We start from the raw sequence: 1,153,433 nt of genomic DNA, 5'->3' as shown, positions 1-1,153,433 counted from the left end.
GGACAGCTCCGTGGCGGCGTAGCCTCCTCCTTACCATGGCGGGTTTCACGCGATGGCGGGGAAACATTAGAGCGCGGCTGCAGACACTCTGTGCCTGACTCAAGCGCTTATATACTTGTTAATAGGTACACGGGAGTCTTATGTAGTTCCTGGGTAGCGTCACTCGCATTTACTGGCCAGGCGGATGCAAGCTTACTTCTCCAGGCGCCCTGGCAACCATGTTTGTGACAGAGGGGTCATTTTCTCACATCTCCCCCCGCAAAAAATCTTTGGTTTTCCACTAGCTGATCAGGTCCTGCTCTGGTTGCTTTCAGTAGCATATCAGGCCTCAAGAAGGAAAGAAGGAAAGCAAACATTAGGAAGAAATATCAATTGGATATAAAACAATAGCCCAATCTGCAGAAGAAATCAAACAACAGATTGTAGCAATATCTGAGGTGATCAAGAGGTACAACTGTAGAATTCAGCAATACAGACAAAACTTCTGATTCCAGACTAACCAATGACAGTTCTACAAACCACTATTGGGAGCTGAAAAAGTAGAAACAAAACCAGACAATGAAAAGACAACAGCCTTCTGGAAAGAACTCTGGGGATATTAAAGGAATACAATTTTTAAAAAACCCACAGGAGTAGATGGATCACAAATGTAGGGAAAAAACCTAAAAGGAAAGCCAATGGAGGATCTTACAATAACTCTGGAAGGCCGGTAAAAGCAGTTGAAAAAGTGAGAACTGGATAGTGCCTGTAAGAGATGAAGTCCACAGCTACTGGCTTAAAAAAATGACAAGTCTTCATCCATGATTCGTGTAACAGCCAAAGCAATAGGAGACTGGATAGCAACTGGCAAGATGTTCTACCAAATTGATCAGATTATAATATATGGTTGTTTACATAAATGTGTTGATTCTATTCCTTATCAGTATTACATAAATGTGTTTATTTTATCCCTTATCAGTATTTTAAACACTGATATTAGACTAAGGATCATTAGCTTTTCATTAATTATTCAGGAAACCTAAAATGTAAATTTGATAAAGATGGAAGAATCTTAAGCAGAGTTACATCCTTCTAAATCCATTGAAGTAAATGGATTTAGAAAGATCCTTAGGATTGCACTGGTAGTCACCAGAACAGGATTGCACTGGTAGTCACCATAACAATCCTTGTGTCTGTCCATGAAGAACAAGCATGGCAAAAGGGAAATGACTGGCAGAAAATGCTATGAGCCTATCATAGATGAACAGAACACCTGGAGTTTAGGAAATGGTGACCTATGATGGTGTAAGACAAATACAGAGCAAGCTATTATTGCTGCATTCTCAAATAAAACACTAGGTTTGGTAGGTTCTTCCTTTTGTCCTTTTCTGCCTCTGGTTAATGCATGATATAATGGCATGATACCAAGTTTCCTCACCTCCATTCTGCTTCATTGGCCACTGCTTATGGGGTCAGGAAAAGCATAATGACCCCAGATTGCAAATGTTTGATTAGTAGATGTGTCCTTCCAGTAGAGAAAAAAGGACAAATATGGCAGTTGTTTCTAGCAACCTCATTGTTATGCATTGCATTTCACTGGGTTCTTGTTGCCTGAGGTTGAGGCAGGCACTCAGTGCAAACTAGGATCCTTAAACCAGGAAGAACTGGCCAATCAGGATGCTAGGCATGAAACAACTTGTAACAAAGAGATGCAAATGAAGTATTCTGGAGTGAGCCAATAGGAATAACTGTTGCCTGCTAGTGGGTGTGGTTAACCATGGTCAGATTGTATATAGCTGCAGTTTTGCCTGTGTTCCTCTGTGACTGTTTCTTCTTGCAATAAAGTGTTCTTGGTTGATACAGAGCTGACTGAACTCTCTTTGCCCCCCAAGTCAGAATAAAGAGACGGACACAAATAAATTGGTAAAAACTATAGGCCACTTGATTAAATAACACAGCAACAGCAAGAGCAACCAAACTGCAGCCAAGTCAGGGCCAGGGGTCTCCTCAGACCGCTCCCCTGACTCTTTCAGCGAGCGAGAGACCCGGCCCCCAGCTGGAGCTGTGTGTCACAGCTCCCATCAGGCAGGCCCAGCAGGGAGGCTTGCACCGGAGGGCCCAGACACCAGATGCACGTCTCAGCGAAAGGCACCCATCCAATCGAGTCTCCAGACAGTCTGCATTCACACACCTCGGGTCACCAATACCCAAAGCCGGCCTGCACTCATGAATCAGGCCACATCTCCATGCACCAGTGTCCATGGAAGTAGACCCCAAAACCTAAAGACCCAGCAGCATCGGACATGATCTGAAGCTCCGCCTCAAGCCTCATGTTCTCTCTCCAAAAAGAAATCCCATTAAAAGATTCCAAAAACTCCTGCCACACCCGCAGGTCCTCCCTCATGCTGCTAGTAACCCTGGTTCTGTGCTGGGGCAAGTGAAGGCCCACCATATTATCACAGAACCTATGAAGAAAAGCCCTACCCAGGGGAACCACTTTGCAAGCAAAGTTAAGATGCCCAACTAACTGCTGAAGCTCAAGAAGTGTAACCTTCTTTTTGAGGAGGAAGATACTAATCCTAACTCTCCAGCTTCTGGCAAGGAATCCTGGACAATTGCGCTGAAGTATACAGCTCAATCCCCAAAAACACAAGGCAATGGGCCGGGCCCTCAGTTTTCCCTCAGCCAATGGCACACCCAACTCAGCGGCCAGCTCAATAAAGCCAGACAACAACTGAGCACAGGGTCCAGAACCCGCAGGGTCCACAAACAGGTAGTCATCCAAATAATGAAGAACATCCTGTAAACCCACTTTCTCATGCACAGCCTATTCGAGAAATTCAAAAGCAGCACATGATACAGAGCAGCCCATAGGCAACGCCCTGTCCATGTAAAATTGCCCTGCAAAAGAGAAACCTAAAAGCTCAAAATCATCCGGATGGACAGGGAGAAGGCGAAATGCAGATTTGATATCGCATTTAGCCAACTCAGCCCCCTGACCACAGTGTCAAACGACACCCACCGCTTGATTGAAGGTAGTATACCTAACTGAGCATAGCTCCTCAGGTATCCCATCATTAATGGAAGAACCCTTGGGGTGGTGAATCAAACAGAATTCACCAGGCGCCTTCTTTGGTACCACCCCTAAAGAAGAAATCCTAAGGTTAACCACTGGAGGACTAGAAAATGGGCCTAAAATCCTGCCCTCTACCAGCTCCTTGGCAATCTTAGCCTCCACTACGTGCTCTAAACCCTTAACTGAACTGAGGTTCCGAGACCAAGTTGGTACCCAAGAACCCTGAAAAGGAATTCTAAAACCTAACTTAAAACCATTCAACAAATATAAACTGTCAGCCCTACGTGGGTACCTACAAAGCCATTGCTCAAGAGAACCCAGCTTTATCGGGCTGGGGCCCTTTTCCAGTTTGGGAAGGACCCCCACCCTGTCTTTTCTGACCCTTACGTGGCCAAACTCTTGGACAGTTGTTAATTGAGTGTGGGCCAGCACACAGGGAGCATTCGTGCTTGAATTGGCAAGCTTTCTGACTGCACGCCCCCTGAGACCCGAACTCCCAGCAAAGCAGGCAGGGTTGAACCGCCTGCCCCGCAGAGCTGCGGGAAGATGATGATGAAATGGAAGGAAAAGAGGAACCCTTAGCAACTAAGTGACCACTGTTAGAGTGGTCCCACAGATTGGGCCATGCAGGTGACATCACTTGCAGCCACAACTGTTGGTGAATCTGATCCCAAGGGAGGGAAGGGTATAAAGCGGCCCTCAGCCTGAATTCCTGGTCATATTGAATCCAGGCCGGGCCGCTGAACATTGTATACCCTTTGTTTATGATGTCCATGTATTGGATCAGTGCTGCCGCCCACCAGGGCTGAGCACGCGCTATCACTCCCACATATATAAAAAACCTTGGAAGCCAATTGGCCCAGGTCCGATCAACCTTCCTCTTTTTAAGCTTCTCCTTCTCTTTATCATCAAGTTCCTCTTTGTCCTTCCTTTCTAATTCTCTAAATAAAAGGGAGAATATGTCAACATATTCCCCCTTAAGGATCTTGTCTCTCGTGGCAGGCAGCAGGTGATCGCCCAAAGGTAAGGCAACCTTGCCAAAAGGTATAGCGCCAAAAGGGACTGCCCCGTAAGAAGATGGGAAACCCCATCCGCCAGTCAAAGCCACAACTGCCCCCTGCTGCCCCACCCCAGGCCAATTACCGAATGGGCCAAACTGACCCTATGGCCACATCCAATTATTCTGCTGTCCTACGCCCAAAGTTGAAGGAGTCCCAGAACTACCTGAAGCAGCACCAGCCCCATTAGGTGCGGCAGATCCCCAAGACCCCCAGGGCCACACAGGCCCAGTATAGGGCAAAGAACGATCCCCCAACTTACCAGGAGGTACAGCAGGCACCAATGCTGTTCCCGCACCAACCACACTGGACGATGGGCCTGATCCAGCATCTGAGCCGACCAGCCCAACAGCTCCTCCATTAGCAGTTCGCAGCAGACCCACCCTCCAAAATAGACAAACGGGTCAGTATATCTGCCTGCAAAGCCAGTTTAGGAACCCGCCCTTTCCTTGGCATCTGAGAAGGTGGAAACCCAGATGTCCATTCCAGGGCCTACAGCCTCTGAAAAATGACTGCATTCACATCATCCTCTCTCTCCTCATCAGAAGACGAGGGGGGCGGAGGACGCTTCTGGTGCGGCTTAGGAGCCTTAAGTGCAGGCTGTTTACCCTTTGATTTTCTACCACCTTTACGCCCCAACATGCTCGCCACTCTAAGGGATCATGGCACGAGACAAAATTAAAGAGAGTATGAACTGCCATAAAGCAGCTTACCACTCTGTGCCAGGGGCTGAGTCTCAACCCCCCCCCAAAAAAAACCCACTCAAATTTCTTACCAGAAAAAAGGCCAAAGCCCACAGCTAAAATGGCCACCGCCTCACTAACTCTTAAAATGGCCGCCAAGGACAAGGGGTGAGGAAGAAGAACCAAGCATAAAATGGTCGCCACGCACCAGAGGCAAGGAGGAAGAACAAACCACCCCAGTGCCCCACAAAATGGCTGAACCTCACCACCCCCTGACTGCCACCTCAGCCCCACTTAAAATGGCCACCAAGGCCACAAGGCCATTAGAGAGAGACTCAATAAGTCAAAAAGGAGGCGTTGGGAAAATTATGCCTTTAAAATGAGGCAGCCTTCCACCACCCCTATAAAGCGCCCCTACAATGCCCCCCTGAAGTACCAACAATGAGGAGAAGATCACAGGCAACACCAACCCTTATGTAAAAAAGGGGCCGCAGGAAGGAAGGAGAATCTAGCCAGAAACCAGTCCCACAACCCGTTCTGAAATCCCCAACGCTGCGATCCGCTCTGCGCGAAATGGCCTCTACAGGCCTAATCCCGCCCCCCCCCCCCCCGGTGCCAGCCAAGAGTGTGAAAGCAAGCTCCTTCTAACCCGAGCACCCCAGGAAGACTGCCGAGAGGGAAGCAGAGGCTTCAGAAGGAACGCTGAAGCCCCACCCCCTAAAGACGTGCCTAAAGTGCGCTAGATCGCCCGCTCTTTCCTCCGGGGTGGGGGGGCGCAAAATCTCCCTGGCAGCCACGCAGCAATGCAGCGGGCTGCCGGGGGTTCCATAATATCACTCACATTTGCTACATGTCTAAAATATATCTGGTTGACTGAAACTGTGTTTAAATACAGTTCTCAGAAAAGCTTCCAACACAAGAAATCTCGAGGGGTTGTGTTGTATGAGAGGCTTCTGTTGAATTACATGTCTCATTGAGGGCTATTTAGATACTATTTTACTAGCAAGCATAACAGGTATGAGAATGATCTCACCAAGACAATCCACGGCTTGTACATTCTTATAGTAAGCCTCTTCTTGAATAAAGCCTAAGATTCAGATTACTTGCCCCTCATTTGGAGCATTCAGCATGTATGGCCATTGAGACAGATGTTAAAGCTGATTTTCTGCCAATTTTGCGGCTTTGGAAAGTTGACTCTCCCATCCTTTTATGTATTGGGGGATTAACTGGTTGCCATGAAGGAGCTGAGCAGGAAGTCCTGAGCTACTTCTGACTCACCCTCAGGAGAACACACTTAAAATTAGCAGATTGTTGGAGAAGGCACCTCATAAATGACTAACATCAGAAAAAAAGTTATGATACAACATTCTGAAAAAAAAATAAGAGGATTCTGTTCACATAAAAATGCAAAAGGAAAGAGAGGTCTTGTTTGGTTATTAGAAATTAGAAATTATTAGAAATTATGAGTAAAGAAATCCAAGTCTTGGTTTAAGCCAGGACAACAAGAGGTAGTTTCTTCATGAGTTCTAAATTGAGAATTTTTGTGTTCTTTCATTTTCCCATGCTTTTATCCCAAATAGATGAAAATGTCATCAGGAAATTAAAGTACAGGACAGGTCTGAAGCTGTAACTGTTGTCAAATGCAAAGTGCTTATGGGTGAGGACATAGAGTGTGCATAAAGATATACAACATGCTTATAATATCATCAGCTACAAAGAAAGACATTTTTAACAGCATATATAATACAAAAATATAAAACCTCATGTATTCCAAGTACATTAGTTTTCATCACTGACAAAGGGCTAGGGTTGCCAATCCCCAGGTGGGGTCAGGGGATCCCCCGGTTTGGAGGCCCTCCCCCTGCTTCAGGGTCGTCAGAAAGTGGGGAGAGGGGAGGGAAATGTCTGCTGGGAACTCTGTTGTTCCCTATGGAGATTTATTCCCATAGAAAATAATGAAGAATTGATCGGCGGGTATCCGGGGCTCGGGGTGGGGGCTGTTTTTTGAGGTAGAGGCACCAAATTTTCAGTACAGCATCTAGTGCCTCTCCCCAAAATATACTGCAAGTTTCAAAACGATTGGACCAGGGAGTCCAATTCTATGAGCCCCAAAAGAAGGTGCCCCTATCCTTCATTATTTCCTATGGAAGGAAGGCATTGAAAAGGTGTGCCGTCCCTTTAAATGTGATAGACAGAACTCCCTTTGGAGTTGAATTATGCTTGTCACAGCCTTGATCTTGACTCCACACCTAATGTCTCCTGGCTCCACCCCCAAAGTCTCCTGGCTCCATCCCCAAAGTCCCCAGATATTTCTTAAATTGGATTTGGCAACCCTACAAAGGGCCCAATGGTGAAACTCGTCAAATTATCTGTGGAACCAGCCACATTATCTCTCATTCTGGAAGTGGCTGGAGGCACCAGCCCTTCCACCCATTTTAGGCCTAAAAAATGGAAGGGAGGACAGTTTAAGTCATCAGGTCTTCTACCTTTTGGTGGGGCACTCTGTACTGTTTCATTTATCTCTGGAGCTTCCCAGCAGGAAAAGGAACCGCCTAAACCTATTTTCCTTGGCCTGGCATTGCACGGCTTTAAGTAATTCAGTCTTTCTGTGTTTGACCCCCTTTGTTCCCCTCTGACAAGGCCTCCTGGCCTCATGAACCTTCTCTCTTCACATTGGGCTTTGGCAGGCCCAGTGCATGGAGTTCTGGCACTCCAGGCAGCACCCTGCACTGCACCTCCCTCCCCCCACTCTTGTCAGTTTCATGTGCATGCGCAACACTTTGTGGCATCATCATTCCGGGCTGCCTGGCTCGGAGGTTTAGTGGCACCTGGCCACTTTGGGATTGAAAGCAGCCAAGCAGTGCCTTCATGCAAAAGCACCGGGAGGCTGCTTTCAACCCGAAAGCACAACAAAAAATGCAAGCTAGTGACCAATTTACTAAGAAGTATATAGAAATCAGTCCAAATGTCCAAAACATGTATATTCAAGTTCCAAAGTAGTGTAGTGACAAGCCAATCGATTAAGTACTTGTTTTTTTCCAGTCTTCATCAGACCTGGGAACACTAACAAAAGAAAATATTATACAAAAATATCAGAAGGACATTCAGACACCACCAACCCTCTTCCAGTGAAAAAAATATATCATACTTACATATTGCTTCAGTTATATAGATTCTTTACACAATTTTCGAAAAAGAGGGACGCAGAGCGTCTCCAGCAGCAATTTCACATCGGCTACAGCCCAGTATGTGGCTTCTTGTGCACCCTAATGGTGCAATTAACATGTTAAAAGAAGGAGGACGGCTGAGGGAAAACAGCCGGGAAGACAAGGCAGGGAAAGCAAAGGTGCCACAGGGCTGCTTTCAACCTGTGCAAGGGGACGCCTCATGGTGCCCCAAGGCACGGTGGCGCCCTAGGCAGCTGCCTACCCCACCTACTCCCATGCACTGGCCCTGGGCTTTGGGAATAGTCTAGGTTGCCTGGTCCCTCCAACCGGCTGATTGGCACTGCCAATTTCACCAGCTCAGGCCTTGCCCTGATATAATGGCAGGCATCACCAGCATGGATGAGTGCTGGGCTGGGTGGTTAGCTTCTCATTGAGGCTGTCAGCCCACCAAGAAGGTGAATATCAGCAGCGCGGGAGCTTGGAGTCAGGGGGAAAGCTAGGTGATCCTGGTCAAAATAGCATAACATTTCAAATTCCAGCGACCATAATATAAAAACAACAACAACAAACACCCTATCCTGATAGTTTTGAGGGCAATTATAAAACGCAGGCACAAAATGACACAATGCCATTGTGCATTGAGCATTACGAAATTTTGGTTTAACAAGCTGGGTTGTTTTTTTTTTGTAAACTCTGAAACTAATAAGGGATGGTACACATTTGGAGATTGTTTATAAGAAAAATGACAGTTCTCTCAGGCTCTCCTAAATTGTACTGCAAAAGGGGGTGGGGGGTACCCAAATGATTAACAGTAGTAGTGTGCATTTCATTTCCAAAGAGAGAGAAAATATGCTAATGAGAAAATCATCTAAGATAAATACAACATAGAAAACGAAGGGTTTCTACAAGGTGAAATGCATTATAGTTTTAACAACTGTGTTCCCATATGTTGAGCTATAACATCATATAGCATGATGTTCAATGGTTAAATCCTGTGGGCTGGGTTTTTGTATTTCCCCCCCAACACACAAACAGCATACACACTACTAATATAAGTCTTGCAAATACATCAAGCTAAAAATGATATTTAAAATTGTTTTTTGCATGCCACATGAGAAACAAAAGTCAGTTGCTTTAATAGCAAAATCATGGAAAGCCTTCAAAGCAATATAGAACCTATATATCTAAGACTGTCCAGAAGTTTTTGTCTAATTTGCTAGCACCATCAAAAACTTATGTTGTATAATGTTTCAATTATGAAGCTCTCTCTAATGATGTTCCTGTAATTAAAGGAATTAACATGATTTTATTATCTGGCATCTCCGATAAAATGTTGTTTTTATTGATGGTTTATGATTGTTGCATTTTAATATTCTGTATATGTGTTAGACCCATGCCAGTTGCAGCCTATTGATGGGAACCCCTTTCAGAAAACCATTCCATAATTACATGATGGGTTACTTGGTGTCCTAGGTATGATTAGAAATTTGACATAAATACAGTTTACAAATGAATTTAACTAGACTTAACTTCCTTGTATACCTATGAAGCATGCTTTTGATTGGATTACCTGGATTAAAAACAAACAAACAAAATTCATCTTGAGCACCATGGCAAATAGTTTGCCACCTGCGCTGCAGTCATTTGTCCTACTGGACCAAGTTCTGCCTTGGTAATGGGTAACAAATAAGTTGTCCCTTGGGGCAACTTTTATGCTAGCGTAGTCCATTGTCTACTGGTCTGTCTGAGTACTGGAGAAGATGCATGTGCCTCCCATGGTTGTGATAGGGTAATTAAATTGACCTACTTGACAAGCACAGAATTACTTGCACTTTGGGGGAACTCATAAGCAGATCTACTCACAAGTATCTCCCATTTTATTTATATGAAGAAGATGATATTAGATTTATATCCCACCTCCCACCCTGAATCTCAGAGTCTCAGAGAGGCTCACAATCTCCTTTATCTTCCTCCCCCACAACAGACACCCTGTGAGGTGGGTGGGGCTGAGAGGACTCTCACAGCAGCTGCCCTTTCAAGGACAACCTCTGCCAGAGCTATGGCTGACCCAAGACCATGCCAGCAGGTTCAAGTGGAGGAGTGTGAAATAAAATTCAATTCTTCCAGATAAGAGTCCGCACACTTAACCACTACACCAAACTGGCTCTCCTTTGCAGCCTTTAAATGATTGGCATTAGATACATACCCTGCTTTTTGCACCTGCACAACCTTTAGCATCTATTCATGAAGAGGTGTCAAGAACCGTATAATTAGCAATTAGACTGAGCATACCCACTGAAGGTACATGCAGCCATCTACATAGCAAATCTCATAACAAAAAAATTCAAATGAGCTTTTTCTTTTAGCAATGTGCTTGTTAATAATTTAAACTTCAAATAACAAAGACATTTTCAAACATTTTCTAACTTTATGTGAGCTTGAAACAAGAAGTCCTATGACTTCATTCCAGTAGATATTCCATCCACTAAGAAAGAGCAAATATTCTATCAACAACGATACTTCTCTCCCTCAGATAAGGACAAAAAGAATCATAGGCTCTAACATAGTAGTCATGGAATCCAATTATTTAGTTTTTTAAAAAAAATTGACAGTGAAAGAACATGTTCAAGATTCTGATTAAAGTCCATGAGGTACAACTAGTTGCTTTGTAGATATGTATCTATCTAGGTGTGTGTTGTCACCTTACCCTTTAATATCATGACAGATTTTCCATTTATTCCTGTCACTATTATTCATAATGATGCACTTAATAAGAAGAAATTCTGAGAAAAGATTGCCAATTAAATGGTCTATCAGAGAGTGCTGCGATAGCTTCATTTGAAAGATTTCATTGAAATCTGCCTCCGTTCCTGAGGACTGGAAGGTAGCGAATGTCACCCCCATCTTTAAAAAAGGTTCCAGAGGAGACCCGGGAAATTACAGGCCAGTCAGTCTGACTTCAATACTGGGAAAGTTGGTAGAAACCATTATCAAGGACAGAATGAGTAGGCACATTGATGAACACGGGTTATTGAGGAAGACTCAGCATGGGTTCTGCAAGGGAAGATCTTGCCTCACTAACCTGTTACATTTCTTTGAGGGGGTGAACAAACATGTGGACAAAGGAGACCCAATAGATGTTGTTTACCTCGACTTCCAGAAAGCTTTTGATAAAGTTCCTCATCAAAGGCTCCTTAGAAAGCTTGAGAGTCATGGAGTAAAAGGACAGGTCCTCTTGTGGATCAAAAACTGGCTGAGTAATAGGAAGCAGAGAGTGAGTATAAATGGGCAGTCTTCGCAGTGGAGGACAGTAAGCAGTGGGGTGCCGCAGGGCTCGGTACTGGGTCCCATGCTCTTTAACTTGTTCATAAATGATTTAGAGTTGGGAGTGAGCAGTGAAGTGGCCAAGTTTGCGGATGACACTAAATTGTTCAGGGTGGTGAGAACCAGAGAGGATTGTGAGGAACTCCAAAGGGATCTGTTGAGGCTGGGTGAGTGGGCATCAACGTGGCAGATGCGGTTCAATGTGGCCAAGTGCAAAGTAATGCACATTGGGGCCAAGAATCCCAGCTACAAATACAAGTTGATGGGGTGTGAACGGGCAGAGACTGACCAAGAGAGAGATCTTGGGGTCGTGGTAGATAACTCACTGAAAATGTCAAGACAGTGTGCATTTGCAATAAAAAAGGCCAACGCCATGCTGGGAATTATTAGGAAGGGAATTGAAAACAAATCAGCCAGTATCATAATGCCCCTGTATAAATCGATGGTGCGGTCTCATTTGGAGTACTGTGTGCAGTTCTGGTCGCCGCACCTCAAAAAGGATATTATAGCATTGGAGAAAGTCCAGAGAAGGGCAACTAGAATGATTAAAGGGCTGGAGCACTTTCCCTATGAAGAAAGGTTGAAACGCTTGGGACTCTTTAGCTTGGAGAAACGTCGACTGCGGGGTGACATGATAGAGGTTTACAAGATAATGCATGGGATGGAGAAAGTAGAGAAAGAAGTACTTTTCTCCCTTTCTCACAATACAAGAACTCATGGGCATTCGATGAAATTGCTGAGCAGACAGGTTAAAACGGATAAAAGGAAGTACTTCTTCACCCAAAGAGTGATTAACATGTGGAATTCACTGCCACAGGAGGTGGTGGCGGCCACAAGTATAGCCACCTTCATGAAGGGTTTAGATAAAAATATGGAGCACAGGTCCATCAGTGGCTATTAGCCACAGTGTATGTGTGTATATAAAAATTTTTGCCACTGTGTGACACAGAGTGTTGGACTTGATGGGCCGTTGGCCTGATCCAACATGGCTTCTCTTATGTTCTTAAACATTTAATGATTTTTTTATATTGCAATTTAGTCTTCTTTTAAGAAACATTTGACGGAAAAGTTGCATGTAGATCTGTTTATAACATTCCTAGTCTGAATGTTTCAGTGATGATTTCTACTGCATGGACATGATGGATTCTGACATCCACTTTCTGTTTGCAGTTTTCTTGGCATTTTTCTCCTTTCTCCATCCAATCAGTTTAATAATTTCCCTGTTAAGTAGGCATAGATCTCAGTATATTCACCATGATATAATGGAAGTCACATACCTCTTCAAACATCATAGTATGCTACAAAAGTGCATTTGATAAGGGATCAGGAAGGAAGAAGAAAACTGTCAATCTTTTATTGCCTATCAGAATTAGTTGTGATCATTTTAAGTCTTAGGTCAGAATGGAACTCAATTGTGAGAGCTGCCATGTTTTGGAACATGCTGTGGATTTTGTTCTAGCAGTTTTTCATTACATTTAAGGCAGAGGGGACTCCATATGACTGTCAAAAAAGAAGCAACTGTGGTCTTCCCGAGTAATGGAATAAACAATTGGGGAAATATTTTTTTTCATTGGCTAAAGAGAAAAAAAAAGGGGAGTGATTTTTTTATATTAAACAAGAATTGGATCCAAAATTGATTTTTAAGGATGATGATGGAAGATATTTAGCTGTGGAAGTGATGTTGAATGACCAAAAGACATTGTTATTGGGACTGCATGCCCCAAATGGGGCAAAAGACTCTTTCTTTAAAGGTATTGGGCAACAATTAGACCAAGTGACTTATGAACAAATAATGGTACTGGGAGACTTCAATGGAACAATTTTAAATACTTTGGACAGATCAGGAAAAAAAAAATGAGGGGAAATTACCAAAGTCATTTTTTGATTTAGTGAAACAAGAAAATTTGGAAGCTATATGGAGGAAATTTAATCCTAAAGTGCATGACTATACTTTTTTTTTCAGCTAGGCATAACTCTTTTTCAAGAATCGATATGTTATGGACTACAAAAGATCTTGGACTTATGACAAAAAAAAGAGAGATTCTTCCTAAGGTTGGGGCTGACCACAATCCATTGATGTGGTTGGCCAAAAGTGTGAAAAAGACTAGGAGATGGAGAATAAATGAAGATTTGCTACAGAAAACAGAGATAGTGGTGTCTCTAGAAAAAGAAACTAAAGCTTTCTTTCAGATAAATGAAAAGGAGGACATTCAATTTCAAACTGTGTGGGATGCTATAAAGCAGTAACGAGAGGTATTTTAATTACAATGAACAATAACAATAAGAGAGCCAAAGAGAAACAAATGCTGGATATTCAAAAAGAGATTGGAAAAAAAGAAAAGAAAAGGAACTAAAAAAAAGACCAGGAAAGAAGAAGATAACAAGGGAGATTACAATATTGCAGAATCAACTGAGACATTTGTTAAATAAAGAGGTAAAGTGGAATTCGAAGAGATTGCAACAGAAATCCTTTGAAGGAGCAAATAAGCCTGGAAGGTACTTGGCTCGGCAAATGAGAAAAAAAAAGGGAAAATAAATTTATTAATAAAATTGTATCAGGAGGCAAAGAAATTGTTGACCAAGAGGGAATTAAAAGGGAATTTTACAAATACTATGCTAAGTTATTTCAAGGTCAAAAGGTGGAGAAAAGGAAAATAGATGCATATTTACAGAAAATCCAAGTAAAACCCTTAACAGAAAATATGGAAAAGGTCTTAAATGAACCAATTGAAAAAACTGAAGTTGAAGCTGCAATAAATTCAATGAAAATGGGAAAGGCACCGGATCCAGATGGTTTTACAGCAAAATTTTTTAAAGTCCTTGTGGAGACGTTAACATCAAAACTTCAGAAGTTGATGAATATTATAAAGATTTGTGGGAAAATACCAAATACATGAAAGGAAGCAGTAATTTCATTGATACTGAAAGAAGATAGACACTACAAATATTAAAAAATATAGACCCATCTCGCTACTTAACAATGACTATAAAATTTATGCTAGGATACTAGCAGAACAACTCAAAGAGCATTTGAATAATTTTATTAAGGAGGAGCAAGCAGGATTTCTTCCCAGGAGACAAATCAGAGATAATATTAGAACCTTTATAGACATTGTTGAATATTATGAGAAACACGCTGAAAAAGAAGTGGCATTATTTTTTGCAGATGCAGAGAAGGCTTTTGATAATGTGAATTGGGTCTTTGTTTGCAGTGATGGAGAAATTGGGATTAGGAGAAGATTTTATAAGAATGGTTAAAGCAATATATATACTGAACAACAAGCAAAACTCTGTATAAATGCAGATCTGACAGAAAAAATGGTAGTTAGTAAAGGAACGAGACAAGGTTGCCCTCTATCTTCATTGATATTTATAAAGACTTTAGAGATTTTGCTTATGCAAATACAAGAAGATAAGAAAATAGAGGGACTGAAATTAAAAGGTTTTTCTTATAAGTACAGAGCATTTGTGGATGATGTAATGTTCATCAATGAAAATCCCATATATGTAACACCATTGCTGCTTCGTAAGATACAAGAATATGGAGAACTGGCTGGCTTCTATATAAATAAAGAAAAATAAAAAAATTGTGTAAAAATATGACAAAGAGCCAACAGGAAGAACAACAAAAGGTAACAGAATGTGAAGTAGCGACTAAAGTAAAGTATCTAGGCGTGGAAATTACTATGAAAAATATAGACTTGTATAAAAATAATTATGAGAAGCTTTGGCGTAAAATTGATGAAGATTTTATTAAATGGAACAAATTGAACTTGTCTATGCTGGGCAGAATTGCTGCAATTAAGATGAATGATCTACCAAGAATGATGTTTTTATTTCAAACAATTCCAGTTGTGAAGGACAATAAACAATTTAGTAAATGGCAAAGAAAGATCTCAAAATTTGTATGGGCCGGGAAAAAAACAAGAATTAAAATGAAAATTTTAATTGATGCTAAAGAAAGATGAAGTTTTCAATTGCCAAATTTAAAATTGTACTATGATGCGGTATGTTTGGTGTGGATTAAAGAATGGATAATGTTATTAAACAAGAAATTACTGGCTCTAGAAGGTCATGGAAATGTTTTTGGTTGGCATGCATATATGTATTATGGGAAAAATAAGATGGATGGGTTTTTTTCACATCACTATATAAGAAGAAACTTGTAAAATACTTGGTCAAAACAAAAAAAATATGGAGATGAAAGAAAGACATTATGGATTGTGCCAACAGAAGTAATAAAGTAATCATTAGATATTGAAGATGAGATGCGGTTAACATTTAAACAACTACTAAAAATAAATGGAGGAAAAATGGAATTAAAATCGGCTGAAGAATTACAGTATAAATACAATTGGTTTCAATTGCAACAAATTAAAAGCTTGGTAGAACAGGATATCAAAAATGAAGGTATAAGATTGGAACAAACAGAATTGGAGAGAATGCTGTTGGGGGATAATGAAAAGTTGATTTCAAGAACATATAAATTATTATTGAAATGGTCTACAGAAGATGAAGTAGTGAAATCTCAAATGATAAAATGGGCAATTAATTTTAACAAAGAAATAAAGATGGAATCATGGGAGTATTTATGGAAGAACTCTATGAAAATATCAACGTTACAATAGTAAATAAAACTGTTTTAAAATGCTATATAGGTGGTATATGACACCTAAGAAACTGGCAAAAATGAATAATCAGGTGTCAGATAGATGTTGGAAATGTAAAAAACATGTACGTTCTTTCTACCATATGTGGTGGACTTGTGAAAAGGCGAGACAATTTTAGCAAATGATTTAGAAAGAAATGTCAATAATTTTAGGTTATGACGTTCAGAGGTCTCCGGATATTTTTTTGTTGGGATTACAAATGGAAAATTTTCTGAAACATGACAGAACGATCATGTGGTACCTGCTTTCAGCTGCAAGGACATTATATGTGCAGTTATGGAAGCAAAATAAAATACCAGAAAAATGGGATTGGATATTGAAAGTTTTGTCTTGGAGTGAAATGTACAAGAATCTTAAAAGACTATGATTTGGAAAAATTTAAAAGCGAATGGAAGAAATTTCAAAAATATGCAGAAAAATATTGGAAGGTAAAGGGACATTTAGCGATTTTTGACAGCGGTTGAAATCTTGTGGACTAATGGACTAAAAATACAAAGGAATAATTGTATTTGGGTTTTTTCTTTTGCCCCCCAAGGTCGGAATGAAGAGTCAGACACAATGCATTGGAATAAATTTGGGCCACTTTATTAATTAACAGCATAAACAGCAAGGGGACCCCACAGGGGCCTGGCCAGGGCTAGGGGTCACCATGACCACTCCCCTGCCATTAACAGGCGAGAGACCCAGACCCCCAGCAACTCAGCTCCCTCCAGGCAGGCCCAGCAGGGAGGCCCACACCAGAGGGCCCAAACCCAGACGCACGTCTCGACGGAAAGACACCCTCTAGCCAAGCCTCCTGGACAGTCTGCAATCTCCAAACCCGGGTCTCCAAACCCCAAGGTTGATCATGCCAGACCCCAAATTCCCCAAAAGGGGGATGCTTCGCAGTCCTTCCCTAGCTGCATAGTGTCCTAAACCCCAAAAACCTGCCAACTAAAGTGACCACCTATTTAAAGTCACCTTCCCTAAGCCAATTCCACAACCCACTGCACTGCTATGCAGGATAGGCAAAAAACACACCCCAGCAACAGCCAATCAGCCGAGGCGTAAAAAATTCCTACCCGGCTCCTCCAATGAGGAAACCAACGAAGCCTACATAACAGACAGGGCGGGCGGGAGGGCCGATCGTCGAAGGACTGCTGGGGGAAAGCTGGAGCTAGCCGTTAAAGTGGCTAGCCCCATCCCCCACATTGCACGCCCAAACGGGCGAGCTCTGACTCCTCCCTCCCAGGGAGGCAAACAGAGCCGATGCAGCCTAGCAGCTATGCTGCAGGCTGCAGGCTCACAATTTCTTGGGCATTTTTCTTTTATCTTCTTTGATAAGGGTTAAAAGTTAAGAATACGGATGGACTATATGAATCTATAGGGTTTGGTTTTTTCTTTATTTTTTCTTTTTTTATGTTGACTATAAGGTTTTCAATATGAAGATTCTAGGACTAGAATTACCTTGGGTTTTTTAGAAAATTTAGTAAACACCGGGGGAGGTCTTGAAAAGATGGAAGGAAAGGAGGGAAGGGGAAAAAATGTAATGCATTGGTGTTAATCTTATATTAATTTTAAGAGCATTTTAACAATATATTGCAAAATAAAAATTGTTTTACATAAAGTTCATCTTTTCTCATTTTCATGAAAATTTGTTGCCAAATTGCATTTTTTCCTTCTTTTTCTAAGACAATAGAAAGGAAACTTACAAAATCCGTAAATTCCGTAATATTGCATTATCATTTTCTATATGCTTTAACAACATTTTTTTTTTTTCAGATTCTATTACAACAATCATTTCATTCAAATAATACAGCTTTCTACAGATACTGGTTGTATCAGTTTAATAGCATAGTTCTTGGAGGCCATAGGCTAGATTGTCTGGCTAGTGACAATTGACAGTTCCATATATCCAAGAATAGTTTTTGGATAGGCAGCAGCCTAACCTCTTAATGGAATTATGCTGTCATTGGACAGCAAAGGCCCTACAGAAATGTGACTTGCTCCCAGGGCCCTGACCTGGATAGCTCAGGGAAGCTCAATCTTGTCAGATCTCAGAAGCTTATCAGGCCCAACCCTGGCAAGTACTTGGACAGGAGACCTCCAACAAATACAGGGCTGGGATACAGAGGCAGGCAAGCAAGCTACCTCTCTGAAATGTCCAAACCCCAGTAAGGGTCACCAGAAGATATACACACACACACGTGTGCGCGCGCGCACACACAGAAATACTGATCAAGAAATGTGGCTTGCTTCCCAGCCATATAGGAATTGAGGACAGATATATGCTCTTCCATATTTAAGAACAGTAAGAATTCTGCTCTCTGTTCTATTTATTACTACATTTTTAAAAACACATAATGGGTTGTATCCACCCAGTTTTTCTAGTGCTAAAGAAGATAGCACAGGGTCCTTGTTAGGTAAAATGTGAAGGAGGGGGGGAGAGGGTGGAACTAGGAGAATTCAACCCTTTGTTTTCTATGTTGTATGCCAGTTTGATTTATTTTATTTAGATTTCATTATTTTATACTGGCATGTGTTTGTAATCAGAATAAATGTATGGCTTTGTTTCAGGTGGATTGACTTACATCATTTATTGAGTTTGTGTGTTGATCAAGCATTTCTTGACTGATCAAATGTTTCCTCCTTATTCTAGTGAAATCTGTACTCAACATTTCATGTTGCATCATTGTGGTAGGACCAGCTTTGATTTTCATGTTGAATGAGAACTTTCTGGTGGACTAAATTTAAACAGAAAATACATTCAACACTAGCCTGGCTGTTACCTAGGATATGATTAGGCATCATCCCTGCTGGAGGAAACATTTAGAACCTGAAGAATAGTGATTGAGGTGAAGGTATGGTCCAGTAGGCTTTACTGTACAGCCATCAATCCTCAGTAGAATGAAGAGATGCAACTAACCATAACAGAAATACAAGTGAAGTTTCTGGTAGGCTGAGCTGAAATTTCATGAACTTTGTGAAACAGTGTGCATGTTCAAAGACAGAGACTCTTTTGACATACAGCTAAGCAAACTGCAATGAAATTGCATTACCTTGCAGGGGGGTTGTGGTTTTGTTTTTCAGTTTTTTGGTTCAAAGCTTGGATACTAATTACAGATCTGATGGAGTTGTGCAAAAGTCTACAAAGACTGACATGTAAAGCTTTCACGGAGCTCTGCCCTGAGCTAGCCCACAGGACTAGGGTGGCCAGACCGTCCCGGGCACCCGGGAATGTCCCGGTTCTGGCCCCCTATTCCCGCCTCCTGGGCTGGCTATACCGGGACCATTAGAGGTCCCGGTTTAGCCAGCCCCGGAGGCGGTGGGCCGCGGGCGCCGGTGGGGAAGGCGGCGAGTGAGGGAGGGAGCGTCCCTGCGCGTGCGCAGGGCCCCTGCGCACGTGCAGGGATGCTCCCTCCCTCACTCGCTGCCTTTCCCGCCCGCGCGCGGGGCCCGGAGGCAGTGGCGGAGGCCTCTCCGCAGCCTCCGCTGGTCGCTGGAGGCCCTCCAGAGACTCTGGAGGGCCTCCAGCGACCAGCGCCGACCAGCGGAGGCCTCTCCGCGGCCTCCGCTGGTCGCTGGAGGCCCTCCAGAGACTCTGGAGAGCCTCCAGCAACCAGCGCAGGCCGCGGAGAGGCCGCGGAGAGGCTGGCGCTGGTCCCTGGAGGCCCTCCAGAGACTCTGGAGGGCCTCCAGTGACCAGCACCGACCAGCGGAGGCCTCTCCGTGGCCTCCGCTGGTCGCTGGAGGCCCTCCAGAGACTCTGGAGGGCCTCTAGCGACCAGCGCCGACCAGCGGAGGCCGCGGAGAGGCCGGCGCTGGTCCCTGGAGGCCCTCCAGAGACCAGCGGAGGCCCTCCCTGGCCTCCGCAGCCGCCGCCAGCCCCGCCAGCAGCACCAGCCGCCCGGAGGAGAGGCCGCCACCCGCCCTGGATGAAGGTAAGCAGGGAGGGAGGGAGCCAAAAGCGGGGGGGCGGCTGGCGGGAGGGGGTGGCCTTCCTTCCTTCCTTCCTTCCTTCCTTCCTTCCTTCCTTCCTTCCTTCCTTCCTTCCTTCCTTCCCTCCCTCCCTCCCTCCCTCCCTCCTCCCTTCCTTCCTTCCTTCCCTCCCTCCCTCCCTCCTTCCTCCCTCCCTCCCTCCTTCCTTCCCTTCCTTCCCTCCCTCCCTCCTCCCTCCCTTCCTTCCCTCCCTCCCTCCTTCCTTCCTCCCTCCTAGCGAGCTAGACTGCTGTTCTTTTGAGGGGTTATAGAGTGTTTCGAGCCCGTCCCTGTGGCATCGGTCCCATCGTTGTGGGGCCCAGGGGGCCGGCGCAGCGGCACGCTGAAGCAGCCTGTCAGTCACTTCCGGGTTCCTGTCCTGCATCTCGACCTGTGTTATTAGTGACAGGCTGCTTCGGCGTGCCGCTGCGCCAGCCCCCTGGGTCCCACAACGATGGGACCGATGCCACAGGGATGGGCTCGAAACACTCTATAACCCCTCAAAAGAACAGCAGTCTAGCTCGCTTCCCCCGAGCCCTGCCGCCATAAGCCTCAAGGGGGCTCATTTTGCGGCATCTCCCGGCGGGAGGGTGGCACCCGCACGGGACACATATCAAATGAAAGAGGGGGTGCAGGACTATAAGAAACAGCCGGCAGAGGGAGTCAGGAGACCACCCCACTGGGGGATCCACACCCCGAAAGTGATGAAGGTGGCGCAGATAGAGCCAACAGAGCCAACAGGACAAAATAAATAGGCTGCATTATGCAGCACAGTCTCACTGGAATCTCACTGGAATCTGACTGGCTTCTCAGCATGGAACCCGTTCTCTCTAGTCTTCTCACTTTGAAAAAAGTAAAAAAAGAGTTTCATTTAACTTTACTTCCCCCTTTCCCTCTCTATAAATAATCTTGGTGTTTCCGGCGGTGATATTTGGGGGATTTTTGGGGACGTCACAGGAAGTGCTGTGAAGTCACTTCCTGTTTCTGGCAGTGACATTTGGGGGAAATGATGTCATTTGGGGGAAATGATGTCATTTGGGGGAAATGATGTCACAGGAAATGATGTCACTTCCTGCTTCTGGCAGGTGGCGCGGGGAAATGATGTCACAGGAAGTGATGTCACTTCCTGTTTCCGGCGGCGGCACGACGTCACCGGAAGTGACATCACTTCCTGTTTCCAGTGGCGCGCACGCTTTGCGCACGCGCACCCCTACCTTCCCCCCCCAAAGGTGTCCCTGGCTGACCTTCAGACATTATGGCCACCCTACACAGGACACAACTGAAAAAAACAAACTCCCAACCCTTGAGAGTTAAGGACTTGTGCTTCAAACTCAGCCTTGGAGGATTTTTCTTTGCTTGGTGCAACCTATAATGAGGATTCAGGACTTAGTTAAATGAATGGAATTTTGATGTGCTTGTATTGCCAATAGTGAAAATGAAACTACAAAGTCTCATTAGATAGTCTTTCTTGTGGAGCAGCCTAACTATTTCTACTTTTGGTAGCAACAGAATGCTCTGAAGATATATGATACTATTGTGGCATTAAAAAAACACATAAGTTTGTTTTAGTCTCCATCAATAAAACTGTCAGCTGCAAGAATAATCATGCATATTTCAGTCATGTAAAAGGAAGTACATAATCACAGAGAGGGCACACACTCTGGAGAGATCAAAATGAACAAATTATAATGGAATTACAGCCCAGAGAGCCTGCTTTAAATGTGAGGAAATGACTGCTTAATTCATTTGCCATTTGAGTGACAGACGCCAGTGTGGTAGCATCCTATGAATCTTCATAAATTCAGAGTATTATATGTGTTCCACCAAAGGTTACAACTGAATAATTGATGTGCTTAATGATACTGGGGAGCTATTAAGAGTTGCTCCTTTGGAATCCTTTGAATGGGGATGATTAAATGCCACCTATCGCTTGGCATTTGCAGGCATTCATAACGATTTAAAAGAGCAAAGCAGCTTGGCAAAGACTTTGCTTCTGCTTGATAAGCACATATGAAATTACAAACGGTTGTTGTCATCACTGTTCATGAAGCATCTTGTATTAGCTTAATACATTCCTACTACCAATTTGTACCATATGGCAGTATTTCAGGCATCTTTTAATTATGTCACTCACCCAACAATAACATCCAAATGAGAACTAGATACATTTTTGGTCAATTGTAATGCTTGTGTTTGAGCCTTTCAGCAAAATTGGATGTTTCTAAGCATGTACTTGCTTGAGGGAATGTTTCCTTCCTTTTGACTGCCAGAGAGCAAAAAGTGAAGAGAGCACCAAATGTTTGAATGATGCGATGATATGCATTTCAGCACTGATGCTTTTAAAGGGACCCAAGTCTTTTCCTATTTGAAGTGCAATACCAAGTAAAGTTGCAAGTTTCTAAGCCCACTTTCAATTGACTTAGAGAAGTTTAACTCTGTTTATTATGATTTCCTGTATTTCTCCAAAGAACATAAGAGAAGACCGATGGTCCATCCAGTCCAACACTCTGTGTCACACAGTGGCAAAAAAAAAAAGTACCATCAAGAGGTCCACCAGTGGGGTTAGAAGCCCTTCCACTGTGCCCCCCCGCAAGCACAAGAATACAGAGCATCACTACCCCAGACAGAGAGTTCCAACAATACGCTGTGGCTAATAGCCGCTGATGGACCTCTGCTCCATATGCTTATCTATTCCCCTCTTGAAGCTGTCTATGCTTGTAGCCGCTGCCACCTCCTGTGGCAGTGAATTCCACATGTTAATTACCCTTTGGGTGAAGATGTACTTCCTTTTATCAGTTCTAACCTGACTGCTCAGCAATTTCATTGAATGGCCACAAATTCTTGTATTGTGAGAAAGGAAGAAAAGTACTTCTTTCTCTACCTTCTCTATCTCATGCATAATCGTGCTCTATCATGCCACCCCGCAGTCGACGTTTCTCCAAGCTAAAGAGCCTTAAGCATTTTAACCTTTCTTCATAGGGAAAGTATTCCAACCCTTTAATCATTCCAGTTGCCCTTTTTTGCACTTTTTCCAATGCTATAATATCTTTTTTTAGATGCGGTGACCAGAATTGTACACAGTACTCCAAGGTAGGGCATTGCCTTTGTGTGTTATGGGCAACATAGAGAGGAAAAGTATAACTACATTTGGAGAATGCCTCTTCAGTGTTTAGCATACCCTACCCAGATTTCAACATACAATTTTACTACTAAAATATCTCTATCGCCGGATAGTAAATTCTATACCAGCATAAATAAGTAAATCATTGTGTTGCTTTGTTAGCTCATTTATCGGCAACAGAAATACATGTCCTCCAAGCTGTTCAAAGATTTCTCTAAACAGCAGCTATTTCATTACCACCATATGTAGCTCTGTGAGCCCAGTTTGCTCTGCTTTGCTACTTCCTAAAAGCAGCTTTCTTGTTGCATAGCAGATGGTCCATAAAGCACACACACACAATATGTTTACATTTAGTTTTCATGACTATATCCTGTGTTACAGAGTACACCAGCTACTCACAAAAAGAAAAGAAAATAATAGGACAGATCTAGCCACATTGAAATGAAAGCCAATAAATTGGTGACAGCTACTGTAAGCAAAACATTTAATTTTGACAACTGATTGGTTTCCAAAGCACTTTATTTGAATAAAGAGCAAGAGAATTACATGCAGTGATGTCAACTAAACACAGAATGCTATGCTTCATTTGATGCTCTCTACCTGTTGCAAGAAATTAGTGCTGCGATCACACACACTAAAAAATGCATTTTCAATCCACTTTCAGTGTACTTCTCAACTGGATTTTAACTGCATGAACTGGCAAAATCCAGTTGGAAAGTGCATTATTGATAGCATAGTAGGAATGGGAATGGATCAGAGCACAGCATGGTGAACCCAAGGCCCATTCTTGATCCTTTGTCCATGGAATCCACAGCCTCCTAGATCATCCTTGGGAAATCCAGCCAGTATGAAAACTATGTTCCAGCAATTGTGTTGCATTTAAAACTGGCACCATATAGTTATTGGAAAGAAGATGAAATCTCATGTTCTTGCTTTTCCTATATAATCTGTTGTATTTTACCTATATGAAACAAAATTGGCTATTCTTGCAACACAGGGAATACCTTAACATTCAAGGCAAAACAATACGTTACAAAGTACTGAAAATAGTAACCTCATATCAAATTCTTCCCTTTTCTGTATCATCTAATTTAATGTACCATATCATATCATGGGTACATGTGTTAATTTGTCTCCACTCCACAACATTGGTTGCTTATATAGAAGGATACTCATGTCATAGTGAGGTCAGGACATGGGGTAGTTTGTGTACGATATTGTGGGAAAAGAGGAGCTGCCTTTTGGGAAGCAGCCTTGCATTTGTGCAATTCATAGCCCTGCCTACAGTTTATCTAGCCAAATGCCATATGCTCATCAATTTGTTCTTAAATATTCAATAAGACATCTCAAGAGGAGGAGTCCATGAGGTGAGCTCTGGGGATATTACATGAATGTTTTACAAAGCTTCAAAAGGCTTCTCTATGAAGCAAATCAAAAGTGGAACAAGTAGTGATTTCTTGTCATACATTCTTAAGGTCCCATTCACATTTTGTCTCCTAAACTTCTGCGATAACAATGGACCAGTGCACTGTAAAAAACAACATTTAGTTGTGTGAACCTTCTTCATTGTTGATGCCAGTGATATATAGGATCATTTGTTTTCATTGGCTCAAAAACTAATTTGCTGGCCTTATATATATTATTGTCATTTCAATCTCTATTGCTGATCAGTTACACCAAGCATAATGATAGTCCAGTGTGAGATAGATCTCAGTGACTGAAATCTCATCCTTTCCTTTCTCTGTGTTACCCTTTGTATATAATCATCTAAAACGGAATCTTAATTATGGTATTATCAGAGTTCAAATATGCTAGTGTTATTGTTATCCAAAATAATGGATAGTTTAATTGTAATGAATATGAAAAAGATCATACATATTAATGAAACATTTAACACTGTTTTCACTCACAGTGGGGTTTCATTGACATGAGAATATTAAATTTGAAACAGTGTATTTGAAAATTGTTAAGGTTCCACCACAAAATACAAATAATTTGAAAGGAAGACACATTTGCAGTCATAAAGTTATGCTGTTGAACAGCATGAAGCATTGATTTGAGTGTGGAATGACTCATATTTCTTTGAATATCATAGACTTTTCCACATTTTCATAACACATCATAATATTTGTGGAAGATGCAAAAGAAAGCAAAAAGTGCATCCATTTCTACTATAGTTTCAAATGAATTGCTGGTTACAATTCATTTTTAAGGAAGAACTTAGATTTGGAGAGTTAACATTCAGCACTCTATGGATGAAAGAGCAGACTCAAATTATTTAATTAGATGGCAAGGCAATCGCTGAATAAAAGCAAACAGAAATAATAGATATCAGTCCAATTGACCTCTGCTTCCTCTGTATTATGCACTGATTCAATGATGTAAGTACTTCCCTGTCTATTAAAGTCATGAATGTTAATGCAATGACATCACAGTGAATCTCCCAATAGTAATTAAGTACAGAGGAAGGATGTATACAGGGAATAGGCAGCTAGGTTGTAGCCATGCGCAGATGAATAAAATTATGGAAGGATGGCAGGGCCGTTCTTTTTCCTGAAGGCTTTCTTTTATTATGTAAAGTAGCAGTGGATGACTTCAAATCAGACAATATAAGTGAATGATTTTTTTTTCCTTCTTAGTCATTTCTCAGCTGAGAATTGACCCGCCCCACAGATGCTTTTCTTCATAAAGGGTGAATATGCACGTATTTTTGTCAGTCGCACAGTTGAGTCTGACTATTTGTGACCCCATGGACAAAGTCACGCCAGGTCCTCCTGTCTTCCACCATCCTCTGAAGCCTGCTCAAATTCGTGTTTGTTACATCAGTAACACTGTCCAGCCATCTCATCTTTTTCCATCCCCTTCTTCTTTTGCCTTCTGTCTTTCCTAGCATCAGGATCTTCTCCAGGGAGTGCTCATTTGGTAGCCAAAGTATTTGAGTTTCAGCTTCAGCATCTGACCTTCCAGTGAACAGTCTGGATTGATTTCCCTTAGGACTGACTGATTTGATCTTCTTGCAGTCCAAGGGACTCTCTCAAGATTCTTCTCCAGCACCACATCTCGAAAGCATCTATTCTTCTGCGCTCGGCCTTCCTTATGGTCCAGCTCTCACAGCTATACATTACTACTAGGAATACCATCGCTTTGACTATACGGACTTTTGTTGGCAGAGTGATGTCTCTACTTTTTATTATACTGCCCTGGTTCACCATAGCTGACCTTCTAAGGAACAAACATCTTTTAATTTCATGGCTACAGTCACCATCTGCAGTGATCTTGGATCCCAGAAATGTGAAGTCTGTCACTACTTCCATGTCTTCCCCTTCTATTTGCCAAGGTGTGATGGAGCCAGATGCCATGATCTTAGTTTTTTTGATGTTGAGTTTCAAGCCTACTTTTATGCTCTCCTCTTTCACCCTCAACAAGAGGTTCTTTAGATTCTCCTCACTTTCTGCTATTAGAGTAGTGTCATCTGCATATCTGAGGTTGTTGATGTTTTTCCCGGCAATCTTAATTCCTGCTTCTGCTTCATCCAGGCCAGCATTTTGCATGATGTACTATGCATATAAATTAAATAAGCAGGGTGACAATATACATCCTTGTCAAACTCCTTTTCCTATTCTAAACCAATCAGTTGTTCCATATCCTGTTCTGACAGTTGCTTCTTGACCCTTATACAGGTTTCTCAGGAGACATGTGAGGTGGGCTGGTACTCCCGTCTCTTTAAGGACATGCCACAGTTTGTTGTGATCCACACAATCAAAGGCTTTAGCATAGTCAATGAAGTAGAAATAGACATTTTTCTGATACTCCCGTGCTTTCTCCATAATCCATCGAATGTCGGCAATTTGATCTCTAGTTTCTCTACATATCCGAAACCCAGCTTGAACTTCTGGTAGTTCCCAATCTACGTTCTGCTGAAGCCTAGCTTGTAGGGTCTTTAACATGTCCTTGCTGACATGTGAAATGAGTGCAATGATGCGATAGTTTGAACATTCTTTGCCTTTGCCCTATTTTGGGATTGGAATATAAACTGATCTTTTCCAATCCTGTGGCCACTGTTGTGTTTTCCAAATTTGTTGACATAATGTGTGCATCACTTTAGCAGCAGCATCTTTTAGGACTTTGAATAGCTCAACTGGGATACCATCATCTCCGCTCGCTTTGTTGTTTCTAAAGCCCATTTGACTTCACACTGTCTGGCTCAGGGTAATTGATTTCACTGTCATGGTTGTCCGGGACATTGAGCTTCTTCTTGTATAATTCTTCTGTTTATTCTTGCCACCTCTTCCTGATCTCTTCTGTTTCTGTTAGGTCCCTACCATTTTTGTCCTTTATCATGGCCATCTTTGCACAAAATGTTCCCTTGATTTCTTCAATTTTCTTGTAGAGATCTCTTGTCCTTCCCATTCTATTTATTTTCCTCTATTGCTTTGCATTGTTCCTTCAGGAAGGCCTCCTTATCTCTCCTTGCTGTTCTCTGGAAATCTGCATTCAGTTGGGTGAATCTTTCCTTTTCACCTTTGCTTTTTGCTTTCCTTCTTTCCTCAGCTATTTGTAACGCCTCATCAGACAGCCACTTTGCTTTCTTGCATTTCTTTTTCTTTGGGATGGTGATGATTGCTGCCTTCTGTGCAATGTCAAGAACCTCCGTCCATAGTTCTTCAGGCACTCTGTCTACCAACTCTAGTTCCTTAAACCTATTCTTCACCTTTACTGTATATTCATAAGGGATGTGATCAAGGTCAAACCTGAATCGCCTAATGGCTTCCCCAGTTTTCTTAAGCCTGAATTTTGCGATAAGTAGCTCATGATCTGAGCCGCAGTCAGCTTCAGGTCTTGTTTTTCCTGACTGTAAGGAGCTTCTCCATCTTTGACTGCAGAGTATATAATCAATCTGATTTCTGTGTTGCCCATCAGGTGATGTCCACATGTAGAGTCACCTTTTAAGTTGTTGGAAGAGGGTGTTCGCTATGACCAGCTTGTTCTCTTGACAAAACTCTATTAGCCTTTGCCCAACTTCATTTTGTTCTCCAAGGGCAAACTGTTCCGGTTGTTCCGGTCACCTTTTGACTTCCTACTTTGGCATTCCAGTCCCCTAAGATGAGGAGGACATATTTTTTTGTGTTAATTCTAGAAGGTGTTGTAGATCTTCACAAAACTGGTCCACTTCAGCCTCTTCTGCATTAGTGGTTGGGGCATAGACTTGTTGTCTATTGGGGTTTTTTTCCCCCAAAGCTCTAACAAGACATTAGAATTAATAGGAAAACAGGATTCTCCAGCATTTGGTTGTTGCCATTAATGAACACTAATTCCAAGATACTGAAACACTGGAATGTAAAATAACAATTTGGCAATCCATAAAGGTATTCCTTTTAATTTCTGACCTGGGACCATGGGATCTTGAGCATGTATGAACCCTGTTTCCAAACATGCCCAAGTTAGAAGTGCTAGTTTTTGTTTTACCAGTGCTTCTAATAGTAGCTGGCACAATTTAGCAAGATGATGCTTTATTTCTAGACATGTTGAGAAGTCAAGGTAGAAGTTCCACTTATCTACTTAAAATGTGTTGTTGAAAACAGAGGATTAAGGCCAGTAGACACAAAGAGGATTCTATTCCAATTAGTGGCTTTCCCCTTTAACTGGTTTCTTTTAATGTGAAATGTAGGGAGTACTAAGAAATTGACTTCAAACTACCCTTCTTTTAAATGTGTTTGATACTTCAAATTGAGCTGTGTGATGTCAAGCTAGCTGGCTATAAAGGATCCTGAAGAAACAGATTAATCAAGAGGATTGTTTTGAAATTGGCAATCCATTACCCTGAACTCCTTATTTTAAAGAAGGCTGTTGATTTATCTTACAGAAGCTAAATTTGAAGCTTAAGAGGATTGTTAAAGAGAGATTTTCAGTACTGGCTTTAAACATTTTCACAACTGAAGTGGCAGAAACTGTAAAATCTTTTTCTTTCACTTGCATTTTTAATGTCACAAATACAGTTTTAAAAAAAGAAAAATGGTATTGCCACTGGCATTCCCCATCCCAGTTACAACTGCACTTCAAAAATGTTAACATTGATTTCATTTGGGGAGTTGTGGGAGGGCTAGCTTTTCATTATCCCAAATTTCTGAGAGTGTTGTTATTGGTTCAGGATTATGTTTGGGGTCCATTTTTGTCAGATTCTGGAATTTTGGGAACATTATTTTTGCTGTCCTCCCACTGCCTCCTCCCCCCCAGCCCCCCAGACTTCAGGAGCAGGGAGAGACAGGAAGTCTGCCTAAGGAATGTACATGTGTCCTTTAAATTTAAAAGGGACATCATTTTGTATGGGAAGACTTGGACTCCAAACTCTGGAGGAGAGCTCAAACCACACAGAAAATAATGGTCCTTTAAATTTTAAAAAGCACATGTACTATTCAATAACTTTGGAAGTGCTGTAAGTAATGGTAGATATACCTGCTCTCCAATGTCCAAAAGACAAGTCTACTAATTGTTTTCAATGAGTGGTAGACCAGGTTCCTAAAGTGTGTCTCCCATTGAAAATAACACCCCTTTAAAGTTTAAATGTCTATTTTTTGCAATAGGTAGTAGACATGGCCTCTGGCCTTTGGAGACCAGGTTTACTGCCAATTGAAAACACTGGCTATTTAAAATTTAATTAGATATTATTTTGAATTCCTGTATTTATTCAAAATAAAAGTGGACAAAATATTTTTCTATGTATGTGCGTGTGTTTGAAGCCACTTCTAATACTGTAATAGTATTTTCTTCATTTTCTCAGAATGAAAAATACAGTACACCATTGTTTGTCTACCATATAAGACTGAATGTGGGATAATACAGCAGCTATTCCTGCACAGGACTTTTACTGATGCTATCTATGGAAGTATCATAGTAATGCAGATTGAAAGCATCACCATCACGTGACAACATTTTGACTATTTCTCATAAACCAGAACTAAAAATTTAAATCAGAAAAATATAACTTGTCTGTCACCTTCCACTCATGCAGAATTTTTCAAGTTTCCTGTCATTGTGTTAAGGAACCACCATGGAAAAAATACGTTCTTATTAGCCTGTTCCCCCACCCCAAAGTTCTCAACTTTGTTCTTAAAATTGATTGGGGGGGAGGGAGTCTGACTCTTCAATTTTAATGGATTTTAAGGATGTCTGTCTTGGAGGAGAGAAGAAACAGAAGTCTACTTCCCACTTAAATCTGTTGATTTATTTAAATGTGTTGAAATGTAAAATTGCTCATTAGTAAGCACTGAATTTGGAAACCAGGAGGAAAAAGCAGGCACGTGACAGGGGGCAGTGGAAGAAATAAAATAGTTAGACCAGCTAGACGAGTTCCAATTATGAATGTATTTAAAATTTATTGAAAACAATTGAGTTCCACAAATAATTCTATATATTGTCATAACAAATAAGAAAAGTTACACACTTTTTAAAACTGAGAAGCGCTAAACAACCAACTGGGTTTTGCAGAGGCCTCATTGAAATGGGGGAAGCTGCCCATTATACATTTCCCATTTCACTTTGCTGTCGATTCATATTAAACTGATACATGCTTTTTTTTGCATATGTTTATTCATGAATATCAGTTCTGAATATGTCAAATATGAAAGTGTCATATTCCAGTGGCAATTCATAAATATCTCACAGTGAAGGCAGAAACAAATTAAGATTTACCAAAAGAAAAACTGGAATATAACATATTAATGATTGAAACGGAAGAGTTATTTCCTAGAGATAAAAAGGTAAAGGTAGTCCCCCATGCAAGCACCAGTCATTTTCAACTCTAGGGTGAGGTTGCTTTCACAACATTTTCACAGCAGACTTTTTATGGGGTGGTTTGTCATTGCCTTCCCCAGTCATCTACACTTTCCCCCCAGCAAGCTGGGTACTCATTTTACTGACCTTGGAAGGATGGAAGGCTGAGTCAACCTGGAGCTGGCTACCTGACCAGCTTCCGCTGGGATCAAACTCAGGTCATGAGCAGAGGGCTCCGACTGCAGTACTGCAGCATTACCCCTCTGCACCACGGGGCTCATTTCCTAGGGATACCAACTCTTTTTCTGCTAATATTGTAATATCACAAAAAGAACTATGGGATGAGAAGAAACCCACCTCCAACTGAACCTTCATATGTCAGTTAAGTAACCTACCTTGGATATTAAAACATTAATGTCTACAAAAGCATTGGATATTACAACAAACAAACAGAATGGACAAGTCCTAAGCAAGTCTAGACAAGTCTACAGAAACTCCTGCAAGGTCACACACACGAACTACCAGTGCAATCCTAAATAGAGTTCCAGCCTTCTAAGGCCTCTGAAATTAATGGACTTAGAAAGATGTAACTCTACTTAAGAACACGGTTAGTAATGTAGCTAAACAAGATGCTTGAAATCTTCATTTGTCTCTCAAATAATTGAGGGATTTTCGAATTAACTGTTAAGCATAGACTATTTGTGGCATTAATGAATAATCCATATGATAAGTCATACCAGCATCAATAATAACTACAGTTCAAAAATAATTCATGTTAGGCTTTTTATGGAGTCTGAAAACACAGGCCAGTCAGGAAAACAGCCAGCTGACAGTTTGCTAGATCAACAACTATAAAATGAACTTGGCTACTTGCCAAGACTGCCAGTCTACTGGGACACCACCATGTGCATCATCATTAGGAATATGCACTTCTCTGAAATATTTCCCCTGGAAAAATGTACAATCTCCCCTTCCACAGTTCCCAGTACAAGAAATGCAGACTGTAAGCATGGTTACCTGAAATACTTTGTTAGGTAGTACAAGCACTAGAATCAACAGCATTTCCTAAGAAAATTTCTTCAGCACTAAGCTACTGGGCATAAAAGGAAATTTGACCTCCATGACCAACATTACGTATCTGAATAAAAAATGATTCTATTGAGATTTCCTGCAACATCTAATAGACAGAAAATCCAATATTCTGTATGACAGGAATGATAATGCTTGTACTTTCCTACTGGGAGTCAATGGAAATTTGAAAATTGGCATAATATTCATATACAGTACTTTTGACATTGAGAGAGAAGAGGAGCGGCTATATTTTCGACCATCTGGGAATAAAGCAGTGAAGTGCAGGAGGTCACCTTGAATTAAAACTGATATATTAGACTTTGAGTTCTTGTGCCTGGATAGAATGACATATAAGCTGTACTTTTGCAGGCAGTCCCAGGGTTATCTTAATGAATGTCATACTTTGTCTAAAAGTGCTTTTATTTTCACTGTTATCAAATATTCAGTAGGATGATAGTCTGCCCAGTAATAGAACTAAAAGCTATTCACAATTTTTCACAAATATTATTAGCTATGCCTAAAATGCTTCTCATTTTCCATGATATTTTATTTTATTTATTTTGATTTATTTGTTTGATTTCTATCTCACCCTCCCCCACAAGTGGAATCAGGGTGGGTCACAACAGTTATATATAATACATAAAATAATTAAAACATTAAGACAATAAAATTCTAATAAAACCTAAAGATGGCACCATAATTCTGGGAGTTCTAGTGCCTCTAGAAGGAAGCTAAGTAAGGTAGTCATACATAGCAACCTGGTGATGATTGTTGGTCTCTTAGCTGAGGAAAACAGAATGGACACTATAGCACTGCAACGATATGATCTAAGTGGGCAGTGAGAGCAGGGGAGACATCCCCCACCTCAGCCAAAGGTCTAGCAGAACAGCTCCATTTTACAGACTTGCAGAACTGGAAGAAGAAGATTTATTTTGGGGGGAGGGGGGGATTAGCAGAGGCAGACCTAGGTGGAGCTATTTAGGAGCGAGATCATACAAAGTGTATGCCAGTACTAATTCAGAGATATATATTTTGAAATGACCAAGTCCATTTATAAATAAAAAAGGAATTTTATTAAAATTGAAAATAGGATAAAAATGCATACACACTGAATTAAATTAACACATACACACAAGAACACCTATTTGGGGGGTGGAAGATTCATAGATATCTGTCTGAAGAGTAGAAGTCCATAGAAGAGAAGGGACAAGATGGGTGCATGGTTGGATCCAGAAACACACAACACTGAGCATGTCCAGAATGCCTCCTTAAGTAGATAAAAATATATCCTGAGGCATAGGTGGTCAGGATGTTCCTTAGAACAATGCAAGATGGGATTATAAAGCAGTGCAACAATGCGTGCAGGAGCAAGTTGATAGGATTTGCCGAGACAGACAAAGGGTATCAGGAAGCTGGGTGATGGGTTTGGGGTGTGCCTAATAGGTGTTGATAGCCCATTGCTGAAAAATGAGACTGGGCAAGGTGATTATATTATTTGAATAGGAACAGGAAAGCAATTAATTTCTGAGATGGAGTAAGAAGTCAAGAGTTGAAGACAGGGCATGTTATTGACAGAAGACAAAGCTTGGAGGGCAGGAAAAGAATTCATAAGAAAAGGAATTTCCCCCTCAAGTTGGTGCATTTCATAGAAGTTGAAGGAATGATGGGCTTAGCCAGGTTCACTTTAGCCAGAGACAAAGAGAGCTATACATATTTATCTTCACTTGCTAATTGCTTGTAAGCCTAGGGGGTCACAGCATGTCTGAGAGCTGGCTCAGCTTGAATAAAGTGCTGCCAGACTCCATTTGGTATGCCAAGCCTGGTTTAGAATGTACAGAGTGTCACAAGTGCTAAGTGTCTTGAGGGTTGCCCATAGGGTTGCCAAGTCCAATTCAAGAAATATCTGGGGACTTTGGGGGTGGGGCCAGGAGACGTTGGGGGTGGAGCCAGGAGACATTAGAGGCGGAGCCAGGAGCACAGGTGTGACAAGCAGAATTGAACTCCAAGGGAGTTCTGGCCATCACATTTAAAGGGGCAGCACACCTTTTAAAATGCCTTCCTTCCATAGAAAATAATGAAGAATAGGGGCACCTTCTTTTGGGGCTCGTAGAATTGGACCCCCTGGTCCAATACTTTTGAAACTTGGGGGGAATTTTGGAAAGAGGCACTGGATGCTATACTGAAAATTTGGCACCTCTTCCTCAAAAAACAGCCCCCCCAGAGTCCCCAATACCCGCGGATCAATTCCCCATCATTCCTTATGGGAATTGTTCATGGAGGTGCATAATTGCTGTGGGGGTGGGGCTTCCCCCGCCAGCCAGCTGGCTGGGGGAGGGGGGGGAGCCTGTAAAACCGGGGGATCCCCCGCTGGGACCTGGGGATTGGGAAGCCTAGTTGCCCATGCTGTGGTGCAGCCCGACTATGCCCTCCACAAAGCACTTGGATGACCAGGGCCTATAAGTGTGGTGAGGAGGAGAAGGAGGAGATTGGATTTATACCTTGCCCTTCACTTAGAGTCTCAAAGCAGCTTACAATCTCCTCCCCTTTCTCCTCCCACAACAGATATTCTGTGAGGTAGGTGGAGCTGAGAGAGAACAGCTCTGAGACAACTGTGGCGTGCCCAAGTTCACCCAGCAGGTGCATGTGAAGGAGTGGGGAATCAAACCTCACTCTTAACCAGGGCACCAAACTAGCTCTGATCTCCAGTAGAAGCATGTTCCACTGGGTTGGGGCAAGGACAGAAAAGGCTCTAGCTAAATGGACATCTTTTGTGCTGGAAATTACCAACAAATGTTGGTCAGCTGAGCACAGAGCTCTTTGGGGCACATATGGAGAGACTCCACATAGTACTATTTCTAAAATAGTTTTTTTGGCTACATTCTCAGTTACCTTCACTTTCTCTTAATAACACCATCACATAGAACTTTATCATTGGCCATATAATATTGGTCTCACCCCTGAAAATATTCATAGCTTGATTGGATGAGATCAGCATTTGATGACCATAAGAAAAAGGATGAAACTATGGTAGCAAAAAGGAAACAGCTAATGGAAATGATGATGCCAGTTGGGATTTTTGAAAAGGTAAATGTTGACACAAACCTAAGTAGCTTTGATATTTTTATCCCATTGCTAGTTTCTATCCCACCCAAATACCAAAGCAGGAGAAATTTAAAGCTCTGGATGTTAAAGACTTCTTTATCAGATAAACTGATGGGAGTTAGGGAGGCAACATCTGTACAGGTAGATGATGCATTTTTTTTGGTCTTGGGTTTTAAAAAAGTTGTCTACCCCAACAGATGACAAGGAAAGGAATAAATAATGTAGTATTTTCTTTGAATGGGCTCAGATCAGGACTAAACTGTCAGAAATATCCAGAAGCTCAGCTGCACTGAGTATGTTTGTCTTCAGAATGCAAACAGAATGCATAATTGCATCAAAAATCCAGGTAAGTATGCTACTTTTTCCATTGGCAGCTAGCATGTTGGTATCAGGCAGCATTCAGTCATGCAGATTAAACTTGATCTTCTGGAATTTCAAATCTGCACCATTCTAAAACCTCAAAAAATCTTTGTCAGAACTGTGAGCAATAATAAGTGATTTGACTTCAGTATGGCAACTTTTTATTCTTGAAGATTTTGTCAGAATTATTGTCTAGCTTTAGATATTTATTCACTTATTCATTTATTTACATTCATTATAGTCAACCTTTCTCACTTGTACGCATGGCGGATTACACAGAGTGAGTCGATACAATCGACAAATAGGACATTCAATAAACAACCAGAAGTCTAAAAGCAGAAGCAAAGCATAAGTATTAACATGGCACATTAAATAATGCAGCATTTCATAGCAGGTTCCTTGTTATAGACCACAATAATTTCACCAAGTAACTTTGTGAATCATTACTACAGTGCAACACTATCCCCTGTAGAAAAGCCCACTTGAATAATTTAGTTCTGCATAGTTTGCAGAAAGCCAGGAGAGTGGGAGCTTTCCTGGACTTCTCAGGGCTGTTCCACAAGGTGGGGATCACAATGGTGAAGGCACATTGTTGATTTTGCTGATTTGCAAGTTTGGTACCTACAGAATTCCTTGTTCTGATGAGTGAAGCTGTTATAACATAGCATAGATATGTCTTATTGACCAGCAGCACACTTTCAAAGCATTATTTGCTTTCATTTCTTAAAAAAAGCAGTTGCCTCTGATCTCACTGTTGAAAACAGAATTGATTGCCTCACTGACAAATTAATGATGTGTTCCAACTTTTCTTTCATTGAACTTTGATAGTGTTAGATAAGAAACAACTTCATGGATACCCAAGGCTTTGGCATGATTTTATACTTCTTTTTCTTGAGATGTTATATCTCTTGTGTCATATTACAAACTGATTTTGAAACTCCTTTTATTTTTAAAAGAGATCCCAAAGTAGATAACTACATTTTCATTCTTTATGTTGGAAGAAGGGAACTTGGGTTGCCAGTCCCCAGGTGAGGGCAGAGGATCCCCTGGTTTGGAGGTCCTCCTCCCACTTCAGGGTAATCAGAAAGTGGGGGAGGGGAGAAGGAAATCGCTGCTGGGCACTCCATTATTCCCTATGGAGACTGATTCCCATAGAGTATAATGGAGAATTGATCCATGGGTATCTGGGGCTCTGGGGGGGAGGCTGTCTTTTGAGCTAGAGACACCAAATTTTCAGCATAATATCCAATGCCTCTCCCCAAACTATCCTCCAAGATGCTAAAGGATTGGACCAGAGGGTCTAATTCTATGAGCCCCCAAAGAAGGTGCCCCTATCCTTCATTATTTCCAGTGGAGGTGTGCAGTCCCTTTAAAAGATGTGCAGTCCCTTTAAATGTGATGGCCAGAACTCCCTTTATAGTTCAATTATGCTTGTCACAACCTTGATCCTGGCATCCCTAATGTCTCCTGGCTCCACCCCCAAAGTCCCCACTCCCCAGATATTTCTTGAAATGGACTTGGCAACCCTAAAGGGAAATCTAGTCTGCCAGGGGGAGGGGATATTCTTTAAGGTGCCCAAGACTCCTGCTGATTTAATTGTGAGCATGGAGTGCAGATCTGTATGTCAACATTATGAGGCTAGGTACAGGCAGATATTTCTTCAACCCAGGGGAATTCCCAGATTTACAGAAAATACTAAACTTTTGTTTAATAATATACTTAAAATAGAGAAAATTGGAAGGGTAAGTATCCTGAAAAATGGCAAACTTAAATAAAAATGTTGGACAAGTTCTCACTTCAAAAACTGCTGACTGAGAACTCATAAGGCCAGCTGAGCTCAATACACATGGATATACAATGAGCTGATGCAGTTTTGCATCCTTACTAGGCAGCTGCTGCTAGTGCTTTTGTTAGAGACAATTTGGCTGCCTCCCCTGGCCCCTCCAGGAGATGCAAAGAAAAAGAGCTGTCAGTCAGGAGTCTCCTTTGAAGTATACAACTTTATTGATATCAAGAAAGAGGGGAGTCGCTTTTCAACGAGCTCCCTGATTAATTCCATACATGCCATTTTATCCTTTACTCCCGGCCGATGAGTCCCTCCTCCTTTCCCCATAGGCTGAGGTACTTAGAGGGTACAGACTACCCGGCACGCCTACTTCACCCCCTCTTTGATATGTACCCCTCCCGTTACATACATTGCATGTGCATTTAAATTTACTTTTCCCCGAGGTGGGGTGTGTCAGTTAATATTCATTACTTGATTACGCCTGCGTACTTGCTGCTGATTAATGTCTATTGCTATTAATCTTACTGTTGCCATGGCTTGTTCAGCCGTGTTATTTCTTTTCAGTTTCTGCGTTTTAACAATGGCTACTACCCCTGTGCTATGGTTACTAAATGTTTGTACCCGGTTCTGCTCCTTGCACCTTAACAATCACTAAGACATTACATTTGGTTCCTCCTGTTTCAGCTCATTTCATTATTTCACTCCTCTCAATCCCTACTCTTTTTATTTTTACCTGAGCTGAAACATTCTCAAACTTTGCAACCATCAGCTGAGCTTGCCCTTTCTTGGTATGCTTCTTTATTGCTGACTGGCAAGCACTGCTACACACCGGTAAGCAGTGGAGACAACAACAACAGATGATGCTGATTACTATTATGATCATACCGATCTGCAATATGCTCTTGAGCCACCCCCAGCCTGGTAACCAGGAGGTAAGCCAGTTCCAGGGACTTTGTATTCCTTCATAGTTTTCCTTTGAAGTAGTTTGCATTTCTTGTAGGTGCATTTCTATGCTTTTGTTTAAATCATGAAACTGCACATGACATTGTGTTCCTATCACCTTACAGAATCCTCCTTGCTGTGCTAACAAATAGTCTAGGGCCATCCGATGTTGTAGCTGGATTTGACTTAATTCTTCTATCTCAGTTTGCAATTCTCTGATGACCTTCCCTGTTGCATTCACCGTTTTCTCTAGTCTACAGGTCAGACCTATTATGCTTTTACGATTTTCTTGTGCCACTATTCCTGGATAGGCTCCTAATGTTAAAAGACCTGTTATTAATCCTCCCCCTATGCGGCTGCCTGCATCATCTGAGAGCTGATGGCCCACAATTACTTCATCTTTGCAATTTGTTCCTAACTGTCCGTCTCTGGGACCGAGGTGATCTTCCCTTTTTACCCGGGAATGCTTGGGCAACACCTGCACTGGGAATGTTAAGAATCCTATCCCAACACATGCCCCTCTCCTGTACCCAGGATGATAATTAGTGGCCCACTTATCAAAGAAAAACCACAGGTTGGGATCTTTTATTTTCATCCCTGAACATATACTACCTTTACCTGAATAATCAGCCTGGAACATTGGTATGTCAGGAAAAATATCTCCCAGAGTTGTCTTGCCCCACAGGAGAGTTTTGTTCCCCCATGTATGATTTCCTGGTTTTGACAACCAGAAGTAGTCTGTGCAAGCGCTGTAGTTACTCAGCTTGCTCATTCTTTCTCATGCCTGGTTGAAGCCTGGCACTATAGAGTTCCATACCCCACTATGAATTCAACAGAAACATAAGCCTGGGGTCAACTTGCTGTATCTAAACCACCTTAATCCGGTTTTTCCTATATTTGAGGGGGAGACAAACAATATTTCGCTTTCTGATCGTTGAGATAATGCTTGTAAGGACCCTACTACTAATGGGGGCTCACTTATTAGTCCAAGTAGCAGACTCAGCGTTGCTACTGATGTGGGACGCTCATAAATTAATCTAGAGCTTTTTCCATGTTGCTGAAACATATAATGAGCGTGGCGGATCCAGGTGTTTCCTCCAGTTCTAGGACATTGGACCTTAGAGATCAGTATTATTAACAGAAGTTTTTGTAAAATCAGATACAATCTTCGACATGATAGGGTCCAGCCACCTGTCATTCTGGTAAACCTTAACCTTATATGTGTTACACAATCTCCCTTTTGCAACCTACTCCTACTCCAAAGTTATAATGTATCAAACGATATGAATTATATAAAACAATCTTTTTAGAGTCCATTTAACACTTAGAAAACTTAAATTAAAAGTTATTTGTTTGTGATTTTATGCTACTGTTCAACAATTTTATTTATCAGCCATGTAATTCACTGCTGCTGGAGCCTCTTTCACCACGTGTAATACATCCAGCCACTCTCTGCTGTGCCAACTGCTGTTTACGTTGTTAGTGTCACCTGGCAAGGTTCTAACCACTGCTGAGACAACGGCCTTTCCTTTCCAGTCTTGACTAAAACCCAGTCACCCAGTCCATGTTGGTGTAGGGACAGCGTTCGCATCAGCAAGGCTTTTCTGTTGAAGAAAGAAAACAGCACGGACAGTAGCTGATCCAAACACATAATAACTCAGCCAGTTATTCCTGACTGAGGCAAACTTTTTAGCAGCATTTTGATAGATAGAAGTAGGTATATCAAGGTAGAGTAACTGATAGCCTTCCTCTTCAAGGCAGTACAATCCAATTTTATACACCACACACACAATATAGGTTTTATTTAAAAATTTCCTAAACACACAAATTTCCTATATCCATCTTGGCTTGAACTCCCTGATACTTCCCTTCATACAACCACTTTAACACTTATTTAATTAATGGCTTGGAGAGCCACTGTTTTTCCTTTTACAGTCTCCTACACAAATTATACCTTAAATTCAACTAAACTTTATAATGCCACTTTTCCCAAAACCCTGTTATTGTTTCTTCTTTAGCTTTTTTTTTTAACTGCCACATTAGATAGCTTATTCTCTATAACCTTATCCAAAAATTATATCTGATACCTGCACACACATAATAACTAACTGTACTGTTCCCTTTGCTTCACCAATCCTTAATTCTTCTGATATTAATTTTATCAGGGGTATTGTACAAAAAAATAGTTGGTGGATTTCATCCAGGAATTGTTATGCAGTTGCACCTATTTTTCAATAGTCAAGGTAGCTAGATGGGGAGAAAGAGATGGTGCCATCAGAAAAGTTCAGGAGCTGCTCTCCTGTGAGCTCCTGCTAAATTCAGGATCTGAATTCCCCACCTTTACTGGTTAGCATTTTCATTTTCTTTTTCCCTTCAAAATGTTTAAGAGTTTTATTAACCTAAATAAACTACCCTTTCTCTTTAATAGAGTTTACATTTGAAAACATGAAGTACAGGTTTGGCCAGACCATCCCAAATTAATTATTCCTGCCTTTTGTTCCCCCTTGTTCCCTTTATATCGTTGCACCTTTTCTCCTCTACTGCTTGGAAAGAACCAGCACTTCCCTGGAGTAGAGGAACATCTTTTAGATTTGGTTAGCTTTTTGATCTGGAGGTTTTGTAAATTTTACATTATCATGTTTCTCCATTCCTTGTTCTTTAAAAGTCTCCAGATTCCAAATATAAAGTTAGTTTTACATTTTAGAAATCTGGAATTTGTCATAACTAGCATTATTCTGTTTTATTGCTTATAAACTACTATTAAAAATATTTCTCAACAAAAGTTATTTCTCTAGGCAGCACACAAGGTTGCCATTCTCACCCCACTGCATCTAGAAGACTGGAGAGATCTGTCCTGCCTACCTTTGGATTAGAAATCTCTAAATTCACATCATTAAAACTTTGAGTGTGCTTAAGAGAATGTTATTTCCTCTGGGGGTCCAATTCAGATATCTCACTTTTTATTCCACAACTTCTGATATAATAGTGCATTTTTTTTTAATAGTGCATGATTTTAACCCTACCAATGTTCCTTTTAAGCTGCCGAGTACTGGCAGTTGTGCTCTGGGACTACTTTTACAAAAAGTGTGAGCTGAAGGCTAGAAGTCCATGAGCCTGCCCATGCCAACTCATCTTAAAGGGAACATTGGCCCTCACCCTTTTAGGGTTAAAGCATCATGTTCTTTATAACCAATGACATAAACATTGCACTTTCTTCTCCCACTAATTGTGCTTCAACAACTTCCTTGTTTATTTACAGAACATTGATAAAAACCAGGTTTAAAAGCCGTAAATGCGTAAAATTAATTTATCTACAACTGTCCTTTTAATTTATAAAAACTTTTAAAAAAACCCTCTCATCTTACATTCATTCTGAATACTTAACTCTGCTTTGTTTTAAGGCAAACCTCTGTTCAGCAAGAAAAAAAAATCCTTGGAGAAAGAACCTGCCTTCTCCATCTTAGCTACATATTGTATTGTTTCCTAACATTCCAAAAGGAGGGGCTAGGACTTGGAGGATGCCAGTCTCCTGGCAGGAGAAAGGCTCAAAGTTTGGTCTATAAAAGGTTTTGCCAAACAATTTACAAGGAAAGCAACTGAATCTGTTTTAGCTACTCAAAATATGTACACCAAAGTAAACTCTTAACTTTTATCACCACTTTAAAAGAAGGAAATCCTTCCTAACACTTTCAGCTATTTTAACCTTCTGTGCCACAGTTATCCTGCTAAACTCCAACCATGAAAGCAAACTTTATTTTAACACTTTACTACTTTCCAAACACTTTTAATCTCTGACTATACAGACAACACTCTCTTTATAATGTATTTCTTTATAATGTTCCAACAACATTTCCAAATTAGTTTACTTATGCAAGACAGAACTTACACTTTTTACTAAGTGTAAAGATATGTCACTTCTTTACAAATACCAAATACTAACAAGAACAAAAGAAGGGAAAAGAAAGGAAAAGGAAAAAATATTCCAACAGAGTGTGTGTGTGTGGGGGGGGGGGGGGTTGACCAGTTCTCTCCCCTCTCTGTTTCCCAACACTCATTTCTTTACTACAAGAGGATTATCTGACAAAGATCACCCAATAACCATGTCCAGGTTGAAGTTCCTGGAATACTTTAAGAATGCAGCTGCAATCTAGAGAAATTGCAGGATGTCTCCTGGCTACACCTGGAGACTGGTATCCAGACTTGAACATGAACATATGAAGCTGCCTTATACTGAATCAGACCCTTGGTCCATCAAAGTCAGTATTGTCTACTCAGACTGGCAGCGGCTCTCCAGGGTCTCAAGCTGAGGCTTTTCACACCTATTTGCCTGGACCCTTTTTGGAGATGCCAGGGATTGAACCTGGGACCTTCTGCTTCCAAGCAGATGCTCTACCACTGAGCCACCGTCCCTCCCCAAGAGACTTTAGCCAAGAGAGTTCCCCTTTAGTGTGGCCACACTAAAAGCAACCATTTCTTTTTGTTTTTCCCTTTTAAATTTCATCATGCAGACCAGTGATCCTGGTTGAGGCATCCATGCCCCCACATAACCGGATTCCTCATTTCAAGGCCTCCTTTCATTAATATAAATGTTTAATAGCTGTCTCACTGTTTCATCAAAGCTACCAAAGGGAGGCCAAATAAATTCCAGCAACCTATACTTTGGCCACACAAAAACAGAGAAGTTCACCATCTTCTCCTTATTCAAACAGTCAAAGACTATCCTTCTAGCTTCTTTAGCATCAGTGCTAAATGACTGTCTGCCTGTATCTGGGGGATTCCCTAAGCCTCCCCAGATCCGTTACCCTCTTTAAACTGAGAACTTCTATTTCCCATTTGCCGCGGTCTTACCTTAACTAGACGGGACGTCCCGATTTCCAAGTTTGTGCGAGCTCGTCTTTCTGGCAGGCCCCTCCTGCCTGGCAGGCCCCTCCTGCCTGGAGCGTCACCGACTGACTGCGATCTACAGTGTCACGGGTCTTGAGCTGTCTCCAATCCCAGCCAACGGAGATCCAATGGGTCGTGAAATACTCACGAGGTGCACCTTCCCAATTGGAGTTCGCTGAGTGGGCTGGCGACAGGTCACGTGATCCCGGACGAGCCCCCAATTGTTAGAGACAATTTGGCTGCCTCCCCTGGCCCCTCCAGGAGATGCAAAGAAAAAGAGCTGTCAGTCGGGAGTCTCCTTTGAAGTATACAACTTTATTGATATCAAGAAAGAGGGGAGTCGCTTTTCAACGAGCTCCCTGATTAATTCCATACATGCCATTTTATCCTTTACTCCCGGCCGATGAGTCCCTCCTCCTTTCCCCATAGGCTGAGGTACTTAGAGGGTACAGACTACCCGGCACGCCTACTTCACCCCCTCCTTGATATGTACCCCTCCCGTTACATACATTGCATGTGCATTTAAATTTACTTTTCCCCGAGGTGGGGTGTGTCAGTTAATATTCATTACTTGATTACGCCTGCGTACTTGCTGCTGATTAATGTCTATTGCTATTAATCTTACTGTTGCCATGGCTTGTTCAGCTGTGTTATTTCTTTTCGGTTTCTGCGTTTTAACAATGGCTACTACCCCTGTGCTATGGTTACTAAATGTTTGTACCCGGTTCTGCTCCTTGCACCTTAACAATCACTAAGACATTACATTTGGTTCCTCCTGTTTCAGCTCATTTCATTATTTCACTCCTCTCACTTTTTAACATTTTGTCTCAAAATTAATTTGTTACCTGTGATCTTATAATTATTATTGTTTCTTCAGAGTGAGCACATTTAATTTGTGTTTTCCTTGTATACCTGATGCAACTTCAGTTCCAAAATTCCCATTGTTATTTTGACTTGTATTGATAGATGAGCAAACAGCATTTCATCTGGGCCTTTAATGTTTAGTCAATAATCCCCCATCAGTTGCTCTTTTATCTTGTTTATTAATCTCTTCCTTCTCTTGCCTTATGCAAAGTGTTCCATATTTACTTCTAAGGGTATATTATCGGCCATGAGGTCAAAAGTGAGATAAACAAGCACTCCTAAGCGGTTTTCCACATGAATGATTTTGCCTGTATTTCCTTCACATTTTAATAAGCTATGAACTCCCAAAACAGATTTTAAAATTAGAGCATTTAAAGCAGTTCTGAAACCACAAATGTTAATGTAAAATGTTAGTTGTTAGTCTTTAGGAACAATTAATGAAAAATAAAGTTAAAACTATTACTGTCTGATGCATTTTTCATCATCATCACTTATTTGCTTTTATTACAAAGTACTTTTGCAATTTAAAGGAAATAAATATTTCCTGCTTTTTCTCAAGAGAGATCCGAGTGAACTGTCTGGGGAAAACTCCTGAAACACCAGAGAATTCTGGCCTTCAGATCTAACTAGGTGGGAAATAAGTGGATAATTTCTACACTATGAACCACTTATTTCAGAAGGCTTATGTCCAAGCATGTAGGATTGCAGCACAGAAGCTCTCACTTGCTAGGCAAAAATGGATCCCCAAAGGAAATAGAAGAAGCTTCTTGTGGTGCAGGTAGCAGAAGTATCCTGATGATAAGTGTCAAACTAGATGTGGCAGGAGGACCATGTCTACAATGGTTGTAAAGAGTTCAGAGGGGAAAAATAGTTATGTATAGTTAAAATCTTGGCCTTTCTGTCCAAATAGGGTCCACAAGATGACAAATATCAGCAAACATTCAATAGCACTGGGGCACTACAAGAAGCTGGTTGGTTCCCTGTGCACTTTTACTCCCCCCCCCATCAAGATTGTAGTATTAATGTCAAAATTCAAAGGTGTATGATATTTTCTGCCTCAAAAACATCCTGTTCTTAAGGAGTGGCTGTGGCTCAGTGGAAATGTCTCTGTTTTGGATGCATAAAAATCCAGGTTTAATTCCCAGCATCTCCAGGTAAAAGGAGAAGGCAGTAGATGATATGAAAGACATCGGTCTGCCAGTCTGAGGAGCTGCCAGTCTGAGTAGACAGTGCTGGTCTTGACAGACCAATAGTCTGACGCATTATAAGACAGCTTCATGTTTGTTCATGTGTGTTAGACTGTGTCACGGCTGGGGCCGGGTCAGGCAAAGTCCAGAGGCAGTCCGAGGTCTGTAGCCAGTAAGCAGGAGGGTCTGAGGCGCCAAATCCAAAGCAGTGTACAAGTACCGCAGGTCCGAGGTCCAGAAGCCAAGGTCAGGGAGTCCAGAAGTCAAAAGCCAAAGTCAGGGAGTCAGGAACCAAAGTCAAGCCGGAGTGGATGCTAGGATGTCAGGGAGATGACTAGTTGCTTCCACAAAGCCTCCTCCCAAAGCCCACAGCTATATAGCCCTCTGCTGGCTGTTGCCCGTTTGGGCTAATTGCTGGCTCAGGGAGGCAGCCAGGATCCTGTCATAACTCAAGCATCCTTGCTCTTAGGAGGGCCAGAATCCTCTCAGAACTCAGGGCTCAGGGAGCGTCTTGCTTGTGAGCGTGCCGCCCTCCTCCGATCCCTGAGGTCCTGCCGGAGGCGGTCACGCACACGAGCCACCCGAGAGGGCGAGGCAGGGGGGCTGGGATCTTCTCCAGCAGGAGGCAGGGGCACTGGTGCAGGTGGCAGGGGCACAGTTTCCTCGTCAGACTCAACTTCCTCTGCAGGGTCCCCAGCACCCATGACAGACTGCTGGTTACTTCTGCTTTTCCAAACAGGCAGATGAGGTAAAACAAATACACCACATTGATTTATTATTTATCCGATTCCCCTACACTGAGGTTAAGAACATTAGTTAATATGTGTTGTAATAAATATAAACAATTTGAATCTGATCTTGTAAATATGCAATCAATAAGCACTTTCCTCATAAGTCTAAGAATTGTTTTTGCCAGTTTTCTATATTATTTTCAAAGCGAATTAGATATGTTAATAGATATTGACAGAGGTCATTTTGTAGGGGAAAAGGTGTAGGAGCTCAGTAGCAAATCTCATTTGCATATGCCCCAGGTTCTGTGTGCAGCAGGGAGAGAACTCCCCGCTGCACGCAGACCCTGGCTGGAGGTTCAGGAGCTGCATTCCTGTGAGCTCCTGCTGAATTCAAGCTCTGGATATTGGTAAAAAGAAAATAGTTAAGGAACTTTTAAGCTGAGAGGTTATACAACCTTTGGGGACTGCAAAAATCAGGGTTTTTTCCATTGTCAATTGAAATAAATACAAAAAATGAGTGAAATAAATACAAAAAATGAGTGTTTCTGTAATTATTGCTATTAATATTAAAACAAATGCATATAAACAGCCTATAAGAATTATTTTTGTTCAGTTATTGCAGTCTCTCTCCACCCCACCCTACTCTTTTTACAAGCAGCATTTCCCTAATAAAGACATAGAAAGTTGTATTCCTTAGGAGGAGGGGGAGAGCTTTCTGGATCGACTGCAAGCTGTAGCCACTAGACACTAGGTGTGAGGTGTTCCAATACTGAAGGATACGACATAAGATGACATCACATACTGAAGTGTGATTAGTTTTCCTCCTGAAAGTAGTCTTGTATTAGTGTTTCAGTGTATGACTTGCTATGATTATTTGTCTTTGGCCTCCACTTATACAAACCTGTTTAGATTTTTAAATCTGTCCATATAATTTTTGTGGTTGTTTGGGAATTGCAATTAATTTGTGGTTTATTTAAATTGTATTCCTTGCTAAAATTTTATTGTTGTCTGCCTTGTGTGGTTCAGCCTGTTTTGTATAAATATTATTTGTGTAACCCAACTACAGCACTTAAAATCAATAATTTAAAAAGATCACATGCCATCATGTAAAAAAATATATGCCTATTGCTCCTGCTGCCACCCGCTTGACCAGATGCTTTGCCCTTGCTGTGCCTGCAAATTCTCTTGCCTTGCAAGTTTTCTGCTTCCTCGTGTGATTGTTCTTTTAGCTCAGTGGCTATAACACTGTCTATGTTATAGTTTGGAATCTTCACCATTGATTCTCCCAGAGACTTCAAAAAAAGGAATCTTTTTATTTCTAGTTATTTAAAATTTGGCAGTCTGGATGTTCTACAGAAGTACTGCAATGTCCCTAAGTGTTGTCCAATGACAGACCCGGGGTGTGGGTGTCTTCCATTTAAAACAATAGGAAATAGTAATTAAACAGAATTATGAAAATGAAACAATAATGAAGGAAAGAATAACAAAACCATACAAAACAACCCAATAACAAAACAGTCCCTTTGGGAATTAATAATGAAAATCAAAGAAACAAAACAAACAACACCCTTCTCCAAACATGCACAAATATAACTTCCATACTGTGATGCCCTCATACATTACTTGAAAACGAGCTCCACTGATATCAGCTTTTTCTGTTATACTTTTAAAATGGAAATGTTCATATTGCTTTAGTTTTCTGTGAATTTTGTCTTTGTTTTTGTATTTGTCATGGAACTATAACTTGAACAACTACTCTCTCTGAATATTGTACTTGAGTTTCAAATTTAAAATAAAGCTTGACAAAAGAAATATTTCTTTTTCTACAGTGATGGATTGGATCCAAGGATTTCCTCTGTTAAATAAGGATGCTTCCTTTGGGAAGGACTCCTATTTCTGTTGGTGGAAAACTTATCATTTATCAGATCCTTTTTGGATCCAAATCAATGTAAACAAGGAATGGGCATGAACTGCGAAAACGGTGCTTAGTGTTGGTTCATGGTTCATTTGTTTTCCTGAACTGATTTGTGGTTTGTTTGGAAAAAATGTGGTTCATATTTTTTTTTGGTTCAGGAATGACACAACCAAACAAACTGGTTCAAACCAAAGCACAAACCAGCCCAGTTGTGCTTGAACTGCAGTTCGTTTCTCAGTTCATGTCCATCTTTAGTGTAAACCCAATATACACCCAATGTATAGTTGTGTGCAGCAGTAAGCCTTCCCCAAAACACTGTTTCTTTTCATTTTGAACAGAATACAACATTTGTGACAACTGTATTCATTGATCCAGATCAGTAAATCACACTGCCCTGAGGTAACCATATGTCAATCCATTCCTAGGTTTATAGTGGGCTAGAAAGAAAATTCTAGAAGGAATTCTGCTCAGTTGCTGTCATTTGATGCAGAGAAGGAACTTCACAAACTCTTCACATTTTGTTTAAATCTGTACTGCCTCTTGGTTCACATGCTTAGGAGCCTCTGGTCTTCTGAATATAACACTAAATAAAGGCACATGTACATGCTCAAATACATATGGCCATGTACAGATTTAATAGATCCATTGTGATGCTGTAGTGTGATTGTTTCATGGCTGAAAAAAACTGATCCATATTTATTACATAATTGCCGATGTTGTTGCTATGTCTCTGAAGGAAATTGGTCATTTACATTCTCCCCAGGGAGGCATATTATCTGCTCAAATTTCCTGGTGTGTTTTTTTCATCTAGAATAGCAAAATCAAAGAAGTTCCCATTAGCTCAGACCAACAGTTTCCTTTCAGACATCTCCACACTAAACATTCCGTTTTGTTCAAAAAATTCCACCCAGAGCTTGAAAGCCTAAATATGACAGGTGAGAGGTCACCATTTTGCTTGCTCTGTTTCTTATATTGTGAAATCACTGTAGCTACTACAGTGCACTCATTCTGTGGATTCTATGGAATCATTGGGGTTGATCTACTGTTGAAGCAAGGAAATGTATAAATCATTTCCATATGTTACCATTTCCATGTGTTAATATGATTTTTATTTATATATAAGTCTTGCTTCAAAAAACTTCCACTGCATAATTTATTTTCCCTTCTATTTTAATAACCTGAATTCCAACGAATATGTAAAAGCTAAAGACTCAATACTTGACAGGCTTGTTAACAAACTGTGCTTATTTCCCAAAACTGAGTATTGTTCCCTTAATAGTGGGCATTGTACCGCAAAACACAGAGAAGAATTTTCTAATTATTTACCTGCCTATTATGGGACAGAACAAACAACGCTCCACTGGGCATGTCAACTTCCCATGGATTTCAAGTGATTTAAAATCCTCTCTTATGTAAATTGGAACATACTGTACTATAATTCAAATGTGCCTCTTCAGTAAGATTACCCCAAAAGCTGTTAATAAAAAAAAGTAATTTCACTACCACCTGGGGGTAAATCCAGAATAGTGGCCATTCATGTTAAATTTATATCAACTTTATGAGATTTTTGTCATCATGACACATTTATGGAGCAGTTAAATTTTAGCTGCCTGGGGGATATAATGTACTTGATGTGACCCCAACAAACTAAGTCAAGACCAAATGAATTATACCTATGAATGACATTCTGAATAAAGCAAGACATTGTTAGCTTTGAAGAATTTACATGGACACAGGACAGAAGGACAATGTTCTCTCTTCTAACAGTGGGCTATCTTTTTAAAAAATTGAATTAGATATCTTCCTACTCTTTTCCTCTGTGTGCCCATAACCATAAGAAAAAGCCAGATAAGATCAATTACAGAATCCTTCAGTAGTTCTCAAACGGAAGGTATCAGTTAACTCACAAATGATACTCTATTTTTTACTGTGATGAGTTACAGAATAGCCTCATGGCATTTGTCTCCTGATTTTCATACCTTGTAGTAGTGAAAGCAACAATTCCAGAAGAGTGACATCTGTAGAAAAGACAATATTTCAAATCCTTAATATCTCTTCTATATTCATTGTCAGGTCATTCAAAATTGAGCAAGGTAAAAACATTCTTAGGACATTATGGGTTGTGGCATTATAAAATGGTGCCAATAGATATTACACAATAGCTTTCATAGTCTCCAAAAGCACCCACAAACCCAACCAATCTTTGTTCACCCTGTAATTTGTATTTTAAAGAAACTTAACAGCCCCCTGGCAACACAGAGCCTGTTCGCTAGCTAGGTTCAATGTGCTACCATCTGCGATACTTCTTGGAAGATTCCATAAAACTCCCTATGTCAACAGATTGTGCTCTTGTGCATGTTCAAAGATAGAAACTTTAGAACATGTGTTCCTAAACTGTACTTTTTACTCTGGTCTGAGCTCCATAATCATTGACCCCTGTCTGAATGAGCCAACAGTGAAGCCTGACAAATATAAAATTGTCTTCCTTTTGTCAACTTGGAACCAATTGGTAATTGAAACTGTTGCAAAATCTTTAATATTTAGCATCTAGAAGGCGCTTAATGTATTTGCAAATTGCCATTTGATGGATGGATTGGTTCCTTGTCATGTTCGATATCATGCCAATAAAGGTTATTGTATTGTATTGTACAAAAGTTATCAAGAGTTTCAACTGGTAATGGAAGAAAAATTCCCTGAAAAAACAACAACAGCTCAGCTACATCAGATGATCTTAGTCTGCAATGCACAGCTATAAGGAGATATTGGGGTTGCTATTAGAATAAATATGCTTTTGAAATGATTTCCAGCTGATTTTTCCCAGTGTTTTAGAGTAAGGAATTATATAGGAGGGGAGGGGCTCAGAGGAAGAGCATCCGTTTGGCATGCAGAAGGTTCCAGGTTCAATCCCAGCATCTTCTGGTAAAAACATCAGGTGGTGGGCGATGTGTAAGACTTCACCCTGGTGAGCTGCTGCCTTTCTGAGTAGGTAGTACTGATCTTGATGGCCTAATGGTTTGATTCAGTATAAGGCAGCTTCATGTGTGTAGTCTTCTTTGCAAAGAGGAAGCAGTACAGAAGTGACTCCTTAACACTGCAGATTCTGGTCAAGAAGTTTGCATGAAATTTGTGATACCTTTCTGTTCTCCCATTCAGTGATGTAATCTATTTCTTTATTAAAGATTGTCCCATCTTCTCCATTTCCATATTCATAAATATATATTTTGTATCTACATTACCAATTCACATGTGTGCACTGATGAAACACTGCAAAATATCTGTGATGAAATCCTGATGTGATCATGTTTATGATCGTACCAGGCTATTTTTTGGCACTCCAGTTGTATTCATTGGCTATTCCCCCACCCCCAAAACTCAGTCTTTTATACATCATCTAATTAAAGCTTCTTTTTGTCTGGTGTTTGACAATTTTGACTGCATGTGCACATTGGCAAAGTATTACATACCTTTTGCTGCCATCATACAGTCACATTAATTGAAAGACTTAAAAGCTGTGTGCTGTAATTCTAGACTTAATTTTGGAGATTCTTATAGTTAATCAAAACTCTGAGGGAATAGGATGCAGGGAGAACAAACCCACAGACCAAGGAAGGAATGGAAAAGGGATCATCTGATCACCCCTGTCTAGAATGCACTGTCAGTTCATCCATAGAGGCTGTGAGAAACATAGCCCTTGCATGTACTTTGCATATAGTGTGTGTATTCTAGAACTCAGTTTAGTTTACAACTGTTCAAGGGTTCTTTACAAGACAAATTGACATGGACAGTGTTACCTGCAGCTAGGAAGTTTGAAATTCTCTAATTAAGACAGCAAACATCTTCTTGTAAAAGTACTCTTTGTTCCCTTTGGCTACAAGTGGTGGTGGTTGTTGTTGGACTTTGTTTTGTTTTTTTTTCATGCTCATATGCATATCTGAAACTCCAGTCCCTGCATGTGCTCAGTGAACCCAGTATATGTCTGATGTCAGTATTTTTAAAACCTATGAGTAGTTGTTCAAGTTAAGCTTTTTAATAAATCATGATAAACAATATCAAAATTTCCTTTTTTTACATAGATTAATTTTTAAAATGAAGAAATCTGGCTTTATTTGAATATTAGTTATATGGAAAACATAACTTCAGCTGAGTCAATGATTAACTTGAATCCCATTTCTCTTTCAGATAACAAAAGGTTATTTTGTTCTCTTACAGAGCTTAAATATGAAGCTATTTTTGTTTGGTTTGGTGCTCCCACACTGATTTTCACTGACCCTTCTGTTCTTATGTTTATTTGTGTATTCTGTTTAAATTGTTTTCATATATTCCTGTGTGTTTCTAATCTGGTTTTAATAGTTTCCTGCCTTGGGGACCCTACATTGGATGGGAAGGAGACTTTTAAATAATTTTAAATAAATAAATCTGAGAACGGTAAGCACAGGAAGCAAAAGATGGATTCTAATTGATGCATTAATTATAGTTAGATGCCTTTTCTTTGCAGCATGCACAGTCATTACTACTTAGCAACCAATTAGACAATAACATGGAAGTTTGGATAAAAACTTTTAATCACAAATACTACTAAAGAAAGGGGGGACTTATTCCAAAATTAACAGTTTGTCAAAATGTTTACAACATAAAAATAAATGAGGTCCTTTCCATGTAGGCGATTTTCCCCAGGCTAGCTGCTGTTAAGAAGTTAGTGGTTTTTTCCTGCTTCCGCACAGCATAGTGGTGCATTTTTTGCACTTCCTGGGGTTCCACTGCCCATCTTCCTCAAATCTGCTTTGCTCTGAGGTTTTGGGAAAGATATTAGCAACAAAGCCTGGATGGTTGCTGGATGGGTGGTGGGTTCAGATTTTCCCATTTGTGCCCATATGGCAGCCAAGTTCCTGGTCGCCACTGATAGCCATTTCCTTTATCAGTGTTTTTTTTAAAATGGAAATTAAATATTGCTATATATTGCATGATCATAGCAATATAACAAACTGTGCAGCAGTTTCTGCAGATAGAAAGGAAATTGCGTATTTCCACAACAAAGGGCTAAAGATTTTTAAAAAGGAAAGCTGGCATTACAGTTACATTGCTACTACAATGCAATGATATTCAGGGCTTTTTTTTTTTTTTTTAGCAGCAAGAATCCTTTGCATATTAGGCAACACAGCCCTGATGTAGCTAATCCTCCCAAAATTTACAGGGCGCTTAGTACAGGGCCTACTGTAAGCTTCAGGAAGATTGGCTACATCAGGTGTATGTGGCCTAATATGCAAAGGAGTTCCTGCTACAAAAAAGCCTTGATGACATTCAAATGCAATTTAAAAAAAAAAAAAAAAAAAACCTACCTGAAAAGGTCCTGGGGCAGGGGAGGTTGGTGCCGGGTTACTGAGTCATAGAAAAGATACAGAAACGTGCCAGTGGAAACCCCATCCATACTGTACTGTATTGGAAGCCTCAGCAGCAAAGGGGAAACTACTCAACCTACCCTTGTGACATACTTGACTGTGACATACTTGACTGTGACAGGTTACTGTGAAAATTACATCAACTCTAGTAGTCATTTTGTTCATTCAGTTGGCACAAGCAAAAAAAATTGGATTTGGCCTTTGGACTCTATTTATTTACTTAGGATAATTGTATGCCACCTCTGTAGAGACATGGTCAAAGGGCCTTTCTTCTTTAAAAAGGTGCATGCTTGAGGTGGCTCACAAAGTAAAACTAATACAGTAAAGTCATAAATCATCCACTTAAGAATTATCAACCATAAAAAAACAAGTCATAAAAACAAGCTACAGGCACCCAAAAAGATGGTAACATATGTGCCAGGAACAACTTAAAGGAGAAAGCTATTCCAAAGGCAAGGTGCCACTTCTAAAAAGACCCATCCCACTTCTCCCTACCTTCAGGAAGATGCAGAAGGCTTGGGAAGAACTTTACTGGTGGTCTGGACAGTATGAGAGGAGGTGGTTCTTCAAGTGTCTCCACTCCAAGCCTTTTAGGGAAACCATTGTTCTTATCTAACAATTGTCTATGTGTTCAAATTTAGATATCTGGGAAATGATCAAAATGCTGCAGAATTATTTGCAGAAGTGGAGACATCTTTAAGCTTGCACCCTCCCTCCCTCTCTCCCTCCCTTCCTTCCTTGTATGTGAAAGAATTTGTTGTTTCACATAAATCTGAAGCTTTGCTTGCTTCTCTGCAATTCAAGATTCCCCATTCTGGTTTAGTCTTGATTTAAAATTCTAGTTTGTATTGGAGCAAGAAGCATTTTTAAAATTTATTTACACACACACACTTTTTTCCCCAGTGGGGACACAAAGCAGCTCTCTCCTCCATTTCATCATCACAACAACCTGAGAGGTTGCCCAGCAAGCTTCTACAGAAGAGTTGGGATTCAAACCTGGATCTCCCAGATGTAGAGTTGCATGAGGCTGGCAACTGGTGAGACACAATCACATCTCTTCCAGTGTGACCAGAGGTGAGGTCATCTTGCTAGGATGCTGCCAATCTCACCTACATCCCCTTGTTTTTCTCCCACAACCCAGCTGATTAGCAACATAAAGGGTTGGTGGGTGGAGGTGGGTGGTGTCTTGCCATAGACAGGTCTATCATGATGCACTGGTGAATGTTAGAAAGGTGCTTATTTGTCTTGGTTCTCTAAATTGCCCTTCAGCTCAATACAGCAGCCAGCCAGAAAATATTGGGGGGGGGGGGGGGTTGGTAATGAAATATAATGAAATGTGTCCAGTTAGCACTGCTCTTTTTCTTGTAACTGCTGTAAAAGGTTTGATATCTAGGAGGAGGAAACTTGGAAAAATGGCTACCTCATCAGCTCAAGAAGTCTTCATCTATATCAACAGGCCAAACAAGCCAAGAAGTTAGGAATATTGGTATAGCGGTGAAAACAATTTTTAAAAAGGCAAAAGTGACCAGATATTGCATCTACATTTCTTTACAGTCCCTTGCAGCCCCTCAAAGAAAACAGTACAATATAAGGCTAAACAATTTATACAGTAGACATTGGTTTTAAGTTACTTTATTAATCACTGCCATCTGTGAAAAATAGAGTGCAGTTTCGGTCTGATAGCTGCTGCTGTTTGAAATATGCATGCTTTATACCAATAAAGGTCTGAACTGAACTGAACTGAAATATGCATGCATGTTCACTGTGGACTATATTTTAGTGTGTGTAATGGATAAAGTGATTTGAGTACTAAACTTTTCATAGAATGATAGAGTTGGAAGGAACCTCCGGGGTCATCTAGTCCAACTCCCTGCACAATGAAGGAAACTCACAAATACCTCTCCCTAAATTCATAGGATCTGCATTGCTGTTAGATGGCTATCTAGCCCCTGTTTAAAAACTTCCAAGGAAGGAGAGCCCACCACCTCCTGAGGAAGCCTGTTCCACCAAGGAACCGCTCTAACAGTCAGGAAGTTCTTCCTAATGTTGAGCCTGAAACTCTTCTGATTTAATTTAAACCCATTTGTTCTGGTCCTACCTTCTGAGGCCACAGAAAACAATTCAACACGATCCTCTATATGACAGCCCTTCAAGTACTTGAAGATGGTGATCATATCCCCTCTCAGCCACCTCCTCTCCGGTCTAAACATGCCCAACTCCAACCTTTCTTCATAGGACTTGCTCTCCAGACCCCTCACCATATTTGTCACCCTCCTATGGACCTGTTCCAGCTTGTCTATATTCTTCTTAAAATGTGGTGCCCAAAACTGAACACAATACTCTAGGTGAGGTCTTACCAGAGCAGAGTAAAGCAATTTTGCAGATAATATTGAGAAATAGCACATATACATAGGTATTACAGGAAATGTCATGCTTTGGTAGTTCACGGGTCATCTCTGCAAGATCAGATGTTCTAGGCAGAAGAAGCTTACAAAGCTGATGCTAATGTAGGGTTGCCATATCCTTCTTAGCCACAGATGGGGTTGGAGTAGGCTTCCCAACCCTCCCACCCTGGCGGGGGACCCCAGGTTTTCCAGCCTCTTCCCCCGCTCCCCCCCAAAAAGGAAGCAGGGGAGGGGGGAAACAGCGCCAAGGAGCATGGCCGCCTTGTCTCGCCGCTTTCGGGATCTGTTTCTCAGGCTGCTTTGGGGGACTCTGCGGGGAAAGGTGCGCTTTGGAGAGCTGGCGGGACACGCAAGGATTGGAGCGCTCATCTGGAGCCGCATCTGGAAGCCTTCCTCGGCTCGTCGTCTCCAGCCAGATCCTTTCGGTCTCCTTCGCCTGGGACTTTAAACTATTCAAATCTGGTTTGCCATTTTCGGCCACTTCTCTAACTTGCGGGCGGAAGGGGGTGCGCCACGATATGTGACAGGACGGATCCAAACCGTCGAAGGGGACGGCAAGATGTTGCCCAGGCAGCTTTGCGGGGCCAGCCCTGTTTAGACTCCCCCCCTTCCCGACCCAGATCAGCCCCGCTGGACTGCTTGTTCTCCCCGTCGAACTATGATAGAGATGAAGGCCAAAGGGGACCCCAGGGCTCACGCCTCCTCCTTCTTCGATCCCCAAGATGGCTCGCTCCTTTTGCACACACCCCACCCCTTGGAGCTCGGCTCCTGCCGAAAGGGGACCGTCGAAGCGCTCGATCTCTCCCTGGACGGGCTGCTGTATCCCAAAAGCAGCGACGATGAGGACGAAGAGGAGGAGGAGGAGGAAGAAGACGAGCCCAAGGCGTACCTCCCTGAGGAGGAGGAGAGTGCGAAGGGTAACTCTTCCTCGATCCGGGCCAGCTGTGGCTCCCTGGCGGACAAGGATGCCTTGGACCGGGTCCTAGACACCTTCCTGGCCCCCTCACCCTCCCCGCCCGCCTGGCCTTTCTTCGGCTCAGAGCTCACCGAGTTCCCCGGCGCACTGATGAACCGCCTCGGCCCCGACGGCAAAGCGGGAGGTGCCTCCGGCCACGTGACTCCCCTGCTGCTGCTGCTGCCACTGCCTTCCCCGACAGCCGCCCCTTCACCCTGGAAGGCAGCGAGGGATGCCGACGGAGCCGTCTTCAGGAGCCCCCGAGGGAAGGAAGCGGCGCCCGCTGGCGCAGCCAAGAGCGAGCCTGCCTTTGCGTCGCGGGAGCCTGACTTGGAGGCGGCTGCCTCCGGCAGCAGCAACAGCCTGGGCGGCGCCTATTTCGGCGGGAAAAGCTCGCCGCTGGCCCTCGCTGTTCCCTGCGCAGACTACGCGCCCCTGCCGTCCAACAGCGTGGGAAGTGGCGGGGGGCACCACGAGGCCTCCTCCTCTTCACTGGAGTCCATCCTCTACAAAGCGAAGGTCGTGGCAGCTGCAGTGGCCGCCGGTGCTGCGGCTGCCTCTTATGGCCCAGTGCCTTGCAAAGCCTCCGCCAGCTGCATCATGGCCAGGGACAGCCTCAGCCTGCCCTCAACCTCCAGCACGGCGCCTCCAGCCTTGTACCAGCCCCTGGCCTTCCACGGGCCGCCGCAGCTGGCCTTGCTGCCCACCGGCCTCAAAGACAGCTTCCCCCAACTCTACCCGCCTTATCTGAGCTATATAAGGTAGGAGGGGTGATCTCCCCCGAAAAGGTTTGCATTCTCCCCCCACCCCCGCAAATGCCACACCACTTTTAAGCACCACAGCGTATTGTTGGAACTCTCTCTCTGGGGCAGTGATGCTCTGTATTCTTGGTGCTTGGGGGGGGGGGCACAGTGGGAGGGCTTCTAGCTCCACTGGTGGACCTCCTGATGGCACTTAGGTTTTTTGGCCACTGTGTGACACAGAGTGTTGGACTGGATGGGCCATTGGCCTGATCCAACATGGCTTCTCTTATGTTCTTATGAGCCTCCCCATCTCGGAGCAGGCGACGCCGCTGTGCAGCTGCCGCCTCTTTTCCGCTTCACCGTGGCTGCTCCTCCGAGATGGGCTCAGGCTGGGCCCATCTTGGAGGAGCAGCTGGGATGGGGCGGGGAGGGGGCGGCAGCAGCGCGGCGGCATCACCCGCTCTGCCTCTGAGGTGGAGTCAGAGAGGGGGGTGGGGGCAGGCCAGGAGCATGGCGGGCCACGAGTCTAGGTCCTTCTAGGACCCAGACTTGCGGCTCGCCGCACTCCTGGCCTGCCTTCACCCTCCCATTCTCTGGTTTCGCCTCGGAGGCGGAGCAGGGCGGGCCACGCCGCTGCGCTGCCGTCTTTTCTCCGCTTCACCGTGGCTGCTCCTCCGAGATGGGCTCAGGCTGGGCCCATCTCGGAGGAGCAGCTGCGGTGGGGTGGGGAAGAGGCAGCAGCAGCGCGGTGGTGTCGCCTGCTCCGGGGGTAGAATCGGAGAAGGGGAGGGTGGAGGGAAGGAAGGCATTTTAAAAGTTGTGAGGTCCCTTTAATTTTGATGGACAGAACTCCCTTTGGAGTTCAATTGTGCTTGTCACACCCTTGCTCCTAGCTCCACCCCAGTGTCTCCTGGCTCCACCCCCAAAGTCTCCTGGCTCCACCCCAAAGTCCCCAGATATTTCTGGAATTGGACTTGGCAACCCTAGGTTGGAGTGATAGTATTGTCAGGTCCTGGTTGGGAAACCCCAGGAGATTTGGGTACAGAGCCTGGGGAGGAAAGGGACCAATCTAAGCAAGGCTGAGAACTGTGGAGTAAACAAAAAGTTTAGTAAAGTCAGGTAAGAAGACTGGAAGAAGCAAGATAGCAGGTGTGACCAGTCACATGGGAACGGGGAAGTCAGGAAGCAAGTGAAGTTGCTGGGCCCAGAAAGTACATGGTTTTTGAGGAATAAGAAATATCTCTGGGAGCAATGTGCTAGTCCAGTCTTCTGAAGGAACTTGGTTTGAGAAGCAGAGTTTTTCTCAGGAGGAAAAGGATGTTGATCCTGCGAAAAATAGGCATACTCTTCTCAGCAATAATGCATCATCTGTGTTAACATCTTGATGTAAAATCTGCTGTGAACAAGATAATAAATGAGCAATTGTAGTAGATTTTTCAGTTACTAAACAAAGGAATGTCTTAATCATTTTTATATGGAGCAATACCAGTTAGTACGGAGGAGGGGAAACTTTAATCACTTGAATATTACAGAATCAATAAAATAGACACTAAAGATTAATGGAAAAGAGAAAGACTATCCCATGATTTTACTGTATGAATGCCTCACCAAACATACAGGTCATGCATAAGAGAATTTTTAAAACTTCAGCTCCTGATTAAGTTGAGACATCATCAAATAAACATGTTGTGTAATTTGGGCCTCAAACCATGCATTGCAAACAACCCTATATTTGCTTGACTTGCAGTTCTACAGCACAATACAACAGGCTATTATCATAAACTTTATCTAGAATCCTTTCTTATGTTGGAAATGTGTTAGAGTTGTGCACAGAAATCTTACTCAGCCAATCTGTGTGATAAATTCATTTAGAGGGGGATAAATTGTGCCAAACCAACAATAAAGCAAGGTGTTGCCACAAAGAGATAAACCAGTTATCCAACATTCTTTTAAGCATTCAGCCAAAAATTATGCTTTTTTTATAAAAAAAAGTCCAACCAGAACTGGGATTTCCCCCCCAAAATTAAGAATAAAACAAACAAATAACATGTCTCCCTGTGAAGGGATTCTGTTGTTGATAAAGAACATAAATTTATAAGAATTTATTATTCTTTAATATATTCTATTTAAAGTGTTTTGAATTGCATATATTATATATTACTATATTGCTATACCTTTTAAGTTGTTTTAGAGGGCTTTTTATCATGGTTTAATATGACTAATATAATTACAATTTCTGTAACTGATAAACATAGACAAGAAAACTAACAGTACAGACCTTGAAGTGAAAACGAAAAATAATATTCCAAATTAGTCTTGGCAAAAAAGGTAGGAAAGTTTATTTTCTATGTGAAATGTAATACATAGGTTTAATAAGCATTTGATTTATATACAAAGTTATACAGGCTGACTTTGATATACAAGCAGGAATTGTATGACATGTTTTATTCGATTTTTACTCTGTAAGATTCATATAAGGCCACAGTGTCAGCTGCAGAACTTCTACAGATTGCTTTTCTGCCCTTCAAACATTAACCTTAAGGTTTTGCATGGCTTTCAGAATCTCCTTTGGAAAGCTATTTGTCATGTTTTAGTAAATGGTTAACCAACAGCAGATGCCATCCCTAACACCAAACAATAGATATTTCCTTCGCAGAAAATTGTGTCAATCTGTTGTTTTTATACTTTATGTGACAGGTTGCATTCGTGCAACTAGCTCAAGATAAATCGGAATGTTGGGACTGAGCCTATGGTCTTTATTGAAACAGTGGTTTGACTTTAATTAATATGACAAATATGCACTAGATATGGTTAAGAGCAGAGCATTATGAAAAGAGGCTTAAAGAATGATGCCAAACCAACTAATGTGCCACATGTGCTTGGTTGTGTCCAAGATTTCACTAGACCCAACACCTATCCCAGCATGAATACCTTTAATGAGAAGAGTGCTGAGTCTAAGGAGGTCTTGGATACTGTGGTACTCCGGTGATGACTCCAAGTCCAAACCATCCTGCTTTCACTATGCAAGCCCAGTATGACACAGATTAAGTAGTCTTCACTCTCTGTACAGTCAGTAAACAGCAAAGCAAAGTAGTAGAGTGGAAGGGCAGCAGGAAGAGCTAAAAGGAGCACTTGACTAAGGCAGACATTTCAGACCCATTTTGGAATCCTGAACTGAGGCTAATCACATGAGATCCCCACAGCCAGCAAAGTGTAAACAAAGTGTGGATAAATGTGACAAATTCAGTTCTGTGGATTCACAGAACATTTTCCTTGCAATTGATAGCAACGCCCTCAGGCGCCAAGGTTCTTTGACTTGTGTGGCTAGCCAATTACAGTCACACAGCGAGACAAAATCCAGACAGCAAAAAGAGGTAACAAAAGTTTTATTTGAATAACGAATAACGTACAAAGGTTCAGCTCAGTTGTTCACTGAGCTCCAGTTGTATTCAAACTTTTATACTTTTCATCATTCCTACCCTTTACATCATTAATCTTAAAACATTAGGCATGCACTCTTGGATTTTCTTTGTCTCTAACATTCATTAATCTTACATTTGACAAACAAGATGTTCCTGGCTTATTTTCAACTTTACTAACCTTCCCATCCACAGGTGTATTGTCAAGACTTCCTCATTAAAAATGAAATGTAACATCTTTCTAGACACTGATCTTCCTGCTAACTCCATTTGGCTACTTTCCTAGACATTCCATCTCTCATGAACTTATGATCTTAAACTCATATCACAAGTAAAACTTAACTTTATATTGTTATAATCTTGCTCCTACATTCATAAAGACATATAAAAACACTTGTTTATTAAGCATTCTTACAAAATATATGAAAAGAACTGATAATACCACATCAGCCATTTCTTAGAAAAATTTAACTTTTATATGGACTTCTCAACTTTTAAAATAACATAATCTGAAAGAATTTATTTTTCTTTCTTAAATACCTGTTCTTATTTATTCTCTAATTGATCAGGAAACGTTTATTTGATTTTTGAAATATTTAATTTTATATCTTTACAAAAACTGTGAATAAAACACTTTTCTTCTTAACCACATGAGGACCTTCTTTATATAGAAATCATTTTTACTTTTCTCCTTGTTATCCTAATTAATTGTCAGAGTTTGATAATTTACTTTCACCTAGGTCAAAGGTTTTAGACAGTAGTCATAAATATTCTGTTAAAAGTATCTTTCAGTTGGCAAAAATCCCAGTGTACTGACCTTGGCTCTTAATTGGCTGAAAATACTTTCCAATAACAAGGTTCAACTTTGCTTGTTAAAAATAATGCCGATTGCAGCAGGTTTTTTTAAATTCCAAGCTATGATCAAGCTGCTTGAACCATGCATTTCCTTAGCTTAGGAAAGCTATTCCACATTTGAGTGCTAATAAATCATATTAACTAGCAAAGCCTCTCCTGCTGTCTGTTTCATTCAGAGACTCTGTAATTGAATTTCAATTTCTTTTAATTCATGATGCTTAAAACTATTATTTTATAGACTTTCTTAGAATGTAAACTATATGCAAGAGACTTCTTAGCTAATATTCAGATATAATGAGCTAAAAACAACATTTTGGAGCTTTGAACTTCAGTTCACCTTTTGAAATGGTGCTAAACAAAGAAAGGGCATTTTGCCAAGTTGTTTTCTCTGTTCAGAAACTTAAACCATAATTTTCCAATTTTGACAGCTCGTTATTGCATTCCACTGTAGGTTTGTGGATATTGAGGACAGCTTAATTTAATTTGACAAAACACAGGTTGCTTCTATCTTCTACTGTTGTCAACTGCTTTCTGGAGGCCCAAAGCTGCACAAGGAGATTTCCCAAAGATCTATGAAATAACACTCATTTAGACCTTGGACTTACTCTACACAACCATTGACCATAAGGAAGCTAGGCATGTGCATCATGGCTTGATCAGAGAATATCAAGCATGGCTTAATCAGAACCATTAATATAATGTCAAACAAGTGTTTCCTTGAGTACAGTACAGAGTATTTAGTACATATTCACTTCTGCACACATTTTTTACTTTGCTGCTGCCAACATAATTTTCTAGTGTCATGGACAATTGATCCAGTGAGGTTCAAAACCAACCAGAAATCTGCAGATTTGCTTTCTTTAGTGTCCCTATTCCTGCTTATTATTTGGTTCTTATAGTAAATGAACAAAGAAAGCACTATTCATTTGTATAACATCAGGTCGTTTGCACAGTACAAGTGCAATTGCACTTTTGTCAGTTGTGGTGCACTGCCTACAAATCTCTCCACTTTTGATGTTGTGAGATCACATTTTTGCTGAACTCAAAATGCAATAGAGATGCTGAGAGTTTTGAATTGAAAATGATTAGCAAGCAGACTTATAAACTTACCTGATTACTTGCAAGGGGAGCTTCCGATAAGGTCATCTTGACCATTAAGGCTTTTTTTGAGCAGGAACACAGTTCCAGCTGGCTTGGTGTCAGAGGGTGTGGCCTAATATGCAAATGAATTCCTGCTGGGCTTTTTTACAGAAAAACTGTATGTGAAACTATGGTGTCATCAGGGGGTGTGGCCTAATATGCAAATGAGTTCCTGCTGGGCCTTTTCTACCAAAAAAGCCCTGTTGACCATTGTACTGTGTCAAACAGTTTTACCTTCACACAGTGCCTTATACTACTATAGGGCCAGATTGTTGCAGTTTGCAGCTGCTTGTGCTCATTCAGACAACTAAATCATACCATTGGCAGTGTATCCTGAAGTCTTGGGCATTAGGTTGAACAACTTGCATTGCACAGAATCACTTACAGGTTATCCTCTCTTTGAACCTGCATGGATGGTTAGATTACATTGCCTACTTTTTGTGTTTACACAATCAATGGCATTTGTTCAAGAAGTGACCACAAAAACTGATTGTGATATTATTTGGATTTCTGGGCAGACACAAAAGCACTCAGGGACATTTAAATAGAAAATCACAACTTAAAAAGTGCCCTGAAATATAGTTTTTGTAATAAGAACTGGAGTCAGCAGCAGCTGACAGATGGCTGATGGTGGGGGGTAGCTGCAAGAATGCAGTCTCATTGTATAAGAATGCAGCATAATTACACAAACTGGATCGTCTGAATTTGCTCAGATGCAACCAGCTTACCAAACAATCTGCACCCTAGTAGTCAGCTAAAAAATCAGCCTGAAACAAAGGGAAGGGTGACAGGCATATCTGTATAGTAACCATAGATGGGCCTATATGTCCTGGTCAATGTGCTTGGTTGTCTTATACTCTTTGCATTTTCATTTTATCAAAATCGTCTTAAAATGGATTGACCAAATACAACACTTGGTATGAGGCCACAGCATTAATCAGAAATAACAGTACAATTTTATAGTTATAGCATTTAAAGAAGTCATATTATATGATTCTAGGCTGATATTACTTCTGTGCTATTTCTTCTCCTGCATCTTCAATTTTTCTGAATATTCCAGTCAAGAAAGTTAAAAACAAAAAAAACCCAAACCCTAAGAGATGCTTGCTTTTCAGCTTCCCAAATCATGGAAGAAATTGGAGCATTTTGGCCAGCTTTTAATATTTCCTTTTCATTTCATAGATGATAGAAGATATGGTGTGAAAGAAGATATGACAATTTTGTCTGATTTTCAACACTTTCAGTCTTTCTTTATAGGTTATTTGAGAAATTGTGCTATTAGTGGTTATATAAAACACAGGAACAGGAAACTCTTATCATAACTAACTTAATAGTCTTTTCATATGGATTGCTGTAACTGAGTAAAAGGTTTAACAGCCCTATCTGGAGAGGGAGGAGATGCAAAAGTGCAAAGGGAGCCAACCAGCTGCTATTCCAGCATATCTCTGAGACATATCTGATGTGTCTCAGAAATATACTGATGTACTTCTTTGCTGCTGCTGTACTGTGACTAGGTGCCAGCACAACAACCTTGTGGACCCCTGCTGCTGTACCACCAGTACAACCGTCTTCACTGGGGAAAGAGGCAGACCCAGGGGTGTGGCAGGAATTAGCTCCCTAAATTGTGTCTGCCTGGGTACCCACCCAACCCAAACTGGCAAAAAGTTACTAATAAAAGACATTAGCATTTTGTAGCTTTAAAAACTGTAACTGTATTTACTTCCCATTGAAATTTTTGCTAGTTCTTAAAAATATTTATGAAACAATTAGGGACTTTTCTCTTCCCAAATTGGTGTTTTTGTGAGTGTCTGAGAATAAGGTGTTATCGCAGGATAGCCTACCTTTGCTCTGGTCCAATCTACTGTTTGGGAAGATGAGTTCTGACATGTTCATAAACTTAACTGACTTTCTCAGGCCTTCAGTCTCTCTTGTTCAGCAAGCACCACCAGAGTTTGAGGATAAGTGCCGTACTGACACACTAGGCCCATACTGGGCCAGTGCAGTGATATATTTATGATGGCCAGTTAATATATATGGATGTTCTCAAACAACAAAAAAACCAGAATGCCTTTTATCAAGTGAATGCTGCTTATCCGAAAATACTTTTCTATGCAAAATATCTGAGACATAATCCTGCTCTTGCCACTATTGACAATGTGATCTGGAGGCTCTCACTCTGCTGGGCAACACACAATGCTGCAGCACAACAACTGGAGGTCTTTTTACCTTCCATGGAGACAACAGCAGCCAGGCCCATGATACACAGACTACTCTTAACAGAAGGAGAAGTCAAACCTACATTTAGCCCTAAATGCTTGGTGGGAGGGGGAAAGCAAAGACTAATAAACAGAGAGAGGATGAAGAGGTAGTCTAGACCCACTGTCTCAATCGGCACTTGCCATTCATCAAATAGCACTCACATGCTAAATAATGCACTTTCAATCCACTTTCAATGCCCTTTAATGATTATTTGCAAGTGGAGTTTCCCATTTTACACAGCAAAATCCAGTTGCAAAGTGCATTGAAAGTAGACAAAAAATGCATTATTTGGTGTGTGTGAAAGCACCCCATGTATTATCATTCTCTATGTATTTAACTGATATGTACTTTTGTAAAAGTGGGACACACGAGCATTCCAGACGCTCCCCACCCATCCATGGCCCGCCCCTTTCCTCGAGCGCTGTCTGGAAGCTCCAGGGCACTGTTTCTGGCCGGCTGTGTTCGAGGCAGCTGCCAGCCGCCCCATACCGGCTGGCTGGTTTCAGCCATTGTGTCACTTAACAAAGCTATGCATGTTCATTCAGCAGCCAGTAAACTATCTGAAGAAATGATTTGTTGTTTGACAGCTAAAAGAAAAGAAAAAAACTGTCACTGGAAAATGCCCTGGTACTATCATATTATACTGTAGCTGCATAAAAAATATTCTTAGATGAATGAATTGAAAAGGCCATTACTGGAAGGGAAATTAAATAAGAACAAACCGGTTATTAATGAAATTGCAGGGGATGCCAGTCATTTTTTCCAATCCTATGGTGGCTCCAATTTCCATCTCCCATAGCCTCCCAATCCAATCTCTCCTCACCTTATACACAGGCCTTAACACCCTTTCCCTCCCACCAGCTAGTTTCCCATTTTTCTCCACTTCCCCTAACCACTGGCCGAACCCCAGCATCACTTGCCAATTCACTCAATTTTTTCTTTCCCATCCTCTCATGTAAGCCGAAATGCCCTCAAAACGAGGTTGGGGAATTAGTCAGGTGGGCACCTGGCTCACTAGGGATCGTTTTCCCAATGTATACAAGATTAACCAACCAGAGAGTATTGCTTAAATAATGGGGACTCTAATTAAGTAAAACCTAGGCCCTTGCCAGTCCGGCTTTCGCCCGGGCCATGGGACGGAGACAGTGCTGGTCGCTTTGGCGGATGACCTCCAACGGCAGCTGGATTGAGGCGGCGTGGCGGTGCTGATGCTGTTAGACCTGTCGGCTGCGTTTGACACGGTCGACCATCGGCTACTGACCCGCTGACTCGCCGACATAGGGGTTAGGGGGCTGGCCTTACAATGGCTTTCCTCCTTTCTCAAAGGACGGGGACAAAGGGTGGCAATCGGGGGTGAGCTCTCCCGGAGGCGCACACTAGATTGTGGGGTGCCTCAGGGAGCGGTTCTCTCTCCAATGTTATTTAATGTCTACATGCGCCCCCTTGCCCAGATTGCCCAGAGGTTTGGGCTGGGCTGTCATCAATATGCAGATGACACCCAGCTCTATCTGCTAATGGATGGCCGGCCTGACTGCGTCCCAGGGAATTTGGACCGGGCACTGCAGGCCGTGGCAACCTGGCTTAGGCTGAGTGGGCTGAAGCTGAACCCGACAAAGACAGAGGTCCTTTGCGTGGGCCGCGGTGCTCTGGGAGGGGAAATACCTCTCCCGGTTTTTGATGGTGCACCGCTGAAAGCGGCGCACCAGGTCAAGAGTTTGGGAGTTCTACTGGAGCCTTCACTATCGATGGAGGCCCAGGTAGCTGCCACTGCCAAGTCGGCATTTTTTCATCTGAAGCGGGCAAGGCAGTTGGCCCCTTTCTTGGAGTGCCAGGACCTAGCAACAGTGATCCATGTGACGGTCACCTCAAGATTGGACTACTGTAATGCTCTCTACATGGGGCTGCCTCTGTGTCGAACCCGGAAGCTGCAACTAGTGCAGAACGCAGCGGCCAGGCTGTTATTAGGACTCCCAAAATGGGAGCATATACAGCCAAGGCTGCGCGAACTGCACTGGCTGCCAGTTATATACCGGATTCGCTACAAAGTGCTGGTTATTACCTTTAAAGCCCTATATGGCTGAGGACCTGCCTACCTGAAGGACCGTCTCTCTCCATACGAGCCCCAAAGAGCACTGAGGTCAGCAGGGAAGAACAAGCTGACTGTTCCTGGGCCAAGGGAGGTGAAATTACAGAGCACTCGGGCATGGGCTTTCTCTGTGGCAGCCCCGTGCCTGTGGAATCAACTCCCGGAGGAGGTGCAGGCCCTGCAGAGCTTAGACCAATTCCGCAGGGCCTGCAAGACCATCCTCTTTAGGCAGGCCTTCCTAGACTGCTGACAGAGGATGGATGATCCAACAAAGTAACTCTTTAGTGATTCTTGCCATTATCTAAATATGTAAATGGATAAATAGCGCCCGGAACATCTCTGTTGCTGTTAAATTATAGATTATATATGCTGGATTAGTTTTAAGGTATGTATTAACTATGTATAATTTTAATGTTGTTCTTAACTATTGTATTTGTATAATGTTTTATTGAATGCTGTTAGCCACCCTGAGCCTGCCTAGGCGGGGAGGGCAGGATACAAATAAAATTTAATAATAATAATAATAATAATAATAATAATAATAATAATAATAATAATAATAATAATAATAATAATAATAATAATAATAATAATAATAATAATAATAATAATAATAATAATAATAAACAATTACAATTTATTCTAGAAAATATAGGCATACATACAAGATAGAATACTCATACAATCGTACATACAGTCCTAGGAAATATAGAGAGATATAGAGAACACATGGGTAGACAAACAGGGTGATATTTACCTATTGTAGTCTTCAAGAAGGCTCCAATGGTGACGTAAGAGGACAGGGGAAATGGACCCAAAACTGTGGCCAGAATTGGGGATGGATCTAGACAGCATAACTGGGGTACTGCTAGATGCACACATGAGTGGAGTTGGGTCAGAGGTTAAATAGACTACCTTAGACCCTCAGGGGCTGGGAGGTATAGGGGAGGAGAACGGGGAGGCTTTGCAGTGACCATAAGGCTGGACTTCTGCAGTAGCCAATAGAAAGTGCATTGGTGACACCCAATTGGGTGCTTGCTCTTGACCAATGGACTTGCCTGGATCCTGGATACCTGAGAGAACTTTCAGATTGAAACGGACCAGGGGGAGGCTCCAAAGTGACAGTTGGGAAGAAGAATAGAAGTGATTACTGGGTGGGGAACACTTAAGATTAAATGGACTTATCTAAAAATGTGACAATAGAGAATCAAATGTTGGCCTAGGTAACACCCAGTTTACAATGGAACTTGGCTTTTGGCTGAAGATGGTCTTCCTCTTCCTTAGTCTTCTTCCTGGCACCAGTCTTTGTCCTGGGTTTCATTAGGCAAAGGCTTGAGTGGTCTGGCAGGATCCATGCCTGGATAAGCTTGATTGCCTTATGCAGAAATTGAAGCAGCTGTTGAATATGGAATCAGGAAAACAAGATGGATTCTCGTGGTGTTAGCCTTTGGTTCATGGAAACAGGCTGGAAACATGGTGGCATGGCTTCTTCCACTGCAGCGGCCAAGACTGGGCACACAAGGAGCAGCTGGAAGCTCGTCTGTAGTTCTGGCTAACACCCATCCAGAAATGTAGAATGCTGCTGCAAAGCTGAGGCTTATAGTATCCACATAAACCTTAGAAACTGTGGGCAAAGTCCACTTCTTAGAGCAGATGTGTGCGAGTCAAAACTCCAGGCATCCTGGCAACCATACTGGTGATCACGATGTCCATGTGTATGAAAAGTAGGGGGCATTTTCTTACACTCAGTCGTCAGCCCAGTTTTCCTCCCCCCTCCTCACAGATACCTAATCACCTCCATACATAACCAGATATGCACTCAGTGTTTCCATACACTGGCCAATTTCTTCCTTCCATTGCCCTTTTAAACTTTTTGCACAGTCTCATAGGATAGGGTTGCCAGATCCCCCTTGCCACCAGCAGAGGATGGGGGAATAGGACTCCAGGTTAAAAAAATCTCATAGAGGTGGAGCCTGGGGAGGACGGGAAACTTACTAGGATGCAATGTCATAGAGTCGACCCTCCAAAGCATGCATTTTTTTTCCAGGGAAATTGATCTCTGCAGTCTGAAGATGAGCTGTAACTTCAGGGGATTCCCAGCTCCCACCTAGAGGTTGACATTCCTATCTCAAGATGATAAGTTATTAGGGCTAGACAATCTGAGATGTCACACAGTTTTTAATGACATTAACTGTTTCCTTTTGTGGTGGTGACTCACCCCCTTTTTTCTTTTGCTTTATCCTGAGAGTTGCAGTTGTGCTCCCCTATGTGGTTGATTTGATCTGCATGGTGGTTCTATCACTATTAGAAATTTAATACAAGATTAAACAAAAAAGGGGAAATCATGCACAATCACTAGTGCTTGCTTTTGACAGGAAACATGAGCCTTCAGGCTTACAGGATCGTAAAGGCAAGATGGAGCAGCTGCCTTGATTTGAACAGCCTGAGGAACGCAGGAGAGCAATCAAAACATACCCCAGCAAAAAGCAATCATTTCAGTTCTTTAGTTGGCTTTGGAGCCCATAACAAGTTACACCCTAGAGACCACTAGATAAGATTCTGCAGTATGGAATAGTTATCCACTTAAGAGAAGAGGCACTTAGAAAAGAAAATGCACATGAGGGAAGCAAATTGACACAAGGACAGGAGACACCTTTAGTCTCCCAAAGAACCACACAGGATTGCCAGTGTTGCTGCGTAGCAGTGTTGTAGAGTAGCCAATGACCTGGAGAAAAAACTGTCCTCCCACTTAAGTAGAAGCTCCACAAAATATTACATGCCAAATGATACTGTTTGCCTCCATGCCATGAGATGTTATAATGGCCTATTTTCACACATTAAGCTTGTATTAAAGTGACAGGACCTTTTTCCTCCAGGCTGTTGGCAACTATTGAGCCTTACCAACAGCGGATATGTAGTCATTTTTTTCTTCCATCTTAGTGGAGCACAGGTAGTTCAGAGGAATCCAAGAAGCAGAACCCATTAGAAACAGCTACTTCCAACACAGGGGAATGTTTGGCTTGGAACTATGCTCTCCATATTTGTGATTGGCCCCAGCACATAGAGTTGCTAAGAGCCTGAATAAAAGACTGAAGCTTTTCATGGCATAGAGGTAAATAACACCATCTAGTAAATAACATCCCATTAAGCCTCCATTCATGGAGCAGGGCATTTTTGGACCAAGATCTTAGCAACCATATCAGCATGCCGAGGCAGCCATTTTGTAGTAGTTCTCATTAACTACCTTCCAGATTCCAGAAGTGACCACAGGCTTGGGGACCCTTCATTACTGGCTGAGTAGCATTCAAGGGAAGAAAAGAACTGGTTTACTTAGAAACTTGTACTCATACATATAAAATATTTCCTTTCCAGTTTAACTACAATGGGGCAAGTCTCTCCTCTTCAAATCTTGTCACAAACTCACAAAGTGACCTTTACACAAGCAAGTTTCCAATCAGTTTCTCTTTTGTCACATTTAATAGAATCTAGAGTTGGAAGGGACCCCAGGGTAATCTAGTCCAACCCCCTACACAATGCAGAAAATTCAGAAATACCTCACAAATAAAATCACAGGATCATCATTGCTGTCAGATGGCCATCTAGCCTTTGTTTATAAACCTCCAAGGAAGGAGAGCCCACTATCTCCCAAGGAAGCCTGATCCACTGAGGAACAGCTCTAATTGTAAGGAAGTTCTTCCTAATGTTGAGCCTAATGTTACTTCCTTACTTCATCTATGCACCACCTTTCTCCCCAGTGGGGACCTAAAGCAGCTGACATTGTTATCCACTCTCCTGTTTTATCTTCACAACAGCCCTGTGAAGTAAGTTAGTGAGTGTCTGTGACTCTCCCAAGGTCACTCAGAAATATTCCATGACAGGGTGGGGATTCAAACCTGATTTTCCCAGATTCTAGTCTGACACGCTAACCACTATACCACAGTGGCTTACCAGACAGTTAAGAATTAAAACCTAATATGTGTAAAGCACTTTAAACAGTGAAGAGTGCTATAGAAACAGTCATCTTCAGCTAAGCTTACCAATTTTTAAGTTGGTTCCTCTAGCTCCTGTGATTTCACACTATTACAGTATGTGGGATTTAGGCAGATGCAACTACAATATCCTCTTCTCTCTAACTATTGAAATTACAATAAGCTAATGGTGTAAATCGATCCTAAACATCCATTGAAGTGAATGGGCTTGGGAAGATTTCATTCTGTTTAGGGTTGCACTGTAAGTCTCCGTTCATCTAGCAATATTGTAGAAATGAGTTCACAATTTAAGTGCTGTATTTAAGGTTTAAAATTTGCCCTGAGAAAAGTGTTCAGTCATTTTAGTAGACTTAATACACAGAAATGGGTAGTTGAAGCTTTTCATGACATGAAGGTTGTTAGGATCATCTGGTAGATTACAGCCCATGAAGACTCTGTTCTAGTGACAGGACATTCCACCTGCCCCAGGCCAGATGGCAAGCCTATTGCCAGTTTCCCCTCCTGCTAGCCACCCAGCCCATTTTCTCTTTCATTCCCCTCTCCCTGACAACCTGCTAGTGGCCCAGCTGGGCATTTGAAGCTTTTCATGGCATAAAGTTAAATAACATCACCTGACAATTGCTTACAGCTCAATCTGATGTTAAAGGGGCAGCCAGATAGACCAGTTTAAAAGGTGGCAACCCTAACTATACAGCTGCACAGATCAGCTCAGGCTGCATTCTAGAACTTTTATACTTCATTCATTTCAAGGCTGGGGACAGCTTTGTGCAAAGGAATGAACATTTGGTAGTACCCATTCCACCATTAAAATGGTGGGAGAGAGTGTTTGTGGGAGAATGTACTCAGTATTTCTAAATATTTTTGAATATTTTTACAATAAAAAAGAATGCAAAAGTATTTCTACATAGATGCAATTTTCATAGCAGCTTTGCAGTTTTCAACTTTGTGAATGGGCAGAGATGGACTGTTTTAAGTTTTAACGAGGTTGCTACAGGCATCTTAAGGGTCTCGGGAGTTCTAAGTGCTTTGTCCACAGCTAATAAATGCTTATTTCTTTTCCCACTTCAGGTTTTGCCCTGGATCTTGCAGGAAGCTACTTATGTAAATAAATGCTTTACAGATAAAAACACTATTGCAGTCACAACATAATATGGGAAACACTATGTCCAAAATGGCTTAAATCATGATATACATTCCAGTTCCAAATTGGCTGCATGATCATGGAAGTTTATAGCAGGTTTTAAACATTAATTTCACAGCTAAATTTTAAATCAGGAGTTTCTAAATTAGCAAAAGTGACACGCTGCAGACTTGATACTGAGCCAGTTTTCAGCTCATGCTGGTTCCTCAGCTTCCCACTGTCCTGCATCATTCAGGACTAAGCAGTTACTATTTAGTAATCTTTGGTAATTAACTGTTGCAGGAGAATCTCAAATATTTGCCTTCCTTTTCACTCCATCCAGTAGGTCAGTTCTGAAAGCCAGGCATCACTCTTTAATCAGCTTTGGAGCTATTGTTAGAAAGAGAGAGAAAGATAGGAAGCAAGTAAAGTGGGTGGGAGGATATTCTTGTTTTAAGTGGGTTGTGTTTGATGAGTTCCTGGAGGGTCTCTCAGCTGGAGGAGATCTGACTGAAGCAGCGGTTATCATTCTGCTCATGAAAGTTATACTGTTAAGAATGTGACCATATCCTCTCTTGTTTTCGAGAATGTATGTACGTTGAGTCCTTTGGCCAAAGCATCAAGGGGTGGGAGCTAATGGGGGGGAACAAAGTTGACCTAGAGTTGTGAAATATGTACATAAGTGCCATCAAGTCACAACTGATTTATGCTGACTCTAGCAAGAATTTTTCAAGGCCTGTGAAAGGCAAGAGGTGATTTGCCATTGAGTCTTTCTTGGTGGTCCAAGTACTGACACTGTTTAGCTTCTGAGGTCTGATGAGACTGGCCTATAACATGCTGCTTTTCTTCCAAGAAATATTAGGTAGTGAGAAGTTAAGTAGCATCATGCTGACACTTGCATAAGGCAGTATAGCGTCTTGCATAAGGCAACCATGTGGTACTCTAAACTGAGAAGTTGTTGAAATCCCTGGATGGAAAACTATTTGAGAACCCACTTCCCTTAATTCTCTAATGTAAGAAATATTTTTAAATAAAGGTAAAGATTTTCTATGATGATATCTTTTTCAAAGTGATTTCTTGGAAAAGTTGCTTCTCTTGTTTAAAATAAATTAACTTTTTTTTAATATAGTATGATGCTATGAAATAGCTTGGACTTGAAGGCCATGCTTCCTTCTCATTCACAGGAACATAACTATTTCTGTAAAGTGTTACATATAGCAAGGAGAAGGGACTGATTCTGAATAGTGGGTATAACTAGAAAAATGATGAGCTTTTCTTATTCCTCATTGTTATGGCTTTGCAGGAACTATTTCTCATTACTCCTGCTATGGAACAACAATAATAGCCTTCCTTTTAATTTTACAACATGCACCAGCAAAACAAACAAAAAAACCCAGACTATTTTTGGTTCATGAAAAACAAGCAAACCACCTCCAGCTCTTGCCAGAAACACAAGCTATTGCTTCATTAATTCCAACAAGGATATGCTATGCACACACACATCCAACATTGTATTGCCTACCAACAGCAAACAGTGCAAATCTACTGCTTATTATAAATCATTACCTTCTCATAAGACATGCTTCAAAACACCAGGGTAAGGTGTTTTTTACTCCACTCTGGTAACTCTTTTAATGCTGGGCATTTTTTTATGTTTATCAAACTATTTTTTTGTCTATTTTCTGACAGTGATTTTTCACTTTTCAATTAAATCGGTTAACAGTCCTACCTGAGGAAAAACTATTTTTTATTATGTTTGCCATAATAAGTGTCACAGTATTAAAGTCATGCATTTGTTTATTTAAAATATTTAGATCCCATTCTATATAGAATTTCCAACACAAATCACAAAGAACTGCAGCACACTTCAGACCTTCCTCCTGGCTGGGTATTAACAGCTGATCCAAATAAGCAGAAAAGCAAATTGTTCAACCTTCTGGCAAACCAGTGTTACTTCAAAAATAATATACCTATTTGTTTGTTTGTTAATATACTTCTGTTTTCCCCAACAGGGAGTCTAAGTTGCTTTATTATACCCTCCCACACACCTTATCCTCAGAACAACAAACCTATGAGGTCAGTTAGGCTGTGCAAATATGACAGGCCCACGGTCACCTGTCAAGGTTCCATGGAAGACCACCAGTGATTTCAGCTCAGTTGTCCTAAGGCCTAATCTGACCTTCTAACTGCTACACCATCCTGGCTTTCCTTTGGGACTGTTTCTTTGACACCAGTCCTGTGTCAAATTCACCCATGTGAATGCAGCTAATGAATGATGAGAAAGGTGTTCATATCCCATGCTCAAGGAAAGTTTACTATGGGAACCTTTCACACACAAAAAAAATCATGATTCCTGAAGTATTGCCCTCTAAGGGGGCTGTATACAAGGGAGTGACCATCAACAGTTGGGAGTGGATAGGATTCCCCCTCCCAAGTGGATCAGTGAGAGGGTGAGATTTGAGGAGAAGCATCAGCATGATACAATGCCACACAGTCCACCCTTCAAAGCAGCCAGAATTGTTTCTGAAAGATTTACATTAGCATACCACAACTGATGGAAGCAATAAGAATTTGTGACTAGACACTGTGTTAGATCCTTATCCATTTCTCTTTAGGAAGATACTGCCAGTTTTGTAAAAATTCATTCATTCACTGCCACTGTTTTCCTATCTAGTCTGCTTTGGTATTGATTTTTCCTACCTGGTATCTCTCTTTTCTTCTTAAATTTATTCCAACCAATAAGGGGGCATATAGTGAATGTGATGATATCACAACACTACATTGCTAATCATCAATGCTTCCATGACATAATCCTATTCAGAGTGAGAACGATGAAATTCATAGTCAGAATTTCATCCCCTTTTGAGACACTGCTGAAATAGGGAGGATTTTCACTGCTGTCAGAAATGTTAGTAAAAATTCCTCCTGTCAGGTCAGCCTTTTGTAGCATACATTATTGTATGATTTTCAGGGAATTAAAAAAAAAAATCAGTGTGGGAAGCAGGATAAAGTATTGGTAATGCTGGAAAATTCCAAATACTTAAACCACAGCTGTCAAACTGAAGCCATGCTGTGCCAAATGTTCAATATAAATCTAATGTAGCACTGCATAGAGAGAGCAAATTCTATGAGAAGATCAGTGATTAGAAGCAGCATCTCTCCCCCCTCCCCTCCCCCCAGTCCTATTTTACTACTGACAAGTATATTTAAAACCAGCTTAGCAGCAGTACAAGATCAAACCAGACTGAACAAAATGGAAACAGGACCTTTTCCAATAGGCAGCTCATGTACTTCTCTGAAATCAATATCAAATCCAATTTATTTAACTTATTTTCTTAGAAAATATGTAGTCTCTGAAAACTCTTATTGCCCAAAGTTTATTGGACAATGATTTATTGATCTTTAACAGGTTACTAAAAGCCCAACACTGGTAAAAACACAGCAGCAAGGTCAGTACTAGACAGTAAAGGCCAATAAATCTTGATATTCATTTATATAATCTCATACAGCACATGAACCAGGAACTATATATAATGTAACATGCTTTATTTTCCCCTGCCTTTTACCTCTCTTTTCCTAGTTCATCCTACTTATGCTTTGTTTAAATCTATAGTTCTGCCTTTCCTAAGGACACCGGGTGTGAAGGACACCGTCTCTCAGCTGTACATATGAAAAGAAACAGATTGGTAATCAATCTCCAGACTAATTGATGCTTGAAACTCTTCATAACATAAATTAGCATATACAACAAAAATAACTGAAACTAAGGAATCCAATACCAAGAAACTTCTGCTTACTTAAGATATATATCTCTAGCTGGATTTAACTGTCTTTGCATTGGATCCAACCTGTTTTTCACCACTGAAAAAGGGAGGAAATGGTCCTCTTCAGCCACCCAAAAAGGCTATTTTATTTATTTATTTATTTATTTATTTGGGATTTATATCCCGCCCTTCCCACAAGTGGCTATGCTATGGCTCATGGGACCTGCCTGGACAAAAGCCGTGTGGGACAGGAGTGGTAGCAAGGAGCAGAATTGGATGAGATTGAGCGCAAAAGATGGATCCAACCAAAATTTTCTCTTCAGGCATTTAATTTTAGGGATGTGATTAACAATGCAACCCTAAACAGAGTTACAACCTTCTAAATCTGTTGAATCTGACCTGCCGCCTCGCCGATGCTGGGATACAGGGGTTGGCCATACAATGGCTTTCCTCCTTCCTTCAGGGTCAGGAACAAAAGGTGGCAATAGGGGATGAACTGTCTCGTCAGCATCCACTTGTATGTGGTGTGCCACAAGGGGCAGTCCTCTTCTCAATGTTATTTAAGATCTACATGTGCCCCCTTGCCCAGATTGCCCAGAGGTTTGGACTGGGATGTCATCAGTATGCAGATGACACCCAGCTCTATCTGTTGATGGGTGGCCAATCCGACTCCTCCCCAGAAGACCTGACCATGGCACCTCAAGCTGTAGCAGGGTGGCTCAGACTGAGTTGGTTGAAACTGAATCCGACGAAGACAGAGGTCCTGTACCTAAGTTGTCGCGGTCTCGGGATGGAGGTTTCATTACTGACCTTTGACGGGGCACTACTTACACCAGCGCCCAAGGTTAAAAGTTTAGGGGTGCTCCTGGATCCCTCCTTAAATATGGAGACCCAGGTGGCAGCCACCACCAGATCAGCCTTCTATCATCTTCAGCTGATAAGACAGTTGGTCCCCTACCTCAAACGCGATGACTTGGCAACACTGATCCACGCTACAGTCACCTCAAGACTGGATTACTGCAATGCCCTCTACGTGGGGTTGCCCTTGTCTCAAACCTGGAAGCTTCAACTAGTGCAGAATGCGGCAGCCAGGTTGCTATTGGACCTTCCCTTAAGGGAGCACATTCAGCCTAGGTTGAAAGCACTGCACTGGTTGCCTATTGCATACCGGGTTCGTTTCAAGGTGCTGGTCTTACCTTTAAGGCCCTATATGGCCAGGGACCTGCATACCTTAGGGATTGCCTTTCCCCATATGTTCCCCAGAGAGCACTTTGGTCTGGATCACAAAATCTGCTTTCAATCCCTGGTCCTAAGGTGGCCAGGCTCATGACAACTAGAGCCAGGGCCTTCTCTGTAGTGGCTCCCTGGTGGTGGAACGAGTTGCCTGAAGAAGTTAGGGCCCTGCGAGAGCGCATACAGTTCCGCAGGGCCTGAAAGACAGCACTCTTCCACCAGGCATTTGCAAACTAGATTGTTGGCCATTACAGTCCTCAGGTAACGTCTGGACCACCTCTTGCAATTATGTTTTATACTCATGCATACGCATGAGCATGTAAGCTGCCCTGAGCCCACCTCAGCGGGGGTGGGGACAGGATATCAATGGAAATAAATAAATGGACTTAGAATAGTGTAACTCTGCTTAGGATTGTAGTGTCAGTTCCATCACTACCCTGGTTTGTCATAAAGCTCCAGATTTGTTTTGTGCTTTCTACCCACTCATGATGAAAATCTTAGAATAGAAATTATTTTCCTGGTTACGATGGTTATACTTTGATTATTTAAGCTTATAGCTTTCCAAGAGCACAGACTAGCTGATAGTAAATACATATTAAAGTACAACCTTGTGGTTCCTTCCCTTAGGATTGTCTGTATGGTGGCGGTTCAGTCAAGGGCTTTCTCTGTAGTGATCCAGTCTTCTGTAATGATCAACCAGAATGTGTGTAGAGGGTGTTTTTATTGTCTACATTAAGAAATGTGACATACAGTTTTTTCAGAGGACATTTAGGAGAGGGTGAATAGTTTCATCAGATGTGGTTGTATGTTTTTAATCTGTGCATTGTTCTTCTTTTGTTAATGGACTATTCTGTTTTGTGCCCTTGCAAATTGATATTGCAACTGCTAGGCACTTTGAGTAAAAGGAAATAATGTGGGAGATAAATATTTTAAATTAGGTAATCCAGTTACTGATATGTAGGGGAAGAGGGTTATTTGGGGGTTTACAGTATAGTGCACATTCAAGTTTGTAATACATACGTATTTGTCCATAAAGGTATTAATGTTGAAGCAGTTACTGAGCCACAGAGAAGACAGTATACAAATATCGCACAGCCTCAATCCAGTCATCTGTTTATGTTCTCAATCCCCTCCTTCATGTGCTGTTTTATGTGTGGGAATATCTCATCCCCAACTTTTTCTGCCTATTGGCAGTGGAGCCTTTCTACATGTGTAGAGTTAGCTCCCTACTACAGCTCTTCCCTTCTCTCTGAAAAATAAAAAAGTGACATTGTTGAAATATGGTTTTGAAGTAAATATACATTGCTGCTTCAAACCATATTTCAACAATGTCACTTAAAAAATCTTTTCAGAGAAAAGGGAAGAGCTGTAGTAGGGAGCTAACTCTACACATGTAGAAAGGCTCTAGTGCCAACAGGCAGAAAAAGTTGGGGACATGATGATGATGATGATGATGATGATGATGATGATGATGATGAAGAAAAAGAAAGAAAGAAAGAAAGAAAGAAAGAAAGAAAGAAAGAAAGAAAGAAAGAAAGAAAGAAAGAAAGAAAGAAAGAAGGCAGGCAGGCAGGCAGGCAGGCAGGCAGACAGACAGACAGACAGACAGACAGACAGACAGACAGACAGACAGACAGACAGACAGACAGACAGACAGACAGACAGACAGACAGATAGATAGATAGATAGATAGATAGATAGATAGATAGATAGATAGATAGATAGATAGATAGATAGATAGATAGGGCTTTTTGAGCAGGAACACACAGGAACACAGTTCTGGGTGATTTGGCATCAGGGGGTGTGGCCTAATATGCATTACAAAAAAGCCCTCTGTGTGTGTGTAAATATATACTTATATAATCATGTTTTTGTTCTCTCTCTCTCAGATTTATCATATTTTTATATAGCAAAGTTACACACAGGAAGTACACAATAATATAAAATATGTAGTCAAGCTGATAAAATAAGTATGCAGACTGACCGGGCATTCCCCCTAAATACTAATATCTAGATTTTCAATCCACTCAGTTGCAGCTGGAAAGAATTCAATGAGCTCTATCACATCTCCCTGGAAAGCATGGCACACACATTCCTGTGACAGATAGAAAATATTCTGGTGGGCTGCATTCAGGTCCTGGTGTTTTGTCCCATTTAAACAACAGGTCTGCACAACTGCCAAAGCTTGTTCATATTCTATTAGCTGTCTTCCATACTTTACATGTCAAGTCAAATCCTGAGGGCCTCTTGTTGATGTTTATCAGGTTATGCATATCAGATGGAACTGATTGCATCCATCTTCACAACCATTCATTCCCTAGACTGAAATTCTGTGATTGCAGGATTTGAGCAGATCTTTATTGCTGGGTTTCAGGATCTTAATCTGGATAGGCCTGTGTCACCCGTGTCTTTGTGGATGGGCAACTCTCTTTCAATTACCTTTCTATATTAATAAAGAAGAGCATCTTCTCTTTGTTATTGAGCTAGAAACAGGAGCATTCTGTTTTTCCTGAACTTCAGATAAGTTACCATTTACAGTAGTACTCAGCCAAAATTAGGGTTGCCAAGTCCAACCCCAGAAATATCTGGGGACTTTGGGGGTGGAGCCAGGAGACTTTGGGGGTGGAGCCAGGAGACACTGGGGTGGAGCTAGGGGGAGGGGGGAAACGGCGCCGGGGAGCGTGGCGAGCCGCCCCGCAGCTGCCACCTCTTCTCCACTCGCCGTGGCTGCTCCTCTGAGATGGGCTCAGCCTGAGCCCATCTCGGAGGAGCAGCCACGGCGAGCGGAGAAGAGGCAGCAGCGGCATGGCGGCCTCTTCTCCGCTCGTCGTGGCTGCTCCTCCGAGATGGGCTCAGGCTGAGCCCATCTTGGAGGAGCAGCCACGGCGAGCGGAGAAGAGGCAGCAGCAGCACAGCAGCCTCTTCTCCACTTGTCGTGGCTGCTCCTCCAAGATGGGCTCAGCCTGAGCCCATCTCGGAGGAGCAGCCACGGTGAGCGGAGAAGAGGCGGCAGCGGCGGCCTCGCCCGCTCCGCCTCTGGGGTGAAAGCGGAGGGGGGGTGGAGGCGGGCCGGGGGCGTGGCGAGCCGCAAGTCCGGGTCCTAGAAGGGCCCGGATTCATGGCTCGCCATGCTCCTGGCCTGCCTCGCCCTCCCCTTCTCTGGTTTTGCCTGCTCCTCCGAGATGGGCTCAGCCTGGGCCCATCTCAGAGGAGCAGCTGTGGTGGGCGGGGAGGGGGCGGCAGCGGTGCGGCGCCCAGGTTTGGGCGGCTCGCCATGCTCCCCGGTGCCGTTTCCCCCCCTCTCCCTGCTTCCGTTTTTTTGGGGAGCGGAGGAAGAGGGTGGAAACCCTGGGGTCCCCCGCCAGGGCAGGAGGGTTGGGAAGCCTAGCCAAAATATGGGTGCAATTCTAGATTGCCTCCACATAGTGCACCCTGGATAACTACAAAAAGTTAAAACTTCTGGCAGTCAGGCGATCATAGGATCCCCTATCTGCACTGCATAAGTGGAAACGATATAAAATAGCCCCATAAATACGCTGCTAATTTTTGATTTATAATCTAAACTTGTTTTGTTCTATTACTAATCCATTAAGAAATAAAGTTTTGCTATGTGTTCTTCTAAATGTTACTGTTTACATATATCTCCAGCCCGTCCATCCCCAAATGGATCCTAGAGGTCCCATCTACACTGTTTGGATGTAAAAAACGTATTGATATTCTGGAGGAAAAGGTTAACTGCATCTGGTACATTGAGTTTGGCTTTGCTTAGCATTAAATAAGTATATTATTATATTTAGGAAACTGAATACACTGATGCCAGGGTTAGACTATATCAGACACTCTATATTAGACTTTAACTGGTAGACTATGATTTTCATCACTCTGGATTTTAAATCTATTTTTATCATCCTGAAGATCTCATCTGTCAATATTTGATTAGAGGTTCTAGCTGCCTGGAACAGCTTTTCTCAGTTTGATAGATAATCTGAAACTCCAAGACGATCGATTGAAGCTTCATCCCAGAAAAAAAAGTTAGGAGATCATTTTTGATTATACTTCAACCTGTGGCTTCTCCTGCTTTGAGACTCAGTGGAAAGACTGTATCTCCCTGCCTTATCACTGCAAAGACAGACTATGCCTGTATTGATTTTAGAATGGTTCAAATGCATCCCACCTTGATTATTTTTTCATATCATCTCATCTAACGTTAGGGAAAGCTATACTGAGCAATTTTTTCTCTCCATTTTTATTTTTGATGCAATAGGAAAATAAATATACAAGAACCTGAAAGATCACTTGTAATTAAAATTCCTTTAAAAGAATATCGCAAACCAGTAATGTATTTAGAGCACTGGGAACTTCAAGGCATGACAGGCTTCCCCACAGGAACGTCCTGACTTATTTTAATGGAGCAGTGAGGCACGAGCTCATGCCTTGCAATTTCTCCATTTTCAGTTTGCCTGAAACAAATCACAATTGGAATTAGATTGGCAGATTCATTCTCTGTTGCCACTCCAGTGCTACCTCTAAAATTTATTCTGACCTTGACAGTCAATGCTGGTCTTCACTGTAGTTTTGGACTGTGATCCTGGCAGAGAAAATACTGGGAAGTTTCTGTGTTGATGGTCACACTAGGCTTTCTTTTTCTTTGTCTTTCAGTAATAACATGTAACACAGTGTTTTCCTAGCTGAGGAAACAACATTTAATTTAATTATAGGAGGCTTTCCAGTCTTGGTTTGAAGGATATCATTACATTGGATGAGGAAAAAAGATTCAGATGGCTTTTGTACAAGTCCAAGTTATTGGCACCTACATGGATTAAGAGAATGTAAGGATATAAGAGAAGCCATGTTGGGTCAGGCCAGTGGCCCATCCAGTCCAACACTCTGTGTCACACAGTGGCCAAAAAAAAAAAAAAAACCAGGTGCAATCAGTAGGTCCATCAGTGGGACCAGGACACTAGCCCTCCCACTGTTAATATACACTCTCCTGCTTGGTCATTATGGGGCAGCCTACACAGTGCATCCCAAATGATATATCTGGAACCATGTGATGTTTACAGAAAGAAAGCATGAGAATCTCTGATGGTTATGCATGTCTTTAAAACCATAACAAAATGAAATAAAAATAAATCATTAACTGCACAATCCGGGGGGGGGGGGGGCTGAAAGCTTTGCGGAAGCAGACTTACTGCTGCGCCAGCAGAAATGGGACATGCGCCATTCTCCAGCCATTGCAGCGTGCCGCTGCCATGGGCTAATGGTGGTGTGCCGATGCACTGCACTTGGGACGCAGCAGAGGTGCAGGGCAGCACTTTGGCGTAGGAAGGGGCCGACCCAGGGGCGTGGCCGCTGCTGGTCGGCTCCCAGAGAGTTTTCGGTGTGGGAACGCCCCCCTGCCAGGCGTAAACTTGTGCCACGCAAAATACTGGCGTACCTCATAGGCACTAGTGGAAGCAGAAAGCATACGCCAGCAGCGCACAAACCCAGTTGGGAGCCATGTTATCGCCCCACCAATCCCCTCCCGCTCTGGGTTGGGCACGGTCCCCCTCCTGCACCCAATCAGTGCCCCCCCCACAAATGTTTCGACTCCTGCCATGCACAACTCCCCATGGGGAGCAGGGAGCACGGCACTCTGCTCCATAGGGTCATGTCGTGCAGACTTAGCATGAGGAGGGGCGCACTTGGTGGAGGGAACAGCAAAGAGAAGGATGTTAGTTAAATTAGAGCAGCTGGACTTGGGGGGAAGTGAGCTAAGTTTAGACTGCCTGTCTAACCACTTTTGCTTCCCAGCCCTAACAGGTTTTGCTTCCAGAGCCCCCTGTATGGATGAGTAAGTCCAGCTAGGAGTCCCCATGGCCCCCAGCCCCCAAGACCATCCAGCATGGCAGTCCCTCACCCCATGTCTCAGTCACCCCGTGCTGGGGCAAAGGGGGTGCGAAATGTGTCCCAGCTTTCCACAGTCCAGCTAGCAACTAAACATCTAGGGCAGGTCCTGCCGCTCACGCCGGCCCCCAGTGTGGCTGCCCTGATTGCAGGCTCACATGCGAGTCAGCTGGACCGTTATGCAGGACAGCTGGAATTGTGTGGGTTGACTCCACTGGAGGCAGCTGGAACACCTGCCCTGCTCCCTGCAGGCTCGCCCAGGGGTAGAGTCCTATGCCTGCAGCTGGCAAGGCTCCCCCGTCTCTCTATCTTTCAGGTGTGTGCACTGCACTCCAGCCTCTGCGGTGGCCGGAGCACAGCCGGCCGGTCCCATAAGCCCCAAGCTGTTGGTGCGTCCTCCGGCAACGGCATCTTGGACTGCGGAACCCAGGAACCTCCACGCACAAGCTTGCTTTCCCTGCTTGCAGATCAATAAACTTAGCCCAGCATGCCCATCTCATCTTCTGTGTCTTTCACTTTTCCCACCTCGCCCCGGCCCTCTGTATCCCCCGCGCACTCTGCTCATGGCCTTCCCAAGAGCATGGTTCTGTGGCTGGGGGGACTCTCGGGGCACCCACTTAGTGCAATTGTGTGGGAGATGCAGTGGGAGATAGTGGGGAAGGGAGGGGGCTGATAGGTGGCAAGGCAGACACTTGTCTGGGGCTGCACCATATGTCCACGCCGCCTGGGTCTGTGATGTGCTGACAGGGGGGCTGAGATCAGGGTGGGTGCCCACAGGAAAGGGGGGGCGGCCCAGGGAGTTGACTTGGCTAACCAAAAATAATGGTGGCTGGATGGCAGGCTCAATAAAGAGGGAAGCTGGGCATGTGAGCAATCCTGCCGCAGAGTGGTCTCGAACTCACAGGCCTAGCATAATGAGGCGGAGGAGTAGCTTGCTAAGCCAAGCCGTCTCCACTGTGTTCTGAGGCAGCTTATAGTTGCTACATGCTGGGGGCAGGGTTGGTCCTGGCTGAGAGTGTCGGCATGATCGGCTCCTCCCGGCCCTCTTCGGAGTGAGCTTGGTGAGATCATGCAGGGGCTACAAGCAGGGGGTGGTGAGGGCCGCCGTGCGGACTCCTGGATATGCAAATGAGATAAACCTGTGAACTTGAAGGTGCGCCTGCTCAGCTCAAGGAGCACGTGGGGAGGTGTGAGTGTCGACTATCGTCCCCATTGGCCGCTGTTTGCCAAGGGATGGCTTTAGCTGGAAGTTGAGTCTGTGGCCACTTACACCTCACAGAATGCCTGTTGTGGTGCCCTGCCTGACAGTCCCATGGCCACGGCATGCAGGAACCCTGCCGAGGCATGCTCGGCATTGCACAGGGGTTCCTGGGTCCCCTTCCTATGTTTTTCTACCTTGTCTTTCTTTTTTGTGTCTCCCCCCAAGACTTCAGCTCTGCCTGCCATTTTGTTGTCTTCCCCATGCCTTTTCCAACAAGTGCATGAATTTTTGAAGGGATCTCAAGAGTGCCCAAGAGGCATCAGCATACATGGGAGCACGTGGTGTCCCCCCGATGAACCCAAGTGTGTGAGCGGCCACACTCACGGCATGCTCTCAGCCCGCGTGCCAATTGGCCCATATGTGAGCTCACACATGCTCCCGATGCAAGTGCCCCCCAAAGTCCTGCTGGGCGACAGCCCTTGCCCCCGTCTCCTCATCCTCTTCCATCGGTGACCCGGGGTCTGGGAGGGGAAGGTCCTGGGGGGCCGGCAGGCATTGACGGGTGGCGATGTGTAGCATGACGTGCACAGTGACCAGCTTAGCCAGAGGCAGGGGCTGCATGCTGCATCAGCCACCTGTGTGGTGCAGGCAGTGGAACCTCATCTTCAGCTGCCCGAAAGCACACTCGATGACCATGTGAGTGGCCCTGTGCACCTGGTTATATGTTGCCTGCTCCTCGGGCGCATCCTCCTGGTATGGCGTCAGCAGGCTGGGCAGCAACAGGTACCCTCAGTCACCTGTGGAGGACAGGAAGGTGAGGACAGGGGATGGAAGGGGTGCCCCACACTGCCACCTGGTGGCCTTACCTAGCAACCACCCCTGCCCATCCAGCCAGGCTGCCAGGAGGCAATTGAAGCCCGAGGACCTGAAGATCTGGGCATCGTGTACACTTCCTCAGAACTTCACCACCAGATCTGTGAAGAGTCCCTGGTGGTCGCAGGATGCCTGCACATCAAAGCTGTAGAAGTGGTGCCTGTTCTGGTACACCATGGGATCCTCCCACGGGGCTACCAGGGTGACATGTGTGCAGTCCACAGCCCCCATGACATTGGGGAACCCCGCGACCTCTGGGAAGCCAGCTCTGGCAGTCCGCAGCTCCTCCTCACCTGTTGGGAACTACACATGCTGCTGGAGGTGCTGAAGCATGGTGTCTAGGAAGGAGTGGAGGCAGCAGCTGGCCGATGACTGGGAGACCTCCAGGACCTCAGCCACCACACCCTGGAAGGAGCCGGTCACCAGAAAGTGCAGAGAGGTGAGGACCTGCTGCAGGATGGGGATGGGCCGGGGGCCGGTCTTGCCACCGTGGACTGCCAGATTCTGATGACAACACCCTTTCCCCCCCAGGTGACTCCCAAGAATCGTCGTGGGCTGCCACGAGCTCCACTGTGGACTCAAAGGCAGGAGGCCACTCTAGCGAGACAGCCAAGGACTGGAGCTCACCGCCCAGCACCTGCAGGACAGAAGGTCGGCAGGTCCAGCAACCCCGCCACCCTGGGACGTCCGAACAGCCGTCATAAGGCACCAAATCAGGGGGAGGACACATTGAGTGAGGAAGTCATGGATGCTGCAGTGGGTGACCTCCGCCTGTCCACAGATGATTAGCGGCCTGAGTCCGTCAAGGGGCGACTGAGTGCTGGGCGTGGGGCATCCTCAATTGGCCGCTCATGCCAGCATCTGACCCCCTGTCCCGTTCTGCAGGTAGCCACACTGTGACACTGGCGGTCGATGTGGTCGTCCCTAGCTGCCTCCTTCATGCTGTGGACCCTGGATCTGCCCACATCCCCTCCCCACCCCCCAGGGGCCGGAAATGCAGGGGGCAGGCATAGCAGACTTGTGTGCGGGGTGGCCCCCATTCTTCCCCCCCCCTGGACCTGGCCCCTAAACAGGGGGAGCCACTGGGGAATCCAGAAGGTGGCATCAATGCGGAAAGCTGTGCAGGTGGCTGGGAATCGGGACCCAGGGCTCAGGGACCACGGCCAACTCAAAGAATCCCCACCACCCTGTCCTCCATGTGGACAGCCATAGAGCAGGACCAGCAGGAGGGGCACCGGGAATGGCAGGAGGTCACGGCCGCAGGCCAACACTGGATGGCGGGGATGGAGGGGACCATGTCCATGGCCACTGGCCACCTGTCCAGTCTCCTGGCCATGGTGAGGCAGTTGCAGGAGTGGGGCGTGAGGGTGGAGCAGCTGCTCACCAATATTAACCAGTCCCTGGTGGCTGGCGGAGGGGCTGCTCCTGCCACTACTGAGGTGGGCCCCCTGGCGAGGTGGGCAGGGAGACACTGCATGCGGGTGCCATCAAAGACGATGTCTGGGATGCCACTACCGCCCCTGACAGGGGACTGGCCACCCCACGGCTCCACCCCTCGGGCAGCCACCTCTGCCCACCACAGCTTGAGGCGGCTTCCTGCGAGAGGGCCAGGTGGCAGCCCCTCTGCAGCCCAGCACTTTAATAAATCTTATCCCTGCCCATTGTGTTGAGTCCTTATTCAAGGAGGATCTGGAGGAGGGGGGGAGGTGAATCCTGCACACGGCCACTTCGAAGCTGCATCACGCCCTTCACGCCCCTCATGGGTGTCCGATTTTCAGTGGGCGGGCACGAGCGCGAGCCACCGTGGTGACCGTCGCCGGCACTTTTGGTGCATGGGTGCCTGCAGCGGGTGGCCTACTGTGTCCTGGCAGAGGGCCCCCACAGCATCGGGGACACCATCTGGCCTTGCAGCCCACAGGAGGGACACTGACAGGGGCTCGGCTTCGCCTCTTTGATGGGTAGCCTGCTCCATGGAGATAGCAGTAAGTGCTGACTGGATGCTTTCCCAAGGATTACACAGTCACACCATGTGGCTTGGTGTGTGCGCGAGGTGGGTGGGCCATGCGGGCAGCCTATCACCAGGGACCGCTCTCTCCACCGCCATATGTCATGTGGGTCGGCTCCCTGGCCGCTGCCAGTCAATTCCTGGTGTCCCTGTGGCAGCGGCCCCTCCTGTCCCTGCCCTCATGCCGCTCTGGGAACCCATGCTCTAGCATATTTTACACTGTATTCTGCAGGCAGCAGCAGGGGCTTGGCTGTGCTGCGCTCCGGCGTCCCAAAGCCCTTTGGAAGCCAACAAGCGGCACCGTAGATCTGCGCATGCCCAAGCCACATATGTCTAGATTGGGCTGCCCAACAATTAAAACCAAAACCCAGCATATGTTCATGGTTGTGAAAGGGGATTGAGTTTATTCTATTATCTAATAGAGTTGTTCTCTCTTTTCTCTTAGTTGATATTTAGACCTCATCACTGTATGCAAAGTCTGAAATCAGGGTAACCTAAGGATTCCAGCTATAAATGAAACAGGTATATGTGGTTTCCTAACTGTACATATTTACACTGAAATCTTATTACAAAGAGCTTCAAAGCCTAAAGCAATTTACAGGTTGAACAAAGCTTAATATTGGCAATTTTCACCATATGAACACACCTGGGGTTTTGGAATGAAAGTGTCTGAATTTATTGACAGAACAAAGTTTGTGTCCAGTGCACCTTTAAGACCAACAAAGTTTTATTCATGGTATAAACTTTTGTGTGCAAACACATTTTGTCAGATATTGATGCTATTTACTGCAGTTCTATCTCATCCTTCTTCCAATGAATTTAAAGCACCATTTTTGTTTTATCCTATGAAGGTGTTAATACCGGAAAATAAATACTTGCCAAAGCAACCCAGTTTGAATGATATATATTTTTAAAAAAACTCACGTGATCTTACCTGACAAGGTCAAAACTAAATAATCTTAAGAAAATCCTGAGAATCTTAACTACTAAATACTTTTCACAGCTTACTATTTTGTCAGTGTTCACAAGCACCTGTTCAAGTGGCTGTATTGACAGCAGCCCTTGAATGTGTTCAGTCCCTGTCTGCTTCACATCAGAATAGTAAGAAGATGTGGCACCAATCACATGAAGAAGTTGCAATGCTGAATAAATGTATGGTGCAACAGAAGACCTTAGAACTATAGCAGGCACCTTCCCTTTATGAGAAAACAGAGAAAAAAATTAAGCAGTCCATCAAACCTAAACTGTATGTGATTTTAGAAGTGTAAAAGCTGACATAATGCAAAAACTATCATTACAAAGAAAATATTTTGAAATACTTTAAAATACCAGTGACTATATTTAAACTGACTAGCCCATTACAAGCTTGTTCAGCTCCTCGGTTTTCCAAGGCTATGAAATGGCAGAGATAATGATGATTGATGACAAAGGAAGTTTGAAAGGGAACATGATCAAATCTGCTTCTTGGGCCAGTAATGAATTCTATAGATATTAATAAATTGAAGCTGAACCCACACAAAATAGAAGAACAGTTGAACCCTTAGGGTAGATTGTTGCCAGTTCTGGGTTGGTGTTCCCAATGAAAGAGCAGGTCTACAGCTAGATGCTACTACTAGAACCAGTTTTGTCCATCAATATTTAAAGTTACTTCTGAGGCACACAATTTTTCTTCAGCTTAAGTTAGTTGTGGCCTTCTGGCTAAATAATCTATGTCCCGGTCACATCAGGTTAGTTTGTTAGAACACAGTGTATGTGGGCTGCTCTTGAAGAGTTCTCAGAAACATCAGGGTCCAAAATGCTATGTGTGATGGACTGGAAAGCAGTCTGCATAAGTGACAGTTGAAACACTCACTGTGATTCACTAACTGCCTCCATGGTAACCAATGTAACAAGTTAAGAAGGCAGAGAGAGAAAAATCTTCTCCGTTCCAGTTTAGCTCCAGTGGAGAACAGACTGAGACGTCTGAATGATACTGCAGACTGGGCAGTCTGATCCACAGCTGATTGTTTGAATAGAGTTCTTGTCTGTGAGATTCTGTTTGTATGAGAAGGGGCTAACAGTGGCTTTTTCTGAAAAGACTCTCAGAGTTGTGGCACAGGCAGAATGAGGTTAAAGACTCTGCTTAGGAGTTCTGTCAGAATCAAAGGGCAGACTCCTGTTTACAAGAAAGATCATAGCACACACACACTGTGAGAGGGACAAAAGGTTCTTGTGTCTGTGTGAAATCCCAGAAGTCAGATACTAACAGTGGAAGGGGATTTGGCACAAGTGTATGAGGGATCAGTGTGAAGGGCCCTCAAGGGTGTCAGTCCAGGGTATAGCTCTTCATACAAGAGGATACATGTTTGCTAGCGTAATGAGTCTTACACAATTGTGGGAAGTTCTTACACAATTTCAGTCGATCTTATCTGAATGAGATAAGTGTGTGAAGATTTATTAAAAAGCCAACACCATCTGTATAAAAAATCTATATGTTCTGAGTGTTATCCAGTTGAGGGAAACACTGTTTGTTTTTATATAATAAAAACCTGAAAACATAAAGTGTTCTTGTGTACTATAAGTTTGATTTTTTGCCAGCCAACTGTTTTAATATTACAAACTTCCAATATTATTTCCTTCCTTCCCAGCCTATCTGTACATAATAAAACATATTCTTTTTATCTTAAAACTGCTACCTGTGCCATCATTTATTCCTGACAAGGTTAATTTTGGTTCTCCTGAGGTACTGAGTAAAGGTGTGATAGGAATTAAAGTGGTCCCCTTTGGCCACTGACCCTGGCTCTCTCACACTGTACCTATAGGATGTTGATTGGCACATCTTGCTCACATCACACTATGGTTGCCAGGCACAAGCAACTGGCAGGAGACTTGCCTACCTGGCTGGGGCCCTGGCCAGTGACACACTGAGATTGCTGGTGATGCAATAATGTCACTCCCTGTGTGCCCTGAAGTAATGTCAGTGCATCACTAGGAACACTCTGAGATTAGGGTATAACTTTAAGAGTAATGCCACAGTTATGGAATCGTCTTCTGCAGAAGATTTGCCTGGTGCAATCATTACTATCATTTTGGCATTAGATGAACATGTTCTTATTTCAATGGACTTAACTTTAGCGTTTTTCACTGGATGCTATGGGTTGCTGCTTATTGCTAATATGATAAAATGCTTCTAGAGAAGGTAGCAATGTGTTATATTTTACCAGTTGCAGTTTTATTGTATTTTATTGACAGTTTAAAGTATTTTACGGTTGTGGGTTTCTTTCCCTTTTTTTCACTTATTTTAGTATGGTTGTTTTAAAGAATTTTACATGTCTTATGAGACCATGTTGGTTTGCCAAATTTTAGAAATGTGTTCCTGCCTTTGTCCCACCACTATGGATCTCCTGTTCTTTTTACCTCTGTTCCCTTAGCAATATTATCTTAGTCAACTGTTAGCATCTCTGAGGAAAGAGTTTCATGGTTTGTTTTACTTTTTGGAACATACAATGTATGCTGAACAGAGAAGAGAGGGAGAGGATGATGTCTGGGAACTTATGAATGCTCTTCAAAGTTGTATATCATGACCTACTTTATCCTGTAAAGGACTCAGTTTCTTGTTCAGGGTGCTTGCATGATCTGCTCTTGCAGGCTTCAGTATGATCATCCTTAATGAAGACTGCATGCTCTGTTAGATAAAAGCCTAGAGTGAATTTATCTGTCATACTGATGTTCTCAAAAGGGAGGTACACTACCTATTCTAGGCTCTCCCATAATAGCTTGCTGTTTGCCATGCTTTTATGAAAATGGTATTTAGAAAGTGAATTTATCATATTTTTATTTATTGTTTTATGATTTTTAGCAAGCTCAGATATTCTAATATAAAGGTGTAATAGAAATCATTTACATATTTGTAATAAATAAATATCCATTATCAGTCTGGATGATTCTTTTGAGTTTAGATTAGTATTCCAGTATTGTTCATTTGTTTATTATAATGTTCATTTGTTCATTATACTTCTCCTTTATAGCATAAAAGCAATATTATTGACGTTAATTTAAGGGAGCATTTTGGTATTATATACAAGACAGACACTTTGCATTTTGATTTATGTAATACAGTACCACAGTGTACTAGTAATCCATCCTTAAATTCTTCCTTGAAACAGACTTCGAACTCAGCTGCTGAGTATTAATCTGAGCAGGGAAAAAAAATCTGGTTTTGTTAAGATGTTAAATTTGATTTTCTGTGTTTTTTCTTAATAAGTGCATAATATATTAATAACCTTCCCACAAAGTCCTGCAGTTCATCTACCCTTTAGAGCAAGAAAGCACATGGAAAAAAAAACTTGGAGAATAGTATTAAAAGAAAATAGATTATCAATAATAGTAATCTTTTGCTCTTTTAGTATTCATAGGTCTTCCAAAAATGTCTCTGTGTATTCTGCAATTTATTCTTCATTTCTCAGTGAATAAATATCACTTCACTATGAAAAAATGTTTGATAGCGTTATCTAACAAAATTAAACTATTGAAGATAATTAAACATGTTTTAACTCCAGTTGAACTTACTGGAGAACACACACAGTTTGAATAAATATTTTATTAGATTTTGTGGGGGTCGGCAGTTCTTTTTTTGTTCGCATTTATTTTTTGTTATGAAAATACCATTCAGTTTGTATTAACTTTTCACTTGTTTTTTTAAAATGCATTTTTTATTTCTTCCAACTAGAGTGAAATTCTCAAGGATTGTACACTAAAAAATCCAGCCCACCAAAATTCAAATAAAAAGGAGAAGAGAAATTGTGGATAAAGTCAAAGCATATTTTCACCCAAAAATTCATTTTCCAACCCAGGCTATCCAAATCTTGTCAAATCTCAGAAGCTAAGCAGGGTCAGCTGGAGTCAGCATTTGGTTCAGAGACCCACAAGGAATATCAGGGTTGTTAACAGAAGCTGGTAATTGCAAACTGCCTCTGAATGTCTCTTGCCTTGAAAATCTCTTGTTTCTTGTACGTTGGTTGTGACTTGATGACAAAAAAAGAATGAAATTCTCATTAAATGCATGCTTCACCAAGGTATCATTCCTACTGGGCAGAAAACAGCAAGAGTCCAGTAGCACTTTAAAGACTAACAAAATTTGTGGCAAGGTATGAGCATTCATGAGATGTATCTGAAGAAGTGAGCAGAGACTCATGAAAGCTCATACCCCAGCACAAGTTTTGTTAGTCTTTAAGGTGCTACTGAACTCTTGCTCTTTTCTGCTGCTACAGACAGACTAACACAGCTACCCATCTTGATCTATTCCTACTACAGACACTCAAGCTGACTATTAATGTATGTCTGTACTAAGTGTAAATAATACATAAGGATTTAATATATGTGAACACGGCAGTTCATTACAATAATGCTGCAAGAGTCTGTGGCAGTAGCACTCTTACATTGAGAATAAGGCCTACTATACACTTGTGTTTTCCCTTGATTTCACCATGCATGTCCATCAGGTTTTCTTTGTTGTTTTGCATTGATTTTCCTCCCTTCAGTGCTCAGTTCACTTTTTGGTTGCTGTTTTTTTGTGCCAATTCCCCCCTTGTTTTGCTTCCCAGCCAAAGGAATTCAAAAGCATATAGATTCCCTTGGATTTTCCCCACACCTTTTTGCCACCCACATCAAGGTCATTCCATCCACCCTGCACCTTCTGCCATCCTCCCCCAATCATTGGTGTACAAGCTCCATTTCCCCCTCGCTAATTTTTTTAAAAAAAAGTTTAATGGGACCAGTGCAACATTTAATTCCCTGTTGTTATTGAATTGAAAGGGGGACTAGAGAGAAGCAAACAACAGCCTCCCCAGTGCAAACCCCCCCCCCAAAAAAAATTCTTATATTAAAAAATCCCCAGATATGCCCCAAAGAACTTTACAGTCAGCAAATCGCTTCTAGCTGTCCCCAGCCTGAAATGCATCTGTTTAAGCCTCAGCTCAGCTTAGGGCTTTCTTTGCCCTGGCTCCAGCATGGTGAAACATGTTCTTGCTTGAGATCAGGGCTCTGTCAGACCTTTTACCATTTCACAGGCCCTGTGACACAGAGCTGTTCTGTCAGACCTTTGAATGAGGCAGCAGATGTCTAAATAAATTCCATGCAGAATTTCATCAATAGGTGGCCCAAACTTCAGACTGTAGTCTGCAATTGATGGCCCAGCAGCCCGAGCACTATAGCTTTGTGACACTGTAATATGATAGTGCCATCCGTAGTTCAAAATGTATATTATTTTAATTGTTTAATTAATATTATTTTAATTGTTAATTGTTGAATTGTTATTGTTTTTATCATGGTTGTGATCTGCTCTGAGTCCATCCACAGGAGGGAAGAATAGAAATCTACAAAAATAAAATAAATAAAATAAAACTTTGCACAGGTGCAAGCACACACGCACACAATTTTGCCAGTGATCATAGCTTGCAAAGCCTGTGTCAGTGGGTTCTTCCATACATTCTGTACATTCAACTTGTTCCCCATACTATGAGATCGTGTGACTCTCCCATTTTTCACAGTCGTTGATAATACAGTAGAGAATCCCCTACTGCTTGGCCATATTTAAAACAGAGCAACTGCTTGCCAGTTTCATGAAAAGTCTAGTCGGTTTCAATAGTGGATTCCACCCCCCCCCCCTTTGCCTGTGTTCCTTTCTGTTTCCTTTCATTCAATGAACTAATGCTAAAATGCTTGTGCAAAACTAAACCACAAAGGATTTAAATGGAAGGTGCTTGCTGGATGCTACTGCACAGCTGCAATAGGGCAATTGCATTTTTAAAAAAAAAACAACTTTGGACACCCGCACCCCTACATCACAAGTAACCTTCCACTCTAATTTAGAAAAGTGCATTTTCAAAATTGTAGCTGCAGAATAAATACACTGAAGGAAAAGGATTGCTGTGTAAGATGGGTACAGAGCCTGAAGTCAAGATTAAGGCTTACTGTTCTGAAAATCTGTAGTAAGATGTGTATGCATAATAGGCCTAAGAGAATAAACTAATACTGCCCCAAACTCTAGCAAATAGCAAATCAGTCACACTTTCTCATTCAAAGGTCAGTCATAGCATGGTTATGGAATTTGTAAAACAACAGAGTATAAATGCACACTCTTGATGAGGACAAAGTGGACAGAAGGTAACTTATGTAGAATCAAGAAAGCGTTTGCAAGCCAGCAGCAGTGAAAGCTCTGTGGAAAGATGTAGTAGGAAAAAACTCATATTTTGCAAGAGCTCTTTTTAAATTTCTGATTGGAAACAAATGATGTCATTTTCATTGTTTTTGAATCTCAATCCCTTTTTTTTTAGTTTGAACTCAGCTTAAACCATCTAAACCAAAAAACCAAGTACCAGAATTTCAGTGCCATAAGTTTTATTTATTTATTTATTTATTTATTTATTTATTTATTTATTTATTTATTTATATTAAGATTTATACCCCGCCCTTCTCACCTAAGTGTCTCAGGGCGGCTTACAACATAATCTTATTCTTATTTGTTTTCAAAATAGTATGACAATATTTTAATTTTTTTTTAATTTTTATCAGTTACTAAATTTATTGCCCTTCCATAAATTTTAAGCGGCTTCAAAAGGGCAGAATTGGAACAGCATCTTGTTTGCTTCGAGATCAGGAAGAGTGTCAGGTCTGTTTCACTTGGCGTCGATCAGCTTCTCAGTATTGCTGATACAGTTCCCTGATGAAGTGACCTTTTCCTCTTTGTTTGTTGTTGCTGCAGTCCACTGTGACCATCGATCAGTTCTTTAAATTAGTTCACATAAGATTGTTGGGGCAATTATTCCGGACAAAGACTCAATGACGGATCACCACCTGCACCTGGGCTCATGTGGATCCCATCTGGCAAATGACAAAGCCTTATTTTATTTATTTAGTAACTTAGATTAGGTCAGTCAAGGTCTCTCTCTATTGCTCTAAATCAGGATCTATGCCCCTCAAGCAAAGTGTGCCCTTTTTGACATTTTTTATTGCATGCAGTTCAAGACGACAACTGGCACCATTTAGCAGCTGGCTTACTGCCATCCATTCCTATAAGTCATGCACTCTCTGAACCTTCCTACTTCTGTACATCCTCACAAGCATAGGCTGATCAGAAGAGCTTTTCATGTTGCCCACTGATGTTCTTTTAACAATATTCATTGTCACCTATATATAAGCAGTTGTGTCCAAATGTATGTTCAGCTGGGCTATTGCATTACTAAAGCTTCTGCCCTGAAGGAATGACATTGGAGACAGTATCTTGATTGGAAGCTCTGTTTCTTGTACATCATGGTACAAGGCATTGGCTACAGAAGAAGATGATGTTGCCTTTGTACTGTTTACATTGGATGTCACTTTAGTACAAGTACTTGTATGTTCTGCAGCTACCACAGTGAGAATAGGATAAACAGAATAGTGTTCTGAGTTTGTGAGAGTAGCTGGGTGACTGTCTTATCATTCCTCAAAGCCAGCTAGCAAATTGATCAATTGCTGCTTAGATCATAAAACCAATAATAACCAGTGATTACTTTCTGAGTCTTTTTAATAGGGATGGATATGCCCACTTTTTTCTTTTTGTTTCCATACATGAAGAAGAAGAAGATAATTGTGAATAGTTTTAATTGCTAAAGTTATTGATGAGTCTTTTTTTCTTTTATGCATTTTAACCCTATTTTTGCTTTGATGACCTGTAAAATTTATACTGTTGTTCCTTAAGGCAATGGCAAACCACCCTGTAAAAAGTCTGCTGTGAAAACGTTGTGAAAGCAATGTCACCCCAGAGTCAGAAACAACGGGTGCTTGCACAGGGGACTTTCCCTTTTTTTCCCTTAAGGATGAACTTCATCCTTTTAATGTTGATTTTAGCTGGGAATGTTTTAATTATTATTATTGTAAGCCACCTTGAACAAAAAGAAAGGCAGGAAAGAAAGAAAGTCCTGCCAGCTTTCTGACAGATTCACTATTGCAAATCTTACGTCCTTTAGCAGCCTCATTAAGAACATAAGAGAAGCCATGTTGGATCAGGCCAATGGCCCATCCAGTCCAACACTGTGTGACACAGTGTCCAAAAACCAGGCGCCATCTGGAGGTCCACTAGTAGGGCCAGAACTCCAGTAGCTCTCACACTGTTGCCCCAAGTTCAAGCACCAAGAATACAGTGCATCACTGCCCCAGAAATAGTATTCCATCTATAGCTGCTGATGGACCTCTGCTCCATATGTTCATCTAATCCCCTCTTGAAGCTGTTTATGCTTGTAGCCACCACACTTCTTGTGTCAGTGAATCCCATGTTTTAATTACTGTTTGGGTGAATAAAATACTTCCTTTTATCTGTTCTAAACCTATTGCTCATTAATTTCATTGAGTGCCCATGAGTTTTTGTATTGTGAGAAAGGGAGAAAAATACTTCTTTCTGTACCTTTTCTATACCATACATAATTTTGTAAACCCCCTCAGTCATCATTTCTTCAAGCTAAAGCCTCCTAACCTCTTCCATCCTCTTAAAAATTGTAGTTGCCCTCTTCTGCACTTTTTTCAAAGCTATTTTCAATGCTAGGTCCCTTTTTTGTCATGGAAGGGTGATTTGGGGGTGGGATGTTGCATGTGACACCTCTGATGCAATGACATCACTCAGAAGTGACATCATCACATTGGCAACATTGGAGGTGATGTTCTGGGTTTTTTGGCAATGCTCTGGTTTTTGGCTTCAAAGCAATAGAGTTTGACCAAAAACTACAGCATCATCACACAGGATCCCAGAAGTGATGTCATCACATTGGGGGCATCTTGCAATAATATCACTATTTGGTGTGGGGTTTCCCCCCAATCCCTCAAAAGTGGGAGAAACCCTGCTGGGACCTGGGTAGGAGCAACCCTATGTACACAGTATTCCAAATGAATCTGCACCATCAAATTATACAGGGGCGTTATGATACTGGCTGATTGTTTTCAATAATCCCTATCATAGCATTGGCCTTTTTTATTGTTGTCCCACACTGTGTTGACTCCAAGATCTCTCCCCTGGTCAATTTCCAGCAGTTCAGATCCCATCAACATGTATTTATAGTTAGGATCTTTTGCTCCAAATGTGCATTACTTTGCATTTGCCCATGTTGAACCTCATCGGCCATGCTGATACCCACTTACCTAGCCTCGACAGATCCCTCTGGCTTCATAATCCTCACTGGTTCTTACTACCCTGAACAACTGTCATCCACAAACTTAGGTGCCTCACTGCTTACTTCCAACTCCAAATCATTAATGAACAAGTTAAAAAGCACAGGACCCAGTACTAATGTGGTACCTCATTGCTTATCACCTTCCATTGTGAAGACAGTCCATTTATTCTCACTCTGTTTCCTGATAATTAACCAGTTTTTAATCCACAAGAGGACTTATTTTCTTATCCCATGACTACTGAGTTTACTTATGAACCTTTGATGAGAAACTTTATCAAAAGCTTTCATTATCAAACTTTATCAAAAACAACATATATTGGATCACCCTTGTCCACATGTTTGTTCACCCCTTCAAAGAACTCTAACAGGTTAGTGAGATAGGGTCTTTACTTATAGAATGTATGCTGATTCTTCCACAATTGCTTTTTGTTCATCAATGTGCCAAACTCATTCTGTTTTTAATAACAGATTCCACCAACTCACCCGGTATCAACATTAGACTGACTGGCCTCTAATTTTCCAGATTTCTTCTGAAACCTTTTTTTAAAAATTGGGATTACATTAGCCAGGGCTTTTTTTGAGGAGGAATGCACAGAAATGCAGTTCCGGCTTGCTTGGCATCAGAGGTCATGGCTTAATGTGCAAATAAGTTCCTGCTGGACTTTTTCTACCAAAAAGCACTGTGTGAAAAAATGGTGATGTCAGGGAGTGTGGCCTAATATGCAAATAAGTTCCTGCTGGGCTTTTTTACAAAAAAAGCCCTGACATTAGCTACCTTTCAGTCCTCAGGAATAGAAGCAGATTTCCATGATAAATTACATATTTTTTTGTCAGGAGATCAACAAGTTCACATTTTAATCCTTTGAGAACTGAAAATGTCAAGACAGTGTGCGTTTGCAATAAAAAAGGCCAACGCCATGCTGGGAATTATTAGGAAGGGAATTGAAAACAAATCAGCCAGTATCATAATGCCCCTGTATAAATCGATGGTGCGGTCTCATTTGGAGTACTGTGTGCAGTTCTGGTCGCCACACCTCAAAAAGGATATTATAGCATTGGAGAAAGTCCAGAGAAGGGCAACTAGAATGATTAAAGGGCTGGAGCACTTTCCCTATGAAGAAAGGTTGAAACGCTTGGGACTCTTTAGCTTGGAGAAACGTCGACTGCGGGGTGACATGATAGAGGTTTACAAGATAATGCATGGGATGGAGAAAGTAGAGAAAGAAGTACTTTTCTCCCTTTCTCACAATACAAGAACTCGTGGGCATTCGATGAAATTGCTGAGCAGACAGGTTAAAACGGATAAAAGGAAGTACTTCTTCACCCAAAGGGTGATTAACATGTGGAATTCACTGCCACAGGAGGTGGTGGCGGCCACAAGTATAGCCACCTTCAAGAGGGGTTTAGATAAAAATATGGAGCAGAGGTCCATCAATGGCTATTAGCCACAGTGTATGTGTGTATATAAAATTTTTGGCCACTGTGTGACACAGAGTGTTGGACTGGATGGGCTGTTGGCCTGATCCAACATGGCTTCTCTTATGTTCTTATGAACTCTTGGATGTATGCCATCTGGGTCTGGTGATTTGTCAGTTTTTAACAGGTCCATCGGTCATAGGACTTGGACTTGGATCCCATTGCCCATGGATCCCATGCCCCATGCCATACCTGGCGCGGGATCATGGCTGACCACACAATCAAAACTGAGGCCAATGACTCCTAATGACTCGAAAGTCATCCTTGGCCTACAGCACAAGGGCTTTACCCTTGAGCAAGCCCAGGTCATTTCCTCCCAAATGTATCACCACAACATGCAGTGGCAAAACATGAACGTTTTCAAAAAAACAAGGGCAACAGGCCCAACCAATGGAGACACTGCTGTCCACACCACTCTATGGTAGCCCACTTGCTGAGCCCCAGCTGTGACCTGGCCAAAGTCCTCCTGGCCCTATGGGCAGCCCAGAATACGAAGCTGTGCCTGCATATGAGGACGCATGGACAACAGCACCTGAGAAAAGAAGAAAACAGTGAACAACCACACCCTCAATAACCTGATGCCAGTTACTGCAGTTCCAGAGGGCGGACATAGCCTTTATAGGCCGAGGAACGCCATCTACCAAGCTTCTGAATGGACGGTGGGGAGTACCCCAGAGCCGCCGCCATAGAAGCTGACCCTATGCAGAAAGAATGAGTGCCAAACTTAATCCCCGCCAGGCCAAGCCTGGCGAGAGCTTTGACAGTCAGAGACCAAAACTGATGCTTCGTCAGGGGACTACTGTCCCCATGCCAGAACAACAGACCAGCCCCAAAACTGCAGGAAGCTAGATAGCGCATTAAAGCCATTACAGGACACAGTTCCCCCTCGGAACAGGCACCCAAATTAATAGTATTCCCCTGCTGCAACTGGTCAGTCTTAGAATGACGCACTGTGATATATGCCGCTCCATCAGCAATGCGTGTCATGGGTGCTGGGGACCCTGCAGAAGAAGCTGAGCCTGCAGAAGAAACTGTGCCCCTGCCACCTGCACCAGTGCCCCTGCCTCCTGCTGGAGAAGATCCAAGCCCCCCTGCCTCGCCCTCTTGGGTGGCTCGTGTGCGTGACCGCCTTCGTCAGGACCTCAGGGATCGGAGGAAGGCAGCATGCTCACGAGCAACACGCTCCCTGAGCCCTGAGTTTTGAAAGGATTCTGGCCCTTCTAGGAGTGAGGATGCTTGAGTCTCAGCAGGATCCTGGCTGCCTCTCTGAGCCAGCAATTAGCCCAAATGGGCAACAGACAGCAGAGGGCTATATAGCTGTGGGCTTTGGGAGGAGGCTTTGTGGAAGCAACTAGTCACTTACCTGACGTTCTAGCATCCACTTCGGCTTTTGACTTTGGCTTCTGGACCCCCTGACTTTGGCTTTGACTTCTGGAACCCCTGACTTTGGCTTCTGAACCTCTGACCTGCGATACCTGGACTGTGATTTGGTTTTGGCGCCTTGGACCCTCTTTGCTCACCAGCTACAGACCTTGGACTGCCCCTGGACTTTGCCTGACCCGGCCCCAGCCCGTGACAATGCGAATGTCTTGGGCCAATAAGGCCCTTCCAGAAACATCCCCTCTGGACTGAGCTACCAACACACCTGGCCCCAGACTGACTGTAAACCCCTAAGAATTACAGATGAAATCGGCTGCCTTGCATCCAACCTCACCCTGGCCTCTTTGGCCCACACGTCGAGCATCTTCCGAATGCGTAAATCACTAGTTAGTTCCTGTAGCCCCATGGCTTTACTGGCAAAAGCCAAAGCAGACAACCGGCCCTGAATGGATTGAACTGCCAGGCCCCTGCGCTGCAATGATACGCAATTGTGGAGTAAATGCTCCACTGGAAGAGGCCATTCCATGCTGTAGCCTACGTTGCTCCTAAACCTCTCAAACTGACTCACTGCCCTTGTGTATGATTTTCTAGTGCTAGGATCAATAGCGATACTTATCGCTCTGCCGGCCTCAACCCGCCAATCGTCCAAATCTCCAGGGGCATCCTTGTAGGAAGATCTGCATCTGGGGCGAGCTGACAAAACCTCTGCATCTGTTTCCGAGAGAGAGCGTCAGCCACCCCATAATCCACTCCAGGCACATGCCTGGCAAAAAATAAAATATTCTGCCCCAGGCATTGCAGTGTGAAAGCCTGAACTAACCTCATAACCCTGGGTGATTTAGAAGTGAGGGAATTGATGACATGCACCACAGCTAAATTGTCACACCAAAAGTGGACTGTGTGGTCTGCCAACTCATTTCCCCACAACCAAATGGCCACCAAGATCGGGATGAACTCTAAGAAAGTCAAGTCCCTGGTCCACCCAGCATCTACCCATTCCATAGGCCAGTCCTCTGCGCACCAGTGTTCGCGAAAATAGACGCCAAATCCCAAGGACCCTGCAGCATTGGATGTAATTTGAAGCTTGGCTTCATCCCTCGATGCCTCCTCTGAAGATCAGCCAAGGGATCACCGCCGCGGTTCTCCACGGCACGAAAACCAACGCGCTGAAAGGCCCCGTGCTGGGCAGGACAGGAGGAGTTCGTCCAAGCTCTCCACTCCCCGAGCACAAAGCAAAGACAGGGAGGAAGAAGCGGAGACAGCCATTAAGGCGTGCATGCTCTGCCCTCACCTCCCATAATGCCCTGCCCGCACCTCCTCCTCACGAAGGGGCAAAAAGGCCCCCGGAGACAAGGCTGTGCAGCCTGCCTCCAGTTGGGAGCTGCATTCCTTTCAGTTTCCTCTTCACAAGCCCCCTCATTTGAAAGAAGCTACCCCTTTTAAAGTTAAAAGTGGTTGTGCTGTTTGAGTTTTTTTGCACCTCCCTATTTACATAAATGTTGAACTTAATAACATTATGGTCATTGTTCTCAACCACTGCTATCACATTTACATCTCTCACCTGGTCTTGAGCATTACTTAGAAACAAGTCCAGGATCACCTCTCCCCTGGTAAGTTCTGTGACCAACTGCTGCATGGCACAATCCTTGACAGTATCTAGAAATCCAGTCTCTTTCTCACAACTTAAACACATATTGGCCCACATATTGGTAGTTAAAATAACCTATTAAAAGGTAAAGGTAGTTCCCATGTGCAAACATCATTACTAACCTATTATGACAAAGTTATTTCATCTAGCTGTTTTCTTTAATTATTTTGCTATATTTACATCGTCCTCTAACCTTTGATCTGGTGGACAATAGCAAATTCCCAGAGTTAAGCTTCCTTTTGGGCATGCTATGTCCATCCATAGCATTTTTGTAAGTAAATCTATTTCTCTTACATTCTCAGTCTTACTGAACTGTATACCATCATTGACATACAGAGCCACTCCATTTTCAACCCTTCCCACCCTATCCTTTCAATATAATTTATATCCAGGAACTGATTTTCCTCATCCCACCAAGTTTCTGAAATGCCCACAATGTCTATGTTCTCCTCTGACACTAAACATTCCAGCTCCCTGGAACTGGTGGCTTCGTTCCACAGGTATGTTTCCATTGGTGGAAATATTTCCAACCGTGGCATGACTGCCTTGACTCTAATTTTCATTGCATTTCAAAATGCCCCCATGTTGCCTCAAGGATGGAAAGGGCAGCAGAAATTATATTGTGTCTGCACTGCAGTAAAAAGATGGAAGCAAGAATATCATGCTCTGCAGGCAGAAATCTACTGAAATTCTCCAGAGGATTCAAACTGAGAGAAAGAGACAGACAGGGGAGGGGGAAATGAACATTCACTTTCTTGTGTTCAGTTTTTCCCTTTGCAGCCTTGCTTTTGCAGACTGTTTACACCAAGGCCTGAGAAGAATTATGTGACAAGAAAAGGCAATATCTGTAAGATCTAGTACATATCATTCTGGTTTTTACCTTTATCACTTACCGCCTGCACTTTAGAAGATGAAGTAAAAGACAAGGCTCAAGACCTTACCATCTAAAGTTATGCCAGGCATAATGACAACAGGAGAAAGGAGAGGGAATGGAATGAAAATGATTACACATCAAACTGCAAGGTAATGCAACTGCAAGTATATTTTTCATAGCTATTAGGAAGTAAGTGAGGAATGGAAAAGATTTTTAAAAAGTCTTTGTGAAAGATGTCTTGAACAGAGGTCAGAATAATGAAAGATCTGTAAAACAGCATAGATGTTCCAGGAGGAATTCAAGACATAAGGGAAAGCAAGTTTTTAAAATGACAAAGTTTACTAAGGAAGCAAACCCCAGTGTCATCCAGAATACAGAAATACACACACACACACACATATTTAAGACATGGGCTCCTGCACCATCTCTGCCAGTTTCTTTTTCTTTCAGTTATGTGCACAAGGAAATATAGTAAGAATTCTGTGAAGGAGAAAGATGATAAAGATTGTAAATGTAGAAAATTACAATATAACAGGTTGGATCAGACAAGCTACAAACTCATGGCAGTCATGCCCATATGGTTTCCCATCTTCTTCTTTCTCACCAACTTCATATGACACACAGACACAAGATGGTACAAGGTAGGAAATCATAAATTTGGTGTGGCTTGGGATAAAGAGTACACTAAGGATGGGGAATCAGTCAAAAAAATCTCTCCTCTTCCTCTAGTAGAAAAGCCCTGTATTGGCAGAAGGGTTGAGTTCATAAGAACATAAGAAAAGCCATGTTGGATTAGACCAAGGAATCAACCAGTCCAGCACTGTGTCACACAGTGGCCAAAACCCAGTTGCCATCAGGAAGTCCACCAGTGGGGCCAGAATGTTAGACACTCTCTTACTGTTGCCCCCTAAGCACCAAGCATCAGTGCACCAGACATAGTATTCCATCTAATTGTCGCCGATGAACCTCTGCTTCATATGTTTATCCAATCCTCTCTTGAAGCAGTCTGTGCTTTTAGCTGTTAGCACTTCTTACAGCCGTGAATGCCATGTGTTAATTATTATTTGGGTGAAGAAATACTTCCTTTTATCTGCAAGCCTACTCAGTTTCTTGAATGGCCATGATAAAGGGAGAAAAGGGAGAAAGGGAAAAAAATAAACCTCTACCTTCAATTGTCATTTCTCCAGCTCAGAGTAGACAGAAGCTGACTAGTAGGGAAGTGAGGCACAGGCAGGCCCTGACTTGAAGCCAAGAGCTGGTTCAGAATCACCTATACCCTCCAGCTCTCTGGGATCACCTGCTCCCTTAGAATCCATAGAAGAAGGCTGAGAAGCTTTCAGGCTAGGTGATGCAGTGCATGCCTCATGGCTCGGTGCCAGCTGCCTGCTAATAGTGAAGATGAATCTTTGCAGGATTATTCCTGAGAAGCTGGCTGTACACATGGCACCTTGGTGTGTGGCTTATAAAGTCTCCCAAGAGACACTTTTAGGTGTGGATGCATCAGATGCTGAACTGCTGGCACTGCCTTGATTCCTGGAAACCTGACCTCTGACTGAATGACACTGGACTTCTGAAAACTCCTCTGGCCTTGTTATTTTAGGAAATTAGAAGGACACTATAATCTGACACCAGAAACTGGCAAACCATCCAGTACACCTCGTCAGTTATTGCCAGTTTGGACCCCATCAGCATTTATTTTGGTTCCAATGTGTATTTCTTTGTACTTACCCACATTGAGCCTCATTTACCACATTGTGGCCCACTTGTGCAGCCTGGACAAATCCCTCTGTAGCGCCTTAGAGTCCTCCCTGGTTCACACCATCCTGAACCCAAGCCACTTCACAGCTTACTCTGAACTGAACAAGATAAAAGCAGTGGACCTAGTATGGAGCCCTGCGGTACCCAACTGTTTACAACCTTCCACTTTGAAAACTGTTCAATTATACTCACTCCATTTCCTGTTAATTAACCAGTTTTTAATCCATAAAAGATCTTAGCATGTCTCTTACTACAGCCCCGTGTATGCCATAGAACAGGGGTGGCCAACGGTAGCTCTTCAGATTTCTTTGCCTACAACTCCCATCAGCCCCAGCCATTGGCCATGCTGGCTGGGGCTGATGGGAGTTGTAGGCAAAAAAAATCTGGAGAGCTACTGTTGGCCACCCCTGCCATAGAATTTTGTCTAAGGGGCTGTGCTAATCACAAGGTGTTTAGGGAGGAGGCAGGGGAAATCTGCCACTAAAAGCAGAGCTCTTGATTTGTAGTATCCAATGCTATATAAAGTTCACAGAGTAAGAGCTTTGGTGGTAAATAAAGGCAGTATATCTATAAGGACTTCAATCAGGAATGCAATTAGTCCTGAAGGAGAAATTTTCATTTTTCAGCTGTATGAAAAATTAAGAAGAATTAGCAATAGCATTTGAGGGACCGAGATAATCCATACAGAAATGGGAAGCAGAAATTTTTAAAATTGTGTTCATTATTAATGTTTCATTATTGAAACAAATATATTAAAAGGGCAACAGCAATGTCAGGGACAGTATCAGGGGTTATTGCCAGAGAAGACTGCACCAGTCCTATCTGGTATAAAGTTGAGAAGGAAAGGTCACCTCAATACGGTAAGAGACAACAAAGAGCAATAGTAGTGTGGGTTGCTGCCAAATATCTGCTTTAATCTTGTTTAGCAAGATTGAGGAGAAAAGAAAAATAAAATATGTAGTTGTTGTGAGTTACTGTTCACAGTTTTATTCAGAACACAGCCAGTTTGAAAAGTTTGAAAAGAGATACTACATACTACAGTGGGAAAGAAATAAAGAGGCAAATAGTGATTACTGGGATCAGCTAGGCCATAGCTTTATTAAAGAAATATGGCACAAAACATTGTTACCTATGTGGAAAGAGTGGCTGGTGATGCCCAATGTGATTGCCAAGAACAACCTGTCATGGTGTTCCTACAGCAACACTAAGCTCATCCTATTGTGCGAAGAGACAAGAGTGAGGTGGGTTTCCCATATGGTCATCTGTGTGATTGATGGTTGTATCAAAATTAAGTACTACACGTTAGGGGTGTGCATTCGATTCGGCCAAACTGAATCAAATGCCGAATCACCCCTGATTCAGCTGTATATGGAATCGCATACAGCTGAATCCAATTGGGGCCCATTATGCGGGAGCTGAGTATGGCTCCCCGTAAACTTCCGTATAGATATTTGGAAGTATACGGAAATCCATGGAAAAGGCGGGAAAGGAGCTTTTGCAGCCTCAGGGGAGCTGCTTGCCTACTTTCCCGCCTTTGGTAGCCTTTTCCCGCCTCTCCCATAGCCTCCCTCAGATCAGGGAGAGGGAAGAGGAGCCCCAGCAGCCAATCCAAAGCATGCATTTGCAAAATGCATGCTTTGCCGGGCTGTTGTGTAGCTGATCCCCCAGCCATCAGCAACATTGTTGTTCTTTTGATCTTTTGTTTACTTGGGTATCCAAGTAAGCACTGTTGTCTGGCCAATCACAGAGCAGTGCTATTTTTTGAAACTGCTCTCTGTAGGGCCAGAGAACCTTTTTAAGGAGTCTGCCTGGCTGGACTCCTCCATTGGTGCTGTGTTGGTGTGTGTTGGTGTGTGAGAGAGATTGTGCTGTGCTGGCCCTTGCTGCTGCTCTCTCCAGCCTTACCAGACTTGCCTGGAGTAGAGACGACACCTAAGGTAAGACAGTCTTGGGGTTCTTGTTTTTATTTTAGTTGGTAAAAGGACTTTTTAAGACTCAGAGTCCCTTTACTTATCCAGATTTGGGTGGTGGGTAGCTTATTTGGGGTTAGGTTTAGGGGGTTCTGCTGGGGGAGGGGGCCTGGAATGGGTTTTTTTTTTTTTTTTGCAAATTTGCCCATATCTTACTTTAGTGAGAGGACTTTTAAAAGTGCAGTGTCCTTTTACTTTTCCTGATTTTGGTGGCTTGGATTTCTTGGGGTTAGGGTGAAGGGGGTTTTTTTTTGGGGGGGAGGGGTTGGTAAAGTTCCTGTATTGTTAAAAGTTAAGGTTTTTTACTGTTTTAAAAGGATTCTGTGTTTGATTTGTTGCTGCTGTGTCGTGCTGCTGTTGTTCCTTTACTCTCCTGGTTTTGGTTCTTGGGGGGGGGGGGGGCGGCTGTTTGGCCTAATTTTCATTGTTTAAAAGGCCACTTTTTTAACAGTTGAGTTTCTTGGCCTTCTCCTGTTGTCCCTTTTCCTGGTTCTGGGTTTTTTTTTTTGGGGGGGGGGGGGGAAGCTGGCACCTGGGTGAGAGACTCAGAACCAGCAGGCTTGTTGTGCTTGGCCAGCTCTCTACATGTTGTTTGGGGCAGGGCTAGAGAGCTGGCATCTGTAGATTGTGTGTTCTGTGGCAGGGAAGCTGGCACCTGGGTGAGAGACCCAGAACCAGCAGGCTTGTTGTGCTTGGCCAGCTCTCCCCATGTTGTTTGGTGCAGGGCTGGAGAACTGGCATCTGTAGATTGTGTGTTCTGTGGAAGGGAAGCTGGCACCTGGGTGAGAGACCCAGAGCCAGCATGCTTGTTGTGCTTGGCCAGCTTTCCCCGCATTTTTGGGGGCAGGGCTGGAGAGCTGGCATCTGGGTTTTCTGCAGCCAGGTCTGCAGAGAAGACCTTGAGCAGATTGTGTTTTGTATGGCAGGGTTCATAGAGTAGATGGATGTATATAGTGCATTTGGGTCCTATAGAGATTCTCTGGTGTGAAGTTAGGTTTGGCTTTGGGTGCCATAGGAATTGGACCCCCTGACTCAATCTTTTTGGGACTTGGAGGGTTTGTAGGGGAGAGTCCCCTGCAGGTCCCCTGCAAATTTGAGAGCTCTCCCTCAGACCCACTCCCCTCCAGGCGGCTTCAAATATACCCTATTTGCCATTGATTTCAATGGCCCATAGGGTATAATGGGGCCTTATATTTGGAAATAGACGCGCATCTACCGTATATGCGGCTATTCCGACTACGGAATTCAAAAATATATGGGATTCCATATCCCCCCCCCCCCCGTATATTTCCGAATCCGTGTACTACCGATTTTTTTTTTTTTTTTGCACATCCCTGCTACACATGGCATTCATGGGCTGCTCAGCTTTTTGAAGTCCTGCCATGTCACATTTCAACTGAGATTGTCCCATATTCCTCCCACCTTCCGCAGTGGTCCCTCTGTAAACAATTCTGATGAGAGAACAAAACAAATATATAGACAAACAACTACAAACAATCTATTACATCACAATTAAAATCTGGGCGGGGGCACCTAGAGAGGCACAAACATGCCAGCTCATTGGCCAGCTACTCAATGAATTATTAAACTGTAGAATTCATTGCCAGAAGATATTGAGATGGCCACAAGCACAGACAGCTTTAAAAGGGTAATAGACTAAAAAATGATAGGTCTACTACTGGCTACCAGCCAAGGTGACTAAATGAAATCTCCAAGTTCAGAGCAGAAAAGCTCTGAATATCAGCAGATAGTCAATGGATTGGCAGTATGGCAAGACAAGGGCATTTTAAAGAGAAAGTTAAAGGAAAATACTAGACTATCATGTTTCAAAAGAAGCTAGAAATGAGATTGTTGTTTTTAAATACCACATTTTATTTCCTCTAAGCATTTCATAGTAGGTGCCTGTGATCACACACACTAAATAATGCACTTTCAATCCACTTCCAATGCACTTTTCAACTGGATTTTGCCAGTTCACACAGTAAAATCTAGCTTGAAAGTGTTTCAAAAGTGGATTGAAAGTGCATTATTTTGTATGTGTGATCTCAGCCTTAGAGAAGAACTCTTGCACTGGGATTTTCAATGGGAAACGTTTAGGATGTGGGTTATATATAAAAGCCTATTTAAATATGTCATAAAGGTTACATTAACAACATAAAATATATTTAGGAGGAATGGAAAAGGGTTGTTTCCACACTAGTGTTGAAATCAATTACACCCCTAAACCTTGGTCCCCAAATAACAGAGCACCCACACAAGCAGCATTCAATGTGGTATATTTACAGTAGGGGAGAGATCATTTTTAAAAATCACTGTTCTTTCCTTCAGTGGTATAAGTGCCCTTCCATCAGTAGAAAACAAGTTTTGGATCCAATTAATCAAATATAAGTTAAATATTCAGAGTGTCTACAGAAATCAGTTTCAAGGGGGGTAGTAGCAGTGTTGGTCTGCAGTAGAACAGCTAAACTGGAATCTGGTGGTGCCTCAGAGCCCAGCAAGATTTGGGAATATCAGCTTTCAAGAGTCACAGCTGATACATGATGAAGGGAGCTTTTGAGAGCTTTTACAACTCAAAGTTTTGTTTCTTAACTTTTACTTGAAATTGAATACTAGAACTTATATATCCCAGTAATTAATATGATCCTTAGTAATTATGCAAAATCACATAACAATTCTGCTTGGCAAATAATGTGAGCATATTTTCATCTATTTATAGGAATAACGTATATCTGCATTTCTTTAACTTGCTTCCTTCTGAATTGTTTAAAGTCCTTTATTTTCATGTAAGTCAGTTCAGTCAGTAAAGCAACTAAACAGTTTGGTGTTAAAATATGATGTACTAAATTCAAGACCATTTTAACTAATACACACACACACTTTACAATAACATAATATATGGCTTCTTTCAAAACTAGGTTTGGATTTGTGCTGGGCCTGAGCTCATACTATAATAAAATAGCCCATTTCCCTGTCTTCCTTTTCCCAGCACCCAGAAATGGCTCCCCTCCCCCTCTAAATTCTGGCGCTTGAAAGATGACTGTGCATTCTAATATAATCAATGACTTTCAGAAGATGATAGTAGGAGATCCACAGGACTCAGTAAGAATTATTTATGTGTAGTTCTAAAACATCTTGTTACACAAGTCCTACTTTGGGGAACACTGGTGCAGCATTATCCAGTAACATTTTTATGCCAGAGGAAGGAAAATCTTTTTTAAAAACTCTTGTGGCAAACATCAGTCCCCGGCTCTGCAATAAAAGGAATGTAGGTTGGTTGAGGGGGTTTTTCTATTTGTTTTGAAGATCTTTTTAGCAAATGAAAAATATTTAGAAAAAATGATATGACAATGCAAGCAAAAATTCAATACAAATCCCCAGAAGCTTTACATTTAATTAAAATGCAGGAGCATGTCTGTATCTCATAATCTACATGAGCTACAGCAATGTCATTCCATTTGATTAAATGGAATACTCCATATATACAGTCCTGACTTTAGTGAAACTTAGGATCATAGCCACGGAATCAGATAAAGTGGGAAGAAATGGAATGGATAGATGTGAGGAAAATTCAAAATAGTTTAGTTTGAAATGGTATTGCACACCTCTTGATGAAATGTGTGTGATTGCCCTGATACCTGCAGAAAAGACAGGTGGCTTAGGAAGAACAGAGGAGTGGCAGTCATAAGACCAGCTTTATTTTTTTTTTTTGGGGGGGGGGGGTTCAACATTTTATTATAACATCAATAACAACAAAAACAGCAACAATAGACAACCAAAAAGCAACAAATAAACAACAATTCAACAATCACAACAATAACAACAATAACAACAATAACCACAACAAAAAATATTGTTAATAATCCTATATACATTTTATCTTCTGGAGCGAAATTACTAGAAACTAGGTATTTGTAATATTATCGTATCCATTCAAATCCCAATTTTTTTGCCCATTCATACATTGGATACCAAGTTTTTTCACACTCTTCCATGTTCCCATCATTCAATCTACAAGTTAACATATCCATTTCTGCAGCCTAAGACCAGCTTTATGAATGACAAAATTCTGATAGGAAAAATGCACTACTTTATAAGAAAAAAATGCATAATTCCTATTAAATCGCAGCTTGTCGTAAGGCTATCATTGCCAGAAATTCATGCTATTTATTAATGGTTGTAACCAGGGAGACCTGAACTGCCCTGACACAGTGCTAGATATTTACTAGAATTGTACAGTTGAGATGCTGCTCAGGTGATGCATGAAAATCCAGTGCTGAATTATTGCTACAGTGCAATATTCCATTATGTGCTTTGGATAATGTGGCTGTTAGTAACAGTGCCACCACAAGCCATTACTCCCTTTTAAAACCTTTGAAGCTGATGAGTTTACAAGAGCGTAAGTCTGGTTAGTGTGGCAGTTAACAATTCCTGCTATCCAGTCACTTCAATTGACATCACAGTGCAAGGGTTATTGTATCCTAGAAGAAACTAATGCCAGCTTTATGGTTTATGCAGTGCTGTGAGTAACACTGGAAAACAGCTCATAGAGGAGCAGGGCTCCTGAGAAGAGTCCTATAGTGCCATGACAGGGGATTGAGGAGGATGTCCTTTACCCAGCAACAGGCCAAAATGTGTGTGTGTGTGGTGTGTGTGTGGGGGGTGGAACCTGTACATGCTATTCTTGATTATTTGTATGTAAGTTTTATTATTTCTTATACAGTGGAGGATTTTTTTAAGTATGGGAAACAGCTCTGTAATTCAGCAGAGGAAGTTACAGCAGCACTAGTAGTAAGAAAAAACAGCCAGTATAATATGGAGGAAAATTCCAGTCCTGCCTCCAGGCAGAGATCCATCAGTCAAAAGCATGTAAATAGGATAACATCAAATCTGGATCCACGCTTTCAATTTGATTAGAAACATGACGTCAATGCTGCACAGAATGCTTCTGAATGCTGCTGTGATTTTGCCTAAAATGTCACCTAAGGGAAGTAGAAACCCTTGACAAAGTAATCTTAACATTCTTTAAGGGCTGTAGAGGTCTCATCAGTTGGAACTAATGACTAGGACAGAGATGGCCAAACTGGCTTGGGAGTGACATGTGGCTCTTTTACACATATTGTGTGCCTCTCAAAGCCCCCACTGCTCCATCGGCCAGCTTGGAGAAAGCATTTTCTCTTTAAATCACTTCCCCAAGCCAACTGGTGGCTCAGAGAATGCATTTAAAGTTGCTTTCTTTCCCTTCCCCATCCCCCCATCTATTTGCCTGCCTTTCTGCCTTCCTTCCTTCCTCACAGCTTTCAAATATCTGATGCTCATGTCTTGCGGCTCTCAGACATCTTACGTTTATATTGTATGGCTCTTACATTAAGCAAGTTTGGCCACTCCTGGTCTAGGATATATTGTCTTCCTGTTCTTGAATTAGGGCTTGGAGAAGGTGCTACAGCAGCTGTGGGAAGGAGTAGGTATGTGGATGTGTAGAAAGTCAATTGTTTAGTAGAGACAGATGGGGGAATAGAAAGTGAAGCATTCTGTGGTGTAGGATCTTTCTATCAGAATCTGATGTGGGGCAACTGATGAGTTGCCTTGTAGAGACATATGTCTGCATGTTCTATCGCTGTATATATTTTGTTGTTCGTTTTGTGTTTTTTTAATGTCTCAATTATTTTTCACAAAAGATACTTGCTAAAATACAAATAGATTTTCTGTTACACTTGGAAATTCACCACAAATGGGACCCCCCCTTCTTTGTTTTATGTCTCTGTTTTCTCCCACTTAATTTCAACCCAGCAAGATAGGAGAAAATTCGATTATGGCAAGAAGCTTAAGATCTCTATGTAAATAGGCTACAGGGCCTTAAACTTTTGGCCTTGTCTTTGTTGTTTTCCTGTTGGAGTTTTGATGCTTTTATTTGTAACGACCTCCAACCCTTTGGCCTTTAGTTATCAGAAGAGGACAAAAATAATGACTAATACAACTATACATGCTCTTGTGTTCCTTCAAGCCCAAGTTATTCTACAGAAGGCCAACAAATACACAAGAGAATTTTACATTCTCATCAGTGGAGTAAAAGACTGCAAGAAGTCCTAATATGAAACAAAGTCAGAATGCTCCTGCTAGCTAAAATATATACAAAAGGAAACTTCAGTGATGAAATAAAACAGACCTTTACACTCCAACATGGCAATTTAATAAGCAACCTATGGTCTTACATGTCCCCCAGCTTAGAGGAAAATAAGAACACTCCTATGTATGTCTAAAACTAGAAGGAAAGTCTTGCAAGCTAGTGATATGGTCTAAGATTATGATTAGCCTAAGAGAATATAGACATAGATTCTCCATAAAATGGAAGTGGGGAGTAAAAGAGTATGCAAGTAGCTGGTTTCAGGGAACAGAGTCAATGAAACAAGACACAGAAATGAAGCAAGTACAATACACTACTACTCATATTCATGAAGTCCATTTTTCTGTTTGCACCATAGTGGCCTGAGGAACAATGAGACACAGAAATTAGTAACTCACTTAAAATCAGTCTGTGATAGATAACATTAAGGAAGAATATTAGTTAAGTGTACATTTAAACATACACAGAGGGCCTTTTATTTTCTGGATTACTGGCTGAGCCGCATGTTGCTTAGTCTCCAAGGAGACCAACCCCACCCTACAGCCCCGGAGAGACAAGGATTGAGACACTGGGGAAGATGCCTTCACATCCTATTGGCCCATCCTGTCGGGTCCTCCATCTTCCCTCAGTGGCTCTTGTTAGGCAACCATAGTATTCTATGCTTGGTTCTCTCAGTAAAAAAAAGGGGGGAAGACTCCCTCTCCAGACCCATTTTGGCCTTTGAGCGAGAACTCATTGGGTCCAGTTCTGACTATGGTTGCCAGCTCCAAGTTGGGAAATTCCTGGAGATTTTATGGTAGAGTCTAAGGAAGCCAGAGTTTGGGGAGAGGAGAGGCTTCAGCTGAATATAATGCCATAGAGTCCACCCTCAAAAGCAGTTATTTTCTGCAGGGGGAGAGAGATCTGTTTTATAGAGTTTAGTTGCGCTCTCAGGATCCACCTGGAGGTTAGCTACCCTGGGCCTGGCAGCACCCTCTGTGTGACTTGATGCCACCTGACTGGCATGACTTAACTAGGCCTGGCTGCTTGCTCCTGTTAAGCAGTCCCCCTATGACAGCCAGTGTGGCGTAACAGTTGGCGCTTCAGAGCAGGGTCTGCCAGACCCAAGTTCTTGCTGTGAGAGCTGTCTAGATGATTTTGAACCAGTCACAAACTTTCAACCTAACCTACCACACAAGGTTGTTATGCAGATCAAAAGGGGGAGAGGAGAATAATGTCAGTTGCTTTGGTCCACACTGCATAGAAGGACTGTACTTTTCCTAGGTAGAGGCTGCAGGGAGGGGAGAGGAGATGGAAAGCTGAAGTCAGAGAGGCAGATAAAGGTAGGTTGATGGTTGGCAGGAAAGGAAATAGGATTGTCAACTCTAGGTTGAGAAATTCCTGTAGATCTGGGGTTGAAGCCTGGAGAGTGTGGGGTTTGAGGAGGGGTGGGACTTCAGACAGGCACAATGTCAAAGGCTCCACTCTCCACACTAGTCATGTTCTCCTGGGGAACCATTGTTGCCAATATTCAGATGCGGGCTGGCGATCACTCAGAATTACAACTGCTCACTTTCCCTGGAGAAAATGGCTGCTTTGCAGGGTAGGCTTTGTATCATTATACCCTGCTGAGGTCACTTCCCTCCTGCTTTAGTCTACACTGTTGAGAAAGATGATCCTTTCCTAGGTAGAAACTGCAGGGAGGGGGAAGGAGATGGAAAGCTGAGGTTGTCACATTCTCAGAGGTCAGATCAATTCTCATACAGAAAACACCCGCCTTGAGGTGCATACTCTATGGCAAGGGTGGCCAAACTGCAACTCGGGAGTCACATGTGGCTCTTTCACACATGTTGTGTGGCTCTCAAAGCCCCCACTGCCCCATCGGCCAGTTTGGAAAAGGCATTTGTCTCTTTAAATCACTTCTCAAAGCCAAGCCAGCAGGCAGCTTGGAGAGTGCATTTAGAATTAAAGTTACTTTCTTTCCACCTATCCCTTCCTCTCCCCATCTATTTGTATTCCTTCCCTCCTGTCTTGCAGCACTCAGACATCTGATGTTCATGTCTTGTGGCTTTCAAACATCTCATGTTTATTCTATGTAGCTCTTATGCTCAACAAGTTTGGCCACCCCTGCTCTATGGTGTACCATAACTCAGGGGTGGCCAATGGTAGCTCTCCATATGTTTTTGCCTACAACTTCCATCAGCCCCAGCCATTGGCCATGCTGGCTGGGGCTGATGGGAGTTGTAGGCAAAAAACATCTGGAGAGCTACAGTTGGCCACCCCTGCCATAACACAACCATGCCAGGCCAAAAAAGACAGATCACACCACAAGCACATGCTGATGCTAAAAACTGCACTGCAGATGAAAGGAATGCTGAGCTTTAGCATCTGTGTGACACCACAGCAAATTGATCCTGTGTGCCCAAGGCCAGGGCACTCGCCCAGAGCCTCTTTCTAGAGCTTGTTGTATTTATTCCTACAACAGGCCTTATTCCTAGTTTAAAATATTTAAAACCATGCCATTAGTCAAAAGGTCCATGAGGTAGATTACCAAAATAAAACCATTTAAAATGCCAAACAAATACCTCAGAAAAACAATAAAAACAGATCAACTTAACAGCAACCAGCTAAAGGGGGGGGGGGGTGGCATTGTCAGTGCGGGTGTTTGCAGAGTGAGCGGTGTGATGTGTGCAACGGTGAGCCCCAGTACAGAAGTGAGCCAGACACCTGCAGCTAGTTCTAAAACAGTGTATTTACAATATATATATACAACGTGCTCACTAGTGCAGAAAGATACATCAAATACAGGACCAAAGTGCTCCGCCAGCATGTGTCTCCTCGAAGAGAGACCTGTGCATTGCTAGCACAGTCCATATATAGTTCCTTCAGCCAATCGTGGCAGTCCACAGTCATGCTGACTCAGCAGGTCCTTTCCACCTGTCCTCTGCCGGCTCAAACCGGCTTGTAGATAAGGTCACTGTGACCTAGCTTGCCAGCTAGATCATCTGCTGTCACAATAGAGCTGTCAGACTGTGTAAAGATAGATTCAATACTGACAGGCATGTGATTTCAGAGCAGCTACTGTTTAATAGTAAAGAACTTCTCCTCTGCTCAAACTCAGAAATGATGGCAAAAATGGTATCTTCAACAAAGAGCTAAGGGGAAATGTAACTCTGAGCCTGTGCAGTGTTCTGTCCTCTAAGTCACTATAGTCTCCTGGCTACCTACATATGGAAGCAGACTGCCTTGATTAGTCTGTGATTTTTAGTTCATGTATGGGATTTTTTTCTGTTGTAGATCTTTCCCTACTCACATACAAAATCGTCTAGCTCAATTTTCATTCATTAACCCAGTTCATACATTAAATATGTATTTTCTGACATAAACAAACTATGCTAACCAGGTCTGTGAAAGAAGACATTTTTCATTTTTTGAAAAAAAATTCATCTTGATCTTTATCCAGAAAGCATTACCTAAATGTTCACAGGAAAACATTTTGAAACCGCTGCCTCCATTGTGGAAGGATGTTGAGTTGGAACCTCTTAACGTTTTTGAGAATTCCCAAATGTTTTGTGCTTGGACCAGCCTACATGGCTGCTATTTTGTTGTGGAATCCACATCTTCTCTAAATTTCAAAAGGGCTAATATGGTATCCTACAGCTGATAGGCTGATAGGGTACCCCTGCAATAGAGGCTAAACATACATGATTAAACTAAGAGCTTTCAAATTACCTAATATTAAAAAGGAGTTGTGCCAGTGGAAGTTTACTCCATGAATTAAAGAACCCAGTTGGGTCAATGTCAAAAAATGGTCTTGGGCCACATGGATATGAAATCTTCCCTCCCTTTTCTCCTAATTCATATAAACTGATACGCTATTTTAGGATGTACATGCAGAATTCGGCCCCTTCCCAGCCGAGCAGTCCATAGACGGCTGAGGCTGGGGGCCGCCCATTGCCTCCCCGCGCGGATGAGAGGCAATGGGATCTTCCTGATGGGAGGGGGTGAGGAGCAGCCTTAAGAGGCTGCTCCCGCCCCCTCCAACGCAGCAGAAAAATCGCTCTCGGCCTGGGCAGACACTTACGTGCTGGGATCTTCTGCGGGCCGTTCGAGAGCGTTGCAGCGGGGCTGGCCTGGTGGGAGCGGAGGACGGAGCCGGTGCGGCTTGAGCGTCTGTTTGACGCGGCCGTCGATCGTCGCGGCGAAGAGGCCGGGTTCGGGCTGCCGGTCGGCGGCGTGTGGCTTTGAGGCGGCGTGTTCTTATCAGGCTTCACCCCCCCCTCCCTTCCCTCGCCATTGTTGGGCCTTGTGAGGCCGGGAGCCGCCCACCGGGCCGTTGGCTCTGGCGGCGGCTGGGTTGAGTTTCGTTTCCTCGGGCGGGGGCCCTGGCGAGCAGCGTGCCTTTTTAATTCACGGCCTGTTGGGGGTCTTGGAGCGCGCGGGTGGCCTTGTACATCCCCATCCACCCTGGTTTGGTTTGGGGCGTTTGCGACGCCCCCCTCCCCCCCCTCTCACTCTGTTAGCCCCAGCCTCTTGGCTTTGTAAGGTGCTTGTGGGTTAGCTGTCCTTTGTGGGTGGGTTTTTTACGGTGTCTTGGGCCTTCGCTGGTCTCTTGCTGGTAGCCCTTGCAGGGGTATTGGGCCAGGTCCCTTTCCCATTGAGCTTAGTTTCTTGGAGACTTGTGCTATTAGGCGGGAGGCTCGGCCAGGGGGCTTCAGTGTGAAATATATAAAACCCTACGCAATAAGAAATTAATAACTATGGCCCCCAGGAAGGGACAGGGCACTAAGAAGGGCAAACAGCCTGCCAAGCGACCGGCCAAGAGACCTGCCCCTGAGGCGCCCCCACTGGAGGAGGGTGAGGAGGCGCAAACAAGGCAGGCTATCATGTCTCAACTAGCAGCCTTGGAGGAAGCTAGGGGCGTGGCGGGCCCTTCTCGTAGGGCCTCAGGCTTGTTAGGATCCGGCAGAGCGGCCACCATCTCCTTTCAGAAGGAGGTGCTGGCTCGCCTTTCTTTGTTGCAGGAAGCCGAAGGAACCAGTGGTGTGTCCAAGGAGGGAGTCCTGCAGGAAGAGCAGCAGAGCGAGGAGCCTGATGCGGTGGTGGTGGTGCCTCCTGTTGGGGAAGGTAAGTTTCCCACGCCACAACAGGGAACGGCATGGCCGTGGGGCCCGTTGGGTCCCAATGTGGCTTCAGTCTCCAGGCCAATGGGAGGAGCCCAAGGTGTGACGGCTACTTATTGTGGGGCAGGGCCACCTGTCGGGGGTCCTTTGGGTCCCAGTTCACTGCCTCAAGTGAGTGCTGCGCCAGCAGTGCCCACGCTTGTTAGTGCAGGCCTTATGTGGGGGGCAGCGCCTGGAGGTGATAGTTTTGGTGGCAGTCTTGGGTTAGGCGGCCACGGGCCGGCAGTATGTGTGCCACCTTGGGGATGGCAACAAGCCCAGTCCACGGCTTTACCGTGGTCTGGGCAACAGGGTACACTTTGGGGGTTTCCTCCTCACCCACCTATCCCTTACGGTTCTTTAGATTTTCATGCTGTGCCATTTGGTGACCCGGCTATGCCTCTGGGTGACCACCTCACTGCTGCGACTAGGGAGAAAATCTTGAAAGGCGAATATGTAGACGTATTCAGCCTGTTATATAGAGAGCTTGAGAAAAAACCGAAGGATGAGCTGGATGAGAAGGATAAAGAGAAGCTCAAGCGTCGTAAAGTTGACAGAACGTGGGCGAATTGGTTGCCCGGTTTTCTTATTTATGCGGGCGTCATTGCTAGGGCCCAGCCGTGGAGAGCAGCCCCATTGTTTCAGTATTGCGATATTATATATCGTGCTTATAACGACTTTGCTGGCGGGGCGTGGCTCCAGTACGATGAGCAGTTCCGCATGCGTGCGGCTGTTAATCCTTTCCTTCAATGGAATCAAATTAATCAGCAGCTGTGGCTGCAACTCATGGCGCCGGCAAAACCAAATGTGGGGGAGCGATCCGACAGTGGTCATTTGGTGCAAAAGTCATCAGTAACATCCTTTTTTGGCGCCCGCGCAGCCGCGGGGCAGTCGGTTCAACCACGGCTGCTTTGCTGGGAGTTTACCTCCCAAGGTTCGTGCTCCAGGAAGGCCTGTAAATACAAACATGAGTGCCCGATTTGCGCGGGCCCTCACGCCTTCACGGCTTGCACCAGATCAAAGCAGCGCTGGCCCATCAAGCGGACAGGTGGCGGGGCCGGGCAACACCCTCCAAAAGGGCCCCAGCCCCATTCATCTGAGGGTTCTTAGGCAGTGGTTGGAACGTTACCCTCGGAGGGATGATGCGCGTTACCTTGCTGAGGGGTTCTCGGTGGGATTTAGAATGCCATACGAAGGCCCTCGTACTCCAGTTTTTTCCTCCAATTTGCGTTCAGTTAAGGGTTTGGAGAGCGTTGTACGGAAAAAGATTAGTAAGGAATGTGCTGAAGGTCGTGTGTTAGGCCCATTTAAGTCTCCTCCCCTGCCGAATTTGCGTGTGTCCCCCCTGGGAGTTGTACCTAAGAAAGTAGCAGGTGAATACCGGTTGATTCACCATCTTTCTTACCCCAGGGGGCGATCTGTGAATGACGCCATCCCATCGGAGTTGTGCTCGGTGAAATACACTTCATTTGACCGGGCGGTCCAGATAGTACGGCGGTGTGGGCCCGGTGCGGAGATGGCAAAGTGCGATATAAAATCAGCCTTTCGCCTCCTCCCAGTTCACCCTGGTGATTTCGATTTGCTAGGTTTTGCCTTTGAAGGAAGTTACTACGTGGATAGGGCCCTTCCCATGGGGTGTTCAGTTTCTTGTTCGGCGTTTGAGCGTTTTAGTTCCTTTTTGGAATGGGCCTTACAGTTTAGGACTGGAATCCGGGATACCGTTTATTATTTGGACGATTTTCTTTTTGTGGGCCCCGCGGGGGCGGGCCAGTGCTTGTTCCTGTTAGCGGCTTTTGAGGATTTAGCCGAGGAACTAGGGGTACCGTTGGCACCTGAGAAGACTGAGGGTCCGGCCACGGTTCTGACTTTTCTGGGCATCGAGCTCGACACGGTGCGCCAGTTCTCTAGGCTGCCCGAGGACAAGCGCCTTAGTCTTTTAGTCCGGATCCGAGCAGTTTTGGTCAAGCGCAAGGTCACCTTACTGGAGTTACAGCAGCTTGTTGGCCACTTGAATTTTGCCTGTAAAGTGGTGGCTCCAGGCAGGGCCTTTTTACGGCAATTTTGTGATGGTATGGTCAACCTGCGCTTGCCCCATCATTTTACCCGAGTCACCAGGGAGATGCGTGAGGACCTGGCAGTATGGGAAACATTTTTGCAGGATTTTAATGGCATTTCCTTTTGGCGCAGGGACATGCAGCTCGAAGCTGAGTTGCAGATAGTTTCTGACGCGGCCGGTTCCATTGGTTTTGGGGTTTATTTTAGGGGGCACTGGTGCGCCGAGCATTGGCCACAGGATTGGTTGGGCACCGAGTTGTGTCGGAACCTTACCTTCCTGGAGTTTTTTCCTATTGTCGTTGCCGTGTTTCTTTGGGGCGACGCCCTGGCCAATTGCACGGTTCACTTTTGGTGTGACAACATGGCCGTTGTCCATGTCGTCAACAGATTAACCTCTAAGTCTCCGGCAGTGATGCGCCTTGTTAGAGCATTTACCTTGCGTTGTCTGAAGTTAAATATATTGTTTTTGGCTAAGCACGTTCCTGGCATTTGTAACGGGGTGGCGGACGCTCTGTCTCGCCAACAGATGGACCGTTTCCGCCAATTAGCCCCGGAGGCCGACCTGTTGCCCGAGCGCATCCCGGCAGAGTTATGGCAGATTGGAGGGAAGAAGTGAGCCGGGCGATACAGCTGGCCATAGCGCCCAGCACTAAAAGGTCGTATGACCGGGCGGCTAGCCAGTTTTTGTCATTTAGAATGGGGGCAGGATTACAGGAAGTGTGGCCAATTCCGGTGGACCAGCTGTTGCAATTCTGTGTGCATCAGAAACAACGAGGTTTGTCAGTTAGGTCCATTCGAGGCCAGATGGCAGCCCTTGCTTTTATTAGTAAGGCCAGGGGGCACTGCGATGTCACTAAGGACTTTCGCATCCAGAAGATGTTTGAGGGTTGGTCCCGGGAAGCCGGTCCCAGGGCTGATGGGAGGCAGCCCATTTCGCCATCTATCCTGCGGGGGCTTTGTGCTTCCTGGGCTCAGGTTTGCGGGTCAGCTTACGAGGAGGCACTCTTTCATGGCGCCTCATTGACTGCCTTTTTTGGGGCATTTAGGGTTTCTGAGCTGGTCACGCTTTCACGTAACGATGGTTCCGCAAGGGCCCTGCAGTTTAAGGATGTTTCTTTATTCTGTGATCGGGTGGAGTTTAGAGTCCGCCGTTCTAAGACCGACCAGAAGCAGCATGGCTGCTCGGTTAGGATTGGAACTTGTTCGGAAGGGGAGTTATGCCCGGTCGCGGCAATGAAACATTATCTTGAGTTGCGCGGCACATCGGATGGCCCTCTTTTTCGCCATGCCGACGGGGCCCCCTTGACAAAGTACCAATTTTGGGCCATCACCAGCCGTGCATTGCAACGTCTGAGCCTGGGCGGCCAAAAATTTGGTACTCATTCTTTTAGAATCGGTGCGGCTTCTACAGCCGCAGCGCTTGGATACGGTGGGGACGATATTCGTCGAGTCGGGCGGTGGAGGTCAGGAGCCTATCGAACTTATGTTAGGCCTTTGAGGCCATAGGGCCGGTTCTTTTGTCTTCTCCCTTAATGTTGTGAAACTTTGCTGATGTTATGTGTTGTATGGTTTTCAGTTCTAATAGTTTTCTCTTCTAGGGGCTGTGGCTGGCGATGAGAGGAGGAGGATCCTTATATGTGGCCACAGCATTGTCTTCTGGGCGGCACATCAGGCCCGTCGGACGTCGACCGGCTCACAGCTGGGCCTTAGCGACAGAGCGGTAATCACCTGGCTAGGCCGCCGGGGAATGAGGTGGCCGGGGCTCCTGCCTCTGCTATTCAGGGAGCGGGTTGGCCCTCCTCCGCAGATTCTTGTTATTCATCTGGGCGAGAACGACTTGGGTCTGATTAAGGGCAAGGCCCTTTCCATTCAGGCTCAGGCGGATTTGGCTTTGATAAGGAGGCGGTGGCCGGGCGTCCTTCTCTTGTGGTCAGCCATGTTGCCGCGCCGCGTTTGGCGGACGGCTTGGGACCCTGAAGGTTTGGAGCGCGCTAGAATAAAAGCCAACCGGGCGGTGCGCAAGGCCCTGCTCGGAGGGCTTGGGGAGTATGTGCCCCATCCTTTGATTCTGTCTAGTTCGCCAGAACTCTACCGGAATGACGGGGTACACTTGTCGGAATAGGGCAATGAGCTGTTTTTAAATGACTTACGGCAAGGGCTGTTGAGGGTTCTATAGTTTGGGGTACAGCGGCCTAAGCAGAGGCTTGGCGCTGTCCTTGGCAGTTTGTGGTGGGCATTATGTTTTGGGGATTGGTGAGCTCCCGCAGCATCGCGCCATTTGGTGCATGACTGTCCTGGGGAACCGCAAGCTGTACGGCCCAAGGTTGGCTCCAGGGAGTCCGATGATCCCGGCACGTGTGAGCGTCCGCATCCCAGGCTGCTGTCTGTGGGGATGGCGGAGCTCAGGTGAGCGGTGATCAAGATGCCGGGCCGGCCGGGTCTGAGCCGTTGAGTTGGCTCACACCCGGGGCTTTGGGGGCTCGCCCAGTTTCAGGTCATGGAGGTGGTCCGGTTGACCCCTGGCTTGACCTGTCCCCATGTTTTTGCCCTTGCCGTTGAGTTAATAAAGTGGCCCTTTAACCCAACCTTGTGTCTGCCTCGTTATTCCGCCTGGGGTGGCAATATACCAATCACAGCTGAGACATAAGTATCCCAATACTACAATGGAAGCTGTAAATGGAAACACATGCATCAACTGTGCATACTTTTTCTGATAAAATATACAACAGCCTTCAGTGTCAATTCACTCGAGCTTTTGAGGACTTGACTTAACTTGAGTGGACTTAATATTTTTCAGCCTGGTCACAGCTATTGTGCAAATGACCATGATTTGCCAAATGACCAGAAGCCAGAGGAGATTGTGTGTAAACAAGTGCCATTCACTGGAATCCCAACTCAGAAAATATCTGGGGACTTTGGGGGTGGAACCAGGTGCAAGGTTGTTACAAGCACAATTGAACTCCAAAGGGAGTTCTGGCCATCACATTTAAAGGGACCACACACCTTTTAAATTCCTTTCCTTCACTGGAAATAATGGAGGATGCAGGCATTTTCTTTTGGTCTTGTAGAATTAGACCCTCTGGTCCAATCTTTTTGAAATTTGGGGCAGGGTTGAGGAGAGACACCAAATGCTATGCCGAAAATTTTATGCCTCTACCTAAAAAACAGCCTCCCAGTGCCCCAGATACCCAAGGATCAAGTATCCATTATACTCCATGGGGACCAGTCATAGGGAATAATGGAGCATTCAACACACATTCAACCTCCTCCTCACATACACTTTCTGATAACCCTGAAGCAGGGGAAGGGTCTCCAAACCAGAGGATTCCCAGCCTCAGCTGGGGACTGGCAATCCTAAATCCCAAGGGCCTCCCAATAAAGTAACTATGCATAAGAATGCACTGGTATCTCATTGCAATTGTTGCTAAATATGTATTTATTTACTTCATTTATCCCTCACCTTCTTCCCAGTGGGGACCCAAAACAGTTCACATTGTTTTCCTCTCCTTCCTTTTTTCCTAACAAAAGCCCTGTGAGGTCGAATAGGCTGAGTATGTGTGATGGGCCCAAGGACACCCATTTCTATAGCAGAGTGGGGATTCAAACCTGCATCTTCCAGATCTAGTCCAACACTCTAAACATTCAAGTAAGGCTAACCTGATTGAAATTCTAGACAAAGGTCCTTTTCATACATGCTTATTAAATATGTCTTGGCTTCTGAAAGCAAATGGATTTATTTTAAGGCTTCACTCACCTGAAGGATAAAATGTCACAGGGAAAAAAATCATCAGAACAAAACAGGCTTAGGAAAACCCAAGTAAGTCTTCATTAACTGAGGGAAGAACAGAATTTTATGCTTGACATGTGAAATCTTCAAATAAATCTGTTCCACTTCAGAAGCAAAAACAGGTTAAAAAGCCTCTATGAAAGAGACCAAAGACTTCCAACATAAAGAGAACCAGCCAGATATTTCCTTCTGTTCTCAGAATCCTTCCTCTAACCTGTTTCTCTCTGGTTCCCATTTCATGCAATATCATCAGTAAAAAGAAATAGGGGCTAGGGGTTGCCTGGAAGGTAAGAAACATGTCAGTTTCTTAGGTAACATAAATTACCCAAAAAGTTTTAATCATTAGATTGGCTTGCATTGTTATTCTGTATCCAGGCATGTGATTAGAACACTGAAAGTGCCCAGTTTATTAATAAAAAAAGAAAAAAGGTTCATCACAAATGTTACATTTTTAATATATCCAGCTTGATTTGAATATGAAAAAAACAAAGAGTTGTGTGACTCTTTAAAGACTGACACATTTATTGTGACACAAACTTTAATTAACTGGAACCCAGTTGATTAGATGCATAGAGTGTTATGTTCATTTGGCAGCATCATATACAAAGACACAAACAATGAATCTATTATTGTCTGAAGTACAGAAGACCTTTATTTATTTTCAGAGTGGCAGTCTTCTGTAGCTATTCCCTCTGGAAGTAAACATCTGAAATAGTTATTTTAAAATCAGTTTATCTTTTCATACTTCCAAAGTTATGTAGCAAGTTTTTGTCAGATTCTTCTGAACCCCAATGCCCTTTAACCAGGAAAAAAGGATGGAACAAACTCTTACTCTATGGAAAGAGTTAAAATGTACACCATCATACCAGTTCTATTTCAACTGTCACTAGCAGGCTGGGTGTCATTTTTAAAACTGCATGGAAGGCTATTTTGTCATTAGTTTCTGGCTTTATAAATGGCAGAGTGTCTTTTTGTATCTGGATGCTTGATTTAAGACCTATTAAATGTTAACTAGGGCACTGGAGCTTGTTCTTTTGTTATCCAGTCAATTTCAGGTACATATTTCAAAATATTCCCTGTTTTAATATTGTATATGTAGATAGACTTTAGGAGACTCCTAGTAAAAAGACTTTCCTTTCCTCCCTAAAACTGTCATTGAGCACCTTAATGATAAACAATGTGTATGCCTGTCCTTATTGGAGTATATCCAGCCCCCCAAAAAGTTAATGCACCATCAACTATCAGTAAAGCTATGATACTGGCACTCTGTATGCATTCATCTAATTTTCATTAAAACATTTCTTAGAGAAAATAATATGTTCATGATACTTAGACCATCCATGTAATAGTTCCCTCAAGGGAAGATATAAATGATCTAAAATTAACAACAAATAATATTTACTTCAGTGAGCACAAATAACCAAAGGAAGAGGTTAGAACTGGAATAGAACTCCAGGGAATGCTGTGTAAAATTAATGATCAGAAAGGGAAGCTGGCAAAGTATTAGAATCAGAATCTCCCCCTGGTAGAACCAGGGAAGAGATGCCACTCAGTCATGTGAACTGAGTGTCTCTGATAAAAATCTGTCCTTCAGAAACTACAAACCTAAGGGGATTTTGCAATGACTACTTTAGCTCATGATGGTGGTGGTGGTGGTGGGGGTCTATGCATAACTGCCTCATCAGAACGTGGCTAATGAACCAAAGTTAATCACAACGAATAGTATTCTCTTGCTACTTTGGTAAATTACCAAGGCTTTGCAGTTGAACAAGTAGATCTAATCTGGTACAAATTTTGATATTGCAAGGATTTTTTTCCTCTTAACCTTATGAGTATCTTAGTACCTATCGTTTTTGGGATGTCTCACTAAGGCACCATGAAAGTTGTGTCTTCCTCCTAGATGTTTGAAACCAAACACAGGAGTTCCTATTAGGGATGTGCAATGAAATTTTATCTGCATTTAGATTTGACTTATTTTGTTAATACGTTTGTTTGGATTTTTTTAATATTGTTATACTATGTGTTCTGAGGTCATTAAACAATTGGATAGTCATTTCCATTTGCTTCAGAAGGAAATACGTTCTGTACTGTTGTTCCCTCCATCTGCCTTAACTTGGTTTGCTTATAATATATTGTAATGCATTTCGAAGATGCGCTGAATACATTGATACAGTGAGGAAATCCTTAATCTGTATGTGTATCACTAGAATGATATGCTTGCCTAAGGCTCGTGTCTAATTTAAAGGCTCCCTACATGACCATTTCAATATTTCAGGGAAGACATGTAAATATGTTAGCTCTAAAGAATATTCCCATTAAGAGGTTTAATTTCCAATTGTACTTAAAGACCAAGCTAAAAACTCTTCAGAACCATTCAGTAGGAGGAAATTAGTGAATGTTTCTAACAGCTGGATTCTTTTTTTTAAAGGCTAGATGAAAACAATCAAGGAACACATTAAAAAGCCATACTTAGCACGACTAGTTAAAAGATGAGTTGTGGTAAAAATTGCAAAATCAGATTCCAGATGTAGTCTAACAAACTTCAGTAGTGCAGGTGACATATAATTCATTAATTTAAAATATATCTGACTTGCAATACCTAATTTTATTTGCTAGGTTTCCCTGTACCCTTTGCTAATTTAAATATGAACAATTTCTTCCCTCTCTAATTATCCTTCACACTCTAATTGTAGACAGAATATGTTGTGCATGTTTCTCTGACAAACAAGAAATGCCTCCAAGGAATGTGCCATAAGATGTCAATCAAGAAATGGAGCTCTGAGAAAAGTGTGCCAAGCTATGACAGACTGTTTCTGGAGAAGATGCCCCAGTTGATTTTGCACTGTGATTTCATGGCAGCTGTCGCTGAAACCTAGATAGGACAAATTGGGATTGATACAAAGCACTTTCTCCTGTTAGGAGTAGCAAAAATAATCCTTTCATGAGAATGTATATGTGCAATTTATGGCATCTGAATTATGGTATGGCTAAGTCATAGACAATGTCCCCAAGCTAATCTATGGCTCAGGGCCCAAGTAATTGTGACACATCTGCTTCAGTCACATAGAAATAGTGGATGTTCTATTGGTAAAAAGGGGTGTTTGGGTGAAGGCTTGCTTCAAATCCTTCCCATCCATGGTTTACCATTTGCTTTTCTCCTCACAAGAATTCCCAAAAAGCTAGGACATGGAGATTGTGTGTGAAAGGCAGGCAGGCAGAGAGCATGCTGAACTCCTCACTCATGGACACTTTTGATGTTAAAATGCAACATCTGTTTCTCAGTGACAAGATTGTTGACAGCCGTTATGGTCTCCAAGACAAAGATCCCTTCTGCCCTCACACATATTGCCCAGATCCAACTCAAATATTGTATGAAAGCAAAATCACTTGGATTGGCCAAAAGAGTATTTTCCAGTATGTGCATGATGCAGACTTGTTTGAGTGTGACTCTTTGTGACCCCATGGACCAAGTCATGCCAGGCCCTCCTGCCTTCCACCATCCTCCGAAGCATGAGCAGAGATTTTTCTTTCATGTAAATGGTGGGAACCACTTGGTGTGCATCACCTTATATTTATGAAACTTGCTCTATCTACTGAATTGAATAGAGAATAAATGAAGTAAATAAATAACAAAATTTAAGAGTAAGGTATACTTCATCCAGTCCATCTGTTTCAGCTTGCTAGCCATTAACACAGTGAAACATGACAGATCTCAAACTCCCACGAACTATCCATTGCATGTATACCTACTGCATGCAAACCCACACAGGAGACAATTTTCCATGCACAGTGCCCAGGAGTAACGTCCAAAACAGGAGGAAAAAGCAGAAGAAAAAAATGCACATAACAAGACAGGTTAAAAATGAGTTACAACAACCATTATAAAATGATATTCCATATGTAGTCTAGCAAACCTTGGCATTGGCAGTGCCATATAACTCATTAATTAAAAATATATTATACTGTCTAATTATTTGCTACAATTCATGACATCCCTTGCTAATTGCAATATGAACAATTTCTCTCCTCCGTAATTATCCTTTGCAGACTAACTGTAGATGGCACATGATGTGCACATTTCTTTCACTGCCAAGAAATGCCTCTAAGGAATGTATCATAAGATGTCAATCAAGAAATGGAACTCTGAGGAAAAAGAATACCCTCCTACTACAAACTGCTTCTGCAGAAGGTGGCCCAGTTTTGGTTGGTTTCTTTTTAGGGTTTTTGTTTGTTTGTTTGTTTTAGGATTCTTGGCAGCTATCCCTGAAACCAGCTATGATAAACAAAGATTAACCCAAATGCCACACACACCCCAATTAGGAATCACAAAAGTAGCACCCAAATTAGAGAAAGGGTAAGGTGAAGACAATGTCAGCAATGTAATCTTTGGCTCAGAGCCACATTACACATGAGGAATAGTTTGTTTATTTAAAGTATCAATACCAACCTCCCATTTGTCAATTAAATTAAATGAGAATCAACTTCTAACAGTAAAAGAGATGCATGCGGGGGGAATGTAGTGACATTGTGGTACCCGCAGTTTATCTTCCCAGACTTCTTTCCTCTGCTGTACCCCAGTACTTTCCTTAGCTGAAATAAAAACCATTTAGGAAGAGGGGCTATAGGAAATCTTGGAGTGGGGGATGAATCAGAATAGAGAACTGACTGACGCCAACTCTGGCATAATTTGGATTTATGCCAGTGTAAGGGCATTTACACTGCCATAGGGCATGAGTGGTGCCATGTGGCAAAGCAGCACCACAGATGCATGCCAGCAGAGTGATGGTGCAAAACACTGCGCCAGCAGAAATGTGGATGTGCCAGGGAGCTTGATGCAAGTCAGATGGCTCTCAAAGCATTTTTAGCATGGAATGCCCCCCCAGAAGAGGTGCAAAATTACAAAATCAAAAATGCCAGTGCCATCTGTTGATAGCCATGGTAACTCCCACACACAAGCAGGTAAGCAAGGAACCCTTTCCCCCAAACCTCATTCCCCTTCCCCCAGTGAACAGTAGTGGCATCAAGCCACACTGAACATGGCATCTTCTGCTCTTCAACTTGGCAGCTGTGGGGGGCAGGAGCTCTCCCCCAGAAGGACACTGGACACCACACACCAGGCAGCTCAGTCCATTGAGGGCTACCTCAGGTAGCTTCTGGGAGCATGTGGACACAATTAGCTCCTGTCCTTCCCTACCCATGGCCATTGGTTCCATGGGTAAAACGAAAGGACCAAGTGGGGGGTCTGCTCCTCAGTGGTTTAGTACCAGCCTTACCACTCTGTTGTCCCAGGTTCCCTCTAATAAAGCCCATCCACTGTGCCTATCCCAGGTGTTGGTGTTCTGGGAGGGGGAATGTATAGGGGGTATCACATAAGCCACATGGTTCCAGCTAACAAAACTGTGGTGGGGGCCAATTCTGACAATAATGGTGCCACAGCAGCAGACACAGATGCAACAGGCCACCACCCTCTGCAGCCAAAAGCACAGACTGAAGACCCAAAAGCTGCTGCGGGGGCATCCTGGGGGGAGATGTACTGCCATGGCAGTGAGCATAGATGCAAATGCCATGAGTGGTCCCTAATGGATCAGTCATGGCAATGGTTTTTGGGCCCAGGAATGGACTGATGAACCCTGCGATATCTCCTGTGCAAACCTTGTGGTTGTTTCTAGGGGCCACAGAAGCTTGGTGGGTAGCATTCCATGCCACAGGGTGAAGATCATCAATTTCAGAGGGCAGTCCCTGTGAGGAAAAACCCCCTTACAGAACATCGTAATCACCAACCTGGTTGCCAGAGCACCTGGAAAAGTGACTCGCACACGTCTGGCCAGAGAGTGTGAGCACACCTATCCAGTGGCAAAAGGGACTTATGCAGTACAAGCAGCCATAACACTACAAAGGCACTCAAGACCGGTACAAGAGTGCCCACCAGGAGAACGGAAGACTTCCCGTCATTCTGTATGACATCTATCCAAGCCATGGAACAGAGGAAACTGCGCCGCCAGGAGCTATCCAGGCGAACGGTTTTGAAGCGCTGACCATGGAATCCACCGTGGAGGGCTAACACCACACGCAGCCATCTTCCTACCAGGCTTGACTCCATTCCAGCAAAGCGGATGGCTCACATACACATCAGATGTCACCTATGCCTGCAAGCAACCTACCCACCCCAGGAATGGTTAATCGTCCAACCGCCACTTTTTTTGTTTGATGGAACTCAAGACAAAGACTAGTGCCAAGGAGAAGACAGAAGAAGAGGAAGATCATCTTCAGCCAGAGCCAAGTTCCTTTGTACAAACTGGGTGTTAAATAGGCCATGATTTGACTCTCTATTGTCATCCTTTTAGATAAGTCTAATAGTCCTAAGCATCTCCCACCCAAGTAATCTCTCTATTCTTTTCCCCAACTGTCATTTTGGAGCCTCCCCTTGGTCCATTTCAACCTGAAAGTTCACTCAGGTATCCAGGATCCAAGCAAGTCCATTGGTCAAGAGCAAGCACCCAATTAGGTGCTACCAATGAACTTTCTATTGGTTGTCGTGGTAGTCCAGCCCTTTTGGTCACTGCAAAACCTCCCCTTTTCGTGAGGTCACGCACCAGCTGACCACCTTCCTCCTCCCTCGTACCTCCCATCCCCTAAGGACTCAAGTAAGTCCTTATAATCTGTGAACTAGCTACCCACAGGTGTGCTTCTATCAGTATCCCAATTCTGCACATAGATCCATCCCTGATTCCTGATCAGTTTCGGGTCCCTTCTCCCACTTCCTTGCTCATCACCATTGGAGCCTTCCTTGAAGACTACGATCGGTAAATATCACCCTGTTCATCTATCCTTGTGTTCCCCTATCTCTCTATCTATTTTTCTTATGACTGTGTGTATGATTTTATGAGTATTTTATCTTGTATGGAAGATACAAGATGTCTATATTTTTCTATATATTGTCTATATTTTTCTTAATAAATTTTAATTGTTTTTACTTAATTAGAGTCCCTAATATTTTTAAGCATTACTTTCTGGACGTGGAATCCTGTATACACAGGTAAAAGATCCTGAGTGAGCCAGGTGTCCACCTGACAATTCCCCAACCACCTGACAATTCCCCCATTTTGAGGGTATTTTGGCTTACATCCCCTATGGAGGCCTGCTTGGCTCATCTGGATTTCAGGCACCCCACTGATGTATGCCTACAGAAATAAGGGGGTCAGCTCACAGCAGCCACTACTGGGCAATCTCAGCTGCTGACAGCAAAACCATAGGGCACCATATTCAATATGTGCATCCACCTACCTGATGGCTTCTCTGCCCAATGGCTCTCATGAGGGTAAATGCCATCACTACCTGTGTCGAGCCACATCCTAGCTACCTGAAGCCATCCCAGGGCCCAGCTATGGGCCTGCACCATAGAGGGATAGGTTATCTCCACAGATGTATGGTCCCTTCAATAAACCCCCTCCTTTCTTCATTTTGCCTGCAGAGACGGTACCCTGGCCTCCAGAATGGTCCTTTTATTTATCTGCTCCACCCTGCCATAAGTACTGCAAGTTTAATATTGCTCCCTGGCAGCTGTGAGAAAAGAATGTGTGGAGTAAAGGACTTGGCAAAAGAGCAGTGGCTTTCCAGCCTCCCATTTGTCAATTAAATGTCAAGTCAGATTCTCCAATGTGCAGCCCAATAACCCTGTATTTCAGATGATTTTGCAGTATGCGTGATAACTCTGAAAAGTAACTAAGTGAAAGTCAATGGGATTTGGTCTCCCATGATCAATATATGTTTCTTTTCACTCAAAATTAATTTGGCATTAATATTAGAGCATATGTTCTGAAAAGTGCTTTCTCCCTCCTCTTTCCCTATTGTGCATGAATTGCAACTATAGTGGAAATGAGTGTTTGCCACATTCTGTGATAAAACTTGAATCTCTCAAGCTCTCAGTATTCCCTGTCTCCCTGTAGCATACAAATTGTTTCTACATTTTTCTCCTCATTGAACTTAAGTGCATCTCATGGCTGTTAACAATCCATGGGACTTCAGTTTGTTTGCGGAATGAATTAGAAAACAAAACCTGTCTATTGTTTGGTTCCCTTCCAGTTGAGCATTCAGCCAGTGGAAGGTCCCATTAAGGAAACAGGAGGTTTCTGTGCATCTCCTGCATAACCATTCAGCTTCCTTGCTATCTTAATTCAAGTCAGTGCACCAAGGAGAAGAGAGGACAGCAGGATGGAAGCGCGGGTGTGTAGAGCCTTCCATTCCCTCTACTGACTATTTCTACTCATCATTCATGGTTCCTTCTGCACCAAACTTTTGCCCCACTTCCCTCTTCAACAGCTGTAATTTTTGGAGAGGGTATTTCCAAGCAATATTGTACTCACTTTGAGCATGACATATTGGACTACCAAGGCTTTCTGCTTTAAGCAGGAATAACGACAATAAAAACACCACACATGCATTCCTTTGTTCCAGTTCAAAGTAGCAACAGCAGGATGGCTATGGGCAAGCCTCTGTAGGGGAGCTTTGCCTACAGTCAGTTGGGGGAAGGGGGAATGAAGCATGCTTTTCTCTCTCCTTTTACCAGCTCTTCACCACACATCAGTGGCAGTGCTTCCCCTCAGATGCAAAAGGGAAAAGGATGGTCAGCCATTTACCTTTAAAGACTTTCCCCCCCAATGCTAAGCGCTGAGCAGTGAATCAAAGGAGGTTCCTGGGGGGAGGCATTCTGGTCACTTTGGCACTTGTATGGACATGCCAGAAAGCAAAGGGGATGGTCAGAGAGACCAGACAACCATAAGAACATAAGAGAAGCCATGTTGGATCAGGCCAATGGCCCATCCAGTCCAACACTCTGGGTCACACAGTGGCCAAAAAAAATATATACACATACATATACATATATATACACACTGTGGCTAATAGCCACTGATGGACCTCTGCTCCATATTTTTATCTAACCCCTTCTTGAAGCTGGCTATGCTTGTAGACGCCACCACTTCCTGTGGCAGTGAATTTCACATGTTAATCACCCTTTGGGTGAAGAAGTACTTTCTTTTATCCATTTTAACCTGACTGCTCAGCAACTTCATCGAATGCCCACAAGTTCTTGTATTGTGAGAAAGAGAGGGAAGTATTTCTTTCTCTACTTTCTCCATCCCATGCATAATCTTGTAAACCTCTATTATGTCACCCCGCAGTTGATGTTTCTCCAAGCTAAAGAGCCCCAAGCGTTTCAACCTTTCTTCATAGGGAAAGTGTTCCAACCCTTTAATCATTCTAGTTGCCCTTTTCTGGGGGTTAGGACCCTGCAAAGGCCTTTTCCACATGCCTCCATCCTGTCACTGTTGCTGCCATAGCTGGGTGGCTTTTTCTGTGCCTATGAGCCTATGGGAGCACTCTTCACAGGGACGTTTGCACCGGTGATGGAGTAGTCAATGCCCTTGGAATAAATATAACTTTTATAGTAGTCAAAACTTTTCACAAACAGTACAACAGTGTTTTGTTTTCTAAAATGGCAGACACTTATCACCATGCGAGCTGTCATTATAAGCAATGTTTATCTAAGCTAGGAATTTCAAAAACTGAATGCAATGAGGAAATCTTTTCTCTTTTTAGGTACTTATTTACAATCTATTTAGAAAACAAGAACATTTCAGTATGAATCATTCCTTAGTGGACACCAGGCAGCATTATCTATTAATGTCAGTCAAAATATTTTCACTCCTCCAAAATAACAGGCTTGCAGAGAATAAGATAGTGATTCATAGTTCAGAATTGTGATATAGCACAATCCCTAAGGCAGTGAAGGAGGAAAATACTTGGTAATAAGTAGCTATATGCCTATATATTTGTCATTTATACAGCCAAATTATCTTCTTTCAACATAGCAATAGAATTGTAAGATCATAAAATGGGCGGGGGGGGGGGAGATACTGCAACCCCACAGAATTTCTCACCAAGTATTCAGTAGTCATACAAGACAAAAAAGAACCTTTGGGGGTATGTTTAACATTTGCGTTCTCCAGCAAATCTTCTACTCATCTGCTGCTTCTATTTATTGAAAAGTAAATAGAAAAAAAGCTAAAGAAAGGAAACAGTGTAGGCAAACATTACAATTAGAATTAATTTACCTATAAAGTTTCCATTTTGTCTATCTTTTAAGAAAGCTCTTTCTAAACTGTCTATTGGGTGTTCTTTGGGTGTTTTTTTGTTCTGTCTTTTAAAGAAGAAGAAAAGACATTGGATTTATATCCTGCCCTTCATTTGGGATCTCAGGGCAGTTTATAATCCGTTTCTCCTTCCCTTCCACACAATGGACACCCTATGAGGTAGGTGGGGCTGAGAGAGCTCTGATAGAAACTGCTCTTGAGCAAACAGCTCTGACAGAGTTATGACTGACCCAAAGTCACTCCAGCAGTTGCATGTGGAGAAGTGGGAAATCAAACCTGGTTCTCTCAGAGATGAGTCCATGCACTTAACCACTACACCAAACTGGCTCTCCACTTCTGCTCCACTGAACAACAGAAGTGGTATCACAATTGGTCCATCAAGGGAACTAGGTAGCTTATTTACTGTAGCTCAGTTATGGAAAGTTCCATAGTACTTCCCTCCAGATTTTAAGCCCCACATCTGAGCATTTTAAGCCCTGTTTATTCTTGTTCCTCCAGTCCTTTCCCAGTTCAAAAACACCATACCCAAGCTATTTTATCACCCAGAGAGGAAATATATGTTTTGTATCTTTACTCAGAGGGAAAACATAGCTTGAAAAGGAAGGGAGATTCTGAGTTGAAAAAGACCTGTAAGAGGTGGTTTTGTACACCACAGTGAGAGTGGAATGAAAAGAGTACAACCTGTTGCTCCTAGGCATGTGGATTGGGATGTCAGGCAATGGACTTAGATCCAGAGAAGTTAGCCATGTTAGTCTGTTGCTGCAAAATCATAAAGATCATCGATATCATAAATCATCAATAGCACCTTTAAGATTAACAAATTGTATCGTAGCATAAGCTTTTGAGAAACACAGCTCTCTTCGTCAGATGCATGAAGGTTATGTAGAAACTGGCTAGAGATATATAGGTGGTAAGGAGAAGGGGGAGTGGGTGCAGGAAGTGAGTGCCAAGCAAAGCAGTTGAAAGTCATTAAAAAGGTAGATTGTGTAATCCAAGCTGAGTATGATCACTTCCTTCTTTTGATGAATCTGAGTGGAATACCTGAAAGGGAAAGGCAGTTACTTCTGGTGAGATAATCATCCAAAATTCCTATTCAATCCAAGACTGACTGAGTCAGATTTACAAATGAATTCCAAATCAGCAACTTCCCACTGGATTTTGTTTTTGAAATGTTTCTGTTTAACTATGATGACCGTAAAGTCCTTGATGAAATGTCCTGGTAGATTGAAGTGTTCTCCTGCTGGTTTCTGGATATTGTCATTTCTTTATGTCAGATTTTTTTATGTCAGATTTGTGTCCTTTATTCTTTTGCATAGAAGTTGGCATTGTTGGCACATGAGAGCATATATCACTTTGGAGGATGAGCAGCTGTAGGAGCCAGAGAGGGTATAGTTGATGCGTCCTGTAATCATATTTTCTGGGAAGCTATGTGGGCAGAGTTGGCATCTGGATCTGTTACAGGGTCTGGTTCCTGTGTTGGCGACTCTGTTAGATGGGCCATGGTTGTTAGTGAGAAGTGGTTTAAGGTTGGGGAGCTGTCTTTAGGCAAGGAGAGGTCTTCCAATGGGCTTGCATCCCTGGGAGTTTTGGCAGCAGGGCAAAAAGTGGGAATTATTTTGAGCTGTTGCTATGGACAACCCCACCCCCCACATAATGGCAGACATGTCAGTGGTCTAGAAACTCTATGGTAATACCAGTGTGGTTTGCCTGGACATGACATCAGCACATAGCCCAATGTCACTGAGAGGCAAGGGCATTTGGGAAGGCCCCTTCCTTGGTAGGTTGCCCTCCCAAAGTGGGCATTTGGCAAGCCTACATATGGAAGAATTTGTGTTTGATATGTGTGTGCTTTATAGCTGTTTACTGAAGTTCATAATTATCAAATACATATTACAAACTTTGGTGGTGCATAATCTTCAGTCCTAGGTCAACATGGTGTTCTTTTTCAGTTCAGACCAAGGGTGGTCTTAGACAATGGGCAAAAGGGGTACCTTCCCCTTGGTAGGGGTTCTCAACCACCCATTGGCCTGTCCTCCCAGCAGAGAAGGGGAAGAAGAAAAAGGGCAGGCTCCCCTTGCTACTACTTGTGCCCGCACTGTCCATGGCTTGGGGTGCCCACTTGCAGTGACAGGCACATGCCTGTTTTATCTGAGGCTTGGGCAGCCAGCTCCAAAGATAGCTCCTACCCTCTTCACATAGGTGAGGGCCTCCGTTTGTTGACTCTGGTAGTGGGCCAGTGGGAGGTCCTGGTAGCTGTGATTCTGGGGCCACATCTAGGACTTTTGGTCTAACAGTACCATTGGTACAGACTGTACTTCTCATTCCATGCCACTCCTTTGTATCCACCTTCTCAGTTACCTTTGGTGATTGACAGGGCTGGAGTAAGACATGCTGAGAGTGCCAAGTGTATGGTAGCAGTTATTGCACAGGGTATTTAAAGAACTACTTTCCTGGTTTATTTTACTTTACTGTGTGCTCCTGTTCATGACAGTGGTCCAAGGAACTGTAATCAGATTGGACTAGGCTAAGACATGCTGAGGCTCTGAGACCTGAAACTCTGCCTCGTTGATGAGGTCCAATGTCATTACCAGAAATAGAAATCTGGTGATTTTTAGTAACTGTTTTATTTTGAGGCCCTTTGTAATCAAAACTGTAGTTTACCCTGCTGTTGTGTAAATTCCACTCTGAAAACTGGTTGCTATGGTGGTATCCCACATATCTGAGAATTCCAAGGCTATAATCTCTTGAACTGTACCCTTAACTTCTGTTTGCAAGTGCCTGCTACCTCACAGTCATGCCTGCCAGATAACTCACTTACATAGGGGCTTAATATTTTCTTGAGCACTCCTTAGGACTAAAGACAAAACCTTCTCGGACAATGCTTAATGACTGTAAGCTATTGCTGCCCTTAAAGTTGTCAGCTGTGAATGTTTGCTAGAAATAATCAGGGCTGGTTTGAGATTTTAAGGAGCCCTGGAAAGAGAATGTCCAGCCCCTAACCCTACCACCAGGGCTCCCACTTGCACACACCCCTTTCTACCTTTTGCCTCACAAACTGCCAGTGCATCTTTCTCTGGCTCTTACCCTTGTCACCAAATGCACTCACAGCCTGTATGCCCTTTGCCTGATGGTGCTGGACAGCATACACAGCTGAGGGTGTGGCTGCCATGGCTACCAAGACCCCCACTGCTGTGCACCCCTGTATGGTCTTCCCTGGTGGTGCTGGATAGCACCTTTACCTGGAAGCTGTGGGTGGTAGAGGTACTCCCAGGTATACTGGGGTGGGCAGCAGGAGAGGTGTGTAGATGGGATTATGGCAATGGGCCCATCAGAAGTCCTGGGGCCCAGCGGTTGCCTCGCTTTAGGGTATCCTGATGCTGAACGTGGAAACAACTACCAATGTAATAACGAATTTCATTATACTATTGTTTTACTTTTCTCAGTTTTTAAATGGCATAGTCTAAATGCATAGAATTATTTAGATAAAATTCCCAAACTGCTATTTTCAGTATTCTCCTGATGAAAGATTGTTGCTAATACATCTGTATGACACATTGTAGATCATGCATTGTAATTTGCTCATATAAGCATATTTCTGTAGCCTGTTATTATTTTCAGTAACTCTGAATTATGTCTTTGGGTTTCCTCTGTTCCATTCACATTCTGGATTTTCTGTATCATTCAAGTTGCAATATCTTTTTTTCCCCCACTGAAGTAACTTTTGGCATGAGTAAAACCTTAAAAATGCATAAATCTCAGTAAATGAATTTCATATCCCAAATTAGATAAAACATAGAAAAATGTAATTATCTACATCGATTGTCCATTTTGCTTACATTATAAAATCCATTAAATAATTTATTACTATAGGAAGAAGCAGCCTGAGGCCTAAAAATCTTTATACATTTTATCTTTGAGTCAACAACCAACTGTTGGCTCAATTCAAACTCAAAATAACATAGTGATGTGGAAAAAGCAGACTGTCTGGGTCTCATTTTCTGTACAGAACCAATTGTAGCACCTGAACCACAAAAATGAGTACAAGGTTCTTCCTTATATACGCTTGTCAGAATTGTATTCCTTGGTTTCAGATTAAGAACTTTAGTGGCTTGCAGTATTTGCTTTCAATATGGAGACAAGCATTGAACTTCCTAGTTCTTCTCTGAAATATCTGAAAAACAGAACCCTCCTTCTCATCTGTTTGGAGCCCGGACTATTGTCCAGAAGCTCAAAAGGTTGCAGAAATCCCAATAAAACTAGATGCAAGGTCCAGATTTGCTTACCAGGAGATTTTAGTAAAGCATCAGATTTATAGAAATAGCAAGCTTCAATCCACTGGCCCTTGAACATACACAGTGAAGCCAGCCAGAACAAGATGAGATACATTGCTGAAGCTAAACATCTTATACCCTAATCGCTAGCTACTAGTCAAGAATATTGTCATCAAAACTACAGCCTAGACACTGAAAGATCTTGCATCTGGTACTCAGCAGTCAAGGAAAACAATTTTGCTTTCTAGATAAGAACTTGGGAGAGTGTGAATGAAAGCATTCTCTTGTGAGTAGCCTACCAGCCATCTTTCCAGACAAATAGTAAAGAACTCCATAGTAAATAGCAAAGCACTCCAAGATGGGATAACCAAAACTATACATTCTCATATCTTTACCTTACTGCATTACTGTGGTAGCCTTGCAACAACTGGCCATGCAGTCATCTAGTTTGTAGATGGCCAGGACAATTTCTCTCCCCACCTTTGCTCCCTCCAATACTTCAGATGCTTTACAGTAGTGTCTACGCAACAAGTAAACCTTAAAAACTGGAGCCCCCTCCCAGACACCCACCATTAATACATTTCAAGTGGACACCTGCAAGGACTTGTGGGAGCTATCTCATTTCCCTTTCCCCCAGACACTATTTTCTCTTTCCTGAAACTCCCATAGCCTCTCTCCTTTTCCTTCTCTAATTATGGAGTTGCCAGGTGGGACATATGCATGGGGTGCCCATGAGTACCTGGCCCCCTCCAAACAACCTGGCACCCACCCTAAAGAATCATACATCCCTCTCCCCCTCTCTGTGAAGTGCCTGCCTAGCTTGCCGGGAGAAGGCATCTCAGTCCATGCTTGGGTTGCTCCCAATGCAATTGTAATGCCTCTGGGCTTGGCCCTGCTTCTGGAAGCTGGAGAAGAGCCATCAAAGAAGGCAGGCTGGGGTTTGCTTTTAAATGTTGAACAGGAAGAAAGAGGTACCACAGCAGGAAGAGCTGAGCTGCTTTGGGAGGTGCAAGATGCAGTTCCTGTCTTTGCTCTCCTCTCGGATTGTCTGCAAAGGTGGAAGGGTTTAAGTAGGGGATGCAAAAAGAATTATCTACCAGGGACACCTAGATGTTTAATTGATACTTGTAACTCTGTTAAGTCAAATCTTGGAAGCTATTGGGAAGTGTAAAGAATTGGAAGTTTGAATCTGAAGAAACGCCATGTCTTGAATGTGAAGATATATGTGTTGGTGTTTTTCTAGGTACCAGTGAGGAATTACTAGATAGTTGTTTAAGAGTGTCATTATTCATCTTAGATGAAGCTTTCAGTGAAAATGGGGTCAATGTTCCGGAGGTGCTCGTTAAGTTGCATGTCTGAGAATTAATTAGTTGCACATTTGAGAATTGAATTTGGACTGGTGTCCTTCTGAGAAATTCTGAGAATTTGGTGTCCTTCTTTTGCTGCTAGAGCTGTGGAAGTCTGCCTGAGGAAAGAGAAAAGTGATTGGACTACTATTTTGAACCTTACCAGTTGGACTTTTGGGTGTGACAATCCTCTCCCTGCTGTGTATGTTCCATTTTGTAGTCATTAAGTATTTTCTATGATCCTTTAAATAACATGAATTTTCATGTTCTAAGTAATTGTAGTGATGTTTAATTACTGTAAAATAATTTTTGAGATATAATTGCATGGATGCAGTGCCTTTTTCCTCTTACCAATTCTTCTGTGATTTGTATTTTTGTTGCCACCTCACTCATTCCCCTTGGGGGAAATGACTGCTTTGGAGGGTGGAATCCTTGGCATTATATCCTTCTGAGGCCTCTCTCTTCTAGTTCAGACCCCACCATTCAAGGCTCAAAATTCCTAGGAATTTCCTAACATGGCGTTGGCTACTCTATCTCCTTCCTACTCAACAGCGACCCTAACTATCTGCCCATCTGTCCTAAGCTTCCCTCCTCCCCTCCCAGCAACCTCTGCCTAGAAAACTGTGGTCCAGTTGTATGCTCCTGGCTACTGGGCTAGGCCCACTAACATAGCGGGGAACTCTCAAAGACTCCAACTCCATAATGGAGTTGGGATTTAGTTACTGATGAGTATGATTATTTGTATGGGGGACTCAGGATCAAAATACAATCACAGAAGTGAAAGCCTCAGGGGGGTGTATTACAACAGTATAAAGAAATACAATGGGCTATGTTAATGCTAGAAAAAATGTTGAATTCAGGTGTTGCTAAGGAATATTTGATATATTTTGCACACCTTATAACATTATCGGAGCAGAGATGACAAATGCTCAACTTTGAGACATTTAAGAATATATTTCCACACACTGCCACTGAAATTCTAATTTTCTAACTGCTCTCTGCTGGAAATGCAGGATGCACAGGTGCTCTGCATATTTAAATAAAATAAGAGAAAAGAACAGACATGTTCCATTTAAATTCTAGACAGAGAATGACCTGCTTCATCAACTGAAGGATCCTTAATTGTTTTGGATTCCTTGGAAAGAGAGTTTTTCATGAAGGGCTGTCCTAGAATTCAGCTTTGATCAGTCACTCATGGGGTATATTTGTTGTGTAGTCTCTATAGAATGGTTTGAATAATGGCAGTCAATAAACTTTAACCTAGTATAATGGATGGGAAAATGAAGGTGCTTTTTGTCAGCCAAGATATCCACAAAGAAAAAGCGCTAGCAAGTAGTGAAAAGCTATTCATGGGACTCTCACCCATCTTTGCTCAACTGAAAGAACAGATGTCAGATGAAGAATTTCATACGACTTTGATTTTTCTTCCATTGATGAATAGTACAACTAGAATGGAGATAAAATTGTGCTATGGAGACATAGCATATTTACAGGAAATCAAATGTATTCTTAACCTGTCCACAGATGGTGCTAGCAAAAAATCATGTCTATAAGATTGCCTGGTTGACTTTTCTGGTCAGGGCTTGAATTTCAAAACCAAGAATTACTGCTTCTTCCTGGGGCCTCCTGTACTCAAGTGAATAGCCTATTACATCATCTAGGTGAAGTATTAAATCAGAAAGCAAACCTTTGGTTTTTATTTATTTGACTTGAACATCAGGGTATTTGTATATGTGGCATGTCAGCTTCCACATTTTTATATGGGGAGATTTTACTGGGTCTATCTCATTCTCATGCCATCTTAGTGCCTTACAATACAATACCATGCACTGAAATCAACAGATTGGCATAACAGTAATGTCTGCCTCAAAAAAAATGCAGAATAAAAATTCAAAATCTGCACTGCTTCAATTGAGCTCATTGGGGTTGACCCCACTAGTAAAATATGCTGCCTGGCCTCTGCCCACTCCTAATCATAATTTTGCATTTAATAAATGTAAATAAAATGAGCCTTTTATCATTCAAAGCAATCAGTGCACAAAACAGAACATTACTGTTAATGAGCACGCACACATAGGAATACTTAAGTTCAGAACCAATTTGACAAGCTTCCAAAGAAAAATTAGACTAAATTGGGGTCATATCTCTAAAGAAAGATGTAAACACTAAATAGCAGATAGTCTTGAAATCTGCTCAATCAAACAGGTAACTATGAAAGCTAATTGAGCTGAAGCTTTGGGGTACATGATGGTAAGGAGTGTTCAAGCTCATGGGAGAGTGCCTAGTCAGCCTTTTCCAGGTTTAGCACAAAGCCAGGAGCAATTGTGCTGGCTCATCTCCTCTAAAGAAAGGCAAAGGGGGAAATTATCTCAAAGGTGTTAAAAGAAAACAGTATTTTCGTAATAGAACTCCTAGTACAAACTTTGTTACCTGGTATTTTAATATCTGGAAAACTTCAATATATTTGAATAAATGGCAATTCTCATTCCTGATAAATATTGGATAACAATGCCTTTACTGTAATGAGGTTTTAAAAAAAAACTTTTTAACAAGGCAGTTCCAAAAGCTTCTAGTCATGAATTCATCTGTTAACACGGAGCATGCCCAGGTACAGAATATATGTTCAGATAGACTTACTGCACCATTTACAATGGTCAATATTTGCTCATTGTCCCTACATTACACCTTTCATAGTTTTACAATACTTCCTTTAATACTGAGGTTACATTTCTGAAAACGGTGCCACGTGAAACAGCGCTATAAGAAGTTTATTGAACACATTTGAGTGACATATGAGACAGCAACTGGAAGAGATGGTTGACCACTTCTGTTAAGCTGAAGGGCTAAAGCATCCTGAGAAGCCTCACCAGGTGTGCGGTCACACATACCATTAGTGGCGACACAGCTCCTTCTCACTGATGGATTAAATATGTTCGTCCACACATCCACATCTGGCAATTGAGCGTCATACAGGGTCATTCCGACTTGCTGCAGATCAGTGCCGCATTAATTTGACAGCACAGAAAGTATGGCTCTTTTTCAAAAAAGCAGCACAAGATCGGCTTTTTCCTGTTTGGACAGCTCACGTGCAATACTGCCCCTTGGAATGTTTACCGCCCCTCCCACCTTTAAAAAAAAAAAGCCTCAGCAGACATGTGCATTGCCAGATCAACTGGGAATCTGAGGTGACGCTTCTGCTTCTCCAATCAACACAGGATCGGAGGGGGGGGATGTTATCCCACTATTCAGAATAGGAAAAAAATCTTTTTTTTCAATGTGGAGGATTTCCAGATATTATTGTCACTGCCAATTTCTAGGAAAGTAATTCCTGGCAGTTCCTTGGTTTGAATTGGCAACCTTAATTCCGGAAACTTTTCCCTTTCCCCCCTGCCTCTAAAGCAACGTTTGATTTCCCAACTCCAAACAGTTGGGCGCATGTTCAATGGACCCCCCCCCTCCCAGAAATCACCATCTGATCACACATGCTCCAAGAGAAGAGCGTGATAGTATTGGATGTCTGAATGCTCAACAACAGAATGAGTAGCATTCTTGGATGCTCGTCCGAATGACCCTGCATCGAATCAATATTGAGCGGTTCAAATTTGAGCGCTACACACCCGCTTTTAATGTGACGTGTGACCACACCCCAGGTTACTGTCCATGTCAAGGTGTCTTCTCAGGAAGCAGCAGTTACCCCACAGCTCCTACTGAGCCTCTATTCCTTAGCTATGTAGATCTTTTTTTACACTTAAACTTTTTTTATTTTATATAGCAAACAACAAAAACAATACAATTTTACCATAACAACAGCCATACAAAGACATTTTTTCTGTGGCAATAACAAAGTCCAAATATTTCACCAGAAGTTTACATTTCATTGATTTTTTATTTACACCATCATTTAAAAAAATTCAACGACATTGTTCACTAGCATTTGTTTGTTTGTTTGTTTTGGCTTATATTCTGCCCTTTCTCATAAACAGGCTTAGGACAGATAACAACAGAGATTAAAACAATTAAAAACTTACAATTAAAACCATATGACAGTACAATAAAACCAAATAGTAATATACACCATAGGCGGCAGTTTCCATTGGGCACATTCTACAAATCGATACAGCTATAGGCCTAGGAATATAATAATAAGATGGTAATAATAAGATAGCATTACAGCATCACAGCAAGGGAGGCCAAACAGATGGTATAAGGATGACCACTGCCTCAACCGAAGGCCTGAGGGAATAGCTGTCTTGCAGGCCCCACAAAATGGTAATGTCAGATAGGGCCCGGATCTCCATGGAGAGCTGATTCCACCAGGCTAGCCTTCCCAATCCCCAGGTCCCAGCGGGGGATCCCCAGGTTTAACAGGCTTCCCCCCTCCCCCAGCCAGCTGGCCGGCGGGGGAAGCCCCACCCCCACAGCCATTATGCACCTCCATGAACAATTCCCATAAGGAATGATGGGGAATTGATCCGCGGGTATCGGGGGCTCTGGGGGGGCTGTTTTTTGAGGTAGAGGTGCCAAATTTTCAGTATAGCATCTAGTGACTCTTCCCAAAATGCCCCCCAAGTTTCAAAAGTATTGGACCAGGGGGTCCAATTCTACGAGCCCCAAAAGAAGGTGCCCCATCCTTCATTATTTTCTATGGAAGGAAGGCATTTTAAAAGGTGTGCTGTCCCTTTAAATGTGATGGCCAGAACTCCCTTGGAGTTCAATTCTGCTTATCACACCCGTGCTCCTGGCTCCGCCCCCAATGTCTCCTGGCTCCACCCCCAAAGTCTCCTGGCCCCACCCCCAAAGTCCCCAGATATTTCTTGAATTGGACTTGGCAACCCTACACCAGGCTGGGGCCAAGACCAAAAAGGCCCAGGCCCTGGTCGAGGCAAGTCGGATGCTGTTTGGGCCAGGGACAGTCAGAAGATGCTGCAGTGCTGCATCATTGAATAAAAGCTGTGTAGCTATTTTATCTTGAACTACAATATCCCATATTTTGTTAAACCTGCTTGTTAATGTTGTAGGTCTTTTATAAGTCTCAGAAGTGGTTAGGAGCTGCCATCGTCCTGTATATAATGGTATATTTTTGTGGCCTAGTTTTGGCTTAGGTGGAGACATGAGAATTTCTGTTCCTCTCAATATACTCTCTAAAGATGCTAAGGCCCATATTTAAGTAAGAATGGACTCTGGTTCTGACCCAAAAAGCATAGCAGTCCAGCTCTGCCTGTGTCTCATGAACACTCTGTAACTAGCCAAACTATTTATTTTTATTTTATTTATTTATATTAAGATTTATACCCCGCCCTTCTCACCTAAGTGTCTCAGGGCGGCTTACAACATAATAATTCAAACAACTTCAGTTTAAAACATTTAAAAATACAATTAAACCATAAATTAATAAAAACAAGATAGAATAAAACCGGCGGCCTATAGATACATTTTGTTCCATCCAAGATATTTTTCATTGTCAGTTAATGTCATAGGCCTGCCGGAAGAGGACTGTCTTACAGGCCCTGCGGAATTGCCCTAGATCCCGCAGGGCCCGCACCTCTTCCGGCAGCTGGTTCCACCAATAAGGTGCCGTTACTGAGAAGGCCCGATCCCTGGTGGATTTTAGACGGGCCTCCTTTGGCCCGGGGACTACCAACAGGTTTTGTGAACCTGAGTGTAGTACTCTCTGGGGAACGTGTGGGGAGAGACGGTCCCTAAGGTAGGCAGGTCCTAGGCCATATAGGGCTTTAAAGGTAATGACCAACACCTTGTACCGGACTCGGAATATTACTGGCAGCCAGTGCAGACCCTGGAGCCCCGGCCGAATGTGCTCCCGTCTTGGGAGCCCTAATAACAGCCGGGCAGCAGCGTTCTGCACTAACTGCAGTTTCCGGGTCCGGCACAAGGGTAGCCCCATGTAGAGGGCATTACAGTAGTCCAGCCTCGAGGTGACCGTAGCATGAATCACTGTTGCCAGGTCGTCACGTTCCAGGAAGGGGGCCAACTGCCTCGCCCGCCTAAGATGAAAAAAAGCGGACTTGGCAGTGGCTGCTATCTGAGCCTCCATCGTCAGTGAAGGCTCCAACAGCACCCCCAGGCTCTTAACCCTGCCCGACGCTGTTAACGGAGCGCCGTCAAAAACTGGCAGGGGGATTTCCCTTCCCGGGCTGCAGCGACCCAAGCAAAGGACCTCTGTCTTCGCCGGGTTCAGCTTCAGCCTGCTCAGCCTAAGCCACCTAGCCACTGCCTGTAACGCCCGGTCCAGATTTTCTGGGGCGCAGGCGGGCCGGCCGTCCATAAGCAGATAGAGCTGGGTGTCATCAGCATATTGATGGCAACCCAGCCCATACCCTCGGGCCATCTGGGCAAGGGGGCGCATATAGATGTTAAATAACATCGGGGAAAGCACCGCCCCTTGAGGCACCCCGCAATCAAGCGTGTGTCTCCGGGACAGTTCCTCCCCAATTGCCACCCTTTGTCCCCGACCGTCAAGGAAAGAGGAAAGCCATTGCAAGGCCAACCCCTGAATCCCTGCGTCGGCAAGGCGGCATGCCAGAAGCCGATGGTCGACCATATCGAACGCTGCCGATAGGTCCAACAACATCAGCACCGCCGAGCCGCCTTGATCCAGATGTCGCCGAAGGTCATCTACCAGGGCGACCAGCACCGCCTCCGTCCCGTGGCCCGGGCGGAAACCAGACTGGTAGGGGTCAAGGACAGAAGCATCCTCCAGGAAGCTCTGTAGCTGCAACGCCACTGCCCTCTCTATAAGTTTGCCCAAAAAGGGCAAATTCGATACCGGCCGATAGTGTGCCAATTCGGTCGGATCTAACGTTGTTTTCTTCAAGAGGGGGCGGACCACCGCCTCTTTGAGCGCTGATGGAAAATGTCCCTCCAGTAGGGATCTATTTATGATATCCCGTATAGGATATCTTAGCTCCCTCTGGCAGGTCTTAATAAGCCAGGAGGGGCATGGGTCCAATTTACAAGTTGTTGGGCGTGCAGATAGGAGGATCCTGTCAACTTCTTCCAGGCTGAGCACGCCGAAGCCATCCAGGACACAATCCGAAGACAGGCACGGAGCCTCAGGTTCACTAACTGTATCTAATGTGGCAGGGAAGTCGGAACGGAGCGATGCGATTTTATCCGCAAAAAAATCCGCAAAAGCCTCACAGCCAATTTCCAATTCATTAAAATTTGGTCTGCCCTGTGGCAGCGTTGTAAGGGTCTGAATTGTATTGAACAGTTGTGCCGGGCGCGAAATTGCGGACGCAATCTCTGCCGCAAAGTAAGTTTTCTTTGCGGCCTTGACTGCCATCTCATAGGACTTCATAACCTCTCTATAAGATGTTCGAGTCGCTTCGTCTCGGGTACGCCGCCATTGCCTCTCTAGTCGTCTGAGTCCTCGTTTCAACCGCCGCAACCCCTGGTTATACCAGGGTGTCAGCCTTGAACGAGGGCGCAGAGGACGCCTAGGCGCGATCTCATCGATGGCCCCGGTGAGCCTATTATTCCAAGACTCCACCAGGTCATCGAGGGAATCGCCAGGGGGCCAGGGATCCCGCAGAGCCGTCAGGAACCGTTTCGGGTCCATCAGGCTCCGCGGGCGAGCTAAAATAAGCTCGCCGCCCAAACGGGGTTGGGGTGGGACGTCCACACGAGCCTTGAGGGCATAGTGATCCGACCATAGCCTCCAGACTGTTTATATTCCTCAATAATAGAGTGTACCAGCTCCAAGTGTAAACTGTTATAGATTAAGGACAGGCCAACTGGTGCTATCCAGATGTTGCTTGATCATGGTTACCTATAGTCTATGATGCTGTTAGTAGGAAGGGTCTGCGTATAGTTTCTGGTATGACATTCTTCATGACACCCACCTTAGAAATGCTTAGCAATGAAAGGATATAAAAGGCATTAATTTTTGGTGCTGGGGATTGGCTTTTCTGATGGCCAGTTTGACCATCCATTTTGGCATCCAAATCTCTTCACTATTGATATCTATGTGTACACTGACATATGCTTTGAGCCATTGGCTATCTTTGTATTTAGCTGAATAAAGTAGAACGAAGTGCGAGCTTTTGTCCTTGTCTCTTGCCCACCAGATTGGCCTGCCAATCCACCTCTGTCCCGGAGACCCAGGATATATATATATATATATATTTTAAATGGGTATGGTATCCCTATTTGGATCTCAGCTTTTACCAGGAAAGTGGAGGGCATTCAAGCCTCATTCTTTAGACAAATTCTTGGTTTGCCAAAATGTGTGTCCTACTTTGCTCTCTGCTCTGAAGTGGGTCAGTCTTTGGTGGAGACAAAAGCCTGGATTGCAGTGTTTAAATTCTGGCTCAAAATTCATTTTAGAACAGATCCCAACAGCCTTCTTGATTGTATGAAAAGAGACCCATATGTTTCATCCTGGACAGCAGTGCTTCTGTCTAAACTCAATCAATTGGGGTTAGAGGTAGATGATTTTTCTACCGCTGATGAGTCATATATCTTCAGATGTATTAAACTGAGACTATGGGAATCGGAGGATACAAAATTACGGCCAACTGACCCTTATATTTGCTCTCCAGCTTCCTTAGGTCTTTATGCTTTTTGTGGCAAAATGCCCAATTATCTATCAGACCTAACCACTCCAAGTCATCGCAGGGCATTTATGTTGGCTAGACTAAACGCGTTTCCCTCCAAAGTTTTACAAGGGAGATATCAGCGAGTCCCTTTAGCCGACAGACTTTGCTCCTGTGGAGCAAATACCCCTGACTCAATCCAGCATATATTGCTTGATTGTTCTTTATACCATAACCTCCGTAAAGATTTATTTGGCAAGCTTTCTTTTTCTCCAGATTTGTCTATTCTGCCACCCTGTTATTATTTATTGAGTGATACTGAGGGGGTGGTTAGTGAGGCTGTGGCAAAATTACTGGCTGACATCCTTAAATTTAATTCTGACCATGTTTGAATGCATCTGTAAGCTCGGTTTTATCTTGATTTTATCTCCAATGTTTAAATTTTTATATTCTGTGTATTTTTTATCTGAATCTATTATGCCATTAAAGGTTTGGTATGGTATGGTATAAAAAATTTTTAAACAACAATTTTTGACCCAGTCTCTTGGAATTCCAGCAGGGCCAATCATGCTGTGGAGCCATCACCCAGCCCCTCTCTCACATTTGATTTTTTTTTAAAAAAAATCATCCAGGACAAAGAGTGCTAAATGAAACTACTTTACAGAAGGTATTACTGTACTGCAAAGTGACCAAATTGTCACAAATTCCCTGTATTGATTTATTGCTACAAAAACAATGAAGAGGTTTGTGGCACCTTAAAGATGATACAATTTATTTTGGCATAAGTCTATGTGAGCAGAACCCACTTTAGCAGAGGTATGAAAAGTTTAGCAGAGGTTTATGCCATTAGTACAGAGAGAAGAAATATATAGTAAAAAGTGAAGCTAAAAGGCCAGGTGACACAATAGACAGCAGTTGGAGTGGTGCATTACTATGCAGCGTGCAAATGAATACAAGATCTAATCAAATGAATACAAGATCCTGTCAGCATGGATGTGACCTATTCCTGACTAGTGCCACTGGTGATGAATAGGCACAGCAAGATGAATAGTGGGAACAAATACTTAAAGGACAATTAGTTCCTGTAAGGAGCTAGCCACTACCAGTGTTATTTGAGTCTGTGTCACATTTGCTAATGAAATTCAACTCAGCAGTATTATGCCGGAGTCTGCATTTGAGGGGGGGAAATTGCTGAAGATTTTAAGAACTACTCTGCTACAGGATGTCCTGTGAGACTGAAGTGCTCACCTTCTGGTTTCTAAGTGTTAAGATTGATAACATCTAATTTGTGTCCATGTACTGTCTCACCTAGAGAGTGACCTGTTCGGCCTATGTAAATGGCAAAAAGATATTGTTGGCATGTCAAGGCATATTTCACATTACACGATATAGTGAGTGAGCACTTGATGGTGTTTTACATTATTTGGTCCCATTATATTGATGTTGTTGGGTACCATGCTAATCGCAATGTAATAGATGCTGGGACAGAATTTGCACTGGAATTTTGTGCAGAACTTGTTCCTGGGTTCATATAATAGTTAGGTGATCCATTACTGGTAGAGGCTGGAGTACCAACTTCAGGTTGGATGGAGGATTATCTGTAAGTAGGATGAGGGCTTTCACTCAAGGTTATCACTTTCCAGGATAGTCTGGAGTTCCCTAATAACATAATGGAGAGATTTTAGTTGAGAACTGCCAGTGGTAGTTAGCGGAATCCTGTAATTGTCTCTGCTAGGTCTGCCTTCTAATTGGTGATTTCTGAGAACAAGTTGATTTATAATCTCAAGGAGAATATTATAATGTTAAGAATGCCTTATGAAAATTCCACCAGCTCCTGCCTCTTTTTGAAGGAAATAAGCAAATGCAGTTATATTGTAGGCTTGAATAGGTTGTGTAATTTGTTCCAGTTAGCAGCTGGAAGCTGGAAGATTTGCAAAGCTCTCAGTTGATTTCCTGTATGGTGTTTATTTGCTCTTTGCATAGTTGCCCCAAGACGTCTAGAAAGTGAATCTGCAGCACAGAGTGCTCAGGTTAAGGTTAATGATGGAGTAGAAATCATTGAATTCCTGGGGGAAGTTCCCCCAGGCCCTCTTTATCATGACCAGTTGATGAAGATGTCATACAGAACTATGTAATCCAGTGATTTCATTTGCTATACCAGGCAACAAAATAAAAGAATTATTCTCTTTGTGTAGTTCAGTTTCTACCACACTATAGTGTTCAACAGAATTTAATTTGTCCTGCTTGTAATGTAGGCTGACCACGTAACAAGAGGACTGAAAATTAATTTAGAGCACCTGTGGATGTGCTGACTTTTTCAAGGGGAAGGGGAAGGGTTTGAAAAAGTGTCATGAAATATTCTTGGTTATTTTTTCACAATTATTATGTGTTTCCAGATTCCTCCCCCCCTCCCCCCAATCTGCATCTCCTAAGCCGTTTTAAACATAGACCCACAAACAACAGCCTTAGCCTGAGGTACTACCAGCCAATCATGTTTTCTAGGTAAACATGTTGCCGACACAATGTCAAACAGATTTTATTTATTTAATATTCACACTTCTATTTTAAAATGAACATGCAAGGTGGCTTAAAGTCCCATCCAGATAATTTAAGAATAGGCAATAGTCATTAAAAACTTACAAGTATTGAAGACACAATTTAGCTTTAAAAAGGTTTTTAAGAGATAAAAATTAATAATTTATAGGTGGTGTTGGAAATTATCTGAAGAGCAAGCTGTCTACAGTATGATGAGGACTAAGTTCCAAAGAGCAGGAGCAATTGCCCAGAAAGTCCTCAGCTTGGTTCTCACTGATCAGATTTCTCTGACAAAATTCCCCATATAAGTCTTTCTTAGCTGGCCTCAGAGCACATGCTGGTATGTGGTTTAGCTAATGGTGACCTCTTGAAGCCAATAAGAATAAGTGCTATCACTCATACTGTGTGTTAACTAACATGATCTCCTAATTTCATATCCTTCCTCTCATTGCCAAAATGGAAGATGTCCTTTATTGTGGGGGGGCGGGGGAGTTATTAGATAAATTTAGTTTAGGCCTAAGACTCAGGAGTACTGAATTTTGCAGATACAACAAATCAGACTGTAAATGGTTATTTACAATGTATCCAAAATTGTCAAGTATGAACAGGACTTTTTCAAATTTCCTAGCGTAAACACTGTCCTTCAAAAGGAGAATCAACACTAGCCTTACTGAAATAAATGACAGAAGTTTTCTTTAGAATAGAAGCCCTATTATTTAATAAAAAGTATTGTGGCCTAGTCAATAAGATCTAAAGCAATAGTTTGACTTGGGGAATGAAGGATTACATTCAGCTGAATTAGCAAGAGGAGGCTGTGCAAAGCAGAGTTGATGTTGACAAGTGAACCATGGAGTCTGCATTTTATTGAGTTTTGTTCAGTTCAATAATGTATGAAAATGACAGCAGGAAATGTATTATGCTTATACATATGGATGGGATAGTCATGCATGAACATCCTGGACATGAAAAACTACTTAATCATCTAACTCAGACAATACTCTTTTGCATGGTTCTCAAAACAGCTTTAGCACCAGCAGTCAATGTGACCATCGCTCTGGGATCCAATTCTGTTGGTATCTTGAGAAACGTCATGAATATGCATTTAAGTACCTCCTGCCACTGGACTAATTATCAGTGATTGTCACAGCTTTTGTAGTGTGACCGTGGTGCTTGGTAATCAGTTCAGGAGCCGATTACCCATAACAGCATATTGTGGGGGGGGGGGGAGCTAAGAACGATATTGCAACATAGTTATGCTGCTACAAGGAAAATGTAATTTCATTCAGTCAGAATAAGTGTAATTGGATAGCAATTATATTTTTACAAAGGAAACACTTATCTTTTCTTTGTGTATGATTTTTAGTGGACATTTTTACATTTATACAGATTCCATTACATATAATTTTACAGAAAAAGCTTTCAAATTGAACAACCAGAAGCAGTTCTACAGGTGGTCACAACCCACGGCAGACCTAAACATGCTTACACCATCAGTTGAAAAGGAGCACCGCAGAGATGGCAAAAGTACAGAAGAGAGCAACCAACATGATTAGGAGACTGGAATACCATTCCTTAAAGAAACTGGAATTTTTTAGAGTAAAAGAACAAAGATGATAGGCATGATGGAGGTTGATAAAATCATCCATGGCACAGAGAGATTGCATAGAGAGAGCTGTTTTCACCCTCTCCCAAAATACTAGATCTTGAGGGCATTCAATGAGCTTCATAGGCGATACATTCAAGGTAGACAAGTATATGTTGCATGGTGTCCATAAGGTTTAGAAAGTTTTGAGGACATTTAAAATTATGTACTGTAAGACTTTTCTGCCCCATATGAATGAAATAAAATGTAAGATTTTGTCTGAAAGTGGTCTTCAGGCAGGGATTCTGCCTAATTCAACCCCACCACCAAGAGCTATCATGTTGGCTCCTGAGGCCAATTCTGCCCTTTGTTTGTGGATGTCCTCTGCATCTAAATAAGCTTTTATGGGAGGAGCACTGCTAATATTTCTGTAGCACATCTAGAGAAAACTTTTACAGTGCAATCTTAAGCAGGTCTCCTCAGAAGTAAATTCAGTTGATTTCAGTGGAACTTACTCCAGCATAAATGCATGCAGAATTGAAGCCAGAATACTGCTGAAATAAGTTTAGACTGGTAGATCTTCCTTAAATTATTACCTTCTGTTGTTGTAATTGTCATTACTTTGGTTATATTTGAATTTTAGACAGTACTTGTCCCTTGAAAACCTTTTACAAGATAGCCAGTTGTCTCATCACCCTCCCACTAGGTCACTCTAGTCAAACCATACTCTCTAAGTCCCCATTTAAATTTCTGACAGTGTTATATAGAGGTTCTGGACTGTGAGAGGTTCAAGAGCAAGTCCTTGAGCTACTAGCATCTCTCTCTCAGCCTAGCCACAGCATTGTTTTGAGGATAAACTGAGGAAGGTGTGAACCATGAATGCTGCCCTGAATTCTCTGGAGACAGGGTAAGGGGAAAAAGTTACCACTGATTCCACGCAGGAGGAGATACAACCTCTCCCTTGCAGTTCCTGCCACCATCAAACCCCTAGGCTTCTGTACCTCATGGTCTGGTAGGCTGTGTCCTTTGACCTGTGGCCTGTTAGGCTACACCTTTCAACCTGGGGCCACTGTGAAGGGATTTTTTAGCTTTCCAATTCACTGCTAGTTGCAGATTAATACCTAGCAACCTTCTGTTTCAGTGACTGATCAGACTGCTAATTTACATTCTGACATTTCCTTACGTGACACCTTTCCATAATCAGGTTCTGTGTTAGCATTCTCAGGTATTTTCTTATCATCTTTTGCAACTGAGATTTTAACATAGATATGGAAAATGGGTAAAGGAAATAGACATAAGGAAAATAGGATGTATTTTTAGTTGGTTGATTAAAACCCAGTGTCTTCTCTCTGAAACTTTGAAGAGTGCCCTGGGTATAGCTGTCATCTGTATGCCAAACTACAATGACATTCAGTGCTTTAGAGATTAGTTATTTTTAAATTTCCACAACAAATTAAACAACCATGTCGAATGAATTCCCTTGTCTCTTCTTCCTTGGATGGAAAATCATCCTTGTAGGTGACAACTTACCCAGCATCTTCCCAAACTTTCCTGTAAAGATCAAACATTTGGCTTTGGAAGAGCTAAACTGGACCCACAAAAAACGCTAGTGAGAGGCTTGTGCAGACATAGTAAAGTATGTTCTTTTTCACTCTATTACTCAGATTGATATGCTTTGCCTCATTTGCCTTGGGAGACACCAACAGCTGAGACTTAACATGCTATACCAGTAATCATATGTAAAGTAAAAAAATTAGGCTAATTCATGAAGAGTATTAGGTGATTCACACATTATTATGTTTCTACATGAAGCTGTATACAGTGGCATACCAAAGGTGGGGCAAGGGTGCAGTTCAGCCTGATTGCAGCTTGCAGAAGGCCCTCATGCTGAGTCCAGCCAAGTGTCTTTCCTTTTAGTTTTAAAATGTAGTTCTGGCTGCATCCACTAGGGGCACAGGGAAGTCTGAGCACAGAAAAAAGCACTCTAGATCAGCTAAACTTTCCTTGTTCCAAGACTGAAGCAAACTTGCAACCGAATCAAGATGTTGATAGTTGCCACAGTAATTGCCAGCCTGCAGGTCATTTTCTCCAATACTCTAGCCTTTCTCTCTTCCTTTCCCTGCACCCAACTCAGCCAGATCTTGCAAAACAGTTAGGATGTTACAGTAAGATAAAATAACCTTTGCCTCTCTTAATTTCTCTCCTTCTTTTCTACACATTTCTCATTCATTTCTGTCTCCCTTCACCTAATTTTTCAGTGCTCCTCCCTTTATTTTCACTTCTTGGTCTCAAGACCTTCTCATTTGTATGCTGCTTGGTGACAGAATGAATTTAAGAGTAGTATAGTAGCAAATTGCCATGATTATATATACAAAGTTAAACAAAAGAAAAATTTTACTGTCTGCATTTCTTTTCTGGCCATTATTACTTTTTGTTTTATTTTATTATTATTACTGAAAATAATTTTGTTATATTGAGGAGAGGCCCTGACCTGGATAGACCTAGACTGATCTCATCAGATCTCAGAAGCAAATCAGGGCTGACAAGGAGGCAGACAATGGCAAACCACTTCTGTACATTTCTTGTCTTAATTAAAAACCCTGGCGGCCACCATAAGTCAGCTGTGACTTGATGGTAAAGGAAAGAGGGTGTGTGTGTTAAAAATGATCTGCCCCAGGCACCAAATAGGCGAGGTTTGCCACTGGAGGTATAGAATGTGTGGAGTGCATTTTGCTCTAGAAGTATATGCCACTTTTCACTCTAGAAATAATTATGAAATTCTCCTTCCTGCTATGGTAAACTGAAAATTCTCATCTCTGTTTTGAGAGCCAGTTTGGTGTAGTGGTTAAGTGTGCAGACTCTTATCTGGGAGAACCGGGTTTGATTCCCCACTCCTCCACTTGCACCAGCTGGAATGGCCTTGGGTCAGTCATAGCTCTGGCAGAGGTTGTCCTTGAAAGGGCAGCTGCTGTGAGAGCCCTCTCCAGCCCCACCCACCTCACAGGGTGTCTGTTGTGGGGGAGGAAGGTAAAGGAGATTGTGAGCCGCTCTGAGACTCTTCGGAGTGGAGGGCGGGATATAAATCCAATATCTTCTTCTTCTTCATTTTGTGAATCAAATGTAATTCATTTTCATGCTATTTTCTGTTTCATGGTACCAAATTTTTCCATAAAACATATGAATTTTAAGACATTTTGTTCATCAATAAATCAGCATTATAAATCATACATACACTATATGCATATATTATATGTATAAATTTATTTAGTTTATCACCCAATGAGACTCAAGATGAATTATAAGGTGGAAAACAATGCCATCAAATAGCATGAGACATCAATGTGACAGGACTAAGATCAGGCATAATACGTCAAAATGCAGAAACTACGAACATCAAAAATAATGCAGTAAAAGCAGGATAATATAAACAGATAATACATACCATACACAGTGTTGTAGACTATAATTGTGTTCCCTTTATAAGAACACATTCCTGAACTGTTCCCTTGTACTATAATCCAATTACCTTTATAAAAATGCCTTCCTGAACAATATACAGTCTGCATAAAAAATGTATAACATGTGTATACAATAGCAATGAATCTACAAAAGCAACAGTGCAATGAAGGGAAGAAAACATGTTGTAAAAAGTATAAAAGAGTGTAACATGAAGCAAAAGAGGAAATATTCACTCATTCTTATTTGCACAGTAGGGTGAACTCTGTTTTTCTGCTATCTGTATAGAAAACAGTAATGTGTGAAGGAACTGTATACACCATCAAGAGGGTTTAGAAGTTTGAGTCCCCTTTGAATTTTGGTAAAATGTACACTGTAAAAATACAAAAGGACCCTTTAAGAGCAAGAGAAAGAGATGCAGTTCAGGCTGTTGGGGTTCTTTATGCAGGCTGGATAACTAAATAGCCTTTTCACTTTTAAATGAATGATAGGAAGAAGAAAAAGTAGTATGAATGTGCTCCAACAAAATATCCATTTTAGAAGTCACAAGGTGGGACAACAATCTTTGAATTCTGATTTGTTTAAAATCTTTTCCCATTTGTTTAGGCTTTTGAAATACATGTAATGTTTTAAAGTAAACCAGCTCTGTAGTCAGGATTTGAAGAATTGGGGGGCCCTGATTTTTTTCAGGGGGCACATAGTGGCCCCAGCCTCCATGGCCTTCTCTCCTACCACCGCTGAGAAGGAAAGCTGTCAGCTCACTGCCATACAGCCTCCCCCCTCCCCACAGTTGCCCCAAGGTGATCTCTTTCCACCCTTCTTCCAGCAGCTCTGGTGGGGAGCCACTCAGAGGTTTAGATATGTGCTGCATGGTCTCCTCCCCTTACCTGTAGCGTGATCCAGCTAGGCAACCCCAGTGGGACAAAGGGGGGGGGTAGTGGAAGGCGCCACCAAGTTGCAACTGACTTCTGGGGCTACAAGACCTCCAATTCAGATTCCTTCCTGTCGGAGGGCTAACCGAGGCTGCCCAAGCGCAGCTCCCACCCTCGCTCGGGTGGCCAGCGAGACCAGGCCAGAAAACCCCTGCAGGTGAACATCACCTCTCCACTGATCCCCAGCCCCAGACTGCAGCCGGGACCCCCATTTGTGTGCACCAGCCTACCCTACCCTGTCCTGTCTGGCAGAGAATGCCTGCAATGGAGCCATCCGCTCCCTACTCCCGCTGCTCCACTTGAGGGCCAGAATGGCCTCTTCTTGCAGGCACCCTCTAGCCCAATGTCAGCCCAAGGCAGAGCTTAACTTTCAGTCCTGGGCGCTGAAAGTGCCCCGTTGTTTCTGCTTGCTGAGAGGTCAGAGATTTCTTCCAGCCCCTAAGCAAGTAGAAGCAACACAGAGCTTAACTTTGAGTCCTGGGCACTGAAACTGCCCCATTGTTTCTGCTTGCTGAGGGGTCAGATATTTCTTCCAGCCCCTAAGCAAGCAGAAGCAACACTGAGCTTAACTTTCAGGCCTGGGCGCTGAAAGTGCCCCATTGTTTCTGCTTGCTGAGGGGTCAGAGATTTCTTCCAACCCCTAAGGAAGCAGAAGCAACAGAGAGCTTAACTTTCAGTCCTGGATGCTGAACGTGCCCTGTTGTTTTTGCTTGCTGAGGGGTCAGAGAATTCTTCCAGCTCCTAAGCAAGCAGAAGCAACTGTGTATGATCATGTCCCCTAAGAAAGCAGAAGCAATGGTGTATGATGACGGCAGAATGGAGAAGGATGCAGCAGAGGCACTGGAGGCTGGTTAGGGGCCCCAAGTCAGGGGGTCCTGCCTAGCAGTCAGGGGGCTGTGCCCCCACAGGCCCCCTCATAGCTATGGGCCTGAGGTAAACTACTGACATTTGAAAATGATCTTTGATGTTATACCCATACAAATATTATAACAGCCCCATGCTGTGATAGGTTCTTATGACCATCTGCTGAAGATCATTGTCAGCTATAAAATATTGCAATTTACATTTTCAAATGATTATATTAATCTTCATATGATAGATTGATCCAATGCCTTAACTCTTTTATCCTTCCATGATATATTTCTTTATCTAATGTCAGCTCTCTTTCAGATTAATATGACATTAACATTTAACATTTTTTTTAAAAGTCTTTGATAACTGGATCTTCAGGTCTCCTATAAAGTACATTCTCATAAACTATTCTTAATTAGAATTGGTATAAGCCATAGCGTCATAACTAGATCATCCTGCACTTCCTCAAAGGAGTTCAAGAGAGCATGCATGGGCTTCTCCCATTTTATTTAGTTACTTATTCATCCGTGTGCTACCTCTCCAGAACCTGCTTAAGGTTCTGGAGAGGTAGCAACCAAAACAATTTAATATCAGCAAGCCAATGAAACAATAAAAAGTCAAGTCAGTAAAATGTTAAAAGAAATAAATCCCATAAAAACAAGTCACTAAAAACCTGCTAGGTTTTTATTCTCTCAGTAAATCTACTGTTCTGTCTAGCTCATCTCACAAGGTTTTTTTGTTGATAAAATGAGAACATTCCATGCGCTGTATCCTGAGTTTTATATTTTCATTTATCACCTCCCTCTAAGAGGAAGGTAAACAGAAGTATAAAGTTACTCTGAATTGTGGGTGGGCCACTCCTCGCCACCTGCAGAAGACAAGGAGTAAAACCAGTTGGCTTAGAACAACTTTGTCTTTAGGGAGCTTTTGGAGGAGTGGCATTCTACCACCTCCCTCCCTACCATGTCTCTTAGCATATCTTTGCCAGGTGCTGATAAAACAAAGATACAGAAAACACATAGACATAGCTGCTGGGATATTCATGAAAATGTAGTTTTCATCTCAGTCTTAAGTTGTAAATATTTCATGCAGGGCCTATAAGTTAATAGACCTTCTCCACCTGTGTAACTCAGATCAGCATCTGGCCTATTACTCTTACAAACAGCAGGAGTTGTCAATGTGTGTCTAAGGGCAAATTCTGTGCCTTATTGGGAGCACATTGCTTCAAAATGTTGTAAGCCCAAGGCCTGAAATAAAGACAAAGTAAAACAACAGTGAAGGAATCCTTTGAGCCACATAAACTATCAAATTGGAGAGGAAAGAACAACAGATTCTTCTTTTCTTGACAGCACATGAATTATATCATACCATGGAGTCACACGTTTGGTGATGTGTTTCCCATAGACAGTTCTGAATAATGTCGCAGCTATGCTTCAGTTATGCTTACAGCTGGTATTTTTCTTGCTCTGCATTTCCAGCATTTTCGGCATCTTGTATATTTAAGCAAATACATTTAAGCTTATGAAATGTTTCTGAATCATTTGCAGTGAAGGCTTTTAAAAATATGTATTAACTTCTGTATACAAAGAATGTTTCCTCATCCAGCTTTTTGCAGTGAATTTGTAGGAAATCTAATTGATTCAGTAAAACGTTTATGTTAATTATTGCCTTTCATGTGCTATTTAACTACAGAGATCACTTAACCCACTGGGTCTGATATGACAGGATATTTCCCTCTTAGTTCAAAAGGTAGTGCTAGAAAGATCTTTGAGCGATCTGATGTGTGGATCAAAAACTGGCTAATTAATAGGAAGCAGAGAGTAAGTATAAATGGGCAGTCTTCGCAGTGGAGGACGGTAAGCAGTGGGGTGCCACAGGGCTCAGTACTGGGTCCCATGCTCTTTAACTTGTTCATAAATGATTTGGAGTTGGGAGTAAGCAGTGAAGTGGCTAAGTTTGCAGTTGACACTAAATTCAGGGTGGTGAGAACCAAAGAGGATTGTGAGGCACTCCAAAGGGATCTGTTGAGGCTGGGTGAGTGGGCATCAATGTGGCAGATGAGGTTCAATGTGGCCAAGAGCAAAGTAATGCACATTGGGGCCAAGAATCCCAGCTACAAATACAAGTTGATGGGGTGTGAACTGGCAGAGACTGACCAAGAGAGAGATCTTGGGGTCGTGGTAGATAACTCACTAAAAATGTCAAGACAGTGTGCAATTGCAATAATAAAGGCCAACGCCATGCTGGGATTTATTAGGAAGGGAATTGAAAACAAATCAGCCAGTATCATAATGCCCCTGTATAAATCGATGGTGCGGACTCATTTGGAATACTGTGTACAATTCTGGTCACCGCACCTCAAAAAGGATATTATAGCATTGGAAAAAGTCCAGAAAAGGGCAACTAGAATGATTAAAGGTTTGGAACACTTTCCTTATGAAGAAAGGTTAAAACGCTTGGGGCTCTTTAGCTTGGAGAAACGTTGACTAAGGGGTGACATGATAGAGGTTTACAAGATTATGCATGGGATGGAGAGGGTATTGGATAAAAATATGAAGCAGAGGTCCATACACTGTCCTACCATGGGTGAACCATGTTGGGTTCAATGGATTTGAAGTACCATCAGAAAAATTAAAGTGACAAAGCAGGACTTTATTCTCTCCTGTTGCAACTCACTGAGATAATTCAAATTCTGGTTCCAATGGTAAAAGGCAAAGTGGTGGTCTGGAGTGAGAGGAAACTAGTGAAAATTTCCCTTCCTTCGCCAATGTGTCCCATTATGCTGTTCTATGGCTTAGTGAGAGAGCCCCATTCCAGTATTGTGGGAAAGAAGGAATATAAATTCTTCCTGTTAAAGTGTTATCCCAGGAGATTCAGATTCAGGCTCAACTCATAATGGAGTTCATCTCACAATACTTCCACTGTTGCAAACCAACTTTTTATATTGGTCCTCAATATTTCCCATGCAAAAAGGCAGAAGAGAAAGGATGTCAGGAGCATGGTTTAGTCCCTTCCAATTAAGCACTAAATCCTCTTTGTGACCAGTTAACCTCCCCCCCGCCAACTATCAGTTTTTGCTTAGAAAAGGTAGTAGAATGCTTCCCCCCCCCCTTTTTGGAAGACGCTGATTTCCTGAGAATTCTCCAGAAAAGCTCAGAAATTTAGTGGATTTGATCTCATGAGCTTTCTGCTCTCAAAAACAGACCTTTCACTGTCATTCGCCTTTTGTATCAGTCCCCGAAAACACCTAAAAAGCTGGTGGATCAGAGGAGTTTTATGGACAATAAACCATGTGGCTTAGAAGGCTGATGCAAGGAGAGGGAATTAGTTCCTTATCTTGTGCAGCAGAAATTCAAAGCATTGATTAAATTAACCTGTTCTATCCCTACCATTAGGCCTATGATTTCAGAACTGCAACCAGTACTGCAGCTCTATCGCTTTGCTTTGAGTCTTGACTGAGACTCCATCCAGAGTGAGAACTCACAGACAGATATTTTATATCCCATTAACTTCAGTGGTGTTTAAGTAGTCTAACTATACACAGGAGTAGGGACTAAAATGATTTATTCTAGCAGTCTTATGGATTTTTATTTCACTCTTCCTCCCAAGAGCTCATGGTAGTTCACATGGTTTTCCATTCCCTATTTTATCTTCACAACAACCCTGTGTGATAGGTGACCTTTAGAGTGTGATTGGCCCAAAGTCACCTCATGGCAGTATGGGTTTAGTCATGCTCTTCACCTCAAGGGAATTTACTTAAGAGGTATGTATGTGATGTGTATAGATCGGGATCCCCAGCCTTTTTGAGCCTGTGGGCACTTTTGGAATTTTGTTTTATGAAATTCTGTGCTGCAAGTCCTACCTTGCAGGGCTGACCTTCTGACTTAGTTTCCCTGTAAGGCTTTGAGGTTGGCTCTTTCCTCTAAAGACCTTGGGAACAGTTAAAACAGCCTGGTGGTAGATTATCCTATTCAGCCTGAGAAGGAGCATAGACTATCTGCAGGATTTATTTAAAGTTTTGTCCCTGATTTTGTTAATAACTGGACCTACCTCTATTCCTGCTTTTTCTGGACTTGGGTCAAGGGGATAGAGGGGGAATCAACGATCAGTGAAGTGCAATAGGTTAGTTCCGCAAGATGATACGAAGTAAGATAGTATAACACCGCAATACAGTGGTGCAGCGGGCCATAACGGTGAAGGGGGTGGCCAACCAATCTAATAGATGGATAGATGCCCACTGTCTCATCCAAAGACCTGGCGGAACAGCTCCATTTTACAGCTCCGTTTTACAGCAAGCCAGGTAGGGCCCGGATCTCTATAGGGAGCTGATTCCACCAGGTCGGGACCAAGACCGAAAAAGTCCTGGCCCTGCCAGAGGCAAGACGGGCATCCCTTGGGCCGGGAACTATCAGAAGATCTTGGGAGGCTAAATGAAGTGACCTCCTGGGCGTATATGGAAGGAGACGTTCCCGTAAGTATGTTGGCCCCAGGCCGCATAAGACTTTAAAAGTCAAAACTAACACCTTGAAACAGATCCGGTACTCTATAGGCAGCCAGTTCAGGTCGTGAAGCACCAGCCATATGCTCACCCATATAGGTGATGCAGTCAGCAACCTTGGGGGAAAGAAATCAGGGTACTGTGCCTTACACTGTTATTGATGGTTGGCTTGGCTCTGTAGCACTTAGCCAAGAAACGTTATGTAAACTCTGAAACAATAAACAGCCTTTCCGTCACCACTAAGGGGTCAGTTCACATATTGATCACATGCATCCATGTAAAGGATGGGGTGCATGTAAAGGGTGGGGGCATCAATGTAGCTACTTGAGCTCGTGCATACTTCACCACAATTCTTCATACTGGTTGTTTGCATTTACTCATACATCCACATGAACATCTCTCCTTACTGAATGATCTCTTTGTTGATGAGTGTATGGCACAGTGAGCAAACAGAGTGGTGCATGTACTTTTGTGTTCAATCAAACAGCATGTGTAAACAGGAAAGACACAATCCCAAGACTTGTTTCCAGCCCATAGGGCTGGTATTAAACTGACTTCCAGCTACATCAACTGAACACTGTGCATCTTTCATTAAGATTTACAGTTTCAAGACAGACTTGTTCCCTAGCAGTCCTTAATTAAACACAAAGGAGCATTAAATATATCATGAGTTTGTCTCATAAATGAGTAATATGAATTATACAAAAAAAGTGTAATGATTTTTAAAAGTAGATTACAACATGAATTTTCTAGAGTGTTGTATTTTCTAGAATTTTCTAGAATTCTATTGTTTGGGCCGGGGGAGGTGGGGAGATTGAAATGATTTTTTTCCAATAAAACCTCCTACTAAATAGTTGTACAAATTAATATTTCAAGGGACATCACCTGTCTTCTAGTCTGGGGCATGAGTTGGCCCTATAAATATTTTTGAATTTTGTTTATATTCAAATGCAGGTGAAGGATTCCAGTGAATGCTGTTTCCATATGAGACTTAGGATACAAGGAAGTGTCACCTGGTGATCATTAGGGGGTGAACCTAAGCAGGTTTTCTTGGAATTACATCTCATTTTATTGTTATTGTCCTGGGGCTTATTCCCAGAAAAGGGTTCTTAGGATGGAAATCTGATACTCTCACTGTTGAACATAAGAGGGGAAAGGGTGTGTGACACAGTGGTACTGGGCACTAATTGTATTTCAGCAGCAATTAATGTCTTCACATCAAAGGAACAAAATAACTCCTTATTCTGGAGGAAAAATATATCAAGCACAGAATTTAATACATGGATCTTTCCAAACATACCCTTCCCTCCTTGTGCCATCCTTCATTCACATAATAGCAACTATAATAAAGAAAGAGAAGTATGTCTTTAAAGGCATGGGGGGTGGGGTCAGACTCTTTTTAATAGCAGAAACATTATTCAAATATCAGGCATACAATTTGCTGTGGAATAACAATTTTAACTATATTACATGTTTAACACCCTAGCTGAATATAATGTAACTTCTAATGTAACTTTAGTGTCACATTTCTCCTGAGGCATCAACACCATTTATCACTGCTATTGCTATGTGGTTTATCTGAAGTATTTTATGGGGAAATGGAAAGTATCAAACGTACCTCTTCACTTATACTATGAGGTCAGTCACAATGTTGTTTGCAGCAGAAAAGATGCATTTTAATACTTCTTTTTGCCATATTTTATAGTTTTCTAGGTTAAAATCTAACCAAGTGGTTCTGTATTTGTGCTGACCTGGCAAAGGGGTTATTTGTAGTAATAACTATGGCCGTTTTCCCACTCACGTTTTACTGGCGCCACGACCATCCTGACGCCGGCGAATCTGCCTGGATTTCGCAACAGAAGCGCCGGCGCTCCCAGAAGCGCCGTCGCTTTCCGTCGCTAAGCCAGCGCAAACGTTTTCCTGCATCTTTGCGATTTCCGTTTGCGCTGGCTTAGCGACGGAAGTAGCCGGCGCTTCTGGGAGCGCCGGAGCTTCTGATGCGAAATCCAGGCAGATTCGCCGGCGTCAGGATGGTCGTGGCGCCAGTAAAACGTGAGTGGGAAAACGGCCTATGACAACTTTTCCTTATGTTTAAGAGAGCATACAAGTCAAGTGCAAGATATGCTTGATCACCCACTGTTTTGACTTGTGTTCTTCTTAGTAGTAACAATAATCAGAGCTGAACATTGGACATACTGGCTGTGCCTAGACAGCTTGCAAACTGCAGCAATGCACTAGGATACATGGGCAAATTTGCTTTGATAAGTTGAACTGATCAATAACATAGTTCCCAATATTTGCCTCAGCAAATGCCTGGAGATTTGAGGAGGTACACAGTTTGGGGGAAATATGATACCACTCCTGGGTGATGCTCTATGCTGTCTCCTTTAGTTTCTATTATCTTTACCACAGAGACAAAGGGAAAGTCCTAGATCATCTCTATGTGGAGGCCATTTTTTCTCATTCTTCAGTTCCTTGGGGGCAGGGAATTGAGACTAGGGACTGGTACTTACCCATCCCAGGCAGGAAAATAGGAGGCCTACCAATTCCATGGAAGGGCTTGACTTGCTTGTAAATAAGTTTGATCATGGTAAGTTAGACAATTGTCATGTTTGTTTCAACATTATCAGTGCATAGTTCCATGGGGCTCATTCAGTGGCTATATTTACAAAGGTACATCTCAAGCAAAGCTGCTTCCAGAATTCTTATTTTTTTGTTCATATTTTCACTTGCTTTCAAACTGGAACTAATTTATTAGGAATTCTCCATAGTTGTTTTTTTTTTAATTTCTGAATTATTTACAGAGTAATGCACTGTAGAAGAAGAATTGCAGATTTATACCCTGCCCTTCTCTCTGAATCAGAGACAGAGCGGCTTACAATCTCCTATAACTTCTCCCCCCACAACAGACACCCTGTGAGGTGTGTGGGCTGAGAAGGCTCTCACAGCAGCTGCCCTTTCAAGGACAACCTCTGCCAGAGCTAATGGCTAACCCAAGGTCATTCCAGCAGGTCTAGGTGGAGGAGTGGGGAATCAAATCCGGTTCTCCCAGATAAAGTCCACGCAGTTAACCACTGCACCAAACTGACTCTCTAATTTGTCTTGTCTAATTCACTACAGTTTCAGATCCCTCTGTTATTTTGCACTTCTCATGGCTGCATCAGTTCAAATGGGAAGGTGCAAGTGGATGCTCATATAACTCTTTTGTTTAAAGAATTCCTCCATGAATGCCAAGGACAAATGTTCAAACTAACCTTATGCTTGATATGCTGGTTTTGTGTATACAAGGGATATTTTTGTATACAGAAGTTCTGTAATCCTCACTAAGCCCTTATATGAAGCTCCTTCACTAGTTCACCCTACAAATAGGTTGATACTTCTGGGAGATTATTCATATCAATAAAGAAAGCAGTTCAATATATTACAGGCAACAGTTATCAGCAGTAGGGATGGGCAGGAACCAGCAAAATGCAGATTGTTTCAGTTCGTGGCATGCCAGTTCATGAGTAACAAACCATCATGAACTTTTAAGATTTGTGGTTTGTGATGTGGTGTAATGCTGCCCTGGTGTTCTAGGGACACCAACCTCACAAAGAATCTTTGGCTGACTTTCCTCTACCTGCCTTCTGAGTTTGGTGAGGATTGGATTTACAGGGTTCGTTTTACAGCCCCCCAAAGAAGATGCCCCCATATAGAGTGGAAAAGCAGCAAAAAAAACCCCAAGAAGTTCAACAGGACAGAAGTTCAGCAGAACAGAATCAAAGTCCCTGAGAATTTTTGCAGTAGAAACTGACAGTGGGGGCATTTTTGCAAATGTAGTGCTATGTGCCCAGCAGAACCAGTGCCACTGTAGCAGTGCAAACACAACAAGACTAAGGTCATACCAGGGAATCTCTGGAATAGAAACTGAAGATTGGAGCATTTTTGCAAGCCCAGCGGAACCAGTGCAATGTACTGGTGCCCAAATGTGGCAATGCAAGCTTAAGAGGACTGATACCTAGCACAGAATCACAGTCCAAACAAGTGAGGGGATGAAAGCCCAGCAGAACCAGTGCAATATGCTACCACCCAGCAGAAATCAGTGCCAATGTGACAATGCCAGCTCAATCACAATCCAAGCAAGGGGGGCATTTTTGTAAGCTCAACAGAATCAGTACAATGTACAGAATGTTCAGCAGAACCCAGTGCCAATGGCATTGCAAGCTTACAAGCGGTGATCTCAAAGCACAGTGTCAGAAATCCAAGTGAGGAGTTGGGATTTTGCAAGGTCTGTGCAAAAAAAGTGGGAATGGAACACAAAAAATGCTGACAAAGGGGAGGAGGACTCTCTTGAAACTGACATGACTGACAACAATGTTTCCAAGGCTGGAGATTTCCACCACCATCACTCATTGCTTTGAAGTTTGGTAAACAGAGAGACAGTCTGTCTGAAAACTTATCCAGTTCATGAACTGACACAAACCTCCATGAACTCCTTGACAATTCATGGAAAGTTTGTGCCAGTTGACCCTGCACAAACTTCTATTCCCAAGCTACAAACCACCCAAAATTCATCACAAACATTAGTTTGCGAGTCAGATTTGCCCATCCCTAATCAGCAGCTTTTGTCTATACATTGTCAAATTACGCACAATAAAGCCACATGAATATGACAACACATTGACTTTTTCCTGACCTCATGTTATGACACAACTCATGATGTTTTGAGCAAAATCTGTGAAAAGACCCACAGATAGGCTTCCCAACCCTCCCGCCCTGGCGGGGGACCCCAGGATTTCCACCCTCTTCTCCCGCTCCCCCCAAAAAATGGAAGCGGGGGGAGAGGGGGAAAACGGCGCCGGGGAGCATGGCGAGCCGCCCGATCCTGGAGCGGGCAAGGCCGCTGCGCCGCACTGCTGCCGCCCCCTCCCCGCCCACCACAGTTTTTTTGTTATTTATACTTTATTAAGTTTTTCATAAAGCATATCACAGACATTCATTCCGTCGAACGAACAGAGGCACTCATCCTACACCTTGTGCACCGCCACCATATATTCTCCTAATCTGAACTGCCTGAACTTAATCGAGTTAATTAGATGCCGGCATGCCAATTCCCCAGCCCAAGCGCCCCCAGGCAAACAAATCCCAGACTTCAAGATGCGGAGCTTTAAGCGTTAGATGCTTCTAAAAAAGCCAACCAAATCTCTTCAAATTGTTGTTGTTGACATTGCCGGCGATATGCTATCCTTTCTTGCACAGCCAAAGCATACATTCCCTCGAGCCAAGTAGTAATCGTGCTGGTGAAGTCTACACGCCACTGCAGCAGGATAAGCCACTTCGCAATCATTATCGCACGTGCTGCCCATCTTTGCTGCCAATGAGTCAGTGACCAGGTCGTCGGGAAATAGTTCAGTAATATCTGCATGGCAGAAATAGACTGGTCAAAGTTAAGTACCTGTTGCATCCATCGAACAATCCCATCCCAGAAATTTTTTAACATCGAGCATTTCCACAGCATGTGAGCCAGACCCGCCTCTGAACATAGACACCGCCAACAAGCTGAGGATTCAGCCAAATTGTGCTTATAAAGGTGAAGAGGAGTCCAATAAATCCTGAACAAAAGCTTTTGTTGAATTAAAATCAAACGAAGATCTTTCGAACAATGGCGGAGACCACTACAGATAGCTGCCCATTGAAAAGGGTAAATAGGGCAGTTAATTTCCTCGCTCCATTGACATCGCAATGTCAATGTCAATGTCAATAGAGTATTGCGCGTCTTTTTTCAGACACAAATATAAAACACGGACTGGCTTACTTTGTTCAATTGCATGTTCTAGAGTCTGCAGGAGAGGCGGAGCATCCGGCACTGCCAAGGCATCTATGCCGAAAGAAGTAGACAATGAATGCTTCAGTTGCTGGAATTGCAGCCATTGGTTAGCTGGTAACCCAAAGACACTTTGTAGATCCTCAAAAGAGAGAAACTCGTCCTCATTGCTATCTTTAAGCTAATTGAGAGTTAAGAGACCCCTCTGTGCCCAAATCACCAGCTGTCCCCCTATCTTCACTTCAGGGTTGCCCCAAAGGGTCATCCGACTATGGATGTAGTTGTCAAATCCATAAATATCACCCAAGTATTGCCATGTTTGTCTTGTCGCCCGAATAGATGGAAGAACCGACTCTCCCTGATGGTATATCGACCCAAGCGCATTCCATGTCGACAAAGGAGTAAGAACAGCAGTTTTCAAGTTCATCCAGGGAGACTCAACAAGATGATTAAGTGGAGCCCACCGCTGAATACCAGCCAGCAAGTATGCCCGATGGTATAGGCATAAGTTTGGCAAGCCAAATCCACCTCGGTCAAATGGTAACTGTAAACGTGCCCACGACAACCGAGGGGGTTTCCCCTCCCACAGGAAATTCGCTAATATTGAGTTGATTTTTCGAAACCACTTCTGCAGTATGTATTGATGGATACCACGCAACACGTAAAAAAACAGGGGTAGATTATCATCTTCAGAGCATTTATTTTACCCCAAAGCGACAAGGGGATAGCAGACCATCACTCTAGCTCCGGCTGTATTTTCCCTATTACTTTATTTAAGTTTAACGATATTAGCATCTCAGGCTGTTTAGGAATGAGAATGCCCAAATACATAATAAATGCCTCCTGAACTGAGAACTGCCCAATGTCTCCCATCAGTGCCACTTCGCCCCCGATCTGTAAAATTTCTGACTTTTGCCAATTAATTTTATAACCGGACGACCTGCCGAAATAATTTGCCAGTTGAATAATCACCGGTATTGATATTTCCGGCTGCGTAATGGTGAGCATGGCGTCGTCGGCATATAACAAAATCTTAAATGTCTGTGATTGGTAACACATGCCATGGATATTATCATTCAATTGAACCGCCCTAGCAAATGGCTCCAAACAAAGATCAAAGAGAAGAGGGGATAGCGGGCACCCCTGTCTGGTGCCGCACCGCAGATTAATTGATTCCGAAAGATGACCATTCACCCGCACCCTTGACATAGCAGACTTGTAGATCAGGCACGTCCAATGAAGGAAGTCTTTTGGAAAACCCATATGTTTCAATACCATCTGCAAGAAAGATCTGTCAACCCGATCGAAGGCCTTCTCTGCGTCTAAGGAAATAAGGAGGGCGACATCATCTTTCTGAGCGTGGATCGCGGACAAATCCATGATGAGCCAAATATTATCCACACCAGAATGTCCTTGGATAAAACCGGTTTGGGAGGGGTCCACCACCGAGGCGATGACCCTTTGAAGTAGCTTAGCTAATATTGCCATCAAGATCTTGTTGTCAATATTTAAAAGTGATATAGGGCGGTAACTGGCACAGAGATGTGGATCTTTCCCAGGCTTAGGAATTAAAGTAATCCAGGCTTCATTAAAATAACGTGATGACATACCCTGATCAAAAATCGCTTGGTATGTAGCCAACAACTTCGGAGCAAGTTTATCTGCAAACTGGATATACCACATCGGCAAGAACCTGTCGGGGCCTGGCGAAGAAATAGTTTAAGTCCGTGAATCGCCTCTGAAGGACTTTGGAACTGTGCATCCCATAGGGCCCGGAGTCTGGACTCAAGATTTGCCTCAATGTGGCGTTTTTCCTTTTGTTTTACAGCAGAATAGGCGATAATTATTCCCCTTATCGTTGTTTTAAAAGCCTCCCATACAGTCAAATAATGTTAAACAGAACCCTCATTGGTGGTGAAAAAGTGTTGAATTTCTGTTTCCATTTGTATACAAAAAGCCTCGTCGTTTACTAAAGAGTTATTAAAATACCACGATGGGGACTTATCTATGTGTAGCAAGTTGTCCACTTCCATGAGCACCATGTGATGGTCAGAAAGAGTGGAGGGACAGATTGCCGATGAACGCACACATCGAAGTACGGATTTAGACACCAATAAGTAATCCAATCTTGCAAGTGTCTGGTGGATGTGAGAGCAGAAGGTGTAGGCTTTCAAGTCTTTGTGTTGCTCCCTCCATACATCCACAATCCCAAATTCCTTCATCAGGGCCAATACGGCCAACCGTGATCTCAAGGATCGTTCAGTCGCACCCATGCGATCCATCTTGCCATCCAGAGTAGTATTGAAATCACCCCCTAAAATAATATTGTCATAGTTCAGGTTCTCAAGTATAGCAGCCACTTTATTAAAAGTATGAGGATTGTCATTATTCGAGCCATATATATTAATCAGGGCCGTCCTCACCCCCTGGGCTTCCCCTAACAGCACAATGTAGTGACCTTGGGGGTCGGGGAACTCCGAGATCTTTGCCCACCTCAACTTGGCCCGGATAATTATGGCTACGCCACGAGCATTTCGTTCAAAGCCTGCCAAAAACACCTGGTCACCACGATACTTTGCCAACCAACCGGCTTCATCTTCGAGGATATGGGTCTCTTGCAGCATGACAATATCAGCAACTCGTATCTCGCATGCACCAAGGATCATGGCTCTTTTTTTGGAGTCACGGAGGCCACAGGCGTTGAATGTCAAAACCTTAAATGGCATCCTGCACCTTGGTCCGGGGGGACCCGGCCGGGGGTTGACAGCCAGGCATCAAATAGTAAATAAGAACAGACATGTTACACCCTACAGTGAGACCCACCACAAAATACGCTCCAAACCCCAAGGAGCATATAACCCCCACCCAAACTTCCTGGCTTCCAATTGGTCACAGAGTACTTAGCAGAGCCCGAGCAGCATAAGCCTGCACTTGCTACATTGGGTGCTAAATCCAAACACAGAGGAAAAAAAAAATTAAGGAAAACACACTGGAGTCTATATAGCTATACGCATAAATTATGGCCATGTCCAAAACCACTATGTCGCATATGTCACACCCTTGCATGCACATGCCTAATCAAACAATCAATCAATCGAGACCCTGTTCCCCAGCCCACCCAACAAAAGCACACACCCCACCCCTCCCAGCCTGCTTGTTAAAATAATGAAAATCAGACACCACACTAAATACAGCTCAGCCTCAGTATAACCAATATACAGTGCATTGGTGAGTGAGTGCTGTGTAGGTCAGTCCAAACAATAATACATGCACTAATAATAACTTCTCCAGAGTAACTGCAGTGATCCATTACGTGCCAGTTATCTTAATGCAGTCAAAGTTTATTGGGCAAGGGGGTATAAAAGAGGGACAAAAAGACTCTTTCCAAAGGGGGGGGGGAATCTGGGTATTGAGTCAAGGCGGCACGGGGGGGGGGGGTCTCCCAAAAAAGAAGGCATTTATCTATAAGTAATGAATTAGAGAGCAAACAAACCCAGCCTCATAGAAAAAGTAGATTGCATTGGGGTGAAACAGTCTAAGAGGAGAAAACCAGATCGTCAGAACCCCCCTTGCAACCAAAAAAGGGAGAGAAAAAAAAAAGGTCACGAGGGATGCTGTGAGTAGACGCGTGTAACTCGAGCTCCGAGCGACAGTTGCAACTTCTGGCTATATGAGCAGATAAGAGTGCTTTTTTATTTTATTTTATTTTTTTTTTTTTCATCAGTGAAACAGTGCAGCTGCCTTCGGGGAAGCCTGTGAGGTCCTGCTTTACCCTGCCTGACTTTGCCGCTCTCATGTAGAGTTAAAGAAGGTGGAAGGTTTCTATCTTGCTTCCCTCCCCCCCCCCCCTTAATTGCTTAGCTGAAGATTTATGTCTCCTAAACCTCAGCAGAAAGGAAAGAAAGATACGTGGGGGAGAAGGGGGGTGGAGGAGGAAGATTCCTTGAGTGGGGACAAGCCTTCGTCGGCAGAGGGGTTATCAGGAAGACCCCCCATGGAGAAACTAGAGGGAAAGATTGACGCCCTCGCGAGCAATTTGCATTAGCTGTCGGCCCGTATGGACAAGCTGCAAGTTTTAGAGAGTCTCCCTACTCAACTCACCCAACAGCTACAGCAACTGACTTTGCAATTAGAACAAATGCAAAAGGCCACAAATGAAGCTTTAAATAAAATTCAGCTTTGTGAAGGCAAAATTGTCTCAGTTGAACAATCAGTGGCCCAGCAAGATGCTGCTCTTAAAGAGACAGTGGGAGAGGTGCAGGCATTGCGAGAGAAATTAGACACCTTAGAGGCTGAAATGCGTCGTCGTAACTTACGGCTGGTGGCCTTGACAGACTTGCCGGCTCAGTCCCCCTCTGAGCTGATTTCCTTTGTGGCTGGCCTTTTTCGGCAGACACTTCAACTCCCTGAGGATTTTGCTCTAGACATTGCTGATGTTCTTCGCATGGCCAGACCAGGACAGCAGGGGTTAACAAGAATCACTCTCTTGATTTCCTTTGCCCGTGCTACTACTCGAGACTTTGTTTTGAAACTGTTTCGGGACACTTCAATGAGGAGCGGAATAACTTGGCAAGGGAGTACAGCGCATCTCGCCTTATATCCTGATCACCCTCTATCTTTAATTCAGAGGAGAAGGGCATATAAAACCGCAAAAGACCTAGCTAAGCAGCTGAATTTGGAAGCTTTTGTCTTGTTCCCTGCAACTTTGGTCATGATTCAGCAAGGGAAACGTAAAGCATTCTACTCCCCTCAGAGTGTGGAAAAATTCCTGAGAACTTTACATCTACCAACTGCTGTGAACTCATCAAGGCCACAGGGAGGGAATGCAAGGTCCATGGAGACTTAATCATGTTTGGCCCGTAGATGTTTGCTGCTGCAAAAGAAAAGAAAGGGAGGAAGAAAGAGAATACACTGGATGGTTGCTTTAATCTACTACTATTCGCCCCGCCCACCACAGTTGCTCCTCCGAGATGGGCCCAGGCTGAGCCCATCTCGGAGCAGCAGCCAAGAGGCTGCAGCAGCGCAGGGGAGGGCGAGGCAGGCCAGGAGCATGGCAAGCCACGAATCTGGGCCCTTCTAGGACCCGGACTTGCGGCTTGCCACACCCCCGGCCCGCCTCCACCCCCCCTCCGCTTCCACCCCAGAGGCGGAGCGGGCGAGGCTGCCGCGCCGCTGCCGCCTCTTCTCTGCTCGCCGTAGCTGCTCCTCCATGATGGGCTCAGGCTGAGCCCATCTCGGAGGAGCAGCCACGGCGAGCGGAGAAGAGGCGGCAGCTGCGGGGAGGCTCGCCACGCTCCCCGGCGCCGTTTTCCCCCCTCCCCCTAGCTCCACCCCAAAGTCTCCTGGCTCCACCCCCAAAGTCCCCAGATATTTCTGGGGTTGGACTTGGCAACCCTACGCACAGATAGTTTTTTGTATCAGCAAGTATATCTGTAAGATCAATTAAACAGATCTGAGTAGCAAGTGGCATATAGCATGAAATTTTTCTTCAAAAGAGATTACTGTAATTCTTGAACATGAGGGCACAAGGTAAATATAGTACTGAAACCAATGTAGGAATGCAGACATATTGACATATTGTATCACTTATGCATGGATATTTAAAATCTCCTGAGCCTAGTGAGGCCTACAGACTCCAGAGAAGCCTGCCTAGGAGTTACTGGGGAAAGTCTACATTTCCTAGGATCCCCTCTGTCCCTCTGATTGAGTGGCAACGTTTTGGAGGGAAACTAGCCCAGAAAGGGGTGGGACCTGGGAAGAGAGCATAAAAAGGGCCAAGCACAGGTAGGGTGTGTTCTTTCCTGAAGAGGCTGCAGGCAAATTAGTTCTCCGTCTGAGTGGTTGCAGACAGAGAAGGAGAGCAGGAACAGGCAGCAGGAAAAGATCCCTCACCCAAGGGAAGTGTGGTGAGTTTGGTATTAGAGTAGGGACTGTATAGCTAAGTGTGTCAGGGCTTTTGTTTATCTGTACCAACCTTTACTGTTTCATATTCACTTTAGCACTAAATCTTTTGTTTTAGAGCACTGTTTCAGAGCACTAATAATAAGCTTTAGAGCACTAATAATAAACTTCTTTTTGTTGTTCTACTGCCTGGGTTCTCACAGCTCCTTGGTCACAGTTAAGAGGTATTTATTAATAAGGAAAACAAGGGTGGTTGGGTGCTCTGGGCCCTCCATACAGACCCTTACCAGAGTGGTAGCAGCCAGTAGAAGGCCCTGCTAGGCCCCTGCTGTGTGTGACATCTTCCCTGAATATGTTTATGCCTTTTATCATGTACTTTGTCAGTACTATGCTCCTATTGGTGTATTCTAAAGAACAATGGTATTTTGAAAATGTATTCTCAAAATGACATTATCACACTGGCTCTCAGTATAATTGTTATGTATTGTAAATTGTATGGAATCATTCGTAGTACATTATATTCATTCATGTATTTGGATGGTTGATATCCAAAACTTTTAATTTTAACAGGGATAAATGTAAAGTTCTGCATTTAGGTAGGAAAAATCCAACGCATGGTTATAGAATGGGGGAGACTTGTCTTAGCAGTAGTATGTGCAAAAAGGATCTAGGGATCTTAGTGGATCATACGCTGAACATGAGTCAGCAGTGTGATGCAGTGGCTAAAAAGGCAAATGCAATTTTGGGCTGTATCAACAGAAGTATAGTGCCCAGATCACATGATGTGATGGTATCGCTTTACTCTGCTCTGGTAAGACCTCACCTGGAGTATTGTGTTCAGTTTTGGGCACATTTTAAGAAGGATATAGACAAGCTGGAACAGGTCCAGAGGAGGACGATGAAGATGGTGAGGGGTCTGGAGACCAAGTCCTATGAGGAAAGGTTGAAGGAGCTGGGGATGTTTAAATAATAAATAATAAATAAATAAATTTTATTTTTATATCCCGCCCTCCCCCACCAAAAGGCGGGCTCAGGGCGGCTCACAGACATGACTACGTCATGATTCAATTAAAAGCAGATAGACATTATGAATACAATACAATTACATATATAGATTAAAATACATAAAAATAGGTGCTATAATTTCTGGTGTCACAATTACATATTATCAGCTTCAGTTACAACATAAGATGGCTAGAGTTAGAATGATTTTATCAAGTTAGTCTGGTTCTAATTCAAATGCGAGTTGGAAAAGAGAGGTTTTGCAAGCCCTGCGGAACTGGTTCAGGTCCCGCAGGGCTCGCACCCCCTCTGGGAGTTGATTCCACCAGCGCGGGGCCACTAATGAGAAGGCTTGCTCCCGAGTTATCTTCATTCTAGCCTCTCTTGGCCCAGGGATTTGTAGGAGGTTTTGGGAGCTAGATCTTAACGCTCTCCTGGGGATATATGGGGAGAGGCGGTCCCTGAGGTAGGCAGGTCCTCGGCCATATAGGGCTTTAAAGGTAATAACCAGCACCTTATACCGAACGCGGTAGACGACCGGTAGCCAATGCAGATCCCGCAGCACCGGCCGCACATGTTCCCACCTAGGTAGTCCCATCAACAGCCTGGCCGCTGCGTTCTGCACTACCTGAAGTCTTCGCGTTCGGCACAAGGGCAGCCCCATGTAGAGGGCATTGCAGTAGTCTAGTCTTGAGGTGACCGTTGCGTGGATCACAGTTGCTAGGTCGTCGCGTTCCAGGAAGGGAGCCAACTGCCTCGCCCTCTTGAGATAGAAGAAGGCGGATCTTGCGGTGGTAGCTATCTGGGCCTCCATTGATAACGAGGATTCCAGTAGCACCCCCAGGCTCTTGACCCTGCGCACTGGTGTCAGTGGCGCACCGTCAAAAGCTGGCAGAGTAATCTCCCCCCCCGGTCCGTCCCGACCCACGCAAAGGACCTCAGTCTTCGTTGGATTCAACTTCAGCCCGCTCAGCCTGAGCCAGTCAGCCACGGCCTGTAACGCCCGGTCCAAATTTGTAGGGACATCACCAGTCCGGCCTTCCATCAATAGATAGAGCTGGGTATCATCAGCGTACTGATGACAACCAAGCCCATACCTCCGGGCAAGCTGGGCAAGGGGGCGCATAAAGATGTTAAACAATGTCGGGGAGAGAACTGCCCCCTGAGGCACCCCACAATGAAGCGGGTGTCTCTGAGACAGCTTCCCCCCAATTGCCACCCTTTGTCCCCGATTTTCAAGGAAGGAGGAGAGCCATTGTAAGGCTAGCCCCCGAATTCCTGCGTCGGCGAGGCGGCGGGTCAGCAGCCGGTGGTCGACCATGTCGAACGCCGCCGACAGGTCGAGCAGCAGCAATACCGCCGAGCCGCCCCGATCCAGTTGCCGCCGGAGGTCATCTATGAGGGCGACCAAGACTGTTTCCGTCCCATGGCCCGGGCGAAAGCCGGACTGGCATGGGTCCAAGGTGGAAGCGTCTTCCAGAAAATCCTGTAACTGCAACGCCACAGCCCTCTCTATAATTTTGCCCAAAAAGGGCAAATTTGAGACCGGCCGATAATGTGCCAATACGGCCGGGTCTGATGTAGCTTTTTTCAAGAGAGGGCGGACCACTGCCTCTTTCAGAGATGTTGGGAAAACACCCTCCGAAAGAGATCGATTTATAATGTCCCGTATAGGACATTTCAATTCCTCCTGGCAGGCCTTAATTAACCAGGAGGGACATGGGTCCAGATCACAAGTTGTGGATCGTGCAGTGCCAAGAATTCTGTCAACTTCCTCCAAGCTGAGCGGGTCGAAGCAGTCCAAGGTTACATCCGAAGACACGCATTGGGCCTCAAGTTCACTTACTGCGTCTAAATTGGCGGGGCAGTCGTGGCGGAGCGATTGGACCTTATCTGCAAAAAACTTCGCAAAAGCCTCGCAGCCTATCTCCAATTCCTTAGCTTTTGGGTTGCCCTGTGGCAGTGAAGTAAGGTTCCGAATTATTCTAAACAATTGAGCTGGGCGCGAATTTGCAGATGCAATCTTGGTCGCAAAGTATGTTTTCTTTGTGGCCTTGATTGCCATCTCATAGGTCTTCATAAACTTCCTATAAGATGTTCTAGTCGCTTCGTCGCGGGTACGCCGCCATTGCCTCTCTAGCCGTCTAAGGCCTTGCTTCAGCCGGCGCAGTTCCGGGGTATACCACGGAGCCGGCTTAGTCCGAGGCCGCAGAGGACGCCGAGGTGCAATCTCCTCGATGGCTCTGGAGAGCCGATTATTCCAGGACTCAACCAGGCCATCGAGAGAGGTGCCAGAGGGCCAGGGATCCCGCAGAGCCATTTGGAACCGTTCCGGGTCCATCTGGCTCCGCGGGCGAGCCATAATAGGCTCCTCGCCTAAACAGGTTTGGGGAGGCAAGTCTACACGGGCCTTGAGGGCAAAGTGATCCGACCATGGCACCGCCTTGGCGGTTATATCGCTCACAACAACCCCGGCCGCAAAGATCAGGTCTAACATGTGACCAGCCTGGTGAGTGGGGGTTACAACAAGTTGAGAGAGTCCCAGTGTCGCCATGGAAGACACTAGGTCCATCGCCTGACTGGAGGACGGGTCATCAGCATGGACGTTGAAGTCACCCAGGATTATCAGCCTTGGGTGCTCCAACGCCCAGCCCGTCGCCGCCTCCAGTAGGGATGGTAAGGCGCTGGCTGGTGCGTTAGGCGTACGGTACACCAGCCAGACCGCCAACCCCTCTCCAGCCTCCCACGCCAGGCCGGCACACTCAATACCTTCAATCTTTGGGGCCGGGAGTGCCCTGAAGGAGTAAGCCTCCCGTACAAACAATGCCACCCCTCCCCCCCGCCCACTAGTCCGTGATTGATGTAGGACTGAGTAACCTGGAGGAGTTGTTTGCGCGAGGGCCACTGTCTCACCCTCCCGGGTCCAGGTTTCAGTCACGCAAGCCAGGTCCATATTTTGTTCGAGAAGAAATTCTCGAAGAATTGAGGTCTTATTATTAATGGACCTGGCGTTGCACAACACCAATGACGGAGGTGGGTTATTCCGTCTGGCCCTGCTACCTGTCTCCCTTGGGATGGGACGCAGACTGGAAGAGGACCGAGCACTGTCTTGTCTCTGTCCTCTTCCCTTATAATATCTGCTCCCACCGCTGTATCTCCCCCTCCCCAGGAGCACTGGGATCCCTGAGCCTGCCATCTCTCGCTGGTGGCAACTGCTAAGTTCACCACTATCAGATTGGAATCAAGGATATTCCACTAGCTCGACCCACTAGGTCCTGATAATCTAATTGACCCACGAATTTGAGAATCTTCCCTCCCTCAGTTTCTTATATATATTTGGTAAATTGACTCCTGTAGCAAATTAATTTAATCCCTCCCACTATTTTAAATTAACCAGCTAAAAATTCATACAATTCAGTCCAGCTAAGAAATTCATACAATTCAATCCAAATATACAATAAATTACTCTAATGTGTCAATTAATAACAATCCAATTTATCAGTAGGTTACGAGGTGCAGTTGTAAAGTGCAGTGCAAAATCCTCTCATAAAGATAGTGAGGTAGCAACAGAGTACTGTGGGTATTGCTGCAAAGATGTTTAGCAGTCAATGTAGGTTAAAGTGCAATGGCAGGCCAATGTGGGTTAAAGTGCAATGCAACGCCAGAGTTCCAGTCTAAAACTTTAGCAGCAAAGTTGTTATATAGATGTTCTTTAGATGTTCTATAGATGTCCTGGGTGGTTTTGTTGGTCGTAGGCTCTGAATACCAGATCTTGTGGTAAGGGGACTACCCGATGTTTCCTGCATAGGCTGGTGGGTCTGCAGTGAGTAAAAACCCCCCACGTACTCCCCTCGCCACGCAATGGGGTCCCCTCCCGCTTTGTCTATAGGGGCGACCAGTTCGTAGTTGGCCCCATTCAGCCTATACATCCCGTCGCAGACCACCCAGTTCACCTGCATCAGTTGACCGCGTCGCTGATTCCACCCTCGGCTCCAGTCTCAGCCCTCTTCCAACGCAAACCAGCGGCTCCGGCCTCCGTCGACTGCCGGACCGCGGCGTCAATTCCACGCTCGGCCCGGGCGTTCGTATCGCTGTCCCGGTCGGTCGGTCGGGCCGTAGTCCACTCCGCCGCCGCCGCAACTTCCAGCTGGCAGGCACCGCCCCCCAGTCCAACTCAGTTGTTCGGCGTTCGATGTTGGGGCGTTCGGCGTTGGGGCGTTCGGCGTTGGGGCGTGCCTCGCGGCCGCCGGGCACAGCGTCAGCCTCGGCGTCAGTGCCAATTCCACCTCCAGTCCAACGCCCGGACCGCCGCCGCAGTTGGTCTATCAAACACCGCACGCTGCCTCGACTATGGTTACGGTCGGGCTGGAGCCGGAGCAGATCTCACCCCGGCTAGACTCGGCGTTTCAGCGTTTCAGACTCAGCGTTTCAAGCCGGCGTTAGAGGCGTTCCCTTGGCACCCCGACTCTCCCAGGTAGTCCGTTGACTCACCCCCTACCAGGGATTGATATCAGTCTGGAGAGGAGGCTGCTGAGAGGTGATATGATCACCATCTTCAAGTACATGAAGGACTGTCATATAGAGGTACATGAAGGACTGTCATATAGAGGATGGTGTGGAATTGTTTTCTGTGGCCCCAGAAGGTAGGACCAGCACCAATGGGTTGAAATTAAATCAGAAGAGTTTCCAGCTCAACATTAAGAAAAACTTCCTGACGGTTAGAGCGATTCCTCAGTGGAACAGGCTTTCTCAGGAGGTGGTGGGCTCTCCTTCCTTGGAGGTTTTTAAACATATGCTAGATGGCCATCTGACAGCAATGAAGATCCTGTGAATTTAGGGGGAGGTGTTTGTGAGTTTCCTGCATTGTGCAGGGGGTTAGACTAGATGATCCTAGAAGTCCCTTCCTACTCTATGATTCTAAAACAAAGACTGTTTACCCCTTCCCATTTCTTGTCCAGCTTGGTAAAATAAATGACTTTCTGCATGTTCAGTCTGTTGTCAGAAGACCAGGTGTTCAAAAACAGCTGCTTTGTAAATGCATGTGTGGGAGATGTTTAGTATGAACTAACACTCTTCATGAAGCTCTCACTGATTGCTGTGAAATTCATCTGAACTGTTTGAATTGAAGTATAATTTATGAAAGAATACCTTGTTGCCTGAACAAATAAACAGTATTTATATTCAACTCCCGTAACCTAGTAAGTTTTAAAAAACACCTGCCTACATTTGAGGCTGTTACACATTATATGTTTCCTCAACTGGGCTCAATCAGGATCAGCAATGATATCCATGTAGCCAAAAACCCATCACTGGACCTCCTTCAAGGGTCATTGTTTGGCAGTTGAGCATCTGATCCAGCAGCCATTTGGGGGTGAGAATTTTCTCTATTAGGTATTCATATGCCTTCTACAGCTCTGTAATGTGAGTGTACCGTGAGGAAAGATCCTTCGAAGAGTTCAAAGAATTGCCGGGGGGGGGGGATTTATCTGTGGATGGCAGCCCCGTGACGCAGAGTGGTAAAGCTGCAGTATTGCAATCCGAGCTCTCTGCTCATGACCTCAGTTCGATCCCAGTGGAAGCTGGGTTCAGGTAGCCAGCTCAAGGTTGACTCAGCCTTCCATCCTTCCAAGGTTGATAAAATGAGTACCCAGCTTACTGGGGGAAAGTGTAGATGACTGGGGAAGGCAATTGCAAACCACCCTGTAAAAAAGTCTGCCATGAAAACGTTGTGGTGCAATGTCACCCCAGAGTCGGAAACGACTGGTGCTTGCACAGGGGACTACCTTTTTGTTGTTGTTGTTCAGCTGCATAGTCGAGTCTGACTCTTTGCAACCGCATGGACAAATTCATGCCAGGCCCTCCTGTCTTCCACCATCCTCCGTAGTATGCTAAAATTTGTGTTAGTTACATCAGTAACGCTGTCCAGCCATCTCATCTTTTGCCATCACCTTCATCTTTTGCCTTCTGTCTTTCCCAGCATCAGGATCTTCTCCAGTGAGTGCTCCCTTCTCATTTGATGGCCAAAGTATTTGAGCTTCAGCTTCAGCATCTGACCTTCCAGGGAACAGTCTGGATTGATTTCCCTTAGGACTGACTGATTGGATCTTCTTGCAGTCCAAGGGACTCTCAAGATTCTTCTCCAGCACCACAGCTCATAAGCATCTATTTTTCTGTGCTCGGCTTTCTTTATGGTCCAACTCTCATAGCTGTACATTACTACTGGGAATACTATAGCTTTGACTATACAGACTTTTGTTGGCAGGGTGATATCTCTGCTTTTTCGGCCCCTTCCCAGCCGAGCGGTCCATTGACCGCTGAGGCTGGGGGCCGCCCATTGCCTCCCCGCGTGGATACGAGGCAGATGGTTTCTTCCCTAGGGAGAGGGGGCGTGGTGCTGCCTTAAGGGGCCGCTCCCGCCCCCTCCTACGCAGTCTGAAATTCGCTCTCGGCCGGATCAGTCACCTACAGGCTGACTGAGGGCCGTTTTGAGCGAACGCGGCGCGGCGTGCTTAGCACGCTTTGGAGCAGCGCTCGGAGAGCGTTTGGAGTTGGGCGACGGGAGCCTGCCCGAGCGTTTGGAGGCTGTTTGGGCGCCTGAGAGCGGCGCGGTTTGTGTTGCGGCCTCCGCGGGGCGGGGGGGAGTTCCCGGCGAGGCCTTTCTTTGGGCTCCGTCCTGTCTGCCCCCGTTTCCCTTCAATAGGCGCTCCGGCGGTCTTGGTCCTCGTGCGGCTTGGGCGAGGGTGTGGCGCTTGGCGCCTAAGCTTTCCTCCCTCCCCACTGTTTGTGGCTATCGTTGGGGTGGGCCTTTCAGCTTGTCTTTGGCCTCCAGTGTGAGCGGCTGGCGCGGTAGCGCTGGGTAGGCGGCGCGCCGCCTTAGGGGCCTGTAGTCGGCTGCCCTCCCCCCCCTCCCCCTGCCACTCTTATTCTTTAGGGCCTTCAGCAGGCCTGTTGAGGGGTGTAGCTGGCCTGGGAATAAAGGCCTCTATTGGAGCCTGGTGCAGCCCCCCCCCCACACACCTTTTGAAGTATAGCCGTTGGTGTGTTGTGGGGGCCGCCTCCCTCCCCCTCATACCCCCCCCTGTGCCTTTTAGCTAGGAAGGCTGCGCAGGGCAGTTTAAAAATAGTTGGCCATTGTGCCTTTGGCCTGTTTGTGCTTCCTCTGCAGGCCTCCCCTCCCCTCCCCTTTTCAATTTTGTGACACCCCCCCCCACCCTATTTCTGATTGCAGGCCTCTTTAGGCCAGATTGTTGAGTGGTAGGCCGGCTGGCCTTGGGTTGGTGGGTTGTGGGGTGGCTACTGGACCCCCCCCCATTGTATCAGCAGTAAGGGGGGGTGCCCTTGAATCAGGGACTCGTTACCCCCCCACACGCAGACCTGTTTTTTGCTGAGGGGTCTGTTGGGCTATAAAAAAAAAAAAGAAGAAGAAGAAGAAAGAAAGAAAGAAAGAAAGAAAGAAAGAAAGAAAGAAAGAAAGAAAGAAAGAAAGAAAGAAAGAAAGAAAGAAAGAAAGAAAGAAAGACAAATAACAGCCATGGGTCCTGTGAAGGGTCGGGGCAATAAAAAAGGCAAGCAGCCTGCAAAGCGCCCTGCCAATAGGCCACCCCCTGAGCCGCTCCCTGATGTAGACAATAACGAGGCTCAGACCAGGCAAGCCATTATTAACCAATTGGCTGCCTTGGAGGAGGCGAGAGGTTTGCCCGGCCCGTCCAGGAGGGCCACTGGCCTGTTAGGGTCTGGCAGGGACGCCACCATTTCCTTTCAAAAGGAGGTGCTGGCTCGCCTTTCTGTGTTGCAGGGAGCGGAAGGAACCAAGGGTGTGGAGAAGGAGGGAGTGTCGCAGGATACCGAACAGCAGAGGGAGCCCGACGTGGTTGTGCTGGCGCCGGCAGTAGGCGATGGTAAGTTACCCGCGCTACAGCAAGGGGCGGCATGGCCCTGGGGCCCTTGGGTGCCCAATGTGGTGTCGAGTCCCAGGCCTGGGACAGATGCTCCGGCCGCAGGGGCCAACTCTTCGGGGGCAGCTCCACTTATGGGGCGGCGGGCGGCCTTCGGTTCCCCACCTCAGTCAGGTCTTCCCTTTTCGTCCCCTTCACCAGAGAGTGTTTGGTCATCTTGGGGTTTAGCCCAGGGGAACAGCGGTTCCGACGGCTGCCCTGGTACCGGGGGTTCGGGCCCGGCTATGTTTGTGCCACCATGGGGGTGGCAGCAAGCCCCGTCCATGCCTCTACCGTGGGCCGGGCAGCAGGGGGGGTTCTGGGGCTTCCCATCGCACCCCCCCGTCCCTTACAGCTCGTTGGAATTTCACGCTTTGCCTTTCGGTGACCCGGCCATGCCTTTGGGTGACCATCTTACAGCCGCTACTCGGGAGAAAATCCTCAAAGGCGAATACGTTGACGTATTTAGCCTTCTCTATAGGGAATTGGAGAAAAAACCTAAGGATGAGCTGGATGAGAAAGATAAGGAGAAGCTCAGGCGGCGAAAAGTTGATAGGACATGGGCAAATTGGTTGCCTGGTTTCCTTATTTATGCTGGCGTTCTCGCCAGGGCCCAGCCATGGAGAGCAGCCCCGTTGTTCCAATACTGCGATATTATATATCGCGCATATAATGACTTTGCTGGCGGGGCTTGGCTCCAGTATGATGAACAGTTCCGCATGAGGGCGGCTGTTAATCCTTATATGCAGTGGAATCAGATAAACCAGCAGCTGTGGCTGCAGCTCATGGCGCCAGCAAAACCCAATGCGGGTGAGCGTTCGGATAGCGGCCACCTGGTACAAAAGACAGCGTCATCAACTCCTACGGGCACCCGTGCGGCTGCGGGGCAGTCGACTCAGCCGCGGCTCCTTTGCTGGGAGTTCACCTCCCAAGGCTCGTGTGCCAGGAAGGACTGTAAATATATCCACGAGTGCCCGATCTGTGCAGGTCCTCACGCCTTAACGGCCTGTACCAAGTCCAAACAGAGGTGGCCTAACAAGCGGACAGGTAGCGGGCCGGGGCAGCACCCTGGTAAAGAGTCCCAGCCCCATTCGGGTGATGGTTCTTAGACTGTTTTAAAGTTTACCCTCGTTCTGATGTAGTGTGGCTCCTGTTTTGTGCGTTCTTGTTTGGATTTAGAGTACTTTGCAAGGTCCCCTGACCCTGTTCTTTTCCGCTGGTTTTCACCGCTATCACTACGGGGGAGCTGTTTAAGGCGTTATGTTGTTCATTCTTGTCTGCAATTCTAATAGCTTTTTCTTCTAGGTGCTGTGGCTGGTGGCATGGGAAAGGGTCCTTAGGCGGCCGCAGCATTGTATTTTGGGCGGCATTTCGAGCCCGACGGACGCCGATCGCATCGCAGCTGGGCCGGAGTGATAGAGCTGTGATTTCATGGCTGGGCCGTTGCGGTATGCGGTGGCCTGGGCTCCTTCCCCTGTTGTTCAGGGATTTGGGAGTTCCTCCCCCTCAGGTTGTGGTATACATTCGGGTAGAATGTCTTGGTGCTGATGTAAGTGCAGCCCCTCCCCTCCTCCCCTGTTTTTCAATCCAGGCACAGTGGATTTCGCTTGGATCGGCGAAAGGTGGCCGGGGGTAATTTTCTTGTGGTCGACCTTGCTGCCGCGCCGGGTTTGGCGGGCAGCTCGGGACCCTGTGTGTTGTGCGCAACAGGATATGGCCAATTCGGCCTTGCGCAAAGCCCTCTTTGGGGGGTTCGTTACGTGCTTCTCTTTTCTGTCCAGCACGCCGGAACTGTACAGAGTGGGCTGTGACCATCTGTCCGAGCGGGGCAACAAGCTAATTTGGCTGACTTGCGGCAAGGGCTTCTTTGGGTTATAGTGTGGGGTACAGCGGCCAAAGCAGAGGCTTGGCGCTGTCTGTGGCAGTTTGTGCTTGGGATTATGTTTTGGGGATCGGTGAGCTCCCGTAGCATCGCGCCATTTGGCGCATGACTTCCCTGGGGGACCGTAAGCTGTACGGCCCAAGGTTGGCTCTAGGGAGTCTGTGGATCCCGGCACGCGGTGAGTGTCCGCATCCCAGGCTGCACGTCTGTGGGGATGGCGGAGCTCGGGTGAGCGGTGATCAGGATGCCGGGCCGGCCGGGTCTGAGCCGGTGGATTGGCTCATACCCGGGGCTTTGGGGGCTCGCCCAGTTCCAGGTCAAGGAGGTGGTCGGGTTGACCCCTGGCTTGACCTGTCCCCATGTTTTGCCCTTGCCGTTAAGTTAAATAAAGTGGCCCTTTAATCCAATCCGGTGTGTGTCTCGTTATTCCGCCTGGGGTGGCAATTCGGCCCCTTCCCAGCCGAGCGGTCCATCGACCGCTGAGGCTGGGGGCCGCCCATTGCCTCCCCGCGTGGATACGAGGCAGATGGTTTCTTCCCTAGGGAGAGGGGGCGTGGTGCTGCCTTAAGGGGCCGCTCCCGCCCCCTCCTACGCAGTCTGAAATTCGCTCTCAGCCCACCCGCCCGCCCGTCAAGCAGTTCAGGCAGAGGCTGGTCGCCTGTTTAGGGGGCCGGGTAGGAATTTTTCGCCCCAGAAGGATTGGCAAGTTCTGGGGTGTTTTTGCCTACCCTGTACTGCTGATGTTTGGTGCTGGCTATTGGAATGGTGGTGCTGTTATATAGGTTGGTCACTGGCAGTTTGTGCTTGGGATTATGTTTTGGGGATCGGTGAGCTCCTGTAGCATCGCGCCATTTGGCGCATGACTTCCCTGGGGGACCGTAAGCTGTACGGCCCAAGGTTGGCTCTAGGGAGTCTGTGGATCCCGGCACGCGGTGAGTGTCCGCATCCCAGGCTGCACGTCTGTGGGGATGGCGGAGCTCGGGTGAGCGGTGATCTGTGGGGATGGCGGAGCTGTGGGGATGGCGGAGCTCGGGTGAGCGGTGATCAGGATGCCGGACCGGCCGGGTCTGAGCCGGTGGATTGGCTCATACCCGGGGCTTTGGGGGCTCGCCCAGTTCCAGGTCAAGGAGGTGGTCGGGTTGACCCCTGGCTTGACCTGTCCCCATGTTTTGCCCTTGCCGTTAAGTTAAATAAAGTGGCCCTTTAATCCAATCCGGTGTGTGTCTCGTTATTCCGCCTGGGGTGGCAATTATTATACAGCCTAGGTTTGCCATAGCTGTCTTCCCAAGGAGCAAACATCTTTTAATTTCATGGCTACAGTCATCATCTACAGTGATCTTGGATCCCAGGAATGTGAGGTCTGTCACTACTGGTGACAGTCTGGTATAGTGGTTAAGTGAAGTGTGCAGACTCTTATCTGGGAGAACCAGGTTTGATTCCCCACTTTTCCGCTTGCACCTGCTAGCATGGCCTTGGGTCAGCCATAGCTCTAGCAGAGGTTGTCCTTGAAAGGGCAGCTGCTGTGAAAGCCTTCTCCAGCCCTACCCACCTCACAGGGTGTCTGTTGTGGGGGAGGAAGGTAAAGGAGATTGTGAGCCACTCTGAGACTCTTCAGAGAGGAGGACGGGATATAAATCCAATAGCTAATTCTTCTACTACTTCCATGTCTTCCCCTTCTATTTGCCAAGGAGTGATGGGGCCGGATGCCATGATCTTGGTTTTTTTGATGTTGAGTTTCAAGCCTACTTTTGCACTCTCCTCTTTCACCCTCAACAAAAGGTTCTTTAGGTCCTCTTCACTTTCTGCCATTAGAGTAGTATCATCTGCATATCTGAGGTTGTTGATGTTTTTCCCGGGAATCTTAATTCCGGTTTGTGCTTCATCCAGGCCGGCATTCCACATGATGTACTCTGCATATACAGTATGTCACAGAAGTGAGTACACCCCCTCACATTTTGTAAATATTTAAGTATATCTTTTCATGTGACAACACTGAAGAAATGACACTTGGCTACAGTGTAAAGTAGTGAGTAAAGTAAAGCTTGTATAACAGTGTAAATGTGCTGTCCCCTCAAAATTATGCAACACACAGCCATTAATGTCTAAACTGCTGGCAACAAAAGTGAGTACACCCCTAAGTGATAATGTCCAAATGGGGCCCAAGTAGCCATTTTCCCTTCCTGGTGTCATGTGACTCATTAGTGGTACAAGATAGCAGGTGTGAAGGGGGAGCAGGTTATCGCTCTCACTCCCTCATACTAGTCACTGGAAGTTCCACATGGCACCTCATGGCAATGAACTCTCTGAGGATCTGAAAAAACAAATTGTTGCTCTACATAAAGATGGCCTAGGCTATAAGAAGATTGCCAAGACCCTGAAACTGAGCTGCAGCACGGTGGCCAAGACCATACAGCAGTTTTACAGGACAGGTTCCACTCAGAACAGGCCTCACTATGGTCGACCAAAGAAATTGAGTGCCCGTGCTCAGCGTCATATCCAGAGGTTGGCTTTGGGAAATAGACGTATAAGTGCTGCCAGCATTGCTACAGAGGTTGAAGGGGTGGGGAATCAGCCTGTCAGTGCTCAGACCATACACCGCATGCTGCATCAAATTCGTCTGTAGGGCTATCGTCCCAGAAGGAAGCCTCTTCTAAAGATGATGCACAAGAAAGCCCGCAAACGGTTTGATGCAGACAAGCAGACTAAGGACATGGATTTCTGGAACCATGTGCTGTGGTCCGATGAGACCAAAATAAACTTATTTGGTTCAGATGGTGTCAAGCGTGTGTGGTGGCAACCAGGTGAGGAGTGCAAAGACAAGTGTGTCTTGCCTACAGTCAAGCATGGTGGTGGGAATGTCATGGTCTGGGGCTGCATTAGTGCTGCCGGCACTGGGCAGCTATAGTTCACTGAGAGAACTATGAATGCCAACATGTACTGTGACATACTGAAGCAGAGCATAATCCCCTCACTTCAGAGACTGGACCACAGGGCAATATTCCAACATGATAATGACCCCAAACACACCTTCAAAATGACCACTGCCTTGCTAAAGAAGCTGAGGGTAAAGATGATGGACTGGCCAAGTATGTCTCTAGACCTAAACCCTATTGAGCATCTGTGGGGCATCCTGAAATGGAAGGTGGAGGTGCGCAAGGTCTCTAACATCCACCAGCTACGTGACGTCGTCATGGAGGAGTGGAAGAGGACTCCAGTGGCAACCTGTGAAGCTCTGGTGAACTCTATGCCCAAGAGGGTTAAGGCAGTGCTGAAAAATAATGATGGCCACACAAAATATTGACACTTTGGGCCTCATTTGGACATTATCACTTAGGGGTGTACTCACTTTTGTTGCCAGCAGTTTAGACATTAATGGCTGTGTGTTTCATAATTCTGAGGGACAGCACATTTACACTGTTATACAAGCTGTAGACTCACTACTTAACAGTGTAGCCAAGTCTCATTTCTTCAGTGTTGTCACATGAAAATATATACTTAAATATTTACAAAATGTGAGGGGGTGTACTCACTTCTGTGACATACTGTAAATTAAATAAGCAGGGTGACAATATACATCTTCGTCGAACTCCTTTTCCTATTCTAAACCAATCAGTTGTTCCATATCCCATTCTGACAGTTGCTTCTTGACCCTTATAAAGGTTTCTCAGGAGACATGTGAGGTGGTCTGGTACTCCCATCTCTTTAAAGACTTTGATCCACACAATCAAAGGCTTTAGCATAGTCAATGAAGCAGAAATAGATGTTTTTCTGATACTCCTGTGCTTTCTCCATAATCCATTGAATGTTGGCAATTTGATCTCTAGTTCCTCTACCTCTCCGAAACCCAGCTTGAACTTCTGGTAGTACCCGATCTACATACTGCTGAAACCTAGCCTGTAGGATCTTTAACATGACCTTGCTGGCAAACCTTTACTTTTACTTTAATCTGTGGATGGGATGAGTGGGAGAATAAAAAAAAAAATGCACCAATCATGAGCGTTTGGTTTCCTGACTTTCTTAATTCCTTCACTTTGTTTCGTGATGAGATACTGCATGAATCTATAAAACAAAACATACTAGGAAATGAACTATACATCCCCAAGGACATTACAGTAAGATGCATTCACAAAGAGCCATTGATACACGTGCTGTTTTAACAAACCAGAGCACTGATTCTCAGAAATAAACAAACATTTATCTGGAAAAACTTATCTAGATTAGCAATGCCATTTTAAGTAGCTACACTCTCCTAAACTCACTGAAGTTAATGCACTTAAAAGACATAACTACTGAAGATAGCACTGCAAGTCATTTACAGATGGCAAGGGGAAATGTTTTCCTTTAGCCTGTTTTTTGAACTCTTCTTTCCCATACGAATTTCCTTTCTTTTCCTTGCTCTCTTATGTATGTGTATTTTCAAAGTTTAACTGGAAACAAATATTAAAGGACAGAGCAATCAAAAACACAAAAGTGAAAAATATATGGGATGCAAGTAATAAAGGTTCACACCAGTAGCGCATGCAAGATTAATCAGATAATTTTGAAGATAACAGGTTTTGCAGCTAAGGGAATTGCAGTTGGTCTAATGTGTTGGGATTTCAGCAAAGCAGCTGCATGGGGGTTTTTTGGGGGTTTTTAAGGTTGGCATTTTATAAAGGCAAAGAAAATGACATGGGATTATGTTGAAAGGCAAACCTCAAATTAAAGACAAGTAATGACTGTAGTTGCTCAAGGATATGTCATGAGGTCAGTGTTGTTTAATGTTGTGTTAGTGATCTCTGAGCAGGGGAGGATCTGCTATGAAACTTATGAAGCTTAAGCCAAGGTCCTAATCCTGGAAGGGCCCTGAAGCAACTTTTTTTTTAATGAGTGATTTTTTTCAACAAAATTGATGGAGTTTTTTAAAGTGTTTGTTATTAAAATAAATGTGATGGCCAGAACTCTCTTGGAGTTCAATTATGCTTGTCACACCCTTGTTCCTGGCTCCGCCCCCAGTGTCTCCTGGCTCCACCCCCAAAGTCTCCTGGCTTCACCCCCAAAGTCCCCAGATATTTCTTGAATTGGACTTGGCAACTCTACTCACAGTATGGCTCATTTTTAAGGGCTCCACTCCACCACCCCAGTCTCCACCACTTAAACCTTGAAGTCCTTGCAAGGGCAGCAAGGCCCTTTGGACCTTGTTGGATGTTGCCCTATTGTTGCTGGTTGAGAAGGGGCCCTCATAACAGTTCAAACTACAGGGCCCCAAAAACGTAGGTCTGCCACCCTCTCTGAGATGGAAGAGGGAGGTAAGGAAACATAGGAAGGAAGTCCTGCTAAATATCATGGCTAGAAGAATTCATTTTCAAACAAAATAGAAAGAGTCACACAATACCCAAAAGAATAATCTGACTTAATGCCACAGTTGGCACGTGGTGTGGATTCCACATGTCACCAATAAGTGGCCAAAAGACAGAATTATTGTATTAATAGCCAGATCGACGAGAAGTCTAATGAACATAAAGAAGCCAAGCCAGATCATGTGACAAGGCCTACATGATCAGAGGCCAATTGCCTTTGAAACATAGAAGTTTCATTTAGCTATAATGTCTAATGGCTGTTAATAGACCATAAATTTGTCTAATCCGTTTTTAAAGCTAGCTAAGTTAATAGCCATATCACAGTTTGTAACAATGACTTCCATAAGTTAATGTTGAGCTATATGAACAATTACTTAACACTGGTCTGTCCTGAATTTATTGCTAATCAATTTATTTGGGTAACAGGAGTACTATATGAGAGAATAAAAAAGCACTCTGTACAACTCTCTTAACACCATAATTATATCATGCCTTTTCCTTCATCCTTTTTCAAAACGAAATATGCCCAAATGCTTTAGTTTTTCTTCATAGAGACATCCTTATTTTACTTGCCCTTTTCTACACCGTTTACTGTGTTATGATTGCTTTTCTTCAGATTCAGAGATTTGTGCACAATATTTCTAATACAGCAACATCCCAGTTTTTTGTAATGGCATCATGTTGCCAGCAATTAAAAATTCAATTACTCTATGAGTCTTTAACATGGAATTTGCTTTTTTCCAAAGTCACTGCACATTGGTTTGACATTTACATAGAGCAATTTAGCATAAACCTAAGGACTGACTTGCCTCTACTCCTTTTCAACCAATTATTGCTCAGTTTAAGGACCCAATTCCATTAGTTTCTTACAGCTGTCTTCTTTTGGTGAGAGACTTTGTTGAAGAGGTTTTGGAAGTCCAGGTATGTATGTCATTTCCTCAGCAACGATTGGTCTTCCATATTCTTATTAATATTATAGAGAGAATATTCTATATTCTCTCTATAATAACATTTTCCATCTATTTACCAGAGACAGACATTAGGCCAACATGATGTAAAAGGATCCTTTTAAAGAATACACATTCAGTACATTACAGTTTTCCAGTAAGTAGCCCAATTTTAACAAGAAGTTGCATATTTTGGTTAGAAGATGAGTACCTTGCCATTATGAATTCTTATGGGGCTCAGAATAGACTTATGGGATACCTCCAAAACAAAGGCTGAGAAACACACAGTGGGGCCATGTGCAGATAAGGGAGTTTCTACAAATCTGGCAGCAGGTTTGCAGAATATTCTTAAATATTACAAAAATGATGGGAGGTGTTAAATCTGCTCCCATGGAGAATACCCACTGAGATTTCACAGGTGGCATTAAGAGGTGGCTTAGCATTTCCAGTATTAAAGCAAAGAGAGGGGCCCAGAGAAATGATGCAAACAGCAGTGGGAAAAGGAATAGAAAGCAGTGGGAGTGAATATAGCAGCAAAACCAGATGTAAGCCAAAAAAGGAGATAATTTGCGGGAGTAAAAATGGTACACTGAATCCCTCATTTCTAGCAAAATACATTGACCCTTTGGGCGCAAATAGTTTACAAACAAAACAGTAAACTGATCCTTTTGAACAACAGCCATTCTCTCTTGTAGTGTTCACCACTGGCTTTTATTCCAAAAAAATCTTTTTGGCTTCCCACTGATGAAATTGCAACACAATTTATCAAATGGCCCATTGTGGTGCTGACATTTACTGGGTCCACAAACAACCTAATAAGTCACATCATCACCATAAAATTCATCCCACAACCCTGGGTCCTTAGCTTTGTTAATTTCATTCTTGATCAATTCTCTAAACTCCTTGGACAGTTCAAAAGCATTTACACATCTTGTCATGGAAGTAGGTCCAGGTTGTGGCACTTCATCATATGCAACGTCATCATGAAAATCTGGCCTTGCACCAACACTGCCTGTTTATGATGAAGGAGATAGATTTTAATCACTTCCTGTCTCTGAAGACTGACACTATTTTTGATCTGGATCATCTTTCTCTGCAGTTCGTAAGAAGAAATCTGTCAGCTTTCCTGTCTTGGCTACAACAGACAGATTCTTTTGCTCATTCTCTTTTGCACGTTTTCTCTTTTGCGCACCACTCAACTCAATACACTTCATTTTTGATGTGTACATGGGGCTGAAATTAAAAAGGGGCAGAGAGGGTCATTGAAATGACTGTCATGACAACTGAATTTGGCTCCATCATTTTACTTTTAAACACATGCATTTTACTTTTAAACAGCCTATGCACCTCGCCAACAAAAAAATAGAAGATAACCCTAGGGTGCACTATGATCAATTTGCACTAGTTTTATCAAATTTTTTTTTTAACAAATCTTCATTTTTTTTCTTTTCACCCTTTTCCCAGCTTTGTGGTGCCCCCTTTGTGGTGCCCCCTTTGTGGTGCCCCCTTAAGCACGTGCTTCGTCTGCTTAATGGTTAATCCACCCCTCACTAGAAGGAAGTGAACGCAGTAGCAAGCTGTCCATATGCTAATTCTGTTTTAGAAATTCTTCAGGTTAAATCAGAAAGAAGGCAGAGTGAAACATGGGACAGATGAGACTGAACTAATGGAACAAAAAGGAAGAAAATCTGCTTCATCACTGAACAGCACACTGTTTAGTGACATGAAACTCACTGGGTAACTTCAAACCAGTCATTCACTGTCAACCTTAGTTACTTCATAGAGCTGTTGTGAAAATAAAATGGAAGTAAGATACATCTCAACCTGACCTCATCAGAGGAAGGACAGGATAAAAATGGGACAGATTATGTTACCAAAAACCAGAAGCTGGCACTCATAGGCATCCCCACAAATATGCACCCCAAAAGTCTAGGGACTGTGTATACACTGGCTTGCCCTGGCATATCCTTTCCCTAAAGGAGTTGCAAATTACAGGGGGAAGGGTTGCAAACACAGAATAAGACAGAAACAGGATACAGGATGACCTTGACAGGCTAGAAAACTGGGCTAAAACCAATAAAATGAATTTTAACAGGGATAAATGTAAAGTTCTGCATTTAGGTAGGAAAAATCCAACGCATGGTTATAGAATGGGGGAGACTTGTCTTAGCAGTAGTATGTGCGAAAAAGATCTAGGGTTCTCAGTGGATCATACGCTGAACATGAGTCAACAGTGTGATGCGGTGGCTAAAAAGGCAAATGCAATTTTGGGCTGTATCAGCAAAGTATAGTGTCCAGATCACGTGATGTGATGGTATCGCTTTACTCTGCTCTGGTAAGACCTCACCTGGAGTATTGTGTTCAGTTTTTGGGCACCACATTTTAAGAAAGATATAGACAAACTGAAACGGGTCCAGAGGACGACGATGAAGATGGTGAGGTGTCTGGAGACCAAGTCCTATGAGGAAAGGTTGAAGGAGCTGGGGATGTTTAGCCTTGAGAGGAGGCAACTGAGAGGTGATATGATCACCATCTTCAAGTACTTGAAGGGCTGTCATATAGGGATGGTGTGGAATTGTTTTCTGTGGCCCCGGAAGGTAGGACCAGAACCAATGGGTTGAAATTAAATCAGAAGAATTTTCGCCTCAACATTAGGAAGAACTTCCTAACCGTTAGAGCGATTTCTCAGTGGAACAGGCTTTCTCGGGAGGTGGTGGGCTCTCCTTCCTTGGAGGTTTTAAAACAGAGGATAGATGGCCATCTGATAGCAATGAAGATCCTGTGAATTTAGTGGGAGGTGTTTGTGAGTTTCCTGCATTGTGCAGGGGGTTGGACTAGAAGACTCGAGAGGTCCTTTCCAACTCTATGATTCTATGAAAGAAAGACATTGCTAATAAACAATAGTATCTTTTATCAAATAAAATGTGGATGTATCAAAGAGGAAAACTAATCAATGGCGGTTCATAAATGCAATAATGACAATCTCCAATGTAGTGTGATTATTGCCTTATTTTACAGTAATGTCCCACTTATTCTGGTTCCCCTTTTAGGGGAAGGAGCAACAAAGGGGGGAGGGGTTGTGTGTGTGTGTTGGGTCTTGGCAGAGAAAGGAGCTGCTGAGTGGAAAAGGAAAGCACAAAGGCAGGGATGGTATATCTGGGAGTGAAACCAAGGGAAAATGCTTGGGGCTGTTGCAGACAGTGGGGGTGAAAGAAGGTTGCAGGATAACAAGGGTGCCTGGAGAAGGGAAGACATGAGGCTGTGGGGAAGAGACAGAGGGAGAGAAAGAGAAAAGCTGGAGCAGGATGGTGCAGTGAAATGGTATTTGCAAAAGTGCAGGTAGAAATCCTCAGGACAAAATGCAGTGGTAGTGGAGAGAGAGGTATTAAATTGCACTTTGCCTGGTGCTAGAGTGGCAGTGGAGTTCTGTCTGGAGAACAGGATAAACCCATTTTGTGGATGAACTCCTAGTCCTCATATACCTGAAATTTCCTCTGTTACAGGACTCCTCTAAAACAAAGGAAATTTCAAACTAAATTTCAAATTAAATTTACCTGATTCACAGAAATTATTTCCTTACCTAATGTTTGTTTGTCTCTGACATGATCAATACCATGAATGAAAGTTGCTTACAGATGTGTTGGGGATCAGGAGATGCATTTTTGCCCTTGTGATTAACTTAGGAAAGAGGCTGAATGCTCTCTTGAATGTTTTAGACATTTGGCTTATGAAATTCCCTTTATGTCTCCTGAAACATTTCTCTTTTGATGTCACAAACACTGACCATTTCTTGTGGCTACTGGAATCTAGAATGATTGCAGCTAATCAGAGTGTTTGCTTTTAAGATTAACTTTCTTGTTAAAAAGTGCTTTGCTTTGTAAGGCTGGTTTTACACTGTGAAACTGACACGATTTTATCCTGTTGCAAAAAAATCCACTTCAGTTTGAACTGTTTCTTGGATATCAGACAGCTGCTGCCAAAGGGACAGGATCCTGGCAGTGGTCAGCGATTGCCCATTCACACTGCTAGCCCAGCTCAACCACGGACCCAATGCAGAAAGGGTCGTCTTTTTTAAAATGGTGTGTGTGCTCATTCAGAGAAGCACACAAGCGCTCTTTGGAGAGGGGTTAGGAGACCCCCTCCCCGACTGTGCTGAAAACGGCTTGGCGCGATTACATAGCTCTTCCATTTATGAGTTGCCCTGGGGCATTCAAACAGCAGCCGATTATGTGACCTACATCCGATTCAGGGGGATGCTACCGGGGAAATCTAGGTAGCTTTTTAATGCAGGCATCTGGAGATGGGGTGAGAATGGGTGCGGCTTGGAGGGCAGATGTGCTTGTGTGAGCATGTGCTTTTAATCCAAATGGGAGGTGGGGCTAGGTCGGGGCAAATCTCCTGTATGAAACCACCCTAAGACTCCAAGTCTGATCCATGGTGCTTCCTCCCCTGGCCTTTTGGCCTCTGCTTTCTGGGTCTACAAACAAAGTCTGGGGAAACTTTTAGGTGCCCCTTCTATTTTATGGGATAGCTTGAAGTCCTAGATGAATACTGGGGTGCTGGTACAACAATGCCTCCCTGTTTTGTAAAAAATGCAGCTGATATCAGCTTTGCAAACACCATCTATGAGCCAAGATGTATTTCATTACCCTGAAATGAAGACACCAGACAAAATGCATTGTGTTTATTTATGTGAACTGTTTGTGAAACACACACACACATTGTGTAGGCTCCCTAAATGCTGCCCCCTTGGGCTTACATGCATTTGGGCAACCAAGCCTGGCTCCTAGTTGAACATTGCCACGGGCCAGTATGCTTTTTCTCACCTGCACACAAATGTGTTTAGAGAGATGTTTTCCAACAACTCCGTTTTCACCCTGTGAAGTACAAGCATTCTATCCTGGATCAGCACAAAAAAGCTTGCCAAACCATTAACTGCTCTTTCACTGGCAGCACTGTCCAAGGCAACTCTTCCTCCCCCTCCCAATGCCCAATACCTTTGATTCTGAGGGGATGGGTGCAAAACCAGCCCTACCATCACTTGGGGAGAAATGTGTTGCAAAACAATAGCCCAAAATCTCATAATCTTTCTGTGAAATCTTTCATATCTGGGGAAAAGCAATTGAGGAGTAGGAAATTGTGAGATAAAAATGCCAATCAGGGAAGAGGTTATGCGCCCTCCAAACCTAGCCTTTTCCCCTTTCTGATTGCAGTCTCAAGCAGCTTCTTATAATTCCCTCTCTCCCCAAAAAACTCAGGGGAAAGTTATATTGAACATGTAAATTGTAGTTTGGTTCTAAGCTGCTTACTGAACACAATTAGAAATGGCTAACCAATTTGTTATGGCAAAGTGGTCTCTGACTCACAAAAGCTTATGCCATAATAAATGAGCTGGTTTTAAAGGTGCCACTAGCTGCAGTGGATTAATATGGTTGCTCCTCTGGAATTTGTTATTGATCAAAGAGGAACAAGGGACCTGAACAAAATGCGTAAGGGAAAACAACACCACAACAAGCTGAAGCCATATTAGTGTGAAGACAGAGCAACGGAATAGTACATGATATAGAAGATTCTAAGTTGCTGGTATAGTACAATTTATCCACTATGAGCCTCCCATTGATCTCCATTATGTATCCAAAGAAACCACTAGATCTTGTTAGCAGCAAATCTCACAAGAAAGAACTTTTTGAAAAATTAATAACCATTTGTCTAACTATACAGGGAAGGTATTTATCTCCAAGGCCTTTCAAAATAACCAATAAGAGACCATTGAATCAAGATTTTAGAGCATTCACCTGGGAATGCAACTTCAGCAAGCAACATGTTTGCCCCACTAAACAGAGTGATCAATAATTGCATCAGATTCAGAGAATGTCCTGCCATGCTGAGCCCACTCCCCTGTTCTGCTGCCTGCTCCCTTCGCTTGGTCTGCCCTCTGCCGTATTCCCAACCCTTGGAGGGGCATGGTGTGTGTGTGTGTGGCAGCTGCCCTGATACAGGGAGGTGGGTCAGAGACTGTCCCTTTAAGAGAGCACCTGGCTGAAATGCAGCCTGCTCTTCCAGCTGCCACCCCTGCAGGTGCTCTTGATGTCTCCATTTTGCAGGTGGGACTCCAACACAGAGGCTCCACCCCCCCCCCCCCACTCCTTTAGCTGCTTCTGCCTGCCGCTTGGAATGGAGCCCCACCCAGGGCGAGACTGCCCAGCGCGCTCCAGGAAGACTGTGGCACTCTGTTCCGGAAAAATAAAGTCTGAGCTATGCCCTCTGTTGTCTCTCCTACTTGGCATCTGCTGCACGTTCTCAGGGCAACCCCCCCCCATCAATGGCCTCTTCGAGTGAATGCCTGGGAGGGTGGGCAGACTTGGTTCTTGGGGGGGGGGATGAGCTCTGAGTTCTGTGGCCCCCAGGGGAGGTGTTTCTTGCACATAGCAGGGGATGACAGCAAGGCAACACCAGGGGGGGCACCAGGGGGTGTCTTTAGGACTTGGTCTGGTCGCTCCCAGACACACATTCCAGCCGCTGTCTAGGACAGCGAACTCCTGCACTTGGCACTTTCTGCTTGTCCATGCATGCCTCTGCCCGCCAGCTTGCCATTGGCAGAGTCTCTGACAGTGGGAGGGAGTGGGGCGATTAACGACCTCTTAGGCGCGGGCTTTCCACTCCCTTGCCCGGTCACATGCAACGGGCTGGCCAAACCCATGGTCCCGCGCGAGCCTGCGCCTCCCCCACCCCTGCCTTGGCAGCGGGCCAATGGCATGCACTTTGATGGAATCACCATGCTGATGGGTTCTCTCTCGCTCATCAGGCCACTTTTCCCCCTCCAAGCGTGGTGTAATGTCTTGCCTTTGGAAGCCAACGAGTGGCCCTATAGATCCGCCCATGCCTGAGCGGCCGGCTGCCACGTATGTCTGGATTGGGCTGTTAAATGCCTCCCAAATCTTGGTAAATTATCTGTTGATTTCCTATTGTTCCAAAGAAAACAGTAATTTAGGGGATTTTTTAACGGAGTACATTTTTTAAAGCTTTTCCTATGGCTTTCTTCTGACCTTGAGAATGTTTTATATCTGTTTTCGACTGAATGTTGTTTTATGCCTTGGATTATTATAGTAGTGTTTTTGTGATTTTACAGTATTTTTTTAAAACTGTAAGACAAGACACCTCAGAAAGGTTTTTGAGAGGTGGCATGTATATTTTTAAATAAATTAAATAATAATTCTTTATGATTCAGCCAATATAATGCTCACCATTGGTGCCTTACAGAATCCTTCTGACTGGCTATATTTTGAGGACTTCTGGGTGCAGTTTGAGACTATTTCTGACATGACTATCAAACACTGACATTTAAATTCCCATTAGTCTTATTCAGGGTTCATTTTGTAGAAAAAAAGATGGTGGAGCTCATCCAGGGATTGTTAAGCAGCTGCACCAACTACTTAATGGACAAGGTGGAAAGGAGGTGGTGGGACTGTCAGAAAAGTTCAGGAGCTATGCTCCTGTGAGCTCCCGCTGTATCTGAGGCCTGGTCTTATTAGGAAAATAGCAGTAGAGAAAGATTTCTCAGATTTTTAATATGCTCATTCTGTTGTGGTTGTACTATTGTTAGGAACAATGGAATCTGATTAAACTGTGTTTTAGGTCAGTCTTTTATTTCTGCAGTAATACCGGTGTATCTGTATGTAAACCTGAAGTAATACTCTTTGTTAAGGAGCAGGACTATGATGCTATATTTCTATTTCTATTGTATATATTTAAATTGTATATAGTGAAGTCACATTTTTAAAGCTATACCATGTGATTCAAATATTTCTGCACTGCCTAGAATGCTTTCAGGACATATAGTTTCAATACCATTTTATATTGATTACATTTTTATTCACTATTCTTCTACCATGGAAGCAGTTAATATAACTCTCTCCCATCCAAGCACTAACCAAACCTGTTTATTTGCAGTAAAGTTGCTGGATTACATGCCTTCCTACTCTGGGCCTTCACCTGCACCTTCAAAATTAATATATCCAGATATGAGCCCCCATCTGGACTCACCCCCACCCACACATGCACACTCTGAAGCCGGGAGCCAGGATACTTACCTGGTCTGTGGCTGTCAGAAGACAGGAGGGGGCACAGGGCAAAGGAGAGGTGGTTGTGAATCTATCACCAGTCTTGCTGAAGTAGGGGCCAGCTGCCCTGGACTAAGTGACAAAACTGCTTCTGGGAACCCAGGTGGTGATGCTGAGCCTGGCACCACAGTGGCCCAGTGAAAAAGACCAGAAGTCCATGAGCCCTGAGAATGGTCAGGCCAAGGTTGCAAAGAAAGAAGAGGTCCTCTTTGTCAAGAGTCATCTCCTCTGCATTCCTCTTGCCATGTTTTGTGCTATAACCAATTTGCCTGGGTGCATCTTTACTTTGCTCATCCTCTCTGTATGCTTATCTGGAAACTTACTAGTTAAGCTGTTTCCACCGACTTCAAGGTCAGATGCTGGGGAAATATAGATTAGACACCTGGACTGTGAAACTAGGGGTGGACTCCAAGGAGTGTGGGAGGGGGTCCCGCCAAAACCTGGTTCCCGCTTTTGTTTTACCATGCTTGCACTTGAAAATGTAACAGTTGGGGTGAGGGGTTAAAAGGAGAGCCCCTGGACTAAGACGTCAGTCTTAGCAAACATGGTGTACTGCCTTATGATGCTTATGGAATAAACTGCTGAATTATTGGACTGTGTTATTCCTTGACTTCAGCTCTTGACACTCTTGAGGCAGCAATTGAAAAGAGCTTTTTCCTGTCCACAGTTGATTATTTTATCAGGCAGCATCAGGAAACAGGCTGGTTGCTTAAGGCAGCCTAGCAAATCTTTGGGAGCTGGACAGCAGCTGATAAATGAAGGCCACGGGGCTCAAGGCGACAAGCATGGCCAGACTGGACCCAGGAGGAGAGGTAATCAAGTTAACAGGGAGGAGTAGCTGATTGGTTCCCCAGCAGTGGAAGAAGTGGAGAAAGCCTTGAAAGGAGAACAAAAGGATGACTCTGTGGGCAGCCTGGGAAGGAAGGAAGCAGCAGCACAATGTCAGGGAGTGCTACTTCAGCGGAGGGGACAAAGGACCTATGGTACTTGGGTGCATCCTATCAACCTCAAATTCTGCAGCCTGGTAGTAATCAGCACAAAGAATATGACAGCAGAGAGCCAAGAGGACAAGCACTCAAAAAGGGGTGTTCATACAGTACATATTTTGATATTAAAAAATAACAAACAATCACTACCCCAATCCAAAATGAAGGAAACGCACAGAGGCATACAACTGATGATTAGAAAACAGAATTCATTGGATTTTCTCCCTCAATGGCATGTAAATGACAAAAACAATGACAAGTTTAAAATACAAAGCAAGGAAGAAATTGTTTCATGTGCTACAAGAATCTCAAAGGATAAAAGTAATTTCAAATCAAGGCATAACTGAATCGCATAGTTGTACAAAGCCCATAAAGTTATTGTGATAGCCACCTTCATTTAATCTAAATTTAGCTCCTGAGAGAACTCCTGACTCTAATAGATCCTGAGCTGGGCACAAGAGCATAAAAATATTGTTTGAAATCATTCTTTTCCCATTATGTTGTTAAAATGTTTTCTTTCCTTCTCCCTGAGCCCAACCAATCGGATACTATAGAGAACACATTATAACAGCACAGTGCCATATAACTGGTTGCCAGCTCCAGGTTGGGAAACTCCTGGACATTGGGGGTGGAACTTGGTGACAACAGGGACCTTAGTGAGGTATAGTGCTATAGAGTCCAGCCTCCAAAGCCAGTTTGGTGTAGTGGTTAAAAGCAGTAGACTCTAATCTGGAGAACGGTTTGTTTCTCCACACCTCCATATGCAGCCAGCTGGATGACCTTGGGTCAGTCATTGCTCTCATAAGAGCTGTTCTTTCAAGAGCAATTCTTGAGAGAGCTATCTCAACCCCACCTACCTCACAGGGTGTTTATTGTGGGGAGAGGAAGAGGAGATTACTTGATCAAAGGAATGCTGTTGATGTTGTTTAACTGGATTTCAGTAAAGATTTTGACAGGGTTCTGCATAATGTTCTGATGGGTAAACTAGAGGACCGTGGAATGGACTTTGGGATAGGTCGGTGGATAGGGAACTGGATGGTGAACCACACTCAAAGAGTAGTTTTTGATGACATTTCATCTGACTGGAGAGAGGTGTCCAGTGGGGTGCCACAGGGCTTGGTTCTTTTCAATATTTTTATCAATTATCTGGATGAGGGTGTGGAGGGGCTACTCATTAAATTTGCAGATGACACCAAATTGGAAGGAGCAGCAAACACACCAGAAGATAGAGATATAATTTAATGAGATCTGAACTTGCTGAAAAGTGGCTGGAAGTGAACAAGATGCAATTTAACAAGGGTAAGTGCCGAGTTCTACATCTGGGTAACAAAAATGAGCAATGTGTATTCTGGCTGGGGGATACACTTCTGGGTAGCAGTGTATGTGAACAAGAACTTGGGATACAGGTGGGAAAAAGGAAAGGTCCCCTGTGCAAGCATTAGTCGTTTCCATCTCTGGGGTGATGTTGCTTTCACAACATTTTCATGGCAGACTTTTTATGGGGTGGTTTGCCATTGCCTTCCCCAGTCTTTTACACCCCCCCCCCAGTAATTTGGGTACTCATTTTACCTACCTCGGAAGGATGGAAGGCTGAGTCAACCTTGGGCTGGCTACCTGAATCCAGCTTCCGCCGGAATCGAACTCAAGTCGTGAGCAGAGAGTTCAGACCACAGTACTGCAATACTGCCGCTTTACCACTCTGCACCACGGGGCCATATGGACCATAAGTTAAATATAAGTAGCTAGTGTGATGCAGCAATAAAAAAAGCTAATGTGATCTTGGGGTGTATCAACAGAGGCATAAATCCAAGCTGCAAGATGTCTTGGTCCTGCTGTGCACTGCATTGGTCAGGTTGCATCGGAAGGATTGTGTGCAGTTCTGGAGGCCTCATTTCAAAAAGGATGTGGACAGAATAGAGCAGGTACAAAGGAGAGCAACGAGGATTATCAAGTGCCAGGAGACTAGGGGATGTTCAGTCTGGAGAAGAGGAGGGTGTGGGGAGACATGATTACTTTCTTTAAGTATTTGAAGGGCTGTCCCTTAAAAGAGGGCAGGGAGCTGTTCCTGTTGGCAACAGAGGAGAGAACTCACAATAATGGGTTAAAATTAAGGGTGGGAAGGTACCAGCTGTATATTAGGAAAAAACCTTTTTTACAGTAAGAGTTAGTGAAATCAGCTACCAAGGGAGGTGGTGAGCTCTCCCTCACTGGCAGTCTTTAAGTAGTGACTGGATGAACACCTGCCAGGGGTGCTCTAGGCTGATCCTGCATTGAACAGAGTGATGGACTAAACATCCTGTATCGCCCCTTCCAACTCTGTGATTCTGAGATTCTGTGAGATTGTTAACTGCTCTGAGTGAAGGGGTGGGGGGTATAAATCCAACTTTTTCTCTCCTCAAAGCATCCATTTTCTCCAGAGAAGCTGATCTATGGAGATGAACTGTAATTTCTGGGGATTCCCCAGTCCACCTAGAGGTGAGCATCTCTACATATAACTAATCAGATATGGTATTTGTATGCTGATATTCTAAGGGCAACTGAATCCCATTTAGACTGAGACCAGTGTTCCACATACTTGAACAAGCCAATCAGCGCGCCAATTACTGTCACTCTAAATCAGCTTTGTGAGTAAATACTTTTCATTTTATGAGGATCTAAAAAAATGTTCAAAGACCACTTGACACCAATAGAAAAGTTTATGGAAAGCATCCCTCCTATTGGTGTCAAGTGGTCTTTGAACATTTTTTTAGATCCTCGTAAAATGAAGAGAAATGTTTATCTGCAGTGTTTTGCCTTTCTGGATGGGATAGAAAGTCATCCTAATGGAACACTCACATTTTCCAGCTCTCGGTCCAAGGACAGTCTCCAGTCCAACTCATTTTGAAGAACCAAACTTATATAACTCTTGTGACCAATGGAAACTATTGCATCTCTATAGTTGTTTCCTATAATGTCCTTAGGAGAGTACTGGGCCATGGAAAACAGAAGGAATGTAAATATTCCTGGGACACTTGCACAAACTCCTAATTTGTGATTATGACTGAAGTAGATGCACCCTAGATAGGGATCATGGATGTCTATGATAACAAGTTGGCTCACCCACCTTCCCTCTAGAATAATGTCAGACTAACTGTTCACCTTTTTAGAGGCTGAGCAAGAATTCGGGAGTGGGGATTTCTTGAAATAGGCATGGAGGGGAGATCCTTTTTTTTTACTTGTTCTGTATTCTTCAAGGAGCTGGTGGTTTAATTATAATTAGACACAATGCTTGATTGGCTAAGATACAATTTGTATGGCAGGAATATTGCAGGTTGCTGATGCACAGGTAGAACTTTGAGGCATTTAAGGATGAAAGGCCATTACCAAACCAAGTCATTGTTAGCTTGGGTGGCTAAATGAGAAGATGAGGAATGGATGCCCTGGGTGCTGAGCAGCCTCAACCAAGTCTTTAGCTGCTTGAATGACATATAGGGAAAAGGAAACACCTCTCTGCTATCTTATATGCACACTAGGAAAAACAATGCAGTGGGAACATTGGACAAATTGTGGGTTTGTTCAAAAGCTGATATTTGTGGTATTGTGGTACTTGCTAGCAGCAACCCACATATTTGGAAATCGTGTCCATTTTGGAGGTGTTACAAAACGTTGTTGTTGTTTGGAGGTAGGAAGAATTCAGCATTCATTCCCTAATGCCACATTAAGAAAACAAAAACATGGATAAACTATTATAGGACATGTATAATTACATACATCAAGCAGCACAATTGAACAGGCAGCACCAACTAGAATTGTTCCTAAAAGAAAATAATTTTGATAGAAATACTTTTTTGATTTGGAGCTTGCAACCTACACTTTATTGTAGGTGTTGTAGGTTACTGAGGTAGGTATATTTTTGTGGCATTCTAGGAATTAAACAAGAGATTGTTTGGGAATGGGTGGCAATCGGTCAGCAGTTCCCACAGAAATAGAACTGTCCAAATTCCAGTTGTTAGTGCCGACTGTCTTTTATATATATGACTGCATGATGCCCCTCTTTATCCATAGAAGCCTGCTGCATCAAATGAAACAAGAGGAACCAGTTTATCATGGAATGTTGTGCCTTAGCAAAATAACAGTACCAGGCTAAGAAGAAATGCTCCTATCTATGTGGGCTTAGACAGGTGTAATGCTGCTTAGGATGGTATTGTTAATAGGAAGCTTTTAGCCTGCTTCCAAAATCGTGCAGTTAGTATAAATGCAGGCAGATACTGATCAAGTTATGTGCTTGTAGTCAGTAGTATGATAGTTGTCATGTCTATTTTGTCCATTCAGTGCCTGTACATTTGAAACGTAGGGAAACAGCACAGTAGAGCCTTTGTTACTGTTGGGTATACCTGGTCTACTTCGTGGTGCTATACACAAAATAGTGAGTTACCAATTTGAAATAATTAGGTACATAACCTTAGTCTAACTGCCTTGGTACTCCTCCCCCCATCTGTGGATTTTCATTTCTTTATTTCTCTTTTGTATAGGAGTTGAAATTGTTTTCTTTTGCACAAATTCACAAGCTGACCTTTCTCAAAAGTCATTCATTTAGAATAGGGTATGTATCTATGTCTTTTGTCATTTCATGCTATCAGACTGTGACAGAACAACAGTGATAGAAGATGAACATGAGCAATTCTGTATGTCTAAGCCAAGAACTCAGCCAATCAAAAGGGAAATGAACTACTTGCTGGACAGTAAGCATCAACCAATTAAAGCACTCCAGATAGCTCCTGACATTAGACTCTGGGATATTCTTCCTTCTTGCTAAACTGTGTAAAGACAGATTTACTAAATAAAATAAGCCAAAATCTGCCTATTTTTACTGAAATAAGAGGCGCATATTAGTCATGTTGTCTATGCCTAATGCATTAAAGGGTCCTGCACATTTCTAATATCCAAGTCATTCATTTCACCCAGGCTACAGACAGTTCCTTGCCGCTCCTGGCATTCATTGCTTGGGCAATTTATTCAAGCTTTCAATATATTCTGAAAATGTCGAAGTTAATGAAAATTCTTGAATAACTTCCAACAGCTAGCATATATAAACAGCACACTAGCAAAACAGCCCTGCATATATTTGCATGTTTAAGTCACAGTATTCATACATAAAAATAGACCAGCTTGAGAACAATGCCTATTCCAAATAATCTGAATAATAATATTTAGGGTTTTAACAGGTTGTCTTGGAATAACATACCATGCTTTCAAATTTGTACCGCCTGATGCAGCCAAAATTATATAATTATTTATTTGAGTAGCTGTTCCTTTTTTATTATTCTTTTATATATTCTGAATATTTCTTTATTCCATGATTGAGTCATAATGTTCAATCACAGCCATGGAAAATTTAATCTATAGAAGATGTGGCGGACAATACAAATTACTACAAGTCATGATGATGGTGTGAACAAAATTTCCCCTCAATCATATATTCAAAAAGAGAAAAGGAAAGCAAAGCAGCAAAGAGAAATACACTCTTCTTCTTTCTCTTGTACTTTCATGAATGCCCACAAAGCACTTGGTAATCATTTCTCCATTACTTATGCTGAAAATAATCAAGACTTTAAATCTTTTTTTAACAAGTATTATAAAATTGAAAATAGGGTGGGTTTTTATGGCATCTGGCTATGTAAATAACATGACATTGTTTTCCAGATTAAGGTTAGCAAAAAAGGTTAGCAAAATTTATACTCTTCACTAAACATCTGTGAGAGACTAGAAAATTCAGTCCTTGGTCATCACTTCGGAACAAGCAAAGGATGGAGATTAGGTGCTGTCAGTCTGTTGTTCAAGACACAGGAATGAATAGTTTGATTAAGTGAATTCTTAAATTGTGAATGAGCCAGATTTCTCCTAGAGGCTTGGAGTGGGTGGGTACACATTGATTTCCCTCTTTTCTTTTATCATCACAACAATTCTGCGAGAAAAGTTAGTCTGCAAGGAAGTGGCTAGACCAAGATCATTGAACTTTATGACGAGATTTGACCTCAACCTTAGATCTCAGCTGTGTGCTCATTCCACATGTTTCATTAGTAAGTAAAAGCTTTTGAACTTCAAAATAAACTTCTTATTTGGCTTATACATTTCTGATGCTAAGAGTTCACTGATGCTAAACCATACATGGGCCTTGTGGAATTTAGCATAAAGGTTATATAATGTTCTGCTGATTGTGAGCAAATTACATTTTTTTTGAAACCCATAGAATATGGCATCCCCCCAATCTAACAATGACTAGCTCTGAATCTGATTTCAGATTCTTGTAGTATAAACATGGTGTCTTTGGTCAGATCAATAGGTATATATTCATAGGAATGAAATGTTAAAGAGGAAAAATTGTATGTTATGTAGCCAGAGGTACTGCCTGATTCATATAGGCATTTCAATACACAATGGGGTCCCCATGTTTTGACCTGAACCAGAGATCCTGCAAAAACAGGCCAAATGAGAACACTCTCTGCTAGAGCCAAAAAGCCTAACAAGGCTTTCCCAAAGGGTTTCTGTCTAAGGTTGCAAAATAGGCACCCTCAAGGCTAGTTCCAATCTTCTTCCTCCCCACCCTGCAATGAAATGTCAAGAACAATGAATTCTACCAGGTACAGATACTGCATTTCTATAGCTGGCTAACAACATATGTCTAATCCCTTCATGTATTCAAAATCCCTACCCCCAAACGCCTTTTGTTACTCTCATGTTAATGTGCAAAACTCATCACACAAACCCCCTCTTCTTTTTGCCTCTTTCCACAGAGTACGAGATAAGATAAATTTCAAACATTATGGCCCTTCCTGAAGCCCATCACGAATCCATTCCTACCTGTTGTTTCAAACTGGGAATCCATTCAAAACACCCCAGAAAGTCTGTCAATGATAATTGTTTTCCAACCGGTAGCACCACCCCTCCAAACAGTATAAAACATGAGAGCAAACTTGACCCCATTGTGCAATCTATGGGTGCCAAGATAGGTTGTACTCCCTGTTACGCTATGTAATTAGGCCACACTAGTTGTGCATGTTCCCATCTCCATTTTTCGCTACACTGACATTTGCACATCTGGACAGGTAATATCACCTGTGTGACTATCTCTCAACATCTTTATTCCTCACCCCTAATTTTCCTAGTTCTCTTGATTTTGTGTATTTTAATTTGTTATGTGTTTGCATTGCTACACATATTTTCCAAGAAAACATTTTAAATTATTTTAAATCTGGAGTCTTTTTATCTGAAAACTGGACTTTGACATATACTTGGTTAGATACCACTCCGAATTAGCTCTACCTAAGTCTCTCTCTCTCTCTGCTAATTCCCTCCCATAAACAAAGGAGATGCCAGCATTTCTGGTAACAGGGATTGTGTAGTAGTTTGCAACTGTCTGCCTCAATTCTGTCAATAAAGAATCAGTGCAACAGCTTCAGGCTGGGCTGGTGAGAAGTTGTAGCTGGTAGCTTTTAAGGAGAATCAAAAGTTCTGATCAAGTTTCCATAACAATCTTTCCCATGTACACTGGGCACCCAGAGGTTATATGGGATCTTGGGGTTATTCACTTTGTTATGTCTCAAGATGAAGGGCAAGACAGTACAGCCAAAATAAATTTTATCTTTGGGGCTCAATTCCAGCCACACAAAAAAAAAGCAGAGACAATTTCATCCAGCACTAGACGTGACTGTCTTCATACTAAAAATAAATTTTCTTCATTTTCTCCTCCCTTCCAGAATACTTACTACTATACAACAATTTTTAATTTGAAAGTATAAAATAAATTCAAAACATTTCACAATGTTCTATTTAGAGTGTTCCCTCCTTTCTTGTGTTGTTATTAAAAAAAAATTTCGATACTTTTGTAGGAAAAAATTGTTTTTTAAAAAAGTTCAGTCCAGAAACCCACTTCCAGCAGCATGGAACCCAGGCTAAATAACCTGTGTAGAAATGGCTACATTTCTTAGTCAGCTGCTGCCTCACTTCCTCCCAAAATACCTGTGAGAAATGAGAAGAACAAACTCAGATCTTGCTGCTAGCCAACTAGCACTTGCTACCATTTAAATCTTTCCTAACTTCAGATGACCCCTGCAGAGTTTTTTCCTTTTTTTTGCCCCATTTGGGCAAATGCATTATTTGCATCATGATGTAAATAGCAGCATTTCATTTGGTTTGACCCTTATATCTTGCCAGAGGGAACTGCCCTACAGTTACCACCTCCTGTTATTCCATCTCTCTGTTTACAATTGTTTCTACTGGGACACAATGGAATTAGCTGAAAATAGTCTGAATATCATCATTTAGGGTTATGGATGTTATAGATTTTAAAGTTTGATATTATCATTTTTAGTGAATTATTGGTAGCTGCTGTTAAATTACCTGGTAACTGACTTTTAAGTTCTCCTTCCATGGGATGAGTGTAAGTAAGAAGTTTAAAAAGTTATTGTTTTAATAACCGGTGCTGTAACTCACCCTGAGCCCATTCATGGGAGGGGTGGGATAGAAGCTGTATTAAAAACAAACGAACAAATACAGGATCCAGAGAATGTTGATGCTCTTTTTTGGGTGGAAAAGTTTCTGCTGCCTTGAATGAATTAATTTGTAAAGTCTCTCCTTAACAACCCATCCCTGGACTCAAATTATATGAACAACTATAATCAGTTACAAATGTCCTCTTGTTGGTCAAGTTGCTTAAGTAGGCTTCCTTTGATGGCATCGACATATTTCAATACACTTTTATGACCTCGTTTCTGGAACTGAAACAGCCTTAACTTTCCTGAAGAATGATAGTCAATGGAAATGCAACCCTATTGATTGCCTCTGACCCTCAGGAAGCCTTCAAGATCAACCATGGTATCACGGTTCTGAACTGATTGGATAAAATGCTTACTGGGGTCCCATGCTCTGCTGATTCTGTTCCTCTCTGGCTATCTGATTCCAGAAGGTGGTGCTGGGCACTGATCTTGGACTCCTTGGCACTTGTGCAATGGCCTCCTATAGGGTTTCATTTTATCTCCTGTATGCCATAATCCAACATTACTGATTTCAGTATCCTACTGATTTCAGTGGTTCTTATTCCCAAATAAGAAGGCTCAGGATTGCAGTCTAAGATAATTCTTACATTGTGTGCAATTTGGATGGATTCCCCACTACCACCTTTATATTTGAAATGGTCTTTAAAAGGATAATACATTTCTTTTTATCCTTTCTTCCTAGTAAAGTTGACTCAGTTGACACATTCTCTGTTGCATATATTTCTGGCCACTCTCTTGTCTTCAAATTATGTTTCCATTGTAATCCTGTGTGGCAATCTTGCTATTATCATTCAGGTACAACACAGTGGAGTTCCATTTGGAATACACAGACTCTCATGTACTAAAGTTTAGCTCTCTCAGCTCTTTTTCAGAAATGTTACTGAGGTTTTTTTTTTAAACAAAATCAGTAAGTTATTTTTAGCACTCAGGTGGCTGGAGATCCTAAGGCACAGTGAGAGTACCTCTTTGAGAGAAAAATGTCAGATAATATTTTTTATATAAATATATTTCAAAGTGAAACCAAATGCTGCAGAGGAGTACAACATCTACACTTTTGACAATTTATTTGCAGTTTCTATCTTTCTACCTGTCCCATGATTTTTTTAAAAAAAATAATTGTATATTTCTGATTTTTCATCCTCAGATATATAATGTGATAAAGGATCTAGAGATAAAGAGTTGCTTTATCTCTTTTTAATCAAATGCTACAGAGGTAGCTATCAAGCTCATCATTACCAATTATTCATTGTACTCTTTCTTTTCCCCCTGTCAAACAAGTATTAAAAAAATATCCAGCCAATTCTTTTCATTAGATACACCAGTAAAGTTCTGCTGACAAGTGCATTTCAAAAGAACTGCTTTCATCATAATGAAAGCATAGCTTGTTGGAAGTTCAGTTAATTTCCTTTAACCATTAAAGAATTCTAGTGAAATCTAGTAAAGTAATAATGATGAGGATGAACTCTGAGCTCCAACAAATATCTGGTTCAGATCTCATGCCAGCCAATAGCATTAGGAAAGCTAACTTCTCTTAGTCACCAAGTCCCATTTATAATATGGAAATTAGTATACCTCCCTTATAGGAATCTTATAAAGAATGACATGTGATATGATACATATGAAGCACTTTGAGCAAGAGGAAAGTACAATATACAGATAATGATGATGATGATGATTACCAGAAGTTCTATCATATTTGATGATGAGGGAGAATAGGGATTGTGATTCACAGTTTTTTTTTTTCTAAACAGGGCTACATCCTTCTAAGTCTATACTTTGGCGTATTTAGAAGAGTGGAACTCTGCTTAGGATTGTGTCACCTGTCTAGAATTTCTTGAACATGTGCTTTTGGCCACTAGTAGCTTCTCACATCTTAGTCAAGTGGGGATTTCCAGGTTCAAGACTCTTCCCATGTGCAGTGGCACTTTTATACTATTATAAAGACTATTATAATCTGAGGAGTTAGTGGTGAACCACAGTTTTGTCATCTGTGACGAAGTTTGCCAACTATTGGGCCAAGGTTGGTCAGCAGACTTGCCAACTGATAGTACAAACAGGACCTAAAAGGTAGGCTGCCACCAGACTGGGTAAATTCCTTAGCACAGAGGCCCCAGTCAAGCCTCTGCCTAATAGGAACACTCTAGGAAAACCAAGGCACACCACAACAGCAAGGGGTTCCCCAAGTCAGTTTTTTTAAGGAATGGTAGTAGGCACTTCCAAAGGCTAGTAGGTAAGCTTTGGCAATATTTGTTGTGACCTTGAAAGAAAACAAAGAATAAACTTAAAGAAAGTTTATTTTACAAATTAGGAATTAAGAAAGCATTGGTTTAGTGAGCCACCAAAAACAAAAACATTGTGCAATATAGCTAGCAAACTTAAGACACTTTAGCTTGCTAGATATTACCATGCAGAGTTCAATGTCCAGATGGAATCCAAGGGTTTCACCAAATGGAATCACGTCAGGATGCTGTTCAGCATAATGCTCTCAGGAAAGAGTCCTCGCTCTGGAACATAGAACCCTGACCACACACAAAGGCTCTAGTCCGGAGTAGGTCGGCAAAGTGATGTGCCAATAGGGTTACTTTTATGCCCCCCAGACCCTCATGATGTAATCAGTTAAAGATGTTCTGCTCTCTCAGCAACAATTAAGTCCACCTGGGGGGTTGACTGAGCAGAAAACAATTAGCACACCAATTAACTGGTATGTCCTTGCAGGTGTTTCTTATCACTAACCATTACTACATTCCTTCGCTCTGAATAAACTCTGCAAAAACCCACAACTTAAAAATCCTTTTAAGGAAGCAGGCCAAATCTATACTTTTGTTCACATAAAAACTATTTGGTGCATGGCTATTGCATTACACCATTTGTACCCAAGATGTCCTGTGGGCCAGGCATTGGTAATGTTTTCTCTTTAAAACATATTTTTTTTTCTTTCTTAATATTAATTTATCTCTTGTTATTGCATTTTGGGAGTGGATTGTTTTCATGTTCAGTAGATGCACCTTCTAGTGGAATGTAGGGAGTGTCAGCACTGGATACTAGTAATGGGGACAAACTGGAAAAATGAGGTTTGTGTCAGTTCATAACCAAACCATGAACCGAACCATGAAACAAATCAAACTGGGAAGATGTTAATGAACCAACTGTGGCCCTGCAAACCCCACTGAAAGGAACCACATTCTTTTCAAAAAGGGTTTCAGAAAACCCCCCAAAAATCTCCCTGATGCTCATCTGTTTTTGGCTTTCTGGGACTGCACAAGAAAGCCTGAAACTGCTGAGCAGCAGGGAGTAAGCTGCTCCCCACCACTTAGTTGTTTTTGCAGCTTTCATGGGGACCCCTGCTTTCTGTTCTATCCACAAACTGCCATGAACTGCTTTAAAAGTTTGTGGAAGTTTGTGACTATAGGCTAAGGATGGGCATGAACCGGGGGAAATAGTGGTTTGTTTCATTTCATGATTGATTTCTGACCCAGTTCATGTTTCATTTGTTCATTTGGTTCAGGAGGTGTAAGACTCACTAGGAGTCTTCAGCAGGCTCTCTTCCACTCATCCTCCAAGTATGACAAGGATTGGATTTGGAATGACTGAGTTATAGCCCTCCAAAGCAGGTGCCCCCAGGAAAGTTCAGCTTCAGCTCTCACGATAACTCTTTGTGCTGCAGAATGGGAGCTCTTGTGATTAGCTCATGGAGTTGCCAATCAAGCTATGGACAACTACAATGGGTGTTTCTAGGAGTCCCAGAATTCCAACCCTATATTGGCTAGGAATTGACAGCATAGGAGCCAGGCTGTCTGGAAAACCAAACCAAACAAAGTACCAAGGTCCAGACCAGTTCAGAACAAATAACAAATCAGCCGGATCTGTGCATGAATTTTGATTCGTAGTTCAGTTCATGCCCATCCCTAGACCCATCAGGAACTTCAGTTCATGAACCACAAACAGTGTAAAATTTCTGATGAATTTTGCTTCATGGTTGGTTTCATGTCCGTCCCTTCTGGACACATCACATTGTCATGGAATGTATTTATGCCTTTCCAAGGCCAGTTATGGAAAAATATGCAAACATACATGCAGGTAAAAATCATGGCTTCCTAAACAGTATACAAGTCCATGGGAATCCCAACAGTGAACTTCAGCTCAGGCTGGACCACAGAGCAATACTGTGCACATCATCCAGTTGTAGGAGTCCACCTTCTCTCATTATTGCAATTCCTGACCAGCAGAAAGGGCCCATTTGTTTATGACATCGATTTCTATTCTGTGAATTGCCAGGAAGATGTCTATTTTCTTTCACTAGTTGTGAGCTTATTGCTTCCTTAGTGGAGAAAAAGCTCTTTTACCCCGTGGCTGCACACCATGTTATTAGTCAAACTTCAGGACAATCAGATCAATTTTGAATATCTTACTACAATTCCTATGCAACAACAATGAATGAAAGACAGAGGGTTGCATCCAGCTAGCTTTTTTACTCTTATTTATTTCCTTTTAAAAAAAACATACAGCCTCCATTCCAAAAGGTTTTTGTCCTTGCAGATCCTATAATACCCAGCATAGCCGTTTTTGGTGGTCAAAGAGGACTTCCCTTCCCATTTCATCCACAAAAAACAGGTTGGATCTAATCCAGAATATATAGGCATACTATTAAGGCGTACGATTAAGTCATATATAGGCATACTATTAAGAATATACAGCCATATTAGTTAAACCAAATGGCTTAACTATTTGTCTGTAATCTTCCCTGAGCGGCTGCTGGGGAGGGCAGAATATAAATGTGAAAAATAAATAAATTTACAAAACAAATAAATAATGCTTGAAAACTAGCAGAGTTTTTTGTTTGGTTCAGTATCCCCCCACAAAACTGTTCGTGGTCCTGTTCTGCATCACTCTGGTCAGGGCTAATTTAGGTATAGGTGTGCACTTGCCATGCTATGTGTTATGTTTTTTTTTCCTTGCTGCCTATGTTAAGTTTTGTTTCTTCACTACTGACCTATGAACCATGTATTGTAATGCCTAAGAGTACACAAGACGTGGGAGGTGATGGATGCTGGTTATTTTGTGCCTTTTGGTCTTTACTGTTATATTGCTTATCTTGCTACCATAGCAACGGGCACATAGTCACCTGGGAATGCAACTGCTGACCTCGGGGGTACAAGGCCCCTAGAACGTAGTGTCTGGTGCAGCTGGACACTAGACTCCATGGGAAAGAACTGGCTAGGGGGTGCAGACTTGAGTTTGCTCACGCTTTTTTTCCTATAACTGTAACTACTGATGCTAATTGCATCATTCCTGGCATTGTCTCTCTACAAGCAGAGTCACTACCTGCATCTAACATTTAATAAATTCTAACCATGTTTTCATAAGAACAAGGTTGTTGTGCTGATAACTGGCAGAATCTCACAGCTTACCTATACCAGATCATTTCAATCCTAGCCAGAGTTCAGCTCAGTAATACTCTAGGTTCATTCTGGGTACAATAAATACTGTTAAAGAATTCTCTTTCATTCTAAGCCTTTTATTAAAATGTAATTATTGCATTCTTAGCATAAACTAATCTACAAAACGTTATACCATCCATCTAGCTTTGTCATATAAATAACTGAAGAATTACATTGGTTCATAAAAATCTCTTACCATGAAAGTAAGCAGGTCACAGACAAGGAACCCATTCTGAGAAGCTTTCAATTAATATAATATTCCATATTTATAAGATTTGAAAATAATCACTTAACAATAGCTAACTATCCCACTTGCTAAGAATAACTTTTTAGATAACTCATTATATATATAATATCAATCACCATAAAAGGTTATCTTTACTTAAAATAACTTAGCTCATTCTCACTACTTTTAAATTTTAACAAAGCCTATTTAGAAACAATGATGATAAGTCTCTCATAGATGTGAATAGCTTTTGGCCCTCAACCATACTCCGATCCTTGAGTCATATCTTCATTTTGTGAAATTGGACATTCTTCTTAGTCTCTTCTGTACCTAGGCCTCAACAAATTGCATCTATTAATAACAGGTCAGACAGTTTCCTATCTATAAAGGTAAAGGCAGTCTCCTGTGCAAGCACCAGCCGTTTTCAACTCTGGGGTGAGGTTGCTTTCACGTTTTCACGGCAGACTTTTTATGGGGTGGTTTGCCATTGCCTTACCCTGTCATCTGCACTTCCCCCCCAGGAAGCTGGGTATTCATTTTACCAACCTCGGAAGGATGGAAGGCTGAGTCAACTTTGAGCCGGCTACCTGAACCAGCTTCTGCTGTGATCGAACTCAGGTCGTGAGCAGACAGCTCCGACTGCAGTACTGCAAGTTTACCACTCTGCGCCACAGGGCAGCTCCAATCTATACAAGGTCATATAATTGTTACACTCTGTCCTCTTCTTATTGCCCTTCAAGACTTTTCTATTCTGGGTCTCTAGACTCCTTTCTTGGCATGCTTCACCGAGAGACTGGTTTTGTTCTGACAATTTGTGCCACAACATCCTCTATGATCTTTTTGGTCACATCTGGGACAGCCCTCCTCCCTGGTTGTTTGTTATATGTGTTTAGGTTTATATGTTTTACTGAATTATTTAACTATTTTATATATACTTAAATGCTGTTTTTATGTTTGCTGCTTTGGGCACCCTATTAGGTTTAATTAATTAATTTGGAAGGATGGCTTAATCCAGATCAAACTGTATGGGCTGAACTGGAAGAAGTAAGGTTCTGTCTGATGGAAAAAGCTGAAGCAGTACTCATTAACTATTTGTGGTACTAATAAGTTATAACCTGGAAGAAAAGAACATTTTGTCTTCAGGACTTTCTCCCCTCGCTTCAGTGATTTATAGCCAAGAATTTTCTGTACCAGTAACATTTGGAATCCTAAATTGCTCGCTGAAATGTGAATTAATAAGGGTTGAAGACTGGCGAGTAGGAAATGATATTTCATCATGAGGAAACAGTAAATAAAATGGGTGGTTATCAACCATTGTTCTTCTAGTATTTTCAAATGAGAACTATATGTAATGAAATACAACATAAAAGATTATTGATTAGCGTTAAAGCAGAATTTGAATTATTAATAGAAAGTACAATATATAGAGAAAGAATGAGAAGGATCTGTGCTTTATTGAATGAACTTGAGAAGAAAGGCCAAGATTATAAAATTAAATGGGGAAATATATTGGTGGTCTTATTTTTCAATGAGAATGGTTTTTGAGAAAATGCGGATAAAAAGATGATTAAGGTATCTCTGAAGGTGTTCTGGCCTCGGGTTTCTGTCAGTTTCATCAAGGGCCAGAAATTATCCTGCAGATGGTCACTGAGCAGGATATAGCAGGCAAAGACTGTGACCTTGTAAGCTAGTACATCCAGCAAGGCTGTCTTCTCAGGCCCTGCTGAAGAAGGCTGGGAGGTAACTGCTGACAGGTGCTGGAGTTCCTGAAGTGGCTCTGTGCACTGACCATGATCCTGCAAGGAATCACTGTCAGTGCACTACTTTAGCTCTGCCATGGCATTCTGTACAGGTAGCCTGGCACCTAAAGTTGCCAACTCCTGGCTGGCAAATTCCTGAAGATTTGGAGACAGAGCCTGGGGAGGAACCTCAGCAGGGTATAATGTCCTAGAGTTCACTGTCCAAAGCAGTCATTTTCTCCAAGGGAGCTGATCTCCGCAATTTGCAATTCCAAGAGATCTCCAGTCCCCACCAGAAGCTTGGTCATCCCTACTACAAATATACCAAAAATATTGTGCAAATATTTGCACAATATTTTTGGTGTATTTGTATTTTGTGTATTGTGCTGCCATTGTATTTTTCATTTGGTAATCCCTACTGGCACTTCATCTCTTCATCTCAACCAATATTCCCAGCCTTGAGCCATATCTTCATTTCTGTGAAGTTGGATATTCTTGTGATACTCAGACTCTTCCATACCTAGGCCTCAACAAATTGTATCTATTGATAATGGGTTAGACAGCTTCTAATCCATACAAGGCCATATAATTGTTGCCATTCTGTCATCTTCTTATTGCCCTATTCTGTGCTACTACAATCCACACCTACTACTACTGCTACTAATGTCTCTGGTGACATACAAGTACTGGGGCCTTCCTTGTCCCTCTGGTCCTCCTCAATCATCCCCTAGGGATCTGAGCCAGAGTCACTAAGTGGATGCGGCAGAAACAAACTGTCTACCCAGAAACAAACTGTCTGGCAGAACAAGCCCTTGGGCCCAGCAGCAAGACTCACCTGGGTGGATCAGGGTGAGACCGAGGGCAAAAAAGGTCCTACAACTCCAGCAACAGGGCAGTGTTTGCAGTCTAACTAAGGGAAGCTCAAAAGGTGTGGAGCCAATGAGCAAGTCTGGGTAGAAGAACCATGGCTCTCTGGGCCTAGGTGTTTTGAGGGAAGACAGGGAATAGGGGAGAAGAGGATGGAGCACAACTGAAAAGAGAGGTGTGAAGCTTTGCCTATAAAAAGGGAGGAAGGGGAAATGGAAGGAGACTGGCAGGAGGAGGAGAAGGCAAAAGCAGAAGGCAGGCTGCGCTTCTCCTTTGTAACCTGAGGTGGGTGAAGTGAATCACACCTTCAGGGTTTGGATTGATAAAGGCACCAGTGACTTGGTTTGTGATTTCAAGACCCCACTCCAGGTTTGATATTCCCCTGCCCACAGAGGGTACTACAGTGGATCAAAGAGGGTTAACTTATAAGAGAACAAGAGTTTCTCCAAAGTACATTTAATATAGCATTTGACACACACACAATGACGACTGAAGCATATCTATGGATCAGAGATGGCAGAACATTGGTGCTGTCTTTCTGAAAACTTGAACATGACACATATTTTTGTAAAAACATAGTTATTGTATTTTTGGAGTCAAACATGGGTTCTGATTATGAATATCACAGGATATGAGATACCAAAGAACAGAAATATTTGTTAGGGTTTTGAAAGAGGCTTTAATTAGGGTTTATCATTTCATTGAAGATCCAATTTCCCTCCTTCTGTACTTGGCTCAGTTAGATTTTAGGGTGTGAGGGGGATGAATTACAAAATATTATAAAAGTTGCCTTCTCTGATGATGGAGATTCCTACATTGGACCAAAATTAGTAACATTCATATTAGCAAAAGGGTATGCATAGCAAACACATGGAAATCAAAGACTGCTCTGCTACATATGAAATGATAATATTTTTAAAAAACGAATAAACCTTTTTAAAATTTCAGTTTGTGGGACTACCTCACACTATATTAACTATTATATCTTGAACAGGAAAAAGCTTCTGGCATTATCTTAAGAGATGCCAAGTTTTCTTCCTTTTAAAAACATTTCCTAGTCTTGACTCATACCCAATCTGTTATGCAGGCATAAATGCAATATCACTTTCAACCACGATTGGTAAGAGCACTGATAGAGCAGGCATGATTTCCTTTTCTTTGTAAATGCTTCCCCTAATGATTACAGTAACTACAGTTAATTTCAAAGTATGGAACAACTTTTCTGTGCACTTCAGTTTATCATTTCATTGAAGACCCATTTTCCCTCCTCCTATACTGGGCTCATAGTTGGTTTTTTTTTGGGGGGGGGGGGATTTCAAAATACTATAAAAGTTGCCTTCTCTGATGATGGAGATCCCTACCAACTGAAGTTGGCCACCCTGCTTCATGGGCAGAAGGCAGGTCTGTGCAAAGACTTGTCAAGTTAAATATTTGATCATTTCACAGATTTAAGTTAAAATGTTCAATTACATATGATACAATGACACAACTACTACACATCTGGACTGCTCAAGTATTAATAACCATAGTCAGTATGTTCTGATGTCCTATAATTAGTTTAAATTGTTTATTTCATGGAATACTTCCTTATTCTAGTTAGAACACAGCTGATTATTGTTTCTAATAATTACAGTAGCAGCCTTATGTTGTTATCCTCCCCCCCCCCCTTTTTTTAAAACAAGCTACTATTCTTTTAGTTAATGTAAGTTTGTGTAATGTAATATAATAGCATCTTTTAGATGCTATGGAAAATTTATTCATGACAAAATTTAACATACATGACAAACTATTTTGACTGGTATTATTCCTACTGACTGCCCAAAACAGCCCAAGCTATGTAAATCATAGATGATCTGAAAGTTAAATACTTGCACCTCTAGGTATATGGGCATCTATATAGCATCATTAAATTTGTTCAACAATTAGTTCTATAATTGTTCAACAATTGGTTCTGTGCAAGTTAAAAACATAAAGAGGCAAAAATGAGATTGCATTGCCTTGGAATGTTATGTACTTACAAAATATGGATATCTGCTTACTATGTGACAGGCACTCACATATGTAGTGCAATTTATTCATTGGTGTAAATGCATTCATTGGTCTACTTCATACTTGTGCAGTAATAAATAAATTGTATTCCAATAGTGGAATATTCAGCAAGATGCTAAATTACAATGCAAAACAGTAGCAATTTAGGCACTTTTCTTTCTCATCTTCAAGTTAAATCAGTTTAATTCAACTAGTTTTAGGTACACCTATTTGGACCTACACACACAGGTTTTTAGATAATGCTTTTGAATTTTTTTACATACTCCTACACAAAATCTAGGTGTTTACTCATACCTCTATTTTACTAGTTATCCAAGAGAGAAAAATAGAGAGGTAGAGAAGTAGGAACGTGCAGCTTTTTAAAAGGTGGAGGTTTCAGCTTCAGGTATTAGGAAGCTGGGAAATATTGGTATTTGCAGTTTCCCATGGTATTTAAATCCTTTCTTCCATGGTATTTAGATCCTTTCTTTCCTCCCAAGATTCTAATATTTTTGCTCCATTTTTCCCTAAGGAGAATTGGGGAGGGAGGGGGGGTTGGCAGTGCTGTTTTAAGCTACTGGCACCAAAACTGTAAAGGTGACTGTCCTCGAAATAACCCTCAAATTTCAAGGACCAATAGGTTCCTGAATGAGGTGCTTCCAGCCATCATTCATTGATTCCTATAGGGAAAAAAATATTTTCAAAAAAGCAAAACCCAAGAATCTATGCCAATGTACGGCCTGAGAATATACAGAAATGTACATCATGTGAAGCTATACCAATGTACAACCCAAGAATTTATAGCGGTGTAAAATCCAATAATCACCACCAATGTTCAACCTGAGAATGTACAGCAATGTAAAACTTGAGAATCTACCACAGAAAAGCAACGTGAGCAAAGAACACAATTTTGCAAAGTCAACAAAAACAACTTAAAAGGGCATCATCTAACACAAATCAACCTGACAAATTGCGATACCATGGCCAGAAAGACACAGACACTCTTGAGGAGGGGCGGGGCAAGGAGCCTTGAAATGCTGGCTCCCAATACTCTTAGTTAATCCCAAATATTTCCAGGATTTTTGGGATCCATTTACGGTAACCCAGAAAATCTTGGATACCATTTGAAGACCTGTGAGAGGCTGCAGCTCAGTAGTAGAATATTTGCTTGGCATTCAGAAGATCTCAGATTCAATCCCCAGCATATCCAGTTAAAGGATCTGGCAGTAGATGATATGGAAGAGCTCTGCTTGAAACTCAGGAAACTCACTGACAGTCTGAGTAGACACTACTGACTTTGATGGACCAAGGGTCTGATCATGGCACCTGAGTATATCAGAAAAATAACTCTAACACATTTTTCAGATATATATTGTCTCTTATTCAAACACACATCCCTATTGAGAAGCACCACAGAGGTTTATCCATGTATGAACATAGAACTGAATGTGTGACTTCTATGAATATTTCTCAGGCAGGGCAATCTTGAGCTTAGAATGAAGTAACTGTAAGGCACTTTAGTATGCAAACATGATGCCACATGGAAATAATTATTGTGTCCAATGAAGTTCTTCTTATAAGCTTCCTATAATTTGTTTGACCTCTTGAAAAAAGTACATTCATGCATGTAGCGATGCTTCTGAAATGAGACCAGATTGGCTACACAGAACTAGAAAATATTAAGTTTGCCTCCTAAGAGGGCACTGTCAACAACCCTAAGAGGCTCTTCATTATCTTAGTGCACATGGATATTGCTGTTTCCATGACAATAATCTCAGTGACATAAAACCACAAAAACAGACAACAATAAATGCTAATTTATGAGGTCTGGAGAATCTCTTGGATATTAAAATTGCACAGGGTCACACCTTTCTTCTTTGTTAAGAACATACTGAAGCTGCCTTATACTGCCTTGGTCCATCAAAGTCAGTATTGTCTTCTCAGACTGGTAGCGGCTCTCCAGGGTCTCAAGCTGAGTTTTTTCACACCTATTTGCCTGGACCCTTTTTTTTGGAGATGCCAGGGATTGAACCTGGGACCTTCTGCTTCCCAAGCAGATGCTCTACCACTGAGCTGAGAAGCCATGTTGGATCAGGCTTATGGCCTATCCAGTCCAACACTGTGTCACATGGTGGGCAATATATATGTGTGTGTGTGTGTGTGTGTGTGTGTATACGGTATATATATATATATATACACACACACTGTGGCTAATAGCCACTGATGGACCTCTGCTCCATATTTTTATCCAATCCCCTCTTGAAGCTGGCTATGCTTGTAGCCGCCACCACCTCCTGTGGCAGTGAATTCCACATGTTAATCACCCTTTGAGTGAAGAAATACTTCCTTTTATCCATTTTAACCTGACTGCTCAGCAATTTAATTGAATGCCAACGAGTTTTTGTATTGTGAGAAAGGGAGAAAAGGACTTCTTTCTCTACTTTCTCCATCCCATGCATAATCTTGTAAACCTCTAATGTCACCCGCAGTCGACATTTCTCCGAACTAAAGAGTCCCAAGCGTTTTAACCTTTCTTCATAGGGAAAGTGTTCCGAACATTCTAGTTGCCCTTTTCTGGACTTTTTCCAATGCTATAAGTATTCCAAATGAGACCGCACCATCGATTTATACAGGGGCCTTATGATACTGGCTGATTTGTTTTCAATTCCCTTCCTAATAATTTCCAGCATGGCGTTGGCCTTTTTTCTTGCAATCGCACACTGTCTTGACATTTCTACCACGACCCCAAGATCTCTCTCTTGGTCAGTCTCTGCCAGTTCACAACCCATCAACTTGTATTTGTAGCTGGAATTCTTGGACCCAATGTGCATTACTTTGCACTTGGCCACATTGAACTTCATCTGCCACGTTGACTCCCACTCACGCAGCCTCAACAGATCCCTTTGGAGTGCCTCACAATCCTCTCTGATTCTTACAACCCTGAACAATTTAGTGTCATCTGCAAACTTGGCCACTTCAGTGCTTACTCCCAACTCCATATCATTAATGAACAAGTTAAAGAACATGGGACCCAATACTGAACCCTGTGGCACCCCACTGCTTACCGTCCTCCACTGCAAAGACTGCCCATTTATACTCACTCTCTGCTTCCTATTAATTAGCCAGTTTTTGATCCACAAGAGGACCTGTCCTTTCACTCCATGACTCTCGAACTTACTAAGGAGCCTTTTATGAGGAACTTTATCAAAAGCTTTCTGGAAGTCAAGGTAAACAACATCTATTGGGTTCCCTTTGTCCACATGTTTGTTCACCCCCTCAAAAAACTGTAACAGGTTTGTGAGGCAAGATCTTCCCATACAGAACCCATGCTGAGTCTTCCTCAATAACTTGTGTTCATCAATGTGCCTACTCATTCTGTCTTTGATAATGGTTTCTACCAACTTTCCTGGTATTGAAGTCAGACTGACTGGCCTGTAATTTCCTGGATCTTCTCTGGAACTCTTCAGATGGGGGTGACATTTGCTACCTTGCAGTCCTCAGGAACAGAGGCAGATTTCAATGAAAGATTACAGATTTTTGTCAGGAGATCCACAAATTCAACTTTGAGTTCTTTCAAAACTCTTGGATGTATGCCATCCGGTCCTGGTGACTTATTAGTTTTTAATTTGTCAATCAGTTGTAGGACCTCCTCTCTTGTCACCTCAATTTGACTCAGGTCTTTCAACACCCCTTCCAAAATTAGTGGTTCTGGAGCGGGCAAACACTTCTCATCTTCCACCGTGAAGACTGAGGCAAAAAATGCATTCAGCTTCTCAGCCATTTCCCTATCCTCCTTCAGTAATCCTTTTATCCCTTGGTCATTCATGGGCCCCACTGCCTCCCTGGCTGGTTTCCTGCTTCTAATATATTTGAAGAAATGTTTATTGTTGGTCTTTATGTTTTTTGCAATATAATCTTCATAGTTGCTTTTTGCCTGCCTGATCACAGTCTAGCATTTGATTTGCCACAGCCTGTGTTCCCTTTTATTAATCTTACTTGGACTAGCTTTCCACCGCTTAAAGGAGTCCTTCTTACCTTTTACAGCTTCCATTACTTTGTTTGTTAACTATGCAGGCCTTTTCTTATACCTGTTTGTGCCTTTCCTAACTTGTGGTATATATTTTATCTGAGCTTCTAGGATTGTAGTTTTAAATAGCCTCCAAACTTCCCCAAGGGTTTTGACCATATTTACCTTTCCTTTCAGTTTCCTCTTCACATGCCTCCTCATCTCAGAGCATTTACCCCTTTTAAAGTTAAACATGGTCGTGCTGATCTTTTGGGGCAACTCCCTATTTATACAAATGGTGAAATCAATAACGTTATACTCACTGCTCCGAAACGGTGCAATCACTTTTACATTTGTGAAATGTATCTCTTGATAGGCATATAATAACAGTCTAAGTGTTGGTTAAATCTCGTTACTTTTTGTTTATGTTGCAAGCCTTTTAAATCCAATTAAGGATTCTTCTGGGTCTCATTCTGCCTCCTTATCATGCACATTCATATGGCTATCATAAATAACCCAATTATCAGCATGTTTGCATTATTAACTATGGACTGTGTGCATTTAAGTGTGGAGAAAATGATTTGGGCTCTCAGGTATATTCAAGTTAACTATAATGATAGATTTTTCCAAAAATTGTTCTACTGTTTTATGAAGAAAACTAGCTGCTGTACGTCAGATAAATAACACCTGAAATGTTTATCAAACTACGTCTTTACCGTCATGGGATCTGAGAGCTGCAAGAATAATAAAAGCCAAAAGAAGAACATCTAATCCAACTGTTACTGGAAGAGAAAATAGGCCACCCAACAGCCCCGTGCCACAGGTTGAAACATGGAAGGGATTTTGAGATGCCACGTAAACTGTTGTAGCTACATGCTGCAGGGAGAGGCAAAAACAAATAATAACCTTACAGTGCATCTGTTTGCAAAATCTGGGGGAAACGACTATATGTACTCCCAGTATAGTCATAAGAACATAAGAAGAGCCCTGTTGGATCAGACCAGTAGTCCATCTAGTCCAGCATCCTATCTCACACAGTAGCCAACTATTTTTTCTGGAGGTCCAACAACACAACATAGAGATCAAGGTCTTCCCCTGATGTTGCCTCCTGGCACTGGTATTCAGAGATTTATTGTCTCTGAATGTGGAGATTCCCTTTAGTCACCATGGCTAACAGACACTGATAGGCCAATCCCCCATTAATCTCATTGTGCGAAATAGTGTTTATTTTTTCTCCATTCTAAATCTACTGCCCATCAGCATTGGATGCCCTTGAATTCTAGTATTTAGGAAAGGGGGGAAAGTTATCTTTGTCAACTCTATCCACCCTGTGCATTAGTTTATAAACTTCTATCATGTTCCTCCCTAGTCATCTCTTTTCTAAACGGAAAAGTCCCAGGCTCATCAGCCTTTTCTCATAGGGAAGGTGCTCTAATCCCCTAATCATCTTGGGTGCCTTTTTCCAGCTCTGTGATGTTCTTTTTGAGATACAGTGACCAGAAGAGCACACGATATTCCAAATGAGGAAGCACCATAGTTCTACACATGGACATTAGAATATTGGCCATTTTATTTTCAGACCCTTTCTTAACCATTTCCAGCAGAATTTACCTTTTTCATTGCTGTGGGACACTGGAATGACATTTTCATTGAACTATCAACTATGATAGTTAATAGTTTCTTTCCCTTTCAGTCTCACCAAGTTCAGATCCCACTAGCCTATATTTGAAGTTGGGATTTTCATTCTAGTTTGCATCACCTTATACTTACCAACATTGAATTTCATTTGCACGTCATAGCCCTTTCACCCAATTTGTGGAGATCCTCCTGGAGTTCTTCACATTCCTCCTTGCTTTTCATCATCCTGAATAATTTTGTGTTATCTGGAAACTTCTGCACCACACTGCTCACCCCTAGTTCCAGATCATTTCTGCCACCTAATCTTTTGTTACAAAGGCTGAATTTATTGATAAGTTACATATAAAAGTTAGTAGATCAACAGTCAAGAAGCCCATTCCACAAGGTTGGAGGTGCTATTGAAAAAATATACAGGGTCTGATAGCTTTCCACTGGTCAACCTTAATAAGAGATTCAACAAGAAAGTGACAGCAAGAGGACCATAATAGCTGCATATAAGGACAGAGATGGTCCTTCAGATATGCAGGTCCTAAGCCATGAAAGGTTTCTTGATGTCCTAGAAGAAATGAAAACTCTCTTCTCATCCCCCAATCATACACAGGAGTTACAAATTAATCCCAGTGGATCAGAAGGATGTATCCTGAGATACCATTTTGATGTTTATCTAAACCCTGTAGAAAGTAATATTTCTAGGATGAGTTAACATATGCAGAAGGAAGGATCTCTGAAACTGTAATGTATACATGGAGCTTATATACATACAATTACATGTTAATTAAGAACCCTGGAGAGGAAAGGTTTCTTAAAATTCATTTAAAATATGCATTAGCTGCCTTTCTACCTTACCAAATGCAAGACAGCATATAGTAGGGGAAAGAAGTTCCCATTTACTAGAATAGTGACCTACATGCACATAACTATGTTCACCAGTGCCATGCAGACTTTCAACTGAATATATGCGGGTCAGGAACAGGGCCTGTCACTGCAATACCACTCACTCCCATTTCTCATGCATATTCACTCACCCTTTATATGTTGTCTGAACAAGGCTCAACTCCATAATGAATTTGTAAGGGAAGCCTGAGTTTGTTCCAAGTATCAGTGTTTCCCTTTATGACTTTTTCTGATACTTGAATTAATGCACATTTGGGTGTTATTTCAGGCTATACATTTACATTTAGCTCATATAATTAGAGAACATTATGTCATTTACTTTGGTTATTATCATCAACTTATTAGTCATTCTTTACTGAATAGGAAAATATAATGTGAGAAAGACTGTATCATCATCATTTGTCTTTGTATCATCATCATTTGGAGAGTGGTAATATACTCGATCCAAGCTACACAGAATTCTTTAAACAAATGTGATTGCTTCTGGAGTACATCCCTAAGAAAAGAACAGTTAATTAAACTGAAACCATTGTCATACAGACTGAATTTTCACCTAGAAGGTGACATTTTCCAAAGACATAGTACGTTTATCAGTTCTAATCACAAGCCCTCTAAAATTACATTTGTTATGTTGCAATAAAGTTAGGTCCTAATGGATGAATTAAAAAAATGTACCAGAGGTTCATTCCAAAGATTTGCACATGTTCATAAGTAACAAAAAATTAAAAACATTAATTCTGATAATAATGTCAAAGAATTAGTAGGAAAAGCAGGGGACATGCAAGGACTTGGGGGACCTCATTTCCTCTTCTCCACTATTTCCTCTTTCAGGAAAGGGGAAAGCCCCCATAGTTTCTTCCCTGTTCCTGCCTTCTTCCCTCCTTCCCAGCCACCAGTCAATCAACTTTCATCCATCCCCTGTCTTCAGCTTTCTCTCCATCCCTCCGCAGGAAAACTTTGACCCAGCTGCATGGTGCCACCACTGGGCTGGGACCAGTTTTGCAGTAGGGAACCGTCAAACACTTGCAGGGGGCACCTTAGGTGCCTTAGCCAGGTTTATTCTTTGACTATCTGTGGTGATCCATGCTGCTGATCTGTTCTTTGAAACCAACCTGCAAATAAATACATCTTTGTTATTTATGTATTACTCCTGCCTCAGTTATCACTTTTTTCTACTTGCTCATCACAAAACTTACACAGCAGGGAATCCAAAGCCTTTATATGTGCTACCTTAAGAAAATCTGATAACCACTGGGAAGGTTTACAGTTTAAAACAAGCCTAGGCCCCCAAAATCATAAGAGGCTGTGTGGGTTCCCTCAGTTGGCAGAAAAGGCCTGTCACAATGTGTTTTAGATTTGTTTGTTTTTTCCCAATCAAGGGTTTTTGTAAATTTGTAGAATAATTTGTCATGCATGTCTCCAACTAAAAAGGGTCCAGGCGAATAGGTGTGAAAAACCTCAGCTTGAGACCCTGGAGAGCCGCTGCCAGTCTGAATAGACAATACTGACTGTGATGGACCGAGGGTCTGATTCAGTATAAGGCAGCTTCATATGTTCATATATGCTCATATGCATGTTCATAATTCCATTCTCTGGATTTAAGAGTCCACAGATTTGGCCATGTTGAGATTAGATATATTGATATATTAATTCTAGATGTTAAATAAGACCGAACAAGATATGAACATTCTCATGGTTTTAAAATGAAAGAACTTCAGAGACTGTGATTGGGAAAGGAAAAGTAGCAGGGGGGAAATTAGCTAACCCTTTCCCTTCCAGCCATTTAACTTCTAAAAATCACCCACCCAAGCTTGTTTCCTCCAACAAAGGAAAAGCTACATATACTCTTTTATATTCAGTGTCTGCTCCCTTTTGCTAATAGGCTATCAGTTCCATTCCATTCACAATTACAAGAGTAATATGTGAATCAGTTCTGTAGCTCTTACAGAAAAGTAAACAGACTCAGGGTGGAAATATACACAGGAGTGAGCCCATGTCTGCAAAACAGCCATTTTAAAAGAACTTACATCACTGGCAATTCCCACTGGTTGTTAAGCTGAATGCATCATATGATCACCTCCAGGGCTTTTTTTGTAGAAAAAGCCAGCATGAATTCATTTGCATATTATGCAACACCCCCTGATGTCACCATTGTTCCAGGAACTAATTTTTTCCAGCAGGAACTAATTTGCATATTAGGCCACAGCCCAATGCTAAGCCAGCCAGAACTGCATTCCTGTGTGTTCTGTTAAAACTAAAATAAATAAAAAAGCCCAGATCATCTCAACAGTTTGTTCACAATTCAAAAAGCAACATTTCCAGTAATTTTATTTATGATGTGGTGGCATTCTGCAGAATGAACAAGCAAATAACTGTTTAGATACATGGTCACTGTTTGTTTGGATTATATATTGCCTGTGAATCATCATGGGCAGGTTCTATATTATTTAAAACTGGCTATATTAACTTCACTATGTGGGCACCGCTCAGAACTTAAAGGTATTTCTCCAGTTCTCATTAGTACAATCCCAGGCTGTGGCTGGCATGCACCAAGATCTAATTTTGAAATGCTTTTCCTTGGCATCAGACACAGAGAGGTGGAGGTTGTTCTACCTCCTCTCATCTATCTCTATTCCCTTCTGTGCTGGGAACCAGAATGGGTCTGTCCTCACAGTATTCTTCTTCATGTCTTTTTTAGACCCTATCCAGGCTTGGAGCATGCAACTCTCTAGCTCTGTGAGGTCAAACCTGTGAGGGACCAAAAGTACCTTCTGAACAATTTCTGCTCAGTCACTTGCTTTCCCCACCCTGAGGGTGGAGTTTTCCAAAACTGATCGTCAGACAGCTGGCTGACAAAGGGCCAGTAGTCAGTGCCTGCATGACTCTCAGAGGGCCAGCTGTGATGGATAAGCTTGATGGTTTTAGAGGGTGTATCTGAGACCCCTCTGGACCTGATAAACACTACTGGCATCACTGGCAGGTGGGGCAGATGCTGAGGACCATCCCTGCTTTGACAAATGATGTTTTGATTTTCTCAGAATTTGCAAACTTCACACTATACCATTGTTGGGAAAATATGTTGTGCAGTAAAGTGATAACTCAACACACAATATGTAAATTAGCTCAAAAGAAAGGTTAGTAAAGAAAACTTAGGAATGGTTACATGAGAGGATTAAAAAAAAAAACAAGCAAAAATTGTCTCACTATCTAGCTACATTTTTAGGGTTCCTGCAAGCCTCAAGATGGATTCTAGCATTCTGATCTTAGAACAAAGGAAGTCAGAAAAAGCCCAAAAATGTGCACATACAAATTCACAGGTAACATCCAATACCAGACTAAAAGTAAGTTTATTATGCAAAGGACTTCTCCTTCTAGCATGGGAACTTCTAACTGATGCCTCATTGGTTCTAACTAACTGACTGTTTAGCAAATACAAACAGATTAACCCTTTTAATCTGGGAGAGAACTTGCAGATATTCCAATGACTGTCAACTGTATTACTTTATAATGGATTTTTTTAAAAAGCAAGCATCTGCTAAGCTCTCACCAAGGTACCAAGGGACAATTTGACTAGTCTAATCACACACTCCTCCTCTCTTTGTTAACTTCAAATCAGTGGACATCAAACGGAAATTTGGGGGAAATTGCTGCAAGTCACAAATAGAACATGTCACTGTGAACATTGGACTGGACAGGATAGCAGAAAAGTATGGATCGTTGGTGTCTAATATTGGTAGCCAGAACTATGATAATAGTGCCAAAGGAGTGCAAGGAATCATTCTAGAAAAATAACCTCAGGCATTCTTTGTATCTTGCTCTCCCCACAGCTGGAATCTTGTGTTGGTGCAGGCTGCAGGCAGTTATGACCAGGCAAAAACCAGATGCCTGTTGTATTGAAAAGTGCTTCAAATAAAATCATGGGATATCTAATTCTCTCTGGTTTTATATAGAATAATAAAAGGTAAGTAAAAAAGTATGATTTCCCTTTGTTAGAATAATCAAATTGAAATGGAAAAGGGAGTCATTAAAAAAGAAAGCTTATAGTCATAGGGGATGGGCTGAATGGAAGGTGTGTGATTAAAGGGAAAAGGGACAGTACCAAAAGGGAAGGATGCCTGCTTAAGTTCTGTCACTCAGGGTCCACAAAAACCTGGAACCAGCCTTCCCTGGTGAATGCTGGGCTTGACAATTCAGAGGCCTGAGAAGGGGCCTGGTGTTGCCTCCACCCTCACACCAAGTGGAAGTGAAAGCATGTGTATATGAGCAATTGATTGATTGATTGATTGATTTTATTGCAGTTGAACATGCTTGACATTTGTAGTTAGGCAGGTAAAATAAGCAAGTCAAGAATATTAGAAAAACCATGCAGCTTCCTTCCCACAAATTGCCCAGAAGCAATAAGACGACCGAGACCAATTGATTTTGCCATTCAGCTTTTTTTACTAGCTTCCAAAATAACTGGATATATACAGTTGGCTGACTTGATCTCTTTTTCCTGTTAACACTTGGATCCTGCTTTTTTCTTTTGTGTGTGTGTGTGTTTCAGACCCATACAATGACCTTCCTCTTAACAAGGACAAACTATTGGGTTAGTGAATATATCATATTTAATATCAATGATTTGTAACATATAAACATATAGTCATGTAGCTAGCAATAAAATATTCCATCCATCAATTGGAAGAGCCTTTCTGCAATCTAATCAGAACAGTTGTCTCTCTTGCTGATAGTCATCGAAGAAAAAAATTCAAATAAATAGCACCAGATGATCAAATGAAACAAAAAAAACCTTACTCGATATATTGCTGCTACATTGGGTTTATTATATTCGGAATTTATAATAAATATTTTGAAGGGCACAAATGGCAGTTTCATTGCTGTGTAGTGCAATTGTAAGCCCCATCACTCCTTGGCAAATAGAAGGGGAAGACATGGAAGTAGTGACAGACTTCACTTTTCTGGGATCCAAGATCACTGCAGATGGTGACTGCAACCATGAAATTAAAAGACGTTTGCTCCTTGAGAGGACAGCTATGGCGAACCTAGAAAGTATAATAAAAAGTAGAGACATCACCCTGCCAACAAAAGTCCGTATAGTCAAAGCAATGGTACTCCCCGTAATAATGTATTGCTGTGAGAGTTGGACCATCGGGAAGGCTGAGCACAGAAGAATAGATGATTTTGAGCTGTGGTGCTGGAGAAGAATCTTGAGAGTCCCTTGGAGTGCAAGAAGATCAAATCAGTCAGTCCTAACAGAAATCAACCCCAGTGGGGTACATGGAAGTAGTCAATCAGTGCGCACCAATGCTGACACATTTCCCTGCAATCACCATGTCCCCACCAACACAGAACTAAAAAAAGGATGAAACAAAGGAAATACAAAATACAAAACTACCAGCAAACCCTTGCATGCTCAGTGGGAGCCCTATAGCTACTATACTTCTTGGACCTCCACAGATGGAAGTTGCAAACACATTCCCTTTTGACAGACAGACACACTGGGAAGCACATCTACTGCCATCATATCATTGAGACATTTCATTGCATGCTCAGCAAAGGAAACTTCCATGGAAAACCTATTTTTTTCTCAAGCACAAATCCAGGCATGGTAGGATAATATCCTGAAGAACAGCTTTTTGGTGAGGTTGACACTACAGCAGCAGCAGCAGCAAGAACATTCACAGATGACATTTCTGTCATCTCTCTAATAGTTTACCAGAGAAAAGCATACATGTGGGATACCAAGGTAAGGGGTTCATATTCCAACAAGGCAGAAGACAGAAACAAAGGAAAGCTCTCTTTCAGGCCTGGAAGAAGCTAATTAGCAACAAAAAGAAGTGATAATCCACTAACCAAACACTTAACTAAGTATACTTAACTAACTATCTTGAGGTATTGACCCTGGTGTCAAAATCAGCTATGTATAACAGCACTCAGCAACTATGAGGTCCCAGGTTCAAGTCAGCATCACATTATCCTACTTACTAGAATTTCTCTAGTGGTGGAGCATGCTTCTACTTGTGATCTAGTTTGCAATGCAAGATTTTAAATCTCCCCCCCCCCATGAATCCCTACCCCGAGTGTCTTCATTTAAGCACTAAGGCCAGAGGCGTTGGCAACAGAGAATGAGCTAAGTGTCAGGAGGAGGATGGATTCATGACAAAGGGTACCCATCCCTGCAAATCTGCTATGAGGCACCTCTCTCGTGCAAAGTTGCTTGCAGAAGTTTTACTCATATGGTCCCATGGATGGGTCCTTCCAGCAGTGGCACCCAGACTATCACTGTCTCCAGGCATATTCATCAAGTTCCTATGCCATTGATTTTTAGGGATCATATATTCTAATAGTTGCATGTGGGCTCATCTGCAGATACTCAAATCCAAGCACACTGACTAAAAAGAGATTTCTTACAGGTTTTCAGAAAAATATGAAAACCTTTAAAATTACACTGGGGAGATTTAAATCCCCCCCCCCCCAAATAAAGAGCACTGTCTACATTTGTGCCTGCCATCTGTCCTGTGGTGGAGTCTGAGGAGCAATTTCTGGTTGGATTGGTAGCAGAGGCCATGAGCTATGCTGGGTTTGGGACCAGTTGCAGGCAGAGCCCGGAATTGTGCTGGTATTGGCCTCAATAGCAGTGGACCTTGGGAGCTGCACAAGCCCCAGCTGTACTGGCAGACTCAGGAAACTGCACAAGGCCTGGCCATACTGGCAAGGGACCCTAGGAGGTGTGCAGGGCATGGAGGCAGTTGCAGCAATTACTGGGAGCTGTGTGAGGAACTGGAACAGCTGTAGTGGACCCTGGTGGAACTGGAACAGCTGGAACCTGGTGGAACTGGAACAGCTGTAGTGGACTCAGGAAACTGCACAAGGCCTGGCCATACTGGCAAGGGACCCTAGGAGGTGTGTAGGGCATGGAGGCAGTTGCAGCAATTACTGGGAGCTGTGTGAGGAACTGGAACAGCTGTAGTGGACCCTGGTGGCCACATCAGCCTCAGCTATAGGAGCTGCAGACTCAGGGGAACAATAGGGCTTGGCTACATCAGCAGACTAAGGGAGCTGTGCAGAGCCCAGCCATGCCAGGAAGGAACTCTGTGAAGCATTACAGGGCCCAGAGGCAGTAATGGCAGTGGTGGAGAGCCACACAAGGTTCAGCAAGCAAGTGGTGGGGGGGGGAGAGGGTGAGATTCTCCCTGAAAATCTTGCAGGCCTGCAGTTTTATGTGGATACTTACATCTAAGGATGGACCCAACTTGGAAAATACAGTTGGGTTTGGGGCAGACCAACAAACTGAACTGCAGACTGTCCCAAACTTCATATGAACTGAACTGGTTCATGAAGTTCATGATGTAGTAGAACAGCCCCCCCAGTGTGCTAGAGACACCTAACTCACAGGTGATCTCCAACTGACTCTCTTCTCCCTGCCTCCAAGTTTCATGATGATTGAATTTATAGGATCCAAGTTATGGGCTCCCAAATAAGATGCCCCAGGAAAGTGCTTTCCAGGGAAACAACAGGTGCAGGTTCAGGAGGTTTAGGAGTGTATAGCCCTGTGCAAACTAGAGATATTGAATGCAAAGCAGACATCTGGCTGACTCTCCTCTACATGCTTTCTGTTATATTCAGTTTGGATTTACAAGGTCTGATTTACATCCCCTCAAAGAAGGTGTCCCCATCTTCCTTTGTTTTCAAGGGAGAAGAAAAAGCAAAAGGCACAAGGGCAAAAGAAGTCCAGAAGAATAGAAACAAGTTCCCAAGAATTTCTGCAATAGAAACTGAAGGTTTTTGTAAGCCCAGCAGAACCAGTGGCAGTGCAAAACCAATAGAACTAAGGTCAAACCAGAGTGTCCCTGCAGTATAAACAGAAGGGGAGATTTTTGCAAGCCCAGCAGAAACAGTGCAATGTACAGAATGCTGATCAAATACCAGTGCAATCAAAGAGGTGTAATACCAGCTCAACAAGACTGATGTCTACCGCAGAATCGCACTCCAAGCGGGGGAGGGTGGATTTTGCAAGCTCTGTGCAAAACATGGGAAGGGAATCCAAACTGGCAAAGGGGAAATAAACTCTTGAAACTGACAAGAGAATCCAGGAAGCTGATAGAAACGCACACATAGACAAAGAAAATAAAAGAAAAAGAAAACAGTCCAAGGCTGGAGTTTTCCACCCACCTTGTGACTTTGAAGTTCCTCCCCACTGTTTAATTGAACAGCAACAATCTGTCTGGAATTTTATCCATTAATGAACCACCACAAACCACTACAAACAGCACCAAAGTCTGTGGAATGTTCATATGGGGCGCCCATCCACAGACATCACTGCACAAAACACAAACTGGGCAAAAATTGTGACAATCTTTACTTCATGAACCAGTTCATGCTCCTCCCTCCACAGACTGGGTTCAGGTAGAGAAAAGGGATTTTTATTCCCCTTCACACTTGGTGGACACCCCAGGTTTGCAGAAAAATTTGTTTTTTTTAAAAAAAATGGGGTAGGGATTAAAAAAAGTATCATTAACTATTTTGTGAACTTATGTGCTATTCTTATCTTAATGAAGATGAGTCTGAAGAAAAACTGAAGAAAGGAGGAGGAAGAGGAGGAGGAGAGCTATAGATCTGAACATAGGAGAGATATGAGCTAACACTGTTCTATTTGCAGTATCTATGTGCTATTTTTAAAATAAACAAATAAATCATTTAAACCTGTCTATCTTGAACGTAAAGGTTTTCTGTTGAAACAAGCATTTTCCTTCTTACTGAGAGGTAAGTGGATTCAGCCAAAATAATTGGGTTTCTTTTGCAATAGCCCCTCATCTCATACAGTCTGTAACCCCCTGGGAAGGACAACATGCAACATTATTTTTGTTTGTTTGCTTGCTTGGTTGGTTGTTTACACCTGCAAGATGGAAACTTACTGTTCTTTTCTAATGGCTGATTGACTTTTCCTCTCTGAATGCTAATTGTTAAGAGATTACTCTGTTAAGAGCTTGGGAAAGAGATCCCTGACAGAAGGAGGCAAGTGTGTAAATAAACTGCAATTCTGAGACTAAAATAGATGAAATAAAAAATCAGAAACAGACTCTGTGAGTTCGCTTGGGGTCCAGGATTCTCCCTCTGTCTGTCTGCCTCTCTGATGTGGAGTAATAGTTCTACAGTTGAAGGAATGCCTCTTTGCCTCCCCCTGTGCTCTGTTTGTATATTTGTAAGTAACATATTAACCTGACCTGGATGATCCAGGATAGCCTGATCTCATTAGATCCTGGAAGCCAAGTGGTGTCAGCCCCAGTTAGTATTTGAATAGGAGACAACCAAGGAAGTCCAAGGTCACTATGGCAGGCAATACCAAACCATCTTTGTTCATCTCTTACACTGAAGAACCTATATAAGTTAGCTGTGACTTGATGGCACTTTCCACCACCAGATAATATATTACAAAAATGCTATACGCCTTCATAAGCTAGGATATGGTAGCACATTCATCCTCCAATGAAAACCATGCCCTTAGAGTCTCAAAGACAAGACAATAATTCCAGCATGGATTTGGGGTGTGTGTGGGGGAGGATGAGCTGGTCTTCTAGGAGCAAGGAACAGCGGAGATGACTCAGGTTTGAACAATAAGAGTAATTGGATAGGAATAGTCCTAGACAAAGGACCCAGTCATACATAAGTTGTCATTACAAAGAAGAGCAAATAAGCCTTTCTGCTGCTATTTTTACATGAAAACTGACACATGCCTGCTGTAAACAGAGACATAACAAACAGATGTTAAACATACATAAATAAATATAAAAGTAACAAGTGAAAACAGAAACTTTGGCAAAGAAATTAGATGGGAAGTAATATTAATTTCTCAGCCATGAAAAAAATACCACAAAACCAAAATGAACATCTGACTAACTGTGACTCCTCCATCTTATCTTCACAACAATTCTTGGGCTGGCAACAAATGACTGGCTCTAGATCACTCAGTGAATTTCATGGCAAGGAGGTTTCCCCAGGCCTAACCCAATCTTCTAACCACCACACCACATTGGTTCTCAAATTAGATAGATTTAAGAAACCCACATGCAGGATTGCAGCCAAAGAAATTTAGGCACAGAAGCTTGCAAACTCTCTCCCAGAAGTTAAAATAAATGTGCTAGAATGATCAATACCTCAAAGTAAGGCTTGGGGGAAAATAAGAATCATTGGGAAGACAGGAAGGAATAAATGACATTGAAAAATGATTCTGCAAAGGATGGTCTCATTGACTCTTTTAAAAAAATAAATAAATATGGGAGACCCAAAAGGCACCATGTGTCAGACGTTGGAGCTTCAAAGTAATCGAACCATCATTTGTTGCAAAAGTAGTAGCGTTTATTTGATATCTCAAAGTTCTGGACAGGCAGTCATTGGAACTGATAGCAAGCATTGAAACATACATGGGTTTTAAGGCCTTGCATCAAAGCATTCATAAAAAATCCTACATTCTCACACTCTACTGTCAGAAGTAACACTTTCCCTGCTCCTTATCGCTTGCGGCTCCCTTTCTCACGGAGGAGCCCTGTTGGCTCTCCTTGAGACTTGCTATCTTCAAAGGCCTATTGCTTTGTTAGTGTTATGCAGAGGAGTTCACAGCATGGATTAGTAACATTTCTAAGACCGTTTGATATGCAAGGTCTTCTGCTTCACAGTTAGTATTAGGAATTCAGAATGGAGTTAGTCATGTCAAGGAGCAGGTTACAGAATACATTTAGCATAAAAATGCAGTGATGCTCTCCATTGTCTGACACTATGGCACACAGAAGAATGCCTCCAGCACTGTGGGGAAAACACAGCTTCTTTAATGGTTGTGCATATTCTTTCATAGGAATAAGAAAAATTACAACCACTGGTGATAATCAGAATGATTGTAAACACAGACATCTACCGTTTTTGCACACAGCTTACCTCATAGTCACAATCCTGTTCCCTCCGCAGCGTTTGGTTGGATTTCCCATCATCTGCACCGGAGTTACAGGAAGTGCCGCGGCTTTTGCATAGCAAACGTAAACCGCTAAAACCCAGTTTACGTTTGTGACTGCGAGGTAAGCTGTGTGCGAAAACGGTCTAAGTTTTCCAAAGAAGTTCTATCACTTTACGTTTGCTACACAGAAGCTGCAGCACTTCCTGTAACTCCGGCGCAGATGGTGGGAAATCCAACCGGACGCTGCGGAGGGAACAGGATTGTGACTGCGAGGTAAACTGTGTGCGAAAATGGTAATCCTTGTTTTCCCCTTATAATATTATATACCAATGGCATTTAGTATCACACAGCAGTTCAACTGCAATAGGTTATATGTGGGGGTTTTCTGTTCCCTTCCTGCTGGTAGTGTAAGCTGCTCCCTTACCTCTAAGAAGTTATAACAACTGTAAATAATTCTTGCATAATCCCAAGTGAAGAAGTTGCAGGATGTAGATTGTACATCCTGCAGCAGCAATGGTAGCATGAGTCTTATTAGCGCATACTTTCCCCAAAGAAGTTAACAACTCCCATGGAGTCTCACCGGCCTCATATGATAGTAAAGAAAGTGTCCTGTATCTATGCTGCCTGTGTTTCTCTTCAGCTTTTATGCCACTAATAAACCTAAATCAGAAAAAAAAACTAGGCATCATAAAAAGCTGTAAAACATCTGGAAGGCTCCATGTATTCCACAACCAGAACAATGAATCCTAATATAAACAGGATTCAATTCTTGCATGTTCTCAACCATGATGAATTCGCTTTTCACAGAATTATTAAACTCACAAGGTATATGACCAGCACTGGAGTATATAATCCCATACAATCCAGGCCAGTGTTCACATCAATGCATATTATTGATCTAGTAGTGTCATTACACTCAGTAGTGTCATTATGCTGAGCGTTGTTAACATTCATTTTCATTGAACACTGCAGTGGTATCTGCAGAAGAGTACAGCATATCTCTTGTTAAACTGCACAGTGGATAAAGCATGAGGGAGGTAATAAATTCCATGGGCATGCATCTGCAATCCTAAATCTCACTAAACAGAGATTATTGGCTGGTACCACTAGGGATTCTGAAATATACAGTGTGATATGATCCAAATCATTTAACAACTTTAAGCCACAGATACAACTGCTCACTTAAGTTTTATTTTCGTTGATTTTGTGTATTTATGATGTGGATTCCCCCACCTCCATATCTGGGAACAAAAGATATAGGGTAAAAGGAAGTAATTATGATATCTGGGGGATTGAAGATGGTAGCAAAAAAGGGAGTCTAAAAGGAAATTGAAGCCTTAACAACTGATACTTAAAAAGTAATGAAGCTTGTAATGTCTCACATGACAATAAGCTTCAGTTAAATCATCAGATTTCAAAGAAATATGTAGCTGTTTCTGCACTGGAGATAGTGATAAATTATAATATTTTTATTGAAGACATATACAAAGATTCTGAGGAATCTTAATACATAGAGCACTTCAAAGCAAGTCAGGTTTAGAGAACAGCAAGGACAATGACTAGCTTCAGCCCAGCTCCAAAGATCATCAAGGTAGCTATTATACTGAAGCTCTAAGTTTGACAAAGAATTTAGGGTCAGTGACTTTGCTCCCACTTAGCAGCCAAAAAGTTGTAAGCAGACTGAAGGAATAACATATTCCCTATTTAAGTTATAACTGACACTCCAGTGCGAAAATTTGTGGAGGGATAACCTGCCTTAAAACTAGAAGCAATGTCATTATGTCAGGGCAGCACTTTAGGATTCACCCAGTCAGTGGTTAAACAACAAAGTTGTTCATGAATCCTAGAGTGTCACACCTAAACAATGTCACTTCCAATTTTGTATCAAAAATGATGTCACATATCAATGTGATGCCAAAGAGCTCCTCCCCGCTTTCCCCCACCAGCCTCTCAAGTGGAGGCAGGGCTTTCCTACCCTGGCCCTCCTACAAGTTCTGGGGCCCCAGTGAAGGTGCTTTATTTGTTATTTATTTAGAAAATATAAACAGTCTCTTCAGAGATCTGCTTGATGTGTCTGGAAACTAATAAAATACAGTCAATTAAAACACAGCATTAAAAAAACCCAAACCATGAAAATACAAGCATTTAAAAAGCCAAGAAAGATACTGTGGAGAAACGCCATTTTAGTCAGTGGTGGTGCTTCATTTGGCAGGGGTCAGTAAATCCCTCAGCAGGCTTTGTAGCCTTCCCCTCACTCCCCCCTCCCTTCCAGAGCCAAACCAACAACGCTAGGGGGAAAGTCTCCTAGAGAGACAGGAAGTTCTTTTGTTCTCTGCATGTGAGTTAGGAGGAAGAGTTCAGTTCTCAGCTGCAGCTCGAAGGAAGAGGTTGCCAGTGGGAGAGCTCCTGCCTGTGCATGCGGCCTATTCAAAAGAGAATGAGGCCTCCAGGCAGTAAGACAAAGTAAGTCATCCAAAAGGGCAGGGCATGTTTAGATCAGGGCCAGCAGGATGCGTTTATAATCAACTTTTCTTTGTTATGCTGTGTGCTGTGCGGGTGCTGTGCTAACTTTTTAAATGCAACTGTTTTTGTTTTGTTCTTCTTTTCTTTTTCTCTTTTAAATAAATATATTTTTACTGTTTGAATGCTGGCAGTCAATCTCGGTACCACATAGATCCCCAAACCGCTTTAGACCACGCTGTGTTGAGAAGGGGGCCCCGGGGAAGGCATGCAGTTGGATAAGGTGCCAATCCTCCAGGGGTGCCCCAAAGAAGTGCTGAGGTCTCTGTGAAACCCAAGTGCAGGGTGGCAGAGGACCTTGAGGCCTGGCCTCATAGCAACCAAGAGGGGGATTGGGAGTCCTGTTCCTCTCAATCGGAACCCCTAGACTGAGCAGGTGGTGGCAGCGAGCCCAAGGGGCAGGAGGAGAAATAGCTCCCTCCAGGAGTTGGCGACTCCATAGGGAGCAGACGGGACCGGGTCTGAAGGCAGAATCGGGCCGGTTCCGCCACAGATACTATAACATGATCATTACTGCCACCCAAGCACCAGAGAATCCTGAATCCAGCACAGATTGCAGGTCCCCTATGAAGTTGTAAAAAGGAAAGCATACATAAGAAGTACACTACAACTGCATAGTTTAATACAGGATGAGTTTGCAAGCACATTTGGAATTTTGACACAGGGTGGTGAGTGCCAATCCAAAATCAGCTTTTACAGGATACAGAACTACATCCAAAATGGTTGCTCAGGAGGTGGAGCAAAATGGAATACCTCCCTCTACACACCTCCTGCAGTAAAGAAAGCCTGATGACTATGGAAAATTCAGGTACTTATCAGTCCTCCTGGTTCATTTGAAGGAGGGCAACCCTGCCTTACTGAGTTTCTGAAATCTTGGTGGAATACTGGCAGGATTCATGATGCTTCTGTGATGGAATCAAAGGGTTAATGGAGAAGCTGAGGACTCAGAGAGCCCTGAGTCATGTGACCCGAATGTGGGGGCCAGGGGTGCTCAGAACTCTCAAGTCCTGAGTGACAGCTAACGGCTCAGAGGTTAACTGTCAGGAAGGAAAAAACGGTCAGAAATGGAGAGTTGGACTCAGAGAGTGTGAGAGAGGCTGGGTGTGAAGTGAAGCTCCATATACCCTCTGTGAAATCAGCCAGGTGGCTGAGCATGAGGCATATCTCTAGGTCACGAGTGCCCTCTAAGGAAGAGGAAGGTGACAGAGAGTGTCTAAGCGGAAGACCTTAGTGGTCACAGACATATGATACACTGCTCCTAGGAGTTTATAAGGTGGCTGAGGGAGCTGTGGGTCTGAGGGAGTCAGGAGAGCTGGGGCTTGTCAAACCAGATGACTCGAGAGACCAGGCACTCAAAGCCCAAGAGGCCAGCCTGATTAAAGTTTAGGAGAGTGGATTAATAGAAGAACTGTGTACCCTGAAATACCTCAGAGCATTGCTGGAGGGTCTAGCCGACATACTGTATAGGAAATGTTATTACTAGAAGATACAAACTAGCCTCTGTACATACATCCCATCCCCCAGTTAAAGCCTATTTTGGAAATAAAGTACTATAGTTTGCTGTTACATTCTCTGGTGCCTGTGTGATTGGGAAAGACTTCAATTCTGCCGTGGTCCCCTGCTCATCTACCATATCAGACCCCCGAAGAGACTAACATATATTTAGCTGCCCTCGCTGAGGCAGGAGGCGATAGGCTGGTGTCGCCATAGCAGAGGGTGTGATACTTCTAAGCACCAGGTTGGGGAATCCTGGTCTAATGCTACAGGAACTCCAGAGCAGCACTATGAAAGTAATGAGCCAACTACAGATTAAGGAGTTTCGACAACTACTTAATTTAGTTCCTTTAGCCAGAAGAATTCTGTGTAAGAGTTCAAATAAGACAGGTCAATTTGTTTAATGCCAAATTTGAGTGAAATTAATGAAAACATTGCAATGTTCAGGCTTTTTAAAGGAATATGTAATTTTTTAAAAAATATGTAAAATCACAGAACATAAGAGAAGCCATGCTGGATCAGGCCAATGGCCCATCCAGTCCAACACTCTGGTCATTTTCGCACTCACCTTAATCAGCAGTGACGACCCTCTTCACCGCTCAGGATCTGTGCGGATTTTGCACTAATTGCCGCGGAGCACCCAGAAGAGCCGGAAAGTCCTGGCGCTTTTGCGGCGCAAACGGAAACTGGTTTTTGGCGGTTTCCGTTTGCGCCGCAAAAGCGCCGGGACTTTCCGGCTCTTCTTGGTGCTCCGCGGCAATTAGTGCGAAATCCGCGCAGATCCTGCGCGGTGAAGAGGGTCGTCGCTGCTGATTAAGGTGAGTACGAAAACGACCTCTGTGTCACACAGTGGCAAAGTACTTCTTTCTCTACTTTCTCCATTCCATGCATAATCTTGTAAACCTCTATCATGTCACACCGCAGTCAACGTTTCTACAAGCTAAAGAGCCCCAAGTGTTTTAACCTTTCTTCATAGAGAAAGTGTTCCAAACCTTTACTCATTCTAGTTGCCCTTTTCTGGACTTTTTCCAATGCTATAATATCCTTTTTGAGGTGCGGTGACCAGAATTGTACACAGTATTCCAAATGAGACCGCACCATCGATTTATACAGGGGCATTATGATACTGGCTGATTTGTTTTCAATTCCCTTCCTAATAATTCCCAGCATGCCACTGGTCTTTTTTATTGCAATCGCATACTGTCCTGACATTTTCAGAGAGTTATCTACCACGACCCCAAGATCTCTCTCTTGGTCAGTCTCTGCCTGTTCACAACCCATCAACTTGTATTTGTAGCTGGGATTCTTGGCCCCAATGTGCATTACTTTGCACTTGGCCACATTGAACCTCATCTGCCACATTGACGCCCACTCACCCAGCTCCAACAGATCCCTTTGGAGTGCCTCACAATCCTCTCCGGTTCTCAACACCCTGAACAATTTAGTGTCATCTGCAAACTTGGCCACTTCACTTCTTACTCCCAACTCCAAATCATTAATGAACAAGTTCAAGAGCATGGGACCCAGTACTGAACCCTGTGGCATCCCACTGCTTACCGTCCTCCACTGCAAAGACTGCCCATTTATATTCACTCTCTGCTTCCTATTAATTAGACAGTTTTGATCCCCAAGAGGACCTGTCCTTTCACTCCATGACTCTCAAGCTTACTAAGGAGCCTTTGATGAGGAACTTTATCAAAAGCTTTCTGGAAGTCAAGGTAAACAACATCTATCGGGTCCCCTTTGTCCACATGTTTGTTCACCCTCTCAAAAAACTGTAACAGGTTAGTGAGGCAAGATCTTCCCTTACAGAACCCATGCTGAGTCTTCCTCAATAACTTGTGTTCATCAATGTGCCTACTCATTCTGTCCTTGATAATGGTTTCTACCAACTTTCCCGGTATTGAAGTCAGACTGGCTGGCCTGTAATTTCCAGGATCTCCTCTGGAACTCTTCAGATGGGGGTGACATTTGCTACCTTGCAGTCCTCGGGAATGGAGGCAGATTTCAATGAAAGATTACAGATTTTTGTCAGGAGATCCACAAGACACTTCGGTGCGAAGGGCGGGGTATAAATCCCAATATAAATAAATAAATAAATAAGTTCAACTTTGAGTTCTTTCAGAACTCTTGGATGTATGCCATCCGGACCTGGTGACTTATTAGTTTTTAATTTGTTAATCAGTTGTAGGACCTCCTCTCTTGTCACCTCAATTTGACTCAGGTCTTTCAACACCCCTTCCAAAATTAGTGGTTCTGGAGCGGGCAAACACTTTGTATCTTCCACAGTGAAGACGGAGGCAAAAAATGCATCCAGCTTTTCAGCTATTTCCCTAACCTCCTTCAGTAGGGACAATTTTTTTGTCCCTATCTGCATTCAGGAACAAAAAATCTGCTCTCCACCCCTGGACCAAAGGAGGCCAGGCTGCGTTTGACACAAGCCAGGGCCTTCTCGGTGGCAGCACCAGAGTTATGGAATGCTCTCCCAGAGGCCATAAGGGCCCTGAAGGACCTTACTACATTCCGCAGAGCCTGTAAGACCGAATTGTTTTGATAGGCCTTCGAAGTTTAAACTGAGAGAGAGCTGCCACCTGACATCAGCTAGAGTTCCCGGTGACCAACCGTCTGAAAAGCAGAACCGCCAACATAGTAATGGTACAGCACCGTGGAATAGTTTTTAAATTTTAATTGTATTAATGTTTTATAGATTTTTTAGAAGATTTTATAGAAGACATTGTTTTAATCGTGTAAATGACTGTTGTAAGCCGCCCTGAGTCCACTTGCGGAGAGGGCGGGATAAAAGTCTAATGTAAATAAAATAAATAAATAAATAAATAATCCTTTGACCCCTTCTTTACTGTTAATATATTCTTCACTGTTAACGATTAGCATAAATTGACAGCATCACTCAAGGCAGCAAGGGGATATATGAGTGAATTTTCTCAGCTTTCAGTAAAGCTTCCTCTATGCCCCAATAGTAGTCCATGTGTGGAGAAAACAGTTTTGTATCTTCAGTTTGTAGAAAGCCCTACTGAGTAACTGGAATGCTTTACTTGACTAATGAAACCAAATTATCTGCTAACCCTGAAAGATGAACAGTGCAATCTTTAGCAGTTATGCTCTTCTAAATACATTGATTCAGAGGACTTACTAGGGTGTAATTCTTTTTAGGATTACACTGCAAAAGACTCTGCTAAAATTCAGCAGTCTTTTTTTCAAAATAATACGTTTGTTATCACTTGATGAACACTGGGACAGATCATTTGAATTGTGGTATTCAATTTTCTATATGCCCTGCTATATTTACTCCTACTCTGCGTCAAAGTTGATTTACTTCAGAAAAAAGTTTGAATGTGACTTGCTAAAATCAACCTTTTTCTATGGAATGTGACATTTAGACATCAATATTATGATAAAACTGGCCATGGTTTCAAATCTATCCTGACCTTTGTAGGTACTAGACTATGGTCCTGAATTTAACTGAATAACATCGGGCTCTGTTGTGATTCTCATTCATTTAAGTGGACATGAACAAGAGAACTTCCTGGTGGGTTGGTCTGTTTATAAGGAACAGGAACCAGTTGTTCAAAATAATATTCACATTCCATTTAAAAATGTTTATTTTAAAAAAGCTCCTCACATTTTCTAAACTAATATTTGGAGGACACCAACAGCCAAAACCACCTGCCCTCAATTCTATTCAATTTTACCTTTGTAATTTTATATTATTCGCCTTGTGCAATTCTTGAGATTAACAAACCAATGTAGTTTGTAAATTTCAGACTCTGGGCTAGGGAAGAAGCTGTTGGTAAGCACAGTCCTGTAGGCAGAGTCTGCTGCTGCTTTGTACAATGAATTACTTGTACTTTTTATTCATTGTAATTCATTTGTATAAGTAATTCATTGTACAAATTAATAATCAAGCATTTAAATAATTAATCCCTTCATCAAAATGTCTCTTTGGTCTCTTTTCTGGAAGAAGCAAGGTTGGGTTTTCAAAAATCTAAATATCATTTTTTTGTGTTTTTTTCCCAAAACAAAAGGGACTAAGGTTGCCAATGCTTTGACCTGAATGGCTCATATTAGCTCCATCTTGTCAGATCTCGGAAACTAAGGAGAGTTGACCCTGGTTAGTATTTGAGAGGGGTCGTTTTGTAGAAAAAATAGGTGGTGGAGCTTTTGTAGAAAAATAGGTGAGATTGTTATGCAGGTGCAATACTATTCAATGGACAAGGAGATGGAACTCCTAGGGGAGGGACAGTGGCTAAGTGGTAGAGCTTATATACCTGAGTTTAGCGCGATAGCAGCACCGCTATGTGAGTGCACGAAGAAGAAGTGCCCTGATCCAGTAAACTGGAATGCAGAGTGTCAACAAGCTTATGAGCAACTGAAAGTTGTTCTGACCACTGAACCAGTGTTATGAACTCCAAAGTTTTCCAAGGAGTTTACCCTCTTTACTGATGCATCTAATGTTGGGATAGGTGCAACATTAAGTCAGCAAGGAGAGGAAGGACAATACCATCCCATTCTGTATTTGAGTGTAAAGTTGTTAGACCGAGAGCAGCACCTCTCAGTAATTGAAAAGGAATGTTTAGCAACTGTATGGGCAATAGGAAAGTTAAAACCATACCTATGGGGAAGGAAGTTTACACTATGTACAGATCATTCTCCTCTGAAATGGTTAAACCAGGTGAAGGATACAAACAGCAAACTGATAAGGTGGAGTTTACAGCTCCAGGATTACAACTTTGACATATAGCATATCCCTGGAAAGCAAAATGTAATTGCTGATGCACTGTCAAGACGAATGTAAATTTTGAAAAGTTTGTTTGTATGGTAATGTTATAAGGTATTAGTACGTATACATGATGAAGAATGTATATAGTTATGAACTGGATGTTATAACCTAAGGTGTGAAGTTTTAACAGGGTGTAACCCATGTAAGTGTGCCCATGTACCCATTGCTCAGCAAAAGGCTGAGACCTTTCGCCTTGCACAATGTTTCAGAAGGGAAGGGACATGTGACGGTAAGGTATGGGTTAAATAGAAAACTGAAGACGCACAGAGCCTGCGTCAGGTGACCTGAGGGTGGGGGCCAGAGTGCTCAGAACTCTCAGTGAGATTGTCAGCTAACGGCTGAGGAGAGTTAGTTAGGGTCTGACAGAGGCTGAAGAGAGTTGGTGCCTGTCAGAGTCTGAGAGAGAGTTGGTCTTTGAGGGAGCTGAGACAGTGGCTGAGGAGAGAAGCAAAGCTGACTGCTAGCTCTATAAAAACAGCAAGGGGCTGTGTGTGACTAAGAAGGAGAGTCACTGTGAAGACCTGAACGGTCACAGACACATAATTACATCTCTTAAGAACTAGAGAGGTGGTTGAGGGAATATATGTGGGTCTGGAAGTCTGAAGGGCTGGGAGTAGAGGCTCCAGTCGACTTGTGAGAGACTTGGCACATTATACCTAAGAGGCCAGCCTTTGCTAGTGTTGGAGAGTGTATTATATAGAGGAACTGTGAACCTGAGAGACCTAAGAAAAAGAAGAAAGATATATTAGAAAGCCTGAACCAACTGAGCAACTTGTTAACTGTGTGAGATACCTTATAGCCCGTGTATATATTGCCCATATCCCCAGTTTAAGTCTTTGTGTTATGATAAATATCTGTGGTTTACGTTAAAGTTCTCTGGTGCCTATAATTTGGGAAAACTATTCAAACTGCTGTGGTCCCCTACGAAGGGCATTATATATCCATCTGAAACCAAAACCCCCGAAGAGACTAGAAGAGAGAAATCCATATCATACCCACCCCTTTAGTGATATATTCCTGAGGTAAAAGTTTTAAAAGGAAGAACTGAGGAGAAACTGAGGGGCTGGGGTAGCCATAAACAGCACCTAGAAACGATCCAGTGGGACCGTGAGGCGGGTGATGTTATAGTCTGATTCAGTAGAAGGCAGCTTCGTATGTTCGTATGTATGAACTCTCAGAAGGAGGAGGTGGAACTCTCAGAAAGGTTCAGGAGCTGTGCTCCCGTGAGCTCCCACTGAATCTGAGGCCTGAATGGGAGACCATCAAGGAGCTTCAGGGTCACTATGCAGGCAATGCAAACCACTTCTGAATGTCTCTTGCCTTGAAAATGCCATAGGGTCACCATAAGTCAGCTGCAACCTGACAGCACTTTACAAACACACATTTTACAAACACATCCCAATATTTTTAAAAAAATTAAAAGCATTGCTTCTTCTTGCACAAGGATTTACAAAAGATAAAGGCTGAAATATTGCCCTTATTCTGTTGATTAATCTAATGAAACCAGTGGCAGAAATAATCCATGATTTAAAGTATCTGAAACAACTTGCTAAAGTAAATGTCAGTTGCTCATTTTGAATTGCTCCATATTTTAAATAAAAGTCTTCACATTAAAAAAAAAAACCACAGACACCCTAGAATATTAGAAATGTTCTAAGCTGAGGAAGACTGCTATGTATGAGTGCTGAAATGGAGAAAGCCAATTACTGTGTTGCATACTGAAGTATCTAGGATCAGTACCTAGGATCTCTAATTAAAGGATTTTTGCTTAGCACAGAACACAATTATCTGTCTAAGACCCTGGAGAACTGCTGCCAGACAGAGAAAAAAATACTGAACTGGTTGGACTGCTGAGTTGACTAAATATAAGGCATATGTTCATTGTATTTCTTGTCCATCTACCTGTCATTTTCTCCTACTTACTCTGGTGTAGTTCTGAAGTTAAACCACTGTAAATCAGAGTTAAGGCAGAAAGGCCAATAATATGGGGCTGCTGCCAAGATGGGCAGCCCTTAATATTATTGCCTTCCCTGGCATCTTTATAAGGACTACTTCCTCCACTCTATAGCACTCTATAGATTGCCACTAACTAGGGTGAAAAGAGGCTTTTTTTCTGTAAAAAGAGGTGCTGGAACTGTCAAGAAGAAATGAAGGTTCTGGAACTCCTTTCTGCCATGTTCTCCTAGGAAAAAACTTCTGCCAGTGATAGGTGAACACGGGATAAACTGGCACTAGACTTCTATTGTAGAGAAGGAAGAAAATTCAAGTGTGTCAGTAGGTTTGCCAGCTCCAGCTTGGGAAATACCTGGAAATTTGGAGACAATGCCTGGGTAGGGTGGAGTTTGGAGAAGGGAGGAACTCAGTGGGAATGTGATACCATGAATCTCTTTCTTTGAAGCTGCCATTTCTTCCAGACCATCCAATCTCTTGTTGTTTTAATCTAAACTACACTGCTGTTTTAGTTTATGCCTTTGAGTATTTGTCAGAGATCCTTGCTTTTAGGAATGAAAATATTTTAATTTTCAAGGAGAGCTCTTTACCATTTTTAAACAAATAAGTACACAAAGAAACATGTGCAGCTGTTACAGCGAGTCCCCTGTGATCACACCAGACCTGCACACTAGCCAATAAAAAAGTTTGCTAACCCAAATGAAAAGATAATCTGGAAATTACTACATGATTTACTGCTTATGGATGAGAGCAATAATGAACAGATTTATTGAGGATCATATTCAGGTCTAATCACTGGGAAATGTTCTTAGGATTGCACTGTCTGCCACTTTTCTTTTTTCTTCACACTAACTGAGAAGACACTTTAATTGCTCTATAAACTTAAAAGGAGATACAACAAAGAAAATCTGCAATAAAATTAAATGAGATTTGAAAAGAAGAATGCTGAACACTAGTGTCAGCTGATTACTCCATTTTTGTTTTTGTTGAAGTGGAAAATAAGGTCGGAATCATTACAACTGTGTTGGCCAAAATAAAGCAGAGACAGCATTTTCTTAAGTTTACAAACTATACAAATGCAGCAAAAAGTAAATAAGGAAACTAGAATTTTTAATGGTCTTCTAAATCTACATTCATCTATAAATATGAGCTAACTAAAACCACTGGAAATTGCAGCATGAATCTTTTATTTTGTTGGGAAAGTAGGGGATAAAAGTCAATAAAACACATTTTCTTAACTGTGTGAAGAAATTCTCTATTTTTTCACACTTCAAGTAAATTCTATGTAAAACTAGTAAAACCATTAGAATATTATTTTTTAAAAACATGACCTTGGGAGTTTTTTAAAAAAAAAATTATTAAAATTTTATTGAGAGAACTCCAACATATACAGAAAGAAGAGTAAAGCTAGTAAACGCTAAATAAATAGATATCCGAAATGTAAGTAACATAACAAACAGCACTGTGAGAGGAATTGAAAAGGATTATATATACCAAACTATTGAACTATACATACTTTAAATCTGTTAGGAAAACATACCATAACTTAAGAGGTTACTCTGAAGTAAGTAACATTAAAAGCAAATTTACCCAATTTAGAGATACATAAAGCGAAGGTTTTGAAGGAAAATAATTAAATATATAAATAACGAGTGGGAGACATGCAATATCAACAAACCAAAAAAACCAACCTCTAATAAATAGTGTCCACTCCTGTATCAAGACAGAAATGTGAGAGACAAAAGGAGGGCAAAGACAATTTAAAAATAGGGTATAGACATTTATGAAGAGGAGGAAGCCTTGGGTATTTTATAAGCAATAACAAAAACAAAAGACCCTTGCCAATTGAAAGAAAAAGAACTAAATTAGCCTAGATAAAAGGAATATGAAGGAAGACAATGATGACAGTTTTCAAATATTTAATTTACTTAGAGAAAAATGAAGAATAATTTGTCATTGTATTTGATAGGACAAGAAACAATAGGTTCCACTAGGGACAAGCATATTCAGGCTTCAGTGAGTGAAGTGGAAAAATGCACAATAAGAGTATTGAAAACACTATTCTTTCCATTTGTTACTGTCTGAAACACTGGTATGCAGCAGTGATAACCAGAGTTACTGTTTTTAACACAGTGGAAAATCTTGCTGACTGGTTTAACACTTCTGTGTTTTTCATTCTCAGTATCTCCAAGTTTCTATTCTGGGCACCTTCTTAGCCTGTGCTAATTGTAAATGGTGTTTCAGTAAAATGTCATCACTGAAGAGAGACCTTTAAAAGTTTCTACATTATACAATGTAAAGTAATTTAGAATCAGGTGTTATTTCAAAGTTCTTACATATGTAGCTTCATTAATTGTCAGTATTAAAGTTGTACTACTAATTTATTTTAGGTATCCTACCCATTTTCAGATTTTATTTCAGTTGTGGTATAAAATGTTGAGGTTCTCAACTATTTGGATATTGGCAACATCTACTAATTCATACTACATCTGTGTCACCAGCACCCATGGCATCTAGGGTGCTGGCTACTTACTATAAACAAACTTCTTCCTTGGCATTTGGACCTCCACCCCTTGTGTTCTCTTTACACCTCCATGCCTTTGTAGACTTGTTGCAGAGTGGCTGCAATGAATTTCTGGCCACTCCTGCTCTCCTTTTCCTTCTTCCATGCTCTGGTGCTAAGTAGAAGATCCTCAGCTGTCGGCTCCCTTTCCATAGCTGGCTCTTCCATGCTGGCTTATCTGCCAGCACCTGAGGCTGCCCTTCCTGTCATTCCATCTTTCACATTCTCTGGAGTCTTCCCTAACTCCTGCTATGGCTCTTGAGAAGGGCATAAACCTGCCACACACTCCCCAGCCACCATGCTGTTGCTGGGGTTGGCACCACTCTTCCCTAAGCTGGTCCCACACCCTAGCTGTCTCCAAGACTTTCTGCCTCCTTCCTTCTTGCCCACAGCCATCTTTTGATAGTACAGTGGCATCTTAGCATCCCCCCTGGCCTGACTGTATTTACTTCTGCTTAGGCCATCCAGCATGCCCCAACACCATTCAGGCCCTATGGGACTACCCAGGAAGTCACAATCTGGTTATTTGCTGCATAATAGAAGTTCAGTTTTTTTTTAATTAAAGTATACAAACACAATTAAGACAATCCAAAGTAGCCATTTTCTGTAATCCTGAAATAAATTGTAACTCTGGGAGATGTCCAGGCGTCACCTCAAGGTTGGCAATGTTAGAGGGAGGGATTGGGTTCAGTGGAATATTTCTGTGGGTTGAAGGATTTCTGTTGATGAAGTATGATTTTTGACCTCTTTTTCTCACTTCTTTCCCAAATGCCCCAACAAATACTTCCACTGAGGGACAGGGGACTGTGGCAGGAAGGGGGAGACAAGGAAGCATGTCCCTCTGGAGATGGATGTGCTCCACTGGATACAAGCATGGGTGTGGAATGAAGACAAAAGGAGACTGGAATATAGTAGAAAGATCAGAGACAGTGTGTTGAACAAGGCTTTCCATTGTAGCACGTGACATTTCTCTGGATTTGTGACCAGAGGTGGAATTCTAGCAGGAGCTCCTTTGCATTTTAGGCCACACACCCCTGATGTATACCAATCCTCCAAGAGCTTACAATGCTCTTTTTTGTAAGCACTTGGAGGATTGACTACATCAGCGGTGTGTGGCCTGATCTGCAAAGGCGCGCCTGCTAGAATTCTACCCCTTTTTTGTGACACATGAAGTCACCCAGTTTTGCATGTCTTAGCAGCAACAAGTTACCACACTCTCTTATTCTCAAAGTTCCTTAACTCACTTTCTTTCTGGTGTGAGGTGTAAATGAAGACAAATTAACTTGGGCATGATCAATTTACTATTATTTGGCTTTTAAAATAAAAACCCATACATTAAATGTGAGCTGTTTCAACAGCAAATAAAGTGAAAGTGGCATGACTTGATAAATACTATGGAGTTACTCTGAAACCTCATGTTATTGAGAGTGATTGATATCTTTGTCCACTGTATTGCAAGTATTCTTCAAATAAAGACATGTTTAGTTGGTTTACATTACACTGATCAATATTCAAGCCTCATTCTGCTAAAACAATTTAGAGATTCTGAAGTGCCACCTTCATCTTCTTTGTGCACAATAGATGCACATAATTTCTCCACAATATATCTATAATAATGCTAAAGGATTCGCCAGGGACTATAAGTGTCATGAACTAATCACAGTCCTGTACTATATGAAACTCCTGGCTGCTCTTCATGTTTTAGAACATTTCATAGGAACAATCACCACTTTCTAATGTCTTTTCTATCGTGCAGTAATGTCTTCTGACTGACAATACAGTCCAAATTAAAGTAGGTTTGACTCTTTGCCAACAGATTCCTGCTCACATCAATAGGGGAGTCCTGTATGTAACTGCCAGGTTCTGACTTATGATCTTGCTCCAACTTGATCCAGACCTAGGAATTATCTAGGTCAGGAAATGCAATATATTGGAGACACATTGTTTTCAGGAATATTTTAGCCCTCCATTCTCAGCATAGTCTATCAATACAATTACTGGCCATAGAGGGACTAAGGAATACAGGAACTATTTGCAGACATAGCAAAATGGGGCAAAGAACACATGTTCTGCAGACTCTACCCCCACTATGCACAGAAACATTCAGGACCCATATGGGAATTCAAGATCTATACATGCATACAAATTAATTCAGATACATTGAATGCAGAGCTGCAATTCCTCTCCCACCCCTAGTTTTTTTGTTGACCCCCTTAATATTTGAAAGGGCCAGGCATATCAAATGATGGGTGGTGGATGGAGTGAAGGTGGAAGATTTGAAATGCACTATATTTTTGGTTTTTTCCAAGCCCTCTTTCAAATTGTCTCAGTCCCAATTATTTTATAAACAATTAGCCCAGGCAACAAGAAAGATCAGTTCATTGAAGCAGGAGCAGGTAATACCAAGTCTGATATGAATTGTTCAGACAAGGTGGTTCACTGTGTGACTAGTTGTATATTATATGAATGTATGTGATGTGGCCCTATCTTCTATCTCTAGCACATAGTTAACAATAGGCAAAGATGGATCAAAGACTTTTACCTGTTCTTAGAATTTCACAACATAAGGGTTTTGATAATATTTTGTTTCATTTTTAAAAATATATAGCGTGTAATTGTGAGATTTATTTATATTGCTGTGGTGGCAGAAAAAAGTGGGCAAATGAAATAAAAGAACTCTAGCATGGAGGACTACTGATGGTCAAGTAAGGCCTGGAATCGTCAGAAGGTTTTTACACAGAGAGATCTGACTAGGAGGCGAACTACTGCCAGCTGCAACATCAAAGCTGTGCTTTTGCTTACTCTTCCTGTTTCCTGGCTGTAGATACAAAAAAGCAGGTAAGGCTGCATGTGTGAGCCCTTGGGTGCGAGTCTAAGAGAAAGAGGCAAAGATTGTTGGCCCTTGGCTTGTACTCTGTTTAGGATTGCCAGATCCAGCTAAAAAATATGTGGGGACTTTGGGTTGCAGCCAGGAGACTTTCCATTCCCTAAAATAAATAAATAAAAATACAGCACTACAGCTCCCCTGAATACATTTCCTCATCCCCCAGCAGCTGCAGTACCACTAAATACAACTGAACATGCACACACATGCACGCACAAAGCAGCCAAAATAAACATAATTATCATGCACACACTTTTGTGAACTTACTGGGGCAATTTACTCACAGAAGCTGCTGAATGTAGGAAGGAAAGGAAAGGTGCCATGTGCAAGCACCAGTCATTTCCGACTCCAGGGTGACATTGCTTTCACAACATTTTCATGGCAGACTTTTTACAGGGTAGTTTGCCATTGCCTTCCCCAGTCATCTACACTTCCCCTCCCCCCCCAGCAAGCTGGGTTCTCATTTTACCAACCTTGAAAGGATGGAAGACTGAGTCAACCTTGAGCCCGCTATCTGAAAACCCAGCTTCCACCGGGGATCGAACTCAGTCGTGAGCAGAGTTTAGGATTGCAGTACTGCAGCTTTAACACTCTGTGCCACTTTATCTTCTGTAACACTTTATATTCTGCTGAATGTAACCATCCGCTATATTTCAACCAATTTATTCAGACTAACAGGAAAATGAAAGCAGTACAGCCTAGGGGGTGAATTTTTTCTTCACATAAACAGAGGGGTTGTACTAGTTTTTCTTCCTTTCTCACATGGTTCGTACACTCACCATGTGGCTCTGCCTACTCCTTCCCACCCATTCAGGTTTCCCCTTGCTCAGATTTAAAAGCACCCACACAGTCTAAAACATAGGCAGTTGGCAGGCTTCTTTTAAGCCTGCACAGATTTAAAGGCATGTGGTGGCTGCTGAGATGGGGCTTCATCCTGCTGGCCAGTTGGCCAGCGGTGGGGAGGAGCCTGCAAAACTGGGAGAATCTCCCACTGGGACCTGTGGGCTGGCAAGCCTAACTCTGTTGTCTTGGTAAAGGTGTCCCAAAGCCCAATTGGTTATTCTCATTTATCCACATATTTAAACTATGTTTTCTTCTACTGTACTTAGCATTTTTATTGTTGTAAGCTGCTTTGGAGCCTTTAGTTGGTTGTGCTTCCTCAATGCACACTCTGGCCAAGGCCTCTTAGCCAAATACATACAAATATGGGAGGGGCCATGGCTCAGTGGTAGAGTATCTGTTTGGCATGCAGAAGGTCTCTGGTTCAGTCCCTGCATCTTCAGTTAAAAAGAAACAGGCAGTAGGTGAAGTGAAAGATCTCTGCTGGAGACCCTGGACTGTTTTTCCCAATCTGAGTAGACAATGCTGACTTTGATGGACCAAGAGTCTGATTCAGTATCAGGCAGCTTCATGTGTCTTTGTGTTCATATGTAGCAGCTCTAACTGCCCTTATTTACCAAGGACTGTCCTGATTTCTTGGCACTTGCCCCTAACAAAAACACTATTTTGGGCCTCTTTTGACTTTTGAGGAATATTTTCTTCAAATTTTCTTAGTGGGTGTTTCTAGAATTGTCTTTCCTTGGGAATCAGCACCTCTCCTGGCACAGGTACAAGAGACAAATGCATTCTGTATCTAGTATACATGCATATAAAGTGATGCATGGGAACTACAATAACCCATGCAGTGAACATACTGCTGTGTAGGTCTGTACTTTCAAAAGAGGAATGAGGTCTGAAGAAGCGTGCTTGCACACAAAAGCTTACATTCTGAATAAAACTCTGTTGGTCTTAAAGGTGCTACTGGACTCCTACTTTGTTCTATTGCTTCAGATCATCACGGCTGCCCACCTGGAGGGTATTGAGTAAGTGCAGTTCTAAACAGTCTCTCCTCTTTCAAGCCTATTGACTTCAATGGACTTAGAAGGGTGTAGCCTTTAATTTGAAAGTGGCTCGTCTCATTCTTTATGATTTAACAATTTGAATTAAAGCTACCTCTGATAACATTGACTAACTACCAGCCAAATTCTTAAGGAAAATATTGACTGTTTGTCCCAACCGCCTGCAGCCTCGCTGTAAGGACAGAGGGACACATTTGCCACCCTTGGGAAAAGAGAGGAAGATTTACAACCCAATGGGCTTATGCTTGGGGGGCGGGACTGGCTGCAGCAGCAGCGCACCTTCCCCGTTCGTGCCAATCTCTGTCTGGCGATCGTCTGCTGCTGTTACGTCTATGGTGAACACGAGGACGTGGATTGGATTGGTATATCTCCATTATACAGCCAGTTTAACCCTCCCTCCCCCTCTCCTCCCCCCTCTTTTTAAAAAGGTGTTTCTTGGGTTAGGCTTTTTGCTAGCGTGGAGTACAAACTCCTCGGAGGGTTGGGTGTGGGGCAGTATTGTGGAAGCCACTTTTTTCCTTGTTGGTATTGGATCAGGTAGTGGATGATGTGAAAGGCCTCTAACAAAAAAACTTTTTTAGGGGTGTAATTTAGCTATAGTGTTGCAGCAGCAATTTTTATGTCCCCTTTGTGGCTGTCTTTTTGAATCACAGGCAGCCATTTTGGGAGCTGTGGAGAAGGGGCCATTTTGACTGCAGCTTTGCTATTGTCCCTGGGGGCTTTCTTGCTGAAGAAGGCAGCAGCTATTTTAGGTGCTGTGCAGGAGTGGCCATTTTAGTGGAATTTTTGGCAGTTTTTTGCTCTTAGTAGTTTATTTATTTATTTATTCTATAACTTATATCCCGCCCTTCCCACAAAGTGGCTCAAGGCAGCTCACAACAAACAATAAAACAGAATTCAAAATTATTACATTTAAAAGTTAAAACATTTAAAAACCTAAAAACCTTAAAATTTTAACATTAAATCTATACCATATGAGTCACAGAAGTCTAATAAGCTACATTTATTTCCCAGTCAGGCGTAGGCTAACCGGAAGAGGGTTGTCTTACAGGCCCTGCGGAACTGAGCAAGGTCCCGCAGGGCCCTCACCTCTTCCGGCAGCTGGTTCCACCATGTAGGGGCCATTGTGGAAAAGGCCCTGTCTCTGGTTGTCTTGAAACGGACTTCCTTAGGCCCGGGGATGGTGAGAAGGTTTTGAGTCCCAGACCTCAGTACTCTCTGGGGAACGTGTGGGGAGAGACGGTCCTTCAGGTAGGCAGGTCCCAGGCCATATAGGGCTTTAAAGGTAATGACCAGCACCTTGTACTGGACTCGGTATGTTATTGGGAGCCAGTGCAGAGCCCGGAGACCCGGCCGAATGTGCCCCCACCTTGGGAGGCCCAATAACAGCCGGGCCGCGGCATTCTGCACCAGCTGCAATTTCCGGGTCCGGCACAGGGGCAGCCCCATGTAGAGGGCATTGCAGTAATCCAAACTCAAGGTGACCGTAGCGTGGATCACTGTTGCTAGGTTGTCGCGGTCCAGGAAGGGGGCCAACTGCCTTGCCCGTCTAAGATGAAAAAACACGGACTTGGCAGTGGTTGCTATCTGGGCCTCCATCTTTAGGGATGGCTCCAGTACCACCCCCAGGCTCTTGACCCTGTTCGCCGCCATCAGCGGCCCACCGTCAAAAGCTGGCAGAGGGATTTCCCCCCCCCCCTGGGCCTCGACGACCCAGACAAAGGACCTCTGTCTTCACAGGATTCAGTCTCAGTCTACTCAGTCTGAGCCACTCAGCCACGGCCTGTAGTGCCCGATCCAGATTTTCTGGGGCGCAGACCGGTCGGCCATCCATAAGTAGATAGAGCTGGGTGTCATCAGCATACTGGTGACACCCCAGCCCATACCCTCGGGCAATCTGGGCAAGAGGTTGCATATAGATGTTAACATCTGGGAGAGAACCACTCCCTGGGGCACTCCACAATTAATCAGGTAGTAGATGATGTGAAAGGCCTCTAGTTCAGGCCAGTATTGTTAAAATGCCTGGGGAAAAAGGGACGGGGAAGTCCAAGGGAAAACATCCCGCACCTAAAGCTTCTATGGCCCCACCTAAGAGGCCAGCTCCCCCTTCATCATCTTCGGATGAGGAGGGTGATGAGGTGGTAAATGCTGCTATTTTGCAAAGGCTTAGGGCTCTGGAGGAGGCTTCCGGAATTCCTCCCTCACAGGGTTTAGACTTAGGCTTGGGGAAAAATTCTAAGGCTGCATTTCAAGCAGGTATTTTAACCAGGTTGTCTATTCTCGAGGGCAGGTCTGCTGGAAATATTGCGGGAGAAGCCAGCAATTCTGGTGGCGCACAAGGGGGTTCAGCTCCATTTCCTATGGATTCTGGAGCAGGACCAGCGCTGGTACTGATTGGATCTGTGGGTAAGATCGGAGACACACCAGAGTCATACACTGGGCTGGCTTGGCCGTGGGGTCCATGGGGCCCTGCTGCTCCAGCTGCTCACGGTATTGCTACAGGGGCTCAAGGTATCTCCTCCTCCCCTGCCACAAGTGCACAGCAAGCTTGGGCTTGGCCATCTGGGCAGTTTGCCCCCCTATGGGCTGTGTCCAACATCTGGACAGCAAGGCATGTCAGGTCCCATGATGGGGGGGATGGGGCTTTTCTTCCCCTTTGAGTGCCTCTTATGGGGCTGCCCCTTTCACCGCCTTACCTTTTGGGGACTTAGCATTGCCTTTAGGGGACCATTTGCTGCCAGCAATGAAAGATAAGATTCTAAAAGGGGAATATGTGGATGTCTTCTCCCTCCTGTTCTGGAAGCTGGAGAAGAAAGACAAAGAGGATTTAGATGATAAGAAGAAAGAAAAATTGAAGAAATAAAAAGTTGACAGGACTTGGGCCAATTGGCTGCCTGGGTTTTCATATATGCTGGGGTGATAGCACGGGCTCAGCCTTGGAGGGGTGCTTCACTTATACAGTATATGGATATTATTTATAAGGGGTATACAATGTTTGATGTGCCCGCCTGGCTTTAATATGACCAGGAATTCAGGATGAGGGCTGCTCTATACCCTTCCCTTCAGTGGGATCGTATCCACCAGCAGCTTTGACTCCAAGTCATGTCCCCTGCTCGACCAAATTTATTTATTTATTTATTTATTCTATGACTTATATCCCGCCCTTCCCATAAAATGGCTCAGGGCGGCTGCTCTGATTGCAGTCATTTGGTGGCCAGGACATCTGTGACTTCTTCCTCTTCTTCCCACAGTTCTGTGGGGCAGGTGGTTCAACCTCGCTTGCTTTGCTGGGAGTTTGGCTCCCAAGGAGTGTGTAGCAGGAAGGCTTGCCAGTACAAGCATGAATGCCCCTTGTGTGGTGGCTCTCACTCCTTTAACAACTGCTCCAGAGCCCAGCCACGTAAGGGCCAAAAGAAGCAGGGTGGGGGTGGAGGCAATTACCAAGCTGGAAAAGGCAGCCAGTCCAATAAAGGTGGGACCTCTTGAGCGGAGACTTGCCCAGTATCCGCTTGCCCAGGGTTTATCTGTTTAAGGGTTTTATGTTTGGTTTTAGGATTCCTTTTCAGGGTCCCCGGGTTGCATTTCATTCGGGGAACCGTAGTTCTGCTAAGGGTATGGAACAAGTAATTAGGGGTAAGATTGCCAAGGAGTTGGTGGAGGGCAGGATTTTGGGCCCGTTTTCTACCCCTCCAGTGCCTAACCTTCGGGTTTCCTCCTTGGGAGTGGTGTCAAAGAAGGCGGCTGGTGATTTTCATTTGATTCACCATCTCTCCTATCCCAGGGGGGGCATCAGTAAATGATGGCATTCCTGAGCATTTATGCTCTGTTAGGTACACCAACTTTGATCAGGCCGTTAGCGTTGTGCGATGCTGCAGTAAGGGGGCGGAGATGACTAAATGCGATATTAAGTCTGCCTTTCGCCTTCTCCCTGTCCATCCAGCTGACTTTGAGCTCCTGGGTTTTTCCTTCAAGGGGCAATTCTACAGGGATAGAGCTCTGCCTATGGGTTGCTGTGTCTCATTTGCAGCTTTTGAGCACTTCAGCACATTCCTTGAATGGGCTGTTCGTGAGAAAGTGGGTTTACATGAAGTCGTTCATTTTTTGGACGAATACCTCTTTGTGGGTGCTGAAGGGACTGGGTGTTGTACAAAGTTAATGTCTGGCTTTCTTGAGCTGACGGTGGAGCTGGGTGTTCTACTGGCACAGGAAAAAACGGAGGGTCCAGCCACAAGACTTACTTTTTGGGGGATCGAGCTGGACACTCTGGCACAATTGTCCAGAATACCTGTTGAGAAGGTCTCAGATTTGAGGGAGAGGGTTGATTCTTTCCTTCTTAAGCGGAAGGTTACTTTAGTCAAGCTTCAACAGCTCATAGGACATCTCAAAAGTTGTGGCTCCTGGACATGCCTTCTTGCGCAGGCTTTGTGATGCAATGGCTGGTCTACGACTTCCATAGCATAGAACGCAGGTTACAAGCAGCATGAGGGCAGACCTATTGGTATTGCAGGAGTTTTTGGAGTCCTTCAATGGGATTTCATTTTGGAGGGAAGACAGCAGAGCTTCAGGTCATGTCTGCCGCTGCCGGTTCCTTAGGTTTTGGGGTCTATTTCTGCAGACATTGGTGCGCGGATGTGTGGCCAGATTCATGGAGCCAGGTGGGATTTAACAGAGATCTTACATTTCTTGAGTTCTTTCCCATCCTGGTAGCTGTTTGGCTGTGGGGGAATTATATGGCCAATCACACTATTCATTTTTGGTGTGATAACATGGATGTGGTACATATCATTAATTCCCTTATATCCAAATCGCAAAGGGTTATGAAATTAATGCGGGCCTTCACTCAGCGTTGCCTGCGGCTTAACATACTGTTTTTAGCCAAGCATGTTCCCAGGGTGAATAATGGGGTGGCTTATGCTCTCTCTCATAAACAGATGGAGAGATTTCATCAGCTGGCCCCAGAAGCCGATCGAGAGCTGGCGCAAATGCCCCAGGAGCTATGCGTGATTGGAGAGCCAAGGCCTGGAGAGCGATAGGACTAGCCATTGCGCCCAGCACCAGGAAGTCTTATGAACGTGCCATGTTGCTTTAAAAGGTAAGGGATTGGCCATGCGATCCATTAGGGGATGCCTGTCTGCTCTGGCTTTTGCTAGTAAGGCTTTGGGGTATAAGGAGGAAACCACAGACTTTCGTCTGCGAAAGATGCTGGAGGGCTGGGCTAGAAAGGCCGGGCCTAATCCTAACACTAGGAAGCCTATTTCCCCTTTGATTCTTAGGTGCTTGAGGGGGGTTTGGGGCACAGTGTGTGCATCCTATTTTGAGTCCACACTGTTTCATGCTGCTTCCTTGGTTGCCTTCTTTGGGGCTTTTTGAGTCAGTCAGCTTGTGGCATGCTCCAGAAATGATGTTTCTGGTAGTGCTTTGTTACTACAGGACCTGAGATTAGTTGAGAGTAAGGCGGTCATAACCGTTCGACGCTCCAAGACTGACCAGCGTCACAAGGGAACTGTTTTGGAGCTGGGCACATGTCCTGAGCTGGAGTTGTGTCCAGTTTCTGCTCTGGCTGCCTATTTGGCAGTACGCTATCCTAGGGAGGGATTTTTGTTTTGTCATGTCAATGGCAGTCTGATGACAAAACATCAATTTTGGACTGTGATTACTCAGGCTTTAGCTAAGCTCTGGTTATCTGGAGTGCAGTTTGGTACCCACTCCTTTAGAATTGGGGCAGCCTCTACAGCTGCCGCCCTGGGTTATCCTTCTTTGGCCATTCAGCATCTGGGCCATTGGCACTCAGCAGCTTATAAAGCCTATGTTCGCCTCCTGCTCAGTCCCTAACTTCATGGGGGGGGGGATTACCTTGGAGTTTGTGGTTCTTGTTGCTAGTTTAACTGTTTTTTTTTCCTTTTAGATGCTGTTGTTCCTGGCCAGAGGAGCCATGTTCTCATCTGTGGACACAGTTATGTGTTTTGGGCTGCTCATCAGGCTCGGAGAACTTCAGTCGGCTCTCAGCTGGGACTCAGCCAGTGAGTTACCATTGAATGGTGGGTGCAGGGGCCTTCATTGGCCTGGCCTGTTGCCGTTGTTATTTCAAGGGAGGGCTTGCTCTCCTCCCCAGGTCTTAGTTATACACCTTGGAGGTAACGATCTTGGGCTGATGAAGGGCACAGCTTTGGCCCTGCAGGCAGAGGAGGATTTTAGGGCTATCAAGGAGAAATGGCCTGGGACCATTATAATTTGGTCGACCATGTTCCCTCATCTTTTTTTGGCAGGGTGTTTGGGACCCTTTGGGCATTCATATTAGTTGTCCCCACCTCTATAGGGGTGATGGCATTCATCTTTAGGATGAGGGTAATGGTCTCTCCTTGCTCACCCGTTAAATGGCAGGGGAGGTGTCTTTTGAGACCCCTGGCCCTGACCAGGCCACAGATTCTGTTTAGCCCTTGCTGTTTATTAATAAATTAAATAAAATGGCCCTTAGTTTAATCCAATTATTGCGTCTGACTCTTTATTTCAACCTGGGGGGGGGCAATTTCCTGCTGTGTGTCAAATGTTGTATTGTGGACAGAATTCAGACAGATATTCTTGGAAGCAAGAACATGGCTATATACCGTCAGCTAAAATAGCTCTGTGCTGAAGATGGTTTGTTAGCTGTTTTAAATTGAGATATTCACAGATTGACTCGGATGATAGCCCTAGATGAGAAACTGATGATAGCTGGAATGTCAATTGATGGCATTTTTGAGATGGGCAAAACCAAATAATTTTCTCTGATCAAAAAGTGAGCCCTGGAAACTGGCCATGGTAGTTTGATTCTGAGAGCTCACAGTTTGCTCACCTCTATTTTTTGGTCTTTCTTACCTAAAATCTTTACCTCCCCCCCCCCCCATATGCATCCCATGTTATTCCAGAGCTTTTTTGTTTGAAAGACTGAACATTATACTTACAACAATTTTGTGGGAGATATTTTTAATAAACCCTACATTGACAGAATCTGCCCTTGTGGCCTTAATAAGATTGATACTTCCTCCCACGCCCTGCTGGAATGCAGACTTTTTGAGATTATGAGGGATTATTATATTAAGCCTTTAATCAATCAAGCGTCCCCCTACACTCTGGAAACCCTGCTTTTTTTTGTTTAGTGATAAGGATCCTAATATCACTCTAGCAACTGCAAAATTTGTCTCATTCCTTTTTAACCCTTTCATACAAAAAATAAGTATCTTTTGCTGTTCAAGATTTGTGACTCAATGAGCTTCTACGGATATAAAAAAGGAAAGGAAAGAAGGGTGTAACTCTGATTGGGATTGTACTGCTAGAGTGCAAAATTCCAAAGTCTGGAACTAGCATCATTATTATGGAAAGGTGAAGTTTTGTCCTCCATATTTGGCAAGTGAAGCATATCATAAAGTTATTTGTGCTGTCTTCCAGATGTCAGTAGTGACCTTCAACAAAATACTTAGGAAAATATGCAGAGACTGATATCCTGTAGACTGCATAATGGAATGAGGAGGAAAGATGCCGCTACAGGAGGTCATCAATATTCAACAAAGAAGATAAAGCAAGACCATGAGAAAAGCTTCAGCAGGACAGTGTTCAAAATTCTCCTGGAGGAAGATAAGGGAGCACAAAGGTACAATTATCTTTTCTTTTCCTTTCCTTCTTTTTTTTTGAAAGGCACTAGTTACTATGGCATATTCAGATTTGGATGCTACTGTATATTTTTTTTTAAGCGAGCATGGTTTAATTCAGACAGGAGAGTCTTGTCTGTGTGTTTTCTTCAGCTCATGTGCCATCAGAAATTACCCAAAGGTTATGTACCAGTAGGAAAGAGGCCAAGATAACAAACTGTGGACACCCCCTCCCCCATATTTCTGCTGAAGGTATTTTGCATAAATATTGAGGAATATAAAATTATGAGTGTAGGGTATAGACAGTTATAATGCCCCAAAATGGGTAGATTTGGAAATCTCTCTTTTGCGAGAAATGATGCATGCCACAGACATACAGCCTAAATGAAACTGGCCTCTGTTGGAAAGGGTGGAATGGATTATGACAGAAGTTACTGATCAGTTTGGTCAAATAGTAGGAGACTTACAGTGCAATCCTAAGGAGAGTTACTCCAGTCTAAACCTATTCATTTCAATGGACTTAGAACGGAGTAACTCTCCTTAGGATTGCACTGTTACAGTGCAAAGTTATGTCTTTTACCATTTCAGTCATTGGGTTTAGAAAAGTGTTGCTCTGCTTGGGATTACAACATCAGTCAAGTTTGGTAGTGTGGTATAGAGTGGTATAGTTATGTATGTGAATACATATGTAACCAAATGGTGTTCTGGCCTGGCTCATTGTAGCCTGAAGTCTGAGCTTGGGGACTTAGGAACAACAAGAGGATGCAAATCCTAACTGCCCTGCTCCAATCACAGGCCCCTGGCTGGTTTGAGTGGCCCTATCAAACACTAGTACGGGAACACAGTACTGTATATAGTTGGCCCTGTGGGGCCTGTTCTCCAGTCTTGTTAGTGCAGCCATCTACCATGCTGCCTCTAATAAAGAGCTGTTATCACCGTTGCAACATCTCCTCGATGCTTTGAACCCACTATATTATACAACACCAGTCAAGTTTAGTAGTGTGGTATAGAGTGGTATAGTATCAGGCTAGAACTGTGGACATCCAGTTAAAATTGCATAAAACTCATTGATGATCTTGACCTAGTGAGGCTAATGCATATGAATAGTATTGTTATGAAAACAAAATAAGAAAAAAGCTGAGTAGACCACACTGAATTCTGTAGAAGAAATTTATACGACTATGTTGAAATCAAAAATTTTAAAAATACCTTTACTGATAAACTCAAATATTTACCTAATTTTTATTTACCTGTTTAGCACTGCTGGATGTAAACCTTACAGTATACAATAGTAATAATAATCACTCAATTAATCACATTGCATAGCAGAACATCTCAGCAGGACACCATTCTGTATTACAAGTGTAGGATAAGATATCACATGGTAAAAAAAACCCAACATTGTTTTTTTCCAGCATCTTAACAGGGTATTGCTTTTATTGGCTGATATATTAGTATTTAATATCAATTTTATTCTAAAATATTGTTGTACTGCTGTTGTAAGCCACCCTGAGACCTACTCACAGGGAATGGGCAGCCTAATAAATTGAATGTATGTAAGTAAGTAAGTAAATAAATTGCAGTTTGTTGCTCAATAATTCATGGGTAATCATTAACATCAGAGCAGGTGAGTGGAACTATAACTGCCATTAGAATAAGTCCAGTTACCTTTAAAAAAACACTCCCATGAGATTTTTTTATACTTCTAATTGATTTGTTTAAACTATTTCTATGCCACCTCTTCAGAGTCCTGCTCAAGGAGGCTTACAAAAAAAACCCCATGTACCTCTGCTAAATGCTTTGCCTTCAGTCAGCTCAGCATTCTGTGGGATTGTATCACTCAAAGTGACGGAGAGGATCTACTAACTTCCTATTTAGTTTCAGCTTCTATATTCTAATATGTGTGTGTGTGGATAGAAAGAAAGAAAGAAAGAAAGAAAGAAAGAAAGAAAGAAAGAAAGAAAGAAAGAAAGAAAGAAAGAAAGAAAGAAAGAAAGAAAGAACCAACCAGGGGACCAACAAAAACTTGTGGCAGCATCTCATTTCCCTCTCTAACTCTTTTACCCACTATTTCACCTTTCCTTTCCCTGGCAGCCCTCCATAGCCTCTCTCCTTTTCCTCCTTCCTTTTCTTCTCATCCATTAGCCAATCTACCCATTGTTAGCCTTCTTTCCCCTAGTGACTTTTCCCCAATAAAAGGCAGGTCCAGATGTGTGGTGGCTGCAAAGCTGGGCTGCACCCAGTTACATGGTGGCTGCTCTGCCGGGCTGAAAACTGTGGGTATGAGTCTTCAATGGGCCTGGCCCTGGTAAGTCCTCCTCTATCAGGGGACTTGACAAGAGATGGGAATGGGTCCCCTGGGCCGTTTTATCCTCAAAATTCACCCCTGCATCCCCTTCCCATGCTTTTGATTTACAAAACCAAGGCTTGGAAGGCACAGCAATATTGATGTGGTTCCCTAGCAACCTCTGAACTAGTGATGAAAGCTCAGTGGACATTATTTCTTAAAATATATTATGAAATGGGTTAATACCACTTTGTTAAGATTTCAAATTTTCTGTAAGCCTGGGACTTTCCTAAGGTTTACAGAGAAATCCCCCCTGTGTATCCCTAGTTCCATTTTGTGGATCTATTAATCCATACTCTATGGCTCCATTTGGAATTAGATGCATGCTAATAAATCAACAATGGATCAAAATGTCTCTAAAATTATTGTTAAATTACAGTAAATTGCAGAGTTGTTATTCCTTACATGAGATACATGTGGACTTGCATTGTTTGTAAGTTTATTCCACAAGAATCTGGAAATATTACTCCTGAGTTGAGAAATTCTTCAGTTACATTTTGAAGACTGAATGTGAATATCACATCATTTCAAGGAAGGAAGACTGAGGAAGCTTCATTCAGATAAACATCCATGGTACCCTGTCATCTGAATATCTAAGGGTGAGCAAAATCCATGTGTTTTTTTTTAAAGAGCATGAATAGTGTTTCAGGAATAAGACTTTCCAAGATCAGTTCATATTTGTGCATGGATATCTGTGTAGCTAGGAGATTTCTCTTCTCCCGTTATTTTAATGCTCCTGCATAATGAGGCACAATCAAGAGCTTAAAACTACATGGCTGGGATCCAAATATACTCATAAAGTACAGGGTTTCGGAAGGCTTGATGAGCTTCATGGAATGTATAATTCTCATGTCTGTTGTGTTCACACCCTTAGGCACTCTCTTTTTCTAGCAATTGCATCTTGTTAGCAAAAAACTGACCCTTAGCACCAAGGAAGAGCTCAGGCACTGCTGCCTAACTGTCCATGAACTGCAGTTTCCTTAGAATTCTGCCTAACAAGATGCATGATTACTAATTTGATTTGTAGAAGAGTAAAACTCTAACAAATTAAAAGCAGCAAACACTCCCAGCTGATTTACAGCAAAGCAGAACAAATTAATTGTTTGTTTTAATGTGTGGTGCTCAGCTCATCTAACACAGAATGTTGCTAACAGCTTCTTTTTCATTAGTCTTTCAAAGCATGCCTGGTTATAAATGCTAGAGGCATAGTGGTGAGTGTGCATACATTTTATGACTCAAGACCACAGTTCAAATCATAACTGCAAAAGAACTTGCTGATGTTCTAAGGACATTATCCATCCATAGAATCCTGGTCAGAGTGCTTTTGATCGATTTTATCCATTGTGACTTCTCATGAAGACTTTCCTCTATTTAAATTGTGCATTTGGAATCTAAAATATTCCTAATTCTGAAGAATTTGTTTATCATATCACTTTAAATGTGCTCTGAGAATTCCAAATTATTACTGGAATTAACAGTATCCCCCCAAAAGATTTGAAGGTTGTTTTTTTTTTTATCAAGATGAAAAAATTAATTATGTGAGCCATCCATCTGGCTAGAAATTTATGACAACAGTGCATGCACTAAAAATAATTTGCATGGGGGTATAGGGTATGACTGTTTTGAAGACAGTGATATGTATACAGCCATGCAATCTCTTCCATTGAACAGTATTTTCAATTACAAAATCAAAAGCAGAAATTTCCATTGACTCTCCTCTTCTACTGAAGGCTCCCAGTTCCATAGAGTTTGCTGACCTTGTCAGGAACAAAATTTTGATGAGGGTCATGGGGAACTGCAGCAGGTAGGAGAAACAGAAAAGTCCCACTCTGCAAAGCTGGAAGATAACTGGATACACCAGCACTCTTAGAAAGATAAAGATAACGGAAGAAACCAGGAATTAAAAACATGACAACGATCAACTGGCTTGTGGTTTTTATTCCACAGAGACCTTGTGACAGAGGGAACATCCTGAGTCTTTAAACCACTGCTGCTATGTGATCCTTGAATCACCGCAAGACCCAGACAAGACCAGGCCATGTGGAAGTCCTTAAGATCATTCAACCCTTGCATGTTTATCCAAAATATTTCATTGTGGGAGAAGACAATGCCAATTTCAAACAAATGCAGCAAATCCATATGTCTTTATGTGGGAAGGGGAAGATTTCCCCCCCTGATAAATTTTTAGAGGCTCTTTACTGTAATATTTAATGTTGGCTTTCCAGCTGATAAACACTCCAGAGAACATTTCCCATAAACTAGAGAATTCAAGTCATTTGCCTGAATTATACTGTGCACATTTTAAAAGATGGGAGCAAGCTGCAAAATCATTGAACAGATTATGCACACTGAAGATACAGTAGGATGCATGATCACAGAGCATGCCACAAAACGGACAGAGAATGCTCCTTTATAGATGTTGAACTTGATCCAAGTATATGTCAAAATAAGTACTATTTGATGCGCAGCAAACATGATTTCCCATAAGCTTCACAATGGCTTGGGGCCAGAATGATTGACCTGTTGCATGTTCTGACTTTGCTAGCTTCTTTATCGCATAAGAATGCAAAGCTCATTTCTCAAAGCTTCTTTATACACTGGAAAACGACAGAAGTCTCACAAGAGAGAGTGAACCAGAGGCTTTGGCAGCATCCTTCTATGAAAATAGCTCACGGCAGAATAATGCAATACATATTAGTAAACTCAAGAGATAATATGAGTGTCAGGAGGCTTTATGCACAGACATGCAGAATATTTAAAAGACGAATGAAAAGACCTGACATTTATTTTATGAGCATTGTGGCTTTTTGTGCTCTTTTGCTTTAAAAAGGAAACCTTCATCTCTTTTTACAAGCCATGATATCTATAGAACTGGGACCCATAGAACTAAGATTCAAATCCCCACTCTGTCATGACAGTAACTGAGTTATCTTGTACCAGTTGTTCTGTTTCAGCCTAACTTACCTCACAGGGTGTCAGAGATCCAAGCCTGGGTCACCCCCTGGGTCACCATTCCTTGCTGCTTGAGCAGTACCCAGCCCTGTGGGTCCTTGAGGTTAAACCCACACAAATAAAGCAGACCTTTGTAGGAATATACAAAGTTTACTCAAAAGTTTAAAAAAGATATCACTATGCAGCACAGTCTCTATAGCTTAGCAAAAGAGAAATAAAAAAGCTAACTTTCTATCTAATACATCTAGTACTTGGTATTTCGGCCCCTTCCCGGCCGAGCAGTCCATTGACTGCTGAGGCTGGGGGCCGCCCATTGCTTCCCCGCGCGGTGGAGAGGCAATGAGATCTTCCTGAGGGAGGGGGCTGGGGGCAGCCTTAAAAGGCTGCCTCCGCCCCTTAGCACGCAGTAGAAATTCGCTTCCAGTCGGTTCAGTCACCTACCGGTTGACTGTAGGCCGTTGGGAGCGAGGCGTCCTCGGCGTGCTCCGCGCCTGGGAAGGGGTTTCTTTGAAGAAACAGCTGATCGGCGGTTTGACGCTGCAGCTCCCGGCGGTCGGTATCTCTTCTGGGCGATCGGAGGAGCGGACGTCGTCGCAGGAGCGGTTTGACTGTCCCCTTCCCTGGGTCAGGCCTTTTTTTCCTCTGCTTCCCGCGCCTGTTCAGGCGCGGTCGGACTGAGCGGCTGGTTGCGGTGGCGCGCGTTGCCTTAAACGGAGGGGGTAGCTCTTTTAGCTGACGGGTAGCTGAGGCCCTGGGCTATTTTTGGTGCGGCGCGGCAGGGTCTTGGGCGCCCACCCCCCCCTCTCTCTTTCTGGCCTGACTTCAGGCCTAGACAACGACGCAGCTGCGTTAGCGTCGGGTAGGTGGCGTTTGCCTAGGCTGCTGTTAATAACGCCCCTCCCATTTTCCTTGTTTGCAGGCCTGAGCAGGCCAGTTAGAGTGGGGTTAGGGTGTGCAGTGTGTGGCTTGTGTACGCGGGGCCTGTTTCACCCCCTCCCCTCTTTCTAGGGGGTAGTTGTGGTTTGCCCCTCCTCTTCTATATATTAAAAAAAAAAAAAGAGGGAAGAGAGAGGAAGAAAGGGAAAAATGGGTCCTAAGAAGGGGCAGGGCAACAAGAAAGGGAAGCAGCCTGCTAAAAAGCCTGCCAAGAGGCCGCTCCCAGAAGCGCCCCCGCAGGACGATGGGGACGAGGCCCAGACGAGGCAGGCCATTATGGCTCAACTTGAGGCATTGGAGGAGGCCCGGGGTCTGGCTGGCCCTTCCCGGAGGACCACCGGCTTGTTGGGATCCGGTAGAGCGGCCACCATTTCCTTCCAGAAAGAGGTGCTGGCTCGGCTTTCTGTGTTGCAGGAAGCTGGAGGAAGCAGTGGTGAGGCGAAGGATGGTGCGCCTCGGGAAGAGCAGCAGAGTGAGGAGCCCGATGCTGTGGTGGTTGTGCCTCCATTGAGTGAAGGTAAGTCACCCGTGTCTCAGCAGGGGATGACGTGGCCTTGGGGCCCATGGGGGCCCAATGTAGCTTCAACATCCAAGCCTGCGGGCGTACCCCAGGCTTCAGGTGCCAATTATGCGACAGCGCCACTTTTTGGGCAGCAGGGCGCCCCTACTCTTATGCCGCAGGCTGGTACTTCTTCTGCAGGGTCGGCCTCTCAGAGTCCTTGTTTCCCTTGGGGGTTAGCGCCTGGAAATGAAGGTTGTGGGGGCAGTTTTGGAACTGGTAGTCAGGGCCCGGCTTTGAGTGTGCTGCCATGGGGATGGCAGCAGATCCCGGCGGTGCCTTCACCGTGGTCCGGGCATCATGGTGCTATCTGGGGGTTCCCATCTCACCCGCCTGTTCCATACGGTTCCTTGGATTTTCATGCTTTGCCCTTTGGGGATCCAGCCATGCCTCTGGGCGACCATTTAACTGCGGCGACCAGGGAAAAAATCCTTAAAGGCGAATACGTGGATGTATTCAGCTTGTTGTATAGGGAATTGGAGAAGAAATCGAAAGATGAGCTTGACGAGAAAGATAAGGAGAAGCTCAAGCGTCGTAAGGTAGATAGAACGTGGGCAAATTGGCTGCCCGGGTTTCTCATTTATGCGGGCGTTATTGCCAGGGCCCAGCCGTGGAGAGCAGCTCCACTTTTTCAGTATTGTGATATAATATATCGGGCGTATAACGATTTTGCTGGCGGGGCTTGGCTTCAATATGATGAGCAGTTCCGCATGCGCGCGGCGGTTAACCCTTTCCTTCAGTGGAATCAAATTAACCAGCAGCTTTGGCTGCAGCTCATGGCACCCGCGAAACCGAATGTTGGGGAGCGATCCGACAGCGGTCATTTAGTGCAAAAGTCAGCAGTAACAACCTTTCCTGGGGCCCGCGCAGCCGCGGGGCAGTCGGTTCAGCCACGGCTGCTTTGCTGGGAGTTCACCTCCCAAGGTTCCTGCTCCAGGAAGGCCTGCAAATATAGGCATGAGTGCCCGATTTGCTCGGGCCCCCACGCCTTCACGGCATGCACCCGATCTAAACAGAGATGGCCCAATAAGCGGACCGGTGGTGGTACCGGGCAACACCCTCCAAAAGGGCCCCAGCCCCATTCGTCTGAGGGCCCTTAGGCGGTGGTTGCAATTTTATCCCCATAGGGATGATGCGCGTTACCTGGCGGAAGGGTTTTTAGTTGGCTTTCGAATTCCATACGATGGCCCTCGTATTTCATTTTTCTCTTCCAATTTGCGTTCAGTCAAGGGGTTGGAAAGTGTTGTTAGGAAAAAGATTAGTAAAGAGTGTGCTGAAGGCCGTGTTTTAGGTCCGTTTGAGTCTCCTCCCCTGCCGAACTTGCGGGTGTCCCCCTTGGGAGTGGTACCCAAGAAAGCAGCAGGTGAATACCGGTTGATTCACCATCTTTCTTACCCTAGGGGTCGATCTGTGAATGATTCTATCCCACCTGAGCTGTGTTCGGTAAAATATACTTCTTTTGACCGAGCGGTCCAGATAGTTCGGCGGTGCGGGCTGGGTGCTGAGTTGGCAAAGTGCGATATAAAATCAGCCTTTCGCCTCCTCCCAGTGCACCCGAGAGACTTTGAATTACTAGGTTTTGCGTTTGAGGGATGTTATTATGTAGACAGGGCTCTTCCTATGGGGTGCTCAATTTCTTGTTCTGCGTTCGAGCGTTTTAGTTCTTTTTTGGAGTGGGCCTTACGGTTTAAGACGGGAATTCGGGACACCGTTCATTATTTAGACGATTTTCTCTTTGTGGGCCCCGCGGACTCGGGGCAGTGCCTGTTTTTGTTAACGGCTTTCGAGGATTTGGCTACGGAATTGGGGGTTCCGTTGGCTCCTGAGAAAACCGAGGGTCCTACCACGGTGCTTACTTTTCTGGGCATTGAGCTTGATACGGTACGCCAGTTTTCTAGGCTACCTGAGGACAAGCGGGTGAGCCTTTTGACACGGATCCGAGCGGTTTTGGTTAAGCACAAGGTCACCCTGCTGGAGCTACAGCAGCTCGTAGGCCACTTGAATTTTGCCTGTAAAGTGGTGGCCCTGGGCAGGGCCTTTTTGCGGCAATTTTGTGAAGGCATGGTTAACCTTCGCTTACCGCATCATGTTACCCATGTCACTAGGAATATGCGGGAAGACCTTCAGGTTTGGGTAACATTTTTACAGGATTTCAACGGCATTTCCTTTTGGCGGAGGGATATGCAGCTGGAAGCCGAGCTGCAGATAGTTTCTGATGCTGCCGGTTCTATTGGTTTCGGGGTATATTTTAGGGGGCACTGGTGTGCCGAGCACTGGCCGCAGGAGTGGTTGGGTACGGAGTTGTGTCGGAACTTAACGTTCCTGGAGTTTTTTCCGATTGTCGTTGCCGTATTTCTTTGGGGCGAAGCTCTGGCCAATTGCTCGGTTCATTTCTGGTGTGACAACCTGGCTGTCGTCCATGTTGTCAATAGGTTGACCTCTAAGTCCCCGGCAGTTATGCGGCTAGTTAGGGTTTTTACCTTACGTTGTTTGAAATTAAATATTTTGTTTCTGGCTAAGCACGTTCCTGGCATTTGTAACGGGGTGGCGGACGCTCTGTCTCGCCAACAGATGGACCGTTTCCGTCAGTTAGCCCCGGAGGCCGACCTGTTGCCCCAGCGCATCCCGGTGGAGTTATGGCTGATTGGAGGAAAGAAGTGAGCCGGGCGATTCATATGGCCATAGCGCCCAGCACGAAGAGGTCATATGACCGGGCGGCCAGCCAGTTTGTGTCTTTCAGGAAAGGGGCAGGTTTACCGGATGCGTGGCCCGTTCCGGTCGAACAGTTGTTGCAATTCTGCGTGCACCAAAAACAGCGGGGTTTGTCGGTCAGGTCTATAAAAGGCCAGATGGCGGCCCTGGATTTCATGAGTAAGGCCGGTGGTTATTGCGATGCCACTAAGGATTTTCGCATCCAAAAAATGTTTGAGGGTTGGTCTCGGGAGGCGGGGCCTCGGGTCGACGGGAGGCAGCCTATTTCGCCTTTGATCTTGCGGGGGCTTCGTGCTTCTTGGGCCCGGGTTTGTGGGTCAGCGTATGAGGAGGCCCTTTTCCATGGTGCCTCATTGACGGCCTTTTTTGGAGCCTTTAGGGTATCCGAGCTGGTTACACTTTCCCGTAGTGACGTTTCCGCGAGGGCCCTGCAGTTTAGGGATGTCACCTTGTTCAGTGACCGGGTGGAGTTTAAGGTCCGCCATTCAAAGACGGATCAGAGACAGCAGGGCTGTACCGTTAGGATTGGAACCTGCGCTGAAAGTGAATTATGTCCAGTTACAGCGCTCAAACATTACATGGAATGGCGGGGCGGATCTGATGGGCCGCTTTTTCGCCATGCAGACGAGGCCCCCTTGACAAAGTACCAATTTTGGGCTGTCACCAGCCGTGCCTTGCAGTTGCTGGGCCTCGGTGATCAAAAATTCGGTACTCATTCCTTCAGGATCGGCGCTGCTTCTACAGCTGCGGCGCTCGGATACGGGGGTGAGGATATTCGCAGAGTCGGTCGGTGGAGGTCAGGGGCTTATCGTACTTATATAAGACCTCTCAGGTCATAAGGCCGGCGTGTGCTACTTCCTTAGTCTCAAGTAACTGTGATGTGTTAAGTGTTATTTCTCGTTTCAGTTCTAATAGTTTTTTCTTCTAGGGGCGGTGGCTGGCGATTCAAGGAGGAGGATTCTGATTTGTGGCCACAGCATTGTCTTTTGGGCGGCTCACCAGGCCCGTCGGACTCCGATTGGTTCACAACTGGGCCTGAGCGACAGAGCGGTGATCACCTGGCAAGGCCGCCGTGGAATGAGGTGGCCTGGGCTCCTGCCTCTGTTGTTCAGGGAGCTAGTCGGCCCTCCTCCGCAGATTCTTGTAATTCATCTGGGAGAGAACGACTTGGGTTTGGTCAAGGGCAAGGCCCTTTCGATTCAGGCCCAGTCGGACCTAGCTTTGATTAAAAAGCGTTGGCCTGGTGTCCTTATTCTGTGGTCGGCCATGTTGCCGCGCCGCGTTTGGCGGTCAGCATGGGACCCTGAAGGTTTGGAGCGGGCTAGAATAAAGGCCAACCGGGCCTTGCGTAAGGCCCTGGTTGGGGGGCTTGGAGATTATGTGCCCCATCCTTTGATTCTTTCGAGTTTGCCCGAATTGTACCGGGATGATGGGGTACACCTGTCGGAAAAGGGCAATCATTTGTTTTTGAATGACTTGCGGCAAGGGCTGGATCGAGTCTTGTAGTTGGGGTACAGTGGCCTAAGCTGAGGCTTGGCTCTGTCCTTGGCAGTTTGTGGTTGGCATTATGTTTTGGGGATTGGTGAGCTCCCGTAGCATCGCGCCATTTGGTGCATGACTCTCCTGGGGAACCGCAAGCTGTACGGCCCAAGGTTGGCTCCAGGGAGTCCGAGGATCCCGGCAAGTGCTGAGTGTCTGCATCCCAGGCTGCTGTCTGTGGGGATGGCGGAGCTCAGGTGAGCGGTGATCAAGTTGCCGGGCCGGCCGGGTCTGAGCCGTTTTGGTTGGCTCACACCCGGGGCTTAGGGGGCTCGCCCAGTTTCGGGTCAAGGAGGTGGTCGCGGTTGACCCCTGGCTTGACCTGTCCCCATGTTTGCCCTTGCCGTTAAGTTAATAAAGTGGCCCTTTAACCCAACTTTGTGTCTGCCTCGTTATTCCGCCTGGGGGGGCAATAGATGGTATATCTTCTTAGCATAAGAATCCAAGCTGTAGCCTTAAAGCATTCTTTACATTGCAGTCCATCATGATGTAGTATAACATATCAAAGTGTACTAGCATGGCATGAGCATAAAGTTAGCATGGCTTCCCTCTGGCCTATACCCTTATTATAGTCCTTTGCTCTCTAGCATAAGGTGACCTCTCGGATCCAATCAGGAATTCCACTAGATGGAACTTGAAGATGTTAATGTCCTCTCCTAATTCCCCCCATCCCATCTGGTTGCACGACTAAGCACAGGTTCTCACTATTAAAATACCACATTCCTGAATTCGACCTTGAAAGAGATAAGGGTGGTATCACCAGGAAGGCCCAAACCATGGGCACCTGTGAGCTGGAGCAGGTCTACTAATAATCAGTTTAACTCCTGAGGGAAATTAGAGTGCTTTACCTCATACATTGGTTTTTATCAGTTTGTTGTTTGGTTTGTGGTTCAGCCTTGAATCAAAACTGCAAAAATGCCCATCCCTAAAGAGCACAGTCTTTTCCTCACATCAGATAGTGAGGAAGCAAGGTTGACCTCCTTTGGAACAGAGTTCCAGGATCATGGTACCACTATGGAAAAAGCTGTCACATGACCAGCTACCTCAGTTCAGATGACAGGGTTAGGTAGTGACGATTACCTAAATGTGTCGATAAATTCATATGAGAGAAGATAGTCCTGAGGATCCTGCCCTCCTATCCTCCAAATTCCCACTTTAGGTAAATAAAGTGCATGGAAATTGACATCTGTGATGACTTTCTTCTTCTTCACAATGATGATCAGGAAATCCTCAAACCAAAGTTGGCAATACTGATGGAAAAGTACCCCTTAAGTCAACTGTCTGACTTACTGAAGGTTATATTTGTATATAAAATGATTAATTAGGTTGTTAATAGGAATGGGCATAAACACTGGATTATATTAGTCTTTTATGTGATTTTTTAACAAATATAAGTTTCCTCTTTTTTCTCATTTACATTGGTATTAATGAGAAACACATTTCCAGCTGTACCTTTCCCCTGCCCTCTACCCAATGTGGATAAGATTCTTGGGGACTGTGCCCCTCACCCAGTTTTCAGTCAAACAGGATGTGAATTGGTGGCAGCCTTCTCAGTGAGACAGCCATTTAATGGAATAGTATTCCAAACAGATGTTTTTAAAAACAACCCCCCCCAAAAAAATTGAAACCTTATTTATTTAAACTTTTATTGGCTGCCTTTCCACCCTGTGGAACTCAAGGTGGCTTTCAATGTTAATAAAACAATAATTATTTTAAAATACATGAAATGTAAATATATAAATGAAATTTAAAATTTAAATACATATATATCACTATTAGGACTGCCAATAAATACAAAACTAAAATAGGTTGAATGCATCTTCAGCTTTCTTGTAAGGATTGAAAGTGAGGGGGCCATGTGCACCATAATTGGGGGGCTGCCACTGGAAAGACCCTTTCTCATGTGCCCAGCAAATGAGCTTCTTTGATTGGTAGGACTGTCAGGAGGGCATTGTCCTGTGACTTTAATTCCTGCCCTAGAATGTATGGGAGAAGACAGTCCTTCAGATCCCCCAGTCCCAAGTGGATCAGTAGCCAGTATAATTGCTGTGGTATTGGGGTCATCTGCTCCCAGTAACTGACACGGACCAGCATGCTGCACTAGCAATAGTTTCCAAATGCTCTTCAAGTGTAGCCTCAAGTAATTTAATACAGCACTGGCATTATTTTCAGTTTGGTCCCATATTAAGACCTTCTGATTCTCAAAGGTTACCATGATAAACTACAGTTTCTCTTGTTTTACTGGCTTTCGTGTGATTTTTTGATGTTTTGCTGGATTTGTGGTTTGCTTTTATTTATTTTTATGTTGTTTTAACAATGATTCCACTGTGCACTGCATTCCTCACAGTACAGTCATTGTGTTCCTTGATACAGGTATATAAATACCACTGAGATTTAATTCTAAATTATCTGCATTTTCTTTTATTGTAAACCTATTTCTGAGTTACTGTGAATATTATACATTACAACTTTGGTAACACTGGTAACCAAACTAGTATCTGGTCCCACTACTAACCTTGACTAGCCTTTAAAATATGCAGGCATTTAAAGAAAGGCCACCCTGTTAACCAAACATTAAAGAAACATGTTGCTATCAATCCTAGTTGTGTTTAAGAAGAAATTGCTAAATAATTCATAATGTTATTGCAGTGGTTTTCCTGCTGACGCATTTTGGATGCATTTTAAATCCTTGCTATCAATAATATAAGCCACACTACATAAAGAAGGGGGAAAATGAAGTCTACTGAGTAGGCAAAAAGCACAGCCGAGAATAAAGATGAGGGAAATGGAGGGCTACGGAACAGAGTGCAAAAGTGGGATTTAGATGCTAAGGTTCACAAGCGCCCTGTTGGGAGGCCTCAGGCAAGTAACTCAGCAAGTAGAAAATTGGCCTGAAACATCATGATATGTAGTAAACACCAACCTAAAATGATTGCTCCAGTATTTCAGGGATCTAAGGATTTGCTTAAACTGTTTCCCCCCACAACAGAGGAGCTAATGGCTGCAGCCCTTTTAACTGATCAGTTGTTGGTTTATCTTTTGTGCTTCTAACCTCCCATTTTTATACACGAGGTCTGTAAGTCTTCCAAGTGCTTTCTTATTATCAGGCCAACAAAACTGCAGTAGGAAAACGTTTCCACTTTTCAAACTTTATGCTGGAATTTAGCTGTCGCAAACATTGCTTTGTAATGCCCAGTGTGGCTAATATTTTATACAAACCAGAAGGATTGCCCTGTGAAGGTGGCCAGGGTGCTGAGTGAATGTACCCTCCAGGAAGAGGGAGAAAGGAAAATGCCACCAGGAAAGAAGTACAGAAGAGTACAGTTCACTGTTGCTCAAGAATTTATTTTATTGGTTTATTTACTGCATTCATAGTCTGTCTTTCTCACTGAGGGATCTTAGCCTGAGCAACAAACCAATTATCATGATAAAATCTCTTATAAAGATAAATCAAATGAGTGGAAACTCTGTGTGTGTGTGTGTATGCATTACAAGTTTTACTGGATCCAGAGAAATTATGCTTGGACCCAAAACTGAAAGCAAGGAATTTGAGGGAAATAAAGGTCACTTTTTGGCTAGCATGGGGCCAGCTGTCTGAAGATATTCTTAGACAATCTACAGGCAAAGTATTTCTCTCTAAAAGACATTTTACCAGCTACCAGCAAGACACTTCAGTTGTGCTACTAATAGCATCACAATCAGTGTCTTGCAGCGCCATCCTAAAGAGAGTCACTCTCTTAGTAAATGGACTTAAAAGGAATATCTCTGCTTAGGATGGCACTGTAAGTGACCTATTGCTGTTGATATAGAGAGGGCCAACCCTGCCCCTAGAAAACCTAGGTGATTGCCTAGGGCATCAGCCTTCTGGAAGTTACAAATTGGGTGTTCCCCATGTGTCTCAGTGATGTTATCAGTGCAGTGGGGGGCAGAAGTTAGCCTTGCCTATGGTGCCAGACAGTCTAGGGCCAGCCCTGGGTATCAGGAGTCAGCATAGTGTAGTACTTAGAGTGTCTGACAGGGATCTGCGTGAGCCAGTTCAGATCCTCATTCTGCAATGGAAGTTTGCTGGGTGACATAGGGCCAATCACATAGTCTCTTCCTAACCTGTCTTTCAGGGTTATTATGAGGATAAAATGAATGAAAGAAAATTATGTAAGCCACTTTGGACCCCCACTGGGGAGAAGGGTAAGGTACAAACAAAAAGTAGTAAACATGACAATAAGCCATATTTGCTTGTAACTATAGAATATTAAATTGTATGAAAGTACACATCATACAGGCTGGGTCCAATAGCATTACATATATCCCCAAATGATCTAAGATTGGTTTAACCCTGGGAAAGATAATGTTTTATATGAGTAGTACTGGAAAGCTTGAGAGAGAAGGCTTTTGAAAGCTGAACAATTGCATTCATTTGCTTCTCGGACAGTATATTGGCAGCTCAAAGAAGCAATGCAGTTGTACCACAGGTTGAATGTTACAGTGGATGCACCTTTCCAGCAGCAGCATTGATCTCTGAGTAGGAAATTGTAGTATGTGAAGAAGCCATCAGTGGGTCACTCCAAAAATCATTCAAACCATGGGATTAAAACAATGAATATTTTCTTTGGGTTTTTTATTTAAAATATGCAATGTACAAAATGCTAATCAGGAAATCAAAAAGATACACTGCTTTCTGACAAGTGATTCAGTTCACTCATTTCTAATAGGATGAATAAAATTAGACTGTGTTTGCTTCTAATTCAGTTCATTTTAATTTTTTTCTAGATAATGTACCCAGCTCCTGGATATCTTAAGGTTTATTGTATTGAAGAAAGTGTCTGTGAGAGCCCCCAGAAGCCCTCAGACTATAGTTCCATCTGGATCTCCTCATATACCAGATTACATCTCAAGCCCTGTTACATGAAGAATCAACTTGATTTTCCTGTATGTACACATTGAATAACCCTCACATTACATTCATTGCATGTAATGATGAAGATATGATCTAAAGCCCACATCTGTTCAGGTATCGGTCTCCAGTTTTATTTGAAAACTGAATGTGCATTGGTTCTTTTATATAAACGGATATAAACATGTACATGCAGAATGTATATATACCAACTATAACGTATGAACAGGGCTCAGAAAAAGACAAATCACATCACTTGCTTGCCTTCATGGGTACCAGAGTGACTCATATCTCTGGAATTTTGTCCCCTCAGCAGCCATGACTGAAGACCACTATTTTGCTTTCTTTTTTCTTTATAGAACACATTTCCTTACATTATGGTAAGCCTAAACTTGATTTACTTGCCAATTAACATGAAGAATGAAGAAGTAATGTCAAGCAATAAATGGTTGCTGTTAAGAAGTAGTAAGTTCATTGATAGGTGTCTCTCAGTAATACACAATACACACAAAGTTACCAAAGGTTATCTGTCACCTAGTCATGTTCCCCCTTTATCTTCACATACTCACTATAACTGCACTGGAATATAGGACTGGAGTTATTATTCATTATTCATGTCTGCTTGCTTTGGAAAAGGCTTTAGTTTTCCTTTGTTATTTTGGTCCCGGGAAAATATTTGAAAGTACACCATGGACTGCTGGTCATGAATCACTGATCTACTCTACATTCTTTAAAAATCTCTAAAATTAGTGCAGTGGTTGAATGGTATTCCCATATCAATAGGGGACTTCAAAGCCCTGCAAAGTACCTTTCTTCTCCCAGTGGGTAGCAGAATTATGCCACATAAGTACCATTATGCAACTCACCTTAACTTTCTTAATCTATAGAGGTTAGATTTTTATCATTACAAGATGAAATTCTTTGGCGTATGGCTGACACACCGCCCTGATTATCCCTTATACCTCCATGAGTGTGAATGCAACAAAGAAAAGCATTTGTCATACGGTTAGGTGCTGAGCTGTGCAAGGCTAAATGGAATAGACAGTGGAGAAACTTCTCCCAGAGTATCAAGCACAGTAACGTAACTATTGATCTCAAGAGATTTTGTATTACTCTTTGATCACACAGCAAATATCATGGTAGTTCAGAATGACTCATTTTAAGAGACAGCATTGTGTTGGCTAGCATGTTGGACTTAAATATGGTGACTGGTGTCAAATCCCTACGCAACCATGAAATTTGAGAAAGTCACTATCTCAGTGTTACCTGTTCTCAGGAGACACTTCTGAGCCTAAAAATGAAATAATTGCCTGGATGTGGCCCAAACTCTTTGGAGGAAGCACTCGAAGAGCCTACCTTTGTTTTCAGCTAAAATTCCATTTAACTTTAAGAATGGGAGCCACGGCTGAATTACCACAGACAGTTTCCTTTGTTTTGTCCCCTCCCCCTCCTTTATTTTCACCCACAGTCTAAAATGAAGATAATGTGAAAGCTTTCATTTTCAAAAGCAACTGTATTTTTAAAATATGAGATCACTTTGTAAGGGAGTAAAGCCCACTCTACAGAAATTTACTTGGTGTTACACATCAGCAAACATTCTTAAATCCTAGAATTCGTGCAAAAAAAAAAAAAAAGCTAATGCAAATGGCTCACTGCCAAGAGTTCTTAAGGTACAATATTAATGGAAATGACATCTGTCAGTAAAAAGATTCTCTGAAGCCTAGCAAGCCTTTGCCAGCTTTATATAACAGACACTCCCCTGAGCACATTAGTCCAGTGGCAGAGTAGACTTTAGAATATCAGAATGCAGATTTAAAGCAGCAAATTGTGCCTGTAAATATAAAGTAGAATGGAACAAGTATAAACTTGAATGGAATACTGTCTCCATCAACTAACCTGTGTAAAATAGGAAGGTTCATTTCTTCACTTCAGTGTACTAGCTGGAATCACTGAGAATCTGTGGAACTTCATAACTTGGGGGAAGGGGAGAATAACCCTCTTCCTTTTATTATAAAATCTCACCCAGAATTATATACATACATATGTGCTGTCAAGTTGCAAATGACTGACGGCCACCTCAGCAATTTCCTTTTAAGGTAATTGAGAAGCAGAGGGGGTTTTGCCATTGTTTCCTCTGGAGAGTTTTCCTTGCGCTTCCTGACCCAACTTAGTTTCCAAAATCTGATGAGCTGTACCTTCCCTTCCCATTCAGAATTAGAGGGGTAAAGCGTAAGAGTGCTGACTGTATAAATCAGCTGTTTCCAAACTGGAGAAAGAAAAGGACAATGCTACTTTTCCATTTAGGTCAAGAATTCGGCCCCAATGGCCAAGCCGCGGCTATAGGCCGGGGGCCGTTCTTTGCCTGCCCGGCCAGATCAAGAAGCAGAGGCTCAAGCCCAAGCATCCTGGACCTGCTCAGGGGCAGAGTGTCAGGGCTATATTAGCCCCGACTCCACCCCCTCTGGCACAGTTTTCCCGGAGCTCTCAGCCCACCTGCCAGGCCTGCAGCAGTACAGGTTATACCAGTCGCCTTATTAGGGACCAGGTAGGAATTGTTTTCACTCCCACTGGATTGGCCTGAGTGGGTGTGTTTTTCGCCTACCTTGTACTTCTTGATAGTTAGATAGTGGTGGATTGAGTTGAGCAGTTACTGATTCGGTCACTTGGCAGGACGATGAATGGGCATGAATGCATTCATTCACCTAATGCATAATGAATGCATTAGGTGAGCACCCCAGGTGCTGCACCAGTTTGAGTGTGTGTGGTCTGCACAAGCAGCAGATGGGCTTCACGCCTCAATGCAGTGAAGGCAGACCACAATGGAGCCTACACGTGGGCAGATCTCTCTTGGCAGATTGATGACACCCAGTGGTAGGTGAGTTAGGCCTGCCCGGCCTGGCACCAGCCATAATGTATTGGCTTGTGCCGGGGGCAGGGTTGCTCGCCCTATACAGGACAAGGTGGGGTTGGGGAATTGACCCCAGGGCTTGTCCCATCCTGGTCTCAGCCCCTAGCCATCTTAGTTGGTCCAGTTATGTTTAATAAAGTGGCCCTGTTTTATTTCAACATGCTTGTCCATCTCTTTATTCCATCTGGATGGGCAAATATTTTTAAATATATAGGGCAGCATGCTTGCAATCAATGTTCCCTCTAAGCTGTGGAGTCTTGCGAGCAAAATTTCTACTTTGTGAACTACTGGCATTAAAGTTGTACCCAATTGGCATTAAAATTGTGTGCTACTGCATAAATTAGTTTGCTTTAGGGCCATTTTTTCCTGAGCTGAGACAAAAGCTGGAGGCTAAAAAGTTGTGAGCTAGCTCATACTAACTCAGCTTAGAGGGAACACTGCTTGCAATTGACAGCTGCTTCTGTAATCCATTGGTGTTTGGTGTTTTACTGAGGTTAAGATACAGAGGCAGAATAAAACAACTAGCTGACGGATCTGTGCAACAAAAGGCTAGGCAATCAGTCGTGGTGTTATGTCATTGGTAAAATGTTCCACAGACAATAATATCACAGACCTGTATACCAAATGTTTGTGCACAGAAAAACATGTCAAACTAACAATGTTGTTAGGCATGCATTAACTTATAACCTAAGGAGGTGTGTCAGTGACTGGATAGCTTACAAGTTAAGCATGGTAGATCATCTAATGTCAAAGTACTGAAGTCATGTGATAAGGATCACAAGGCAGGCTGATGCAATGCCTGGAAGTCACTGAAGTCACAATGAGTCAGCATATTCACCGATAGGTGGGCTGAACTATAAAAGGAGTTGAATGCCAGAGTCTTTTTCCTCTCTGTATTATTGGTAGTCTGGCGAAGCATTTTGAAGCTCTGAATTGTGAATATTGTATATATACTACACTTCTATGTGAATATCTGTAAATACACTAATAGTTATGGAAGAACTGGTGTGGAGTCTCTCCTTGTCAGCATGCCTATTCTTATCAGCCTATTCGAACAGCTCTCTGCTAGCACTCGCTATCCATCAAGGATTCGTCAAAATGGTGGAGCACATCATTGGAAACTAGGAGGTTCTTGACTGCCTGAAAAGTGGCGGCCTGCTTCTTTTCCTAGACCCACGGGGCGTTTTTATCGATGAGCCTATGAAGGGGTTCTGCGATGGCCGCTTTGTGGGGCAAAAATGAATGATAAAAATTTAATAATTCCAAGAAACTTTGTAACTCCATCTTGCACGGTGGGGCCTGGGCATGGACAATAACCCTGGTCTTGTCGGCCGTCGGGTGGATTCCCGCAGTGTCTACTGCAAACCCCAAGAACTCTACCCTTGACACTCGAGGGAACACTTCTCCCGCTTTACTTTAAGTCCCGCCGCCTGGAAACAGCGGAGCACCTCATGCAGAAGGCTGCTGAACTCCTCAGCATCCGGGGCGGCGATCAAAACGTCATCAAAAAACGGTTGCACTCTGGGGATCCCTTTGAGAAGAGCATCCATTATGCTCTGAAAAATCCCCGGAGCCACACTAACCCCAAATTGCAACCACTGCACCCGAAAAGCTCCCCTTGTGAGTCACAATGGTCTGGGCTTCTGCTGTCTTGGCATCCACCGGGAATTGCTGGTACGCCTGGGCCAAGTCCAGTTTCCCAAAAACCTTAGAGCCTGCTAGGGCTGCCAGTATGTGGCTGACCACCAGAACGGGCTATGGGTTGTCCTGAAGTGCCTTATTTATTGTGCACTTGTAATCAGCGCATATGCGTACATCTCCATTCGGCTTCACTGGAGTGACTATGGGTGTTTCCCATGCAGCATAGGATACCGGTTCTAGCACACCCTGGGCTGTGAGGCGGTCCAGCTCCGCTTCTATTTTTGGTTTAAGAGCGAATGGAACTTGCCTGGCCTTCAGCCTTATCGGTCTCACGTGGGGATCGAGGGGTAAGGTGATGGGAGGCCCCTTGTAGCACCCCAGGGACCCATCAAACACTTCCAGAAATTCCCGGCACATGTGCTCGAAATTTTGCATTCGCATCTGCTGCACCCTGGGTATTTGAATACCCAGCGGTCGAAACCAGGCCAGCCCCAGTAATATGGTGAGCTGGCGTTTGAGCACGAGAAGGTCCAGCTTGCCCTTCAAGTTCTTAAACTCTACCCTTACAGTGGCCCAACCCAAAATCTGTACAGGGTTTTTTTCGAAGTCCTGCAGTATGAAATCTGCTGGTCGCAGTCGGGGCTGGCTACGGGGACAAAGTTTTCTTAGAGACTCCTCCGAAATTATGGAGATGGAGGAGCTTGAGTCCAGCTCCATCAGGCATGGAGTGCCCTCGATTAGGACCGACACCCTGACCTTATCTGGGGTTGTGAGGGGCAAGTTCATTACCTGCAGGCTAGTCGATGCGGTCGAGTAGGCATCGGTCAAGTCATGGTTGGTGGACTGGCATCTGCGGGTGGCCTTGGCCCAGCAAGCCCATGCTATGTGGCCCACTCTTTCACAGCTCCTGCAGTCCACATTGTGGTAGGGGCAGTCCCAGTGCTCATGTGGATCCCCACAGCTGGCGCACTTGGTGTTGGCTGGTCTCTCTGTCGCTCGTGGCCACTTGGGCGCTCTCAGCCCCATTCCTGGTTGGCGACGTAGCTGGTTTGCCTCCTCCTCCTCTGGGTTGCCCGGTGCCATCTCCTCCTAGTGGACGGCTTCCGCTCACGGGTTGTTGTAAGCTTTGATTGCTCTCTCGAATGCAGTGGCTTTGTTGAAGGTGAGTTGGAGGGTGAGCTCTTCCTTTGTGAAGAGCTTTTGCTTCAGTCTTTCATCTCGGAGGCCCCAGACGAAACAATCCCTCAGGGCTTCCTCTAGCTTGTCGAAGCTGCAGTTCCCTGTGATTTGGCGGAGGGCAGCCAGGTAGATGGCGGCTGTCTCTCCCACCCCTTGATCCTTCTTGTGGAAGAGGAATCGGCGGGCGATGATGGAAGGCTGGGGCAAGAAGTGCCCGGTCAGGAGTCTGACTATCTCCTCGTACGTTTTCTCCATGATCTTTGCAGAGGCTGAGAGACCCTTTGTGATCTTGAATGTGGCCTCCCCGCAGACACTCAGGAGCACGTCTCTCTTATGGCTGTCATCTGTAGTCATGTTTGCTCGTAGGTAGCTGTCGACCCGCTCTGTGTAGGTCTCCCACCTATCGGGGTTGGCGGGGTTGAACTCTGCAAGGTGGCCCGTCGTCCCACTTGGGTTAGCCATGGTGGCGGGTGCTTCCGTCTCCCTCGAATGTGTGCCTTCCTCTTCTCCGGCCAGGTCAGTGAAGTCCCACTTTGGGAGTTACCTGGCTAGAATCTCATCCTCATCGCCACTGTAATGCACTGAGTGACGAGACATGTTGAAGGCAACATGCTTTATTAGCAAGTACATCACAAGCAAGGCAACGCGGGCCGATTCCCGATTATATATATACCCTGGAACAACCCTCAGTCTGGCCAGGTTCAATCCTGGCCAGTTAAACTTCCCGCCACAGATCTTGATTGGTGGAGCGTATTTGTGGAGCTACATTCGGGGACCAATGGACTTCCACTGGTCACCTTCGTAGAGTCCGCTGTGTTGTAATTTCAGGACTGAAATGCAAGACACAACAGTATGGGATCAGGGCAGGCGGCCAGTGTGTGCATTTGGACTTGCTTTCTTGATCAGTATCCAAGGCATCCCTGGGTCACATTTAACTGCGTGTCTGGAACCAGCCAGATTGTCTGTTGTGGGAAGGGGAAAGGAAAGGAGATTGCAAGCAGCTCTGGTAGTGAAGGGTGGGGTATAAATCCAATCTTCTCTCCTCCTCCTTCTCTTCTTCTATTAGAAACAGAAATCTATCACATGTTTGTTGGGGATGTAATTTATAATGTGCAGCTTTGATATGTATGTTTTGGGCATGTTTAAAAACATTTTATTTTGGTAAAATGTGATCCAGTTTATCAATAATATGTTATTCAGTAATACACCACTGGATCCTAATATAATTTTGTAGGATATTTAATAGAATGTGTAGCTTTTTCAGATATCAAGTTAGTTTCAACTTCACAACTACTACTATTCCTATAGCAGCATATTGGGAAAAATCATAATCCCCCTCCTCCCAAAATTGGTTTAAATGTCTTTTGGAATGTAGATTTATTAATTAAATTAACATAGTAACAAAGCTGAGTTTTTACAACATGATAAAACAGCACAGACAGATCTCCGCAAAACAATTAATTATCCAGCAAATGCACTTCGTAATAACTGCTCTTTTCCTCAGCTTCAAAAGCTCTTTGCTAAGAAGCATTGGTGGCAGTAATGGGGGGGGGGATCATAAAACTAACATGGACAAGTGACTTTGTGATTCTTTCTGTTGGAGCTAAGTTTTCAGATGTCCCAAGATATAAAAACAGACATAATGTCAAAGTGAGGTGAAAGTGGTTTGAACACATGTTCTGAAAATAAAAGCATACCAGTCAGCAAGTGTGTGGTCAACCCACTTCTATCATATTTTTGAATGAATGTATGTGTTCATTCCAAGTGAACATCCCACAATTCATTTTGCTTTTTGCAGTTTGTAAAAAAGTTTACACGATAATAAGTTTAAAAATAACCTTTAAAACATTAGGCATGTACTAAAGCTATACATCACGTTGGGCATTGCTCAGAAGCAAAGACAACCTTATTCAATTATTATATTCTATTAAAAAAGTCTAAAAATCTACAAGTTGCAGAAGTACCCAGATGCAATCAGTGCTAGATATTAAATAATCCATCCTAAATACCCCTAATAGAAAAGATGTTCAGCTGATTTCTTGTTAAATAATTTCTAATTCTAAAGCATTTCAGAAGAAAGTTTTCTAGGTACATAAAACACAGCTATAATCATAGGATGCATTTAATAATAATACCTTTTATTTATATCCCGCCCTCCCCGCCGAGGCAGGCTCAAGTTCTTTAAAAGAACTTGAATTAACTTAATTGGCTCAAAACATTATTGAATAATAAATATGGTATAATTACCCTACTTGCAGATTAATTATTTGGACAAACAATTTTCCTGGCTGGGGAAATAGTTGGTTAAGTGGACAAATTGTCTTTCAAAGAAAACAGTTTCTACCCTTATTTTATACAACATCTTAGGCAGGGGGAAGCATATTGTTCAGTTCCTCTAAAGAACAGTGGAACAAAATATTTCAGAAGAATAGTGTTGTAAAACCTTAGGGACTAGTGGCTCATGCTTTTGTAGACAGAAGCCTGCTTCATTAAATAAGTGAACTGGATTGCAAACGCAATAGGTTAATGTTATACATTTATACCCTAAATAGTTTCTGCTATGTTTAGGGTTTCAACTGATTCTAATCCACCCAAAAGGAAGTGTAAAGGAGGGAAACAGGATCATGTTAATCATTGTTGGGCCTGGGCACAATGTTGTTGTTTAATTAACTAATTTGTTTGTTTGTTTAAAGTATTTATTACCCAACTTTTTACCTTGGAGAACTCAAGATGGCTTACAATGTAAAAAAACAATTATCAAAAATATATTACAATTTTAAATCACAGAACTGCCAATATTTTTTAAAAGAAACTATAAATATATCAAATGCAGTCAAAAAGAAAACCCTCTAGTATGAGGTAGCGGTCCCCTTTCTTACCCTTTTAAATAAGAAGCAATGGGAAACATGGCCTGTTCTGGAGGAGGAAAAAGCTTGCTTGCCTTCAGGTATTGATTAGGGATGGACATGAACAATATTTTTGCAGATCAGTTTGTGGTTCATGGCTGAACCATGGACTGAACCAGGAACCTACATAAACTGATATGCCCGTTCATGAACTGAAATGGTTGGTATAGGTTTGCAATCTATTGACTTTAAGAGACTATGATTTGGATGTGTTTAAAAAGGAGTGGAAGAAATTTAGAGGATACATAAAGAGTGGAATGTAAAAAGACACTGGACAATTTTTTAATATGAATATGAGAAAAGAAAAATATTGAACTTTGATTGGTTAAGGGTACCTTTATAACTGAACTTAAGTATATAACCTCAGCGGGAGTCTAGTAACGGAGGGAGGGGGGATTGGAAAATATCATATGTGTTAGAGATAGTAATGATATAATTAGATATTGTTACCATATGTTATCAATAAAATTGTTTAAACAGGGTTTGCAATCCATTTAAAGTTTAAACCCTTGCTTTCTACTCCTCACAGAGGCTCCATTTAACCCTCTGGTTCTGTTCCCCATGAAAGCCATGTGGAGTTAAAAGCAGCTTTTTGTGAGGAGCAGAAAATATGGTTTAAATGGCTCCCAATGGAGAACAGAAGGCAGCAAGGAGTGGGAAACACTTGGGGTCATTTAAACCCTGCTTTCTGCTCCTTGCAATAAGCCACAGGGAGCTGAAAACAGGGTTTAAATTGCCTTGAGCCATTTAAACCAAACAGCTGAGTGACTGGAAGCTCCCAGCTACTCAGCTGTTTCTCATAAAGATCAGAAACAGGTTCTTCATGCACCAGCACTTCCAGAACTTCCATGAATTGCACTAAAATTCATGGAAGTTCATCACAGTTGTTCAATTTGCAGACTTCAGTTTACATTTATTACAGTGTTCAAACTAGAAGTGGGCATAAACCAGCTGATGAACCAGTTTATCATAAACTTTGGCCAGTTTGTGGTTCACAAACTTTCGTGAACCATGAACCAGCCAAAATTATTTACGAACATTAGTTCAGCAGCCGGTTTGTGCTCATTCCTAGTACTGATTCATTTAAACATTGTGGCAAATTTAACTTAATTTAATTTTTAATCTATACCCCCGTCCTATCCCGCAAGTGAGCTCAGGGCGGCCTACAACATTAAAAACAACATAAAAATGAATCACTATAAAACATCATAACACAGATATGTCAATCAGATTCAAGAGCAGTAATCAGTACAACAAACCACACAACATTGTGTAGGCTGGAAGCTACACAGTTTGAGCACCTTGATGTTAGGGTGCTGAGGGAGCAATGACTTCATAGGATGCCCACTGAATCCTGGTGGAAGAGCTCTATCTTATAGGCCCTGCAGAACTTGGATAGGTTGTGCAGGGCCCAGATCTCCAACAGGAGCTCATTCCACCAGGTAGGGACCCGAACTGAAAAGGCCCTGGCTCTCGTCAGGTCCAGAGATCACAAGGAGATGTTGTGTAGCTCACCACAGAGCCCAGGGGGGCTCATATGGCTCATATGGGGAGAGGTGGTCTCGAAGATATGCAGGCCCCAGGCCGTAAAGGACCAACACCTTGAAATGGATCTGGTACTCAATGGATAGCCAGTGCAGTTTTCGCAACACTGGATGCAACTGCGCCTGAACAGGCCTCAGTGCCAACAACCAGGCTGCTACATTCTGCACCCACTGGAGTATCCGGAGCAGGACCAAGGGTAGCCCCACATAGAGAGCGTTACAATAATCCAATCTGGAGGTGACTGCTACATGAATCACTGTGGCTAAATCATGGGAGGCAAGATAGGAGATCAACTGCCAGGCCCACCTCAGATGGAAAAAGGCGACCCTTGCAGTGGTGGCAACTTGGGTCTCCATAGATCAAGAGGCATCCAGGAATACCCCCAAACTCTTCACCTCTGTCAATGGGACTAATTGAGTTCCATTGGCAGGGCAGGAGCCTGATCTCATTTCCTGCCAACCCCCGACCCAGACACAAGATTTCCATCTTTGATGGATTTAACTTCAGTCGGCTCTGATGCAACCAACCACTTACAGCTTGTAATGCCTCTCCCAGTTCATCAGGGGCAGAATCCAGGCAGCCATCCATAAGCAGATAGAGCTGGGTATCATCAGCATATTGGTGACAACCCAGCCCATATCTCCAGACCATCTGGGTGAGGGGGTGTATATAGATATTAAATAACATTGGTGAAAGTATCACCCCCTGTGGCACTGAGGTCTTTGTATTCCTTCTTACAGAAAAGCAAAAGGATCAGTATGTTTTCCCTTTACACACAGTCCTGGGGAAGGAAGTCCCCTTTCTGGCAGTCCTCTTACTGGCAGTCTTGGGGAAGAAAGAGGGTAAGTCAGGGAGGTGTTTAGTAATGTGGCAATAGGTGTGTGTGTTTGTAGGAGGGAGCTAGAAATATTTGTAGGTGTGTATGTTTGTAGGAGGGAGCTAGAAATGTGGCAATAGGTGTGTGTGTTTGTAGGAGGGAGCTAGAAATATTTCTACCCTATATTTCTAGAGAGAGAGAATATGAATCTACCTTCATAATATTACCTCCATTCAACAGAAATTAAAGAAGAGGCCCCAGAAGAACTGCACAATCAGTAGGATAGATTAGGGAAGAGTCCATCCTTACAGGATCCCTCTTCACGTGGGCACATCCTTGTGTGTGAATAGTGGCTTTTTCCCCATCATTCAACTGCCCATGGGGGGGGGGGAGATAGAAGGAAGCCCCTGCTCCTTCCTCCAGCCTGCTGATGCTTACCCACTTTCTTTCTCTGATTTGAACTGGGGCAGTGGTGCTTCCTCCTCCCTGCCACCCCTACTTCTTATTGCCTGTGTTCTTTCTTGATTGGGGTGCGGGGAGCAGAAAGAAACAGAAGCAGCAACTGTAGCAGAGCCACCACTATGACTGCCTCCTGTTCCCTGCCACTTGTCTCTCTTTCCTCGGTGGAGGTGGGGAACAGCAGTACAGCTGTGATAGAGAGGAAAAAGTGGCACAGATCCTGGCTGTCCAGTTATATGCCTGACTTCTTATCAAGCTGGCGGTGGCTTCTGCTGCCTTCCACCTTCACCTTTTTCTGCAAGCCTAGGAGGTTCCCAATGTTTGTAGAAAAGTCCCCTTTGTGTTCTTGTGGTCCCAACCCATGGATTTAGATGTCTGCAGATGGGCACCACACTTCACTATTAGATAGATATCTATTCATATAAATTTGTATGTGTGCTGTGAGTGATAAGATTATGTGCATGAGTAACTGGGAGAATGATCAAGATCTATCAATTTTAAAGTTATGAGCATTCCATTTAATTGGTGGTATGGACTTTCCACAAAATCAGACCACTGGCTCATTCATTTCTCTGGTTTAAATTCAGTCTGAGAAAAAATATGTGGAAGTCAAACCTACCTTATTTTCTGAGCTTTAACTCAATGGAAGAGCAAAATTTGAGTCCAGTAGTTTCTTATAGAACAAGATTGAGTTCTGACAATGGTACCGGATGAAAGGAGCTTGCTGGTCCTTGCATCTTGCTATTCTACTGTAGACCAGTGTAGCAACCCACCTGAAACTTAAGCTCAGTAACACTCACCAATCTATATCTCATTTGGGAAGAAAATTGGGTTAAAAGTGTTTGAAAGAAAATATTCAAACCCCAATCAAATTTTAAATCAGTGCCACAAACAACCTTTTTATGTATCTCAAAAGAGACAAAAACTGTTAACTGTCACTGTTATGTGATTCTGGGATTCTGAAGGTGTTTCCTGCTAGCCATTTATAATCCTACACTAGATAATAGGATTTTAATGCTTGAGTGAACAGTTGCATGGACTACATCTTAAATGATAAAGGGAACTTTAATTAGGCTTCAGAGAAACTCAGATAATTGTACAGGAATAAAGGAAAAGGTTTAGTTTACTAGAACATGGCTCATTCCAGGCAGCAAGAGCTTTATTTTGGGATAACGAAAGTAACAGTGACAAAGAAATGTAAATGAGTGGAAAGCATTTATTATTTTTAGTTACAAACTTCCAAGTTTCAGCAGGGAGCTTTCAAAGCAAATCAATCAGGGCAGGTTTTTAATCTTCCCAAGCCCAGAAAAGGGGAGGCATAGATTCAGGGGAAAGTGTGACATAACCAGAGAGTTAGCTAATGGGAAGAAAACCAAAGTGACCACAGCTGATGAGCTACTATTTATAGACATCTATTTAACCAGAGAAATTTCAGGGGTTCTAGATTGTTGCATTTCTTCTGGGTTCTAATGCCATTCCCTCATCCTCTTTCTCTCACCACATTGGAAGGCAATGAGCTCTGACCTGTCTAGGTCATGCTGTTAGTCACCAGCTGGCCTGTTAGCTGCCTGGAGTGATGCTCTTGGGACCCCCACCCTCTAGTGCCCTGGGCAATAACCTACAGTTGCCTAGTGGATTAAAAGGCAAAAGTAAAGGTAATCCCTTGTATAAACACCAAGTCATTACTGACCCATGGGTTGATGTCACATTTTTTTGGCAGACTTTTTACATGATGGTTTGCCATTGTCTTCCCCAGTCATCTACACTTTTCTCCCAGCAAGTTGGGTACTCATTTTACTGACCTTGGAAGGATGGAAGGCTGAGTCAACCTTGAGCCAGGATTGAACTCAGGTCATGAGCAGAGATTGGACTGCAAAATTGCAGTTTACTACTCTGCACCATGGGGCCCTCAAATCAGCCACAGAATTATGCTTTATTAACTACAGCCACTGTTTGGGATGAATGGGACAGCCCTTCATTCTTTGATTGTTGACAGGAAACAAAACACTTCCATAGGAGATATAGTTTTGACTAGTTGGAACCTGATGTGCCACAACACTATCTTAAAAGCTGGGTTAAACAAAAAATGAACAGACTGAAGCTTAATCCAGACAAGATGGAGGTGATGCTGGTTTAGAGGCAGAATGTTTGGTTGGCGTTGAAGGCCAACTTTAGACGAGATTATGAGTTTCCCAAATAGGTTTGTTCATAATTAAAGATAAATGAGTTCAATGGGACTCACTTCCTAGTAAGTGTGTTTAGGATTGCAAAAGAATAATAATAATAATAATAATAAACTTTTATTTATATCCCGCCCTTCCTGCCGGAGCAGGCTCAGGGCGGCTAACATGACATGGTATACCATGATTTATAAAACAATTTTAAAATACAATTAATACATACAGTTAAAACAGTTACATTAAATTACAGCTAAAATTAAGTTAAGGTGCTATATTCAGTTGACGTTTAAAGCTTGTAGGTTTTCTTGGAGCTGGTCTTGATGATGGATAAACAATTTAGGACTATTGAGCAAGATCATAAGAGAAGTCCTTTTGGATCAGTGGGTCCATTTAATCCAGCATTTTGTGTCAAACAGTGGCTGATCAGGTACCCTGGAGTACCACTAAACTGGCCTTGGAGGCAAGACCTTCTCCTGACATGACCTCTTAGCACGGTCATTCGAAGATCTATCAGTTCTGGATGTTGAAGTTCTAGTTAGCCATCATGGCTAGTAACCCCTGATGGCACTATCCTACATGAGTCTGTCTAATCCCCTTTTAAAGCCATCTATGCTAGCATTCATCCCTATGTTCACAAGTAGTGAATTCTACTAATTGTTGTTAATAGATTGCTTTCTTTGCTCTATCTGCTGATGGATGGCCAGCCTGGCTTTGTCCCAGAAAATCTGGACCTGGCGTTGCAAGCCATGGCAGGATGGCTTAGGCTGAGTCACTTGAAGCTGAATTCAATGGAGACAGATGTCTTTTGCCTGAGTTGCGGTGGTCCGGGCAGGGAAATCCCCTTGCCAGCATTTGATGGTGCGCCACTGACAATGGCGCACAAGGTCAGAAGCTTGGGGGTACTGCTGGAGCCTGCCTTGACAATGGAGGCCCAGATAGCAGCCACTGCTAAATCTGTTTTTTTCCATCTTAGGTGGGTGAGACAGTTGATCCCCTTCCTTGAACACAGCAACCTGGCAACAGCGATCCATGTAACAATCACCTCAAGGCTGGACTACTGCAATGCCCTCTACTTGGGGCTGCCCCTGTCTCAAACCCGGAAACTACAGCTAGTGCAGAACACAGTGGCCAGGCTGCTATTGGGGCTTCCCAGGTGGGAGTACATACAGCTGGACTGAGGGAATTGCACTGGCTGCCAGATTCGCTACAAGGTGCTGGTTGTTACCTTTGAAGTCCTGTATGGCCTAGGACCTGCCTACCTTAGGGACCGTCTCTCTCCACACATTCCCCAGAGGGTACTTAGATCTGGATCTCAAAATCTACTAACAATCCCTGGGCCAAAGGAGGCCAAATTAAAGACCACTAGAGAGAGGGCCTTCTCGATTGCAGCCCCGCACTGATGAAATCAACTACCAGAGGACGTGAGGGCCTTGCAGGACCTTGTCCAATTCCGCAAGGCCTGTAAGATCGCTCTCTTCTGGCTGGCTTTTAACTGAAGCTGAGCCTGTATTGTAGGAAAACTAAAGAAATACTGAAACTGAAATTATATGACATCAAAGAGACTAGCACCAAATTATTTTGACTGTTTTAATTATTGAATGTATAATATGTATGGTTTTAGGGTTTGTAGAATCTTTCGGGATCAAGTGCCGTGTTCTACTGGAGAAAGTTTTCCTTCCAGACGTTTCGTTCTCAGCTGCGGAGAACAGTTGAGAACGAGGGACCCTAAATGTAGCAGCAGACTGGCTGAGCAGAAGAGACCTGGACCAAGCCGAATGGGAATTGAACCAACAAGTCTTCCAGGAGATCATGAGGCGGCTAGGAATCCCAATTCTGAATCTCTTTGCAATATCTCAGAACAGAAAGACACTCTGATTCTTCTCAAGGTTTGCAGATTCTCTAGCAGAAGGAGTGGATGCCCTTATCCAACAGTGGCCTCCCGATCAGCAGGACACTGAGCAGAGCATGCAGGGAACTGGCAGAGGTAATCTTAGTGGCACCAGACTGGCTCAGAACACCGTGGTATTCGGAACTGGTCCAGATGTCAACAAGTCAATCATGGAGGTTGCCAATCAGGAAAGACTTGTTGACCCAGGGTCCTATTCTACATCCGGACCTTCTGTGGCTCAAGTTGATGGCATGGAAGTTGAACGGTCGCACCTGATACACTCTGGCCTGTCTTCAGAGATAGTAGAAATGATTATACAGGCCAGGAGACCTGTCACTAGAAGGATTTATAATTATACCTGGACCACTTTCTGTAAGTGGGCCACTGATCATCAAGTGAATCCCTTAAACCCATCACACCGGGATATTTTGTCTTTTCTTCATTCTGGATGGAAGAAGGGTCTTAGACCAAATACTCTAAAATGTCAGGTAGCTGCCATAGCAGCAATTCTGGGAAGCAGAGGGAGGGCCAAGTCAGCATCCAATAAATACATTAAAAGGTACCTGAAGGGACTTTCAGTGTGTTAGCACCACCAGTTAAGCACAGGTTTCCTACCTGAAGTTTGTCCAAGGTCTTACAGGCCTTGACTAGGGCTCCTTTTGAACCTTTAAAATCAATAGAATTAAATTTCTTATCCTGGAAGGTTGGTTTTCTGGTGGCCATTACATCTGCTAGATGGGTTTCTGAACTAAGTGCCCTTTCTATGAGAAAGGAGCTGTGTATTTCCCATGAGGATTCAGTGGTTTTGCAGACTGATCCTTCATTTGTTCCAAAAGTCAATTCTGTGTATCATGTGAACCAATGTATAATTCTTCCATCTTTTTGTCCTAGGCCTTCCCATCCTAAGGAAAAGTTATGGCACAAGTTGGACGTACGGAGGGCATTCCATGTTTACATCGATAGAACGTCTAGTTTCAGACAGTGAGATGCCTTGTTTGTCTCTCATGGAACTTTGAACTTAGGCAAAAAGGTCACTAAATCGACCATTGCCTTATGGTTGAGACTATGCATATGAAAGGCTTATGAAGTACAGGGGCTGAGAACACCTTCAGGGATTACAGCCCATTCTACTAGAGCAGCTGCAACGTCAGCAGCCTTTGCTACCAGTGCTCCAGTGGAGGAAATATGTCGGGCAGCAACCTGGTCTTCCTTCTCCACATTTATCAGACATTACAGAAGAGATAAACAACAGTCCATGGATACTGCCTTTGGCAGAAGGGTTCTACAGCAGGTTCCAGAGTAAGATCCTGTGCATTGTACCCACCCTATGTTATCAGCTTTTGCATATAACCACTGTGGATGACCTCCCCCACCGAAGGAGAACGAAACATTGGCTTACCTGAAGGTTTCTTCTCTTCAGTGGGGAGAAGTCATCCAATTATTTTTCCCTTCCCAAGAGGTTGTTTTTATACCTTTTTGAAAGGTTGGCTATTTTTTTCTTCCATTTTTTTTTTGCATGGTTGGATTAATAAACTTGTTTTACTTGGTTAAGTTCCTTTTCTGTGTGGAGTTGTCAATAGTTGGGAGTTTGGCTATTCTATGCCTGGAAAGGACACTCCCCCTGTGTCCTGGAAGGCATCCGAAAAAATTTGCATAGCCCTGCCTGGAGCGAGTGGGGGCATGACCTAACCACTGTGGATGACTTTGCCCTACCGAAGAGAAGAAACCTTCAGGTAAGCCAGTGTTTCATTTCCAAAGATAGGTTTATGTTTGTTTGTTTGTTTGTTTATTTTATTTATTCGTGATTTATATCCCGCCCTTCCCACAAGTGGCTCAGGGCGATTAAGTGATTTGCTACACATCACACAAGGAGTCAAGGTTAGAGAAAGATATTGATTCTTCTCAGACCTTCACAAATAAGGCTTTTTGTCCTCTTAGGATTCTCCATTTACAAGAACATATGAATGAAAAGAGAGGGAAAGAAAGGGGGGGGCCTCAGGGAGTTAAAATATCCTTTGAGAAATGTTGCTAGTCTGATCAAAATTCTTTGTCTTTCCTTGAAATTCCTCAAATGGTTTGCTCGAGGAGGAATATCCAAATCCAGATTTTGATTTAGTTGCAATTGTAAGCATGTTGCCAATGAAATAAACCTTTTGTCTCTATAATTCTAATGTTTCACCCATTGAAATAAGTAAAATGTCACTCACCTGTAAACAACAGACATTAAGCACCTGCTGACCTTCTTGAACATCATAAAATGTAACAAGACAGCCATAGGAGGAAGTTACACCAAAGAAAGTAAACTTACACTAAAGTTTTCTATTCTAAAAAAAATTAAATCTTTATGTTGCCAATGTAGGTTAAGGCAGAAGAGGAATTGCAAGAATCCAAGAACTACTGCTTGAAGGACTTTCTGAAAAACCTCATGAGAAAACGTTAGCAAAGTCTTGCAAAGAAGAAAAGGATGAAACCCTCAACGTGTGTTCCCCAAGTACATGATATTTAAGGGGACAGCAAAGAGACCACAGACTTATAAAATATTAAAGAAAAGACTTCCTTTTGAGACAGAATTGAGATTCTGAGATGCATAGAAGGAATATGTGGAAAGCATAAAAGGAAACTGAAGTTCAGGGACTCTGAGAACATTCAATAAATAAAATCCTCTAAAGGAACTGGACCCAAAAATGCATACTGAAGCTGAACCACTGTGAATGCTCTAGAAAGCCACCTCCACAAGCAATTAAAATGAGAACAAATGATCACAATTCTACTGAAGGACTTTCAGGGACAAACAGGATCCTACAAGGGAAACATGGAGTTCCGGAAGCTTTTGCGGAGGGAAATTACCATGTGAAGAAAGGAGAAGCACTGTTCCCTCTCTGCAAATTCTCTGCTGAAAATGCAACTGAAGGTGGGCCTAGTGTAGATATGCTGAGGCTCCTGGGTGCATTGTCACACTAAAGAATTGTTTTAAAAAAAACCAATCAGACTTTTAAATTTGTGAAATCCTCTTTTAAATAATGAAAGCTTCTTTCTATAATAGAAAAATGAGTGATACTCCACTCTCTGGCTGCCCTTGTGGTTGTGCTTCTGTCACAAGTGAGCCACTGATCAAGTTCTGTTATTTTGTGAGCAATGATCTAATTATGGATTTCCTCTGCTTTGAACAAGTACCAACATGCCATGGAACCCAGGTCAATTCCTTTTTTATTAAACAATGTTAGTCCTGCAGTTATGGGATCAGCAGCCAAATTCTTGTCTGTTATATCTTTGAGACACTCTTCTGCTCCATATCAACATGACCACCTCTGATTTTACTAATGGCATAATTTTCCTTTATTAATAACTGATGTCAGTAACTGATATTGATATTTGAACTGTGATTTTATTGCATGATTCAAGATCTCCAGTCAAAAGAGCTTACAGTTAATAAAGGAAAGGAAAAGTAAGTGGCACAAAAATGGAAGTGTTCCAAACAATACCCTAGTGTTGCTCTCAAGAGCCAGTTTGATGTAGTGATTAAGAGTGGCAGACTCTAATCTGGAGAACTGGGTTTGATTCTCCACTCCTCCATATGCAGCTGCCAGGTGACCTTGCATCAGTCGCAATTCTCTCAGAGCTATTCTATCAAGAGCAGTTCTCAAAGAGCTTGCTCAGCCGCACCTACCTCACAGGGTGCCTGTTGTGAGGAGAGAAATTGTGGGGAGAGAAATTAAAGGAGATGGTTAGCCTCTCTGAGACTCTGGGTGAAAGGTAGGTATAAATCCAAAACTACCACCATTACCACAACCTCCCCCTCCTCCTTTTCTGTCTATCTTAAGATTTCTTCGGATTTATTAAGATAATTCTCACCATGTTCTGACACCACAATGACTCCATCTTATTCTGCTATAGCTGTAGGGTTGGTAGGGTGCTTAAATTGCCCGTTTTATGTGAGGACATTGTTGTTTTTTAAAGGAAAGCATTACTTGCACATAATATCATCTGAGTTTCAAAATATCTGTTCCTATTCAATTTATATATGTGTGATGGTAAACATTAATATGCAATATATTTGAAAACTCACAGACATTTGGACTTGACAAGGTTGTCAACCTTTCTGTTGGTTCTAAGGAGGCCCCTGATATTTCATTTATGCTTTTGAAGCAGCACCAGGAAATGTTGCAGCCTTTCCTAGTGACTGTAGGCTGGGTGTTAATGATCTTCCACTCAAACTAATTCCTCCCCTCAGCTAGCCTCTAAAATTTGATGTTAGCCAGGCTGGAGGAAATCTGGAGGAAATCTAGGAAAAGCTTTTACAGGGAAAAATCAACAGATACAGAAGGGTGAAATAGTTCTTCCAGACATCTTGCCCTGTATTGTTCCTCGTCCCTTCATTCCTGTTACATCAGAAAATACATATTTGTGATCATGCCTTTGCCAACATAGCAACTCACAAGGCTCATATCCCTTGCTGACGTCACAAGAGGCTCTGAGCACAACTATCAGTATGTTTTGTTATGCACCAAGTTCTGAGACAAGACTTTCTTGAAATGCTATGCTGTTGGGAAGGGGAGTGTCAATTCAGTGCTGCAGTCTTATTTTATGGAATGTTCATTCACTTTTGTTCTTTCTTATTTACAGGAAGAGAAATGCTTTGTAGACCAGTTGAAATTCTAAAAAACATTAATGATGTATTAGATTGAGGACTGAATCAAATGTTCTCCAGCAACGATTTTGAACAGAAAATAGGCTTTTAGGGTTTCTGAACTGATTCTTGAAAAACGCACAGAAAGCTTATCATTTCTGTACTTGTGCACTGGTCAGCTGCTACTTCAACCTTCTTCTTCTTGACAGTGACATTGACACATTACTAATCAATTAGGTCTGTGTGAATATTTTACAGAAGCCAAATGAAGTTAATTCAGAATGAAGATAATGCTTGTTCAGGAAACCTGAATGACTGCATAATGGTGCTATTGCTAGGAAGAGGTAACAGAAAAAGTGATGTCAAAGCTACAGTAATTCAGGACTATAGAGAAACTTACAGTGGAGAACTATTGCAGCCCTCTGAATGCCAAATACAGGGTATTGGCTGTCTACGTGCGTGTATGTACACGGGGATAAGTGTGTTCAGAGTGTCTGAATGTGCATTGAAAATGCCTTCTCTGAGCAGCTCCTCCTGTGCAAAAAAGGTTACTGGAAAATCCTTCTCTTAGATTTACTTGGATGATGCAGATTACCTAGGTGCATTTAAATTATTTTTCCAACATGTTTTGATCAAATGTTCAGTGGTCATTCCTTTTATTTATGGAGTTGTTTTGTTGCATTTTTTTGCTTTTGTATGGAAAAGAAGTGAAATCTCTGTATTATTATTTTTGTGTCACTATGTTTGTGTTACTATTTTGTCATGTTCTCAGGCTGATGTGAATTCTGGTGTGCCAGCAAATATTGAATTCTGCTGCGCCAGTTGCCAGTCACTAAGCTGGTTGTTACCCTTATATTTTTATTTATGGGATATTTTTAGCATTACTGCCATTATATCATTATATACAATTTCTACTAGTAGATGATATTCTCCTGTGTATCAGGGGTGGGGGTGGCACCAGGCAAGATGTATCCTGGTGACACACGGACACTCTGGATTTCTTTGACATTTGGGAAAGGAGAAAATTCATCTGCAAACCTATCAGTTGTTTGTTGAAATGAACAGCACTTTCACACATACCCTTTAATTCTTGTTCATTGTAGTGCCTCAAAATATTGCTGGCTAGCAATAACTACAAATATATACTCAAAAACTGGTTAAGCTTTATGTAAGCTACTTGGGATACGGCCTGCTGTGAATAAAAATACAACTGGCTCTAAAAAGAGGCTCTGGGTGAGTGCCCCTCCCACTTTTGCTATCTTCTCACCACCCAAGTGAAGGCATTCACTCCCCCACACACACACTTCAAGGGGAACTGATCTCTGCCATCTGGAAAGCAGTTGTAATTCTGAGTGATTTCCAGCCCTCACCTCCAGGAGGAAATGGCTGTTTTGGAGGGTGTCTTGTATGGCACTGTACCTGCCCTAGGTACCATCCCTTCTCAAACCCCAGCCTCTCCATGCTCCACCCCTTAAATCTCCAGGAATTTCCTAACCTGGAGTAGGCAACCCTATCTTCTTCCCTTTATCTGTTCCTCTGACTTCAGCTTTTTATTGCCTTCCCCCTCCCTGCAGCCTCTTCATAGGAAAAGGACAGTCTTTCTCCACAGTGGTGGGGGGACAAAGAAGCTTACATCAATTTCCTCTCCCCTCTTTGATCTGCACCACAACTCTATGAGGTAGGTGAGACTGGAAGTGTGTGACTGCTCTGAAATCACCCAGTCAGCTTCCACAACAAGAACCTGGGTCTGGCAGACCCTCCTCTGAAGCCCTAACTCCTACACCCTTCTCAAACTTCATCAAAGAATCTCCAAGAATTTCCCCACAAACCTGAAACTGGCCCCAATGAATTGTCCCTCACAGGCCTTTAGTGACACCTTTTAGAACAACAGTCTCTCTCACTGATAATGCTGACTTCAATCTCTCTCTGTCTCTTGCTTTTCCTCCCTATCTGTCTCTCTCTGTATCTGGCCAACTGTGTCATGACACTATTTCCCCCCAACACTGGGTGCTTCCTTTCCAGAGGAGGATAGGGAGGAGTCCTGAGCCAATCAAGATAAAGACTTCCTTCCTCCTCCCTTCTTCAGCCAATTGTGGGAAGGCTTTCTCTATGGCTCTTTCCTCCTTCTTCATCCCTCAGACAGTCAAGACAAGGCTTTCTTTCTCGCCTCTGCAAGGCAGAGCAATAGGCAGCTTAGCCAATGAAAGAGTAGGGAGAGGCAACAACTGCTAGAATCAAAGTTGGCTGCTTTTTCTGACAGAATCAGCTTGGCTGGCTAGCAACAGCTACTTGGGTGGGAGAGAGGAGTGGAGTCAACCAATTAGTTGTCTCTCAAAGGCCAAAATAGGACTTGAAAAGGCCTCCCCCTTCTATGAGAGAACCAAGCTTGGTTACTTTTTACCAAGAGAAGCAAGATTAGTTGCCTAGCAGCAGCCACTGCATGGCATTTTCTTCAGAAGGCAATTTTAGCTATTCTGTAATTAACTGCATCCCCAGATATTGTGACACTGAAATCACTTGCCTATTGTATTTTCACATCCACACAGAGCAGTGTTATGTGTGTGTGTTATGCTCATGGCTTCTTTACATCTGTCCTAGGGCCAGCAGTGGGTTGGGAATAGTAGAGTCAGTCAATGTGATGCAAGAGCAGTTGATCGATGGTTTGATAAGCCAAAGGTTGATGCACCACTGTCCCACCCAATCCCAACCAATAATGGAGCTTGGATTCACCAAGATGAAAGAGCAATCATATATAAAAGATGGCAACATGGGTCATTTTCTGAAAAGAAAAAGTGGGTAAGGACAGCTAAATAATGATGATGTTGTCATGATGTAATAGTGCTAATTGCCTCAAATAAACAAATACTGCTAAAAAAAACCTATCAGTATCAGTAAAGATGTAAAGAAGCCATGAGCATAACACACACACATAACACTGCTCTGTGTGGATGTGAAAATACAATAGGCAAGTGATTTCAGTGTCACAATATCTGGGGATGCAGTTAATTATAAAATAGCTAAAATTTGATTGAAAAAAAAATAGCACCAATGTGGAACCACTCCTAATTTCAAAGCTGTAATGGAAATGAAAATCTTATCCCAAGAGTCTGATTCTAAAGCTCAGTGCCCAGCTTGTTTTCTGTGATGTATACATGGAGTGAGAATACTAAACAATTCACTTCAATGGAAAAGTCCACTCCTTTTTTGGAACTAACTGGTCTCCTGAAGAAGGAACACCTACTTGTGTAGGTGCTATATTTTTACTTGAGAAGTATGGAGGCACTAGCTCAGGGGTCCTCAAACTACAGCCCGCGGGCCAGATGCGGCCCGCTGAGGATGTTTATGCGGCCTGCCGGGTTATGGCAAAATCAGACCGGAAGTGACGTTCGACCTAAACTCGCGTTAGCAACGCACACTTCCGGCACTGGGCTGAGGTGGCAGAGACAGAGTGTGAGGTGATACCGAGGTGAGGTGAGTTCCCTGGCCGGGGTGTGTGATGTGGAGAAGGGAGAGAGATGCAGAAGACGGAGAACTGATGGCCCGTGGCCTTGTACAGTAATGGCCGTCCGGCCCTCCACCAGTCTGAGGGACAGTGAACTGGCCCCCTATTTAAAAAGTTTGAGGACTCCTGCTCTAGCTTATAGAAATCTATTCTGAAAGACTTTCCTTTTTAAAAAAGTTAAATACACAGGTATCCATATAAATAAGTTTGGCCATACATACAACCTCTTCAGTTTTCACTGAGAAGCAGTCTGCTAACTTTGCAGCCATGAATAAATTTTAAGTACTTTATTTTCGAGAGCCTATTTCTAAAAATGTCTTGTTTATGGATATTTTCATTTACCTTTGACCACCTGACATTTAAAATAAAATGGTAAGGAATGCAAGGCACAATCAATATTGTATCAAAACTGTGTAGAAATTGTCTTACATGAACTTTATTGTATTCAGTCATTGTTTATATAGTTCTTTATACTATAGCACTGAAATTTCATTAAATGCAATTCAGTATTCTGGAAAAAAATCAATTTTAATTAATTGTTGCAGTATTATTTCAATGACAAAATGAATCCCACAGCAAATAGACTTCCAAACATTCTGCATAAAATAGCCAGATATTCCAACCCTGTTTCCTCTAACAGAGAGTAACTGTATTATCTAAATATTTCTGGTTCTGTGTTTGAAAAATAAATGTAAAGGCGATACCTTTGGCTCCACCATGGAGCTGGCTTGTGTAACTGCAGTTGAAATTTCTCATTGTATTTCCCATCTCATCATTTCATAATCTTGGTTTTAGTTTGTGTTTCAGTTTTAAAATCTAACCATATTACTTTTTCCTCGTAATAAATGCATTTGTAATATGAAGAACTGTGATAGGCATTAAATATTTTCTAAGCATTAATTTGCTACCATATCAAAACCATTAGAATGGAATTAATATATCTAAACCTATAAATGTATTTATTTTTATTAAAGCATTTCTGTGCCACCTTTCTACCCAAATTGGTTCCCCACTGTCACTGAGGGTCAATGTGCCTTTTGATGTCTTAATTTGAAAACTCAGATCATTTGAAGAATTAATAAATGTTCAGCTTTATATGAGTCATACATTTGTCATCTAGAAATAAATGTCTTAATCATGTTTGCCCAAAAACCATCTTTAATTTTTTATAAATTCTTTGTCATTTGTGCACATTCTAAGCCCTCCTTTTCAGAAAACATACAAATGCTTTTTACAGCTTTGTTTAGATATACTTTCAAAAATCTCACTTTCCTTCATGCAAATCACATTTACTAGCTAACAGTTGTTTGTTATGTACTCTTGTTTCCAGATTCTATAATTATTTGTCACAAAAATTTAGTCTCAGTGCATTTCACACTTGGCATCTCCTGTCATGTGTTTTCCAACAAGGCAGCTGCAGCTTCAGATGAGACATCTCTAACACAATCCCATAATACATTTCCAGCCCCATATGCCACCCCCACATGCCGTTATCTAGTAGCAAAATGCTCATTATTATGTATGTGTGGGAAGTAAAGGCTTGCCTAATATAAAGATTTCTGGTGCATTTAGTGGATTTTATTGTGTACATAGACATATTGTAGCCATCTGTGGGACCTGTGTTATAGAAGAGTCAGACCATATATACTTTGGTGATGGGGAGGACATTTTCCTTCCACTGCAAGTGCCCCCCCCCCCATTGTAGTACTTTTCCCTTGTAAGAATAAATGGCAACCGTTTGCTCTTCGAAGTCTCCCTCCTTTGGTTTGTTTATTTTTTTTTAAGGTTAAGTGGATGGCAGCACTAAACAGGCCCTTGTAAGTTGAGGCACTCTTTTGAAATGTCTTCCCCTTGCAGGCTTGTCTGGTGCCATAAATGATCTCTTTCCCATTATTATTCCTGGTTTTGAAGTGATTAATATTGTCCCCTACCATATAGTTTTCTGGATGATGCTTCTACCTTAGATCCATACCAGTCCGGGTTCCGCCCGGGCCATGGGATGGAGACAGTGCTTGTTGCCCTCATGGATGATCTCCAACGGCATCTGGATCGAGGTGGCTCGGCAGTACTGCTGTTGTTAGACCTATTGGCTGCGTTCGATGTGGTCGACCATCAGCTGTTGGCCCGCCGCCTTGCCAATGCAGGGATTCAGGGGTTAGCCTTGCAGTGGCTTTCCTCTTTCCTTGAGGGTCGGGGACAAAGGGTGGCGATTGGGGGAGAATTATCCCAGAGACACCCACTTAACTGTGGAGTGCCTCAGGGAGCAGTTCTCTCCCCAATGTTATTCAATATCTACATACGCCCCCTTGCCCAGATTGCCCAGAGGTATGGGCTGGGTTGTCACCAGTACGCTGATGACACCCAGCTCTATCTATTGATGGATGGCCGGCCTGACAATGTCCCTGTAAATTTGGACCAGGCATTGAAAGCCGTGGCGGGCTGGCTTAGGCTGAGTGGGCTAAAGTTAAATCCAGCAAAGACAGAGGTCCTGTGCTTGGGTCACAGCGGTCCGGGTGGGGAAATCCCCTTGCCGGTTTTTGATGGTGCGCCACTGGTACCGGTGCACAGGGTCAGGAGGCTGGAAGTGCTACTGGAGTCTTCCCTCACAATGGAGGCCCATATAGCAGCCACTGCTAAGTCCGCCTTCTTCCACCTTAGATGGGCAAGGCAGTTGTCTTCCTTCCTGGAGCGTGGTGACCTGGCAACAATGATCCATGAAATGCTCACCTCGAGACTAGACTACTGTAATGCCCTCTACATGGGGCTGCCCTTGTACTGAACTCGGAAACTCCAGCTAGTGCAGAATGCGGCAGCCAGGCTGCTAGTGGGTCTACCTAGGTGGGAACATGTGCGGCCTAGGCTGCGCAAGCTGCACTGGCTGCCAATTGTATACCGAGTCTGTTACAAGGTGCTGGTTATTACCTTTAAAGCCCTATATGGCTGAGGACCTGCCTACCTTAGGGACCGTCTCTCTCCATATGTTCCCCAGAGAGCATTGAGATCTAGTTCACAAAATCTACTGAAAATCCCCAGGCCAAAAGAGGCCAAATTGAAAGTAACAAGGGAGTGGGCCTTCTCGATAACAGCACCCCAGTGGTGGAACCAGCTGCCAGAGGAGGTGTGGGCCCTGCGGGACCTTAATCAGTTCCGTAGGGCTTGCAAAACCTTCCTTTTCCAGCTGGCATATTAAGATGGAACCTTTGCATCAATAAGCTATGTTTACATGTATATTAAGAATGTAGCACCATTAATTTATACTGTAATTTAAATTTTAAATTTTAATCTAATCGCTGGTTTAAGAAATGTATTTTAATGGTTATGTTGTATTTATTGTTACTTCATGGTGCCGCCCTGAGCCTGCTTCGGCGGGGAGGGCGGAGTATAAATAAATTTTATTATTATTATTATTATATTTGTTGATCCCGTCCTCTTTCTTGTGGTCTTTTGCTTAATTGCTGAGTTTCGTTTAAATATTTTAGGGCTATTTGCTTGTTTAATATATTTTCATTAATTATGCTTTTGATCTATGTGCTTATCTTTCTTCTGTCTAATACTTATTTATTCCCAAAGGGCAAATATACAGCTACAGCAGTAAGAGAAAAATACCCACTGTTTACACCAAAATTTGAAGAGACACCTGCATATGCAGCAGAAACAGGTGGATGCTCTGATCTTGGACTCTGGCTACTGTATGTCAGGTTATCTTACAGCCTTGAACTGAAGTGGGGTGCTTGGGTAAACCGGAATTCATGACAGAAGGAATGGTAGTTTCTGTTTCTCTTAACTGGCAAGAAATGGCTACTCCAAGCACACATCAGGGATTATGAGAGTTTACTTCCATCCTAGATGAGGGGAGGGGAAAGATGTATGTCTGAGTGTGAGGAAACAGTTTTAGATGCTTCTGAGGTGGTGGTGATAAACTGATGCTGCTGTGAGCTGGCTGAGGATTGCTTTAGCTCTGGGAATCTGATGAAGGGTACCTATAGGAGTGCCTCTTTGTCTCCACCTGTACTCTTCTTATATATTTGTAAAATAAAGAAAACCTTACAAAAATCTAAATGTCCAGTAGTTATTTTTCTAAGGTGAGCTAAACTATGTAACTGCTACCCCTGGAATATCTCACAGCTCAGGAAAGTGGTAGTCACTGTAACATGGGAGTGAGGTGGTAGAAGACAGTAAGCAGGACTGTACCCCTTTAAACTGCAGATGGACCCTGACATTTCTGAATGCTCTCTTATAAAAAAAAAAACTTATCTAAGAAGAAAGATAGTAAAGCAATATGTACACTAGCCTGGAACTTCTCTCTCTTTCCCAGGCTACTTTTTTTTTTTAACCTCAGAAAGTTTTTAAATAAAACCACATACACTAACTATATCCACAGGCTGGGGTGGTAGAGCCTATTGCATTACCTCAGAATTCTGACCTCCTAATAGGACTATTTGAGTATTCTTTATTCTGCCCTCCTTTTAATAAGATCATGCCTGCATGCTCACAAAACAGAGGGTGTGTGTTAAGTTTTCAAGCATGGGGCATGAATGAGAATTCAGCCAAAAAAGAGAAAAATAATAAAGAGAAGAGACAGAAGACAGGAAAGAACATTTCACATGAACAGGTAACTTGGCATTAGTCTGCCAGTTCATCCAATCATTAGTGTTTGTGAGACTTTTAGCAAGGTCAGACAGTTCAGTGGTTTTTTTAGATTTATCCTTTATTCTCAAGCTTCACAAGGGTAATGCTTCTGCATTTTAGCCAAAAGTTTTACAGGGCAGTTGTATTAACCCTTTTAAATCTGAAGTAACTGATTACAATATAATCAGCTATTGCTCTTCAGGTCATTTAAGTGGTTTTGTACAATGAAGAAGCCAAAAACACATGGGAACAAGACAATTCAAGAAGTGAAAACTGTGGAAGCTCTTATTGATGTTATCTTGAGACCAAAGGTATATTGGAACTTTAGAGTCTTCCTAGCAGGTTTGATCTCCCAGCAGGAGGACATCCTCCAGGCATATGCGAGCAATTCCATCATTGTGGGAAAAGTGCCAGAGCATGTGTTATTTCATATTTTTAGTTGTATGATATGGTAGAGGAATGTTTTTCATTCTTCCTATTGACTGAACCAGAAACATTTAGGATTGGAAACTGGTTCCTGTGTTTTGTCATTAGTTTGAAATCATGAAGCCAACAACTGAAAAGTTAGCTTGGAAGAGTTACCAGTTTGGAATTGTCCCTAATGGTGACAAATCTGAAAAAGTCTTTAGCATTGATTTCTTGCTTTACATAAACTGCTGGTATTAGGTGATCCAGTCAATTATAACTGAACTAAAATGGCCATAAAATTCAATTGGTTTTTAAATACTGAAAATGTTTAGGAAACCCTTTTAGATGCAGAATTGATTACTTCTCAGTTGGTGTTATGCCCTTTGATGTGAATCTCTCTCTCTCTCAACAGTTCTTTTATTGTCATGGTAGCTAGCTAGAAAGTCTTATTTAGAAAGTGTGAAATTAATGCTTAAAATCTATACTATGAAGAATTTTGCTGAAGAATGTTTTCTGATGGAGTTAGCAAGCTATAAGCAACTTGTATCTCTAAGTATGATTTATAAACCATTTTATTGTGTCACAGCAAGATGCCAGAAATTAAGAAAATATTCTAAGCTTGCCCAACAAATACAAGACTCTAAAGTCAATGCTATTCAGGATTGTATTGAAACTCTATGGTTTCTTAATGGCATTCAGAGTTGTAGGATAAAAAAAATTGACAATAAAAGTTACCTTACTGATTTAGGTCTGCCACAGATCACAGGGTATGCCAGTCTCCTCATCTGGAGAGCAGGACTGAAGAATGTGCCTTATCTCCTGACCTACCTGATGTATTTGCCCTGAGTCTGATGCCAGTGGTATACACACAAACTATTATACAGACCAATTTGGCATAGGTAAACTTCATATCAGTGGTTGAAATTCTACATGTAAGGAGCAATTCTAATCAGATTTACTCAGAAGTAAGTCCCATGTTCTTTAATGAGGTTTACCCCAGAAAGTGTAGTTAGAATTGCAGTCTTAAAGATTTATCTCATGTACAGGACTCACATACATTAAATATGTAGTGCATCAGAATCTACAGCATTGAAGTTGGGGCCAGTGTATTTTGCAGGTGGGGAGGCCAGACAGTATCCTCACAGGGGTGTGTGCTTGGGTGCTTCTATGATATATCTGTGATCTTGACTGATATTCAAGAACTTTGGCTATACTGGTGTTCCACATCCAAATATTCCTGGTAATATTCAAGAGTATCTGGAGTCAGAGTTTTAGAGCGCCATACTTGGAAGATGGGTGTTTTTTGCAGGTGTCCTGGGCAACAGAAGGTAGGGGAAGACGTGTTAGGGGGAGCTTGCCTGGTTGGTTGTTCTGGGATTATATGGTTTGACATTGGTTGTGTTAGGCTGGAAAATGTCCCTTCCCTTGCTTCAGAAGGCTTGGCTTTGATTCTCTGGTTTGACACTGGATATGTTAGGCTTGCCTCTTTGGCCTGTGGGTCTGTTGATATTCTCTGTTTTGAGGTTAGTTTTGCTGGGCTTGTAGGCTTTGTTTACGCTGAGAGATGTTTAGCTGGTGATTGCTTGCTGTTGGGTGTTTGGCTATTCTTTGTCCTGGAGAAGGCATAAGATTTTTTTCTAACAGGAAACAAAGGTGGGTGGTTGAGGGCACCTTCTTCAGGAGCCCACAGAACTGAACCCATTAGTCCACTTGAAACTTGGTGAACCTTTAGTGGTCCACTGTGTTGCAACTCTGGAATCATTTGCTTGAAGAAACTGCTGTGACGGACTTAGGCCCTTAGCTTGAGTAGCTGAGAAACAGGCTTGCAGCAATTGGCTGGAACATTGCCCAAGCAACGGAAAAGTATCCTTTGGAGGTTTGCTCAGCAGAAAATCATCTAAGGATTGTTAGTCTTAGCCAGGGGGTCTTCGAGAGAAGTCTTCAGAAGACCAGTCTGAAGTGAAGACAGTGGGCTTAGGCCGGACAGTTGTAAAACCAACTGGACGAGGGGCTGAGAGTGGTCAGAATGGCTGGGAGTTTTCAGACAGTTTGAAACTCTCTGAGGGAGATTTCGCCAGCGCATCAGGCAATCTCAATGTACAAACTAGATTTAAAAAATTACCCACTAACGAGAGAACTGGATTCTGGGGGTCAGCAGAGGTACCCAAGACTCAGACCAGAGGACTAGCTGTGGGGCTGAGACACATCGGTATTGAGGGATGCGAGTCCTGGAAGATAGCTAATGTGAAAGGGTCTGTGAGGGAGAATACTGACACCAGGCAGGCGTTCTCTATGTGTGTGTGTAAAAGTGATTGAAATTTGTTATTTATATGATTTGGCACTGCCTAAGTTAGGCAGCATTCTGAATGCCTAGAAGGCACAGACAGCCTGTGTGAAGTAGAGTCTAGTGGGACTCTGAAACCTGCCTGGTTTATTGTTTATTTTAAGGATCTTCTGCCAAAGTCTTGATATATTTTTACCTCAGCCTGAAAAAGTCTCTACTCTCTGTAATTATTTTATTCTGCCAACCAGCTGTCAACTGATTTGCCCTTTTAATATTGAACAGTTATAATCAATATTATTTCATCCCCCTCCTTGCCTTTTGTTACCTAGTGTATCTTACTATTGGGGACCCGAAACTGATCAGGTTTTGGGGGTGAATCTATACAGCAGGGTAAATATACTCTCTGATCTTTTAAGGACTTGCATGTGTCCTCAGGGGGTGAGGTCAGATGACCTATGACACAGGGGTCAGGTGGGCTATGATGCTGGGACATGTAGTATGTGATCTCAGAAAAGGGGAGGCTCCATGGTGACGTTTGGAAAGTAACAGGGATGATGGGCTTAACATAATCCAAACAACACTATCTGATGTGACGATATAGGGCCGAATTGTTATCTAAAGTGACACCCAACCAACACAATGGTGGTAATCTCTGGGTTGGTCTTGGTCTTTGTCTTTGACTCATCTTGGCTGGCACAGTCTTTTGTGTGATATTCAGCTTGGAATGGCTAGCAGGATGCACACAGAGGTAAGGTTGATTGCTTTATGGAAATGTCCAGGTTGCACATTGAGTACGTGGGTCTCCCGCTTCGCTCTCAAGGCGTCCTGAAGATGCATGAAAATGATTGCTGATGCTATTAGCCCTTATTATGGCTTCCATCAGGAGGGCTGAAAACCACATAGCTGGACAGCTCATAGCGACCGCATGATCTCTTGTTCCGCAGAGCCGGGGACTTGTGCATGATAACAGGCTGGGAGTCCTTCTTGCTGGGTTAGGGCCTGTCTGTAGGAGCACTGCCTTGAGGACTGAGGCCCAAACAACTCACATAGGCCTGGCAGGAAGTTGACTGCTTGGCCTATGCCCGAGTGTAGATGTGTGTGAGAACTAGAAGTCTAGGCATCTTGGCAGCTAAACCAGAAATCACAATGTCCGTATGGCATGGAGAATGGGTTTTGGCTCAGAGTACTAAGAGTCATGAAAGCTCTTGGAGGATTGACTACATCAGCGGTTTGTGGCCTAATATGCAAAGGAGTTCCTGCTACAAAAAAGCCTTGCATTTAGGATTGCACTGTGTTTCCTAGCAGACCTCTTTTAGCTGGTTCACACTTGGAAAGCCACAGACTTTTGTACAGATATGAACTTGATTGGCAACAATGTACACAAGAAAAGGGGGCACTTTTACATTCTCCTGGAGTGTTTAAAAGTGGAACTAAGCTTCTGTACTCAAAGCAGATTCAGGACTTTGGGATTTGGTTCATTGTTCTTTCGAAAGGTATCTGTGTGACTTACATGCAAGTTACTAAAAGATCAGTTGGTGTGCATCCAGTTTTATAATAAGGTATTAGCTTCATGTTCTATATTATGATTTGTATTATCCCAGGTTTTTTTTCACACCAGTCTTACTGATGTGTAATTGAATCAAGCTAGATGGATTTTCTTTAACGCAGGGAACATCCTTACAATGTTGAAACAGAGTAATGACTACTTTTATGTATTCAGCAAGAAGACTAATGACAGTTTTCTTAATGGAACAAATCACACAAGGAGACGTGAGATTAACAGAATATCTAGATTGTAGGTGTTGTAATATATACAAGCAGCCCCTAGCGCCAAGTTTCTCCTTTGCATGACTTTTAGTTTTGGCCCTCCAAGGCCCCCCATACGGCAGTGAGTGGCTAAGCAAGCTGATTGAGAGACCAACTAAAAGAAAGTCCAGCCAGAGAAACTAAATAAACTGGATCAGAAAACTAAATAAAAAGCCTTCTTAAACTGAAGCAAATTGAACATGTCCTGTTCATGATACTAAAGTGGGAAACTTGTTTTCTCATGCAAGGGCTCTGCTATAGCATAGAAAGTCTATTCAGAATCTATGGTCTAGCTAATTTGTTCTTAGATTTATCTTCTATGTCATCTCTGAAGACAGAGGCTCTGCATAGATGCAACCTAAGAATAAAACTTCATACCACGATCTATCAGGCAATGTACAGACAAATATTTGAGTTCAGTGGCACCTTTAATAACAACCAAAGTTTTACTCAAGGTATGAGATTTTGTGTGTACTTCTTCAGACTCAAAGAAACAGAAATTAACTGTCCATACATATAGGAAGAGCATGAGCAATAAATCATCATACAGCATTATTTATTATTTTATTTATTCATTATTTTCAATTTATAGCCCGCCCTTTCCCAGATGAGCTCTGAGCAGGTAATAACAGTCAATAATACAAGGTTAAAATCAGATATATATAATAAAACAATATACAATCTAAAAGCAATATAACAGTCTAAAAACAAATCCCAATTCTGCAGTTAGTGGTATCAGCTGCCTCTACTCCTTCCACACATCCCGCAGCTGGTATAAGATAAATGGGTTGACAGAGTTATTTCATCAGGGTCCCTGCAAGCAGGGAGGCCACAGAACAACAAAATGTCCACCACCTCAGTTGAATGCCTGGTGGAACAGCTCTGTTTTACAGGCCCTGCAGAACTACAACAGTCCCTGCAGGGTCCTAATCTCCAATGGGAGCTTGTTCCACCAGGTAGCGGCCAGGACAGAGAATGCCCTGGCCTGTGTTGAGGCTAAGTGGACTTCTTTTGGGCCAGGGATTACCAGCAGATGTTGATCCATGGAGCACAAGGCTCTCTGGGGGGGTATATAGGAAGAGGCGGTCTTTCAGATATGCTGGTTCCAGGCTGTTCAGGACTTTGAAGGTCAGAACCAAAACCTTTAACTGGATTCAGTACTCAATTGGTAACCAGTGCAGCTAGCAGAGCACTGGTTGCATGCACACCCATATCGGCACTGCAGCAAGCAGGCACACCGCAGCATTCTGCACCAGTTGGAGTTTCTGGATCATATTCAAGGGCAAGCCTGTGTAGACCAAATTGCAGTAATCTAGTCTGGAAGTGTCTGTTGCAGGGATCACTGTGGCCAGATCCTGGATGGATAGGTAGGGAGTCACTTGTTTTGCCTGCCATAGATAGTAAAAGGCAGACCTGGCTACTGTGGGACCTGGGCCTCCATGGACAATGAGGCATCCAGGATTACCCCAAGGCTCTGAACTCTTGGTGCCGCTGACAGAAGTGCCCTGCCAATGGTTGGAAGCCTTATTCCTGTACCCATTCCACCTGGGCCAGACCTCTGTCTTAGATGGATTTAGTTTCAGTCAGCCCTGTTGCAACCACCCCATCATGGCCTTGAGCTCATAGCCAAGATTTTCTGGGGTAGAGTCTAGGTGCCTGTCCATCAACAGATATAGCTGGGTGTCATCACCATATTGATGGCAACACAACCCATACCTCCATACTAACTGGGCAAGGGGGCACGTATAGATGTTAAACAATGTTGGCAATAGGATTGCTCCCTGTGGCACTCCACATTCTAATGGGTACCACTAGGAGACTGTGTCACCAATTGCCACCCTCTGTCCCTGACCACTGTAAGGCAGTCCCCTTCACTCCTACGTCGGCAAGGCGGTAGGTCAAAAGATCATAATTGATTGTATCGAATGCTGCTGTCAGATCTAACAATAACAGCAACACTGATCCGCCTCGATCCAGGTGTCTCTAGAGGTCATCTGTGAGAGCAACCAATGCCATCTCCACCCCGTGACCAAGGCAGAAACCAGACTGGAATGGTTCATCTAGGAAGGCCTGGAGTTATTTTATTTTATTGGATTTATATCCTGCTCTCCCCGCCGAAGCAGGCTCAGGGCGGCTGTTCTGCTGTTCTGCAACTGCTCTCTCAACTAACTTACTCAAGAATGGTAGGTTTGATACTGGGTTGTAGTTGGATAGAACCAATGGGTCCAATGATGGTTTCTTCAAGAGTGGCCATACCACTGCCTCTTTCGATCCCACTGGAAAAAACCCTGATAAAAGGGACAATGACCATCTCTTCCAGGAGGGACCCAGGCTCCATCTCCACAGCCCTTGACCAGCCAGGATGGGCATGGATCTAAGAGGCAAATGTTAGGTCTCACAGCTACCAGAACCTTGTCTACATCCTCCTTGGAGAGCTGGCTGAAATGGTCCAAACAAGACTAAAAGATGGACAAGGGGCTTCCAGTGCTCTCACTGCATCAAGGGTGGTCGGGAAATCCTGATGGAGTGACATGATTTTGTCTGCGAAATATCTCGCAAAAGCCTCACAGCCAATGTCCAATTCCTTACTGTTTTGCTTGCTCTGTGGCAAGATAATGATCGAATAGTCCTAAATAAATGGGTTGTGCGCAAGTTCACAAGATAGTTAATGATTGAATAGTCCTAAATAATTGGACTGGGCACAAGTTCATAGATGCAATGGAGGCTGCATAAAAATCCCTTTTTGCAGTCTTCACTGCCACCTTATAGGCTTTCATAAGCATCCTATAAGATGTTCTTGATGCTTCGTCACAGATATGCCACCACTTATAAAGATGTTTAACAGATTCAGGAATAACAAGTTTAGTTTATATGGTTACCATTTGTTTGGGTTCAATTCTGGGGGGAAACATTTATTTATTTAATGGGATTTCTATCCCACCCTCCCCTGCAAGTGGACTCAGGGCAGGTTAAAATAAATAGGTTAAAACAGATAAAACAGTTCCATATAATTCAGTATAACCTAAAAACCGAGCTAATTGCTACATAATTACAATCTACAGTACAACATCCTGAGTGTCACTGCCTATGACACAAATTTGTATAATGTGTAACAAGTTAGTACAGTACACTGCATAGGCAGGTTAGAGCAGGAGAGGCCAATAGAATGGAATACCTGCCACCTCAACCAAAGGCCAGGTGGAACAGCCCTGTTTTATAGGCCCTGAAGAACTGTAATAAATTCTGCAGGGCTTTGATCTCAATTGGCAGTATGTTCCACTGGGCCAGAACCAGTGAAGGAAATAAATAACATAATGAAATAAATAAATATGTCTTACTTGGAGACTGATGTATCGTTAATTGTAGAACGTTGACAGTAATTAATTGAGACCCTTACAGCAAATTCTTTGAAGTGGGGTGATTGGCTGTGTAGAGTTATCTTCCCTTTCACCAGACCAGACAAATACATTCCAATGTACCATTCCAAATTACATTACATTACAAATAAGTGCCACTAGACTCAAACTCTGTTCTGCTTCTTCAGGCCGACACTACTACCCTCCTGAATCTACATACAAATATTTTAGGTTTTGGTCTCTTCTAGTTTTAATTTGTAAAATTATCTTGTTCTATAGTACAGGTGTTTATTTTTCTTTGTTGCCAGCAGTTTCAATAGGATATTCATTTCTAGATCTAACTGCATCCTCCATCCATGCAATCGCAATGAAAATATCAGTGACTCTACCCTCCCCCTTCACAAAATGGATTTTACCCTCTGCCAATTTTTTCCGATAGGAGAAAATATCTGATTAAGTAATTCTTTCTTGCCAGGCAATAACAGCAAGACATGATAACACTGAGGGGTGAGTTTTAACTCCGGTCCCCATGATCCTCAAGGGAAGATATACTACCTCCCTCAGCTTCTGGGCTTCTTGTTTTCTTGAGCAAATGAAGGAAGACTGCAGTTTAGTGATAGAACACATTTTGCATGTATCTGTGGCTCAACTGCTGGCTTTCCAGCTGAAAGGATCTCAGAGAAAAAAAACCCTTGCCTGAAATCTGCTGCCAGTTGAAATGGAGATAACAAGACTAGTGGGAACCAGGGCTTTTTTTGAGCTGGAATGCACAGGAACGCAGTTCCAGCTGGCTAGGTGTCAGGGGGTGTGGCTTGATATCCAAATTATTTCCTGCTGGGCTTTTTCTACAAAAAAGCCCCTTGTGAAATTGTGCTGATGTCAGTAGGTGTGGTCTAATATGCAAATTAGTTCCTGCTGGCCCTTTTCTACAAAAAAAGCCCTGGTGGGAACCAATGGTCTGACTCAATATTCCTGTACTTCTGTAGAGAACAAATAAATCATAAGAAATATGAGCAAAAGATCCAATAGGATACTGTAACTAATTCAGGGTGTTCTTTGAAATCAATTACTAGAGAAAAAGAAAGTGGATGGCTCAGATATTACCATTAGACATGAAGGGAAAAGTATTTCTCAAGATCTAGTCTCTCAGGAAAAGCATTGCGGTAAAGTGAATTTGATAGAGATATCTGCTTGGCTGGTGTTGGAAACAAAGTGTGAGGGTCAATTGGCCCTTTATATATTATTAAATATAAAGGTACCAGAAATGAATGTCTTTTTTTTTTTTTTTACTTTAGTGCATTAGATTTCTGCTGCCAGCTAAGGGCTGGGTGCAGTTTAGAAGGTAGAATGCGGGGCGGGGGGGGGGGGGGATGAATTTATTTACATTTTTGAACCACTATTATCTTTCACTCCCATTTGTTAAAAAAATAAAGAAAGAAGAATCTTATACATTTCCCCTGGTTTGGAGGCCCACAACCCATAGGCACGGAGCAGGTTGCTAGGGAGATCCTTACCCCTAAAGAGCTCTGTCATCATGTGACATGCCCAGTGCAGTGACATCACCCAGAAGTGACATCATGCTGGACACATCATGTCAGAGATGCTCTAGCATTCGGTTAAAACTCTATGGTACCATAAAGTTTTTACCCTGAATACTAGACCGTCCCTGGTATGACATGCCCAGTTAGGCCCAGTGATTATGTCACTTCTGGGTGATGTCATCACGCTGTGTGCGAGATTCATCCCCCACCAGAGCCAAGGTAAGACTTGGCAACCCTATATAATATAACAAAAAGTCATTCTATAGAATTGTTTGCAACTTCCTGCAACAAACTGTTTTCCTTTTTAAAAAATCCCATTCACTTTCATGACCACTATTTTAAAATTCAATTGCAATTCTTTTTTGCCAGTTAAAGCAGTAATCCTGTGAATGTAATTGAAACTACACTCTATATCCTAGCTATGTAGCAGAATCAGAAATAAGGTAATATAATATTTTACTACATAAGTATAATGCTCTCAATAACTTGATACCGTATTTCCTTCTTTTTTAATGATATAACAAACAGACTAGGATTTGTGAAGAATGTTTCCCTTCACATGAAAGACTCCAGAGGGCAAGGTTGATCAAACTAACTCCTGCTGACTAAACCTGTATGCACCATACTGATTAACAGGATCAAAAGCTTCCTGCTATTGTCTCAGGACCTCAGCATATGTTTGCTTCTTTCTGCCCTCGTGGGAAGGCTGTCGACATCAGGCTTTTGCCATGCAGAAGAAAGAGGTTATAATGAGACGAAATCCATCCCAACTCAATTATATAGTGGAAAAGCTGGGTTTGTTGGATTAAACAAAGAACATTTAAATTATTCTGTCCGATCATCCAACATCTCTGTCAATCACTATTCAAAGGACTTCCTAGTTGTAGTCATTAAAGGAATACTAAAAGGACTTCCAGTAAAATAGGAGGCTCTGCAACTAGTGGACTTGCAGGCTTCAAGTATCAGGTGCCAGAAGTCAGACAAAGCAGTCATTCAGTCCAAGGTCAGGGTCTAGAAGTCAGGCAAAGCAGACTTGGTAGATTACCATAGCATCTCTCATATGCATTACATCCACACCTAACAGCCTCTCTTGGTTATAGCCCCATGCCTAAGGGTCATGCTTGCAAACAGTTGCTCAGAAGCAGTTCTGCAACTACTCATCTTTGTTATCAGCAAGCAGCTGGTATTGGGCCAGGAGGCATGCACTATGTCATCCTGTCTGTAGCTGTCATAAGTCAGTCTGTGCTCAGTGACAGCATGGATTCATCAGACGAAGATCTGCCTGCAGCAAGCTTTCAGCCATTAATTGAACATCCAGTATAATCAACAAAAAGGGATGACAGTTATAAGACAGGTAATACAAGAAACAGCTACTGTGATGTGCTGGCTAACAATATTTATTAAAATCATTTTAAAACCTTTGCAAATATCCTTTTGTACTTCATACTATGACAGATCCATTTTCACATTTCAATATGACAAGAAAAGTCCTATTAGCACCCAGATGTAAGCTCATTTTGTCAATGGACTTCCTCAGGAGTAATCTTTCATACAATTCTTCCAGGGATATCAGCCTTTTGTTACAACCCTTGTAGCTCTGAAGCAGTAAACAAATCTTCAGAAGCCACTCCCAGCCCACCTAGATCACCCCAACACCATTGCAGTGCCAATGCTGCCAATGAAGCTTAGAGTTGCAAGAGAGGAGGAGAAGTGCTAGACTCATGGCCTGTGGTCAGCTATCAGTTGAAAAGGTGAATAAGTAGTTTCAGGATGACTGCCAAAATTGGCTATAAATTCAGCCAGGAGAAGCAGTAGTTTGTGAATGCAACAAATACACTTTGCCATCATTTGTGCTGTTACTGGACCTTTGGATCTGACAACTGGCTTTTCTAGAACCCCTGACTCTGAACCAGGCTTGCTGCCTGGAACTCGGTGACCCTAGACTGGACTTTGGTAAGCCTGCTCTCTGCAATCCCTGACTTTTACAGTGGACTTTGGTTATTTGCTGCAATCTTACCTCTGACCTGCCTTGCTGAACCCCTGCCCTTACCTCCTGGGGAATCTGCACCAGTACAGTAGCTCTGTTCTCAAACTCCATCTGCTGTGCTTGAAGGGTATAGGTGATACTGGTCGGCTGGGAATGGGTCTGCACTAGTTGTTGTCTGCGAATCCTGACAAGCCAGAAGCTCATTTTCAGCTTCTGCAAGACTGGCTACATGGGGCTCCCTTTCTCCTGAGGAGTCCTTGCTATCACTGAGCCCTGGCTGACTTGCAAAAACTAGCATGCCGGGTTGAGTTTCTTCCATTAGATATATTTCAGATGTCCTTTAGTGAGAGATGTGTTAATTCACTCATCCAGTTTGGTGTAGTGGTTAAGTGTGTGGACACTTATCTGGGAGGACCGGGTTTGATTCCCCACTCCTCCACTTGCACCTGCTGGAATGGCCTTGGGTCAGCCATAGCTCTGGCAGAGGTTGTCCTTGAAAGGGCAGTTGCTGTGAGAGACCTCTCAGCCCCACCAACCTCACAGGGTGTCTGTTGTGGGGGAGAAAAATAAAGGGGATTGTGAGTCACTCTGAGATTTGGAGGGGAGCTGGTGGGGGTGATAGAGGAACATGGAAAGACTCTGAGGTCTCCAGCAGCCTATCAATGCACCCCTTGTGATGATGAGGCTACCAAACCCCTCCTTCCATTGTTGTCCCCTGACAAAGGCTTCCTGCCACTTATGACAGTTCTCCAGCTGCTCCTGCTTAATCACTGCCTCGCACTCACATGGAAAGCATGGGTGGGCTAGTCTGGGACAGATGTGGGACCCATGCCCTAGCAAGGGTCCACCATTCCCTCTTCCTCAGGCCACCAACAGCTGTGGCCCCAGGCACAGGGGGAACTGTCCCACCACTTTCCCCCTCCCCTCTGTCTGGCAGGGCTATGACCATCCAGAAGCTGAGTTCACTCTATGTGTCAGCTTCCCCTCAGCTGAGGGTTCCAGGGACCCCATGATGCCCAGCAACTGTAGGACCATGTAAGTTGCCACTGCTGTGAGCCTCCTCAGAGTCAAGGCATGTAGGTGATCAACAACAGCTCCAAGTATTAGGCATAAAGGAGAGACCTAGTAGACAGAGAACAGAAGGCCCAGGCAGCAGCCGATGCCGATACATCCTGGTCACCCCTGAGGGGGGGGGTCTCCTTATCCTCCTTGACTGCTGGCCCTGGGACCTGGCCACCACAGTCCCCCTCAGCATCACTCAGCTCTATCTTCTCCTGACTGCCAGTGAAGTGCTGGGGCTCTTGCCAAGATGTTCTGGGGATATCAGAGGAGATCTCAGCTATGGAAAAGGGGGCATGACAATGGCAGGGTCATCCTCTTCCATGGGTCCCTGGCTGCTGTGGCTGCTGCTGTATTCTTGGCCTTCCTTGCTGATCTTGGAGGATGGCCCTGTGACAGCATCCCCATCGTATGAATCTCCTGTGTGTAGGAAGGAAACCCATCAGAAGACTGCACTGACCTCAAATTGCAGTGGGTGAAATGTCTGCAACCTACAGCTATGGCCAGGTAGGAGCAGCACCCCACACACTCATCACACAGCAACTCAGCACGGCAGCCTCCCACCACCATGGGAGTATCACCACTCGTGTAACAGTATCCACTCCAGGCAGACCCTCCTGTACTGCCCACTTGCAAGGGACATATTTTGTCACAAGCATTCAGATGTGCTTTCTTTCGGGACCAAATTAATTGTTCCATTACTTCAGAGTGGACATGTCCATGGGCAGACACCTGCTCTGTGGCCATGAGCCAGAAGGCACAGTGCTGAAAGTTGGCAGAACTGTCCCTGGCAATAGTAATGGCAGAGGAGGCATCAGTGACAGCACAACTGACCAAGTGAACAAAATGCCTTCTATGTTCACTTGTGAGTTGCACTGCAGTAACACAACTTGAGAAAAACATTTAAAGGGATCTGAGGGGGTGGGGGGGGGAAGTGGCACAGTTTTGAGGAAAAAATGAAGGGATCCTGGTGACATGAATTGCAAGTGAACTCAGAAGGCTCTAAAGGCCTTCAAGTCCAACCCTGTGCTTTGGAGCATGACGCCCACTATTTAAAATTTCCTTGGAGAGGTGGTTTGACTAAAAACAAACAAAAAACTTTTGCCTAATCTCTGGTGCTTGTTGTGTGGGAAATCTCCCCCACCCCCCGGTGGTGAAATGAAGGCCCATTCCGAAGAGCACACCTGTGTTGCAGCCTGCCCAGGTGCAGGCTGGCTTCTTACTACCCTTAATTTTACTTTGTGTGTCAGGCCCAGGCCCTAGCCTGATTAGCATTTCAGCGGAAGAGGCGCACCTTTTCTTTGTCCCAGCGACTCTGCCAGGAGCCCTAACAAGTGCTTCCCTGCTCCCTTCTTGAAGCCTGACGACCGGCGTCTAGCGGGCTCAGGACTAATTGGCCTGGTAATGTGTCGTCCCCTCTCCGCTGCTCCAACTTGCAAACTAGCTCTAGCGAGCCCAGGAACATGACGCACCAGGCACCCTCCAGCGCCTGCCTTTAGCGCCTCGGTTTGCAACTCCCCGTTCACCTGCAGAGGCAGCGGCTCCGGGAAGCGCTGCTCAGGACTCAGGAGGCCCTCGGGCGTTGCTCCCGCCAGGAGATCCCGCGCTGGAGCTTGTGCCACTCGGCTCCGGGAAGCGGGAGTAGCCTCTTCCTTTGGCGACCCCTCCTTTCCCCACCCTCCCCTTTTTCTTGCCGAAGGAGCCGGTTCGCTGCCGCCGCCGCTGCCGCTTGGGCACAACTGATCATGAAGAAACAAGAGGAGCGTAGGAGGAAGAACCCGGGAGACAATCGGCGCCCCTTCCCATCACCTTCTCCGGGGTGCGGAGCTTTGGACTGGGGGATCAGGTGAGGGGGGCCCGGACTCGGCAGGGAAATCGCTGACGGCGAGGCCTCCCCCCCCCCCATGCCTGGATTTCTGTCGGGGTGTGTGGCTGGATGGACGGCAGTCTGGCGTAAGGCGGGCTCCCCTCCTTTCCACCCCGTCCCTCTCCCGAATTGTGTCTCCGGCACGTGTTCGTCAGTAGCTCTTGGCTAAAAGACGAGCCCAGCCGATCGCGGCCGGGGGAAGGGGCGGTTGTGGCCGAGCAGGGAGGAGGGGCTGGGGAGAGATGAGGGAGCGCCACACATGGGGAGCTTTCCAGGCTCACTTAGAGCTTTTCCCATCTCTGCTCCAGCTATGGGGCTGAGGGAGGCTAGGAGGGTGCTCTCCCTGGGCAACCGGGGGGTGTGTGTGCAAGAGTGTGAACTGGCGTGTCTCTCACCCTGGGACTCAGCGCGGAGACGGCGATAGCACTGTGGGCAGGCAGGGTAAGCCTCCCCGCCTCTCATCTATCTTCCGCCGTGTGCGTGCGTGTGAATTAGAAGTCATGTCAACTGTAGCCTGTCAGAGCGCTTCCCTTCTGCCAGGGAGGATGCTGAAGAGAGGGAGAGAAAGCGGGATGCTCTTTCAAGGCAGAAGATGCTGTTGTGTGCTTGCGGGAGAGGGTGTGTGAGCCTGGCTTTCAAGCTGGGGGCCTCTCTCGTGCCGGGGAAGGTCCCAGGTCAGCTCACCTGGCGATCTCTTTCCTCTCGGAAGAAGCTGGGCTGAGCCGGTGCCAACTGCCCGTTCCTGCTATTGGGAGGGAAGGAGCAGGAGGAATCTTTCCTCTGACAAACTGAGCCTCACTCAGCTTTCCCGCTGGCTCTTCTGCTGCTGTGGGTTGGGGAACTGCTTACCCCCCTTTAAATGACACCGGTCCCCCTTCTCTCCCCCCCAACCCCCGCCCATGGCTGCCTGTAACTTTTGATCATCAGTGGCGGCAGCTGGAGAGCCAATCATATTGACTCTGTTGGTTTGTGTGAATTGGGGTGGGGGGGGGAATCGATTCATAGGCTTTTAGGGGCTCCTGAAACGATGGGGCAGGGCTGTCGTTGACAGGCAGCACAGGTGATAAGCAGGTGGTAACTCCTGTCTTTGTTTTGGATCCATAGATTACAAACTCCCCCTGTGAAGGGGTGACCAAGCTGGCTACAAAGCTGAAGTTTCTGTTTGCTATTTGAGGGTGAATCAGTAAGGCAGAGGAGGAAAGAAGCCTGCCTCCCTCATCGCCAAGGAGGGAGAGGAGCGTACCCATCACCTTGGTCCTTCTCCATCCGCTTCCATTGACCATGAAGAGGAAACAGAAAAGATTTCTACAAATGACATTGTTGTTCGCTGTGACTCTGATTTTTCTGCCAAACATTGGGCTATGGTCTTTGTACAGGGAAAAACATCTGGTGAAATCTACAGAGCTGGGAGAACAGCAGGTAAGTGGAATAAGATCCCAAATTGCAGGGTGCAAATAAGTGACAAGACAAAATATCTGTGTAGCTGCTATAAAAGCTAGGTTACAAATGCTGAAATCCCTTTGTCTTTCTATGAAAAATCCTTGAATACATGCTAAAGATCATGCAAGGGACTGAAGGTTGATTCAGGTGATTTGGAAAGGGTGGGACTGTATCCTGTAAGAGAAAGTTGTAACATGCTAGTAGTACTGGACTTGGAGATCTTGGGAAACACTTGCCTAAACATTTAGTAAGTCTGGCTATAAGACTGAATGCAGTTCTCCACCTTCTCCTGTTGGCATTCTCTTTTGTCAGTAGTAGGGCTGAATTTGATGCCCAAAGTTTGGAAATGAGCAAGCTTCGGTATGTCTGGTAGTATTGGAAGTTTGCTTCTAATCAAAACTCTGCTGATGTGCTCTAAGTTCTAGGATGTCATTACGTGTAACAACATGGATGTGGTATAAATATAACTGGATTTGGTTATCAAATTAAGCACATTGATAAATATAGCTGTTACATTTTAATGCATTATTATCAGTAGTAATTTCTGTAGCATCTTATGGTTTTTATTTCTTCTGCCCTTTCACTACTGTTAGGTAAGGTTGGGTATGAGAGATGGCAGCTTGCAAAAGGCTACTGGATTAAGTGGGGATTCGAACCTGAGCATCTCACAGTTTAACCTGAGCGTTCATCTGTCCAGCACAGTGACTTGTGTTTTTCTCTTAGAATTGGCTTCACTTTTCTACTAACATATCTAAGTGACCCAGTTCTCTTTTCAGCTTAGTAGTGTTGATGTAGTCAGACTCTGTATGCAAAGGTGCACCTCCACTGACTTCTTAGACTATTCTATCTGCTCGTTGTCATAATGTGCTCTTAAGGATTTCTACTTTATGGTCATCTTCATCATCCACAATTAACAGCAGTTAACATAACCTATATTTTTGTCATAATTTTTGACTCATTAAGTTTATGTGTAGCTCATAAACCAAAATAAGACTTGCATTAAATTAAGTGCCTTTTAGAGAGTTGCTTTAATGCAAAACTTTAAATCACTGCTGCTAATAAATTAGGAAAGGCTATATTTCTTTAGCAAGCATTTTCATGATTTTAACTGTGTGATATTTCATATAGATTATAAATGCATCTGGTATATAAGGACAAGGGGTGCAAAAATACAGAAATATTTTATCTTGTAGACTCTTTATCCCTTATATTAGGATATACTGGACACCACAATATATCAACTGATATATTAATAACTTTAATGTCAAGGACTATCACTCAAGTGTATTTTATCCTTCCCATGTAGTGAATGTTTATGAAATACTTTGGTCACTAGCAGACACACCAATGCAGAAGAAATATTTGAAAACCAACTGTGAAGATTTGCTGTGAAGATTTGTTGTAGACATTTTCATGTGTATTAAGAGAAAGTTATGAAGTGTTCTCTGATTCATAATACAACACTGTTGTAGGAGTTTGCATTACCTAAAATCATTGTAGACTGTAGAGACCTTTGGAGCCTAGGTTATAGTATTTTTTTTAAATGTAAGAGTATCATGTTTGGCAATATTTGATTATGCATAAATTTTCAGTCTTTTTAGATGATTTAAGGAATGCTTCTGACACTACAATAATAAGTAGGGCTACATTTTTCTAAGAGCATGACTTCAGTGGACTTAGAAGTATGTTAACTCTGTGACTGCACAGTGAATGACTGATTAACAAATTCTTGTTTACCTTTGGTATTATCTTGAACAGAGAAAAAAGGGTAAGATGCAGAGCAACTTATGAGTGAAGAAACAAGGTGTCAGTTTAAAAATCAATGCACTGACAATGAAGGAATGAACTCTAAAGTTCTCAGTTGTGGCTTGGTGGAACATGGGGAGTGGGGGGGAAAGAGAGAGGATTCCTGGTTCCTGTTAGTAGATCTTCTGAATTCACATTGTGCAAATAAATTGTTCCTGGCTATACATGGGAGTCAATTGACTACCTCACTAAAAGCTAAATGAGATATGACTTAAATTCATGATCAGAATTTCTGGCAGGGGGTTATTAAACCTCTCCCCTCACAGAGTCGTGTTCCTGATCTCAATTACACCCTTAACCCTGTTGTACAGGTATGTGTATTTTTTTAATATGAAGTGAGCAGTGGCTTTGGGTTGCAGTTTAAGATAAATGAGAGTGGGGGAGAGAATTAACAACCACTTCCCCTAGAACTAATTCTCAGATGCAATCTTTCCCCTCTGTTTGTTCATTTGAACTTTAAAAATGAAACATGGAAGATCATTGTCACTGATCTACTATGTAACATCTAGCTAAGCTCTAATGAAACATTTTAAACTGGTCTCAACACCACTGAAAATATTATCTGTTCTGAGAATTGTAATTCAGTATGCTAATAAGTGTGAAGATGAATGTATTTATTGTATTAAATGGAAACTCTATGCCAAGTTGAGACTTAGCACTGCACATTAGGTAGATAAGATGCAAGACTTCCATTGTTAATGTTAGAGTTTTTGGGGTTTTTTGCTTTCTGCTTTATAGTTTAAGGTGCATACAGGAGCAAAGAGCAGAATGCAGTAAATCTGGATTCTTTGTTCCTATGTGTTTATATGGTATCATTTATTTGCATTTAAATCTAGCAAATATGGTAACTTTTCTTTATACCAAGAAAATTACTAGATTTAACTTTAGATCCTGTTTCAATAGAATTTAATCTGAACTGTATTGTGTCTGAGCTGTGCAAAAATGGATAATTCCATTTTATATGGATATATTGTAGAATATACAACTTGGAGATCACAGATGTAATTACAACATAAAAGTCTCAGAAAAAATGTATTTTGCCTGTTTGGGAGTGCTTATGATAGGTAGATAGACATGGTCCAAAGTCTTGTGTAACATACAAAACATATGCCAGTATATTGATACTGATATTGATATTTCTCTAACTCTAGATTTGATGTAAGAGCCCTGTGGCACAGAGTGGTAAAGCTGCAGTACTGCAGTCTGAACTCTCTGCTCACGACCTGAGTTTGATCCCAGTGGAAGCTGGTTTCAGGTAGCTGGCTCAGCTTGACTCAGCCTTCCATCCTTCTGAGGTTGGTAAAATGTGTACCCAGCTTGCTGGGGGGAAAGTGTAGATGACCGGGGAAAGCAATGGCAAACCACCCCGTAAAAAGTTTGCTGTGAAAACGTTGTGAAAGCAACGTCACCCCAGAGTCGAAAATGACTGGTGCTTGCACAGGGGACTACCTTTACCTTTAGAGTTGATGTATTACTTAATACTAATTAGATCAATGTGTAATTAAGTCTAAGGAACCTTAGCTGTTCTGCATTTTATTGTGGGTTTTGACATGATGACTAAAAAAATTCATGAACCATTCAACTGGAGCATGGGTTTTGGAATGGGGCTGGATTCAGCCTGCTTTCTTGCTTAGTCTTACCTAATTCTTTAACTTTTTACAGCTCCCAAGTTTTGTCCATTCTGGTCCCAGCTTAATGTTCTTGGTGGCCAAAGGAGAACCTGTTCTTCCCTTTTTTCTGGTGGAAAAGCTGGTTGGATTCAACCCATTGATTGATGTGTATAAACATTGTTGTAAGAGAAAAATGGTATAAACAAAACAGCTGCTGTTTTGTTTAAAAAAAATACATATGCTTGTAATAATGAGAAGCAATATGGGACAGAAACCTTGGAGGGTTAAAGGTCTGGCATGTTCACAATGAAGTCAACTAAACTACTTGCCATTCTCATCTAAATGGATCTGAATATATACACCATCAGTTCTTTTATTATTATTATTATTATTTAGGTCTGTTTGTGACTGGTTTGTATTTCTTGTGCTACATTAATTTAAAGTACACAGCAGTGCATTGATTGAGTCATTGAGGGGCAAAATGCTCTGCTGTTACTGAGAATTTAACTAGTCACAGAGACAGAAAACAAAAAAGTTAAATATATCTAAGTAGGAAACAGCCACGGAGGGGCTTATCTTGTTAACTGTTAAAAATACCGAAAGATTCACTAGGGAGTACAGGAAACTGCACAGAAAATTAACACTCTTTGTATTGGTCTTCACTATGAAGCTGGATAGGATTCAGTGGCTGAATCATTTTTGTAGTGATGAGGAAGAGTATCTGTAGAAATAAATCAAATTGGAAGTGATAATAAAGTCCTGTACATTAAAAATGACAAATCACTGGTTCCAGATTTCCTTAGGAACTCTTGAAGACATTAAATGTGAAAATATTGCATAGTCTTGGTAGATGATCAATTTGCAACCACAGTCATCTTTATTATAGAGCTGGAACACAGCCACAGAAGCTGATTTCTCTCTCTCTTCTCTCTCAAAAATGACAGGTTTCATTGTGTGTTTTTGGGAATTACAGGCTTGTTGTTCATATGTTTATTCCAGATAAATTGGTGGATAGTATGTTTAGCACTAGATTTATTAAACATATTGAAGAACAAGCCTAGCTGAGGAAGAATCAGCTTGGCTTATACAGGGGACGATGGTAGAAAAAGCCCAGCAGAAACTCATCTGTATGTTAGGCCACACCCCCAAACAAAGCCTGTCGGAACTGCATTCCTGCTCAAAAAAAGTCCTGGTCCTGTCAATGTTTTGGTGTTCTTTGAGTGTAAAAACTCAATTTTGAATAGCTAAAGAAGACATTTATATAATGTTTTCTGAGACATTTTTGACAAAAACACTCATCAAAGCTTAGAATTAGCAATCATGAGAAAGATATGGGTTCTCTTATGTACAGGTAACTGTCTAAAGAACAGAAATCAGAGGGTTGGAATATATAGGCAATTTTTGTGTTGTCAGTAGTCAAGTTCGTAGATGACACAAATTATTCAGAAGGTGAAAATCCAAGCAACCTCTAAAATATTTTCCCCAAGTGGAGTTACTTGGCAATAACATGACAAAATGACATTGAGTTAAAGTAAATGTTAAGCAAAGTTTCGCATATAAACTGAACTCTGAACAAAGCTGTGATTAACCAGGATTGTAGAGTCATGGTGGATATGATACATTGGAGCAGTCCATGGAAGCAATCAAACACACAACTTCTACGCTAGATGCTAGGAATAGAACTGGAAAAGAAAACACCTAGTGCCTTAGTGCGTTTATGGACATCTAAGGTGTGGCTGTATTAGAACTATGTCATACAGTTCTGTTTGCATCATTTTGGAGAAGATGTAGAACTGGAAAAGGGCAACCAAAATGAATAGGGGTTTGATCACCTTTCATATAGTAAAACTGAAGCCTATATATTTCAATTTGCTTTATTACGGTCCATGACCAAATACACAGCACAATGCAGGCCAACAACAACCACATAAACATTGTAAAAATCAAGATGGACCTAAATAGGTAAAACGTAAGATATTTTAAAAATGTGAAAATAAAATATAGGACATTAGTATGAATAATGAGATATGACAAATAATACAGTAGTGGTCAAACATCTAGCTTAAATATAGTACATATAATAAAAAAATTAAAAATTGTACAGCTCCAGAAAAAATATTAACTAGAATACACTGGTTAAAATTACAATCTGTTACCTCGACATTAACTTGTAAGAACCATAAAATGCAATTTGATTGCATGGGAACAAAATTTGGCAACTTTATGCATGGTCTCTGTATTTATATCAGTTTCAGTAGCATTTGTGATAGCATACAGAGTACTCAGGCATTTAAGAAAAGATAAAATACAAGCTTGGAAATATTAAAAAAACAGTCAGTTCAGGACCCCTTCTTTACATAATCCTCACAAATTCTCCTAGCTGCCGCCATAAATTTGGCACAATTAATTGTGAATTGGGGGTTAAAATCTGATAACAGCGTATTTCTGATTTTGAAATCAGAAAACCCGTGACATCCCTCCAACAAAGAATAAATGTACCTTGCTCATATGCCAGGGTATAGGCCACACCCAAACAAAACATGGTCAATCATTTCAACTTTATCTGCACCACAAAGACAAACCCGCTCAGCCATAGGCACCTTTCTAAAGCGGCCCTCAACGACTGCTGAAGGAAAGATATTACAACGGGCCATAGAAAAGGCCCTTCTGTGAGATGGTATTGTTAGAGTTGGAGATAGGGGGCTGGAGCTAACATATATCTCCTTTGAGGGGGAGCAAGATAATCCGGGACCTTGGCAATATTATTCTGTCTCTCAATGTCTTGTAGTCTCTGTTTGACTATGGCCCTGGTTTGATCCAGGGCCTAAAACTGAAGCATTTTTAGTTTAGAAAAAAAAGAAAGTGGGGTGGCCATGACGAGATGATGTATTTCAGGGCACAAGTGTATGAGGCTTTGGAGATTACTGTTGGATCTCAGATCTTTTATCTCTTTAAGAACTGGTCTCTTTGCCTTGACAAAATGTGGTGATTACCACTGGTTTAAATGGCTTTAAAAGGGGATTAAGCAAATTGTTGGCATTTAGGGTTGCCAGGTCCAGCTCAAGAAATATCTGAGGACTTTGGGGGTGGGCCCAGGAAACTTTGGGGGTGGAGCCAGGAGCAAGGGTGGGGCAAGCACAACTGAACTCAGAAGGTAGTTCTGGCAATCACATTTAAAGGGACCACATGGCTTTTAAATGCCTTCCCTCCATTGGAAATAACGAAGGATAGAAGCATGTTCTTTTGGTGCTCATAGAACTGGACCACCTGGTCCAATCTTTTTGGAACTTGGGAGTGTTTTGAGGAGAAGTGCTGAATGCTATGCTGAAAACTTGGTGCCTCTACCTCCCAAAACAGCTCCCCCAAATACCTATAGATCAATTCTCTGTTATACCCTATGGGAACTGATCTCCATAGAGTATAATGGAATGCTTTGCAGGCATTTCTCTCTGCCCCCCCTGCTTTCTGATGACCTTGAAGTGGGGGGGTGGGATGGCTTCCAAACTGAGGGGATCCCTTGCTCCCAAATGGGGATTATCAGACCTAGCACACGTGTCTATCAGTGGCTATGAGCCACAAATAAACCATCCCAGTTCAGAGACAGTATGCCTCTGCTGGGGGGGGGGGGCAGTGGAGAAACAGTATTGTCTTTCAGAACCTAATCTTGGATAGGCCTGTAGGCTGACCCAGCAGTGCTTTTCTTGAGTTGATTATGTAGATCATATGTTAAGGGAGATGTGACATACGAAGTAGCTGCAAGAAGTGACTTACCGAACTCTACAATATATGAAGAAAGCAATCCTGTATATAAAGAGAGCAATCCTAGACACATCTACTTGGGAAGAAGTCCCGTTTTATTCAGTTGGTTTTACTCCTAGGAAAGTGATCCTAGGATTTTAGCCTAAGAAACCATTCCTGCGATCTGCTGAGCATGTTGCTTAGGGTTTGGATATAACTAGTGCAAAAGAGTTTCTTTGGCTGCATCCATCTTCAGAGCTGCATAGCCCAGCAGCCCAGTCCAAGTTCTTGTACCTTGGAGAATTCTAGATGGGGCTTGTGGTTACCTGTTGTCATCTTTGTTTGGCAGCCTAAGTCACCAAAGTGACCTGCATGTCATGGTTTGTTTGTTGCTAGAACAAAGGTGGTTTTCTTTGTTTGTTGCTAGAACAAAGGCAGTCCGGGATCCTTATTTTTTAAAAAGAGATATAAAGTGGAGTCAGTTCCTTGACACAAACATTTCTTCAAAAGAAAGCTCATCTCAGAGGGTTGGATCCTGTCAGTTTTTCTACTTGCTTTTGCCAGATTCCCCTTATCACCATAACCTCCAACATATGCAGCTTGAGTCCATACAGTTCCCAAGATGAAAGGCATAGGTTTTGGATTGGGGGTGGTGGTGGGGAGATCAAAACTTGTCCCTGCTCCTTCTTTTACTGGTGCAAAATCTGGTGGAATTCAAGCCACTAAGCAGAAACCCAGTATTTTAAACAGACTTCTAGATAAGTGTTCTTTAAAATACGATAGTCACTCCCTTGATGAGTCATGTTGAAATACAATCTAGATTAATTTCAAAATGTCATAATTTTACATGGAGTAGGTAGGATTTATAGTTTACCACCATTCTGTTTTTTCTTCAGTATTTTTTCTTCTTTAATTCAGTTGTCTCCAACTTTTTGTATCGTGCTGGCAATACATTATGCATGATTTTACATTTGCATTATTGTTTAAGTATAATATTTAATAAGCAAAGTATTCCCAACTAAGGATTGTTACATGAGAAGATCATTTTTGTAAAAACATGTATACAGACTCATTAAAATGTTGTTTGTCAGGAAAGTGATAACCCAAACTATAGCAACTGAAGCTTCAGACTAAACATTAATGTGCTCGCTGTTCTTTATAAATCAGCCACTCTTGTAGCACCATGAAAACCAGAGAAATTTGAGAGTGGACTTTATTATGTTTTCTTTTACTACCCTGTAAAGTCGGATTGGCACTTTTGAGCACTATTTACATTTTTTACAGCTTATTTTACTTTATTCTGACTCTTTTTTCTTTGTAACTGGAACAATCATATAAAATAATTTTAAATGCCTTCAAAGATGTCTGTATGGTCCATTCCCAAGGCAGGGACTTAGGATGTTAAGTTATTTTCATAACATTCTGATTTTTCTCTTTTAGAATTTTTTGTGGCTAATCTAGCAGTCATTCATTAGTGGATAGGTAACCTTGACAAAATCCTTTCAGTGAATCTCTAATGCGTTTATACTGTATTTTATCTAACTCATAGCATACAAAATATATTCTTTGTGACATAATGGAATGTAACTTTACTATGCCTGCTAAGCATTGTGTGACTTTCAAGTGTTCTAATTCTTATGTCTATGGATCCAGCTGGTGGAGTACCAAGGGGGCAGGGGCAGTCTCCCCTGGGTGCAGTTTAAAGAAGGCTTTTGAAGGGTTCCTTGGAAGCCAGCAGTGTCCTGCTGCCTCCAGCCAAATGTCTTTCCTTTTATTTTTAAAATGCAGTTCTGGCTGGAGCCACTAGGGGTGCCAGCAAGTCTGGGTATAACAAAAAGCTCTAGGGTTGGCTAAGCTTTCATTTTCTCTAAGACTCAAGTGGACTTCCTTAGCAGATCATGCTGATAGCTGCCACAATAGTTAGCCTGCATGTCTCCTATAGTCTCGCCTTTCTCTGCTGTAGCCTTTGTTTTCCTGTAGTCTAGCCTTTCTCTATCCCTTTCTTTGTGCCCAGCTCATCCAGATCTTGCAGAACAGTAGAACAAAAGCTTATACCTTGAATAAAACTTTGTTGTTCTTAGAGGTACCACTGAAGTTAAACGTTGTTCTGCTGCTTCAGATGAAAATGGGTACCAACCAGAATCTATTTTCTGGCCATTATTATTATTCATTTTATTTCATGTTTATTAATGAAAATAATTTTGTCATATAAAGGAGGGACCCTGACCTGGATATCCCAGCCTAGCCTGATCTCGTCAGATCTCAGATGTTAAGCAGGGTCAGCATGGAGGCAGGCAATGGCAAACTACCTCTGAACGTCTTGCCTTGAAAATCTACAGGGTGACTTATGGGAGCCAGCTTGGTGAAGTGGTTAAGAGCAGTGGATTCTGATCTAGGGAATCAGGTTTGATTCCCCATTTCCCCACTTGAAGCCAGCTGAGTGACCTTGGGTTAGTCCCACAGCACTCTCAGCCTAAAAATAAGCATAGCTTGCCACCTAATGGTGCAAGAAAAAAGAGAGCTACAGCTTCAGGCAGCAAAAGAGTCCTTTGGGATCTCCTGTCTACTCTACACACCTCTATTCTACCTTCCTCTGGAATGGCCAACCAGAATGGGTGTGGAGAGCTCCTTCATTTGCTGTACTCAAGAGGGTGTGTAAGATGATTTTATTTCAGAGAGCATTTGGTGGAGGGTAAACTGTTTTGGCAGATTAGGCTTTGCTTTTAATGGTGCAGTGTTCTTGTTGCCCTGACCTGGGTGACTCAGGCTACTGCTGTCTCCTCAAATTTAGGAAGCTAAGCATGGTTGGCCTTGGTTGGTATTTGGATAGGAGACTACCAAGGAAGTCCAGGTCACTATGCAGAGAAAAGCAGTGGCAAACCACCTTTGAGCATCTCTTGCTTTGAAAGCCATATGAGAGTTGTCAAGGGTCAGCTGCAACTTAATGGCACTTTCCACCACCGCTGGTGTACTTGTTGACTGATGGCTGTGGTGTTTTTGTGTTTTTAAGCTTTTGTTGCTTTGTTTGAATCCAAGGAGATAAGGCAGGATATAAATATGTTCAGGGTTTCTTTTGAGCAGGAATGTGCAGGAACAAAGTTCCGGCTAGCTTGGTGTCAGGGGGTGTGGCCTAATATGCAAATGAGTTCCTGCTGGGCTTTTTCTACAACAACCCCCCCCCGAATATGTCAAATAAATAATCTATATAAGCAGACATCTATAACCATGCAAGGCTGCACTGAACTATTGCTTTAGTGCCTGTAAACTCAGAGTTGCTAAGGAAAGTTCACAATCCTCTGTCAGGAAATTAAAAAAAAAAATGAGGTTCCCGTTCACAGCCGGATTGGTGGACTAAGACACAAATTCAGTCCAGATATGTGAAGGATAAGACCCTTGGTTTTGAAAAGAAAATGAATGAATTACATCAGATATGGATTGGCATTGAAGATAAATTGATTACTAAAATATATAGCTTATTGTTGGGAAGAAGAATGCAAGAAGAAATTGTCAAAGAGAGTATGGTCAAATGGATGCAGAACATTGGTTATACGATTGGACTAGCAGATTGGGAGAAGTTATGGAAAATGAACATAAAAATGACCAGATCATCGATCTTTAAAGAAAAAATATATAAGACGATTTACAGATGGTATGTTACCCCTGAGAAGCTTTCAAAGATGTATCAGAATACCTCTAATAGATGCTGGAAATGCCACAAAGCAGTTGACTCGTTTTACCACATGTGGTGGCTATGCGAAAAAGCAAGAAACTACTGGATTTTAGTGCATACTTGGCTACAAAAGATACTCAAAATAAATATAAAACATCTACCTGAATGTTACCTTTTGAGTATATATCAATCCCACATTTCTAAAATGCAAACTAAATTCTTAGTCCATGCAACTACTGCTGCGAGGATTGTATATGCAAGGTATTGGAAGGTACCACAAACTCCCCCAAAAGAAGAATTTGTACAAAAATTGTTGGAAGTAGCTGAAATGGATTTTCTTCCAATAAAATTGTCTGAAGGCAATTTAAGCCAATGTAAAGAGGTATGACAACCTATGTATGATTCGTTGAATTTGTAGGATCTGTTGCAACACGAGAGAAGGGTGAGGAAAAAGGGAAATGATGATCTTGATGGATGAAATAAGTGTTGAAATAGACCAAGTTCTCATTCTCCAATTTTGTTTGTTATTTGTTAGTATATTGGTAGTTATTTGTTTGTTTAATTGTAGTTTTTTGTATTTTGTTTTGTAACTTTATGATAAAAATAAAAACATCATTCATGGCAAAACCCCACCCCCACCCCCCAAAAAAAACAAGGTTCCTCAAGGCATTTGAGTCCAATTATTCCTCTGACTAGGATTGAGAAATATGGATAGACATATACTAAAGGGTATTTTTAGCTTTCTTCCATGCAGCAGATCATTTTGAACTGTGCCATTTCCCAGTACAGGGAATGGGAACAAAAGTATTCTCTGCACCTAGAAAACTAGCATGTCAGTGAGAAGGGTTCTATCCTAACCCTTCCCCTACCATGGTAGTTTTATGTATGTAGGAATTTTTTTTTAATTGGGTCATCCCATCATGTCAGCCTATGCTTGCAGTTTAAACTGGTACAATCCAGGCAGAGATGTTCCACATATTGGAAGACCTCCCAGCCTTCTCTTTGTTGTCTGCCACCACTTGGATCAGTGGGGGGAAAATTTGGCAGTGACATGATGCCATTCCTGGAAGATACCCAGAAGTGACATCACATAGCCAGGAATGGATTAACAATTAGGTCAACTGGACACTGGCCTATGGGTCCCCATGCCTTCAGGGGCCCTGGGCTACTTCCCCCCCCTTTTCCCCAGCAACTGAGCTGCTCTTTGCCCGACTTACCTGGTATGGCCTCTGCTGGCATCATCACCAAGTTTGCCTCTCTCTGCCTCTCCCCCACAGCTTAGTAAAAGGGGCCTTTAAGGAGGTGCCTGCAGGCTGCAGCAGGGACCATGGGTGGTGGGGTGGGTGCTCTGACTCTGAGATAATATGTGAGGGGACCCTTTTCAACTGCCTAGGGGCCTCCATAGGGTTTAATCTGGCACTGCACATAGCTGACATGAAGCTCTGGGATTCAAACAAAACTCTGATAAGAGGTCATTCTTCTGCTCCCCACCCCTGCCCCCATCCAGGTAGTTGCCAACCATTGGCAATCCTCGCCTCATTCAATTTGCTGTTTATAAAGACCAGGCTCATCATGCATAACTGTAATGTTTAAAGGGTTCCATTTCCAAAAAGCAAAATGGATGCATTTGTGTGCATATACTGCAGGGTAGTTTGAGTAAGCAATTTTTAAAATGCTAGTGTTTTTATTATTCCTTAAGAGCACCAATTATTATTTTTATTCATTAACAATATGTTTCTGTGGTGTTCCATTTGCTAAAGGGAGCCCTCCTGTGGCTAATTTAATACTTACTAATTTGCAGGGATATTATCAAACAGAGAATATTTGGAGAGATAAAAATGTATCTTACATTTCAGTCCTGTTTGCATTTTGCTATAGCTACAGTGCCAGTTCTTCTATTCTTAAATTAGTTTTTATATTTCCTGTGTTTGCACAGGGGTTAATACTGACCCGTTTTAAACATGTTCAAGCATTAAAAAATTTTGTGCACTTATAAACTCGTGGCCTTTTTTCCTACATGGAGGAGGCCATATGGTTGCTATTCTCCGTTTGAGGCCTGGAGTTCTCCCAGAATTATGGCTGGTTTCTGTCATCCATGTGATGAAGATATAAGAAATTGTCATAATACTTGGCAGGGTAAATAAGTAATTTAAATAAAATGGAAATTGTTTAAGTGGCTGCTTTCCTTCAATCATGATCAAAGTGGCATGGGAAACAGATGTGCCACAGCAGTTGCCATGCTCATACATGAATTGCTCCTCTGTTAGAATTTACAGAAGTGGGCCTGACATAGCTGTGCCCTAGGTGGAGACTTAGAGCCAGTTTGGTGTAGTGGTTAAGTGTGCGGACTCTTATCTGGGAGAATTGGGTTTGATTTCTCACTCCTAGGGTTGCCAGTCCCCAGGTGGGGGCAAAGGATCCCCTGGTTTGGAGGCCCCATTTCAGGGTCATCAGAAAGCGGGATTGGGAGGGGAGGAAATGTCTGCTGGGCACTCTATTATTCCCTATGGAGACCGATTCAGCCCTCAAACTGTTCATTAGCAAAGTGATTTCACATATATGGTGCTGAACTTTGGGGGTGGAAAGATCAAATACTATCTAGTCTGCAGGCAATACAGAACTTTTTAAGGCATATTTTGGCACTTCCAAAAGGAGTACCATCTGCCCTATTAACTCTGGGCGGACCTCTGCCTTCCATCAATCAGGGCATGCGTACATTTAGCTGTGTTAAAATCTCAGAAGAAATATCAATTGGCACAAACTGAATTACTTGGCAAACTTAGTTACCTAGTATGGTAAGGATAAAATCTGCTCTGATTTCATTAACTACATTATTTCTTGCTATACAATTCCAGACGTTCTATTGCGAGCTTCAGGAAATAAGGATTTGCATCAATGGGTGTTTAATAGGGATGCCATAACAGATTATTCACTCAATGTTCAGACAAGATCTGCCCCATGGAATAAAAATATAAAGAAGGACCACCTAAGATCCACATATCAGACAAATATTACTGTGTATAAACTTAGAGCAGCATTTACAGCTCTGTGGTCTCAGACTATGCCAACAGAATACCTCCTGGGGCGATACTCTAAAACACCTCAGGAACAGCGTATTTGTATATGCAAAACTTCTATGGAAGACCTCTTCCATTATGTTATGGTTTGCCCATGGTACTCAGAACCTAGACACAAGTTTCTTTTCTTTCTATTTTTAAACTTTTATACACAAGTTTCTGACTGAAATAACAAATCAATTGTATTTGGCTCTGATATAGATAAGTTAATATTTCTATTATCAGATATTGACTCTACGGCTTCTTATAAGGTAGCACTTTTTGCTTCGGCTGCTAGTAAAATCAGGGCAAAGGCACTATCCAGTAAACAATAAAATGATACTGTTAACTGGACTATTAGAGTCTGGTTATGAAATCATGGGGTTGCTGTATATAACTAAGATTTTGAATAATCTAATTGGTTGATTTTTAGAGTCCTTGACTGCTTTTAACTTGTAAATTGCTGTAATTGCAATGGCCAATGGTTTTACGCAATAAATTTTTACTGTACTGTACAAAGGGTATAATGGAGAAAGTATGAGTAGCAAACAATGTGAGTCATATGATCTAGCCATCTTTTCCATGCTATTCATTAATTTCATGCTGGAGAAAGATTTGTGGGCGACACAAAATCCTGTTTTCTCCTTTCTCCTCCCTGCCACCTCTTTTAGCTCTGGCAGAGGTTGTCCTTGAAAGGGCAGCTGCTGTGAGAGCCCTCTCCAGCCCCACCCACCTCACAGGGTGTCTGTTGTGGGGGAGGAAGGTAAAGGAGATTGTGAGCCGCTCTGAGACTCTTTGAAGTGGAGGGCGGGATATAAATCCAATATCTTCTTCTTCTCTTGTACACCCTGCAGTTTACTCTTCCTTCTGTTTCCTGCTGGCCATCATCTCATCAGGTGCCCCACTCTGTCTAGTATTACATTACTACTGCCAGTTTTCTTGAATTACTTTGAGTTACTTCCAGCAGGAGCTCACAGGAGCACAGCTCCTGAACCTTTCTGAGAGTTCCACCTCCTCCTTCTCACCTTGTCCATTGAATAGTAGGTGGAGCTGCATAACAATCCCTAGATGAGCTCCGCCATCTGTTTTTGTACAAAACAACCTTTGGTTACTTTCCAAAATACTCCCTAAACTCCAGCAGTGTGCTTTTAGCAATGTATGCTCATTCACATACTGCTCGATTAAAGGAGAGGGGGGATTTGGGGGATTTGTATGGTTTTATCTCCAAATTAATATTTTTTTTAACCAAAATCAGATTTTTCTACAGCCTTGAATTTTTGGGGGGTCTATAATACCTTGCACCCCAGTCATGGCTACTTTAATCATGTGGACTTGCCTACCCTTTGCTGTTAGATACAGTGATATTTATATACCACTACATAACACAAGTTCTCAAGGAGACCTGTGGTCTGCTATAAAATGCGATCAAACATGTAAATGTAGTACTGTAATTAAAATGAAAATCAACAGTATTTAATTTCAGAAAGGAATATCAGCCAGGTAGCAGTAATAATAAAAGCAGCAGGAGCATCATAGTCAACAAAAATAATTATCTTTTAAATACAGACACCTTGGGTGGAAGATAATTTTTTCCGCCTGGTATCTTACATTCAAAAGACCACTTGATAGTTGAATGTACACATGGTGGCAGTCCCATAGGTGATATTCTATAGCAGAAAATCCCTGTCTCTTGTCCTATTGCTTCTCACTTTGGAAGATGGGAAAGGGCAAGTGGAGGAGGACTTCTAACAGTGAGCAGGTTCATATAGGTTGTCAGGATATCCTGTCTCAGGCCTCAGAATGGGCTGTCTAACAGCACCAATGTTAGGACTGCACAGTAACCACTATCATTTTTTTTTTGCCAATGTTCTCAAAACTTTTTTACTTCCTTTGAAATTTGTTAGATGTTCCACTAGAAGAAATTCCTAATTGTGTGACTTTTGCTAACTGCAGAACTGTAAACAAACACATTTATGATTGCCTAAGGGAAATGTTTTATGCTCACTGTCAAGTTCTCAGGTCAGACGTTAACTTTCTTAGGCTGAATTCAGATGGCCAATTTGGGCCGACACAGGAATTGGCTATGTCCAGATTTAAATGGCGTGTTCAAATGCATACATCTGGGTCCTGCCTTGCTCCCACCCTTACCTCGTCCTCTGCCATTTCAAAAAGCTACCAGGTAGTAACGGGTAGTAAATCACTGTTGCACTTCTGGGGCGTGTTTTCCTGCTGTCTGAACCGCTGGGGAGCTCCTGGGAAGTGTCATTCATGTGCTTGAGCGGTGTGACTGCTTCTCCAGGGCACGTGCAGCCCATCCCTGTTTTGGCAGTGGGCTGCACGCTGTCTGAATGCCCCTGGGGTGCTTTCCACTAAACTTGCTTTTTTCTGAGATGGGAGGCTGCCACCCCAAGCTGCCTGTTGGTGCCCAACCTTTATTTCTCTATTCTTGATTACTTCCACCCATATTTTCATCCTTTTTCTCTCTGCTCTTCAAAAGTTAATTTGCTTGCACCCTCTTGCCTTTTATTTTGGTTTTCCACTTGGCTTTCATGTTTGTACCATAATGCCTGCTTTCCTCCATGGCATCACATTTTCCTTGTGTCTCAGTTGCTTGATCAAATGAATGGATCACATTTTATCTCACCCTTTTCTCACAAATGTAGTGGGCTTCCAGGTGTCCATTTGCTTCTTGCCCAAAACAAATAGGTAGGCCTGACTTTCTTCCTGCTCATGGTTCTTCGGAAGAACCCAGAATGCATTTTTGTTAGCTTTTTATGTTGTAAGCCGCCCTGAGCCCACCTCGGTGGGGTAGGGCGGGATATAAATAAAATAAAATAAAAAATAAATAAAATTCTTTTTGTGTTGCAGGGAGTACCCATTTAGAACCTGCGCTGTAGGAGAGCACTTGATAATCAGCCTCCCAACATTTTGCAATTGGTTGCATTCCATGACAACCATCTTGTGAGAGCCCCTCCTCTTTGTGGCAGCCATTTTGCAGTGGTGCTTACTATTCTAAAAATTCCAGAAGCTCCTACACACCCAGCAAGTTTGGGACTACCTGTACTACAGGATGTCACCTTGTTATTAGAGTGTTACTAAAGAATCATGTTTGACTGAGGCAGACATTACAGCATCTGTAATGAGTTGAACAGGTTAATATGTTAAATTAGGACCCTGGAGACCTAGGCTCAAATCTCCACTCTTCCATGGATATCATTGGGTGTCCTTGCATCACTGATTCTCTCTCATCCTTTGGATTGTTGTGGAAACAAAACTGAGAACTTTACATGTTGTCCTGAGCTCCTTGGAGGAAAGGCAGGATAGATGGAATGTCCCATACTGCTAACACAACATCAGAAGGGACCTTGGATGCAAGTGCAATACATTTGCATGAAGTGATCATTAGTGTGTGCTCTGAGACTGTTCTTATCTTATTTTATAGATCTGTAAGTTAACCATGACACAAATTTGAAATTAAAATCCCTTATTTTTATAGGAATAGCTGCCTGGTGTTCTTTATGAGAGAGAATTTTAAAGAAAAAAATAGGAGATGGACAAATACTGCTACAAAGTTTGAAAAGAGGTGAAAGTGCAAAACAAAGGTTGATTGGCTTCACATAACACTGTTCTTTTCCATTTCATTTAATTCATATTATTCAGTACTTCCTAGCTTCCAATTTGCAATTATCTAATAAGCGTAGAATTGTCATTCCCACCATAATCGTACAGGAAGGGTATGGGAGGGGGGAATCATCCTTTTATCACACATGAACCACCTTGATTGTAAGTGCGACAGAGTTGTTAGAGAGCACTATGAGGTAATTATTCTGCTCTAAATGATCTTGCAAACATGCCTTGTCTATCTTTTATTTTATGCATTTAAGGGGAGTTTTATACATTTGCAGGTCTTATTCCATAAACATATTGATAAAATTCTATGACGTTTTGTTGGGATACTTCTCCCCATCTTTCTGTTTACATCAAACCACAGTTTTTTTCTTGAAAATGATTTATTTATTTCTATTTGTATCCTGCTTTCCCCGCGAACAGGCTCAGGATGGCTAACAGCATATTAACATAATAAATTACAATAATCTATTATAAAACAGTATTAGTATAAAACATTAAGCACGCTTTATTAATTTTTGCTTTATTGTTGACTGGATATTCATTTGATGATGGAAATTATTGTGATAGTGCAGATTTTCTTTTAAAAAATCTTGGAACTTTTTAGATTGGATTTACAAGGAGTGATGGTTATTCATTATTGTGGAGTGTGCATGAACAACGCCCATTAATTCCACAATGGAAAGAGCGTATTGCTATTTTCCAGTCTTTGATGAATGACTGCAATTTAAGTTGCCTTTGATATGTACACAAAATGAATGACAAGTTTGAATGGATGTTAGTTTTCAGAAAGCTTGCAAATACACAAAAGTGACAATCAAACTGCTCATAAAATTTTAATGCTTTAGAAAAATATAAGACAAGGACATGAAAAACATTAAATAAAGCACTTTAAAAATACTAAAATAATTGCAAAGGACATAGACTACTAAAATGACTTGAAAATTATCTGGTGTATCTAAAATCAACATAGAAATAGTAAGAATAGTGTATGATCAAACATTTACTTGTTCAGCATATAGAACAGGCATGTTGGTATTTTTTTAAAAAATGATTTCTCGATGAAATAGAGACAATCCAGAGTTATTTCTCAATATTTGGTGATAACACAGGAAGATTTTCACAGATCCTCTGAAGAAGATCTATCCTTCAGTGATCATGAAAACCTATTTCAACCAAATTGGAACAGATTTAAGTACAGTTTGGAGCTGGATCCAAAGAGCTGTTTAAGTTCAAAGACAGAGCCTCTCTGTAAATAGCATTTTAAAATTCCTGAACAACCCTCACCATGCCTTAGTGCAAGCTGCTGTTGAAACTGTCTTCAGTTTCAAATGTAATTTGCCACGAGCCTTGCTGGGCTGCTGTTCGAAAACAACACGTTTAATTTTTCCCTAAGGGTCAAGGAGCTACTTCAGCAGTTTTTTGGAACCTAGCCCTGCTTGGGGAAAACGGCACAGCCAGAAGTGTGGGAAGTGTTCTTAGGAAAGGCTGGTAACTTTTCGCACTAGACACCCCCACAGTTTCGAAAATTAGTGTCATGAGGACATGTTGGACTCTCATGTGCATTTTTACATGCCTTGAATACTGATTTTAGAATGTTCTAGCAAAACAGATTTATTAGCAATCACTCTTCTAACCTGCTCTTCTACTCTTTTTAGTCATGTGTTTGACCGAAAGTATTCCAAAGGGGAAGGGAAATACAGCATTTGAATTGAAGATCTTAGGAAGCAATATTAGGAGAAGCTGAAAGCAATTCCCAAAGGATCTTGGCAATTTACTTATAGTGTTCCTTGCATTTTTTATCCAACTATCTGGCCACAGTGTACCATTGTAAAGATACTCTTTTTCAGATTTCTAGTCATTCAACATGGTCCTTGTTTTCTTCTGGAGGTTGATCTGTGAGTGCATTCCTCAAGATTCCTCTATTTTTAGTTTTATTGTGTTGAACCAACCACAGAGTTAAGAAAATATAAGTGAACTTCAGTTTTATTAAGAGAGGGCAGTGATTCCTGTCAATCTCCCCCCTTCAGTTGCAGCCCTCTGAGGCTTCCCAAATTTTCTAAGAGGTTACAGGGCATAGTGTTCCCTGTAGGGTGGGTCAAGGGAGTAATAAATGGAAACTGCTGCATCTGCACCCTCTTAAGAGAACTTGTGCCCTTACGTTTTTGGAATGTGCTTGGATGCATATTCCCCATCTTATTATATATCATGTGCATTAATAGAATTACACACATTTTCCCCATCTTACTATTTATCATGTGCATTAATAGAATTACATGCAGTCCTGTGCCTGGTTACATACAAGCAAAATATAAATATGTGCATGTGACTAGGCATAAACTGCAGACAGTCAGGCCTCTTGATCTGGAAGGATATTCTTGTAAAGTTTAGAACAGAATCCTATATGTGCAATTGTCCGAATGTGTTGAAAATCACTCTTTTGAAATGGGCCTAAGTCTCACACGCTGATGAGATCAGTATGTTTGGGATGAATGTTTTGATTTAAGTCATGCAGAAGAGCCCTTGAAAGAGTTTGCCTGACAAGCAACTGCTCTTTGAAGCATAGGAGCAGTGACTCTTCCATTCTCATATGCTTGTTTGGGGAATTGTTCAGTGTATTTTTTCATGTTCCCATTTCAACTGCATTTATGGCTCCCCCCACCCTCCAACTTCTGGTGAAGATTTAATGGTGCTTTAAGTGAGAGACTTAATTCACTAGGGAAGAGGGACATAGTAGAGAAAGTGGTTGAACCAGTCCAGCTAGCTGGGACAGCAGGGGGTTGAGTATATCATACAGCAAGGAAAGAAGGACAGAACAACCAAGAATAGAAAGTACATAATAGGTATATGACTTGTTTTTGTTGTTTCAAAATTCTTGGATACGTAAGTACATATATTGTCATTCTAGGAGCATCCATGATTTCAGCTACCTTAATTTTCTGTTGAAAAAAATATTTAAAATAGTATGTTAGTAAAGCATTTCTGAAATGCCAAGTATTGTTTGTTTGCCATTCTGAGAAGACAATTCTGACTTCGATGGACTAAAGGTCTGATTCAGTATAAGGCAGCTTCATATGTTCATATGTTTGGAGAGCGTATGTGCCACTTTTCCAGAGATTTGTTTGAAGCAGCTCACAAGTAAAAGCAATATCGCACAATCATAAAAATAATAACATAGACTATCAATATTAAAAACAAGCCATTAAACAATCATCCCAGAGTCCTAGAACAGGATTAAACAACTGTTCAGCAATGTAGAAATATCCATAAAATAGGTCTTAGACTAGAAGCAGACCATGAAAGTTAAAAAAGAAAGCCTGGACAAAAAAAAATGTTTTGTCCTGGTGCCTGAAAGACAGGGAGGTAGGTGTCAGGCAAACCCTGGGCAGAAGGGCATTGCAGAGATGAGATGCTTCCACAATGGGCCTTATTCCTAGTTATTAAATATTTCTCTTCACTTGCTATATGAAGAAAAAGTGCTGACCATGTCTTTCTGATCTGCTACTTGTAATGCAGTGTAACCCAAATTCTTATTTCTGTCTTTGCCAGTTCTGTGAAGTATTTTCTCCAAAAACCAACTTTCCTGAAGGCTTTAGCAGGCCTATTATATTGCATCACTGTTTAACTTCCATTTTCTTTTCTGGCATCAGATGATACTTCTTGCAAATTTTGTAAAATAACACCTTGGGAGACTGAAGTGTAAAACAAGCTTTCCTTTAGCACTGCAGAACTCTTTACAGCAACTAAAACCAAGAAGGATGCTGCTGTCAGGTGGCTTGCTCCGCTAGTGATCTCTAGGACCACATCTATCCATGCCATCTCTCCCTGAACTACCGTCATTACAACTTGACAGGTTGTTCAATAGATCTTGGGGATTGTGCTGGTGGCCTTATGTAACTGGTGGCCTATGTAACATTAGAATTGTATGCAAAATTTAAACAGTAACATCCTTTATAGTATCAAATATTGAGAGCTCATAGACTTTGTCACACCAGAGATTCAGAGAACAAAAGAGATAAGAGATTCTCTTCTGGTTTTCACTGAAGCAGTTCAGTGCCTTCCTTTTGATTGAATGGTGTTATTCTGGTCACTTTGGTTAAACCATTGCCCCCACCCTCCAAAAAAAAAAATCTTTCTGCTTCTCTTGCTTTTAAGACAATGGCAGACTGGGAAGTTAAAATGTATCAGGAGAAATCAAAATGGCACATCTGTGGATGTCAGCTTACCTGTTGCTTCTTCCAGTGACACTTGCCAGCTGGCAACAGCAGAGAGGAGGTAATGGGGTGTCCCTTTTTCCTTGGCTGTAAACTCCTGAGAGTCTCTAACCACTGTATAACCAGATGTGTCATCACCCTGTTGGAGGGAACTTTAGCATTCATTTGAAATTCTATGTTAAATGCTGTTTTTGATGGATCCTAGATAGGGTTGCCAATCCCCAGGTGGGGACAGGGGATCCCCCGGTTTGGAGGCCCTCCCCCGCTTCAGGGTCGTCAGAAAGCCGGGGGGGGGGGGGAATGTTTGCTGGGAACTCTGTTATTCCCTATGGAGATTTATTCCCATAGAAAATCATGGAGAATTGATCCGCAAGTATCTGGGGCTCTAGGGGGGCTGTTTTTTGGGTTAGCGGCACCAAATTTTCAGTATAGCATCTAGTGCCTCTCCCCAAAATATCCTACAAGTTTCAAAAAGATTGGACCGGGGGTCCAATTCTATGAACCCCAAAAGAAGGTGCCCCTATCCTTCATTATTTCCTATGGAAGGAAGGAATTGAAAAGGTGTGCCGTCCCTTTAAATGTGAGGGCCAGAACTCCCTTTGGAGTTCAATTATGCTTGTCACAGCCTTGATCTTGGCTCCACCCCTAATGTCTCCTGGCTCCACCTCCAAAGTCTCCTGGCTCCACCCCCAAAGTCCCCAGATATTTCTTGAATTGGACTTGGCAACCCTAATCCTAGAACATCTCATGATATTGCTTCATCCACTGATGCCTTGTTTTGCTCCCATTTTCCCCCTGCCACCCCACTGAAGGAAGTGGCGTGATGTTTGCCCATCATTGATGTTGCTGACTAGATCCAACCCAAGTGCTGCTGAATGTGTTGCCAGTGTTGGAGCTTGACTCAGTATTTTCCTGACCCAGTAGCCCTTCACCAGAAATGTTCTCTGGTTGTTAAATAGCCAATCTGTACTTGATCAGAAGCTTTAACAGCATTCCACAGTACTAAAACTCCCCTTATATATTTCACTTTTTGTAGGATTTTTAGTGGTTCTGTTCTTTTAATACTTATATAGCCTGAGTGTTTTGTGACCAGCTTCTTTTTATATTTTTAATATGATGCTAGCTATACCACATGAGCTTCAGCTAACACCAGCCCCAAGGAAACACTTGTTTCATATTCTCACTCAGATCTTCAGAGTAGGGTTGCCAGGTCTGACTCAGGAAGTATCTGGGGACTTTGTGGGTGGAGCCAGGAGCAAGGTTGTGGCAAGCACAATTGAACTCCAAAGGGAGTTCTAGCCATCAGAGTTAAAGGGACAGTGCTCCTTTTAAATGCCTTCCTTTATTGGAAAAATTGGAGGATGGGGACACCTTATTTTAAGGCTCATAGAATTGGACCCCCTAATCTAATCTTTTTGAAACTTGTGAGGGGGGCGGGGTTGAGAAGAAGCACCAGATGCTTTGCTGAAAATGTGGTGCCTCTGCCTCAAAAAACATTTCCCCAGAGCCCCAGATACCCACAGATTGATTCTCCATTGTACCCTACAGGGAGTTATCTCTGTAGGGTATAATGGAGTGCCCAGTAGACATTCAATCCCCCCCCCCTTTTCTGACAACCCTGAAGCAGGGGGAGGACCTCCAAACCAGGGGACCCCCTGTGCTCAACTGGGGATTTATGAAACTAACACAAAACTTGGCAATGTGGTTGCTTAATGTGGTTGCTCAACTGAAGATTGGCAACCCCACCAGAGCTATTCAGTTGTGTTGGAAAAGCTATATGCAAGCTTGGACATGATATATACCTTGTGGAGATCCTCAAAGTAAATTAAAAAAAAAATAGAAGTACCATGAAAATCAAGAGCAGAGTTGTTCCACAAATACACAGCTTTTAGTATAGAAAAAATTGGAGTAATTGGAAGTTAACATTTTGAAGATATTGTAAAAGAATTTGAACAGGAAATTCAAGAACTGTATTATAAAGATACAAAGTCCAATCATTACACCATAAATGTAGTTATAGAATGAGGCTAACTTAGTAATGAGCATATGAGGTCTCTATGGGAATGTTGTATGTGTCTGACCTTTTGAAAACACTTGTCGAAGTGTCCAACAACTTTTTTGTGGGATCATTGCTGGTAATTATACTTGTGTGGATAAATATTTACTGAAGAAAGCTCATAGATCTCCTTTTAAAAATACAGATTGGTGCTTTAATGCGGTCTCCATAGGTCTACATCTTAATTTCATGATTTCTCCTGAGTTTGACTGCAGACACATTTAATTAAAGCTTAACTGGCCCTCATGGATGAAAGCAATCATGCTCTCATGTCAGCTGGTCCTGTTGGTGACAGTAGCATGGCAAACCCTGCAACACTAGAATATAGGAGAGGCGTGTAGATGGTTATTAATTTGTTTCTATTTTTCAGGAATGAAAGTAGAGAAGAAAACATGACCTTGACTGAGCAGGGGGAAGCTATGCAGCCATTAAAGTCAACTGGTTTGTTATGGACCTTTATGGGCTATTTGAGCATTAAGATCTGGTGCCTTCTGTGGCAATACTCCCTTCATGGACAGATAGTGTTCCAGATCTCTGAAGCAAACCCAAAGAGGTTTTGGACTTCAAATAACCAGTTTGATTTACTGGAAAATACATTTTATGCAAATTAATTTCATTAACAGACTTTAGACTGAAAACCTGATCGCTAGTGTGAGAGCGCCTTGCCTAATTTCTAAGGTGACATGTTCACAAAGGGTTTCTGCTTTGGGTACCTTCTGCCTTTACTGAGCTCTGGAAATGTGCAGCTAGGTTATATGTGAGACCATCAAGGTCAATATTGTCTGCTCTGATTGGTAGCTGCTCTCTAGGATTTCAAGCAGGAAAAGGTCTTTCCTTCTGTCCTGGAGCCTTTAGCTGGCATGACAAGGACCAAACTGCCAAGAGTGATGGCACTATATAAATAAAATAGCTGCTTCCTGTAAATCAGAAGAATGCGTTTCTGCATGTCTGGAAACTTGTAGAAGGACAAGGGGAAGGTCTCATGCGTAACCCTCTGCCCAGTATTGGGAAGGGTTTTAGCATCCCCCCCCCCCCCCCGCAGCTAATGTTACAGTAGAAACTGCCAGTGATAGGCAAGGAGGAGATAGCCATACAGGAATGTATGACTGCAGGGATGGACACCTGGATGGGGAGGGGAAAGGTATTTTTCAGATTCCATTTGGGTTCCCTGCTACCATTTCAGGATTCAGGCTTTCTAGGATTTCAGAATTATTTGGGCTCCATTATTCCCTACTGGGGGGACACGGCATGGGCAGACTGGAATAGTTATTTTTGAACCAAATGACATCAGAATTGCAGGGGAGCTAGATCTGCCTGTCCACTCAAGATCCTATATGTTTCAAGCAATTGAACCATGGGGTCCACTTCTATGAGCTCCTGAACAAGGTGCCCCTAGCCATCCTATTTTGTGGAGCTGTGAACTAGTAGTAAAATATGCCCCACCCACGCAAAGACGAAATGGAGGAGCCGGCTAGATTTGCAGCTCTTTCAAGCCCTCTGTCTGGCTTGTGCCAGCTGAGGGCTTCCGTTCCTGGGCCAAGGGAGGCTCATGCTGCTTGGGAGCTGCCTTCCCTGACTCGCAAGGGAGAAATGCCACTGCTTGGAGAATGTGAAGATTTACCTGAGGATGTTTTCCATAATGCCTAAGAATCCTGAACTCATATGACTGTTCAAAAAATCATTGTAATGATCCAAAACAGTTATTTTTGTGTGCATTTTTTGGCTGAGGACTTCCAGAATGCATCCCCCCTGATTTCAAGTCTAAAAGCAGAAGAGTTCACCATATGTGGAATATCTTGGAAGCCAGGAGAGAATTTTGAAATTATCCTGGGAGACTAGCCAGCTGGGTAAAGAGGAATAAAAACTGAAAAAGGGGGGAAAACTAAGCTTCAAGGACCATTAGAATTACTGATGTTTTTGACTGATGAACTCCAGTCCTACTCACTACTATCATATACTCAGTTTACATTAATATGTACACAGAAACACCTGGATAAACTTATCAATAGGAAGCTGAATATAAATAAAAGAGGAAAACAGGGACAATCAAGGCTAAGAAAGAAGATGACATTTTCATTGAGAAGCTTGCATGACTTGTGCAGGACTGGGTTTGAGTGTCAAACAAGTAAAAGCATCAGATTTTCTATATATCTGCTTAAGCGGAATTTAAATGATATGACTGGGGGGGGGGGACAACACCTGGACATGAATATGATGATCTATTGTTTTTGGGGTATATTTGTATACAGCATTTTGTCTTTGTTCCAAAAGGGTGGCATTCCGGATGCTTCTGTTGGCAAGATCTAATTTCAAAGCCCTATACAACATGCCTGGGAAAAGATCTCTCTTTTCCTAAGTATGAGTTACTTGCTGGAATATCTGCTCATTCTGTAGACATGTTAGTCAGAGATTTGCCAGGTGCTTACCAGAATACTGCTTAAGAGGATACTCTCAGTAACTGGTGGAGATTAAAAAGCTGGTATTTTGTCAAGGAGTGTGCACTTCCTGATGCAAAAATAATCCATGGAATTCTCAAGGTGAGGATTTTTTTTTCCTTTTGGAAACTGATCAAAATTAGGGTTGCCAGGTCTGACTCAAGAAATATCTGGTGACTTTGGGGGTGGAGCCAGGAGACTTTGGGGATAGAGCCATGAGCATGGTTGTGATTGTGACAAACACAACTGAACTCCAAGGGAGTTTTGGCAATCACATTTAAAGGGAGCACACACCTTTAAAATGTCTTCCCTCCATTTGAAAATAATGAAGGATAGGAGCACCTTCTTTTTGGGCTCATTGAACTGGATCCCTAGTCCAGTCTTTCTGAAACTTGGGGGGTGTTTAGAGGAGAGGCATTGGATGCTATGCTACAAATGAAGTGGGGGGAGGGCCTCCAAACTGGGGGATCCCAACGGGGGAGTCCTAATTAAAGTGGTAACACAGTATATAACAGCAGAAAAACAACACTGTGTACAAAACACTCAAAAATCAATAATATAACGTCTCTCTTTGTAATTTCAGTAAAGATAATACCAAATACACAGCATACAGAGAATCACATAGGAACAGGATCTACCAGGAACTGAAAATACAAAGTTGTCAGTACTTAGTCCTTCAATCCTTTTGTTCAATTCTCTGTGGTGTTCAATTTCCTTAAAAGTTTAGGCTCCAAGGGTGATTTTCCTTATGTGCCCGCTGACTTGGATCACGTTTTGCATGAAATGCTTTCTCATAGAGCCAATCTGCTATACATCCTTCTGATGTCAACTAAGACCACTTGACATTCTCATCCAAGGCTCAAGCTCAGTTGACTGGGGAGTGGCAACCCTAACAAAATGCTTATTCATTAAGGCTCTGGATTGGCATTAGGAGTACCTAAGCCGAAGGGACATAACGTGATTTAAACTCATGCTATGTAGTGACTGTTCACAAGTGCTGAAGGAAAGGGAGACATCTGCTGTCTTTTTCTGCTTCTCTAGAGAGCCATAAGGCTGGCAGCCCTCAACTGGCCTAAGACCCTTGTGTTCTAAAGCTTTCAATAAAAATTCTTGCACAGTCCCTCTCTGAAGACTTCATGAGTTAATACTTAGGGTCAAACTTGACATGATGGAGCCCCGAGTTCTGACTTTTGAAACTGCCTCCATTCTCAAGCCAAATGAAACACTTTAAAAATGTCATGGGGTCCAATTTTGATTGACCTGCAGCATAGCAATGGAAACCACCTACACCCCATGCCTTTTAAAGTGACAAAATGCCTGGTTTGGCATTTAAATGTCCCAGAGTGCTTAGTCTGACTTAGTTGTGCCATCCCCTTCCTCTTTCCAGACAAGTGTGAAGTTAGATTGTGCAAGTTAAGTGCAGACTGGAACATTACAACTGTCCTGGAGCAAGGTAAGACAGGTGGCCCCTACAGGAACTGCTCACCTTGGACTGCAACTATGACTATCATACAGCAATGAGCTGAGTGAACCCTGTGTTAGGACCAGCATTGCAAGAGTAGGTTTGGTGTAGTGGTTAAGTGCATGGGCTCTTATCTGAGAGAACTGGGTTTGATTCCCCACTCCTCCACCTGCAGCTGCTGGAATGACCTTGGCTCAACCATAGCTTTCACAGAGCTGTTCTTGAAAGAGCATCTTCTGTGAGTACTCCCTCATCCCCACCTACCTCACAGGGTGTCTGTTGTGGGGGAGGAAGGAAAAGGAGATTGCAAACCACTCTGAGATTCAGAATGAAGGGCGAGGTATAAATCCAATATAATCTTTTTCTATGTTGGGTGAGTTTACTCCTGGCCCACCATTTTGGGGTGGAACCTGAGAAGACCTGGGCATGAGGAGAGCAGTGACCCAGTGGGGTACAATGCTATTAAGTCCACCTTCCAAAGCAGCCATTTTCTCCAAGTGAACTGACTTATGCTGCCTGGAGATTTGTTGTAAACTCAGGAGACCTCTAGCCATCCATCACCTGATGATTGGCAATACTAGCTGTGGCCCACAAGGAAGTAGTAGAAAAAAAGTTGTTTTTATATCCCACACTTCACTGCCTGAAGGAGAATGGAAGCAGTTTGGGGTGGCTTACAATCACCCTCTCTTCCCATCCTCACAACTGGCACTGTGTGAGGGTAGGTGGAACTGAGAGAACTCTGAGAGAATTGTGACTGACCCAAGATCACCCAGCTGGCTTTATGTGGAGGAGTAGGGAAACAAACCTGGTTCTCCAGACTAGAGTCCACCACTCTTAACCACTAAACCAAACTGGCTCTCAGTAAGTTAAAGGGCTGGTTCACATCTAGCAGTGAAAGGTTTTAGGACAACTTTAAGGTATTGCCTGTGGCAGCCAGGAGAAAATGACACATTTTTCTGTTAAGAACATGGAAGGACTTATCACTTGATTCCTGCCTTTCCCAGAAATCATAAAAGTTTGTGGGTTTGATGCTGATTTAAAAATGGCAATCCATAGCGATTTCCATGTACCCATCTGCTCCAAGGTAATGGTTTTGAGAGAATTAGAGATGAAAGTTTCAAGACTAAGAAGATCTTAAGAGTGCAATCGTTAAATATTTCATGTGCACTAAATGCAGAGACCATATTTAATTTATCCAAAGATATTTCAAGTACAAATAAAACAAATTTGCTTTTTAGAGGCCTGAGGCAACACACTCACACAAAAATACATTCATGTTTAATCTGTGCTGTAGGAGAACATTTTTTTTCCTTTGGTTGTTTCGGTTATGTACCACTTCTGAAACAGAAAATGTAATTCAAGAGAAGGCAGACAATTTAAGTTTTGCAGCTCCTACGTGTAGTTCATTCTTCTTACATTAGACTTATTGAAGAAAATTACTTTGCCCATCATAGGATGTCACCAGTGACTTGACTTGTTCTGTCTCTGGCAAACTCTCTTTATTTATTGCCTTGCTGGCCTGTAAATGGTCATTCCTAGTCAGCCTGGAAGGCAGGAGGATATCATCCTTCTGACTTCATTACTGTTGGTCTGCAATGGAAAAGCATGATTTTATGTATGTATTTAATTCAAGTTCTATCCTGCCCTTCCCAGGAACAGGCTCAGGGCAGGTTACAATATTGATCTGTTGTTTAAATCCAATGTTGTAACCCACCCCTAGCCCATTCATGGGAATATATAAAATTTATAAAACTATAATCCCTAACAAGACGGTATCCCAACAATATTCATTTAAAAAGATGGTGTATGTCCTGGTCTGTGCCGGGCATTTAGTCCAATAGCACATAAAAGACGAACAAAATTTCCAAGGCATCATATCTGACGGAGGAGGCTTTGACTCTTGATAGTTTATACCCTGGAAATCTTTTTGGCCTTTAAGTTCCTTCTGGACTCAAATCTTGCTCTGTTATTGAGACGTTAACTTTGTACATGTTGCTCATTTTGATCTCCTTGTACCCTGTGAGAATAATGAAGGCTTTGCTACTTTTATAGGTCACAAAGCAGAGGCAATATATAAAAAGTTGATTGTTTGACCTGAGCGGGCTCCTTGTATGCTCTCACTGCTGCTGGAAACCTGCCCTTATTGCTGCTTTCTGATGGTGTTACTGCATATTCAAGGCACAGATTATTCACCACTGCCACTGCCTCCTTTTCCTTTTGAGCAGTGCCATCCATTTTCAGCACAACAGTCATTTGGATAAAAATACATGTGCATGTAAACAAGTAGAATTAAAGTCAAGCGATACCATGCTGGCTACTTCTGCCTTTATCTTATGGTCTGGAATCTTAATTTTTGTTTCCACCTAGGACTTCATTTTCAGGTTGTTTAAAGAACACCCCTGCACATTTATCAATGTGACTTTTCTAGGTTATTGTCTGTTATCTTCGTATAGTCTAAATGCCTCCTTTTCCTGTATATATTGATACAGTAGTTCTCTGTACTAATGCTGAAACTTCTTCCTCAAGAGAACACCTTGAAAGTAAAGCTGCAGTCAAATGGAGGGTGTTTTCACAGTGGGCGTACATTTCCCATATCTGAATTTTGAATGTAAAGCTGACTCACTGCAGTGTAAGTTCTGTGTTTCACTTTCTGTTTCTCAGTGACAATGTTCACAAATGATTTATTAATTTATTTTATGGACTGGAATCTTAATTTATGCTTCCATGTAAGATTTCACTTTCAGGTTGTTTAAAGAACAGCCCTGCTCATTTATCAATGTGATAAATCAATGAGAGCCAGTTTGGTGTAGCAGTTAAGTGTGCAAACTCTTACCTGGAAGAACTGGGTTTGATTCCCCACTCCTCTACATGTACCTCCTGATGTGACCTTGAGTTAGTCACAAGTTCTCACAGAGCTGTTCCTCTCAAGAGCAGTTCTGTCAGAGCTCTCTCAGCTCCACTTACCTCACAGGATGTCTGTTATGAGGAGGGGAAGGGAAGGAGATTGTAAGCTACTTTGAGACTCCTTCGGGTATAGGATTGCCAAATCCCCTGCGTCGTCTGGCGGGGGACTTTTGCATGTGTGATGTGGTGACATCACCTGCAAGTGATATCATCATGCCAGTGATGTCCTGTGTGGCCACTCTAGGCGTTTCCGGGAAAAAAAACTATGCTTTCCCCAGATGCTCTAGCAATTTGGGAGGGCAAAACTCTATGATACCTATGGGGAATCTCCAGGGCAGGAGAACTCCCACCCAGCCCGCGGGTTTGGCAGCACTATTTGGGTAGTGAAGGATGGGGTCCAAATTCAATCTCTTCTTCTAATTCAAGAATGTCATTTGTGAAAGCTCTTGAGATCTTAAATCAGTAAGAGCTAATTCAATGTCAATGGCTTGTATTAATCCCTGTTTCAAATGATGGCAGAAGACTTCTTAATTGTGGGAGGAGACCAATTCCTTCCAATTGCAGCCTCCTGTTGCAGATCCCCTCTTTGTCCTGATGCTCTTCAGGGATCTCTAACACCCAGGAACAATATTCTGGTGGGTATAGCTCAATGGTTTGGATGGGAAGGTGGGAAAGTCAGGCAATGTGAGCTCTGATTGCAGATCAAGGTTTAAGGGAATACAGACATGAGTATTATAGCATGACTGCCTTTGTGATGGTGAGTTGTCTTTAGGAAATTCTTGTATCTAGCTAACCTATTGATAGATTTTCCAGCAATGTTATTGGCAAAGCAAGAAATTTTTAATTTAATGCAATTTTCTCCCCATTGGTGTGTGCATGGAAAGGGAAGATATTGTTACTTCTGGGAATATTCTTAGACTATATTAGTACTTAGTGGATGTGATCCTAATATACCACAGTCAATGTGATTCCTCCTCTTCCATTTTCTTCTGAGTACACCACAGCTGATGTAAAGTGGCAGAATCTGCCCTATTACATCAGCTTTCAGCAGTTTCACAGTGGCTCAGAAGTTAATTGATCTTTTAAAAATGGAAACTTAACAGCTTGCTGCCTTACTCACATACTCCCTTGCTTTTTGACATATATATATATATATGAATCAGTGGGTTTTTTGGGGGGGAGGGGTTACTTTTATAAACTTCAGGTTAAAGTTAAATGGTTAAAATAATTTCCACCATCCCTTTAAAGAATGCACCGGGCTGCTGGGCATATGAAGTAATTCTTCATATGATTGGCAATTGGTCACCCATTTGGAATCTTCAAGACCTTTTCCTTCACAGGTTTTTCTCCTTAGATGTGAAATCTTCTAAAACAAAACATTAAAACTTATGCTGCTCTGTAGATAAAGTCAGTGTGTGGAGGGGGGGCAACATGATTCAGATTTAGCACCAGTTTCCATGACAATGTCAGTTGAGTGGAACTGGGTTGGTATGAGCATCAAAGTAACTCAACCATGCTTGCCCAGTGTGCAGCAAAGCATATATTTATCATGCCATTGCCACTTGCTTGCAATAGTCATTGGATCCTTTCCGGTTTAATCCACATGGACAAAAGGAAATACTTGTTTTACACAATGAGTGATTAAAATGTGGCATTCACTGTTAGAGAATGTAGTGATGGCCACAGGCATAGACAGCTTTAAAAGAGGATTAGACCTGTTCAGGGAGGACAGGTCTATCAAAAACTATTAGCTGTAATAATTAAATGGAACCTTGACATTGAAAGGTAATAAATCTCTGAATGTCAGAGCCAGGAGGTAACATCAAGGGGAAGGCCTTGGTCTTTATGCCCTGTTGTTGGCCCTCCAGAGGAATTGTTTGGCAACTGTATGAGACAGGATGCTGGACTAGATGGACCACTGATCTGATCCAGCAGGGCTCTTCTTATGTTTTTACAGTAATAATTATGGTGTTGTGTATAGAATAGCCATGAGATCCTAAGATTGTTTGGCAGCCAGAAGTTCTTGCTCTTTTAGCATTGTGCATCTCCAGGTGGTAAGCGAGACTTGTTTTTAAGGCAAGAGACATTTCAGAGATGGTTTGTAATTGCCTGCCTCTGTGTCATGACCCTGGTATTCCTTGGAGGTTGTTCTTCCAAAGACTAGTTACGGCTGACCCTGCTTAGCTTCTGAAATCTGACAAGATTGGGCTAGCCTGAGCTATGTTTACACATATGGCACTTCAGAAGGTAAGGACATCTGAAGCAGGGCCTCTGAAGATGACTGTAGTAGTTGGGCAGGTGTATAAGGGAGTAGGCAGTCCTTCAGGTATGTTAGTCCCAAACCATATAGGGCTTTGAATATCAAGCAATCAATATCAACCATGCATTGAGCCAGGAAACAAACTGGGAGCCAGTGTAGATGGGTCAAGACTGGAGTGATATGGTTCTTATGACCTACTGTAGTCAACATCCTGGCTGCAGCATTTTGTACCAACTGAAATTTCCAAACACTTCTCAAGGTTATCCCATGTAGAGCGCATTGCAGTAATCTAATCTAGATATAACCACAGCATGCACCACACTGGCCAGATCTTTCTTCCCAGGAAAGGCCACAACTGACAAACTAGTCAGCTCTGGTAAAAGAGCCACAGATGCTACTTGCTCATCCAACAGAAGGCCTGGTTCTAAGAGAATTCACAGACTATAGACCTGTTTTTCAAATCCTGGATCAGACCTCCTGCCCACCAAATAACACTCCTGTTGGGATTTAGCTTCAGTTTATTAGCCTGTGTTCACTCCAGAACTGCCTCCAAACACTGGTTTAGGGTTTCTACAGCCTCCCTGGGATTACTGGGAAACATGAGATACAGTTTATGTCATCCGCATAATGATGCGAGCCAATCCTAAATATCTCAATGACCAAACCCAGCAGTTTCCAGTAGATGGTAGGAAGAATAGAGCAGGGGTGTCAAACTCATTTGTTATGAGGGCCAGATCTGATATAAATGAGACCTTGTCAGGCTAGGTCGAGTCATGTGTCTACCTATTTAAGATAAGGTAGCAGAGATATAAACTTTTTAAAGGACACAGACAAACACTTCAAACAAAACCTTAAAATAAAACATGCTTAAAATATTAGCAGTTGTTGATCTTAAAGGTGCTTTCTTTGTGTTTCTTCCAGGGGATCCAGGGAACTGGGCAAAGGAAGTTCTGGCTCTTTCCCTCCCTCCTCTGGGGACCCGGAGGGGGAAGATCCTCAACCAATGGAGAAAACTGAGGTTTTGCTCTGTAGCTCCTGTGCGATTGAGCAAGCCTTGAAAAGCTAGTTGAGATGCAGAAGGAAGCAAGAGAGAGGGAGAAGGAAGCAGACAAGAGCCAGTTGCTCGGGGGCCTGAAAGGACCCTCCGAGGGCCTGATTCAGCCCCCGGGCTGCATGTTTGATACCCCTGGAATAGAGGACAAGATGGTGTCTTGTGGGACCCTCTGTCCTCACACCATTTTTTGAAACCTATGCTCCAGTTAGGACTGGAACCAATACAGAATGGTGCCTCCAAAACTCAGCCCAGATATTTATTTATTTAGTAGGCTTATATTGCACCTTTTCCCATAAACGGGCTCAGATAGGTAGTCCAGAAGGACATAATGATCAGTTGTTTCAAAAGCCACTGAAAGATCCAGGAGAATCAACAGAATTACACTCTCTCTGTCCATCTCCTGGCACAAGTCATTCATCAGGACAATCAGTACTGTTTCAGTCCTGTAACCAGACCTAAAGCCGTAATGGAAGGAATCTGAACAATTTGCCTCATTCAGGAAAGCCTGGAGTTGTCCAGCAGCCACCTGTTCAGTAGCATTTAAAGCTGGTCAATAATTCTTGAGATCTCCTAGGTCAAGAGTAGCCCTCTTTAGAAATGGATGCACCACTACCTGCTTAAAGACTGGGGTAACCATACTCTGTCTTAAGGAAAGCATTAGCTACCTCTTGAACCCATTCAACTACCCCTCCTCCCAGAAGATTTAAGTAACCAAAAAGGCAAGGTTTGTACAAACTGATAGTAGGTCTCAAACTTCCAATGATTGTGTCCACATTCTCTGACTGAATAAATTGAAACGTATGCTAAACAATTTGACAAGTTGACATCTTGGCACCATCTGACCCTGTCACTTGTCAAGCGAGCTTATTTCTGTAATGTTGTTTCTTAGACATAGAGCAGGTCACCAGCTGTCAACTGCACCCCCCTTATTTAGAACCATTGGGCAAGTAATAAATCCATCTGGCCCAAGGATGTTTGGCTGGTACCACTTCAAGTTGCCTCTCCCACAGGTTCACACAGACAACTTTTATCTTCCGCTATAGAAGTGTGAAAAAGGGAGATTTTTTTAATAGCCTAAATTCCTTAGTAATAAAAAAAAGTGTTTAGCAACCTTTGAACCCGTGACTCAAGTATGCATCTGTAATATAACCTTTGAAGATAGCCTATATAGCAACTGTGTAACCCTGTATACGTCATTACTCCCAAGGCTTGTGTCCTTGGTACAGCTTCTGAGTTTCTAACAATAAAACAGCTTTGATTAAAAACAAAAGACTGCTTATTGAGAAATATCGGCGCTGGACATCACTGCTAGCACGGAGTTAAAGTCAGAATGGTTGTGAGAGATTTTATCTGCAAATTGCTGTGCTAAACTTTCATTGTAGGCCTCTGAGCAGTCTACCACCTCCTGCAGTCCAGATACCAACAGGCCTCTGACTACCTGGAACAGCTCCACTGGCCTATATTGTACAGATGCAATGGTGGTGGAAGAGTGTTGTTTCTTTGTCACCATCATTACCACAGCATATGTTTTAAAAGGAGCTTTTGCCTATGTCTCACTGTATTCATCCCCAAGTTTTCCTCTGTTGTGTCTCTAGTCATCTTGCTTGTCTTTTCATTGCCTGCAGCACTTGGTAAACCAAGGGGCTACTTGGACTCTAACCATCTCAACCCTCAGATCATATTCCTCCTGCCTAGAACAGATCCTACACATTGTATTTTGAGACAGGCCATGAATGGCATGGAGTCCATGGAATCCTGAGCAGCTCCTTACAAGATAGCTGTGGCATGAATGTTAAAGTTCTCCAGAACATCCAGCCCTAGGGGTCTTTGACACCACTCCCAAGACCAGATAAGAAGATTATTAGGCAGCAGGGTGGATAGTAGACTAACAAAATCCCAGTCCTGCCTCTCAATTATGAGGTAACAGCCTAAAAATGAGTAGCATCATGGATGGGCACCATGCTCAGGGGATAGAATCCTTATAGACTACAGCAACACCACCTCCTCACCCACCAGAACTATACTGATGTATCACCAAGTACCCTGGAGGGCACAAGTGGGGGAGGTGAATCCCTCCCCACTCCCCTTCCCTAGTCTGTTTTATTGATGTTAAATTTTATACTGTTTTATTGATGTTAAATTGTTATTTATATTGATTTTACTTGTTTCTGTTTTTCTGTTGTGATCCCTGCAAGGGCTCAGGGCAGAATATAAATTTAAATAATAATAAATAAATAGTCTCAGTAGTACATACCAAGTTAGGCCTCTTACTCAAGATTAAACCCTTGATGGCTGCCATTTTTCCTGGGTTTTAGTAAACAGGACTTTATAGGCTGGGGGTTGATGATATGGTTACCAAAACACAGTGGCTGGAATAAGAGCCAGAAGGCAGAACAGCACACCGTCATCTGCTATCTCTTTCCCTTACCTGGCCTGCTCTTCTCCCACCACCATATCTTCTCCAACTGTATGGCACTGTCTCTCACCACATCCCATCCCCTAAGCCCATCTCTCCCACTAGCATGTAAAAGAACCAAAATAAAGACACACCAACACTTACAATTCACTATGCCAGATTGTATCCCTTACCTGGTTCTTGGGAAGAGAAAGATTTCTGGGAAATATATAGCTAATACAAAGCCAAACCTACTTGTCACCTGGATAAGAGTAACTTACATTCAGCTGAGCTACAAGCCAAGAACCTTTTGGCTCACACTCAAGGAACCAGCCCTGGTCTAAATAGAGTAACTGCGGGGAAAAGACCCAATGGCTCAGCAAAGACAGTTGCAGAGGAGCAGATGTTGTCACTCTGAGGAAAGGTCAGAGGCTGCTCCCAGCTTGTCTTTCTCCCTTATAGTCTATTTCCTATAGTTTCCATTAGTTACTATTATTAGAAGTGCTTGAAAGTCATGACTTCCTGAATGCCCTACTCTTATCTTCACATATAGGTGTGGTTGCTCAGAAAAAGTGTCTGGGAACCCCCACCCCCCACATCTGAGCCCATTTTTGTGAAGGGTGGGATAGAAATCTAAAATAATAAATAAATCTTGCACATGCTCAGCTTATTACAACTGCACAGTATTCAAAGAATCTATATGAGTCTATATGACTAAGCCCTGGGCACTCTTCCTGGTTCAAATTATCTGTGATGAGAAAAGGTGAAGTAGCTGTATATTGAATGCCAGACATCCATCAATGAGTACTTCTGGAGATCTGATCACAGGAATGTGACTAATTGCTGTCCTTTCAGGAACTAGTGCTCATTCAGAGCCTATTAAAAGCAGTGGGTTCAAAGCTTCCCATTGATAAGGCTCTGCGTTTTTAAAAGGTGACTTTTGAAAAACTGCTTGTCACTATGGAGTTCACAGAAAGTAAAAGATCCTCTCTGATGATATTTCAGTAATTGCTATAACCAACTACAAGAAAAAGATCAGTGTGTAACAATAAAGTAAGCCTCAGCTGCATGGATATAGCAGGGATTTGTGGACTGGGCAGTTTCTGATTTTTCTTTCTAGGGAAAAGGAGAATTGCATTAAATTGGCCTCGACAACTCCATTCCTTTATATGCATACACTTCCATTTAGAGTAACTTTGGATGTTTTAAAGAAGGGAGAGACTGGAAACAAATGAGGTCCCTTCATACTCATGTTTAGAACATCTTGAGCTAATCTCATTTATACATTCCAGTTTGTCCTGGCTCCTCTGTTCTGCATGTGCTCCTCTCAATTCAATACTTTGTGTAATAATTAAAAAATTATGCTTCCTGCAAAGTTGTATTTCCTGTTTTAGTAATTCTCTTAACACCCTGTGAATCAGCCCAGTATTTTAATCCCCCTATTGGAATGGGTTGAAGCTGAAAGACATGGCTCATATAAGGGCATCAAGTGAGACCCCGAATTTGCATTATCATAGGGAGATGCCACTGCCTTATACCTCCTCTCTGCTCCTGATACCCTTTGTAACATTTAGTTGAAAAGTACATGTGATAGAATGCTGTATTAGTTTTGCATCAGATCCTTTTACAGCCATGTTACTGGCAGATATGGAGAAGATGCAGGACAACAATGCTCCTGTATGCAGTTTCCTCAGATCTCAGCAGCATAGCAGGGTCTGCCCTGGTTAGAATTTTGGATGGAAGATCACCAAGGAAATCCAAGGTCACTGTGTAGAGATAGGCAATGGTACAACAGCTCTGAATGTTTCTTGGAAAACCTGCAGGGTTGCTGTTAGTCAACTATGATGATGATTGATGATGATGATAACATGTAGTTTGGGCTTCCGTTCATGGAAGGGGAAAGACTGGAACCTGGATCTCGTAATTCAACACTCATTATTTTTTTTTTTAATGGTGCGCTCTAGTTTAGATTGGGTAGCCTTTAGGATAAACAGCTAGGGTTGCCAGCTTCCAGGTAGTGACTGGAAATCTCCTGCTGTTATGATTGATCTCCGGGGGATAGATATCAATTCCCCTAGAGAAAATGGCCATTGTGGAGGTGGATTCTATTATACTATGGTCTGCTGAAGTCCCTGCCCACTCCAAATCTTCCCCAGGCCTCAACTTCAAAATCTCTAGGTATTTTCCAACCCACAGCCCTATAAAGAAGGCAGCAGCCCAGTTGTGTCAGTACAGATCTCCAGCACTGCAAAGGTGATGTGCTGTGAGCAGCTGTTTTCTATCCACTCATACAGATGTCTATTTCAATGACTATAACACTATTGAGGTACAGGGATGGAAATATTTGCCAATGTTTATTTGATCCCTGGTGCAAATACACTTCTTATTTCCAATGGTACATGAAATCAAACTGTTCATGCCTTGAAGGTCCTGTGTCACAATTTGTTTATCTTAACAAATCACTTGGTACCACTTCTCTCCGATGCTTCCTCACTGTTCTAAAGGATTTTATATCACTATGTTGGGTTGATATTATTCTGAACAATGCCTTTTTACAACCGCTGTTTGTTGAAATGAAACATCCAGTCCAGCGAAGGAATCGCTGATACAGATTTGGATTTTTTTTACCCTCTGTAGAAAATAGAAGAACTGACCGTGAAGCGCTTTTGGTCTTTAGTGTGAGAAGGTTTGAATAACACACAGACCCAGCTTGCTTTGGTATTTCTATATCCTGACTAATTCATTGGGAATTACTTGCAGGCAACCAAGCAGAGCTGTTGTGTTGGCATTCTGATGCATACCTGAAAGAATAATAAAAAAAACAGGTGAATTTTGAAATCTAAAATTAGTCTTTACAATTTCCTCTGATTGCAGATGACTTCCTAGGTTTTAAAAGGTTCTGTTTACTTGGTTGCTCCTAATGAATGTGCTAATTCAAAGAGGCCAGAGCTGACTTTTCTGCATAAGCAAATACCAAAAACATTTGAAAGGAAAACAGGGGCTAAAATGGAAATATGACATCTTTTAAAAAGTTGAAATAAAAATACTGGCTACAGTGCATAAGAGGGATAAACAGTGCATGTCTCTGAAACATTTATGCTCAGAGACTGCACCCCCATGACTACCATTTGGGCATACTGTGTACATATCCCGTAAAAGGTGCTTCAGGAATTACTGGAGAGATCCACATGACCAAATTAATTTGAACCAGTGTTGCAGTTGGATGAGTATATGTATTAAAAAGGTAACCATACGATTTGTTTGCAGAATTGGAGCTATGCATATTCCTTTTTCTAAGAAGTGACCATAATTTAACAGTCTGTATGGGCTGCTGCAGGAATAGAACGTGGCAATGGGACATGAGCTAGGCCGTAACTATCAGGATACTCCCAAGCAATATAAGAGGCCATGTGGAACCACCTCATTTCCCCAGGAACAAACTCATTCTTCAGAAGTGTTCATAGTGTATGGTGTTCTCCCCACTGCTGCCTTATCATCACAACCATCCTGTGAAATAATTAGGCTATGGGAGAGTGGAAGGCCTTACGTCAATCAGTGAGCTGTCATGACAGAGTGGGACTTGATATTCTAGTCTGATACCTTAATCATTGTACCATGCTGACTAGGGGTGTGCATTTGGCTAAACTGAATTTTTTTTAAAAAAAAAAAAGGGGGGGAAGGAAAATACTTTATTGGTTTTTTTCAGGTATTGATTCAGCTCAACAGATTTTGGATACTGGTTGTCTAACCAAAATGGCTAAACCCTGAAAATCCTGAAAATATTCACGATTTTCTGGACTGCCAGATAGATGAGCTTAAAAACCGTTTAAAGGGGTTGCGGTCCCTTTAAATGCTTTCTCCAAACCATGCAACTCTGTGGCACATGAACTACAAAGTGTTAAAAGGGACTGCTATCTCTTTAGATGTTTTCAGAGTTCTCCAAACTATAGTGTCACATGGCTTGGAGAAGGCAGTCCCTTTAAATGCCTTCCCCCCTCCATTGCAATCAATGGAGGATGGGGGTGCCTTCTTTGGGAGCTCATAGAATTGCACCACTGGTCCAGTCTTTTTAAACCTGGATGATTTTTCTGTGTAGAGGCAGCAGCAGCTATGCTACAAATTGAATCCTTCTAACTACAAAAACAGCTTGCCCCTGAGTTCCAGAAAGCAACCAATTCTCCATTATACCCTATGGGGACCTTTGACTATAATGTTCCCCATAAGATATAATGGAGCAAAAAAATCAAGTTTTTGCATATGTCCCTAATCCAAATACCATATCTGAATTGGGATTCAGTAATATAGGGAAATACTGATATTTTTTTTTTTTGGGGGGGGGGGGGGGTTCAGTACACCCAAACATGAAAAATACTGCATTTTTTTGCACACTCCTAATGCTGGGACTTAAGGAGCAGTACATATGTTCGCGTTTGTAGTTTCTGAGGGTAGCCATGTTGGTCTGCAGTAGAACAATTAGATGCATGTCCCAGTAGCACCTTAGAAACCAACAAGATTTTCAGGGCAAAAATGTTCGAGAGTCAAAGCTCTCTTTGTCAGACACAAGTAGGGATGGGATTCTTGTTATTTGTTCACCAAAATATTCATTTAAAACATTTTTAATGCTGCCTTTCCACCCAAATGGGGTCTCCAAGGTGGTAAACATGATAATATTTGAAACATCTAAACATTTAAATAGTATTTAAGGTATATAAAATAATTCAGTACAGACATGTAGAGACATAAATTTGTTGTTGTTTGCCACCAAGTCACAGCTGACGTATGGTGACCCTTAGGGTTTTCCAGGCAAGTGGCTTGGACTATTCATGTCAGGGCCACTGATGTAAATACTCAACCCTGAAACCAGGAAGAAAAGCCAGTGACAATTACTGGAAAAAAAGTCTTCACCTACTGGTGGAAAACAACATAAGAGGGAGAGATGAATCTCTGTGGAAGGGAGCTCCAAAGTTTTGGTGCCACCATCTAGTGTCAGATGGCAGGGGCACCCAAAACAATAATGACTGGATTTTACAGGTAGGTTCATATGAGAAAAGGTGCTGCATAAGGTATGTTGGCCTCAAACTGTATAGTACTTTAAAGAACAATATCAGCAGGGCTTTTTTTTTTTTAGAAGAAGCTCAGCAGGAACCATGTGCATACTAGGCCACATCCCCTGACACCAAGCCAGCTGCGTCCCTGTGTGTTCCTGTTCAATAAAAGCCCTAGATATCATCACCTTGAATTGATCAAATTGGAAGCCAGTGTTGATGGAACAAGATAGGAAAATTAACATTCTGGTCACAGTGTTTGCACATGTGAAAGAGACTGAACATATGATTTTCACATATGAAGGAGACACCACAGGTGAAACATAAAAGAGAACTTTCACATGAACCTATTCTGAAAAGTTTTCAGAATTCAAGCTGCAAATTATCAAGGGTTGAACCCCACAGATCTATTCTATTAATGGCGGTGCCTTCTTCCAGCCCAGGGCACCTTCTCCAGATGCAGGATGTCACCTTGTGCCAGAGGATTGTGCCATCATTGGAAAACAGGTCCATGGGAATCTAGCCTCATGCGCTGAAGCATCACAGATCAAATAATGTGACTCCATTTGTGAACTATCTATAATACGTTTACATGATAGTGAAAATCTAGCGAAATCATCTCCAAAATGTAAGATTAGTGTTTAACACCAGAGTACTGTTTCAGAATCTGCAGGTTACGTGTGATAAAATGTGCTGCCTTGGTATGCTGGTGGTTTAGACAAATGCACAAGAATCTTTGCAACTGTTCCCAAAAGGATAAACTTCTCTTCAAAAGTTTTTCTACTAGCAGGCCAGTGCTTGAAACATGAAAGTTTATCTTCCATATATAGATCAAACAAGTGCATACATTTTAGCTGACAACAAATTTTCTTATGGCTTCCAATTTGGGAATATTATTACTCTTTATTGTTCTACGCTTAGGCAGAATCAGTCAAGAGGGCATCATCGTAACAGAAAGCTATGACCGATTGCTTTAAAAATAAATGATACTTACATGGAATCAAGAGAGAAGAAGGTTCATTAAAACTCACACTGAAGAACTCTCATCACTCTTCTTCCATTGCATTTGACATTGCCTGAGAGACGGTTATATATTATGTTTATTTTTAGAGTCTATTGTTCCGTTTAAGTCTAGTCTGCAGTATGAGAAAGCAGTAACACTTGGAGATGGAACTTGATTTACTCCATACCATTCATTCTCTTTCTATATTTCGTTTTTTAAAAGGCAATTTCTTCTGAATTAGCATATTTAAAAATAAGAATTTCAGCTTTTGGATAGGGAGGGAAAGCAAAAATCTGTAGTTGCTTCAGGGGACCTAGATCGAAAAACCTCTGCAGCTTTTATTAAGTGTTCAATGACATTTATGAGCCAGAATTTAGAGTGTCACTTGCTCTGGTTTTTAATCACAAGCTTTGAAGTACTTAAAAAGGAAACCACTTTAATTTAATTTCAGGGAAAAAATGTTTAATCAGATTGACCTACTCTGCTGTTCTGCTTCATGCACAAAGTTCTGAGGACTCAGACTACTTCTGTTCAAATGTGGTTGAAAAGAATGACATGTATCTTTTAAAGAAAAATGCTTAAAGGACCAAGTTCATTAATTGGCATCTTTGAACCCTGTTAATACAAGCAGAAAAAATAATAGAAGCCTTTCTTTTCCCCTGTAGTAGGAGGCAATATATAAACGCTCATACTTAGAAGTGTGTTTCAAGATTCATGGATGAAGAAAATGTTTGTATTGCTTCCCCCACAAAATTAGAGGAAGAGAAATCCCTGCCAGCTGTTTTAAGGCATAGCTGTAGAGAAGTACCTTGGGAACATCTAAGCAGATGTTAGCTGGAGTATGAAATTGAAGAGGCGCTGCACTGAGATGCTCCAATTAGATCCAGAAAGTGACATATTCTATTTCTGTTTGGCTGAATTGTCATCTTCTATGTGGCAGCTTTCAAGTCTTTTTATTTTATTGCTGTGGTGCACTTCCTCACATATCCCTGTGTCCTATTGCATTATTTTACATTCTTTAAAAAAGAAACAACCCTTAAATGCATTCCAATTCCAGGGAGCACTCCAATTTTGAAAATTTCTATAAATAATTACAAAGATGACTCAAAACAATGTAGCAGAATGAGTTAGAAAACAATGTTATGTCAAATATAATTGACTGTGATGAGCGGAGGAGACATCATGCCAATTTCCGGACATCAAGACTGTTTCCATCATGGCTGTGCTTTCCAAAATGAAATGTTTGCCCTGGTCACTAAATCCTTTGGTAGCTTTCACCTCTGTCTGGTACTCCCAGAGCTGTGGCAGCTTCTGTAAGAACTGTGACTTTCTGAAACATAAGACCTACCTGACCATTATGACTCATTTATGGCTTTGTTTAGTAGCTGATTCTAGGAGGAGCATGATGCAAATCTTTTAACATGAAAATGCTGGATGCTATTACCAGGCGGCATTCTCAATGTATTTGATAATTCTGATGGGTATATGTATTGTTTATCTAATTCATTTATACCCCATCTTTCTTTCCAATGGGGATTTAAAGCAGCTTACATCATTCTCCTGTACTCCATTTTTATCCTTACAATAAGCCTGTGAGGTAGGTTGGTTGAGAGTGTGTTACTGGCCCAAGTGGAAGTAGTGAGCTTCTGTGGCATAAGTGGGAATTCGAACCCAAGTCTCCCAGATGCTAGTCCAACACTCTTACTCACTACACCACTCTGAGTCTCTAGTCTCCTGCTGCAGACTTATACAGGAATCCTGCGGCACTTTAAAGATTAACATTTATTCCTGCATAGCCTTCATAAGTCAAAGCTCACTTCATCAGATGCATAAAACGTACATCCATAAAACCAATGAAATTATCCTCCCCTTACTACCTGGTCTTTTTGTTTGTAGATTTTACTATAAGTTTATTGCATGTATACTCATGTAGATAAAATGTAACTTATCCAGTGGAACTTGGGTCACCATGACTGATGCACATATTTTGTTTGGGATGGGGACACATCAGTAGAAAGTGCTTAAGGTTAACTTCTTCTGCCTCATCCTACCCTGAGCAGTTGCCCGTGAGTCCTGGAATTGTGATGACCAGTGTTGAGGAACTGACATGGGTTAGAAGGCACTAGGGTTGTCAGCTCTATGTTGGAAAATACCTGGAGACTTTGGGGGTAGATTCAAGAGAGGGTGGGGTTTGGGGAGGGGAGGGACATCAACATGGTACAATGCCATAGAGTCTGCCCTTCCAAAGCAGCCATTTTCTTCAGGTGAACTCATCTCTGCCAGCTGGAGATCAGTTGTAAAAGTGAGAGATCTCCAGGCCCTATCTGGAGGCTGGCATCCCTAGAAGGCACAGTACATGGATAGCTGAAGTGGAGGGTGGGGTAGGAGTGGACAAAATATGCCTTCTCCCTCTCCGTTCTAAACCTAAAGTGGAAGAAGAACTTGGTCTCTAAGAATTTATATCTTCAGGCACAAGTTCATGGAATTACTCTATAAAAAGTCCTTCAAGGTGCGAGTGGAACTGCGTGACTGAACCTTAATACGTGTGTAGGGGTGGTAGGAATTTACATCCACGTATTCTCTGGCTGCCTGCTGTTAGGAATAAGGTGCTGGGTGAAATTCTGGCAATAATTTTATTCTACCATTTTAGGATGGAGAAGTAGGAGTTTAGCTCATTGCTTCTTTCTGGGAAGCAAAACCAAACCTTGGGAGAATGAAATGGAGGAAGAAGAAGAACCTTCTTCTGGCAATCTGAGTCATTATCTAGAAGTAGTAGAGTTCTGCAGTGTACAGGTGAAGGAGGCCTGGAACTTAAGAGTGGTCTAGAGGCACAGCAGAAAAGAGACATCAAGGATTGTCATTTTAAATGAAAGGAAGGAAAAATAAAGAGTGATTCCAGTTAGCATTGTAAGTGTCATCAGGGCTTTTTTTTTAGCAGGAACTCACAGGTGGCCTGGCAACAGGGGTTCTGGCCTAATATGCAAATGAGTTCCTGCTGGGCTTTTTCTACAAAAAAGCCCTGTGTTAAACAAGGATGATGTCAGTGGGTGTGGCCTAATATACAAATGAGTTCCTGCTGGGCTTTTGCTCCAAAAAAAGCCCTGAATGTCATCTAATGTAATGTTACATCTCATTTCAACCAGCAACATTTCTCTTTCTGTCCAGATTGTCACAATTTTAGTACAGTTCTCCTCCTGCCCTTGAATGTTGACTATTCGATGAAGGGTTCCATTGAAATTTAGGTCCCAAAGTAAAATTCTCCACATCATGGGAAATATTATGAAATCTGGGTTGAACAAGTCTGCATCAGGTCACAATCTCTGCCATGTGTCCATGAAATGTCAAGTCATTCATAGAACCAATCAGTTTGCAAAACAAAAAAAAAGTCAGTCATCTGGTGGCAATTTCCTCTTGTTAATTCAGGGGTGTCAAACATGTGGCCCAAGAGAGGGGTCCTATCAGGCTAGGGTTGCCAAGTCCAATTCAAGAAATATCTGGGGACTTTGGGGGTGGAGCCCGGAGACATCGGGGCAGAGCCAGGAACAAAGGGTGTGACAAGCATAATTGAACTCCAAGGGAGTTCTGGCCATCACATTTAAAGGAACCGCACACCTTTTTAAATGTCTTCCTTCCATAGGAAATAATGAAGGATAGGGGCACCTTCTTTTGGGGCTCATTGAATGGGACCCCCTGGTCCAATCATTTGGCTGGAAGACAGGCTGCAGCTCCCTAGCAAAGGGGGATTTTATTTTCACTGTTCAGGGTATTAAAGACCTCTCTGAGGGGGGGGGGGGTCTATGCCCATTAACCCTAGTCAAGGGTTAATCCAAGATGACATTTATTTCCTTTAGCTGTTGATTTCGATCTAGGGGGAGGCAGGGAGCTGCCTTCTTCAGATCTTGAGATCCAGCGTATAGAGGAACCGTCAGCCATTCTCTGCAGTGGAATTTAAAGTCATTAATTTGACTTAAGCCTGTCGGAATCCAAACACTTAAAGACGGACTGACTTTAATTGCAAGATAACAAAGCCGGAGTGTCAGAAGAAAGAACATCTGGAAGGTACTTTAATCTATTCTTATCTCCACTCCAAGAGACCTTGAATACTATTTAAATATTGTGTGGACTATAAACAGACAAAGTTAAAGCGTAACTGAATAAAGAAAATTACCTTGTCAAGTTTGAACTCTGAAACTTTGAGAGTAAAAGGCTATAGCAGAATCTGAAAACAAAAGAGGGAGTTGTTGTGACGGGCTGTGGTCTGCGGTTGGTGACGTGTAAAGAAGATCGCTGTGTGTGGTGTATTCACTCCTACAAACTCTTGGAATTCAAACAGACTGAACTGAATTAATAATAATAATAATAAATTTTATTTCTATCCCGCCCTCCCCACCTCGGCAGGCTCAGGGCGGTTAACAACATTTCATAAAAACATATAATGGTTAAAACTTTTACATTTAACAATATAAAACAGTAACATTAACTTAATAACATTAAAACAATCCAGTAAGTGCAGTTATTCAGCGGTGTGGTCTTAACCGCATTGGCGGGTGCTTAATTGCCGATCTTCTTAACAGTCCAGGTATGCAAGTTTAAAAAGGGCGGTCTTGCAGGCCCTGCGGAACTGGTCAAGGTTCCGCAGGGCCCGCACCTCCTCGGGGAGTCGGTTCCATAGGGTAGGGGCCGCGACTGAAAATGCCCGTACCCTAGTATTCTGATATTTAGTCTCCCTCGGCCCGGGGATGGTCATTAGATTTTTCCCAACTGATCTCAGTGCCCTCTGGGGTTCATACGGGGAGAGACGGTCCCTCAGGTAGGTAGGTCCTCGGCCATATAAGGCTTTAAAGGTAATGACCAACACTTTGTACTGGACCCGGTATATGATCGGCAGCCAGTGCAGTTCACGTAGCCTCGGCTGTATATGTTCCCGTTTTGGGAGTCCCAACAACAGCCTGGCCGCCGCGTTCTGCACTAACTGCAGTCTTCGAGTCCGGCACAAAGGTAGCCCCAAGTAGAGGGCATTACAGTAGTCCAATCTTGAGGTGACCGTTGCATGGATCACTGTTGCAAGGTCCCGGCGCTCAAGGAAAGGGGCCAACTGCCTTGCCCGCTTCAGATGGAAGAATGCTGACTTGGCAGTGGCTGCTATCTGGGCCTCCATCGATAGTGAAGGCTCCAGTAAAACACCCAGGCTCTTTACCTGGCGCGCTGCTTTCAATGGCGCGCCATCGAAGACCGGGAGAGCTATTTCCCTTCCCAGAGTGCCGCGACCCACGCAAAGGACCTCTGTCTTCGCTGGGTTCAGCTTCAGCCCACTCAGCCTGAGCCATGTCGCAACAGCCTGTAAGGCCCGGTCGAGATTCCCTGGTGCGGGGTCGGGCCAGCCGTCCATTAGTAGATAGAGCTGGGTGTCATCCGCATATTGATGGCAACCCAGCCCAAACCGCCGGGCAATCTGGGCGAGGGGGCGCATATAGATGTTGAACAACATCGGGGAGAGCACTGCTCCCTGGGGCACCCCACAGTCCAGTGTGCGCCTCCGGGACTGTTCACTCCCGATAGCCACCCTCTGTCCCCGACCTAGGAGAAAGGAGGAAAGCCATTGCAAGGCCGACCCCTCAACCCCAATGTCGGCGAGGCGGCGCGTCAGTAGCTGATGGTCGACTGTATCGAATTAAGACAGGACTGAAAGTAAATTCAGCCTGTGAAAATTGGATGTTGTTAAATTAATAGCTTCGAAAGACATTTGAGAAAAGGACAAATTGTTTTGAATACCTGTGGCTGTGGTTTCTTCATGAATTTCAAAGGCTGCGACACTAGACACGAGATCAGAGCATACGGTACCAAGAAGTAAAAGGGGCTGGCCAATAACACAGAGCCTGTAAGGATTACAGAAGCTGTGACATCTGACCTTTGAACCAGGAAGGAATTAAGACTAAGACCAAGAAAGACCTCTCTAGAACTGAACTTTACTATAGAGAAACAACGATTGCCATTTTAAAAGGGAGAAAAACTGTCAAATTTGTTTAAAATCAATATCTTGGCCTAGGAAGATAGGAGGAAAATGAAATTAGTCTCATTTGAAAAAAAAACATGTTCTAAGCTATTGGACTGGGTGTTGAATTTTAATTGGCGAATTTTTTAAGGTTTGGTGACTTTTTATATGTCAGAAGAGAGAATAACTCGTGCAAGAGCTCATTCATTTGACAAGATGCAATCCCAATTTGACTCTCTGGAATCGAAAATGTTAAAAGCTATGGACAAAATGCAATTGGCAATGAAAAAAGAATTCAAAAAAGAAGTTGGAGATCTTAGAAAAGATATAGAGGGCTTCAAGGATGAGATGAAAAACAGAGTTAAGGAGGTAGAGGAGAAGGTGGATACACATGCCTCTACCTTGTTAAAACTTCAACAGAAGGTCACAATACATGATTGCAAGTTGATGGAAACGCAAGTTCGTCTGAGAGGGGTACCTGAAAAGGAAGAGGCAGATTTAATGGGATATATGGCGAACATTATCACTGAATATTTAGAGGAAGATCCTGACAAATTTAGGAGTGTGCTGGATGGTGCCTATAGAGTCAACTCAGTATATGCGAAGGATAAAGACCTGCCAAGAGACATTGTTATAAGACTAAGATCAAAAGATTTGGCAGGAAAAATTTTGAGTAAAGGTTACCAAAAAGCATGGGCCATAGAAGGGAGCAAAATTAAAATAATGAAAGAGCTACCAAGGCAAGTGATCAGTGATAGGAAGAAATATAAGAAGTTAACTGACCAGCTGCGTGCAGAGGGCACAAGATATAGATGGATAATACCCCTGGTCCAATCGTTTTGAAACTTGGGAGATACTTTGGGGAGAGTCACTAGATACTATACTGAAAATTTGGTGCCTCTACCTCAAAAAACAGCTCCCCCAGAGCCCCCGAAACCTCCAGATCAATTCCCCATTATACCCTATGAGAATCAATCTCCACGTAGAGAATAATGCTCAGCAGACGTGAGAGGATGCAAGGACTACAAGTCCCAGCATACACCTCGCGAAGGAAGGCCAGACTGGAGCGAATAGCAGGCCGGTGGTGGGCGGGTCTTTGTGAGCCGGAGGAAGGGAGAAGTCTGAAGCCAAGCAGGGAAAGAGACATGACGCCGTTCCACCCCCCACCCCCGCTATCAGATTTTTAGGGAGCGGGAGATTAGGTTGCTAATCCAGGGGTCCCCCGGCAGGGCGGGGGGGGGGGGTTGGGAAGCCTATATCAGGCCTGCAAGCAAATAGCTGTTATCTGCTTTCTTCCCACTCTCTCTTGCTTCCTTCTGCAGCACAGCTTGCTTTGCCAGGTTTGCTCAATCACACAGGAGCTATAGAGCAAAGAACTCTCCTGGATGCAACTGGGTTTGCCTCCCCCGTTTCACTGTATTAATGTCTTCATGATCCAGTCTTTCTCGGTAGGAAAGCAATGTGAATTATTTAGATGAGGAATAACAAGTCAATGAGGTGGATGTGTCTGAGAGTTCACCAAGTTCACCCAACATATTTGCTTTGTAGACTGGGGATTTTTAACCTAGGCTTTCCAGATAAGTAGGCTGATCCTGACCACTATACATGGCTGTCTCTCTATTCTCTTGCACTGCCTCATAGGAGTTGCAGTTATTTTTTCTGGGAGGACTATGGTTTTATAGACACACATAGCCCACACTCTGTGTCATGAATCCTCTGCATGTTCTTGATCAGCACACAAAACAATTTATGTACTAAAGCTCACAATGACCAGCCATTTCTCCTGGGTCCTAGGCTCAAAGAATTGACCATGAGATTTTTGTAATGTCAAAAAATCAAAAATAGTTTTGCAGCTTAACAGATACACACCTGAACACCATCTGAACAGCATACTCAAGACTGCTACAGCACAGACAATTCAGATAATTCAGGAACTGTTAAATAAAACTATTGCAAGAGTGCTATCTTTTAAGCATGTTTTAAGTTTTTTTTAAAGAAATCTTTAATTGTGTTTGTCTGTTTCCTTTATGAAGATTTTATCTCTGCTAGCTGGCATTACATTTTATGACATATGGCCAGCCTAACAAGATCTCATTTATGTCAGATCCAGCCCTTATAACAAACGAGTATGACACCCCTATAATGGCTGTGTCAAACTAGCTGTCTGAATCACCCTTTCTGTTGATTTTTGGCAGAAAATGGAGTAGGTTTGTATTGAGTGAGCATTAAGTCCAGCCTCTGGACTCTAAGCAACCAAGTTTTGTCAGATTCTTCCATTAGTTTGGCAATACTCCAAACAGTTGTCAGATTGATTTTATGGAATGTCTGCTATGGAAACCTTAAGCAGTTGCCACTGCCTAAGCTTATTGTGTCAGCTCTCAGTTTTCTGTTGCTGAAATATGTTTTGTCACATTCCTGAGTCTAATCCATTAAGAAAATGTGCTTGTCAAAGCTTCTCATCATAGCTTGAGAAGACAGAGAGCTATAATAAAATGCAGTGATTATTAAGTTGGTGTATGGAGAGTAGATGTTCGCCAGAATCATCATCTGCATTCCGTCGGCTAAGAAGTGCATATCCATAGCAGGCCAAATTAGGCCTTCATGGAATCTGTAAGCCTACAAAAGTAAGATGGTTGTTGTTATGTTACTCTCTAGGGAAGGATATGATGTAGTATAAATAAAAGTGGCTTACTTTCAGGGAGCTTTTGGATGAATACCTTAGCAAAATCAACAATGAAATAAGAAATGCTGTTTCTTTAATGGATTATAATGTGGATGGTTAATTGAGATACTGTAGTTTTCAACATAGTGGCTGGGCTTCAAAAGCTTGCCAGTATTTATTTAGAATAATTCCATGCTGCCTCTTCAGAATATTTGTTGAAATGGCTTACAATTAAAAACTTCAGTAAAAACACAAGCCATTATAACACAATAAGCTATCAGATAGATATCAGACCTTTTTGGTGTCACCTAACTGTAGCAGGTAAATAACGAAGCCCCACACATTGCTTGGTTTGAAGCGAAGTATTTTACTTTGACATCAAAGTAGAACTTGTCAGCATAAGCTCAAAATGACTAAGTTAAAATCATCAGCCTTCTGACCATTTTTATTCATCCCCAAAACAAGCAGACAAGCCCCCTCTTATCTAATTCAAATGCTCCACCTCCTGCTTTCCTTCCAGTAATTTCTTGTAGTTTTCCCCTGCTCTGTCCCTCTGTGTTATCAGCAAGAAGCTCCTTCTCTGCGGGGCCCCTGTTATCTTGGATTCGCACCCTTAGCCTGTCTGGTTTTAACAGTTTAGCAGAAGCTCCTCTGAGTGGCCTCTTAACAGTCACTCTAAATGTTGCATCAGACATTCTCTTTTGAACGCACAACCATATTTTCCATTATTATTATTGTTGAGGTATTCATTAATTATTCAGGGGTCCCTCTTCATCATAATCTCATTATTGCCCCTGATGTTCTCTGGAAAAGACATACTTGAAGGTTAAGGACCCTCTGGGGCTTCATGCAATGTAGCGGGAAGGGAAAACAGCAGTCCTTTTGTGCTTACAGTATTCTTTGGCTCTGACCTCTATCTCTAGTGGTGACAATCCTTGATTTCTCAGAGGAGTTGAAAGTGGAGGAGGTTGGGGTTTTTTTTAAGTCATTTCTGTCCTTGACAAATATATTGAACTCTAGATACATCTCTATGTATTGAAGGCAAACAGATTCCAAAACCAGAGAGCATAACTGGTAATTCTCTATCAGATCCCCCCAAATTAACCTAATTTCAGCCAAGTGGTAAGATTCTACTACTTTTTCTCTGACTGCAATGTCATTAAGGAGCATTATTATCGAGTCTTCTGCCACTTCTTTTAGGCACTGTTTGCTTGCTGGATTGGCAGCCAAATATGTAACATTTTCATCATGTGATGATGAGTGTATTCTTGTAGCCACTATTAGAGACTGTAAGTTATCAGTATGCTTATTTGCTGGCAGACAATGGTCCTTGAAGAATTTGCTGAGGGTTTATAGAAATATTTCTAAATATCGGAAAGTATTAAAGGTATTTGACCGAATGGCAGTAATCTACTCTCTGCCAAGCCACAGTATTAATTGCATGCCATTTAATAGATGCCTTAAGGAACACTTTCTAAAAACACAAGAAAGTACCAAATCAAACCTGGCACAAATGCTCAAGGTGTAGAAGTCTTCAAAATAATGTGGTATGTAGAATCACAGAAGGGGGGGGGGGAATCTGATTATTATAGGGTGCTGTAGAGCTGCAGTGGTAAATCATTTATTGCAACTGTTTATAGTATAAACTTAAAACAGTATTTCTACTTGTGTGCAGACATTTCAGTGGTGTAAGGGGGAAACCTTCCCTTCCTAAAACTTCAGTTCTAATGTACACATATTGTGAAGAGAAATAATCTCCAGTTTCTATTGCTAGTGAAATTCTGACAATGAAAATTGATCATAATTTACTTAAGTACTGAAGCTTCCTGTATTATGCTACAATCATAGTAATGTGGATTTTCCTTTAGAAGAAAATGGGTCAATATGGAATTCTGTACATCTATTTAATTCTGGATATATGGACATTTGCTAACTTTTATTTGCTTAAGTTTGGTCTTTGGAACATCTCAGGAATAGCATTTCCCATATCTACTACAGCTCACACTCTTCTGTTCCAAATTTGCTAATCTGAAATAAACACTAATTTCTGGTTCTGCATACAAAACCACTAACGTGAATTTTCCCCTTAAACTGTTGTTTTACTGCTGCTTAGCTGTCCTTGGTGGATAACTTGTTTGGATAGTTTGGTGCATTATTTATACAATGATAGAACCACTGTATAGCTCCAATTTATGGGATTATTATGCCCCATTTTTAACAGAGAAAGAATCATATAAATCAAGACCATCTTGTGAAGGCATTAATATGTCATGCTTAATTCATACTATACAACCATCAGGAGAGATTCAGTTGAGAGGGATTTTCAGTCTCCCATACAAAAATGCCCCTGAGCCTCACACTGGTGAAAGTAAGTACCAGGACACAGGGGCTTTTGAAAGCTTGAATTGTTTTCTATTGTTTCTTCTCCTGCTATCTATTTAGTGATGGGAGTGTTTCTGGTACTTAAACAAAAGAGGTTGTTTCTCCTTGGCTTTGCAGTGCTGTTTACAACTGTGGAAAGCAAGCATCCTATATCTTAGCATTGTACATCAGAATTGCTGTCAACTTGTACAACATATGCAATAACAAAAAGATGCAGATCTACAGAAAAAAGAGTATGTGATATGAGGGAGTGTATGATTTGAGGTGGAAAACACTGAAGTACCTTAAGTACTACACAGAGATGAAAGTGTTGTTCTGCCTGCTTGGTATCCTCAAGGTAGCCTCAGATAAAGATGTGCATTGCGAATCTCACTTTTAGTTTTATGCACATCTCTAATGGCTTTATTAGTAAACTAAGGTCCCAAGGTTCTCTGACTGGGAAGCCTAGCCACAAGAGCGTTAGGAGAAAACAACCCTTCACAACTTAATGGAAGTAAAGGCTCAAGTCCCGACATTTCCTCTTTCCTGTGGCTTTTCCTTACCTCAGTGTTTTAATGTCAAACTTAATGAAGATCCCATGAAAGAAAAACCTTCTCTAGAGCACAGTTTGGAATGGAGAAATGGCAAGTCAGGAAAGGGTTCAGTAGTCTTCCTTCCTACTGCTCCTTCTGAGTTTCACTGCCCTGCCCTCAATTAGATTAGTTTTTTTAAAAAATCCTATAAGTTCATTGTAACTCATATTAGCATGTAAACAGTCATTTGGTCCTTGACCACCATGGTGATTTGCTTGAGGGGAAACTTGCTGGCTGGGCCTCTGCTGTGCTTTATTATCACCACTGCAGCTGATCAGATAATTGTATTGTCACTAGCTCAACAAGTGTCAGGTTACACAGGACTTCACTAGGATATCACATGGTTCTATAAAGATGTGAACTCTGAACTGACAATCCTGCAGCACTCCTTTCCATCTTTGTAAGTACATGGGATGCACCTGTGGAAGTCTACATAGGGTGCATCCAATTTTTGTAACCCTTTGACCTGTTTTTGAGGTCACCCCTGTGTATTATGAGCAGCATGCAGTAGCACACACAAGGGATTTCTGGACTGGGAAACTAGTGAACCATCCCTCAGCGATTCTGTAACAAATGTCCTTATGTCTAGTGAATCCTCCTGCATGAGACTGTTTACAGCATTTCTCATTTCCTCCCCAAGTCAGATTGAAGAGTCGGACACAAGGTATTGGTATAACTAAGGGCCACTTTATTAAGTATAATAATAAAACAGCAAGGGCAACCAGAACTGCGGCCTGGTCACAGCCAGGGGTCTCAACAGACTGCTCCCCTGCCATTAGTGGGCGAGAGACCCAGCCCCCAGCAGGAGCTGTGTGGCACAGCTTCCGCCAGGCCGGCCCAGCAAGGAGGCACACCCCAGAGGGCCCAACCACCAGACGCACATCTCAATGGAAGGCACCCTCTAGTCGAGCCTTAAGGATGGTCTGCATTCTCCCACCCCGGGTCATCAAACCCAAAGGTTGATCCTGCCAGACCCCTAACTTCCCAAAACAGGGATGCTTTCCGGTCCTCCCCTAGCCGCATAATACCATAAACCCAGTAAAAACCTGCCACTACTAAGGCCAAGTCTCTACTTAGGCCTTAGCACCCACCGGGAGGCCCAAGGCCACCCGCAGCCCTTGCCAGAGATCTCTCAAGAAAAACATGTTACCTTTTTCAGAGAGATGCACCCCATCCCCTCTGTAGAGGTCAAGAAATTTCATAGAAATATCCAGGTGGGGCAGATAGTGGCCCAACCCCCCTTCCAATGCCTTCCTAATTTCTTTGTTAGCTTTCTCTATACCTATACCCTCTCTATACCTATACCCAAGCACTATGCCAAACAAGGCAGGGAATCATGGCTGATCAAATTATAGTGGCCCTGGGCCATCTCTCCCTAATGTACCAAAAATCGTCTTGGGCCTGCAAGACTAAAGCCTTGCCTTTTACTAGCCCAAGGTCATTCCCTCCCAGATGAATGATTAAAACCTGATGAGGAGGGCCAGCATTCCCATGGAATAACAATGGCAGCAGGTCAGGCTAATGAAGACCTCGGCGTCCATGCCATTCGATAGTAACATATTGGCTGAGTCCCAGCTGAGAGCCGACCGAAGTTCTTCTAGCCTGATGTGTGGCCCAAAACACATAGCTGTGTCCACAGATGGGAACTTGGCTCCTCTGGCCAGGAACAACAGCATCTAAAAAGAAAAAACAGTCAAACTAGAAACAAGAACCATAACATTTCCACTACAACAAACGAAGCTAGGGACTGAGCAGAGGGCAAACATAAGATTTATAGGCTGATGAACGCCCAATTCTAGGGGCGCCCAAAGAGGGTGCCATCATCCCACATTGTTCCCTATTGGTCACTGAAGTCAATGACAAAACATAGGGTAATGTACGGGTGCTGAGGGGGGCAGGGGATTTGAGGGAGAGGCACCAAATTTGCAGTGTAGCTGCAGGAGCCACTTCCCCAAGGAGCCCCACGTTCCAAAAAAAATGGACTAGGGGATCCCATAGAATGGGATGCCAAAGTGGCTGCCCCCCTTCCCCATTGCCTCCTATGATAGGAAAAACTTGCAAACACAGGCAGCAGTCAGATGATTCTCCTAGAGAATCTCTGCAGTGGGACGTCAAGCATGGTGAGGATGCTTGTTTGCAAGAACCATGCGCTATGTGCCCAGCAGAACAAGTGCCACTGTGGCAGTGCCAGTGCCACAAACAGGGCATTAGTTCAAATCTGAGAATCGCTCTGAATTACAAACTGGGGGGGGGGGTGCTTTCTGCGAGGATCGCAGCACAGAAAAAGTGCATTGAATGCATTGCTGCTAAGCAGCAGAATATTCAATGCACCAGTTTTTCAACTGAGTTAGTGTCGCTAGATGACAATATCTCTGTTGGGCCCTGGGTGTTCCATTGCCCTGAGTTTTGTAATGAATGTGATTCATCAATCTCTTGTTCCAGTCTGTTTCTGAAATGATGCTGCAGTAAAACAGGTTGTTCAGCTTTGTGAATCTTGATTTCAGATTTGTTTTTATTCATCTTTCAGTATACCCAGGCCACTGTTCTCATCCAAACATTGCGGAGAGGCCACAGGGACATACAGGGGAGATGAGAAGGTAGAGAAATCTATGCCATGAACTCATTCTGTTCACAGTCCATTGGATCCAACTCATTATTTTAAAATTACCGTACTTGTAATGAATAACACTGAAGTATTTTCAAGACTGATTCACTGATTATTTACATAGTCCCATTTTTGTAAGAGCCTTTGAAAGACTACTAATAGTGAACTCAGACCTTGTGGGACCCAGGGGGCCGGCGCAGCGGCCCGCTGAAGCAGCCTGTCAGTCACTTCCGCATCTCGACCTGTGTTATTAGTGACAGGCTGCTTCGGCAGGCTGCTGCGCCGGCCCCCTGGGTCCCACGACGATGGGACCAATGCCACAGGGAGGGGCTCGAAACACTCTATAACCCCTCAAAAGAACAGCAGTCTAGCTTGCTTCCCCCGAGCCCTGCCGCCATAAGCCTCAAGGGGGCTCATTTTGCGGCATCTCCCGGCAGGAGGGTGGCACCCGCACGGGACACATATCAAATGAAAGAGGGGGCGCAGGGCTATCAGAAACAGCCGGCGGAGGGAGTCGGGAGCCCACCCCACTGGGGGATCCACACCCCGAAAGTGATGAAGGTGGCGCAGATAGAGCCAACAGAGCCAACAGGACAAAATAAATAGGCTGCATTATGCAGCACAGTTGAGAAAGTGCCTTATCCCATATACTGATGAAGTATATACAGGATTTGAGAACAAAATTGTTTCCGGCGGTGATATTTGGGGGATTTTTGGGGACGTCACAGGAAGTGCTGTGAAGTCACTTCCTGTTTCCGGCAGTGGCATTTGGGGGAAATGATGCCATTTGGGGGAAATGATGTCACAGGACGTGATGTCACTTCCTGCTTCCGGCAGGTGGCGCGGGGGAAATGATGTCACAGGAAGTGATGTCACTTCCCGTTTCCGGCAGGTGGCGCGGGGAAATGATGTCACAGGAAGTGATGTCACTTCCTGTTTCCGGCGGTGGTATGACGTCGCCGGAAGTGACGTCGCCGGAAGTGACGTCACTTCCTGTTTCCGGCGGCGCGCGCGCGAGGCGCGCGCGCACTCCTGCCTTCCCCCCCCCCAAGGTGTCCCTGGCTGGCCTTCAGACATTATGGCCACCCTATCTATGCAGCGGAAGGTGGGATAATGATAGAAGCACACCTGTGGGTAGCTAGTCCACAGGTTATAAGGACTCTCTTGAGCCCTCAGGGGATGGGAGGTACAAGGGAGGAGAAAGGGGAGGCTCTGCAGTGACCATAAGGGCTGGACTACTGCAGTAGCCAATAGAAAGTTCCTTGGTGGCACTTAATTGGGTGCCTGCTCTTGACCAATGAACTTGCCTGGATCCTGTGTACCTGAGAGAACTTTCAGGTTGAAACGGACCCTGGGGCGGCTCCAAAGTGACAGTTGGGAAGAAGAATAGAGGTGGTGGGGGACACTTAAGATTAGATGGGCTTATCTAAAAGGGTGACAATAGAGAATCAAATGTTGGCCAAGGTAACACCCAACTTAGACAAAGAACTTGGCTCTGGCTGTAGATGGTCTTCCTTCTTCTTCTGTCTTCTTCTGGGCACTGGTCTTTGTCCAGGGTTCCGTAAAAGAGAGTGTCTGTTGGATGATAGTTCATTCATTTGGGTAGATGGGTTGCTTGTAGGCCAAAGGTGACATCTGGTGTGTACGTGAGCCTTCTGTTATGATGAAATGGAGTCAAGTCTGGCAGGAAGATGGCTACATGTAGTGTTAGCCCTCCACGGTGGATTCCATGGTCTGAGCTTCATAACCGTTCACCTGGATAGCTCCTTGGCGGCACAGTCTCTTCCATTCCATGTCTGGCATAAAAAGACGACGGGAAGATGTCCGTTCTGCTAACAGGCACTTTGTACCGGTTTAGAGTGTCTATGTAACTTATGGCTGTTTGTACAACAAGAGTCCCTTGTATTCCAGGATAGGTTTGCCCTCACTCTCTGGCCAGACGTGTGTGAGTTACTTCTCCAGGTGGCTGGCAACAGGGCTGGTAACTACGATGTTCGGAAAAGGGGGCTTTTCCTCACACCGCATGCCCTACCAGTTGCCAGGAGAGACCTGGCAACCATACCCAATGATTACAGAAATATTTTATTCCACAAGAATGAAAGCACAGAATGTGGAAGCATTTACTGGGTGTTTACTGGTTGTGATGACCTATGTTCATCAATTGTAACACCAACAAGAATAATAGCTTGACCAGAATTAGGAATTTCTGTGCAGAAATGTTCAGGTTGCTCTTTTTATCCTTTCAATAGTCTTGCAAGGTATATTAGTCTGAAAGATAGTAACTTGCCAAGTTCGTATGTGGAATGATTTCTGGACAGACTTGAAGGAAACATCTTAATGAAATTTGCCTTTTTTGAATTGGTTTTCTTGCATCAGAACCATGGCACAGTAGGGTTGCCAAGTCCAATTTAAGAAATATCTGGGGACTTTGGGGGTGGAGCCAGGAGACTTTGGGGGTGGAGCCAGGAGCAAGGAAGTGACATCACTTCCAAGTCAAAGGTCAAGTGATGTCACTTCCTGAACTTCACTCCTCTATATCACTTCCAGCACACTGCATCAAACCCCACCTCTAAAACCCTTCATGGGGGTTTAGGAATCCTAATTTCTACATCACTTAAATTGAATGTGTCCATCTAAAAAATTCAAACCCATGGGCAATGGCTATCCTCCTACACTTCAAAATGGGGTCTCTTCTAATACTAAATGTATATATCCCTCCCCAGCAAAAAATGATCAGATATAGCAAGGTGCTGTAATTAATCTGAATTTTTTATTGAAGAACTTTTATTAGATACTCCAGCACACCTGATTCTAAAGGGGGGGGGAGAGACTTTAGTGCTAGACTCAATTCAAATGATAAGATTCTAATTGACAAATTTGGATGAAAGCTTGCTAAATAATGTCACTTAATTCAAAACAGATATGGGCTTCCCTCTTAAACAGTGGAGGCCATTCCCAACCTAGTAAGACTTAGTTACTGCTGTCTTCTCAGGTCAAACACAATTACAAGCCTAAGTAGCTCTATCATACCTCTGGTAATTCTGTGGTCAGGTATTTCTCAGTTGCATTCTCTTTGCCACAAAAAAGAATTTGTAGCTCTTTATGCTTGGCAATTTGGAAGCTTAAGATAATTCACACCAGAGAAAATTCTTATATGCACACTAGAGCATATTATGTCCTCCTCTATGTCTAGCAATTGGGAGTGGAGGTTTGCATATATCACCCCTACCAAAAATCCTAATAAGCAGCTCTGGTTACCATCATGTAATAGAATAGCTCTAGGGTTGCCAGGACCTGTCACTGACCAGAGGCAGGAGTAGGGTTGCCAGCTCCAGGTTGGGGTATTCCTGGAGACTTGGAGGTGGAGCCTGGGGAGGACACGGAACTCAGTGGATTACAATGCTCCCAAAGTCCACCCTCCAAAGCATCCATTTTCTCCAGCAGAAATTGACTTTGTAATCTGGAGATATGCCATAATTCCAGGAAATACTTTCAAGTATCAGTTATTCATCTTTTCATTTAGTGGGATTAGAAAAGAACACAATATCAAAACAATATCTGCAGTACTGCATTTAGAACACCTGAGACTCAGAAGCAATGTTCCCTCTAAACTGTGGGGTCATGTGAGCAAAAAATCTACTTTGTGAGCTATTGGCATTGAAGTCATGAGCTCCTGCATAAATTAGTTTCATGTGGGGCCATTTTTCCTGAGCTAAGACCAAAATGTGTGAGCTGGAGACTAAAAACTGAACTAGCTCACACTAACTCAGCTTAGAGGAAACATTGCTCAAAAATATGTTTAAAAGTCATCTAGAACCAACATATTCATAATGCAATAAACTATATTGCTTCCTTTTCACAAAAAATACAATTCCTGTCAAACTATCTGATCTTTACCTGGAAAATCCCTCCCCCCAGTCGTTATAGGATTGGTTTGTTTGGTGTGTTTGTTGTGATAAAAAACCTGCTATATCTTAAGGGGGGGGAAGGAGAGCAGGATAATTAACTCAGCAAAACAATGCTAGCAAATAAAAATAGGTTAGTTTTAACACCCATTTTCTCAAGTGAAAATGACTTCTGTAAACTGCAAATCAGTTGAATAAATATGCTTGCATATGAAAAAATATACCTTGAATTAAACTTTGTTGGTCTTAAAGGTGCCACTTGGTTCAAAGTTTTAGCAAGGTTTTAAAAATTAAGACAAATTTCTTCAGAATGTTCCAGACACCCGGGCCAGCATATACCAAAGTTAAGCTGAACATGGGGTAGCCAAAGGCAATAAAAGCAGAGGAGGCAATAAATCAGATAAGACAATGAAAAAATAAACAGTCTCCACAAGAACACAAGGCTGGGACTGCGCTTAGCCCAGCCCGGCTGAGAAGCACATAAAACGAAAACTTAAGCACTCTAAACGGATACCTTAAATCATTTAAAATCAAGCTTTAGAAAGCACCTTAGTCGCAGAGCAAAACAGCATCAGAAGACTACTCCTTGCCTGCACTTCCTGTTCTGGAAGAGAGGCTTTTCTTCTTAAAGGCAAAACAACCCCAAAAGTTCTCAATAAGTATTCTAATGCAAAGTTCTGCAGAAGTTGCTGCTGACAGGTTGAGGGCAAGGCAGTTTATCAGTTCATGCATCATTCAAAATCTCATCAAGAGCACCTCATGCCTTTCTGTTCTGCAGTGAAGGCACAGAGCAGGTTTGTATGACGAGAAAATGTTTGCTAGATCTCCCTCTCTCTGTGCCTGGAAGGAATGTTTATTTACACACCAACCACCTCTACAAATCTTCTTTACTAACAGGACAGGACACACACACACACACCCTCCCTTCCCTTCTTTTTCGGCTCTTGCTTAGCATGCCTGGGTGAGGACTGGACTCCAGTGCTGAGCCTTCGGTGGGTGCAGGGAATCAGGCAGGCTCTCTCCGGAGAGTGACATGAAGTTCCCCCCCTCCCCCCCCCTTCTGGACTTTTGGAGACCGGGGGAGGAGGCTATAAATTCTGGAGTCCCCCGCCAGGGCGGGGGGGTTGGCAAGCCTATGGCACAGCCTTTAAAAAATGCTATTGGAGTTACAGAACTTGTGAAGCATTTGTATACTGAATGGGCTTCATGTCATTTGTGCCAATGCATGTGTAACCAGAAGGTCATCTTGTTTTTGTGAGTCTATAAGCTTTTGCATGAAGCCTTATCCAGGTGGTAATGTGCTCTTAGCTTACACAATAGTGTATCATTGCAAATGGCTCTCTTGGAGTAGTGTGTCACACATGCAGATATAATTGATCCTCCTTTAGACACAAAGGTTTTTTGGGGGAAAATTCTTTCTTTCAGCAGCTTTTTCTACCAAAAATCCTCTGCTGTGCATGGTTGTTTGTAATGCAGACCCCCTGATAATGTAGACTTGGACCTCTTTCAAATATACCTGTTGCAACTGCTGGGAGAAAAACATAAAGAATAATATTATTATTTGACTCTTTCATCATAAGGAAAGATCTATTTGCCTCTCTCAAAGATTCATTTTTCACTAAAACCAAGATATTCTGTTGCCTTTATAGTCAATACTATAAATCATATCAGTGTCAAATGAGGTAAGATTACAACCTTTGCATAGAGATTTTGCTGAATTTGAACTATTCCTATTTTTTTGTACTGATTTGTGATAATAGGCTCCACAATACTTGTCAAAATGCCTTTGGGATTGGGGAGGAAAGGGGGGAGTCTACCAAAAACAAACATTTTGGAGTAGTCAGCAGAAGCACCAGAGTTTATGTGTGATCTGAAGTGGGTCTGGTTTGGTGCTAATGTTCAGAGTCGCTGAATGCTTAGTACTAGCAGAGGAACTCTGATCTCTATGGTTTTTATCAGTGTCTTGGAGTATTGTGCAACACAATGTTGTCTCTCTTGATTATGCAGTTGGAAGTGCCATTGCGGTGTTAAGTGGCACCATTCCCACCTGTCTGTGGCCCTCCCCAATCCTTCTTGCCAGTTGCCAGCCAAGAGGGCTGGGAATGTTACTAAGGAAGGTAGAGAAGTAGTACAAACTTGGCCCAAAAAAGCAGCCTCTGTGATGAGGTATGAGATTTATATATGAGTGAGGCTTGAACAGGAATACTGAACAACAGCAGTGTTTTATTTGTGGTATGAGATCAGTATCCCACATTGCAGTCTCATGTGAAAGTTGTAGAGTAGCCCTAATAGCCCAATCTAGCCTGATATTGTCAGAGCTAGGAAGCTAAGCGGGGTCACTACTTGGAGGGGAGATCATAAAGAAAGATTGGGGCTGCTATGCAGAGGAAGGTGATGACAAACCACCTCTGCTTATCTTCAACTGGATGGTACACTTTACCTTTAACTGTTTGCATTTAACAGAAAAGGTTAATGCCAGTAGGTGTAATTTGATTTTGACCTTTATGTCTTATTTAGATTAGTATGGAGGTATTAGAGGACAATCATTCTGGGCCAATCTAGACATGATAGGAAAAGCAGCATCTATTATTTGCATTATCTGCCCCATTCACACAGAAAGTGGGAGACCAGTTTAATTTTTTCATCAGAGGAAGCAGATGAGTGAGAGAGCCGGATTAAACCCTGTGGAGGCCCTTAGGTATTCAAAATCTTGCCCCCCCCTCACAAATTATCTCCAAAAATGTTTTTAATTTTACCAACAATTTTAATAAACCAACTTTATTACACAAAACAAACATTAACAATTATTAATGTTATTAAACAAATTAATATAACAATCATTACTAAATACGATTTTTAAAATTTAATTTAAATACTATTAAACTAAATTTAAATTTAAGTTTAAAATGAGATTATACAATAACAATTAAATAAAATATTATTAAACTAAACAAGAATGATTAAATATAATTTAATAATTATTTTGCCTTTTGTATTTTCCTGTCAAACAATGAGGAAAATCTTAGCCTTTTTCTGTGCCTACCTGCAGATCTAGGAACTAGGCTGTGACTTTTCATTTCATTATCTCCTCCCCCCATGGCTAAGTCTTTGGAGAATGTGACCATAATAGTCATAACAGTCTATCAGAATTACAAAACCAGGCCAATAGTGACGTGTCATATGATGTAGGTTAGCCACATGACACAGACCTGTCATTTTGATTTTCCAGACCACCTTGACCACAAACCTGCCTCATTTTGCATTTTAGCTGCAGAAATAACTACAAACAGCTTAGGGTCTCTACAAAAGGTTGGATCTTGTTGGAAAAGTTCCACTTGCGCTAGTGGTTTTGTGCAAGCAGAAACAAAAGAGGGGGGAAACTGCATTAGCCACTTGTGCTAAGACGGACCTATTGTATTACCATTTGCATTTCTGCTAGTCTTGGACACTGTAATATTTAGGGAGGAAAGTGCTAATTGTTGCACATGATCTTATGCAAGTGGAATTTCACTAAGTCTGTTTATGTTACTACTTGTTTATGGCTGGATCAAAGCTTTAGTCTTTAAAAAAGAAAGAAAGAAAATAAAAAAGACAGTGCTCCATATGGCTGATGAGAGTGTTTTACTATCTCTACATGGACTGGAGTCTTCAGTACTGAGTATAGTTTTATTATTGGATAATTTAGCTTTTTTAAATGTAGGTCACAGAGCTCAAGGATAAAACAGATAACATTTTAGTCTACAATATATCCTAAAAATACTTACGTTGAAATTATCTTGTGATGAAATCAGAGGAACTGATAGCAGATCGGGGAGACAGAGGCAGAAAATCTTATGACCTGCTTGATTGTTCCTTGATTGTTTTTATATGCTGAAATACCCCCAAAACAAAAGCAAAAAAAGATCATCATGCTAAAATGCTAGAAGTTGAAAGGTGCAGAATATTTAGTCAAAGGTCATGGAAATGTTAGCTTAGAGCGCTTCTAAGAAGAAATCATCATAGTAGGCAGACTGATATGTTACCATAAGGATATGACCTACCCAGACTCCTGTTTTAATAGGAGTTCTTTGAACAATTCAATTCACCTCTGTAATTTCCTTTGCCAGGCTTTATGTAGTAGTGATTTTTGAGCAAGATAGTTCCTCTAGACTTGATACTAAATAACTGCTGAAAAAAAGAAGAACCTTCAAGTTAAAGAATTGTTTTTCTTTTTTAAATCAAAGATTAATGCTGAGAATGTTTATGGGTTTGGTACTATCTTCCCTAAACAGAGTCTGATAAATGAAATAAAGTAGTAAGCCCCAGGGCTACTAGGGGAGAGGCTGTTGAGCCTGGCAAGGTAATGTGACTATCATGATCTATCAGAAACTGGAAATGTCATATAGCTACCTGAATGACTACCTGATTCTATCTTGAACAGAATTCCCATTCCATCAGGAGCAATGCAACATGGCCAAGGCTTTTATAATCTTTTAGGGGAGCTAGAATGGGCAAAGTTTGTCCTCTGCCACTATTTCATTGCCACTGCACCCACCTCCTCGTATATCTCTTAAAACTCCATTCCAAATTTGATGTCAACATTGTTCAGTATTATTTTGCCCAGGACAAAAATATTCTGATGTAGTATTAAGCCCGCCATGAGGGATTGTTAATGCATAATTTATCTTTGCAATTAAAAAGCATTTTTAACCAAGTGTCACAACACGATGACAAGTAAATTAGACTGTGATTTACAGTGCAGTGCATTGCAACTTGATTTAATGTCACTCTGGAGAAACTGACAAACAGCCTCAATGGAGCAAGACAGTAGCTTCAGTAAAGAATGAATTCACTTTCCAAGTGCTAGCAGACTTGGGAGATAGTTTGCATGTGCCACATGAGACATGATTAATAATTTGGTTTTATAGAATGCCGAGTGATAGAACAGTAGCATTACTTTTAGGAATATTCAAGTGAGACATAGAACTGATAAGTTTTACAGTTGTGAAAGAGAGGCTACTTTCAGTTTGCAAAATGTGGCTTTCAAAATAAGCATAGCTTAAGTAAAATTGCCTAATTGTGCTATAAAATAAAATATATGGTAATTTCACAGGCATGGTGCTAAGTACTTCTGTGTGGAAATGATTTGGAGAGGAACCTATGTGGTATTCCCATCATGTAAAGAAGTGACTCCTAACCTTTTTGGCACCACAGACTGGTTTTGTGGAACACAATTTTTCCACAGATGGGGGGTGCTGCCCCAAGCTGCTTTCCCCCCCTGCCCATGCCCTGTCCCTCTCCCCATGGGGGTCTTTAAATGAGGGGTAGGTAAAGGTTGCTCCTGCGCTGCCCCTTCTGCCTGCCTGGGTCCTGCCTGCACCGAAGGAGTGGTGGGGCTGCTCTGCCTTGCTCCAAGCCTGCCTCCCCTTGCAGGGTCCCGGACGGGTAACAGGGGTGACACAGCTTCTCTGCCTTGCTCTGTGGCCTAATTGCTAACAGGGAATGGACCAATACTGGTCCATGACCTGCAGGTTGGGGACCCCTGATGTAAAGTACAGAAAAGGAAATGGGTCCAGCAGAAAAATGCCATGATACCACTCTACATTTGAGTGCTTGGTTGAGTAATTTCCATGATGCATGTGTTTTAGAGGTACTGTGGAGCATGCACGTGCACACACACACACACACACACACAAAGTGGGTCCTAGACCAAATCAAGCCTAAACTCTCCCTAGAAGATAAAATGAGGCTATCATACTTTGGTGACATTATAAGAAGACAAGAGTCACTGGGAAAGACAGTAATGCTACAAAAAGTTGAAGGCAGCAGAAAAAGAGTAAGACTCAACATGAGATGGGATTGACTCGATGAAAGAACCCATGGTCCTCAGTTTGCAAGACTTGAGAATGGCTGCAAGTGATAGGATGTTTTGGAGAATGTTAATTCATAGGTCGGAAGCAACTTGGCAACGCTTACACATATGTGTGACCAAATGCACATTTCTGTATGGAGGGAGGTTACGCATACAGATTTTGAAAAATCTGGAGCCTGGTAGCCCTCAAATTGCCATGTGGGAAGATGTGCTAAAACAGATGTGCCATTTAAGTTCCTATCATGGCATTTCAAAGACATAAAATGAGTACTGGGACTTTTGAGCTTTCACTCAAGCAGAAATGCATGGAGGAAAAACCAACCATTGCCACTTGTACTAAGTTACAATCATAATCCCCTTTGGGTTTCTGTTTGTGCAAGATATTGTTCAACAGATTTCTGGGCACTATAATGTATAGGTAGGAAAGTTTTAAGTGTTCCACAAGATCTTGCACAAGAGGAAATGCCCTAAATTTGTTTGTTCCTATATGTGGGTCACTGGATTAAGACCAATTTATTGCCTTGTATGTCCCAAAGCTATCATTGTATTACCGAAAAGTTCAGACAACTGGGTATGTGGGCATTACTAGGTGAACAATACATAAATCAAATAGGTTACGTAATTGGATGTAAAAGAATGAGACACTCTTTTCTGTCTGCTATAAGACCAGAAACTGATTGTGCTACTGAGCGTGAATTATTACTATCAAACATTAGGCGTGGTGTGTGTGTGAGGTCTGAAGAAAAGCACCAAAACATTCATACTGCCAAAATACAATTTTAACAACATTCATGAAGACCATCTAGAACCAGATTTGTATTACTAAGTTCATGTGAATGTGAACTGGAAGAATTATATGTTGAAACCAGAGATATTACCAAGGAGAATCTGAAAAGACTCTTCCTGTACCCAAAAAGATATGAAAACCTTTGACGGATGACTGGTGAAACTTAAAGACACAGACAATAAGCAAAAGTAAAAGTTGACAGAAATAGAATCAGAAGTCTAAATGCAGTGTTTCAGCAACTTGAACATAGAGACAAAGAGAACTATTATAATAACCAGTGCAAAAAATAGAAAGGAAAGGAAAGGTCCCCTGTGCAAGCACCAGTCGTTTCCGATTCTGGGATGATGTTGCTTTCACAACGTTTTCTCGGCAGACTTTTTATGGGGTGGTTTGCCATTGCCTTCCCCAGTCATCTACACTTTCCCCCCAGCAAGCTGGGTACTCATTTTACCGACCTCAAAAGGACGGAAGGCTGAGTCAACCTCGAGCCAGCAACTTCCACTGGGGATCGAACTCAGGTCGTGAGCAGAGCTTAGGACTGCAGTACTGCAACTTTAACACTCTGCGCTACGTGGCTCTTAAAAAAAATAGAAGAGAACAACAAAAAAAAAATAGAAGAGAACAACAAAAAAGAAAGAACAAGAGATCTGTTCCATAAGAGCCAAGAAGTTAAAGGAAAATTTAGAGCACAGGCATGCTGAAAGATCAACAAATAAATATATTAACTGAACACAACAAAATAAAGAAAAGATGGGAAACATACACTGAAAAATTATACAGAAGAGATGACAGATTCCTTCAGAGAAGATTATTTTTACAATGTCAAAAAGTGAAGTGAAAGCTACACTGAAAGCAGTTGGGAGTAACAAATCACCAGGAGTAGATGGAATATCAATAAAGCTGTTTTGGTGATACAATGATATTTTGGTAATACAATGATAGCTTTGGGACACAAAGCAATAGTTAGCCTTGATCCAGTGACCCACATATAAGAACATTCATCAAAGTTTTAGGAAGAATATGCTAACAAATAAGGAAAATGAAACAATGCCCCTCAGATTGCTCAATCTATATTGCATTTTCAAAAGAGGGAGATGTCAAAGACTGCAGCAACTGTCAAACCATTGTGTTAAATTCTTATGCCCATTTTTTGGGAAGGGCGGGATATGAATCTAAAATAATAAATAAATATGTGCAGGTAAAGTGATTCTCAAAATATTACAACAAAGACTGTTACCATCTATGTAATGAGAAATGTTCAAGCTGGATTCAGAAAAGGAAGAGGCACTAGTGATTATATTGCAAATTTACATTTGTTACTAGAGAATACAAACTATCAGAAGAAAAACAGCCTGTGTTTCATAGATTACAGAGTTTTTGACTGTATGGATTATGAAAAGCTATATTTGTTTTTAAAAGAAATGGATGTGCCACAAAATCTGATTATTTTGATGCACAACCTATACTTTTAGAAAAAAGGCCACTGTCAGGATATGGCAGAACAGAATTGTTTCCAGTTGGCAAAGGTGTCAGACAAGGATGCATTTTATCTCTCTATCTGTTCAATCTATATGCAGAACATATAAGGAAATCTGGATTAGATTTAGATGAAGGTGAAATGAAAATTGGTGGAAGAACCATTAACAATTGAAGATATGTAGATAACACTATATTACTGGCAGGAAAAAAAAATAAAGACTTGAAACAACTGACAAAACTTGAATCAGAATGTGCCAAAGCAGGATTTCTTATTCCATGGTTCCGTGATCATCATTGAAAAGGGAGACTGCAACCAAGAAAAATTGGAAAGAGATCAAAACTGAGAAGGGACTAGAAAATATTTTAAGTGTTAAGTCTTGGTCTCTGGCAACCAAGATCAAGTTAATTCATTCCATGGTATTCTTCATTACTATGCATAGATGTGAAGTTGGACAAAGAGGAAAGCTGACAGGAAGAAAGTTGATTCATTTGAAATGTTGTTTTGGAGGAGGGTTTTATGGATACCACGGATTGCCCAAAGGACACATAGGTAGGTTCTAGATCAAATCAAGCCTGAACTCTCCCTAAAATGACCAAACTAAGGCTGCTATCAATAGTATATTTAGGAGGTTATTCATAGTGTTGCTGTAAATTGGAAGTAACTTGACAGTATTTAACACAAAAAACATTCATGTGTTCTCTGTTTTATCCCAGTAGCTAGCTGAATGCCATTTGACCTTAGTTTCTGGCTTCCAGCACTATACCTATATATGTTGTTTTATCATAGGGTTTTCAAGGTATGAGATGATCAGAAGCGGTTTACCATTGCTTTCTTCTGCACAGTACTAGCCAGGTTAGCTGTAGTGTCACTGCCATTGTCTATGATAGATCATCTGCCCATATCTTTCAAAGATTCCTTGGGTCCCACATCTCTTTGGGAATGTCCATTATCTTCTGCTGATGTGGCCACTGAGTAGATGTGTCTAGTGTCTCGGCTGTGAGCATTCCACCTTAAGTGATTCTTGATAAATCTAAACTACTTATGGCATTGCTGTCAGCAGGGCTTTTTTGTAGAAAAAGCCCAGCAGGGACTCATTTGCATATTAGGCCACACTCCTGATGCCAAGCCAGCCAGAACTGCGCACCGGTGCATTCTTGCTCAAAAAAAGCCCTGGCTGTCAGCATCTCTGACTCACTTAACCCTCTCTTAACCTTAACTTCATTAAGGTGTGCACATTGGACCCATTTCTTAATAGGCAATCCGTTATTTAATTCAATGAAACAATATGGTGACCTACAATTATTTGTCTGTTGTACCTTGAGCAATCAGAATGATAATCTCTTGTGAACTGGATGGTCAGTTTTTTAGCATCCAGCTTAAACATGGTAGACAGCAGTGTTCCAGAAGGAGAGGTAACTTTCTTTGCTATGGCCTAGCAGAGAGTGTTCCAGTTTATAGAAAAAGAACTTGCACATTCAGAAGAAAAGGAGGAGGAGGAGATTGGATTTTTATACCACCCTTCACTCAAGAGCCTCAAAGCAGTTTACAATCTTCTTACCCTTCCCCTCCCCACAGCAGACACCTTGTGAGGTAGGTGGGGCTGAGAGAGATGTTTTGAAAACTGCTCTGGAAGAACTTGTAACTGACCCAAGGTCACACCAGCAACTGCATGTGGAGGCATGGGTAATCAAACCTAGTTCTCCCAGATTAGAGTTAGCACTCTTAACCACTGCACCAAACTGGCTCTCAGGGCTTTTCTTAGGAAATTTTTGTAAATAGTTAATGCATGGATTGGGTGGGCAGGGAAGATGTGACTGTCTGATCACCAGTGGTATCATGGGCACTAAACAATAGGTGCTTATGACACTTTCTACATCCATATTCTGTGTGGCACAGTAGACAATCATGAAACTGTTCATAGAGGATGAACACATGGTGTAACTGCAAGGGAAATGCATTTTCAGTTGAACCTACATTCCAATTTGTGGGGAAATTTTTTTGGATCCATTTAACAGCTGAGTTAAAGATTGAACATTCCTTGTACAATAATAGAGTGGAAAGGCCTTGTAAGAGGTAAGTATGAAGGATATTATTCTTACTATTAACTGAAAAGATTGCCTAAATCAGAGTTTGAAATTCAGGCACTGAAGGTGCTATAAAGAAATTTCTTTCATTCCAGCAACTATTTACAGAAGAATATAGTTTTGCATGGCATATACGCCTTCATAAACAATCTTCAAACAATATATTTCCGTCATTTGCAGCAATGTCTCCTATTCTGAATCTTTCCAAAATATCTGGTCTCCCACAATGTGATTTCCGCAGTTCGACAACACTATGTATGGAAACGTAATTTTCCTTTGTTATCAGTTCTTAATTTCCCCTTTTTTCTTGTGTTATGAGAAGACTAAGCCCTCTGTCTTTTCAGCGCCACTCAGTATTTGATATAGTTTTGATCACATTCTCATCTCTTTTCTAAAATAAACAAGTTAATCTTTTCAATCTCTCTTTGGGTGCAAATCCGTACTGCTTTTTTGACTTGCAGAGTTTGCAATCTTAGGGAAATGAAAGAGGTTTTTAAGAGATAGTCCTGTCACATTTATAAAAAAGGACTTCAGGCTTTGATTGCTTTATAATTGCTTATTTACAGATTTTCTCACATCAAGGAAGTAGAGAATCAGCTCCCTGTCAAATTGTTTTTGGATAGCATGGGCACAAAATTAGAAAACTAATAAAAGAAGGGAAGGTGTCAGCAGTGGGATGGTATTTCCTTAGCAGTCAAGAAATCGTATATTGCACATATAGTAGGTATAGTGAACCCATGATAAATAAGATGGCCTTATTTCTATTTTATTACAAATTGTATTTTCAAGGCACTGATAAGTTAGCCATAAATATGAACTTAGCATCTTTTGATAGAACTAAGATAGTACCATTTGTATTAAAGGAAGAGCATCTGAGGATTACTTTAAAGGTAAAGGTAGTCCCCTGTACAAGCACCAGTCATTTCCGACTCTGGGGTGATGTTGCATCACAATGTTTTCACAGCAGACTTTTTATGGGGTGGTTTGCCATTGCCTTCCCCAGTCATCTACACTTTCCCCCCAGCAAGCTAACTAAATTCTTCTCAGTAGTGATTATGTTGAAGGAAAAGATGTACTTTAATAACAGCACTAAGAATAAAATTTAGGAACAGTAATTAAATGGGACTAATTTTAAATCTAGAAATAAAGTAGATGAAAATACATATATTTAAATATAAGAATAAGAATAATGAAAAAATACATATATTTAAATATAAGAATAAGAATAATGAAATAATATATTATGAAATAATATATCATTCATTTATTCACAGTATAAGCTTTTGAGGTGGGGGAAAGAGGCCCTTTTCAGCCCTATTTTGGCCTCTGAGGGAGCAGCAGCCCCTCATGTGACATAGGGGTTAGCCTTTCAGAGCAGGGTCTTCCAAACCCAGGTTCTTGCTGTGGAAGTTGACTGGGTGATTTCGGATCAGTCACACACAGACTTTCAGCTTAAGCTACCTGAAAGGGTAGACTCCCGTGAGACTCCCGTGTCTGTTAGCCGCCCTGAGCCCGCCTAGCGGGGAGGGCGGGATATAAAAATAAAATATTATTATTATTATTATTATTATTATTCTCTCCCCCTTTTGATCTGCACAACCACCCTTTCAGGTAGCTTAAGCTGAAAGTCTGTGTGTGACTGATCCGAAATCACCCAGTCAACTTCCACAGCAAGAACCTGGGTTTGGAAGACCCTGCTCTGAAAGGCTAACCCCTATGTCACATGAGGGGCTGCTGCTCCCTCAGAGGCCAAAATAGGGCTGAAAAGGGCCTCTTTCCCCCACCTCAAAAGCTTATACTGTGAATAAAACTTTGCTGGTCTTCAAGGTGCCACTGGACTCAAACTTTGTTCTTAGGGTTGCCAAGTCCAATTCAAGAAATATCTGGGGACTTTGGGGGTGGAGCCAGGAGACATTGGGGGCAGAGCCAAAAGCAAGGGTGTGACAAGCATAATTGAATGTCAAGGAAGTTCTGGCCATCACATTTAAAGGGACTGCACATCTTTTTAAATGCCTTCCTTCCACAGGAAATAATGAAGGATAGGGGCACCTTCTTTTGGGGCTCATAGAATTGGACCCCCTGGTCCAATCTTTTTGAAACTTGGGAGGTATTTTGGGGAGAGGCACTAGATGCTATACTGAAATTTTGGTGCCTCTATCTCAAAAAACAGCTCCCCCAGAGCCCCTAATACCCGCTGATCAATTCCCCATCATTCCCTACAGGAATCGTTCATGGAGGTGCATGATGGCTATGGGGGTGGGGCTTCCCCTGCTGGCCAGCTGACTGGGGGAGGGGGAAGCCTGTAAAACCGGGGGATCCCCCTCTGGGACCTGGGGATTGGGAAGCCTATTTGTTCTGCTGCTTGAGACCAACACAGCTACCCCACCTGGATCAAATATAGGTATAATTTAGTATGGCCTGGCTCCAGACCTTTGGTGAAATGAGTCTACCATTAAAGGAAGAAAGCAAACCATAAATATTTCTCCTTTGCTATAATTTGTTGCCTAAAGTTTTCCCACACAATTATTCCATAAGACTCATTAAAACAGCAGTAAATAAAATGCTAGTCAATAATAGTCCATAAAACATTGGATGCATGTGGCTTTTTGGTCCTGAAAGTTCTCCCTGCTGCAAATGAAGGTACTACAAATGAAGGCACTAAATGCTTTAGCACATGCTTGCTCTGGCTACTTCCCAGCAACAAACAGGGTACTGCATTCTATACCTGTTTAAAGCTCCCATTGTTTTTAATGCATTCCCATGCATTCCCATGAAAAGCACATTGCAGTAGCCCAGGTATAATGTACAAAAGCTTAGATCAGCATGGCTACATTGGACTTAGAAAACAGCCATTCCTCTACCATAAGGCAGTTATATAGTCAATTATATTCCTGGTGCCCAGTAGCTGCTGTGCATGGCTGCCTGGAGCTGTATAACATGCAATAGACTCCATTTTGAGATGGCTTGGGAACAAAGGTTATTTGGCATCATGTATACATTGGGACCTGTGCATTTTTCTTTTCCAGTTTTGCTAATTGGAGATATTTTCTTTCCTTTATCCATGTCACGTAGATTCATATTTCCTTTCATACAAACTAAAAATTTACTCTTTAAAGTTCATATTACCCTGCCATGAATCTGGCTCATGTATAGCAGGCTCAGCACCCAGATAATATTACATAAAATTCACTTATAGCGACTGGAACATCTGAAGAGTATTGGTGCGCTGGGTTTTTATAGTTTTTGGATTTCAAGAAGCAAATGGGTGGTATGGGAAGGAAGTTAGGAAAACATTCTGCAGACTTCCCTCTCAATACAGTAACACCACTCTTTTTAATAATGTGGAAGGTTTTGTATGAAGAAAGCTGAGAAAAGGAGTAGGAAGGTGACAGTAATAGGATGCAGTGTACATTTCATGATTATTAACAGTTGCTTGCATCCAGAGCAATGGGATTTTTTGGTGCAGTCATCTTTCACACAAAAAAAGCTGGAGTGGGAAGTCCACTTTTTAAAGATAGCAATGTTCAATATTTAATTAATACAAAACAGGCCTTATGTCTTCACATACATTTTAAAGCTCTGATCTTGCCTAAGTTGCAGTCGCATCGGAGATCTAGTTTCCTGTGGAGTGAAATAAAAACAATTCACAGAGAATTACTGGCATGGTTTGCAGGTAGGTTTGGCAGGGTTTGATTCCAGTGAAGAAAAGGTCAACTTTATCTTGCCCTGTAAACGATTTCAATTAGGAAAACCACAGACTTCTACAGCACTACTGATTTTATCATGAGACTCATGCTAGAAGTTTTATGAAGCAAATGGGACTTTATATATTTTTTTAAAAAAAAATTAAACTGCATTTTTTTTCTGGATCAGAAAAATAGATGCACAATACATAATCCTATCTATATATCTAAAAACCCAGGCATATTGGTGCTTTCTAATTCTCCCATTAGCCTGTGATGCTTACATCCTCATCCACTGGCCCGTCAACTGCCACTCAACTGTACCTTTGTCCCATTGCCTGCTCTACTGCTGGCCTGGCCATGTCTTCCCTGGCCAAAAAAAGCTTGTCTCTCCTCAGGTGGCAGCAAATCTGGAAGGCAACAGCTGCTGTTGCCACCTGGACAGCCAGTTTGGGAAAGCTGCCTTCACATCCTATTGCCTTTCCCTTTGGGTACTCCATTTTCCCTAAGTAGCTGTTGCTAGGCAACCATAGTATTCCAAGCTTGGTTCTATCAGTAAAAGGTGGGGGAAGGAGGCCCTTTTCAGCCCTATTTTGGCCTTTGAGGGAACAGCAGCCCTTTATGACACACACAGACTTTCAGCCTAACCTACCTAACAGGGTGGTTGTGCAGATCAAAAGGGGGTGAGAAGAATGATATAAGCTGCTTTGATCCTCACTGCAGAGAAAGACTGTCCTTTTCCTAGGTAGAAGCTGCAGGGGGAGGAGATGGAAAGCTGAAGTCAGAGGGGCAGATAAAGGTAGGTTGATGGTTAGCCAGGATGGAGAGAGGGTTGCCAACTCTAGGTTTAGATCAATAGAAAGGTAAAAATAGTCCCCTGTTCAAGTACCAGTTGTTTCCGACTCTTGGATGATGTCACATCACGTTTTCACAGCAGACTTTTTACGGGGTGGTTTGCCATTACCTTCCCCAGTCATCTACACTCCCCCCCCCCACAAGCTGGGCACTCATTTTACTGACCTTGGAAGGATGGAAGGCTGAGTCAACCTTGAGCCGGCTAACTGAACCCAGCTTCCATCGGGATTGAACTCAGGTCGTGAGCAGAGAGTTTGACTGCAGTACTGCAGCTTTACCACTCTGCCTTTATAAACCTTGGCAAATAACGTGGTCTTGCAGCTCCTCCTGACGATTCTAATGACAGCACTTCCGTCATCTCAGGGAGTTTATTCCCACAGAGTGTGAGTTACAATTGTATAGGAACAGGTCTGATGATGCCAAGCTTAAAGTGGGGAAACCGTCAGTAGGTGGCAGCCTGAAGATCCCTGGGGTTTAAGGGTGTACTCTTGCATAAAATACATAGTTCCATCTGCCAGTGAAGATACATTTATAAATACTGTGCACAAACAGTCCCTTCCAAATAGTATTTCTGACATATGCTCCTTGTTTACCCCTCCTCTGTGCCACATTCCACATTATGGATCCAGCCAACTTTCTCATTACCACAGCCCCCATTCCACATAGCTTTTGTCTGTGAAGGTCCAATGATCTTTTTTGTGGTCAAAAAAGATCCCCTCCTCCCTTTTTCCTCAATGAAAAAGCTGTTTTACTTCAGGACTATACATCCTCTGCATTTCTTTCTCCTCCCTTTTTGAATAATATAATGGAATTATGTTTGTAATGCAATTGCAGTATATAGGAATAGATTTTCTTCTGACATTAATACTTCTAGAACAATATATTGGTATAGTATTTAACACTACACATAGTGATTGTAATGTAATGCAACTTGAAATCTACTGCACCCTACCCCAACTAAAAGGGGGAAAATGCTGTTTTGTTATCTTTACGCTTGATGGGAGATGAATGGGGCTTTGTAAAGAAATCTCAGTTAACTTCCCAAAATTAGAAAATATTGTCTTACACACTTATCTCCTATTTTTACATACTTATTTCTTCAACATTGTTCTCCCTTATTAGGGTCCATACAGCTGTTGACTCTGTACACTGGGGTTGTTGTTCCTGTTTTGTCTCAAAATGTCTTCATCATGTTATATGCTAATTTGCTGTTCAGCCCTGTCTATAATTTTGAATGTTTTTTTCCCCATTTCATTTTTTTTCTGATGAAGTGTGCTTGCATACGAAAGCTCGTACCTTGGATAAAACAGGACTCTAACTTTATTCTGTTGCTTCAGATCAACACAGCTACCCACTTGGACCTTGACCAAGCCCTATAATCTAAATTATATGAATTGGTTAAATATTAATATTCTACCTTTCCTACTGAGAATGATTGGTGTGCTTAGTTAAGAGTAGTTGTGCTAGATCAGGCTAATCACATACTACCAACTAGATGCTCCTGAAAGGCCCTTCAGAAGGCCAAAGCCTTCACCTGTTTTTTCCATTTCCACCGTTAATTATACTGACTTAGGCAAACTTTCTTGGTTCAATATAAGCAATGTTACTTAATGTTCCCTTCTCTGGCTTAAGAACATAAGAGAAGCCATGTTGTATCAGACCAATGGCCCATCCAGTCTAACACTGTGTCACACAGTGGCCAAAAAACCCAAGTGCCATCAGGAGGTCCACCAGTGGGGCCAGGACACTAGAACCCCTCCCATTGTGCCTTCCCTTCCAAGCAGCAAGAATACAGAGCATCACTGCCCCAGACAGAAAGTTCCAATGATAAACTGTGGCTAATAGCCACTGATGGACCTCTGCCCCATCTGCTTATCCAATCCCCTCTTGAAGCTATGCTTGTAGCTGCCACCACCTCATGTGGCAGTGAATTTCATGTGTTAATCACCCTTTGAGTGAAGAAGTACTTTCTTTTATCTGTTCTAACCCGACTGCTCAGCAATTTCATTGAATGTCCATGAGTTCTTGTATTGTGAGAAAGGGAGAAAAGTTCTTCTTTCTCTACCTTCTCTGTCCCATGCATAATCTTGTAAACTTCTATCATGTCACCCCTCAGTTGACGGGCACATCTGTTAGGCAGGCACAGCAGCAAATGTTCTGCTTCAGCTTTCTGGTTTGTGAGCTGTAGTACACACTGGAAGGAGGACATGGTGGAGGCATGTAATGGGAAGCTTGTTGCAGGAGATGGAGGCACACGTTTTGCTTGTACTCTTTGGTAGTGAGGCAAGCAGTGCTGCTGCATATAGAAAAATAAGAAGAGACAGCTAGGGTTGCCAGCTCCAGGTTGGGAAATACCTGGAGATTTTGGGGATGCAGCCTGAAGAAGGTAGAGGTTGGGGAGGGGAGCGACTTCAGTGCCATAGATTCAACTCTCTGAAATGTCCATTTTTTCCAGGGGATCTGATCACTGTCACCTAAAGATCAGTTGTAGGTTTGGCAACCTTAGCTGACAACTGCTTCACTCTACCAGAATGAAAAGCACAACTAAGATACACACTCAGTGTCCGGTCAGACAAAATGTTAGGTCTAGACTGGAAGAAACATAAGAAGTCTCTCTATGTGAGAGATAAGTGATGAAGTCAGTAATTTGATCTCTTTATTTAAAAGTTACTAAGTTTGTCTCAAGTCCACTCAGTGTATTGAGGTGGTGGGGAAAAGGCGATCTGTTAGTTCAATGTCAGATGTGGCAATCCTCATCTGTTTAGTTTCGAGTCCATATGTTCATATGAAGAGAAAGCAGGGGGTAATGAGCAATTCTGGAAAGTATAATGAATTGTGGACAAAGTTTCCTATTCCTATTAGCCACAGTTTACCGTTGTTTAATTGATCTCAGCATATTCCTTCTGCCTAGGGTTGCCAAGTCCAATTCAAGAAATATCTGGGGACTTTGGGGGTGGAGCCAGGAGACTTTGGGGGTGGAGCCAGGAGACATTGGGGGCGGAGCCAGGAGCAAGGGTGTGACAAGCATAATTGAACTTCAAGGAAGTTCTGGCCATCACATTTAAAGGGACAACACACCTTTTTAAATGCCTTCCTTCCATAGGAAATAATGAAGGATAGGGGCACCTTCTTTTGGGGCTCATAGAATTGGACTCCCTGGTCCAATCTTTTTGAAACTTTGGAGGTATTTTGGGGAGAGGCACTAGATGCTATACTGAACATTTGGTGCCTCTACTTCAAAAAACAGCCCCCCTAGAGCCCCCGATACCCGTGGAACAATTCCCCATCATTCCCTATGGGTATTGTTCATGGAGGTGCATGGTGGCTCTGGGGGCAGGGCTTCCTCCGCCAGCTAGCTGGCTAGGGGAGGGGGGAAGCCTGTAAAACCAGGGGATCCCCCACTGGGACCCTGGGATTGGGAAGCCTACTTCTGCTTGCTGTGCAGAATACTATGGGATGGTAGGATGCAGGATTCCACATAGGTGGGAGCCACTGTGTTGTCTCCCCTGCCACTTGAGAGTGAAGATGCCTTGACAGCCCACAAGCTTGGCATGTCCTTGGTAAGCCATCATCCCAGGATCCCTTTAGGAGTCCCCCAAGATGGGGAAAATGCAGGCCACCTTTCCCCTCCACAGGAGATGAAGAAGAAGAAGAAGAAGATATTGGATTTATATCCCGCCCTCCACTCCAAAGAGTCTCAGAGCGGCTCACAATCTCCTTTACCTTCCTCCCCCACAACAGACACCCTGTGAGGTGGGTGGGGCTGGAGAGGGCTCTCACAGCAGCTGCCCTTTCAAGGACAACCTCTGCCAGAGCTATGGCTGACCCAAGGCCATGCTAGCAGGTGCAAGTGGAGGAGTGGGGAATCAAACCCGGTTCTTCCAGATAAGAGTCCGCACACTTAACCACTACACCAAACTGGGTATAGATACTGGACAATAGGAATTTAACATTCTCCTATTTGGTGTTCAATGGATTTCAGCATATTCCTCCTGATACTAGAAGTCAGTTGGACTGGGAAAAAATAGAGCAGTCAAGTGCAGCAAGGAAAATGGCCTGGCAGGGTGTAGGTTCTTGGGAAAGGTGAATTTTCCTTATTCCATTAGAACATAAGATAAACCATGTTGGATTAGGCCAATGGCCTATCCAGTCCAAAACTCTGTGTAATGCAGTGGCCAAAAAAAAATCAAGTGTTATTGCATTTTCTGGTACCTCTGTACAAGAAAGAATAATTGTTGTAATCTGTACAATGAGAGCTTTTGGAAGGGTATAATATGCACCCTGATAATTTAATTTTATTTGGGTGACCCGCCAAAAGCTGTACTGGAGCCTTCCTTTCTGTTTGTATTAATAATCGTTGTGATCCAGTAAAATCATGTTTTGCCTGTTGTGGACAAAGGCCAGTATGAAACCATAACAAATCCTTGTTATTTTCAGTAAGGACATTGTATGTTAAGATATTTAATAATCTAGCATTGTTTAATGTGAGCTGAATGTGAGCAAATGATTACAATAGTTTGTTTGTTTGTTTGGCTTATATCCCACCCTCCCCACCGAAGGAGGCTCAGGGTGGCTTACATTTCATAAAAGTCATATAAAAAACAGTATCGATCTAAACCTCAATCATAAAAATATAAAAATACACAATAAATAAAAACATAAACAGTAGTAGGTGCTATTTCGATTTAAGAAAAGAAAAGGTCCTCAAGTTGTGATTGTGCATTTGAAGTGGGCCTAGGGTTGCCAAGTCCAATTCAAGAAATATCTGGGGACTTTGGGGGTGGAGCCAGGAGACATTGGGGGCGGAGCCAGGAACAAGGGTATGACAAGCATGATTGAACTCCCAGATGGACAATTATGCCACTGATGGACCTCTGCTCCATATTTTTATCCAATCCCCTCTTAAAGCTGGTGATAAGTCCTCAAGTGACATGTGGATCCACCCCCCAATGCAAATCTGCACTCCACCATGGTCCTGCATCTGGGGAAGGTGGGGGTGGGGGGAACTGCTTCCCGCGCTGCCACCAAGTCAGCTGACCAGAGGGGGAAGCCCCGTCCCCAGAGGATCATGCTCTTCAACTCTGGTGTGTATGTGTTGCTGTGAAGGAAGGCACGATGGGCAGCTGGTCCCATGCTCTGTTGCGGCTGCCCTTCTGGCACTCGCTCACCCTTCCCAGCAGTCCTTGCCTTCCCCCACTTTGGCCAGGTGACTGTCTGTCCCCCCAGCTTCAAGCGCCCAAGGCAATCCTGGCACCTTCTTTTCCAACACTGCCGCTCCCGCCCGCCCATTGATTAAGGGCATTCCCCTCTCCAGCAACAGAAGCTGCCCACCGGGCTGCCTGCCTGCCTGCCCACCCACACCAGTTCGCCGCCGCGAGTTCACCTGCCCTCCCTCGAGTCAAAGCAGTCAGAAGAGCCCGGCACTCACGTGCAGTCCCGTCACCTGCTGGCTCCTGTAGAAAGCTCCCACTCCACCAGGGATTTTCCAAAGTGGCTCTGCTGCGGCCCCTGGGAGGAAGCGAGGGCACGGGGTGGTGGTGATGCGGCTGGAGCCGTCGTCGCCTGCAAAGTGGCTGCGGGCGCCAAGGCGGCGAGCGCGGCCAGCAGCAACGGAGCTCACCTTTCTTTCATTTGTTTGCCTGCCTTAGCTTTGATGTTTTTTCCCCATTTGCCACCGCAGAAGAGGCCCACAAGCGCGCTTTCTTCCCTCCTTCCGGGGACTGCCTGTGCTCCACCACCAGGGCGTGGAAGAGCCCCCAGCCAGCCGGGCTGAGGCAGAAAGGGAAGCTGCGCCACCAGAGAGAAAAGGGCTCCGAGAAGGAGGGCCCAGATCCAGCGGCGCGAGATCTCAGTGGGCAGCCAACCCAGCCAGAGGCCCGCTCGTGCTCCTCGTCTTGTCTTGGGCAGGTAGAAAGGGCCCTTTCCCCCCCGCTTTCCAGATTTTTGGCGAGCGGGGGGGAGGAGGCTCCAAATCGGGGGTCTCCCGCCCAGGCGGGGGATTTGGGACCCCTAAGTGGGCCAGATGATTCTGCTGTTATGGGCCAGATGCTTCAGTGTCTGTTGTCATTGATCTTAGGCAGCAAACTCTCTTGAAAATCCAGTCTTTGTAAGATTACCAGGTCTGGGTTGGAAAATACCTGGAGACTTTGGGGGTGGATCCAGGAGAGGACAGAGTTTGGGGAGGGGAGGGACCTCAGCACCCTTTAAAGCAGCCATTTTCTACAGGAAAGCTGATCTCTGTCAGATGGGGATCAGTTGTAAAAGCGGTAGATCTTCCCACTTGGAGGCTGGTAACCCTAGTACTTTGCCTCAAGACTCTTATTTTGGATTGGTTGGTAGACAAGCATAAAACAAGAAAAACTTCCTCAGTATTTTGCTTTTGGCTGTGTTTTAGATCAGAGAGTCAGTATGGAATTCAAGAAATGGGGAATGGGAAAAATTATTGGGAGCTGCAAGCCCATTATCATTATAAAGATACTGTGATGCTTCCCCAATCTCAAGAGGGGCTCCTGGTCTTTTGCCATCCTGCCACCAAACAGGGTGTCTTGTCCACCAAATTCAGAATTGGAAAAGAGAGGAGGATCTGGCATCCTGCTCCTCTTTTTCCCCCAGACTGCTTCTACTTACCCTGTCTCTCTTCCCTGCTCAACCTTTTTCTTCCTCCCTGACCAGGTGGGAAAGACTTTCATATAAGGGATTCTTTGGCCCCATCTCCACCTGGTCCAGCCCCAGTCTCAGCTTCCCATGTTTCTCCTTGGCAGCCATACAAGAATGATTGTTCCTGGCCTTTTTACCTTGCAGCCATTTCCCTCTGTCCTGAACCTGTCCTTGAAGCCCTATGGAGTAGTTTGCTCCTATCCACTCTGGCTCCCCCTGCCCCATCCTGGCTCGATTCCATTGTTGGTTCTTACCCCCTCCTGCTACTGCCAATCAGACTGGACTCCTCAGCTCCTGCTCTGCAGCTCCTACTCTGCAGTCCCCTGCCTCTGTGAATGCCACCTTCTTCCTGACCTGTCTGCCCTTGCAAGGCCTCCTCCCATCATCGGATGCCTAAAACATCCTGTCACTGGCCATTGACTTCATTGGGTGGCATCACTGGGGAGTTTAGGCCTGGGCAGCCCTGCCTGCCTTCTCTTCCTTCTATGGGGAAAAAGAAGGAGAAGGCTCCCATGAAGGGGTGAGTCAGGGTGGTGGGAGACTGTGGGTCTCCCAGTCCAGTCAGATTGAATTGGATATGGGCTGTCATCCCTGTCAGGTATATTTTCATGGTATAAAAAACAATATTTTGTTCATAGCTCATGAAATTATATGAACTAGATGGTCTTTGTACTGAATTGTACAAATACTTGTTCTGAATTGATCTGCAGTTACAGACCAATTGTACTGAATTGAATGCAGTTACGGATTTAGACTTGGATCCCTTGGAACCTTTCCACTCGTGGAATGATCTCAGCAGAGTGCAACTTCTTCACTTCATTCTTCTGTTGCAATCCAAAATGTGACCCAAATTCTGCTTCTGGCAGTCATGGGCCCCTCAAGAACTATATTTGGAGGCATTTGGGACCATAGAAGGAACCGGAGGAAAGGAAGTCATGCTCCACTGATGGACATTCTTTTCTCACTGGAAACACTCTGTGGAATCCAGTTCTCTTCATGAAGGAAGCATTCCTTTCCTATGAGGAATGAACACCATTTCCCCAATTTATAGTACATTCTGCCCAAATAAGAACTAAGTTACAAATCTGTGGCACTAGAAAATTCATATAGGTCTCCATTCTTTTTAAAAAATTACTTCTAGTAATTCCTGTTAGGGTTCCAATTTCCACCTCTCTTGTGGAACCAAGATCAGATCATCTAAATATGGGTAACTGAATATATGAGAAATGTGTGCATATCACATTTCAAATTGTGTATCTTGGTTAGAGGCAGTCAGCAGCATGAGTCCAACTGTGGGAGAGGATCAGACCAGAATTAATATCTTTATAAGATCACGCTTTTTAATGAAGGCCCAATAAATTATGATCCATGACACTTCTTCTGTCTGTTCATTGGAGCTTACTCCTTGGAAAGTGTTCTTTCCATTGCAGAATTATATCCTTTTAAGCCCACTAATATTAACAGATTTAGGAAGAGTATAACTCTGTTCATGATTGCAGCATTATCTATGCATTTTTTAATTATCATTTGCATCTGGCTAAATTAAAAACTAGAATATAGAGCATTTAATTGTTTTCCAGATCGTATATTGTATGTGTGCTACCAATAAAGGAGTTACATTAACACAATCTCAGCAGAGTCAGAGTGTCTTATTTGATTTTTAAGGAGAAGCTGGGCCAAGGCTGGATAGCTTGATATTGTTCAGCAGCAGCACACTCAGCCATAAACCAAGCCACATAAAGAGTAAGAAGAGCATTGTTCCAAAAGCAGAATTGCAAAGAGTTTTCAAGGTTTGGCAGGAGCATTATGAGCAATAGTACTTTATGAAAGAAAATGTTGCAAAGAAACATTTGAAAATTGAATTGAAGATGCTGGAAGGTGGGTTGATAAGGAGGGTCAGCCAGTATCATGATGCCCCTTTATAAATCGATGGTGCAGTCTCATTTGGAATACTGTGTGCAATTCTGGTCACCGCACCTCAAAAAGGATATTATAGCATTGGAAAAAGTCCAGAAAAGGGCAATTGGAATATTAAAGGGTTGGAACACTTTCCTTATGAAGAAAGGTTGAAATGCTTGGGGCTCTTTAGCTTGGAGAAACGTTGACTGCGGGGTGACATGATAGAGGTTTACAAGATAATGATAAGGTCCATCAGTGGCTATTAGCTACAGTGTGTGTGTGTTGTGTGTGTATATATATATATATACACATAGAAAAAAAAAATTTGGCTACTGTGTGACACAGTGTTGGACTGGATGAGCCATTGCCCTGATCCAACATGGCTTCTCTTATGTTCTTATTTAAACCAATGAGTAAATTTAAAAGGCCTTGTGAACAAAAAGTAAAGCAACCACAGGGAGAAAAAATTTAATAGATCTACAAGAAACTAATAAATTAATACATCCTGTAGAGACACCGATGTTTTGGGCAATGTGGTAGCAAACTTTTTTAAAAAAAAATCAGAATCCCTATGGAAGTAATAAGCAGTGAAGTCCAGCAGAAGGCCAGCAGGAAATCATTTGGCCTGGGAGCATGTAACTGCCACATGGTGGTCAAGTCAGCTGGAACTCTAGCCAGCCCTGGCAGAGCTCTGCTCCTTTGGGCTCCAGCAGAAAAAAAAAAGCCCTGGTAATAAGGGTATGTATTTGGAGCGCAACAGAGAAAATAAAATACCAAGAAAACAAATACATTCTAATTAATTTATTTGGGACAAACCATACCTTTTTGTGGGGGGAAGCTGCAGAAAACAAAGAGTTCAGCATGACTTTTTCATGAGTTTAATAACAGTTATAAAGCAACAGCAACACTAGAACATGGGATTTCCTTAGATAGGGGACATAGGCATGGATTTGAAGCTTCCAGTAAAATGGGGAAAGCGGTCTTAGAAGCAACTGAACAAGGAACTGACTATCCAGGATGCCACTCCCCCCCCCCAAAAAAAAAAAAAGCTTTTTGGAAAATAGCAGTTTGGAAGAGGCAAAAACTCAAAGTCAGATAGGTATGGATGCTGTAATAAAATGTGTGTGTTTATTTAATACATTCATATACTGCTAATTTCAAAACAATATGGGTTCAAAAGAAGACTAATTCAGCTACAGGCCTGGGTGTCTGGATAGCCCTTGCAGCAAACCTCAGGGAACCTCAGAACACACCAGCCATGAGAGTCTGAAGCCATCTGGTAGGGTGCTTGCTGGAGACCCAAGTAGATATCTTAAAAAGTTGTCTGTCCTGCACAGTTAGGCTAAGAAAGTCTAAGAAGACAAACTCAGGGTTCATGGCAGGCAGAACATCACCCATGACAGTTGGGGAATGATTGTGGCTTCAGTTATAGGATTTGGAACTGGAGATTACTTTGTTTCTCAGCTTAGGAAAAATGAGGAGATCCAGGGGAGCTCAGAGGGGAGTTTTTTCATTGGTGGAAGATAAGTCAGAAGGAGTTTTCAAGGTCTGGAAACTTTCCCAAATAAGCAAAGGAAGTGAAGAAACCTTGGGTGGAGGGAGGTGTATTAGAATTAGTCTTGGCTAAATCCTTTTGGTTGTGGAGTGGCTCTCAACTGTTCAGTCCTGAATCATGTAAGTGGAAAATCTTTAAACCAGAGTTCTTTGTTAAAAGAACTGTTAATAAAATAATAACTTTTGTATTACAAGGCTGTTTGATTTAGTGCTGAGGAACATTAATAATCTAGTCACCCAAGTACTACAGTGGATGTGAATGAATCTTTCTGATATTCCTAATTCTTCTACTGAGCAATGATGGAATCAAAGTGAGGATATTCTCTGCTGTCAACTTTTCTACCTTGAATGCCCCAAATTGTATTTTCTGTGTCCCCTGAGTGGTCATGGAGTTAAGGCGGAGGATAATCAGGGCTTTTTTTCTGCCAGAGCCCACAGGAGCAGAGCTCCACTTGGCTGGCCTGGCTGGCCCAGCCCGCCATGCGGCAGCAACGTGCTCCAAGGCCAGGCAGTGTGGCCTAATATGCAAATAAGCTTCTTCTGGGCTTTTTCTTAAAAAAAAAAAAAAGCACTGAGGACAATATGAAAAGCCAATCAATATGGATGCTTGACAGAAACAGTGAGTGATGATTGTATGCCCTGAATTCAGAACACACCAGCCATGTATGTTTTGGAACATGGTAAAGGTATATCAAATCATACTGTTTACACTATGTGAGAGGATGTTTCTGCCATTGTCTGAGATGCGATGGAGTGATATGCAGAAAATGATGCTATTTGATTATAGGTAGCCAAAGCATTTATCAAACTTAGGCACCATTCAGGCCTCTTTGAAGTAAAGAGTTTCTCCACTAATTGTAAAAGATAAATTCATAATTAGCATATTAAAATGAAAAAAAGAGAAATTACTGTAGAAATGGTGAGAAAATTGACTTGCATACTGGCATTCTGGTTTACTTGTTTTGGAAGGGTTCTCTCATTTGTCCACTTTTCAAATTTCAAGTAAGGCATGTGCATGTTGGAAAGCATTTTTATAGCAAATTTTGAATGAGAGAACATTATTAGGGTTTGTAGAATCTTTCGGGCTCAAGTGCCGTGTTCTACTGGAGAAAGTTTTTCTTCCAGACGTTTCGTTCTCAGCTGCGGAGAACATCCTCAGTGGCGTTGCAGCAGGAGCAGGCGCTCTGACCTTCTTGGCTGCTGTGCATTGAGTGGGCATTGAGTGGCCCACTGTGCATCGAGTGGCCCACTCAATGCACAGCAGCCAAGAAGGTCAGAGTGCCTGCTCCGGCTGCAACGCCACTGAGGATGTTCTCCGCAGCTGAGAACGAAACGTCTGGAAGAAAAACTTTCTCCAGTAGAACAAGGCACTTGAGCCCGAAAGATTCTACAAACCCTAATGATGTTACCAGCCGTGAAAACCTGAAATCTTTGAGAGAACATTACCGGTAGTTTACATAATTTGAAGTAAAGTCAGCCTAATGCTTTTGTTTGAATTACATGAAAAGCTGATTGCCTGTGTGACATCTAATGAAGGAAGGATCTTTGAAATTGTAAAACATAAATTGAATTTAGCATATTGCTCAAAATTGTCTGCAGACATTTAAAATATCACTATAAATGAGTTTAGACCATGAGTAATTTTTATAAAATTCTTATTTGCTAGTCTTATATAGCTATTCTAAGAATTTCAGTTAAAAGGTAATAGTGTGATTTTAATAATGTTAAAAATCTAACCTTCAGGTTTGGAGGAAGGGAGGGGAAACATTGAAGTGTTTAATCTCTAGACAGGTTCTGCACGGAACACCATATTAGCTTTGCATGCCAATAGACTATCAGTACAAAAATCTCCAACAGTAATGAAAATTTTGTTCACATTTTACCTTATCTAATTTTGTTAATTAAGTACCACATGTCATATTCAAAAAGGTATGCATTGCTTGCATTGAAAGGCTAATGATGCAACCCATATCTTTTAATCATCAGCAATTTTTCCTTGACCAAATTGTAATAGAGCCTTTGCCTCAGTTATGAATAAATTAAAGACAAGATGAAAAATAATGTCAGCTGTAACCTGCATGGCTTATGTGAAAATAAAGAGCCCTGCTTTGAATTCCCTTTACAAATTGACTAGATCTTTATGTGTCCCTTCTGCCACAAGAAACAGTTAGTTAAAACCAAACACGTACTATTATTTCACTGGGACCTTGTCAGAAAACCTGTGCTCAGTGAATAACATCCAAAGTGCCCATGAAAGTTCTTTGTGTGAAAGGTCCTACGTTTTGCCTATTTAGCAAAAATACTGTTAAGGTCAGCGGTCATGTTTCAATGGTAGAGCACCTGCTTTGCATGCAGAAGGTCCCAAGTTCTATCCTTAGCATCTCCAGTTAAAATAGGATCCATGTGAACAGGGCTTTTTTTGTAGCAGGAATTCCTTTGCATATTAGGACACACACCCCTGATCCTCCAAGAGCTTACAGGGCTCTTCTTAAGGGGCCTAATGTAAACTCCAAGAGGATTGGCTACATCAGGGGTGTGGGCCTAATATGCAAAGGAGTTCCTGTTATAAAAAAGTCCTGCACTTGAAAGACTTCTTGAGATCCTGGAGAGAGGCTGCCAGAGTAGAGAATGTTGGTAGACTGTCTAAGTATAAGGCAGCTTCATGTATTAATTGTGGGCTGCATGAAATAGAGGATTACTTCCAGATAAATTGCAGTCCTGTTACCATATCCCTATTTGGTAACATTTGAGGAGGAGTCTTGGCTAAGTGGGAGAGCATCTGTTTGGCATTTGAAAAGTTCCAGGTTAAATTGCTGGTAACTCCATTTAAAGGGTCTGGCAGTAGACTATGCAAAAGACTTTTGCTTAAGAACCTGGAGAGCCACTGCCAGTCTGAGTAGACACTAGGATCTGATTCAGTAGAAGGCAGCTTCTTGTGTTCATTTCCACCCTGAATTGGACACAAAAGGCTTATTCTTAGTTATTTCAACTTTTTTTCCCCCCTGGTTTAGGCTCACTTTTTTGTTCAGTTTGAACCTCTTCCAATTAGAAAAAAAGAGAAGAGTAAATTTACTGTCTTATAAATTGGTGTTGATGAGCCATAGCTCATTTTACCAGTACTTGGAAGAAATCTTTGATTGTACTTATGATGACATTGAATGATTTATTTGGGATGTACTTCATCAGTCAGAGTTATTAGTTATCATTTCCTTTTTATTGTGACTTAAAATTATTAATAAGACATACTTCACATCACAAAATATACAAGCAAGGTATGGGGATATATGAAAAATTATCCTATGGGCTAATGAAACACATTGAAAGATATCATCACTTTATAAATACTGGTCTGGTAGAAGTGCTATTAATTTGTAGCCTGAACATCCTGAAGTAGAATTTTAACAGCTGATTGCTAATTATTTCTTAAATGATTCTTTATTACCATTTATTCCCAATGTTTCTAATTTTTTCAGATTGATGTACTCTCACAGTAAATTTCATATGAATTTTAGGCTGATTCCACACTTAACTTGCTCCGGGGCAGGTTTCTGTTTCTGTGTGGAGCAAGTTGGCGATTTCACACCAGTTGCTCCGCACCGCCATTTTGCTCGGAGCAAATCCGCAATTTCTTTCTAGGATACCACCTCTATTGCTTCTTATATTACTACTTTATTTGTCTCAGATTTGCTTATGGCATAGTTTTTTATTGCTGGAAAAGAATTTGGTGATCTCAAGTCTATTTAGACCAGGAAATTTTTCCAGGCATTCATACTTGCTGAGGAACTGTTGATGAGACAAATCCTCATTGATTGCTTACTCAGCAATCTGCAGTTTTCCATTGTCAATGTCTGTTCTGCTTGAATTTCAACTAGATTTTATGTTTTGCTTTTGAATTATTTTTACCCTTCAGGAGACCCAAGATGGGATAGGCAGTGGTGGGATTCAAATAAATTAACAACAGGTTCTATGTCCTAATGACCATTTTAACTATACCAAAAGATATACCAAAAGGTAGTTTAATAATTCACGCATTAAATACTGCAATAAGAACAGTAAAAGAGGTAAAGACAACTAGATTATGTTTAAAGAAAGATTTATAATATTAAATACCTGACAGTTATTGAAGATATTTCCATATTGCTGTTTGATTGGCATCCTCACCTGCAATTTTCTTTGCTTTTATCCGAGCATCATCAGCTGTGTGATTTACCCTTAACCATCTTTGCACTGTAGGAGTAGGTTATCAGAGGGATTCCTCTTCTGAACACCAAGGTGCTATTATGGTTAATGGCCTTTGGAAAATGGTTGGCCCCATTTTCTGAAGTCCACCTAGATCTTCATTGCATCTAGCTTGTCTGTTTAGTGAACTTCTCACACTCATCCCCCAATACATAATTTACTGCTATGCCCTTCCTTATCCCTGTCTCTCAAAAGTCATTTGAATCCAGCAGCACCTTAGAAACCAACAAGATTTTTTAAGGTATAAGCTTTTAAGAATCCAAGCTCCCTTAATGTTGGGGAAAGCAGTAGCCCAGGGGAAGAGCAATTGCTAGTGAGGTATCAGTCATAAAGGGGTCACACAGAGAAGAGAAAAATGTTACAGTCCCCTTTTCCTGAACCTGCCAATTCTCTTTGTACCCTGTCAACTTGGATGGAAAGCCACTTGGAGGGAGGGGACTGAGCAGAAGGGAAAACAGCCAATTAGAGACAGTAAAGAGGGTCTTAAGCACAGCGGGGAACAGCCACTTCAGATGGAAGTGGGCTTAGTGTGGGGGCCTTATATGGTACACACTGGTTTATGGGTTCTCATTCATAGTCTTTCCAGGTAACTGGAAAGCTACCTGGCAAACTCTTCAATTTCCAAATTAAAAAATTATGCATGTGTGTATAGGTGTGTGTGTTAGAAGAAGAAGATGATGATATTGGATTTATATCCCGCCCTCCACTCCAAAGAGTCTCAGAGCGGCTCACAATCTCCTTTACCTTCCTCCCCCACAACAGTCACCCTGTGAGGTGGGTGGGGCTGGAGAGGGCTCTCACAGCAGCTGCCCTTTCAAGGACAACCTCTGCCAGAGCTATAGCTGACCCAAGGCCATGCTAGCAGGTGCAAGTGGAGGAGTGGGGAATCAAACCCGGTTCTCCCAGATCAGAATCCGCACACTTAACCACTACACCAAACTGGCTCTACACCACTCAGAGTCACAGAGTGGCTCACAATCTCCTTTACCCTCCTCCCCCACAACAGACACCCTGTGAGGTGGGTGGGGCTGGAGAGGGCTCTCACAGCAGCTGCCCTTTCAAGGACAACCTCTGCCAGAGCTATGGCTGACCCAAGGCCATTCCAGCAGGTGCAAGTGAAGGAGTGGGGAATCAAACCCGGTTCTCCCAGATAAGAGTCCGCACACTTAACCACTACACCAAACCAGCTCACTTAACCACTATACCAAACACACACACACATACTTCAGTGATAAGAAGCTGGTACTGAGTGTCCCCAGTTTATTTTCCCCTCCTTCATACCTAGGGTGCCAGACAGTCTGCTTCTTGGATTCTGATCTCTTCTGGGAGATTTGAAAGCAAATTACATTCTCATTTTGAGCCACAGAGGGCGGTCGTCGCCAAGTCCTTGCAAAGCTCGCTGTGCCTCCCCCGCGCTCTGCGGCCGATTCCTCCTGGGGGAGCGAGGGCGGGGCAGGACAGCGAGAGAGCCGCCAAGTCACACCCCCACCGCCGGGCAGGCGCGAAGAAAGGAGCGGGACTCGCCGGCATCGTCGCCTGCGCTGGAGCTCAGCAGGGGCCGTGGCTGCTGGAGAGGGAAGGCGAAACCGAGGAGGAGGAGAGGCCGCGTCTCCCGCTCTGGGCTTGGAAACTGACCCTTCGTGGGACGACTGACTGCAGCTGGAGCTGCGGGACCGGCTGGGCCAAGCGGCGCTTCTGCGCTTTCTGCTCCGCCCCCAAGCTTGCGCGCCCAAACCGGCAAACTCCGCCTCCTCCTCCCAGGGAGGCAAACGGAGCGAAAGCAGCCTAGCAGCTACCGCTGCAGGCTGCACGCTCTAGATAAAAATTAATAGCAGGCACCGGCCAACAAACGGTTCTGCCGAAACGATAAGACATTAGGTATCGGTTCGGCAGAACCGGTGCGAACCGGCTGAATCCCACCACTGGGATAGGCTATAATCAGTTTTCCAAATTTTGGGAAATGCTTTTCTGTTCTTGTCCACTTTTGATGGCACCAAGTATATGGTCATACTTTTCTTATTTTGCTGTTCTAACAACAGGTCTGCTGTGTCTGGATCTTCTTTGTTTTACTGTGTACTCTCCTGAGTATAGATCATTTTGTCATATGGGATACACCGTTTTTATACTTTAATATCAGTACCCTGCTATTCTCTTTCACCATGAACCATAAAGCATTAAAGAAGGGCCTTTTTTATGAAGCAGTGAAATGGGAGCAAGCTGTGCCCTTGGCAGTGTGAAGTTTGTTCCATAACACAGCATGCCTTGATAGCTAATTCTCTCAGGATTACTAGATTAGCAATGGTGGAGTTTGCAGTTTCCTTTTTGTACAGTTCTGGCACATTCCATACTAAAGCAATTCCACAAAATCCTGGTTTGGCTTGTAGAATCCAGAAGGGATTCTCTGATGAAGTCTGAGCATTTGAACTCCCTGGAACAACTTCCCAGGGTATATTGCACAGTAAGGCTTAACATGGCCAAAGCTTTGTTTGGAGCTGTCTCAGCACAGGAATTGACTAATGGTGTGTTGCTGTTTGAAGCAGAACATTAAAATATAGCACAGAATTCAGCCTAATGCCTTTGTAGATTTGGAATAGTTGCTGGCTAGGGATGGGCATGAACTACATTTTGGTGGTTCATTTTGGTTCATGGTTTGTTTTGGTTCATGACTCCTTCCTTCTGTTCCCCACCACTTTTCACAGGGAACAGAAAGAAGGGGTTTCACTGCAAATGGCTTGGAGCCATTTAAACTTGTGCTTTCAGTTCCCTGCTGCTTTTGGTGGGGAACAGAAAGCAGGAGTTTCCCCACAAAAAGTGGCAGGGTGCAGAAAACATGTGTTTAAATGGCCTACCTAGAGCCTTTCTGCTCCTTACCACTTTACTGTTTTTTTGTGAAGAGCAGAAAGCAGAGGTTAAATGGCTTGGAGCTATTAAACTCCTGTTTTCTGTTCTTCATGAACCTCTACAAACTGCCTTAAAATTAATGGAAGTACATTGTGGCTCTTCAGTTCACGAACTTTGGTTTGTGATCATGTATCGGCCAAAATTTGTCACAAACGTATATTCGTGAACCAGTTCATGCCCATCTCTATTGCTGGCTGGCCTTGCCATTTTGGTCTCTTCCAGTGTTAGAATTCTACAAAGAAATACATAATGATATACCATATTGATTGCCTCCATATCTTGAGTCGCTGAGATGACAGCCTGATAGACATGCATAAGCATGACATAGCGCAGATAAAGAAGAGATTTAAGGATGCCACTTTATGTATTTTGTCTATTTAATGAGAGGAATTTTTGTTTTTTTAAAAGCCTGATCTTACAGTTTTGCGTGGCCATGCATCTTGGCAGCAGTTCCAGAATGAGATGGTGAACTGTTCACTTGCATGACAATTAAGAATAATGCTATCAAGCTTGTGACCGAATGATAGTGTGTGTTCATTACTAGACATGGAGGGCATAACACCACTGCACAGTTCTCTGATTAGCTGACAGTCAATTGTATAGGTATTATAGTCAGAGTAAGAGTTTAGCAGTTGAAGAAACTACTTCGTCATATTCCCAGCTCAGCTCACTGATTCATGTGACTTCAGGCAAGTCTGTGTTCTTCAGTTTGTCCTTTTCTGTAATGAGCACTGTAAGACATTTGAAGACATTTGAATAATTATAAATTAAGTGCTTTGGGAATCTCAGATGAAAGGCACGTTAGAAAAGCATGATATTCTTACTTGTATTCACACTTCAGAAATGAAACAGAGCTCAGTAACTTTGGAGTGTCTGCTTTCTCATTAAATCATAGCTGAATATTGCTTTTGGGTTTCAGCAGTTACCTGGGGAGTTGATCTCGCTGACATACTGATGAGCCTATGCAGCCCATGATGAGCCAGGGTGCCTCTACCAGGCTATAGAGTGAATATTATCTCTCTGATTGGATGACAGATTTCTTCCATAAACCTTTTGGGTCAAAAGTAGGAAGTAATGGCCCAAAAAATATAATAATCTGCCAGCAGGTCTTCTGCATTCTTTAACTCCAATTGCAGCCATGAGATGGCATGATTCAGACTGAGGCCATGGTTCATTGACCCACTTGGAGGTATCTTCATCAGTTGTTGTCCCAGCCCTTTAAAAGAGAATGCAGCAATTAATGCATGCTCTCTCAGGTCTTCTGTACTCTAATGTGAACTCCCATCCATGAAACGGACTGGCTTTTCTTCCTGTGGTGTGGTCCTTCTTCCTTTTTTGGCCACTGCTGAGCAGTGACCTCTTCCCTCACCCAAAATAACCATTAGTCAGGGGCAGGGTTGAGTTGCTATATCCAGTCTAATGGCTGCTCATTCTTGCTCAATCATGGAAAGTGTTTCATGCACACATAGTTGTACAATAAATGGACAGAGAAGCCACTCTTTCCTTAAAAATGGCTTATTTTCTGCTAATTCTTATGAGTGCAGAGTCTGTTGCTCCTGTTTCTGAGATACTGTGTGTTTTGGCTTCTTGATGATATTAACTTTCCCTTGGGTTTCCAGTCATTTAACTACAGGTGCTTAACACTGAGCCATTTATCTGTTTCCCCCCATCCCCCACCCAAGCCTCATGGCTTGGATCCTATGCAGTATGAGTTGAACTGTGCTAAATAAATGGCAGCTTGCATACCTCCCATTTCTGCTGCAGGCTTCTATTACCCTTTGAAATTGTGGATTAGCAGCAACATTATGGTGGTCAACAGCAGCAGTAGTGAGAGATGAGAATGGGCACAAATCTCACTCATGTAAGAAGTGTTGGTGGTTCTGTGTGTCCATTTGTAACAAAGTGGAATATGTGTTCCAAGAAAAGAAGTGGGATGTGTGTTTACTCATGTGCTTCTTTGTTGTCTGTAAATAAGTTCTCTGGAATGGTCTTGCATTCCGCAGGATGCTCTGTGTGCTGGGGGCAGGGGGAGGGGCTGTGACTCAGTGGAACAGCCTCTGATTGGCATGCAGAAGGCCCCAGATTGAATCCCTGGCATCTCCAGTTGAAAGAACCAGGAGAACCTGGAGAGCTACTGCTAGTCAGAGTAGACAGTAAGGACCTTGATGAACCAAATGTCTGATTAAGTCTAAGGTGGCTTCATGTATGTGTTTTCTCTCTTCATGGAAGAAAGGCTGGGCAAGCCCAGGCACACACAACTATCACCCACTCACGTTATGTTGGATTTGCGTCTAAGTTTGGACTTGTTTTTTAGTTTAGCCTTTTCTATCTTTTATTCCAAGGGATATGAACCTGCCTCCAATAAAGTAACTTTTCTTTTTTCTATTATATTTGCCTTATGTTTGTTGTGTTCCCCACTCACACTTCACTGCTGCAAGATTCTGCCCCCCTCCCAAAAAAAAAGAAAAAAAGAAAATTCCCAAGAGGAAGAAATATCTTTCTCAAGTGAAAGGGAAAGTTAGGACAAGAGCCTTTCTTTCCAAGAAAGCTATGCCCGTTTATGGATAACCTTACCATAATGAAGCAGTAATCTGTGTGAGTATGTTTGGAAAACACAATACAGAATTAGCAGGTTCCTAAGGGGAGGGGAGCTAAACTTTTACGAGCAGGGAAAGTTCAGTTTTCTTCCAGTCTCATGTGACTCTTTTAGTAAAGTATCTTTCAAAATAGACTCCAGTGGGATGGTACAGAAATGATGCCGTAAGCGGATGAAGAGATTTAATAGGGAACTGATCTGCATATCAGTTCCATAAATTCTTTTATGCATTTTTGTGCATTCCAACTTGCCTGTAAGAGCCCATTCAGGAAATATATTCATTTTTGGGTTGCCATTGCAATGAATTCCCTTATGACTCTTCAGGTTTTTCCTCCCTATTTCTTGGAACCTTTTGAGAAGAGTAGACTTTTCTTTTCCTTTAATATACAATAAAAAAGATCTGTTAAAGAAATCTTCAAAAAAACAACACAACCCTACCATGCTGGAAAGAATAATAATACTTTACTTAGACCATTGCCTAAAAGGCTGTGCAACATTCATTGATGGCTCAAGTAATAGAAGTTGACATCGTATGATAATTGACACTGTATTATTTTGCTAAGTTCTATTATTTATTTAGTATTATTTTAATAAATGTTATTTTGTAGAAAAAGATAAATTAGAATCAACTAAATAGAGGGCTGAATTGAGGGAATACAAGTGTGTGTGTGTTTATACATACGTACATACACACATACAATTCCAAGGTTTAAATAATAAACACCATAATAATTTCTGCTAAATCTTATGAATCGTATACAAGCCCAACTACAACCACAATCAGCACATCAATGTGTCTTATTATTTCCTTTCTGTTATGATATTGTGCTTTTCTGTATCACAGAAACAAAGAATGATGATAATGGAAGTCTCTTCAGCTGTAGCTCTTTCAGTGCGGAAAAACATGTATTTGGCACACAAAAGGGCTAGTTTCAAAGGCAATTTTTACATGCTGCTTGTTTTTTTAATATAACTTCTTGTCATTACTGTTCTCAGGATCTAAAAAGTACATCTGTGGGACTTTTAAAACATTTTCAGAGATTCCAGGGGAATTTGGAGGAGTGTCTTTTTTTTCTTGAGTTCAGCTCCTTGCAGGTTCCTTATCAAGGAGTGAATCTCCAAGGATAAAGATAGAATTAATTCCAAATTAGCCAAGGTGTTCCATTCATCCCTACATTTCTGGGATAGACATTTAATTCTCTGTTAGGGAACTACTTGCTAATATTCTATGTGCATTCCTTACAAGTGCTGGAGCTTTGACTCCAAAAGAGCCATGGTTCATAACATATGTGCTCAAGTACGCACCATGTGCTCTTGAGTATGCTTTGTGGACACTGGTCTACAATCCATAGCCCTTCGTGGATAGGAGTTTCTTAGTCTGTTCTTTAAAATGGAATGCATTTCACTTTCATAAAGATTCATGTGTATATGAGTTTCCATGTCTTTAAGGCCACTGAATGGCAGTATTACTGATACTATATTTTTATCCTGATTTTTCTTGTTGTTACCTATCTGTTTGTTTCATTATATGCTTTAGTATGTTCTGTGCTAAAAATAATTGACCATTTTCCCTACTCAAGAATAGTTCATTTTGATGTCTCTGCTGGGCAGCCAGACATGTCCTATAATGAAAATAGGTGTATTATCCACCCCAATTACACTTTTTTTCCTGAAGTGAATATGACATTCTGCTTGCATTCGTCATTCCATGCACAGTAGAAAAATAATTGAGCTTAAAATATTTTTAGTCAGTGTAGCTGAAATATTTAGTGCAATAAGGTTTTTAAAAAATAATTCATATTGTATTATTTTACCATATGAACTGATTTCTAAATAACCCATTGTGGAACAAAATAATTTAGACTGTCAATGAATCAGCAACTAGTATCATTATTAAACAAAAATGGATAATTGAGCAGGAGAATGATTTTCCCTGAAGACTGAATAGAATTAGCATCAAATGTATTGTTAGTCATTGCAAAGTGTGTGTTTATATCCCCCCCCCTTCAAAGGTACTTTGCAACAAAGATTCTCTGTTGTTAACATCCTTCAAAGAAAATAGGCACAAATATGTGTTTGGTAGACTGCTTGTCGTTTCCAGCTATTGTGATGCCGTAAGCTATATGGGATACAGCCATGAAATTACACTAAAAGCAGGCAGGGTAACAACCAATGTAAAAGGAAAGAAAATTACAACCATAGTAATAGTCAAGATTATAATAAGCTAAATAAGTTAAATACTTTTAAGTCCTATTGAAGTGAATGGGTTTCCCAATGGTTCCAGAATTTGGATCTGCTTAATTTCTATAGAATCTCCTGTTTTGTATTTTATTTTTCATTGAAATAATAACCTTTGCCATAAATATTTTCAAAGCCTACCATTTATATCTTTGGAACAGTAGTCCACTTCCTTTCTTTAGAAGGCTAGAGAACTCTGTAAATGGTGATGACATATATCAGTTATTTCAATTCACATAAAACTGTTTATACAATGAGAAGAAATCTATCCACTAAAAGTTGCTGGTATAGTTTTTTTTATAGTTTATACAGCCATGGTCATTAGTAACTGTCCTTCAGATAGAAGAGACAATGTTAATAGTGATTCATTCTTAGAAAGTTGTGCTTTTATTTCAGATAATATACAGATTCCTTAGATGTTCACTTAGGCTATTCTCATGTTCTGACATATTTGGTGGTCAACAATGCAAGTAATAGAGTTGCTACCAGTTGGGGAAAGATTTGATCCAGGAACTGGGATATCTCCTTTTCTGGATAGGTTTGTACTACCCCTAGAGGAATAGGTTCATAGCTTGGGGCTCTTGTTAAATAAACAAGTGGCAGCAGTGGCCTTTTACCAGCTCCAGCTAGTAAGCCAGCTGTGATCTTTCTTGCCACTGTGTTGGATGCTCCAGTAACTTTATATTAGATTGCTGCAATATGCTGTATGGGGCGGCCTTTGAAGACTGTCCAGAAGCTGCTGTAGTAGGTTGTTCTAGGGTCCATATCAGTCCAGTCTTGTTCCATCCATACTGCCTCCCAATTTGCTTCTAGGCCCAATTCAACATGCTGGTATTGACCTTTAAAGCCCTACATCAGGGTGTAAAACGACCTTCCGGAGATGGTGCGAGCCCTGCGGGACTTGAACCAATTCCGCAGGGCTTGCAAAACATGTCTCTTTCAGCTGGCCTTTGAGATGGAACCCGACTAATTTGATGAATGGACAACTAGTCATCTTGTGGATATCACGACTACAGCATTTAGCACCTATTTTATTATATATTTAACTTTTAAATAATTTTTACTGTAACTGATATTTAAAATTGTTTATGTTGTTTTATGATTCATGGGATTCCCATGTCTGTCAGCCGCCCTGAGCCCGCCCCGGCGGGGAGGGCGGGATATAAAAATAAAATATTATTATTATTATTAAAACAAAAGGCTCATGGGTTAGAATCGGACTCTTCAGGGCTTCTAAACAGCCTGCGAGCAACTGGCTCTGCTCTGCTTCCTGCACTGCAGCTTGCTTTTTCTCAGCTCTGTCCTCTCCTGCTTCCTGCTTCAAAAAGGAAAGAAAGAAAGCCCAGCCTCCCTTCCCTCAGTTGGCTGAGTGCTCCCTCTACGCCTTTGGAAAGGAAGTGAGGGAGAAGGAACGAGAGAAAGAGGCAGAGTCCCATGGCAGCATTAAGACCAACAAAATTTTATTCCAGGCATAAGCTTTCATGTGTACACACACTTCTTTGGGGGGTGGGGGGAAGGGAAGGAGGGATATATATTTTCCAGTTCTGCCATATGGGGGGGGGGGGGGGGACCTAACAGCACAGCTTTCAATCTCGCGAAAGACTCAAGGGAGGGAGAGAGAGAGATCTCCCTTTTCAGTTGTAGCAGACTGGGGGGAAGAAATCTAACAGCACAGCTTGCAATTTCTATTAGTGGAATGGAGCAAGTAGCACCTTAGCAACTAACAAAATTTGTGGCGGGGCGTGAGCTTTCATGAGTCACTGCTCACTTCCTCAGATAGAGCTAGAATGTGAGTTCATCTGTCCTTAAATCTTGGAGAATGAAGTGATTTTAGATGCCAAATGACAATAGCAGGCATTGGTAACAAGAGAAGAAACCTAGGTGTCAGTTCAGTCCAGGAGGATACATTGTCTTGAGTTTCATTATCAGATGCAATTCAGCAGTCTTTCTAATCTCCCTTTGAAATTCCTTTGTAAAAGAACTGCTACTCCTTGGTCACCAACTGAATATTCTGGAATGTTCCCACACTGGTTTTTAAATGTTGTGGTTTCTAATAGCAGTAGAAAGAGTAGACTAACAAAATCTGTGATAGGGTATGAGCTTTTGTGAGTCGCTGCTTACTTATTTAGACATTTCCATTTATTTTTTGTGTCCTCTTGGACTGAATCCTCCTGGACCAAATTGAGACCTAGCTTTCCTGTCTCATTACCCATGCTAATAGCTCTACACTTACTACCCCTCCACATATCACACCTCATCATTTCCCCTCTTTCAGTCTTCTGAAAACTTATTTAGTCTGAAGGAGGCTGACCATCTTCAAACAAATTAATAAAGTACTGTTTCCTTTCCTCTGGAGACATATACATAATGTTAACATTTTTCCTTAAAGGAGTGAGTGCCTTCACGGCATTATTAACACTATACCTCATAATAGGAATTAAACATGGCAATAACATTAACCCTCCTAAAGAAATACCAATTAGAAATAAAATACATTTCCAATCACCCATTATTTGTCCAAACTATGATACATCCAAATTTTTCCATGTCTGCACTGGTACATAAGCAATTTTACGAATTTCAAATGCTATATTCTGTTCAGCTTCTCCACTATCATTAATATTTAAACAATTTGAAAGATTAAACTTTCCACAGTCTCCACCTTCCTCAATTTACAGATAATCCAATGCCAGGTGATTTTGATATATTGCAGCACGCATCTGGGTTTGCTGTCTAGCTAACAACTCTAATGCCATGGCTGTTTGATTCATTATAATCTCTACCACAGTTTACAATCTAATAATTCAATTAAGCATATACACAGGCATTCGGTAACCCCAGGACCCATCCTGCACCCACGTGGCTGGGCCATAATATTCAATGACCCATTGTGGGGGCCATTCATTTCCCCACTGTGTACCTCCAATGTCCAGAGAACGCTTTGATCTAACATAATCATCAAACACTGGGGTTCCTAGAGCTGAATCAACATTTGAAGGAAAAAGGAAAAAGCTGGGGCGTATTGTTCCAAAATGCAAGTCCCATGCCATCTCCTGGGCAGGAGAGTATAAGCCATTTTACCACAGATCCAATATAACCCTTCAGGAGCCATCCATTGATCAGAGGACTCTGAAGCAGCATTGGAATATTTATTTATGCTGCTAATATTTTCCAATGGCTGAAAATCTTTTATAACAGTGCCATCTGCTTCTACACATTTTGGTTTATCCATAGAGGAGCTAACTAGCAGGGTTCAGTGGCACAGAGAATGGCCAACATGCTTTCCATTCATCCACAACACAGCTCGAGAAATGCACAATTCTCCATTCGCAATTGCCTGCAATTCCTAATTTTTTCTCTCTTCTGGCCTTGGCTCTGATCTAGGTTTATTCCATTGGACCAAGTCTGAAGGCAGAACCTCCATACCAACCCAAGGCCATCTTTCACTCATCAGCGGACCTCCGCACACCCAACAGTTTGAAATATTTAGGGAAGCAGCTATCTGTTCAGCCAGGGCTATAAGAAGATTACTCCCAGGCTCTGGAATAACAAATTTCTAATCCTGAACATCATTAAACACAGTCCTATACAGAATTTTCTTAGTCTCTTGGACAGGTGCCTTAAGCGTTGGCTTTTTCATCTTGTGAGACTTTAATTTAACTGGCTAGCATACCCACTGTAAAGTCAGGCAGCGGTAACTCCCTCTATAAAGTATTCTCCCTCCCTAGGATATTCAATTTTTGCCTGATAATTTGACACTCCACGTTCTACACAAACTATTTTTGTATTTCATTCTATGCAAGCCCCATACACTTCCCTAGATTGAACACACAGCATGCGTTGTGAACTCTCTCTTTCCCAACATTTAGAACATCTTAACAATATGAGAACTACACATATAAGCAAAAGCACAGCAGAAGAACACAGCAATAAAAGCACTTGAAGCATGCATGATTCTTTGGTTACACACTCAACACAAGGAATAATGAGGGAGACTCAAGAGATTCAGAACAACTAATACAAGGAAGTATCGAACTCTTTGTTGCTCCTGATGACATCCTCAAAGCTTCAGCCATGCGTAGACCAACCAGCTTCCGGGGGTGGCTGGGGCAAGGCTTGCCGATGAAGCTCGGGGGCGCTGACCTACTTTCAAGCGAGTCCCACCAGCTTCAAGTTATTGACTTTTAACAGTCTTTACTAGATGGCTTAGGGCCGGATAGAGTCTTTAGTAAGTTTCAAAGTCAATGGCTTCCCAGGGACTAGCTGTGGTTTCCAGTGGTCTGCAGCTGGCTTTAAATGAGACCAGTGAATCAACGTTGCCACTCCTTGGACCTTGACAGCTATAGGGGAACTTAAAAGAACAGTAAACGGGTCCTTCCGTTTAGGCTGTAAAGTCTTAGCCCTCCAGCTTTTAATCCATACACTGTCTCTTGGCTGGTAAGCAAGTACAGGAGAATAAATTTGATATGGCAGAGTCTCAAACACATACCTATTCACATCTTTTACAGCTTTGTTCAAGGCTTGCAATTCCTCATAAGTTATAAGGGTTCCTAACTGAGAGAGGTCGCCCCAAACTCCCTGAACTATAGGAGGTGGTCTTCTATAAACAATCTCGAATGGCGACAGCTTAAGACGTTTGTGGAGCAGGCAGTGCAACCAGAATAATGCAGTTGGCAACATTGTAGTCCATGGCAAATGGGTTTCTTGACAGAGTTTAGACAGGGCGTTCTTCAAAGACCTATTAGCCCTCTCGACTTTTGCTGAACTCTGTGGACAGTAAGTGGCATGCAATTTCCAAGTAATGCCAAGCAACTTAGATACCCCTTGTGCAGTTTTCTCAATGAACGACATCCATTGTTGCTTTCAGTAGTTACAGGTAAACCAAACTTCAGTATGATGTCTTTTAATAGAGTTTTTATGACCTCATTGGCTTTCTCAGTGCGAGTTGGGTAAGCTTCAATCCACCCAGACATTGTGCAAACAAATACAAGCATGTAACGGTAGTGTCCAGCTTTGGGCATCTCAGTGAAATCTACAACTAGGGAGGAGAAAGGTGTTGCTCCCACTGGCTGATTTCCAGGAGGTTGCATGGGGCCTGACCTAGGATTGTTCTTTGCACATGTAACACACTGCGCAGAGGCTTGAGCTGTCAGTGAGCTCACACGGTTGATGTATGCCCATTGACTCACAGAGCATTCAAGAGCAGTCTTCCCATAATGTGTTCCCTCATGCAGATTCTGAATTAATGGCCATGCAGCAGCTTCTGGAATATAAATCCTGCTATTGGGAAGAACATACCTGCCATCTCTTCATTTGGTTACTGCCCCTTAAGTCTGAACCCACTGCTCGTCAGCTAGTGAATACCGAGGACTCCATTCGGTTAAGGAAACTTGAAAAACAGGCAGAATTTCTGTGTTTCCCTGATAAGGCTTTAGTGCTACTTCCTTAGCCGTTAAATCTGCCTTCTGATTTCCTCTTGCTACCGGACTTAGGGGCTTCTGATGGCCTTGGCAATGGATGACAGCTATGTGCTGGGGTGCCCAGACAGCTTCTAACAATTCCAAAATTTCTTTCCCATTTTTAATTCCTTTGCCACTCGCAGTAATTAAGCCTCTCTCTTTATACAAGGCTTCATGGGTGTGCAATGTCATGAACGCATATTTAGAGTCTGTGTAAATATTGGCTTTCAGTCCTTCTGCTAACCGGAGTGCTCTGATGAGGGCAATTAATTCTGCTTTCTGTGCTGAAGTTGATATCACTTCTGCCTCTATCACTGCTTCTAGAATAACGACCGCATATCCTGCTCTGTGCTTCCCATCTTGGACAAAGCTACTCCCATCAGTAAAATATTCAATATCTGGATCTGAAAATGGGGTATCTTTTAGATCAGACTGGCTAGAATAGACCTCTTCCATAACTTCCAGGCAGTCATGTTCTGATTCTTCCCCAGGAGTTGGCAACAGGGAAGCTGGGTTCAGAGTTGACACAGTCACTATTTTCACACGGGGATTTTCACACATATGAGCTTGGTATCTGACCATGCGGGCATTAGTGAACCAATAGTTCCCCTTGTGCTCAAGAAGCGTTTGCACATAATGAGTCACTCTCACTTCAAGCTGGCTGCTGAAGGTGAATTTGTCAGCTTCTTTCACAAGTTTTTCCATTGCAGATATGGCACGCATATACGGAAGTCAACCTTTAGCCGCATTGTCCAGTTGTTTAGACAGATATGCTATTGGCTGGGGCCAGGATCCCAGCAATTGAGTTAGAACGCCTGCAGCTATTCCTTCTCGCTTGTCAGTATCAGGTAGTCCCAGAGCTGGAGCCTGCATGAGCTGGCACTTTAAGGTTTCAAAGGCATTTTGACATTGCTCTGTACATTCAAAAGGTGCTTTTCTCCCCCCTTAGTGGCTTTGTATAAGGGCTTTGCTGTTATAGCAAAATTGGGGATCCAAATTCTGCAGAACCCTGCTGCTCCTAAGAATTATCTCAGCTGGTGTCTGGTAGGGGGCATAGGAATAGCACACACAGTCTCTTTTCACTCCCTGCCTAGCTGCCATCTACCCTGGGATATATGGAAGCCTAAACATTTCACTGTCTCTTGGCATAGCTGAGCTTTCTTCAAAGACACTTTATACCCAGCCTCAGTCAGAAGCGTTAGCAGGGCAGCAGTGGCATCTTGGCAAGTCTGTAAGTCTTTGGCCCCTATCAGCAGATCATCAACAGGCACCACAGACCGTGCAGCTCCAGTATCTATAAGAAATGGAATCCCCTGATCCCCAATATCAACTGTGACCATGGGCTCCGCAGGGCCAGGACGATCCGTGCCCGGTCTGTCCTAGTCATCGCATCCTTCCAGACCAGCCAGGCCGCACATAGGCTCTTCTTCATTCCTCCAATATCTGCTGCTCTGGACCTGGCCTCTTCTTCTGTCTCTGGTTCCTCTGCTCCCACAGCCTCTAAACTCCAGTCCTGTCATCTGTCTAGGGGCGCTTTGGATCTCTTGTGTGCGGAGGGGGCGTGGTTCATTAGGGCATGAGTTTCTCCAATGCCCAAATTATTTACAGTATACACTGGTTTGGGTCTAAATTAGTCATTGCAGGTCTTTGATTCCCACCATTCATTCCTTGCCTTCGTACAGCCCCTCTGCCTCTCACAGATGTCTGCCCAGCCAGTGCCGCTGCCAACATATCAGCCTTTTTTTTCATTTTTCTTTCTGCCTCCTGTTTCTGGTCTACATCCCAATTGGCATAAACTTTCTGGGCAATCTCTAGCAATTGGGATAAATTCATGCCTGCAAAGCCGTCTTGCTTCTTGAGCTTCTTGTGGATGTCAGCATAAGGTTGGGCAATGAAAGCTGTATTTACCATGCACAAGTTTTCTGCAGCCTCTGGATCAAATGGAGTATACATTCAAAATGCTTGCATCAAGCGCTCAGCAAAAGCTCCAGGACTCTCATCTGCTTTCTGGAGAACTTCACTGACTTTGGACATATTAATAGGCTTCTTGCCTGCCTCTTTCATTCCTTCTAAGATTGTCTGTCTGTATTCTGATAGACTTTCTTTGGACTCACGGTCATTGGGATCCCATTTTGGGTTTGTTGCAGGAAAACGGGCCTTTATCCACTCTCTATCTGCAGTTTCTGGGGGAACTTTTCCCTCTACATGTTTTTGAGCATGATGCAGAATGCAGCTTTTCTTCTCTGTTGTAAAGAGGGCCAGTAAAAGCAGTTGACAGTCTGCATAGGTGAGCTGATGTGTGGTCATAATACTGGTTAGCAGATTAGTCATTGGGGTAAGATTGTCAGAAAATGCTACAGTATGAGCCTTCCAATTTACTAGATCACTTGAAATGAAAGGCACGTACATGTATCGGGTTTCAATGCCAGGGCCGGGCTGTAGTGGGACATGGATTTCTTGGAGGGGAGCTAGCAAAGAGCCCTCTGTGCTAGATATAAAACCTAGAAAGTTGAGGGGGAGACCGTAGAGGGGCTAGAAGTTTGCTCAGTACTGAGAGAGAGTTCAGTGTTGGAGGATAATTCTAGGGGTGAACTAAGACCTGCTGCCAATCCTTGTTTGTTAGACACAGGCGTGGAATAAAGGGGAGCTGTTGCATGGAACGATTGTTCAGAAAACAGCTGCTGGATTGGATTTAAAGTTCACAGAGATCTTGCTTGCCCTTTCACAGCCCTGGCTTCCTCATTCGTCCCTACTTCCTGGTTCTACTCATTAAAGGTTTCTGGAGCACTTTTAACTAGCTGCGCTTGGCTCTCACCTTCAGCCTCGCCTTCTGCTGCCCCGGGACCTCTTTCAGCTGGCGGTATCGGGAGAGGTGGATATACTGGAACATATGGTGGGGGACTAGCCAAGGGGTCTTCTGGTGCAGCATCTAAAACTGGGGGCTTTTCCTTCTTTGGAGGGGTCGTTGTTTTTCTTAACACGTCCTGGCACAAAGCCAAAGCTTGACTTGCAGCTTTGCCAGCAGCCCTCTGAGCCCATTTTTCCTTCATACTCTGCAACTTTTCTGGCCACCAGTAAGACTTCTGCACCATTGCTGCCCAACTGTCGATGTAGGGGAACTGACTTGCGAGTCTTGGGGACTGTGCTACACTCTTGTAAACTTTGTGAACCAAGCTTTAGTCAAAGCTACCCTTGGGTGGCCATTCTACATGTAAGGCCACCCAGTCTTTCTGACATAATACTTTCAGAGTTCCGGGAGTCAATTTGACTCCATAATCATCACAGTAATGCTCCTTGAAGTTTTTACACATGTACTCTAGCAGGGTTTTTGACTGATTTCCACCCATGGCACCAGACATTTAGACAAGACACTTCTAGGGAAAATAGCAGCCGCCAGTAAGGGGTCTGGACAGCCAGGGAGCCCTGGGGGTTTTCACTTCCTCTCTCTCATGACCCAGTGAGGTCGCCCTACTGGGAAATGCACAAAAGAGAGTCTGCTCTTGCTTAGAGGCTAGGCCTCCTCTCATTCACACACGCGCACACACCATAGAAATCCTCCCAGAACCTAGCTTCTGTGCTTCAGCTCCAAAGCGGAGCCTAATAGACAGAGCTTAAGGGGTGATCAGACCCTTCGTCTTTCCTAAGGAGAGGTAATCAGAATTCCCAGACAGTTCATACTCACAATCCTGATGATCTTCTGATTCCCTGGATAAGTTAGTTCAACCAGGTACGGAATCTTGGTTGGCGAACTGGATACCTTTCCCCACCGGGGCAGAGAGAGTTGAACTTGATCAAAAATGTGACTGTGGCACCTAGTCCGGTCTTCCCGCCATGAGGGTGGAAGGCAGACGGTTATGCAGCCACCCCAAGGGGAAGGAAATGTCCTTACGTTGTTACTTCCCGGTGGCCAATGCACCAAAATGAAGCAGAGAAATAATGAGGTCCACACAGACTTACTGTTATGAAGTGAGGTTTACTTTTTAGTATCGAAAGGAGGACTCAGTCAGGCACGGGCCCCCAAAATGACTGAGATGCATTTCCCTGAGTGCATACAGTTTTTCTAGCAAGCAAGCAAGCGAGTAGGCTGGTGCAAGCTTATCTGATTTCAAAGATCCCACCTTCGTTCTATTTACAGTAAGGCGCCTGTAGTAGGCTGCTCCCTTATCTAATCTTCCAGCTGGAGCTCACAGCCGCTGGGTGGTGGTCAATTTCTAATGGCAGTATTGCAACAGACACCTTAGTTTGGGGGCAAAACATGCTCTTATTCAATATAGCAATTATTATCATTGGGGGTATTAATTAATATTCAGGGGCTCTCCTAGAAGTCCTTATGGATCCTCTGCTTGTAAGATATAATTCCCAACAAACATCAGTGCATCCTCATAATAATCTAAATAGAATTGAAAAAGTTCAAAATGCACAAACAATGATATAATAAAACAAAGCAAAAATACTTTACAATAATTTATAACCCAGTAGTCAAAATAACAGCTTCCATGTCACAGTTACAAGAACAGTATTTGTGTATTAGCATACCTCCATCCACTGCAATTCCCAAATGGGAAATTCCCTCTAGGGGCTACTTCCCCTAATATTGGGGCTATAGGAAGCTGAACTACGTACTGTGCTGTAGATTAACATGTCCTTTCAATTTTTGAAAAACTAAAAGTAAGCGAGACCATACTATTAGAATACTAACAAACTCAGAAATAGAACTGGTATGGCATGGTCCTTAAATTGCCATGTCATTTTTTATTGTTTCCTGATTGAAAATGGGATGTTTTAGAAGTTTTTAATATGATTATTGTTCCTGTAACCTGCCCTGAGCCCATTCATGGGGAGATTGGATAGAAACCTACACCAGTTAGAAGGGGCCAGTATTTTTCTATAATGCAACTCTGATGGATTGATAAACTCCTAATGCCTCTGTTTGTCTGTTCTTTAGATGTTAACAATGATGTTCTGCTTGTGTTCCTAGTCTTTAAAAAAGCTTGCTTAAGGATTCGGGAGGAATAACCTCGAACTTCAAATTGTTCTATTAAGATGCAGGCTTCTCTGTAAAAATCAGAGTCTTCACTACGGTTCCTTCTCAGTCTCAACCTTTGTGAGAATGGCAATTTTTCTTAAGTCAGTAATGAGCATCCATGGATTTCCTGTATTTACAGGTTGCCATCCCTGACTGATATAAGAGGCCCACGGCACAGAGTGGTAAGCTGCAGTACTGCAGTCCAAGCTCTGCTCATGACCTGAGTTCGATCCCGATGGAAGCTGGGTTCAGGTAGTTGGTTTATGGTTGACTCAGCCTTCCATCTTTCTGAGGTCGGTAAAATAAGTACCCAGCTTGCTGGGGGGAAAGTGTAAATGACTGGGGAAGGCAATGGCAAACCACCCCATAAAAAGTCTGTCATGAAAATGTTGGGAAAGCGACATCACCCCAGAGTCAGAAATGACTGGTGCTTGCACAGGGGACTACCTTTATCTTTATCCCTGACTCTTCTTCCAGCTAGGGTAATGCTGGTGACTATATCAACATCTTGCTGGACTATAATATCTTGCATTAAACTGCTAGGTCAGTCCTAGTCAAAAAAGTAATGGTCCAGGATTTGAATATAGATGAGAGGGCTGCCCTATAATTTATCATTGAGGCTTGGCTGGGGAGAAGTTAACCTGTCCCAGCTATGCTCCCTGGGGTATTCTGCTGGTTTTGAGATATGTATCAAGTGTTGGGGGTGTGGAACAGGACTGGGATTCTGTTGGTATACTGCCCAACCACCTTTTAATAGTGTTTTAATGCCATTTTACATGTTTAACACCATGACAAAACTGATTTTGAAAATTCAGGAATTTTAATGGCAAAAAAGTAGAAAAGTTAAAATTTGGAAAGCATTTTGGGTTCCTTTATTATATTGAAATGAATATTTGTGAGTAAAAGAAGTTTAGCATATATTGGTCTGTATTAACTTGCATTGATAATGTAAAATTTGTAAATAGTTCCTTATTTCTGCTTTTATAAATATTTTATGTATTTATTTTATTGGGTTGTTATGGCCTATGACTACAACAATAAAATACTTTGATCTTTGATCCAGTACTAAACTGGAAGCCAGTGCAGCTCACACAGCACAGGTTGAATATGTGCTGTTTGCAGAATTCCCATGAAGACCCACGCTGCTGAATTTCTGGGTGTTTCAATGTAGAATGAGTTACAGTAGTCTAATTTGGAGGTGGCCATTGCATGGATTATTGTGTCTAGATCAGGGCAAGACAGGTAGGGAGCCAGTTGCCTGACTTGGCATAGTTCCATTTGTAGTTGTGAATTATATATGACTGAAAATAATTAATGGCAAAATATTGATGCAAGAAAATGAAATAAAGATTTACAATTTGATTTGCACAAGGGAGAGAAGCAAGAATTCCCTGGTTAAAATGATATGGCATGGCTGCAAAATTGGCTAGCATCCCTAAAATAAATATTCAAACAATACAATGACAATGATCTTAACTAACAACAGTAGCAAATGAAGATACTATGAGTGAGTTTTCCATCCCTTTTGATCTTATTCAGTAAACAGCAATTATTAGTACTGCATATTTCAACATGTTCAAATAATGTGAGAGATTTTCAAGATGTTCCTATTCCGTAAGGGAAGCATAACTTTTGCATATTGTCAACAAAGCTACTGGCACTTTTCTGACAAAATAGCGTATATTGTATATTGAAAGGTAAACTTGGATGACTTTGATCCCACAGAACTTATCTATTGATGGGTATTTCCACCAGCAGAGCAGACCTTCCTTACTTTCCCTTTCTGCTGCAGCCCAAATGCTGATTCTGGGGGATGGGTGGGGGAGTTAGATGGCTACACTTGGAGGAGGGAATAGGTGAAAATTATTGCCTGATGTTCCCAGAAATCTCCCCTGGGATCCAACCCAACATGTTTAAGTAGGGTTTTATGAGAACATTACAGGAAAGGGAAGGGACAAGATCTTCGTGGTCTCTGTGCTTCACACTCATAGGATAGAGTGGCTGTGCCGATCCCCGAATCGGTACCTAAAAAGCCCGGGATATTTTCACGCTCGGCACCAACGGGCATGCACAGGCGCCCGTTGGTGCATGCTCACCGGCGCCAGAGCGAGGATCCCGCTAGTTCCTTTCTGACTGCTGCGCTGAGAGGATCTCCTTTCGTGTCCCCGGTCGGTAAAGTAATCTTAGATTGCTTTTTTCCTTTTGTATATAGCCCATTTGTTATTTTCTTAGTGTAGTTAGTTAGTTAGTTGTTAGATAGTTAGTGTTGTTTAAAAAAAAAAGTTTGTTGGACTTGCCCTTCGGGGCTCGGTTTTTCCCCCGTGTTTTCTGGATGGGGTTTTTTCCTGAGCGTCTATGGAAAGACGTTGTTTTTTTTAAAGAGGTGCCGTTCCTGTGGGAAGAAGATTGCCCCCCCCCCCCCGACAGCCATTCCCGCTGTCTCCTTTGTTTGGGCAAGGGACATCACGTTGATTCTTGAACACACTGTCTGAGTTTCTCCAAGCAAACTTGTAAGAATCGAGCGGCGAGGCTTTTGGCGGCTTTGGTCGAGTCGGCACTTTATCCTCAAAAGATGACATCAGGCCTGTCGGTACCAATGGGTGAGGCCGCGGCCCCGACGGTCACATCGGCTGAGGCTTTGCCAATCAGGACTGAGATGCCGGTCAAGTGCAGGCGTTCCTTCTGAAGGGTCAGTGGACACCCTGGCTAAGAAGCATCGGGATGACTCGGGGACCCGATCACCTGTGCTGAAGAAGGTGAAATTGAAGGAGAAGCGGAAGAAGAGACGATCCCACACCCCTTCACCTTTGCATGATGCTTTGACATCAACAGCTCTACCAAGGAAGATCTTGGCATCCCCGCGTTGTAGCCCTTCAGTGTTGAGAGGCAGTGCTTCGCAGCTGCACCTATCGGCATCAGAGCAAGATATCGACCTGACTCAGCGCTCTCACTCTTCAGGGTCCAGGCGTCGCAGTGAGAGCGACTCGGTCTCGGAGGTGGAGGTGTCGACGCCGATGGAGCCTTTGGCACCGATGGATCAGGCAAGAGGTCAGAGAGAGATGGAACCAACTACAGTAGCTTGTCGCTTCCCACCACTTCCACCATGGGAGCAGCGCCAGTGGCCTCCTTACACTTATCCCTACCCACCGTACCAATGGTACTTTCCTTGCAAGTTTGCAGACTGGGACCAACAGTCCGAGGCATCCCATATGTCCAGGCTGTCTCAACACTCTAGACAGCGTCCTTCGGCATCGATCTCTGTCATGCCTGACAGACGCAGCATGATGGTGAAGGAAGTCCAACCTCAGTCGTTGGTGTTGATCTGGTCGCCTGTCAGAGAGTCAACGTCGGTGCTCTCAGAACATTCTCTATGCAGAGAGTCTTCATTGTTGGACTCCAAGGTCGGTACCGACGATCCGGACCGGGCTTTGGAACCTTCACCAGTGTCTCATATGGCTGAGGATCTTCCCATCTCACCATAAGAGGATCTGAAGTCATACAGGGACCTGGTGAAGAGGATGGCACTCTCCCTCTCACTTCCAGCCGCAACCCGTTGTAGACGATACCGTGTTCAACATCATGCAGCGGGATACATCTACAGCGGTTGCCCTGCTGGTGATGAAGGTCATCCTGCAGATGGTGAAGGAGCCCTGGGAGAAGCCTGCTTCTACACCCGTGTCATCGAGAAGGTTGGACCATATGTACCGTGTCCAAGAGTCCGGGGCTGAGTTCCTCTTTACATGCCCAAAGCCCAATTCAGTGGTTGTTTCCTCCTCGTCGAAGGCCCGCAAGACGCACTCCTCTCCACCAGACAAGGAGGGAAAGAAGCTGGATAAAGTCGGGAGGAAGTTCTACTCTGCTGGGGCACTGGGAGTAAAGGTATCTAACTATGCCGCGTGCATGGCTAGATACCAATACTCAGTGTGGGAACAACTTACCCCCCTCCTGTCTTCCCTGAGTGAGGAGAAGAGGTCGGCTGCAAAGAAGTTGCAGAAGGAAGGCTTTGCTGTAGCCAAACAACAACTGGCTGCAGCAAAGCACATGGTCGACGTCTCAGCAAGGACCATCACAGAAACCATTATGCTTCAGCACAGACCACCGGCAAGTCCAAGGGCACTCGCCCTCAAAAGCAGGGCCTTTGACTTTTTGGCAGCACGCGTCACCGCCCTCTCTTCCTCTTCGTCTATCTGCCTCCGCCCATTCCTGTTGGCCTGGGAGTCCATCACTACGGATAGGTGGGTGCTTTCCATCGTAGCGGAAGGCTACAAAATAGATTTTGCTCAGATTCGGAACCAATCTGTGGTAATTACCACTCCCCCTTCCCCACCTCTGCTGGTGGAGGTGAGCAACCTCTTACAGAAAGAAGCCATAGAAAGGGTCCTGATGGAGGCCAGGATGGGAGGCTTCTACCCTTGTTACTTCCTGGTTCCTAAGTGGGACGGGGGTCTAAGACCAATCATGGATCTTCAGAATCTGAACAAATTTATTTTGTACCAAAAGTTCAGAATGTCCACTCTGCAAACAATTCTGCCCCTCATCAACCAAGGGGATTTGATGGCAACGCTGGACCTCAAGGATGTATACTTCCACATCAGCATCCATCCTGCATTCAGACGTTTCTTTTGGTTTGCAGTAGGTTCTCAGCATTTCCAGTTCAAGGCTCTTCCATTCAGTCTGTCCACTGCACCTCGGGTGTTCACGAAGATGATGAACGTTGTGGCTGCCCATCTCCGGCTTCAAGGGATAGTCGTCTTTCCATACATCAATGACTGGCTTCTTGTGGCGGAGTCGAAAGAGAGTTTATCATCCCACATTGCCATCACTCTTCGTCTTCTCGACACCTTGGGTCTGCAGGTCAATTTGGAGAAATCACGCCTTACTCCATCAAGGACAGTTCAGTTCATAGAGGCTTTGCTGGATACGAACCTTCATCGAACGTTTCTGCCTCAGCAGAAAGCGATGGACATTATCAACCTTGTCAAACTTCTGCAGAGTCGAAAGTGGGGCACGGCACAGCAGCTGCAGCAGATGCTGGGGCTGATGGTGGCGACTACAAGCTGCTGCTCTTTGTGAAGCTGAGGATGAGAGGCCTACAGCTTTGGTTTCTTCGTCAGTCTCACCCATTAATGGATTCACCTCAAAAGAGGTTTGTAATTCCACCTGTGACACTTCAAACACTGCAATGGTGGAAGTCAAAGGACAACATTTGTCAGGGAGCTGCCTTCCATCTAACTGCACCAACTGTGACTATCACAACAAATGCATCTTTATGGGGTTGGGGGGCCCACATGGACGATCTGTGTGTGGGGGGTCCTTGGCCTTTGAAATTGACTCACTGCCACATAAATTACTTGGAACTGCTGGCAGTTCACTTTGCTCTTTGGCCTTTCCACCCCATGGTGGCAGGGAAGATTGTTGCTCTGCTAACTGACAATACCACTGCCCTGTGTTACATCAACAGGCAGGGAGGGACAGTCTCTCGATGGCTTTGTGCTCTGGTGCTGGATCTGTGGGCAGAGTGCCTGGATCATGACATCTTTGTGAAGGCAGTGCATCTCCCAGGGGTCCTCAACTTGCAAGCAGACGCCCTCAGCAGGGGTGCGGCTTCCCTGCACGAGTGTGAGTTACAGTGGCGCTTCCTTCAACCCGTGTTTCAGCTCTGGGGGTATCCTCAGGTGGATGTCTTTGCCACAGCTGAAAACCGGAAGTGTCCTCTGTTTTGCTCCAGAGGGGGCTCAGATCCAGAGTCGTTGGGAGACAGTCTGCTGTTCCCGTGGGAAGGTCGGTTCCTTTATCTGTTTCCACCTCTGCCACTACTGACGAGGGTGGTCAACAAGATCGTAAGAGATAGACCATGCTGTATCCTGGTGACTCCCTGGTGGCCTCGCCAGAACTGGTTCCTGATCCTGCTCCAACTGCCGAGGGGGATCTTCTACCAGTTTCCGGCGGAACTAGACCTTCTGTCAGCTCAGGACGATCATGTACTCCATCACAACGTGCCCCACCTGAAGCTGATAGCGTGGTTCATCGACGCTGTGGGTTCTCTAGCAGAGTCCAACATGTTTTCTTGAACAGCAGGAAACTTTCCACCCTCGCTTCCTATGATAGGAAGTGGCGGAGGTTTCTACAGTTCTTAGTTGATCCCTCAGTTTCACCCCAAAGGGTGGGATTGTCGGTAATTTTTTAGTTTCTGTTATCTCTGGTGGATGCTGGCCTTGTTTTTTCTTCCATCAAGGTTTATTTGGCAGCAATTTCTGCATTCCATGAACCAGTTGAGGGGCACTCTGTTTTTGCACACCCTCATTCTAAGAGGTTTTTGAAAGGTTTGCTTAGGCTTCATCCTCCATCGAGATCACCCCCACAGTTGTGGGATTTGACTTTAGTGTTGGACAGGCTAACTCAACATCCTTTTGAGCCGATGGCCACATGTTCGTTACAGCTTCTATCTTGGAAGACTGCTTTTGTGGTAGCCATTACATCAGCACGCCGTGCAGGGGAGCTCATGGCTATGCGTTGTGACTACCCATATCTAGTTTTTCAGGAGGTTGGTGTGTCGTTAGCTCCTGATATTTCTTTTCTCCCCAAGGTGGTTTCTCAGTTCCACCTCAACTTAGTTTGGTTGCCCACTTTTCATCTTACACCTTCCTCGGATGAGGAACGTAGGTTGCATGCTCTAGATGTGAAGCGTGCTTTTTTGTTTTATTTAAGTCGCTCCAAGAGTTTTCGTAAGGACCAGCAGCTTTTTGTTTCTTATGCTGCTCCTAAGTTAGGTTCCAGGATCTCATCTCAATGGCTTTCGAAATGGCTCACTGAGACTATTAAACTGTGTTATTTGTTGGCAAAGAAGCCGTTACCTGGGCCTATTCGCGGACACTCTACAAGAGCGATAGTGATGTCAGTGGCATTCCTGAAAGGCGTTTCCCTGACGGATGTTTGCAAGGCTGCCACCTGGTCCTCTCCGCATGCCTTTATGAAGCACTACGTGCTGGACGTGCATGCTCAGCAGAGGACTCGTTTGGGAGCTGCCGTGCTGCAAGCTGTTTCTTTCGGTTGACTGTCTTCCCGCCACTAGGTATGTTGTGCTTGCTAATCTCCCATGAGTGTGAAGCACAGAGACCATGAAGAAGATAGACAGGTTGCTTACCTGTAACTGTAGATCTTTGAGTGGTCATCTGTGCATTCACACTACCCGCCCTCCTTCCCCACTGTTGATGGTCTCCCTCCAGTAGGGGCTTCCAGCAGTCAGGAAGGAACTGGCAGGATCCTTGCTCTGGTGCCGGCAAGCATGCGCTTTGGGATGCCTGCGCATGCCCGTTGGTGCCGAGCGCTAAAAAATCCTGGGCTTTTTAGGTACCGATTCAGGGATCGGCGCAGGCACACTATCCCATGAATGTGAATGCACAGATGACCACTCGAAGATACAGTTACAGGCAAGCAACCTGTCTATCTGCTTGTTCCCCATAAACAGGCTCCATGTTCAGCATAAGGAGAGGAATTTAAGTGGTTCTATGTGGGGACATAGAAGAGCATTGTAAGACAAAATTTAATCATCATATAAGTTTGCAGGGCTGCATGTGTGCTTTTTAAAGGTAAGGCAGCATGATGCATGCCCTCATTCAACCAAACCTTAATGTACTGCAGTGGAACTGAACAAAATTTAACATATAGTTTTGAATGGTCTAAATTCAGGCTGATGTGCAGGCCTCAGTTTGGGCAAGAGCTCACAGAAGTGGAGCTCCGGAACCTCTTTCTTTCTCACCCCCCCCCCCCTTAAATACTTGCTTCTGGGCTCCATTGTTCAAACCCCCTGTGAGAATTTTGCTGAAATCTAAGATTTGACAAACTTTTTAATATTTCTCCCACAAAAAAATGGGAAAATAACCAAAACATATAAAGCAGGCAGATGGAAATCCTCATCATGCCACTGTGGCAACATAGGAAAAAGTAATTTAAAAAGTATGATAGGAGTAAGGTTTTATTATAACAATTGTAATTCAAGATGCATTTTAAGGCAGATGCTGAGCTGATATAACTTAGTACACCTTCCGGTGATGTCAGGGGTGTGTGGCATATGCAAATGAATTATGCAAATGAGTTGTGCTAATGAGCTCCGGCACCTCTTTTTTCTACAAAATGACCCCTGCTGATGTGTATCCATTATAGTTGTAGTACAGGATGCGTGGGACACCTGTATGGCACCTTCCAACTTGGTTATGATCTTAAAGCACATATTGGGATTATGCAGATTTTGTTCAGGATTTAGCTGAAACAGCACATTAAAAGGGAACAGAAATTTAACTCTTTATGAAATACCACCACATTTGCATTGCAACACAGGTGCAAAGCTCTAATTCTTTATAAGCAAATTAGAGGTTATGGCAGAACTGTCCCTTTATGTATGTCTACTGATGCATGGCACTGAATGAAGAAACCATTATGAAGAAACCAACATTGAAAACAAATCAGCCAGTATCATAATGCCCCTGTATAAATCAATGGTGTGGCCTCATTTGGAGTACTGTGTACAATTCTGGTCACTGCACCTCAAAAAAGATATTAGAGCATTGGGAAAAGTCCAGAAATGGGCAACTAGAATTATTAAAGGGTTGGAACATTTTCCCTATGAAGAACAGTTAAAACGCTTGGGGCTCTTTAGCTTGGAGAAACGTCGACTGAGGGGTGACATGATAGAGGTTTACAAGATTATGCATGGGATAGAGAAGGTAAAGAAAGAAGTACTTTTCTCCCTTTCTCACAATGGACACTCAATGAAATTGCTGAGCAGTCAGTTTAGAACGGATAAAAGGAAGTACTTCTTCACCCAAAGGGTGATTAACATGTGGAATTCACTGCCACAGGAGGTGGTGGCAGCTACAAGCATAGCCAGCTTCAAGAGGGGATTGGATAAACATATGGAGCAGAGGTCCATCAGTGGCTATTAGCCACAGTGTATCATTGGAGCTCTCTGTCTAGGGCAGTGATGCTCTGTATTCTTGGTGCTTGGGGAGGGGCAACAGTGTGAGGACTTCTAGTGTCCTGGCCCCACTGGTGGACCTCCTGATGACACCTGTGTTTTTTGGCCACTGTGTGACAGAGTGTTGGACTGGATGGGCCATTGGCCTGATCCAACATGGCTTCTTTTATGTTCTTGTGTTCTTATCTGGGTTTGGCTCATAGTGCATAAAGCATGCTGGCAGAATTCATATTATTGGTCCCTTTTGCCATTGTTAAAAATATGGCCTGCACTAAAAATGAGTCCCCACTAGGGGGGTGAATGTTTGGATCAGAATGTTTAAGTTTGGCAGTTGGGTTTATTCAACTCTCCTTTGAATCGTTGTTATAGTTCTCATTTGTAGTAAGTCCAGTTAAGAGGCAATGACCGATTTCGCACTAGGGCTTGTTCCAGGTGGGGAGCCCTTTTGTTCCTGGTGCTTCTCTCAGTTTTTGCACAAGTTGCCCTGGAGCTGCAAATTGGCGTGCCATTCTCCCACAGCAAGCAGAAACCGCTTGGAAGAGGGTCTTGTTTGCTGCAGAGGAGTGCCGCACCAACTCATAGCTCTGGAGCAACTTGTGCGAAAATGGAGAGAAGCCCCATGAGCAAAAAGGCTCCCCACCTGGAACAAGCCTCGTGTAAAATCAGTCAATATATTTCATGGCGGAAACAGAGCTTTCAGGAAACTGATTTCAGAAAATGTTTTAATGATTTGTTACGGATTCAGCAATCAATATTCACCTATCTTCTCTGGTCACATGCAGTATTCATTGGGTTTTATGATTTCATTGACTTTCCTTACATACTGCTTTCCTAAGAGAGTAATTCATCTTCTCCATGTCCGTCTTGTTTAATGCTGCATATCTAGAATTCCAGACAAATACTTTGTAAAGCTCTGTCTTCTAAATATAGAATATTCTGACAAAACTAGAGCACAAACTGCTCAGAAGTCTTCTTTTACCTGTCTCCTGCTATGGGTCTGGCAGGAACAGAAGAGAGGAAAATCCATTTTGCTGAATCCATAATATTTTGTTCTTATGCACATTTCTCCCACTGGTTTAGAGATGTGAAGGCCTGGGGAGTAAAATACCAGAAAAATCTGTGGGAGGAAATTGTTATTTTCTGTCTGCCCCCTCCCACCCAAAGCCCATTTTTAGTTTTTCTGATGGAAAAAATGTTTGGAAGTACTGAAAAAAAAATCTATTTTTAGAATGAGTGAAATGCTTTGAAAGACAAAGTGGGAATGCTATAGACACGTACAGCTGTTAAATCCAAGATGTATTTTTGCACAGACAAGGATACAACCTAATCTTCATGAGAGGGACAGGCAGGGCTTTCCCTGCTTTTCAACAGTTGCACGCCTTCCCTTGTCCTTTTGACCTGATGTGGCTGACCTTTTCATTTCTCCCTCAAACCACTGTGACACATTTACCCCACAGACTGGGTAAAAAGTAGCCTATTGTACAACCCTGCAGGAGGGACAAAAAAGTTCAGAAGGAAGTGGGGCAGAAACTTCACCAAAGCCTCAGAGGAAAATAGAAAGTTTCATTGAGAACTTTAACCAAAGAGCTAAAATTAAGGTACATGTGCTAAGACATCAACTTTTCTCTCAAGTCTCTGTATATCTAATAGCGACATGTAGCCCCCCCATCTATGGATATCTAAATCTGAAACTAAGCAAATTTTCTTACAAACTTGGGGAACCTCCCAGGTTTTCAGAAAAATCTGAAATCTTTTTTTAAAAAATAAATAGGATGGTTTAACCTCCCCCCCCCCCCAAAAAAAAACTGCCTATGCATGTGCAGACAACATGCTTACCATGAGACTGTGGCAGCAGCCATTGGAAGCCACTGTGGGATGCTAGGAGCAGGCCCAGTGGTGGCAGCAGACTCTGGGAGCTGTCCCAGGATCAGAAGAGCTCCCAGATACCACCTCTGCTGTGGCTGGCCTCAGATGTAGGTGGTAGGGGCCTGGAGCCATCCTGAACTTGCAATGAGGGGGAGATAGAATTCCCCTCCCCCCACCATGAGTCTCATGGGCCCTGTACTTGGGTATACTTGCAATTTTGTTTGTACAAAATTGTTGCTGTTAAATTCCATAAATAGATCAAATGTTGCAATTTTATATGCTGAGTGAATTATAAATGGTTCATTTTATGTTGATAAAGCAGTAAGACTAGCTTAGATTTGCTAGAATAGTAAGAAATATTTTTTCAGGTTTTCCAAAATTTCTGGGGTTTTTTTCTGAAAAAAAATGGGGGAAATGAATTTTCTTCTATGGTTTCAAAATTTCTGGATATTTTATATCTGGTTTGGTTTATGCCAAACCATAAACTATATGTTTAATTTGTTTACTTCAAGTGAATTGTGGGCATTCAATGAAATTGCTGAGCAGTCGGGTTAGAATGGATAAAAGGAGGTACTTCTTCACCCAAAGGGTGATTAACGTGTGGAATTCACTGCCACAGGAGATGGTGGCGGCTACAAGCATAGCCAGCTTCAAGAGGGGGTTAGATAAAAATATGGAGCAGAGGTCCATCAGTGGCTATAAGTCCTCTCTCTCGGCTTGGCTTCGCGAATGAAGATTTAAGAAGGGTGCAATAGTCCACGTCTTCTGCAGGCTCGCTGGTGGCTGACAAGACCAATGCGGGACAGGCAGGTCCGGCCACAGTGGCTGCAGGGAAAAGTCTGATTTAGGGTTGGTGCTGTAGCAGTGCGATTCTTCCTCAATCTCCTTTTGTCCTCAAGACCAGCTATGCGTGCGTTCTCAAAGGAAGAGACAGCCTGGTGGATGGTGTGCCTCCATGCTTTGCGATCTGAGGCTAGGTCAGACCACTGGTGATGGTTGATGCGACAGGTGCCAAGGGATTTCTTCAAGGAGTCCTTGTACCTCTTCTTTGGTGCCCCTCTATTTCGATGGCCAGTGGAGAGTTCGCCATACAGGGCAATCTTGGGAAGGCGGTGGTTTTCCATCCTAGAAATATGCCCTGCCCAGCGCAGCTGCGTCTTCAGCAGCAGTGCCTCGATGCTGGTAACCTCCGCCCGCTTGAGGACTTCAGTGTTGGTCACAAAGTCACTCCAGTGGATGTTGAGGATGGTGCAAAGGCAGCGCTGATGAAAGCGCTCGAGGAGTCGCAGGTGATGACGGTATAAAACCCACGATTCGGAGCCGTAGATGAGGGTTGTCATCACAATCGCTTTGTAAACATTGATCTTTGTGCCTTTTTTCAGATGCTTGTTGCTCCACACTCTTTTGTGCAGTCGGCCAAATGCACGGTTTGCCTTTGCCAGCCTGTTGTCAATCTCCTTGTCGATCTTGGCATCTGAGGAAATGATGCACCCCAGGTAGCTGAACTGCTGGACTGTCTTCAGAACTGATTCACCCACAGTGATGCAGGGAGGGTGATAATCTTCCTGGGGTGCAGGCTGGTGGAGAACTTCTGTCTTCTTCAGACTAACTTCTAGGCCGAATAGCTTGGCAGCCTCTGCAAAGCAGGACGTCATATGCTGCAGAGCTGATACCGAGTGGGAGACGAATGCAGCATCATCAGCAAACAGTAGCTCTCGAATGAGTTTTTCCATTGTCTTGGAGTGGGCCTTTAGTCGCCTCAGGTTGAACAGGCTGCCATCGGTGCGATAGCAGATATAGACACCATCATCATCATCTAGATCTACTGCGGCTCTTTGAAGCATCATGCTAAAGAAGATCGTAAAGAGAGTTGGCGTGAGAACGCAGCCTTGCTTTACACCTGTGCCTATTGGGAAGGGCTCCGAGAGGTCGTTACAGTGTCTGACTTGGCCTCGCTGGTCTTCGTGTAGCTGGATGATCATGCTGAGGAACCTTGGGGGACATCCTAAACGTTCCAAGATTTGCCACAGGCCTTTCCTGCTAACGGTATCGAAAGCTTTGGTAAGGTCGACAAAAGTCACATACAGAGCCTTGTTCTGTTCCCTGCATTTCTCTTGGAGCTGCCTGAGAACAAATACCATGTCGGTAGTGCTCCTGTTAGCTCTGAAGCCGCACTGGCTCTCTGGGAGGAGTTCTTCTGCAATGGTGGGCACCAGTCTGTTCAGGAGTATTCTGGCAAGGATTTTGCCTGCGATGGAGAGCAGGGTTATCCCCCGGTAGTTGGAGCAGTCTGACTTTTCCCCTTTGTTCTTGTATAGGGTGATGATGATTGCATCGGGAAAGTCCTGTGGTAATTTGCCTTGTTCCCAGCAGGTGACAAGTACTTTGTGAAGTGAGCTATGTAGTACTGTGCCCCCATGCTTCCAGATCTCTGGTGGAATTCCATCAACTCCTGCTGCCTTGCCACTTTTCAGTTGCTTGATGGCTTTAACAGTCTCTTCTAGGGTGGGGATCTCATCCAACTCTGTTTTCACTGGTTGATGTGGGGTGAGGTGGATTGCTGAATCTTGAACTACGCGGTTGGCACTGAAGAGAACCTGAAAATACTCCGACCACCGGTTCAGTATGGATGCCTTGTCTGTGAGGAGCACTTGGCCATCTGCACTACGCAAGGGACTCTGAGCCTGATATGATGGACCATATACTGCCTTCAGGGCTTCGTAGAACCCTCTTAAATCACCAGTGTCTGCACACAGCTGGGTTCTCTCTGCAAGTTTGGTCCACCAATCGTTCTGAATGTCTCGAAGCTTGCGCTGGAGGTTGCTACATGCAGCGCGAAAGGTTGCTTTTTTCCCAGGACAGGAGGGCTGAGCAAGATGTGCTTGGTAGGCAGATCTCTTTTTTGCCAGTAAATCTTGGATCTCTTGATTGTTCTTATCAAACCAGTCCTTGTTCTTCCTTGTGGAGAACCCGAGGACTTCTTCAGAGATCTGCAGGACGGTAGTTTTTAGGTGTTCCCAGAGTGCTTCTGGAGAAGGGTCTGTGGGGCAACTGGGGTCCTCAATTCTTGACTGGAGTTTTGCCTGGAAGGCAGCTTTAACTTCGGCTGACTGGAGACTGCCAACCTGAAACTTCCTCCAAGGGATACCTCCTCTCCTGGATGTGGGTTTAAAGTGAAGACAGAGATTGCAGCGTACAAGACGATGATCCGTATGACATTCTGCACTGGGCATTACTCGGGTGTGTAAGACAACTCGAAGGTCTCTCTGGCGCACCAGAATGTAGTCGATAAGGTGCCAGTGCTTGGACCGTGGGTGCATCCAGGTTGTCTTCAGACTGTTCTTCTGCTGGAAGATAGTGTTGGTGATGGTGAGCTGGTGCTCCATGCAGAATTCTAGCAGGAGGCGCCCGTTGTCATTGCAGTTGCCAATGCCATGTTTGCCAAGTACTCCTTTCCAGGCTTCCGAGTCTTTACCTACTCTGGCATTGAAGTCGCCAAGGATGATCACCTTGTCCTCTGTAGGGGTCTTCCGTACGAGGTTGTGTAGATCAGCATAGAACTTGTTCTTTTCTGCAGGATCTGCTTGAAGGGTTGGGGCATACACACTGAAGAGTGTTGCATGCTGCTTGTTTTGAAGTGGGAGGCGCATGGACATGATGCGATCTGAGTGACCTGTTGGCAGGTTTTCGAGTTTGGAGGCAATGGAGTTCCTGACCATGAAGCCAACGCCAGAAAGGCGGCTCTCAGCCTTTGACTTACCTGACCAGTAGAGGGTATAGCCAGCACCGTGTTCTTGAAGACTACCTTCCTCAGGGAAACGGACCTCACTGAGCGCTGCTATGTCGATATTCAACCTGAGAAGTTTGTGGCCAACTAGAGCAGAGCGTCGTTCAGGGCGACCACTGTCTACTGTGTCAAGCATGGTTCTGATGTTCCAACACGCAAGCTTTAGTCTTTGCACACTTTGTGAGGCAGGTGCATGCCTTTTCTTTGTTGTTATTTTTTGACCGCAAGTAAGGATGCCCGTTGACCGCGGCTAGCCAACTGGGGTGGAGGAGACGAGCTTTGTTTAGGCCACCTTTTCTAGGCCCCTCTCCGTGTGGAGCCAGCAATGCTGTCCCTAGATAAGGCTGCTTGGTCGTTCAGGGTGCTGCCGAAAAATGCTTTCGTCTCCGGGTTAGCATCAGGCGACCAATACCCTGAACCGCCTACATGCAGGATCGGGACTGCGGCTTCCAGTGGCACCTTCCACCTGCCGTTTCGCCCCTTACCCATCATTGCAGGACTTGGGTTGTGGATGTGGATATGCCCTTCAGGCCTGCGCAGAGGAATTTTTTAGGTGAAGTGCAGTGTGCGCGGTACTGGCTCCACCCTTTCACCTGGGGGTCATCTGCCATGGCCCAGTAAGCCGGGACGCCGGCAGCGAGTCCTCCAGGTGGTAGGTGTTACATTAACGAGCTCTATCTGCCCGGGTTTGATGTTAGAGTTTTCCTTCTCTTAGGCTGGCGAGGTTGGTGGGCCCAGCCTGCCCATCCGGTTATACCACCGGACAATTCGGTCGCACCATGACGTAGCAAACTCTGTGAAAAACGGGGGGGACTAGCGAGAAGGTGTTGCTACGGATGCAATAATGCAGGAGAGGCCATTGCAGTGACCATCTGCCAGGCATAGCCAGACAGTGACCACGCGGCGTTCACTACACCGGGAGAGGAGAGGCTATGTATTACGCATACACTTTCCCTGGGGGGGTAGGATACCCAGAGGGAGCCCACCCACCCCGCCCACCCACAGCTATAAGCCACAGTGTGTATATATATATATATGTGTGTGTGTGTGTGTGTGTGTGTGTGTGTGTAGCAATTCATTAGTGCCTCAGTCTCCTACCTTTTTAGTAATTCTTCCAGAGTGGAGTTTGCACAGCCCCTCTTTTCTCTTGCTACAATGGAATAATATGTGTAGAAAACTTCTAGCTTTATTTGCATATAGACGTGTTTATACAATTTATGAGCTATTGCATTATGCATGTAATAGTCTGCTTTTGGAACAAATTAGGGAGAAAAAAACCTTTCAAACTTCTAAAAGAACAACTGCTGTAATTTTGATGTTCTTGTTGCCTATCTAAAGAATATGCAAGTCAAACCCTGAAACTGTGAGGAATTATGTGTATCTTTTGAAAAAAAAAATAGAACAATGTTGAGTCCAGTGGCACCTTTAAGACCAATGAGGTTTTAATCATGGTATAAGCTTTCCTGTGCAGGCACACTTTGTCAGATACATTGAAATAGTTTCCTGAAGCCTTATTTATAGTGGTGTGGGGGTTGCTGTCAGGAAGGGCCACTTAGAATCAAGAGACATAAGTGCTGGGTGATTATAGGTGAGATAGGATGTAAGAAAGAACTGTTTGCCCGGAGTTTTGGACTGGGTTGTCATCAATATGCGGATGACACCCAGCTCTATCTGCTAATGGATGGCCGGCCTGACTGCGTCCCAGTGAATTTAGACCGGGCACTGCAGGCCGTGGTAACCTGGCTTAGGCTGAGTGGGTTGAAGCTGAACCCGACGAAGACAGAGGTCCTTTGCGTGGGGCGCGGTGCTCTGGGAAGGGAAATACCTCTCCCGGTTTTTGACGGTGCGCCGCTGAAAGCGGCGGGCCGGGTCAAGAGCCTGGGAGTACTACTGGAGCCTTCACTATCAATGGAGGCCCAGGTAGCGGCCACTGCCAAGTCGGTATTTTTTCATCTGAAGCGGGCAAGGCAGTTGGCTCCCTTCCTGGAGCGCCGGGACCTCGCAACAGTGATCCATGCGACGGTCACCTCAAGATTAGATTACTGCAATGCACTCTACATGGGGCTGCCTTTGTGCCGAACCCAGAAGCTGCAGCTGGTGCAGAACGCAGCGGCCAGGCTGTTATTAGGACTCCCGAAATGGGAGCATATACAGCTGGGGCTGCGTGAACTGCACTGGCTGCCAGTTACATACCGGGTCCGATACAAAGTGCTGGTTATCACCTTTAAAGCCCTATATGGCCGAGGACCTGCCTACCTGAGGGACCGTCTCTCCCCATATGAGCCCCAAAGAGCACTGAGGTCAGCAGGGAAGAACATGCTGACTATCCCTGGGCCAAAGGAAGCAAAATTACAGAGTACCCGGGCACGGGCCTTCTCTGTTACAGCCCCGTGCCTTTGGAATCAACTCCCGGAGGAGGTACGGGCCCTGCGGAATTTGGATCAATTCCGCAGGGCCTGTAAGACCATTCTTTTTAAGCAGGCTTTTGTAGACCGTTGATAGGATGGCTGTTTAATCCATCAACGATTTATCCAGTGACCCCTGCCATAACATAAGTGAACAGAACAACATCAGGAAGATCACTGCCGTCCAAACCATGGAATGATCCAGGCAACTGGAACTGGTTTTAGATCGCTGTTTTAAATTATTGTATAATCTTATATTGTTTTAGATTGTATTTTATATTACTGTATAACCTAATTGTTTTAAACCCTATATTGTATAACTTATTGAAATGTTGTTAGCCGCCCTGAGCCTGCCTAGGCGGGGAGGGCGGGATATAAATAAAATTTATTATTATTATTATTATTATTATTATTATTATTATTATTATTATTATTATTATTATTATTATAATATAACTGTGAAAGGCAGTGAATTAGCATACAAATGCAAGAGTTAACAGATGTGGGGATGAGGCTTGAGTCCAGTGACCCCTACAAAAATAATGTTTAATTCTGGGTACAAGTATAAACTGAAGAGACTTAATATGTTTACTATCACAGTAGTTGTTTAACTTCTATTGCTTATCCCATTTACTGTAATTCCTTTTTCCTGTTACATAGGGTATAAGTGACAGCTGAGTGACTTAGCATGTATAGTCAGATAAGCTAATATCTCTGTTATGTCCTGGGGGTTCCATTGTTCTGGTTTTTGTAATAAATTGTAATTCACCTATTCCCATCTGTTTCTGAAACTCCTTTGCAATAAAGCAGCTACTTTTGAGTTTCTTGGAAGGTTGAAGTGTTCTCTTACGGGTTTCTTAATCACGATTTTTGATGTCAGATGTCAGCGTACTGTGGGGCCATGCATGTGCCCATGGCTGTTTCATTTATCTATAGGGGGGAAAGTTGTCACTAAATTTAAAATGGTTATGAGTGAGAACAAAATGGCACAGTTTGGTGGCAAAGTCTGCTTTAGTGTTGTCAGAAATCATATTCTTTATCGTTTGTAATCCATCTTGGTCTAAGATGGTGGTATACAGAGATTCCACATCCAGGATTGCTAAAATAGTATTCTCTAGAAGATTGCCCAAAGATTGTATTTTCCTCTGAAAGTCTGTGGTGTTCGCATAGCTAGAAGCTTTGATGGCATAGGGTCTTAGAACAGAGTCCATATATCCAGATACCCCATGATACTGCCTGTGTCTGAGACAACAGGACATCCTGGTTGATGGTTTTGTATTTTGAGTAGAAGATAAAACGTACCTGGTTAAGGTTCCTGTGGTGTGTCTGAAATGATTTGTTCCTGAATGTACAAGGTAATTCCTTTATAATCTTGTTTAGTTCTTTTTTGTATTCCTGTGTGGGATCTGAGTCCAGCTGTTTGTAAAAAGCAGTATTTGAGAATTGTCTTTGAGCCTCCTGGATGTTGTTGAATCTATTCATAATGACAAGAGTTCTGCTTTTGTCTTCCGCTATAATTATAGTATCTGGATTGTTTCTGAGACTGTCTATGGCCTTTCTTTAAGCATGGATGAGATTCTGCTGTGTTTGATGTTTGCTGATCACATCAGTTTGGATCCTATGGAGAAAGGATTCTGTGTATAGATCCAGTGTGACATCGCAGCCATCAGGAGGGGTCCATGTATAGTCTCTTTTTTTTGTTCTTTTGTTTTAATTTGGTGGTGTATCTTGTTGATTGGTATATAGGAGGTATGGCAGCTGTTCTCTAGTAGACTGTGATAGTATGTTGTGAAGATGCTGCTTGCATATGTTGCATATGCAACATCTTGCATATGTTGGAAGTTCTCCTTCAAGTGTAGACAGCAGGAAAAGTCTTCCAGGTCCCTGCAGAACTGAATCATTTGTGACAGGCCCGTAACTGCGAGGGGGCCTGTGGGGGCATAGCCCCCTGACTTCTGAGCGAGGCCCCCTGACTCGGGGCCCCCAACCAACCCCCCAGGCTTCTATCATGGTTCCTGGGTCTGCTGCGAGCCCCACAAGTGATTTGGGCGGTGGAAAGGTTGCTTGTAGGCTGGAAGCAGAAGCAGTCCGGGCCACTCGCCAGAGTTAAAGGACCTGCCAATCAGCTGTTTTGCGGACCCTTTAACTCCCAGGGGCTCTCAGTACATTACAGCCTAGTTATTTTGGTTCTCCCCCCCCTCTCCTCACCCACTTGCTCCCTGTTGCATCAGCTTCCTGTGCAAAGCTCCTCACTTTGGGATGGTGATATTTTTCTTTCTCACACCCTGTTGCGTATAAAAGAGCTTTGATCACTGCAATTCGCCTCTCCATGCATTGAACACACTATTTAACATGCACCTTTCCCTCCTCCACTATGTCAGCTTCCTGTGCAAAATCCCATATGTTAGACAAAGGATGATTGGGTGGCTGCTGCTTTGGTGTATTCAACTTCCTGTGCAAACCCTGTGCATTGGAATGATTATTCTTGCTTCTACTCCTGCCCTTGATGCATCAACTTCCTGTGCATCAACTTCTTTTGCAAGTGGGGGGGGGGGATGAGGAGGGGAAATGTTTATCTGACTATTGTGCGCTTCGGTAGAGGGGGGCAATTGCCCTGGTATGTTACCTTCCTGTGCACTGTGCAAAATTGTTAGTACTTGGGGCAGTGTGTGGTGTGTGTGTGTGGGGGGGGGGGGGGTTGTGAGCAACTGAGGATGCTTGGCCATGTTTCTGCTCATTCCTTAGTGTATCTGCTTCCTGCGCAGAGCCTCTCGTGCTGGGAAAGGGAAAAAGAAGTGCCAGTTTCTACTCCCCCCCCCCTCAAAAATATGTAGATCAGGCCCTGCTGCTTTTGCCCCCCCCCCGCCTTAAAGCAATTTGGTGTGGGGGAGGGCAGCAGCAGAGATGCAGGGAGGGAGGGCAGGGGGAGCAACTAGAGGAGAGCCCCCCCCCAAAAAAATGTAAATGCCCCCTGACATTCCAAATCCTGGCTACAGCCCTGATTTGTGCAGATTTGGTGGGACAGAATGAAAGTCCATGTGAAAGAACTGATTCCTCTGCTGTACGGAGTCTGTGTTGTGACAGGTTGACAACATTGTTGGAGGAGTTCTTGGTATTAAGATTAACAGCCTGTAGGTTAGAGATTGTTGTTGTTGTTGCTTCAGCAACTCCAAGTAGATGGCTTGTCTTTTCTTGTGAAAGTTTTGCCATGCAGGTTAATTCCTTGTAGAAATGTCCAGTTCAGAGAGTTTCTCCTTGATCAGCTTCTGTTTGTGGTACAGGACACTGATCAGATAATGGAATAGTTTCTTGAAGAATGTGAGACATAGTTTTTCTGCATAGTTAGTATGATAAGTGGATAGCAGAGGATTCTTAATTATCAAGTATAGTGTGCAGGTGTTTATTTTGTATGTTTAATATTTATTACATTATTAAAGAGTAAAATATATTCAATTTTATAAAGGTTAGTTTAATATCCATACATGGTTGCAGTAGTTCCTATTGAGAATCTATGAGACTGCCTCTGTCCAAATAGCACAGATCCTTTTGTTTATTAAAAAAAAGTTCTCTACTTCAACTTCTATTTTCTCCTACTCTCAGAGAACAAGAATTAAAGATACATGTGCAAAAAGTAGCAGAGGGGGCAGAAGTTTTCAGCTCTCGCTGAAGCATTAGGCTCACCTGAAACTGAAGACATTTATCTTGCTAAATTCTATAAATGTGCCAAAATAATACAATTTTATATGCTAACTCTTGGATTAGCTCTGCAAGTTACAGTGGTACAGTGAGAGCTACACTTTCTCTCACCTCAATCTTAGTATAAGGTTGGAAAGAGATCTTGTTGGGGTGAGTGGCATAACTGATGGATGCAAAAGCACCTACACATCTTGTTTGCGTTTTACATCATAAGTACAATGAGAAGAGGCACAATTCACTTCTTCCCCATTTCTTTGTTGAGTATGAAGGAACCTTTGCTCTGAATCATGATGCTGAAACTCCAGTTATTTTATATATGTACAATTGTGAGCGTAGGCCCTTTTCCTTTCCTCCCTAAGATACTCCTGAATTGTAGCTTAGCATGCATGTCAATTCTTCATTTATAATTCAGTTGGTTGTTCAGTGGATGCCATTTAAAACAATTGGACTGGGATATAAGGGCATTTCTATTTACTTTTAAGAATATTTTGATTTTGATGCTGTATACATGAAGCTGCCTCATACTGAGCCAGAGCATTGATGTGTCAGGGATATGTGGCTTCTTTGGTTGGTAGTGGTTCTCCAGCATCTCAGGTGGAGGTTTTTCACATCACCTATAAGATGGTGATTTTAACTGCAGATGCCAGGGATTGGGCCTAGGACCTTCTGCATGCAAAGCAAGTGCCATACTTCTAGGGTTGCCAGGTCCAACTCAGGAAATATCTGGGGACTTTGGGGGTGGAGCTGGGAGACTTACCCATTGCAAATAAAATAAATGAATAAAAATACAGCAGTGCAGTTCCCCTGAATACAGTCATTTTCTCCACCTCCCGTTTGCCTTTTTTGTTCCCCAGCAGCTGCCAAATGAAAGTGAACACATACACACACTAAATGAAAGTGAGCACACACACACTCACAAAGCAGTCAAAATAAACAGTTTATATGCCCACACTTTTGTGATATCCCTAGGACAATGGTATAGATAGCTTTTCTCACTGGAGTTGCTGAATGGAACAATATGCTGTATTTCAACCAACTTAAGGAGAGAGAGGTCTGGAGGGTGGAGTTTTCCTCTATCCAATACTCAGGTTCTAGTTAACTCTTTATTATCCTAAACAGCTTCTGAAAGGAATGCTAAAGGATCAGAGCTCTGCCTCCTTGCCCCGCCTCCCTGCACTTTCAGTCTTGCAGAGATTTAAAGGCACATACACACACCTTCAAAAACAAAAGCAATTTGCAAGTTTCTAACCCTGTCTGAGACCTAAAGACACATAATACCTGTTAGACCGGGGCTTCCCTCCACCGATCAACTGCCTGGGGGAGGGGGGGGAGAGCCTGTAAAACCAAAGGATTCCCCATCCGGACCTGGGGAATGGCACTTCTGAGCTGCTATACCTCATCTTCAAGCAGGGAAAATATTTTGTTCCTAAAAAACAAAAAAGGAAAAAAGAAATTTAAAAAACTATAAAGACCCTTCTTTCTAATACTATTGTACACTTTCTTCAGTATATAAAAAACAGCTCTGTATTGGTTATTAATAAGGCATGTTTTTTTTAATTTTAACACATTAATTAATCAGGTATGAAGACAGATGATTAATGAGCTAACCATTCATATAGGTGATGGCTCTACTTATTACTAAGTTATGTGGTACTTTCCTTGCACAAAGAACATTTTGTTGTAGTTTTAAAACGTAATTTGCATTAAGTCATTGGTCTGGAAGGTGAGGAGCATATAGGAGCTTCTGTGGGTAGGAGCCTTGAAGAGGACCTCAGTATTCTAAAATTCTGCTTCTTTAGGGGGTGGGACAGTGCTCTTTGGTCAGTGACCTTGGTCCACACCATCTAACCTGCCTCACGAGGTTGTTGTGATGAAAAATGGAGAAGGGAAGATTGCTGTATGCCATTTTGTGGGTTCCCATTGTAGAAAAAAGTGGGTATCAAGGAAGTAAATGCAATGTGGAGTTTTTTACTCTATGAATTGTTTTTGGTGTAGTGGTTAAGTGCATAGACTCTTATCTGGGAGAACTGGGTTTGATTCCCCACTCCTCCACTTGCACCTGCTGGAAAGGCCTTGGGTCAACCATAGCTTTCACAGGAGTTGTCCTTGAAAGGAGTTGTCCTTGAAAGTAAGCCCCACTGAATGTAATTGGACTTACTTTGGGGGAGGCTTGTTTAGACTTGTTCTCCCTAAGTTTGGTGTAGTTGTTCTTAGAAAGTGAATTTTAGGGTTGGTCCCTGCCTTCAAGGGGGAAAGAAGCTGTTACAACTGTGCAGGTCTAAAAATCTCCACTCCCCCCCAAAAGAGAACACAATCAAAATAATACCTTTTATTAGGTTTACACAAACAACTATGCAAGCTTTTAAAGAATTCACTAGAATTCTTTCTCTTGCACCATAAAAACAAAACTGAGAAGTCTAAAACAGTTTTGGGAAAGAAAAATTCTTCAGGCTGGTGTAGGAAAATTCCTCATGACAGTTCCTCAGTTTGGTGTAGTGATTAAGAGCAGTGAATTCTAATCTGGAGAACTGGGTTTGATTCTCCACTCTTTTACATGCAGCTGCTGGGTGACCTTGGATCAATCACAGTTATCTCAGAGCTGTTCTTGAAGAGCTCCCTCAGCCCCACCTACCTCACAGGTGTCTGCTGTTGAGAGAGGAAGGGAAGGAGACTGTAAGCTGGTCTGAGACGCCAAGTGAAGGGCAGGGTATAAATGCAATCTCATCTTCTATGAACATGCATCCTGGTCAAGCCTGCCTTGTGTGTTAGATGCTGAGCTGCTTTAAATCAGGGGTGCCAAACTCATTTGTTATGAGGACTGGATCTGATATAAATGGGACTTTATGGGGCCAGGCCATGCGTGTCATAAAATGTAATACCAGGTAGCAGAGATACAAACTTTATAAAGGATACCGACAAAAACACTTAAAGATATTATTTTTGTACCTAAAATACGTGCTTTAAATTCTTGCAATATTTTGTTTAAAATGGAAAGGTGGGGAAATAATGGATTTGGGAATGCAATTTGTAAAATAAAACATCAAGAAAAAGCACAAGGATCACAGCAGAAACTAAAAATGTAAACTAAAATATAAAATACTCTGAGCCTAGGAAAATATGAAATAGTTGGGCATTGCAAGCATTTTTTCCTGTCTCCCCGGGGTCTACTCAGGTTAGTATTGGCTCACCAGTGTAATATCCCCTTTTGGTTGTGGGTTCGCAGGTTAGAGTACTCACTAGGCACCAGTTCTCAGATCCATTCAGCAGATACAAGCTGGCTCAAAACATCAGCCCTTTATTTGCATGGACCACTCCAGCAAGCAACAGCTTCAACTGGCCTTAAAAATGCTGGAAAGTTAAACTACTTGAGCTCCACTCCATTGAAATACATTGCAGTACAGACAAAGTTGCAAGGAAAACATGGTAGTCTGTATGGGCACATAAACCTTAATGGAAAATCCGTTCCATGTTTTCTTTTCAATTTTGCAAGCCCAGAAGACCTTCCTGCTGAAGCAGGCAAAGACAAGGCAGAAGAAGCTGGGAATTTTGGCAACCTCATAGCTTCAAAGGGTGAAGAGAGGAAGGGATGGGGAAAGAGCCATGGACCTCATTAAATCTTGGGGAGGCAGGCGCTTGCATTCTGTGGGTCATAAGTTTGACATCCCTGCTTTAAATGATGCTAGTTTCAAGTTACATCCAGTTCTTTTGGGTAAGAGGTAATAAATCAATCACACCCAAACCTTTGAAATCAAGCATATGTCAAAACAGAACTCTCTGATGTAAGAAACAAACATGTGTGCTGTGACTGAACAGATATCTATCCTTACATTACCACATAACACTAGTAATGTACGCTGAATTCCTTCTACTCTAGCTATAAAAATCACTACAAAATGAAATATTCAAGTCTTTGTTTATTCTGAAGGGCACACAAGGCTATTCAGATTAAAAATAAGATTTAATTTCCTTTTGAAAGGATAGTGACTAGGATGGATATCCTGGTTTTCCTTTTGAACTAGCAAGAGTCACAAACAAAAAGAGCACAGCTCTGAATTAGCCTGTGGCACTTGTCGCAAGGAATAAAAAGGCTCTGGAAGAGGTTTGATCAGCTCTGACATTGTGGGAGCCTTCAATTTTAAGCTGTAATGAGGAGCATATATAGTAATTTGTTAGTGCCAGTGGCTTCACTGCTGAAAATAAAATTGTAATGCAAGTTCAGAAATGTTTTGTGGTGTCTTTAACAGTGGTTAAACTCTGAAATAAGCCTTATTATTCCACAGATGCAGTTAAGTACAGTTAAATCTGTTTATTGCTGGTGAATTTTGTAGCACCAGGGTTTGCACCCAATTTCAAGGAAAAATCACACCTCTCTTGCGGACATCTTGTGACAAGAAAAAGGTTTGTCTCCTATGAGCCATGTATGCACTGCTTTTGCAGAACAGATCTTTCCACCTTTGCCTGCAGCCTTCTCCTCCCCATATGAGCATCTTCTGGGGGAGCAGTGGAGGCTGTAGAGGGAAAAGAGAAGCCATGATCCATTCTGCTTAGGGGAAGGTGAGGCTGTGATTCATTCTGTTACATACCTCCAAGCACCGTTTATATGATCTTTTTATAGGATTTCATATACAGTCGTGCTCTTCCTATTGTCGGGAATGCCATTGCCTAGATGTTATGACCTGTCTCTCTTCAAATCCCCATATAGTTTTTTTTTAAGAGACTTTACCAAGATCTCAATAGTAATGCATAGTTTTCCTTGTGAAAATTGGATGTGATTACTGTTCCTCTTTACATTTGCTGAAAATGCTGATGAAAGGTACAGGGCTCTTGAAAGAGAAGAGAGAAAGTAACAGTTCTGAGGATCCCATCCAGAAGCCCCAGGCAAAGAACAGAGGAAAGAAAGGAACAGTAGAATTGATTCCATCAGTATGAAATCACAGGAATCTCTCTTGTCCTTTCTTTACTGGTTCCCCAGTTTGTTGTGGGGTACAGGTACCTGAGTTTTAACTGTGTAGACTTTTCAGAGACTTAAAACATCATATTTCATATTTCAATTACCTCCTGGATACCTACAATATCTTAAGATATTCTTTACCTGCATATTTCCAGGAAATCCTAGAAAATGGTTGTAATTTCTGAAACACTCAAAGTACTTTTGTGGGTAGAATACCCTAATAATTAGTTATGATCCAAATATAGCTTCAGATTATTGAACAATACTAAGTATGGTGTTCAACAAGTGTGGAAGTTTTGTGGCAAGTGAGTTGCAGGCTTTCTTTCTATACTTTCAGAGTCTTATTTGATATCTACCCTATGAGGATGTATGACTTCTCGGTTCTCATGAAGCACTGGAAGTAAAAAGACACTTAGCACACTTGTGTATCCTTTTGTTGCACTTTAATATTATAAACCAAAGCACAGGGACATGTCAGAAATGTCGAAGCTCTCTGGTTCATGAAATGACACAAAACAGCAGATCCTAATTGGGCTGCACACAAAAAAGATTAACCCAAAGGCTTTTTTTTTTCTTATTGATTTCCTCCCTGTTTTTATATCCTTGTTGAAACTGGAAATTGAAATATATTTCTTTACTGGGATATATTTAGTTAGAAGATGTGCACTCTTTGATCTGAGATTGCTGGGAGCACCACAAGTACCGGTCCATAACTATTGATTTTGTTTTCATATCCCTGAAAGCTTTCTGAAGTGAAAAAAGCCTCCCAAAATGAATCACATGCAGAGATTTTTCAAAGTTAATGAAAGCTTTCAAAAGTAAAGAAAGGAAATGAAGTAGGATGAACTGGAGTTAATTGAGGATGGGGATAGCATATTCATTACAATGTTTTACATTAGTGTAGCAGTTTTGTGGCAAGTGAGCAATGTATTCAGACTATATACACACTCATTTGCTCTCACACACAATGAAATAAAAAAAAATTAAATATAGAAGAAGAATACTCCGTCCCTTGGTGATACAAACAGGAATAAAAATTACAATGCTGAGCCTTGGGGTTCTTTTTTTTTTTAATTCAGGAAATGTTCCCTTTTTTTTTGTTCCCTGATATCCAAACTTAAGGAAACTCCTGTGTCTTTAATAAGTGCATATCATATGCTAAAAACCATATTTGTATTTCTTTCTTTTTTGTTTTGTACAACATAACAGACAGTTAGCAATACATGTTTCACAGCACACAAAATTTAGTTTTGAAGGGCATTAAAATATATTGGTTTTATGTTCAGCTGTTGCATTTCTTGGAGAGGCAGTGAAAATAAATAGAATACGTTTCCCTCACAAAAGTAATTTACAATTTTTGAATCAACTTATAAATTCCAGTAGGTTTTTTTCTGTACACGAAATACATTATCTACTTTACTCTTCTATGGATTATTCAGAAGGAATGGTCAGCTTTGGATGGGGTATGGAGGTAAAAGCTCTATTTAAAAACAACATTAGATGCAACTGAACGAATTATCCAGAAGAACTAAGCCATGAAGAGAATGAGGGAAAGAGGATTAGTGTGTGTTAGGGTTTGTTTGCATTTTCTGCCAGGAGAGCATGTTAAAAGTAAAACTGAATAAAAGACAGAGTTGAACTGCAGAGCTAAACCGCAATAGAAAAGGAACAAAAAGCTCTAAAGGGATAACTACCCCCTTTGCTAAAAATGAAGTTTTGTCAGTATATAACTGAGTCCTGAGAAGCAGGAATTCTCTCCCAAAACAATAATCTAAGTCACTTGAAATTTAAAGCACATTTACAATAATAACCAAGACAGAATAAAAGAAATGTGAGGAAACAATGCTACAACTGTAATCTGCTTTTGGAAAGACTAAAGGGCATCCTAGTATGAGTAGTAATCCATCAGTGGTTCAAAAAAATCTCTAAATATATTACAGTAGTCATAAGAACATAAGAGAAGCCATGTTGGATCAGGCCAATGGCCAATGCAGTCCAACACTCTGTGTCACACAGTGGCCAAAAAAACACAAGAGCCATCAGGAGGTCTACCAGTAGGGCCAGGACACTAGAAGTCCTCCCACTGTGCCCCCCAAGCACCCAGAATACAGAGCATCACTGTCCCTGACAGACAGTTCCAATGATAAACTGTGACTAATAGACACTGATGGACCTCTGCTCCATATGCTGATCCAATCCCCTCTTGAAGCTGTCTATGCTTGTAGCTGCCACCACCTCCTGTGGCAGTGAATTCCATGTGTTAATCACCCTTTGTGAATAACTGTTGTTACATTTCTTGCCATCAGTGGTTAAGAGCTGCGGACTGTAATCTGGAGAACCAGATTTTACTCCCCACTCCTCCATATGCAGCCAGCTGGGTGACCTTGGGTCAGTCACAGTTCTTTCAGACCTGCCTCATCCCCATCTATCTCACAAGGTACTATAACAGCACCATAAAATGTTTTAAAAATGTTTTAACTGCATTTACTGTTTGAAGCTTTGAAGTTTTGAATGGTTTAATTGTAACTATTGTTTGAAGTTTTAAACTGATAGTTAGTCATTCTGATTCCGCTTGCAGAGAGGGGGGATATAAATTAAAGGTAATAATAATAATAATAATAATAATAATAATAATAATAATAATAATAATAATAATAATAATAATAATAATAATAATAATAATAATAATGTGTCTTGTAAAGTACTGGGGTCGGTGCAGTAAGAGACCAGAGTCGGAGAGTGATTTCAGCAAGCTTTACTTCAGGAACACCAACACAGACTGAGCTCTATTCAAACCTCCCGCTCCTTTTATACAATTCTTGCCCCCTTCTGATTGGACCTTAACTATGTACATGGATTGGCTATTTACAGAGGCCTAAGGGCCTATCAGGGTACAGTATGAGCCTAGATGTTGATTGGCTACTTATGTTTCAATCCTTCCCCTGATTGGGCACGCTTAGGCCTTCTCTGGAACCCTGGTGTGGAGTACAAGCTTGGCTTGTTCAGCTTCCCTCCAAAAGTAACAGTTCTCCATTTGAACCTAGGACACAACACCCCTCCCCCCCATAGTTCCAGCTATCAGGTGACATAGTCCTGGAGATATGCCGGAGGGCGGCGGTCTCGTGTCGAGCGTCGGAGCTCCGAGGGGACTGGGCGTTCTGACTCGGTTGGTGGTTCCGCGGCTGCAGAGCTGGAGACATCTGGGACGGCGGCCCCGGAAGACCTGGGTTCAGCTGCGCGGTCGGGGGTCTCCTCCTGCTGGGCCGAAGCGGGCTCCACGGAACCCTGTTCTGTGTCAGGCTCACGGGGACTTACGTTGTCCGGATCTGGAGCCTCTGACCTTGGCTCCCCGGCAGGCAGGCGACCACGGAGTTGGTCGATGTGTCGCCTCAGGAGATGTCCACCTTCCAAGGTCACTGCATAGGAGACCGGTCCTGTGACGTGGTCCACCTTTCCAGGGAGCCAGGTGGGGCCAGTGGTGGCATAGTTCCGTGCCCACACTGTCTCACCTGGATAGAACCCTCTGGGGGCTTTAAGGTGTTCCGGCGCCGGTCGCCTGTCTGGGGCTCGGTCAGGGTGCAGCTTGTCCAGCAGGGTGGTGATGCGGCGGCCCATGAGGAGTTCGGCTGGACTGCGACCTGTGGAGGCAGTGGGTGTGGTCCGGTAGGCCATTAGGAAACACGCCAAGTCTTTTGGCCAGTCTGAGGGGCCCAGACGGTTCAAGGCCTCCTTTGCTGTGCGCACCATCCGCTCTGCCTGGCCGTTGGTGGCTGGATGAAACGGGGCAGAGCGAATGTGCCTGATGAGGTTCCTGGCTAAGAAGTCCTGGAACACTGCGGACGTGAATGCTGTGCCGTTGTCGGTGACGATGGTCTCCGGCAACCCGTGGGTTGCAAAGATGGCCCTCAGAGCCGTGATGGTTGCCTGCGGTGATGGAGAGGGCACCTGGACCACCTCCAACCACTTGGAGTATGAATCCACTAGTATGAGTAGAGTCCGCCCATGGAAGGGGCCAGCAAAGTCCATATGCAGTCTTGACCAGGGGGTTTTGGTGGATTCCCATGGTTGCACTGGGCCACGTGGGGGGTCAGGCCTTGACACCTGGCATGTCGGGCACCTTTTAACCCAAGCCTCAATTTCTGCATCGAGGCCGGGCCACCAGACATAGCTTCATGCGAGAGCCTTCATGCGGACTATGCCCGGGTGTGCCTCGTGCAGGGCTCTAAGCACTTGGTCTTGCAAGGGTTTGGGGATGACGACTCTGTTGCCGCATAGTAGGCAGCCTTTGTGGGTGGATAGTTCGTCTTTCCGGGCTGCAAACGGAGTAAATTCCGGCCCAGTCAAGCCCTTGGGCCACCCCCTCCCCACCCAGTCCAAGACACGGGAGAGGACTGGATCACGAGAAGAGCGGGCAGCAACGTCGCGGGCGAGCAATGGCCTGTCCGGAAGCATGTCCATCAGTAGGATCTGATGAGCCGGGGCTGGATCGGGATCCACGTCAGGCAAGGGCAAGTGGCTCAGGGCGTCAGCATGGCCCATTGCCTTGCCCGGGCGATGCACTAGGGTGTAAGTGTAGCCGGCTAGAAAAATGGACCAACGGAGGACCCGTGGGGACAACACCTGAGGGGTCTGCCGGTCTGATGCAAAGAGGCCCAAGAGGGGTTTGTGGTCCGTATAGAGGGTAAAGGGCCGGCCGTAGATGTAATCATGAAATTTTTTGACGCCGGCCACAACTGCCAACCCTTCTTTGTCGATTTGGGCGTAGTTCCGCTCCGCCGACGAGAGGGTCCGCGAGTAGTACGCGATAGGGACTTCGGTCCCATCAGGGAGTCGGTGGCCCAGAACTGCCCCCATGCCATAAGGGGATGCGTCGCATGCAAGGACCAAGGGCAGGGTCTCGTCGAAATGGGCAAGGACGGAGTTGGACATCAGGAGGCCCTTGATATCCTGGAAGGCTTTAGCGTGCTGGCGGCCCCACGCCCAGGGTCGGTTCTTGTCTAGAAGCTGGTGCAGGGGTTCGGCCACCGCTGCCTTGTGGGGGAGAAAAGCATGATAAAAGTTTAGGAGGCCGAGGAAGGCCTGGAGTTCTTGCTTGTTGGTGGGCGCTGGAGCATCTCTGATGGCACGCAGCTTGGCGTCGGAGGGGTGGACCCCCTGGGCATCGATGGAGAACCCCAGGAATTCCACCCGATCCACGCCCAGGAGGCACTTCTCCCGTTTGACCTTGAGGCCGGCTGTTTCAAAACGTTGTAGGACTCCTCTAAGGTGGGCGGCGAATTCTTCAGGCGAGGCTGCAGCGATCAGCACATCATCGAAGAATGGAGTGACTCCGGGAAGTCCTTTTAAAAGAGAGTCCATGAGTTCCTGGAACAACCCCGGAGCCACACTCACGCCAAATTGCAACCGCTTTACTCTAAAGGCCCCCCGGTGGGTCACAATTGTTTGGGCGTTGGCCGTGGCCTCATCCACCGGCAGCTGTTGGTAAGCTTGGGCCAAGTCCAACTTGCCAAAAAATTTTGCGCCGGCTAGGGTGGCTAAAACGTGGCTGACGATGGGCACAGGGTATGCGTGGGCCTGAAGAGCCTTGTTGAGGGTGCACTTATAGTCTGCACAAATCCGCACTTCCCCACTGGGCTTGACTGGAGTCACGATGGGCGTTTCCCAGGCTGCGTGGGTGACAGGCTCTAGTATTCCCTGTGCAATCAGTTTATCCAGTTCCTCCTCAATTTTAGGCTTGAGCGCGAATGGAACTCGCCGCGCTTTAAGCCTAATAGGCCGCACTGTGGGGTCGAGGTGTAGTGTAACCGGGGGACCCGTGTAGCAGCCCAAGGTGCCATCAAAAACGGCCGGGAACTCTTCGCAAACCTTGTTAAAGTCCACTCCGACAGTCTTATTGACCCCCCTGATCTCTATTCCCAGGGGCTTGAACCAGTCGAGACCCAAAAGGTTTGTAAGGTGGTTCTTCACCACTAGCACTTGTAGCTGGCCCTTGAACCCCTTGTATTCGACTGGGACCGGGCCCACTCCCAAGATAGGCACCTTATTCTTCTGGAAGTCCACTAAGGTAAACCCCGGGTCCCTGAGACGAGGCCTCAGCCTGATGGGGATTTTAAAAAATGTCTCTGCCGCTATAATAGATGATGCTGACCCAGAGTCCACCTCCATTTGGCAGGGCACCCCCCCGATCTCTACATTGACCCGGATTTTGGAGGGCCTGACTGGCGAGGGTAGGTACTGTACCGGGTATTGGTGGGCGTGGAGAGCGTCGGTCTCGAAGTCTGGCTGGCCTTCGGAGTGCGCAGATCTTTGCGGGACGCGTGCTCGGGATGTGGATCTGCAGGCGCGGGCGATGTGGCCTTCCTTGCTGCAGAGTCGACAGGTGGCATTCCGGAATCGGCAGGTCTTTCGCTCATGCTGGCCCCCGCAGCTTGCACATGCAGGTGGTGTCTTGTGTCTCATGCCCTGTGGGGTATGGGTGGTCTTCCTTCCTGCTGAACGATAGCCGGTTTGTAGAGCTTTGTCCTTGTCTGAGTCCTCTGTAGATGGTTCAGGGTTGATCTGGTGTGCCGCAGCCTGTCTTGTCAGCCGTGGCCCTGCTGATCTGCCCTTCTCCCAGCTGGTGGCCACATCAATTGCCTTTGTTAGGTCGCACTCGGAGAGGGACAGGAGTTTCTGTACTAGTTTTTCGTCCCTCAAGCCCCATACAAACTGGTCGAGAAGGGCTTCGTTGAGGTCTGCGAAACTGCATCGGCTTGCCACCCGGCGCAGGCTTGTCAAGAACGCCATCGTGGTTTTGCTTGCCTTCTGTGTCCTTTGTCGGAAGTCCCAGTGCCGGGTGAGCTTGGTTGGCTGGGGCTGGAAATACTTCTCCAGAGCGCTGATGATGTCGTCCACCGGCGTCTCTGAGAGCTTCCTGGGTTGGAGAAGAGCCCTGGCTAAGTCCACGGTCTCCGTGCCACACATACTGATAAGCAGAGCTCTCTGCATGGTAGCCTCTGTAATCTTCCGGAAGGTCAGGTATGACTGGAAGCCTTCGACCCATGAGTCCCACAGCTCGGGGCGATCGATGCTAAAGGGCTGCAGGAGGTTGGCTGGAGCCTCCATTCTTGGCAGCGTGTCTGGGCGGCTTGCGAGATGGGGTGTGCGCAGAGCGGAGGTGGGGACCCAGATGGCTTGGATTTAGCCACCTTTCCGTGTTCCTGGTTCTGTTGCTGGTTCTTACTGGCATCCCACCTTCGTCGCCAGTGTAAAGTACTGGGGTCGGCGCAGTAAGAGACCAGAGTCGGAGAGTGATTTCAGCAAGCTTTACTTCAGGAACACCAACACAGACTGAGCTCTATTCAAACCTCCCGCTCCTTTTATACAATTCTTGCCCCCTTCTGATTGGACCTTAACTATGTACATGGATTGGCTATTTACAGAGGCCTAAGGGCCTATCAGGGTACAGTATGAGCCTAGATGTTGATTGGCTACTTATGTTTCAATCCTTCCCCTGATTGGGCACGCTTAGGCCTTCTCTGGAACCCTGGTGTGGAGTACAAGCTTGGCTTGTTCAGCTTCCCTCCAAAAGTAACAGTTCTCCATTTGAACCTAGGACACAACATGTCTGTTGTGGGGAGAGGAAGAGAAGGAGATTGTAAGCCACTGTGAGACTCCGAGTGAAGGGTAGGGTATAAATCCAACTCTTCCTCTTCTTTTCTAGAATTTTCTTGGGTGATCTCAATTTGTGTATGTTGCATTTCAGTTTGATAAAATAGTGGCAAGCTTATCTGAAACTCTCTAGAATTCTGAGTTGAATGCCACCGGGTGCATTATTTTCCAGGTCTGATGCTATAATATGGGATATTTTGGATCACATCTTCAAAAGAGATTCCCCCCCCCCCACTGCCCTCACACACACTCATTCAAGAAGTCCTTTCAGTTTGTGATCCTTCTAGGATAAAATGAAGTATTGTTATGCAAGGCTGGATCGTGTTGAAAAGATTTGCACACACAAGGGTGATGGTAGTGATTTTTGCCAATTCTCCCATCTCATGGCAGCCTTTCAGTTTCTAATCCTGCACCTGGGGGTCCTTCATCTCTCAGGAGCAGCATTTTGGGTGCTGTTTGAGGCTGTGAAGTGGGATGGCAAACTTTAGATGCAATGTAACCAATGGAGTCTTAGCTGCTGTTCTATGCAAACACTTTCCATATCTTAAAGTCGGAAAAGGTGATATGTCAATATATAATGGACAGTTGATCATTCTACAATGGTACTTGGAAGCAAGTTCCAGTAATAGTTACTTTTCTTCTTAAGTATGAGTTTATTAATATGCTGATAAAATAGCTTCATTGGTATAATGTGCAAGAGCATTTAATGTAGTTTATACATTGATTCATAAGGGATATGAAGTGAAGTGTAGGCTGTATGGGAATGCTTCTGAAAATGGCCTGTTCCTGATGAATTATCTTCAGCCCAACTCTAATTTGTAGGAATACTGTCCACAGGAGTCAAACTCATCCAGTCACTAATCTTCACATACTGGGATTTCTGGGGGAGGAAAATGTCAAGCTGAGCTGCTTCTCATAACGGGAGCAGGCTGGAACTTCTGTTCGGGGTAGTGGAAGGCAATTTAATGCCTACTGCCTACTTTTCTCAGTCAGAGATTAGTCCAAGATATGCACAGGAAACTTTGAGGAGATTTACCTTGGCTAAAAGAGAGTCCCGGGGGGGGGGGGGGATCCTTTGAGGGGTCTCCGGGAAGAGTTGCATTTTCATCATCTGCAGAAGTTTTCAGAGTCATTTATTTGACATAAGCTTGACAGGAACCTAACCTTCTTGGACACTGCTAAACATCTAAAGCTTTGCAAGACGGGTGGGAACTTGGATAATTGGAAGAGAAGGTACAAATTACTATCTTTCATTCCGGAACTATTTACAGCTTAATGGAATAAATTTAAAAGGTGGGAAAGGAAAATCTAGAAAGTCTGGAAGAAGAGGGGAGGAAGAGGTGAAATTTGGACTTTATAAATATAAAAGACAGTGTTAAAAAGTGCTAAAAAGTGGAAAGGAATTTATTGTTTAGTCTACTTGCGGTTTTGAAAAAAGAGCACCACAGACCTCCAGCACATTCAAGCAAGACAGGAAGCACGTTAAGTAGCGTGAGATCTCCTTACCAGTGTGAGTGAGACTTCGTGGCAACAAAAGCAGGAAGTAGCGGAGGGAAAACCTATTCTAGGAATTTACTACCATTGAGAAACATCAACGGCCATAGCTGGGAGGTCAAAATAAAAACAATGTTTTTAAAGAATTTGGGACATTAAAAATTACTGGAGTTAACTGAGAAGAGGGTAAGAAGTTAAATACTATTGGTCATATTATTTATGTGGACCTTGGATGTTTTTAAAAGGGGAAAAAATTGTAAGGAGCAGTAAAAAGTTGTGACCGCCATTTTGGAAGTTTTAAAAACTTTAAAAATAAATATCTTGACTTTGTGAGCTCCGAGGATGGTGAAATTGGGCTTGTTATAAAGGGCAAGCCCTACTCTTTTGAATCTGATAGTCGAATTGGAAATTGGTGAGGTCCAAATTTTCGTTGTTTTTTAAATGTCTGAACACAAGCAGCCCCGTACAAGGGCTACTTCATTGGAAAAAATGCAGGACCAATTGGAGGCAATGGAGGACAGAATAATGAAAGAGGTGAGGCAGATGATAAATGAATTGGAAAAAAAAATTATTGCAGAGATTAAAAAAGATATGGAAGATCTCAGAAAGGAAACTGAGGAAACATCTAAGAAAGTGCAGGAGGTAGATGGCAGAATGAAAGTATATGATTCCACCTTGTTGAAAATGCAAGAAAAAGTGACAATCCATGACTGCAAATTGATGGAGACTCAGATACGTCTGAGAGGAGTACCTGAGAAGGAGGATGGTGATTTAAAAGAATATATAATAAAAATAATTGCAGAATTTTTAGAGGAAGACCCCGAAGAGTCTAAAAACATGTATGACTATATGTATAGAGTGAACTCACTTTATGCCAAGAAAAATAACTTACCAAGAGATGTTGTCGTAAGATATATGACAAAGGAAATGGTGGGAAGGATCATGAGTAAAAACTTTGAAAACTTTGATAGTGGGAGGCAGTAGAGTGAGAATCATGAAGGAGCTGCCAAGACAAGTGATAAATGATAGAAGAACATATTAAAAGTTGACAGAAAAATTGAGAGACAATGGAATGAGGTTCAGATGGATAATACCTGAAGGCTTGAGCTTTGAACTCCAGGGGAAAAGAATTACAATTACAAATGCACAGGATATGCATAGATTTTTTGAAGAAAAAAAAGAATTTGCACCATGATGGATTACAAATTATTGTCTTAGAATGTAAATGTACTAAATTAACCACAAAAAAGAAGGGCAACTTTTCATTGGATTAAAAAACAAAACTGTAATATAATTTGTTTGCAAGAAGTGCATATTAAACAAAAGGATTATAAATTTTTATGGAAAAAACAATTGGGAGTGGAATTTTTTTCATTGGCTGAACAGAAGAAAAGGGGAGTGGTTTTTTTATATTAAACAAGAATTGGAGTCAAAATTAGTATTTAAAGATAAAGATGGAAGATTTGTAGCAGTAGAGACAATATTAGATGGGAAAAAAAACATTGTTATTGGGACTCTATATGCCTAATGGTGCAAAGAATGTTTTTTTTAAAAGACATTATACAACAGTTTGATGAACTGACTTATGGCCAAGTTTTGATAATGGGAGATTTTAATGGAACAGTTAAGAACTCATTGGACAGGTCGGGAGGGGAAAAAAAACAATAGTAAAGAAGGAAAATTGCCAAAGTCTTTTTTTGAACTGGTTAAACAAGAAAATTTGGAAGATATATGGAGGAAATTTAACCCTGAAGTTCGGGACTATACTTTCTTTTCTGCAAGACACAAAACTTTTTCTAGAATTGACATGTTGTGGGGAACTAAAGAAAATAGAGATTTCACCTAAAATTGGTGCTGATCATAACCCAATAATGTGGATTACAAAATTGTCCAAGAAGGTGAGAAGATGGAGATTGAATGAAGATTTGCTACAGAATAAAGAAATAGTGACATACTTAGAAAATGAAACTAAAGGTTTTTTTCCAAGTGAATGACAAAGAGGATATTGACTTTCAGACAGTCTGGAATGCCTATAAAGCAATAATGAGAGGAATGTTGATTACTTTGAATAATAAAGATAAGAGAGTAAAAGAAAAACAGTTGTTGGACATTCAAAATGAAATAAAGAAAAAGGAAGGGGAGTTGAGAAAAAGGCCAGGGAAAAAGAAAATTTTAAGTAAAATTACAATATTACAAACTCAATTGAGACATTTGTTAAATAAAGAAGTGGAATGGAGTTTGAAAATACTTCAGTAGAAATCCTTTGAGGGAACAAATAGACCGGGAAAGTATTTGGCTTGGCAATTGAAGAAAAAGAGAGAAAATAGAATTATTAACAGAATTGTGGTAGATGGAAGAGAAGTGGTTACTCAAGAGGGAATAAAAAGAGAATTTTTTAAGTACTATGCCAAATTGTTTAAAGGTGTTAAAATAAAGAAAGAGAAGATGAATGAGTATTTACAAAAGATAAAAATAGAGCCCCTAACTGAAAATATGCGAAAAGTTTTATATGGTCCAATTGAAAAAATAGAAATTGAAGCAGCAATTAACGCAATGAAGAATGGAAAAGCACCTGGGCCTGATGGATATACAGCTAAATATTTTAAAACTTTTAAAGATGAGTTAATACCAAAATTGCAGAAGTTGATGAATACGATAAGAATAAAAGGGAAAGTACCAAACACATGGAAAGATAGAGATGTCACGAATGTAAAAAATTATAGATCAATTTTGCTATTAAATAATGACTATAAAATATTTACAAGAATCTTGGCAGAACAGCTTAAACAACATTTGATAAACTTAAGGAAGATCAAGCAGGGTTTCTTCCCAAAAGACAAATAAGAGACAATATTAGAACTGTTGTAAATATTGTAGAATATTATGAAAGACATCCAGAAAAAGAAGTAGCATTATTTTTTGCAGATGCAGAGAAAGCATTTGATAATTTAAATTGGGACTTTATGTTTGCATTAATGGAAAAAATGGAGCTGGGTGAAAACTTTATAAGAATGATAAAATCAATATATTCTGAACAAAGTGCAAGGTTGTGTATAAACACAGGTCTTACAGAAGATATGAAAATTAGCAAAGGTATGAGACAAGGCTGTCCACTTTCACCATTTTTGTTTATAATGAAATATTATTGATGCAAATCCAAGAAGAAAAAGAAATAGAAGGATTAAGAATAAAAGGATTTACTTACAAATATAGAGCTTTTGCTGATGATATAATGTTTATAAATGAAAACCCCCATACAAGTTACACCTTTGCTGCTAGCTAAAATAAAAGAGTATGGGGAATTGGTGGGACTTTGTATTAATAGAGAAAAATCAAAAATTCTGTGTAAAAATATGCGGATGAACAAGTAAGAAGAATTACAGAGAAGTCACCTCTAAGGTAAAATAACTAGGGGTGGAGATAACAATGAAGAATATTGATCTGTTTAAAAATAAATATGAGAAGTTATGGTGTAAAATGGATGAAGACATGTTAAAATGGAATAAGCTTAATTTGTCATTGTTGGGTAGAATAGCTGCAATCAAAATGAATATCTTACCAAGAATAATGTATTTGTTTCAAACTATTCCTATTGTGAAGGATGGCAAACAATTTGATAAATGGCGAAAGAAAATCTCAGAATTTGTGTGGGCTGGGAAGAAACCAAGGATTAAAATGAAAATTTTGACAGATGCAAAAGAAAGAGGTGGGTTTCAACTGCTGAATTTAAAATTATATCAGAAAGCAGTTTGTTTAGTGTGGATGAAAGAATGGATAACGTTGTTAAACAAAAAACTTTTAGTGTTGGAAGGTCATGGAAATAAATTTGGCTGACATGCGTATTTGTATGGAAAAAAGAAGATGGACGTTTTTTTCTCTCACCATTATATAAGAAATAATTTGCTAAATACATGGATTAAATACAAGAAATATGGAGATGAGAAAAGACCGTTATGGATAGTGCCAGCTGAAGTAATAAAAATAACGGCTGAGATAGGCGAAGAAAAGTGGTTGTCATATAATCAATTATTAAAAATACAGAGTGGCAAAATAGAACTGAAAACTGCTGAAGAGTTGAATTATAAATATGATTGGTTTCAAATGCAATAAATAAAGAGCTTGGTGGAGAATGATATTAAAACTGAAGGAATAAGGAAAGAGCAAACAGAATTGGAAAAAGTTCTGCTTGGAGACAATGATAAATTAATTTCAAATGTATATAAATTACTTCTACAATGGTCTACAGAAGATGAAGTAGTGAAATCGCAAATGATTAAATGGGTGGATTTGTGAAAGAGCTAAAATGTTTTGGCAGATGATTCAGCAAGAGATTTCTAAGATTTTGGGATATGAGTTTAACAAAGTTGCAGAGACTTTTCTGTTGGGACTACAAATGGAAAAATTTCCAAAAGAAGATAGAACTTTAATCTGGTACTTGCTCTCAGCCGCTAGGACATTGTATGTGCAGTTGTGGAAGCAAGAAAAAATACCAGAGACATGGGATTGGATTATAAAAGTTATGACATGGAGTGAAATTGACAAATTAACAAGAATATTAAGAGATTATGATTTAGAAGTTTTTAAGATGGAATGGAAAAAGTTTAGAAGATATGTAGAAAAAGAGTGGAAAATAAAAGGACATTGGACAATCTTTGATAATGATTAAGTTTTAAAAAGAAGAAGAATATAAATTTTTGTTTTAATAGTTAAGGGTACCTTTAAATATTTGCATTTTAAGTAAATAACACCGGCAGGGGTCAAGTAACGGGCGGAGGGGTGGATAGAAAGTAATATATGGGGTAGATAAAAGAAGCTTTTTTAAAAAAGATGTAAGATATAGATTTATTACCATGTTACCAATAAAATTGTTTTTAAAAAAACAAAACAAAAACTAATCTCCACATACTGGCTCCATATTCTCTGCAGGTGCTTGAGGGTGAAAACTTTCAGTGTGGTGATCCCAGTGCATGTGGAACATACATGGTTGAAAAGAAAACTTGATACAGCCCATAATGCATGCCCCACTATGTTTGCTCAAAGTAAATATTCCTCTTGTATTTTCTTATTAGATTTATTTTACTAAATAAAATCCCAGGGCTTCCCGATCTGCACTGGCTGCCAATAATATACCGAGTCTGGTACAAGGTGCTGGTTATCACCTTTAAAGCCCTATATGGCCTAGGACCTGCCTACCTTAGGGACCCTCTCTCCCCACATGTTCCCCAGAGAGTACTGAGATTGGGTTCTCAAAACCTGCTTGTAATCCCTGGGCCAAAGGAGGCCCGTCTGAAATCGACCAGGGACTGGGCCTTTTCGGTAACAGCGCCTTGCTGGTGGAACCAGCTGCCGGAAGAGATGAGGGCCCTGCGGGACCTTGGGCAGTTCCGCAGGGCCTGCAAGACAGTCCTCTTCCGGCTGACTTATAACTAACTGACACTGGAAACTTTGGAAGGCTGTAAAGTAACATTTCGACAGACTGCTGTTTTATATGTTTTATTATCTTACTGTTTTAAATTGTTGTAAATCGATGTTTTTTAAAGTTAAACCTATGTTAGATTTTATATGTTGTAAGCTGCCCTGAGCCACTTTGGTGGGAAGGGCGGGATATAAATCAAAATATAAATAAATAAATAAATAAATAAAATTTCTCTAGCCTCAGTTTACATTCTTCTGTTGACCCAGTTACAGATTACGTTGTTCTCACTAATGAGCTATTGCCTTGTTCCTCTACTCTGGCGCTATAAAGTGGCAGTCATTGATCTCTCCTATCAGAGCTCCAGGCAAATCCCTGGGCAGTGTTTCTGAGTCATGCAAAGTACTCATTTGGGTCAAGAAGGTGGTGTAGGGAAGGAGGTAGAGTTCCTCTAGTGGTTTGTTTCTGCAGTCTGTCTTAGTTGCCACTTTAGTTTTTGCAGAAGAGACTTCTATGGGTGCCCCAATTGTTCAACTTGTTAAAATAAAATACAACTAACAAGTATAAAAGCTAATATGAAATATCAGAACATAATAGGAGTCAATTGCACCTTTAAGATCAACTTAGTTTTATTCAGAACGTAAGCTTTTGTGTGCATGCACACTTCTTCAGATGAGGAATGAGGTACAGTAAGCAGAGACACATATAGCTGGTGGGGTTTGGGATGCCAAGTGGTACGAAGTTAAAAACCAATAGCAGAATAGTAAAATTAACAAATTCAGAAAACCTTTGATTTTGAATTAGTGTGGGAAACCATAAAACAGTAACATGTCAGAATGTGAGAATGCCTGTTAATTATTTTATTGCTAATAAACCTAGGTCCAAAAGAAAGCATTTTTTCCCCAGAAGTTTTTCCTGTCCAACTAATTTACCTTTTAACATGTAGCATAAATATATACATCATTCTAGTTTGCCATTAGGAAAAAATACATTAAAATATAGTAGAAGATGGGTTTAATATATGTAATGAGATAAACAGCCAATATTCCTAGTTTGAGTATGTCAATACAAAAGCATTATTCTGATACATTATCCTAAAAGAGAAATACATTGGAATACTGTGGATATATTGCCCTACTTGGTGAAAGTGGGTTTAGCATATGTAATGAGATAAAAAAAACAAAACAACGTATCTGTTCAGTCCTGGGGTGGTGTTTGTTCCAAGTTTCATAATAATTTGTAATTCGGCAATTTCTCTCTCCATTCTAGGGTTGCCAAGTCCAATTCAAGAAATATCTGGGGACTTTGGTGGCGGAGCCAGGAGACATTGGGGGTGGAGCCAGGAACAAGGGTGTGACAAGCCTAATTGAACTCCAAGGGAGTTCTGGCCATCACATTTAAAGGGGCAGCACATCTTTTCAAATGCCTTTCTTCCATAGGAAATAATGAAGGATAGGGTCACCATATTTTGGGACTCATAGAATTGGACCCCCTGGTCCAATCATTTTGAAACTTGGAGGCTATTTTGGGGAGAGGCCCTAGATGCTATACTAAAAATTTGGTGCCTCTACCTCAAAACATAGCCCCCCCAGAGCCCCCAATACCCGCGGATCAATTCCCCATTATTCCCTATGGGAATTGTTCTCCATAGGGAATAATAGAGTGCCCAGTAGACATTTTCCTCCTCCACACATTTTCTAAAGCAGGGGGAGGGCCTCCAAACCAGAGAATCCCCTGCCCCCTCCCTCTCTCACACACACAAATACTTACTTCCTGCAGAATATTCTTGCTTGCTCTGAAAACAAAACCAAAAGAAAGGGAGGGGCCGTTCTCAGAGGAAACTGTTACAGATCCTTTCCCATGAAGCCCTTCCTGTTTCCTGCTCAGCCTTAAAGGGACACATTTTAAAAACTTTGCAAGTTTCTAAACCTGCAGGAGCTCTAAAACGGCTGTGTGTGTGTGTGCGTGTTGCAGACAGAAGAGCGACAGCAGGGAGAGGTTTGAGACTTCCTAAAGCTACTTGGCTTAGCCTGCTGTGATCAGGGCTTTAAACCCAGATGCCGGTGAGCTGTAAATACGATGCTCTTTAATTTTGCAGTTGAGAGCCTGACCTCCTGGAAACCATACACAGCACATCATATACGGAGAGCCTGCATCCCCCCCCCCCGCTTCTGGATTTTTGGAGAGCGGGGGAGGAGACTGCTAATTCGCGGGTCCCCCGCCAGGGGGGGGGGGTTGGGAAACCTACTCCATTCTGTTCTTGAAGTTCCTTTGCAGTAAAACAGCTACTTTGAGGTCACCCATTGAATGCTTTGGAAGGTTAAAGTGTTTCCCCACAGGTTTCTCAGTTCTGTAATTCCGGATGTCAGATTTGTATCCATTGATCCTTTGGCAGAGGGTTTGTCCTGTTTGCCCTTTATAGAGAACTGAAGGGCATTGTTGGCATTAAATAGCATATATAATGTTGGAAGATGAGCAAGTGAATGAGCCAGAACATGTAAGTTATAATTATAATTGTTTCTTAAAAAGCAACCAAATTCTGTAAAAGAAAAAAAATCTGTGCAAGTAATCATTATACAAAAAAGAGCAGCTGTTCAGCAATAAAGGGATTGCTTATATTAATAACTTCATTGTGTATGCAAAACTGAAATGCAAAAGGTAAGGGACACCAACAGCAGGTTTGTTCATACAGGGAGATGGAGCAATGAGCCATGGGAGAGACAATTTAGCTGTATTCTGCTTTCCTTTGTTTCAAGAGTACAGTGCAGACTTTCTGTTGAAACACTTATTCTTTGTTAAAATTATTTGGCTATTGTCTTTCATTGGTGGTATTCCAAATGTTCATGATATTTGATTAGGGTTGCCAGGTTCAACTCAGGAAATACCTGGAGAGTTTGGGGGTGGAACCTGAAGACTTTCATTCCCTAAATAAATAAAAATACAGCAGAGCATTTCCCCTGAATACAATCTTCCTTTCCTCATCCTCTTTTTCACCTTCAAAGGGTTCTCACTGGGGCAATTTACTCATGGGAGTTGCTGAATGTAACAATATGCTGTATTTCAACCAACTTCTTCAGACTAACACAGGAAAACAAAAGTAAGGAACAAAACAGTCTATCCCATGATCAGGTTCTAGTTTACTCTTTACTATCCAATTTACTATGCAGGCCACTTTTGAAATGAATGCAATACGAACAGAAGGGTTGTGCTCTTTTCCTTTCTCACAGCTTTATGCACTCCCCGGGAAGAGCCACATGGCTCTGCCTATTTGTCCCTGTCTCCATGCAGCTTTCCTCCTACTGAGATTTAAAGGCACACACACATTCCAAAACACAATTTGCAAGCTTCTTCTAAATTGGCGGAGATTTAAAGGTACATCGTGGGCCAGGGCCTTCCCTGCCAGCCAGTTGGCTGGTGGCAGAGAGGAGCTTGCAAAACTGGGGGATCCCCCACCCAGACCTGTGGACCGCTAAGCCTATATCTGATTTTCACAACAAATATTTCTGTTTCCAGTTATTTATTGAAAAACTCTGTTTTGCAATACTTGTGCAATTATTGTATTTGTTTGCATCTGTTTTCAGTGGTAAAGGAAACACCCCTATTTTGGGCATCTGCGACAGTGTTCCTACCTTATGATGCATCGGAAGCTTCATTGACTATCACAATTTGCAGCAATTCTGTGGCTGTGACCTGGCTCTAGTTCATATGGGGCACACGGCTTTGGAACAGAATGTGAATGAGCATCTACATCTGAATACAATACCATATATCCACACTGTTAATTTCAAGTGGATATTCCTTTTTATGTAAATAGAAAAGTATATCTCCATCACATACAATTCCAAATGATCAGCTAAAGCTTGATTTGATTGAGGCAAGGGAATGCCAGCTATGTTTCTTAGACACTAGGGATATGTTCTTCCTTTCTATGTACCCTCTATTCTTTTGTAAAAATCACTGGAAAAAATTTTAAGGATGTTAAAAAATGGTATGAAAATGTGGTCTTGAAGATGTACCTCTCAAGTGTGTAGGTTTTTCTTTCACAGTAATTTCATAGAAGTTTTTTGGGGGGATGGGGGGTAGGGAGTGGGTATCTGGGGAACTTTCCGTTCTAAAATAGCTACCAGACTGATTTTCAGAAAGCCATTTCCTAATGTTCACTGCCAGAGGATGTAGTGAAGGATACAAGCTTAGACAGCTTTTAAAGATTAGACAAACTCATGGAGAACAGGTCTATCAGTGACTAGCCATGATAACTAAAGGGAATGTACACATTCAGAGGCAGTCTGCCTCTTAATCCCAGTTCCAGGAAACACCATCGGGGAAGGCTTCAGCCTCTGTTCCTTGTTGTTGAACTTCCAGACAACTGGCTGGGCACTGTGTGAGACAGGATGCTAGAATAGTTTCTGTATAACTGAACTGTAGTATTCTGTAGTATTGGACTATCAAATTTGTTTCCTTATGACCTGTTGGTCTGCGAGCATGAAAAACAGAATAAATGGATAATGAAAATGGATGCTAGACAAGGTAGACTACTGGTCTGATCCAGTAGGGCACTTCTTATGATCTTATTGTGCAGCTGTAACATTCTGGTAATGACTGAATGAGAATAAATATGAGTGAAGGAAGTGAGGGAGGAGGGAGAAGAGGGAACCAGCTCTTTTTTAAAAAAAATTAAGGCAACCTAAAGCACAGATACCAAACTAGACCCTTAAGCTAAATTGCTCAAAGCAGCATGTGAAGCAAAATCAAATATGTTTCTTAGTAATGCAATTAATTGCCAGCAGATGTCCTGTGTCATAAAGTTTGACAGCTTTCAAAAATTACTGGAAGTGTTGTGAGTCGTGACTTCTGGGTTTTTTGTTTATTTTTAGATGCATGAAACGTATATTATCTAATCAAGAGAGAGATCAGTTCGCTGTCAGCCATACATGTATTTTGTATGCAATTTAGCATTACTGTCTATAAGATGAAGATGAGAAAGTTTTCTGAAAAACCTAGCAGATTGACAGATACGTTATTTCACCTTTCGTAGGCAACTGTCAGGTTCTCTGATGCCACTATAAATCACTCAGCACCTAAGGAGTTGCAGCTTCCTCTTAGTTGGTTGCTTTAAATTAACATTCATTATTTCCGTGAAACTGATCTTTACAATCAGCATCATACAGAGGCTTATTGGACTATGTTAGGTCATTAAATTAAGTCAAACCATGGCTATTTGAGCAGAAAGTGGGGGGAAGACCCAGCTTCATGCATCTTCATCTCAAGGGGGAAAGGAAGGCTTATGGAAATATTTGTCCCTCTTGCCACAAATGGATGTATCCTGAAATGTCCTAGAGCAGAACAGCCAAATGTTAGTAAACTGTTGTTTCCTTTAACTTCTACTCATCTGCTCTATGAAACTGTGGGGAAGGAGTAGGTTGCCAAGTCCAACTCAGGAAATATCTGGGGACTTTGGGGGTGGAGCCAGGAGACTTTTGTGATGTCATTTCCTGTGATGTCATTTCAAGGTCAAAGGTCAAGTGATGTCACTTCCACCCATTCCAATGATGTCACTTCCAGCACCAAAACCCCGCCTCCTCATGTGATGTCACTTTCTGGGCACTCTTCCAAAGCTGCCTCTTCCTGTGAAGCAATGTCCATTTTTGCAAAATTCAAACACTGTTATATATCACTTCCAACCCCGACCTTTCCCCCATTTTACATTACTTTTAGGCATTTAGGCCTCCTTCCATTGCAAAAATAACCAAAAGCTTTAAGAAATATGAAGTGCTTTAATTTAAACATTTAACCATTACAAAAACACACACACACACACACCAAGCAACCAGCATATGTCAAACAAGTGAACAAAGCCAGAGAACTGTCATAATTTAAGAAACATAAAGTGCTTTAAACATTTAACAATTACAGCAACAAAAACCAATCAAACAGCACACATCAAACAAGAGAACCCATGATGTTTATGTTGCTTTCTGCTTTTGGGAAAGAAAGCGGTATTTATCTTTGCTTCTTGCTGCTTTCAACTACTCTGGATTTGACTTTATAAAGTTGCAGAATTCTTCACAGGACATTCTGAAATTTAGCTTCACCTGAAGTTCTGCTTTAACAAGGCTATCACTCAGTCGGTTTCTTTCCTTGCTCCAGAGCTGCGTCATTAAGCTGAAGACTCTCTCACAGTAGGCATTGGATACTGGGATGGACAGTGCAAAAGAGACCGGCTTCAACAGATGGCTGACACCACTGTCTGGAATGCACCTAAAGATCTGAACCCATCTCTGGTCTATCCTCTCTTCTTGTGAGGAAATCTCTTTTTGGCATTTTGCAACAATGTAGACATCATCAAAAAGCTCTTCTTCATAATTCTGTATATATATATATACACACACACACACATACACTGTGGCTAATAGCCACTGATGGACCTCTGCTCCATATTTTTATCCAATCCCCTCTTAAAGCTGGCTATGCTTGTAGCCACCACCACCTCCCGTGGCTGTGAATTCCACATGTTAATCACTCTTTGGGTGAAGAAGTACTTTCTTTTATCCGTTTTAACCTGACTGCTCAGCAATTTCATTGAATGCCCATGAGTTCCTTTATTGTGAGAAAGGGAGAAAAGTACTTCTTTCTCTACTTTCTCCATCCCATGCATAATCTTGTAAACCTCTATCGTCACCCCGCAGTCGATGTTCCTCCAAGCTAAAGAGCCCCAAGCGTTTTAACCTTTCTTCATAGGGAAAGTGTTCCAAACCTTTAATCATTCTAGTTGCCATTTTCTGCACTTTTTCCAATGCTATAATATCCTTTTTGAGGTGCAGTGACCAGAATTGTACACAGTATTCCAAATGAGACCGCACCATCGATTTATTCAGGGGCATTATGATACTGGCTGATTTGTTTTCAATTCCCTTCCTAATAATCCCCAGCATGGTGTTGGCCTTTTTTATTGCAATCGCACACTGTCTTGACATTTTCAGTGAGTTATCTACCACGACCCCAAGATCCCTCTCTTGATCAGTCTCTGCCAGTTCACAACCCATCAACTTGTATTTGTAGCTGGAATTCTTGGCCCCAATGTGCATTACTTTGCACTTGGCCACATTGAACCTCATCTGCCACGTTGACGCCCACTCACCCAGCCTCATCAGATCCCTTTGGAGTGCCTCACAATCCTCTCTGGTTCTCACCACCCTGAACAATTTAGTGTCATTTGCAAACTTGGCCACTTCACTGCTTACTCCCGATTCCAGATCATTAATGAACAAGCTAAAGAGCATGGGACCCAGTACTGAGCCCTGCAGCACCTCACTGCTTACCGTCCTCTACTACGAAGACTGCCCATTTATACTCACTCTCTGCTTCCTATTAATTAGCCAGTTTTTTGATCCTCAAGAGGACCTGTCCTTTTACTCCATAACCTTTTTCGCACACAGCTTACCTCGCAGTCACAATCCTGTTCCGTCCACAGTGTCTGTTGGATTTCCCACCATCTGCATCGGAGTTACAGGAAGTGCTGTGGCTTTTGTGTAGCAAACATGAACTGGGTTTTAGCGGTTTACGTTTGCTATGCAAAAGCTGCGGCACTTCCTGTAACTTCGGCGCAGATGGTGGAAAATCCGACTAGACGCTGCGGAGGGAGCAGGATTGTGACTGTGAGGTGAGCTGCATGCGAAAACAGTCAATGACTCTCACTAAGGAGCCTTTGATGAGGAACTTTATCAAAAGCTTTCTGGAACTTCTTCTGAGCAGGGCTATTTAAAATTGTCACATTCCTTCCAAGAACTCTTCATCTTCAGGCCCAAGAGTGTTTCTGGGAAGGACCCCAAAGCATGTCTGGGAGGGAACCTCCTCCTTTCTTCCTTTCTCTCTAGCAAATGAACTACAACACACCTACATATCTCTTGCTAATATACAGCCCATGGCCTGTCAACAGACAGAATATTAATACAATGGCAATTCAGTCTGCCTTGACCTTTGCCAGCTGATTAATACAATCACCATTAGTCAAGGCGCAACGGAATCTAATTTTATTAGAGATTTGAAAGTCTCATGTGATCTTTGTTTATTTATTGATTTTTGCTGCTGGAATGCCATGTAGCTGTGGTTCCACAATGGAAGCCATGGTTCATTAAGATGCATAGTTTATATTTTAGTTAAAGGAAAATGTCTGTTATTGTGAGTGGCTAAGGTTGTTTGCAGTATTTTGTGTGCTTCAGATTGATTTAATGTGTGTTTTCTATCACCGATTGGCAGCTATCATGCTTGTTTTTTTTATTTTAAAAGCTAGAGAGAAATGGTACAAGTTGTAAAATGACAGAGCATCTGACTTTTCCTTTCCTTCTAAAAGTGCAGAATTCCTCTTCTGAGTCTACTAGACAGGCACAAGATGTTTAGGACCATGCTATAGGGGTCCCAAATCCCCCGCCTGGGCGGGGGACCCCCGGTTTGGAGCCTCCTCCCCCTGCTCACCAAACATCTGGAAAGCGGGGGGGAATGGCGGCCCTTCCCACCAAGACGAGCCGAGCGCGAGCGGGCCTCTGGCTGGGTTGGCTGCCCACCGAGGTCTCGCGCCGCTGGAGCTGGGCGCTCCTTCTCGGAGCCCTTTTCTTTCTGGTGGTGCAGCTTCCCTTCCCGCCTCAGCCCAGCTGGCTGGGGGCTCTTCCGCGCCCTGGTGGTGGAGGGCCGGCTGTCCCCGGAAGGAAGGAGGGAAGCGCGCTTGTGGGCCTCTTCTGCGGCGGCAAAAACATCAAAGCTAAGGCAGGCAAACAAATGAAAGAAAAGTGAGCTCCGTTGCTGCTGGCCGCGCTCGCTGCCTTGGCGCCTGCAGCCACTCAGCAGGTGACGACGGCTCCAGCCGCATCACCACCCCCCCCAACGAGCCGGCGGGTGGGCAAAGGCCCAAGAAGAGAGTCGCTGCTGCCGGGGTCTTCCCGAGAGGAAGGGCAGATTTCCCAGCGGGGCGACTCGCCTCCAGCCCTCCCCGTCCAAGAGCAAAGGAGCGGCGGCTGCAAGCTGCGCGCTCGGCCAGCCGGGCTTGGGTTTCTCCGGGGCTTCTTGCTCCGAGTGGGCTTTCTTCTTTTGCTGCTTGGTCGCCGCTCGCCTGCCGGGTAAGAGACTTGCATGTGGCCAAGATCCCCGGAGAGGAGGCGGCTGAGAGGGGAGAGGATCGCCGTCTTCAAGTCTTTGAAGGGCTGTCCTAGAGACGATGGGGTGGGATTGTTTTCTGTGGCTTCGGAAGGCAGGACCAGAACCAGTGGGTTGAAATTAAATCAAAAGTTTCCAGCTCAACATTAGGAAGGATTTCCTGACAGTTAAGAGCGGTTCCTCAGTGGAACAGGCTTCCTCGGGAGGTGGTGGGCTCTCCTTCCCTGGAGGTTCTTCAACAGAGGCTAGATGGCCATCTGACAGCAGTGAAGATCCTGTGAATTTAGGGGGAAGGGTTTGTGAGTTTCCTGCATTGTGCAGGGGGCTGGACTAGATGACCGTAGACGTCCCTTCCAACTCTGATTCTGATTCCTCAGTGGAACAGGCTTCCTCCGGAGGTGGTGGGCTCTCCTTCCTTGGACGTTTTTAAACAGAGGCTAGATGGCCATCTGACAGCAATGAAGATCCTGTGAATTTAGGGGGGATTTGTGAGTTTCCTGCATTGTGCAGGGGGTTGGACTAGATGACCCTGGAGGTCCCTTCCAACTCTATGATTCTAAGATCCCTCCTTCCGCTGTCTCGTCCTCATCGGGTTGCCAGTCTCCAGGTGGGGACAGGGGATCCCCCGGTTTGGAGGCCCTCCTCCCGCCTCAGGGCCATCAGAAAGTGGGGAGGGGGGGAAATGGCCGCTGGGCACTTTATTCCCTATGGAGACCGATTCCCATAGGGTATAATGGAGAACTGATCTGCAGGCATCAGGGGCTCTGGGTGGGGTGGGGGCTGTTGTTTTAAGATGAGGCCCCAAATTTGCAGCATAGCATCCAATGCCGCTCCTCGAAAGACCCTCCAAGTTTCAAAAGGATTGGACCAGGGGGTCCAGTTCTATGAGCCCCCAAAGAAGGTGGCTCTGTCCTTCATTATTTCCAATGGAGGGATGGAGGGAAGGCATTGAAAAGGTGTGCGGTCCCTTTAAATGTGATGGCCAGAACTCTCTTTGGAGTTCAATGATGCTTGTTGCAACCTTGCTCCTGGCTCCGCCCCCAGAGTCTCCCGGCTCCACCCCCAAAGTCTCCTGGCTCCACCCCCAAAGCCCCCAGATATTTCTTGAATTGGACTTGGCAGCCCTACTACTATTCAATTGACAAGGTAGGTGGGGATGAAGAGGGAGAACCCTTGGAAAGGTTCAGGAGCTGCAATCCTGAGAGCTCCTGCTGAATCTGAGTCCTTCTTAATAGTAATTCATGTGTACTTGTTTTGTTTCCATACAGCACATGTGGGTAGAGTCGCCAACTCTAGGTTGGGAAATTTCTAGAGATGGGGGTGGGGGAACTCCTTTGCATATTAGGCCACAGCCCCCTGATATAGCCAATCCTCCAACAGCTTACAGTAGACCCTGTAATAAGAGCCCTGTAAGCTCTGGGATGCCATCCGGGGTGTGTGGCCTAATATGCAAAGGAGTTCCTGCTACAAATAAAGCCCTGTATAGCACCTTAGTGAGCAAGCAGATTTCCAGAGTATAAGCTTTTGAGAGTCAAACTCCCTTTGTCGGTTCCTTTCATCCAAGCTTTGACTCTTGAGAGCTGACTCCCTGAAATTCTTGCTGGTCTCTAAGGCGCTACTGTGGTCATATCTAGCTGTTCTTCTGCAGCCCAACACAGCCACCCTCTGAAACTGTGGATAAATTTGCTATGCAAGCATGTACTGCTGTGACATGTGAATTATCTCCAAGAGTTAGGGTTGCCAATCCCCAAGTGGGGGCAGGGGATCCCCTGGTTTGGAGACCCTCCTCCTGCTTCAGGGTCATCAGAAAGTGGGGAGAGGGGAGGGGAATGTCTGCTGGGAACTTTATTATTCCTTATGGAGATGTATTCCCATAGGAAATAATGGAGAATGGATCCGCGGGTATCTGGGGCTCTGGGGGGTGGGCTGTTTTTTTCAGATAGAGACCCCAAATTTGCAGCATAGCATCTGGTGCCTCTCCCCAAAATACCATCCAAGTTTCAAAAAGATTGGACAAGGGGGTCGAATTCTATGTGCCCCAAAAGAAGGTACCCCTATCCTTCATTATTTCCTATGGAAGGAAGGCATTTAAAAAGTGTTCAGTCCCTTGAAATGTGATGGCCAGAACTCCCTTTGGAGTTCAATTATGCTTGTCACACCCTTGTTCTTGGCTCCGCCCCAATGTCTCCTGGCTCCACCCCCAAAGTCTCCTGGCTCCATCCCCAAAGTCCCCAGATATTTCTTGAATTGGACTTGGCAACCCTACCATGCTAGAACATTTTAAAAATACATCAAGATGCAAACTAACCATTTAATAAAGCCCCTCACAAAGTCTCATATTCAGACACTAGAGGAATAAATGTTATATACATTATTATTACTTGCTCTGTCTTTTGTATAGCCATCTTAACTGAAATAAAGTTATGTCTGGAGGTGTGATGGGCAAGGGCAAATTAGCAACTAAACTAGTGAAAAGGACAGCAGTCGACCTCCACCATGATTTATGGGAAATTCTGAAACTACATGTTCAAAAGCTTGTTATAATTGTGAATGGGGAAGAAATTCTCCACTTAAGGTACTCTGGAAGGTGAGCATTTATGCAGGTACAAGGATTTCTGCTCCTGCTCAGAGTCTGGAAAGCATTTTGGCTGTTGTGGGAAGAGTGAGGCAAGGAAGTCATGCTTGATTTGAGGGTAGGTAAGCAAGAACAAGATAACAGAGAAATAAAATCAGGTAATGTCATTATGGCACTCTTTCGCAAGGTGAAGTGGTGAAATAAACATATTGTGTCCTTTGTTTTTAATGTTTGGCAGGAAGTCTGTAAAACTTATAATGATAGAACCATTTCACAGTGATATGTATTAATGATGAAGATTCTGCAGAATATTAGGAAGTATCTAAAGAGGGAAAGTCCTATAATTGCCTTATAATGTTATTCCTAAATTTTAAAGCATCAGTGCTTTTGTTTTTGTGTTCCACTGTTTCTGGAGTCAACGTGCCAAAACAAAAGTCCATTCTTCTGTTTATGTCTTTCCCCCCTCCCCTTACATTTATTTGCTTTATTTTCTATAGTTAGCTACTAGTATCTATAAACTTAATTCCAGGAAAGTGTGCCAAAAACTCAACCAAGGGGTTGTTGAATCTGTGCCATGCATGGCTATTAGTAATGACAAAGTCGCCAGCATAGTTAAAAACAGACCATTTATCTTCCTACACCTCATTTGTGTCTCTTATTAATGCTGACATCTGTTCAAATCTTAATTACCACATTACCAAAATGCGTCCCTTGTCAAATCTAACCACATCTAAGAGAGCTCAACAACTGAGATGCCACAAAGTTAATATAGTAATAGCTGATTAATAGAAAAAATAGATAGCATGAAGCCAATGTATAAAATACAACCATGAATAAAAACCAATGTTCCATATTGGGGACACTGTTTCTGTACAATAGATATGACTGTTAATCGGTAACTTTCTGAAATCATCTTATTCCACAGCTTTATAAGCAAGTAGTCCTTGGTTTCTCCAGTTTTGCGGCATGAGGAACTTTAACAATATCTGAAAACAATGCTGACTCTAAATATATATGGAATTATTATATGGAAGGATTTTTGTTGGTTGGTTATAGCTTCTTAATCATCTATGACTTGATAGGGGTTTTTTGCTATAGACTCATTTGAACAAGAGCAAAGCAAAGGGTCTTTTCCAAACAGTGCTTCTTTCAATAAGAGGAGAATAATCTGGATGTGCTGCATCAGAATCACTTGTGTGAACGCTTTCCTCATCCCCTAGGCAAAAAGAAAACTGGAAAATCCCTGAACCAGAAAAGATAGGATTAATTCAGGGAAAGAAAGAAAGAAAGAAAGAAAGAAAGAAAGAAAGAAAGAAAGAAAGAAAGAAAGAAAGAAAGAAAGAAAGAAAGAAAGAAAGAAAGAAAGAAAGTTCAGTCAGAGCAGCAAGAAAGAATATATATTTGTGATATCTATTCACTCTTTTTTGGGTTTTGCATTACAGTTGTTTAGATAACAATCGTGACTCTTCTCACTTTTACATGGTGCATGAATTCTAAAGAGTACTTCAGAATGGTATTTGTTATTGCAGATTACAAAGCTTCTTCATTTCAGAATGTGAAGCGAATGTTTAGAGGAGAATTGTTTTTCTGGAAAGACATAGTTTATCTGGTTAATTTATTTGTGAATCCATGATAGTCTTGAATTGATGAAGCACAGCTGAAGAAAGAACTTAGGAAGCAATTGCAGGCATGTCTATTCAGAAGAAAGGCCACTGCTAGTTAAAAGGACTTCATGTCAATGTCATTAGGACTGCAGTGTTAGTTATAAATTTTAAACTGCACATGTGGTTGAAATAGTTTTCACAAATCTGTTTTAAACAAACTATATGTGGTATAATTTACATTTACCCAATGTAAATACAACAGGTTTAAATGTTTAATGAGGTGAGATATCCAGAGATTAAGACTGTAATAACTAAAATTCCTTTAGCTTTTAGGGTTGCCAATCCCCAGGCGGGACTGGGGAACAGGCACAAAGCACCATGTGCAACAGACTCCTGAAGCAAAAATAACACTTAAAGATGTACAACTCAATAAAAATTCCAGTTGTGAAATGTCTCGAGTGTCTTAATTCTTTTAATAAATGTGACTTGCATCAACAAATAGGTGTGAAAATTCAGTCCATAATTTGCATCACAGATTCATTAGGGATGACTGTATGTGAAACCACTTCGAAACAAAACAGCCCCCACACAGAAGGAAAGCAACAGGCAAAACCGGTCTACTTCTGTTTCACTGTAAGCTTTGTCTAAGCCGTAGCTTGTTTCTATAACAAAGTACAAAATAGCTTTCTCATTATAAGATACGCCCAAGGATACAAAATTACATAAAACTCTTGGACAGTAAAAACATGCTTACATTCATTACAATTTCTTTCCACTCTCATACACTTCACTCTCACCCTTTCAAGACTCAATTTTCTGATACATTTTACATGAATGCTTACTAAATAGAAACTCACCTGGTGAAGTTTCAATGAAAGTTTCAGGTTTTCTCTGACACTTTGGTACAGTTTCTACTTCACATTCTTCTGATTTTTTTTTGTCCTTCCTGCAAGGTAGGGCACTAAGCTACTGTCATAAATGTGTCACAGTGGTTTGAGAGAGAAGTGAAAAGGTTAACCACATCAGGTCAGAAGGACAACAGAAGGCATGCAACTCTTGAGAAGCAGGAGAAGTCCTGCATGCACCCTCATGAAGATTAGGCATTATACTTTAAGGTTCAGAAATGCATCTTAGATTTAAGAGCTATATAGGCCTACAGAATAACCATCTTGTTTTTAAAATCATTTCACTCATCCTAAAAGACAAAACATTTCATTAGAGTTTTGAGTACTCCAAATTCCTATTTTTTTTCTCATTAGAAAAATAGGAGGGGGAAAGCCTCACTCAGAGGAAAAAAGAAAACACTGTTTTCTTCCAAATTTTTTCATTGGGGAGGGGGGGTGGGATTTACATCTCTAACTAGGGAAGATTCAGGTTGTTAACAGACATAAGGGGGGAAAAAAATCCTGACCCTTTAGTAGAGGCTTAATGGGATTTTTCGGGTTATTTACCTCTATACCATGAAAAGTTTCAGCTGCCCATTTCAACACATTAAGTCTATATTAAAGGGACAGAACACATTTTATCTCCAGGCTGTTGACAATCTAGGACAGACTGGAGCAGTGGGAGAATAAAGATAACACAGGCCAGAGAACACAGGTGTAAAGATTTAACTAGAGAATTGCAGCAAGGTCTACCATTCCATATTGTTTTAGGATATATAGCTGCTACAACTTTCATATCTGTTTTGTACATCTTTAGCTGCCATGAATTTCCCAAAAGAATATTGAAGTTGGGTGAGAAATAGTAAACCACCTGTAGCAGCAAAACAGAAAAAGTTTGCAGCAGGTTCCAAGAACTCTCTAAATGCAAAATGGGTTCGTTTTGTGTAATTCCCATGCATTTCAATAGATGTGGGCTCAGAGCTACAGCACTGGGTAAAACATCCTGTTTACCAGCCATTACACTAATGCCTGTCTAGGACAAGACTGTTTTCTAAGTAGGGTTGCCAAGTCCAATTTAAGAAATATCTGGGGACTTTGGGGGTGGAGCCAGGAGACTTTGGGGGGTGGAGCCAGGAGACATTAGGGGTGGAGCCAAGATCAAGGCTGTGACAAGCATAATTGAACTCCAAAGAGAGTTATGGTCATCACATTTAAAGGGACGGCACACAACCAATAACCAAGATGGCGGCAGTCAAGGAGCTTGGTGCTAATGCTCCTTGAATAACACCTTCTGCCGCCTTAGCTATGCACTAAAAACTTCCTGCTGCTGCCCACGTCTGTTGCTGCTGTTGGGGAAGGCGAATATTGACTGAGAGCTTTCTACCTCGCCTTTTCCTGAGAAAAAACAAGCGGTTACCTGCGGGGGCTGGTCGGAGTGGGGCGGCGCGGTCGGCTCGGGCGTGGCCTGCTGGGCGGCGCTGTGGGCCGACTTGTGTTGGGGATGCGGACCGGCTGCGGACTGACCGCGGGAGGCGTCGGGTGGTGTCGGGAGGCGTCGGGTGCTGGGGTGACTGTGGCCGCCGGCTGGGGTGCAGCGGAGCTGGGCCTGGCTGGCCGCGGGAGGCGTCGGGTGCTGGGGCGGCTGTGGGGGGAGGCAAGCACGGCCAGTACTGAAGTTCAGAGCAGGGTGCCCAGTCAACTCAGCAGGTAGTTTTTCGCCGCAGGTAGCCTGCAGTTGTGCTGGAGGCCACTTGAAACGGGGAGAGAGGGGTAGGGTCTTAAGAGACAGACTGGCCCCTCTTCCCCCATTTCAAGTGGCCTCCAGCACAACTGCAGGCTACCTGCGGCGAAAAAGTTTCAGGAAGGCAGCCGCGTTGCCTTCGCACGCTGCTTTCTCTTCCCCCCCCACTCCCCGCGAGGACTCGCACCGGCTCTGTGTTGGGGAGCGCCTGCTCCCGCTGGCTGCTGCTGCTGCACGAACAGCGGAGAGAAAGGAAGCGGATCAGCTCCACACCGGTCCCAAAGGCGAAAAGGAAACTGAGGAAGGCCGGAACCAGCAACAAGAAGGGCAGAAACGCCATGGTGTGGGGGGGGGGGAAGGCGCTTCTCCCACCGTCTAGAGGAACCGCCTAGTCGGGGGAGGGGCTTTCCTCTTCTCCGCTTCACCGTAGCTACAGTGAAGCAGAGAAAAGGCAGCAGAAGCGCAGCGGCATCACTCGCTCCACGAGTCTGGGTCCTCCAAGATGGGCGCCATTTCCCCCCTTCCCCCGCTTCCGTTTTTTGGGGGAGCGGGGGAAGAGGCTGGAAATCCTGGGGTCCCCCGCCAGGGCGGGAGGGTCGGGAAGCCTATTTCTAAGTGCGGAAGCTGCTCAACCTGATCTGGGATTGGTTAAACTCTTCTGGAAGGTATATTTAGTGCCTGAGAGTTTTGCAAATAGGTTGTCACCAAGGGGAATACCAAAGTGGGCTGGCCTGTTGTATTGTGCATGAAATAAATTCTGTAAATAGTGTTACCATACCTACAAACATATTTCCTATTTCTCAGCTTTGGCTTACAAGTTTCTTGGCTGTATTTAGTAGTGTGCTGTAGGCTAGGATATTGAGACTAGGAGTATGCAAAAAGAAAAAAAAATCAGAAAAATTCAGATTCAGGGGTATTCAGAGCTTAAAAGTTTGGAGGACCAAATATCTCCTAACAGCAAATTTGGTAGCCAAATCTAAATCATGAGATATTTGGCTTTTCTCGCATATATGGCCCCATTATACCCTATAGGCCATTGAAATCAATGGCAAAATAGGGTAAATGAATGGTTGAGAGGTTTGAGGTGGAGGCCCCAAATTTGTACAGCAGCTGCAGAAGCCACTGCCCCATGGAATCTTCAAGTTTCAAGAAGATTGGACCAGTGGTGCAGAAGCTGCTCATTCCAATGGTGGAATGGAGGCACCCTCTTTGGGTAACTCTAGGATTGGACTAGGATTGGACCAGAGGGTGCATCCATTCCACCATTGTTCCCTATGGGTCATTGAAGTCAATAGCAAAACATAGGGTAATGTATGGCCTCTGGGGAGGATGAGGTTTAAGGTAGAGGCCCCAAATTTGCAGGACAACTGTGGGTGCCTCTTCCCCACAGACTCCACAAGTTCCAAAAAGATTGGACCAGGGGATCTAATTCTAGAGTCACCCAAAGAGGCTGCCCCTATTCCACCCAAGGAGGGTGCTATAAGATAGCATGGGGAACTTGGAGGTTCTGTAGGGGAGAGCCTCATGCTGCGGCCTTGCAAATTTGAAGCTTCTACCACAACACCCCCCACTCCAGCCACCATTCAATTTACTCTATTTTGCCATTGACTTTAATGGCCCATAAGGTATAAGGGGCTGAATAGTCACTGAATTTCAGCAGCTATTCTAGACTGCTGTATTCGGCAGCTGAATCAGATCAGATACTGATTTGGGTATATATGGCCCAAATACAGCCAAATCAACTGTTTTCCAGGGTTGTATTTGGTTCAGCTGGACTGAATGCATACCCCTAGTTGAGAGTAATTGTTGTTCTCTAGTTCTTGTAACAGTCTTATTTTCCAATGAAGTTAGTTAAGATCTTTTATCATCTTCATATGAAGCCAATATTTGTTGCCATGTAGCACTGCTGCATGGGAATGAAACAGGGATTTTGCTTTTAAAAATTTGGGGGGGGGGGGTAATTCTGCAATGGACAGGAAAACTACCAAGGCTTTTAAGTGCTCTGTTTAGGGGTGTATACACACAAAAAAAACCTTGGTGCTTTTTGGTTTCTAGTATACTAAACCTGAAAAAATGATGATGATATTGGATTTATATCTTGCCCTCCACTCCGAATCTCAGAGCGGCTCACAAAATCTTCTTTATCTTCTTCCCCCACAACAGACACCCTGGGAGGTGGGTGGGGCTGAGAGGGCTCTCACAGCAGCTGCCCTTTCAAGGACAACCTCTGCCAGAGCTATGGCTGACCCAAGGCCATTCCAGCAGCTGCAAGTGGAGGAGTGGGGAATCAAACTTGGTTGTCCCAGATAAGAATCCGTGCACTTCACCACTACACCAAACTGGCTCTACAGTAGTTCCTGTTATTCCTAATATTTGTATGGTATTGGGATTTGGGAAATATTCAGGGTTGCTGAATCCCTCACCCCCCCCCCACACACACACACATACCCTATCATTGTAGTCAATGGTCCCCATAGACTATAATGGTCTATCAGTCTGGGGATACCTGGGGATCAGGGATGTGTGTTTTTTGGGGATAAAGGCACCAGATTTGCTGCATAGTATCCAGTGACTCTCCTCAAAAAACCCTTCAAATTTCAAAGATTGGACAAGCGTGTCCAGTTCTATGAGCCCCAGAAGAAAATGCCATCATCCTCCATTGTTTCCACTGGAAGGGGGATATATTTAAAGGGACTAAATCCCTTTAAATGCCTTTTGCAAGATATGATATTAATTACGGTAGGTATTTTTTTCAGCTCAGTTTATACTGAGCACATAAACCTAGTTCTGTCTTAAAAGCTCCTTTGAATAGGTAGACCAGTGTTTGAAGTTTCTTCCATTTTTTTCTTGATTTTGCTGAAAGCGAAAATATGACTGGTGGTACAGGCTTGCTGGAGAATGTGTTTTCTGTAATAGTTTCTTTATTTTTGTTTTTCTAAATGGTTGACTTTTTTCATTTTTAGTTGCTGCTTGAGCGTCTTGCCAAGGAGCTAATTGTATTGAGGAGATTTGTGGGTGCAGATCTGTCAGTATTAGGTCAAGTCTTATTTTGTCTGACAGCTGTATTGGAGAAGAGATGTGAAAAGATAAAACATCAATAGGTTTGACCTTCTTCCAGCTTTCTGTCCAACCCCTCATCCTTGGGTAATTTGGTTAGCAACCCATTGCCCTTTCAGCTGCTGCTGCTGCTTAATTCTAGACCGGGACAAAGCAAGCTTGAATGTTTCATGCTTTAGTAATGAAGAGAACAATGTATGCATTCCCAAGGCCTGGCTGTCCTACTGAGCTGATAATTTTTTTTTAACCTATCCAAAGAGATTCAGAATTGTGTTCGAAATGGTCTGAATAAAGGTAGATTCAGGTAATTTTTTTTTTCCTGACTGGCTTTAAAACTGGGCTCCTGGCAATGTGGAAAGCATGTATTTTACTGTTTTGAATTTCCATTGCCAATTTTAGAAGTTTTCTTTGTTTTACCTGTTATTTCAGGGTAAATTAATTTCTCTTTATAACAACTCATTTTTAAAGAAACTTTTGATTGTAATATTGTTGCTTCTTGAATCTTGGGCCATTTCCACATTGCACCTTTAATTTTGGTTCAGCCCTGTTCCCAACTGACATTTTACACTAGAATCATAGAAATCAACTCTATGAGTCTATGATTTTATGATTCTAGTGTAGCAAATCGGTTTGGGGACAGGGCTGGAGTCAGCTTACTTATGCTCCACTTGGGAAATGACTGGATTTTGTCTCCAGATAATAATATTGGGACACTTTGGCTCTGTTTTGGACCTAGTGGACAACTTGACAGATCTGTGTGGATTTGGGACTCCATACTAGATCAGTGAAGTAGGCAGGGGATGAACAGGAGTTAGGCCAGGAATAAACTTTGTTCATTCCCAAGCAGTTTTCTCAATACCCTCTCCTATTAGCTAGAGCTGAAGATGCTCTGTAGACCAGAGAATTGTGAGCCTAAGTACTGGAGGGAGACTCATACTGTGTCTGACCAAGAACAGATTAGAGAACACTTGAATGCCTATTTTTGCTGATAATGGCAGCAAAGATTCCTTTCTTCATCACTAATGTTATATACATGCAGTCTCATCTGCCAGATGGTGGGATGATTGTGTCACACATGTTATCAGAGTGCTTTGTGTTCACATCTTTTGCAATTTAGATGCCATTTTATAGACAGACTCTACAGCAGAGTTATCCCAAGGCTCTTCGTGTCCTGTTTTATTGGAGTTCAGCTATTGACACCAGTAAATGTAGTTGGAACTATTCAAAGTACTTGGAACTTTACAGTCTGCCCACTCTACACTGTTTATCTTTGATAATAAAAAGTTGCAGAGTGAGAAGTTGCTCCATTAGATTCAAAAGACAGTGTTGCTGTAGGGAGAAGCCATGTGGTCCTCAGAAGCTGTTGTAAAAATTGACTGAAACTGTCTTCCTTCCCTTGATTCCCTGTATGGAATAGGTTGCATCAATATCTTAACTCATTTCCAGCTTGACTATAGGGAGTGATCAGTGGGTGCAAAACATATTGTTTAGGACCATTTCCGTCTGAATTCTGCTGTGGATTTAGGCAGGAACAGCCTTTTGTGACCCAAAGGTATGATCATACAGAAGAGGGATAAAAAGAGTTTTTATAGTGCCTTTCAGTACTACCAGCTATGATATCTTTTGGTACTGCCTTCATGACTTGGGTGCAAGAGGCTTTTAATTGATTTAATTTCACTCCCAGCTGTTGCAAACTTCCAAAAAGTGTTGCTGGAAACTGCTTTTCTCCATAAGGTACTTGCTTTATAACATCTATATGAAATCTGTGTGGAATTAAGCAATCCAGATATATGGGGCAAGATGACAGCAGTATGCTGACATATCCTGACATATTTCTCTTTTCCTTTGGTATCAGATATAGGAGTTTGTTCATTCGCACAGCTGAGTCCCACTAATATCCATGAGAGTGAATAATTTAAAGATTAGTCCAGAAAAGGTATGTGTGTGTAAGTAAATGCTGTTGAGTTGGTTCTTAGGGGAAATATCTGCACTTGAAAGGGTCATACTTCCTCGTTCAGAGTAGGCTTGCAGTTCTAAACTTGATGCTGATTATAAATGCCCAAGGAGCAATAAAGCCAGGAGTCTCTTTTATCAGGTGTTGTTGATATGCCAGCAGGTTTTTCCCCCTAGATTGTAAAGATCCTACAGTCCCACAGTCTCAGCTACTGCTAAATCCTGTATGTAAGTTTTCCTTTTAAGATAGCCTAGGAACTTATCACGGTTCAGAATATGTAGAAGAAGAAGAAGATATTGGATTTATATCCCGCCCTCCACTCCGAAGAGTCTCAGAGCGGCTCACAATCTCCTTTACCTTCCTCCCCCACAACAGACACCCTGTGAGGTGGGTGGGGCTGGAGAGGGCTCTCCCAGCAGCTGCCCTTCCATGGACAACCTCTGCCAGAGCTATGGCTAACCCAAGGCCATTCCAGCAGGTGCAAGAGGAGGAGTGGGGAATCAAACCCGGTTCTCCCAGATAAGAGTCCGCACACTTAACCACTACACCAAACTGGTAGAATATACCTTCCTGCTAAGGGAACATATGATTGCAGTCATTTTTTTTGGGGGGGGGGGGTGAGTTCCTCTGCTTGTAAGTGAAATCTTTATGAAGGATGGGCTCAGAATGTCTTGAGGAGCATCCATGAATTGGAACCAGTGGAAGATAAGGGAGAGTCTTAGTGATTCTAGGGCCTTGCAAAAAAAGTCCAGAATAGGATTCCAGAATCATTGCTACCCCACCACTGCCACTTCTGCTGGGGCAAAGCAAAGGGTAAGCCTCACCCTAGGTGTAGTGGGTAGGAACCATCACTTCTGCCTGAAGTCAGCTGCTTAAGCTCCAGATAGGGCATTTACAAGTGGTACCAATAATCTGCTCTTCTCCTTCCCTTCTTTTGGTGAAGCAGGACCCTGGGCAGTTACGTATCTTTTAAGTGTGGGTCCTGGGGCAGCTGCCAAAACTGGACCCAAAGAAGGGAAAATTAGCTTTGAAAGGATTCCAGAAAGAAATAACACAAGATCCGCGTGTACCAAGGTGGTGGATCTCAGTAGAAGTATCGCACAATAAAATCATGAAGAAAAAGAATGAGAGAGTGATTGTAAGCACAAACAAATACATTTACTGTATATAAAGTAAAATAAAAGAAGTAAAAAATGTAAAGAACCTACACTAAGCACTTGAGAACTATTTCCCTCAGTAATCACACACCTACGCATGCACTGTCAGGAGGGTGCACTTGATAAAAAGGAAAAGGGAAGAAATCAGGGAGTTTTAGGGAAGGGTATAAAACCTGAAATCCTGGGGTGTTCAAGCAGTAATGAGAGAACCTGTCACACCTATCACCTGAAATGGTCTTTTTATGGGGAAGGGTCCCATAGCTAGACATGGGAACTCACTTTCCCAGGAACATGATTGGTCCAAGATAAAAAGTTTGAATCTCACCGCCTGGTTTAAAGTTAATCATGGTGGAAAAAATGTGAGAAAAAATATCTTAAGTTATTGTGAGGCAAATCTGCATGGGAAAAAAGAACCTGGGTGAGGCGAGATAGTTCCTAAAACAGGATGGATTGTAAATTAATGATGAATGCCTTTCTTGATTGAATAAAAACAAACAAAGGAAAAAGAGGAACGGTGTACTGGTTAACGTAATAGCAACTTCCTTGGGCTGAGCAGACACCTCTGGGGTATGCCAGGATATTCCAGTGTTGAAAAGTCTTTCATTATTGAGAATGAAGTCATATTATTATTGAAAACCCTGAGCTGGGGAAAACTGCACTTAATCAGTTTGTGATGCCAACACATCCTGCTTCTTTTCTGGGCTTTCATGGCTGTTCCCAGGTGCCTTTATGAGACTCTTCAGGTTTCACATTCCCTTTGCACTTAGGCTGTAAAAAGAGGGACCTATTAGAATAATAACCTCCAAAATAAGGTGAGGATTCCACTAACCAAGGGGGGCTTGGCTGGAGGAGGAAGTGAGGTCTTTACCTCTTGTTGCCAATTGGCTGACCACTCTTGGGAGAGCTGTCCGTAGCAAAGTTACCTGAGACCGAGAAATGGTTACATGTTAGAATCATGCATGAATATTTGTGAATCTCTAAGCATTATAAGCATGCATTATTCTCTCTGCAGTGTAACATTATAGCTCTGATTTTAGTGAAAATGGCATAGCATGTGATACCAAATTCTTTCTAGTTTAGCATCCTCTTTCTCATAAGTGATAAGTAGAGGTGTATTTTAAAAAAACCAGGAAAAACACCAAAACAGTGCTCCGTGCTGCATATTTATTTATTACCTTTATTTGTAGACTGCCTTTCTTACTGAGACTTGTGTATTGTCTCTGAACACAGGGTGTCTATTTAGTTGTCCTGGCGAGTATTCATTGATAAGCCTATCATCCTCCATGAGGTGGTGTGACCCTTTTTAAAAACCATCTAAAATAGAAGTCAACACAATGCATTTCTATATACATCTCTCTTTACCAACATTACCTATCAGGTACTGATGCCCTTGCCAAAAATGTAGTATTTCCACTTTAATCATGTCATTTGTACAAAAATATCAAGGGAAGTGTTTGCTGTCTAAATGGCCAGAAGACAATGTGTTGTTTCAGACAGCTGCACCCCATCAAGCTAGTTCTCTGCAAACAAGGAACTTTTCAACCACCATTAATTTCATTCATCCTATATATAGCTTCAAGCCCTGTGAGAATGTGATGAACAAAGAAGCTTTTTACTAGGGTCACACCATTATTTTCCAACAAATAGCTACTTTTTCACCTCCACAGGACATCTCAACAGGCCAGCTATTAAAACCATCCTGTGCCATCCACCTAGTTCCTTTATGAAATGGTAATATAAGTCTGCAGCTATACAGATAGCTGAAGGCGTGCACCCTTAATGCAGAAGCAATTTTAGGCCGTGATCTGTGATGAATTATTGCCAAGGTTTTTTGGACAATGGGTTACTTGTTGAATTTGCACCACTTCTACTTTTTTCTCATTTCAGCACTTTGTCAAAAGTTTGGAGGCACTCTCTTTTTTAGCACTACGTGGATGACATTCAGCAGTTTTAGAAGCTTTAAAAGAGATATGAGAAAATGGAGCTCTTCTTCGCCTTCCTCAGATGCTAGTGTCAGCATAATATTTTGGTGTTCGGCGCTTGGCTTTCTGCTTCTAGCATGCCAGCTGCACTGTAGCAATGTGCAAGAAACCTGCTATTAACTTTGCTGTCTTGTATAAAATTTCTTTTTAGCTTAGCTTAGTCCCTAATTGTGGCTAGTAATTAATGGAAAGTCAGTGCAGTAGATAACTTTGGCCTTGGATGAGAACCTCTCAGAGCCAACAGCAGAAAGAGATTGAAATTTGTTTGTCCAGGGTGAGGGAATTATATGGAAGGCACAGAAACATGTCAAGATGTTTGAAGCTGGCTGGAAGAATTGATTAAAGTTTTATGGAGAAGGGGAAAGGAAGCCTTCCAGTTGCTCTGAATCTGGAATGCACTGTATGGTGACTTTTGTGACTCTGTCTGTACTGTTGTTAATAAGCAAGTTATCGCAAAGGTATTTAGGAACTATAAAAATACTTCTTGGGGGTTCTAACTTTGGTACTGGCTGTTTGAATGACCACTGTAGCCAAGGGCACTTTTCACAAATTAAAACTAGTTCCTTGATGTGCTGTTTCCTAGAAGATAAGGTAACAACTAGCAGTAACAACTCATTGTCTACTGATACAGTGATTAGATGAGTGTAATAAGCTCTGTATAGGACTTCTTTTGAAAAGGTATTTGGAAACTGCCTCTGGTTCAGAGTGCTGCTGCCTGGTTATTCACTGGAACTTGCCGCATGGATCACTTCTTCCAATAATGCAATACTTCTATTATCTTGCAGCGGCTCTCCAGGCCTATTTCAGAATACTTGTTTCAACTTTTAGTCTGGTCAGGATCTCAGATATATCAAGGACAGCCTACTCTCATATGGACCTACCTAGATTTTTAAGATACTGTTCAGATGCTCTGTTTTCCCTTATCCAGTCATTTGAGTTATGTTTGGTGAGCATATGTGACAGGGAAGGGGGAATCAAAATTTGGAAGTTCCTCCCAAGAAAAAGCTCTTTCTGCAATGCCCATTACACATCATTTGCAGACAACTGAATAGATCCGGACAGTTTTTCAGTTAATCAGACCTAATCTTCCTCCTGCTACAACCTTCTTCCCACATAGCTTTTGTCCATGAAGGTCCCATGAGGGAACACTTCCCTCCCTTTTCAGCAACAAAAAAGCTAGTTTTATTTTTTTAAAAACATAATTTACAGTTTTTATTATAAAGAAAAACAAAAAAGACAACAAGACAACTCAATATAAAAACACAAAATAACAATAATAACAATAATGACACTAATAACAATCATACATTCATACAGCAGACTAACCTAAACCAAGTTAACATCACTCCAAGATCCCCAATCATACAAGGAGCATTTGGGGTCACCAGTTTACAAGCTCTATTGTTCCAAGTCTACACCTTTTCCTTTCACCCAAAGATAGACTGGATTCCAGGTCTCACTACATTTCTGCATATTACCCTCTCGTAATCTTGTAGTCAACATATCTATCTCTGCGGCTTCTAATAATTTTGCAATAAATTCCTCTTTGTTTGGAATTAAGGATGTCTTCCAGTATTTAGCATAGAGAATTCTGGCTATAGTAACAATATGTAATAATAATTTACTGGCAGATTTAGGGAGGTTATTTCTACAGATGCTTAAAAGGTACAATTCTGGCACGTGGGGTAAGTTAATTTTAAGAATTTTTTTGATACATGTACTAATTAAAGCCCAGTATTTTTTAGCGTAGTCGCATTGTCACCATATATGGTACATGGATCCTTTAGTTTTTTTACACTTCCAGCATTTGTTGGAGTAGTCAGGGTATATCTTTGCCAAACGTACTGGGGTAAGATACCAGCGATATGCCATTTTATACAAATTCTCTTTATAGACCGTAGATCTTGTCAGTTTAAGGTTTTGTTTCCATAATTTATCCCACTCATCTAATTCTATATTGTACCCAAAGTCTTTTAGCCAATTTATCCAAGCTTCTTTGACTACTTCACCCTGCATTTTGTCCTGAAGTAGCCATTTATACACATTAGAATAACTTTTGGTTTGATTTGCAATGATCGATCCAACTCATTTAATTTTGATTTTTTTCGGAAAACCTTTTTCTTTATCCAATTGGTATTTGGATTTATCTTGGCATTGCAACCACCAGTCTAAATTACCAATTTCCTCCAATTTCAAGTTATTTTGATTATCTAATAAGTCTCCATATGTATTAGAACTTTCCCAATTAAACAGATTCGGATGCGTGGAAGCCTCAATAGGCAACAACCATAAGGGAGTATATGCATACTTACTCTTAATCTCAATCTACACTCTAAATAAAGATTTTCATGTCTTAAAAAAGACTACCCTTGGATGGATTTTGGTACCAAAGGTATTTGTGCCAGCCTCTCTCTAATCCTGCTCCCTCACTGACCAGCAGTCTTTTATTCTCCAAAGTTAGCCAGTCTTTGAGCCATACAATACAGCATGCTTTGTAATATAATGTCCAGTCCGGAAGTGAGAAGCCTCCTCTAAATTTACAGTCTTGTAGCACTTTAAGCTTAATTCTGGGCTTCTTCCCCTGCCATATAAATTCCAAAATCATTTTGTTGAGCTGGTGGAAGAAAATCTTTGGCAAAATAATTGGGATCATCTGAAAAAGGAACAAAATTCTAGGCAATACGTTCATTTTAATTGTTGCAACTCTACCCAAGAGTGAAATTTGTAAACCTGTCCATCTGCTTAGATCAGATCGGATTTCTTTTAATATTTTTTCATAATTATCACAGTAGAGGTCTTTTAGATAATTTGTGAATTGGATTCCTAAATATCTTATTTTCTTTTCACATTTAAAGTCAGATTTATTCTCTAATTTTACAATTTGTTCTTTGCTTAAATTTTTTATCAGGAATTTCATTTTTTGCATATTAACTTTAAAGCCCGATACTTCACTATATTGCTGTAGCCTTTCCTTCAGGTAATCTATTGATGACAACGGTTCTTCCAGAATGCAAAGAAGGTCATCCGCAAAAGCTTGTATCTTGAATTCTTCGTTTTTGATTTTGGTGCTAGTTTTATAAAATGTAGTCTTATTCTACAAAATAATGATTTGTAGTTTTGAGATGGAATTTTAAAGTATGTTGAGTGGGCAGTGGTTTTTCCCATGCTTTGTTGACTTTTTAATTGCTCCTCTCTCTTGGTTGTATTTTGATCTACTGCTGTTGTGTTGCACTATAAAAATACATCAATAAAAAAGAGGATGTTAATAAGTGAATAATACAATAATACAATAATATCCTGTCCTAACATCCCACCTTTTGGGGAACGCAAAAAACAAAAGATGGAATATATGAGAACTTCAGGTTAAAGACCCAAACCGTGACTGGTGTTAAGGTCTATAGGAGTTCTATGTGCAACCTTTTAAAACTCAATCACATTAGTGTTTTCCCCCTGACAGAAAAGATACTTGAACAATCTGGGGGAAGAAAGTGTGACATAGCATTCACGTTGCTGGTAATCTGAGTTGTATATATTGTTAAAAAAATAAAGATAGGAAAAACCTTTCCTGTCTGTTAACAACTTCCTTATCATCCCCATGATGAAGCCATGCCTTTTCTCACTTTTAGCAGCAGACAGAATTAGTTTCAATCTCCAGCATTTGGATATGGTTGTGACCCCTCTGGAAGCTTGAAATAAATTGAACCTTTTTGCCCCATTAACCAGGCAGCTACTATTCCCCCATCAACTGCCAGGCTACACTAAAACCTAGATAGAGGAAATATCTTCATTTTGCATAAAGCTTTAAATGGCACACAAGACTGCATTAGGGAGCTACCTTTTGAGGTTCACTGCATATTGAAGTTTCGCTATTGCTCCCTGAAAGACCATCACCTGGCTACTTTCTTTCCAAAGAATTAAGACCCCAGTATTACATTGATCAGAAAAAAACAAAAAACAGCCAAACATTAATTCTGCAATATCTCCTAAAAAGAAAGACTGGGAGCAAACAGGTAGTTGCTGCCTGGAATATATATATATATATATATATATATATATATATATATATATATATATATATATAGAGAGAGAGAGAGAGAGAGAGAGAGAGAGAGAGAGAGAGAGAGAGAGCGCAAGGAAATAATATAATACTTAGCTTGGCCAGTACAGGAGTACTGAGGAATAGAATAGTTTTTAATTGTGCATGTATGTGCTGGAAAAGGATTTTGAGTGTGTAATGAGGTGAGATGGTAAGTGGACCAGTAGAGGTAATATAAAGTATGGCAGATGGAGCAATAGAGAGATGACATAGAAGAAATTAGCAAAAGAAAACATCAGCTTGGAAGGAGGATACTTCAGAATGGAAAGCAGTGATAGGACTAGAATGGAAAGCAGTGATAGGTGCTGATTGCTTACTTCAGAAAGAGGAAAGGTAAGAGTATCTAAGTCAGAAAAAATAAGATGGAGCAAGGAAATAATTGTGCTTTGGGACAGTAGCAATAGGGCAGAGTGAAACCTCCAATCTAATGTTTTATTATTGTCCATTATAGGGAAGAAAAGGAGGAAATAAGCATGGGGTTTTCTGTTTTAAATGGCAGCTACATGACTTTCTCAAAGCCTAGTCTGTCCCCAAACCAAGAATGTCTAATCTTAGTACAAATTGTTGCTTCATTATAAAATTAGCCATCAAAATACATAACTTTTTCTGTCCTTTCTATACCATCAAAACAATTGTATCAGAGGAGTCACTTCAGTTCTACTTACAGGAAAGTAGCTTAAACCATCTCACTGTTTGCCCATAACTACCAGTGGTCAAATAAACATTGGGAATTCACTAAAATTGATTATCAAGCTTCAGTTATAATTTTAGAAGAATGAAAATGCTCTGAGATGAACTGTGTTCTCACAAAGTATCTACCACTGCTGTTTTGATTAATGAAGACATTCGTAATTGCTGTGCAGGCCTCCATATCCATTTTGCATCATTCTTGAGGAGACTTCAGTGGTCCCAAAACTGTTGCAAGGTTGTGCAAAAATATCCCATGACAGTTTAGAAGACCTAAAGAGGCTTCCAGCAGTTTCTGAGACCTCATCAGTGGCTGTCACTTTCTCATACAATGGATGAAGACCTTGCATCATCAATATATGCCCAAGAGACACTACTTTGGGACCCTGAAAAACACATGTATTCCCTTTCAGCCATAAACCAGCTGCTGCAAAATGTCTTAGTGCCTCCTCCAAATTCCTTAGGTGATCTCTTTCAGTGAAAATTGTAACCAGGAAATCATCGAGGTATACTGCAGCATTGCTTAGCCCTACTAAAAGGCCCTCCATGACTCTTTGAAAGATGACACAGGCAGTTGAGATTCCAAAAGGCAGGTAATTGTACATATATAATGATTTATGGGTGTTGATTGTCATAATTTCTTGTGAGTGCTCTGCCAGACCTATGTGTTGCTAAGCATGGTACATGTCCAGTTTGTGAAGCTGACTCCTCCAGAGAGTTTTGAATAAAGACCCTTCAATCTAGAAGCTTGGTTGGCTGTTCACTTATAGCCTCCACGTATTTAGACTAACCCATCCTGCTTCAGAACTGGTGCAGATTGAGATGCCCATTTAGAATAGGTGATATACCTTACCAGTTGCTTCCATCCACTTTAGTTCAACCTCCATTTTGGCTTGCAAAGCAAGGAGAATAACTCTAATTTTTGAAAACATAGACCTTACTGCAGTATCAATCCCGCCTCCCCCACAGCAGCCTATAAGATTCCTCAAAGTCCTGTCCACAAGGAACAGGATTTCAGGGGACATTTCAGGCTGCCATGGAGAGGGATGGGAAAACAGTTCTCTACAAATGGAAGTACTCACACCAATAGAAATGCTAGTCGGGATCCAAGACAATTCTTCCTTTGCTGCGTCCAACAGCATCAGCATGAGAAGTAACCATCTCATAGATTTCTTCCATGATATGCTACCAAAGCAGTATGACAAGTAACCACACTGAAGCAGCAGACATGCCACTGAGGTAACAGAAGCAGCAGTGCTAATAGAAGTTTTTTACAGAGCTGACAGTTTCATTTTGTTGTGCTGTTTATCTGTTTCCAACAAAATAAGATGACATCAGAGAAGAAAACAAAATACCCTATATTTCCAAGCTCAGTACTCTCTGAGTAACCTTGGTTTGCCCCCCAAGTAAGAATGAAGAGTCAGACACAAATGCATTGGTATAAATAAAGGGCCACTTTATTAATTATCAAAATAAACGACAAGGGCATCCAAACTGCAGCCTGGTCAGGGCTAGGGGTCTCAACAGACCGCTCCCCTGCCATTCGCAGGCGAGAGACTCAGCCCCCAGCTGGAGCTGTGTGACACAGCTCCCGCCAGGCTGGTCCAGCAGGGAGACACGCCCCAGAGGGTCCAAACACCAGACGCACATTTCAATGGAAAGCACCCTGTAGTCGAGCCTCCAGGACAGTCTGCATTCTCCCCACCCCGGGTCATCAAACCCCAAGGTTGATCATGCCAGACCCCTAATTCCCCAAAAGGGGGATGCTAGCCACATAGTACCATAAACCCAGGAAAACCTGCCAACTAAAGTGACCATCTACTTAACAGCACCTCCCGATAGCTAAATCCACAATCCGCTGCTTAGCTATGTAGGGTAGGCAAAAAACACACCCCAGCACCTGCCAATCAGCTGGGGAGTAAAAAATTCCTACCTGGCCCCCCAAACATGGGACGACCAGCAATCGCTTACATAACCAACAGGGCGGGCGGGAGGGCCAATCTTCCTGAGGACTACAAAAGGGAGTGGAGGTCTGGCCATTACAACGGCCTGGCCCCGCCCCCTAACCTGCGCATCCAAACGGGCTTTATGTCCTCCCTTTCCTCACAGGGAGGCAAAGTCTGTTTTTGCAGCCTAGCATCTAAATCTCAATAAAGGATTTTTGAAAACAAGCAAGCATAAACAAACTTACCCTGTACAAGACTGTAAAACGAGGCTTCAACATGCTTGAATGTAAATATATTTTTGTACTCATAGTGACTCTGCCAGTTGGAGTTCCAAGTTGCAAGAAATTCCTTTGCTTTTCTGCACAATTGATTTCCTTAGAAGTTACTTGAAATCTGAATACCTAGATACTACCATAATATTGTCAGTTCTGAGCAAGAGAAAATGGCCAAAGCACGGCAATAACAGCTTTGCTTCCTTTTGAGAATGAAGACTGCAACGTTGTAGTTGGACTGAATTGTCAGTAGAACAGAGCCAAATCTGTTAGGGTACAAATGTATCTTCTACTGAGTTGTTGTGAAACTATGATGGATCAAGAATTATGAGAAAATATTTACCTACTTAAATACGATATTTTGTGTGCAACTTTAGCTTTGCAGGTTAGAGCCATTTAGATAAGATGCTGCTGGCTGTAAAAGCCATTCTCATTGCAATTCATAAAAGAGATGGCTGTCTAATAGAAAACTATGAAAGAACTCCAATTAAGATTCTACACTACAGCTTCCATTTTACATGCTGGATCTGGAAAAATCCCTATGTGCCAAATCCTGCTATGCTTTATTAAATGAATTGGCTTTCCAACAGTAGTTATTTTCATTTTATTTTCAGTCTGTAGCAGAGCACAGTTTTGGATTATTTCTGATTAAAAACTCCCTGATAGGAGGTGGCAAATTTAGACATGAAAGGACAAGAAAGCCCTTCACCTGGCCTAGACAAAGGTTCTGAGCTCTCACGGACTACAGTGAACAAGTGAAAAAAAAAAACTTCTCTTCTACTAATTGGTGTTGGTATAGAACAGAAGCTGGCAATACAGTTAATTTCAATTGGTATATATGATGGATACTGCCATTTCTAAATAAACACCTCAAATGAAGAGGCAATATTGTTCCAGGATCATACCACTTTAGATTACAGCAAGTGTACTTCTGTATTTTTCAGAATATACAGTGTGATTATATACATACTCATGTACAGTTTACAAAACATGTATTTAAACCAAACAAAATCCACAGACATTTGGCATGCTCGGATCTTAGTCTGAAAGCAAAACTTGAATTCACCTAACTTGGAACTTGCTTTAAAAGTTCCTGAAGCCACTAAGATAGGCACACTGCTAATATAAATGTATATTTTAAGCATATTGGCTCTGAGAACAGCTGTGGGTATTTTCAGGTGAATTAAAATAGTGGAACCCTGATGTGTTTTATACTTGCAATGGCTATGAACCAGATCTAAATTATTAGTTAGGGAATAACGAACTGTTTCAGCTTTTTTACAGATACTGACGAAGGAACGAAGGTATCATTGCAGTCTTGTAAAGTGAAATGGAAAATGTTCTTTTTTGGATTTAATGTCAGAACAATGGAATTGGTTAGGGTTGCAAGTCTTACCTTGGTTTCGGTGGGGGACTCCACCCGCACACACTTTGTGTGTATGGTGCAATGACATCACCCAGAAGTGACATCATCATGCTGGACACATTGTGGTGGGGACATTCTAGGATTTGGGTAAACCATAGAATTTTTTTTATGGATGGATGGATGAATGATGGAGCATCCCCAGTGTGATGTGCCTCGTGTGATGCTGTCACTTCCAGGTGACATCAGCATGTTGGGTACGTTGTGTGCTGATGGAGCTCTTTGGAATTGGGGATCCCCCCACTGGCCAGTTCCATATTGGCAGGTTGGGGCCTCCAAAACCAGGGGAACACTCTCCCCCAGTGGGAGCTTGGCAGCCCTACATTTGGTATTTGACTTTTTAAACGTTAGGTCTCTGTTCTATAACAGTATTAGTATGTGGGGATTAGGTCCTTGTAACTGAGACAGATTTGAGCTCAGAAATGAATGTTTCAAAAATTATAAGGAATCTCTCATTAGCTCACCCCTGTCCACCCATCCCATAAAAGGCAGATGGGTGCTTACCACTCATATGTTTGAGCACACTTTTAAAAAACCCTTTCATGTGCTGTTACTTTGATGCCGGTAGATAGAGAAGCTCTAAATACCATGACAATTATTGTCCTGCTTCACTTTTATGTTCCTGCTGAGTTATGAAGCATGATTAAATACAGGTTGTGGCACATTTTAGATTTGTTTACCAACAGCTGGCAGCAGCTTCCTTTAGTTCTGCTCCACTGACTTTTCCAGACATGAGAGTTTCATTTCTTTGCTGAAAATCCTTTGGGAATATTATGTTTAAAATGTCGCTTTGAAAAAAAAAAATACAAGTTCCTTTAACTTTGATGCCAAAATGATATATCACTTATCCATAATGTTGCATAAGGTGCATAAACCTTGGGATTAGTTTGCTTAAGTGCCATATGGCCAAATATTGCTCTTCTGCTTTTTAATTTCATTGGCTTGAAAGAAAAGAAATTAACTAACTTTTATGGGTTATGGATCAGGTGAATTAAGGAATGGGAAACGTGGAGGTATAAGAATTGATATCAGCACTCCAACCCCCTGCATAATAGGTAGTTACATCCTAAGGGATCAGCTGTGGCTCAGCAGGTGTCCAGTGTTAACTGAGAGGGTACAGCAATTTACTGTTCTGTTTGGAATGCAGGAGATGGGATGGTAAATACCCTGGTTACTAAAGGAAAGAAAATGCTCTGGAAATAAGAAGATAGACAAGCTTCCATGGTAGCCTTCCATGCTCTAGAAAATAGGCTTCACTCACTAGAGTGGCTTGCTGATTGAGGATTTATCACCTCGCTGGTAAGCAGAACAGCAGTGACATTGGCACATGAGAACATTGTCCCCCTCGGAAATGTGCCGTGTTCCCACCCTGAATGTCCTGCTTTCATTTTTAGAGGAAGTTTCTAGTCATCTTTGTTGTGATAATAAAAAGGAAAGTGTGCAAACAGTTTTTGCCTGGAGGGGAATTAGAGGTGGGGGTGAGCGGCTGCAAGTTAACCCCTTACTAGCTAAATTCATTCTCATCTGCTCTGGTCCATAACCTTCCTCCCTGGGACTTTGCTTCTTTCTTATTAGGTTATTTTCTCTTTAATTTATGCATTGACAAGTGAGAAGTGAGAATGCTAGGGGAAGATTGTAGTCAGATTAATACTATTTTGGAATTGCCTCATCTGACCAAAATGAGATATTATTAGTGCATGATCACCTAGGGACTTGCAGCAAGATGGCAGCTGCATGATCCCCATGGGAACTGAATTTTGAGGTACTGCAAAGGCCCAATGTTTATTGGGACTTAACCTCCCCTCCCCCCCAAAAAAAAAATCTCCTGGAATTTTCCAACCCAGAGTTGTAACTCTATCTGATTTTTTGGAATAAATGCTTTGAAGTTGGACTGTAACAGAAATATTCAGCCCTGTTTATTGATATGAAAATCTGTTTTCTGCTGAAAAGTTTTAAGTCTTGTAATATGTAAAGACATTTTTATACAATCATTGGGCCTTGAGGTAATTGTGGAAACGTGTTTTGAAAATGTGTGCTTGCCAGCTCCCATCTCATGATCAGCCCATTGCATGATGTGGCCTTGACTCAGGTAGCCCTTTCACCTTAGAAGATGGAAGGACACTGTGGCAGTCATCTCCTGAAACCCACTTCTCTTCAGGGTTCTGAACCAATCCTTGTGATTGTGGCTTCATGCAAATCCAAGTAATTGTCAGCTAATCAGAGCCTCTTCCAGATAAGAGGAGGTATGTTAGCCTCACCTTAAGAAGGGCAAAGAAAAACTCCTCCCCCCTCTCAGACAGGACGTTTGGTGGCTCTGGATAAGAGCATCAGCTTAGCCAGGTTTTTATTTGGCTAGGGATTGGGGTTGGTTTAATAATAATAATAATTTTATTTTTTGTATCCCGCCCTCCCCCGCCAAAGGCAGGCTCAGGGCGGCTAACACGACACGGTATATACCATGATAATAAATACAATATTACAACAAACAATTAAGCAATTAAAACAAGTAAAATTACATTCATAAGTTAAAATTAAATAAACAGTTAAATCATTGTAAATTATACATTTCAGTGCTACAGTTTAGGGAAGAAAGCTTGATTCAGTGAGACCAAGAAGCACCCTTCCCCACATTCCTAACTTACATGTACAGGTTCTGTGGACAGGTGCTCTGTGTGGTAAAAGAGCATCCTTGAACCTTCTGAGGTAACCTGTTAGGAAAAAGGGGAATCAAATCTCCCCAATTTGCTTTATTTAAGGCTCAGCTATAAATTAATTACTCTCAGTGGGGAAAGTTGTAACCCATGGAGGTGAAGTTGAGAAGTTCACTTTATATAATGAAATATTTCCACACAAATTTTCTACCCAAGTATATTTCCTTATCCTGTTAAATATGCTATTTTCTGGGGGTGGGGGTTGTTTGTTGTTGTTGTTTTTAGCAAGAACACACAGGAATGCAGTTCTGGCTGGTTTGGCATCAGGGGGTGTGAACTAATATGTGGATGAGTTCCTGCTGGGCTTTTTCTACAAAATAAAGCCCTGCTATATTCTGTTAAATAATGTCCATCTGTGTCTTGTCTGTCTAGTCAAATAATCTATGAAAAAGCAACTTCTGCTTACCTCATACATAATCACAGCTTTGGTCTAGAAGTTTCCCAAATAAGAAACCTTTAGGGGGCACATGGCAGTAAAAAAGTTGATTTATTTGAAATGTGGCATTAGACGAAAGTTTTGTGGAAACTGTGGACCACCCCAAAAGATAAATTAGTGGATTCTAGATCAAATCAAGCCTGAATTTTCCCTAGAAGCAAAAATGACTAAACTGAGGCCATTGTATTTTGGTCACATTATGAGAAGGCAAGAATCACTGGAAAAGACAATAATGCTTGGGAAAGTTGAAGCCAAGCAGGAAAAGAGGAACCAATATGAGATGGATTGACTCTATAAAGGAAGCCATGCCCCTCGGTTTGCAAGACCTGTACAAGGCTGTTAACAATATGTCATTTTGGAGGACATTCATTTATAGGGTTGCCATAAGTACAAAGAGACTTGATTGCACTTAACACACTCATGCAGAGAACTCCTAATTTATATGCTACTAATCCTTTAGTCAAAGCTTGATTCTCCCCTTTTATCGAATTGTGGTTGGTTGGGGTTTCCATAAGAGAGGCCAGAGCGAGAGATTGGAACTTCTTCAGTCTACCAGGCAGTTGTCTCAGTCTGCCTCCATGACCACCACAGACACACAACAAGAAATATGCGGAGGATCTTTGTAATCCTGTAGAGACCTCTTCATGTGACAATCCATGCATGGCTGTAGAAGGCAACCATGTAGAAACAGACCTGCTTTCCTATCCCCCCCCCCATCCCCCATGTGTTTATTCATTTCTACAGATAGGCATAATGAAATGAACCATATAAACCTGTTGTATCTGTGCGTGTGTTTAAGGAAAACGGAAAATGTTGGAATGCTGAATTTTGCAGTGTGATCATTGAACCACAGAGAACATTTATCTCAGTCATAGTTCTCTGCCCTCTGTTTTCTTAGAGACTTAGTGCAGGGGTTAAACTGGAAATACACTGAACTCCTTGGTTATCACAAAGACCAAAGAACCTGGGCCTATCCACAGTAATTGGTATCCAAGGGAAAAGAGAGATTGTTCAAATTGGCCTAGTCAACATGTGTATCACCAAAGAGCTCCCACAAAGGAATTTGTGTTGACTGATTTCTTTTTCTGGGTTTTAAATCTAACTGCCTTTCTGGTTCAAAGTTATTTATTGCTAAATGTCTGCTCATATATCTTGTCCCTGATTATAACTTGCTATTAAGATTAATGCTCTCCCTGAGCTAACACTGTTTGCCAAGTTTATTTTTTTTTCTTGCCTGATGGGTGTGTGGAAAGACGTGGTTTTCAGGATTTCCGCCCTTAGAAATGGGAGAGATTGATCGGCTGTAGGGATAAGAATACAGCTTCACTTTGGATTAACCCCAGGGTAGAAGCACATCAAATTGATACAGGCTCAGGAACCTGCGAATGTATTAGTCAATGACACTCTGTTTTCTGTAGGGATTTTGTTAACCTTTCAGCACCCTGATTTAAGACTTGTTTTGTATTTTCTGTCTTTGTTATCTGCCTCTTCTAACAAGGAAGCATGCCATTTTTGTTTACTACTCTGGCATCTTTGGTTTATAGAGACCTTTTAATTTATAAGAAGAAACAACTGTAGTTAATGTGGATATTTTCCATGTCACAAGGAGGCAAGTGAGTGACAAACTAAACCTGTAAGTCCTTGACAGCCTCAAGCATTGGTCTCAGCTTTGGCAGATGGGGTGGGGAAACTTTCCATCTAGAACCATAATTGGAGAAACTAATAAGTTTTGCAGTACTCAAATGCCATTTGTCTTGGGAGGCTATGTGCTAGGCTAGACCATAAGCTTGTAGAAAAGGAGGTCATAAGTCCAGTCCCTGGCATCTCCAGTTAAAAGGATTTAGAGTAGCAGGTACTGGAAAGAACTTTTCTCTGTCCAAGAACTTAGCAATTAAAGTACACAGCATTGGGTGAGATGGATCATTGGTCTGACTTGGTATAGTATGAATTCATAGATTGCACACTTGGTAGATCAATGGAGGAATATTTGCAGAGGTTGTCCTGATCCAGGTGGTATCATGTAATGGACTGCGCTTTTTAAAAGCTTTGAAGTGCTGTACAAACAGCTGAAGGACTGTGAAGGGTTAATTTTGCACAGAAACAGAGAACCTTGAGTGACAGGCTGCTCCAAGCAATCTGGTTGGTTAGCATCAGTTAAGCAGAGAAAGGCTTCTGAACTGGATGCTGAGGAGGATTCAGTCTGATTTCAGCCCTAGCTGAGAAGAATTAAATACTGACAGTTTTGGAATTCAGCCCTGATTGATAAAAGTTTATCCCAGTACTTGGTGGAATACTTATGATGCTAGCGCCGAGGGCGACAAACCTTGGGGTGATTCTGGATGCTTCTGTTACAGTGGAGGCCTAGGTTGCTGCTGTTGCCTTTTACCATCTGCGGCAAGTCAGGCAACCTGTTCCCTGTCTCTCCTCCTGAGACTTAGCTACAGTGATCCACACAACCATCACTTCCAGGTTGGATTACTGTAACTCGCTCTACACAGGGCTGCCCATGAACCTGACCCAGAAACTCCAGCTAGTGCAGAATGCAGCGGTATGCTTGCTGATGTCCTCATTGGTGTGGGCATGCCTTCAGCCTGTGCTATGCCAACTGCACTGGCTGCTAGTTGAGTACTGGATCTGCTTCAAGGTTATGGTGCTGACCTTTAAAGCCCTATGCAGCTTGGACCCAGCATACCTTTGGGACCATCTCTCCCCATATATGCCCTGGAGAGCCATGCACTCCACAGACCAACATCTACAGATAGTCCCCAATGGCTGGGGCTGATGGGAGTTGTAGGCAAAAAACATTTGGAGGGCTACCATTGGCCACCCCTGCAATATTATAATAGTCAATAAAGTTGGTGGCAAACAACCCAGAGACAGTAATGAACAGTAATATGTAGTGTGTGCTTGCAGGTACCAGGATTTCAACAAATTCAATTGCAGACAACTTCACATGAGTACTAGCAGAAATACACTGTAACCCTTAATAATTGCAATATCCTTTGTGCTGTGTATTTGGTCATGGACCATAATAAAGCAAACTGAAACTGAAACTAATTGCAACATTAAAAAGTCTGATGGTCTCCAAATATTAGGAAAGAGAATGCAGTAAAAAACTTTAACAATAGCAGCAATAGGCGAAACACCAATTCCAGATATTTAATCATTTCAAATTCTCTTCATCAGTTTCAGTTTAACCAGCTGCTTCATTGGGACCTGATATCAATATTTCTTAATTCCCAACTAGGGTTGCCAAGTACAGTTCAAGAAATATCTGGGATTTTGGGGGGTGGAGCCAGGAGACTTTGGGGCTGAGGCCAGGAGACTTTGGGGGCAGAGTCATGAGCAAGGTTGGAACAAGTACAATTAAACTCCAAAGGGAGTTCTGGCCATCACATTGAAAGGGACTGCACATCTTTTCAATGCCTTTCCTCCATTAGAAATAATGAAGGATAGGGGAACCTTCTTTGGGGGCTCACAGAATTGTCCCCCCTAGTCCAATCCTTTTGAAACTTGGAGGATGTTTTTAGGAAAGGCATCAGATGCTATCCTACAAATTTGGTGCCTCTACCTCAAAGAGCATCCCCCCCAGAGCCCCAGATACCCGTGGATCAATTCCCCATTGTTCCCTATGGGAATCGTTCTCCATAGGGAATAATAGAGTGCCCAGTAGACATCCCCCCATGTTTTCTAAAGCTTTCTAAAGTGGGGGGAGGGCCTCCAAACTGGGGAATCCCCAACCCCCTCCCTTCCTCTTTCACACACACACAGTTACTGTGTCTAGTTCCTCCGCAACTTTACTTGCTCTGAAAATGAAAACAAAACAAACAGAGAGTTTGTGCTCTGACGGAACTGCTGCTGACCCTTCTCCATGAAGCGCTTCCTGCTCAACTTTAAAGACACACATTTTAAAAATGGACCTATTTGCAGGTTTCTAAACCTGCAGGAGCTCTAGAGGTACATGGTGGCTGTGGGGGCGGGATTTCCTTCTGCTGGCCAGCTGGCTGGAGGCAGGGGGAAGCCTGTAAAACTGAGAGATCCCCTGCTGGGACCTGGGGATTGGGAAGCCTATTTCTGACACAGAGTTCACAGCTTAAATGTAGAATCCCCTGGTTCCCCTCTGTAGTGTAGAATCGCCTCTGAACTCTTCAGAGATCCCTGGTCTGGTGTGGTTAGAAACTGTCTTTAGAGACCTTAAAGTTAGTTTAAAACTCATGATAAATACTGATGTTTCAAGAGATGGGGTTTGGTTACTGGAAAGAGTGTACCAGCCTTTTAGAAATCAAAAGAGTCAGAGAATACTTTAAGAAAGTGTTTGGGGAAAACACTGGAATAAAAGTTTCTCAACATAAAGTTTTAAAACAAAGTTTGAGACCATTAGCACCTTTAAGAGCAATGAGCAATGGGCCGTTGGCCTGATCCAGCATGGCTTCTCTTATGTTCTTATGTTCTTATGAAGTTTTATTCAAAGTATAAGCTTTCATGCAAGCACCCTTCTTTGGATACAAACACTTCCTCCTGCAGGAAGGCCTCAGATTTGGAAAGGATAGGGTTTTAAGTTCATCCTCTTTCTCCTCCTCTTGCTAGCTGGCTCTCTTGTCTCCCTTCTGTGCTACTGGTGTGGGTCCATGCACCCAGCTCACCACATGGTAGGCTGGAGGCTTCCCTGCTGATTCTGTGGTGGCTTATGACCTCAGGCCCTCCTGGCTGCTTTTGCCCAACAGGAGTGAGGCCCTGCTACACACAAGGATGGCACTGGCCTGATAGGAACTTGAAGTGCTGGCCTGTCACAGCTCCAGACAGCATTTTCTAGCCTTTGAGGATTGTGAGTTCTTTTTGAAATGATTATCTTGGTTTATATCTAAGGGACAGATGCCTTTCAAATGCTTTAAACTTTAGAAGTCCCTGTGCATCTTGCAGAGATTTTTTTTAAAGCAGAGGGTCTGTCAGACAAGCTATATGGCCCCGCCTATAAAGTTGGTAATGCATTATTACTATTTAACGTGTCATGAAAGAAATAATGACCTTGAAATTCCCAGGGCCCATATGACTTTGATCCATAATAGGCCATTGTTCCTGTCATTAAGTTATAAAACTGTGCCTACAGCTACTGTTGGCTTTTCAAAGTGAATTATTAAAAGATTCAGATATATGAAAAATCTTTTGTGCCAATGATTTTATTTTATTAGAAGGGCAGGAATCACATCATACAGACTAAGGTGGTGGTTGTGTAGTTGCTTTTGGAAGAAATTCTTCCTGCTTGTGTTGCAAAATTATACTGTTGTTAAATATTCATTTTTTGTAACTTTTCAAAACTTTATTGATGATAATAAGCACATTTACATCATGCAAAAATATACAATTTTAAGAAGGTAAAACAACTGAAAAAGTTTATACACTTAAGGGCTCAAAGTCAAGTGGTATAATTAAACAAACAATGTGTAGAATATAGATGCATGCTGGCAAAAAAAATAATAAAATTAAGATTAAACATAAAAAATAAAAACAGACAAAAGAAACAAATGAAACAAACAATAACATAGGAAGACAAGAATAATAATAATAGGCTAACAAAATGTCCATAGAAGAGAAGAAAGTCAGAGAATCAGTGAAAGGATAGTAAAGAGAACATATTGGGATGGTCTGTCCTAATAGAAAAATGTGGAGAACCAAATTTCCATATTAGTAAGAGTAGCCATTTCTTACATAGAGATCATTGAGGAGTAGATTCAAGATTGCAAGGTGAAACATTCATATGTTAGCGCACAGAACCTGTAAGTCTGTCTTAGGGTTGCCAAGTCCAATTCAAGAAATATCTGGGGACTTTGGGGGCGGAGCCAGGAGACTTTGGGGGTGGAGCCAGGAACAAGAGTGTGACAAGCATAATTGAACTCCAAGGGAGTTCTGGCCATCACATTTAAAGGGGCAGCACACCTTTTCAAATGCCTTTCTTCCATAGGAAATAATGAAGGATAGGGGCACCTTCTTTTGGGGCTCATAGAATTGGACTCCCTGGTCCAATCGTTTTGAAACTTGGAGGGTATTTTGGGGAGAGGAACTAGATGCTATACAAAAAAATTGGTGCCTCTACCTCAAAAAATAGCCCCCCCCCAGAGCCCCCAATACCTGCATATCAATTCCCCATTATTTTCTATGGGAATCATTCTCCATAGGGAATAACAGAGTGCCCAGTAGACATTTCCCTCCCCCCTCACACTTTTTAAAGCAGGGGGGAGGGCCTCCAAACCAGGGAATCCCCTGCTCCCTTCCTCTCTCACACACTCAAATACTTACTGGGTCTTGTTCCTGCAGAATATTCCTGCTTGCTCTGAAAACGAAACCAAAAGAAAGGGAGGGGCTGTTCTCCGAAGCCCTTCCTGTTTTCTGCTTCCTGATCAGCCTTAAAGGGACACATTTTTAAAACTGTTTGCAGTTTTCTAAACCTGCAGGAGCTCTAAAACGGTGGAATGTGTGTGTGCATGCTGCAGACGGAAGAGCGACAGCAGGGAGAGGTTTGAGACTTCCCAAAGCTATTTGGCTTAGCCTGATGTGATCAGGACTTTAAACCCAGATGCCAGTGAGCTGTAAATGCAATGCTCTTTAATTTTGCAGTTGAGAGCCTGACCTCCTGGAAACCATACATTGCACGTCGTATATGGAGAGCCTGCATCCCCCCCCCCGCTTCTGGATTTTTGAGAGCGGGGGAGGAGGCTGCTAATACAGGGGTCCCCCGACAGGGCGGGAGGTTTGGGAAGCCTAGTCTGTCTGTAGCAGTAGAAAAGAGCAAAAGTTCACTAGTACCGTAAAGACTAACAGAATCTGTGGCAGGGTATGAACTTTTTGAATCCTGTGGCACTGAGTGGCAAGCTGCAGTACTGCAGTCCAAGCTCTGCTCAAAACCTGAGTTCGATCCTGGCAGAAGGTGGGTTCAGGTAGCTGGCTCGAGGTTGACTCAGCCTTCCATCTTTCCAAGGTCAGTAAAATGAATACCCAGCTTGCTGGGGGTAAAGTGTAGATGACTGGGGAAGGCAATGACAAACCACCCTGTAAAAAAGTCTGCCATGAAAACAATGTGATGAAATGTCACCCCAGTCGGAAATTACTGGTGCAGGCACAAGGGACTACCTTTACTTTTTTTATGAGCTTTCTAGCTGTATTCTGGCTGCATCTGAAGATGTGAGCAGTGCCACAAATTTTGTTAGTCATTAAAATGCCACTGGACTCTTTTTTTTTTTCTTTTAGCATACAGAGGCTTTCCCCCTGTCAATTAGACAAATGTAAGTAAGGTTATAAAAAGCTGTACACTTGAAGCCACTTCATGTAAAGACATTACATATTTTTAAAAAAGAATATTGACTAGATAAGGAAACAAATATTTGGTAGCTTGTTTATCTGTAGATCCTTACTATTTAATAAGCCTACTGATGTGTGCCTAGCACATATTCCAGTCCATAATGAAATTGCCAAGGATATTTGGTCTAAAATTGATTGGCTAAAGTCGTTTATTTGCATAATTACCCTTTCTCTCACAATTTGACTTTTTTTTGCTACTGGCATGCTATCCATCCAATGTTTAGTCTGAGACTTTTGAGCTGAGACATACAACTTAATATCTTGGTGTCTGCTCATTTTGCAGGCAGTTCTCTGATAGATGCCAATGATTGCCAAACCCACCACCCCCAGGCATTTATTTTACCTGATGTTTTTTGGTTCATTTAAAGGATGCATCAAGTTGTGCAGGGGCTAAGACAGGATGAATAGAAACTGATTTCATGTTTTATATGTCAATTTAGTGACCCCCCCTTCAGACTGGGGATTCTTCCTCAGTAAATTGACTAATTTAGTTTGGGAACTGGGCACAAGTAACTACAGCCAACAAATAGCAAGCAACTACTGCACTATGACAAAGCTGTTTGACACATTGTTATAACTGAGACAAATTTTGCTAGGGGATAGTGAGGCAATTTTATGAGGAGCTTGCCTTGCATGTAGCTGAGGGTGTTTGAAGTAGCACTGTTACACACAGTAGGGTTTTTGTTTAAATTAGATACTACAGGGTGTTCTAGCAGGTGTAAAGAAGAGTTGAGAAAATGTTGCCTGCATCCAGAGCTTTTTTTGTACCATGAACTCCTTTGCATATTAGCCTACACCCTTCTGATATAATCAATCCTCCAGGAGCTTACAGGGCTCTTCTTACCGGGCCTACTGTAAGCTCTTGGAGGACTGGCTACATCAGGAGGGTGTAGCCTAATATGCAAATGAGTTCCTACTACAGAAAAAACCCTGCCTGCATCTAAGCATCTGCCAAGTGAAATTCTGAAATTTTGCACAACCTGCCTTCCTGTCCCTCCTCTCTTTGAATTTCTGATGTGAAGGATCCCAAATCCCTAAAGAGAGGAAAAGAAATAGATTGCTAAATTTCAGGGAGAAATTGCACAAGGACAACTTAAAATAATTTCTCTTAACAACACCAGGTATATTTTCCTAGTGTTTGTCAGAATTCCCGCCCCCCAACCCAGTATGATTGCTAGGGTTGCCAGCAGTGTTCTTTTAAGGTGAGTTAGTGTGATCTAGCTCACAGTTTTTTCACCTCCAGCTCACACATTTTTGTCTTCACTCAGGAAGAATGACCCCAGAGCAAACTAATTTATGCAGTAGCCAACTCACTCGCTCATGATTTTAATGCCAGTAGCTCATGAAGTGGAATTTTTGCTCACAAGACTCCACAGCTTAGTGGAAGCATTGGTTGCCAGCTCTGGATTTGGAAATACCTGAAGATTGTAGGGGTGGAGTGTGGAGAGGGTGGGGTTTGGGGAGGGAAGGGACCTAAGCATGATACAATGCCATAGAGCAGGGGTGGCCAACGGTAGCTCTCCAGATGTTTTTTGCCTACAACTCCCATCAGTCCCAGCCATTGGCTATGCTGGCTGGGGCTGATGGAAGTTGTAGGCAAAAAACATCTGGAGAGCTACCGTTGGCCACCCCTGCCATAGAGTTCTCCCTCCAGAGCAACCATTTTCTCCATTGGGGCTAATATCTGTATTCTGGATATCAATGGTAATAGCCGAAAACCTTCAGGCCCCACCTGGAGCTTCTTAACTGTAGTGCTTACTCATGCCCACTTTATTAATACAGGCATAAATTGCCAGTGTATAAAACTCCACTCTAGCTACAAACTATGATAACCATTGCTGATAGTTCTAAAAAGTCAAATGGTAGTTGAACAATTAAAATAACCAGATGTCACTGACATACTGTTTAAATTGCATTTGGGGAAAACATCATTTTCTGACAATCAGCATCTACTTTCTCTTTTATTAAATGGATACAGATAGAATCTATTTCCTCTTTTATCACATCCTTGTTCACTTTGGCAACATGTAAGGCTGAATGCATTGCAAAGATCAACAAGCCCTGTAGCCAGGCTCTTGGGAAATAAAATCAATTATGCTCAAGCAGTGTCATTAAACATTCCATGAGAACAACTTCTGTGCACTGCCAGTTTCCAATAACCCGTGCTCTGTCCTTGTTCATCTTCAGTCTTTTCTAACCCTTGGTGCCAAGGAAAACTGTCACACAGGTATGGGAGAGTCATGCTACATCTGCTTTGGTGTATCTGCAGTCTAGCACTGTCACATTCCTGACCTTTGAGGGGAGTGCAGTGCCAAAGTCTAGACAATCTCATACTGAGAAAACAGCTTTATGATTCTCCTAACCAGACACCCAACATGATGGATTTCTCCCTGAAAATGTGAAGTGCCAGTTCAGTTAACAGATTCTTCTTTAACCAGACTTCAGCTTCAGACTTACTGAAAATGATCCCTGTTGAACTCAGTGTGAATTACTTCTGTGTGTATATGCTTTCAATAGCACTATTTATTACCTACTGTTTATTTTTTTTTTAAAGGCATCAGTCAACTAATTAAAAATAGGATTTTCACAGTTTATCAGAGTTTGAAGGGTGGCAACATCTTCTTTCAGACTTATAACAAATGTTATAAAATTTTACATAGAAGACCAAGGTCTGAATCCCCATTCTGTCAAGGAAGCTTGTTGGGTGACCCCAGTCCAGTCACAGATTGTTATGAGGATAAAAACAGAGGAGAAAAGAGCAATGTAAACAGCTTTGGGCCCCCACTGGGGAAAAAAGCAGGGTACAAATGGAATAAATCTGGGCAACATTCTGTAAATGTAGTGTCACTGAGTAAAAACACTTTTAGTATTATTAAGCATCCATTTTTTTCAGTATGTTTCAAAATAAGGGCCAAATTTTCAGCTTTATTAATGAGACATGCTGATAGTGTTGAGTCATGTTTTGTTTGCAGTACCATATATACCCCTGACTGTGTACGCACACACATTGAAGGGGGACCCCTGAATAATTAATGAATACCCCTATAATAATGAATGAAAGCATGCTTCTGCCTTCAAAAAGAGGGTGTCCAATGCAATGTTCGTTAGAAGCACAGACAGCCTTCAGTGGGTGTATGTTCACAGATGTGTATTAGGATAAGACAAAGGGACCTCATTGAAGAGCTTCTTGCTGGAGCTGATAAAGGAAGTAGACAGGAGGAATGGAAAAGTACTAGAAGAAGTCGCAAGAGGGTGGGGAATGTTGTGAGCCTGCCAGCTAAGCTTGCTTTGTGCTTAAAAAGACGGTCTGAGGATTGGGGGGAGGAGGTTCAGTATTTTGGAGCTCTGCTGCTCAACTGGGCCCTGTTTTTGGTACCAGACGTAAAAAACCTCGCTTCATACCAGTAATGTGTGCTGCTCCGTTATTTTCCTGCTACAGCATCATTTGCTCCAGTGGCCCCTATTTATCAGGAGGAGTCCTTATTTCAGAGAGGAAGGCACATTCCCAGCACAGGCTCAGTCCTCTCTGCTGCCTCCAGTCTCCAAAGGACTTGCCAAGAGAGCAAGAGACACGGAATCATCCATCAGCACCCCTTCCCAGAAAAAGCTGGGCCTGCCACTGCCTGCTCCATCATGTATGGCTCCCTCTCTCCAGCTGCGTTTTTTTGGGGGGAGGGGAACAAGGTCTCTTATTGGGCTGTGTGAGAACACACATCAATGAAATGCAGCTGATGGCACTGTACTGTTCTGTGTCAATATGCAAAAAGTAACCTACTGAACAAGTGACGTCACTTCCAGTGATGCCAGGGGTTTTTGTCTAATATGCAAATGAATTTCTGCTGGGCTTTTTCTACAAAAAAGCCCTGATTATCCCCATTTTCTCCAAAGCTTGCTCTTGAGGAATCTCATTAAGATTTCAGTTAAATTTGTGTTAGCATTAGTTTTCCACTCCTTCCTTACTCCTGGACAATAAAAGGTAAAACTATAGATTGAAAAGGGGGATTGACATTTTGTACCTCTAATATGCAAATATGTACATTCATCAATATTGATGTACAATCTGATGCACATCTGCTATATTAAAATACCGTTGAAGCTCATTTTGAACTGTCAATAACAGAATGGAAGGTAATTCTAGCATGTTTTGCTAATATGTCTTTCCCAGAAAAAGCACAGCCTCTTTTTTTTTGAGGGGGGGCGGGGTTAGAGACAGCACAGAACATTCTTTTCCAGAGTAGATGGATATAGCTTTCAATGGATGAAGCAGAACTTTCAACAATGTATAATGAAAGACTATTTTGGCAATGGTTTCTAAATATCATAAACTTTTAAGCTGAACTGTGATTCATAATAGCAGGCATTTCTAGGCTTTTCTGCATTCTCATTTTCCTTGCTTGTGTGTTCTTATTGCTTCAGGTCCTTTTCCCCCTGTTCCATGTGTGCTTTTCACCCTCCATTAGTCAGTTCATTTTATTACATTGCTTTATGTCTCAACATAAAAATCTGCAATTTAAATCTGCAGAGAGATATGCCAGACACAAATCAATGTAATATCAAATCAACCTCTAGTGGGAGCAAAACATGTGTGGAACGTGTTTTGTTGTTTTTTTTAAACACACACTAGATGACATAGGAACATACAAACAAGGAAAATGAAAATGCAGAAAAGCACTTGGGCGGGGGTACTCATAAATTAATCATCCTATATTACTCATTATTTTGCAGTAGTTTGAGGCCTCTTTCTTTTAACTTAGTCACTGAATAAGAACACTTGTAGGGTCATTGATTTTCAGAAAGCCACAATTAAGGAAATACCAAAGGTATTTCTGTAGCCCCATGATACTGCCCATAATAAGTCCATCGTAATCTGCAGAGCAAAGATAGAGTGTTGTAACATTTTAAAGATTGGCAAGTAAGCATTATAGTTCTATAATTTACCCAAGCCTTCAGTATTTTTGTTTCCATTTTTATATTTTGTACCTTAACTGTATCGGTTTGGTATTTCCAGAGCATAATCATGTACCTAAAGTGGTGAAAAGGTGAAAAAAATATTACAGATGGAGCTCAGTGGACTTTCCTTTTGCCAGACCTGACCTTTTGAGGTCTTCACACCCTGACTTAATCTTTACTGACTCCTTTAAGTAGCACTGTGTTGAAGAAGCATTTGTACAGAAGTTTCTAACTGCTTTGTGGTGGAAGAATAATTGCTGCTTCCGTGTATCTTCTGAAAGGCATCTAACCACATTATCTAATTTCCCATTCGACCTTTCACATTTTAAATACTTTAAGTCATGTAAAGCCATACAAATCTTATCTCCAAATGTTTGCAGTTTAATTCTTCACTAGTTAGAATGTATGCAAGCATTCTGTGAAATAACAGCAGTTCAACCAGTGGATGGAAGTAGGACCATTGATCCCTGACTTCCAAGCTTTTGTGACATCATAGCAGCTGAATTCAGGGCTCTTTTTCTAGCAGAAGCTCCTCTGCATATTAGGTCATGCCCCACCCCCCGATGTAGCCAGTCATCCTGGAGCTTACAGAAGGCCCTGTACTAAGAGCCCTCTAAGCTCTTGGAGGATTGGCTACATCAGGGGTGTGTGGCCTAATATGCAGAGGAGTTCCTGCTAGAAAAACAGCCCTGGTTGAATTCAGGATAGGGAGGACTGAAAGACTGTAGTTTATTAATACTTTAGATTTTATTACTTGTGAAGTGTCTGGGTTTTTTTGGGGGGGGGGAGGTGTAATTGGGCAAAACAACTTTTGAAAAAAATCAAATTGATATGCCCTGTATATTCCTGTTGCCTTTTCATTACATTCTCCACAGTCAAGGTAAGTGTTCAGGAGAATCTTTCATAATAATTCTGGATAAGTAGGAATCAAAGTAAAATAAATTATTGTCAGAAAATTTGGGCTGGGAGTATGAAATGAAGCAGTAGGACAACTCATAGAATTCTGTGAAAACAACAATTTGTTATTTGAGAACATGTTCCATATGTGAATATTACTGGATGGCCAATAAAGAAACCAAATAGATTACATAATTGGAAACAGAAGATGAAGAAGTTCTATTATCTCTGCTAAAATAAGACCAATAGTTGATTATGGCACAGAACATAACTTGTTATTATCAAAAATTAGAATGCATTTGGAGAAAAATGTCAAAACATTCATAATCCTTAAATTAATCTAAATAATATTATTGAAGAGATTGATTTGGGGACTATGAACAAATTATTGTCTTCAGAGAGTTCTATGAGTGTCCTGCTTAATTTCATACTCCTAGCCCAAATTTTCTGATAATAGTTTATTCTACTTTGTTTCCTACTTATCTGGAATTATCAAGTAAAGAACAGATTTACTTTCTTGGTGCAAGTGAACATAAACTGAGAGAACTATGGGTTTAAACCAGAGACATTTACAAGGAAAAATGCACAAAGACTATTGCTATAGCCAAAAGAAATGAAAATCCTTAATGGATGACTGATGAAACTCAAGGGCAGTTGAGAGAAAGTAGGCTTTTTGCCTGCAAGTTCTGCCTTTCCATACATTTTTGTTTTCTTTTTAAATTATCATCATCACCTTCTGATCTTTGGCTTGACTTCAAAGGATCTCATTCTGGCTTCATTTCAACAACACAGAAATCCAGTGGTACTATAATTTATTTTATTTATTTTATTTTATTTTATTTTATTTGGTTTATATCCCGTCCTCCCCGCCAAAGCTAATTGCAGCAGAGTTCAGAAGTCTGGAAGTTTGCGAATAACAACACATACCATCATACTGATTATTAATAAGATAAAAATTTCTGAAATCCATGGACTATAATTTTCAGATAGCAACTAAAATATTTTTGTGGACAATGAAAGGATTATTAATTTAATAGCATTTAATTGCTTCTTTCATGGTAGCTTCAATTTGAAAGTAGAATTTTTTAAAAAATATTTTAAAAATACATTGAAGTTTCTAATGCAGCAAGTAGAGGATATAAGAAACACAGAATGTACAGTTCAATCTATATGCAGAACAAACCTTAAGGAAAGTTGGATTAGATTTAGATGAAGGTAGAGTGAAAATCCAGCATCATCTGCGTTTTGAGATATGAAGATGATGCCACATTACTGGCATAAAATAGTGAAGATTTGAAATGATTACTGATGAAGGTTAAAACTGAAAGTGCCAAAGCTGACCATCACACAAATAAGTAATGAATTCTGAGGAATCATAGAGTTGGAAGGGACCTCTAGGTTCATATAGTCCAATCCCCTGCACAATGCAGGAAACTCACAAACACCTTCCCCCTAAATTTACAGGATCTTCATCATTGTCAAATGGCCATCTAGCCTCTGTTTAAAAACCTCCAAGGAAGGAAAGCCCACCACCTCCCGAGGAAGCCTGTTCCACTGAGGAATCGCTCTAATGGTCAGGAATTATACAACTTTAAGGCTGACATTGACGAAATTGTAATTGTTAAAAGATGTTCTATTCCTTGGCTCCATCGTCAACCAAAAGGAAGACTGATCCAGGTGGGCAGCCATGTTGGTCTGAAGCAGTAGAACAAAGCAGGAGTCAAGTATCACCTTTAAGACCAACAAACTTTTATTCAGAATGTAAGCTGTCATGTGCATGCACACTTCTTCAGACGAGGAATGAGGTATGGTAAGCAGAGCTACATATAGCTGGTGGGGTTTAGAATGCAGTGGTACAAAGTTAAAATCCAATAGCAGAATAGTAAAATTAACAAATTAAGAAAATCTTTGATCTGTATTGCATTAGTGTGGGAAAAGGGAGACTGTAACTAAGAAGGAGTGGGAATGGCAGCCATTAAGGAATTAGAAAATATTTTTAAGTATGAGGCTGTGTCACTGGTGACCAAGATCAAGATAATTCATATGACAGTATTCCCCATTACTATGAGTGGGTGTGCAAGCTGGACAGTAAAGAAAGCTGACAGAAAGAAAGTTTGAAATGTGATATGGAAGGAGTTTTACAGATCCTGTGGATCCCCAAAAAGGAGAACCAGTTTGGTGTAGTGGTTTAGTGCGTGGACTCTTATCTGGGAGAACCGGGTTTGATTCTCCACTCCTCCACTTGCACCTGCTAGCATGGCCTTGGGTCAACCATAGCTCTGGTAGAGGTTGTCCTTGAAAGGGCAGCTGCTGTGAGAGCCCTCTCCAGCCCCACTCACCTCACAGGGTGTCTGTTGTGGGGGAGGAAGGTAAAGGAGATTGTGAGCCGCTCTGAGACTCTTCGGAGTGGAGGGCGAGATATAAATCCAATATCTTCTTCAAAAAGCAAATAAATGGGTTCTAGATCAAATCAAACCTGAACTCTCCCTAGAAGCTAAAATGGTTGAACTGAAGCTATCATACTTTGGTCACATTACAAGAAGACAAGACTTACTGGAAAAGGCAATAGATGATAAGAAAATAAATGGAAGGCAGCAGGAAAACAGGAAGATCCAAAATGAGATTGATTCATTTAATGAAGGAATCCATGGCCTTAGTTTGCAAAATTTGTGCAAGGTTGTTAATGATAACACATTTTGGTGGTCACTAATTCATAGGGTTTGCAATTAGTTGGAAGTGACTTGATGGCACACAGATGTCTTAGCTTTCAGCAGTAGAATAACATAGGAATTCAGCGGCACCAAGCACAATATTTAATATGAAAAAGTGAGCTCTGATTTATAAAAAAAAATATTCTGGAATGGATTTTATAATGCCAATAAAGGTTATTGATTGAGTGAATGAATGAATGAATGAATTTTGTTAGTCCTTTTCCAAACATTATTTTTAATAGACTTTTAAGATATACAGGAATTGCAGTCAAATATTCACAAAATATGAATGTTTTAGTATTGTTAGTTCCCCAGGGGCTCCTATATTGGGGGGGGGGGTTGTTGTTGTTGTTTTTACTGAGGAGAAACAATACAAAAATAAATGTACAAAATCTAAACTGCCTCCAAAATTATATCCATATCTATAGTGCCTGAATAAAACTAAGCAAGAGCATCTAAAGTTATCAAGTGTCATACTGTTTCTTTATCTTCTCTTAATGCAGCAGGTGTGGCAAGCAATATCAACTGGAACTATGGTGATCAAGGATGGATAGAGTTGATTTTGATCTTGTGCATCCTGACAGTGTTTTTGTATATTTAGAATGATCAATCTGAAAAGCCAAATGGTGCTAGATATAACTGAGTGCCATCTCAATGGCTGCTGGCAATTGAGAGAGAACATCCTGGTTTTAGAAAGTTCCTTTTAGCAGAAAATTCCATTCTGTTATGAAAAAAGTGCACTTGTTTTGAGTCTCCAACCATCTATCAATATTAAGAGCCATTTAATACACTGGCAATAACGCAAGCCTCAGAGATCTTCCTAGCAGGAGAGTGAATGTAGACCAATGTTAATTCTTTCAAAGCAAAAGTAATATATCTGATTGAAAATACAGTAGAGCGCTCTCAGAAGATGAAGGTGTGAATTTGTTCATATATCATCTTAATGGAAACATTTGCTACAAAGCGACATGGAACAGTCTTTTCATATTTCATGAGTTCTATTTTCCCAGCTTCTAAATGCCAAATATGCCACTGAACAACGCTTGAATATTCATGGGTTCCCAAGATGTCTTTGACAGTTGTCAGCCAGAGAAATAGCTTCATCAGGGTGGAACCTGACCTACGATTTCTCTCTCAGTTATCCATATACAGCAGCATGATTCAACCCTGACAATCTCTTTCTTAACATACCTGGTCTCTCTCTCTCTCTACTGTAACTACAAACAGTGCTCACTGCAATACATTATTTTTATGTAGAAGTTACTTTTATAGCATTGTGTCTATAGGGGTGGTGGGGGGTGGGCTCCCTCTGGGAAACCTACCCCCCCCCAGGGAAAGTGCATGCGCAATACATAGCCTCTCCTCTCCCGGTGTAGTGAACGCCGCGTGGTCACTGTCTGGCTATGCCTGGCAGATGGTCACTGCAATGGCCTCTCCTGCATTACTGCATCCGTAGCAACACCTTCTCGCTGGTCCCCCCCGTTTTCACAGAGTTTGCTACGTCATGGTGCGACCGAAGTGTCCGGCGGTATAACCGGATGGGCAGGCTGGGCCCACCAACCTCGTCAGCCTAAGAGAAGGAAAACTCTAACATCAAACCCGGGCAGATAGAGCTCGTTAATGTAACACCTACCACCTGGAGGACTCACTGCCGGCGTCCCGGCTTACTGGGCCATGGCAGATGACCCCCAGGTGAAAGGGTGGAGCCAGTACCGCGCACACTGCGCTTCACCTAAAAAATTCCTCTGCGCAGGCCTGAAGGGCATATCCACACATAGGACATCAAATTAATCATATCCATTATCATTTTAAATAAGCATTGTTCATCTATGTCTGTATCTGCTTTTCTAAATAGTAAATCAATAGAGAGATCCAATGTAGACTTGTAGGCATTTGTTCAGGAGTTATCTTTATTCCTTAATATTGTCAAAAACTGTGGAGGCTGGTTATAAATTCTTATCAGTTTTTCATTGGAAATACTGTTTTCATAAAAGATACATAGAAATTATTTTCTGTGTACCGATATTGAACAGGAAGAGGAAGAAGAGGAAGAAGATATTGGCTTTATACCCCACTCTTCACTCTGAATCTCAGAGTCTCAGAGTGGCTTACAATCTCATTTCCCTTCCACCCCCACAACAGACATCCTGTGAGGTAATATAATAATAATACTTTTTATTGGTATCCTGCCCTCCCCGCAAGGGCAGGCTCAGGGCGGCTCACAGCATATGAATACAATACAATAAAATTATAAAATTATACATAGTACTTACACTTATTATAAAATCGACATAAATCCATTTACAAATTGTATTAAAATTAATTATGGTGCTATAACTTAGATCTTTGATACATTCTGTGGCTAAAAACATATCCAGCGACACTTTCTTAGCTTGGCATTAGGTGAAGGCTATTTTGAAGAGGTAGGTCTTACAGGACCTGCGGAATTGATCTAAGCATCGCAGGGCCCGCACCTCCTCTGGGAGTTGATTCCATAGCAGTGGAGCTGCAATTGAGAAGGCCCGATCCTGGGTGGTCTTCAATCTGGCCTCCCTTGGCCCAGGGATATTCAGCTGGTTCTTCCCTGCTGACCTCAGCGCTCTCTGGAGCTCATATGGGGAGAGACGATCCCTCAGGTAGGCAGGTCCTCGGCCATATAGGGCTTTAAAGGTGATAACCAGCACCTTGTAACGGACTCAGTACACTACTGGCAGCCAGTGCAGTCCGCGCAGCCCCGGCTGTATGTGCTCCCATCTTGGGAGTCCCAATAACAGCCTAGCCGCCATGTTCTGCACCAGCTGCAGCTGCCGAGTTCGGCACAAGGGCAGCCCCATGTAGAGGGCGTTGCAGTAATCCAATCTCGAGGTGACTGTAGCATGGATCACCATTGCTAGGTCCCGGGGCTCCAGGAAGGGGGACAGTTGCTTCACCCATCGAAGGTGAAAAAATGTGCACTTGGCAGTGGCCGCTATCTGTGCCTCCATTGATAATGAAGGCTCCAGAAGAACCCCCAAGCTCTTGACCCTATGGGCCGCTTTCAGCGGCACACCGTCAAGGACCGGCACGGGGATTTCCCCTCCCAGGGCACTGCGACCCAAGCAAAGGACCTCTGTCTTCATTGGGTTCAACTTCAGCCCACTCAGCCTGAGCCAACCTGCCACTGCCTGCAATGCTAAGTCCAGGTTTTCTGGGACGCAGTCAGGTCGGCCGTCCATTAGTAGATAGAGCTGGGTGTCATCTGCATATTGGTGACACCCAAGCCCAAACCTCCGAGCGATCTGGGCAAGGGGGCGCATGTAGATGTTAAACAACATCGGAGAGAGAACTGCCCCTCGTGGCACCCCGCATGCTAGTGGGTGCCTCCGGGACAGCTCTCCCCCAATTGCCACCCTTTGTCCCCATCCATCAAGAAGGAGGAGAGCCACTGTAAGGCCAACCCCCTAATCCCTGCGTCGGTGAGCCGGCGGGCCAGTAGCCGATGGTCGACCGTGTCGAATGCAGCCAACAGGTCTAACAGCATCAGCACCGCCACACCGCCTCGATCCAGATGCCGCTGGAGGTCATCCACTAAGGCGACCAGCACTGTCTCCGTCCCATGGCCCAAACGGAAGCTGGACTGGTGGGAGTCTAAGGTAGGTGGGCCTGAGAGAGCTCTCACAGAAGCTGCCTTTTCAAGGACAGCTCTGCAAGTGCTATGACTGACCCAAAGCCATTCCAGCAGCTGCAAGTGGAGGAGTAAGGAATCAAACCTGGTTCTCCCACATAAGAGTCCCACACTTAACCACTACACCTAGTGGACTTTCTATGTAGATGAACAGCATGGAACATGAAAGACTGCAGGAAAATATTGGAGCAGACAGGAAGAAAATAAATTTCTTAGATCCCTAAAATAAGAAGTTTCAGTAAACCGGTACAGCATACACTAGTTTACATCTTTTCCACCCCTATTTAGGTTCCTGATGATGGTCTGGATCAATATGACATCCTTACAACCAAGATTCCTATATGATGCCAAATGAGGAGCAGAGAAGTGTGGAGATAGGAGACAAGTATTCCATAGAACAATTGATGCTTCCCAGTGTTGCCAACCTCCAGGTGGGCCTGGAGATCTCTTAGAATCACAATTCATCAACACACAGCAGAGATCAGTTCTCCTGGAGAAAAATGGCAGCTTTGGAGGGTGGACTTTATGGCACTATATCCCACTGGGGTCGCTCCCCAAACCCCACTCTCCCCAAGCTTCACACCCAAATCTCAAGAATTTCCTGACCTGGATTTGGCAACACTAACTCTTCCACTTTAATTGCTTCTACCTGTGCAGGTCATATGCAGGCAAGATCACAGTCACTAGCTTCCCACCCCTTTGACTTGTAATCAGTCCTGTGCAGGGCTTTTTTTCTGGAAAAAGAGGTGCTGGAACTCTCAAGAGAGAAATGAAGGAGAAACACATAGGGTGCCTCTCATGAACTTCCAAACTTTTTTTTGATAATTTTGTTTCCACTAAGAGGTTCTGGAACTCTATTCTGCCATGTTCCCCCAGAAATAAAGCCCTGGTCCTGTGTCGGTATAGAGCCTATGGTTTCATAGATCTGTTCCATTGAGGATGGCTCCTTCCTATGATGGAAGAGGCTCTTCCAGCACAGGCATGAGCCAGTTTACTGGTGGCTTTTAAAGCAACTGAAGAAAGCATCAAAGGATCATTGTCAAGAAGGAAACTTGTGAATGGGTGTCAGTAGATGTAGTATCCATTCTGTTCTGGCACCAGGGCCCTTTTTATCTTCTGTTATACTTCTTGTGTGATGGTGGCGCATATTTTTTAAATACATGTCTGTGTTGAGCACTCCTCCAGTAATCAGTGTTGTGACAGTGCTGTTTTTAGGGGAGAATATAGCCTGGATTGGAGCTGATGCTTTAAAATATAAAAGATAGCAACCCTAGAGTGTGCAAGCATGGGAATTTAGGAAACTAATTTTGACTGATCTGCCCAGTCTTTGGCTCGAGGCTGAATAATAACTCTGAGCATACATTGGTAATGGTAGAAAAGAAGCACGTTTGATGCCTTAGAAAAACCTGAGCAGATATATCCTAATTTAACTCAGCACGTTATTAGAGGAATAGGGTGAGGAAGGACAAATAGAACAAAAAATAGATAAGGGAACATAAACTCATTGACGTGGCCCTAGATGTACAGTGCCGTATCAGTGCAAGCTGTGAGGCAGCACTGCTCCCCCCTTATCATTTGCCTGAGGCTCAAATCAGATTTCTTCTAACTGTGCACAGTTTATGAACATGCTGCTTGTTACAGCAGTGAAATTACTCTGCCTTCATAAGTCAGTCTTTACTGCATTATTTGTTGGAGCTTCTGATAAGTTCAGCTCTGCAGGTGAATTTCCAGGGACAGCAGGCAAGCTGTTAGGCCATGCCCAAGCAAAGAATTACCGTATCCCTGCATTCTCAGCTTCTTTTCTTGTTCCTGAACTTCATTCCTATTTCTTCATTCTTCATTTTTTGTTGTCAGGGCTTATCATCTTTGGGCAATTGCCAAAGACTTGGGAGAACTATTTCTACAATAGAAGCATCACAGACTGTCTTTCTCATGTGGTTGTGATGGTGCTGGGCCTCTTGTAAGGCCTGATCCAACTTCTCCTCCACCCTCCTTTGGCATGGATACTACTACCACAGGAGTAGACGGGGGGCATCCATCCCATCAGATAGTCAGAGGGCAGAACCTCTGCATCTTGCCAACCACTATTAACTCATCTACCTAAGCAAGCAGTAATGGTTTTCAGAACAGCACAGCCACCCAGAGAGCTGTTAGGGGCTAGAGCTGCTCATTTTCCAAGTAGGTGAGCATGATACAATGATGAGCCATTATGCTTGGGAATCCTCATAGTTTAGCTTGCTTTATGCCCACTGGTAACAATCAGAGAGCTGATCGTTTGACAAGCTCTTTGAATGTGTATGATTACACTGCTGTCTAAAATGATTATTGCTTTCTTGCCATTGTCATGCCCCTGCACCTACTGCCATGTCCCAATTCTTAGAAGGCCCATAGTAAAAAGAGAAAAAGTTAGGATTGCCAGGTATGACTCAGGAAATATCTGGGGACTTTGGGGGTGAAGCCAGGAGCAAGGTTGTGACAAGTGCAATTGAACCCTGAAGGAAGTTCTGGCCATTATATATAAAGGGACCATGCTCCTTTTAAGGGTCCAATTGTATGAGCCCCAAAAGAAGGTGCCTCTATCCTCCATTATTCCCTCTATTGGAAATAATGGAGGATGGGAGCACCTTCTTTTGGGGCTAAAACTAGTGAAGTTTTTGTTTGTTTTGTTTTTAGGAGAGGCATCAGATCCTATGCTGAAAACTTGGTGCCTCTTCCTCAAAACACCCCCCCACCCCGCTCCAGATACCCACAGTTAAATTCTCCATTATACTCCATAGAGTATAATTGAGTGCCCAGCGGACATTCAACCCCCCCCTCCTTTCTAATGACCTGAAGTGAGGGGAGGGTCTCCAAACTGAGGGATCCCTACCCTCAACTGGGAATTGGCAACCCTAGAAAAAGTTGAGATTTTTTGAGTTGAAACATGCTACTTAAGTGTCTCTGTATGCCTTCAGTGTCTTTTCAGTAACATAATTGATCTTGCAAACAGTTCTTAAAATCACTGTGCAGGTAAAAAAAGCAGACAATATAGCTTGTCTGATGCTGGTCATTTAGAGGATGCATGAGACTGTGCAAGCATAAGGAGAGGTCAAAGCGATTGTGCATGTTACAATACAAGTTGTATGGTTAATGACCCGTCCATAACCTCAAGCATATTGGCTATTTTCCAGTAAATGAGATATTTTAGTTCCTAATAGGAATTCTCCTTGTGTGCAATTGAATGATACCAAGCAAGATAAGATCACTTGATGACCATATTCATGTCAAACCTTTAAGCGTGATTATTAAATCTCCAGAATGGGATAAATATGCATACATTTTAGCTTGGCAACACTTCCCAGGCTCAGCCAGTTTGATGTAGTGGTTAAGTGTGCAGACTCTTATCTGGAAGAACCAGGTTTGATTCTCCATTCCTCCACTTGCAGCTGCTGAGATGGTCTTGGGTCAGTCATAGCTGTCAGAGAGGGCAACTTCTGGGAGGCTCTCTCAGTCCCACTCATAGACGTAAACTACACGGGGGCCCGAGCTGCCCCCTGGATTTTCCAGCGGGGACTGAGCCCCCTCCAGGCAACCAACACAGGACTTGGGGCTTCCAATTTAAATTTTCAAAGAGGAGAGATCATTATCTTCAAAGGTACGAATGGGGTGGTTGAGTCTATGTGTGATTTTCCCTCTGGGCTGCAAAGACGTTATTGGTGTATTGACTTTACAACCTCAGCTTCTTAGAAATGCTAATTGAGCTAAAACAGAATAAAACCTTGTTTGTCTTAAAGGTGTTATTGGACTCAAACTTTGTTCAACTAGTTAATGATTGGAGAAGAAATCGGAGGGAGGAATAACATTGTATTGCTATGTCGTATACATATTGCTATAGTATTTGGAGGTTCTTTTGGCAGATAGATGTTTTGTGTCTTCTTCAAGCCTGTGATTGTTTTCATTCATTTAAGTGGATGCTGAACCAGATCCTTTTGAAAATTAATGGCCCCAGCAAGCTTTTTTTTCTTCTTCTCAAAATGACTACACTCTTAAAGACTTGGTCAAGTAGGTGTGTATTAGGGATGGGCACAGACCAGAAAATGCTGGTTCGGTTAACAAACAGAACTGAACCAGTTTCCAGACCAGTTCACAAACTGAACCACAGCTTGGTTCGCAAACCAGTTAGCGAACTGGTCTAGTTTTTAAAAAACCCCACACAGGGGTTTGAGGTTCCAAAATGGCAGGTTGTCTCCAGATCACACTCTTCAATGTACTCGCCAAGTTTGGTCCACATTGGACTTTGTGGGGCTGAGTTACAGATCCTAAAAAAGGTTATTCCATGTAATGCTTTTCAAAGGGATGTCACCTCTGCTAGTTCAGGAGTGACAAAAACTGACCTGGGTGAGCTTCAACACACAATTCCTCCCTGGGGTGACCTTCCACATGGCCCACATGTTACATGCATGTCAGATTTGGGGGGATCCAAGTAGCAGAACACCAAGCAAGGTGTCTCCTGGAAACTGTTTTTGGAGGAGTTGTCCTGCACCATTTTGAGACACTACAGTGTGGATCTGGTTAAACTACAGGCATCAGACTCCCAGAGTATCTCCCAAGGGACCACACACATGGCTTCAGGTGGCTGTGTCTTCCTGTGACCAGCCACCCAACCCTGGTGACATGATGACTGATTGGGGCCAAGCCTTCCATCCTACCTGGGAAGGTGACAGGAACAACCAAACCTGGCAACCGGGACTCACTGCACCACTGTGGGAGGGGGCACTGGTGGACTAGCTAAAGGAATGTGTGGGAATATGTAGCAGAGGAGAAATGATGTTTTTGGAGAAGCAGAAAGGGTACCCCACAGCCGTGGAAGAGGGCAGTTGGCCAAGCCCTCCAGAAATCTGTAGATAGTTTGGGTGCCTGAGTGGGAGAGGAGAGAGGAAACCCCCCAGGCAGAGACTCAAGCAACGCAAGAAGAAACAAAGTGCTTTTTGGAGGAGCAGAAAGGGGATCCTACAGACAGGGAAAAGGCCAAGCCCCCCAGAAATCTGTAGGTAGTTTGGGTGCCTGAATGGGAGAGGAGAGAGGATACCCCCCAGACAGAGACTCAAGCAATACAGGAAGAAACGGGGTGCTTTTTGGAGGAGCAGAAAGGGGACCCTACAGCCAGCATGCAGAGAAAGGGCGGTTTTCAGAACCCACAAAAGTGAACAGTCCACCCCCAAATCAAATCAAAAACATGTTTAAAAAGAAAAAAAAATCTATTCATGTTTCCCACTCCTCACAGCAAAGAAAATGGTGGTGTGGGAGAAGAAATGTAGCTCTGAATGCAAGGAAAGGAGAAAAAAAAGAGAGGTGATGCTTTTACTCTGACAGTTTGTATAGAGGCCAGGAGATTCAACAGATTTCTCCATTTGCACCAGTAATTCCCCCCCTTCAGTCCACCAAAATATATTCTTTCACAGGCAAGGAGAACAAGACTTGCAAAAACCAGATGCAAACAGAGGAAAGGAATGCGCCTCCAGTGATTATATACATTTCCCTCCCCCCATCCTGAGGAAGTCAGATCGATGCCTGTGATTGGAAATCAGACTTGCCTTTCAGCTTCAGACTGTCACTATTGGTCCCTTGATGGCTGGAAATATCCCACCCATACCCACTTTTCAGCACGAAACTCCATGGGTGGAGTTTATTTGGCAAGAGTGCACAAGAGGTTCTGAACCAGGCAGAAAGTCCAGAGACTTCCTGGTCCAAACATGTGACTTTCAAACTGAACTGTCCAAACCTCAAACAAGGTAAAGTCTGGGCCAAATTTTGTTTGGTGTTAGGGTCTGTGCCCACCCCTAGTGTGTATTGACAATTTTTCACCACCTAGGCATAGGGTTCCCAATCCCAGTTGGGGGCAGAGGATCCCTCAGTTTGGAGGCCCTCCCCCTGATTCAGGGTCATCAGAAAACAGCAGGGTAAGGGAAATGTCTGCTGGACACTCCATTATTCCCTGTGGCGATCAATTCCCATAGAGTATAATGGTGAATTGATCTGTGGGTATCTGGAGCTCTGGAGGGGCTGGTTTTTGAGGTAGAGGCACCAAATTTTCAGCATAGCATCTGGTACCTCTTTTCAAAACACCATCCAATTTTCAAAAACATTGGACCAGGGGATCCAATTCTATGAGCACATGATATGTATATTTGCATATTTGCAGTGACTATTCTAAAAGTGAATTTCAAAAGCAGGCCACAGCAAGAGAGCTCTGAGATACCACTATAACCACTGGCCAACTCCCACCTTTTCCTGGGTTTGGCCCAGTACATGGGCATTGTTGGGGGGTGCTCCCTAAATTTAAGGGGAGGGAGCTTCTCCATAAAATTCATAGGTAATGTTAATGGAGGCCCCTCCCTGTGATGTCACTGGCTCCTCCCTATGATGTCACTGGATCAAATGCCTCTGACTGGGTCCCAGCCCTCCCCCCCAGGAAATTGAAAAGTCTGCACCCCTGGTCCCACTTACCTCACAGGGTGTCTGTTGTGGGAGGGGGAAGGGAAAGGAGATTTGTAAGCTGCTCTGAGACTCCTTTGGCTAGTGAAGGGTGAGGTATAAATCCAATTCCTCCTCCTCTAAACAGAGCGAGTTAGTGGTAATACCAAATGGCCTTTCCCTGTTTCTAACAACCTTCTCAATATTCTGTCACTTTCAGTCTTACTCATTTCAGTAGTAATGAATCAACGTGAGGTAGTGAGATAAGTAGAAAGAAGTAGACTGGGATCGTTTTGTAGGGGGAAAAAGGTGCAGGAGCTCAGTAGCACATCTCATTTGCGTATGCCCCAGGAAATGTGTGCATGCAGACCCTGGCTCCTCTGAGCTCCTGCTGAATTCAAGCCCTGGAAGTAGATAATACATACACACTTAATCCAGAGATCCCTTTTTTGAATAAATATGAAAAAGTACTCTAAGCAAGCGAATACTTAATACAAAATAATTAAGCATGATCATTCAGTGTTCTTATATTGGATTTTGCTTGAGATTTTCCATCCCTCCCTAATGGTTATGACTTACAAGAGCAGAATCCAATGAAGTGGAATTTCATAGATTTCAATTGGTGTAGATGCTAGGGAATTTATTTGCTTTTTCTGTGGGTGTGTAATGTCATAACCTCACAATCTCAGGATACTAGGGGAGAGCAGGATACAAATCAAATAAATATAAATAAATTATGGTGGAAAATGCTTCAGTGATTGTCCTAAAACTCCTGGTTGTTCCACAAGCATGGGGAAATATTTGGTTTAACACTTATGCAATGTTATTACCCTAGGATTGCTGGCAGGGCTTTTTCTATCACAAATATGCAAATGAGTTCCAAAAATCTCAGCATGAACTCATTTGCATAATAGGCCATACCCCCTGACATCACCGTTGTTTCACACAGGGTTTTATTTATAGAAAAAGCCCAGCAGGAACTCATTTGAATATTAGACTACACGCCCTGATGCCAAGCCAGATAGACCTGTGTGTTCTTGCTCAAAAAAAACCCCTGATTACTGGAAAAGTGAACCCATACACCCATTTTTTTCTTGGTTTTTGTGCTTGGCAAATACTGGGAAAACCAGGGCTTTTTCCCCAGAAAAAAAAGTGTTGGAACTTTCAAAAGGGAAATGAAGGAGAAATACATAGGTGCCCCTCATGAACTTTTAAACTTTTTGTGAGAATTTTGTTTCCACAAAGAGGTTCTGGAACTCTGTTCTGCTCCATCAGCCAGAGGGGGGGGGGGAAAGCCCTGGGGAAACCTTATTTAAGGTACTGGAATTGTTAGTTTTTCTATGCTTCTGGGGTTACAGGATTGTGCTCCCACCCACCTTAGATAAGTTGTTGGAGCACTTTTCTCAAAACTGCACAACTGTATATTCATGGGCTTTCAAAGAAATGAGGACAGTCTTGTAATCAGTAGTGCTGAGGACTGAATGAAGGAACACACGTTGATGATCAGAACCTGCCCCCCTCCCCTCAAAAAAGCACACCTTGACAGAACTGGGGGATCTGTTTATGTCATTGACTTCAGTGTAACTAATTTTCTAAGTCTTGTGGAGCTGAAGGTAGTTCTTTGCAATTTAATGCCTAAATTATTTAATGCCTAAATATGGATTATGATCTATGAGACCTTAATCTCAGGGAGACTCTTAACAAACTTCTGACTTCAGGGCTCATGTTCCATTTCAGTATATGAACATTTTAAAATGTTTTCATTCAAATAAATTAACTGACTCTTATGAGTGAGACTTAAAACGATTGAGAAAGGGAATAGTGTAGGAAGATAACTTAATCTAAATGACTTTTGTGTTTTATGAAAAATAAATGAAGGGTTTTTTTCCTCAAATGTAGTGAGCTTGCATATTGGTAATCAATAAGTCATTAATCATAGTAGCAGATATATGAGGTGCTTAGCATTGTATGTTATAAGTCATCAAGCTGAGCTCCTTCTTTGCCAATGGCAAATTTTGACCTTTTTTTATGAAGTCTTATTACTGCAGAGATTGGTAATGTCATATGGACTCAAGAATACAAATTGGGAGATGAGGCAATTTCATTGTGTTTTGTGGCTGTCTGTATAGTCTGTGGGGACAGCAGGAGGAAAATGCTAAAGAATATCTAAAAGGTTAAAGCCCCAAGGTTAATAGAAAACAAAGGGCAAAGTACACAAATTATTTGAGTATTAATCTAAAGCAATTACTTTTTGCTTAAACACAAGTTTTGTAAAAGCAGCATGGCATGCAATCAAGAGTGTGGTGGTTGTTGCTTTGACAATGTAATTTAAGAAGGAGACTTCTGAAAGCGTAGTATGCTAAAGCTGAAGTGGTAAATGTCTGCAAGAAGAGAAAAATTATGTTCACTAGTAAGTCATGACAAAGAATGAGCATACTCCATTATGTTTGATTCAGGTGAAAGAGAAGATATGCACCTAAAGTCTCATTGTGATTTTAAAATATTTCATTTTGAAAGGGGAGGACATTTCTAAAAGAGGCTTTGTGCCTGACCTATCAGAATTGCAGAAAAAAAATGCCAGGACAAGACCACTCTATAAGTTATGCCCACTCTATAAGTTATGTCCTTCCTAAGGTACATGGAGGTAGAGAAAAGGAGCAAAAGCCCTCCACCTTTCTTTCCGTTGGCAAAGTGGGATAGGATGGAAACGGGAAGCTCCATCTTCCACCTCACAGGGCCCCTTCACAGCTCTGAGCAAACAAACTCTTTTTAAGTGAGTCTCCCAATGTCTGCAAGTCTGGTCACAACCCATTATCCAGGATGGGTTGATCATATTGAGTAGCTGTGTCCTAAGGCAGATTCTGTAGCAGAATGAGGGACCCTGCCATTTAGTGAAGAAACTGAGTACGTTTTCTTCCTGCTCTGTTGCAGTCTACAGTTCCATTCTCCTGTGCCGTACTTTGTTGGGACTGTTCTACACAATAAGCTTCTTTCTATCCAATAAACTGATTTTTTGTTACACAATTATTGTTTCCTTTCCTTCCTTTTAATTTTATCAAACATTTCACCCAAAAGAAACCAATTTTGCTTCAGTTCACATGGAATTGTATGTGACATATAATATTACAGAGTGAATCCCCAGTGTTAAATTGATTACGAAAACTTCATTACTAAAATCAGTGAGTCCCCAAAATTGGTAGAAAGAACTTGGGATAAAGTACTAATTTTATCAAAGATCTTCCCCTAAAGCCTTGGTGGTTTAAAAAGTCTGTGTGGCTAAAAGTTGGAGACCATCTTTCCCAGGAGTCAAATCTTTTTCCTCTTCTATAGATAAGTCAGGAAATGTTAAAGTGGAATTATGGCTAAGCATTAAAGGTAAAGGAGCCCTGTGGTGCAGAGTGGTAAAGCTGCAGTTCTTCAGCCGGAGCCCTCTGCTAATGACCTGAATTCGATTCCAGCGAAAGCTGGTTCAGGTAGCCAGCTCAAGGTTGACTCAGCCTTCCATCCTTCCGAGGTCGGTAAAATGAGTACTCAGCTTGCTGGGAGGAAAATGTGGGGAAGGCAATGGCAAACCACCCTGTAAAAAGTCTGCTGTGAAAACGTGAAAGCAACGTCACCCCAGAGTCGAAAACAGCTGGTGCTTGCACAGGGGACTACCTTTACCTTTATTAAAGATAAAGCTAGTCTCCTCATTACAGGAGTACAATTAGGCAATGGAACTAAAGAATTTGTACAGTTTGCATATACTCAATCTATCTGTACTACCCATATCCCTTCCCTCAGACATGCTTTTTCTTTTATTTGCATTTTTTCATAAGCACTGATAGTTCTGACCTGGATGACCCAGGCTAGCCCAATGACATCGAATTATTAACAAAGGTTTGTTGCTATACTACTCTTAAGCACATTCTTTGCCAAGCAGAATAGGGATGAGGTCTTGAGACCAAGAAGTGAAAATAATAGGGTTGCTAGGTCTGTATTGGAAAATACCTGGAGAGTTTGGGGGTGGATCCTAGAAAGGGTGGGATTTAGAGAGGGGAGGGGCCTCAACATAGTACAATGCCATAGAGTCCAGTCCACCCCTCCCTTAAGCAGCCATTTTCTCCAGGGGAGCTGATCTCTACCACCTGGAGATCATTTGTAAAAGTGGGAGATCTCCAGGCCCCACCTGAGGCTGGCAACCCTAAAAATAAAGGGGGAGACAAGGGGAAAATAGGTAAAAGGAGACAGGAATGAATGAGAAACATGTGGAAAAGAGAGAGAGAAATTATAAGAAGGAAAGTTTTTTTAAAAAAATCTTAACTACTTTTTAAAGGTTTTTTTTAACCTAACTACTGCTTTGCAAGATCTGGGTGAGTTGACAAGGAAACGGAGAGAAGGCTAGATTACTGGACAAAATACCTATAGGCTGGCAATTACTGTAATAACTCTCAGCACCCTGGTTTAGTTGTTGGGCTTAGTAAGCATGGTTGCTTCAGTCTTGGAGGAAATGTAGCAGATCCTAACACAGGGGTGTCAAACATGCAGCCTGGAGGCCGAATCACGCCCCCGGAGAACTCCTATCAGGCCCCTGAGCAACTGGCTATATGCTTCCTTCTGCATCTCTCTTGCTCCCTTCTGCATCACAGCTTGCTTTGCCAAGCTTCTTCCATCACATAGGAGCTATAGAGCAAAGCCTGAGGCTGCTCCCTTGGGGAGGAAGGGGGGGCAAATCACTTGCTTTGCCAGATTCTCTCAATCACAAAGCCAAGCCTTTCTTCCATCTATGGGCTGAGGCTCCTCTCCATCCTGGTCCCCTGGGGAAGGAAGGAAAGAGTCAGAGCTTCCTTTGCCCATTTCCCTGGATCCCATGGGAGAGATACAAAAAAAGCATCTTTAACACCGACAAATGCTAATGTTTTAAACATGTTTTATTTTAAGGGTTTTTAAAAAAAAAAAAAACCCAAAACTTTTAATTGCCTTTGTTTGTGTCCTTATAAAGTTTATACCTCTGCTACCTAAACTTAAATAGGAACACACGTGGCCAGGCCTGACATGGCCCAGCCCGACAACATCTCATTTATGTCAGATCCAGCCCTTCTAACAAATGAGTTAGACACTCCCTGTCCTAACATGCTTTTTGCTGTCCTGAGACTTTCCTGCATCCCTAATGCTGCACCCAGAACTGCATTTTAAAAATAAAAAGACAATCCTTTAGAGGCAGCAAGGTACTGTTGGCTTTGAGGGCCCTGTTCAAAGGTCTTTCTCAAGCTGCTCCTGGGGCAGACCCCCCTCCTCCACTTTGTAAACAACTGTACGGTTATACCATAGAGCTTGACTCTCAGCAGTGTAGCCTGTGATGTATTCTGAATGATAGCTGGAAGTATAGTAGTGGATTGATTTCAGGTAGCTATCCCCCTCCCCTTTCCTTTATCTGTTGTGTGCAGACAGGATATTGTGCTACATCAGGATTAGTATACAATCATTTCCTCCTGTATACCCTTTCCCAAACTATTTTTGCTTTCTCTTTTCCTGGTAACTCCAACATCCTCTCCCCAATTCTTTGTTCTCTCTCTCTATGTCTCTCTCTCTCTCTGGGCGTTTTCGCACTGACCTTAATCGGCAGCGACGCCCCTCTTCACCGCGCAGGATCTGCGCGGATTTCGCACCAATTGCCGCGGAGCACCCGGAAGAGCCGCAAAGTCCCGCGGCTTCTGCGGCGCAAATGGAAACCACCAAAAACCAGTTTCCATTTGCGCCGCAAAAGCCGCGGGACTTTGCGGCTCTTCCGGATGCTCCGCGGCAATTGGTGCGAAATCCGCGCAGATCCTGCGCGGTGAAGAGGGGCGTCGCTGCCGATTAAGGTCAGTGCGAAAACGCCCTCTGTCTCTCTCCCCAGATTTTGTTTGGTTTTGTTTTGCTAACTTGAGGCATTTTCCAGGTTTATAGAATGATCTGTCTTGTTGCTCATGGCTCTGTCCAGTCTCCAATCTGTCATACTGAGAAATAGGTATATTAATGATTGTGCAAGAATAAAATGAAGGCGTGACATCCTTGAGGTCAAACTGAAAGTGTGTGTGGCCTTTATCAAATTTACCTCCCTGTTCTGTTATTAGCACTTCAACAGAACAAAAGGATACATTTTTAAAAGAACAGATTTCTTTTATTTTAAAGTGCCATAACAGCAGGCACTAGGGAGCAGTTTCAGTGAGTGAAATGTAATGAGGGCTGATTCTCCCCTTTCTGCTTATCTCTTATGCAAACTAGGGACATATAAGCTTGCAATTTAGCTTTTACAGATGAACAGCAATCCATCATCTTCATGGCAGCTGTTTTGACCCTTAGTCTGATTTATGGAAATACCCTCCACTTGATCATCTGCAGGCATCCTGCTTCCTATCCCCTACAAACAACAGCAATGCTACATCTCAGTGACTGGGATGAAGGGCTCTAAGAATATTCCACCCTCCCAAACCCACAGTCATGTTGCTGGTTTTTGCAGCACTAAATAGGAAGATAAACCTGTCACAAAACTGAGTCAGAAGGACCATGTGATAGCAGCAGCACAAATAAATGACTAAGGCTGGGTTCTTATAGAGAATTTGAGTCTGTGTACAGCTTTGCAATAGTGAGATCATTTCTGATAATTACTTGATATAGAATAGATCCTGCAGTCTGTTCTTGACTCCAAAGTGGTAGTGTTGGCTACCTTGACTTGGCCACTTTCAGAGCCTCTAGTTTTTACCCCTACCCCAGAAAGCTTCTGAGAAGCAGCAAGCCTTGCAGTGGGTGGCAAAGGGTGTCCCCAACTTTTTAAAAAGCCCCCCAACTTTTAAAATCTTAGCTATGGCCCTGGATCCAAAGGAGTTAGCCATGTTAGTCTGTTGCTGCAAAAGAGTAAAGAGTCCAGTAGCACCTTTAAGACTAACAAATTTTGTTGTAGGATAAGCTTTCAAGAAACACAGAACTCTTCATCAGATACATTGCTGACAATGAGAGCTGTGTTTCTCGAAAGCTTATGCTACAATAAAATTTGTTAGTCTTAAAGGTGCCACTGGACTCTTTACTATTTTGATATGGAATATGCATTTGGTTCCCTAATAATGTTAGCTATATTTTATACATATGACTTCTCTGGCTTAGTTTATAATCCAGTAATTTGCGGTTTTATAAGAACATAAGAGAAGCCATGTTGGATCAGGCCAATGGCCCATCTAGTCCAACACTCTGTGTCACACAGTGGCCAATATATATATATATATATATATATATATATATATATATATATATATATATATATATATATATATATATATATATATATTTATCTGAGATTTATATCCCGCCCTTCCCACTAGGTGGCTCAGGGCGGCTTACAACATGTAAAACTAACATAAAATATAAAATTAAGCATTAAAATTAACATTACATAATTTATAGTTAAAAATCTAAACATTTGTTATATACATTAAACATTAAAATCATTCAGCGGTCTTAAGTTACACTCAATTCAAATTCGATGTTCAATGTTCAGTACTCGGTGCCGGTCAGTTGTGGGCCAGCCAGAAGAGGGATGTCTTACAGGCCCTGTGGAATTGGGTAAGGTCCCGCAGGGCCCTTATCTCTTCCAGCAGCTGGTTCCACCAAGATGGAGCCATTATGGAGAAGGCCCTGTCCCTTGTAGCTTTCAAACGGGCTTCTTTTGGCCCGGGGACAACCAGGAGGTTTTGAGTTCCCGATCTCAGTGCTCGCTGGGGAACGTGTGGGAAGAGACGGTCCCTCAGGTAGGCAGGTCCTAGGCCATATAGGGCTTTAAAGGTAATAACCAGCACCTTGTACCGAACTCGGTAGGATATTGGCAGCCAGTGCAGAGCCCGAAGTCCCGGCTGAATGTGCTCCCACCTTGGGAGCCCCAATAACAACCGGGCGGCAGCGTTCTGCACCAGCTGCAATTTCCAGGTTCGGCACAGGGGCAGCCCCATGTAGAGGGCATTGCAGTAGTCCAACCTCGAGGTGACCGTAGCATGGATCACCGTTGCTAGATCGTCACGCTCCAGGAAGGGAGCCAGCTGCCTTGCCCGCCTAAGATGGAAGAATGCGGACTTGGCAGTGGCTGCTATCTGGGCCTCCATTGTTAAGGAAGGCTCCAGAAGTACCCCCAGGCTCCTGACTCTATGCGTCGCAATCAGCGGCACACCATCAAAAACCGGAAGGGGTATTTCCCTTCCTGGACCCCGACAGCCCAAGCAAAGGACCTCTGTCTTCGCCGGATTTAGCCTCAGCCCGCTCTGCTTGAGCCACCCAGCCACAGCCTGTAGTGCCCGGTCCAGATTTTGTGAGGCGCAGACCGGCTGGCCGTCCATAAGCAGATAAAGCTGGGTGTCATCAGCATACTGGTGACAACCCAGCCCGTACCTTCGGGCAATCTGGGCGAGGGGACGCATATAGATGTTAAATAACATCAGGGAAAGAACCGCACCCTGAGGCACCCCACAATCAAGCGTGTGCCTGCGGGACAGCTCATCCCCAATAGCGACCCTCTGTCCCCGACCTTCAAGGAAAGAGGAAAGCCATTGCAAGGCTAACCCCTGAATCCCCGCGTCGGCGAGACAGTGGGCCAGCAGCCGATGGTCGACCGTATCGAACGCCGCCGATATGGATATAAACATATACATACATACATACATACATACATACATACATATACATATATATATATATATATATATATATATATATATATATATATATATATATACACACACACACACACACACACACACACACACAGTGGCTAATAGCCACTGATGGACCTCTGCTCCATATTTTTATCCAATCCCCTCTTGAAGCTGGCTATCCTTGTAGCCACCACCACCTCCTGTGGCAGTGAATTCCACATGTTAATCACCCTTTGGCTGAAGAAATACTTCCTTTTATCCATTCTAACCTGACTGCTCAGCAATTTCATTGAATGCCCACGAGTTCTTGTATTGTGAGAAAGGGAGAAAAGGACTTCTTTCTCTGCTTTCTCTATCCCATGCATAATCTTGTAAACCCCTATCATGTCACCCCACAGTCGACGTTTCTCCAAGCTAAAGAGCCCCAAGCATTTTAACCTTTCTTCATAGGGAAAGTGTTCCAAACCTTTAATCATTCAAGTTGCCCTTTTCTGCACTTTTTCCAATGCTATAATATCCTTTTTGAGGTGCAGTGACCAGAATTGCACACAGTACTCCAAATGAGACCACACCCACTGTTTCCACAGTGAATAATTCCTGTACAAAGAATGTCAGTTGCCTTGGGACAGCTACTATTCCCAGGGACCTTTGTGCTTGAAATGCCACCATATTGGTGTTCTTTCAAAAGCTATTGTCTCTTCAAGACCATAGAAAAATTACTCAAGAGCAAGAATATGCTTGAGGTTTCTTGTTTAGAAAATGCTTACATATGAACTAAAAATAGGGCTGCCAAGTCTAACTCAGAAAATATCTGGGGACTTCGGGGTGGAGCCAGGAGACTGTCACATCCCCTAAAATAAATAAGTAAAAATACAGCAGTGCAGTTCCCCTGAATACAGTCTTCATTTCCTCATTCCCAACCAGCTAGGGCTGCCAAGCCCCCAGTCTGGGCAGGGGTTCCCCCACCCGGGAGGTTCCTAACCCGCCAGCCCATATTGGGCTGGTGGGGGGAATCTCCCCAGATGTCAGCATGATGATGTCACCCAGAGGTGACATCATTGCACTGGTGCCTGTGCATGGCAATCACTCCAGGCATTTCCGGGAAAACTCTATGGTTTTCCCAGATGCCCTAGTCATTTGGGAGGGAAAACTCATAAAGTTTTTCCTCCCAAATGGCTAGAACATCCGGGAAAACAATAGAGTTTCCCTGGAAATGTCTAGAGCAGCCGCGAGAGCCATTGTCATCACAATGATGTTACTTCATGTGTGAGCAAAAGTCCCCTGCCGCAGAGCAGAGGGGACTTGGCAACCCTACAACCAGCTGCATTTTCAGTGTACACTCTCTCTGGGGCAAATTACTGGTCACACTGGGGCAAATTGCTCATGATTTGCTGACGTTCCAAGTTCTTCAGACTAACACAGGGAATCCATAGTTTACCCTTAACTATGCAAACAACTTCTGAAAAGACTGTAAAACAAATGGAGGGTCTGTGCTCTTTTCTTTCCTTTCTTGCAGTTTCACAGGTCACTGAGAGCAGCCATGTTGTTCTGCCTGCTCACCCCACCCCAATTCAGCCTGGCTCTTAGATTTAAAGGCACAGACACGATGTCTAAAAGCAAACCTTTCCAAATGTCTTCTTAAGGCTTCCAAAGTGGAAAGGTACATGGTGGCTGTTGAGGCAGGGCTTCCCCCTGCTGGCCAGCTAACTGGGGGCAGGAAGGAGCCTGCAAAACTGGTGGAAACCCCCGCTGGGACCTGAGGATTGACAAGCCTAACTAAAAAGGGCCAGTACTTATTTGCCCTTTCCTTCTTGGGACCCACAGCAGCTGTTCCCATACCACACTACAATGGTAATACAAGAAACCTTGTGTTGGCTCCTCGCCACTGTCTGCATACTCTCATTTACTGGATAATTGACACTCGCATAGCATAGGGGCAACCACTGCATAGTCTCTTGCTTTTTGATTGGAGACATCTTATGCTTCCCTGGTGGCATGGAAAGCAGTGAAGGTTTGCTGATTCTTGCCTGGGGCATGTGTCTGTGTGAGGTGTGTGTCAGGCAAGTATTCATTCTAAATTTCTTTGGAATTTGAAACCTGTATGCCCCTTCATCTTGGATGTATCAGCACTCCAAATCAGAGGCTATAATACTGCTTTGAATAAGACCTTTAATCAAGGTTGCATTCCTGAATCTGCAGCTAGAGGCTTCTTAAGAAAGAATAAAGTGCTTCCCATACATCATTATGCTAAATTTGACATCTGAAAGAAGTTCCTATCAGTGCTGCCACGTTAATTGACTGACCCAGCAGTTGCCACTCTTCACTTGCCACATTCCCTGCAGCTTTCTATTGATGCTCTGCAAAAGCTTCATTGAGACAGCTGCACTTGCATTTAATTCCCTCCCCTTCCCCATTCAGATTTTACTTTCTGCTACGTCAAATAGACAACTTTAGTCTTGTCTGTGCCCAGCATATATTCTGCAGAAGTATATTAACAATTGCAGTAGCCTGGAGCACTCATTAAGCTCAAAATACAGTAACATTTATTATATCAGAAATCGCACAGTTTGCACCATTGGCTGAACAACAAATGTGTCAAAATGATGCATTAGTTGCATTTTGTTTAGGTGGTTTTGTTTGGCTGATATGGGCTGGGTTGTGCATCTTTTACCTGTGTCTAGAAAAAAAGATTACAGATGGAGACATAAATTCCACAGTAAGTCATTTTGGGAATAACCTATAGCTCTGATAAGAGTGGATGGCCCAAAAATTTCTCACGTATTGATTTTTAAGGGGAAAAACAATTGCATTATCAGCAGAAAGATTTGGTATAATGCTGACTCAGAGGAAAGCATGAAGTGCAGGAACCCATGAAAAGTGGGCATTTAAAAACCTTAGCTCTTTTGAATAGTACCATATATTCTTCCCTTTTCCTAGGCTTTATGGTATCTGTGATACTTTAAATCTTTATATATTTTAACTGTACAGGATTATGTATTTTAAGCCATTAACGTTTATCAAACATTGGAATTAGTGGGTTCAAGTCAAAAATCTTATTAATCTAACAAATAGTTAATGCATTTGCTAATGCCCAGCAGCAGTTACAGAGTGTGCCTGGAGCTTCAAACTCTAAGTAGCCTCCTCATGTAGTCAAAGAGCTGATCCACATACACACTTCTTTACATGTATAGCTCAGGAACTTGGCTTCTGTTTTGCACTCTATTGTGTGAGTAATGTTAGTGACTTCCTCTGATGATACTTCTAAATAAACACATAAACAAGAATTCATGCATCTGACAAAGTGAGTTTTGAGTAAAAAAAGTCTGTGCCACAAATTCATTAGTCTTTAAAACACTGTTATTTTGGCAACAGCAGAATAACACAGCTACCTCTCTGTAATGAATGGATATAGGCTGCAGTACTGTACAGCTTCAGGGATTTGTAAGGTGTGATCAAAGTGTCACTAGTATAATATTTTGGGCTTTTGTGGTAGAATAGTGAAGCAAGAAGCAGCTGTAACATGTCTGTATGATTTGAAAAAATAGTTTGGAGAATATAATACATAGGGATGGACACGAACTGGCTCACAAACTAAAGTTTGTTACAAATTTTGGCCAGTTTTGTGGCTTGCAAACTGAAATTCATGGCAGGTCAACTTTCAAGCAGTTTGTGAATGGATTATACTTCCAGACAGACTATCTCCATTAAAAGAAAATGTTTACCAGCCTTCAAATCAATGAGGGGAGGGGCAGAATTATCCAGCCTTGGAAACAATAGCGGCCCTCAAAAGCTAAATACACACTGCTAGCTGCTAGTAACAGAATTTCCATTCTGCTCTATGGAATCAGTATGTTATATACATCAAGTCATATCTGCTCCTTTGTTACCGGCAATGCTTTAAGTCTCTTATTTTTAATGGGGAAATTAGCTAAGAGACTTGGTAGAGCGAATTAGGAGTGAAGGATCTTTGCTTTCAATGATACGGAGTTTGGGTTTTCAGCCCAGAATAGTCCAAGTAGTGATATTTTATAATGTTTTACTCAAGTATGTAAAAAAAAAAAAAAGATTCACACACACAGGTATTCAACAAACATCCAAGAAACTAGGAAAAATAGAGGTTATCGATAGAGGAATTGTAGGGTCGTTGAAGCAGATAACATTCACCTGATCCAGAAGAGGAGACGACCATTCAGTGGAAAAGTATATAGAGAGGGACAAGCACGACCAGTGTGACATGCCCTATAGACCCAATTACAGGAGTAACGGGGGGTACAGACTGCAAATGGTGCCCTACAGAATGCACCCCGAAATGGGTTTTGACCCATATTATATAGAGATCTGAAGGATGGGGATCGTTCGGTGCTAAAGAGTCATTGATGGCCTGGTGATGGCTTTCTTGAATGGATACTTAATTAAAGCAATAGATCGGGAATTCCACACATTTACTAGAATGATGGGCTCAGATGTGATTGAATGATTTGTTACCAGTTTTGGCTGACACTCAGGAAGGGACCCTTTAGGAATGACAAAGATCTTGAGTGACAGGATGAGTCTTATCATGAATTTGAATATAAGTGGCAGAGCTGAGAGGATGGGTCGAAGGAAGAGGCCATCGACAGGTAGCAGAAGATCAGAGTGAGAATAACACTTACAAGCAGTTCCCATGTTGTTATGCATCCTGTCTAGGCGAAGGTGTTGTGTGTGGGGGGGGGGGAATAGGTGAGACTACACTGAGAGGCAGACTTCAGGTGCCAACCAGAACAAGCTCTTTACGGGGTCTGCTTTACCTTTAGATGGAGTGTTTTCTTAGCCTGTTTCTGGTTGGACTCCATTTTGATTCTGAGAATAGGAGACCCACTCTCTCCATACATGCACTGGGACACTCCATTTTATCAGGCAGCGCCTCTCAGTAACACCTTCTTTGTTGGGTGTTGGCAGTTAGATGGAGAGACAGGGAACATGTTAAAAGCAGAACACAGCCATGTATTCCTGATTGGCAACACCTTTCCCCTGGTGGGGTTTGGATGTCATGTGGATTCAGGGCTCTAAGCCACCCCATCTCCCTGCTTACACTGAACAGAATGGCTTAGCTATCCTGTGAGGACCCACCCCTCCTGACTGTGAACACCTCTGTGTGCCATGAGGATGAAAGTGGGTGCAGAGGGTGCTCATTGTGGGGGGAAGAAGTCCACCCCCTGTGTACCCTGTCCCTGGGCATCAAACCCATCCTGGCAACCAATTGGAGCCTGGCCCTTGCAGGGCATCACCATGGTTCTCAGAGCCTCCTTCCCCTGCTCTGAGACAGAAGAATTGTTAGCAATGCCCAGTGAAACCAGCAATTGCTAACACACTTTAAAAAGGACTCTGACAGAAATAATTCAGAGGGTGGGGGGATCATCTTCCTCTTCAACACCACAACTTCTTGTTGCTGCTTTTGCCTTGAGTACACCCCATTGTGACCCCTCCCAGCCCAGTAGCAGAAAGCATCTGTACCCACCACCTTCTTCAGTCCTGGGGGCATCTTTTTTGCAGGGCCATAACCTATGTCCAATCTGCACATAACTTGGAGGGCATGTCGAGGAGAATAAGGGGAAGGATTCCTGTGAGCTTGGTGGCTCTAGTTTGTACAGGACCTATTCTATACACTCCTGCACCTCCTGCAGATGTTCCTGTCATTTCCTCAGAAACCACTTTCCTGGGGGCTGTAGGGGGCTGTAACTTAGACCCCATATATCCAATCATCACCAAATGTGGCAAGCAGGTAGAGGAAAGTCAACTGGAAATCCCAAGCAAGTATGGTATCTCTAGCACACTGGGAGGCCATTCTACCACATTATGAACCTCACAAACTGAACTGGATCATTTGCACCTAAAAGTTTGTGATGGTTCGTAGTTCATGAACCATGAACTGAAATAAAGTGCATATCCCCAGTTCATGCCCATCATTAATAATTCATTGAATTGGATTCACCTTGGTGTGTGTGTGTGTGTGTGAGAGAGAGAGAGAGAGAGAGAGAGAGAGAGAGAGAAAGAATCTAGAAAATACTTACTAAAATAGGAATCACACACAAATTAGATTCTCTCTCCCTTTAGTATTGTATTTTTGAGTCCTTGGGAATTTCAGATAAACTTTATCTAGTATGGAATCTTACCTTTTTGAACCTGAAAGCATCTTTAATATTTTGAGAGAAAGGAGAAGGCACCACAACATACTGGCTTCCAATCCCAAGGTGGCTGTCATGGGTTCTGTGTCTGATCTCAAAATGTTGAGGGTTTCCATAAAATATTAGGTAGTTATACCTTAAGCACCTTTCTATAATGGTGACAGCTATTTCTGAAAGGGTGCTCTCTGCAGAAAGAAAAGATTCTCCTGGGTTAGAATCAAAGAATCATAGAGTTGGAAGGGGGCATACAGGCCGTCTAGTCTAACTCCCTGCTCAATACAGGATCAGCCTAGAACATCCCTGACAAATGTTCATCTTACTGCTGTTTAAAGACTGCCAGTGAGGAGAAGCTCACTACCTCCCTAGGGAGCTGATTCCAGTGTTGAATTACTCTTACTGTAAAAAAAGAAAAGAAATAAAAGTCCCCCCCCCAAATATCCAGCCACTACCTTCCTGCCCTTCATTTAAACCCATTATTGTGAGTGCTCCCTCTGCCGCCAACAAAAATAGCTTCCTGTCCTCCTCTAAGTGACAGATGCTCAAAAGAAAGCGATCATATCCCCCCTCAACCTCCTCTTCTTCAGACTGAACATACCCATGTCCCTCAATCTTTTCTCACAGGGCTTGGTCTCCAGGCTCCTGATCATCCTCATTCTCCTCTGTACCCGCTCCATTTTGTCCACATCCTTCTTGAAGTGAGGCCTCCAGAACTGCTCGTAATAGTCCAGGTGCAGCCTGACCAATGCAGTCTACAGCAGGACTATGAAATCTTGCAATTTGGATGTTATGCCTTTGTTGATACACCCCAAGATCACATTAGCCTTTTTTGTTGCTGCATCACCACTGGCTGCTTATATTTAACTTATTGTCCACCTGTACCCCAAGATCTTCTTCACATAGAGAACACACACATCCAGAAGTGTATCCCCCATTCAGTATGTGTGTTGCTCATTTTTGTTACCCAGATGTAGATCTCTTCACTTTCTCTTGTTAAATTGCATCTTGCTCACTTCTGCTCACTTTTTCAGTGTGTTCAGGTCTTGTTGAATTCTATCTCTATCTTCTGGTATGTTCACTGTTCCTTTCAGTTTGATGTCATCTGCAAATCTAATGAGTAGTCCTTCCACACCCAGATCATTGATAAAAATATTGAAAACTGGGCCTGGAACAAACCCTGGGCACCCCACTGAACACCTCCCTCCATTCAGATGAAATGCCATTGACAACTACTCTTTGAGTGTGGTTCTCCAACCAGTTCCCTATCCACGTAACTATCCTAGAGTCCAGTCCATAGACCTCTGGTTTACTTATCATAAGATCATGGGGAACCCTGTCAAAAGCTTTACTGAAATCCAGGTAAACAACATCAACAGCATTCCCTTGATTCAGTAAGCTCATCGCTTGATCAAAGAAGGAAATGAAGTTGATCTCACAGGATCTGTTGGGGACTAACCCATGCTGACTTCCCTAGATCACCAAGGTGTCCTTTAGGTGCTCACAGATTGATCCCTTTAAAATCCGCTCCAGTATCTTCCCTGGGACAGAAGTGAGACTGACTGGTCTGTAGTTTTTTTGAAGCACCTCCTATTCCAGTGAGGCAGAAGAAAAACAGGGTGGGATATTTGCTTTGATGAGAAAATCCTTTGGGGGAAAGAGTAAGTGGGTACCCAGTTTGGTGTAGTGGTTAACTGTGTGGATTCTTATCTGGGAGAACCGGGTTTGATTACCCACTCCTCCACTTGCAGCTGCTGGAAGGGCCTTGGATCAGCTCTCATAAGAGTTGTCCTTGAAAGGGCAGCTGCTATAAAAGCTCTCTCAGCCCCACCCTACTCACAGGTTGTCTGTTGTGGAGGAAGAAGATAAAGGAGATTGTGAGCCTCTCTGAGACTCTGATTCAGAGAGAAGGGCAGGGGTATAAATCTTCTGCCCAGGAACACATTGATGGGCACCAAGTCTTTAAGAGTGTAGTTGTTTTGAGAAGAAAAAAAAAGGCTTGCTGGTGCCACTGATTTTCAAAAGGATCTGGTTCAGCATCCACTTAAATGAATGTAAACAATCACAGGCTTGAAGAAGACAAAAATTTCTATCTGCCAAAAGAACCCTCAAATGCTATAGTAATATGTATGCAATATAGCAATACAGTGTTATTCCAACCCCCCCCCCCCCCAATTTCTTTTCCAATCATTAACTAGTTGAACAAAGTTCAACCACTTGTGGGAAGGGCGGGATATAAATTCTAAATAAATAAAAATAAATAAATAAATAAAGTTTGAGTCCATTAACACCTTTAAGACAAACAAAGTTTTATTCTGTTTTAGCTCAATTAGCATTCCTAAGAAGCTGATGTTGTAAAGTCATTAACACCACTAACTTCTTTGCAGCCCAGAGGGAAAATCACACATAGACTCTACCACCCCATTCATGCCTTTGAAGATAATGATCTCTCCTCCTTGAAAATTTAAATTGGAAGCCCCCAATTTGTTGGTAGCCTGGTGGGGGGCTCAAGTCCCTGAGCCCCTGCGTAGTTTACGCCTTTATCCCCTCCCCGCTCACACCATCCCTAGGCCTCTGCTGCTCTTTTGACTCTGAGGGATCCGAAAGAGCTGTGTTTTCCTCCCCTCACGTCCTCTGAGGGCACAGGGAAAGGGAAAGGCGGCATGTTCCTTTGGCTTTGAGGGATCAGAGGATTTCCCCCTGATACATCATAGCCGAAAGTGCTGCGTTTCCCTCCCCTTGCGTCCTCTGAGGGCGCAGGGGAAGGGAAAGGTGGTGTGTTCTTTCAGCTTTGAGGGATCAGAGGATTTCCTCCTGATCCCTCATAGCCAAAAGTGCTGTGTTTTCCTCCCATCACGTCCTCTGAGGGCGCAGGGGAAGGGAAAGGCGGCGTGTACCTTTGACTTTGAGGGATCAGAGAATTTTCCCCTGATCCCTCATAACTGAAAGTGCTGTATTTCCCTCCCCTCGCGTCCTCTGAGGGCGCAGGGGAAGGGAAAGGTGGCATGTTCCTTCGGCTTTAAGGGATCAGAGGATTTTCCCCTGATCCCTCAGAGCTGAAAGAGTGGCACTGAGTGCCCAGCATGATGACGTCACAGTGATGTCATCATGGCTCTCGTGCGTGCAAAGCACACACAAAAGTTTCAACTTGGGAGGCGCACGTTGGGATACTGCCTTGGGCAGCAGAACTCCATATGCCGGGCCTGGATGGATGGACGGACAGACAGACAGACAGACAGACAGACAGACAGACAGACAGACAGACAGACAGACAGACAGACAGACAGACAGACAGACAGACAGACAGACAGACAGATAGATAGATAGATAGATAGATAGATAGATAGATAGATAGATAGATAGATAGATAGATAGATAGATAGATAGATAGATAGATAGATAGATAGATAGATCTCTGTAAGGAAGGGAAATAGAATTTGTTTTTAAAATGATAGCTGGGCATTCAGAAAACCTGTTTAAATTATCATTGAAACACTACAACATTGCACTGCTATTTTTGGCTTTTTTAAAAAAAAATAACACAAATTATGGCAGCATCCTCCATTGAAAAATTCTCATTAGTTAATCAACATTTAGAATAAAATTTACAGACTCCATGATGCACAGGGAGTGCACACATGCAGAAGAACCCTGCTGGAGCCAATTCCATTGCTTGTGGATTGAAAATCAGGAGAAACTGGAGCATGCAAAAAGGTCTAAGTAAAAAGCAACTTACCACTAAGGTGGGGAAAGCAAAAAGCCATGATGAGTGTGGGTAAGGTAATGTCAGAAACAGCTATATAGGTCCAGCTAAAGTTCTGCCGCTAGTTACATGATCCAAAAATGGAAGAAATGGTGACACTTATGTGTCTATGATGGCTCTGCAGCTGTACAGCTTGGAGCCAGCTGAAAACTGGAGAATTATTCTGACTTGGTTACAGGGCAAGCAGAGAGGCCAAAACAAAGATTCTTACTCTTCCAAATTTCGGAATAGGGGAAATGGGTAGAGGTGGGAGTCTGGTATATATCCTGGCTGGCTTGTGGAGACATAGGGAGTTTTGTGTTCATGGGAATAATTCCAAATAAATTTTTAAAAGATGGTTTCAGATGGGTAGTCTGCCTTAGTTTGAGCTAGAAAGTGAAGTTTGGAAAACAATTTAAACTGCACAGATTAGAGTGTTGGGCAGTTACTCCTGCTTGGCATCTATGACGGCACAGTCCTTTTCAGTAATGGCCCCTCCCTTGTGGAATGGGGTCTCTGAGGAAATAAGGAGATTAGGGTTGCCAGTTCTGACTCAAAAAATATCTGGGGACTTTGGGGGTGATGCCAGGAGCAAGGGTGTGACAAGTATGATTGAACTCCAAAAGGAATTCTGGCCATCACCTTTAAATGGAGGAGAGGGGCACCTTCTTTTGAGGCTCAGAATTGGACCCCATGGTCCAATTATTTGAAAACTTGGGGGTGTTTTGGGGAGAGGCACTGGATACTATGCTGAAGATTTGGTGCCTCTACCTCAAAAAACAGCACCTCCCCCCAAGCCCCAGATACCCATAGATCAATTCTCCATTATACCCTATGGGAATCGGTCTCAATAGGGTAGAATGGATTGCCCAGCAGACATTTCCCCCCCCCCAACTTTCTGATAACCCTGAAGCAAGGGGAGGACCTCAAAGCCAGGGGATCCCTTTCCCCCAACTGGAGACTGGCAACCCTAGATGCCATCATTGCAAGTTTGTAGGAGGCACTTTAAGGCCATTTTATTTCCTATGCTTTCTAATGGGGTTTAAGTTTCAAGCATTTTCTTGGGGAATAGACCTAATGGGGTTTTACTGTATGGTATTTGGTTTCACATTAGAATAGTAAGTCACCCTGAGCCACATGGGTAAAGCATGGTATAAACATTTCAGTAAATCCATCCATCCAAAAAATGAAATGGAGCCTGATCCAAATATCCTCACTTTCAGTAATGGAAATAAAAATATGCTCATCTAGTTTGCTCAAGGCACTGCGTATATAGTGGAGTTCCTTGTTAGTGATATGAATGCCAGGCAATGGTTGTGGTAAGTTTTCTCCAGGTGATTCTCTGACATGCCTGCTTAGGTCTAGTTAGCTTGACTGAAGTGCCATCTTGCTTCCTCTGCTGGCTTTCTGCCTTGTGTTCTGAAATGGCCAGACCATGTTCACTTGGGCAGATAGGGGGAAAAAAGTTCCAAGACAGAGGGGATGTGAACAAAGTGGAGGTAGTGTGGCAACAACCCCAATGGGGACAACTGAGACCAATCTTGTTTCTTTTTTTCATTTTATGTGTTTAGGCCAAGCAACTGTAAATTTTGCTCTGTGTTTTCAGTTAAATTAGTTGTGTTTAAACCCTGCAGATGAGCTATGTTCAGATTCTGGAGGCTAATATTCTTGATTTACTTACTACATTACATGGTGTAAAACTTTAAGAACCTATAACCTGTCAGCAGTGTTGTAAATAACCCCCCTTTATGCCCTTGACAATTCCTTTTTTTATTTAAAATGAGAACAGAGAGTTTGATTTATGCCCTTATTACTTCTTGGACAGCTCCAGTTGTTGAGCTGTTTGCTTGACCAGAAGGTTTAAATGGGATGGCGGAGCATGTCTCCATTCTGAATTAAAGCTATTTAAAAATTTGATCTAGATTTTAAACTTTGTCTACATAAGGCGGCAATGGGGCAGTAGATGGATTAAAATATTCCTCATGACTGACAGTCTGTTTAATGCTGTTGAGGCTATCAAGATCTGAAGCCAATCTAGTTTTATAGTTCAGCTTTTCTGTGCACAGTTTCTCTGAGTGAGGGATGGATATTTAAATCTGCCTGTTCTTTTATGCAAGATTTAATAAATTAATAAGATTAGCTGAAACTTTACAGTTTGATAGCTTTTTAGTTTAAATTAAATAGAGTTAAATGGTTGTCCTGTGAACAATGCAAAAACCAAGGAAAATATTCAACTCCTATCAGCAGCAAAAAATAATTGCTGCACATATATGATTAATTGATTGATTGATATAAACCGCCCTCCCTTGGAGGGCTCAGGATGGTGTACAATAAATGCCAACATCAGTAAATAAACTGTTTAACTATCTCAATAAAAGCCATTAAAACAATACAGTGCAACAATATACTCATCTGGCAGTGTCTGATCAGAGTATATGATCTGATCTTCTGTTCTTCTCTGTGGAGTGGGGGAAGAGTGAAAGATGGAGGCCAGGTTTGATGGTAGACAGTTGCTGTCCTCAACCATAGATGTGGTGGAACATTGCTCTTACAGGCCTACAGAACTGAACCAGGTCCCACAGGTACAGATGTCACTAGGCAGAAAGTTCCATAATGCCGGATCAAGGACAGGCAGATATCTTATGGGCCAGGGATCAGATATAGATCAGATATCAGCTGGATATCTTTTGGGCCAGGGTTTGGACCAGAGAGCAGTTATGGAAGGTTATGAACACTCTACCCCTAACTTCTCCCCATCTGTATTAGTGAGAACAATATTATTGGTGATTCTTGGGCTAACTTCACATAATCAGACATGGGCATGGTAGCTGTGGCAACCTCTTTTTTGTGCAGCTGTTTTTGTTTGGCTTTTTTTACCATGCCACCAAAAATATTCTGCAAAAGAAAGCATAATTGAGACACTTTTGAGCATGGTGCCAGTGGTTTGCACATGCAAATACATCATTATTAATGATGATTGTTTACAACAGACTACTAAACAAGATCATTCAGAATTTAGCAATCTTAAATTTGCTGAAGAAGGCACTCAGGTCAACCTCAAGATGCTATTCTTTCTGTCCTAAATCAAGGCTTGAATGCGTTTATTTTTATTTAAAAAATTTATATTCCATCTTATCACTTTGAACTCAAGGGATTTGTCAAGTGGACAGAGAAGAACAACCTCTACAGCTTAATTCCAACAAGATAGATTATGGTGGTTTGTAGTGCTGATGTTCTAGAGTGACTTGACCTTTTTTACTTTATACAGCATCAAATTATCTTTGTCTGAAATGTACAGAGCCTTGAGATGCTTTTCAGTACTCATATGTCCTTTGGAAAACAACTATTGGCAAACCTTTTTCCTAACTGCATTCAGTCCAGAAATTGTCATCTTTTCTAGACTCAACTGATCTGGTCAAAATGAGCCATTGTATTTTAGCCTCATGGCTTTACTACTATAAAATACTCTTTTTTGGGGGGGGGGGTTGCTCTTGAAATTAATTCAGAAGCCTCAACTGGAGTGGATTGTTACCACCCATTTGTTTATTGGGATGGGAGGATCTGGATGTATAGTAGCACTTCTTAATTAATGTTTCCAGAAAGAAAGAACAAGTGGAGGAAAACTTTAAAGCAACTAAATAGAATTTAAATGAGGGTATATAAAAAAAGTAGAGATAATCACATATCCACATTTATGCAACACTAATCCCTGGCTTCCAGTTTGACTAAGGACTTAATTGAAATTGCTGGTTATTACCTAAAACTCTTCATGATCTGAGCCCATATATCTGAGGGATTGTCTCTTTTGATATAGAATAGCCAACAATCTCTTCAGGCCATACCATAATTATGGGTGCTACATCTGGCTTTGACAAAAAGGGGGGGGTTCTCTACGGCCACCCCCTATTTTGAAATAGCCTCCCAGTTAAAAGGATCAAAGAGAAGTTTACAAGAACATCTGCCTGACAACAAAGGGAGTACTGGAATGAAACATGATCTGTGTGGCAGGCAGAAGGTCCCAAGTTCAATTCCTGAATTTTCCAGTTAAAAAGATCAACTGATAGGTGATATGAAAGTACTCTGTCTTAGACACTGGAGAACCATTGCCTGTCTGTGTGGATAATACTGACTTTGCTGGACCAATGGTTCTGATTCAGTATAAGGCAGCTTCATGCATTCATGCATTTTTCCCCCAGTCACAATAGGCAATATTGGACTTAATGGTTAGTGGGAAAACTTAATATAAGGCAACTTCATGTGTACTTAAGTAAGCTCCATGTCACTCAGCCAGTGGTTAAGTGTGTGGACTCTTATCTGGGAGAACTGGTTTGATTCCCCACTCCTCCACTTGCAGTTGCTGGAATGGCCTTGGGTTAGCCATAGCTCTCACAGGAGTTGTCCTTGAAAGCGCAGCTTCTGGGAGAGTCCTCTCAGTCCCAACCACCTCACAAGGTGTCTGTTGTGGGGGGAAAAGATATAGGAGATTGTACGCCACTCTGAGTCTCTGATTCAGAGAAAAGGGCAGGTTATACATCTGCAATTCTTTTTCTTCTTCTTCTTGCATTAGTTCAATTTCAGGAGAACATAAGAGAAGACATGTTGGATCAAGCCAATGTATCTCTCTATAAAGCTTAGGAAATATTCTGGCTGGAGTGATATAGCAAATGTGAATATTGAAGATGATGCAAACATATGTTTCCATTTTAAATGTTCATTATGGTATGGGAAGCACAGTAATAATGTGACAATAAATAGGTCATATTCTTTAAATAACTTCAAATATATTTGGACAATCTGGTCCCCTATGATGTCAGTGGAGTATATTTCCCAAGAATCTTTCAACTAGCCTTGCAGACAACAGTCAAATTAATTGCAGTATTGGGACATCAAATGCATACTTAATATGAAATTCCAGAACAACGTAAGGGGTGTTATTATTAGGAAAATCAGCCTCTTAATTCCCCGCCCCCCTTTTAATTAACATTAGGTTTTACAGAAGAAAAATATGGGTGCAGCCTTGGGCTTAGTCACCCAAAGTATATTGTTAAGAAACACCATGTGGATAAAAATTCTACTTGGAATATTGAGTCTTGAAATTTAATACTAAGAGCAAACTAGTGGAACAGAACTACCATGAGGTTTAGCCCCATCTGGAAAACCTGTGAAATTTGTATAAGCGCACTTAAATATCTTAGAGATGAAGAAGCTTATGCTTATTTATTGAAGTAGAAACTGCCAAGAAATCTCTCTCCTCGGTGTTTAAAGATCTGTTTGAAAAACTAAAAAGCTATGTTTTTGTGACAAACTACCTTTTGTTTCTATTTATACAAAGTTACTTCAGGATCATTCCTGTTATCTGTTCACCTCATAAGTCCTAAACCTGATACCTACCTGACCCTCATAAGTACAATAAAACAGTTTGTTTTTAATAACCATCAGCCTCTTCTGTGCCATTTTCAAACTAGACAAAGCAAGGATTTTAGTCAGTCACTCAGGTTTCTAGACTGGGTCAGCATATGTCTACATACATTTAAACAACTAAGTGTGACAGACAGAAAAATGAAGAAAGAAAGGGACTGCCCAACCAAGAATAAGATTAAGGGAGCTTGGGTGAATCGTCGTATCATGTTAGTATAACATCAAGGTTAGTAATTCTGTTTCAGGTAAATAGAACTCAGTTACTTTAAAGATAGTACAATAATGATTTTTTTATTGTAGAAAATCTGAATGCTTAGGACCTTGGTGGTTGTAGGTACTCAATTAGTCCTTTCGAAAGGAGAAAGATAGAGAGCCTGAGGGCAGCTGAGGGTGACAACTGCTTCTGAGCAAAGAAGCAGATTGCAGTATTTGCTTTGTGAAGAAAGTTAAAGCCATTATATTCCTTTTCACTTACAAAAGTAAGCATAAATCTGGTTCACTGTCATCTCTGCTATGGATATTTTGAGAATGCTTGCAGAAGCCTCTAAGTATCTTTAAAACAAACTGCCAAGAAGAAACTGGGTCTGCTAGTATGCCTCTATCTTAACCTCCTTGTGATAGTTCTACACTAGAGCTGAATACTTGCTAAACACCTTAAAGAGATTAATGATGTATGTCATGACATACAAATCAGTGCAATATTTCTTAAGCACCATTAATTTACTGATGATACCAATCGAATGATCAGAAAGATGAAAGAATTTATCTGCTAGCTGATATTGTCAGAAGATACAAGTTTGTTCCAGGTACTTCATATTTTGAGGATTAGACCTAGTTAGGTGAATCACCTGTAACTGTGTCACAGAATTCACTTATTGCACACAATGGAATTATTATAGGCAGTATCAACAGGGCCGGCGCGTGGGAGTAGGCCAAGTAGATGGCTGCTTAGGGCGCCACCTGGCCTAGGGGCATCACAAGGCACCTCCTCTTCTCATGTGCCATGCTCACTGCCTTCCTGACCTTGCCGAGGCTTCCTGAGGCTCAGGAAGGCTCGGCAAAGTCAGTGGGGGGCATTGCAGCAAGTGCTCTCAGAGCCCAGCTCTGAGTACACCCACTGCCTTCCTGACCTCACCAAGGTTTCCCGAGGCTTGGGAAGCCTCAGTGAAGTCAGGGGGGCTGGTAGCAAGTTTGCTCAGAGCCCAGCTCTGAGTGCTCCCACTGCCTTCCCGACCTCATCAAGGCATCCCGAGGCTCAGAAAGCCTTGTTAAAGTTGGGGGAACATGGCAGCGAACACGCTTAGACCCTGGCACTGAGCATGCCCGCTGCCATCACAACCTTGCTCAGGCTGGGGGCGGGGAGTGGGGGTCTGCCTGGGGTGGCAGAACCTCCATTGCTGAGCCTGAGTATCAAGATTTGTTATTGGTAAGGTGTGAATCTACAGGATAGGTCAGCCAATATATAAATATTTGAAATCAGTCTTCAGTTCTGCTCTTGCCTATGCACTATAGCTTGAGCTCAGACCAGTGTGGTATAGTGGTTAGTGCTGAATTCCAATTCTGTCATGGAAGCTTGCTGGATGTTCTTGGAGGGAGTACATCGTATGCCGCCTTGAGCTGCTGAGGGAAAGGTAGGATAAATATATATTATCCTACCTATAGCCGCCCTGAGCCTGCTCCGGCGGGGAGGGCGGGATACAAATAAAATTTTGTTGTTGTTGTTGTTAAATAATAAAGAAATAAACTTTAGCTCCTGGTTCTTCCTTAAGGAATCATAATCAGGCCCAAACTGGCTCCTAATCTTAGTGATTACAACTCCAAGCCATCTCTGGCAAGTACATAGAAGTAGTCTCCCCTACCTGTCAGTTTGTCAGTACTTAGTAGTTCGCATAGCTGTCTATGACTTGAACCACTTTTGAAAATGTGGTAAGAACTGTTTTCACTTTGTTCAGTTTTTGAGGGAGCAGAGAGACATATTGAGGGCCAGTTACCTATAACCAAATTTCTGTATAAAAGTTGACTTGAAGGCTGAGTGGAATATTGTTAAGCACACAGTTTGATTGCTTTGTATGACCATTAGCCCTAGTAACTACCACAAATATAACTGAGATGCTTCACAACTCAGTCACAATTGTTTTACTGCATGTTAGATTCTGAATAGATCTGTTCAGCTTGATTATGGGCATTACAAGTCATCTGTGAATTGTTACCTAATTGCTAGCATCAAACTCTTTTAGGCTGTGTCCAGTGTGTTTGTAACTTGTAAGGCTAATGGTGTGTGGGGAATATGCGAAAGAACAAGCATGTTCACTTTATTTAGCAATTAATGTGGAAGGCCAGCACATGGAATCATAGAGTTGGAAGGTACCTCCAGGGTCATCTAGTCCAGACCTCTGCACAATGCAGGAAAACTCACAAATATATGTGGAAGGAGAGTGAATACAATGGCCTTATCCCCCATGACTTTCCTTCAGAGTGTGAAAGGATCAATCCTTTTAAGGCCACAAAGGCAGATTCTATCAGTGTAGGACCTATGCAAAAATCTGCCTTGCAAAACCTTTGTAGGTATAATGATCAGACTTGCGAACAAAAAGAGCTCTCCAATAATGTGGGATGGCAAAATAGTACATATGGGAGGGGTGTGTGGGATGTAAAGATTTTGGGTAAGAAAGACAAAAAAAAGGGGAGGGGGGTTGCATACTCAGTGAGTTTTCAGGTTCAAACTACCATGGTCAATTTCCAGGACTTCCCCCTCCCCCCATGACTGTGCATTGGCCCTGCCGCTGGCTGGGGATGTTTGCCCTACATGGGCACCACACCTGTATCATTATGCATATTCTTTGTGATTGAGAACACTTCTTCAATCAGTTCAAATTACAAGAATGAAGCTTACGTGCATAGCCTATACATATGGGAGAGCCTGGCATGTGTAATCACAATTGGATAACAATTATCTCTCTGTGTGTGTCCGTGCACCTGTCAGGCCTGTATACATATGTGTAATGTGTGTAAGAAGTCACTATTTCCTTGATCAAGTTCTTCATCTTCAAATTTATCCTTTCTTTTCCTTTAAGCAGGGGAAAAATCATATAGTAATTCTTTGTTAAATTTTTTTTTTATTTTTTTATTTTATTGTGTCTCAAATATTACATTACATAGAATACATTTCCAATTCTCTTATGACACCATTTTTACCCCTATTTATATCCCTCCCCCCCACCAAGTGACCATACTAAAGTTACAATTAAATTTTTAACCATGAGCACACTTTTCCCAATTTTTCAACTATAGCTTTGTTGGCTTCCCCCTTAAATACCCATGAGAAGTATATATCCCATTTCTCTTTTATCTCTTCAATTTTTCTGTCCCATATCTTATCTTGTTTTAAACATTCTAATATGTCTGATTGTATATATTCATACAAATAATTGTTCCATCTTTCCAGGGTCCATTTTAAGCTCTCCTTCCAACCATATGCTATCACTGCATGTGCTGCTAAAATCATTGCTTTGAAAATGCTCTGGTTTTGTTTCTCAATGTTATTGTTTTCCAGTACCCCCATAAATAACAACTCCCCATCTATATCAATATTAAACTTACATGCCTCCACTATTTTTCCCCGAATTTTCCCCCAAAACTCTATAACCTTGGGGCACTCCCACCATAAGTGGGAGTACCACCCTTCTTTTGCATTACAGTGCCAACAATTTGGTTTCATCCCTTTAATCATATATGCCAATTGAGCCGGCGTCCTATACCATTTCAAGATTATCTTCCTTTCAAGTTCTCTATATTTCTCTATCTTAATTTTCTTCAAATTCATCATTAACTTATTCACCTCCTCATCAGTTATTTGTTTTTCTTTATTCCATTTGTTCTTTAAGGTTCTATACATGAACTCCTTATCTTTTACCAATTCAAGGTAAATAATCCCTGACAGTCCTTTCTTCCTTTCATCCACATATAGTGCCTTTTCTATAAAATTGTCATCTCTTTTAATAGCATCTTTATACTTTTCTTGTCGGATTGTTTGATATAATCCCATTAGATTCAACCAATATTGTTTCCCTATCTTACAGTTCAACTCCTGAAGTGGTAATGGCCCCTTGGCTATTGTACAAATCCTTGACTCTTATTATGTCTTCCCTTTGCAGCTCTTCATAGAATTTTGGGTTCATCTCTTTTTCCCAGATATCCTTAAGTGGGGTCCATTTCGAGGTTAAAGGCATTAAGATCTTTTTCCACCTCTTCCACACAATTAAAGCTATTTTTCTTGGACCTTCGGTTTGTATCATTACCTTTTTTATCTCTCTCGTATAAATTCCACTACTACCTGCTCCCTTATTGACTGCAGATTCAAGTCTTACCCATTTATCCCCTTTCCTCCATTCTAACTCCATCAATGCTTTCAACTGAACTGCATCATAATAAGCTTGTAAATATGGAACTCCCCATCCTAATTCATCTTGGGGCATATATATCAACTTTTTTTGTATTCTTGCTTTTTTCCGACCAAAGACCCAATTTTTAATATGCTCATCCCATTTCCTTATCGTTTCCTGATCTAATCTTATAGGAAGTACTTGAAATAAATATAGCAGCTTTGGGAGTATAAACATTTTTATTGCTCTAATTTTCCCTAAGATACTCAGATTTTTGTTCTTCCATTCCTTCAATTTCTTTAAAATCTTTAACCACACCTTATTATAATTCATTTTTTGTAGCCTCTCTATATTTTTATTAAGGTAAACTCCTAAATATTTAATTTTGCTAACTCCTGATTTCATCCCCGTTAAGGCTAATATTGCCTTCTTGGTTTCCCCACCTACATTAATAAACATTATTTCTGATTTCTTAATGTTTATTCCAAGTCCCGAACATAACTTAAAATCTTCTAAAATAACTAACAATTCTCGTATTGCCTGCAGTGGATTACTTATTGTCAACAAAATATCATCCGCAAAAAGGTTCAATTTCAATTCTTCCTTACCTATTTGAAATCCCTGAATTCTACCACTATTTCGTATCCTATCTGCTAGTGGTTCAATTGCTAATGCAAATAACAGAGGAGATAATGGGCAACCTTGCTTTACTCCTCTCTGTATCGAAATTTCTCTAGAGTGCCCATCATTTATTCTAATTACTGCTTTGCCCCCCCTATAGATTTCCCTTACAACATTTAAAAAGGGCCCATCAAAACCAAAGTTTTCCAATACCTGCATTAAATAATTGTGATTTACCGTATCAAACGCCTTATACACATCTAATTTTAACAAGGCCAAAGTTTTCTTATCCTTACAGAACAAAACATTCAATATATTTCTCAATGGATCTGCAATAAATCTACCTCTAACAAAACCATATTGATCTTCCTTAATCAAGTTTGGTAAATATTTTTCTAGTCTATTAGCTAGAATTTTTGTAAATATTTTATAGTCTTGATTCATCAGGCTAATTGGCCTATATGAATTTATTTCTAGGGGATCCTTCTGAGGCTTCAAAATTGGTAAAATTTCAGCTTTTTTCCATGAATCTGGTATTTTCCCCCCTTTTAAAATATAATTAAATAAACTTTGCATTTCTGGTATTATTAACTCTGCCATTTCTTTATAATATTCTGCCGTAAAACCATCCAAACCAGGGGATTTCCTATTTTTTAACCTTTTTAATACCTCTATTATTTCCTGTCGGGTAATTTCTTTATTCAGGCTCTCTCTCTGTTCTATCGTTAATTTATTATCTAGTTGTTCCTCGAATCTTTGGTTTTCTCCCGAATTGAATAGTTGTTGATAAAATGTAGCAAATTCCTCTCTTATCCGAGCATTTTTAAAAAATTGTTTATCCCCATTTCCCTTAATACATCCAATTTTTTGTTTTTCCTTCTTCATCTTTAAATAATTCGCCATTCTTCTCATTGTATTTATATTAATTCTATGGTACTCATTCTTAACTAATATATCCTTTTTCCACATAGATAATGAATCCAAGTTCTCTAAATCTTTTTTAAGTTTTTTGAATAATTCATATGACTGCCTATTATAATTTCCCTGTAGGTCTTTCTGTATTCGTTTAATCTCATTTACTATCCTACTTCTTTCCTTATTATTTTCCTTTCTAATTTTAATTTCCTTAGCTATATAAGCTCCTCTTATAACTGCCTTAGCCGCATCCCAAACTACTCCTTCTGTGGCTGAATTCCTATTTTCTCTAAAATAGCATTCTATATCCCTTCTTAAGTCCATCCGATCTTTTCCTGTCAAGGGCAGATATGCCTTATATTTCCAAGTAAACTCTTTTCTCTCTTCACTTATTTTAAATTGCACCCTTAAAGGAGCGTGGTCCGAAATCCATAATGGCTCAGTTACTGCCTTCATCACCTCTAACTCATTTGATTCCTTTACTAAAATATAATCTATATATGAAAAAGTCTTAAATCTATTAGAGAAGTATGTAGGTTGAGAATTGTTCCCTTCATATGTGAACACATCTTTCAATTTCCATTTCTTAAATTTCAAGGTTTTACTTTTCTTAAAATCATAATTCATATCCCCTGCCACTACCACATCCCCTTCATAAAAGTTCTGCAATTTCTGGAATACCTTATTTAAGAAGCTTACCTGACCCATATTTGGGGCATAGATAGATGCTATTGTAAACTTCCTACTATTCAACTTAAATTTCAAAAAAACAAATCTTCCCTCTAAATCAGATATTTGATCCAGTACTTCTAACTTCAAGCTAGAATGTGTAAGTATCGCTACCCCTCTTGCCTTCCTAGTTCCTCTTGCTTCCACCCTTGTTTCCCATAGTGTAGAGTTTAGTAGGGTTTTTTTATCTTTTTTACCTTTATGGGTCTCCTGGAGACACACTATATCTATTCCCTGTTTTTTTAGCATATTTTTCAATCTATACCTTTTTAAATCTGAAGCCAACCCATTTATATTTAAAGATAATATTTTAATTGTCTCAACCATTTTCCTTCGTAAATTTCATACATATGTGCTCATTTCTATCCTCTCTTACTTTGATGGTCACTACCTTTCCCCTTCCCCCTCCCCGAAGAAGAACCCTCAAAGGGTATACAGGTGGCATAACCTCCTGACCTCTTCGTTGCTAAGTTGGGGTCCACGTTCCTTTCCCTTCCTCCCTATCTAATTAATATAACTCATTTCAATATTTCTCTATAAGCCATCTTATTCCAAAAAATAAAGTAAATTCCAAAATTTAAAGTAAATTGAAAGCAATATTAAGTTTCCTTGGAGACTCTCATTACTAAGAGCCCCCAGTGTCTTTTCTCAAACGCTTTGGCTTGCTTTGCAATGTCTGACTCGACTCTCCTTCTTCTTCACTGCTACTTGAAGTGTTCTCACAAGGTTCCTGTTGCTCGTCTTCTTGCTCCTCCACATTTCCTAGTTCTAACGGCCTCATGTTAATTCCCAATCTCTCCAACATTTTTCTTGCCTCTTCTGGATTTTTAGCTCGCAGCAGCTTGCCTTCTTTAAAAACCAAAATCACTGCCGGGTAGCCCCATGAAAATAATATTCCATTTTCAACAAGACTTTGCGTATAAGGTCTTAGTATTGCTCTTTGCTGGAGTGTCTCTGGAGAGAGGTCCTGTCTTACTATAACTTTATTATCATCAAACTGTAAATCCTTCTGAAGTTTCAAACATTTATAAATATTGTCCCTTATTTTCTCTCTTGCAAAAGCCATAATAACATCCCTTGGCTTTGCTCCCAGGCTTGGCTTGGGGCGGAGGGATCTGTGTACTCTTTCTATATCTTCCGTTTGTATCCTTAAATCATATCGCTCAAGCCATTCCAGAAGTTTTGATTCAAGGTCTTTCTGTGTAATCTCTTCAGGGATGCCTGATAAGCGAATGTTTCTTCTCCTTTGATGATCGCTTACAAACGCTAATTTGCTCGTTAGCTCTTTAATTTTGTCTTCATTAACTTGAGCTTTTTTGGCTGCCTTATCAGCCACCTTTTTTATGTTCTTAATTTCTATGGCCATCTGTCTCAGGTCTGTTTTAAGAGCTTTAATATCGCCCCTTACATTCTGTTCTGAAGAAGCAATGAGCTGTGTTAAATCCTTCAGCTCCTTTTTAGTCGCCATGTTCTCTTCTCGCTTTCTGGCCTCCTCCCAGGGAGCGGAGAGTAAAGAGATGATAAGAAATCACACTTCCAAAGACTCACTCTGATTGATGCCCTCCAGGTCTTGCTTCCTTTCACAAATATTTCAAGCTGTTTTCAGAAGTTTATCTCTTTTCTTCGATGGCTTAATAACAAATTTCTCCGGGAGTACGTTCTGGGAGCGTCTTAACCGATTTGACGCATGCGTGGTTCCCCCAGTAATTCTTTGTTAAATACATATTTATGCAGTATTTTGATTACAGCCCTTTGCTCAATTGAAGCCTGACAAACCAGAAGTAAACTAGTCCTTTTAAGACCAGGATTTCTGCTCTTTCCATGACATTTGCTTCAAAGGTGTGCAAAATAATTAACTAGCTTGGAGATGTATAGTGTGATCTGTATCTTGAAATTCTGATGTTCTCTGACAGACATAAGAGTGTTGTTGTTAACGCTTTCTAAGCTAGTGTGAGCAGACTAGAATCTTTTTATGAGATCAGTATACTCATCTAGTTAATTCAATAGACCGTGGCTATAAAATTGTATGTGCACTGGTTCATAGTGATTAGAATTATTTTTGTTTTTAATCCCCACTGCCCCCTCCTCCAGTTTGTGATCTTCGCAGGCTTACATGCTTCTGATGGTGTTTTTGTTGTGAGGGATGTTTTATTGCACTGTTTATATTCTATAATAAAAATATTGAGTCTACAAAACCTGTTCAAAGAATCTGTAGTTTGGTGCAGAACATATGTATGATAACCAGGAGACAAACAAAATAAATCTGCTACATCAAAGTGAAAAAGAAAGTATTTTGGTGGTATTTATGCTGATGTTGTGGGACAGCAAATCTGTTCCCCTTTTTAGTGCTGGATGCTTCTTGAAGCTTCTGGACTCAGGAGACTGAGTGATGGCAGCCAGGTGGCTTGTGCTCTGAGGCACAGGAGCCATGCCACACCACCCTGCTCACCTGTGGGCCAAATTGGCACCCCCCAGGGCCAACATCCTAGGAAGCCACCTAGGGCTGACTAATGGACAGGCTGGCCTTGTATAAGCCCAAAAGAAAGTGCTCCTATACTTCATTATTTCTAATAAAGGGAAAGCATTTAAAAGGTGCATTGTCCCTTTAAATGTGATTGCCAGAACTCCCTTTGGAGTTCAGTCGTGCTTGTCACACCCTTGCTCCTGGCTCCACCCTAAAGTCCCCAGATATTTCTTGAGTCAAATATGGTAATCCTAGGGCAGACAGATAACAATAGACAATTCCAGAGGTGTAGCTGTGTTAGTCTATTAGAGTAAAATAAAGCAGAAGTCCAGTGGCACCTTAAACACCAGAAAACAATGCATGCAATACCTTTTAGTAGGACATAACAAATTTCATATAACTCCTAAAGCAGTGAAAGCTCATGCTGGAATAATGTTAGTTTTTAAGGTGATAGTGAACAGCAAGAGAAGAAAACATTTCTATAGAAGTATGCAATGACTGAAGTATGAACCAAAGCAGCAGAGCTGAAAAGGCTGTACTTTCACTATGTACTTTAGGAGAACATGACATGGCTTGATTTGAACATGACATAGTTTGCTTTTGAATTAGATTTGGGGACCCCAGAAGGGAGCCAAAGCAGAAAAAGAAGTAGAAAGAAAATTGGAAGACTTGAATGCTCTCTCTGTCATGGCTTCAATGATTGTCCTGTGTCATGGCTCACTTTATTGAGAGATCTGTTCCACATAACTTTCGAATTCTTTGTTGCGAGTTCATTGGGTTATCTTTTAACTAGAAAGACTCAGTTTCAGTGTTTCTCATCTGTAAAATGGATAAAATGTTTTCTGCAAAGCAGTCTGTATTCTTAATTACATAATAATGCTGCGTATTTATGTTTGTATATCCAAATCTGAGTCCAGGGCACCTTTAAGACCTATGAAATTTTATTCACAGTATAAGCTTTCCTGTGCAAACAGACACCATCAGATACAGCAAATCAGTTCCCTCAAGCCTTACTTGTAGGAGTGGGGTGGGAGGTTGCTGTCAGGAATCTGTATTGCTACCCCCATCTGAATCTGTGTTTCTATATGAGAGTGAATATGTAAACTACTGAACTCTTGCCTGCTTGGTTATATGTCATGTTAGTGTTTGCTTTTGTGCCCATGGTAGGCTGAGAAGCTGAATGCATTTTTTGCTTCTGTCTTCACTGTGGAAGATGAGAAGTGCTAGCCCGCTCCAGAACCACTGATTTTGGGCGGGGTACTGAAAGACCTGAGTCAGATTGAGGTGATGAGAGAGGAGGTCCTGTGACTGACAGAAAATTTAAAAACTGATAAATCACCAGGTCTGGATGGCATACATCCAAGAACTCAAATGTGAACTAGTGGATCTTCTGACAAAAATATGTAATCTTTATTTAAAATCTGCCTCCATTACTGAGGACTGGAAGGTAGCAAATGTCACCGCATTTTTAAAAAGGGTTCCAGAGGAGATCCAGGAAATTACAAGCCAGTCAGTTTGATATCAATACTGGGAAAGTTGGCAGAAACTGTTATTAAAGAGAGAATGAATAGGCACATTGATGAACAAAAGCTATTGAGGAAGTCTCAGCATGGGTTCTGTAAGGGAAGATCTGTAAGAACCTGTTAGAGTTCTTTGAGGGGGTGAACAAACATGTGGTCAAAGGGAACCCAATAGATGTTGTTTACCTTGACTTCCAGAAAGCTTTTGATAGTTCTTCATCAAAGGCTCCTAAGTAAGCTCAATGGGGTGAAAGGCCAAGTCCTCTAGTGGATCAAAAACTGGCTAATTTATAGGAAACAGAGAGAGAGACAGATTTCACACTAAGCTTACCCTGCTCTCCTGTTCATCTTCTGCGTAGTGTCCACTGGATTCCCCACTATCTGCGCCAGAGCTACAGGAAGCCTCGTGGCTTTCACACAGCAAATGGAAACCGCTAAAAACCAGTTTTCATTTGCTGCGCAAAAGCCGCAACACTTCCTGTAACTCTGGGGCAGATAGTGGGAAATCCAACAGATGCCGCACAGAGAAGACAAACGGGAGAGTGGGATAAGCTGAATCCAAAATCAGTCTGAGTATAAATGGGCAATTTTCACAGTGGAAGGTGGTAAGCAGTGGGGTACCACAGGGCTCAGTACTGGGTCTGATGCTTTTTAATTCATTCATTAATGATTTGGAGTTGGGAGTAATCAGCAAAGTGACTAAGTTTGTGGATGATGCTAATTTGTTCAGGGTGGTGAGAACCAGAGAATATTGTGAGGCACTCCAAAGAGATCTGTTAAGGCTGGGTGAGTGAGCGTCAGTGTGGCAAACAACGATAGCATGGCCAAGTACAAAGTAATGCACATTAGGGCCAAAGATTCTAACTATAAGTACAAGTTGGTGGGGTCTGAATTGGCGGAGGCTGACAAAGAGAGATCTTGGATTCATAGTAGATAACACACTGAAATGTTGAGACAGTGTGCGACTGCAATAAAAAAGGCCAATGCTATGCTGGGGATTTTTAGAAAGCGAATTGAAAACAGATCAGCCAGTATTATAATGCCCCTGTATAAATAGATGGTGCAGCCTCATTTGGAATACTGTGTACAATTCTGGTCACCACACTTCAGAAAAGATATTTTAGCATTGGAAAAAGTGCAGAAAAAGGCAACTAGAATGATTAAAGGGTTGGAACACTTTCTCTATGGTTAATGTGCTTGAGGCCCTTTAGCTTGGAGAAATGTTGACTGAGGGGTGACATGATAGAGGTTTACAAGATTATGCATGGGATAGAGAAGGTACTTTTCTCCATTTCTCACAATATAAGAACTTGTGGACATTGAAATTGCTGAGCAGTCAGGTCAGAACAGATAAAAGGAAGTTCTTCATCACCTAAAGAGTGATTAACACATGGAAATTGCTGCCACAGGAGGTAGTGTCAGCTACATGCATAGATGATTAGCCACAGGGTATAGATGGAACTCTCTGTCAGGGCAGTAATGCTTGGTATTCTTGGTGCTTGGGTGAGGTGCAACAGTGAAAGGGTTTCTAGTTTCTTGGCCCCACTAGTGGACCTCCGGATGGCACCTGTTTTTTTGGCCACTGTGTGACAGAGTGTTGGACTGGATGGGCCATTGGCCAGATCCAACATGGCTTTTCTTGTGGCCTTATGCTCTAATAGCAGCCTGTAGTTTGGTAGATTTTTCTTTGTGAGACTGTCACCATGTACAAGTGTATTACTTGGTAGGACTGTAAGCTCGTGAAATGAAACATTTTATGTCAACTTCTCCTTTAAGCTCTCAGCTTTGCCTTTGGGTAGACCTTACGCTTCCTAGGTGCTTTCCACACACTTTAGCAATCATTTGCAAGTGGATTTTCCTGTTTCATGCTGAAACATCCTGTTGCAAACTACTGTTAAAGTGAATTGAAAGTATATCATCCAACATGTGTGGTGAAAGCAGCCCTAGAGTTGTGCCTTCTAAGAGCTGGCATTCCTGTTCCTAAATGATACCAGTAGAAAGGAGGAAAACAATGAAAAAACCATGTTGGAATATTAAATGAATGAGACAGGAGAAGAAGAGGGAGCAGGACAACCCTCACTCCACAGAGAGGGAGAGAGCAAAGAGGTATAAAGAAATATCTATGGGGAAAGATCCTCAGAGAAACCATATTCTTTGTTTTTGTCTTCTAAATATTTATATTTTTATTAAAAGGATCACATTTATTAAATGCTAACACATGACAGCTGTGAGATAACATCAGATGCTGACTTTGATGGTGTTGTCAGCTGTTAGATGCTGTCAAATATTCCACATGCTTTATGTCAACTGCCAATACTATCAAATGCTGGCTGCTCAAAGAACAGGCTTGTTCACTGCTGGATTTTTTTTTTCATATGATCACATAAGCAGATCCACAATAATGTAGGTTGTCCACATACTGAGCTGGTAGCCATCTCTGTTTACAGCAGTGCAGTCATGAAAATGGCAGCCAACTTCTTATATGCCTCAGTCCTTTCACCATTGAATTGTGCATTCAGTCTCATGGTGGAACCCAGCACTGTAGACTGGCCTCGTATATACTAAGCATGTTATATAATCAATATGGAACAGGATATAAAGAAGAGTTTCTTCATTTATTTATTTTTTAAAAATTTTATTAGAAACTTATTCATTTATAATAAAGAAGAGCCTGACTGTTTCTCATTGTTGTAGAATGAAAGTTTTTTTTATACATTGGGATTTGTTCTACATCAGTGAATTCATCTCTGCATCTCACTGCACACCACTTTCCTCTTACCCTGAGTGATGAACATCTATGTCAGTTCTCACTGACCCATACAAATACCTCTGTTTTGGAAATAGGTAAAACTTCTGTACTGTATAAAATACTTTAAATGTAGAAGGTTGTTTTTTTTAAAAAAAACAAAAAAACAAAAACAAATTGCCAGTTGCCTCTAGAGGATGAAGTGACATCACAGCTATTGTATTTTGGAAGGTACTAAAGTTTTCCAAAAAGTTTCTTGACATTTAATAGTGAGGCTTCACTTGTTTTAATGAGTTCGTATCTGTTCTTTATTTTTCATTTTGGATTTTAGCATGTGGGGTATTTGGCACACACCTTACCATGATTATATTGAAGGTATACTATTAGTACATCAGTGCTATGGAAGTTGGCACATAAAATTACTCCAAAAACACAATGTTTCAAGCCTCCTGATGTGCAAGATGCAAATTCTTGTTATTTGCTAATTATACAGATTGTCTGAAGAACAGTGGAATGCAGTGAAATAAATTGGCTTCAACTGTGTGTAACAATTTCAGTAAAGTTGCACACATGCTAAACAGACAGGCAGGTGGGTATACATGGTTGATAATCAACAGGTTTGCAGTCATACTGCTTGGGGGTGAAGCACCTTGTGCTAACTAACCCTACAAAGTACAGCAGATCAGGATCTAAACAGGAGATCTGGTGCTCATATTTCTCAAACAGCACTCCCCCCCCCCCCCCGGTGCTTGGTAAATAACTTTAGGAATCAAGGGGACTCTCAAATGTAGTTTGTGACATGGCATATAGCCACTGCCTCTTTTTGCTACCATTACCCTGCCACCTGCTTATGAGCCAGAGCAGCTAACACCTCTCCCCTTCTCTTTTTTCTAGTGTCTTTTAAAACAGCACAACTTGGTATGCATGCTTAGTTGAGCTCCTTGAACTCTCACAATAAGAACATAAGAGAAGCCATGTTGGATCTCGCCAGTGGCCCATCCAGTCCAACGCGCTGTCACACAGTGGTCAAAAAACCCAGGTGCCATCAGGAGGTTCACTGGTGAGGCCAGGACACTAGAAGCTCTTCCACTGTTGCCCTCCCAAGCACCAAGAATACAGAGCATCACTGCCCCAGAGAGAGAGTTCCATCTCTACCCTGTGGCTAATAGCCACTGATAGACCTCTGCACCATATGTTTATCCAATTCCTTCTTGAAGCCATCTATATATGTAGCTGCCACCACCTCCTGCCAGCGCTAGCCCGTGGCGCCCTAGGCAGGTGCCCCCCTGCCTCTGCCCCCCCTATGATGCTGCAACACAGTGTCATGCTCCATCCCGCCACCCCTGTGTCACGCTGAAATGCCCACCCGCCACCTCCTCCTCGCTTCCCTTCCCAACCTGTCACTGCCCGCATGATTGCTGCACTGGGGTCCTGCCAGCCCCGACACAGCATGCATCGTATCTTTAGAAACCCATTTTTCTAAAGATAAGATGCAGGCTGCATCGGGGCTGGCAGGGCCCTGGTGCAGTGCTGTGATCACACAGGCGGCGACGGAAAGAGAAGGGACAGGAAGGGGGGGAGGAGGAGGGGACAGGTGCCACGCCTCGACATGACACAGGGAGTGGGTGGGATGGACCACCACAGGTCCTCGGCACAGCGCACTGTGATCACGTGGGCAGTTACAGGAAGGGAAGAGAGGAGGAGGTGGGTGGGCACCGTGTCTCGGTGCGGCACAGGGTGGTGGGACAGAGCACAGTGGAGGAAGGGAAAGGAGGGGCAGTATGCACACGTGGGGCCGGAGAAGGCAAGCAAACTAGGCGCTTGCCTGGGGCACCAGGAGGGCGGAGCCCAATTTGGCACCCCCACCCTCTCAGTGCCCTAGGCAACCATCTAGTTTGCCTAGTCAGCGAGCCGGCCCTGCCTCCTGTGGTAGTGAAAGATGCAATGTTAAGGCTCTACAGGTATGCACTGGTTCCCTCATTTATCTTTAAAGATTCTGAGGAGGGAAGGAGCAGTAGTTATTTCAGGAGTGAAACAGGATAGTGAGATGCGGGGGCAGGGACAGAGGTCAGCAAAGGGTGGTAGCTGGAAGCAGCAGTTTTGTGCTGAATCTCTGACTGAAGTAGCTCTGCCTTTGAATAATACACTACTTACAGAACAAAGTTTGAATTTGTGTCAACTTTAAGACCAACAAAGTTTAATTCTGGTATCTGATGAAGTGTGCCTGCACATGAAAGCTTATACCCAGAATCAAAAAGGTGCCACTGGACTCAAACTTTGTATGTGTTTGTATTTATTTGTATGTATTTGCACTACTTAATGTATTTCCACTACTTATAGAATCACAGAGGTGCGTTACAAATTGTACAGGCATAAATACAGAGGAAACAGTGCAAGACTGTTATCTTTTTAGCCTCCACACCACAAGTGTCCTGAAGAGATGCCTGCAACACACAGCAGTTATTCCAATAAGATTCATATTTACTTGGCTTCATATATAAACCTTGGCCACTTGTGTTGCTTGCCTGTGATCCAAGATGAGCATTTTGGTATTGATACTTCTTCTACAGCTTGACCCGTAATCTGAGAGAAGAACCCCACTCTGTCTCATCCACTCTCAAATCTTTTCCACTTACCAATGGGATGGCATATTGTTCCCACAGAAGCAAGGAACTCTCATTGTGACTCCTCCGTAGTGCCTTGATTGCTGCAGGAATTGTTTCCTAGGGACACTGGGAAATACTGTTTTCTCAGATATGAATGTCAAGCACTTCGGTTAGTTTCTTCCAGGTGCAAGCAGAGATTTTTTTGCATTTAGCTTGGTCTGTATATGGCCACTTCTGCTCCACCTTACAAACTGAAAAATGACACTTTTTTGAAATAATCTTTTTCTGTTTCTCCACTTATTGGCTTTGGTGCCAGCCTAAATAAACATTTTGTTGAACTTTTGGATCACCAACCACATTTTCTTTCCCGTTTATTCTGTAATGTTTGCCTACAAGTCTTCTATGTCACATTGTCATAGGCACAGTCTCTTTCCATACTAATCTTCCAGTCTCTATTAAAAGATTTGTTTTTGTTTTACTTCCTTCCTACTTTGAAAACAAACATGAATTTGGAAATCTTTGATTAGAACAGTACACACCAACCTTCATTATTCTGAATTAGATTATTGGTCTATCAAGGTCAGTATTGTCTACTCTGGCAGGTTGCCATGTTCCAGGATCTGATACATAAGAACATAAGAAGAGCCCTACTGGATCAGACAGTGATCCATCTTGTCCAGCATTTTGTCTTACACTGTGGCCAACCAGTTCAGCCCAACAACAGGGCATAGAGGCTGAGATCTTCCCCAGGTGTTGCCTCCTGGCATTGGGATTCAGAGGTTGATTGCCTCTGTATATGGAGGTTCCCTTTAGTCACCATGGCTAGTAGCCACTGATAGACCCAACTTCCATGAATCTATCAAATCCCTTTTAAAGTTGTCTATGCCTGTGGCCATCACTGCATCCTCTGGCAGCGAATCCCACATTTTAATCACTCACCGTGATTTCCTTCTTTACATTAGCAATCCCACATACATTCTTTTGACTAAAAAAAAAGAAGTAAAGGAAACTGTTCACAGATCTCCCTATCATGTCTGCCTTGATCTTCATTTTCATCTATTATTATATGAGGGATATATTCTGTTTTTTTTTCCCTTTAATATAGTTTGTTTGTGTTAAAGGTAAAGTCATTAATCTTTCCTGACTTTTTTTTTACTGAATGAATTGTCCTGGGAGATTTAGGAGGGCCAAACAGTGAAGGCAATAATTTGTTAACCTTTTTGACTGGATGTATTCATTAGTGTTAATTAAATGCCAAAATATATTTGCAGCCCCAGCTTCAAGAAGGACAGAGGAAATGGCGAGGTATCACCCAAACATTGGTAGGATGGAGCTTTAAAAAATTTAGGGGGGACCTGGATTTTTAAAAATCCTCCTCCCACCTAAAAATTGTATGCCCCCCACCTTCCCTCCTGGCCATGGCCTCTGTTGAGGCTTGATAGCCACCCTTGCCAGTGATTCAAATTATGTGGGAGGGCCGGCAGAAGCATTTTGCTGGCCTCCCCACGCCATTTAAAGAAAGACCCCACCAACCAGCTGGCCTTCAAGCTGCAGCTTTCAAGGGGGGAGGGCTTTCCACTGCCTCCAAGGCTTGAGGGCCACTCTTGATCCAAATTGCACTGGAGAGCTGCTAGAAGCAGCTGCATGCCTCCCCATGTGATTTATAGGATCTGCTTACCAGCTGGTGGCGGAGCCTTTAAATCACACAAGGGCAGCAGGATGGGTGGCAGGAGTTGGGGTGAAATGGCCCATCCCATTGTCTCTAACCAGATCCATTAACCTTTCTTAAGAGATATGTCTGGAAAGCCATTGACAGGCTTACTCCTCAGCTTCTGGGGGAGGGGAATCTTTTAAAATGTGAATTTGCTGCTTCCCAGCTTCCCTCCAGGAGAAAATGCATTTCTCCATATATGATATGAATATAACACTGAGGAAAGTAAAGTATAAGTAACAACATTTTACTTTCAGTATACTTTCAAACTGAAGTGCTATTCCTGACCGTTTTCAGCCTGCTGTAAGCAGTTCTTACTCTGTCAATAATCCCTTAACCCCTAATCTTAAACTGTCAACTTCTCTCCTGATAACTCCTGTCATTTTCAACTGTTGTTTTTCCATCCCCCACTCCCAACATTCCATCCACTCTCATTGGCCGCTCTTAGGGACAGACAGGTTGTAGCCTGCCCATTACAGTATCCTTCAATATCTGCCCTGTATGTGGGTGGGGATGATTGGACCATCCACTGTTAACATGCTCTCATTCACATGCAACACATTATTCTCATGAGACTATAGTATGATGAGAGCCACTGAGTATCTATAACAAGCTGCAGATCACATATCCTGATTTATAAATTGCAGTGAGTAATTGTGTGTTTGTGTGGTACAGAAATTCACTGCCTGAATATACTGGAGTATGGTGCCTTGTGATTTTTTTTTAATTCAAATGTCAAATCATTTTAGTTCATAAATGTGATTTTTAGTATTTTTGACAGAAAGCTGCCTTCGTCAGCTTTGACAATTAACTATATAATCGAGCTGTCTAATGCATCACTCTATTATGCCAATATCATATTTAGACTAGAAAGAATTCTAAGGTGAGTGTAGGCATTTTACACTAGTTTTAAAAGCTTTTGAGAATTTTGGGCAACACTGCTAGCTCTAGATTTCTGGTGATAGGACTGTGGGATATTAGAAACCTGTTCTGTGGTTATAATTTCCCCAGCTATTTCAACATCCAGCATAAATTCTTGGTCTGTTCTTCCTTTGTCTTTGTGGTACAGGAAACACAATGTGGCTAAGTAATATGAGAAACCCCAGAATACATGGAGAAGACCATCCTCTGGTTTTCCCCTGAGTTAGCATTAATTCAGTTTTATTAAGATTAACATTGGCGTGGGACTTGGGCATCTTGCACAGCCAGAAATTTTTCCTGGCACATGGAAAAGAATGGAACAGCAGTTTCTCTTACATTAATTCTCTTACGTTAATAGGGTAAAGCCTATATCGGGCTTGAGCAATCATCTGAAAACTGTAGGCCTATTACTGCTTCTACAACTAGTTCAGCTGTGTGGGTCAAAGTTCATGAGCTTTCAAAAGCCACATGTGACATATCCCTCCTTATGGAGTATTACAAGAGCTTTACTGTGAAAAAGGCAGTTCTCTGAATAGGGTTGTGTATGTCATTACTAATAATGGTAATACAAGAGGTTACCAAGGAAATGCCAGTGTAATTTGAAGTGCAACAGAAAGTAGGGGAGCATAGTGCTATTTTTCAGCAAACCCTGGAGCTCTTATCTGATTACCAAGGCAGGAAGGCAATTCTATCCAAAGGCTCACCTACGCAATAATAGAAGTATTGACCCAAGAGTGGTGAGGGCATCAGAGTCTGGCGTGAGGCCATTCTACTTATGCTTTCTACCCCAGTTTTGTTTCTATGTTTCTTTTGTTTGATACCACTTTTGTTTGGACACAGGAAAGCTCCATTGCTACCCAAAAAGACCATCATTGACACCAAAGGGTCACACCCTCATACTAATTGCAGGTCCTTGCCTCCAGATTCATGCTTCTATCCATCAGTCACTGCCAACTGGCAACCAAGTACATTCACAGGTCAACCCTTGTTACCGTTTGTTACTACTTCGTAGGTTGGATTCCATTGTTGGATACTTGCACACTGCAATAAAAAGCAAAGTTCTGCTCTTTGTGACACTTTTACATGTTTGCCTGTGATAACAGCTGATCTAGTCACAGCAGTTATCCCACAATACATCAGTTATCCCACAATATATGAGCCGCCCTGAGCCGCTTCGGTGGGGAGGGCAGGATATAAATCGAATAAAATGAGATTGCTAAGATGTGTTCAAGAATTCTTCTGTTGCTTTGGGGTCAGTTTCATTGTACAGTAATTGAGAGAGCTATCATTCTTTAAAGTTGATGATTTCAGGATAACAGTCTCCTTAGATGTTAGTTGCCATAGAATGTAACAAAGCTTTCCTTCTGAAATGAAAATGGTAGAATTTTAAGTATGCCTGATGTAGAGCCAAAGTTGGATGGGCAGATACTAGTTTAACCAGGATTTTGGCCTCCTTAGGATCTCTCATGGAAGGTATTAAATCTCAGGGTAAAGATCCAGAAAGGATACCTTTTTTCTGCAGACACACCCCAAGCCCCATCCCTTCAAGGTTTTCTGTCTCCATTCATTTTCTACCATATTACAACAATCTCAGAACCTTTTGCTACCTTTCTGTGAGATAAATACCAATAAATGCATAATGCTTTTTGAAAATGCATGTGCAGGTAATCCTGTGTTCCTGAACAGGTGGAAGGAGAGTCTCCAAATTCCACAAGACTCCCAGGTCTGTGCCCCAGTTCTCAATGTCTGAGCCTTAGGTAACCTGGCAGTCCTAAATTATAGGAGAAGAAAAACGCCACAGTGGCAAATAGTTAGCCTCCCCTCCCTAGCACACTGGCTCCAATCCATGTCTCCTACGCAATGATGATTTTTGAGGCTCAGTCTAAGAATGCAGTCACAGATAAACCCATAGATATCTCTTTTATCTCTCAAGAAGGGAACCTGTATTTTCAAGTGGTGCTGTAGTAAATATGCAGGGGGGGGAGTCTCTCAATAATAGTTAAACTTTCATTTATTTAAAACTCTGAGGCTGTTATGTGCATGTGACATCAAAATCACAGCATAATCCAGATAACACTCTTCCTGAAAACAAAAGGAAAACTCAAACATTTACATAAACAGATTGTCAATTACTATAGCATCTTGACATTTGAACTGCTACCCAAGACCTAAATTGGCATGGAAGCAGAAAGTTCTAAATAATTAAAAATGAGTCAAAAACATTTCTTAATTCTCAGTATGAATAGGTTTTGAAAGAGCATTTCCTCAAGTGCCTTCAGCGAGGCATTATTTTTAAGCTTTAAATCAATATTTACAGCCTGTTTTTAAGACACCCTGCCTTCCCAGAGGATAATTGCCATTAAGACCATAAATGCTACCCATAGAGAAAATAATTTGTGCAACAGTGCAGAAAGCAACCAGGATGCTTATGATAACATATGACTGTAGTGAGCCAGTTTCTTTGAAACCATCTGTATTCAAGAGAAATAATCTCAGTTGTTCCACAAACACAAAAACGTGAAGTTAGTTTCTGGGTGGTAAGAGCAGCATTAGTCCTTTGGATAAATTTGAGATAAGTAGCCATGTTTGTCAGTGGCAGAAAAAATACAGGGGATCTACTGACACCTTCACGACTAACACATTTATTGTGGCATAAACCAGGGGTCACCAATGAGGTGCCTGTGGATACTTTTTCTGGCACCTACCAAGTGTTTTTAGAAAGTGAGTGCAACTTTTGATCAACAAGACTTCTGATTGGCCACTGGAGATTTTATTAACTGCAGTGTTTTGTTGTTGTTTTTTAAAAAAAATTGGCGGCAGCTGCCACCACAGCACAGCACAGGCAGCTGCTTGACACATGTGACAAGCACCAGCATGCCAGACCTCTTTGCTTGGTATGTAGACTCAGATATGGCCAACCAAGTACTGCTGTTGGCAGTACAATGGAGAAAGCAATGGGTCCTACATGGGATGCCTTGTGATCATTCTTGCCTCTCAGGCTTTGGCAAGGACACCTGGGTCTGAGCTAAGCCCCTAAGGTGCTACTTGGGCTCAGCTTCCTTCTAATATGGTTGGGCAAGTATAAACCTTGCTTCTTCTCCTACCTAGTTGTTTGCCATCACATCACTCTATTTACTGGCTGTTGCTGCAGATTTTTTGCCATTTGGGTCAAAAAGTTGCTTGCTCCTTTTTCTGAATTTTTAGTTTATTAGAATATTACAAAACACTCTGTAAGTGAGAACACAGTAGAATGAAAGTAAATTAAAAGAAAGGGATAAGTGGTAGAGGATATGAGGAATACAAACCAAGTTGTGATGCTGATAAAGTCTTTGCTGTTCCATTACTTATCTGGACACTTGCACATTCTCATGACTACTGTGTACATATGGATCAAAAGTGTAACTGGCCCATAACATTAGAAGAAAATTTTTCTTAAGATCACAGTCACTTACTATGACAGTTAGAGAGCCTTGATAAATACACCATTTAAGGCTGTCTGGCTACTTCTCAAGTGCATTTTGGCAGCCCTCTGAAAGATAAAACTTCTTAGTTGCTATCTTCAGTTGCAGTCTAAGGCCATCTACATGGGAGAAAGCTTTTAAGGAACTATGGTGGCACTTGGAGTTCATTCACACATACATTTGTCACTTTATGACTGTGTAAATGAGCCATCACAGATATAATGTCCTTCTCCAACCACATCTCTGTATACTCATTGCTTTTTGAAGGCAATAGTTGCATATTTATTTAGGAGTCACATTGTTGTTTAATCATGAATCTTGTACATATATAATGATGACGTTGTACTGTTATTAAGTTCTGCTTAGTACTATGCAGTAATGCAACTACCCTTCTGGAATTTGCTATTAAAACTATCCTGAGACACATTATAGTTTGCTAGGCTCCATCCACTGGCCACTGTCATATATCAGATCATTGCTGTTGGTACCCCTAGAAAAGCAGAGGCCGGTTGGTATGGGGAAGTGACAAAAAGTAATTTCTCTTAAATATCAAGTTGTTTCAGGATCTGGAAAACAATGTTTAAAATTCTAATTGGATTTTTTATAATGTTATTGAAAACAATTTAAAGCAATGAAGTTGAACTATTATTAAAACATTTTCAGTAGACTCAGAGATGATTTCATATGGCATTAGTAACGTCTCCCCAAAAGAATGTTGGAACATACTTTTTTTTGCTTAACATAAGAACATAAGAGAAGCCATGTTAGATCAGGCCAATGGCCCATCCAGTCCAACATTCTGTGTCACACAGCGGCCAAATATATATATATATATATATATATACACACACACACACACACACACTGTGGCTAATAGCCACTGATGGACCTCTGCTCCATATTTTTATCTAACCCCTTCTTGAAGGTGGCTATGCTTGTGGACGCCACCACCTCCGGTGGCAGTGAATTCCACATATTAATCACCCTTTGGGTGAAGAAGTACTTCCTTTTATCCGTTTTAACCTGTCTGCTCAGCAATTTCATCGAATGCCCATGAGTTCTTGTATTGTGAGAAAGGGAGAAAAGTACTTCTTTCTCTACTTTCTCCATCCCATGCATTATCTTGTAAACTTCTATCATGTCACCCCTCAGTCGACGTTTCTCCAAGCTAAAGAGCCCTAAGCGTTTCAACCTTTCTTCATAGGGAAGGTGTTCCAGCCCTTTAATCATTTTAGTTGCCCTTTTCTGAACTTTCTCCAATGCTATAATATCCTTTTTGAGGTGCGGCGACCAGAACTGCACACAGTACTCCAAATGAGACCGCACCATCGATTTATACAGAGGCATTATGATACTGGCTGATTTGTTTTCAATTCCCTTCCTAATAATTCCCAGCATGGCGTTGGCCTTTTTTATTGCAAACGCACACTGTCTTGACATTTTCAGTGAATTATCTACCATGACCCCAAGATCTCTCTCTTGGTCTGTCTCTGCCAATTCACACCCCATCAACTTGTATTTGTAGCTGGGATTCTTGGCCCCAATGTGCATTACTTTGCACTTGGCTACATTGAACCGCATCTGCCACGTTGACGCCCACTCACCCAGCCTCAACAGATCCCTTTGGAGTTCCTCACAATCCTCTCTGGTTCTCACCACCCTGAACAATTTAGTGTCATCCGCAAATTTGGCCACTTCACTGCTCACTCCCAACTCTAAATCATTTATGAACAAGTTAAAGAGGATGGGACCCAGTACCGAGCCCTGCGGCACCCCACTGCTTACCGTCCTCCACTGCGAAGACTGCCCATTTATACTCACTCTCTGCTTCCTATTACTCAGCCAGTTTTTGATCCACAAGAGGACCTGTCCTTTTACTCCATGACTCTCAAGCTTTCTAAGGAGCCTTTGATGAGGAACTTTATCAAAAGCTTTCTGGAAGTCAAGGTAAACAACATCTATCGGGTCTCCTTTGTCCACATGTTTGTTCACCCCCTCAAAGAAATGTAACAGGTTAGTGAGGCAAGATCTTCCCTTGCAGAACCCATGCTGAGTCTTCCTCAATAACCCGTGTTCATCAATGTGCCTACTCATTCTGTCCTTGATAATGGTTTCTACCAACTTTCCCGGTATTGAAGTCAGACTGACTGGCCTGTAATTTCCCGGATCTCCTCTGGAACCCTTTTTAAAGATGGGGGTGACATTTGCTACCTTCCAGTCCTCAGGAACGGAGGCAGATTTCAATGAAAGATTACAGATTTTTGTTAGAAGATCCACAAGTTCAACTTTGAGTTCTTTCAAAACTCTCGGATGTATGCCATCCGGACCCGGTGACTTATTAGTTTTTAATTTGTCTATTAGTTGTAGGACCTCCTCTTTTGTCACCTCAATCTGACTCAGGTCTTTCAACACCCCTTCCAATATTAGTGGTTCTGGGGCGGGCAAACACTTCTCATCTTCCACGGTGAAGACGGAGGCAAAAAATGCATTCAGCTTCTCAGCCATTTCCCCATCCTCCTTCAGTAATCCTTTTACCCCATGGTCATCCAAGGGCCCCACTGCTTCCCTGGCTGGTTTCCTACTTCTAATATATTTGAAGAAATTTTTATTGTTGGTCTTTATGTTTTTTGCAATATGCTCCTCATAGTCCCTGCTTTTTCTGTTTACACCCACATTAGTAGGTATTCTTAAATAGCTCACCATGGAGTGTTGTGAAACCTAAAGGTAATGAAATCCTTTGTATTTTCAGATTAGTGTCTGCCTTCAGGTTTCATTAGCATCCCTGATACAGAACAATTTTCCTCCAACAAGACAATTTGCACAGTATACGAGGAAACAATTTATAGCAACTATTGCAGAAAATATAATTTTAAAGGAGAATGCAGCTCTTTAAAAATATATAGTGGCTCTATGAAAGTGTTTTGAGAGCTGTTTTTTTTGGACAAAACCCTTCTCCAATTAAAGCAGGTAAGATGCAATATATCTGTTTTAATTAGAAGCATAATAAAAATGACTATACGTTGCACTGAAAGAACTAAGTGCTAGTTGACTTTGGTATATGTAAGACTGATATGTTCCACTGCATATATGGCTGAGAACAATGATGGCTAATAAGATCAGTGGCCTCCCAGCTGTCTTTTCTCCCACCTTTTTATTTTTATTTGAACATATGAATATATGAAGCTGCCTTATACTGAATCAGACCCTCAGTCCATCAAAGTCAGTATTGTCTACTCAGACTGGCAGCGGCTCTCCAGGGTCTCAAGCACGCCTATTTGCCTGGACCCTTTTTTGGAGATGCCGAGGATTGAACCTGGGACCTTCTGCTTCCCAACCAGATGCTCTACCACTGAGCCACAGCCCCATTCATGGCTCTCCAGGGTCTCAAGCAGAGGTTTTTCACGCTTATTTGCCTGGACCCTTTTTTGGAGATGCCAGGGATTGAACCTGGGACCTTCCGCTTCCCAAGCAGATGCTCTACCACTGAGCCACCATCCCTCCCCCACCATACCCCTGATTAAGAACTTTCCCATTGGTAGAATTTAATGATGCTGGAATCTGAGTGTATTGTATGTATTTATTGCTTATTTTATTCATATTTACTGCATGTTTTTACTTTGTATTGATGAAATTTGTTGTGTACCACCCTGAGCCCAATCTCAGGAAATGGGCAGGATAGTAATAATAATAATAATAATAATAATAATAATAATAATAATAATAATAATAATAATAATAACAGCAGTACTATTAGATTCTATTTTTCTATTTCAATCCATATCTTTTTAACTTCTATCATTGTGTGTGTGTGTGCCATGCACACACACACACACACATATCACACATACTAAGGACTCTCCGGCTATAAATAGCTTCCCTGAAACTCATATTACAGCATTATTCAGAATTCTTAATTGCAACTGGACAGCAAAATAGCTTGCAAAATGGATTTTAACACACTTCATCAACAAAGCATTTTTATTAAGACTTCCTATTTTTCTCCCCCTAAACTTGTTTGTCATCATTTAAAACAGTGACGGTGAGAATAAATCAATAGAGAAATTATTTTTAAAGATTTCTTCTCAGGTTGGAACTCCAGGAAATCAAAATAATATACCAGAATGGATAACTGAAGTTAAAATTTTCATAAACTTTCATGATGGAGTTATTTTCCTGCAGTCCCTGTTGCACCATTATAATCCTTCTATAAATTCATACAACCACATACAGTTGTCTTTTATTGGTTCCATGAATTTATTAGCATATACACACTGAATTTGAAAAATCTATGAAGTCTGGTAAGGTTCATAAATTTGAAAAATGGTTTCTGGGGAGATTAATGTCCTTCTAGACAGCTTGTAAATATCTTATGCAACTCTTCAGTTTGTTTCCAAAGCCCAGCATCAAGAAAATCTGAGAAAGTGGTATGGATTTACATTAGCAAACAGAAATTCTATACTTCCTCCAAATGTCAAAAAACCAAAATTAAAAGTTTGTGTGTCAGAAACAATGCTACAGTTTCCATTATATGTTGGAAATCAGGAACTTTGAGTTAGAAATTAATAAGTTCCTCTTTTCCCATATGAATGCACTCCACCAAGCATATTACAACATAAAAATTAAGAGATACAGTCAACACATAGAATAGGGTTGCCAACTTCCAGCCAGGACCTGGAGATCCCTAGGCATTACAAAGATCAGTTCTCCTGCAAACAATTGGTGCTTTGGCAGGTGGAGCCTATGGCATTATACCCCACTGAGCTCCCTCACCAGACGCCATCACTAAATCTCTGGGAATTTCAACTGTAACATGGAGATTTATCCAAACCCTGGTTAAGTGCAGTTGTGAATTTTATAATAAGTACAATAACATTAAATTTGATGATAATTTTGTGCAATGTGTGCATTGCCAAATATTGCAGGTCAGAAAGCCATTGAGTCAAACATTATTTTCTTATACACAAACTGTAGAACAAGGGAATAATTTCCCCAAGATAAGGACTGTTCTAATCAAGGGTTGCCAAGTCCCTTTGTCTTGCTGGGGGGGGGGGGAATTGTGGGTGATATCACCCAGAAGTGTCACTATTAGGGACAGTGGGGGACACATCGTACTCCAGCCCCCCTGTGGAGCAGCCAACCAAGAGGCCAATGCAGAGGACCTGGCCCAAAGACCACTTACCAAGGTCCAACCTAGGAGTATGTAAGGCAGCCCCAGAGCAAGGAAGATGGTAACAGAGAGGACCACCTGAACCATTGGATCATTCTGGGGACCGGGAGTGATGGCAAAAGCAGCATGCCAACAAGAAGGTCAGGAAGCAAATGCTGAGGCATCAAACCCATCAGTGAGGGAAAGTGATGATGGGTTGGGAGGAAGGCTGGCATTGGAACTTGGCAGGGATCTGCCAGAAGAAGGGGGAGTTGGGGGATGGACAGGTGGGGGACCAAATAAGGAACAGAGCAGGGGAATAAAGGGGGAGCCCGGAAGGATGTCTGGAGAGGAGATAGACTGACAGGTCCACCTCTTCACTTGTCTTCCTGTAGAAACAGAGCTTGGACTAGGGAAGAGGATTGGGAGAAGTGGAGCAGATGTGATTCCTCACCCAGACTTAGGGCATGTCTATATAATAAATTCTGTGTCAAACACTACTGTGCTCGTATATAATTTTTATACTGTTAAATAAACAATGTTAATAAATTCCAAAGCTCATTAGCCACAAATCCTTGTAATGTAAGTGAAACAGTAAATGTTTTAAGCAACATACAAGCAATAACTGATACAAGCTTTGGTTATAGCGCCAGCGAGAACTTGAATCCACCTAAGAGAATCACAGACATTTATACTGTTTGAATTTTATCTTGTATTAGCTATTGTTTGTATCTTACTTAAAACACTGAATATTTCACTTATAATATTTGTGGTTAATGAGCTTTGAAATTTATTAATTTTGTTTATTTAATAGTATAAAAATAATATATGAGCACAGCAGTATTTGACACAGAATTTATTATATAGACATTATTAAGAATAGATATACTGATTATTTAATACCATACATGGCTATTGTGTTGTAACAGTTATAACTTACACAACTGTAGTCCTTTTTGTTAATTAATCCCTTTGAAACTAGGGAATGGAAGCCTATTCTAATCAACCCAGCTGAAGACATTTAACTAGATAGGAAAGTAATAAAGCAATAAATCACTTGCATCCTAATGATGATACATCATTTCTGAATTCTGACCACTGATGTCATTCCAGTTATATTGCAGAAGTGGTGAAAAGTGCCATGAAGTTTCAGATGAATTATGACAATCTATAGGGTTTTCAAGGCAAGAAATGTTCAGAGGTAGTTTACCATTGCCTTCCTCTGCCTGGAGACCCTGGACTTCCCTGGTGGTTGCACTCTGTGCAGAGCAGCTGCAAAAAATTCTGGAAGCTATCTGAGCATGAGGTGCTTTCTCTGCCCTCTAACACTTTTTCTGTCTTTGTGTCACATGACACATTATTGTAAGAGAATAATCTTTTGGAGAAATCTTTGTGTTTTTTTATTCTGTGACAAAAAATCCTTTTCTTTTCTACCATTATTTGTTTCTTTTATCCATGACACAAGAGACATTATTCAAAATGTATTCACACTAGAAAGATGGTGTCTGGAGACCCGGTCCTATGAGGAAAGATTGAAGGAGATGGGTATACTTAACCTGGAGAGGAGACAACTGAGAGGTGATATAACCATCTTCAAGTACTCGAAGGACTGCCATATAGAGGATGATGCAGAGTTGTTTTCTGTGGCTGCAGAACGTTGGACCAGAACCAGTGGGTTGAAATTAAACCAAAAGATTTTTCAGCTAAACATTAGGAAGAAATTCTTGACAGAGCAGTTCCTCAGTGGAACAGGTTTCCTCTGGAGGTAGTGGATTTTCCTTCCTTGGAAGTTTTTAAACAGAGGCTAGATGGCCATCTGACAACAATACTGATTTTTTGAACTTAGGCAGATCATGGGAAGGAGGGCAGGAAGGGTTGCAGCAGTGTTTAGTTTTTGTGGCCCTTTCTTACATGTCCGTGGAATTGCTGATTGCAACTTTGGGGTCAGTCAGCAATTTTTCTTCATGCCAGTTTGGCCAGGGATCTTGGAGGTTTTTTGCCATCTTCTGGGCATGGAGAAAATGTCACTGTGTGTGGGGGGGAGGTACTTGTGAATTTCCTACATTGTATAGGGGTTGGGCTACATGACCCTTCCAACTCTATGATTCTAAGTAGACATATCTGTGGAAACAAGGGAAATTACTGGAGGTAAACAGAGCCCCCTGTCAAGAGGGCTAAGCAGTGAGGTAAATTCTTTCATACCCAGGCTAAAGAAAGACCTAAGGGAAGATAACCCTTCTATACAGCACAGCCAGTTTTGAAAAAGATCCATGATTTGATTTGAATACTGTTCCTTATCACAAAGGAATCAAAGATGTATAGACCATTCTTTCAGTTTCAGAACAAATTAAAACAGCAGACACTTTTTGCTAGCCCACTTGAATGCTGTTCTTCCTCAGATTAACAGTGATCAAGATTATGAGAGGAACCACCTCCAGAACAGTGTCATGATTTGGACTGACACCACTTTATTTGAATGAGACGTTTTTCTGAATATAATTTCTCTCATTGCTCATCTATAAAGATGTTTAGCTATGTCAGTCCTTTGCTGGCTGCCTAGGGTTACCAGATCTGTGTTGGAAAATACCTGGATACTTTGGGAGTAGATTTGGGAGAGGGCAGAGTTTGGGGAGGGGAGGGGGCTCAGAGTAGCCATTTTCCCCAGGGGAGCTGAGTTCTTCCAGCTGGAGATCAGTTGTAAGGGGGGGGGGCAACCATTTTAGAGTGTATCAGACCATGAGGTACATCTCGTCCCTCACTTCCTTTGAGCTGAACTGCGCTGGAAGTTTTGAGTTGGATATACAGAATGCTTTTGTATGGGTCATACTGTCTAGCATTAGATTTTTGGTTTTTGGGGGGTTTCCAGACCCCACCTGGAGTCTAGCAACCCTACAGGCTATATGTTCACACAGCCATTCATTGAATAGTAGCTTGACAATGTGTTTCTCTAGGCATGGGACTCTTCGTGATAGAGATCAGCTTAAAGAAGAAATGAGAACTCTACAAGTAAAGAATTGGTCATCCTATTATGATCACCAGTGCTGGATTGGAAAGGAAAAATAACAGATCTTTGCAATTTGGTTCTGAGTTGGTAGATACTATCTAAGCCTTCCTTTGGTAGTACTTTTTTGGAATTTTAATCTGCTTTCCCCAAATGAGAACTTGTTGGTAAATATTTGTTGGGAATGGCTTCAATTTTTCCTGGACTTTAGGTAAAACCAACTTCAGTTCCACATTCTGTGCACACAATTGAAAATATGTATAAAATGAAGCATGGGGAGGATATTCTTCCCTCCTCACTTCCTACTGACCATTCCATTATAGTAAAATACTGCATGACAATGAAAAAAAGTCCCTCCCATTCTGCTTTTGTTTATAAGAGAAAATGTTAGATAGGAAAGGTTACATGTCATCAGCTTGACCTTTACAGTAGCAATTACCAGGCTATTATATGCTATCAGCTATTCTCCTTATCTTGCTTTGATCTTGGAAGAAAAAAGAAAATTAGTTAAGTCATTCAAGTGATGACTATGAAGTTCTCTAAGCAACTAATTGACTGTAGTGGACAAAATCTTGTAACTGTTATTTCTTTCAGGAGACATGCTTGCCTGTATTCATCTGCCCAGCCAAATGCCACAAAATCATGAATTGAGAGTTCAAAGCTCTTCACATGAGGCACCAGAAAATATTTGAAATAGGTTTGCTTACCACCAGATCTCTGGGTGTCGCTACACACCATTTTTATAACCAAAAATCTAATGCTAGACAGTATGACCCATACAAAAGCATTCTGTATATCCAATTCAAAATTTCCAGTGCAGTTCAGCTCAAAGGAAGTGAGGGACGAGATGTACCTCATGGTCTGATACACTCTAAAATGGTTGCCATCTGGCCTGTGCAGTTCCCATGCATGACTGCACAGATGGACCTCTTGGTGAAGTTACAGGTTAGATTTGTATTTATGGTAAGGCTGGTTTTTAGCTTTGGTCTAATCAGACTCTTCTTAGCTTTATTGGTGTGTGTGTGTGTATAAATTAAGTTACCTATTGTGGCTTCATGTTGTAAGTCTGAGCTTGTGGGCTCTGACACCACAGCACTTAGAATCAGGCCTACAACTTATTGTGAAGGTGGCATTTCCCATGCTTTACTTTAAAAGTAAAACTTGTATGCCATCTACTGGTTCATAGATCTTAACACGGAATGTAATAAAAGCATGCCCAACCTATCAGTCAATCAGTTTTTAATGCCCCTGACAGGACAATGGAAGATTTTTTATTATTATTGTTTAATAACAGATATATGAAGTGGGCATTATGTGGAAACCTTGTGTTTTGGATTCAGTGCACACTTCATAAAAGCTTCACACTGAAAGCATATTGAGAGTTCTAAACTCTATGATATTTAGAACTAGGTTATAATTCTGGGTCCTGGTGACTACACAAATCATTACTGTCACTTTTCATGGCTTATGGTTGCAGCAGAACATTTTGATGGAAGCATAGCCCTTTAATTTGCAGTTGTCTGCAAATCTATATTTTGGTTCCCTTTATATACTTCATAGGTGTGCTGTCATTGAAAGAAAGATTATGCCACTGAATTGTTGTGACATGACCAGCGGGGCATGGAAGAGAGAGAAAACTGTTTCTGCTGCTTTCTTAATGAACTTTTTTGGGTAGAAAAATTCCGAAGGTAACTTTTTAAAACATTGAGCTCTCCCTTGTTCTCATAATTATAGTATCTTGGCCCTTTCAAAGATTGCACAGAGGTTAACATAAAAATAGTGGGGGGGGGGGGTTTGCAGAAAAAGCCGAGCAGGAGCTCATTTGCATATCAGGGCACACCACCTGGCCTGGGAGCACGTGGCTGCTGCATGCTTGGTTGGGCCAGCCGGAGCCCTGGCAAGCCCAGGCAGAGCTCCACTCCTGTAGGATCGGGCATAAACAAAAGCCCTGATGATCAACCACTTCCTCGTGGAACAATGTAGTCCATCTTTTGATGTGGGCAATAGCATTTTCATCAGAGGTGCCAAATATGGATGCTGTTAATATAAGTGATGAAAAAATTAAGAGTTATTGGAGGCATAATCAGTATTGACCACCTGTGATTGCTTTCTCTTCCCATTTGACTGAAATTGAATCTGACGAAGACGGAGGTCCTGTACCTAAGTCGTGGCGATCTAGGAACTGAGGTCTTATTATCAACCTTTGATGTGATGCAACTTACACCAGCATCCAAGGTTAAAAACCTAGGGGTGCTCCTGGATCTCTTTCTAAATATGGAGGCCCAGGTGGCAGCGACCACCAGAACAACCTTTTATTGCCTTCGGCTGATTAGGAAGTTGGTCCCCCATCTCAAACGCAACAACTTAGTAACAGTGATCCACGCTATGATCACCTCAAGCTTGGATTACTGCAATGCCCTCTACATGGGGCTGCCCTTGTCCCAATCCCAGAAGCTTCAGCTAGTGCAGAATGTGGCAGCCAGGTTGCTATTACGCCTTCGCTTACAGGAGCATATTCAACCTGGACTGAAGGCACTGCACTGGTTGCCTATTGCATACCAGGTTTTTTTCAAGGTGCTGGTCCTTACCTTTAAGGTCTTATATGGCCAGGGACCTGCATACCTTAGGGACCGCCTTTCCCTACATGTTCCCTGGAGAGCACTACGGTCTGGGTCACAAAATCTTTTCTCAATCCCCGGCCCTAAGGAGGCCAGGCTCATGACAATGAGTGCCAGGGCCTTTTCTGTAGCAGCCCCATGCTGGTGGAATGAGTTGCCAGAAGAAGTTAGGGCCCTGCAAGAGCTCATACAGTTCCACAGGGTCTGTAAGATGGCATTTTTCCATCAGGCTCTCGCAAACTAGATTGCTGGCCACTACAGTTCTCAGGAAACATCTGGACCACCTCTTGCAAGCTGCTCTGTAGCAGCAGCGGAAAGGACCATCTAAGACTCGCCTATAGAGAACAGAAATCTGCATGTAAGACCATAGCATCAAAATGTTAATTTTCTGTGTTTTTAAAATTGTTTTATGGTTTTTATGTCCTATTATATGTTTATACGCATGAGCATGTAAGGTGCCCTGAGCCTGTTTCGGGCAGAACTAAATAAAATTAATAAATAAAATAAATTATCACTAGCAGTTACACTTAGTGAATGCAGAGAGGTCAGGATGCATGACACAATGTATGGGGGGAAACTGAGCATCATTGTTCCTTGTATCTGATTTCAATAAGACTATTGCACCTACATCTTAATTACAGTAATGCAAAAAGAAGGCCAGTTAGGGCTTATATAGCATTTAGTTCCTGATTATCTTAAAAACAAACCAGATTTTATTTGTTATTTAGAAAGTGTGACTGCTGTCTTACAGGAAACCTGGTTGAAATAATTTTGAAATCATTTTAAGTACAGTAATAGCATATGCAACCCTATCCATAATTACAGTGTAGTTTTATATCGAATGCTAGCAGTTTAGTTTCCAGCTGCTAACCCTGTGTTTTATTGGAAAGGTGTCACATTGTCCACATCTTTCTTCCACCTGCCCTTCCCAAGACATTTTTATTTTTTAAAAAAAAGTCTACACCATTTTTTTTACTAGATGTGCCTTCTCTGGGACTGGTTTTTAACAGCATAGTTTGGGACAACTGTCTAGGAAATGTTGAGGGCAAAGCCAATAATTAGGGTTGCCAATCCTCCGGTGGTGGCAGGGGATCCCCCGGTTTGGAGGCCCTCTCCCCACTTCAGGGTCATCAGAAAGCGGGGGAAGGGGAGGGAAATGTCTGCTGGGAACTCTGTTATTCCCTATGGAGATTTATTCCCATAGAAAATAATGGAAAATTGATCCGTGGGTATCTGGGGCTCTGGGGGGGGGGCTGTTTTTTTGAGGTAGAGGCACCAAATTTTCAGTACAGCATCTAGCGCCTCTCCCCAAAATATCCCCCAGGTTTCAAAACGATTGGACCAGGGGGTCCAATTCTATGAGCCCCAAAAGAAGGTGCCCCTATCCTTCATTATTTGCTATGGAAAGAAGGCATTGAAAAGGTGTGCCGTCCCTTTAAATGTGATGGCCAGAACTCCCTTTGGAGTTCAATTATGCTTGTCACAGCCTTGATCTTGGCTCCACCCTTAATGTCTCCTGGCTCCACCTCCAAAGTCCCCAGATATTTCTTAAATTAGACTTGGCAACCCTACCAATAATAGCTGTCATAATATTGGCTGTAGCAAGGAGTAGGGTGGCCAGACCGTCCCGGGCGCCGGGAATGTCCCGGTTCTGGCCCCCTATTCCCGCCTCCCGGGCTGGCTATACCGGGACCATTTAGAGGTCCCGGTTTAGCCAGCCCCGGAGGCGGTGGGCCGCGGGCGCTGGTGGGGAAGGCGGCGAGGGAGGGAGGGAGCGTCCCTGCGCGTGTGCAGGGCCCCTGCGCATGCGCAGGGACGCTCCCTCCCTCACTCGCCGCCTTCCCCGCCCGCGCGCGGGGCCCAGCGGCGGTGGCGGAGGCCTCTCCGCGGCCTCCGCTGGTCGCTGGAAGCCCTCCAGAGACCGCGGAGAGGCCGCGGAGCAGCCGGCGCTGGTCCCTGGAGGCCTCCAGAGGCCAGCGCCGGCAGTGGAGAGGCCCCCGCGGGTCCCTGGAGGCCCCCCAGAGGCCCGCAGAGGCCGCGGAGAGCCCAGCGCTGGTCCCTGGAGGCCTCCAGAGGCCAGCGCCGGCAGTGGAGAGGCCCCCGTGGGTCCCTGGAGGCCCTCCAGAGGCCCGCGGAGGCCGCGGAGAGGCCGGCGCTGGTCCCTGGAGGCCTCCAGAGGCCAGTGCCGGCAGTGGAGAGGCCCCCGTGGGTCCCTGGAGGGCCTCCAGATGCCCGCGGAGGCCGCGGAGAGGCCCCCGCGGGTCCCTGGAGGCCCTCCAGAGGCCCGCGGAGAGGCCGGCGCTGGTCCCTGGAGGCCTCCAGAGGCCAGCGCCGGCAGTGGAGAGGCCCCCGCGGGTCCCTGGAGGCCCTCCAGAGGCCCGCGGAGGCCACGGAGAGGCCGGCGCTGGTCCCTGGAGGCCTCCAGAGGCCAGCGCCGGAAGCGGAGAGGCCGCCGCTGGTCCCTGGAGGGCCTCCAGAGGCCAGCGGAGGCCGCGGAGAGGCCAGCGCTGTTCCCTGGAGGCTCTCCAGAGACCAGCGCCGGCCTCTCCGCCGCCTTCCCGGCCTCCGCAGCCGCCGCCAGCCCCGCCAGCAGCCCGGAGGAGAGGCCGCCACCGCCCTGGATCAAGGTAAGCCAAAAGCGGGGGGGCGGCTGGCGGAGGGGGGGCGGCTGGCCTTCCTTCTTTCCTTTCCTCCTCCCTTCCTTCCTTTCTTCCTTCCCTCCCTCCTCCCTCCCTTCCCTCCCTCCCTCCTCCCTTCCTTCCTTCCTTCCCTCCTTCCTTCCCTCCCTCCTTCCTTCCTTCCCTCCTTCCTTCCTTCCTTCCTTCCTTCCTTCCTTCCTTCCTTCCTTCCTTCCTTCCTTCCTTCCTTCCTTCCTTCCTTCCTTCCTTCCCTCCCTCCCTCCCCCCTTCCTGACTGAATGGGCCACTGGCCTGATCCAACAGGGCTTCTCTTATGTTCTTATGTGACGCAGAGTGTTGGACTGGATGGGCCACTGGCCTGATCCAACAGGGCTTCTCTTATGTTCTTATGTGACAATACTGACTTTGGTGGACCCAAGCACTGATTCAGTGTAAGGGAGCTTTGTGTTTGTGACTGGAGTGGACAATACTGACTTTGGTGGACCCAAGCACTGATTCAGTGTAAGGGAGCTTTGTGTTTGTGACTGGAGTGGACAATACTGACTTTGGTGGACCCAAGCACTGATTCAGTGTAAGGGAGCTTTGTGTTTGTGACTGGAGTGGACAATACTGACTTTGGTGGACCCAAGCACTGATTCAGTGTAAGGGAGCTTTGTGTTTGTGACTGGAGTAGACAATACTGACTTTGGTGGACCCAAGCACTGATTCAGTGTAAGGGAGCTTTGTGTTTGTGTCTTCTGGTGCAATTTTGTTCTCAGATCCTGTATTTACTTCATCAGTATATGGGATAAGGCACTTTCTCAACTGTGCTGCATAATGCAGCCTATTTATTTTGTCCTGTTTGCTCTGTTGGCTCTATCTGCGCCACCTTCATCACTTTCGGGGTGTGGATCCCCCAGTGGGGTGGTCTCCCGACTCCCTCCGCCGGCTGTTTCTGATAGCCCTGCACCCCCTCTTTCATTTGATATGTGTCCCGTGCGGGTGCCACCCTCCCGCCGGGAGATGCCGCAAAATGAGCCCCCTTGAGGCTTATGGCGGCAGGGCTCGGGGGAAGCGAGCTAGACTGCTGTTCTTTTGAGGGGTCATAGAGTGTTTCGAGCCCGTCCCTGTGGCATCGGTCCCATCGTTGTGGGGCCCAGGGGGCCGGCGCAGCGGCACGCTGAAGCAGCCTGTCGGTCACTTCCGGGTTCCTGTCCTGCATCTCGACCTGTGTTATTAGTGACAGGCTGCTTCGGCGTGCCGCTGCGCCGGCCCCCTGGGTCCCACAACGATGGGACCGATGCCACAGGGACGGGCTCGAAACACTCTATAACCCCTCAAAAGAACAGCAGTCTAGCTCGCTTCCCCCGAGCCCTGCCGCCATAAGCCTCAAGGGGGCTCATTTTGCGGCATCTCCCGGCGGGAGGGTGGCACCCGCACGGGACACATATCAAATGAAAGAGGGGGTGCAGGGCTATCAGAAACAGCCGGCGGAGGGAGTCGGGAGACCACCCCACTGGGGGATCCACACCCCGAAAGTGATGAAGGTGGCGCAGATAGAGCCAACAGAGCAAACAGGACAAAATAAATAGGCTGCATTATGCAGCACAGTTGAGAAAGTGCCTTATCCCATATACTGATGAAGTATATACAGGATTTGAGAACAAAATTGTTTCCGGCGGTGATATTTGGGGGATTTTTGGGGACGTCACAGGAAGTGCTGTGAAGTCACTTCCTGTTTCCGGCAGTGGCATTTGGGGGAAATTATGTCATTTGGGGGAAGTGATGTCACAGGAAGTGATGTCACTTCCCGTTTCCGGCAGGTGACGCGGGGAAATGATGTCACAGGAAGTGGTGTCACTTCCTGTTTCCGGCGGTGGCATGACGTCACCAGAAGTGACGTCACTTCCTGTTTCCGGCGTCACTTCCTGTTTCCGGTGGCACGTGCGCTTTGCGCGCGCACACCCCTACCTTCCCCCCCCCCCAAAGGTGTCCCTGGCTGGCCTTCAGACATTATGGTCACCCTAGCAAGGAGGGAGAATAAGTTATGAGGAAATAGCAGGATTCTGTAAGGTTTTGAAGCTTTTCAGCAGAAGTCCAGTCTCTTCGTGCCAATTTCTCAGTCTGGTTTCTGAACTTTTGACAGATATTCCCCTAGTGCTGAGTGAATTTCCCATGGCTTGAATTAGAATTTGAACACAGATTATGAACAGCTTCTGTTAATGTTTATGTTTTGTAGGCAGTCCTTCATTTTCCTTTTCTCTTGTTTGTTGTTTTCTTCTTTCATTCTTTGTGCATGAATTTTCAAAATGGCCAGCATACCTGATTTACATTTTTGAAAAATTTACCCAGCAACATTTTTGGTATTTTTGATAGCATATGGCACATGTAAAATAATTGAGGTGTTTTGTGCTTTAAAATAAAAACACAGCTGATTGATTGGATTGCTGATTGTGGATCAGAATGAAAGTGTTTTTCTCGTCTCTAACAGTCAGACTAGAAGATTTCCCCTCCCTCCAACTCTTTTGCACTCGATTTTGTAAACATCTAATCTACATGATGCATGTCCTACCCTTGGGACCCATGTGACTTTCCTGGCCTTGAGGATGATATGATTGCTGGACTCAAAGTATTATTGCATTGTTCTGTAAATTACATTCCCATTTACTAAAAGCTCAAGTCAGTTTTAGCAATCAGGATAATTTCCTCAAGACCAACTAAGGGTTTAAAGTAATCTGTTTCTGAACAAGTGCCAACAGCAGCCACTAACTGTGGCTGCAATGAGGGAAAAGTGACAGGGAAGCTCAAAAATATGTCTAATTTTTAAAGCTAAGAATAGATTTCAAAGCAAGGTGATTCATCTCCGAAGCAAACAAGTAGTGCTAGCTGAAGAAAATTTGTATTATGAGTTAACCATATTCATATTTCACTAGCATCATGAATTAACCCATACACTTTTTTTCCATAATGGCAGCTGGAAGCTTGGATTAAAAAAGATAACCAACTTTCTCAAGGAACCAAATTCTTCTTCACATATCTGCCTGTACATTTCTGCAGCATATAGCTGTGTGTATAGCCTTGAGGGAAAATAACATTACAAATGGACATGTCCTATGATTTTTGGGAACCTTTTAAGTGAAAAGAAAAAGATGACCTTCTAGACTCATCATTTTGGTGACAGCAAAAATCCTGTTTTCATATGTGAAGGGGGAAAGTAGATTTCTTAGTTTCAATCCCTATTTTCCTGTTAGTACATTCAAAATGTCGCATGCCACGAACCAAGCTTCTATATCTGAAGGGATCATGAAATTCAAGTTAAAATAAATTATAGCAGATAAGTGTTTTTATGCATATTTTCAGCTCCTTTACAAATAAATATTTTTGTGATTTTACAGCCAGTTTTCATGCTCAGTTTCAATGTCCATCTGTACATTTTAGGACTTAGTTATGAACAAAAATGTTCTTTACCAGATAAAATTTGAATTGGTAGCTGCTTTGTTATGAAATTAGATCTTAAGATATAATTTTGATGCTTTAGGTAAGTTGACATTTCTTTGTGACAATGGTTTCAGCCAATGACCCCAAAAGATCAACAGAAAGGAAGAATTATAGATTGTAGCACAGAATTACTGTATTTTCTGAAAGATGCATTAGGGAAAATATTTGATTGTCATCAGGAATAGCCCAAAGTTGAGGGATATAAAATGTGCACTTAATGTAGCAAATTAATTAATTCAAAAGAGGGGCCATTAATCCCTCTTATCATCTCAATGCTAGCTGTGGCTTTCCTCTGCCCTTGTTGCCAGGTCTGGCTTCCTTCATTCCTTGCTGCTGACTCTTGCTCAACATCCCAGGAGGTATGCTCCAACTGCCCTACCCCCTCCCCTTCTTCCCATTCTGGTGGTTGTCATCACCAATACTACAACATCAGGCTTCCCAGACTCAGGATTTTTGTGGCATCTATGCATGCATAAATGTTGCTATTATTAATGAGGGGGGTTATCCCCTTATTAGATTGTTGAAAGATTTTTCAGCAAATTTGGAAGTTTCCAATGGATTTCCAAACACCTAAACTGCAGCTATGGTTGGTCCTGTTAGGCAGGCAAGTCTATAGAAAAAACCATGACTTTTTTGTAGAAAAAGCCCAGCAGGAACTCATTTGCATATAAGACCACACCCCCTGACACCAAGCCAGCCAGAACTGCATTCCTGCTCCAAATAAAAAAGCCTTGAAAATCCAAGCCTTACTTTAGATATAAGGACTGAAACTTATGAGTGAAGTTTCTTTATGGCTTTTCTTCCCATGCCAGCATTGGCAACATAAATATTAGGATCAGTGATAAATATATCAAGCAAAGGTCTTTGTCAGTTACTAACTGTTGTGATGACTTCATAATATCCAGCAAGTCAGAGTGAAAGCAATGTGATATAAAAAGGATTTACGTTATACTGAACTGGCTCTGTGACATTGTCATGCAGCCACTGCTAACTGGCCACTGGATATCATGACAACATGACGCATACCATGCAATTTCTCACTCCCTGGAATCACTGTTCTCAAGAAAATGTAGTTTGAGAATGGGGTAATGGCAGCAAAGTAGCTGCCAATTGTGATGATCTAGACACAAACATCCAGTGAAGGGTGGTAGTGGATGGTTGAGGAAATGTTCACCTTTTGAAAATGCTGGTTTTACACCAAAAAATGTTCATGCCACAGACACTGGAAACACCTCTTGTGATGGACAGCTGGGGTCTGCCTCTCTCTAAAAGCAATGAGAGTGGATAGAATGTTGAAAGAGGAAGACTTGGAAAAAATCAATTGAAAATTACAGTTAGGGATTGGTAGCTGAGTAGCTGACATTGGCTTAAGAGCTGTGGTGAAAAAGGTTTTTCTGACTGAGTGGAACTGTGTAGAAGTGCTGCTTAGAACAGGCTGAAAATATAAATTCATAACTAGGGATGACAATCCCTAGGTGGGGGCAGGGGATCCGCCAATTTCACTGGCTCCTGTCCACTGCTGCCTGGCTACTGAAGCCCCACCCCAAGCCCCACCTCCAACAGCAGTCTTCAGTGGTCACTCCTCCCTCCATCGTGCAATATTTAAAGGGTCCTCCAGCTGATTGGCAGGAGCACATGGCCTGCCAATCAGCTGGAGGGCCCTTTAAATATTGCAGAAAGGGAGGAAGAGGGGCAGCCTGAACTCCAAGAAGTTAATTCACTGCTTGGAGCTCAGGCATGTGTAGCTCTCACTTGCAAGAAGCATTCAAAGGATCCCTTCAAAACACATCTGAATTCTGTCCCTAACATAATGATGTCACTTCTGCAAGATGTCATCACATTCAGGATGTCTTTGCCCCCAAAGTCCCCCAAAGCTGGCAATGTGACAGGACCTATTTGTAACTAAAGGATCCCAGTTGTAGAAATAGAACCTCTGTTCAAAAGTATATGATGTTACTTGTACTTTATTTTCTTCAGTGTTTGGTTCTTAAAAGAAATAAAAGTTTCTTGTGGTTAACTCTGTGGCCTGCTTGCCTAAGGGAAGGAAGCACACACACACACAAGTTAATATCTCAATCTCTATAACATGCATTATAAGATATGAATGAACGATGGCAGCGAGTGATTGGAACAGTATTTGAGCCCCAACCCCAATAGCTCTGTGGGAGTGAGGGCTGATTATTAAAGGGGGATAGGCTACCCTGTCTGTGGATGTCTCAGGGAATGAGAGAAAGGAAGTGAGGTGTGAGATGGTCCTAAATATCTGTAGATTTTTAAAGAGACAAGAAGGGTGGCAAGTGTGATGTCTTGATTTACTTATAACCCATGACCTGAAAAAAAGAGGTTGTAGAGGATGGTAGGCACGCTGTGTGAGTGGAGAACGGGTGTCACACCTCTAACTGAAGGGGAAAAAATATAAAGAAACTGTCAATTTGAATAATGTAAAAACAGATCGGAACAGTTTGAGGAGTTAAAGTACATTATTCTTTCAGTTTTTCTTGTAAATTGGCATAATCTAATAAATGGATTTCATGAGGCTGGAGAGGTATTTTGTCATGTAATTCTATACATTACATGTGCACTTGCCCATGGAATAACCCTGTGCAAAAGTATGGTGCCTTTTCCAATTTGTTAAGAAACTCTCTATCTGACATATGGCAATACCCAATAGACCTTAATTTGATTCAGTTGAGGTGAACAGGTGTATTGGTTTGAAGCAGCAGAACAAAGTTTGAGACCAGTGGCAACTTTAAAATCAATGAAGTTTTATTCAAGGTATCAGCTTTCATGTGTACACATGATTCTTCAGGTATAATGGAATGGAAGTTGCCAGTCCATATATGTAGGTAGAGGGTATGCAGTAAATTAGCACACAACATAATGAAGTTTATTCCTTGTTATTCATGTTCGGTCCTTGAATCTGTTGAACTTCTTCATTATGTTATATGTTAATTTTCTGCTCACCTTCTACCTATATTATGAACTAGTAACTTCCACATCAATGCATCTGAAGAAGTGTGCGTGTTCATGGAAGCTTATACCTTGACTAAAACTTTGTTGATCTTAAACTTGCCACTGGACTCAAACAGTATTCAGACCTTAGATTGTCAGTCATAGATGAAGGACTTCAAAACCTGCTGTAACGAAATACTAGCTGGCGTTTGCTGAAGGGCATGAAAATAGTCCAGCAAATGAGAGCACACCATCACTTTTTTTTGTATTTCTAGAAGGCAAATAAAAAATCCGTTCTCTTTAAATCAACAGATGCGCAAATATGCACAGCTACTATTTCTGCTGCCTCTCACATCCACCCATAGTTCCAGAAAGCACTATAACATTTGCTGTATCCTTTCTTGCTGCTGAAAGCAGATGCTGTGCAGTTCCTTTTCATTACCATTATTCTATATGAGTTCCCCACATTCATTTCTATGCCCAGATTATGCCTATTGACATCAGCTGTAACAAGTCACAAGATCCTTGTAGATGCCTCAATGCCTCAGCATAGCTACAACTAGTTTCAGTGTGAGGGTACAAAAATGTGGGCTTTAGGACTCAGTTGTCTGTCAGAGTAGACTTCAAGAAAAAAAATTGAAGATGAAGACCACAATGCAACAAAAACGTCTGTAGATATTTCAAAGGTAGTAAAATCTAGAGGTGAACTATAAAGGTATCTGAGCTCAGAATGACAATGAGTGAGGTGCTCCTGTGCCTTGCTTGGGGTGAGATGAGTGGGCCTACCACGAGGCTGACAGAGTGAGCAAAAAGCCCCTTGTCACCACCCTGGACTTCAACATTCAATGAGGAGACTCACCAAATCCGGCTGATGGTGCTCTCATGTCAAGGTCCCCTCTCAGAACGAGGTGAGGGGGCAGCGTAGGAGCCTGGCAGCTGCCTTGGTCACAGGAAGGCTTGGGGGTTCAGTGCCCACTATGGCAAAAAGGTGGTGAAGATCAGGGATGCATCCAGGAAGCAAAAGGGGGCTGGCACACACCCTCCTTCAAGCAAGCATGAAGGAGGGTTTCAGGGGCAGCCGCCACCATGGTTGAACCCCAGTCTGCAGGACCCACAACTGTCCACCAACAGGCAAGGCCCCATCCCCTCCTGACCCCAGCTCTCTCAGCCTGTTTTATGCCAACATGGACCTGGGAGACACAAAGGGAAAGGTGGGGGAAGAGAGGGAACAGAGTAGTCCTCAGCTAATGAGGGTGCTCCCAATGTGATAGGTGGAGGGGAGGGCCTGTCAGTGAGGGGGGAAAGAGTTTCTCAGTGTCAGGAGGATGAAAGAGAGGTCTGGAAGGTGAGCCACAAGACATGAATGTCAGATGTTTGAGAGCCCCAAGACAGGAAGGAAGGGTGAGTAAGAAAGATGAAAAGAAAGCAACTTTAATGCATTCTCCAAGCTGTTGACTGACTTGACTTGGAAAAGTGATTTACAGAGACAACTGCTTTCTCCTAGCTGGCTGCGGTGTTGTGGGCTTCGAGAGCCACACAGTAGATGTGAAAGAGCCGCATGTGGCTCCCAAGTCACAGTTTGGCCACCCCTGAATCAGACCATTGGTTCCTTAAGGTCAGTATTATCTACTCAGACAGTCTGCAGATCTCCAGAATGTCAGGGGGCTTTCCCATCACCTGCTACCTGATCCTTTTAGCTGGAGATGCTGGGAATTTAATGAAGGATCACCTTTTTAAACACCAACGGTGCTTAGCTTCTAATGAGATCAGACTACACCATACAATTAATATACTTGCTGCCTCTGCTGTACTGACCATAAATGTATTAGAAGCTCTGAACAGGAGGGCTTCTTACAAAAAATTCAAAGTTAAAGGCATAATAAAATAGACGTACTTCAGTGAAGACATGAGAAATGTGATAGTACTAGTTGATGTGGTCATTAGCAATGTTCAACATTCAGCTGACAGATTTCTTCCTCTGTTTTTTTTTTTAATATGATGGACTCTACCAAGTGTGCAGATATTAATTACAACATAGCAGGGAATCTGAGTGATAATGAAATACATTTAGAAATATAAATTGTCAGGGAAGAATGGTGATGAAGCAATCAACAGAAAAAGCAGGGGGAAAGATAAACATTCCTTTTAAGCAATAGCACTGAAAGTTATTAAATGGGTATGAACACACATACATTTTGTCTCCTTGAAATTGGGTTCATGCAGCTGCGAAAGAAGTTTTTGATCCTCTGCCTCTCAGCTTTGCCTTTTGATTGTTGTAATTCTGCTCATAATTAGAATAGAGGGAATTGCATGAAACTAGTTAGGCGTTACAAAATTTCCAATTTGGATTCGCCACCAAAGTTAACTTCAATATAAATGCTTCTCCATCCTGTGTTTTTTTTGTAAACAACATGTCCTGGTGTTTTCAGGCCTCCATCAGGTATAGTATGGGTAGTGCCTGCCTTTGTTCTTTTCTGGGGTTAATGACACCTGAAGGTGGAATTTCTACAGGAAATGATGTGATAGAACTGCCCTGCCCTAGTACAATGGCGCCATTCAAGATCCCTTCATTGCCCATTGCTGTTTTATAAATTTTAAAAATATTTTGGGACATTCAATAACAGTTGTCTTCTGTGCAATATATAATTGGGCCCACTCAGAACTTCAGTGTAGTCTGAGTTTTGATGTTAATTTTTAACCCCTGTTCTAAGCAATCTGTTCCGCAGTTACAAGCCCTGTTTTCAGTGGTCTGCTCCTTAAAACAGTTACAAATTGCTATTCTTTAAGTTCAACCTAGGGTTGCCAGGTCTCCTCACCTTTGTGATGGGGGCCTTTTGGGGGGATTTTTTTTGGGGGGGACAGGAAATGCTGGAAGCCATTGGAGTGGTCCTTAGAAAGAAGCAAAAGGAGCCACTTGAATTACTGCCAGCCATTTCATGGCCAGTTTAGCTCCACCCCCACACACTTCTAAGCAGTGGGGGGAGAGGTGCAAAACTGATCACTGAAAAGGCTGCAAGCCTTCTCAGCGATCAGGGTTACTGAATGCTTTCAGCCATTTGAGTGGTTCTTTTTGCTTCCCAACTCAAATGGCTGGGTGGCTGCCCCACTCAAATGACTTCCGGGTTTTGGGGCCACTTCTGGTTTTACTGGAAGTGGTCAAAAGGTCAAAGTGGCCTCATTTTGGGGTGGGATTTCCCCAGCTGGCCAGCTAGCCACTGGCAGAGAAGCCCCTCCCCAAATGGGAGATTGGGCTGGGACTGGGGTACTGGATCCCTAGTTTAGCCTACGTTGCTGTTTTTTTTTAATAGTTCATTGTTATGGCCAAGATAAGGTAACTTTAAATCTCCATAACATTGCATAGGTTTGTCCAACATGCATAAGATTATGGAGAGGATAATTTGTCGTTGTGTTTACTCAAAAGAGCACTATCAACTTTTTTTAAAAAGAAAAAATGTTCTAATGTTTATTTTGCTCCTTTCCTAAAAGGACCTTGGATGACATTTTAGTTTTGCAAAAACTTAGTGAGGTGGGCTGAAATGAAAGAGACTGCTACTTACATAAGGTTGCCTTGGGAATTTCAGAGCCCAGTGGAATTCTGAGCCTATAGCTCTTTAATTTAGGACCTCCAAACTGGTTTCAAATTGGTACAGAGAAGAAATTATAACTGATCTAATGCTCAGCATAGTTTCTATCCAAGAAAAACTGCCATCTGGATGCTTTGTACTGTCATAACATAATATTTATGTCATACAGCCATTGCAACTGTTTAGTGAATTTGAGGTAAACGTCTGTTATTTATATGGTAATTCCAGTCTCTAAATATAGCTGACTTTAATCTCTTCCATTTGCCTGGTGAGTGTGTGTTTATTTTTATTAAAATAATTTTTATTATTATAGTCTCTCTTGAGCTCAGTTTTTGTGTTCTTTGCAAGTACCACAGTAAGCAGTATTCCTTTCTACAATGGCAGACTGATGTTTATAGCATTTGTTTTCAGGTACATTAATTTAATTGAGCACATTATGGCTTCTACTGTATGATGTTTTTCCTTGTAAATGATTTATGTAGAGTCCAAATGGAGATGAACAATGAAGTTTCACCAAAAACAGACTGAAAAAATGCTCTAGGACATTCCCAGCTAATTCAGGTGCTCCAAGAAAAGTCTGGCAATCATGGGAATTTGACCTCCATCTGTTGGCCAAATTCTGTTCGCCTCAGGCTGGAGATCTCTAGAGGAAATGTTTTACAAATAATGAGAACAGATGGATCCTTACATGCTATACTCAGGGGTACTTTAGTCTACTCACTGGCCTGTAAATTTGCATTTGCTAAATAATTACATTGGGTGTATTTGAGCATTGGCAGAATGATTTTTCACATGCGTTTTAAAGTGCTACTGAAGCTTCAATCCCACAGAGCAAATTCCAGAGCAGTAGTACATTTAACATTTCAGAGGCTTGTTCAACCACTGAATATTTCAGACTGAGAGACTGTGCCAGGCACCATGATGTAGAGAGCTGTGCTGTCACCTTCAAACCAGCTCAGAGTTCCTGTACATGTAATATTTAAGGAGTTTTCCACTGGAAAACTGACTTGATTATAATTTTGTATTTGTTTTATTTTAACTATATAAAAAAGGTAAAAGATAAAGGTAGTCCCCTGTGCAAGCACCAGTTGTTTTCGACTCTGGGGTGACATTGCTTTCACAATGTTTTCACGGCAGACTTTTTATGGGGTGGTTTGCCATTGCCTTCCCCAGTCATCTACACTTTCCCCCCAGCAAGCTGGGTATTCATTTTACCGACCTTGGAAGGATGGAAGGCTGAGTCAACCTGGAGCCAGCCGCCCTGAGCCTGTCTTGGCGGGGAGGGCGGGGTATAAATAAAAACTTACTTACTTACTTACTTACCTGAACCAGCTTCCGCTGGGATCGAACTCAGGTCGTGAGCAGAGGGCTCCAACTGCAGTACTGCAGCTTTACCACTCTGTGCCATATACATTTAATTTAAAATGCTTCTATTCCCTACTGTGCTCAGTTCCATTTTGTCCAAGCTAAAGTTCAAGATGTATTTAAAAGTTCATACTTGGATTACTAGGTTCATTCCTCTATAATGTTCTATAGATGACAAAAGTTGTATCCAAAGGGTCAAATGGATCTTTCCCACTGCAGTTCTTGAAATGACATTCCCAGACTTGGGGAACTCTCAGCAACAGAGTGGGAACTGCTGTTGGGAAAGAGTATCTTCCTTGCATGAACAGAAGTGACTCCTGGTCGTGGGGGGGAGACTTTAGATCCAAACTATGGCAGAAACAGAAATTCATCTAAAGGAGAACTGAGGTTTATGTTTGGTAAATACCTAAAGAATGCAGAGGGAAGGAAATCTTGTTTACCATACCATACCAAACCTTTAATGGCATAATAGATTCAAATAAAAATACACAGAATATAAAAATTTAAACATTGGAGATAAAATCAAAATAAAACCGAGCTTACAGATACATTCAAACATGCTCAGAATTAAATTTAAGGATGTCAGCCAGAAATTTTGCCACAGCCTCACTAACCACCCCCTCAGTATCACTCAATAAATAATAACAGGGTGGCAGAATAGACAAATCTGGAGAAAAAGAAAGCTTGCCAAATAAATCTTTACGGAGGTTATGGTAAAAAGAACAATCAAGCAATATATGCTGGATTGAGTCAGGGGTATTCGCTCCACAGGAGCAAAGTCTGTCGGCTAAAGGGACTCGCTGATATCTCCCTTGTAAAACTTTGGAGGGAAACGCGTTTAGTCTGGCCAACATAAATGCCCTGCGATGACTTGGAGTGGTTAGGTCTGATAGATAATTGGGCATTTTGCCACAAAAAGCATAAAGACCTAAGGAAGCTGGAGAGCAAGTATAAGGGAGAGTTGGCCGTAATTTCGTTTCCTCCAATTCCCACAGTCTCAGTTTAATACATCTGAAGATATATGACTCTTCAGAGGTAGAAAAATCATCTACCTCTAACCCCAATTGATTGAGTTTAGACAGAAGCACTGCTGTCCAGGACGAAATATATGGGTCTCTTTTCATACAATCAAGAAGGCTGTTGGGATCTGTTCTAAAATGAATTTTGAGCCAGAATTTAAACACTGCAATCCAGGCTTTTGTCTCCACCAAAGACTGACCCACTTCAGAGCAGAGAGCAAAGTAGGACACACATTTTGGCAAACCAAGAATTTGTCTAAAGAATGAGGCTTGAATGCCCTCCACTTTCCTGGTAAAAGCTGAGATCCATATAGGGATACCATAGAGGATTTGGGCAAGCGTTTTGGCTTTGAATACTTTAATAGCTGCTGGAACTAATTGGTTGCCCCTTGCAAAGAAAAACTGTTTAATTTGAGCAGCTGAACACTTAGCCAAGTTGATGGTGTTGTTACGATGTGAAACCCAGCTTAACTTGTGGTTAAAAGTGATCCCCAAGTATTTAAAATTTTTTGTTTGCTCGATTGTTGAATTGCCAATAAACCATCTCTGTGGGCACCAGCAATTTGAAAAGACAACTACTTTAGATTTGGTATAATTGATAGTAAGTGAATTACAATTACAGTAGTCATAAAAGGCATTCAAATACCTTTGCAGGCCCACTCTTGTACAAGAGAGGATGGTAGTGTCATCGGCATAAAGTAATAAGGGGACCGCTCGGCCTGCAAGTTTAGGCGGATGACCATTGATAGGGGTCAAAAATTGTGCCAGGTCAGTTAAAAATAAATTAAAAAGATGTGGGGCCAGCACACAACCTTGTTTTACCCCCTTTAACACTGGGATTTTACTAGTCAAGTCACCGCTAGAAGAAAATTTCACTTGGCAAAAGGTATTAGAATGAAGTTTCCTCAAGAGAAACAGCAGACGAGGGTCCATTCCCAGGTAACCAAGCTTGATCCATAGTTGGGCTCTATCTATTGAATCAAAAGCACCCTTCAAATCGATGAAGGCAGCATATAATTTTTTTGACCCGGTATGCATATATTTTTCAGCAAGGAAGGCCAGAGTGCAGCAGTGATCCATAGCAGATTTGCCTTTGGAGAAGCCAATCTGTTCAGGACCTATGATGTTGCCTAGGCGCATCCAGTCAGTTAATCGGAGTTCTAAATGTTTTGCATACAATTTGCCCACTATAGATAATAAACTAATGGGGCGGAAGTTTTCTGGTAACTCCAACCCCCCCTTTTTGTATATTGGGATAATTATAGAGTCAAGCCAAGAGTCAGGGATGGAGCCATGCAGATCGATAAAAGAGAACAATTTTGCAAGGGGCAAGAGCCACCAATCGGCAAACTTTGTGAATACCTCAGCGGGAAGGCCATCAGGGCCAGGTGCTTTACCCGCTTTTAAATCCTTCAATAACTCACTGATTTCCTCTAGAGTTACTGGAGGCCAGACCGGCATATCAGTAACTGAGGGGTTTGCTAAGATAGGAGGGGATACACATGGGGCAGCAAAAATGTTAGAGAAGTAATCAACCCATGTTTGCTCAGAGATATTTGGGTCAGTAACAGAATTGTTTTTTAGATTACCTGAAATGATTCTCCAGAAGGCCTTATTATCGTTAGATTTTATCGAGTGGTAAAGTTGGTCCCATTTATTCTGAAAGAAAGCTTTCTTTTTGGATGTAGTAAGCTCCAGGTAGGCTGTCTTGTAAGCAATGTAGGCCTTAATTTTTGATTGGTCTTTGGAGTGACAAGCCTCTTTAAAATGAGCTCTCAGTTCTTGTTTCCAAGCTAAACAATCTGTATCGAACCAGCTGGAGAAACTAGACCTAGACAAGATCACCGGTTTAGCTTTGGCACTACAATAATCAATTAATAATGAAAATCCTGAAAGGATTGAATCATCTGAATTGGAATTTATGATTGAATCCCTTAATCTGCATAGCGCTTCAGAGCCAAAGAGGGAAGAAAACTCCCTTTCTAGGGCCGGGGACCACTTGATTTTTTTTAGAACATTCTCAGGGGCCTTCATGGATTGGGAAGGTGATACCATATTAACCTCCAGATCCAATCGTAGGGATAGAGTTAGGGGCAGGTGGTCACTTTCTGTGCGCGGATCGATGTAAAAGTTATCGATAGATGACAGAAGGTTGGGTGAGCCCACACAAAAATCTATCACACTGCAACCCCTTGTGGAAAAAAAAGTAAAGTCATTTGCAGCTGGAAATTTAGAGAGACCATTAAATATTATAACATTGTGCGCTATGCAGAATTCAATTAATCTAAGACCCGCCTTATTGGTTAAAGTATCTTTAGAACAACGGGGTAAACATAGTTGTAGTGGAGGGGATTCAACCGCTTCAAAGCCAAAATGAGAGATCCATTTCTGATTGTTACTGCCTATCCGAGCATTAAAATCACCAAAAATCATGAGCTGAGCAGTATGGAATTTCCTAGACAAAGACGTCACATAGTCAGAAAATTTCTCCCAGACAGCATCTAACTCCAGCTCACCATTAGAAGGGGCTAAATAAACATTAATCATGATTAGGGTCAGTGCTGGGGAGGACAGCAATAAAGCCTGGGCAATTGGCGGGCAAGGATCCAGGAGGATCACCTTAAATGGTAAGCTGGATTTCACCAAAGCAGCCATGCCTGCTTTACTGCGACCTTTAGAGTGAGATCTATAAGCGGGGAGATTAAAAACTTTAAAATCCGTCAGTCTAAAACTGTCTTCTGCCCATGTTTCCTGAAGGAAGACACAATCAAAGGATTTCAAAAAGTCCAAAAAATCTGAGTCATTCGCTTTACTCTTCCACCCAGCAATGTTCCAGGAGATGATGTGGATCTTCCTTGTGGCTTCCCTAGCTGGTAGTCAATCGATAATGGATATCCTTTCTAGAACCCTGGAGTCATCAGTGAAAATACAACCATTATCTTGTTTGTAGTAGAAATAATACAATTTCTTAGGCACACCCTAATTCCATGCCTGTTGTTATCCACCCTGAGCCCACTTGTGGGAATGGGTAGAATAAAAATTAACATAAATCAGTCAATCAATCAATAAATCAATCCAGGCAAAATTTATTCAGAATTTAGTCAATTGCTCAGGGAAAATATCACAGAAATTTAGAGAAAAGAAAATGGATTAGCACAAATTTTCAGGGTGAGGAATTTGCACATCAGTAGGGATACCACAGAAAATGTTAATACAAGTTGTGAGTTAAAGTGAGCTCCCCCATGTCATTACTTCTCTCTTTTTAGTTCATATGCCTACTGTTACTCCTCTCTCTTCCTTCCCATGCCTGTCACGCTTCTCTCTTTCTCTTTTTTTCTTTCTTTCATGCCTACAACGCTCAATTTCTCCCCACTCCCTAACACTCTTTTCTCTCTCTCCCTCTCTCATCCCACCACTAGATCTTTTTCTGTCCCCCTTCCAACACTTACCTGGATTCCACTTGCTTGCACCAGCACCTCTCTACCCCCCATGCAGCTGCGGCAGGAGGAATATGGTATGTACCATGGTGGAAGGCAGGGACAGGTCCTGTGATGAGGGTGGAAAGGCTCCATTGGAGTGGAGAGTGGTGAGGCTTGGGGTGGTTCTTCCCTGCCCACAGCACCACAGCCTTTAGCTCCCTTACCTTCAGTATTGTTGCCGATGAAAACTGGGGCTGTTGGAGGTGGTTCTGTGTAAGCGCATAAAGGTTCATTTTGAGATAGATTAAATAGCTCCATCTATTTGTGTGAAGTTTTTTTTATTTTTCTGCAACCTTGGGGTCCTCCAAGGTCACAAGAAAATCTTCCTTCCATCTATCCAGTCCCGACTCACAGATGGTACCAGGTTGGATATTTGATATACTGATGATATGTCATAGCTGGGTAAGTATAGCATCAGACCTGCTACTACTAATTATTTTCTAAAGGGTTGTTGCCTTCATAGGTGATCATGGTCAGTGCATTTGCTGAGCTAGGTGAGTAGATTGCTGTTGGTCTGCTAGTCTCCTAATGTATTCTGGAAGAAGTTTGCATTGAGCTGACTATTGAAATTGCTTTTGTGCTTAATCTCTGTCAAACTTGATTGATTGTTCCCCTGTGTGTAGTATAATCAGAAGATCTTGTGATTGCCTGGCAGTCAAAAGTTCTAGCTCTTTAGAATTATATCCTAAATAAAAACTATTTTTTATCTGTCAGAGGAATGGGAGCATTGTCTTTTCCAGGGAGATGTGGCAGAACTCTTTGAACTTCCCCTAGCTGTGATTGAGTGGCTTGAAAATGTAAATAGTAATATTTAGTGGGATTGATCAATCTGGCTGTATACCTGTTGTATCAACTTGGTTACATATTGTATATTATTATAGGCTTCATGCGTATAATTGTGCCATATAATAAAAAAGAGAAATATCTGACAAGATGAACTGGCCATTTAGGTAGTTTGTGCTATTTTCATAGGGGTTCTTGGCATGGTTTGATGTTTATTTGACTGCGGGGCTAGTTCACTGACTCCCTCTGGCTCCTTTTGTTAAAGAATGCTCCATAAGGTACAATTCCATGCTGAAGTAATTATGTATAAAAATGTTCTCCAAAATTCTGGCAGACAGATTTCCAAACTAGTTGGCTACAGATTCATGGGTAGATATGAACATTATCAATATATGGAACACATTAAATTAAGAATTGACTATTACTGTTTATTTGGGATTTGTCACATAGAGTAACAGATGTGTCACCAATATTTCAATATTTCATGCGTTACCAGTGTTTCAAACAAGGCTGTATATACATTAAACTCAGGTACTAACATGTGATATGCCCTATTCAGCTACTAGTAAATTCTGTTTTGCATGGAACTCCAGGTGGATTTTGGCAAATTCATGGATAGTTGACCACTGTGTGAAACAAGATGCTGGGCTAGATGGACTACTAATCTGACCCATCAGAGTTCTTCTGACATTCTTATGTAAAGTTACAAATTATAGCAGGGAACATTACTGAAATCAGTTGGATATCCTGTCCATTTCATGATAATCCCATGTTGCAAAAAGTCCTTTACCTAGTCTGAGGAGTGCACAGAGCATATCAGGTCCAATAGTCCATGATTCTTCTTTGAAATGTCTGGGGATTTTAGCAAAATCATAAAAGATGCAGATTAAATTGAGGTTTCTCAGTATTATTGGTCAAGGGATTCCATAGAGCCATTCCATTTGGGGCTCAGTCTGCCAGTGGGGTTATTTATTTAAATTTCACAGAGCTCAGTGCAGTTTACAACAGAAGACTATACAATTTAAATTGCAAGAGTTAAAATAGCTAAAAGCAACATCAGATGGCACCAATAACAAGTACAAATTGCCTTGCTGCCTTGTAAATAAGTGTGACAAAGCAGGGTTGGAGAGGGAGTGCCAGAGTGCTGTCGCTGTCCTCAACCAAAAGCCTGGTGGAATATTTCTTCCTTGCACGCCCTGCAGAACCATACCAGGTCCCATAGAGTGTGGATGTTATTTGGCAGAGAGTTCCAACAGCTGGGAGCCAGGGCTGAAAAAGCCCAGGCTATGGTTGAGGACAGCTGGACATCTTTAGGGCTAGGTATCATCAATAAATTGTTTTCAGCAGAGCGTAAAGCTCTTCAGGGGACATACCAGAGGAGACAGTTCTGAAGATATGTTGGTTCCAGACTGCTCAAGGTCTTAAAGGTCAGTACCAAAACCTTGAACCTGACCTGCTATTCCACTAGACGCCAGTGCAGCTGGCACAGCACAGCTTGGAGGTCCCATCAGGATCCATGCCACTGCATTCTGGACCAACTGGAGTTTCTGGTTCAGTCACAAAGGCAGAATGGTGTAAAGCGAGTTATAGTAATCCAATCCAGAGGTGACTGTTGCATGGATTACAGTGTCCAGGTCGCAGTGAGTCAGGAAAGAGGCCAGTTGTCCCACCTGGCACAGCTGTAAATCGCCAACTTGGCAATGTTCATGATCTGGGTCTCCATTATTAAGAAGGTATCAAAGACCATGTCTGAACATGCTGGTAATAAAGGTGCACTATCAAGAGTGTGAAGTTGGGTCCCAGTCCTGAATCCCACCCACCTAGTCACAGAATCTCTGTCTTGGTTGGATTCAGTTTCATTCGATTCTCCCTCAACCAGCCTACCACTGGTTAGAAATTCCATAGCCATTCAGTTTCAGTGTACACTGTTATGTAATGTCTCCCTCAGAGTTTTTATATCCCTATTAGAGTTGTTTTCACAGCTTAAGTTTCAGTTTTTAAGTTTAGCTGAGACTTCCATAACAAGCAAACATTCTGAAGTGTAAAATTCCAGGTGATTTCAAAGAACCTTCGCCTCCCACTTCCATTTTTGCTTCATGTTTTAATTGAATCAGATCTAAAGATAATCTCTAAAACTTGTCAAGAGAAAGAAATCTACAATTTAGGGTTGGTGATAATTTTAAGAAGTAGAAGGTCAAAAATCAGTGTGGTTTGCCTACCAAAGACACACAGGAAAGGACATAGCAGAAAAAGCAATTAACAGATAAAGATAAGATAGAGAAGTCTGCCAACCCTTTTATTTATTGGGTTAAATGTAAAAAAAAAATCAATTGCCTTGAAAGCACAGAAGCTTTACGTAGTATCCCTGATCCTCCAAGTTTCCCGGTTAAAGGGGAAATGCTGTTCAAATAAATTACAAAGATGGTCTAACTCCCAACAAGAGGAAGAAATTTTTACTTACATAAATAGAAGCACTTCTTACATGTTATATTAATGTAGGTACATTTAACTTATTGTGACCAGATTAACTTCAAAAAGGTTCACTTACTGTGACCAGATTAACTTCAAAAAGGTCCAAACCCATGTAAGAGACAGAAGAGAGGTCTCATATAAGATATAACAGAAGGCAAGCAATGACCTAAGATACTCAACATCTAATCAATGAGAGGTGGGTCAACTGCCTAGTGCACTGAGCACAGAATTCTCTTAACCCTTTCCTTCTCAGATCCACTTTCATGCAGAGTTACAATATCAAAACACTCCTCCTTAATGTTGCATGCAAGAGTTCTCAAGTTTCAGTTTATCTTGTTTTTCAGTGTGCTTAGTATGGTATGTGCAGCCATTTTTTTTTCTGAATGAGAAATCTTAATACAACTTCTTGTCTTCTTTAAGTTGAATTGTTTTTGCTCATCAACTCCAAAGTCCTTTAGTAACTGGTCTAAATACAACAGTTTCCCACAGGCTTCAGTGGATGCTATATATTCAGATGCCATGGAAGACAGGCTTTACTGTAGTTTGCTTTCCACTGGCCCAGGAGATTGGTCCACATCCATACAGAAACAAGTACCCACTTGTGGATTTATAGTCTAATCTGTCTCCTGCCCAGTCTGCACCAATTATTTTTGGATTACTGGTGGAAAGCAATTTTAGTTTCAAATCTAAAGTTTCTTTTATATATCTAGCACCCTTTTTTGTGTAACCCACTCTTTCTTGCTAGGTATACTTGTATTTCTGCCAAGGATCACAACACTGGTTGCAGTATGAAGTCTGCTAGTAGTGCTTAGGTCTAGAAGGTGTCCTATGGTGTTTCTGTACTGATTGTCTTTAGGTACAGGCTCATGTATTTTGGTGTTCTTTTAAAAGTCAGTTTCTGTAGTTGTTCCCACCGTGTCAGCACTGGCCCAAAAGTGCGTGGCGCCTTAGGTAGGCACCCCCCGCTGCTGCCCCCACAGTACTGCAATGCAGCACCATGCTCCATCGCAATCCCTGAGGGCACGGCGCCCGCCTGCCCCCTCCCTCCCTGTCACTTCCCCCGCACAATCACAGCGCGCCGCACCTGGGCCCTGCTGGCTGCGATGCGACATGCATGTTATCTTCCGAAGGACGCGTTGGAGAAGACTTGGCTCCCTCTCCCTTCCGGAACTGTTCTTTTTCAGTTCATACCTCTCCCTACCCTTAACTGCTGACAACTGCTGCCTGTTAACTGCTGCTTTCCCTCTCTCTACCAATTTTTCTCTTAGCTCCTCCCATGTGCTCTCAGTCACCAACCAATCACCTCACTCATTTATCCCCCTTTCACCCTCTTTCTCTTTGGAAACTTACCATTCATTTAAAGAAACATACACTTAAAACTTTGAATCATTACAGAAGCCTTTAGCAACTAATCTTACTTTGTAATGTTCCACATTTCTTTCTGCATTTTGTTTGACCTTAAACACCCACTTGCATCCAATAAGATTATTTCCTGGTGGTAGCTTTGTCAAAGTCCATCTTTTATTTTTGTATAGAGCATTCTCCTGGTGGCCCATCCATTGCCTAGAGCAGGCAAGTCTCCATCCTCTGCCTGGCCCCACCCTTCCTTCCTCAGGAGAGTTACAGCCTTCTAAGCCGACTGACTTCATTGGAGGCTGTTTCAGGTTCTTTTTGTGAGATGACCACTACTACTGAATGTAGGATTTCCAGCCCCCATGTGGTGACGGGATACCCCCTGCTTTGAGATACTGTTCCCAATTTTTCAGGACCGGGCAGTGGGAGAAAAAATGGCAACTGCATGTGATGCTGTAGCAATTAGTCTCTCTGGAAGCCATAGAAAAGAAAGGTAGAGAACCTCAGCCAGAGGCCTCCAAGGAGCCATGTGTTTGTCCACTTCTCCTTCAAGTGCGCTAGTGAACTGATTTTCTATCCCCAAGGCCCCTGCCCTAGCGTTAAGGTCCCCTACTCAACCTGGCTGTCAGTGGGCAACAAGGGGTGGGACTTAGGAGGCCTCATCCTTCTGCTTACCAGCTGCCTGTGTGCTGTTGCTGCTGTTTGTGCCCTATAAAGGGCACCCCTGCTCCTGGCAACTTTCATTTGGCCAGGTTGCGCTGCACAGGCTGCTCTTGGCTGTCACCTGCCTGACTCCCCTGACCCAAGGCCAAGCAGCCAGCTGCCACCATTGCACTTTGGAGCCAGGCAAGCTGACAGTCAGGATTTGTGCTGCACAGGTGGAAGGTAAGAGCTGAGGTAGAAGGTAAGAGCTGAGGCTTTATCTTGCAGCTTCCTAGTTCCCAAGCAGCAGGTGGTTGGTTGTGGTTTTGCATGTGGAAGGAAGGCAAGGCAAGGACCAACAGAGTTGTGTTTATTCTTTGTGTGTGTGTCACAATTTGTCATGATATAACAATATCCTTAATCCTGTCCCCACATCTCTTTCCCCCTCTGAGCTGCGATAATTAGCAGGACCATTTCCTTTCCCCTTACCCACAGGTTTTCAGGTGCTGAAACAGTGATGGAGTTGTTTTGACACATGAAAAGGTGTGAGAAAAGAACAAGAATGTCTAATTTTGCCACTTTGCAGGATCAGGCCCTAGTAACATTTTTAAATGGTTGAGTTCAGCTCTAAAAAGGAGTTGGTGTGTAAGTTTGGCTTTGAATCATTGAGCAATACAACTCTACTTGATGATCATGGATATGTGAATGGATACAAAGGGGGAAAACACTTTACAACTGGGTGCTGGGATATTATATATGTAAACTTAGTGCTGAAATTCTCTCTTTGGGATTTCTTCTAAACAGTATACAGTCAAAGTGGTAAACAGATCTGAGGAGTGCTTTAGCCATAGGTATGCATATAAACCCAAACCCTAACACATTAGTGGAGAGGGGGAATGTTCCTGGCATTCTATTCTGCCCCGTAATGGCCCATACATTTTCATTATATTATTTTTCTGTATTTCACATTTGAACTGCTAGTGGAAAGGCTGCTTTGATATATTACCTGCTACTTTAATCACAGTTGTATTGCTGGCTTAACCTTTTCTATGTTTGGACTTTATGGCAATTCTGTGACTGTAGCTTCTCTCATGCACTTTTTCTCCCTCCAGCATGTGCTAGCTCACATCAGTCTGATGCTTTATTTTAATATCTTTAAACTGAGACCTCATTAATGTTTAATATCTTCAAATGAAAAAACCCTATGCTTTCTGAGTTATGACAGTTTAATCTTCATCTTCCCCAGAACCAAGACATTTTAAAAGTTCAGCTTGATTAATTTAAAGGGAAGGAGAAGGCAAATAATATTAAAACCATAGTACTTTTAAGTGGTTAGCATGTAAAAGAAAAGCATTTGGAAAGCATGTCAATACAGCAACTTTCCACATGTGAAATATTGACAATAGAAAGCCTTCTTTACATGGTGCATTTTGAGGTTCAAAGTGGCCTTGGGATATCTATATGCATATATACAGAATCATAAGCATTAATCACATGTGCATCTCTATTTACTTCCAAGGAGAAGTGGTTTAACAATTTCTGTTGTTTACCAAATGTTGATTGCTCACTGAAGGTTTTGCTGTTTCTAATGTTATCAGTTAAATGCAATGAAAAGCATATAGGGGGATAAGAGTAATGTAGTTCTACTCTAGGAGCCAAATCTAAATAACAAAATGTTTTAATACATAGAATGGGCCACTGATTTTACTTTGGGTACAGAAAACTCTTCTAGCCTGACTGCTAGGGGCTGGGGATGAACAAATGTTCCCTTCTTTCTGTATTCATTTATACATCTGTCAAGTATTTCAGTTCTTTGCTTTTCACACGTAGTTTTGTAGACTGATTTGCATTGTGAACATAAATATGGAACCATTTTTATATGAAGTGTATACAATATGAACTATACTATGTGCATCATTTATACATATAACAGGCATATAATGTGCATAATTTATTTATTGACACACAGTGTTGGAAAATGTGGTATATTTTTCAAGATGTACTGGGGCAAGGAAACAAAACTGCATGGAAATAAAGAATCTAGGGTTCAGTTCATGTAAGGGAGAAATGTAGTCAAAATGGGGGTTTTCATTTCAAAACTGCAGAGATTAGACATCAAGTATCATCCCTCCTAGGGAAGTAATTAGGGGTGCACTGCTAACAGCAACAACTGTTGGTGCTTATGTACCAGAAACAATCTTCCAACCATGCTTTAAAAACTCCTCTTGAGGGTAGATTGACATAAGAGTACTGATCGGTGTCAGAAGAAGAAGACTGCAGATTTTTACTCCGCCCTTCTCTCAGAATCAGAGACTCAGAGCAGCTTACAATCTCCTATATCTTCTCCCCCCCACAACAGACACCCTGTGAGGTAGATGGGGCTGAGAGGGCTCTCACAGCAGCTGCCCTTTCAAGGACAACTCCTGTGATAGCTATGGCTAATCAAAGGCCATTCCAGCAGGTGCAAGTGGAGGAGTGGGGAATCAAACATGGCTCTCCCAGATAAGAATCTGCACACTTAACCACTACACCAAACTGGCTCTCCTGTCAGAAGTACTTCAAGGCAGCTTCCTATCAGAAGTACTGTCAAAGTACCTGTCAGAAGTACTTCAAATAAATCTAGCAAATGTGTTTTGGTTGTTTTTTGTTCTTTTCAAAGTTGGGAGAGTATAAACAATAGTGAGGAGCTATAATGAAATGCTTAAAAGAAGTTCTCTGCATAATACATCCTGGCTCATGAACAAGGCCATAAGATTCCCATTAAAGGCCTGCGAGTTGAAGAGGCCATGGCCGTTTTCCCACTCACGTTTTACTGGCGCCACGACCATCCTGACGCCGGCGAATCTGCCTGGATTTCGCATCAGAAGCTCCGGCGCTCCCAGAAGCGCCGGCTACTTCCGTCGCTAAGCCAGCGCAAACGGAAATCGCAAAGATGCAGGAAAACGTTTGCGCTGGCTTAGCGACGGAAAGCGCCGGCGCTTCTGGGAGCGCCGGCGCTTCTGTTGCGAAATCCAGGCAGATTCGCCGGCGTCAGGATGGTCGTGGCGCCAGTAAAACGTGAGTGGGAAAACGGCCCATCAGAACCATTTAATTCTTTGCTTTGAGAAGGAAAAGTAGTACATGCTATGGGGAACAACCCAGCAATTGTTGTTTAGATGTCACCTGAGAGGGAAAAAAATAGGAAGTGGGTATTGGGTTTAGCATTTCGGATCATGATTATGCCTGTAACTAGAAATGCAGCACTGCTTAATAGACTCACTATTCCCATTGATTACTCTGATAACAACTGACACTTATCTGAATTCTTCATTAGATTCTTTGTAAGAAACAGGAGAAAAGACTAATGAAATCTGAAGGTTCACTGTCTGAAACTGCATCAATTACAGTAATGCAGAGTGTTCATTGAGTTGTAAGTTTCAATTCTCATGAAAAGCTTATAACAAACTGAGAAATATGAATTAAAATGCAGAGTATCAACACTGTGTTTCATCCCAATTTTGGATGTCATGCATTCTGTTTTATGTGATTCTATTTATTTAATCACAATATTCTGCTTAGTGTTGCATGCCATTATTGTTTTGGCCATAGGCGTCTCTCTTCTGTCACCTGCCAACCACTGTCCAGATAGGTGATCTATACAGTTAGAAACTAGAGCACCACAAATAAGTACTGTATGCACAGCTGATCTGACAGTTCCAAACACTATATTCATTTATACTTCTGTCAAATGTTTCAGTTCTTTGCTTTTCACACTTGGTTTTGTAGACTGATTTGCATTGTGAACAAATACGGGACCATTTTTATATGAAGTGTATACAATATGCGTTATACTATGTGCATCATTTATACATATAGCAGGCATATAATGTACATAATTGATTGATTGACACACAGACCAATTTCTCACTAGCCTTACACTGCTCTCATACTCCTCTTCTCTGCTGGGCTTCTGTCGGATTTCACACTATCTGCCCCAGGGCTGCAACTAGCTTTGCCTTTTTCACACGGCAAACAGAAACTGGTTTCTTGTTTGCTGCATAAAAAAGCTGGAGCAAGTTGCAGCCCCGGGGCAGATGGTGCGAAATCCAACAGAAGCCCTGCAGAGAAGAGGAGAGTGAGAGTGGCGTAAGGCTAGAGGGAAATTGGTCACAGTTTTGGAAAATGGAGTACATTTTTCAAGATGAACTCGGGCATCTTCAGACTGTGATGCAGCCATGGTTTGTGCATGCAATTGTTGATCCAGCAGAGATACATTTGTGGGACAACATCTGCTGAGCTGCTACAAAATCCTTGCCATTCAAAACTTAGCAATAAGATACGTAATCGGCATTCCCACCATGCATTTTAAAAATATATATGTTAGGAAATCTGATCATACATCTTCCATGTAATGTGTAGTTAAACCTAGTCAATTCTTTCAAGGCCACTGACCTTTACTGTTCCACATGATATCTTCCATCCATCTCCAGCAATGGCATTGTGTGAATCTGTGGTCAATCACTGCCACACTGGCATTCTGTATTGTAAATTCCGCAATCACAGTAGCACAGCTTGGAGTAACGGAATGTATCTCTGAAGCAATGATTTACCATTGATTCATGCATTACATTTCTCTGTGTAATGCTACTGTGGCAGAAATGCACACAGCATTGCTTCAGTGTGATTGCTGTCATCTTATTTCCTAAAGAGCTCCAAACTACTGCTTATCACAGATTCTTGTGTTGTACTCTGTTCAGTGTCAGATCTTCCAAACCAGATATCTGCCATTTAGGACTAAGAGGTGAATTGCAGCCTTTCCAAGACCAGACCATTTTCAAACTATTTTTAAAGAGACTGAATTTTAAGGACTTACAGAGATACAGGAGACTGGAGATGAACCATAAAGGAAAAGTATTTTGTTTCATAATATGCATGCTTGTTGGCTACACAAAAGAGTTTACAACAGAGTTTTATAATATAGTTTTTAGTATTGGAGCCACCATAGATATTAGAAATGTTAAATGACCTAACATAACTTTTTGGCCCATATTTGCAACAATGGATCATTCCCATTTACTAGCCAAGTTCAGTTTAAAAAGTCTGCTTTCTGTTAGACTACTGGAAAACCAGGAACTTTGGTTCATGTAAAAGTGAAAGTTCTGCTTGGGAACCCAGTGACCAAGGAATGGGTGCCTAAAAGTGGGCTGGTGTCAGGCCTATGGCCTCCCTTTTTTATACTACAACCTTTTGATCTGTCAACATAGTTTAAATTACAAATTGAGAATATGTATCTCAGTGGGCTGAATCAAATCAGTTTTTCCACTTGGGAAAAAGGGAAGTAAGGAAGGGAGGAAGAAGTTCTCCAAAATGCTGGAATCATGGGACCTGAATAGACAGAAACCGTGGAGGAAATGGCAGTTGTAAAAAAGAAGGGGAATTAAGTGAGTTTGTGTAGAAAAACGGCTGGGCCCAACCCAGGATCACTTCACAGTGAATACGTGACTGATATATGATCTTAAGTATATGCTGTTGTTCAGTCCTTTAGCACCTAAACTGTGAGGTTCTGCTGAGTTCCCTTTTGTCCCCCATGTTGTGTATAGAATCTACATGAAACTACTAGAAGAGGCTGTAGGGAGTTCTGGGCTGCAGTATTGTCAGCATGCAGATTACAACCTTCTTTGTTTCTTCAGCGGTATCAAGTGAGACAGTGGACAACTTGAACTGGTGGTCTGGAGATGCTAGTGGAATGAAGGAGGATGGATAAACTGAAACTCAGTCTAAGGAAGAAGTGACATTTTAACCCCCCTCCTTCTGTTTACTCTTACTCATAAGATGCAGTTGCCATGCAGATGTCTGTTTATTGGCTTTGCTATTAAATCCCATGTCTATTTTGCTTTCAAGCCCAATAAGTTTCCAAGATAAAGAGCCTCTGTCTTGCTGTGTTGGTTAACTCTGTGTCTCTCATTTCCTCTGCACCTGGAATAGTTTCTAGGTCCAATGTTACTCCATCTGACTTTCCTCTACTCCTCTGTATCCCTTCCCTCTTTTGTTGGTCTGTCACATCTCTGCCCTCCTGCTGCTCTTATGTCTCCCTCCTGCTGCTCTTATGTCCCCTTTTCCTTCTCTCCCTCCTTCCCCATTCTTCTTTTATACCTGCTCTGCAAACCTCACCCCTATTTTCTCTATTCCCTTTTTTTTTTCCTGCACCATCTTCTTCTGTGCTTTGCTCCATTTCAGGACATGCAGGGCTGGACACATTATCTCTGCCAGTGATGGACGGGGAGGCAATCAGCTGACCAGGAGCCCTTGGTGTCTTTGGAAGAAGGGGGTTTCACAAAGTCAGTCCTGCACTGGCAACCAGCAGGAGCTGCGGGGGGGGGGGGGGGACTGATAAAAATGGGTCATGTATAGCGTTGTCCAGAAATTATGTTGCAGTATCACACAATGCCTTTCCTCTCTCCATTTCCCCCTCTATCATTTAAGGCCATGGCAGGGACCAAGGGCAGGAAGTCGCCTGCCAGAGTGGGCAGTCTGGCAACCCGAGCAAGTGTTGTGGGTCTTCTCCCTTCCTTTGACCTTCTGTCTTGCCACTCACTGCTAGATAAGTTCTCAGCAGTGTTGCTGGTGCCAAATTTACAAGCTTTTAGGTGGTAAACAAAGATGTTTTTATTCTGCCAAGCCCTTCCTTGTGTTCTGTTTTCTCCAGTGGTTCTTTTAATACCCTTTTCCTATGTGTTTTTTTTTTTCTTTGAAGGAGGGGATTTTAAGATCATAGTTATATCTGCTGCTGTTTTAAATTGGTATACTGCACACACACCTCTTTGGTTTTCTGTGTGTTTTTATCTTATGTTGTTTTAATTTTTAACATGCATTTAGAATTTTAATTAATGTAAGCGTCCTTACATGTACTTCTTATAAAAATCTGGGGTGTATATATATATAAATCTGGGGTATATATATATTTAAGTAAGAAAACAAAAGGAATATAAGAATTGCCTTTTTAGATTATCTAATTCAGCCTTTGGCAGAATCCAGCAATTAGGTATTGTACCAGAAATTGATACATGGTTCAGTTCTACCCACACTTATATAAAAGGTCTGAGCAGTCATAGAGCTAAATATAATTGTTAAAAAGTGAATATCACATTGAAACACCTGAATCCGCTGAGTCAAGAATAGGGGATGTAACTGTTTCATTCTGAGAGTCTAATATATTGACCATGACCTTTATTATGATTTTCCCTGCTGAACTACAAAATTATTCTCCAAAAGGTAAATGATACAATCTGCTACTGCCAATAGGATTTAGAATAATTATTGTATCAAACCATGTTCTAGCCTAAATCTCACTGAGGCACAACAATGTAAATCTGACAATTATTTTATTTTCTTTATTCAACAGCCAATCATCTTTTAAATGAAAGTCTATTAGAGAATGGAGATTATAGCATACTGCTAGGCTTGCCAGTTCCCAGGTCTGGGCAGGGGAATCCCCTAGTTTTTCAGGCTCCTCCCTGCCCCCAGCCCTGCCCCAATAGCCAGGATGTGCCTTTAGATCTCAGGCAAGGTTAGAAGCTAGCAAACTGCTTGGTTTTTGAAAGGTCTGTGTATGCACCTTTAAATTTCAGCAACACTGAAGCTAATGGGGGGGGGTGAGCAGGCAGAGCCACATGTGTGAGAGAGGAAGAGAGAAAGCATAATCCCCCAGTTCATTTTGCATTCCTTTCAGAAGCTGTTTGTATAGTGAAAGGGTAGTAAAGAGTTAACTAGAACCTGATTATGGGACACAGAGAAACTCTGCCCCCTAGACCTCTCTCAAGTTGGTTGAAATACAATAGATTGTTACATTCAGCATCCCCATATTGCCCCAGGGAGATCACAAAATTGAGGGCATGCAAACTGTTTATTTTGGCTGGGGTTTTTTTTGTGTGTGTGTGTATTCAGTTTAATTTGGTGGAAGTACAGCTACTGGATAACAAAAAAGGCAAAAAAAGAGGAGGAAATGAAGACTATTCAGGGTAACTGCGCTGCTATATTTCCTGAGCTGGACTTGACAGCCCTACATATATGAACATATGAAGCTTCCTTATACTGAATCAGACCCTTGCAAATGTCACCCCCATCTTGGTTCTAGAGGAGATCCGGGAAATTACAGGCCAGTCAGTCTGACTTCAATACCGGAAAAGTTGGTAGAAACCATTATCAAGGACAGAATGAGTAGGCACATTGATGAACACAAGTTATTGAGGAAGACTCAGCATGGGTTCTGTAAGGGAAGATCTTGCCTCACTAACCTGTTACAGTTCTTTGAGGGCGTGAACAAGCATGTGGACAAAGGGGACCCAGTAGATGTTGTTTACCTTGACTTCCAGAAAGCTTTTGATAAAGTTCCTCATCAAAGGCTCCTTAGTAAGCTCAAGAGTCATGGAGTAAAAGGACAGGTCCTCTTGTGGATCAAAAACTGGCTAATTAATAGGAAGTAGAGTGTGAGTATAAATGGGCAGTCTTCGCAGTGGAGGACAGTAAGCAGTGGAGTGCCGCAGGGCTCAGTACTGGGTCCCATGCTCTTTAACTTGTTCATAAACGATTTGGAGTTGCGAGTAAGCAGTGAAGTGGCCAAGTTTACAGATGACACTAAATTGTTCAGGATGGTGAGAACCGGAGAGGATTGTGAGGCACTCCAAAGGGATCTGTTGAGGCTGGGTGAGTGGGCGTCAATTTGGCAGATGAGGTTCAATGTGGCCAAGTGCAAAGTAATGCACATTGGGGCCACGAATCCCAGCTACAAATACAAGTTGATGAGGTGTGAACTGGCAGAGACTGACCAAGAGAGAGATCTTGGGGTCATGGTAGATAACTCACTGAAAATGTCAAGACAGTGTGTGACTGCAATAAAAAAGGCCAACGCCATGCTGGGAATTATTAGGAAGGGAATTGAAAACAAATCAGCCAGTATCATAATGCCCCTGTATAAATCGATGGTGCGGTCTCATTTGGAGTACTGTGTGCAGTTCTGGTCGCCGCACCTCAAAAAGGATATTATAGCATTGGAAAAACTCCAGAAAAGGGCAACTAAAATGATTAAAGGGTTGGAACACTTTCCCTATGAAGAAAGGCTAAAACGTTTGGGGCTCTTTAACTTGGAGAAATGTCGACTGCGGAGTGACATGATAGATGTTTACAAGATTATGCATGGGATGGAGAAAGTAGAGAAAGAAGTACTTTTCTCCCAATACAAGAACTCGTGGGAATTCGATGAAATTGCTGAGCAGTCGGGTTAAAACGGATAAAAGGAAGTACTTCTTCACCCAAATGGTGATTAACATGTGTAATTCACTGCCATAGGAGGTGGTGGCAGCTACAAGCATAGCCAGCTTTAAGAGGGGGTTAGATAAAAATATGGAATAGAGGTCCATCAATGGCTATTAGCCACACACACACACATGGAGCCTGTGACACAGAGTGTTGGACTGGATGGGCCATTGGCCTGATCCAACATGGCTTCTCTTATGTTCTTATGTCCATCAAAGTCAGTATTGTCTACTCAGACTGACAATGGCTCTCCAGGATCTCAAGCTGAGGTATTTCATGCCTATTTGCCTGGACCCTTTTTAGTTGGAGATGCCAGGGATTGAACCTGGGACCTTCTGCTTACCAAGCAGATGCTCTACCACTGAGCCACCATCCCTCCCCTGTAAATGCTACAAATGCTTACATTGAATTCACAGAGGGCTGGAAATGACACATAATTTCTAACTGTTAAACAGCATTGCCTTTGGGAGGTAAGGAAGAAATCCAGTCAACTTGACAGGAGCCATTATTTCAAACTTTCCTTTTTCAAAGATGGAGTGTTCATTTTCGCATATAAAATTTGTTACTTTCATTTCAAGATAATGTAAAATTATGTGTTAACGTACATACTAAATCAGCATTCAGCAATGAATCCCTAGGTCCAGCATATATTTTTGCAAAATGAAGAGAGACACTTAATGCAAACAAAATTATGGTCAATTTCTTCCAATCCAAAGTGATAGCTTAGTTTGTGGAATGAACAATTCCAAATCAACCTTATTTACTGCCCAGCATGGCATTAATTATCCCCCTCCCACATGTATTAAAATCCATGTTTGTTTGATTAAGGTTTGCACAGCAGAATCTTCCCTGTTAGCTTCTAAGGCTTTAGAAAATGCAGCTCAAATGTGATTAGCTGTAGCCCTGAGCAGATGTTACAGTGAGCCATGAATATTGGAGGGGGGAGCAGGAGCTTCTTGTTGTCCCTACTTTCAATCAATGTATGTTCAAACAAATACCTTTATAGAGCTTAGGTGCCTGCAGCAATAGTGGAGAACAGAGGTAAGGAATCTGGGATATTTTGTGGTATCTCTGAGCCTTCATAATCACATCTGCCACAGGGCTACAACTAACAAAGTACATATGTGTTACATCTCACTTCTGAACACAATGAACTTTGTACCCATGTGCATATGCATAAGCTATTTTTATTTATTTACTTACAGTATTTATAGTCTGCCTTTCTCTGCTAAAAGCTTATAAAATTGGTCAGGAGCATAGACATCACTGGTATGCCTGAGCCTGTGGTTGCCAACTTGCAAATGGTGGCTTGGAAAGAGACTTCGCTCAGTAGCTCTGCTGTGCAACTGAAAGAGCCTGGAAAAAACAAGCTCTGCCTTCCTCCCTTTCTCCCCAAGGGAGGAGCCTCAGTCAATGGAGAAAAACAGTTTTTGTTCTGTAGCTTCTGTGCAATTGAGCAAGCCTTGCAAAGCAAGCTGCAAGGCAGAAGAAAACAGATGACAACCAGGTGCTCAGGGACCTGAGGGAAGCCCTCCAGGGGCCTGATTTGGCCCCTGGGCTGCATGTTTGATACTCCAAGTGTAACTGCTATTGTTGTCATGTTTCAGGAAGACAGAGTAACTTCTTTAGAACATTTGTAGTTTCAAAGACACCATGAAACATGCCTGACATGATTGGTGCACTTTTACCCAGCATATAGCAAAGGATATTAAAGCTCAGAGTTTTCCTGACATAGTTGAACACAACAACAACAAAAAACTCTCTTCAAAACAATGAGGCCCTTTCCACATTTGAACCACAACCCGGGTTTTCTCTGAGTTTAACTCTCAGCCATTTACCTTGCATTCATCTCTGGTTGCTAAAGCATCCATATACCCTGGGACAATCATGGGGTGAAACTGGGGTGACCTTAATTAAATGTGGAAACAAACAACAACAACAAAAACCCCAGATAAAAACAGGGGTGAAGAGCGTAGTACAGAATGTCAGTTCTGGGACGGGGTTGAACGAGGATGAAAGGTCTAGTGCAGAAAAGCTCTGAAGTAAAGTTCACAATTACCTCTTATCCAGTAACTGTAGTAGAACTGTAAAGTTCACAATTGCCTCTTATCCAGTAACTGTAGTAATGAAACAAAACACACAACATTACTTGTAATATCAGTGTGTGCTTGGTGACTTCAGTCCAGGTATAATGATGAACACAGCACAATGTTTCTTCCAAGGAAGCCATTTGAGCATGTCTCTGTACAGCACTGGAAATATAATTTGTTCTGGTGAAAATATCATAGAAATCAAATAAGAAACTCTTTCCATGCCATCTTTAATTGAGCCAACTTCTGTGGGACAGAAGTACAACAGGGCTGAGAAACATTACAATTTAATTTATTGCTATTTTAACATACAAGTGAGGATTTTTTTTTTAGCTCACAGATCAGTGTTTATGATCCCAGTTCTACACCAGATGTGTAAATTAAACACTTTATGATGTGAGGAAAAACTGTTGGTTGGCACAGAAAAGTCTAACATATTCATTTATGTATCATATCCATTGTAAGCCTGCATTTTATAATTTATAACTTTCTGGATTGGTATCCCAGTATTGTACAAGCCTCTAGAGAGCTACCTACGCTATTTATATAATGCTTAATGTACACAGAATGCATATTCTGTTGGGTGCACAGCTGAAATAAAGAGTGCCTCTTGATGTATAAACCTGCCATAAAACATATTACTAAAAAATGGAGCAACATCCAACAGTGGAGAGAGAACACGTGTGAACTCCTCCCAAAAGGTGGCAGTGATGGTATGTGTGTGTGTAGTGAAAACAATAAGGGCTTAGGAAACTTTGACAAAAAAAATTAAAAACTGTTCTGGAAACACTTGGCCTAGTCTCTATATACAGGGAGGGAGGGAGGAGGGGAAGAAAGCATGGTATAGCCTGATTTCAGAAGCTGAAATTTCAGGTACTTGGAAGGGAGACCTCTAAGGAAGACTCTGCACAGGAAGGCAATGGCCAACTCGCTCTGCCTTTTACTTGCCTTGAAAGCCCCTTGCTGGGGTTGCCATAAGTTAGCTGCAACTTGATGGCACTTTGCTGGCAACACTGTGACACTGCCAATGAGTGATGACACCTGTGGTGTGACACAGAAGTGATGCCTTTGTGGAGGGATGATGCTCTAGCATGCTGTGATGAACAGCAAGCAGAGGCATGCTCTTAGGCAGTGCTGCTTGGATGAGAGTGAGTTAGCTGACTTGAACTCACTCTGATTGGGGGACTGCAGCTAACTGTTGGGATGAGAGTAACAGGCAGTTGGAGACTTGGAGACTTAGAGAATGGATGAAGAAGAGAGTAGTGACTTGTGAGACTCTCTTTATTTGAGAAGAGTCTACACAGCAGAGTCTGTTTCAGAGCCAGTATGGTGAGGCTTTGGGAAGAAAAAAAGAGAGGCTCTGGTGGAGACTTGTCCAGTAGTATAAAGTCTCTGTGTGTGAAACAAAAAAGTACAATTTGAGAGGGAAATTAGTTTTCCACTTTTAAGCTTAATCTTCAGTGTAAAAACACTGTCAGTCTGAAAGATAAGGATTTGACAACTGGTTTGAAGTGTCATTGAAAGGCCCTAATCATGCCAGAAGCCTAGGTTATTGATCTTAAAGAGAAGATAATAACAATCTTGCAAGAGAAAAGTGTCTAGTTGAAAAACAAAGGGATAAAGCTGACTATATTCTCAAGACTGTGTGATTAACCAGTGTGATGTTCAAAAGGCAAACTTAAAACAATTTCTAAGAAAAAGCATTGTAACATCTGTTATACCTTTAGTGAAAGCCAAAAAGCCCTAAGTCTAGAAATGTCTCCTGTTTAGTCAGCCACAAAAAGTGCAGTTTTGTGATTATATGTAACTTTCTTTCTACCAATTCCAGATTCCAAACACTGTGTAAATATCAATTCCCTTCCCTGCCAGTTTGTTCAAATAAATGTAAACACTGTTTAAATCTTTAAGAATGCTTAACATGCCATTTCTGAAGGGGGATTTTGGTAAATTGATGCAACATCAGGGTGATCATTTTATAGAGGTGACTAACGAAACGGTCGCCTTGTCAAACATTCACCCCAAACTCTGTTTGAAATGCTTTGTTTTGGGGAAATGCTAGAGCATTGTGTGATGATGTCACTTCTGGGTCAGGCCAGAAGTGATGTAATGGCATTGGCATGACACCGATAGCCCTACTTTTCCCTCCATTCCTTCCCACCCAGCTGAGTGACAGCAAGAAGAACCAGCAGGGTCCCCTATTTATAGTATTGGTTATACTTCAATAGAGTAGATTATATTCCGTAATTTCTGGGCAATATGAATGTAGTTTATTCTGAAGGCCATTCTGAACTGAACACAATGCTTTCTTCACATGTGATATTGATCTTGAGAGAATAGTTCTGCTGAGAAGTGACTGACCCAAGGTCACACCAGCAGCTGCATATGGAGGAGTGGGGAATCCAACCTGGTACTCCCAGATTAGAGTTCACAAGCATAATGACTACACCAGACAGTCCCACAGAGAAGGGGAAATCTCTTCTAGCAATAGCCCCTGCCCTTTCTCTTCTTTGTCTGTCTAGTTTTTGTGTCCCTCCTCCCATTCTTTTTCCCCTTCCTCTCCTCTGGTCATCCACTCTCCTTGTTTTCCTTCCCTTTCTTAACCTTTTGCCTACTTTCCTCTCCTCAGCTGTTCACTTCACCTACTTCCTATTTTTCTTTCCTTGAATTTCCTGCAGTCTCTCCTGCCCCAGATCCTTTCTTGCTTCCTGCTTTTCCTTCAACTTATTTTAATTTTTCTGAGGCACCTGATGCTGCCCCACATCTGCATATTTGCAGGTGCTTTTCCTGGTTTGGAAGTTTTTTAGCCCAATCTTTTTTTAAAAAAAAACCTTTTCCAATTTTTGTGCAAACTCAGAAGGATTTACCCAGGTTTCCCAAAAACTGTCTTAGCCCTGCATGTGCCCCCCCATGGTGATTTTTAAAAATCCTCATGGGGGGCAACCATAGGCAGGGATGGAATTCTAGTAGAAGCTCCTTTGCATATTAGACCACACACCCCTGATATAGCCAATCCTCCAAGAGTTTACAAGGCTCTTTTTTGTAAGTTCTTGGAGGATTGGCTACATCAGGTGTGTGTGGCCTAATATGCAAAGGAGCTCCTGCTAGAATTCCACCCCTGCCCATAGGTATTAGATGCGTGATTAGCAGTGCAGTTTACAATAGTTGATAGAATGGTCTGTACTCTCTTTTTCTCTTCCACAGAGACGGATATTGAAAATACTTTCATTTCAGATAATATTATTGAAAGCTTTTAAACCAACCACCACAACACAGATGTTTTGTGGTATAAAATAAAGCACAGGAGCCTCAAACTTACCATAGCTTCAGAAATTAAATAACCTTGAGTCATTCAGATGTCATAGCCTAAATCAAATGCTGCCCTTTTTTGATTGCTGGGTTAATTATTTCTACTAATGTAAATGTCAGGGCAATAAACATTAAACTAAGTGATGAATTAATGGCACAGAAAATCTCAGAAGTAAAAAAAAAATGTTTTTAGCCTCTTCTTAGAGTTAAACTGGATGTGTGTTTATACATGTAAAAGGGTGTAGACACTGTTTTTTTGCAGTAAAAAGTACATGAGTAACCTCCTTTTTATTTCGAACCCAGCTCCAATTCCAGAAATGAGCTAAACTTTGAAGAAAAATGCTTACAAAGACTGTGCAAGGGAAGAAAGAGGAAACTTATAGCTCCTCTCACCCACAGCGCATTTTGTATGTGAGTTGAGTAGGCATGTGAATGACTGTCTCAGCACATACAGTTCAGCCTTTAGCAATACTTGGTAATTATATCAGTGCTGCAATTACAAAACCTAACTTAGCCATATCATCTTCATTTATGATACAGAAACGTGTTGAAGGAACATGACTTCTTATAGCCAGTGTTGGGTATGACTTTGCTCCACAGGTTTCCAAACTGTTAAGGAGCACCAGGACTTATTTATTTATTTTTAAAGCCCAACAGGAACCTATTTGCATATTAGGCCACACCCCCTGATGACACCATTGTTTCACACTGGACTTTTTTGTACAAAAAGCCCAACAGAAACTCATTTGCATATTAGGCCACACACCCTGACACCAAGCCCAGCAGAACAGCATTCCTGTGCATTCTTGCTCAAAAAAAGCCCTGAGGAACACATTGATGTGTTGTTGCAGGAGCTCTCTCAGTGTTGCAGGTTTCTTGGGCATGTTCTATGGTTGATGCCCAGTTCATACACAGCATTGCCTGTGGCTGCTAAGTTTTGTTGTTGATTCACATTAACTGAACTGCAATCTTGATCTAGCTCTCTGTGGCTTGCTGGGCGCAAGATCTTCATAGACATAGGAAAATACAGAGAAGTATTCTGGGCAAACTCTCTTTCTGTAAGGTGATTTTTAGTCAAAAAATACATAGACTGAGTCTTCATGGCTGATGGACCAGGTCCAGCTCATGGAGATAGAGAATTGAACATAAAGCAGCTCAGGATTTTAGTTTTGAAACTCTTAGGGAAGAAAGGACTGAGTTTTTTGAACATTATAGTGGACTAGCAGCATCCTGGAATACCAGCAGTGTCCCACACAATTCAAACGTTTCTGCATGACGTGGCATATTTAAACTGAAAAAGGAGCAGTATTTAATATTTAATATTGTGCAGGCTTGCCCTTGAGATTATCTGGAAACTCCAGCTGGTGCAGAATGCAATGGCACGATTGCTGATTGGATTGCCTTTATGGGCAAGCAGTCAGCCAATGCTGCAAAGTTTGCACTGGCTACCAATTGAGTACTGGATCCGCTTCAAGGTTTTAGTATTGACGTTTAAAGCCTTGCACAGCCTGGGACCAGCATACCTTCGGGAAGGCCATTACGATCGGCCAGTCACCATCTTCTGACCATCTCTGGCCCAAAGGATGTCCAGCTGCTTCGACCAAGGCCAGGGCTTTTTCGGCCCTGGCAGAATCAGCTCCCTACGGAGATTCAGGCCCTTCCGGATTTGTTACCATTCTGGAGGGCCTGTAAAACGGAGCTGTTCTGCCAGGCCTGTGGTTGAGGCAAGCGGGCGTCTTCATCATCTTATTACAGCATTTAACTGGCCTCCCAGCAATTATTGCCATCTGACTGGGGCTGATACTGCTTATATCTTTGGGCAATCTAAGTTGCCTACGATAATTATGCCTTAAGGAGAGCCAGTTTGGTGTAGTGGTTAAGTGTGTGGACTCTTATCTGGGAAAACCGGGTTTGATTCCCCACTCCTCCACTTGCAGCTGCTGGAATGGCCTTGGATCAGCCATAGCTCTGGCAGAGGTTGTCTTTGAAAGGGCAGCTGCTGTGAGAGCCCTCTCCAGACCCACCCACCTCACAGGGTGTCTGTTGTAGGGGAGGAAGGTAGAGGAGATTGTGAGCCGCTCTGAGACTCTTCGGAGTGGAGGGCGGGATATAAATCCAATATCATCATCATCATCATCATCATCATCATCATCATCTTCTTCTTCTTCTTCTTCTTCTTCTTCTTCTTCTTCTCCTTCTTCTTCTTCTTCTTCTTCTTCTTCTTCTTCTGTGCTTACACCATCCAGGCCATCCTAAATTAATTCTGATCTGTTGTTTTATTTGTTTAATTGTACTGATGTTTTATTGTTGGTTTTAATAGGTTTATCATGTTGGAATCTGCCCTGAGCCCTCAAGGGAAAGGGTGGAATATAAATTTACAGAAATAAAACTATATATATACATACACACACACACACACACACACACATCCACACACAGAGTATATGCACAGAAATTTGAAATTACCTTGGAATGTCTCAGGAAAAAATGTATTGTATTGCCTCAATATTTCTTCTTTATATAATGCTTTAGCTTTAAGTTACCCCTTCTATAGTAATTCTACTAGGATTCATTTCAAGGTGTTTTAAGCAGGGGTGATAATGAACTTGAAAAATCTACCTTGAACCCCCAGATTAATCTTGGGTATATAGGAGAGGTGTACAGATCACAGCTACTGGCAGGAAGTAATTGACTAGCACTCATTATTTTAACCAGATATTTTGTCATTCATAAAACCAAACTGCCATTCTTTAAAGGGAAGTGAAGAAATGTTTTCTGTATATATGCATAGGTGGGAGAAAACAGTATACTCAGTGGCGCTATACATCAACCTGGGTTACAGATTTGTGTTTGAAAGATGATACTTTTAAGAAAACTAATATTTACATGGAGTAGTTAAGTACAGGTTTAAAATATAATATTTTCTGATTCACATAGAAAAAAATAAGTGCAAATATGATGTTGGCTGCTTCTACACCAAGGATTTCACACATTTCTGCCACCCAATATGTATGTTTTTCTTTACATTTCCATATGACATCGTGCTCTATTTGTGCACAGAATATTAACAGCCCTTAAAAAAAAAAGCCCTCTGCTTTATTTTAGACTTGTGAAAGACCAGATTTTCCTCGCCAGGACACAAGAGCAACTTCTAGTGTCTGAAGGGGAAGCAGTGTAATCAGCAAAGTGCTAGTCAGTTACTGTCTTAATTTCTGGATGACCACAAGGGGCCAGTCTCCTGCAGAAATTAACCTAACTGAAGAGAATTGCTTGTCTTTTAGACAGAAGGGAAGGGGGATCCTCAGAGGATGATTTTTTTTAAAAAAGTTGTAAAGCTATGGCATTATCTCTATGCAGTTTTACTAATGCTCACTTTAAAAGAGAGAGAGAGGATAGTCACTCATAGCTCAGCCTGCCTTTTAGGGAAGTAGATCACTGGAGGTGTCTGCAAAAACTTACAAGGTTTTTTAAATAGTCTTTTTTAAAAAGGTATTGAATTATTTCTATGCAGCATTACACATGCTTGGTTGTTGTTGTTTTTAAACAGCTGAGCCTGCCATTTAGGGAGAGCGGAGGGGATCATTGGAGGCGTTTGAAAATATATGGAGGTTTTTTTAAAAAAAAATTAAAGGTACTGGATTATTTTGATGCAACATTATCCATGTTCTGCAAAATAAAGGAAAGGAAAAAAGATTGGGTGAAGAATCCTGAGGGCCACATGAAAAAACACAGCAGGCTTCAACATCCATTAAGTCTGAAAGGGACAATGGAGAGAAAATTGATTATCTGGAGCTGTCTGGAATCTCTTTTACAAAGGCAGCTTCACACAGAATGAAATCAAGATTACCACAGAAAACCAGCCTCACGTGGAAGTGTCCCTGTCATGACTTCCCTTTTAATATATATATAATGCTGCCACCAGGAGTTTAATTCTTAAACACTTTATTTAATGTTTCCACTGAATTGTGCCCAAGCTCTAAGGCTTCTTCACTGGATTATGTGTCCCTGAGAATCTTATGTTATTAAAATCATAGGACTCGAGGTTAATATAAAACAAAACTTTATTTGTACAATACGTGTATTGGTTTCAAGATGTTTATAGTTTAATTCTTCAGTGAATAATAACAACAACTTCTGACTGAGGTGTCACTCTTTCACTTCAAACATTCCTAGGGTTGCCAAGTCCAATTCAAGAAATATCTGTGGACTTTGGGGGTGGAGCCAGGAGACTTTGGGGACGGAGCCAGGAACAAGGGTGTGACAAGCATAATTGAACTCCAAGGGGTATTTGGTCATGGACCGTAATAAAGCAAACTGGACTGAATTCCAAGGGAGTTCTGTCCATCACATTTAAAGGGACAGCATACCTTTTTAAATGTCTTCCTTCCATAGGAAATAATGAAAGATAAAGGCACCTTCTTTTGGGGCTCATAGAATTGGACCCCCTGGTCCAATCGTTTTGAAACTTGGGGAGTACTTTGGGGAGAGGCACTAGATACTATACGGAACATTTGGTACCTCTACCTCAAAACTCAGCTCCCCCAGAGCCCTCGAAACCTCCAAATCAATTCCCCATTATATCCTATGAGAATCGATCTCCACATAGGGAATAATGAAGTGCTCAGCAGTTTCCCTCCCCCCCCCTCGTTTCTGGTGACTCTGAAGTGAGCGATTGGCCTCTCTACTCATGAGTTGCTGCCAACTTCTTCAAAGTAACACAGACACACCATCCCAAGAGGAAGCCTTTCAATCAGAGTCTGAAGCCTCTGGAGGTGGAAAGGCACATGGTCCTCTGGGGGCAGGGCTTCCCCCCACCGGCCAGCTGACTGGGGGTGGGAAGGAACCTGGGAAAGCGGAAGAACCCCCGCTGGGACCTGGAGATTGGCAAGCCTAAACACTCCTCACGCTCATGTTTTCCTTTCTCCTCTTAACTCAATTTTTAACAGCTTTTTTTTCTCACACTCATATAATAGCCTGACAATATTAGGTTTTGTCTCTCTATGTAGCCCCTAATATGTCCTTAAAGCATTCTACTTTTCTTCCATAGAATCTTAATGCTGTTCACAGCACTAGTATGGGATTCTAATCAGAAAACTACTTCCCAGATTCTGTAGACTGCTGACTGACCACAGCTGACTACTCTCACTCTCTTTCTCTCTCCACATATACTTCTTAGCTCTGCCCACACTCTCTCAGCCACCAGCCAATCACCTCACTCACTCATTCCCTCTCTTTCACCCCCCTTTCTCTACTGCAACTTACCAACAATTAAAGGAACACACATATCTAAATAATTCTAGCAACTTGTTAGCAAAAGATGTGATCAGATCATTTGCAGTTGATTGCACAGCATATATATGTTCATATGTATGACAGTTGTTTGGATCTGGGTACCAAAAAGGTTGAGACAAACCAAATTCCATCAAGGGGCATATTAACAAATTATCTTTCCTTCTTGTGAGGTGTTTTTTAGTTTCAGGTCAGAACTAATGTATTTTAAATTGTGATTGGCTTTATAGTGTGTATTTTGTTTATCTGTACTACGAGGGAGGCCATTAGGCTAAACACACCTGAATTTAAGAACATTTTTACTATGTAATATGAATTAAAGTTCCCCCCATACCCACCCCTTTGTCTTAGTTATTTGGATCCAGCAAACTCCTGTGTGACCTTTAACATTGGGCAATAACACTTCAAAACTATTTAAGTTGCAAGCTTAAATTGTGAGTTTGTAATTTTACATTTTTAAATCAGATATTAATTAAATTAATAGGAACATATTACTAAAGTGTGATCACTTTTGCAGAGGAGGAAAAAAGTGGCAAAGATCCTTTAGGCTTTTTTGTTTTCAAAATTTGAATTTCCTGATACATTATCATCTTTAGCTGATCAAGTTCCTTCAAATATGTATCTTCATGGAATGAAATTAAAACAAATTAATTACCCAGTAAAACACAGCTGTTGCTAAACTTTATCCCTCAAATGTCTTAGGCAAAAAAGCCATGTTTGGCTTCTCTGAGGAACCTAATAAAAATCCAAGAGCAAGTCTCTTTGATAATCATGCACCTTTTTGGCTCATCATATTTCTCTGTAATTGGACCAGATGTTAAATCTTCTCCAGAGGAGATGGATCTTCTATATCTATGTAGTACTTTATTAGATTGGCATCCCATAGGGTTTGCAGGTTAATGTAAAAATCAAATGGTGAAACAGAAGTTGCATGTAATGCTGCTGTGTTGGTAATCCCTCCTGGCCCAAAACACTTAAAAATGTGCAAGCTGCAGATGTCTACCAGGTGTAACAAATGGCTCAAGGATATGCCATTCTGTCTGTCTGTCTGTCTGTCATCTATCATCTCCAATATATATTTGCATGTGCAACCATGTTTTATTCTTAGTAGGAATTGGGCTAAAGACTAGCTTAAAAGGTATTCATAGAACCACACTTTGATACTCTTTGTGCAAAGATGCATTCGTGATTAATCTACAATGTATATTTTGTACTGTAGGAGACCTTAGGTAGAGCAATTTTGTAGCAGGGATCTTTTACCAATGATACGAAGGTCCGGTTTAAGAAAGAAGACTCCAGAATAAATATATTTTAAAATGTTTACTATAAAATATGTAGGAAATACAATCACACACACACAATACAAAACACACAATCAAGAGGCAATGAAATAGAGGTGAGAGATAAGGGCTTTTAGGGTTTATTATAAAGGCAATACTAACTATCCAGATGTGCAGTGGCCCATTTAGACATTCAAGATAGAGACATGCACTGCCATGTGAGAAAATGACCCCTCTGTCACAAACATGGTTGCCAGGGCGCCTGGAGAAGTAAGCTTGCATCCGCCTGGCCAGTGAATGCGAGTGACGCTACCCAGGAACTACATAAGACTCCCGTGTACCTATTAACAAGAACATAAGCGCTTGAGTCAGGCACAGAGTGTCTGCAGCCGCGCTCTGACATTTCCCCGCCATCGCGTGGAACCCGCCACGGCGAGGAGGAGGCTACGCCGCCACGGAGCTGTCCAGGCGAACGGTGTTGAAGCGCTAAGCATGGGAACCACTGTGTTTCGCTAACACCACATGTAGCCATCTTCCTGCCTGGCTGGGTTTCATTCCTTCTATGTGGGAACCTCACGTACACACTTTGAGTCATTCCTAGCCCGCAAGCAACCCACCTAGTCTATGAATGGATTAATGGCTCCACTATTAATCCTGATTGCCCAGTGATTTCCTAAACAACTGTCTTCACCCCGGAGAGTTGAGAAAGAGGAAGGATCTCTCCTGATACCGCCAAGCCCTTTTGTCTACACCGGAATACCTAGGTGCATATCTGATCCTCTATTGTCCCTTTCCCGGTTAATCCCATCTCCTCCCAATCACCCAACCATTCCCACATTGATACCAACGGAGCCGCCTCAGGCCCTGTCGCAACCTGGAAGTTTCCAGGATGCCCAGGATGAAGGTGATGTTCATTGGTTGAAGCACACACCCAATCAGGTGTCGCCATTGACTCGCCATTGGTCCTGCCGATGTCCAGCCTTCTTGGTCATCAGCAGAACCTCCCATTACCACTCCCAGTCACCCCCCATCCCCTCAGGACTAAGGTGACTCTATATAACCTGTGGACTAGCTACCCACAGGTGTGCCTTCTACTCAGTAAGCCCCCATTCCCGCTGGGTAGTAACACCCCCGATTCCTGATCAGTTTCGGGACCTTTCCCCCATTTCCTCATTCGTCGCCATCGGAGCCTTCCATTGGAGTCTGCGAGAGGTAGTATTGCCCTGTATGTCCATTCCTTTATGTTCCCCTATCGATCTCTCTATTTTTCCTAGACCTGTATGAATGTGTGATTGATTTTATACCTTGTGTGAACGAACTATTGTTTCAAATAAACCACAATTGATTTTATTAAATTAGAGTCCTTTATTGAGCATTGACTCTCTGATCGGTTGAGCCTGGTATACAATTGATAACAAAGATTCCTTTTTAGGGCTAGCTGTCTCTCAGTCTAATTCCCCAACTCTATTTTGAGAGCAGTTTCCCTAACAGCCATCGTGCCATGTCTGAGGGTCTCCTTACTTAGAGTAATGGGGGAAACAATCTATGTACATGTGCTCAGACTGATGGGGGCTTCGAGAGCCACACAATTTGTGAAAGAGCCACAAGTGGCTCTTGAGCCAAGGTTTGAGCCACCCCTGTTCTAGTCCAACACTGGTTGTTATGTCTAAACTAGCATGCTATAGTTTAATTTTTCCCAGAAGCCAGGGTTTTGACCAGTAGTTTATTCCTGGTCTTTTTTTTTGCCACTGTGTGCCACAGAGTGTTGGATTGGATGGGCCATTAGCCTGATCCAACATGGCTTCTTTTATGTTCCTATGTGGTGTGGTTTAAATAAACGCTGTTTAAATAAACTTTGGAGATGTGGAGCCCCTCCTAGAGCTATGATGGCTCTTAATGGTTGCTGATGGGTTTTCCCCTGGGTGTCTGAATAGGGTCTACACTCAAAACAAAAAGTGAGAATGTCTCTACCGGTCTGCCAGGATGGACTGTGATTACCTTAATGTCTGGCATTGATTTAGTTTACTCTGAGGAGGGGTCAGAGTGGAAAACAAAAGATTTAGCAGCATGGTCCATATTAGCATAGAGGTGAACAAAAAAGAAGCTGAGTTGTAGCAGGAAGGTAAGGAGATGGGCCATTAAGCATCTGACCAGTAATTAAATTGCAAGTAATACTTTACCTGAAGACTCCATTGTTCTTATGCATTCCTTTTGGGTGGGGGAGAGAGCCAGGCCTAAAATGTAATCAGAACAAGCTCAAACCATGTTTCACTCCATTTTGCAAGAAGCATTTTCCCTTTGCCTGTTTCTGAAAAGAATCCATTTTGTTTCCAGAGTTGGGGACCCCATTCTCTCTTTATTGGGGTACTCCCATAGAGGTAGGCAGTGCCTCCTGGCTACAGAATGCAACTCACCACCAGACTCAGAAATGGAGAAGGGTAGAGGGATGTCTGCTACCCTGAGTCCTCTGGCTTATCCCTGGTTGGCTAATACTGAAACTCTCTGTCTCTTCACCTCTCAGAGCTCAGCCTCTTTTTCCTCCTTGGCCATATGAAGATGTCCCCCTTTTATCCATCTTTGGCCCTCTCCTCCCTGCCAGGAACCAATCCCTCTCCTTCCACTTTCCTCAGTCCTGAGGCAATAAAAAAGGAGGGGGATGCTTTTCTTCAAAAATGCCTTTCCCTGGCTATCCAGTTCTTTGGGTCTTCAGAGCTGGTGGATGTGCCTTCCCACTTCTTCCTGTTACCTGGTCACACTTTCTCTGGCTACTGTTCCCAGGTCTTCTGGGACTCATCCATACTAGATAGGACTAGTCTCAGTGTCCTCAAGCCCCACTGATCTCTTCTCCAGCCCAGTTATGTCTAGGGGAAAACTCTCCAGCCAGTGAGTCCTTCCTCGGGCTGACACCTGCTGAAGATCTCACTGGCAACAATGACCTGAGCTGGAGAGTCTGGCCAGGCACCAATGTTTCCTGAGACTTCCCTTGCTGTCCTTAATCCCAGCTAACACAGCTGGGCTCAAGCTTTTGGGCATGTCTATCTACCTCCTCTCATTGAGGAGTCACAGCCATCCCTACCTTGCTTCAACAACTCAGTAGGTGTATTCCAATGTTCTGGTTATTTCTTTTTTCCAGGCAGGAAAAGTATCTGTGAACAGAGTGCCTTTACTACTGGTTACTAAAATCTCATTCTGGTAAGATTGAGACCAGTAGGGGAATCCCAAAGCCATGATTTAGGCATGACATTTTGAAGGTTATAGTAGCACAAGCAGCGTGGGAGTGGAGAGTGATTATATATATATATATATAGAGAGAGAGAGAGAGAGAGATTTTATATATATATATATATATATATATATATATATATATATATATATATATATATATATATATATATATATATATATATATATATATATATATTAGAGATATAGATATAGATAGATATATAGTTTATTGAAACATTTCAAGTTGTAGATAGCCTTGTAAATGAAGTAATGTCAAATACATTGATTCAGCACATAACAATATTCTACTGTACATAGAGAATGGGGTAGGAGAAAGTGGGAGGCGGAGTTACATAAGAACTCAGAAGTGACCCCACTTCTGTCTGACACTGTAATAAAAAACTCTGTGTTAAAAAATCTTTGTGGTAAAGAATCCTGTTCAGAATGGCACATTTTCTCATAAAAGCTGCACAAATCTGATTTAGAACAACCATTTTGTGTAGAGCTGCAAGTACTGGCCCTAGGACGCATGATGCTTCAGGCAGCCTCCCTGCCCATGGGCCCCAGCCACACTGTGCTCTGTTACATGCCTCCCCAAGCCCACAGCAACGAGGCTGAGCCCTGCTGGCTTTGAGGCAGCTGCAAGTTTTTTGAAGCTGGAACCGGAATTGAGGGCGAGCGAAGCCTCCTTCAGCACTAGCTTCAAAAAATGTGCGGCTGCCTCGAAGCCGATAGGGCCCAGCCTTGTCACAGCGAGCTTTGGGGCGGGGGGGAGCACGACGGAAGGGAGGGATCTGGTGGCAGCAGCAGCAGTGGTGGCGGGGGAGAGACAAGCTAGCCAGTTGTCTTGGGCACTGGGAGGGGAGAGCCCAATTTGGTGCCCCCTTCCCGGCACCCTAAGCAACCGCCTAGTTTGTCTAATGGGCGAGCCCTGAGAGCTGCACATGAGGAAGTTCCATGCTATAATAAGTGTGTGCATGATGCTTTCTTCCAGCTTGCTCACAAATGATTAAAACCACCCGCAAGGATACATTCTAACTAAGATTATGCAACTTGTGACCACCAGACTGCCTGTAGCCCACAGCTGTGCCTAGCATTCCATTTCTGCTGTCCTCCTGGAAAAGGTCACCAAGCACCCAGTGGCCAACAGTATTTGCTTGATGAATCATAGATTTGGATCCTGTGACTCTGTTCCCCTTTTGCTCCTCTCTGTTCCCATTCTGCTCCTCTCCAACCATCACAGAGGCTTTCAACCACTGTGGTGCTTACTTCCTTTGCCATTACTGCTTGGTTGTGCATAAAGGCTCCTTCAAAAACATTGATCCCATGTATGTAGATGTGCTAGCAGCATAGGAAATGAGTGCTGCAGTGGAAGAGAGCTTTTCACAGCAGCCAGAGAGAGCTGTGAATGGAACAATGTCATAGGATCTAACCCATGCACTGTACAAGCCTTAAACAGTAGTGGCACCACTAATACGGGCTGCTACTGCTGCATTGAAAGTATGATCCAGAAACTTAGCATCACAGGTATGGCACTTTAGTTACTAAGGGAAGCTAGAATATTGCCAACAAGTATTTGCCAATGACTGAAGAAAAATTGCCTTTATTGGAGCATGAAAATATAACCCACAAATAAAATCACCATTACCTTTCCATAGAATATATTCTGGCAAATAACTGGTGCTGTGTTAAGCTGTAATTCTTTGGCTGTTCATGATTGGTATTCCCTCTGTGTCCCTTTGTTTGGACACATTTATTATTTCTTTAAGTGGTGCTTTGATACATCTTTCTAAAATTATTATTTGGCTTAAAAAGGCCATAAACATAATATTTACTCCAATACAGTTCATAAAATACACTGCTTGAGCAGCCTTATCAACAGGCTCATGTGCATCTTTATCAAGCATTTTATATCTGACCCGACGGTGTGCATCAGTTGAAGATTTGAATAAAATTCTTGTTCTAAGCAAAGCTATAAAGAAAAGCAGTTGAAAGTGCTATAATATTTGTCAATAAGGAGGCTACTGAGCTCTAGCCAAAACTAGAATTTGGAATCCAATCCATGTCAGTGAGGTCGGTCTGGTTCCTGCTCCTACTGCCTGCAGGACCTGCAATAAGTCCAACAGGCAGACCTGAAGAGCAAATGGATTTTAATTATTCATATACAGCCTATGAGGTAGAATTGTAGTGTCCAGAGCTGGTTTAGTGTAATAAAATTACAAACTAGTCTTGGATTAGCATGTATGAACTAAAAACTTCTTCTTCAGGCAGCCAAAGCAAACTAAGCTTAACATTAGCCAACATAATTTCCTGTTTACGCTTAAAAACTGGAACTGGTAGAAAGCCATTGTGTTCCTCAGAAAAGAAGAAGAAGAAGAAGAAGAAGAAGAAGAAGAAGAAGAAGAAGAAGAAGAAGAAGAAGAAGAAGAAGAAGAAGAAGAAGAAGAAGAAGAAGAAGAAGAAGATATTGGATTTATATCCCGCCCTCCACTCCGAAGAGTCTCAGAGCGGCTCACAATCTCCTTTACCTTCCTCCCCCACAACAAGACACCTTGTGAGGTGGGTGGGGCTGGAGAGGGCTCTCACAGCAGCTGCCCTTTCAAGGACAACTCCTACCAGAGCTATGGCTGACCCAAGGCCATGCTAGCAGGTGCAAGTGGAGGAGTGGGGAATCAAACCTGGCTCTCCCAGATAAGAGTCCGCACACTTAACCACTACACCAAACTGACTCACCAAAAAGGCCCCCATGTCAGGGCTGTTATATGAAGAGGGCTTTTTTTTGTAGCGGGAACTCCTTTGCATATTAGGCTACACCCCCCTGATATAGCCAATCCTCCAAAAGCTTATAATAGGCCCTGTGATAAGAGCCTTGTAAGCTCTTGGAGGATAGGCTACATCGGGGGGTGGGTGGGGTGGGGTGTAGCCTAATATCCAAAGGAGTTCCTGCTACAAAAAAGCCCTGATGAATAGGGAGAAATAGAACACAAGTTTAAGTATTCACTTACGTATGTACTAGGAATAAGGCCTAGGAATGGACTCTAGAAAGAGGCTCTGGGCAAGTGCCCCCCACCCTAGTAAAGGCATTTACTCCCCCCTTTTGGTGTCTTCCCATTCCCCAACTTCCCACCCACCTCCAACTACCACCCACTGCCGAACCACCTCTTCTTCTCAACTATCTCCACACCCTTGGCACTCTACTACTCCCCCACCCATGACATTCACTCACCTCCACCCTTGCTTTTTCCCCACCCATCCAACAGCTGAAATAAATGCTGGCTCCCCCCTGCCCCCTGCCACATGTCTCTGTGTCCCTGTATCTGTGGTGGCTCAAAGCCCTGAAAATGGCCCTGAATGGAAATAAAATAATTAGGAGAGGTGCAGGGAAGAGCATGATGATAGTCACAAAGACACTGAAGCTCAGCATTCTGATGGGGGGGGGGAGTCTCACAAAAAGTGTTATTGTGCAGTTTAACAACACTGTTGTATTTAATTGTGGATTTTTGGTTTTCTTAAGCATTCTGAAATAGGAATGCTGGTTGAGAGCCCCCCCCCCCCCGCACTTTCCACCCATTCGCAGATAGCATTCCAATAACTGAGTTTCTCAGACACAAGTTTCTCTGCCTTTAGGCACCACTAACAGTGCAGTCCTAAGAAGAGTTGTACCTTTCTAAGTTCCACTGAAGTCAATAGGTTTAGGATGATATAACTCTGCTCCAGATTGCACTGTAAGTCAAAGAAACCATTTCTAACATGCTTTAAAATAATCTTGTTATGCCATAGAACAACATCAAAAGGGAAAGCCTCCTAGATGTTCAGATGCTGACAAGAGAAATTGGAAGCTAAGAACTGCAGACAGCTTCACATTTAAAATTCCTCATTTGGAACACAGCTCTGAAGTTTTGAGAAATTCCTGAAAACCTGCTTCAGGCTCCCTGAATAAGAAAAAGTCTCCTACTGTGTGTTCATGGAGAACATTTCATTAAATGTAATCCCCTAAGGGTCACTAATGTTCATTTTCCCCTAACAGGTCTCATTAGAAGAATGATTGTCTGAATTTTCCTCTTCAGAAATGACTTCCGAGGTCATTGTACTTAATTCCTCTATAAAATTAAGGGATAGAGATAAAGCTCCAAAAGTAACTAATACTGATCCACCCTCTCTTCCTCCTAATAGTAACTGCTGAGAATAGAAGAAGCAGAGTTGTCTTATGCAATGTGGTACGGCATGGCTCTGTATCTGGGCTTGCTTCAAGTTCCTGACTCCTACTGCCACTCAAAAGGCTGAAGGGGGGTGGGGGGAAGGCTATGGGAAATCACCTTTTTATCTATGGTGGGATGTCATTTCAGGCCAAACCCAGACATGATGTCACACTGCTCTAGGATTCAACAAAAATTCCATAGTAACAACATAGAGAGATGTGACATCACTTCTGGTTTTGGCCCCAAAGGGATGTTGGTGCCTTCTCCAGATGTTGGTGCCTTCCAGTCTCCCACCAGTTGCTAGCTAATGCAAGCCATTAAAACTTTCAGTTTTGTACTCCCCCTTTGGAGTGAGGGAAAGCGAAACCAAAGGGTTAAATGGCTGGCAACTGATTGGTGGACCCACTTAGCTGTTAGGCTTAAATGACTGTGAGCCATTAAACCCCTTGGTTTCACTCCCCCCCCCCCTTCAAAGCAGGGAAAAATGAAACTGATGTGTTCAATGGCTGCCTGCCATTTAACCTAACATCTGATTGGCAGAGCTGTTCAGAGTTTAAGCTAAATTGACCGCAAGCCATTAAATCCCTTGGTTTTGTTTCCCCCTAGAAGCGGGGGAAGTGAAACCTAACAGCTGACCAATGGACCTGGTTTTAAATGCTGTGAAATTAATTATTGAGACTGAAATAAATCACTGAGTGCCCCCCTCCCAAATTCTTGTAAGTCAGTCTTTGGAGGAAAACATTTAATACATTTCATAGAGAAAAGTAGATGAGTTCTAAATATTCTGCTGCCTCCCACTATCAATGTCTTTTTAAAATTTTTATTCATGATTTTTCCCACCATTTCTTTTGTCATATATCTTATAACCACATCTCTTGGTAGATTATTTTTCTTGGCATATAATGAGTTCACTCTATACATATAGTCATACATGCTTCTAGTTCCTTCAAGATCTTCCTCCAAAAATTCTGCAATTATTCTTATTATATATCCTTTCAAATCAGTCTCTTCATCCTCAGGTACTCCTCTCAGACGTATCTGGGTTTCCATCAATTTGCAGTCATGAATTGCCACCTTTTCTTGCATTTTTAGCAAGGTGGAATCATGTACTTTCACTCTCTCTTCCACCTCTTGCACTTTCTTTGATGTTACCACAGTCTCATTTCTGAGAACTGCGGGTCCGCCGGCCACGTCTCTCGGCCGCCTGCCACGGGACGTTCTGCGGTGGACGGGCCTTCCCCAGGGTCGCTGTCCTCTGTCTCCCCAGCGGGGGCGTCGTCGTCATAACCGGCCCCGGCGGGCTGGCCTGGTCGGCCAGGGTTGGCTGCCTCCACTACCTCGCCAAAACGCGGAGCATCCCGCCCGAGCAGTATTGGGTAGGGCAGGCTGGTGACTTTGGCGACCGGCACGCTCCAGTAGCGGCCCAAGTATTTCAGTGGGATGGACACCACTGGGCTTCTTTCGATGTGCCCATGGACGCACCTGATGGCGGCGGTGCGGATGACGGGCAGCGGGGCGGACACCAGGTGGGCCCGTATCATGGACAGCGAGCTGCCATTGTCGACCATGGCCTGCAGTTGCCGCCCTCCCAAGGACACCGAGATCGTCCGGGGGGGGGCGAGCCCCCGCCTCAGCCGTCTGCCAGGACTCTTCCCAGCTAACGTCGCACTCCATCAGGGGGCACTCGCGTTTGAGATGGCCCCACTGGCCACAGGTGAAGCAGGGCCCTATGTCTCCCGCCGGACAGCGGGCCTCTGGCGGCGGGCATCCCTCCTTCTCCCCCTCGTGGCCTCTGGGGCGTAGACCAAGTCCGGGTAGCGCCGGGCGTGCTCTGGGCCCCCACCACCCCACGGTCTCTGGCTCCAGGCGCCCTCCCTGGTGTTGCTCCTGGGGCGGCCCGTCCGCCGGGCGGGGGCAAGCCCTTCCCTGGCTTGCTGCCCTCTGCGCGGAGGGGCAGGCCGTGGTGGTCGGCAGCCTGAAAGTTCTCCCACAGCTCCTGGACCTCGCTGAGATGGGTTGGCTTCCAGCAGGCCACCCAATGGCGGGTACGCGGAGGCAACACCTGCAGCAGCTGCTCCACTACCACCAGCTCCACGATGCGCTGTCCGTCGCTGGTGGTGGGGTTGAGCCAATGGGTGGCGGCATCCTTGAGGGTCGCTATTGCTGAGCGCGGTCGCGTCTCCCCCGTTGGAAGCCAGGAACGCAGCTTCTGGCGGTGGGCTTCGGGTGTGATCTCCAGGCGGTCCAGGATGGCTGCCTTGAGCGCTATATAGTCCGCCGCCTGAGCCCGCTCCAGGGCCTTCATAGCAACTTGGGCCTCCCCGGTCAGGTAGGGTCCCAAAATAAAGGCCCACTGCTCTCTGGGCCAACGAGCGGCCTCAGCCACTCGCTCAAACGCCTCCAAGTAGGCCTCGACATCGTCCCCCGCCCCCAGCTTCGTCAGAGGGGGCCAGGGGCTCCTCCCAGTGCCGAATGGTGTTGGCCCCGCCAGCTCCGGGCGGGCGAGGAGCGCCTGGTGAAGATCCCGCACGAGGGTGGCTTGGGCCGCCGTCTGCTGCTGGGTGACCTCCTGTAGGAGCTGCGCCTGGTGGTCTGTGAGCCACTGCCCAAACTGGGCCAAATCCATGGGGGTGGGGTTAGTGTCCATGGCGGCAGTCAACCCCAGGTGTATCATGGAGTCGTCACTTGACTCGTCCGTCGACGACTCGCTGGACTCCGGCTCAATGGTTGGGGTCGCCACTCAGCTTGAGTGCCACCCGGGCGGGGCCGTGATATGGGGGCATGGCCGTCCTAGGCTCGGGAGAGGGCCCGCTTCCTCCACCACGTTGTCGTGTCTTCGGTACCCCTCCCGGTCTCCTGGCATCGCCGTTGCCCCTCCCGGGCACTCTGGGGCGTTCCCCGGAGGTCTCAGAAACAGGGGGGTGGGCACTGGGTTACTTCACCGCAGGCCCCCGTTCCCCTCTTGGCTGTGTTGTGGCTCCTGTCCCTCTCGCGCGCGAGGCAGCCTCTTTGCACATCAGCCAGCTTCCTCAGCAACCTCCTCCCTCCTTTTATGCTTCCCGACCCATCCTTCCCCCTTCCCGGGTCCTGCCCCTCTCTGGCTCCTCCCCCCTTCAAAGCCCCAGACGCCCGGGAGAGGCGTGCCGGGGCTGGGCTGACTGGGCGTGTCTTGGGCGTCCTAGCCCTCGGCTGCGTGCTGCGATGGAGCATCTCGCGCTGCGACGAGACGAACGGCTCTCCCCCTCCTGGCCCGGTGCTGGGCTCAGCTTCTCCCTCTTGCTCCCCGGCGTCTTGCCCTGGCCAGACTTCGTGGACTCAAAGCTGGGCTCGCCGTCTGGGAGGCGTTGCTCGGGTGGCTGCTGTCGCCCCGTCAGTCGAGGTGAGGGGTGGGGCCGCCACGGGGGCTTGGAGAGGTGGGGAAGGCTCTTGGGGTGACGACGAGGGCTTGGAACGGCTGGCAGGCGCCGGGGGGTCTCCTCCACGCAGTCCCCGCCCGGGCTGGGCAGGACACAAGGTAAATCTCCTTAGAGTTTCCTATGCATATCTTGGATGGATCTCTGACTGAAAAAAGTAGGCAGTAGGCATTAAATTGCCCTCCACTACCCCGAACAGAAGCCCCAGCCTGCTACCCTACTGAGAAGCAATTCAGCTCAGCATTTTCCAACCCCGGAAGTCCCATGATGAGTTCTAAACATTAACAGTTTAGGGAAGCAAGTGAAATGCATCTCTTGCAATTCCAATTAATTTTACCCATCCTTATAATACAGTGGGATTTGTGTGTGTGCCTCTGTTGAGAAGCAGTTACTACAATTGTAAACTCAGACTACGGTTTCATTTAAGAAACTGGTTGTGCATAGTATCCCATCATTCTGTCAGAATAAAGGCAGTAAGTAGAGGAACAAGTAAATAAATCCATTCCTAAATCTTTGATTTCTTTCTGTAAATTATAATTGCCATGTGTGGCTGAAATCAAGTGTTGGGCTCATTAATTTGCAGTAGAAATTGTAGTATTATCGGGGGAAATCTGAGAATCTTCAGGGAATATGCTGAATAGTTAAACTAAGTTTCCTTCCACCAAGGGGAAAGAAAAGAAACTATTTCAAGCAATCAAGGGAAAGCAAATAAGCATGACTGACAGGGTGAAAGCTGAGTAGGGGAACATTTGTCTGTTTAATGTACTACCAAAGTGATGAAAAAATATTATTGAATAAATGCAGCTGTGCTATTTTCCCTTTGGTCTTACAGCATTTAATAAGTAGCTTGGTATTTCTAGTCATAATCTCAAAATGTGGGCAAGAAAATTGCCAATTTAATTGATAGCAGAGAGGAGTGAACTCTCTTGTTATTTCATTTTACTGTGCTTTAAAGATGTACAGATCTGATAATTCCCTTTCATGCAACACACAGTTTTGGAACAGAGACAGTTTTTCATATTATTTAGATTTTCTGATTCATTATTAGAATACTTCTTTTCTGATGCTGCATGTTAAATCACCTTTTTAGTGTTATACATATTTCAGTTTGGCAGTTGAATGGTGTAAAAGTACCTGGCCACAAGAGTTTTCCAATTACATACTTTTCCAAAATTGACAATGATTAACAAATAAGAATATATTCCCTCCAGGTATGACCACAGACTCAACAAGCAAGAAAAAATCCCTCAGTTTCACATGCATGTCGATGTCACTTCCTGTAAAAAATAACAACAACAACAAAACTGGAAGTGACATAGGTTAGCTCTAGGAATCACTGGAAAGTCTGTGTTTTTGCCAGTGTTTCCTAGATCTATCCAGGTATTTTTCAACACAGACCCGGAAACCCTATGCAGGCAGCTTTTGAATTTTGAGAGGGAGTGGCGAGTGTCATCACAAAATGGCTGGCACAGGAGATGGAGCCAAACCCAAATGGCTGCTGTAGCCAGTGAAACCAAACACAGTACCCTCCTTCCCTTTGCAAAAGAACTGCATAACAATCACACTGAACACATGAAACTGCTGGATTATTACCTATACTTTTGTTGGAATCATAGTTCAGCCACAAAGAGGACAGAAAGCCTAGAGAAAGAATCATTTTACTTCTATTCTATTTTACTTTCGACTCTTTTGTGGGAACTTGGGAGAAAAGGTGTCTAGATCATTTTAGACTCTGTGATCTCTCCCCTGAGTCCCTAGCAATGTTGGAACTGAGGGATGCGAAAGAACTTTTGCGCCTGAGGTTGGTTGAGCTGGAACTGAGATCTGCTAGAGCTAGTCTTTCTGCGCACATTTTCTTAGGGAAGCAAGCTGAAGTACTGTCCCCAGCCAGGTATCTTTTCAACATCACTATCCCAAAATATCGGATAGCTTTCTCAAAAGCACGACTCAACGCACTTTTCTCTTCGGTGCTTTTGGGACGTTACGCTGGGTCCCCATATCTGGAAAGATTGTGCCCCTGTAATTGCAATGAGGTCGAAACAACTCTCCACATCGTTTTGCGGTGTCCAAATTACAATGACTTGAGGGCAAGATTAATCTCTCCAATTCTCGGGTCCTTGGCGGGCAGGCCGGAGGATGAGCAGATTGCCTTCCTCCTGTCTGACACTCACTCTGATGTTTCAACTAAGATTGCCCGTTTCTGTTATGTTGCTCAGTTGGAAAGGAGGGAAATTGAGAATGTAAATCTTGGCTATGAGTTTTAACAATATGTGTAATAGTTGGCGTAAGGAACTTTGTGTAAGAGGTGATGGGTTTGTTTTTATGATTTTGTTTCTGTTTGTATTAAGCTGGTCGGATGACCGTGAATAAAGCACTACTACTACTACTTCTATTCCTGAGCATTTATCTCTCCTCTTGCAATGGACCAAAACTTCCTGATTGTCCAGTGGCTGTGACTATTATTGCCACCATGGAAAACCCTTTCATTTGAATAGCAGCCAGTAACAAACTCTGCCTTATAATGGCAACGTTCACCTGCTGAAAAGCTCAGTGTGCATTAGGGGAAAGTAATGCCAGGTGCCATGGAATCCAGGAGTGCCATTTGGGGAACCCTGGGTTAGAATGGCATACTAGAAAATAGGAGATCCGTGTTTGATTTTCCACTCTGCATAGCAGCTTGTTTAATGACCTTGAGCCAGTCACACAGTCTAACCTATCTTAAAGGGTTGTTGTGATGGTAAAATGGTGGAAAGGAGAATGATGGCAGCTGCTTTGAGTCCTCATTGGGGAGAAAGGTGGGTTATATAAATAGCAGCTCCTGTTCTTGGAAATAGATTTTCACATGATAATAGAAAGTCATCTTTCATATTGGCCTCAGAAAGTCCCATAAGGTGGCGGGGGTGGGAAGTGGGGATTGTATGCTTTTTAAAAAAAGATGAGCACTTGATAGAATTTAATATTCATTGTTGGCACTTGGACTGGTAGGCCTGTCTAGCTTTTATGATGATTTGTGTTTGATGTCTTTTAAAACTGTATTAAGTTCTACAAATTTGTATGGATTTCTGTACCTGGTTGGGGTACATTTGAGGTATATTTTGAGTAAGCCACTTTGAATCCTAGTACTTTATATTCAAATAAACTACATTTGTTCCTTTTGTAGCTGCAGGAGGGCTGGTACAATTACTGATGCTAAAATGATTTGACATATATTTGGAACTGGTGTCTTTAAGATATTTTTGCTGACTTCATAAATAGATGATGGTACACATATTCTGAAAGTAGAATTTTAACACCTCAAACAAGGACATGTAGATTTTTCATTCTGTCCATTTCAAGATATTTAGTAATTTTATTTTTTTTTTTAAAAATGATCACTTGTCAGTATTAGTTCTTTTGATTTAAATAATTTAGATATTTTAATTAATTTAAAAAATCAATTGTTCTCAAAATGCGCTGCTGTTTCACAGTCTTGGATGTTGTATTATTCATATATATATATATATGCAAAATGAATATACAAAAGCTTCCATAAGAACTTAGTAGTTACCTGTTTGTAAATAGTTCCCTTTCAGGAGGAGTCAGAATAATATTGTGTTTAAATAATTATGTTAAGACTAGAAAACCCAGACCTGAACCCCACGTTCTGCTTTGGCGCTCACTGGGTGATCTTGGCTTTAGGGTTGGAGACAGGCTATCTCTGGACTTGGAGTCCCTCAAAAAAGTGGGATGGGGGATTCCACTGAGATCTCCATTATATGAGATCTCCTATGGAGACTGGTCCCCATATAATATAATGAATAATTGATCTGTGGGTATCTGGGGCTCTGAGGGGCTGTTTTTTGAGGTGGAGGCACAAAAGTTCAGTATAGCATCTTGTGCATCTCCTCAGCCCCAGCCCCCAAGTCTCAAAAAGATTGGACCCGCGAATCCAATTCTATGAACTCTAAAATAAGGTGTCCCCATCCTCCATCCCTTGCTCTAAGCTAGCGCCATGGTATAACCTGGAGTTGCGGCAGATGAAACGAGGACTCAGACAGCTAGAGAGGCAATGGCGGCATACTCGACAAAGCAACTAGAACATCTTATAGAGAGTTTATGGGGTCCTGTGAAATGGCAGTGAAAGCCACAAAGAAAACTTACTTTGCGGCCAAGATTACGTGTGCAATTTTGTGCCTGGCACAATTGTTCAACACAATTCAGTCCCTTACAACACAGCCACAAGGCAGGCCAAATTCTAAGGAATTGGAGATCGGCTGTGAGGCTTTTTTGAACTTTTTTGCAGACAGACGAGATCTCGTCACTCCTCCATGACCTCCCTGCCACATTGGAGACAGTATGTGAACTCAAGGCCCCGTGCCTGTCTTCTGGTTTTGTTCTGGATTGCTTCAATACACTCAGCCTAGAGGAAGTTGACAGGATCCTCTCTACTAAACGACCTACAACTTGTGATCTGGACCCTTGCCCCTCCTGGCTTATTAAAGCTTGCCAGAGGGAGCTCAGATATCCTATACGGGATATTGTGAATAGATCCCTTGTGGAAGGGCATTTTGCAGCACCTCTTAAAGAGACTGTGATCCGCCCTCTCCTGAAAAAATTGACATTAGACCCAGCCAAATTGGCACATTACCAGCCGGTCTCAAATTTACCCTTTTTGGGTAAAATTATTGAGAGGGCAGTGGCACTGCAGTTACAGAGCTTTCTGGATGACGCTTCTGTTCTAGATCCCCACCACTCTGGCTTTTGCCCAGGCCATGGGACGGAGACAGCACTGGTTGTCCTGGTGGATGACCTCCAGCGGCATCTGGATCGAGGCGGCTCAGCGGTATTGATGTTGTTGGACCTATCGGCAGCATTCGATACGGTAGACCATCAGTTGCTGACCCGCTCTCACCGACACAGGGATTCAGGGGTTCACCTTGCAATGGCTTTCCTCTTTCCTTGATAGTCGGGGACAAAGGGTGGCAATTGGGGGTGAACTGTCCCGGAGGCACGCGCTTGATTGCGGGGTGCCTCGGGGTGGTGCTCTCCCTGATGTTGTTCAACATCTATATGCCCTCCCTTGCCCAGATTGCCTGGAGGTATGGGTTGGGTTGTCACCAGTACTCTGATGACACCCAGCTCTATCTACTGATGGACGGATGGCCTGACTGTGTCCCAGAAAATTTGGACCTGGCGCTACAAACTGTGGCTGGATGGCTTAGGTGGAGTAGATTGAAGCTTAATCTAGCGAAGACAGAGGTCCTTTGCTTGAGTTGTGGTGGTTCCGGAAGGAAAATCCCCCTACCGGCCTTTGACGGTGCACCACTGGCAATGGCACACAAGATCAAGAGCTTGGAGGTATTACTGGAGCCTACCTTGACAATGGAGGCCCAGATAGCAGTCACTGCTCAATCCACGTTTTTCCATCTTAGGCGGGCAAGGCAGTTGGTCCCCTTCCTGGAGCACGGCGACCTTGAGGTTGGACTACTGTAATGCCCTCAAGGTTGGACTACTGTAATGCCCTCTACATGGGGCTGCCCTTGTGCCGAACCTGGAAGTTGCAGCTAGTGCAGAACGTGGCCGCCTGGTTGTTATTGGGGATTCCCAGGTGGGTCTCCAGAAACTGCACTGGCTGCCAATAGTATACTGGGTTTATTACAAGGTGCTGGTTATTACCTTTAAAGCCCTATATGGCTGAGGACCTGCCTACCTTAGGGACCATCTCTCCCCACATGTTCCCCAGAGAGTACTTAGATTGGGATCACAAAATCTGTTAGTAATCCCTGGGCTAAAGGAGACCCGATTGAAATCAGCTAGAGACAGGGCCTTCTCAATCATAGCCCCCTGCTGGTGGAACCAACTACCAGATGAAGTGAGGGCCTTGCAGAACCTGGTACAGTTCCACAAGGCCTGCAAGACTGTCCTTTTCTGGCTGGCATACAATTGACTGGCACCAGTATTTAAGAGCTGTGGAAGAAGGCCGTTGCCATCAGAATAGCACCAATTTAATAGTCTGTTTTTCTGTTTTAATTGTTTTAACTGTTTTAATCACTGTTATTTTACTGCTGAATGTGTATTTTTAATACCTATTAATTTTATTGTTCCTGGGATTTTGTGTTGTAAACCACCCTGAACCTGCTTTGGCGGGGAGGGTGAGGTATAAAATCAAATAAATCAAATAAAATAAATTATTTCCAATGGAAGGAAAGCATTTAAAAGGAGTGTGGTCCCTTTAAATGTGATGGTCATAACTCCCTTTGGAGTTCAATCATGCTTGTCACAACCTTCCACCTAACTCTACCCTCAAAGTCTCCCAGCTCCACCCCCAAAGTCCCCAGATATTCCTGAGTTGGACCTGGTGACTCTACTTGGATTAGTCATTCTCAGCCTAACCCACTTTGCAGGGTGCTATGATAATAAAATATAGAACAATATATGTCACCTGGTGGAAGGGTCATAAAAACTGATTAATTCTGTGAAGTGTGTTGATTGACCCCTTTCGCTTTCCTCTGAGGAGTTAAGGTGCCATATGTTGGCTTACTATATATGTATAGCATCTCCAGGGTTGCTCAAGCTGCTTGATATGATTTCTTCAAGGCCATTTGGAAAAACTTTACAACTGTGTGGGGAACTGAACCTGGATTTTAGACATCCAAACCTGATGCTAAAGCCAGTGCACCACAAAGGCTTTAAAAGAGACATATTTACACTGCTGCTGCTTCTATTAAAGTGTATGGGGAAACTTCCATGTTTACCCTACAGTGCATACAGGGCTCCTGGTTGTTCTGTCTCCCTGCATATGCATGAGTTGAAGTATTGATTAAAATGGTGAAGACTCCCTGTCATTTTCCCCCAATTATTTGATCATTATACTTTTTCCACAGATGTTCCCAATGGGGTTTGGAGATGGACAACTATATACCTGGACAGATGGCTTGAAAAGAAAGGACTGGCATGATTATGAAAGTATTCAAAAAGATGCCATGCGTGCAGGTAGGATACTTAAGAGTAAATTACTGCTATTTTTGTTTCTTTACAGAGGGATACTCTTTAGTTAGATCTGGCTAAGCAGTATCTACTGAAATATCTTTGGAATATATGTTATGTATCAAAGCTATGCTGTCATGTAAAAATAAATTATAAGTAATACCTGTCAAGAATAAGACAGGGAAAGAACCCTTACATATCGATTCTATTGTTTAGTAGTTGAAGCTCTGTCAAAACAATGCTAGTAGAAAAGGCACTCCCTCCATTACATATTGTTCTCTTTTAATTAAAAAAAAATGCACTGTACTGATGTTTTTCGAGTATGTGTTCTCAGGGTTGTGATAGACCCAGCTTCTGCTCTGTGGATGGGTTGAAAAGAGGTGAAGACAGTGTCTACACAACAAGGCTCCCTAATAGGTCAGACTGATTTTGCAGAAAGACAGGAAACTATCACTTGGTCTCCCTGAAGGTCCTTTCCTAAAGTAACTGAAGTTGGGTGATAGCGCATGAGAAGAAGGATCAGAAGAATAATTGGTTTTATACCCAGCTCTTCACTACCTGAAGAAGTCTCAGAGTTGCCTATAATTACCTTCTTTTTCTCTCCCCACAACAGACACTCTGTGAGGTAGGTGGGACTGAGAGAGTTTTAAGAAAACTGTGACTGACCAAAGGTCAGTCAGCTGGCTTCATGTGGAGGAGGAGCAGGGAATCAAACCCAGTTCTCTAGATTAGAGTCTGCTGCTCTTAACCACTACACCACACTGGATGAATCCTCACTTTTATCCTTCAGATTGCCAGCTCTTGCTGTAGACTTCAGTTGTGACAGATTGCCCTTGAAGGCCCTGTGGAGGCTTTGGGCACCTCAGAATATGGTACCCTAACACCTGCTGGAATTTCAGCAATAGCAAGTGACACCAGTTGTCATCTGGAGTGCTCAAATAGTTCATAATATCCCAGTGGTATTTACAACAGCATCTGTAAAGTTATCTAATATTATTATTGCGTATCGAAGGTGGGGTCTGGAGACTGTTTTGTCACAGACCACTGACTAAGGGCCAAACTAGACATAACAGCATCCACAGGTCTATTCTGTGGGTGCTACTATCATTTAAAACCGCTATGAGGGCTTGATCTTGATGAGGCCAACAGTACAGTGGTCTGAGATATCTATTTCCCCCATACTTTTTCAAGTGCTAAAATGACTCCCCACAGCTGTTTCAGCATTTGTAAGCATGCAGGGGAGGGAGAACAAGAGCACCTCAGTCTACTGCACTGCAGGCCTGATTGCAGCATTCTTAAATCTTTTTTAAATGGTGGTGTCCTTGGTGGTATTGGATCTGTGGGAGCTATTATGTCTAATTTGGCCTTAAAAGAAGCAAGATCTGAACACGAGACTTTCTGGTTCACTTGCAAGCACTGTGCCTGGAAGTCTAGCTACTGTAGTGCTAAGTACTGTGTTAATTTTTAACTTATAGGGACTCTAAATGTATTTGGTCCTACAGAAAGCCCATGCTTCAAGATATAGCAGCAAAACATAAGAACATAAGAGAACATAAGAGAAGCCATGTTGGATCAGGCCAACGGCCCATCCAGTCCAACACTCTGTGTCACACAGTGGCAAAAATTTTTATATATACACACACACTGTGGCTAATAGCCACTGATGGACCTGTGCTCCATATTTTTATCTAAACCCCTCTTGAAGGTGGCTATACTTGTGGCTGCCACCACCTCCTGTGGCAGTGAATTCCACATGCTAATCACCCTTTGAGTGAAGAAATACTTCCTTTTATCCGTTTTAACCTGTCTGCTCAGCAATTTCATCGAATGCCCACGAGTTCTTGTATTGTGAGAAAGGGAGAAAATGACTTCTTTCTCTACTTTCTCCATCCCATGCATTATCTTGTAAACCTCTGTCATGTCACCCCGCAGTCGACGTTTCTCCAAGCTAAAGAGTCCCAAGCGTTTCAACCTTTCTTCATAGGGAAAGTGCTCCAGCCCTTTAATCATTATAGTTGCCCTTCTCTGGACTTTCTCCAATGCTATAATATCCTTTTTGAGGTGCGGCGACCAGAACTGCACACAGTACTCCAAATGAGACCGCACCATCGATTTATACAGGGGCATTATGATACTGGCTGATTTGTTTTCAATTCCCTTCCTAATAATTTCCAGCATGGCGTTGGCCTTTTTTATTGCAAATGCACACTGTCTTGACATTTTCAGTGAGTTATCTACCACGACCCCAAGATCTCTCTCTTGGTCAGTCTCTGCCAGTTCACACCCCATCAACTTGTATTTGTAGCTGGGATTCTTGGCCCCAATGTGCATTACTTTGCACTTGGCCACATTGAACTGCATCTGCCACTTTGACGCCCACTCACCCAGCCTCAACAGATCCCTTTGGAGTTCCTCACAATCCTCTCTGGTTCTCACCACCCTGAACAATTTAGTGTCATCCGCAATTTTGGCCAATTCACTGCTCACTCCCAACTCTAAATCATTTATGAACAAGTTAAAGAGCATGGGACCCAATAGCGAGCCCTGCGGCACCCCACTGCTTACCGTCCTCCACTGCGAAGACTGCCCATTTATACTCACTCTCTGCTTCCTATTCCTCAGCCTGTTTTTGATCCACAAGAGGACCTGTCCTTTTACTCCATGACTCTCAAGCTTTCTAAGGAGTCTTTGATGAGGAACTTTATCAAAAGCTTTCTGGAAGTCAAGGTAAACAACATCTATTGGGTCTCCTTTGTCGACATGTTTGTTCACCCCCTCAAAGAAATGTAACAGGTTAGTGAGGCAAGATCTTCCCTTGCAGAACCCATGCTGAGTCTTCCTCAATAACCCGTGTTCATCAATGTGCCTACTCATTCTGTCCTTCATAATGGTTTCTACCAACTTTCCCGGTATTGAAGTCAGACTGACTGGCCTGTAATTTCCCAGATCTCCTCTGGAACCCTTTTTAAAGATGGGGGTGACATTTGCTACCTTCCAGTCCTCAGGAACGGAGGCAGATTTCAATGAAAGATTACAGATTTTTGTTAGAAGATCCACAAGTTCAACTTTGAGTTCTTTCAGAACTCTCGGATGTATGCCATCTGGACCCGGTGACTTATTAGTTTTTAATTTGTCTATCAGTTGTAGGACCTCCTCTTTTGTCACCTCAATCTGACTCAGGTCTTTCAACACCCCTTCCAAAATTAGTGGTTCTGGGGCGGGCAAAATGTTCTTGTCTTCCACAGTGAAGACGGAGGCAAAAAATTCATTTAGCTTCTCAGCCATTTCCCTATCCTCCTTCAGTAATCCTTTTACCCCATGGTCATCCATGGGCCCCACTGCCTCCCTGGCTGGTTTCCTACTTCTAATATATTTGAAGAAATTTTTATTGTTGGTCTTTATGTTTTTTGCAATATGCTCCTCATAGTCCCTTTTTGCCTGCCTGATCACAGTCTTGCATTTGATTTGCCACAGCCTGTGTTCCCTTTTACTAATCTCACTTGGACTGGTTTTCCACCGCTTAAAGGAGTCCGCCTTACCTTTTACAGCTTCCATTACTTTGTTTGTTAACCATGCAGGCCTTTTCTTATGCCTGTTTGTGCCTTTCCTAACTTGTGGTATGTATTTTATCTGAGCTTCTAGGATTATATTTTTAAATAGTGTCCAAGCTTCCCCAAGGGTTTTGACCATATGTACCTTTCCTTTCAGTTTCCTCCTCACATGCCTCCTCATCTCAGTGTATTTACCCCTTTTAAAGTTAAACGTGGTTGTGGCGGTCTTTTTGGACAACTCCCTATTTATACAAACGGTGAAATCAATAACATTATGGTCACTGCTCCCAAGCGGCGCAATCACTTTTACATCTCTCACCAAGTCTTGGGCATTACTTAGGACTAAATCCAGGATCGCCCCACCCCTGGTAGGTTCTGAGACCATCTGCTCCATAGCACAGTCATTGAGAGCATCAAGAAACTCAATCTCTTTCTCTCGACCAGAAAACTTATTGACCCAATCAATCTGCAGGTAGTTAAAATCACCTATTACGACACAGTTTTTACGTTTAGCCGCTATCTTTAAGCCTTCCATCATATTATAATCGTCCTCTCACTTTTGATTTGGTGGGCGATAACAAACTCCCATAGTTAAATTTCCTTTTGGGCCCTCTATTTCAACCCAGAGCATTTCTAAAAGGGAATCTAATTCTCTGACCTCATATCCTCTCTGACCATATATCCTCTCTGACATACAGAGCCACCTCACCTCCAACCCTTCCCTCCCTATCCTTCCGATATAGCTTATATCCAGGAATCACCGTGTCCCACTGATTCTCCTCATTCCACCAAGTTTCTGAAATTCCCACAATGTTTATGTTTTCTCCCAACACTAAACATTCCAATTCACCAATTTTACTTCGAACACTTCTAGCATTTGCATACAAACATCTATAATTTCCCAGGCAAGCTAGGCCCGCCACCTTCCTCCTGCCGCCTTACATTACAAGATATGGCAGAAAAGTGTGCCCTTTGGAAGATATGTCTTTCTCACCTGTCTTTCTTTTGTCAATTTTCAAAATCTGAAAGTGCCCAATTGACTTTCCATCTGTACTCCTAAACTGAAAGTCATTCTAGGAGTAGCTCTGTTCATTCAGCAAAAAATCTTCTGGATTTGTCTTGTTTTCCTGTTGTCCTATAACTTTGTATTCTGAGCTGTGCACATACTGCTGAAATACATGATTTGATCTTATTGCAGGATAAACCCCACTGTCTTCATTGATTCCTTCCCCCTTTCTCACATTATACATTATCAGCTGATGACAGATGAAGCAAGCATAGCACACTTTGATGCTGTTCAAGAAGTTGGAGGAAGTACAGCAGAGAAGTTGTGTACTTTCTCAAATCAGAAGTATCTCTTTGCCTCCACATATCTTTTTGCAGCCGATGCTTTAAGGGAAGGTGACATGAATACTACATGGAACTGAGAATAAATAGATTGCATTTGTGGTAATGTGGGTGGAAAAATAAGAAAGTGTGTTTTTAACCCAGGTGGTAAGATGTGTTAAGATGTCACTCTTTGTTCAACAGAATTTTGGCACTAGTGTCTTTCTGTGATTTGAACAATTTAATGTCACCAGTCACTATTTAAATTAGTTTAACTTTGTGCATGAAACAAACCACTAATATGAGACTGGCAAAATAATTAAAAAAATTTTTTTAGAGAATATGAAGGGATTCTTTCAAGGAATACTCTTTCAAGAACAGATTCATAAAATGTGGATCCATCGATGATTACCAGCAGCTATAAGGACTAAAGAGGGCCATCATATCCAGAGGCAGTAAACAGCTGAATACCAGTGTTAGGAGACATAAGGGGAAAAGCTTGATCTTTATGCCCTGTTTGTTGTCCCTACAGGGCAACTGGTAAACCAGTGTGTGAAGCATGATGCTGGACTAGATGGAACACTGGTCTGATCCAGCATCAACAAGGGTAGACCTGACATTTGTAAACCAAGTCTACCCCTGTTGATTCCTTGCTGATTCCATGTTTTTATGCAGGCAGTTCCTCCAGTGGAAATGGTTCTTCCTCCAGAGGAAGTCTCCTTGCACTGAAGAAATATCCCCCACTCAGATAAGTGGCATGGTAAGATACAACCCACTATCTCAGCAGTTTTGGTTATGATTCTTTAGGCAAACGTTTCATTTAAAAAAATCCTTTGGCAATGTCTGATATCATTGACCATAACATTATTAATTTCACCATTTGTATAAATAGGGAGTTTCCCCAAAAGACCAGCATGACCACGTTAAAAGGGGTAAATTCTCTGAGATGAGGAGGCATGTGAAGAGGAAACTAAAAGGAAAGGTAAATAGGTCAAAACCCTTGGGGAAGCTTGGAGGCTATTTAAAACTACAATCTTAGAAGCTCAGATAAAATATATACCACAAGTTAGGAAAGGCACAAACAGTTATAAGAAAAGGCCTGCATGGTTAACAAACAAAGTAATGGAAGCTGTAAAAGGTAAGAAGGACTTATTTAAATGGTGGAAAACTAGTCCAAGTGAGATTAATAAAAGGGAACACAGGCTGTGGCAAATCAAATGCAAAACTGTGATCAAGCAGGCAAAAAGCGACTATGAGGAGCATATTGCAAAAAACATAAAGACCAACAATAAAAATTTCTTCAAATACATTAGAGGCAGGAAACCAGCCAGGGAGGCAGTGGGGCCCTTGGATGACCTAGGGGTCAAAGGATTACTGAAGGAGGATAGGGAAATAGCTGAGAAGCTGAATGCATTTTTTGCCTCCGTCTTCACTGTGGAAGATGAGAAGTGTTTGCCCGCTCCAGAACCACTAATTTTGGAAGGGGTGTTGAAAGGTCTGAGTCAGATTGAGGTGACAAGAGAGGAGGTCTTACAACTGATAGACGAATTAAAAACTAATGTCACCAGGTCCGGATGGCATACATCCAAGAGTTCTAAAAGAACTCAAAGTTGAACTTGTGGATCTTCTGACAAAAATCTATAATCTTTCATTGAAATCTGCCTCCGTTCCTGAGGACTGGAAGGCCGTGAATGTCACCCCCATCTTTAAAAAGGGTTCCAGAGGAGATCCGGGAAATTACAAGCCAGTCAGTCTGACTTCAATACTGGGAAAGTTGGTAGAAACCATTATGAAGGACAGAATGAGTAGGCACATTGATGAACACAGGTTATTGAGGAAGACTCAGCATGGGTTTTGTAAGAAAAGATCTTGCCTCACTAGCCTGTTACATTTCATTGAGGGGGTGAACAAACATGTCGACAAAGGAGACCCAATAGATGTTGTTTACCTTGACTTCCAGAAAGCTTTTGATAAAGTTCCTCATCAAAGGCTCCTTAGAAAGCTCGAGAGTCATGGGGTAAAAGGACAGGCCCTCTTGTGGATCAAAAACTGGCTGATTAATAGGAAGCAGAGAGTGGGTATAAATGGGCAGTCTTCGCAGTGGAGGACAGTAAGCAGTGGGGTGCCGCAGGGCTCAGTACTGGGCCCCATGCTCTTTAACTTGTTCATAAATGATTTAGAGTTGGGAGTGAGCAGTGAAGTGGCCAAGTTTGCAGATGACACTAAATTGTTCAGGGTGGTGAGAACCAGAGAGGATTGTGAGGCACTCCAAAGGGATCTGTTGAGGCTGGGTGAGTGGGCGTCAATGTGGCAGATGAGGTTCAATGTGGCCAAGTGCAAAGTAATGCAGATTGGGGCCAAAAATTCCAGCTACAAATACAAGTTGATGGGGTGTGAACTGGCAGAGACTGACCAAGAGAGAGATCTTGGGGTCGTGGTAGATAACTCACTGAAAATGTCAAGACAGTGTAGGATTGCAATAAAAAAGGCCAACGCCATGCTGGGAATTATTAGGAAGGGAATTGAAAACAAATCAGCCAGTATCATAATGCCCCTGTATAAATCGATGGTGCAGTCTCATTTGGAGTACTGTGTGCAGTTCTGGTCGCCACACCTCAAAAAGGATATTATAGCATTGGAGAAAGTCCAGAAAAGGGCAACTAGAGTGATTAAAGGTTTGGAACACTTTCCCTATGAAGAAAGGTTAAAACGCTTGGGACTCTTTAGCTTGGAGAAACGTCGACTTCAGGGTGACATGATAGAGGTTTACAAGATAATGCATGGGATGGAGAAAGTAGAGAAAGAAGTCATTTTCTCCCTTTCTCACAATACAAGAACTCGTAGGCATTTGATGAAATTGCTGAGCAGTCAGGTTAAAATGGATAAAAGGAAGTACTTCTTCACCCAAAGGGTGATTAACATGTGGAATTCACTGCCACAGGAGGTGGTGGCGTCTACAAGTATAGCCAGCTTCAAGAGGGAATTGGATAAAAATATGGAGCAGAGCTCCATCAGTGGCTATTAGCCACAGTGTATGTGTGTATATATATATTATTTATTTTTGCCCACTGTGTGACACAGAGGGCGTTTTCGCACTGACCTTCAAGTGGCGCGACCACCCTCTTCACACCGGAGGATCTGCCCGGATTTCGCACAAGAAGCGCCGGCGCACCCAAAAGAGCCGGCTACTTCCGTCGCGAAACCCGCTCAAACGTTTTCTTGCTTCTTGGCGGTTTCCGTTTGAGCGGGTTTCGCGACGGAAGTAGCCGGCTCTTTTGGGTGCGCCGGCGCTTCTTGTGCGAAATCCGGGCAGATCCTCCGGTGTGAAGAGGGTGGTCGCGCTACTTGAAGGTCAGTGCGAAAACGCCCAGAGTGTTGGACTGGATGGGCCATTGGCCTGATCCAACATGGTTTCTCTTATGTCTTATCTTCAGTTAAATGTAATTCTATTCAGGATTGCACCATCTATATACTCTTCTGGGGACATAGATTTATTTCTAACAGCAGTATTCAACTGAAGCTTACTTCATCAAAAAATTGGTGGCAATAACTAAAATGACTTTTACCTAGGTCTCCATTAAGCATTCTTGTAGGCCGTTTTCCCACTGAGCTTACCTCAGAGCGACGTCTCTCTTCACCGCGCAGCATCTGCGCGGATTTCCCACCAACTGCTCCGAGGCTGCTCTGAGGAACCAGGAAGTTCCCGACCTTTTGCGTCGCAAATGGAAACTGCTAAAAACCAGTTTACGTTAGCGACGCAAAAGCCGCGACTCTACTTGGTTACTCGGAGCAGCCTCGGAGCAGTTGGTTGGAAATCTGCGCAGATGCTGCGCGGTGAAGAGGGACATCGCTCCGAGGTAAGCTCAGTGGGAAAACGGCCATAATGTTGTGATTTCTGTAGTAAAACCTCTTCTTGGTACTAACAAAATTTGTGATAGGGTATGAGCTTTCCTGGGATGACCCAGGAAACTACAGGCCAGTCAGTATGACCTCTGTCCCAGGGAAAATACTAGAACAGATTTTAAAAGGATCAAACTGTGAGCAGCTAAAGGACAACTTGGTGATCTGGGGAAGTCAGCATGGATTTGTTTCCAACAGGTCCTGCCAGACCACATTTCCTTGTTTGATCGAGTGACAAGCTTATGGGATCGAGGGAATGCTGTTGATATTGTTTACCTGGATTTCAGTAAAGCTTTTGACAGGGTTCCTCATGATTTTCAGATGGGTAAAAAAGAAGGGTAATGCCAAGGAATGTTCAAACTGTCGCACCATTGCACTCATTTCACATGCAAGCAAGATCATGTTAAAAATCCTACAAGCTAGGCTTCAGCAATATGTAGATCGGGAACTACCAGAAGTTCAAGCTGAGTTTCGGAGAGGTAGAGGAACTAGAGATCAAATTGCCAACGTTCACTGGATTATGGAGAAAGCATGGGAGTATCAGAAAAAACATCTATTTCTGCTTCACTGACTATGCTAAAACCTTTGATTGTGTGGATCACAACAAGCTGTGGCAAATCCTTAAAGAGATGGGAGTACCAACCCATCTCACATGTCTCCAGAGAAACTTATATAAGCGTCAAGAAGCAACTGTCAGAACAGAATATAGAGCAACTGATTGGTTTAGAATAGGAAAAGGAGTTGGACAAGGATGTATATTGTCACCCTGCTTACTTAATTTATATGCATGTGGAATGCTGGCCTGGATGAAGCACAAACCGGAATTAAGATTGCCGGGAAAAACATCAACAACCTCAGATATGCAGATGATACCACTCTAACTGCAGAAAGTGAGGAGGACCTAAAGAACCTCTTGTTGAGGGTGAAAGAGGAGAGTGCAAAAGTAGGCTTGAAAGTCAACATCAAAAATTTTGGGGTAGGTATTTGTGAGCTTCCTGCATTTTGCAGGGGGTTGGACTAGATGACCCTGGAGGTACTTTCCAACGCTATGATTCTATGATTTTATGAAAAAAAAACTTAGATCATGGCATCCAGCCCCATAACACCTTGGCAAATAGAAGGGGAAAACATGGAAGTAGTGACAGACTTCACATTTCTGGGATCCAAGATCACTGTAGATGGTGACTGTAACCATGAAATTAAAAGACATTTGCTCCTTGGGAGAGCAGCTATGGTGAACCTAGGCGGTATAATAAAAAGTAGAGACATCACCCTGCCAACAGAAGTTCATATAGTCAAAGCCATGGTATTCCCAGTAGTAATGTATGGCTGTGAGAGTTGGACCATCAGGAAGGCCGAGCGCTGAAGAATAGATGCTTTTGAGCTGTGGTGCTGGAGAAGAATCTTGAGAGTCCCTTGGACTGCAAGAAGATCAAATCAGTCAGTCCTAAGTGAAATCAACCCAGACTGTTCCCTGGAAGGTCAGATGCTGAAGCTGAAATACTTTGGCCACCAAATGAGAAGGGAGCACTCACTGGAGAAGATCCTGATGCTGGGAAAGACAGAAGGCAAAAGAAGAAAGGGACGGCAAACGATGAGATGGCTGGACAGCATTACTGATGTAACTAACACAAATTTGAGCAGACTTCAGAGGATGGTGGAAGGCAGGAGGGCCTGGCATGACTTTGTCCATGGGGTCACAAAGAGTCGGACTCAACTGTGCAACTGAACAACAACAACAACAAAACTAGAGGAGTGTTGACTGGACTCTAGGGGTGCTTTCAAACAAGATATTTGGCCTGACCTAGCCATGCCTCCCATTCGAATTAAATCTGCACGATCACATGAGCACATCTGCCCTCCCAGCCTCATCTGTTCTCACCCCAGCTCCAGACACCTCCTATGTGATTAAAAAGCCACCTGGATCTTCCCGGTAGCTTCCCCCTGAATCGCAGTCAGGTCGCATATTCACTGGCTGTCTGATCGCATTGTTGCGACTCAAAAGCGGAAGAGCAGTGTGATCACTTCAAGCCATTTCCAGCACGTTCTGGGTTTTTCCCCCTCTAACCTCCCCCCCTCCAAGGAGTGCTTGTGTGCTTTTCTGCTTGAGCACACACAGTGGGGGACTTTTTAAAAAAACAACCCTTTATGCAGCAGGTCTGTGGTTGGGGCGCACTAGCAGTGTGAATGCACAATCATGGACTGCTGCTGAGATCCTTGTGCTTCAGTGGGGGCTGTCTGACATGGACCTAACCGAAGTAGGGGTTTTTTTGGGATGAGATGATATCGGGTTAATTTCCCAGTGTGAAAGCACCCCAAGATAGTTAGGTGGATAGGGAACTGGTTGGAGAATTGCACTTAAAGAGTAGTCGTCAATGACATTTCATCTGAATGGAGAGATGCGTCTCTTCCCAGCCTTTCTGAACCCTGCTTTTGAGGGAGGAGGGACATCCTCAGTTTATCTTTCTTCCTCCAATCCAGGGGCTAGGCTCTGTGGATTGTCAGGAGCCAGAGCCAATGGAACTTACTTCCACCCTACTCATGCTCAGTGAGGCTGAGTCTGCCTGTTGTCTTTTCAACCCCAGCAGATTCTCTTCCCTGGATCTGACCTCCCTGACTGGGTGTTCCTCATAGTGGTCCAGCTCTTACCCTGCCTCCTTAGCTGTCAAAATGCCCCTCAGTTTCATCAGGGCCATGGCTGGGAAGTCAACAGTAAACCTGGCTGCTAGTGCATCATTCTTGCTCTCTGCCTCTTCTGGCAGCTTTCATGCAACTGTCTTCCAGGCCATTCCACTGCTATGGCATGCTTCAGCCTTCTCAGCTGCATTGGTCACTGGGGGAGGCTGAAGGGAGGTCTCCTTTGCCAGTGGTCTCAGCTGCTGGCTCCTATAGGGCTCTTATTTGCTGTGGCTGGCCCTGGGATGCCTCCATTGTTGGTAAATGCAGGAGCACTGCCTCCAGACATGCTGCAACAGAAAGCCATAACCATCAGCAGAGAGAAGAACTACGAGCCAGACTATTGTAGCAGGAATTAACCTGATTTGTTTTCCATGGTCTTTTTTGGTTTGTTGCCCTCTGCAGGGCAAGAAATTGCTTACATGCGAAATCTTACTAATCCCCAACATCATCGGGCTTTTATGCTTGCCAGACTGAATATTTTCTCATCACCTGTACTTTCTGATAGATACCATGATATCACTTGTGAGAACAGATCATGTAAATATTGTCTACTGGAATGAGATTCAATTACCCATATTCTTCTCTGTTGCCCCATGTTCTGTAAGATTCGCCAGCAACTTCTTGATCCTGCTATTTCTAACCTCTCTGGCCCTCTGGAAAGAATTACCCAGTATTTACTTGCTGATAAATCTGCCAGTTTGACTGCATTAGTGGCTGAGTAATTTACTATTGTATTATATAAGGGTTACTCTATATCTAGGAAAAGGCAATGAGTATTTGATTAATTCTGTTTTTAGTATTTTTTTCTCAGTGACATTGTCTTAATTGCTTCCTTCATTTCAGATCCAGTTTGTATTTTTATGTAGTATTTTATTATGCCATTAAAGGACTTAAACTTGAACTTGACTTGAGAGAAGAACTAAGAAAGCCAGCCCTCTTTTTCTCATAATTGGACTATCAGTGAAAACCCTTTAACAGGAGCAAGAATAAGAGCTAAACTCAGCAGAAGTTTCCCTCAAGAATCATCTTTGTGATGAGACTTACTTGCTGTGACTTTGCATTGAGCTGCTGTCACTCTGCTGATCAATAGCAATACCTAGCACATGACAGGAAACATAGGATGTCAGACCTTTTGGGGGGGGGGGGGAAACCTGGTCTGGAGACATGTTCACTGCTATGCTTCTCTGGCTTAACACAGGAATAAAGAGCTCACTATGGGGAATGCTAAGAAAATTAAGCATAGCATGGAACAAATTTGCATTTTTACATAATATAACTTAATAAAATGTGCACAGCTTGATGGAGTCCTGATGATAGCTGGCACTATCCCTTTTGTCAAAGTAAATTAAGTTTCATCTTAGTTAAAATGGGGAGGGGGAGGATTATGGTAGATTCCAGCTACTGGAGAAACACAGGGAAGAAAAGAAGCATTCTGCGAATGGTTTTGATGCAAACTTTCAACTGTTCCAAATGTGAACAGCAAATATTAATAAAGCATACAAAATTGAGTAGAATAGTTCACAATACACAATTTTTCAGATTTGTGTTTCCAAGTCAATAATGATACATCCCCCCCCCCTCCAATGTGCAGTTAGAGAACCAGTATGAGATTGTAAATAAAGTATCAGACCAGGCTTCAATAGATCTAGATTCTGCCTTGAAGCTCAGTGGGTAACTGTTACGGAAAGGGACAGGGCCATACTCTCCCTCTAAGGGTCTGTCCCTTCCTGTACACACTACTGCCTGATTCAGTCTTGAAAAAGGGAAGGGCCTTAATGGTGTGTCACAACTCTGGTTCAAGGGCTTACTAGAGAGGGCTCGTACATTCCTCCCTGCCCTCCCACAACTCCCTGATGTATGATCAAATATGAAGTGTGAAGAACCCAGGCAGAGTGAACAAAGAACAGTTTATTAAAGTGCTACTTCATCATCAGTGATTGGACTCTGCTTTTCCCTCCATTTTCCCCCAGCCTAATCATAAGGCTTAGAAGGTTCCTGGAAACTCTAAGTCTTGTTGCAAATTCTATACAAAGGCCATGGACCTTTGGGGAAGACAGATTGAAACATAGGGTTATGACAGTGACTTTGATTGATTTTTGTTTCTCAGCTTAGCCTGTTTCGCTGTCAGGATAAAATGAGGTGGCATGATCTCCTTGGAAAAAGGATGAGATAAAAATAATGATAATTGTTTTTAGAACAAAAACTGTAATATAAATGAAGGGGTATTTATTAGTTGCCTCTCTAATAAACACAAAGCATCAGCTGTTTAGAGCTATTAGCTTTGTTTACATTTTCTAAATCTACATTTACATTTTCTAAAACATAGTTCCCAATTTTGTCATCTTCAAAGCAATGTGGATTGTTGCAGAAAACAAGAGTCAGCTATTTTTCATGCTGCTGGAGTATCATAGTATAATTTTAGTAGGAAATCAGCATTAATCTAAAACAATGTTGTTTTTATTTGAAAACTTCTCAAGAACCTGTTTAATATATACTTTAATATACTTTAAAAATATACTGCAAAATCATGTCATGGTAAAAGCATTTCACAAACATGATTTAAGTTTTCTGTGCAAAAATCATATATAGTATCTGCTTCGCTACCAAAAGCCATTCTATTCAATCTGGGGTTTTTTGTTCAGAATGAGCATGATCCATAATTCTTTTTAAATGCTAAACTCCAGCAAACACCTGCCAATCCAGCAACTTCTGATTATATTTATGATTGGTTGACAGAGTTGCAGTGACTCCAGGATAGAAATGGTTACTTAAGGAGGGTTCCCCCCACCCTCCTGGCAGGAAGTTGTTGTGGGCACTCTGACCAGTCAGTGCTATGTCTCATCTGTTGCATAGCCTAGGTCACTTGGGTGGTTTCCCCATTGCTGGTGCTGCTGCCGATACAGTGCAGCAGCCCGGAGATTTTCAAGTGGCCACTTGTTCAATCTCCCAGCCGTGGCCTTCCTCTTTCCCTGGGCCACTGGGGCTTTTTCTTTTTTAAAAATAAGCATTCATATTGCTATATTGATATGGTTTTATAACAATAAATGCAAGAGATTCTGTAAATTCTTAGCTTTCTGTTTTCATTTTCTAAAATGTAAATCTATATCCCCTAGTCCTGATGAGAAAAAGCAAATCTCTACAATGGAAAGGGCTTGAGCAGGTGTTGCCAGCACAGTTCCCATGGTCTCCATTTTCTGGTGACCTTTAAGAGTTTTTAAAAGTGGTCAGGGCACTAGCCCAGCAGGACTTTTGCATGGTCACTGGAGATCCGATTGGCCAGGCAGATTAAAATGATTTTGTTTCAATGGTAGCTGCCACCACAGTGTTGATGTTGTTCTCTCTCATTCCTCTTTCTCAATGTATTTTTTAACATTAGCCATAATCTCCCCTGCTCTTAGGCTTCCTCTGTGTGGTTGACTGCCTCCTGTAGAAGCCATTTTGTAGTTGCGCTCACCAATCTGTATTGGAGATTCAAAGGTACCCACAGGAACAAAAAGGCTGGGGAGCCCGGGCTAGAGACTTACTTTTTTCAGAGGGAATAAAAGCTGGGAATTCACAGAGCCTCTTACATATAGTTGTAAAAGTGTATTGACTATGGGAACAGCTTCAGGGGGAAATGGATGCCATGTAGCCAAGACTGGGAAAATTCAAAATGTTTCACCCATATGGCAGCCACCACAGCTTCACTGTGGTCTTTCAAAAACTTTGTGGCAAAACTGGTTTGCAAAAGATTGGAGAAAAAATGGGGAAACTCCAGGAACTGCACAAATTCAGCATGATACTGGAGGAAGGTGCGGGGGTCGGGGTGGGGAATGCATCCTAACAGTGCTGAATTGGGTGAAATAACCTGTGTGGAAGTGGGCTGGAATCCAGAGATGTCTAGAATCTGCTGGAACTATAGTGGCTGGGAAAGCCACAGCACTGTGTGGCATGCACAACAGATGTATAAATGTTATTCTAAATGTGTAATTGTTGCTTATTTGTAGAAATAAGGTTGGCTGACTTCTGAAAGAAAGATATTGGCAGATAATGGATTTCATGAACACTAGATGTATAGCACATTATGCCTGCAAAAAATGTGTTTCTGCCTAGATAATGAATATATTGTTATTATTATAACTATGTAGAATATAGTTACATTAACATCATGGATGAGTATCTGCAGAATGTTAGTGATGTGTTGCCTCTTCCACTATCCCTGTGCAGTTTTTAGTACAATAGTATGATCCAGTTACTGTGACTCTGCATCTTCTATGGAACTATATCCTCACTGACATCCAATAAAGTAGACCAGATCAAGATAGAGTGATTGGCCCAACATTTGTCATGGGAGCTTTGTGGCAGAGATGGGATTTAAAACTGGTTTAACTTTACCCAAGTTGAGACTCTAAAGATCAAACATGACAATGGTTGAAGAGGCTTAGAATGAGAGAAAGTGACAAAGGTGAGCATGATACTGAAATTTTGCATGATATCGAAACTGGGACTCTCCACTGAAGTGATGTTGGCTGATAGCACAGTAGAAGCATGGAACTGATCTACCTATAAACTTAAAAATCTAAGAGCAGTAAGTCTTGTTACCCATCCCTGTTTCCCCAAATTTCTTTGTAACTTTATAATAAAGTTTATTATTTTATCTCTTTGTCATACTATACAAAACCAATGGAATACTAATATAACCAACTACATAAAAAGCATAGTAGCTGTTACTTACTACATCTCACCCAGCCATCCCATGGTAAGCTATCCCCATATAATACATTGATCTGCCATTATGACTGTTTGAGACTTTGCAGCATATTGGGATGAATAGGAGATGTAGTGGTGCATGCTGGTTTGGATAGAGCATGACATTCACTGAGATGTGCACCTTGGAAGAAAAACTGATATGCTATGTGCAGTTTATTTTAAAGGGGGGGGGGTATATTTGTAGCAATAAAACACATTAAAGCATACAGTGTGCAACAATGTAAAGCAATAATAAAATCTAACATAGCTCATCAACTTGGCAGTAAGTAAATAATTAACTTGTCCTATGAGTCCAAGATACCCCAGCTAGTGAGGAAGCTGCCTACTTTTTCTCTGAATGGTCCACTGCTATAACTTTGCCTCATTTATTTTAGGACACAAGTGGAAAAAGGATTGAATCCTCTAAGATTTTATTTTTATGCACTTAAAAATAAATATTTTCTGCTGTAGATGTGTAGGGGGTTTTTTTTGGTTTTCAGAAATTTCAGAAATACTGATCTATGCACTGTCATAAAAAGTAAATTTGTAGGGCTTTAATTGCAGTCTTTTGAACTTGTACCAGTTAGATGTGCCAGATGCTATTATAATCGTTCTGTGCAGGATATATATTTAACACTGGCACCAGTCGAGTACAAAAGATTCTGACCTCCTCAAACTAATGAATAGAAAAGGAATTGATAAGTTTTCTTGTACCAGAGTTCAGTTCATTATTCTATTACTTCTGTTAACAGTTCTCTGTAGATGAAAGTAATAATACATTTTGTAATGAAAATGTTTTGGAGGAAACTTCCTTGGATTGTGTGAACTCACCTCATTAGATGAAGTGCTGGGACATCCACTAATAGAGCTTCCCAGCATTTTTTTTTTAAACGTCTAATAGTAGTTGTGGGGAGGGATGGCAGCATGGCATAGCCGTATCTCAGAAGCGAAGCAAGGCCGGTGCTTGAAAGGGAGATGACCAAGGAAGACTCTGCAGTGGAAGACAATGGCAAACCACCTCTGCTTCTCACTTGCCTCGAAAGCCCTTTGTTGGGGGTCACCATAAGTCATTTGTGACTTGATGGCACTTTACACACACAATAATTGCTGAGAGGTCCTTATTTGGGAATGTCCTTCCTCTGTGCTTCTTATAGCCCTGAGAAAGACATTAAAAGATCAGGAAAGATAAGATACTGATCTAGGCTTCCCAAACCTCCCGCTCTGGCGGGAGACTTCTGGGTTCGCAGCCTCATCTCCCGCTCTTCAAAACTTTGGAAGCGGGGGTGGGGGGTGGAGGGGGGGAGAACATACCTTTAGGCTTCATGTTGTAGAGCTCCTGAGCCGTTTGAAAAATGTCTGCCCATTTAAGGCTGGGCAGGAAGCAGAAAGGGCTTCTGAGAACGGCCCCTCCCTTTCTTTTGCTTTTGTTTTCACAGGAAGTAGAGTTGTCCGGAGGAAGATCTGGTAAGTGTGTGTGTGAGAGGGAGGGGGCAGGGGATTCCCTAGTTTGGAGGCCCTCCCCCCCTTTAGAAAGCGTGCGGGAGGGGGAGGGAAATGTCTACTAGGCACTCTATTATTCCCTATGGAGAACGATTCCCATAGGGAATAATAGAAAATTGGGTATTGGGGGCTCTGGGGGGGGCTATTTTTTGAGGTAGAGGCACCAAATTTTTAGTATAGCATCTAGTGCCTCTCCCCAAAATACCCCCCAAGTTTCAAAACAATTGGACCAGAGGGTCCAATTCTATGAGCCCCCAAATATGGTGCCCCTATCCTTAATTATTTCCTATGGAAGAAAGGCATTTTAAAAGGTGTGCTGTCTTTTTAAATGTGATGGCAAGAACTCCCTTGGAGTTCAATTATGCTTGTCACATCCTTGTTCTTGGCTCCACCCCCAATGTCTCCTGGCTCCACCCCCAAAGTTTCCTGGCTCCACCCCCAAAGTCCCCAGATTTTTCTTTAATTGGACTTGGCAACCCTATACTGATCTTTTTGTCCTTCATTGACTAATAAGGGCTGGGAGGGAGGAAATTGTTCATGGAGGTTCTGTTCTTGTTCATATTGCTTATACAAATAAACTTTACACCTGTGCATTCTTTGCAGCTCACACAGGGCTGGTGCCAGGCTTTTTGGTGCCCTAGGCGAGGCTACCTACTTGCGCCCCCCCCCCCAGCATGGCCACCAAGTGCTCCTCAGTGCACCTGCCTTCCTTCCTGGGTTAAATTCCTGCAGAGTCCAGCCTTGGGAGGCTGCTGGGGCAGAAAGTCAACAGCCCTTTGGCACTCCAGGCAAAACCCCTCAACCAGATGGGGAGGGGCATGGCAGCCTCACCTGTCTGACCTAGCAAGGGGGAAGAGGAGGGAAGTGGCTTCAGTGGGATGCAATGCCATAGAGTCCACCTTCCACAGCAGCTTTTTCTCCAGATGAACCGATCTGTGTCACCTGAAGATCAGCAGTAGTAGTGAGAGCTGCACAGGAGGTTGGCAACCATAGGTGTAAATACTGAAATGTCAGTGCTGAAAGGGTAACCAGCTCACATTAAGTGGTTTCCTAGAGCCCACACAGACAACTCAACAACCCTGATGAGCTCCCCAGCTTCAAGGTTAGCTTGAAAGGTAAAGCCGCAGAGGCTTGGTGTAGGGCCTTGCAGACTAAGGGGGCAGAATACAGAAATGGCAAAATAGACTGGACCACTTCAGGGGAGGAATTATGTGGTTCAAAGACACCCACCCCAATAATCATTGCATGAAAGCGAAAAACTTGCACGTAAATAAAGCTAGGTTTGAACCTTTCCATAAATGATTCTTTTAAATGCAGAGAGGTTTTTGTGTATGTGTGTGTATGTATTAGAATTGCCAAGTCCAATCCCAGAAATATCTGGGGACTTTGGGGGTGGAGCCAGGAGACTTTGGGGGTGGAGCCAGGAGACACTGGGGTGGAGCTAGGGGGAAGGGGGGGAATGGCACTGGGGAGCGTGGCGAGCCGCCCTATCTCGGATCAGGCAACGCCGCTGCGTGGCTGCCGCCTCTTCTCCGCTCGCCGTGGCTGCTCCTCCAAGATGGGCTCAGGCTGAGCCCATCTCGGAGGAACAGCTGTGGTGGGGCGGGGGGGGCGGCAGCGGCATGGCTGCCTCGCCCACTCCGCCTCTGGGTTGGAATCGGAGAGGGGGGTGGAGGCGGGCCGGGGGCGTGGTGAGCCGCGAGTCCGGGTCCTAGAAGGGCCCGGATTCGCAGCTCGCCATGCTCCTGGCCTGCCTCGCCCTCCCCTTCTCTGGTTTTGCCTGCGCTGCTGCCACCTCTTGGCTGTTCTTCCGAGATGGGCTCAGCCTGGGCCCATCTCGGAGGAGCAGCTGCGGTGGGCAGGGAGGGGGCGGCAGCGGTGCAGCGGTCTCGCCCACTCCAGGATCGGGCGGCTCGCCATGCTCCCCGGTGCCGTTTTCCCCCCTCCCCCCGCTTCCGTTTTTTTGGGGAGCGGGGGAAGAGGGTGGAAATCCTGGAGTCCCCCACCAGGGCGGGAGGGTTGGGAAGCCTAGTATGTATGTATGTGTGTGTGTGTTAAAAATTCCTGCTTCAGGAAGTGGTATGGTCAATTGGATTCTGCCACTTTGCACTGTTTCAGATGCAGAACAGGCTGAGCTGAGCATGCCTGAGTTACAAATCTGTGATGCATGGTGCAAGGCACCCTCTAAAGAGCCAGGATTGGGCTCAGCTCCACCAAAGCATAATTTTGTGGCTGATGGCTGCAAATTGCATGCAGAAGGAGGGCAGGGAGGGTAAGGAAAACATAAAGAAAGTCTGCCTGTCAAAGAGTTAATGCCATCCTGATTTCTTGGAGGCCAGGAAAGATAAAAATATAACAGATTGAATATTTCTACCGAGGAACTATTCTGCACCACAGAAGTAGTTCGATTCTGGGTAAATAATTTAGAAAGTATGATTTTAAGAGTTTGCAGTAATAGAGTACAAGGTGGTTGGCATGGCTGAAGTAATGCTAGCATTCTAGCTTTAAAAACTCTGTATCAGACATGAAAATGGCAGAGCTCTAGATTGTTCTCATGTTTATTACCATTAAAAATATTATACTGCTGTTACTGAAGGATACAGCTCAATAACAACTATACCTTAAAGAGTCTCTTGGCTTTGGTTAATCCTGATTATTTTGAACAATATACTTTCTTGAGGATTTTTTTTTCTTTTTTTGGCCTACACAAAATATGCCTTGGGAAATTTGGTGGTGCTGCAGCATTTTGATAGTGGTGTTAGCACTAATCCTTAATTGCTATTGTAAGTAAAATATTTAGAAGCAGTATTTTTTCAAAAAAATGTATGGCTTGTGCAGTACCACTAAAAAACACATTTCTCAAAATGCTTCAGGAACTCAAAATATCATGCATTTTTTAAAAATAGTCACAACCTCTGAAATAAGAGGCCTCATCTCCTCTCTCTCCTCTGGTAAGTCCTCCGGCAAGGACTGATCTCCCCTGAGTTGTTTAAATCTTTTCTTATTATTTAGCAACATTAATTAATTACTATCCAAAAATAAACATCAGAAACTTTTCTTGATTGGTAGTTGCTCATTTTAGCCAAGCTGTTCACTAGAGCAAGCTAACTGGTGAATTTCCCTCAGGGTGGAAACCAGGGCTTTTTTTTTTGCAGAAACAGCCCAGCAGGAACTCATTTGCATATTAGGCCACACCCCCTAATGCTAAGCCAGCTGGAGCTGCATTTCTGTGCGTTCCTGCTCAAAAAAAGCCCTACTGCAAACTAAACACTGTTGTCCCAGTAATTTTAAAGGCTGCAATAGGTTTCCCCAAATTACCAACCAATTAGCCTGCTGAATATAGCCTCCAAGTTGCACAGCAAATTTTTGTAGTACAAACTGGAGAACTAGGAGACATTCAAAATATTATCTATCCAGAACAAGCAGGAAAGGGATAGGCACTATTAATCATTGTCTGACTTGGCTCAGCAGAGTATTAAGGGCTACACCAAGGTTATGTTCACAGCATTTGTGGACCTAACTGCTGTCTTTGACTCAATGGATCAGAGAACTGCTTGTGAGCAAAACTAACAGATACCAATACTGAGTATTATTCTTGATTAGATAAATTCATTATAGGGTTGCCAGGCCTAGCTGAGGAAATACTTGGGGACTTTGGGAGTGGAGCCTGCAGACTTTCCTATTCCCCCATAAATAAATAAATAAAGCAAGCAAAGCAAAGCAAGCAAAACAAAGCAAAGCAAGCAAGCAGTGCAGTCCCTTGAGTACAGTCTTAATTTCCTCTGCCTCTTTTCTGCCTTCAAAGGGTTCCCCAAGCAGCTACACTTCCATTAAATGAAAGTGAACACACACACACCAGCCAAAATAAATAGTTTGCAAGCCCACAATTTTGTAATCTCACGGGGGCAGTTTACTCACAGGAGTGGCTAGATGTAGCAGTCTGCTGTATTTCAACCAACTTCTTCAAGCTAACACAGGGAAATGAAAGTACTGAAAAGATCAGTCTTGGTTCTGATTTGACTCTTTACAGTCCATACCAATAATCAGGTTCTGGTTAACTCTTTTCTATTCGTACAAAAAAACTTCTGAAACAAATGCCAAACAAACAGAGGAACTGTGCAGGCTTCCTCTCTCACACACTCACCAAGAAGAGCCATGTGACTCTGCCTGCTCCTTCCACTTCCCTGCAGCTTTGTCCTGCTGAGATTTAAAGGCACACACACTTTCCAAAACACAAGCAGTTTTTTGCAAGCTTCTTCTAAGTATGCCAAGATTTAAAGGCACATGGTGGCTGTTGGGGCAGGGTTTCCCCACATTGGCAGCTGGCTGGTGGTGAGGAGGAGCCTGCAAAACCAGAGGATCCCCTGCTGGGACCTGGGGACTGTGAAACCAGAGAGCTCACGGGTATGAGTAAGATATATAGGAGAACACTCCGTGAGAGCTTTAATTAATATATATTGAAAACAATATTTTAAACAATTTTTTAAATCACAATATTTCCACATTAATTTGAAATTATTTCACAATCCATTTTACAATATACAATGTTTTTCTTCGTTTGTAGGACTTACTGAGGTCCAGTTCACCAATGCAAGTGTGATTGTAGTTCCCAAACTGGTGTGACTGCAACTGCTGCTTCTGTCCACTTTCAGAGAATCCTCCTTCAAGCAGCTCACCAAGGGATACAGTTTCAATTTGGCTCTGCTCTGCTCTGCTTATCTCCAGGGATCAAGCATGGTTCCACATTTCTCTTTGTCCTTAGCTTCCTTTGAAAGGGCCAAAAGGACCTGGGGAATGGCAAGTATCATTCTCATAATTGCTAGAATGAAGGTAGGCCCCATAGGCACTTTATCAGAGGAGAATCTGATCACTTGGAAGGTCAACAGGGGGCATGTTCTGGCCCTTTTGCTTTTCAATCTGTATTTATAACCCCAAGTCTGTCTGGCCCTAAAGTCTTTTCACCATCCTTGGGGGAACAGAAAGTATTGGTTTTCCTTTATATGGCGTTGGTGTCCTTAACTTATACTGGTTTAAGGAGGATTATAAACAAACTGGGCAGTTTCTGTAAGGATAAGGCCCTAAACATCAGCTTTGCTAAGACCAAAGTAATGGTCTTTGGGAAGAGACCTCGAAAATTTTCATTGCCAGTATATGGCAATCCCACTGAACAATGCAGAACATCTGGTTTTAACCCTGCAACCAATCCAAAAATACATATTTTGAAGAGAATATTAGTTTTGCTTCATGGTACTCCAGCAGCTATAGTGAGGGCTGAACTTGGAGCCCATTTACACCTAGCTTTATTTAGATTCTGGAGAAAGCAATGGAATCTCTCTACTATTCCTCAGGAGAGCAATGCACAGATGCATTCAGATGCTATTTGCATAGCTGGGTTCAGCAATATCCTCTGTTGTTACTCTTTAGTGGATGACTTTTTGGGGTGTCATCCTGCCTGGCCTCAATATGGGAGACTGGGTCTTCAAGACTGATGCTGCACTAGACAGTGCAGTACAATTCTCTTTTCAAACTATGCCTTCATCCATTCCAGATGGCCATGTACACCAGGGGTGGCCAACGGTAGCTCTCCAGATGTTTTTTGCCTACAACTCCCATCAGTGCCAGCCATTGGCCATGTTGGTCACCCCAATGTACACAAATAGCGATTTCTCCCTGTTTTTGTAGGTGTGGAGCCTTAGTTCCTAAAGACTTTCCACACTACAATATATTCTGCACTTTGTATAAACAGCCCAGAAACAAATTCATTGGGAAAATTTCAAAAGGCTTCATTTTTCCCCCCTGTGGTGGAAAAAGCTAATCTCTCCTTTCCGATGTGGATTTGTGTGTTTGTTTTAAAGTACCACAGTTTGCCCTGGCAGCTAAGAAGATTTGAGTTCAAGCTGCACTTAATGGTTGAGACTCCTTCACTAGTATACAAAGAAGATGCTCATCTGTTATAATGAACTTTTGCATGTTTTTAACATTATAATTCTGTTTGTTGTTCTTTGTTCAAGTTTTATTTGCATGTTTTAACTGCTTAATAGTGATAGCCTTTGGTCACATGCAATAAGCATTCTTGAACCTTGAAATCTTGAAAAGATAATTGGAAAACATCTGGTTTTGCTTCCTTTTGGTGCAGATCTAACCTTTTTAATATATAGTTTTACTTAATTTTTTAGCAGGTTTTTGAAGCCAGACCAGTGTAGTGGTTAAGAATAGCAAACTCGAATCTGGAGAATTGGGTTTGATTCCCCACCAGGTTGCCAGGTTCCCTCTGGCCACCAGTGGGAAATGGGAAGGGGTAGAGTTGCCAGATTCAGGTTGGAAAACTTAGAGATTTGGAGAAGGAGCTTGAGGAAGACAGGGACCTCAGTGAGGTACAATGCCATAAAGTCCACCCTCCAAAGCACCCATTTTCTTCAGGAGAACTGATCTCTGGAGTCTGGAGATGAGCTATAATTATGGGGGATCATCACCTGGAGGCTGGCATCCCTATTCTCCACTCCTTCATTTCATTTCATTTCATTTTATTTAGTTTATATCCCGCCCTTCCCACCAAAGCGGCTCAGGGCAGCTCACAACACAAAAGTTCTAACATAGGATTAAGTTTTAAAATACATGAATTTACAATATTTAAACAATAAACCAGTAAAAACAGTAAAACAAAGCCATTTACCAAAGTACCATACTACAGCCTTCTATTCAAAATTTTCAAGTACCGATCAGTTGTATGCCAACCGGAAAAGGATTGTCTTACAGGCCCTGCGGAACTGCCCAAGGTCCCGCAGGGCCCTCACCTCTTCCGGTAGCTGATTCCATTTTCATTTTATTTAGTTTATTCTTCCTCTATGTGAAGCCAGCTGGGTAACCTTGGGCCAGTCACAGTTCTCTCAAAACTCTCTCAGCTCCATCTATCTCACAAGGTGCCTGTTATGGAGAGAAGAAGGGAAGGAGATTGTAATCCACTCTGAGACTCCTAAGGCTAGAAAGAAGTGGGGTATAAAAACCTACTGTTCTTCTCACAGAGCTGTTCCTCTCAAGAGCAGTTTCTGTTAGAGTTCTCTCAGCTCCACCTACCTCACAGGGTGTAGAGAGGGAAAAGGAAAAGGAGATTGTAAGCCGCTCTGAGACTCCTTTGGGTAGTAAAGTGTGGGATATAAATCCAATCTCCTCCTCCTAAAAAACCCTGACCTACTCAATTACTTTATGCAAAAATGGCTGGGTATACACACCATAAACAATGTTCCTTAGTTCATGCTGTCCACCCCAAAGTTTCCATGTCTTCTTCTTTCAGTCTCCATGTCCTTTTCTTTTCTTTTTTTTATTGTTGTATTGAACTTTGGAAATAGTATAGACCAGGGCCTTTTTTTTTTGTAGCAGGAACTCCTTTGCATATTAGACCACACACCCTGATGTAGCCAGTCCTCCTGGAGCTTACAGGAGGCCCTGTAATAAGAACCCTGTAAGCTCTTGGAGGATTGGCTACATCAGGGGTGTGTGGCCTAATATGAAAAGAAGTTCCTGCTACATAAAAAGCCATGGTATAGATTGGCATTTCCCATTTATCAGGTCCCACCCGGTACCAGGCCATGGCCGCCGCTATACTGGGCCATGGATGCATCCTATAGAGAAAGCCACACTGCCCACGCCCTCCCTCCATCCCATTGCTGCATCTCCCCTTTGACCTTTGCCCCATCCCCAGGCTGCTTTTCCTCCTCCTCCTGTCCTTCCGCTTCGCTCCAGCTGGGCACTGGCTCCTGGGGGTGTTGGAAGAAGAAGATATTGGATTTATATCCTGCCCTCCACTCCGAAGAGTCTCAGAGCAGCTCACAATCTCCTTTACCTTCCTCCCCCACAACAGACACCCTGTGAGGTGGGTGGGGCTAAGAGAGCTCTTACAGCAGCTGCCCTTTCAAGGACAACCTCTGCCAGCGCTATGGCTAACCCAAGGCCATTCCAGCAGGTGCAAGTTGGGGCTGCTGCTGCTTCAGCCGCTCGGTCTGGGTGTTGCTCCTCCCCCTGCCATCGTGGAGACTATCGGGGCTGGCTGCAGCTCTCCTGGTAGCACCATCATCAGGCTCTGTGGAGCCCAGCCAGGGAGGCTGAATCGGGAGGATGTGTTGGGCGGGATTGCCCCCGCTGCTGCTCCTCATTGCTGCTTGGGGCCCCACTGGGTGCACAACATCCCCATCCCTCACTGTTGGTGGTGAGCCCAGTGGGGCCCCAACACAGCAACAAGGAGCAGCAGCGGGGGCAGTCCCACCCAACATGTCCTCCCGACACAACCTCCCTGGCTGGGCTCCACAGCGCCCGATGATGGCACCACCAGGAGAGCTGCAGCCAGCCCTGATGGTCTCCACAATGGCGGGGGGAGGAGCAACATCCAGGCCAAGCGGCTGAAGCAGCAGCAGCCCCAACTTCCCTAGGAGCATGCGCCCAGCTGGAGCAAAGCAGAAGGATAGCAGGAGGAGGGCTGGCCCAGAGGTGGGGCAAAGGCTGAAGGGGAGAAGGATGCAGCAACGGGATGGAGGGAGAGCTGAGAGATAAGCAGAGGGGTGAATGGGGAAGGGAGAAGGCACATGGGACAGAGGTGTGGGGCAATAAAGGGGAAAATATGCTGGTCAGAGGGAAGCTTCATTTCCCACTCTCCCCCCTCTCTCTCAGTCAGTCTTTTCCCTCCCTCCCTCCCTCCCTCCCTCCCTCCCTCCCTCCCTCCCTCCCTTCCTTCCTTCCTTCCTTCCTTCCTTCCTTCCTTCCTTCCTTCCTTCCTTCCTTCCTTCCTTCCTTCCTTCCTTCTTCCCTCCCTCCCTTGCCATTGCTAATCTGAGTAGAACTGGGGTGGGGGGGAAGGAAGAAGCTTGAAATGCCCTGCCATTTCATGTTTTCACAGGCTGAGAGCATTATATATTTTTAGTTTTCTGCGTGTGATCCTTGTGCTTTTTCTTGATGTTTTATTTTTAAGATTGCATTGCAAAATCCCACTATTCTCCTACCTTTCCTAAACAAAATATTGCAAGAGTTTTAAGTATTAGGGTTTGTAGAATCTTTCGGGATCAAGTGCCGTGTTCTACTGGAGAAAGTTTTCCTTCCAGACATTTTGTTCTCAGCTGCGGAGAACATCCTCAGTGGCGTTGCAGCCGGAGCAGGCGCTCAGAACTTCTTGGCTGCTGTGCATTGAGTTTTAAGTATGTTTGTACTTCCCTGTCTCCCGGCTCCACCCCCAAAGTCTCCTGGCTCCACTCCCAAATTTTAGTGGGCCACGAAGGAGAAGCGTAGAAATAATCAGGCCATGGTGGGGGGAGTTTGGGAAACCCTGGTATAGACCAAGGACCAGCAGCCCTGCGGACACATGCAAAACACTGGCACACCAGACTGTTTTGCTCAGCATACAGGTCTGGTTCTCAGGGGACCAATCAACCTACTAAGGTACAGGCAACACCAGTTGGTTCCTCTTGCAGACAAGGCATCTGGCCGAGTATAACTCTTGTCTCTTCACTACTCCATACTCCCTTTCACACTTAGTTGGTCAGCATACTGGCAAGCAGGGGTCGTTTTGTAGAAAAATAGAGCTCATCCAGGGATTATTGTGCAGCTGCATCAACTATTTAATGGACAAGATAAGTAGGTGAGGAGGAGGAGGAGGAAGGGAACCATCAGAAAGGTTCAGGAGCTGCATTCCTGTGAGCTCCTGCTGAATGCAGGGCCTGCTGGCAAGTATTTATTTGTTTGTTTTATTGGATTTATAACCTGCTCTCCCCTGAACTGGCTCACAACAGGTAGCATCTATTTATAAAACATAACACATTCTAAAATGTTAAGAAATGCAATTAATGCACTAAAAGTTTAATAATTACAATAAATACAATAAGATCCATAAAATACATGCAGTATGCATCTGAAAGATGGCATAAAATCCTATGAACGGGCAGTATATAAGTAGACATAAGAGGGAATCTGTACCCCTGGTATAGACTGTAAGTCCTTATGCTTTCTCAAACTGTTCTTTAGTATAATGTAATAGATTGGGTCCAAAGAGACCCTGTGAGCAGGAGGTACTTCAGCACATAGCAGGATGGGCCCTGAAAGGATTTCCATCCAGTGATGCAGAGCTTCCCTGCCTCCCCTTTCCTGATGCATCCCAAAATGCATCCCAAAATGCTGTTCATGGGGGCAGAAAACCACCATGGACAGCATCGGGGGAATTGGAGGTTTGTTTCAGGAAGGGAAAATAGGTGAAATTGTCCTTCCTCCACTGCTGAAAATTATTGCTGGCTTTCTTCCCTTAAATGATTTTCTTCTTTAAGGAGAAATCAAATGATCACTTGCCTTCCAGCTGGCCTCCAAGCAATCCAGAGTTCCTATCAAGAGGATTTTTGACCAATCAGCTGGAAATTCAGCAGTTGCTCCACCTTCCAGAATGGCTGGCTGCTTTGTGTAGGCAGCTGCCTCTCAAGGGCTGCCAGAAGCACTAAGGGAGGGATTTGTTTGGGGGTTCCAGTAGATTTCTGGATAATGCTTTTTTAATGTATTATCTAAATATTATGCATCGACCTTCTGACTGTGGGTGTACTGAAATGTATAGAGAGGGTGGAATAAAGACACGATGAAATAAAATGCTACAGACAGCCGTAACTCAGCCCTACCCCCCACCTTGCTAGTACTTGGCAGCTGTGCCAAAAATAACAGGACATCATTAGATGGATGTCTGATGGAACTGTACCAAAACATTCTGAATTCTGGGCTTTTTCTTTTGCAGTTAGTTGTATGCTTTTTTGGAAGCATGCTTGCAACTTAAAAAAAAAACAAAGAACTGCAGTTTGCCTTGTACTGTGACTGCCCTTCAGTCCAAGAACAGCATTGACTCTAGAAGTATTTTTCTTTTAAATGATGAACTGGAGTATTCTCGTCCAGTACTCTATGTGGATAAAGCCATCTTGGATATGGGGAAGCTTTTCAAATAGCTCCAGTCTGAATTTGACATCATGTTCCTGCTGATCATGGAGTTTGGAGCTGTCTCCGTTTATAAGGGCTTAATAAAATCTGAGTCGGGCTCCCCATGGGAAGGGAAGGGAAGAAGGAAACAGGAGATTGAGAAGGCAGCAGATCCCAAGGTAAGCAGAGAAAGCATGGTACAATCAAGAGAAATGAAGAGAGGGTAACAAAGGTCCAGCAGAAGGGTATTTGAAAGGAATGCAAACTACAGAGAGCAGAGATGTACCTGGCTAGGAGCTGCAGATATGTGACAGGATGAGTTGAAATAACCATATATAGGCCAAACTTCAGACTGCTTGTTTAATTGCAAAGAACATATATAGCAGGGAGAAAGTGCTTTAAACCACATTGCTGAGCAACAGCACCTTCTAGTACAAAGAAAAAGGCATGGCAATGAGACTCTTCTATGACCACCCCCATGTCTCCATAAGTGCTGCCAGTAAGATGTTCTGCAGATTTTTAGTTTTGGCTTCAACTGGTGGTGAAAAACTGTCACATGACATAACATCAACATTTTAAACTTTTGTTAACATTAAGATCTCTGCAGTGTAAGAAGGCAAAAGGAGTTGGAATATCCAAAAATTCATTGAAGTTGGTTTGATGAATCTGAAGTGCCTTAGCAACATTTTTCATTTGCAACCATGTTTGAGAGTAAGCGTAAAGATGTAAGTTATTTTTTGTGTAGCACTGGAGCTCAAGCCAAATGATAAAAGAAATAATGCAGCAGACTTCTGAGAAATACAGTTACTGAGCCTGCTCTGGCAGGGAGGGCGGGATATAAATCAAATAAAAAAATAAATAAAAGATGCTGGATAATTTTACTAGACTTAAAAATTATCTTGTTTTGAAGGTGAGCCTACTTAACACTTGCACTTTGCATCTCAGCAAGCTTTTATTTATGTATGATGCTTACTATATTTATGATGGGGATATTTTTGTGCAAAGGGTTTAATGGGCATTGCTATGTTGAAGTACGGTTAGAACATAAGAGGTTAAGCTCATGCCAGTGATTATGCAAATCTGCCTAATTTCATATAAAATTATACACTGAGAATACATGCACGCTTTAAGTGTGTAGAGTATAAACACTATAAACCCAAATAAAATGGTATAATTTAGTAGCTGCTATATAATGCAAACATAAATATAGCTGCTGTAGTAGCTCCAAGCTAGTATTATAGCAGAAGGAGGATTAGGTTCACCACAAGGCTTGAACAGTATTCTCAGTATTTAAGGCCAATCAATTGCCAGTAGGCGAGCAGCAGTTCTTTTGACAGCAGCATCTCTAGCTCCAAGGCAGAAATGAAGTTAATTCAGAGATGCTGCCAGGTAAGTGTTCCAGCCTCAATTAGAAATCCATTTCCAGGCATCTGATGTCTTCTAGCCAATCTCAAGGCAGATGCCAAGCTATTTTTTCCAGTTCTCACAGCGTCAGTTTCAGTTCTTTATATATCTTTTTACCCAAGACATATCATTTGTAAGAAAATCCAGAGTCAATCAACTATACAGTAACCTGATGCAAGGAAAACCTGAATTGTGATCATTTTACTAGCAGTGTAGAAGATTCAATGGCTACAAATTTTCACTTCCATGCCTGGAAAGATGCACATGCCAAAATTCTGCATCTATTGTAGGTAAGGGGTTCTGAGGGATGTGGAATGGTATGATGTAGCCCAATTTTGTCAGATCTCAGAAGCTAAGCAGAGTTGATACTTCTGGGAAACCACCAAGGAAGTCGATGGCATACACCACTTCGGCTTTTCACTTGCCTTGAAAGCCTCTTGCTGGGATCATCATAAATTGATTGTGACTTGATGGCATATGCATACATAAGGGACCCTGATATTTTTCATGTTTGATATCCCTACATGTATTACCCCATTTTCAAACTCAGCTTTGTGCTGAGATAAAATTGGCACTTTCCCTGAGAGCTTATTTCAGTGCTGTATCTACCTCATGTAAATGACATTAAAGCACTTCCATGTGATGGTCCTGTAGACGGCAGTACACGGCCCCCTACTGTGTGTGCCTGAAGAGAAGCTACATGTGGGCTGTGTGATTCACAGTGGCATTGAGCTGTGCTATGGCCTTGGTTTGGAGTCATTTTGTAGAAAAGAGGTGCCAGAGCTTATTAGCATGACTCATTAACAAGACTCATTAGCATGACTCATTTGCATATGTCATACCCCCTGAGATCACCGGAAGTGCATCAGAAGGCAATGCCCACCACTCAGGCTGCATCCTAAAAATCCCCTTTCACATTCACTGGTGGAAATAGACTTATCCTCCGTGAATCTCTCTAATCCCCCTTTAAAGCAGTATATTCCTGTGGTCATCACTACATCCTCTGGCAGCAAATTCCACATTTTAATTACTTTAATAACTTTAATCATTAATTTTAATGATTAAATAATTTTAATTATTTAATCATTAAATAATTTTAATCAGCTAGTGTGGAATGAGCAGAGACACAAATATTAGTTTGAATTTAGGCAAAAATACAGAACTGGGCTGTAATGTACTGAGAACTGAGATGGTTGGAAGGCAACATTCTTTATTGCGAGCACATTACAAGAGGGAGAGCACGCGGGCCGGGCGCCGCTTATATACATTGCCCGGAACTGCCCCCTGGTATTGACCAGGCCAATCCTGGCCCATCCAAACTTCCCGCCACTGGTCTTGGTGGGCGGGGCGAATGGCGAGCTACATCCGGGGACCCTGGGGTCGCCTTCTGTAGACCCCTCCATGCAATACACTCTAAGGTACCCTTTAAGGTCAATACATAACATGGGCATTTGAACTGGCTGCTGCTGGGCAGCTGCCTTTTTGCTTTTGGGGAATCTGATGCAGAATCAGCAATGTTGGCGCTCTTTTAAGTAATCTGCTTGCTCTCCAACTTCGAGGGGAGGAGGAAGGAAGGAGGGAAGGAAGGAAGGAAGGAAGATAGATGTAACTAAGATTCTACAAAAGAAAAATACCACAAATGGGAAGTGTTACATTTAGGGTAGATATGGCAGTATAATTGTTTAGAATCTGTTCAGTACATAATGAACTTTACCAAGAGAGTCAATAGAAAAGACACGTGTATGAAAAAGCTTGTCACAAAGCTATCATACTTTGTCACATTTTTAGAATACTCACAGGAAAAACAAACAATGCTAAGAAAAGTTGAAGGCATCAGGAACAAAGGAAGACCCAACATGAAATGGATTGACTTAATGAAGAAAGTCACAGCATTCAGTTTGCAAGACCTGAGCAAGGCTGTTAATGACAGGACATTTTGAAGGCCATTATTTCATAGGATCACCATAAGTTAGAAGAGACTTGATGACACTTAACACACACACAAGTTAGTAGTCATGAGCTCTGACAAGGAGGAGCTGGAAGGGTTAACAGACCTGGAAGAGTTGCCAGCCAGTTCCTCAGCTGAACAAACAGCAACTGGCCCATCAATCACTCTCCAGGCACCAGTGTCAGCTGTTGATGGTCAATCTCCTCCAAGCTCTCCTCCTCCCATCTCAAGAGTTCGAAGTAGGCTCCGGAAAGAATTTTCAGAGCGAAGACATGAGGCACTCCGATGCTTCAGATCTTTCAGCCCTGAGTTCTAGCAGAGTCACTGCCACGCAGGGAGCAGGCTGATTGAGACTTCCATATAGCTCCCACCCAGGACCTTGTGGAAGCAACAAGTCTATTCTCTGGCTTGCATCCATGCTCCTTCCTGATCCTGGCCTGCTTGATTTCCTTGGCACCCTGACCTTTTGGCTTTTGGACATTGATTTCTGATTCCGGTTTGTGATTCTGCAATGGTGACTTGGCTCCTGCTTGACATCCTGGACTTTGACCTTGGACTGGCTTTGGACTCCTGCCTGCCTGTACCCTGAGAACGTGACAGTAGTACCTGTAGGAACCATAGCTTACGTTTGTCTCAAGCTGTGCTCATGAAACTTTAATACAGGAGTGGGGAACCTTTTTTCAGCCAAGGGCCATTTGGATATTTATAACATCATTCGCGGGCCATAAAAAATTATCAAGGGAGAATGATTCAGGCCTGCAAAATTAATGCAAATAATTGTTTTTTCTATTTGAAGTCATGTGGGGAGAGCCTAATCTGGCGCACAAACACACACATACACCCGGCCCACTGCCCTAGGCAAATGCATAGGTCCAGGGCTTTTTTGTAGAAAAAGCCCAGCAGGAACTCAGTAGCATATTAGACCACATTCCCTAATATTAGCATATTAGGTGACACCATCCGGGATAATCAAGTGCAAACTGAACTGCGACAGTAACTTTTACAGGTCCTGCAGCAATTCTGGCCGGCCAGCCAGGCCCCAGGGAGGCTGCCGCACAGTACATATGGGCCTTGTGATCCCTGCCTGGCCCTGGGGAGGCTGCTGAACAGCATGGCTGGGCCCCATGATCCTTGCTGGCCAGCCAGGCCCCAGGAAGGCTGCCACATAGCTCAGTTCGGCCCAGCAATCCCCGAGGGCCACACCAAGTGACCTCGAGGGCCGTATATGGCCCTCAGGATGGAGGTTCCCCATACCCATTTATTTATTGCTATATATTGCAAAATATAGCAATAAATAAATAAATTGCAACAATTCAGAATCTGGGGGCAAACTGGCTTCAGCTCTTTGAACTGGTTTTGAGATGCTGATAACGACTGTAGACACATTGATATAAACAACTTTCACTGTGTGTCACCTATATTTGTGTGTTTGGACAGCACAACCTCCATTCCTCCTCTTTCCTTAAAGCTGATTTTTTTTTTTTCAGATTATTTGGGCATGTACTGGATTCCAATCCCTGGCAAGTCTGCCAATGATCAAATCAAACAACAAATGTGTATAATGTTTGTGATAAGTTGTGGTTTCTTTCACTAGGTTATTTGTTTGCTGTTCATGAAGCTTGGCTCTGGGAAGTAGCTGGCTGCCAGTCTGTTCTTATGTTAAATGGGAGAAAAAAGCATTCTAGCAGTTGTGGCATTTGGTGATAAGTAGCTAGACTAAATAGAAGATGCACCATGCATCCCCTGGCTACAAAGCTGTGATTAGTTTCAGCCTGCTGCTGAGAATACAGGCTTTTTGGAGCAGTGATAGTGCTGTGACTTATATCGGAACATGTAGGGGTTCTTATCGCCTATTGCACACTCTGGCATTCCAGACGCTCCAGACTCACTATACTGGAGGCATTTATTTCTGTTTTCCAATTTAACATTACAATGTGTGAGTATTAGGGGTTAGATTAAGTCTTTTTTTGTTCCCAAAAATGTACTCATATTGCCATTGTAGTAGCTGAAGTGTGGTGGTGGTTCATGCATTGATTTATTTGTTTGAGGGTTTTAAAATGAGGATTTATAGATCTGTTGATCATCAGCTGTGCATAGCAAGTTATTGCTGTGTAAACAGGTGCTAAAACAGTGGCACATAGACAATACCTTTTTGAAAAATAATAGTATACAGAGGTACTCATGATCAGTTTAATAGGTAGATCGTTGGGAACCAATCTTAATAATTGAGGAAGGATTTTAATAGGTGGAATTGAAAATTAAGCCCCTGTTATTTATTTCTTTAGGCTGGTTTTGGTCTAATGCATTAATATATTAATGTGGATTTAAAAGGAAAATCCCGAAGATGGACTTTCCTTCATTCTGTAGCATGATCCTGCAAAGAGAGGCTCTTTGAATTCCCCTCCCATTTATTGCAATAGGAAATATTTAAGGATGTGCTTAAATCCTATGTTCACTTCCTTGGGAATAAGTCCCAATGAAATTACTATAACTTACTTGTGTGGACATTTGGCAAGAATTGCACTGCAACTCTCTTACTGCAGTTAATGAGGTTTAGGATTATTTCACTTTGGTAGGACAGCGTACAAATTCTGATTTTAAAAACCCATAGTGATATAGCAGTTCAGAGTGTCTGATTTGGATTAAATAATATATCTGTTAAAGGCATCTGATGAATCAGTTTAAATTAAGAATTATCAGTTCTCAAACAACATGGATGATCTGTCTGTATTAATGTTACTCATTCCTTGACCTTAATGTGGAATGTATTTTTTTGCCCTTGTTGAACATTAATTATCTAGCTTATATAGAATCTTAATATTGAGCTCTTTTGACCATATTACTTCTGGGCTGAAGCAGACAATTTAATTCATAGACTTGAATGGCTTCCAAAGATTAGTGTCTCTGTGTTTTCTGGTATCCAAAATAACTGTACTGCTTACCACTTTATAATATGATTAATTAAGCAACAAGGTGTAATCAAACAGTTTTTATTAGACATAACTGGTCATTTTAGATAGGCAGCTGACTTGTACATTGTTCATTTCACATTTTTATGACATAACATCTGTTGGTAAAGTCTGCAACAAATTCAGTCTCTTTTTCTCTTTTTGTTTTCTTTTGTTCAATTCTAGAACACTTTATTTTCCAGTAAGTAAAATAAGCAAATATTTATTTAAACTATGTTTATATTCTGAATTATAGCCCATCCTTTTACTTACTTTGGGACAGGCCTCAGATTCAGTGGGAGCTCACAGGTGCACAGCTCCTGAACCTTTCTGAGAGTTCCACCTCCTCCTTCTGAGAGTTCCACCTCCTTGTCCATTGAATAGTATGTGCAGCTGCATAACAATCCCTGGGTGAGCTCCACCACCTATTTTTCTATGAAATGACCTCTGTTTAGGGAGTAATTTTTCCCCCACTGGGGAGAAAAGTTCAAAGGTCAAGAAAATGTCTGGTGGATGGTGGGAATATTCAGATAGGGAGTGTTAAGTTTACATTAAGTTTATTACATTTATACCCCACCTTCCCTGCCAAGGCAGGCTCAGGGCAGCTTACAACAATAGCCATAATAACAATAAGGGACTAACATGTTAGTGCAACATCATAATAAATCAATTAAAATTTAAAACAATTTAAAACAGTTGGTGTTAATAACATTTTGGTGTTATTCAGTTTCGATGACATCTGTATTTCCTGGATTCCTCCTGCTGTTATAAGTCTCAAAATCAGCTGAAAGCAAGCCGGACTGTGTTGCAACTGGATATTTCCTTTATGCATGAGTAGCACCATTGACTTCAGTACATCTATGCTTGTGTAAAGTGATAGGGGGACCGGATTTATGGCATCTCCTCCCCTCTCCCCAGGCTTATGATTAATATGTAAATCAGTCTCTCTCTGCATCATTCTGGTTAACATCTCAAGAGCAGTTTTTAAGGAACTGGAGTTGTAGATTTCACCTCCCCCAAGTTCCCTGCTCGGGGGTGGGGGGAGAGATGGTGGCAAGTGACCTCCAAGAGATCTCAGGCTTGTGAGGAGGACACAGAGGAGAGCAGACCACATCCACACATACCTGCTCACAAGGTGGCACAAAGAGGAAGGTGCCCCCTATGGGAATGACTGTTTCAACACAGGTGCCTTCCAGCAATGAAACATTTCACTGCTGGCATGCAAATAAAAAGACTTGCCCAAACCTGCTCTTGCCAGATCCTCCCCTTTCTAGGCAGGTTTGGGCGGCAATCTTCAAGGTAGGGGAAAATGTTCAGATTCCCAGGAAGAGGCTTTCTTGTGAATTCATTTCACAACAAAAATTAAAAGTACAGGAGAAATCAGTTTTAAAAGGAATGAGGAAGAAATGGGGCAGCACTGGGATGTTTACAAAGTTGCCTGAACATAAGAAAAAAACCATGGTAACATCAGGTAATGAAAGTGAAATTTTAGGGCAGTCTGAAACAGTAAAAATAAATGTTAGCCTTGCTTCGACACTAACTAATGTGACACTTTAAAATAACAAATCATATTCCCAGGTTTCAAGTGAATGCAGATACTGCAGTACATTTAAATGAGTACTGTATATCCTTTATTGCTTTGTGGCATTCTCTTTTGAGCCAACTTTCTATGTTTTCTGTAATTAGCATACCTGGCAACATTACTGCTCAGTCTGATAGGCTGCCATTTCTTATTGTTGTTGTTGCATGTACCAACTTGAGATAATAATGTTCTTGTCTTGCTAATCCTTTTTCTTTTCTTTCTGCACATTGAACAAGAAAACCTTTTCTCCCTCCACTGTGCCTGATGTCTTCCTTAAAGACAAAAATTGCTGTGGTTCAGATCCCTTCTGTGAGCATCTGTTCAGTATGTGTACACGTCAGGTATACAATGTTAAATTCCAAGGAAGGCCCAGTTCTCCTCAGTGCCTTAGCAGTGCTTTATGACAAACTGTAATCCAATGTATACTTGAAGTAAGTCCACTGGTGTCACAACTCAGGGGGGTATTACCAATTGCTGCCACCACTCTGGGTTAAGGGTTCCCTTTGAGAAGGCCCAGAGTACCCTCTCAAGCCCTTCAGGCCTCCTGTAGCTTAGGCCAAATAATAGGCGTGAGAACCAGGCAGAGTGAACAACAACAAAAAGGTTTATTTTAAGGTCAGTGCAATATAAACAAATAGGGTTGCCAAGTCCAATTCAAGAAATATCTGGGGACTTTGGGGGCGGAGCCAGGAGACTTTGGAGGTGGAGCCAGGAACAAGGGTGTGACAAGCATAATTGAACTCCAAGGGAGTTCTGGCCATCACATTTAAAGGGACAGCACACCTTTTTAAATGCCTTTCTTCCATAGGAAATAATGAAGGATAGGGGCACCATCTTTTGGGGCTCATAGAATTGGACCCCTTGGTCCAATCGTTTTGAAACTTTGGGGAGAGGCACTAGATGCTATACTAAAAATGTGGTGCCTCTACCTCAAAACATACCCCCCCAGAGCCCCCAATACCCACAGATCAATTCCCCATTATTCCCTATGGAAATCGTTCTCCATAGGGAATAATAGTGCCCAGTAGACATTTCCCTCCCCCCACACGCCTCCAAACCAGGGAATCCCCTGCCCCCTCCCTCTCTCACACACACAAATACTTACGGGGTCTTGTTTCAGTAGAACTTTACTTGATCTGAAAATGAAAACAAAACAAAGGGAGGGGCCATTCTCCAAAGCCCTTCCTGTTTCCTGCTCAGCCTTAAAGGCACATATTTTAAAAAGGCAAAACTAGCAAGAGGTGGGTTGCAAGCGGGATTTTCTACCTATCTTTTTAACTTTTACACTTTTCCTTTAACACTTTTTAAGCCAATAACCAGACCAATATAAAAGAAAGGATTTTTTTCTGGTTTTGCCTGCTTAATGGGAAACCTGGACCACCCATTTCCAAAAAGCTAATGCAGCATGAAGGGTCTGATTGATGAGCCTCTAGTAGGATAGATTCTGTCCCATCCATGTTTGCTTCTTTACATGTTATCCCCCCCCCCCAAACACACAAATAAAAACACTCCAGGGACATCATCAAGGCTACAGAAGATAACTGTTCCTTAAGAAATGGCCAGATCTTTGTCACTCAGATAATAGCGTGATTATATCTTATGTTGATAAATAAAGTAATGGAAACATATCAGTGAAACAAATCAGCTATGGGAAGGGTTCATGAGCACAGGCTCAAAGTAGTGAAGTTGATGGTGTGAAGTTCCACAGTTGCTATATCTGCTGACCAAACTTCTTGATAAGTTGTTGCCTGAGGTCTACTTGGAATATGTACTGAGGAACAGGAAACAAGATAGTTTATTAAAACATAAGGCTTATTTTTGTGCCTAATGGAAACCTGCTGTTGATCTTAATCTAGTGCTCTGTGAAGTAAAGCAATGCTCTGCATTCAGTAATCAGGCACTTGCTACTTAAATTTCTCTCCTCACAGTTATGTGTGCGTCTCGGAAAGAAAATCATGATCTTTGGGGTCTTTGAATCCACAGTAGCCTCTGGCTATGTGATAGATGCTTTTCAAGACATATTTTTCTTTATGAACGGAAATGACAAGCCAGCTGTGAACAGAAAAATGATGTGAATGAAGAATCATTTCTAGTTTAGGCAGAACGTCTTTTAATCCATTTTATTTTGTTGGTTTAAACAGATCTAAACCAGCCATTAGGCTCCCCACCCCCATACATGATTTCATTGCAGTGTTGCAAATAAAGATACTTCAAATGATAAGGCTCTTTGGAGCATCTGTTGGTTTCACCTGAAAATAGGAGTCTCCAAGTGGCGGCCTCCTGGACCAGATTGGGCCACTTGATGGGATACCATCTGCTTTGTTGCTTGGCAATGCAAGATCCTGCTGTTACTTCTCTGTTAGAACAGAAAGTCATGTTAATGCAGCAAGCAGGACAGGGGTAAATAGAAGTGTATGAGTTTGGTATGCAAGATAGAGAAAAAGAGAGAAGGATAAATGATGGTGACTGATGCTCATCTGTTCTGGGCACAGAATCCTGCATTGGATTAATTTTATTATTAGATTTTAAAGTTTCTAGCCCTTAAGATAGCAATAACAGTATCCAAATAATGTTTGTAAAAAACAGAAAAGGACAGGAATACCAAGCATGTTTGTCCTTGAAAATATGTGTCAGAAGGTTATCAGACCTTAACTCTAACTGGACTGTAGCAGGTTCCTGCAAGACTGAGGCCCCATGCACATTTCCATTATAAACCAGATGTTATCTGTTGTTGGCCCAATTCTGAGTAAAGTGATACAGGAATGGAGATTTTGTGCAGATAATTTTGTTCTATTAACGAGCCATCTCTAAAGCAATCTGGCCATTTCAAAAAGTGCCACATTTTTTCCCACCCTTTTTGGCAGGCAATCTGTTTGAAACTATTTTTGAACATTCTAAATTGAATACCATATTGCTAGACCAATACAGCACTTCTCAATGTATCTCAATGGTGCCAAGGCATCTTAATGGTGCCACTGTAGTCAGTGTCAACCCTAGGGCACGTGGTGCCCCAGGCAGGCTCCCTGCCCAGCACCCCCCTGCCACCACCGTCTCCCACCCTCCCTCTGCCATGCCACGCTCCATCATGTGCCCCCCCCCCCCCCGAAGCTCTCTGCAACAAGGCTGGGTCCTACTGGCTTAGAGGCAGCTGCACCTTTTTTTAAGCCAGTGTGGGAGGAACCTTCTCCCCCCTCCTTTCCAGAACAGGAAGTGAGGGGAATTGAAGCCTCCTCCAGCACTTCCTTCAAAAAACATCCAGTTGCTTCAAAGCCAGTAGGGCACAGCCTCGTCGTGGCGAGCTGGGGGGGGGGGAGAAGTGTGGTGGATGGGAGGGGGCTGGCAGTGGCAGCAGCAGTGCTACGGGAAGAGAGGCAAACTAATGGTTGTCTTGGCCACCGGGAGGGGGAGCCCAATTTGGCACCCCACCCGGCGCCCTAGACAACTGCCTAGTTTGCCTAGTGCGTGAGCCAGCCCTGACTGTAGCACATTATTGGTCTAGTGCTACGGTGCTCAACTTTAAATGTTCACAAAAAGTTTGAGGAATATTGCACAGTGAAAAGGGTCGGGGGGAAAGTAAAGTGCTATTGGAAGGGTTTCAAACATTTTAAACAGCATAGTAGGGATGGACACAAATCGAAGTATGAATCATGATTCATGCTTAAAATAGCTAATTTGTGGTTCTTCCCAAATCAGTTTGGGTACTCATGACGGATAGTGAGTGGTAGCAGAGAGCCGTCCAAATAGGCTGATAATAATGGTTACGCCAACAAGAAGAGTCTTCACACCAGTTCTACTAGAACTATCAGTGTATTTACAAATATTTACAGATAAGTGCAGTATAATTACAATCCAGAGCTCCAAAGTGCTACGCCAGACAATCATCAATACAGAGAGAAAAAATACCTTGGTACTTAGCACTTTTTATAGCTCAGCGCACCAATCAGCAAATATGCTGACTCACTGTGACTACAGGCATTGCATCAGCCTGTCCTGTGATCACAGTCACATGACCTCATCATTCTGACAGTAGATGATGTAGGATGTAGTAACTTTTAAGCTACTCAGTTACTGACACACCTCCTTAGATTACAAGTTAATGCATACCCAATAACTTTGTTAAGTTCACATGTTTCTCTGTGCATAAACATTTTGTATACAGGTCTGCAACATTGTTGTCTGTGGAACATTTTACCAATGTCATAATACCACGACTTATTGCTTCCTTTCCATATTGAGTACACAGTCATTCAGCACACTAAATTCAGCCTCACACGTGCTGTATGCAACGAGTGATTGCTTTGTAGCTTTCCACTGAATGAGTTAAGCAACACATTGTTTTCATACAGGGAACAGTACTCCCTTTTCCAGGCTGTCCGCCAAGTTTCCTTCTCCTCCTCCGGCAGAGATAACACTTCATTAAAACTTTCGGGCTCTGTTATAAACACATGATTTACACTGTTGTTATAGCCATATTGGACAGGAGGAACTCCCTTAGTACTCTGGGTAGACACTCTTGGCACCTGGTCAGCACTCTGCTCATGCTCTGCCACCTCCTGTTTTACACTAACAGGCACTTGTTCAGATTCTGGTTTACTTTCCACCTCAGAACTGTTCTCAGTCAATGGCAACCACACATGAGTCCTCACCTCAGGGCCATGAATTCTTTGCCAATTGTTGTGCTCACTAAAGTTTGCTGATCTACTCAGTGTGATCATGAGTTTGATATCCTAGGAATACTAGTTTCTTGGACCTTGCACCTCCTTTGCATCTTAACTGCAAAGGGATATTTACCCATGCTTTGGATCCAAACACCTTCAGAAACTCTAAACTTGGTTCCTTATTATACAATGCTACATAAGGAATATTGTTTGTGGCTTTGGTCCAGAGTCTGTTATGCAGAAATGTAGCCACCATAATTGCTTCTGCCCGATAAGCTATTGGTAGATCTGCATCAGCTAACATTGCATACATCATCTGTTGTAATATGGCATTTGCTCGTTCTGCCACACCATTTTCTGAGGAGGTTGCTGGGTTTGCCATTTTATGCACAACACCCTGCTTTTCCATCCATGTTTTAAACTGATTAGACGTAAACTCTCCGCCTTTATCAGATTGCACAGCTTTTAACTGCGCCCCAAGTTGTTTCTGCACCTTAGTTACCCACCACTTAAAACAGTTAAACACATAAGATTTTTGCTTGAGCACATATGACCAACAAAAACGTGTACAGTCATCAGTAATAACTAACTGATATCTGTTGGATGAGTGACTCTTTGGGAATGGTCCCACTATGTCGGTATGGACCAACTCTAGTGGTCCCTTAGACACTCTTAGACTTTCTTTAGCTACAGGGAACGCTTTACTTTTCACCTGCTTACATATCTGGCAGTCTAAACATACTTTGCAGCCTTTCACTGATGCATTAGGTAATAGAGACAACGTTTTATTTATAGTGTGGAAGCTAGAATGACCCAGTCTGCGGTGCAGCAGATGGACACATTAGTCATGTGGACATATATTAGACACTTGTTTTGCTTTTGCAGACATGCTTTCCATCACATAAACACCATCAATAAATCTCCCCCGGGAATAAACCTTCCCGTTCTTAGATACCTTGCAATCAGTACCAGTAAAACTCACATCAAACCCTGCTTTTGCTAAAGCACTTACACTCAGTAGATTAGATTTCAGCTCCGGTACACAGAGCACCTCCTGCAGCTCACACCACAGAGCTGGAAAACTTACCCTGCCTTTGCGCACAACCTCTGACTCAGACCCATCTGTGAGGTTTACATGTGTTAATACAGGCTTTTGGGCATTTATAATTAGAGCTTTGTCAGTACAAATATGACTGGTTGCACCAGAGTCCACCAGCCAAACAGACTTTGCTCCAGATGTTCCTGCAGTCACCAGTTTGGCTTGCTCACAGCTCCCAGATGATGACGACGACATCTGCTTCCGCTGCTTCCTGGCCTCAGTACAAAACCTTCTGAGATGAGATGTAGACCCACATCGATAGCACTTCCGGGTCGACCTCTTGCTTCTGCCTCGCAACAGGCTTCAAGCTTGGCACAGAACTCTGTTCACTCCCACTGGCAGGTGCACTGGCTTCATTCCCAGAATGGGACGCTGCAGTCATCCTGTCCTGATAGTCGTAGAGATGAGCACAAACATAGTCCATAGTCAACGTTGTGCTATCTACAGCCTCTAAAGAGGTAATTAGCTGCAGATATTCTCCCAGCAGAGATGAAAGTAAAATATAAACACGATCATCAGCCGCAACAGCTTTTCCTCTCATCTCCAGCTCTGTGAAACAGTCAGTCAGAGCCTTAATATGCTCTTTAACACAGCTTCCTGGACTCATCAGCATATGATACATTTTGAACATATGAACTTATGAAGCTGCCTTATACTGAATCAGACCCTTGGTCCATCAAAGTCAGTATTGTCTTCTCAGACTGACAGTGGCTCTCCAGGGTCTCAAGCTGAGGTTTTTCACACCTATTTGCCTGGACCCTTTTTTGGAGATGCCAGGGATTGAACCTGGGACCTTCTGCTTCCCAAGCAGATGCTCTACCACTGAGCCACCGTCCCTTCCCAAATTTTACGTCCCCACATTCATTTTACGTGTCAAGGCCATTAGCGAACCAGCCGTAGTACGCACATACATACCACGCAGTGCATTCCAAGCTTCGTTAGTGGTAGCTTTGCCTCTAACGTAAATGAGCTGATCGTCTCCCACACAAAGAATAATGTGGGCTGCCTCATTAGCTGTAGGATCCACAGGAGGGTTAGAAACAAACTCCCACAGTCCTTCCCTCCGTAGGAAATATTCCATCCGGAGAGACCACACAGCATAATTGCTGAAGGTTAGCTTCTCCACCGGCACAGCCTGCAGTTGAGTCATATCTCCGCTCTCCATAGCTGATAGCTGGACTCCATCCTCCCCCTCATCACTCACCGACAAGGATAACGAGACGTCCTCGGCACTTTCCTCCGACTCACTCATGCACTTCTGTTCTGCACGACTCTTCACCACACGCACCTCCACAGCCAGCACAGCCTCACCAACACAGCTCGCGGTCTGGGCTCATAACCCTGACGGATAGTGAGTGGTAGCAGAGAGCCGTCCAAATAGGCTGATAATAATGGTTACGCCAACAAGAAGAATCGTCACACCGTTTTCTACTAGAACTATCAGTGTATTTACAAATATTTACAGATAAGTGCAGTATAATTACAATCCAGAGCTCCAATGTGCTACGCCAGACAATCATCAATACAGAGAAAAAAAAATACCTTGGTACTTAGCACTTTTTATAGCTCAGCGCACCAATCAGCAAATATGCTGACTCACTGTGACTACAGGCATTGCATCAGCCTGTCCTGTGATCACAGTCACATGACCTCATCATTCTGACAGTAGATGATCTAGGATGCAGTAACTTTAAGCTACTCAGTTACTGACACTCATGCTATGCACAACTTGCAAAATGAAGTGGCTTTTGGGGGGGGTTCGTCTGTGTTGTCATCAGTGGGAGATCCTCCTCATGTGCTGCGACATGCCCAGTGTGATGAGCCCCCCCCCCATCACACTAGGCATGTCAGCCCAGAAAATATGCCTGGTGTGATAGCATCACTTCCAGGTGATGTCATCAAACCAGGCATGTTTGCAGTATGCCAGTGTTTTCTAGTCCTCCTGAGCCAACAAAAGACAATTCATTCAGAAATTTTTTTTAAAAAAACCACACACATGAAACAAACCGAATAATCAATTTGGGCAAACCATAAAACGAAACGAACCACCATTTTTGCATTATGGGCCCATCTTTACAGCACACTACAGCAATGCAGAAGCACAAAGAAGAGGTGAAAATGTAAAAGACCAGTTTACCTCAAGAACAGCTCAGCCATGCTTTGCTAACGACATGAGCAGCTTTGTATGAAAAGGTAAATAAAATCTGTTAGCAGCCAGTTGCTTAAACAGTTGTATTTGAAATGACACACAAAAATCTATTAGTAATCAGCTACCAAAATGGATTACAAAGGCTGTCTGAAAGGGGCCTGAGAGTAGCAGAAAAACATTTTCAAATTACATTTTCAAAGCTTGAGATAATTCTTAATTCTAGATCATGCACAAGATAGCAGCAGGTCAATGGACAGCCTATTGAGTGGTTCTGCAAAATGCTTCTGGGGTTGCCAACTCTTGTTGACCCCTAAAGCGGTCTGTTTGAACTGGAACAATTGGCAGGGGATCCTTGTATGAAAAGCTATCTGCTGATTTCTGCATATCAGACTTCTGTTTGAGAGATAGAAGCAGATCGGGAAGAAAGTCCACCTTGAGGAAGGAATTTAGCTGGACTTACCACATCCCAGTTGCTCCCTCAAAATCTGGTTTCTAACCACACATTTAGAGAGAATAATCTGCTTAGAAAACTAAGTGCTGTTCTCTAGAACACTCAATGACTTCCTTTCAGTACAAGAAAAAGAAACTCTCAAACTTGGCTTAGAAAATAAACCATATTTTATCTCATTAAAGTCTTAAGTTATGTGTTTTAAAATTTCAGTGAATAAATTGCAGCCTAATTATTTTATTTATTCAGAAAAATTAGACCCCCTGCCTTTCTACCCAATGAGGATTCAAAGCAACATTGTTTTTCCCTCCTCCATTTTATCCCCACAACAACCAGCTTGTGGGGTAGACTAGTCTGATTGGCCCAAGGTCACCCAGCCAGCTTCCAATGCAGAGTGTGGATTTGAATCTGGGTCTCCAGGACGCTAATGCAATATTCTAACCGCTACTTAAATAAAAAACAAACCTCAGTTATATAAATGCCATCAGCTGTGTCTTGGTCACTGGAAGCCAATCCAGTGCAGAACAAAAACTTGTAATTTTAATTCATTTATCAATGTGCAGTTAACTTCAGACCCTGACTCCTTAAATGCCTATTGGGGTGAGATAACTTTTGGCTAACAAAAAATGCTACTTAATTGCCTTACTAGTTTTCATTCTGTAGTATCTACATTTACATAAGCTATTTGGCAACAAAACCATTTCTGGGGTGAATCCTCTCATCTCATAAGATAATCTGGTAATAGCTACTGCAGAAATTAATTTTTTCATTAGAAATATTTATCTCACTTTAGTTTCAAGAACTTCCAAGGATGCTAACAGTTCAAAAGATCATCATTAATGAAAGCCAACAGAAACAAAATCATTCCCAAAAATTATGTACAGAACAAATTTTGTGGCATGACTGAATGTGAACAAGAGGGCATCTGAACTGACTATGCCTACATTTTTGTTTACCTCTGCAGAGCTGTGCTGTTGCTCATTCCTTGGTTCAGGAGACTATTACTTTACAATGAAGCCAGCATGGGCGCTGTATGGTCTTATTTCTTTTTTGGGACCTTGGTTATAAGCTTGCCAGAATGTTGTCCACCACAGGATTATTGCTTATTACCTACAATACAAACTGCGAATATCTTCTGGATGTTCAGACTCCATTGGTTGGTAATATATGTTTTCTTTTTCCTACCATTCCAGGGAAAGGTGAACAGGGAAAGCCATACCCCCTCACAGAAGAAGACAACGATGATTCTGCTTACAGGGAAAATGGTTTCAATATTTTTGTGAGCAACAACATTGCCCTGGAGCGCTCATTACCAGACATTCGACATCCTAAGTAAGTGTGCTAATTGACTGTTTTGCTGCATGCCTTCACTTAGTTTACATTCTTGTGGAGAAAAATTCAGAGTTAACAGAAAGAACATTTGACAGAAATAACTATTTGAAACAAAGAACAAAGGAAGACAAGGAGTTTCATTTAGATAGATCCAAGTGGGCAGCCGTGTTGGTCTGAAGCAGTAGAACAAAGTAGGCATCAAGTGCACCTTTAAGACCAACAAAGTTTTATTCAGAACGTATATTTTCGTATGCAGGCATACTTCTCCAGATGAGGGGATAAGGTATAGTGGGCTGAAATATATGTAGTTGGTGGGTTAAAAGTGCAAACTGATACAAAGCTAGGCTCACATGGCAAAACAGTGTAACAAATTCCATTTGGTCTGAATAGCCATAAAAGGTTATAAAAGTTGCCTGCCAATTGGTGTTGCTGCAAGTCTAGGTAAAGCAAAAGGACATGTATTTCCTTGTTCTTGTCCACCTAATTTACTTCTCAGCATCATCTATACATTATAAACATCATTCTAGTTTGCCATTAGAAAAAAAAAAAGAATACATAAAATGAAAATGGGTTAAGTATATGTAATGAGATAAACAGCCAATATCCCTTATTTGAGTATGTCAATACAAAACATTATTCTGATACACTATTATTAAAGAGAAATACATTGGAATACTGTGGATGTATAGCTATACCCACTGAGAGTGGGTTTAGCATATGTAATGAGTAGGGGTCCTTTTGTAGAAAAATAGGTGGTGGAGCTCATCCAGGGATTGTTATGCAGCTGCACATACTATTCAATGGACAAGGACGTGGAACTTTCAGAAGGAGAAGGTGGGACTCTCAGAAAGGTTCAAAAGCTGTGCTCCTGTGAGCTCCCACTGAATCTGAGGCCTGGTATTGAGATTACCCCCCCCCCCCCCGTATCCTTGTTCAGTCCTGGGAAGCTGTTTGTTCCAAGTTTCATAATCATTTGTAATTCAGCAATTTCTCTCTCCATTCTGTTCTTGAAGTTCCTTTGCAGTAAAACAGCTACTTTGAGGTCACCCATTGAATGCTCTGGAAGGTTAAAGTGTTCTCCCACAGGTTTCTCAGTTCTGTAATTCCTGATGTCAGATTTATGTCCATTTATCCTTTGGCATAGGGTTTGTCCTGTTTGCCCTATGTAGAGAACTGAAGGGCACTGTTGGCATTTAGTGGCATATATAATGTTGGAAGATGAACAAGTAAATGAGCCTGAGATGGTGTAGTTAATGCTGTTAGGTCCAGTGATTGTGTTGTCTGGGTGTATGTGGCAGCAAAGTTGGCACTTGGGTTAATTGCAAGCTCAGGTACCAGTGTCCATGCTCAGATGAGATGCTGTATTGTTGTGGATGAGGAGTTGTTTGAGATTAGGGGGCTGTCTGTGTACAAGAAAAGGTTTAACCCCCAGTACTTTTGAAAGAGAACTGTCACTGTCCAATAGAGGTTGTAAGTTGTTGATGATACATTGAACTGTTTGCAGTTGAGGTTGTGTGTGACCACTAGTGGTGTTCTGTTATTGTATTTTTTGGGGTCTGTTTTATAACAGGTTTTCTCAGGGTATAATTCTGGCTTTGTTAATCTGTGTCCTGACTTCATCAGGTGAGTACTTTAGTTCCATAAAGGTTTGTTGTAGATCCCTCAGGTGAGAATCTCTGTCAGTAGGACTGGAGCAAATGCGGCTGTAACGTAGAACCTGACTGTTGTATACAATGGATCATTTGGTATGTTTGGGATGGTAGCTGGAGGCATGGAGATATGTTTGTCGGTCAGTAGGTTTCCAGTATAAGGTAGTGTCTATATGTCCATTGTGTATTTTAACAGTGATGTCCAGAAAATGTATTTCCTGCATAGACTGGTTCATTGTCAGGTTGATGGTAGGGTTGAATGCTTGGTGGAATGCATCTAGGGCTTCTTTACCATTTGTCCAGACCATAAAGATGTCATCAATGTAACACAGGTATAAGGTAGGTATGAGTGGGTGGGAGTCTAGGAAGCATTGCTCCAAGTCAGCCATAAAGATGTTAGCATATTGAGGGGCCATGCGGGTGCCCATGGCTGTACCATTGATGTGTAGGAAAAATTCATTGCCAAATCTAAAGTAGTTATAGGTGAGAACAAAATGGCACAGTTTGGTGTGCTTTTATCAGAGATTATATTACTTACAGCTTGTAGGTGTGGGATGTTGTTATACAAAGCTTCCACATCCATGGTGGCTAAGACAGTATTCTCTGGAAGGTTGTTCAAATATTGTATTTTACTCAGAAAATCTGTAGTATAATGAACATAACTGGGAGCACTAGAGGCATAGGGTCTTAGAATAGAGTCAATATATCCCGATACCCCCTCAGTGATGGTGCCTATTCATGACACAATATGGAGTCTGCTGCTCAAAAAAAAAAATACTTCTTGGAGATATTTGGCAAAGTATAATCTGTCCTTCTGGAAACATTCCACACACACACACACACACACCCAAGCTATCTTCAGCTATCTGGTTCATTCCCCCACCATCATTTACCTTTTTGTCTCTCATGGGATTGAAAGATTCATTAATTAACTTCCAGATGCTGTTTTCTTTTTAAAAGTAAATGTGTGGACATCTAATTTGTTTCATGACCGAGATGTGGAACTTTCTGTGGCTCTGTAGGGTACTGTTTGTTCTCCTTGGGGCAACATACAGTTCCTCATCAGAACCCAGGTAGCTCTGTGAAGCCATTTTTGGTCAGGAAGGCAAAACCCCAAATCCTTTCCATGTTATGATCATGGCCGGCAGGTATGAATTGGTGAGGTAGGTGGCTGCCTTGGGTGCCACCTTGCCTACAGGAAGCCTTCAGGTGCCCTCTCCCACCACTCCGCTGCTCTCAGTTCCCCTGGTTGCAGACCCCGGAAGCTGAGAGTGGCAGAACTTTGCACCAGTTTGTGCTCTCCTCCAAGTCTGGCTTCCTAGCCAGATGGTGACTGTAGCCATGAAATTAAAAGATGTTTGCTCCTTGGGTGGACAGCTATGGTAAACCTAGGCAGTATAAATAAAAAGTAGAGACATCACCCTGCCAACAAAACTCCGTATAGTCAAAGCGATGGTATTCCCAGTAGTAATGTATGGCTGTGAGAATTGGACTGTAAGGAAGGCTGAGCGCAGAAGAATAGATGCTTTCAAACTGTGGTGCTGGAGAAAAATCTTGAGAGTCCCTTGGACTGCAAGAAAATCAGATCAGTCACTCTTAAGGGAAATCAACCCTGACTGTTCCCTGGAAGGTCAGATGCTGAAGCTGAAGCTCAAATACTTTGGCCATCAAATGAGAAGGGAGCACTCACTGGAGAAGATCCTGATGCTGGAAAAGACAGAGGGCAAAAGAAGGAGGGGACGGCAAAAGATGAGATGGTGGGACAACATTACTGATGTAACTAACACGAATTTGAGCAGACTTCGGAGATGGTGGAAGACAGGTCAGCCTGGCGTGGCTTTGTCCACGGGGTCGCAAAGAGTTGGACTCAACTGTGCGACTGAACAACAACAAAGTGGCACAAAAGAAATGATATTGTAAATTATGAGAAATGACTGCTCTTTTATTCCTTATTCCACTTTCTTACAAACTATTGCCTAGCCTAATTGTAGTTACACTATGTGTTTTAAAGAATGAACACAATAGATCAAAATTAATAGCAAAAAAAAAAGGGAAGTGCTCCAAGAACTGGGAAATATTCAGCTCTAATATGTGGAACAATTGAACCATTTGTTTTGTTTAAAGGATGTAGAATATCCATGGTCTCAAAGAAAAGGCTGTAATGGCTTTGGTTCTGCAGATTTTAGAGAATGTTCCCACCCATCACTATATCTAATGTACATTTAATTAGCAGAATAGAACCAGTCGTCTAAGTCAGAGAGGGTTCTGCTTAACCAAGGGAAATTACAGGTATGCAGAAAATATTACTTGTGATCTCCTTTTTGAATAAGGTTACTAGCTCTGAATTGGGAAATGCATGGAAATTTGGGAAGTGCAGCCTGTAGAGGGCAGGGTTTCAGAAGGAGGGATTTCATTGGGTTATAATGCCATAGAGTTTTCCTTCCAAAGCAGTCATTTTCTCCAGGAAAACTGGTTGTCTGGAGCTCAATTATAATAGCAGGAGATCTCCAGCCACCACCTGGAGACCAATAACCCTCTTTTAAAGGGAAAAATGCATGCTGTACACAATTAGAAACCCTGAATGGGTTCTAGGGAGCTGTTTTTGGTGGGGGGTTTTTGAGGTAGAGGCACCAAATTTGCAGCATAGCATCTGATGCCTCTCCTCAAAAACCCATCCAGTTCTCAGAAAGATTGAGCCAGAGGGTCCAATTCTATGAGCTCCAAAAGACAGTGCCCCATTCTCCAATATTTCCAGTTGAGGGAAGGAATTTAAAAGGAACATGGTTCCTTTAAATATGATGGCCAGAACTCCCTTTGGAGTTCAGTTGTTCTTGCTCCTGTCTCCACCCCTAAAGTCCCCAGATATTTCCTGAATTGTACCTGGCAATCTTAGTGAACCATCTGAATAGGTTTTTTAAAAAGATGTTCATTTATAACGATACATGCTGAAAGATTTAGAAATATCACCTAGATTTTATGCCAATCTTCCAGCTTTTTTGTTGATCAATTTTCTAGCTATAAATATAGTTTAACTTGGTATTATATTTCGTTGCTCTCTGAATGTGGTGTATATCTGACAATAAATAAATTTACAGATGAATACACCTCAAATTAGGGCTACCAAGCGCTTGCTAGGGGTGGGGGATCCACTGCTCCTAGGTACTGCTGATCGGCAGGTATATGACTTTTGAACACTCTGTGAAGGTTTTATTGGACTTCAGGAAGTCCTACAAACAAAGAAGAAACATTTTATATTATAAATGGTCTGTGAAATATTTCTAAATTAATATGTGAGAAATACTGTGGTTAATAATATGTTTTTCAATTCATTAGTTAAAAGCCTCACGGAGTGTTCAGAAGTCATATACCGACTCATACTCGTGAGCTGACTGGTTTGATATACTGCTGATCAGCTGGCTGTCTGCAGGGGGAGGCCTAGCCCAGTGTGGCAGTAACCACCCAATGCCACTTCCAGTGTGCACCAGAAGTGATGTCTCTGAAAGGCCAATAATTCCCAAGAATCCTAAGAGACCTAGAGTTGGAAGGGACTTCCAGGATTATCTAATCCAAGTGAGAAATGTTCTGACCAGTAGCTTCAGTAAAGAATAATGTGAGGAATGATTAGTGGTGAAACAGTTCTTTAATCTTGAAACTATACTTCAATCCTGTTTAAGTCAGTGCTTTTGACATGGTTTAATTATGTAATAATAATACAGTGGGTTGAATCCTATCAACTTATCCACAGATGGAAGAGGGAGAAGTAGGCCTTTTTGACTGCCCCCCCTCCATGGTGGTGATTATGATGGATGAAAATGCAGTGAGAAGAAAAATAGGTTAGGTCTAACCCAACAAAGTCTCTGAACTGTGGTGAAGTATAATACTGCTATGCAGCCTGGCATGTACAGCATAATGGTTTTCAACAGTGCTCTTATTTATTCTCTCTGAACCTACCTAGTAGGGAATGCCATTATTTCAATTATAAGGTACAGATGAAAATTGCTGGGGACTGAAAAAGAAGTCTGGGCAGATCATTCATTTTTATCATATTTCCTCTCTAGAATAGCAGAAGAAATCTCGTTGTTAAATCTCTTTTGATTGGCTTTAGTAGGTGCACTAATTGTTTTTATACAGATCTCTCCAGTCAGGGGGTGAGTTGTATTCATAAATATTTGCTAGGTTTGGTAACTCCAGGTTACGAAATCCTTGGAGATTTGTGGGTGGAATCTAGGGAAGGCAGAGTTTGGGGAAGGGAATTTGCTAAGCAGTGATGTGATGCCATACCCTGCACCTTCCAAAGCTGCTGTTGACTCCTGTGGAACTAATCAGTGGTAATTCCAGGAGGTCTCCAGGCCGTACAAGGTGCCTGGCAAACCTTAATATCTCCAAGGTTTAATATTCTATTTCATTGGCAGTAGGTTTTTTTCTTTCTTTATTTCTTCTCTCAAATTCCTTCCCTCAGTTTTTTCAGCTGAAATACTGATATAGTTTCAGGCATATAAAAATTAATGTAAAATTCAGTAACCTTTTGACAGAAGTTAAGTTGCATAAAATGTCATCATATCAGATTTAGAGAAAGAGATGGCTGTCATCTTGAAATATGGTTGCCAACTTCCAGATGGGGCCTCCCAGAATTACAACTGATCTTCAGATGACTACTCCCCTGCAGCAGATGGCTGCTATGGAGGATGGAATGTATGATATTATGCCCTTATGAGGCTCCTCCCTTCCCAAACCCTCTTCTCCCCACCCAAGCTCTGCCCCCAGATCTCCAGGAATTTCCCAACTCAGAGTTGTTAAATCGATGTTCAAAATATACTGGTGAGTTGTTTAGATTGTCCAAACTACTTACCACTACTATCTTGCACAGACCTTAATTTCTGGGCAGGGAGCTCTAATGGGAATGCAAATAAAGGAAGTGCAAAATCCTTACCTAATGACACTAGATGGGGAGATCTTTACAGATCATTGAAAAATAGGGCTGCCAAGCCCCCGGTCTGGGTGGGGGTTTCCCTGCCCAGGAGGTTCCCAACCCACTGGCTCATATTGAGCTGGCGGGGAGAATCTTCACCAATGTCATCAGCATGATGACGTCACCCAGAAGTGACATCATTGCACCAGCAATGTCATGCAGCAGCCACTCTAAGCATTTCCAGGAAAACTCTATGGTTTTCCCAGACACTCTAGCCATTTGGGAGGAAAAATTCTATGGTACAATAGGCCGGGGAAGGCTGGGAACTTGGCAACCTTATTGAAAAATAATGCCCAATCCATTGCTTGAAAGCTGGCCAAAGCCATTCCTAAAAAATTCAATTTGATATGATCAAAATCTTTTTTGGCATCTAAAGGAGGTAATTTTAGTGTATGATAAATTATGCTTAAGCCTCTACAGTTATTGTCTCCTAGCAGCATTGTAGTGTCAATTTTTTTGCCTGCTCGTTATAAAGTCTCTTATTCAAATAGAAGAGAAAAATCTTCATATTTAGAATTAGAGTTGTTGACCTGCATGATTCTTTCCTTAAAAGATCTTGACCAGATTTTAGTATAACTAATAATTTGCCTTTTTCCAGACATCTTCCTAGATAGTAAAACCTGCTTGAGCAATTGCCATAAAATTCGTTATAAAATCCAGCAATTATGAGTTTTCTATAGGGTGCAGATCATTGTATAATAAAATACTGGGGGGAAATGGTATCAGATTTAGCTATTACACCAGTACCTGGATCGTGTAAGGTCAGATTTATGCTGTTTGAAATTTGGTTGCCAAAACCAGAAGGTGCTCCACCTTGCTGCCCTTAAAATAACATTTTGATTCAAATAAATTCATGGCTTTTAAGCTTTGGAAATACACAACAGTTAATTGTTTATATAGAAGGGTTATGCTTATGGCTGGCTTCCAGCCTGATTTCTTCAGCAAGAAGATTTTGTTTGTCTCTTCTTTTATCTTCCTATTATGCACTAATTAAATGCTCCCTGCAGCCTGCTTTCATGTCATCTGCTAGACAAAATGGGTTGTTATTTATTTAAAAATAATGCCCAATTTCTTCTTCTGGCTGTTCATTTTGAAGTAGCAAATCAGTTCATGGTCCAATCTCTCATACCTACAGTTTCAATCTTTAGATATAGCTCTCCTTTGAACCATGCAGTCTAATAGTAACTGGATTCACCAGGCCATTAATAGTGGTTTTAGAAGAGTGTATGTGTGTGTGTCTTTGAAAGGTAACTTTTCCACCTGTAAAACACAGTCAGCTGCATGGGAAGACTAGTTTCAATTAGTGAGACTGAGTGGGGACTGCAGGTTTAAATTCCTTCTTCCAATTCTGTGAAGCCCCGGTCTGACACATGCAGACCTGCACAATTGATCTTTCAAAGAGTGATGGAGATCCTTGATCTTTATTACATCTGTAAGCATCGGGAATGCTTTTCCCCTCTTTTTATGATAAGAGAGTTCAGCCTATGGACTTCAGAATGGTTAATGGTTCAGCCACGTCCCCATGAACTATGTCCCATTAACATCTATCTTATTGGCAAAGTGGTGCAGAGGTGCATTTGACCAAAAATAGTATACATAGGACTAATGTCATCTGCTAGCCTTAGAATATAATGCCAGATGCAAAAACTTGGAGCCTGTGCTCCAGACAGTGGGGTAGGGATAAAGGTAGAAAACAAACAGGGGAGGAGACATAGAGCCTCCCAGCAGCCTGTCAGTATTCAAGCATAACAGCAGCAGCCACAATTCTGTTGTTCTTCTTACCCCCAGTTAAAGAGTAAAGTTTTAATTAAGTTGTAAATGGTATCATTTGATGAATTCTGAAAAGAATGAATATCAGCATCTTGAAACTTCCTTTTCCTACTCTACATAGAGCCCTGTCCTCTGGAACAAAGAAACTTGGCTATTATGTCCACAGGCATCTTCCTGTTCTGACTGAATGGAATAATGAGGCAGGCTTGGTGGGATATGGGCCTTCTCCATCCAGACCTGACTTTAGCCACATTTCCCAAAAAGTCCACTAAAGCCCCCTCACCCTTTAGATAAAATTTCTGATTTTATTTGCATGGTGCATATATTGCGAATCCTAAGAAGCTTCATTCTGTTTGGAAACAGCTACTTCTGAAGAGTCATGTGTAGTTGTAGCTTTTGGCAGTGACTGGACACATAGTTAATTCATTTAGAAACTGTCTTCAAAGAGAATAATTTCTACTTGAACTATGTTTCAGTGATGGTAGTTCTACAAACAAAAGATGTGACTGGGACCACTATGTCTGCATTCCTTTATATTTATTTTGCTTGGTTCCTGCACCATAGCCCTTTTCCTCTTCATTCTCACAACGCTTATGAGAGGCAGTGTTTAGAAAGAGAACTATTTCCCAGTGCTGCTAGATTCACCCAACAAAGATTTAGTCAGAGAAACTAAATGGCTGAGGTATAAAATGGACAACAATCATAATAATTCGTAATCAAACTATCATTGCATCTGCATTTTTCCAGACTGCCTGCTCCCTATAAGGTCTATGATCCGAAGAAGAACTGCAGATTTATACCCCACCCTTCTCTCTGAATTAGACTCAGAGCAGCTTACAATCTCCTTTATCTTCTTCCCCCACAACAGACACCCTATGAGGTGGGTGGGGCTGAGAGGACTCTCTCAGAAGCTGCACTTTCAAGGACAATTCTTGTGATAGCTATGGCTAACCCAGGACCATTCAGCAGCTGTAAGTGGAAGAGTGGGGAATCAAACCCGGTTCTCCCAGATAAGAGTCCGCGCACTTAACCACTACTCCAAAGCTTTTACTGAGAGCAAGGAAATACACTACTCTTGTTGAAACTGCCTTATATTGAATCAGACCCACTTTCCCTATGGAGAAAGGTTAAAACACTTGGGGCTCTTTTGCCTGGAGAAACATCAACTGAGGGGTAACATGATAGAGGTTTACAAGATTATGCATGGGATAGAGAAGGTAGAGAAAGAAGTACTTTTCTCCCTTTTTCACAATACAAGAACTAATGGACACTCAATGAAATTGCTAAGCAGTCAGGTTAGAATGGATAAAAGGAAGTACTTCTTCATTCAAAGGGCGATTAATACATGGAATTCACTGCCAGAGGAGGTGGTGGCAGCTGCAAACATAGACAGCTTCAAGAGGGGATTGGATAAACATATGGAGGAAAGGTCCATCAGTGGCTATTAGCCACACTATATTGTTGGAACTTTCTGTCTGGGGCAGTGATGCTTGGTATTCTTGGTGTTTAGGGGGGCAACAGTGGGAGGGCTTCTAGTGTCCTGGCCCCACTAGTGGATCTCCTGATGGCACCTGGTTTTTTGGCCACTATGTGACTGAGTGTTTGACTGGATGGGCTATTGGCCTGATTCAACATGGCTTCTCTTATGTTCGCTTATTTCTAAATCTCACTCTGGTGCTCTGTTTTCAAAGTTTTCTTGTTTATCTTTAAAAGCTACATGGCTATTTCAGGTGAAGGGATTTAATTTGAGGGGTCTGTTGCCATAGGAAATGCTGTTGTAGCTTCAAGCAATCAGTCATAGTAGCTGAGTGATGTCACTTGTTCCTATCATCATCAATCATTATCATCATCATTATCATCATCTCCATCATCATCTCCTAAAGGTCTCAGGATGGTATACATCATATATAACATGCAATATATAGTTAAAACATCACGATAAATAAGTTAATTTGTATAAAACCAAAACAATCACTCACAATTTCCAGTAAAAACTAATAAAACCATTAACCCTCAGTATTACAATTATGTTTGATTTTTTTTTTTTAAATTATCCCTTTGTTGGAATAGAAGTGCCATCAAGTAGCAATCAACTTATGGTAACATAGTAGGGTTTCTAAAGCAAGAAATAAACAGGCGGTTTGCCATTGCCTGCCTCTGGACTTCTTTGGTAGTCTTCCATCCAACTATTAAGGCTGACCATGCTTATCTTCTGAGATCTGACAAGATCAGGCTAGCCTAGCCTCCTTCTTGGATAAACACCTTAATGTAGTGAGGGGATTTGATTGTGTCAGTGAATCTAAAAGCAATACTGTCAGGAGTTTTGAGTCTGTAAAGAGTCTAAGGTCCTAACAGAGTCACTCAAAGTGGAATGGTCAAAGACGAAACACTAAAGTAAGATTCATCCACCTTATTCGGGAATCAGTGGTCACATCAGCAGAGGAGAATTGACAGTCCCACTGGTGAAGGGGTGTGTGAAGAAATCTTAAAAGGATAACTACTGGGCAGCAGAAGATCTGTGGAGATCTTTGATAGACAATGACAGTGACACTTCACCTACCCTGGTTAGCACTGTACAGAAGAAGGCAATGGTAAACGACTTCTGATTGTCTCATACTTCAAAAATTCTATGATGAGACCACCTTAAATGAAAAATGATAAGCTGTTTGGGAGATCATTAGTTCATAGATGCACCATAAGTTGTGACTTGGCAGTACATAATACAGAGACCCCTTTGTTGTGATCTGTTTAGAAAACCAAGCAGAATTTGTCTTAAGAATGTACTTGGAAAGTTTCCTGTGCAAGTGCCATTCAAATGAATAGGGGATATGTAGGGATACTGATCCCATTTGTATCAATGGAACTAGCACAGAGAAGACCTTCCCAGTGGATTATGCCCTGCATATGTAATTCAATATCATAAGAACGGCAAGGCACACCCTTGTAAAGAGGTATATTCATGTCTGCATCCCTGTGTTGATTTGCATATGATTAACACAAAGTATTAATTCCCTTTTATCTAACCTGTTTGTTTAAAATATTTTGTTTCTGCCTTATTATACCCAGGTCACCTGAAATTATCTACAGTAATTCCCACTGCCCAGGGATGTTTCTACTTAGATGAAATTTTAATGCATAATTACAGAGCATTGCTGGCATGATAAATATGCACTGCACATCAGCTTCAATTCCAAAAGGATATCCTGATTTCTATTGGTGTTAAACCAATGCCAGTGGAAACAATGCAGAAAACCATTAGTGACAAAATGAGGCTGAATTGCCACTTTCTCCTGTTGTGATTGTCAATATATCTGCTTCTAATTTGTTTTTTACCCACTGCTAGCCACATGGGCCATGGCATTCCTTAGCATATCCTCAGAAGCAGGACATTGTCAACAGTGCTTACTGGGAGTAAGTCAGATTGTTTGCCCTTTCCATGTAAACAACTTTCCTACCATGAACCTGTTTCACAACCTGCAGTGTTCTTCTGTCATTTGCCAAAAGTGTTGTAGTGCTCTGAACTACGCTCAAATATACTGGGCAACATTTGCATGGAATAAAACTCTAAATTTTCATCCATATTCTTCTGCCCTTATCTTATTACAGGTCTCCATGAAGTGACCTGTATCTTACTACATTGTCCCAACTCATATCATTTACATTAATGAATCTACTTCTGATGTGGGTGTAGTATTGCTTTTTTAATGGCATATTTTATGGTGTAATTTCACTGCAAATGTTGTTCTGTCCTACTCTAAGCATCTGTGTGCTACTGCAGCAATATTTGGGAGTGGATGGGCAATTGGCTTTAATTCAAACATTCCAATTTAACTAATTTTCAGAATTGCAGCCTTAGAAAATGCACAGGTCAGTTGATTCTACCTGAAAGGTCCCCAAAGACTTTCTCTAGCCCATGTAAGCGCATGATTTGTCCTAAGATACACACTGCTTTCTGTGTCTTAGAATAAAATTTAATAGTAACCTCCCTCTGATGTTTCTTGTTTATCTTTGGACAAATGTGTCATGATGTCCCCCAGCAACTGTATGGCCCTTTTGCCATTATCAGCCGAGTCTTCTTCTTGAAAGCAAACATTTACTCTAGTGTTTGTGCATATCCATGTATTCAAAGCTTTTTCATAGGAAAAGCCCAGTAGGAACTTATTTGCATATTAGGCAACACCCCCTGCAATCAGCATTGTGCTGCATGGGGCTTTTTCTAGATAAGGCCCAGCAGAAACTCATTTGCATATTAGGCCATACCTCATTTGTATATTAGGCCAACGCCAAGCCAGCCAGAACTGTGTTCCTGCTAAAAAAAAAGCCCTTCATGTATTTATATCTCACCATTTTCTCAGTCACTTTTGTGGAAGAGTGGGTTATGCAAATATACCATCCTGACTTTGCAAAGCCAAGGTCCACTCCCCTCAGTTTTTTACATTGCAACAAAATTGTTGAGATGTCTGTGCAAATATTTAACTAACTTTTAACTTTATTTTAAAAAACAGATTACAAAGAATCAAAACAATATGAAAATGACTGAGGCAACTTGCTTCTGCAAATTTACCTTAGTTTTGTAAACTCTTCCTGAGGTAAACATGAGTGAATTTGGACAACACTATCCACAGTAACTCATGCTTTAAAAAAAATTGATAGAGTCTACATACAGTGATTTTATAAACATGTGCATGACATTTGTGTGAACTAATCCTATACATGAAAAATACCATATCTGAACAAACATTTGAAAAGAGGTCCCAATATTTGTCGAATTGGGGTTTACCTCACCACAGTAGTACACTTACTGTTGAAAATGCCCTTTTAAAGCTAGGAGTTTTCACAGACTCCCCTGTGAATACCATAAAAATATGAGGGATTGCTGACTTTGCGGGTTGGAAGCATTCCCACAGAACCCCCTACACACAGGGCCCTTGTGTTCCATGTAGATATGGTGACTTGGAACATCTGGCAGGCAGACAATTGGGGGTCACATATACAGCACCGCCATTTAAGTGCTACTTCTTTCAAACTGTGGCAGTCTCCATGTGCTCCCAAAGCACTCTCATGGAATCTGCTGTGAATCTGTCCCGGAACCCCATCAGGGTTTCTTGTTTCAGCAATAAAGTGGACAAGTGAACATGACATTGGTCACTATGGTCATATGGTAATTTTCCACAGGTATCTGAGACACCATGTAAAGTAATATTAACTGTATGTGGCTGTGATAAGTGATTGCATGTTGTATGACCTGCACATTGGATCAGGACTAGTTTGCCTTCATGTGAGAATTTAATGGTCAGAATTTAAAAAGTAGTCTCAACAAACCATCCCTTTAAATTTGCTGATGTAAAGATATTCAGCTCAGTCCCTGTGCAGTATTCCTATATATGAGAGCCTGTTTGGTGTAGTGGTTAAGTGTGCGGACTCTTATCTGGGAGAACCAGGTTTGATTCCCCACTCCTCCACTTACAGCTGCTGGAATGGCCCTGGGTTAGTATAGCTATTGCAGGAATTGTCCTTGAAAGGGCAGTGCTGTGAGAACCCTCTCAGCCCCACCCACCTCACAGGGTGTCTGTTGTGGGAGGAGAAGATATAAGAGATTGTAAGCCACTCTGAGTCTCTGATTCAGAGAGAAGGGCGGGGTATAAATCTTCAGTCTTCTTCTATATGATGATAACATTTTATTTTGTTTTCATACATAAAGGAAATTGTCAGTCCAATTAAGGAGAGTTATATCCTTCTCTGTCCACTGAAGTCATTTAGCTTAGAAGATTGTGACTCAGTTTAGGATTGCACCACATGTGTGGTTAGCCATTGCCTGTGCAACATGTTCTTTACTGAAATGACAGCTTTGCTGCCATGCAGATGGTTTTACAGTCATGTACTACACATGATAATTGTCATTAATGTTTCCTAGCCTACATAGTTGTCATCAGATAGTGACTCCATCCATGATGGTTTTTCCTCCCAGTAGTCATTAGAGGGAGAAAAGTGCTTATGTAATGGAGTTTTTAACACATGAATGGGTTGTTCATTGACCCTGTCAGAATTATTAATCTGTTTTGTAGAGGAAGCCAGTAAAAACCCAACTTATGATGTATGTAACAGGATTTTAAATTTACCATTCATGCACCTTTTTAAGGCCATTCCACATATTATGTGGCAGCAAAACTAAGCTACTTGACAGAAAACTGAACATGGCTCCTATGATGACTATATCAGATAATACCAAAATTTCTTAATAGGTGTTTGTCTCACACACTGAACAAAATATAGCATATATAAATTCTTAATAGGTTGTGGTGAGGTGTAATTTCATGCATAAATCTATAATATTTACTGAATTTTTCACAACAAATTTCATTGGTTACTTTAATCATAGAGTAAATTACTGAGACTTGTGATTCATAAACAAATTCAGATGGGAATATATGATTCAAGAAACATCTTCAATCCAAATACCATGACTTAACTGGTTTGTAAATCAGCATTTACTCCCTCTTAGTCTGCTTCTTACAAATGTATTCAACAATGTTTGTACCCAGTGAATGCTCAGAAGCTGTGAGCCACCATTGTCGCTGGAAATTATTTTCCTGTCCCTTCTGTCCCCACCTCTGAGCTAATTTTATAGACCTGTCAAATGGTCGTGGAAATTACCAGTTATCACTGCTTTATCGAGTTCAGCTGACAAGGCTAGATTGGAATAGAAATGTGCTGTGACTGAAGCTGGCTGCTGTAAATTGAATACTTTGACACACTGAGACAATTACTATGTAAATCTTTGCTTGGAAATGTTTTAGGCTGGTATTTTTCTGTTGCGTGCTTGTCACTAGTTCGATGTCAGGTAGGTATTGTAGTCCCCTTGATAAAGAGAGAGAAAAGGTCAGTTACCCCCCCCCCCTTCTTTTTCAAGCCTTTTGCTGGGAATGAATGTGCTGACAACAACTGAATGGAAAATTGAAAGTTGCACTTTCCTCCTCTTTGTTCTGACTTTGTGCAGCATGCTCTTTTGGAAGATATTTTTTAAAAGTGGAAAACTGTTGGAGGTTCTCTTTTACAATCTCTGAGTTCCTGCACCATGTTTTTTTTCCCCTCATTTCCTAAACATTTTGTAGGCAACCTTCACTTCTCCTGTGATTTTATCTTTCAAGAGAGGCAGTTTACAAGCCTGTTGATATGTCTAGAAGGCAGAAAATCTGAAAGCTGGCCAAGGTTCTGCCACTGGTTTCCCATAATGAGATAAAATATTATTGCTATAACCATGGGGTCAAACAAATTGCAGCTTTTATGAATTGGCATTTTCCATAAACTGACTGAAGTGATGCCAACACTCTCGTCCTTCCTCATAATTTAAAAAAAAAAACAGGTTGATTCAAAATGTTCTCTGAGATACTTCTTAAGTAAGGGTCACTGAAGGTTGTAATTTTAAAACTGCATATCAGCAAAGCAGATTGTTTACCCTGAAATTAATGGTTGAATTAAATTCCAATTCAAATTGATTCTTTAAATATAAACCCTTTCCCCCATTTTAAAAATAATCGTGTGCCCTGTAGGTGATGGTGGGTTCAGGAAAGTGCCTTTCAGATCCACAGAACTAGCAATATCTGAATAACTCCACAGAAACTGATTTAGCTGGCTTTTGTGTCTGAACAACTCCCTATGCTTGTAGAAGGTCTTATTATTGTTAAAGGTACAATCCTTTGGACTGCTGTGCAAGCAAATTTGTGCCATTCTGATGACTATATCAGAGCGACATCCTGATTTATGGCCTTGCTCCATAAGGCAGGATATGGTGTCTTAGCAGCAGACAAGGACATAGCTTCTGGGTGGCATAGAAACAGGGCACAGGAAGGGAATTATGGCTGGGTGATAGATCTACACCATCAGAAGTTATTTCATGGAGCCACACACTGTCAAAAAGGTGAAAACCGGGATGTTGTAATAGCCTCTACTATTCTTTCTGTAAGCCCACACAACTGCTAAGATCACTGTTTGCCAGAAAAGATCCAAAGGAGCTATGGTTTCTTGGTTTCACCCTTGTTCAGTAAAGTCACCTTCTAGAGGAGGTAAAAAAGAAGCTAATGCAAGTTCTACTTAGGGGTCCCAACCCTCCCGCTCTAGCGGGGGACCCCAGGTTTCCGAGCCTCTTCCCCCGCTCCCCCAAAAAACGGAAGCGGGGGGAGAAGCGGCGTCCTCCTGCTGCTGCTGGTGGCGTCGGGGGCTGCCGGGGAGGCTTGCCACTCAGTTCAGGTCCCCGGGCATTAGGGCTGATGCCAGGCTCCTCCTCCCCCGACGGCTTCTCTTCCCCCTGGGCCCGGGCTGGAGAGGCGGCAGCAGCAGCAGGAGGCGCTCTTGCTCCGAAGCCTCTGCCCTTCTGGAAGAGGGAAAACAGTGGCGGGGGGCTGAGACTCTTGACCGGCTCGTCCTCTCGGTTGCTGCCCTCCGGGGACGCAGAAAGGCGCATTTTCTTCTTGCAGGGCTACTGCGGGCCCGTCGGACAGCCGCTGTTTCCCCCACTTTTCTCGCCGCCCCCTTTCCCCTGCAAACATCTGTCCAGATGCAAGTTAATGCTCGGGGCCGGGAGCTCGCAGGAACAAATGGGGCAACTCATGAGGGGGTCTTTGCAAGCCGCCGCCCCTTCCATTTCCCGGCCCAAAAGAGAAATCCCACTTGCATTCACACTGGGAGGCAGCCGTTCCTTCCCTCCTTTGGGAAAGGCTTTCCAGCAAGAGATCGCCCGCTAAGCGAAAGAAACTCCAAAGTTCCAACCAGGGCACGAACTAGCAAAAAGAGATTTGCCCAGGCAGGAAGCGCAGGGAAGGAACACCTACTTTTTCCTATGGGCGCTTTCGACGTGCGGGCTGTTGGGAGTTGTAGTTCTTCGGGGCTGGAGGAAAAGTGAAAGTGGGCTTTGGGGCGGGTTTTTGAAGCTGCAGCGCCGCTTTAGGGGAAAAGGGCTTGCTGAAAGTTGCCTCAGATCCCACAGGCGTTGAGAACTGGTAACGTAAAAGGTTAATACGCAAATTAAGGGCCGTTTCCCCCCCTCCCCCTAGCTCCACCCCAGTGTCTCCTGGCTCCACCCCCAATGTCTCCTGGCTCCACCCCCAAAGTCCCCAGATATTTCTGGGGTTGGACTTGGGAACCCTAGTTCTACCAAAAGATGGTAATGAAGGTTCTAACAAAGATGGTAAGATCTTTCTTTTTCTGTGGGTTTTTACCCAACAATCCTTGGATAAGAAGTCAGGTTAAAGTTATTATTTTTACTGTTTTGTTGTGGTTTGTTCTTAACATAGATCTGATAAAATGCTATTGATTGCATTGATGAAGAACAGGTTGTATGTTTCAAGTTTTCATAGATAAAGGTGGATAAAAATGCTAGGACAACTAATTGGATCAGAGCACATGAGCATTGCAAAAAAAAGATTAGGGTTGAGAATGAACAGTTGAAGGGTTTGTATAGAAGAAAGGACTGAGAAGAAGAGAAGGATGGTGGTTACCAGACATTTTTATGCTACAGAAAGATATGTGGGATTGTATCTTGACCATATTTTCTGCTTCTATTCATGAGCAGCCTGTTTAGCCAGCCTGCCTTTGTTATATAGTACTGTGTTCTGTTGTTTTGTTTTAAATTGCATTTTATTAGTTTTATTGTATTTGACTGGTTTTACTTGGATGTAATCTGCCCTGAGCCTGCCTGGGAAAGGGCAGAATATAAATTTACCAAAATAAAAAAAATAAAAAATATTTCATGTATGTGTAATGGGAACTTGATAGGAGTCCTAGTTCCCCATCCCTCAAACCAATCAGCAGTGTACACTGCTTGGCGGTCCAATAGTCAATTATTCTTTCATTGATTATCTTTAAATCTGTAGATGAAGCTGCATGGCTGCAGTGGATGGGAGTATTGTTGGTTTTCATAAGATTTACACTGAATCAGTGAAAAAATCAGTGAAAGAAGCTGCCCAGGGGAAAATGGCACTGAAGCAGCAGATTTTTGAAACATACTCTCTGGCCCCTATGGATCTTAATCAAAACATGGAGCTTCATCCTTCCTCTACTCCAGGGGTGGCCAAGGGTAGCTCTCCAGATGTTTTTTGCCTACAGCTCCAATTAGCCCCAGCCATTGGCCATGCTGGCTGGGGCTGATGGGAGTTGTAGGCAAAAAACATCTGGAGAGCTACCCTTGGCCACCCCTGCTCTAGCCTGTAGTAGTTACTGTCTCTTTAATTGTGTGGATGAAGCTGCACAGGTGCAGTGGATTAGAGCACTATTGGTTTTCATAAGATTGTGTTCCTATAGTATTGAAATAAGAGAAGCTATACCAGCCTTGTGCATTTCAGAACAGGAGTTGACTTTAATTTTGGACGGGTGCTTTCAAGAATAATATTATAGAACTCTGGGGTGAGTATGTATGTAAGGATGTGATGGTTGGCATTATTGTGAACAATGTTTGGAAGGTTGAATGTATCTTTTATTACTTAGCTGTGAAGCCATTTAGCTGAAGAAGATCTTAGGGCTGAAATCGGGTTTCTAGCAACTGCATTGGAAAGCTTCCAGCAGCATGTGCTGCCTGATTTGCTACTGGACTTGTGGACCTATGAAAGAACTCCTATGAAGGAAGAAGTTTTGGATTTACAAAGGGAAAAAATTGGACTGTGAAAGAGAAGGAATGGACCCAAGTCTTTTGTATTTATTTAATGTGTGCTGTACATTATATGGAATCATTCTTTATGTATTGTGAATAAGTATTTGAAATAGAAATTGTTGGTTTCTGTTCCACATGGTTCTTTATTGAAGTAGGATATGAGACATAGAAGTCTGAAGCTTGGCTCAAGTGATTGTGGCCAACAAAAATAGTATGTTTACCTGTCAGACAGGTTCACTTTGAAATCTGTGGCACCTGTATTGTAACACTTTTCAAGGTCTGCGTCTTGGCAGTAAAGGAAGTGTCTGTTAAAAATGTTTATTTGAGCTCTGGAATATAGGAACATAAGAGCCAGAACTCCAGAAGCCCTCCCACTGTTGCCCCCCCACCACCACCACGAAGCACCTAGAAAACTGAGCATCACTGCCCCGACATAATGTTCCATCTATACCTTGTGGGTAATAGGCATCGATGGACCTCTGCACTATATGTAAAACCAATCCCCAAAAAAGGCCTCCCTTGCTTTCTCACAGCCCCGGATAGCAAATACAGCCCCAATGGTGATTAGGGCCATTGCTTACTTTTGCAAATTGCTAGCCCCACCCATGACTACCTAATGCCATTTAATCAGGGTAGAGTTGGAGGAAGCATATATTTTTGGAGTTGGATGCTGAAATTAACATGATACACAACTTGTTTTCAATAACACCAGTGAATAGCATTATGTTGCCTGATTATGCATCCTTGAAGATTGGTTCAAATCTCTCAAATTACTGCTTACTAGGAATATGGCCCATTGTGAAGAAAAAATGGGCTCTAGAAAGAGGCTCTGGGTGAGTGTCCCCACTCTTGCTGTCTTCTCACCCACCTAAGTGAAGACATTCTCTCCCCCCACTTCCAGGGGAGCTGATCTCTGTCATCTGGAGAGCAGTTGTAATTCTGAGTGATTGCCAGCCCTCACCTGGAGATTGGCAGCAGTGGTTGCTCAGGAGAAAATGGCTGTTTTGGAGGTTAGTGTGTATGGCATTGTATCTGTTTGAAGTCCTACCCTTCTCAAACCTCACCCTGTCCAGGCTCCACCCCTTAAATCTCCTGGGATTTCCTAATAACCCTATCTCCTTTCCTTTATCTGCCCCTCTGACTACAGCTTTTCATTGCCTCTGCCTCCCTCTTCCTTGCAGACTCTAGCTAGGAAAAGGACAGTCTTTTTCCACAGTGGGGGGAACCAAAGCAGCTTACATCATCCCCCTCTCCCCCCTGGGATCAGAACAACAACTCTGTGAGGCAGGTTAGGCTGAAAGTCTGTGACTGGTCTGAAATCATCCAATCAGCTTCCACAGCAAGAACCTGGGTCTGGCAGACCCCGCACTGAAACCTTAACTTCTATGCCTTCCTTAAATTTCACCACAAAATCTGCAAGAATTTCCCTCCAATCTGGAACTGGCATCCCTAGTCAGGACTGGTCCCAATGAGTTCTCCCTCAGAGGCCTTTAGTCACGTGATACCTTTATAATAATAATAATATAATAATTTTTTATTTCTATCCCGCCCTCCCCGCCGGAGCAGGCTCAGGGCGGCTCACAACATAAAATACACATTACATCAATTATACTTATAAAACATAGTTAAAACAATTACAAATTATTAAAATTAGCATAACAATAAGGCGTTAACAATAAAGCGTTATAAACAGGTTATCAGTGAGTTTCAAAGAATAAAAGCATTTTCAGCAGCCTCTAGCTTTGTCACTAGTTTTGTCACTAGTTGAAGGCCATCTTGAAAAGGTGGGTCTTACAGGCCCTACGGAATCCATCTAAACATCGTAGGGCCCTCACCTCCTCAGGGAGTTGATTCCACAGTAGTGGAGCGGTGATAGAGAAGGCCCGGTCCCGGGTGGCCTTCAGTCTGGCCTCCCTTGGCCCAGGGATATTCAACTGGTTTTTCCTGGATGACCTCAGTGCCCTCTGGGGCTCATATGGGGAAAGACGGTCCCTCAGGTAGGTAGGTCCTCGGCCATATAGGGCTTTAAAGGTGATAACCAGCACCTTGTAGCGAACTCGGTATGCCACTGGCAGCCAGTGCAGCCCGCGCAGCCCCAGCTGTATGTGCTCCCACCTTGGGAGCCCCAACAACAGCCTAGCCGCCGCGTTCTGCACCAGCTGCAGCCGCCGAATTCGGCACAAGGGCAGCCCCATGTAGAGGGCGTTGCAGTAGTCCAGTCTCGAGGTGACCGTAGCATGGATCACCATTGCTAGGTCACGGTGCTCCAGGAAGGGAGCCAACTGCTTCGCCCGCTGAAGATGAAAGAACGCGGACTTGGCAGCGGCCGCTATCTGTGCCTCCATCGATAATGAAGGCTCCAGAAGAACCCCCAGGCTCTTGACCTTGTGTGCCGCTTTAAGCTGCACACCGTCGAGGACCGGCAAGGGGATTTCCCTTCCCAGGGCACCGCGACCCAAGCACAGGACCTCTGTCTTCTGCCTTTCAGACCAACACACTCTCTCTGATAAAGTTCTTAAGCATAGGACTTCAATCTCTTCACTCTGTCTTGCTTTCCCTTCCTCTCTCTCTGTATTTGGTCTGCTGCTACAGGATGCCATCTCCCTCCCATCTCTGGCTGCTTCCCTTCCAGAGACAGAGAAGGAGGAGCCCTCAGCCAATCAAGGGAGGCTTTTGCTGGCTCTTCTCCTCTCTCCCTCAGCCAATCAAGGGAATGCTTCCTTTCTCTTCTCTGTGAAGCAGAGCAACAGGTGGCTCAGCCAATGGGAGATTAGGGAGACCCAGCAACTGCCAGAACCAAGATTGGTTGTCTTTTACTGGCAAAATCAGCTTGGCTGGCTAGCAATGGCCACTTGGGCAGGAGAGAGGAGTGGACTCAACCAATGCCACAAAAGTACTCTTGATTGATGGTCTGACAGAACAATGGTTGATGCACAATCCCAACCAATGACGAAGCAGTATATATATATATATATATATATATGATAATATGAGCTTAATCAAAATAGATTCTATCAAAAACAAACCAAAGTGCGAAGGGCTAGAGCAAGAAGTTGTTCAGTATTGCATCATTAAATATTCCATTCAATAATAGATTATAAGCTGACAAGTATAAAAAAGTGTTCCATATTCAGCACTCCAGTATACAAAATTATGTATGCGGACTGAACAATTTAATGCATTAAAGTATCTCAGAAGTTCTCACAAGTGGGAGGGGCTATGAAATGGTGATAGAAGTCCCCATCAGAAGATTGCAGAAACACTCCTGTGTCCTTCAGGAGAATGGTGGACTAGAAGGATTGTAAAGAAATAAATACAGCCCTGAGGTTGCCAGTGAAAAAGATCTGTGATAGCAGTTGCTGGGAAAGACCTTTGTCTAACAGAGATCTAGGAGAACCAGTGTCAATCAGAATAACAATAGTGATCTAAATGAACCAATGGTATTTGAGTACTTTTAGGACAGTGTTCAGGTCATTGGCAGTAGTCTTTTTCAGCCTTTTCTTTTAAATAGACTCTTCCATTGGATGTGGTTTGTGAATCAGTAGCTTAAAATTCTTTTAACAAGTTTAAGTATCTAAATATTAGCCATTCAGTTGGTACTAATTTTGATACCATAGTTAATCAACTGTTCAATATTTGAACAGCAAAATCAATTTGGAGAGTATATTGAATCATATCTATTACAGCATTAATATGAAAGCCATTAATATTAATCCTGAGGGGGAGAATTGATTTTTGGAGTCCAGTTTAATGTAATAATAACTACTCTGATTCATTTTAGGATAAATCTGTGTATGAATTATTTTGATCACATACATTGTATTTATATGAGAAAAAGTTTTATTTGGTTTAACAATATGACATTTACAATAAGGATATTTGAAATGATCTCCGTTAAGCATCATTTCCCTCTTTTAAACCATTGATTAATAGAATTACTTTCTAAAGGATTTGATAGTTAACTTTGTAATAAAATAATACCATAAACAAGACCATTCCTTTCTTGTGTAACATGTGATTACATTATTGTCAAAAATGTAAGAATATTAAAAGGTCATAGTGCCAGACAGTGTCTGCCAGGCACTATTGTACTTTATTCACATAATATAAAGAAATTGGACTAGTTACTCTATCATGAAAATGTTTCTGAATTAATATTAGCAACCTTTGGATAATCCCATAATTAGAGAAGAGGTTAGAGAAGGACCCATTCAATAGATTCTACATCCAGTAAAGCAAAGGTCATATTTTCTTTCTATACACACTTTACTCTCATCATAATAGCATGCAGCAGAATTAATATAAGGCACTTTACATTGATCTGCCCTTAAAGACAAACCAGAAACCTAAATTTCTTTGAAACATGGCAGCCTGATCACTGGGGTCTAACAGACAGGAGTACTGTTTTGAGACAGCTACAGTGTTACTGGTTTTTATGTTTAAAGGAGCCCTGGCTTGGATAGCCCAGGCTAGCCCAATCTCATCACATCTCAGAAGCCAAGCAGGATTGGCCTTGGCTAGTATTTGGAAGGAAGATCGCCAAGGAATACCAGGGTTGTGACACAGAGGCAGGCAATGGCAAACCACCTCTTGTCTTAAAAGCAAACTAGCCTACCACCTAGTGGTGCATAACACTAGAAGAGCTAGAACCTCTGGCTGCCAGGCATCTTAGGATCTCCTGACTATACTACACACAGTGTCATATGATTATGGTGGTAGTGATGGTGGTGGTGATACTTAAAGGTAATAACAGGCACCAAAACAATTGCTTTTGGCTATTCCTTTATCCAATACTGTCTGTTCTTCTGCAGCCAGAACACATGCTCTCATGGACTGATTCCATACAGAGAACATAAGAACATAAGTAAAGCCATATTGGATCAGGCCAGTGTCCCTTCCAGTCCAACACTCTGTATCACACAGTGGCCAAAAAAAAACCCCAGATGCCATCAGGAGGTCCACTAGTGGAGCCAGGACACTAGAAGCCCTCCCACTGTGCCCCCCAAGCACCAAAAATAGCAAGCATCGCTGCCTCAGACAGAGAGTTCCAACAATATGCTATGGCTAATAGCCATTGATGGACTTCTGTTCCATATGTTCATCCAATTCCCTCTTGGAGCTGTCTATGCTTGCAGCTGCTACCACCTCCTGTGGTAGTGAATTCCATGTGTTAATCACCTTTGGGGTGAAGAAGTACTTCCTTTTATCAGTTCCAACCTGACTGCTCAGCAATTTCATTGAATGTCCACAAGTTCTCGTATTGTGAGAAAGGGAGAAAAGTACTTATTTCTCTGCCTTCTATATCCCATGCATAATTTTGTAGACCTCAATCATGTCACCTCTCAATCAACATTTCTCCAAGCTAAAGAGCCCCAAGCATATTGACCTTTCTTCACAGGGAAAGTGTTACAACCCTTTAATCATTCTAGCTGCCCTTTTCTGCACTTTTTCCAATGCTATAATAGGTGCAGTGACCAGAATTGTACACAATATTCCAAATGAGGTTGCACCATCAATATGAACATATGAAGCTGCCTTATACTGATGGACTGCCTTGGTCCATCAAAGTCAGTATTGTCTTCTCAGACTGGCAGTGGCTCTCCAGGGTCTCAAGCTGAGGTTTTTCACACCTATTTGCCTGGACCCTTTTTAGGAGATGCCAGGGATTGAACCTGGGACCTTCTCCTTCCCAAGCAGATGCTCTACCACTGAGCCACCATCCCTCCCCCTATACAGGGGCATTATGATACTGGGTGATTTGTTTTCAGTGCTCTTCCTAATAATTCTCAGCATAGCATTGGTCTTTTTTATTGCAGTCACACAGTGTCTCGACATTTTCAGTGAGTTCTCTATCACAACCCCAAAATCTCTCTCTTGGTCAGTCTCCGCTTGTTCACACCCCATCAACTTGTATTTATAGCTAGGATTTTGGCCCCAATATGCATTACTTTTCACTTGGTCATGTTGAAGCTCATTTGCCAGGTTGATGCTCACTTGCCCAGCCTCAACAGATCCCTTTGGAGTGCCTCACAATCCTCTCTGTTTCTCACCACCCTAAACAATTTAGTGTCATCCACAAACTTAGCCACATCACTGCTTACTCCCAACTCCAAATCATTAATGGACAAGTTAAAAAGCATCAGACCCAGTACTGAGCCCTGCAGTACCCCACTGCTTACCACCCTCCACTGAGAAAATTGCCCATTTATACTCTCTCTGTTTCCTATTAATTACCCAGTTTTTGATTCACAAGAGAGGACTTGTCCTTTTACCCTGTGACTCCCAAGCTTGCTGAGGAGCCTTTGATGAAGAACTTTATCAAAAGCTTTCTGGAAGTCAAGGTAGACAACTTCTATTGGGTCCCCTTTGTCCACATGTTTGTTCACCCCCTCAAAGAACTCTTAACAGGTTAGTGAGACATAAGAACATAAGAGAAGCCATGTTGGATCAGGCCAATGGCCCATCCAGTCCAACACTCTGTGTCACACAGTGGCCAAAAAAATTATATATATATATACATACATACACACACACACACACACACACACACACATTGTGGCTAATAGTCACTGATGGACTTCTGCTCCATATTTTTATCTAACTCCCTCTTGAAGCTGGCTATGCTTGTAGCTGCTACCACCTCCTGTGGCAGTAAATTCCACAAGTTCTTCACCCTTTGGGTGAAAAAGTACCTCCTTTTATCCATTCTAACCCAACTGCACATCAATTTCATTGAATGCCCACGAGTTCTTGTATTATGAGAAAGGGAGAAAAGTACTTCTTTCTCTACCTTCTCCATCCCATGCATAATCTTGTAAACCTCTATCATGTCACCCCACAGTCGACGTTTCTCCAAACTTAAGAGCCCCAAGCGTTTTAATCTTTCTTCATAGGGAAAGTGTTCCAAACCTTTAATCATTCTAGTTGCCCTTTTCTGCACTTTTTCCAATGCTATAATATGATGAGGAACTTTATCAAAAGCTTTCTGGAAGTCAAGGTAAACAATATCTCTCGGGTCTCCTTTGTCCACATGTTTGTTCACCCCCTCAAAGAAATGTAACAGGTTAGTGAGGCAAGATCTTCCCTTACAGAACCCATGCTGAGTCTTCCTCAATAACTTGTGTTCATCAATGTGCCTACTCATTCTGTCCTTGATAATGGTTTTTACCAACTTTCCCAGTATTGAAGTCAGACTGACTGGCCTGTAGTTTTCCGGATCTTCTCTGGAACCCTTTTTAAAGATGGGGGTGACATTTGCTACCTTCTAGTCCTCAGGAACAGAGGCAGGTTTCAATGAAAGATTACATATTTTTGTCAGAAGATCCACAAGTTCAACTTTGAGTTCTTTCAGAACTCTTGGATGTATGCCATCGAGACCTGGTGACTTATTAGTTTTTAATTCGTCTATCAGTTGTAGGACCTCCTCTCTTGTCACCTCAATCTGACTCAGGTCTTTCAACGCCCCTTCCAAAATTAGTGGTTCTGGAGCAGGCAAACACTTCTCATCTTCCACAGTGAAGACAGAGGCAAAAAATGCATTCAGCTTCTCAGCCATTTCCCTATCCTCCTTCAGTAATCCTTTGATCCCTTGGTCATCCAAGGGCCCCACTGCCTCCCTGGCTGGTTTCCTGCTTCTAATGTATTTGAAGAAATTTTTATTGTTGGTCTTTATGTTTTTTGCAACATGCTCCTCATAGGCCCTTTTTGCCTGCCTGATCATAGTCTTGTATTTTATTTGCCACTGCCTGTGTTCCCTTTTATTAATCTCACTTGGACTGGTTTTCCACCGCTTAAAGGAGTCTTTCTTACCTTTTACAACTTCCATTACTTTGTCTGTTAACCATGCAGGCCTTCTCTGATACCTGTTTGTGCCTTTCCTAACTTGTGGTATATATTTTATCTGAGCTTCTAGGATTGTAGTTTTAAATAAGCCTCCAAGCTTCCCGAAGGGTTTTGACTGTATTTACCTTTCCTTTCAGTTTCCTCTTCACATGCCTCCTCATGTCAGGGAATCTACCCCTTTTAAAGTTAAATGTGGTTGTGCCGGTCTTTTGGGGCAACTCTCTATTTATACAAGACAAGATCTTCCCTTCAGGGGTTGTTTTGTATAAAAACAGGTGATGGAGCTCATCCAGGGATTGTTATGCAGCTGCGCCTACTATTCACTGGACAAGGTAGGGAGGAGGAGGGGGAACCCTTAGAAAGGTTCAGGAGCTGCGCGCCTGTGAGCTCCTGTTGAATCCAAGGCCTGCTTCCCTTTCAACAGAACCCATGCTGAGTCTTCCTCAATAACTTTTATTAATCAATGTGCCTACTAATTCTCTCTTTAATAATGGTTTCCACCAACTTTCCCAGTATTTAAGTCAGACTGACTGGCCTGTAATTTCCCAGAACCCCTATGGAACCCTTTTTTGGAGATGGGGGTAACGTTTGCTACCTTCCAGTCTTCAGGAACAGAAGTAGATATCAAAGAAAGATTACATATTTTTGTCAGGCAATCCACAAGTTCACCTTTGAGTTCTTCCAGAAGTCTTGGATGTATGCCATGAGTTTTTATCCATTTCATCAACTCTAATCATACACCATCCCCCCCCCCAATGATATTGTTGCCCATACCTGCAAATTTATAAACAAACTTTTTTTTCCTCACTAAAAGCTTAGCTTAAAAGAAAAATGGGCAAAAAGCTCTTTCCTGGCATGTCATTACTGGGATTATGTTTCACCTGTGTCGGGAAGGGAAGGTACACCTAGCCCAGTAGGCCTTCAAGCAGAAGAGTAAGGGGGACTTTTATATGTTGCTACTATGACTTCTTTGTGGCAAAAAGCAGGCTATACATTTCATAGAAATAAGTGATTTACAAGACGCTTCACAGGGTAAGCCACTTGTATGCAAAGTCATGGAAAAAAGACTGTATATATGGCCACAGTGAAGGATTAGCATGGTTAGGTATATGACTAGAGAGATTGCCACTGCTCCAGAGACTGACAGTCCATCCTGTCTCCCTTGGAATGGGACAAACCCTCAGACATATCTGCAACATTTCAAGAGTCTTTTGGACAGAACTTTCCATGCAATTAGAAGCAGCAGAGTGTGGCTCTCATCCAAGACGGCCATGCTCTGTAGTCTCCTCCCAGTACCTTTCTGACCAAGAAATGTGGAATTGCTCTTTGACACTGCAGACCATTCTAAGAAGGCTTCCATTTGCAGTGGGGATGGCACAGAGAAGACAGCAAGGGAAAGCTTTCTCATGTACCTTTGAGCTCTGCCTTCATCAGTAGGGCTCAATAAACACAGGAGAGATACTCTGTGCTGTTCTTCTTCCATTTACATCAACCAGCAGGAAAGTGGAAGGCAACAGTTTTCCTCCAAATTGCTAGAGCATTCCCATCCTAAACCAGAGTTTTCCAAGATTTCCTAGAGCATCCTCACACAACGTGCCTGGCACGATACATCACTTCTGGGTGACATCATTGCACCCTGCATGCTGTGAGTAAGAGAGAAAAAGTCCCCCACCAACAGCCAGAGGGGACTTGGCAACCCTATCCAAGGTACTACCACCAAATCTCCAATAATTTCCCAATCTGGAGATGCCAACTCTATGTTTGACAGAGTAGTCTCACTTTCCATTAAACCATGACAGCACAGAATCCAACATATACACACATACCCCACTTCCTTGCTCCAAAAAGCTGCAGCTCTTTTTCATCACATGCAAAATTTGTATCAGAGGAACAGACTTTATGTAATTTTTTTTAAAAGGTGTGTGTTAATTTCAATAATTATGTGCCATTTTTAATTATTTTGTCATATTTTACTTCATGAGATACCTTGAGTGGGTTTCTGGAGAGATGGCATAAACATGTTATAAGTAAATACATAAAAAAAGGCTTCCTTGCTTCAAAATCTGGAATCTAGAGCAAAGCAACAATTAATTTACAGAGCATATATGTATGCATCTGTTACTGAGAGCCATGGAAGATGCAATTATTGTTTACTAAATCCTATAAAATGAGTACCCAGTTTGCTGAGGAGAAAGTGTAGATGACTGGGGAAGGCAATGGCAAGCTACCCCATAAAAAAATTATGCCATGAAAACGTTGTGAAAGCTACGTCACCCCAGAGTCGAAAACGACTAGTGCTTGCACAGGGGACTATGTTTACCTTTTTAAATCCTACTACTATAATTCAGGCACAATTGTGGATTATTGTGAAATTTGCCTTGTGTATTGAATAGAAAACATCTAAAAAAGGCCATAAAGTCAAGAATTCTAACTTCTAGCCCTGACCTGAATAGCCCTGGCAATCCTGATCTCATCAGATCTCGGCTGCTAATCAGGGTCAACTCTGGTTAGTGCTTGAATGAGACTTTCTTGAAATACCCAGTCAAGAGGATAGACACAGGGTTTATTCAGCCACTTCTAATTATCCTCCAGGCTCCCAGTAGGGATCAGTCACCAGAGGTCAACATGACTTCCAGGTTTGCATGTGTGCATGCACAAATATACAAAACACATAGTATATAAGAATATACACACAGAGATATATTCAAATTTTTTTAAAAAGGATTCTAGCTTCTGTAACTTTTTTTGTGTTTTGTTTTGAATAATCAAGGGTTGTATCTGGAAGAATTCCACTATCTTCTCCATCAAAGCTCTTAACACAGGGGTGGCCAAACTGTGGCTTGGGAGCCACATGTGGCTCTTTCACACATATCATGTGGCTCTCAAAGCTCCCAGTGTAGACCTAAAGAAGGCATTTGTCTCTTTAAATCACTTTTCAAAGCCAAGTCAGCCCTCGGCTTGGAGAATGAATTTAGTTAAAATTGCTTTCTTTCCACCTCTTTTTTTTCTTTCCCATCTATTTTCCTTCCTTCCTTCCTTCCTTCCTTCCTTCCTTCCTTCCTTCCTTCCTTCCTTCCTTCCTTCCTTCCTTCCTTCCTGCCTGCCTGCCTGCCTGCCTGCCTCACAGCTCTCAAGCATTTGCTGTTCTTGTCTCATGGCTCTCAAACATCTGACATTTATTCTATGTGGCTCTTACATTAAGCAAGTTTGGCCAACCCTGCTCTAACAGTTTAGGACTAGATGTTTTTTTTTTTTTTTTTGGCTGAGTGATGGTACCGTCATAAAAAGGGCAAGATGCTATTTTAGTAAACATGGAAATATAAAGTGAAGAATCTTTTAACTGCTTGGTCAGGCATTATTTTTACATATTATATTAAATACTATGTCCCTTGCCTATCAAACATGTGGGGAATTTAAATGGTCCTGTAGAAAATTTGAATATTTTCAATGTAATACAGTTGGTAACACTTGTATTAAATGACCTTCCTCATTCAATGTATAAGCTTGCAGAGCTCTATAGCCCTAAAAATGTCTCATTTCTTGCTTGAGGTGGAATGAGCTCCCATATGGAAAAATATTAATCATGTTTATCATACTGGAAGCAATAACAATCTCTGCAGCAAAGTTGCATATAAGTTATGAATTTAATGCTACCTGCCTCCATTGGAATCAAACATGTTAGCTTTCAAAACTTTCAACTGAAAAGTTAAAATATATTAAAACTGGTCAACATGGTGTTACAGATGAAATTTTTCTCATAAAATAAAAAAAGAAAGAAAGCAAAGTCAGGTTTAGGAATTAAAATTGGTAGAAAGCAATTCTTGTAAAATGTCTGTATAGAGTTTTTATTAGATGTATAAAGAAAGAAGGAAGAAAAAGCAACATATGGAAAGATGCAGTTTTGACAGGACTCAGTTGCTTGCAGCAGGGCATGAGAGTTGGACAGAAAGGACGGATCACACCAGTGCAGTCCAAAATAGAGTCTATTTTTTATATTTTTTTTGCCTCCTAATCCTAATCTATGAATGTCCACAGTGGCCCGATTAGCCTAGTTATAGCCTGGTTTGATAAAATGCAGTTGTAAATCATGATTCATTCTTGTGTAAATGATTCTAGGAGGAGATCCTTGAACTTGCAGAATTTCCCTTCACCTTTGTCCTTCATTCTCAACCATATAATTGGTGGTCTGATTTCAGAGATCACAGTAATCTGGTTTTTGCTATTAAATGTTGAACTAACAAACTATGATTTATGCTTTCTTACAAATCAGGATTCCAGACAGTGGATTAATTCTGATTTGAAATCCTCTCTTGCAGGAAAGCCCAAACCTACTTTGCTGGTTTGGATGTAATGGCAAACAGTGGCTTGTCACAAAAGTGGAAATCTCAAAGTAGTTGTCCACATGCAGAAGAATAAGATTTGTAAACTCAGGACCTCTTAGACCCAAACTACACATTTTGGTTTTTAACAAACTGGGACTAGGCTTGGAGTGCCACTGCAGGGGGAGGAAGAGCTCCTGCCATTTTCCTCCCCACAAGCAGCTTTCTTGTCCTGAAACATGAGATGAACATTATTCTGTTGCTCCACATGCACAGAATACTTCACATGGAGCAGGAAAAAAACAACTGGAAAATAACTCCCCCTAGTTCTGTTTCCATGAGGAAATGTAGGTGGGGGGTAAGAGCCCTTCTTCCCCCCGTGAAAGTATTCCAAGTCCATTTGGGGTCTCCTTTATTTTGAAAAAGCCATTCTCCACAACTCCTATGTGCCTTCGGGGAACCTGAGTGGGTCCAAGGAACCCTGATCCAATTTATTACAAACCTCAGACTCATTCATACAGTGGCAAGCTGTGATATGCTATTACATCTGAAACAAACCACTTCAGGTTCCTCTGATCAGCCATTTTACATAGAGGGAACAGCCAGATGGACTAATTCCAATTCCTTATTCTGAATAAGTGTTCTGATTGGATGGACTGAGCTAAAACATTGTATGCACAGTTTCCTATCCAGCCAGAAGGTAAAGGCATTAGAGGGCTCTTGTAAAGCAAGTTGATAATTAACAATATTTTTTTTTAAAAAAAAAAATGTGTGTTTGTATCTTCTCAGTGTGACATTTACCAAAATAGTTAAGACCTCTTTTTTAAAAAACAACACAAAAGGAAATAAGCAGATTTCTTGGAACCTTAGAATATTTTTTTTCTTAATTCTTGGAGAATAACCCTTTTATGTATAATGAACTCATGTAAATTCATAGATCATATGCTGCCACTTATTTTGACATATTTTGACTGATACACAATACTCTGTGGAATGAAAGATCAGACCTGACAATTTTTCACGAGATTTGTTACTGATAATATATCTAAATTTCTTTTCCTTAATAAATCTTTCTCTCTGTCTCTCTCTCATTAGAGAAAGCCCAGAATTGATAGACAGACTCATGGTATATATGACCTGACAACAGAGAAGTTCATCAATAATCAGGCAGCCCATTTTTTTATTATTTTCTCTTTGTGTGTGACAGTTTTGGTTTTTTTAAAAAAATCTTTTTTGTCTAAATTCTGAAGTCTATTTGATTTTAAAGTAGTTCTGCAGTTTATCAAAATGAACTGTGTGTTTAAAAAATTCCTGCATAAAATAGAAATTGTCAAATCAGACCCTGAATTCCCAGTGAAGAAAGCAAAAATCCCTTCAAAGTTTAGTTGCCAAATAAAAATCAGAACTTTAACGGCACAGCCTGAATTGTCTTGAATACATTCTTTTTTGAAAAGGAAGCAAGGAAGGAAGGAAAAAGATGTAAAACATCATTATTACAGTATTTTGAGGTGAATTTTCTCTTTAGAAGAATGAACAAGAACATTCTGAGTTGTGATATTTTATTAATAAAGATTACATCTTTTGTAAGACAATTTTAGACAGATTTTATACTGTTTAAACCATCCTAAAACCCTAGATATTATCTTAATACTTTAACAATTTCTAAGCCTTTTTTTAAAAAATGTTTAAATGCTAGTGGAATACTGAATTATAAAAAGAAGTTATAACTATAATCAATATCACATTGCATCTGATATATCTGCGTTGGATCTGATATAATATAAAATTAATTCAAAATACATAATGCATAATATACAAATATGTATAATATACAAATACTATATCTGCGTTGCATCTGATATAATATACAAATAATTTCAAGAGCTGAGATATTTAATTATCCCCATAATATGAGTAGTAGGCATGCAATTTCTGCTGAAATTCTTTCAACTGTCTTCTATTTATTTCGCCATTCAGCTAGTTTTCCTTTCCAGATCTAATTTGTAGGACAGTCTTCTGTCTTCTGTAGCATTGTAAATGTTACTCTGAAAGCTGTCAACATCTGTTGCTGTTGGGAATTTTTTTTTTTAATATTTTAGATCTCTGCATGTATATATTTCAAATATTTTTCTATTTTGGTACAGGTCCACCACATATGGTAGAAGGTGCCTTCTGCTTGCATACCAGTTCTGCATTTAGCATTTGGCTCCCTTCTGTGTGGGGCTTCTCACAGCAGCCCTTTTCTATGGATTCTGTATTGGCATCTCTGTAGTGGGGCTATGTATTTTTTTTTTAAATTTTCAAAACAAATTTATTACAAATAGCCATATGACACAGACAATACAAAATAAAGAATAGTAAATAATAACATAACAATCAACAAATAACATAAGTAGCATAAACAACAAACACAAACACCATCCCACCTATTAACAATCACACTACAAACTCCTCAATCATACAAGGAGCGTTCGGGGTCCATCAATTAACAATCTCTATTACTCCAATTCTAAACCTTTACCTTTCACCCAAAGATAAACTGGATTCCATGTCTCGTTGCATTTCTGCATATTACCCTCTTGTAATCTTGTGGTCAATGTATCCATCTCTGCGGCTTCCAATAATTTTGCAATAAATTCCTCCCTATTTGGTATTTTGGGTGTCTTCCAATATTTAGCATAAAGAATTCTTGCTATGGTGACAATATACAGTAATACTTTATTGGTAGGTTTAGGAAGATTATTTCTACAAACACCTAAAAGATACAATTCTGGAGTATGCGGTAGATTTATTTTAAGGATTTTTTGAATCCATGTACTAATCAAAGCCCAATATTTTTTGGCATGATCACATTGCCACCATATGTGATACATGGATCCTTTGCGCAGTATGAGGGAGGCAGCTAGGGCTTGACCGTCTGCGTGGGGACACCCTCCATAGGTTCTCCACCACATCAGCCATCAGTGTCACGGTGTGACTACCTGAGAAATGGGACAGGGGTCAGATGCTGGCATGAGCAGCCAGTCATGGACGCCCTATGCCCTTCGCTCATTGTCAAACCTTGAGGGGACTCAGGCCTCTCATCATCTGTGGACAGAGGTCACTCACTGTGGCATCCATAATCTCCCCACTCGATGTGTTTTCCCCCTGATTTGGTGCCTCCTGACAGCAGTCCAGATGTCCTGGGGGCGACGGGGGGCGTTGGACCTGCTGGCCTCCCGTCACGCAGGTGCTGAACATCCAGCTCCAGTCCTTGTCTGTCTCGTTAGAGCGCCCTCCCGCCTCCGAGTCCACAGTGGAGCTCGTGGCAGCCCACGATGATCCCTGGGAGTCACCTGGGGGGGCAAAGGGTGTTGCCATCAGAATCTGGCAGTCCCACGGTGGCAAGGACGGGGGGGAGATGCCAACATACTCTGAATCATCTTAATGCCGTGGCCAGCTACAGCCACCGGGCAGATGAGGGGTCCCATGATTGCCTCAAAGCTGGTCAGGGCCTGGGCCACCACCTCCTCATAGGTCGAGCTTTCAGTGATGAGACGCCAGACTCACTTCTTGGCAGGGCTGAATGAGTCATTCCAATGCTTCAGAGTGGACTGTTCTGTGTGCAAGATCTGGCTCACAGCGGACACTTGCTCCACTGCCATATGCCAGAAACCCTGCCAACAGGAGTTCGCCCCACTGGTTCTTGAGCCAGCGAGATCCACCGCGGCATTCTCGGCCACCAAGTCAAAGAGGAGCGCCTTCTCTGCCTTAGTCAGTCAATGCCAATTTGTCTGCCACCATTCCTCCCATGGGCAGTGGAATGCGGGGGCTGCTGACAGCAGCTGGCTGGTAGTGGCAAACCATGGGGGCCTGTGGTGGGTGGTGCCCCCTCATCCCGCCGCCAGAGTCCCCCCGGGTGCAGCCATTGCACATCCTCCCCACTCTATGTGTGGGTTCTGCTGTGGCAGCGGAGACGCCATCGGACATGCAGATACCGGGAGCACCTGAGCACTTTGCGTCTTGAGGATGCCACCTGTCTGGACCGCTTTCGTCTGGACCGCGCTGCTATCCAGGACTTGTGTGAGCACCTCAGGGTGAGCCTCTGCATCCAGGTGACTGGCCCCCACCCCATCCCCATCCTGCAGCGAATCCTTATCTCCCTGTGCTTCCTGGGGACCGGCTCCTTCCAGGGTGTGGTGGCCGAGGTCCTGGAGGTCTCCCAGTCATCGGCCAGCCGCTGCCTCCACTCCTTCCTAGACGCCATGCTTCAGTGCCTCCAACAGCATGTGCAGTTCCCGACAGGCGAGGAGGAGCTGCGGACTGCCAGAGCTGGCTTCGTGGTGGTCACGGGGTTCCCCAATGTCATGGGGGCTGTGGACTGCACATATGTCACCCTGGTGGCCCCGCGGGAGGATCCCATGATGTACCAGAACAGGCACCACTTCTACAGCCTCAACGTCCAGGCATTCTGTGACTACCAGGGACTCTTCACAGATCTGGTGGCAAAGTTCCTAGGGAGTGTACATGACACCCAGATCTTCAGGTCCTCGGGCCTCAATCGCCTCCTGGCAGCCTGGTCGAATGGGCAGGGGTAGTTGCTAGATAAGGCCACCAGGTGGTGGCATGGGGTGCCCCTCCCATCCCCTGTTCTCACCTTCCTGTCTTCCACAGGTGACCGAGGGTACCCATTGCTGCCCTACCTGCTGATGCCGTACCAGGAGGACGCGCCCAAGGACCGGGCCACATACAACCAGGCTCACAGGGCCACTCGCATGGTTATCAAGCGTGCCTTTGGGCAGCTGAAGATGAGTTTCCGCTGCCTGCACCACACAGGTGGCCGATGCAGCATGCAGCCCCTCTTGTGGCTAAGCTGGTCACTGTGTGCGTCATGCTATACAATATCACCACCCGTCAATGCCTGCCGGCCCCCCAGGACCTTCCCCTCCCAGACCTCGGGTCACCAATGTGGGAGAATAAGGAGGTGGGGGCACGGGCTGCCGCCCAGCAGGACTTTGGGGGGCACTTGCATTGGGAGCATGTGCGAGCTCACATATGGGCCACTCGGCCATGGGCAGGGAACCCAGGGATGAGAGCATGCTGTGAGTGCGGCCGCTCACATGCCCGGGGCCACCAGGGGGCACTGCGCGCTCCCATGTATGCTGATGCCTCTTGGGCACTTCATTTTATTATTAAACCAGAATTGTCGGGACCACTCTCGGGATGCCTTCAAAATTCATGCACTTGTTGGAAAAGGCATGGGAAAGACGACAAAATGGCAGGCAGAACTGAAGTCCTGGGGGGAGACACAAAAAAGAATGACAAGGTAGAAAAACTTAGGGAGGGGACCCAGGGACCACTGTGCAATGCCGGGCGTGCCTTGGCAGGGTTCCCGCAGGCATTCTGTGAGGTGTGAGTGGCCACAGACTCAACTCCCAGCTAAAGCTATCCCTCATCAAACAGCAGCCAATGGCAGCGATAGCCGTCACAAGCACCTCCCCATGTGCTCCCTGGGCTGAGCAGGCACACCTTTAAGTCCACAGGTTTATCTCATTTGCATATCCAGAAGCCCCTGCGGCGGCCCGCACCGCCCCCTGCTTGTGGCCGCTGCCTAACCCCACAGAGCCCTCTCCGAAGAGGGCTGAGAGGAGCCAATCATGCTGACACTCTCAGCCAGGATCAACCCCGCCCCCAGCATGTAGCAGCTGTAAGCCACCTCAGAACACAGCGGAGGCTGCTTGGCTTAGCGAGCTACTCCCCCACCTCATACTGCTGGGCCTGGGGGTTCGAGGCCACCCTGTGGCAGGACTGCTCACATGGCCAGCTTCCCTCTTTATTGAGCCTGCCATCAAGCTGCCATTATTTTGGTCGGCCAAGTCAACTCCCTGAGCCGCCCCCCCTTTTCTGTGGGTACCCACCCCGAACTCAGCCCCCCTATCAGCTCCATCACAGACTCAGGCGGCGTGGACACATGGTGCAGCCCCAGACAAGTGTCTGCCTCATCGCCTATTAGCCCCCACCCCTCATTACTATCGCCCACTGCATTTCTCACACAATCGCACTAACTGGGTGCCCCGAGAGCCCACCTGGCCACAGAGTCATTCCCTTGGGATGGCCATGAGCAGAGTGCATGGGGGATATAGGGGGCCAGGGTGAGGTGGGAAAATTAAAAGACACAGAAGATCAGATGGGCGTGCTGGGAGAGCAAGCTTGCGCATGGAGGTTCCTGGCTTCCGCAGTCCGAAATGCCATTGCCAGAGGATGCACCAACAGCTGCGGGGCTGATGGGACCGGCCAGTTGTGCTCTGGTGGCCGCAGAGGCTGGAGTGCAGTGCACATACCTGAAAGACAGAGAGACGGGGGAGAGCCTTGCTGGCTGTAGGCATAGGACTCCAACCCTGGGCAAGCATACGGGGAGCAGGGCGAGCATCCTGGCTGCCTCCAGTGGAGCCATCCCACACAACTCCAGCTGTCCTGCATAATGGGCCAACTGAATCGCATGCGAGCCCGCAATCACGGCAGCTGCGGGGGGGGGGGGCGGCGCGAGTGGCAGGACCTGCTCTAGATGGCGAGTCACTGGCTGAGATGCAGAAAGCCAGGAAATGTGTCGCACCCCCTTCGCCCCAGCATAAGGATGCCTGAGACATGGGGGGGGGGGCTGCCAGCAGGATAGATGGCCAGGGCGCACCCCCAAATGCACATGTACGGTGGCTGGCACCCCACCTGAAGCCACAAAAATGCTGGATGGTCTTGGGGGTTGGGGGCTGCAGGGACTCCTAGCTGGACTTACCTGTCCATATGGAGGGCTCTGGAAGTGAGACCTGTTAGGACTGGGAAGCACAAGTGGTTAAGCAGGCAGCCCAAACTTAGCTCACCTCCTCCCAAGTCCAGCAGCTGTAACTTAACTAACATCCTTCTCTATGCCGTTCCCTCCACCAAGTGCACCCCTCCTCTCGCTAAGTCCACACGGCAAGGCCCTCCGGAGCAGAGTGCCGTGCCTTGCGTCCTGCCCTCCCTGGGGAGTTGTGTGTGGCAGGAGTCGAAACCTTTGTAGGGGGGGCACTGATTGGGTGCAGGAGGGGGGCCATGCCCAGCCCGGAGCAGGAGGGGATTGGTGGGGTGATAATACAGTTCCCAAACGGGTTTGTGCGCTGCTGCGCCAGCACTGCCGGTGTGTGCTTTCTGCTTCCACTAGTTCCTATGGGGTACACCAGCATTTTGCATGGCGCAAGTTTGCACCTGGTGGAGGGGGGGCGTTCCTGCACCGAAAGCTCTCTGGGAGCCAACCAGCAGCAGCCATGCCCCTGGGTCAGCCCACTACTATGTTGAAGTGCCGCCCTGCACCTCTGCTGCGCCCCAAGTGCGGTGCGGCGGCATTCCGCCATCAGCCTGTGGTGGCAGCATGCTGTGGCAGTCGAAGAGTGGCACACGCCCCATTTCTGCCAGCGCGGAGGAGGATCTGTTGGCATAGGTCTCCATACCGCCGGCGTAGCGGTAAGTCCACTTCCACAGTGCTTTTAGCCCCCCCCCCTTCCGGATTGCACTGTTAACCACTATACCAAACTGTAATGTTTCCTTGGCTTGGAAAGTAATGTTGAATACCTGAGCTGTGTTATATTGGTGAGTCAGTTATATTGAGCTGTGTTATATTGGTGAGCTTTTATTCTCTAGGCATTTTCAACAATAAATAACAATAAGTAACAAAGATCATACTATGAAAGCCAAGAGTGAAACCAGTATAAAAGCAATTTAAGTTATGGGCTGGATGGTACCTTATGCGTTTTAGACTATTCCATTCTAAACACAAATCAGATCCTCTTTGTTGGAAGGAATGTAAGCAAAATGCTTCTTTTTACCATTGCTGGTGGAGTTGCCTGGTAATCCAACAGTTTTGGGACGATGTGTTCTGTTATTGATGATATACTTAAAGCTACTATTCAAAAAAAAAAAAAACCAGAGTTTGTTCTACTAAATGATTGCTCCAATTTTAAGTTTGCTCAGGAAAAAAGGGATCTGGCCTGTTTACTCATAATGGCCGCCAAATTATTGATTGGAAAAACACACAATGAAAAGAGAAGGCTGTGCGACGAACACCAAATTATTGATAGCTTCAAAATGGAAAAGCCCTTCTAAACCTACTCAGTTGGAGAGCCAGTTTGGTGTAGTGGTTAAGTGTGCGGACTCTTATCTGGGAGAACCGGGTTTGATTCCCCACTCCTCCACCTGCACCTGCTGGCATGGCCTTGGGTCAGCCATAGCTTTGACAGAGGTTGTCCTTGAAAGGGCAGCTGCTGTGAGAGCCCTCTCCAGCCCCACCCACCTCACAGGGTGTCTGTTGTGGGGGAGGAAGGTAAAGGAGATTGTGAGCCGCTCTGAGACTCTTCGGAGTGGAGGGCGGGATATAAATCCAATATCTTCTTCATCTTCTTCACAATGGCTTCTGAAAATTTGAAATGTACTGGTGATTGATAAATTAGCTTCTCAGATCATCCAACAAGAAGTTCCACTGTGCAAAAACGCTTTTATAGAACATTGGTTTTCTTTTTTCAAATATATTGAAAACTCTAATAAAGGATATTGTAAAGTACCTGAAAAATACAAAAAAAATATGTTTTATTGATTAGAAAGGAGAGATTTAATACTTATATTAATCATTATCTATATGTATTTATAAATAAGTATACAACCCCTAGACAGCACAGTTGTTAATGATGCTTTGTTTAACAGTTGTAATTCTTTTACTCTGTATTGATTGGTTATAGTAATTTTATGCTTATTGAATGGATTCTAAAAAAAAAAGAAAAAGAATACCATGAACAATTTACTGTGCTTTCTGATGCAAAGTTGCTTGGGTTTAAACCCAGGAAGCTCGTAGTAGCTAATTTTTCAGGTTATGATATGCGTAGATCTTAGTTCCAGCAGGCAGTGTAACTGCAAGCAGTTCATTATGTAGAAATGCTTCTTGGCTGCAGTTTGGACATAGACAATGGATGAATGCAGTATATTTGTTTATGTCAGCATAAGTTACTAAAAGTAAATCAGTCAAGAAAGATGTTCTCTTGCTATTGAATTTCTGTGTTTTGATTGAGTGACCTGTATGTAATCAATTCCATAGTCCATTACAAATAAAGAATATTCCCTCTTTGTTCATTACTTGGTTTCCGCGTTGATTCACTATTGAAATGGTGTATAACATGCTTCTAAAATGATGAACATTTAAGCATGTAATTTTGTGGTTGGCATTATATAGCTGGTGCTTAATTAAGGAGTTCATGAAATACCTTTATGTCTTTGCATTTACATTTGAACGTTCACTTGCACTTGCTGCTAGTACGAGCTTCCATCTCCAAAGGAATATTTGTGGTTGCACTTTGCATTTAATTTTCCTTTTAATGCTGGGTATTTAGTTGTATTTCTGGAGCTGCATTAGTGTCATCCTGTCCCTTTAAATACATATCCATAGGGAAGAATATCATTGTATAGAATTGCAAGTGTTGGCTTTGGCCATGAAACCTCAGCTGCCATACTCAGAGGTCAGAGCATATAGGTGCACCTCTCTGGGATCAGAAGTTATGGTATGTAGTCTTTGTATGTTATTGGAAACAACCAGTATTGCTTACAACTTAGAATGATTCATAAAGATGTGGAGATTGTTATCAACTAACAACTACTCAAAATTTTAAGGATATTTTAGATCTATTCTTATATTTAATCACACAAAATAAGTAAAGATAATGTCTGCATATTTAATGATTTTGATTATTAGTACCCTCATTTTCAGTCAATGTAGTTTCCACTGCACTTGTAGTTTCTGTGACCTCTTCTACACACCATGTTCAAACAATAAAGGTTTTATTGGAGGACTTGTAGAACTCCTTGCCCATAGTTTAATTAAAACAGAAATCTAAAGGACAAATTCACACACTGTGGCAGTTATGATTGTCTTATTAACACACAGGGCAGTAGTCAGAGCACAACAAGGCTATATTTATGACACAAAATCAGTGGTGTGAGTGGTTCTTTGACTAGGGATACTAGTTCTCCTACTTTGCACCACCCCCAGTTCTGCCTGCCTTTGTGGGTTTGGAATTGCACCCCCATACGGAATAAAAAGGCAGACAAGGTAGTTGGGAAAACAGGCCACTTTATTAATATATAACACAACATGGCAAGGTAAATTGAAATAGGATGAGCCCTGGGGTCACAGCCTGACCCCGCCAAGTCCTACAAAGGGTGAGTCACCCTACCCCCGGTCCCAGCCATACAACTGTGGCTAGAACCGGGCCAGCAGACCAAACATGCCCTCCTCTTACTCCCGCCCTGATCACCAGAAGGGGCGACCAAGGGAAGGCATGAAACCCGATTCATATTTCAGGACATTGAGCCATAAAGCCTATCTGTCTTACCTACGGATCGCATGCACAACACAGGTGCCTAGGCCTGGGTGCTCACCGGCAAGGTCTGAACCCCTTGCTAATTCCGCCAAGTGACCAAATTAGCTAGCTACCTAACAGCCACACCACTGCTGGCAGTACAAGGTAGGCGAAAAACACACCACCAACGGCCAATCAGGTGATAGTGAAAAAATTCCTACCTGGCCGCTAAAAACAGCGACCGGTGTAATCCTGTACTACTGCAGGGTGGATGGGCGGGCCGACAATTCCCCGCGACTGCGTGGGGAGAGGTGGGGCCAAGGCTTCTTATAGCCTTGGCCCCCACCCGCACCAAATCCCCAGAGTGCCCGGGAAAAGCAGCCCTTTCATCCTGCCGGGGCTGCAAACAACGGCCCCGCAGCGCGCAGCCGCTTTGCGACGCAGCAAGAGCGGGGCCGAATAATTGCCGCACTCTTCCATTTTGTATCTTTTAACATATCTTAATATCAGTTTTGTTGTGTGCAAAAGTCTCTTCTTTATGACAGAGAAGAGTACCAAAATGAACAACTGAGTATGGTAGAGGATTATTTACAGGCCTAAGTAACAAAACAGAGACACCAATGATCATAGCTAAAAGATGAGTGAAGACTCATGGGCAGCTCTGAATTACTGATGTAAGTATATTTCTGATGAAGGACAGGCAACTCTTAAGTTTCAAAACCAGGGTACATCTATTGTACAAGGTGCTGAAGAACTAGGATAATCTGAAATGAAAAATTTGTTTACTACGTATACACCTTTTACTTTCTGTATTATGTAGTGCTAGGATTAAGGACTGTTGAAAAATAAAATGGGCCATACAAAGAGACTTTGGGCGAGTGCCCCTCCACCCTTGCTGTCTTTCCATCCACCCACCCAAGTCAAGGCATTCACTATCCCCACCCTTGGTTTTTTTCCCCCCACTCCACAACTTCCCATCCTCACGCTCCATCTGAATACCACCTATTCCCCAAACCACCTCTTTATCTCATCTATCCCTACACCCTTGGCACATCACTACACCTTGATCTGTGACATTCAGTCACCTACACCCTTGCTGTCTTCCCACCCACCCCACAGCTGAAACAGATGCTGACCGCCCCCCCACACACAAACACATTTGTGTGTGTCCCAGTGTCTGTGGGGGATGAAAGCCCTGAAAGAGACTCAGGATAGAGATAAGGAAGAATAATTATGGTGTGGGGGGCATTACAACAGTCACACAGATGCTGAAGCTCGGCATTCCTTTGGTTTGCAGTGTATTTTTGCTGATTTTTTCTGTCTTATTCTGCCTTGTGGCATTTAACATCAGCATGAACTTGTGGCATTATCTGGGGTGTTTTGCCTGGCCTGGTTGTGTTATGGTATACCATAGAGTATGTAGCTCAAGGTGGCTGTTTTCTGTAGAAGAGGTTATCGAACTTCAGCTTTCCATCTCCTCCCCCTCCCTGCTAGCTCTACTTAGGAAAAGGACAGTTTCTCCAGGGGAAGTGATCTCTACCATCTGGATATTAGTTGTAATTCTGAATGATCTCCAACCCTCACCTGGAGATTGGCAACAATGGCTCCCAGATGAAATTGTTCATTTGAAATCTACGGCATTGTACCTATATGAGGTCCCACCTCTCCTCAAACCCCACCCTCTCCAGGCTCCACCCTTCAAATCTGCAGCATTTTCCAACCTGGAATTGGAAAACCTAACTCCTTAGCCAACCATCCTGGGGTGAGGCTGAGAGGAGGAGGGAGAGAGGAAGTGGCAAGAAAGAGGCAAAAATACAGTAAAGGTGGGACAGCCATGCCCCCTGAGGAAACGCTTCCAGTGGTGCCAGGCCTTTTCGCTTAGTCACATTACGGTGGCAGCTCCCTGGCTATTTTGGCAGCCTTTGGAGGCTATGTGTGCTGGGAGGCAGTCTTTTTGGGTTGCTGATAGGGCAGTAGAGTTACATTGCAGGCGGCAGCATGATGCCTTTTGTGAGGCCACAGTAGAGTGGCAGGCCTTTCTGAGCCAGTTGATAGAGAAGACACTGAGAAGCATTGGAGATGTGTCTATCTCTGAGATAAGACTGTTTTGGTGGTTTGTTCAACATTCCTGGCTCTGCAGCAGGTGGTGCAGGGGAGTCAGCCAATGGGAGGCCAGAACCAGTGACAGGCAGTTCATTATCCAATAATTCATGCAGAAAAGTTCCAACCAATGAGGGTGCTTGATTTTGCCACCACCACAATGGAATTTTGTATAAAGAATTCACTTACAATAAATAAATTAAAATTTTAGTCCTAATAGAAAGTCAGCCCTGACCTGGATAGTGCAGGCTAGCCTGGTCTCATCAGTTATTGGAAACTGAGTAGGGTCAGCCCTGGCTAGTATTTGGATGAGAGACCTCTGAGGAATACCAAGGTCATGATGCAGAGGCAAGCAAAGGCAAACCCTTTCTGAATGCCTCTTGCCCAGCAGGGTCTCCATAAGCCAGTTGCGATTTGATGACAATTAAAAAAAAATCATCTGAATTCAAGCTGGGTCATATTTCCAGGACACCCAGGGCTACCTCAGACAAAATACCTTTGGAAAATAATATTAATAATATTCATTAGTGGTATTTAATGTTATGGTTCATTGTATACAAACTTATAGGCAGTTTAACTGGAGAAAATAATTGAGAGATGAGTATGGTCTTATTCTTACATTCTTATAGTGATTTTTTTTTGTCCCCAGCTGTAAGCACAAGGTATACTTGGAGAAGCTTTCGAATACTAGTATAATTATCCCATTCCATAATGAAGGTTGGACTTCACTTTTGCGAACCATACACAGCATTATTAACAGGACTCCAGATATCCTGATAGCGGAAATAATCCTCGTGGACGACTTCAGTGACAGAGGTAAGGCATGCAGGATTAATACCTTCACCTGTTGCAGTCTGCTCTTCTAATACAAATGATAACAATGATTTTCTTCCCATGGAAGAAAGATCTCTTTTGTTGTGATTGCTTGCAAACTGTATGTTCAGTTAGGAATTCATGGTTAGATTGTTCTGTTTGTTTTCATCCAAGGTATGATGCATTTTGTACCAAAGTCATAAGAACTTTTGCCATCTCTTATTGTCCTTTTCCTAAAATAGCACAGGCTGCTTTGGTGTACTGGATCTGCCTTTTTACAGACAACTAATACTGGAAACATTTGGATTTTTGGGGGGGGAAGGGGCTGGGTTTTATTTTCCCGAGTAAAAACCTATTAACTTTGACCTTTGGAGAAGGTGTTTATCAGCATTCCTACTTTGTATTTTATTACATGAGACAGTCTGATTTAACCTTAGTGTCAGAATCTACATTAGAGTGGCCATATTATTATAATTTCTTCTCTTTGAAGTTTGATGAGCAAACTTTAATGTCATATATATAATTGTTCTAGATCATAGGGCACAGCCCAGGCTTTCTGGAATGTCTAGATCCATTTTTGAAGCTGAACTTTGTCCTTTCTAGGTCAATCACAGAGATGTTTATTCAGAAATAAGCAGCACTGAGTTCAATGGAATTTCTGATTTAAGAATGCAGAATCCCATTTACTTCTGGGATTTACAATTTAATCTAAAAGGTATTGACTAGGAAGCAAGTCCCACTGAACTCAATAAGACTAGCTTTCAGGTAAAGGTGTTTTGAAGCTAGCTTTTAAGTATATCCACTTAATGTTGAGAAGAAAAGTTGTTATATATAGAATGCTGAGAAGAGAAGTTGTTACATATATACACATACATGCTATCTGTTGTTAATTATTTTTCTCATTCCATCATTAGTTTGTATCTGAATAGGTACCACTCCATTTGTCTTCCCAGAACAGCAAAAAAAAAAAGCATAAATGAAATATTCTTCATGCTCTGAATTGATGGCTCAAACCACCTCTGGTTCATGGTTAATACACAATTCAATAAGAATTTTTCTCTTATATAGATTTGTTTTCAGTTTGACTAGTTTGTGCTTGGTGTTTGGTTTTTATTGTTCATAGTTGCTCAGACAGGTGAGGTGATGGTATGTGAACCTTTTCTGGCACTTGATCAGAATATCTGTTGCTGTCCAAACAGATTGATATGGCTCTTAGGATATCAGTAGGTAGAACAAAAAACAAATTGAATTTTTGATTTTGTTCTTGGATGGTGAACCTCAACTTTTACCTGAGATGTTTCAAATTATGACGAGAAGCCTTAGAAGAGATGCTGGTTGAAGAGTATTGTGATGGAGTGTATCTTAGAAGGGATTTCATTTCCATGTTTGAAGCTCAAGATGAGTTGTGGCATTTGTGTCTTTCTTAGTTCCTCATTGCTGTTGTTTCCCCTACAATGTGGATTTTGATGGACTGACTCTTCTCAGGTAATATAGCTTAGCAGCAGTTGTATGGTAAGAAAGTAAATAATGCCTCCTTGAAAGCATCTATGCTTTTAGGACGAGATAAATATATAGTGTTGGATCATGTCAGTGGATTTTTCAAGGGAAAAGGAAACATATGGGATGTCTGTACATTTACTTGAGGTCAAAACATTTGAAAGCCAACCTAAAAACTAGCACATCTGAATGAGGGGTTCAGCCTTGTCATCTTCACCAGCATTCTATTTAATACTAGGAGAATTTTCTCATGAAGGAGCTTTCAGCCCTATGACTTCCCTACTGCAATCTGAAGTAGCACATTGGAAGAACTTTACTGTTTTATTATTTTGGTTACCTTTAGACCTTTGAGACAGAGCTTCATAAGTCCTCCATAGGTGCCAGGTTTACTGTCACTAAAAATACCCAGCCTTCTAAGGAAACTGTTGAAATCCTTGTGCAGTTAGACCTCCTGGACTTTCTGTCTACACAGGACTCTACATTCTGTGGAGTGGGGGCATGTGTCATCTCCACTGCTCATACTTCAGCATACCACTCCAGGAAGTAACAACAACAGAAAGCTTTCAACTGGCATTGCATGCCAAAGCATGTTACTATGATAACACATAGCAATGTGCTTTGTATATATGCATGCTACATGGAGAGGAAATTAACAGCTTTGGCTTGTTAAATGTGTGTTGGAAGCCATTGTGTAAATGTTAGGTTTCTGTTACATCAAAGAGAGAAACTTTCTGCCAGTACAGCGTGTGTGAGGAGTGGGAGGTTTTGCAGCATACACATCCCTTAAAATATTTTCAGAGTGATTCAGATTTGTCCTTATCAGATCTTTTATTAATAAAACTTTTCCTTCAAAAGTCTGCTGAGAAGAAATTGCCAAGAGACAGCAACCTAGTTAGAAATGAAGTTATTTAGCAAGGTGGTAAATATTTAGCACCTTGAGAGGGCTGTAAAATAGATGAAGGGAATGGTTGTGAATTTCTTACTTTATATTCTTATCTAATGCTAACATTGAAGTGCATATAAAGGGCCTTCGATGACAGACAAGAAAAATGTTTTAGTGCGTAGCATACCACTGAGCATTCTGCCAAACTACTTCAGAACAGTTGTTTTGTGTGCCTTGATCTTATATACATTTCCTCCCAGAACTTTAGCAGTCAGACCAAGGGGGAGGGGGAGACTTTAGCTTGTTCACACATAACATTAGCAATACATTCTGGCATTTAGTTAATAGAAAACTGGAAAAAGTGAACTTTTTAAAAACTTTGTTAGGACTCAAACAAGAGAGATGGGGTTAAAGATGGGGAAGGAGAAAAGTGGGAGAGGCTAAGCAACCATTTAGAATATTTTCAGTAGTACCAATCCATTGAGAATTCTGCATCAGATGCTCACGTTAATCCTACACTTCAACATAGCTCATTGAAAGCATTTCTTATCTCATGCATGGAGTACAATGAGAATTCAGACACAGATACACATCTCAGTACCTATGATTTTCTCTTAATAACAGGGTAGGAGTGGGGCAATCAAGTATATACATACAGATCCCAAGTTATGTTTATTTCATGCAGAAGAGTGGCAAGAAATACATATTCATATAACCATCACAGTACAGTACTTTAAAACAGCGATGAAGGAAGATCCAGAAGTATATGTCTATCTTTCCTTGTGCTGCATATTCCCCCCCCCCCCCCCAAAAAAAATTAAGCCTATTTTCTACTTCACATATCATATCCATGAAGGACCAGGATGAGGAAGCAAAATTACACCCTGAGACAGCTCTCTGTGTATCAGCGAGCTTGACTGTGGAACAGATGAGTTATGCATATGAACTTTGAACATGCAAATTGGATTGCACTCAAGATTAATAGATCAGTTTGAAAGGTGGTTTGTGGGCAGTCCTCACATGCCGATGGGAGAAGGAGAGCAAATTGGTAGTTACTGAAATGTATTATTGGTGACTGGAAGATAATTTGGATAGATATTCACAGTGTGCCTCATCTCATGACTGGAGCTGTTGATGAGGCCCATGCATTTTTCTTTGTGTTCAGCCAAAGAGGCTATTAGTCTGGTGACCAGTCTATGGATCTGAGTTGAACGCTTGGTCAATAACTCATACAGAGCCAATTTAGTATAGACTGTATTGGCAAAGCCTTGGGCTGTGTGATCATCCTCAGTGATGTGTCTGAAGAAAAGTATTTGTCTCGTTGTTTAGCACATACAATATAATTAAGGGCTGAGATTTTCATGGCTACATCCTGATTTGGGTCTTTGCTTTCTCCCTCATTTTGATGAACTTCAGCCAGATTGCAGTGACCTTTCATTAATGTTCATTGAAGCCAAGATGAGATCTCTCTCCCCAGTTTACCCATTATTTCCCAATAACCATGGAGACTGCAAGGGGAAGAATTTTAAAGAGCTATAGATATATATATATTTCCTTAGTCCTGCAATACAGGGATGACAGGAAGAGCAACCTCTTTATGTTCCTAAGGTTCCCCAGTGTTCACCAAGCACTGACAATAGGGGGGAAAGACCCTGAAGTCTCCAGATATGCATTTCTGCCATGGAAGCATCTATAAGGCGTTACGACTTTTAAACACTCCATGAGGGTTTTTAACTAATACATATATTGAAAAACAAAATTTAACCACAGTATTATTCATATATTAATTTAGAAATATTTTACAGTCCATTTTACAAAGACAATGTGCAGTGTTCCTTCTTTGTTTGTAGGACTCCTTGAAGTCCAATAATTCTCAATCAGGAATGACTGCAATTCCCAAACAGGTGTGGTTACAACCAGACTGCTGCTTCTGTCCACTTTTAGAGTCAATCCTTCCTCAGGCAGCTCACCAAGGGACTGGCATGTCATAAAATAAAATTTAATTTAACAGTATATTAAATTGCATTTTATCTAGAGTCAAGGGGTATATTTTTTAAAAAAAAATGCATGGTCCTTTCAAGGAATTCTTCCAAAGTTCCATAGGCAACCTACACTTTCCATAGCTCGAGGCAGAGCAAGGTGTTTTCTTTACAATGATAGACAAGGCAACACCGTCCTAGACCCTTGCCAGTCCGGCTTTCATCCGGGCCATGGGACGGAGACAGTACTGGTCGCCTTGGTAGATGACCTGCAGCGGCATCTGGATCGAGGTGGCGTGGCGGTACTGATGTTGTTAGATCTGTCGGCTCCGTTCGACACAGTCAACCATCAGTTACTGACCCACCACCTCGCTGACGTAGGGGTTAGGGGGTCGGCCCTACAATGGCTTTCCTCCTTCCTCGAGGGACGGAGACAAAGGGTGGCAATTGGGGGTGAGCTGTCCCAGAGGCACACACTAGATTGTGGAGTGCCTCAGGGAGCAGTTCTCTCTCCAATGTTATTTAATATCTATATGTGCCCCCTTGCCCAGATTGCCCGGAGGTATGGGCTTGGGTGTCATCAATATGCAGATGACACCCAGCTCTATCTGCTAATGGACAGCCGGCCTGGCTGCGTCCCAGGGAATTTGGACCTGGCATTGCAGGCCATGGCAACTTGGCTGAGACTGAGTGGGTTGAAGCTGAATCCGATGAAGACAGAGGTCCTTTGTGTGGGTCAGGGCGCTCTGGGGAGGGAAATACCTCTCCCAATTTTTGATGGAGTGCCACTGAAAGTGGCGCACCGGGTCAGGAGCTTGGGAGTTCTACTGGAGCCTTCATTATCAATGGAGGCCCAGATAGCAGCCACTGCCAAGTTGGCAGTCTTTCATCTAAAGTGGACAAGGCAGTTGGCCCCCTTCCTAGAGTGTCGGGACCTAGCAACAGTGATTCATGCAACGGTCACCTCGAGATTGGATTACTGTAATGCCCTCTGCATGGGGCTGCCTCTGTGCCGAACCCGGAGGCTGCAGCTAGTGCAGAACGCGGCGGCTAGGCTGCTACTGGGGCTCACAAAGTGGGAGCACATACAGCCGGGGCTGCGCGAACTGCACTAATTGCCAGTTACATACTGGATTCATTACAAAGTGCTGGTTATTACCTTTAAAGCCCTATATGGCCGAGGACCTGCCTCCCTGAGGGACCGTCTTTCCCCATATGAACCCCAGAGAGCACTGAGGTCAGCAGGGAAGAACCAACTGACCATCCCCAGGCCAAAGGAGGCAAAACTGCAGAGTACTCCTTCCAAGGTCACACATAATAACCAAAACACTGCTGGAAGAATAAAAATTGGCAAGCAGCCCAGAAATCAAAACCTATATATATATATATATATATATATATATATATATATATATATATATATATATATATATATAATTAGATTTTTTAAATCCACAATACCCTTTAAAAGAGATCTTAAAAAAAAAAACGCATGGCTCTTTCAAGGAATTCTTCCAAAGGATTTGGTTCCTTGAGTAGTCCAGGTAAAATAAGACTGAATCAGAAAATCTAATTTAATATTATTTTGCAATCATTCTTCACCTCTATACTATTTCAGGGTAATAACTATTTACTTATTTTTGTGGCCAGTGTAGAGACAGAATCATCCAGCTGGTTGAAATGTTCTATCCAAGGCAGTAAACCATGACCAGATTAGAATTACAGATGCTCTCCAGATGGCAGAGATCAATTCTCCTGGAGAAAATGGTTGCTTTGCAGGGTGGGCTCTGTTTCATTATACCCTGCTGAGGTTGCTTCCCTCCTGCTTTGGTCTAGACAGATAGTACTTTTCCAAGGTAGAGGCTGCAGGGAGGAGGGAGGAAATGGAAAGCTGAAGTCAGATCAATTCCCATGCAGAAAACAACTGCCTTGTGGCACATATTCTAAGGTACACCATAACACAACCATACCATGCCAAAAAAACCCTGATCATGCCACAAGCACACGATGATTCTCAATGCCACAAGGTGAATACAGGAAAAGGTGGCAATCATGCACTGCAGACAAAAGGAATGCTGAGCTTCAGTATCTGTATGATCGCCAACATGCTATGATGCCACAGCAAATTAACCCTGAGTGCCAAAGCCGGGATACTCTCCCTGTTTCTAGTGCCTGTTGTATGTATGTTCTCAATGAGCCTCGTTCCTACTCACTGTTATAATTAAAGAAAGGTCAGTATTTTCAATATTCCTGTTATGTTTGTTATCTCAGTATATCTGATTAATCAAATCCAAGACCTATTCTACTAATAAGAAATCCAATTGAATTAAGATGAAAATTCTGAATAATCTATTAATGAATATATTGGTTTAATATGTAATATATTTAGATGAAAATAAACTTAAAGCTGTATTAACTGGTGTTTTTTTCCTATAAAACTAGACCCACTGTTTTCATTATGTAAAATAAGGTATGAGTCATGTGACCAATCCATTTCCTACCTCAGTGTACAGGATTTCTAACCTCCATCACTGGCACCAGTTTTGAACTATAATTTACTGGCTTGATTTTATGATACAACCTTCTGTACAACTTTGCCAATACCATAGTACTGATATTAACCTTAGATGGCATTTTGTTTTGGTTTTCTCAGCATGTCTTTCATAACTCTTAGTAAGCATCCACTTATGAACTCTCCAGATCTGGCTCTACTTTTTTTTTCCATTTTGCATTCCAAAACACTATAAAGTCTAATTGACAGAAGGCAGACCTTGTGGCATAATTGGTTTAGCTGGCTTTTAGAGGGATTAATCTGTTCCATGGCGGCCTCAAGAATAGCCTGAAACACAGCCTTTGATTCTATGCTAATAATGACCTTTGCAAGACAGTCCTTTGTTCTTTTCTTAATGTCTGCATTAGCACTGCCAATCCTGTCAACAGTGGATGCCTAGTGAGTAGCCTTGCAACCCCCATTTGTCAAGCAGCTGTGTCTTTCATTACCAGTTCTCTAAAATACTTTTTCTACTTGGAAATTTCATTAATTGGATGGAAAAAGCATTACTACTGCTGACATACACTACTGAATTCTTTACAGAAGACTCAAACTGCGTTTTATGAATTTCATCTTTTACCATTTATTCACATGCATTCCTTTTCCTGCACAAGTATTATTTTACCTGACCATCCATGCTGTAGTCTTCTAATATTCAGTGGAAACCATAATCAATATACATAGTATTTGTTTGCGTTTTACTAGAAGAATGGTCAGCTAACATGCAAATGCCTTGAAACAGGGGATTATTTTTCCAAGAGACCTAAGCCCTTTTCAGACTACACCTGGAAATATCCAGCTACATGTATCCAGGGCCGGCGCATGGGAGTAGGCCAAGAAGGTGGCCACCTCGGGTGCCACTTGGCCTAGTGGCACCATGAGGCACCCCCTCTCCCCATTCCGATGCCTTCCCATGTCCACTGCTGCCCCACGCCCAAAGACACTCCCTGCCAGCACTCAGGCTGGCCCACCCCTGCTTCAAAGGGCCCCTAGCGCTAGTCCTGCATGTATCAGGAGCTCCTGTTACCTGTAATCCTCCCAATGTGCACAGTCACCATTTTGTCTGAAATGGGCATCACATGTAATTTTTTATTTAATGTATTGAAGCAAAAAATACACATAGTACCCATTTCAGACAAACTGGGAACATGCATATCAAGAGAATTGTGGGTAGTGTGTGTTAATAAGTTTCTGGTATGCATGATGATAATGTCTCTTTAAGTCCTGTAACAAGAAGAAGAAGAAGAAGAAGAAGAAGAAGAAGAAGAAGAAGAAGAAGAAGAAGAAGAAGAAGAAGAAGAAGAAGAAGAAGAAGAAGAAGAAGAAGAAGAAGAAGAAGAAGAAGAAGAAGAAGAAGAAGAAGAAGAAGAAGATGATGATGATGATGATGATGATGATGATGATGATGATGATGATGATGATGATGATGATGATGATGATGATGATATTGGATTTATATCCCGCCCTCCACTCCGAAGAGTCTCAGAGCGGCTCACAATCTCCTTTATCTTCCTCCCCCACAACAGACACCCTGTGAGGTGAGTGGGGCTGGAGAGGGCTCTCACAGCAGCTGCCCTTTCAAGGACAACCTCTGCCAGAGCTATGGCTGACCCAAGGCCATGCCAGCAGGTGCAAGTGGAGGAGTGGGGAATCAAACCCGGTTCTCCCAGATAAGAGTCCGCACACTTAACCACTACACCAAACTGGCTCTCTGTGGAGGGAACAGCACAAAATGAAACCACATGGCATCTCATGTAATCTTTTAGCTGCAATACTCACCCTAACATTCTCATTTGTTCTTCTTCCCAGCTAATACTGTCTATTTTAGATTTCATTTGAGTGGAGAAAAATTCTTATCACTGCCATTCAAATGTTAATAGAACATTTGTTTTGATTTGACTTGTCCAAAACAGTGGATCATTTGATGAGATTTGGAGTATCCTCATCAGAATTGCGAATGATTTCAGGAGAGAGAGAGAGAGAGCGCACTAGTTAGAAGTCAGAAGTAGTAAATCCTCTCCTCCAATTATTAATTGTGTGATTTATTTTACTGCAAATGAAACTTGGTCTATTTTGCTTTCAGACATCTGGTTTGATCAATACATTATCGACATGACAGTTTTCTGGATGCTCAGCTTCAGGTCTTCAACAATCGTCTTTTCTTCTGATATAATGAAGACTTTTGTAATTACCTGGTTGTAGCCAATATTTGTTACTGAAAATGAGTCCCTAATATTGTGGGACATTTCCAAATCTCAAACTATTCCCCGAGTTGTTACATATACATGTTTAACTGAATAAATAGGACTTCTAGGGCAAGCAGTGTATAGAGGGCATGCTATCCTTCCTAGCACCAAAAATGTTCAACAGGATGCTATGCTGGTCTTCCATGTCCTGATTTAACTGGTCAGCTATGAAGGTAGTGGAAAGTACTGTCAATTTGTAGCCAACTTACAGCAATCACAGAGAATTTTCAAGGCAAAAGACTTCAGAGGTGGTTTGCCATTGCCTGACTCTGTGTAGTGACCCTGGAATTTCTTGGTGGTGTACCACCCAAATACTAACCAGGGCCAATCCTACTTAGCTTCTGAGATCTGATGAGATCAGGCTAGCCTGTGCCATCCATGCTGGTCTTGCTCTTCCTGATTTAATTGGTCATCTGTGCATCCTATCTATTATATGTGTAAGCTATTTATTATATGCATTGTATTCTAACTTGTACCAAGAATTTTTTTTTTAAAAAAAAGCACAACCTGTCCACCCATAGACAAGGCTGATACTTCTACATAGCTGTGGGACTCCCCAGATAGTCAGGAAAATATGACGATGAATTAAATAGGAAAAGACCACCCCAAATGGATGAATAAGGAACGAGTATGCTCTAAGAGTCACATATTTTTTAGGAGCAAAACAAATCATATAACCCTTTCTCCTGCCCATTTCCTCACAGATGGTTCCCTCAGATAGTTACATTATTGATTAAGTACTTAGCTTGAAGGTGGAGAAACAGGACCACCAATAAACCATGTAGCAGTTTGGCATTGCCTAGATACATGGTTACCAATCGCAAAGTGGGGGATGGATCTCTTCCAGGATTGCAACTGATTTCCAAACTACAGAGATCATTTTCCCTGGAGAAAACGGTAGTGTCAGACAGCAGACTCTATAGTATCACATCCCCATGGAGCTCCCTCCTCTCTTGAATTCCATCCTCCCTTGGTATCACCCACAAATCTCTGGGAATTTCCAAAGTTAGATCTAGTGGTCCTGTCCAAGCATGCAGAAAAAAATACTAGAAAAATAATTATCTGTGTTGTCATATTTGTTGCATTATAGTTAACAGCAGAGCTTTTTTGTAGAAAAAGTCCAGCAGGAGCTCATTTGCATATTAGACCACTCTAAAATCTCCAGGAAGTTTCCAACCTGAGTTTGGCAACTCTCATTCTCTGAGATGAATTCTGGCAGTACAAACAAATTCCACAGCCCAACTCAAAGTGAAACTCTGTATTTCAAGAGTTAAGTGATGGTTGTGGTCAACCACTAGATTTTTTCAAGGGGAGGTACTTTGAGAAGAACTGAAGCAGCAGCCAGCCTTTCATTCTAATATCCTCAGTGCCCATATATCCAGTCTGGTTGGATGTCCCTTCATGACACCCAGCACCAGCACTAGTGTCAGCACAAGGCCAGCACACCAGGCATGGTGCCCCTTCCCCCACCCTTGCCCCCAGTGCAGTTTGCACAGTGTGCCCCTCTGCCAGTTGCCATAGCTCGACCTCCTGAACTGCATCTGTGCTTCTGGAAGCACAGACATTGTGTGCAAGGTGGAGCTACGGCAGCCAGCAGCAGAGTGCACTGTGTGAACTGTGCTGCTGCCAAGCTTATATATTTTCCTCAGCAGAGGTAAAAGTGGGAGGGAGGGCAAAAACCGACTGTGCTCCAGGCAGCCACCAAAAGCTGCCTAATGGATGTGCTGGTTGTGATGACACCCTTCTTTGCTCTTGGTTGGCCAGTGGAGAGAGGCCACACCTTCCTCCCACTTCCAACATCCAGTCTAGGGTTGCTGACTTGGGGCTTGTCATGTCTTGAAACATAAGCTAATGTACCGCATGGCGATCGCTACAGAGGCGACCCAGGGAAACCCACGGGTCCCTGGATGTAGCTCGCTAGATGCCCTGCCAATCAAGATCTGTGGCGGGAAGTTTGACTGGCCAGGATTGGACTGGTCAGACTGGGGGGCAGTTCCGGGCAATGTATATAAGTGGGACCCGGCCCGCATGTTCTCTCTCTTGTAATGTACCACCGAATAAAGCATGTTGCCTTTAAACCGTCTCGTCACGCAGTACATTACAGTGGCGACGAAGGTGGGATCCTAGCCAGGTAACTCTTGAAGAGGGACTTCGCAGAGACGAAGAAGGCCCATCGTCTAGGGAGACCGCCACCGCAGCCACCATGGCTAACCCAGGCGGAACGACGGGTCGTCTCGAAGAGTTCAACCCCGCTAAACCGGAGAGGTGGGAGACCTACACGGAGCGGGTCGATTGCTACCTTCGAGCAAACGGACGACAGCCGTAAGAGAGACGTGCTTCTGAGCATCTGTGGAGAGGCCACATTCGAGATCGCCAGGGGTCTCTCGGCCCCCGCGAGGATCACGGAGAAGACGTATGAGGAGATAGTCCGACTCCTTACTGGGCACTTCTTGCCCCAACCCTCAATCATCGCCCGCCGATTCCTCTTCCACAAGAGGGAACAAGAGGCGGGAGAGACAGCAGCCGAATACCAAGCCACTCTCCACCAAATTGCGGGAAACTGTAGCTTCGAGAAGCTAGAGGAGGCCCTGAGGGGCCATTTCGCCTGGGGCCTGAGGGGCGAAAGACACAGCAAAAGCTCTTCGCAAAGGAAGAGCTCACCCTCCAGGGCACATTCAACGAGGCCACCGCGTTTGACAGAGCCACTAAAGCTTTCCACAACCCTCGGGCAGAGGCTGTTCACCAGGAGGAGATGACACAGAGCCACCCAGAGGAGGAGGAGACACACCAGCTACGCGGCCAACCAGGGATGGGACCGAAAGCGACCCAGCAGCCACGAGCGACCGAGAAACCCTCCACCACCACCAAGTGCGCCAGCTGCGGGGACCCACACAAGCATCGGGACTGCCCCTATCGCAACGTGGACTGCAGGAGCTGCGGGAAAATGGGCCACATTGTGCGGGCTTCCCAAGCTAAGGCCACCCGCAGACGCCAGTCGAGTGAAGCCCCTGCCTGATGAAACTGGACTTGGGCTTCTCTATCTCCATAATTTCGGAGGTGTCCCTAAGAAAATTGTTCCCACGTGGCCGGCCCAGGCTGTGACCAGCTGGTTTCATACTACGGGACTTCCAAAAGAACCCCATACAGATTCTGGGATGGGCCACAGTGAGGGTGGAGTTTAAGAGCTTCAGGGGGAAACTTGATATACTTGTGGTCAAACGCCAGCTCACCATACTGCTGGGCCTAGCCTGGTTTCGACCGCTGGGAATTCAGATTGTGGAGGTGCAGCAGCTGGGGACCCAAGGGTTCGAGCACGTGTGCTGGGAATTCCCAGAGGTGTTTGATGGGGCCCTAGGGTGCTACAAAGGCCCTCCCATATCCTTACCCCTTCACCCCCACGTGCGACCAATACGGCTGAAAGCCAGGAGGGTTCCGTTCTCTCTGAAGCCCAAAATTGAAGCAGAGCTGGACCGCCTCACAGCTCAGGGAGTGCTAGAACTGGTTTCCTACACCACATGGGAAACCCCGATAGTTACCCCGGTGAAGCCAAATGGGGACGTGCGCATATGCGCCGATTACAATTGTACCATAAACAAGGCACGACAAGATAACCCCTACCCCATCCTAGTAGTCAGTCACTTTTTGGCAGCACTAGCGGGGTCAAAAATTTTGGGGAAGCTGGACTTGGCCCAGGCGTACCAGCAGCTCCCAGTAGATGCCAAGACGGCGGAAGCCCAGACCATAGTGACCCACAGGGGAGCTTTTAGGGTGCGGCGATTGCACTTTGGGGTGAGTGTGGCTCCAGGGGTCTTTCAGAGCCTGATGGATTCTCTCCTCAAAGGGATCCCCAGGGTGCAACCGTTTTTCGACAATGTTCTGATCGCTGCACCAGACGCGGAAGAGTTCAGCAACCGTCTGCGAGAGGTACTCCGCAGATTCCAGGCAGCCGGACTGAAAGTCAAATGGGAAAAGTGTTCCCTTGGGGTGCCGAGGGTAGAGTTCTTGGGGTTTGCAGTGGACGCTGCAGGGATCCACCCAATGGCCGACAAAACCAAGGCCATAGTGGATGCCCCGGTCCCCACATGCAGGGCGGAGCTACAAAGTTTCTTGGGGTTATTACATTTTTATCATTCATTTTTGCCCCACAAAGCAGCCATAGCAGAACCCCTCCACAGGCTCTTAGATAAAAACGCCCCGTGGGTCTGGGGAAAGAAGCAGACAGCCGCTTTTCAGGTGGTCAAGGAGCTCCTCGTATCCAATAACGTACTCCACCATTTTGATGAAGCCCTGCCGGTGATCTTAGCATGTGATGTGTCACTGTAAGGGGTGGGCGTTGTCCTGGGTCACCAACTCCCAGACGGGAGGGAGGTCCCAATAGCCTACTACTCCAGGACCCTGACCCTCACAGAGTGCAACTATGCCCAGATTGATAAGGAGGCCTTGGCAGTCGTGGTGAGGGTGCATAAATTTAATGACTACCTGTACGGTAGACGTTTTACGATCGCCGCGGACCACAAGCCTCTCCTGGGACTCCTCGCCCCAGACCGCCAGATGCCACAGATTCTGTCACAGCGCATCCTGCGATGGAATCAGTTCCTAAACTCTTATTCGTATGCCCTGGTCCACCACCTGGGCAAGGCGATGGGTCACATGGACACCCTCAGTCACCTGCCGCTGCCCTCCATGGACCCGGACCCTGCCCACCATGCGATGTTTATTGAAACGCTACCGGAGAGACCCCTCCATGCCACCAAGGTAGTGAAGGCCACGGGGTGGGACAAAATACTTGCGCGGGTTCTCGACTGGGTGGGGAGGGGATGGCCCGAGGGAAAACAGGCCAAAGAATTCAGGGCATTCACAACACACAGGGAAGAACTATCCACACACAAGGGGTGTCTTCTCTGGGGAAGCAGGGTGGTGGTTCCCCTCCCATTGCAGAAACAAGTGCTGGAGGCCCTACACGAAACTCATCCAGAAATTGTACGGATGAAGGCCCTAGCATGCAGTTATGTATGGTGGCTGGGGATGGATGAAGAGATCAAGGGATGGGTTCGAAGGTGCCAAGCCTGCCAGGAGTCCCGGCCCAAACCACCCAGTGTCCTGGTCCACCTCTGGGAAGCCCATAGGAGGCCGTGGTCTAGGTTACATATTGACTTTGCGGGGCCATTTCAGGGCCAAACATTCTTCATTCTGGTGAACGCTTACACCAAGTGGTTGGAAGTTATCCCCGTAGCCTCCACCTCAATGGCAGCGGTGGTCCGAGCGTTGCGCAGGGTCCTTTGCACACATGGGATTCCTGACACCATCGTCTTGGATAATGGGACTGCGTTCACCTCCTGGGAATTCTGGGAGTTCTTGCAGAGATACCTAATAAAACATATCCGGTCTACCCCCTTCCATCTGGCCACCAACAGCCAAGCAGAGTGGATGGTACACACCACAAAAGAGGCCCTAGGACGCATAGTACAGGGGGACTGGGACCACTGCCTGGCCGCCTTCTTATTTAACAATAGAATCACCCCCAACCCAGTCACAGGGGTGAGCCCAGCCAAGTTGTTAATGGGAAGGAAGCTGATCACATGGTTAGACCGGTTGCATCCTGACCGGGCCACCGACCTCTGCAGCTCTCCAGAGATCAGGGAAGCGGCTAGGGGGTTCTTTCCGGGGGATCCGGTGTACGCAAGGAACTACGCAAGTGGCCCCGAGTGGGTAGCGGGCCAGGTGCTGCGCGTGACCGGGTCCGGCAACTACGACGTCTCAATGGAGGGGGTCCAAATCCTGCGGAGGCATATAGATCAGATGCGCCACCGCACCTTGCCGGAAGAGCCGGCTGTACTATAGAACAAGGATGAACCAACAGCTGCACCCACACTGAGAGCTACCCCGCCCCTGCTGACTGCTCCGACCGATCTGGCGGAAGAGCAGCACTGGGGTGGAGGCGACCCCCCAGGAATAGGGGCACCAGAAGGGCAACAGGTGGTGGACAGCCATAGGCCAACATTACCCCCACGTGGGGAAACCGCGGCAGCCCCAGTGACCGCTCCTACTCCACAAGTAACTCCAAGGAGGTCGACCAGGGGATGCAAGGCCCCCACTTACTTGCAAGTCTATGTGTCCTGAACTAGGGGGGGAGGAGTGTTATGTCTTGAAACAAGCTAATGTACCGCATGGCGATCGCTACAGAGGCGACCCAGGGAAACCCATGGGTCCCCGGATGTAGCTCGCTAGACGCCCCACCCATCAAGATCTGTGGCAGAAAGTTTGACTGGCCAGGATTGGACTGGTCAGACTGGGGGGCAGTTCCAGGGAATGTATATAAGCGGGACTCGCCCGCGTGTTCTCTCTGTTGTAATGTACCACTGAATAAAGCATGTAGCCTTCAAACCGTCTCATCATGCAGTACATTACAGGGCTGTAAAATTCCTGGAGGATTGGATCCTTGTAACAACCTTGTAAAGTATATTAATTTTATTATCTCCCATCTTGCACACTGGGGAGGGTCTGTGAATGAGCAGAAATAACTGAGATCCATTTGTAAGTTTATGGCAAAGGAAAGAATCAAACAGCAGGCTCTTGGTCCAGAGTTTTGGTCCACAGTACATCGATAACTAAAGGTTATAATAGTCAACTGCATGTATACTTTTGCAGTTGCATTCTACAGGAAGCAATATCTTTAACTATTGCAGTTTGGAAACATTATTAAAATGCTAGTAAATCATTCTCTTTAAGATACTCCCGATGTGTTGCTATATCTATTTGTCATCTGCTACTCCTTAGATAGCCTAGCTTAATAAAGTATTAACTGGTGGCACAGGCTTGAAAATCTAAGAAAGGAAAAGTGGAGTGTGAGTTCCTTTCATGCAGCAGTGAAAAGTCATCCTAATTTAGCCAGAGAGAGCCTCCTGAGAGCAATCCTTTGCAATCTAGAAGGGATAATCAGTCATTCATCCCACTTGAGAATCCTGAGCCACTCCATCAGCCTTCTTTAATTTAGAAAGACAGTAACACAATTACATGTGCATTTAAAAGTACCAAGGTCAATCAATTTTATCCTCTATGTTAAGTTTACCAATAAAAACAAATTGTCCCTACTGAATAATATAGACACGATTAAATTTACAAAAGGTGAAAAATGCCTAAGACTGGCATTTCTCCCCCTCCCCCCCTTTTTTTTTTACCAATAGTGCAATGCTGTATACTAGTGGGCCCAAAGAGACCAATTCTATGTATGTATGGATATAAAAGAGATCAATATCAGTTTAGCTGAATAAGCTCATATGTTGGAAACTTCAGGCACAAATTACTTTGTAATCTGTAGATTCAGATGGGTGGTAGCCATGTTGGTCTGAAGCAATAGAACAAGGTCTGAGTCCAGGGGGTTTTTTTAGCAGGAATGCACAGGAACACAGTTCTGGCTGGCTGAGTGTCAGGGGGCGTAGCCTAACATGCAAATGAGTTTTCTTCCCAAAGCCCTGTGGGAAACAATGATTATTTCAGGGGGTGAGGCCTAATATGCAAATGAGTTCCTGCTGGGCTTCTTCTACCAAAAAAAGCCCTGAAAAAAGTATAATTCTGGGGATAAGCTTTTGTATGCATGCACATGTCTTCAGATACATCAGATTTTATTTGTATGCACACAAAAGCTTATGCCCACAATTAAACTTTGCTGATCTTAAAGCTGCCACTGAACTTAGTAATCAATGATACTCTGTTTCTTCACATTTACTTTCCACTGCTATAGGGTTTGTTAGGAAGCAAATTCAACTGTAAAGTTATACAAGTCCTCGTCAGAGTTCTCCCCTACACTGGAAGGAGAAGAATGATGCAATGGAGAGGTCAGGATATTTTGAATAAAACATGAACTGGCAGCAGTGTTTCAGAAGCTGAAGAACAAATTACGTACATACGGTCATAGAATCAATTTTCAAGTCTGTTTTCTGGACCTGAAATAATTGATTTCATGGGAAAACTTTCACTTTATTGCAGTTTTGGCTGGTTCTGGGTTGGTCGCCATTCCTTCAATAGTGTGAACAGCCCATTATGTAGTAGAACTCCAATATTGTGGGGCATGTATTTTTCCTTGCAGTGTCATTCCATTAGAAGTTTTGTGGTCTTACAGCTTCAAAGACAAGTGAAGATGGTTTCATATGAAAAGACTAAACTAGTATTAACTCAACTGATTGTGAAAAAGATTTATAAATATCCTGAGGATATAGACATACAGTGGGAGTCCACAATGCTTGCTTATATAAAAATGTCTTGCAGCAGACTTGCCAAGATCATAGTGAATTTAGTTACAACTGCCAGGAAATTTGTATCAGGTCTCCACTATTGTGGGTGGTACATTCTTGTGAAGTTGGTCCTATCATTTGAATAGGATCTATACTCACAAAACTGACTTCAGAAAATACTTTTCATCTGTATCCACTCCTTGAATGGATTTTCACACTGGTTGAAGTGAAACATTCAGGGAAGAAGTACTCAATATGCTTCCCAGACCCTGCTACACTCCTCCACTTGACTTAGACCCATGTCCTTCGTGGTTGGTGCGAGCCAAGTCAAGTGGTTAGCTTTGCATTGTGTGGATGACAGTGGGTAAGTTGAGGCACAACAGGTAGGGGGCCAGTTGCTTGACATGACACAGTTGAAAAAAATGTCAGCCTGCTAATATTTGTGATCTGGGCCTCCATTGAGTTGGGAGTGGGAGTGAGCACACCAAGCCTGAATCTTCTCCGCCCAGCCAGAGAACCTCTATCTTTGATGGATTCAGTCTAATCTGACTCTACTTCAACTATCTCACCACAGCCTCCAAACCCTTGGCCATATTTCTTGGGGAAGTATCTGTTCATCCATCCATCAACAGACACAGCTGGGTGTCATCAGTGTACTGATGGCAACCAAACCCAAAACTTCATGCCAGCTGGGTGTGATGATGCTTATAGTTGTTAAACAACATGGAGGAGAGTATAGCCCTTTGAAGGACCTCGCATGTCACATGCTATCAAGAGGAGATCCTCTCACCCAGTGCCATCCTCTGTCTGCAACCATGGAGGAATGAGGCAACCCACTTCAGGGCTGTCTTACATACTCCAACACCTGTAAGACACTGAACCAGCAGATCATGATCCACTGTGTCAAACGTTGCTATCAAGCAATAACAGCTGCAATGACCCGCCTCAATCCAATTGCCTGTGGAGATCATCTGTGAGGGTGACCAGCGCAGTCTCCACTCTATGAGAAGGGTGGAAGCCATACTGAAAGGGCTCTAAAGCAAGGAAGCTCTGGAGCTGCTCAGCAGCTGCTCTCAGCTACCTTACCCAGGAACAAAACATTTGAAACTGGGCAGTAGTTGGATGGTTAAGAAGGATCCAGTGACGGTTTCTTCAAGAGCAGCACTAAAAATGCCTTTTTAAAACCCTCTGGATGAACCACTGACTTAAAGGACAGATTGAGAGCCCCATATACCTTCACCACTGGCTCGCACCAACCACAAAGGACATGGGTCTAAGTCAAGTGGTTGGCTTTGCAGCACTCAGGATTCTGTCGGTGTCAACCTCAGAGAGCTGGCTGAAGTTGTCGAGCACTGTATACAGCAACAAGACTTTCTCTGCAAAAAAGCTTGCAAATGGCTCAGTTTATGTCCCAATTTCTAATATTTTTGGTTCTCTTAGTGAAAGAGGTTAATGTCCTAATTACCCTAAACAATTGTACCAGGTGAGATCTAGTGGATGCAATGGAAATCCATTTTAGAAATCCATTTTAGTAGTCTTCATCACCATCTCATAGGATTTCATAAACATCGTATAAGATGCTCTTGAAGCTTGATTGTAAGACTCACTCTAGTTGCCTAAGTTCCTTCTTCATCCCTCTGAGCTCCATGATGTACCACAGGGACAGCCTGGGGTTCAAATAAAGAGGGCACTGGGGAGCAATTTCATTAATGACTTTGGAATGATGAGAGTTCTAGTCCCCTATCAGTTCATCCAATGAATCGCCAGGGGGTATCAGATCCTGCAGCGCTTAACCAAACCTTCAACGCATAATGATATGACCACAGCACTACATCAGTAGCTATCCCCATGCCCAAGATCAAATGCAGCATATGGCCTACTTGGTGAGTGGGACCTGATACAACCTGAGAGAGTCCCAGTGCTGCCATGGAAGGCACCAGGTCCACTGCCTGTGAGGAGGGCAACATCTGCATGGATGTTGACCTCTCCAAGAAATAACAGTCTGGGAATACCAAAGCCCAGCCAGCTACAGCCTCTAACAGGCATGGAAGGCTCTCTGCTGGTGCACTAGGTGAACAGTACACCAGACAGACTGCCAAACTCTCCTCAGTGTCCCAGACAAAACCAACACACTCAGTGCTGGAGATCTTTGGGATTGGGAGTGCTCTGAAGGAGAAAGTGTATCAGACAAATAAAGCCACCCTCCTGACCCTCACTCTGAGACTGGAGAAAGACTAAGAAACCTTGGAAAGCAACTTGCTTCAGGGCGACAGTTTTGCCCTCCTTGACCCAGTTCTAGATAACACATGCCAGGTCCACTTCTTGCTCTGCAAAATAATACTTCTGAGTTGTCTTGTTGATGGACCTAGTGCTGGTCCATGTTTTTGGCATAGGGATTGCTCTGTTGTCCAGTGTGGAGCATGGAAGGGCATTACTGACATTTGATAGTGTATATAATATTGGAAGATGAGCAACCTGAGATGGTATGACTGGTGTTCTTAGGTCTGGTAATTGTGTTGTCAAGGTGAATATGGGGACATAGTTGACATATTGATTTGCTGCAGGCCCTGGTCCCAGAGTCTATGTTCATGTTAGGAAGAGTATTGCTGTGGGTAAGAAGTAGTTCAAGGCTGTCTGTGGCTCCCAATTCCTGCGAGGGGAGATATCTTTGCCCAGTGTAGGTTGTAGGTTGTTGAAATGATGCATTGAACTGATTTGAGCTTGGAGCTTTATGTAACCACCAGTGATGTTCTGCTGTTGTTTCATTTGTAGCTATCTTGTAACAAATTATCCCTTGTATCGTTCTAGCTTTATTGATTTGTTTCCTTACGACATCAGGTGTGTTTGTAATTCCAGGAATGTTTGTTGTAGATTCTGCTGGTGAGAATTTCTATCTGAGGGACAAAAAAAAGAGATGTGGCTGTAGCTTAGTGCTTCTCTGTAGACAATGGATTGTTTCATGCATTTAAGATGGTCACTGGAGGCATGAAGGTAAATTTAGTAATCAGTAGATGTGACAATGTATATCTATTTTCTCTATTTTTGCCTTTGGGCAATTGACTGCTATTGGTTGCTTCTTGAATCTGTCTCCAGTTTATGTTGGGGTGGGGTGGTTCTGTTAGGTTTCCTTTTATTATGTCAAAATACTGTTTGCCCTCCAACAAAGCAGAAATCCTAAGAGCATCTTGTAGTTCTCTCAACTTAATTTCCATGGTGCTTGTTAACAAAAGAGGGGAGGGGGCAGCAAGCTAATACAATTTCTTTTGTAATTCCCAACATTTATGCTGGCTCTTTTCAATATTTATTCAATTTCACCTACTATCTGAAAAAACTGAAATGGCTTGTGGTTTTAGTGACACGTGTATTGTGAATTATAGCACTATAGTATTTGAACAGACCTCCAGAAGACACTTTTTTGTTCTTCCTTTTATCCTGGAAGTAAACAGATTACACACATTAATAGACAAAATTGTGTATGGTACTATAGTCATTTGGAATTGAATCCATCAGCTTCTCTATTATTCCCAGATGAGTAGTGTAGCGAATGGCCTCTGAAGGGCGGGGCATAATTCTTACCACAGTTTTCATTGCTGTGAGGCTATTTGGGCTGGCCAGTCATCTGGTACATGCAGGGTCACCAATTGATTAATCACATATTACTTCCAGGGTCACCAACTGGCCTGTTTTCCACCAGTATCACTGATTTTCTTCCTTTAGGGTTAGTTGCTGGAAAGAGTGTTTTTCTTGGAATAGGAGAAAGACCTCTTGATCAGAATAACTCAGATCACTTTGAAGATAGATTCAGGTGGGTGCACACAAAAGCCTATTCCTTGAATAAAACTTGGTCTTAAAGGTACCACTGGACTCAACTTTTGTTCTTTAGATCACTTTGGCTAGGTCTCAGAAGTTTCTTCCTATGTCCACCAGAGTTATTCTAATCATGAGGGAAACAAGCAAAGACAGGAAGCAGGATTTATGAAAACTCTGTCCCTGCTACTGGCTCAGCTTTCCCACTTTCTCCCACCCACCTCACTTCTTCAGTAAGTAAGTGGTGGGCAGACCATGAGTTACAAACCCTAGCTATAGTCCATATTCATTGCTCCATAAATGGGCAAGTTGAACTTTTCTATATTTCTAAGAAACATAAATGCTTGTTCTTTAAATTGCTTAATATTGTATGTTAGATGCGAATTTCTACTGGCTTCATTGCTGAAATATATCCAGTGGGCCTGTCCCCATTTTCCCCAGGGTTGCCAAGTCTAACTCAGAAAATGCCTGGAGACTTTGGGAGTGGAGCCAGGAGACTTTCCCATTGCCTAAATTAATTAAATAAAAATACAGCACTGCAGTTCCCCTGAATACAGTCGTCATTTCCTCATTCCCCAGCAGCTGGCTGCACTTCCACTTCCTCTCTCACTCACTCACTCTCTCTCACACACACAGCAGCCAAAATACACAGTTTGGAAGCACACACTTTGTGGTCTCATTGGGGCAATTTAGTCACCATGGGAGTTGTTGAATGCTGTATACGCAAACAAGTTCTTCAGACTAACACAGGGAAACCAGAGGTTCTACTTTACTCTTTACTCTCTATTTTACTGTGCAAATGACTTCTGAAGAGACTATAAAATAAACCAAGGGACTGAGATGCTTCCCTTAACTTTCTCACAACAGCCACATTGTTCTGCAGGCTCACCCCACCCCCATTCAACCTGGCTCCAGAGATTTAAAGGCACACGCACCTTTCAAAAAACAAGCTGTTCCTAAGCATCTTCTAAGCCTTCTATGGTGGAAGGGCACATGGTGGCTGTTGGGGTGGGGTTTCCCTCTGCTAGCCAGCTGGCTGAGCATGGGAAGGAGCTTGCTAAACTGGGGGATCTCCCACTGGAATCTGGGGATTGGCAAACCTGTTTCCCCCAGTTTGCTAGGCAAGTAGGAATGTGAGTGCTCATTTGTAGCAATTACAAGCATTGTGACTAAAGAGCTTTTGAATGCTTCACTTTACATGCTGTATGCACAGTCCCATTAATTTCAATATGATTTCTCTCACAGCTTGTAAAACTTTATATTCATTTACAGATACGATTCCTGAATGATCCCAAATCAAAAGGTGAAACTATCTGTTATTTTTTGCATTTTCATTATGTAGGGAAATACATTGTGGCCTGGGTCCCTGAGAAAAAACTTCCAGTTAGAAGTAATGCCCTTTAGCTTTGCACTAAAGGAAAAAATATTTCAGGGTTCACTGCCTGAGGGAGAATGAAATGCTACCTGGCCAAATAATATATACCCTGCCCAGGTAAAATAGGAGCTGATTTTGCTGCTTGGTAGGAACTTATGAGCAATCCTGAAATAGATTAAAAAGGAAATGAAAGAAATCTTCTATAACATTGCATTGTCCCAGCAGGGAAGCCTTTGAGAATTGGGGATAAATAAGGCAAGGCATGACTATTCAATGTGTTTGATTTTGCTTATTTGTAATTATGGTCCCCAATTCTGTTGCCGCCATTGCCATGCCCAAGTAGGACTGTTATAGTGGGAGACCTTCTGCTGCTATCTCTCCCCCCACCCCAGTAAATGGCTCAAAAAGGGTTAAAGGGAAAGATCTCCATAAACATAGGTAGCGGTTCCCATTTGTACACCTTTCACTAGCTCTGCTTTTTGCTAAAATAAAAGGCAAACTTTTTGAAAGCTAATAGAGATAACAAGACACTTTCAGTCATCCAAGACCAGTTTTTTAAAAAATTTGCTGAAGAGTTTTAGTGCTAGAGGAGGAAGAAGAAGATATTGTATTCATACCCCACCCTTCACTCTGAAACTCAGAGTCTCAGAGTGACTGATAATCTCCTTTACATTCCTCCCACACAACAGACACCCTGTGAGGTAGGTGGGGCTGTGAGAGCTCTGGCTGACCCAAGGCCATTCCAGCAGCTGCAACTGGAGGACTGGGGAATCAAACCCGGTTCACCCAGATAAACTGGCTCTTAGGACCAGCTGTTCTACAGGTTCTGCTGTGTTGCCTGGTAGAAATTGGGCAGCACAGCAGAGTCCAAGCTGAGCCCATGGGGAGAGGTCTCCCCTATATTTCTTTGCCTCCCCAGCCAGACCATATGATATAGTGGAAAGCTCCTGGGCTGGAAAAGGGAGAGGGTGGCATTTAAATGCATCTCCCTTCCTCCCCCATCCATAATGAACCATGAATCTCCGAACCAAGAATTGTTCAGGAAAATTATGGTTTCATTGGTTTGTGGTTCGTGAATCTAATGAAGCATGAACCAAAATGAACCACCCTTTTCCTTGGTTCATGTCCATCCCTACTTATAAGTATATATACCTACATCTCTAAATGCAATAGACTGTTAGGTGGAAAGGTATTTAGGCTTCCCCCACCCCTTTCTCATAAGTCTAAGGAGCTGTGTAATAACAGCTTCTTCCCAAGCATTACTGCTTGGCAGCACAAATTGGCTATCTTTGGAGGAGAAAAGAATTCCATAAAAGATGGGGAGGGGGAAAATGTATCAATCCAGTGAAACTGGATTACATTAATTACTGACACTGGAAATGCAGTTTCAAGCCACAAACACACATATCACATTATTTTAATAAACTAAAATTGTGCTGATATTTTTGCTAACCTTTTCCATACCTCAGATGGGATTGCCACAAAAAGCATTGCTTATTTTCATTTTTAAATACAACAAAGTCAAAAATGATTCAAATAAGCAATGGATCTGTGAGTCTCATGAAAATATTGAACCTTCCCAATCTTCTGAAATGTCCAAAGAGCACAAATCGTGTTATTAGATGCAAGCTACATTTTCTCCTAAGTTTGAACAGAAAACTGACTGTATGAGCAAAGAACAGCTAACATGATCTTGAAAGGAATATGTGTAATTACTGTGGAAATGTTAACTCATGGTCATAAACTTTTTTGTATTTTGGGATGCAAAACTGTACAGATGGTTTTACTGGAATACTGAGCAGGATAATGAACAGTTTTATAATGTCTTCCAGACCAGGATAATGAACAGTTTTATAATGTCTTCCAGACCACACACGATTGTGCATTGGAAGGACCGAATCTCTTGCCAACTCACAGGTTCCACATGTTGAATAGTTGTTATAAATGAACTGTGCTTACATACTAGGTATGCATGCCAAAAGCACAAATCCCTTACGCTTGAGGCAGACTGTTTGTCTTGGGCTGATAACATTGCTATATTATATCTCAGCCTACATAGGTAGAAAATAGTTGCAGCAAATGCTCTTAAAAATACAAGTGCTTTTTCACATTTCAATTTGAGTAGCGTCCAAAAACAATCCTTTTGGATCTTGCTGTACTTTTCAGAAATCCCTTGTGCCTCTCTGTGAGGAAAATGCATCCCTGGCTCTGATACAAATATATTGTCTGAAATAAAGTGCTTTCAGAACTTTTCAAAATATTATTTCAGAACTTTTTAAAACATTCCGTTTTTGTAAACATTAAACCAAATTTAACTATTGTAAGACTGAGCATTTCTACAGTGTTTTCTGAGCAGCATCACAGTAATTCTCATAACATCCCTATAAGGTAGGCTCTTGTTGTTGTCCGCCCACCCCTTGAATGAAACACAACTGATGGGTGAAATTGGGATTTTTATTTATACATAAACTGATCTGCACCATTTTAGTAACACATTAAAACACAGGTTGTATTGTGCTTGCAAAGCAAGCCATCTAACAGGGCACACCCACCCTGGCTCAGAACCAGGTCCAGGATTCTTCCAGACCTTACTCATCATGGCCCACATGCCTGTGCACAGAGGGTAGGAAGTGCACATTCCCACAATTTCAAAGCCATAAGGCTCGTCATATGCTCCCCCAATCCTGAAAAGACCTCCAACTGAGTCACCCCAAATCAAAGCCCATAGATACCTAGTTTGAGGCCCCCTCATTTGTGATACCTTGGGGTGCTTGCCAACTAAAAATCCCCTTAACCTGTGCTTTCCCCACCTTCTTAGTTAGGGCCTAACCAGCTTTTCCAGGTCTATTTATACTTCACCCCCTCTGACCATGCAGAGTAGGCAAAAAAAAGGGCCTCCCTCTCAGCTAATTTGAGGCCTAAAAATTCCTGCTCAGCCTCAAAAACTGGTGACTACTTAATTCCACATGGTATATAAAGACGGCAGGCTGGTGGGTCGCTCACACTGGGCTGAACTCAACTGGCCAGCACTCCTGCACTGAGCCAGTTGGCTCCTTCTATCCTTGCAGTTCCTCAGAGGAGATGGGGGGCAAGCAAATGCTGGTGCCTATTTCAAATGAAGAGCAGAGGGTGCAAGGGACAGTAGGTGATGCAGCTTAGGGGAAGGGAATTAATAGATGCCTTGTGCTCATTGAAGTTCCCAGTGTGGGATGCTTCTGCATCCACAGCAGCTGCTTTTGAAAGACTAGGATATAGTAGCAGTCAGGTATGGATCTTAAAGGCTCAGTCTTTGAAAATGCTATGCTCCTTTCTCTCCACTCAGGCTCTGATGACTGCCATATATTTGTTATAACTTCTACATAGAACTGCCCTTCATTTTTAGGAACTTTAGTACCATAGAGTTTCCCTCCCAAATTCCTAGAGTGGCCAGTGTGTGATATTGCTGGTACGATGACATCACTTGCAAGAAAAAAGTCTCCCCCCAGAGGCCACAGGGGACTTGGCAACCCTACTTGAATGGGATCTTCCAGGATCCTCTCTTTCCTCTTGCCTCCTTCCCAATTCTCTATCATTGCTAAATTATCTCTTCTCATCTGTCAGTTTCAAAGTATAATTTCTTAACTGAAGCTCTCTGCAGAATTGTGTTTGAACAGCCTGACACTCAAATTAACCCTTGATAGTCCATCGCAGAAGCATAATACAACAGATCTCTAGTGCCTGGGCTGGGACCCTACTGTCAGAGAGTGCAGCTGGCAGTCAGTGGATTAGCCTCTCCCAACAGGGATTTCTTGGGAATCTCAATGTGCCTTTGTGTGTTGAGTGAAAACCTTCATTTTTTTTGTTTTGCTTTTTTAATTACACAAGTCTGTTTCACTGGAATATTAATACTAGTCTCTAATATTTTCTTGGGCCATTTCTCGCATAGAAAAACTGCTCAAGTAATCTTACAGCATGTATTGTGGAAAAACATGTGTATTAGAAACATCCAGGTTTTTTACACACAAAAAAACGGTATTGGTTTGTGGGGCCAAAATAATCAGGTCAAATATATTAATCAGCTTGGGAAACTGCCTTGACCTCACCTTCAGACTCTGGCTATTAATGAAGACAGGTTCAACTTCTGTTAGAGAATCTAGACTGGTTCTGCCAAGCATCCAATATGAGCTGTTATATCTTACTGTGGGGGGAACATATAACTTATCTGCATTCATTTGTTCTTGTGGAGAATGGGGCCATAAGATATTTTGACAGCATTTTCTTTTTTGATTACTCTCTTCCTGTACCTAATGGAAGACAATTCTGCCATATTTTTCTCCCTTTATCAAAATCAAGGTCATATTCACTCTGTATATTTTTTCCCTTTACCTTTTATGCAAATAATTTTTTTCACTCTTGTGCAGACATCAAGAAAAACAAAACAAAAAAAGAATTTGTTTTTTTTTCAGGGCTAGTCGAAATGCTAATGCTCTGTGATATCCTATTTACACATTTGCTCAAATCACTAGATTATCATTTTGATAGGATTGTGGTGATGCAAATATATATATATATATATATATATATATATATATATATATATATATATAAAATTGTTTGCAGGATTATGTTATAAAAAAACCTTCCCAGACATTCCAGACCTCTATTCACGCCCCCCCCCCCCAAACCCCTAACACATTGCATATATACGAAGAGCACATAAAGCTAGGTTAAAGATTCTTGGTCCATGGATCATTTTTCTAGGCAATACTTACACAAAATGTTTTTAGAATCAGTGGAGCTTACCACTATTGCAAAAACTTCAGGTGATATTGGAAAGTTTGGGGAGAATGGGATGCAAGAGGAGCTTTGTATAGCCAGCCCTGAGCCGGCAGGTGCATCAAAGCTCACAATCATCAACTGACTTAGAGCCACCAGCACCCAGCCCTGATGCAGCAGGTGATCCTCAGTTTGAGACCAGCCCACCAGGCTCACCTCCACCCTTTGAGCACCAGGCAGATGCTCAGAAGGGAATTACAAGCAAGGAGACAGAGTGCATGTAACATGGCTCATCTCCACCTGCTGGCTGATGACAGCTTGGAGTAACTACAGAGTTACTCCCAGGCATCTGCCTGCTAATGAGGGCCTGTTAGGAAATGTCTACAAAAACTGGCTCTGGGAGACTTTGTGTGTGTGTGTGTGTGTGTGCAGAAACAGCAAATCAAATTGCTAGAGTGACTACAGCTCCTGAACATGCCTTAACTTGTTTGACCTTGGACTTTGTGAACCTCTGGAGACCCTTGGACCTCCTGACTGTGCTATCTGGACAATCCCTCTGCTAACAGATCTCTGACTATTTGGACTGGATTCTGCTCATATCCTGCTTGCCTGTCTGACCAGCCTTTGACTTGCAGTTGCAAATTCAGTCTGGATCTAACCTGATACATTTTATTTCTAACAGTAGATCTGTAATGGCTCATGCGCACATGTAGGTTGTAATGCAATGTAGAAAGCATACATGTGTATAAACAACTTTTAATTATTCAAAGGAATATGTGAATGGCTTCACTGAAATAAATTGTTATTTGTAGGGGCATAATATAATATGAGAGCTCTTGTCAGTAATATTTGATGTGTGGTGGCTACTTCATGTACTGACATCGAGCATATGTGGATGATCTCTTTCTCTGAGCAGCAACAATGCTACATTGAATTGAAGTACAATTTTGCTTCATCATCCTTGTGGATAAAACCACAAAACACACATAGTCTGGCCAACCTAATTGCCTATGCCCAACTATATTTGTTTATTATGGATTACAAAAGAAAGAATGTAAGAACTGACTGGATTTCAAAAGCTTGCCATAGACAACAGATAAGCACCAATTTACAAGTCTGTTGCTCATGTGGGGTGTTTATTCTTTTCTTTTCTGGACTGAGAGTCATGTCCATGGCCCTGGAATTCTATGTCTGCCACAGTGGAATGGGAACTGAGCATGGACTGCTCATGAATGATGGTTATGTTGATATCAGGTACATTGTACTAGCAAATTTGAGACCGGCAGAATGTATTCTTAGACTAGAATCAGCTCTGTTAAAATAAGTGAAAGTTTTGACTCTAGCTCAGTTGTGCCCTCAGAGTAGTAAGCCTGTACAATATTTTGAGAAACTAAGAAAATATAATTGAATAGAAATCAATTTTAGTCCAGTTTTGTTCCCTCACTTTTAACTTGGGCACCTGTCTTGCTTGAAGCATTTCTACATTTTAATTAGATATTCTAATAGAGGAAGTGTTTAAGTCTAAGTGTTTAAGTGTCTAAGGAGGAAGGGTTTAAGTTTGTTAGGCACTGGGATGCTTTCTGGAACAAGCGGGAGCTGTACAAAAGAGACGGTCTCCACTTGTCTCCGGATGGAACCAGGCTGCTGGCGCTTAAAATCAAAAAGGTGGCAGAGCAGTTTTTAAACTAAATCTTGGGGGAAAGCCGACAGGAGATGGAATGTCTCTGGTTCGGGAGGACTCATCTCAAAGAGATGAAGGGTTGGCTTCTATTTTTCTACCGAGTAACGGATCAGAGTTGTCCACTGTGATGGTGACAAACAGTATGGACTGTCTGCCAGAGGCTCGAGGCGGCAGGACAGAGGTGGCGGGCCTAGCTTGCCTGGGAAATTATAAATGTTTGTATGCAAATGCTAGAAGTGTCCGAAGTAAAATTGGTGAATTGGAATGTTTAGTGTTGGGAGAAAACATAGACATTGTGGGAATTTCAGAAACTTGGTGGAATGAGGAGAATCAGTGGGACACGGTGATTCCTGGATATAAGTTATATCGGAAGGATAGGGAGGGAAGGGTTGGAGGTGGGGTGGCTCTGTATGTCAGAGAGGATATACGGTCCAGTAAGACTGAGGTCAGAGAATTAGATTCCCTTTTAGAAATGCTTTGGGTTGAAATAGAGGGCCCAAAAAGAAATTTAACTATGGGAGTTTGTTATCACCCACCAAATCAAAAGAGAGAGGACGATTATAATATGATGGAAGGATTAAAGATAGCGGCTAAACGTAAAAACTGTGTCATAATAGGTGATTTTAACTACCCGCAGATTGACTGGGTCAATATGTGTTCTAGTCGAGAGAAAGAGATTGAGTTTCTTGATGCGTTCAATGACTGTGCTATGGAGCAGATGGTCTCAGAACCTACCAGAGGTGGGGCGATCCTGGATCTGGTCCTAAGTAATGCCCAAGACTTAGTGAGAGACGTAAAAGTGATTGCGCCGCTTGGGAACAGTGACCATAATGTTATTGATTTCACCGTTTGTATAAATAGGGAGTTGCCCAAAAAGACCGCCACAACCACATTTAATTTTAAAAGGGGTAAATTCTCTGAAATGAGGAGGCATGTGAGGAGGAAACTGAAAGGAAAGGTAAATACGGTCAAAACCCTTGGGGAAGCTTGGAGACTATTTAAAACTATAATCCTAGAAGCTCAGATAAAATACATACCACAAGTTAGGAAAGGCACAAACAGGTATAAGAAGAGGCCAGCATGGTTAACAAACAAAGTAATGAAAGCTGTAAAAGGTAAGAAGGACTCCTTTAAGCGGTGGAAAACCAGTCCAAGTGAGATTAATAAAAGGGAACACAGGCAGTGGCAAATCAAATGCAAGACTGTGATCAGGCAGGCAAAAAGGGACTATGAGGAGCATATTGCAAAAAACATAAAGACCAACAATAAAAATTTCTTCAAATATATTAGAAGTAGGAAACCAGCCAGGGAAGCAGTGGGGCCCTTGGATGACCATGGGGTAAAAGGATTACTGAAGAAGGATGGGGAAATGGCTGAGAAGCTGAATGCATTTTTTGCCTCCGTCTTCACCGTGGAAGATGAGAAGTGTTTGCCCGCCCCAGAACCACTAATATTGGAAGGGGTGTTGAAAGACCTGAGTCAGATTGAGGTGACAAAAGAGGAGGTCCTACAACTGATAGACAAATTAAAAACTAATAAGTCACCGGGTCCGGATGGCATACATCCGAGAGTTCTGAAAGAACTCAAAGTTGAACTTGTGGATCTTCTAACAAAAATCTGTAATCTTTCATTGAAATCTGCCTCTGTTCCTGAGGACTGGAAGGTAGCAAATGTCACCCCCATCTTTAAAAAGGGTTCCAGAGGAGATCCAGGAAATTACAGGCCAGTCAGTCTGACTTCAATACCGGGAAAGTTGGTAGAAACCATTATCAAGGACAGAATGAGTAGGCACATTGATGAACACAGGTTATTGAGGAAGACTCAGCATGGGTTCTGTAAGGGAAGATCTTGCCTCACTAACCTGTTACATTTCTTTGAGGGGGTAAACAAACTTGTGGACAAAGGAGACCCGATAGATGTTGTTTACCTTGACTTCCAGAAAGCTTTTGATAAAGTTCTTCATCAAAGGCTCCTTAGAAAGCTTGAGAGTCATGGAGTAAAAGGACAGGTCCTCTTGTGGATCAAAAACTGGCTGAGTAATAGGAAGCAGAGAATGAGTATAAATGGGCAGTCTTCGCAGTGGAGGACGGTAAGCAGTGGGGTGCCGCAGGGCTCGGTACTGGGTCCCATGCTCTTTAACTTGTTCATAAATGATTTAGAGTTGGGAGTGAGCAGTGAAGTGGCCAAGTTTGCGGATGACACTAAATTGTTCAGGGTGGTGAGAACCAGAGAGGATTGTGAGGAACTCCAAAGGGATCTGTTGAGGCTGGGTGAGTGGGCGTCAACGTGGCAGATGCGGTTCAATGTGGCCAAGTGCAAAGTAATGCACATTGGGGCCAAGAATCCCAGCTACAAATACAAGTTGATGGGGTGTGAACTGGCAGAGACTGACCAAGAGAGAGATCTTGGGGTCGTGGTAGATAATTCACTGAAAATGTCAAGGCAGTGTGCGTTTGCAATAAAAAAGGCCAACGCCATGCTGGGAATTATTAGGAAGGGAATTGGAAACAAATCAGCCAGTATCATAATGCCCCTGTATAAATCGATGGTGCGGTCTCATTTGGAGTACTGTGTGCAGTTCTGGTCGCCGCACCTCAAAAAGGATATTATTGAATTGGAGAAAGTTCAGAAAAGGGCAACTAAAATGATTAAAGGGCTGGAACACCTTCCCTATGAAGAAAGGTTGAAACGCTTAGGGCTCTTTAGCTTGGAGAAACGTCGACTGAGGGGTGACATGATAGAAGTTTACAAGATAATGCATGGGATGGAGAAAGTAGAGAAAGAAGTACTTTTCTCCCTTTCTCACAATACAAGAACTCATGGGCATTCGATGAAATTGCTGAGCAGACAGGTTAAAACGGATAAAAGGAAGTACTTCTTCACCCAAAGGGTGATTAACATGTGGAATTCACTGCCACAGGAGGTGGTGGCGGCCACAAGCATGGCCACCTTCAAGAGGGGGTTAGATAAAAATATGGAGCAGAGGTCCATCAGTGGCTATTAGCCACAGTGTGTATATATATATATATATATATATATATATATATATATATATATATATATATATATATATATATATATATATATATATATATATATATATATATATATATATATATATTTGGCCGCTGTGTGACACAGAATGTTGGACTGGATGGGCCATTGGCCTGATCTAACATGGCTTCTCTTATGTTCTTATGTTCTTAAGTGGCATTACAGAAGAGTAGGTTTTTGTGCCCTGTTTCTCCTCTACTTTAAGGAGTCTCAGAGCAGCTTATAATCACATTCTTTTCCTCTTTCCACAACAGACACCCTGTGAGGTAGGTGGGACTGAGAACTGTGACTGGCCCAAGGTCACCAAGCAGGCTTCATAGGGAAGAGTGGGGAATCAAACCCAGTTCTCCAGATTAGAGTCCACTGACACTACACCACACTGGCTACGTGGGAAGGGAGAGCAACGAGCACAGCAGCTGGCAGGGAGGCAGGCAGGAGGTTGGGAGGTTTAATGGATGGACAGCAGCAGACCTCACCCCATATTATTTATTAGGTGACAAGAGAGAGTATGTCCAGACAAGAAGAAGGGGACAGAGCAATACAAGGGGAAGGATTGCTTGGTTCAGAGGCTCTAGTGCTGTTGCCTCAGCCTTGCTCACCACCAGCCCCCTCACTGACTTCCAGCAGTGAGGGAAAAGGAGGTAGGTGCAATGGAATGGAAAGAGGGAATGGAGCAAGAAAAAGAGAAAGTGTGTGTGAGAGAGAAAGAAGGCATTTAGGAACAGAACTAAAGGGGGGGTGAGAGAGAGAGAGAGCACATTTAGGAACAGAACAAGAAAGTGAAAGTGGGGAAGGTAGTGGCAGGCCTCAGATTCAGCTGGAGCTCACAGGAGTGCAGCTCCTGAACCTTTCTGATGGCTCCCTCTCTTCCTCTTCCCCACCTTGTCCATTGAATAGTAGGTGCAACTGCATAACAATCCCTGGATTAGGAGAGTGGGCAACCAGCCAGCCATCAGGGGCTTTGCCATGCCCCCAACAGCCCTCATTAACCCTGGAGAGGCCCATGCAACCCATTCTCCACTTCTTATGTGATTTTGGGCAGCTGGTGGCTTGCTGGCCTTTTGACTGGGGAGGGGGCAGTCCAGGAAAGCCCCAGGAGAGCAAGGCCTGCTTGGGCTAGCTGAATCTCTAGCCAGCCCAAGCAGGCCTCACTTGCCCAGGGCTCTCCTTTCTTGCATTGGGTTGCTTTTGGCTGGGGAGGGGTGGCATATACGAATGAATGATGCTAATGAGCTCCAACACGTATTTTTCTACAAAATGACTCCTGGGTAGAGGGCATTATGGAACGAAACAAGAAAGAAAGAGAGCTCTGCATGTGAGACAGAAGACATTGGAGGACAGAAAGAAAAAAAGAAAAAGAACGAAAAAGTGACAGAGGAGGTTGGGGGTTTGAGAACAAGAGAAAGACTGGCAGATTAACAGGGAAAGAGAAAGTGAAAGAAGGGTTGGGGGGAGAGGGAATGAAGCAAAAGTGGATGGAATGGAATGGCTGACCCCACAAGTTTCTTGTGGGTCTCCACTTGTTCATTTAGAATTCATATACCAAGTCTATTAAAAGGAATGTGCTTGTCCTAGTAATAAAACAATTATGTTGACTGAAAAAAATCTATGAAGAAATGCCCTGTATCTCATGTAAGACATCCAGTTAATTTAAGACACACCTGATGGAGTTTTAAAGATCTGTTTGTGAGGATAAAAATCAATCCCACCATGTTTAAATGGCACTGCAAGAGGAAAAAAGGGTCTTGCAAATAAGGCGCAGATTTGATTAGCTATGTGTTCTATACTTTTATGATAATGAGATTCATCAGCTTGTGTGTTGTGGCCACCCATGTGAAAGACCAACTTTACATTGGTTTGTGATATAATGGTATTTTTCCCTGTCAAATTGCAGCTGATTTATGGCAATCCCATGAAGGAAAGACCGTCAGAGGAGGTTTGCCATTGCCTGCCTCTGCATCATGACCCTGGTATTCCTTGGTGGTCTCCCATCCAAATACTAACCAGGGCAAACCCTGTTTATCTTCTGCAATCTAATGAGATCAAGCTAGCCTGGGCATTTGGTTTGAGAAAATGCAAAACAATGAAATCAAGATCAGCCACTATAGTGAACAAGAAATTGTTTAGGCAATATAAGACAATGGTCCACTAGTATGTCTTATATTGCCTAAACTAGGGATCCTCAAACTACGGCCCGTGGGCCAGATGCGGCCCGCTGAGGACGTTTATGCGGCCCGCCGGGTTATGGCAAAATCAGACCGGAAGTGACGTTCGACCTAAACTCGCGTTAGCAACGCACACTTCCGGCACTGGGCTGAGGCAGCGGAGACAGAGTGTGAGGTGATACCGAGTTGAGGTGAGTTCCCAGGCCGGGGTGTGTGGTTTGGGGAAGGGAGAGAGATGCAGAAGACAGAGAACTGACGGCCCACGTCCTTGTACAGTAACGGCAGTCCAGCCCTCCAACAGTCTGAGGGACAGTGAACTGGCCCCCTATTTAAAAAGTTTGAGGACCCCTGGCCTAAACAATTACTTGTTCACTGTAGTGGTTGATCTTGATTTCATTGTTTTGCATTTTCTCAAATCAAATGCCTCTTTTCAATTATTGGACACAGCCACTTTCAGTTATTGGGCACAACCAAGCCCTTTCTCCACAGGTCTGCTTTAGAGCCTGAGGCCTCTTAGGGCAAATTCATATAAGAGTGGAAAAAGAAAGTTCAGAAGAACGTGGCCTAGAAAAGCATTTGTCTTGATTGAAGTGGTGGAAAATTAATTGTATATCTTCTTAAACTGTTTCTCCAAACAAAGTAGAGTACCAGTACTTACCTTGCCTGTTTAGATATTTCCCTGAATAATAGTGTAACTTTTAAAAGAAGGTTTTCCTCCCCTTTACCCATGGGTCCATCTCATCCTTCCTACTCATCTCCATGCATTTTTTGAATAGGATCAATACCATATTAATAATATTAATTAAATGGATCTGATGGACTGTTCCCCATTACTTCCCTTGATGAAGAAAAAGAACAGGGTTTGGTGATGTTTCAGTAGTGTGTGTTAGGAACAAACAAAAAAACGCCACAGTAGTGACTGTGGTAGAAGAAAGAGACTGTCTGATTCTGCCTTAATCTCTGGCCATTGCTGTTAAGGCTTAAATTCTGAATTGGGCATAGATCCCTGGGTGCAAGAGGAGCAAACAGAAAATAAAATTGAAAGAACTGAATTTATTTTTGTTAGTGGCATGGATTATTTAAAGAGAGAGCCCCATGCCTCAGAGTGGTAAAGCTGCACTACTGCAATCAGAGCCCTCTGCTCATGACCTGAGTTCGATCCCAGTGGAAGCTGGTTCAGGTAGCCGGCTCCAGGTTGACTCATCTATCTGTCCTTCCAAGGTCGGTAAAATGAGTACCCAGCTTGCTGGGGGGGAAGTGTAGATGACTGGGGAAGGCAATGGTAAACTACCCCATAAAAAGTCTGGCATGAAAACGTTGTGAAAGCAACGTCACCCCAGAGTTGAAAACGACTGGTGCTTGCACAGGGGACTACCTTTACCTTTTTATTATTTAAAGATGCTGTCAACTACTGATTCACAAAGTCCAGAACTAGCAAGCCACATCAATGGCAATTCCAATGTTGACCCATGTGCATTTGGGAGATTAGCAGGATCAGTGGAGGTTGCACAGCATGAAACAGTAGGGATTACACACCAAAATGTTATGTGGGGATGTCTTTATTTCTATTTTATGTCTTGTTTGTTTTTTGTGTTATAGTTATTACACCTAGTCATATTCTTTGTTTTCATTTCAATGGGAAATACATTATAGGAGCTGTATTCTTGAACGCTTATACTCTAGGAAACTTGGTCTTTAAGGTGCAAGTGGGCTTGAATGCAACTCTGCATTTTCACCTGTAACTTTTGGGTTCTTCACATAAGTACAATGAGACCTTTACGGCTATTACCTCTTAGAGACTTGATTTGTATTGGATAAAAGTGTGACTTTCTTTACATTAAAGATATTTTACCCAGAGTTATTTCACAGAGAGAGAGAGATCTGGTCCTTCCCTAGTCCCTGCCTCTGTGTCCTGCCCTTGGTTATTGCAATCCTGCCTGCCTATTGCTGGGCACAAACAAAGCTTTGCCTGTTTCTAACGGGTACAGCACCAACTAATAAAGCAACTTATAAAGACAGGACCTCTGTTTATATAGAATCAGTCCCCTTCCTCCAGTGTTTGACAAAGTACAACACTTTATAGATACTGTGAATTGCTAACAAAGAAAAAGAAGTGGGTTCTAGATCAAATCAAGCCTGAACTCTCCCTAGAAACTAAAATGACTAAACTGAGGTTATTGAACGATGGTCACATTATGAAAAGACAAGACACTGGAAAAGGCAATAATGCTGGGAAAAGTTGAAGGCAGCAGGGAAAGAGGAAGCCCCAACATGAGATGGAACTCAATCAAGGAAGCCGAGGCCCTCAGATCATAAGACAGAGCAAGGCTGTTAATGATAGGACATTAATTCATAGGGTTGCCATAAATTGTAAGTGACGTTGGCACCTCACCCACACACTTGCATTTATTGCGATGAAAAGTGGTATATATATGTATGCAAATTATTATTCTGAAATATAAGAAGATGGCTGCACCTAAGTTTTTAGCTGAAATTAACGTTATTTATTTATTATATACAGAAGTCATTGGGTCTTTGTATACGCACTATCTTGTTACGAGCAGGGCTTTTTTTGTGCAGGAATGCAGTGTCGGCTGACTTGGTGTCAGAGGGTGTAGCCTAATATGCAAATGATTTCCTGATGGGTTTTTCTACAGAAAAGCCCTGGTTATGAGAATTAAAAGAGGCCATTGTAATGTACCAGACTTGGAGACGAGTGTAGGGCAACATAGTTTATTGCAGGTACAAAACAAGATGGAAGAGGGCAAGCACGCGGGCCGGGCCCCGCATATATACAGTCCCAGGACTATTCAACCTGCTGGCCAGTCCAATGCTGGCCAGCCATATTTCCCGCCACTGACTGTGATTGGCGGATGATCAGCGCCCCGCGCGGAGGCACCTGGGTGTTCTCAGTCGCCTCCGCAGCTTGTGCTGTTACGGTGTTCTGAAATGGTTGCGTTCTGCGAACGCCATATGCTACACTCCTCCCCCCTTAGTTAGCGCACATAATCCTGGAGGTAGGCGGGCGGCTGTCGCTCCCTTGTTGAGCGCCGGGGGGTTGCTTGCGGTGCCAGGGTGGCTTCGGCTCTCGGGGTCTCGCTGGAGTCTTGGGCGTCCGTGGGTTGTGGGTCCGGTTTGGGGGGCTGGATCACCTCTGCTTGTGGCTGCGGACTGGGTGCTGGTGCAGGGGTTGTTGCTGGCTCCCCGGACCCCGCTTCTCCCATTATTTCCGCGGGTGCCTCGGGTAGGGTCCGGCGGCGCATCTGATCTATGTGTCGGCATAGGGTCTGGCCCCCCTCGGTGGACACTTCGTAATGGCGGGACCCCACGACCCGCAGCACCCGCCCTGCCAACCATTCCGGGCCCGAGGCGTAGTTGCGGGCGAACACTGGGTCCCCTGCGAAGAACCCCCTAGCCGCGTCTCTGACCTCTGGGGACCCTCGCACGTCAGAGGCTCGGTCGGGGTGTAGACGGTCCAGCCTTGTGGTGAGCTTTCGCCCCATGAGTAGCTCAGCTGGGCTGACCCCGGTGACTGGGTTTGGGATGACCCGGTTGTCAAAGAGGAACGCGGCTAGCCTGTGTTCCCAATCGCCCTGCACAATTCTCCCCAGGGCCTCTTTGGTCGTGCGGACCATCCGCTCTGCCTGGCCGTTGGTGGCCGGGTGGAAGGGGGCAGACCTGATGTGCCTGATGAGGTACCTCTGGAGGAACGCCTGGAACTCCCCCGAGGTGAAGGCTGCCCCGTTGTCTGAGACTAGGGTGTCTGGGATGCCGTGGGTGCACAGGACCCTGCGCAGGGCCCGGATGGCAGCTTCAGTGGAGGTGGATGCCACGGGGATGACCTCTAACCATTTAGTGTAGGCATCCACTATGATTATGAAGGTCTGCCCCTGGAACGGCCCCGCGAAGTCAATGTGGAGCCGAGACCACGGTTTCCTTGTGGTTTCCCACCGAGTAACCGGGGCACTGGGTGGGTCCGGCCGCGACTCTTGGCAGGCGCTGCATCTCCGGACCCAGTTTTCTATCTCCCCGTCCATTCCCGGCCACCACACATAGCTCCTGGCTAGGGCCTTCATTCTCACTATCCCCGGGTGCGTTTCATGGAGTGATTCCAGGACCCGTTTCTGTAGAGGGGGGGACCACCACCCGGCTCCCCCATAGCAGGCACCCCTTGTGGGCCGCGAGTTCCTCCCGCCTCATTTTGTAGGGCTTGAACTCTTCCCCCATGTCCCCTTCAGGCCACCCCCTCACCACCCAGTCGAGCACCCTTGCAAGCGTTTTGTTTTTTCTGGTGGCCTTAGCCACTTCTGCAGCGTGGAGGGGCTGGTCTGGGAGAGACTCGACTGACATGACGTGGTGTGCTGGGGCAGGATCGGGGCCCGTGTCTGGAAGCGGCAAGCGGCTGAGTGCGTCAGCGTGGCCCATCGCCTTGCCCGCCCTGTATACCAAAGTGTAGGTGTACGAGTTGAAGAATTGGTTCCACCTCAACACCCTTTGGGACAGGATTTGGGGAGTTTGGCGGTCTGGGGCCAGCAGACCCAAAAGCGGCTTATGGTCGGTTGCTATTGTGAACCGCCGCCCGTACAAATAATCGTTAAATTTGTGGACCCCCGCTACGATGGCCAGGGCCTCCTTGTCGATTTGAGGGTAATTACGCTCCGCCGATGTCAGAGTGCGTGAATAGTAGGCGACCGGTACCTCCCGGCCGTCTGGTAGCTGGTGCCCCAGGACTGCACCCACCCCGTACGGCGACGCATCGCATGCCAGGATGACCGGAAGGCACTCATTGAAGTGGTGCAGCACCGCGTTAGAGACCAGAACGTCCTTTACTGCCTGGAAAGCGGCGGCTTGCTTCTTCCCCCACACCCATGGAGCTTTTTTGTCCAGTAACCGGTGTAGGGGTTCAGCGATGGCCGCTTTGTGGGGTATGAATGTGTGGTAGAAGTTGAGCACCCCCAAGAAGCTCTGTAGTTCAGTTTTACACGTGGGGGCCGGGGCCTGAACGATGGCCCTGGTTTTCTCCTCGGTTGGATGGATTCCCTCCGCGTCCACGGCGAATCCTAGGAACTCCACCCGTGGCACCCCCAGCAGACACTTCTCCCTCTTCACCTTCAGTCCCGCAGCTTGGAAACAACGGAGCACCTCCCTGAGGCGGTTGCTGAACTCCTCAGGGTTCGGGGCGGCGATTAAAACGTCGTCAAAAAAAGGTTGGACTCCGGGGATCCCTTTAAGGAGAGCATCCATTATACTCTGGAAGATCCCCAGAGCCACGCTGACCCCGAACTGTAGCCTGTTCACCCTGAACGCCCCCCTGTGGGTTACGATCGTTTGGGCCTCCGCTGTTTTGGCATCCACCGGGAGCTGCTGGTAGGCTTGTGCCAAGTCCAGCTTCCCAAAAATCTTTGAGCCCGCGAGGGCGGCCAGGACGTGGCTGACCACCGGCACCAGATAGGGGTTATCCTGGAGCGCCTTATTGATAGTGCATTTGTAGTCTGCACATATCCGCACGTCCCCGTTGGGTTTGACCGGAGTCACAATGGGGGTCTCCCAGATGGCGTAATCGACCGGCTCTAGGACCCCTTGTGCTACTAGGCGGTCCAGCTCTGCCTCGATTTTGGGCTTCAGGGCGAAGGGGACCCTCCTAGCCTTAAGCCGGATCGGTCTAACTGTTGGGTCGAGCGGGAGGGAGATGGCCGGGCCCTTATAACTACCCAGCGACCCGTCGAATACATCGGGGAACTCTCTGCACACCTCCCCGAACCCTCCCGCCGAGACCATTTGCGCTACCCCCTCTACGTGGATTCCCAGGGGGCCAAACCACGCGAGGCCCAACAGGGTGGTGAGCGATCGCTTCACCACCAGGATGTCCAGCGGACCCCTGAAGGATCCCCGCTCCACATGCACCCTGGCCCACCCCGCGATCTGTACTGGGTTGCGTTGAAAATCCCGCAAGGTACAGTCGGCCGGTCGCAGCGGTACTCTCCGCTCGGGGCACAGCTTCCTCAGGGTCTCCTCCAAGATTATGGAGAGGGAGGAGCCTGAGTCCACCTCCATGAGGCATGGGGCTCCTTCTATAAGGACCACCATCTTGATCTTGCCGGGGGTGGCACAGGGTAAGTTCAGTACCTGGGGTATGGTGGAGGCCAGGGAGTGGGACTCAGCAGCCTCGTGGTGTGTGGTTGGTCGTGGGCGGTTTGACTTGGCTCGGCAAGCCCGCGCTATGTGGCCGGTCTTCCCGCAGCTTCTGCAGTCCCAGGTCCGGTACTGGCAGTCTTGCCTGTCGTGGGGGTCGCCGCAGCTGGCGCATTTCGGCCGATCACTGGAGCGTTGGTTTGATCGTTCGCTCGTTCAGGGGCGCTGTGGAGCTCGGGAGGTTGGTCCTGTAGAGCGGCGCATCTGGAATGCTTCTCCCTCATCCGGGTGCTCTGGGTCCATCTCCTCGTGGTGGACGGCCTCTGGCTTGGCTCTGGGGAAAGTCCGGGTGGTCCTTTCGAACGCCACAGCCTCACTGAAGGCGCCCTGCAGAGTGAGCTCTTCCTTCGCGAAGAGCTTTTGCTGGAGCCTCTCGTCGTGGAGGCCGCAGGCGAACCGATCGGCCAGGGTCTCTTCCAAATTTGGGAAGTTGCAACTAGGTAGTCAGCAGCTGATTCGCCCTGGAGCTGGTCCCTCTTGTGGAAGAGGAACCGACGGGCCACTCTCGAGGGCTGTGGCAGGAATTGCCCCGTGAGGAGGCGGACGACTTCTGCGTAGGTCTTCTCAGTGAGACGGGCGGGGGCTGAGAGACCCTTTGCGATCTCGAAGGTGGCGGCCCCGCAGACGCTTAGGAGAACGTCTCTTTTCATGCTGTCCTCCGTTATCCGATTCGCCCTCAGGTAGCAATCAACCCTTTCCGAGTAGGACTCCCATCCGTCGGCATGGGCAGGGTTGAAGGCTTCCATGTGACCGGTGTTCCCGCTTGAGCTGGCCATGGTGGCAGTAGCAGCGGCGGTCGTGGCGATGTTGCGATGTGCGCTGTATCGCCCGGTTGCCCGTGAGTCTCCTCGGTAGCCCGGTTGTCTGCAGGGCTAGAATCCCATCCTCGTCACCACTGTAATGTACCAGACTTGGAGACGAGCGTAGGGCAACATAGTTTATTGCACGTACAAAACAAGATGGAAGAGGGCGAGCACGCGGGCCGGGCCCCGCATATATACAGTCCCGGGACTATTCAACCTGCTGGCCAGTCCAATGCTGGCCAGCCATATTTCCCGCCACTGACTGTGATTGGCGGATGATCAGCGCCCCGCGCGGAGGCACCTGAGTGTTCTCAGTCGCCTCCGCGGCTTGTGCTGTTACGGTGTTCTGAAATGGTTGCATTCTGCGAACGCCATATGCTACAGCCATGTAGATCATTTAGTAATAGGACCAAAATATCAGTACAAAGCAGCCATTCTTTAAAATGGAAACATCTCCCTCTTCTTTATCACTAACTGGTGTGTCTTTCAAGAGTCATCCATCTCTGATGTTTGTACCTTGCATGACATTTAATTTCCTGATAGGCTAGGTTTTTTCCTCAGCAACTGAAATTTTCTGCTACCTGGGGTATTCATTTTGGCTTTGTATCAGAGAGAGAGAGAATGCATAAGAAGTATAAGGCTAATTTGAAACTGAATATTGTGAAGAAATGCATTGTCTCCTGGAGGATTAGTGAAGAGCAGGTTAGACTGCTTGTTTTAACCTTCTCCTCCCCCGCCCCAGCTAAAAACAAGCAGGAGTAAGGGAGGTACTTAGCCCATGACATTCCAGGTGCATCTCTTTAGAAATGTTAATAGTCTTGGTAGGGTTGCCAGCTTCCAAGTGGGGCCTGGAGATCTCCTGCTTTTACAACTGATCTCCAGCTGGCAGAAATTAGCTCCCCTGGAGAAACTGGCTGCTTTGAAGGGTGGACTCTGTGGCATTGTATTATGCTGACGTCCCTCTCCTCCTCAAACCCCACCCAACCCTGGCCTCACCCTCAGTCTCCAGGTATTTTCCTACACAGACTTGGCAACCCTATGCTAGAGACAATGGGATCAGCTAGTTCACTTCCCCTTCTCTAAGCAGGAAATAGCAGTGGTGGTTTTAATAGCTAGACAGGTTACAGGAAGGGACTTCTGGAGACCATTAAAAAATAAGCTGACTGGGGTCAAGATGGGGGGAGAGAGAGATTTGTTAAAAACACCTTGCAAGGGGAAGGCAGTCTCTCTTTTCCTTGGGATGCTGAGCTGAACAGCTAGAGTTATTGTGTAGTTAATACTGATTTTTCATCCAGTGTTTAAATGTTCTGTACTTAAATCAGCTAATAGCTTTCATGAAAGAAATGGTATACAAGAAAACAGTAACTTTAAAAAAAAAGTAATTTCATATGTCTTTAAGTGGGGAGGTATCTGTTATCTGATAATTGTTTTGCATCATGTTTTATTAAATCAATAGGGAGAGATTCAAGATAAGCCTTAAACAAATAAAACTGACAGATTTTGTTGCACTGTTTTTTTGTAAAAGGTACAGAAATGACAACAAGAACAGTAATTTCAGCTTTTAACCATCAGTGCTGACTGATCTGTTCTCTTGTGTCTATCATAATTTTAAAATGTTTTCACTTGTATATTTCCATGCATTTTATATGTATAAAAGCCCTATGGAATTGGCCCAATCTGGTTCTCTCAGTAAAACGCAAGGGGAGGAGATTAAAATAAGCCATGATGTCTTAACCAAGTCTGTGAGTGGCAGTTATCATCAACAATTGTTGATAGCATTGCTTTATAAGATGTAAGACAGTAACCTCGTCAAAAGCACATAAAATTAAATTGTCCAAAAAGTAGCATCCGACTGCTATCAGTTGGATTTTTAAATCTTAATGTGAATCTTGCTACTGAAATCCCTCTCCTTCCAATGAAATCTGAAATAATCTTATGGCTAAACTAGGGTCAGTATGGATACCCTACCTCAACTGGCATGAGACAGCATCAGCTGTCCTCAAACGGCCCACCTGTCCACAAGCAGGGAATCACCTGGGGCAAAAAATAAAGGGAAGTTACTGTGAAACAGGCAGTCATGTTCACTGGACCCTAGTTAATTATGAATCTGCTTCACCCTGCTTCCTTATGGGCTTACAGTGAAAACTGTTGGAAGGAAGCTTTAGCTTATATTAAACAAAACAAAACTAAGCCTTGTCAGGACTACAAGTAAGTATGTCTTAATTCAGAACAACCCCTCTATACCATACACATGCTTTCCCCAGAAACTTGGTGTTTCAAAATATGAGATAAGTGTTAAGTCCCTTAATAAGCTCAAGCTTATCACAACTTCACAAGAAATCATTTATTGCAAGGTTAGCACTGTCCAAATACAGGTTATTTTAAACTTCCATGAATATTGCAAGTGCTTTAATAGGCAGAGGGGAAGGAATTAGCATAACTAATAATGATGACCCACATATCTGAATTTTGGCTGTGTTAAGAGTCAGAAAGTTCAGGAACTAATTAAAATACTTAGCTTAAGTCACTGTAAATCAAAGGGATCCAGGCCAGATTATTTCTGCATGTCTGATGCAGAAGCTTTGGGAAGATGTGGGGGGGGGATCCTTTTTTTGTCAGTGGTTTTACTGCGTTGCTTAAAGGGACTAGTAGCTGTCAAGAAGAATTGTAACCAAGTGATTGATAGGTGAGGTAAAGATTCAGGCTCAGTGATGTAATCTGCATGCCAGAAGGCACCTTGTTTCTCAGTATACTGGCTGTTTTACAAAGGAAGAGTTAAAGGGGACTGATGATGTATGAGGTAGAGAAGGCAGAAAGAATTAACCAGGAGAATATAGTATTCATTGAGACAGTTTCCTTTATAAAGTGAGCCAGAACAAAAATCTATAGCTGCAATGATAATGAAATCTGGACCACCTTAGGGCAGGGCATAATTGAGAGATTTATTGGATTGGAAGGAAAATAAGGGAATGAAATTATCATGGGGTTTTTTTGTGTTTCATTTCATGTAAAAGAAACAAACATTTAAAGTGAAGCATGAAAAAATGTTCTCCCTCCATTAAAGATTCGATGGTATCTGTCAGTTTGGTTGGTTAGCATTGTGCTTAATCAATGTCCTCATCCTCCATTGAAAGTGTCCCTCCTCCATTAAAGCTTTGATGGTATCTGTCAGTTTGATTGGTTAGCCGTCTTGTGCTTAATCGATGCTGTTGAATTGTAATTTATTAGTTTGATGATTTTAGGATTTTACTGAATTAATGTATATGTTTTATATTGTTACCCACCCTGAACCTGCTTTGGTAGGATGAGCAGGATATAAATCCCATCAATAAATAAATAATAAATATTGCACAAGAAGGAAGTTCCCCAATCCCAGCAAGAGGAAAACCTGCAGGTGTCACTGAAATGTTCCTGCATGCCCTTTCACATCATGCTCACCTGAATCCTGTTGAACTGACTTTTATGCCAATGGAGAGCTACATGTATGGTTACCAGTTGTTAACCATGACCGCTAGCCTGCAGGTACAGTGGGATCAAGAGCAAAACAATTATGACTGTAAATTTAGTGGCTGTTGGACTGTTACCCAGAAGGGCAATAGTGTGTTCTAAAGGACTTCGGCTTGTGGCTGATATGGTGATTTTGATAATGTTTTGAGAAGGCAATAGAGCATCTGTTCCAGTATTTCTCCACTCTTCCTTTGTTTGTAGTTTTATCTCCTTTGTTTACATTTACATTTGTGGTAGTGTATCTTAGAGGCCTTAAAATGGTACATCACACTGTGTGAAAATGATCTCCTAAGAAGAAAATGCTATAAAGGTCACATTTCCCATGATTCATGATAGTTTACCCTAAAGCAAAACTCATATTTCAAGACACAATTAAGAGCTATCAGTTAGGACAGCATAGCATGCATACTTTTCTTCTCTAGTATGGATATTCAAACACAAAACCTATATGCCATAAATACACCCTGTAGTCACAGAGACCAGTAGGAAAGGATTGGGATCCAGGATCCATATATATATATATATATATCTGTGTCAGACAATGGATATGTTGTGTGTGCTCCTTTAAAACATTTGAAACAGGAATAGGGAATGGATCAGAACCCTGTGTGTATAGATGTGTGTGTGTATAAAAAGACTAAGCGGCGAAAAGTGCACTTAATACCTGATATGGTACCTCTGCAGAAAGGATGTACACTAAAGTAATTGTTAGATGATACAGTTACTGGCCTTTTAAAGAGATGACTGCATTTTTGGGAATATCTCCCCATACTCTGTTTAGGACATTATAATGTGATACTTATCCATTGAGAAAGAAAAGGACACTTGTTAATTCGTTCATTTAAATATAAGCAGATTTTGGATTGAGTGATAAAAAACAACACATGCAAAACAAAGCACACTTAAAAAAAGAGCAGCAACTATAACAAAACTGATTGGTGACATTGTCATTTTATAGGAATAGTGTGGTGTTTAATAAACCTCTGCAGAATTGGGTCAGGGATTCTTTAATTTATTTGCCTAGCTTCTCTGAGAACATCATCCATCTTGCTCGTATCAGACACTGTGACTGAGGGTGTTAGGCATGATTCATAGTTTAACTTTATTAGATTTTCCATACAGAAAACAAATTGTTGCCTAGCAAACAGACTAAATATTCTCTTCCCTGCCTCTGCTCCAACCACACAATCCCGCTCAATTATAGTTCACTCCCATTGTAAACTGGGAGAGTATTTGATTCATTGGATTGACTGGCTGAACCCAGCTGATAAGACTGAACACTTGAGAAACCTTGTGCTGAATAGATTGTGCTGTTGTTATACAAGAGATATTCTAAAGACTCAGGAGAACATCTGATTGTTAACATAATATGGGTAGAATAACTTCCAAATCTCAGTAGAGAAGCTCTTAGGTGGGTCCCCAGATTAACATTCTTCCATGCTTGTTTTACATTTTAATCTTCTGTAGTATTTTTATGATTCTCTAATCAGATCTTTTCCCTTGCTTGCAGATTGCAAATCTGCACTTGAACCTCTTCTGGTTGCTGCCTTTTGTAGACTGTTATAATGGCTTCACATTTGAACAAAAACAGCAGTGCATGGTAGCCACAGGAAACAGTAAAAGCCAAATTCTCTGTAAAGCTCCAGTGCATTATATAGTGAATGAGCACAGTTTATTTTACTTAGATTTAATGTAAAAATAAGTGTGTACTCCCTGGTACTAATAGGATGCACCTACCGGGCAGTCTTGAAATGGCAGTACATTGCTCCAGTGGAGCAGTTGCATTATATTATTTTTGCTTCTCAGATAACTACATAAATGTTTGTGTGGATATAGAGGTAAAAAACCCAACCTTTAATGTAATGTAAAATGTGCCTTTAAAAATAGTTCTAAAACTGCTCTGGAAAAGGCAGTGTGGTGTTCCTCATAATTAACACTATATTGTTTCTTTAAAATGCATGAAATGAACTTCAAAACTGATATTGTACTACTCATGAAACAAAATATTTTCAAGTGTTCCCTAATGATATCATTTATCAGAAGTAGGATCTTCCCAGTGGGACAACAGAGCTTCTTAGAAATTTCCACCCAAATGCTCACACACAGATGAGATTATTTCATCCCCTCCCCCCCCTCAGAACACACCATGAGGTTGGTTAGACTTGCCAAAGGTCCCCCAGTGAGTTTAATGGTCCAACCTGGATTCAGATTTAGGTTTCAGCAATCCAAGCTGACCACTCCAATAACTATACCACGCTGACTCCCTGCCAAAAAATCATGTATTGTATTTTTTTTCTTTTTAGGCCTTCTAAGATGATTAAAGTTTCATCCCAAAGGGAAAGAAAAAGTCCGTTGCTTATTTGCATATAAGCTTATATAAATATTGGCCAATATTATATTAGATATTGCTAAATACTGACATAGGGATGAGAACTGCTATAAAACATAAAGAATGGTGAGGTAACTAACACAGCAGTCTAAAGATTTTTGTTTTTCTAACAGATTCCACTGAACATAGAGAATGTCTCTAAACTCTGAATTGTATTTCTAAAAGACATACAGGAATGGAAGAATAAAATCAAAATGCTATATTTATAGTTACTTGTGAAGGCATCCCAGGGGATGTTGTACTGATACCCATGGAAAGCTAACCATTATGATGTCTCTGTAATGCAGGGAGGGAATGTGAGTCAGACAATGGCTCATCCTCTTCTCTTTGAACACCCCAGTTCTCTCTTCTGCACCCTCTTTGGAAGTGTTGGGTTTGGACATGACACCTAGAGCTGTGCTGTGCTGAAAAAGAAGGAAGCTGTCAAAAAAACATTTTGAAAAGTGCCCTCCACTTCAGTGACTGGAAAGATTTCTTTTCAGGTGTTGACAGCATTCAGCCATGCAGAGAGGGAGCAAGCATTGATGAGATTGGCTGGGATCATACATGAAACCAGTACAGAAGAAACCAGTACATTCTCAATCTGTTTCATTTTGCAGTATTGTGACTTGTGTCTGCCTTGCATTCTCTTTAAGAAGAAAAATCCCCATCAGAAAAAATTGACATTGAAACAGCAATAGTGAGGAAGAGCAGTAGTGGAAAACAACATTTAACAAGCTTTTTAAGAAGATTAATATTAAGAGTCCTTTAGAAAACACCACCCACCTCCCTGAGCTGTTGTTTTCATCACCCTAAATGAGCTGTTCTTCAGCACTATCACTAGGAACATGAGAATCTTGAGTATAGATATCTACTTAGCTATGAAACGATGTGGGTGGGTGTTGGGCAAGTCTGAATTTAAGCTAACTTGAACATTATGAGTCAACCCTAAATTGTACATTTACAAGCTCAAGTAAGCAAACTATTTGTTTGATCATTGTAACCTATGATTAGGAATTCATACAAGAATATAGAGGCTTATCAGGTGGGTGCACTCCAAAACAGAAATCATGGAAGTATCCACTATGTACCAACCTCATATATTTATGATTGCAGTAGCGCTTCTTCTATCATTGTTTATTTGCCTGGCAGAAGGGTGGTTTTTACAAGCTGTCAATATTTGTGCAGCTAAGTGAGCTTTACTCTTGGTTGAGTGAAGTCCTGCCATTATTGAGCAGTTCCCATCATGCCTTGGTTACTACCTTCCATGCCCATGAGGTCAGCAGGAAAAAACAGACTGACTACCCCGGGGCCAAAAGAAATTAAACTCCAGAATACCCGCACACGGGCCTTTTCTTCTGCGGCCCCACACCTTTGGAACCAGCTCCCAGAGGAGGTACGGGCCCTGCGGAACCTCGACCAATTCCGCAGGGCCTGCAAGACCAACCTCTTCAAACTGGCATTTATGAATAGCTGAACTGCAAGTGCATAATGAAGAATATTCGCCATCAACACCAACCGATAGGTATAGCGTCAATGATAACATTATGGTTGTTTTAATTTAAAGTAATTGGATTAATAATCATTTTTAATTAATGTATTAATTGGTTTTAAGGCAAATTAATGCCTACTAATGTAATGTTTTATTGATGTATGGTATTTTATTGATGTTAGCCGCCCTGAGCCCGCTTCGGCGGGGGAGGGCGGGATATAAATAAAATTTTACTTACTTACTTACTATTGTCTTTGTGCAACCTCATGCTTGGTGACTGGTAATAGAGTTATCAGAAATGTGGTGGGTTGGTGTTTCTGCTGCTGTTTGGATAAGATTATTAATATGTTATACTAATGGTAGTGCTGAAGTAGCAGCCACTTGCCATAGAAGGATCATAGACTTGCCCACTGCTACCCTCTGTGCTATATATAAATCAGTTTAAACCTGAACCCTCTAATGGATCAAGTTACTAGTCATGGTCCAACAAGTCACTGAATTAGTTTAAATTCATTGTTTTCAAATGGCTTAAGTGTACAAGATTCTGTACTGAGCTGCAGATATTCTATTTAAGCAGCCTGGTTTTTAGAATGTTATTCTCCATGGTACTTTACATTCTCCTTCCTTTTGTTCTCCCCAAGACCTTCTTTGACTTTCTGGGCACTGAATGATGTCTTGGTCCAAGGATGCCTTGTGAAAATGAACTGTGTAGTCTTTTCCCCTACAATAATAGATGCAAAGTGGTCCCTTGTTGCTGATAAATTGTCTTAGTATTTTCAGGTCTTTTAATTGGTGTTTTTATAGCTCTCACTAGCTTGAGAGGGAGGATTCAGACTTGACTTGTGAGTCATGGGGAAAAAAATCAAATACATTAACAAGGTATAAAAGAAACCGACAGCACAACTCTAATACTTCTTCCATTTGTAGATATCTCTTGATTTTCACCCCCATATCTTGTTACTGATGTCTCTTATTATCTTTACACCACATGCAAATATGTTTCTGGCTAGCAACATTTAACATATTTTCTTCCCCCAATTAAAAATTTGTTGCAAAGGCAGTACAGAGAACCATAATTCTCTCACATTAATTACATTGATATAAGGGTGCTCTGCCAGTGCTGACTCAAATTAGACTTTGCTTTTGCTTTAATATATTTATAGTTTTCATTAACCCATAATTACTTGTCAAGACCAGCTGCAAATTTTTTTAAGGCCCCCTCATTTGCAGCTTCCTTCTCCCACCACATCACAGCCTGCTTCTTTTCCCTCTGCCCTCCAAATGGTACTTAAGATGGAAGGAGTGGATACTCGCACTCATTTTAAGCCCCAGTGATGCTAACTGTGCTGCTAAGCGAAGAAGAAGAAGATGATATTGGATTTATACCCCGCCCTACACTCTGAATCTCAGAATAGCTTACAATCTCCTTTACTTCCCCTCAGTGAGGTAGATGGGGCTGAGAGAGCTCTCATAGAAGAAGATTGTTCTTCACAAGTGCAGAGAAGATTGTTCTACTTTGGTCATTGCATCTTGTAGCTGCTTTTGCCCAGTTCAGGTATGAATAGTAGATTGGATCCAACCATCTTTTCCACTAAAAGGAACCCAAATAAGTCAGATGGTCCAGTGGTTCTCCTCCCAGCATGGGCTTCTGGGAAAATACCCTGTATTTTTGACAGAAATGGTGCCTGGCAGCAGGCCACAAATGCTCAAGTCTATTCAGTGGGTGGTGATTTTGCAAACCAGAGTTGCCAACTCTGGCTCTGGAAGTTCCTGGAGATTTGGGGGTAGTGACTGGGGAAGATGGAGTATGGGAGGGGACAGATCTCAGTGGAGATGTGATGCCATAGAATCTTCCCTATTGAGCTCCCATTTCCTTCAGGGGAACTGATTCCTGTAGTCTGGATATCAGTTGTAATTCCTAGAGAATTCCAGGCTCCACCTGGATGTTGGCAACCTTCTGCCAAGTCTTTCCATTTTTTTTTTAGAGCTGATGCAGATGAAATAGTGACGTTTTCTAGAGATTAGGAAGGACTGTCTTCTCCCATACATTTTTGCGCAGGAATTAAGATCACAAGAAGAAGTCCTCCTGGCTGCTCCACCAATCAGAGAAGCTCATCTGTTGGACGCATACCTGGATGTTGGCAATCTTCCCTCGCTCCTTCATTTCCAATCTTGAGGAAGCAGCTGAAGACAATTTTATTTAGGTCTGCCTTTGACTAATTTTATTTTATTTATTGGCAGTCCTAATTGAGGTTCTAATTTGTCATCTTTTATATATTTTATAACTTTCTTTATATGTATTGTAAGTAAGGATGGACATTTGGATATTTTCAGTCTTAATACACACACACACACAAAAAAAAATACCTTGTCAGTTTTTGTGGAATACTGGGAGATGGATCCCAAAAATCATGGAAATATTTGGCAGTAAGTAGAATATCAGGAGTCAGGGTTTTAAGGCTATCGTGACTCTTTTTTAAAAGTTAGCTTTACCTTGTGTCTGTGTGGCTTTGATTCTGTCCTTTGAAATTGCTTTTGTTGGTCTTGCAATACTGTGTCTATGTTCAAGTTGTTTGCATTGGATTCTCTCTTTTGCGATCAGTTGGATTCTCAGTAGGTACATTGGCTTAGATTCTCTGGTTTGACATTTATTGGGTATGCATGAGCATTTCTTGTTAAATAAGTTTGGCTTAGAAAATTCTCTGGTTTGACATTGGCTTGAATTCTCTGATTTGACATTTGTTGTGTTCAGCTTGCCACATTGTTTCATGCTTCTGCTGGGATTCCCTGGTTCTGGGCCATTGGTTCTGTCTGCTTTGGTTGTTCTTACTTGCTCTTGTGTCTTTGGCTATTTTTTGTCCTGGAGAAAGCATGGAATCCCCCCCCCCACACACACACACACAGAGGAAACAATGGAGGGTATGTGGGAAGTGCCTCGTTCAGGGGCCCATAGCATTGGAATTCTTGTCCAATTTACTTGAAACTTGGGAGTTATTTAGTGGAGTTATTTGGGGGTTATTTAGTGCAGCTCTGCTGTGATTTTGGTACTATTTGCTCAAAACAGCCCCTCCAGTTCTCCAGAAAGATTCCACATAGGAAATAATGGAACTGAATAATATTGAACTCCTGGGGGAAAGATCTGGATCCGGATACCAAATGAGTATTTGGAAGTCAGATAACCAAAAGTACTGGTTTGTTTAATTTTTTTTTGCTCCCTGATATCCTGATCAACCCCTCCTCTTTTTTTAGGTATAAATCCCTAATTCTGGGAGAGCCAGTTTGCTGTAGTGGTTAAGAGCGAGAGACTCTAATCTGGAGGACTGGGTTCGATACCCCACTTCTTCACATGAAACCAGCTGGGTGACCTTGGACCATTCTTTCAGAGCTCTCCCAGCCCTTAAAAACAAGTCTAGCTTGCCACTAACATAATACTAAGGGCTAGAATTTGTGGTGACAGGCAATCTTAGGATCTCCTGGCTATTCTACACACAATGCCATAAAATAATTATTTTAATTAATTCCCCTAATTCTAAGGCTCTTCAAGTGCTGCAAGGTAGAACATGGCTAACAAATGTTTTAAATTAATAAATAAAGTTGTGGGATCACAGGTGCCTTTCTTCTAGCATCTCCATTCTTGGTCATTCCAGAGTTAAGAATTTATATCAGTATTACATTTAACTGAAGTCCAGACCTAACTAAGGCTCCTTCAGGATGAGTTGGGGGGGGGGAGTTTTAAATGGCTCTCTAATCCTCATTAAAAAAAGATGTTCAACTGTAGAGAGAGGACAGATGTCTGGAAAGGATTTAAACTTGTTTTCAAAACCAGTTCAGAAATTTGGTTCTTTCTTTAAAACTGCATTCAGTTTGTACTATGCACAAAACCTTTTTGCAACAGTTAACTGGGGTGGAGGTGGGAAGTTAATGTTCCTAAAGAAAGTTGCTGGCAGTTTCTAATGCATTCTACATTTAGATCTTTAACTAGAGCGTGACCTGTCCTTCTGTAGTGAATAGTTCAGGCCAGCATTTCCTTCTTGTTAAGCCCTGCCTTGTCTCTTCTAGTTTTCTGTCTCTCCAGAGTTAGTTAATCATAATTACTTGTCTCAAGGTATACCGTAGCTTGATTTTTCAAACTTATTCATTGTTGTTGTTGGGGTGGTTTTTTTTTTCAGAAGTGCAACAGATCTTGGTATATTAAACGATTCTGCCACCTAGCTTTCCTGCTTGGTATTTTCTCATTTGAGATGTGGGATAAACAGCTAGGATTGAATTGTTTTCTTATGAAAGATACTTTGCAAATTATCACCTATTCACCACAGCTTATCTCCCCCCCCCCCCCAATATAATTTACCTTGAACAATTTTCTGTAAACTAAAATGAAATAATTAGGTTGTGTGGATTTTTTTAAGTAACAAACAACCGGTTAAGACTTGGCTCCATGCCATGCATATGTTAGCATCATGTAATGCATTCAGGTCTGCAGACAACCTTATCTTCATACAAAGCATTTGCAGGCAAACTGGTATTGTTCTTGTTGAGCATGTCTAAAAGACACTCAAAATCAGTGGAAAGGAAATAACAGGACTTTCGTATTTCAATGTGCTTATACATCTCTTGACTCACAATGATGTTACCTAAAGGGGAAAAGAAAGGCAAAAAGACAGAACTTGCAGTTGAACTTTAAATAAACAGTTGAATTCAGTGCAATTTTTCTGCTTCCAAAACAGCTCTGGTGCAGACATGGAAATGCAAGAAAAAGACTTGCACTGAGTTATTATATTCCCACTTGTGTTTCCGCTTGTGCAAGATCTTGTGCAACCAATTTCTGAGCACTAAAATACATAGAAAATACAAGTATAATTGCACTGTATATTAATACTTCTACCTGTGCATTGCTGGATCCAAGCCTTTGTATAATTGTCAAGTGATCCAGAAAACAATATCTGCTGCAAATGTTATTGCATTTATATTCACAGTGTGTTGTCATTACGAAGGGTTAAGATTATTTGCCCAATTTGATCACTGCAAATTATTTCATTGCTATATATGACTTCCAGATCTGTAGACAGTATTTCCAGGTTCATGCCTACTTAAAAGTTCAGATGGAGCAGCCACCAAATTACTGTGTCTTTTCTGTTTCTTTCATGCTACTCCATTTGGGTTGGTTCACACAAGTACATGCAATCCTAAAAATACTTAGAACAAGTTCTGTTGAATAGACCTGAGTAGTGTTACAAGTAAACCTGATTAGAATTGCACTCTCAGTCCATTTCCACTTCCTGAGTTGGATCCAAGCAGCTTTTCTGCTGTTGAAAAGGGGAGGAAAAGAGTCCCTCTGAACACCATAAAAGGCTGTGTGCTAAAGATCATGAGCAAAAACCGCACTGAGATTTGACATTAAGGTGCTGTGAACCCAATGTGATCCTATGGTTTCCAAACTGAGGGAGAGTTTCATGCATTCAGTCCTTCAAGCTCAACTTTCCTTTCTCATAGGATCCTTGAAGCTGCTTGGGAAGTAGGCTCCTCATAGTATACAGGACCACACACACACACACAAGGAATTTGCTTTGAAGAATGTGATCCTCCAGCGCACATTCTCTAAATCAGCATTGTTCCATAGGGACCCATTAAACAGCAAAGGCAATTCTCTATCTCTGTTTTTAATGACTTGAATGTTCATTTGAATGCTCTTCCAAGGTACATGACACTGAAAATAGTTCAGTGTGAACAAGGGATGTATAAACATGCCATTTTGGGATTTATTTGTTTGTTTTTGTTTTGTTATGGTCATGAGTTGTTTTGTTTTTCCCATGTTTATTGCTCATATTCTCTATTTGGTTGTTTCTTTTGCAGCATTTTGCAGGATTTTCAAAAAATCCTGAATTGTGAACTTATGTTGTACAAATACATTCAAAGATAGTAATTTCAAAGACTAAAGTTATCTGATTTAAAAGAAAAAAATGAATAAACTGTAATAATCCAACCAAATTTTGATACCATGGTTGGGAATGAAAAAACAACTGAGGTTTCATCACAGACTTCCTGTCAAAAAACAGGATTGTCAACTGAATCTGTATTCATAAAATTTGTTAATTTTCCTAGTGTAGGAGACATTCATACTTGGATAACCATTTAGATGCACATCTGACGCAGACTCCATAAAGCTCAAAGTCTTCTTCTGCAGGTCACTCTCTGTCATTGGACAGGGAGGAAGAGTGAAATAGACAGAAAAGATCTGCCCTTTTTCTTCATCTTTTTAAATAGCAGTTTACAAAAGAGAGAGAGAGAGAGGAACAAAATACATAGAGCATAAAATACATACATGGTGAACAAAATAGGAGTCAATTGCACCTTTAAGACCAACTTAGTTTTATTCAGAACGTAAGCTTTCGTGTGCATGCACACTTCTTCAGATGAGGAATGAGGTACAGTAAGCAGAGATACATATAGCTGGTGGGGTTTGGAATGCCAAGTGGGGTACAAAGTTAAAAACCAATAGCAGAATAGTAAAATTAACAAATTCAGAAAACCTTTGATCTGAGTTGAATTAGCATGGGAAACCATAAAACAGTAACATGTCAGAATGTGAGAAGCCTGTTAATTATTCTATTGCTAATAAACCTGGGTCAAAAAGAATGCATTTTTTCCCCAGAGGTTTTTCCTGTCCAACTAATTTACCTTTTAACATGTAACATAAATATATTCATCATTCTAGTTTGCCATTAGGAAAAATATAGTAGAAGATGGGTTTAATATATGTAATGAGATAAACAGCCAATATCCCTAGTTTGAGTATATCAATACAAGAGCATTAGTCTGATACGCTATCCTAAAAGAGAAATACATTGGAATACTGTGGATATATCGCTTTACTTGGTGAAAGTGGGTTTAGCATATGTAATGAGATTAAAAAACAAAACAACATCTCTGTTCAGTCCTGGGGAGATGTTTGTTCCAAGTTTCATAATAGTTTGTAATTCAGCAGTTTCTCTCTCCATTCTGTTCTTGAAGTTCCTTTGCAGTAAAACAGCTACTTTGAGGTCACTCATTGAATGCTTTGGAAGGTTAAAGTGTTCCCCCACAGGTTTCTCAGTTCTGTAATTCCTGATGTCAGATTTGTGTCCATTTATTCTTTGGTGGAGGGTTTGTCCTGTTTGCCTTATGTAGAGAACTGAAGGGCATTGTTGGCATTTAATGGCATATATAAACTTGGTAGGTGAGCAAGTGAATGAGCCTGAGACAGTGTAGTTAGTGCTGTTAGGTCCAGTGATTGTGTTGTCTGAGTGTATGTGGCAGCAAAGTTAGCACTTGGGTTTATTGCAAATTCTGGTACCAGTGTCCATGCTCAGTTGAGATGCTGTATTGTTGTGGGTAAGGAGTTGTTTGAGATTAGGGGGCTGTCTGTGTGCAAGAAAAGGTTTACCCCCCCCCCCCAGTATTTTTGAAAGAAAGCTGTCACTATTCAATAGAGGTTGTAAGTTTTTGATGATACGTTGAACTGTTTTCAGTTAAGAGTTGTGTGTGACCACTAGTGGTGTTCTGTTATTGTCTTTTTTGGGTTTGTCTTGTAACAGGTTTTCTCTGGGTATCATTCTGGTTTTGTTAATCTGTTTCCTGATTTCATCAGGTGTGTACTTTAGTTCCATAAAGGTTTGTTGTAGATCCCTCAGGTGAGAATCTGTCAGCAGGATTGGAGCAAATGCAGCTGTAGCATAGAGCCTGGCTGTATACAATGGATCGTTTGGGATGTTTGGGATGGTAGCTGGAGGCATGCAGGTATGTTTGTTGGTCAGTAGGTTTCTGGTATAAGGTAGTGTCTACGCATCCATTGTGTATTTTAACAGTGGTGTCCAGAAAATGTATTTCGTTTGTAGACTGGTTCATTATCAGGTTGATGGTGGGGTGAAAATCATTGAATGCCTGGTAAAATGTATACAGGGCTTCTTTACCATGGTCCAGACCATTAAAAATGTCATCAATGTAATGCAGGTATAAGGTAAGTAGGAGTGGGTGGGAGTCTAGGAAGCATTGCTCCAAGGCATATTGTGGGGCCATGCGGGTGCCCATGGCATTGATCTGTAGGAAAAGTTAATTGCCAAATCTGAAGTAGTTATGGGTGAGAACAAAATGGCACAGTTTGGTGGCAAAGTCAGCTGTGTTTTTATCAGAGAGTATATTACTTACAGCTTGAGAGCCAGTTTGGTGTAGTGGTTAAGTGTGTGGACTCTTACCTGGGAGAACCGGGTTTGATTCCCCACTCCTCCACTTGCACCTGCTGGCATGGCCTTGGGTCAGCCATAGCTCTGGCAGAGGTTGTCCTTGAAAGGACAGTTGCTGTGAGAGCCCTCTCAGCCCCACCCACCTCACAGGGTGACTGTTGTGGGGGGAGAAGATACAGGAGATTGTAAGCCGCTCTGAGTCTCTGGTTCAGAGAGAAGGGCGGGGTAAAAATCTGCAATTCTTCTTCTTCTTCTTCTTCTTGTAATCCATCTTAGTGTGGGATGTTGGTATATAAAGATTCCACATCCATGGTGGCTAAGATAGTGTTCTCTGGAAGGTTGTTCAAAGATTGTATTTTCCTCAGAAAATCCGTAGTATCACGAACATAACTGGGAGTACTGATGGCATAAGGTCTAGAGTCCATATATCCAGATACCCCCTCAATGATGGTGCCTATCCCTGACACAATGGGACGTCCTGGGTTGCCTGATTTGTGTATTTTGGGTAGAAGATAAAAAGTACCTGGTCGAGGTTCCTGTGATGTGTCTGACAGGATCTGTTCCTGAATACTCAGTGGTAATTCCTTTGTAATCTTGTTTAGTTCTTTTTTATATTCCTGTGTGGGGTCTGAGTCCAGTGGTTTGCAAAATGAAGTAAAATGTAAAATGGTGAAGATTATTCTTGGGTCTACACTTGTTCTAGCACACATTAATCATGATGTGAAAAAACAGGGCTTTTTTGTTGCAGGAACTCCTTTGCATATCAGGCCACAAACCCCTGATGTAGCCAATCCTCCTGGAGCTTACAGTAGGCTCTGTACTAAGAGCCCTGTAAGCTCTTGGAGGATTGGCTACATCAGGGGTGTGTAGCCTAATATTCAAAGGAGTTCCTGCTACAAAAAAAGCCCCGTGGGGGAAAAAAACTAAATGAATGGCACCAACCCATTTATGGAGTCTAGTGTAACTACTAACATTCCAACGAATGAAATAAAGAAACTGCTAGCGGTTTCCATATAGGAACTGCTTCACCTGTACAGAGATGTGCATAAAAAGAACCCTCCTAGATCTGACTAGTGTTTCTAATGCAGCATTCTGTTTCTCATAGTGGTCAATGTGATGGCCCTGGAAAGCCTACAGTTTGGGCATGAAGGTCAAAGACCATCCCCATGCTGCTACCCCTCATCAGCTGCCATTCAGAGGTACACTGACTGTGTATAAAAACACATCATAAAGTGAGTTAAAAACCAGAACTTATATATATATATATATATATATATATATATATATATATATATATATATATATATATATATATATACACACACACACACACACACACACACATAAACATCAAAACAAAATCATAGGGCAGAGAGGAGGGATTATTGAAGGAATGCCAGATGGCACAAAAAGTCTTAACCTACTGGAGGACATAGAATCAGGTGGATAGCCATGATGGTCGGACAACAGAACAAAATTTGAATCCAGAGGCACCTTTAAGACCAGCGGAGTTTCATTCAAAGTATAAGGTGTGCACAAAACCTTATACCCCAAATAAAACTTTGTCTTAAATCTGTCACTATACCACTGGTGGAAGACAGTGATGGAAGATGACAGAGAAATACCTTTTCTAAATCTGTGATAACACATTCTTGTCTAAGCTTCTTTTATTGCAGTTTTAAATAGCTTCCAAGCATCCTGAAGAGATGCTTACTTGTGAGGTCTCTGTTCATTTTCCCTTTCAATTTCCTTTTGATTAATCCATTTTTTGTTTGTTTTTAAGCTGATTCTTCTTAACTTAGATGTGGCCATGATGGGCTTTGGGAGCAGCTTTCTATGTACATAAATGTTGAAATTAATGGCTATGTGGTGGCATGTGTCTTCACATCTATATTTTTAAAATACCTATCACTCAGGTTCAAAGGATCTAAAATTCTACATTATGAGGAACATCTTGAGCATAACTCTTGGCTCCTTCTTTAATTACAAAAATTGTGACCACTGTGGAACTCATCTAGCAATTTTAATAGTATACTCAGTGTTTTAATTAGAATTCTTTTATTTAAGTGCTAAAGGGTGCAACCAGCTCACAGTTGCCAGAGTAGTAATAGTAGGTAATGCAGCCAATTGCAAACAGCAGTCTAATTTGTTGATTTCAAGTGAGGTGTAATTATATTGCTTCATTTGCTGAGCAAATCATAAGAGAGTTTTTCTAAATCAGCCTGATTGTGTAATGAAGAGCTAATTACAAACAGCAGTGCACTTGCAGTAAATGTATTGTTAACTGTTAATGCCAGGTTGGCTGCAGTGGTACAATGCCTCATTACTGCATTAACAAAAGCAACAATGGAAGGCTGCCCAGTCCCAGGCTACCATCCTCATGGCTGGATGCGGCAGTATTTATTACATCTTCAAAGATGTAATTGCTGATAAAATGCAGTTTGATTTTAGTTCTTCCATTTTACTTTTTTCAGAAATTTGGATATCACAGTGACATTTTTAGAAAAGCAGCCATGAGAAACAAAACGGCTTGACAAGCCCTCTTGTTGGCCTTCAGCAGCTCCATTAATATGTCAGGCGTACTCTGGACATGTAATTTGTCTGGAAGCTGTTTCAAATGACTAGCTGTTGGCGGCAACTGAATATTGCCACTTTACCCTCCCCAGGAAATCTCTTCCCTTTTGCCAGTTACCTACTATGGTTTGAGTAAGCTTGAGCCTATCTGCAGATCCGCTTTGGCATGCTGTGTGCATACACTGGCACTCACAGAATCTAGCTTTTCATTCCTCCTGATATTTGTAAAGTGGTTTTGACAATGGTGTGCATGAAAGGGAATCTTAAATACAGCATTGAATACAAACATCCAGTAGATCATATCTTTGTGACCAGCATGGAACCGGTATGCCTGGTTTCTATAAGTTTATCATATTTTCTTTGTGAACCACTAACTATAGCACCTTCCATAACTAAAAACAGGTCTTCTTTGGTAGAGAAAGTGCAGCAGGAGCTCATTTGCATGTTAGGCCACACCCCCTGACATCACCATTGTTTCAAACAGGGCTTTTTTGTATAAAAAGGTCAGCAGGAGCTCATTTGCATATTAGGCTACATCCCTTGATGCCAAGCGAGTCAGAACTGTGTTCCTGTGTGTTCCTGCTCAAAAAAAGCCCTTCTATGTGAATTTGTTTACATTCCCATCTCAAAAAGCTTATAGTAAGGGGGATGGGAAAGAACAACAAATGAAGTGCAGAATATCTGTCCATATGGTTAAAGATTTTAAAGGATTGCTTAACCTGGAAACAGGTATCTTAAGAAGAAATATAGGCAATGTTGCATAAAATCTGTAGTGTATTGAAAAACAGAGAGAGAACTTTTGTTTACTTACCAGAGATGGCAAAAACTAGAAATTGACACAAATTGTGAAAATGGAGGCTCATCCTGGTTGGTGGGGTCACATGAACTATGAACCTTCATGAATCTCCCTGTCTCCTGAACTGGTTCATTTTGTGAGGTCTGTGGTACAGTAGGGGACGAAGGAGATCTGAGATCTTACCTCTCTCCTCTCTGCTGGGGCAGCTCTCTGAGGCCAGCAGAATGGAATTGACGGAGATCTGAGATCTTCTCTCCCTCCTTTCTGCTGGCAGTGGCTCCCCAAGGCCAGCAGAATTGAAGAGGGAAAGAACTTGCAAAAAACTTTTAAAGGGATTTGCAAGATCTTCCCTAGCCTTCCATTCTGCTGGCCTCAGTGAGCTGCCCCAGAATGGAAAGGAAGGGGGGAAATCTCCCTTCCTGGGAGATCTCCCTCCTTTCTGCTGGTGGAGGCTCCCCAAGACCAGCAAAATGGAAGGGAGTAATATCTGCAAGCAATGCTAAAGTGAAGTCCAAGCAGAAGTTGCACCATTTAAAGAAGTTGCACTGAGAGCCAGTTTGGTGTAGTGGTTAAGTGTGCGGACTCTTATCTGGGAGAATCGGGTTTGATTCCTCACTCCTCTGCTTGCACTAGCTGGAATGGCCTTGGGTCAGCCATAGCTTTCACAAGAGTTGTCCTTGAAAGGGCAGCTGCTGTACAAAGCTCTCTCAGCCCCACCTACCTCACAGGGTGTCTGTTGTGGGGGGGGCAAGGTAGAGGAGATTATGACCGCTCTGAGACTCTGAGATTCAGAGTATAGGGCAGGATATAAATCCAGTATCTTCTTCTTCCTCAAGGGAACATTTCCTTTAAATGCCTTTTGCAAGCTGTGCCACATGCAAGTGAAGTCCAAGCAGTGACTTCACTCATGAATGGCTCATAAAAGCAATTGGAAGTGAGGGGGAGAGAAAGAGATTTCAGATTCATAGTTTGGGGATGTTCCTGGACCATCTTTGTCACTTGGTTCAGGTGGCATCAGTAGCTTGGAGTGCTTTTGACCAGCTTTGGCTGGTGGCCCAGTCATGCCCCTATCTGGATGTGGATAGCCTGGTTTCAGTGATCTATACTTTGGTAATTTCCAGATTGGATTACTACTACTCCTCTTCCTCCTCCTCCTCTTCTATTTTACTGCTTTATATTGTTGTGAACTGCCCAGAGAGCTTTGGCTATGGGCAGTATAGAAATGCAATAAATTAATCATCGTCATGATCATCATTATGATCATTGCTAATATGGCTTTCATCCATTTCAGCAATACCTCTCACTCCTCCTGCTTCCCACCAATATTCCACAAACCTCCAAAACCACACGGAGGGTCATGGGAGGTCATGGATATGGATGGTCATGAACTGGTGATGTTTGACATGACATTAGGTTTGTGACATGGTTCGTATCCAACCCAGTAAGCATCCACTGAAATTAATACAGTGGATTAGATTCCCACATGATCTGTTCTGCTAATGGTGGCACCTTCTTATCGAGTTCATGGAAAAGCCTATTATGTCAAGTAATATAGTGCCAGAGAAAAGCACAATTATTAACAGGACAGGTTGATAGAGTTCTGTCCATAAAGTTTAGTAGAAACCAAAGGAATGTTGGTGATTACAGAGAAGTATGTTAATCCATCAAAACTCTCACCAACAGAAATTGTGATGACCAATTGCAGTTTAATAGTAAAGGCAGGAAGATATCCTAATTATCTACAATTAAACATATATAAAAATGCATGATTCAGGAAGACCATATTATCCTAGTCAAATGGTTGCAGATTTTATCTGTATTATTCTGAAATAATACATATTCTTTTTAAATGGAACTTCTGGCAGATGTAATGCACAGAGGTGAGATGAGAAGGCACTGTGGTCCAAAGAATCATTCTTGCTCTTCAAGTTCTTTCACAGAAGGTCTTTGCGGAGGAGATCCATGAAGATTTTGTTTCTACCTTATTCTGGTTCAATATTGAAACACCATTCAAGTACAGTATTGGCATGACCCAGCCACACAATATATTTTCATCAATTTTAATGACTTGCAACCTTTTAATTTTAACTTCTGGTTTCAGTGATTATGATTTCCATCTAGTGTGAACTTTTCCAAATCTATGCCTTAATTTTTAACCTTCTGATTTGCATGCTTATGATTACATCCAGTGTGAACTTTACCAATCAATACTTTGTACTCAGTTTGCAGCTGAGAAAATAAGAGAATGACAGAATATGAGCAATTAATCTTTGGTCTCTGTATGAAGTCCATTTATTCTGAAGTTCTGCTGTCTCAGTAGTCTGAAGATTGGGAAGGCATGCTTAAGTTTCAAAATTATTTGTGTGCTTATCAAGGTCCATAACCATATCTAACATTTAAGTTTTGTTCCATTTCCTTTTAGAGGCAGACCTGCAATTTAATATTTTAGTACTTTGCCCAGATAAATTGTATGCACATCCCAGTAGCTAGGTGTCTGAAAGGTTGGGTGTTTGCACAAAAGCGAATGGTCTGTACAGTGTGAAGACAATTTACACTTGGAAATTGTGCAAAGGAATGGAGGAGCGTGGGATACAAGGGATTCATCTCAAGGGATGACATAGGAATAAAATGGGAAGGGAGAGAGTCCTGCCAAAATGTTTTCAGTCAGTTCTTTTAGCATGCCTTTGCAAAGTTCTGCTTGACTGTTACTTCATCACTAACTGAAAATCTCTACAGATTAAATGATAAAAATTTCTCACATTTTACCTACATTTTGCTTGCTTAAACTACACTTACTGCAACTGAAATGTATACCCATTAAACTGAATTTATGCTAATGATGACCTGATTAAACAACTATTATTGCCATTTGCTATCATTAGCTAAATCAGTTTCCTGGGAGATGTCTCGGTAACATATCTGTCCTCATTCACTGTATCCTAATTAAAGAGTATTTTGTAATAGTAGCACACAACATTTGTGAGCACAAAGCACATAAGGTTTATTTATACAGACCATCAGGACCCTTTCTGTTAGTGCCTCTAAAGCCACATGTAATGGAAACAATAAGCTAAATGCATTAATGATGAGCGCGATTTTTTGTTTTGCATCCCGCTGTCTCATTTATACATGTGCATATATCATACTGACCCAGATCATCTGATGGTCTAGTGATTATATTGTCAAATCTCCGGTGTCATGCAAGCTCACTGGATGTCCTCAGGCCAGTAATTTTCTTTCAGCCTAACCTACTCATAGGGTGGTTACTGTGAGGGTAAGATAGAGAATGATGTTCCACCTGCTTTGGGTCTCCACTGGGCAGAAAAGCAGGGTGTAAATATCTAAAATCTGTCTATCTAGATTTCCCAAGTGTGGCCCCCATTTGCAGATATCTAAATCTGCAGATCAGGGCTGCATAGGAAGAAAACAGATAGTTCTACAACCTTGGGAGTTCAAACCCCTTACAGGAAAATCTAGAAACCTACAGAAACACACTTTTTAAAAATTCCCTGGGGTTCTTTTTAATCTACCCCATGGCAAAGAGTGGCAAACTGCAGTACTGCAATCCAAGCTCCACTCACAACCTGAGTTCAATCATGGCAGAAGCTGGGTTCATTTAGCCAGCTCAAGGATGACTCAGCCTTCCATCCTTCCGAGGGCAGTAAGTCTCCTGGATCACCCCCAAAGTCCCCTGATATTTCCCGAGTTGGATCTGGCAACCCTAGGGGGGAGGGATAAAAAACAGCAAAACCAAAAGAGATACTGGGCGTTTTCGCACTGACCTTAATCAGCAGTGACGCCCCTCTTCACCGCGCAGGATCAGCGCGGATTTCGCACTAATTGCCGCGGAGCACCCGGAAGAGCTGGAAAGTCCCGCGGCTTTTGCGGCGCAGACGGAAACCGCCAAAAACCAGTTTCCATTTGCACCGCAAAAGCCGCGGGACTTTCCGGCTCTTCCGGGTGCTCCGCGGCAATTAGTGCAAAATCCGCGCCGATCCTGCGCAGTGAAGAGGGGGTCGCTGCTGATTAAGGTCAGTGCGAAAATGCCCATAGAGAAGTGGGAGGAAGGAGAAGAAAAGAAAGACAGAAAGAAGAGGTGATAGGAGAGGGGATAAACAAAGGAGTGATAGGAGAGGGGATAAAAAAGGGGTAGTAATGGGATGGCTGTTTCCTCAAGTTCCTTGCAGGTTCCCTAATGTAAAATAAGTAAAACACATATTCTTTATATGTTTATTTCTTATTTCTTATCTTAGGCATACTTAAAGGTAGATTGCTGATGTCATTGTAACTATAAATATCATTATATATGATTCGTCGATAATAGTGGCCAAATGGAGTTTTCCCATTGGCTTCTAGGTGCATTCCTTGCACTCAACAAATAATTGGTGCATCATGGCTCACTCCACATCTCTGGCCTCCCAGTGGCTGACTCCCCTGCCCTGTCTACTGCAGGCCTGGAAATGTTTATTTATTTATTTATTTTATATCCTGCCCTCCCTGCTGAAGAAGGCTCAGGGTGGCTCACAGCATAAAATCCCAACAGACAATTAAATTAATAGACATTAAAAATACGCATTCAACATAAAACACAATTCAATAGTTAAAACAATTAAGAACAAGATATTAGTTTGGTGCTATTTCGGTGGCAACGGCATTTCTTCCACTTCTCTGAATACAGATGCTGTGTCAATTAAATGCCACCCGGAAGAGGACAGTCTTGCAGGCCCTGCGGAACTGCGCAAGGTTCCGCAGGGTCCTTACTTCCTCTGGCAGTTGATTCCTTCGGCCTGGGGATTACTAGTAGATTTTGTGATCCTGATCTGAGTACCCACTAGGGAGCATGTGGGGAGAGACGGTCCCTAAGATAGGCAGGTCCTATGCCATATAGGGATTTGAAGGTAATAACGAGCACCTTATAACAAATCCGGTATACTATTGGCAGCCAGTGCAGTTCCCGTAGCCCCGGCTGAATGTGCTCCCACCTGGGGAGCCCCAATAACAGCCTGGCAGCCGCGTTCTGCACTAGCTGCAGCTTTAAGGTTTGGCACAAGGGCAGCCCCATGTAGAGAGCATTACAGTAGTCACCTTGAGTTGACCGTTGCATGGATCACTGTTGCCAGGTCGCTGCGCTCTAGGTAGGGGACCAACTGCCTTGCCCGCCTAAGATGGAAAAAAGCGTATTTAGCAGTGACTGCTATCTGGGCCTCCATTGTGAAGGCAGGCTCCAGTAGTACCCCCAAGCTCTTGACCTTGTGCACCATTGTTAGTGTTGCACCGCCAAATGCTGGTAGGGGAATTTCCCCACCCAGGCTGCCATGACTCAGGCAAAGAACCTCTGTCTTTGCTGGACTGAGCTTCAATCTACTCAGCCTAAGCCATCCAGCTATGGCTTGTAGCGCCAGGTCCAGATTTTCTGGGACACAGCCAGGCCGGCCATCCATCCATCAGTAGGTAGAGCTGGGTGTCATTAGCATACTGGTGACAACCCAACCCATACCTCCGGGCAATCTGGGCAAGGGGGCGTATATAGATATAGAACAACATCGGGGAGAGCATTGCCCCCTGAGGCACCCTGCAATCAAGGACGTGCCTCTGGGACAGTTCACCCCCCAATCACCACCCTTTGTCCCTGACCATCTAGGAAAGAGGAAAGCCATTGCAAGACCAACCCCTGAATCCCTGCGTTGGCGAGGTGGCGGGTCAGCAACCGATGGTCGACTGTATTGAATGCCGCCAATAGGTCCAACAGCATCAGTACCGCTGAGCCGCCTCAATCCAGATGCCGCTGGAGGTCAGCCACCAGGACTACCAGCACTGTCTCCGTCCCATGTCATGGACGGAAGCCGGACTGATGTGGATCTAGGACACACCACCAAAATAGTCTTAACTCAGAGACAGACACATCTCCAATACTTTCCCGGTCAACCTGCCTCGCAAAAAGTGATGCCAGCAGCAGACCTCTGCTGCCCCATCAGTGGCCCACACAGATGGCCTCCCAATCACATGCAGCCTCCAAAGGTCACAGAAATAGTCAGGGAGTCAACATAATGCAAATAGACAGCAAGGCCTGGCCCCCCTGGGAGTGTTTCCTCTCAGGCCATAGTTGCCTATCACTCTCTCTCTTCCTCCTCCCCTCAGCATCACCCCTAACTAAAGGCCTTTGCTAGGCAACTGACTTCTGTAAATAAAGGGAGAGACCTCAGGTGAATCAAGTCCACCCTCCAAAGCAGTTATTTTCTCCAGGATGTGGAGAGAGATCTGTTGTCTGGGGTTCAGTTGTGATCCCAGGAGATCTCCAGGCTCCACCTGGAGGTTGGCTACCCTAGACCTGGTAGCAGCCTCTGGGTGATTTTATGCCACCTGGCTGGCATTACTTAACTAGGCCTAGCTGCTTGCTCCTGTTCAGCAGCAGTCCCCTATGACAGCCACTGTGATTTAGCAGTTATCAATTCCAGATTGGAAAATTCCTGCAGATTTGAGGGGTGGAGCCTGAATAGGGTGGTCTTAAGGAGGGCTTTGACCTCAGACAGGTATAATGCCATAGACTCCACCCTCCAGACCAGCCATTTCCTCTTGGGGAACCATTGTTGCCAGTCTCCAAGTGAGGGTTGGTGATCATTCAGAATTAGACCTACTCTCCAGATGACTGACATCAGTTTCCCTGGAGTTGGGGGAGGGGAATGAATGCCTTTACTTGGGTGGGTGTGTGGATGGGAAGACAGCAAAGGTGGGGGGCACTCACCCAGAGCATCTTTTTAGAGCCTTTTTAGAGCCTCTACAATGTGCCTTATTCTTAGTATACAATAAAATTCCAGTGGCATTTTAAAGATTAACAATAGATATTTCAGAATAAGAATGAGTCAAAACCAATTTCATTGGTTGTATTACACATGCACTTCAGTGCTTCTGATGAAGTGAACTCTGACTCATGAATGCTTATGTTGGAATAAATTGTGTTAGTCTTTTAAATGCCACTAGTCTTCTGTTTTATTTTGCAGCAACAGACTAATGCCTCTCTGGCACTATTATTACAAATGTATAAATGGAACTCTGACAGCTTGTGGATATCTCCTGACAACAATTTATCACTTAATTCCTTATTTAGTTCTTTGCATGATCATTGAGTGGTAAACACTTATTCCCATTTGTTATTCTAATAGAATATCTGCTGAACATGAGTACCAAAAAGTATTTTTTTTAGGTATATACACTTGTGACATTCTGCAAGTGTAACCTTTTCTACAGTGAGTCCATCTGCTCTGACAATACTCCCAAGCATATATTTGCTTTTTTTAATATTAGGTGATATTTTAGTGCTGGAAAAATTGCTTCTCGGCCTTTTGGCTAAGATCAAGTGTAGTGTCTGGGACTACACATGATCCTTGTTATTCACTTTCTTCTTCTCTAAATCCTGCATCATGCGTGGTTACTGGATGCCATGCACGATCCTTATTATTCACTTTCTTATTACTTTTACCTTTAAAGCGACAAACATTATCTAAATAAAAGTCAATAAATGCTGGAAAAAGAAATCGTAAGACACAGAGAAAGGAGGCACCTGTGATTTCCACCAGTAAAGATGCAAGAGTCACCTTGGAAGGGAAAAAACTAATAAATTAACATACAGTGATCCCATAAGACAAGTGGCAAGAAAATGCCTACTATCCCCTCTAAAATTATTTACCAATTATAACTGTTTTACAAAGGAAAAAATTGCATGCAAATTATGTGTTTAACACAGAATGACTATTTTAAAAATTCCAGGGTAACTTGTTATCTCTTAATAGTGCAACTTCCATTATGTTTTGTTTTAATGGCTTGGCTCCCAAGTGGCCACTTTGCAAGCAGAAAGATCCAAGAGGTCTGTGTTTCATGCTCATCCCTTTCCCCTTCCTCCAAGCCACAACATTGACTACTACAAACCATCCTTCAACTCCAATAATGACTTGGGGAAGGGCATATGAAAGAAATGGAGAGCAGGGAAATAATCATTGCATGTGCAGAACTCTTCCTTAGATCTGAGATATTATCTTTAGTAGATGCACTTGCATAAAAAAAATTAGCATGTTCAGCTGTGAGTGAAAACGTGATGATACATTTGGAATGTAATCTTGTACACACACATGTTGGAGTACACCCCATTGAATTGCAGGGCTTACTTCCAAGTAAAACATAAGAGTTCCGGCTGTGTATTATGAACATGCATCCACCTTCATTCTATGTATGACTGACAGAGCAATCATAAGTAGAGTTACAAACCCTTTGAAGCCAGTGGGGCTTAGAAGACAGTGACTCTGTTTAGGATTGCACAGTGATTGCCCTTAACAAGGCAAGGCAACCACCTTTAGAAAATCTGTTTTAGAACCAGAGACCTGTGCAGAAATCCGTAGCTGAATAATGGTTTTCCAGTTTCAGTGAACCATCTTATGAAGTCAGTAATGTTCTTCAGGGGAAAATGTAATAATATCAGATAGCGACACGCTTAATCCTCACTCTTAATTAAAGCTGCTTGTTTTGCCCCATATATGAAACAATGAAACTGTATTGAATAATCTAATTTCAGTAGACTGAGCTCTGTCTGGAAGATTAGCAGTAATCATTCTTGGCCTATGTGAAAAGTGTTGTTTTTGCCTGCTGCCTTGTAAAGGCATTATTGTAGGTAGATGATTTTGGAAGGGTGATTGACATGACACATATCACATAGAAAACTATCTGTAGAAATGTGAGTAATAACAGTTTTCCAAGCTATTTGTGTTACTCTGTTAAAGCAACGGAATAACCATTTCAAAAATGAATATGTTTGGGCTGTATTAACTTGTTTAATCTCTAGCACAAGACTACAAAAATCTGATTAAAATTTGGCTCTGTTTTTTTGTGAAAAATAGAAATGCAGTAACAGTCTCGATATGATTAAATATTATCAGCTAATGAAATGGCCTTCTACATATTCTAGCATGAATAGAGCTAAGAACATTGATTTAACAATCCTGAATATGTAATCTTTGGCAACATAGCTGAGTTGAGGTTGTGACAGCTCTGTTTGCAGGGGTGAAAAGATTTGTATAGGCATTGTGAGATCTGTTTGTCTAGTATGATAAATGGCTCCTGAATGACATCTCTAGACAGGACCTTCTCCAGTGACTGAAGTGCTAGCAAAGAGTATGCAACAGGAAGTATTTAAAGGATCCCTGAGATGCATTTCCTAGACTGAGGTTTGATATGATTATGGCAGGTTAGATCATTCCATCAGTTTACTCTCTATGCTGATACTAAAATATTCATTAGAATTACCAGTGATCAGCGTTAAGACTGGTAGCTTGCCACATAGCTTGCAGGTATAACGGTAGCTAATTCTGCCCACAGACTACTCTTCAGAGTGTAATTCTTTGTGTTGCTGTAGTCATAAACTGCAAATGCACAAATCCACCATCAGAAGACAACAACTGAACTCTCACACACCAATATACAGGTGAGTATCAGGGAGAAGTCAGTAAAGTGCACCAAATATTTTTTATATTATTTACATTTGGTATGGGAAATTACCCAGAGATTTTTGCAGGATGGTGGGAGGAGCACTGGAAAAAGTGGAGCTCTTAAATATTCTTTTTAGGGTCACTGGTTCTGGCAAGTCTAAACAGAGCATGGAAGAATTATGTTTTGGTTTCCTACCCCCCTCAATACCTCCTTTCCATCATGGATGATCCACAGCAGCCAAGAAGGTCTGAGCGCCTGCTCCGGCTGCAACAACACTGAGGATGTTCTCTGCAGCTGAGAACGAAACGTCTGGAAGGAAAACTTTCTCCAGTAGAAAACGGCACTTGATCCCGAAAGATTCTACAAGCCCTAATCATGTATGGAAACATTAGCAATCAGGGAAAGGACTTTGTAAAAGTGTGTTGTGATTCAGTACCAGGAGTGATTATAACTATGAAGCAGAATATACCAGTTTGTGCTAACTAGGGATGGGCATGAACTGAGAAAATTAAAGACATCTCACAACAATTAACCTTTCTTTACAAACCTTCCCTCTATCTGACTGTCTGTCTGTCTGTCTTATATTCCAACCTCCCCAAAACGGGCTCAGGGAGAATTACAGTCAAGGTAAAATATTGACTGGATACAAGTAAGTTAAAAAAAACCAACAACATTAAAACACCATGACAGACAGACGACAGGCAGGCAACTAGATAGATAGATAGATAGATAGATAGATAGATAGATAGATAGATAGATAGATAGATAGATAGATAGATAGATAGATAGATAGATAGATAGACAGATAGACAGATAGACAGATAGACAGATAGACAGATAGACAGATAGACAGATGGACGGACGGACGGACGGACGGACGGACGGACGGACGGACGGACGGACAGACAGACAGACAGACGCACGCACACTGGTTTGTTTTGCCCAGAGATGTGGAAGTCAATTATCCTAGGTTCTAAAGTGCTAGGTTCTAAGGTGGGGGGGGACATTAGGAGGCCTGAGGGATGAAAAGCTGGAAAACCAAGAGGACAGGCAGGCAGAGCAAGGGCATTTGATGATGTTAAACCCAGTGAGAGAGTGGGTTGCTCAGAGCTGCAGAGGCTGAGAATCCTTAGGGTCCAAAGTGCAAAGGGGGATCTAACCGGAGGTCTAGCATTGGAAAGGGTGGAGTGTTGGAAATCCAACATGAAGGGCAGGCACAGTAAGGGCAGCTGATTATGCTAACCTGGGAAGGGGGTGCCCAGAGGTGAAGAAATTGAGGATCCTAGGGCAAAAGGGGAGACCCAATGGGAGGTCTGGTGCAGGAGAGGGGTGGAGAGTTGGAAAACCAAGATGAATGATGTTATGCTTAGCGGGGAGCGGGGTACTCAGAGTCAGCAAAGTTGAGGATCCTAGGGTCCAGAGTGCAAAGGGGGGGATTTACAGGAGGTCTAGCTCAGGAAGGGGGTGGAAAGCTGAAAAACCAAGATGAGAAGCAGGCACAGCAAGGGCAACTGATGATGCTAAGCCATGGAGGGAGTGGGTGGGCAGAGGTGCAGAAGCTGAGGGTCCACAGGGCAAAGTGGGGGTGAGAAAATGAAGGTTCAGAAATCCACTGAGGGATTGTGGGTCCTTAGCCAAGAAACCCACTTATTGAGCCCCTCTGCTCAGCTTGAGCAAAAGGACATATGCCTCTGAGCCCTGAATAAGCACCAAACACCCCCACCCCCACTGTTTTCACCCTGAAAAATGACTTCTAGTTCACTTTCCTCTCTTCCTCTAATTCGCTCTCTCTGCCTAACTGCCTGCTGCCAAGTAAAAAAAGCTGCATGTGGCCTGGGGTTATATGTCCATTCTGCTCCCATAGAGCAGAATGGGACTTCCCTTGTTGGCAGTCAGCACTGCCTGTCAAGCTTTGGAGACTACTATTGGTGTTTCCAGGGCTGCAGAAGCCCATCCCCACATTGCTTGGATGATTAATTGAGCGGCATCAGCATGTCTGCCGCACAAACCACCATCACAAACTGCATGAATTTCCACCAAAACCATGGAGGTTTATTGCAGATGTGATTGCACAACCTTCAGCTCCTGAACTGGGTGATTTCCGTGATGAATTTAGGTTCATGATGAGGTTCGTGCCCATCCTTAGTGCTAACTACATGATTGTGAAGTTAGGCTTACCTGTTATTTGTTGCTGTGAGAGCATTGGGTTTACCATGTGCCAACATCTTTATCCCTTTTTTATCCTTCTTCATCCCTTTATCTAATGCAGAAACTCCCATGTACATTGGGGGCTGATATGTCCATTTACCAGCATGACACATCAAAATTGACCTCTCATTTCTCTGTTTACAGAATGGTGAAATAAAATACCTATTTTAATATATATTTTGGGGGGAGCAGTACAAAGTGTTCATTCAGCCACACACATATAAAATATTAGCTGAATAGTAGTGTAAATTATACATTAAAATATACATTCACATAAGATTTTTTAAAAGAAATACTAAGGAAAGAAGCAGAAAGCCAGAGGAATAGAATTCTGGCAGAAGTAATCAGAGAAATAACAAATTAATAAATGATAGAATATAGACAGGAGAGTTTCTAATTGAAATGTACTCAAATGTACTCAAACTCTAAGTAAGGTGTCAGTTTTCAGCGACTGATTCAATGGTGTGCTACAGACAATATGACTCACACCTTCACTTTACATTTCGTGTATCTGATGAAATTAGTTCCTGCCTCTGAAAGCTTGTATTGCAACAAATTAGTTCATCTTTATAAAGCCTCTGACTCTGTTGGTCTGTTTTTCCTGCAGTTTAAGAATATTTTTTCCAACTACAGTGACCCTGCCATTACTTCTGTGCAGTGCATTTTGAGTTGTGATTTAAATAATGACCTTTCCCTTAATTTCAATAAGTAATTTCTGTGGGGTTAAAAGGTTTTGGAGCAGGGTTATGAAGCAAAGCTTCATTTTACAGAATCCCCTATTGGGAATAGATCTTCAAAGGTTACTTGCTTGATGGTAAAAGTAATCAGCAACAACGTTTTTCATATACTTTGAACTTTTTAAAAAATCAAATGTCAATTTCCTTCATGGAACATAAATACCAAGTCTTGCTGAATTTGATAGCACCATCAAACCTCCAGTTCAAAGTTGTAACTTTCTAGGCACAGTAAAATATATCCCTTGGGAGCAGTGCAGCAATATCACACTAAACAATTTTGGATAAACTGTCAATCCGTAGTTTTTGAATGTTTAGGCATTCTAGTCTCCCTCCCCCAAGAAATATTTTAAAAGCACTAATAAATCTAAAAACTACGATGTAAAGAAATGTAATACATTAAGTTGTCCTACATATTATTAAATTTAAATCTAGTACTGGTTCCCAAGCTGCTGATGTCTAGAATCTTCAAACTAACAGATGTGTTGATGGAAGCATCGCTGATTCTGTCATCTACTTCATGAGCATTTTGTTGACAAAAGTGTGTGTAAAGATTCTTACTTTTAAAGATAAATCAATCTGGTCCATCAATCATATAAATAATGGTTAGAAGATATATTAAATATCCTTGTAATAGTTGCTTCATATAGGACGATAAAGACACCCAAACCCTTCAGCAGACCAAAACCAAAGTTTTTATTGACTATAACTTCTGATCTGTGTTTTCTATCAATTGTTAAGTCCTCTGTTGAAGAAACAAAAATACATTCCAACATGATCAGATCCTATTTTGGAACTGGACCCATTTTGTCATAAATCACCTTTTTGTAAGTGCTGCAATGTAGAAAACCACTCCCTGTAAATAGCCTGGGGTTTTAAATTTTAATATAAGCCCCCCTTGTCCAAGATATTATCCCTTATGAACACAATGCAGAAGGTCATGAGAGCATCCTTTCATATCACACTATTTTTAGGTCATACTGTTGCAAACAGGATATGGTAGTGTCCACGTCACATAGGCAAAAAATTAACATGCTTGAAGGACAACCCATTCAGGTTCTCTTTGACTTTGGATTCAGCATAGGTAGTTTAACTGTTAGCGAGCACAAGTATAAAAAAGAATTTACTCACCTTTCTGAACCAAGGATCATATGCCACAAGATTAATAAAATAATTAACAATGTTTTCTTTTTGAAAGAAATAAATGTCTTATTTGCCATATAATCTCCCCAGTTATATAAGAATTTACATTGAATGGGCTATATTTAGTAGCCGTAATAATAAGCAAATAGGTGAATGATGAATTTCACTAAAGCTGTTCATTGTCTCAATCTTCTACCTATAGATGCATAAAATGTGTTCTGTTTTATTTCAGTAATGTTCTCCATATTACCTCTCCATGCTCTCAAATATCCACAAAACCTTTGCAGCATTCTCCACACATTGATAGGGGTTTTTTTCCGTGGGGGACAGGTTCCTCTTGAAAAAGCAGTGGCACACACTGAGTTACATTACATTAGTCACCAGCACTGGTTGTAAGTATGAATGTGCATTGGAATGTGCATCTCATTGGGACTGATGCATTGTTACCAGACAATTAGATGTGCATTCCAATGTTATCAAACCCTGTAAATCAGGACCATGTTGCATTGGTCCCAAGACTCTTCACTGGTTGGTTCTTTGTTTTTTGCTTCCAATTTAAATTGCTAGTGCTTACTTTTAAAGCACTTCATGACCTGGGGTCCACATACATGAAGAATATGGACCTGTGTGCTCCTCACAATACAATCTCATAACAGTCTCCTGCTCCCAAGGAGATGGGTCTTTTCTATTGCTGCACAGCTGCTATGGTATAGACTCTTGGAAGAGCTGATGTAGGGACATACACTTGGGTAAGGCTATAAATTAGAACAATTTAAATGTGCATATGGGACAGCTCCCCTGACCTGGATAGCTCAATCTTGCCAGATCTCAGAAGCTAAACAGGGTCGGCCCTGGCTACTCTTGGGATGGAAGTCCACCAAGAAATATCAGAGTTTCAAAGTAGAGGCAGATAGTGACAATAAATATAACAATATACATGCAAGCTCCCCACTCCCCACCTAGTTTGTGTGTGTGTGTGTGTGTGTTTGGGGGGGGGGGGGGTTGCACATTCACTACACACTGATTTTCCCAATGGAAAATAAATCACATAGAAACAGACATAGAAAAGGCTGGAATTAAGGTCTGTACCTGCAGAACAGTAATGTCCTCATCATTGACACAGGCAGATTACTTTGCTATTTTTCTGTCCAAGTGGTGTGTAGTTTTACCATGCAGTGCATACATCCTGTGTTTTGAATCATGCTGAATAATAAATGTATCCTCACTCACTTGCTAAGATATATGCTGACAAAGAGAGTGCTGTTGTATATAAGTTGAGTGTTTGCATTGATTGTTCAAACTTCATGTCTATAGGTGATACTCCTGTCCAAACAACTTACGTCTACTGCAGTCCTTCTATAGATTACTAGAGTAAATGAGTGGAGTTTATTTGACCCTTCCTGTAAATTATAGATTGATCAGTTAAGAAGTCAGATATGATTTTCCCTTCCTTCCATAATTAACACACAGTTTGCACAATTGAATACCTGCTGTATAATCCTCTTTACTGCTGGGTGGTATTTGTCAATATGAGAGCAAAGGTGAGATTCTTGACTTTCTTATATATCTGTAGCCTGTGACTGGGTAGAATTTTTTTTTTTCTCAGAATGAAGGAACATCTTGAACTGACTTCATCAACAGAATGTATTCTTTTAAATTTGTGTAAGTTTGCATAGTATTTCATATTGTAAGCATAACCATCCCAATTATATATTTGTGGGGGAGGTGGTCCATTTATTAGGCAGAGCTTACTTCCAAGTAGTTGTACTGGCCTTCAAAAAAGGTTTCTCAGTCTAAATAACGTGATTCAGATTGTGCATGTAATTACTCATTCTAAGAAAATATTTATGTTTTCTTCTGTCTAACATTTCCATGCCATGATTTTATATAATCAATTTAACAACAAGAAAAACAAATCTTAAAGTGCTCTATGAAGAAAGCATTTCTGTTGTTCTATTTAGAAATGGCTTACTACATAGCTGTCCCATTATTTTCTATTGTTTTCAAACTGAACAATGTTGTATTTATGCACCTAAGGCTGTAATTTCAACCACACTTATTAGGGAGTAAATACCAATGAACTTCTGAGTAAACATACTTAGGATTACACTCGAAAAGTGTTAAGGTATAAATAATAGATGTTTCACAAGGAATGCAGCACCTTGGATGGTAGAAAGTACAATAAGTGTTTAGTTTACTAGGATTTTTGGTCAATTTCAATGAGAGGCATTCAACTTCAAAGTCAAATGCTGCATTAGCATGTAATGAGCCATCCTCTTAACTTGTAATACCAGTTTGGTACTTCAGCGTATTTTGACCTAATCCTAGAGAAGAATTCTAGAGAGCTATTACGGACCATTTCTTCAAGGTATATTACTTAAGAGTATATCATTTGGGATCCGATGGCATCAATCACTGAGAAATCACTGGATTCAAAATCAGCAGCACAGCCAATTTATCCAAAGTGAAAAGATAAAAGACTTTGCCGTTCTGCATTTGGAATTATGCACAAGATTGGTCTGACTGCCTTTTCCATAGGAAGGCAACTTATACAAGAAATTGCATATGATATTAAAAGGGTAAAAGTCTGTGTGAGCAATTTCCATATCAATGATTTCATATGTCACCCCCTGCTTCTTTTTTTCAGGCCATGAAATTGTCAGGTGCCTGGTATGCACATGGCCACAACCAGAACTCAGTCATCATCTGGGCTGTCATGCATTATTCCCTGCCTGACCAGCTCTTGATCTCTCCCACAACCCTTGCAGAATGAGCTCTGTGACACCTTGACTGAAGTACCAGCCCTGTCTCCTGACAAGCAGTCAACCAGCTGGCTCAAGGAACAGCCCCTGAGTCCCATGTCATAAAAGGCCTCACCCTTAGAGACTGACACTTACAGAGCAATCCAGAGGGGGTGGTGGTGGAAAGTCTTTTGGAAGCAGACGAGCCAGTATGTGGGCGCAGGAAGGGTTTGCACTGACGTATGACTGGTGCGGCCCCAGTGGAGGGGAGGTACGTGGGCGGGGGGCTGCCCAAGCACCGCTCTGCCCAAGGGCAGCGACACCTGAGCGTGGGTGGAAATGAGGCAGAGCGTGGTGTTCAGGCGGAGTTGGGGGCGTGGCCAGGCTTAGGAGGCTTCCTGAGCAGTTTGGCCTATGACATGCCCCCACCTGAAAGGCGCAACTGTATGCCTGCAAAAATGGCAGCATGCCCCATAGGCCGCTCCCAGACACACATACCAGCCACTGTCTAGGACAGGGAACTCTTGCAGTTGGCACTTCCTGCTTATCCGCACATGCCCCTGGCCGCCAGCCTGCCATTGGCAGAGTCTCTGACAACGGGAGGGAGCGGGGGGATTGACAGCCTCTCAGGCGTGAGCTTTTTACCCCCTCACCCGGTCATGTGCAATGGGCTGGCCAATCCCATGGTCCCGCGCAAGCCTGCACCTCTCCCACCCCCGCCTCGGCAGCGGGCCAATGGCATGTGCCTGAGCGGAATCACCATGGCGATGGGTTCTCTCTCACTCGTTGGGCCCCTTTTCCCTCTCCTTTGGAAACCAACAAGTGGCGCCGTAGTTCCGCCCACGCCCGAGTGGCCGCCCGACAATGGGCTGTTAGTGACTGGTATATTTAAAGAAGATAATTTCCCTTGCCTTTGGATTCTTGATCTCCTGCCTGTGATAAAAGTTCTGGTTCTTCTGGCTTTGGGGTGTTGGTTGTGGAATGTTCCTGCCTAGATTTGTGCTATACATCTTTGCTGTGATGTGACAGGTTTTTTTCCCCTTTCCTATGGGACCTGAAAGATGAGGAAGTATGGCAGGAAGGTAGGTAGAAGGACTTGTGAAGGAATGGCGAGGGAGTTTAGTGACTACCTTTTCCCCCACCATTTTTTAAAGCAGTGGTTCTCAACCAGTGATGTGCACTCAGGGCTTTTTGTGTAGCAGGAACTCCTTTGCATATTAAGCTACTCCCCCCCTGATGCAGCCAATCCTCCAGGAGCTTACAGAGCCTACTGTAAGCTATTGGAGGATTGGCTACATCAGGGGAGTTTTGTAGAGTTCCTGCTACAAAAAAAGCCCTGTGTGTACCACTGGGGGGATATAGAGTTTTCATAACAATTACTAAAAATTCACATATCCTTAATTCCCATGTTAACCTGTAATTATAACTATAATAGCAGAATGCCTATAAACATGAAAGTGTCCTTCTCAGTGGGGAAAAAGGTTATTTTGTTTCTGTCACGATGAAGACCAGTTTGTTTGATAAGAATGATGGGTGAGATGTAAAATATGAAAAGTAGAGAACCACTGTTCTAGAGAATTAATTTAAACTTTTTTAAAAATAAATAACTTTTATTAGATTTTGCAGCATTACATAGGTATAATAGAAATAACACAATCGAAAAAGGGATAACAAACTTAAATAAAAGATAAACAGTGCAGTGCAAGCTAGAACATCATGTTACAATACAAGAATAAAGTTCCATAAGGATAGTATGGTTTCAAGATAGGATTTTACTTCATCATTAGAAGGACTATAGTGATAGAATTTCTTTGTATAGGGTTCTCCGATTGAAGGAATTTGCATACCCAGGTTCTGTGTCTATTTTTTCTAGGATCGGAGACCATTTGGAGACAAATTGTAGATAGGATCAATATGGGTCTGATTGGTCCAGACCAGATATGATCTTAAACTCTTGATGCTCATCTTCAGGGGTGGCCAGTGGTAGCTCTCCAGTTGTTTTTTGCCTACAACTCCTATCAGCCCAGCCAGCATGGCCAGTGGCTGGGGCTGATGGGAATTATAGGCAAAAAACATCTGGAGAGCTACCGTTGGCCATCCCTGCTCATCTTGACTGTAGCCTATGATTAGCTGAGTCTTGCCAGCTCTCTAAAGGCCGTGGGTTTGCATGGAATGAGAGATTTTGAGATGTAGGATCAATATGCAGGAGAACATTTGCTGGAGAAGAACAGGAGCTGTAGCTCTGTAACAGGGCATATGGTTTACATATATAAGGATCAGGGCTGGCCCACCCACTAAGTGAATTAGTCATTTGTCTAGGGCGCCAGCAGGGTGGGACCCCCGAATTCAGCCCTCCCCATGCCATAGGCAAATCCCTTGTTTGCCTTCAGGGCTGCATTCCCCAGCCTCCTCCTCTCTCCCTTCCCCACCATTTCAATGCCTGGAAAGGGATGGTGGAGCGCCGCAGCTTCCCAGACTATTTAAAGCCCCCCCCCCTTGCTGATTGGTGGGTAAAAGGGCATTGGAAGCTCGTGGCTTTTATGCTGGCCCTCTAGTGCGATCAGTATCAATGTGGGGTTGAGAGGGCAGCAGCAGCAGGAAGGACAAGCGAGCCACTGAAAGAACAGCCACTGCCACCTTCTCCTCCCCCTTCCTTCCTGGAAGGTGTGGGAAGGAAGAAGAAGAAGATGTAGATATTGGATTAATATCCCGCCCTCCACTCCGAAGAGTCTCAGAGCAGCTCACAATCTCCTTTCCCTTCCTCACCCACAACAGACACCCTGTGAGGTGGGTGGGGCTGGAGAGGGCTCTCACAGCAGCTGCCCTTTCAAGGACAACTTCTGCCAGAGCTATGGCTGACCCAAGACCATTCCAGCAGGTGCAAGTGGAGGAGTGGGGAATCAAACCCGGCTCTCCCAGATAAGAGTCCGCACACTTAACCACTATACCAGGGGGGAGGAGGCAGCAGTGGAGACCACTCTTTTGACGGCTCACTCATCCTTTGCACTGCTGCTGCCCCCTCAACCCCACACTGATTGTGATCATGCCAGAGGGCTGGCATAGGAGCCACAAACCTCCAGCGCCCTTTTACTTGTCAATCAGCTTTAAATAGCCCAGGAAGCCACAGCGCTTCATAAGAACATAAGAGAAGCCATGTTGGATCAGGCCAGCGGCCCATCAAGTCCAACACTCTGTGTCACACAGTGGCAAAAAATGTTATATACACACATACACTGTGGCTAATAGCCACTGATGGACCTGTGCTCCATATTTTTATCTAAACCCATCTTGAAGGTGGCTATACTTGTGGCCGCCACCACCTCCTGTGGCAGTGAATTCCACATCACCCCTTCCCAGGCATTGAAATGATGGGAAAGGGAGGGAGGAGGAGACTAGGGAGCTGGGGAAGGACCCTCACAGCCCTCAAGCCACCAGCGGCCCTGTCACTTGTCCCATGTGCCAGTGGTGGTATGCGCTGCCCCAGAGGAGGAGGTGGGCGGTGAGTCTGCCTGGGCAAGTGTCCAGGTTCAATCCTGTCATCTCACTTTAAAGAGGTAGCAGATTTTTGGAAGGGTCCTCTTTGATGAGCAGAAGCCAAGTAGAGTAGATGATACTGGAATGGATTAATCAGTGATTTTAATAAGGGGGCTTTGTGGAGAAGGAATGGTGCATGAGGAGTCATATGGAAGGAAAACTTGGCAGTTGCAGTCATCATGTTGCATTAAAATGTTTAAAGATACAGAGGTTAGCCAAGCTGTAATCTGACAAAAGTTTACAGCTATTTTTTTTTTTGCCTCAGAAGTCCTTCCTCTTTAAACAAATAAAACATGACAGAATGCATGAAAGGATGAAACCCTTACTTCTTTAACAGCTCCAAGCACAGGTCCATTTCAGTATTGACAATGAAGAATTAAAGATGCAAAGAACATGCAACTAAAGGCAATGGGAAGATAAACTTGCAAAATTGGTGATCTTTTGAATTAATAACATGGCCAGTTTCTCGTTTAGATTACTCTAATACATGGTTAAAAGGCTCTAAGGAGGGGAAGACAGTAAGCAGAACAGTAGTCCTTGTTGTTTGCTCAGGGTTTAGCTCTGCCATGCAATTGGCTGTGTGAATGAACTCTACAGCATTCTGTACAGCATTTCAAGTGTTCTCAGCCATGGGATGGCAGCTATGCACATATCATTTGTACATAGGTAGGTAAATCAAGTTGTGGAAAAATGCCTTTTCTGAGTAGAGGTTTAACCTGAGTAAAACCTTTACATGGAGGTTTTAAAAGTTTTTTTTTTATCTCTGAGCAGAGAACAGGCAAGGAGGAGGAAGTCAGTTTATGGCTTTCTAGGCTCACCTCAGCTACTTCTTAAGAAATGCTAATAGGTCTAACTAGAGACAATCGGAGGGTCCAGTCCCCACCCCCCGCCCGTTCAAGCAGGGAACATTGATCTGGAGGTGTTAAGTACTTGAGACACTTCAGGAAGAAACTCCTGGAGATCTCCAGGAAAAGCTTCTTTGACTCATCCTGACCTGATCAGTTGGTGGAGAACAGAGAGAAGATAAAACTCCTGGGGTGCGATCGCATTAAAAGCCGGTGTGTAGCGCTCAAATTTGAACTGCTGAATATTGATTTGATGCAGGGCCGATCAGACTAGCATCCAAGAATGCGACTCATCCTGTTGTTGAGCGATCAGACATCCAATACTATCATGCTCTTTTCTTGGCGCATGCGTGATCAGATGGTGATTCCTGGGGGGGGGGGTCCATTGAACATGCACCCAACTGTTTGGAGGTGGGAAATCAAACGTTGCTTCAGAGGCAGGGGAGGGGGAAGGGGGGAAAGTTTCCGGAATTAACGTTGCCGATTCAAACCAGGGGACTGCCAGGAACTACTTTCCTAGAAATTGGCAGTGACAATGATATCTGGAAATCCTCCACATTGAAAAAAAAGATTTTTTTTTTCCTGTTCTGAATAGTGGGATAACGTTCCCCCCCCCCACACACACACTCTGATCCTGTGTTGATCGGAGAAGCAGAAGCGTCACTTCAGATTCCCAGATGATCTGGCAATGTGCATGTCTGCCGGGGATTTTTTTTTAAAAAAAAAGTGGGATGGGCAGTAAACATTCCAAAGGGCAGTATCGCGCATGAGCTGTCCAAACAGGAAAAAAAATGATTGTGTGCCGCTTCTGTGAAAAAGGGCCTGACTTTCTGCACTATCAAATTAATGCGGCATTGATCCACAGCAAGCCGGGATGACCCCGGATGATGCTCGATTGCCAGATGTGGATGTCTGGATGAACATATTTAATCTATCAGCGAGACGGAGCTGTGTCGCCACTAATGGTACATCTGAACGCACCCCTGGAAACGAGGAGGAAGGCCTCTTTGGTGCTGAGCCCATCAGAGTAGACAGAACACTTAATTGAGGTCTGGAGGAGGAGGCCATTACCATAAGAAGAAGAAGAAGATATTGGATTTATATCCCGCCCTCCACTCCGAAGAGTCTCAGAGCGGCTCACAATCTCCTTTACCTTCCTCCCCCACAACAGACACCCTGTGAGGTGGGTGGGGCTGGAGAGGGCTCTCACAGCAGCTGCCCTTTCAAGGACAACCTCTGCCAGAGCTATGGCTGACCCAAGGCCATTCCAGCAGGTGCAAGTGGAGGAGTGGGGAATCAAACCCGGTTCTCCCAGATAAGAGTCTGCACACTTAACCACTACACCAAACTGGCTCTCCTGGACAGCTGGAGGAAGCTTCAAGGAAGAACTGGAGAGATCTATAGCATTCTAAGCTAAGGAGCATATCCTATATTTTGACATCTAATAGGCCATGTATAGAGAAAGGGACAGAGGAATTACATTTTACACATTTCTTTTGAATCCCTTGCTCAATCTGGTCCTGTGATAAATGTATACTTGTGAACATTTTCGCTTTAAAAATACCTAACTTTTGATGCTGGTAGTGGTTCTCTATACCAGAGTCCTCCACCATCTTGGACATGCTATTTTAAAAGAAGCGCCACTGGGAAGGCAGGCAGTTGGCAAGGGGCTATTTACAAGGCTGTAAATTGTCCCTATGGTGACCTGGTGCTGGGTAGTGGGAAACACTGAGGCAAGGTCTCAGAACTTAGAAGGGAAACATGGAGTCCTGACCCTCCCAGCAGGCAATTTCTTACAAAGGTCAGGTGGTGGCAGTGGTTACCTGAGAAACAAAAGCCTCTCCGGGCGTTGGGAAAACCTTGAAGAGCAGGGTGAACCAGAATCTGCAGGCCTGAGCAGGCCCATTCCACCACACAAGCAATTTATGTCCATTTCTATTTGCAATTTCCTAAAGCAAATTAGGATGCATGTTTTTCTATAGCCAGGCATGAGTCATCTTCATTGCTTTGATTCTCAAGGTTCTTTCTAGAATATATGTGATAAGCATGATTGGTCAACTAAACTGCTATCATCTACCTAAAGGTAATGGGGAAATTACAATAACTTCCAAGTGAGCAATCTTGCATGATTAGAATCATTCCCTCCCTCCTGCAATATTTTAGATCTGTACCTATTTTATTTATTTTTCACAGTTTAACACCCAGCTTTCAGTAAAGGCAGGCAAGTGTGTGTGTGTGTGTGTGTGTGTGTGTGTGTGAAACTAGATTCTGCTCCAGAACTACAGAAAACTGCACAATATTTCTCCCTTTCCTAGTTTTGTTTTGTTTCTCCTAGATGATAGATGGGAAATTACGCCTGCCTTCAAACTGTGTGAATCACAGGAGAAGAAAAGGAGGCATGATTTGGGAGGCGTGCCACTGATTTTGCACCTGTGACTGATTGTTGTGATGAATGTTAGCACTTACCTGCTGAACAGGCTGATTGGATCTAAATCTTACCATTTGTTCTTGATAATCATTGTGGGTGTAGTTAATGGGAGGAATTAACTTGTGCCTGGATAAAATATACATAGGATGAAGTATAAAATATATACTGAGGTTGTAACCTCTTTTAAAGTTTTGTTCACTGGTGATAACTTCCAGAGTTTTTACTTCACATTTTGTGACTAAGGACTGAAATCCTCAAGTCTAACATCCTTTCTTTCATTCCTGTTTCTCTTACAGTATGTTTAAACCTAGCAGGTTGGCCTTCTTTTCTCCAGGTCTGTTAAGAACTATGAGGTGATCATGCCTAGCCTTAAATCATGACTATACTTCTGTGCTATTAAAAGAGTAGCATATTCATGTGCATAAATATTTCGTTATTTATACATGGCATCAGTGATCAGATTAATATAAACAAATAAATTGCCCCTATCCCCAAAGGCCCAACAATCTAAATTCTGAAAGTGACAGAAGCAGCAGAGAGAAGGGCAGGTATGCTACCAGTGGAGAGAGAGGGGAAATGAGAGAGGACTAAAAACTGTACGTTTAGCTGATGTGTATATAAAAGGAAAGTCACAAAGAGGAGGAATGAGAATAGCCTCACCTTTGCTATAAACTGTGTGATGGATGCTGTTCAATTTCACACATTCACATCATACAACAAGTACAATGCCTACGACGGTATCCAGGTACACCTGTTGGCTTGTTCCCATGACTGGGAATACTACTTTTCAAGCATTCTCAGCCATGGAATGGCAGCTATGCACATATCATTTGTACACAGGTAGGAAATGAATGTTGTGAAGCAAGCACATATTCAGTGCCTTTCTAGGTACAGTTATACTTATTGAAGTCAATGGGTTTAGAAAGGTTGACTCTGTTTAAGATTACACTATTAGTCAGGAGTGAAGTCAGCTATCTTGTCCCTACTCTCCATCTATGCAATATTAGCCCTGTACACACATACATTGCGTGTGCAGTGCTAGAATAATGAGGAAATGCAGCTACATGGCATTTGATTCAGGTGAAGGTAAGGAATTACACTGCTAAGGGTTGGATCCAGCCAGCTTTTCCACTCAGTTTTGTTCCACTCCCTTCCAAGTGCTCCCTCTACGCTGTGGAGTCTTGTGAGCAAAAATTCTACTTCATGAGCTACTGGCATTAAAGTTGTGAGTGAGTGATTTGGCTACTGCATAAATCAGTTTGCTTTGGGGCCATCCTTCCTGAGTTAAGACAAAAATGGGTGAACCGGAGGCTAAAAAACTGTGATATAATTTACACTAACTCAGCTTAGAGGGAACACTGTGTTTAGTTCAGCCTCCATCAAATATCACTTTTGTCCATGGATGTCTCAATCCCCAGAAGAGCCTTTTTGCTTGTTAACAGTGACCCCTTCCTTTCTTTTTCACCAGTGGAAAAATTGATTGTGGATCCAACCTCAAATGTGACAGTAGCGTGTGTTTCAATGCATGTTCTAATGAGCTAAGGCTCTCTCTTTTATTCTGTTCTAATTAATTCAGCTGAAACAGATAAACTTCTGGTGGTCTTTTCTTATAAAGAATATATTGCAATCAGATCTCAGAAGCTAAGCAGGGTCAGCTCTGGTGAGTATTTGGATGGGAGACCACCAGGGAAGTTGAAAGTTGCTTCACAAGGACAGACCACCTCTGTTCATCTTTTGCCTTGAAAACCCTTTGGGATTGCCATTAGTTGACTGTGACTTAATGGCACTTTGCACCACCACACTGCAATGACTCTTAGCTGTGTTATAGCTGTCTTGTTACTTTCTTTAAGCACAGTATCCACAAATCATTGTTGGCATAGCAAGATTGCAAATACAATATACTATAGCTTAAGACCTTGCACATCATGATTCTCTTTCCTGTTATATCTAAATGAGTTTGCTTGGCTCAAGCAACCCTATTGCAGTCTGATTCAAGCCATAACATTAACATCTAATTATCCAAGTGACAAATGAACACTCACTATTGTAAAGCTCCCACATTAAAAATGTTGCTGATGTTAAATGAAATGGAATGAAATTATTTCTACATTTTCCAGCTGGTTACAGAATCAGTCATAATAATTTAGTGATTCAAACAATAGATTTTTACTTTTGATGACACCGCAGCCAATAAATATAATTGTAGCTACAGTAAGTGTGGCAGTTTCTGTCTCCTTCCCATTAACTTACAATCAACAGCTACTGAATGTATATAACAATGGAACAGAATTTTGACAGTCTTGATTATTTGCAATTGAATAAAATAGGACTGAATTATTCATTTATTCATTTGGTAACAGGTTCATTTTCAAGGGAGGGACAGCATTATGTAGTTTAGCACATCAATCGGGGGAAATTTCCTTTGTGGATTTTGCACCATAGTGTGGACTTGTGGATCAATGCCATGAAGAGGTATTGTTGTTACTATATTATTTTAAAATTTATTGACATTTTTGTTTAGTTATTATAACGTATTTACGTTTTGAATCCTAGGCTAAGTATCATCATCATCATTAGAGATCTTTGCAAATCTTTCATATGTCTGTAAATGTGTGTAGGAGTGGCATCTTCATCCCCACACTCATGTAGTCCAGTGGAGGCACAAGCAGAGGACAGCCTCACCCAAACACTGCAGAGGTAGGCCATTGGCCCAGACTTCCTTTTCTCATCACTGACCCACCTCCAAAGAGAGGGTGCTGGGGGAGCCTAGGGTCAGCTTACACCCAGACAAACCATTATGAGGTCAACCCAGGGAATGCCAAGAGGATGGGGCCAGACCATTTCCAAGATGCCAAGGGAAAGGAACCAGGCAAGAGAGGGAGCAGGGTGAAGGTGACCCCCCCCCTTTCCCTAAAACTGAAGCTGTTTAGGTGTGGCCTGGGAAAAGGGGAACTCTGGATGGCACTACAGCTCCAGTCTCTATCCCTGCAGAAACTGACAATGTGCCTTCACATGGCGAAACAGAGTTGCAATGACAAAAAATAATAAAAAATTAGCAAAATAGCTACCTTTATTTGAAATTATTATGGAATGATTTTGTTTGTTAGAAACTGGGCTTCGTTTTACAGAATTTGCAGTTTGGTACATTATAGATTAAGCGAGTATATAGGCAAATATAAAAGTGATTACTTGTTACTCATAACTGATGTTCGCATGAACTCTCAGGATAAGGTATGGCATAAACTGAAATAAATACTACTTAAATAACTATCATATAAATCAAAGTATCAACTTATAAGTATCTGCCCAAACCCATCAAGTGGGTACATGGGAGAAATAGCCTGTATCTAGCAAAATCTGCAATGTGCTTATCTAAGGGTACCTTCAAATGTTGGACATTCCACCATTTTACTGTACCAACTTTCCAAGTTTGCTTAGGAGCAGGAGGACAAATGAAACAGCAACAATGATAGCTATGGTGAAGGTGGTAAAGGCCTGATATTGGTTCTACCCAATAACATGCTGTAGCCTGTTTTGGTGCCTATTCTTTGGCAGTGATGAGGACAGATATTACTGTGCCACCATCATTAAAGTTACTCATTGTTGTCCTATGGCGCTGTGGCAGTGTATACAATCTTCTCTGTTGTAGACTTCAGAGAGTGAAGGTTCAGTGGCTGCTCTGAACAATATGCTAATTGGTTTGCAGATAGACAACTCATAAGCTTTATTACTTGCTTTCCACACTAGATTCTATGAGAATAATGGCTGCTGACATATACTATTAGTCCTCTTTTAATGGATACATTTCATTTTGTGTTTCCTGATGATTTGACAAGACCTTGGACATCTAAACTTTGCTCTTGGATAAAGCTGCCTGACTGGGACTAGCTAGTCTTTTTCAGTTCTCTTTCATGTTCTTCAGTATTCAGTAATATTGTAGGGTTCTCATCTTCTTTGTATCTGTAGATGCTAAGGATACCAAAAGAGAAATGTTTATTGGGGAGTGAGGTCCCATGGTGGCTATATAACTTCATGGTGTCATGACTCTGGGATAAAAGAAAAAGCAATTTAGTACCGATTCAGGATTTAACTAAACCTGGAAAAAAATGTCCAGAATGCAACAGTAGACAGATTCAAAGTTTTGTTAAACAATTAATGTACATGGGTAATATAGTGCTAATTATATGTAGTAAGTGATTACTCTTGCTTCCCAATTTTAAAATCTGTAATAAATTTATGTTTTATACTCTTTTGTCACATTTAGGGCAAAGCCTAGCACTTTTACTCTACCCACAGTTTTCAGGATGCATAAAATATTAGAATAATAAGTACAGCAGGATACAAGAGCAGTCTATAAACCAGTGGAGTCAGAGAGCCAAAGGTTCAGTCCAGGGGTCAGGGGAAGAGGGTTCAGAGCTTGGGAACCACTGCAAGATACAAGGTCTACGTTTCTAGCTGTAAAAGCAAGCAAAGATTAACAAGGACAGAGTCTAAGGCAGCAAGTCAGGGTAATGTTCTGTTCACTAAGGGGGTCAGCTCACAGAGGGGTGTGGCAAATAATGTTTCTTCCATGGCAAGTCTTGCTCAACGTGATCCTTTTATCTGCTTCCTTTTGCTGATCATCCCCCAAGGCCCAGGTGTTGCCTTTTCCCAGTGGATTCATTTTCCTCCAGATGTAGGTCATTGCTGCTTCCTATCAGTCTGTCCATCCTGTAAAGACTCCACTCCAGGAATTAACATTGATCACTGCTGCACAATCAGATGGGTGCTCCATCTTCTCTCTAAAGCTGTTAAGCACTTCTTCATTCTATGCTCTGCTTGCTCAAAAGACCCTAGCAGAGACTAAGGCCCTGACCTCTGTGTCTTTTCTTTCTCCTGCCAGATGAGCAGCCTGGTTATGGCTGGGAAGCATTCTCACTTTCTGATGTTTCTTCCATTGGGTCTGCTTCTCAACCCACTGTTGCAGAGTCCAACTCCTTTGATTCATTGGAGGAGGAAGTGGTTGCGGCTGGCTGGCCCATGATGCATGTTTATTTATGTATCATGCATATCAGGGCTGGGCAATCCCAAGTGCAAGGATATAATTGCACCTAGAAATTTAATTGCATTGACTAGTATTTTCAGCAGTCATTTATTGCAAGTACCTCTTGGTGATTCTCAGTAGAAATATCTTATCTGGGTGAAGGTTAGAAGTTAGTGTTTTGTAATTGTGACAACCAATGTTAACCCATAATTATTTGTACACAACTTATGGTATAGTTTTAAAAAAAATGACAAGAAACCATGGCTAGGGGCAAGGCTGAGGGGAGGAAGGAGAGAGGGAGTGACAGGAAAGAGGTGGCAGTCATGGCCTCTGAGGAAGCTCTCTCACTGGACCCAGCCTTGCTATGTAGTCACTTTATGGCAGTGATGGCTCTCTGGCTATATCTGCAGCCTTCAGAGGCTGCATGTGCTGGGAGGCCATCTATGTGGGCCATTGATGGGGCAGCAGAAGTCTGTTTCCAGCAATGCCTTTCATGAAGCCAGTTGAAAGGACACAGAGAAGAGTTGGCAATGTGTCTGTTTTTGAGGTAAGACTGTTTTGGTGGTTTGCTTAACATTCCTGGGCCTGCAGTAGCAGGGGCAGGGAAGTCAGCTGATGGGAGGCCAGAGACGCTGAGTGAGCCATGATGGGCCAGTTATTTGTCAAGTGCATGGAATGCACTCATAAGCCAATGAGAGAGTTTCATTTGGCCACCACCATAGGGGAATTATATAGAGATAGATATATGAATGATCATGTGGACAAGACCTTTGGAACTCTTCCAGACTTTGCTCTTTATGGTTGCATATATATCCTTGTGTTTGTGTGTGAAATGCCATCAAGTCATAGCCAATTTATGGCAGCCTGAGCAACAGGCTTTCAAGTAAGTGAGAAGCAGTGGTAGTTTGCCATTGGCTTCCTCTGCAAAGTCTTCCTTGGTCGTCTTCCATCCAAGTATTTACTTTGCTTAGTTTCTTAGATCTGAAGGGATGAGGCTATATCATGCTGTGTTCATTCCTGATCTATCATTATTATTAGTTTAATCAAAATCTAACAAATGGTGTATCACCTGCATCTGCTACCAAAAAGCTTTTGCTTAAGTAGAAGTTGTCCAAATCCATTGTTCTCTAAGCCCTGATTAATGTTTGATTTGTTCTTAGAGGAGCCTGGGTTAAGTAAAAATAAGGATGAACTGAATTTAGAGTTTGGCAGGAGGATTATCCATCTTCTCATGTGTTATATTGATGGGTCCCTCCTGACTTCAGTTAATGGAACCCTTTGCAGAACAGCCGAGCACATGCTTCCATGTGAATTTGTCCTGTGAGAACCTGTGAGTTGTTTCTGCCATTCATCCATGTCACCCTGTTTGTGCACCACTGTAATCTGGACTACTGTTCATTCAAGAAGATGTCAGGTAACTTTAGCTGACCTCCTGCATATGCATATGCATGTCCTTGGTCACAAATATATAAGGTTTGTAAAGATTTTCTTTTTCTCCCCCACCCCTTTCAATGTGCTGCTGCTTACAAAAAGATCTGAAGTGTTCCTGAAACCTTGCTTGATGGAGATAAGGATTCAGAAGAGAGGAACAAAGAATTATTATAATTAATAGGGAATGGCATGAACCTCTTCAATTGTTGAAACAGCAGCAGTGGGGAGTTCCTGAGTCTCACAAGGCTTCCTGTGCCAACTTCACTAATAAGTCAAACATAAAAGAGTGGTTAATGTATTACTCAGTATTTTTGCAAGGCCTTTATATAATGAATACCTTTGATTGCTTCTCTGTCAGGGACAATTTGTTTGTTAACAGCAACAGAAATACATGCAAGTGACAGTTTTCCCACTATTCTGATGTTGCTTTCAGAATTCAAGCTGATGAGTTTGTGACTTTTTTGCTCAGCCTGCATTGATTCCATGCATGATCTTCTAAGGCGAATAGTTTACTCCCAGTTAAATAAATTCAGTTCTGGTAAGAATACAATGGCTTTCAGGTCTGGGCATAATTACCTTACAAAGCAAATGCATGTTGCGGTGTATAAATTACCCCCCACACACACACACACAATTCCCTCTTATATTGATAGTTCTATCTTTGAATATGATTTACAGTAGACTACAGCACACACATAGATCTGACCTGGTTGGCCCAGGCTAGCCTGATCTCATCAGACCTTGGCTGCAGTCAGACTGGAAAGTTGGTGTGGTTTGGACATTATGTGACAGCAGGGATGGAATTCTAGCAAGAGCTCCTTTGCATATTAGGCCACACACCCCTGATGTAGCCAATCCTCCAAGAACTTACAAAAAAGAGCCTTGTAAGCTCTTGGAGGATTGACTACATCAGGGGGTGTGGCCTAATATGCAAAGGAGCTCCTGCTAGAATTCCACCCCTGTGTGACAGAGATTTTTTTATCCGACTCCTACCCTGATCTGGCCTCACTCCACACTTCTTCTATGGTTGACCATTCAGATTAGTGCTGCATGTCAACCATGGAGTGTGCAGTCTGTCCTTTTTTATTTAAAAAAATAACTTTGACTTTCAAAAAAATTTCTTTGGTGTGCATGTGTGCCCATGTGCATGTGCACTACTAGTTTTTTAAAAATGGAACAGCAAAACTTCTGAACAGGTTTGAGCATGCACCAGGTGAGTTCAGACATCTGGAAATGTGGTATGAATGCATATTAGCAAAGTAACAGGTACCTGTTTGAATGCATCAATTAATCAAGGTTTCCTCTGGCAATAGGAACACCAAGTAGGAAGTTGTACAATGAGATCTGAATTTTTTAAATGAGTCTTTCACATTAGGTGAGAATCCTGACTTGCCAAGATGGGATTCCTTGGCTCCACATCACTGATTTGTACCCCTGGAGATTAAGGAGCATAATATTTTCCAAGTGTAACTGAAGATGAAGTACCAGCTTGCCTGATGGTTTGTTCCCTCTTACCAAGGCTCATTCATTCAGTAGTGGCATGAAATAAAAAAAGGTAGGATCCATGTTCACCATCCTTTCCTTTCTATGCACATGTGATGCCATAGCAGATGTGATGTAGTATTCATCTTCAAGACAACATATGCCTGGGTATTTGCCTGTTGAAGCACTAAATAATTAATTTATGGTTATTAATTTATTATGGGCAGGAATGCAGAATCCTTTCCTCTTATCACTGAAGTGTAATTTACTTATGACACATGTGTTGTTACATCCTAAGGAGAATTCTGCACAATATTATCCTGTTTTTTGGCATCTTTAAGAGGTATGCTCTTTTGCAAGCTGTTCATGTGAACTAGCTGTTGTAGATATGATTGTACAGGTCAGTGGCATAAACAACTGTGAAAAAACAACAGGCAACTGTTTAAGAGTCTGAAAGTCTACTGGAGGACACTTCCTGACAAAGCTCTCTTCCAAATTAGTGCTCTGTTTGCTATAAATTGTACCACTGTGAAGAATCAACATCTTTAGAGGGACTTTATAGATGCATTGTAAAGCAGGATAGCTCTAACACTTGGGTCTTGAATATGTATGGGCATGTTCTCCGTTGAAACCCTCTTGAAATGAATAGGTCTTCTGCTACCAGAGCACTTTCAGAAATTGTTGCCTGTTAAGTGTCTGAGTATCTCTTTCTGTATTCTCAAAGAGATTTCAGCAGCTGGAGCATGGCACAGTTACATTATTCATGTGTGCATGTGAATCTTTAATGCTTTTATATATTAATATTTCTCAGCTTCAAATTATTGGGAATATTAATGTATGTCAAAACTGTGGGATTTTATTCCTGTGGAAAACCAGTTAAAAAGGTAATGTCAAGGAGAAGAGCCCTCCTATTCTAAAATTGTCCCTCCCTTCAATCATGTCACTTTAAGTGACCTTACATGGATCAAAGAAGTGTAGATATGTTGCTACTTCTGCATCATTTTCTGAAAAACAGACACCAGGCACATTGTAGAGCTGGTTGTCACTGTGAGTTCAGACTCGCAGCAACAAGGACAAATAACAGAAATCTGTGAAGCAGCAGCAGGAGAAATTTGCTTTAGTACTGAGAACCACAGTTGAAGTGGGATAGCAGAAAGCAAACTAGTGTTTTCTTTCCTCTCTCCCCTTCTCTGTTAAAGTAATGTTTGGTCCCCTCCCATCTTCTTTGAACAGTGTTAATTTGGCCCCTTAAGCAGGAGGGCTCTGTTCCTTCTAGTTTTTATCATCCCAGACATTCAGCATAGTTCTTTGCACAGTTGATTTTTTTTGGAGGAAAGTCCACTGGAGCATTTATGGGATCTATTTAGAAATGTACAAACTGAAGAAAAATGATAAGGATGCTAACGGATATTTCACTACAGAAAAGTATTGGCCTCAAAGTAGTATCTGTTCATATTCCAGGCCCAGTTAAATTAGATTAATGGTGGGATTTGGTTTGTTCTTCTCGTCTCCTTTTCAGACCCAAGGACTTTGCACACACAGCTTTTGTGAGCAGAATGACTTACCATTTCCTCTAATCAATACAATTCCCATCAATTCCTAAAATTGTGTAGGAGTCCTGTGTATTAATGTATAGCCTTAATCTAATCTCCAAGTTTACTGCTTTTTGGCCACAATTTATATTTCTCCTTGAAGTGTTATTTTCCTGCTCACTGAATATTTTAACATCAAACAGAAGTCAAAGAGAAGAGCGCTTGTCACAACTATGCTGAAGTCTGTTAATCTATAACAGTTTTCAAAGAGTGTAAAAGCAGATAAACTTTGATTTCTTAAAGTAATGCACATCACAGTGGAAGTGACTTTCATCAATTTCTGGCCAGGGCGCCATCAGTCCACCAGTGATTCTAGGTCTTCTAATGTGACTACCCTATGGCTAGTGAGTGCTACCAAGTTAGAGTTCAAGAGCTAGTACATAAGAACATAAGGAAGCCATGTTGGATCAGGCCAATGGCCCATCCAGTCCAACACTCTGTGTCATACAGTGGCCAAAAAACAAAAACAAAAAACAAGTGCCATCTAGAGGCTCTTCTTTAGGTAATGAAAATGCTATCAGCAATCAAACAGTCTTTCACACACACACAGCTTTCCTATATGCTGAGGATCAATAGGATACAATAAAAATATTTAAGGAAACAAGTAAAAATACACAGAGGTTTTTAATATATTATTTTAAAGTCTTTTCTAGATTCAAGTTTGCCCTGACATGGATAGCCCAAACGAGTTTGATCTCATCAGATATTAGACACTAAGCAGTTCTGGTGTGCAACTGCAATAAAAAAGGCCAACGCCATGCTGGGAATTATTAGGAAGGGAATTGAAAACAAATCAGCCAGTATCATAATGCCCCTGTATAAATCGATGGTGTGGTCTCATTTGGAATACTGTGTGCAATTCTGGTCACCACACCTCAAAAAGGATATTATAGCATTGGAAAAAGTCCAGAAAAGGGCAACTAGAATGATTAAAGGTTTGGAACACTTTCCCTATGAAGAAAGGTTAAAATGCTTGGGGCTCTTTAGCTTGGAGAAACGTTGAGTGCGGGATGACATAATAGAGGTTTACAAGATAATGCATGGGATGGAGAAAGTAGAGAAAGAAGTACTTTTCTTCCTTTCTCACAATACAAGAACTCGTGGGCATTCGATGAAATTGCTGAGCAGTCGGGTTAGAATGGATAAAAGGAGGTACTTCTTCACCCAAAGGGAGATTAACATGTGGAATTCACTGCCACAGGAGGTGGTGGCAGCTACAAGCATAGCCAGCTTCAAGAGGGGATTGGATAAAAATATGGATCAGAGGTCCATCAGTGACTATTAGCCACAGTGTGTGTATATATATGTGTGTGTGTATAGGGTTCTCTTATGTTCTGGTTAATACTTGATTGGGGGACTACATTGCCTGCTACACAAAAGCAGGCAATGGCAAACCACTTCTGTTTGACTCTTTCCTTGAAAACACTACAAGGTCGCCATGTCGGCTTTGACACATTACAAAATATAAATGCTGAAAGCATTTATTAGGCTTTATGGAAATATTAATACTATGTCAGGTGTAAATACCTTTTTTTCTAATTTCAACACAGCAAGGTGGCATAGCACTTAACACACTAAATATATTCTGGTAAGTAAATGTAAATGGTGGTTTTATGAAGTCATTGGAAGTATACAAAATGCTTTTATGACTAATAATTGGGCTGCAAGTAGAATGGTTCAGTGCATTGTGTCATCTGGAGTTCAAGAGGTCATTCTTGTAAGTAGCTATATAGATTTTTTTTCAAGATTAAAGGTAGGAAAAAGAACATGTTGGTTAATGTGAATCACAGCACTTCCTCCATTCAGAGTGCACCCCCTATTTATCATTGTATAGTACCTGCAATTACAGAATTATAAAAATCCATTAACGGGGTTGGGGGGGCATATTTCATTCAATGCACTGACATTTTTACTTTGAAGCATTAGATTAAATTCTCAAGACTATAGGTAATCATTAACTTACTACACAACTTTGTTAAGAAATATTGTTTGTTTGTTTGCTTAGGAAAAAATATGCCACCTCTCTAAAAACCTGCTTGGAACTCGTGTATTGCTTGGAACAGTACTCGTGTATTGCTTGGAACAGTGCAAGAACTCGTGGGCATTCAATGAAATTGCTGAGGAGTCAGATTAAAACGGATAAAAGGAAGTACTTCTTCACCCAAAGGGTGATTAACATGTGGAATTCACTGCCACAGGAGGTGGTGGCAGCTACAAGCATAGCCAGCTTCAACAGGGGATTGGATAAAAATATGGAGCAGAGGTCCATCAGTGGCTATTAGCCACAGTGTGTGTGTATACATTTTGGCCATTGTGTGATACAGAGTGTTGGACTGGATGGGCCATTGGCCTGATCCAACATGGCTTCTCTTATATTCTTATGTTCTTATGTTGGAGGTAGCTTACAAAATAAAAAAATGTATCTAAAAATTACATTAATTACATTAAAGACACTAATTAATATCCTGCATTAAAATTTCAGCCAGCATAGAACAGAGACAACAAAAACAGACCATTGACAGCTCAAAATAACATTCCTAACTGAAATAGTGTTTAACAAATAAACACCTTAATGAAACCCTGAGTGAACAAAAGTGTTTTGACCTGGTTCTGAAAAGAAAGCAATGTGTATTCTGATTTAGAAGTTTAACTTCTAGCAACTGAAATACAAGCTAATATCATAGCATAAATTCAATTCCCCATTTGTTCTGAACTTTAAATAAATCACTGAAAATACAGTGAATGTTTTGGTGACTATCCTAGATTTGGATTCTAACATCCTTTCCACTTACAGTTGCCTCTAGTGCACATAGGAGGCCACTTTTCATCAGTTTCCCCATTTTGTTGCTCTCCCCATTTTAGCCCCTAATGTTTTAGGGAGGGGTCCATTGAACATTGCGACCATAATTCTGGGGAGGAGAAAAGGCTACCATTAATGTAGTACAGCCTCAATAATGCTTCACAGGAGTGGTCATGGCACAGTGGGAAAACGTCTGCCAGGCATGCAAGTAGTTCTCAGGTTCAACCCTTGGCATCTTGAGAGTCACTGCCAGACTAGAGTAGACAATACTTACTTTGATAGACCAATTGCTGACTCAGGGTAAGTCAGCTTCCTGTGTTTTTAAGCCTTTGTTCTTGGATGACTGCTTAAGAAGGACTTCACAGGGCTCTCCACAGTAAGTAGGACTTCACTGTAGGACTCTAGCCTTTCTTGTATTAAAATTCACATGCTTGTAATCAGGCATACACTGCCTGGAAATTTACCATTGACACTGTAGCCATTATTAATTGGTATAATCCAAGCTATGCAAGATATAGGTAACAAAACACTGCATGGTAATGAATTCATTAAAAAATACAGTGGACCAAGATGATTCCCTCCTCCCTTATAAAGATATGTTGGGAGCCTGCACCATTGTTGGGGACAGGAGGCAGGTTGGGAAATCCTAGCTGGAGTGAATGTTAACTAGTTCCTCTCCGCAACTCAATTATACAATTGGTGAAGCTTAATTATCCCCTTGGAAGAAGGGAAGAAGAGTCCTAGCCCAGTTGAAGTTTGTCAAGTCTACAAGATCCATATGGGAGTCACCACCAGTGGAAAAATACAGTCCTACATCTACTGCAAGATCACTTTCAGTGACTGTGCAAAAGATCTTGCCAAATAACATCTTTCTGGCTCCCTTGGATGTCCATCCCGTATTTTAGACTATCTTGTTCTTCATTGAGTTTGTTACATTTCTAAAAGCATGAAGAATACCAGTAGCTATTCCCATGACTTTTCCTGAGTTGTGCCCACCAGCCTTGGAGCTACTCCTGGACTATCTAATCATAGTAGGAATATTTTGTTTTATTTTTGCCTCATTTTTTTGGCCATTTAAACGGCAGCTCTAAAGACAGTGTGAAACAGATCCATTGAGCTGGCTATGATAGCTTTCCACAGATTTCTTTTGCAAATGCCTTCTATGCTCCTTGCAAGTGTGCCCCAGGCTCCGGCAACAAAGCAGCAACTTCCTGGTGGGGATCAAAGTGCCATCGCATCATTTCCTCTCAGCTGCCTAGTTCAGTAGCTTCAGGGGTGCCTGGAGCTAAAGGCAGAGTCCCTCAATGCAAGAGTCCATTTTTCTGGCATAATGATAATAATAAAAACCCAGTAATGCTTTCAGTGTTTTTCTTTTTTGGCTTTTTAAAATTCAATTGGCTGCACTAGCCATAGAAACATACAGATGGCTGTTTTAAAAACATAAGAGTCTTTCTCCTGTAATACCAGTATTTAAAAAATTAAGAAAGAAAATCTGGTCAGCTGACATTTTAACTCAGGTCTTTGTGAAATATGTTTTGGCTGTGTTCAGGCATTACATTTAGCTATGATGAGGACAAAAGCCCACATTGTTTCTGGGCTTATGCACATCATCCATGGAGATTTTCCTATTAAATGTGACATCTGAAGGCAGCCTAGAACCATACTAACATTACTTAAGTGTGCTCTGAAGGCACATACTGGGTACTAATCTCTACTAGCCTCACTCCTCATACATTCAGTGTAACAACTGCACAGAATGTATGTGCATAGAAAATTTAGTTGCAGAAATATATTTGACAACAAAGCCCTTCTATGAATGAACATTGTTGAAAGGAATATACTGCAGTATTGGTATGATATGAAAATGTGATGAAAGTAAGCATGGTTTAATAAACATAGATGTCACTAGTTGTGAGGAAAGGGCCTCAGACCCAGGGATTTTACAGCCTTATCTCTGCCTGCTTCTGCATGCTAACTCTGGACTTCCTTGGTAGTCCCTCATCCAAATACTAACCAGGGCTAATCCTGCAGGGTTTCTGAGATCTGACAAAATCAGGTTAGCCTGGGGCATCCAGGTCTGCTAGCTGATTTTGTTTTCATCAGGGCATCATGGTATTGTTAATATGTTTCTAATTGAATCTGTTAATACAGAAGTAACATGGCAAAAATGTGGCAAAAAGTTAACAGCATAGGGCTCAGTTCATGCAAACTGTAGTTTATACTAACCATAGTTTGAGCATCCTTCCACACAAAATGTAAGCCATGGTTTCAAGGTGTTCCTCTGCTTTTGTAAAGTCATGTCTTTCTTCATGGTGCTAGTATCATGCTAGCTTTGGCTATGATTTTATCAACTGAGACTTCATGTCAAGACATAGCCCAAATCATAGTCTGCAAGCCAATTACAAACCAGGGTCTCTATTGCTGATCTGCCAGACAATGGCAAACCATGGACTGTCAATTCAACATAGTGTGAAATCACAGGTAGAAGCCGCTATGTTGTGCTGAAATGAATCTCATGGTAAGAAACTACAGTGGAACTTCACGAGAATGTGTATATGACTGTGAAGTGATTCTTCTCAAGGTGGGACATGATTAAGAACATTTAACGGGTTTGATTAAATGTGATAGTGACAAAACTACTGTTTTAAAACCCTATAATATAGCACACTATAGACTAAAGAGATGTTGAGTCAAATGCTTCAGTTTTTATTCATATGAGTATATAGCATGGTATTTGGGGTGTAGACTATATGTAGCTTCAAGTAGTTCTTGATTCAAGCAGTTGTTTAGCAATCATTCTCTCTGTTCAAAATAGAAATGTGTGTTGCTTTTGTTTTTACTCTTCTGTATCCTTACTTGTTTTATAGAAATTAATACTTTGTCTTTACTTGATGCCATTTGACTTTTCTTGGATTAAAGCCTATTTTATGATAACAGCTTCTCCTTCTTAAATGTTCCTTAATAATTCAATAGTATTTATACTATTCAAAAACTTGCATATCCCTTACTCTTCTTTGAAAGTGAAATGCTTGTCTCTTTCTAGATGTCTGTCATCCTGCTTGAGTTCATGGCTAACCTTGGGAAAGGCAAGCAAACTCCTGTATCTACAATACCTACAGTACCTTGCCCTGTTTCAATTGGCCCAAAATATTGTTTTATTCCATAGCCCAGCTGTTAGTGAAGCTGTGCTGTGAATATAACTAATTATTTTAAAAGCTATTTCTCTGCCTCCATTCCCTTGTGTTTGTACCAGTACTTTTAAGATCATTATAGACTCTACTTGCTGTGTCCCCACTGCCTGAGAAATAGTGGACAGTGATGCAGAGTTGTGTTTTCTCATCCATGGCACCAGCATTGTAGAACTGTCTCCCAACAGAATTCAGTTTCTTTTCATCCAGGTTGCCGTATGTGTATAGGCAAAAATGACACTCTTTTGGAGGACCTTAGGGTTATTCAACTGCTCCTGAATTTGCTGTATTTTTTTTCTATTATTTTCCATTGCTGGTTTTATTGAATTCTTCTGCTTTCTGTTAATACGTTGTATCCAACTAACTTTTTCACTAAATCTTGCCTAATTCCTCTATTTCCTACAGCCCTGTATGGCTTTTTTTTCATGCAGGTCTCATATCCCCAGCATAGTTTTTTGAGCACTCAGATGGAACTGCTTCTTCCTCTCACCAGCAGGAAAAATTGGTTGTCCAACTGAACATGACCGATTTCGCACTCAGTTTACCCCGCTATCATGTTCTTCTCTGCACAGCGTCCGTCGGATTTCCCACTATCTGCACCAGAGTTACAGAAAGTGTCACGGCTTTTGCATAGCGAACGGAAATTGTTTTTTAGTGGTTTCTGTTTGCTACGTGAAAGCCGCGACACTTCCTGTAACTTCGGTGCAGATAATGGGAAATCTGACAGATGCTGTGCAGAGAAATCGGTCCATGTTTTTATTACCTGCTGTGGGTTTTCACAGGTTTCTGCTGGTTTTAGTCACCTTTACGGCTTTTGGTGGGGAGGGGTTCAGAATCTAAGCAACATGGGCCCTGGCTATTGTCTGGGTAGAAAACCACCAAAGAATTCCAGGGTTACTATGGTGAGGAAGGCAATGGCAAACCGCTTCTGTTAATCTCTTGTCTTGAAAATCCTATGGGGTGCCATAAATTGACTGTGATTTGATGGCACTTTACACATTCAGTTTATTTTATGCTATTATTTGGTTGGAAGCTCATATTGGAAAGATGTAAATGAAGAAAGAGTTATACATAACACCCAAAACTGAGCTACACATCACAGGATGCATTTATCCAGTTTCATGTGATTCAGTTCTCGTTGAAGGTGCTTTGAGACAAGTGTCTGTATTCTCATCAGGTGAACAAAGGCCTTTCTTTTGCACAAGGTCCTTCTTCACTGCATCAGGATAACTACAGTTTAAAGACAGCTTTAAAATGATTTGCATTCAGTTAGGAGAATGATTCCAGTATTAAGAAGAGAGATGGCTAGTGTTTTTGGCAGGCATAAGTTCTTGAGGATATATCTTGCAAGAGAAAATAGAGTACTGAGATCTTTGCACTGTCAAAAATTGCTATGGCATGTGCATGGTAATACATATAATGAACACAAGTTTTCAGTGTCTGGCTATACAGATAGCCAAGAAGGGTAATAAACCCCAAACCCTGAATCAAGTACAATCTTTGTATTAATAATCTCTTAACATGCATCATGGTTTAGCCAAACAATCGATTAATGCTAAGAATGTCAGATTAGTGAAACAGTGCTCACAAGAATTAGTATTAACTATGAGAAGGTTGTTTTTTTAGGGGGGGGGGGGCTGCATGTGACATCCCTTACATAAAGTATTATCTCAAAACATGTGAACATCTGACTTTTCATCCCTTCCATTAGAGAAGATTTTCCATAGCATATTTAGAAGGCAGTACCACATGGAAAAAAACATTTATTTTAACAGCAACATTTCATGGGTTTTCAAGAGCCCCCTGGCGCAGAGTAGTAAAGCTCCAGTACTGCAGTTGGAGCCGTCTGCTCACGGCCTGAGTTTGACCCCAGCGGAAGCTGGTTCAGGTAGCCGGCTCAGGTTGACTCAGCCTTCCATCTTTCCGAGGTCGGTAAAATGAGTACCCAGCTTGCTGGGGGGGGAAGTGTAACTGACTGGGGAAGGCAATGGCAAATCACCCCGTAAAAAGTCTGCCGTGAAAACATTGTGAAAGCAATGTCACCCCATAGTCGAAAATGACTGGTGCTTGCACAGGGGACTACCTTTACCTTTACCATTTTTCATGGATTTTCAGATTCTAAGACCATGAACAGCCTTTCTCCTAACAGAATTTACCTTAGCATTTGATCACCATTTTACTTTCTAACAATTTTGAAGATGGAGCTCTTCTAAATGTCAGTGTCAGCCAAAAGTGAATGAATGAATTAATACCTAAAGTTGCCAGTTCCAGGTGGTAGCTGGAGATCTCCAGGAATTACAACTGTTCCCCAGGTTACAGAAATCAGGTTCCCTGAAGAAAATGGCTTCTGTGGAAGGTGGACTCTATGGTGTTATACCCCTCTGAGGTTCTTGCCCTCCCCAGACTCCACCCTAAAAATTTTCCAAACAAGAGCTGGCAACCTTGCAGCTTCAGTATAAACAGACTCGGAATGGCATCTTTACTTGCTACAGAGCACACAGATTGGGCCCAGAGGCCACATCCTGAGTCCTTCATAACAGTCAGACATGAGTTCTGAATTCTCCTCAATTCCTGCGCAAGTGGTACCTGATTCAGATTGCAACTGTGGTACACATGGAGTAGAGGCACCAGTCTTCACTTCTGCGACATTTTCCTGTTCTAAAACAATACTCTAAGGGGCACTATTTCACCCCTTGACATAACCCACATGTACACGTACAGGATTCCTCAGCAATCCAAAAGGTGGCTCTCAGGTCTATTTCAGATCAGGGAAATAGTACAGGGCAAGGGAAAACTGAAGCCCCTTCTTCAAACATGCCACAGTTGCAATCTGAATCAGGCAACCTGCATGTGGAAATTGAGGTAATGCACATGGCAACTGGCCCTGACCTGGATAGCTGAGGTTGGATAGCTGAAATCTTTAGACCCCAGAAGTGATGCAGTGTCAGCCCTGGCAAGTATCTGGATGGGAGACGACCAAGGAATACCAGAGTCATGACATGGAGGTAGGCAATGGCAAACCACCTCTGAATGTCTCTTGCCTTGAAAGCCCTATGGGGTCACCATAACTCAGCTGTAGCTTGATGCAAAAAAAAAAAAAGTAACTGGTGTAATCACTGGTAGGTCCTACATGATTACTCAAATCACCAATACATGAGCAACCCCAATAGCCAGCAAAAGTTTTCTTCTGCTAGCAAAGAGAAAATACATGTATTGTGGGGTATTAATTATGAGACCCTAACCTATGTATGCAGGGGTCAAGATACATCAACATTCAAAACAAGTGAAGGGGAATAAGCTTCTTAAACAAAAGAAATGTATTGGATTAACAGAAAGAGAACCAAGTTAAATCAGGTAAATAAAAATAAGAGGTGCTACAGAAAATAAATAAATGCATATATGAACTACAAGCACAGTTTATGCTCTTTTCCTAACAAGCTACCTGGGGGGAATAAAAGGCAAGAATCAAGGACATAGAAGCCTGCCTCCTAAAGACAGCAAGGCAGCTCTGAAGAGGGAAATTGCCCAGACTGCAGAAAGATAGCAGAAAGAGGAGGGAAAAGTAGAGGATCCCTCCCTCACAAAAAAACCAGGCTGGGATTAAAAAAAAAAAACCTGCTGCAAACTGGTTGGACTGAAGGATAACTTTTTATACATTTTTGCAAATGGTGAGGAGAGGAAAAGGTGTTGCATTGGAAAGTGGAAGTAATGAAAAGTATCTCCCCAGAGATGAGCTAATTTGAAAAGGGAGTTAAGTGTGCATTGTGGAAGGGACTTTTCTTCTTCTGCATTATAGGTAAAAGTATCAAGGAGAAGTATTCTTTTAGGGAGACTGAAAGTTTAGATAGGCAAGTATCTTTGGCTGAATATTTTGCATGACAGACTATGGGGAGGAATCCTGTTAAGCACTTAAGATAAGGAGGAAATAGCTGAACTTGGCTCATGGCTCATTATCTTGATTCCTTGGGTCAGGCTTCAGATTCAGCGGGAAAACACAGGAGCATAGCTCCTGAACCTTTCTGACAGTTCCACCTCCTCCTTCCCACCTTGTCCTTTGAATAGTAGGTGCAGCTGCATAACAATCCCTGGATGAGCTCCACCACATATTTTTCTACAAAACGACCCCTTCTTTGGATTATCCATTAAGGCCAGGTTATCAGGAAGGGAAGCCCTTAGTTCCCTTCAGTTGACTCCAACCAGATATGGCTTTCAGCTGATTAATGAAAGACTCGCTTTTCCAATCCTTTCACACCTTCAGTGTGACTCACTGTCATTTTAATATTAGTTTGATCCAGACTCCATTTTTCATTGCTAGGCCCATGCTAAGATGTGGATGCAGGAATCCAAAATGGGGATCTCTGTGAGGGGGAGTCCCTGGGGCATCAGCATGGTCAGTTTTGGTTAATGTTCTATATGTCCATTGTAGAGATACATAATATATATTCAGTGCATTCTTTGATATGGGGTCAACCATGCATGCTTCCACCAAGCTTTTTGCACATATCGCATTGAAAATGCTCATCTCCTGTAATGTGCAAAGGAGGCATAATATACACTGCCTGCTAAACTCTATTAGAACTGAAGGAGTCCTGCTGAGCCAACAGCTGCAAACTATGAATTCCAATTGCATGTGAAGGATATGTGGTGGCAGTAAAACTTCCTCTTTAGCTTGAAATGAATATGACAATGCAACATTTGTCTTTATCCTATATGCACAGAACAACTCGGAACTGAAAATAAGGATAAATTTATCTCATTAAGGAAAAAAATGTTGGTAGGAATTTCTATGCATATAAATGCTGAAGTTTACATATCAATTGCCACTGACCTAGTAAAAACTTGTTGGACAATAACAAATGAGCTTTCGGATGCATTTGAAAGCAACCTTATACGTTTGGTGTAACATCAAGAGAGAATGAATGGTGTAAACATTTTGGGTTGCAGCTATTTATTTTTCATTTTCATTCTGAAAATTGTATTGTAAAAAAACCCAAGAGATGTTATTTATTTGTCCTGGATGATATAGATTCATTCTGGTTTGCAGCTACATTGCTCATGATCAAGATAGCTGAGCAGAAGAGATCTTCCACTGATTCTCCTGCACTTCTCAGTGACCTTGACCAAACATGCTGCCAGATTCCTCTGAGCACTCCTCCTAGATTTGCCAGGTCCCTCCTGGCCACCTGCGGGGAATGTGGGATAGGGTTGCCAGATTCAGGTTGGGAAACTCTAGGTCCTAGAGTCTAGGAGAGGACCTGGAGAGGACAGGGACCTCAGTGAGGTACAATGCCATAGAATCTACTCTCCAAAGCATCAGTTTTCTACAGGGGAACTGATCAACTATAATCCTGGGGAACCTGGAAATCAGCAGTAATCCTGGGAGATCCACAGGTTCCACCTGGTGGCTGGCATCCCTAATCTCCCCCACCCCTTATCCATTAGTTTAGCGAGGATGACCAGGTAACAGTTTATCTCTCTTTTCTCTCTCCCTCCACCTGTGCCAATTTGTTCTTTTGGAGAATATTACAGGTGAGAAAGGGAAAGCACCGCTGTACTTTTACTGGTGCTTTAGCTTGGGAGCTGGGTCTCAAGATGGGCATTTTCCCCCTTTTGTTGACTTGGGAAATATTGTTAATTAGTTGCCCTTTTTTACCCCCTTTTTAAAGGTGGGGAGTAAAGAGAAGGGAGCAAGGGAGGTTAACAAGGCAACGGCTTTGAGTAGCAGGGAGGGGGAATCAAAATGTCAATTTAAGTGAGTTAGTGAGTGCTGCAGGCACTCTGTAAAGAGCTGCTTTGTGCTGCTGAGGTGTCTGCTGACTTATACACAAGGAGACTATAAGCTGCTCAGAGCCTCCAACTGAAGGGGGGAGGGTAAATCCAGTCTCTTCTTCTTCTCTTCCTCTCCAGACTTCTGGAGAGCAACCTGCTCAGTTGGGGACTTCCTGTATTCTTGTCCATAATGTGTTGGGTGGTGGTAAAGGCAGTGGAGAGGGTCCATCCTTAATTTTTACCTGGGGCCCAGAATCACTGAGATTGCCCCTGGCCACTTGATCTGTGGCACTGACTTAGCTTACTGCTCATAGGGTTTAGGTGGTGACTGAAGATCTCCCAGGATTACAGTTGATCTCCAGGCAACAGAAATCACATCACCTGGAGAAAGTGGTTGCTTTAGAAGGTGGATTCCATAGCACTGTAACCCATTGAAGTCCCTCCCCTCTTCAAACCCCACCCTGCTCAGGCTCCACCCCCAAAATCTCCATGTATTTCCTAACTCAACCCTACTGCTCCATGACTCCATTTACTGTGGATTTGTATTCTCCTATTTCTGTATGTTTGCTGAAAGTTTTAAGAATTGTTTCCTAGGTAAGCCTTCATTTCTGGAGTTTGTACTGTGGTGTGTTCTGTGACAGCCTTTTGTAAAACAACAAATCTTTATCTTCCACTTCAGATAGTTTGGGGAGAAAGATTCATTAATAAAAGAACATGTTGACAATGCTGCTTTGTTTGTATTTATCTATTTGTACAGTAACTGATTGACTGACTTCCACTACACTATGTTGCCCAGAGACAGCTGGATAAATATATATCCTTTCTTTCTGCAAATACCTTTGAGTTTAAGAAGAATCTTTCTAATCTCCCTGCCTTCCACAGATCTGCTCAGTAATTCTGATATTAATTCGTATATTTAATTAAAAACCATTCAACTCATGTTCCAGTCATTAGGTCCTCATCTCCAGAATGGCCAGCAAAGCATCTTTTAATTGAATATTGAGCTTATATTGTCTATCTTCTTGTTATGGAAAAGAAAGAATAATGGTTACTTCCACACATAACATTGAATAACACTGCATATTATACATTTATGTGGAGTGAAAATATGCATGGCTTAACCTCCCCCTCTACATATCCTGCAAAATTCAAGTTGTTTCTGAGGCTATGCATAATGTGTGGGAGGGGACAGCAGGAACAAGTGGACATGATACCTTTTTCTTGTGCATGCCTTTACAGTAATATGCATCCTTTAAAAATGCCTAGAGAATACAAGGGTTTATGACTACTCATGAGCCTATGCAAAGTCACCTGTTCTTTGTATAGCGGAGTAGTCATGGGGTTGAATCCAACCAGATTTTCCTCTCAGTCTTGCCCAATTTCCCTTCTTTCTGAAGCCTTTGTCCCAGATATTTTTCGTATATTCAGGCACTGTGAACCCTAGCATAGCCTTTTTTTGGTGGTCATGGTGAACCTCTCCTTCCTTTATCATCAGCAGAAATGTTGGTTGGATCAAGCCCAATGACATGCTGATGACACCCTTCATTCCACTGCTTTCATTCTGTTATCATTTTTTCTCCTTTTATATAGAAAAAGATTTTTTAAAAAATCATTGTTATACAGACTACAGTTGCTAATGATTTTTTTCACATTAGCTCTATTGGATTATGAACTTTAAAAGCCCTGAATAAAGGCATCTGAAGTACCACCTATTCCCACAAGAACTTGCATGATTATTGTGCTCCTCATCTGAGATCCTAATTAGGGATGGGCACAAATTCAGTATATGTGTTGGTTATTTTTGTTACCCAGATGTAGAACTCAGCACTTATTCTTGTTAAATTGCATCTTGTTTACATTTGCCCACTTTTCCAGTATGTTCAGATCTCATTTAATTCTATCTCTACCTCCTGGAGTGTTTGCTGGTCTCCCAATTTGGTGTCATTTGCAAATTTAATGAGTGGCCTCTCCACACCCTCATCCATATCATTGATAAAAATGTTGAAAAGTTCTGGGCCAATCTCTGAGTCCTGTGGCACCTCACTGGACACCTCCCTCCATTCAGATGAAATGCCATTGACAACTACTCTTTGAGTGCAGTTTTTCAACCAGTTCCCTATCCACCTAACTGTCCTAGAGTCTAGTCCAAAGTCCTCTAGTTTGCCCATCAGAACATCATGGGGAACCGTGTCAAAAGGTTTACTGAAGTCCAGGTAAATAATATCAACACCGTTCCTTTGATATTTGGTTGGTTTTATTTTGGAGATTTATCCCAAGCTTTTCTTCCCAATGAAGACCCAAAGCAGCTTACCCATCACTGAAATTGGTCTGGAACTTTTAGCGCTAGAAGAAATGCATCCTTGTCCTTAGCCCGTTTCATTTCAATTAAGGTATACACCTGGAATATTTGTGGCCCATTTTAGCCACGGTATCTATGGAATGTGTCTTGGTAGGTTTATGACATGGATCCTTACAACAGGGAGGAACAAAGCTGCATAAAACTACAAGTCTATTGACTCATTAGGATCATGTTCTATTATTAATTACTCAGAATAGCTCATCTGGATTGCACTGTACAGTAGCAGTGGTGGGAGACACTTTTTTGCTGCCATCACTGCTGCTCCATAATCTTTCCAATTGACTCCATGGCTTGACTTGGCAAACCATAGCTCTCTCCTTCTTTCTGCAAAATAACAGCCAGACAGATCTAACAGTGCAAAGTGTGGGGCACTGATCTCTCTTTGCTCTTCTAGGCGTCTAATGAAACTGGGTGTGATATCAGTCTTAATTAGGAAAGTGCTAATGTTTTACAGTTCTTGTCTGCTCTTTGCTTGATGAAAATGATTCCTGTAAGTAATTATAGTAATGGGACTATTGGTAAAAGGAAGCACAATCAAAGGAAAATTAATGAGAAATTATTGATTGCAGGAGCTAATTGAATATGTAGTTTTGCTGTTGTAAGACTTGTTGATTATTACAAAATGATTTTTAATAGGCAACCAGGTAAGTATTATTGATGTAAGGTTAAAAGTAGAGGCACTGAATCTATTCCAGATGGCAAGAATATGGCACACTTAATCCAAAGGCAATACAGTGGTCTACAGTTTTCACAGAGACCATTTTATAGCATGCTTTGCATGATGATTAATCCATTTCCAGAGAGGCAGTGTGGATTATAGGATGGACGGACAGACAGATAGATAGATAGATCGATCTTTGTTGTAATATACCAGTATGGTGCAGTGTCTAGTCAGTTTGGATGTGGAAATATCCAAAGGTGTAGTCAACCATGAAGCTAAACTTCAAGTTCAAAATCAGCAGCTTCTTCCCAACAATACATCCTGATCATATGTGGTAAGAATTTTTCATGAAGATTTATCTGAAGTTTTCTGGTAGCCATTTTGTTGGTGCTATGACCCTGTTCAAAACAAGTCCTTCCACTATGACCATGCATTGAGGAATGTTTACACTGAGATATTGTTCGTCTAACATAACTGTTGGAGACTTTTGCATGGAGTTTTTACTTCAGCATTTTTACAAAGAAAATGAACCATTTTAATTGCTTATCATTTGTGCTTTACATAGTAATGTAACACTAGGACTGTTGAACCTTTTGTCATCACTCTGCAATAACACCCCCATTCTGTGTTTGTGTAAGACAAAAAGAAATAACACTTCATGCATCCAAGAAAATGGACTCTTCCCCACAAAATTATGCCACATTTGTTTTTTAAGATGCCACAGGACTCATGTTGATGTACGGTTGCCAGGTTCTACATTCTACATTACAGTTGGCTGAGGGAAGGGGGGGGGGGCTCCTGTTTCCTTTTCATAGTTTTTTTTTTTACCTGCATGTTGTGTGGGCAGCACCATGACATCATCCAAAAGTGATGTCATCATGTCATTGACATCAGGGTGTGTGTGACCCTCTTGTTTGGGGGAAAACCTCTATGTGAGGATTCCGGCAGGGGTCTGGCAATGCTATGTTGACTTGCCTAATTCAGCTGTGCTAATTCTCTTGAATTAACTGTTCTTTCTTAAATGTGTATCATAATGCATGGTGCTAGTGTTATCATACTTGCTTCATACATTGGTGATGTTGTAAAAGAAACTGCCTATTTTTTGGCACCATCTTATATTATTGTGTCATGAGACATATATAAATTATTGTAGGCCACCTTATCTCCATAGCTGATTTTGCATTCAAATCAGTCCATTATTTCCATCTATATTCCTGCAGCAACATAAATATCCCTTCTAAGGATAGCCTTCTGATTCTTTGACAAACATTGCATTCACTGGATCCTTTTGCGAATGAAAAGCAGAGAGCTCAGACTGTTTTTTAAAAAAGGTTATCAACATAGCATATCAATACAGTTCTCAATAAATAACAAAAAGTGTCTACCACATTTTCAACAAAGAAATAAAAGTTGTCAATGAATGGGATTTAATGCAATAAGATTTAATCTTGATTTTGGAGGGTTTAATTAAAATGAAAATCCCAATATTTTGGCTTTAAGATTTATAATAAATGCCTTCTCTGCATAACTTGGGTTATTATATGTAGCTGGAGTGGATGCCTGGCTAGGTCCTAGATGCAGCATATGCTTCATTAAGGCAGGGTTGAATTCCAGTTGCCTTGAAGGAGGTGTTGTACAACAGTTGCCTCAATGCTGTTCTGTATTCAATGAGGCTTCCTTCCAAACAAATCACCCTGTTATTCTTATACAAGCATCAAGATTCCTTTATTTTCAAGATTCCTTCTGTATAAACCACTGTACCAGGTAGATAATTCTCACACAAAAGAACAAGGATGTGCCTGCCAATGGATATCAAAACCTGGGAAGGGGGGGGGGTATAGCTGTAACTCACAAGTGTCAAACTTTTTTGTTATGAGGGCCAGATCTGCCATAAATGAGACCTTGTTGGGCTTGACCATGTGTGACATAGAATGCAATCCCAGGTAGTGGAGATATAAACTTTATAAAGAACACAGATTATGATTGAGCAAGCCTAGCAAAGCAAGCTGAGATGCAGAAGGAAGCAAGAGAGGGGGAAGGAAGTAGACAGTGAGTTCCTTGAGAGCCTGATAGGAACTCTCTGGTGGCAACCCACACATTTGACACCCCTGCTGTAAGTGTTCTTGAAAAATAATGTCATGTGATTTGAAATGAGGGGCAGCTTCCTCTTCCCTGAATGGCAATCCTGAAGAATACTGACCAGAAAATGAAAGAATGGCCTGTTTCTAAGAGCAACCTTAGATTTTATCCCTAATAGTTAAAGAGTAGTTTAAAGTCTAAGAACTCTGTGGTGCAGAGTTGTAAAGCTGCAGTACTGCAGTCCAAGCTCTCTGCTCATGACCTGAGTTCGATCCCAGCGGAAGCTGGGTTCAGGTAGCCAGCTCAAGGTTAACTCAGCCTCCCATCCTTCTGAAGTCAGTAAAATGAGTACCCAGCATGCTGGGGGTAAAGTGTAGATGACTGGGGAAGGCAATGGCAAACCACCCTGTAAAAAGTCTGCTCTGAAAATGTCATGATGTGACATCACCCCAGAGTTGGAAACGACTGGTGCCTGCACAGGGGACTACCTTTACCTTCTTTAGTTTAAAGTTGGAAATATTTTATAAGCCTCCCAAGCCATTGTTGTTTTAGCACATTCTGTCAGGCTCTGGGATGTACTTGGCAGCAGCTCTCCGAAGTCTCAGGCAGAGGTCTTTCCAATCATCTACTACCTTACTTTTTGCTGGAGATGCCAGACATTGAACCTGCTCCTTCTGCATGCAAAGCAGATACTCTGCCTCCAAGCTCCAGCCACATCCATTCCATGTGTGTTAACAAGCCAATATCTTCTTTAAAAGTTTCTTTGCGAAATACATTTGGCTATTTAAAAAAGAAACCAAATAGTCATGTTTCAAAGCAGTAATTCAGTAAAGCACTTCAGCGCAATAAAATTAGGCACATGTTCTGTTGAATAGGTGCAGATGTTGGCATATTTTGTAATTTATGCATGCAGCTAAGTGCTTTAATAAATCAGGCCCTGAGAGCAAATATTTACTGAACCTTTACTGTAAAGGTAAGGTGTCCTTTGTGTGAAAGCCTTATAATCGTACTTGCTACATTTAATTTGCAGCACAACAGTACTTAGTCTGAAACCACTGAGACACCTGACCGGTTTCTCACTACTATAGACTGATTTTGTGGTTGGAGTGTTCTTAAATGGATTCTCAAAGAATGCAGCAATTATCTCATTTGCATATGGTGTAGGCTGCTGTGTTAGCCTACATAAATTGTAGGGCACTACATGTAAGAATGGAAATAATTAGATACTGGTGGAAAGGTGTAAAACACAAGGGGAACAATCTGCTGATACCACTGCAGTTTTCAGCATAGGCAACTTGTGAAGCAGATGGAATTGTAGTCTCATGATATTTAAGGAGTTTTAGAGCACAGCACATTACTAACATCTGGAGGCCAGTTGCTAAACAGAATCCATGGGGGTTTTGCCTCAGGTTTTTCGATGGATGAATAATATATAAACTATGATTTCCCACTGAGATTTCCCTAGTCCCACTCAGAAGGGGGAAAAATGTTTGGAGGTTGAACTGAAAAACAAAACATTGGCTTAAAATTCAGATACTTCTGTGTTCATACTTAGATACTTTTTGGAAGATGAACTATTACCTTTTTTCTCCACCACTTAAACTAATCAATATATATAATTCTCAGCATGGCCCTCTCTCTGAATTCTTAGAGACTGGAGCCATGAGCAGACAAGACTGATTTTTCTATAAATCCAAGAAAGCCTCAGCTTTGCAGAAAAATCTGGGGAGGGGGGAATCCATCCAAAACACAAAAATCCATCCAAAACACACCCAATAATAGAAGCAGTGCCTGTACTTTTAGGAAGGGAGGAGTCAGTGACTGTTGTAGGGGTTGCTAGGCAACCACAACAATATTTTCAGCCTTCAAACCTTGGTTTCTGACAGTAAACAATAGGGGAAGAGTTATGTTAAGCTCTGACCCTGGTCTTAACAGAACTGTCTTGTTATCCCAGTCTGCCTCTGCACTCTTCCCTCCTGTACTGGAGGAAGGACTCATCAAGCCAGGCACAACAACAGTCTCTGGACAACTTGCTAACATGAAATCTGTGTGACTCACACAGATGAAGCTGTGGCTTGATGCCACACAACTTACCTGGCTCAAGTGGCAATCTCTATACAACTTGTATAACTTGTACAACTTTACCAAGTCTGACAGTGGTTACCACACAACTTATATGAACAACTTAGTACCATGCGACATTTACACCTTGGCCAGGCTTTCTCCAGGGAGAGGCTGCCAGTGGGAGGGAAAGTGGGAAAACTGAGACCCAGTGTCGTATCGTGGTTAAAATGTAAGATCAGGATAGCCAAGTTCAAATTCGAACTCTGCCATTGGAAGTTGGGTGACCTTGGGGCAGTCACTTTATCTCGGCCTAATTTGTTTGTTTTGGTGTTCTGTTATCAAGTCACAGGCCAATTTATGGCAACCCTGTAGAGTTTTCAACACAATAGATGTTTAGAGGTGATTTGTCATTGCCTTTGTCTGCACTTTGACCCTGGTATTCTTTGATGGTCTCCCATCCAAATACTAACCAAGACAGACCCTGCTTAGCTTCTTATGAGATCAGCCTAATTTGGGCAATCCAGGTCAGGCCAAAAACAGTAATTAAAAAACAATAATGAAATACACAGTGCTAATATATAATATATATAATAAATAATACAATACAATATACTGTTTTTCACTGATTTAATGTTTCTACTGTTTTTAATGTTTTATATTAATCCCTATTTATTGTATTTTACCATTTTTTACTATCGTATACTACCCAGAGAGCTTGGCTATCGGCAGTATAGAAATGCTGTTGCCGCCGCTGCTGCTGCTACTACTACTCCACATAGGGGATATTACAATTCCAATAAAACCCACATATCTATGCGTTAAACAGTTTTTATTTAGCAACATATGGTAACAATATCTATTTCTTGCATCATTAATAACTTATTTTTATCTATCCCATATATTACTTTCTAACCACCCCTCCCCCCGTTACTTGACCCCCGCCAGTGTTATTTACATAAAGTACTAATATTTAAAGGTACCCTTAACTAATAAAAACAAAGATTAACATTCTTCTTCCTTCTAAAACTTAATCATTATCAAAAATTGTCCAATGTCCTTTTATTTTCCACTCTTTTTCTACATATCTTCTGAACTTTTTTCACTCCATCTTAAAAACATCTAAGTCATTGCCTCTTAAAATTCTTGTTAGTTTGTCCATTTCACTCCATGTCATAACTTTTACAATCCAATCCCATTTCTCTGGTATTTTTTCTTGCTTCCACAACTGAAAACCCACATATCTATGGTTCTGTATGTAAGTATCTAATATCGGGGGAAATGTCAGAATATATAAATACAGGTTAAAAGATACAAAATGTATCAAAAATATAGGAGCCAATTGTGTTTCAGCTAAAAAAAGCCTTTCTCAATAAAATACATGCTAGTGCAGCTTCTGTGTTCAGATATTCTGATTTTAACCAGCCTTGTTGTCCCTACATACAAGAAATTACACAAGGACTGTACTTTCCATGTGGCAATTCCTCTGTTTGTGATCCTTGCCTTAAAACTAATGTATTCCATAATTCTTCAATAACCAAAAGTTACTATGTAAGATCTTTTGTTAATTGTAATTCTAGAGAGGTCATTTATTGTATACAGTGCCCATGTAACTTGATAAGACTTTGTTAAAAAATACAATGTTCATTTATAATCAATAGCAGATTGATTCATTTGCTTACTATTTATTTATTTATACAATTGGCTACCAAACTATGAGTCACAATGTCTGTATGGGCAGGGAGAAACTAGGTCTCCCACTGGACTTTATGATTAATTATTTATGTATTTGGATTTTTGACCACCCTTCCCAATAGATTGGAAATCTCCTTATTTGATGGAGATTATACTTTTCAGTCCCCCTTATTTGATAGAGATTATACTTTTCAGTCTTCCATATTTTATAAATAAACTAGAATTTATGAGATATGAGAGATCCACTTTCAACCCCTGGAGTCTACAAAATACCCTGCTCCTGTGGTGCAGTCTACATTGGCACTACCCAACGCAGTATCAACACCCGTCTCACCGAACACAAGAGACACTGTCGCTTGTTTCAGCCAGAAAAATCAGCTGTAGCTGAACATGCACTTCAAGAAGGAGACCACGTCATCCACTTTGAAAGAACTGAAGTCCTTTCTACGGTCTCACATTATCATACTCGCCTGAACAGAGAAGCTATTGAGATTTACAAACACCAGCACAATTTTAACAGAAAGGAAGAAGGCATTTTCATCCACCAATCTTGGTACCCAGCTCTGCAAAACACCCTACAGACTATAAATTGCAGAAAGTCTCAGAGCAACCAGCAAATTCCACAGAACGATCAGCACAGTCAACAACCATCTTCCTTATCTTCAAACCCCTTCCAACTTTCCCAGCAATTAACACAGAACAATGGTCACATTCAACAGCCAGTTTCCTTATCACTACCCTTCCAGGAAGCCCCACCAAACAATGGGCACATCCACAAAACAATTGCCCTTTCATCACACCCCCTCCAGCCTACAAATAGCAGCTCTCCAGCAGCCCTGGCCCCACTCAATGCACAGCAGCCAAGAAGTTCTGAGCGCCTGCTCCGGCTGCAACGCAGCTGAGAACGCAGCTGAGAACGAAACGTCTGGAAGGAAAACTTTCTCCAGTAGAACACGGTACTTGATCCCAAAAGATTCTACAAACCCTAATGATGTTACCAGCCGTGAAAACCTGAATTCTTTGATAAACCAGAATTTGTCATATATATATATATATATATATATATATATATATATATATATATATATATATATATATATATATATCACACATACATACACCATTCAAAATATAAAATAGCACACCCCACATTTCTGTTTGTTCTAGGGTTTTTCTTTCTCTTTTCTGCAAGAGAAGGGTATTTTATTTGGAAAATAAAATGGAGACCGTATGATCTTTTTTTTCCAAAGTGCTTTTTATTTAACAGAAATACTTTTTTTCCAGCTAAGAGCACTTACCCATTTACATGCGAATTCATCCATTTGAATACTTTGAGCCTATTAGCTGGAGAACACTACTAATGAGATATAAAACAAAGAGGCAAGATGTATTTGGAGAAGCCAATTTCAGATTGCTTTTTCAAGATTTTCTTCTGTCATGCTGTCCGGGTTAGTGTCAGGTCTGAATTTTCTGCTGTTGTAGTGTTTCTTGCCTCTGCTCACAGATGGAGGTTCTTGTTTGGGTTTCAGTCCATTGGCAGAACAATTAGCCATAATGACACACTTCTCCAAACAAAATAACAATAACATCAGTCACTTACATGCAAGCTTTGCCCTCACAGAGCTTTATTGGTTCTTTTTAATGAAAGAGGAAATAGGATACCTGCTATCATTTTTGAAAGGCAAGTAGAATAGGAAGGAAAATATAAATGAAATAAATGGTTAGAAATCAGCCTCTAGTTCATAGTTGATGTGCTAACGTGACAATGAGAAGTGATTAAACTGTGCTTAATCATCACTAACAACATAAAATCTGCAGAGGTCCATTTGTCTCCCAAGGCAGCTAACCAAATTGCTCTTGAGGTTCACAGGTAGGACCTGAGGGAGAGATAGCTGAATTGTGTGGTTCGTCACAACAATCAATATTTATAAGGAGAAAATACTTCTGCATATAGCCTCTTTGTGCAACAACATATCTCAGCTAATGGCTGTTGAGAGTTGCCCTCCATGAAACTAAGCTAGTGGCCTTGGCCACATCCCATTTTAATGCATGACGTTTTTTGAAGATTGTGTGATCAAGATCTCTTCTAATCTTAGCCATCTCTTTTCTAAATTGAAAAGTTCCAGACTCTTCAGCCTTTTCTTATAGGGAAGGTGCTCTAATCCCCAATCATCTTGGTTGCCCTTCTCTACTTTTTCCAGCTCCATGATGTGCTTTTTGTGATACAGTTACCAGAACTGTACACAGTATTCCAAATGAGACTGCACCATAGGAAGCACTGGAGCATTGCAATATAGGTCATTTTATTTCCAACCTTTCCAAATAATCACTAACACAGAGTATGCCTTTTCCACCACTACAGCACACTGGGTTGACAATTTCATTGAGCTATCTCCTACAACCCCAAGATCTTTTCCCCTCAGTCTCAGCAAGTTCAGGCCCTATTAGCCTATACTTGAAGTTGGGTTGTTGTTTTGTTTTGGGTTTTTTTGTCTCAATGTGCACCATCTTACACTTACCAACAATGAACTTCATTTGCCAGATCGTTGCCCATTCACCTAGTTTGTGGAGATCCTCTTAGAGCTCTTCACAGTCAGCCTTGCTTTTCACCATCCTGCATCATCTGTGAACTTGGCCACTACACTACTCACACCCAGTTCCAGATCATTTATGAAGAAATTAAATATTGATTGGTTTATTTTCAGTCTCTTTTTGAATGATTTGATTTTGGAATTTTCTTTCTTTACAGCTTGTTCTCACTGAACAGATGTTTTCATTAAATTCACTGATTCTCCAACATTATGTACATATGTACCATTGAGTCACAACCAACTTAAGGCAACCCCAGCAAGGAGCTTTCGAGGCAACTGAGAAGCAGAGGTGGTTTACCATTGCCTGCCTCTGCAGAGTTCTTTTCTGGTCTTGCATAGGCCCTGTCTTTCAGAAAGAGAATGAGGTTAAAAAAGGCGGGAGGTATGATCTCAGAAGAACTGGGGAGGGGGAGGAGGGAGAGAAAACAAACAAATAAAAACTGAAGTGAAAATTAAAGGCACAAAAATGTGTGTGGAAATCAGGGGATAAACTGAAGCAGTATGGGACCAAAACCAACAGAGGGAGGGGGGGGAAACTATGCAGAAAGGCCCTCAGGCTGCTTCCTACCTGCCTATTACTGACTGCACCTGATGGTCTAGGGGTGGGGGGGTAAAGTTGTCAGACTCTCAGCTAAGTCACTTTTTGGCTGTAATCACCCACAGTAAATAATGCATTTTCAATCCACTAACAATGCATTTTCCAACTGGATTTTACTGTGTGAACTGGCAAAATACAGTTGGAATGTGCATTGAAGGTGCATTATTTAGTGTGTGTGATCATAGCCTTTGTCTTGTGTTTGTTTAATTCAGCCTTCCAGGAAACTAATTATATCCCTGCCTTGCCACAGAGACATAGAACTTTTCCTGCCCTTTAAATCTGTTTTGGGCTGTTTGTATGTAGTTGTATGTATGTAGTTTGTATGTAGGTAGGTAGGTAGGTAATTTTATTTATATCCCGCCCTCCCCGCCGGAGCAGGCTCAGGGCGGCTAACAACATCATTCAGTTTCCCTTATACAAAAGACAAGGTTACATTAACATTAAACATTAAAAATTCTGATAAGTTTAAAATCACTTAATTAAGTTGATAAAAGTGCTAATGCTAGTTGTGCTTTTATAATGGCGGTAGTCATTAGCAATTTCTTTCTTCGTCAGCGAAAGCCAGTCGGAAGAGGAAGGTCTTGCAGGCCCTGCGGAATTGTTCAAGGTCCCGCAGGGCCCGCATTTCCTCTGGAAGTTGGTTCCATAGGTTCGGGGCTGCAGAGGAGAAGGCCCGGTTACGGGTACATTGCAGCTTCATCTCTTTCGGTCCGGGGGTGGTCAACAAGTTTTTTCCAGCTGACCTCAGTGCTCTCTGGGGTTCGTATGGGGAGAGACGGTCCCTAAGGTAGACAGGTCCTCGACCATATAGGGCTTTAAAGGTAATGACCAGCACTTTGTAACGAACCCGGTATGTAACTGGCAGCCAGTGCAGCTCGCGCAGCCCAGGCTGTATGTGCTCCCATTTAGGGAGCCCCAACAACAGTCTGGCCGCTGCGTTCTGCACCAGCTGCAGCTTCCGGGTTCGGTACAGAGGCAGCCCCATGTAGTTGTATGTATGTCTTCTATGTTTGTTCAAAGGTCTCCTTGTTTTGTGTTGCATAAGATATGAGTAATTGAGCAAAAGATATGGAGAGTTCATCAAAGTGAGCTCTTCAGTGCTCATATCCCTCCATGTGATATGAACCTTACTCTTATGACTAATGCACGGAGTAGTAGATTTTAGGGAAGGGGCCATGTGGCAGGATTTTTCTTCTACACTGGGTATGTATACTTTTCTGTAACTAAACAGAATTGCAAAATTATAGGTTGGATTAGATTAGCAAATGCATAGAGATCAGAGCTCTTTTGTGTAATGTTAGCTAAACTGCCCTCAAAAGAGGTATGGGGGAATTTAATTCGGTGGGCAAAGATGGCCAATTAATATGGGGTTGATAACCTATGTAAACAGAAGTCAATCCTCCAAAGGAGTTCCTTTAAATAACGAGATTTGAAAAACTAAAATAGATTTTTATTAGAAAACACTCAAACACACAAGGAAACAAAAGTATTCAACACACATACAGGTCTAGAAAAATAGGTAGGAAGTTGATAGGGATGTTTGCGTGAGCAGGAAAATGATGAGGGATGATACTTTACCTCTCGACAACAGAAGAAAGATGATTCTTCAGTGAACACGGAAAGGAGGGGGGAAGCAAGAGATAACCAGTGTCACTTGCAATAATGGGCCCAAAACTGATCAGGAATTGGGGTGACTTCGGCAGCAAGGTAGGAGTACCTACCTGGATGGCCAAAAAACTGGCCTTTTATAGCCAATTTCATATCCCAAGGCAGGGTCTTGTGATTAGCTACACCTACCCAGAGATGGCTCCCAGGAAATAGAACAGAAGAATTTGATGGGCAATGATGGTCCATGAGCTGCAGACCATCTTTTATACAAAGGAATTGGAGTGGTCAATCTGGGGTCAAATGGTCACTATTGTAACACCTCAGAAGGAGACAGTGGGAAACAAAAGAGAGTAGATGGGTTGCAAGATATAGCTGATGACCAGCAGTCTTCTTCAATGACGTTTTGTTGAGCTGGAGGTTAGTCTTGATGGGTAACAGGACAATTATTTTATTCAGAGAAGCTGATGTTACAGCAGCCAGTTGTTGACAGCTATGCCTTCACTTCTGCATTTCCAAAGTGTTGGCAGGACTCTGGAATGTGGTGTGTGTAGAAGAAACGTTCTATGCATGGTGGTTTGCAGGGAGAGTGTTGTCTTCTAGGAACATCTTAGGAACATGGTTTCTCTCAAGGCTGCTTCTGGCATTGTCTTCTCGAAGACAGGGATGTAGTTGCTGTTCTGCAGGGCTTAGCAGTTTGCTGGTGAAGTATGATCCAGTGTTCTTCTGGTGTTGTAGGCATAGGCAGTCCACACACTGGTAGGCACAGAGAAGGAGGAGGAGGATGGTGGTGATGATGATATCCCCCCTATACTCTGAATCTCAGTCTCAGAGCAGTCACAATTTCCTTTGTCTCCCACCCCCCACAACAGACACCCTGTGAGGTAGGTGGGGCTGAGGGAGCTCTTGCAGCAGCTGGCCTTTCAAGGACAACTCCCATGAGAGCTATGGCTGACCCAAGGCCATTCCAGAAGCTGCAAGTGGAGGAGTGGGGAACCAAACCTGGTTCTCCCAGATAAGTCCACGCACTTAACCACTACACCAAACTGGCTCTCTAACAAGCTGGGTCCTGGCCTGGTTCACTGCTGTTTAATCCATAAGAAACAAATGTCCATAACTGGGTTGGCATAACAGCCGTATGACTATAGTCCATAACAGTGCAGAGCAGTTGGAGAGGGGGTGCAGGGCTAACAGTAATTGGAGAAATGTTCCTAGGAATGTCTTCAAAATGCAGTTGTCTTGTTCTGCACTGCTGCACTGGAGGAGGAAGGAGACAAATATTTATCCTGACTACCACTACCTATGCTGTCTTCTGTCCCACCACCCACAATGAATACCAGATGCCACTGAGTCCAAGGTGATTGCCTACTGGATCTGAGAGCTCCTTAGCAGTAACACAGATGCTTAAGAAATGTTTTATGTTGTTAATGCAAAACCCAGCCCCTAATTAACAAGAAAGTTCCAATATTACTGAGTGATGATAGGTACATGTTATGTCTACACATGTAAGACCATGTACAGAGTACAGTGGGGAAGAGAAGGACCTCAAGTAGCTGGTGTATTTAGTGGAGAAAAGACTTTGAGCTCCCAAGTTTAGAGCTGTAACTTACAGGCTTCAGAAGGCAATGTCATTTCTTCAACCCTTCTCAAGATCTCTCACAATTTGTTCTCCCATGGAATGTCTCATGGATATAGTATAAGAATATGGACCTTCAAGCCAAATCCCTCCAACCTGCATCTGCTCCTTGCTCAGAGTCACTGTCTGTCTAAACACTGTCTGACAGCACTAGCCAATGCAAATTTTGCATTTGAATTACAAATGTGGTAGATGTACGAGCCAATTTTAACATCACTCATGAAAATGGCCTTAGGGTAAGGTTGTTAGTCTGGTTCTTGGGAACCAAGTTGTCAATAACAGTCTAAACTGCCAAGCGAATATCTGCATACAGGCATGACAGCACCATAGCTGTGCATTTTAGACATTTTGTGTTGTGAATTCATGGCAGTTTTGTAGAGCAAGCACTTCTTACCTCCTGCGGAGTACTTGACAGATCTGTTTTGGAAATTACACTAATAACAAACAATGAGGTTATGTATTGATTTATCTGTGTTTTCTTTCAAAGTTAATGTAGCTAGCATCAGTCTGTAAGGAACAATGCATTTATATATTGCATCTTTCTAAAAAGTGATAGATGACAACAGATTCCAGGGCAATGTTCTTATGGTTTTAATTAGACAGATCGCACCTTTATATTTTAGAAACCTGTTCTTATTTGTGAGTGTAACTCGTTTCTGCTTGTGTTGTCCTTCAACTATTCAGCTGATGAGTGGAAATGCATACATCCAAACAGGAAAAAATCAGGAACTGATCTTCAAGGGGTCTTTTTTACCCTTCTGTGATATTTTAAATACTATTCTTAATAGTGACATACTTGCCTGACAGAAGGGTGTTTCAAAGCCTTGAGTATTTGAATGCTTGGCAGATTCTCTCCAAATTTAGAAGCTGGAAGGAAACCTTTTTAGCACAAACAGAAAGTTGGCAGGCTTAACACATCCATAACAGCTGTTATAATTTGCCATAATTTTTATGCTACATCATAAAGAAAAGGTCATAACTCTGATCTCCTAATGCAATGGGCATATTCTTTCTTTTCCTGCTGTGAACTGCCAATTAAAAAGAATGAGTAATGAGGGAGTCTACTCTTTGGAGCAGCCAATTCTCAGAACCATTAGTTTTCTTTTATCCCTCAACCTAATTCCAGGAATGTTCAAGATGAAAAATAAAGACATATAATGTCATTTCAGGATAATATCGTGTAATTTTAGCATAATACAGAATTCTCTCATTTTTATAGCAAGAGGATACATCTGATATGGAAAAGTTCAAATTCTTTCTCTTTGGAGAGTTTTATCTTTTCAGATATGACCTTGCATAATTAAATATATTTCATATATAAAGAGAAATGGTATTGGCACAGACAATAGAATCCTTTATTTTATGGTAAATGGATCTGAAATGAAATTATATGGAGCAGTCAGAGTAATGTGGGGAAGGTGATGGATACTGCTCATTGTTTCCACTAGAATTCATTCTATTTGATTTTCTTCAGCACTTCAGCATGAGGAAACAATTATGTTGTGTGCTGCATTACTGGAATTTCAGACTAGCCCTTAATAGTCCTAACTCCAAAAAAGAGAACTAATATAAATGGAAGTTGACACTAATTGCTTATTACTTTAATTCTAAAAGAAAATTATACAAGAAATGAGAGTGTCTGGTCATGTTAGAGTTCTAAGGTCTCTTTTTTCTCTTAGAACTAGAGTCTGATATGTCCAGTGAAAGCAATATGGCTGCGTTAAAGCCCTCCTTGCTAAAGCAATAATAAATGAATTTGAATGAAATCCTCATGCCATTTTCATCAAAATCCTTATTCTTCCCTTAAACTCATTTCTTCTAAGCCATAAATACATGCAGCTAAGATTTCCTCTGAATCTATATCATGTCCCAGTAGACTTGCCTGATTATACTAGATACAGTTCAGCAAAGCTCTTTTAATTAAGTTATGTGTGAGAAACGCATGGCTGTGTTTTCATGTGCCAAAGACACAGTGCTTAAGTGAAATATTGGGCCCATACCACCGTCATTCCAAGCATTGTTAACAGTTATACAAAACAGCATTTGTTGAGAGATCAGTAGTTGAAAACAGCCCAAGACACTGCATCAGAGTAACACAAGTGTCCTTTTCCCTTCTTCTGTTCACAAGAACCAAAAAACAAGAAAAGCTTGGTGAGGTTTAGCATTTTTTTTTCACCTGTATTTTCTGTAGTGAATATGGTCTCTTATACCCGTTCCATTTTGAGCTGAGACTTAACAGTTTTACATTTCAATATGAGCCACAAGCCACTCTTCATCATTTCATTGTTCTTGAAAGGCAAGCACATTGGTTCCAGATTTATAAGTGCTCTTTTTGCCTCAAATTACAGTTTTGGCACGAAATACCATCACCATGTGAAATACGACCTCACAGATCTGTTCGCTTGGTGCTAACATTCATTATTTAATCTCCAGATCTATTATTTCAGTGTGCTGTCATCTTGTAAGTAATATGATAATGTTGAAAGATTAAAAAGTAGCTTTTTATTCAAAAGTGGCTATTTATTTCATTGAAGCAAGCAGAAGACCAGAAGTCTGATTTCCATGGGTAACAAGAAGGAAGGAAGTTTTTGCCATTTGAACACAGATGACAGTGAGCAGCTTGTTATAGGGTCTGATTTAAACATTACAGTCCCCACACTGAGGGTGTTGAAAAGCATTTATATATGTTGGCATGCTAAGATTTATTTATTTAAACTTCAATACCACCCTCCCCACAGAGTGGGCTCAGGGCAGTGTACATCAAATTTATATAAAGATACATTATACAATCTAAAAATACCAAGCTGTAAATCCTGACATCTACATTGTGCCATAGTACAGAAATTTTTGGCTCCCAATTTACATTAACATGAAGGTGAGAGGGTGAGAAGCAACTAATAAACTGCTCTCTGTTAAAAAAAAAAAAAAAAAAAAGCATTGCTGTCCTCAAGTGTATGCTTGGTGGAACATCTCTGCCTTGTAGGACCTGAGGAATTGAAACAAAACCTGCAGGGTCCTGATGATAGTGGGTACGGAGTTTCACCAAGTCAGAGCCAGGACCAAAAAGGCCCAGGCTCTTTGGACCAGGGACTTCCAATAGATGTTGATCTTCTAAGCGTAGAGCTCTCCAGGGGACATACCAGTATGAGTTGTCATACCTAGTGAGGCTCTTATATGGCAGCATGAGATAAGCTTTTAAATTATTATACTTTTACCAAGGAACACCATTCTGTGTATATCTAGTTGCACTGAACTTGTGGTGACTTCAGCAAGGAGCTTTCAAGGCAAGTGAGAAGCACAGGTGGTTTGCTAGTGCCTTCTTCCACAGGTCTCCTTTGATGTCTACCTTCCAAATACTGACTTTGCTTAACTTAAGATCTAATTAGATCAGGCTGTACTATGCGGCCTTCTCTCCCAAGGACACTATTCAGTTACCTCAATGTAAGGGGCAGTACTATTTAAACTGTTTATGAGAGAAGAAAAATAAGTCAGAACAATTCATTAGTGGACCACACACTGAACATGAGTCAGCAGTGTGATGTGGTGGCTAAAAAGTCAAATGCAATTTAGGGCTGTATCAACAATAGTGTCCAGAACACATTAAGTGATGATATTGTTTTACTCTGTTCTGGTTAGACCTCACCTAGAGTATTGTGTTCAGTTTTGGGCACCACAATTTAAGAAGGATATAAACAAGCTGGAATGTGTCCAGAAGAGGGCAACAAAGATAATGAGGGTGAGGGGTCTGTAGACCAAGTCCTATGAGGAAGGGTTGAAGGAGTTAGGTATGTTTAGCCTTGAGAAGAGACGACTGAAGTCCTTGAAGGGCTGTCATATAAAGGATGGTGCAGAATTCTTTTCTGTGGCCCCAGAAGGTCAGACCAGAACAAATGAGTTGAAATTGAATGAAAGGTGTTTCCAGCTAAACATTAGGAAGAACTTCCTGACAATTCAAGAGGTTCCTCAGTGGAACAGGCTTTCTCAGGAGGTGGTAGGCTCTCCTTTTTTGGAGGTTTTTAAGCACACATTAGTTGGCCATCTGACAGCAATGCTGATTCTATCAATTCGGCAGATCATGAGAAGGAGGCAGGAAGGGTTGCATTAATGCTTACTTCTTGTAGCCCTTTCTTACACATCCAGGGAAATGATTGCCACTTTGGGTCAGTCAGCAATTTTTATCCAGCCAGTTTGGCAAGGGATCCTAGAGGTTTTTGCCATCATCTGATCATGGAGTAGGAGTCACTGAGGATGTGGCGGGGGGGGGAGTATTTGTGAAGTTTCTGCATTGTGCAGGGGGTTAGACTAGAGGACTCTAGAGGTCCCTTCCAACTCTGTGTTTTTATTAATTTATGCCAATAGGAACTTGCATCCCTTTGGATCAGAGTTGCCAGTTTCCTGCTTTGATGGGGGATTCTACTTCCCCACCCCAGCTATCATTTCCCACCGCTGCTCATGTAGCCGAGAGAAAAATAATATTTAAAAAATTGCCATCAGGGAACAGTATTGGTTTTAGCCTAGTTTTCCAGCATGACAGACAGATGTTGGGTCAGTTCTGGGTAAAATCCTGGAAGTTGTCAGTCCACACTAGGAAACGCCAGAAACTCTGTGGTTTCTCCTTGAAATAACTTCATGCAATTGCCAGAATGTGCCTCCACCAGTTATCAGCTGCTGGCTGGCAATGCTACTTTTAGTTCATCACCTGACAATACAGTCAGAGATCCAAGCCCCATATCTCCAAATGAAGACCTGAAATGTAATGTGAACAACTGCTTTGAATGACTGGGGCTTTGGAAAATGAGAGTCTCAAGATCAGAGGATGTCAGTCTGAGAAGGAAGGATGATTCTTTAGAAGCAACTCCTTCCATTGGCAACGGATGAGTATCATCTCATACTGAAGGTTTAGGGGAGGAAAATCAGAGCAAATGTGGTTTCTAAGAAAGTAAACAACTAAATTGAATATAATTGTATTTTTTGAGCTGGACTGAGAATTTTTAAAGATTTCTGTTTTTTTAGAAATTATTTTTGTATGGTTGCTTTCTTGCAAATGTGTTTTGGATTGTTCTGTAAACTATCCTTACATTGATTTGGTAAACATGTTGTCGCATTTAGTGCAAAGCCTGGTGCTGTTACTCTACCTGGTGTTTCCAGGATACACATAATACAACAATAACAAGTAAAGTGCAACAATAACAAGAGCATGGTCTACAAACCAGTCTGAAGTCAGAGAGCCCAGGTGTTAAGGGAGGTCCAGGGGCTTGGGAACCACTGCAGGATATAAACTCTCGATTTCTAGTTGAAAAAGCAAGCAAAAGTTAACAAGGACAGAGTATAAGTCAGCAAGTTAGGGCAGCACTCTGTTCACTAAGTGGATCAGCTCACAAAGGGGTGTGGCAAGCAACGTTGCTTCCTTTTATCTGCCTCCTTCTGCTGACTCATCCCTCAAGGTGCAGCTGTCATTTCTTCCCAGTGGGTTCATCTTCCCCCAGGTGTAGGTCCTTGCTTCTTCCTATCAGCCTGTCAATCCTAATCCTGTTCAGACTCCACTTCAGGAACTAACATTGGTCACTGCTGCATGATCAGGCAAGCACTCCATCTTCTTTCTAAAGCTGTCAAACACTCCTTCCTTCTCCTATACTTTGCTGGTTTGAGGGACCCTGGTGGAAATTGGGACCTTGTATCCTTTCTTTCTCCTTTTTTTTTCTCCTGCCAAAATGAGCAGTCTGGCTGATGCTTCCCCCACTGGGTCTGCTTCTTGACCCAGCTGCTCAGGTAGGAATTCCAACCAAAGAATCCATAATTGTAAAGAGCCAATACAATGAAGTACTTCCAACTGTGTGGCGCTATAATAAAATGTTTTATCACATTAAAGTACACTATTTCTGTGTCATTATTCACATTATAATCACTACAGGGAACAATAATATGACAGTCAACAAGGAGAGTGTCTGATGAATTTGTACATCTAAAGGACTAAATTCCAATGTCCTGTATATAGGAAAAGTTCCAGTTGTACCAAAAGCTGTAATGAATCTCTCCCAAGGTTTGACAATGATGGTTGATGGTGCTCCCAGATCTGGTCAAAGTTTCCAAACTTCCTCAGACCTGGAGCGTCATTACATTCACTGGAATAATTTTTATGAAGCCCCAGTCAAATAAAGTTGACAATAGTTCAAACACTTACATTGCTGGTATAGGAGAAATGTGTTACTGAGCTGTTCTAATTTTCTTCTAGTCTGTTTTCTTCTTTTCTGAAGAATTCTGATGACCCACCCTGTCACAGCATAATATTTTGGCTGTGTTGGCTCAGACCAGGAACCTGAAGGAAGGATCAGGCTCCTGCTTTAACTAGAACAATTTAAATGTCACTTGAGGCATTTTGAAATTTAAAAATAACAAAATAATTTATTTAACATAGAGGGGAAGGGTCAAGTAAAATCAGGGCTTGAAAAATTCTGAGGTAAAACCAGTACATGCACAAACATTAGATCTTCTGTTTCCGGCTGATGAGAATTTCACAGACAGATTGTTCAAATTACACCAGTCCAAAAAAAGAATATCCTGGACCAAAATGCACCAGCTTCCTATGCCCTGCCATTTTTCAGCAATTGATTTTCTTTCACATTCTTTAACAATTTGTTTCTAAATATAGAGAAAAAAATAAACACATTTTTACTAAGCGCTGCATTCAGATGATATTTCTCAGCTATTAAAATGTTCGCTTTTGTTCTCTAAACTCATTTTTACATTTCAATTGCTTCTAAAATGATATAATTAATTTATGGTTTAGTAAACTATTTAAAGCAGAGATTATTGCAGATGATATGTAAATGAACTACACAAATTCTTATTCAAGACAACATAAAGAGATTTCCGGCTGAAGCTAATTAAATTCAATCAAGGCAGTTGAAGTGCTCCATGAAATAATTTCTTATGCTACAAAAGGCATTGGAACAAACTATTTGGTTGCCAGCTGAAGAGGCATGATGTCACTTATGGGTTTTCTCTAGAAATGATGTAATGCTGTCCAACTGACTGTGATTTTCCCCCCCTTCTGACAGTGGACAGGGCAGCAGGGGTTGCTGGAAGGTGGTCTTCTGCTGTAGCAGGAGTCCTGGCAACCTTAATGATTAGATTTCTAAGAAGTTCTTCAGCACTGTACCATTGTTTTGGGCAACAGTAACATTTTGAATACAAGACAGTGATATAATATTTCACAACTTCATGTTGTCCATCCTAGTATGCCAGGGTTATTTCAAACGTTTCCCTGTCTGTAGTTTTCCTTCCAGAAATTCCTTTCAACACTGTTTATTAAAATATGTAGCATAAAGTTATAAATATATATAGCATATCTTCTTCAAAGCACAAAATGGCTAATAAAATGCAAACCAAACAACATCAAACTCTCCACTGTCATTAAGATTATTTTAAAAAGCCCAGCAGGAACTCATTTGCATATTAGGCCACACACCCCTGACACCACCATTGTTTCACACAGGGCTTTTTTGTAGAAAAGGCCCAGCAGGAATTCATTTGCATATCAGGCCACACTCTCTGGTGCCAAGCCAGCTGGAACTGCTTTCCTGTGTGTTCCTGCTCAAAAAAAGCCCCGCCAGAAACAGAATACAAGCTTAGAACTCAGGCTAACTAAAATTTTGATACATGCTCACCTGTGACCTTAACCTCACAGGGGCCTCCACATCAAGAATCAGAAATTATCCTCAAATCACATATTAGAACAGCAGAACACCAGTTTCAGTTTTCTTATACAGCGATAAACCCACCCTACAATATTTCTAAAATTGTGGCAGGGAAGGCACTCAGTGTTCTCTCTAGCAAACCATTTGCGACGATAGGGACAGAGAACTCTGCGCTTCTTCTTGAGGTTAAATATATCTCTTGAAAGAATGGGATCATCAGTTGATGGTGCTATGGCAGCTGAAACTGACAAGTGCATGTGTATCATAGTGTTTATCACAATGTATGAAACATGTGAACTAGATTTAAAAAACTGTTAGGAAGATTGACATCAAAACTGAGGGAGCTATGGCAGGGAAACCGTTTCTGGTGTACATAGAACTATGGAGTTGGAAGGGACCTCTTGGTCAACTAGTTTAACCCCCTGTACAATGCAGGAAATACCTCTCCCCACATACCCCTGTTGACACCTGCTCTGTGCCTAGAAGATGGCAAAAACAACCACAACAAACACACACACAAACAAACTCCAGGATCCCCATAAACTGGCCTGGAAAAAAATTTCTGCCTGACCCCAAAGTGGCAAACAGCATTTCCCTCAGCATGCAAGAAAGGACCACGCAAAATAAGCACTGATTAAACTCTTCCTGCCCTTCTCCTCATGATCTGCCTAAGTTCACGGAATCAGCATCTAACCTCTGTTTAAAAACATCCAAAGAAGGAGAGCCCACCACCTCTTGAGGAAGCCTATTACACTGAGGAACTGCTCAGTCAGGAAGTTCTTCATAATGTTTAGTCAAAAATTCTTCTGATTTAATTTCAGCCCATTGGTTGAAATAATAATGAAGCATATGAAACATAATGCACTTGGTATTTTGTAAAAATACATTTCATGTTCAGCATCAGTGTGATGCTTTCTACGGGCACTTCTTTCTCATCACAATTTTTTCAGAGTAAATTGATACCCAGGGCTGGATTAAACGCTGTGGAGGCCCCTAGGCAGTCAAAATCATGGGAGCCCACTTACAAATTATCTCAGAGTTGGAGGGGCCACCCCGCTGCCTGTGACCCCCACTGCAGCCTGCAGGCCCCTTCTCAAAAGCCCGTTTGACAAAGCTGCAGGGGAGAGGCAGAGAGGCAAACTTGGTGATGACACCAGCATCAGCCACACCAGGCAAGTCAGGCAAAGAGCGGCTCAGTTGCTAGCTGCATGTACAGGCTGGGTGGGCTGCAAGCAGGGGGAAAACCGGGGGGGGGGGGAGAAGCTGCCCCGGGGCCCCTAAAGGCATGTTAATCCGGCCCTGTTGATACCAAAGATAGAAGGGGACATTCATGACTGCTCTTTCCCCAAACACAATGCTAGCAGGCTGTGTTGATCTCTGAGTAGGAAATGATGGAGTGGATCCTATCCCTATTCTGCTACTTCCCTGAGTAAAATTTGTTTAATAAAATATGTATACTCTGCCCTTCCTTTTGGCTCAAGAGTGAAGACTTTTTCCCATTTAAGGAGACTTCCTTCAAATTAAGTAACTCTTCCATTGAAGGAACAATGAGTTAAGCTGGAAGACTTTGTAGGCTGAAGGAAGAAACATGGTTGTATCTACCCTAGTTACACTAGAAGAAATCCCTCATTCATGCTTTTCCTTCATGCTGGGTAAGCACAATTTGACTGCTGTGACACATCAGTCCAGGACTATAGTGAAAAAAAGCCATAGACTAATTCCTCACAAGTAGTTGCTGCATCCGCAACCGTCTATTTTCCCTGGGTCAAGTGATCAATTCCCCACCAGTTGCTGTGCAGGTGCAGTTTGATCCATGGCTCCCTCCAATTTTCTTTGCGGCTTCCTGCTCTTGTTTTTTTAGAGTTCTGGATGCTGCAGGAAAAATTGGGGTGGGGGGGAGGAGCCACAGACCAAAATGTACCTGTGGAGCAACTGATGGGGAATAGATTGTTTGAGCCAGGGAAAGCAGAAATCTGGGGGCGGAGCAACTGTTAGTGAGGAATCAGTCATAGTGTGTTCATATATATGTGTATGTTGCATAGTTCATTCATATATGTAGATAGATCCCAGTTGGCAGCCGTGTTGGTCTGAAGCAATAGAACAAAGCAGCTGTGTTGCAGCTGGCGGCTACTCATGTGATTGTGGCTGTGTTCCACACTTCTAGTATCTGCTGCCAGAAGTTATAGGGGCTGGGCAGATTGTGCGATCAGTTCCCAGATTATTCTGGGGCTAGTGGCACTTGCATGTTTCCCTCTGTGATTACCATTTGACTGAATGTATAGGGTTGCTGGTTACCAAATTTAATTATTGTGATACTGACCCAACTACTGGGAAACAATAGCCATGTTACAGTTATGCATCTGAAATAAGTAAACTGAACATGCATTCGGAGAGGGCAGTGCCATTTCATTTCATAATAATATCAAAGCTTTCATAATAAATGGTTCCCAGTTCAGTTCAGTTTGGTTCCTTATATATGACGTGTTTCTAAAAGGCGATAATCATTTTTCTTCTCAGCTGGGCAGTCATGGTAGGCTCTTGTCTTAATGGATCTATATCAGTATTTAATATGTCAAAATAGGTTGTGTTTCTCCCCCCCCCAAAAAAAAAAAAAATCCTTCAGCTTCTGCATCTCCCTTGATTATTTAAAAATATTTTTAGTGTTTTGTGTTTGCTGATAACAGCTACAGAGTGGAAGATTCTAATTCCTTTCCACAGCAGATATGTAAAAGGTTAATCCAGCCAGATGCTCTCATGTATTGTACTGCCAATGTTGACACCTTGCTGAGTGCAGCTGGCTGGGAATGTCTTTGTTAGTTTGTTTTTCACTTAAAATAATCCTTGAGGGTTTATGTGACTGGCTGACATTTTGGCAGCCCCTTCTGTGACCTTATAATTACTCAAGGAAATCCTTCAGTGTTTTGGTTTCTTCTCACAGGGCAAGGCTTAGATGATTTCTAGTCACTTGCACTGTATAAATTTAAAATTAAGGACGCTGAATGTGTAACTTTTTTTACTAAAGGCAGATAACTTTTTCCATTTCAAGTACATGGATTGAACAGTTGCTAGAACACAAAGTCTAAAAAGCGCTTTAAAAATTGCAGACATAGACAGTAAATATAAAACAAAGGATTGTTTTAAAGTAATGCTGTGATTTATTGATGAGATAGCAATCTCCATGTGTCTGGCTGGATTGGATGATTTCTCTCCTCTGCAACCAGCTGAAGTTCATAGGAGGAGAAGATCCATCAGAGTCTGCGCTAGTTGTTTGCACTGGAAAGGAGAGAGCTAAGGAACGTTTTGCTCAGGGTGAGTAGCTGAAGCTGAACTGACCTGTAACCCAAAATAGGGAGCTGCTGCCCCCCTCCTGCCCCACTGTTTGTCTCTGAGTCCCCTCTTCTCATTCTGAGTCATTCTGATATTGTGTATCTCTGCACCCACCAACTGCAGTGAGTAAGGAAATGCACTGAACTGTACAGGTTATACTAATTAAGCGTTACTGAAAAGGGGAGAGAACAAAACAGGCAGCTGCTGGTTTGGGCAGCACCTTTTTGTTCTAAGTAACTTTAAGAGATTCCTGTACACAAATGATGTCTAGCTTACTTTTTTCTCTATCAGATGAGTCATGTCTGTCTGTAGAATTCATGAACAGCTGCCTGGAGAAGGGAATGGCCTACTATAATCCAGAGCCATCCAGTTAGTTAGAATAGTTTAGACACTCTTTCTTTCCACAATATTTCTTTCCACAATATTTATTTTTTAGACACTCTTTCTTTCCACAATATTTATATGTTATGTTTTATTTTAATAAATGCATCAGTATTGGTTTCTTAACTAAAGCAAAGCTGTCTGTGCAGTTTGTGAGATAGTGTGGTAACCATTAGACTAGACCATGCTGCTGCACTGCTGCACTGAAGCGAATAAGGACACTCTGCTAAGTGAAGGTAAGGACGGCTGCCCGACCAGTCCTGCCATATGAAGCTGCCTTATACTGAATCAGACCCTTGGTCCATCAAAGTCAGTATTGTCTTCTCAGACTGGCAGCGGCTCTCCAGGGTCTCAGGGTCCTACACTAGACCCAACAGTTTTTACCATAGAAATCAGGAATTCTTACAGTGTTGTAACATCACTTCTTGGTACAGCCAGAAGTGGCATTGCAACATTGCAACATCACTGTTCCCCCAGTTTCACTTCCACTGAAGAACCTGGCTGGCAATGGTGAAGAATAAAGTGCCAGCTGACTTGAGAGCCTATGAGTGAGCAAAGCTGGTATTAATGGCTCTTCTCCCCTTTCTCAGTGAGAAGTATAGACCCTGGTAAAAATAGCTGTTGACAAGGGGCTTAGGAGTTTTGCTTGGTGTTCTTCAGGTTGTGCTCTCTCGCACTTTCTCAACACACTTTTTAGTAGTACACACTTGAAAAGAAACCTGCTGAACAATATGAAAAGGAAGCTACTTGCCAATTTGTATACTTTGTTTAAAATAGGCAGCAATTTCTTGACTGCAATACCGGGCAAAGTTATCATCCCTGTGCAGACAGGAAGCGCCTCAGTCTTGTGACATGCTTTTAGAAAGTCCATTTTATTTTTGGTTTGTATTGTACAGATTTCTGAGAGAAAGCTTTATTCTAATTATTTGTGGTCACTGCATTTACCATACTGGCAAAAGCTGCATTGGTCTTAGCAGAGGCTATGCAAAAAGAATTTTTTCCCCTACATCATCTGTCTCGAAGGACAGTGTGAGGCCTCTTTAAATTAGGATATTCCTCTGATTTTGATAATAGTGCTTAGGAAAAAGTAATTAAAAAGTTTTCTTTAGAAAACAGCAAGGCTACAAAAGAAGTTTGGGGGGGAAGCACCAATATTTATTTCAGTCCAGCTCCAAGGTCTCTTTTGTTCTAAATGTAATTACTGTGGACTGGAAATTGCTGCATGCAATTGAGTGAACATTTTAATTACTAGTAATAGGGTTGCAAGAACTTGCCTCCAAGGAATTCAAGGCTGACATAATGTGAACAGATACCTGCAGAAATCCTAGCTGCTTAAAAGAAATCTGATAGTTAGTGATATGTGATATTGCACTAAATTCTGTAGCCTCTGCAGATGTTATGCAGGACTGCACCAGCTGTACATTTCAGAAGTTCAACGTGTGCTTCATGTGAATAGGGCAATAAGTTCATTTTCCATAGGTACAGTTTCCATTCAGACGAACCAGAAAGTGCCCATATCATGTAAATGGACTGCCAGCATGGTATCAACAGAGGGCTTCAATTATTTAAACTCCCAAATCTCCAGGTATTTTGCAACCCAGGGCTGGCAGCCCTATGGATGAAACATTAATAGTACCTTTAAAATGGTTGCTTTGGTGCATTGGTTTTAGATGTGTTCCCATGGAGGGCACTGAATTTTCTGCATGCACAGCATGAGACCATTCTGTCTTGTTATGCATTTTTCTGCATCTTCACTCTGTTATTGTAAACCAAAAAGCTGAGATTCTTTCCATAATTTAATTGTAACTAATTACCCACTAGTTGCAGTGGGAAGATTATAATGTTGTTATGGGTCATAAAACTGCTTTTGCAAAACATACAGGTCTGACATATTTCTCCTAAATTGTTTGCATTTTGTGATTGCTCAGTGACTTGTGTCTTAGGTAATTGGTCTGAAGCAACACAAAGACTTCCAGAGATACACTTAGCTGCAATGCCTGTTTTTTAACATGTCTCAATATTGTGCAGGCTTTAGCTAAAAGATTTTACTCTCATCCTGTCTATCCATAACTCCCTCTGCCTTTTCTTTCTGTTCTACTTTGGGGTGGGTCCCCCTTTCCAACATCCTTTACAACCAAATGTAATAGAATGGTCTTTGGGCACAAGCATGAGAGAGTTAGGCATGCCTAAATCTCATTTAAAGCAATGAGATTGGAGCACACTATTAAACCTGTAAATCCTGTTGTTTATGATGGACTTATGGAATGCATCTTTTTTCCAGATTGCACGTTCTGAACAAATCCACTTGATGAATGCAAGATGCTGTTTGTCAAATTCTAATAACTTCTTTTATTATTCCTGCAGGAACTGCACTGCCATCATTAATAAGTGGCATCACTTAATAAGTTCCAAATCAGACAGTGCATAATGAAACAGCACCATAAAAATATCAAAGTCCAATAAGCTCTGATTAACAGCTAGGAAAGGAAGGCATGAAATGGTGATGAAGATATAGCCTTCCCAAATCCCCCGCCTGGGCGGGGGCCCCCTGGTTTGGAGGCTCCTCCCCCCGCTCCCCAGAAATCTGGAAAGCGGGGGGGGGGGATGGCGGCCCTTCCCATCTGCCCAAGACAAGACGAGCCGAGCCGAGTGCGAGCGGGCCTCTGGCTGGGTTTTCTGCTGACCGAGGTCTTGCGCCGCGCTGGTGGGGTGGGCTGGAGCTGGGCGCTCCTTCTCGGAGCACTTGGTGGTGGCCGCGCAGCTTCCCTTCCGGCCTCAGCCCAGCTGGCTGGGGGCTCTTCCGTGCCCTGCTGGTGGAGCGCCAGCTGTCCCCGGAGGGAGGGAGAGAAGCGCGCGTGTCCTGCCCCTTCCCCCTTTCACTCCCGGCGGGCCCTTAAAAAGTATTCTTCAGACTCCCGTTTGACTGCTCTCTCTGCAGTTTATGGGACTTGTAGTTCACTAAAAGTGTTCTTCGTCTGCTGGATGTCACAGAAGACTACAAGTCCCATGCTGCTTTGCGTGCTAATGAAAGGTTGAGCTCTCTCTCTGCGGCCGGCTGTGGCCGGGTCGGAGCGAGTCTTGGGGGCATCGTGTTTGCTTTGCAAATAAGAGCGCAAGAGGTGGCGAGCGTTGGGTTGCTGTGACACCCGAGTGCCCCCCCCCTGTCTTCGCCTCTTCCCCTTCGTGCACCCCTCAGGTGCCTCTTCTCCGGCCGAAGGTGATGAGGAAGGGGCGGGCGGGCATCGGCTGAGACTGTGGCGGACACCAGGCGCGTTATAAACCAAGCCGCAGAACCAGAACGATGCCTACGGGCCGCCTAGCAACTTCCTTGTAACGTCACCGGCTCCACCCCTTGCAGTCAGAGCAGCTGTGCCAAGGAGAAAAGGTGGTGCTGCCACCCGCGGAGCAAGGGGCTGTGCACCACCCCGGAGCTTGGAAATGACATTTTTAAAGGTATGCTGTCCCTTTAAATGTGATGGCCAGAACTCCCTTGGAGTTCAATTCTGCTTGTCACACCCTTGTTCCTGGCTCCGCCCCCAATGTCTCCTGGCTCCACCCCCAAAGTCTCCTGGCTCCACCCCCAAAGTCCCCAGATATTTCTTGAATTGGATTTGGCAACCCTATGAAGATATGTGAACAATACGGTTTGAATAATGTTTTAATAGAAATGTTGATTGCAACGAGGAATAATCATAGACTTCCTATGTGCCATATGTGAATGGAATGGTGTGCAAGTGAAAAGCTTTGTGGTCTAAGATGAAATTTGTTGGTCTAATTCCCTGATTCTCATTTTGGGTGCAAGAGTTCATGTATGCATACTCTGACATAGTTACAAACCTCCAGGTGGGGTCTGGAAATCTCCCAGAAGTACAACTGTTTATTTATTTATTGTTTCGCAGAGTTACACACAGGAAGTATATAACAGTATAAAATATGTAACCAAATTGATACAGTGGGTATGCAGACTGATGGGGCAATCTCCCTAAATACTAGTATCTAAATTTCCAATCCACTCAGTTGCAGCTGGGGAGAGTTCAAAGAGCACTATCACATCTTCCTGGAAAGCATGATGTTCATGTTCCTGTGAAAGATGGAAAATAGTCTGGCAGGCTCCACCACAATCACATTTGCGTCTTGGTATTTTGCCCCTTTAATCAACAGGTCTACGCAACTGCCAAAGCTTGTTCGTATTCTATTAGCTGCCTTCCATACTTGACGTGGCAAGTCAGATCCTGCAGGCCTCTCATTGGTATTTATCAGGTTATGGATATTGGGTAGAACTGATTGCATCCATCCTTGCAACTATTAATTCCCTAGAATGAAATTGTGTAATTGCAGGATTTGTGCAGATCTTATTGCTGGGTGTTGGGATTTTAGTTTGGATAGGCCCATGTCAATTCATGTCTTTGTGGATGGGCAACTCCCTATTTTTGATTATCTTTCTATATTCACAAAGAAGAGCATCTTGGCTTTGGAGCTGTGGGGGAGCGATGTGTTACAACATCGGTAGCCAATAGGTGGGACTGGGTTTAATACACCCACTAAAATTCTAGCTTTCCTTGTGTTGCACCCTGGATAATGCTAGTGAGATGGAACTTTTGGCAGCCAGATTCTCCTGGGTATATTACATACATAGAATTACAACTGATCTCCAGATTTCAGCTACAGTGTTGATCTGGGATCTGGATGATCCTGATAAAATCCATATTCTGCCAGGAATCTCCCTGACTAACCATGGGCTGGTCTTTCTCTCTCTCTCTCTCTCCCCCCCCCCCCCATCCTTTGCCTAAAAAAAATTTGAAGTATTTTGTGAGAATAAAATGGAGGAGATGAAATTAACATATATTACCCTGAGCTCCTTGGAGAAAGGGTGATAATAAAAAGATGCGAAATAATAAAAATAAATATTGCTCTGCTTTTTATTTAAACAATTTTATTGATAACATATGGTAACAATTTCCATTAATAACTTCTTTTCATCTATCCCTATGTTTCTTTCTAATCACCCCTTCCCCCGTTACTTAACCCCCACCAGTGTTATTTACTCAAAATACTAACATTAAAAAGTACCCTTAATTCCTAAGAACTAAAATTAATATTCTTCTTTCTTCTAAAGTTTAATCATTATCAAAAAATATCCAAAGTCCTTTTACTTTCCACTCGTCTTCTACATAACTTCTAAATTTTTTCCACTCCCTTTTAAAATCTTCTAAATCATAGTCTCTTAAAGTTCTTGTTAATTTGTCCATCTCACTCCATGTCATAACTTTTACAATCCAATCCCATTTTTCTGGTATTTTTTCTTGCTTTCATAACTGCGCATATAGTGTTCTAGCAGCTGAAAGCAAGTGCCAAATTAAAGTTCTATCTTCTTTTGGAAATTTTTTCCATTTGTAATCCCAACAGAAAAGTCTCTGCAGCTTTCTTGAATTCATATCCCAAGATCCTAGAAATTTCTTGTTGAATCATCTGCCCATACTTTTTCGCTCTTTCACAAGTCCACCACATATGGTAGAAAGAACCTTCATGTTTTTTACATTTCCAACATCTGTCTGGCATCTTGTTATTCATCTTTGCCAATTTTTTAGGAGCCATATACCATCTATACATCATTTTAAAACAGTTCTCTTTAATACTCTGACATGTTGAAAGTTTCATAAGAGTTCTTCCATAAATATTCTCATGTATCCATCTGTATTTCTTTATTTACATTTATTGCCCATTTAATCATTTGAGATTTCACTACTTCATCTTCTGTAGACCATTGTAAAAGTAATTTATATACTTTTGAAATTAATTTATCATTGTCTCCAAGCAGAACTTTTTCCATTTCTGTTTGCTCCTTCCTTATTCCTTCAGTTTTAATATCATTTTCCACCAAACTCTTTATTTGTTGCATTTGAAACCAATCGTATTTGTTATTCAACTCCACAGCAGTTTTCAATTCTATTTTGCCACTTTGTATTTTTGATAGTTGATTGTATGACAGCCATTTTTCCTCACCTGTCTCAGCTGTTATTTTTATCACTTCTGCTGGCACTATCCATAATGGTTTTCTTTCATCACCGTATTTCTTATATTTCATCCAGGTATTCAACAAATTATTTCTTATATAATTTTGAGAGAAAAAAACTATTAATCTTTTTCTTCACATAATACATATAAGCATGCCAGCCAAATTTATTTCCATGACCTTCCAACGCTAAAAGTTTTTTAATCAACAGCGTCACCCAATCTTTTATCCACACTAAAGAAACTGCTTCATGATATAATCTTAAATCTGGTAATTTGAATCCTCCTCTTTCTTTAGCATCTATTAAAACTTTCATTTTAATCCTTGGTTTCTTCCCAGCCCATACAAATTCTGAAATCTTCCTTTGCCATTTGTTAAATTGTTTACTGTCTTTCACAATCGGAATAGTTTGAAATAAATACATTTTTCTCAGCAAAATATTCATCTTAATTGCAGCTATTCTTCCAAGCAATGACAAATTAAGATTATTCCATTTTATCATATCTTCATCCATTTTACGCCATAGCTTTTCTTATTTTTGAACAGGTCAATATTCTTCATTGTTATTTCCACACCCAAATATTTTACTTTAGAGATAACTTCACATCCTGTTAGTCTCTGCAACTCCTTTTGTTTATTTACTTGCATATTTTTACATAAAAATTTTGATTTTTCTTTATTAACATAAAATCTTGCCAGTTCTCCATATTCTTGTATTTTAGCTAACAACAAAGGTGTTACTTGTGTAGGATTTTCATTTATAAACATTATATCATCTGCAAATGCTCTATATTTGTAAATAAATCCTTTCTCAACCCTTCTATTTCTTTATCATCTTGTATTTGCATCAATAAAATTTCAGGAGTCATTATAAACAACAAAGGTGAAAGTGGACAACCTTGTCTTGTACCTTTGCTGATTATCATTTCTTCTGTAAGATCTGCATTTATACATAACCTTGCACGTTGTTCAGTATATATTGACTTTATCATTCTTATAAAGTTTTCCCCCAACTCTATTTTCTCCATTACTGCAAACATAAAGTCCTAGTTCAAATTGTCAAAAGCTTTCTCTGCATCAGCAAAGAATAATGCAACTTCCTTCTCTGGATGTCTTTCATAATATTCTACAATATTCACAACAGTTCTAATATTGTCTCTTATTTGCCTTTTAGGGAGAAATCCCACTTGGTCTTCCTTTATGAAATTTATCAAATATTGTTTAAGTCGTTCTGCCAAAATTCTTGTATATATCTTATAGTCATTATTTAGTAATGAAATTGGTCTATAGTTCTTTACATTCATGACATCTCCATCTTCCTTAGGAATCAAAGAAATTAAAGCTTCCTTCCATGTATTTGGTACTTTCCCTTTTATTCTTATCATAGTCATCAATTTTTGAAGTTTCAGTACTAATCCTTCTTTATAAATTTTTTAAAAAATTGCCGTATTTTTGAACAGGTCAATATTCATTGCATTAATTGCTGCTTCAATTTCTATTTTTTCAATTGGATCATTCAATTTTTTTTTTCATATATTCAGTTAAGGGTGCTGTTTTAATCTTTTGCAAATACGCTTCCATCCTTTCCTTCTTTACTTTAACACCTTTAAATAATTTAGCATAATACTTGAAAAAGTCTCTATTCCTTCTTGATCTACCATCTCTCTTCCATCAGCCACAATTTGATTAATAATTTTATTTCCTCTCTTTTTCTTCAGTTGCCAGGCCAAATACTTTCCAGGTTTATTCGCTCCCTCAAAGGATTTATGTTGTAATTTTTTCAAATTCCATTCCAATTCCTTATTTAACAAATGTCTCATTTGTGCTTGTAGTATTGTAATCTCCCTTATAATTTTCTTTTTCCCTGGCCTTTTTCTCAGTTCCCCTTCTTTTTTTCTTTATTTCATTTTGAATGTCCAACATCTGTTTTTCTTTTGCCCTTTTGTCTTTATTGTTTAATGTAATCAATATTCCTCTCATTATGGCTTTATAAGCATCCCACACCATCTGAAATTCTATATCATCTTTATCATTTATTTGGAAGAAAGCTTAAGTTTCATTTTCTAGAGCTGTCACTAATTCTTTATTTTGTAGTAAATCTTCATTGAATCTCCATCTTCTCACTTTTTTAGACAATTTTGTAATCCATAATATTGGGTTATGATCTGCACCTATCTTCAGTAAGATCTCTATTTTCTTAGTTATAAAACCTAAGTCCTTTGTACCCCATAACATGTCAATTCTGGAAAAAGTATTATGTCTTGCTGAAAAAAATGTATAATCTCGTACTTCAGGATTAAATTTTCTCCATATGTCTTCCAAATTTTCTTGTTTAACCAGTTCAAAGAAGGATTTTGGCAATTTTCCTTCTTTATTGTTATTTTTTTTTCCCAGATCTGTCCAATGTATTCTGAATTGTTCCATTAAAGTCTCCCATAATCATGACCTGGTCATATGTCACTTCATCAAGTTGTTTTATAATGTCTTAAAAAAAACATCTTTTGCACCATTTGGTGCATACAGTCCCAATAATAAGGTTTTTTCGCATTTATTATTACTGCCACAAATCTTCCATCTTTATCTTTAAATATTATTTTTTATACTACCCTTCCTCTGTGTTCAAATCCAAGGTGGCAGAAACTCTCCTCCTCCTTTTTATCTTCACACTTACTACATGAAATAGGCTTGCCTGCAAATGACTGGCCCAAGATCACCCACAGAGCTTCATGGCCAAGTGGTCATTTGACTCTTCCTGGTCCTAGTCCAATGGTATACCCTATTGGTTCTCACGGTTGGGTTTCTCATATTAGGATCCAACAAAGCAAATTGTTTGGATAGAAATTATGTGCATCCTTCCAGTCACAAAGGAAAGGGCTGCATTTAACAAGTGTTTGGACCAGTCTCAACATAAGTTTGTTTAGGCATTACAATTGTGAAAGATCAGGAATGGGTTTCAGGCTCATGCAAACTCACACATGTCCTACTCATTTCTCCCTGATATTCCCCTGGAATGATCTGAGGTAGAAGGGGAGGAATATTATCAAAATAATCCCACATTACTTATTTCAGAGGGGCATCCATGTTAGTCTGTTGAAGGAAAAAAATCCAGTGATATCTTAAGTAGTATTGATCACTGCAAAATCGTTAATGGATCAGAGCCCATTTTATTGGATACATGATATAACCACTACAATGGACTGTGGCCCATGAAACCTTATAGCAAAATATATCTGTTCCTGTTTAAGGTACCATAATCTTTATTGAACACACTTAAACATTATATAGTTACTAAACATTGTTCTATTGAGTGTTCTGCTACATACAATAAGCAATGCTTAGGTAAGGAATAGTTTGGTATTGTTTAAGACACTGGAAGAGATTGTATGAACATCTGTAGTTTGGTGTCATCAGTATGCTGATGACACCCTGCTCTGTCTTTCCTTTTCTTCAACTCCCAGTGCTTTGATACACTCCTAGAATCAGTGCCTGGAATTAGTAATTGGTTAGACAAAGACCAACGAGCAAATTACTCCAAATAGGACTGAATTATTGATGTTAGAGGACTATGTTGATTTTGGAACTAAATGGCAGACTCCTCTGTGTGAGTTTACATAACAAACCCCAAAACTGAAGTTCATAATTGGGAGGTGCTCCTTCATGCTGGCTTTGTTGATATACTCTCAGGTGCAGACCCTGTCGCTAGGCAAACTAGGCAATTTCCCAGGGCATCAGCCTTCTGAGGAAGCCAAATTGGGTGCTCCATATGACTCAGCGGTGGGGGGGGGGAGGCTACACAAGATGTAGTGGCTTGCCTGGGGTGCCAGATAGTCTAGGGCTGAGGTGACAACTGTGATCAGGAATCCTTGTTTCCTTGTTTCCAACTTTAGGTAGTACACTAGCTGTTTCTGTTCTTGACTAGCCATCCTATGTGTGGATATCTTTAAAGAGTGTTCAGAAAAAGTGGTCATGAATGCAGGAGCTAGATTGCTGAAATGACATCAGCGGAAGAGACCATACAAAGCCATTTTTCAGGTAGTTGTGCTGTCTACACAGTGAGCTTCTGGCATCAGTTCAAAGTACTTGAATCCATGCATTTGGGTACCTTTCACAACCAAATCTTTGCTCAAACATGCTCTGTGGGAGTTGTGTAGTTAGTCTGTGAGGAAGGGTTGTAGTCTTTTGGTATAATTCTCAGATTTTTGCCTGTTGTTCATTTACAGAGCATGAGTGTTGGAATAAATATTTTTTAAAGTCCAACTGAGTACTTACTGTCAAGTAATTAAGATTCCAGGGAAAATCACACCTATGGTTTCCACATGGAGACAAAATTAAATAGAATGAAAATAGAGGAATGTTAGAATCTGAGATAAAGACAGCAGGTTTAAGAATATATGGATTTATTTAAGCTATAACTAAGTCACTGGCTATGTGTTAGACTGGGTTTTATAACTCTGGGTGGTGGCATAAAGAGAAACATGCTTTTACATGCATGATGCAGACAATCACACAGCACTCATGAAAACACAGAGGCCCGGGGCAGATTTGTGACAGGCATACCTTAGGAAACTCCTATTTCTAGAATTAACACAATGATTAATTTCCACTTCCCCTACCATCCAGCTTTCCTGACAGTGTTTTGAATCTTATCCCCCCCCCCTCAGCCTTATACCCTGCAATATCTCTAGAATATTAAAGATAGGTTCGCTGAACCAATAAAAAATTCATAGTATGAATATAAACAAATCATTTTTTCATTGGATAGCTGATGTTGTGCCATATAATTGATCAATACATTAACTTTATACTCTGGTAGAACTCTCAGTGGCTGTCAGCACCATCAGTCATAGAATCATAGACTCATAGAATGTTTGAAGGTACCTCCAGGGTCATCTAGTCCAACCCCCTGCATAATGCAGGAAATTCACAAATACCTTTCCCCATACACATCCCAGTGACACCTGCACCACATCCAGAAGATGGCAAAAATAGTAATAATAATAAACTCTCCAGGATTCCTGGCAAAATTGACCCAGAGGAAAATTGCTGCCTGACCCCCAAGTGGTGAAAAAGCATTTCCCTGGGCATGCAAGAAGGGGCCACAAGAAGTAAGCACTAATGCAACCCTTCCTCTCCCCTCCTCCCCATGATTTGCCTAAGTTCACAGAATCAGCACTGTTGTCAGATGGTCATCTAGTCCTGTTTAATAGCCTCCTTTTAGTATCCTAATGGACTGCCTAACTGGGCTGGGATTGGGAGACACTGTTCTGTGGTGGTTGTATGTTACCCAAAGGAGCAGTCTCCTAATTTGTTGAGGAAAATTAGCTTAAAAGGAGACAAAGCAAAAGGGGGAAACTGGGATTCTCCACCAATGTTAATGGGGATTTTTCCCTTTGAGAACTCTCAAATAAACCAGTCAGATGTTAAACTGGAAAGGTCTTTTATTAAAAGAGAAATAAAAGGGCAAAACACCAAAAATATAAACATATACAAGGCTAACTAAAGTTCTGATTCCAGGTTTGATTACCCGCTCCTCCACATGCACTTGCTGATGTGACCTTGAGTCAGTCACAAGTTCTCATAGAGCTGTTCCTCTCAAGAGCAGTTTCTATAGCGCTCCACCTACCTCACAGGGTGTCTATTGTGCAGAAGGGAAAGGAGATTATAAACTGCTCTGAGACTCCATTGGGTAGTGAAGGGTGGGGTATAAATCCAATCTCTTCTTCTTCTAAGTGGCCATCAGGGAGGAGACGGGGGAAGCAATTTCAGGGAAGGCTATAGTTACCAGTCTCGAAGAGCAAGGGCTGTAGAGGCAGCAGCACAATGACCAGCATTTCACAGAGTGAAGGGAAGAAAAAAAAGAGGGGGAGGGAAGGGGGAGGGAAGGAAAGGGAAGTAGGAGATGGGATTTATATTCCACTCTTTACTCAGAGTCTCAGAGCCTTTTACAATCTCCTTTCTCTCTCCTTCCCCACAACATATACCCTTTGAGGTAGGTGGGGCTGAGAGAGCTCTTTTGAGAACTGCTCTTGAGAGAACAGCTCTGAGAGAACTTATGACTGACCCAAGGTCACACTAGCAACTGCATGGGGGAGTAGTGGGGAATCAAACCCGGTTCTCTTAGATTAGTGTCCATGCTCTTAACCACTACGCCAAAGTGAAAGAAGACCCAAAGGGTTTTATATAGGAGATTTATAAAGGAGATTATAAACTGCTCTGAGACTCCATTGGGTAGTGAAGGGTGGGGTATAAATCCAATCTCTTCTTCTTCTAAGTGGCCATCAGGGAGGAGATGGGGGAAGCAATTTCAGGGAAGGCTATAGTTACCAGTCTCGAAGAGCAAGGGCTGTAGAGGCAGCAGCACAATGACCAGCATTTCACAGAGTGAAGGGAAGAAAAAAAAGAGGGGGAGGGAAGGGAAGGGAAGGGAAGTAGGAGATGGGATTTATATTCCACTCTTTACTCAGAGTCTCAGAGTCTCAGAGCCTTTTACAATCTCCTTTCTCTCTCCTTCCCCACAACATATACCCTTTGAGGTAGGTGGGGCTGAGAGAGCTCTTTTGAGAACTGCTCTTGAGAGAACAGCTCTGAGAGAACTTATGACTGACCCAAGGTCACACTAGCAACTGCATGGGGGAGTAGTGGGGAATCAAACCCGGTTCTCTTAGATTAGTGTCCATGCTCTTAACCACTACGCCAAAGTGAAAGAAGACCCAAAGGGTTTTATATAGCAATGGGAACACAAACACACATAGAGCATCGAGAGCAGGGATGGCCAACGGTAGCTCTCCAGATGTTTTTTGCCTACAACTCCCATCAGCCCCAGCCATTAGCCATGCTGGCTGGGGCTGATGGCAGTTGTAAGCAAAAAACATCTGGAGAGTTACCATTGGCCACCCCTGATCTAGAGACTCCAGATATAGGGTAAAATGCTTCCTGAAGCAGGCTGATGGGTTTTTCAGAGGTGGACAGTGATTTGGAGAAACCTTTTTGAGTTTGTCTTAGGTGAACCATAGGTGTGAATGGTGCTTGATAACCCTATAAGTACCAGATGAGAAAAGCTATCAGGTTTGGTGAATAGTGTTAAGTGCTGCTTAATTGGGGTTAATAGGTGAATGGAAGTGAGGCTGGGTACTGATGAGATTAATCCAAGATGAGAAAATAGGTTCTTGGGAGACCCATTGGCCTAAATTATGCATCTCTCTAGCATGGAGAAGAGGTCATTAGCCAGCCAGCCACTGTTACTAACACTTCTAAATAACGTGTCCAGACCTGTCTCTGGCTGACATCCACTTTCTGTCATGTTGGGCCAGGTAATGTACTGCATTTATGATATGTGAAGTGATATTATATTAAAGTTTTCTAGCTATAAACTGACCCTCAGCAAGTGGATGAGGAGAACTGGATTTATATCCTACCCTCCCCCCGAGTCTCAGAGCAGTTTACAATCTCCTTCCCTTCCTCTCCCCACAACAGATACCCTGTGAGGTAGGTGAAGCTGAGAAAGCTCTTAGAGAACTGCTCTTGAGAGAACAACTCTGCTGAGAACTTGTGACTGGCCCAAGATCATTATTTATTGTTTATCTGTATCATGGTTTTACCATGTCATGTTAGCCGCCCTGAGCCTGCCTAGGCGGGGAGGGCGGGGTATAAATAAAAGTTTAAAAGTTTATTATTATTATTATTATTAGAAGCTGCATGTGGAAGAGTGGGGGATCAAACCCAATTATCCCATATTAGAGTCTGGTAACTTAACTCCTACACCAAATTGGAGGGGTCTAATTGCTAACATGTGGTCCTACATGGAGGGTAAATTTCAGAAGGTGGTGCTCGGTGATCTCTGCTCAACCCCTTGGCCTTCGGTCTATGAGATCCCACAAGTTTCCATCTTGTCCCTTATGCTCTTTTCAGAGATTTGGGCTCAGTTGTTGTCACCAATATGCAGATGAATCTCAGCTCTATTTTATGCTTCCAGACAATCCCAGCAAGGCTGTAGAAACCTTGAATGGGGCCTGGAGGCAGTTTTGGAGTGAATGCAGGCTAATAAACTGAAGCTTAATCCCAACAAGATTGAAGTACTACCGTTGGGCAGAAGGCCTGACCTAGGATTTAAGGTGTCATTTGTTATGGATGTAGTTGTACTCCCCTTGAAAAAACAGATCTGTAGTCTGGGAATACTCTTAAATAGCAGATGGCAACTGCGTCTAACAGTGCCTACCTCACCCCTTTTGACAGGTTTGCCAGCTGTGTTTTCTGGGAAGAAAAGATCTGGCCACTGATGCATGTCCTGGATACATACAAATTAGGTTACTGCAACGCACTCTACATGGGGCTGCCCTTGAGAAGTGTTTTGACCTCATCCTCAGAGGCCATACTTTGGCTGCCCCCCGCCACCTTCTGAGATTTAGGTAGGTGGGAAGCTGGGAGAAAACTTCTCAGTCATGGCACCAAGGCTCTGGAGCATTCTCCCCAGGAAGACTGGTCTTTCCTGTTTTGTTGCCATATTTCGGCAGCAGAGGGAGACTTCTTGTTTCATTTGGCTCTCCCTCAGTGATCCTTCCTTCCTAATTAATTGCTATTTTTATGTTTGGTGGCCACTGTGAAGGTGGGGTATAATTTTTGTAAATAAATAAACAGGTGGGGTATAAATTCTGGGGCAGAAAGCTGGGGTATAAATTCTGTAAATAAATAAATAGAGTTTGTAGCTCTGCCCTCCTATACACATTCACAATATAAAAAGTTGATATTTCAGGGGCATCAGCTGCCTTACACATTTGATTACTTCTTCTAACCCTTCTATGCATACCTGCTAACTACAATTTATGTGTTGTTCATTTCCGTATTGTTTTTTATTTTTTAGTCTAAGCTATCTTTTCAAAGCTGTCTAATTATGGCTAACTATATTCACAAATCAAGTATTGTACAATAGAGTGTTGTAAATAATCTATATTCTCAAATAAAGTGATGTCTAGAAGTGGTACCATTAATATCGTTATTCAGTATGACATCACTGGTTCCAATCCATGACATCAGTCCCCACACAATCAATCATGACCTTTGAGATTATGGGGACTTGACAACCCTAACACCACCACCTCTCTCATGTTTCCGTATGCCCCTTGTGATAAAAATTTCTGATTACTGCCTTGGAACTAGGTTAATTCTACTTTGCTGGATATTTTATGTGAAAATTTGTTCTGTGATTAAGTTGCTTGCTCTAAGTAACTTGTGTTAAAGTTCATCAAGACTATGCTTTTTAGCTAGAAGGTTCTCATCTCTTGTTAGATTCACTTATTCCAGAATTTATCTTAGTACATGGACCTAGCTAACAGAACACACACAAAAAAGAATGAAAGGTTATGGGAGGGGAAGGGCCACAGCCAAGGGAGGGGAGTCTTCTTCCTTTTCTTTACTCTGACTTTTCTCTCAACCACAAAGTGTGTGATGGTGATTGTGTGTTCTCATATGTGCAGACATTTGATGTGTGTGCATGTAAGTGACTATGTGATACGATGTGGTGGAGCAAAAGCAGTTTAAAAGCATAAGAGCCCTGCTAGATCAGAACAATAGTCCACCTAGTCCAGCATCCTGTCTCACACAGTAACCAACCAGTTCCTCTGGAGGGTCAACAACAGGGCATAAAGGCTGAGGCCTTCCCCTGATGTTTTCTCCTGACACTAGGATTCTGAATGTGTAGGCTCCTCTCAGTCAAGTTTTCAATGGCTAGTAATCATTGAAAGATTTAGCCTCCATTAATCTATCTAATCCCCTTTTAGTTCCTGTATCAGATTAATTTATGCTGAGGCCCTAAACTATGACAAATTTAAGAGGCCCCGCAGTACTTCCACTTCAAAAGGTTATTTAGTAATTTTAATGTATATATTTTGTATTGCGAGGCCTCTCTAATCTGAGGGCCTCAACTGTAGCTCGCTTGGTTTGCACATAAATCCAGCTCTGATTGCCACTGAAGTAATCCCACTCAAAATAGGGATTTGGGAAGAGGGTTGGTAGAAAAAGCCCAGCAGGAACTAATTTGCAAATTAGGCCACACCCCTGACATTACCATTGTTTCAGACAGGGCTTTTGTGTAGAAAAAGCCCAGCAAGAGTTCATTTGCATATTAGGCCACACCCTCTGATGCCTAGCCAGCTGGAACTGTGTTCCTGTGCATTCCCACTCAAAAAAATTGAGTAAGGGATTTTAGAGTTTTTGGCATGCTTGCTGTGGGGGTGTGGTGGACTGAGAGAGCTTGCAGAAAGGGTGGAAGACTTTGACAGATGGAAGAAAGAAGTCCCCAGATGCCCTTCCCGTTCCATCCTCTGCGCATTAACTCCAGTCCTTGCTCATTGAACTGAGATTTGCAGTTTTATGTAGTTATAGAAGTTGCTTTTTGAAATTGCTTTTTGTGCTCTATGATGTGAAACTCCCCTTTCAGAGAGATATTGGGCTTATAAATGGACCCTTTTAAAATTTGCTAACAAAAAAAAAATTATTAGAAGCTGAGCCTGAAGGAAGAACTTGTAAAGCAGATGGTTGTCACTATCCAACACCCTATTCCCATATATACCTCTGCTTTGTTATTCTGCTCCTGGATGCAACAGATGAGGCTCAACGTTCTTCATCCCTTAACATTATTATTAATTACCTGTCCAGATTAGCAGCAGAGATGTGTTTAATTAGCACATACAAGTGTTGAACACTGCAAGAACAGAAATACAATTAATCTTTTAAAACCTTAGAGAACTAATGTATAGGATAGTCTAATGGGGGGAAATAAAGCTTAATGATGCAAAGTAAAGCACATGGGAATATTTGTATTATCAGAGAGAATAACAAATAGACTGTGATATTAAAGAACAGGAGAATAATTAGTATTCTTTTTGCATTTAGAATACTAAGGTGACAATCCAAGCATAGGCCATTTCATTCTAGCATAACTAAGGGATTAGTGGTTATTAAAGTTTTTCCATTTTACTTGTATTAGTTTTTACATACTTCATACAAAGGACTTGGTGTCTTGCCAGTGTCACATTTTATTCCTAACTATATTTTGCTTTACATTTTATGATGAAAATCTGCATTGAACAACACAATCTGCCATAGCATGTTGAATGCAACTGCCTACATATAAGTGGAATTGCTTCTGTACCTACTAATAATTCATCCTATGCATTTTAAATCCTTTATTTGTTTGTTTGTTTGTTTGATTGATTGATTGATTGATTCCCCTCTCCCTCTCCTCCAAAAAGGACTTGGGGCACCTATAATGTATAATAATTATATATAATGTACAATAATTATAAATACAAAGATATGCTAAGTAATCTTTAAAATATCAATTAAACTATCCATTAAATGGTTAAAAATCTGTCCCTATTAAAATCTATCCACTATCAGGCGAGGTAGGATGTGTAGATGGTGGAGACACATCTGAAGTGTATACCAACTGACTGCTGTATCACAATCACCCAATAGCCACCAGAAAAAGAGCAGCCTTAAGCTCAGTGTCATCTGCATATTGATGACACCCCACTGCAAACCTCCTGGCAATCTTCACCAGAGGGCACATATAGATGTTAAATAATATAGGGGAGAGAATTGACCCCTGTTGAACTCCACAGGTTAGGGCCCATTGAGACATCCTGTCTTCACCCATGATTATGCTCTAGGACCAACCCTGGAGAAATGAGGAGAACCAGCTCAGGGCCACAACCTTCACCTCCGGGGAGGCTAGGCAACTGTCCAGGACCAAATGGTCTACTGTGTCAAAGGCAGCAGACAGATCCAATAGGATCAGTAGCACTATTTATTTATTTATTTAGTTCTATTTATATCCTGCTGTCCCCACCAAAACAGACTCTGGATGGTGATGCATCCCACCTGCATCACAGTGTAACCAGAGATTGCTTACCAGAGCAACCAGAGTTGTCTGAGTCCCAAACCCTAGCTGGAAGCTGAATTGGAAGGGATCTAGGGAATATATCTCATTCAGGAATTCCTGGAGCTGTTCAACCACTGCTAACACAGTTACCTTTCCCAAAAATGAAAGATAAGATGCTGGGTGGTAATTGGCTAGGTTCCTCCCATTTGATTTTTTCACCCTCCTTGAGGGATCTAGGAAAAGAGCCCTGAGAGAGTGAGAGATTTATAATGTCTGCCAATGCTCCTGCTACCACTTCCCTGGAGACTTTCACAAACCAGGAATGGCAAGTATCCAAGAAGCAGATAGTAGGCTGCACAGCCGATAGGACCCCATCAACATTTGCCTGGGAGAGTGGGTTAAAGGAAGTCAAAAATGGACCTATCATCTGAATCCTATTAGTTAATATCCTTAAACCATGATTCATTCATTCATTCATTCATTCATTCATTCATTCATTCATTCTCTCTCTTTCTCTTCTATTTCTATTTCTAACCTGCCCTCCCCACAAGTGGGCTCAAGCAATAATATAACTTACCCAAATCTAGCCTGTGTTGCGGCATTCATACACTTATTGCTAGATATCTTTTGAGGGGGGAGGAGAGGAAGCAGTATTTTCCTCCACGTTAAGCCAAATTATTATGCTTTCAGTTGAAGCAAAGAAACCAGTATCATAGTTGTATTGTGTGATTTTTAAAATCTGTTCTGCTCTGTTGTTCTCTTGCTCGGTTCTGTTTGAAAGAATACCATAATGATAAATTAGTCTTGCTTACTAGGGGCTAGAGAGGCTGGCTATTCTCCTATTTATGATCCATGTGCCCATTTCCCCTTCATAATTGCATAATGGTATCATTTTCCACCAAGGAATTTAAAGCTGATCTCTTTTTCCTTATGTTTCCATGACTTTAATTAGTGTTGTAATTATTCTGAAAATGTTTATACAGCCAGGAATGTGTCAAATTCCTTTCAGATGAGAAAATGGCTCTTTATGTAGCTAATTCACCAAGCATCAATAAAAAAATAAAAACAATTAAAATTTGAATTTCCATGCTAATGTGGCCTTTTCCTTATTGTGCATGAATGCACATTCATCACACTTGTAAACCTTGTTGTTGACAGTCAACTATTGAAATAACCAAGACATAGTAATGTTCTTATTGTTTCATGAGTCAGCAAGATCAAGATTAATGTATCCTTCAGAAAAATTCAAAAAAGGTCAGGAGTACCTTGATTTGCAGCGCAAGCCAACTGCAAACAAATAAAAAAAATCCTGTATAAATGTTGGTCTTAGCCAGACAAAGTACGTTCTGTCAGCTACGCTCTTCAGACAAATTGAGTCTCACTTATATGGTTTTCTGTCATCGTGGTTTTATACCAGTACTATATTAGGGGGGGGGGGAGAGAGAGAAATAACGCAGTTTGGATACATAATGTTATTTGTGGAAGGAGGATGAGCTCTTCATATCTTACACCTATAACCAGAATAATGACCACAATTTTGTAGGAAGGGCCTTCTAATAAGACAGGTGGCCAAACCCTGATCATAAGAACTTTAGTAGCTGTCCTGTGGAATCAGACCATGTAGGCAAGCTTGCTTCTTTCACATAATATCGAGCCACGTCTCCCCAGAAGATCTAAAAGCAGAGTGTAGAGGCCAAGGTCCTTCCCTGTTGTTGATCCCCACCATCTCTGAAGATGGAGATTCCATTTAATCATCATAACTAATAGCTACTGATGGACATATACTCTGGGAAGGTTTCTCAGTAGCCATCATTATGTCCTGTGGCATTGAATTCCAGAAGTAAATTTCTTGTTGAGTTTTAAAAAAAGTTACTTTTTCTCTGTCCTTCATTTGTACACATCAACTTTTTTGAGTGCCTCTGAGTTCTAGTATTATGGAAGAGGAAGAAAAATATTTCTGTATCACTACTTCATGCATAATTTTATAAACCTCTATCATGTACTCTTGTGGTCTTCCTCTAAATTGAAAAGCCACAGTTTCTTTAACCTTCCCTCATAGGGAAAGTGTTCCAACTCAAGTTCTTGTCACTGCTAATTTAGATTTCATCAGTGTGTATGAGAAATTAGAATTTTTGTAGCAATGTGTACCACAGTACAGGTACATGCACTGATTTGCTATGCTGTTGCTCGCTCAGCAGGTTTGGAGAAATCTATGTCTAACTCTTCACAATCTGTACTTTGTTTTACCATCTTGAATAATTTGGTAGTGTTTGCAAACTGCTCATTGTACTGTCCAATTCCACATGATTAATGATTAGTTTCAATCCTAATGGAGATCATTAGGGTTTTCAATACTTGTTTATGAGAACTGCCTGCTTATTCCTCCCCTCTTATCCTGATGTTTAACCAGTTTCTAATCTTCAAGATAACCTATCTTATTTCAAGACTGCTAAATTTACTGACAAGTTATTAGTGAGGTACCTTGTGAAAAGTCTTTTAGAAGTATATGAAGTTTACCAGATCACTAGGGATAGACATGAACCGGTTCACAAACTAAATATAATGATGAATTTTGGCCACTTTGCAGTTTGTGAAGTTTATTTATTTATTTATTTATTTATTTATTTATTTATTTAATGGACTTATATCCCGCCCTTCTCACCGAAGTGTCTCAGGGCGGCTCACAACACAATGATTCATACAATTCAATTTAAAACATTTACAAATACAATAAAACCATAATTAATAAAACAAGATAAAATAAAGCCAGCGGTCTATAAGAGCATTTTGTTCCATCCAAAGATGTTCCATCCAAAGTATCAGTTAGGTGTTATAGGCCTGCCGGAAGAGGGCTGTCTTGCAGGCCCTGCGGAACTGCCCTAGGTCCCGCAGGGCCCGCACCTCCTCCGGCAGCTGGTTCCACCAGTAAGGTGCCGCTGTTGAGAAGGCCCGATCCCTGGTGGATTTTAGGCGGGCCTCCTTTGGCCCAGGGACTACCAGCAGATTTTGTGAGCCGGAACGTAGTACTCTCTGGGGAACGTGTGGGGAGAGACGGTCCCTAAGGTAGGCAGGTCCTAGGCCATACAGGGCTTTAAAGGTAATGACCAACACCTTGTACTGGACTCGGAATGTTACTGGCAGCCAGTGCAGATCCCGGAGCCCCGGCTGAATGTGCTCCCATCTTGGGAGCCCTAATAGCAGCCGGGCAACAGCGTTCTGCACCAACTGCAGTTTCCGGGTCCGGCACAAGGGTAGCCCCATGTAGAGGGCATTACAGTAGTCCAACCTCGAGGTGACCGTAGCATGAATCACTGTTGCTAGGTCGTCGCACTCCAGGAAGGGGGCCAACTGTCTCGCCCGCCTAAGGTGAAAAAAAGCGGACTTGGCAGTGGCTGCTATCTGAGCCTCCATCGTCAGAGAAGGCTCCAATAGCACCCCCAGGCTCTTAACCCTGCCCGACGCTGTCAACGGCGCGCCGTCAAAAACTGGCAGGGGGATTTCCCTTCCCGGGCCGCAGCGACCCAAGCAAAGGACCTCTGTCTTCGCTGGATTCAGCCTCAGCCCGCTCAGCCTAAGCCACCTAGCCACTGCCTGTAACGCCCGGTCCAGATTTTCTGGGACGCAGGCGGGCCGGCCGTCCATAAGCAGATAGAGCTGGGTGTCATCTGCATATTGATGACAACCCAGCCCATACCTTCGGGCAATCTGGGCAAGGGGGCGCATATAGATGTTGAATAACATTGGGGAAAGTACCGCCCCTTGAGGCACGCCGCATCAAGCGTGTGTCTCTGGGACAGTTCCTCCCCAATCGCCACCCTTTGTCCCCGACCATCAAGGAAAGAGGAAAGCCATTGCAAGGCCAGCCCCTGAATCCCAGCGTTGGCAAGGCGGCGCGCCAGAAGCCGATGGTCGACCGTATCGAACGCTGCCGATAGGTCCAACAACATCAGCACCGCCGAGCCGCCTTGATCCAGATGCCGCTGAAGGTCATCCACCAGGGCGACCAGCACCGTCTCCGTCCCATGGCCCGGGCGGAAACCAGATTGGTAGGGGTCAAGGATAGAAGCATCCTCCAGGAAACTCTGTAGCTGCAACGCCACTGCCCTCTCAATAAGTTTGCCCAAAAAGGGCAAATTCGAGACCGGCCGATAGTGTGCCAATTCGGCCGGATCTAACGTTGTTTTCTTCAAGAGGGGACGGACCACCGCCTCCTTAAGCGCTGATGGAAAACGCCCCTCCAGTAGGGATCTATTTATGATATCCCGTATAGGATATCTTAGCTCCCTCTGGCAGGTCTTAATAAGCCAAGAGGGGCATGGGTCCAATTTACAAGTTGTCGGGCGTGCAGATAGGAGGATCCTGTCAACTTCTTCCAGGCTGAGCGCACTGAAGCTGTCCAGTACACAGTCCGAAGACAGGCACGGAGCCTCAGGTTCGCTAGCTGTATCTAATATGACAGGGGAGTCGGAACGGAGCGATGCGATTTTATCCGCAAAAAAAATCGCAAAAGCCTCACAGCCAATTTCCAATTCATTAGAGTTTGGTCTGCCCTGTGGCAGTGTTGTAAGAGTCCGAATTGTATTGAACAGTTGTGCCGGGCGCGAAATTGCGGACGCAATCTCCGCCGCAAAGTATGTTTTCTTTGCGGCCTTGACTGCCATCTCATAGGACTTCATAAACTCTCTATAAGATGTTCGAGTCGCTTCCTCTCGAGTACGCCGCCATTGCCTCTCTAGTCGTCTGAGTCCCCGTTTCAACCGCCGCAACTCCTGGTTATACCAGGGTGTCGGCCTTGAACGAGGGCGCAGAGGACGCCTAGGTGCGATCTCGTCGATGGCCCCAGCGAGCCTATTATTCCAGGACTCCACCAAGTCATCGAGGGAATCGCCAGGGGGGCAGGGATCCCGCAGAGCCGTCAGGAACCGTTCCGGGTCCATCAGGCTCCGCGGGCAAGCTAAAATAAGCTCGCCGCCCAAACGGGTTTGGGGTGGGACGTCCACACGAGCCTTGAGGGCATAGTGATCCGACCATGGCACTGCTATAGAAGCAAGATCGTTCACTAAGACTCCCGACGCGAAGATCAAGTCTAACATGTGACCTGCCTGGTGGGTGGGTGTCGTAACTACTTGGGAGAGTCCTAGTGTCGCCATGGAAGACACTAGGTCCATCGCCTGATTGGAGGCCACGTCATCGGCATGAACATTGAAGTCACCCAGGATCAAAAGCCTCGGGTGCTCCAATGCCCATCCTGCTGCGGCCTCCATCAGGGATAGTAAGGCGCTGGCCGGTGCGTTAGGCGGTCGGTACACCAGCCAGATCGCCAACCCCTCCCCAACATCCCACGCCAGGCCGGCACATTCAATGCCCCCGATCTCCGGAGTCGGGAGGGCCTGGAAGGAGTAAGCCTCTCGAATGAACAGGGCCACCCCTCCCCCCCGCCCGCTAGTCCGCGACTGGTGAAAGACCGAGTATCCTGGGGGCGCCATCTGGGAGAGAGCTACAGTCTCCCCATCGCGGACCCAGGTCTCAGTCACGCATGCCAGGTCCATGTCCTGCTCGAGCAGGAATTCCCGAAGGATGGAGGTCTTATTATTGATGGACCTGGCATTACATAACACCAGTGACGGAGGCGAGTAATTTCGCCTTGTCCCCCTACCTGTCACCATCGGGATGGGACGCAGGCTGGAAGGTGGTCGAGCACTATCTTGTCTCGATCCCCTTCCCTTCCATTTCCGCCTGTTCCCACCGTCATACCTTCCCCTCCCCAGGAGTACCGGAATCCCCAGACCAATCATCTCTCACTGGTACCACCAGTCCTTCCACTGACAGATATTCAAAATTTGTCTCTTCTCAGCCCCCCCCACCTCCAATTGGCCTATCAATAAGTTACCCACTAATATTCTAATAGTTATTTAATATACATTCATCCCAGCCCATCCAATTCACTAGCTAACAGTAATAAATTATAAATCCAATTGGCTCCTTAATTAAAATCTACAATCATTATCCCCTTTTTTTTCTATTAATTTGCCACAAATAATTCCATTAAATTAGCTAGTCAATAAAAACAAGTTTAAATAACCAATAATTAATCCAATCTTGATAAATTGATCCAATCTTAATAATTTGGGAGATAGGATCCAGTGGGTAGGAGGGTACAGTTTATGCCGACTAAAGTGCCGGAGGCAATAAAGTGCAAATGATCTTAATTGGTTAAAGTGCTACTGTTTTAAATACAGTTGTTTTAAGGTGCTGATGACAATAAAGTGCAAACAGTCTTGGCCTAAAGTGCAGTAGTGTCTATAAAGTGCGGGTGTCTTGGCCTGAGACTTAGGCGCTGATCTTACATGAGGGCGGCGCGTACCAACACGTCACCCAGGTGCCCGGAGACCTTCAGTTCTGACGATGGGAGGAGAGAGGGAGGGGAAAAAGCCAGGGCCGTCGTCCCGCCGGCAGACCCGCTGCCTCGGTACTTCGCCCCATCCCACAGTTCTTTTGCGCCGCTGCCGCTACCTTTAGCCTCTCGCCGGCGTCCTCTCATTCCATTCCCCAACTCTCCAGTCCACAGGCCTCCGGTCCCCGTAATGAAAGGAGGGGGGGTGGTAGGGCCGTCGTCCCGCCGGCAGCTGAGCCGCGTCAGTACCTCGCCCCGTCCTGCAACTCACAGACGCCGCTGCTACAGCCTCCAACCTCTCGCCGGCGTCCTTCAGCTCTCCAAATTCCCTGGTCGACACTTCCCCCCTCCGATTCCGTGCTCCGCCGTCTACTTTCAGGCCTTGGCACTCCACACAAGTGAGGTTCATGGCAACTCAACCAGCACAAACTTTCGACAAGTTTTCAGATTGTTAGTGGAGGTTCATACCAGTTCCTGAACAGATACATTTCCAGACAGACTGTCTCCGCTCAATCGGAATGTTTACCAAAATTCAGTAAGCATGGAGGTCCATGAAAAGCATTAAATCAAGTGGGGGTCCTTGCATTACTTATGCCTGAGAACCAGTAGTATACAGCATCAAACAGAACAATAGCAACTATCAGTTATAAGCAGTACCAAAAATTCCTTATGAAAGGTCAGTGTCCTAGACAGGAGGTGCATAAAAAATAATATACAAAAGACATTAAAAAGACATACAGCTTCAAGAGGGGGTTAGATAAAAATACGGAGCAGAGGTCCATCAGTGGCTATTAGCCACAGTGTGTATATATATGTGTGTGTGTGTGTGTGCGTTAGGGTGGCCAGACCGTCCCGGTCTCCCGGGACTTTCCCGGTTCTGGCCACGAATTCCCGGCTCCCGGGCTGCCTATACCGGGACCATTACAAAGTCCCGGTATAGCCAGCGGGGAGCCAGCAGGCCGCGCGCGCCGTCCGGGAAGGCGGGGAGTGAGGCAGCCAGCGTCCCTGCGCGTGCGCACAGCGGTGTGCGCACGCACAGGGACGCTGGCTGCCTCACTCCCCGCCTTCCCCGCCCGCGCGCGGGGTCCGGAGAGGCCGGCGCTGGTCCCTGGAGGCCTCCAGAGGCCAGCGCCGGCAGCGTGGAGAGGCCGGCGCTGGTCCCTGGAGGCCTCCAGAGGCCAGCGGAGGCTCCGTGGAGAGGCCGGCGCTGGTCCCTGGAGGCCTCCAGAGGCCAGCGGAGGCATCGTGGAGAGGCCTGCGCTGGTCCCTGGAGGCCTCCACAGGCCAGCGGAGGCATCGTGGAGAGGCCTGCGCTGGTCCCTGGAGGCCTCCAGAGGCCAGCGGAGGCTCCGTGGAGAGGCCTGCGCTGGTCCCTGGAGGCCTCCAGAGGCCAGCGGAGGCTTCGTGGAGAGGCCTGTGCTGGTCCCTGGAGGCCTCCAGAGGCCAGCGGAGGCATCGTGGAGAGGCCTGCGCTGGTCCCTGGAGGCCTCCAGAGACCAGCGGAGGCAGCGTGGAGAGGCCAGCGCTGGTCCCTGGAGGCCTCCAGAGACCAGCGGAGGCAGCGTGGAGAGGCCAGCGCTGGTCCCTGGAGGCCTCCAGAGACCAGCGCCGGCCTCTCCGGCCTCCGCAGCCGCCGCCAGCCCCGCCAGCAGCCCGGAGGAGAGGCCGCCACCGCCCTGGATCCAGGTAAGCCAAAAGCGGGGGGGGGCGGCTAGCGGGGGGGGCGGCTGGCCTTCCTTCTTTCCTTCCTTCCCTCCCTCCCTCCCTCCCTCCTTCCTCCCTCCCTCCCTCCCTCCTTCCTTCCTTCCTTCCTTCCTTCCTTCCTTCCCTCCCTCCCTCCCTCCCTCCTCCCTTCCTTCCTTCCTTCCTTCCTTCCTTCCTTCCTTCCTTCCTTCCTTCCTTCCTTCCCTTCCTTCCCTCCCTCCCTCCCTCCCTCCCTCCCTTCCTTCCTTCCTTCCCTCCCTCCTCCCTTCCTTCCTTCCTTCCTTCCTTCCTTCCCTCCCTCCCTCCCTCCCTTCCCTTCCCTCCCTCCCTCCCTCCCTCCCTCCCTCCTCCCTTCCTTCCTTTCTTCCTTTCTTCCTTCCTTCCCTCCCTTCCCTCCCTCCCTCCCCCCTTCCTGACTGAATGGGCCACTGGCCTGATCCAACAGGGCTTCTCTTATGTTCTTATGTGACACAGTGTGTTGGACTGGATGGGCCACTGGCCTGATCCAACAGGGCTTCTCTTATGTTCTTATGTGACACAGTGTGTTGGACTGGCTGGGCCACTGGCCTGATCCAACAGGGCTTCTCTTATGTTCTTATGTGACGCAGAGTTTTGGACTGGATGGGCCACTGGCCTGATCCAACAGGGCTTCTCTTATGTTCTTATGTGACACAGTGTGTTGGACTGGATGGGCCACTGGCCTGATCCAACAGGGCTTCTCTTATGTTCTTATGTGACGCAGAGTGTTGGACTGGATGGGCCACTGGCCTGATCCAACAGGGCTTCTCTTATGTTCTTATGTGACAATACTGACTTTGGTGGACCCAAGCACTGATTCAGTGTAAGGGAGCTTTGTGTTTGTGACTGGAGTGGACAATACTGACTTTGGTGGACCCAAGCACTGATTCAGTGTAAGGGAGCTTTGTGTTTGTGACTGGAGTGGACAATACTGACTTTGGTGGACCCAAGCACTGATTCAGTGTAAGGGAGCTTTGTGTTTGTGACTGGAGTGGACAATACTGACTTTGGTGGACCCAAGCACTGATTCAGTGTAAGGGAGCTTTGTGTTTGTGACTGGAGTAGACAATACTGACTTTGGTGGACCCAAGCACTGATTCAGTGTAAGGGAGCTTTGTGTTTGTGTCTTCTGGTGCAATTTTGTTCTCAGATCCTGTATTTACTTCATCAGTATATGGGATAAGGCACTTTCTCAACTGTGCTGCATAATGCAGCCTATTTATTTTGTCCTGTTTGCTCTGTTGGCTCTATCTGCGCCACCTTCATCACTTTCGGGGTGTGGATCCCCCAGTGGGGTGGTCTCGCGACTCCCTCCGCCGGCTGTTTCTGATAGCCCTGCGCCCCCTCTTTCATTTGATATGTGTCCCGTGCGGATGCCACCCTCCCGCCATCATAGAGTGTTTCGAGCCCGTCCCTGTGGCATCGGTCCCATCGTTGTGGGTCCCATCATTGTGGGGCCCAGGGGGCCGGCGCAGCGGCACGCTGAAGCAGCCTGTCGGTCACTTCCGGGTTCCTGTCCTGCATCTCGACCTGTGACAGGCTGCTTCGGCGTGCTGCTGCGCCGGCCCCCTGGGTCCCACAATGATGGGACCGATGCCACAGGGACGGGCTCGAAACACTCTATAACCCCTCAAAAGAACAGCCTGTCGGTCACTTCCGGGTTCCTGTCCTGCATCTCGACCTGTGACAGGCTGCTTCGGCGTGCTGCTGCGCCGGCCCCCTGGGTCCCACAATGATGGGACCGATGCCACAGGGACGGGCTCGAAACACTCTATAACCCCTCAAAAGAACAGCAGTCTAGCTCGCTTCCCCCGAGCCCTGCCGCCATAAGCCTCAAGGGGGCTCATTTTGCAGCATCTCCTGGCGGGAGGGTGGCACCCGCACGGGACACATATCAAATGAAAGAGGGGGCGCAGGGCTATCAGAAACAGCCGGCGGAGGGAGTCGCGAGACCACCCCACTGGGGGATCCACACACCGAAAGTGATGAAGGTGGCGCAGATAGAGCCAACAGAGCAAACAGGACAAAATAAATAGGCTGCATTATGCAGCACAGTTGAGAAAGTGCCTTATCCCATATACTGATGAAGTATATACAGGATTTGAGAACAAAATTGTTTCCGGCGGTGATATTTGGGGGATTTTTGGGGACGTCACAGGAAGTGCTGTGAAGTCACTTCCTGTTTCCGGCAGTGGCATTTGGGGGAAATGATGTCATTTGGGGGAAGTGATGTCACAGGAAGTGATGTCACTTCCCGTTTCCGGCAGGTGACGCAGGGAAATGATGTCACAGGAAGTGGTGTCACTTCCTGTTTCCGGCGGTGGCATGACGTCACCGGAAGTGACGTCACTTCCTGTTTTCGGCACCCCTACCTTCCACACCCCCCCCAAGGTGTCCCTGGCTGGCCTTCAGACATTATGGTCACCCTAGTGTGTGTGTATTTGGCCACTGTATGACACAGAGTATTGGACTGGATGGGCCATTGGCCTGGTCCAACATGGCTTCTCTTATGTTCTTATCAAAAGACACTGATAAAATGTATGTTTTTACCCAGCACTGGAGACTTAGCAAGTTCAGTGCCAGTCACATGTTTGAGGGAAGGACATTTCAAAGCCAAAATGTCACATCAGAGAAAATTGTGCCTTTTGTACCTTTCAGAAGGTGGGGGCACTCTTACTAGGGCACTCAAATATGACCTTAATGTATGGACAGGATCGAACAGGAACAAACAGCCCTCCAAATGTCATCCATTAGGGCTACCAAGACAGTTTCCGTTCTAAAATGGAGCCTAAAACCACATGAAATAGATCCAGATAACTCTTCTCATACAAGAAGGCCCACAGTTGCCCAGTCACTTCTTGGTTTGGCATGCTGCCCCTTAAAAAGGGATATTTGCTACTGGGCAATTATTCTTAAAACCACTAAGTTGCCAGATGCATTACCTTCCTCCATGAATTTAGCTTAAGAATACCTAGTCATTCTTGGTTTCAGCAGAATCTAGCTGTGCTGATACTGATTCACTGGTCCTTTTGACAATCATAAAGTCTTTAGCCTCCCACTCACCAGGCCAGAGCAGTATTTCAAGTTTTAAAACAAAAATTGGCCTCAATGAAGCACATAGAATAAATACTGTGCTGAATAAATATGCCATGTGCTGGGAGATGAGGTGATGGGGGAGGATTAAAAGACCAAAGCATAGAGGGCTCAGCAAAAATCTAGTTGGGAGTCACATGTCTGTATCATTTGACTTTCCAGGGTTGGGGAGATCAGAGCATCCTTGTTCCATAGGAGAAAATAAGATGTCTTTATATGCGTGTATTTGCATGGAAGCAAAGTTATGTGATGAGCTAGTTTCGTTAGAAGCAAATCATTAGTTTTGCAAGTAGTCCACTGGTATGAGCAAGAAGCTTCCTAATAGCACACTCAGCAGCAGCTTGTGTGTGTATGTGTGTGTTCTGGGGATGCAGCAATAACTTGTCATGGAATTTCTATCACATCAACAGTGAATAAGATTCTTTAGAACAATAATATAATAATGTGGACCTTCTATATTTGCATATACTGTATTTGCACATACTAGAGGTGATTTATAGCTCATAAATTAGTTCTTACTTCAATAAGTTCAAGCACTTCAAATGCCAAGCAGTGTTTCTGGGGATAGTTCTGCCAAATCCCCCATTGTGAGCAAATCCCCTAGCCCAGATCTCATTGCCTGCCACCACTTGAAGCAGCAGTAGGAGGGGGTGGGAATTAAATGCTGCCACACAAACTTTCTGGAAGTTATTTGGCCCCTTCCCAGCCAAGCCACCAATGGCAGCTAAGGACGGGGACCTCATTTGCTGCCCCAGAAGGAGAGGGAGGCTATCGGCCTTCCCACGCATATGGGGATCAGCAAGGGGCAGAGCACTGGGGCTATATAAGGCCCAGCCCTCCCCCAAACCACGCAGTTTCTTCTCAGTCTTGGCCCACCCACCCACCCTGCAATAGTACAGGCTTTGGCTGGTCGCCTTGTTATTGGGGTCAGGTAGAAATTTTTCCACCCCCAAACCTATTGGCTGGATTGGGGTGTTTTTTCACCTACCTTGTACTGTTTGACAGTGGATTTGGGTAATTGGAACTGGTAGGTCATTTAATTTTGACGGTCACTTGGCAGGATGGAGTTACGGAATTTTTGTTTGTAAAAGTGAGTAACCATGGCTTAGCCCCAGTTTAGGGGGCAAGTGGTTGGCCAGACCAGCAGATGAGCTGTACGACTCCCTGATGGGAGGCAGATCACATGGGACCCTCCCCTGCAGTAGCTCCTTCAGGATGATCAAGGTCTGGGCAGCAGAGGGACTTGCTTGGCCTGGCTGGCTCGGTATTAGCCATACTGAGGATGGCTCATACCGGGGGCAGGGTGGCTCACCCATACAGGACAAGATAGGGTCTTGGGTGACCCTTCAGCTTGTCCTGCTTATCAGTATGCCCTTGTCATTCAATTGTGTTAAATAAAAGTGGCTCGATTAATTACCCAAAAATTGTGTGTGCCTCTTCATTCCAACTTGGGGAGGCAATTACTGGAAGTGACAAAAGGGTAGCTGTAGAATCAGTGGAAAATCTGTGGTTTTATGTGTTCTCTATCACAGCTGTGAAATCTTGTGGGGGACCCACAACACTTATGGGAAAGGAAATTATTCATCCAGTGGTTTAAGAAATGGCTGTCATGGCTGGAAATACTGATGCTAAAAATGAAGGTAAAAAGAGGGAAATTAAATTCTTCTTTCTCTCATTTTTTTACTAAACCTGGCATAACTTAAAAAAAGAGGATGAGAGACTACCATTCTATTTCTTTTGCTTCTGTCAGTCAGCAACATCTTTGAGCTGTCAGGGCATGCATTTCTCATTTGGAACTTTCAAATATTTAAAAAATTAAATATTTGTTTATTCACATATTTCTTTTCTCTCTTTCTGTGCATTTTCAAATCAATTGATTACAAAGCCTCAACAAGGCAGATTTTATATGTGTGTGTGTGTGTGTGTGTGTGTATGTATGTATATGTATATGTATATATATTGTATGTTTTTTGTGTGGGGGATTTTTTCTAAAGCCAAGAACTCGGCTGTGATTTTTGAAGTCAGGAATAGCTCAGTAAGCCTGGCAGGAGGGGCAGGAAGCCCTTCTGGGTGATTGGAGGGGCAGGTGAGTAGGACAAGCAGGAGCCACCACTGCTTGGCTCAGGCAGGTGAAGGCAGCAGCACAGCAGAAGGAAGGAGTGGGAACCACCAGCAAGCCTGCTCAGCAGCCCTGCAGCACTTGTCCAGAGAACAAAGCAGCCAACCTACCTGCTTTCCTGCCCCCATCGCCAGTGCCAGGTGTTCTGGCTGCCATTTCCTGGACAGGCTCCTCCTCTGACTCAGCCCTTCCTCCATTTGAGACTGCAGCTTCCTGGTATGCTCCTCCTCTGTATCTCTCCCAAGCCCTGGGCAGCCAAGGGCACAAGAGTGAATCGGAGGTTGATGTTGGAGAGTTATAACATGTCTCCGGCTCTGTCATGTTTCTGAATTAAGTGTCTGCTTATTCTGTTCTCAGATCCCAGCTAAGAATGTCTTCTGCCTTCCCAAAATTAGATAAAAAGAAGAGGGAGAGCTGAATGTCAAATGCATACTGATGGCAGCCAAGCCCAGATCTCTGGATGACCTGCTCCAGCAGTTTCATGTAAATGCCAAATGGCCTTGTGACACCCACAGTCCAAAGGTCTTTGGGTTGAATTGTAGTTTTTTCTGAAATCTGCCTTTCAGGGAAGAATGTGACTGACACAAAATAGAGCAATCCAAATCTAATTAGGCCGGGAGGTCTATAATGATATCATGGTTGATAATATCATATGGTTCTGACAGAAACACTCCCCTGTCCATCAGCCAGTATAGATCATTCACAGGGAAACTAAGGTAGTATCTTCTCCAAAGCCAGAACAGAAACCAGTTTAAAATGGAACTAAATAATGACCATTCAGGAATCCCTAAAACTGCACTGCCTGCAACACCATGAACAATTTGCTGAAGAACAAACCATGTTATAAGACTAGATGGATCTTGGCTAAAGATAAATCTTTTGTCCTGGTCCCTTTCAGTCATCCCTCTCTGAACTCACTACTGCATAGTCTTACTTTGTGAGTCATCACAGAGGGTTCATGAAAAAATGTGGAAGAGATGGAAGCCATATTCTGTTGCTCAGTTCTGAATGCAGGAGGCTAGAAAGGGGCTATGCACTGTGAGATTTGCACTTTTAGATGTCATGACAAACCAGTTTACAGCCCAGGTACAAACAATCATTAAAATTCTCAGTTTAGCAAATAAAAGAAACAACCCAGTTTGCTGTGACAGTCCAATCAAATCATGGCTTATCATGAAGTTTGATTGCAGCCAGTGTGCACCCTCTATTCTGTTTTGATTTCTGTAGAGTAATTAATGAAAAGACTTTCCAGTATTTACTATTATTTTTAATAATGTGATCATCGTTAGAGTATTTCAAGCAAGCTTAAATATATTACAGAAAAACCAGGACTGTTCAGAAAGACTGGGAGACTTCTGTTACGGCATGCACAGCCGAATACGGCCATATTTATACAGCTACTCTTAAGCTACTGAGCACACAAACTCAAATAATGAAAATATTTCTCAGCATCACCCAGGCCTTGAACTCAGCAGGAGCTCACAGGAGCACAGCTCCTAAATCTTTGAGGATTCCCCCTCCTCCTCCTCACCTACCTACCTTGTCGTTTGAATAGTAGGTGCAGCTGCATAACAATCTCTGGATGAGCTCCACCACCCGTTTTTCTACAAAACAACCCCTGGTATCACCCATGACTGAATAGTTCTAAAGTCCAAAATTTAGTAGGGTAGTTGCCATTAGCCATGCATTGTCTTGAGTATATTATGGTCAACGACCAGCACAAATCAGAAAAAATTTACAAAAGCTAAAAAAACAAAGCTAAAATACTTACAAAATATCCATATATTGCAGTATGAACAGTAGGAAATAAGGTATATAAAATAGCAATTAAAATCTGGCTTTGGAACATAATATAGCATTGTGAATTTTACATGCAATTGCAAAAAACCTTGCACCAAGGACCTGTAATCTGTGGATTCACTCCCATAAGAAGCTTCCTAGTGATCTCCAAATTAGAAAGACTGAAATGACCCTGAAATCTACTTATTGAGGGACTAATTAACCTTGCCCATATCTCCTGGTAAAATTGGCATGAGAGAAGAACATGTTCAACAGTTTCGATGGCCCCTGTTCCGCAAAGACAGATCCTCTCATTCATAGGGATCTTTCTATATCTCCCCTCTAAAACTGCTGAGGGGAGTGCATGCCATCTGGCTAGAGAAAATGCTCTACAATGGGGAATTCCAGGGATGAGAGATAGGCTGCTGCTACAATGTATCTAGAATTTTCTGGTGCAAAAAAATTGGCACTTCACTGAGATCACGTTGCCATTCAGTACAAGCACCCTCTGTCTGCCTTTTGCCTGGTCTAAGCCTATATTTAGGAGAGAGTGTGGGGAAAGATCTAGGCTCATCAATTTATTGTAGACCACTGTTAACCAAGAAGATCAAAAGCCATCCTGAAGGACTAATGATGGCAGTCCTTGGGGCCAATAATTTAGCATAAACCAAAAATTAATGGAGGCTAGGGTTACCCTGGCTTCTATTTTAATCAAGCCAGATTCCAAGCATACTATTCCAAATGCTTCTTCCTCACCACAAAAGATGCATCATTGCTGAAAAAGAACGTGAAACTACCTGAGCTTCCACAGAATGTGACCTGAAGACAAATTTCTTTATGGAATAAGAAAGTACAAATAATTAGATTGAGTCTGTGGGAGGAGAGTGAGAGAGGTTGTTAATAACATGGAAGATTTAGAACAGATATTCAAAAGTTTGCATAATGACCTTTTTTTATATCACATTGCTTAAAAGCAAAAAAAAAGTATGAAAGATTGTCTTCAATTAACTCAGCCAGAGCATTTCATAATTTAAGCCTGTGCTCTAATTAGGGTTTGTTGTTTCATTAATGATGTGGTACTCATTAGGAAAAACGGGGACTTCAGAATTTCAGTAGGGCTAAAGACAGCCCAAAGCTTCAGTGCAAAGTCAGGAGGTTTTTTAAAAAAGAAAAAAAATATTGTGTGCTGAGGAAATGTTACTAAAAATATTGGATGTTTTAGGAAATATTATTTTTTAGCTGTAGGTGAAATCTTCAAAATAAATTGCTAGCAGATCTCTGTGGTTTAATGATATAAATGTGAACATTAACTCTATAAACAGTGCTACACATAATTAACATCTCGTGTACTCCATTAGTATGCCTTCCCATGGGCTGTATTCAGGAACCTAATGGATGGGCTACCAAGGGACATTAATTGGGCATGACATGGTTTCCATTCTGTGCACATCACTTTTCTGCTGTCTTATTATAACTTGATTACTTTCCATTTGTTTCTAGAAACTGCTTTATATCAAATTACTTTCATGGAATCTACAATATGGTTCCCTAATTGAAATACTTGTTATTTTTGCACTTGGGTTAATGCAGATGGTTAATCTTGTTGTATTGTACTGAACTCACAAGAGCTCTTTCCTGGACTCAACAATGGCCAGCAGAACTTTCAGTGTCTTTAAGTAACAGCTATATGAATTCTCTTCTTGTAATACATCATCAGACAGGAAATCCAACCTGTTTACTCAGAAGTAAGATGCAGTGAGCTCCCAGGGAAATGTGCATGGGACTGCAGCCTAAAAACCTTCATGAATCAGTCTGTATGACTAACCTATTAGTATTAAAACCATTTACTTGGTTAGGTGCTAAAATGGTATCGTCTCACTCCCCAGGGTTTGAACAGGCAACCCTCCATGTGCCAGCTCACTTTCCCCTCATGACTGGAGTGGACTCCAGCGCCACTGCATCTTCTGCTCAGAATTAAAAGGCACCATACACTCTCGCGAGCTCCAAACCAGCGACAGTGCCCAGCTCTGAGGCAATCCAGCCTCTTCTCCCATTTAGAGCCTAGCCTCTCTCCCCACTTAGCAGCTTTTAAAATTTAATAAGCAAATAATAAATTTGGGAGGGAAGCTAGAGGAACTGTCACTTCCAAATATGAAGGGAACAGTCGAAAAGTGCATTGGCTTCCACACCAGGCCCTAATTAACTCCCTTCCTAATATTTCCCCCTTCCAAAGCCAGAAAGTTCCCAGTCTATGAAGCCTGACTGGGCTACAAAGACGGCCCATTTATTAACTGCTCTCTTCACAACTCATTCCCATATGTTTCCTTTCAGGGAACGAAGGGGGGGGGGGCTGCTGCAGTCCTTCCTTCTCTTCCCCCTCCCCCCCCCCCACCAATTCAGCTCCACCTTTCCTCTGCCTCTCTAGGGAAACAGTTGAGTTCAAAGGTTGACAAATTCAGTGCCATTATGCTCAGAGTTGTGGTCACATTGGGTTTGTGGGAAAGGAAAAAGGCCCTCAAACTTGGGGAAAGGAAAAGTAACCAGCTGCAACAGAAGACAAGATGCCTTTATTTAATTAGCTGTCTGGGGGGGGGGGGGGGAAATGTAATTGAGGAATTGAGAGGAGATGCAGGAAGTTCTGGGTTCAAATTTCAACAGCCATAAACATAAACTGCAGGCATAAGAAGGGGGGATACTGGTATCTTCTTAGTACTATTTAGTGTACATATTGTACCTGGGTTTTTATCTGTAAAACATCAGCAAGGAGCATTCCTGTCTGACAGCAGGGCCAGATCTACACATTTTTAGAGTGGGGGCAACAGTAAAAAATGTACCCCCACTCAAAAAAATGCTGTGGGGGGCAGCATCATTGCTAAACTGCTGCCTCCCCCCACCAAAGGGGAACCTTGGGGTTACTTTTGTGCCTTGCAGAGAGGGGAGAAAGCAGCTGATCTGCCTCCCTCCCCATTTAAAGACTTCACCGACCAACGTCTTTAAATGGAGAGGGAGGCAGATTGGGGATGCAGTGATGCTTTTGCTGCCTCTCCGCAAGGTGGAGAGGTGGAGAAAGAAGCAGCAGATCTGCCTCCCTCCCCATTAAAGACTCTGGCTAGCAAAGTTTTTAAATGGGAGGGAGGCAGATCTGGGAAGCAGGGCTGCTGCTTTCGCTGCCTTTGCACCTTGTGGTGAAAAAAGCAGCAGATTTGCCTCCCTCCCCATTGAAAGATGGGATCTTTAAATGGGGAGGGAGGTAGATCTGGAACGTGGGGCTGCTTCACCAGGTAGAGAGGCAAGGAAAGAAGCAGCAGATCTTCTTCCTTACTCATTTAAAGACCCCACCGGCCACCTGGCTAGTGGGGTCTTTAAATGGGGGGGAGGTAAATCTGAGAAGTGGAGCTGCTTTGTTCACCACCTCTGTGCCTCATGCACAGCAAAAGAAGCAGTAGATTTGCTTCCCTCCCCATTTAAAGACCACACCGGCCACCTGACTGGCAGGGTCTTTAAATGGGGCGGGAGGTAGATCTGGGAAGCGAGGCTGCTTTTTTCACTGCCTCTGTCCTTGTGAGGCACAGAGGTGGTGAAAGAAGCAGCAGATTTGCCTCCCTCTCCATTTAAATACTACACTGGGCAGTTGGGGTCTTTAAATGGAAAGGGAGGCAGATTGGGGAAGTGGGGATGCTGGTTTGCTCTCCCCCCCCCAAGCACCCCATTCAGTGCCCCCCAGGTGGTACCAGGGGCAAGCGATCCCCTCTGCCCCCCCCCCCAGATCCGACCCTGACTTGGTTGTGAGTCCTACTGATTTAAGCAAATGTCTAAGTATGCAAAGAACTGCATTCTAAAAATATTTCATGTATATTCTACAGTGAATATTTACATGAAAGTATAATTACAGAAATTAGCAGCTAACAATTTCAGAGATTAGGAAGTAGAACAAGAATTACGTCTAAGGCTGATTCCGCACTCACCTTTCTCCGGGACAGGCTTTTGTTTCTGGGCAGAGCAAACTGGCGATTTCACACCAGTTGCTCCGTGCCAGCATCTTGCGCGGGGCAAACCCACAATTTGCCTCGCTGCAGTGTAAACCTGTTTTTTCAGGTTTACACTGTGGCGGGGCAAATCGTGGGTTTGCCCCGCTCAAGATGCTGGCGCAGAGCAACTGGTGCAAAATCGCCAGTTTGCTCTGCCCAGAAACGGAAGCCTGCCCTGGAGAAAGGTGAGTGCAGAATCAGCCTTGGTTTGAATCCAGTGGCACCTTTAAGACCAACAAAGTTTAATTCTGGATATAAGTTTTGTGTGCACACAAAAGCTTATGAGAACTGATGAAAGCTGATGAAGTATGGATGCACATGAAAACTTATACCTGAAATTAAACTTCATTGGTCTTAAAGGTGCCACTGGACTCAAGACTTTGTTCTGTTGCTTCAGACTATCATGGCTACCCAGCTGGAAGAATTCGATTTGTACAAGCAGTAGACCCCTTCTCTGGGAGCATCTAATTTCTCTTCCTCAACTGCTTCCTCTTTCCCTTTCCTGAAAGCACCCATAACCTCTCACTTTTCCTGCTTCCTTCCCATCTACCAGCCAACCCACCTTTATCCTGAAAGCACCCATAACCTCTCACTTTTCCTGCTTCCTTCGCATCTACCAGCCAACCTACCTTTATCCTGAAAGCACCCATAACCTCTCACTTTTCCTGCTTCCTTCCCATCTACCAGCCAACCGACCTTTATCTGCTCCCTATCTTCACCTTCTACCAAGGAAAACTATAGTCCAGTTGTATGATGCCAACTTCCAGGCTATGGCCAGTTTTGTGGGGGCACCCTATTTTCACCTGTATCCCCACACTATTTTCTTTTCCCCTCTTCCTGACAATCTTTCCCTGATTCCTTCTGTCCTTCCCACCCATCAACCAACCTATTATCTGCCCACCATCTTCAGGTGGGGCCCAGGGATCTCCCAAAGTTACCGTTGCTTTCCAGGGACAGCAGTCAATTGTCCTGGAGAAATAATTGCTTTTGATAATATTGACAATATATTTTGGGTATATTTTTGGCTTGGATGCATCCGAATGCACAACCCTAGTCTTATGTCTAACAGTCCTAGGATAAATGAATACCAGTTTTACTAGGTGGACTTTACCTGTGGCACATTATTATTGGAGGACTGCTACAGAAAGGTAATAGGTACAGATTAGAAGCATCTGTTTTTGCTGTATGGATTTAGTTCCATGTGTTAATTCAGACTTCATCAATAGATTTTGTATGCAGAATTAAACACCTGTTCTCCTCTTCCTGAATTGCGTAAGTTTAGGAAACTAGGAGGTCGGCCATGGTTTATGTGATCCAAAGGCACAAAAAACCTCTAGGGAAGTCCATATTTAGGAAAGCATTTGTTTAGGAATAGAAGAATGATGTCCTTCTAAAAGAGGGTAAAAATACACACCCTGAAATCTGGCGTCCAGATAAAACAGGTGGGTGCATTTTCAGGCAATTCACTGACACCTGCAAAACAGATTTCAACTTTTTTCCTCTGAAAAAGGAAGGTGGTGATCCCATTTGACAAAAGCTATGTGGAACAGGGGCTGTAGTAAAGAGAAGAATTGGGTGAAAGTATGAAAATATTGGCTGGCTTCAACATACTGTTAATAATTATGTATTTCTTTGTTAAGGAAGAGAGCAATTTGATCTTAGAAATATTTCTAAGTGGATAAAGGGCTTGGATTCTTAACCAAGTTCCTTTCATAGAAGACTCGGCTAATGTGTTTCTGATAAACTAAATTTTGCCGCCATGGTACATTATGCTGGGATCTGGAGATCCAGGGCTGCAAGAGGGCCAGCCAGTCTAGCAACCATACACTTCTCTTTCAACCTCATTTTTCTTCTCTCTTAGTCCAGGTGGTGAACAGTTGAGGCCAGACCCTAGTTCTATACTGGCAGTCATAGTAGAATCCCATAGCAGCCTCCCCTAGAGCAAATTGACAACTATTTGAGACAGTTAAGGGATCATCCTCAGTTGGCACTCATAGCCTCCATTTTTTTCAGACTGTTAGGGGTAGTGCAAATGAAAAAGGATAAACAATTTCCCTTGTATAGCATTGGCAGCAAAGTTTGGTTTATCAGAAACACATTAGCTGAGTCTTCTATGAAAGGAACTTGGTTAAAAATATTGCAGTACTGAATAAAGATATTATAAACATGTATTCCTAAGTGCTTACATTATTCTGAATTATTTCAATGAAATTTTAGTCTTTTCTTAAATTTGTTCAACAATAGGTGATTTTGTTATTTGTAACTATTGATTAATACTTGTTGTACTATGGTTTAAATGGTAAACCAATGTATTATTGTTATAATTTCAGATATTATTGTGATACTTGTTATTTTTCTATATTTTTCAATAAAATTAATTACAAAAAAGGGAAACACATTAGCAAGGCTCTTCTGGTTTACTTTGCTACCAAAGTGGCACATTCACGATATGCTAGTTAATAATTTCCTATTGGATAAGAATCTGATTCAGATGGAAAATGTAGTCTAAATCACATGCATGATCTGTTGCCACTGTTACCATAAAAAAGTTTACACTTCGGCTTTCCCCCTGTGGGCATAGCTACTCTTGCAGTAAAAATGGTAGAAATGGGATTTCTAAGCATACCAAAAGGCTAACATCAGGACATGAAGAACATACAGTTATGTCTGCGTGAAAAAAGAAACTGAGTAGGTCAGTATAGACCTCCTTACATGAATAATAATTGAATAATGAGAAGAAACAAAACCCTAATTTCAAGAGCTTTGTAGACAACACACTGTATATTTGTGTAAAAATGAAAGCTATTAGACAATCTGCTGGGAATCCATATGCCAAATTATTTAATTGTTAAAACAGAAAGCCTGCAATAATCAGATGGGCTGCAGCTCAGAGTAGGGTAGAAGAAGCAATGTCAGCACTGGGACCTGATAGCATAGGTGATGTGGATCAATTTGTGCTGTCCTTGACTTTCTGCTTTTATTAGAATTCTGAAAGATCATTAGCTGCCTCTGGGATATATTTGATTAATGGGTTTTGTTAAACAAAAGAGGTGAGGTCAAGCGTGAGTGGAAACTGCGAACAATGTATATGTTCCAGGGGGATTTTCTACTTTCCAGATTACATATGTATGCAAGTTTGTTCTTTTAATTTCAAACAGCAGAACAGTAGCCCTGTTCACATGTTATAGTGAATACACATACCTCTGTTTGTTAGAAAGAGCCAAAGTGTGTTTACGCTACAAATGAAACTGGGTATTAGTACCTGGACAGATGTGGGTTTAAATCACATGTTGAACTGTACATATTTTGCATGTAACATTAAAACTTCTCAATGTATGTAAAAGTGAGTTGTTCCACCAGGCCTTTGGCTAAGGCGGCAGATGTCCAGGTATAGTGGCCTCCCTTACCCCTCACACCACCTCACTTTTCTCCAATATGGAAATAAGTTATAGGTGGTCAATATGATCTATTGCCTAACTCTGATTCATCTGGGCTCAACCAGGACTTTCCGGAAATTGCCATCTTGAGAATGTTTTGTTGCCTTGGTATTGTGTTGTGATTTTATTTGATTTATTGGCATTGTATTTTAACCTTTTAAATAGGTTGTAAACCTCCCTAAACATGCTTGTGTGGGAGGATGGGATAGAAGTATAATAAAATAAATAAAAATGTATGCACACAGTTTGTATATGCATTCACTATAAAGTGTGAACAAGGTTAGTGTTTGCTTTAGTGGTAACGTCTTCCAGTTCAAGTATTCCTGTAAGGCATATTGCAAGCTATATTGTACATGTTTAGAAAGTATAACACGCATGAAAGTGTTTTGTACACTGGTAGTATGTGGTAACAGTATAAGAAAGAAGTCCTGTATAGTGACTAGTTCTGGTTGTTGTTGTTTTTTAATTCTTTATATCTAAATGAATATACATTTCCCCTGGTAAATGGCAAATTTCCCCTGCTTTCTACAACTTTATTATTTAAGGTACAACAAAATTGCATTGTTTGCTTAATCTGTTCTTGTTTGCCTTGCCTAGGATAGGATTGGAGGGTCACAGATTTTGGCATGGAGTAGCCATCCTTTCATATGTAGTTGCCGCTTACCCTTGCTCTCTCCTCTGAAACACACATAGGACTGGGAGGTAGTGATGGTTCATTCATGTCACACTGAGTTTTTGAAGCAGGCCGAACCTTTGTGAGATACTCAGGTGGCTTTTGCCTGCATCACAACTCAGCACATGAGCAGTGCCAAAGGTCTCAGGAGATCTTCCTCAAATTCTCTGTAATCTACCAACTGCCGGCTGACACTGACAATGAGTCATTGCAGGAGTTGGCTACATGCAATCCCAGCAGCTACAAAGACTCATGAGGGGATCTCCTGGGTATGGGCCCAACACCACAGTGATGCTGCTACTGACTGGAGGATTCCTTGGTAATTTGACTCCTGGACTGCTTCTCAACAACCTGCTTTCTAAAACTCTGTTTCCGGCTTCATTCATTCGGAGGATGTTTCCTAGTTACTCTGACTTCTGGACTGCTACCTGACACCAAGTTCTCTGTATCCACCCTCTCTGGCTGTGCCCCACTGGCTGGCTGCAGAAAATGAAACCCAACACCAAAAACTTGCAGCCTGACTCAGGACACTCCCAGATGCAGTGCTTTTCTGCATCTGGTCATGGCTGCAAGGAAAAGTAGTTTCAGTCTTCACCCATGCTGTTTTGCATCCTCAAACAGTACCATGGAGCCACTGTTGGTTCTTTTGCAAAATCACATTACTTACGTGGCTGCATATAATTTTCATAATGGAGTCAATGGTGGCTCCATGGGGTAGATTGAGGATGCAAAAACAGTGTGTGGAATGGAGCTGAAGCATCTTCCCCTTGCACTCTGTGGCCACAAGCAGCAGGGGACGTGTGTGTGTTGCAATAATGACAAGGACTTCATAATATGTAGATAGGTTTTCTCTGTGTTAAAGGGCCAGAGTCTCTCTCTCTCCAGAGAGCAAACATATGTTGTGTGGATTGAATGAGTCTGAGGAACTGGGATCAAACCTCTGTGAAGAGGTAAAGGCCATACAATGATAAAAGTAAGAAATATTTGAACAACTTTTTAATGTGACTAAAGAGCACCCACCACATTTGAAAGTTAATCTACATGCAGATAAAACCAGTTTTTTTTTTTTTTTTAAAAAAAATCTGCCTTCCCAGGGTTGTAAGACAAATATGGAGAAAATATTTTGGCTTGGTGCCCAATATAGGTATCCATGAAAGTGTCAAGAGCTTTCTATCAGTGAAGTGCCACTACTGAAAAAGCCCTGTTTCTGGTTGCCACCTGCCTCACCTCTGAAGGTGGGGGCAAAGAGTACAGAGCTTGTGAGGCAGATATTAATTGGCGGGCTGGACAATATTATATTGTATATGCATTGTTCAATCCAAAAGCCTTAGCTAACATATAAAAATAATATTTTCCAAGTCTAAACTTAATTATTCACAGTTGTAGAAAAATGAACTTTTATAACAGAAATGCCAAGTTCAAGTTTTTGGTACTCTTTCTGTTGTACCTTTGCCATGTTCCTATTCAAGTAAAATCTGTTGCCTGTGATTTTTATCCAGTTTTTTTTAATCCACTTAACCTGTAAGTGAATGTCAAATCACAGCCCACGGGTTAATATCAGAATGATTCTCTGATACTAATTATAACATTCATCCTTCCTCTAAGCCCAACATTTATCTTCTGTTCGGAAAAGGCCTGAGGTTATCTCCTCATGCATAATTAATCATAATTAATGAAGGGCAGCCTAAATGTGAAACTACAGTTTTTAAAGATAGGAATAATATTGCTTGGAGAGTATGAAAACAAAAGTGGACAATCGTTACCTAGTATGGGACACCTTTTCATGCAAACCGTTACCAGACATATGGAAAAGAAATTATATTATGCTTTTTCAAAAGACTTGTATAATGCATTTTCCTTTCTGAACATTTTTCTGTCTAAGAAAAATTATCCTCATACTTCTTAATTCCTTACAAAATGCTAATATCAAAATATAGTCTTTTCTGAGTCAGGCACAGTTTCTTATCATGGGTTTCCTTCTTTAATGCTCAGCTTTGTGAGTAATGACCACTTGGACAAGTCCAAATTTGTGATATGCGGAATCAATTTTGTTTTATTTACAAAAAATATACCCCAGTTTCTGCCTTCATAAAGGCAACCAAAGAAGTATGGGCAATTTTCACAATGGAAGATGGTAAGCAGTGGGATACCTCAGGGGTCAGTACTGGATCCCATGCTTTTTAACATGTTCATTAATGATTTAGAGTTGGGAGTAAGCAGTGATGTGGCTAAGTTTGCATATGACACTAAATTGTTCAGGGTGGTGAGAAGGATTGTGAGGCATTGGTGAGTGGGCATCTACATGGCAGATGAGGTTCAGTGTGGCCAAGTGCAAAGTAATGCACATTGGGGCCAAAAATCCTAGCTATAAATACAAGTTGATGGGGTGTGAACTGGCAGAGACTGACCAAGAGAGGGATCTTGGGATTGTGGTAGATAACTCACTGAAAATGTCAAGACAATGTGCGACTGCAATAAAAAAAAAGGCCAACATCATGCTGGGAATTATTAGGAAGGGAATTGAAAACAAATCAACCAGTATCATAATATCCCTGTATAAAGCGATGGTGCAACCTCATTTGGAGTTCTGTGTACAATTCTGGTCACCGCACCTCAAAAAAGATATTATAGCATTGGAAAAAGTGCAGGAAAGGGCAACTAGAATTATTAAAGGGTTGGAACACTTTCCCTGTAAAGAAAGGTTAAAATGCTTGGGGTTCTTTAGCTTGGTGAAACATCGACTGTGGGGTGACATGAATAGAAGTTTACAAGATTATGCACGGGATAGAGAAGGTAGAGAAAGAAGTACTTTTCTCCCTTTCTCACAATACAAGAACTCATGGGCATTCAATAAAATTGCTGCGCAGTCGGGTTAAAAGTGATAAAAGGAAGTACTTCTTCACCCAAAGGGTGATTAACATGTGGAATTCACTGCCAGAGGAGATGGTGGCAGCTACAAGCATAGACAGCTTCAAGAGGGGATTGGATAAGCATATGGAGCAGAGGTCCATCAGTTGCTGTTAGCCATAGCTTATTGTTGGAACTCTCTGTCTGGGGCAGTGATGCTCTGTATTCTTGTGCTTGGGGGGCACTGTGGGAAGGCTTCTAGCCCCACTGGTGGACCTGCTGATGGCACTTGGGTTCATTATTTTTTTTTGGCTACTGTGTGACACAGAGTGTTGGACTGGATGGGCCGTTGGCCTGATCCAACATGGCTTCTCTTATTTTCTTATGTTCAACCAAAACAATTTTAAAACATGTATAATAAAACAATTTAAAAACAATTAAAACCAGAGCTAAAATTACCACCACCACCCACACCAAAACATTAGAATCACTGAGGAAACACTTAATGAAATGAAAATAAATCTTTTCCAATTGGTGGAAGATGGCAAGAGAAGAGGACAGATAGGTCTCCCTGGGAAGAGAGTTTTGGTGCTCTGACTGAGGCCATCTCTCTGGTTTCCACCTACCTAATCTCAGAGTGCAGGGGTGTTTAAAGCAGGGCCTCAGAAGGTGACCATGTGTTGAACAATCTGGTATGAAGTTCCTTGTTATTAAGTACTACCACTTCTTCTAACCACATAGCAAGAAAGTTTTGTTCCACAGTGCCCTTTTTCAACTGCAAACCAAGGCTTTTCAGTATTCAGCTACAATGAAACTGAAACAAACAAGTGTCCACACCTTATTTAATGAAGGGCTATATTTCCCATAAAAATCAATCCCACTACATCCCAATCTCATTAGTTACTATTTAGCAGTGTCCATCAAGCAGAATGGCTTTGAGACTAATAACATCTGAGTTTCTAAAAGATTTAGGGAAGTAAAAGCGCAATAGATTTAAAACATTATCAAATAAATTATATACTTAATATATAGCAACCCCCAAGTCAAGGTCCTGCTGAATACCTACTTGGAAGAAAATCCTTCTTAGCAAGGGCCTTGCATTTCACCTTTTGCTCAATAAATATTTGATTGCAGACATTCAGAAGTTTGTTAGCAAACCAGGGTTAGCAGCATGACCAGCCTTTGGGTAAACTTAGCAGTCATGTTATTCTCATATTCATTCTCCTCCCACCCAGCCACCCATCCCTGGTTCATCTTTTTTAAGAGATGCTTTAAAGGCAGAGATTTGTTCTCTTGCAGGGTGCAGCAATGCCACTGCAGAGCTGCCCCTTATTATTGCAATCATGGGACGCCAATGTGGTAGACATTGTAATACTGATTTGTAAAGCAAAGGTCACAACTGTGATGCCTTCCAGTGCAAACATTAATATAGGAGGGCCATGCTATGTGACAGTTTTCTGTTTTAGCTCTGTTCAGAAACAGTACTTCTAATAAAAGTTATGATTTGGAACTGAAGGAGAGGTATAATTCCTGCCTGTTTCCTACTGCAGGTTCCTCACACCGTTCTTGAGGGTTCCCTTCTCCCAAGAGCAGCATTTTGGTGAGATAAGTGGGCTGCAGCAGGCAAGCAAGTTCTTTTCAGCTGAAAGAAATGCCTTCTATTACCATAAAATTTAGGCTGGATCTAACCCTATACCTCTTATTCCACATAAGTAATATATTTTGAGTGTGAATCAGTACAGAATAGACTTCCACAGTGTTTCATACACTTGTCCTTCAAAGGATTCTCAAAATAATGTGGATGAGGATCTATACTTCATCCATAATCTGCTGCAAAAGGGTGGGGAAATCCAGATACTTTGCACTGATGATCAGGTTGCAGATTGAGCAGGGCAGATGAAGGGTGCTAAATGGCAACTGAGCAGTGAGTAACCATTAGGGATCCTAGTTTCAAGGTGGGACCCCCCGAATTACATCTCATATCCAGGCTACAGAGATCAGCTCCCTTGGAGATAATTGAGGGAGGGTTTTGGAGGCATTGTTTTCCACTGGGGTCACTGTGCTCTCCAAACTTCCAGGGGTTTCCCAACCTGGATCTGGCAACCTTACCCTCCATCCCCTGCCAACGGCCAGGGGGGAACCTGGCAACCTAGTGACTTTAAGTTTGCTTCCCTGTGTTCTTCATTGACATCATGCTTTAATCACTTTTCAGTTGTTCACAAGCAGAGTTTAGTGAGTCTTAGAAAGAGGGCTATCTTTCAGCCATGGACGTGGTCAGTTTCAGTTTTTTTGCCACAGGCAATAGGAGAGCAGAGGCCTGAAGTGTCTAACACCATTCTCCCCATCTCCTTTTTATCCTTACAACCCACTGAGGTAGGTTAGGGTGTGAGTGACTGGCCCAAGGTCATCCAGCAAGCTTTCATGGCAGAGGGTGCAGCAATTTTACTTCCTTTCCCAGTTCTTACTGGCACAGCAAAAGTCCCACACACACACACACACACACACACACCACAATGGTAATCCAAGGTCAAACAGGCTTTCCTTTATTTTTGAACAATCATTCCTGGCAACTGCTCTTCGAATGTGGAGAAACAAAAGTTGAGTCTATGTAACCAGCGTGTCTGGTTTGGCCCTTAGATATTGCATTCTAGAAAGTGTTGCTACTTAAGTGTCGCTATTATGCATGGTCCCAGAATGAATCAGATTTGTTTGCAAATTGAGGAGGCAGTTTAGATCCTGAGGTCTAATTCAGGATGGAAGAAGGAAAACTTCATGGTGACAAATCAAGATGGAAAGATGTAAGAAAATTTGGGCTGAACTCTCACATTTTGGTCTTGATGTCAAAAGCCCAAATTGTTTTTAATATCCCAGTCCTGGGGCATTATTTTTTTTATTTTATTTTATCAAATTTATATCCCACCCTCTGCTAATGGGCTCAGGGCAGCTAACAACAACAAACCACATACACATTAAAAACAAGATACATAATAAAGTCATTCATACAATTTACAATCCTAAAACCAAGACGTACATTTCTAATTTATCTGATGTACTTGTTTCAGTATAAATCAGCAGCCTGGACCTCTAAGTGATTGGCCAGCATTGGATTTGGTGAAGAACTTTATCCTGATCTCCAATAATATGATTGGAGCCAATAAGACATTTCCAGGGTATAAGGATGGGGTTAAAGGCTGCTAGCTTAGCTTTGCTCTTGTCACTAAGAGCTTTGTATCCACTTCACATTGTATCATTGTATCCACTTCACTGGAGAAAGTAAAATCTATATGTCAGTGCTGTCTTCTGAGCATTTCAAGTTATTTATGTTTAGTATTTAGTCTCTAAAGGTCTGTTTGCTTTAATTGCAGTGATGTGTGACTTGACTGCTTTTAGATAAACCTTACTTGTGCTGGCTCCTGTCATGCAATCAGAAGCCAGCTGGAGCTGTCTGGACAGAAGTGAGCATAGTCGCAGAGGAACAGGAGAGAAAGGGAGGGGAAACAGTTCTACACTTGCATCTCTCACTCTCATTCTCCCTTACATAGATGCAGGACTTTTTTTGAGCAGGAACACATAGGGACACAGTTCTGACTGGCCTGGCATCAGGGGTGCGGCTTAATATGCAAATGAATTCCTGCTGGGCTTTTTCTACCATATGCCCTATGTGAAACAATGGTGACATCAGGGGTGTGTGACCTAATATGAAAATGAGTTCCTGTTGGACTTTTTCTACCAAAAAAGCCCTGCTCAGATGTGCACACACACACACATCCTCTGAGGGACCAAGAGTACCGAGGGGGCAGTAATAGGAGGAGACTGAAAAGGAGTCAGGGACAGATTTTGCACTCAGCTTACCCCGCTGTCACTTTCCTCTTCTGCACACAGCATCCTTTGGATTTCCCACTATCTGCTCCGGAGCTGCAGCAAACATTGAGATTTTCACGTGGCAAACGGAAACTGGTTTTTAGAGGTTTCCGTGATATTTGCTGCAGCTCCGGAGCAGATAGTGGGAAATCCAAAGGATGCTGCGCGGAGAAGTGGAACGTAACAGCAGGGCAAGCTGAATGTGAAATCAGTCTAGATGGTGGTGACAGATTTTTTTCTTCTGAAAAATTGATTTCCAGGGTTTTCCCATAGCTTAGTGTTTGAGGTTTAAAGAGAACACAGACTGGTCTGTCTTGGCCTGCCTGAATCAGGAAGGAGACCAGAGTAGAGAAGCCGAAAGGGATGGTTCAGGACAGATCCAGACATCTTTTCAATTGCTGAAAAGGGGAGGATACGGGTCCCCAGTGACTGCAAAAAACTATGCCAAGGATCATGGGACCAGTATGAACAAAAGTCATTTGGGATGGGAGCAGTTGTAAGGAGGGAAATGGGATTAGGCTGAGTAAAAAAAAAAACCTGGCTGGGTCTAACTGAATAGGTCTTAAGCCCAAGACATGTCTAAAACAAATGTCTGTGTCGCATTGCTTTTCTTAGCGAAAGTAAAGCATTGTGTTTTTAGGTATTTACAGTGATTATTCAGTTTCTTGTCAGCAAGTTTGGAGTCTGCTGACATAGGATACAACACAGTTCCTGCACTGTATTTAATTTGTGACAATACAAATCACAGTCCACTGTTCTGTAGCATTGTTTTCACTGAACATACAACATAAGGATAAGCAAGGAATAAAACCTCTAATAAAAAATGGCACTTACTCAAGAGAAACGGTATGTCGAAGAAAAGAAATGCCTTTGGTCCCATCTTTTCTCTGACAGACACTGTGATGCACAACTTTAGGTTAAGATTTTGCTTTTGTATGAGAGAGAAATGAAAGCCCAATGCAGCAAATGGAAGGGACTACATAACTGTTTATAATTTGAAGGCTAAGGTCTGCAAGGCTCTAAAAAAGCAAAGTGCCTTAATAGTGGGTGGAATGGACAGAAAAAGAACACAAACTATTCATTATTGTACCCCAGGAAACCCTAATCTACTCAGATGAAAAAAAAAATAGCTGGTTCAGTCAAGAAGTGTGAACTGCAAAGAAACAGACTGTGATACAGAAACAGTTTACTCAGAAACACTCCCAGTTCTGTCAGTAGAACAACTCCTGTGTAAGTTGTGTCATGATTGCTACCTTCATCTCAACTGGCATCCTGATAGAAAAACATGATGGGAGCAAGAAGTCATAACAGTAGCACTGCAGAGAGTTGCTGTTGGGAGGAAAACATCTCCCCTCCCCGTTCCTTTGTCCTTGAAGTTTTTTCCTCCCCTAAATATAAAAAAGAAAGGACGTCATGTATTGAAGTCAAGAGATTCTTGAGAAGCAACAGCTTTAAGTGTTCTGCCTGCATCCAGCAGCGTCAAAGTTCAGGAGGGCGATGGCGGTCTGTGTATTCTAACCACTGAAGAAATGGCAGCCTTTATTCAACAGAAATAAGTCATCATATCAAGCCATGATGAAACTTGACACATAAAAACACAGTCAATTGTAGCAGCATTATCTAAAAAAAAAGTGTCAAGTTTAGCCTATTCCTGTTACAGCTCATAAGCACTTCCTTTCAGAGTTGACTCAAGCATTGGTCTTAATGCAAATAGGCTGACCTATAGCAGGTAATGAATAGTGTTTCTGTTCTTTCTCACTTTGGTAGGCATAATTGGTATGCTTCTCCTAAAAGAGCTGGGCTTTGAAGAGGTATAGATATGGCAAAGTTTTATATATATATATATATATATATATATATATATATATATATATATATATATATATATATATATTTATATAAAGTAACTCTAATTTTCTATATAGATGCAATTAGAACAAAGCCAGGGCTGTTAGAAACAGTGAGAATTTTACCATCTTCTTCAGTGAGATGAAAATTAAACTTCATGGGTGTTGTATTCAAAATCATGCCGAATATTCATTAACAAACAGTGTGGGTTCTCCATATAAGATAAGAGATCTACCGATCAGCTCTATGAATCAAGTTTTATTTATTTAATGTTCATCTTGTTTTCTCCATAAGGTTCCAAGGAGCATAATTACAAATTTACATTTTACAAAGGACATGAAAAAGGAAAGCAATAATATTTTGATCAGTAGTATGATCAATAGAAAATACTCCATAGCAGTGATTCAAGGATACAGGATTCCTCCTCTTTGGAGGATGTTTTCTGTCCTTGGCACAATATACTACCAGGTATATAGAAATGTTTGGGAGTATCTTTTCGAGGGTAAAAAGGAGGGCAGCATCTCCTCTTGACTCTTTGTACAGAAGCTAGCACAAATGTGGCACTGATGTTATCCTGACAAGGCTAGGCCTGCCCAGGGCTACAAGAGCCACCATGGGCCCCTGGACAAAGATTCTATCTAAGCCTCCCCACCAACCATATGACCCTGATCCAAACCAAATATCGTAACAAAACAAAACACTTTGCTTGCCATTACCATGAATCTGCAATAAAAGAATCAGCCCATTTGTCCATTTATGGCAGGCATGATTTATCAGAGAATAAATCTAAGAGACTCAAAATTGGCCACCAGCTTCAGGATGATTGTAGGAGTTCCAGGGCCAAAAGTGCTCCAGGTGAGACAAACCACTCCCCATGCAATTTGTAATGGAAGCTACACACTTCTGTGGCAGACATATCTCATCAGAAAATAATGAAAACTGGGCTCCAACCTCAGAATGATGGGTGAAGTTGCTGTGCCAAAAAATGAAAGAAACTGGAACACCCCTAAACTAAGTTATTGCCATGACAGGCAACATGTAATGAGAGAGCTTCAGATTCTAAGAACTCCATCACCAAAAAATAAATCAGCCTAGCATTCCCTATTCTGTTAGTTAGAGAAAGAGCAGGCCATTTTGTTTGTTTAAAATGTTTGCTTTGTTTAAAATTCTGCAGAGGCTGAATTATAGTTTAAATTGGCCTGTATTAGAAAATACATTGCATATTCCTTATTGTGTGTTTAGCATATATGTGTTACATTCATATAGCCACATATAAGTACAAAATGTACTGTTTGGGGAATAAGGTGATCAGAACCATAGTCTGGTCTTTGGGCTGGTGACCAGAACTATGGTGTTTTTCCTGTTTCTGGATCAGCTTAGTGGCTGCAGTACAAATAATGGGTTATGTTACTAAATTTTGGTTTAGTTGGTTGAGGGCAGTGATGGTTTCATCATAGCCAGCACCATCTTTTTTTCTTTTTTCCCCCATCTTCACTTTGCCCCTCTTCTCACCCGCCCACAAGAATATGGTAATAATCAGGGCTTTTTTGGTAGAAAACCCCCAGCATGAACTCATTTGCATATTAGGCCACACCACCTGATGTCGCCCTTGTTTTGCACATGGCTTTTTGCGGAAAAAGCCCAGCAGAAACTCATTTGCATATTAGGTCACACCCCCTGATGCCAAGCCGCCCGGGACTGCGTTCCTGCTCAAAAAAAGCCCTGGTAATAATGTAAGGGAACCTGCTTTGACCCTACTCTGTCAGCCATGACTGGGTGAGTTTGGACCAGTCACTTTTATAATGTGTGACAGGTTTGGAAAGGATTCCTCTATGGTCCTGATCCTGGGCTTGTTGCTCACTCTGGGCGTTTTCGCACTGACCTTAATCGGCAGCGACGTCCCTCTTCACCGCGCAGGATCTGCGCAGATTTCGCACCAATTGCTGCGGCGCAAATGGAAACTGGTTTTTTGGCGGTTTCCATTTGCGCCACAAAAGCCGCAGGACTTTGCGGCTCTTCCGGGTGCTCCGCAGCAATTGGTGCGAAATCCGCGCAGATCCTGCGCGGTGAAGAGGGACGTCGCTGCCGATTAAGGTCAGTGCGAAAACGCCCTATGTTACATCTCTTGGTCCTGGCTCATTTCCCATTCCTGGGTCTGATGTCAATGGTCTTGATGTTATTGAGGTCATGTCTCTGGTCCCCTCTCTTCCTCTCATGTGACTGGGATTTTTCATTACATTTTTACAGCTCATTGGGTCCCATGCTTGAGGTTTGAAGATATGTCTCAGATCGTCAGAGCTTGAAGACCATTTCATAAAAAAATCACAAGATTTAAAAAAAAAAAAAAGCAAATAAGAGGGAAGAGAAGAGAGCTGGGAAACCAGTTTGAGCACCTCTGAAGAAGGGAGAATAATATTATATGTAATAACAGATTGATGTGCTGCTTCTGCCACAGTGATGCAAATGGGATCAGATTCTTTAAGAACATACATAGGGATAACTTAAGGAGATACAACTGCAGCATCCCATCTTCTGGATTTTTAGTGTCCAGAAGTAGATCTCATCTAATTCTCTGTGACTTGCTTTCAAAAAAAGCATGTTTAGGATTGAGTAGCAAAAGCTAATTCTGTTTATGACACCATGACTCCTGTCCCAAAAAATCTCAGCCTAGCAGTCCTACAGTTAATTCAGACAATGCTCAGTCTTTCTAGACATGGGAGTAGAAAGAATTCTGTTCTGATCATTAAGCAATTAGTTCACACCTTGAAGTATGAGATTTTATTCTCCTATTATCTTATTGCATACCTACAAATGTTGTACAGTATCATACAATTATCCTGTTGGGATTTTTTTATTATTAAAGGGGAGGGGGAAATACCACTACCACAATTAGCTACCTGATCTTTTGCAGAAATCACTAAGCTCCTGCCATGCTAATGTTAAGATTTGTTCTTTCTGCAGTCAGCTGTAGCCTTCATAAAGAAATGGTGTATATTGCTGAGGTTGTCAGTCTTCTGGTGCATGACTCTGAACTGCCTCTCTTGGTGGATTAATATTGAATCACTAGATTTTGAGGGCTGTGATAAAAGAGTCCCATATCATAGTGTCGCTTCCCTTTTAAATATAGAAAGAAGGTAATAATAGCCAGTTCTCCTTTCTTGAAGGAACTTTTGGAAATAACTAAATCATTTTTACATCCAGCTTTGTGCTTGTCTGCAGAGGAAAATGACAGGTGTTAAAGCAAATGAGGCAGTGTGAAATATGCTTCTGCAGTGAATTCTTTACTGACTTGCAGTACAATCCTAAACAGCATTGCATTGTTCTAAACCCAGTTTAAATTAATGGGTTTAGAAGAGTGTAGATCTTTTTAGGACTGCACTATTGCTTTCTTAAGGCCTTGTTCTCACTTAGGTAATAAAGTTACATCTGGGCTGTACCACGTCAGACTTCAGGTGAATTCCCACATGACTGTTCCACTTCCTATTGAAAATTCCCTCTTCATAGAAAAATGGACATCAGGGAATTCTGCTTGGCATTTTGTTTTGTTATGGGCATAGAAATGTCATTTGTGTGGAAGAATATTCAGGCATGTAAGTGCTTAGAAGCACTCTGGGTGACATAGCCATGACTGAGGCTTACTACATTTATTTTATTTTTTATTTATTCTATAACTTATATCCCGCCCTTCCCACAAAATGGCTCAGGGCGGCTCAATATTACCACTTGATTACCAAATATAAATATTATCAATGGCTTTGGACTTTTTCATTTTCATAATATATTAACAGATTTTGCAAAAATTAGCAAAAGTGAGTTTTTTTAAATGACCATAAAATCATATTCTTTTAAGAAAATATCTAGAAGGCGTACCTTGTTTACATCATTTTAATTTGGCAAGGCATCTTGCATTAAAAGTAGTAAAAGGAACATTTTCTTAGCAATAGAACACTGACATGAATTTTTATTTTAGTGTGTTCTAATGGCCATATCATAAGGAAACATCCTAATTTAAGAAAACATTGGAGGCAGCAGGAGCACTTGCAAAGAAAAAGCTAGGGGAGAGGGAAAGCACAAAAGGCTTGCCCAGTTGGCCACTTGGGTCTACTTAAAGAATTTGCTGATTGATTTTGAATATTTCTATGCCATCTCTTTGGAGCCCTGCTCAAGGCAGTTTACAATTAAAACTTCAGTATATAAAAGGAAAGGAAAGGTCCCCTGTGCAAGCACCAGTCGTTTCCAACTCTGGGGTGATGTTGCTTTCACAAGGTTTTCACGGCAGACTTTTTATGGGGTGGTTTGCCATTGCCTTCCCCAATCATCTACGTTTCCCCCCCAGCAAGCTGGGTACTCATTTTACCAACCTTGGAAGGATGGAAGGCTGAGTCAACCTTGAGCTGGCTACCTGAAAACCCAACTTCCACCAGGGATCGAACTCAGGTCGTGAGCAGAGCTTAGGACTGCAGTACTGCAGCTTTAACACTCTGTGCCATGGAACTCTTTTCAGTATACAAAAACAAACTATTAAAAAAACAAACCATAAGCAGCATATGGATGCCAGCTTCCAAGTGGGACCTGGATATCCCCCAGAATTACAACTCATCTCCAGACTACAAACAATAGTTCTCTTGGAGATAATGGATGCTTTGGAGATTGAAGGAGTCTATGACATTACACCCAGCTGAGGCTCTTGTCCTCCCCAGGCTCCATCCCCAAATCTCCAGGAGTTTCCCAACCTGGATCTAGCAACCCTACCCCTCCATCCCCCACCAGTGACCAGGGGAGACCTGGCAACTCTAACTTAGCAGCATGAACTATCCATAAAGCAGAAGCAGATCATTGCAAAGCTGATAAGATAAAAACTCTGATTAAAAGCCTGAGTAAAACCAATAACAGAGTAAAAGATTCACAGCCCTACTGAACATATTTATTCCGGTCTCAATCATAAGATACTGTGACATAAAGTTCCCTAGTAGTGTGTTTTTTACTTTGAGTCAAACTTATTTTCATTGCTGCTTGTATAAATCTTTGTGGTGTAGTCCCCTTGGGGTGCTGGCCAGTTGCCCATCTTTTGCGTCAGCAAGTTTGCTGGTGTCGGGATGGTTGGGTTTTTGGGACCTGAAGACCCTGGAACCAGAGGCCTAGCATTGATGATGGCAGATACTTCTGAAAGGGGGGCAGAAACCAAGACAACTAGTATGAAGATGAAGCCAGAATGGCTCTTCATCTCGAGGTTCCTAGCCTTGTGCAGGGTCTTGATTGAATCGAGATGAGGCCTGTGCCAATTTGCCATCATTGGGTGATCTCTGCATGTTCCCCATGATGACCCATCCAAACTCCAACCTCTGGGCATGCAGAGTCCACAGAAACCCTATGAGTAGCTTGTGATCCAGTAGATCAGAAATGTAGCTACTGGCTACAGTAGCCAGTAGATCAGAAATGTTTGTTCCTAACAGGAGCATGATTTGTGCATCTGGGTCTAGGGTAGGAAGTTGACTTGCTATTCACGTTATGTGAGGATGGTGGAGTGCTATGTCTGGTGTGGGGATCTGGTCACAGTTGCACTCCAGCAGTGATGGCAGAGAGAACCGAGTTCTGCCATCAAGTGATTTAATCTGGAACCCAACACCTTATATATATATATATATATATGTTAGAGGTCACTCTCTGCTTGCTTCACTTTCACTAGCCAAACCCATAGCTTGCTGTGCTAGCAATATTTATTTTAAAGAGGCTCTGCTGCGTCCCTGCATTGTCCAAGAACTAACCCCAATAGTAGTGTTTGGCTGTATTCTTCTCTTGTAAAAATGAGTATTTTCAATACATTTGGTTTGACAAAAGGTAACTATTTTGTAAAAGAAATCAATTAGAACAACAGATTTTTGTTAGTAAATGTTGTTCTTTTGTGTGACAGTTATCAAGTATTTGTTATTAACAGTAGCAAGAATTTTTTGATTCCTTCTTTCTGGCATGAAAAGATGACCCTGTTCAGAATGTAAAGTTCACACTGATTTACTCCCTGAAGGTGGTTAGGGATAAATGGGCCTTGTTGACTGTTCTTCTCTCATGCTTCTGTACCACAGTGGGCACAAAGGCTGCTGATCTTTCTGCGTACTGGACTAACTTGCAGATGGGGTAATTTAGATGGGTAAACTGTGTCACAAAGCTCTAGTCAGAGAGTGTTTGTGTTATGGGGCTGCAGAACACAAAATTACAAAACCCTGGCAATGTGAACCTTCGCACATCAGTCTGGTAAGCTATCACCAGCCCCTTTTACTACCCCCAACAGTCAGAAGCAACTTCTTATCTTCCCAGGCCTAAACAAGAAAATCAGTCCTGCAAGCTTGAAGAAGAATTGCAAATTTATACCCCCCACTTCTCTCTGAATCAGAGACTCAGAGGTTGTTTTCGCACTCACCTCCAGCCGGCGCGACCCCCTCTTCACTGCGCAGGATCTGCGTGGATTTCGCACTAAATGCCGCGGAGCAGCCTTTTGTGCCGGAAACTCCCGGCGCAAAAGCCGCTCAAACGTAAATCGCCAAAAAGCAGTTTGGCGTTTGCACGGCTTTTGCGACGGGAGTTTCCGGCGCAAAAGGCTGCTCCGCGGCATTTAGTGCGAAATCCGCGCAGATCCTGCGCGGTGAAGAGGGGGGTCGCACCGGCTGGAGGTGAGTGCGAAAACGACCAGAGTGACTTACAATTTCCTATATCTTCTCCCCCCACAACAAACACCCTGTGAGGTGGGAGGGACTGTGAAGGCTCTCACAGCAACTGCTCTTTCAAGTACAACTCGTGCAAGAGCTATGGCTAACCCAAGGCCATTCCAGCAGGTGCAAGTGGAAGAGTAGGAAATCAAATCCGGTTCTCCCAGATAAGAGTCCACACACTTAACCACTACACCAAACTGGCTGTCTGGCAGAGTCAAACTGGAGAGCTAAACTGGCTCTCTCCAAACTGGCAGAAATGAGTTTCCACAAAATAGTTAACCTGGTAGACAAGTGCTTGGCCTAGGAACTGGAATTAAGATTGAAGCCACTTGAACAAATTTAATTAAAAATAGATTTATTAAAAGTGTGTGAGATATTTCAAAAGAGAATGTTAACTAAATAAGATACTTATTTTGAACATTGGTTCAAAATAAGAATACAAGTTGCAAGATACAACCATTCCAAGTTGAAACCAGGGCTTTTTTCCAGCAAGAATGCAGTTCCAGCTGGCATGGCATCAGGGGGTGTGGCCCAGTATGCAGATGAGTTCCTGCTGGGCTTTTTCTACAAAAAAAGCCCTGGTTGAAACCATTCCAAAGTTGCTCAGCAAGCAAAATCCAACTCTCTCCAGAGTCTGCACGGGAAAAGTTCCTGATCCATATCAAGCAGTTTTCAAATAATGTCTCCAAAATCAAGATGCAAAAGGCTACTCATGCCTTGCCAGTTACTAATTGCTAACTGAAAAGGCTAACAAAGGATCCAATGTGATTTGGGCCCATAAACCAATCAGAACCTTGTCTCATGATGTCAGTGCTAGTATGATCTATTACTAACAATGTGACCTAAGGATGAAATGAGGGGAGCTATCTTCAGTCTAGTCCTGAGCACTTCCCACAAATGCAAATCATGATGTCTAATTGAATGGATTTGTTACCATGGTGTCATGGTTTCCTCCTTGGAAGAGAGTTAGAGATAAAAGCTTCCCTCCCTGCATTGTGGATGTTATCTAGTTATGAGGTCAGCTTTGCTGAATCCTCCCAGCAACAGTTATTTTCCCGCTTAAGCTGTTCAACTCAGTTTGTGGCCTAGAGTCAAAACCAGAGCTTTTCTTGTAGAAAAAGCCCAGCATGAACTCATTTGCAGATTAGGCTACAAAATAGATTTAGGCCACAAAATAGATTCCACGCCCCCTGATGCCAAGCCAGCTGGAACGGCATTCCTGTGCATTCCTCCTCAAAAAAAAGCCCTGGTCAGAACCAAGCCTGAACTAATGTTTGGAAAAGGGAAAAGTCTCAGTTCTTTGACACTCTCTATTTGGAAAGAGATTGCTTTAGAAGCCTCAGTGGCTGCTGTTCCTGCCAGCAACTTTGCTCTTTGTAAGTAGGAGGACCAGGGTAGTTTTGCTTTACAAATAGTGTCTGAGACATATGTGTAGCTGTTGCTGCTACTTGTCCCGTCATGAACAGTTGGTTTTATTTTGAGACTAGTTGTTGGGATGGTAACACTGCACAGCACCTCAGCACCCTTTTGGCTTTTAACTACATCTGTGTGAAAATGTGTATGTCTTGAGCACTATGCTTTTGTTTCCTTTCCAAATCTTTCAACCCGCCTATCTTCTTTGTTGTCTGTTGTTGTAGTGAAAGCTTCCTTTCAGCTTGCAGGAAGACTTCAATCTCAGCAGAATGTAAGAACAGACACCTTGAAGTGGTTTCCAGGACAACAGTTGATTCAAAAAGTAGGAAGGGGTGGGCTTTGAAGGTTGTTTAGTAAAGGAGGTGACATTTTTCACCCTCCCTCCTTGTGCTGCCTTCCTAGCTTCTAGCAAGATCCAAGTGGGCAGCCGAAAGCTTAACTTTTGAATAAAACTTGGTTGCTCTTAAAGGTACAGTTGACTCCTGCTTTGTTCAATAGCTTCTAGCAAGTAAATTGTTGATTCTATTGCCAATAGCAAAGGGATGCTCTGGAGATAATCTGGGCCAGGGTGCTCAAATCTCTTGATTTTTGGTCTTGAAACTCCCTCAATCATCTTGAAGTTATTGGCCAGTTTTGAAACTCCTAGGTTTATTTTCTGATTATTTATGTCTGTCACAAACACACACGCACACACTTTTACTATAGAAGATCATTTTAGATTTGTAGCCAGACCTGTCATAACATGCCAGTGTAGGCTGCAGTAAGCATGCTATAAATATATTTAGGCATGAATTCTGGTCCCTACGGTCACATATTTTGGAAGACCTGAAAAATTACTTTTAAAATTAAAATTACATTCTAGCTTGTAAACTAATATTCATGTAAACTAATATTCCACAAAGGAAGAGAGATGATGTACACAATTTTCTGAAGACTGTGATACATAAAAAAAACATGACTGACCAGAGAGGTTTATCTTCCACAAGTGAAAGAAAGGTTAGTACTGTAGATGGAAGGGATTACTAAAGCAGTTTAAAGACCATTGAAAGGGAGGCTCTTTCAAATTGGATTCCCTGTCTTCCCCCTCTTTTATGAGTATTTCTTTTCCTCAATTTTGCATGCAAACAACTAGCTGCTCAATGTGACAATAACTGTCAGCAATAATACCCAGTAAATGATGCTGATGTCTGAAGAAGCTCCATTATGGTACGTTTTTGTATGTGGCCACAGAAGATTAATCATGAGGTCAAAGAGCAGCACCAATACTTCAGCAGCAGAGAAATGTATGCTTCAGAGGACAGGATGGAGGTGGAGCAGAAGGTTGACAAAGCTATGGTTGAAAATTTGGAGTTACAGGTCATTCTTTTTCATCTCCTTTCCAATTTTGAAGTTATGTTTAAAGACTATTATGTTTAAAGACCATGAAATAATTCCAGAACTAAAACAACAAGTATATACTTGTTAAAATATACTTTGAAATTGTTCCATCACCTATCTCTCTTTCCTTCACTTTCTTTTTGTAGGGAAGAGCTAAATTGGTTTGCTATGTGAGCAAGAATGTAGGATATGCAAATGTCATAAATATTCTACCAAGTAGCAGTACCACTTTTAAGGTTTTACTGTTATGGTAAAGTTGATGCAGGATATGAAAATGATGTAACCCGTTTTCATGATGTTGCACTGAAAAAGCAAGGCTGACCTTTTGAGCCAGCAAAAAAGTGAGATCACTGCTAAGCCATTCTCCACCTCCCTAAGAACAAGTCCAGGGCCCTCTTTTCACACTGCTGGCTGCACATATGTCCATATCATCAACAAAAGGGGCATGTTTGTGAGAGATGCGGCAAAATATGTCCATTACAGTTCACAGCTGGATTCATCTTTCCATGCCATATTATCTATGCTATGGTCAACTGCTGAGATTATCAGGAATGGCATCCAATCTCTAAATAAGAATCAATCTTCCTGCAAGGAAACTCAGAAGTAAATTGAACATAAGTGGCAAGCAGAAATAGGGTTCAAGTCACAGTGCATACGTTCGTGTAAAGCAGTTCGTCCACATCTGACTGGTAGGAAAAGGATTGGAATACATATGATGAACCACTTTTATGCATTTGCTCCTCAAATCCCATCCTTCTTTGCAGAAGCTCAGAGTGGTATACATGGATAAGAAGATCCCATTTTTCCTCACAACAGCCCTGTGAAGTGGGTTGGGTTGAAAGGCAACAACTAACCAAAGATAACCTAGTGAGTTTCATGAATGGGCATTTGAACCCAGGTTTTCCTGGTTCAAGTCAAATATTCTAAACTTTACACAATACTTACTTTTCCAAGCTAAAAGTGTGCTACAACTGATAAACAGCCACCACTAGTGGAGAAAAAGATAAACATGGATCTAACTCCCCATCTGCCAAATATTAGTTGAAATGTACATTAGGAACTTGCTTTTTTATAAAATGCCTCACCTTTTACAGAAGTTATTTTCTTTTCCACCATGCTCATCCAACTTCTGTTTAGTGGATAGTGCTACAAATAAGCTTCAGAACTGAGCCAAGCTTCCCTCTCTCTTTTGTATTCTTCGTTTCTCTCTCTTTTGCAATCTTTTGCAATTCTCCCAAGTATTAACCAAGCTGCAAGAGCTACCTATTGAAGGCTACTTTTCTGCCTTTCATCTGGTCAGATCAGAAAAGGTTATCACAAGAATTGTTGCTGAACATAAACCACGGAGCAATTGAGGTGTAATGGGGCAGCTGCATCCGCACTCTGTTAAGAGCTTGACCTGCTGGATCCTGAATTAATTGTGATTGGTCTATTGTAGTTTATCAGGCAGAATGACACTAATTAAGTCTTGAGGTTAAAAATGCATGAATCAGCTCAGCCCCTGTTTCTAAATTATAAATAACAAAGAATTTAATCAGAAAAGGATTTTGAAGCTGCAAAAACAGCTGTTCTCACAACAATTCTAGCATGAGATTCATAATGCCCAAAGCAACTAAGTGATGAATGAAGGGGAGACTTCAGCACATCAAGGTAACATACTGTTTTTATCAGAGTTTTCAGCCAGGGATTGAATTGTTTGTATAGTAACATCCCAAAACACCAGAGGAAAGCATTATTGTTTAATAGTGCAGCACCTATTTAAAAGATGAAAGATTCTGTTCCTTAGAATAGCCTTTTAGCTTTACTGAACTGCCACCCCACCCCATTGTATTAACCGAGATCAAAGCCAGATACTGTGTATGCGGGGGGGGGGGGGAGGGGAATTAAGCAGGTCCAGCACCCTAGGCAAGGCTAACTTCTGATGCCCTCCTGCACTGATAACATCACCAAATCACATGGGAGGAGCCCAATTTGGCAACCCCAGAGGGCAAGCGCCCTAGGCAATTGCCTAGTGTGCCTAGCGGCAGGGCTAGCTTTGGAATTAATTAAACATTTCAGGTATATTTTCAATATTGTTTTTCGGATGAAAAATACAGTTGATTGGCTGAAGAAAGAGCCACTGTCATTGCCTTTCAACATTCCACTTTTATGACAAATTTATGGCACTTTCACACACTCCTTTAATCCACTTGTAATTCACATTGCAAGTGGATTTTGCTGTGTGAAATGGCAAAATCCACTTGCAAATGGTCACTGAAGTGGATTGAAACTGCATTTTGTAGCATGTGTGAAAGTGCACTTAACAACCCTGTGAGACACTCTACTTCTCTTCTCTTACAGGTAAGTATCCACTTGTGCCTGCTAATCTAATTCATAGATTAGTAAAGACAACACAGCAACAATGTATTGCATGGTTTTGGGATGACCATGTTCCTCACTGTCTTTCATATAACCAAATATCTATTCAAAGGCAGGAGGTACTGTTAGCCAAATAGCTCAATAGTGCAGAAAACTGAGGTATTCTATTGTTATTAATTTGCACTTATATTTACAGTGGTATGTCTCTGTGCTTCACATTAACACAGAAGAATCCCTGTCTGTCCCCTACTTCTATAGGCAACTAGAGATTACATAGTTGGAGAAAGATTTAAACCCCCAGTTTAAAGCATCACCACCAAGAATACATTAGTTTCATTAGTAGGTCTTAGGCAAACAGCTGTTCTCTCAGTTTCAGCATCAGTTCACATCTGCACTATAGGGATAATAATACCGATCTACATTTCAGATCCTTTGTAGAAATTTCTGGAATAATGTATGTGAAGCATTTTGAACCCTCGAAAGAGCTAGTTGCCTTTTTTGTAGTATTTGTTTTGTAGATTTATATTTTAGTATTTATATATTTGTACTGCTTTTTTGACTGAAATATGCTCCCAATGGAAATGACAATTAAAATGCAATGCATATGTTACAGAGGGAAGGGAGGGGTGGATTCTTAGGGCAAGCTAAATCCAGACATGATGAAGGGATCCTGGTATCTTCCGCCCTCCCTCTGAGGGTCAGACTGATAGCAATCTGTAGGTAGAAAGAGCTCCCTCAAGTTGGAATAAAATCCAGACACAGTATGAGCTGTATCTAGATGTGATGGAGGGGTGACCTGCTGCTTCACCTGCCTCCATGTTGGTGTCGCTTATATATTTAATATTGGGGAAGGCCATAGTTCAATGATAGCACTTCTGCTGGGCATGCAGAAATTCCCAGGTTCAGTCATTTTAACATTCAGTTAAAAGGTTCAGATAGCAGGTGATATGAAAGACCACTATCTGAGACACTGGGAAACCCTCCCAGCCAGAATAGATGATACCATGGCTTTTTTTTTAGCAGGAACACAGTTCTGGCTGGCTTGGCATCAGGGTGTGTGGTCTAATATGCAAATGAGTTTCTGCCAAGCTTTTTTGTAGAAAAAGCCCTGTGTGAAACAATAGGGGTGTCAGGGGGTGTGTTTTAACATGCAAATGAGTTCCTGTTGGGCTTTTTCTGCAAAAAAATCCCCAAACAATACTAACCATGATAGACCAGTAGTCTGACTCATTATAAGGCAGTTTCATGTGTTCATAAGAAGTTTTTTTTTTATCTTTTGTGTGTGTACGTGCAATGTGTTGTTTACATGAAACAGAATGTAGAAGATAATTGAGCATGCATGTCTAGTCAATACAGGTTTTACATTTGCAGTACTAACTGATTTAAGTACAAAATTCTGTGTGGAAATATTTCAGAAAGCCTAAATGAGATTTCCCCCCCCCCCCAGCAGCAAATGCAGTCCATAATACCACAGATGTCTTCTGATAAACAGAATTCTTTCATTTAAAATGAGTGGCCCCAAGGCAAAACATGCTAGTCTATTTATAATTTTAAATTGTTTAAGTACTGAAGAGTATACTTTGTGACCCAGAAGTTAGTTTAATTAGCCTCAACTCAGAGGCTCATTTTAAACTAAAATTATGCCATGGTCTGATGCTTTTAAATTAAACTTTTAACCACTTAGCCATGTAAGTGTATTTTATTTTTAAAGGGCCTTTATAATCAAATAATTAATGGAAGATTCACATGAACTCTGATGAAGTGGGAGAGGTGCAGAAGAAACAAAGACAAGTGGCATTTCAGACACTGTAATCCCAGCTCTCTGGGTGTTCGTTCATGAAAATTTCATTAACTGAGTGCAAACTTGATGATCATTGGAGCTATCCACATTTCCCACCACTGCTCCATAGAAAAACATCTGTAAGCATCTACCCTAAATTCACAAAGTGGTTTTGTGACAGTTACAGGCAGTAAATATTTAGCCTCTGAATAGCCTCTGTGGTGCAAGCACAGAAAAATCATGACTGCTCTCCTACATATAAAGAGACAGCACTAATCTTGTCCACTTTCTCCAATCTAGCCTAAATCACTCAACAGCAAAAGTTACTGAATCCAATTGTACATTGAGCAGAGGGGAGTGCCAGATGAACTGAGTGCTGATTGCTTTCTGTTCACTCTGTAGAGGGAAAAATGGATTTGGAGGGAAAAATAGATTTGTGCTCCTGTCCTCTTTTTCTTCTTGCATTCTAAACTAGAAAGAGAGTTCCTTTCATCTTTAAATTCCAAAGTCGCACCTAATATATGTGTAAATGCTACCAAGCTGCAATCGATCTATGGCAACCCAAATAAGGGGTTTTAAGGTAAATGAGAAGCAGAGGTGGTTGGCCATTGTCTTCCTCTGCAGAGTGTTCCTTGGTGGTCTCCCTTCCAAGTAACAATCCTGCTTAGCTTCTGAGGCCTGATGAGATTGGGCTATACCATGCCACCTTCCCTCCTCCTCTTTGAAAACATGTGCCATCACACCCATTTGGTTAGATTCAACCAGTTTTTTCCATGGAAGAGAAGGGAGGATGGGGCCTTCTTTGACCACCCCCAAAAAATCTGCTCTGGGACATGAGCAAAAACCATCTGGGATGGGCTGTAGTAAGGACAGAATTTGAGTGAGACTAGGTGGGAAAAGCTCCAGCCTTACCTCATGACTGAATATAAATGTGTATGTTATAATGGAAGTCAGGTAGAAGGCCTGTGTATATGAACACTCTAAGGAAGCCTCCTTGTGAGCAAAGACAGCTGTGTGTTGGAGGGGCTTCTTACATTTTTATTCCATGTTTCTGAGGACTCAACATAACATCCATCTGTATTTTAATAAGGAATCCAAGACACCACCCTTGGATTCTTTGACTGCATTCTCATACAGATGGATAATGTAATGTCATTGCATTATAGCAGTTGTTCACAACACTGTGGACAAGATTATACAGTTGCAATTAATTGGTATGGTGAAATGACAGTACAGTATCCAGTCATTTGTAGATGAAAATATGATACATTTTCACTTAGAGGATTGCTTCGCATGTGTTTCAGTGCCTCTTTTTTATTTTATTTTTTTGCATCAAGAATATGTACCTCCTAATGTTTAAATGATGACATCAGTGACTTTTGGGGTTCATGAATAAGGAAGCAATTTAAAAAAATACTGTTGATCATTACAAAGCACGTTGTTGTTTCAGCCGGTCACACAGTTTCAGGATGTACTTGCTATCAATGTTCCCTCTAAGCTGCAGAACCTTGTGAGCAAAAATTCTATTTTGTGAGCTACTGACATTAAAGCTGTGAGCTACTGGCCTTAAAGTTGTGAGCTACTACATAAATTAGTGTGCTATGAGGTCATCCTTCCTAAACTAAGACAAAAATGTGTGAGCTGAGAGGAAAATCTGTGAGCTAGCTCACACTGACTCAGCTTAGAGGGAACACTGCTTGCTATCCAGGTGGAAAGTGGCACAGACGTTAGGTACCAGGGTAAAGAAAAGTGATATCTACACCTGTGACTCAGAGAAGGGACTGAGGCTTGGGTAAATCTTGATAGGTGCCACAGAAGCATCTATGCATATTTTTAGTCCTTTGCAAATAGTTTGCATTCTTAATATCTTACTATCGGGCACATTATTTCAAAGACTACCTAGATGTTGTTAGTAGATTTGCAACCTAAATTTACTATGTTGATATATGGTAATCTGGATGTATTCATGCTGATAGCACACATAAATTAGTAAGCATCTTTGAAATATTCCTGAGCTGAAGAATTTGTGATTACTGCAGTGTTCCTGGAATAAGTACATAAGTGGATGTGAAACCTATTTATGGCCAAAGGTCTCTACTTGTGTTTACTATAGGGATGTGGAATATTAGAAATTCTTAAGTCCAGAAATAACCAACAAGTATTTGGATGGGAGACCTCCTTGGAAACCCAGGACTGGGAGACAGAGGCAAGATATATCAAGTCACTTCTCTGAACATCCTCCATGTACCAGTAGGGGTTGCCAAAAGTCACCATCACTTCCAGACATGCACACACACAAAATACAAAACAACAACCACCACCAAAATGTTTCAGACCTTTTTAACTTTTTCTAAGCCCCCAAGATTGTGTCTAACTAAGAGCACTATATTACTATGTGCTCTCTTGCTTCCTCTCCACCAAGGTCTTCAATGCCAGGCAACCATAGCCCCCCTCCATGGGAAGATAAGATTTGATGTCTCCTTTAATTAGTGGACTTTAAAGTCCCCCATTTCCTGAAGTGCAGCTAACAACAAGCTGGTACGGAGGGTTGCCAGTTAAATACTAAGTTTGCCTGCCATAAATAACTCTTAAAATAACTTCTTGAACAGAACTTGCTTATAGTACTATTCTAAAGCCTCAGCTATTAATTTTCAGTTTCTTTATTATTTGGAGTTTTCTATATTTTCTTCTCCTTTCTGATACCAAATTGGATTGTAAAAATCTGCATTCTCCTAATTGGATTATATTTCATCAACAAGAATCTAAAATTGTCAAAACTGGAGCTATCAGATAATTATTGACTAAAAATTTTCTTTCTTATATTGACCCCCCCCCCCTTTCAAACTATTGTTTAAATTGAATGCTTCCAGAGGCATGGCACAACTTTCATACCTTCTCTTTTGAGTGGATGCTTAATAGGCAAAATAATTAAGGTTCTGCTGCAATCTGCTGGAAGACTGAAATTGCAAAGACTGTAATTCAATTAATTGCTGGCTAAGGCTGTAATTGTTTAAAAACTGTTCCTAATTGCTCAGAAATTTAAATAGAAAACTTTTATTACTGCCTAGTAGTTGAAGAAAAGGAAAAAACCTGAATGAACATAAAGAACATTTTCTTAGCTGCTGGAAGATAGGCACAAACAATCCTTTTCTGGAAGAAGTAATCCTTTGCTGTCATCTACTCCTTTTCTGGTTAATACTTCATATTTTCAGAAACATCTCTACCATCAATACATTTTGAAAATATATTCTAAAAATCCTTCATACTGTTAATAATATATTTACTGTTAATAAAATATTTTTGGCTCTTTATTATATATGAAATTCTTTAAATAGGTATATTTTGGAGATTTGATGATTTAACAACAAAAGTAATAGGGAATATTAATTTTAAAATGTATAGAAAATATTTACAACCAGTAATTTGCAGGGATTACTTATAGAAAATTAAGTTTATATGATTTTTTTTACTTGGTGGATACGTGGAAAAGCTGTATAGGTTGTGAACACATAACAAGATTAGCAAAACTGGGGGGGGGGGGTGGGAAAATGGCAGCTAGGACAAGACCAAAGAAAGAAATCACCTCAGAAGAGGAAATAGACATAATTACTGAGAAGCTAGAAAAACCCCTCTCTTGACAAATTAAAGCTCTTGCAAGAAAATTAAAACAGGGGAATAGAGGATTATTTACTCAACTGCAACAAGATATCAAAGAAGATATAAAAAGATATGACTGAGATTCTGTCTGGAATGCTAGAAATAAACAAAAATATCAGGAAAACAAACAAGACATTCAAGAAATAAAGCAACAAGAATTTGGAGGTCAACAACAACAACAAGCAAACCAAAGAACTGAAGTTTTATAAACAAAACTTAGAAGCAATAATTTGTGCTTTCACAGAATTCCAAAAACATTCTGTGATTTGAATTTAGAGAGTTGACTTGGAAAAACTAATACAAGATTATCTGAAGGTTCAAGATGTTTTCCCAGAAATCAAACAAATATTTCAATTCAAAGCATGCCAGTTGAAATAAGTTACCACGAGGCATACTAGTCTGTTTTACCCACAAAAAATTAAAAGATACCATCCTAGTACAGCACAGAAAAGAACCTCTTAAAATCAAAGACAAGGCATACAAACATTTCAAGATGTACCACCTGAAACAATTAAGAAAAGGAAAGAATTTGTAAATTTAAAGCAAATGTTACAACAGGGAAAAAGATATTGTTGGAAAATTCCCTTTGTTTTAGAAATATATTTGACAAAAGGCAAGAAAATAATAGTTGAACAAGCTAAAGCACTTCTACAAGAACTGACAGTGGGTGACAGTGATGAAGACTCAGGATCAATACACACTGGGCTATCCAGAGAAGAGGAGGGAGTGACAAAGAAAAGAGACAAGGAAAGAGAAGAGGAAAAATGAATTGATTTCAACTTTTTGAAACTGAAGGAGATGAAACAATTTTTTTCTCCCGTGCATCAAACTGGCTGCTCATACTTAACTTATGGTCCACCTATACCCCAAGTTCTTGTTCACACTCTGCTACCCAGAAGTGTATCCACCATCCAGTATTTGTGTTCCTCATTTTTATTACCCAGATGGAGAACTCAGCACTTGGCTTCTTAAATTGTATCTTGTTCACATCTGCCTACTCTTCTAGTGTGTTCTTCTGAGGAAAGTTTTTTGGGGGGGTTCTTTTGAGAAGAGCCCCATGGTAAAATGAGTACCCAGCTTGCTGGGGGGGGGGAGTGTAAAAGACTGGGGAAGAAAATGGCAAACCACTCAGTAAAAAGTCTGCCGTGAAAACATTGTGAAAGCAACGTCACCCCAGAGTCGGAAATGACTCGTGTTTGCACAGGGGACCTTTCATTTCATTTCCTTTTGAGGAGAAGCTCCAGCAGCTATTCTGCAAATTTGGTGCCTCTACCTCAAAAAACATCCTCCCTTAGAACACTGAATATACTCCAGGGAGGATTTGCCATGGACCCTAAAAATCCAAGATTCTCAATTTTATACAGATACAACTGGAATTGGCAATTCTGTATTTAACAGTATTTTTCATATTTTATATCCAATAAACCCAAATCTGAAAATTATTTTTTTGCACAGCCCTAATAACATGTGGTGAACATGTAAGAAAGCAAGACAAAGATTGCAAAAAAAATCCATGAAGGAATGCAAAATATATTAAAACTTAAGTTTGCAATGGACTCTAAAAGTATGTTATTAAATATTTTACCAAGTAATATAATAAGAATACATGGTGAATTATGTAAATATATGGTTATGGCAGCAAGGGTAACATTTGTGACAAAATGGAAGGTAGAGAAATGTCCAGAACTGATTAAATGGAAGAATAAATGAAATCAATATGCAGCAATGGCAAAACTAGCACCTTATGTCCATAATAGACCAAGTTTAGGATTCCAAGAAAAATGGAATGTAATTTTCAAATATATAGCTAATAATGAGGAATAAATTGCTAAAGCAGAGAATGACTAAGAGGCAGAGTTGGGCAACATATTCTTGTAAAATTAAATTCTTAGACATGAAGTGATAAGGGAAAGAGAATAAAGTTAAATAGAAGTGTAAAATCAAGAATATATATTTCTCTATTATGGCACCAAGCCAGCGGATTAATAAATACATTGTACAAAGCCAATATAAACAAATCTGTTAAAATATGGAATATAAAATGGAGGTCTAAAAATTTAAAAATTTAAATAATCTTTTATTTTCAATCTTTTGATATAATAACAAGTTATACAGAATTTGGCTACATGTTTACTAATTATCTGATTTTCATTTGATATCAGGTAATTAACATAGAGTCCATCAGGTCAGGCATTACCTTTACCAAGGGTAAAATATAATTGTTTCGAGCCAACTTGTGCCATGTGCATCTGAGAAACATATGTTCAATAGTTTTGACTTCCCCCAAATCACGTTGGAAAAGTCTGTAATCAAAAGGTATCATCCTATATCTCCCCACAAGGACAGTCAAGGGAGAGGCCGAACACCTTGCTAAGGTGAAGGCTTTTCTCTACTTGTGGTTGTCTAAATTGAAGAAATAAGTGAGAGAAGTCAATACCTGATATGCTCAGTCACTGTGTAAATTGGATTTCTAGCAAGATCCAATTGTCTCTCAGTATACAGTACATTATTTTTTGTTTCAGCACTGTCTTATCCCAATCCCCACTAAGGGCCAATATGGCTTGAGGAGAGCATCCAAGAGAGCATCATGCATGGTAACTGGGAATCATGCATGATCCTTACTATTCACTTTGTTGCCTTTAAAGTGACAAATATTCTCTAAATAAAGTCAATCTGTTCTTATCAGTTTAAGAATATATAAACAAGTCTGATGTAAGCAAGCAGGTCCTGATTGACAGTTGTAATGAATTAAACTATTATAGCATGTAGTTTATGCAATACTGTAGTTATGTATGATTTACATATGATAGATAAGCAGTTATAGAAGAAATTATTGTTTATGCTTATGTTTATGTATATGTAAGACGATTGTCTATATTTTATGTAAGATTGTAGTTGTATTTGGTATTACTATGGGGTATGTTATTGTTTATTTTTGCATTTATAATTATTTATAAAGTGGTATGATATAGGATTGGCTTAAAATTAGATTAATATGCACTGTGTTGTGCATACAGTATGGGAGGATTCCTAGAAAGGCTTCCAACAGTTCTCTGATGGGCCTGTTGAGCTTTTAATTCTGTGGATTCTCCTTCAGGCTGCACAAACTGTTTGAGGGACCAGGAAAACCAAGATAACCCTTTTTGTGCTAAGGCAGTTGTAAATACCAAAGACTGTCACATTTCTTTCCTTTCCTTGAGGCTACAGGAACACACTTGAGGACAACAATAATCATGGCTTCATAAATATTAAAACCTCTTGATTCTCTCTGTCTAGAAAGCCGCTGTTTTTTGTAAACAAAGCCAAAAGCATACCCAGTCTAAGTGGTTACTCAGTTGCCTTCCTTAGCTGCGAGCTGCCTATATGTATGAGAGAGAGAAGTTAAATCTGACATTACTTCATTGGGATGCCATGTTTATATTTCAGGAGACCTGTGATACAGTTTTTCTGGAGGAAGAACATTATTCTTGTTCAAGAACATATTCTGAATAGAAATGATCACTCAAAGAAAATTAGAGATACACCCATTGGCCTGACCACTTTGTGTTTATTGGGAAAAAAACAAATACACTATGCTTGAGCATGTATAGATGTATCCAGAGCTTTTTTTGAGCAGAAACGCACAGGAACACAGTTCCGGCTGGCCTGGTGTCAGGGTGTGTGGCCTAATATGTAAATGAGTTCCTGATGGGCTTTTCCTACAAAACAAGCCCTGGCTTTATCTACAGCAGATCCATATCCTTTTTTCCTCCAGGGTATAGATCACACGTGTAGAGATTTGCTTTGGCTGTATGTGTATAACTTCCTGTGTGGAAGTTCTAATGAAATAAAGACAAGGGGCATGGCCAACAGGTTTGTCCTCCATCTCTTATAGGGATACCACCTTTTAGGTGGGACCTGGGAACCTTCTGGAATTACAGCTAATCTCCAGACTACAGAGATTAGTTCCTTGAAGAAATTGGATGCTTTGGAGGATAGTCTGTATGGCACTGTACCCCACTGAGGCCCTTGTCTTTCCCTGGCTCCACACCAAAATCTCCAAGTGTTTCCAAACCTGGAGATGGCAACCCTACCCCCACCACACACCAGTGGCTGGGGGGCCTGGCAAGCCTAATCTGTTACCCAGAATGACCATCAAGACAAGGCTACCATGATTCCATTTTCATCACATGTAGCATTTTCACTCCCATTCCTTCTAGTAGTTCTGATCAGATTCTGTGGCACTGAGGTAAAAATGCAAAATTTTTATTCAGTATGGTGGTTCAGTATGACTGCAATGACTGTACCTGAATTACCTAAAGTGGCTGCTGGGCAATGGAATCCAGGTTAGAGAATAGAGAATACATACCAGGTAAATGTCAGGGGACTAGCTAGAATGTGAGTGGCATAGATTGGGGAAAGCTCAGGGCTTTTTTTTTTTTTAGCAGGAACACAGTTCTCGGCTTGGAATCAGGGGTGTGTGGTGTAATGTGCAAATGAGTTCCTACTAGGAAAAAGCCCAACAGGAACTCATTTGCATATGGTGCCATCAGGGGTGTGGACTAATATGCAAATAAGTTCCTGCTGAGCTTCTTCCCCCCCCCCAAAAAAAAAGCCCTGAGAAAGGCAGCCCTGGGACAAGCAGGCCTTGGATTCAGTGGGAGCTCACAGGAGTGCAGCTCCTGAACCTAGGCTTCCCAATCCCCCGCCCCAGGCAGGGGATCCCCCAATTTGGAGCTTCCTCCCCCGATCGCCAAAAATCCAAAAGCGGGGGGGAAATGGCGGCTCTTCCCTTCCCACCCAGCCCCGATCGCAGCAACTTCTCCTCACCCCATCCCACCCAGCCCTGATCGCAGCAGCTTCTCCTCGCCCCTTCCCTTCCCACCCAGCACCATCGCAGCAGCTTCTCCTGGCCCCTTCCCTTCCCACCCAGGCCCGATTGCAGCAGCTTCTCCTTGCCCCTTCCCTTCCTACCCAGCCTTATTGCAGCAGCTTCTCCTCACCCCTTCCCTTCCCACCCAGCCCCAATCACAGAAGCTTCTCCTCGCCCCTTCCCTTCCCCTTCCACCCAGCCCTGATTGCAGCAGCTTCTCCTCGCCCCTTTCCTTCCCCTCCCACCCAGCACCATCACAGCAGCTTCTCTTTGCCCCTTCCCTTCCCCTTAGGCTTCCAAATCCCCAGGTCCCAGCCAGGGATTCCCAGTTTTACAGGCTTTCCCCAGCCAGCTGTACCTCTAGATCTTGGGCAGGACCTGCAAACAGGTATAGTTTTAAAATGTGTGTGTGCCTTTAAATTGGAGCAGGAAGTACTTCATGGGGAAGGGTTAGCAACAGCAGACCTCAAGAAATTGCAGCCCCTCAGTTTGTTTTGCTTTCCTTTCGGACAAGTGAGTGTGTGTGTAAAAGAGCAGTGTAGCCCCTGTACTTTCCAGACCTGGTTGTGGAGGCACCAGAGACTCCTACTTTGTTCTACTGCTTCAGACCATCACGACTGCCCACTTGCACCAGAGACAGTTAAGCGTTTGTGTGAGAAAGAGAAAACAGAGGGAGGGGAGGGAATTCTATTATTCCCTATGGAGACTTATTCTCATAGGAAATAATGGAAAATTGATCTGCGGGTATCTGGGGGGGGCTGTTTATTGAGGTTGAGGCACCAGATTTGCTGCATAGCATCCAGTACCTCTCCCCAAAATACCCCCCCAAGTTTTAAAAAGATTGGACCAGGCGGTCCAATTCTATGAGCCCTAAAAGAAGGTGCCCCTATCCTTCATTATTTCCTATGGTGTGAAAGGATTTAAAAGATGTGGTCCCTTTAAATGTGATGCCAGAACTCCCTTGAAGTTCAATTATGGTTGTCACACCCTTGCTCCTGGCTCTGCCCCAATGTCTCCTGGCTCCACCCCCGAAGTCCCCAGATATTTCTTGAAATGGACTTGACAACCCTACCTGAACCTTTCTGAGAGTTCCACCTCCTCCTTCCCACCTTCTCCACTGAACAGTAGGTACAGCTGCATAACAATCCTGGATGAGCTCTACCACCTATTTTTCTACAAAATGACTCCTGGGGACAGGGAACAGATAAACAGAGTAGGCAGAATACAGGGAGAGTAAAAGCAGAGAAAGGAAAAGAATCACAAAGGTGGTTTTTAAGTACAGCCAAGGAAGTCGAGGCAAGAGCTGTTTACCAGTCTGCCAGGATTCTCTTCTCCTTTATTTTAGAGGGGCTTACGGGAGCCTGGAGCCAAAGAAAATAGAGAAGCTCAAATGGCCTCAGGCAAACTTCTTTGGTGGGCAGGAGGGGCCACTAAGAAAGTATTTGTGATGATAAGCTAATTTATGGTCTCTGAATGATATCAGTTAATGCTAGTCTGAAGAAGCCTGAATTATATCAAGGATTTGTCTACAAGGAAACGTTGGTATTTAGATCTGGAGATAAATTATGCTCTAGATTAAGGGTGGCCAACGGTAGCTCTCCAGATGTTTTTGCCTACAACTCACATCAGCCCTAGACATTGACCATGCTGGCTGTGGCTGATGGAAGTTGTAGGCAAATAACATCTGGAGCTACTGTTGGCCACCCCTGCTCTAGATGAAAACCTCTGGACACACAACTTTGTTATAACTAAAACACTTGGTTCATGGCTCAAAGCCACTGCTGAGCAAAGTGGATGGGGAAGAAAAGAAAAAATAGAGTGTGCCTAGACTGTATGCTGGTCTCCATTTTAAACCATTGTAGAAGACTTCCTTGCAAGTTTCCTTTGTTCCCTAATGACATGGTGAGTAAATAATTCCTCATAGCTGTTCTGTCTTTGCCTCAGGGTCAGCATCTAACTTGTAACAGGGCCCAACTGGTAGCACAAACTACTGAAGTCTTTTTCTTCCTATAAAAATATTTTTTTTCTGTTTCTCTACTTCTTCTGCATATAATCTTTAAGTCTCTAGGTAATTCTATTTTCTGTCTAGGTTTTTTTTGCACATTTTACAATAATAAAAAACTGGCTTTTCTGTCTTATTAGAAATGTTACTTGACTAGCATTGAGTTTCCAAGATAAAGAAAGGTCTTTTTAAGCCTTGTGTGTCACTACTGACTTTGAGGTTTTGGATTTCTACTATGTAAGATTATGTCAGTCTGAGCTACATATCTTCAAATACTTGGATGAAGTGCCGTCTCTTGGAAAGACTGTAAATTGCCTGGGGCCCAATGCAGATGGTCAAAAAGTTGAAATAACTCAGCAGGCATTTTGACAGAAGTCCAGTAGCAACTAATGAGCCCTGATCCTACAAAATCATTGCTATATTTATGTATTTTTAATAATTTTTTCTTAAAATGATATTCTGACAATCAAAGCACCTTTGTTATACCCTTGCCCAATTCCCCAAATGCTTTTTTTCCTGAGGAGGAGTTTCCAAATTGATTCAAATTTTACTGGGGGCAAAATCTACTGATAATGCCAGGCTGAGAAACTCTCATGAGAAATTTTCCAAGTCTTATCAAAATGCTTCTGGCTAATCACAGTAAATTATGCTAATTTCCTAACTTGTGAAGAACCTGAAGTTTGCAGGTTTGAACCCTAGTTTGACAGGAATGTTGGCTGGAGATCAGTGAAGAACCTAGGCCCAGGGCTTCTGACACTGGCCTCCAATTATTTTACTGAACAACAGCACAATTCTATGCAGAATTACTGCAGTCTAAATCCATTTAAGTCTGTGGACTTAGACCAGAGTAATTCTGCATAGGGTTACACTGGAAGCTTTTCATGCAAAATTGCCAAGCCCTTTTCATGCCTTATTTCATACCTTATTGAATAGTGTTATGCCAAATGAAGTAAGTCAATATTAACTCTGTCCCAACCTCTCCATCTTCCAGTCCTGCCCAGGGCTTTTGTGTTTTGTTTTGTAGCAGGAACTCCTTTGCATATTAGGCCACATACCCCTGATGTAGCCAATCCTTCAAGAGCTTACAGGGCTCTTCTTACAGGGCCTACTTTTGGAAAATTGGCTACATCAAGGGAGTGTCGCCTAATATGCAAAGGAGTTCCTGCTACAAAAAAAGCCCTGGTCCTGACAAATATTCATAGTGGGATTCTTTGTTAAAATCAATCTCAACATCTGTGGTATTTATTTGGATACAATACTGTTCTCCACAACATTTCCTTCAATGGAGCCCTCAGAAGGAAGAGAGAGGCACCAACTAGGTGCTGCTCCATCATAACAGGATCCAACTCCATCTAAGGCCTCCTCTCCAGCTTCCATGTCTGAAGCTATCAGACGGAGGGGACAGTAGTTCCTTCAGCTACAAAATTCCTCCCCTAGGAACATTTTTTATTAAGCATCATGATTTGGACCAAAATTAGGTTCCTCCATGCTGCTTTGGGAGTAATCATGTGACTGCAAAACAGGATAAAAATATAGTATATCCTTCATTTTTCTCATAGGAGGAACGTTTCTGAGGCTTTGCAGTTGGGCTATGCTGGGAGACTGAACTGGCAATTTATGAATCACTCCTCCTGTGTAGTCTTTATCCTCTTTATGTTATTCTTAATTAGGCTTCCCAACCCCCCAATGCTCTACACTTTATGTTATTCTTAATTAGGCTTCCCAACCCCCAGGGGAGCCAGGGCGGGGGGACCCCCGAATTTGCAGCCTCCTCCCCTGCTCTCAAAAAGTCTGGAAGCAGGGGGGGGGAGAACATACCTGTAGGCATCATGTTGTTGTAGAGCTTCTGATCCGTTTTTAAAATGTGTCCCTTTAGGGCTGCACAGGAAACAGGAAGGGCTTCATGGGAAAGGGTCAGTAACAGTTTCCATGGAGAACAGCCCCTCCCTTTCTTTTCCTGTGCAGCCTTGCTTTCGTTTTCACAGCAAGCAAAGTTCTGCTGGAAGAAGACCAAGTAAGTATTTGTGTGTGAGAGAGAGGGAGGGGGAAGGGAGGGGGGATTCCCTGGTATGGAGGCCCTCCCCCCCTTTAGAAAGTGTGGGTGGAGGGAAATGTCTACTAGGCACTCTATTATTCCCTATGGAGAACAATTCCCATAGGGTATAATAGGGAATTGATCTGTGGGTATTGGGGGCTCTGGGGGTGCTATTTTTTGAGGTAGAGGCACCAGATTTTTAGTATAGCATCCAGCGCCTCTCCCCAAAATACCACCCAAGTTTCAAAACGATTGGACTAGAGGGTCCAATTCTATGAGCCCCAAAAGATGGTGCCCCTATCCTTAATTATTTCCTATGGAAGAAAGGCATTTTAAAAGGTGTGCTGTCTCTTTAAATGTGATGGCCAGAACTCCCTTGGAGTTCAATTATGCTTGTCACATCCTTGTTCCTGGCTCCACCCCCAATGTCTCCTGGCTCCACCCCCAAAGTCTCCTGGCTCTGTCCCCAAAGCCCCCAGATTTTTCTTTAATTGGACTTGGCAACCCCATTCTTAATACAATATTAAACGGCTTCATGCTTCATTTAAATTTGGGGGGGTAAACATGGCCTTCTCTTGAGAAAGTAGTCTCAGTTATGCTCTACACATTTTCAAAAATATCCTGGAGGTACCTCGGCTCTCCACATGTTCCTAAAAAGGTTTAGCTGTAGATTCGGATGACTTTTCCCATAAGAATGTTCAGTCATAGGTATGCTTTGGGGATGCCGTTTCCATGACTAAAACTGTAACTCACAGAAGATTTATATGCCAGTCTCGTAAATTAGATTTTGTTGTCTTGTGTATTTCTAATATGCCAATGAATGAATTCAGTGGGACTTGCAGCCAAATAGGTTTGCCATATGCCTGCTCTATTTTCCAATGCAGCAGCCCTCCCAGCTGCTCTCATGGCTGATCTGGCAAGCAAAATGTGGGCTGGCATAAATGACATTGCACAGTGCATCAACATTATTTCCAGACGAAGTATGTCAAGCAATATTCTGGAATTCTCAGTTGTGGGGGGGGGGGGATTTCAGAGCATTGCCTAACATTCTGATGTCATGTCCAGGTTTTCACCCAGAAGTCATATCATCAGTGTGCATCATGTGACATCATTGGGGACGGACGGTGGCTCAGTGGTAGAGCATCTTCTTGGTAAGCAGAAGGTCCCAGGTTCAATCCCTGGCATCTCCAAAAAAGGGTCCAGGCAAATAGGTGTGAAAAACCTCAGCTTGAGACCCTGGAGAGCCGCTGCCAGTCTGAGTAGACAATACTGACTTTGATGGACCAAGGGTCTGATTCAGTATAAGGCAGCTTCATATGTCCTTATGTCCATTTCTGATCCTTGGCCTGCCTCGGAAGTTCCTCAGAGTAGCAGATAATTGGCTGGCAATTCTACCTCTGAATGAATAGTCAACAGTTTGAGATGCAAGTACAAAAAAAATCACAGCTCCTTGTTCTTTTGCTAAGAACCCTCTTTCTTTTGTTTGAGCCTTCCAGCTCTTTCTGGTAGAGCCTGTAAGTTGCATGATTGACATGAAATTATATATTACCAGATCACCAGTAGAACCTATAGTTGCATAACTGACACTGATTTATGATCTGTTTAGCAATTCAAGCTTAGATATGTGAAAGCATTTTATTATTTATTATAGTGTCATTATTTATTGGTATTTATTTATTGCATTCATAACCTACCTTTCTCCACCATTTTATCCTCACAACAACCCCATGAGGTAGATCAAGATGAGTAGCTGTGTTTGTCTGTAGCAGTAGAAAAGAGCAAGAGTCCAGTATCACTTTAAAGACTGACATTTGTGATAGGCTATGAGCTTTCATGAGTCACTGGCCTTTTCTTCAGGTATCTGAAGAGTGACTCACAAAATCTCATATCCTATTTTGTTAGTCTTTAAGGTGCTACTGGACTCCCACTCTTTTCTATTGCTCATGAGATAGGTTAGGCTGAGAGCATGTGATTGACCCTTAGTCACCTAACTTCCATGGCAGAGTAGGTATTTGAATCTGAGTCTCCCAGATCCTAGGCTAAGAGTACACCATACTGGGTCTCGTATTTGAAAAGCCATTCATGAGAACAGTATAATCTAAATCAGAAGTATTGAACTTATTTGTTATGAAGGTCAGATCTGACATAAATGTCATTTTGTTGGGCCGAACCGTGTGTGCCCTAAACTGCAATGCCAGTTAGCGGAGATACAAACTTTATAAAGGACACAGGCATCCTCAATCCTGTTGGGTTTTTTTAACTCAAAATACAAACATGCTTAAAACATCCAGTATTTCCTTAAAATATCTTCCTGATGCCCACCCCTCCCACTTCCATTGCCCTTTACTTATTAGCACTGGGACAATTACAGGGATGTAATGCACAGCCTCTTGCTTAAGCTTCTGTAATTTTAGCATATAACAGGCTATGATGTAAATTTTAATTGGTTTTAACTGTTTGACTGTCTGATTTTATGATGTAACCCACCCTGAGCCTGTTACAATGTGTCTGAATTCTATGGTGCCTGCAGGCTCAGAAGGGTTGGAGATACCTGCAGTCAATTGTTGTTACCATAAAGATAAAGGAATTCATAGGGGTTCTGACAACACTTCTGGGTGCAACTGGAATAACCAGCATCATAATATCAATACCAGTGTATGACTTCCATTTCCATTGAATATGAAACTTTACTGACAGAGGTTAATGCTTCTTGATACAGTTTTAACCCTCTACCCCCCATTATTATCCTTATACATTTGCAAACTTATTTTGTTTTCATTGTTTGGGTGGTATGGAAGATCAGATTTGCTTCATGGGATGGCTGAAAGATTTCTGAGTTCTTGAATAATCTAATTTTTTAATTTATGTTTTTTATTTATTACCTTAGATTTTTATCCCGCCCTTTCCACAAGCGTACTCAGGGCGGCTCACAATTAGTTCAAACATCCACAATAATAATTTGAAACGATAAAATACTTTAATTTTTAAAAAACACCTCAATATACTTAGCAGTATATTTAGTGTATACTTAGCTGCACTCTTAGTGTGCTTTACTGTAGGTTTATAGTAGTTTTTATTCAGCAGAGCACTAACATTTCAAGTTTTTGCTTTCCTGCCCAATGGGAACCCAAAGCGGCTTACCAAGAAACCCCACAATGTATGGTTTAAATAGCTTAAATAGACAAAAATACAGCTTCTAGCAGGAAGTCAATGGACAGAGCTTTGAAGCATGAGTTAAAATCCTAATAGAGCCACTTAACAGAACATTTCTAAGCAGACTTATATCCTCTAAGCCCATTGACTTCAGCTGGTTTAGAAGGATGCGACTCTGCTTAGAATTGCATAGCAATACTGTAGTCCTGTGGATGCATTGCTCCACTGAGCATAAGGAGGAAGTTCCACTGAACATAATGGGAGATGTGCATAGACTTGTTCTGCATGGCTACAACTGCATGTGAAGGACTTGCCTGGAGGTGATAATCCTAGTAGAGATACCTGAACACTCCTATACTTAGCTTGCAATTTGATTGCAAATTAGGATCATCCCTCAAATGGCTTCTTTTTTATAGTTGAGGTTTCAACATTAAAAAAACCTGTACTACAGATATTTGCAAATGTATATTCTTGAACTTCTTCCCCATTATTGTCCTATATCCCTTCCCTATTATTCCAATCCATCTGGTGGGGGGTGGGGGGAAGGATACTAACAGGCCAATTATGCACTGACAGCTTACTCCAGAGAATCTGAGCAGTCAAGCCTTTAATCTTGACTTTGAATTTGTGTGCCTGCCATATGCACCATTCTTTTTCATCCTGTTTATTTATTCTGTATTCTGCAGTGACAACCCAAAGCCATGGTTTTTACTTATTTGGGGTGGGAAAGTCATTTGTGACAGAGGGGGCATCCACAGGTTTTTAAAGTGCCCTATTGCAACTGCTCAGTGATGTCAAGCATTCTTTTTCATCCTGTTTATTTATTCTGTATTCTGCAGTGACAACCCAAAGCCATGGTTTTTACTTATTTGGGGTGGGAAAGTCATTTGTGACAGAGGGGGCATCCACAGGTTTTTAAAGTGCCCTATTGCAACTGCTCAGTGATGTCAAGCAAACACCTTCCATTGAAATCTTCATAGTTCAGTTCCTTTGAAATCCTGATGGTTCAGTTCCTTGAGTGAAATGGAACACAGAAAAAGTTTTTTAAAACTTCCTGAAATTGCCTAAACTGCTTTTTGGATTCTCTGCTGTATCAGCCACAGTGAAAAGCAACACCTGTGTCTTGGCTAGGCTCTCATCTGCTGCACCCGGCTGCATCTCCAAACAGTGTGCCTCATTGGTGGGCAGCATGACCAAGAAGTAGCCCAACCAGCCCAGGTTGCTGGTTTGCAGCATCACACATGAGACCTGCTCCAGGAAGAAGAAGGGTGGCAGCCCTGGGAAACAGAGAGAAGGTACCATCATGCCCACCTCACTTTCCTGACTTCCTTCCCCCCCCACCTCCCGCGAATCTAGTCTAGCATAAATCTTATTATGGTATACCTATACAGTTTGTTTTTTAAATAAAGCTGCCAGAGAAGCTTTGGAAAACAAGGCAAACATGGCAGCATCTTCTCTTTTTTCCCTTGGGCCGCTCCATTTCTCTTGGTGGGTGGTTAGCATGGAATGAAATTGACATGTAAAGAGAGACATACACTGAGATGGGATGGGAAGCTCAAAGCTTTCAAAACTGTTTTCCCTTTAATGCTTCAATGAACAAACGAGATGGGGGGGGGGGCATTTTGGCAGCCTCCAGAAGCAAGCCTAAGATTAAAATGGTGCCTTATTATCAAAGATTTCAGGTTTTCATGGCTGGTAACATCATTAGGATTTGTAGAATCTTTCGGGATCAAGTGCCGTGTTCTACTGGAGAAAGTTTTCCTTCCAGACGTTTCGTTCTCAGCTGCGGAGAACATCCTCAGTGGCGTTGCAGCCGGAGCAGGCACTCAGACCTTCTTGGCTGCTGTGCATTGAAACCAAGAAGGTCTGAGTGCCTGCTCCGGCTGCAACGCCACTGAGGATGTTCTCCGCAGCTGAGAATGAAACGTCTGGAAAAAAAACTTTCTCCAGTAGAACACGGCACTTGATCCCGAAAGATTCTACAAACCCTAATGATGGTGCCTTATTGTTTGACTTTAAAAAAAAAATAAGTGGCATGATTCTAGCATAATGAAATTTATACTAGACTAGGTTCAGTGTGTGGCGGGGGGGAGACAAGGAAGTGAGGTGGGCATGGTGGCACTTTCTCCCTCTTCCCCAGGGCCATCACCCCAGTTCTCCCCAGTGCAGGTCTTGTGTGTGCTCAAGGTGCTCCTGCAACCTTCCCCCCCCCCATTTTATTTTTTGTTTATTCAGCAATCTGAGACTCATCCAAGATTCATGCTGCTTGTAAAAAGAATTAACAATGAGGCACCATTTTAATCATCCACCTTGCCGAGATTAATCCCCTCCCCTCCCCAGTGAGAACTTTACCCTGACAGAGTACCCCCCCCCCTTTGAAGTTTGGGAATCATCATGAGAAATAAAGACACCTCCTGCCTCTCAATTCCTCATTTTTACATATTTTTTTTAAAAAAAAGAAGCAACCAGTTTTCCTACTTCCTCCCCATGCTGTTGAAATCACTTGCAAAGGAGAACTCTCATGTACCTAGTAAGATGGCAGTGGCTTGTGGAAAAGTTTCAGTGGATCTCCCATACCTTTTTCTCCTCCCCACCCTCCCCCCTTCATGTATCCCCAGCAAAGCTCCACATAACACTCAAACAATATGAAATGTAATGGAAGCACCTCTGAGATATTGCATGCAGCATGAAGAGCCCACACAATAAGGATGGCTAGGCTGGCAGAAGGGAAGGGGGTACAAGGAAGACAGAGAAAGTATCAAGATGATGGGAAGGGGCAAAAATGGTCTCCCTTCTAATGGCTAGAGTGGGGTTTGGGAAGCTTCCTCTGCACTAGAGTGAAGATGCACTTCCAAAAGCAAACGAGCATGCACCATATCCAGGCAGACTTTCCAAAGGCAGCAAGATATGCCATTGTACACTGATGAAGGGGAGAGGACTACTAACAAAGATGGCTATCCAAGAGTAAATACAGATTGAAGAATCTCCTATTTAAAGAATACAACAACAACCAAGCCCAGCATGAAACTGACCAATGAGGAGTGGGAGAAAGGATCTCAATTGGGTGGAGGAGTGGCCTCCAAGGGGACAGAAAAGGGGAAGCAGAATTTATGCTTTTGAATCGCCTTTGGCTTGGAAGCAAAGCAAGGGGAAAACTTGTAACAAAACCACTCCTAGAAAGTCCGGGAAAACCACAGACAGAAAGCAAATGGAATGCTGAAGGAAGGAAAAACAATGCAGGTTGGGGAGGAAAAACCCCCCAATGGACATGCACAGTGAAAGTGATGGGAATGCAGAACAACAAAGAAAACCAGATGGACATGGATGGTGGAAGTGAGGCAAAACGCCAGCGCATAATAGGCCTTAGAAAACAAGGGTCTTTTTCTTGCTTAATGATCTTGCTGGTTGAAAGGAAGTTGTGTTGTTTCTTACTCTGTATGCCAGCCTGGTTCATTTTTCCTGGCTGACTGTTAAGGCTAAGAGGAGCTGCTATTTGCTCTACTGGCAGAAACATACAGGTTGCCTGTATGGTTTCCCCAAAGAGGCTAAACCTTTCCTGAAAAGGGGCATTTAAGGTTGAAATAGGGGTATTGGGGGAGTTACACTCCCCCTATGGCATCAGTCATTTGCAGATCACTCAGCATCTCATGTACTGCAGACTTCAGTCCGTTAACCTGCACAGGCTTGCACTTGAGAAGTCCGCAGTATGTTGATCCCAAACTAGAGAAATTTCTTTGAATTTCTTTGCCAAGAAAACAAGTCATCCTTTGCAACAAGAGCTTGCTATGGCATTTCTCGGAAGCTCGGCATAATGGCTGCACTATAAGTTTAGAAGCTGGACAAAGCTGACAGCATTGTACTTGAAGCCCATCCTTTAATCTTCTCACAACCTCGGCTTGTAAGCTAAAGAACATTTTGCTCAAAAAGTCTCTTAAGTATCGCAGCATTGCTAATGCTCAGCATATGGATCTTCTGGATCTTCTAACAAAAATCTGTAATCTTTCATTGAAATCTGCCTCCGTTCCTGAGGACTGGAAGGTAGCAAATGTCACCCCCATCTTTAAAAAAGGTTCCAGAGGAGACCCGTGAAATTACAGGCCAGTCAGTCTGACTTCAATACCGGGAAAGTTGGTAGAAACCATTATCAAGGACAGAATGAGTAGACACATTGATGAACACGGGTTATTGAGGAAGACTCAGCATGGGTTCTGCAAGGGAAGATCTTGCCTCACTAACCTGTTACATTTCTTTGAGGGGGTGAACAAACATGTGGACAAAGGAGACCCAATAGATGTTGTTTACCTTGACTTCCAGAAAGCTTTTGATAAAGTTCCTCATCAAAGGCTCCTTAGAAAGCTTGAGAGTCATGGAGTAAAAGGACAGGTCCTCTTGTGGATCAAAAACTGGCTGAGTAATAGGAAGCAGAGAGTGAGTATAAATGGGCAGTCTTCGCAGTGGAGGACGGTAAGCAGTGGGGTGCCGCAGGGCTCGGTACTGGGTCCCATGCTCTTTAACTTGTTCATAAATGATTTAGAGTTGGGAGTGAGCAGTGAAGTGGCCAAGTTTGCGGATGACACTAAATTGTTCAGGCTGGTGAGAACCAGAGAGGATTGTGAGGAACTCCAAAGGGATCTGTTGAGGCTGGGTGAGTGGGCGTCAACGTGGCAGATGAGGTTCAATGTGGCCAAGTGCAAAGTAATGCACATTGGGGCCAAGAATCCCAGCTACAAATACAAGTTGATGGGGTGTGAACTGGCAGAGACTGACCAAGAGAGAGATCTTGGGGTCGTGGTAGATAACTCACTGAAAATGTCAAGACACTGTGCGTTTGCAATAAAAAAGGCCAACGCCATGCTGGGAATTATTAGGAAGGGAATTGAAAACAAATCAGCCAGTATCATAATGCCCCTGTATAAATCGATGGTGCGGTCTCATTTGGAGTACTGTGTGCTGTTCTGGTCGCCGCACCTCAAAAAGGATATTATAGCATTGGAGAAAGTCCAGAGAAGGGCAACTAGAATGATTAAAGGGCTGGAGCACTTTCCCTATGAAGAAAGGTTGAAACGCTTGGGACTCTTTAGCTTGGAGAAACGTCGACTGCGGGGTGACATGATAGAGGTTTACAAGATAATGCATGGGATGGAGAAAGTAGAGAAAGAAGTACTTTTCTTCCTTTCTCACAATACAAGAACTCGTGGGCATTCGATGAAATTGCTGAGCAGACAGGTTAAAACGGATAAAAGGAAGTACTTCTTCACCCAAAGGGTGATTAACATATGGAATTCACTGCCACAGGAGGTGGTGGCGGCCACAAGCATAGCCACCTTCAAGAAGGGTTTAGATAAAAATATGGAGCACAGGTCCATCAGTGGCTATTAGCCACAGTGTATGTGTGTATATAAAATTTTTTGCCACTGTGTGACACAGAGGGCGTTTTCGCACTCACCTTCAAGTGGTGCGACCACCCTCCTCACGCCGGCGGATCTGCAGGGATTTCGCACCAGAAGCGCCGGCGCACCCAAAAGAGCCGGCGACTTCCATCGCGAAACCAGCTCAAACGTTTTCCTGCTTCTTGGCGGTTTACGTTTGAGCTGGTTTCGCGACTGAAGTCGCCGGCTCTTTTGGGTGCGCCGGCGCTTCTGGTGTGAAATCCCTGCAGATCCGCCGGCGTGAGGAGGGTGGTCGCACCACTTGAAGGTCAGTGCGAAAACGCCCAGAGTGTTGGACTTGATGGGCCGTTGGCCTGATCCAACATGGCTTCTCTTATGTTCTCTTATATCCTAGCCTTTTTCTTTCTCTCTTTTAATAAGCACATTTTTGGAGACTTTTTCAAGGAGAAATTGTTGTGGGACTGCGTACCCAGCCTTGCCTTGAATGTTTATTTTGATATTGAAAGACTGGGGTGCGGTGGCTTGTTTTCATTATACAGCCAAGAAATCGTCTTTAACCTAACACAGTGCTCTCTTTTTCTTTCCTCTCTCAAAACAAAAAGGGCAGAAATATTATCAAACTGTTATGATCGGACACTCCTGGGTTCTTGCTGCTGTGACACTGTGTTAAAGGAAAGGCCATGCTGAAATCTTCATTTCCTCCAACTTCAATAGCAGCCTTTAATTACCACAGAGAGGGCTGATGTTTCTAAAAAGTAGGGATGCCACCTCCCACCCTACTAAGCCACACCCCGTCTCCTTGGCTCCACCTAATCAAAGCTCCTTTACTACACTCTATGCCACACATGAAAGTTCCTTCCATCAGCGATGATAGCTGAATACTGAGGTATACCTCTACGTACTCCCCATAAGAACCAAATAACATGGGGAAATGCTGGAATTTTGAAAATAGATAGCTGCTGATCAGCATTACTCACTTTCTAGGGCTATAATGAGCCAGCCTCTTTTGAACTGACTCTTTCCTTATTTACTGGGCTGCTGGAAATTGCATAGGTGCCACAGTTGTCTGCTCAACCATTACCTTGAGATTCACATGACAAGAACCATCATGTATAGGCCTCTGCATGGACAGCATGCATTACCTGTGAGTTTAGGTAAATGGCTGAGATGAGGTGGTGTCCAATTCTAACTGTCACATTTTGTATTCTGCTGTTTCTTCAAGGAACTCAGGGCACCTTCTGTGGCTCTTCCCCTTCTCCATTTTATCCTAAGTAACTTTGTGAGCTAGTTTAGGTTGACTGGCCCAAGGTAACCCATAGAGCTTCATGTCTGAGACTGAATTTGAAGGTGAGTCTCCCCAGTCCTACTCCAGTATTCTAACCTTGACACCACACTAAGCCTTTTTTTGCTATAGAAATGGCTTTGTCTGAATGTGAAGAGATACTATATCAGGGATAAATCCTGTGTTGCTTTTTAGACAGGAGGAATATTATCGGGGTACTGTTCAGATTATTCTTTCTCCCCCCACCCCCGCACACCATCTACCTGACTTAAAAAGTCACTGCATACATATCTCTGAGGTATGTAGACAAATCACATCTCACATGTTAAATTCAACCTTCAATAATATCACCGTGGAAGTGCCTTTCTATTGAAAGTTAAATGTCAACACACTTCTCTCTGGAGGTCATGTTAATAGCTTTATGATCTGGGTCTACTCTGTTGGGGAAATATTATCCTTTAGCATCAGCCACATTTATCCAAAAGCCTGAGATTTCTGCAGAGGGTAGTTTAAAACAAATTCAGTTTTATTTTTAACTTTTATTATCTTTGTACATTTTTCAGCATGATAAAGTCAGCTCTGGGTTATTAAATATATTAACTTAATAGAAAAGGTTGAACACTTTTTTGAACATTTTGAAGTTGCTAGAAGAAACAAAGTATTTGGATTAAGAGGAATTTTCAAAGCTTACAAAAATACATGTACTTGTGGGAAAACTACTCACTTTGCAATGGATTTTCATAAAGCAAAATGGTGTCAAGCTCAGTTTTCTGAACAGAAATGTAGTGGAGAATAAGTCATGGCCCCATTATGCACGCACATTTTACTGCAGATTTTCAGAGCAGTAAGCCTATAATCTTGACTTCAGATTCTGTGCCTGCCTTACACACTATTCTTTTTCCTCTGCTGCATTTATCCTGCAGCTGCAGTTTTTGTTTTTTTTAAAAAAAAGCACTTTTCTAAATCAGGGTGGAATATCACTTGTGATGTGTGGGGGCGTGGCATCCAAAGTTTATCTAGACCTAAACTGAGAGAATGATAAAAAGTTTTCATCATAGCCTATCACTTGGTTGAAGGTAAAAATCCCTTGTCTGTCCAAGTCTTCCATAAAAGATTACTTCTCAATTTTAATATCTTCATTGGCCTATCAATAGATCAAATTGATATTGTTGCAACATTATGCACCATAATTCCCTAACTGCAGGAAGGATCCATTTTACCTTAAATAGACCCTAATGTGTTCCATTAAAAGAGCACCAGACCCCAATCTCCAAAAGGCAAGAGGGAAGGTGGTCATGGGCACAGCATACAAGGCAAGATTCATGCTCATCACAAACAAACTTTCCATGCACACTTGTACTCATACACCTTCCTTATATTGAAGCAGACTAGCAGCTGTTCTTCAGGGTCTCTGTAAGATTTTTTTCATACCTACCACCTGATCATTTTCACTGGAGATGCCAAGGGATTAAATATGGGACTTTCTGCATGCCAAGGAGATACTCTGTTACAGAGCGATTATCCCTCCCCAAACATGATCTGAAAAGAGCCTTTTAGTTTCTCCTTCAGAACACTATTTTCTGCAAGAACAGTTAGAACAATGCATCTTTAGCCAAGAGTATCCTCAGCTAAGAGAAACAGCATATACAGGCAATAGGACTTCTGTGCTTGACAGAATCTTTATATTTAGCATCAAGGCTTTCCTGGTAAGCCCAGAAGGAATTCATTTGCATATTAGGGCATACATCCTGATGTCACCATTGTTTCACATAGGTCTTTTTTGTAGAAAAAGCCCAGCAGGAATTCATTTACATATTAGGCCACACCACCTGACACCAAATCAGCTGAAACGGCGTTCCTGTTTGTTCATGGCAGTGCCAGAACTCTGGAACGCTCTCCCGGAGGCCATAAGGGCCCTGCGGGATCTGCCTACATTCCACAGGGCCTGTAAGACCGAATTGTTCTGACAGGCCTTTGATATCTAACTGAGAGAGAGCTGCCACTGGACATCATATAAAGCACCATGTAGAGTACTGGTGGTCACCACCGAATTTTCAGAACCGCCTATATTGTATTGTATTAATACAGCACCATGAAATGGTTTTAAATAATTTAAATAATTTAATATGCAATTATGTTTTATATGTTTTATTGGTTTTAATGGTAGTAATGTAATGTTGTGAGCCGCCCTGAGTCCGCTTGCAGAGAGGGCGGGATATAAGATTAATGTAATAAATATTTTTTAAAAAATTTATAGCAGCGCCCGCCTCACGGCCTCACTGGATCTCTTTTACTCAGTCTCTTCGGGGTATTTTACTTTGTTATTTGATGGAAATAGAATTCTCTTCGTAGGGGACCACAGCAGCTTTGTAGTTTTTCCCAAAAATATAGGCTCTCAAGAACTTTAACTCAAACCACAGATTTATTATAACACAAAGTCTTAAACTGGGGATATGGGAGATATTTACACAGGCTAACACGTTGCTCAGTTGTTTCAGGCTTTACATTAACTTTTTCCTTCTTGAGTCTCTCAGGTTTCAGTTCACAGTTTCCCTATAACTCACTCTCCACCTCTAGCCAAGGTCTGGCCTCTTGGGAATGATGTGCGAAGTCTCACCCCTCGACTGGAGCCACTACTACCAGTCCTTCTGGTGTCTCAGACCCACATCCACTCCCTCAACCACCTCACTAGATCTTCAGAGTTGTCTATAGGTGTCTGTGACCGTTCAGGTCTTGACTGACTCACACTTGTTCCTCACACACACAGCCCTCTTGGCTGGTTTTGTCGAGCTTGCAGTCTCTGGAAGACTTTCCCGTCACTGTCTCAAGCTCCTTCACAGGATCAGCTGCCCTCTCAGCCTCGGTCAAGAACGAACTGACCCACTCAGTCGGTCAAGCATGAACTGACCCACTCAGTCTCTGTCAGGCTCCAACTCTGACAGACTTCTGACAGGCACCAACTCTGTCAGACACCCACTGACTGAATGACTGCCTCAGCAGATTCCGTCACTCAACCACTTTCCCTCCCTGAGAGCTCCGAGCACTTTGCCCCCACCCTCAGGTCACCTGACGCAGGCCCTGTGCGTCTTCAGTTTCTGGTTAACCCCTAGCTTTCCGTCACAGCCCTGTTTAGCATCCTGTAAGTCTTTTCCTATAGGTAAAGCTAGGTCAGACTCAGCACAACCAAGTCAAAAGGTCATAGAGACCTTTTATATCAATATAAGGGAAAGGACTATGAATCCAAATCCACAAGAGTACAAGTGTCTTCTTCTAACTCTTGTGTAGCTTCCTATGAGCTTTTCATGCAGAAGCAACGGAAAGGCTGGCACAGATATCTGTGTTGCATATCCTGAGATTTGTGTATAAATGTATAGGAAAAGGGTCAAGGCTTTCCCAAAAAGCCACTGAAGGCTTCCTCGATTCCCAATGATAGGAAGGACTGCATTTCATCTGTAGCAGTGCAAGTTGCTTCTTGTACCACTAGGGTTTAAGCTCTTTCATTGGACTGAAATGCCAGCTAAATATAGAGCAGTTTACAAAGGTCTGTTGCCTCCTTTGTTAGAGTAAACTTATTCTGATATAGTTTCAGAAATGAAGAAAGGCTGGGGAAAAATGTAATGCAGTCTATGACTTGCCTCTTCCCTTACCATTGTGAGTCATCTGCAGTATTTTTATTCTTAGAATGCTTTGCTTTTGATGTACTAGTTTTTGCACAAAGTGTGATATCAGCTGACAGAATTCTCAGATCACAACTGAAGCTCATCTGCTGAAGTGAGTTTTCTGAAATCAGAAAGGGGAAAAAAGCTGTGGAATAAAAAAAGCATCTTGGGACTCATACATCTGAGAATACGCTTTTCTTTCTAGTACTTTCTCAATATTAGTAGCTGCTATGAAGCCATTGATAAATTGCAGATACATGTGTTTTTTTTTCATACATTTAGATACTCTGTATTTAATTCTTCATTTTACTGTATTCTTCCTATTCAATCCAATTTTAGATATCACAGACCAGGTGTGGCCAAACTGTGCCTTGGAAGCCACATGTGGCTCTTTCACTCATATTCTGTGGCTCTTGAAACCCCCCATCACCCCATCAGCTGGCTTGAAGAAGTTATTTCTCTCTTTAAATCACTTCTCTAAGCCAAGCCAGCAGTTTGGAGAATGCATTTAAAGTTGCTTTCTTTCTACCTTTCCTTCCCTCCTCCCCCATCTATTTTCCTTCCTTCCTTCCTTCCTTCCTTCCTTCCTTCCTTCCTTCCTTCCTTCCTTCCTTCCTTCCTTCCTTCCTTCTCTCAAACATATGACATTTATGTCTTGTGGTTCTCAAACATCAGACATTTATTCCATTTGGCTCTTACATTAAGCAATTTTCGCCATCCTTGTCACAGATTGTACTACTAGCATGACTCAAATTCTTTTATAGATAACATCAGGCAGATTTCCTCATAACCCCCTAGAAGGGAAATTCAAAAGGGATGGTGATTGAATTATGGACAGATAGAATGAATTCATTCACATAGGACGATGGACTACAGTCATTATTGTCTAATGTGACAAACAAGTAAGGGAATTGGTTATGAGGTGCCATATGTTCGGCTAATTTTAGATGTTGTAAAAAAAAAGTTTGCAATGAATTATTTCATTACCATTTTCATGGACAAAATCTATTGGTTTATAGAATTATACTACAACAGCATTGAATATCTTCCCTTAGAATTGCTTAATATATAAATTCATTTTTGCATTTTCACTTCACACATTATGAAGCAGCAAATATGTTTGTCATTGTGGCAGACAGCTGTATCAGATTTCATCATCATCCTGACATATATATTATGCAAATTTCTAGAAACACAAGTTTGCCAAAAACACACATTCTAATTTTATGTGCACAAATAAAACATATGTGTCCAAAACAAAAGTCATGTGTGAAACTGCCTTTATTTGTGTGTCATTTATATGTAGTATTCCTTATCGGCATTTCTCTCTCTTCAGGTAGCAATGATAACAGCTGTTACTTTGGTACACATTTTAAATATGTTTCAGATGCTCTAAATAAAAGTAAAGAATTAATATTACTTGAAATGGGCTTATGCTTAGGAAAGAGCTGGTATAAGAAGGGTTACATAGGTAGCAATCAGGTAGAGAGATACCTTTTAAAATCTTGGGGGAGGAGAAGCAGGAAAATATTTTAAGAATGACAGCTGAGAAGTGACAGGTGGGAAGATGACAGGCATAGAGTACTGGCTAAGGCTGAGGGGAATTAGCTATTAAGTCTGCCAGTTAGCTATTAGAGACTGCCAAGTTTACTGCTAAGTCTGAGCTTTTAGGATATATTCAAGTGGATAGCTGTGTTGGCATGAAGCAGCAGGAGAAAGTTCAAGTCCAGTGGTACCTTTAAGCTTTATTCTGGGTATTGGGTATTTATTCTGGGTATTAAGCTTTTGTGTGTAGTCATCCTTCCTTCAAATACATTGAAACAGAGTCACCAACCATTGTAACGGGTAAGGCAGATGTTACCAGGAAGAGCCAATTAGAACGAATATTACTAATTGCTGTAATACAGTCTTAGTTCTAACTGGCCCTTCCTGGCAACATCTTGTAACCCAGGCACTGGAAGTAAGGGCAAGTACAAGGCTTAAGGCCTCCTTTCTTAAATCCCCCCTCCCACTTACACACCTTGACTTAAGCAAAGTAACTATTTATTATAAGAGTAAACACAGTTTTGTACACAGGGTATGGTGCTCCCCACCCCCAAAGTACTTCCCCTTCCCAAACCAGAGATCCAGCAGTCAGTGTCCCAGAAGTGCTGCCTTCTTGATGAAGCTGGCCCAGTCACACTCCCTCAGAAGCAGCAGGCCTCCAATGGGAAGGAAAGTCCTCAGGGCCTCTCTCCTCACCATCCAACAGAAGAAGTCGGCTTCAGTTCATAGGCAGGTGGTCTGGGGGCTAACCTCCAGAAAAACAGTCAGTTCCAAAAAACAGAGGGCCCACATCACACAAAAAAACTCTTCAGCTGAGGCCTCAGCACTTCAGTCCTTGGAGAGCCCAAACGACTAGGTCTCTGCTCCTCCCACTACCCAGTTATCTTTTCTTCTAGTCACTCCTACATACACTCCTCCCAATATGCAAATGAAGTGCTTTCACTTCTCTCCCCAACAGTATATATCCCCAAAGCTGTACAATCTTCCTTATCCACTACTTATATTTACTGCTTGGTGACTCTGTTTCAGTGTTTCTGAATGAAGTGTGCATGCACACAAAAGCTTATACTCAGAATAAAATTCTGTTGGTCTTAAAGATGCCATGGGACTCAAGCTTTCTTCAGTTTAGGATATGTTAGAGTACCAAAACAAGATACAGTTAATCTAAATGGCTGAGATGTGTGAAGAAGTTTGTACGTTAACTTCTGAATTAGTCCACTTATGCATGTTACCATAGCAGATTTTCATAGTAATAAGTTTCTGCAGTATGTGGGGTTTTCTCATAATTAATTGTTTTCGTTTAACATGCCATGCTTACTACCTCTTTGGCAGGGGATTGTGCAGAATGTGTCTTTAAAACAGAGTAAGTGTAGCATATTCAGAGGTGCGGTTCAAAAATAAAAAGCTCTTAAGTCATGGCAGTGGAAACTGAATATGAAGTATCTGGAAGGGGTAGGGTCAGTGCAGCAGCCTATGTGAATCTGCTACCTAAACAGACATCAGAAGAAAAAAGTGTGCTACCAGTCTATTTTGCTGCAGGGTCTGGTTGTCTTCTTGTTATAATAGAATTTTATTTTATTATCATGTCACTAGTTTGGATTGATCTGGTCCAATCTTTTTTTAAACTTTAGGGGGGTTTTGAGAAGAAGAATAATTGCGGATTTATTCCCCACCCTTCTCTCTGAATCAAAGACTCAGAGCGGCTTACAATCTCCTATATCTTCTCCCCCCACGACAGACACCCTGTGAGGTGGGTGAGGCTGAGAGGGCTCTCTCAGCAGCTGCCCTTTCAAGGACAACCTCTGCAAGAGCTATGGTTAACCCAAGGCCATTCTAGCAAGTGCAAGTGGAGAAGTGGGGAATCAAACCTGGTTCTCCCAGATAAGAGTCCACGCACTTAACCACTACACCAACTAGCTACCAGAAGAGGCCCCAGCAGCTATGTTGAAAATGTGATTCCTTTACCTTAAAAAAAACACCACCACCCCAGAGCTCTAGATAACCACAGATAAATTCTCCATTATATAATGTAGTGCCCAGTGGCCATTCCTTTCTGATAGCCCAGAAGCAGGGAGAGAGACTCCAAACTGGGGGATCCCTCACCTCCAATTGGAGATTGGCAGCCCTAAGCTAAATGAGGCTTAGATGATTCCTACAAATGCTTGGCTTTCTTTGTCACTAGTAATGCAAGTGGTTTCCTCAATTAAAGGTGATAGAAGACAAAGTAATTCAGAATATTCCATAACAGTGCCAAAGTGGAAGCAGAGATTGCTGTTTGCGCAATAATAAAAAAAAACCCTACTATGTGAACACAAATTGAATTTAGAAAAGAAATGAATAGAAAAGGCTATGCATTCCTCAACAAAATATGCACACTGATGTGCAATCCTAAACTGAGTTAAATCATTCTAAGCCTGTTGATATAGCATTGCAACATATTATAACCTGGGGAAGTCCAAAATCTATTTTGAATAATCCACATTCCTACACAGTGACCAATTTCTATTATGTGTGGAGGGATGCTTTATGCAAAATATGATGAAAGTAAAAATCTGTTTTAGGAAAAATGGTTAAAGTATTACAAGAGACAGCAATCACCTTGGAAGAAATTATCCTTTGGGGCCATAGGTTTAGACTGAATTTCCAAAACTTGTCATTTTTGTAAGAGTATGTGAACTTGAAAGGATTAAAGAGATTTCTCACTTTGTGGTTAAGTTTCTGTGTACAAAAGGCATTAAGCTTTCTCTTATGTCATGCATTGCATTTTGTGGCAGGGATAATGACACTTAAAAAAAAACCCTCTCAATAACCTTCATACTGTTTTTCATCATTATTCTGGGTAGAAGATGGAGTGGGCAGAGAATGGTAAAAAGCAGAGAGAGAGACCTATCTTTACAATCCAATCATTCTCAAGGTGTTTAAAAGTGGTCCATATCTGCAGCTATATCAAAACAGAAGAGGTTTTCTGGATTAGAATAGATACTTGGTCTGATGCGATTGCCAACAGTTGCTGGGATTCACAACCATCCATAGTATTAAAGATTTAATCATTTAAGAAGTGTGGTTGAGCTAATGGAACTGTAGTCTCCAGTGGTTTGTATTAATAATAAAGAGGTCTGGAAGATACAAGGTGAGTTTTCAGGTCAAAGAACTGAGATTTACGGATGAGATAGTGAACAACTGTATATAAATATGGCAGATGAATGTTGCCTTCAGGGAGATGGTAGTGTTTGGGCAGCAAACTTCTGTTATGTCTATTGTAACAAATAAGATAAAATCAGTGGGTGGATGCTACAGCCTGTCTCTTCTTCCAGCTCCTTCTCTCACTGATTGGCAGGTTTAGACATTGTGTAATGGAGAGTGGGAAGTTAGTGCTACCCACTCTCAGAGAAGTTTGATTAAATTGCTGATCATATTTAAAGCTAGTGAGCTGCCCATTATTATGAAGATGGACATACATATACTTTCGGCTTCCTGGGGTCTGTGCCAAGACACTCATTGCACAAACTCTGCAGGGTCCCTTTCCTGAGCACTGGGCATGCAGTCTCATGAGTGGTAAGGTTTGACTCCAGCGCAATGTTTCCCCAAGTACAGAATTCCAACCCCCCCCCCCAAAAAAAGCCATTCAATTCAGTGGAGGAATGTAGTGAGGCATATTTCATCCCTGACTCCATCTGCCCCACTAACCTCAGAGGCAAGAATCAGATCTCAGAGACTTGCTCACAGACATGCACACACTGTATCCCAAACTGTGACTCACTTACTTTGCTCCATAGAACTCAATGGAGGCTTTTGAGAAATGGGCCAGTCCCCAAATGCATAGCACCACCTCTTCCTGGGTTCTGGTTCATGGTTAAAATTGACTACGACACAATATTGAGAAAAAGGTTATCTTGTATAAATAAGGATTTCTGCGGCACGACATTGATACTCATTCACTCAGGAGCCATATGTGCCCATTTGACATGCCACTTTTTGAGAACTGTTCCCCAGTGTGGCACCTGCCCCATGTTTTAACAAAGTGGGCAAGCCCTTGCCTGGTAGGGCTTCTGGTTAGAAGGTGGTTTCCACCTTGAAATGGCCATCAGATAAATAGGTAAGCTGCAAGCCTCACTGTCATGGTCCAGTCAGGGAATACTGAAAGTGAAGGAGCCCAGTGTGGCCAGCCCACAGCAAATAGCAGTAGAGCAACAGGGAGGTGAGATTCAGGCATTCTTGGAAATGCTGCTGAAAGTGGATTTAGAACCACTCCAGCCCTCCAGTTCTAATCTGGCAGCTGAAGACCTGCTACCTGTTCCCATTCCAGTACCCTTGGAATGTTGCAGTAAAAGAAAATTCAGGCAGGACTTACAGGCTAGGCATAGATGTGCATTCTTCACAGCTAAACACCAGCTGCCAAGAAGATGAATAATTTCCGGAACAATGGCAGCAGTTGCAAAGACTCATGAAATGCAGGGCTTTTTTTTTTTAGCAGGAACATGCAGGAACACAGTTCTGGCTGGCTTGGCCAGGGCTGTGACTCAAGAAAAGGCTTCCAGCAGAGGGAAGGCACTAGGCAGCCTCCAGCCTCCAATGAGCTTGCAAAGAGAGTGAGAAATGTGGAGTTGCCCATGAGTGCCCCCTCCTGGGAGCAGCTGGGCCTGCTGCTGCCTGCTCCACTGCATGTGGCGCTCTCTATCTGGCCATGTTTTTTTTGGGGGGGGGGGCGAAACAAGGTCTCTCATTGCACTGTGTGAGAACACACATCCATGAAATGCAGCTGATGGCACTGTATTGTTCTGTGCTGATATGCAAAAGAACCTACTGAATGCGTGATGTCACTTCCGGTAACATCAGGGGTGTGGCCTAATATGCAAATAAGTTCCTGCTGGGCTTTTTCTACCAAAAAAGCCCTAATGAAAGGAATTCATGGGCACAGATGCAATGTATTCCTAAATGCTGCTGCTACTGGTCAGACAACTCTTTGATAAGTGATGACTTACCTGCACACTTTGTCCAGACTTATCCACACACTTTGTTTGTGAGAACCAGCACTTCATGGGAAAGGCTAAGTACATAGACAAAATGGTCATGCCATGATCACACAAATTATATCAGCCAAAATAGTACTGCGCACAAGATGCTCATATGGGCACCACGGTAAGTATGAACCAGTCAATTATCTATATGAGGTCACACAAATATTTATAATGCTCTGTAGCATGTGTCTATTACTATGCAGATTGAAATGCATATTACATTGTTCAGTAATCTACCCTGGAAGAGAGTGATAAGTCCATCTTGCATATATTAGTTCTAATACTATTGCAACAGCTGACAGATTTGTATACATACTGTATGGATGAATGAAAACTGAAAGGTTCATAGTGTCCAAAATGTCCTTACAGTGCAAACTGATTGTGTGTTGCATAGCAATGTTGTAAGGTATTGCAGCGGTGTACCTAGAAATGATGGCTATTGTCAGTTTTCTGGTGGCAATCCACTTGGTTATTTGGCAGAGGACCCTGGTACTGTGTGCAGTGTCTGCAGTATCATAGTGCTGGCACAGTGTTGTTACACACCAGCCTGAATTCTTATTTACTGGAAAAATGTCATAGGGTTGAGACTTGGAGTATAGAAATCCTGATGTGTTTCTCCAGTTATATGATTTCTAAGCCTGCTTCATGTTGAAATCTGAAGGATATAAGATCCCCCCCCCCATCAAGTCTTCAGAGAATGAGAAGGTAACAGATCAAATGCCACACACGCATCAGGGTAGCTTGGAATTCTACAGGAATGTAAAAAAGATAGAAATATACAAACCAGCTGCCCTTTGTTCCCTTTCACCCTTCCACAGCTCATGATTAATTCCCAGTGTTCTTTGCTTTCGCACAAGCTGCCTGTTCCTGTATTAGCTGATGAAAAGAAAGCTAATAAAATGTGAGATTAATCAAAAAAAGGGAGCTGCAAACTGATAACTCTGCAGTCTTCAGCATACTTTTGGTGAAATATTTAGAAGACGTTCACTGATAGTGCAGCCAGTTTAAAGTCTAATCAGACCATTCAATCTAATGAGGTTTTTGCACAGCTGTTTTATAGTGATGAAGTCCTATCTATTTTAGAATAGCTGCCATTATCAGCAATTGCAACACTAAAAGAGCACCTCCAAACCTTGTCAGTCAATGTTGTTCCTTTTTTAGTTTTCATTCCACAAAGAAACTCCATTTGTCATCTTATGGAGATCAGATAATTTCAGTGAATAACATCCTTAATAGTTTTGCTGATTTGTTCTTAGGATATTTGTTTCAGTCCCTTAATACCACATGGACAATTTAGACTCAGATTTATTGCAGCTGGATATGCTAATTTAGAAAGCCTTCTTTTAATTATTTTATAATACTAATTTAAAATGTGCTTCTGTTGCAAATACTTCCACCAGGGAAACAGCTACTATAGCAGAGAAATGGATAGAGTGAGTATGCACCCAAAGCACAAAATAAATAAAATTCTGGTCAGAAGTATTTTAACCATCCTCCTATCTCTGTGTTACATTTCATAAGTCTTTAACTTCATGCTGCTTGCCAGTCAAAACAGTTTAATGAGCCTCCTTGTGGACCTTCCTGAGAACCAGAGAGGCTTGACTTAGAAGTTGGCACAGAGTTCCCTTATTTGTCTTGTCCAGGCTGTGGCACAGGACATGGTCAGCCTTCCGTGATCTGTCATATTGTCAGCTTCCATAGGGTTCCCATAGCCTGAATGGACAAGAACATGTTATAGTCCGTAAACTACCTGATCATTAGATTTGCCAAAAAAGGAAGAGTGGAAGACATACTAAAAATTAGCTGAACTGTCTCTGTTCATAGGGGGTTTGGGTTTGATTTTCGTTTTTGTAGAAGGGGGTTAACAGCAGCATCCTTTCTTGAAGGAGGCAGTCTCCCAAAATGAAGGACTGACTTTTTTTTCCCCCAAAATCAATTTTGCTCATAGTATAATATTGGATTCCCAGGCTAGCAAGATGGTGAATAGTGTCCCTTGTTAGACCCCATCATCTGATAAAACCAAGCACTTTGATGTACTGGAACAGCTGAGCTTCTTACAATTAGAGTAATATTGGCATTGATAGAACAGATGAAATACTGTCTTGCTGACTTTGTTGCTTTATCATCTTCTGTAGAGCTTCACTACAAAACAAAAGCCCCAGCGAAGTTATTGGAATAAGCAGTTCTAAAAACTGTATACTTTCAAAGAAAACTGAAATAGATAGAAAAGTTGCCTCCTGTGGCCTCCAGCTTCCCCAGATATGCTGAGCTTCTTCAAAAGGCAGACATACAGCAATACTCTTGGGTGAAGAATTGTACCTTAGTCAAAGTAAAATTCATTGCAATGTAATGTCTTAACTTAAGCAAATGCATTTTGTGCTGATCCTTGTGCCTGGAAGCAAAATATCACTTTGCATAGGCAATTCATAATCTCATACATTGGTACAGCCCCATTAACTTCAGCTGGAGCCCATTATTTTAAATGATTGTCTAATTGCCAACTTAAATGTAGCCTTAGTGTCTCCCACAAGTATACAATATACTTTGCATGTTATTCCTTCAGGAAGCCTGGCAGATACGTGCAAAAACTTAAAACACATTTTGTGCCTGCTTATAAAGAAAATATTGCCCACTGAAACTGCATATCCATTATATCAGTAATCTTGGTTGCTCATATTGTTTTAAGGTGCAGCTTTGAACTGCTCCAGAACTTTGCTATACTCTCCTTGTATGCTTTTTACATTAAGTTCCAATGTCATTTCTTATGTTTAGGATTGCCAGGCATAGCTTGGCAACTGGCAGAAGGGCTGTGGATAAGGGCATGTGGGGGCTCACAATGCTGGCTACAGAATAATGTAAAAATACCAGAAGTGACATAGTAGCTCTAGGAATCACCAGAAACTCTGTAGTTTTACCACAGGGATTCTACCTTAGAGTTTTCACAATTCTTAGAGTTAGCCTATGTCACTTCTGAAAAGCCAGCACAGCAGTTTTAAAAAGTGTTTCTCTTGCCATTGCTCAGAGTGGTGAGGAGTGATAGGAACTGGGAGTCTTATTGTAGTAGGAAGCCCCTGCAGTAAGCAATTAGTTGTTTGGTCAGTGACAGATCAGGCCGGAGGCTAAATCAGGAAAACAGCCGTTTATTGCAATAACATGCATGCATCGGTCAGACTTTTGGCTAGTGCCAGAAATGCAAGTCTGAACCCCGATTCAAGGAAGAACACAAGGTTTTATAGCAGTAATTGTAATACATCAGCATGATCAATCATACGGGAAATACGTGGAGATACAAGGCGGAGCAGGACCGGTGTTTTTAGGTACTTTCCATACATGGCATTATTATTTTCAATCACAAGACAAGTTCATTCGCAACTTTCTGATCTAATAAACAAGTCTCAGCATCTTTGGGGGTTTCTCCAGGAATCTCCCGGGCACAGTACATCTATTTCTGTTTCAGTAAGCATTTAGCATGTTGCAATTTCTCAGTATGCTTCTCAGTATGCTTATACAAGCTCTCAGTATGCTTATCTGGCCACACTGCTAACTTCCTGAACTCGCATGGGACTTCTGAAACAAAGCCAGTCTTAAGCAAGGCAAGGGAAAGATTTCACATTTCTATGTATGCCTTTTAAAACTTTCTTTATTCAACCTTCTCCCTCCCCCTCCCTGGCCTTTTATTTTATTTATCTATTTTATTTTATCTGTTTTATTTATCTATTTAATTTGACCACTTTGACCACTGCTACACTATATGTCCTCCTCCCCAGCAACTGTAGGTGTGTTTTCCAATAAGACCGTGCTGAATGCAGAATAAACATAGAGGGTTCAAATTCTTTCAGGAAACTTGAAAGGCATTAGCAGTTTAGGGGAACACACACACACACACAAACTCCAAAAGTTTCTTGCCATCATGGTTAAACAGAAAAGTCAAGGAGGAATAAAAAATGCAACAAGGCTTGCTTTTAAAATCTGAAACACTATCAACTGAATAAAATAAAGAGAAACATCCCTGGAAAAACAAATGTGAAGACAGAATAAAGAAAGCCAAAAAGGAAATCCAAGGAGCAGCTGATTAAAGATAAATGCATTTTTATAATTTGCTTTTCTAAATAGATTAGAATTAGGCAAAGAAATAAAAGAGAAAGTAGGGCTATTAAATGACAAAATTATAAAGGTGGTTATTGGACAGAGAGAGGTAAATTTCAAATAAGCCAAATATATCATTTGCATCACTATTCACTGCATAAGATACTAGGGAAAGCTAGTTTCTTTTTGGTAAAAATAACCAGGAGTTATATAACTCCTTAAAGACTAGCAGATTTATTCTGACATAGGCATGGTTCCCGTCCAGCAATATCCAAGCAGAAACATAAGCAGACTTAGTGCACTTCCATTGCTATGAGATCTTGTGCAATACATAGCCCTTATATATTACAGTGCCCAGCAACTGGTTGCAGATGATCTTCCAAATGCAGACACATAAATAGAGATACAGTGTATTTGACTTGATGCAAGTGGATGCCACCGTCTTTTTCTCATTTCCACTTGTAGAAGAGCTGTAGTGCTGGATCTAGCCCATCATCTTTTATGGATACAGTATATCTCCCGTTCCCCCGTTGTCATCTGAAGAACTGAGCTGTAGTAAGCCAATGTCTCAATATATATTTTTTAAGTTTTTAAGGTCCAATAAGGTTGGTTGTGTTACAAGTCTTCTGAACCAAATGTAAATTCAAATGTGAAATTGTTTTCAAATGAAGCCTATCTATAAATCAAGTTTATTGCAAAAAACATAAAGACCAACAATAAAAATTTCTTCAAATATATTAGAAGCAGGAAACCAGCCAGGGAGGCAGTGGGGCCCTTGGATGACCAAGGGGTCAAAGGATTACTGAAGGAGGATAGGGAAATGGCTGAGAAGCTAAATGAATTTTTTGCCTCCGTCTTCACTGTGGAAGATGAGAAGTGTTTGCCTGCTCCGGAACCACTTCTATTAGAAGGGTTGTTGAAAGACCTGAGCCAGATTGAGGTGACAAGAGAGGAGGTCCTACAACTGATGGACGAATTAAAAACTAATAAGTCACCAGGTCCGGATGGCATACATCCAAGAGTTCTGAAAGAACTCAAAGTTGAACTTGTGGATCTTCTGACAAAAATATGTAATCTTTCATTAACATCTGCCTCCGTTCCTGAGGACTGGAAGGTAGCAAATGTCACCCCCATCTTTAAAAAGGGTTCCAGAAGAGATCCGGGTAACTACAGGCCAGTCAGTCTGACTTCAATACCGGGAAAGTTGGTAGAAACCATTATCAAGGACAGAATGAGTAGGCACATTGATGAACACGAGTTATTGAGGAAGACTCAGCATGGGTTCTGTAAGGGAAGATCTTGCCTCACTAACCTGTTACATTTCTTTGAGGGGGTGAACAAACATATAGACAAAGGAGACCCGATACATATTGCTTACCTTGACTTCCAGAAAGCTTTTGATAAAGTTCCTCATCAAAGGCTCCTTAGTAAGCTCGAGAGTCATGGAGTAAAAGGACAAGTCTTGTGGATCAAAAACTGGCTAATTAATAGGAAGCAGAAAGTGAGTATAAATGGGCAGTCTTCGCAGTGGAAGATGGTAAGCAGTGGAGTGCCACAGGGCTCAGTACTGGGTCCCATGCTCTTTAACTTGTTCATAAATGATTTGGAGTTGAGAGTAAGCAGTGAAGTGGCCAAGTTTGCAGATGACACTTCAGGGATGTTCAGGGTGGTAAGACTCAGAGAGGATTGTGAGGAACTCCAAAGGGATCTGTTGAGGCTGGGTGAGTGGGCGTCAACGTGGCAGATGAGGTTCAATGTGGCCAAGTGCAAAGTAATGCACATTGGGGCCAAGAATCCCAGCTGCAAATACAAGTTGATGGGGTGTGAACTGGCAGAGACTGACCAAGAGAGAGATCTTGGGGTCGTGGTAGATAACTCACTGAAAATGTCAAGACAGTGTGCGATTGCAATAAAAAAGGCCAACGCCATGCTGGGAATCATTAGGAAGGGAATTGAAAACAAATCAGCCAGTATCATAATGCCCCTGTATAAATCGATGGTGAGCTCTCATTTGGAATACTGTGTGCAATTCTGGTCACTGCACCTCAAAAAGGATATTATAGCACTGGAAAAAGTGCAGAAAAGGGTAACTAAAATGATTACAGGTTTGGAACACTTTCCCTATGAAGAAAGGTTAAAACGCTTGGGGCTCTTTAGCTTGGAGAAATGTCGACTGCGGGGTGACATGATAGAGGTTTACAAGATTATGCATGGGATGAAGAAGGTAGAGAAAGAAGTACTTTTCTCCCTTTCTTACAATACAAGAACTCGTGGGCATTCAATGAAATTGCTGAGCAGTCGGGTTAGAACGGATAAAAGGAGGTACTTCTTCACCCAAAGGGTGATTAACATGTGGAATTCACTGCCACAGGAGGTGGTGGCGGCTACAAGCATAGCCAGCTTCAAGAGGGGGTTAGATAAAAATATGGAGCAGAGGTCCATCAGTGGCTATTAGCCACAGTGTGTATGTATATGTATATGTGTGTGTGTGTGTGTGTGTGTGTATATAAATTCTTGGCCACTGTGTGATACAGAGTGTTGGACTGGATGGGCCATTGGCCTGATCCAACATGGCTTCTCTTATGTTCTTATATGTTCTTAAGTTCCTTCTATATGATTGAAATTGTGTAGCTCAAACTCTTTGAACAGGTAACTCTCTCTTGATTTAAAAAACAAATAAACATTATGGTACCTCCTATCCTGTCATCTGTTTACAAAAAAAAAATCTTCCAGAACTTTCTCCATGGTAAAATGCCCTTGCATTAATGTTGGAGAAGGTATGGGAGAAAAGGGGACCTCAGTGCCTCTCCACGCAGTCATTTCCCTCATAAAATTTCCTTCTCCAGCTATTTTTGCTCCATGAGTTTCAGACCCATGTTTGCATTAAGGCTTTATTGCACATGGCTTCTGCCATTAAGGATAGAGAAGCCAGTGTGAAGCCAGAAGAAAGGGCTTTTTTACCATCCAATTTAGTGAACCACAGAACATTGTCCTTTCTGGAAAGCTAGGAGAGACCATTTTGGCCAGTTCCTTTTGTGTACACACTTAATAAGGAGAAGATTTGCAAGTGTTTATTGTTATCAGAAGACATACATATTTTTGTACGGTGCACAGTCTCAAATCTCTTGAACTAGGAAGCTTAAAAGTTTTAATCCCATTTGCCACCTATGTGAATTGGGATCGTCACTGATAGTTGCAATAAAAGCAAAGCAATGAAACAAATTATCTGTGGAGAATGACCTGCTGCTTGGTGTTTCTTCAGTTCAAACCAACATAAAATAAGTAACTGATGCCAAGTAAGTAGCACCATTGGCCCATTAAAGAAGTCTGTGGAAAATAAATATATTTATAGTTTGTTTCTATGTAAAAATTGAAGTCTGGCGTACAAGTTTTTTGATGTGTGTGTGTTTGTTATATAGGTGTGTTAACCTGCATAGTTTCCAAACTAATTCTGCCCTTCAAGAGGAAACTTTTAATTCTTTGCATATGTGTCAGACAATAAATGGCTAATTCTGGAACCTGGTCGGAGAACCTTGAGTGACAGGGGATTCAAAAGGAATCCCTCAGTTGAGTTAGGAGTTGACAGTTAACAGTAAGAGAGTGACACAGAGTATGAGAGGATCAAGAAGGATCCTGAGCTACAGAAGTGGACTGTGTAGCCCATCCCTATCAACCTGAGATAAATAGCTCCTAGAAGGCAGGGGCAATCCCTAACCAGTGGATAAGGAAAAAAATGAGAATTTGTGTGAATGTTCCTGCTTCAGTGTATGTGAGACTAAGAAGCTTATATGTGTTTATGTAAGCAAAAACTACCAAGAAATCTCTCTCCTCATGTTTTAAAGACATAGAAACTTACTTTAGGGTTTGTAGAATCTTTCGGGATCAAGTGCCGTGTTCTACTGGAGAAAGTTTTCCTTCCAGACGTTTCGTTCTCAGCTGCGGAGAACATCCTCAGTGGCATTGCAGCCGGAGCAGGCGCTCAGACCTTCTTGGCTGCTGTGCATTGAGTGGGGCCAGGGCTGCTGGAGAGCTGCTATTTCTAGGCTGGAGAGGGTGTGATGAAAGGGCAATTAGTTTGTGGATGTGCCCATTGTTTGGTGGGGCTTCCTGGAAGGGTAGTGATAAGGAAACTGGCTGTTGAATGTGACCATTGTTCCGTGTTAATTGCTGGGAGGGTTGGAAGGGGTTTGAAGATAAGGAAGATGGTTGTTGACTGTGCTGATTGTTCTGTGGAAACAGCAATCAGCACAGTCAACAACCATCTTCCTTATCTTCAAACCCCTTCCAACCCTCCCAGCAATTAACACAGAACAATGGTTACATTCAACAGCCAGTTTCCTTATCACTACCCTTCCAGGAAGCCCCACCAAACAATGGGCACATCCACAAACTAATTGCCCTTTCATCACACCCCCTCCAGCCTAGAAATAGCAGCTCTCCAGCAGCCCTGGCCCCACTCAATGCACAGCAGCCAAGAAGGTCAGAGCGCCTGCTCCGGCTGCAACGTCACTGAGGATATTCTCCACAGCTGAGAACGAAACGTCTGGAAGGAAAACTTTCTCCAGTACAACACGGCACTTGATCCCGAAAGATTCTACAAACCCTAATGATGTTACCAACCGTGAAAACCTGAAATCTTTGAGAAACTTACTTGTTTGTGACAAATTATCTGGTGTTTATGTTTTTACAAAGTTACTGCATTCCTGTTGCCTATTCACCTCATAAATCCTAAACTTGATTCCTACCTGACCATTTCCCCTTAAAGTGAAATAAAACAGTTAGACAAAAGTTAGTTAGACAAAAGAAGGATTTTAGTCTTGCCTTTCAGTTTCCTAGGCTGGGTCAGCATTTGCATCAGGGGTATGTGGCCTAATGTGCAAAGGAGTTCCTGCTACCAAAAAAACCCCCATGGTTATATAACCCCTGCACATTTCACATACAGCTTTGTCAGGGGGGATCTAATGAAATGTTAAAAAATAGAATGTATTTGACACAATTTTAAAAATTGACAAAAACACAGGACATTTTCACAGAGCATGTATACGGTGCAGTTCATAACAAGTTGTTCTTATTAAGAAAACCAAAGCAACATTAACATATTACATATTTATAAAGAATTCACTATTTAGATAGTTTGTTAATTGGGCATTTAAAAATTATGCTGACCTTTCAGATTGTTTTAGTTCTATTTCCATAAATACACTAGAGCAAAGTAAACTGTTCAGACTTGTTCTGCCCCTTATCTATAAAAACATCTACCAGAAGATGTTCTCATTTAATCCATTAGGGTGCAGGGTTTTTAACTTCAAAATCCATTCAGCTTCTTTTCTCAATAGAATTCTTTCATTCTGTCAATGAGACTTAAATATAACTCAAAGCAAGAAGTCTGTGGGTTTGTTCTTGTTTTCTAAGAAATGTTCTACCAGATGAGCACCAATTCTTTTATGAGAGCTTTTGTGTTCAGAGAGTCAACTTAAGAGGTGCCACCTTCCCCATCCCCACCCTGGGTTCCTGGGTGGACCCAGCCCCTGTACTGCCACCTTGGCTCCACTGCCACCACAGTGCACCACAGCCATCTCCTCCATCTGCCCCTTCTCCACCAGCAGCCTTCTCCACTGGGCTCCTGGGTAAGTTCTCAGTGTGAGGTCCTGGGGGCATCCTCAAGAAATGGGGGGAAGGTGAATGAATTCTCAGCTCTTGCAAATCTCCAGGCAATACATGGGTTTCCCCTGTTGAAGTAGCTACTCCTCTATCCTTGCTTTCTTTTGCAGTCCCTTTAAAGAAGGTCCAAAACAGTTGAGCAGCTAGGAGTGCTCCCACCACTGAGCAGTTTTTGCTACTTTCTGAAAAACCAGTTTAAATGGACTTTGAATCACATGAATCACAAACCACTAACCAAACCGAAGTTTGGTACATGTCCATCCCTAGTCATTACATTAGGCAGTCCCTCTTTCTCAAGTGTTGAATACTTTGTTTTCTAAAAAAAAGGTGTGTACTACTACATGTCTAAGCAGGAAGCATAGATAGGAACAGGCCTCATTTGGAGCAGGAGCTCACAGGAGCGGAGCTCTGGAACCTCTAATTTTTATTGTGCTCTTTCTTTCTTACCACCCTCAAAAAAAATACTTGCTTCTTGGGCCCCCTGTGGTAATTTTCCTGAACTCTAAGATTTGACAAACTTTCTAATATTTTTCCCGGCAAAAAATGGGAAAATAACCAAAACCTATAAAGCAGACAAATGGAAATCATGCCACTGTGGCCACATAGAATAAAGTAATTTTAAAAGTATGATGGGAGTAAGGTTTTATTAACTCAAGAAGCATTTTAAGGTAGATGCTGAGCTGATATAAATTAGTACATCTTATGGTGATGTCAGGGGTGTGTGACATATGCAAATGAGTTGTGGTAATGAGCTCAAGCACCTCTTTTTCTACTAAATGACCTCTAGTTAGGAAGCCTTTGAGAGGAGTGAAATAATGAAATGAGCTGAAACAGAAGGAACCAAACCGGGTACAAACATTTAGTAACTATAGTACAGGGGTAGTAGCCATTGTTAAAACGCAGAAGCCGAAAAGAAATAACACGGCTGAACAAGCCATGGCAACAGTAGAGATTAATAGCAATAGAGATTAATAAGCAGCAAGTACGCAGGCGTAATCAAGTAATGAATATTAACTGACACACCCCACCTCTGGGAAAGGTAAATTTAAATGCACATGCAATGTATGTAACGGGAGGGGTACATATCAAGGAGGGGGTGAAGTAGGCGTGCCGGGTAGCCTGTACCCTCTAAGTACCTCAGCCTATGGGGAAAGGAGGAGGGACTCATCGGCCGGGAGTAAAGGATAAAATGGCATGTATGGAACTAATCAGGGAGCTCGTTGAAAAGCGACTCCCCTCTTTCTTGATATCAATAAAGTTGTATACTTCAAAGGAGACTCCCGACTGACAGCTCTTTTTCTTTGCATCTCAGGGGAGGCTGACAGATTGTCTCTAACACCTTTTATACTGAAAGCCGAATATAAGCAGAATTGGCTAGAAAAAAACCAAAATAAGATAGCTAGAATGAACGTCCACTCTGCTGGGCATCTCCTGCTTTACTCCTGTTAAGGGATGGCTCAATCCCTACATGTGAAAAGAATAGGCCAAAGAGGAAACCCTCTTACTTGAGGCCAGAAGGTCCACCTCATGAGAACAGTCCTCAGGTGCAACTGGGGGCAATAGGGTGCCTAAACAGCTCTAAGAAGCCTGTTCAGGAAAAGCAAAGCAAGCCCAAAGTAGAGACAATGAGGCTAAACCACACTGGAGATAGGCTGAGCCAGCAGCAGCTAGGAGTAGGTGGATTAGCAGGCCAGCCAAGCCAGGAGGGTGCTCCCTGAGGCAAGGCTTAAAAATAGCAGCCATATGGATAGCTGATGAAGTTACAAGGGGAACTTGTGATCCATGAAGCAGGAGGAGTTCTGTTAAGAACTTCTGTGCATTGTCCATGTGACAATCTGAATAAATGACTGAAAGAACTGACTGAAGAGTCAGTGTGTATTTGAGGGGAACAAGACCAATGGACTCTAGATACCCAGCAGGGTAAGGATGCAAAGGTACCGGTTGCCTGGGAGATGCCTGGTACTGCCACATTGTCCAACCTCTGATTTTGCTGCTTCGTGCTTTGTGCCTAAAACCTGGTTTTCCATCAGAAGAAATGTGGCAGTTTAATAGATGCTCTGCTGCCTGCTCAGATTTTTGAAGTCATGCATCACCTATTCCTGTCTTCTCCTGCAGTGCAACTGTGGCTACAAAGCCTTCAAGTCTGTGTTTTCAGCAAAACACCACAATCTTTGTGTGAAGAGTTTCTGACTGAAAACTGGCTGGTAGGAACCCTAGAACCAAAATATATCACATTTTTATCCTGTGCTTCCTCCAATGAGTTTAACTGCCAATACATGGCTCCTCTCTGTTCTTACAACTGTCCCATGCCACTTAATGGTGTTTGTGGCTGACTGAGTATTTAAACTCTGGTCTTCTAATGAATGGTAACTGGGTCAATAATGGGGGGGGGGGGGCAGAAAGAGCCTCTATGGGCCTATCTGGGAAGTTTAATAATGCCCTGTGGTGATATAAACCATTGCATGTTCTACATTGTGCAACATATCTTCTTGCTTCTTAGATTCCTCTTTTTAATGAGAGATGCATAGCAGAGGGTAATGTGAGGAGGTAGCTGTGATGATAGATTAATAGTGGAAAGCTGAATTGATTCTTAATGCCTCTCTTTCCAAAGTTTAATTCATCTGCTAAGGATTGTAGAAGAGAAGATATAATGAGCATTTATCTTTTAAAAATTGATGGGATTCTTGTCTGATTAGCAGGTAACACTATTGTTAAGAGATGCTCAATTATGAATTGTTGTTTACCCCATGATGCAGAAAAGCTAGATCATAGCAGAGTTAACTACTGAAAGAAACTGATTTCTTCTTCATAGCAAGTCCTTGAGTTTCTTTGTTCTTTTAAAATACAAAACTCAAAACTTGTGATAAATTTAGTTATGAAGCTTACCAAGCCAGTTTTATCCCTTCATATTCATAATACTTCATACTCAAGCCAGTTTTTATGAATTATTACAAAAGATTGCTTGCCTTTGTTTGGAATGGAGTTTTTTTCCTTTGCTGCACTTACTGTAAGACCGTTTTCGCACACAGCTCACCTCGCAGTCACAATCCTGTTCCCTCCGCAGCGTCTGGTCGGATTTCCCACCATCTGCGCCGAAGTTACAGGAAGTGCCGCAGCTTTTGCATAGCAAACATAAACCGCTAAAACCCAGTTTACATTTGTGACAGCGAGGTAAGCTGTGTAAGAAAATGGTCTAAGTTTTCCAAAGAAATTCTATCACTTTTATATTTCTGCACTTTTATACACTCACTAGAATCTGTGTTTCTGATATGCCCATTGATTTGCATGCTGAGTTAAAAGATTGGTCTCGGCCCAAACTACAGTGGTGAAAAATCAGTTAACAAAGCAGCAGCAATCAAGGCAGACAGATTTCCCTAGACTGCGATTTTGATGAATGAGAAGCTAATTAGAGTAGTCCTGACATGATGATGCTGTATTTAAAATGAATCAACAAAGTGGAAAAAGGGGTTGCACTTACAGTCATATGCCAGACAGGAAAGGGAACATGAGGATATTTTTGTGCGCAGCAGAAGATAATTAGCCAAAGACAAGCTTAGTTGTATGAAACATGATTCAAATACTTGAAATAATGTAGATTCAGATCCATGATTAGTCACATATGTGCACGTGCACACACACACACATGGTTTGATGTGTACTCCAATTTAATGACTCAAACCAAAAATCAGCAAATAGCTTGGTTGGTTTGTTACAGAAAAAGTATTAAATCACAACCCTTCATACTCCTAATGATATTGTTAGGAATATGAAGAGGTTGGATTTGTCCCTGTCTCCACCTCACCCATTTACAAATTACATTGTATGAAAGTGACTAAACAAAAGGGATGGGCGGGGGAGCCAAATAAGGCAGTTGTTATTGTTTTAATAGGGCAGGGGTGGCCAACGGTAGCTCTCCAGATGTTTTTTGCCTACAACTCCCATCAGCCCCAGCCAGCATGGCCAATGACTGGGGTTGATGGGAGTTGTAGGCAAAAAACATCTGGAGAGCTACCGTTGGGCACCCCTGTAATAGGGCTATTGTGTAGCATCAGGGCCTGTTTGAATAGTGGAGATGCCCTGCCACTAAAGGCTTCACAGATCTTACTGTCTTCCTCTTCCAGAATGGTGTAACAGTTAAGAGTAGTAGACTTTAATCTGGAAAACTGAGTTTGATTCCCCACTCCTCCACATAAAGCCTGCTGGGTGACCTTGGGCCAGTCACAGCTCTCACTCAGCCCATCTACCCCACAAGGTGCCTGTTGTGGGGCAAGGAATGGAAGGCTGAGACTTCTTAGGGTAGAGGAGAAAATCAGATTATAAAAACCAATTCTTCTACATCATCATCTCTGCATACTACTATCTCTGGCAGCCCCACTCACCAGTCCTGATTAGTGTGACCTAGCAACTAAGGCTGACAGTTTATGCTTGTCTTCAGAAGGAAGTCCAACTATGTTCAACAAGACAAAGCTAGAGTCTAGTGGCACCTTTAAGACCAACAAACATTTATTGTTTATTCCAGCTGTCCTCAACAAGGGCCAGCACCTTTTCAGTCCCGCCCCGACCTGGTGGAATGTTCTGCCAGAAGACACCAGAGCCCTGCAATTTCACAGATCCCTACAATTTCACAAGGCCTGTAAAGCAGAGATGTTCTGCCAGGCTTTCACCTGAGGACAGTGATGGTGGCCAAGCTGGCATCCTTCCCTTCCACCTCTCTGAGGAGTATCCCCTGCCAGCATCCAAAAAGCGGGAATAATAGCACTTTAATATGACACCATTGGGGTTTGCAGTCTGTTTTTGTATTTAATTGGTTTTATTGATTGACTTCTGTATTTTTACCCATTGTTATACATGGATCATTGCCTGAACATAATCAATATATCTAATTCTCAACACTGTGCCATCTGCAAATACTTTAATCTGCAGATTAGGGCAACATAGAGAGAAAGGAAATCTTTTCTTTTTTACAAATTTGGGGAAACCCCTTCTTTGGCAGAAAAAGTTGAAAAACTAAAAAAGGAGGACATGATATTGTCCCCAAGAAGAGAAGTCTGATTTTCTCTTGCACAGACTATCTACTGCTGTCTGTTCAACCTCATCCATCTCTTCATAGTACAGGCAGTAGATTGAGAGTCATGCCTGACAGTTGCTGCTGCCAGTGGGCAGGTGGGCAGAGGAGGAGGAGTAACAATCACCTCTGCTCCCCACACTGCTGTATGCACTACAGAGGTGGTGTTGATGATAGGGGGAAGGGGGAAGCAGGTACCATCACCACTGTCCCCCTGCCACTGCATGATCTGTGGAGTCAGTGGGTGTGATCACATGAGCAGTTTAGCCCTCCATAGCCATTCCTCCCTTCCTAATTAATTGGACATAATCACACACACACATCTGGTTACCATGCCCCACTCACCATTACCTCATGCTAAACAACTCCCATGCAGATTAAATAGCTGCCAGCAATTTCGGGTGGCTTCCCAGCAAAGTGCTTCCAGGGCAGGTTTCTGGTCATCTGATTGCTCTGGAGTGCCACAGAAACACGAGCGGTGTGATTGTTCCATTCCGATGTGTGCTTCAGCACCCCCATAGAACTGGCCAGGAGTGTGTGAGTGCTCGTCTGATTCTATGCACCACACAGCAGGACTGGGTTGGGGTGTTCCCCCCCCCCGCCCAACCCAGCCGTGGATCTGTGGTTGTGGCATGTTAACAATGTGGATGACCAGTCATGGGCCTGCTGCACTATGATGCCAGCTTGGGGGCACAGTCTGATTGACAAATTACCCCAAACTCATATGGCTTACTTACATATGGTGATGCAGGGAGGGGGAACAGGAGCCCCCAGCCACTCCACCGTGTAAGCTACAGAAAAAGCAGCAATGCAAGCACCTGGGTAGGAGAGGAGTGGGAGACACCTCACACACACACACTGCTGTGTGAACTGTGGTTGCAAGTCAGATAGGTGAGTGGCCAAGGGAGGAGTGGGAGTCAGTGAGAGGGCAGACTGGTGAGCTGGAGAAGGATTGTGTTTCCACATGAATTCTGTGGGTCCCTCACTTGTTGCATTCTAAATTCAATTACAGAACTCACTTGACTATAACTGAATCAAAACAGAGAACATTACAACACCTAGCTGAAGAACTATGCAGTGTTAAATATTTTTTTCTTACAATATGATTTCCGAATGAGAAATTGTAGTTCGCATTGGAAACAATATGATTGTCCCCAGGTTTTTTGTTAACATTTTCAGTTGATATTCTCTGACATAAATACCATTGATGTAGTAAATAAGTATAATGGTATCTGCATAGCTCGTGGATAGAATTGCCCCAGAATTTAACCAGAAGGCAATTAGGCCTGCTCATCTAAAAGTTCTGCAGAAATTTCAGTGGAAATCAAAATAATTGTAGTAAGAGTTCCAAAACTTCTAAGGGGTGTGTGCTCAGAGTTGTATGTGGCACTGACCAATGGAAACAGGGCACCTCCCTTTAAAACACTACATGCTTCTTTTCTAGCTATTGGTGTTCAATAGTAATAACTTGTAAGTTGTATACTCTTGGCTTTTAAGGGTTAAATGAATGATATAGAGAAAACAATCTCCCACAAAGCATGAAATAGTTTGAGGTATGTTTGAGAAAGAGAGAGAAATTAGAACTGTGTCAGAGAGGGTTTCAGGCAAAGAAAAGAAAAATGTCAGCATAATGACAGGTTGCAAAATCTGAGTGACTTCTCACCATGTTATAAATATGTAAAACTAGGCTTAGATGGCATGTTATTGTCAGGAACAATTTGAAATGGTTACCATTATTTATATTGTTCTTATGCCATTTAGACATCGGCATTAACAGTGATTAGTAATGAATGTATGACATTAATGAAGTATTTATTCCTATCACAGAAAATCATGCCTCCTCTCTTTTCATAAATTACACAATAGTTTAGTGAAGCTTGTGGATGTAGATATATATATTAAAACCGGAATTCCTTGGAGACAAGTTGATGTATAAACTACCTGTGTAATGATTAGGTCAGTTAAAAATAATTTTCCAACATTTAGAGCAATTTATGAGACAGTGTGTGCTGCACCTGTGGGGATGTTGTAGATTTTATTTGCTAACATGGTCTTATTGAGTATTCTTCCTTGTTTCCATATACTTCCCCTGAGGTAGAAAATATATGACCTGCTGGCCACTGGCAGTCCCTGTAGCAGTTTTTGGAGACTGAGACCAAGTAGCTATGTCAGCATTTCAGCTCTCCTTATAAACAATGAGTAAGGATGCATCCACATCACCACTTGGGTCACATTTCATTTACTTTTGTTCTTGACAGTCTGAAATAATAGCCTTGCATTTCTGTCCACACATTTTCTCTTAAAAGTCAATATTCGGGTGGGAATTCAAAAAGAAAAAGCTGAGGGTGTAACCCAGCCATAAGTAAGCGCTTTTCAGTCCCACAGGTTTTCACTGGAGCATTTTAAGCAGACTGTTAATTCTTCTGTTGAAATTAACGAGAGTAAAATACTTAACTTGACTGAATTATTCTCTGTATTCATGCAAGTTCTCCTTCACTGTTGGGAACTTTTTGCACTGTTGTATACATACACCCAGTTATCAAGGCAAGTTGCTAATTTTGTCTGATTACACAGCTAAAGACTAAGCTATTTCATTATCCCATTCTTTCCATATATTTAATTATTACCATTCTTTCCATGTATTTAAACAGAGCTATATGCATCATAAATGACTAATACAGAGTACTGTGAGCATATTTCCCATCCCTGTGCACTTTTCCTTTGGACAGATCAATATGTTGTGTGAGCGGATAGCTGTGTTTCTCACATACATGTCTGATGGTTAATGTGGATGCAAGGGTGAAAGAGGGCACTGCTGAGAAGAATCAATAGACAGAAGGAGAGAAGTGTAATCCTCCCTGAGCCTACAGATTCATCTCTGCAAATGCCTGCAGGCCATTTTCACCAACAAACAGGTTTCTTTGGTCTGGAACTGGGTTGGAGGAGAAAGAAAGAGAGACTGTAAATAACTGGAAACAAAAGGCTATGGGGCACATGAAGAGTGAAGCATTCCCATACAGTGATTATCTTCTGAACATGCCCTCAAGTGAGCATTATGAAGCAAACATAGTTTGGAAGCTCCATATCTGTTTTGTATCATGTATTTTGATATAGATTCATATATTTCTTTACAACAGTATATTCCTTTACGACATTACTCTAAAGCTGTCCACTCTGTGTATAACAGGTTTCCTTCTGCAATATCAGGTTCTGCCCTGACCTAACTTTGACATGGGAGGAAGACTCCTCAGAAGGAAAGGAGTCCTCCGCAGTCGCGGCTGCACAGGACACTGCAAGCACTGGCATCTTCATAGGCAAGTTAGAATGCTGTTGGATAAGGTAAATCAGGAAGCCTCAGAGTGGTGCTTCCTGCTTCCAAAATCATTATGGTCTCCCACAGAACCATAGGAAGAAAGAAAAAAGTAATGGGCCCAAGCAGAAACCTTGACTGGATGGAAAAGGGCATACTTGACAGTTTGAAACATAAGGCAAACCAGTCCAACTCATAAAGAGAACATATTGAACATTTTGACAGATCAGAGATCCTACTCTGGCAACATTAAAGGTGCAGCTATTAGCTCTCTGTCTAAATTCTCAGTTTTGACCAATCCTCTTCTGGTTCAAACTGTTTGAGCACCAACTTTGACAGAGAGGGTCTTGCGCTATCTGGCTCTGTCTCCTGGTGATTCTCTCCAGTCTCTGCACCTGAATCTCTGGACAGCTCTGGTTTACCTTTAGGGGACTGACAGGAACCTTGCATTCCAAACTCTGAGGCCTTGTTCACAAATTACAATGAACAGAACATGTACAAATTTTTGTTTATTCATGCATGCATCCATGTATTATGGTCAACCGAAGTACTGTCCAATATGTGATTTAAACACCATATTTAACATTACAGGTACTCATCCCCCAGTTTTATTTGTAAAACAAACAGACATTGGCTGTTTCTTACAAACAGATGTATGTCCATACATGCAGGACGTACATAAGTTCACTGTAACATGTGGGCTACTATAGATGCTACTATCTTGCACATTCCACTCTTTTCAGAAGTTAATCACTGCAGCTATTCAACTGTAATTGTGTTTATATATATATATATATATATATATATATATATATATATATATATATATATATATATATATATATATATATATATATATACATACATACATACATACGTCTCATTTCATCTGGCATCAGGAGTTACCCACTGCATAACAGCAGCTGACAGTGCCTCATGTTTAGTGCTGAAGCATGGAGCTGAGGCAGTAGTGGCAGTGGTGATGGGGGAAACATGAGATCTTCCATGACAGACCGATTGGGGTCCCTGGGGAAGGGGTATCATTAGAGTAATGATCACTAATTTTGATTATTACTAATCAATGCTAATTACTTCCCTCACCCAACCTAGGGAAGGGGGTGAGAGGAGACCAGGGGCTGGAGCACCTGGAATTGGAGCCCTGTGGCTCCACCTGCCAAGCAGGATGAGAGGAGATAGTAGCTCCCAAGCTGAAGGGTAGACTGGATCTGCATATGGGGACTACATTAGCTAATTGTAAGACTTCAGGATAGCCAGGAGAGGAGTCCTGCTGAGTCTTTGACTTGCAACCCCAGGGGGCCTCTGTGTCTCCCTGCACTCTCCCCACTTCTATGCCCCCTCCCCAAATTCCCATTCTTTTAGTGGCCCCAAATGGTCCAGAAGGTTTTGTCCCCTTTACATTTACCATTTGGAGTTTGGAAAGTGCCAACAAGTCATAGGCAATTCATAGTGACCCCATAGGGTTTTCAAGGCAAGAGACATTCAGAGGTGGCTTGCCATTGCCTGCCTCTGTGTAGCAATCCTGGACTTCTTTGGTGGTCTCCCATCCAAATACTTACCAGGGCCGGCCAGCCCTGCTTCATTTCTGAGATCAGGATAGCCTTGGTCATCCAGTTTATTGGGGATTCTTTTCAGCTTCCCCCACATTGTTCTGCAAACCTGGGGGTTCTCCTATGTTTTCAGAAGACTGTACTGTAGCCTTGTCCCCCCCCCTCGTTGTGGATTTTTCTGATTCAAATGAGAGAAAGAGCCCTGTTTATCCTTCACTTGGGATAGTAGAGCTCAAGATGGGGCTGATAAGAGATAGATTCAAGGCACATAAAAGTACATTTTCTCACAACATATAATTAACAAATGGAATTCATTGTCACAACAAGGCATTATTTCATGATTATATGCTAGCTATGCCAGTGCTTGTGATTATAGAAATGGGAAATAACCAAGAATCTCACACTCAGTTAAAATGCTTCTTACATAGAGCATCATCATAACATCAAAACAATGGAGTGCTTCTATGCTGTAACAAAGAGTCACTTCCTAATGCAGGAATTATTTCTTTATTCCTCCTCCTGCAGTGGAAAAAGAAGCTAGGAGGTGCTGAGTTTGAGCAGAGCCCTCTGCCATCATTTCCCTTCTCTCAGCTGCAGCCTCATGATACTTTCCACTTTTAAAAATAAGAAAATAAGTAAACCCATGATCTGTAAGTAACATCTAGTTTGGCCCCATTTCTAATTGTGTACCTAATGAGGAAACAATTCTAACAAAGAAGGCTGTTTGGGGGGAATGTCACAGCAGATTGCATCCTGATGCATATTCTTCCATGAAGAAAGAAATACATCAGAATTGACTCGCAGATTTTTGTCTTTGTCAAAACTCTAGAGAATTTGCACTTAAATGGGGATTTTGCACTCTAAAGTATTTTTTGCGGAGTGCTTTTAGACTCATAGCAGCAATTCGATTCAGTTGAAAAGCAGATACTTTCTCAGCATTTCTCTTTTCTTTGGGGAGAGATTTAATCTGTCTCTGTGCTGGAAGTCTATGGTTTATAATGCTTCCAAATCCTTCACAACAGGCAAAATGATAAAGATATATATTTTATTTCTTAATTACCACACCTCTGTTAAAGTCAAAAAGGAGTTCTAATGAGGAAAAATGTAAGGCCTTATCTACACTTGGACCTCCACCCAGGTTTTCTCTTGAGTCCAAGTCCATTCGCTTACATTGCAGGAGAACCCTGGGCAAAACAGCATCCATATATTCTGCAACAATTGTGGGGCAAAGCTGTAGTGAACTCAAGTGTAATGTAGAAATGAGAGGGAGGATATAAAAACAGGGGTGAACTTGAATGTAGTGTAGAATGTAGTTCAGTGAACCAAGATTAGAGTCCAGTGTAGAATGTAGCCCATTAGCTTGCTGGGTGCTTGACAATGCCTCCTGCTTCCCACAGTTTTTCATTCCAGGCATGCGGCAATCAGCTTGTTAGATCACAAATTGGACAGGCCTAGTGAAAGCAGATCGCAGTGTTTAAAATGGTGTCTTTGAATGAATTTACTTTTTCTTGAAAGGGAAGACTAGCAGTGGAGTCCTAGGTAGAGTTATGCTGCCAATGGGTTCAGGCAGAATTAAACCTCAGTGAGGCCTATTGACCTCAATAACTTAGTTGGGTGGGATTGCACTGAAACTTGGCATCTAACCTTCCAAATTAAAAATGAAAAGCATAAGGTGCCAGTATCCTCACTATAAATAGCAAATGAATGAGTTTATGCTGGTGCTTATTACAGTGTCTTCTGTATGTGGATTTCAGGAGTAACATTGGTATATGATTAATACTAATATACTTTAAAGTTAGGTTGATGGCAGGTTCACTATGGAACAAAGATCAATTAATAAATTATTTATTACAGTCATGAACCAGGAGAATAAAACATACATTAACAGATGTTATAAGAATACACACACACACTTCCAACCTTCCATTAAAATTAGGGTTGCCAAGTCCAATTAAAGAAAAATCTGGGGACTTTGGGGGCGGAGCCAGGAGACTTTGGGGGTGGAGCCAGGAACAAGGATGTGACAAGCATAATTGAACTCCAAGGGAGTTCTGGCCATCACATTTAAAGGGACAGCACGCCTTTTTAAATGCCTTTCTTCCATAGGAAATAATTAAGGATAGGGGCACCATCTTTTGGGGCTCATAGAATTGGACCCTCTGGTCCAATATTTTTGAAACTTGGGGGGTATTTTGGGGAGAGGCACTAGCTGCTATATTAAAAATCTGGTGCCTCTACCTCAAAAAATAGCCCCCCCAGAGCCCCCAATACTCATGGATCAATTCCCTATTATTCTCTATGGGAATCGTTCTCCATAGGGAATAATAGAGTGCCTAGTAGACATTTCCTCCCCCCCACGCTTTCTAAAGGGGGGGAGGGCCTCCATACCGGGGAATCCCCCCTCCCTGCCCCCTCCCTCTCTCATACACACACACACAAATACTTACCGTACTTGGTCTTGTTCCAGCAGAATTTGCTCGCTGTGAAAATGAAAGTAAGGCTGCACAGGAAAAGAAAGGGAGGGGCCATTCCTGTTTCCTGTGCAGCCTTAAAGGGACACATTTTAAAAACGGATCCCAAGCTGTAAAACAACATGATGCCTACAGGTATGTTCTCTCTCCCCCCGCCCGCAGATTTTTTAAGAGCGGGGGAGGAGGCTGAAAATTCAGGGGTCCCCCGCCAGGGCGGGAGGGTTGGAAAGCCTAATTAAAATACATACAAAAAAGCAAATACATGTTACTGAATCAACACTGTAGCTTGGTAGACTCTGGCAGCTGCACACAATCTCGCAACTCTGCCTAAGGTTTGGGATTCAAAGTCAGCAAGGACAAAGGCAGGATACAATTCCCCTGATCTTCCCAGGAGTTTTTGGAGAATAGGTATAATAAATATACATTTAAGGTCATTATAAAAGAGGCTGTGCAGTAGCACATGTCCAGCCATTTCAGTTTCTCCAGAAGCACAAGGGTGTAAGTGCTCCTGAAATGGCACACTGTGGTGTCTCGCTTCTAAAAGGACGGATGGAAGAATGTAGAGACAGGCCAGAAGGAAAACTACCCTGTGTCTAGAAATTATTAGATTAGCTGAATAGTTAGACAGCACCAATATCCTGAAGTGATAGTATCCGGCAACAGAATGTATATCCTGGCAAGTGATAGAAGTGATGTAATGTATTTCCTGAAGTGATAGTATCTAGCAACCGAATGTATATCCAGCCTGGAAGAAGCCCGGCAGCATGGGAAGCTGCAACTGGCCTTAAAGCCCAGCAGCAGCACCAGTGGCTGAAGAGTGAGTCGGAGAGGAGCACAACTCAAGGCAAGTGCCTGGAGTGCTGTGGGCAGGTGGGGGCAGCAGTGGAAAAGAGGAAGGGGCTGAGCAGGGGCAACTGGGCAGGTGGGGGTGCCTCATCTGGGGTGCCAAAAACCCTGGCACGACCGCTGCTTGCAATCCTCTCACTTTGAGTGGTGCTGTCCGCATACATCTCAAGCAGATGTCTTCCTTTTTGTTGTACAATGAAGAGGATAATAACAGGGTAGCAGTGGTGAACAACATGCAAGTGAGTGAGCAGGGAACAGCAAGACTGACATATCAGCAGGGGTGGAGCTCAACCAGGGATTGTTATGCAGCTGCACCTACTATTCAATGGACAAAGTGGGAAGGAGGAGGTGGAACTGTCAGAATGGTTCAGGAGCTGTGCTCTTGTGAGCTCCCACTGAATCTGAGGCCTGCATATCAGCATTCAATTCACTGCTGCATATGTCATTCCTTTCAGTTGTGCGGCTATGCTCTCTGTGATTGCAGAGTACACCATGAATCGTTTATGAATATTACACCTCATGTCTCCTATGCAATAATTGACAATACTTTGTTATCCAAATATTTTTCAAAACTTTCCAGTCTTCACAAGGGCAGTGTTCTCATTCTAGCATCCCATCAAATGCATCACTTGTAGTATACATTTGTCTCATTAAAAAGCCACACTCAAATCACCTTTAGCTCCTCTTTTCTTTTTTCTTTTTTTTGCAATATAAACCAGGAATTTTATTTTAACAACTGCTAATACACAATGGGGGGTGTTGCTAGCAGTGCCAGGTGAATGAATGTGATTGGAGCATCTGATCATTTCATGCTCAAGTGTGAACATTTTTATCAGGCTGTCCACTGCAATCCTAAGATCTGTTTTAGTCTGGAGCTCATTTAGTTCAAACTCCATCAGTAGATATCTAAAGTTAGGATTTTGTTGTTGTTGTTCCAGTGTGCATCACCTCATGGCAACACAGAGCTTCATTTCCCTTACTGTTGACTACTCATGTAGTAGCTCTGAGCCTCTGACCAAACTGCTGTGGTTTGAACCTTCCCAAATAGCTGGGTTATCAATCCACAGTCTTGGCCATTATGCTGCTCAGAAGATTCTGGAAATGTTTGCCTATTTCATAAGAGCACAATAAAAAGATTACTGTACAAGATTTCTAAGCAGTTGTTATGACATCAAATGTGATTGGCATCAATTTTCTTCTCACGGCTTCTGGGCCTTTACTGACTTCAGGGCAAGCAAAAATTTAATATATGCAGCTCTGACCAGCACTTCATGACACACACATTTTGATTTTCTGGACTTGCATCCATTACAGGGCACAGAGCCTCTCTCAGGAAAACAAAACCCTTGCCCCTCCAAATGAGCTAGGAGGTGAGCAGCCTTGATTTTAGCGCATCTCATAAGAACATAAGAGAAGCCATGTTGGATCAGTCCAACACTCTGTGTCACAAAGTGGCCAAAAAAATTATATATATAATTTTATATACAATAATAATTATAAGTTTATATATATACAACCCCCTCTTGAAGCTGTCTATGCTTGTAGCTGCCACCACCTCCTGTGGCAGTGAATTCCACATGTTAATCACCCTTTGGGTGAAGAAGTACTTCCTTTTATCCATTTTAACCTGACTGCTCAGCAATTTCATTGAATGCCCACGAGTTCTTGTATTGTGAGAAAGGGAGAAAAGTACTTCTTTCTCTACTTTCTCCATCCCATGCATTATCTTGTTAACCTCTATCATGTCACCCCACAGTTGACGTTTCTCCAAGCTAAAGAGCCCCAAGCGTTTTAACCTTTCTTCATAGGGAAAGTGTTCCAACCCTTTAATCATTCTAGTTGCCCTTTTCAGTTAGCTGAACACATTTGAGTATTCAGCTTGGGCACATGTTGTCAGACGATGGGACCTCAGAATCAACCAGACCTTGAGTTGTTGCAAAGTTAGGCTTTATTCTGTAATTCATAGGTATCTGAGCACAAGGAAATTGAGACTGATACATTTTGGCATTATGGAGATAGCTATATGGGAATACATCAAAGGGAATCCTACAAAGTCACAATTCCAAAACATTATTGAACTGAGGTGCAAAGATTCACTCGGTCTTGTCCTCTTATCTATTGTTACTGCTATTCTTCCGGGGACAGTCCAGAGCCGTCCCTGGAGGTGCCTTATCTTCAAAGGGTGGAATTTCCGCCTTTGTTAGTATCAAGGGAAATGAAGGTTCACAGTAAGCATTGGTAACATCTGCACTTTGATATACGAGGCCCTTTCTCATGGTTAGTAACAGGGTTCAAAGATGGCTACAGTGCAGCTAAGTATTTTGTTCAGTAATGTCACAAGACACTTTATTCAGCAAGGTTACATCAGCTGACACATGTGATTACTCGTGGGGGGGCACAACTACCTCTTTGCTATTCCTTTTGTAAACTCCTGCTGGCTTTAAATTAAGACAAAGAGGGTCACACAAAAAATTACAATGGAGAATTGGTTTATAGACTATCAGTCCAGGGGCCATAATGCTGCCTTTTATCATTGCTTGTCATAGCATTGACAACCTATAAAGCTCCCTCCCTTGCATAACTCTTTATTTGTCTGTTTCTGAACCAACTCATACCCTGGCAGATGCCTGGCATGTATCAGCTGTATGATTTATTACCTGATTTAATAAATAATGAGAAAAAAAGAACGAGATATTTTCTTTTTAAATTACAAATTAGGCATGTTTTTTTCCATTTTTACTGAAAAGAGACTTGTACATTTCAGCTGTGCCATTTATTGCAGAAGACAAAAAACACAGGTCTGATTTCTCTCCCTCCTTCTCTCTAGCCTGTCCCAGGAAGCAAAATTTATACAACATCCCCACATATAAATGAAACCATTCTCATTGAATATTATATTGTCATGGCAAGCTTTCCTGAATGGACTCCACTGAAAATAAAGAGCTTAGATCTTGTCTTCCAAAGATTTAATGGTCATTTCATTTCTGCTGGGTTTCTCTTTTCCACAGGACAGTATTGGTTCTCCAGAAAATTTGTCCAGACGTCACATTTCTCCCCTTGATATTAGAGGATAATGGTTTATTTCAGCTCTAAATTTTGCCGCCTTGGAGTGTATTACTCTGTGGTGAATGGCAAATGGGATATTGTCATGTGAGCTGCTTTCAGGATATATTTGCACTTTGGGTAAACTAGTTTTAACTATCAGTCATTTGTTCCTCAGGAATCCTGGCAATTCTATATTCTTTGGAGTCTTTTGGCATCTGTCACAAAGAAATATAAGCATCACTCGAAACCATTAATCCAGGATCATTCAGGAAAATCCATAATAATTGACTATATTGGCCATGCTGGCTGGGGCTGATGGGAGTTGTAGGCAAAAAACATCTGGAGAGCTACCATTGGCCACCCCTGCAATAAAAGTTGCCATATAGTTACACTTTTACTACCACATTTAAACTATTCATGTCAGAAATGAACATTCTTAATATATGGAAATTGCAGAAGGTGATTCTGATGTGTATTGTTGTAGCTTAATTATATTTTTAGCCCAGCCTAACCAAAAGCCTGGGACATCTTATAGCAATTTTATCAAAGTCTTGGCTATCACTATGCCCCAAACGTGCAGTTTTACAACTAGATTACTGAAGACAGTCATATGAAAAGCATTTTAGCCTGTCATATATGATGCCCCTTTAGTAAAGCTTGACCTGTCATCTGTGTTCCTTGTAGATTGCCTTCCTCACCTTCAAAGTTCCATCTTGATTTGATTTGAGAGCCCTCTATTAAATATGCCATTCCTGTACACTGAACCAGAGAGTAGTTTTCTGTGGTTGTTCTGCAGCAACATAATTCCTTTCTTCCCAGACTCAGATTTTAGGATCTTCTAGTAGGTTTGTAGAACGTTTTTGTTTCAACAAACTTTTGGTGACTGGGAGTATCTTAAGGTTTGTTTTAGAAATATACAGAGAAAGAATGAATATGCTAGATCAGAAACCTCAGTCAAAGGCAAGGTCTTTCCTTTTTCAGAAATACTCAATAAAGTTGTGGAAACAGCAGAACTACAGGTGGACATACAATTCTGTTGTGGGGTTTTTTTGTTTTTGTTTTTGTTGTTTTGTTTTAAATGCTCCCAAGGCACTTTTTCCTATTGAAGATTGAATAAGACAAAATATGACTTACTTTCATTAGAAAAGCCTTAGAAATTGTTCATTTGCTGCAAGCTGGTGGCCAGTTGCTGATGTTGCTCTAAAGTTGATTCCCCCGTGCCCCTACTTGTCAAAGCCTTTCTGTTATGCTGACTTCACACCTTTTTTAAAAACAAAAATGTTTTCCATGCATCTTTTAGATAATTAATAGGAGAAGAAAGCCCACTTGGAAAGGGTATCATTTACAAAACCATATGCCAGAATGTTCATCTGGCCTTGGGCAGCAGGAACCAGAGGGTTCCTGCATTCATTTTGGCTGTGATTATACGGTAGAGCGAAGTTTGCCAACAGTGAATGTGCTGTGAAAAGGTCTAAAATGTCAGTCGCTTGCTCTGTGTGTTTAAACAAAGAACATTTGCAATTTATGAAGCATCTTGGAACAGGCTTGCAAATAATGAGGAACTCGGAATGAGCTAGACTGTAAAAGGCTGCTGAATGCAATAGCACCCTATAGATGATGCATCATGTTGTATGCTCTTGGGTCAGCTTTTCAAGCTTGTGTTTCCATGTTCCCCTTGTTTTTATAGAACACTTGAAGGAGAGGCTAGAGGAATATATGGCTCGGTTTGCTAAAGTGAGAATTGTGCGTACTAAGAAACGAGAAGGGCTCATTCGCACTAGACTGCTTGGAGCCTCAATAGCTAAAGGAGAAGTCTTGACCTTCCTGGACTCGCACTGTGAAGTCAATGTGAACTGGCTGCCTCCCTTACTCAGTAAGTAACAGTAAAACTTGCACTATAACAACATTTGCTGTGTTAGAAGATGTGATCCACTTTCCAAATAAATGTACTGTATCAAAATGAGGACCCAGAGGGAGCTAGCAATAGAATTATGTCTTTGCTTGTAATTCACCATTTGAATTTTTAACCTGAAAATAAAGTTTCCTAGACTACAACATAAATCTAGTTACCAAGCAGTACATCATTGGGATTAAATGTGTTTGGGATTCAGTGGTGAGAATTTCAATGACCCATGGGTGGCTCCTGAACTTTCATTAATCTAAAATATTTGGGCAGGTTCAAAGATAGTTTGCTGATATGTTTCAAAGAGGTGCTTGAACACTTGCCAGTTCAGCTCACTTCCCATTCTCCAGTGATTATCAGGCAGCCAATTAATCAACAGGATGTTTGACTATTCACAACCTGTTCATGTGTATTTGCAGGCTAAAGCTACTTACAGCCATCAGAAGCTGACTCAAAGATGACAAGGGATCTGCTGTGAGCCAACTTCTGGGGAAATTTTGCCGCCGAGTGTTTTAGAGAAGGGAATCAAGAGCTGACTCTGAGCTTATAGGCAGAAAGTCAGGTTCTTCTGATCTCCCATCCTGGAAACTTTGCTGCCTCCCAGGAGTGTAGCAAATGGTGGGGTGGGGTGTTGAGATAATCAGAAGTCCAAGCTGATTCCCCTCATCTTCTCCCCACCCCAAGCCTGGGTTGCATAGAAAAGAAGAAAAGAGGAGTTTGCTTTTCTTCTCTGCCTTCTGCATAGATTAAAAGCATTTTATCTGTCCCTGCCCAGCTTGGAACAGAGGGGAAAGTTTCTTTTTGCAGTTTCACTGTGTAGCTGTTTTTTTCTGAGGAAGCAGAGTGGATCAGAGCTCAGTTCCCAGATGGTCCCCCAATTAGCTGTGAGACAGCTGAAAGGTTGTTGGGAAGCTTGTTCAGGTTGCTTGATGCAATCGGAATGTATCCCTTAACTGCTCACAGTCCGATCTGAAGCATCAAATAAGCTAAATTCAGTATAGTTCAATTCTTTTAATAGTTCACTGCATCCCTAGAGCTCAGAACAAGGCACAGCTATCAAGGAAGATAAGAATTGCACAACTGGATAATTCTGATAAATTTTCAATCATTAAAATCTGTTGTTAAATTTTGGTTTTGTCTTAATCTCATACTGAGAAAGCTGAAAAAAACCAAACATATGAAATTGTTCATATGAAGAAATTGTTTTCCTTTTAGATCTTCCACATTCAGTTGGCTCGATCTTTGTGGCAAATATAGCCTAGGCCTTGGAGTTAAAGCCAGTAGCCATTGTGTTCTGAATAGCAAACTCAGGAAGAATTATTCGCTACTGACTGCTGCACTGGATTCCAAGCAATGAATGGATAAGCTCCATTACTCATAGGCACAGTACAGTGAAGCAAAAGCTGAATTCCTGTACATTCCAAATAGCACTCTTCAGGACTCTGGAAAACTCAGAGCCATTTCAGCATCAGGCTACTAGTCAAAAGTGGAGGAAAACATAAGCAGTTGCATCTATTGGGGATGTCAAAGTGGGAAATGTTGGTCAGGGCTGGCCCTGCTACTAGGCAAACTAGGCAATTGCCTAGGGCAGCAGCCATCTGGGGGCACCAAATTGGGTGCCGCAATGTGACTCAGTGATGTTGTGAGTGCAGGGTGGGTGCCAGAAGTTAGCCTTGCCTAGGGTGGCAGACAGTCTAGGGCCAACCCTGATAATAGCTTTCACTTTTTCCTCACACATTTGACTAATCTCCATTTTAAAAAAAAGTTTTATATTCCTCCTGGCCCCTGTGGTTCTTCTCCACATGGGTTTTTGAGACATCCATCAAGCCAGGGGAGGGGAGCCTTGAATAATTAACAAATACAGTCTCAGAGCCAAGGCTTATGACAGAAAGAATACAAACAGCAGAACATCAACCATGCAGGATTTTTTTGTTTAATTTTACTAAAGAGCTTTCTTTTCTCTCTTAGAAGCATGTAACTATAAAAAAAAAATTGTAATCATCCAACGGAAACTTCATGACAAAAAGAGGTTGTCCTATATGTGGTTTAAGCTATCTAATTTTGAGGCAGCCAGTCTTGTCTCTCTCGTGAGAATTCCTGGATAATGTGTGTTTGAAAATGTGTTTTTGTCTTTTTATATTGTTATATATATAATTGGGATACTTCACAATGTAAAGTATGAAGACGTTCAGGGATTACATCAATGGATAAAGCCTGACCAATGTCAAAATGCAGTTAATGGGACCTTAAAAAGAGAGAAGTCAGTGCCTTCAAGTGCTAAACCCATGCCCTCAAGTGCTATCAGGGCAGAAACTGTTACACAAGAGGCTGATGATATTCCTAATAGGCAGCATTTTCCTAGCATGTTTCTGTTGCTCACACTTGAAGCTCAAATCAGTAGTATTTTCATTTTATATTATTGCTTACTAGCTGACTTCTTAGGTGACAGATTGGGGACAGTTTAGAGCAGCAAAATGACAGAAATACAGATTACTTGACTTCTGCAGGTCTCACTGGGATGTGACTCTTTGAAGAGCTATAATTGCTTATAATCATTGGCTGAGTGCATCAAGCCTGTTTCAGATAGAAGCCTGATGCAGATTTGAAAACTGAAATGTTTTTTAGGGCCATAGGGAACCACCTAGACAATCTTGAAGCTCTCTCTCTCTCTCTCTCTCTCTCTCTCTCTCTCTCTCTCTCTCTCTCTCTCTCTCTATATATATATATATATATATATATATATATATATATATATATATATATATATATAGAAGAGAAATTCATTTTGTGATAGTGTGATAGGTGGCTTGATGAGACCTGCCTTTTCGTTTATAATTTTCTGCTCTCATCTTTCAGACCAGATTGCACTCAACCACAAAACCATTGTGTGTCCCATGATCGATGTCATTGACCACAATCACTTTGGCTATGAGGCACAAGCAGGGGATGCCATGCGTGGAGCTTTCGACTGGGAGATGTACTACAAAAGAATACCAATTCCTCCAGAGCTCCAGAGGGCTGATCCCAGTGACCCCTTTGAGTAAGTAGCAACAAAGACAAGCCTTGACATGAGACACAACAGACAGCAGTAGTGAAAAATGTAGCTGCAACAGAAAGTTCTGGCAATTAACCTCAAATTAAAGGTGGCAGGGGAGGAAAAGAGCAACAAATGGGAGTGGAAAAGGTCAGAATGTGGAATCTTAAAAGCTGGGGAAGGGATATAGAGAGCTCTAGTGGCCAGCTGCTAGGGTTCGCAGAAGGAAGAATCCCGCCCCGTAAAAGTTCAGTACAGTTATCAGGAAAGAAAAATTGGCAGAGAGTTGGGAATACATGTATCTTTGCTGATTCTGTTTTACTATTCCATAGAGTAGCCTTTGAAGAGACATTAGTTTATTATTTCTTTGCTAGAGACTGATGCAACAGATGAATAAAAAATGAGCCTGCTTTCTGCCAGCAGTGGCCCTATGCATGATTGATGGTGTTACTACAGTATACATATTGCTATAATTTAAACACAGGGGTATAACGCAGAACACTCTCCAGCTGACTTGTGAATAATCTCGGATAAGCCATCTTCTTATCCCTGGTATTGTAGGGATCAGGTAATTCACAGTAACCATCTCCCAAGTCTCTGCAAAGTAAAGTCCATTTTTATTTCATTTTTTTTTCCTGACATGTAAAGACAAGCTGGGATTTATCTGGATCAGCTGATGAAGAGAGGGTGCCAGGGAACAGGAAATGGAGTTATGGGTAGTTATGGAAACTGTTGTGCAGTTACGTTGAATACTAGGATTCAAAAGCTGGTTTAATTCTGTTCTTCTCAGTGGAACTAAACCAGACTAAGTTCATTCCAGTTAAGTAAGTTCCCATGTTTATGGCCAAATAACACAAGTGCAATTTGCCAGACATAGCCTTGCCATTGCTGTACTAATCAATGTGTACACATACACAATAACTGTAAACCATCTTGTTGGTATAACAACAGTGATTACCTAATAGGAGATAGCTGTGTCGGTGGACAATATACGATTACCGTGGTGAAGTTCTCTTTGACTGTATCTCTGTGTTCTTCCAGTACCCAGAAGGGTGGCAAAAGTGCACATTATGTATTTGTTTTCTTTCTGCCCTTCCTCGGGTCTGTTTTATCAGCTTAAGATATATCTACACATCAGTGGATGTTGCACTCTCACCACACTTCTACAATCATTAATAACAGGATTATCCAGTATGAATAAGATGATCCAGTTGCTATATCACTACAAGAGCACAATATCCATCAATATATGGCTACAGCCCAGGATAACCTGGGAGGTAGGCTGCTGAGCCCTCCTTTCCAGATGGTTGTCTGATCAAAATTATCTCCATCTCCATTACAGAAAAAAATATTCAGGAGCCTTGTGTGTTTTAATGTTAGAGAGATATGTGATCAGCTGGTTGTTTCACCTGGAAGCTTCCATTCTCCCTTCATATATCTTAAGACTTGGGCCTGAAATAGCTCTACCCCTTTTGTTTTGTTTTTTAACATCCAGCCCAATTATGAGTTTTGCATACTATTTTGCATTTTTAATTAAATGGAATTACAAGGCTATTGTAGGCTATTTTTGTGTGTGTGTGAACTCTTTTGATAAAGCAAGAGAGAAAGGCTAGGTGACAACTGACAAAAACACAACTGATTAGAGACTGTGGGAAACAATGCAATACATAAATTTATTTCCTTCCATTCCACTGTTGGGTCTGATTTGGGAGAGCTGGACTGGTCAGGCAGCCATCCTTGCCTTCATTTAGCAGAATGCTCCTTCTGAGCTTCAGCACAGCAGTGTGGCTTAGTCTAATGCATACCACACTATCTCAAACTGCACAAAGAGCCTTGCTTTTAAGTTAAGAAACCTATAATGGTGGTTTTATTCAGAAGAAAACATAACATATAACTTATTGTGGAAAGAGTGTCTAAACTATTCTAGCTAAGTGGATGGCTTTGGATTATAATAGACCATCTGGTCAGTTCAGTTCAGGAGGAGAGACACCATGCTGTTCCTCCTGAGGCATGCAGGGAAGAAGAAAAAGAGGAGGAGAACAAAGAGGCAGGAAGTTCCCTGATTTACATTCTACTTGTTAGAGAGGGTGAGTGATAACAGATCAAACAGGAAGGAGACTGATTTGAACCGATCTATCTGACTTGCTCTACAGTGTTTGTAGTCTTGGAGGAGGACTGAGCAAGAGCCATTGCCAGTCTGTTCTTCTAACACCCACTCCCTGACTTCCCCAAGGAGAGGGGGCTTGGAGGAAGATCAGGGAATATCATGAATATTCATGACTAAAACTGAATGATTTTATGATATGAATCCTAGATTGCACACTGAACTGTTTCATGGTCAGATCTTTTAGCCTTTAATATATTTATTGGGACTAGGGTTGCCAAGTCCAATTCAAGAAATATCTGGGGACTTTGGGGGTGGAGCCAGGAGACTTTGGGGATGGAGCCAGGAGACATTAGGGGTGGAGCCAAGATCAAGGCTGTGACAAGCATAATTGAACTCCAAAGGGAGTTCTGGCCATCACATTTAAAGGGACGGCACACCTTTTCAATGCCTTCCTTCCATAGGAAATCATGAAGGATAGGGGCACCTTCTTTTGGGGCTCATAGAATTGGACCCCCTGGTCCAATCTTTTTGAAACTTGGAGGGTATTTTGGGGAGAGGCACTAGATGCTGTACTAAAAATTTGGTGCCTCTACCCCAAAAAACATCCCCCCCAGAGCCCCAGATACCCGCAGATCAATTCTCCATGATTTTCTATGGGAATAAATCTTTTTAGGGAATAATAGAGTTCCCAGCAGACATTTCCCTCCCCTCCCCCCGCTTTCTGATGACCCTGAAGCGGGCGGGGGGGGAGAGCCTCCAAACCAGGGGATCCCCTGCCCCCACCTGGGGATTGGCAACCCTAATTGGGACTTATCTATGCATTGTGTTTTTTCTAGGAATGTCCCCTGCTCACATGGAGTGGCATGTTCTGAAGTTCCATGCTTCTAGGTATGCAGAGGCCCAATTTGTATTGGAACCATGTGTAGGGAGAAGGAGCTTAGATTTCCCCCCTGTGCTGGTTTCCTAACCTGAAATGCTATGGCCCCAAGGGACACTGCTTGCCACATTGGGGCTGCACGTGTAAAAGATGGAACTATACATTAGGTTTCCAAAACAGTGCAAATGGCACTTTCTGGAGACTACTTTAAATCACTAACCAGTGGAGACAAGAAAGGCTAAGCCCCTCTTTCTTTGGTCTTAATCCAAAGCAGGCTCATGCATGCCTGGGCAACATGCATCTCTGGCTTCCTCTGGGAAAATATAATGTACAGTTGGAGTTCAAGTGATTACACTTTACCAGCCATTGGTTGAATTATTTTGTTGCTCACAGACACCATTCAAACTGTCACTGTTTCAAAGCTAGTAGAAAATGTCACCTCAGTTTTCCAAAAACAGCATGTTTGTCTTTAATTGCACTGAACAATACATTTGTATGAGATTAACAAGGGTTTTTCTTAGGAAAAAACCAACGCAGACTATAGCTTTTCTTGTCTCAGATATGTACTTTTTTCTCTAAAACTGGAAAGTACATTTAAGCCCCAGCAGAAACTGAAACTTAAACAAGAGATTAAAATCTTGTATTTGGTTTAAAACCCCAAGAACAATTAATGCCTCCCCAGGCACTTCAGCTTTCATGGTACTCCACTACTCTATAAAACCTACCTACTGCAATAAAATGGCAAATGCACAATTGCATAGCATCTAAACAGCATCAGCCTGCTGTAGATTAAGCTTCAAAAATTCATGTCCTTTCTTAAAGGTCATAGTATTGAATGGAGCTTCACTGATCATTCGACTCAACCTTCACTGCAATCCTGAACAGATTTACTTAGAATCTGACTCAAATGAACTCAGTGTTGTTTAAAGCAGGCATGGGGTGGAATCTGGATTGAGGCCACAGCACTGGAGCGTGGGATATAGTCCTTTCTATGCTGGTTTCCTAATAAAGCCTCCCTCACAAGCCGCTACTAACCTCAAAAGTGAATAAATACAAATGAAATATGGGGTCCCCACACATACACACACACTACTGGCAACTCAGGTGAAACAATTTCTGTTAAACAGCAGGACAAAAAGGGCCAACCTCTTGTCTATAGCAGCAATATAGATTTAATGGTGATTTAACCCTTTTCAAGGGTAAAGTATTCTTAGGGAGGTCCAAACACAGATCTGAAGCATAACATGTAGTTGCCCCCAGTTTTTGATCTGCCTTTGGTTAATGGACAACAAGGAGACTTTCTTATTTCTTGGCACTCTGGAAACTTGAAACCTGAATTCTTTTATTATAAACAGCTGATCTATCCAGTTCCTATTACTAACATAAAATAGAAAATGTTAAGTAGTTAGCATAGATCTAAAAATAACTGTTCTAAAAAATCTAAAATAACTGTTCTGTATGTTTTTTGTTCTGGTTTTATGCTAAAGACTGATTTCTTTAATGCAATTTTTTTTTTCAACATGTTTTCTGTGTTTTATAGTAATCCTGTAATATTGGGATCATTTCCCCCAAAACCCCTTCCCACACACATGAGTGCAAGCATTTGAATTCCTTTGAACTCTTCATCAAGCTATATGTTCCATTCAAGGATGGGGGGAGAAAAAAGGATAGAAAGGGAGAGAAAAGGTGTTTCAGGTGCTGGGAGGTGGGGACATGAGAGGCATGTGACACAATCAATATCACTGTCACCTCCTGATACAAGAAGTGAAAATGAGTAGCTCTAGGGATCACCAGAACTTCTGTGGTAAAACAGGCTAAGCTAGAGCTACCCAGTGTCACTTTCCAAGATATAGCCAGAAGTGATGTACCAGTGCAGAGGACAGCAGAGTTTTTCCCCCTTCATTTTTTGCCTCCTGCTGCTCAGAGTAGTGGTGGACAACAGAATACATTGGCAAAGACCAAAGTCAGCTTTTTATAGCTTGCTTGAAATGGAACCCAGTAGGTGTTGCAGACTGGCAGTGCAATTCTAAGCAAAGTTGTACTTACAGAGTTGCAGACCTATTGACTTCAATAGACTTAGGGGCAAACTAAACATGGCAGCATCCTTATGGCCACCACAAGAAGGCCTCTGCCATTTTAAAGACATTCTAAAATGCTGCAAAGGCCCAGCCCTGGTCCAGTATTTTTGAAACTCAGGGGGTGTTTTGAAGAGAGGCACCAGATGCAATGCTGACAATTTGGTGCCTCTACCTCAAAAAACAGCCCCCTAGAGTCCCAGATACCCACAGATCAATTATCCATTAAACTCTATGGGAATCAATCTCCATAGGGTATAATGGAGTGACCAAAAGACATTTTCCTCCCTCCTCCACACTTTGATAACCTGAAGCAGGGGGTGAACCTCCAAACCAGGGATCCCCTACCACCCACCTGGAGATTGGCAACTTTAGGCCAGGAGAACCAAGGGTGTGTTCCTGGGGGACAGCCAAAGTCCAAGTAAGGAAAACTAAGTAAAAATTCAAAGTAAGCAAGCCATTACCAAGGGGTTGTCTGAGAGACAGTCCAAGGGTTACTCACAAGCAGTGTTCCCTCTAAGCTGAGTTAGCATGAACTAGCTCACAGATTTTTAGCCTCCAGCTCCCACATTTTTGTCTTAGCTCAGGAAGGATGACCCTAGAGCACAATAATTTATGCAGTAGCTCACAATTTTAATGCCAGTAGCTCACAAAGTAGAATTTTTGCTCACAAGACTGCAGCTTAGAGGGAACATTGCTCACAAGTAGGAACCTAGCAGAGTCTGAAGCTAGGCTAAATATCACACAAACAAGGCAGAATCCAAATCTGTAGTCACAAAATCAATAGTAACATGACTTGCTGCTTCTACACCCTACAGCCTCCTTTGGTTGTTTTTTATAGGCACATGCCTAAGGTTCAAATTTGCAGCCAGCTCCTCAGGAGTAATTCTGCAACAACTCAACCTGCAGAAGTACGGGAGTAATTCTGCAACTACTCAAACTCCTGGTGTCAGGCCAGGAAGTGAGCACTCTGTCTTCCTGCAGATCTGCTCATAGCCTCAGTCTGTGGCACTCCAAAGGCTGTAGGTAATACTGGAAGGCTAGGAACTATCAGCTTAGTTTCACCTGTTGACTCAGGGCTGGAGAATGCCTGTGGGTCTGCACCAGCTGATGGCTGTGAATCCTAACCATCCTGGTTCATCTTCTTGCATGCTGACTTCTGCTGACTCAAAGCTGTCTACATATTACTCTTGTTCTCCTGAGGAGTCCTCACTGAACCCTGGCTGACACAGGACATGGGGTTATTTGGGGGTAAAGTAAATTCTGGGTATAATATAGTGGGTTCTTAGGCATTGAAGAGGTGAGGTAGTAGTGATAACAAGCTCTTTATTGAGTACAGCATGGTGCTGCTGCATTAACTGAACTGCTGAACAGGACCTGCTGGGCCAACTATATACAACACTTGGTTCCCGCACTAGCACATAACTGTGTCATTCAAACCAGCAGGGGGCCTGTGATTGGAGAATGGCAGTTAGGATTTGGATCCTCCTGCCCATTGTTTATTAGTCCCCAAACTCAGTCCTTCAGGCTCCAATGAGCCAGGCAGGAAACCCATTTGGTAACACGTATATTCACATACATAAATCCTCCCCACACACCCCGTTCGCAAGCCTTAGCAATTATAGTCCTGTAGATAGGCAGGCTTGCAATGCTCTCGTGTCAATCTCCAGAGCACTGGAGTGGGCAGTGGGTCAGTTGCGGCTTCCGGCGTGATTGGCTACAGTTCAGGTGATGCTGGCACTTTGGCTGGTAGTTCTGAGACATCGGGCGTATACAGTCACTCCGGGCGTATACAGTGGTAGTTCCGGGACATCGGGCATGTACAGTGACTCGGGCGTATACAATGGCTCCAGTTCCCTGAGGTCTCGGTTGCTGATGAGGACACAGGAACTGGGGCCTTGGCTTCAGTAGTTCTGGGCCGCTAGGTGCTGATGCGGCTAGTGAGTCGCTTCCACCCCTTAGCCCCTCACGTGACTGCAATTGGTCTATGTGCTGCCTCCATGCAAACCTGTCCTCCGAGGTGACCTCATACATGACTGCCCCTAGCACCCTGGAAACCCGGTCTGGTATCCATGCTGCCCCCCCACACACCTGAAGTTTTTGGTGAACACTAAGTCCCATGTGTTGAACTCTCTGTGAGCCCAGACTGCCTCAGGAACCTCTTGAAGGTCTGGGGCGCAGTCTGGGTACATGCAGTCTAGCAAGGTTTCAGCCCATGAGGACCTCAATCGGACTACAGCCGGTGGCCGTACTGGGGATGGAATGCTGGGCCAGTATACACTCTGCAAGGCGGGCCTCCCAATCCCCATAGATGATGCGGAGGAGCGTTTCCTTAATCACTCACACTATCCGTTCAGCTCGGCTGTTGGTGGCTGGATGGAAAGGGGCTGACCTCATGCATTTAGTTAGGTTTCAGCCACAGAAATCCCGGAACTCAGCCAAGGTGAAAGCCATCCCATTATCGGATACCAGGGTGTCGGGCAGGCCGTGAGTGGCAAAACCCCTGCAGATTGTCCCTAACGCAGCCTGGGAGGAGGTGGACGCTTCGGGTATGACCTCAAGCCACTTCAAGTAGGAGTCCACTATGAAGAAAAATATTTGCCCCTGGAAGGGCCCTGCAAAGTTGAGGCACAGGCGGGACCAGGGGTTGTGTGTGGACTCCCACTGTTTGGCTGGAGCTCAAGGCGGGGCCGGACAGGTCTCCTGGCATGGTTGGCATCGGGCTACCCAGCACTCAGTAGCATCAATTCCTGGCCACCATACATAGCTGTGGGCCAGCGCCTTCATGCGCATGATCCCAGGATGGGAAGAACACACTGCCTCAGCACTGGGGGCACCACTGCCCTGTTTCCCCACAACAGACAACCTTTATGTACAGACAGTTTGTCCCTGCAGGATGCAAAAGCAGCAAATTCCGACCCCACCAAGCCCATGGGCCATCCCCTCCACATCCAGTCCAAAATGTGGGAGAGGATTTTGTCCTTCCTGGAGCAGCAGGCGAAGTCCTTGGCATGCACCAGGCAGTCCGGTAGGAGTCCAGTGCCATGATCTGGTATGCAGGGGCCAGATCAGAGTCCATTGAAGGCAACAGCAGGCGGCACAGCCGTCGGCATGACCCATGGCCTTCCGCGGGCGGTACTGGAGGTCGTACTGGTATCCCGCTAGGAAAATGGACCACTGCAAGACCCGCGGAGATAGCATTTGCAGAGTTGGCGGTTGGGGGCAAGCAGACCAAGGAGGGGCTTGTGCTCCATGTGGATGGTGAAAGGCCAGCCATACAGATAGTCACAATGGTCAGGCCCTCTTTATCAATCTGCATATAATTGTGCTCCAGTTTTTGCAAGGTCCAAGAGTAGTAGGCTACTGGAACCTCTCGGCCATCCGGTAGCACATGGGCCAAGATAGTGCCCACCCCATACAGGGAAGCATCATAGGCCAGAATGTGTCACTATTATGTGGAAACAGACAGCTTATAGCATGTGCTGCAAAACAGAAAGTAGATCTAGAGGCTTAGATGATCTACCTGACAGCAGGTGGCTGGCTGCCAGAAGTCTTACATCAGCCAGCAGAGTCAGCATGACACAGCAAGTAGCTGATTGGCTGTCCCATGTATAAATGTACAGAGCAACCGTGGTGATTGTGGGTTTATGGAGTTGGAGTTGCAGCGGAGCATATTGTCAGTCAGGAGAGTGAGTTGGTGTAAATAAATGTATATAGTGGTTTTACAGCTACTGTGTACAGCCTTCATTCCTGCGTCACTAAGCATCACCCTCTTGGTCTCTCTACGCACATCGACAGGGTTATGGGCCCAGCACGCTTCCGCTGCGCCTAGAACCTGAGACCTGAGAGAGAGGTGGTAAAGGAAGGACGCTGACTTGCTCCAGAGGCTGCCTAGGAGGTGAGACCAGCAGTGGCTGATAGGAGTCTGAGCAGGATGGCTACAGCAGCAGCTACGGTGCTGGTGGAGAAGCTCACCACTACCAACTACAACACCTGGTCGCTGAGGTTAGAGCATTTCCTGAAGAAAGAGGGGCTTTGGGACTGTGTGTCAGCTCCTCCAGCTAATCCCACAGCGGCAGAGGCCGTCAAGGATCAAAAAGCTCTAGCCAACATCATCCTAAGTGTTGCAGATGACCAGCTGGTGCATGTCCGTGGGCACCAGAAAGCAAAGGAGGCTTGGGAAGCTCTCAAGGCTGTGTATGTACAGAAGTCAGCCGGCACGCTGATATCCCTATGGAGGAGGCTCTACAGGAAACGTATGCTGGCCGGGGAGTCAATGAGGGACCACCTCGATGGTATGTCTAATTGTTTCCAAGACCTTGAAGCAAGAGGGAAGGCCGTGGCTGACGAAGATAAGATGTACATCTTATTGAGCTCTCTGGATGAGAGATATGACATGCTGGTGTTAGCATTTGAAGGGCAGGATGCTGACAAGCTAACTTTGCCTTATGTGACCGGCAAACTCCTGGCTGAAGAGCAGAGGCAGCTGGAAAGCAAGAGAGAGCAGACTCGAGCCAAGGAAGAAGAGAAGCCGAGGTCTGTCGGGGCTGGTTCCAGCTGGCAAGCCGAGGAGGAAAAAGCCTTGCAGGTGCGGAGGAGGCGCTGCTATCGGTGTAATCAGCTCGGACATTTACAAAGATTTTGTCCTCAGCGGCAGCAGAGGAAGAGCCACCAGCAGTCTTCAAGGACTCCCCAGGTGACTCTAGTAAGAACTGGTCCGGGACTGCAGAGTCTGCCTTGGGTTGTGGATCCTGGGGCTACTCAGATATTCTGCTGCTGTGAAGAAGAGCTGCAAGACTGCAAGCCAGCTGAGCAGAAGACTGTCAGCTTAGCTGATGGGAAACAAGCTAGTGTTCTTTGCCAAGGTGCAGTCTATTTTCCGGGACTTAAACACAGGTTTGAAAATGTATTATGTGTGCCCGAGCTAGAAACTAACTTGCTAAGTGTCTCTGTGCTGGCAAAAGCTGGGTTTACCATAGTATTTGATAAGCAGGGCTGTGCAATTTTGAAACAAGGTAAACAGCTGGCTAAAGGCACTCTAAGAGCCAATGTGTATGAGCTCATGCAAAATGTGGGAAAAGCTCATACTGTGTGGAATAGGCAGCCACACAACAGGTGCATTCACAGGCTGCATAGAAGGCTGGGTCACGCCAGCTACAATACAATAAACAAAACTCTAGAAATACTAGAGGGAGTGAAGGTTGACAAATGCAATGCCTTTTTAGATTGCAATGTATGTAAAGAAGCCAAATCAAGGGCAGTTCCATCGACCAGAAGGAGTGTACGTGAGTCGGAGAGACCACTCCAGTTAATACATGCCGACCTGGTGGGGCCGTATGCACCCAGTGTTTCTAAAAATAGGTTTGGCTTAATTTTGGTTGATGACCACAGCAGGTTTGCGTGGGTATATGCCATTAAACACAAAAGTGATGTCTGTGCCACCTTCAAATACTGGGCTAAGAGAGTGCAGAAACAGTTAAATGCTAAGATTGCCTCAATTCAGACTGACCAGGGGGGTGAGTTCCTGAATAAAGAGTTTGCCCACTATTTGAAGCAAGAAGGGATAGAGCACAGGGTGGCCAATGTTTCCTCTCTGTGGGAAAATGGGATTGTGGAACGGAGAGGTGGTGTACTCCAAGGTATTTGCCATGCTTTGTTGCAGGATAGTGGTCTAAGGCAGGCATATTGGGGTGAAGCCTTAAAGGTGTCCTGTTATATTTCCAACCGCTTGTGGACAGAGGCTATAAACGATATACCCTACAGGGTTCTGTATGGGAGAAAGCCATCCCTAGATCACCTAAGAATTTTTGGTTCAAAGGCTTGGGTGAACATCCCTCTGGATAAGAGGAGAAAGGGAGGTCCCAAAGCCAGAAAGCTTGTGTTTATAGGGTACCAAAATTGCATGAAGTCCTGGAGGTTTGTGGACAATAATGACTTAATTAGGCTGCGTAGGTCTGCCTCGTTCTGCGAGGATGAAAACTGGTCAAAGATTCATGCCAATGAAATGCCTGGGGAAAATAAGCTGCAACTGTCTCTAGAAAGTGAGGAGGGGCAAAAGCTAGAAAGCTCACTGAAGCAGGAGAAAGACAGTATAGGCAGTTTCGCAGGCTGCAGTAAACAGCAGGAGACATCTGAAGCTGTAAAAAGGGAGCCGGTCAGAGTCTCTGCGAGAGAAAATAAGGGTGTGCCGCCAAAAAGATATGGTTTTGACACTGATGTTAATTATCTGGGCAAGGGCAATAGTTTGCCAGATGGAAAGCCAAGGGGATGTGTAAGTGCACCAAAGGTACATGTGGATACTTCCTTCACTAGGGAAGAAGGGGGTTATACTTATGTATATGATGACCATCCTAAAACATATCCCAGTGTGCTGGAGCTGTTGAATGAAATGTCTCTTGGAGAGGAAGGAGACACCTGAGCAAAGCCTGGAAGACAAGGCTGTAAGCAATAACTGAATTAAAAGGTGCAATGTACAATGCATAAGTGCTGAATGTAAGAGACAATGCTGTAACGTTAAACAAACTTACTGTTTGAATATGTATGATGAACTATGTAACTAAACTATGTGACTATTGTAAAACAGAGCTGAGATGTAACAATTTCTAAAAAACTGCAAATGTTATGCAATGTGTGAAAAAACCTGAAATCTGTAACAAGTCAGTAAGCAAATGTGAATTGAAAAATATGTGCGCTTGTGTTGAAAGTAGACGGTACTGTGTGTTAAGAACAAGTCTGGGAGACAAGCCAGCAAAAAGATAAGGCAAGTACTCAGTCTGGGCAGAGAGCCAACTGAGGAGATATGGTCAGTCTGGGCAGAGCGCCAACTGATAACAATGTGCTTGCAAGTTAATTAGCAAGCGGAGAAAAATGTGTGTGTGTCCAGGAAGAATGGAAGTAACTGAACTGTAACAGTAACTGAACTGTAATGTATATATGGAAAGCTATGTAATCAATATATTGATGAAGAAATGATCAATATGTATAAGCAATGTTGTAATGGATGGATGTCAGCACCGCTATAACCTGAGGAGGGGTGTCACTATTATGTGGAAACAGACAGCTTATAGCATGTGCTGCAAAACAGAAAGTAGATCTAGAGGCTTAGATGATCTACCTGACAGCAGGTGGCTGGCTGCCAGAAGTCTTACATCAGCCAGCAGAGTCAGCATGACACAGCAAGTAGCTGATTGGCTGTCCCATGTATAAATGTACAGAGCAACAGTGGTGATTGTGGGTTTATGGAGTTGGAGTTGCAGCGGAGCATATTGTCAGTCAGGAGAGTGAGTTGGTGTAAATAAATGTATATAGTGGTTTTACAGCTACTGTGTACAGCCTTCATTCTTGCGTCGCTAAGCATCACCCTCTTGGTCTCTCTACGCGCATCGACAGAATGATGGGCAGCCACTCATCGAAGTGCACCAGCAAGCTGTTGGAAGTCAATATGTCTTTTATCACCTAAAAAGTGGTGACCTGCCGGCGACCCCAATCCACGGAGCCCGTTTGTCTAGAAGCCTGTGTAAGGGCTCTGCTACCGCCACCTTGTGGGGGAGGAAGGCATGGTAGAAATTTAGGAGTTCCAAGAAAGCTTGTAATTCTGCCTTGTTTGTGGGGGCAGGCACCTCGCAAATGGCCCTAATTTTATCTTTGGCTAGGTGGATTCTGTCTGCATCCACCATGTAACCCAAGAAATCAACAGTGGAAGTCCCCACTCCTAGCATCCAACCTCTCATTTCTCGAAGTCCCAGAGCGTAAATGGGGATTGGAGTAGCTGAGATTCCCAGCCAGGGCACAGTTGTCTGAACGTGCGGGCTGAGATGACTGTCTGGCCCGCCCCGGAGTCTACTTCCATATTGTAGGGCTTGCCTTCAATAAGTACAGTCACCTTGAACTTATCAGGGGAAGGCATGGGAAGTTGGCATACCTGGTCCCCCACTGTGGTGAGTGCCTAAATGTCCTCCATGAATGTGACCTCATGGTGGTGGTCATTTTTCTGTCACGCAGAGCCCCCCTGACCCTGGAGCAGCAGTGTTGAGCGGCAAACTTGTGCCAGATGGCCACTCCTGCTGCACGGGTGGGAAACGGCATTGCAGTATTTGCAGGAGCATCTTTCCTAGGCACCTCCACAGCTGGTGCAGCTTTGGGTCATTGCCGTCTCTGTTGCATGTGATGACGGGCACTTTGGTTGAGCCTGGTGCACTTTTAGGGCGTTGTCATCCTTGGAGTCCTCAGGGTTGGATTCACTAGCAACCTGGTGTGCTCCAACTGAGTGCCGCTCCTTGTGTGACTTCTCGTAGGCGGCGGCTTCACTCATGGCATCTTCTAAGGTCAGGGTCTTCTTGACCGCCAGCTTCGCCTGCATTTGTTCATTACAGAGGCCTGTTACAAAGCAGTCTTAACAAGGCCTCATCAAGGCTCACGAATGCACATTCATGAGTGAAGTGGCGGAGTTCCATGAGGAAGGTAGCAACTGATACTCCTGCCTTCTGATTCCGCTTGTGGAACTTGATGTACCTGGTCGTGCATGTCGGCTTGGGTGAGAAGTGGTCAGTCAGCTTATCAATGATGGCCTTGCAGGTGGCCTCACACAGCGTCAATGGCGACAGCAAATTCTCTGCCAGATCCAGCTGAGCAGTAGATGCTTCTGCTGTTCTTTATCCATGATTTTGTGGTATAAGATGAAGAAGTTCAGCTGCTTTCCCTATCTCTCCCATCACTCCGATTGCTCGAGGTTGAACTCCCAGATGAACCCCTGTGGCCCGGGCTGGCCAACCATGTGGTATCCCGCTGGTGGGAGGTCAGCAGCTGGTGACACAGAGGTGCTGGAGGTGCTGGATGCTTGGTCTTTGCTCATCTCCGGTCCTGGCTTGGCGATCTTCCTCTGTGATGGCGGTGCAATGCATGGAGCTGGAAGCAGCTGCTGCAAGGCGCACTGTGGTGCCGGTTGCTGGATTGCCTACCAGGATCCCACCTTCATCGCCACTATAATATAGTGGGTTCTTAGGCATTGAAGAGGTGAGGTAGTAGTGATAACAATCTTTTTATTGAGTACAGCATGGTGGGTGGCTGCACTGAGAAACAGGGCCTGCTGGGCCAACTATATACAACACTTGGTTCCCACGCTAGCACATAATTGAGTCATTAAAACCAGCAGGGAGCCTGTGATTGGAGCAGGGCAGTTAGGATTTGTATCCTCCTCCTCATTGTTCCCAAGCTCAGTCCATCAGACCAGGCAGGAAACCCATTTGGTAACACATATATTCACATGCATAACACTGGGGATGGTTATCTTTTTGTTATTCATAATCTGCCTCTGCAGATTTGGAAGTGGCTTAGCCAGCTCAACATGTTTTTTTCCATTCTTCTGCAAAGTAGAAGAATGCTCCCACATTGCTGGGTGTGCTCTTGACCAGTGTTCTCTCTAAGCTGAGTTAGTGTGAGATAGCTCACAGATTTTTAGCTTCAGCTTACACATTTTTGTCTTAGCTCAGGAAGATGACCCTAGAGCACAATAATTTGTGCAGTAGCTCACAACTTTAAAGCCAGTAGCTCACAGCTTTAATTCCAATAGCCAGGGCTCTTTTTTTGTAGCAGAAACTGCTTTGCATATTTGGCCACACACCCTTGATGTAGCCAATCCTCCAAGAGTTTACAGGGCTCCTAGTACAGGGCCTACTGTTAACTCCGGGAGTATTGGCTACATCAGAGGGATGTGGCCTAGTATGCAAAGGAGTTCCTGCTACAAAAAAAGCCCTGCCAGTAGCTCACAAAGTAAAATTTTTGCACACAAGACTCTGCAGCTTAGAGGGAACATGGCTCTAGACCTGTGTGTTTCAGCCTTTGATGGGAGTGGGTATGAGAGCTGTGGGCATGCTTCCCTTGCTTGTCTTGTATGGCTAGGGTGGTTGCCAAACTGTTTTGTGGTGACTTCAGGACACCCCTGTTGAAATTCAGGATGTCTATCTTTCTGTCCTTCAAAACCTGCTTCTGGAGGTGGGGGGGGGGAGGGGGAGGCAGTGCTTGTCTTGCTACCAGCGTCTGGCTGGAGAGGATCTGCCCAAGTGAAGTTTCCCTGTGGGTTTGGTGTGACTGGTTTGTTCTTGAGCTGTTCCATGGACTCCTGTAACTGTAGCTTGTAGAGAGCATGTAGAGGAGCATCAGGGGGAGGTCCCCAGTGAGTATTATGTCTCTAGAATGCACGTGGTCCATCCTGTCCATTCCTGAATCTTTTGAACTTGTGTCTTGTCATTTCCCCAGAAAGCACTTTCCTAAGGGCACCTTCTTGGGGAACTGTAACTCAGAAGCTGTAAATCCAATCCTCACCAAACTTGGAGGGTCAGGTAGAGGAGAGTCAGCCAGAAATCCTCTATGAATTTGATATCTCTAGTATGCCAGGACGTATGCCAGGACTGCAAGCACTAGTCATTTCTGACTCTGCGTGATGTTGCTTTCACGTTTTCACACCAAACTTTTTGTGAGGTGGTTTGCCATTGCCTTCCCCAGTCACCTACACTTTCCCCCCAGGAAGCTGGGTACTCATTTTACCGACCTCGGAAGGATGGAAGGCTGAGTCAACCTGGAGCTGGCTATCTGAACCCAGCTTCCACTGGGATCAAAAGGGCATATTTTACCTCATCACAAACCAAATTGGCTCATTTGATGTGAAAAAGTTGTAACAGTTCATGGTTCATGAACCGGGCACTCCACAAATCACAAACCAAACCAAACTGCATTTTCTTAGTTTTTGACCATCCCTACTCATCAGATCTTAGAAGCTGAGCAGAGCCAGCCCTGGCTAGCATTTGAATGGGAGATTAACAAGGAATACCAGAAACATTGGAAGGAATACAAGGAACATTGGCCAGCAAGGGTGACAGAGTATACAAAGAGCAAACAAGGCAGGTACAGGCAGTGGCTTTGAGGACTGAGAGGCAGCCCAGATGTGGAGAACTGGGTAGGGGAGCATGGCACTACAGGAAGGCCAAGGAGGACATCCAGAGCAGTGTGACCCAGGTTTAAAGGTCCAGCTCCTATTCTGAGGCCACAGCATCTCTTTCGCACTGTTGTTTGAGGATTCTTGACCTGCTCCAAGGTAATGTATACTGGAAAAATGCAATGCTTGAATTGGCAGATCAAAGCTGTTTTCAGCATCAATTCCTATGGCCAAAGGGGTGGATTTTTCTAGCCATCTTGATCTTAGGAATTGCTGTTGATTGTATTTGTGATTTCTAGTATACTGGCAGAAGGTCAGAACAGCTCATATTAAAGGTTAATGTGTGCGCCGATCTGGCTCATTCATAAGTATTCTCTTAAAAGGGCATCATTATCAAGATATATAGCTTTGACTTGCCTGTGTTGTCAAATATAACGAGTACCTGATTTTTGTTTTAGGGGGGACTGCTACAATTGCTGTTTATGTTTTGTTTTGGAATAACTCAAGCAACTCATACTCTAACACAAGAAGGTCACGGTGTCCACTACTAATGTGATGTGCTGCTGAAAAGAAGCCACAATCAGAATCTACTCACTTAAAGCAAAAAAGCAATACTAGTTTTATCTCTGCCCAACTATTATTGATGAGGAGGCAAGCCGAGCAAATTGTATGAGTCTCTCTTGCCCCTACCTGGACAATCAGGGCCATTTTGCCAGATAAAGCTTTTGCTGTGACAGGACAAGGCAGTTTGCTGAACTTCACAGGCAACCAAGCAGGTAACATTTAGAATTAAATTACCCCTTTTTGCCATCATCCTGTTTGGCAGCTGATGACCAGTGGAAACTATTGGACACTATTGCTGTGCAGAAATGTTTGACTGCAGAGAACTGGGATGCTCTGATCCCCTCAAAATAAAAATTGTTGCTTTGTATTGTACTTACATCCACATTGCTGTTCGGATAGCAGATTGCTTCTTGATTACAGTGGAAACAAGAACCCCACAGCAGAAAATCTGATCTTGTATTTTTTTTCTCTTTCCTTTTGTTGTGTCCTGTTCAAGACAAATAGTGTTAGGTGAACCCTTAATGCCTTTGGATAATCTAGTTATTTTTCTTTTTTTTTATTAATTCGGTGCTTGATCATGGGTTGTAGAGAAGACAAAAAGAGAGTTTTGTTTTGTTTTGCATTTTCTAAGTTTATCCCTTACACCACTTAGGAATGTATGGGTTTTGCTCACAGCTCACAGGAAGATGAAGAAAGGCCACTTTTAGGTCTTCATTCAGACTGGCAGCCTGGGGCACTTTGCAGGAGCCACATATATCTCCATTCCAATCGGAAACAGAGAACTGCGGTCAGACACAGCACCCAGACACGGTATTAGGTCACATGGGAGTGGTGGTGGAGCAGTCACACTTTTGCCACACACAGGGCTCTTTTTCTAGCAGGCGCTCCTCTGTATATTAGACCACACACCCCTTATGTAGCCAATCCTCCAAGAGCTTAGAGGGCTCTTAGTACAGGGCCTACTGTAAGCTCCAAGAGGATTGGCTACATCAGGGGGTGTGACTTAATATGCAGAGGAGTTCTTGCTAGAAAAAGATCCCTGGCCGCACACCATCCATTTAGGAAGGAGGAATTGTTTAAATATCCCTGGCACATGTGCATAAGCACATCACAGGACAGTGAAGGAGAAAAAACCACTTGGAGCAGATTGGAGGGTTCACACCACCAATCCATTTTATTTGTGCTTCCCCATGTTCATACATCTGGAAACGCGGGAGGAATGCACAGGGAGCACCAGATTTCACCTGGTGGCTATTTATTCTGTCTTGGAGTCATCATGGAGCAGGGTGAGTGCAACTAGGGAACAGCTGACAGCTGTGCCTGTCTGTCAAGCATGGTGAAATTCCGTTGATAATTGATTGTTATAGGGTCCTGCCTAAACCTGGTCTGTGAAGTATCATGGAGGATCCAACTTTGTTAGCTTGTTATTCTTTCCCTTCCCTCCACCCCGTCTTGCTTTATGGCTTAAAATTAGAAGTAGTGAGAACTGAAACCAAGTAATCAGCACCTTCCCATACATTCCTGTAAGGGCGTACGAGACATCTGGGGAAAGCAAGGACGAAGTCCTGATAACACTATGGGAAGGTAGACATTTATGATAGTTTATGTGTGAGTGCTACCCTGCACCCCTATCCCTTGGAATCCTTTTGAAGTAAGCCTTAAAAGTATTGTATCAATGTATTGGCAGCATTACTCTCAAGAACCTGTTACACCAAAGTATTGGTCTATCAATAAACACAGTCTTTGTATCAACTTTGACTCGTCACTAAACCCTCATGCTTGACACTGTCTGACTGAGCTCTTTTAAAAGTGCCTATGTCTGGCTAAAATGCCCATCTGAATGCATCTTAGAATTGCTCTGCCTCTTCTACAGTCAGCCAGTACTCAGAAGGTGGTAGACTAGTCTGTATAAAAGTTGTTAGCCAATGGCTGCCCTAATGGACCAAGGCATGAGCAACCACTGCTCCAAGTCAGACGGTAAGTCAGACACTGCTGCAAGTCAGACTGCTCCAAGTCCATAGTAAGCCTTTAACTGAGTAGCAGTTAATCTGCACAGTGTCCTTATACCTAGTATTTTTTTTCTAACCAAGAGGCTGGTTCCTGCACCTTCTCTTCCACTGACTAACAGCTCAATGTGATACTGACAGGAAGACAGAAGCCCCATCAGAAGGAAGCCTGGATGGTCCCGGCCTGGATAGCCCAGGCAAGCCTGATCTCGTCAGATCTTGGAAGCTAAGCAGGGTCAATTCCAGCTTGTACTTGGATGGGGGACCTCCTTGGAATACCAGTAGTCAGCAGAACACCTTTATTCACCCACCTCTCTGAATATCCTCCAGGCCTCCAGTAGGGGTCATTCACCAGAAGTCACCATGACTTCCAGATGCAGGCAGACACCCACACACACATGAAGAAGGAAGAAGAAGAAAGCCTCAATGGTTCTTGTGGAATTTTCAGCTGCTTTCCCATCACTGGCCTTCATAGGTGAAAGTAGGGGGCCAACTTTAACCATGCAACAGTCATGAATACTTATGAATAAACGTATGTTTACATTAGTTCTCTCCCATGAGTGCATAGAAGACAGGAGGAAATAACAATCTCTTCACCAGCCATTTAAGGAAGTGAAAGAAATTCAAGCTGCAATCCTAAAAATACTTTCCTGGAAGTATAATCAATTCAAAGATACTTCTAAGTAGACCTGTTTAGAATTGCTCTCTTAGAGTCTCTTTTAAGATATGTGGCCCTAGACTCCTGTATGTCCTCCAACCCTATAAGCTGCTCAAGCCTCCTGCCATGGAACCACCAATCAAACTTGTGAAGAAGAAAATTATGCTAATGGTTGGCATATGAGTCCCCAGAAACCAGATAATCCAGATATTAATGGTAAGGAAATAATGCATTGGAATATTTTCTTGTTGTTGAGGGGTAGAAATGTTATGAAGTAATTACCCCTCTCAGCCCAGAAAAACACAAAAGATGAATAGACTTTCTGATTGCTCTATCTCCTTCTACTAAGAAAACACTAAGATGAGTAAGCACAGACCTGTGGTGATTATGTTTCTTATTATTCGCACCCGCACAGTCTAGGTCTAACCACACTAAAAGCTGAGGAATCCAAGGTTAGGCCATCCTGAATATGTGGTGGAAAGCATAATGGTAAGGTCAGGGGAGGCAAATGTCTGCTTTAGGATTCTGTAAACTATATAAATGGGACAGGAATCCAAACCCAAGGACTTTGTATTAGTTACAAAGACATAAAAGGGTACAAAGGAAAATTACCAACAAAATTTGATTTCAGTTCATAGGTAAAGACACTCAGGCCTGGTGCATCCATTGGGCCACAGTTGATTGCTGCCGGGAGCACTGAGCTGGGGAGTGGGTGCCGGTTTGAGCCCTCTCTCCCACCTGTGCTTCTAAGCAGACTAAAATAGTCTGCTTAGAAGCAATAGTCAGGTTCCCGGGGTCAGTGTGTGCGCTGCCACTGCCCACCGTTGCTCTGCCTCTCACATCACAGATACAAGAGGCAGAGAAATGGTGGGCAGCAGCGGCATGCATGCTGACAGTGGGAGCCTCTCTGCAGCTGCACTTGCTGTCACCGGTGCTGACAAAGGGGCGGCAGCAATGCCTTTCCTGGGGCCCTGGACTCGGGCTAGTGTCCTAGCATCACCGCTGAAGACACCATCATCAGTGAATTGGATTACTGGTCCTCTTCTCCCTCTGGTGGGAGTGATACTTGGGCTTTTTGACATCAGTCCAAGGCAAAGTTTCACCGTTGGATCAGGCAGATCACACTGAATACAGTTGTGATAATCAGATTAAACAAAGCTCTGTTTTCTAAAATATGTGTTGCTACAGATATAGAAGGCATACCACTTAACTTTTGTGTTCTAAAGAAGCCTTTTATATCTTACTTGCTCCCCCAGATCCTTGTCTTTTCACATGCACTGTGTTATAGACACATTGTCAAACTGTGTGGTGCTCAAAATACATACAGAAACATTTTAGTAAACAATTTGATAAATGGCGAAGAAAAATTTCAGAAATTGTGTGGGCTGGGAAGAAACCAAGGATCAAAATGAAAATTTTGACAGATGCAAAAGAGAGAGGTGGATTTCAATGACTGAATTTAAAATTATATCAGGAAGCAGTTTGTTTAGTGTGGATAAAAGAATGGATAACACTGTTAAACAAAAAACTCTTAGGCCGTTTTCGCACTAGCGTTTGCTCCGTCGTAGCGCCCCATTTACCTCCGGATCTTCTCTTGGATTTCGCACATGTTGCTCCGGCGCTGCGGTTTGCTCCGGCGCTACAGGGATTTTACGCCGGAGTATGTTTTTCAGCATGTTGCCGGAGTTTCCGAAAACCTCCGGATCCACTCCGGATCCACTCAGCGGAGTTTCCTGTGCGAAATCCATCCACGCCGGATCGACTGCTTTGTGGGCGGCACCCTCTCCCTTTCCGTCCTCCCACCCCATCCACCCCCTTGGCCAATCATCAGCCTTTTGCGGCGCTTCCCCGAAGTGCCAGCGCGGCCATTTTTTTTTTAAAAACTTCACAGTTTTGCGTAATAGCGATATTTCGAAATTAACAAAGGGAAAAAAAAACCCCTCCTGGAATAGTTGCGTTATTTCGCTGTTGCGTTATCCCCGGCCTCTTCTCCCTTTAGGGGCCCCGGTGGGGGGACCGCGGCAGCCCCCCCAGCAGGCCTTTTCCAGCCAGTTCGTTCCGGGTCTAGTTTGGGGAGGGCGAGCGGGAAGGAGGCGGTTTCAGCGGGCCGGAGGAGGGGCCCCGGCAGCTTCGACTCCCCCCAGCTCAAACCCCCCCACTTCACTTCCATTTGCGCCCCGCTTGACCCCGCCGGCTTCCCGCTGCCGCCGCCGCCACCTTGGCAAAGGGAGCCCAGCCGCCCAGAGACATTTGGCGGCGGCGGCGCTTCTCCATTGTTGGGGGGGGGAATCTAGTGCCGGTGCGGGCCAAAGCGTTCATGTGTGTGTGTTAAAAACGGAATGCCTCCCTCAGCTGTGCCACCAGGATTTCTGGACCTGCACAAAATCGCCATGTATAAAATGGGAAGTTGGAGTCCTGCATTCTTCTCCCTGGCTACATTCTGCTCGGTTAGAAAATAGACGGAGCTCGCTCTTCACACCCGCCACAGAAGGGGAAGGAGAGAATGGGGCGGGGGGGGGGAGCTCTGGCAGCAGGAATCAGTCAGGTCCCCCGTTGCAAGCGCCAGCCGGAGAGGGGAAAGAGAGCGGAGGAAATCCCAGCTTCGCCACCCGGGAGGGAGCGAAGGGAAGAAGCTGCCACACACACACACACACACACAAACCCCTCGATTTCTCTCTCTTCGTTATTGCGATATTTCGCAACTTCAGAATTGGGGGGGGGGAATATAGTGCTAGGAATGCTTCTGTTAATACATAAAGGACTGTGGAGGATTCTACAGCTGCAGCCAATCCATGAGCAGCAGCAGCACACGTGATGCGGTTTGTCCACGAAATGAAGGGGAGGGAGCAGCTCGATGTTACGTTAGTACGTTAGTACGTCATTACGCAACCAGACTTGCGCTTAAAAAAAAAAATGATTGACAGGGCATCGAACTCAAGTCGATGCCAGTGGGAAAATGATTTGAGCCGGGGCTTCAGGGAAGGCGACTCCGCAAAGAGTCACTAGTGGGAAAATGAGAAAAATGATCCGGAGATAATTGCGCCGGGGAATAAGGGGAGCAAACGCTAAGTGGGAAAACGGCCTTAGTGCTGGAAGGTCACAGAAATAATTTTGGCTGGCACGCGTATTTGTATTAGGAAAAAAGAAGAGGACTTTTTTTCTCTCACCATTATATAAGAAATAATTTGCTAAATACATGGATGAAATATAAGAAATATGGAGATGAGAGAAGACCGTTATGGATAGTGCCGGCTGAAGTAATAAAAATAATGGCTGAGATAGGTGAAGAAAAGTGGTTGTCATATATTCAATTATTAAAAATACAAAATGGCAAAATAGAATTGAAAACTGCTGAAGAGCTGAATAATAAATATGATTGGTTCCAAATGCAACTAATAAAGAGCTTGGTGAAAAATGATATTAAAACTGAAGGAATAAGAAAAGAGCAAACAGAAATGGAAAAAGTTCTGCTTGGAGAAAATGAAAAATTAATTTCAAAAATATATAAATTACTTTTAAAATGGTCTACGGAGGATGAAGTAGTGAAATCTCAAATGATGAAATGGGCAATTAATGTAAATAAATACAGATGGAAACTTGGGAATACTTGTGGAAGAATTCTATGAAGCTTTCGACGTGTCATAGTATTAAAGAGAACTGTTTTAAAATGATGTATAGATGGTATATGACTCCTAAAAAATTGGCAAAGATGAACAATAAGATGCCAGACAGATGTTGGAAATGTAAAAAACATAAGGTTCTTTCTACCATATGTGGTGGACTTGTGAAAGAGCAAAAAAGTATTGGCAGATGATTCAGCCAGAAATTTCTAAGATCTTGGGATATGAATTTAAGAAAGTTGCAGAGACTTTTCTGTTGAGATTACAAATGGAAAAACTCCCAAAAGAAGATAGAACTGTAATTTGGTACTTGCTTTCAGCTGCTAGGACATTATATGCGCAGTTGTGGAAGCAAGAAAAAATACCAGAGAAATGGGATTGCATTATAAAAGTTATGACATGGAGTGAAATGAACAAATTAACAAGAATATTAAGAGACTATGATTTAGAAGTTTTTAAGACGGAGTGGAAAAAGTTTAGAAGATATGTAGAAAAAGAGTGAAAATAAAAGGACATTGGACAATTTTTGATAATGATTAAGTTTTAGAAAGAAGAAGAATATAAAATTTTGTTTTAATAGTTAACGGTACCTTTAAATATTAGCATTTTAAGTAAATAACACCAGCGGGGGTCAAGTAACGGGGGGAGGGGTGGGTAGAAAGTAATATATGGGATAGATAAAAGAAGTTATTAAAGATGTAAGAAATAGATTTATTACCATATGTTACCAATAAAAATTGTTTTAACCAAAAAAAGAAACATTTTATCTAAATATCTGTTCAGCAAAAATGATGATAAAACATCCATAAAAATGAAACTCTAAAATAACATGCCACAATGAAGGACAAATGTAGTACTGACATCCTCTATATAATTGTCTAGTACATACAGGGATTAGGGGGTCGGCCTTACAGTGGCTTTCCTCCTTCCTTGATGGACGGCGACAAAGGGTGGCAATTGGGGGAGAGCTGTCCCGGAGGCACCCACTAGTGTGTGGGGTGCCACAAGGTGCAGTCTTCTCTCCGATGTTATTTAACATCTACATGCGCCCCCTTGCCCAGATTGCTCGGAGGTTTGGGCTTGGGTGCCACCAATATGCAGATGACACCCAGCTTTATCTACTAATGGACGGCCGACCTGACTGCGTCCCAGAAAACCTGGACCTAGCATTGCAGGCCGTGGCAGGTTGGCTCAGGCTAAGTGGGCTGAAGTTGAATCCAACGAAGACAGAGGTCCTTTGCTTGGGCCGCGGTGCCCCGGGAAGGGAAATCCCCCTTCCGGTTTTTGACGGTGTGCTGCTGAAAGTGGCCCACAGGGTCAAGAGCTTGGGGGTTCTTCTGGAGCCTTCATTATCAATGGAGGCACACATAGCGGCCACTGCCAAGTCCACGTTCTTTCACCTTCGACGGGCAAAGCAGTTGGCCCCCTTCCTGGAGCGCTGGGACCTAGCAACAGTGATCCATGCTACAGTCACCTCGAGACTGGACTACTGTAATGCCCTCTACATGGGGCTGCCCTTGTGCCGAACTCGGCGGCTGCAGCTGGTGCAGAACGCGGCGGCTAGGCTGCTGTTGGGGCTCCCAAGATGGGAGCACATAGAGCCGGGTCTACGCAGACTGCACTGGCTGCCAGTAATGTACTGAGTCCGTTACAAAGTGCTGGTTATCACCTTTAAAGCCCTATATGGCTGAGGACCTGCCTACTTGAGGGACCGTCTCTCCCCATATGAAGCCCAGAGAGCTCTGAGGTCAGCTGGAAAGAACCAGCTGAATATCCCTGGGCCAAAGGAGGCCAGATTGAAGACCACCCAGGATCGGGCCTTCTCCATTGCAGCCCCACTGCTGTGGAATCAACTCCTGGAGGAGGTACGGGCCCTGCGATGTTTAGACCAATTCCACAGGGCCTGTAAGACCTACCTCTTCAAAATAGCCTTCACCTAATACCGAGTCAAGAAAGTCTCACTGGACATGCTTTAGCCACTGAATTTTATTAAAGACCTAAGTTATAGCACCACAATGTTAATTTTAATGTAAGTTGTTAATGATTTAATGATGATTTTATAATTGTAACTGTAATTACTATGTATGGTTTTATTGTATTTTATATTCGTATGCTGTGAGCCGCCCTGAGCCTGCCCTGGCGGGGAGGGCGGGATACAAATAAAAAGTATTGTTATTATTATTATACAGGAGTATCATACTCATTTGTTATGAGGGCCAGATCTGACATAAATGAGACCTTGTTGGACAGGGCCATGTTGGGTTGGGCTGAGCCATGTTGGGCCTGGCCATGTGTGTTCCTATTTAAGATTAGGTAGCAGAGATATAAACTTTTAACTTTTTTAAAACTATGTATTTAATTGTGTTTGTGTCCTTTATAAAGTTTATAGGACACAAACACAATTAATATGTTTTTTAAAAAACTTAAAACATGCTTAAAATATTAGCACTCATTGATGTTAAAGGTGCTTTCTTTTTATTTCTCCCATGAGATCCAGGGAACTGGGCAAAGGAGGCTGTGGCTCTTTCCTTCCTTCCCCAGAGGACTGGGGGGAGCCTCAGCCAATAGAAGGAAGAAAGTCTTTGCTCAGTAGCTTTGCAGTGCAATTGAGAGAGTCTGGAAAAACTTGCCTCCCCCCAAGGGAGGAGCCTCAGCCGGTGGAGAAAATAGAGGTTTTGCTCTGTAGCTCCTGTGCAATTGAGCAAGCCTTGCAAAGCAAGCTGTTATACAGAAGGAAACAAGATATAGGGAGAAGGAAGCAGATGACAGCCAGTTGCTCGGGGGCCTGATTCAGCCCCTGGATCGCATGTTTGACACCCCCGGTTATGTTTATGTCCTCTTCCTGTATTTTGGGTTTTGCTAAATCTTCACTGTTCCAATGTATATAGTGCCAAACGTGTGCTAATGAAGATCAACAAACCAAGAAGGTCTATGACTCTTGTCAAACATCCCATCTTAGTAGGTAAAAACCATTCCTATAAGTGGGAGGTTTTTTTTGTTTTATCAAATATGTCCTCTAACCTAGATTGCAGACCAGGGCTTCACTAAGATTATTCACACCATTGTCTGAAGCAGAGTGACACCCTCCTAAACTCATTAATTTAATGAACTTGGAAGGGTGTCACTATACACAGGATGGTCCTGCAGGACTCTCTGCATATCTTCCTCTCATAGTATCATCACTTTTTTTTCTTTTTCAGTCCCCAGCCACAAATGGAAATACTTTGTAAGCATGAACTGGTTCTTCCACTTGATTCTCCCTTTGAAAGTGCTCCAAAGTGAGTAGGAGGAACCAGCTACATTTCTCAGTATCAGTAAATCTACTCTCAAGCGTTATCCTTCTTGTGACAAAGTTGAGCATTTGTTCTTCACCCAAGACGGCATGCAGCAACTTTATCAAAAGATACAGCATTCTGTTCTGTTGGTAACATCATCTGAAAAGCCTATAGAATGTGTTAGAAAATGCTCTTTAAAAGAAATATTTGTTCTCCTTCTGCTGCCCTTAAGACCTCAGTAGTAAGTTTTTATTTTGCCAGAGTTCTTATATCCTGGTTAGATGATCTTACCGTTCAGCTTCACAGGAAGAGAAAGGTCAGCCCAGTCACCAATAAACTCTCTTTGGCTTCTTCTTATCTGGCAGTCACTGACCTGAGGTTTGCTAGACTAGCTGCTCGCAGAATTTATGCAGGCATTCTGGCGATGAGCCTCTTCTTTCCCAGATTCTGACACCACGTACCTCAATCCAGGCACAATTGAATTTTTTTAATGGGGGGGGGGGTGTTTGTTTTTTAGGCAGGACACTATTCAGGGACTCTTTAGACAAGCTCCTTATTTGATCTAGCAGGAAAGAAGTGATTCCTCCAGCAAACTTCACAAAAAGCAGATCTTTCACCACATGGCCACCAAAGCTTAAACTCCAGTTTTATTAGACAGCAAAGGTGAACAAAAGACCAAAGGTCCACAGATTCTCTAGTCATCATCAATCACATTCATAGGGCATGGCGGGGGGTGGGGGGGGGAGAGATGTTTAGCTGAAGTGGCTTTGCTGTTGTTTAATGTACAACAGTTTCTACTGGGCTGCATCACCTTCCACTACTGTTGCTGCCCGGTAGAAACATGTTGTAAATTCTGAAATTCCTACAAGAATTTGGTTTTGCCCCCAACATCATTGGAACTGCCTTTCTCTTCTGCTGATGTGGCCATTGATTCCTAAAATAAGTAGATGCAGGGTTTGGTTTTGTTTTTAGCAGGAACGCACAGGAATGCAGTTCTGGCTGGCTTGGCATCAGGGGATGTGGCCTGATATGCAAATGAGTTCCTGCTGATCTTTTTCTACCCCAAAAAAAGCCCTGAGTAAATGCATCTTAGTCTGGTGTCTTCTGCCTTGAGTGACTCTGCTAGGAGTTTAGCTTCTAAACTCCTTATACTATTGCTCTCAGCTTCATAACCCCCCTCACCATAGTAAGCTGGTAATAGTTGGGTTAATTTAATCTCATTTTCGTCAACTCAACTATTTATCTACTCCCCTCTTCCACAGTAGCTTGAAATGGCCTCTAAAATCTCTCTCTCCACCAGGAACAAGCTTTCAGGGGCCACTTCAGGCTGCTGTGGAAAGGGGTGCCAAAAAAGTTGTATTCTGCAGACAGAACTTGTGCCTGCTGAAGAGTGACATTGGAGAGTAACAAAACAACTGCTGATAAAAGAAACATCCCAAAGCTGCTACCACCTCTAACTACAGAGCTGTTGCCTGACATCCAGTAAGTTGCAAGCCTAACCCTTTCCCTGCCCTTCCCCCCAAAAGCCCAGGTAGCAAGGCTTAAACTAGATTTAAAATGCCTAACAAATCTATCACTCTCTGATCTATTCATGTGTTGAGTATATAATCAATAGATATCTTCATTCAACCAGAGAATTCCATGACACCTATTGACTTCAAGGACACATAATGACACATCCTTTTCATTTTAAAATATGTTTAAAAACATTCTGACAATTGGTATTAATACAAAAAGAGAGTGAAATAAAATATAATATTGTTAAACTATTCATGATGTTAGAACATCATTCAGATGAGACTCGCTATTAAAAATGATGCATAATAAGCTATCAGAATATGAAATACACATAAAAGATGTCAGCAAAATATTAATAAAGGGAAAGAAAGGTGTTATATCAAATACTTAAGACATTAATTAATATTATTAATTAAACAACTTTGTTCATTGATAATACTCAATTACATTATATACAAATATTAATATTATTAGGCTTAACATAGATTCATTGTTAATGCACTAAAAGGATATAAAACACATATAAAAGGAAAATTAATACACTATAGTGCAGGGGTGGCCAACAGTAGCTCTCCAGATGTTTTTTTGCCTACAACTCCCATCAGCCCCAGCCAGCATGGCCAATGGCTGGGACTGATGGAAGTTGTAGGCAAAAAACATCTGGAGAGCTACCGTTGGCCACCCCTGCACTATAGAGGCAAAATGTATATGAACTTAACAGCAGTGCATTAGTATCATGTATTTGTTGAATTATCTTTAAAAGCTGTGTCTCACTCTAACATGCAGATTCCCGAAAATGCTGTACAATAATTATAACACCAATAAATGTATTAATAGAAATTTAAAATTATTTAAATTAAGTATCTGTAAACAAATATCACCAGACAACTATAAGAAGTAAAAGTGCCATAAACGGTCTTGCATCACTATCACACATTGCTCTTTGGTCCCCTTGCCTCACTTAGAATGTTCATGAAAGTGAACTATATCCTTTCATTTAGTTGGTTTCTCCAATGAGTTTGCCAGTGCAAGTTTAAAGAATAGCCATTTTGCAGAGGTTGGTTTGTCTAGTCAGTGATTAAACTAAACTGAAAAATGACAGCAGACTGCAAAGTTCTCCAAGAGAAGGGATACAGTGATCATGGGAGATTTCAATTACCCGGACATCTGTTGGAAGTCCAACTCTGCTAAAAATGAAAAGTTAAATAGATTCCTGACTTATCTTGCTAACAACTTCCTTTTCCAGAAAGTGAAGAAGGAAACAAGGGAATCTGCTATCTTGGATTTTATTCTCACCAACAAGGAAGAATTGATTGAAGAAGTGGAAATAGTGGGCACCCTGGGCAGTGGTGACCATGTGATTTTGGAATTTACAGTCTTAGGGAAGGGAAAAGCTATATGTAGTCAGACTTATAGGTTGGACTTCAGAAAGGAAATCTTTGATAAACTTAGAACTATGCTGGGTAAAATCCCATGGTGAGAAATACTTAGGAGCGAAATAGTGAAAGTGCAATCACAGACGATTCCTATGAGAAGAAAAAAAGGAAAAAAGCCTAAAGAAGCCGAAGTGGCTCCATAAACAGCTTTCTAAAGACTTGAGAAATAAAAAAGACTCCTTTAGGAATTGGAAGGAGGGCCTTATAACCAAGGATGACTATAAACAAATCACCAGTGCTTGTTGAGAAAAAGTTAGGAAAGCTAAAGCTCAGTATAAGCTTAGGCTGGCCAAAGATGCTAAAAACAACAAAAAAGGGTTCTTTTCTTATGTTCAGAGTAAGAAAAAGAGCAAGGACATGGTAGGCCCATTGCGAGGGCAAGAAAGTGAAATTGTTACAGGTAATGAAGAGAGGGCAGAACTGCTCAATTCCTACTTTTCTTCATTCTTCTCTTCTGAGGGGAACGGTGCTCAGCATTGCAAAAACAGAACATATAAGGAGGGTATGAAGTTCCAACCTAGGATCAGCGTAGGGGTAGTACATAAGCACCTAGTTTCTTTAAATGAAACTAAGTCCTCAGGGCCAGATGAATTGCATCCAAATGTTTTAAAAGAGCTTGCGGATGTAATTTCTGAGCCTCTGGCTATTATTTTTGAAAATTCTTGGAGAACAGGAGAGGTGCCAGAAGATTGGAGGTGGGAGAATGTTGTCCCCATCTTAAAGAAGAGGAAAAAAGAGGATCCGTGTAACTACTGACCCATCAGCTTGACATCTATACCTGGAAAAGTTTTAGAACAAATCATCAAACAGTTGGTCCTGGAACATTTAGAAAGAATGGATGTGATTACTAAGAACCAGCATGGTTTTCTCAAGAACAAGTCATGTCAGACTAACCTAATCTCTTTTTTTGAGAAAGTGACTACCTTGCTGGATCGGGGGAATGATGTAGACATCATTTATCTTGATTTCAGTATGGCTTTTGATAAGGTTCCACATACTATCCTTATTGACAAGTTGGTAAAATGTGGTTTGGATCCTGTTACCGTTAGGTGGATCTTTAACTTGTTGACAGATTGCACCCAAAGAGTGCTTGTGAGTGGTTCCTCATCCTCTTGGAGAGGAGCAACAAGTGGAGTGCCTCAAGGATCTGTCCTGGGACCTGTATTGTTCAACATTTATTTATTTATTTTTATTTATTTATTACTTTACATTTATATCCCGCCCTCTCCGCGAGCGGACTCAGGGCGGCTTACAGTATCATAAAAACAATCAATTCCCTAAAACATATAAAACCATAAAACATTTATCAAGTTAAAAACTAGTACGCTATCTCAATCTAGTCTGGCGGTATTGGGTTCTGACTATGACCGCCAGCTTCTGTAGGATGTCCGGTGGCAGCCCATTTTCAGTCAACCAGAAAAGCCTGCCTAAACAGTTCGGTCTTACAGGCCCTGCGGAACGCCGACAAATCCCGCAGGGCCCTTATAGCTTCTGGGAGGGTGTTCCAGAGTTCTGGTGCTGCCACCGAGAAGGCCCTAGATCTTGTTGCGGATAGCCTGGCTTCTTTTGGGCCAGGGGCAGACAGCAGATTTTTTGCCCCTGATCGCAGTGCTCTCTGGGGGATATATGGGGAAAGGCGGTCCCGTAGATAGGCAGGTCCCTGACCATAAAGGGCTTTAAAGGTTAATACCAACACCTTGAAGCGAACTCGGAACACAACAGGCAACCAGTGTAGCTCTCTCAGCACTGGCCGAATGTGCTCCCGTCGTGGTAGCCCCATTAACAGCCGTGCCGCAGCGTTCTGCACTAGTTGTAGTCTCCGGGTTAGCGTCAGGGGTAGCCCCATGTAGAGAGCATTACAGTGATCTATTCTTGAGGTGACCGTAGCATGGATTACCGTCGCTAGGTCGCTGCGGTCCAGGTAGGGGGCCAGCTGCCGTGCTTGCCGAAGATGGAAAAATTATCAATAATTTGGATGAAGGAATAGAGGGAATACTTATTAAATTTGCTGATGATACTAAATTGGAAGGGGTTGCAAACACAGAAGAAGACAGAAACAGGATACAGGATGACCTTGACAGGTTGGAAAACTGGGCTAAAACCAATAAAATGAATTTTAACAGGGATAAATGTAAAGTTCTGCATTGAGGTATGGTTATAGGATGGGGGAGACTTGTCTTAGCAGTAGTATGTGCAAAAAGGATCTAGGGGTCTTAGTGGATCATACACTGAACATGAGTCAGCAGTGTGATGCGGTGGCTAAAAAGGCAAATGCAATTTTGGGCTGTATCAACAGAAGAATAGTGTCCAGATCACGTGATGTGATGGTATTGCTTTGCTCTGCTCTGGTAAAACCTCACCTGGAGTATTGTGTTCAGTTTTGGGCACCACATTTTAAGAAGGATATAGACAAGATGGAACGGGTCCAGAGGAGGGCGACGAAGATGGTGAGGAGTCTGGAGACCAAGTCCTATGTGGAAAGGTTGAAGGAGTTGGGGATATTTAGCCTGGAGAGGAGGCGGCTAAGAGGTGATATGATCACCATCTTCAAGTACTTGAAGGGCTGTCCTATAGAGAAATTGTTGGTGTGGAATTGTTTCTGTGGCCCCGGAAGGTAGGACCAGAACCAATGGGTTGAAATTAAATCAAAAGAGTTTCCAGCTCAACATTAGGAAGAACTTCCTGACCGTTAGAGCGATTCCTCAGTGGAACAGGCTTTCTCGGGAGGTGGTGGGCTCTCCTTCCATGGAGGTTTTTAAACAGAGGCTAGATGGCCATCTGACAGCAATAAAGATCCTGTGAATTTAGGGGGAGGTGTTTGTGAGTTTTCTGCATTGTGCAGGGGATTGGACTAGATGACCCTAGAGGTCCCTTCCAACTGTATGATTCTATGGCAATATTCAGTGTGATTTTAAAAGACTGTACTGCACAACAAATCAGGAAACTTTATCAGTATTACTGGCAAGAGTATTTATGCATATATAATTAATCAAAAACTTGTAACACTATCAAGTTATCCAGTGTTGTGACTCAAGAGTAAGGCATGATGTGGGAGTATAAGCACCATCTTGGGTTTGGGGGGGCTATGATTTTTTTAGGAATCTTCAAAAATCTTTAAAAGTACAAAGTTTAAGATAATAAATTTCTCTTATTCTCTCTTATTGTCTTGAACATTGTGCTTTTAATGATTTTTGAAGGTCTGTTAGGGAACTTTGTAAAAAAATATATGTAGGACAACATTCTGTTCCGGCTTTGAAAACATTTTGGAGGAAATGGAATCACAAGCTGGCAGGCTCCGTTAGACAGAATAGGGGTGTCCTTTCATCAGTCTCCTGTACATCGTATGAAAATTAACGACATTAGAACATTTTTTCTATGGCACAAAACACTTTCATTCCATTGAGAACAGAATTTGAATTGGGTTTGAATTAGACTTACTGGTTGACTACTGGACTTTGTTGGACTATATTTTGACATATGTATTTATTATGGACATTATCATGGATATTTGGACATATGTATGAATCTATATAAGAATCATATGGTAATATAATTACTGTATTAGTTAATTGTTCACAATATTTTGTTCTGGTTTACACTCAGCCAAGTGGGCAGGGCATAAGGGGGTGCACTTACCGGGATGGAATTAAACATGATGTGCCTCTATCACTTCTGGGTGATGTAGGCATGTTGGGGGTGATGCTCTGGTTTGAAATCACACTGGAAAGGATCTAAACAATCTGCTTCATTCTAGAATCCCTGAAATTTCCTAATCACCACTCATTTGGTCACTTCAGTAAAGAATGGTTAATTAATAGTAGTTCCTCAGTTCTCCCGGGTTAAGAGTAGGTTTATTTAGCATGAGGGACAAGATTGTGTGGTGACAATTGATAAGATTTTTGTCTTTCTCCTTAGCATTCCTATATAAACATTTTTGTAAGCCTGCTAAAACACACTCATCACCAAGGTTCATTTTTAAAAACAATACTCTATTGAATATAATATCCTGCTATATCATTTCAGGTGCTGAAGGTTCTCTTCTGTCACTATATGTACAAATTACTGGCATGTGCCAAGTAAGGTGAATTCTACAGAATTCTACAGTAAGCTGAGGGTGAATTCTACAGAATGCAGAACACATGTATTTTGTGACAATGGCAGAAAATCAGTTTTTCAAAATTGTATTAAATCTGGCAATATTGTGATTGAAGGAAACATAATATCTTACTTCTTGGTAAAATTGGAAAGTCTAAAGTAACACTGTCAGGGAATTAGATTTATATGACTTGAAGCATAACACAGGCATTTGTTTATTTAAATGCAAAAATCTGTTTCCAAGATAATGAGCAAATGCATGCTCAGAGGCTAAGATTTCCAGAACTTTGCATTTGAATCATGCCCTTTGGTTGAAAGCTGATATGTTGGGAAAGGCACTGAAGCTTCTCAGCTTCTGTTTCTGCTTTCCATGGTTCTATGGCTCTGTTCTCTCCCTTTCTAAGTAAAAATAAATTGCTTCTTTCCAGAGCTGTCAGTTCCTTGCTACATTCCATTAACTTGAAAGGATATATAGGGATACTTTCATATGTCATACAACTGGTATAGAATCAAGTCAACACATGTGCTCCATTGGCTAATTTTGTGTGTGCCAAAGCAGTAAACTGGCTGCTGTGTGATGCAGCAGCCTCTCATGATAAATATCAGATTTATTTGGTGGGCAGGACTTCATTGTCCTGCATCAGCTAGCTATGCACTGATAGCGCAAGACAACTCCTTGCACTATCGGCAGAGTTTTGGATCTCTGTTGTCAATGAATTATTATTATTATTATTTATTTATTATTTTCTATAGCCTGCCCTTTTCCAAATGGGCTCTTGAGAGGATAACAACAGTCAATTGTCTGGACAATTGTCTGGTGACTGATGTAATCAGTTTGTTTGAACATGAATCTGCCTTCAACTAAGACAGACCACATTGATCCATCTAGCTCTACACTGTTCCAGATAGCAGCACCTCTTCAGTCTCTAGCAGAGACTTTTCTCAGACTGCTGTATGAGAACCTTTTAACTGGAAATACCTAGGGTTTACCTTGAGACCTTTGACATGCAAAACACAGTAACTGCTACTGAACTGTTCTCCAATTTGAATGAGTAAATATTTATATTTCCTCTCTCCCAGAAACTGTAGAGAGGACTTTCCTGGCTCTCCAAACTGGTAGAAGAAAATCTCAGGGTGAGATGATGCCATCATGGTAAAATATCTGTGTCCTCCCTCATCCCTTAAACTCAATAATAACAAATTTAGAAACAAATTCTTCCACATGTGCAATTCTTTTCATTTCCTAATTTTCATCTTTTTCTAATTCCATCTTTTTCCCCTGTTCATCCACTGATTCTGAAACTTTTTGGAGTAGACCCCCCTTCTCAATGTTGACTACTTTTTAGAACTTAGCTCTAAAATTATTTTCCCCCTCCCCACCATTAAAACAAAAAATTCATGTCCATTTGTTAACACTGAAACACTTTATATTTATTTTAAAATATTATTGAGAAAGAAGCCAAGCTCATGGCCAGTTTCCCTATTGTACAGAGACAGACCCAAATTTGTCATCAGGGTTTCCCAAGCATTGTCTGCCAGCTTGCCCCGTTCCATCTCCTCCCTCCTTGTCTCTTGATCCACCGGGCAGCACAGCAGAGCCTACAGGACAGATGATCTTGCAAGTAGAGGTCACCCCACAGAATCGACTGCTTTGCCAGTTCTGATGCACTGCCCAATTTCAACTGGGCACCCCAGCAGAGCCTAAAGAACAGCTGATCCTGTGGGGAGGGGTATCTTTGCAGGACTGCCTGTTCTATTGGCTCTGCTGCACTGCCCAGTTGAAGCCAAGCAGCACAGCAGAGCCAGCAAAGCAGCTGATCCTGCAGGGAGACCTCTCCCTATGACCTCAGCTTTCTCAGACACCCTGCAGCCGCTTGTTGACTGAGGAAGCCAAGTGGGCAGGTACTGTACCGAAACTTCTGAATCTCCCGTGGGAGGTTCGGGAAGTTCAAGGACAGTTCATGGGAGGCATGGTTCCGAACCAAACCATGAACTCGCCTGATTTGTGCATGAATCGCAGTTCATGGTTCAATTCCTGTCCATCCCTAGTCTGAAGCCATAGTTTGTTTTTAATTACCCATCCATTCAATTAGCCCGCTGTAGCATGCACAGTCCTATAGGTAATGAGATGGAGCACTTGTTCCCCAGATATGCTTGTTCTCCTTCTGCCTATACATGGGCGGAGGAAAGCTGATTCTGTTGAATTTGTTCTGGTTTTTTACATGTGCTTAGGATTTGGGTATCCCTTGAGACTGTTCATCAGGCTATGCTTTGGTTTAAAAATAGGAGGGAAGACACTCCAGAAACTCACTGGAAGTATGATTTGAAACTTTGCTACATGTGTACATTTTACTAGGCAACTTTTCTGGACCCATTTAAATCTAGCTTCAGGCTGGGTTATTGAACAGAATCTGCTTTGGTTGCCTTGGTTGATGACCTTTACTGAGAGCTAGACAGTGAGAATGTGATCCTGCTAGTTCCACTGGATCTCTCAGTGGCCTTTGATACTATTGACCTACTGAGCCACCTCTTGGTCTGGGGAAACTGGGGGGGGCACCCATCTGGGGGGTGGTCTCAGAGGGTGGTGCTGGGGAATTCTTGCTTTTCTCCATAGTCACTGACCTGTGGGATCCTGCAGAATTTGATTCTATATCTCATGCTATTTAATATCTATGTAAACCACTGGGAGAGATCATCAAGAGGTTTGGGCTGTGGTGTTACCAGTATGTGGAGAATACCCAGCTCTTTTTTTCCCCCACCTAATACCAAGGATACTATTGATATTTTGAACCAGTGCTTGGAATCATAATGAATGAGGATAGATGAAGGTGAACAAGCTGAAACTTAATCCTGGCAATACAGAGGTTCCCCAGTTTAATAGAAACACAGATGATGGACTTGAAATCTCTCCTTTCTTGGATGGTGTTATATTCTGCTTGGAACAGCCTGGAAATACTACTAAACACAGCAGTCACCTTTGAAAGCCAGGTGGCTATGGTAATTTTGCCCAGTTTGAGCTGGCATGTCAACTGTGTGCATTCCTGGGTCAATGAGATCTACTCATAGATGCCTTAGTTACATCTAGATGGAACTAATGCAATGTGCTGTTCGGGACTACCCTAGAAGAGTGTTCAAAGGCTGCAGCTAATGCAGAACACTATAGCTAGACAGCCGGTTGGGGAGACTTATTGTGACAAAGTGACTCTGATATTACAGCAGTTGCACTGCTAATGATCCATCTGAGTCCATGTCAGTTTGACTTCTAAAGCCCTACATGCTTCGAGACGTCTTCTCCTACATGTTCCTCCTCAGGAACTAAGATAACAGGGAGAAACCCTCCTTACTGTCCCATCAAGCAAAGAAGCTCAATGGTGGGTACAGGAGATAAGTCCTTTTCAGTAGCAGCCCCACAATTATGGAACTACCTCCCCAGGAAGAGGCACCTGGCACCCTAACTGTTGATCTTTAGGAGACACAGGCCCATAGCTACAAGAGGGCACTCACCAGTCAACACCCTCTCCCCTATTTGTCCAGCCTGGCCAGAAGATTTATTTTGCCCTGTCTGCTCTAGTAGGAGAGGCAGAGAGACTGAGTAGGAAAACCCTTTTGTAGGTAAAAGCTCTTTCCCTTTCCTGGCTAGTTGACAGCTTATAGCTGGAGGTGTGAATTGACCATCTCATTGTCTCTGTCCAGAAATTATTATTAATATTTCCAAAGGGTTAGCCCTGACCTGGAATTTCACTTGAGCAAACTGCTTGGGGGGAAGCAGGAGCCCTTTCTCCACCCGCGGTGCCATTCTGAACCTATTCTCTCTCTCTCTCTCCCAGAAACAGTTTCCTGCAACTGCTGCATGGCAGTGGGGAACACTTAAGTTCACTTATATGCAACTACAAAAATGTAATATCTAGTTTGACTCTTAGGGTGCAGTCAGACGTACCATTAGTGGTGACACAGCTCCGTCTGGCTGATGAATTAAATGTGTTCGTTCAGACATCCACATCTGGCAATCGAGCCTCATCCAGGGTCATCCTGGCTTGCTATGCCTGAATGGCACATTAATTTGACAGCACAGAAAGTCTGGCCCTTTTTTCAAAACAGCGGCACAAGATCGGCTTTTTCATGTTTGGACAGCTCACGCGCGATACTGCCTCCCACCTTTTTTTTAAAAAAGCCCCAGCAGACATGTGCATTGCCAGATCTGAGGTGATGCTTCTGCTTCTCCAATCAACACAGGATAGGAGAGGGGAAAACATTATCGCACTATTCAGAACAGGAAAAAAATCTTTTTTTCAATGTGGAGGATTTCCAGATATCATTGTCACTGCCAATTTCTAGGAAAGTAATTCCTGGCAGTTCCTTGGTTTGAATCGGCAACGTTAATTCCAGAAACTTTCCCCCTTCCCCCCTACCTCTGAAGCAACGTTTGATTTTCCAGCTCCAAACAGTTGGGCACATGTTCAATGGACCCCCCCCCTCCCAGAAATCACCATCTGATTACGCATGCTCCAAGAAAAGAGCGTGATAGTATTGGATGTCTGATCGCGTAACAACAGAATTAATCGCATTCTTGGATGCTCGTCTGAACTGCCCTGCATCGAATCAATATTCAGCAGTTCAGATTTGAGCGCTACACACCCGCTTTTAATGGTACGTGTGACTGCACCCTTAAAGTGCCATCTGAATCTGGGCCTGGTTGGTAAGAGGGGGTGTTGAAATGAGAAATAGGCCATCGATGCATATTGGTGTGCAGGGCTTTTTTTAATAGAAAAGGCCCAGCAGGAACTCATTTGCATATTAGACCACACCCCCTGACATCATCGTTGTTTTGCGCAGGGATTTTTGTAGAAGGATGACCTCGTTTGCATATTAGACCACACCCCCTGGCACCAAGCCAGCCGGAACTGCATTCCTGTGCGTTCCTGCTCAAAAAGAAGAAGAAGCCCTGCTGGTGTGAGTCAGGATTGAGGATTGATGTATGTGATCTGAAGAGAAACCAGAGTATAGATGTATAGATAGAATCTGGGAACAATCAGCAAATATAATGAAGACTGCCTGTGGCCCTGCACATATGATACCCTAGGCAATGGCATCATTGCTATGACTTTTCATTGTCCTACTCAAATTTGTGTAGCAATCGCATTTAATTATTTATTTAGTAAAGGGTTTTTTAAATCCCTCTGAGGAGCTCAGTGCAGAACATATGGTTCTTTCTCTCCCCACCACCCACACTTGCTGACTTTCTGAGTCAACATAAAACTCTTCTCTGTAGACAGATTTTTGATATGAAATGCTGTTTAATTCCTTATCTGAGTTTGTGCAATTTTTTAAAAATATTGCGGGCTTTTTTGTTTGTTTCAGGGATTCAGTTGTTTGGGTACATTGGGGATATTGTTATTTTATGTAATGATTAAAATATATTGTAAACTGCCGTGACTCCTGTAAGTATACAAACATTTTAATAATAATAAGTAAATGGCCACCTCTCATAGCTAAGAGTGGATCTGGTCTCTCAGACATTGTACAAACCTCTTGCTGCTGGACTTAGGGCATGCAATTTTTAAGCCAATATTGTTTTAAGTTTGGGTCTATTGGACACCCCAAAAAATCAGGACTTCTAAAAAAATTCTGAATCCCAATACCAGTACAGTACTCGGGCCTGGGATTTTTTGGAAATCCTGATTTGCGGGGGGGGGGGGGGGGGGCAGTCCAGTGGATCTGAGGGAAAAAAAATACTAGTTTTAAAAAGTCAGTGCAAAGCTGAGCCAGTGGGGAGCAATCTGCTCCCTGTGGGCACAGCCCATCCTGTGCTGCATGGAGCGCATGGCTCAACATGGCACTGAAGATCCTGGCTGGGCTCACATCTCCTGCAGCTTGGTTTAAACTGGGCTGCAGAAGAAGCCAGCATAAAGCCCAGCCTGCAGGGACCAATCTGTCCCTGGCGGCACAGCAGATTCTGGGGCTGGCTTCTTCTGCAGCCTGGTTTAAACTGGGTTGCATGCAAAGCCAGCCCCAAGCTAAGCCAGCAGGAACAGTCTGCTCCCCCTGCCCCCGGCACAGCTGATCCTCCCGCTGTCTTCTGCAGGCCCTTTAAACTTTTAAAAGGACTGCAGTTGAAGCCTGACAAACCACTGAGGGGCCAGAGCAGATTGCTCTGCTGTTTTCAGTTCTGCCTGATTATTCCCGAATAGATCCATTGTTGTTTTTTCCCTGAGAAAACCAATATACATTTGGGATGCCAAAATCTACCCCAAAAACTACTGGTAAGTTATTTTTCAGGTAGATTTTCAGCTCAGATAGATCTGAATGCACAACCCTAGCTGGACCACATTGGTACCACGTAAACCATTTCAAATATACAAGCTTCAAAGTCTACATAGACTGCATATCTTAATTCATAATAACACTAAGCTTAAGTTACCCATTGTAAGAAGCTAAATACACTTTACATATGGCAGAAAGCTAACAATTTAGCATTTAAATTTATTCTGATTTGTTTACATGGTATAATTTTTCCCTACCATCACAACAGGACTTTAAATGGGAAAGCAATGCTCTATAATGCATCAGAATCTTTGTCATGCATGATTTACAGGTTTAAATTGAAGGCAAAGTCCACCTTCCTAATCTAATTATTGCTAAAGAAGAAGAAGTCTAAACCGAATTAATTTTTCACATATCTAGTTGGAGGGATAAGGAAGTGACCGCCTAGAAAGCTCACAGGTGGTGAATTGCTAGGCTTGTACCCCCACCTACTGGTGAAAATAGTGAAATTTAGTTGAAAACTACATTGGAAAAATTCCATTGGTCTTAATATTTCAAAACCAGATTTTAAGAACTACTGTTAAACTGGAAACAATAGCCTCTTGTCTGCATAGTCTCCCAGGTTTGAATTGAAACACTTATCTTGTTCTTGCCCACTAAGTTCATAAAATCCGTCATAGGAATGATCCTGAGGTCACAGCTGTGTGAAGGAAGGCACTGACTGGAACTGAAGCTTCCCCGCAGTTATTTGTGAAAATGCAGTAAGTTAAAAATTGTGACTTGGGACTTGCATATGAAGATGCAACAGTAGTTTGGTGCATGAGGCACATATAGTCTTCAGTGAGAACTGGGCCTGGTATGGTGTGCGAACACTTATCTGGGAGAACCAGATTTGATTCCCCTCTCCTCCACTTACAACTGCTGGAATGGTCTTGGGTTAGCCATAGCTATCGCAGGAGTTGTCCTTGGAAGGGCAGCTGCTGTGAAAGCCCTCTCAGACCCACCCACCTCAGAGGGTGTCTGTTGTGGGGGGAGAAGAAATAGATTGTAAGCTGCTCTGACTCTCTGATTCAAAGAGAAGGGCAGGGTATAAATCTGCAATCTTCTTCTTCTTCTCTGATGAGCCTCTCTGGATAAAGGCAGTTCACCCATTTTGGAATCGCCACAAAGAGTGTTCTGCTCTGCATTTTTTTATTATTTATATAGTACCATCATTGTGCATGGTATTTCATAGAGGACAAGAAGGCAGGTTCCTGCCCCCAAGGAGCTTGTCATAAAGAAGAGAGGAAAGAGAGGGAGATGTAGATGGGGGTAAATAGAAAGCATGTGTGTTCATTCCAAATGTTATACTAGCTGGTTTTAAAAGGGAAGGGGAACTAAGAGGTTGTGCCAATGACTCATAGAGAAACTGAGTTTTCAGGAATGTTTTTGAATGAAATTATAGAAGAGAAAAAGTACATCATGCAGGTGTCCTGCGAGGCAATTCCTGTCATAAATGATAAAAAGGGAGGGAGCCAAAGAATTTTGGTTGGCTGAGAGTGGTGGAGCCAAGGAACTTCTCCACCAGAAGAACAGATGGAATTTTCCAGAAGCTGGGAAACCCAGGACTACTCAGATAACCTCAGTTGACTTGGACAGATATCTTCTCAGTTACCCATTGCTTAATTAGTGGGGTGAATCCTACCATTCCACTAAGCAAAGTTAATTAATGAAGTCTACAAGAGAGAGAGCCTTCTTAATTGCGGCCCCCTTCTGGTGGAACCAACTTCCAGAAGAAGTAAGGGCTTTGCGAGACCTTCCTCAGTTCTGCAAGGCATGTAAAACAGTATTGTGTCAACTTGCCTTTAGCTGAATTATAGTACAAGAGGACGCCCAACATTGCTGAACATGTTGAAATTGAAATTAATACAACCCCAAAGCTGTTTTAAATTGCTTTAAACTATTTAATTGCTATTATCAATTTAATTGTCAAAACTCCAATGTTTATTCATTGTTTTATTGTTTTAGTCTTGACTGTTGTGAGTCGCCCTGAGCCTGCTTCAGCGGGGAGGGAGGGATATAAATCCAAGAAAGAAAGAAATAAAAATAATTAATCAACATATTTATATCCTCCCTTTCAAAAAGATTATTCCTCCTCCATTCTAAAGAGCCTTCTGCCAACTTTAGTCAAAGGAAGAGCCATTTAACTTGGAGGAAGGCTCCTTAGGCTAGAGGACGTTTTCTTGGAAGATGGTTGCACTGACCCTGAAAGGTGATGTTTCATATTCTCTGTACCTACTAATTTTCAACATAATTCTGTAGATGCAATGCAATGCTGGGTAAAAGGACTAGGTGACTGTTGTCCAAAACGTTATGTGACTAGGGTTTAAATAAGCAACCGCCTGATGTTAATGAGTTTTCTGCCTTAGAACCTGCTAGCATTGTTGACCTTTAGAACCCAAACTAAGGATTTATTTTTTCTGTTTATATCCCTCCCTCCCTGCAAGCAGGCTCAGGGCAGGTCACAACAATCATCATTATATATAATTCTCCTATGGTGGTAGCCAAATGGAGCTCTCCCATTGGCTAGCAGGTGCATTCCATACACTTGACAAACACTTGAGCATGTTCCACCAGTCAAAAGGCCAGGGCAGAAAAAGCCCTGGCCCTGTTCAAGGCTAAGCATATGTCCTTGCTCATTAACAAATATGACTTCCAACAACAGCAGCTTGCTTGCAGAAACCAGTTTCTGTTCAAGGATCAGCTGAAATGGGAACAAAACAGACCACTGTATAAGAAAAACAAGATTAAATGTACATGCAAGGTAATGTGTACAGACCTGGATGCATTATCAAATGTGTATCCCTGTGCAGAATTCTAGATGGCCATGAACACAGAGGTATGTGTGTGCAGATACCCAAGTGTAACAATACTGCAGCCCATAAATATTAAAATCAAAGGAATTTTTCTGGTGACTTCAGGGGAATATGGATTGTACAGAAGTTTAAAATTAGATATTTTTTGTTCTTTGCAACAAGATTGCTGAACATGCTCGCAGGGCTGGAGGAATTGCCTTTGGTTCACTCTTTCATGTGAATATATAACATTCTGTGATGGAACTAGACATTCAAACACTTTTTAGTTTTAGGAATTATTTCAACTTCTGAATTATCTCTGCCATTTGTTTCAGAAAAAGAATATTAAGAACACTATTTCTTAGTAAAGTTATGGCCAGACAATATCCCTTTAATTTACTACAAAAAAGATAGAAGGAATGTATTTTTAGAACATGCATTTTATACCTATCTAATATTGTACAGTTATTTCAAGAAAGAATTATAGAAATTTATCTTGTGGATGGCTCTAAAGGTGGTAGGAGCTTTAGAACATTACGCCAATGGCACAGTGTGGATAGTATCTTGCCAATTGGAAATGTACTAGGGAGAATACTATTAGAGGAGAGTGGTATTGATAATGAAACATGCTTTGAGACTCTGGCTTGCCTTGTACATTTTCAGTGTTTTTAAGTCAAGTGCGGTGTTAACCAGAAGGTCACGATTTGTTTCCTTGCTCACAAGAGTTTTTTTCCTATCTGCCTAGATCAGCATTTTTTACACATCTGGTGAAAATGATCACAGGGTTGGTCAAACTTAAAGTATCTGTAGGATGATTTCGCATTGTTTAAAAGCAGCAGCTCTGGACCAGCCTAGCAATTGGATGACGAACCAATGCTTAGGCTGTGGACTGACTAGCTACACTGGAACAAGCAGCACTTTGAACTGCCATAGCTAAAACCTGAGCTAACTGTCTCTATAAACTGTGATGATAGTAATTTCTATTCCTTTCATCCAAGTCATTTAAGACATTATTTACTTTATTGTAAATTCCTCAGAATTAAAAGGAACAGTACAAATATAGAGGACTAGTAATAAGGACCATTGTGAAGAAAAATAAAGTGGGCTCTAGAAAGAGGCTCTGGGTGAGTGCCCCCCCCTCAGTCTTGATATCTTCCTCCCAACCAAATGAAGGCATGGATTCCCCCCCCAACACACACACACACTTGAAGGGGAGCTGATGTCTGTCATCTGGAGAGCAGTTTAATTCTGAATGATCTCTAGCCCTCACTTGGAGATCGGCAACAGTGGTTCCCCAAGAGGAAATGGCATTGTATATGTCTGAGGTCTCATACCTCCTCAAACGCCACCCCTTAAATCTCCAGGAATTTCCCAACCTGAAGTTGGCAACCATATCTCCTTCCCGTTATCTGTCCCTCTTTCAGCTTTCCATTACTTTCCTCCTCCCTGCAGCTTCTTCATAGGAAAAGGACAATCTTTCGTCACACTGGTGGGAGGGAAGACCAAAGCAGCTTACATCATTCTCCTCTCCCCACTTTGATCTGCACAACCTTGTAAGTTAGGTTAGGCTGAAAGTCTGTGACTGGCCCAAAATTACCCAGTCAGCTTCCACAGCAAAAACCTGGGTCTGGCAGACCCTGCTCTGAAGCCCCCCACCACTGGTCCAGCCTTAGCTTTCACTCACCTCACCCTTGCTGTCTTCCCACACACCCTGCAGCTGAAACAGACATCAGCTTTCCATCCTCCACCCCCCACATATGTGTGTGTGCCCCCATGTCTGTGATGGCTCAAAGCCCTGGAACAGGTCCAGAATGCCGAGAAGGAAGAATAATGGGGAGGCGGCTATTCTATTCACCTGAGGCCTCTTCCTTTACTGAGAAAAGCAGCCTGGTTGCCTAGCAATAGCCTTTAGCTAGCAGTTCCCAGGGGGGAAATAAGCAGGGCCTTGCCTCCCTGGCTATTTGTGTGTCCTTTGGAGGCTGTGTGTGCTGGGAGGCCTTTTGTGAGGCCACAGTAGCTCTGTAGCCCTTTCTGAGGCTGGTTAACAGAGAGGACACAGAAAAGAGTTGGCTGTCTTTGAGGTAAGACTGTTAACATTCCTGGGCCTGAGTAGGCGGGGGCAGAGGAACATGTCTCTCACAGTTTACTGTTTCACTGTTTGCTTTGCAGCAGCAATGTTTTTTTGGTTTTTTTTTTTTTTGGGGGGGGGGGAGAGAGACTGTTCCAGACTTCTTACAATGGACCCTGAGGAGAGGCAGTAGTAATCAGTAAGGCTCCAGGAGAACCTCTCAGCAGAGAACTGTCTCGCTCAAAGGTCTTCTGATGGGGTTTGGGCCATCAGCAGGTCACAGCTAGGCTACCCAATGACAGGGGGAAGTGGTGACAGACAGAGTTCAAGGCCACTCCTGTGGTTGCTACAGCTTCCAATAAAAATTGAGGATCAAGCCAACATGTTGAGCTTTTATTATATCTATGATTATATAAAGGACTATGGAAGCAGACTTTAAAGCTAGAGGGTATCCAGAGAGGGCGATCAAAACAGTTGAATCATGAGCTATGAGAAAGGACAGGAAAGAATTGTTTTTGAATCATGAAAGATTAATAAGAGCTAATATACACTGCTTTTAATTTTATTCCAGGTTCAAATTTTGTTAGATATGCCATATTAAAACATTGGCATTTACTGGAGGACATCCCTGGGTGTGAGACTCTGCCACATATAGGGTTTAGGAGAACAAGAAATATTAAAGAATGGTTGGTGGGAGTGGACATTAATCAGAAATTAAAAACTACAGAGGGGGCTAGGGACCACTTTAAATGCTATGGTTGTTTAGTGTGCCAATTTTTCTTTTGAAATGAAAGAATATACTCTGAGGAAGGTAGGACCCCCAATCTGACTAAAGTCATTCTCAGACTGTCAGTCCTGTCATGTTATTTATTTATTATTTTGTGAATGTGGACTTGAGTATATAGGAAGTATGAACATATGAACATATGAAGCTGCCTTATACTGAATCAGACCCTTGGTCCATCAAAGTCAGTATTGTCTTCTCAGACTGGCAGCGGCTCTCCAGGGTCTCAAGCTGAGGTTTTTCACACCTATTTGCCTGGACCCTTTTTTGGAGATGCCAAAGATTGAACCTGGGACCTTCTGCTTCCCAAGCAGATGCTCTACCACTGAGCCACCGTCCCTCACCCAGTTAAGCCCCAGGTGTTAGAACACCACTCGAGGATGAAATATGCTGTCATGGAAGCTCCGCTTACTGCCTATTTTGTCAATTTCAAACATGATATACTAAGATTTTTGTACTATCTAAATATGAAGACATGCAACATAGAACTAAGGATGTGCATAAGACCCTTCTACAGAAGGATGCTACTGGATTTTTAAACTAGATATGCTGGAACCAAAGGGTAATGACTTTTCTTGTTTTTTGTGATCAGATTTTGTAATCTTTAAAAAAGTTTTCAAATTCTCTGTAATGACTTTTTAATTCTTAATTGAATGAATTGTAATATTATGTTTTAGGATTAATGAATTGTTTAAAGGAATTGTCAGTATCCCTAAAAAATGTGATTCTCAACATTTTGGCTGAAAAAAAATATTAATTACAGTGTTTAAATAGAGATAGAAATGGTACCTCAATAAGAATATACAGATGGTGTGATATTTGCAGTCACAGTGGTGAGTGGTATATCAATAAGATAAACTAAAATTTTAAAAATCAGAAGACAGTAAGACATTATGATGTGTAATATTTTATTATAGGAAAAATTGTTGTTGAGATTTTCAAACCAAGGGCCAAACGACATCCAAAGGCCAGCTGGGTCATAAGAAGAATTAAATCTACCTAATAGAAAGAAGAATAAATTTTGCTTAATATGAGACTGATGTTTATTGAAACAAAGATATTTAAGAAAATTACACCATAAGGTTAGTATCATAGATTGTGGAGTGATTCTGAAAGATCAGTGCAGGCCACAGTTGGTTTACCAGCACTTGGGATTGGATCCTATCCTGGACTGTATTATCTAAAGCAGGGGTAGCTAAACTAGCTTAATATATGAGCCACACAGAATAAATGTCAGAGATCTGAGAGCCACAAGACATGAATGTCAGATGCTTGAGAGCTGCAAGACAAGAAAGGAAGGAAAATAGTTGGGGAGGGGGAGAGAGGGAGAAGAGGAAGAAAAACAACTTTAAATGTAGTGATTTAAAGAAAGAAATGCCTTCTACAAGCCAGCCAACGGGGCTTCAAGAGCCACAGAATATGTGTGAAAGAGCCACGTTTGGCTCCCGAGCCGCAGTTTAGCCACCCATGATCTAGAGGGTACCAACTTCAGAGAAAATTTGTTCCTAGCTTACCTCACTCAATTTAAAGGAAATTTTTTTGTGATTTCTATGAGTTAAAATGTGATTGTAATAGGAGTTTATATATGAACACTGTTATAATTATTTAGGAATTCTCACATAGTTACTGTAATAAATAGTTTGAATTTTTGTAAACATTATTCATTACCATAGTCATTACCATAGTCATCACATTTCTTTCCGTGATTCTCTCTGTAATTAGACTAATAGCTAAAACCTGAGCTGGCATCTTATAAAACAAAGAACTCTGGCCCAACCAATTTTGAAGTAGATCCTCAGCAAGAATGGATTAGCCACTTTCCTCCCTTTCCAGCTATTGCTTTAGCTCAGGGTAATAATTAAAATATAGAACAAATTGCCAATTCATTTTCAATAACTGAACGCATTTAATAAATCAATTAAATATTGATTAAAACATTCCTGGTGCTATTGTTTAGAAATAGCTAAAGTTGCTAAAAATGTAAAGCTGCCCAAAGTTTTTAAGAATGAGAGCTTCATCTGAATCATTAGTCATGCTCTATGATCATGTTAACTGTAGGTGGAATGGGATATCCAGACTCCGGAATATCATTTACTGGCTTTCCTGGCACAGATCCACTTCATTGCAGATTTACTTCTTTAAAATTCTAACTTGCAGTATCAAACATCTACTCAGTGAAGGAAGGAAAGTAGTCTCAGGAGAGTCATCTGGCATCTTAAGGAAACAGTTATTCTGCTGGTACAGCTTTGGACTTTTGTTTCTTCTTGTCCTGTGATGTGAAAAGGGACATTACACCATGAAATAGCTCCCATTCAAACCAACAGAAATGGCTATTGCAGGGATGTTGAACCCATTTGTTACAAGGGCCAGATCTGACATAAATGGGACTTTGTGGGTCCAGGCCATGTGTGTAGTGCCAGGTAGCGAAGATATAAATTTTATAAAGGATACAAACAAACACAAAGTGTGACAGTCATCATGAGGCCAGGATTCTTGCTGCAGATGATTCTTTATTTCTTTTAGGTGCTTAGGAACAGTTTAAAGTAATCCCAGGGACCCTGCCCCCCCCCCCAGGAACTCCCTGTTCCCTTTTGGGATTGGCCTTACAGGCAGTCCTAGCAACTGGATGCCTTCGGAGCACACAAGGGTGGTAGGCTTCACGTCAAGGGTGTCCTTCTCTCTGTTGTCCTCTCTATGTGGCTATGTCTCCTTTCCCTGACTCCAGTGCCTGCCGCCTCATAGCTGCTCCCATGTCCGGTGTGGCTATGTCTCCTTTCCCTGACTCCAGTGCCTGCCACCTCATAGCTGCTCCCATGTCCGGTTTAACTTAAAATGCAAACTTGTGATATTTTGCTTAAAATGGAAAGGTGGGGAAATAGTGGGATTTAGCAATTCAATTTTTAAAATAGCCGCCCTGAGCCTGCTCCGGCGGGGAGGGCGGGATACAAATAAAAATTGTTGTTGTAAAATAAAACATAAAGAAAAAGCACAAAAATCACAGCAGAAACTAAAAATATAAAATGCTCTAAGCCTAGGAAAACGTGAAATGGCCAGGTATTGCAATCTTCTCTCCCCCCTCCCTTCCAGATCTACTCAGATTGGCAATGGCTCTCCAATGTAATATACTCCTTTGGCTATGGGTTCCCAGGTTAGAGTACTCACTAGGCACCCGTTCTCAAGTCCATTCAGAAGAGACAAGATGACTCAAAGTATCAACCCCTTTATTTGCAAGGGGACAATTCCAGGAAGTGGCAGATTCAGCTGGCCATGCAAACACTGGAAAGTAAAACTACTTGAGCCTCCACTCCATTGAAATACATTGCAGCACAGACAAGGAAAACACAAATTGGATTTTCCATTAAGATCTCTGGGTCCAGATAGACTGCTCCCAGAGTAGTCTATCTGGGCACAGAGACCTTAATGGAAAATCTATTCTGCATTTTCTTTGCAGTTTTGAAAGCCCAGAAGAACTTCCTGCTGAAACAGGCAAAGATAAGGAGCTGGGCACCTAGGCAACCTGAGAGCTTCAAATGGGGGAAAGGGAGAAAAGAGCTGCAGCCTGATTAAAACTCTTGACGGGCGGGTTGCGGTTGATGGACCATAAGTTTGGCACCCCTGGGCTATTGAATTGATTTCCTAATATGACTGATTTTAATTCCAGTATTAAAAGACTGGTTGAACTTGGATACCACAGCAAGGGCCACAGCCCTGTCAACCACACTGACAGTCCTGGTGATGAATTTTGTGATGTGATAGTGTGAGAAATGATGTGGTATCACTCCCACCTCAGAGCAGCTTTTATGAGAAGGAATGGAATGGGTTAATGAAGGGAAATATTGAGGGGGTAAAAAGTAAGTCCATAACATATGCCTGGGATCTCTTTGATCCATAAACCTCATTTCCGTGTATTTATTTTACAGAATTTATATAGCATATAACTTTTAAATTTTTTCAGAGTGGTTTCCAACCTATTTAAAATAACAATTGTTTTAGAAACATCCTTATAGCATTGTTTTTATGGTGTTGTTTGTAATAGTTTTATTTCTGTTGTAAGCTGCCTAGAGTTCCACAAGGGTGAAGCGCAGCTAATAAATGTTTTAAACACATAAATAAAATAAATTATAAACCCACTACAAATGATCATGTTCCATGCCTCACTCTAGTTTCCATTAAACTATTTTATTATATTATACAGAGTCGGTTTGTGAAACTGTTATCCAGAAGGCAAGTTTACAGTTACTTGAAATGTGCCATCTGCAGCTAAACTGTGACCAGTTCCATTCATTGTACTGATTGGGTGGGTGGGGGGATTACACTAATCTGGTATTTCACATGGGAAACTACAGTCAATAGAAAGATTTGTCAAGAAGATCTAACTATATGTTGTAAATTAGATTTTCAGTCAATTAATATATGACATTTTTAAGAGCTTACAACATAGAGGAAGCAAGATCAGCTGCATGCAAGTACAATTCATTGCTACCCAAATGGGAATGCCAGGCAACCATACAGCAAGAAGCCCACAGGGGAATACCCTGGCATCACAGCTCCATGTATTGGTGTGCTGAAGCAGGCAACTAGCATCTGAGTCTGTTATGGCAAATTATAAAGTTTGGCTAAATAGGCTACAGAGGCAAAACAGCATTCAGTGTGTGGAAGGTAAGTATCAGCACTGACTAGGTAAAGGTAGTATTTGATCAATGTTCTCCAAAGGGTTAGATATTTCCAGTGTAATTAACATCAAATCTCTGTGCATTTCACTTTATTTTTTTCTTAATAAAGAACAACCTTTAGTGATTTGTTAAGTTATTTAACACCATCAAGGAATGTAATTTAGAATAGTTTGCTGTGAATGGAGCTTTCCGAAATCTCTAAAAGACTTTATTAAGGGTCTCTGTCTCTGAGGGGGAGAGGAATCAGCACAGCAATTAGACTTGGGGAGTTATAACTGCCCTGCTAAGCAGGCCAAAGTGCAGAAGCTTTTATTTCACAACATGTTATTTTTGAAATTAAGATTCAAAAAAGCAGTTGGTGGTGCCAAGTAAAATGTAGCAAGGATAATTTTAACATGCGTTAGAGACACATTTCAAGAGCCTTCAGGAAGATGGGCTTCTGGCAAATATTTTTTTTGTCTTGTGTATATAAAAGGCACTGCATTATCCATGGCAATAATGCCTTTTTTAATTTAGAAAAAAAAAGATGAATTAGGAACAAGTTTAATTTATCTTCACCAATTATGTTCATGCAGCATCCCACAGAGATACACTTTTGCCCTCCTGAAAAGCCAAAGATGAATGATCCAAACAGAAAACAGAAAGCCATCACTGAAAATAGATAGTTTTTACATCCTGTGAAACAGTGGGATCTTTGATAGATAATTAGTTCATTTAGAGATGGTTATAGCTGATATTTTCATTCTTAACTATGCATGCACTGCCAAGATCTATATTGAATGCCTCCCCAGACACAGACTTCGGGCTTGATGCTCTACAATAAGCAGCATCAAAATGGTCACTTGAAATAAAATCACAAAGAGATTGCTCCATGAAGTAAACTCTTTGATCATAATGCAGGCCTTCTAATTTTTACCATGCAAACACTTTGGGAGATATTTTGGGGTTATCTGTAAACCCTGAAGTCCATTGGGTGAGACCCTGCAAGCAAACAGCTTGTTGCTTGGAGCAGCTTCCACATGGTTGCATTTTCCACAGCCACTTTGCTACCACTCATTAGACAGTCTCTCAGCAAGAAGGGGAGAATGTCACTTGGCATGATGAAAAACAAATTTTGCCAGACAGGTTTCATTCTATGAAAAGTCCTTGCCTCTTTTGATTCCTGTATAGCTTCTATGAATTCATCTAATCCCTGGTTGAAGCCATCTAAGATAGTGGTAGTGAGTTACATAAAGGTATTATCTGTTTATTTTAAGTATTACATTTAAACCCCACATTCCTTGCATCTTGATATGATGTGATTTCATATATGGAGTACATGGGAGGCCTCTCATCCAGGCACTGGCCAGACCCATGTGTACATATTCTGGTACAATTATGTGTTGAAGGCATATTTGCCTTGTAGGTCCTGAGTCTTCTGTCCATCAGTTCTGATCTTATAATAGAAAAAGAAGATACGAAGATACTGAATTTATATCCCATGCTATACTCTGAATCTCAGAGTCTCAGAGCAGTCACAATCTCCTTTACCTTCCCCTCCCCCACAACAGACACCCTGTGAGGTAGCTGGGGCTAAGAGAGGTCTTACAGCAGCTGCCCTATCAAGGACAACTCCTACAAGAGCTATGGCTGACCCAAGGCCATTCCAGCAGCTGCAAGTGGAGGAGTGGGGAATCAAACCCGGTTCTCCCAGATAAGAGTCCGTGCACTTAACCACTACACCAAACTGGCTTTCTGTCTTTCTGTCAATTTTCTTAGCACCAGTGATTTGGGATGCCACAAACTGGGAATATGGGTTACAGCCTCTCCTGCTGTTGCCAGTCTCCATTTTGTTTCACAAGTACAGCCTATTTCCTATCTGTTTTCTCATTGTTTGCTATACTCTCAGTCTTGATAGGAAGGGGCACCTAAGCTTAAATTTACCTCCTAGATGATTTGATCTTAGCATTGTTTACCTTCATGGCCTTGATTTTGATTACTATAGAAATCCTGTAAATTTGCATAAGAGGGGAGAAGAGAGAGACAGAGACTGCCAGCAAGGTATCCAGTCCTTTTAGAACATAGTTTTTTTCAAACTTTTCTTTTGAAAGAGCTAGATGGTGGTCTCTCTCTTACTTGCTCTGTCCCTTGCTCTCTCCTCTGTAGGCACATGTCTTCTATGGTAAGGTGAACTTTTTTGAATACAACAGTGTTAAAAACTCTGCTTGGATTCTTGCTACTGGGTCACATATGGAATCTTCCCAGTTGGTGTTTGACAGATGCAGGTACCTGCGTCTACCACATGATTAATTCTCATATTTCATAGAAAATTGTTGGCCTACTGCTGTTGCTGCTTATCATGTTTTTCGTGTTTCACATCAGGCTATGAAAGTAGCTTTTAAATCCCACCTGAAGTGTAGGCTCGAGCTACAGATGATGACACTGAATGAGGTTTCATTTTCCATGTTCAATTAGAAACTGTGCTCCTATTTGCCAGAATTTGAACCCTGGGTATTCAATCTCATCTGATCTCAAAAATGGAACCTAAACAGGAGGAGACTGCTGCATCCCCCATGGTGCCGTGCTTGCTAATCTTGCCAGTACAGCAGGAATTTGAAATCAAGCTCCAAGATGAATCTTTCAACAGAGGCAGAGGGAGGCTCTTTCATTTTACATCTCTACACAGGGAGCTCTTGACTGTGCAGAGTTGTCACCTTGGGAAATTCAAGTCTGTGTGCCACTCCCAGAATAATAAGAAGGGAAAGGTATCCAAAGGGTATTGATGCCGACAGGGTGATGTACGAGGGAAGGAAAATCACTAAAACAGAGCACGCTGTGTCAGATTTACTTGTAGTTGTTGTCTCTTTCCTGGGAACAGAACAGACAGAGACAGAATGCTGACTTCTTTGGGGCTCATGTTTCTTCAAGGAAATGCACTTGGTTTCTCTCTTTCTATTAGTCATTGCCAAGGCATTGAGTCTTCCAACTAATCAAGGCCTTGCTCTTCCAGGACTTCTATACTCATAAAAGATGGAAAGCCTTGTCAAGCGTCCACTCTAATTGACCCCCAAAGACCACTTAGTTTTGACTGTATTGCTTTTCAGTCTCCAGTGAAAGATGGAAGTCTGGTATATGGCATTCTGAACAGGGCTCCTTAATCATATTGCAAATTATTTCCCTTTACATTTAGTCCATTCTCTTTTGGAGCTTTCTACCTGCATTTTTTCAGTGTTAGCATTGCCTTGATGTTGCTGCACAGCATAAGGTTTTGCAAATGATATTGCTGAGGGCTAAGCTTGATGGCACAGAGATTACAGATCTTCCACCATCTTTTAAAGCTACATTTCAGGTTGATGGGATTATGATTTTCATCAAGGTGACACAGGGAGGAAAGAAGAGACCTAACTGTTCCACTGCTGCAAAGGTTTGCCTATCAAAATCACCCCAACCTCCTATACCTCTACGCAAGGGTCATTTTGTAGAAAAATAGGTGGTGGAGCTCATCCAGGGATTGTTATGCAGCTGCATATACTATTCAATGGACAAGGAGGTGGAACTCTCAGAAGGAAGAGGTGGAACTCTCAGAAAGGTTCAGGAGCTGTTCTCCTGTGAGCTCGCACTGAAACTGAGGCTTGCTTCTATGAGACTTGGAAAGGAAAAAAGACAGGCACCTGGGCAGTTTCAATCAGAGATGGTTGGTCACCTACTGGTTTGGTTTATGCCCTACTCACTGAATATGTTCACAGAGCCAATTATTCACCAAACTCTTTGGATGCATCCCAATAAATCTGAGTGTGCAGCCGCTGCCAGTTGTCAAAAGGCACATAGTCACAAGAAAACAAGGCTTGAGATTTTTATTTTATTTATTCAGCTATTTATTAAGAATATTTTGTGCTGCCTTTCCACCCAATCATGGCACACAAGGAAGTGAGCATTAAAAAGGTAAAATAATTAAAATGCAGATAAAAATATAGAATGCTATCAAAAACATATGAGCAAACTACAATAGGAGGGTCAAAAGATGCTGTTGGAGGCATTCCAGATGAATCAAATAAGTCTTTGTCTGCTGGTGAAAGACACACACTGATAGAGGGAGAAAAACAAATCTCCCTGGGTCAAGTATTGGTGCTACAACAGAGAAGATCCTGTCTTGGATTCCTACCAATCTAGTCTCAGATGGTGGGGGCAACCAAAGCAGGGCCCCCCGGGATGATAGGGTTACCATGTCCAATTCAAGAAATATCTGGGGACTTTGGGGGTGGAGCCAGGAGACTTTGGGGGTGGAGCCAGGAGAGATGGGGTGGAGCCAGGAGCAAGGGTGTGACAGGCATAACTGAACTTCAAAGAGAGTTCTGGCCATCACATTTCAAGGGACCGCACACCTTTTAAATGCCTTCCCTTCATTGGAAATAATGAAGGATAGGGGTGCCTTCTTTTGGGACTCATAAAATTGGATCCCCTGGACCAATCTTTTTGAAACTTGAAGGGTCTTTTGAGGAGACGCATTGGATGCTACGCTGCAAATGTGGTGCCTCTACCTCAAAAACAGCCCCCTTAGATCCCCGAATACCTGCGGATCAATTATCGATTATTCCCCATGGGAATTGGTCTCCATAGGGAATAATGAGTGCCCAGCAGACATTTCCTCCCCTCCCCCCCGCCCGTTTTCTGATGACCCTGAAGCGGGGGGAGGACCTCCAAACTGGGGGATTGATCAACACACAGAGAATCACAGCAAAAGTAAACCCTGAGATTCTGTGATGACCAGCCTCTATATCACTTATACAATTTTTTGATTCTTATAAACCTCTTTATGTTCTTTGAAACATTTTCACAAAACATTATTTCAAACCATACACTGATGAATAGAACACCTTAAGTGAACAAAAAGGAAGAACACAGTCTTTGAAAGTTCAGAGTAAACTGTCTCATAAGAATAGAATTCCGTCCTTCTGTATATTAAAGGGAATCCTCGGTCCGCTTGCTCCTGAGAAGACCCCACAATGTCTCTTGAAGATTCAGCTTGAGATGTACACAGCCCAACACAGCTACAAGGTTGTACTTTGTTTTCCTCGTTTCACCAAAGGCTTTGACCAGCTTTTTTGCAATTTCATCAGAGCACAGGAAAGATTCCAACTCTTCTCCTTCAGGACATTCTCAATTTTCAAAATAGGTCTTGCTTTTTTGTAAAAAGCTGATCAAAGCAAAGTGTTCCTCTTGCTCTTTGTCTCTGGAACTAAAGGAATCTGTACATCCAGAGACGGGCTTCAAGGTTCATTTAAAGGATACTACAACCTGTGCAACTCAGCAATGTATTTGTACTCTTCAATGCCCTGCAAAAAAATCTATTTGGGTAGCACGATGCGTGTCGTGTGTACATGTGTGCTCGAACACAAGTCTTGAATAAAAAATTCTGTGACAGATGCTCCCCTTGTGGAGCACTACAGGGATCTCCAGCATGATCCCAGCACACTGAGATTCTTTGCAGCGGAAAGATTCCCCCCTGAGACTACAAGGCAAGGTCGATGTTGCCAGATGGCTTTTAAAACGCGAAATGAAATGCTATCCGTAAGGACTGCTTTGATTTGTAAGTTAGATTTTACCTGGAAGAGAGACACTGTATGTTAGTAAGCTGTAGCTTTAAGGAACGATTTAATTAGATACACCTGGGTCGCGGTCACACATACCATTAGTGACGACACAGCTCCATCTGGCTGACGGATTAAATGTGTTAGTTCAGACATCCACATCTGTCAATCAAGCGTGATCCGGGGTCATCCAGGCTTGCCACGCATGAATGGTGCATTAATTTGACAGCACATAAAGTCCGGCCCTTTTTCAAAACAGCAGCACAGCATCGGCTTTTTGTTGTTTGGACAGCTCATGCGCAATACTGCCTCTCACCTTGTTTTTTCAAAGAAAGCCTCAGCAGACATGCACATTGCGAGATCATCCAGGAATCTGAGGTGACGCTTCTGCTTCTCCAATCAACACAGGATCAGAGGGGCGGGGGAATTGTTATCCCACTATTCAGAACAGCAAAAATTTCTTTTTTTTTCAATGTGGAGGATTTCAAGATATCATTGTCACTGCCAATTTCTAGGAAAATAATTCCTGGCAGTTCCGTGGTTTGGATCGGCAAGGTTAATTCTGGAAACTTTCGCCCTTCCCCCCTGCCTCTGAAGAAAGTTTTGATTTTCCAGATCCAAACAGTTGGGCGCATGTTCAATGGACCCCCTCCCCTCCCAGAAATCACCATCTGATTACGCATGCTCCAAGAAAGGAGCGTGATATTATTGGATGTCTGATCGCGCACAACAGAATGAATCGCATTCTTGGATGCTCGTCTGAACTGCCCTGCATCGATTCAATATTCAGCGGTTCAGATTTGAGTGCTATACACCCGCTTTTAATGGTAGGTCTGACCGCACCCCTGTGGACTTATAAGTGGGAGTATCAGAGAGCTTGGAAGGAAATTGACTATACTGGAGTTAAGCTATTTGAAGCATCAGCATTGAATTGGTGAAAAAAATTGGAAAATGTATGCTCTTATAAGAACATAAGAGAAGCCATGTTGGATCAGGCCAGTGGCCCATCCAGTCCAACACTCTGTGTCAAACAGTGGCCAAATATATATATATATATATATATATATATATATATATATATATATATATATATATATATATATATATATATATATAAATAAAATGTTTTTTGTATGGTTAAATGTTTGCATTTTTATGTACAGCTTGTAGAAGCAAACAGCAAAACGTGGGAGAGAATACTGCTGCGTCACGTATCATTTTATGCCTAGCTGTGCATTTGAAGACAGGAGCATCTGTCTCCGTGGATAACTGCTGCATTGAAACCAGGACCCACACCTTGTTATTGAAGCACTATGGACATGGACTTCCAATTTAAATGATTGTAGGTGGGGTCACATGTGTTCCTTTGTTTGCTCTTAAGACTTTGTATGTTCGAATGATACTGTTTTTATAAGTGAAATTCATACTTTGTATAAGAGGGGAGGCTGGTCTTCACGGAGGTGTTTACCTATTTTCCCTGCTCTACTATCCACATTCCTCTTTGCTTGTTACACAATCTCCAGGCGAGGGCTGGAGAGCACTCAGAATTACAACTGCTATCTAGATGGCAGAGATAAGCTACCCTTGAGGTGGGGGGCATGAATGTCTTCACTTGGTTGGGTTGGAAGACAACAAGGTTGAGGGGGGCACTTACCCAGAAGCCTTTAGTGGTACCTTTCCAGGTTGGTGGGAAATTCCTGGAGATTCTGTGGTGGAGGGTTTTTTTGTTTTTGTTTTTTTAACTTTTCAAAGATTTTATTATTAACTATTTTGACAATACAGAATAAATATATGAAGAAGCATTTTGGCAACCTCCAACAGAAATTACTGAGCATATAAGCACGATAAATCATGTACAATACGGCTAGAAATTCAACATAACGATATCATCAAGAGTAAGACTACTTTGTGTAACTAAAATAATACACAAAATATTTTTCAAAAACTGATTCTGAGGTACTGTCTGACTGCACCCCATATCTGATAATAATGATGATGATGATACGAAATATGAAATAAGAAAGAAAGTGGTAGGATATCATGAGTTGAAATATACTCCATAAATGGGAACCATTTTTCTTCAAAAGAAGTAGATTTAGGATAAATGTCCGATTGGGCTATTTGAACTGTGATTTTTTCCATAATTAATTGATCCCATATTTTTGTGAACCATAACAAGATTGAAGGTGTTGTGTTGGATTTCCAGAGAGAAGCTATTGGTGTTTTTGCTGCCATTAATAAGCTATCAATTAATGAGCGTCTGATTGTAGGAACTGTTGTATCTTGCCAATATTGGAGAAAAGGTATCAGAGGCTGAAATGGGATTCTATAACCAGTCATTTTAGCAATGTGTTCAAGAACTGTGTTCCAGAAAGCCGCAATAAATGGACATTACCACCAACAATGTGCGATAGATCCAGTGTCTTTACAACCTTTCCAACATTAAGAGGAGTTGGATGCTGAAAATTTAGCCATTTGTTTGGGATTAAGATACCAGTGGGTTAACAACTTAAAGTTTTGAAGCTTCATGTGTCATGAAGATGAACTGACAAGCATAGAATTCCAGATAGCAGGCTGTGGTGCAGTTTGAGGAGGGCATAGGAGTTAGGGCTTCAGAGCAGGGTTCTTGCTGTGGAAGCTGACTGGGTGATATCAAACCAGTCACAGACTTCCAGCCTAACCTGCCTCACAGGGCTATTGTTCAGATCAAAGAAGGCAGAGGAGAATGATGTAAGCTGCTTTGGTCCCCCTCCATGGAGAAGAATTGTCCATTTCCTATGCAGAGACTTCAGGGAGGGGGGAGGTGATGGAAAGCTGAAGTCAGAGAGGCAAAGAAACAGAAGGAGATAAGGTTGCCAACTCCAAGTTAGAAAATTCCTGGATATTTAGGGAATGGGGCCTGGAGAGGGTGGGGGTGGGGGTTGAGAAGGGGTGGGACTTCAGAGAAATATAATGCCATAGAATCCAAACCAACAATTTCCTCCTGGGGAACCATTGTTGCCAATCTCCAGGTGAGGGCTGGAGATCACTGAGAATTACAACTGCTATCTAGATGGCAGAGATAAGCTACCCTTGAGGTGGGGAGGAGTCAATGCCTTCACTTGGGTGGGTTGGAAGACAGCAAGGTTGGGCAGGCACTCACCCAGAGGCCTTTAGTCGTACCTTTCAAGGTTGATGGGAAATTCCTGGAGATTCTGTGGTGGAGTTTGAGAAGGGCATAGGAATTAGGGCTTCAGAGTGGGGTATGCCAAACACAGGTTCTTGCTGTGGAAGTTGACTGGGTGATATTAAACAGTCACTGACTTCCAGCCTAACCTGCATCACAGGGCTGTTGTTCAGATCAAATAGGGGAGAGGAGAATGATGTAAGCTGTTTGGTCTCCCCCACACTGTGAAGAAAGACTGTCCTTTTCCTATGTAGAGGCTGCAGAGAGGGGGAAAGCAATGGAATCCTGAAGTCAGAGGGGCAGATAAAGGGATGGCTCCACCTTGGGGTTGGCTACCCTATGCCTGGCTGCTTGCTACTGTTCAGCAGCAGCCACCTATGACAGCCACTGTGGCATAGGAATTAGGGCTTCAGAGTGGTGTATGCCAGACCCAGATTCTTGCTATGGAAGCTGACTTGGTAATTTCAGACCAGTCACACACTTCCAGCCTAACCTGCCTCACAGGATTGTTGTTCAGATCACACGAGGGGGAGAGGAGAATGATGTATGCTTTGGTTTCCCCCACCACCACTGTAAAGAAAGACTGTCATTTTCCTATGTAAAGGATGCATGGAGGGGGGAGGCAATAGAAACCTGGAATCAGAGGGGCAGAGAAACAGAAGAAGATAGGGTTAAGAAGAAGAATTGTAGATTTATACCCCGCCCTTCTCTCTGAATGAGAGACTCAGAGTGGCTTACAATCTCCTATATCTTCTCCCTCCACAACAGACACCCTGTGAGGTGGGTGGGGCTGAGAGGGCTCTCACAGCAACTGCCCTTTCAAGGACAACCTCTGCCAGAGCTAATGGTTAACCCAAGGCCATTCCAGCATCTGCAAGTGAAGGAGAGGGGAATCAAACCCGGTTCTTCCAGATAAGAGTCCATCCACTTAACCACTACACCAAACTGGCTCTTACCAAACTGGTTACCAATTCCAGGTTAGAAAATTCCTGGAGATTTAAGGGGTGGGGGCTGGAGAGGATGGGGTTTGAGGAGGGATAGGACCTCATTAAGGTACAATGCCATTTCCTCCTGAGGAACCACTGGAGATCACTCAGTTTTACAATTGTTTTCTAGATGGCAGAGATCAGCTCCCCTTGAGGTTGAGTGGGAGTCAATGGCTTCACTTGGGTGGGAAGACAGCAAAGGTGGCATGCATTCACCCAGAGCCTCTTTCTAGAGCCTGTTGTATTTTTTCTTCACAATGGGCCTTACTCCTAGTTGTACACAAGTTGCTTCATTTGCTGGCCAGCCAATGGAGAAAACAGAAGCTTTGCTCTGCAGCTCCTGTGTGATTGAGCAAGCCTGGCAAAGCAAGTGGTGATGAAAAAGGAAGCAAGAGAGAGAAAAAGAAGCAGATAACAGTGATTCACAGGCCTGATATGAGCCCTCCGGGGGCCTAATCCATCCCTCAGGCCACACATTTGACACCCCTGTCAAACCCCACTGGGCATTTGCAGCTTGCCATGTTGTCTTTCAAGACATCCAGGGAATGAGGGAGCATTTGGTGGATGAGGAAAATAAGAGGCAGGGGCTGGTTAGAGGCAGGGTGAATGGTAGAGGGACTCAGAATGGAAAACAATATTATATATCATGCTTTTGTGCTGCAGAACAGAACATTGTACATATGAATTACCGTTGTTTGTTCCCTCTCACAGCATCTTAATCCTGTATAATCAGGAATCAGATTATCCAGCTGATATTGTCCTCTGGGTTCAGTGGAAAACCCTCCAATGCTGGGTTGTCATCACACAGCACAATGCAAAGTTAGGGGGTTAGTACAAGGGCCAACAGCTGGTTTTACTCTGCTTCTCCCTTCCTCTTCTCCTTTCCCTGGGGATAAAAATCTGTGTGTACATTGTTCCTTCACCACATAGCAGTTTGGGTGTGGGTTGCAGGTAACACCACATTAGAGGTCACAGCTGTGCAGAGTAGAGGCTGTTCCAAGCTCCAAGGTATGGCATGTCTCTGCTGAAATCCAGTTCCCATTCCTTTGCTTTCCTGCTGCTGAGGTGGTAGATTTTAGGGTTTGATTGACTTCTACTTTAGCAGTCAAATATAATGAAATAATGGATACCTTTAAGCAAAATAACCTTAACATGCTGATGACAAAATGATCAAAGGCATTCACAGGCCAGGCTTCTCCACATCAATTCTCTGCTACTCTCTCTGACTTTTTTTTTAATAAGGCATGCTATTAGGAAGACTCATTTCCATATAGTTCCCCATCCAGCCAAATGAGCCTGTGTAAATGTAGAGAGATGGCTTTCATTTCATTTTTATGACCAAATTGGGACCTTTTTATATTTTTGATTTAGTAGGAATGGCAAAACAATCTCTCTTTTTGTGGGGTGATAAAATGGGAAGGTTCATTTCCTTTGGTTTTGACAGCATTGCCCACCCGTCTCCACAGCAGCTTCAAATGAAAAGCAGACGCTACTTGGGACAATAAAGTGCTCAACCTCATCAGCTTTCAGCTCCTTCATCCTTTGCTGGGAAGTGGATTCCAGTGTTTTTCTGTCACTTCCATTTTTAAAAACAGCTTTCATGGCTTTTACAAGAAAATGTCATTGTGCCTCTGGTGCAGAGGAGGAGGAATCTAATTTCATTACAGTTAAGTGCCTGCCTCCCCATTACCTTCCATAAGAGCATAACACAGCGTATTATGGAGCTTTAATAAAATTGGAAGGAGGAAGGTAGAAGCACATTTCAGGAAGCCAAATTACTTTGGGACACCTAGTTACCTTCTCATTCTCACCCTCTGTGCTGCCTTTTCTACAACCTAATTACTGCATTTTCTGGGACTTGCTATCCAGTGATAACCAGCTGGCCTGCTTTGTGTAGTGGCAACACAGAATGGCCAGAGCTTTAGACTCCAACCTTGCCACCAGATAATTGCTTCTGACAGCCATATTAATCTCCAGAGACTCAGAAGTAAATAAAATATTTAAAAACTGATCTTTGATTCCCAAGCTTTCCTGTAGCCAAGCTTTCCTGTAGCAACTAAGGAAAAGAGAATACCTTCTGGTTTTTGGCAATATTACTGATCAAAGAGGTAATACTTTGTCTGCTCCATGATAGATCACAGCCTGTATCATTAACTGTGTGTCTCATCCACTTAGCAAAATGTGAGGCCCTTATCAGCTTGAATCCATGTCATTGTGTGCAGGCTTGAAAGAGCCCAGAGAAAAGCTAACCAACTCTATCTGAGAATATGTGCTGCACAGTTGTATTTAAAAGGATTCCTTCAATGAAAACATGCAAGCTATTTAAGCTTTGTGTCGACTTTATTCTCCTGGTTCAAGTTAATCCAGTGGGAGTAGGGTTGGGAGAGACAGAAGAAAATCATTGTTATTTTTCTACTTTTGTTACAAACCCAATGTGTGTAAAGTTGCTAATATATGCCATGCCACATAAATCTTGCCTTAGAGCTGGTAATATTGTATACAGAAAAAAGTAATCTGTCTGAGAATGCAGTTTTATTGAGGGGGTTTAGAATCTAGGGTTTTTTTAAAAAAAAAAGTTTATCTTGAGAGGAATTTGTAGAGCTTGTGACATAGAAATCTAAAAATCACATGCTACTGTGCTACTCATGACAAAAGGCATTAAGAAGTCATCTGCTTCAATGGAGAAAGGGTTGCAGTGGGAACTGAGAATCTTAATGCTACAGTTGTAGCCTTGGGAATTGGCTTAACGGATCTGGTCTTAGCCCCTTTCTCACACAGGCTTCCAGAGATAACATGAAAATAATGGCACCAATATTGTCAGAGTTTCTGAATGTGAACCTGTGAGTCTGCTATTCAGTTCTTGTGAATGAGTCTATAGGGGGGGGTTTTCCCTGCAGTGATTCTGAATGAGAGTTAAGGATTTGATATAAAAAAGTCTTTATTTTCTTTAATATCTGTGTTGGATATTCACTGAATGGGCAGTTTGCTTGCAGAAATGGTGTCCATGTGTAGCTGTAATGCAGGATAGCAGATTTACGTCCATGTACAAGTGTCTGTTTGCCTCCTATCATGCATATTTATAATTCAAGTAATATTACAAAGACCGCAATGAGTCTCCCGTGCTCTTTCATCCAAGGGAAACTAGTAAGGATTTAATTTTCTCAGACAAGACATTTAAAAATCAAACTTGCTCTACTCTCTGTGCTTGTTTCCTTTGTAGTCAAGAGTCCTATAATATTGGAAATTTAATACCGGTGGTGTTTTGAATAGTTTTGAGTCTGTGCAAGTGATGACATTCAACATGGCAGCTGGCCAGGTAGCCACTGTCAATAAATGCTCTTCTTTGCATTACCTGCACACCAGAGTAACCAATGAAGCAAGTATTGCATCATTTAAAATCAACTATTATATGTGCTGCTTTTGTACTTCTGCATTTGTTGTTGGTTATCAGTCTTCATCATATTGGTACCTGTTCAAAACTAATTGAATAAAACAACTGTTCACAGGTAGTAGTATTTGTGACCACTTTAAAACACTCAGTTAGGAACATGCTTAGCTATGGGAGCCAAGTAGGCAAAGTAGCCAAGAACTGAGTTATAGAGAGGCACACCATGTAGCTCTCTGCCACCACTACCAACCCAGCAGGATCAAGGAAGGAACCTCTTTTATAAGTTCATTTTTATGTGAGGTGAGTTGTCTGAATAGTAGATGGACAGGAACAACCATCACAAAAGGCATTTATAATACAATTTGGAGCAGTTTTTGATATTTATAGAACAGACATTTTTTAAGAGTGCTTCTTACAGCTTGCAATCAAATTCTGATTTAAACAGAAGAGCACTGGTCAATCACTAAGATATACTTCTTACTGCAACTGTGCAATCCTAAGGAAAAGTGTACTTTTCTAATTGTATGGATCAATGGGCTTTGAAGGATGCAATTCTGCTTAAGATCACACAATCAATTACTTGGTAAGCTCCATGCTATTAATATTAGACACTACTGCCAATGAGAGATCCAAAATACTTTAATTGTGGATTGAACTGTTAAACATAAAACACCTTTCAAAGGTTTTCTATCAGTAAAGCATTATAGGTCAGTCCCTGAAACACCTATTAATACCATCATAAAAAAAAAATATATAACCGTTTACTAGGTGATTGGCCCCCAAATCACATGTTCTGATGATTTATCTGTATTTTTAAGGTTACCAGTTATCCTTTTAAAAAGGGATTTAGGGCACTGCAGGTTCCTAGGTTGTAAAAGACTAGTTTTGAAATACTCCAGCTCTTGAAGAACAGGAAGCCAATAGTCTATGTAAGCCAATAAGTAAGATGGTATGTCACATCTCCAAAGAATTTCTTTGAAGTTTGGACCTGCCTTCCTGATCAACATCTATGCAGAGGATGCAGTGGGCTTGTCTTCAGAAAAACTTAAGACTTGAAAGGCTTCCCTTCTTGTTCTGGTATCTCCCAGGAAAGGTGGGCCAATCACCGCATCTTCCTTGTGATGTGTTCAATTAATTCTTCAGAACAATTTCTTGCTTATGTTGATTGGACTCAATCAAGAGATAAGACTATTATCATGGTCAGGAAGCAAAATACACATAGATCTAGTTGGAAAATGACAGTCAGTGTAATAGGCTTTTACTTCAGGTGTGTTTCAATCGGGTTTAGAGCCCAGCCTTATGGAGAAGAAGCAGACATCAGTCTGTTGATCTGCTTGCAGGGCATCACTGTCAGCAGAGGCTGGCAAACTATTTATGCATCTTTCAGCATTGCTCATGAAATTATAATGAGCCACCTATAATCCTAAACAAAGCAAAGCAAGCCCCCTGGGCAAGGAAGATAGTCCTTTGATATATTCACTTCCCCTCTACAGTGAGGGTAGATATTGTTGTAATTGGATATTAATCCTCCTGAAATACAATCTTTGTATATTCAGAGTTCATTTTCTTGAAAATATTGATGAGGTTTACTGAGCTACGATCATCTTTCTTAAGGCTTGCAGCTTGGCAACGGGAGGGAGGATATTGTGCAACTTAGATGGATTATCTGGCTGGAAAATGCTAGCCTTGCTTGCACTTGGCAGTTGAACTTTAATCTTGAATGGGATGTCAGTCTGGTGAAAAATCACAGGCTTTCTGTTAGCTAGAACTTTTTAAATGTTTTACATATGAAGTGTACTTTTTAGCATTGTGTTAAAATTCAATACAAGATTGAATACTGGGTTCAGCACTAAGAATGAGGGCTGCAAGCATAGTGACCAGCAGCTTTACTTGTGATTTCAGCAACTATGTACAGGCATGTAAAACCACAGACCACAGCCTGGTTAAATACGGTCTGTTAGACTCCTCCCTGCCCCCAACCCATAGGTGCATTCAAACTGGCCCTCTGCCCCCTATAGGTAGTCCAGTACAGCCTGTCCAACCAGACTGCGGCTGCTACAATCTTATTTCTCTATTGTCTTCAGGTTGAAGCTCACAGAGACCCTAGGGAACTTCAGCCCAGACATAACACAAGGTCTGCAGATAGAGAAAATCCTAGTTACACATACAAATAGTGTTTATTTAGGGCATTTGCCCTATGTTGATGTTGAAGGCTCTGTGGCTCAGAAGTAAACTATTCCCTTTGTATGCAGAAGGTGCATGGTTCAGCCCCTGGTATTTCCGGTTTTAAAAGGACCAGGTAGGTGATCTGAAAGATTCTTATGGAGAACTGCTGCCAGTCAGGGTAGACAATATGGACCTTGACAGACCAGCGTCCTGTCTCAAAATAAGGCCACTGGCTGGATCAGTATTGGGTATGATCTATGTTTGTGACAGATTTCAAAATGATGTTAAGCAGCTTAGGAGAACTGCATATGGAAGCAGGTCAGAGAGAATGCAAGAGAAAAGTTCTCTTTGCAGAACATGCAGTGAGCAAGCAATACGTCTTTCTTTCCCTGCTCACTCTTAGTTAGGGTTGCCAAGTCCAATTCAAGAAATATCTGGGGACTTTGGGGGTTGAGCCAGGAGACTTTGGGGTAGAGCCAAGAGCAAGGCTGTGACAAGCATAATTGAACTCCAAAGGGAGTTCTGGCCATCACATTTAAAGGGACAGCACACCTTTTCAATGTCTTCCTTCCATAGGAAATAATGAAGGATAGGGGAAACTTCTTTTGGGGCTCATAGAATTGGACCCCATGGTCCAATCATTTTGAAACTTGGGGGGTATTTTGGGGAAAGGCACTAGATGCTATACTGAAAATTTGGTACCTCTACCCCAAATAACAGCCTCCCCAGAGCCCCATATAGCCACAGATCAATTCTCCCTGATTTTCTATGAGAATAAATCTCCATATGGAATAATAGAGTTCCCAGCAGACATTTCCCTCCCCTCCCCCCGCTTTCTGACGACCCTGAAGCGGGGGGAGGGCATCCAAACCGGGGGATCCCCTGCCCCCACCTGGGGATTGGCAACCCTACTCTTAGTCTCCCAGGAAGGTTTCGAATTCAAAGAACAAGAGAAGATGTGTGGGAGCAGGTCTGCACACTGCAAAGAATATGGATTTCTGCGCACATATGAGCTTCATAAGAATATAACCAGAGCCTGCTGGACCAGACTAGTGGCCCATCTAGTTCAGCATACTGTTTCACACAGCAGCCTACCAGTTGACCTGAATGGTCAAACAGGCCCTCCATTGTTGCTGCTTTCCAGCACTAGTATTTAGAGGTTTGTTTCCTCTATATGGAGACTCCCTTCATTCACCATAACTAATAGACACTGTTGGACTTTTCTCCATGAATCTGTTTACCCCTTTTTAAAGATATCTGTGCTTGTGGCCATCCCTACCTCTATCTGCAATGAATTCCATAATCCAATTACTCCTTGAATAAAGAACTATTTATTTTTATCTGTCCTGAATCTATTTCCCAACAGTTTTATTTGAATAGCCCTCAGTTTTAGCATTATGGGTGAAGGAGAAAAAGCTCTCTTTTTCTACTCGCTTTACCCGATGCCTAATTTTCTAAAACTTTATCATGTTTCCCCTTAGTCATCTCTTTTCTAGACTGAAAAGTCACAGATTCTCCAGCTTTCCTCATAGGAAAGGTGCTCTAACCCCCTAACCATCTTAGTTGTTCTCTATACTTTTTTCAGCTCCAAAATATCCTCTTTGAAGAATGGTGTGGTTCATTCTGACACAAGTACTGCTCAGCTGGGAGGTATATGTGATTTCTTTAAAATGAAGGAACAATTTAATTGGTGTCATTGGTGTACTTCCATCTTACCTACATTTCTAAATTGGTGTGAGATTGCTCCATGGAGAAGTATATGCTTGAAATCACTTTCAAACTCTTTGACCATGTAGTAGTTGGAGGTCTTTTAACTGCAGACATTGAAGAATGAATCCCAGGCCTTCTATAAACTGTGCCCACTCCTTGGCACCAAATTATTTTAGTAGCACAGCTATATTAAGACTTTTAGTCTACAAGTTATTAATCTTTTGGCTGCTACACTCAAGGACTTTGTTTTCTGAAAAGGTGTCAGAAGAGCTATGTTTACTGGTGTTCCTGATTGAAATAGATGATCCTGGGTAGCCTACAACAACATGGTTTCACCATGAAGTTGCTCACTTCAAGTGGTAGTAGGGTTGCCAAGTCCAATTTAAGAAATATCTGGGGACCTTGGGGGTGGAGACAGGAGACTTTGCGGGTGGAGCCAGGAGACATTAGGGGTGGAGCCAAGATCAAGGCTGTGACAAGCATAATTGAACTCCAAAGGGAGTTCTGGCCATTACATTTAAAGGGACAGCACACCTTTTCAATGCCTTCCTTCTATAGGAAATAATGAAGGATAGGGGCACCTTTTGGGGGCTCATAGAATTGGACCCCCTAGTCCAATCGTTTTGAAACTTGGGAGATATTCTGAGGAGAGGCACTAGATGCTGTACTGAAAATTTGGTGTTTCTACTCAAAAAAACAGCCCCCCCAGAGCTGCAGATACCCATGGATCAATTCTCCATTATTTTCTATGGGAATAAATCTCCATACGGAATAACAGAGTTTCCAGCAGACATTTCCCTCCCCTCCCCCACTTTCTGACAACCTTGAAGCGGGGGGAGGGCCTCCAAACCGGGGAATCCCCTGCCCCCATCTGGGGATTGGCAACCCTAAGTGGTAGTGGGACTTGAAGTGGCTATTCTATAGCCCTTAATTGACTGAGCCTACCTGACAGTAGTATTGTATCCTATATAATGCTATAATCCATTCATGTCTGACTGTGGGATGCAAACAAAGGAACCACAGAAGCATAGACTCAGTTCAGGCAGTTTTTAAAAGCAGACAGCTGTCCTTATCATATCAAGCCCTGCTGCCCAGTAGAAAATGTCAAGACATAATTGTGGAGTTTAAACTGTACAGAGAATTGCACAAAAAGTCAGTTTTTGAAAAGAAAAAAATTGAATGCCACAAATCATAGCTCTTTCCTCTTCTACTCATACTGTTGATAGGTTCACTAATAATAGGAAATCTTCTGAACTTTCATATGTCAGTTGTTTCAAGCATGAGCATTTCATTCTTTAAGTTTATACTTATTCTTTAAGTCTATACTTATGTTATCTTTGAAGAATAGTTTTTGTGTAGCGGCTATGGTGGTGGTGGTAAATTAGTGTCTGAGTTCTAGGTAAAGAGTGAGTCTGAATTCTAGGTAAAAAAATTACTCTGGTGTGCTTGTCAGAGAGAAAAGATGTTTCTTTGTTAGCAGTTAATGGGTGTCCATGTCGTTCTGCACCCTTGAGAACCCTCACACTTAGTAATTTGGGAAGGGAGACCCTCATAATCTAGGGCTCTAAAATGTAGCTTAGTTAGCTGATGCATCCAATTCAACTTCGAATGGTACCTAATCAGATCTAACTTAGCACCATGATATTTAGCTTTCTTTACTTCTGTTGTAATCCAAAATAAATAAATGAAGTTTTCTAACTGTATCATGATGGTGCTGTTGAATAATTATCCCTTTTGAATATGTTTAGTTTGTTCAAGTTGCAAGCAATAGCCCTTGCCAAGTACATATTCATCAAAGTCAAAAAGAGTTTTGAATCAAAGGTCTGAAAAATCCCATAATTCTTCAGGTTTGTTCCTTATACAAATAAAGATTATTGTTATTAAGCTTCTCTGTTACAAGCTCATCTGTGTACTAAGTGGACATTATATTTTGATTATGCTGATGCTGAAGGGCAGAAAAAGAGCATTGCTGTAATTTGCTTTCCTTGGCTGGAAATGGAAATGGAAGGTTGAAAGCAAAATACCTAAGGAAAAACATTCAATAAAATACTGCTCAATTTATTCATATATAGAAAAGGACTGTCAATATTCTTGAAGTCAATAAAGTTTAAAAGTCCCAAGTACGGATAATACAACTTGCAACCACTAATCGCTATAATCATGATTCACCATGAGCTAGCTTTGTTTGAAAGTGAAAACCTGTCCCTTATTGCAATCTATTTATGCCTGAAGGAAGATTTATTATTTTTCACGAGTGAAACTCCCACTACCTGAGTTTTATGCTGATGGGAGCTGCACAATACATACAAAGCTGAAAATGAACACCACAGCAGCGTCTGTCAAAGTAGATTGTCATTTTTTTCCCTATGTCATGATGGTACCCTTCATTTACACTTCACTCAATTCTTTCCACAGATCCCCCGTCATGGCTGGAGGTCTGTTTGCTGTTAACAGAAAGTGGTTTTGGGATCTTGGTGGCTATGATCCAGGTTTAGAAATCTGGGGTGGGGAGCAGTATGAAATCTCCTTCAAGGTAAGCTGTCAAAATGTTTTGTCATAGTGTATATTACTTTTGTGTGATACAGACTTACACTTACATTTTTGCTTTCTCTTTTTCCTTTCCAAACTTGATTTTCCTTTCCAAACTTCAGGTGTAGATGATTGGGGAAAGGCAATGGCAAATCACCCCATAAAAAGTCTGCCATGAAAACGTGAAAGCAACATCACCCCAGAGTCAGAAACGACTGATGCTTGCACAGGGTTTACCTTTTTTAAAAACTTGATCTGACTCACAATCATAGATGCAATTTCTCCCATTTCTTTTAAACCAAAAGTAGCCTGAGGGAACAAACTAGACCTGACTTATAATCATGGATTATATTACACTGAGTGGGTGTTTTTTTTAAAAAAAAAAAATCACCTTTTTAGGGTGCTGGCAGTCCCCCGCCGCCCCTGAGACACAGGGAAGGGGATTCCTGATTATTTTAATTCAATCAATGTTGTGATGACACTGCCATAACAAACCTAGTAGTGCCATCAGTGTGACACTCTATAGTTCATCCTAAACTCTAGGGGTTTTACCATAGAGTTCCAGGTACATCCTAGAGTGTCACCCCAACATAGTGATGCCATTTTTTTGTTTGCTCTGAAATGATGGTGCAGTATTGGCATAACATCAGTTCCCTTCCCCAATTTTGCTCTTGCTTCTGCACCAAGCAGTAGCATATGTGGCAGAACCTAGTGTGGAAGGTCTCCCACTATAGGCTTGGCCTCCCTAACGCTTCCTAAGTTGCATTTCTGTATATTGGCCAATGACACAGTATCTTCCTTCCTTACCTGAACTCTGCAATCCCCTGAGGCTACTTTTGGTTTTGCTTTCTTTTTGAGAAAAAAACAAATAGCTGCGTGTCACTTATAGTTCAGATCTAGTGTTTATCATCTTAATCTCCAGAATACTTCCCTGAGGTATTGCTTTGTAACATTCCATGTTTCTGACCATTTCAACTGTTAACTTCAGATCTGTGACACCCCCTTAATGAATCAATGTAGGTTCCATGTGGGGGCAACAGTTTTAAATGTTGTAATTGCCTTAATACCTTTTCCAGAACCCAAATACATTATGGATATAAATGTTTAGAAATTAATGTGCACAACTCTATTATGTACAGAATCATATTGGTAGAAATGTCTACATTTTGGTGGTGGAAAGTGCCATCATGTCACAACTGACTCATAGTGACCTCATAGGATTTTCAAGCAAGAGAAGTTCAGAGGCGGTTTGCTATTGCCCAGTGTAGTGACCCTGGACTTCTATGATGATCTCCCATCCAAATACTAGCCAGGGCTGACCCTGGAAAGTGTCTTAGATCTGATAAGATCGGGCTAGCCTGGGCCATCTAGGTCAGGGAATCTGCATTCTAAACAGGCTTTAAAACCTGTACTTTTTCTTTCCTCCAGTTTTTGAGCAAAAATGAAATTCCACTGTTAGACTTCTGAGTTTTGATCCTTTGGCACTTGTTGTACTCCCTACCCAACCTCCAGACTATATCTGCTTTTCCCATTTATTTATAAGAGGTGTGTGCTATGTATGTCCACTTAAGCACAGGAATCCTTGGAATCCCTTTGAGACAGAGAACTGATACCCCCCTACCATTATTATTATATTAGCATAACAAAGTCAACAGCGCATAGCAAAGACAACATCACAAACATCCAGGAAGACTTACCAGAATTTTTTTGCGATGTGTGAATTTAGGATTTGTAACAAACTGGGGAGATGCCCACAAACCAGGGGTTGAATCCCATGGATCTGTTTGGTGTAGTGGTTAAGTGTGTGGACTCTTATCTGGAAGAACCAGGTTTGATTCCCCATTCCTCCACATGCACCTACTGGTGTGACCTTGGGTCAGCAACAAGTTCTCTCAAGGCTGTTCTGCTCAAGAGCAGATCTGGGAGAGCTCTCTCAGCCCCACCTACTTCACAGGGTGTCTGTTGTGGGGAGAGGAAGGAGATTGTAAGCCACTCTGAGACTCCTTTGGTTAGTGAAGGTGAAGGCAGAGTAAAACTCCAATCTCTTCTTCTTCTCTTCTGTTTGACTAACAATAGGAGCTTCCTTTGGCACAAGAGGAAGTATTTATTATACTTAACGTATTTTAGAGCCTGCTGTGTGATCTGCCCTGGGCTCGCTTGTGGAAAGGGCAGAATATAAATGGAAATAAATACATACATAAATAAATAAATACATATTAAACATGCCTTTCCTTGACACAAGAAGTTCTTCTGCTAAAAGCCACTTACACCAGAAGAAAGGCACCATGTGCTCAAGGAAGGCACCATCATTAGTGGAACAGACCACTGGAATTCAACCCAGCATTTTTAAACCATAGCTTAATCCTGGCTTGTGAGCAAGAAAAATAAAAACTCAGCTCATTACAGCACCCAAACTCTGACATTGCAACAACAACTACAGTTAGCTTCAACATTTCCTAAACTAGGAAGTATTCAGTATTGAAGGGGGAGAGAATGTATAAGTTCAAGAATGAACCAGTCATAGACTCTGGCTTGTTAATGACTTTGAAATACTTCTATACTGGAGAGCCATGAAACTCACCTAGTGGTTTTTGGCCAGCCAGCCTAACCTGTCACACAATGTTATTATGAGAGCAAAATGGAAGAGGGAGAAATTAAGTGAACCAAGCATCTCCTGGAATTTTAGCCTGTGGCAAAATGGGGTGGGGAGAAGGGGGAGGGAGGGAGGAAGGAAGGAAAGAAGGAAGGAAGGAAATAGAGTGGTTTTTTTTAAAAAAAAAATTAGGCTCACTCACAACTTTAATTCTAGTAGGTCTCTTGGCTCATGAAGTAGAATTTTTGCTCATGAAACTCCACAGTTTAGAAAGAACATTGGACCAGTGACATGGTGACATCTATTCTGGTGCAGCCCACACATGTTGTCACTGCACAGAAACAATGCTTCAGCATTCATCTCAGACTTTATTATTTAACCATAGAAACCTGGGTGAATGCTGGAGAATCACCTCTACATTGTAGTATCATTTCTGGGTCAAGTCAGAAGTGACGTCACTATGGCAATAGTGATTCCTCACCTCCATTTTCCCCTCAGTGGCCCACCAATTGGCAGCATAGGAAGAGAGCTGCCAACAGGAGTTCTCTTGCTAACCCAGAAAACATGTCAGTCCTAGCCATTGGTTATATTGCAAACCTGGTGGTGGTGGGGGGGGGGGTGTTTTCCAGACATCAAAAGGACATAAATCAAGTCCTTCATTAATACGCACTTAAAAACAAATTGAATGAATGACACAGAATGGGGGCCATGTCTACTCCAGAATAAAAAATGACTTGCATGAACCCAACAGATGTCATGATGGCATTTTCATCCACCAATCTTGGTACCCCGCTCTGCAAAACACCCTACAGACTATAAATTGCAGAAAGTCTCAGAACAGCCAGCAAATTCCACAGAACAATCAGCACAGTCAACAACCATCTGCCTTATCTTCAAACCCCTTCAAACCCCTTCCAACCCTCCCAGCAATTAACACAGAACAATGGTCACATTCAACAGCCAGTTTCCTTCCAGGAAGCCCCACCAAACAATGGGCACATCCACAAACCAATTGCCCTTTCATCACACCCCCTCCAGCCTAGAAATAGCAGCTCTCCAGCAGCCCTGGCTCCACTCAATGCACAGCAGCCAAGAAGGTCTGAGTGCCTGCTCCGGCTGCAACGCCACTGAGGATGTTCTCCGCAGCTGAGAATGAAACGTCTGGAAGGAAAACTTTCTCCAATAGAACAAGGCACTTGATCCCGAAAGATTCTACAAACCCTAATGATGTCATGTAACTTTGAGTCAATTCTGTCTGCAAAGAAAACAAAACTGAAAGACAAAAAAAGCCCATAAACTAATGGATTGACAGTTTGTTTAGCAACCATCAACATGTCTCCTCTACAGTTAGGTTATTTCAGAGACAAATGAAAGGCATCTCTTGCATTCCACATTTCTGACAGGAAACCTGAAGACTGTATTATCTAATTCACTACTTCCCGTGTTGTTTGTCATTAGGAGGAGTATAGTTACAAGGGAGGCCATCCCTCTCTGCTGGAAACCATGGTAACCAGACTGGGAGCACAGGCAGTAAATTGCCCCCACCTATTTTGGTAAAATGACAGATTCTTTGAAGAGGATTTCAACCTCTTTCAACCATAGCTCCTCATTGAGCTCATTACTGTCAGTTGACCTTAGGGTCCTTGTCCTCCTCCTTGAATAAATTTCAGAACAGCTTTCAACGATGTTTTGTAATATATGCCTAGAAGAAAGGGGTTCAGTAAGAGAAGGAAAAAAGACAAGCACAAAAGTGCTGGTTTTTCTTTAAATTGCAGATGGAAAAGCAAACTGTTAGGCAATTAGAGGTGAGAGAAATGAAAGGCTTTGTGTACATTTCGGAAGAAGGACAGTAGTGATGAGAGACTTTGTGACCAGATCTTAATAGCTAATCCTAATTTTACATTGTTATCCTTTGGGCAGGGCCTATCTCTAATGTGAATCACATTGGGAGACAGCTGTCTGAAATATAGGTTTGTATTGTAAAGATAATAAATAATTACACTTATTAGCATTGTTAAGCTTCATTATTCCTCTGCTATAAAAATATAGAAAATATAAATAGGCATAAATATATATATATATATTAAGTGGTGTGGAATGGTAACACTTGAGATATTTTTAAATTGTGTTGTTTTTGATTTGTTATTATGGTACACCTACCTGTTGGAACAGGTAGTAATTGTAATGAGTCTATAATAAAAAAATTGAGTTTAAAATAAATAATTACACTTATAATTTATCACACATTTTTCAATGCTCAAAGCATTCTTCTCCAACAGAAACTGACACATCTGTTCCTCACTAGAGTTATCTTCACTTATAGAAGTTAGGCAGGTAGCTATGGGAGGGGTGACTTCTCTAGGATGTTCATCTGTGTCTCTCTTTGTCATCTTTTAAGTACCACCCCAAATTTGTAACTAACCTAATCAGTAGTAATCTAGTTAAGCTCCCTGCTCCCAGTCTTTGCACCTCTACTGAACGTTTTCTGGAGTGCAGCACCACACTCATTCACCCACCTGTCAGAGCAGAGAGGAGGGGAGGGGAGCAAAACACTCATTTGTCCGCCTGTTGGGCTCTCCTTCTCCAGGAGGGCAGCATGCTATGTGGAGATTGCTGCTTGGTGGCTGTGATGGCAGTCAGGGAGGAGGGCCTGCCACCTCCTGGCCAACCAGCACAGCCTTGTGCTTGGCTGGTGGTGGATGTGGAGCTTGCTGCTGGCAACAAGCTCCATATCCAGCATCAGCCAACCTGCAAGGGCAGTGGAGAAGGAGGGCCTGCCCCCTCCCAGCCAACCAACTGCCAGCTAGTGCAGTTATCACCAGTTGCCCCAGGCTCCCTCCTCCTCCTGGGATCAGCAGGGGAGACAGCTGGGAGGGGTCAGGGCACATTCAGGAGGGGACTTTGCCTCAAGCCTCCCCATGGCTATAGGCCTGTGAGTCACCCTTACAGAGTCAGTGGTTAGTGTGGGAAAGATATTACAACTGAGATTCAATCTATAGTGGAGATGGGAGTGATTAAGCCCAGTACATCTTAGAGTAGTTCCAATGGAGGAATACATTTTTGAGTATACTACAGGAGATTGGATGCTGTTGCTAATCCTGATCAATTTCTTTTGCCTTATATCAATGACCTTATTGAAAAGCTAGACTGAGCTAAATCCATCAGTGTCTTAGATTTGAATAAAGGTTACTGGCAAGTTGGTTTGGATGAAGATGCTTCTATTAAATTTGCATTTGTGACACACCTAGAACTTTTTCAGTTTGTGACTCTGCCATTTGGTCTAAGAAATGTTCCTATGACATTTCAGAGACTAATCAATACCTTGCTATAAGGTCTGTCAGAGTTTTCTTGTGCTTATCTTGATGACATTGCCATATGTCGTGACACCTAGCAAGAACACTTGGATCATTTTCACCAAGTGCTTAGTAGAATTCAGTCTTTTGGTTTTACCATTGAAGTGCAAAATTGTCATTTTGGATTAGGTGAAGTTGAATGCCTAGGCCAGGGGTCCTCAACCTTTTTAAATAGGGGGCCAGTTCACTGTCCCTCAGACTGTTGGAGGGCCGGACTATAGTAAAAACAAAAACTATGAACAAATTCCTATGCATGCTGCGTATATCTTATTTTGAAGTGAAGAAACAAAACGGGAACAAATACAATATTTAAAATGAAGTAAAGTTAAATCAACAAACTTGCCAGTATTTCAATGGGAGTCACTTTGGAGAAGTCACTGTCTGTCAGCCAAGGGCTGGGGGAGGGGGAGGCGAGCTCCAGGCACGCCGCTTACTTTGACGGATGGGCACCGCCGATGCCACCAAAAGTCTGGAACACAGGCCAAGGTTTTTTTTCCCCCCAGATGTTGTTCTCCTACACTTGTGCGTGCTTCCAGCCAGGCTGGGGGCAGCCACAATAGAGGTATCCCTGTCTGCATGCCTGTTTTCTCAACAACTCTTCACCACACACAACTATATCCCCTCACCCCGCAGAGCTTCCTCAGTGGCCCTTCCATGTGGCGCCACTCGTGCTCCGAAGGGGGCAGTGCCTGAGCACGCCCCCCTCCCACTTCACCCGCGTGTGCGCCCGAGACGCTTGCCTCCCTGCGCACCCCCAGCCCCAGACTCCGCACAACTTCTCCCAAAGTGAGGGAAAGAGAGCCGAGGCAGAACCCCTCCCCCTTTCCAGGTCAGTGCGGACGCGCCTGCTCGCGTCTCTCTCTCTGGAGCCTCTGACCTTGGACTGCTCCGCCTGCGCCTAGCTTCATTCGGACCTAACACTGCGGGTCCGAAACAATACAGGGGCACGTGCGGCAGCTTCCTTCCTCCCTCTCTCCTTCCCTCAGCATCTGCAACTTCACTTCGCCCGTCAGCGCATGCCCTGCCCGCCTCCCTCGCCCTCCTCCTCGCCCCAACGGCTCCTGCCTCGTGCGAGCCCCTCCGCTCACCTCGCCTGCTGCTGCCGCCGCCTCTCTCCCCGCGCAGTTTCGTGCCCAGCGCCGCCCCTGGGAGCTCCAGCCCGAGCCTCCAGCTCGCAGTGATGCTGTGCTGTCCCTCCAGCGGCTCGCTAACTTCCCCCGACCGTGCGCGCCGCACCACGCCAGGCAGCAGCGAGAGGAGAAAGGCGGGGCGGAGAGAGCGAGGGGAGGGAGGGCGCCCGGGGAGGCGTGGTGCCTTTGACCTGCCACCTCCCCTCCGCCAACTGCCGCCGGAGGAGTGGAGTAGAAGGGTCTGGCAGCTGTGGCTGCTGGGCTTCTCGGTCGGGGCCACAGGGAGGAGAAGGAGGAGGCAGTTTCCAGTCAGAGCCCAGCCCAAAGCTGCGGGCTGGTACTTTCCGAGCCCGCGGTGGCTCTCGCGGCTCCCCAGAGGGTTAAGGAATGAGCATCCGCAAGGTTAAAAATAAAAGTTTGATTCAAGTTCCTGGGACTTGCCAGAGCAGGAGGGAGGCGCTGCCAAATCCAGGGGAGGGACCTGGCAGGCCGCATAAACGTCCTCAGCGGGCCGCATCTGTCCCGCGGGCCGTAGGTTGAGGACCCCTGGCCTAGGCCATGGAGTTAGTATAGGAAAATTAAGCCTCTAGAGTCTAGACACTAAAGTACAGAGCATCCAAAACTGGCCTGTTCATAAACAAGTGTGAAGTTCAGAGTTTTCTAGGTTTAATCTGGTACTATAAAAATTTTGAATCATTTTCCAAGCATTACTGTACCACTCACTGACTTGAGCAAGAAAAAACAACCTGGTAAAATAGTCTGGGCTAAGTAAGTCCAAATTGCTTTTGACACCTTGAAAAGAAGCCTGCTACACTCTTCTGTTGTGATTGCTCCAGATCCTAATAAACCTTTTGTGGTCCAACAGACACCAGAAAGACATTCCCTGGTGCCATGTTGTGTAGCAAGACCCAGATGCAGAACTGGCTGTCATTGAAAAAGAGTGTCTTAGAATAGTTTAGATTTTAAATAAATGAAGACCTTGCTTGTGGGGGCAAAGAGTCCAGCTTCAAACCAACCATTCTCCTTTGTGTTGGTTAAATCAAGTTAAAAATTCCAATCAGAAACTTATATGCTGGAGTTTAGCCTTGCAAGACTTTAACTTTGAAGAGGTTAACTTTTGAACCAATGTCTTTATTGTGTAGCTAGTCTTTGAATTTAGTTTGTGGTTTTTGATTCCACACTGCCAAGTTCTTTTTTGATATATTTTGCATAATTTTAATGAATCTTCTTTAATAAATCTTCTGTATTTCGTGATGTTTTGTTCTCCAGATGACTTCAATCTAAATCCAGGTGCCTTGTATGTAGTGCTCACCTACGAGGTTAACTATTTTGTCAAAACTCATTCTGCAAGTGACTTACCTTGCAGTATTGACTTTCTGGTTAAATCCTAGAAAAAAGTTGGAAGCTTACCCTTTGGTTTCTGGCTGTTGAGATAGACTCAAAGGTCTGAAAGCAGGTACCTAACTGGCTGGGGATGTGGACACATACTCCAGGGTGTTGTTTAATTTTACGTTTTGCTTGCTTTACCAACACTGCCATTGGATAAGGGTTTTTTGACATTTCCCTCTCCCTTTCTTCCTTCCCAAAGAAGGAGGAGGCAGGAGGAGGCCACAGTCAATTGAGGGAATGGAGGCTTAGCTTTGTATCTCTCCTGCGACTGAGGGAGGCAGCAGCAGTCCCAGAGAAGGAAGCAAGCAGGAGAGAATTTTGTTGCCCTGTACTCAGGCAAAAATCTATGCACTGCAGGCTAAATGTTAGTGTGCCAGCACATCCTAGCAGGAACACTGGCCACAATTGATACCTTTGCCACTGAACCGCACTGAATCTTAGCTATATGCAATTATATTCTCACATATATACTCATGTTACATATTGAGGAGTTAGTCCTGCCAGGACATGTGCATGAGTAACTAAGTTCAGAACCACAGCCTAAATTACACTTTTAGAATTACCTCAGTGTGTGTGTGTGTGTGTGTGTATGTGAAGTTAAATAGCTTGTAATACTTTTCTTCAAATAATTTTGTGTTTAAAGCTAATCAGGCTAAATACGATTATGGTACGGCTTTAAAATAACCAGCGTGAAGCCACTGCTTAAGTCCTGCATTTACATATGTAAGAAAAACAGGTTTGATGTGCTAATTCCTCAATATACAAAGATAAGACAAAACTGAAGACTAGGAATTAATTTAGTGTACTTGCTGAAGACTCTGTGAGTTATTAATAAGCATGCTAATCATATAAAGAATAAGATATTAGTAAACTTCTTAGCAATTGTCTCTACTTTTGTTTGGTTAGAGAAATAAAATGCTCTTCTACAAACTAAGTGAGATGGCTAAAAGAATCTTCAAAACCTAAGAGTCTTAGTAACTATTTTAGACTTCCCAATACAGCTAAAATAAAGAAAAGGCACCATAGTAAAGCCCAGTCTCAACAGATCTTGGAAACTAAGCAAGGTTGGTATTTCAATGGGAGTCCACCAAGGAAGACTCAGCAGAGGAAGGCAATAACAAACCATCAGTGCTTCTCACTTGCCTTGAAAGCCTCTTGCTAGGGTCACCATAAATCAGCTACAACTTAGCTGATACAGCAAAACCTCCAACCAGTTTTCTCTAGTAGTCCAGAGAAAAAGGGTTAAGCACTCCTCTTCCCTTCTCCTCATTGCTACTTTAGTGGAAGCTGCAGCCTCCTGAGAATACTTTTTCAATTTTTAACAACCCATATTGGAACTTTGCATATAATATGCAGTTTCACCACCATCCCGTCCAGAATCAACAATTGTATTTATTTAAATTTTTGTACCTCAGAAGGTCCTTCAACACTTTCAATAATATAACCAAATGAAAATCCATCATACAACCAGAAGAGTAAAATAAAACTTGAGAACCATCCAAAATCAGCAGTTATTAAGAACAAGAGATTACTGGCAGTTAGTATAAGAGAACTGGTAGGACATATACTAAAATTGAAATGATCAAGAGAAGATTAGCAAGAGATTAAAATCTTTTCTAAATAGAATAGTCTTAACCCATTATTTCAAACTTAACAGGAACAATGCCAAAGACGCTCATATTCTACATGTTTCGTGTCCCCACCCAGAAAGGCTTCTTCAGGTGGTCTTAGTGTACAAATATGCTCAGATTAGAGAAGGATGTCCTTGAAGTATGATGCTCCCCAAATTGTTAGGGTGTTAAAAGCCAAAAACAGCATTTTGAACTGGGGCCAGAAACAAATGGGAGGCAGTGAAGATATAACAGAATACCTCCAGTGTGTTCATAGCAGCCATTCATAGAATAAGTAATATAAGAAGATTATTATAGGACATCAGGATACTAAAAAATGAAATTAACAGTAGTACAAGACAGGGTGTGTCCCAAGGAATATCCCAGCCATCACCACTGAGCACCATTGAAGGAGCTTGGCACCCTTACATTATCTCCCTGCATCTATACCAGGTTCCAGTAGGCATTAAGTAGCTGCACACCTGTTTAGTTCATTAGCTATGGCCCCAGTAGCTTCATCATTACCTCCTGGACCCCACCTCCCACAAGCCATTGCTGAAAACAAATGAGATATAATTAGATTGTTGTGATGGACACACACAGGCTTAAGCTATTTGCCTTTCAAATTGAAAATAATGTTGATTTGGACAAGTGGTTGGAGACAGGATTCAGTTCCAGAGTTTAGCAAAGCCCAGAGCTCATTTGAGAGCTGAACTGGACAGTACAATTTCCATCTGTCTATGGCCAACATTTCAGCTTCAGTTCACGTATTGGGTGCCACAGTAGAGGTTAATGACTCGTCTTCTAAACTACTTGTGGCAGGTGGTTCTCAACTTGCTTTGACCTGATGAAGAACTGTGTAAAACAGAGAAAGGAAAAGGGATCTACTGAGTATTTTTATTAATCTACCATTTGGGAATGGTGATCATTAATAATGACAGCAGTTCAGATATTTACTTATCTTAGACAATATATAATGTTTTCTTTCGCTGTTATGGCTCTGACAAAAAATAAACTGATATGTTTAGTTCATTCTTCAAAGATATGTATACATAGATATGTATAATTTATTCATCAAAGAAAACAGCACATATATTTTGAACCTATGTAAATAGAGCTTGCTAGACTTGTTTATTAAAATAATAAGCAGTTAAGATGGTAACAGTTTATAAAGTACAAAGATAGTAAATGGGTGTATCATGCAGAATAAATGTTGGTTAAGATGTTGTAACGCATTCTTTCTATAATATAAAGGAAATTACAAATTGGGCTTCCATTCTACTGATCACATTTCCTAACCATCACGTGATGTGCATGTGTGATGTATCATCACAAATGCTGCAAACAAAATTTCATTTCACATGATTGCAAACATACTCCTTGTTAGCAGAGTCCATTCAGACATTCATCTGTGAGCTATCAAGTTATGTTCATGCATGTTTGAACTGGTCACTTCATGTCCTTTTGATTAATCTCTTTGCCTCAAATCTTTATTTAGACAAGTGATATGGCTAGTTTTGGAATATCATATCACCACAATGAAGGCCTGTATTATTCAAGTTTGTATGAAAGACCATTATGTTACAGGCTGCTATAAAGCTGGTTGTGTCTTGCTGCTTTTCTCAGCTGAGCTTTATAGCAGAATGCTAATGCTGCATTCCAGCAGTACTGACTTCAAGCAGCAGCTTTGCAAAAGTTTCATAGCCCTCTGATTCTGCAATATACACACTACTTTTAGGAAATAACTTACTCTATTAATCTGGCATGAACTAGATCCTAAGGCTAGCTGAAATAAAGGAACTCTCCTTATTTTATTGTCCTCTTTATTGTCCTTTTAAGTTTTGCCCTAGATCTTCCAGAGAGTTCTTGTAAATCAGAAGAACAGGAACTGGGTACTATAACAAAATGACTGTCACAGGAGTGGGGACAGTCCCAAAATGACTACAACAGGGTCTGGGTGACTGGGTCCAATCACAAGATTTTAGGAGTTTCAAGAAAATGTTAATAGTCTCTATGCCAGGTATCCACCTATGATAGAGGCAGCTATTTCCAAAAGGTTACAGGGTTTGTGTCCCTGAAGACACAAAGACGGTGCTTTCTGAAGTACCTCTACTTCAGTAAAGTGGAGAAAAGACAGGACTGATTACTTGCTTTGGGAAAGAAGCAAGCAGGTACCAGAAAACACAAGGACGCTTTCCATGTTTCCCACAGATGCTACATTGGGGGTGTATTTACACTCCTGTAAATACATCACTCCTATTTAAACACAGATGGCAGATGTTGATTGTATATTCTTACTACATAATTTTGATGCCTGTACCAGTTGACAAGAGGCAACTATTTGCTGGAATGTCCCTGCTGATTCCTGTGACTAATTAGTAACACGTACCTGTATGGAAATTTCTTTCACTTGTTGTTTGGTACTTCAAAGCTAAACTGAAAATTCATACCAAATTCCCTGAAAAGGACATGCCCAAATGGGACAGCAGAGCTGCACATCTCCATTGTTCCTAGGGTTATGTGGCATGACCCTTGTGGGTCCCTCTTTATGGTCTGCCAATGTCAGACAGCAGCTGAGGTCAGCTTGCAATGAGGCTGCGGCAACTTTTCTTGGGAGTTTGCCAAAGCATTCTCTCTCCCCTTATCAGCCCTACCTCAGCACTGCCATTTAGCAGAAGCCAATTACAAAGGCAATGAAATGTCAGTATATATTTTCATTAGCATAATACAACAAACAACATAAAAATGCTAATTCTGTCTCCTAACAGTTTAAGGCTTCGAGAAAGGCTAGTGCAATTGCTATGCAAATAATTAATAATAGCTCCCCTCCCCCCAAGTATGTGAAGTGAAAGCAGTTAGCTCAGAGGGATCTATCATTATTATAGCCAGGAGGTATACACTTGCAAGGAAATATTGCTTTCGTTAGTGGCAAAGCAATGAAAATAATATTCATTAATCACAAGGAGCATGTTGGTGATGCAGGTCAGCTCAGGACAGAAAGCTGCATCTGAATTTTGGGTAAAAGCAACTGTTCTAAAAGGAAGCAGTATCCATTCTCTCTTACAAACACCTCAGATGATATATAGTTTGAGAACCATGCTTTGATTACACAACTCTCCCAGAAAGTTAAGGAAAATTTAAAGTTTTCAAGAAGTCTTACTAAAGCAGTTCCTCAGAACTCTTAGAGGGCATGCACACTTCCTCCACCATGCTGTTGAAGTAGAAAAGAGTAAGAGTCCAGTAGAACCTTAAAGACTAACAAAAGTTGTGGTAGAATATGAGTTTTTTTGAGTCACTGCTCACTTTTCAGATCTGAAGTATCTGAAGAATTGAGCAGTGACTCACAAAAACTTATACTCTACCACAACTTTTGTTAGTCTTTAAGGTGCTACTGGACTCTTACTCTTTTCTACTGCTACAGACTAACACAGGAACCCATCTTTATTATACTCATCCACATTTCTTTAGTTCCTTTGAACATTGTATTTGACAGGGAGGCTCTAGGGCCTCCTTTAAACCATCCAAAAATACCTTTCTTTACTTCTAAATCCTGCTCTGTGACTTATACTGGCTTGTACTCATAAAATCAGAGATGGATAAACTAGGCATCACAAAATAGGGGCAGCCCCTAGGGATCACTGCTCTTAAATGTCCCTAACCTTAGTTTTCATTGTTATTAAAGTTCTTAGCAACTATTGCTACAGATAGTGTATGCATGAAATATAGGTTTGCCAGCCAAGTGCCAACAACTACTATGAGCTTTAGGGCATAGGGCTTGTCATCACATGACACCACTTCCAATTGAGTAATCAGAAGTGATGTCATATGTTATACTGACACTCTTGTAGCCTCTCAAGTCTCTATGGTTTTATATTTTGGGGATTGCTAAAGCATCACAACAACTTTTGGCATCACTTCCGGTTATACAACCAGAAGTGACAACACAGTGTTGCCGCAATGGCACTTTTCTTCCAGTGACAAAGGTAGACTATAAATACAGTAAATAAATGAACAAATAAATTAAGGGGACTATGTCTCTTGTTATAGCAGGAGACCTCCCACCCTCTGCTTCCAGTGCAGCATCAGGACGCAGAGGCAAGCAATATCAAGCCACCTCTTTCAAGCCTCACTAGCAGTCACCAGAAGTCAATGGTGACATCCAGGCTTGTGCACATGTACACACACACACACACACACACTAGTGATTTTTAAAAAAAAAATGCTAAAAACCTCATGGCTACCTCTCAGGATGCATTTTGTGTTAAGAAAAGTTATCTAAATATAAAACATGCAGATGTCATGTCTGTTGTGAATTTATTTATTTATTTGCTTTATTCATTTATATTGCCTGCCTTTCTCGCTGAGAGTCAAGGCAAATTACAGCGTGAGACAATTCAATCCAATGGCAAGGGATATCCAATAAAAAGTGTAACAGGGCTAAGATTACAACAATGAGAAACATTGCCAAAAATGATATGTTGTAAACAATACAAAAATGAAATTACAAAAGTAGAGCCAAGAAGCAAGATAAGAGAAGCAAGCAGTGCAGCAAGATAATACATACAATAGTGGAATAGGCTATCATCCTGTTCCCTTTATAAACATGCCCTCCTGAACCGTTCCATTTTTCACATTCTGCAGAATGACAAAATTGTGGAAGCCTTCCTGACCTCTTCAGTCAGGCCATAACACCAGGTGGGGGGCACAACAGAGAATGCACATGGTATGGGCAACTGTTGATCTTACCCATTGGCAGGGTGGTACCTTGAGAAGGCTCTGCTCATAGGTGTAAAGCTGGTTTTTCCCCACTCAACTGATTGTTGCTTTTACTGGAAGAAGGGAAATCCTGTGTTTATTCCTACACCAAGTTATTTTCAGTCTGAAACTCCTCAGATCATCGGCAATATTACAGCTCCTATTTCTCAGCAACTCTCAGTATTCTGGGCTTCCTGGAGTATATTCAGTTCCTTGTTGACTTCAGGGAGGTGTCATCTTTCTTTTGACTAATTTACCACACCATATTTTTCTGCATGCCTAGGGATTTCCCTGTGTGTGTAGTGACCCTTATTTTGTCTGTGGGTGGCCTGATTTTGTTGCTTCATGATTGGCACAGGGATATACTAAAAAGTGCTATCACATCCGGACAATGAAAAAAATATATATTTTAAAAAGCCTAATTTGTTTCATTTATTTGTACAATGGAAACTAAGGAGAACAGTGAATGAACAAATGTCACCTATACATTGGTTGACATAAAACCTGGCATTTTTTGCATTGATAGTTTAAGGCAGTCAGACAGAAAAGAAATTATCTCTTCTCGGCCCCTCCATGCCCTCTGCTGTGGGCAGCTGTTGAACTGGTTTGAGGCAGCACATGGCGAGTGAGCCAACAGCCAAGTGGGTGGGGAAAGACTTATTTCCCTCTCACACCTTGTCTGGCACGTCAGAAACTGTTTCAGGCAGGCTTTGGATTCAGCAGGAGCTCACAGGAGCACAGCTCCTGAATCTTTCTGAGGGTTTCCCCTACTCCTCCCCACCTTGTCCATTGACTAGTAGGTACAGCTGCATAACAATCCCTGGATGAGCTCCACCCAGGAGCAGCATGACACCCCATGGCTCCCTAAGCAGACTCGCTGCCTAGCGCCCCCAAAGCACCCCCACGCCTTCCCCCTGTGACTCCGTGCTCCCCCCGCATCTCCTCCCCTCCCCACTGCGCCTCCTCCCTCCCTTCGGATCCTTCCCCACACCATGTCAATTTCAATGCCAGAACCAGCTCTAGCGTGCGTTCCAGCTATCTAACCCCCCCCCCACTGCCCTATCACTCAATCTGCGAGCAAAACCACGCTGCGGGGCCGGGCCGCACTCACAGTCTGTCAGGACAAGTGTCCTGAAAGGGTGGCCCAGCTGCAGCTGACTCCTCTCTCATCCAGGAAATGGGGAGGGGAGGAGTCAGCGGCAGCAGAGCCACCCTTTCAGGATGCTTGTTCTGAGTGCGACCCAGTCTCGCGGGGCAGTTTTGAGTTTTGCCTGCGGATCAAGTGATTGGGCGGGGGGGGGTCTTTAAATAGCCAGAATGGGGCACTACAGCCAGTTCTAGCATTGAAATTGACATGAGGTGGAAAAGGGTCCAAAGGGAGGAAGGCAGGAGGAAGCGCAGTGGGGAAGGGGGGAGGCGCAGGGGTGTGGAGCCGTGGGGGGAAGGCGAAGGGAAGGAAATGAAGAGGCAGGCAGCAGTGGTGGTGGTAGTGGGCGGCGGAGGCAGGCAAACTAAGTGCTTGCCTGGGGCACCGGGAGGGGGGGTGGTAAGCCCAATTTAGCATCCCCACCCTCTCAGCGCCCTAGGCAACTGCCTAGTTTGCCTAATGGGTGACCCGGCCCTGGCTCCACCATCTATTTTTCTACAAAGCGATCCCTAGTTTCAGGTGTGTACAAGGCACCCCAACTGGCTGCATCTTGGAAAACATAGTCCTGTCAGATGCAACAGGTGATAGGGGGAAGAGAGAGAGAGATTCCTGCCGCACACACTGTGAATGTGGCTGGAGGAGAAGGTGGTAGATAATAAAGGCTTTGTCATTATTTTTCCCTCTAAAACCAGTGGAAACTAAGACAAAGAACAAGAATGAACACGAAATAATAAAATGAAGCAAATCTGAATGAAATCTCTGAAAAAAGATCAATTTGCTCTGGTAAAGTGCTCATAAATTGTTAATTCTCATACTTCTCTGTTTTATTATTCAGAAACAAGCATTTAGGAGATTTATCTTGATCAACTTGTGGCTAATCTGGAAAGTGGAGCTTGAGGTTGAATCTAAACACCTCCCTTTAAAGTTTCCTTTTTGTTTCCTTGCCACTTTATAGTGTTTTTCATATTTTGTGTGTGTTTTCAAAAGTGGTTAATGGTTGTTTGCATAGCTGTTTATTCTTAGAAACGTGCTAATTTTCTAAATTGGGCTTAAGAAAGTATCTTTCATTGCTATTTATATTGGCTAGAGATTCATTGCTGTAAAATAAGACATTTGGGTTTTACAGCTTGCATGTTTAGACTATCTAGAATTCTATCTCTGCAGTTCAGCCTGCAGTTCTATCTCTGCAGTTCAGCCTGCAGGGGTGTCAAACATGCAGCCCAGGGGCCAAATCAGGCCCCTGGAGGGCTTTTCTCAGGCTCTTGTCTGCTTCCTTCTCCCTCTCTCTTGTTTCCTTCTGCATCTCAGCTTGCTTTACAAGACTTGCTCAATCACTCAAGAGCTACAGAGCAAAACCTTTATTTTCTCCATTGGCTGAAGCTCCTCCCCCTCCTGGTCCCCTGGGGAGGGAGGGAAAGAGCCAGAGCTTCCTTTGCCCAGTTCCCTGGATCCCATGGGAGAAATACAAAGAAAGCACCTTTAAGACCAACAAGTGCAAACATGTTTTAAGGGTTTTTTTAAAAAAAAATCTTTAGTCGTGTTTGTCTCTGTCCTTTAAAAAGTTTATATCTCTGCTACCTAATATTAAATAGGTACACACATGACCCGGCCCAACATGACACAGCCTAATGAGGTCTCATTTATGTAAACTCCGGCCCTCATATCAAATGAGTTTGACATGCCTGGCCTAATGCCTTCATGCAGCACTGTTACCATTAGATCTGTAACAGCTGACATAGAACAATATGTTTACATTGAGGTTCTTTCTTTAGTTCCATGCAATGTTGTTCAGGTGACATTAAAAATGACTTTTTAAGGCGCTCTGTTCTTTCCAAAGCAAGGCTGTGTAACCCTACTGAAACTAATAAATAATCAAAGAGGAACAGCTGATAAATGTCCAACAACCATGCCTGAGATTCATTTTAATTACCCAAAGAAATGTACCTTAGGTGTGCATTGTAGAGTGCTTCTATTTTCTATCTACCACTTGTGTACCAAATGTCATTTTCTCCTTAGTATCTCCAACATCTTTCTAAATTTTTAAAAAACTTCTTTTTGTTTGCAGTCTCAAGAAAATGCTACATACATTAGTGTTCTGATTTGTGATCCATATCACATTTTTATTTTCTTTGCAATGTTTATTGTGGATATGTAAGAATGGGCTAGAATCCCTGCTTATCATGAATCCTACTGTTGGACAGTGATCCATTCACTCATTCTTGTTCTAGTTCACCAACTTTTTCTGAGGATAGAAAGAGATGGTACCATGTTTGCCAGCTTACAACATGTGGAGATAGAGTGTAACACAAATGTGATAAAGAAATATGGGCCTTACAGAACATTCTAAGGTGCACAATTGTGCTACTGAAGCTCTGTAATCTTCTTTGACGGGAAGCCAGTTATGTATATAAGTGCCATCAAATCACAACTAATTTATGTCAATCCCTGGAACCAACTAGCGATTGGTTTTAAAGCTGTACTGCTCTAAGCTTTGTCAATAAAAAGGTGAAGTAAAAAGGTGATAGATGAGTAGGCCCCATATTGCAGTGACTATCTCTGGATCAAGGCCTTGGGGACAGAGAGGATGGAGAAAAACTTCCTTTTAGCCATTTTTTTTAAATCTGGGATTTATCTTTCATAAAATCTAGGATCAAGTTCAAATCAGCCCCAATAATTGTTGCACCTTCCTTAAATTGTGTCCATTTTTGTAAGGCAGCCTTCAAGAAGGATTCTTGATTCTCATTGGGAGCATAAATTGCACCCAAAGTTACTTTACAAGAGCCTATCCACCCTTTAACAAAAATATATCTACCTAAATCATCTTTTTCAGAAGCTTCAAATTTAAAACGTAGTCTAGTGGAAATAAGGATAGCCACTCCTCTAGATTTGGAAGAACCAGGACTTCCGGGATCCGTCATCTTGGCTTCAGAGCTGTCTGCAGAGATCTTTCTGCGGCATCTCTGAGTCTGGTCATTGGAGGGGTGTCACGGATGTGAGACCTCCGCAGGGAAGGCCTGGAGGGCTTTCTCTTGGCATGGGAATCCCACGGTGGGGGAAGGGGTTAGTGGCAACTGCCCCCTATGCTCATCATGCGTCCTGAGGCTCCATGGCTATGAAAGCTGCTTATCAGCAGAAAAAGAACTCCCGATCGCTTTTATGCTCTCTTTTTCTCCAGTACATCTTCAAATCAACATCTTTCCACTTCTAAAGCGATGACTCTACTTAACAAGTAGGTGTTTTTTTCTAAATTTACCCCCTGATGGGTCACTCTGCATAACTACAAAAAAACTAGCTCACGGATGATTCCAAGTGGCCTCAGACTGACAGGAGCAGTCTTAACCTTTTGAATTGGACTGAATATAATTACTAAAATTGACCCGGACTTTAATTGGATATATATTACAGAAATTATCAAGAATTTGCAATCTACAGGGGTTCAGCATTAAGGAGAGCGAATCGATGACAGTGAAAGCAGAAGGGGAAATTGTTATGCAAAACAAACAAAGGCGAAAGAAGATGGTCTCTTTTAAAAGAGCATCATAAGAGACCATCTTCTTTCGCCTTTGTTTGTTTTGCATAACAATTTCCCCTTCTGCTTTCACTGCCATCGATTCGCTCTCCTTAGTAAGAGAAATGGTTTAGATGGAGATAGACAGTTGTATTTGATGTATCTTATGCAATTTGCTATGAACAATCCTTTAAATCAATTTGCTATGAACAATCCTTTTAATCAGGATTTTGCTAAATCAATAAACTAATCTGTGCCTATTATAGGTTTAAGTTAAATCAGGAAATTTGATGTTGAGACAGTCTTATAAGAAAGTTTTTTTCTTATGAACTGTTTATATTTAATTTGTGTTTAAGAAGAATTGTTTGGTCTTATATTGCTTTACTCGTTTATTATAAGAATTACTTTTTTTTTCTTTTACACTAGTGAGAGAATAAAGGATGTAATACCGTATTTTTCAGTCCATAAGATGCTCCAGACCATAGGACGCACCTTCCTCCTGGGGGGCGATCCGCTGCCTCCGCCTCTGATCCCGGCGCTTCCCCCGCGCCTGCCTGCCTGGCTCCAGCTCTGGTTCCAGCAAGCGCTGGGATCGCTCCACGCTGCCCCCACCGCAAACCCAGCGCTTCGTGAGCGCCGGCTGCGGAGGGTGCAGCGTGCTTCCTCCATGCCTGTCTGCCTGGCTCCAGCTCTGACGCTTACAGCAAGCGCCAGGATCGCTCCCTTCGCCCTCCGATCCGGCACTTGCTTTAAGCATCAGAGCTGGAGCCAGGCAGACAGGCACGGAGAAAGCACGCTGCCCCCTCCGCAGCCGGCGCTACATTAACAAAGTCAAAAGATATGGCAAATTTGTTTGCCTCCTTCTATTCTTTGTATGCTAATAGCTCCATTGATAGGTTAGCTCTAGATCAGCTTTTTAAACAATCAGAATTGATACCTAATTTTGATGAAGCTGACAGAGCTTTTTTGAATCAACCTGTAATAGAGGAGAAAGTGATGGAGTTAATAAAAGTTTTAAAATCTAACTCAGCTTCTGGAAATGATGGCTGTCAGGCAGAGTTTTATAAATTGTTCCATGAGATCTTAGTTCCATATTTCACCAGAAATTGTAATCATATTATGTCTAGGGGAGAATTACTCGCTTCATGGTCCTACACTACTATAGTACCTATTGCTAAGGAAGGAAAAGATGAATCTCAGTCTTCCTCATATAGGCCAATCGCTCTCATTAGTCAAGATAATAAAATTTTTATAGGTATTTTAGCTTGAAGACTGAAATCTATGATAAGTAAATACATACATCAAGATCAGACCGGCTTTATGCCTAATAGAAATATAGCCGATAACACTAGAAGGACGTTGAACATCATTAGTCATGGAAAAATTACGAACTTGGAATCTTTGATTTTGAGTGTCAATATGGAAAAAGCCTTTGATTCCATCAATAAGGATATTTTTTACCCCTGTTACATAGGATGGGATGTGGCTCCAATTTTTTTACAGCAATTGATTCACTCTATAAAGTAAATAAGGCCCAGGTTAGGGTAAATAACTCTAGGTCAGAAGCATTTAAAGTTTACAAGGGCACTAGACAGGGGTGTCCCTTGTCCCCCATTCTTTTTGCAATGGCCATCGAGTCCTTGGCAAGCATGATATGCATTAATAAAAACATTAATGGTATTAAAATAGGTATATCTGATAATAAGATCTCGTTATATGCTGATGATGTAGTGTTATATGTATCTTCCCCACTTAAATCTATCCCCAAAATTTTATCCATATTGGAAAAGTTTAGAAGTATTTCAGGCCTTAAAATGAATGTTTCTAAAACAGAAATCTTTCCTATTTATCTTTCTCCACTTATGGAATTGGAATTAAAAGTTAGATTTAGTTTGTCATGGGTTACAAACCATTGGCGGTACTTGGGAATTAAATACCTCTTAACCTTTCCACTATAATTGATTATAACCTTGGTCAGCTATACAGGGAACTACAAGTACAAATGGGCAATTGGAATAAAAGAATTTTGTCTTGGCAAGAAAGGCTTTCTATAATTAAGAGTTTGTTTTACCAAAATTCTTTTTTTTTTTAGGACTATACCTTTTTTTATTCCAGATCAATTTTTACATATGTGGCAAAGCTTTTAAATCAATTTATTTGAGAAGGACAAAAAGCTAGGATAGCATTTCAAACACTTTGTAAACCAAGAAGACAAGGGGGCCTTCAAGTTCCACACTTGAAATTTTATTATTGGGCTTCTGTTTTAGCACAGGCAATACAACTATATAATCCTCTTTCTAATGAAGCGTGGGTTCAAATTGAAGGGGCTTATTCTGCTCCCATTCCTCTCAGAGGAGCTATATGGTCTTCTCCCAAAAAAAGATCTTTATCACTATCAGCTAACAGCATTTTGGTCAACACCTTTATGATCTGGGATATATTAAAAAAGAAATTTGCCCTTTCCCCTTCCCCTATAGCAACTGTCCTAAATTATCATTGGTTTCCCCCAAGTTATAATCTTTTTGATTTCAATATATGGATGAACTCAGACATGGATTTTTATAAATCCTGGATCCATCAGAAGTTATTGACAAAATAGGAAGTAGCTAAAAAATTAAAACAAAAATCAATGTGGCTCCAATATTTACAATTAAGAGAGGCTATGGTATTGTATTCCAAACAGTCTAAGGTTTGTAGAAACCTCACAAAATTTGAAAATCTATTATCAAAGCCCCCACAAACTTCTAATGGTCTTCTTTCAAAGATATATAAATTAATACTAAATTCTCAGTTTTCTAAACCTCCATCGTATATACAAAGGTAGGCTAAAGAAACCCCGGAAACTTTGTCAGAAGACAATTGGAATATTATTTGGAATTCTCCTTCATACAAATCTCCTATGCATTCTATTCGAGTGCAGTATTATAAATTAATAGCAAACTGGTATCTGTGCCCCTTAAAACTTTCTAAAATCAAATCAGGTGTAAGTCCTTTATGTTGGAAACATTGTGGACAGATAGGTTCTTTTTTACATCTTTGATGAACATGTCCCAAAATAAAGTTATTTTGGACGCAAGTGTTAGAAGTCATATATACAATGACTACATTTAAGCCTCCAGAATCATTCCAATTTTGTCTCTTCGATACATGGAAAGGTATCAGTATATCAAAGCAAACTAAGTTGCTCATTTTTAAATTGGTACTGGCAGCCCATTTAGTTATTGCATCATGCTGTAAAGATTCTAGAGGTCCAACAATAGAAAAGTGGCAAGGGAAAATATGGGAAATCAGTTTAATGAATAAAATAGTTCAAAATCCATTTTTTGTTGCATCGGTCCTTCCTTTACATAAGAAGTCTTTTGAGGAAGTGTAGAATCCTGTAATAGATTATCTGAGTGAAAATAAATTTTTGCCTAGAAATAATGAATATAGAGTGTGGCTTATGGTGTAAGGTGCAATTTTCCCTCTCTTTTGATTAATCTATACTATTGAAATTTTGTGAGATGTGCTCATATTGAGTTATGATGTTCCCTGATAAGTTAGGTCATGTAGTTCTATGTTTGTAATAAGATTTTACTGTTTGTAGATTTTCTTTTTAGTTTTTGGATTATATCTCTTCTTTTTTGTATTTGTAATGCAAACATTCTTTTAATAAAATAAAATTTATATATATATATATATATATATATATATATATATATATATATATATATATATATATATATGGATGGAGAAAAACTGTTGTTAGAGGAGTAAGAAGATTCCTAAATCTCCTAAATGCTTGTTTCTGAACAATAAAACAGAGAATTATGGGAATTAACAATTTACAAGCACTTTACCAGAGCAAATTGATCTTTTTTCAGAGATTTCATTCAGATTTTCTTCATTTTATTATTACATGTGTTCATTCTTGTTCTTTGTCTTAGTTTCCACTGGTTTCAGTGGGAAAAACAATGACCAAGCCTTTATCATCTATCACCTCCTCCTCCAGCCACATTTACAGTGTGTGTGGCAGGAATCTCTCTCTCTCTTCCTCCCATGCCCTGTTGCAGCTAACAGGACTATGTTTCCCAAGATGCAGCAAGTTGGGGTGACTTTTACACACCTGAAACCAGGGGTTGCTTTGTAGAAAAATAGGTGGTGAACATTTAAGGGACATTTAAGAGCAGTGATCCCTAGGAGCTTCCCCTATTTTGTGATGCCTAGTTTATCCATCTCTGATTTCTGTCCTACTGTAGCCACACTAGTGAGGAACCTACAGATCCTACCTGCTTTTGCAAGTGACCACAATCCTTTATGTCTACATCTCACTTTTCCACTACATGAGACTTATCTTAAAACCCAAACAGGGCTGCACATCCTACCAACCACACAAGTAGGTTGCTGTGTCAAGTGGACACCACAACTGGAACAAAGATTGAGGAACTGTCTAAAAGGCAACGTCACTTCCAGCGGGCACCAGAAATGATATCATCACAAGGCGATATCCAGACTATTCTCTGGTATTTGGGCAGAAGCCATTTTTGCCATAGAATTTGTGCGCAAATACCAGAGCATTGCCCTGATGCTGCAGTGTGATGATGTCACTTCTGATTGATGCCAGAAGTGATGCTGCATGGGCCTCCCTCCACCTTTGGTTAACCCCCCCCCCATCCTTGCAGTTGCCAGGAGAGACCTGGCAGCTGTTATCCATTGGTCCAGGTGTGTCTTGCAATTGCATCTAAACTAGCCTTCAGTCACACCACTGGCATTTACAATGGAAACTGTATTTGACTTAAAACTTGTAAGACTTTCATAAGAAAAAATGTCCACTTATTGTGAACTCTTAAATAATTTTTTCTCCTTCCCAAGTCAATCAGGCTTTTGTTCACAAGATTAAAAATAACCTCAGTACTAATTTTTGAGAACAAATGTAATCAGCAAAATGTACCATCCTTTGGACACCATTTGTTATCTCTTCAGTTTTTCCATTCTTTCTTTCTGAAAGGCTTAATTACGTGGAGCCATTTACCTCCATAAGAGCCAGTGTTGGCCATAGCATTTGTGATGCTTGAAAAGTGCAAAAGTTGTTATACTAATCTGCAAGGCAACATAAGTGCTCAATCAGGAGACTCTCCGCAGTTTTTTCTGCCTGAGAAATTCACACAGCAAGGTCTTGCATTTATTTTGTAGAAAGCAACCTTGATAGCTATATTAATTATGGCCTTGTAGTTTATTTAGGAGTCTGTTTTTTAAAAGTAATTTTCAGAAGATATTATATGTTTCAAAGCAAAAACACTTCCTTTTCCCATTCAGAGTCATTCTAGAAGGAATAGGTGCAGAACAGTGTAGATTTTTCACATGCCTTTTTCCTTTTCAGCTGTTGGCTTCCCATGGGTCTTCTCAAAAATAGTTTCTCTTGATAGTCACTCTCTTCCCTTTCTTTTTTTCTTTTTTTGTTTCTGCCTCAGGTCTGGATGTGTGGAGGTGGCATGTTTGATGTTCCATGTTCAAGAGTTGGGCACATCTATAGGAAGTATGTCCCTTACAAGGTCCCATCTGGAACCAGCCTAGCAAGAGTAAGTAACACTTTCAGCCATAAACTGTTGGCAGTATAGAGCCAATATTTTATTTTTAAATGAAACAGAGCCAGCATTAAGGTTCGTCATGGTATAATATCTAGCTGAAGGCTATAATACTTGGCTCATCTTCTTCCATAAGAATTACCAGGTCCCCATAAACACTGTGGGGTATGGGGGGAGTGTAGAGTTGCCAGATCCAGGCTGAGAAACTCCTGGAGATGTGAGGATAGAACCTAGGGGGGACTAGGACCTCAGTGGGGTACTATGCCATCAAATCTACCTTCCAAAGTATCCATTTTCCTCAAGAGAACTAATCTCTGTAGTCTAGATATGAACTAATTCTGAGGGATACCTAAATCCTATCTGAAGGCTGGCATCCCTACACAGGAATGGGGGATCATCTAACAGACTCATACAGTGTCATGGGAGCCTCTGGAAGAATCTGTAATTTCATATGCCTGGAGCTGAACTCTTTCATATGCCTTTTAAACTTATCAATACCAAAGGAGCTCTAAGGGGTTATTGGTCTCTTCCTGAAGTAGTGTGTGTGTGTATTTGCAAGGGTGAAGTGCACCTAATGATAGTCCTATATGATGGCATCTTGCCTTCAGAACATAAGAGTAGCCAGCCCTTGAATGTGCATTATTTTTAAAAAGCAAGTTGCACAACACTCTTCATTTTTCTGAGTACCAAATGATCTAATTTAAGCTGTTTTTGCAGAAGAAAAAACAACTGCAGGGACAAGCATATTTTTAAATGGTCAAAGTTTAAATGGTCAAAATCCAGTAGTTGTAGCTTTAAAACAAATTCCTTCTAGAATGAGGAACAGGACATACTCAAATTTCTTTTTCTGGGAGTTGTGCTACAGAATTCAGTGGACACCACTCTCAGCAAAAAGAGCCTGGGAAAGTGGGATAAGCAATGTGTTACAGATATGGACCTGTTTCTTAAAGAAGACAAGGGTCCTAAGGGACCCTTCACATCTGGGCCATTTGCTATTTGAGATCTTACCGTCAGGTAGACGATATAGAGTGTTGAAGGCTAGGACAAACAGATTTAAGGACAGTTTCTATCCAAGTGCTGTGGTTAGGTTAAATGCAGGGTTATGAAGGATTATCTGTTTTAGATGTATTTAAATGGTTTTAATGGTTTTATGAATGTTTATCTGTTTTAGATGTATTTAAATGGTTTTAATGGTTTTAGATGTATTTAAATGGTATGAATATGAATATGTGTGTTTGATGTGTTGGTATGTTTGTGGAAGAGCACCTCATTTCGTTGCTCTCTTTTTGTGGAGAACAATGACAATAAATTTTATCTATCTATCAAGACAAACACTACATTCCTAAGCATGTACACTCACAAGTAAGTTCAGTGGTACTTTCTCCTAAGTATGTTTAGGATTGCATCCCAAGTCTTCAAGTTAGTGAGTTAGGGAGAGGCAGCCATGCTTCAGACATTACTGTTTTTTACACAAGCATGTATACCTGCAACTCAGTCTCCAATGGAAATTGACACAGATTGCCATTATCTGTATGGGGTAAGCAGGAAATCCTCCCAAATCAGCAAGTTTAGTCTCAGTTCAAGAAACTGAAATTCAGCTAAATATCTGGCCAGTTCCTTCATGCTCTGTTTCCTAAGCCAGCTGCCATACCAAGGAGGCTGAGTTACAGAAGTGATACCAGAAGTTTGCTTCATCAGTGGAATGTTAGCCGCCCTGAGCCTGCTTCAGCAGGGAGGGCGGGATATAAATCTGAGAAATAAATAAATGCAATGCAGACTTGCAGATCAATCTGTTTCCAAGCAATCATCCTAAAGGGAAAAGGGATCCTTTGTGTAAGCTTACAGCAGAAAGGAACCTTTGTTATCTTTGACTCTTAAATGCCAGCAGCTGCTTGACTTCAGCTGTCATCACTCAACTACTACACAGCTGACAGAGCGGAATGGGGGCATCAGGAAAGAAGTACTTTCCATGATGACATCTTTTTATTTTTTTTACAGTAGTGCATTTTGTTTATACCCTGCTGACCTTCTACTGAAGCTTTCCATTAAGCTTCCAACTTTTTGATCCTGATTAACTGCCAGCTAGATAAACTCATCTCAGAGGTCTTGTATAGGCAGTGAATGTGTGTCTGAACTGCAAACCAACCCCTTTCTAATCTTCATATTTTCCCAGTCCAGTACTAGTAAGACAATATGCTATCATGATCATGTTGATGGAAGTAGTCCTAGTGGTGGTTCAGGGAGAGGGGATATGTCAATTCAAATTTGCTGCTTTTTTCATTTTAAAAAAAATCACAGCAACCTCACAAAATGATGAGGCATTGCTGCATGAGGAGAGTGTATGATTGTAAAAAAAAAAACTTCAATAAAGGCATGCCTGAAGACAAAGAAAGAACAGCTCAGCTACATTAACACTGTCCCAGCAGAGTTAAAAAGGGTATCACCCCCCTTTGTATTACCCATATTGGAAGCTTCCTATTTAATTAGGGGAAACTAGTTCAAGTAGAGACGAGCAAGAGGAGGTAATTGGGATTCTTCAGCTGTGTATACCAGGATCTTTCCCTTAGAGAGCTCTCAAAATAAACCAGGCAGAAGTTCAACTGGAAGTTGTTTTATTGCAAAAGAAATAAAAGGGCAAAACTTACATAAAACGCACTCAAAGCACACAAGCTAGCTAAGAGAAAATCAGGGAGAAGTGGGGATAACATGGGAGTTTCAAAGAGATGATATTTACCAGTCTACTAGATCATGCCCCACAGAGAAGGCTGTGAAATAGCCAGCATTTCACCATTGTTGGCCCACACACAACTGGGGGTGTGATGTTTAGTGCTGAGAACATGCACACTACCAAGGTGCAGGGTGCTTTTATATCCAAACATGCTCCCTGGGGATCTGCCGAAGTGTTCACCCCAAAACAATGACTTGGTGAGAAACAACCATTTGGGAGGAGATGGATTGCTTTTCCCAGATATGGCCTATGGATGTTCATGGTTCTTGATGACCCTTGATTACAGGATGTTTATCATTTGGGTGAAGGGTGTTAAGAATGGTATAATTAGGATAAACAGGTGAGGAGGGGAAAGTATGACCAGGCATGATGAAATTACTTCAAATGGCTATAAAAGTCTTTCTTGAAAGACCCATTTGTTTTTATAATATACAGGCCTCAGATTCAGTGGGAGCTCACAGGAACACAGCTCCTGCACCTTTCTGAGAATTTCACCTCCTTGTACATTGAATAGTATGTGCAGCTACATAACAATCCTTGGATGAGCTTCTACAAAATGACCACTTCAAAATTCACCTTCCAAAATAGTTTCCCAGGCTTTTACTTAGCCAGTCTCCATTTTATTTCAGTTTCCATGTCTAGGCCAGGACATATGATTTTAGGGTGATATTTGCAAGAAGGGTGATTCTCTCTAAGCGCAAATTGCACCCTCTGCAAGAGGAGGATCTGATGCCAACTTTTGGTATTTATCACTTACCACTTGGGACTATTTTGAAACCTGGAAGTCTACACAGAGCAGGCAAAAAGAAGACCAGTAGAAACCAGTGTCAACTGATTCCTCTGTGGTCCCATTCTGTCTGCTACTGTTTATTACAGTACTGGAAAAAGAGACTCATATGTTCCAGTGCTATACTTTATGACTCTTTCTGTTCTGCTAGGATCAATCTTCCCATCTTTCCCTGAACCTTAATCCCTGGGGCTCTCACTCTATTCCCCTACTATCCAGTATTGTTGTCAGTCTTCCAATGGTTGCCATCACCCATCTGTACTCTCTGTCCCAACTGTATCCTGTTTGCTGCCTCTGCTCTTCTTTCTCCTGCTCTCTTTCTGCTATTCCTCATCCAGAAAACTTCATCCCTCTTGATCTCCTCAGCTATTTACTATCACTGAAACCTGGCACTCCCTCTCTTATGATAAAGCTATTACTGCCTGCTCCTTTTAATATAGTAGATCACAATCATAGCAGTGGCCTCCTCCTATCCAAATTTAGGCAGCTGCAACCAATGTTCAAGCATTTAAGTTGATTTTGTATAATTCTATATCCATTTTGCTGTCCTGGATCAGCTCCACCTACCAAACTCTCTCACTTTTCAGCTCAGCTCTGTTTGGCTTACCTTCTACTTGTTCTTTGGTGATTTCATGTAGATAATCTCTGACCCAGCAGCCTCCTGACTTCACTTCTCATTTGATCTTTCCTTTTGAGCTGGGCAAGGAAAATAGCAGGTGAGGAAAAGATTAAGCAGTTCTCCTTTTACCACTTTTCTACTTCCAATCTTCAGAAGCAGTTTTTCTTCTTTGATAAGCGCCACAAGGCTAGTTCTATGTATTTTTTGTTTCAATGTAACATGTACTTTGGTATTCTGTTCAAAACATGTAAGGAAAGTCCTTTTTTAAATTGATGAGCATAAAAAGTTCATTGAAAATGAAAATGGGTAACTATTGCCCTGACCTGGATAAGCCAGGCAAGCCTGATCTTGTCAAATCCTGGCAGTTAAGCAGGGTCAGCTCTGGCAAGTACTTGGATGGGAGACCTCCTTGGAATACCAGGAGTTGGGAGGCAGGGGCAGGCTTCATTCAGCCACCTCCCTGAATATCCTCCAAGCCCTCAGCAGGGATCAGTCACCAGACTTCCAGGTATACACACACACACATGCACATGCACAAATAAATACAAAAATGTAAAAAGTAAAGGAGTAATTATTTAAACTGGTGGAATTATGTGAAGAAAGTAGACAAGAGGCAAGAAATGGTACTGTAAGCTCTAAGCTGTTTTGTGCAGCCAACGGACCCTAGGTGGTGGCCTCCTGAAGCATCTAGAGTTGCCAGAAGTCTCAAAACACAGCTAGATTGCTTGGAGATGTCAGCAGTATGATTCCCCCATGAATGGTAGACATGCCAGATCACTATCTGTGCCATAACCTTTTTTCAAGATGTCACCATAATGTAAATTGTAGGCGCTGCATACCTGTACCCCATGTAGAGGTCTCTGTTTATACAGTCAGGGCACTTATATCCTGTCTGGGATTGTTGACAGCCGTCATATGGCAGCCTTCAGCTATATGAAGCGGCCCCCAAAACAGCAATCTACTAAATTGTTTTGCCAGGGATGAAAACATATGTGTGTCACATCACATTTCAATGAATACCCATCTGCCTACCCTCCGCAAATTGTTATAACTTTATTACTTCCCCCGCTTTCCCTTTCATGCAGATTGTACATTATGAATGATCTCTTGGGGACATCAAGCCACCCTCTTGCAAATATGTTCAATAAAGTAAATGACAAGTGATGAGCAGACAGATCTCTAAATCACAAAGGAAGAAAATTAGGTGTAATAAAAATTCAGCACAATTCTGCTTTCTTCAGTTCAGTCATCAAAGACAAAAATGCATACCTTGTAAATTGCTCTTTGTGGCCCAAATGGTATTAAGCATAGCTTTGCGAAAGAAGCAAGAGGAAGGAGAACAAAATTAAAATATGAAAATATACTGACATACGTAGTCCATAGCCTATGCAATCTTTACAGCTTATGTTTTCGATTGGCAAGTGTTAGGAACTGATTTGTTCACTGGCATTATTGCTTCTTAATGTGCATCTGTGAATTGTATATGTGTTACGGCACCCAAATACATATAACTGAGCCTCCTGTATAAGTAATAGATCTCATGTTGATCCCCTCTTCTGCTTGACCCCTACTTTTCTCCTCTTTGTCAGGTCCCATTTCCTCAGCAATGCCTCTTTTGAAACCCCTACTTTTACTTTGCAATGTGGTTCTCCTATAAGTATGACTTGGTGGTCAGTCCCCAGCTTCTTCCAATGTCTCTGTTTGACCCCTGTGTGGACCCCTACAGATGAAGGCATACTCTCATTTCTGTATTCTGTACAGCATAAATACTACTGATATTATATCAATGTTAAATGGCAGCTGTACATATCTATCTGATACTGAAACTATGAGGGACTGGTAGATTACACAGTAATACAGCACAATTCATTTTGTATTTTTTGACGAATGTGTTCAGTGGGACCCATCTGTTATAAACATATTTTTGCACCTAGGCCCAATGGAATTGTCACACAATTTTGAAAAATTCTGTGGTGCAATGATCTGAAACAGATGGGTGGATGAATATCATTCCTTTTTCCTGCTTTTGGTCCCATGCCTTCCTTTGTCCTTCCTATTGACAGGGCTGGATCTAGGGGGGGCGGGCAGAGGGGGGTGCTTGTGCCGGGCGCCGATGGAGGGGGGGCACCAAATTGGGTATGGAGTCCATTGTATTCTATGGGACCATAAGATAGAATGGCCCAAAAAGGGGCACCATTTTTTAATTTTGCCCCCTCTCGAAAAAAATGTAGATCCAGTCCTGCCTATTGAAATCTAATAGCTGGAGAATTTCTGAGAAGAATCATATGGTATTGTTGCCTATAAAACTGCAACAGCTGGATGTGAGGCATAAGTCATTTAGGAATGACTACAGAGATATCATTTCTTATACTGTTCTAATTGCATTCACACATTCCTGGAAGTATCAATGTTTTTCTGTGCTGGAGACAAAGCAAATAGTAACCAATGTTCCCTCTAAACTGCAGAGTCTTGTGAGCAAAAATTCTACTTTGTGAGGAACTGGCATTAAAATTGTGAGCTCCTGCATAAATTAGTGTGCTCTGGGGCTATCCTTCTTGAGCTAAAACAAAAATGTGTGAGCTGGAGGCTAAAAATCTGTGAGCTAGCTCACACTAACTCAGTTTAGAGGGAACACTGGTAGTAACCTGTGTTGCTGTACCAGCTGAAATCTGCTTCATTTGTTCCATATCTCACAGCCTTTGTATTTGAATATGTTTTATTGGCTTTGAGCTTTGATGCAAAGTAAACTTATCCAATACAGGAGAGCAGCTTCTAAATGAACATTGGGAGCAGATCACAATAGGAGAGAAATGCGAAATATTATCTCATGCTACAGATTATGAGATTGATATTGCTTTCCATCTGCAGAACATGTCTCTCAGTGTTTTGTAACTGCTGATGTATAAAAGAATGAATATTACAAGAGTTGCAAGTGGCATTTTGAAAAAGAGGGTTTAGGATGTCGCCCTTCACTGTTAGAATATCCCCACTGACAGAATCTAGTATGGAGGATGAGGATGAAAAAGTATCTGTGACAACACAGCTTTCATCTAGAGAGAACAGAGAAAGTGATAAACACCATCTTCTGTTTTCAGAATATGTGAATACTCTTACGGATTCATGCCATTAAATCATAGCTAAAAGTATTTCTAGGTATACACCTCTTTACACCGCAAGTGGGAAATTCTGTTTTTGAATGCTTTTTTTTTTTCATTCACAAATGCTACATATAGAAAATCAGCACGTCCGTTAGAAAAATTCTGGCTCCCCCCTGTGCTTGATATGCTCATTTTCTATATACAGGCAGGTGCTTTCCCACCCTCGGCTGAACATTCAGATATATGGTTCCACCAGTGGCCAGTTTTGCTGGATATGTAAGTTGGCCCTTACCCCTAGGTAAAAACCTCACTTGAGAAGGGATGGAATCACCATGAGAGATATGGGTATCATTTCTTGATCCTTTCCTTGAAAGGAGTTATATTTTAACCCATTTTAAATTTGTGCTTTATGATGGTATCTTATGATACTGTTTGTAAGCTGCTTTGAGTGCATTTAGAAGTGAGATATAAATTCTTGAAAAAAGTAGGCTTTACTTACGATTGTTCACTTGCCACAGAAAGCTGTGAGCTGTCAACGCCGCTTTGCACACAGAAAAAGGGTTATTACATTGCAAGTTAGTTCAGTCATTAAAATATTTGTGTGCTGCATTTCTCCCCTTATGGTGACTAACAAGAGACATGACAAACAGGTCTGAGGATGGCCCTCCCACCTATAACATTGAAAACCATTATAGATAAGTAACAGTCTCAATGAACCAAAGTCTGAAAAATATTAAACACAGTCTCAGGAAGGTCATTCCGGGGGAATGGAGCTGCTACTGAAAAATGCTTGTGATCTAGTTAGGGCCAGTCTAATTGCCCAAGGTGACAGACTAGAGAGGAGAAATAATGGAGGGCAAAGCATAGCGTAGAAATCTATGGTAGGGAGTCTTAGCATGGACTTACAGAACTCTGTAAAGTGTAGTTGAAAATGAGAGCCCTTGCTGTGTTCAAGGCTCCAGACCATCGCTAGATTGAAAAGCAGCTTTCAGGAGAAGCTGTGAATGACTTACACTTGATCCTTCATGATACACAGAAGGCTCAGTTTCACAGGCCTATGGTATGCTTAAATTACCACAGCATCTAATTTGTTTAATCAAAATTAAACAATTATTCAGTGGCAGTAATCACTGAATAATAAAAGTGAGAGAGTTGGTGCTATATCTGGAAATTCCATATTTCTTATGTCTTAGATCACATTAACATCTAATAGGGAGATGGCAGATGGAGAAATTAGATACTCTTATTAGGTTTTCTTATAAGGTTTTCTTCAAGAGCTCCATGGTGCAGAGTGGTAAGCTGCAGTACTGCAGTCCAAGCTCTGCTCATGACCTGAGTTCAAGACTGGTGGAAGCTGGGTTCAGGTAGTCAGCTCATGGTTGACTCAGCCTTCCCTTCCTCCAAGGTTGGTAACATGAGTACCCAGCTTGCTGGGGGTAAAGTGTATATCACTGGGGAAGGCAATGGCAAAGCCCCTCATAAAAAGTCTGCCCTGAAAACATCGTGATGCAGTGTCACCCCAGAGTCAGAAATGATTGGTGCTTGCACAGGGGACTACCGTTTTATTAGGTTTTCTTACCATACCAATTCAAGTTGAACCTGTTGCATTTCCTTTGAAACATGTTTAATGGCTATCCCCATCCTCTTTTGTACTAAATAAAGTACTAACATTCTACTGAGATGGAGAGACTGTGAAGGAGCTAAAATCCTGTTAAGGAGGATGAAACGCTATGTGTGGTGTCATTATGACTTAAATGTAGACCCAGATGGAGAAGAAGGAAAATGCAGGGGAGTAAACGGATTAAAGGAAGTGGACAGGGAAGGAATTAGAGAGGGGCAAGGATATCTAACCAGGCTGCATGTTTCAGAGGAGTGGTATGTATTATACTTTCTCATATATCCCCTAGACATACGACTATAGTGTACAAGTGCTTCAAAAACACATACATATATGGGCATTTCTTATCAGTTGTTGTTTCTATCATGCTTGGAATGACTCAAATGAGTTGGAGGGAGATCAGACATTCCCCTCCAGTCTCATGCAGTCATCTATTCCAATCATAAGGGAAATAAGTGGGAGAAATGCACAAGCCTTTCACCTGGCCTTTCCTGCTCTCTTTCCATCCTTCCTCCCCTTTAACTCACTTTGGCTTCTGAAGGCAAATGGATTTTTTAAGGGTTTCATATAGCTTAAGGTTAAAATACTATCTTCCCACAGTTAATGAAGACTTACTCCAGATTTCCTAAAACCTTTGATCTGATGGGTTTTTGTTGTTGTTGTTGCACTTTATCCTTAAGGTGTGTGAGACCTTTGCTTTCAGAAGCCAATGAGGGTTAAAGATCCCATGTAAAAAGAATCTCAAGCATCCTGATTGATACAGGAGGAATTAAAAGGAGCATTTTATATCTTAACAGTCAAACTTCAACACATGAAATATTTTAAATTGCATTCCAGCACAGAACAAGCAAAATCTCATATTAGACAGGATAATGACTACCAAGTTATGTTCTAATAGAGATGCAAAATAGAGTCTTGTTCTACAAATCACCTTTACAGGATCAGGGATATTTAGGCTTTAAATGAAAAGCATCAGGTAGAACAAATGACTATGCACTTTGTTTAATAAACAGACTTTAAACACAAAGTATTTCTCAACAGAAACTATGTCAAATATGGACTCGTCAAATCAAGTAAAAATTAAGAGAGAGATTTGCAGTAAGATCCCATTGAAATAATTAACCAAGTCTTTACTGTATCTAGTTAATTAAATCCCCTTCAGTAATTGCAACAAAGCATTTAAAAAAGGCGACTGAAGCTATCAGTCTGATTTTTATCAGGCTTCTAATAGCATTTAAATGTGAGAGGCTTTCATTGATTAATGCACAACCATCCAAAAACTGAATAAGGAAATGGCATATTGCAATTCCACATGGGTGCCAGTGGTACATCCAGGCTAAGTGTCAAGAGTTGACTGACTGTTACTTTCTGCTGCTCAGAACCTGAAGCGCGTGGCAGAAACGTGGATGGACGAGTTCGCAGAGTACGTTTACCAGAGGCGGCCCGAGTACAGACATCTCTCCACCGGTGACATCTCAGCCCAGAAGGAGCTTCGAAAGCACCTGAAGTGCAAAGACTTCAAGTGGTTCATGGCTGCAGTGGCTTGGGATGTCCCTAAATACTTTCCGCCAGTGGAGCCCCCTCCTGCTTCCTGGGGAGAGGTGAGGAATATGCCTTGAACACAACTCAGTTTAACAGCAGTGCTGCATTTCCAGCAAGACTGCTGCTGTTACAATAAAGCTATCACAAAACTAGTTCTGACTTCCATGGCTAGTGGGTCATTAGGAGCCGGTAACAGTTGGAACCAGTTATGAAGCAGCCATCGAAAAGAGGGCCTGTTGTTCCTAAACATGTATTGCCCATTATCGTTATCTGTATGCCCTCTAACACCACACTGCATCTACAGTAAAGATGCCTTCTGAAATGTGCAGATGCTTATTTCTGGGCCTCAATGATTTTGGAGACTGCCATAGAGAGATGGCATGCATTGTGGCACCAAGTTCCGTGCATCCTCTAGCATCTGAACAAAAATGGATAGGAATTTTGTGTGCAAGTGATAACTTGGTTTCTAGGCAGCTTTCCCTCCCTTTTGCCCAAATTGGCACAAAGAAATATATGTTTAAAAATAGAGATGTTATTCCGGTGAGCTTCTGCTTCTAAAATATTTAGCTCTCTTACTGTTACACCATTTTTTTTAAAGTCACTTTTTCATGTGAAGCACGTTTTTTTTCTTTTTAAGTGAGACTGTAAATATGAGGTCAGTCCATGCATGCAGCCTGCTGGCTTTTTTCCAGCTGGTAGCTCCCAGGGGAAATGTAAGGTATGATACAGAAATGGAGCCAGGTAGAAATTTCTTTTGCCCAAGGTGCCACTTTGGAGAGCTGCAGCGATCACAGAAACTGTTTTCTGAATACAGGTTATCTATTTCCCCACATTATTGCATAGCCAAGGATGATTTGTGGGGGAAATGCTGCAGGAGGCATATGTGCACAGCTGCTTAGATTCTCCAATTCAAATGGAAGCAAGCCAGAATTTTCCATTTCAGTTTGCTCGCTCAATATGTTTTGTTTATTAAATAATGCAGAGATCTGAAGGGGGGGGATGCATATGCCCATAACAATTCAAGAGTGCTCGTAGTCCATAGGCAGAAGAACAAGTGTCAGGTGATTGTTTCCTGCTCTCTCTTATCTACAGCTCCATCTACACATTACCAAGCCCTTGTGTTTGTTGGGGAATAACAGAAGGACTTCACACCACATGTGTAATGGGAGTTCTGTGCCTCACAGATGCACCCTGGTTCATTTCTGTTTGGGACCACAGCACTCAAGGAGTAACTGCTTTACACACACACACACACACACCCCAATTTTTGCGTCCATGAACTGTTGGCCACTCTTGATGCTGCGGTGAATCCTACACAAGTAATGTGATTTTTACAATTGAGTCAATAGCAGCTCCTTGGGCCTGCTTACAAATGCTGTAACGGGGGTGGGGGCTAAAGCTGCTTCCCACTGTGGGCTGTGCATGCAAACAGAAAAGAGGTGGTATGCATCTGAGAGGCACAGAACTCCCATCACATATGTGATATAAAGTCCTTGTGTTGTTCCCAGGGCTGGAATTCTAGCAGGAGCTCCTTTGCATATTAGGCCACACACCCCTGATATAGCCAATCCTCCAACAGCTTACAAAAAAAGCCTTGTAAGCTCTTGGAGAATTGGCTACATCAGGGGTGTGTGGCCTAATATGCAAAGAAGCTCCTGCTAGAATTCCACCCCTGGTTGTTCCCCAGCCATGTGTATCTGGAGCTACACCTATCATGAGATTCTATGGGCATTGGTAGGTGATCAGAAGTCTCTAAATGTCACTGTGAGAACTAGACAGACCTTTGATTTGACCCAGCAGGACTTGACTTATGAGACAAGCCGCAGTAAGCTTTGACTCGTCTGGCATACCATGAAAACTCCTGCTGATTTTTTAAATTATATGTTAAGTATTTCTGCACATATTCTCCTTTATTAAAAAAAATAATGTAAAAGGGCAATGAAGTTTTTCCTCTACAGTAAGGCTTTCCTATTCCTCTGCATTCCACCCAATGGAAGATTGCCCTTCCAATGAAGAACTGATCCTTAAAAATGGAAAGTCACAGGGGAAGATGTATTCTCCAGGCTCTGAAAATGTGATTCTTTAAACACAGTCAAAATGGTGGCCAACAGTGAGATTTTTCCCCAAATCAGCCCCTTTTTCTAGCACCCTGCTTTATAATGCCTTTGGTTTCCGTTTAATATTGTTATTGGAGTTTTTTGCTTAATGATCAATGATATTTGAAGTTGAAGGGAGGGTATATGTTCAGAAGAACCCTACCCAAATTGATTTCAGTGCTTGTGGATTTACTCCTCAGAAAATCAGGGGTAATTTGAGCATGTGGGAAAGGTCTCAGTCACATAGGGTTGCCAGGTCTTACCTGGCTGCTGGTGGGGGACTTTTTTTGTATGCATGCAGTGATGACATTACCTGGAAGTGATGTCATCACTCTGGGCACATTGCATAGGGGATGCTCTAGCATTTGGGTAAAATCTCTATGGCACCATTGGTGCAATGATATCACTTCTGAGTGACATCACTGCGCTGGGCACATCAGACAACAATTGAGCTCTTTGGAGGCGGGGCTCCCTCACCAGCCATCTCTGTGGGTTGGAAGCTCCAAAATTTGAGGGAAACCCATCAGGGATGGGGGAATGGTAACCTTACAGTCACATAGTGACTAATAATCACATGCAACGAAGTTCAACTGGAATAATATAGTGGCCTTTTCCTTGTCAAGATCTTCATCCCCTGTCATGCACTGTATGGTATAATGGTTATGGTGTCAGACAAGTGTTGGGGGATTTCTTTTGTACCTCCAACATTATAAAACCCCAAAATCAAGACCTGCAGTTTCTAAAACAACCTGCAGTTATCAGAAGGCTAATACATACTCACTAATAGGTTTTAACACATCATAGATAAACTTTCTTAGACTCCATGTTTAGAAAAGCAAACAATTTATTAGATTCCAAGTTTCTCTTTAGACAGAAGGCTTCAAATGGATAGAAAACAAAGCAGTTAGATAAACTTAGTACATTTCAGTTTCTCCTTTTGACTTAAAAAGACTCCTTTAGAAGGCTTAAAATATATGGATAGAAATGCAAACAGAAAACAGTTACACAGTTAGAATTCAATCAAGCATAAAGCATACCATACAATAAAGCAGAGAGCATACTAAAAAATATAAGTCCCAACATGGACTTCCCCTATTAGTTACATTTTCCCACTTACAAAGTCCCAAATCTTAGTAGATGCTATGCTCTAGATTCTAAGTCTGAGTATTTTCTCTCTGTTTGAGATCTTAAACAGAAGATGATTTAAAATTAGCAAAGGCTGTCTTTCCTCTTAGGCTGTCCAGCAGAGAAACTGTCTCTGCAGAGCAGCCCCAGAGTCTAGGTTCCAATTAGTGTGGCATAATCTGACACAGAGGCAGTGTAGCTTCACTCCGGTCCAGCTCAGCAGCATGGGCCAAAAAATCCACAGCTTATATAGGCTCCAGTGACCTCATACGCACATCTACTGGGTCATTTATTGTCAACAATTTTTACAGCCAACTGTAAACACTCTCAGCTAACTCAAAACAATCATGGCTGAGATTGTCCCCAGTTCACTTCTACCTTTCACCCAGTTTCTGGGTCTTTGGAAATGGCTGCTCCCTCCATCTTGTTTCCTCCTCTCCAAATATGGATCTTTAATATATATGGTACTTCCTGTCCTGAAGAGGCAGATTGAACCTTCACCCACTAACCCACATAAATCTTACATAGATGTTCTATGGTTTTGAAAGACTGAGACCTCTAGTGGCCAAATTCCATAACCGCAGCAAAGATTATAGAGAAAGAGATAGAGGCTTCTAAGGTGTTTGAAGAGCTTAGTGCTCATTTCATAAGAGATGAGTTGCTTTCAGAAAGAGTTCTTGTAGCCAATTTCATAAAGAGTATATTTAAGACCATAAAGATCTTAAAGAATTAGAATCTGAGAGACCAGGTTTGAATCCCTACTCAGCCATGGAAACATGCTGGTGAAGTTGGACCAATCACACACTGCCAGCCTAATCTACTTCACAGTTGTTGTGTAGGTAAAATGAGATGACCTATGTAAGCTTCTTTGGGTCTTTATTTGGGAGGAAAATGGGTATACATGAAATAAATAGGTAAACAATAAATATTTTGTTTGCTTTAAAAGGTGTCCAGACCAAGTAAGACAAATTGCAACCTGGCTGTTCAAATTTTCTAATAGGGTTCACCACTTGCCTAGATTTAACTGAAAGGAAATGAGGCCACCTTATCTGGATCCTTGGATTTCATATATGATTTATATCTGATATATTGTCCTGGGATTGTCCAAAAGGGAAACTTCTGAAGTGGAAGAAGTAATCCACATGGGACAGAATCAAAGTGTTAGAACTGACTCATTCTTTATTATGCAAAAGGTATCCTTTTCCACATCTTTTCCATAGCTTTAATGAGTTGATCTTGGCCCTCATCATTTATTTGGTATAAAATCAATATTTTAAAAAGATTCTTGAATGTTGCCCAACCTCTGTACCGCTCACACGCCCACCAAATATAGTGTCCTTCTGAATTGCAGATTTGCATGATTTGTTCGTGCTACAGATTTTGGTCCCGACTTGGTTCATTTCTGTGGGTTCTTCCTTTTAACGGTTTGCAAGAAGAACCTCACAGGTATGCAGGAATTTGTTTAAAAAGAAGCTATTAGATAACAGCTTTAAACGTGGCTTGTTAGACATTCAGTCTATAAATGCTGATGTCTGAAAACATACTGCTCTCTTACTCCCTCACTTATAATTGTAACTGTCGGTCTCTGTACTGCTTTAAATGTAGAGGGTGCGAGTGACCTTCCTTTTTTTGTATTTTGCACCCTTGAAAAGCTTCCTGTTGCAACACAGTCACTTGTGCATTCAAGTCACTGGAGCTTTGTTATGTGAAAGGCATTCTGTGCATTTGTATGGAGTGGAAGCTTTTTATGAGGCTGGATTGCACTGCAGTGACCCTGACAAGTGAATCAGGGCACCAACTTTGAAACTCAAGGACAATACATTATTTGAATAGATGATTCAATTGAGCAGCATTTCTGACTTGATTTACTACATATTTCAGCCACTGGCAGCTGCTTCATTTGAGAAGCTTCACTAGTGTTTGCCGTGCCTGCATACTGCTAGACTGAACAGATGCATGGTATTCTTTTTAATACCGCATAAGCTTGTTTTTCAATTGACAACTATCAGGGATAGAGATACTTATGAATTCATCATTTTAATTAACTAGTTCATAGTCTGATCATTGCCTGAAAACAGAATTTTGGTTGCTTGCAACCAACCATCTCTGCTGTTAGGTTATTTATACAAATGCAAACTGGATTTTTTTTTTCCACATGTGCCATCAAAAAAGGAGGAGTCACCTAACATGATGCAATTCCACAGGGCCTGTAAGGCAGAGATGTTCCACCAGGCTTTAAGTTGAGGGCTGCAATGGTTTTTTATCTGGCTGGCACTTCCTTTTCCTACCCCCCAGATGCTTTGTAAATTCCCTTTCCTAACCCCAGCAGGATGCTCTGGTAGTCCAGAATAGAAAAAAACCTATAGGATACTGTCTGAGTTTTATACTAAATTTTATGCTGTTTTAATTGTACATTATTGTTTGATTACTTGGGTTGTAAATTGTCCAGAGCCCGGCATGAGTCAGGATGAGTCTAGTAGTAGTAGTAGTAGCAGCAGAAGTAGTAGTAGTTGTTCCTTGTTGTTGTTGTTAATGCCCAATAATAAATATATTTTGTGTATAACACTTTGTTAAGGTAGTCATCTTAAATTCAAGCTTGGTTAGAATTAGTCCAAAATAAAGTTAGGTCTATAGGTATTTCCCTAAATTCGCTTTACTTATCATGTGCCTCAACAGCATTTCAGATAATCAAATGCAGGCTTCTAGATATTCAGTCCCAGTGCCTGACTGAGGCAGCTAGGAAAGCTTACTCTCGAATTCACCTTGGATTATCTTTGATACCTGGCCAGAGATGCACCTACTTTGGCTCAAAGAAGGGCATTTATGTTGGCTAGATTCAATGTGCTACCATCAGCCATCTTCTCTGGAAGATGTAAAAAGAAAGATCCCCTATGAATTTAGAGGATGCCCAGGTAGTCTGGGCACTGTTTAATCTGTTTCTCATGTTTTATTAAACTGCGCATTTTACATTAAGACTCAAGAAAAATTCTTGAACTCCCTTATTTGTACTTGGTGTGGTCTTCCTGATAGCATTAAGGTCCAAAGGTTACTTTCTGGTCATTTTTTTTTATAACTGTTGCCTGTTTTCTTCAGTCTGAATTAGGGAAGCCATTAACTGATTTATTTCTTTTTGATTGCTATCTATTTTTTAAAAAATGCATTTTTAGTGTATTTTCACCTTTGATGTGCCAATCTGTATGCCTGTCATTCAGGCTTGGATTCCTTTTGAATAAATATGGCATGTTCAGGAAGTATAACACTTCTCCTGGATGTATTTCTTACCTGTTTTTCATATTCCACTTCAATATACATTATTGCCCTGTCTAAAAAAAAGGGAAGATGTAACAACAGAATGACAATACTCTAGTAGTCCTAGATGAAATGGATAAAAATCCAACAGCCCTGCTGGACTGGACCAAAGGTCCATCTCATCTAGCAATTTGTCCCAAATCCTTCTGCAAGCTTTTAAGGAGGACTTGAAGAAAAAAAAATCAATTCCAAGCAGATTGACCCAAGATTTTTACTTAGGCCTGTTTTTATAATTTTTTTTTAAGTGTTAGGTGGTTTGGTAGCCCATAAGATGCAGAATGGCAGTACACACATTTCAAATAAATAAATAAAGGACAGAATGACTCATGCAATGCAAGTAGGGTTGCCAGATCTGTGTTTGAAAATACCTGGAGACTTTGGGAGTGGATCCAGGAGAGGGCAGGATTTGGGGAGGAGAGGGGAGGGGCCTTAGCCTGGTATAATGCCATAGTCCACCCTTCAAAACAGCCACTTTCCCCAGAGGAGCTGAACTCTGCCAGCTGGAGAAAAGTTGTAAAAGTGGGAGATTCCCCAGGCCCCACCTGGAGGCTAGGAACCCTAAATTATGCAAGTGGGAAAGACACTGTCTTGGAATTCTAAGGCTGGCTTATCAATCATACTGGTATTTGGGGGCTCCTATGCCAGAAAGACCATACAGAAAAAAGCTGGCGGAGTTTTATATCTTAACTAGAGTTTTAGAAGGATTCTTAAGAGTGTGCATGTGACTTTCAAACCTAACATGAGAAGTAGTTGGATCCAACACAAGGGAACCATTGGATCCAACTGACTGTATTTCAGATCACAATCATTTTAAATCTTCTATCATAAAAAGTGAGAAGCAAGATCAAGGTTTTGGTACCGGAAAGTGCTGAGTGATAAATATATTTGTATTTCTGGCTAATCAAACAAACCTTTAAGTGTGTTACTGCTGGTGGCTACAGGAAAATCAGCATCACTTGTAGTGGTTAGAGTATTGGAGAAGGATTTGGGAGAGCTGGGTTTGAATCTCTACTTTTCCATGAAAACTTGTTGGCTGGTCTTGGCCAGTCACTCTTTCTTAACTGAACCCTGAGAGGGTTTTTGTTGTAAAGATAAAGTTGACAGATCAGAATGATGTTGTACACTGCTCTTCATTCCTATTGGGGAGAAAACCAAATTATAAATATATACCAATAATTTTGGGGGTAATTAATTTGACAGATTCGAAATGTGGCAGCAAATCTCTGTGTGGACAGTAAGCATGGAGGCACAGGAACTGAACTCAGGCTGGATATCTGTGTGAAGGATGGCTCAGAACGGACATGGTCACATGAGCAGGTATTTTGACTCTTTCCCTCTTGCTTACTCTTCATACATGTAACCAGTCTTTCTCCAGAAAACACAAATAATCTCATGTGTGATTTAGACCTGGTATTTTATTTTTTGTTTTTAGCAGCCCTAAACCAGCTATAGTCAGAAATTCTTATTATATAGCAGTCATTATTACTAAATGTAATAAAGCATATATGACACACTTTGGAGGAGACACCTCAGAGTCAGACACAGTAACTGAAGCAATAGACTGATGCCTTTAACCACAGCCTAATTTGGCAAACACTAGAAGCCTGACAAAAATATGTATAATTTTTTTTCTTTATGTTGCACACAGAAATGAAACCATATTTCAGGAATGTTGCAGTTATTTTCAGAAGCACCAGCTGTTTTGTTTGGTCAGAACGGCTGTAGGATTGTCATCTCTGTTCAACAATGGCAATTAGAATTATGTAGTTCTGATAACAGTCAGCAGAGAGCAGCACTAGACAAGCAAACCTGTATGCTGGGCCAGAACAAGATTGAAAATTTAATGGATTTTTAACTGCAGAATATTTTCAATCTCCAAAGCCTTTAAGGATGGAGAATTTATCCAAGATTAAAGCAGGCTGCAGGACAGAGGAGGAGAGCGGACAATATAATCACTTTACAATTCAAATTAGTGGAAAACAAATTTCAGTTCTGAGTATTATATAGTCTGTTTTATTTTTTAATTTATTCTTCTTAAATAACTAAAGCTACAGTGGATTGTATCGTACCAAAGTAGAAGCTATGCAAATCAGTATTTCCACTTGGCTTTTAAAATAATGCATAAGGTAACCTGAAAAAGTTTATCACTTCTGGGAATAGATTTAAAAATCTATATAAATCAAACTGCAGAATGTTCAGTTATTCAGTTATTTGGAGGCAAACATAACACTTTTGGGTTGGAAAACAGCATGATGGGAATGTTAATTTTTATGGACCTGTTCCCTTGTTTCTCCTCTGAACTGCTATTTTGCTTTATTTTATTCTTCAAACTACCACAGTTCCAGAAATCAATTTCCACATTCTGAATGGTGTTACCATGCTATGTAACCAATCTGATTAGAGCATATAAGCACAAATAGGCATTGATGCTTCCCACATCAGTCACATGAGAAAGTATTTCATCCACTCTTCAGTGGGCAAACACATTCTCCCCTTGGATGCAGCGAGGGCTTTTTTTGTAGAAAAAGCCCAGCAGGAACTCATTTGCATATCACCATTATTTCACACAGGTAGGAAAAGCCTAACAGGAGTCATTTGCATATTAGGCCACACTCCTCAGACACCAAACCAGCTGGAACTGCATTCCTATGTGTTCCTGCTAAAAAGAAAACCCTGGATACAGCCACCCCAAACCACATTTTAACATGCAAAACCACCACGACATTTGAAATCATTATTCACCCATTTGCCTTCAAAGTATTTGTCAAGCATATACTGCCCATCCATGTATTAGGAAGTGCATCTTGGGAACTCATGGCCATTTGCAGCCCCATGGTATCTATAAAAGCCCTGTGTCATCTGTGCCCAAGTCCTGCTCTTTCAATATAAGTCTATCAGTTTTCCATATAGCTTCGCTTTAGCTTCAGTGCTAAAAAAACATGCAAGAACTAAGTGGACACAGAAAGAGCTTTGCTGTCCATTGTGCTGCAGGTGCTATCTTGAGCTAAGGTCTCATAAGCTAATAACAAAATGAGGCAAAATTGCCACAGCATTCAGAAAATGAGGACTGGTTCAAAATAACTGTATAATGCAGTGTCATGAAGAAATGTTAGGTTATGATTGACAGAGGTTTGCCAGAGAGGGGACGAGATGATCCTTCTCTCTTTTCCATTTTGAGGTGCCACATTAATTATATAAAAGTATTTCAATTAGTATATCCCAGATACTAATTTTTGTTAATAGCACTCTTTAATAAGAGTGGAGGCACTAGTCGAGGAAGGACTCGATTTTGCAATCCTCAAACTACTACAGGTTGAGTGCTAAGAAAATGTGACAGCCCTGCCTACAGAAGTGCTCTTAAACCTGTGCGGCAAATGAGTAGGATCTATTGATTAGCTATGCTAATGATGTGCTATAAACAAATTGTCTAGAAGGGCCCATGGAATTCTAAGAGGTGCAATAGCTAATTAACTCTTAACTACATCTTATTTTAAATACATAATGTTAAATGCTAGAGGACACGTCCATTAAATAAAGAACCGTAGCTCTTTTTTTTTTTCTTGAAAGCATCCTTGTTTGTTCCAGATTAAACGAAATCATCTATCAAGGGCCTTAAGTGCATCACCAGTCCTTGTTCCTAATATTTAAAAAAGATGTGCTCTGCGATCCATCCTAGTCAACCTCTAACTGAGCAAGATGCAGCTCCTTTGCCGTAAACTTTTCTGATGGCTCAAACTACCACATGAAGGCCTCTAATGAGCTGCAATGGAGTCAGGAGCTGAAAAAGAGGGGATACTTAAGTGAGTTTTATGGCTCTGGTTTGGAGAAAGAAATGACAAAAGAGACAAATTAAATTGACAATTCATAGCCTTGAGAGATCCCAGCACAATTTGAAGAAGGTTGAATGAAACTCGGTAATGTGTAGCACCTTTAAAATGAAGAAAAATGTCAGTCACGCATGGAAACATCTCTCTCGCTCTCTCTGTCTGAGGGAACCTGAAGTCAGGATGAAAGAGGGGAAACAATTGCTTAAGGCACATGACATTGATTTTTATTCCTTCATGCTCCCTTATAATGAAGGAATGCTGAATTAGGAAAAAAGTTTGATATCTGGACTAGAGGTCTATCATTTGTTATTTCATTTATAGCCTGCCTTTCTCCTCAGTTGTGTACCAAAGCAGTTTACATCTCACTCCTCTCCTTCACTTTATCCTCACAAAAACTCTGGGAGTGGAGATTTGAACCTGGGTCTCATAGATCCTACTCCAACATTGTAATTGATATACTACATTGGATCTTCTAGTTCTATAGCTTTGGTGTCTGATTGAACTGGTTTTTGTTTTGTTTTTCATTTTGTAGTCTGCCTTGAGTTTCAGTGGAAAAGGAATTAAATTAAGATTATCAACTCTGAGTTTGGAAATTCCTGAAAATTTGGAGGGGGGGAGCCTAGAAATGGCAGGATTTGGGGAATGGAGGGACTCCAGCAGGGCGTAATGTCATAGATTCCACTATTCAAAGCAACCATTTTCTTCAAGAAAATGGATCTCTTGTCATCTGGAGATTGTAATCTATGTATTAATAGCCATGGCAACCAAATCTTTGACTACTTAAATTTGGAGACTGATGCTATAAATGGACAAGACAGATCTTTCTACAAACTGAAAAGGGGCCCAAAAGTTGCAGAAAAATGTGATCTCTAAAGAAAAAAAAAACATTGAGCAGCCTTAAGAACCCTGAACAAATAAAATGAATACTTGTAGCTTTAAGCAATAGATTTCCTCAGTGGCTGTTGCTAGGCAATCACAGTATTCCAAGCTGAATTTCTGTGAGTAAAAAGGCAAGTGGGGCAGAGACAGAACTCTTTCCAGGTCTATTTTGGCCTTTGACGAAGGCTACTACATTAGATGCCCTCCAGTTTTGGTATTTTGGGAGAGGGAGAAAAAGTTCTCTTTGCCAATTCTCTCTATGCATGTCTTCCCCCACCCCCGTGCCCCCAGTCATCTCTTTTCTAAACTGAAAAGTCCCAGAAAAAGTGGAGAATTGCTGAGAAGGAGAAATGAGGCATGTGGGGATTGCCAACAGAAGGGAAAGAGGGCATAATATGGGGAGGAGGAAAGTGAAGTGCAACCCCACAAATCCATGAGGGTTCCCTACCATGCAAGTGTGCCTGGCCTAATGGCTGGCATTATACAATTGGGCCTCAGTTTTCCTAGGCAGAGGCTGCCAGGAGTGAGGGAAAGGGAAAGCTTAAAAGTGAGGGGCAAATAAATGGAGGCTGGCTGTTGGATAGGAAGGATATAGTGTTGCCACCTCCAGGTTAAAAAATTCCTGGTGATTTGGGGGGTACAGCCTGGGGAGGGTGGGATTTGAGGAAGGGAGGGACTTCAGAGGGATACAAAGCCATAGACTCCACCTTCCAAAACAGCCATTTCCTCCAGGAGGGTTAGCGTTACCAACCTCCAAGTGGGAGAAAAATATCACCTGGAATTACAACTGCTCTTCAGATGACAAGCATCAGTTCCCCTGGAGAAAATGGCTTCTTTGGAGGGTGGAGTCTATGGCATTATAGCATGCAAGGGTCACTTACCTCCCCAAACTTTGGCCTCTCAATGCACCATCCCCAAATGTTCAGGAATTTCCCAGCCTGGAGCTGGCAATCCTAATGGGGGAACTGATTTCTGTCATTGGGGGCTCTGTTGTGTTTCCAGATCTCCCAGCCCCACCTGGGTGTTGGCAACCCTAGAAGGGGAGGAGGGTGCAAGAAAAGGCTATGCTGGCTTTTAGGAAAGAGAAAGAAGAAATATTTGTGAAGGTTCTATGCTGTTATTAATAATTTTACTGGAGCTGAAAATGGTTTGTTGTTTGTAATTTTCTTAAGGAGTGTGCAAAAGTAAAGGCAAGTGGAACAATTTTCTATCTTTATGTGTCCATAGTTCAGTTCAAAGGCCACACATGACTGTTTTGCTTGAATTTTTTTTTTCTTAGCTCTTCACTTTTGGTTGGAGGGAAGATATCCGCCCAGGAGAGCCTCTTCACACCAGGAAATTCTGCTTTGATGCTGTTTCACACAGTAGTCCTGTTACACTTTATGATTGTCATGGTATGAAGGGCAACCAACACTGGAGCTATAGGAAGGTTGGTGATGCTTTGGGTCATTTTAGAGATGAGTGGACTTTGTTGAAAACTCAGCAACTAACAGGGACAGCTATACTTGTTTCAGCAAAATACTTTCAATGCTACCTTGATTCCATATCTATCTGTCTGTCTGTCTGTCTCCTGGAACATGAACTTTGGACACTTTAAATCCTTTCATTACCCAGTAGCTATTGACTTCATGTAGAGGTATTGTTAGATAGGTCAAAGTTACATTAATATGGATTTCCTCCAACACAAAGTTAGGCACTTACTCTTTGAAATATGCATTGCCCTTCCAGCACTTCAAGACATGTGAGTCATTTGAACAAAAGCAGCACTGGAAATATTTTTATTCCAAGTAAAGGTTGCATGAAAAGCTTCTAATGAAAAGTAATATAATTTTAGTGTGTCTTTTAAGGACTGCAACAGGAAGATATACAAAATGTTGCAGAGCTCAACTCTGCATATCTAACTAGATGAAATGGTTTACAAGTCAAGGGTCAAAGGGTCAAGAAACCAACTGCATTTAAAGCAACAGTACAAACTTTGTTATCTGACGTTCATGGGAAATGGGGGTTTCCAGTTATGCGGCACTTACTCGAGCTTTACACCATGAGTAAACTTCCAACCCAGTGCTGCCATTGCTTGGGCATAGCTTGGTGCCAAACAAAATAGTCTGGTATGTCACTCTTGATACACATGCTTGAGGTTGTCTACCACTATAAAAGGGATATTCTTGCCTCCTGTTGACACAGCACCAGTGTGTAAAGAATTCCCACAGGAGTGTTTCCTGATCTGCCCTTTGGTGTGCTCATGTGCAGGCATCCCAGACACAGGGAGTGAGAAGGCAGAGCTATCTTCCCCATCTCTACCCAGGCCTTCTCACCTAAATTCATGCCACTACAAATAACCTGTATCTCACAGAAACTGAACCTTTAATAAGACTGAATCATTGCTACAATTCTGACTTTAGTGATGTGCAAACTTGCATTCCTCAATGTTACTTTAGCTGGATTAACAGACAATCCTCTCTTTCTCAGGAACCCTGAAAATTAAAGGTCAAGGACGTGAGCTGTTTTCAGTCATTAAAAATCAGCAGTAAGGGAGATCACACATCCTTCCAATACATTCAGTTCCCATGTCACATGAACAAGGTGACACATGTATTTTCCTGCTTCAGTACACAGGATCTGAATGCCCACATTTTTTAAGGGCATCAATGCATGTCTGCCAAAGCTGGAAAATATGCATATTACCTTATTTACACAAGATGGCAACCATGTATATCAAGACGATTGTGTAATATCCTTTTATGCCTACAATACCCCTTTATATCTACCAATGTTCCCTCTAAACTGCAGAGTCTTGTGAGCAAAAATTCTACTTTGTGAGCTAGTGGCATTAAAGTTGTGAGCTGCTGCATAAATCAGTGTGCTCTGGGGTCATCCTTTCTGAGCTAAGACAAAAATGCATGAGCTGGAGGCTAAAAATCTGTGAGTTAGCTCACACTAACTCAGCTTAGAGGGAACACTGCCTACTGATTATAATGACTGAACATGGTTGTGAAGATATCAGTTCTTAGGTTATTTCTGCTCCCTTTCTTTCAGGGGAGGGAGATACTTTGGCAGTATCAGTGATAGACTGCAGGTATCCCTTTAGTATCCCATTTCATGCAACAATCTTTCTATTATCAATGTCTGAAGTGGAAAGGGGCCACAGCCACTGGTCCTGAACTTTGTGATTTTTTGAATCAAGTGCAAGGGTTATGTGAAACAGCATATCTATAAGGGCATCAGTGATTTGGAAATGGAGAGGGCGAGTCTTAAGATATTTTTCTATTGAATTGTTGTGGGGGAAGTCTATCCAAAAGACACTCTGTTGCTGTTCATGCTGTGTGTTTGGTTAACCCGCTGGTTTACTATTTGCCCCCCAACCAGAGAAGCATCTAATAGACTTATAAGTGATGTGAATTCTTGCCCAAGATGAAGTGCAAGCTGCAGGGCAGCAGGACTATAAGTGCTGGATCTTCAAATAATACAAGTGGGCCCAATTTCTTTGAAGTCAGTGCAGAAAGCTCTTATATATACCAGATAAGGATCTGACTCTGGTCTGCTCCAACTGCAGCCTCTTGTTCAAAAAAACCCAAGCCAATTTATTTCCTAGCTTATCCAAGCTGCTGGAGAGAAGCTCAATGACTTGCAACAGTTCATTGGTGCTTAATGTACCAGAGGTGTGTGTGTGACAAATGCAGCTTTCACACTGCCCTCTGATCCTGGCCCATCACCCTTTTAATTTGGAACTTAGCAGATGATCAGTGAAACAACAGGGTGTTCAGCAACCATGCGGCATACGCTGGCTACCGCTAGATAAAGCACTCTCCTCGCTGCTGATTTATTTGTGCTACTTGCAGAGCTGAGACAGTACATGAAGTTTCTCATTCCACAAAAATCTATATTTCTGAGTGAGAAATTCTTCAAAAATCGTTGTTATAAAAGAAATGCTGACACAGTCTGTGCTATAGAACATGAATCTAGCAGCAATCAGTGCTTTCAAATCATATAGTTAGGAAAACACTGATGGTTGGCTATAAATTGATACAGCAAGGAACCACAACCGTTGTAAAAATAATGCATAAATCAGTCTAAGCTGAGAAACTTTCTGTTTATCTCACACTATTAAAACTTTTCTGTAACTTTTGTTGTTTTGATATGTGCATAGCATTTGTGAGTATTCTTTACACCAGCCCCTTAAGTCCAGTATTGTTATGCCCATTTTGCAGAATGGGAAACTACTAGTAGTATGCCCAGAGCTGTCAGTGATATTATGGTTGGGGATTCTCAGCATATGAGCTACTTTTGAAGACCATTTTGAAGCTAAAGTTGTTATAAAATGCTGTACCCAGAACATTGGCTGGAGTGGGTGGAAGGGATCTTATCACTCCTGCCTTGTTTACATTGGCTCATAGTTTGTTTTCAGCCCAATTCAAGGTGCTGGTATTGACCTTTAAAATCCTATAGGGCTTTGTGGCCAACATACCTGAAGAGCCACCTGCTACTATGTGAACCTACCAAACTGTTCTGGTCATCTTTGGGGGCCCTGTTTTGGGTTCTCCCACCATCTTCAGCTAGATGGATGGTAACCCAAAGAAAGGGCCTTCTCAGTAATGGCACCAGAACTTTAAAACTTCCTCTCCAGGGGGGTTTGTGTGCCTCCCTCTATTGTTGGCTTCTGTCAGCAGATGAAGACATGTTTGTTTGGCATTCCCTAACTCTTATTAGCTGTCCTTTCTGCCTGTGTGTTTTTATGTCTGTGTGTTATTTACTTGCTTTAGTATTTTAAATGCTTTTTTAAATGATTTTTGTCTTAGGGCCCCTGAATTGAATGGAAAGGCAGTATTAAAAAGTTTAAAATAAATAAACTACTCTGCCTGCGCAATACATGCAAGTAGTTTCATATGCCAGAGGAAAACATATTTCAGGATACTGACCCGCAGCTTCAGGTTCAGATGTGACTAGCATTCTGTATTTAAGGGCCAAATTGCATATGGCCGAGGACCTGCCTACCTAAAGGACCGCCTCTCCCCATATGTACCCCGGAGAGCACTGAGGTCTGGTTCCCAGAATTTATTAACAATCCCTGGGCCAAGAGAAGTTAGGTTGAAGGCCACTAGGGAGCAGGCCTTCTCGGTGATAGCCCCTCGTTGGTGGAACGACCTTCCAGAGATGGTGCGAGCCCTGCGGGACCTGAACCAATTCCGCAGGGCTTGCAAAACATTTCTTTTTCAGTTGGCATTTGAGACAGAACCTGATTAACTAACGAACAGACGCTTAGCCATCTTATGTACATCAGGATTACATCATTTTAGCACCTATTTTTATGTTTTATCTATTTTAATTAATTTATTTGTAATTGATATTTAAACTGTTATGCTTTATGTGAATCATGGGACTCCCATGTCTGTTATACTGTTTAATGTGAATCATGGGACTCCCATGTCTGTTATACTGTTTAATGTGAATCATGGGACTCCCATGTCTGTTAGCCGCCCTGAGCCCGCCTGGCGGGGAGGGCGGGATATAAAAATAAAATATTATTATTATTATTATTATTATTATTATTATTATTATTATTATTATTATTATTATTGTTGTTGTTGTTGTTGTTGTTGTTGTTGTTGTTGTTGTTGTTGTTGTTATTATTATTATTATTATATGATATTGGTAAGCCATGGCTGAATTCCCCAATGTGTAATTTAAGCTTTTAAAAAAATCCTTACTGCTCCCTGATTTAGACTGGGGCCATAGCATCAGGGCAGAATGGATCTTTGTCTTTTCCAAGAGAAGTCCCCTTATTAAAGCTGGGAGGAAGGATAAAATGTCAGCCTGCCTTCTTAATCTACAGGATGCAATTGCAGCTCAGAGAGGTGATTTGGTTAGGAAAACAGCATGGAAAGAAAACATTAACTAGTGCCCCACCACTGCATCCCCAGTCCATAGCACTAATGCCATACATAGCCATGGACTACCAACGTGAGCATACATGAAGTTGCCTTATACTAAATCAGACCATCAGTCCATCAAGGTCAATAGCATCTACTAAGACTGGCCATGGCTCTCCAGGGTCTCAGGCAGAAGTAATTCATATCACCTAATGCCAGGATCTTTTTAACAACAGTTGCCAGGGATTGAACCTGGGACCTTCTGCATGCCAAGCAGTGGTTCTTCCAGCTGCCCTTGCTACTTTAGAACTGAAGATTGAGTTATCCTGTTAGCTTTATAGCTACATTGACATTTGAACCCTGGTAACCTCAGACTGTTCCTTGTTCTGAATTAAGGTTCTTTTTCTCCATATCTAGCAGATCCCATGAACTTTTCTAGCTGTGAAAGGCAGTGCAGAGAATATGTCCCTTTTCCCAAGATGTGTAAAAGATCATCCTCATCCGGGCTTTTTTTCTAGAGAAAGAGGTGCCAGAACTCTCAAGAGGGATATGAAGGAGAAACACACTGGTGCACCTCATGAATTTTTAAACATTTTGTGAGAATTGTGTTTCCACTAAGATGTTCTGGAACTCCATTTGTTGTGTTCCCTCAGAAAAAAAGCCCAAATTCTCATTAAAAGTCTTGGTAGGATCCCAACTGTGGTAAGCCAAGTCCCAGCTAGCTGGATAGTTCTAGTGAGAGGCACACAGAGCACATTAGAGAACATCCAGAATAAGAAACCCAGATAGACAGTCCATTCCTAGAAACTTGAGTACCAGTATTAAAGTAAAGCCAAGACCATAGTTAAGGCAGCTGTCTGACAAAGAAGGCAACTGAGAAAAGTGTAAGGCCAGAGGCAAAAAGGGGATGTGTGCTGAAAAGAACAAAAGTAGGTGCTTGAAAACAATATCTGGAAGATGGATGCTCAAATGAACAGCTTGGTCCTATCCTGCAAGCTTAAATGCCTTGCAACATTTCTAGTGATGAATTAGGAAATACCTGGTAGCAGGGCTAAACAGACATGCTAACAAGATAGATAAACCTTGCATTGGGGAATACCTGCAAGAACTCCATTAGGTAAACAGCTTGTCAGTGAGACTCATTGTGTGAGTTTAAAACACCTCAGAGCTGATGCAAACTGAGCAGAAACCTGTAGGGAATTTTACTGAACAGTTGTTCCTTGTGTGCATCTGACCATACATGGGGGGATAGGGGAAACCTGAATGAATCACTTTTGTCATTTAAGTGCAAGTTGTTTGCTATGGCCATCATAGATGCTCAGCAGTTATATTGCCACCTTCAAAAAGTCACAGACTTACTAGCTATTTGCTGAGTTTAGACGGATATTCCTGTACTTTCTTCTCTGAATGTGCAGCTTTTTTCAAATGCTAGACCTATGAATAAACTACTTGATGGGCAATTAAGGGTTAATGCCTAACAGAATCTGAGAACCTTTGAGTGATAGACTATTCAAACGCATTCCATGGAGAGAGTCAGTTAAGAAATAACAGTTGGGAACTGACAGTTGAAGAAGAGATGGTTAAGCACTGGACTGGGTAGGAGGCAAAAGGATTGAGAGGATCAGAGAAGATCCCCATTCATGCTAATAAGGGAAATTGCTTCAAGTTAAGACAAACTTAAGGGGGATAGCTCTTAAAGGAAAGGAAAGGTCCCCTGTGCAAGCACCAGTCGTTTCCGACTCTGGGGTGATGTTGCTTTCACAACGTTCTCACGGCAGACTTTTTTTGGGGTGGTTTGCCATTGCCTTCCCCAGTCGTCTACACTTTCCCCCCAGAAACCTCGGAAGGATGGAAGGCTGAGTCAACCTGGAGCTGGCTACCTGAAATCCCAGCTTCCGCCGGGGATCGAACTCAAGTCGTGAGCAGAGCTTAGGACTGCAGTACTGCAGCTTTAACACTCTGTGCCACGGGCTCTTAAAAGAGGAATGTGTGTGTGTATAGAAGGATTTTGGGAACTTGGTTGTATGTTCCTGCCTTCTAGACTTTTAAGAGTCAGTCAAACTCAGAAACCTATGCTTGAGCATTTAAGCAGAAATGGCAAAGAAAGCCTCTCTCCTCACTTTTAAAAATACCTTTTTGAATAGCAGAAACACTGCTATTGTTGTTGGCAGCAAATTATCTGAAGTTAAGTTATTACAAGGTTACATCAGTTTTATTATCAGTTCCCCTCAAACATCCTACTCCTGATTCCACCTTACCTTTTCTCCTCTAGTTAAAGAAAACTTTTTGTTTATTTTGACCTTTCAAAAGCTTCTCATGTGCCATTTCAGAAGCTGAATATCAGATGGTTCTTCTCAAGCTAAGGACCCAGTATCATCCATGGCAGCACTGATACTCACCCAGATAGTGTCAGCACCCACACATCAAACAGGCCACATACTGGATATTTTTGCCATGGGTTTTGAAGTGAAGCTGCAATCTGCTGAGGCAGTATCATGGTCCAATCACTTCACCCTAAAGACCTGTGTAGCCTAAACCTTCTTTGTTGGCAGTGAACAGATTTATGCAAAGTCAAATGGACCCTAGTAGGTTCCAGAAAGCTCTGTGGGACTTAATGCCACCAGGCATTTTATTAGATGAGCTTGTGGAGTGCTTGCATAATCAACTCTCTGATGGCATTGATGAAATTGCTCCCAGCATCCTCTCCAACCTTTTACCAAACTAGTTCCATGGTATACCCTAGAGCTCCAGAGGATGAAATGAGTTCTGAGACTACTAGAGCAGGTGTAGCAGCATGTTCATGATGAAGTTTCAAGAACATCTTATAGGAAACTTATGAAAGCCTATGAGATGGTCCACAGTGAGTTTGATGGTTCTCACTTGCAGAGGGTCTGTTTAACACACTCCTGAACCTGCAATTTCCAGGGGGCACCCGCTTTCAGGGGGACATAACTCAGCCCCCCCCCAAATCCAACATTCACCAAACTTGGTGGGCAGGTAGAAGTAAGTCAGCTGGAGACTCGCTGCAAGGTTGGCATCTGTAGCCCACAGGGGGGCCCACAGTGTAATCACCTAACTCCAGACAATTTGCTGCCAACAACAATATCTGGACGTCACAAACCTAGAAAACAACAGACTGGTCTGTTAAACAAGAAGGTCCATGGTGGTCAGTGAAAACCCATGGAGCATGAACCCATACAAACCTCCACTTTTTGGTCCATACCCATCCCTAGTCATAACTGCACTATAGCAAATTCTATAGATATGTAAACTACTGTATCAAAGTTCTCATACCCTCGACATTTCAGCCCTGACCTGCAAAACTGAGGAGTAATAATCCAGATTTATTTGAATTTAATGTTACTTTCATTCATTTCTGCCCATCACTGGTATCTACAGAACATTTATATATTTTATGTAGCAAACAGAATGACCTCTCAGGTAGAACCCTTTTATTGTTTGCATTTCTTAAACTTGGTGGTTTCTCTGCCACAGATATACATAATTTGAATCTCTAGTATTCAAACTGTATTTGAATAAATTTGTAATAGTCTAGTAATCTCTTCTGTGAAATATTTAACAAATCAGCAGTCTCCTTGAGAAACTGAAATGTACTATCAAAATGAGGCACTTAACTGTACAGAGGGAAAAGAAGCTAATTTATAATATTGGGAAAGTTCTGTGAGTCACAAAGAATTGTACTCACAAAATGAAACTTGGAAGTATTGATGTGCAGAATTACTAGGTAAATTAATTAATCATATTGTGACAGAAGAGTTATGAATTATTCATACCTACATAAGCCAATGAAATTAGAATTTGACAACTAGGGAAACCCTGGAAAAGTTGCAGGTGGGTTCCCATTCTTGTATTCCCTTCTTCACAGTCTTTCTTCTTTCCCTCTCCCTGGCAGCCCCACAGCTTCTCCTTTTCTTCGCCCTCTGGCCCTTTGGGGGGGGGGGGCAACAGTGACAGGACTTCTAGTGTCCTGGCCCCACTGATGGACCTTCTGATGGCACCTGTTTTTTTTGGCCACTGTGTGACACAGAGTAATCAACTGGATGGGCCATTGGCCTGATCCAACATGGCTTCTCTTATGTTCCTCAGCTTTTCTTTCTTCCCTACTCACAGTTCCTGTAGCCCTTCTCCCCGCTTACCTACCTGAATCTGTTCTGCACAGTCTTCTGTTTTTTCCCTTCTCTCCCACTGGCAGCTCTGACTCTCCTTTTCTCTACCCTTTGTCCTTCAGCTTTTCCTCCTTTCCACTTCAGTTCCTATAGCCCATCTCCTCATCTGCCTACCTACTTTTATCTCTCCTGCATAGTCTTCCATTATTTCTTCTTTCCCCATGGTAGTGTCTGCAACCTCTCCTCTTTTCTTCCAACCCAACCAACTTTCTTTCTTTCCCTCCTTCCCTCCCTCAGCTGACACTAAGCAAAGCATGAAAACCTTTGCAACATTGTTTGAGGCTTTTTAGCAACCCCAAAAATGGCTACTAAGACCTTATAATATAGTTGTAGAAGATCTTGGTTGACATCATTTTTCTTTCTTTAAACATAACTTCTGTAAGTTTGGCAGGGTTAACTGTCCTTTTTTATTTAAGTTTTTACTGCAAACCTGGGCCTTCCCTCCCCCCCCCCTAGGTTTTTAGGAGAAAATTCCTATTTGGTTCCAGTACTGTTGTCTTGATTTTGATATGCACTCCATGGCCAGATACAGAATTAGACGTATACAGATATATAGGCTACCTTGATCAGGTCCCCAGAGAGGAAGCGAAAATATTTAAATAAATAAATATAGATGGGGGAGCTAAAAAAGAACAGTTGATCTGGGAAGTGAGAGACAAATTAAGCAGGCTCAGATGTTAAGGAGTCTAATAGATCTCTGTAGACTGAAAAGGAATTGTGGTCAATACAGAATAAGCAGTTAATGAATGTACAGCTAAGGGATACCTAGGAGAATTAAATTTTTTTGTTACTTCAGCAATTTATTATCAGGCCTGCTTGGATGAAAGCCACAGCAAGTATTAATAAAAACCAATCATTTCCCCTCAAGTTTGAATGCATAATATATGTGCATTTTATCCTAAAATAAATCCTTCACCTGATGAGCATTTATGTGTGTGGGCTTAACTCACTGCCTGAATCTTCCTAGGCAGCCTACAGAACTGAAACATATTCTGTACCCAGTCAAGCCATGAGAAAGTTGACTTGGGGACATGTTGGGGCTTGATGACAGTTGGAATCTTCACAGGAGGGGGCTAGTTGAAATTATGCTCCTCCCTTGCCAAAGTCAGTGGCAGTTTTCCCAGAAGCACCAATACAGGAGTAGAGGCTATGCAGGTCAGGAGGACTGCTTCACCTCCACAATTCTTTCTACAGACAGCTGGCCTGACATCAATTAGTCACTGTATATTTTCTAAATAGTAAGGTTATTTGTGGCAGACAATTCTACATAATTTCTTGTTACCTACGGAAAATGATTTCCTCACAATTTCTTTCTTACTTACTTCTACATAATCAAATTCCTGTGTGGAATACTTCTGCTTTGAATGTTGAAACAAATGGGAGAGGGTAGAACTGATGCCACGAGGAGTTCCAATCATGAAGGTTCTGTAAGTGGCTCAGGCTGTCATGCAGCCTCCAGGCACATTCCAGTCTTCAGCTGCAATCCCCCTAAAGCATTGCATCCATACATTCATCCATTTAGCCCCATTAAATCAAGCCCTGCCTTGTGGATCCTACCCTCAACATCCCTGCTAAAGCCAAAGATCAGTTGTAATGGCATGTTTTATCATGTGGACATTTAGCCTTATTGGGACTATACTGAGACTACCAACTCATTTCACAGAAAATGACTGCAGCCGTCAGAGGATAATGGCTTTCGTTCACTACTGACCTTGGCCGTGGTTAAAGCAATGACCTAGACGAAGGGAAAGGAGCTTTGTCTCATTACCAATTATGTGAACTGCCCAGACCTTCTTGCAGGTCTATTATCTTCTGGGAAAGGTTATCTTTCTGAAATAATTTGACTCCCTTGCAAAAAGCAAGGGAAGAAAAAGGTCTCTTTGCCCTTCCCAGAAACAACTAAAACTTACAGGAGTCTGCTAATCATTTCTTCACACCATGATGGAGAATGAATTCTGGAGTGGTAATTGAAAGAAGTAAGGCACATAGAGAATGACTTCTGATGAATTACAGACCTGAGAAGCAGAAGTATAGTACAGATACGAGAGCAAGTTTGGTGTGGTGGTTAAGTGTGCGGACTCTTATCTGGGAGAACCGGGTTTGATTCCTCACTCCTCCACGTGCAGCTGCTGGAATGGCCTTGGGTCAGCCATAGCTCTTGCAGAAGTTGTCCTTGAAAGGGCAGCTTCTGTGAGAGCTCTCTTAGCCCCACCCACCTCACAGGGTGTCCGTTGTGGAGGAAGAAGATAAAGGAGATTGTAAGCCACTCTGAGACTGATTCAGAGAGAAGGGCGGGGTATAAATCTATGGTCTTCTTCTTCAGATGGCCATGAGACTCTTGATGTTAGTAAAACTCCAGTAGTATAAACTTGAAGCAAGTGTAGTGCCAAGCAATGTATCTAGTTAATATTTGGGTGGGAGACCAGCAAGGAAGTCCAGGGTTCCTAAGCAATGGTGAATCACCTCTAGTTATCTCTTGCCCTGAAAACCTATAGGGGGGGTTGCCATATGTCGCCAGCAACTTGCAGCACTTTCCACCACCACTGCATCAATTTAAAGCATACTGACTTCTGCTACCATAGGTATAGCATTCCAGCCCAGATCATATGAAATATATACGCAAATGTATCTAAATCAATCAGATTGAAATAGTAGGATTTGCTTGGCATAAACCACAGGGGACTTGAGTGTACAGGATAGCCAGTCAGTCTTGTGATCCATGATGGAAAAGACTAAATGTCAACAATTTATTAAAGAATAACAAGCAGGCTTCTAGTCAACCCCACCCATTTGTTCAGTGCGTAAGAAAATATTAGCCATTCCTGTTTCCCTTCATGTCTGCAGAATGCACATGCAAATGAGCCACCACAGACCAAACACCAGAAGCAGAATGCTTTTATCTGCTCACATTCACACACACGCTGTTTTTCACTCGCTGTATTAAGCTAATCAAAGGATGAAGAATCCTGATCTGCAAGCATGCATGTGAACTAACCCGTAAAATAGATATATTGGTTTGGATCCTGTAACCCATAAAAGGAAGATGCTCAGTGTCTTTTTCTGCCATTCCCCACTGCAGCCCCATTATCCTCCCGCCCTCAAAAAAATCATGCTGAGTATAAGAGGAGCCATAAAATTCTATGTGACACCAGTGGAAGGGAAGGGGACACTGGGCAAAATCTCCCTTCCACCCTCTTGCATGTGTGGAAGCCTTCCCTCCATCACACTTCCTTCACCTGCAGGAAAGGAAGGTAGGATGATTTTGCCCAACTTGCTTTTCTCATTGCAGCCTCAGGTGTTGCATAACATTTTGTTCATAAAGCTTCCTTAACCTCCAGTATCAGTTTTGGAGAGGAAGAAACATCAGAATCGGCATTCACAGTTCATAGGATCCTAGTCATAGAGATTATCTTTAGGGGAACTTAAGGCAGTGTGCTTTAACCTGACTCATGCAACCAAAAACCTGGAAAGAATCAGGGTCAGTGTAAACTATCAATCAGACATTCTTCCATCAACAGCCTGTGTGCCATCTCCTTCAGTCGTCTCTTCTGTTCAGCGTTGTTTATTTGGCCTCTGTGGTCATGCTATATTTCCTGCTAGGATACTATCAAAAATATACACCAGTTGGTACAAAGTAGGAATGGTAGGCAAAAGCATCTGTGGCTTTGCATTATGTTTCAGCTTGGCTGATCTTGTGGGATTTGGACATTATCATGTCTTCCTAAGCAGAGTTATAACCCTTTATGTCTGCTGAAGAGAATGGGCATAAGAGAACAGAACTATGCTTAGCATAGCACTGTGCATTGCACAGAATAAAACAGACTGTATCAGACTTCAAAACCGAATTGGCTTCCCAAAGTTAATGTCTTCACCTGCGTTTTACAATCTTCTGAAGAATTCAGAAGGGCAGGGCCTCCCTGTTTAAAAGCCAGAGGCTGTTAACATGCAGGAGTATTCAACAAATGTTAATGCAGTCTTCCTTTTTCTATTTCCATTTTCTAAGTTACTTTTATAGCTTTTTGTATTTGAAAATCAGCTAAGATATATAGCAAACAAACATTATATTACAAGGCCTGGTCCAGCAAGGTTGGTTGCTGAAAACACATTTTGCTTTCTGAAGCACTACAGATTGGCTGGGAAAGTGTGAGTCCAAGAATGAAAATATATAGTAGAAAGGAGATCCGAGTCAATTATCACCGTGCTGCAGGGTGTGGAAACAGATCCTCATCTTCCAAAGGCTGTTTTACACTACTGCTTTGTTCACAGCTGTGCTTTTCTTTCTGCTGGATTGCACAATGTTTGTGGATATCCAAATAATTTATCATAGGTATAAATTAAATAAAAGGTAAAGGTGTGCCAGCACCGAGTCATTACTGACCCATGGTGTGACATCACATCATGATGTTTCCTTGGCAGACTTTTTATGCTTTGCCATTGCCTTCCCCAGTCATCTACACTTTACCCCCAGCAAGCTGGGTATTCACTTTACTGACCTCAGAAGGATGGAAGACTGAGTCAATCTTAAATCAGCTACCTGAACCCAGCTTCTGTCGGGATGAAACTCAGGTCGTGAGCAGAGCTTGGACTTCAGTACTGCAACTTACAACTCTGCACCATGGGGCTCCCTTAGGTATAAATTACAACTTTGCAAACTACCACCCAACCCAATTTAGAGTGGTTTGGGGGGGCTGCCAACAGCATGTCACATGATAAAAACCACCCCAACACAATTGTGTATGAGTCATTATTAGAGAAAAGAGAAAAATGGAACCTCTCTGTATGTCATGTGGGCAAAAAAGAGTTCATTGTCCCTTGAATCTAAGAAAACTCTTAACCTAGGCAACCACCTACATACAATTCACTAGAAATAGTTAAGGCGTTCTCCCCCACCCCACTCCCACATTCTGAGTTATTCTGTGCAAAGTAACTATACAAAATTACAAGAAGCTTGACTAGAGTTGCATTAATCCATGTACCGGAACACACTGGCAGTTTTTTTAATCAGCCAGCATTTGCTTCTTAATGCTTTTCTTGTTTTCATTCCCATAGGACAAAACTTTGTTCCATCCGGTGAGCAGCAGCTGCATAGATTGTAACCCAGCAGAGAAGAAGATTTTCATGAACAGATGTGATCCTTTATCTGAAACTCAGCAGTGGATTTTTGAACATATTAATACGACTGTTTTAGCAAAAATTAACAGCAAAACCAGCTCTTAGGAAGAAGATATAAGACTGTTCTGTACAGATTGCAAGCAATGCCTTGGCTGGCATCTGGGTCACAGGAGTCAGAAATTAAGTTTCCTAGATCCAGGAAATCACTTCTGAAGATTAAAGAAATGTCAGGGCAAAAGCCGACATGCTGTCATTGTGGATGGACGATGTCTGAAGAGCTTGGCTGAGGGACTTCACCAGCTGTTGCTGAGGCCCTTCCGGTTGACAGTTCCCTTGCTGGTCAAGGGAAAACTTTATTTAAAAAAATGTTTCAATACACTCCATGTTAATAAAATAAAAAAGAGTTTTAGAGTCTCAGGTCAAACCCTGCTATAGTGAGTAGCTATGAATAGTTGCTATTACTTATGGCGGCTTCACAGAGTGCATGATTCCTGTGGGAAATTGCAGATACCACAGATGTAGACCTAGCAAGTCCTCTGGGATATTTTGAGTATCCCAGAACTGAAGGCAAGGGGCGTTTTCGCACAGGGCTTACCCTGGAGCGACGTCCCTCTTCACCGCGCAGCGTCTGTGTGGATTTCGCACCAACTGCTCCGCAGAACCCGGAAGAGCCGCAAAGTCCCACGGCTTTTGCATCGCAAATGTAAACCGCCAAAAACCAGTTTACATTTGCAACGCAAAAGCCACGGGACTTTGCGGCTCTTCCGGGTTCTGCAGAGCAGTTGGTGCGAAATCCGTGCAGACGCTGCATGGTGAAGAGGGACATCGCTCCGGGGTAAGCCCTGTGCAAAAACGCCCAAGCTGTGTGTTCTGGTGCCATTTCATTCCTCTTGGAAAAAGTCAGATTTATGAGGGTTAATTAAAATAAAGTGTTATTTGGGGTCATTTAAAGTACCTCCCCATTGTGTTCCTTTCACTGTTGAAATAGGAATGGGGTTTTTTAAAAAACAAATGTAAGAGTAATTTTAGAGTTGCATTTTGAATGAAGCATGAAAATGATTGTAAGGTGTCAAACTACCATTTCTCTTCTGCAGTTGAAGAAAGAATCATTTCCATCAAAGCAATTAAATAAAATTTCCATCCATTTTACACAGTGCTATGGAACAATCATCTGCAATTATTCATCATCTACGAGACAAGCCAAAAAACGACAAGGTGGCCTCATCCTTCTTCACCATTAAAATGAAATATGAGATTTATAATAGCACAAAGCAAGGTTTGCCTAAAAAGATTTCCTCTTGGAAGCCTACGTTCCTTTTCAGGAATCGTTTATTATAAAACTTCTGCGTTGATTTAATTCATTGCAGTCACCAATGGAAGAGGCATGATGAATCTGACTGGGTGGGCCAATTGAGCACTGATGTACTGCCTTGAGCCTCTACCTGTGTTTGCACAGTCCTGCAGGGATGGTAATGGAAGGAGGAGAATGTTCAAGGCAGCTAAGAAGCTAAGAGGTTTCTTGGAAACCAGATGAGCATTCTGTGAAGTAATGGCTGAAACTGGGGGGCATTGGCTCATTTTCAATTAATACGATACATTTAGCATATCACAGACTGTGTGGAGGGTTGTATGTGTGGTACTCCCTAACATCTGGGTATCCAACATCTCAAGACTCTGCTTCTTTGAAAAAGAGAACTGCTTTTGAGAACTAAGTTTCATAATCGAGAACGGCATAGTGCATCTTTTGCAATTTGCACGAGAGGGGAATCTCAAGGTTTGAAACCCACCCACCCCTTTGCAATAATATGAGAAGAGAATACTAGTCTAGCTTTCTTCCTGTTTTTCCATGCACAAAGAGCTTTTCATATGAGGAAGCCATCTGAAGTAGCACTGAAGAGCTGCACTATGTGATTTTGGCAGAGCATGTGGCAAGATCTTGAATGCACCCTTAAGCAGAGATCTTCTCCTTGGAAAAGTGCTTGTATACTTATTAGTCATGTGCAGACAGTGTGCATCAATGGGCAGTAAATGCACATTTAAAGCTGCCCCAAGAATCAGGGAAAATGAGAAGCTGGAAGAGAAATGGTATGGTTTTGCAACTGAGAAGTACTGAGGCTTTTAATAGTATGTTCAAGCCAGAATGTCCTTGTTCTGATTAGTTGTTCATGTTCTGACCCTATGAGAAGAAAGCAGATTTTTAAAATGGTTTGAAAATCATTGTTCTTAGCAGAAATAAATGAGCAGATTGATCTTGTTTATTACTTTTAAATCCTGCCTTTCTTCTTTTGAAAACTCAAGAGAGAGTGTGTATGGTTCTAGCAGGCCTCCCATCCAGGCACTGATTTCTAAAATGAGACTTCTAAATTTAAGAGCACACATCCTTTGATTGTCTGATTGTACTTGAAAACAAAAACTGTGAATGGAAAGAGCCAAGGATGCAGAGATCGCATTTGGCAGAAAATGGAGAAAATGTATCTTTCGCTTTCAAATATGTCCAGGACTAAATTAGCTCTGAACAACGGTTTTATGGTTCCTTGATGCTAAGATGCACTTGAGTGGGGTTGCTTTGCACTGCTTTCTTAACTAGGGCTTCTGCAATGCTATATTTATGGAGCACTAGTGCTGATCAAATTTTTGGCATGAGAGCAAGACTTTTCAGAGTGCTGGATTTGGTACTGCCAAATCCATCTGCTCACAGCTTCTCTCTTCTACACATAGTAGCTCATGTGACTCATTTGCCACAAGTGGGACATGGCATTTCACATCATCCCATTCAGCCCACGTAAGAGAGGCTTGTAGTGGCAAGCAAAATCAGAGGTTCTGGCTCTGGCAAATTAATTAACACATGGACTTCACATGGTTGATTAACTCATGGCATTCATTGCCACAGGAGGTGGTGGTAGCTACAAGCATAGACAGCTTCAAGAAGGGAATGGATAAGCATATGGAGCAGAGGTCCATCAGTGGCTGTTAGCCACAGCTTATCGTTGGAACTCTCTGTCTGGGGCAGTGATGGTCTATATTCTTGGTGTTTGCGGGGGGGGCACAGTGGGAGGGCTTCTAGTGTCCTGGTCCCAGTGGTGGACCTCCTGATGGCACTTGGGGGTTTTTTGGCCACTGTGTGATACAGAGTGTTGGACTGGATGGGCCACTGGCCTGATCCAACATGGCTTCTCTTATGTTCTCTTAATTAGCTTGGTGTGGACAGAAAATGCCCAAGCAAAAGCAAAAAGCATCTGGCAAAAACAGCACCAACATGAGTTCTAGGTGACCAACAGTGTCATCCTAAGCAGAGTTATACCCTACTGAGCCCATTGAAGTCAGTGGATTTAGAAATGCATAGCTCTGCTTAGGATGGTACTGAAAGGTACCTTACGAGGAATTCATGCCATCTGTCATATTCACATGCATATGCTAGGAAGTCAAAGTCTTCTGTGAGTTTCAACAAGGAAGCACAGACATGTTTCAAAGCACCAGTGAGATATATTTATCAAGTTTGGCTTCAGTCCTGCACACAGGATGCTAGAACTCTCACGGAAGTCAATGGGAGTTAAGCAGCTTAACTGTGCTGGGTTGATAAATCCTGCACAGGTCTTAGACATGGTGGCATTAAGTGAGGTCAATACTATACTATAAAAGTAAGCCAATGCAGAACCCTCCAGCCTTCTTGAACAGTAACAGGGGCAATGAGGCTTGAAGAAAGATGTTTAGACTCTTTCTTAAAGGCAAGTTACACATAATGGGAATTAATGTACATTATGTCTCTCTCACACACATCATCATCATCATCTGAGAGCATTTATTCACATTATGGCTGCCAAGTAAACACATTAATTGCTTTCCAGTTTGAACAAGGCATAGGAGAAAGCAGTTGATGGGAGCCAGGATATCTCTAACCAAAGCCTTTTGGGGGGGGGAGGGGGGGTTCTTAAACTTACTCTGGTCCTCAGTAAAATGAAACAAAAAAATGATGCATCATATATGATTCTGTCCTTGGTTTAAGATTTCCCATCTGCATACATTTGTCACAATTTAGCACAGAATTTGAAACCTGAAGGTTTACTGACTTCTGTGCTTCACTCTAGGGATGTGCAAAAAAAAAAATTCAGTAGTACACAGATTCGGAAATATACGGGGGTAAAAAATACGGAATCCCATATATTTCTGAATTCCGTAGTTGGAATAGCTGCATATACGGTAGATGTGCGGCTATCTCTGAATATACGGCCCCATTATACCCTATGGGCCATTGAAATCAATGGCAAATAGGATGTATTTGAAGCTGCCTGGAGGGGAGGGGGTTTGAGGGAGAGCCCCCAAATTTGCAGGGGACCTGCAGGGGACTCTCCCCTACAAACCCCCCAAGTCTCAAAAAGATTGGGGGTCAAATTGCCCCCCCAAGTCGGAATAAAGAGGCAGACACAATTATATTGGTGAAAATATGGGCCACTTTTATTGAATAATACTGCAAACGGCAAGGGCAGCCGAACTGCGGCCAGGTCAGGGCCAGGGGTCTCCTCAGACCGCTCCCCTGCCTTTTTCAGCGGGCGAGAGACCCGGCCCCCCGGCCGGAGCTGTGTGTCACAGCTCCCGTCAGGCAGGCCCAGCAGGGAGGCTCGCACCGGAGGGCCCAGACACCAGACGCGAGTCTCAGCGAAAGGCACCCATCCAATCGAGTCTCCAGGACAGTCTGCATTCACACACCTCGGGCCACACCAAAAGTTGATCCTGCCAGACCCCCAACTCCCCAAACGGGGGAGGCTAGCCGGTCCTCCCCAGGCCGCATGGTGCCATAAACCCCGTAAAACCTGCCACAACTAAGGCCAAGTCTCTACTTAGGGCTTAGCACCCACCCAAAGGCACAACGCTAACACAAGCCCTTGCCGCAAATCGCTCAGGAAAAGCATATTACCCTTTTCCGAGAGATGTACCCCATCCCCTCTGTAGAGGTCAGGACATTCCTTAGAAATATCCGGATGGGGCAAATAGTGGCCCAACCACCCTCCCAAACCTTGCGAATCTCCTTATTCGCTCTGTAACGAGCCCTTACTAACCCAGCTGAATTCCAAGCACTGCGCCACACAAGCGCGGAATCATGGCCAACCAAACCATAATGGTACCAGGCCATCTGTTCCTTAAGTACTTGAAATCCTCCCCCTTCCAGGTGAACAAATTAATACCTGCGGAGGAGGGCCCAAACACTCGTGAAATAACAAGGTGGGGGGAGCCAGCCAGGCCACTGAAGACCCCTGCGCCCCCGCCATTCCACCGTAACATAATTTATTTGCTGAGCCCCAGCTGAGAGCCAACAGCAGTTTTCCGAGCTTGACTGTGCCCGCAGATGAGAACTCTGCTCCTCCGGCCAGGAACAACAGCATCTAAAAGGAAAAAACAGACAAGTTATAAAACCCAGACTTAAACTACTCCCCCGCTCCTAATAAAAACTACCAGTGGAGCAAAGGGCGAATAAAACTTTGTAAGCCTGAGACCGCCACCGGCCAAGGCTGAATGGACAAAGTAGGAGAACCCAGGGCAGCAGCCGAAAATGCCACGCCGATTCAAAGAAATGGATACAAAACCTTACTCTGAATAACCCCAAAATTGATGTCATGCCAGAGGGCTACACTCAAATGGCAGAACAACAGCCCTTCACAACCACAGAGCTACCTTACCCCCTGATAACTTAACATCCTTACCTGAAACCAAACTTTTTAACAAATATAAACTGTCCCCCTTTTGTGGGTACCTGCGAAGCCCTACCTCAAGAGGACCCACCTTCATCGTGCTGAGGCCTTTCTCCAGATTGAGAAGGCCCCCCCCCGATCCTTTCTGACCCTTGCGCGGCCGGACTCTCAGGCAGTTGTTGAAAGAGTGTGGGCCAGCTCACAGGGGGCATTCGTGCTTGAACTGGCAAGCTTTACGACTGCACGCCCCCTGGGCCCCAAACTCCCAGCAGAGCAAGCGGTGCTGAGCCGCCTGCCCCGCAGCACTGCAGGAGGATGCTGACGCACTGGAAGGAGAAGGGGAATCCTTGGATACAAGGTGACCACTGTCGGATCGGTCCCCCAAATTGGGCCGAGCGGGTGACATCACCTGCAGCCACAATTGCTGGTGAATCCGATCCCAAGGGAGTGAAGGGTACAAAGCAGCCCTCATCCTGAACTCCTGGTCGTATTGGATCCAGGCCGGGCCGCTGAACATCGTATACCCCTTGTATATGATGTCCATATATTGAATCAGTGCAGCGGCCCGCCAGGGCTGCGCACGCGCTATCACTCCCGCATATATGAAAAACCCCGGAAGCCAATTGGCCCAGGTCCTATCAACCTTCCTTTTCTTCATCTTCTCCTTCTCTTTATCATCCAACTCCTCCTTGTCCTTCTTTTCCAATTCCCTAAATAAGAGGGATAATACATCTACGTATTCTCCTTTTAGGATTTTTTCCCTCGTGGCCGGCAGCAAGTGATCCCCCAAGGGCAAGGCCACCTCACCAAAAGGCATAACCCCAAAAGGGACCGTCCCGTAAGGAGATGGGAAACCCCATCCACTCGACAGCCCCGCTGCTGCCCCATGCTGCCCAGCCCCAGGCCAATTTCCGAATGGACCAAACTGGCCCTGCGACCACATCCAGTTGCCCTGCTGCCCCAAACCTAAAGATGGAGCCCCAGCACTACCCGGAGTAGCCCCTACCCCATTGGGAACCGCAGATCCCAGGGTCCCCCAAGGCCACACAGGCCCAGTATAAGGCAGCGCGTTATCCCCCGACTTACCCTGAGGCAGAGCTGGCACCAACGCAGACCCGGCACCGAGTACCCCAGATGACGGACCCGCTCCCACATCAGAGCCAACAAGCCCTACAGCTCCTCCAGTCGAAGATGCAGATGACCTGCTCTCCAAAATAGATAAATGGGTCAATATATCCGCTTGCAAAGCCCGCTTAGGGACCCTCCCCTTCTCAGGCATCTGAGAAGGTGGAAACCCCGATGCCCACTCCAAGGCCTTCAGTCTCTGAAAAATGACTGCATTCACCTCATCCTCTACCCCTTCATCCGATGGCGAGGGGGGCGGAGGACGCTTTGGGGGTGGTCTAGGAGCCTTAGGAGCAGGCTTCTTCCCCTTTGATTTACCACCACCTTTACGCCCAGACATGATCACCAAAGAGCACAGCCCAAATCCCAATTAAGACCAAAGAGCACAGCCCAAATCCCAATTAAGAGAAAATAGAAACTGCTGCAACCCTTGTAACCACTCTGATCCCAAAATGGTGAGTTAAAAAAGGAAAACACCACCAGAGCCTCCAACTATCTCACCAGAACAAAAAGAGGGGGGGGGGAGAATGCTCAATTCTACACTTAAAATGGCCACTGCCACCCTTGCACTTAAAATGGCTGCCGCCTCACTATCTTAAAATGGCTGCCAAGAAGAAGGGAGAAGAACCCCACAGAAAATGGCCACCGAGACTCAGCCAAAAGGACAACCTCCCAGGCACCCACAAGATGGCCGGGCCCCTCTCCCACTAATCACCACCCCTGAGGAACCCAAAATGATATAAGGTCTCAGGCAGAGGCCTTTTGCATCACCCACTGCCAGATCTTTTAACTGATGATACCAAGGACTGAACCTGGGACCTTCCGCGCACCAAGCAGATGCTGTACCACTAAGCCACAGCCCTTGCTAAAAAATCCCTCTGCAAGGGAGCTCCCAACCCGCAAAGGCAGAAAACCCCGGGAGATAAAGATTGCCCCTTATTAACAAGGCAACTCCCCCGGTGCTGCCCCCAAAACGCCTCAGCCCAAATGCACTCTGCTGGGCTGAAGCACGAGACTAGCAGCCCTTATACTACTCCACCACAATGAAGAAACTGATCCCACGCCGCTCCCGACGATCGCTGAATCGGCCTCGCCAGCCTAATCCCCCTCAGGTGCAGCCAAGGAGCTCGAGCACACACTCCCTGTTCCTCCAAGCACCCGAAGAGGACTGCAGGAAAGAAGCGGAGGCTTCCCAGCAAGCGTGGAAGCCCCGCCCCTCCCAAGCCTGACAGTCCGCTCTCCCTCCGGGGGGGGGCAAAATCTCCCCGGCAGCCACGCCGCGATGCGGCGGGCTGCCGGAGGCTCCGTTCCTGGTGCACCCAAAGCCAAACCTAACTTCACACCAGAAAATCTCTATAGGACCCAAATGCACTATATACATCTATCTACTCGATGAACCCTGCCACACAAAACACAATCTGCTCAAGGGCAGACCTGGCTGCAGCAAACCAGAGATGCCAGCTCTCCAGCCCTGCCCCAAAGAACACGGGGAGAGCTGGCCAAGCACAACAAGCCTGCTGGTTCTGGGTCTCTCACCCAGGTGCCAGCTTCCCTGCCACAGAACACACAATCTACAGATGCCAGCTCTCCAGCCCTGCCCCAAACAACACCGGGAGAGCTGGCCAACCACAACAAGCCTGCTGGTTCTGGGTCCCTCACCCAGATGCCAGCTTCCCTGCGACAGAACACACAATCTACAGATGCCAGCTCTCCAGCCCTGCCCCAAACAACACGGGGAGAGCTGGCCAAGCACAACAAGCCTGCTGGTTCTGGGTCTCTCACCCAGGTGCCAGCTTCCCTGCCACAGAACACACAATCTACAGATGCCAGCTCTCCAGCCCTGCCCCAAACAACATGGGGAGAGCTGGCTAACCACAACAAGCCTGCTGGTTCTGGGTCTCTCACCCAGATCCAGCTTCCCTGCCACAGAACACACAATCTACAGATGCCAGCTCTCCAGCCCTGCCCCAAACAACACGGGGAGAGCTGGCCAAGCACAACAAGCCTGCTGGTTCTGGGTCTCTCACCCAGGTGCCAGCTTCCCTGCCACAGAACACACAATCTACAGATGCCAGCTCTCCAGCCCTACCCCAAACAACATGGGGAGAGCTGGCCAAGCACAACAAGCCTGCTGGTTCTGGGTCTCTCACCCAAGTGCCAGCTTCCCCCCCCAAAAAAAACAAAACCAGGAAAAGGGACCACAGGAGAAGGCCAAGAAACTCAACTGTTAAAAAAGTGGCCTTTTAACAATGAAAATTAGGCCAAACAGCCCCCCTTCCAAGAACCAGAACCAGAAGGGAAAAGGAACAACAGCAGCACAACACAGCAACAACAAATCAAACACAGAATTCTTTTAAAACAGTAAAAAACTTAACTTTTAACAATACATGAACTTTACCAACCCCTCCCCCCCCCAAAAAAACCTTCACCCTAACCCCAAGAAATTCAAGCCATCCAAATCATGAAAAGTAAAAGGGCACTGCACTTTTAAAAGTCCTCTCACTAAAGTAAGGTATGGGCAAATTGGCAAAAAAAACCCCACCCCAGGCCCCCTCCCCCAGCAGAACCCCCTAACCCTAACCCCAAATAAGCTACCCACCACCCAAATCTGGATAAGTAAAGGGACTCTGAGTCTTAAAAAGTCCTTTTACCAACTAAAATAAAAACAAGAACCTCAAGACTGTCTTACCTTAGACGTCTTCTCTACTCCAGGCAAGTCTGGTAAGGCTGAGAGAGAGCAGCAGCAGCTGAGGCCAAGGGCCAGCACAGCACAATCTCTCTCACACACCAACACAGCAGCAATGGAGGAGTCCAGCCAGGCAGACTCCTTAAAATGGTTCTCTGGCCCTACAGAGAGCAGTTTCAAAAAATAGCACTGCTCTGTGATTGGCCAGACAACAGTGCTTACTTGGATACCCAAGTAAGCAAAAGATCAAAAGAACAACAATGTTGCTGATGGCTGGGGGATCAGCTACACAACAGCCCTGCAAAGCATGCATTTGCAATGCATTTTGCAAATGCATGCTTTGGATTGGCTGCTGGGGCTCCTCTTCCCCCTCCCCCCCCCCAATCCCAGGGAGGCTATGGGAGAGGTGGGAAAAGGCTACCAAAGGCGGGAAAGAAGGCAAGCAGCTCCCCTGAGGCTGCAGAAGCCCCTTTCCCGCCTTTTGCATTGAATTCCGTATACTTCCAAATATCTATACATAAGTATACGAAGAGCCATACTCGGCTCCCGCATAATGCACCCACGGACCTAATTTCACCACAGACTGGTTGCCAGTTCATGGTCTGTATGCCTAGTCCATGCATTTGTGGTTTGGACAGACCACCCACGGATCACAATTTTTTTTAGGAGGTCCATTTGATCTGCTGGGGCAGTCTGTGGGCCAGACATGCTGGTGCCCAGGGAACCCTCTGAAGTGCCAGGAGTGTTTACTGGTGTTATGCTGCTGTGATGAAACAACCCAGAAATTAGCTCAGTAAGCATTTAAATGCCTTCTGAGCCCACTTCCTGGTCCCAACAGACTTCTTCACACAGAATCACGAACTTCTTCATAAACCAGAAAAGTCTGGAAGTTCGTGGTTCATTAAATTCACAAACCACAAACCTCCACAGACCTACATTTTTCCAGTCCATGTCCATCCCTAATTATAATCAGATGGCCACTTTTATAATCTGGTTTGAAAATTGATGAAAATTATAACCCGATGGCCCCGTGGCGCAGCATGGTAAAACAGCAGTACTGTGGTCTGATCTCTCTGCTCACAACCTGAGTTCGATTCTGGCAGAAGCTGGATTCAGGTAGCTGGTCTAAGGTTGACTCAGCCTTCCATCCTTCCGAGGTCAGTAAAATGAGTACCCAGCTTGCTGGGGGGAAAGTGTAAAAGACTGGGGAAGGCAATGGCAAGCCACCCCGTAACTGTTGTGAAAACTTTGTGAAAGCAACATCATCCCAGAGTCGGAAATGACTGGTGCTTACACAGGGGACCTTTCCTTTCCTTGAAACTAGCAGGAATATTTAAAGTCACTCTTTTCAACACTGGTATGAGGTACAATGTTTGGTTGCCTGAATAGTGGATTGCAATTCATACATCAATACTCAGTTTATAGATGGCCTGCTCTTTGAATCCATGAAATGTGTTTACTCTTCAGAATTGTTTTTAGGAGTTTAAAACGGCTTCTCTTCAAATAGATAGGCACTGATAAAATTGCCATTGATTTCTCTGACACGTTGACACTTTAACAAAGCTTGTATACTGGCTCAGTGAAATGAATGTGGTGTTATTGGTCTATTATACTGTGGACAGGTATTCCCCTGGTAGTAAGCACCAGCTGGGTTGCATTATTATGACTGGCAGACTTACTACTAGCAAGTCGGGGCTAATGAGCTGGGGAAAAGATGCAGAGCTGTTTACTCTGAGTAAGTAGGCTGGGAGAATGAAATGTTCACAGGGCAGCATTGCAGTCAAGGGTCCCTTGGTTTGTTTACTTCACTCTGTCCCCCCTTAAGCAGAAAAGGTCTGTCTTGACTTCAATATGTTCAACTGCTTCCAGAAACACAGACCAAAAAAAATAAAGTTTATTTTAAATAAATAAACAAGAAATAAGTATTTCTTGACAATGGTGAACATGAAAATTGAACTCCGACCATTCTGTTGTGGTTGCTAAGTATTATAATGATCTTGTATCAAGCCCTCAAAGAATTAAGAATTCTGAATTACCTAGCAATCCCCCCCAAAAAATGTGTTTTATGTTTCCTTGTCCAAAGGGCACAAAGCCAAAAATACTTCTTTATCACTCTTAATAATTCCTACCCCCCTCATTAATGAGTAATTAACTTTTCAAAGAGGTGACTTCTGAACCCCAGTTCAGCTTAAGCTTTTGAGCACAGGCTATTGTGCCACTAGTCTATTCACTCCAAGGGGTGCAAAAGTATTTATAACAGATTGTCTCAAAAATGGGTTCTGCATTTAAGACATTGGTGGTAGAAACTGCCTATAGTGATATAGGTTTGCCTTCTAGTCTCTAAATGTACTGTGCTCCTCCAACAATATTTCCATAGATGCTTTACTGGGGGAAATTACATGAATGTAAGTTATAACTATCATTTACAGAAAGTTTAGTGTTCTTAATTATCACTGATATCCATATGATTTAACTCACAGTCTAGGATCCCAGCAACTACTACAGGCACAGTTGAAGTCTTGGTTGAATCTAATGGGGTCTTTGACTTATTTTCCTTTGAATGAGAGACCCTAAGGCTGTATCTCAAACCACACATTCGCCTCAGTTTCAAAAGAGTTTCGGCACATGGTTTGGTCCCCTGTTGTTCAGGAAATAAAAGTTTGAGGTCCCTGTGGACATGTGGAACTAATTCAGTGGTTCTTTGGATCCTTGCCATAAGATTCCAAACCACCCACCCAGCCCCCGGAAAACTGAACTATTTTATGTTACATTTTCTGTAAGAATCATGTGCTGCATCTGCATCAAAGTTGGGTTCAGCTTTAGCAGATGGTGATATTTCAATCATGTTTAGCAGGCAACTCTAGTCTAAAATCTGTGAAAGAACTAAATGAATTCATGAAGCAGCCCCTCGACAATTAGTAGCTGTATGTACCTCTTCTCTCTCTTCTCTTGGCTTGGCTTCGCGAACGAAGATTTAAGAAGGGTGCAATAGTCCACGTTTGCTGCAGGCTCGCTGGTGGCTGACAAGACCAATGTGGGACAGGCAGGTCCGGCCACAGCGGCTGCAGGGAAAAGTCTGATTTAGGGTTGGTCCTGTAGCAGTGCGATTCTTCCTCAATCTCCTTTTGTCCTCAAGACCAGCTATGCGTGTGTTCTCAAAGGAAGAGACAGCCTGGTGGATGGTGTGCCTCCATGCTTTGCGATCTGAGGCTAGGTCAGACCACTGGTGATGGTTGATGTGACAGGTGCTAAGGGATTTCTTCAAGGAGTCCTTGTACCTCTTCTTTGGTGCCCCTCTATTTCGATGGCCGGTGGAGAGTTCGCCATACAGGGCAATCTTGGGAAGGCGGTGGTTTTCCATCCTAGAAATATGTCCTGCCCAGCGCAGCTGCGTCTTCAACAGCAGTGCCTCGATGCTGGTAACCTCTGCCCGCTTGAGGACTTCAGTGTTGGTCACAAAGTCACTCCAGTGGATGTTGAGGATGGTGCGAAGGCAGCGCTGATGAAAGCGCTCAAGGAGTCACAGGTGATGACGGTATAAAACCCACGATTCGGAGCCATAGATGAGGGTTGTCATCACAACCGCTTTGTAAACATTGATCTTTGTGCCTTTTTTCAGATGCTTGTTGCTCCACACTCTTTTGTGCAGTCGGCCAAATGCACGGTTTGCCTTTGCCAGCCTGTTGTCAATCTCCTTGTCGATCTTGGCATCTGAGGAGATGATGCACCCCAGGTAGCTGAACTGCTGGACTGTCTTCAGAACTGATTCACCCACAGTGATGCAGGGAGGGTGATAATCTTCCTGGGGTGCAGGCTGGTGGAGAACTTCTGTCTTCTTCAGACTAACTTCTAGGCTGAATAGCTTGGCAGCCTCTGCAAAGCAGGACGTCATATGCTGCAGAGCTGATACCGAGTGGGAGACGAGTGCAGCATCGTCAGCAAACAGTAGCTCTCGGATGAGTTTTTCCATTGTCTTGGAGTGTGCCTTTAGTCGCCTCAGGTTGAACAGGCTGCCATCGGTGCGATAGCGGATGTAGACACCATCGTCCTCATCTAGATCTACTGCGGCTCTTTGAAGCATCATGCTAAAGAAGATCGTAAAGAGAGTTGGCGCGAGAACGCAGCCTTGCTTTACACCTGTGCCTATTGGGAAGGGCTCCGAGAGGTCGTTGCAGTGTCTGACTTGGCCTCGCTGGTCTTCATGTAGCTGGATGATCATGCTGAGGAACCTTGGGGGACATCCTAAACGTTCCAAGATTTGCCACAGGCCTTTCCTGCTAACGGTATCGAAAGCTTTGGTAAGGTCGACAAAAGTCACATACAGACCCTTGTTCTGTTCCCTGCATTTCTCTTGGAGCTGCCTGAGAACAAATACCATGTCGGTGGTGCTCCTGTTAGCTCTGAAGCCGCACTGGCTCTCTGGGAGGAGTTCTTCTGCAATGGTGGGCACCAGTCTGTTCAGGAGTATTCTGGCAAGGATTTTGCCTGCGATGGAGAGCAGGGTTATCCCCCGGTAGTTGGAGCAGTCTGACTTTTCCCCTTTGTTCTTGTATAGGGTGATGATGATTGCATCGCGAAAGTCCTGTGGTAATTTGCCTTGTTCCCAGCAGGTGACAAGTACTTTGTGAAGTGAGCTATGTAGTACTGTGCCCCCATGCTTCCAGATCTCTGGTGGAATTCCATCAACTCCTGCTGCCTTGCCACTTTTCAGTTGCTTGATGGCTTTAACAGTCTCTTCTAGGGTGGGGATCTCATCCAACTCTGTTTTCACCGGTTGAAGTGGGGTGAGGTGGATTGCTGAATCTTGAACTACGCGGTTGGCACTGAAGAGAACCTGAAAATACTCCGACCACCGGTTCAGTATGGATGCCTTGTCTGTGAGGAGCACTTGGCCGTCTGCACTATGCAAGAGACTCTGAGCCTGATATGATGGACCATATACTGCCTTCAGGGCTTCGTAGAACCCTCTTAAATCACCAGTGTCTGCACACAGCTGGGTTCTCTCTGCAAGCTTGGTCCACCACTCGTTCTGAATGTCTCGAAGCTTGCGCTGGAGGTTGCTACATGCAGCGCGAAAGGTTGCTTTTTTCCCAGGACAGGAGGGCTGAGCAAGATGTGCTTGGTAGGCAGATCTCTTTTTTGCCAGTAATTCTTGGATCTCTTGATTGTTCTCATCAAACCAGTCCTTGTTCTTCCTTGTGGAGAACCCGAGGACTTCTTCAGAGATCTGCAGGACGGTAGTTTTTAGGTGTTCCCAGAGTGCTTCTGGAGAAGGGTCTGTGGGGCAACTGAGGTCCTCAATTCTTGACTGGAGTTTTGCCTGGAAGGCAGCTTTAACTTCGGCTGACTGGAGGCTGCCAACCTGAAACTTCCTCCGAGGGATACCTCCTCTCCTGGGTGTGGGTTTAAAGTGAAGACAGAGATTGCAGTGTACAAGACGATGATCCGTATGACATTCTGCGCTGGGCATTACTCGGGTGTGTAAGGCATCTCGAAGGTCTCTCTGGCGCACCAGAATGTAGTCGATAAGGTGCCAATGCTTGGACCGTGGGTGCATCCAGGTTGTCTTCAGACTGTTCTTCTGCTGGAAGATAGTGTTGGTGATGGTGAGCTGGTGCTCCATGCAGAATTCTAGTAGGAGGCGCCCGTTGTCATTGCAGTTGCCAATGCCGTGTTTGCCAAGTACTCCTTTCCAGGCTTCCGAGTCTTTACCTACTCTGGCATTGAAGTCGCCAAGGATGATCACCTTGTCCTCTGTAGGGGTCTTCCGTACGAGGTTGCGTAGATCAGCATAGAACTTGTTCTTTTCTGCAAGATCTGCTTGAAGGGTTGGGGCATACACACTGAAGAGTGTTGCATGCTGCTTGTTTTGAAGTGGGAGGCGCATGGACATGATGCGATCTGAGTGTCCTGTTGGAAGGTTTTCGAGTTTGGAGGCAATGGAGTTCCTGACCATGAAGCCAACTCCAGAAAGGCGGCTCTCAGCCTTTGACTTACCCGACCAGTAGAGGGTATAGCCAGCACCGTGTTCTTGAAGACTACCTTCCTCAGGGAAACGGACCTCACTGAGAGCTGCTATGTCGATATTCAACCTGAGAAGTTCGTGGGCAACTAGAGCAGAGCGTCGTTCAGGGCGACCACTGCCTACTGTGTCAAGCATGGTTCTGATGTTCCAACACGCAAGCTTTACTCTTTGCACACTTTGTGAGGCAGGTGCATGCCTTTTCTTTGTTGTTATTTTTCGACCGCAAGTAAGGATGCCCGTTGACCGCGGCTAGCCAACTGGGGTGGGGGAGACGAGCTTTGTTTAGGCCACCTTTTCTAGGCCCCTCTCCGTGTGGAGCAAGCAGTGCTGTCCCTAGATAAGGCTGCTTGGTCGTTCAGGGTGCTGCCGAAAGATGCTTTCGTCTCTGGGTTAGCATCAGGCGACCAATATCCTGAACCGCCTACATGCAGGATCGGGACTGCGGCTTCCAGTGGCACCTTCCACCTGCCGTTTCGCCCCTTGCCTATCGCTGCAGGACTTGATGCGTTGTGGGTTGTGTGTGTGGATATGCCCTTCAGGCCTGCGCAGAGGAATTTTTTAGGTGAAGCACAGTGTGCGCGGTACTGGCTCCACCCTTTCACCTGGGGGTCATCTGCCATGGCCCAGTAAGCCGGGACGCCGGCAGTGAGTCCTCCAGGTGGTAGGTGTTACATTAACGAGCTCTATCTGCCCGGGTTTGATGTTAGAGTTTTCCTTCTCTTAGGCTGACGAAGTTGGTGGGCCCAGCCTGCCCATCCGGTTATACCGCCGGACAATTCGGTCGCACCATGACGTAGCAAACTCTGTGAAAACGGGGGGGACCAGCAAGAAGGTGTTGCTACGGATGCAGTAATGCAGGAGAGGCCATTGCAGTGACCATCTGCCAGGCATAGCCAGACAGTGACCACACGGCGTTCACTACACCGGGAGAGGAGAGGCTATGTATTGCGCATGCACTTTCCCTGGGGGGGTAGGATTCCCAGAGGGAGCCCACCACCCCACCACCCTGTATGTACCTACAGGAAGAGAAATTAATGAGAACACCAGACAAGACATGTTCATCTTGAGACAAACTAAAAGACATCCCAGGTACTTCCAGACCTTCATGTGGTTCACAAGGCAATGTCAAAACAGTATACTTTTCTACTGAGGTACAATCTACTTATTGGCTCTTTCATATTTCCCAGGTTATTGATATAAGCCACACCCACACAAGACTAAGTATTTTCAAATGTTAGGTGACAGCATTAACCATCAGCAAAAGTAACTTTGAGTCAAACCAGTTGATACTATTGAAAAGTAGTATCATGATCTTCCTTGGCCCCACAGGCTTTCAAGAAGACACATTACCTTATTCTTGTATGATGGCTATTGAATCACAGATCCTGTTTGTTGAGGTAATATTGTAAACACTTTACTGAATGATAACCCAGTTGTCAAAGGAACAGGTTCAAGGGAATAAGAATATTTGACTTCTAAGTAAACACAATGTCTGCAACATGGTCAAACAAATTATATCATGGCATCTAATAAATATATCAAAATAGGATGCAATTCACCAACCTCTGCTGAACTACACCATCGAGGTGTCTCACAGGCTCTGAGCAACACTCTTAAACAACAATCCCCATTGAAATGAAGAGATGCTGCAATGGGGGACTCCACTTGTCTCCTTTTAGTGTTATAATTAGTCTTATGTGCTAACAGCAGCTGGGTTGCTTGAAATTCAGGCCCATGAGACCACACATTTGTGTGAAAGTGGTCTCCATATGGTTTCACCCATGTCCCTGAAAAAACAGCATCATCAGCTTAAAACTGAGAACTAAGTGTGCAAATTGTAAGTCAAAATGCCCTCAAAACGAGGTTGGGGAATTGACAGGTGGGCACCCGGCTTAAAAAGGATCTTTGAATCTATGTATACAGGATACACGTCCAGAAATTATTGCGTAAATTCACCAGGGACACTAATTAAGTAAACAATTACAAATTTATTATAGAAAAATATAGACAATATTTTGTCTCATAAAACATGCATACAGTCCTAAGAAAAATAGAGAGAGATGCAGAGACAACACAAGGATGGACAAACAGGATGATAATTACCAATCGTAGTCTTCAAGGAAGGCTCCAATGGTTACCAATGAGGACTAGGGGGAGGGGATCCTCAACTGATCAGGAATCGGGGATGTATCTAGACAGCGGAACTGGGATACTGCTAGATGCACAACTGTGAGGAGCTGGGTCACAGGTTATAAGGACTATCTTGAGCCCTTAGGGGATGGGAGGTACAGGGGCGGATGACAGTGGTCAGCTGGTACATGACCTCAGAAAAAGGGGAGGCCCTGCAATGATCATAAGGGCTGGACTTATGCAGTAGCCAATAGCCAGTTAATTGGCAGTCCCTGATTGGATGCTCATAGCTAGCCAATGAGCAGACTTGGCCTTAGTTACCTGATTGGACTTCCAGGTAACAATGGGCCAAGGGGGAGGCTCCAGGATGACCATTAAGGGAACGAATAGGAAAAATTATTAAGGTGGGGGGTACTTAAGTCTATCAAACTTATCTAAAAAGGTGACAATAGATGGCCAAATTGCTACTTAGGTAACACTCGGTCTATACAAAGAAATTTGGCTCTGGGTGAAGAAGTTCTTCCTCCTCTTTGATCTTCCATTGGCACTAGTCTTTGTCTTAAGTTCCGTTGGACAAAGGCTTAGGCGGTTTGACAGGATCCATGCCTAAGATAAGCTTGATGGTTTTATGCATAGGTGACATCTGTTGAGTACGTGAGCCTCCCGCTTCGCTGTGATGGAGTCTGGCACTGCAGGAAGATAGCTGCTGGTGGTGTTAGCCTCCCAAGATGGATTCTATGGTTGAGGCTGGAAACCGCTTGCCTGGACAGTTCCTGGCAGCGCACCTTCTTCCGCTACAACAGCCAAGATGCGGATCACACGGAGCTACTGGAAACCATCTGTTCTCCTGGCTAACCCTCCTCGAGAGACATGGAGTGCTGCTGCAATGTTGTGGCTGTTAGTACTCATAAGTCCCTTCCAGTTTGGTAGACAAAACCCACGTTCTTCTGGCAGATGTGTGAGTTGAGTTTCCAGGCACCCTGGCAACCAAATGGGTGACTACGGTGTTCTGGAAATAGGGGTATTATTCTCACAAAACAGAAAAGCTTTTCCATGTGGAGATCCCACCAAAGATATATTTCAAGTGTTGACCACATCACTGTTTGCAAGGAAAAATCATTATTGTATAATTCTTATATGATCAGTGAATATAAGTGTGAAGAAAGGTATTTTCTCCAGAAGGGAAGTTAACAGGCCGTAGAAGACTGCCCTTCCCTATTTCTCCCTCTCTGACTTTAAGTGTTTGTTTTTCCTTTGAAGATAGAGGGAAGTCAGTTGCAATTACCTGTCAGATTCCAGCCATAGAAATGCTAATGACCTGACTAGGAGAGTCCACTGGGGGATTTGATGCTACCTTAGGAATTCTCCAGGTGATTTCAGGAGATTTCCCAGAATGTCCCCCAGAAGGAGGCTTCCTGGAAAAGAAGCCTTGACCCAGATGGACCAGGTCAAAAGGGGTTCAGGAAATGATGTAAAATGGACGGGGACACAGGTTTAATAAAAGTTCTTGCTCCAAGGAGGAGAGAGCTTTTTGTCGCTTTGCACTGGACCATCAACAAGGGGCAGCCTCAAGCTGGCCTTTTCCCCACAGCAGCCATCTTCTTTAGGCCCTGTGGCTGGTAAAGTAATATGGAACCACAAGGGATCAAACTTGCAACTCTCTATTTGAGCCTGCCTTACTTTGGCATCTAGATGGAGGCATGTGGTTTAGAAAAAGATCAGAAATATTGCATTTATTCCCAATTTATTTTGTTTCCATTTGCTGATCTGTGGTTCTTTAGTATGCTTGTGAATATTTCCTTTTTTAAAATTAATAAATATTTTAATCTTTGACTCTGGTAGTATTCCCTGTGCCACATTGTTCCCCAACTGCCTGGACACACTAGTAATTAGCAAGAGAGGGCCCCAGATTGGGAGGGAAGTAGTCAAGGCACTCATAACCAACCCTCCAGGGAAGCCTGAAAAAAGGCATTTGGCCCTATAGTAACCTAACTGTGGGGGCAGGAAGCCTAGAGGCAGAGCCTCTGTGGTGTGAAGGGGAGTTAGGAATCTGTCTCACCTTGCAGGCAACCTCCAACAGAACAGTGGTGGCAGCAAGTACCCTTGTGGAAGGAAATGGAATAGTTCCCTCCTGGAGGTGGCAACCCAGAGGGGGTGAGTAGACTGGGGTCTGCACGTTGAATAGGCCTGCTCCATCACAGGTAGTAAGGGTCATCAAAAATGGTGCCCAAAAGGAAGGTTGGGAGAGCACTGCTCATCAACTCCTGCCTAATGTTACTTTCTTCGAACTAAAATGAGTACTTTGCTTAATTAAAAAAAAATGATTTCATCTCCTATGAATGGAAATTTAATACTTTTGAGCCTCTGTAGGATTAAATATAATAAATATTAAAGAATAACTTAAATGAGAAATGTGATTCAGCTCACTAAGTACAAAGTATTTGCTTTTTTTAAAAAAAGTAAATAATTTAAAGTTTACTTGCTGCCTACTGGGTCCAGGGAAAGTGGGTTACAGTTAGTAAGTAGTCTGTAAATTAGGCCTCAGAAAGTTTCCATTTCCCCCTTAAGCTTATCCCAGCACTAAATGGGAAATATTGCAACAATAACATTGTGGAGTTGCAGCTCCCCTTGTTCTCAAGAAAGATGGTTTTGTACATAATTTCATTCTTCTGTGTCCTAGGTGGAACACTGGTGGGTGGTAATTGTTGTTACATACTAGATAATATGGAAAGAGAGGGAGGTAAAGCAGAATCACAAAGAATATAAACAGAATGAATTTCAGCCCTCCTTAAACTTGGAACTATTTGTTATAGCAAACTTTCTCTGCTTAGCCCTTGAAGAATCTGTGGGGGAAATGCCATTCTTTCCAACAGGCTTTGTTGAGAAGGGGGTGGGGGTGGGGAGATTGCACAGTCACAATAATACTATTTTTAATTTTATAACAGGAAATCAAGCTGCAGAACATGCCAGTCAATAGTTCTTACTGAATTTATAGTGGGAGATTTCAATACCTTTGACTTTTCAGATGGCAAGTTATTTCATGTGGGATTCAGATGATTAGTCCACATAGGGAGCTTGATGATTTCTCCGCATAGGCAGCCTGAGAAACACCATTAAATGAACCATCATGCTGCAGCATGTCACCAAAAATGTCCTTGCCTTTGACTGATGGTAGCATGGTGATTTCAGTGGCAAATAGTTATACACAAAATGTGTCTGTCTCCTCTGATCACTCCACAGTCTTGTAAATCTATTTCAAGATACAGGAAAATGTCTCCCTGTTTTCTAGAGGACTCTCTGCGCTCTGTGTGGCCATAGGGAAAGAACTGAAAAGTTTTCATTCCTGGATTATGAAGGGCACATCCAGGTGCAAATGCTCACAGTTTAGTATTGTGGTGCAAAACTGAAAGTGCAAGGAATGTCTCCAGAAAGAGCAGGGACCCTTTTAACCAGGGACACCCCAACTGTCAGTACTGAAGGAAGCTTGCCATGAAAACTGCACATCACACACCATCCTGTAAGCATTTTTTCCAGAAAAGAACCAATATGGATGGAAAGCTACTGTGTACACGGATCTCAGAGACTGGATACATTTCACAAGGTCATGGGCAGCGCAATCCAGATATACATGGTGGGTGGCCACTCGGGCATGGGTGGATCTACAGCGCCGCTTGTTGGCTTCCAAAGGGGAGATGGTACACCACACTGGGAGAGGGAAGAGGGGCCCGATGAGCAAGAGAGAACCCATCATCATGGTGATTCCACCCAGGCGCACGCCATTGACCCACTGCCGAGGCAGGGGTGGGGGAGGTGCAGGCTCGTGAAGGACCACGGGATTTGCCAGCCCATTGCACATGACCAGGTGAGGGAGTGGAAAGCTGCACCTGAGAGGCCGTCAATCCCCCCACTCCCTCCTGCTGTCAGAGACTCTGCCAATGGCAGGCTGGCGGCTAATGGCATGCACAGACAAGCAGGAACTGCCAAGTACAGTAGTTCCCTGTCCTAGACAGTGGCTGGAATGTGTGTCTGGGAGCGGCCAGACCGAGTCCAAAAGACACCCCCACCACCACCCGGAGCCCTCCCCCAAGTGTTGCCCTGCTGCCACCCCCCACTATGTGCAAGGAACACCTCCCCTGGGGACCACAGAACTTGGAGTGCGAGCTGCTGTGCATGCATCTACTTCAGCAACCCCCCCCCAAGTGCCCAGTGCACAGCAGCCCTATGCGGTCAGGTAGGCCGTCAGGCTGAGGGGCAGCACCCCCCTCTCCTGTCCTGCCATGCGGGGGGCAGCATGGCGGCTCATAGCCCATTCCCTGCCCCCAAGAACCAAGTCTGCCCACCCTCCCAGGCACTCCCTCGGAGAGGCCACTGACAGAGGGGGGGGTTGCCCCAGGAACGTGCAGCATATGCCAAGCAGGAGATACAACAGAGGGCACAGTTCAGACTTTATTTTTCTGGAACAGAGTGCAGCAGTTTCCCTGGTGCACGCTGGGCAGTCTCATCATGGGGGGGGGGGGCCTCCACTCCAAGTGGCAGACAGAAGCAGCTGAATGAGTGGGGGGGACAGTGGAGTGGCACATGCAGAAGCCTCAGTGTTGAAGTCCCGCATGCAAAACGGAGACAGAGATCAAGAGCACCTGCAGGGGCTCCAACATGCCTGCCTGTCTCTCACTCTAAGTCCATATGGCCGGAAGCTTGCCAGCAGAGCTTCCCGCAATGCACTGCTGCCCTCGGACAGAGCAGTGCTCAGGTGGCCCCCTGCCCACGGAACTCACCTCCGCTGTGGGGGCACCAGTCATATGTCAGTGCAAACCCTTCCTGCGCCTACGTAGCGGCTCGTCTGCTCCCAAAAGACTTTCCACCACCACCCCTCCTCTGGATTGCACTCTGAGTCCTCAGTATAACCAATGAGCAGATGTTTATTTTTTTTATTTGATTTATATCTCGCCCTACCCCACCGAAGCGGGCTCAGGGCGGCTCACAACACAAAAGTTCTAACAATGAAATTTTAAATTTTAAATACAATAACAATTTACATAATTAA

The 1,153,433-nt window shown here is 42.7% G+C and overlaps 1 protein-coding gene and 1 pseudogene across 2 annotated transcripts; both read left to right on the top strand.

Annotated features, from left to right (window-relative positions):
• Positions 1-316,933: 316,933 nt before the first annotated feature.
• On the top strand, positions 316,934-1,133,008 carry GALNTL6 (polypeptide N-acetylgalactosaminyltransferase like 6). 2 transcript variants are annotated; one of them, XM_060246534.1, is made up of 15 exons: positions 316,934-317,068; positions 318,592-318,668; positions 319,861-320,007; positions 321,133-321,447; positions 650,704-650,812; positions 696,849-696,987; positions 741,280-741,446; positions 996,354-996,539; positions 999,426-999,609; positions 1,068,783-1,068,900; positions 1,093,832-1,093,939; positions 1,104,175-1,104,396; positions 1,112,068-1,112,184; positions 1,116,853-1,117,002; positions 1,130,677-1,133,008. In XM_060246534.1, the coding sequence occupies exons 4-15, from the start codon at positions 321,310-321,312 to the stop codon at positions 1,130,842-1,130,844; spliced, it is 1,806 nt and encodes a 601-aa protein (XP_060102517.1). In that variant the 5' UTR covers positions 316,934-317,068; positions 318,592-318,668; positions 319,861-320,007; positions 321,133-321,309; the 3' UTR covers positions 1,130,845-1,133,008. The 2 variants fall into 2 exon arrangements, with proteins under 2 accessions (XP_060102517.1, XP_060102519.1); XM_060246536.1 differs by lacking the exons at positions 316,934-317,068; positions 318,592-318,668; positions 319,861-320,007; positions 1,104,175-1,104,396 and having other exon boundaries at positions 321,048-321,447.
• On the top strand, positions 808,940-809,081 carry LOC132577682 (U2 spliceosomal RNA; annotated as a pseudogene).
• Positions 1,133,009-1,153,433: the final 20,425 nt, after the last annotated feature.

The sequence above is a fragment of the Heteronotia binoei genome, chromosome 9 (assembly GCF_032191835.1).
Source record: "Heteronotia binoei isolate CCM8104 ecotype False Entrance Well chromosome 9, APGP_CSIRO_Hbin_v1, whole genome shotgun sequence".
Classification (NCBI taxonomy): domain Eukaryota; kingdom Metazoa; phylum Chordata; class Lepidosauria; order Squamata; family Gekkonidae; genus Heteronotia; species Heteronotia binoei.
This window is presented reverse-complemented; position numbering and strand designations above follow the sequence as displayed.

Bases quoted from the DNA above. Each gene is read 5' to 3' on its own strand.
- GALNTL6 (XM_060246534.1), top strand. From the start codon at position 321,310: ATGAAGAGGAAACAGAAAAGATTTCTACAAATGACATTGTTGTTCGCT. The intron at 996,540-999,425 runs GTAAGTAACAGT...CTCATCTTTCAG, and splicing joins CTGGCTGCCTCCCTTACTCA to ACCAGATTGCACTCAACCAC. The intron at 1,104,397-1,112,067 runs GTGAGGAATATG...TTAATTTGACAG, and splicing joins CTCCTGCTTCCTGGGGAGAG to ATTCGAAATGTGGCAGCAAA.